This window comes from Dermacentor silvarum, chromosome 8 (assembly GCF_013339745.2).
Source record: "Dermacentor silvarum isolate Dsil-2018 chromosome 8, BIME_Dsil_1.4, whole genome shotgun sequence".
Lineage (NCBI taxonomy): Eukaryota > Metazoa > Arthropoda > Arachnida > Ixodida > Ixodidae > Dermacentor > Dermacentor silvarum.
Window position 1 is genome coordinate 172,029,320 of NC_051161.1, and position 839,999 is coordinate 172,869,318.

General features: G+C 49.0%; 4 protein-coding genes across 4 annotated transcripts; 3 read left to right on the forward strand and 1 right to left on the reverse strand.

The window, feature by feature from the left end:
- The first annotated feature begins 5,331 nt into the window (after positions 1–5,331).
- Positions 5,332–9,593, forward strand: LOC119462907 (uncharacterized). The gene is made up of 3 exons (XM_037724085.2): positions 5,332–6,424; positions 7,039–7,174; positions 9,132–9,593. Exons 1-3 carry the CDS (start codon positions 6,155–6,157, stop codon positions 9,254–9,256), a joined length of 531 nt encoding a protein of 176 aa, XP_037580013.1. The 5' UTR covers positions 5,332–6,154; the 3' UTR covers positions 9,257–9,593.
- A 40,011-nt stretch (positions 9,594–49,604) lies between these two features.
- On the forward strand, positions 49,605–50,688 carry LOC119462584 (uncharacterized). The gene has a single exon (XM_037723917.2). It carries the CDS (start codon positions 49,620–49,622, stop codon positions 50,475–50,477), a length of 858 nt encoding a protein of 285 aa, XP_037579845.2. The 5' UTR covers positions 49,605–49,619; the 3' UTR covers positions 50,478–50,688.
- A 10,805-nt stretch (positions 50,689–61,493) lies between these two features.
- LOC119461848 (serine-protein kinase ATM) lies at positions 61,494–816,385 on the forward strand. The gene is made up of 60 exons (XM_037723219.2): positions 61,494–61,732; positions 71,275–71,406; positions 92,946–93,048; positions 102,168–102,356; positions 105,080–105,245; positions 116,441–116,600; positions 148,593–148,732; positions 148,830–148,970; positions 156,777–156,890; positions 157,896–158,009; positions 162,644–162,750; positions 166,187–166,277; positions 170,918–171,054; positions 198,129–198,328; positions 209,478–209,591; positions 222,581–222,772; positions 242,832–243,012; positions 256,329–256,516; positions 256,654–256,736; positions 258,555–258,698; positions 295,418–295,493; positions 304,350–304,550; positions 305,388–305,546; positions 306,759–306,898; positions 316,684–316,870; positions 327,412–327,497; positions 343,640–343,754; positions 355,326–355,498; positions 359,736–359,817; positions 371,325–371,399; positions 379,330–379,461; positions 393,022–393,148; positions 403,186–403,277; positions 420,023–420,204; positions 431,552–431,725; positions 434,652–434,797; positions 446,632–446,734; positions 447,237–447,459; positions 448,160–448,249; positions 453,039–453,209; positions 454,863–455,031; positions 495,032–495,131; positions 519,498–519,629; positions 550,468–550,723; positions 551,658–551,797; positions 561,740–561,835; positions 576,042–576,164; positions 602,473–602,671; positions 628,959–629,117; positions 646,800–646,928; positions 662,098–662,294; positions 673,196–673,409; positions 677,957–678,064; positions 707,004–707,135; positions 717,410–717,557; positions 719,959–720,041; positions 730,475–730,615; positions 756,214–756,327; positions 792,817–792,966; positions 816,188–816,385. Exons 1-60 carry the CDS (start codon positions 61,664–61,666, stop codon positions 816,383–816,385), a joined length of 8,487 nt encoding a protein of 2,828 aa, XP_037579147.2. The 5' UTR covers positions 61,494–61,663.
- On the reverse strand, positions 699,048–699,701 carry LOC125947614 (uncharacterized). Its single transcript, XM_049672760.1, has one exon. It carries the CDS (start codon positions 699,699–699,701, stop codon positions 699,048–699,050), a length of 654 nt encoding a protein of 217 aa, XP_049528717.1.
- Positions 816,386–839,999: the final 23,614 nt, after the last annotated feature.

Genomic DNA, 839,999 nt, shown 5'->3' on the forward strand with positions numbered 1-839,999 from the left:
CGCTTTAAAAGAAAGTGGACGGTAGCGTGGAGAAGCCCGTGCAGTGCATCTGCAATTTCGCGAATATGTGGTGGTGTTCCAAGATAGCCGGCATGTCAGCTTGTTAATTGGCTGAAGGAATATCCCGCGAGGAGCGTCACAGGAAGGGCTGTTTCGTAAACGTCAATTTGACGTTGCGTGACGTTGCGCTGGGCCGCCATTGCAGAGATTTTCCGCCATAATTTGTGGTGCGACGAGCCACGCGAATTATGGTAATGAGCGGCCATATGCAATGACAGTGGAGAGGCATGCGTATCGCCGCATTTTCCCTGTCATTTGGGGCGATGAAAATCTTTTGTTCACAACGCGTGCTCATAACATTTGCATCGCTCTCGGGTGGTGTTTGCATTTGTGTTTTGAACCATCATTTTTATTAAAAACACGTTTATTTGAAATAATATTGGTCCCAACCAGCAAACTTCTTGCGACTTTTTGCACTTTTCGCCACTGCGTTTGTATTGTAATCAATATTAATGTCTTTTCGCGTAATCAAAGGCTATGACAATGGCGACATTTTAATTTATAAAAATAAATGTACGCAAGGCGGCGTCTTGAAGTTTCCTCTCGCGGTGCGAGTAAGCAGCGAAGTGAACAAGAGATGGCAGTGCCGGCGCTTGCGTCGTGCAAGAGGATACCTGTGGCGCGCGCAACGCTATCGATGATATTCGGCCGCTTCTCAGCCAGACGAGTCTGGCTGAGTCACTTGCGGATCACGAGATAGCGATAACGCGGCCTAGAGCGTGCGCTGATCATCACTGGCAGGTCGCGTATGTTGTCTCAAGGTAGAAAGCAAGCGCTTGGGCGCCAATATACGATGACTCATTCAGTTTCCCGAGGACACACATCCTAGCTAATGAAGCAGACGACAGCCTGCGCGCATGCAGACGACGGAAGCGAGAAACGATTTTGATGGAATAATCGTACGCTTTGAGCTAGCTGCTTTATTTTTACTGGGGAGGAAAACTATTTTGCTTTATCAAGAACGCTAGGTTTAATGCGTACATTACAGTTTCTTAGGCGAAACGTCAAATTTGCGTCACGTTACGAAAGCAAAACGGGGCCATCAGCGCCATTTTGTAAGCGTCGCGCCTACGTCACGCCTCGAAGAAAATGGCGGAATGTCCAGAATAGCGGCTCAGGACATTCCGCCATTTTCTTCGAGGCGTGACGCAGGCGCGACGCTTACAAAATGGCGCTCATGGCCCCGTTTTGCTTTCGTAACGTGACGCAAATTTGATGTTTCGCCTAAGAAACTGTAATATAGGCATTTAAACTAGCGTGGTTGATAAAGCAAAACAGTTTTCCTCCCCAGTAAAAATAAAGCAGCTAGCTCAAAGCGTACGATTATCCCATCCAAATCGTTTCTCGCTCCCGTCGTCTGCATGCGCACAAGCATCGTCTGCTTCATTAGCTAGGATGCGTGTCCTCGGGAAACGGAATGAGTCATCGTATATTGGCGCCCACGCGCTTGCTTTCTAGCTTGAGGCAACATACGCGACCTACCAGTGATGATGAGGGCACGCTCTAGGCCGCGTTATCGCTATCTGGTGCATGGTGAAACGCAAGTGACTCAGCCCGACTCGTCTGGCCGAGAAGCGGCCGAATATCATCGATAGCGTTGTGCGCGCCACAGGTATCCGCTTGCACGACGCAAGCGCCGGCACTGCCATCTCTTGTTCACTTCGCTGCTTACTCGCACCGCGAGAGGAAACTTCAAGACGCCGCCTTGCGTACATTTATTTTTATAAATTAAAAAGTCGCCATTGTGATAGCCTTTGATTACGCTAAAAGACATTAATATTGATTACAATACAAACGCAGTGGCGAAAAGTGCAAAAAGTCGCAAGAAGTTTGCTAATTTCAACCAATATTATTTCAAATAAACGTGTTTTTAATAAAAATGATGGTTCAAAACACAAATGCCAACACCACCCGAGAGCGATGCAAATGCTATGAGCACGCGTTGTGAACAAAAGATTTTCATCGCCCCAAATGACAGGGAAAATGCGGCGATACGCATGCATGCCTCTCCACTGTCATTGCATATGGCCGCTCATTACCATAATTCGCGCGGCTCGTCGCACCACAAATTATGGCGGAAAATCTCTGCAATGGCGGCCCAGCGCAACGTCACGCAACGTCAAATTGACGTTTACGAAACGGCCCTTCCTGTGACGCTCCTCACGGGATATTCCTTCAGCCAATGAACAAGCTGACATGCCGGCTATCTTGGAACGCCAACACATATTCGCGAAATTGCAGATGCATTGCACGAGCTTCTGCGCGCTACCGTCCACTTTCTTTTTAAAGCGCTAAAGTCGCAATATAGGTGTCAAGGACCACGAAACAGTATTAGTCGATAAAATTTGCAGCTCCACGTCACGTTTCGTCATTCTGACGAAAACGCAAAATTGCATTTTGCAAAACTTCCCTTTCCCGGCACAAATTTCAAAACACGTGACCTCTGGGCAGCCAATAAGACAGCCAAGATGGCGGATAATGGCGGCCGTGCAGCCGCCATGCGTGTCCAGAGCCGCTATTCTGGACATTCCGCCATTTTCTTCGAGGTGTGACGTAGGCGCGACGCTTACAAAATGGCGCTCATGGCCCCGTTTTGCTTTCGTAACGTGACGCAAATTTGACGTTTCGCCTAAGAAACTGTAATGTAGGCATTTAAACTAGCGTGGTTGATAAAGCAAAACAGTTTTCCTCCCCAGTAAAAATAAAGCAGCTAGCTCAAAGCGTACAATTATTCCATCAAAATCGTTTCTCGCTTCCGTCGTCTGCATGCGCGCAGGCTGTCGTCTGCTTCATTAGCTAGGATGCGTGTCCTCGGGAAACGGAATGAGTCATCGTATATTGGCGCCCACGCGCTTGCTTCCTACCTTGAGACAACATACGCGACCTGCCAGTGATGATCAGCGCACGCTCTAGGCCGCGTTATCGCTATCTCGTGATCCGCAAGTGACTCAGCCCGACTCGTCTGGCTGAGAAGCGACGGAATATCATCGATAGCGTTGCGCGCGCCACAGGTATCCGCTTGAGTGACGCAAACGCTGGCACTGCCATCTCTTGTGCACTTCACTGCTTACTCGCACCGCGAGAGGAAACTTCAAGGCGCCGTCTTGCGTACATTTCTTTTTGTAAATTAAAAAGTCACCGTTGTCATAGCCTTTGATGACGCGAAAAGTCATTAATATTGATTACAATACAAACACAATAGTGAAAAGTGCGAAACGTCGCAGAAAGTTTGCTAGTTTCCACCAATATTATTTCAAATAAACGTGTTTTTAATAGAAATGATGGTTCAAAACACAAATGCCAACACCACCCGAGAGCGATGCAAATGCTATGAGCACGCGTTGTGAACAAAATATTTTCATGGCTCCAAATGACAGGGAAAATGCGGCGATACGCATGCCTCTCGACTGACACTGCATATGGCCGCTCATTACCATAATTCGCGCGGCTCGTCGCACCACAAATTATGGCGGAAAATCTGTGCAATGGCGGCCCAGCGCAACGTCACGCAACGTCAAATTGACGTTTACGAAACGGCCCTTCCTGTGACGCTCTTCACGGGATATTCTTTCAGCCAATCAACAACTGACATGCCGGCTATCTTGGAATGCCACCACATATTCGCGAAATTGCAGATGCATTCCACGGGCTTCTGCACGCTACCGTACACTTTCTTTTTAAAGCGCTAAAGTCGCAATATAGGTGCCAAGGACCACACAAAAGTATTAGTCGATAAAATTTGCAGCTCCACGTCACGTTTCGTCATTCTGACGAAAACGCAAAATTGCATTTTGCAAAACTTCCGTTTCCCGGCACAAATTTCGAAACACGTGACCTCTGAACAGCCAATGAGACAGCCAAGATGGCGGATAATGGCGGCCGTGCAGCCGCCATGCGTGTCCAGAATAGAGCCCCAGAATAGAGCCCCAGAATAGCGGCTCAGAATAGAGCCCCAAGAGGGGACACTCGGCAAAAACTGGCAACAGGAAACACGTCACCAAACGTCACGCTATACTTTTGACACCGAACGTTAGCTGCCGCGAGCATCGAAAAAAAAAAGAAAGTGCAGTTAAGTTAACAGGCATTGATTTATTTTTTTAAATTCTTTGCCGCGAAAACTAAAACGTTTTGCGTATAAATGAACTTAAGCTTTGCGACTTATTTTCCTTGCCTTACCTAGCCACAGGTCAATGACGCGCCAGATACATGCGTCATCCGCCAGACACTCCGCCGAAGCCAGCGAGGATGGCTTCGCGCGCGTTTGAGCGCTCGCGCGCGGCGACCCGTCTGTCTCTCTCTCTCTCTCTCTTTTTTTTTTATGTAACCTGGTTTATTGGGCTCTCGGCGTATCCTTGAGTTGCTTCTGCACTGGGACAAGACACTATTGGACTACGGCAAGGTGAGAAATCTTGTTTCACAGTTTACGACGCAATTAGGCTTACGGCACGGGACCGAGACTTAAGACGCAGTTAGTGAAAAACAGCTCGGCCATCCTGGCGCAGTTAATTTGAGTAAATTAGTCGTGCTGAGACATGTTTCCGACGCTTCCTAGGGGACTATTGTAACTTATTTCGGTTTTTGAGCCACACTGGCCGCACAGGGCGCCGTGTCGCAGTTAGCGAGAACTCAGCCGTGGTGTGTAGTCTAGTACATCTTGCTAGAAGTTTGTGCCGCTTTCTCTGACGCCAGACATCACTGAAAAGTAATTTCGTTACTTTCTGGGGTACTTTTGAGGCACGCTGGCCGCACAGCGCGCTGTGACGCAGTTAGCGATAAGCAGCTCGGCCGTGGTGATAAATATTAGAGGGACAAGTCTGTGACGTTTTTTGTAGCTCCGCAACAACATATACCTTGTTTCGGTACTCACGCCTGTTGAAAACGCGATGAGCGATTGCCAAGAGTGATAACATGGGGTGTGCTGCTGGCGCCGGCAGAGCGCGCGAAAGATAACGCCGAGGAACATATCAGAAACTTGTAATTCGAAAATTCCGTCTCCTAAAGGACAGGAAACAGGCTTTGCACCCAAGCATTTGTCTTGAGTGCGAGCAGAAGGCATAGAGAAAGAAATTCAACAAGAGGGGACACTCGGCAAAAACTGGCAACAGGAAACACGTCACCATACGTCACGCTATACTTTTGACACCGAACGTTAGCTGCCGCGAGCATCGAAAAAAAAGAAAGTGAACTTAAGTTAACAGGCATTCATTTATTTTTTTTTTATTCTTTGCCGCGAAAACTAAAACGTTTTGCCTATAAGTTAACTTAAGCTTTGCGACTTATTTTCCTTGCCTTACCTAGCCACAGGTCAATGACGCGCCAGATACATGCGTCATCCGCCAGACACTCCCCCGAAGCCAGCGAGGATGGCTGCGCGCGCGTTTGAGCGCTCGCGCGCGGCGACCCGTCTGTCTCATTCTTTTTTTTCTTTTTCAAATGTAACCTGTGGCGCGATCTTGTACGCGTGTTCTGTGGAACGCGTTCCAAAATGGAACGGAGGCGTTCCGTTCCATCGAGCCGCACACGATTGGTCAATTTGAACCGTGACGAATGCCATGACGTCAATTGTGACGTAAACCGTGACGTCTTGCTGCTGTCAATCATTCCGTGTCGTCTGCTAACGGACGAACGCAACGGAACGGTTGCCGAGTCCGTCCGTTTCGATAGAACGGATTAGAACGGCTACCAGACGACTTGGATTGGATTAAAACGTAAGCACTTGGGACAGTTAGCCTCTTTCGTATCCGGTTCAATCCAAATCGGGAATCCCAACAGTTGGAGAAAATGGCGTTTTCTTTCTCTGCCGTGTTACAGTGTACACTGTAGCCGTGTCTTTTCGTGTTGCCTGTGCGGCTGCTGCAGTCGCGCAGAGACGATGACCCGAGGTAGATGATGCATTTAAAGAGTTGACGGAGGAAGAGTTCCGGCAATAATTTCGTCTCTCCAAACGAACAGTGCGTCGCTGTGCGACGAGCTTGACTCCATCATTGGATGCCAGCGAGCCAGTGGCCTTTCCACAGAAAGGAAGGTGTGCGCGCTGCGATTTTTCGGCACTGGAAGCTTCCGGAGGAGCGTTGGTCGCGAGGAGCAAATAGGCATGGCGCAGCCGGCCGCGAGCAACACCATCCAGGAGGTGACGGAGGCCATCATTTCCGTGTCTGCCCGGAGAAAGTTGGTGGACTTTTCATTGACACCGGCTGCCAAGGATGAGGCAAAGGCGGCGTTTGCGCGACGCGGTGCCATTCCAGGCGTGCTAGCGCGCGTCGACGGCACGTTGATCGCCGTTATGAAGCCAGAGGGACTCAGCCCGGCCGACACGGCGAGCTTCATGTCGAGAAAGGGTTATTACGCCCTCAACGTCATAGTCGTAAGTACCGTTGGAATGTTTTACTTCAAACTGTAGTCGCCATTTTTACTCGCGCATAGTAGCAATTGTTCAGTTTAATGCCCAAGCTGGCATAACTAGTAATGTAACGATTAAAAGAGGACATGCGGGGTACGAGCTCGTTGAAGTCTGACATGTCAGCGGTAATGATGAGTGCCATGTGTTTCTGTGCATGAGCCGTTTGCCGTACCAAAATTGTGTTTTCGTTCTGGCGTGCATACACAATGGAGTTGTGCATTTTGGAGGTATTTAGGAACATGGGCAGCAGTTGTAGCAAAAATCGATACACTATAGGGAAGATACGATGGAAGCATTTTGAACAGGGAAGTACTTACAACCATTGCATGGGCTGGATTTGGCGTGTATGGGTGTTCTTGCGCAATTTCGTGCCCCAAGTTTTCATTTAGCGATCACTTAGTGGAAACCATAGGCGTGCGCACAAAGGGCCCCAAATGCGAAACCCTGTGCACGCCTATGAGTGAAACAGTGTAGCTGCTTATACCAGCGTAAATGTATGTATTGTTTTCTGCATATGAATGGCAAAAAGGGATTTTGAGCATATCTGCAGCGCTATTTTGTATTGCTCCTCATTGCAGGTGTGCAACTCGGAACTTTGCATCCTTGTTGTGGACCTCCGGCTCCCTGATTCGGGCCACGACTCTTGGATGTGGCAGCATAATTCACTGTGTATGCGCCTCGCCGTACAACTGCAGCCTGGCGAGTCTCTGCTTGGTAAGTATTCGTAATGTGTACCCCTAACTAGGGCAGAGCACTTTAGTTGGTAACAACTTTGTTGATAGTCACAGGAATATTGATGTCACAGGAATGGTGAGCTTTCATAACACATACATAATTTATTTATACAAATTGCAATGCCCCTAGGCTATCACAAGGCTGTGTTTGTACAGTGGAAAATACATTAAAGAACTTGTATACACATCAAGTACCCCTCCATACGGATGGTCAATGTTTCCAAATCAAAACATCCGACAGATTATGATAATTTAAACACAAACGAAGTAAAGTTATACAAAAATCCTTCAAAAAGAATGCCACAGCCGTGGACTCGGAAACAATCGTACCCTCTTCACTGTGCAAGAGGCTCCAAGGTTTGCATAAACCTCGGAGACTCTTGCACAGGTTTGCCTAATTTTCATAAAACACACCAGAATGATCGCAACCGCCACATCCTGTGCATTCGGGCGCTCGGTGTACACTAGTAGGAACGATGCAATATGCTTGCTAGCCACCTCTTGTGCTAAGTGTATGAAAACTTCCATGCAAGCATGAATACGCAGACGAGGCAAGCAAGTAAAGCATAATGAATGCGGATTCAACCACAAAAGAAAAAAATCTAGCACTGAGTGTTGTGACATTATACTCGTCACATCATGTCTAAATGGGTAGACGTAAATTAACGTGAAAGCACAAAAAATACAAAGGTCAACTTTATTACATGCTATGACGACAAGTACAGAGGCCAACACACATCTCTAGAACGCGTAAATCATGTTTGCAGGACTGCGCTGGCGAATCTGATGACGACATGTGGCACAAAATCTGCTGTATGTGAGCTTGCGTGACTAAATGTACAGTTCCCATTGATTTTTATCGACCTGGTGGTCGGCTTAAGCTTAGGTGGCTGCTTTGGCCCTCGCAAGTGTGTTCTAGACATGAGTGTTGACCTCTGTACATCATGAACCTTGTACATACAGCATGCTACACGTAGCAAAGCATGTGAGAACATTGCAACATGAGCATCACACAATTCGTATTCACCACGGCAAATAAAACTTGCAGTTACATTTAAGTGACCTTGCAAGAAAGTATGACTTTGACAGGTATGTCCATTCCCTTCTCAGTGTTATGAGTCACTGACCAGAAGCATTCATTTTTCGACAGCAATTGCAGTGTGATGCTAAAGAACAGGTGAATCATAATTGTAGAAAGGTGAGTGCACTTGCCAGCTGTGATGAAACATAAATTACATACAACATGAATAATTATATCTGCAATCTCACAGCACCCAGAACGTGTTACACTTAAAACTTATTCTTGCTCACTTGGAACGAAAACTAGAGGAAACCAATCACCGGCGTGGTGCAATGATGATGGCCATTTTCATTTGTGAAACTATGCAACTTGCAGAGTGACTAGTTTGGTGCTCTGAAAAAAGACCACATTGTAGTTGTACCTCAGCATCACTGTGCCAAAATGAACATATCACAGTGCAAACACTATGCGGTAACGCTTCATAATGAGTGCAGTAAGCTACAAAACATAGTGAAGCAATATAAATATCACAGTACAAAACCCATACACAGAAATCGACAACTACTTGTAATGATTCCAGTGTCTTCGAAATGTGTAAATAAAAGAAAGCACGCTGGCGTTGCAGCTGGATTAGTATAAATAGAAAGAGGAAAATACTACGATACAAAAATGGGTGCACGCATTACACCTTTCGTCCAAAAAATCCTCCTGCATTACTCATACAAGGCAACAATGAAACTTAAACAGTAAAACTCAAAATGAAGCAACAATAAGTGCATAAAATGAAAGTGAAGATATAAAACTCAAAGAACAATAAATAAACAAGATAAATTGAACTCATAAAACAATAAATGACTAAAATGAAATTTAATAGCTGAAAATAAACAATAAATTAATTCCTCCTTTCTTGTTGCAGGTGGCCAGCTACGACTAGTGCCAGGGAGCGCACCTTCTCCAGTATGCCCTCCTGAGCCGCTGCCGTCCTCTCTGCCGCGATGGCGAGCCGGGGTGGTGGATTGTTCGATCCTTCGCAGCACCTGAAATGAATAATTGTGGTGGAATTGTCCATATGAGTTGCTGATTACTCGCAACCAGCTCATCGCTGGAAGCTGTTGTTGTCAAGAATTGCAACGTGCACAACAATTGCCCACCTCCCTCGCTGTAGCCACTGTAGTGTCTATCCTCCTAACACATCACATATCCTATGGCAATGCCATCCAAAACTACCCCCCTTACCCAAACCTTCATCTCCCTCCCATCTACCCCTTCCTCCGAGTGGCTGACCGCCGCAACCACCCTTCACGACCAACGATTCCTTGGGGATTTCATCGGCCTAGCGCTGAAGCATGCCGCAAGCGACGCCCTGGACTCAGGGCACTGATGCATTTTTTATCGCAGAATAAAAAAAAGTGATTTCTCTCTCTCTCTCTCTGTTAAAGAGCCACTGGCCTGATGGCATCCTTTGGCAGTGTCACGCATCATGTACAAGCTATGCCCTCTTCGTTTGGGCAGACAAGGACCTGTTGGAACTACTTTTCAGTCATCTACTCAAATTCATCTCTTACCACCAAACAACCCTTTTCAGGGCCAACCAACCTTTTGCCCGGCTGTTGATCGTTGGCAAGATAGGATACCGAGTCCTTAATACAACGCATATTTCTTATTTACATCAAAAGTTGGCTTGTTTTCCAGATTCATGATTCACTTATGATAACAGAGCATAAATAATATTTATGTCCTTCACATAAAATGACACCGAAGGATCTACCAACCTAAAGCTTCCGACGCTATTTTCCTGTTCACCAACAGTGTCGCGTTCTGCTAAAGGTACCACTTACAGATAATGGCAAACTCTAAGTCGGCACCGTTCAGGAACGCATGATATTACGCCGGCAGTGTGCTTACCTCTTGGTAGGGTAGGTCGGTGACGCCACGGAAGCGGACCGCGCCCGTCAGCTGGAGCACTCGGCCCCGGAAGCCGGGTGCGCGACCCCCTCCAGTGCTTCTGAAAATACACACCAATGTCGAAGGACAAATCGCCCGGACCATTCGACGGTCACTCACATTTGCTCTTGGGCTATAGCGGTAGCATCGCGGCGGGCCTCGTAGACCTGCTGCTTCCTCCACTGGTCGACCGTTTTCACAACGGGCCCTTCCGCGTTCAGCACGTCGGCCAGCTGCTGCCACAGCTGTCGTCGGTCGACAAGGCTGAAGCCCGGCCCCAGCTCGCTGGATCTTAAAGCCAGCTGGAGATGCGGCTCCATAAAAGCGAGCACCATCTCCCGCTGGCCCTCGGAAACGCGCGGTCCCATAACGGGTGCAGAAGCCGACACGTTTTCCTACATGGCTTTCCGCACGTAACGGCTCGACCGAACCAACCGCTTCAAAACTCGCGCCGTTTGAATTTTAATAGTGGTGGAGACATGCATACAAGCATTGCTTGAAACGGGGTAGTGGATAGCGCCACCACTAAACGTTTCGCAAAATTGCGACACCACCTAGCGCCATTTCAAGACATTAACCGCAATAATTTGTTTAACTCGTTCCGCATTCCAAACTGAATCTTTGAAAAGCAACACCAACACATTTTGCTACTCATTCATAATAGCCAGATATTTCTCAACATGTTAGAAACGCTTCTAAGTATTCATTCATTCATTCAGTTTATTCACCAGACAGTACTGGATGGCTACCTAGGCTAAAAGCTGTGTAGACAGCTTGACAGAGGCCCAGGTAGCCGTTACAAGGCAGATACAACGAAACGGCAAAAACAAGATACTTAGCAATAAGGAAGTGGACATCTAAGCATACGTGTATGTTGATAAACAAAAAACAGCAAATAAAAATAATATAGGATCAAAATATAAAGAGTGTGTCATCAATACACAAGAAAAAACAGGTAGAAATATGAGTATTTCATTTAAAAAATTGATACAACAAGATATTTATTACAACACTTTTACAAAAAATGCTCGCAACTGAGATTTCGACATGTATTTCGTTTCTTTGTATTTGTTCAGCAGTAAAGGAAGATTGTATTGTAGCATTTGAAGTTTGTAATCTGTTCGAAAACGTGGCAGAAACCACGTGTCTGTGCTGCGTGTATTTAACACAGGTCTGTGTACAGTTAAGCTCGCCGTTGTTTCTAAGAACCGTCTAAATATTTTATTTGAATGATAAAAAGATGCCAGAACACGATAGTCATACATGTTTTTTATGCGAATTATGTTGAAGATTTGAAAAGCGCTCTGAGTAGATTCACAATATTCAAGGTTGGCGATCTGTCTTATAACTTTTTTTTGCAATATTACAACTTTTTGTATGTTCGTTTTAGTTGTTGTTAGCCAGACCAAACTACAATAATTAATTCGAGAAGCAAACAATGCATAATATATTTTAATTTTAATATTTAAAGGAAGCGCACGACAACGTGACATCGCACCACTGACAGACGCAAGATTTTTACAAAGGTTTGAAATGTGTGAATCCCATGAAAGATTTGAAGATATTGTAATGCCGAGAATAGTGTGTTCCTCAACTATTTCAATGTCATCATTACCAAATCTAATGACGTGTTCCAGCCTAATAGCCTTGTTTCTGGCTCGAAAAAACATAACTTTTGTTTTTGAAGGATTCATTTTAAGTGAGTTTGAGGAAGACCAGCGAACAATTTTGTCAAGTATATTGTTACAGTCAACCGCCAGTTTGGTGGCATCAGGACCAGAAAGAAGCACGGTGCAATCATCCGCATATATAATGAACTTTACTGTCAAATCAATGTTAACTATGCTATTTATATAAACATTAAACAGAAGCGGTCCCAATACGCTTCCTTGCGGTACGCCTGTCGTTATTGTTAGTAAAGATGATTTGTGCGTGCCGATACATACATACTGGCTTCTGTTTGTAAGGTAAGATCGAATTAAAGATAAAGGCTTACCTCGTATTCCACAGATTGATAACTTATGTGTTAAAATTTTATGGTCAATTGAATCAAATGCCTTGCTAAAATCTATGAATAAGGCTAGAGTTATTAGTTTCTTTTGAATGTTTATTAGTACATGTTCTTTCAATTCTAATAATGCTGATTCGGTTGACCGTCCCTTACGAAAACCATGTTGTGATTCTGACAGAAGCTGTATCCTCTGAAAAAAGTTATTGAGCCGATAATGCAGGATTTTTTCAAAGGCTTTAGCAAAGATAGGTATGATAGATATAGGTCGGTAATTTTTAGGCACGTTTTTGTCTCCGCCTTTATATACAACAGACACTCTTGATCGTTTCATTGCATCTGGGAATTCACCTAGTTCTATCGACAAGTTAAATATGTATGCAAGTACGGGCACTATGAATTCAAGTATTGTTTTGATTGGTCTAATTTGGAGGTTGTCTATGTCTAGTGCTCTCGTATTCTTTAATGACATGAAAGTCCTATAAACTTCGACTTCATCTGTGGGATGAAGGTTCATACTTTCAGTGTAGATATTGGCCAAGTCATCGCCGAGTAGGGGATTTGTAGCAGGAGTGTTAATGCCAATGAAGTGCTTATTAAAAATTCTGCGAGAGCATCACCAGTATACACTCTGTTTTCGTGCGTAATTTCTTCCGGAGACGCATTCTTTCTTTCATGCCCTAAAAATTTATTTACTGCATTCCATGCTGCAGAGGAGTCATTGTTTGAAATGTTACCAAAAATATTTTCGTAATAAGCTGCCTTAGCTCGCCGTAGTTCTGCATTTAGCTTATTTCTAACGTCTTTGAACTTCTTCAGTGCAGTAGGACACCTTGTCTTTAAGAAAGCATGGAAAAGCTTGTTTTTGCGATTTATTTCTCTTTTGTGTGCAGGCGTTACCCACGGTTTTCTTATTTTTCTGGATGGTCTGAAAGTTTTAAAAGGAAAATGCTTCATGTAAATGTTCGTAAATGTCGACAGAAATTCTAAATAAGCGTCATTAACATTTCTTTTTTCATATACGCAGGACCAATCTTGCGAAGAGATATTAGATTTGAAAGCCTCTAAGGCATCATCGGAGATACACTGAACAGTAACTGCGTCGCACTGACGTTTTCCGGTTTTCCCAGGAGCATGGTAACGCATAAAAATTGGACAATGGTCGCTAATTTCCCATGCTAATGTACCAGCGTCACAAATTACAGTTTCGCAGTTTGTAATTAGCAAGTCTAGCGCAGACGAAGTGGACACCGTTACTCGAGTAGGTGTTTTGATTATATTAACAAAGCCTGATGAAAGTAGCCTCGTAGTAAAGTCACGTACAATAGGTGTGTCATCAAGAACATTTATGTTGAAATCACCTCCACAAATTAATGTAAAGTTATTTGAGCGAGCGTATTCTAACATTGCCTCAAAATAATTCATAAACAACATTAGGTTGCCGTTTGGAGGGCGATACACCACAGTAGCTAGCTCAGAGCCATTTTTTACACATAAAAATTCGTAGTCATCGGTAATTGCCGAGTATTCTGGTAGAATTTCAAAGTTTTTTACAGGTATCAGTGTAAAGAGCGACACCACCTCCACGCCGATTTGTGCGGTTTACAAAGAAATTTTTGTATCCTTCAAGACATAAAGTATCACATCCTTCGTTATACCATGTCTCTGTCATCATAACTATGTCGAATTTAAAAGAGAATTCACTTAGTAAGTGTGTAATAGTGTCGTGTTTCCCTTGAGCAGATCGTACATTAAAATGCAGTACAGAGTTTAAGGACCTAGAGCAAAAGGTAATCATATTAGGGGAGACAAACTCTAGGTAATTTACAGCCATTACAGTCAGCCGGAAAAAAAAACAAAAAACACGCACTGTTTAAATTATCTTTTCAAGGTCGTCCTCGCAAACAATCTTTATGGCATCAGAAGTCTCAGACTTCCTGGCGAAGATTTTTCCATTGAAGGTCCAAACCGACTTCCAGTGGTTGTCATGTTTCCGCTTCACAGCCATGCCAAGCAACTTCTTTAGAGCCGGGCAGAGGTGTTCGTTTACATATATCGATGCTGTGTTATCTAGACCAACATCAGAATTAGTAATCCGAGCCTTCCTTGCCTTCTTTAGTATCGCTTCACGTTTTGCACGTGACTTGAATTGAACAATTATGTTTGTTTCCTGAGTGTTACGAGTCGGGACACGATGACAGCACTCAATATCAGTTTCCCTTATCGGCTCACCAACAGCGTTTCCTATTTTGGAAACAATGTCCCTGACGTTCTCCCCGTCTTCTTTCAACACGCCCTTTATTTCTAGGTTAGAGTTCCTGGAATACTGCTCCACTTGTACAACACGCCCCTCAAGTTCTTTATTTCGAGTTTCCACGAATGTGCACCTTTCCCTCAGACCTTTATTCTCTTTCTGTAACGCAGCATTTTTTAGACATTTCGGCCTCAAGTTTCTTTCGCAAGTCTTCTATAGACTCATGTGCAAAATCAAGACTTTTTGTGATGCTTTGATGCTCATTTTTCAAATCACGGATTTCTGCTCTCAGCTCTCTTTCAAAGCCTTCTCGTAATGTTTTAATTTCTTGCCGGAATTCATCTTTAAGCCGAAGCATTTCTGCCTTCATCTCCTTTTCGAGCTTTGCCAATTCCTTAGCCATGTCACTAGGTACACACAAACAATGGTGTCAAATTTTCGACACCAGTTCACAAGCAGAAACAACTTTAGACTTTGGCAGCAGCGACGGCAAGCAAAAGCAGAAAAAGAAATATCGTACAGACGCTCTGGCACTAACCTGCAGCAAAAAGGCAGAGACGCACTAAGTTGCTGCTTGCAGTTAGCCGCCGCTGCCGCCAAGTGAAGATTCCACCGGTGAACAGCTCCTTTTGTAGCTTGAGGTGCGTGACGTCAGGGCCCAGGCTGCAGATAGTCGCTTGCTGTTGATGGCACACCACTTGCAGCAGAAGGGACAGATCAACGCTCGTACAGGCACGTGTACGCAGCCGGATCGGGTGGTGGGTGCGCAGTGCAGACAGCCACGAAAGCAATCTGCAGCAAAAAGGCAGAGACGCACTAAGTTGCTGCTTGCAGTTAGCCGCCGCTGCCGCCAAGTGAAGATTCCACCGGTGAACAGCTCCTTTTGTAGCTTGAGGTGCGTGACGTCAGGGCCCAGGCTGCAGATAGTCGCTTGCTGTTGATGGCACACCACTTGCAGCAGAAGGGACAGATCAACGCTCGTACAGGCACGTGTACGCAGCCGGATCGGGTGGTGGGTGCGCAGTGCAGACAGCCACGAAAGCAATCTGCAGCAAAAAGGCAGAGACGCACTAAGTTGCTGCTTGCAGTTAGCCGCCGCTGCCGCCAAGTATACGGTCCCCAAGCAGACGTCAAAAGCGTGACGCAGGCGTCCACTTCGCTCATTGGCTCTTTGCTTCCTCTCGTCCTCGCGAACATGGCGGACCGCCTATTTCGTGACGTAAAGAACGAACCGCCTCCGTTCCATTTTGGAACGTGTACAAGATCGCGCCAGGGGCGTAGCCAGAAATTTTTGTCGGGGGGGTCATCGGCCCGACCGGGGGGGGGGGGGGGGGGGCAAGCGTCTGCTTTCCACTACGTGACCTGATCGATAATAAGTATCGGTATGCATGTATATCAAAGACATGGGACCCCCCCCCCCCCCCCCTCGCGTGTGTGTGTGGCACTGTGTGCTTGTGAAGAAATTAAGTAAAAAGTAATGTAAGCTCAGTAAAATACAGTAAGTACGACAGGTACAGTGGGCGTTTGGAGCAACCGTCTCTCATCGCGCCACTGAATGGACCAGTCTTCGAAAACGCATCATTGAGACGACCCGCGCGATCGGAGAAGACATCATTAATTGTTAATCTCCGTTAAGCGTAGATGGCGTCGTCCTCGTCGGGGCGAAGTGCGTTTCACAGGTCAAGGACGGCTATACACGTGAAAATGCACGTGTTACCAGCCATACCTACTCCCTTAGCAATAGCTTGTTCGCTGCGTCTTTGCGCTAGAAAACTTAAATACGCGCAAAAACGAGTAATGCTTTTTTTTTATGAAGCTTTCGTCGCCTTGCATTTCCTGCGGCAAGTGCATGGGCCGCTGTGTCTTCCGCTGTGTGCGAGCGTGCAGCCGTCATTTGCCTTTACGTCAACAGATTCAGAATTGTACAGAATATTTCACCGCACAGCTTAGATATGGCATGTGTACGCATTTTAAGTAGTGCGTGCAACTCATTTCTGCTTCACTTAGGCCGGTGCAAAAAGGAAGCGGCCTTGTACCTCACAGAATCTCGACTGATTGGTGTACTAGTGATGCAGGAATGAACTCCGGTCTTGTTCAGTGCATAGTGCACATAATCAATTTCTCAGGACGCGTGAACTCCGACGAGAACTGTCAGCGCCTGCAACAAGAGTTTACTTACGCTGTACTGCGCACAGCAGTAATCCATGCTTGTCGGCTGTTTGTTTCGTGCATTCTGTTGCGAGTCGGTGGAATTTCACTGCTGGCATCAACCCTTTCGTGTGTACATTGCTGGTTTGGGATTCCACAACACAACAGCAACTACCAGCCTTTCGTAATTGCTGGTTTGGGATTCAGCAACACAACAGTAACTACCAGCCTTCCGTAGGAGCGCAATCGCAAACGAGAGACGTTTTGCGCTGCAGACTATGGCTACGTTCACATTTGGGAAGCGGCAAGCGGGTGGAGAGGCCAAAGCGGCCGGAAAATCTTTTCCGCGCATGTCCAAGTTCACATTTGTTTTGCTATACCACCGCGGCCGCGCTGCCGCTTTCGTCCACATCCATCTAGTCTGCGTACGTTTGTCGGCGTGGTGGCGCTCATTATCGCATTATTTCGAGCGGTATGTTCATTCACTGACCCACCCGTCATCAAAAGTGATCATCTTGCGCAATTTCGCGTGTCATCTGCGACCTTCGGTAAGTTCCTCGTTGGCGTTCTGTAATTCTCCTCACACGGGCGCGGTAGCGTTGTGTCACAGGTTGCTGCCTATAGGTGTGATTATATTTCTTTAATAGCTTTTATTTACAAGTTGTAATAACATTTCATCATTTCGTATTATTTTCGGCGCCTCCAGGACACGAAAGCGACAACGGGAACACCAAAGCTAAAACCCGGGCTGGCCCTTGTGTTGAGGCTCACCGAAGCCTGCGCGTCCTACGTGAGACCTACGCTCCCAATCTATCGTCGCGACGAGAAAAGCACCCCGCGACTTCTGCAACATACCGTGCACGTGCGAAGAGAATTATGGAGCGCCAACGAGGAATCTGCCTAACTATTGTCTTCCATGGAAGTGGAAGAAGAAATGGCTTTTATACTTCTACCTACTTGTTTTCTAGAAATGGACAATGAATAAACGGAAGACAAGAAAACCTCGGAAACGGCAGTGGTGGGTTCGCCTGGCTTTGCAAAAGTGTAAGAAGTTGGGTCACGCCAAGGCTTCGTTGCCGCACCTCCTGTCGCGCGCGACGTTGAATACTATCGCGAGTATTGCTGACAGTACGTTTGAGTGCCACTCTTGTCGTAGAGCAAGGGGTGGTTCTTGATCGCGTCGATCAGCATTACAGCCTACACTTTTGGTGCCATGTTCAATGTTACGACCGGAAGTTTCCATGCTAGTGTAGCTTCCGGTCGAGCAGAACGACTTTCCGCCGCGTTTCCGCTTCGCCATGGCGAAAAAATCGGTCCGAGACCAATTTGGCTCGCCGCCTGTTTTTCTGCCTGTTTTGCCGCGTAGGCGGGCGGATTTTTGCAAGATTTTGCCGCTTCCGACAGCTTCGAGACCAAGTTCCTACGCGAACGCAGCCTAACCGGCACCTGAAGGGAAGCGGCGGAAATGTATACCGGAAATTTCGACCACCTGGGGACTTTAACGTGCACCTAAATCTAAGTAAACGGGCCTCGAGCATTTTCGCCTTCATCTAAAATGCGGCTGCCGCATTTGTTGCTTCATTTGTTCCGCATTTGTTGCACATTTGTTGTTTCAGAATGCGGCCGCCACATTCGCGCCCAAAACCTCACAGAGTGTCAAGGCCTTGACAAACACCATGACAGTTTTTTTTCCATAGGAAGCGCCCAGGAATGAAAGTGTGAAAGTAGCACCGGTTTCTTGAAATATGTCAGCGCGAAGCGACGAGAGAAAAGGGTGGGTTAGTGGGGGGGGGGGGGGGGGGGGGCAAAAAATTTCGGGGGGGGGGGGGTTGAACCCCCCCTTGGCTACGCCACTGGATCGCGCCCCTGGTTTATTGGGCTCTCGGCGTATTCTTGCGTTCCTTCTGCACTGGGACAAGACACCACTGCACTATTGAACTACGGCAAGGTGAGAAATCTTGTTTCACAGTCTACGACGCAATTAGGCTTACGGCACGGGACCGAGACTTAAGACGCAGTTAGCGAAAAACAGCTCGGCCATCCTGGCGCAGTTAATTTGAGTAAATGAATCGTGCTGAGACATGTTTCCGACACTTCCTAGGGGACTATTGTAACTTATTTCGGTGTTTGAGCCACACTGGCCGTACAGGGCGCCATGTCGCAGTTAGCGAGAACTCAACTGTGGTGTGTAGTCTATACATAGTTTGCACGGGACGTCATATCCTCCGCCTGCCCCGACCGTCCGCCATCACCTCGCTACTAGCCGCTGGCCCGCTGCGCTTGTGTTCGGCGTTCGCTTCTACTTGTCAGCGCCGCATGTTTGTTGTGAAAGCTTTGCGATGGCAAAAGTCAGGAGCCCTGAATTTTTCCCTTCTTACATGGACGAGCTTGTAGGGCCGACGCGGGCTCGCTACGAAGAAAAGGTCGGAATGTGCGACGGCGTGGACCCATACTAGCTGCACGTTGGCGTGGGTACCAGTTCAGACCCCGAGGTGCTCCCGGCCACGACGTACGTGGATATTATTATCTTGTCCCGTCCACGAGCTACGTGACGCTGAACGAAATAAAGGCTTGCAAATCGCTGAAGGCGCACAATTCACGAGCGGTTGGGTGAGGTAGGTTGCAGCGAAGCGCCTGTCGTCGGGTCTTACCATCGTCCTCGGCGAGGTGAGTCAATGAAAGCACATGTTCCTTGGCGTGCGGCAGAGAAAATTATCTCAGTATTTTTTGTGCTGCTCCATTCAGGGACAGCTTTCTTGCCACAAAGATTCACCTATATACACGTTTTCCCCAAGCTTCAGAACGTGTGTTCGCTTCTTTCTGCGAGTTTTGGTTTACAGTTCGGTGCCTGTCCGTGCATGTGAATTTTGTTGCGTTAATAGAAGTAGCCCATTATCTTGAAAGCATGCAGACATTCAAATATTGCTTAGCATATCGCTAAGCGAAGCACACATACCAAGAAATGACGGTGCGAAGCAGTTTGCAGGCCGTTAAAAAAAAAAATCGGGTTTTCCGTGCTAAAATCACGATCTAATTATGAAACACGCGGCAGTGGAGGGTTCCGGGATAATTTTGACCGCCTGGCGTTCTTTAACGTGCACTACAACACAAGTACACGGGCGTTTTTCAGAGCGGTAAAAACCATGCGCGTGCGAGCAGGCAGTCACCAACCAGTACAGGGGATTTCGCTGCCACCCTTTTACGATCATGCGTGATGTGCAGTGTTTCGGCGTGTTATATACTCGCCCGAAACAAAGTGACGACACGCACATTGTTCAGGTCCTTCCGATTTATCCGGGAAAGCCACAGGCATGGACGTTTCTCCGACAGCATTCTTGTGCGTTCGCACTGCCATGTTATTCCTTTTGGTGCGGACCTACGCCCGGTTCTGCGTAGCTCGGCTTCGCGGCAGTGGTACTTGTGCGGCAACCGAAAATCGCGAGATTGGCATGATCACGACGCTAGAAAGAACTTCGGATCAACAAAGCGTCAGCGCGCGTAGCCTGCTCCAGCGCGCTTACGCAGGCGCAGGTGCCTAAAGATGGCGGACAGGCTCGTGGACTGGTGCGGAAGTGACGCACGTGCAAACTATGTATAGTGCATCTTGCTAGAAGTTTGTGCCGCTTTCTCTGACGCCAGACATTACTGAAAAGTAATTTCGTTACTTTCTGGGGTACTTTTGAGGCACGCTGGCCGCACAGCGCGCTGTGACGCAGTTAGCGATAAGCAGCTCGGCCGTGGTGATAAAGTTAGTTTGGCGTGTAATGAATCTTAGAGGGACAAGTCTGTGACGTTTTTTGTGGCTCCGCAACAACATATACCTTCTTTCGGTACTGACGCCTGTTGAAAACGCGATGGGCGATTGCCAAGAGTGATAACATGGGGTGTGCTGCTGGCGCCGGCAGAACGCGCGAACGACGAACATATCAGAAACTTGTAATTCGAAAATTACGTCTTCTAAAGGACTGAAAAAAGGCATTGCACCCACTCATTTGTCTTGAGTGCTTGTTGCGTCCGTCTCTGTGTATGTCTCGTACCGTCGCGTCGCCCGAGGCCAAGTTTTGGAAACGCGAAGTCGCTCGTGTATTTGTGCTGCCTAAGTGCAGGAAATAATGCCCGGAAATTGGGGAAAGCTTGGAAATCAGATGTTTTCGTATATGTTTGGGATGAGTCGGGCATTTTCTACGCCATGTATGTAAAAGCGAATTGCTTTTGTTTGTAATGCCGCCCATTCACCGCTTTCGCACGTTTCGCCTCGCGGTATTCCTATGTCTAAATACCAAAGTGACTCATGCTTGTAACATGCTGTTACGTGCTTGCAAATGTAACATGCTTGTAATTTACTTTTTTTTCAGCTGGTACCGTCCGGTGGAGCTTCATACAGGAACTACTGCCTTACCTGCTGGTGTCACAACGTTGGATGAACGCACAAAAAGCGCGGAACGAGCTTTTATATAGAGCAAAATAAATATTTCCTCATTGCACAAAAGGTCTTGCGTCTACTTTGTGAAATTGCACGTGGCACAGATTCGATGGGACTTTACGAGATCCTTCGCAATCATTTTTACTAAATAAACCGATTCTGCACGAAGAGCCAAAAAAAAAAAAGAGAGAGAGAGGGGGGGGGGCGTAGCCGGCATGCTAGCTTGCGTTCAAAATACGCGCGCCCAAAACCGAAACCGGAAGTGATTGACACCGAGCGCTTGGCACGCTGCAGTCAATTCGGCCGCTGGGCCCTATGGGAGTGTCCCCTCTTGTTGAATTTCTTTCTCTATGTTCAAGCCTTGACCAGCGCCTGCAGATGCGGTGCAGTACGGTAGGCATACGTTTGCCTGCTACAACTTGCACTCCACTTTTGTTTTGGCGGGCCCGTGCTGGCGCGAAGTTTAGACCACGGTGTAAAAAAGGAAGGTGTTCCGACGGCGGCGCGAGGCGCGGCCACTTAGTGTGACTCTACGCACGCTGCTGCCGCAAGGGGCAGCACCTGTTCTGGGGGCCACTTTTTCGCTCGCTTTGCTGTCGCTGTTTTGGGCACGCGTGGCAGAAGTGCTTTATTTCGATAAATATATGTCGTTTACCTGCTTAAAACGACTCTACTTGGTTCGAGGAACGTCCCTTTATATTTCTGCCGACATTCCGATTGACTGCGACGCGGCGAGCAGCGGCAAGCGCAGCGCACCGTCTGCTCGAGCAGACGACGCGTCTCTCTCGTGTTCGAAATGACGCTATTTTGACTGTAAGTGGCATGAAACCTTCTACCTGCTCAGGATTTAGCGTCTAAATAACGAAAAATTGCATATATTTGAGTATGGGTGTTTAAATGCTGACGGAGGTCGTAAATTATCCACTGTTGTGCCGCTTCTCCAAGGCCTCTTGAACACGTGCTGCCCCTAGCGGCGGCGCTCTACTTCCGGTCACACGAAGTGGCCGCTCTCTCGCCCCAGTGCGGGCGCGCCGTCGGAACACCTATCTTCTTACACCGTGGTTTAGACTCGAATATATTTGCATGCACGATATGTAGCAGAACGTTCTTTTGTGATATGGGAGGTAAAGCCGGAGGTTCACATAATTGCTTGAATGATTACAGAAATTCTAGCTGCGTGTGACCTTTAAGGTGGCAGCAGCGTGCTGCATTGCGTAGGGTGCCTCGATGCCAGCGCCGCCGTTCAGGGTGGTGCCAACCTTTGACCGCCCCCGCGCCGCCGCTTTCTCGCTGCGACGCCATATTGTGTCACAGCGAGCCGTTGCGATTGCTTGGTGCCGGTGCTGAGTTCGAGGCACAGTGCGCGCGGATGCTTCGCGGACGCTTCTACTTGCTAGACAGTGTTCAGCCGCATGACTGACAAGCTATCAAGTGCATCGTGTCGACATGACGGGCTGTTGTGTTCCCAAGTGCGCCGGATCGACGCGTAAAGGACTGCGTTGTTTTCGCTTCCCCCGGGACCCAGAGCGACGGAAGAGATGGGAAGCCCAAGTAAAGCGCGATCACTGGAAGGCAGCGGATAACTCCTGCATTTGCGAGGTAAGTGTCAAGAATGTTTAGACTACCGCGCCGTGTTTTTCATTTAAATAAGAAAGTATTCTCTGATCCTCGCTCACGTACCTACGTTCGCTCACGAACTAAGTAAGCACTGCACCGATGCTGTCTGAGTAGCGTATGGTTTGCGAGCGCGCGTCGCATAGGCTTTTTTCGTTTTGATGGGCGCAGTCTGTACCCTTATTTTAAGGACTGACGAAGATGCTTAGCCGCGAAATAGTCTTACATTAGCTACGAATCGTCACGTAAGCCACCTATTTTCCTTTTTCACGGGAAGCACACATCGTGTGTGTCTCTTGTTTCTTTTTTTTTTCGGTACTTGTTATTTGGGACTAAAGAACGCAGTGCTTCGTCTGGGGAGAGCGGCTGTTTTGTACGTGGTAAGCGAAACATTGTGATTTTCTTTGATTTCTCAGGAGATATCTTGCGGACCTCAGGGTGTTACGTTACATAGCTGATTTTTTAGACTTGTACATATTTGTAGCGTGGTGATCGTAAGCCGATGGTCATTCGTGCTCATTCCCGATCGTAGTGGGTACTGTGACGGTCTTTAAATGCCTGTGCACGGTATGCCCAGGTGTAGTAGAGTTAAGGGGCATCATGGGACCAAAATGTTTCGGCGCTTTCTGGCATGGTGTCTGTTGTAGCCTGTGCATTTCTTCGAAACGTGTGAAGCGAGGTAATACAGCATTGCTTCTGCTAAAATTTATTTTTATGCACTGTAATGGGTTCTCTGTATTTACAAGGCAACTTTTCATATCAATAATCACTTTTGTTGTTTTACCTGTACTTAGAAACACTTTGAAGAGGACCAGTACGAGGGAAATCGACAGGATGGGCGCCGTCTGTTAAAGTCAACAGCCCTACATCATCATGGACTATATTTTAGAAGTGAAAAACATTGCTAATCTGTATTTGACTGTCTTAGTTTCATTTACGGTTTTTGTACTTGATATGTATGCAGTGTTGTTTATTTTTTCAATGTAGTTATCAGTGTTCTAATGGTTATTTATGAAATGTTCTGTACTCGCCATCGATGTGTTTGGCTGATGCGACGTATTCGATGGTAGCTGATGTATGTATTCTGGCTGGATATCTGGCCGGATATCTTGATTAATATTACCCGTGGTTGCGTTTTCTTGTTTGCATTCTTGTTTTCGATTTATATTGTGTGTAATAAGGTTGATGTACTCACTTGACCCCCCCCCCCCCCCCCATGTAATGAATAAATAAAAAAAAAAAACTCTCTCTATCCCGAATTGTGTGTCGAGCCTACCTTGCGAATTAATTTTTTATCTCGTCTTTCAACATAACCTTCAGGCGCCACACAGTACATATAATTTTTCATGTACATATATCTCTTTCATGATTGATTGTACTAGACATTATAAGTAAATGTATTTTGTGCATCGTTTGATTTCTTGTGTGTACTACGCAAGATTGACACAGACAAGTTACGTTACATTTTTCTCTACAGCACTAACTAAACCTTATTTTCACATCGCAGTTATTTTTACACCAGCTTAATCCTGTCAACACACAGTTTTGTGGGCAAAAAAGCAAAAATTGCGCGTAGATATCGTCAAATAATTGCAACGAACGCGAAGAGCACGCGCAACGCAAGGGAAACTAACCGCCGTGCGCGAGTGGCTGGCTACGGTAAAGGAGGCGTGACGTGTAAACCAAAATATAACAGCGAAAAAGAAAAACTTCCACACACAGGGGGTCGCAAACCTTATATACCAAGCATCGAAGCGCAAAAAAAAAAAATAGTGCGTATTTTAAACATACACACGACATATTAAATGTGATTGAATTAGGCAACTTGGGGCATGTTCCCGGCGCCATACATTTACGTCTTCGACCTTCGACGAGTTAACGGCTATTGGTTATAAAGATATGCAGATGGGACACCGATAAAAAAATCCTCATCAAGGCAAAGCACTTGGAAGCGCGCCGCGAGTAACACTTTATGAACGCAAGCGTAGCTGAGTCTCAGCTCGTGTGACACAATATGGCGGCGCCAGCGGGGTTGTCTCCACCCTGGACGGCGGCGCTGGGCATCGAGGCACCCTAGCATTGCGTAGTATACCGGGACTTTGCTCTCTTGGCTTCTCCTCTGTGTAGCTTCCAGCACGCTAGCATGCAGGCAGGAAAATAGTCTTGCATTGGTGTGGCAACTTCACTTATAGTTGGAGGAGTGGAAAACTTTTTGCGGCATGAGATTCGTGAGATGACGTCCTTTAATATAGTGAGGCCATTCTATGATTAGTTAAGTGTTTTGGGTCCCTTTAGGAAGAGAATGGTTTTATTGACGTGTGGTGCAATAACGCAGGGATATTGTAAGAGACACTCGGAAGGTGCAGTTGCCGGCTTTGATTGTCAGGCTAAGCCCACCTGTTGCTACAACTCACCAACACCACTACTTAAATAAATATAGCATACTCTTGTAAGAGATTTGTTTGCAAACCATCTAACTGCGAATGACCTACTGAAAGTCGTGTGTGGATCAAACCAGTTGCCAGTTGAATTTCACTCTACAGTAGCTTTTTCATATATCTGCAAAATATTTCTAAACGTCATCGTACACAGCATAATATTTTGAGAGAAAGTATTGCTTAAATTTATAAAGTAAATGTGACCGAGGTGAAACAACGGCACCCCAGTGAACCATTAATGTACCATAGATGTCCATAGAACATCATGTTTGAGACATTGCACACATCCTATAGATATCTATATTTATCCAAACAACATTACAAATACGTACCATGGATAATCTAAGTCCCATCCAGAGCAACGTGCTCTAACGTTGAAAGGATGTCGCAGCTGGACATAAGTAACCTCTAATAGATGTTCTTTTTGGGGATGCAGGAGGTTCATAGAACATCTAGTGGATATTTCCTGCTGACGCTATACTGAGCTGCATACCTGCGAGTGCCACAGCAGATGTACTATTGAATACAAATGAAATGGGAACAGCAGAGTGTGTGGCCAAAACGTAACTAAAAGCACAGTCTGCGGCGTCGGCCAGCGATCATTTTACACGCATGTGGTTACATGTACAACCACATGTACATGCATGTGGTTTCGATGCGGAGTGCGGGGCTGCTTGTCCTAGTGCGTATTACGTCACCTGTATTTTGTTTGATGCTTGTATTCTCACCCCACTATTGCAGTGCCAATCCTATCTATGATTACTTTTAAGGTGGCTGGCACTGTTGTTGCGCATCCAATGCAATACATTTTTCGTGCTATTCAAATTACGATTAGACACTGTCAGCTTTGATGGTGGTAACAAAAGCAAAGCAATGTACGTTAGCAAGCTGGGTAGCATGCCAGCTATATCACACTACAGATGTAGCGATGGTGCTAGTCACCATAACACTGTACTGCCAGGTGGGTATGGCACTGTCGAGGAGAGATGAGAAAACAACTTTCGGACAAAATACGGGTGACAATAGGGCGAGCAGCGCTGCACTCTTCCTCGAGAACTACATCCCCACGCACGTGCACAACGACTGACCCACGACATGCACAGTATACCTTTAGTTATGCTTCGGCCACACACTCCGCTGTTCGCATTTAATTTGTCCTCGATGGTACATCTACTGAGGCACACTAATGGCACAGTTACCCCCATTGTCGGCATGTAGCTGGTGACTTTGCTTGAAATGTTTTGTTAACGTGTAAACGTGTGAATGTGAAAATATAAATTGCAACACTTATTAAGGTGAAATCCTTAGATGGCTCAATGGTCGAAAAATCCTATGTCCAGTGTTGCAGCACCAAAATGTAATGGCACCAAAATTGGGGATTGAACCTTCGACCTTTGGTGTTAATTAGGTCGAAGCAAATTAAGGCATAGTTCATTAAGATAGAGTTAATTGAGGCACTCTAACCCACGGCCTTTGTTGGGAGTCAAAACCACTTGGAGAGATGGGCGAATCGGCCACATCTCCAAATTATCTCCAAGTTGGATTCCAATTGACATGGTGAAGGTAGAGTCGAACCCACTACCTTGGGTGTTCATTAGAGGCAAGTTACTTAAGGCAAGTTAATTAGGGCAGAGTTAATTAAGGCACTCGAACACTCGACCTTTGGTGGAAGTCACACCCACGACTTTTGGTGTTAATTAAGGCAAAGTTAATTAAGATACAATTAAGGCACTCAAACCCTCGACCTTTGGTGGGAGTAGAGCCCGCAACCATTGGTGTTATGACGAAGTTAAGGCACTCGAGCCCACAACTTTGCTAGGAGAAAACAATAGAAGTAACAACGCATGCGAATGAGAATGAAAATAATTTAATTAATGCTTCGTGAGTGCGCAGGCTTCTGCCTTCATCCTCTTCAGTGTTCGCTAAAGTGACTGTCAACTTTTATATATAGTTCTAGCGCTCATCAAAATGCGAAAACTGTGCTAACAAAACCGTAAATCCGCATTTTGATCATTATGCATCATTGCAAATCCTGCAATGGATAAATGAAAAATAGTGAGTTCAGTAAGCACTAGGTAAAGCACACCAGTGAAACTCACAATGTCATACCAATGTTACTTCTTTATTTATACAACTGATAAAGCTTTATTACAAAAATGATCGGCCCCCAGCCACGCACATGTATGAAATTATTCATTACATGTTCTCGCTGTATACAAACAGGTTAAATGCGGATCTAAAAGAAAAAAAACGTAATCAAAAACAGATTCTTGAAAATTAAACTTCATTAGAACACAAGTAACGAGTAGGCACAAAATGACTGACAGGCACAGTGCCACAATTATAATTAAAAAGAATAAAACTGATTAGTAAGAGGTAGTATAACATACTAATTAATGACCAAAAGCGCATGGCCTGCTTGCCAGCACTTGCTTCTGGGGCCACCGGATTCAAGAAAGAAAGCCAGTACTTTCTAGCTGCATTGAAAAATATATGGTGAAATAAATTCCACGCAAGCAGAATCCAGAGATGGAATGTTCATCTTGATAGGCAACTTGGTCAGGCATCTTCTCAGATCACAAAAGTGCCAATAACATAATGCTGCCAGAGACTTAGAGATAGGCATTGCAAATGAGAAATATCCCTGACACTTGAAGAGGAACGCAGGAAACCAAGCGATACAAACATGTGCGAAAATTAACCATCAAAACATTGCCTCCCGAGTATTCCCGTAAGCGCTCCGCAAGGCGAACAAACGTACCACAAATAGCAGTCAGAAGCACAGCTCGAAATTTCAGCACGCAACTGTACAGTTCTGCCTAGTATACACGTACTTGGGCCATGGTCAACCGCACAAAAGTCGAAAAGACACAAATAAAGCACACGCTGCTCACGCCCGGAACATTGCTGCGCACATTGCATCGAGGCGCGTGTTGCTGAATTGATATCAGTGGCGATGCGAAGTCAGAGCTATTGCGAGTTCAAGCTGGTTCAAGCTTCTTTTTTTCTTTATAAATTGTCGTAATACATCAGAAAGTTAAAGGTTACGTATTTTCAAGAGTGTACTAATAGATATAACTGAAAAATAAAGCATCTTTGTATGAGAAAGAAAATGACGTAACCGAGACCGAAAGCATAGCGAAAAAATGGCGAAAGTATTGGCTTTTGCGCGCGGTGTCCGGCAGCAACGTTACTAGACCTCCAACAGTGCGAGCAAAGGTCGTGCTAAATTGCAAAATAATTAATTAAATGCTTTTGCTCTCCTAGCTTCCCATTGTTAGGCATTAGAGACAATTTGCTTGTATTTCTGCGGCATAGTGCGTGCATCTACTCATAACGCACTATGTACGATCAATACACGAGAGCTTTGAATGTGCAAGAGATGTCCAAATCATAAGGACATTCGACGTCCTCTGGATAACCTTTGACTGCCACGTACCAGTCGAACGTACTATAGATGTAAACTGGACGTCGTTAAATGTCTTGGATATTTGGTCTTTTGTGGTACATCCAATGGATATTTGTGGTTCACTGGGACATATGTTGCTATTTGAAATACCGAATCGCACATCTTTATTGTAAATCAAGTGTGGCTTACTCACTTTTTTCTTCACTGTTGTATTACAGAGCGAACTTCTGTGGGCAGCCAGTGGTATACAAAAGAGAATAATAATAATAATAATAATCTTTATTTGCACTTGAAGGGAAAAAAAGGGGGGGGGGAGAGGAGTAAAGAGAAAGAGGGGGATCGCCCTGGGTGGCGTGCTAGGCGTGGCAGATAGGTACAAACCCGTACGCGGAGCGCCTGCCAGCCATCCACCCAGGGGAGGGGGGAGGATGATGAAAACACTGTGGAGGATGGTAGACAAAAGGCAAATGATTGACCAGCTAATTCAGGATCTAGGCCCGGTCACGGAGGCTTCTTGCCACTGTTCTGCACAGCTCCCTAGATGACGCACGGTCCGAAGGGAGGGGTGTTCGCACATGTCGTGGGGCAAAAAAAGAAAGTCCCGCACTGCAGCCGGAATGAGTGAATTCTGGTGGCGGACTGTTCTCGCATACATTGGTTCGGGCTGACCCGTTCGCTTGCTGTAGCGGACGACTGAGCTGATGTAGGAGTCGTCAAGGGATCCATCGAGGCAGCGGCAGAGAAAGCCTATCCGGGCGACAGTGCGCCGCTGCTGGAGCGTCTGCCATCCAAGGCGTTGCAGTCGTGCCTCATACCGTGGAAGTGCTTCGCGGCTGCAGCCGAGGCGGGTGAACAATGTCCGGGTGGCACGGTGCTGGACGCTCTCCAGCATATTGGTTAGGTGAACCTGAAAGGGGTTCCACACAGAAGAGCAGTACTCCAGTCGTGGCAGCACAAGGGCAGTATAAAGTGCACGGAAAGCATCCGGGCCGCACGGTTTCGACGTGCGTACCACGAAACCGAGTGTGCGACGCGCTTTGGCCACTGCGTTGGAGACGTGCAGTGAGAAATCAAGAGTTGGGGTGAACGTGACTCCTAGAATTGCTGCTGAGGAAACATTACGCAGGACATAGCCCTCAAGCGTGTAAACAGGCGAGGTAGCTCTCTTGCTGTTGTGAAAACGGAGAAAATGCGTGCGGCGTTGGTGACTGTTGCCGGAGCCTCTCATATAAATAGGCACTGCGTGCCGCAGCTAAACGTCGCCTCCCTTCCCTCCCCCTCCCCCACGGCCTCTCGCTCGTTGGAAGAAGGCGCGTTTGCTCTACATACATGGTGATTGTGAAGGAGAACAGAGACGCCTACTTCTGCAGCCCTTAAGCGAGCACGGCGCAGAACGCGCGTTTGTTCTCCGCCGTGCGTTCACTCCCCGTGAAAGACGCGCCCCTCGCGCCCTTTCACTCGCACATACAGCGTTCGGCTCGCGGCGACGATTTCTTCTCCAAATGACGTCATACGGAACCTCACGGCGACGGCGACGGCGACGGCGACGGCGACGGCGACGCCGACGGCGACGGCGACGCCGACGGCAGAAATCTGCTTTTGAGTGTCCATATAATTGCTATCGCAATAAAACGGAGAACGACACTCTTAGTTTCACTGATGGAGAGATGGTTGACCGATGCCCACTGGGAAACATGGGTGAGGTAGTCTTGCAGGTGGACAGAGGAGTTATCACACGATGAGACAGGGGCCAAGATAGATGTGTCATCCGCATACTGCACCAGGAGAACGTCGTTCGACTGCGGCATGTCGTTAACATAGAGGGAAAAGAGAGTCGGACCTAGCACAGAACCCTGGGGAACTCCAGAAAGGGCAAGGTAGCTCTCGGAGTGCGATCCGTGGTAATGGACCCGCTGTGAGCGTCCCACCACGAAGCGTGCTAACCAGAGGAGCAATGTGCCTTGAAGACCAGCTTGGGCTGCTTTTGTCACCAAAATGGCGTGGTCGAGTGTGTCGAATGCGTTAGTGAGATCCAATTGGATCAGATCTGTTGGCGTGCCGCTATCCATGTTGGAACTGACATAATGCGCGACCGTGGCTAGGGCGGTCTCACAACTGCGATTGGGACGGAATCCGTGCTGAGAGGAAGCAAGAATTCTGTTCTGCTCAAGGAAGGCTATAATGGAGCGATTGACGAGACGTTCGAAGGTCCTACAAAGGATGGAGGTGATTGAGACTGGGCGATAGCTGAACATCTCACATGTTGGCTTCCCTCGGCCCTTGTGGACAGGGGTGACAAAGGATTCCTTCCATTTCTGGGGAACAAAGGCGTTGTCCATAAAAGACTGAAACATAAGTAGGAGGGAGTAGGATACGTATGGGTAGATAAGTTTCAGGAAGGAAGGAGCAATATAATCCGGGCCTGGATTTTGGGACGGCTTAATGAAACGCACGGCCTCGTGCAGGTCATCATGTGAGAAGGAGATGGTACTGATGGAGGCTGCAGGAGTAGTGACTCTGGTTTCTACCTCTTGGGCAAGGAGATCAGGATCAAGAGAAGTGGTAGAGCTATATGTGGATGAAAACTGCGAAGCAAATAACCGTGCTATCGATGAGGGTTCGGTTACAGGTACGGCGTTCTCCATAAAGCAAGGTTTGTGGGAAGTGGACTGAAAGCGTTTAATATACGACCAAAAGAGCTTGGGGTCCTCCTTAGCCTTGAGAGCAATTTTTCGTGCGTAATCATCATGGGCCACTTGGATGGTAGCCTTCATTGAGCGCTGGAGATCCTTGGCTTTCTTTAGTGTTACAGGGCACTTGAGCTGCGCAGCACGCTTAAATAAGGCTCGCTTGTGGCTGGCCATCTTAATAATATCAAGAGAAATCCAAGGCGGTCTTCGTCGACGAGCTTTCCTGGTGGATTGAGGAACACAGTCCCCAGTGAACCACAAATATCCATTGGATGTACCACAAAAGACCAGATATCCAAGACATTTAACGACGTCCAGTTTACATCTATAGTATGTTCGACTAGTACGTGGCAATCAAGGGTCATCCAGAGGACGTCGAATGTCCTTATGATTTGGACATCTCTTGCACATTCAAAGCTCTCGTGCATTGATCGTACATTGTGCGTTATGAGTCGATGCACGCACTATGCCACAGAAATACAAGCAAATTGTCTCTAATGCCTAACAATGGGAAGCTAGGAGAGCAAAAGCATTAAATTAATTATTTTGCAATTTAGCACGACCTTTGCACGCACTGCTGGAGGTCTGGTAAGGTTGCTGCTGGACACCGCGCGCCAAAGCCAATACTTTCGCCATTTTTTCGCTATGCTTTCGGTCTCGGTTACGTCATTTTCTTTCTCATACAAAGATGATTTATTTTTCAGTTATATCTATTAGTACACTGTTGAAAATACGTAACCTTTAACTTGCTGATGTATTACAAAAAGAAGCTTGAACTCGCAATAGCTTTGACTTCGCATCGCCACTGATATCAATTCAGCAACAGGCGCCTCGATGCAAGTGCGCAGTTCCGAAACGGGCGCGAGCAGCGTGTGCTTTATTTGTGTCTTTTCGACTTTTGTGCGGTTGACCATGGCCCAAGTACTGTACGTATATACTAGGCAGAACTATAGAGGCTAGAACCCTTCTAGCCTCTATAGCAGAACTGTACAGTTGCGTGCTGAAATTTAGAGCTGTGCTTCTGACTGCTATTTGTGGTACGTTTGTTCGCCTTGCGGAGCGCTTACGGGAATGTTCTGGAGGCAATGTTTTGATGGTTAATTTTCACACATGTTTGTATCGCTTGGTTTCCGGCGTTCCTCTTCAAGTGTCAGGGATATTTCTCATTTGCAATGCCTATATCTAAGTGCCTGGCAGCATTATGTTATTGGCACTTTTGTGATCTGAGAAGCTGCCTGACCAAGTTGCCTATCAAGATGAACATTCCATCTCTGGATTCTGCTTGCGTGGAATTTATTTTACCGTATATTTTTCAATGCAGCTAGAAAGTACTGGCTTTCTATCTTGAATCCGGTGGCCCCAGAAGCAGCTGCTGGCAAGCAGGCCATGCACTTTTGGTCATTAGTATGTGATACTACCTCTTACTAATCAGTTTTATTCTTTTTAATTATAATTGTGGCACTGTGCCTACTAGTCATTTTGTGCCTACTCGTTATTCATTTTTTGCCTACTCGTTACTTGTGTTTTAATAAAGTTTAATTTTCAAGAATCTGTTTTTGATTACGTGTATTTTTTTTTCTTTTTTAGATCCGCGTTTAACCTGTTTGTGTACAGCGAGAACATGTAATGAATAATTTCATACATGTGCGTGGCTGGGGGCCGATCATTTTTGTAATAAAGCTTTATCAGTTGTATAAATAAAAAAGTAACATTGGTATGACATTGTGAGTTTCACAGGTGTGCCTTACCTAGTGCTTACTGAACTCACTATTTTTCATTTATCCATTGCAGGATTTGTAATGATGCATAATGATCAAAATGCGGATTTACGGTTTTCTTAGCACAGTTTTCGCATTTTGATGAGCGCTAGAACTATATATAAAAGTTGACAGTCACTTTAGCGAACACTGAAGAGGATGAAGGCAGAAGCCTGCGCACTCACGAAGCATTAATTAAATTATTTGTCATTCGCATGCGTTGTTACTTCTATTGTTTTCTCCTACCAAAGTTGTGGGCTCGAGTGCCTTAATTACCTGTGCCTTAATTAACTTCGTCATAATTAACACCAATGGTTGCGGGCTCTACTCCCACCAAAGGTTGAGGGTTTGAGTGCCTTAATTGTATCTTAACTTTGTCTTAATTAACACCAAAAGTCGTGGGTTCGACTTCCACCAAAGTTCGAGTGCCTTAATTAACTCTGCCGTAATTAACTTGCCTTAAATAACTTCGCTCTAATGAACACCAAAGGTAGTGGGTTCAACTCTGCCTTCACCATGTCAATTGGAATCCAACTTGGAGATAATTTGGGGATGTTGCCGGTTCGCCCATATCTCCAAGTGGTTTCAACTCCCAACAAAGGCCGTGGGTTAGAGTGCCTCAATTAACTCTATCTTAATGAAATGTGCCTTAATTCGCCTCGACCTAATTAACACCAAAGGTTGAAGGTTCAATCCCCAATTTTGGTGCCATTGAATTTTGGTGCTGCGACGCTGGACATCGGATTTTTCGACCATTGAGCCATCTAAGGATTTCACCTTAAGTGTTGCAGTTTATATTTTCACATTCACACGTTTACACGTTAACAAAACATTTCAAGCAAAGTCACCAGCTACAAGCCGACAATGTGGGTAACTGTGCCATTAGTGTGCCTCAGCAGATGTACCATCGAGGACAAATTAAATGCGAACAGCGGAGCGTGTGGCCGAAGCATAACTAAAGGTATACGGTGTATGTCGTCGGCCAGTCGTTGTGCACGTGCGTGGGGATGTAGTTCTCAAGGAAGGGTGTAGTGCTGCTCGCCCTATTGCGATAAAGGTCACCCGTATTTTGTCCGAAAGTTGTTTTCTCATCTCTCCTCGGGCAGTGCCATACCCACCTGGCAGTACACTGTTATGGTGACTAGCACCATCGCTACATCTGTAGCGTGATATAGCTGGCATGCACCCAGCTTGCTAACGTGCATTGCTTTGCTTTTGTTACTACCATCAAAGCTGACAGTGTCTAATCGTAATTTGAATAGCATGAAAAATGTATTGCATTGGATGCGCAACAACAGTGCTAGCCACCTTAAAAGTAATCACAGATAGGAATGGCACTGCAATGGCGGGGTGAGAATACAAGCTTCCAACAAAATACAGGTGAGGTAATACGCACTAGGACAAGCAGCCCCGCACTCTGCATCGAAACCACATGCATGTGTACAATCATCGCTGGCCGACGCCACACATTGTGCTTTTAGTTACGTTTTGGCCACACACTCTGCTGTTCGTATTTCATTTGTATTCAATAGTACATCTACTGTGGCACTCGCAGGTATACAGCTCATTATAGCGTCAGCAGGAAAGATCCACTAGATGTTCCATGGACGTCCTGCGTCCCAAAAAAGAACATCTATTAGAGGTTACTTATGTCCAGCTGCGACATCCTTTCAACGTTAGAGCAACGTGATCTGGATGGGACTTAGATTATCCATGGTACGTATTTGTAACGTTGTTTGGAGAAATATAGATATCTATAGGACGTGTGCAATGTCTCAAATATGATGTTTTATGGACATCTATGGTACATGAATGGTTCACTGGGTCTGCTTGGATTGCTTGGATGAAGTCGCACCACAGGTCGAAATTCGTGGAACAGTCACTCCCAGTGGTTAAGCACCAGGGAGCAAGATGAGCTAGCTGAGCCATATGAGCCAGGTCTGTCCTCCCGAAATGCCACAACGTTCGTGCAAAGTGACCTTTGCGTGGTAGGGTCGTCGCATAAGAAATCTCAATGGCAGAATGGTCGCTCCCTGTGAGACCAGGAAGGACCTCGCAGGAGGTGACCCGGCTGATGTTGCGGACAAAGACGAGGTCAAGGAAGGTGGCCCGACCTTGCGATGAGTAAGAAGGATGCTGACAGACTTGACGTAGGTCAGTGGTAGTGACGGTATCAAGGAGTGTGTCATCGGCTGCATCACTGGAGAGAGGCTCGTCGTGCTGCCACCAGTCAATGTGAGCGTTGAAGTCGCCGATGAGCACTACATCAATGTACGGCTTAGTGGCTTCTGTGGACAGAGCAGCATCAAGCAGCCTGTAGGAGCGATCTCGGAGCTTGGGCGGGCAGTAGACACATCCAACAAGAAGAGTCCCTCGGGGAAGGTGAAGCTCCAAGAAGATTGCCTCAAGGTCGTCGTGCTCAAGGTCGTGCCTACGGTGCGCGGAAATCCCTACAGGGGTAGAAACGAGGACACCCCCGCCTCGACCACGGCGATCCCTACGGAAGATAGTGTGGGAAGAGATATCCATGAGCTCACCGTCAAGCACTCCAGGGTCCAACCACGTCTCAGTGAGCAGGATAACTGTGTTGGCTGGAAGGGCAGCTATTGTGGACTGCAGATCAACTAGTTTGTTTTTCACGCTCCGACAGTTTGTGTACCACAGTTCCAGTGCCATGCGGGGTCTTCCCGGGAGTCCTGGAGTCGTGCTTGGGGGGGATGTAGTACAATGACTCGGTGAGTGTGGGAGCTGCAGCTGCGGATCAGTGAAGAGGGAGTCGCAGAACTGAGGCAAGGAGCAAACGAGGCACAGCCAAGGGTCATTGCAGGAACCCAGTTTGCGATACTGAGCCATAGTTAGGTGCACGCAGCGACGATGAAACCAGCCGTCACAGGAATCGCAACATAGCGCAGCTTGATCATCTCGCACTCGTTTAGTGCAAGATGCACAGGTGGGTTGTGGCGGGCCCGAGTTGGGAGAAACGTCACCGGCGAGGAGGAGGAATATGGCGAGGTAGTGGTGTTGGGCAATGCGGGTGACTGCAGTTGTGGGAGAGTTGCGCCGATGTGGAAAAGCCAATGGGGCGAGGAGGTAGCCATGGGGCAGCGGGGGAGTAAGCCTAGCAGCAGCTAAGCGACCACTCGGCTGAGCGCCGGTCACTCTCGGAAACGGGGCTCCGTAGAAATCTGTAGCAAGACGCCGGGAGCACTCACGAGGTCGGAGATGACTAAAGCTTTGGTGGCGGAGCTGTAAAAGCGCGATAAAAAGTAAAAGGAGACGGAGGCGCAAAAACACACATGCGGTAGCCATTGGATTGGATTGGTTTATGGATTGGTTATGGTTATTAGAAGGGACCTGGATTGCTGTGGTTACTGCAGCTACGTCTTATTTTCTGTGGTCACCTTTTCTACTGTATTAAAAAATTTTGTAAAATAATTCTGCATGTTCTTTAATTTATTAGTCAATAAAGCCGCGTTCTCACAAGGTCAGGTAATTTTTTCTGCATGTTGTTATGCTCATTTGCTTTGGATGTGTATTGCACATTTGATATATGTTAAACAATTTGTGTTTTTGTGTTGTTTTTGTGTTCTTCAGTTGGTGAGTGTACGTTTATACAGCCATGTTCTTTCCTCGCCAGACGAGTTTTCGTCAAACCCTAGACTTCATGTTAAACAATTTTATGCAAGTTATCATAAATAATATAATGTAATGCTTCAATTTAATTTTCAGTTCTATATAGTAACATGTGTTACTATATGAAGCTAGCATACGGATGCATGGTATGCGGAGGAAGTGGCCAATAATTTTGCTTACCACGTCACTGTAGAATGACAATCTATAAATGCTGCTTTAAAGACAGCTATAAAATCCTCCATAAATTGTTTCTGAAGCCATTATACGTTATGACTTCGGAAGCAATATGCAGGCTTTTATAGCTTAATTAAGAATTTTCTTAGACGTTATTCTAATAAAATTCTTAACTTGTTCTTGTCAAGATGTTTTATAAAAGCCTGCATAATGTTTCCAAAGTCATTATTACAGAATTCTGAGAACGTCAAACTTGAATTCTTGAAGTTGTTCTTGTCGCGATGTTTATTAGCCAACTTTTAGCGTAACGTTAGCAGGGCTTACTGAAGTATCTGTAGACGTTCACGGCTAGAAAATGTCTTGACCAGGACAGCTATTAGACGTTTGAATTATCCGTTCAAGACATCTTTTAGACATCAAATAGCTGCTTGTGTGTTTCGTGGATAGGAGGCAAGATGAACAACCAGGTGGGATATTTTACTCGGAAAAGCAGCTGGAAATAGCAACCCAACAAATTGAGGACTAGTAATTTCAGAGGATACTAAAACAGAATGGACATATGCAAATTTAACAGGGCTATTTGAGCTAGAGCTTGCTAAGGTACGAGTCAGGCCCAAAGGCAACAGAAGACGTAAACCCAAGAGCTGGTGGGATGAGGAGGTTACGAATGCCATAGAGAAACGTCAGGAAGCATCCAGGAAACAAAGATATTCAAAGCAGAGGGGTGAACCAGAAGCTGATTTAGACAGAAAATGGGATAACTTATTAAACTGTAGAAGGGAAGCATCCCATTTGCTCAATGAGAAGATTGGAAGAAAGCGGACCCAATGGTTGTCAGAAGTAAACAAAAAGGATAGAAAAGCAACGAAGAAATTTTGGAAACATCTCAACTCCTTGAGTAATAAGACTAGCTTAGAGCAGAGGTTTATAATGGCAGCTCAAGGTGTTCGGCTAGAAAGAGATGAGGCAATGGAACATATAAGAGCAATGATGACAGAGAAATTTAAAGAACGAAACGTAGCATGTGCTCAATCGGGCGAGGATAGACTAGTTAGTGCAGTGGCTCCACTTGAACAAAGCGAGTGGGAAAGGGCAGAGACGAATGTTCCTAGTAGCACGTCGACAGGTCCTGATATATGGCATCCCAATTATGTTGATAAATACATTGGGCCCAATATCTAAGAAAGCATTAAGAGAGGCAGTGAGCAAAATGATAATGGAAGGTAAAGCCCCCGACGGGTGGAGACAGCAGGATGAGCATGATATACAAGGGAAAGGGGGACAAAGCCGACATAAACTACCGTACCATAACAGTGACGTTAGTGGTTTACAGGGTGGTGATGCAGATTATAAAGGAGAGACTGCAGGCATGGGTGGAGGGCGAGGAGGTGCTGGGGGAACTACAAATTGGGTTCCGGAAACAGAGAAGGTTAGAAGATAATTTGTTCTCATTGACGGTCAGGTCTCTTGATGTCCGCACAGCATACCTCTCGTTGACGGCAGCCAAGGACCTCTCAAAAAGCTTAAGCTCATCGTCTGACTTCAGGTAGCCATGGGAGTAGTCGTCTTCATGATGATGTAACCCTTGGAGGTACTTTTTGATCACCTTCTGTCGATCAGGAGGCTCGCTCATCGTTGCATTCCACGCTTTCACAAGCGAAACAAAACAACGACGCCGCGAATATGATACGCACGCCAACTTCTCGCTCACGTGGAATGAGCTGATCCGAACTGAGGCCATAGAATAAAGACGCCAAATAGAGAGAGAAAAAAAGAAAATGGTGATACGTCATCGGAGGCGAGGCCCCGCCCCTGCACGGATTTGTTGTGAAAACAGTCGCACCCTTATCTGATTGGTGGCTAAATTAAATCAAGGCAAGGGTGAAATTTCACCTTCCACACCATATATTCTTGAGAAACTCTATGCTCGATCCACACAGTACAAAATATGTTAATAGTCACGGCTAGGTGGCATGTGCCACCGCCCGATTAAGAGAGGCAATGAGAAAAATGATAATGGACGGTAAAGCCCCCGACGGGTGGAGATTGAGCAGGATGAGCATTATATATAAGGGAAAGGGGGACAAAGCCGACATAATTAAACAACTACCGTCCCATAACAGTGACGTCAGTGGTTTACAGGGTGGTGATCGATGCAGATTAGCACCGGTAGAATGCAATGATTGTACACTTTTCTTTTCAACGACAGCGGTAGGCTCCCAGTTAGGATTTAGCAATGCCTGCCGTATGCACCCCAACCCCATTTTATTCTTCTGTGAATTTCTTTCTCTTGATCAGGGTCCCCTGTGAGTAATTGACCTAGTAGATAAACGTACTCCTTTACAGACTCTAGAGGCTGACTGGCGATCCTGAATTCTTGTTCCCTTGCCAGGCTATTGAACATTATCTTTGTCTTCTGCATATTAATCTTCAACCCCACTCTTACACTTTCTCGGTTAAGGTCCTCAATCATTTGCTGTAATTCGTCTCCATTGTTGCTGAATAGGACAATGTCATCAGCAAATTGGAGGTTGCTGAGATATTCACCGTTATTCCTCACTCCTAAGCTTTCCCAGTCTAAGAGCTTGAATACTTCTTCTAGGCATGCAGTGAATAGCATTGGAGAGATTGTGCCTGCTTGCCTGACCCCTTTCTTGATAGGTAACTTTCTACTTTTCTTGTGGAGAACCAAGGTAGCTGTGGAATCCTTGTAGATGTTTGCTAAGATATTCACGTATGCCTCTTGTACTCCTTGATTACGCAATGCCTCTGTGACTACTGGTATCTCCATTGAATCAAATGCCTTTTCATAATCTATGAAAGCCATATAGAGAGGTTGATTGTATTCCGCAGATTTCTCGATTACCTGATTGATGACATGGATATGATCCATCGTAGAATATCCCTTCCTGAAGCCAGCCTGTTCTCTTGGTTGGCTGAAGTCAAGTGTTGACCTGATTCTATTAGAAATTATCTTGGTGAATATTTTATACAGTACTGAAAGCAAGCTAATGGGTCTATAATTCTTCAATTCTTTAACGTCTCCCTTCTTATGGATTAGTATAATGTTGGCGTTCTTCCAGCTCTCTGGTACACTTGAAGTTGTGAGGCATTGCGTATAAAGGGTCGCAAGCTTTCAATTATGATATCTCCTCCATCCTTGATTAAATCGACTGTTATTCCATCTTCTCCAGCAGCTTTTCCTCTGGACATGTCTTTCACGGCCCTTCTAACTTCATCGCTAGTTATAGAAGGAGCCTCTGTATCCGGTGGGGCAGAAACTTGGAGGCTAACAAAGAAGCTCGAGAACAAGTTAAGGACCGCACAAAGAGCGATGGAACAAAAAATCTTAGGACTAACGTTAATAGACAGGAAGAGAGCGGTGTGGATCAGAGAACAAACGGGGATAGCCGATATTCTAGCTCACATTAAGCGGAAGAAATGGAGCTGGGCAGGCCATGTAATGCGTAGGATGGATAACCGGTGGACCATTAGGGTTACAGAATGGATACCAAGAGAAGGGAAGCGCAGTCGAGGTCGGCAGAAAACCAGGTGCGATGATGAAGTTAGGAAATTTGCAGGCGCAAGTTGGAATACGCTAGCGCAAGACAGAGGTAATTGGAGATCGCAGGGAGAGGCCTTCGTCCTGCAGTGGACTTAAATAGGCTGATGATGATGATGATGATGATGATGATGATGCAGATTATAAAGGACAGACTGCAGGCATGGGTGGAGAGCGAGGAGGTGCTGGGGGAACTACAAAATGGGTTCTGGAAACAAAGAAGGTTAGAAGATAATCTGTTCTCATTGACGCAGTGTATTGAAATAGCAGAAAAGGCATACAGGCCCCTATGGCTCGCATTTCTGGATATGAAGGTAGCCTGTGACAGCGTAATCCAAGAGAATTTGTGGGACATACTGGGCACTCTAGACGTGGAAGATGGAGTAAGTAATCTCTTAAAAGATATCTATAAAAGTAACAACCCACGAAACACACAAGCAGCTATCTGATGCCTAAAAGATGTCTTGAACGGATAATTCAAAAGTGTAATAGCGGTCCTGGTCAAGACATTTTCTAGCCGTGGACGTCTACAGGTACTTCAGTAAGCTCTGCTAATGTTACGCTAAAAGTTGGCTAAAAAACATCTCGACAAGAACAACTTCGAGAATTGTGTTAGCCGTTCCTAGAATTCTGTAATAATGGCTTGGGAAACATTATGCAGGCTTTTATAAAACATCTTGACAAGAAGGTTAGGAGGTTAGGAGGTTACGCTGGAGGTGGTGGAAGTACAAATATCTTGGAGTGTGGATAAACAATGGGGCTGAGTACCTAACGGAACACGAAAAATATGTGACGGCTAAAGGTAGCAGAAATGCAGCTGTGATGAAAAATAGGGCACTGTGGAATTACAATAGGTACGAAGTGGTGAGAGGGATTTGGAAAGGGGTGATGGTCCCTAGTTTGACTTTCGGCAATGCGGTCCTGTGCATGAGATCAGAGGTTTGAGCATTGCAAGGTTGGAAGTAGCATAAATGGTTGCCGCAAAAAAAAAAAAACAAAAAAAAACGGAAGACAAAAGTTGCAAGAGGACTATTTTGCTGTAAAGATATGTAAAAGGACAGGTTGCAAGGAAAAAATCACTGGTTATAAAAAACTTACATGCTTAGACTGTCAATAAAATTAAATGATAGACTATCATCAAAAATCAGGAGTTGTCACGTAGCCTTCCATCATGAAACCAAAAACACAGTTTGCATTACCAATTTTGTTTCTGCATTGCTTAGAAAACTTTTTTGTTTCACTTGTGATAATTTGTGATACTTTGTTAGCAGATGGTGAACAGTAACAACTTTAACAGTCGGTTACTGCGAAGTATTTGGCTAGTTTTACTTAATCAAAAATGCTGAATAGTTCATTATTTTAGAATACGAATAGTTAGCATGTAATGTTCGATTCATATCCAAAACTTCAAATATTCTTCCACCCCTACAAATAATACTTCCTTTACCAGTCTTCATGCCAAAGCCCCCCCCCCCCTCCCCCCTCCTTAATATGTACTCGGCATCCACCTCTACAATCCTGAGGCATACTGACATTATGCCGTGTGGCAACCCAAGCAAATAAAGGAAAATCCTGAGGCATGATTAGATTTGCATTGTGTGTTAAGTACCAGTCTGCAATAATTTGTATCTGTCTGCTGTGCTGAGTAATTGTACATCACATACTTGTAACAGTCAAGTAGTGCTTCTCAAGAATCGTGTTCGAACTGCACACACTAAAGCATAAGCTGGGATATTCAAAAGAGAAGTACGTGTTTTGCTTGCCAATCAACGTTTAGTGTGCTCATTTATGTTAGGTGTGCTGTTAAACAAATGTTGTAATTTGCTAATGCAAAGAAAAAACAAGCCAGTATATCTTGCTTTATAAATATATGCACTGAACCAAGAAAGTAATTAACGAAGAAGAACATCAGAAATAAACACAAATATGTGTGCACTTACCGGCATAAAATAATTCTCAATGCAATATTTCATTGAGGCATGCAACTTGAATTAAAGCCAGGTCACAGGCTTTCCAAAGCATTGCCTAACTTGTATGTGTTGCTCAGCAACATTCAAGAAGCTTTCACCAGGTTGATTTTTCCTTTGAATAACTTAGACAATTCTGTCTCGTAATAGGTCATGCAGATGACCATTTTTTGAAGTCACATGTCAAGAAATCAGTGCTAGAAGAGAGTATAGCATTATGCACAGCTGCATATTTAAGGCACTTTCTAAAAACACACAGATTCATGATCATTCACTGTGTTAGTAACTATACTCCTACCGAAGCAGACTGAGAACACATCTGGGCTCAGTGGCGCACCCAGAATCTGACTGGCACCAGAATCTGACTGGCACCATGCTGACTGGCACCTTGCACAAACGTTAGGGCAAAAGCAGATTGTGTGTTGAGGCAAGCTGTCCCCGTCTGGTAGCCACATGTCAGTTTATCATAGTAAATGAAAGGGAAGCCATGACGGTAAGTCATAGAGAAGACGGATACCTAGGTTCAGTGACAAAAGAAAACGCCAAAATGGAACTATTAGGCAGTCCAGAGGATCAGCAAAACTGACATGGATTGGAAAAACTGGAAAGATGCATCATGGTGTATATTTATGTTATACACTGCAGGTCCCAGTCAAGTTGAAAGATTTTTACTTTCTAATAAACTTATAAGACAATACATGACCAGCAATACTGTATATGGAACTGAAACAATTTTAATAAAGTCATCTAGAAGTCGGGACAGAGAAGTGACTGAAGTGAGGGTGCTAAGGTGGATGAAGTGGAAGCAGAGTGTGAAGATACGTCTTAAAAAATGACATCCAACACATGCATAAAGGTGGCAAAGATTGGACTCATGTTCAAGAAGAAGTTGAATATTATAATTTATTAGAATACATACATGAGAGGGCAGCAGCAATACAGCTGAGATAACTGTCATGCAAGAGGAAAGGATGCTAGTCTAAACATTAACAGTTGATCAGAAAATGATTTTTACCTCCATGGGTTCAGCCATAGAGTAACATACGGATCCTCGTATTAGAGTGTACTAGATTGGGCAGTGGCGCACCGACGGGGGGGGGGGGGGGGGGGAGGATTCGGGGGTTGGAACCCCCCCCCCCCTGAGGCCGACTTAACCCCCCCTTTTGTTTAACCCCTTTTCTTTCCTTACGCATTTGAGTACTACAACTAAGATGTAAGACGCGCAATCGTCTGCACACTCGCAAAAAGCGCATTTTTGTAACAATTTCCCGTGAAGAAATCGAGATTAGTGCTGTTTAGATGGTATTGGCAAACTGTCAACCCTCCCCCCCCCCCCCCCCCCTGGCAGAGATCCTGGGTGCGCTACTGAGATTGGGGGAGTGGGTCCAATGAGGGCTTTGCGCTGAGGCATTTTTTATGGAAAATCCAGGTGGCGCCACCATCACTTTCTTCTTAATAGGCACCGGGCGCGGGATGAATTTGGACCGGTGGCGCCTTCATGCGGAGGCGCCGCGAATGTAATGGCATGTTGCGGCTGGGCCGCGCGCAGCAGGCGCTGCCGTGAAACCAAGTCTGATCAAACATGTTGCGTTTTTGGGTGCACAAACAGTTACTGAAACATGACTTAAGCTGGTTAGGCCATTCAATTTAACCGTTGTTCATCGCGGCATCGCGTTTTTCAGGCGGAAAGTCTGTATATGTGCGGTCTGTAGGCAACAGCGCGTTCAGTGCTCAGCAATTGAAACGCGATACTCGAATCGCATGGTCGCCAGCGCTTTTTGCACTGACTGTAAGCGCTGGGGACACCAAACTGATGCATTGTGGTGTAGAGTGAAAGCGAGAACCTTCGTAACGCATTATGACTGCATTTGATCCCACGGCGCTCACCTGTGGCACGAAAAGAAAAGAAGAAAGAAAAACGGCGGCAGCCGCGCGCTGCCAGCGCTTCAATCGATGATGATGATGATCATCATCATCATCATCAATCGCTGGGCACTGTACATTTCCGACGCTGATTTGCTATGATCTAGTTGTTCTAACGTTAATAAAAGAGCCGTTCATACGCAAGAGCTTCGTGTCCCGCTTACCTGTCTTCGCCTCCGCAGTGTAACGGCTCTGTAGCTTGGGCACCGAAGGCGAACACTCAGACGTGTAGTCATTTTACCGTCTTATCAGTGTATCAGTCTTCCTTTAATGTACATTTTCGTTCCTAGCAATTCCCAACTCTGGTTGCGTCCGGCACACCTCTGTGCTGTGCATCGACGGCGAACGCCAACGCAGTGGCGTGTTCACACTCGCCGCCACCGACGGCTCCAGTCGCGCTAAGCAATTTAAAATGGGCCGTGACTGAAGATTGGGCTAGTTTATAAGCAATTAAGAATGGGGAAGCATTGCAAAGATAAAAGAACTACAACGGACAGAGAGCGGGAACTTACTGACACATGTGTGATCGGCGAAGCAGCTCAAGAAACAGAATAAGGAAGACGTATGTCTCCTTTTTTTTCTGTCCATAATTTTTGTGTCATTCGCATATTTCCATGATTAAATACGCGGTAATGTTAAAGCGCAAAGCCAAAAAACATTTGGAATATAACTGCTGGAGTTCCACGTCTTAGCTTGCCGCGGTGAGCTCCGTTCGCGTGGTGCATTTGCATCGCAATTTGCGCTCGTTTTCTGCTTTATGTACTACCTGATGCCACGAATGTGATCTGCCTCGTACAGGTGACGACCTTTCTCAAAAGCAGACACACAAAAATGCGTTTTCCGGTGCGTCAGCCTTTAAAACCCGCTGTGCCAAATCACTGGAAGCACCGAGCGCCTTCATCCCGTCGTCTGCTTCACATGCCAGTGCTTTGATAGCTGCCGTTCGCGGCGCTGTTCGCCAGCTTTTCGCCGGCGCGCCGCTGGCGCCTTACGACGGCCGCCCGGTGCCTATAGTCATGGCTAGGTGGCGTATGCCACCGCCCGGTTTAAAGGGTTCAGCCTCATCCATCCATCCATCCATCTGAATGAGCGGCCCGTTCGCCGGCCGGACGCTTGCCGTACAGTGGCTAGTACTTGTCGCGTCGGAGACCCTACCGCAGCTGCATGGAGCTTTGACAGGCGGATACTCGGTGGCGGTAACACTGAGATTATTCCACACCGATCTATTGTAAATAAAATGGAAAAATAGCGGCGGAAAGAACGCAAACGACTCAACAACGACGGTGCGTCGAGCAGACGACAGCTACTCAGCCCGCGAGTTCGCCTCAGCCAATGAACGCTGCCGAAACAGCCGGAGCCAACGTTTATTGGCCGGAGATTCAGAAGAAGGCGACGGCAGCGCGGCCACATTTTCCGTGTTTTTTGCTTCACCCTCGCCGCTTGCTAAGGCGTCCGCTGGACCCACTCCCCCATTCTAGTACACTCTAGAGTGTTACTCTATGGTTCAGCATGGTTAGAGTGACCTAGAATATGGGAGAGGGTCCAAAGCGCCGCGCGAATGCATGGGAGGAGCGAGGACCTTTTTGTGTGAACTCCCGCGCCGCGGCGCTGCTATACCGGACCCGATAAGGTCCCTGTATTTTTCAAAGGTAGCGCAAACTCCTCCTCTCCGCGCCGTTTCCTCCTCGCCCCTTCCTCTCGGCCGCCATTAGTGAGCGAAGCCCGCGGCCGCTACCGCCCGCTTCATATCGTATCGCATGCGGTCCATTGAAGCGCTTGCTTGAAACGCGACTGTTCTGGGCGCATTTTCACAAGGCTGTTCGTACGATATCTACGTAAGATGTAGTACCTTCAATTATTAGTAGAATCTGCATCGCTCAGACGAGGAAAACAAAAGGTCAAGTTAAACGCAATCCTATGCAGTCTTTACTGCATTGCATTACTTCTCGAAATCGAATGGTGTTCTGTTTACCTGACGCATTTACGAAAACAAAGAGCTACATCAAACTATGCACACACAACACGGCCGGAGACATTTATGTGCTAAATACTCTCAACGTGTTTTTTTTTTAATTTCCAAAATGCATCCGCGTGTTTTTCTTCCCCCCTCAGTTATATATGCCGTGGTTCCCGGGCGAGTGCACGCTTTCTGCGTTTTGCTCTTTAATTGGCGACTCTTCTATTATGCTCATTTTATGAGAAGTCAAGCTGGTATTCATATTGCCATAATGCGCCCTTTTGTTCGCCGCAGAGCATAAACCGGGGTATTTTGTTTTTTACTCAGTCGTTGGCTGATGGTGAACTCGCGAGAGCACCCACCTACCCGAGTTTATCACTAACTGGATGAGAACAGTGATCAGAACTTCCCTCAGTAATGACATCCCTCGGTGGCAGTCAAATTTCTTTCTTCCGATACGGTGGAGCCATATCGCTCGCCGTTTGAGGCTTCGTTTGCCACGATTAACCGCAAAAAGCTTGCCCCCCTTGGCAATGCTATTCCAACATACAACAGCACAGCAAATCGGCATCATACTGCAGCCGAGCGCGTCTTCAAAAGTGTAAAAAGCCTACGCTCACGCACAGCGCACATGTGTCCCGGTGTTTCTACGCTCACTAATGGCGCCGTTTTCGCGCGATAACGAAAGCCGCGCGGTTTATTCGTCACGTGTCAAGCCTCGCCCAATGGGAGAGCGGAAAACGGCGGAGAAGTCAGGAGAGGGGTAGAGAGCGGGGAGGAAGTTCTCCTTTCCTATTTGAACAATGGTTTGCGCTACCTTTGGAACATACAGGGACCTTAGGACCCGAAATTGCCAAAGAAAATATCTACGATAATTCTAGGGGAAGCTCTTTGTTGTTTGAAGCCAGGACGGGAGTATTGCGGACTAAGATGTACCGAGTCAAGTACCAAGGTATAGACACGTTGTGCTGTGCGTGTGGAGAAGAAGAGGAAACGGCTGAACACCTCATACTTTTCTGTAAGGGGCTTAACCCTACAGTGCAAGGCAACGGGGCTGATTTTTTCAAAGCATTGGGGTTTAGGGACAGTGAAGGCAAAATAGACTTTAAGCGGGTAGAAATAACCAAACAGAGGTTATCTGATTGGTGGATAAAATTAAGGCAGGGGTGAAATTTCACCCACCACAAAGTACAAATTATGTTAATAGCCATGGCTAGGTGGCGTATGCCACCGCCCGATTTAAAGGGTTCAGCCTCATCCATCCATCCATCCATCCATCCATCCATCCGTAATCCCGGGTCGCGTATTACTTTGCGCCCCCGTACAGCGCTCGACCGCTGGCGCCACGCTGCGCCGCTCGCGCGTACCGCGTTTTGAGGTGGTTGCTTTTGCCAAGGGCGCTCGAGCGCAATAATATGGTTCGCATGCTTGCCGACTTAACGAGTGTCGCTGTATGTCTAAGTGGTTACGGCGCTCGCTTCGGGATCGTGTGTACGCGGGTTCGAATCCTGCCTTGGCTCGTTTTTTTTTCTTTTTTTTATCTTAATATCACGCTTTTCCTTTTGTTTTCCTCTCTGTTTGCCAGCGCGGTCGTTTGAACCCCGGCGCCACGGCGGAAGCCGTGGTGCCGGGCGCCGACGCGAAGCGGCGGTCGTTGGGGTGTTGCGGAGCGCAGCGTAGCAACACCCCAAATAAAAAAATACTGCTCCAGTCAGGTAGACTGCTCCCTCCCTGATAGTGAGATTATATTTGGATCATCAAAACAGTGATGCGTTTATTTAGGAATACCACCGATCCCCTAACAGCAGGCTAGTCACCCCCAACCCCGCGTGTTCTCCGTCCACGCCTCCTCCGTTACACTGTACTACAGTGTAACTGTACCTCCGTTCCAACGGCGGCGGCTAGAAACGTGGTACGCGCGAGCGGCGCAGCGCGGCGCCAGCGGTCGAGTGCTGTACGGGGGCGCAAATAGAAATACGCTCCCGGGTCAGCTCCAGGCGCGTAATCCCGGCGCGTAATCCCGGGTCAGCTCAGGCGGGCCGCGGGGACAGCGCGGAGACTCAGGCAGAGGCATGCCATGAGAGCAGGGAGGGACGCCTAGGGGCCGTTGAACAGCAGGCGAGAGCCGTCGGCAACACGGCGGTTCCACAACTCTACAGCGAGGTAGTGCGGCAGGCTTCGGGTGGGAAGGGACGAACGGCAGGGAGCACATCGTCACGTGTCAGTGGCGCAGGGCGGGTGGAGAACCAGCTAGCGCGAACTGGAGGACGACAATCGCAGGCGGGAGGCAAACGTGTAGAGCGAAGGGTCCTAGTGGTGGGGGACTCCAACGTAGCTAGGGTTAAGGAGGGCGCCCTTACAACAGTGAAGGCAGACGGGCGGGTGAGGGTGGAGGCCCAGTCAGGGAAGTGCATGGTTGACGCAATGGCAAAAGCTCAGAAGGTGGTATCGGACAACCTCGAGCATGAACATCTGGTCGTTATCCATGCTGGTCTCAACGATGTGCTGAAGGGAAGGAGCCAGAACCTAAACGGACAGTTAGAGGTTGGGTTGCGTAAACTCAGAGAAACCTCTGCGAAAGTGCATGTGACCATATACACAATCCCACATGTCCGGGGCCAGGCTAGCGCGATGGAATGGAGGGTGCTTGAGGCTAACCGGGTCATTAGGGGTCTGAGCAGACCACTTGGGTACGGTATAATGGAGGTAAACCGGGAAGTGGGCTTGGCGGCTGTGCACAGACGCAGACCGCTAATCCATTCACTCTTGTCATGCAGGTGTTTCAGCGCGCACTCGTGCGCCTGTTGCTTCCATCCTTAGTGACGGCTTCCCTGGCAGTCCCGCTGCAATATCGTGCCTGGTCAGGTGAACATGACAGGATTGCCTGTCACCCATCCCTGATGCGCACCTCTGGATTTGCACTGCCCTTCAGGCCCCTGGATTTCGTCGGGAGCGGCAGATCTGCGTTTTCGACGACACCGCTACCGAAGACGGTAGTGCTCGATGCAGCGTGGACAAACCTGTCGCCATCAACATCAACTCTTCGGTCAACTATAACAGAGCAGTCAATACCGGTGGCGCCTTGTGGGCTCGGCGGCTGTGCACAGACGCAGACCGCTAATCCATTCACTCTTGTCATGCAGGTGTTTCAGCGCGCACTCGTGCGCCTGTTGCTTCCATCCTTAGTGACGGCTTCCCTGGCAGTCCCGCTGCAATATCGTGCCTGGTCAGGTGAACATGACAGGATTGCCTGTCACCCATCCCTGATGCGCACCTCTGGATTTGCACCGCCCTTCAGGCCCCCGGATTTCGTCGGTAGCGGCAGATCTGCGTTTTCGACGACACCGCTACCGAAGACGGTAGTGCTCGATGCAGCGTGGACAAACCTGTCGCCATCAACATCAACTCTCCGGTCAACTATAAAAGAGCAGTCAATACCGGTGGCGCCTTGTGGGCTCGGCGGCTGTGCACAGACGCAGACCGCTAATCCATTCACTCTTGTCATGCAGGTTAGTAAAGCTTACAGTCTTTTTTCTAAAAAGTCTAGCAATCGTTTCCTGCTTCAGCTGCCGAGCCCGCACTGCTGCCTTCTTGTCGCTCTTGAGTGTTCTGATGTAATTCGTGCTTTGTTGATGATGTCGGGTGATGTCGAAAGCAACTCGGGCCCGGACTCCGATGCTTTACTAGCTGAATTGAAGAACTTGTCTGCTGGACAGTCGCAATTAATCAGTCAGGTTCAAGACCTGAAAACTCATCTAGTGTCGACGGACAAAGCTATTGCTGATCTGGGCAGGCGCATGACTGATCTAGAGGGGCATTATCAAAATCTTGTCTCCCTACGCTCTGACTTCGAAACCGTGAAAACGTGTACCGCTCAAGTGGCCACCGTGGTACACAGGCTTAAAACGCGTATTGATGACGCCGAGAACCAGTCACGACGCAATAATCTTATTTTTTATGGCCTCCCTGAATCAACTGGATCAGAGACGTTTGCCCAGACCGAGCAACTTATCATCAAGCACTGCCAGGATCATTTGAATATTTGTATCGAGCCGAAAGAAATTGAGCGCGCACATCGTCTCGGTCATCGCACAGATACTAACTGCCACCGTCCTATCATAGCGAAATTCACCTTCCATAAAACAAAAGAATTGGTTCTTTCTAACGGCCGCAAGTTCAAAGGAACCAGCTTCAGCGTTGGAGAGGATTTCTCTCGTTCCGTACAAAACGCTCGCCGGCATCTCGTTACTTTCGCTAAAAGCAAATCATTACCTTTCTCTCTGCGATTCAAAACACTGCATATGGGCCATAAGCGCTACGTCTACGACGAGCAAACACAATCTGTCAAAGAAATAATATAGCAATTTCCCCGTCGTAAAAATGTACGTTGCACTGTTAAGCCCAAATCTAACATATCATTGTCTGTAATCTTTACGAACGCACGCAGTTTCCTTCCAAAACGTGACGCTTTTTCCAACCTTGTTTTATCATCCAACAGTAATATAATGGTGATAACCGAAACGTGGCTAACAGAAGATATAACAGATACAGAAGTACTAGCCGACCTACCGGAATTTCATGTCTATCGAAAGGATCGCAAAGGCATGCGGGGGGGCGGTGTACTGATTGCTGTGCACCAGCAGTTATCGTGCTCCGTAGCCAAAAACATCACTTCTGATCTTGAAGTATTGTGGCTAATTATTCACGCTTCCCCCCATACAATCATTCTAGGTGTTTGCTACAGGCCTCCAAATAATATTTCAGATTTCACATTTAAACTTAATAACAGTTTGAGTGACCTTAGTAATCAACACCCACAAGCAGAAGTCCTCCTGTTTGGTGATTTTAATTTTCCCCAAATAGACTGGAGCAATGACGTCCCCATAACTATGGGCAGTGAGCCTGCCAGAGATTTTGTGGATTTCTGCCTTAATTTCAATTTAGCTCAACTTGTATCAGAACCTACACGCGTTGCACTAAGCACTTCTAGCATCTTAGATATCATCCTAACCAGCAATCCGGAAAGCTTATCATCAATGGCATATCTACCTGAAGTCAGCGATCATAAAGTAATTCACGCCACATTTTCGTTTCAACCCGTAAGACGTGATTTAGTCAGCAAAACAATCCGCCTGTACAATAAAGGTAATTATGATGCCATTAATAGTGATCTGAGCGCATTTCTTCCTATGTTCGTGAGGTTATGTTCTACGCACTCTGCAAATGAAAACTGGGTAATATTTAAAAACAAGCTAGGTGATCTCGTTGACAAGTTTATACCGAGAATAACGTTCCGCGGAAACCATAACAAGCCATGGTTCACTAAAACTCTTAAGCGACTTGAAAACAAAAAGAAACGTCTCTTCCGCTCAGCCAAACTAAACGGACACCCCTCTGCTTGGGGGAAATATTTTGTGGCCGAAGACGCTTATCTGAGGGCTATACGGAATGCTAAATTCTCCTTTTTCCACGATGAACTGCCTAAAATGCTTACAAACAGCCCTCGACAATTTTGGCAAATAATAAACCCTCAGCAGGCGCGCATAATCAGCGTGGTAAATGCACATGGCGAAGTAGTCAGCGACAGCGAGTGTGCTGACATTTTTATTGCCGCCTTTTTCTCTGTATTTACTAACGAGACTTCAACTCCAGATCTTCCCACATCTACTGACATATCTGCGTGTATGCCACCAATTATATTCTCGGCAGAAGGAATCACCTCGATCATTGATAACGTCAAGCTTTCATCGTCAGCAGGTGTAGATGATATCAATTCCAAACTCTTAAAAAATATTAAATATGTATCTGCTGCGTACCTAACTTTGTTGTTTTCGCAGTCACTCTCTACAGGCATCTTACCATCCGACTGGAAAGTGGGCAAGGTCGTTCCAGTCTTCAAGTCGGGCAATAGAGAAACCCCATTAAATTATCGTCCGATATCATTAACTAGTGTCCCCTGCAAAATCATGGAACACGTCATATACTCGCATATCATGAACTTCTTAGACTCAATCTGTTTTTTTCACCCTTGTCAGCACGGATTTCGAAAAGGCTATTCTTGCGAAACGCAGTTGGCAATTTTCCTTCACGACCTGCATGTTAACCTTGACAGTAACCTTCAGACTGATGCCATATTCCTAGATTTTGCAAAAGCATTTGATACAGTTCCTCATAAACGTTTGCTGCTAAAATTATCTCAGTTAAATTTACACCCCGACGTACTAAAGTGGATAGAAGCATTCCTGACTAACCGCTCTCAGTTTGTTTTCGTTAATAACCATTCTTCTAGCAGACTCCGCGTAACATCAGGCGTCCCGCAGGGATCCGTCTTAGGACCGCTTCTTTTTCTAATTTACATTAATGATCTACCAACACAGGTATCATGTAACATTCGTATGTTTGCAGATGATTGTGTAATCTACCGCAGAGTTACCAACACATTTGACCACACATTAATCCAGAACGATCTCAATAACGTACAAGAATGGTGTAATCGCTGGCTAATGAACCTAAATCCTAACAAATGTAAACTCGTGTCTTTCACTCGCTGCCGTAACCCCCTCACATTTACCTATTTCATTGCTGATGTTCCAATAGAATCAGTCCAATCATTCAAATATCTTGGTGTCACTCTATCTTGTGATCTGTCCTGGCGCTTGCACACTACTAACATCATCTCATCAGCCAATAGATCACTGGGATTTCTTAGGCGACATTTACGTCATACCTCACAACAAGCAAAAGCGTTGGCCTATAAATCATTTGTAAGATCGAAACTTGAGTATGCATCTCCCATCTGGAACCCGCATCAGAATTATATCATAAATGCACTCGAAGCTGTACAAAATCGTGCTACTAGGTTTATTCATTCTTCATATTCGTACGATATCAGCATTTCATCGATGAAAGCGGAATCTGGCTTGGAAGCTCTTTCTTTCCGTCGACAGGTTGCCACCCTCTCTCTCTTCCGTTCATTTTTTTACAGCTCCCTAAATCACCCACCGTACATCACGCCACCTTCATACATATCTCATCGCACCGGTCATCCACTTCAAGTTGCACGCGCACGTGCCCGGACCACCACTTTTCAAGCATCATTTTTTATTCGAGCATCAAGGGACTGGAACGGCCTTCCACCCGCCATCGCAGCCATCACAAGCCCATCTGCCTTTACCGAAGCTGTTATCACATATCTCAAAACGAACGCCTGTATTTTTTTTTTTTTAACCACCCCTTGTGTAATACCCCTCCAATGGGGTCTTTAAGGTATTAAAGTGAAGTGAAGTGAAGTGTACGAGTCTGGCTCCCAGCCTTTTGCACAGGATGGCATTCACTACAGTGGTGCCACGGGCGGGAGCGTAGGTAGTAGGATAGGGCGCCAAGCTACGGCTTTTTTGGGGGGACCCAGAGCCCTAAGACCACCAGTGTAGACGAAGACGGACCCAGAGAGGCTCCTAGATTCAAGAAACGTAGAATCGGTAGAAGAAATAGACGTAAGCACCAGGGGCAAGGTCATTCTGACATAGGTTACATTAACATGCAAGGTGGCAGGAATAGGCTGAAGTGGGAGGAGATAGACGAGCAACTAAGGCAAGAAAAGCTGATGGTATACGGGTTTGTGGAGACACATCTTAGGGACATGGAGCAACCTCCCTGTAATCCTGACTATGCATGGGAATATTGCAATAGAACAGAGGGCAGCAGAAAAGGGGGTGGAATTGGTGCATTCATTCATAAAAGTATGAACTGGCAAAGGGTCAAACAGGAATGCAAGGAGCATTTATGGCTAAAAGGGAAAGTTGCAGGAGAGCAGACACTCCTTGGCTTTGTATACCTGTGGACAGGAGCAAATGCCAAAGAGGAAAACAAAAAAAATGCTGGAATGCATATCAAGTGACATTAATGAGCTAGGAGAAGGGTGTGAGATTATTATACTAGGAGATATGAACGCACACATAGAAGACATGGACGGGTACACAGACTCAACAGGCAACATGATGCTGGATATGAGTGAAATGCATGACTTAGTTGTATGCAACAGTACTGAGAAGTGTGAAGGGCACATAACATGGGAGGTAGGGAGCCTGCAGTCGACGATAGATTATGCACTAATGTCACATAGGATGCACGATAGGCTAAATGTAATGAGAATAGATGAATATGGCTCCAGAAGTCTAGGTAGTGATCACAAACGTATTAAGGTGAGTTTTAGAAGGGAAATGACAGTAGGTAGGAGGCAAGATGAACAACCAGGTGGATATTTTACTCGGAAAAGCAGCTTGAAATAGCAACCCAGCAAATTGAGGAAGTAATTTCAGAGGATACAAAACAAAATGGACATATGCAAACTTAACAGGGCTATTTGAGCTAGAGCTTACTAAGGTACGAGTCAGGACAAAAGGGAACAGAAGACGTAAACCCAAGAGCTGGTGGGATGAGGAGGTTAAGAAGGCCATAGAGAAACGCCAGGAAGCATCCAGGGAACACAGATATTCAAAGCAGAGGGGTGAACCAGAAGCTGATGTAGGCAGAAAATGGAACAACTTCTTAAGCTGTAGAAGGGAAGCATCCAATTTGATCAATGAGAAGATCAGAAGAAAGGGGAGCCAATGGTTGTCAGAAGTAAACAAAAAGGATAGAAAAGCAGCGAAGAAATTTTGGAAACATCTCAACTCCTTGAGTAATAAGACTAGCCTAGAGCAGAGGTTTATAGTTACAGCTCAAGGTGTTCGACTAGAGGGAGATGAGGCAATGGAACATATAAGAACAATGATGACAGAAAAATTTAAAGAACGAAACATAGCATGTGCTCAATCAGGTGAGGATGGACTAGTCAGTGCAGTGGCTCCACTGGCACAAAGCGAGTGGGAAAGGGCAGAGAAGAGGGTTCCTAGTAGCACGTCGACAGGTCCTGATGGCATCCCAATTATGTTGATAAAGACATTGGGCCCAAAATCTAAGAAAGCATTAAGAGAGGCAGTGAGCAAAATGATAATGGACGGTAAAGCCCCCGACGGGTGGAGACTGAGCAGGATGAGCATGATATATAAGGGAAAGGGGGAAAAAGCCGACATAAACAACTACCGTCCCATAACAGTGACGTCAGTGGTTTACAGGGTGGTGATGCAGACATACGGGGCAGAAACTTGGAGGTTAACAAAGAAGCTCGAGAACAAGTTAAGGACCGCACAAAGAGCAATGGAACGAAAAATCTTAGGAGTAACGTTTGTGATGCAGATTATAAAGGACAGACTGCAGGCATGGGTGCAGAGCGAGGAGGTGCTGGGGGAACTACAAAATGGGTTCCGGAAACAAAGAAGGTTAGAAGATAATCTGTTCCCATTGACACAGTGTATTGAAATAGCAGAAAAGGAACACAGGCCACTATGGCTTGCCTTTCTGGATATCAAGGGAGCCTATGACAGTGTAATCCAAAAGGATTTGTGGGACATACTGGGCACTCTAGAGGTGGAAGATGGAGTAAGAAATCTTTTAAAAGATATCTATAAAAGTAACAGGGTGCTTATAAAATGGTAAAACAAGGTATCTGGGCCTATAGAGATACAGCAGGGGCTTAGGCAGGGGTGCCCTCTGTCACCTCTGTTGTTCATGCTGTATTTACAAGGATTAGAGAAAAAATTAGAGAGGAGCGGACTTGGCTTCAACCTTTCCTATTCAAGCAGGGAGAATGGATTAAACAGTCATTACCAGGACTGATGTATGCAGATGACATTGTACTTATGGCTGACAGCAAGGAAGACTTGCAGAGATTAATGGACATCTGTGGTAAAGAGGGAGATAGCTTAGGTTTGAAATTTAGTAAAGAAAAATCGGCAGTCATGACTTTTAATGATAATCAGGGCAGCGAGCATAGGATACAGGAGGTTACGCTGGAGGTGGTGGATAAGTACAAATATCTTGGAGTGTGGATAAACAATGGGGCTGAGTACCTAACGGAACATGAAAAATATGTGACGGCTAAAGGTAGCAGAAATGCAGCTGTGATGAAAAATAGGGCACTGTGGAATTACAATAGGTACGAAGTGGTGAGAGGGATTTGGAAAGGGGTGATGGTCCCTAGTTTGACTTTCGGCAATGCGGTCCTGTGCATGAGATCAGAGGTTCGAGCAAGGTTGGAAGTTAAGCAGCGAGGGGTAGGTAGACTGGCTCTGGGAGCACACGGAAATACACCAAATCAGGGGGTACAAGATGACATGGGATGGACGTCATTCGAGGGCAGGGAAGCCAGCAGCAAGATAGAATTTGAGGAGCGATTGAGAGAGATGGCAGAAAAGCGGTGGGCAAGGAGAGTTTTCAGTTATTTGTACATTAGGAATGTTGATACAAAATGGAGGAAGCTGACCAGAAAACTGTCAATCAAATATTTGGACTGCAGGAGGGGTGCAAACCAGGAAACCGCGGTTAAGAAAAAGGTTAAGGAAACAGAGAGGGGTCTGTGGAAAACAGGGATGCAGACGAAATCAGCACTGGGCACATACCGAACTTTCAAGCAAGAAATTGCCAAAGAAAATATCTACGATAATTCTAGGGGAAGCTCTTTGTTGTTTGAAGCCAGGACGGGAGTATTGCGGACTAAGATGTACCGAGTCAAGTACCAAGGTATAGACACGTACGTTGTGCTGTGCGTGTGGAGAAGAAGAGGAAACGGCTGAACACCTCATACTTTTCTGTAAGGGGCTTAACCCTACAGTGCAAGGCAACGGGGCTGATTTTTTCAAAGCATTGGGGTTTAGGGACAGTGAAGGCAAAATAGACTTTAAGCGGGTAGAAATAACCAAACAGAGGTTATCTGATTGGTGGATAAAATTAAGGCAGGGGTGAAATTTCACCCACCACAAAGTACAAATTATCTTAATAGTCATGGCTAGGTGGCGTATGTCACCGCCCGATTTAAAGGGTTCAGCCTCATCCATCCATCCATCCATCCATAACGCCACCGAACGGCGAGGTCACTTGGGAGAAAAAGGTCGAAGGCGCTCTCTTTGGCTTGGGATCGGCGACCAACACGCACGGACGCTTCGCGCGTCCGCCGGCCCGCTTCGCGCGACCGTCGCGCGATGCTAAGAGCGGGACACCGGTATGGACGAACACGGATCGTTCGAGCGCGCCACCGTTCGCGTGACTGTACACGTGAACGACTAGGTGATGGTGTCATAGCATGGGGCGAACGTATTCACTCGCTATCGGGTCGCGGTGAGTCGGACTTCCTTGATTTGTCGCGCGCCCGTGTGAATGTTCTATTGGTTGTAATTCGGCTAGTGTGTATTAGTGTATGAAAGGTGCAATAAATGCCCCTTTTGATTGTCTGCACTACTGCGTTGTCGTTCCTTTGTCCCAACAGCACATGTGTGAGACCCCACAACGTATGCCTCATTCCATAATTACGAGCAAGCGTCAGAAAACGAACATGATGGATTACGTATGTGAAACTCATCTGTCACCTTGTGTTGCAAGAGCGCAAACACTAAGCGAATTTTAACATGAAAGTAACTTTGGGAATATTTATTGCGTATGCTCGCTGGTTCGTACACAGCAAATGTACTTACTGATCAATAACTACGTACTTATATATAAATACGTAATGAAAGAGGTAACAAATCACCAGAACATAAACTTTTCATTTTTTTTGCTGTTATTGAAGGTAACTATATTAGGGATATGTAGAATCAATAGCGATATTTGTAGTGCATCAAAGGCAATAATTTTCAAGATGATATTTTCCACTCAATATAACGCAAGCACAAACATCGTCACGCGCCATGAATGCTTGTTAGTTCTCGTAAAAAATCGCACGTTACGCAATAACTATGACATTACGAGAAGTTCGTTAGATGTTGGTAATTTCAGAGAAGATTCACGGATTATTAAAACAATTAAGGCTATTGCAGTAATAACTTTTACATAACAAATTAGTAAATGGCTAGGCCAGCAGTAGCTATCTATTCAATTTCAATGTAGAAAAAAAAATGTTTTTGTTTAGCTATATTGGCTGGATCGAATGGCTTTTCTTTCGAATGTCTGAATTTGAAAAAAAGCTTTGCTCATGGTGAACCTTAAGGTACATCATGCGCGAAGTTTGTATTGAAGAGATAGCGTACAGCAAGAATCGTTTGTGGACTTTTAAGCGAAATAAGCCAACAATATTGCGGCGTTAATTAGGGCCGTCTTTGGTCTTTCTCTTGCTTCCCTTACACCTTCTCGTGCACTCTGCTCTGTTCACAATAAAATATTGTCTTGGCAAAAAGAATATTCGAATATTTACATAAGCATATAGCTGTAAACCACTACTGACCGTGAGCGAAAAGCGCGCAATGGTGAGCGAAGCGGTCACTGCACGCACGTAAGTAATTCACTTGACTGCGCGAGTAATTTACTTTTTTCGTTACTCCTATTCTTGCAAGGATGGTGCTATTGCCCGCGTACCCATCTTTTTTTACGTTCTTTTCTTGCGCGGGCTCATTTAGCGCGTTTCTGCGCACGCACAGTTACCGTAATACCGTTCCCGAACTCTAGCACCGGAGCTAGGGCCGTATTCTGAAACGTTCGCCTAGGCGAAATTTCTTTTTTCGCTTTCAGGCGTGCGCTGATTGGCTGTTTTAGCAAAATTGGATGAGCTGATTGGGTGGTTGAGGCGGACGTCATTCAATTTTGTTCAACCAGCCAATTAGCGCGCACGCCGATGTCGCCTAGGCGAAATTTCGCCTAGGCGAACGTTTCAGAATACGGCCCCTAGGCCGCGCTGATGAGTCTGATACGTTAGTTTTTGCATTATCTTGCTGCCCAAGCACAAAGAAACGCTCAAAGATGGGTAAGCTCGATGCAGCACCGCATTGTTGAAGTTAAATAGAGTTTAAGTGCTTTGCGTGGAAAATGAACGCAAAAAACTACAGCGCGTAGCAGACGACCCTCGCTTCCCGCGCGCTTCGCGAGCGCGAAAAGCCCACGATCATAGAGTTTCATATTACTATATATATTTTTATTTAGAAACTCTATGCCCACGATGGATGGATGAATGGATGGATGGATGAGGCTGAACCCTTTAAATCGGGCGGTGGCATACGCCACCTAGCCATGGCTATTAACATAATTTGTACTTTGTGGTGGGTGAAATTTCACCCCTGCCTTAATTTTATCCACCAATCAGATAACCTCTGTTTGGTTATTTCTACCCGCTTAAAGTCTATTTTGCCTTCACTGTCCCTAAACCCCAATGCTTTGAAAAAATCAGCCCCGTTGCCTTGCACTGTAGGGTTAAGCCCCTTACAGAAAAGTATGAGGTGTTCAGCCGTTTCCTCTTCTTCTCCACACGCACAGCACAACGTGTCTATACCTTGGTACTTGACTCGGTATATCTTAGTCCGCAATACTCCCGTCCTGGCTTCAAACAACAAAGAGCTTCCCCTAGAATTATCGTAGATATTTTCCTTAATTGGCAATTTCTTGCTTGAAAGTTCGGTATGTGCCCAGTGCTGATTTCGTCTGCATCCCTGTTTTCCACAGACCCCTCTCTGTTTCCTTAACCTTTTTCTTAACCGCGGTTTCCTGGTTTGCACCCCTCCTGCAGTCCAAATATTTGATTGACAGTTTTCTGGTCAGCTTCCTCCGTTTTGTATCAACATTCCTCATGTACAAATAACTGAAAACTCTCCTTGCCCACCGCTTTTCTGCCATCTCTCTCAATCGCTCCTCAAATTATATCTTGCTGCTGGCTTCCCTGCCCTCGAATGACGTCCATCCCATGTCACCCTGTACCCCCTGATTTGGTGTATTTCCGTGTGCTCCCAGAGCCAGTCTACCTACCCCTCGCTGCTTAACTTCCAACCTTGCTCGAACCTCTGATCTCATGCACAGGACCGCATTGCCGAAAGTCAAACTAGGGACCATCACCCCTTTCCAAATCCCTCTCACCACTTCGTACCTATTGTAATTCCACAGTGCCCTATTTTTCATCACAGCTGCATTTCTGCTACCTTTAGCCGTCACATATTTTTCATGTTCCGTTAGGTACTCAGCCCCATTGTTTATCCACACTCCAAGATATTTGTACTTATCCACCACCTCCAGCGTAACCTCCTGTATCCTATGCTCGCTGCCCTGATTATCATTAAAAGTCATCACTGCCGATTTTTCTTTACTAAACTTCAAACCTAAGCTATCTCCCTCTTTACCACAGATGTCCATTAATCTCTGCAAGTCTTCCTTGCTGTCAGCCATAAGTACAATGTCATCTGCATACATCAGTCCTGGTAATGACTGTTTAATCCATTCTCCCTGCTTGAAACAGGAAAGGTTGAAGCCAAGTCCGCTCCTCTCTCATTTTTTCTCTAATCCTTGTAAATACAGCATGAACAACAGAGGTGACAGAGGGCACCCCTGCCTAAGCCCCTGCTGTATCTCTATAGGCCCAGATACCTTGTTTTCCCATTTTATAAGCACCCTGTTACTTTTATAGATATCTTTTAAAAGATTTCTTACTCCATCTTCCACCTCTAGATTGCCCAGTATGTCCCACAAATCCTTTTGGATTACACTGTCATAGGCTCCCTTGATATCCAGAAAGGCAAGCCATAGGGGCCTGTGCTCCTTTTCTGCTATTTCAATACACTGTGTCAATGAGAACAGATTATCTTCTAACCTTCTTTGTTTTCGGAACCCATTTTGTAGTTCCCCCAGCACCTCCTCGCTCTCCACCCATGCCTGCAGTCTGTCCTTTATAATCTGCATCACCACCCTGTAAACCACTGACGTCACTGTTATGGGACGGTAGTTGTTTATGTCGGCTTTGTCCTCCTTTCCCTTATATATCATGCTCATCCTGCTCAGTCTCCACCCGTCAGGGGCTTTACCGTCCATTATCATTTTGCTCACTGCCTCTCTTAATGCTTTCTTAGATTTTGGGCCCAATGTCTTTATCAACATAATTGGGATGCCACCAGGACCTGTCGACGTGCTACTAGGAACCCTCTTCTCTGCCTTTCCCACTCGCTTTGTGCCAGTGGAGCCACTGCACTGACTAGTCCATCCTCACCTGATTGAGCACATGCTATGTTTCGTTCTTTAAATTTTTCTGTCATCATTGTTCTTATATGTTCCATTGCCTCATCTCCCTCTAGTCGAACACCTTGAGCTGTAACTATAAACCTCTGCTCTAGGCTAGTCTTATTACTCAAGGAGTTGAGAAGTTTCCAAAATTTCTTCGCTGCTTTTCTATCCTTCGGGTCCGGAGCAGCAGCGGGTCCGGAGCAGCAGCGGCGCGGCGCGGCAGTTCACAGAAAAAGGCCCTCGCCGGAGCCGGCGCTTTGGACACTCTCCCATATTCTAGGTCACTCTAGCATGGTTCAGCCAGTTCAGCCTCATCCATCCATCCAGCAGAACCATGTGCCGCGGAAGTATGCACAACGACAGCTACGTGCCGCGCGGTTTTATGTGTCAAACCTCCACCGTTTCGGGACGGCTTTGATGTAGAGTACAAAAGCGCTTTCGCACAATGTCTTCTGCACCTCGCCGATGACTGGCATCGCCGAACATGGGAGGCTCATACGATCTGCATAGCATCGTTCGCAACCTGCGTTCCAACAAGATCACGGACCGCAAAGTATGTGCCTGCGAGAAGAAACCTACTTATTGTTGCGGATTAGCATGCTACGCGGAGACCCTGCTGTGGCTGGAAGCGTGTGAAGTGGGCAGTAATGTTAACTTCCGACGAATTTGCTGCCTATGCCTCTTTTTCTTCTTTTCTTTTGACTAGTGCCGTGAAGTAGCTTATGACAGAACTTCATGACTGTTCACTCTGCGGTTCTCTTTGTTTCGTTGGACGTATATTTTTGCCCGGGCGAACTTTCTGTGGGACTTGCAAACATATAGAACACGTCTTGCATGTTCGCCAGAATGTTCAAGTCCGTGGGATTGCTTAGCGAATTTTGATGTTGACTAGCGCTACGCTACTACCAGCTATTTACGTTTCATAAACGCATCACCGATTTATAAGCTCCTCCGAGCGCATGCGTCAATCTGCGTGGTCGTACAAAGGCTTATCAAGAACTGCCGCGCGTGATAAGCTCGTGACGCTCGAATGTATGGTGTGTTCATAGAATTTTTTTTTTTTTTTTTGTTCGATGCCTGCCCAGTCGCTCCCCAATGAGCCGGCGGCACCACATTCCCAGTCATTTTATACCTGTTGTAGCTAGAGCATGGCTGCGCGCTGCCGCAGCTGCGTGCCCGCACATTGCCTTTTTGAATGACGTGCGATAAAATAGTTGACGTGACCCCATAAACAATGCTTTCATAATCTGTGACCAACTATTGGGAAAGTGGCGCACTCTCGGTGATCCCCAGTTTGCTGTCACTGGGCTGGCACTGGTGTCACCGGGCTGGCAGCAGATGATGTAAACAAACAGTTGACAGTAGCGTTTGCCCTCCCTTGTGTGCACTCTGTGTCGGTGTCCAAATTTTCTTGTGCTTTGTTTTCCAGTCAGCATGATAGACCAACTAGCTGAACAGTCAGTCCTCTAGAAGGAATGTTGAGGCGGTAGCATATCTATCAACATGACTGGTGGCCGGCCAAACAGGCCATTAAATTTTTGCTAAATTATGTGAACATGCGAACTCGCTAAAAGGTGTGCTTTGCAGCCGCTTGTATAGCCACCTGCATGCGTGTCAGTGCATTCCAGGCTTCCAGGTAGCCACATTGACAAAGAAGCATTAGCCTTATTATTTGGTGTTGATCTGTAGGGCATTTCTTACGCTGCTTGTATGGATAAACCCACTGCTGGGATTGCTGACCTGCCCATTCCGGTGCAAGCATCTCCAGTCAGAGATGGTTCTGCCTAACGAGCTTGTGTACAAGCATGTTGATGCCTTCAGTAGACTACTGCTGCCAGCAAAATCTGCCTGCAGCTGCTCAAGTTTCTGTGCTTAAGCAAGCAGTGTTGTGGCACAGGTTACAAAAAATGATGCCCTCTCGATTTGTGTGCTGCGAGGGGAAGGACTTCCAGTGGCACCAGAAGTAAGTTCATTCGCAATTGAGCTCAGCCTTCATGCTTACCGTGAGGTTCTTCATACTGCTAGCCAAGGTCCTGACTCTACTTCATGCTGGACATCCTGGCATTGACCACAAGCCACATCTGGTAGCCTGCAAATAATGGTGACATCGCTAAGAGCGTAAAGAGTTGTGCTACCTGCAAAGCTTACCAGCGTGCACCTCAACACATTCAGCGTATGGTGAATGCGTTGCTATTGCCCTGGCCATTACCGCAGAGGCTTCGTGTTGACTTTGGGGGCCCGTTCATAGGACATGCATTCCTTGTTTTTTTTTTTTAACTCTCTGGAAGGATCCACTATTCTTGACAATCTATGCAACACACACTGTCGCATCATTTGAAGCTGGATAGTGCAGAGCAAGTGCACAACGTATTAACTTGCATGTCAGGAATCCCGAGTATTGCTCACTTGCAAAGGCACATCTATTATTGAAGATGATGAGATCCGGCAGTTCATGCTGAGCTATTCAAAACGCTATGACGGTGACACTGATGGAACCCATTTTGAATAGCTCAGCATGAACTGCCGGATCTCATCATCTTCAATAATAGATGTGCCTTTGCAAGGGAGCAATACTCGGGATTCCTGACATGTAAGTTAATACGTTGTGCACTTGCTCTGCACTATCCAGCTTCAAATGATGTGACAGTGTGTGTTGCATAGATTGTCAAGAATAGTGGATCCTTCCAGACCCAGATTTCAAGGTTCTCATTTCAGTACAGAACCACACCACGTGAGGAGTTTGCACGCAGAGGACCATGTGAAATCCTCATGGGAAGCATATTTAAAACATCTTTCTCCACCCAAGTCAGTGCTGCTGTTGCAGTTTTAACCAGAGGCTGACCAAGGGTGCTGTTCTTCTCCGCTGCTGAATTGCCAAGGACTTTTGTCAAGGGCATGTGTCACCAGAGGTCGCTTGGCAGCTCCGGTCTGGCCACCTACGTGCTCTGCTCTGAGCGAGCCACTGGACTACACAAAACGTTGACAACCATCCATGAATTGTGCGTCACACTCAACTGGCTGTTCCTACAAACTAGTGGCACACAAGTGACAACTGTGTATGGGTCATGCAACTCCAAGCACCAGCCAAGAACTCGAACCTTTCTAAAAATTGTAGGCGTCAACATTAGGTAAAAAAGAAATGTACTCCCAAAATACTTTGTGTGCAGCAATTTGTTTTGTCTGTGCCATTGAATTCTGTGTTTAAGGTAGAACATTGTATAAAAAAAATTGCAAAAAATCAACATAATTCAGATAAAACATAATGTTGCACATACGCGTGAGTGAGGAAAACGATGATCGGTGAACGTGCTTGCGGTCCCAGGTTGGAAAGGAGAAGAGGAGGACGACGCTGAGTTCATCAACCAGCTGGCCACTCTTGCGCTGACCTTCGCGATCTAAAATAGATGGCCCCTTTCATCCGTAAGGGTGATAAACGGTCTCCTTCGCGCATAACAGAGTGGTGGAAGTGCTGGTTAGACGCTCACAACAGCGGGATCGATCCGTCACTGCTGCAGCTTCGTCGACGCCGTCGACTTGCCGGCCTCCCGCCATCTGCCGTGACCATCTTCGGCATGCCTAAAGAAAGAGCCGCACCGAGGGCAGCGCCGAGCAGTCTGCTGCAGTACTACCGAGTTCCACCCACCTTCGGAGGAAAAGCGGGAGAATATGCCGACGAGTGGCTCGTCCACTACAAACGAGTGAGCAAGTCCAACGGGTGGGATTCAACTGCTCAGCTCATCAATGTGTTGTTCTCCTTCACTGACATTGCACTCGTGTGGTACGAGAACCACGAGGACGCGCTTACGACGTGGTAACTTTTGTTGAAGAGCTCAAGGCGTGTTTTGGGGACCAAAAAGAAGCGTGCTAAGCAGACATTGTCGCAACGGGCGCAGCTACCAGGTCAGACATGCGCCACGTATATTGAAATTTTAAAGCTGTGTAAGGGGGGGTGGGGTCACTGCTCGCATGTCAGAAGAAGATAAAGTCGAACATTTGCTGAAAGGAGTGGCTGAGGACGTGTACAATTTTCTAATTGGTAAAGAAAGCCTAAGTTCTGTGTCCGACGTCATTCGGCATTGCAGAACTTTTGAAATGCTCAAGATGTGTCTGATTGCGCTAAAGTTTGGTCGGTTGGCAAACTTTACGACGGTTGCCAGTGTGGACATGAGCCCTTGCCTCAACCTTCCTTCCACCATCCGACAGATTGTCCACGAGGAACTTTCCCGCCGCAAAGAGATGTCGCGTTCAACAGTTGACCACCATGGCATGTACATGTCGCGTGTGGCTATGACTGCGCCACATTGGGCCCCTTGGCGACCGATGGTTAGCGCAGCGGCCGTAGAGTACAGCGCAGCCCCACAGTCTCGGATGGCAAAACGCTCTCCGACTCCACGCTATGACTGACACGCACAGCGCACGCCTTCTCCACGCCCGATGTATCGTCATGACGCACGCTACGAACCAACCCACTACACAAGGGAAAATGACAATGTTCCCTTCATCGAACAACCAAGGTTTCAACCTCCCCCGGTGTGTTACTCTTGCGGTGTCCCAGGTCATATATCTCGGTTTTGCAACCAGCGTATGAACACGTGGTATGACCAGCCCTCAGAGTTTTCACGGCCCTCTGAACGGCCCCGTCGTGTCCCGTGGCCAGCACACGCATCGTCTGGCGATGAATATTGGCTGCGCAGCTCCCAGAATCGCTCTCCGGCATCTGACAGGAGTTTGACGCTTCCACCGCGTCCTCGTACTTCGTGTTCTCCCTCATTGCTGCGTCGCACCACGTCCCCTTCGTCACCGGAAAACTAGTTAGCCCATGCGATGAAGGTGAGGTCGCTGGAGATGTGCTACTGACAGAAATACCTCCTGTATTGTTGCTTAAAAACAAAGTACGCATTTTTGTGGATAATGTGCTTGTGATGGCTCTGGTGGGCACAGGCGCAACAATTTCGGTTGAGAGTGTCTCTTTTAAAGACGTGTTAGGGCGAAAGGTCATGTTCAAATGGGACTAAGCTTCAAAGTTCTGTGGAGTGAGTGGCGAGCCGTTGCGACCTATTGGTGTGTGTAGTGCTGACATGTTTTTGGGAGGCCATGTTATTACGACAGAGTTTGTGATTATTCCTCGGTCGACCCATGTTATTCTCGGCATGGACTTCTTACGGGAGTGTGGTGCCACTGTCGACTGCCGCACAGGGAAGGTATTCATAAGTGGTAGGATGCCGTCAGCACTCCTGGAGAACCCTGTAGATCACGAAACTACACTGTGTGTTTGTGGCAATACGGTCGTACCTGCATCATCTACTGTTTGTGTTTCCGTTGTCTGTTGCGGCGCCGACTCTTGACAGCTTTGATGCTACCGTAGAACTGATGCACATGAACTGTATGAAGAAGAATGTGCTGGTTCCACATTGTGTGGTATCGATCAAAGGTGGACGCGCTGGCTTATGGATCGTAAACTGTTCTACGGAGCCCGTTATACTACCAGATGGGCTTGAAATTAGCCTTTGCCCGGGAACATGCGTATTTATCGGTGGCTGAACTTACAGAAGTGCTGGAAGAACCTGATGGCCACAGTTCGGAAACCGCGCTTTTGTCGATGGTAAATAAATGGCTCAGCACAAGTGAACGCTGAACGTTAGTCGGTGTGCTTTCGAAGCACGTCTCGGTATTCGACTTTGCGCAGAAGGACAAAATATCTGCAATTCCCACGTCACGAACACGCCATACCATCAACATGGGTTCGGCAAATCTGATTAGACAAAAGCCATATTGTGTTTCACCATCAGAGTGCCAGATTATCAATGACCAAGTGCACGAAATGATGAAAAAGAGAGTCATACAAGAGTCGGCAAGTCCGTGGGAAGCTCCAGTGATTCTTGTTAAAAAGAACGATGGATCTTGGAGATTTTGCGTTGACTATCGCCGATTGAATGCTGTAACATAAAAGGACGTGTACCCACTCCCACGTATGATGACGCAATAGACTGCCTTCATTCTGCCGCTTACTTTCCTCAGTAGACTTACAATGCAGCTACTGGCAAATTCTGATGCATCCTGAAGACAAAAAGACTGCCTTTGTAACCTCTGACGAGCTCTTTGAATTTAATGTGATGTCATTTGGGGACTGTGCAATGCTCCGTCAACTTTCGAGAGATTTATGGACACTATTCTGCGCGGCTTGAAGTGAAACATCTGCATGTGCTACCTCAACGATGTCGTCATCTTTGGCCGCACCTTCAGTGAACACAACTCGCGTCTGGATATTGTCCTGAACTGCATCAGAAATGCTGGCCTAGTTTTAAACTCAAAAGAAATGCCACTTCGGAGACCGCCAAACCCTTGTGCTTGGGCACCTCGTCGATAAGGAAGGCATCTGCCCTGATCCCCAGAAGACAGCAGCCATTGAAGCGTTTAGGTGCACCACGCTCTGTCAAGGAGCTCCGTAGTTTTCTGGAGCTTTGTTCCTACTTTCGCCGCTTTATCCGCAAGTTTGCCGACGTCGCGTATCCGCTGACATGTCTACTACGGAAGGACATCCCCTTTGATTGGACTCCACAGTGCGACTCTTCGTCAGTTGAGGTTTCTGCCAACGTCACCAACCTTTTCTTCAGCACTTCAATCCTTCAGCTCCGACGGAACTCCATACGGATGCCAGTGGCATAGCTATTGGTGCCGTCCTAGTTCAATGCTACGGTGACCGCGAACACGTGATTGCATATGCAAGTCACTCATTAAGTAGGCCTGAGCAGAATTAGACTGTCGCGGAACAAGAATGCCTCGCGGTAATATTTGCGGTTCAGCAGTTTCGTTCTTACCTGTAGGATGCCCCTTCACAGTTGTCACCGACCACCACTCATTGTGTTGGCTTGCAAATCTTCGTGACCCTTGTGGCCGCCTTGTGTGCTGGGCGCTCCAACTGCAAGAATACAGCTTCAGCGTCTCTTATAAGAGTGGTCAACGACACGCTGATGCGGACTGCCTGTTGCGTATGCCACTTAGCGCTACGGACTGTGACACCGACGACTTTGATCACCTTGTGGCTTCTGCCTCGCCAAGTTTTCCAGACTTCGTACTGTTTCAAAGCCGAACAGTGAAAGGACGCTAAATTAACACCGCTTTTCACCGCTACGACCGCCTCTACTACAGCACACGATTTCTGTGTATGTGATGGACTCCTGTATAAGAACTTTTCCGGAACTGGCACATGTTGTCTTCTAGTGGTGCCGGAGAGCCTTTGCATAGCTATTCTGAGTGCTATGCACGACGACCCTACATCTGGCCGTTTAGGTTGGGCGAGGACCCTCTACCGGATTCAGGAACGTTTTTATTGGCCTGGAACGCGACAGTCTGTTGAGATGTATGTGGCCAGCTGCATGCAGTGTCAGCGCCACAAACGCCCATCTACTGGTCCAGCTGGTTTCCTGCAGCCAATCCCGCCTCCAAGCACGCCTTTCCAACAAGTGGGCATTGATTTCGTAGGCCCTTTTCCAAAATCAGCCAAGGGAAATCGGTGGACAATTGTTTGCGTCGACTACCTCACACTCTACTGTGAGATGGCGGCCGTGCCCTCAGCAACTGCCACTGACATTGCAACGTTCCTGCTGCAATATGTCATCTTGCGACATGGTCCACCTCGCGTGATCATCAGTGACTGTGGACGACAATTCACAGCAGATGTCATGGAGGAGCTCCTTCGTTTGTGCGAAACCCACTTGCGTCACTCGACACCATACCATCCACAAACAAATGGCCTTACGGAGCGCACCAACCGAACAATTATAAACATGCTATCTATGTATATTTCATCCGACCACAAGAACTGGGATGACGTACTGCCTTTTATCACGTATGCATTCAACACCGCCAAGCATGAGACTATCGGCTATAGCCCTTTCTTCCTGCTGTACGCACGGCCACCCCGGTACACAATCGACACTGTTTTCCCTTTCTGTAGTCATGAAAATCCCACTGTCGCCGAGACCCTCTGTCTTGCCTAAGAGGCGCGTCGTGTTGCTCGTTTACGCACTTTGGCATCGCAGGACAGATCAAAAGCACGCTACGACATTCGCCACCGTCCGGTAACCTATCGCCCTGGTGATTTAGTGTGGCTGTGGACTCCTGTGCAGAAACGCGGCTTATGCCAAAAGCTTTTGGCCGCCCACGATGGACTATTTCTTATTCTTAACAGACTCACGGAGGTCACTTATACCATAGCTCACCTCACAGCGAGTGGTAGAAGAGCTGCCAAGACCCAAGTGGTCCATGTCGCCCGCTTGAAATTGTTCACGTCAAGACGCCTGGATCGACTCGCCCGGCAGGCGTCGTCTGCGACGAGGGGAATGTTGCATGTACGCGTGAGTGAGGAAAACGATGACCGGTGAACATGCTTGCGGTCCCAGGTTGGAAAAGAAGAGGAGGACGACGACGCTGAGTTCATCAACCAGCTGGCCGCTCTTGCGCTCACCTTCGCGACCTAAAATAAACGGCCCCATTCATTCGTAAGGGTGATAAATGGTCTCCTTCGCGCGTGACAAGTTTTGTCTTATTAATGTAGAAACAGTGCTTTGCTATGCACTATTCTTTCTAGCTGTCAGATGGCGCCACATCATGTACCGCCGGCGGCATGAAGTGCATTTCTATTGGCGATGAAGGCACATTTAAACCAGATCTAGAACCATCTGGTTAAAACATTTGCCTCGTGGCGTGTACGAGTTTTTTTTTTTTTTTTTGGTATGGCTGTGCGATTGTATTGATTTAGACAAAAAGGAAAAGTTGTTGCAATTCTTTTTTCTCGAAGCTGGGCATGTATATATATAGCTGTTCCACAGTGACATGTAGCAGTATGACAGAATCTGTCTATTGCGTTGCTTGAATGTCGCATGCATGTGGTTGTGTGTTTAATATGAGCTTTCCGAGCCTGGAAGATCAATCTCAACACTATAAAATGAGCGAGCGAAAACACACTTCGGCCATGGTCTTCTCTGTATACGGACCTTTTTAATCTCTGTACAACGCTGCTTGTCAAGCTCGTAAACAACCCAGGGAAGACCTTTTCCATCTACAACATTGGAGAACTAGTGGGATCCAGTGACAAAAAAAAAAAAACAAGACAAAAAGAATGTAATCTCGGGCTTTCGGAAAACTGCTATTTGGCTTTTTAATAGTGAGCCTTTCACTGCGGACGAATACATGATGTCGTCTGTCACTGGGAGACCCGAAGCTTCCCGCAGCGGAGAGATGACAGACCTCAGTGTAATGAACAGCTCAAGCCTTCTGGAGAATGTTTGGAATTTCGATGCGAACATCAGCGCAACTCAAAATGCCCTTGTCTTCATGGTCAATAAAGAAGAGTCGACAGCTTCTCCCTTCGGCCCTGCCCTTAGGCTGCAGACAGGGCAGGACAAAAGTGGGGACCCCAGAGAAGCATGCAGTTGAGGTTGGCATGGCAGAACACAACTGAGACTGCCGCCCATTAAAAAAAAAGGAAACAGCATCTTCAAAAGGACTTCAAGGGAAGAAGAGATGCCGTCCCGTTTCTCTCAAGGGATGTCTCCCCTAGGGCGAGAGGGTGGATACCGTTTGGTCTTCTGTGGCCGTCCACGGGGTGGAAGCACAGGCAGGGTTTTCCTTGACGCCTCTGTACTCAGAGAGAGTAATAAGAACCTCCCGCTATGTCCAATATAAAAGGGAACACCGGATTTGTGTTCAAAGCTGTGTACTTTTAATGAGGAAAACTTCCATGAGCAAGGTTCTTCAATAGGACATCAGATAGCAGTGAGTGGAGGTTCTGACTTGCTGTTTTTCAGAAATCCAAAACAGGTGAGGGTTGTGCAAGTTGTAAGTTGTGGATACTCTGACCCATATGGGTGTCAAGTTGTAGTGCATGTATTCTTAATGAAAAAATGGGTTTTGTTGTGGCCCTGCTTTCGAGGGTAGGCTTCTGATCAAAGTGTCCCCTGTGAGGTCGAGTGGCTTTTGCTGAAAAGTGCACATGTTCACCGAGGCTTCATAGCATAGCCTGCACATGCAACTGAATATCTGCTGTTATTTGTTTTGCTGGTTGTGCCTCAGCTGTTGTGCATTTCCATTCAGAGGGCGTTCTCCGCATTGAGGAGTGCGTTGAAGGACCAGAGCATCCTTGCCTCCCTGGACAAGAACACGCTCGACAAAGTCAGCCTCACCTGGGACCTGGTTGCTGGCAACATCGCCAAAGTCATTGAGCAGGTAGGATTGTTGTGCTGGCTTGTGGTGCTGCTCGCATGCATGCAGTGGTGACACTTTTGTCATGTCTGGCCACAGTCTGGTGGTTTCATTTGGTCTTTAGGGCTGATTGGTTTTTCACAAACAGCAAATGTGGTTGGCATAGAGATAAGTGTGAGCAATAAACTTAAATGTTTTCTTGTTGCCAAGCTGGCTGGTTAAACCCCATGGCTACTATTGTGGCTAAGAGAGGTCACGAACCAGCAGGAAAAACGTGTCTGCAACAAACATAAGGTACAACGGATCACTCGGAGTGACAGTTCTTTAGGAGAGGCTTGGCAGGGAGGTACTGCACAGTGGCTAGTAGCGAGAGGGCTAAGAATGTCTGGATCCAAACCATTGGAAGCAACACCTGTGCACCAGTCACGACATTGCGCAGGGCGGTCAGGTCATGCATGTGCTTGGGTTATTGGGATGCAGCGCTGCAAAGGTTTGCAAGACTCGCAGCAGGAACAAGGTGCTTTCAACACAAGTGGCTTATTTCATTAAAAAATTTGCAGGTTTTAATGGACCTTTTCAGAAACATGCCCTAGCGGCGCCTTTTGGTGAGAGGGTGGGCTAGGCAGTTGGCATCAATGCGAATGTGAAGGCGTGCCAATTGATCTTTTTTTTTTCCAAGTTGTGATTTGTCTTTCATAGCTGTCAGTTGCGAGCTGCTCGTGTGCATACTGTGGAACCTTCGGCAAACATTTTACGATTATCTTACAACCTTAAGCATGCCACAAAAAAGGAAGGAAGGTGGCAGGCGAAGGTGCTGTGTACCTGGCGAGCTGTTTGATGGGCAACACCAACAAGAGCATAACAAAAAAGATGTCGCAGTAAGGGGCTCATATGCTTCGCCGCATCACTGTTGTGCAATGTGGTGAAGCGTACAGGGTGCTTTGTTGGGAAAAGTGAGAATTGCGGACAGCCGATCTTGTACATGAACACCCCTTGGATCGCTCTGGCAGCCCATGTCCGCAGACCACACCTGAAATCCTGCGCCATCCGCTTTATCATAATCTCAGGTGCTGTCCTGATTCCTCCGTTTGCCGGTATTATTTTTATTTTCACATGCTAAATGATCTTGCACCAATACATATGTGTTGCAGTGAAGCTTAGATCAGCCATTCTGGAACACATACGATTGTAGAAATAGAAATTTCGGCATTACGGGCAATGAAACTGCACGCACTCTAGCTCGAGAGTTAGCGAGCCGAGCAAGAGCAGAAACGACGCAGGACCCGAGTGCGGAGAGAGACCGCACGGTCAAACATAATGAAACCACCAAACACTACAGATTAGGGAGGCAGCATTACCCCCCACCACACTCATTGAATAAACAGCAGGCAACAGCATGGTGCCTACTACAAAGAAACACCTTCCCAAACCCGATCGCTTATAGTCATTGTTACCCAGAACTCTACTCAGATAGATGTAAAGACTAATCAGCGGGCACACCTCAAACACATAATCTGGGCTTCCCCCAACATAGTGGAGGGGCCAAACAACAAAGATACGAATGCGGAGCAATATGGGAGACTGCGCTGCTCAGTTCAGACAGAGAGGACCAACTACAACTCATCGGGCAAGCCTAAGATGCCGCTATAGGACTCGAGGGCTCCTGGCCGCCAGGTAACGGAGGGGAGATAAACTCCTCTTACACTTGCCGTTTTCAATAAAAGTTGCTTCTCACTCTCGTCCTTACGGCCTGGTCCATTTTTTTCTAAAATTTTGCAGACGGTTTGAATTTTTCTCCGGGATTACTCAAAGTAACACCTTGCGTTGTTACTTGCCTTGTTTATCATGAAAGAACCGCAAATTTGTGTACGTCTGCACCTCTCAGATGCACCCAGGGTGATTATTGGAAGCGGATCTTGAAGGATATGCCCTGCCTTATTGCAGATGATGGAAGTGAGATAGCCAGTGCTTTTTAGACTTTGGTTAGACATATAAAACTTTCTGCAATTACTTGCCAAGTCTGTCAAGAAAAAAACTGAATTTGTCTACGCTGCTCACTGTAGGTAATGTCTGAAACATTCTAGTAATGTCACTTCTGTGATATGGCATAAAAGAGCCGCTTCCGGTAATGGCATCTCAGAGGTGCACACGAACACGCAGTTCTTTCGTGAAAAACTAGGCAAGTAACAACGCCAAGTATTACTTAGATCGACCTGGGTGAAAAAATTCAATCTTTCTCCAATATTTGAGCTGTGGTAAGTGCGAAATGTTTTTTCTGCAATATTAAGGGAAAACACGCACCCCTCTAAAGACCTTTGCCGACAGTGGTCCAAGTAACAAGCAGCGTAAAAGAGTGCCGACACACATAATCGTTTGGGCTTTCAAGTGCGATGAGCAAATACAGCACTTGCTGACCTAAAATGGCAAGAAAACACTTCGTGTTGCTTGCACCTGTTACAACGTATGTGCACTTGCATGGGGGTAGAGATCCGGCTTGCTTTCATCCGGGTTCCTCAGTGTGCTGTCGCTAGTGTGACTTTCCAAAAAGGTTCATTGAAGGGTGAATGAAGCATTGACAGCAATAGCAAAGTTTAAAGGGACACTTTTGAGCGGTGTCAGTGAATTTCCCTTCCACACCAGTAAAGCCATTCTTGAAATTCCTGCTGCACCAGCTTGCTGTGAAGGTCGTCAGCTCTGGCCTTTTTATTAGCACAAATGGTCTACATTGTACTACAAATAAAAACTTCACTGTTTCTAAGGTAAGCTGAAAAGGTGTGTACAGAGCGATACTATCACTTTGGGCCATTCTCAAAGCTGGCCTTTGTACGGTAGCCTTCAAGGCATAGAGCATGCAGTGTCGCACCATAGTCCTCTTGGAAGGTGCTTGGATCACCCATTGGTAATTTTGAGCACACCTTGTTGGCTTCTGATTTTTTAATAGATTGCACTTTGAGAAGTGGCGAGCGACAGCCCCGTGACATAAGCAGCTGAATCCGTTTTGAACATCCTTTTGTTGAGGTCAGGACTTCTTGCCAATTCTACGAGATGTCATTTCGGACAGCTGGCTTCCAGTAAAAAAACATGCTGCCCTGTAGTGTCACCTATCGTGCAACATGGATAAAAATGCATTCAGTGAAGCCGAACTTGTGTTTGCAGGTTGTAGTATGGACGGCTCTTCCTCGGTAGGGAAACGGTTGCGCTCCTCAGATGGTGCATGTGGGTGTGACGCAGAAACTTCAGCAGGGACCTCAAGTGTGATGAAGAGGGTCACCAGTCGCATTCACTGGTGCGCGAGATGAGACCGACAGCAAACCCTGTGACATAATGTCAGCGGGACTGTCTGTCCTACTCAGACCAGTGCTTAACAGGAATGCCAGTGTGCTCACACTGTGCATGTGCACGTGCCAGCAGAGTAAGCACTGTTGATTGAGCGCAGCATTGTTGGTGCATCCACGTGGCTATGTCGTGTATGCAGCCAAACACACTCCGTCTCCATAAAAACCTTCTAACGTTCCACGTGCAAGCGGCGCAGTCAGTAGCAAGCACTGTTGATTGAGCGCGGCAATGTTGGTGCATCCACGTGGCTATGTCGTGTATGCAGCCAAACACACTCCGTCTCGATAAAAACCTTCTAACGTTCCACGTGCAAGCGGCGCAGTCAGTAGCAAGCACTGTTGATTAAGCGCAGCATTGTTGGTGCATCCACGTGGCTATGTCGTGTATGCAGCCGAACACACTCCGTCTCCATAAAAACCTTCTAACGTTCCACGTGCAAGCGGCGCAGTCAGTAGCAAGCACTGTTGATTAAGCGCAGCATTGTTGGTGCATCCACGTGGCTATGTCGTGTATGCAGCCGAACACACTCCGTCTCCATAAAAACCTTCTAACGTTCCACGTGCAAGCGGCGCAGTCAGTAGCAAGCACTGTTGATTAAGCGCAGCATTGTTGGTGCATCCACGTGGCTATGTCGTGTATGCAGCCAAACACACTCCGTCTCCATAAAAACCTTCTAACGTTCCACGTGCAAGCGGCGCAGTCAGTAGCAAGCACTGTTGATTGAGCGCGGCAATGTTGGTGCATCCACGTGGCTATGTCGTGTATGCAGCCAAACACACTCCGTCTCGATAAAAACCTTCTAACGTTCCACGTGCAAGCGGCGCAGTCAGTAGCAAGCACTGTTGATTAAGCGCAGCATTGTTGGTGCATCCACGTGGCTATGTCGTGTATGCAGCCGAACACACTCCGTCTCCATAAAAACCTTCTAACGTTCCACGTGCAAGCGGCGCAGTCAGTAGCAAGCACTGTTGATTAAGCGCAGCATTGTTGGTGCATCCACGTGGCTATGTCGTGTATGCAGCCGAACACACTCCGTCTCCATAAAAACCTTCTAACGTTCCACGTGCAAGCGGCGCAGTCAGTAGCAAGCACTGTTGATTAAGCGCAGCATTGTTGGTGCATCCACGTGGCTATGTCGTGTATGCAGCCGAACACACTCCGTCTCCATAAAAACCTTCTAACGTTCCACGTGCAAGCGGCGCAGTCAGTAGCAAGCACTGTTGATTAAGCGCAGCATTGTTGGTGCATCCACGTGGCTATGTCGTGTATGCAGCCGAACACACTCCGTCTCCATAAAAACCTTCTAACGTTCCACGTGCAAGCGGCGCAGTCAGTAGCAAGCACTGTTGATTAAGCGCAGCATTGTTGGTGCATCCACGTGGCTATGTCGTGTATGCAGCCGAACACACTCCGTCTCCATAAAAACCTTCTAACGTTCCACGTGCAAGCGGCGCAGTCAGTAGCAAGCACTGTTGATTAAGCGCAGCATTGTTGGTGCATCCACGTGGCTATGTCGATTATGCAGCCAAACACACTCCGTCTCCATAAAAACCTTCTAACGTTCCACGTGCAAGCGGCGCAGTCAGTAGCAAGCACTGTTGATTGAGCGCGGCAATGTTGGTGCATCCACGTGGCTATGTCGTGTATGCAGCCAAACACACTCCGTCTCGATAAAAACCTTCTAACGTTCCACGTGCAAGCGGCGCAGTCAGTAGCAAGCACTGTTGATTAAGCGCAGCATTGTTGGTGCATCCACGTGGCTATGTCGTGTATGCAGCCGAACACACTCCGTCTCCATAAAAACCTTCTAACGTTCCACGTGCAAGCGGCGCAGTCAGTAGCAAGCACTGTTGATTAAGCGCAGCATTGTTGGTGCATCCACGTGGCTATGTCGTGTATGCAGCCGAACACACTCCGTCTCCATAAAAACCTTCTAACGTTCCACGTGCAAGCGGCGCAGTCAGTAGCAAGCACTGTTGATTAAGCGCAGCATTGTTGGTGCATCCACGTGGCTATGTCGTGTATGCAGCCGAACACACTCCGTCTCCATAAAAACCTTCTAACGTTCCACGTGCAAGCGGCGCAGTCAGTAGCAAGCACTGTTGATTAAGCGCAGCATTGTTGGTGCATCCACGTGGCTATGTCGTGTATGCAGCCGAACACACTCCGTCTCCATAAAAACCTTCTAACGTTCCACGTGCAAGCGGCGCAGTCAGTAGCAAGCACTGTTGATTAAGCGCAGCATTGTTGGTGCATCCACGTGGCTATGTCGTGTATGCAGCCGAACACACTCCGTCTCCATAAAAACCTTCTAACGTTCCACGTGCAAGCGGCGCAGTCAGTAGCAAGCACTGTTGATTAAGCGCAGCATTGTTGGTGCATCCACGTGGCTATGTCGTGTATGCAGCCAAACACACTCCGTCTCCATAAAAACCTTCTAACGTTCCACGTGCAAGCGGCGCAGTCAGTAGCAAGCACTGTTGATTGAGCGCGGCAATGTTGGTGCATCCACGTGGCTATGTCGTGTATGCAGCCAAACACACTTCGTCTCGATAAAAACCTTCTAACGTTCCACGTGCAAGCGGCGCAGTCAGTAGCAAGCACTGTTGATTAAGCGCAGCATTGTTGGTGCATCCACGTGGCTATGTCGTGTATGCAGCCAAACACACTCCGTCTCCATAAAAACCTTCTAACGTTCCACGTGCAAGCGGCGCAGTCAGTAGCAAGCACTGTTGATTGAGCGCGGCAATGTTGGTGCATCCACGTGGCTATGTCGTGTATGCAGCCAAACACACTCCGTCTCGATAAAAACCTTCTAACGTTCCACGTGCAAGCGGCCCAGTCAGTAGCAAGCACTGTTGATTAAGCGCAGCATTGTTGGTGCATCCACGTGGCTATGTCGTGTATGCAGCCGAACACACTCCGTCTCCATAAAACCTTCTAACGTTCCACGTGCAAGCGGCGTAGTCAGTAGCAAGCACTGTTGATTGAGTGCAGCATTGTTGGTGCATCCACGTGGCTATGTCGTGTATGCAGCCAAACACACTCCGTCTCCATAAAAACCTTCTAACGTTCCACGTGCAAGCGGCGTAGTCAGTAGCAAGCACTGTTGATTGAGTGCAGCATTGTTGGTGCATCCACGTGGCTATGTCGTGTATGCAGCCAAACACACTCCGTCTCCATAAAAACCTTCTAACGTTCCACGTGCAAGCGGCGTAGTCAGTAGCAAGCACTGTTGATTGAGTGCAGCATTGTTGGTGCATCCACGTGGCTATGTCGTGTATGCAGCCAAACACACTCCGTCTCCATAAAAACCTTCTAATGTTCCACGTGCAAGCGGCGCAGTCAGTAGCAAGCACTGTTGATTGAGCGCGGCAATGTTGGTGCATCCACGTGGCTATGTCGTGTATGCAGCCAAACACACTCCGTCTCGATAAAAACCTTCTAACGTTCCACGTGCAAGCGGCGCAGTCAGTAGCAAGCACTGTTGATTAAGCGCAGCATTGTTGGTGCATCCACGTGGCTATGTCGTGTATGCAGCCGAACACACTCCGTCTCCATAAAAACCTTCTAACGTTCCACGTGCAAGCGGCGCAGTCAGTAGCAAGCACTGTTGATTAGCGCAGCATTGTTGGTGCATCCACGTGGCTATGTCGTGTATGCAGCCGAACACACTCCGTCTCCATAAAAACCTTCTAACGTTCCACGTGCAAGCGGCGCAGTCAGTAGCAAGCACTGTTGATTAAGCGCAGCATTGTTGGTGCATCCACGTGGCTATGTCGTGTATGCAGCCGAACACACTCCGTCTCCATAAAAACCTTCTAACGTTCCACGTGCAAGCGGCGCAGTCAGTAGCAAGCACTGTTGATTAAGCGCAGCATTGTTGGTGCATCCACGTGGCTATGTCGTGTATGCAGCCGAACACACTCCGTCTCCATAAAAACCTTCTAACGTTCCACGTGCAAGCGGCGCAGTCAGTAGCAAGCACTGTTGATTAAGCGCAGCATTGTTGGTGCATCCACGTGGCTATGTCGTGTATGCAGCCGAACACACTCCGTCTCCATAAAAACCTTCTAACGTTCCACGTGCAAGCGGCGCAGTCAGTAGCAAGCACTGTTGATTAAGCGCAGCATTGTTGGTGCATCCACGTGGCTATGTCGTGTATGCAGCCGAACACACTCCGTCTCCATAAAAACCTTCTAACGTTCCACGTGCAAGCGGCGCAGTCAGTAGCACGCACTGTTGATTAAGCGCAGCATTGTTGGTGCATCCACGTGGCTATGTCGTGTATGCAGCCGAACACACTCCGTCTCCATAAAAACCTTCTAACGTTCCACGTGCAAGCGGCGCAGTCAGTAGCAAGCACTGTTGATTAAGCGCAGCATTGTTGGTGCATCCACGTGGCTATGTCGTGTATGCAGCCGAACACACTCCGTCTCCATAAAAACCTTCTAACGTTCCACGTGCAAGCGGCGCAGTCAGTAGCAAGCACTGTTGATTAAGCGCAGCATTGTTGGTGCATCCACGTGGCTATGTCGTGTATGCAGCCAAACACACTCCGTCTCCATAAAAACCTTCTAACGTTCCACGTGCAAGCGGCGCCGTCAGTAGCAAGCACTGTTGATTGAGCGCGGCAATGTTGGTGCATCCACGTGGCTATGTCGTGTATGCAGCCAAACACACTCCGTCTCGATAAAAACCTTCTAACGTTCCACGTGCAAGCGGCGCAGTCAGTAGCAAGCACTGTTGATTAAGCGCAGCATTGTTGGTGCATCCACGTGGCTATGTCGTGTATGCAGCCGAACACACTCCGTCTCCATAAAAACCTTCTAACGTTCCACGTGCAAGCGGCGCAGTCAGTAGCAAGCACTGTTGATTAAGCGCAGCATTGTTGGTGCATCCACGTGGCTATGTCGTGTATGCAGCCGAACACACTCCGTCTCCATAAAAACCTTCTAACGTTCCACGTGCAAGCGGCGCAGTCAGTAGCAAGCACTGTTGATTAAGCGCAGCATTGTTGGTGCATCCACGTGGCTATGTCGTGTATGCAGCCGAACACACTCCGTCTCCATAAAAACCTTCTAACGTTCCACGTGCAAGCGGCGCAGTCAGTAGCAAGCACTGTTGATTAAGCGCAGCATTGTTGGTGCATCCACGTGGCTATGTCGTGTATGCAGCCGAACACACTCCGTCTCCATAAAAACCTTCTAACGTTCCACGTGCAAGCGGCGCAGTCAGTAGCAAGCACTGTTGATTAAGCGCAGCATTGTTGGTGCATCCACGTGGCTATGTCGTGTATGCAGCCGAACACACTCCGTCTCCATAAAACCTTCTAACGTTCCACGTGCAAGCGGCGCAGTCAGTAGCAAGCACTGTTGATTAAGCGCAGCATTGTTGGTGCATCCACGTGGCTATGTCGTGTATGCAGCCGAACACACTCCGTCTCCATAAAAACCTTCTAACGTTCCACGTGCAAGCGGCGCAGTCAGTAGCAAGCACTGTTGATTAAGCGCAGCATTGTTGGTGCATCCACGTGGCTATGTCGTGTATGCAGCCAAACACACTCCGTCTCCATAAAAACCTTCTAACGTTCCACGTGCAAGCGGCGCAGTCAGTAGCAAGCACTGTTGATTGAGCGCGGCAATGTTGGTGCATCCACGTGGCTATGTCGTGTATGCAGCCAAACACACTTCGTCTCGATAAAACCTTCTAACGTTCCACGTGCAAGCGGCGCAGTCAGTAGCAAGCACTGTTGATTAAGCGCAGCATTGTTGGTGCATCCACGTGGCTATGTCGTGTATGCAGCCAAACACTCCGTCTCCATAAAAACCTTCTAACGTTCCACGTGCAAGCGGCGCAGTCAGTAGCAAGCACTGTTGATTAAGCGCAGCATTGTTGGTGCATCCACGTGGCTATGTCATGTATGCAGCCGAACACACTCCGTCTCCATAAAAACCTTCTAACGTTCCACGTGCAAGCGGCGCAGTCAGTAGCAAGCACTGTTGATTAAGCGCAGCATTGTTGGTGCATCCACGTGGCTATGTCGTGTATGCAGCCGAACACACTCCGTCTCTATAAAAACCTTCTAACGTTCCACGTGCAAGCGGCGCAGTCAGTAGCAAGCACTGTTGATTAAGCGCAGCATTGTTGGTGCATCCACGTGGCTATGTCGTGTATGCAGCCGAACACACTCCGTCTCCATAAAAACCTTCTAACGTTCCACGTGCAAGCGGCGCAGTCAGTAGCAAGCACTGTTGATTAAGCGCAGCATTGTTGGTGCATCCACGTGGCTATGTCGATTATGCAGCCAAACACACTCCGTCTCCATAAAAACCTTCTAACGTTCCACGTGCAAGCGGCGCAGTCAGTAGCAAGCACTGTTGATTGAGCGCGGCAATGTTGGTGCATCCACGTGGCTATGTCGTGTATGCAGCCAAACACACTCCGTCTCGATAAAAACCTTCTAACGTTCCACGTGCAAGCGGCGCAGTCAGTAGCAAGCACTGTTGATTAAGCGCAGCATTGTTGGTGCATCCACGTGGCTATGTCGTGTATGCAGCCGAACACACTCCGTCTCCATAAAAACCTTCTAACGTTCCACGTGCAAGCGGCGCAGTCAGTAGCAAGCACTGTTGATTAAGCGCAGCATTGTTGGTGCATCCACGTGGCTATGTCGTGTATGCAGCCGAACACACTCCGTCTCCATAAAAACCTTCTAACGTTCCACGTGCAAGCGGCGCAGTCAGTAGCAAGCACTGTTGATTAAGCGCAGCATTGTTGGTGCATCCACGTCGCTATGTCGTGTATGCAGCCGAACACACTCCGTCTCCATAAAACCTTCTAACGTTCCACGTGCAAGCGGCGCAGTCAGTAGCAAGCACTGTTGATTAAGCGCAGCATTGTTTGGTGCATCCACGTGGCTATGTCGTGTATGCAGCCGAACACACTCCGTCTCCATAAAACCTTCTAACGTTCCACGTGCAAGCGGCGCAGTCAGTAGCAAGCACTGTTGATTAAGCGCAGCATTGTTGGTGCATCCACGTGGCTATGTCGTGTATGCAGCCGAACACACTCCGTCTCCATAAAAACCTTCTAACGTTCCACGTGCAAGCGGCGCAGTCAGTAGCAAGCACTGTTGATTAAGCGCAGCATTGTTGGTGCATCCACGTGGCTATGTCGTGTATGCAGCCAAACACACTCCGTCTCCATAAAAACCTTCTAACGTTCCACGTGCAAGCGGCGCAGTCAGTAGCAAGCACTGTTGATTGAGCGCGGCAATGTTGGTGCATCCACGTGGCTATGTCGTGTATGCAGCCAAACACACTTCGTCTCGATAAAAACCTTCTAACGTTCCACGTGCAAGCGGCGCAGTCAGTAGCAAGCACTGTTGATTAAGCGCAGCATTGTTGGTGCATCCACGTGGCTATGTCGTGTATGCAGCCAAACACTCCGTCTCCATAAAAACCTTCTAACGTTCCACGTGCAAGCGGCGCAGTCAGTAGCAAGCACTGTTGATTGAGCGCGGCAATGTTGGTGCATCCACGTGGCTATGTCGTGTATGCAGCCAAACACACTCCGTCTCGATAAAACCTTCTAACGTTCCACGTGCAAGCGGCCCAGTCAGTAGCAAGCACTGTTGATTAAGCGCAGCATTGTTGGTGCATCCACGTGGCTATGTCGTGTATGCAGCCGAACACACTCCGTCTCCATAAAACCTTCTAACGTTCCACGTGCAAGCGGCGTAGTCAGTAGCAAGCACTGTTGATTGAGTGCAGCATTGTTGGTGCATCCACGTGGCTATGTCGTGTATGCAGCCAAACACACTCCGTCTCCATAAAAACCTTCTAACGTTCCACGTGCAAGCGGCGTAGTCAGTAGCAAGCACTGTTGATTGAGTGCAGCATTGTTGGTGCATCCACGTGGCTATGTCGTGTATGCAGCCAAACACACTCCGTCTCCATAAAAACCTTCTAACGTTCCACGTGCAAGCGGCGTAGTCAGTAGCAAGCACTGTTGATTGAGTGCAGCATTGTTGGTGCATCCACGTGGCTATGTCGTGTATGCAGCCAAACACACTCCGTCTCCATAAAAACCTTCTAATGTTCCACGTGCAAGCGGCGCAGTCAGTAGCAAGCACTGTTGATTGAGCGCGGCAATGTTGGTGCATCCACGTGGCTATGTCGTGTATGCAGCCAAACACACTCCGTCTCGATAAAAACCTTCTAACGTTCCACGTGCAAGCGGCGCAGTCAGTAGCAAGCACTGTTGATTAAGCGCAGCATTGTTGGTGCATCCACGTGGCTATGTCGTGTATGCAGCCGAACACACTCCGTCTCCATAAAAACCTTCTAACGTTCCACGTGCAAGCGGCGCAGTCAGTAGCAAGCACTGTTGATTAAGCGCAGCATTGTTGGTGCATCCACGTGGCTATGTCGTGTATGCAGCCGAACACACTCCGTCTCCATAAAAACCTTCTAACGTTCCACGTGCAAGCGGCGCAGTCAGTAGCAAGCACTGTTGATTAAGCGCAGCATTGTTGGTGCATCCACGTGGCTATGTCGTGTATGCAGCCGAACACACTCCGTCTCCATAAAAACCTTCTAACGTTCCACGTGCAAGCGGCGCAGTCAGTAGCAAGCACTGTTGATTAAGCGCAGCATTGTTGGTGCATCCACGTGGCTATGTCGTGTATGCAGCCGAACACACTCCGTCTCCATAAAAACCTTCTAACGTTCCACGTGCAAGCGGCGCAGTCAGTAGCAAGCACTGTTGATTAAGCGCAGCATTGTTGGTGCATCCACGTGGCTATGTCGTGTATGCAGCCGAACACACTCCGTCTCCATAAAAACCTTCTAACGTTCCACGTGCAAGCGGCGCAGTCAGTAGCAAGCACTGTTGATTAAGCGCAGCATTGTTGGTGCATCCACGTGGCTATGTCGTGTATGCAGCCGAACACACTCCGTCTCCATAAAAACCTTCTAACGTTCCACGTGCAAGCGGCGCAGTCAGTAGCAAGCACTGTTGATTAAGCGCAGCATTGTTGGTGCATCCACGTGGCTATGTCGTGTATGCAGCCGAACACACTCCGTCTCCATAAAAACCTTCTAACGTTCCACGTGCAAGCGGCGCAGTCAGTAGCAAGCACTGTTGATTAAGCGCAGCATTGTTGGTGCATCCACGTGGCTATGTCGTGTATGCAGCCGAACACACTCCGTCTCCATAAAAACCTTCTAACGTTCCACGTGCAAGCGGCGCAGTCAGTAGCAAGCACTGTTGATTAAGCGCAGCATTGTTGGTGCATCCACGTGGCTATGTCGTGTATGCAGCCAAACACACTCCGTCTCCATAAAACCTTCTAACGTTCCACGTGCAAGCGGCGCAGTCAGTAGCAAGCACTGTTGATTGAGCGCGGCAATGTTGGTGCATCCACGTGGCTATGTCGTGTATGCAGCCAAACACACTCCGTCTCGATAAAAACCTTCTAACGTTCCACGTGCAAGCGGCGCAGTCAGTAGCAAGCACTGTTGATTAAGCGCAGCATTGTTGGTGCATCCACGTGGCTATGTCGTGTATGCAGCCGAACACACTCCGTCTCCATAAAAACCTTCTAACGTTCCACGTGCAAGCGGCGCAGTCAGTAGCAAGCACTGTTGATTAAGCGCAGCATTGTTGGTGCATCCACGTGGCTATGTCGTGTATGCAGCCGAACACACTCCGTCTCCATAAAAACCTTCTAACGTTCCACGTGCAAGCGGCGCAGTCAGTAGCAAGCACTGTTGATTAAGCGCAGCATTGTTGGTGCATCCACGTGGCTATGTCGTGTATGCAGCCGAACACACTCCGTCTCCATAAAACCTTCTAACGTTCCACGTGCAAGCGGCGCAGTCAGTAGCAAGCACTGTTGATTAAGCGCAGCATTGTTGGTGCATCCACGTGGCTATGTCGTGTATGCAGCCGAACACACTCCGTCTCCATAAAAACCTTCTAACGTTCCACGTGCAAGCGGCGCAGTCAGTAGCAAGCACTGTTGATTAAGCGCAGCATTGTTGGTGCATCCACGTGGCTATGTCGTGTATGCAGCCGAACACACTCCGTCTCCATAAAAACCTTCTAACGTTCCACGTGCAAGCGGCGCAGTCAGTAGCAAGCACTGTTGATTAAGCGCAGCATTGTTGGTGCATCCACGTGGCTATGTCGTGTATGCAGCCGAACACACTCCGTCTCCATAAAAACCTTCTAACGTTCCACGTGCAAGCGGCGCAGTCAGTAGCAAGCACTGTTGATTAAGCGCAGCATTGTTGGTGCATCCACGTGGCTATGTCGTGTATGCAGCCAAACACACTCCGTCTCCATAAAAACCTTCTAACGTTCCACGTGCAAGCGGCGCAGTCAGTAGCAAGCACTGTTGATTGAGCGCGGCAATGTTGGTGCATCCACGTGGCTATGTCGTGTATGCAGCCAAACACACTTCGTCTCGATAAAAACCTTCTAACGTTCCACGTGCAAGCGGCGCAGTCAGTAGCAAGCACTGTTGATTAAGCGCAGCATTGTTGGTGCATCCACGTGGCTATGTCGTGTATGCAGCCAAACACACTCCGTCTCCATAAAAACCTTCTAACGTTCCACGTGCAAGCGGCGCAGTCAGTAGCAAGCACTGTTGATTGAGCGCGGCAATGTTGGTGCATCCACGTGGCTATGTCGTGTATGCAGCCAAACACACTCCGTCTCGATAAAAACCTTCTAACGTTCCACGTGCAAGCGGCCCAGTCAGTAGCAAGCACTGTTGATTAAGCGCAGCATTGTTGGTGCATCCACGTGGCTATGTCGTGTATGCAGCCGAACACACTCCGTCTCCATAAAACCTTCTAACGTTCCACGTGCAAGCGGCGTAGTCAGTAGCAAGCACTGTTGATTGAGTGCAGCATTGTTGGTGCATCCACGTGGCTATGTCGTGTATGCAGCCAAACACACTCCGTCTCCATAAAAACCTTCTAACGTTCCACGTGCAAGCGGCGTAGTCAGTAGCAAGCACTGTTGATTGAGTGCAGCATTGTTGGTGCATCCACGTGGCTATGTCGTGTATGCAGCCAAACACACTCCGTCTCCATAAAAACCTTCTAACGTTCCACGTGCAAGCGGCGTAGTCAGTAGCAAGCACTGTTGATTGAGTGCAGCATTGTTGGTGCATCCACGTGGCTATGTCGTGTATGCAGCCAAACACACTCCGTCTCCATAAAAACCTTCTAATGTTCCACGTGCAAGCGGCGCAGTCAGTAGCAAGCACTGTTGATTGAGCGCGGCAATGTTGGTGCATCCACGTGGCTATGTCGTGTATGCAGCCAAACACACTCCGTCTCGATAAAAACCTTCTAACGTTCCACGTGCAAGCGGCGCAGTCAGTAGCAAGCACTGTTGATTAAGCGCAGCATTGTTGGTGCATCCACGTGGCTATGTCGTGTATGCAGCCAAACACACTCCGTCTCCATAAAAACCTTCTAACGTTCCACGTGCAAGCGGCGCAGTCAGTAGCAAGCACTGTTGATTGAGCGCAGCATTGTTGGTGCATCCACGTGGCTATGTCGTGTATGCAGCCAAACACACTCTGTCTCCATAAAAACCTTCTAACGTTCCACGTGCAAGCGGCGCAGTCAGTGGCAAGATGGTGTGAGGGCGGTGGTCAATGAGCTTCGAGTGTCTGTATAATTGCTATTGTATGGGAAGTGGATGCATGCAAACAAATGGTTGTGCACAGTGAACTAGGGGCAGAAAATGGAAAAACACTAAAAAACAATTTTGGAATGTGAAATTTAAATCAAACATGTGACCTTCCACTTCTGGAACTGACTTGTACGCTACGTGCTCTGGAGTTTGCTGGCCGCCCAGAATACAAACTTGCTTGTCACCAGTGGCGCAGCCAGAAAATTTTCTTGGTTTCCTCTCTCTCATTACCCTCCCTCTCTCTCTCTCTTTATATATATATATATATATATCTATATATATATACATACATACACACCACAAAAATACCGCGGAAGCACCCACACCACTTTCACTCCAAATTGGGTTAATCTAGCTATGGGCGCTTTGTCCGGTCGAAGCAGTAAAAACCAAGAAGGCGGCCAATTAAAAACTTGAGGCAGGGCTACGATGGCTACGGAATCGAAGAAAGCATGTTTATTTCCAAATGGCAAATGATGGGGTACACTAGTGCATACTTATCGCTTACTGAACCCAGCTAACGACTCTTCCGATTCGGTGCAGAATAGGAAGTCAATGCATTCGTCGTTGACACTCGCGCGACTTGAACAGACCAAGGGCTCTCCAGAGCCTGCAAGTTGATTATGCAAGTGCCCGTCCTCTCTGCCGTCCAACGCGACATTGATCCAACATTCTTTCCCGACGCGCGGTGCCGTTCGACGACTTCGATCTTCCTGGCAACGGTGTAGGAGTGCATTGTGCGGCTACCGGATTACACGAGAAGTATGGGAACGGCGGCTGCATGCACGCTTTATCAAGATGCACCTGCGACCACCGAGTTTTCTTTCAAGGACTGTTCATTGCCACTCTGCATTATCTTCACCCCCATTGGTCTTTCCCTTTCCACCGCAAGGAAGTGAATACCTCCGTCATCCTCATAGGGACTGCAGTGGGGTGAATATTTCGACTGATGCCGGTGCTTTGGAGGGGGTGGGCGCTTCACACACACACACACACACACTGCTACATGCATATTGCGTGTTTGTTGTGGACGATGCGCGCGGGCGCCCCGACGAAGTAGACGAACTTGTTCTCGATCTGTCGGCTGAACTGGCCAGCGCTGCATTTGCCTTTTGTAAATACACATTGTAAATAGTCTTCAGTGATTTTGTATGTGCAGTCCTAGCTCTTGGCATCAGCAGCTCGAGCTCGAGTATCGCACCGAAGCGATGGCAGTGCCCACAACGCTATATGCATATTCGCCACTACAATTGCCCCCGTGGCAAAGATGAGCCATCCTGGCGACCTAAGGTGATGACATGACGAGGGGGTGGTGGTACGGCTTCAGGCGGCTGATGTGAACCGTCTCGCGGCGCTTGTCCGTAGATGGCGTCACTGGTTCGACTACATAGTTCACAGGTGATGTACATTCCACGAACCGGTATGGACCCTCATATTTTGGTGCAAGCTTTGGGCTAAGGCCTGAAGATTGGAATGGCAGCCGAAGCCAGACGTGAGAGTCCATGGCGAAGGACTGTGGGGGCTGTTCGTGGTCGCGGCAATCTTTTTGGATGCCTTGGGTATCCGATGTGAATGAGCGAGCCAGTTGACGGCACTCTTCAGCATGTCGAGCAACTTCTGAAAGCAGAGTGAATTCAGAGGCATCCGGCTTTGGAGTTCCAGTTTTTGAGGTTACTCAGCACCTCCACCAAATGAAAGGGAGTTTTATCGAAGCTCGTCCGACGGATCGCAAGTGGCTTTGTATACATGACACGTATACATGTTTATCTTTCACCGGTGGCCGCTTTCCACCGGCTAACAAATGTTAAACGTTATCGCTCGGCGCAGGACGCGCCTGTATCGGAAGTTTCTAGAACGTTATCGATGCTTCTTTCCGTTGCCTGTTTTCACCGACGCTTATGTTATCTGATTAATTCGTGGGGCACGCGAATTATCTAGAACTTTCTGGAAGACACACGGGCATCAGGGATTAATCTGGAACCTTCGATGACTCAGGTATATAAGCTGACGCGTTTCGCCGCTGATCGGATTTCGACGACCGCCGACTGTGTTCGCCGCTTTCGTTGTGCTTCGAGTGTAGCTTGCTTTTGTGGGCACAGGTTCGCCCAATAAAGAATCAGTCTCATCATACACAGTTTTACGACTGTTTACTTCAGCGTCACTACTACGTGACATCTGGTGGAGGTGCTAGTGCGTTCATGCAGCGAACGCTCCCGCAAAGCCGCGATCCAAGCCCGAAACCGAAGGACAACCCCTGTCGCCAAGCACCCCATCATAACCGTCGAAAATGTCCGCCCACTCCGTCAGAGCCCGTACCGAGTTTCGGCGCGCGAACGCGAGGCCATAAGGCAACAAGTCGACGAAATGCTACGTGACGACATCATCCAGCCGTCCAAGAGTCCGTGGGCGTCCCCCATGGTGTTAGTGAAGAAGGATGGAACCCTACGTTTCTGCGTCGATTATCGTCGCCTCAACAAGATCACGAAGAAGGACGTATATCCCCTCCCACGGATTGACAACGCCTTGGATCGACTCTACAACGCAAAGTATTTTTCGTCGATGGACCTCAAAACCGGCTACTGGCAAATCGAAGTCGACGAAAAGGACCGGGAGAAGACTGCCTTTATAACACCAGACGGACTGTTCGAGTTCAAGGTCATGCCGTTTGGTCTTTGCTCGGCACCTGCGACTTTCCAACGCGTCATGGATACGGTACTGGCAGGCGCGCGCGACGATGCATTGACTAAAAACGAAACTACGAAACTATCACGGCCGCATGTATCGCCATGCCATTTTTTCTTATTTATTTAATTTTGTGCTAAACTTGTGCTTCCTTGCTTGAAACGGTTTAAAAAGTTGGCAAACGCTGTTTATGTACGTTTAAGGTGTATTTCATTTTGCGATTTATTAACAGCGATAAATCGCTCTCGCCCAATCGCGACCGGCCTGCATTTGTAATCTCCGGCGTCACGAACGTGTAGTGCGGGAATTTCAAAGGGGCGTCAGCACCTATCCTTCAGTTTTTCGCTATTTTCTCGCTTATTAAACATCTGTTTGCAGTAAGAATGGTATGGCTGTGATCGTGAAAGGATAATCTACCATTTAAGCTCAACTTCCGGTTTCTCTTTAGTGTCCCTTTAAGACGACAACTTTCACGTTTTAAGCTTCAGGGGGGAGCGTTATTTCGATTAATCTACCATCCTTCTGGTAACCGGTGGGTACCAGTCATACCTCGCTCACTTCGACTCCAAGTATTAGAAGCATTTCACAACGACGCGACGGCTGGCCACTTGGGCTTTCTTAAGACCTACGACCGCATCAAAACGCGCTGTTTCTGGCCGGGCCTTTCCATCTCTGTCGCCAAATACGTTGGCTCCTGCGCGTCATGCCAACACAGAAAACGCTCGACATCCCTTCCAGCCGGTCCTCTGCAGCCTCTACCATGCCCGTCCACCCCCTTTGAAATTGTGGGCATAGGCTTGTACCGACCCCTCCCACTCACGCCCGCTGGTCACCGCTGGATCGTTACCGCAGTGGATCATCTAACGCGGTACGCTGAGACAGCTGCTCTTCGCTCTGGTACTGCCTCAGAAGTCGCCAAGTTTTTCGTGCAAGGTATCGTTTTGCGCCACGGCGTACCTCGTGTGCTCCTGAGTGACCGTGGCAAGACGTTCCTATCGCATGTCCTTTGTGAAGTCCTCCAGGCCTCTGACACCACCCATGAGACCACATCAGCGTACCATCCGCAAACAAATGGCCTTACCGAGCATTTTCATCGCACTTTGTCCGACATGGTGTCAATATATGTTCGACCCGATCACACCAATTGGGACACTGTTCTACCTTTCGTGACGCTTGCGTATAATACTGCCGTCCAACGTACAACCAATCACAGTCCCTTCTTCCTTGTGTACGGTTGTGCGCCGTCTTTCGTCTTGGACACTACACTCCTTTCAGCACCTGCTGCTCCATCCGCGTCTCTTCTTGAAGAATTTGCTGCTCGCATCGCCCGCTGCCGTGAAAATGCCCGCGCCAACACCGCTACCATTCAGGACAAAAGAAAAATTCGCTATGATGCGACGCGTCGCGTTGCTCCGTTCCGCCCAGGAGACAAAGTTCTTTTGTGGACACCTGTTCGCGCACCGGGCCTCTGTGAAAAGTTTCTCCACAGATATCTCGGCCCCTACACCGTTTTGTAAAGAACTTCGGCCGTTAACTACCGTGTCACTCCTGTCAGCTCAGCTACTGACCGCCGCCGCCGCACTACGGGAATCGTTCACGTATCTCGCCTGAAACCCTACATTCGCCGTACCTACACTTTCTAGCTTGCGGTCTTGCTGACCACTTTCCTGAAGGGGGGAAAGTTAGTGTGAGCGCATTCTGTGCATACCATTGTCGTCGTCTGTACATACGACTCATCATCTTTTGTCTGGTGCGTGCTTCGTCTCTGACTCAGGCGGCTGCTCGGAAATAAAGGCATCGCATCGGCCGACATCTCACAATATATATATATATATATATATATATATATACATACACATGTATACATACATACACATATTAGAAAGACAGGTAATAGAACACCGACCAAAATGGTGTTCCCGACCAGACTAGATGTCATTCAATCAGTGATTCATATAGTATATACTGGGTGTGGGAGGTATTTGAGAACACTATTCCTTATCGCCATAGATGCCAGCAGGCTCATCATATCTATCTAGGCGTGCGGAGTTTTGTTGGTTGACCCCTCATCATTCATACTGCATAGTTTGTTCAAAGATGGAAGCGTATAGGTTGACACAGGAAATGAAACGCCATGCAGTCGTCGTCGCTCTGGCCGCGCACCACAGTGACTTGGAAATTGCAACCAGAGCTGACGCGTTCTGGCAGTGATGAGGCATCTGTGGCAAAAAGGAAAAAGCACAGTCAACGGTCAGACGTCGTCAGAACCCTCGATTTTCTCCGGCGGCTGTGACGACCGAGGGAAGTCAATGCGGGCCATTCCAAAGGAGCTCCAAGTCGCTGAGTTGACTGTCAGGCTTGCTGTGTACGAGGACTTGAGGTACCATTCCTATGTCATGAGGAGGGGGCAATTCATGTCCGATAAAACTCGGGAGAATCGTCTTCTCCAGTCGAAACGCATGCTAAGCAAGCTGAAGAGACCTGAGGAGCCTGGAATGCTCTGCTTCTTTTTTTCAGATGAAAAGAGCTTTGACCAAGACCAAAAAGTTAACCGTGGTAACGACAGGTGGCGTTGCGCAAGTGCTGGTGATGCACACAAAATGTCCGTTGTCTGTGATGGTGTTTGTCGTCATCAGCAAAGAGGGTGACGTCATGCCGCCACACATTTTTTGCGGAAGGACTGCGTGTCAATGCTGCCCCTGGATAGAGACTGTTTGGAAAGGGAGACCTCAGCAAGATTCGGCTCCCCTCCCCCCCACACCGCCTGCGTCACCCAGAAGTGGCTGGCTGACAACTGCTACGACCACGTCACTACCAACTTGTGGCCTCCTAGTTCTCCAGATTTAAATATGCTCGACTTCTATGTCTGGGGCGTCGTTGAGGGAGAGGCAAACAAACAGCCACAGACTCAATGGCCAACATCTCTAAGGACCACCTGATCCGTGCATGCAGCCGTTTCCGAAGCCAATTTGAATCGGTTATTGCTGCGGATGGGGGATTCATTGAGTAATTAAGGAAATAAGCTGTAAGAGAAGTATTTCGCAAAGTTTGGTGAAAATATGTCTATTTTTGCTGGAGATATTCTTCTCTGCCTGAAGCCAACATTGTGTTCTCAAATACCTCGCGCACCCGCTATATGTCACAAGCATATCCTTTCTTTGTGTCACTGTTTCGCTTTATATCTTTGTGACTTGCAATAGTTGGGCTCCTCTGTTCCCCTTCTTGTTCACACACAATATATATACACAGTCCAACCTCAGTATAACAAACCTCGATTTAATGAAATTCGCAATGTAACTGATCTTAGTTTAATTGAAAACAATATATTTCTTGCGCGATTTAACAAAGTAATTTCTTGACATGGTTTTGAGTCAACGGAGCTGTCGGTCATTTAAAACATGTACGTGGAGCCTGTGTGGCTGGTAAATGTAGCCAAAAACTAAAAATGTCAGCCGATGGAAAAGCTATTTGCAAGCATCCTTCCCCCATGAAAAGCTTGAGAGGCAAAAACGCTGTAGAAGTGTGCACGCTGGAGACACCGCTGCGCCATTTGTTGCATTGGCAAACAACTTGCGGAGTCTGTCTTTGCAGGGGCTGCGCATGGTTATGCGGGCTATCTTGGGGGTAATCTGTGGCAAGGGCGAGCCGAGATGGTTGGTGCATTGATGTGGATTGTGTTCTGTCTGGTGTTGACAGTCGTGTAAGCTCAAGTTCTTTTACCTAAGAATGTTACAGTAGACCATTTACTTTGAAAGAGTGCTCATCACGTCTTGCGTCCGCTTTGATCTTGCCAGGATATTGTGTATTTATGAACGGGCATTTTGCAGGAGCTTAACAAGTCTACTGGACATGGCAAGAGCAGAGTGGCAGGGCCTGATGTGCTTGCTGCTGTCATGCTGCTGCGAACAGTGGTTCAGCTGGCCAACAGAAGTGAGTGCAGGGTTCCTTCTTGCTTGGTGCTACTGTGCTAGTGCATACTTCCCAAGAAAGTGGGCACGTGAATGTAACGTGCCCCTGATTTATAAATCTAGCATACACTGAAGGTGCGCAATAAAAAAAAAACAAAAAAAAGGAGACTTGTCCACTCGCACTTCATTGGCCACAGATATCAAGCACACGGGGGTGGAATTCTCGAGTGATCACTTTTAGAAATACTACCATCACTTTCGCAAGATTTTTGGCGACTGCGTCGGACTTGTCGATGTATGCGGCCGACAGCATTCGTGCGCACGTAGTGAGCTAAGCAGAGTGCCAGAAACACTGGCGGCCGTCGACGCACTTGGTGCCATCTCGCGAAAGCGTTGGTATCTCCAAGAGGGACTACTGCTCCAGATGGTAGTTGAGCTCAAAATGAACTATAGCAGTAAATGTAGTATTTTTTGCGTGTCACAAGTCACTCGCACTGCAGAGTGGTCTTTCATATGCCGATTGTAACTCTAACCCTAAAAGCTTGCGTTGCCCAGAAACAATACTGCAGTGTGCCTTGTTGCACATTTTTATTCAGGATGAGGCAGACGCAGTGCGAGAGCACACCAGCCTGTACGAGTATGTGCCATGCCGCCATTGGTACACTTCAACTGTGAATCATGCGTGAATGTGCTTGTTACAATACGCTGTCTAAACGGCCGATCGTCACGTGTGTAGAGTTTTGGCTTCTGAACTGAATCTATTGGGCTCTCCCTTCCATCGTTGCTTCCATCGGACCTTCGGTAGGGATAGAATAAACTGTAGTCCAACTAATGTAAGTATTATATGTCCGATATTTGTATTCGATTCTAACATTCTTTGAAGAGAACACAATGCATGCTCCCTGTTAGACTAGATACTGGTTCGGCCTCTTCCATTGCTGCCGACAACCAATAGCGTGATAAACAAGGGACGAGAAAGAAACGCAACGCGAGCGCATGCTAGAAACTGTAGTTTGTTGTTAGGAACACAAATATATAACATAGCACAAGTAAAAAGCTTTAACATTAGCGTATAAATAATCAATTTCTAATTTGTGCAACATCACAGACAACGCATTTGTCACTGGACTTGTGAAGAAAGAATGCTTCGGCCATCTCCCGTTCAGTCTTGATCTATTTTTAGTTACTTTAGTGAGCCTGCACTCGTAGGTGCTACACTGCATTCCTGGAAAGTACAACTTTCTGACTGGTAGATCTTTATGAAGAATGCAAAACTCGAGGACGCGTTTTCACCAAAGGTAAGCGTTCTTGAAATCAATGAAAAGTTCATTGTGGCTATAATTTCAACAGCAGCAGAGGTATACTTAAATCATCTGACCTTGTGCGAAAAAAAGCTGAATCTTTGGTGGACAAACAGGCCAATGTGAATGTGCATCATGGGTGGGACTCCTGCGCCAATTGCGCCATTTTGATAAAAACGGTAATTCCTGCACCAAACTGTGCCAAACACGGAAAATTGACTGAAATTGTGCCACGCTTCTCCGAAAAAGAGTACAGCCATCCACATTCCGCACACCGCTGACGGCGCTTCCTGCACAGTTTCTCGTAGTTTTTGCGCTCACGAAACTGGACTTTTCGGTGCTTCCGGCAAGTGGCTGGCGCGCGCGCGGCCGCTCCCGGCTGTTGTTGCTGCTGTCGGAACGGCCAGGGCGGCTGTATTTAGAGTGTACTAAAATATGGTGGAGTAGGCCGAAAAGTAGGCCGAGGGCGAACTAGATGTTAGGGAGGCACGCGCCGCAGCGGGCGGACGTCTCTGTCTCCAGGGCTGGTATAACCTAAAACTATTCTGGTCTGTGTTTACTGATCATATGGCCGAGGCCTGAGCCATTTTAATTTAGCACGGACTAATGGCATCTGGCATGGACTAAAGGCAAAGCATCGATTGCGTTAGCAAATTTGTAGACAGCTATACGAAGTGTAGTAGAAAACTTTATCGGCCCTATAAACTTGGAAACATTGGCTTACTAACCGAATTTGTGTAGCAAGCATGGTGTAAGTGTGCACAAGCAAACATGAACACATCACACTCTGTGTCTGCGGATGCTGGCTGCTGCTGGCGCGACAGCAGCAGCGAGCAAAGTGACCTTCGTGCTGCCTATCGGTTCAACGCAAACTGAGCAGCGAGAACACCACACGCACAAAGGCATATGAGCCGTCTGCAGATCGCTTTCAAGTTATGGCACGCGCAAAGTATGCAGTTATTGGTGAAGTGGAAGCCTGTGCTTTCCTCCCTTTCGCGTGCGCGATCGTTAGTTCCCCTTGCGCCTGGTCGCGAAATACAAAGTTGCTGCCGGAGCACAACGCCCCCTATCTCCCTACGGCCTTTCGCGCGACAGAGACGGCGCGTTTGCTCTTCCCTTTCCTCCCTCGCCCGCGCCAGATTGAGCCGCGATTGTCGGCTCCCCTCGCGTGCTTTCACTTGAACATACGGCGCGTGGCCACGGTGTTATCGCCCTTGAACTTTATACGGAATATCACGGCGACGGTAAAAATGCACCTGGACTGTCCATATAATTGGTGCTGCAGTAAAATGCACTGTAGTGTCCATATAATTGCTATCGCAATAAAAGCAGTTTGGAATAGTTTTACGTTATACCGGCCCAAAGTTTACTGTGGCTATCTGGGCCTGCGGTGACATATGGCGACCCAGAAATTATTTTACCGCGTCGATTGGACTGCATAATTTGAGAACATTTTCCGCTATCACCGTGAGCGTCGGCGCAGGAATATTTAGTTCGGTCGTAGTATGTTTTTGGCTTTACAGAAAAGCATGCGCCGTGCCACCGCTCGACCCACTATTCCATATTCTTGTATGCGATAACTACAAAGTGCGATTCTACTATTCGCTTCGTGTTGGTTCATTCTGTGTTTTGTCGCAGTTTCCAAGTGTGCTGCCATATTCCATTATTCTACCAAAATTCAGATTCGGTTGCTTTCCAAACTGCTTCAAAATAAAATTTTATTTGCTTCTAATTACTCCAAAATTAATTTAGTCTGCTCCACGCTGCTCCAAAATGCAATTTTGTCTGCTCCAAAATGCTCCAAAATGCTCGAAATCACAGTTTTACTTGCTCCAAAAATTGCTCCGAAATGACTTTGGGCAGTCCCACCCCTATATATCCTCCTGAGACCTGAATACAGCTATGGGACCTAATCGCTCATCAAGGTGATTTCTATTATCCACTGTTATGTTATGAAGGCGAAAAACAATTTAAAAAATTTAGGTACAGTTAAATGCCGAAAGCTGTGTCTCCATGTATGTGAAAAAAAAAAAAAAAAAAACTGTCTCCATCATCTTGCTCAGGTTTGCTATGGTAAAAACTGCATTTCATTGCCCTAGTTCATGGCCATGTTGCTGCCACGTCCGGCATTTTCACGCAATCTCAGTGATTTTGAAACACCTCAAGCTTGCTTTCGGCTGCCTGGGACGACACAGAGGTCTAGATAAATTTAGTGTCAAATTTCTCTAAAGCGGTTGGCAAGAATATTTTTATTTTATTTACAGTATACTGCGGTCACGAAGGACCATGCAGGTGGGAAAATATACAGTTTCAAATTTACAAGCACAAATGGAGCCGTAAGGCACTCAAGCTCACAGAAAAGGGAAACAAAGCAATCTTACGCATATCTAGAAGTAGAACAGCGCAGCCTGTCAAGATAACAAAATAACACAGTTCATAGTAAGTGACGCATACTATAAGAAGTATAAAAGTAAACAAAAAAAGAACTCTTCCCGGAATACGTCGGGTGCGTAAATACAGTATTTGCAAATTATGAAGTAACACTGCATCAATAAAGCACGTAGTGAAAAAAACGACGAAATGCAAAAGTGAAAGCGAAAAAAAAAGTCACATGAACATTCAGTGGTTTACTGCATTTCTAAATCAGTAAGTAGCGCATTTTCAAATGCACTTGCAGATTCTAAAGAAACAATATTTTCAGGCAGCGAATTCCAATCAGAAATGGTTCGTGGGAAAAAAGAGTACTTAAAAAGATTAGTGCGCGTTTGATAAGAAAGTAGATTATGTGAATGTCGATTTCTCGATGTACGTGACAAAAATGGCTGAATAAATGCACGCGCATTCACATTAAGTATGTTGTGATAAAGCAAGAATAAAAATTTAAGTCTTGATATTTTCCTGCGCTGCTCTAAGGTTGGAATCTTATTTGCCAGCATTAAAGATGATGGTGAATCTGTTCTCTTATATTTGTTAAATATGAAGCGTACTGCTCGCCTCTGTACCATCTCAAGCCTTTGCTTATCTTTTTTGTAGTGGGGATCCCAAATTACGCTCGCGTATTCAACTTTAGGCAAAACGTAAGTTTTGTAGGCGAGAAGCTTTGCATCGGGGGGCGCGTTTTTCAGTCTGTGCCTAAGTAGGCCAAGTTTGCGAGTAGCTGCTGTACAGATGTTTTCGATGTGGGAGGACCATGTGAGTTTGTTGGAGATCGTCAATCCCAAATATTTGTACTCTGTGGCTTCTGCGACGGTGCCAGTACTAATTTTATACGTGTATAAGAAAGGTTGTCTTTTATTGCTTACGCGTAGCAGTACAGTTTTCTCGGAATTCAGGGACATTGACCATGTTGTGCACCATTCGTGGATTTTCGCTAGACTAGAGTTTAAAGAAATTTGGTCATTTTGGCATGTTACCTTTTTGAAAATCAAACAATCATCGGCAAAGAGCCTAATTTGCACATCAGGACACACAGCTGCGGTTATATCGTTCACATACATGAGAAAAAGAATTGGTCCCAAGACGCTTCCCTGAGGCACACCAGACGTAACTGGCAAGCGCGTGGATGAGTATCCATCAACATCAACAAACTGAGTTCGGTTGGATAAGTACTGTTTTATCCAATTTATAATAAAAGATGGTAGGCCAAATTTTTGAAGTTTGATTAGAAGTTTACTGTGGGATACACGGTCAAAGGCCTTGCTAAAATCCAAAAAGATTAAATCAATCTGACCGGCCAAATCGAGGGTGGGCAAAACAATGCGTTTGTGCACAACATTTATGTACTTATTGTGGTCCAATCAAGACCACATTTGATGGGCGTAATTTCTAGGATATGTAGAATGCACTTATCTAGGATTTAATGCAATCACTTTGTTTTTTTAAGGATGAAAATTTTAATGTACTCGGGCACCAGCCATTGAATATGAAGCACCAGATACGAAATTCTCTTAAAATGTTTCCTGTAAAGGGAATCAAACTATCTTGCTTATTAGCACTCAGTGGAGTGTTAGGGATAAGAAAAATAATTTTGCACTGCTCTATCATGCTAACTGTTAAGTCCAGCAGCTGCACAAACATACACTGCTTCTCACTTATGCATGGCACTTAGGACACGAAAGCATCGAGATATCCTAAAACTAAAGGTATATTTCGAATGAAGAGATCAAGCTCTATAATTGGTAAACTTTTCATTCACCCAGCATCATTATTTAAAAAGAAATGTTTCTGGGGAGCATTTCCCCTTAAAGCGACCTCGTGAATAGTGGTAGTAAGCTGTGTGATTGTTGAAAGGTTTTTACGAAATCCATGTTGGTGATCAGATAGCAGCTTATTATGTTCAAGAAATTCGGTTATGAAATGTACGAGTATGTGTTCAAGTATTTTGCAGCAGGAAGACGTCAGAGATATCGGGCGGTAATTTTCTTTTTTTAAGCGGTCTCCTTTTTTGTGAACTGCCACTACCCGGGCGATACGCCAATCATCTGGAATGATAGCTAGCTTCAAACAGGAACGAAAAATCGCAGTGAGAATGTATGACACAGGCTCGGCATACCGGCGCAAAAAAGCATTGGGAATGTTGTCTGGGCCGCCTGAAGATCTTTCTTTAAGGTTCAGTAAGAGAGAAAAGATACCTTCTACAGATATAAAGTTATCATCAAAATCTGATGGCCCAAAGGACTGGACACCGCTTTCGGCTGGAGAGAATACAGAATGGAAGTATTCATTCAACACGTCAGCTACGCCACTAGGTTCCGTTATAAGCACATCCGCTTCTTTTATTTTGTCTATTTGTTTAGATTTAGTGCCGAGAAAACGCCAGAACTTTTGAGGATTTGTTTTAATAAAACTAGGCAAAGTAACCTCAAAATATTTGTTTTTTGCGCAAGACAGCACACGGTGTAATTCTTCTCGAAGTTTACGCAGCGATTCATTATTGGCGACCTTTTTTTTCTTTGCTCGTTTAAGCTTGCGCTTCAAATGAATAATGTTTCTATCAACCCAGGGGTTGTGGCGATCTGACTTAATACGCCTCGTAGGAACAAAATTTTCAATGCACTTTTGAACAGTTGCTTTAAACATATTCCACAAAGTAATACCATCATGGTCGCGCAAATTATCTGCTAGTTCCCACAGCTCGTCGAGAATAGTGTCATCATTCGCCTGATTAAAGTTTTTGACAGGTTTGCTCTTTGGCCGAGTTTTCACGCAGTTATTTAGGGTGCAAGAAAAAAGAACTAACTTATGGTCCGATATACCAGCCTCTACACGAACAGCATAATCAGTAATGCTTCTGCTGACAAATATAAGGTCTAGTATTGCGCCGCCCCCCTCAGATTCACGGGTGGTTTCATGAACAACTTGAACCAAGTCCCTTGTCAACATTATATCTTGTAACGTATTGTCGAGCAAGTGAAACGTAGTGCTGCAAGCCCAATATGAGTAAACCACTTCTTTACAGTTACACATGCCCTGTAGTTTATACCCAGGACGAATATTTTGCGTACCGTATTTTCCGGTCTATAAACCGCACCTTTGTATAAGACGCACCCCCCTCAAAACGGCAGTCTTCCCGAAAAAAAAAAAAAAAAACGTATATAAGTCGCACCAGTGTATAAGACGCACCTGTTCTTTTGGTAAGCGATTTAAAAAGAAATTGTGACGTTTCTTTACGTGAACGTGGGTCATGCGCAAGCGTATGGGTGCCATATATTTCCGCTCCAGGCGTATTTCTGCCGTCGTGGTTGCCGCGATGTTACATATAAAGTCCACGTGCGATAACATCGTCCCCGCACGCCGTATGTCCGAGTGAAAGCGTCCGACGGTGAGCCGAATCGCGCACAAGGGAGGAAAGCCGGAAGGCAGTGCGGCGGTTTGTACTCTGCCGATAGTGACTGCGTGGTTTGCGCAGCGGCGCGCACCGTATCTTGACGGCAATCTGCAGATGCGACGAATTCGGTGTCGGCCTGCCGCCGCTTGTGCTGCTGCTTCGTCCTTCTCGCACGGCGCTCGGGAACTCGATCACGAGAAGAACCCGGCACCTCGATAGCGCGCACAGAACACGTAGCAATTACGTCAGCCAGCGCGCTTCGCGTGGCCATAACATCGAATCAGATTTTGACGGCAGTTTTCCCGGGGGGGGGAAGTACATAAGTTGCACCGTTCTATAAAAAGCACCGATGAAAAATTCAGAAAAAATACAGAAATCAGAAAAAGTTAAGAAATCTTTTTCGTGTAATTGTCTTATGCTTCACTATCACTAATACTGCTTCGCCTTTCCGGCAAAAACTGCAGCCTCTTTTTTCTTTTTTTACTGAATCCTAGTAGAGGCTCTGCTGCGCATGACTGCGATGTTTCCATCCCCAATAAATGTTGTAAATTAGTTTTTTTTTTCATGAGTCGCTAGCATTACCTACTGGACAGAGAAGCAATGCTGACACATATCATTCACGTGCATTTCACACTCCCTTGCTAAAGGACTCTGCCGAAGGGGTCACTGAAGTCTGCAGTTCTTTTTCAGTGTTAAAAAAGTGCGCAAAGCAATTTGTAGCGAGTTGAACATACAGCAACCTATTGATTCTCTAGACACATAGGCTAGCCGTATCATTAGAAATAATTCTTAGTTGACTGTCTCTTTCTCTTTCAAAATGTCATAAATTCTGTCCTGTGTACACATTAAAATATAATGTGTCTGTGCATGGTGTTCACAGTGGAAATTAAAATAACACGTTGAAGGGTGAAAAAAATACGGATGAGGGAGCCGCCGTTGGTGCTTCTAATGTGCTTGTTTTCCTATTGTCCGGATTTTCAGAAATAAATTGAAATTATGAATAAAAGCCGTGCACGTCCGCGTCAACAATGATGCAGATAGCTTTAGCCACAATAACATTTTAAGGGAAAATGTAGAGGCAACTCAAAAGAAATTATAACCGGTTTGGGTAAGAGGGACTCTGGTAATGACATTGTAGGAGTGGGGGCTTCGGCATCACCGGGGGCAGAGCCCCAGAGACCCCCCCCCCTTGTCGGCGCCTATGAGTCGGGCTGCTACAGTGACGAATACACAACGACAGTCTGTTCGCGAAGAGGATGGCAAGTTGGAATTGCATCACATTTTTTACAATGGGCAGCCAGTTGGCCGTCTGTGTCAATGTTTCTGGCTTTATTGTTGTGCTCTTGCAGACGCACATCGTCTGACAGAGGGACATTTGTTCTCCCCCCCTACCTCTTGTGAGATCTTTACGATAATTTATGTTTAGATGCGGCACATAAGGAGCAGCCAGCTTGGAACAGCAGAGACTTGGAAGCCATACAGGGCTTTTAGATCAGCGACTTTTCTGCAACTTTTGCGAATTAAACCTGCTTCAGTTTTGAATAAATTTGCTTTGAACTCTGTCCTTACATGCTACAAAAGGGCAGCACAGGTACCATCGCCAATAGTTTCCTGCATACATTCTTTTTCTTCAATCTGGCTTGCTTAATTTTTTTAACATTTTTGCGAAAAGAATCTATTTTTTGTAAAACTTGACGGAACATTCATAAAATTGTAGAACAAGCCCAAGTTGATAAAGTTTATGACAAATTGAGGAGAGTCTGCAGGTATGTTTTGATCGACGTGCTGGACCCCAAAAATGGAGTGATTAAGCAAGTGGAGCTTTTTGTGGGCACAGGGTCTGATAATGGCACCAAAAAGAAACTGCACTGGTTATTTTAGGCATGTTTTTTTCTTCTTTTCAATCTTTTACAGAAATGACTTGTTTAGGAAGTTATTTTTATGTTGTGAATATTAAACAAATTTCTCATGTAATCTCTGGATTCGCAACGATCTCCGGAATGTTGAATGCAGGCCGAAATAAGTGCCGTGGCCGTGCAGGACAATCGCTGCTGAACCCACGCAAGATGTTGGAGCATGTCCAACGAGTCCTGGCTGGAGGCCCATGGGAGCAGCAGCTGCAGGTGCAGTACACTCGCCTCCTACGGCTGCTGCTGCTACTCGATGGGTGGCAGGCCACGCTGCCGCCGTCCCTCTACCACGGTGAGTGCTGCTTAATCAACTCTTTACTTTGATTAGCGCTGGAGTGTAGTGTCCGAGTCTAACACCAGCTGCACCCAGTACAGCCCTGTGTGTCCCTGTCTGTCCGCGGCAACACCACAAACTGGCAAGGAAGGTGTGTTCTGCCAGACGAAACGCAAGTGAATTTCTCTTGCTACGGTACAAAGTAAAACAAAGACATGCAGACATTCAGTTTGTATGTTTTATTGTTTCTCTAGACTTTAATGTCGTCTATTGAAGCAACACATTAAACATATAACTGATGTTTCCTTGAATAATTGTTCAAGTTGCGTGTCACTATGAGCGATGTCACATCACTGCCATGTATGTAGGCACACTTGCGCGATAGACATCTACTCTCTGGCTCTTCGACTTGTCTATGGATTGGTCGTGTTCAAGCGACGAAATCGTGAAGTAAGAAACTCGCGTTGCAATTGAATAAATACGGTAATATTTTAATTTAATCTACTTTCCTTGGAAGCAGTGCAGGTTAATGCCCGGGCAGGCGGTCTGTACCTGTTTTTTGGGCAAGACTGAGCGTCACTGCCTATATTCATAGTTTTTCCATTATACGGCGCCCGGATTATACAACGGTTCTGCGTGGTCCCCTCGTAGTCGTATAATCTGGGTTCCACTGTACTTGTAGCTGGTGTGCAGTGCAGCAGCAGCTCTTGGATGCTGCATTGTCGTGGCTGCCATTCACATCTGGATGGTGTATTCGAACAGCTTTAGAGCATGTGCAGACTGCGCAGTAATTACAGTAAAACCTCGGTGATAGGAATCTCGCGGGGTCGCGTGAAATATTCGTATCATCAAAACATACACAGTATCAAGAAAAATGAATTAATTTTTACCAGAAAAGATTTCTAATAGTGGAATCCCATTGCTACCTTCCTCGCTGCTGCGTTTTCCCGGCTGCTACGTCGCGTTTTCGCGGTCCCGACCCAAATCCCATTGACTTCCATGTATAGTAGAATCTCGATGATTCGAACTCGAAGGGGCCCAAAATTTGTTCGAATTAAAAGATGGACTTATTTTTGAAATATTCGTGCACCATAGCACGACGTACAAACGGTGCAATTCGTGAAATATCGCGGCGCGCAAGCGCGAGGGCCACGAAACCGCCCGCGCTCGCTTCGCGATAACGGCAGAAAACGAAACCAGGGAGCGGGCGGCGCAGGCACGGCGAAAGAGAGAGAGATTGTGGTTGTGAAGAGGCGACGGGCGTGCGCGGGGACCGTCGCAGGTGAGGGAGGAGGGCGGCAGGGAAGCGGATTTGGCATCGGCAAATCTGTCGCTTCGGTGGCTCCCCTCGCCCTTCCTCTCAACGCCCTCGTAGGCCCCTCACCTTCGACTGTCTCCGTGCGCGTCCGCCGCTCCCGCCGGCCCGGCGCCGCTTAGCCCACTCCCTCAAGTTTCGTTTTCTGCCGTTGAAGCGAGCTTTGGCCGAACTGGGCCTCCGCCGTTGCTTCCCTCTGCGCCGCAGCCGCAGCGTTGGCTGAGACGTCGGCACGTACACGCGTGTTCCAGCGCCACGCAGAAACGGCGACCTTGGCATGACGCCGCGGTTCTTTTTTTTTTTTCTCCGCGTGGCGTTGAGGGGTCTCGCCGTGTTCTCGCCTAAGCTTTTGCTCTATGGCGGTGTAGGCGCCGCCACGTGATTTGGCGCGCTGCTGAGAGCATTGTCGGTGCGCGGTATGTTCGAATTAACCATCGCAAATGCTTTCGCGTTCGAATCACCAGGCGTTCCCCGCGATACTTCGCCAATCTATAATGTACCAGCACGTTACGTTGCGTTTGAATGTGGCGGTCACGTAAATTTAGCGGTGCAGTCAGCTTGTACTACATTGCAACAAGCGGCCGATGCGTTTCAACAAGCGACCGGCACGTTGCAGATACGACGCACCCACGCGGACCTTATCGTCAAAATGATCTGCGACGTTGACAAAGTGCGCCTAGTGCCAGTAGCTTCGTATGCTCTGTGCCTTCGACGTTTACTTCGCGTTGAAGCGAGAGACAGCGCAAAGGTCAATTGGCTCGCTGCTGCTGCTGCGTTTCCGTTGCTTCACCTTTCGGGCGAAACTGCGGCTTTTTTTTCTCTCTCTCTCTCTTTTTTTTTTCGCGGTCCCTTGAAAAACATATCAACGGGACGTTTTCTTCTTGTCCAAATCGTCAACGATCGCCTTCTGAAAGGCGTATAAGTGCGCGCACGTGATCTTGGGAATGTTTTCGCACACCACTGAACACCTTAGCACGTCGAGTGCAGGGAGCGTTTTGACAGTCGGTACTCCGCCTCGGTCATCGTTGCAGCAGCGGTCCTCGTCTACTTTCTCTCTAAAAGCATCGGCTAGGCTGTGATGTGGTCCGGTCCGCTCGATGTGGGGACCAATGAGAGATTGCGCAGCCGCGTGACGTAGTCGGTTGCTTGGCGACTATGGATCCCGCCCTGATCCCGCTGTGCCGGCTTGTCTGTGCCGGTGGCCCCGCTGGCTCGGCCGCCGCCGCTGTTGCTCACGCATTCGTATGATCCGTAGCGGCGCGGCAACACGTTCGGAACAGCCGATTTTTTTCGTATTGTGAGCAATGTATTTCGGTCGGGGAATGTTACGAATTCGTATCACCGAAATTCGTACGAGCCGGGTTCGTATCACCGGGGTTTTACTGTAGTAAGAGCTTGTTGAAGTGAATGAGGCCCTCACTTACAGGTCTGGTCGAAGGAGTGTGCCAGCTTCTACGCTCAGACAAGGAGGACACTGACGTGGTGGCTCTCAGCAGCACCCTGCACCACCTGGTGACCTTGGGTTTCTACCAGGAAGATGCCTGCCTCGAGACGGTCCTCAGGACCCTGGCTGGCTCCTTTGCCAAGATCAGGTGTGTATCTGATCTCACAGTGTCTTGCTTTCATGTGGCACATCATGCCCAGTGACCCAAGTTGGTTCTAAAGAAATTCATGGAAGAGCAGTTTCCCCAGTGATTCAGCTCGTAAGCGGCACATACTCAACCTGGTTTCAAACCCGTTTCCCACATGCTCTAACCACAGACAACCCAGGTGTATAGCCGGTACAACGTAATGAACCGGTACAACGTTTGCAACTTTCCATTCGTCTGGAACTGTTCCCATTTTCAGCGAAAGTACGAACAGACGATGGAGAAGGCAACTCATGGGGTGTGTACATTCCTTCAAAACGCGGTTCGGTATCATGTCTGGCCCGTTTGCTTTGCTGGGCTTTATAGCGCTCAGGAGGAGGAAGATTCCATCTTCAGAGAGCGAAATTGCATCCATTGGTTGCGTTACTTGGTTAACATCTGGCAAAACGGCACTATCTCCGGGCGAGTCTGCCCGAAACACTGATTTGAAGTACAGTAAAAGCTCGATGATACGAATCTCACGGGGTCGCGAAAAATATTCGTATTAGCCGAAATTCGTATCATCAAAACACAATTAAAGCTACTGTCGAATCTCGATAATTCAAACTCGAAGGGGCCCGAAAATTTGTTCGAATTAAAAGGACGTATTTTTGAAGTATTCGTGCACCATAGCCCGATGCACGAACGGTGCGAGTCGTGAAATATTGCGGCGCACAAGCGCATAGCAAGCGCGGGCCACGAAACTGCCCACGCCGGCTAACGGTCGCTTCCCGATAACGACAGAAAACAAAGCTTCAGCGAGCGAGCGGGCGGCGCCGGCACACGGGTGCACGCGGAGACCGTCGAAGGTGAGGGAGGAGGGCGGCAGGAAAGCGGATTTGGCCGCGTCAACTCCGCCACTTCGGTGGCTCCCCTCGCCCTCCCTCTCAACTCCCTCGTAGCTATCTCACCTTCGACTCCGTGCGGACATCTCCGTGGGCGCCCGCCGCCGTGCTGGCGCCAGCTTATTTTAGCCGCCCCCTGAAGTTTCGTTTTCTGCCGTTATCGAGAAGCGAGCGTTTGCGGGCGTGGCAGTTTCGCTGGCCCGACTGTGCCTCTGCCGCTGCTTCCCTCTGCGCTGCTGCCGCAGCGTGCAAGGTCAACATGTGACTAGAAAATAGAGAAGGGTTCACTGCCATTTTATCCGCGTGGCTGAGACGTCGGCACTATTGTGTGCTAGAATACGGTTGTCTAGAACACTCTAGTCGGCACGTACACGCTTGTTCCGGCGCGATGCAGAAACGGCGACCTTGCAATTTGAGAGAGGGTGAAATTTCTGCCGCGGGTTTTTTTTTTTTTTTTTTCCGTTCCTTCGCGCGCGGCATTGAGAGGTCTCTCCTGAGCTTTTGCTCTATGGCGGTGTCGGAGCAATGCCGGTGGTAGGCTCCGCCGCGTGATTTGGCGCGCTGCTAAGAGCATTGTCGGTGCGCGGTATGTTCGCAATAAGCGCGTTCGAATTCGCTTGCTTCGCGTTGACGTTGAACGAGTTGACAGTGAAATCCGGTTGACAGTGAAATCTTGCACGGTGCGACTTCACATGTTCGACAAGAATGATATATTGGCCAACTTGGTAAGTGTTGTATAGGAAAGAAGATGAGGATGGTTGCGGGGGGACATGAAATAAAGGAGATGATGTTCAGGCATCGGATGCATCGTTCCTCTGTGTTCTAAATACAACATATTGGCGCTGAGATTTCAACCCATGCAAGAGCAAGGGTCCTGGTGATTTCTGCTGCATCATCACAATGAGCATTCCGGGATTGCAACCGCCACCGCCTTTCCTGCCTTCGCCTGGTCATCTGGCTGTCCCATGGTACCAGTGGAAGCAGGCCGTTCAGACGTACATGGTGGCTTCTGGAGCTTCAGAGCTTCCAGCCGAACGCCGAAAAGCTATCCTGCTCACATGTCTTGGTATGGAGGGGCAGCAGATCTTCTTTACACTGAAGCCAGCTAACTTGCAGTGTGGCTCTGCTCTCGCTCCTTCGAGCACAGGTGACACCGGGTCGACGCGTATGGCTCTGCAATCGCCCTGCTTTCGGATCATTTCAAGCGTTCAGTCAACGGCTCAGTCGCCGTGCTCAGCATGCAGGCGAGACAGCGGAAGAATACGTCTCTGCTTTACAAATCCTCATTGCAGACTGTAATTTTGGAAGCCTCGCTGATGAGATGCTATGTGATCAGTTTGTCTCGAAAACGACGAATCATCATTTACGTGAGCGGTTACTTTTTGAGGGCTCATCAATGACGCTCACACGAGCTATAACAATTGCTAATCAGTACGAAGAAGCCGTGAGTCATGCTGAGGAATTTTGCGACGATGCTTCAGTTCGTCACGTTAAAATAGCGCAAAGCTCTTCTCGGTCTTCTGAACAACCAAATGATAGCACAACTTGTAATAAGTGCAAAGCCAAAGCATCTGAGCATCCCGTACAATGTACCACGAACCGTCGAGCTTGCTATTGTTGTGGAGCGACTGATCATCTTGAAAACAGTCCTGCATGTAAGGCCCGCAAGCGCAGATGTCGTCGCTGCGAGAAGATTAGCCACTTAGATTTTATGTGTAGGTCGTCTGGATATTCAGCTAAAGTTCGACAAGTTGATGACGACGACACTAGCTCCCAGAGTAGCAGAAAAACAGTTCGTGTTGTCAATGGAAACAAGCATGGCATTTACGCATCCGTCGCTGTGGAAGGTCGCCCTATCTTGTTTCTAGTTGATAAGGGATTTTCTGTCACTATTCTGGCTGAAGAACTCTATCATCAGTTTTTTTGCAAGCACTTAGCCTTTGAAACCTACTTCAGTGCAGCTTTTTGACTACTCCAAGTCAAAGATAGGAGTTCGAGGATGTTTTGTCGCTTCAGCTGCGTTCCAAGACAGAACTGCTTGTATTCTTCTGTATGTTGCAATGGCGCATCGACGGGGGGGGATTCGGGGGTTGTAACCCCCCCCCCCTCCCCCGGGGCCGACTTAACTTTTGTTTAACCCCTTTTCTTTCCTTACGCATTTGAGTACTGCAACTAAGATGTGAGACGCACAATCATCTGCACACTCGCGAAAAGTGCATTTTTTTGACAATTTCCCGTGAAGAAATCGAAATGAATGCTGTTTAGACGGTATTGGCAAACTGCCACCCCCCCCCCCCCCCCCTGGCAGAGATCCTGGGTGCGCTACTGGTATGTTGTATCTGAAGGCACCACTGTACTTGGCTTAGATGCCATTGTGGCATTACAGATGAATATTGAAGGTAAATCGCTTCACTGTCTTGCATTGGCCTCCAGCACTCCTACATTGCCAGCTGAGCTACGTTCAGAGTATGAACACCTCTTTGACAAACAGCTCGGACTTGCCAAAGGATTCAAACATAAAGTTGAGGTTCGTGATTCTGTTCAACCCGTTGCCAGCAAGCTCCGATGGCTGCCGTTACCCTTCGTGAACAAGTCTCGGCTGAACTGCAGAAACTTGAAGCCCAAAACATAATCGAGCGCGTTGACGCCTCTCAGTGGGTTTCTCCTATAGTGGTTGTTCACAAGAAGGATGGTTCCATATGAATGTGTGTTGATCTGCGAGAGCCCAATAAAGCTATAATTGTTGACAGCTTTCCACTACCACAGACAGACGAGCTGCTGCACAGCTTAGCTGGTGCCAAGCGATTCTCGAAGCTGGATTTGGCAACCGAGTCCCCTCATTTTATAAACATTTTATATGTTTAAAATGTTTTACACTTGGTTACAGCTCTATTAGCTCTGTATTTGGCTGGTTAAGCTCTATGCCACCAGATGGCTGGACCGTGCATGCCGATCAGGCCGCTCACATACGTCTTCGAACGTCCTTCATCACAGCTGTATGGAAAATTGGCACACCGCAGCCTAGCAGGTCATCAACGACGTCCACATTTGAGCTCGTTGCGGTCGGCGGCAGTTCAGGCTCTTCAGTTGTGGAGTCGGCTCATTCAGACTGCGACTCGAGACTCATTCGGAGTCATACTGCGAGGGCACTGTCTGTGCCATTTGACACGGCCTTTCGATAACACCAGAGACAGCAGAGCGCCATCTGGAACGCAAACTAAACAAACAAGCACAGAATGGCGGAATGCCGTCCGGAAGGCAAACTCAACAAACAGAACGGTGAGAGCAGGCCATGCGCGGCGATGCCGAAATAGGACGCGACGGTCGCGATGTCGATGCGACCTCACATTTCGGGCAATGCCTCCAAGATTGGCACTTGTAGGTAAATCTGAAGGGCAGTGCTGCGACCAAGGCAACGCCTCGGGGATTACCGTATAGCGTGTAATCTCTCGGGCCATACTCGATGTCTCGTTGAGGTTGCCAGAGGAGATAATGGCAGCAGAGTCGGCGTACGCTACAGCCACGGGCGGACTCGGGATAAACGAATGTAGATCTGGCGGCCGTTCGAAATATCGGTGGTCATTACACGTAAAATTTATAGGACCATTGGTGGTGCCGCAAAGCTGTCAAAATTACCGAGCACATCCGGATTATCGATGTCATATTTATCGATTGCGGACTGTATTGTGCTCTGTCGCCATTTTGTGATGACGCCGTGCCTGAGGACAGGCCGTTGCGAATGTCCTGAATGCAGTTTTGGTTTTGTATCCGACTGTAATGCGCCGGCAAGTTTTGGACCCACTTTCAATAAATAAAGGTTCACATTAGATTCTGGTAAATATGTAAATGCTATTATTAGGGTACCTCACGCACTTTCCTGGCCTGTCTATCAGTCGATGACAGTGAAAGTAGTCTTTCCTGCCTCATACATCTATTGTTTGGAACTATCTTCCAGTTGATAATGTGATATCGTGAAACTTTAACCTGCATTACAGTGGCTAGATGGGTAGGTGTGCCAACCGAGCGTAGTTCGCCACTTCTCTGCGTCATGACGCAGAAGTGGCGCTGCAGACAGTATAACGGTTCGGCTGCGTGCAACGTTGGCTGCGCTGTGTAGACGAGCAGTGTGTTTGATGGTATCGCTGCCTGTGATTTTAGCTTTGATGTACGCACTATAATACTGTTCTGACCAGTCTAGGTAAAGACAGAATGAGGAATTTGTTGTTGTCATCTAGTCGGGAAACACGAAATCCTAAGTCAATTTTCAAGCTTAGTGATTAAAGGGTCCCCGAAACGGTGGGGACAAATTTTGTAGACGCGTGGGGTACAGCTACAGTAAAACATTCGCGTCACAATTTAAGTGAAGTGTTTCATATTAAGAGAGCTACGGACAATTGCAAGTTACCCTCCTCCCTAGCCGTGCATTTTCTCCTCAACTCGTTCGCCGAGTGATCGGAAAGCTCCGCCTTCGCTGGCTCTACGTTGTGATGTGACGTGATGTCGTCTACTTCCGGTTGTCTTGGAGCCAGCGCACGAAGGCTCTCCAACCTCTCCTCTAGCCGCCTGGCCGTCGATCCCCAGCGAGAGCGATCGAGCAGCATGCTGCGAGCGTTGTCGCAACGCCGAGCGTGCCCGGTATTCCGGTACCCACAGGCGAGCTGGGCATTTTGACGGATAGGCAGAGGCGTAAACTAAAGGCCCATTACATTTGAAGACTTTGTAGACGTCGACAGTGCGATGTCGTCGTGTGCCGAACTGCGCAATGATGAAAAAAATTCACGCAGGAACTCCTCCCGGACTTGTCTAAGCATGCGTAAGCATGCTGCCACTTGATAATCTCCATGTAGCCCGGTGTCATTATCACTGTTGTGACACTTGATGTGGCCAGTACAAAGGACAGCGCTGCGGCAACATGAACTGGTGCATTGATAAAGCAAGCAAAGTACTTCAGGTGGCGGCGCCAAGTGCGCTGATGTCGTTCAGACTGTCGTAAGCCATTATCGCTCTTTAGCACCTTGTCGATCTGTGTTGAACCATTATGAACCGTGATCAAAAAACTCCTGCGCTGGCACAGACCGATAAAATGTACTGACCGGTCAAATGTAGGGACCATATCTTGAAAGCGATGTGCGAAGCGGGCAGAAAGTGCCGACCGCTGATAGCTCCACGTGCTTTGTTTTTGCCGCTTCGTTTGCGTTGAAGCGACAGGCAGCATGAAGGTAAAGTCGCTCACTGCTGTGGGCTCTATCTTGAAAGCAGTCCTCATATGGGACGGACGGACAGACAGTTTCTTGTTGCCCAAGCATAGAACTGCTTGCAGATTTAATAACTGAGTAAATTCTCCCCCCATCAAACAGCGACTAGGGAGTCTGACGATGATGAAGATGTGCTGTGTGCTCCGGAGCTTTCACATGTTGATTTGGCTCGAACCTTTCATCGGCGGACAGCGACTACACAAAAATGGCAGAAGTACAGGCGGACTTGGTTGCACGTAAGCCGCAGTGCGTGCAGCAACGCATCGACCAATTCTTCCTTGCATACGGGCCTTAAAACATGAATAAATGATATTTTTTTGGATACATTCGTTTTTTTTTGGACATTCGATAGTTCGAACTTATTTATTTTCCCCGTGGAGTCTGAATTATTGGTCAACTATGATCTTGAGTGGTAGTTTCGGCTAATAACATTTGGAGATACTATCGCTTTTGCGAGATTTCATACGACTTGGCACCGGATGTGTCGGCGTAATTTGCCCCAGCATTTCTGCCGTTGTGTCAGCTTGCTATTTGCGCCCAAGGCCAGGAACGCCGTCGGACATATACAGTAATCCCTCGTTGTAACAACACTGCTTTACTCAAAATATCGCTTTATTCAAAATTTGTTCCGGTCCCGACCCAAATGCATGCATTTTGAACCGCATTACTTGAAGCGCACGAAGAGCTTTACCTGCTTAGAGCGAAGTGGCGAGGGGAGGCATCACCGCCACCGATTGGCTGTGATCCTTTTGTACATGCAGTGTCAAATTAATACTGCTGACAAATTGGTCTGATGCAAGCACAGAACAGGCCACAAAAGTCCTAAACCCATGACCGATGACCGCCTAGTAACGAGTACCAAGCGAGTGCCGAGTGCTCCCAGCTGTTTACTGCGGAGCGAATGGAAGCTGTCAAATTCCATGGTGCAGCGCGCCCGAACCGTTAATCTCGGTCGCAATCGCATCACTGGTGATAGAATACACGCGAAAATGAAGTTTTGCTCACGCTTTGCGATGCCAGAAAACTGTGGTCGCTTGGATGCCGAAAAGTGGCCAAAAGACCGTGTGCAGACTTATGCCGTAGCATTCCATGGGGTGCGCTCAATGAGCGAAGTTTTACCACTCTAAAGAGCACTTCTGGCACTGAAACGTGCCGAATAGCACAAAAGAAGTGTCCCTCTGATTATAAGTGCCATGTTTGATGCGAGGAGCTACGTTAACAAATCGGGAAGATGACTTGTAGGTAGCTGGTCTAGAAATTTGCTCGCCGCTCGCCATAATTGGCCTGCATTGCAACAAAACACCGCCCCTAGCTTCGTTGCACTTTTGACGGTGCAAATTAACTGATAACTTGCAGAAAACATCATAAATCCAAGCGTCGCCAGCGGCTAGTCAGGCTGTCAACATGGTGGGTCAACGCAAGCTGGTGTTACCCCGACGATTTTCTCGAGCTGGTCATGCTCAATTTGTGCCATCCGACAACCGGTATAAATGACCGTTTGTCAATGACCCTGCCACACATTTAGACCGTTTCTCTAACTAGCAGTCTAAATGCATAGTAGTCATTGAATTTTGTTCCTAGACATTTGTCAATGGCACGGACGTGATGATGCGCAAACACCGACAGTCGAACCGTAGAATTAGCACAGTGTTGTCGACAATGGTGCGCCAAGAAAACTCGTTTTGCAAACTTCATGGCTGCACACCTCAGGAAAAAATTGCCATGATCATGCAAAGCCCCAACTGCAAAACTGTTCAGTTTTCATGATCGCGCTGTGTACCCACAGTGAGCAGCTAATTGTCTTTTGAGCACAACAAACACAACCTCTGGCTCGAGCCATGGCATTTGCGGCGCTTTTCAGTGCGATACTCTCGTAGCCTTCCATGACCTCCGCACCCCCCCTATAAAAGCGGCCACTGCCTTCCCCTCCTCATTCGCTGTTGTTGGGATGCGCGACTCTCACGCGTCTCCTGTGGTCCGGCTTCACCGCGCAGCTGGGTGCCGGAGACGGTCGTAGTGGTTGCGAGAGATGGCGCGAGTGTCGCGATGTTAATGCCACCGAATGACGGGGTGATTTGGGAGAAAAAGGTCGAAGGGTGGGGATCGGTGAGCGACGCGGACGTCCCGCGTGTGCGCCGATCCACGCTTCGCGAGACATCTCGCGTGGCGAACATATTCGCTCGCTAACGGGTCATGGATCAGCGAGGGTCATGGTCAGCGAGCATGGATGACTCCTGCTATTTTTGAAGACTACATGCGCCTTCTGGATAGACTGTTTGACGCAAAGAATCGGCAAGTGCTTTTCATAATTGACAATTGTTCGAGCCACAGGAAGATCGACAACCTCAAGGCGATCACTGTGGAATTTTCACCTGCAAACACAACCGCGGTACTGCAACTGATGGATCAGGGCATCATTGAGACCACCCGGAAGCACTACCGCAAGGCTCTTTTGCAGCGCATGCTCACAGCGTATGATGCCAGCAAGAGGCACAACGTTGATTTACTTGGTGCGATCGATTTGCTGAACTTTTGATAAAAAGAACTCGCACCTTCGAAGGTTGCCAACTGCTTTGCGCACGCCAGCTTTTTCCGCGCCGTCATCGTCATCATTTATTCTTCCCTTAAAGGCCCTGTTGGGGTATTGCATAAGGGGGGGGGGGGGAGTACACATACAAAATAAACCAAGGCTGGTCAGTGATCAAAATATAAAAGTGGGGAAAATGCATGAGAAGCCATTCAATTTATAAAAAGCTGTTGAAAAAAGAAAACAGGGTAGCCATGGTTTAACAAGGATTACTAAGATTTGTTAGAAAAAGCTTATTACACAGCATACACATGGCAGAGCGAAATACATTTCAAGAACACTTGGTACAGAAGATCAAAATTTGAAGAAGCGTGATTGAAACAAACAAACAGGAAGAAAGGCGAGCTGTAGTTAATACAAAGATTAGATTGGTTGTGTGGATAATAAATCACAAAATTTTATGTGATCACGTTCAAGGGCGACCAATTCGGGTAGTTTATTTCATTCTGTTATCGCAACAGGCAAAAACGGGTTGTTAATAGCGTTAGTAGAACCGTGAAGACGCTGAACGCTCAGTGAATTGAAAAGACGTCGAGAAGTGTGGATCGGCGGGAAAAGGAGCGATCTATGTAAATTCAGAAATGTTATAACCTGTGAAATAAACAGAGTAGGGCAATTCGATGTCGGTATGCTAGGGAAGAGAGACTGAGGGGAGTTTTTTATTTTACTGATGCTGGGCTTGTAGTCGTAATTAGAACATATAAATCATGCTGCACGGTTTTGGACTGCTTCAATGGTGTTAATGAGGTAAATTTGACCGGGGTTCCAAATACATGCAGCATATTCAAGTTTTGTGCGTACGTATGTTTCGTAGGCCAGTTGTCTAACAGAGGGTGGTGACAAAGATAGATTCCTTTTGATACATTCCTTCTGAATACATTGTATTTTGACTTCCTCGCAGTTGTGGCACAATTAAAGCTAGACTACTTTAGCTTTTCTTGAGTGGTCGGTTATATCGAATTACCGCTTATAACAAATTTTTTCGCCGTCCCGCTGACGTCGTTATAGTGAGGGATTACTTGTACTTTGAGGGGTTCGGTGCCGGGTTGAGCCGAGTCTCGCGAAAGCGACACTATCTTCTTAAAAGACCACACAACCATTTCATTCGGGGTCAGTACAAGGCCACTTCAAGTTCCACAGACGCTTTCCGACTGGCCTCGTATTTAAAGAGGGCCTGCCGCTGGTCCCGCCATCCGTAAATTGTCGACGCTGGTCCCGCTGTCTGCAAAGCTCCTCGGTCATCAGAATTGCTTGTCTCTAGAAACGGCCGTCATACCGAATGCTCTGCATCGCCATAACGTCTCGAATGAACGGAGTCGAATCCCAAAAGACCGTAGGGTATTGCAGCATCGTAACCAGTCACATGCACAGCGAAAACAGCGTCGATTTCAACCGAAACCAAGTTCTGACTTTGGTCGACTTGTCTATAGATTGGATCGACACGTAAGGTTACACGTTGCCAATGTAATGCTAAAAATCCCGGGATTTAGTATATTTGTTTTGAAATGGTGAATTTTGAAGTTATTCGATTGTAACGCCAGGGTTGAGTTCTAGCAACCGAACTCGTGCAAAAAAAACCTTGCGCTACAATCAAATAAATACGGTAATTTTTTAATAATTTAATCTGCCTTCCTTTGAGCAGTGCAGGTTCGTGATGCGGGCTTAATCAGGTGGTATGTACCTGTTTTTTGGGGCAACTTAGAGCATCATTGCCTAGATTCCTAGTTTTTGGATTATACGAAGGTTTTGTCTGGTCCCCTCAAAGTTGTATAATTGGGGTTCCACTGTACCTTTTACATGCGGGCGCTGTTACATTGGCCATACAGGCCGATGTATTATTCATCATCTGCGGGAGCATGCGCACTCGCTCAAGGGCTCAGTTGCCAGCTATTTGGCTGAATATTGTAAAAAGAGGAAAAGAAAAATGTGGTTGAAACTAATTCTCGAAAAGTGCACACTTTAGGATGGCAACGTGCCCAAGAGATGAGCGAAGCAATTTTGATGTACCAACTCTGTGATTCTTGTGTGTTAGCGTACCTTCCCTATCTCTGCACAGCAGTGAACTAAGATGTATATCGAATGCAGTGGCTTGAGGTGATTTTGTTTTTCCCTGTGCAGGTCCTCATTCCTAGATATTGCCATTCAAATGCAACAGACACTGATTGCTAGACAGCACTGTGTCTTTACTTCCTCCTGACTGTTCGTTTACCTTCAAAGGAATGCACCAACCAGCCCGGTTCAGCACGCTCTTGAACAAACTCTTTTTTCAGTAAGAAAGCACAAAGGCGTCAGCCAGGACCCCCCCCCCCCCCCCCAATCTTGCATGATATGCTTGCATTGATCTCTATGCCTAGTGTGGGCCGTGTGTGACATTGCATGCCCTCTCACTGCACTGCGGTGTATGCTTATTCTGGGTAGATGCAAATAAAATTTCACTACTGGGATGTCTCATTGCTGAGCACGATACTGCAGGGAGACTGGCACGGCCAGCCAAGTAGTTCTGCAGCTGTCCAGCCTGGTGGAAGTGGGTCGTCGGCTGGGGGCCAGGAGGCGTCGATTGCTGTGCACACTGGGCGAGCCCCTGGTGCGGACCTTGCTGCTGCTCGGCACCTGGAATTCTCCACAGATCAAGGCAAGGCTGGCGGCATGCCACTAAAGTGCCAACTGAGCGTTTTCAGTAGCGAATACAGTGCACTCCGCTAACAGTGACATCAAAAAGAAGGAAAAATACGGTTGTTATTGGAAACTCCAGAATCCGATACCTGTGCTGTCATCATTGTCCAAGTAAACAAAGATGGCTACGGCATCCAGGTTCACGGTGGTTCTTTCGCTTGCTGTGCTGACGTTTCTCTTTGGTGCTTTGTGGAAGCCGAAAGGGTCCTTGCTGCCGATCACCTTACTCATATCGGTCTCGACGATTTCGGCGATGAAATCGCGGAAATAGTTGCGGTTTCCTACCTGCCCAGTGAGCCATGTGAGATTTTTTTCAAGACAAGGAGCCTTTCAAGTGAACCGGAGGTTAAAAAAAAGGAAATGTTTGTGCATAGCGAGCCTCTTCGAAGGGTGCAAGAACTTGTTTGTGGCGTTGCTCCGCTGCTAAAGGTACAATACTTGACTGTGTTAAAAGCAACTGTGACTCGTGTTGCAGTATATCACACACCATGTATAGGCAGTAATGTCTGTCGTACTTTCAGAAGCTAGATAGAATGAGGCTATAAACTGGAAGGTTACCTGGTCAATGTGTCTCTTCGGATTAAAGCAAATGAGAGTTCCGTTTCTGAGTCGGGGTGCACATTCTTTTTATGGTTAGCCGATACGTGTGATAAGGTCGTCTGCGTCCCGATGCCTGGCACTTATAACTATACTAAACTATAATGTCGGGAAGCCAGTGCCCCTCCCCACCACCTTCCTCCATCTGGCTGCTGATTGTGTTGACGTGAGAAGGTCCCTCGCGAAAACGAAGCCCCAGAGGTACTGAATCATCTGCAGGACCTCTTGCGAGGACAACGTTGAAGTTGAGGCATCCAGCCCCAGCGTGTCATTGCTGCCGTCATCGCTATCCAATGTAAGCATGTTTGCGACGATTGCCTCATCAGTTAGAAGCACTTCGTTTTCAAATCTATAGCAGTGCGCTTTCTTTTCACCGGCAATGCCGTGCATTGTAGATGAAAAGCGGGCGGATCGGGCATCTTCCATTTCGGTGGCGAGTCAAACGAGACGGTGAAACCACGTGGCCAGGAATGACTTCGACACAGCCGACAAAGACGAGCATGAACGACTGAATCGTTTGGCAGAACTGCGCAGAATGAGGGGCCAGTGAGCAATCAGGAGCAGCGCAATTGGCACAGTTCATTCGTGGTTCGTAGGGGGGCGCGGCATAGAGCAATGAATGCAGCCCGTCCGTGTTTGGATGGGTGGAAGGGCGACGGGAGAGAGGCGCACGAGGCTGCTGATGCGGAGAAGGCTGGAAAATAGGTTGTATTGTATGAACGTGTGGTGGCCATTCATTCAACGGTGAGCAACAGTGCAGCCGATCGAATTTGTTTCTTTTTGCTTTTCAAGGGCTTCACATTCCATTGCCTTTCGACGCGGACATCCAGCAGAAAGACTTTATCGTTATAACCGATAATGGGGCATGGGGCATTGTAGGAAGCGGGTTATTTCACTATAAAAAACATACAAACATATAAAAGTTGACAGTGCAGCAGCTTCTCATTGTTATAACCTATATTCTTAAAACCGTTATTACTATAAGTGGGTTTGACTGTATTAATGTAAAGACATGACTTGGAAACAAATTAAATATACACAGTAACAGTACGAATAAGCACACTGATCCAAACACCCTTCTTGATTGACGCCAGCTATTGGCCAATAGCAGCCGTGTATAGAAATCTGCTCTATTACGAAATAAAGCGTCCAGGAGAAAGTGCTGAAAGAGAGCATTTGAGAGAAAGGTGATTTCACGTGCCGCTTGCCAGCTCCACATGTCGCGCACAACTTCAAAATTGGCTGAAATGTTGCCAGCAGCGTATGCTATCTGCTGATTATGTTTTTTCACCAAGCCGAGGGGTGGTTCAGGACCCCTTTATAGCATTAGTAACGCTAATACTGGGACAGAAAACTGAACAAAACCAAATGAAGCTTAAGTGTGCATCACTATAATTTATTAAAGCGCCTGCCTACACAAAGTACACTCTGCGATTTGAAATGCCAGCAAGATATATATAAAAAAAGAAACCAATGCTCTACTCGTTGGGAACAAAGAAGTCGTCCCGAGGGAATTGTTTCGAACAAGTTGGTATAGTATCAGTCGCCTTTTCCCAATGCGGAAGTTTTTTATCGGAGTTTCTCTCTAATGCGCATGCATCGTCTGTTTCTTTCTGGAAAGGATTAAATCTTACATTCCTGTCTTCTCACCGCGATGACATGCATAATAGTACCCAACAAAAGTCTTTCAACATCTGTCCTTTTTCATTTTCGGGCTTGTGCGTGGCAGCATCAGGATGATTAGAGAACTATTGATATTCAGCGTGTGCCGTGATAGGACACCTTCTTTTGCTTCAAGCCTGAACCTGGATCAGCTGTTTCTTGGTGCGGCTGCTAGGTGGCGAGCATTTACTTTGTGGAGATTGGTTTGCACAAGGCTCATCCTACGAGCGACAGTCAGGAAAGGGCACAACGCTCCTCCACTCCGCAATGCACAAATGTGCTACGGCAAGGTTCGTCGACTCTCTGACACGGTGCAGAGAAGGCTCCGAAGTCAGTTCGCCAACAGACACAGGTTTATTCACCCAAGGTACAGCACAGTGCGACAGTCGCGCGCCCGCTGCGCTAGGGCTAACCGGGTAGCGTTCCACCAAGCTCGAGAACGAGGAGTCGCGAGAACAAAGGTCCCACGTAACCAACTCGTTGCGGGCCTGTGAGCATCTGCCACCGCGATGAGGCGCTCAGTAGAGAGGGCTCGGGTGGAGAGAGCGCCCGGGGGCTGCGACTCGGGAGGCCAATTAGGGCGCGTTCTGGTGACGTGTTCTCGCGCGGCAACTCAAACCTGGGAGGGAGAAACATGGTTTGCGCGGGATCTTAGCTCCGGCGCGCTAGCCATGTCCGCCATCTTGCCGTTACAGCGGCGGTTCCCATAGATTGAGCTGAGCACAACGAGTGAGCCAGGGGACGAGGCGCACGAAGGCACCTCGATCCCCACATTTCCCCCTCTTAAATACCAAGGCCAGCCTCCAAATGTGGCTGACTGATGCCAAGTGGCAAGGTTGACTCGGCCAAAAAAGGCTAAGCCAACGGGGCCAAGTCCAAGAGGGTGTCGTTGTCTTGATCAGGACCAGGACAGGGGGCCACAGCAGTCCAAAAAGGCCGAGATGTCGCTTCTGTTGATACAAAGCCAGGGGCCTGCCTTGGCCACCACAGTTCTGCACACAGGAAGGGCCCAATGCAAGGATGAAAGATTGGCAGCCCAGGAAGGATGGGGCGGGGCAGCAACAAGGGTCGGCCAGCAACACTTGAGGTCGGCTAGACGGGAGCAGCCAGGAACGCGCGAGGAGTGGCTGCCATTTTGCCGCAGCAGCCACCACAGAAGTCACTGGCCTGCCCGGATTGTGCGCTGACAGAAACAGCATGCCGGGATGACCGGTAGCCAGGTTAGCAGCGGAAGCCGGACTGACCATCTTTAGCGAGGGGTCAGTGCTTGATTGGGTGGACCAGCCGCAGTGAGTGGCTGATCCACACACTGTGGCTGGTCTGGTAGCCTAGGCAGCAGGAGACAAGACTGGCACGAGTTCGTGGGCCCCAAGGCCGGAGTCGGCCATAACGGTAGGACCAGGAGCAGCAGGCCTTGTGGGACAGCTGGCTTCGTGGTCAGCAAGACTGGTGGCACAATGCAGCCAGGTGCAGGGAGAAGACTGGACAACGCAAGAGAAAGGACAGGAAAGCCTCCGGCATAGCCTGCATGCCACGAAAGCTGCCCCCCTGGCTGATTGCCCAAAAAGGGGCATTTGCCAGGTTGAGGCATGGGCAACACATAAGAGGGTATACTAGGCCACATGGCCTTTGAACTGCCTTTGTGGTAGCGCACAACAAAGTTGTACCGTTGCAGTGTCAACGGCGAGCATGCAAGGTGGCCTGAAGGCTCGCGCAAACGCTTACGCCAGGTGAGCACCATGTGGTCCGTCTCCACCACACACTCCATCGACGTAGCAGTCAAACTTTCGGAGAGCAAAAACTATAGAGAGACACTCGCGTTCAGTCACGCTGTAGTTTTGTTGAGCGGCGTTAAGTGACCGGCTTGCACAAATGCGACTGGTCGGAGAACGCCGTCACGCTCCTGAAGCAGCACAGCCCCAAGGCCCAGGTCGCTTGCGTCAGTTTGGACACCGAAATGCGCTCTCCTGCTCGGGCCTCAGCTGCATCGTGCCGACTTTTTCAACAGTGCGGTCACGGGCGCTTGAAGAGCGGCGAAATTTGGGATGAACTGTCTGTAGTAGTTCACCATTCCCAAAGAGCGCCTAAGGCCTCGAATGTTCACCGGCGTCGGCTATTCGTGGATAGCTAGGACCTTCTCTTCGCACGGCAGAACACGACCCCTGTTGATGGTAAACTGCTTGAAAATTAACATTTTGCTGCTCCAAAAATTGCTCCAAATCTCTGTTCGTCAACGGCACCTCTGTCTACCTGAAAACAACTGTGAAGTATTGATTGGCCCAAAAGCCACGAGAAAGCCTTTTTGGTAAATAATCTAAGCAAATAATTTACCGAATCAAATTAGAATAAATTTTATGTTGACATTTAGAACACAGCAGGTGACACAGATCGACTGTATAGAGAGGTGTTTACTTTGGCCCCACACTTGTCACAGTCCCTGCCCTCCCAGTAGACATGCCCACGACATACGCCGAGGCACCAGCTGGCGTTCACTGAGGAGTGGCCCAGTGTTACACAGCCAAATTGGTCTGACAGTTGGTTTTGAATCGTTCAAAGCGCAGCTTCCCGATGCACCCATCAGACTACGTGGGGACCCAAGTAGGGCAACATTGTAGATGTCAACTTGTTTATAACCAACTGTTCTGCAAAGAGTGGTCGTTGTATACAGTTAAACCTGGATATAACGAAATTGACAAAATCCCGAAAAACTTTGTTATAAAGAGGATTTTGTTATATGCAGGTTCAGCACGAAAATTCGAGAAAGAAACGCTTACCGTATTTACTAGATTCTAGCGCGCCCTCAATTGTAACGCGCACCCGTTTTCCATTTTCGCCGAAGCACTCATCCTTGGAATGTCACACCAGGTACCGGATGCGTGGACGCGTATCATTTCGCACAAGCGCGAGGCATCAGAAACGAAGAGCGAGCGTCACGATGGCGTCGTAGCGTCGTATAGTGTTACAGTAGAACCCCACTGTTACGTTCCCGGGGGCTGCGTTTTCCCGGCTGTTACGTCGTTTTCGGCCGGTCCCGGCACAGCTCCCATAGAACCCAATGCATTGGTCACCCCGCTGTTGCGTCGTAACTGTGGGACCGTTCCCGCATCATACGTTGCGAATTGCTACTCTGCGCTGGCCCGAGCGTCCATTTTGACTTTTCATGTCGCTTGGCTTGGTAGCTTGGCGATGGCATTGGCCGCCCAAAGTGCCGGGGGCGGCAACTATGACGTATTTTCGGTTTCCGCCAGCAAAAGTATGGCCCTTGAGTTCCGTATTTGCTATATAAAGATGGTGTCTATGATGCGTTGTGGCCCTAAAATTGGTTTTGGCTCATAGATATTCCCTTATGAAGTCCAAGGGCGATAACGTAGTCGCCGCGCGCCGTATGCTGTATGTGCGAGTGAAAACGTGCGAGGGGAGCCGACGACCGCGTCTAAATATTGCGCACGCAAGTAAAGCAGGGAGGAAGCGCGCCTTCTTCCGTTGCGCTCGAGGCACTGGCGAGAGAGCGAGGGGGGAGGGATAGCGGGGCGGCCTTGTACTGTACTCTGGCATCAACTGCATACTGCACGGCAGCGTGCGGTCGCGCGGGCCGTATCTTGAAAGCGATCTGCGTTGGGGCAGGTGCGTCGGCGGCTCGTAGCTTTGTGTGTGCTGTGTGTTCTCGGCGCTCAGTTTGCGTTGAAGCGATAGACAACAGCACGAAGGTCACTTTGCTCGCTTCTGCAGCGGCGCTTCCACACGCAGCCAGCGTTTGACAGCGCGTGTCCGCGCTCATCGAGTGTGATGTGTCACAGCGTGTACCAGTGCGTCGGCAACATCAACTGGAAAAGGAGAGAGTGCCGGCTTGGCGGGCTAGGCCAGCTGCAGCAAGCGGCAGGATCAGGTTTGAATGAAGGGAGGGGGAAATCTCGCGCGCGGTGGCAAGGTGGCCGGGTCGAGGGATGCAGGCCTGCCTCGCACACGCACGCACGCACACGTGCGCTCGCTTCGCATTCCGTCGCGGTGGAGAAGGTGCTTCCGGTTGCTGCTCGCGCAAAAATGACAAAATTTGGGGCGAAATCTCTAGGTAGGGAGGGGTAAATTCGTTATATCGAGGGGGTCTCCCGCTGCCACTTCGTTACGTAGAGGTCTCAAATACATGTGCTTCTATGGAGTAAGGGCGGGGAATAGAAAAACTTCTAATGCTGCGCTGTTTTCCTCGTACTTGTGTCACGTGGAGCTCACTCGTGGAGGCTTTCAGGTCAAAAAGAAGCCTTGCATAACAACGTTTATAGAACCTGCTTCAGTTGCCAAACTCTCCGCCTCCGCTGTATTCCCGAAGCGGCGCAAGAACGACTTCCGGTACAGGTGGTGCGACCGCAGCAACAGGTTCTACATGTAGCAGACAGAATACGAGCGAAGGCGGCGGCTCACTTGCAGTTGTGACTATCTGCGCGCAAATATTGAGTTACCTAGCCAACCAATATTTTCCCTCTTCAGGCAGTCGTGCAGTTAATATCTCATGACTGTTCGGCACTTGTAATGGGAGCTCGGTTGGCGCAGGCTCGCGTCAAGTGCAAGGCGACAAGGGTCAACGTTGCTCACTGATTAAACGCACCTCGCGACCGCTTGCGACGACAAAAAGAGTAGTTTTGACGCAGGTTCTATAAACGTTGACTTTGACTGACCGTTTTCCTGGCTAGCAGAGAAAACTGAAAGGTTTTCGTAGGTTGGGAAGCAAATGTTCTATTACAGAATTTCGTCGGAGGCGCGGTCGGCGTGCAGTCTTGTGTAGCCGTGTTTATTATTGATTTTTTTTGCTTGCATTTCTTGCAGCGAGACCCTATGTGATTATGAAAATTGCAATCCAGATTAGATTACGGTAGACGCGTTCAGCTTAAGAAACAGCGGAGATACTAGAAAGCACCGCTGCACATTGATTATTCAGGTCGCGAATGCAGCGGAGTGCATTTCATGAATTTAAAGCTCGCAGACACATCATAGTTAGTATAATAACATGTACAGATTCGGTTCTCAGCTCCCATGATACTATAATTCGTACTGAAGGCCGAATCTTGCATAATGAGCCTTAATCATTAAGAGGAAAAATAGCTCTTAATTTTGTTTCAGTCAGAATCAGAATCGGTTTTATTGAAAGTGAATAAAAAGATTACAAGCTGTTAATATGACTATTGGTTGGCGTGATTAGTATGATTATATGGTCATTTGTTATTGCCACTCTTCGATTACACTTTGAAGATTACCAGTTTTTATGTTCCTTCTTTTAAAAATTCATTGAATATTACAATGCCGCCTTATGTTTTTGATTGTGCAAGGACGTACCTCCTTTTTCTTTAAAATAGGCGTGAGTGCTCTCCAGTGCAACTTTGTTAAAGCCCTATTCACAAGGCATTCCAGAAAGAATTTGGTTAAGTCGACTACATCTTGGCAACGCCGAGAGTTTCATGGCCCTGATAAGCCTGTATGCCTTTGGGCTCGCGATTCTTAAGAGCAGGCATCATCCATGCCGTGCTGTAGCGTGCCACTTGAGGAGCTTTCGCCTTCGCTTGTTTTAGAGAACTTTCAATGGCATCTTGTTGAATAGGTGGTAACACACTCGGTGCTTCTTTGAGGTTGTAGTTGGATTCTGATATTCCAGCTTTTTTTTTTTTAGCTTTTTCACATTGTTTAAAAGTTTGCTTCGCCGACAGGCCGCTCGCACGGCTCTTTTTCGGAAAATGTTTCGTTTCTGCTGCCGCTGCCTTTGTCTACGACCTTCCTGGCCCACCTGTCTGGTCAACCTAAGTTTAAGCTTCGAGCAACGGCTGCAGTTTGAGCTCTGTGTTAGTACTTCACAGCAGCTGCTTCTTCCTTTATACAGCAGCCCTCCTGCGCATACTTTTCACAGCCAAAGATCCACACTCGTTTGAAAACAGCAGCACGTGTGCGCTTTCTGCCTGTGTACTGCAAAAAATTACGACACGACCAGACACGACGCACCCCTCTAGTTGTTTGCCCACGCTTGATGAAACTTGCTAGAGCCTGGCGCGACTACAGTGCCACTCACCGCCGCTGCTTGCGACGGCGCCGTGCAACAGAGACGAGTTTGAAAACTGAAAGAAGTTCTGTAAACGTTGTTGCATAATGTCTGGTCAGACATTGTATGGCATCAGTACAAATACCTCATAATATGCATACTGAATTGCTGGCACATTATTTATTTGTGGGGACCTTCCTTGCAATACTGCACGATCAAAAGAGCAGATCCCACGGTTGTAAATTAGCAGCTTTCGCATAATGTAACGCACAGTTATGCACGGAAAATTTTGCATGTTTGAAGTAAAGACACTTCTGGATGTTTTCACTGTAACTTCGGTTTAGTCACCTAGTTACTCCAGGGCTTGGTCTTCTTATCATGTCCTTGTCGTGCAATTTTTTTAATACCCGCATAGGGATAGTGATTCTATTGATTAGCCCACTTGTCTTAAATCTGCACAGTGCAAACTATATGCAGATGATACTACCATCTCCTTGTATGTCAAATGGTTAACAACCTTTACCTTTAAATTAAACAATGAACTTGAACAGATTGTTGCATGGTATTTTTCAAGTCATTTAATTATCAATCCTACCAAAACTCAATTCATGATTTGCCAAACAAGCCAAAGAATACTACTCGCCATTCCTTAGATAACTCTAGGTGGTCGTCATATTCCCGTTTCAGACTCTGTCATTTTTAGGCATCAAATTATATTCTCATCCAATGTTTTCTCAGCTCATCGGCTTCATTAAAAAAAAGTGTTCAGTCAACCAAAAACGTTTACGGACCACAGGATATCAGAAAATGTCCGATTTCCAAGCAGACTGCAATAGTAGTAAGTAAAACAGAGCATCGCAATGTTGTTCACATATACTGGTAGAAGCTGTAAATGCGTATACTAGCTGCGTTGTGATGCTGCTCGGAAACTGGACTTTTTCTGCGATTCCGTGGTCCTTAAAGGGACACTAAAGTTAAATAAAAAGTCAAGCTAAAGTGATAGAGCAGTGCTCTAGAATGTCTAAGGCGTCAATACAATCGCGAACAGAGCTTTAGTAATCGAGAAATTGAGGTAAATGAAGGACACTAAAAGAGACTCCCCAGGGACATTCTGGTACAGTATAACGTAACCGCTTATAGTGCAGGACTGGATATAGTGCAGTCTTTTCAGGCTCCCGTTAATTTTCCCATAGCACTCCATGTATACACGTATCGCTTATAGTGCAGTTGCGGGAAACGAAATACCGGTTACAGTGCGGCTGCTTGGGAGTACGGAAGTCAGCGGAGACGGCGAACGCTCCCCTCAAACGGGCGCCCCAAGGAGTGCTCGAGGAAGAAAGAGAGACGAAGTGGAGGATAAGGGCACACGTGGTGCGAACGAACAGCCAGTGAGGCTAAAACCAGAATTTTGTCTGCGAGTCGTGAAATATCACGGCGCGCATAGCGATCGAGCGCCACGAAACCGCCAACGCCGGCCAACGCTCGCTTCACGATAACGGCAGTAAACGAAACATCAGGGAGCGGGCAGCGCCGGCACATCACGGCGAAGGAGGCACGTGGAGACCGTGGAATGTGAGGAAGGAGGGCGGCAGGGAAGCGGATTTTGCCTTGGCAACTCCGGCGCTTTGGTGGCACCCCTCGCCCTCCCTCGTAGCTCCCTCACTTTCGACTGTCACCGTGCGCGCCCGCCGCCGTGCAGGCGACGCCGTTCCAGCCGGCCCGGCGCCAGCTCCTCGAAGTTTCGTTTTCTGCCGTTATCGGGAAGCGGGCGTTTGCCGGCGTGGGGGGCAGTTTCGTTGGCCGGTTTGGGACAGCGCTGCTGCTTCCCTCTGCGCCGTAGCCGCAGCGTGCAAGGTCAACACGTGACTAGAAAGTAGAGGAAGCATAAAGGAGAAAGAAGGGTTCACTGCCATTTTCTACACGTGGCTACAGTTGCGTGGCTGAGACATCGGCGCGTACACGCATGTTCCGGCGCAACGCGGAATCGGAGACCTTGCCATTTGAGAGAGGGTGAAATTTCTGCCGCATTTTTTTCTTTCTTTTTTTTTTGTTTTGTTCGCGTGCGACATTGAGGGGGCGGTGCCGGAGCAATGCCGGTCGGTGGCGCCGCCGCGTGATTTGGTTCGAATGAACGAGATTCGACTGTAAATTGAATGCAAACGTTCTAGCTGCCATAGGCGGAAAGCTTTCATTTTCCCGGGGGGGGGGGGGGGGGGGCTGGGGCCTGACCAGCTTGCCTAAGTGGTCATATATATATATATATATATTGTTACGGATGATCGATGTTTATTCACAGGTGAAGACTAGGATGGATGAGAGGTCGCCACGATGTCGCCACCGAAATGTAGCCGTGGCTGCTGCTGAGTTCTTCGTTCTCCTCCTCTTCTATCTCCTCTTTTCCATGTTACAATCCCCCTTTCGCAGACGAAGTCCACTGGGCGAGTCACTGTTTTGTGGCGGGGTAGTAGCGCTTGAGGCGGGCAACATGAGCCAGCTGGGTTTTCTTGGAACGCCTATCTGTAGCCAAAACCCGTGCAACCACGTAAGTAAGGTTGCTCAGGCGATCTAAAACAACGAATGGGCCCTCATAATGTGACAAGAACTTGGTGCACAAGCCACGCTTGCGTTGTGGGGTCCATAGCAGCACTTGGTCGCCTTTTTCAAAATAAATGGCTTGATGGGATCTATCGTACCGATCCTTCGAGCGGTTTTGTGATGCCAATGTGCGGACGCGGGCTATTCGGCGGGCTTCCTCGGCGAGGCAAAGTGTCTTGGCGACGGAATCCTCAGCGTACAGAGAAAACGGCAGAATCGTGTCGAGGAAGTTACGTGGCGATCGAGCATAAAGCAGATAGAAAGGGCTGTAATTCGTTGTCTCATGCTTCGCAGTGTTGTAGGCGTATGTTATGAATGGCAACACATCATCCCAGTTCTTATGGTTAGAGGACACATACATGGATAGCATGTTCGTCAAAGTTCGATTCGTGAATTCAACAAGACCGTTGGTTTGCGAACGGTACGGCGTCGAGTGACGAAATTGTGTTCCACATAGCCGAAGCAGCTCTTCAACAGCATCGGCCACGAATTGACGACCGTGATCACTTATGATCATGTGAGGTGGGCCATGGCGTAGGACGGCATAATGCAACAAGAAAGCAGCGACGCAAACAGCGGTAGATGACGGCACTGCTGCGGTCTCTGTGTAGCGTGTAAGGTGGTCTACACAAACGATGATCCATCGATTGTTATTCGATGACCGTGGGAATGGGCCCAGGAGGTCCACGCCAACTTGCTCAAAAGGTGCGTGAGGGTGAATCAACAGCTGCAGAAGACCTGGTGGGGCGGTTGAAGGTCGTTTCCGCCGTTGGCATTGGTCACAACTAGCCACATATTGCTTTGTTGTTTGACGCATGTGAGGCCAGTAAAATCGCTCTTGTACACGCTGTAGCGTACGGGCGAATCCAAGATGACCTGATGTTGATCATCATGCATGGCATGTAGCACAGCACTACGGAGACTCTCCGGGACTACAAGAAGAAAGCAGGCGCCACTTGCAGAGTGGTTGGTTTTATATAACAAGCTGTCACGTATGGAAAAACCACCACTGGCTTTCGGATTCAGGGCCATCACAAAAAGAGGTTCCAGATTGACGTCATTGCGTTGATCTTCCTGGAAGATGGTCGCGTCCGGAAATTCAGGTGCAATAGCGGCCAGACAGTCATCGAAAGTGTCTTCTTCAGAATTTGCCGTTGGCAGTGGTAAGCGGGAAAGACAGTCAGCGTCAGCATGCCGGCGGCCGCTTCTGTATTTCATGACAAAGTCGTACTCTTGTAGTCGCAAGGCCCACCGTGCTAGACGACCAGACGGATCCTGAAGGCTGACTAACCAGCATAATGAATGGGGATCAGTGACTATGCTGAATGGGCGACCATAGATGTAACAGCGAAACTTCTGAACAGCAAAAACAGCTGCCAGGCATTCCTGCACAGTGACTGTGTAGTTTCGCTCAGCATTGCTTAAGCAACGACTGGCATAGGCAACAACGTGTTCGGCGTCGTTTCGCCGTTGAACAAGTACTGCTCCAATGCCTATTCCGCTGGCGTCAGTATGAACTTCGGTAGCGGAACACGGATCAAAATGACGCAGGATGGGGTCTGACGTAAGCAAGAATTTAAGTTGACAGAACGATGACTCACATTCTGGTGTCCAGTCGAAGGATACATCCTTTTGTAACAGAGGCGTCAACGGTTGGACAACGTCGGTGAATTTTGGGACAAAACGACGGAAATAAGAACAGAGTCCCAGGAAACTGTGCAGTTCCCGCGCTGACTGCGGAGGCTGGAGGGCACTGACTGCTTCAATCTTGCGGGGGTCAGGTCTGACTCTGTCTTTGTCGACTAGATGACCGAGAACCAAAGTCTGTTGCTCCCCAAACCTACACTTTCCAGAGTTAAGAATCAAATCTGCTTTCTCTATGCATTTCAGAACCAGGCTAAGGCGCTCGTTATGCTCCTCAAAAATGCGGCCGAAAATAACAACATCATCCAGGTAGCAAAGACATATTTCCCACTTTAAACCGCGGAGAATTGTGTCCATGAATCTCCCGAACGTTGCGGGCGCATTGCGGAGCCCGAACGGCATAACGCTGAATTCGAATAAACCTTCCGGCGTAACAAAGGCGGTCTTCTCTTTGTCGACGGGATCCACAGGTGTCTGCCAATAGCCTGAACGCAGATCGAGGGACGAAAAGTAGGAGGCAGAATGTAGACAGTCTATTACGTCATCAATTCGCGGTAGTGGGTACACATCCTTCTTGGTAATTGCATTTAGTCGCCTATAATCAACAGAAAATCTCCACGAGCCATCTTTTTTCTTTACCAGGATGACAGGTGCGGCCCGCGGGCTTGATGATTCTTGAATCACATTTTTCCTCAGCATCTCTTGTACCTGGTCCGCAATAATTTTGCGCTCTGATCAGGACATTTGGTAGGGCTTTTAGGGCTTTTACCGAAGAAGATGTGCCGATCCTGTGTCAATGCGATGACGAGCATGCGAGGATGGGATAGTTGTACGGTGCTCATCTTGAGAGAAGTCGAACACGGAAGCATACTGGGCTAGCAGTTGTACTAAGGTGTCCCGTTCACGTGAAGACAAAGACTTGCTGACCATGCGTAGAATTTTCTGCTCGTAAGGGCATGTGGCTTGTCCATCTCGTCCATCAGTGGAATCCTCGTCCCTGACGACCATCGATGAACAGCACGTGACGTCGTCGAAGACAGCAATCTTCATGTGTTCGGGAACACGCACAGGGACGGCAGAACAATTTAACGTCCACAAAAACGTGCTACCATTGTTCACAGATACAATACTATTGGGTACCAGTAGGTTCTTCTTCCCACAAGAGTCGCCAAAGGGTTGTACCACGGCGTCAAATGAAATGTCTGTACAAGATGCGATGACGGATACCGGTGCTAAAGACCACGGAGGCAGCCTCACTCCCTCAGCAACGGCAAACGTTTTTTGTCCACCGGGTTGTTGATTCACGAGGTCTGATAATGACGGATCCTTACAAGCATCGACCCCAGGTTTTCCGCTATTTATCGAAAGCTCGCCGGCACCACAATTGACTGAAGCCCCGCAGGTTTGCAGAAAGTCTATCCCTAATATAACGTCGTGCGTGCAGCGTTCCAAAATCACAAACTCTGTTAAATAACACTTGTCCGCCAATAACACATTCACCGCACAAACACCAAGAGGACGCAATATTTCACTGCTTACTCTGCGGAATTTAGCTTGCGTGTTGAGGGAAAACATCACTTTGCGTCGAAGCCGGTTCTTGAAAGAAAGGCTCATAACAGATCTCATATCCCTGGTGTCCACCAATGCCATTGTACATATACCATAAATTGTCACTTCCACTTTGTTTCTCAGCATTGTAACCGGTGGAGGTATCAGTGTCGTGTCGAATCTGGCGACCTCACCTCCATCGGCCGCGCAGTCTAGTTTCCCGACGGCGGTGGTGAGAATGAACGTCGCCTCGGTGAAGGAGAGCGACGTTGACGTGAAGAAGGTGGAGTGAGACTGTGGTCTGAAACGGGCGAGTTGCTGTGGTGATTCCGTCGAGGACTGTTGATTGGGAAGGTCGTCGACGAAGTAAAGGAGCATGGATGCCAGGAATTGTCGACGTTAGGACGTTCAGTGCCATAGGATGTTGGCTGTGACTCGTACCACCTCGGCGCCCAACGACGCTGACGACAGAATCGAGAGATGTGTCCTGTGACACTGCAGGTATAACACACGGGAGGCTCACGGCTAACGTTCGGGTAGGATGGGTATGTCCGTGGCTCCGAGTAGGCCGTTGCTGAGCAACGGGCATATCCCTCAGCAAGCCCGTTGCCGGTTTCCCGGTTGTGGTTCTGTTGCGTTCTCATTGGCCTTCTTGAGCGGTACTCCTCGACAGTCATTGCAGCAATGGAAAGGGGAGCTGGTGGAGGATTGTACAGATGTTGACTATCACGGACCTCATTGTTCAATTCTGTGCAACGACGTAGCTCCTCTCTAACAATCTGTCGAATGGTCGTCGCGAGATCGACTGATGGGATGTCGTCTTCAATGCTTGCAACAGTTGTGACGCTTGCTAGCCGACCAAACTTCGGGATTATGCGGCGCAGTTTGAGAGCCTCAAAGGTACGGCAATGACGTATTACGTCGGTGCCTGAGCCTAGGTTCTCTTTACCAATGAGGAAGTTGTAAATGGCCAACTTTGTCCTCCTCTGACATACGCGGATTGGCCGTCCTGCATAGCTTGAGCACGTTTTCGATGTAGGTCGTGCACGTCTCGCCGGGAACTTGAGCTCTTTGAAGGAGCGTTTGCTCGACCTGCTTCTTCTTTGCGATTGAATCACCGAAACGCTCCTTGATTTCGGACGTGAAACGATCCCACGTTGTCAGAGTTTCCTCGTGATTATCGAACCACACGAGCGCCGTGCCCATCAGAAAAAAGACTACGTTGGAGAGTCGCGTTACGCTGTCCCAACGATAGTGCTTGCTCACCCGTTCGTAGTGGTTAAGCCATTCTTCGACGTCCTTGCCGGGCTTCCCTCCGAATGTGCGAGGCTCTACCAGATGTTGGCGCTGCCACGGACTAGCCATCGTTTCGGTCGAAGATGCCGCTGGTTCCGTGTGAGTGTTGGCTTCGGTGTGGGACATCTGAGACACCGGAAGTAATGCGGGCAATCCAGCGATTCGGCGGCTTCGACGCAGATCAGGAGGTTGGAGAACCGTGTTGGCTGTGTTGCGTGGTGGTCGGGGGTACCCAGCACCTTCCACCAAAAACTGTTACGGATGATCGATGTTTATTCACAGGTGAAGACTAGGATGGATGAGAGGTCACCACGATGTCGCCACCGAAATGTAGTCGTGGCTGCTGCTGAGTTCTTCGTTCTCCTCCTCTGCTATCTCCTCTTTGCCACGTTACAATATATATATATATATATATATATATATATATAGTTCAATTTCATAACCTGAGTCCCCTCGTACCACAAAGAGACTCGCGTCTCTCGGATGAGCCATGCGAAAAGCCGATTTAGTTATTCACGTTAGGGAAATATGTGTGTTTTGTGCCTTTAAGTCGCACAACTACACATAAATGAAAACAGCCATGTAACTGTAGACGGGCGTGATGCAGGGAACGAAGTGTGTTTATTCGGAGACAAGGCCCTGCTTAAATAAGGGCCGATACAAAACATGACATGCGCACTAGGAGCATCAAGTGCGCACGTGTACATGATAATGCGACAATGCGCATGGTTACATCTTCCTTCCTTTCAAGATACAGAAAACAGACACAAAACAATTTCTATGACAGAGAACTATCATATTGGTTTCTCTGGCAGGGGATACCATTGTGGCGATCTGCGCAAGCGGTTACTTCTACGAAGGACGTCCTGAGGTGGCTGTTCCCTCTCCTGGCGAGGCTGTAATGCTGGTTCCGCGGAAGCAGTCTTTCCAGGGGAGGACGCAGGTTGCTCTGCTCTGGAACTCAGATGTTCTCTGGTGCGTCACAGCTGTTGTCCGCTGTCTGTAGTTAAGGTGTATGACCGTGGTTGGCCTGCTGGACCTACGACCACAGCTGGAGACCAGTGTCGGCGTATGGTGTCGTACACTGATACTGGAGAACCACTGTGAAGCTGGGGTAGATGTTTTGCCGTCCTGTTGTAGAAGATTCGTTGCTTCTCTCTTATTTCACTGAGACGATTACGAACAGATTGAGGCGACACCGTCCGAGGTTCCAGGTGGCTGGAGAGAACTGGCAGTTGCGTTCTTGTTTGGCGGCCCATCAACCTTAGAGCGGGTGACTTCAGTTGTTCGTCCCTTGGTATATTTCGCCACTCCATCAAAGCGCTGTAAAATTCAAAAGTTCCAAAAGGACACTTTGTTAGCAACTTTTTCGCCTCCTGCACGGCGCGCTCTGCCATGCCGTTGCTACGCGGATAGTACGGGCTTGAGGTTACGTGGGTGGTTACGAGCTGTGCATTAAATGATCGGAAGCATGCACTGTTGAACGGTGGGCCATTATCCGTGCACAGCTTTGCAGGAATTCCATGAGTCGCGTAGACGGTCATGCACGCGTTTTTTACTGATGCCGCTGTTAGTTGACGAAGCTTTTGAATCTCGAAAAAAAAACGAGTAGAAATCCACGAGGATTAGGTACGACTGGCCATCGTGGTAGAAATTATCAAGCCCAACGACTTGCCATGGCAGATTTGGTATCTCGTGGCTCAGCATGGGTAGTCTACTGTTTCTGTGCTTGTACTTTTCGCAAGCTGCACATGAATTAGCTAGTACTGAGATGTCGGAGTTCATGCCGGGCCAAAACATTACCTCTCTGGCTCGCATCTTCATTTTTTCTTCTCCCCCGTGTGCGGCGAGTAGCAAGCGTAGAACCTCTGCCCTCTTGGCTGGAGGGATGACGATTTTGTCGCCCCTGAGTAGCAGTCCTTCCTCGACGTGTAGCTCGTCGCGGTAGTGCCAATAAGGACGCAGGGCGTGCCACACTTCGTTCTTTGTTTCCGGCCATTCTGTGCTCGAGTAGGTGCGTAGTTCGGCCATGACAGCGTCCTTGTTGGTTTCGTTCCGAATACTCTCGAGCTGCTGGTTTGACACAGGAAGCAAAGAAATAACGTTTATTTGAAATTCTTCTGTCTCATCGCTTAGTTTAGTATTGCTTGGAAATCGAGAAAGCGCGTCCGCTAAAAACAGTTCCTTGCCTGGTTTGTACGTTACTTTGATAGGAAATCTTTGCAAGACCAGCCTCATGCGTTGCAAGCGTACTGGGCATTCACATAGTGGCTTTCTGAATATCGATTCTAGAGGTCTGTGATCCGACTCGACGATAACCTCACGCTGCCCAAAGATGTAATCCTGAAATTTCGTGCAACCATGAACGATTGCTAGTGTTTCTTTTTTGATCTGCGCGTATCGCTGCTGTGCTTCTGTTAGCGATCGCGATGAGTAGGCTATCGGTTGCCCTTGCTGCAGAAGAACGGCTCCTACTCCGTGCTGGCTAGCGTCTACTGACAAGGTGGACGGTTTTTCTTGGTTAAAATAGGCTAGGACTGGTGCCTGTGTGAGGGCTGTCCGAAGCTGGTGAAAGCTTTCATCTTGCCGGTCTGTCCAGACCCAGGCGTTGTGCTTTTTCAACAGATCGCGAAGAGCCGCTGACAAGGTGGACATGTTGGGAACAAAACACGCCACGAAGTTGATCATGCCGAGAAAAACTTGAAGTTCCTTACGGTTTTGAGGTGGCTTCACCTGCATGATGTCTTCCACTCTGCCGGTATCCAGAGACAGGCCTTCTGGAGTTAGAACGTGGCCCATATAGCGGACTCGAGGCTGCAGAAAATTGCACTTTTTCTTATTGAGCTTCAAATTGTGTTCTCTACATCGTGCAAGCAAGGCTAGCAGATTGCTGTCGTGTTGCTCTCGCGACTGTCCCCACACCAGGATGTCGTCCATTACTACAGCAACGCCTCTCAAGCCCTCTAGCACTTGGTGCATCACTCGCTGAAAAACTTCCGGAGCGGACGCGATGCCGAAAGGCATGCGCAGGAATCTGTATCGACCATAGGGCGTGCTCATAGTACACAGTAGCGAGCTCGGCTCGTCTAGCTTTATCTGCCAGAACCCTGACGATGCATCAAGGGTAGAAAAAAATTTCGCTCCATGCAGTCGCGGTAGAATATCCTCCAACGTCGGCATATGATAATTCTCTCTGAGAAGCGCCTTGTTTAAGTCTGATGGGTCTAGACATATGCGTACTTTTTCTTTCTTGACTACTACAACCACGTGGCTAGACCAGGAGGTGGGCTGTGTTACCTTTTCGATGACTCCATCACGCTCCATCTTGTCTAGCTCGGTTCTGACGCGTTCTTGAAGGGCAATGGCAATTCGTCTTGCCGGTTTGACCGTGCCTCTGGCTTCAGGTTTCAGTTCCATGTGGTAAGAGACGTCTTTGATTTCTCCCAGGCCCTGGAAAATGTCTTCAAATCCTTGTATTAGTTCATCAGCCTTCAAGGTGTCCACGGTGTTTATGCGGCAAATCAGGCCCAAGCGTTCAGCGACTTTGCCACTTATTGTAACAGGAACAGCTTGTTTCACGATAAAGAATAATGCCGTCGTAGATTTCGCTGAACTAAGAATCTGAAGCTCAATTTTTTTTAGTGCCGTTTCCTTATGTCCAAAAAATGACCGCAGCGTAGAGCAGCAATCTTGTGCTGGCTGTGTAGTCATGCTTCTGAGCGTAGCTTCGGGCATGACGCAACAGTTAGCGCCGGTATCAATCTTGCACGAAATCAGGGTCCCTGCCACGTGAATAGTTGCCGACCATGGGTCATGCTCATCAATAGCATTGACTTGCAGCATTTGAAGGAAATAATGCTCGTCCTCTGCTATCTCTACCTGCTGTATGTTGCGTCCTTGGTCCCTCGGTTTCACTGGTTGTTTGCGACACACCCTCGCGAAGTGATTTCGGCAGCCACACTTGTTACAGCGTTTGCCTTGAGCAGGGCACGTCGCTTTTCTGTGTTCTGGGAAACCGCAGTTTCGGCAACTGCCGAGATCATCTTTCTTCGTCACAGCACGTATGCTGGCCTCATATGCTGTACTCACTGCTGCCTCCTGGATTTCGTGAAAACGGGTTTTACCTTCTTCTCTAGCTCTGCACATTTCCACTGTTTTGGCATAGGACGGATTTTCCGACAGAAGTCTTTGCTGAAAGTCTTTATCTCTGATTCCCAGGATTATGCGACTACGCAATAGTCTGTCCTCTAGCGCTCCAAATTCGCACTGGTGAGCTAGAATTCTAAGGTCAGTCAACCACTCGTTGAAAGATTCGCCCTCGCGTTGGTCTCGGGAGCCAAAACGAAATTCGCTGAATGTTAAGTTCGTCGCTGGCTTGTAGTGAGCCTCGAACTTTTCCATGAGCTTTTCCACGTCTTGCTTCTCTGCCTCATCTTCAAAGGTAAAGGTATAGAACGCCCGCCTTGCTTCTTCACCAATTATCACAAGAAATGTCGCGGCCTGAACTTCTTTAGGCTGCTGTTTCAATCCTGTCGCTGTAGAAAACAGAGTGAACTCACTTTTCCAGGTGATCCAGTTATAGAAAATGTCACCCGTAGTGTCCAGTGGCTTTGGCGGGGGAAGAAGCGTTGATGCCATACTTGTTTGCTTTGCACGCTCTACTGACACCGTGGCGGTTGAGGCTGCTGGGGCCGACATAGGTGAATTGAGCTAGCAAAATGCATCGCCTAACCTGGGTAGTGGTGCTACCGCTTCTGACACCATGTAGACGGGCGTGATGCAGGGAACGAAGTGTGTTTATTCGGAGACAAGGCCCTGCTTAAGTAAGGGCCGATACAAAACATGACATGCGCACTAGGAGCATCAAGTGCGCACGTGTACATGATAATGCGACAATGCGCATGGTTACAGTAACAATTTGTGAAAGTTTTAATATACAAAGACACAGTCATGAAATATTTTCCGGACTAAAGGTCAGTTGAAAAGATAAGACATAACATATATAAAACATACACAATATATAACAATTTCTGTACACAACTTATGACTACAATTATTACAAATAAAACAACTTGACTCCATGACGCAATACTTTATTTACTTGTCAAAGCATGCCTTATGCCACTGGTTTCATTTATTTCCCTGCGGCGGAATAAATGATTATAGAGTAATAAATTATCAGGCGCAGAAATACACAGTCATATTAACAAATAAATAAATAAGACACAACGATATCTCAACAGTGGGAAAGGGCACGAGAGGAAGTAGTAAGAGCGTGGATTGTGTTCTTGAGCAGCTAATGCAGCATATGACAAATAAATATTAATAAGGAAAAGGCACAGCATAGACTGGGAAGCTTTAGAAATAGCGCAACGAAGCGTCTTTGCGTACCCAAAAGGCCTCACCCTACTTGCCCTGTCATGCACCCCGTTTTCGTTCCTGGAAATAACTTTTTGCTTTGTTTTCTTAGCCAAATGGTTAGCTTTAACTTGTGAGTTGGCAACTTTCTCTTTCCTATTAAAGACATCATTTCGTTGTATGATGGGATGGTTTCACCTTGAGGGAAAATGTGTTCATTCGGGCACTTGTTCTAGCAATGAAGTCGTCGGCAATTTTATTTAAATTGATTTTGCGGGAGAGTTCTTTGTGAGTGTGCAAAATGGCCAGATGGTTCAAACGGGCTGGTCCAGTCGTCGACCGCAGGTACGTTTTCAGTCGCCGAATACAAGAAAAGGACCTCTCGGATGTGTTTAACGAGACCGGTATGGTCAACGCAATTTTTGTTAGCTTGGCCATTTCTGGCAAAAGGTTTCGCAGGTGTTCGCCCTTCTCCCCCGAAAACATCCGCACGATGTCCTCGAATGTGTGCAATGGTGCCGACTTTTGTTGGCACCATTGACATCATAAGATGTCAATGAGCATGTCTCTGTGCAAAATCAGCCGTCCTCGTTCAAGGTCGTCACCGTAGAACTTTGTTATGTATGCTTTGTCTTGCTTTCCTGTGGCAAACTGCTCAATGTGTGACATATGCTGCCACATCTCAGGTGGATATCTGTCGCTTAACGAGGTCAGTACAGTGTCAAGTACTTCTTTAGTACCTCTGGCGGTACATGTCCTCCGCTGATGTGAACACGTGAGCTGAGGAACCTTCTTGATAGCGGTGTGAAGTTTTCTTTCGCCTAGCAGCTAGAACACACGGGTCCTCAACTCCTACTTTTCCTGCCTCTGCCAACACCTCCTCCCAAACCAAGGGAAAACTTTGCCTCAGTTCAGCGATGCTTGCAGTGACAGATTTCACCATTTTCTCCGCTTGGTCAAACCTGAGCGTTCTTTTTTGTAAGGCGGTATTCAGTGCTTCCATTCGTGAAAACACTTTTGTCAGAAGCGTCAACATGAAAAACGATTCAAACTTGAACAGCATCCTTCGGATGCTGTTTCAGAGAAAAATGTTATGAGACTGCTATAATTTGAAAGAACTGATCGCAGTGATGAAGCCTTTAGCGTCCACCTTCTCGGGCAGAATTTTCGCAAGTTCACATCCTCTTCTACCTGAATCTCTTGAAAAGAAGCAACGCGCTTTGGAGAGCAGGTCATGAAGTTTATCAGTTCAGTGACGGCGTAAAGAAAATCACGGCACATGTCTACTTTCTGGCCGACATCATGCAAAACCAAATTCAGGATGTGCGCTAGGCAGTGTACATATAGCGCGCGAGGTCCCTGTTCTTGCATGAGAGCTTGTACTCCTCGGTGGTTTCCTCTCATGTTTGCCGCACGATCATAGCACTGCCCGCGGCAATTTTCAATGGGCAGATTAAATCTACGAAGAATGTCTTTCAATATAGCAAAGAGGCTCGTCGCTGTGGTGTCCGTCGTGTTGAAAAACCCACAGAACAGCTCCTCTACTTCCAGGCTTTCTGTGACCACCCGAAAACAAACTGAAAGTTGTTTTTGACAGAAATGTCTGCTGTCTCGTCCATAATGACAGCGTAGTGCTCTGCCGCACGAACTTCGTCTGTGAGTGAACGAAGGATGTCATGTGCAATGAGTTCCACCATCTCGTTTAAAATCTGGTGAGAAATTCATTTGTATTTTGTTCTTAAAAGCCACGATCGCAATGAAGGAATATTATTAGCCCGGAGTTCCAGCAGCTGCCTCAAATTACTCTCTGTGTCTTCGTGGCCACGTATTGCTAAGCCTTGGGTCGACAGGTACAGTAGTCACGACAGTGTTGCTAGGAGAGCCTGTCGGGCATCGTCCATTTCTTTTGCCTTTCCCTTGGCGCAAGCATATGCCACATTCGCGCTGCCTTTTGCAGCTACGACTTATGAAAATTAGACCTCTCATGGGATTTAAATCTGATAATTGCCTTTTTCCAGTTTGAGAAACCATTTTTCACAAATGCCAGGTAAGAATCCTTGTCTTGAGAAGTGTTAGGGAGCGGCAGTTTCATCTCTGATGCTGTGCAACAGGTCTCGCAAAACGCCTTGTCACTGTGGACATTGTAAGATAACCACTTGTAAGCACTTTTCCAGGTAGGCTGGAAGCGCCGCTCTTGTTTTTCTGTAGATGGTGCATCAGAAACCTCGCCGATGGATCGAATTTTGGAAGGACCGGCTTCTGCAGTGCACACAGAGCTTGGTGGGCTAGTCTCATCAGCGTGCGGTGGAGCTTCAGCGACTGAACTGGAAATGCTGGATGAGGGACGGCTCTCCTCGCAGTCTTCATGGGAGTTTTTCGGACTGTTTGGTTTTTCGGACTGCTCGATTGTTCGGACTATTTTTCAGTCCCCGCGAAGTCCGGAAAATCAGTCGGCTACTGTATCACGATGAAAAGAAATGCGAACAGCAGAGTGCGCGGCCGAAGCATAACAAGCCTGAAGGTATAGGGCGCGCCATCCAGTTATCACCATTGACAGGCGCGCACGTCCGGTTTGATCGTGCTGTGCGATGATGCACCCCCTATACTGCGATATTTTTGTTTGCGCTGTCCAATTTGCGATGTCATCATTACTGCGCCGTCAACTTTTCTCTTTTTGAAATAAAAGAGAAGCAGAACACAAACAAAAATATCACAGTATAATCATCGGTCGCGAATAACCAGACACTTGTTATCTCTGCAGCTACATTATTATTGCCTTCAAACAAAAATATAAAGCAGATAAGACGTTTCATGTAAAAAGAAGATGCAGGCGCTACATTTGTGAACTACATCCACACGTCATGTTATTTTAATTCTTTGAACGCACTGTCGCACGACGGTGGCATAAGATAACATGCTGTATCTCCTGTTCCTAGTCCCTCAAAGTGCCGCCGGGCCATGATTGCCCCGTTAGATCTCTCACAGGTGTGCAGACGGTGCAGTTACTTTGTCTACAGGCGCCCTGACACCGCGGTACATTAAACCGCAGTCGGCGCGTTTCTTTTGCCAAGAGCCGCGAAAACGAATTGTTTCGATGAGGCCAAGCGAATATGCAGCTTGCTTTTTCTTACGCCTGAGTGTCTACCCATTTTCGTTGCTGGCGCTCGCATGCGCGTTTTAACTTTTGTCATGGCAATGTGTGCTGGCTTCACTGCGAAGGAGCTCGGGCTCATAACTTGACCCAGGAATGACTTTTCGGGCGCGGGAGCGGCATGAGGACACTGAACAAAGTGTTACACGTTAAAGAACTACCACAAAGGTGCAGATCACGGCTGTTGTGAAAATAGAAATAAGTTGTGTGGCTGTTAGCATGTTTGTGAATACGTTGTGCAGCATGACCATACATTTTGGAATACATTATTCAAACTACATACAAAGCCATTTTGTCAATCTATTGCCACTTGAGCCAACTGTTGCTATTTTTAAAGGCTATTCTCTCAATTTCTTAAACTGGAATAATAGATCTGCCACTGGGAACCAATTTTGCGAGAACGAATAATCCTCAAAGGCCGATTCTCTACGCGATCAAGCATTCCGCGCCTACGCGATCCTTACATAAACACAGTAGTTGTCTTACACAGTAATTGCCTTACACAATCAAAACCACGCACGTTCACTTTTCACTTGTTCCTGAAGGTTCCCTCTCTGCCTCCTCGGCTCGTATTAGCGCCTGATAAGTTTTGCCAACTGAATACCTCGTACATGCCTTATTGTAGGAGCACTCTCTCTGTAAGACTGCCGTCCTGGTACAGAACAGCTCAGAACTATGCGATAGCTCCCACTTTTTCCTTTTATTAAAACTTGCCGCCACGCAATGTTCATAAAGAGGCACCCCTCCATTAGAACGAGATCGAACAATTTTCCGAATCAGTCAGCGCCGACCACTTTTGGTCACTCTGGGTGGCTTAAGCGCTGGTACTTGCGCTCCTGCTGACGTGGTAGCCGACTTTGACGCCGCCAGATGCGCAAGGCTGCCATAAAGAACCATGTACGATCGCGCGCGTATAGTATTATAGTTAACGCAAGTCAAAGTATCATGACGATGCACTTCACATTGCTTTCGTGCTGACGACGCTGACGACGACATTGCTTTCGTGCTGGGACAAGCGCGGCGCGCATCTGCTAGTTTGTAGTGACTGCGGCTGTCCGTGCGCCTGGGGAGTACTACATACGCGGGTCGCACGCTTTATTTTGGCGGTACTCTGCGCGCGGTATCTTGAAAGCGATCCGCAGACGGCTAATACCTTTGTACAGTAGAACCCAGCTGTTACGTTTTTCACGGGACCGTAAAAAAAAAAAAAAACGTAAGAGCCGGGAAACGCAAGAGCCAGGAAACAGGAAAAATTGAGAAATGGGAGTAGTGTTGAACTGCACACAATATTATTTTAATTCTTACGTGCGACAAAAAGTAGTTTCGCCCGACAGCCGAAGTATCGATTGCGATGAGCTATACAAAGTAAGAATAGTAGTTTTATCGTCTGTATAAACTTGTAAACATTCGGTTATTAACTAATTAACAAACATGGTGTGAGCGCCCACAGGCAAACATGAACACATCACACTCGATGAGCGCGGACACGCGCAGTTAAGCGCCGCTGCAGAAGCGAGCGAAGTGACCTTCGTGCTGTTGTCTATCGCTTCAAGCCAAACTGAGCGGCGAGAACACGCAGCACGCACAAAGCCACGAGCCGCCGACGCACTTACACTGCGTAGAATTTGCCCCCACGCAGATCGCTTTCAAGATACGGCCTGCGGGACCGCGCGCCGCCGCGCAGTATGATCAGGGGGGTGAATCTTCCTATACCTCCCATTGGTTGTTTTATAGCAGACGCTCAGTCGACGCTAGCGACAAGGCGCCCTAGCGGATGGATGACGGTACTACGGTGGCGAAAAAAAGAAAAAAAAGAAAGAAAAGCGGCGCGGGGGGATTTTTTTGTACCCTCCCGCTTTCGCTATAGAACTTTTTTTCTTTCTTTTTATGATAACGTTGTTCCGCTCTTTCTCCTTTCCCTTTTGACTTTCCTATTCCTCCTTGCAAGCCTCGCCTCACCCTCCCCTCATGCCACGCGCAATGCTCTGTATTTTTTTTATTTCTTTAGCTGTCCGCGGCGCGCTTTTTTTTTTTTTTTGTCGCGGGCGTTATCAGACGCACCACCGGACCGAAGCGCGTGCTCCGCGCTCCTCTCCTGTCCGGCCGTGCCATTCGTGCATTCGTGCTGCGTGCTTGCGTGCAGTGGATTCTTTTTACGTTTTCATGCCCACAATCCCGTTCATTATTACGATCAAGCAAGCATGTGCCCAAATTATATTAAAAAATAATTGCACTTACAACAGTTCTTTGGACTCACTTTATTGTGTTCGTTTGCAAAAACCAGAATTGGAGTAGACAGTGCAACACACTATTGAATGCAACAAAACGCGGATGGTGTTCCATGTTCGCACATGTAAAAAAACATTTATTGTAATTGATCTAATGGCCAATGCGCAGAATAGCTTCTCACGGCCTGCTTCTCGCTCGGTCCATAAAATCCACCTCCGTGAAGGGCACAGAGCATATTCTGCGGTTGTTGACCTTGTCTCTGGGCAAACCCATTAGGTCCATCTTTCTAACGTAGGTTAAAAACGCTTCCATCCTGAAGAACAGTGAAGATCATAAATTATAACATCGCAGTTGGAACATACAAAACAGAACTCGTTTCGCATCGCGGCAGAGTACTAGTTGTACCTTAATTCTCAGAAATTTATTTTTAAACGATTGCGACCAATTAGATAGAAATAAGTGCAAAGCGCACACCTACACACGTGTTCCTTGTGATATGCACAGGTGGTACTATATTTATCAGGAGCTTTTTGTTCGCTGCTTGTTGGCACAACGATTTACAGCATCGTTGTGGTGTTTTCAAATCATCCAACTGCTGCCTCACCACCGGACAGCCATGTGCGCACCATTACTATCAAAAATAAAAACCGGGAAGTAAATAGCACGGTGCTCACCTGTTGTCTTTAGGGATGCGGTAGAATTTCACGTCGCATGGCTCACTTCGTCTTGATGTGTTCGTACACCACTGAACCACACACGAACAGCGACAGCTGCGAGACATGGCGGGAAAAAAAGCCGACAAACGTGCAACGGTAGGTTACCACAGGGACCACACTGCTAGCACGGAAGGCGAAAAACTGACCGTATAATGCCAGAAAAAAAGTTCTGCCATTTTGGCCGTTATCATCGCAGCCGACGACTAGCGCTGCCGCGCCGCCGATAGTTGAAGGCGAGAGAGAAACTACAAAGTTGAGAGGGTTGACAAGAAAAAAAAAAGAAAAGCGATTTTGGTTCCGCATCCATCTGATGGATGGCGCTGCAATTCGCGTGGACAAAAAACCACCGGAGTTTCCGGGGCCTGGTATGATGCCAGAGCACAACGCTGCCCGCTATACCCCCCCGCCCCCCTCCCCCTTGCTCCCTCGCTGGTGCCTCGAGCGCAACGGAAGGAGGCGCGCTTCCTCTCTGCTTTTCTTTCGCGTGCGAGACGCGGTCGTCGGCTCCCCTCTCACGCTTTCACTCGCACATTCAGCATACAGCCGCGCGGCTTCCCTCTCACGCTTTCACTCGCACATTCAGCATACGGCCGCGCGGCTTCCCTCGCACGCTTTCACTCGCACATACAGTATACGGCGTGCGGCGACGTATGCTGTATGTGCGAGTGAAAGCGTGCGAGGGGAGCCGACGACTACGTCTCGCACGCGAAAGAAAGCATACGGCGCGCGGCGACGGCGTTATCGCACTTGGACTTTATACGGAACATCTATGAGCCAAAACTAATTTTAGGGCCGCAACGCGTCATAGACATCAACTTTAGATAGCAGAAGCGGATATCAAAGGCCATACTTTTGCTGGCGGAAACCGAAAATACGTAATAAATGTCGCCCCCAGCACTTTGGGCGGCCAATGTCATCGTCAAGCAACCAAGCCAAGTGACATGAAAAGTCAAAATGGCCGCTCGGGCCGGCGCGCTGTGGCAGTTCGCAACGTATGATGCGGGAATGATCCCACAGTTGCGATGTAACAGCGGGGTTACCAATGCATTGGGTTCTATGGGAGCTGTGCCGGGACCGGCCGAAAACGACGTAACAGCCGGGAAAACGCAGCACCCGGGAACGTAACAGCGGGGTTCTACTGTACGCGCTGTGTTTTTGCCACTCAGTTTCTGTTGAAGCGATAGACAGTACGAAGATCACTGCTTGCTGCTGCTGGTGCCGCACTTTCATACGCCAGCGTTTTGACGGTTTTAGTGTCGGAGGTCATCGAGTGTGCTGTGTTCATGTTTGCTTGGGCGTGCTGACAACATGCTTGATAATTCAGTTAGTAAGCAAATGTTTGCAAGTTTATACGGCCGATAAAACTACTATCCTTACTTCATATAGCTGTCTACTAATTTTCTATTGCAATCAATGCTTCGCCGTTCGGGCGACACTGCGCCTCTTTCTTTTTTTCTTCTTTTTACGTTTAGTGCGAGTATAAGCGCTGCTGCGCATGGCAGCTATTGATTCTGATTGCGAGTGAATCCGGCTTAGCCTCACTTCGGTTACTGAGTAAATTATTTTTATTTATGACCACTGCAGGCATGTGGGGATGTTTCCATCCCTAATAAATGTTGTAAATTATTAGAACAGTTTTTGGTTTTTTTTTTCGTGAGTCGGTTAGCATTGCCTACTGGAAACAGTAGCAATACTCAGACACACAACATTCATGTGCATTTCACACGCCACTGATAAAAGCCTCTGCTGAAGGGGCCACTGAAGACTGCAGGTTTTTTCTTTTTCAGGGTCAAAAAAAGCACGCAAAGCAATTTGAAGAGAGGTGAACATTGTTCTTCTTTTGGGGGTTTTACGTGCCAAAGCCAGTTCTGATTATGAGACACTGAGATGATTATGAGAAGACACTGAGATGATTATGAGATTATGATTATGATTATTATGAGGGCTCCGGAATAATTTTGATCACCTGGGGTTGTTTAACGTGTAGTAGAACGCAAGCACACGGGCGTTTTTGCATTTTGCCTCCATCGAAATACGGCCGCTGCGGCCGGGATTCGATCCCGCGATCTCGTGTTCAGCAGCGCAACGCCTTAGCTGACTGAGCCACCGCGGCGGGTGAGAAGTGAACATCATCATCATCATCAGCCTATATTTTATGTCCACTGCAGGACGAAGGCCTCTCCCTGCGATCTCCAATTATCCCTGTATTCCAAGGGTATTCCAGCTTGCAGGCGCAAGTAGGAATACGCTAGCGCAAGGCAGGGGTAATTGGAGGTGAACATCGTGCAACGTATTCATTCTCCAGGCATAACCTATCCTTACAATTAGAAATAATTGTTACTTGGCTAAATCCTTCTCTTTAAAAAAATGTAACAAACATATTCCTGTGTATATATTTAAATATATTGTATGTGTGTGTATAGTGTTCACAGTCGAAATTAAAAAAAAACAACAATGTTGAAGTGAGAAAAAATGCTTATGAGGTAGCCGCCGCTGGCGCTTCTAATGCGCTTGTCGTCCTATGGTCAGGATTTGCAGAAATAAAGCGAAAGTGTGAATGTAAAGCCGTGCACGTCCGCGCTGATGCAGTGAGCTTTCAGCCACAATAAAATTTTCAGTGAGACGTTGAGGCAACTCTAAAGAAACCGCAAATGATGTGGGCAACAGAACTCTGGTGATGACACTTTGGCGAGAAATGAGGGGGGGGGGGGGGGGGCTCGAGCCCCAGAGCCCCCCCGTAGTCAGCGCCTATGCTAGCCGCATTCCTCGACTGTCGCATACACGTGGCGGCTCGGTGCACATGTTTTGCATATGTGTGGGCCTTGAAAATTGTTGCTTTGGTTATAGTGCGGTACGCTTAGTGTGGATATTCGCGACTCCGGCCGCTTGCGTTATAAGTGGTCTACACTGTACTTAACCGATGACGAAGGCACTCCTCAAAAAAATTATGCCACTAGTACTCAACCACTTGTATTAAAAAGATAATTTTGTTGGATTATAAGATGGAATAAAATGCTACATGTCTACTTCTATTAGATTCTTGGAAAAAATACCTTTTTGGCGTTACACTTGATAATGACGCGGGCGGTCAAACGGTTTCGTTTTCGCTCGACTCTGCGCCGCGTGCGCTTTCGAGTTTCAGTAGTTCCGTTATCGCGTAGTGCTGCGCTGGTATTGCTGCGTCGCTAAACTTGCACTTGACTTTGCTATCAGCTTGAGAGTCGCGACGGCACGTCCAGATGGTGACCAGCTTCATCGCCCGACGTCGCATTGCTGGAGTCCTGCCTGCTTTCGCAGTCGGAAGAGCCGGTGTCGAGGTCGCCATCGTAGTAGGCAACGACGCCAGCAGCGCGAGCCCTATGCAGCATGTCACGCTCATTGGAGCTTAAATCGCTAAAATCGAGCCCAGAATTGCGAGCCAATGTGTCATTGTCAGGGTCGTGAACTAGTTGGTCCATTGCGACGAGCGTCGACGATCACCGTGTTCACAATTCAGCGCGCGCTTTACCTTCTGCTTTCGCACTGCCGTTGGCTCTGTCTTGGCTCGGTTTGTGGCCGTGCGTCTGTGATTTTGGCTGTCGCGCCGTCTGCGGGCGCCGTTTTACTCACTGGCGGCACAACGTCAATATATAGCCATGACGTCACCACTCCTCGCTCGGGAGGGTGATTTGAATTGTGCTAGACGTACACGGATGCTTCGGATGCAATTTTCTCTAAAAGTAAGTATTTTCTTGGCACGAAACAAGCGTTTCGAGGTTTCTGGTATGGTATTTTAACAGTCCACGTTGAAATAATATTTGCCTTTAGTGTCCCTTTAAGCTTTTTTGGTGGACTATCTTCGATATTAGAGCAATTAATCAGATCAAGAGCATATTTTTCCAAGACGCATTATGAGCATTATACTTTGCTTTCATTCACAGTCACTATAATTACAGCATTGTTTTCTGTGTATCTACATATTACTGTCATATTTTGTCTATTCAGCACTTGCGAAACCGAGCAATATGCATTATCATGAAAGACACTAGTGGCAAAACGCGAAGCAGGTTTTTGCTGCCGCGCGAAGGATCGCTCCTGGACCGATTTTTTTGCGGTTTGCTGCGTGCTACGGATAAAGGAGACCAATGAGAGCGACCACTTCCGTGACGTGAGCGCGGGAAATTGGTTTCATGCAGACCCGCCCGACGGCTCGTTTTGTACTCGCGTCTGGTGTCAGCCGGAAACTCGTTTCTCACTATCGTCCGCATGCGTCAGCTTCGTCCGGGAGCCGACGGATAGTTCGAGAAGGGAGAGGAGTCTATGTTGTCACGTGACTGCTGGAGCGGCGTGCCGCCGGTTGGTGTAGCCACTCTGCCACAGCTGCGTTTGGCCGCCAGTGGCGCACCGCGCGCCTTAACAATGTGTTTTTCGAGAATGTTGCTGTGTTAATTTGTGAACATCCTTTTTGTGATGAGCTTGTTCAGCTATCATCTCACAATTCTGTTTTATAAGCTACTTTATTCCATGTATCTCAATAATAATAATAATACCAGGCTTGCACTTAACTACAGTTTTCTACTGCCAATGGTTTATTCTAACTATGGAAAAATGTAATTCACGACTATAAAACTGGCATGGTTTAACCAACACCATTAAATCTTCTTCATCCTTTCAAGCATTAAATATGCCCTCAAGCTTTTTTACATGTATAAGTAAGTTTACATTGTTCATTATGCAACCTTTGCCATTTGTTTATATTTACAGTATTGTTATGTACTATAGGGTTGTGTACTGGTAATTGTATTTCATTTGTTTAATTTTTGTTTGTTATATATTAAGCTATTGTGTTTGTTTTACCTAGCTTGCTGATCTTTCATGCGTCTCTACGTTTTTATTATTTACCGAGGGTCCCGTCGCAGTTTGACTTGGGGACCTTCGTCTGTATATTATCTCTAATCCATTCACGGCACGTAAAAAATAATAAGCTGAAGCTGAAATATATAGAGATGAAAGTGGGTAATTTTATCCTGAGTGCCGCATTGTTGCACATATAGGCAGCACTTGTTGACTATTTCAGTTAACGTACGGTGCTCCTTTGATGCTGCACCAAGTGAGCCTGTGCCAGAAAGGCTGTTCCACCAGTGTGGGCGAACGCAGGTGCTGTCTCTGGAGTTCCTTGCCCTGCAGCTGAGCCTGCACAGGACGAGCGATGCCGACCAGAGCGGGTGGCAGTGCCTGCTCAGAGACTGGCATCACCTGCTGATGCAACAGCTGCAGGAGGCCTCGGTGCTCAACCAGTGAGTGCGTTTTTTTCTCTCGTTTTGTTCGCAATAGGTGTGGCTTAGATGATCGATCGAAACGTGCGGTCTGAGCGAGTCGGGGTGTGAATCCCAGGCAGGAGCTGCGCGTGCGGAGGGCCCAGGTGTGGCTGGCTGCCGAGACCCTGCACCAGCTGGAGCCATCGGGCACTGCCCTGCACACTGCGGTGGCTGCACTGGTGGCTGCAAAGTCCCTTGGTCGAGATGTGCTGCCCAGGTGGGTCGGCTGCCGCTCTTGGCTAAGCGTGCGTTTGGTTGTGCGCAAGAGTTTTACAGTATTTCCCTTGTTCAAACCATTCGGTGGAAATCAGTACCAAAGCTGTGTATTGCCACCAGTCTTCGTTTCAATGCCATGCCATTTATGTGGCACTTGACCCCCCCCCCCCCTCTCCCAAATTTTCATGTTGCTAGGTTGGCAGGTATGCAAAAGTTACCAAGTTTCAAATTACGGTAAGTTATACATGGGCAATACATAGCATTGAAAGAAACACTGTAAACACGAGAGAACTTCCTCATAATTTACAAATTATGTGCAGTGCGAATTAATGAAAATAATGCAATAAAATCTCAACACTCAAAACTATAATAAACAAGCTTAAGATACATGTATTTATAAGAGTTCATCGGTGTTGTCGCATCTGAAGTCTACACAAAGCCTATTAGAGCCATCTGGTTTCTTCACAATGACCAGAGGTGTGTAGTAAGCTGATGTAGATGTTTCTATAATGCTCTGACGTAACATCTTGTCGACTTCCTTCTCAATAGACTCTTGGACTACTATGTCGGGATATGGGGGGATATGCCCACAGCCCTCTGCCTCGGCACACCGATCCCCGCAGTTGGCGCATGCCTGCGCATCAACTGCGGTCCGGTACAAGCTTGAGGAAACAACAGACGACAACCACGTGTACACTCGGAAAGCATTTACAGTAAAACCTCGATAATTCGAACTCGGTTAATTCGAAGAATTTGAGCGGTCCCGTCATTCTCAGAGCAAATTCTACCGGATAATTTGAATGGCCCGCGCGGCTCTATTTGGATAATTCGAAGTTTCCGGCTGGTAGCAATGTGCGGCGGCTAGGTTAGGGTGCTCCGTACAGTCACCAACCGATTTTTCGAGCTCATGGGGACTGAAAAATAGTCCGAAAAACTTGTTAGGCCGAAAAAAAAAAGACAATAATATTAGTGCGGCTTAAAAAAAAAAAAGCTCTGATAATGCCCTGCCTCATACTACGTTTGGAGGGGATCGACTTGCTTGGATTTGCGCAGCAGTGACGTCGTCTCTGTGTACAGTCGACACGAACATCACCGCATTGGCGATCTCTGCCAATTCGCCCTGGAGATCCAAGAAACGAGCTTCGCACCGCTTAGCTCTCACGAAGGCACAGGAGGTAGCGCCGATCACTGAAACATGGGTCTCCGAGACACCTGCTCAATGTACACGCTGCGTTCAAAATAGTAACTAAACTTTAGAGAACTCGCTGAATTAACAAGCGTGGAGTCAGCGCGCACGAGCGCGGCCGCCGCAGCGAGCGAAGGTTCGTGCGGTCTATCGCTTCAACGGAAACTGAGCGGCGAAAGCACAGCGCGTACAAAGGTCAAGGCTGTCTGGAGATCGCTTTCAAGATACGGTGCGCGCGAGAACCCACTCCGGCGCTAAGTACGCAGTTGTTAGAACAGTAGAAGTCCTCCCCCCCAGCCTTGCGCGCGAGGGACGAAGTCGCGTTTACGCTCCGCCGTGCGTTTGCTGTCCATGAAAGCGCGCGTCCCCCGTGCGCTGTCACCATGGAGGAAGGAAAACCTCCATGGCTGTCACTCGCACATAGGGCGGGCACGCGGCAATAAAAAAACATCCCACAATAAATGGGTACAACGATAGTGCTGAGCGCATATACTAGAAAGGAAAAAGAAAAAGTGCAGTACTCTGGAGCGTTTTGTCAGCCAAGGAAGAGCGGCCATGGCCTCCGAGACGGGAGGATGGCGCGAGCTCTTTATTGATAGCATGTGCCTTCCAATCTTGGAGGCTATACGGTGAGCCACTGGAATCCACGCTAGTGCAAAATCCAACATGGCGGTCTCCAAGATTGGGTAGTGTGGCTCGGAAAGAGCGATTTAGTCCGGAAAATCGAACTTTGGGGTCTCAATTCGTCCGAAAAATTGGGTGCGAAAATGCATGAACTCAATGGTAGCCCTGACGGTGCATTTTTGAAGTCCGGAATATCCGGCAAGTCCAAATTTTTGGAGTCAAACACCCCCACGCCCGCTTTCGCGGCAGTTATCGATTCCGTGAACATCGTCCGCAACTTTGTTGAGTGCAGTGCGGGTGATATTTGTATGCTACATGCTGTGAGCCAGCTGGAGAGCATGGCACTAGAGGCGGCGAACTACCGCACCAAGTACTAATCCCGCATCAGTGATTACTTCGAGTAATCTCTCTCGGACATGGAAAATAAAGGGGGTTTCTTATTGCGGCAAGTTCTTGCTTGTTTTCTTTTTTAAATTCATTTCGGTTAATTCGAAAATCCGCTTAATTTGAAGAATTTTCGTGGTCCGGCGACCTTCGAATTATCAAGGTTTTACTGTATTATGATTGCAACTAACAGTTCGAGCAGGCCAGCTAGCTATAGTTGACATCGCTGAGGGTTCCCTCGAAGAGAATAATACACTAGGTAAAGAAGGGCTTGCGACTTTCCAACTGGGGAATAGGGGCGGCCGCGGTGATTGCTGCGGCAAGAACGCGGTTGACTAACCACGTGCGTGAGTACGGGAGCGGCGACGGAGACTTCCGCTATCGCTGCTTGCAGCTTGCTGGGTACCAAAGAAACTCGGGCGATGTCAGCGGGATCTACATTACCCACCCAATGGCGCTGATAATGCTTGCGATTCCCGTGCGCCGCCCGCGAAAGGAAAGTTTCCCCTCTCCCAACTCTCCCTGGCGCGCCTGACGCGACGTTCGCTGCGCGTGCGGCGTTCATGGGACCCGAGGATTCCCACCTGCAGCGAAGGGCACTAGTGTATCAGTGGTACATTCTAGCTTTCATCCAAAAACATTTGTTGTTCCTGGAAGATCTGTGAACAACTCGCCATACTTCAATGTTTTAAGCTCTGCTGCTGCTTTTTCTTCCAGAGATGGATTGATGACTGCTTTTTCCAGCTCCATGCTTTTCTTGTAGTTGCATGTGTGTACTATTTACCAAAAAAGTTTACAGACCACGAGATCACAGAAAACGCTAAATATCCGAGCAGCCTTTAGAAGTAGCCAGTAAAACCGTACATCACAATGTTGTTCCCGTATACCAGTAGAGGCTGAAAATGGTAATACCAGGCTGCATTTTGAGGCTGCGGAGATATTCAGCTTTTTGTCAGATCCCTTGGTCCATAAACTTTTTTTGGTCGATAGTACCTCCCTGTCATTTTTCTCTTCCTTAGCTACCATAATGACAACTTTGGGTTCTTGACGTGTATGTCTCTCCTCATATTTCTTTAACATGTTAATGTGAAATACCATCTTAGAATGGTTAACAAAGCGCTCATAATCCATCTCACTAGTTTTCTGCGTTACCAGGAATGGTCCCTTCCATTGCATCAACAGCTTATTCCCATCATTGAGTAGGAGGATGAGAGCTGCGTCTCCCGAATTGAGGGGTCTTTTTGTCGACGCCTTGTCGTAGTAGCTTTTATATCGCTCTTTCGCTTCCTGAAACTTTGGGTAACAACGCAAACAGACGACCACAAGAAGGGAGACACGCACACACAAGCGCTGACTAACAACTGGTTTTATTGACAGCACACCATATATATGCCAGGTTGAAGCAAGGGAAAGGGGAAAACACAACAAGGGTAAACTCGTGCCAACAACGCAAGCGCAAAGCAGCCAACCAAGCACAACAAGACGCAAACAATTATTTTTATTTGCAATCTGAAACCCCGATAGCCGCATCGAGAAGATCAAATTCAGCATCAAAGAGAGCAAGGGAAGCGGTGCTGAAACACTTGCTACCGAACTTCCTAATGTGCTAGGCTTCTAAACTGATGCGCGCGGTCTTGTCACTGCTCTTTCTTAGAATCGTCGGCTCTTTTAACCGGGCCTCACAATCAGTACACTTGCTAACGTGCGCAACTATATGTGCGTATTTGTCATCTCGTTTTTCAAGATTTTGAGCGTGTTCCCCTAAATGGTCATTGACACAGCGACCAGTTTCGCCGACGTAAAACATCCCACATGACATGGGAATGCAATAAACCACTCTAGTGGAACATTTAACGAACGGCGATTGGTGGTTCTTCTGGCATCCACGTTTACTGGTGTTGCAGATACGTGGGCGCAACTTTCCCAGCTTATTTGGGGCAGAAAAACAAATTGGCACACCGTGCCTACTTGCCGCCTTTTTAAGATTGTGGGAGAGTTTATGGATGTAAGGAACCACCTCAGGTCTATGCGCATTCCGGTGATCCTCCGCCGTTGTACTTCCCGTTCCACGCTTGAATTTTTGAAGGAGGGTTTCAGAAACGCGGTCAAGACTGAGACAGGGGAACCCTGCAGCCAAAAGATGGCTTACCTGATTATTAAGTCTGATGTGGGCACGATTTTTGGAGAGCCGATTCCATACACATCACCGTTATTCCTCTCTTAATTGCCTTGGAATGTGCCGAGTCATAGGGCAGCAGTTCCTTCTTAGCCCGTGGGTAGTATCCCCAGCAAACGTGTTCATCACAAAACGTGATTTTAAGGTCTAAAAACTGTAAAATAGAAGAGTCTGGGAGTTCATGGGTGAAACGCAACCCTCGTCCATGTTTGCTAAAAGAAGATCAAACTTCACCTACAGTAGAGGAGTAGGTGGAGGAGCACTGCTTTTTTTTTTTTCGCTTCCTCCAAGCTCTGATGTGCTAGCTTGCACATTTCTTCAAGCTTGTCACGTAGTTCTAACATGTATGTGCACGTCATTTCAACTTTGGTGTCAAGCCTTTCATTTGCTCATATCTGTTTGAGAATGGTTAACGGTCCTCTAACCACACGCCCGTACAACATCTTGAACGGTGATGCTTACTTGTGGCACTTCCCTGTAGGAAAACAGTAGTGCTGGTCAATATCGGTCCCAATCCATTGGTCTTTCTTGACACATGTTCTTTACCATGTCCTTCAATGTGCTGTGAAGTCTTTCAACCAGCCCGTTTTACATAGGATGGTATGGCAGGGTGAGCATCAGCTTTATGAACAACAATCTCTTTCATTAGATCAGATGTGATGTTGGAACTTCGGTCACGAAGCATTCCTTGTGGTAGACAATATCGAGAGAACATCTCCAATAAGGCCTCCCAAAACTGAGTTGTTTCTATGCTTTTATTGCAATAGCAATTATATGGACACTCCAAAGCAGATTTCTGGCGTCGCCGTCGCCGTTGCCGTGAGGTTCCGTATGACGTCAATGGAGATGAAATCGTCGCCGCGCGCCGCCGAACGCTGTATGTGCGAGTGAAAGGGCGCGAGGGACGCGTGCTTTCACGGGGAGTGAACGCATGACGGAGAACAAACGCGTGTTCTGCACCGTGCTTCCTTAAGGGCTGCAGAAGTAGGCGTCTCTTTCCTCCTTTACCATCACCATATATGTAGAGCAAACGCGCCTTCTTCTGACGCACGAAAGGCCGTGGGGGGGAGGGGGAGGGAAGGGAGGCGACGTTTAGCTGCGGCACCAATTGCCTATTTATATCAGAGGCTCCGGCAACAGTCACCAACGCCGCACGCATTTTGTGCGAACGCGGGCAAAACGCCGACGGCGTCGACAACAGTTCTGTGCGTTGCCGGTGCTGCTGCATGTCCAAGTTTATACAGCTGATAAAGCTACTATCATTACTCCGTATAGCTCTCTGCAAATTTGCTATCGCAATTGATGCTTCGCCTTTCAGGTGAAACTGCGACAACTTTTTTAGTGCAATGGCTTTTCGATATCTTGTCACCATATCATTCATCGTCGGAACATAGCGATTTCGTTTTGCTGATGCTGGCTTTGTCGGTCCTATGATGTCTATGGCTACTCTCTGGAATGGCATCTTTCTTTGAGAATCGTCTGCTTGCTAATGTTGCTTGACTTCACATATCGCTGGACTTTCTGTTGTAGCCCAGGCCAGAAAAATTATTATGTAATTCTAGCCACTGTTCTTTCTATGGCTTGGTGTTCTGCCACGATGCTGTCATGTCCCAGACACAAGACAGTCTGTTGTAATGTTTTTTGGGAGCACGAATTCTCAACCCACAGTAAACTGACATCTTTTATATAATAGAATCATATCGAATCAGCTCTTTCTCGAAGCAAGCTTGTATGTATAGAATCATCTTTGCATTTCTGCGAATTCTGTTGGTGTGTCACTCATAGTACTTCCAGTTTCAGGCACCTTGAGTGGCCGAAATGACTGCGGTGTATTGTAGTAATCGCCGAAGAGACTGCTGAAATAGATTCTCTAGCTCCCATTTTCGGTGTAATGTGTTTTTCTGGCTTCTCTTGCATCAATCCTCTTGAGTCAGTGCAGCTGGTCTCTGTATCAGAATCATCCATGTTTCTTGCACCAGGTAGATTGCTTGACGAGCAGCCATCTGGATCAGTAGGGAGTTGACCCGGACTGTGCCAGGATAACAGATGTTTCTCCTGTTAGGTCCGTCTCACCAAGGCTGTGCTTGTGCCACTGTCTCGAAGAACCCTGGCTCGTACTGACCCGCAGCTTTGCTTGAAGGTACCGTCGGTGACCTCGTTATCTGTTTGTCTTCATCTATTTCTTCCAGTGGAGCAATTCCTTCCTTTAGAGGACCCATGCATGCCACCGTGTCTTGTTTCTGTAGCCTGCAGTTTTCCGTGCAATGTCCTCACCTCTTGCAATGCTGACAAATGATGACCTGTGTGCAGTTTCCTCCAACACGACAATCTACTGCACGATGCACAGGAAACATCCAAGTGCCTTAGGCATAGCACCTTTTAGTTGCTGACTGTCGTAGTCTTTTATTTTACTTCTTTCAGCCTTGGGCTTCAAGAAACTGATCAGCACATTCAGCAAAGTCATCAATACGTTTCAATGGCTCTCATTAACGTTTCAACAAGCCAAGAATTGTTCAATCACAATACGATGTCTGACACCTTCATATGTCTTCTTTGTTTTTGACATTTAAATCCGCGGTTATGAAAGGCGATTTTTTTTGCGGGGCTGAAGGCACGCGCCTGACGCACGCACTGAGTCTGGACGAATTAACTACCATTCGCTTCAGTGCCTGCAGTCGAAACCGCGGTATTTATGCGATCATCGATGGCGACTGCGCAGTTCTTGAGGCACGCGGCCGGCGCGCGCACCGAGTAAAACCGAAACTACTGTTCGCCGCATCCGCTGCAGAGAAAACCACGGCCGCTATCGACACGATCGTGGATGACGACTACGCAGTTACGAAAGCCGGCAGCCAATGCGGTGTTATGCGCGGCATTAAACGCAAGAATACAGGCTTTAAAGACACAAATAAGCTCGAAGTGTTCCGGCGTTGTTGTCATTAACGTATGATTTCAACTGATGATTCTGGCGGTGCGGACTCCGCCGCTTCGTTTCGGTTGGACGCTAGCGCCGTTCTTACTCTTTTGCGTCGCACATTTGCAGCGCTCTTCGCTGACCAAGCTCCGAAAGTAGTTCGAATTAACCGATGTGCGGCCAAATAAGTCCGAATTAACGAGAGTTTGATTGCATTGAATAATGCATACGCCGGCCAGGAGCACGCACCTTGTCGAGAAGCGTGCTCGCTGCCGCCCTTGTCGGCGAGATTTTCCTGCGGAAGCCGCATTATAACCGGTATTTTGTTTCATGCGGCTGCACTGTAAGCGGTATGCGTATACATGGAGTTCTATGGGAGGGTAAACGGGAGTCGGAAAAGGCCGCGTTGGGTTTAATAAGATGTTAAGTTATTATAATTAGCATAACTGGACAGGAACACTGCTTTCAATGGTGGCCACAGCCACTTGGCGGATGACATGTTACAGTTATTCATGTTGCGCAGGCTGGAGGTCCTCGCCTGCTACCTGTGGAAGTACCCGGAAACTGCTGGTCACATGTTGCCCAGCCTTCAAAAGCTGCTGGAATTTCTCACACAGTGCTACTCATCCTCTAAGCTGTGAGTGATTTGCCTGAGAATGGTTGGGATTTGGTCTTGTTGGATTGCAAGCGGACACTTGTGCCAACTTCAATGAGGGATTTATTCAAGACATGAGCACGCGTTCAACATTAAAAAACTCTCTTTTTTTTCTCTCGAAAAGATAGGAAATTGATGCACTGATGACTGTAACTATCAACTTTTGCAGTTTGGATTGTCAACTTAGTGAGGGCTTTTTGGCAAAACAAGGCACCTCTGAAAGAGTGGTTGGCACCCACACTTGTTGTATTGTGAAGCAAGCCATTCTCTACACGTTATTACGGTCTGTGAGCCTATCATTTAGACACTGTCCAGTCGCACCTAATACAGCCACCGACCGATAGTTTGAGCTTGACGGGGACCGTCAAAATGTCCAAATAAGGGGGAGTCCGAAATACCGGATTCGCCTGAAAATAAGTTCAAGTGTCTTCTGGCAAATCATTGTTAAAGAAGTCATGCATGGGCATGCCATTGTTCTGAATTCTCTTGGTGTACTGAAAGGAAGTGTTGTTGCACCGTGCTCATGCAGAATTGCACACAGTGAAGGAGGTGGCAGAATGTGCAAGTGGTGTTTTTTGCCCCCTGCAAAATGGCTAGGCTGTAAGCAGTACTCCTTGTGGAGGCGCCTCTATGGTTAAGCTGCAGAGAACGTTACCTGTGGCAAATATTAGGATTGGACGCTGTCTAAATGACAGTGTAAGAAGGTAAGGGTTGGCTTGCTTTACACTGCAACACACGGGGTCCTAGCCATTCTTTCAGAGGTGCTAAGTTGACCGTCTGGGTCAGCATCCCTCTCTTCGAAGAAAAAAAAAAAAGGATGTTTAATGTTGATTGCATGCGCATGGCGTCGGTGATATATGGGCTTCACCTGTGCCCTGTTTTGAGTTAAAACCATTTATTGAAGTTGGTGCAGGTGATTTGCATGTTTTGGCTGTGCTCTTTCATTCTGCATGTCTGGACCATGATGGTGGGTCGTCCGATGTGCAGGCTGGATGTGAAACGCTGTGTCCTTCGGTGCTACCACGGGGTGGCCCATGCACTTGTAGCTGGCCAGAGACCACCATGGCCCCTGTGGAATGTAGTCTGGGAACAGACCGCCAAGTGAGTGTCGTCTATGTGTGACCATTTTGCAGACACATTGGAGAAAGTGCATTCCTCTGTGTGGGCTTCTTTTCCTAAAGCACGTTGGTGGGCTAGTTTCACGATAATACAGTGAAGTGCAACAGGACGAGGACAGAGAAGAGCCCTGTGTGTGTGTCAAAATTCTGTCCTCACCCTTCTGGGCTGCACTGTCGTCCTGTTTATTCAACCAGGTGGTATGTACGTAAGTGAGATGCGGAAGCGTTTCATCTATGTATTAAAAGATACATAGACTGTGGTGGTTTCATCATCGTCATCAGCCTATTTTTGGTGTCCACAGCAGGGCAAAGGCCTCTCTCTGCGATCTCCAATAACCCCTGCCTTGTGCTAGCTGATTCCAACGTGCACCTCCAAATTACTTAACATCGTCACCCCACCTAGTTTTCTGCCGTCCTCGACTGCGCTTCTCTTCTCTTGGTATCCATTCTGTAACTCTAATGGTGCACCGGTTATCAATCCTACATATTACATGGCTAGCCCAGCTCCATTTTTTCCTCTTAATGTTAACTATAATATCGGCTATTCCTGTTTGCTCTCTTATCCACAACACTCTCTTCCTGTCTCTTAATGTTAGTCCTAAGATTTTTTCGTTCCATCGCTCTTTGTGCGGTCCTTAACTTGTTCTCGAGCTTCTTTGTTAACCTCCAAGTTTCTGCCCCATATGTTAACACCGGTAGAATACAATGATTGTATACTTTTCTTTTCAGTGACAGTGGTAAGCTCCCAGTCAGGATTCGGCAATGCCTGCCGTATGCACTCCAACCCAATTTTATTCTTCTGTAAGTTTCCTTCTCATGATCAGGGTCCCCTGTGAGTAATTGACCTAGATAAATGTACTCCTTTACAGACTGTAGAGGCTGACTAACGATCCTGAATTCTTGTTCCCTTGCCAGGCTATTGAACATTATTTTTGTCTTCTGCATATTCATCTTCAACCCAATTCTTACACTTTCTCGGTTAAGGTCCTCAATCATTTGTTCTAATTTGTCCCCATTGTTGCTGAACAGGACAATGTCATCTGCAAACCGAAGGTTGCTGAGATATTCGCCGTTGATCCTCACTCCTAAGCCTTTTCACTATAAGAGCTTGAATACTTCTTCTAAGCATGCAGTGAATAGCTTTGGAGAGATTGTGTCTCCTTGCCTGACCCCTTTCTTGATAGGTAACTTCCTATTTTTCCTGTGGAGAACCAAGGTAGTTGTGGAATCCTTGTAGATGTTTGCTAAGATATTCACGTATGCCTCCTGAACTCCTTGATTACGCAATGCCTCTATGACTGCTGATATCTCTACTGAATCAAATGCCTTTTCATAATCTATGAAAGCCATATAGAGAGGTTGATTGTGCTTCGCAGATTTCTCGATTACCTGATTGATGACATGGATGTGATCCATCGTAGAATATCCCTTCTTGAACCCAGCCTGTTTTCTTGGTTGGCTGAAGTCGAGTGTTGCCCTGATTCTATTGGAAATTATCTTGGTGAATATTTTATGCAATACCGAAAGCAAGCTAATGGGTATATTATTCAATTCTTTAATGTTCAATTTTTCTTGTGGATTGGTATAATTTTGGCGTTCTTCCAGCTCTCTGGTACACTTGAAGTCATGAGGCATTACGTATAAAGGGCCGCAAGCTTTTCAAGCATGATATCTCCTCCGTCTTTTATTAAGTCGACTGTTATTTCATCTTCTCCAGCCACTTTTCCCTGGGTCATGTCTTGCAAGGCCCTTCTAACTTCATCGCTAGTTATAGAAGGAGCCTCTGTATCCTGTTCATCACTGCTTCGAATGAAAGTAGCTTGGCTGCTCTGAGAACTGTACGGGTCAGCATAGAATTCTTCCGCTGCTTTTACTATGTCATTGAAATTGCTCATCATATTACCCTCCTTATCTTTGAGTGCATACATCATGCCTTGTCCTATACGAAGTTTCTTTTCACTGATTTCATGCTGCATCCATATTTACTGCTTTCTCAATCTTTTCCACATTATTATTTTGGATATCCCTTACTTTCTTCTTGTTGATCAGTTTCGACAGTTCAGCGAATTCTATCTGATCTCTTGAGTTGGACATTTTAATGTTTTGTCGTTTCTTTATTAGGTCCTTGGTTACTTGGGAGAGCTTACGTACTGGTTGCCTTGGTGCCTTACCTCCGACTTCAACTGCTGCTTCTGAGATCAGCCTAGTTACGGTTTCATTCATTACCTCTATGTTGTCTTCATCTTCCTGTTCTAAAGCTGCATACAGTAAAACCTCGGTGATACGAATCTCGCGGGGTCGCGTGAAATATTCGTATCACCCGAAATTCGTATCATCAAAACATACACAATATCAAGAAAAATGAATTTATTTTTACCAGAAAATATTTCTAATAGTGGAATCGCATTGCTACCTTCCGCGTTGCTGCGTTTTCCTGGCTGATACGTCGCGTTTTCGGGGTCGCGACCTAAATCCCATTGACTTCCATGTATAGTCAAACCTCGATAATGCGAACTCGAAGGGGCCCAAAAATTTTTCGAATTAAAAGGACTTATTTTTCAAATATTCGTGCACCATAGCACGACGTTCGAATGGTGCGATTCGTGAAATATCGCGGCGCACAAGCGCGAGGGCCACGAAACCGCCCGCGCTCGCTTCGCGATAACGCCAGAAAACAAAACTTCAGGGAGCGGGCGGCGCAGGCACGGCGAGAGAGAGATTGTGGTTGTGAAGAGGAAGAGGCGACACGGCGACGGGCGTGCGCGGGGACCGTCGCAGGTGAGGGAGGAGGGTGGCAGGGAAGCGGATTTGGCCTCGGCAACTCTGTCGCTTCGGTGGCTCCCCTCGCCCTTCCTCTCAACACCCTTGTAGCCCCTTCGACTGTCTCCGTGCGCGCCCTCCGCTCCCGCCGGCCCGGCGCCGCTTAGACCGCTCCCTGAAGTTTCGGTTTCTGCCGTTGAAGCGAGATTTGGCCGAACTGGGCTTCCGCCGTTGCTTCCATCTGCGCTGCAGCCGCAGCGTTGGCTGAGACGTCGGCATGTACACGCGTGTTCCAGCGCCACGCAGAAACGGCGACCTTGGCGTGACGCCGCATTTTTTTTTTCTCCGCGCGGCGTTGAGGGGCCTCGCCTAAGGTTTTGCTCTCTGGTGGTGTCGAAGCAATGCCGGTCGGAGGCGCCGCCACGACCCGTGCCAGCACCGACAATGCTGAGAGCATTGTCGGTGCGCGGTATGTTCGAATTAACCATCGCAAATGCTTTCGTGTTCGAATAACCGGGCGTTCCCCGTGATACTTCGCCAATCTATAATGTACCGGCATTTTACATTGCGTTTGAATGTGGCGGTCACTTAAATTTATCGGTGCAGCCAGCTTGTACGTTGCAACAAGCGACCGGCACGTTGCAGATACGACACACCCGCGCGGGTGCCATTACTGCCGTATCCTGAAAGCGATCTGCGACGTGCGCAAAGCACGCGCCCGCGCGGACCTTATCGTCAAAAATGATCTGCGATGTTGACAAAGTGCACCTAGTGCCAGTAGCTTCGTATGCGCTGTGCCTTCGACGTTTAGTTCGCGTTGAAGCGAGAGACAGCGCAAAGGTCAATTCGCTCGCTGCTGCTGCTGCGTTTCCGTTGCTTCACCTTTCGTGCGAAACTTCGTTTTTTTTTTTTTTTTTCAATTTTTTTTTCGCGGTCTCTTGAAAAACATATCAATGGGACGTGTTCTCCAAATCGTCAACGATCGCCTTCTGAAAGGCGTATAAGTGCGCGCACGTGATCTTGGGTATGTTTTCGCACGCCACTGAATGCCTGAGCAAGTCGAGTGCAGGGAGCGTTTTAGCCGTCGGGGCTGCGCCGCGGTCGTCGTTGCAGCATTGGTCCTCGTCTAATTTCTCGCTAAGCATCGGCTAGGCTGTGATGTGGTCCGGTCCGCTCGACATGGGGACCCATGAGAGATTGCGCAGCCGCGTGATGTAGTCGGTTGCTTGGCGACTATGGATCCCGCCCAGATCTCGCTGTGCCGGCTTGTCTGTGCCGGTGGCCCCGCTGGCTCGGCCGCCGCCGCTGTTGCTCGCGCGTTCGTATGATCTGTAGCGGCGCGGCAACACGCTCGCAACAGCCGATTTTTTTCGTATTGTGAGCAATGTATTTCGGCCAGGGAATGTTACGAATTCGTATCAAATTCGTACCAGCCGGGTTCGTATCACCGGGGTGTTACTGTATTTGTTTGCGAGCACCAGCCTGAATTGGTCGACTTTTATCCTGACTGCCTCTAGGTTGGCCTGTTTCTTCTTGACTAATTTTAGTCTTTCTATCTTCAAATTGAGACAAATCCTAGACCTCACTAACCTACGGTCACTGCGCTCTATCCTCCCCAGCACTTCTACATCCTGCACCATGCTGGGATGGGCAGAAAGTGTGAAATCTATTTCATTCCTTGTTTCTTCATTAGGGCTTTTCCAGGTCCACTTCCTGTTGCTGCGCTTCCTGAAGAAGGTATTCATTATTGGGAGCCCATTCCTTTCCGCGAATTCTGCTAACATTGTAGACTTAGCTTTGCTCAAACGTTAAAGTCGGGGTAACAGCGCAAGATGCTCAAGTGGCGCATCTGTGCAGGACCGTCTTCTTGAACCAGTGCGTGGAGGAAGGCCACCTGGTGCTGCAGGAGCTTCTGCGGAAACAGCTGGCGGCCTGTTCCGACCTTGGTTCTCTATTTTGCCCAGGTGACCTGCTTGGGCTGGTTGCCAAGAAAATTGTGAAATTGCAACTGTCACCATATCCATCTTTCAGCGATACATGTAGTGCTTTTACACACTTCTGCTGGCTAGCATGTGGTGGACGAACAAGTTCAAGTGACATCTCGACAGAAAATTAGCACATGAAAAATATTGAGGCTTAGCTTGGGGGAACCACAGGTCACACAATAATATGAGGTATACGATCGGAAGGGCCGAGCTGTTTGTTGTCGGGACCTTTGTCAGTTGGCATGCAATATTTCCCAACGGAATGCAGAGCTGTAAATCGCCGTTTGAGCGTCGAGTCTATTTCATCTATGCAAGTGCCAAAACTTGTCTTATAGCTGTGTTTGTTGAATTTACTATCAACGAAAAATGTTTACGGACCACGGGATCTCGGAAAACACTAATATATCCGAGCAGCCTTTAAATGTGGCCATAAAACCTTACGTCCCAATGTTGTTCGCATATACACTTACCGATTCAATGTTGTTCGCATATACACTTACTGATTACCGTAATAACACTTACTCATTCCGATGGACGTGCACTGCACAACGAAGAATGCTGTTCCGTTCTTAACGATGTTTTTTTGCAATGTTTTTCCGATTCACGAGATATGCGACCGCGGGTTTTTTCCAATGAATTTTCTCGTGATTGAATTTGAAGCAGTCATTAACTTAATCCGAAAACTTAAGCTGTCGTCTGCCTGCGGCACCGATGAGATAAACGCGAAATTTCTGAAAAACACTGAAGTGTACTCTTCCATAATTTTGTCACACATTTTAATGCAGTCTTCTCAGTGCTCCATTTTGCCACCTGATTGGAAGGTGGGGAAGGTGATTCCTGTCTTTAAATGTGGTAACCAACACTCTGCCTTAAACTACCGACCAATTTCGTTAACAAGTATCCCCTGTAAGATGCTTGAGCATGTAATCTATTCTAACCTTATAACATTTTTTGAAACCAACTCATTCTTCACCAGGTTTCAACACGGCTTTCGTAAGCACCACTCGTGTGGAACTCAGCTTCTGTCTTTTACGCATGATGTCATCTTAGCGCTAGATAATAGAATTCCGGTTGATTGTATGTTTTTAGACTTCGCAAAAGCCTTTAATAAAGTGTCGCACCAACTATTGCTACTTAAGCTCAGCACGCTGAACATCGACCCCAATATCCTCAAATGGATAGAATGCTTTCTGACGAACTGCACTCAGTATGTAACAGCTAATGATTGTTCCTCACATCCCTGCGCAGGTAAACCTGGCGTTCTGCAAGGATCACTTTTAGGTCCTTTGCTCTTTTTAATATATATCAATGACCTTCCGTGTAACGTCAAGTCATCCATAAAACTGTTTGCAGATGACTGTGTCATGTACCGTCGAATAACTAACGAAAACGACAACTACCTTCTTCAAGCCGACCTTAATCCGTCTCTGACTGTTGTAGTACATGGCTAATGACCCTTAACGTAAATAAATGTAAAAGTATGGTAATCTCGCGTTTTTCTAACACTTCTGAACCTTTTACCTACACCTTGAATGGAACTAAATTAGAGCAGGTTAGTACTTACAAATACCTTGGTGTTTACATATCAAATGATTTATCATGGCACTCTCACATTAACTACATTACTAACAATGCTTGTCGTACTCTTGGTTACCTTCGCCGAAACTTTCGCCAAGCGCCAGCACACCTTAAACTACAGCTATATCAAACATTAATCCGTCCAAAGCTCGAGTACGCTTCAGCTGTATGGGATCCAGCTCAATCAACGCTAATTGACAGCTTAGAATTGGTCCAGAACTGTTCAGCTCGATTTATGCTCAATAATTATGCTCGTACTGCCAGTGTCACCTTGATGAAATCCACTCTTCACCTTCCAGACCTGGTAATGAGAAGGATTCCCCGGTCTCTTGCTTTTTCATAAAATTTTCTTTTATAATCAAGTACTTCGACAGGAATTCATCTCAGAACCTGCTTACTTTTCATCACGTGTGGACCACCCAAATAAAGTAGCCGTTCCTTTGTGCCGCACTAATCTCTTTTTACGTTCTTTTCTTCCGAAGACAAGTAGAGAGCGGAATCGCCTTCCCCTCTCCATCGCTGCCACTGAGGACCAAGCGTTGTTCAAGTCTGTAGTTACTGAACACTTACTGGTGTAGCTGCAAACTAATGTTGTTGTCTTTTTCCTGTGATTCCTTTTATTGTTTTGTTCTTCATTTACATTGTACCCACCCCCTCTGTAACGCCCTCTGGGTCTTGAGGGTATTCTAATAAATAAATAAAATAAATGCCATTAGAGGCTGCAAATGGGAATACCAGGCTGTGTTTTGAGGCTGCGGAGGTATTCAGCTTTTTGTCAGATTCCTTGGTCTGTAAACATTTTTGGTCGATAGTGCCTGTGTGGCCTGCTTAGGGCGGATGCAGATATGTCTGAGGTTTTCATTCCCTTTAAGCCAGTCCCGAACGCAAGTTTCGGATTCTCCGAACGCCCGTTTTCCATCCGTCTCCGCACACATGATCTCTTTGCTTTTAAATGCGGCATCATGATGAACTCTGTACTTCATGCGGATAGAGCAGATGCGGAGAACGGAAAGACAGACGGTAGACTATTGCCTAAGCACATGTACTGTAGCACATGGAGGAAGCTACGGTAGCTATGCTCGAGAGTAGCTAGGCTCGACACGCTTGCGAGGCGGCCATGTTGAAATGCCGATGGCTATATGGTAACGCAGATTTAGGGTCGTACTCGATTCTAAGGCGCACGCAATTTTTGGACCTGTTTTATCGGAAAGTGTGCGTTAGATTCGAGTGAATAAGGTACTTGTGGCTTGAGGGGAGCGTTTGCCGTCTAGGTTGACTGCCGAACTTCCAGGCAGCTGCACTGTAACGGGTTTTTTGTGTCCCGCAAGTGCACTATAAGCGATACGTGTATACATAGAGTGCTGGAGGAAAATTAACGGGAGTCTGAAAACAGTATTATATCCGGTCCTGCACTATAAGCGGTTACGTTATAAGTGGTCTATGCTGCAGCATGCCAAACACCCTGGAGTGTAAATGACTGCATGTAGTGTCAAGCCGCCACATGCAAACATTGGCTTGGCTTAACTAAAGTAAGCGCTGGGTTATTTTTTTGCAGCATACACTCTTGTCTGTGGCATTGGCGGGCTCTTATCAGCTCTGTTGGCACCATAATATCCGCTAATGGTTTTGTTGGCAACATAGTTGTGGGATGCCAACACATCTTAGTATTGATAATTCAACAATATGTTTGTGCCATGAGCTGCAAATTAGCAAATTTTTGTTGCATCTGGGCTGAATTAAATTAAATTCAAACTTGGCCTAATATAAGATAGCTGCCAAGTCTAAATTGAATTTGTTGAACCGGCAGCCACCAAAAGCTACCGTTGTTCCTTCCCAGGCCGACCGCTCGAGCCCTCGGCTCTGCGCAGCCTGTGTGTGACGCTGTGCCAGGCGACTCACGTGGATGCCCTGCTGCCCGAGAAGCACAGGTGCGTGTCTTACGAATAAGTTTTTCACCTGGTAACAAAGCAAGCGGACTGTTGCGCCCACCGAACCATGTAAAAACATTGGCCTTGCTCTGCTATCCTATGATCAGGTATGCATTGGGCAGATGGAATAGTCTCAATGGGAGACTATGATAGCACAGTAATTTGTTCGAGGGTTTCGTGCTCTCAGAGCTAGCACCATATTGTAGCATGTACTGTTGTATGCCAGAATTCAGCAGCTTCTAAGCACTTTAGCCAAATGACAGGCAAATTGTCTGCACTCTTTTTGTAAGCAGTTATCAGGTGGCACTTTCGGCTGCCTTGGTGCTGTGACGGTGCAGTATAAATTGCATTGAACACTGCCCGAGTTTCATGTTCAGCTATGTGCCACACAAACGTGTCAGCCACCATATGCATTATGATGATGATGATTTATTGGCATCCCCTTTGAAACGGGGCGGTGACAAAGCCAGCTTGATTTACGCAGGTGTTCCTTTCATTCTAGCATTTTTACATACATTTTCCTGATATTTTTTCACTTCCTTCTCTACCTGTAGCTATGCCCAAAACAAATCCAGCCCTGCTTGTTTTTTTCCACCAGTACTCCAATCGTCTCTTGCTGATCTCTATGGCTGATCTGTTGATGTTTCCTTCCACTTTAAACCCAAGCGCTTCTGGGAGTTGCACGTTACCTACGGGTTCTCGCTGGGTGGATCCCGTCGCATTCCATTAGCATACACATTCCTCATCTAGTTCCGAATATTTGCTCCGGTATGTTTTGGTCCTTGGGCAACTGGCTCGAGCCTCAAATAGCAAGGCACTTCCCTTTGTGTTATCGTTCAGATTTTCCCTTCTAATGTCTTTCTTCTCATTCTTGTAAATCTCCACTGTATTCCATTCATTGCATCCAATTCACTGTTTCTTTCTTTTTTTACTACTCCTACTTGTCTGTTTACGCTTTCAATTATTACCCTGTACTTGGTTGCCAACTTTCTTGGCCTCTTCCTCCATTCTGTGCACACACTTTTCAGGTACCGACACTTGTGCACTTTAGCCGTCCCTTTATTTTATTTATTTATTTCAGGAGTTCTACTGGCCTCTCACATGAGGCCTTAGGCAACAGTAGAACTTGCGCAATGCAATTACAGAAATGCTGATGTTACGAAGAACTTGATTCATCACCGAACAGTAGTGCACCAAACAACATTTTGTTGCTTTAGAACAATTGTTACTAAAACGCTAGTACTTATACAAGGATGGCTTGGTGGGCTAGTTAGTAAAGCAGGGGGTAACAGCGCGCACAGACACTGTGGACGTAGTGGACACAGCGCTAGACTTACAACTGATATTGTATTGGAAAAAGCAACACATATAAAGGCTGCACCAGCCAACAGGAAGGCCAAAACGAAAAAATGTGCTGGAACATGATGTTGCCCTTTACATAGCGACGTCCAGATATTCAATTTCCTTTTTTGAGAGCAACACTGAAGGCGTGCTCACGCAATTGTCTTTATCACCATGGATTTCATACGCTTGATGTGTCAGCTTGTCCTTCTCTTTCTTAATCACCGAACAATCCCTATAGACAGGTTCACAAACACAACTTCTACACTGTAATGCCAGGTGACCCGAAACGACCGTCTTTCCAACCAGATTCTTGTGTTCTCTAAGCCTGTCATTCACACACCTACCCGACTGGCCAACGTACCTTTTCCTGCAGCCCAAGGGGAGAGAGTAAATTACGCCTTCCTCGCAATTAACAAACTGCTTCATCGAGCATCCTGCTTTCTTTCTGGCATCAGGATTAACCATAAAAGAAATTTTGACAGTTTGTTAGGGGCAGAGAAGCGCATGCCTATTTTCTTGAGATTGTGTGCATGTAGGGCACCACTACGAACCTTTCTTTCTTTTTCGGCTGTCTGTCCTTGTCACCACACTTTATTTTTTTGAGCAAGCCACTGATTCAAGCAGATTAAGTGGGTAGCCAGCTGACACCATGTGAGAAATCTGGGCTAAAGAACTGCTCTCTGCCAAATGAGAACATGATTTGAAGGAAGAATTTCTTAAACAAGACAATTCCCCTTTTGACAAGCTTTGTGTGATTGGAGGTGAACGGGAGCAGCTGTTTACTGGCCCTTGTGTTGCGCTGCTGAGCACGATGTCGCGGGATCGAATCCGTGCCCCGGAGGCCGCATTTTGATGGAGGGAAAATGCAAGAACGCCCGTGTGCTGTCGTTTAGTGCACGTTAAGAACCCCAGGTGGTCACAATTAATCCACTACAGCGTGCCTCATAATCAGAACTGGTTTTGACACTTAAAACCCCAGAAAGAAGAAGTACTGGCCCTAGGCTCAAACAACCAGCAAATATGTTCTTCAGTAAAATGAAGCCTTAAGTCAAGAAACTTGAGCGAGCCATTCACTGGAACTTCACGTGTTAACTGCAGTGGCTTCAGACACTTGCTAAAAAGGGCCAGAACACGAGATACAGTTACTTGAAAGTTAGCAGCTACACATTTGAAAATGATGAGGTAGTCGTCCACATACCTAAAAACGCATTTCATAACTGCTACCACTTCTAAGCGCTCACTCAATATACGATCGTGGAAGGCTAGTCACTTAAAATACATGAATTGATGCAGATCCCATTCTTTGGTATGAAAGTGCTATTTGTCCAAGTGATCAATGTTGATGTCAGATAAAAAATTAAAAGCTCTAAAAAACCAGCAGCATTCTGAAAGCCCACTGCACCGTGGTTGTCAATTGCGTTTTGAATGCAGATCATTAACTGTTTTTCCGGGATCGAGTAAAAAAGGTCCTTGATGGCTGAATTACCTGTGCAATCAGTTTTTAAAAATTCAATTACATCGTCTGAGTTTTTGATTAAAAAAGGATTGTCAATTTATAGTAAGTGAAGTGAAGACAGGTTTCACTTTCGTGTTCTACCAATTCCTATGAAAGAGGGATCAACCATAATTGTTCTTATTGCACTTGAGCACGCATCGAAACCACCGGACCGGTTGTCCAGGTCGCTGGCCACTTGATCCACATTGTGGTTCCTCAAGAGTTCGTCCTCGCAGCCGCTTCCGGCCATCTGCCGTTATCGGAAGCATCACGTTGAAGCGCTGCTTTTGGCACCTGTTGTTTTGACAACCACGCTGTGCTTTGCTCGACTGTCCTGCTCACCAGCGTATCTGATGAGCGTTTCTGTTTTATGTGCAGATAAACTCTCTGTCCTACAGCAGGCGTATAACTCGACTTTGGGCCCATCGCAAAACCAAAGACAGGCAGAAAAGTGAGCAACATGTGCCAGCTGCCCCTCCTTCACTTGGACTCTCCCAAGCTCATTGCGCATGTGCCTTTAAGTCAGAGTAGACTCTGTGTTGCAGAGAGCCAGTTGCCGTTTTTCTTTCTCTCTCGAGCCTTTGCGCCGGCAGTGAGAGCAGGCTGAGCGTGGTCGCTGCTTCCATCAGGCCCCAAGTGACCGTGATAATGCGCAGCCTGTTCTTACTGCATGCTTCCTGCCAGTGTTCTCTCGTGATGGCTTTGCCATGGACGGGCATCGAGATTAAGTGCGCTTGCTTTAAACACATGTGCGAGAGTAAAAGATCCTAGTCTCTCCGAAAAAACTGTAGCTCGGTCATTCGATCGTGGGACTGCACATTAGCAAAGTTGGGGGTGCATTCGTTACGTGAGTAAATATGGTACACACAGAACACGAAAAGAAAAAGAACATAAGAATATAAACAACGAACATCTCATAAGTGGAGCAGGATCAGTAACCTTTCAAAATACAAGGCATTGTAAATACGCATTAATGTAATGCATGGTAATGAAAAAAAATCTTTCAAGCGTACAAAAGAAAGCACAAGAAAGTGAAACACAAATTCAATTGGAATGTAGTATGCATGCATTATGGGAGGTGAAATGATGGAAGGAAAAAGAGTAAAAGTAATTAAATAAATAAATATGATCCATGTTCCAGTCTTTCTTTTAAGCTAATTTTGCTCTGTGTTTCTCTGACTTCAAACAAGGCTCAGCCCATGTCACCTTGCGCAGCCTCATTTTGGTTTTGCCGTGGTCTTCCAAAGCCAACCGGCCTACCGATTAACTTTCAGCCCTGCACAGAATGGCATTTGCGAGCGCTAGCGCTAGCACCATTACTCCTTTTCAGATTCCACGCACCACCTCATACTTATTGTGGCCCCACACTGCTCGTATGTTTTATTATTGCTGCATTCTGCTTCCCCTTTATTGTCAGAGTATTTTGGTGTGGGTGCTTGAGTGAGTCTTTCCTTCGTTTATGTATACGCCGAGGTACTTATATTGCTTGACTATGGGTATGACTTGCTGTTGAATTGACACCACGTGATTACTTTTCTCTTCAGTCGCAGCTATAGCAAACTCTGTGAGAGAGGTGCCGAACTTGAAGTTGAGCAGACACGACAGTGTGGCCAGTTGTCGCTTGCACTGGTGGTGCAAGGAACCAGGGTCGTTGATGGTTGCGGTGGTATCATGTGAAACGGCCTGTTGACTGTGTTGAGTTCACTTTTGCTCTTACGAATGAGTGGCACTCAGTGAGTGGTCCTGCAGAACATGCTGTCGCCCCTCTGGGAAAAAGGAATGGCACCTTGCTTGGGTGCAGGTGGCGTCTGTGGCTACTGGAGTTGCCAGCCACTGTCCAGCTGGGATCTGCCCTGGTGATGGGGGCTGAGCTCCTTGCTGCCTTGTGCTTGGCACGGCCGGCCACTGCCCTGGCCTCACAGTATAGTCCACCTCAGGGTGAGTGGAACCACTTTGTGCGGCTGTCTTGCACGATATGTCCAAAGGTCCTTGAAAACCCTTGAAAGTTGCGTTTTCAAGGCCTTGAAAGTCCTGGGATTTCTTTTCCATCCTTGAAAATCTTGGGGTTCTGACGGGACCCGATTGTGCGACTTGCATTTTATGGCGGTTGAGCGTGGTCCCGGCAAACCTCATTGCTTTCCGCTGCACCAGGACTGCGAAGTTAAACTTTCTGCATGACAAAAAGGCGAGAACGTGTCCGCCACGAAATTTTTTCTTTTTTTTCATCTGGCTTGCTTCGACTTAAGCCTTCTTGCTGGTCACAATGAGGCTAGAGGCTCTTGACTTTCTCGGAAAAAAGACAAGTTGCGTCAGCATGCTTATTTGTACCGAAAATGCAGTTACATGAATAGAACATTAACTTTAACAGTTGAATTTAGTAGTATTTCACTTTTTATTTTGGCTTCGACTTGAGGTGGATTTATTGGCAACCCACTAAAGAAAGGTAAAGCCTCATAGCCTGAGTGTTGTCTTTTGGCCACATTGTGCTTTGTTTATATCTGGTCCGAGCCCACTCCGGTGCCGGCGATGCTTTCTTTTTCTCACGTGTCGGTTGGGGTGCACGTAGTGATCGAGCGATCGTGCATGCAAGTGACAATGTTCAAAATAATGCCTGGGAAATGTAAGTTCCAAAGTGCTTGGCTGAGCAACGGCAATTATAAGCTTTTGGTTGCGCTAGACATAGGTCGGCGCACTCACTCATGAGTGCACTCACTCACACTCACTCGCACTCATTTCAAAGGCGTGAGTGAGAGTGCCAGTGAGTGTGAGTGCAGGTGAGTGCGAGTGTGCGTGAGTGCCAGTGAGTGTGAGTGCGAGTGAGTGCCGGTGAGTGGAGGTGAGTGCCAGTGAGTGTGAGTCGAGGCGAGAGCCAATGAGTGTGAGTGGAAGTGAGTGTGAACGTGGCGAGTCCCTGTGAGTGTGAGTGGAGATGAGTGTGAACGTGTGCTGTGTGAGTGGAGCTGAGTGTGAACGTGACTGAGTGCTGTGAGTGTGAACGTGGTGAGTGCTTAAACGATAAGCAGAGGTGATATCGGTTCACCTTGCTTGCGGAAAAATGGAGGCATGTTGTGTCTACAAGCTCACTCGCGATGATGACTTATCACGCTAGCAGATCGTGCACGCTAAGATAGAAGCCACTCACTAAGGTCGTAATAATCCAAGGATCAGGCATGAGTGAGACAATGTATAATGAGATGAGCGGATATATTATATTGCAGTAGCAATTATATGGACACTCCAAGCGAACTTCTGCCGTGGTCGTGGACGTCGTTGTGAGGTTCCGTATAAAGTCCAAACACGGTAAAATCGTCGCAGCGTGCCGGCGGTACGCTGCGTGTGCGAGTTGCAAGCGTGCGAGGGTCAACCGACACTTGCTGCTCAATCTCGCGCGTGCGAGGGAAAAGGCGGGGTGGAAGCGTGCTGCTTGTGATGCGCGTCTGGCATTGGGGGGGGGGGGGGTTCGTCTTGCTGCGGCGGCGGCCGCGTGGGTGCCGTATCTTGAAAGCGATCTGCGACGTGGAAAAAGGGAGCCCGCGCGCGCCTCCTCTTCAAAGCGATTTGCGACGTGAACAATGTTCAACTAGAGCTGGCAACTTCGTATGCGCCGTGTTTTCGACGTTTGGTTCGCTTTGAAGCGAGAGGCGGCACGAAGGTCAATTTGCTCGCAGCTATAGCTGCGCCTCCTTACTCCAGCGTTCTGACAGCGAGTTTCCGCGGTCATCGAGCGAGATGCGTTCATGTTTACCTGTTCGCGTGTGACACCGTGCTTGTCTATTTAGTTAGTAGGCGAATGTTTACAAGTTTATACGGCCCATTAAACTACTATCCTTGCTTCGTATAGCTCTCTACTAATTTGCTATCGCAATCGAAGCTTCGCCTTTCGGGCGAAACTGCTACATTTTCTTTAATACACCAGGGAATATGTATGAGCAGGAGCACTGATGGCAGACATATCCAAATCATGACCGGCAAATGTTGCCATGACTAGCCTGAGTGAAGACGCTTAATACCATGTGATTTCCTACAGCTTCGCTCGTCATCTGCCTTCAGAAGGTGGAATGGCTCCTCATTTTCTTCCTGCTTACATGTACATGTACAGGCTCCTTATATAAACAGGCAGAGCGGAAGAGAGACTAGCCAAGTTAGCACAGAGTAACAGACATGCACGCTCACATACATGGAGAAAAAGCGAAGATGCAATGATAGATACTGCTTTGTGTTAAGTGGTTGACTAAGTGTACGGACAGTCAATCTCTCCCTCTATTTCCCGCTCTCCTGGCTCAATCCGACCGAAGGGGAGCTTAGCGAGCATGGGCGGTAAGCATGCAGACGTCTAATGTGAATGACAGAGATGGACAGAAAGAGCTTGGGGCTGACGTCAATGTTTATGTCACCATGAATTGAAACGAAAACTTTAGTCGTGCTAGTTTTGCTCTACTTTGCAGTGTTAATAAACCAGCCCTGTTTAATAATTTAGTCAATGAATCCGTTAATTTGTATTTATTAAAACATAACCTTATTGCCTTCCTCTGCACCCCTTCCATTCTTGCAATGAGTTCTTTTGTGTACGGAAACCAAACAATATTGGCGTGCTCCAGCACTGTTCGAACAAGCATTTTGTAAGCCAGCAAATTTTATCTGGGGGCGCAAGACGAAGGTGTCTTCACAGAAAGAAGAGTCGCTTTGGTGCTCAGCATGTACACTGATTTCACTTGAGGTTATTTTGTTAACATGGCTTTCCCATCGGAGAGCATATGTTAAAGTGACACCTAAATATTTACGCTGAAATGCACAAGTGAGAGGTGTGTCATTAATAATGTAAGTAAACTCAGATATTTGTTTCTTTCTTACTGTTAGCATTACCGATTTTTTGGCATTTAGAGTCATCTGTCACTCCTGACACCAAGAAAAGGCAGAATTTTGTGTATGGTGATTATCACTGTGATTAATTTCACGGTACGAAATACAATACTCAGCGAATAGACGGATGTTACCATGTAATTGGGAAGGCAAATCTTTTATGTATATTAAAAATAAACCTGGGTCCAGAACACTGTCTTGGCGCACTCCCGATGAAACAGGTGCTAAATTGGAAGCTTCGTTATGAATATACACGAATTGTGAGTGGTATAGATTGGCACAGTGACTCATGAGTGCACTCACTCACACTCGCACTCATTTCAAAGGGGTGAGTGTGAGTGAGTGCCAGTGAGTGTGAGTGGAGGTGAGTGCGAGTGAGTGCCAGTGAATTTGAGTGGAAGTGAGTGCCAGTGAGTGTGAGTGCAGGTGAGTGCGAGTGAGTGCCAGTGAGTGTGAGTATAAGTGAGTGTGAGTGCAGGTGAGTACCAGTGAGTGTGAGTGCAGGTGAGTGCGAGTAAGTGCCAGTGAGTGTGAGTGCAGGTGAGTGCGAGTAAGTGCCAGTGAGTGTGAGTGCAGGTGAGTGCGAGTAAGTGCCAGTGAGTGTGAGTGCAGGTGAGTGCGAGTGCAGGTGAGTACCAGTGAGTGTGAGTGCAGGTGAGTGCGAGTAAGTGCCAGTGAGTGTGAGTGCAGGTGAGTGCGAGTGAGTGCCAGTGAATGTGAGTATAAGTGAGTGCGAGTGCAGGTGAGTACCAGTGAGTGTGAGTGCAGGTGAGTGTGAGTAAGTGCCAGTGAGTGTGAGTGCAGGTGAGTGAGAGTGAGTGCCAGTGATTGTGAGTGCAGGTGAGTGCGAGTGCGAGTGAGTGCAGGTGAGTGCGAGTGAGTGCCTGTGAGTGTGAGTGGAGATGAGTGTGAGTGCGAGTGAGTGTCGGTGAGTGTGAGTGGAGGTGAGTGCAAGTGAGTGCTGTGAGTGTGACTGGAGGTGAGTGTGAACGTGAGTGAGTGCGGGGCCTGGAAAAAAATTATGGTGAGTGAGTGAGTGTTCTCCCACACTGCCGACCTATGGCGCTAGATACATCAGACCCCCACCGCGCAAGATGCACCTCCTGCTGAAGATGTTTGACGTCGCCTTTATGGGTGAATCTGCTCAACTCTCGCTATCACGAGGAAAAGGGCAGTTTTTACTAGGTGGAAAGAAATATTTTTTTGCCGGCTAGATACTAATGGCTTATTTACATTATTTGGTATCAAATGTGCCTAAAAGAATTTTCTATTCAATATCATAAGTGTTGCATATATATTTATTACACAAGTTAATGAAAAAAAATGTTTATAATGTAAAAGTTTATACAGTGAAGATATCGTTTTGCTTGAAAAACGAGCACAACTTTAGAAATAATGAGAGTGAAAAAATTTCAAGATATACATTTTGTAGCTTATTAGTCATAAAAGGTGATACAAGTTTCAGAAAGTATTTTCGAAAACATATCTTTCAACAAAAAAAGAAGTTTAGCGTGGGTGTGTGGCGTGCCATTCTCCAAAGCAAACTCTCGTCGTGATGAAACACAGATACACACCGCATAACTCACAAAAAACTGCCGTCTTCATTTGTGTGGTTTTTTTTTCGTAGCAGAGCTTGCAGTTACAGCGCTTTTCTTGCACTTGGCGCTTGTGCTGCGACTTCTTTGGAGGAGGTGGAGGGTGAGCATGTCTGTCGTTCATCCCAAAAATCTGGTTCACCAGCTCAATACGGAATGCAAGCTGGGTAAAGCCAGTCTTTCTGGAGAGCTCCTCTATCTCAGGATGATGTTGCTGTGGAAAATGATAAAGCTGTTGATGACAGCAATGTCAATGCAGTGGAAGAACAGTGTCTTCCACCACTTGTCAACACTAAGCATGCCCTGTCTTGAGCGGCTTCCTGATGGGTATCTTTGTCCATCGGTCTCCTCTCTTCACTTTTCGCATTGCAGTGACATGTGTGCTGTTCTCATCATGTTTACAGCGCACTTGTCTTTCTACTGCAAGTACAGCACATCACAGCACCGCAGCCAGTGAATGTCCCCTCGAGTGGCTCTTTTCTCCCAAGTGGTGTCTTTCAACTTGCAGGAAAATCCGTGATGATCGTTGCGTGTTGTTCCGCAACGAAGAGTTTTCCTTTCAAGATGTTCAAAGAGGGAGGTTGACGTTGTCAAGGTAGATGATGTAGCCTTGATCGAAATATGCCTCTCACAGGTTGGTCACACCGTCATAAACCACTCCCTTGATGCAGGGTGTTTCTCGTTTCCCGGTGTAAACATTGGACAGTTTAGCCGGTACTTGAGTCAGTGAAGACCCACAGCTTATATGACCCTCTTGTCACGCATATACTGCCAAATTCCCGATCGTCCTTTTTGCTTTAACCATTCGTTCGTCCATGCACACACAAATTTCGGTATGGCTGAAAAAGCTGACGGGACATGTCGTCAATTATATGCTGCAGTAGGTGTGTGATCCTGTGCAGCTTGCCATCGCGTATGGGGTCAGTCTTTTCCGGGTCCGTGACACTGTCAAGAGCAAGGAACGAAAAAAATACAGTCGTGGGCATAATCTTTGGAGGAATGAGGCCCGAAAATAACTCTGAGGTATTCCAGTATAGATGGAGGCGTGGCAGCTCCACAATTCCCATGTAGATCCTATGCACGGCATCACTTCATCGGGACCGAAATTTTTTCATGAGCTGTTCTTTTCTGCATATGTTTGCCTCTACAAAATGTGCATCCACACATATTTGTTTGTGTTTTAGAAGATCACGTTGATCAGCTCTGCGGTGAAAAAGAGTTCGAAGAAATCGACAGTCCGCACGAAGCGCTGTGTGTCACTCTGGAGCGTGCCGCCAACTTCGACCCCCAGGTTTCGTCTTGCAAAAAACTGTATGCGCTTTACAGCTGCTGGCAAGGAATTGTGGCTGTATGATGTTGAGACCCTGAAAATGAATGATATACCTGTGAGTTCATTAGTAATCGAAATGTGTGCTGCACATACAGCCGACGCTCACCTGCTATAGTTTCAGGCTTGGTGCATCTTCGTCATCGGTGCTGATGTCTCCACAGGCTGCTGATTTCATCAGGAAAGCCTTCTCTACTGCATAGAGAAATGAGACAGCGAATGATAGCTTCGGATGTGACTAAAGGCATGAACTTCAGGCCACTTGGAATGATAGTCGACAATGACTAAAGCAAAACTGTGTATACTTTAGAGCACGATCAATAGGACCTATTATGTCTATGGCTAATTTTTCCCGAGGTTGAAGAGGTCATCTCACAGGTTGAAGGGGAGCAGAAGAAGATTTTGCAGATTTATCTGCTTGTTGACAAACAAAGCAGTTTCTTACAAGGTCCTCAACCTGTCTATTCATGCGAGGCCACCAGTATATTCCTCTCAGTCTGAGTTTTGTTTTGGTAATGCCCCAATGAAACTCATGCACAAAGGACAGGAGTTTCTGACGCAAGGAAGCTGGAGGAATAATACGCTCTCCTCGGAGAAGAAGACTATCCACGTAGGATAATTCGGACTGTAAGGATGCATATGCCTGTAATTCTGGTGGCAGATCGGTAGCATTCCTCTATCCATTTACTATCCTGTCTCTTAAAGCTTGACAGATTGGATTCGGGTGATTCCACGAGAGATCAACACGGGTCCGAAAATTCATATTTTAGATTTCATTCAATATTTTATATTTTGTGGGCATATCACTCGGTAGTACGAAAGTGAACTTGCATTCTTTGAGAAATCGATACTTTAGAAGAAAAAAAATATCGAAATTCTTCAAGTTGCAGGCTCCATTTACATGCACCGGGCATTCTCGCAATTTCACACCAATGTGAAATACAAAATATTATGGCTACAAAGAATGCATTTTCTTGTGTAAAACGTATACGTAAAGAAGAGTCAGCAAGCGTTGTTTGAGGCTTCTGTGCAAAACGGAAGTGTTTTAGAAAAAATTCTTAATTTGCTACACTTTTCGAAATTTGCTATATTTACGAATTTTTATCTACTAAACTAATGAATTTAGCCTTTTGAAATTTGGTGGGTTATGAGACCTTAACCTGTTTAACGATTGTGCTGAATATTGTTGCTGTAGCACAAATTTCCATTTTTACAGTTTGCCTCAAATGTGAAGTTTTGACGAAAATGAACACTATTTAAAAATCAAAATAAAAAAAACAACATCCTTAATTTTTCTCAAAATTTCGTAAACAGCTGTCCACAGAAACGGGAAAAAGAAAATTAAAAAACATCTTGCATTATTTTGTTTTTAATGACAGTATATGTGGTAGAAATGAGAGCTTCGCCGGGATGCAGCAAGGTGCTAAGAAATAGGGACATCGGGGTAAAAAGAACGTCCATTAGCCTCTGACTTGCCTAAACTTGGCCACGATTGCGACACAAGGGTAATTTTACCCTTATGGTCAATACTTATGCATAAAATACCGTTTAGTACAATACTCATTTTCTTGAATGTGAGTAAAGATACGTCAAGAGAGCAACCTTTACATGGCTCATTTTATTTAGCAAGTGTGCATAGCTTGCAGTGCAGATAATTGCAGAGTTAACGGTGAACTCCCTGTGCATGTACACAAATAACAAAATGTACGGCAGGTAAAATTCTCTAAAACTTTCGTACTCGTCATGGCTCCGTCAGAAACGTCATTATACAGTATAACCTAAGGCACGGTGATGGGGGGGGATGGTGTTGGTTAGGGCTTATTTAGCTGGCAGATAGTGTGCCAGCGGTTGCTCTCTTCTACCGCCTCTTTAAAAAGGGGGTTGAACAGGTGGAAAGAGGCGCGACACTTCCTCTCTCCGAAACTTATGTGTTTTGGGAAACATTACCTGTTCCGCACACTCTTATGGCGAATTCCATTGGGAGAACAGGAGCAGTGCGCCGCGCAGTGCGGAGTCGGGTGACAGCGCAGTGAGAGCAGGGACACTCGACCCGCCACTGGAATACGGCGTGCATTTGGAGAGCAGGTGGGAGGGGGACGTATAAGGAGAAATGTACTATGTGACTAAAGCAATCGACGTCCCACCGTTCTCGGCAGGAGAGCGGCAAAACACGCGGGATCGTCTTGTAATCTGTCGGGCGTAACTGTCACCGTTTGCGGCCTCGTACTACATACTTTTGTGCAGCGCCGACGCATCCCACATCGTTTCCGCCTGCGAAGATCATCTGAAACTGCAACTTGAACCTGAAGTTGAGATCCAGCAGCTTTCGCTGCTGTAACCGTCGAGCGTCTCAAGCACTTCAGCAAGGCGATGACGTTCTGCTGCCGCTGTGCCCCGCGCATCCAACGAGGAGCAAGGCGGACTAGAAATGCCAGGATCTGTCGCTAAATCGCTACGAAGCTCGCTCGTATCACCGACGTCAAAATCCGCGGTGCCAAAAACCAACTACGCTTGGCTGCCGCCATTGCCGCCGTGCGCGCCGGCTGAAGCAAAATAAAAAGAAATGAGGAGGATATGACGGTTTAAGTCACGTGACTTCCTCCGTACTCCGCTTTTCAGGCGAGAGCAGTCCGGACTGCTCCCGGCTGCTCTCGGCGCAGCGAAACTGCTCTTGTTCTACCACTGGATGATGGCTCTCCCACTCCTGTTCGACCATTGAAACACGTCGCCTCTGGAACGAGCACTTTCAGCGTGCTTTTGAGTGCTCCTGTTCTCCCAATGGAATTCGCCATTAAGGATATTGGTCTACTGTGCGAAGCCTCAAGCAGAGCGTTTCTGTTTTTATTGAAGTATTGGCAGGCACAGATGAACTGTTCTGAGTTAACAGGGAGGGGGGGAGGGGGTTTTCGCGGAACTAGTTCTTACTCTATGAAACAGCATATAGCTTCTGCGTGACAGATTCCTTAAACCAGTCCTGGATGGTGAGGTGATATTCAAAGTGCTAAAACCACTGCTGGATGGTGAGGTGATATTCAAAGTGCTGAGAAGTCTTTATATAAGGGGTGATTCATTGGCACTCTTAATTTAATCTGCTGCATCATTGCCTGCAAGTCCAACATGTGGAGGTATCCACTGAAACTTGACAATGAAATGCCTATTGCTGAGCTCCTTAGCTAACATCAATTACTGTCGGCCGAACTTGCTGCCATACAATGCACGGGATAATTGTTGGAGCACCGCTGACAAATCCGAAAGGATGATAGCGTGCTGAAAACGCGTCCTCAGTTTATGAAGTGTTGCAGTAATGGCGGCTCTTTCCACATTTTCAATAAGACCAACTGATCCAGAGGGCCAGATCACGCAGATCTAATGAAGCGAATCTAATAAAGCTTGCACTTAAGAGGAAGCTTTCGCTCGGGCCCAACTCCAATGCCGCCTATTGAAATACATGTAAAACGCAGAAATGGTTTATTGGTCCCACTGGGCCGATTTTACTTAAATTTGTTGCACATGAGAGAGAAAGATAAATTCTAGTGACTGTCGGACACAAAATGTCGATTTCTGGCCTGCATTATTTAACTAGAATTTTCAAGCATTGATAAGTTTGAAAAAAATAGAAGCACGAAGTTTACAAATTCGTAGCTCTGCACCTATATAAAAGATATCGCAGACCTGTGAACGGCATCTATTAGAGCATTCAAAGCAGACAAACTTGATATGCCAATTTATTTCTTACGTGAATTTGTTACATTGTTTACAAGGATTTTGCACAAGTTCTACACACAAAATAGTAGTCTATTTTAAAGCCATGTAGAATATAGCAATTTTGTACACTTAAGATTTACTATTCGGTGTAGTTTACAAGATTGTGATATCATGTTTCATTGCTAAGTTAGAGTTGTAAATTTGATAGTTTCGTTTTCTGAAGCTCTGCTATTTTGTCAATTTTATAAACAGTTGACGACTTAAATAAAAAAAAACGCAACCAACAGCTACTAGAGTTTCACTTTTCTTTTAACTGCAACAAACGTCATCAAATGTGGTGCAGTGGTTGCAGAGAAAAAGGAACTCTCATTTTACATGTATTTACATAGGAGCACCCAAGCTAAAGCTTCCTCTTAAGGCGGCGGCCACACCGGGAGCAACTTCAACGTATTCCGCTCTACCACCTGTTTGCCACCGCCTCCCACGAACCCACTCCCCATTCTTTTACACTCTACCAACTCGTTCAAAAGCGACTATTTTTAGAAGAGCATCATCTGAAAGCACTAACAAAATATGGGCGCGAATGATGGCCCAGTAGCACAATTTACGTCAGAAAGTTAGGCATTCGAGAACTGCGTGCTTGCAATCATAATACTAGTTTACCAAACCTGCCCTTGTGTCGCAATCATAGCCAAGTTTAGGCAAGTCAGAGGCTAATGGACGTTCTTTTACCCCAATGTCCCTATTTCTTTGCTCCTTGCTGCGTCCCGGCGAAGCTCTCATTTCTACCACATCTATTGTCATTAAAAACAAAATAATGCAAGATGTTTTTTAATGTTCTTTTTCCAGTGTCTGTGGACAGCTGTTTACGAAATTTTGAGAAAAATTAACGATGTTGTTTTTTTTTATTTTGATTTTTAAATAGTGTTCATTTTCATCAAAACTTCACATTTGAGGCAAACTGTAAAAATGGAAATTTGTGCTACAGCAACAATATTCAGCACAATCGTTAAACAGGTTAAGGTCTCATAGCCCGCCAAATTTCAAAAGACTACATTCATTAGTTTAGTAGATAAAAATTTGTAAATATAGCAAATTTCGAAAAGTGTAGCAAATTAAGAATTTTTTCTAAAACACTTCCGTTATGCACAGAAGGCTCAAACAACACTTGCTGACTCTTCTTTACGTGTACGTTTTACACAAGAAAATGCATTCTTTGTAGCCGTAATATTTGACATTGTTGTGAATTTGCGAGAATGCCCGGTGGCATGTAAATGGAGCCTGCAACTTGAAGAATTTCGATATTTTTTTTCTTCTAAAGTATCCATTTCTCAAAGAATGCAAGTTCACTTTCGTACTACCGAGTGATATGCCCACAAAATATAAAATATTGAATGAAATCTAAAATATGAATTTTTGGACCCGTGTTGATCTCTCGTGAATTACCCATTAGCTAGTGTAGCTTGTGGGGATACGTTCTGTGTGAGGCTAGGGCTGAAGGCAAGCTCCGGATCTAGCCACACACAGTCGTTTCATCATACTCCCCAATCGCAGTCGCAGCTACGTAGAGTTAGGGCGAATAAGGCAACGAGCGAGTCAACTCAACATTTACTGCTGCGTGCAATAAGGCACACTTGCAGAAGGAAGTGCACTCTGTAATAAGTAATAAATAGGCTTGCCTCGTTGCGTGTGATAGTCACGCAAGCGAGGTCACTCACGGGTTACAGGAGGTATAATTCGTTCCGGAAGGTTTGAGGTAGGGGCGCCAGAGAAAGTGCGTTTTCCCCGGTGGTGCTCTTTTATGTCTTTTTACCTTTCTGGAAGAGAATCGCCTCCTTGCTTGTCGGATACCCTCCCTTTCCCCACGAGGGTGCGCGCGTCGCGAGAGGTGAGCGAGAACCGGGAGAGGGCAAAGTGCCTCTCTGTCATGTCTACGCCGGCTCCCGATGTGTCTGCAACGTGCGCCCACGACGACGAGAGTATGTAGGAGAAGATGGGTGCGTGTGCTCCCCACATCCTCCTCCCCTTAAGAAGCCCCCGTACGTTGAGGCTGGCACCTGGGTATGCCCGATGGGTTTGGGGCACCTGTTTGCCTAAGTTGCCACCAAGGTTGGCGACCAAGGAAGCATTGCAGATGCCGGCTTGAGCGTCGGGCTGGCGGACACTTGATGCCTACTTAGGGGCGGCTGATCAGCTGCACTGCTCGGGCTTGCGAGGCAGGATCGTAGTCAGGGCTCGAAGGTGGCTCTCAGTGCGCGCCCCAGGTGTTGTCTGCGCTAGAGGGGCGGTCGCCTGCCATCCTTCGACTAGCGGTTTGTGTGGCTGCAAGGCAGGCGTAGCACCGTCAGCGCTGCAAGGGCATCAGTTGTGCCCGCGAGCACTGCAGGCAGTTCGCACGGCTGTGTCTCGTCTTGCTCTGCTCCCGGAAATTGTATTAGTCAACTGCACGGAGCGACACTGTGATCAGCAGCATAGTTGGCCGGATATGGGAACACTGGCAACGCCCGTTACGAAGGGAATGGCCGTACGCATCATCATCAATTCGATTCATGACACAAAATAGTCACCGCACTGGCCCTCGCAGCAGTCTTTGGTCAATTTGCACACCGCGTACCCGTGCGTTGAACGTTCACGCCACATTTCCGTCGTGGCTGTGTGGGTACTTGTAGATTGGAGCAACGACTCGACGCTCCTCTGTCACTAGGCGTCCGCTTCCCAGGCAGGAACTACCAAGGTGCCAGCACGGCACGGCTGTGTGCTCACGCGATGTGCAACGCCACTCGGACACCATGTATTTATTGTAAAGAACTCAACGGAGACGGATGAAGCCGTTCCTTCATTTTATTGAACTTCTTATTTCTCTTCACTTCTCCTCCGGTATTTGCGCCACTTTGTCTTCGTCTTAACGGCACTCCACATTCTCTGGGGCCTCTGACTACATCCCTCCTGAGATGGTACGGGACGATGTTCCCAACGGAGCTAACTTCAATCGTCTTCGCCGGAGTCTCGTAGTACACCGACTGGAGGATTCCTTGCTGGCTTGCCGTTTTGGTGACCATGTATGAACCACCAAATTTGCACGTGGGGCCACTGAGTCCTTTCTTGACGAGTACAGTATAGACCACTTATAACGTAACCGCTTTTAGTGCAGGACCGGATATAGTGCGGTCTTTTCAGACTCTAGTTAATTTTCCGATAGCACTCCATATATACACGTATCGCTTATAGTGCAGTTGCGGGAAACGAAATGGGAGTACGGAAGTCAGCGGAGGCGGCGAACGCTCCCTTTGAACAGGCGCCCCAAGGAGTGCTCGAGGAAGAAAGAGAGACGAAGTGGAGGAGAAGGGAACGTGGTGCGAACGAACAGCCAGTGAGGCTGAAACCAGAATCTTACGTGCGAGTCGTTAAATATTGCTACACGCATGTAGCAACATTCTGGTGGAGGTGGAACGTTCCCCGTCCTCGCCACAGAGCTCCGAAGCGGCCGCACCGTCGTCTTCTCAGCCATGGCTTCTGATGGAAACACCCCGTCACTACCTACACCTGCGGCGCCAACCACAACGTACGTTACGGTTCCTAGTCTCCGTGATCCTGGGACATTCTCCGTCCAAAATGGTGTTGACGTCGACGACTGGCTCAGCATGTATGAGCGTGTTAGCCGAAGCCACCACTGGGACCCTACCATCATGCTTGCCAATGTGATCTTTTATCTGGACGGGACACCGCGTGTCTGGTTTCGCACCCATGAGGTTGAGCTATCCAGCTGGGACACTTTAAAAGAGAGGCTTCGCAACCTATTTGGCAACCTGTCAGGTCGCCAACAGGTTGCGCGAAAAGAGCTTGCTACCCGTGTCCAGTCGTCGACAGAATCGTATGTCTCCTACATACAGGAAGTGCTCGCACTTTGCCGGAAAGTCGACGAGCACATGACCAAGGTTGAGAAGGTGGGCCATATCCTAAAAGGCTTCGCTGACGACGCCTTCAGTTTGCTCATCTATAACGACGTTTCTACTGTCGACGCCATCGTCAAAGAATGCCGCCGCTTTCAGGTAGCCAAAAGGCGCCGTGTCGTCCCACAGTTTTCCCGGCTCCCAAACACCCCTGCACGTCCTCTTGCTCCGCTCTTCCTGCCACACGACCATTTCAAGAGAACGTCATGCGTATCGTTCGCCGTGAGATTGAAGCGGCGAGTCCGGCCCCCCTTCATCCACGACTCCTCGATGGTACCTTTGACCCAGCGGCCCCTACTATTTCCGTTATACAAGCAGTTGTGCGGCAAGAAATGGCAAACCTTGGCATCCCTACTGCCTGCTCTGTCTCCCGACCTGATTCTGCACCCATTCCTATGTCCACAATCTTTAATGACCAGTATTTCGCTCCCAGACCACGCAATCCTGCTGAATGGCGAACACCTGATGACAAACAGATCTGCTTCCGCTGCCACCGAGTTGGTCACGTATCCCGCCATTGCCGCACCACCTGGATGCCGCCGTACTGGAGCTCATTCCCTGCTCATCGCCCATACGCCGACGCTCGCCGTTACTCACCTCGCCGTCCGTACTTCTGATGCCCCTGACAGCCGCTCCTCCGGGCGATCGCCGTCGCCTCAACGCCGTCGCTCCCCGTCACCCCAACCTCGCCACGTTTCCTCGCTAAACCGCCGGACGGAAAACTAGGCCATGCAGCTCTTGGAGGTAGTGCTGCATCACGTTCGTCTTGTCCAAATCCTCCGTTGACGCTGCTAACGAACACGAACCTAATTCAAGTAGACGTAGATGGTGTCCCGTTGACGGCATTGATTGATACTGGAGCCCAAGTGTCAGTGATTCCACTCCTGCGCCAACTGCGCCAAAGTGCGCCGAATGGGATTTACTGCGCCATCCTGATACAATAGATAAAAATTGCGCCTAACTGCACCACACAGTCTCGGATTTGACGGTGTCTATCACCGACAATTGCACCACTGGGGAATTAAAACGTTTAACGTGATGATAGGGCAGGCCTTAGTTACAACCTTAGTTGTGAACAGGAGACGAAACAGCACTAGCGCGTACATCCCGATTAAGCCACAGAGCCACGCACGGCGCCGATGCGGCGTCTGCCTTGCAAGGCGGCTCGATAGCAAAGTGCGGTTGCTGCTGAGGCTCGTGGCTTCAAGGTCAATTGGCGATTCATTGGCGGCCGTTATCTACTCCGGAAACACAGCTAGTGCAGTAGAACCCCGCTGATAAGTTTTTCACGGGACCGTAAAAAAAAAAAAAAAAAAAAAAAAAAACGTGAGAGCCGAGAAACATGAAAAATTGAGAAATGAGAATAGTGTTAAACTGCACACAACATTATTTTAATTCTTAAGTGTGAAAAAAAGTAGTTTCGCCCTAAAGCCGAATCATCGATTGCGATTGCAAATTAGTAGGCAGCTATACAAAGTAAGTAGTATAGTAATTTTATCATCAGTATAAACCTGTAAACATTCGCTTATTAACTATATTAACAAGCCTGGTGTCAGCGCGCGCAGGCAAACATGAACACATTGCACTCGATGAGCGCGGACACACGCTGTCAAACGCTGGCATGAGGATGCGTCGCAGGCTGACTCGCAGCAGCAGCGAACGAAGTGACCTTCCTATGGGTGTCTATCATTTCCACGCAAACTGAGCGCCGAGAACACACAGCACGCGCAAAGCTACAAGCCGCCGACACACCTACACTGCCTAGACTTTGCCCCCAACGCAGATCGCCTTCAAGATATCAAGCCACCGCGCAGTATGCAGTTGATGCCACAGTACAATGCCGCTCGCTATCCCTCCCTCCCCCTCGCTTCCCTCGCCAGTGCCTCGAGCGGGACGGAAAAGGCACGCTTCCTCCCTGCTTTTCTTTCTTGCACGCGCGAGATTAGGCACCGCGGTCGTCGGCTCCCCCCCCAACACTTTCACTCGCACATACAGCATACGGCGCGGGGCGACAGCATTATCGCCCTTCGACTTAATACAGAACATCTATGTGCCAAACCCAATTTCAGTGCCCCAACGCGTCATATATAGACACCATCTTTAGATAGCAAATACGGATCTCAAAGGCCATGCTTTTGCTGGCGGAAACCGAAAATACATCACAGGTGTCGCCCCCGGCACTTTGGGCAGCCCATCTCATCGTCAAGTCACCCAGCCAAGTGACATGAAAGTCAAAATGGCCGCTCGGGCCGGCGTGGGGTGGCAGTTCGCAACGCATGATGCAGGAACGGTCCCACATTTGTGACGCAACAGCGGGGTTACCAATGCATTGGGTCCTATGGGAGCTACGCCGGGACCGGCTGAAAAGGACGTAACAGCCGGGAAAACGCAGCACCCGGGAACGTAACAGCGGCGTTCTACTGTAGCTTGTTTGAAGTGCAGCATGACATGTGATTATAATAACTGCATGCCGCTAATGTGTCCATCATTTCTGTTTCTGGATATACCGAATGACATCTGGGAAAACTAGCAATATATGAAACGATATCAATTTGTGTGTGTGTGTGTGTGTGTGTGTGTGTGTGTGTGTGTGTATGCGTGCGTGTGTCAAATGCACGGAAGAGCATTTTTTTCTCCACGAGATCTGCAATGGATAGGAATGTTTACCAAGCTTCTCGTAAGAACGAACGAATTAATCAGGTCTTTGAATGTAAATTGCAACTCGCTTACTCGAAATACTTCGGGATGTGAAAAATCAGCTGCTTCCAAATGCCAAATTTCCTGCTCCAAAGTGCTTCAAAATGAAATTTCTGATTCTCCAAAAATTGCTCCAAATCAGAAGTCCGCAGTAGCATCACTGCAAGTGTCCATAATGAGCGCTAACCTATGTCGTCGCCTCAAAAAAGTTCTTACGCCTGCTGTCACTCGAGCCGTACGCGTCGCCAATGGCGCCATTGTTGCCGTCTGTGGTATGTGCACTGCTCGCGTAGGAATTGCTGGCCGCCAAGTTCCAGTCCTGTTCACCGTACTGACCAGTTGCCCTCATGACCTAATCTTCGGGCTTGACTCTCTGACGACGCATTCTGCCCTCATTGACTGTTCCACCGGCACGATGTGCCTCGAGCTTCCGCTTCTTTCCGACGTTCGCCCCGAACAACCGAACACCTTATGCACTACAGCGTTTGTTCGGTTACCTCCAAAAGCCCTTACCTTCGTCGAATTGGCCTCAACGGCAACCGTGCCTGATGGCGACTATGTCGTTGCACCTATTCGTGACGTCCTCCTGGCGCGCGACGTCTCTGTCCCACACTCCGTCGTTACCCTTGCCGCTAATCAGATGTGTCTCCCCGTCATCAATTTTGGCTTGACGAAGCAAGTGTTACCTGAAGGCATAGTGGTGGCCACGCTCCGGTCTGTGACAGACGACCACGTCACTGCTTTTGCAGCCGACGCGTCTCCCGATCCTGATTACCCACAGGATGCCTTGAACCTCGACGGCCCATTACGTCCCATGGTCGCTCCGGACCTCGCCCCTGACCAAGCAGCCGCCCTATATCGCCTTTTGTTGTCCTACCGCGACATATTTGACACTGAAAATCGCCCACTTGGTCAGACGTCCCTTGTTCAGCATCGGATAAACACTGGTGATGCTGTTCCCATTCACCGCCGACCGTATCGTGTGTCCACGGCGGAGCGGCAAGTTATTCAGCAGGAAGTAAACAAGATGCTCGCCAAAGGCATTGTTGAGCCATCGTCAAGTCCTTGGGCGTCGCCGGTCGTGCTCGTCAAAAAGAAAGATGGCACGTGGCGTTTCTGCGTTGATTACCGCCACCTAAACCGAATCACTAAGAAGGACGTTTACCCTTTACCACGAATTGACGACGCTCTTGATTGTCTTCACGGTGCCAAATACTTTTCGTCCATTGACCTTCGATCTGGTTATTGGCAGAATTCCGTCGATGAGCAAGATCAAGAAAAGACCGCTTTCGTCACTCCAGATGGCCTCTACCAATTTAAGGTTATGCCGTTCGGTTTATGCAATGCCCCCGCCACGTTCGAACGGATGATGGACTCTCTGCTTCAAGGTTTCAAATGGTCAACTTGCCTTTGTTACCTCGACGACGTCCTTGTGTTTTCTCCTACATTTGAGACGCACCTTGAGCGCGTTCCAGCCATCCTTGACGTCTTCCGCAAGGCTGGGCTCCAGTTAAACTCATCGAAGTGCCACTTCGGGCGCCGACAGATTACAGTGCTCGGCCATCTCGTCGATGCTTCCGGAGTACAACCCGACCCGGAGAAGGTTCGAGCAGTAACGGCTTTCCCTGTCCCTCAGTCTGTCAAAGACGTCCGGAGTTTTGTGGGGCTCTGTTCTTATTTCAGACGGTTCGTGAAGGATTTCGCAGCAATCGCTCAACCACTCACTGAACTTCTGAAGAAAGACGTGCCTTTTACGTGGGGTTCCCCTCAGGCTGCCGCATTTTCACGCCTTATCACGATTCTGACTAATCCACCGATCTTGGCCCACTTTGACCCGTCCGCACCAACAGAGGTCCGAACCGATGCCAGTGGTTATGGGATCGGCGCCGTCTTAGCGCAACGCCAACACGGACACGACCGCGTTATAGCCTACGCTAGCCGACTCCTGACAACTGCAGTGCGCAACTATTCGATTACCGAGCACGAATGTCTTGCTCTCATCTGGACTGTTTCAAAGTTCCGCCCATATTTATATGGCAAGCCCTTCTCAGTAATCACAGACCATCATGCGCTGTGTTGGCTTTCGTCGCTCAAGGATCCTACTGGCCGGCTTGGTCGTTGGACTCTCCGACTACAAGAATATCCCTACACAGTGACGTACAAGTCGGGACGCCAACACCAGGACGCAGATTGCCTCTCTCGCTACCCAGTCGAAGACCCGACCTCTACGTCTGAGCCTGACACCGACGCCTGCGTTCTCTCTGTTTTTCCTCTGGTCCATGTCGCCGACGAGCAGCGCCGTGACCCGTCCTTGCGTGTCATCATTGACCGCCTGGAATCTCCACTTGCCGACAGTTCCCTTCGCTTATTCACACTTCAAGATGGCGTACTCTACCGCCACAACGTTCACCCCGACGGCCCAGCATTACTCCTTGTGATCCCTAAACACCTTCGCTCGGCTGTTCTCCACGAACTTCACGACCTCCCCACTGCCGGTCACCTCGGTGTGTCACGTACCTACGACCGGATCCGCCGACGCTTCTTTTTGCCTCGGCTTGCTCGCTCCGTTCGAAGATACGTAGCTGCGTGTGATAAATGCCAGCGACGCAAGACACCATCGACGCTACCTGCTGGGTACCTACAACCAATCGACATTCCCGCGGAGCCATTCTTTCGGGTTGGTTTAGATTTACTTGGTCCCTTTCCTCTTTCTACCTCTGGGAACAGGTGGATCGCTGTGGCCACAGATTACGCCACGCGCTACGCCATCACCCGAGCGCTCGCTACAAGCTGCGCCACAAATGTTGCCGATTTTCTTTTACGCGACGTGATTTTATTACATGGAGCTCCGCGACAACTTCTCACAGACCGTGGCCGGACATTCCTGTCAAAAGTTATCGCGGACATCCTGCAGTCCTGTGCCACGAGGCACAAGCTATCCACGTCATACCATCCGCAAACTAATGGCCTGACGGAGCGTCTTAATCACACTCTCACAGACATGCTCGCGAAGTATGTCTCTTCAGACCACACAGACTGGGACCTCACTCTGGCGTTTGTCACCTTTGCCTATAATTCCTCGCGCCACCACACAGCCGGCTATTCCCCATTTTTCCTCCTGTTCGGCCGAGAACCAGCACTACCCCTCGACACAACTCTCCCTGTTCACGCGGCACCCACCAGTGAATATGCACTTGATGCCGTCGCCCGCGCTGCTCACGCAAGGGAAATTGCCCGTGACCGCCTTTTGAACTCCCAAGAGAGTCAAAGGCGTTTGTACGACCAGCGACACCGAGACGTGCACTTCCCGCCTGGTAGTCTGGGGCAGCAGCGCTGACGATGTGCAGGTGACAGCAAACCAGGGGTGACTCCGCTCACGCTGCGTACACTCAACGCACTCGACAAACACTAAAGTAGTGCAAGGGAGAGGAATTCGGCATACGCATCGCCCACGTGGTACGATGTTCAATTCGGCTAGCCAAAATTCCGGGCGGCATTTCAGATGCTAAGTTCACGTGAACAAAGCTTACTTTTTTGAGTCGAACGAGTAATTTCAATTCGTGCGAGGCGAACTAATGAGGGAAGCAATGTGCGACATCTCAACACCACGGTCCACCAGGTTGTGTCCCTCAACGTGCGACAGGCGGCTTTGTTAAGCCTTAGGCCTAATGCGTGGCTACTTTGACAACAACCGGCATCCAAAAAAAAAAAAAGAACACCCAAAATGGGCACAAGAACAGGCAGCCGCGAGGAGACGTTAGCTCTGTGAGGTGGTCCTACTCCGCTCGGTGCACACAGCTTTCGAGTTGACGGCGCCCACCGTCCCAGACGGTGTCGGAGCGCCCAGTGCCAGGCCGCAATACCAGTCAGCCCGTAGCGGCACCCGTGGCCCGCGGTCACCCGGCTCCCTGAGCCTCGACTTCCGAAGTCAAAGGTATAGAAGAAGCTATTTACATAAGAAATTCGGACCACCCACGAGGCTTCCGTACTCACTCGCTTCAGGCTTGCCAATGCTCCGCGGGTGCTAGGCCTCGCTCTCCCAGGATGCAGACCACGTGGCTCTCGTACCGACGAGTGTACTTCAAAACACTCGCGAAAAGGCTTAGCATGTTGAAAAGTTCAAACACGCTACAGCAACCGTCGCCTCGCTCAAGAAAGCACACCGCCGACACTAGCGATCAAAATCCACGCTAGGACTACGCTTCGGTTGAAACATCTCGAACCGAGCAAAGCTGTTAAAATTATCGTCCGATGCCCCAAGAGGTCCACGTTGGGCAGCCAGATGTGGGGTCTCACATGTGCTCTTGGGACAAAGGAACGACAACACAGTAGTGCAAACAATCAAAAGGGCATTTATTGCGCCTTTCATACACTAATGCACACTAGCCGAATTACTACCAATAGAACATTCACACGGGTGCGCGACTAATCAAGGAATTCCGACTCACCGCGACCCGATAGCGAGCGAATACGTTCGCCCCATGCTATGACACCATCGCCTAGTCGTTCACGTGTACAGTCACGCGAACGGTGGCGCGCTCGAACGGTCCGTGTTCGTCCATACCGGTGTCCTGCTCTAAGCCTCGCGCGACGGTCCCGCGAAGAGGGCCGGCGCACGCGCGAAGCGTTTGTGCGTGTTGGCCGCCGATACCAAGCCAAAGAGAGAGCGCCTCCGACCTTTTTCTCCCAAGTGACCTCGCCGTTCGGTGGCGTTAGCATCGCGACACTAGCGCCATCTCTCGCAACGCGCCGCAACCACCGCCGGGCTTAGCCATGCAGAGAAGCCGGACTACAGGAGACATGCGGGGAAAACAACATCAGGGGACGCGTGAGAGTCGCGCATCCCCACAAAGAACAATGCATTCAACCTTCGTGAACGGTTTTCCCGGTCATCAGTTTTTTCTTGGAGTTTGCTAACATCGTTGCAGGTTTCAGAAGGCTGTTTACAGGGCATGGACACAGGTTTAGATTCAAGGTCATCGACGTGTTTTGTAAGCGTATCCAAGTCTCTTTTAAGGGTTTTATGCACTTCTAGAATTTTATTGACAGATTGCAAAAGGCTTGTATTATTTGCCTCTAGACGCAGCATCGCATTGCTCACTGAGTCAAGCTTCTCTTCTTGCGCCATCGACATCGGACTGGGCTTCGCCTCAATATCACCACCCAGCAACAAAAACCACCATAGGTACATCGCACCTGTTTGAAAACGCTTGCAACAATCAGGTGGCTACGACACCGCAACAAGACAGACATTGTCTTCACGAAAAGTATAGGAATCGTGATATCTAACCTGTACAAATGCAAACGGTGAGAACAGCATCGCAACTGCGGTGGCGTGGCCCGACGGGTCGACGAAGCCGACGCCCTTTTTATTGGGCAGATCAACTGACAAAGTTCCATGTTGCCAGACGAGGGATGCTCCCGCGTCCCGAATTGGTGGCAATGGTTGCTGCCAGCTCGTAGATGGGACGCACTCTTCTGCTGCATTCGCGGCATTTCCAGTCGATGCATCAGCACTCCTTCCTTCTTGTGTGATGGGGAGCCCAGTCGATGATATGTAGGGGTCAGCAGACTAAGCCCAGTCACCAGCACCTGTACAAATGCAAACGGTGAGAACAGCATCGCGACTGCTGTGGCGTAGCCCGACGGGTGGAAGAAGCTGACACCCCTTATATTTGGCAGATCAACTGAGAAAGTTCCATGTTGCCAGATGAGGGATGCTCCCGCGTCCCGAATTGGTGGCAATGGTTGCTGCCAGCTCGTAGATGGGACGCACTCTTCTGCTGCATTCGCGGCATTTCCAGTCGATGCCTCAGCACTCCTTCCTTCTTGTGTGATGGGGAGCCCAGTCGATGATGATGTAGGGGTCAGCAGACCAAGCCCAGTCACCAGCACCTGTACAAATGCTAACGGTGAGAACAGCATCGCGACTGCTGTGGCGTAGCCCGACGGGTCGAAGAAGCTGACACCCCTTATATTTCGGCAGATCAACTGAGAAAGTTCCATGTTGCCAGACGAGGGATGCATCCAGAATTGGTGGCGATGGTTGCTGCCAGCTCGTAGATGGGACGCACTCTTCTGCTGCATTCGCGGCATTTCCAGTCGATGCATCAGCACTCCTTCCTTCTTGTGTGATGGGGAGCCCAGTCGATGATGATGTAGGGGTCAGCAGACCAAGCCCAGTCACCAGCACCTGTACAAATGCAAACGGTGAGAACAGCATCGCGACTGCTGTAGCGTTGCCCGACGGGTCGAAGAAGCTGACACCCTTTATATTTGGCAGATCAACTGAGAAAGTTCCATGTTGCCAGACGAGGGATGCATCCAGAATTGGTGGCGATGGTTGTTTCCAGCTCGTAGATAGGACGCACTCTTCCATTGCATTCGCGGGATTTCCAATCGATGCATCAGCACTCCTTCCTTCTTGTGTCATGGGGAGCACAGTCGATGATGTAGTCGTCAGCAGACCAAGCCCAGTCACCAGCACCTCTACAAATGCAAACGGTGAGAACAGCATCGCGACTGCTGTGGCGTAGCCCGACGGGTCGAAGAAACTGACACCCCTTATATTTGGCAGATCAACTGAGAAAGTTCCATGTTGCCAGACGAGGGATGCTTCCAGAATTGGTGACGATGGTTGTTGCCAGCTCGTAGATAGGACGCACTCTTCCGCTGCATTCGCAGCATTTCCAGTCGATGCATCAGCACTCCTTCCTTCTTGTGTGATGGGGAGCCCAGTCGATGATGTAGGGGTCAGCAGACCAAGCCCAGTCACCAGCACCTGTACAAATGCAAACGGTGAGAACAGCATCGCGACTGCTGTGGCGTAGCCCGACGGGTCGAAGAAGCTGACACCCCTTATATTTGGCAGATCAACTGAGAAAGTTTCATGCTGCCAGACGAGGGATGCATCCAGACTTGGTGGCGATGGTTGTTGCCAGCTCGTAGATGGGACGCACCCTTCCGCTGCATTCGCGGCATTTCCAGTCGATGCATCAGCACTCCTTCCTTATTGTGTGATGGGGAGCCCAGTCGATGATGTAGGGGTCAGCAGACCAAGCCCAGTCACCAGCAACCTGTACAAATGCAAACGGTGAGAACAGCATCGCGACTGCTGTGGCGTAGCCCGACGGGTCGAAGAAGCTGACACCCCTTATATTTGGCAGATCAACTGAGAAAGATCCATGTTGCCAGACGAGGGATGCATCCAGAATTGGTGGCGATGGTTGTTGCCAGCTCGTAGATGGGACGCACCCTTCCGCTGCATTCGCGGCATTTCCAGTCGATGCATCAGCACTCCTTCCTTATTGTGTGATGGGGAGCCCAGTCGATGATGTAGGGGTCAGCAGACCAAGCCCAGTCACCAGCAACCTGTACAAATGCAAACGGTGAGAACAGCATCGCGACTGCTGTGGCGTAGCAAGACGGGTCGAAGAAGCTGACACCCCTTATATTTGGCAGATCAACTGAGAAAGATCCATGTTGCCAGACGAGGGATGCATCCAGAATTGGTGGCGATGGTTGTTGCCAGCTCGTAGATAGGACGCACTCTTCCGCTGTATTCGCGGCATTTCCAGTTGATGCATCAGCACTCCTTCCTTCTTGTGTGACCAAGCACCTTCACCCTGAAACACAAAAGACACTCCTCTCTTTTTTTAATGTCATGTGGGCTGCTGGGTACATTCCATCTTCTTAAAAAGAAGCTATAGCAATCCCCATGCTTAAACAAGGCAAGGACCCATCCTTACATAGTAGCTACAGACCCATTGCTTTGGCAAGCTGTCTGTGCAAGTCTTTGAAAAGATGATAAACCGGCGCCTAGTCTATCTCCTAGAAAGCAACGGAATACTAGATCCCTACCAATGTGGCTTCCGAGAAGGTAGGTCGACTACAGACCACCTTGTCCGCACTGAGGCAAATATAAGGGATGCCTTTATACATGAACAGTTTTTTCTCTCCGTATTTCTTGACTTGGAGAAAGCGTATGACACCACATGGCGTTTCGGTATTATCCGAGGCTATTCCGCTATGGGTGTCCGCAGCAACATGTTGAGTACTATCTAAAGCTACCTTTCTAACCGTGCCTTTCGTGTAAGGGTGGGCCAGGCCTTGTCGAGATCTTTTACCCAGAAAACTCGTGTCCCACAAGTCGGTGTGCTTAGCTGTACACTGTTTATTGGGAAAATGAATTCTTTATGCACGGCTATTCCATGAACAATGTTCTGCACTGCGTATGTAGATGATGTGCAGATTGGTTTTAAATCGTGCAACTTAGCAGTCTGCGAACAACATGTCTGGCATGGCTTAAATAAAGTGGCTGAATGGGCTGATGAAAACGGTTTTAGGTTGAGCCCACAGAAAAGCACATGCGTCCTTTTCACTAATAAGAGAGGAATAGTACCAGACCCTGCTATTAAGCTCACTGGTACCACATTATACCTGTAAGCGCAGAGCACAAGTTTCTCGGCATCATATTGGACTCGAAACTCAGATTCATTCCACACATCAAATACTTGAAGATTAAGTGCCTGAAAACAAAGTTATTGAAGCTGCTGTCGCGTACAACATGGGGCAGTGACAGGAAATGCACTTGTATTAGTGCACTTGTATAGGTGCACTTGTATAGGTGCACTTGTATAGGTGCACTTGTATAGGTGCCTTGTTGGCTCACGACTTGACTATGGCGCGATAATCTATCAATCTGCTGCACCCATGTGGCGGGGTGGCAGTTTGCATTGTATGATGTGGGAACCCACAGTTGCTACCCAACAGTGGGGTTACCAATGCATTGGGTTCTATGGAAGCTGTGCCGGGACCGGCCGAAAACGACGTAACAGCGGGGTTCTACTGTAACACTATACGACGCTATGACGCCATCGTGACGCTCGCTCTTCGTTTCCGATGCCTTGCGCTTGTGTGAAATGACACGCGTCCACGCTAGTACCTGGTGTTGCATTCCAAGGATGAGTGCTTCAACAAAAATGGAAAACGGGCGCGCGTTACAATCAAGGGCGCATTAGAATCGAGTAAATACGGTAAGTGCTTCTTTTTCAAACTTTAGTGCCAAACCTGCATATAACGAAATCCTCTTTGTAACGAATTTTTTTCGGGAATTTGTCATTTTCGTTATATCCAGGTTTAAGTGTAGTTCAGTATAGCACATGCCTCCAGGCCCTTGCATTTCAAGGGCTCTGTTAAGTTTGAAAATTTTTGCCTCTGACATATTTTAGTATATCATCATTCTTTCACAATGCATCTCTCGTGTCCATAGCAAACTTGATTAGTCTTTGCCATGATCTTATTACCTATAGATTTTACGCACTTTACAGCGACTATTTTTAGGCCCTTTACAACAATACCACATCTGTTTTAACCACACTTTCACTATTCATGTACCACTGACAAGTCCTTATCATCGCTCTTTGGCCACATCTTTCGTTCTTTGGCCACATCTTGCGCCAATACTACTCGCCATCCTTGCCAATGGTTGCCTGGACTAAAGTTACGGTGCCGCACCAAAGCAGATCTATTTGCAGCAGCCGCGCGGCACTCAGCAAGCCGACAAACAGCCTCATAAGTGAAAGGAGTGTACGGAAGGGCAACAAAGTTTTTCATGGCTGCCATCTTAAGAATGCCTGTTTGTCCTTTTAAGGTGAAAGAATTCTTCCACTCTCCTTTCTGCACCTTGGCCGGAGTCGGTGCTATTGTCGTGGCAACCATTCATGTGTGAATGGAGCGTAAAATTGTACTTCTTACTCAAGGGCTGTATCTATGCTGGCTTATTCCTCTGAGACTGTGCGACTTTAAAGCTTTTGTCTGGAAAATGTGATTGCTGGTTGCAGTCACAGGCTGCATACATTGCTCACTTCATTACTGGTGGCTTTTACAGCGAAGCTGTATATGGCTAGCCATTTAGTCCGTCCGTCGCCTGTACATAGCAACTGTCGTCATCAGCAATGGCTCGGGCGTCGTCGTCTTCTTCCATAGCTGACTCTGTTGCCGCTCATCATTCCAGCATAGAATTTCACTTCTCTTCTGTTGTCGTAATGGGGAGGCCGTGCTTACGGGGGTATGAGCCATTGCTGAAGGAGGTATGAGACATTCATTGTCTCACGTGACGGACAGATTTAATTTTGAAGAATCGCGAGCAGCAATGGCGAAAACGGCTGCCTGCGGGCATACCGTCAGTGACGTCGTTTTCTCCGTAGCAGCTGAACGTGTCGGGCCCCTCGGTTCCCTTTCTTCTCGTTCATAACCTCATTAAGAAACACAGACATAACCAATAATTGAGAAAGACTTTAATGTATCGTTGGGATTAACCCAGTGATAAACACCAGGGCCACACGTTTCTGCTTCGCTGGTTAACCATCTGTACAGAGTGCTTGGGCGATTATTTTTTTACTTACTTGCAGCTGCTTTGATCAAAAACTGCAGGCAAGCTTCTATAAAGCTGCAGTGTGCACTATACTATGACATTCTTATGTACCGCTAAAATAGAACGAAGAAGATAACTTTTTGCTCCAATATCAAGTTATGTGCCGAGGTTTACCATTTACAAATGCGTTACTTCAGCACTTTGAAACAAAATAAAAACTTGAAGGGGCGAAAATGGCATACTTAATACTAGTTTTTGTCTCTAAGCATTGTGTATGAGGACTCACTCCAGAGCTGTCAGGTGTTTCTTTCATGTTTAGTGGTTTTAAACTAATCCCTGTTTGAGAGTTGTACAACCACGCACATTGGCGCAGTAATGAAGTGAGCATGTCACATTCAGTGCAGGGGTAGGTGTAGCCACACATTTTGTTGTCTTGTTAGTCTAGCACGTACAGCTCAGTGGACCTTGTGAGTGCTGTCAGCTGAAGTCTTTCTGTGCTGCAGTCTGGCAGGACCCATACCCTTGGAGGGCTATTCTGGATGCCGACCTTGAGCGTCGGACTACCGCTGTTCCACGCACAGAGTCTGGCGCCAAGGACACAGGCAGTTGGCACAAGTCACCAGTAACTGTTGTCGAGACTGCCTGGGAGGCCACATTGGACACACTGGCCAAACAGGGGCTGGCATTTCTTGACTCCATTGAGGTAGGCAACACATCAAGTTGTTTGTCGCTTTGAGTGGGCACTATGATGCTGATTGGAAAAGCTGAACACTTGACTGTTGTGAGTTCACCTTATCTCAAAAGCACACAGAAGGGTATCCGTTGCATGTATTGTCCGCTTTGGCAGACAGCATTTTAAAGAAAAGTAAGAACGAAATTTGCAATGCCGTAAGGAAGAAGGGAAGTAATCGTCTTACCCTACCTGCACAAGATTAGTCACAATCTGAAAAAAAAAGGGAAACGTGTCGGTGTAGATAGTAAAATCTCGTTACTACGAACCCCACATTAACAAACTTTTCAGATTAACGAACTTTTCAGAAATCCCCTGCTGACTTCTTATAGTTTCAATGTAAAAATATTGCTACGCGAGAGACATTCATCCTGGGGCAGACGACGAAGAAGACGGTTCTCTCTGGTGCTGGTGGCTGTCCACCATCTTGGCTACTGTGTCTCTTTCATACTGTAAATACAGTGTAAATAGTCCCGCCTTGTGCCGTTTTACGTAACATCTTTTTGGTGGAAGTGCTGGGTAGTTCCCTGTTTCGATCACGGAGCTTCGCAACGGCCGCCTCATCACGCTTGCGACCATGTCAGTCGGTGCAGGCACATCGTCTTCACCCCCTGCCCCTCCCGTCGCTCCGACCTACATCGTTCTGCCTCCTGCTCGTGATCCTGGCGTATTTTCTGGCCAGGATGGGGTTGACGTCGACAAATGGCTCAACCTTTACGAACGGATCAGCGCCGGCTACAGGTGGGACCCGACCCTTATGCTCGCCAATGTGCTTTTTTACCTCGATGGCCCACCGCGGGTGTGGTTCGAGACGCACGAGGTGGAAATTACCAGCTGGGACTCTTTCAAAGAGAAGATCCGTGACCTTTTCGGTGACAGCACTGGTCGGCAGCTTGCTGCGCGGAATGAACTTGCAACTCGTGCACAAACATCCTCCGAGTTACGTCTCGTACATTCAGGACGTTATTGCTCTTTGCCGCCAGGTTGACGAGCACATGTCTGAGTCCGAGAGGGTTTCTCATGTGCTCAAAGGTATCGCCGACGATGCTTTTAACCTGCTCGTCTATACCAACGTTGATACCGTCGACACAATCATCAAAGAGTGCCGGCGGTTTGAACACGCGAAGAGCCGCCGTATTACCCAGAAATTCACCCGGCTGCCCAATACGGCTGCAACTTCATCGTGTGATGCCGTTCGCCAGCCGCCCACCTGTGACCACGTTACTCGCATTGTTCGTCGCGAAATTGAAGCCGCCTGTCCTGCACCTATTCAACCCCCCGTGTTTACAACCCACGCCAGTGACCCATCGCAGCCATCGGTGTCCCTCATTCAAGCTGTCATCAGGCAGGAGTTTGCCAATCTTGGCCTTCCATCAGCGTGCTCACTGACTCGTCCTGACGCTTGGCCTTATTCCTCTGGACCCGCTCAACGATCCTACACCTCTCCCGTCTCCTTCCACAATACTGCGGAATGGAGAACGCCCGATGATCAGCCCATCTGCTTCTCCCGTCATCAGGCCGGGCACACTGCTCATTATTGCCGTCGCCGTTGGACCTACACATCTCGCCAGACCTTTATGCACCCTACTCCTTTAGATGTCCAGCCGCTGGTTCCCCTACTTACTACTCGTTGTACTCCCACGAGCCTCTTCCCTCTGATGCCACTGCTCCTGTTCGCCGCTTCTCCCCGCTCCCCGTCGCCTCTCCGCAGCCTCACCACTTTTCCTCGCCATCCTTCTCTGGACGATCGCTGCAGGAAAACTAGTCGCCCTCAGGCACGGTTGCCGTTGAGGCCTTAGGGCTTTTGGAGGTAACCAAACAAACTCTCTAGTGCATAAGGTGTTCGGTTGTTCGGGGCGAACGTCGGAAAGAAGCGGAAGCTCGAGGCACATCGTGCCGGTGGAACAGTCAATGAGGGCAGAATGCGTCGTCAGAGAGTCAAGCCCGAAGATTAGGTCATGAGGGCAACTGGTCAGTACGGTGAACAGGACTGGAACTTGGCGGCCAGCAATTCCTACGCGAGCAGTGCACATACCACAGACGGCAACAATGGCGCCATTGGCGACGCGTACGGCTCGAGTGACAGCAGGCGTAAGAACTTTTTTGAGGCGACGACATAGGTTAGCGCTCATTATGGACACTTGCAGTGATGCTACTGCGGACTTCTGATTTGGAGCAATTTTTGGAGAATCAGAAATTTCATTTTGAAGCACTTTGGAGCAGGAAATTTGGCATTTGGAAGCAGCTGATTTTTCACATCCCAAAGTATTTCGAGTAAGCGAGTTGCAATTTACATTCAAAGACCTGATTAATTCGTTCGTTCTTACGAGAAGCTTGTTAAACATTCCTCTGCGCGCACACTCCTTGTCGTCTGCTTCTTGTTTATTTCCATTCACCGCACCGTGTTGTGCACTTCACACACCACAAGATCTCACAATGACTATCAACAGGGATGCAATTAGCATTTAAAGCAGTGTAGCGACAACATGCATTGCTGATGACAGGTTTATTTAAGAAGGGTGTAAGATTGGGCTTGTTGGCAAAACATGCTTTAAAGTCAGGTTCACAGCGCAAGGCCACCAGAGGGGACAGAAGAGAGAACAGAGTGCTGAACTTCCAACAGTTTATTTTCTTTTCAGAAAGCATCGCTATTATAACTTGTGGGGATGCGCGACTCTTACGCGTCTCCTGTAATCCGGCTTCACCGCGTGGCTAAGCGCAGGAGGCGGTCGTAGTGATTGCGGCGCTTTGCGAGAGATGGCGCGAGTGTCGCGATGCTAACGCCACCGAACGGCAAGGTCACTTGGGAGAAAAAGGTCGGAGGCGCTCTCTCTTTGGCTTGGGATCGGCGGCCAACACGCACGGACGCTTCGACGCTTCGCGTGTGCGCCGGCCCGCTTCGCGCGACCGTCTCACGAAGCTAGGAGCAGGGCACTGGTATGGACGAACACGGATCGTTAGAACGCGCCACCGTTTGCGTGACCGTACACGTGAACGACTAGGCGATGGTGTCATAGCATGGGGCGAACATATTCGCTCGCTATCCGGTCGCGGTGAGTCGGACTTCCTTGATTTGTCGCGCGCCCATGTGAATGTTCTATGCATAATAATTCGGCTAGCGTGCATCAGTATATGAAAGGCGCAATAAATGCCCTTGTGTTTGCAATACTGTGTTGTCGTTCCTTTGTCCCAAGAGCACGTGTGAGACCCCAGCAAACTGTTGGAAGTTCAGCGCTCTGTTCTCTCTTCTGTCCCCTCTGGTGACCTTGCGCTGTTAACCTGACTTTAAAGCAGGTTTATTTAGAGCAGCTCTGGCTTGGAGGGAGAAGGCAGGCGGCTTGGGTGGCATGGGTAGACGGCGGCGGCGTTCTGGCTGGGCAGCTGGTTGTAGAACTCAGGCCCGTAGCCCGACAGCTCACGTTCCACCCACGGGCGCAGACGCTCACCGGCCTCAGGCAGCAGTTGATGATCGGGCAGAGTGGCGACGCCCAGGAACGAGTTGGCAAGAGGCCCCGGCCGGGTGAAGTCCTGATGGCTCGGGTCCGGAACCCGACGGCCATCTTCAACCCCCGATCTGGTGGTGTGTGAAGTGCACGACACAGTGCGGTGGATTGAGACAACAAGAAGAGCGGCCAACACGAAGAACGGCCAGCACGTGAACGCGCGGCGCAAGAGAAGAAAAAAAAAGTTGTCGCAGTTTCACCTGAAAGGCGAAGCATCAATTGCGATAGCAAATTTGTAGAGAGCTATACGGAGTAATGATAGTAGCTTTATCAGTTGTATAAACTTGGACATGCAGCAGCGCCGGCAATACGCAGAACTGTTGTCGATGCCCTCGATGTTTTGCGGCGCGGCGTATAAATAGGCACTTGGTGCCGCAGCTAAACATCGCCTCCCTTCCCTCCCCCTCCCCTCCACGGCCTTTCGTGCGTCAGAAGAAGGCGCGTTTGCTCTACATATATGGTGATGGTAAAGGAGGAAAGAGACGCCTACTTCTGCAGCCCTTAAGAGAGCACGGCACAGAACGCGCGTTTGTTCTCCGCCGTGCGTTCACTCCCCGTGAAAGCGCGCGTCCCTCGCGCCCTTTCACTCGCACATACAGCGTTCGGCGGCGCGCGACAACGATTTCATCTCCATTGACGTCATACGGAACCTCACGGCGACGGCAGAAATCTGCTTTGGAGTGTCCATATAATTGCTATCGCAATAATAAAAGGAAAAGCATCCAATCGCAAGACAACACGGAGCCTCAAGCAGCCAATGACCAAACAACAAATTGGCCAGAGTGGTAGAAAAACGAGCCGTGCTAGCAGAAGAGGGGGAGAGTTCCAGAAGCGGCACCATTAGAAGGTCGTCACCGGACCGGGGGTTGAAGACGGGGCCGTTGGGTTCCGGACCCGAGCCACCAGGACTTCAACCGACCGGGCCCTCTTGCCAACCCATTCCTGGGCATCGCCACTATTCCCGATCATCAACTGCTGCCTGAGGCCGGTGAGCGTCTGCACCCGTGGGCGGAATGTGAGCTGTCGGGCTACAGGCCCGAGTTCTACAACCAGCTGCCCGGCCAGAACGCCGCCGCCGTCTGCCTGTGTCACCAAGCCACCTGCCTTTTCCCTCCAAGCCAGAGCTGCCACGCTCTGGTCGCCCAGTCAATGATCCGACACCCCGACCATTGGTGAGATTGACGCCACTTCCTCTCATCTCCGTTTCGCAGCGTCGAGACTATAGTGCACACTCACACCCGCTGCCTGCCCGAACTTGCCTGTTGTCCTTAGCGTTCCAGCTCCGAGTGTGTTCCGTATTATGAGTCTTTCATTGAGTGTTTGAGTTATGGGTTGCGTTTCGTTTGTTTTAATAAATGTTTGTGTGCGTTGTCCAACAAACGGCTTTGTCCTCAATTGGGTTCTGGGAGGCTCCGCCTAAGAGAACCGTTGAAACATTAAAACAAAAGAACCTGTCATCACAATGGCATGACGACGACTATATTACAATGACGCATTGATGGCGATTCAATGACGAGGGAACGCTGATGGAATGACGATGGCGTTGCGACAATTGTGTGACGATGACTGTCTGATGACAATAGCCTGAAGAGTATCGGTTGACGAAGTTATAATTGCAATGATAGAATGACCACGACGACGGTATGGCAACAAATGTATGATGATTGTATGAAGACAACACATGACAATGATGGCGTGACGAGAACTGTATCACGACTACTGTATGGTGATGATGGCATGATGAAGCTGGAGCAATGCCGATAGAACAACCACGATAATACAGTAAAACCTCGTTACAAGAGACACTCGGTCATAAGAGACATTGAAAATGGTTTGGTTGGTTGTTCCTATGTTTGCCGTGTTAACAACGTTGCATACAAGAGACATGGTTACAAGAGACACTCGGTTACTCGGGACAACTTTTTTAGGTCCCTAGAGTAAATTCTTCACTATTTTGAAGAGACCCCACCACAGACACCCTCACGCAACGTGGCCGACCTCATACTAAGCAGTATGCGCTTCAATTTTCATTCCCTTGGCTCGGTTGTGTTCCGTTCTGCAGCCGGATGTCATTCCTCGCATGGTTGCGACTACACGTTGCACCGAACTCTCTGTCATTATGCTTTTATAATCGCTGTTGTGCTCCTGCACCGACTCTGTGATGGTACCATTGAGTTGGATTTCTGTTGCAGCGTCCGTGGCGCTAGTCGCTTGTATGCCGGCAGTCGGACTCCGGATCCAACGCCATGTTTACATGAGACAGCTCTGTTCAAATCGTCGGGAGCCAAAGAGCGCCGAGCGGACGCGGGAGGATGTGCGACCGGCCCGGTTATTTTGCTGTCAATCTTTGCGACGTTGGGACTTGGCACCTCGCTCTTCGCTCACTTTCTGCTTCGTGCCGCTATCGCTCCGTCCGCAGTTCGCATCACCCCCCCTTTCTCCGCTCGTGCTGGAAATAAAGACAGCCGACATAAAAACAAAAAAAGAAAGAAAAACGAACGCAGCGTCTCGTCTTATGTCCGCCTGAGAGCAGACTTTAGACTCCCCAGGAGTTGTACGGTACAGAGTAGCTGCGCACCATTGTGCGCCGTGTGCACACAGGGCTAGCACGCGACCGTATTAATTGGGGTTCCGCAGATGAAATTCACTTTCTGGCTCATTTATAAATGTTTTCTTTTTGTTTTGATTCTTTGAACTGTACCCGTCGACCAAATGCGGTATGCCGCTCCCGTGCTGTGACAGCTGCCATTTCGCTGCAACCTTCTTTGAACGGCGCTGCGCTGGCGAAGCGTTCACGCGACTTGAACACAACGGAATCTATGAGCAACAGAGCTTGTCACTGTGTGAGAAGCGCTTCACCCGTAGACTCCCACGCTTCCAGTACTGAGTAACATGAAAGTGTCACATGTAAGCGATCGTATCGCTGACAGGAATTGACCGAAAATGCGGCCCTTCGGGGGCTATTCTGGGGTGCAATTATTTAATGGTTCGGAACTGTTTGAACGCTTGCCCTCGCATGATTGCTCAGAATTGTGCTTTCATCAGCAAAGAACTGTCGTAAGAACCGTTGATATGCCAAGCGCTACCTCCAGAAGCTCTCCCTACGGCGAGAAAGGCAGAAGTGGCAATGTTATCTTTTTCTTTTTTTCAAATAAATTATTGATTGCAAGTGAGGTAGTGTTCATGTGTTGTGCCGTGCAGTGGTGTTTGCGTGCATATTCATAATGCTTTCTGCTCCAGCTATGCTTGGCGTATCTGCTGTGTTGACTTGGGCGCAGTCGCGCGGTGTTTGCTAGTGCCCGTATGAAGAAAGGCTGAGCTGGGCTCAGCAGTAGTCGTTGCCGAAACTTTTGGGCCAACAAAATGAAGTGGTTGCTTTCGACGTCCTGTGGCGAGTGGTTAGTAGACCTCTTTGAGCTGCCACGAATCGACAAGAACGTTCAAATGGCCTTGTAAGCCCTTAAAGACCCACCCACATGGTAGCTGCAAAAGGTGTACTGCTTCGCAACCAATACTTATGCCGACACTTCTGCTTTGACGTGTGCTTCGGATCTAAGGTAAATGCTTGTTTCATTGCCGAGCAGTTGTCGGTGTCAAACTTATAAAATTTATAAGTTTGCATTACAATACAAGGCTCTGTGTTATTTACTCCACTGTTATAAATGTGCGTCAGATATGCATCCCATGCAGACCTAATGTCATTAATGTCATTCACTTTTCCTTTTTTGCACTACGCTGTGCGTTGCTCCTGCTGCTAAATTTTGCGGCTCAATGTGAACGCCTGAAGCACCATAAACGAGAGTGAACAATTGGAAAATGTACTGCACGACCAAGACATAATCCCCATGGCAAAAACGTAGTTACATCATGACATTACAAATCCTGGTTCGTACTGTATGCTCAAGAGCTATACAATGACATGGCATCACTAATTAAGAGACCACTGAAATATAAACCGTTCCATTATTGCTACCCTCCATCATTGGGTAGTTGCTTTTGGTCAGATTGTAGTTGTGTACAGGCCCCCAGGCAGCTCACTTGAGTTTCTTGAGGACAGGCTTGCCAAGCAGTGCTACGACACTGCTTTTCTTTTGCCACCTTCAGTTTTTTTAGAAACTGGAAATTAATTGAATTGAAAAAACATAGTGGCTGTTGCGAATGATAAACCATACTTTGAATGGAACTGTTTGTTGGCCTAGTTGGTTCAAGAACAATTTTTTTTCGCCGTCATCTGTTTCTTTCTTTTGTGTTTCTTAAGTTGCGGCAAAAATATGTCTTTAGGACAATACTCACCAGAGATTTCAGCTTACTTGGTGTACATTGAATGCATGAATACCAGAACCAATGGACAGACTGAATGTAAAAGTTATGTTAGCAAAAATGGTAGTCTGATTCAGATTATTGAACCTGTACTTACACATGTTCACACTGTACTGAATGTATGAGCAAAGGGACATTGCATTGTAACACAGTTATCGATGAAGGCATATTGGACCACAAAGTAGTACTAACTTCAGGGTGTCCAGCTGCAAAAAATTCCAGTTGAGCTTGGGTTCAACACGCTCTAATTTTGTCCCGGTTCACTCAAATTCTGGTTCGGAGAAATGACATTGTATAACAGCTCGCATCAATAAGCCGGTTTGGCACAGTAAACTTTATCTGGCTTTCGTGTCGCGGGATTCAATCCCAGCCATGGCAGCCGCATTTTGATGGGGGCGAAATGCAGAAGCACCAGTGTAGATTTAGGTGCACGGTAAAGAACCCCAGGTAGTCAAAATTAATCCGTAGCCCCCACTACGGCATGCCTAATAATCAGATCGTGGTTTTGGGACGTAAAACCCAATAAGTTAATATGTTAATCTTTAAAGTGTACTTTATCTTGCCCTAAGGTGACACGGTGCAATTGACTTGTCTGCATGGAGCATGCACAAGTTTTCTCGGGAGATGGAAGAAATAAGCACATAGGGGGAAGACGGCAATCGATGGTAATTATCAGTGAAGTTTTATGTTATACAGCTACAGCAGGCATGCACATAAAGATCTTTGGCAGTGAAGTCACAAGAGTGTGCGCTATGCGGTGCGGCAGCTCAAAGCGTCCACTCTCTCATTCCCGCATTTCCTTTTATTGTCATCCATACCGAGTACGGGCGAAACAGTTGAAATTTATAGGGGCACGCGAATAACAAAATTTTACAATGGAATGAAATACGAATATGCAAGAAAAGACAACTATTGGATATCCAATCGAATATTGAATATTCCCAATTTCTAACGATGTGAAGTGAAAAGCATTGTAGAGTCTGTTTTCAACAAAATGCTTCTTTATGCTATCTGGTATATGTACACAAGATGTGATTCATGATGACATTGAAAGTCGGGAAAAAATGAACAGTGTGTTCCAGTTGCATGTACACACTGTAGTGCTTGTTGAAAGAGCAATATGCATTGTTTTCAAAGAGCCCAGCATGCTGAGATTGGCCAACTGATAAATTGCTTTATCTTAATCGAGGTGGTGAATTGCTTACTCGACGGCTGGTAACCATTGTGCGTAATTAAGTCACACTTCATCAACTCGATTGTCTGCGCAACTGGGGTGCTACTCAACCAGAATAATTCAGACGAGTCTCCATTTGCATTTCTCGTGCAAGAACTGTTGTTGTCCCTTATGATAATTGAATGAAACGAACACTGGACAACTTTGTTTAGTGAATTCTTGAATTGAGTACAAAAACTATTAAATTCGTAATAAGAATTTCTAATATTCTCACATCCCTAGAAAATGTTAGCTTATTTGTTGTGTTTCATCCCAGGCGTGCATATAGTTTATGCCATGGGTTCTCAAAGTGGGTTCCGCGGAACCCGGGGGTTCCGCAGGCGCCTGCTCGGGGTTCCGCGAGCCACTGATAAATTTTCCGTGGTCCCGCGCTCGCCAAGTGGCGAAAACGGCGAACACGAGGTGCGCTTGATCCGCAGAACCTCAATTACCTATGCCCGAGTGTCAAAAAGCACATCACAGTGCGTAACGGCAACGCGCGAACTGTGCAATAAATCCGCAAGCAGCTTGTAGTCACCCAATCGCCGAAAACGGGCAGCCATGGGCAGCGCGCCTAAGCTTTCACACTTGAATCTCGGAGGCTCTAACTTACCACCGTGCGCATTTCTCCCGTTTGTAGATAGGGTAGGTGCCGATAGCGTACGTGCGCACTGATGTTATACTTCGGAGGAATAAAAAAAAACTGATGCGCGGAGCACCACAAGTGCGCGCCGCAAGAGCTAAAACGGCGCTAGCGTCCAAAAACGAAGCGATGCAGTCCTCATTGTTATGGTCCTCAGCGGCAATCGTACGCTATACGTGACTGACAGCAACGCCGGAACTCTTTGTGTCCTCAAAGCCTTTATTCTTGCGTTAATCGCCGCGCGTAACACCGCGTTGGCGGCTAGCCGCGTGCCTTCATAAGTGCGTAATCGCGATCTATAATCGCGTCGATAACCAGCACAGTTTCGTCCGCAGCAGCGGTTGCGGGAAATAGTTTCGTTTTGACGGTGCGCGCGTCGGCTGCGTGCCTTTCGCCATGCCTTTCGCAGCTGCGTAGTCGCCATCCATGATCGCGTCGATAGCGATCGCGGTTTCGTGCGCACCTGTTGCAGCAAACGGTAGTTTCGTTTTGACTTGGTGAGTGCGTCGGCCATGGCGTCGGCCGCCTGCCTTCTGAACCGCAAGGTCGCCGACCATGATCTCGTCGATAACGGCCGCGGTTTTCTCCGCAGCGGTTGCGGTAAGCAGTAGTTTCGCTTTGACTCAGTGCAAAGCTGTCGAAGATGAAGAGCACCGGCTACATCGCGATGGGTGGGCAATTTGTTGGCGACCAGCTCACTAGCGAAAAAATAATCGGGATGTGCGCGCGGTAGTGAAAAGCGTGTCTCAGATGAAGACGCGCGCTGCGGCCGCGCTGCGAAGGATGTCGCGAGGCCTTCGCCGCTGCTGGCTCAAATAAGTCATGAGATGACGAGAACTTCAGCTTCTGCACTGCTCTTCTTCTTTCTAGGGTTTTACGTGCCAAAACCAGTTCTGACTGTGAGGTACGCCGTAGTGGAGGGCTCCGGATTAATTTTGACCACCTGCGGTTCTTTAACATGCACTACAACGCAAGCACGTACACGGGCAAAAGTTTTTGCATTTCGCCTCCATCGAAATGCGGTCGCCGCGGCCGGGATTCGATCCCGTGACCTGGTGCTCAGCCCCGAAACACCTTTGCTAACTGAGCCACCGCGGCGGGTGCCGCACTGCGCTTGTGCAAAATAGAAACAAGATTTGCTAATTCATTCAGTAAATAAAAGCCTGTTGACGTAGTAAACATTCATTTATTGTTTTCTTGATACCTTGGGTAATTCGACATTCGGTTAATTAGGACATTTTAATTCGGTTAAATGGGGGGGGGGGGTTCCTTGGCACTTCATGAAGCTTAGCAGGGTTCCTGGAACGAACATGCTTGAGAACCCCTGGTTTATGCAATACCTGGGATTAAGGCTGTGGAAGGAGATCTTCTCCCGACACTGAAGGTGGATCAGCCTGTTGTAGCAAGGCACTCTGTTGATAATTGCGACATGCTCTCGTGCAGACGTTGCCAGCATGCCTCTGTTCTGGGGCCATGGGTGCCATCTTACTCACGCACATGTGGCGACTACAGGTGAGGCCAGCCCTGTTCGACAGCCCTCTGGTCCAGCAGCTGCAGGTAACTCTCTCATTCCTCACCTCCCGACAAAGGTTTGTGTGCATTTGCATTATTCGGCCATTTCAGGTTCCTTTGCTGTCTGAGAATGTGCCAAAAAAATTTTATCCTCCTTAGCGCAGTAGAAATGCTCAATCATAATGGTGTTTTTTCACAAGCTGGTGACTGCGTAAGTGTTCTGTCCCAATTGCCTGCAGCTTTGGCATGCTTGTGGGCATGCTGCGGTTCACTCGTACGCAGCTGCAGGGGGTGAGGAGGAATACCGCGCACTAACTGATGCTCGCAGTGATAAGGATCGCGCACAATGTGGAAAGACGGCCGCGATGGTCGCGGCCTCACACGTTTCGGCGGTGGTGGCGGTGGTGGTGTCAAGCTGAAAAGTGGGTCAATCCTGGCAATGGTGCAGAAAGGGTCCAAGCTCAATGGCACATACCAGGGACTATAAAGAAAGAGAGAGAGGAGGAGAGAAGGAAAGAGAGAAATAAAGAGAAAGAGCACGAAAGAAAGAAAGAAAATCACCAGGCCTTCCGCTGTCGAGAAAATGGGGGTAATCAAAGGTTGTCTTGTGTGTACTTGACCTAATACTTTCCCTTCCCTTTCCTACTACTTTTCGTTCCATTTCATGGTACTTTTTGTTCCCTTTCCTTCTACTTCTGTTTCCCTTTCGTGCAACTTTTCCTTCCATCGCGTTGTATGTTTCCTTCCCTCGATGCATACGTTTAATAAACGTTTATGTTTCATTACCGTGACATGTCGTGAACTTTTCGTTACCCTGACGAAGGTCAGATACACACACGACAAGCTTCGCTTACCCCCATTTTCTCGACAGGGGAAGGGCTGGTGTTTCATTTTTACAGCAAAGCTATCTAGCTCTACCTCCCAATGGGTCTGTCGTGCTCATAGACAAAGACTTGGAATGTGCGCGCCGCATGTGTTGGCTGGGTTCCTTGTAGCGCCAGCAGATGGCACTCGCATCCGCGGCAGTGGCGGTGCCAGCTATGGGGGGGAAAGCAAAAGAAAGAACCAGAAAGCTCGCCTTTGCACATAGCGTTTGCCGCAAGCGTTTTCCAGCAAAGATTACGGTTGCATAAGCTGCAGTTGCCGGGAAGCGCCAACCGTAGCATATGAAGCAGGACGTAACTACACTTTTGTATGCAAAAGAAGAACCCGCCTGTGCATACTGACACGTGTACTGTAAAATTCCGAGCAAAAAACCCCCACCAGTGCAAGAGCCCCCCTAACCTCACTGCTAATTTCAAACTTCCGAGAAAGCCCCCCCCCCCCCCCCCCACCCCTGCTCCGTGCCCAGGCAACACTGGCCTGCTACATCCAGTCCACAAAAATAATGGCAAATTTGAAAAGTCGCACTGGGGCGCACCGGGGTGCGTTGATGCGCCATTTCATCCAATCATGGATGCACCTGGGCGCCCTGGTGCGCATTCGGCTGAACTGCGGCCGGCGGTCCGCAGTTCACAGGCCAAGGGCGAGATCTGCCTGTCTCACAGTACAGAGGATTTCCCTGCCGCACAGCGGCATGACCACTCAGCGAAAGAAGAGTGGTCGCGGCTATGCTCTGGCGTCGCCGCCGCTGATCACTCGCCACCGATATCGTCACTAGGCCTTTTCCGGTTCACTTCGAATCTGTAGCAGACTGTGCTTCAGAACGAACCGCCGACGCTCCCATGTAGCAATATTTTGTTGCCGTGTTGCCGCTTTATCCTCGCCTCGCAATAATTTCACAAGAAGAAGAAAACATGCTGATATTTGCGGCATTACCAGGTGCGATGCGAGCATGGCCGAGCTGCGGTTCGCTGTTCGCCATTGGTAGCCATGAGCTGCAGCTGAGCTTGACTTGTATTGGAACTCTAGTTAGTGCTAAATGTTTGTAATAAATTGAACATTATGCGTCACTTTACTCTAGCGCAGGGATTCTCAAGCATGTTTTTCACAGGGAACCCTGCTAAGCTATATCAAGTGCCAAGGCACCCCCCCTCTCCCAGTAGAAATGCTAGGCGTAGTGCGCAAACACGTTTGGGACCAATGGTGGTGGTGGACAGGCTATTCTTAGGGTGATGTGCAATGTGCGTGGTGCAATCGTCATGAGCCAAGACAAGACAGCATGAAATCAAGGCATGACAGTTTTCAGTGCATATCACACGGGGAGACTTATAAGCCTAAATTTTCATCACAAGAGGTCTTAAATTAGTGCCTACTATGCTTTTAGTGCTGTAAAACCTCGTTAATATGGATTTCACGAGAGTGAAAATTATGTCCGAATTAACAGAATACTGAATGCTGGTATTATCGAGAGTACAAAGACAACCAACAAATGCTTACTACGTCAACATGCTTTTATTTGATGAATGAATCGGCAAATCCTGTTTCTATTTTGCAAAATATCAGTGCGGAAGCTACAATTCTCATCATCTCGTGACCTCCTTCGCAGTGCGGCCGCGGCCCGCGTCTTCATCTGAGGGACGCTTTTCACTACCGCGCACACTTCCCGATTATTTTTTCGCCAGTGAGCTGGTCGCCAACAAATCATCCGTCCATTGTGATGCAGATGGTGCTCTTCATCCTCGACATCTTTTCACTCTGCATGGCATGGCAACAACATCTGCATGGTGAACTACTTCCAACTGCACCCGGCCATCATATCCGCAGATTCTTGTTCGTTTGGCTTGGGTGCTGTAAGACCAGCTGAGTGGGGAGCGTAGAGCTGTGGCCTACGCATCACGCGCCCTCACACCAACGGAACAAAGGTACAGCCAGACGGAAAAGGAAGGCTTGGCAGTTGCATGGGCAGTCAAGCGGTTTGACGAGTATGTCCGTGGCCTATACTTCACCGTCGAGACTGACCACTTACCGCTCACGTCACTGCTGGGTTCCATGGATGTCTATGCTTTACCGCCAAGAATCTAAAGGATTCGACTAAAGCTCATGAGGTTCCAGTACAGGATGCTGTACGTTCCGGGGAAGCTGCTGGCAACGGCCGATACTCTTTCAAGAGCCCCTGTCACACCAGCATCCACCGCTGAGGGAAACCAAGTGCAGTTGTATGTAAGTGAGGTTGTCAGCAGCATCGAGCAAGACACATCAGTCGGCCTTGAAGCAGTGGGTCCGATGGATGGCGAGTGCGTCGCCCTTGTGCAATACTGCAGACAAGGTTGACCCTGAAAGAGCAAGGTTCCATCGAACCTCTTGAAGTATTGGAAGTACCAAGGGGCGCTGACGGTATACAAGGAATTGCTTCTTAAAGGAGGGCGTCTTGTGATTCCGGAAGCTCTGCAGAGGGACGTTTTGGATGCAATCCATGAAGGACATCAGGGCGTGAACCGGTGCAGGGCACGTGCCCGCGACTCTGTTTGGTGGCATAACATAGGCAAACATATTGCGTCAATGGTTGAATAATGTGAACGATGCGCAATTACAAGAGTTCAGCGGGCTGAGCCTTTCCTACCAACACCTTCAATGGAGCACCCATGGTAACAAGTGGGGGCAGATTTGCTCCACCTGGAGGGACAAAATTTTCTGCTGCTTGTGGTCTACTACTCACGCTACCCTGAAGTCATCACGCTACGCAACACTTCCAGCCTAGCAGTGATTTCGGCTATCAAGAGTGTCATGGCTCAATTCGGCATACCGGAAGTGCTCCAAAGTGATAATGAACCCCAGTTCTCTTCACACGAGTTTGCAAGTTTTGCAAAAAAACTATGGGTTCAGTCAAGTTACTAGCAGTCCCGGTTACCCCCGTCAAAGGATGCAGTAGAACGGGCAGTGCACACTGTGAAGGATCTCTTCCGCAAGAGCAATGACTGCTTCCTGGCACTGCTAGCGTATTGCGACACACCAGGTGTCATGGGTTACAGCCCATCACAGCTGCTCATGGGTCGGCGGTTACGAACAGGCGTACCCATGGACCACGGCAAGTTGTCTCCAGAAATACCACCACCAGACATCTTCTCCCAAAAGGACACCACCGTCAAGAAACGGCAAGCTCAGAACTTCAACCGTTGCCACGGGGTGCGAGAGCTTTGGGACCTGTCATCAGGGGCCGAAGTGTGGGTAACAGATGCCGAGTGCCGCGCTGAGGTTCTCAGCAGAGCCCAGCGGCCACGCTCGTACATCGTGGAAACACCCAGGGGTGTAATGCAGCGAAACCGACGGCATCTGGTGTCTTTTGCAACCGAGCAGCCCATTCCACATTCAAGTGCATCATCCCCCGATAAACCAAACCTGACACCTCCAACCTTATTTCCAAGCCCGGGGCCAAGCCAGGAGCAAGCATCACCCGGCAAGCACGAGAGGAGTGCCAGGCGGGACACGGGTGGCATCCCCGAAAAGGTTACAAGGTTCGGAAGGCGTGTGGTGCCACCGAAGAGACTGAACTTGTAAATCTGACCTCGGAAAGGAAGATGTAGTGTTGTGTTGTGTTGCATTCTAGCCCATGGTGGTGCCACTAACACCACTAACACTTTACGCTGCTTACCCCTCTAACAGAGGGTGCCACTGAAGTGGTTCAATTGCATTCGTGTATACAGTTAAACCTACTTATAACTAACCTCCATATAACGAATTCCTGGATATAACGAAGTTTTTCTATTCCCCGTCGTTACTCCATAGAAGCACATGTATTTGAGACCTCTACGTAACGAAGTGGCAGCGGGAGACCACAGTACAACGCCGCCTGCTATCCCGCCCCCCTCGCCGGTGCCTCGAGCGCAACGGAAGAAGGCGCGCTTCCTCCCTGATTTTTTTCTTGCACGCGCGAGGTTTAGACGCAGTCGTCGGCTCCCCTCGCATGTTTTCACTCGCACATACAGCATAGGGCGCCCGGCGACTGCGTTATCACCCATTATACGGAACAGCTATGAGCCAAAACCAATTTTAGGGCCACAACGCATCATAGACACCTTCTTTAGATAGCAAATACGGATCTCAAGGGCCATACTTTTGCTGGCGGAAACCGAAAATGCGTCATAGTTGTCGCCCCCGACACTTTGGGCGGCCAATCCCATCGTCAAGCCACCAAACCAAGTGACATAAAAAGTCAAAATGGCCGCTCGGGCCGGCGCAGGGTAGCAGTTCGCAACGTATGATGCAGGAACGGTCCCACAGTTGCGGTGCAACAGCAGGGTTACCAATGCATTGGGTTCTATGGGAGCTGTTCCGGGACTGGCCGAAAACGATGTAACAGCAGGGTTCTACTGTAACCCTATACGACGCTACGACGCCATCGTGACACTTGCACTTCGTTTCCGATGCCTCGCACTTGTGCGAAACGACATGCGTCCACGCATCCAGTACCTGGTGTGGCATTCTAACGATGAGTGCTTCGACGAAAACGGAAAACGAGTGCGCGTTATAATCCAGGGCGCGTTAGAATCGAGTAAATACGGTAAGCGTTTCTTTTTCGAATTTTAGTGCCGAACCTGCATATAACGAAATCCTCTTTATAACGAAGTTTTTTGAGGATTCGTCAATTTCGTTATATCCAGGTTTAACTGTATATAACATGACAATAAACAGCGCAGGGCTCTTCGTTGCCAGCCCAGCCGAAGGTCGTGTCGTTCTTATAATCACGACAGTTTGCTATACAGTAAAAGCTCAATAATACGATCACGGCTAATACGAATTTTCCGATGATACGAATTTTTCTGTGGTCCCGGCCAAGCCCCATTACTTTGCAACGTGCTAGAGAACGGTTGTTATGAATCGATTTTCAGCCTGCGTCGGTTGATACGAATAAACGCCGCCCCACTGACGGCCGCGAAAGAGAACAGCGCGCAGTCACGCGCTTTCTCTCCTTCTCTTTTGGTGCAGAGGCGCGGCGCCGGACAGCGCGGACTCCGCGACTGGGCGCGAAGAGTTTGAAGCGGTGGCGCTTTTGGTGCTTTTGTACTTTTCCTCCTTTTCTGCGAGCCGTCAGATGGAGTGGCTGCTGCGCTTCGGGCTGCGTTCTTTGTGTTTCTGCCATTTTGCTTAGTCGCAGCGAGCTATGTCTCGCAAGCGGAAACCACTCTCCTTTAAAGATAAATTAGACATTCTTCGAAAGGTCGATGAGGATCCCAAGAGGAAGCGGACGGAGTTGGCTAAGGAGCTAGGCCTCGCAACGTCAACACTGAGCACAATTGTTGCACAGCGAGACTATCATGAAAAACGTGCTTTCGTTCAACGTCACCGCGAAGCAAGCAAATTCGAACACGCCTATTTCGAACATACCGCGCACCGACAATGCTCTTAGCAGCGCGCCAAATCACGCGGCGGCGCCTCCGACCGGCATTGCTCCGACACCGCCATAGAGACCCCTCAATGCCGCGCGCGAAGGAACGGGAAAAAAAAAAAGAACCCGCGGCGGAAATTTCCTTCTCTCTCAGATTGCAAGGTCGCCGTTTCTGCATCGCGCCGGAACAAGCGTGTACGTGCCGACTAGAGTGTTCTAGACAACCGTATTCTAGCACACACTAGTGCAGACGTCTCAGCTACGCGGATAAAATGGCAGTGAACCCTTCTCCTCTATTTTCTAGTCACATGTTGACCTTGCACGCTGCGGCAGCAGCGCAGAGGGAAGCAGCGGCGGAGGCACAGTCCGGCCAACGAAACTGCCACGCCCGCAAACGCTCGCTTCCCGATAACGGCAGAAAACGAAACTTCAGGGGGCAGCTAAAATAAGCTGGCGCCAGCACGGCGGCGGGCGCGCACGGAGTCGAAGGTGAGAGAGCTACGAGGGAGTTGAGAGGGAGGGCGAGGGGAGCCACCGAAGCGGCGGAGTTGACGCGGCCAAATCCGCTTCCCTGCCGCCCTCCTCCCTCACCTTCGACGGTCTCCGCGCGCACCCGTGTGCCGGCGCCGCCCGGTCGCTCCCGGAAGCTTCGTTTTCTGTCGTTATCGGGAAGCGACCGTTAGCCGGCGTGGGCAGTTTCGTGGCCCGCGCTTGCTATGCGCTTGCGCGCCGAGATATTTCACGACTCGCACCGTTCGTGCATCGTGCTATGGTGCACGAATACTTCAAAAATACGTCCTTTTAATTCGAACAAATTTTCGGGCCCCTTCGAGTTCGAATTATCGAGATTCGACAGTAGTTTTAATTGTGGTTCGATGATACGAATTTTGGCTAATACGAATATTTTTCGTGACCCCGTGAGATTCGTATCATCGAGCTTTTACTGTATATGTTTTCATTCTAGCATTCTTGTATACATCTCCTTAATCTTTTTTCCCGCTTCAAAACTTTTCTATCTACCTTCTGCCGCTACCTATGCCTTTAACAGATCTGGTCGTATCAATCTCTTCGCTGCTTTTTTCCACCGATACTCTAAACTTATATTGATTATATTGACTGCTGACCAGTTGATGCTTCCATCCACTTTAAAGGGACAGACAACTGCTAAGAACATGAATCAAGATAACCTTGCTGATGGAAAGATTGCCTATCGTACTGGTTATAGCAAGTCATGTTTTTCTCAATAAACGTGAATTTATATTTTCAATTCTTCACTAAAAGCTGCGAGAAATGACCTTTGGCACCCCACGCGGCAACAACATGAAGATGCATGTGAGGTCTACCACGTGACTTTCTATTAATGTATGCGGTTCCTGGTCTTTTTATTAGTATTGAAATGCAGTACACTTTTTCTGTTATAAGGTTTCTCTAACTTGCAGTGTGCAGATAGGCCTTCGTTTGTAGTGAGTAGAAAAGTGGTGCTGTTTTTGCCTTCGTTTCCGGTGAGTTGGCTTGAGAATAGCGACGAGGGGGGCCAGCCAGCCATGGCGTGTACTTGGGGAACAATGCGATGCAAGTATAAGAAGGTCTGTACGGCAATGCAAAACCAGCTTTATATTTTCAAAGGTGATTGAAAATGTCGAAACCCAGGTGGTTAAGCAGAGTTGCACTCATTCCTGTGAAAGCAGAATGATGGGCGGTTTTCACAATTTGTGAGGCGGACTGTCGGCATCGCTATCACATCTCAGTGTTGCTGAAGGAGGGACTCTTATTTTTAGAGGCTGCTCAGATTGAAAAATTCTGCTTACAATATATCCATGCGCTTTTTGAAGTAACCGCTGCAGGTGTGAACACTACCGAGCGAGGGTGAGATTTTCGTTGCACCATTGTCAGTCCCTTTAAATCCAAGTGCTTCTGGAAGTGTTACGTTACCTATGATTCTCGCTGGGTGAATCTCTTCGCATTCTATAAGGATGTGCTGAGCGGTCTCCGGATCTTTAATGCAGCATACACGTGCCTCATCTAGTTGCAAATATTTGCGCCGGTATGTTTTTGTCCTTATGCAAGCGACTCGAGCCTCAAATAGCGAGGCACTGCCCTTCGTGTTATCTTACAGTTTTTCCCTTCGAATTTCTTTCTTCTCATTCTTGTAAATCTGTAATTGTAATTCTGTAAATTTGTTTCCGTTCTTTGCATCTAATTTACTGTCTCTGTTTCTCTCACTTGCTTTCTTATGACTCCTGGTTGTCTATTTTGTGGGGATTAAGGTATGCACCGGCGCGATTGGCGCGACCATTTACCTGTTCTGTTGTCGCTACGCCTCTTCCCTCCACTTGTGGCGGTTGTCGGCGGTGGCGCATCACTCGCGATTGCTTTGCGATGGGGGTGCTCACATCACAGTGCGGCCGCTGTCGGCTGCTCAGGATGGAGCACGGGTCACTTACCTCCGGGTCAGCACTGATAACGTGCGTGCTTTTCTCTGGTCCGCCGGCCACCTTTGTGCCTAGGACTTTAGCTCGCGCACGGTGCCTTGCACCAACACAGCAATGTCATACGAAGTAAGGTGAGCGGCTTTGGTAGCAATATGAATTGTAGTAAACATGAGCTGATTAAGTAAGCAGGTGTGCTTGCGGCGTAAGTAGACCGACATGAAGAGAGACTCGATGACCATGAGAAGGCGCGTGTGAAACGGTGGTGTTGATGAGAAGCGCTTCCCGTGGGCAGCGTGTGCGAAGGGACACACCTGTAGTGCTGCACTGCCGATCCGGGCAGCATTGCATGTGTAGCGTGTGTTGGAAAATGTGGCCCAACTATTACTAGCTGAATGAACAAGCATGGTGTGAGCGCGTACAAACAAACATGAATAGATCACACTGAATCACTGGAGACAACAACTATCAAAACGCGGGCAGCGAGCGCATACGCCGCCGCGGGCGAAGGTACGTGCGGTTTGTCGCTTCAACGGAAACTGAGTGGCGAATGCACGGCGCATAAAGGTCAGAGTCGTGTGGAGATAAGAGACGGTGCGGGAGAGCGAGTGACGAGCACGGTTGTTGGCAGAGTAGAAGTGCGCCCCCCCCCCCCCCCCCCCCCCCCCGCGCTCCCTCCGGCGCTGGCTTCCCGCTTCCTTGCTTGCGCGTGGGTGATTGAGTGCGTTCGCTCCCCATGATAGCGCGGGTCCCCGCACGCTTCCGCTCGGGCATACGGCGCGCGCCGAAGATTTTATCTATAGGAAACCTCACGGCGACGGCAGAAATCCGGTTGAAGTGTCCATATAATTGCTATCGCAATAAAAGAATTCTTTACTAGACTATACACAAACACCGCCTATTTTACCGCGGACAGGAAAGTGTTAAGGCCTATATTTGTTGCTGCTTGCCACAGATATTCGCAAGTGTCTAAATCTCTTGTATAGTCCGCTCGTAGCACGTATTCTGCATACATCAGTCTGGTACCTTCATTTGCACCATTCGTCCATTACGATGTAGGTGTAACCAGTTACTAGTGCCACTTAGGCACTGTGTGGGAGGGCACCTTTGTGTATGGACTAAAGTCAGTTCGTTGCATGCTGCCATACGTGCTGGTTGCATGCAGCTGTTGTGGCTTCACCATAGTTGTTGCCACTTCTAGGTTACACCCATGTAGCCCGTGACAGTGAACTTCTCGGTTTAAGAGTGGGCCTGTGTTTTATGGCAATTTTTATTGCAGAGAAAGTATTGCTTTCCAGTTTTGCTCTAAAATAGAGAAGGGATTTTCTTTTTTTTTAGGGTTGGTTATCGTAAGGCCAATCTGTGTGAGAGATGAAAGCGCGGACTGCGCATCATTTGATTCACGTGACCTGCACTTAGCCATCATTGGTGCATCCTTAGTGCCGACGGTAAACATCAGGTACCTTCCAACTGTCAGGTTTAGCGTGATGCTTGACGAAGCAGTGCCGATTAGTCCTATTGGCCTAGGCAGTGTGGCCATGACAAATTCACTGCTGGCTGATGTACTAACGGGTTGCAAGCCTTCGCGGAATGCTTGCAGCTGATATGTTCGTATGGGTTTCCGATAAGTGATCAGTCCCGAGATTGCCCGTATGGGTTAAACTGACTGCTGTTGAAGCAGCGTCAAGTTTGTTGCCCCGTATGTGCCTTCTGGCGGCTAATCGGCCCAATCCTTGCACATGCCTTTGCACTCCAAAATATGTGCTGCTCTTGTTGGTGTCCTCTCTGTTGGTGTCTGGGCGCTGTGTTTGTGGAGCGCATGTGGTAGGGCAGAAGTGCTCGCTCAGGGACAAGTCCAGACTGCGTGGACCTGGGGCGGGCCCGTTCGTGGTGCACTCTGTGCTCCTTGTGTGCCAAGAACAACAGTGAGGCGCTGGCTTGCGTCGAGCATGAGTGGCTCCACAACACATGTAGCTGTTGCGCTGTGTAGGTCTCAACACTGAATACTGTTAAACCTGGATATAACGAAATTGACAAATTCCCGAAAAACTTCATTATAAAAAGGATTTTGTTATATGCAGGTTCGGCACGAAAATTCGAAAAACAAACGCTTAAAGTAAACAAAAGGGTAACAAACGGCAGAGCTCACCCAGTGCATTCATTTCGCGGTAAAAAACTGCGTGATCTTGCTTTGTTGTTTGTTCATGATGGATGGCAGCACTGACTGTTCGTACGACATCAATGAACACAATGCTGCTCCGTCATAGTCCTGCGAGCCCGTGGCACGGCACAAAAGGTCGATGGCGTCCAGCACCTCCTTCGCGGAGGTGCTGGACTCATCCTTGGAATGTCACACCAGGTACTGGATTCGTGGACGTGTGTAGTTTCGCACAAACGCGAGGTGTCGGAAACGAAGAGCGAGCGACACAATGGCGTCGTAGCATGTACAGAGTCACCTAGTGTCAGGTTAGTGAAGTGAAGCGCAGAGACTTGCGCAGTAACGAAAGAGTGGCACTGCCAGCACATTGAAAAAAAAAAACGTTTTTTTTTTCTTCGGCTACATCAGGTTTGAATGAAAGGAGGGGGAAAGGTCACGCCCGCGACAGCAAGATCGCCGGGTCGAGGGATGCAGGCCCGCCTCGCGCACGCTCGCATGCGCGCACACGTGTGCTCGCTCTTGCCTTGCAGTCGCCGCGAGTTCGAGCGCGCCAAGCGCGACGCGGCCGCTTCGCATTCCGTCGCGGTGGAGAAGGTGCTTCCGGTTGCTACTCGCGCAAACATGACAAAATTTGAGGCGAAATCTCTAGGTTGTCGGCGGGGAAAATTCGTTATTTCAAGGGGGTCTCCCGCTGCCACTTCGTTATGTAGAGGTCTCAAATACGTGTGCTTCTACGGCGTAACGGCGGGGAATGGAAATACTTTGTTATATCCAGGAATTCGTTATATGGAGGTTCGTTATAAGCAGGTTAAACTGTATACCGAACATTTGAAAAATCTGATCGCATATGTTTGATTCGCGAATCGAATTATTGGAACACTCACTATTCTATTCGATGATATTCGAGTATTTGCTCACCCCTAGTTTCTACAAAAGCGTGTGAAAATAATAAAATTCGGTAGCATGTTACACTCCTGTAACACATGAAGGCAAAAGCCTTTCTTCTTTCTGGGTTTTTACGTGCCAAAACCAGTTCTGATTAGAGGCACGCCGTAGTGGAGGGCTCCAGATTAATTTTGACCACCTGAGGTTCTTTAACGTGCACTACAACGCAAGCACACGGGCGTTCTTGCATTTTGCCTCCTCCATCGAAATGCGGCCGCAGCGGCCGAGATTCGATCCCGCAATCTCGTGCTCGGCAGCGCAACGCCTTAGCCGACTGAGCTACTGCGGAGGGTGAAGGCGAAAGTCTGCTGCACACTACTAATGCATTAAGTTATATACGATTGAGGGGACAGACATCTTTACGTTGCATTCTATCGGCAGGGTAGAGCAGCGCTCGCGGTTGCACGTCGCACCTCGTTTCTCGCTTGGTGAGCATCCTCGGTCTACCCCAAATGCAAGAATCGGCTATGCCCGAGGCGAGCGTCTTCCGTCGGCGTCTCTCTTGCTTTGTAGTTGACTGTCGTCACAACCGCCGCCGCATGACCTCAGTAACGCAACACCTGTTTTCCTGTGTGCATGCGCCGCTTGTTCTCCTCTTCACCCCGCGCTCGCTCGGAGAAGGTCACGTGATTTTTTACAACCACTCGAGTAGATGCCGTGTTTCTTTTGAGGCCATCGCGCCACGAGGCACTTAAGGCTTTTCACCTTAATAAACGAGTTATGGCGCCAGTACGCTGATCAATGGTTTCACATGAAACTTGTTCTTTTTTTGGGTATGATGACTCCTCAACTCTGCAATTGTGAATTATAAACCATGTGATAAGTGGGGAGGGAGATGCCTGCATTTGTGCAGTGTTGGACGAAATAGATTGTGTTTGTTCTTCTTGGAATGCCTGCCTCCTTTGAAGGAAAGCCATGCTTCTCAGGCAGGCGTCACCTAGCACTAATTTAGTCTTGGTGACACTAGCCGAAGGCACTCTGCTACTGTAATAAATGTCGCCTTGCTTCCTATTCGCCGTTATTCTTACATCATAGAGTGTGCGGGAAGTACAAAGAGGCTTTTTCAACTTGCATCATGCGAGTGATGCATATAAAAATGCATGCGTGGAATACATAAAATGTGTTGTGGGGAATAAAAATTGCACTTTGTGCATGCGTGGAACACATAAAATGTTTTGTGGACAATGAAAATTACTATTTTTGGAGGCAAGCGAGGTGGTCCCCTTTGTGTTTGCAGAGCTGCCTGCGGGACTGCACGGAGAAGTTGGTGCACCAGCAGCAGTGCTGGAAGGATGCTGCTTGGCTCTGCCTGCTGGAGGCCCTGCTGTCTTACGTGGAGGGGGGGCCAGCCCCGGCCTGTGCATGGCTGCTGGGTGCCTTGCCACAGGAGCTCGACGACTGCCTGCTCACCACCCTTCGAGCAACACCGGTGAGTGCCTAGAGGCTACAGTAAAAGCTCGTCGTGATGATGGGAAAACAAGGGGAATGCGGGAGATGGCGATTCAAGACGACGAGTAACACGAGAACAAGGTGAGAGCTGAAGCCAACGTTCAGACTATCAGTAGTGATTATATTTCTTTTCAATTCTACACCCTCGCCGCTAACACACTCTTGCTCGTTACCTCACCCAAACGCCTTACCTTCTCTCCCCTTTAGAAGAACCCTACCTATATATACTGTGCCGAGGAGAGCATATGTCGCCTTGCAGAAGACAAGTCCACTTGTCGAAACATTGGCTCCTGCCCTCACCTTGTTCTCGTGTTACTCGTCGTGATGATGGTAATTCGGAAAACCAGTCCTGGCAGGCATTATTTAATGGCATCGAACTGTCAGTAGTTTGGACGTATTTGGCTTCACATCGGGTTATTTGAACAAGGTAGATCAACAAACCTAGTTGGTTCAGCATTGCAAGCGTATAAATACACCTATGAGACAAAGACGAGAGGAGTTGACAGTTAGGTAGATGCCGCTTTAGCGGCCGCTGGCCAATGCATAATGACACGTCGTTACTCCAAATTTGTTTTATTGTAAAACAATCATTTGCAGGTTGTGATCACGTTCTTGTTCACGGCTGGCTGGCGCATATGCGGAGCGTGCCCGTGTGGCACGTACTCCTCCCTTCGCCGGTGATCGTGGCACTGGCAGAGCGCCCAAGACGCACTGCAAAGCCTTAAGCCAAACCTCAAGCCAAATCACTATTTGAGTGATTTTGTCTGTGACAGTGACGAACGATGGCTTCGAGCAACGAAATGGGCCGTCGGGGGAGCAGACCGCTCGTTCTTGTCGCTCGATCGCTTGCTTCTGGAAATACAGTATAGACCACTTATAACGTAACCGCTTATAGTGCGGTCTTTTCAGACTCCCGTTAATGCACTCCATGTATACACGTATCGCTTATAGTGCAGTTGCGGGAAACGAAATACCGGTTATAGCACGGCTGCCTGGGAGTACGGAAGTCAGCGGAGACGGCGAACGCTCCCCTCAAACGGGCGCCCCAAGGAGTGCTCGAGGAAGAAATAGAGACGAAGTGGAGGAGAAGGGCACGTGCTACGAACGAAAAGCCAGTGAGGCTGAAACCAGAATCTTGAGTGCGAGTCGTGAAATATCACGGCGCGCATAGCGAGCGAGGGCCACGAAACTGCCAACGCCGGCCAACGCTCGCTTCACGATAACGGCAGTAAACGAACCTTCAGGGAGCAGGCAGTACCGGCACGGCACGGCGAAGGGCGCACGCGGAGACCGTGGAATGTGAGGGAGGAGGGCGGCAGGGAAGCGGATTTCGTCTCGGCAACTCCGCCGCTTCGGTGGCTCCCCTCGCCCTCCCTCCTAGCTCTCTCACTTTTGACTGTCACCGTGCGCGCCCGCCGCCACGCAGGCGCCGCGCCGCTCCAGCCGGCCCGCCGCCAGCTGCCCGAAGTTTCGTTTTCTGCCGTTATAGGGAAGCGGGCGTTTGCCGGCGGGGAGGGCAGTTTCGTTGGCCGGCCTGAGACAGCGCCGCTGCTTCCTTTTGCACCGTAGCCGCAACGTACAAGGTCAACACGTGACTAGAAAGTAGAGGAAGCATAAAGGAGAAAAAAGGGTTCACTGCCATTCACTACGCGTGGCTACGGTAGCGTGGCTGAGACGTCGGCACGTACACGCATGTTCCGGCGCAATGCAGAATCGGCGACCTTGCCATTTGAGAGAGGGTGAAAGTTTCGCCGCATTTTTGTTTTCTTTCTTTCTTTTTTTTTTTTTTTTGTTCGTGCGCGACATTGAGGGGTGGTGCCGGAGAAATGCCGGTCGGAGGCGCCGCCGCGTGATTTGGTTCGAATTACCGAGATTCGACTGTTAATTGAATGCAAACTTTCTAGCCGCATTCCTCGACTGTCGCATACGCGTGGCGGCTCGGTGCACATGTTTTGCATATGTGCGGGCCTTGAAAATTGTTGCTTTGGTGCGGTTATTCTTTGGTGCATATGTGCGGTACTGCTTATAGTGCGGATATTCGCAACTCCGGCGACTTACGTTATAAGCGGTCTACACTGTATAGAATTCATCGCTCATTGCCCAGAAGTGTGATGAGCGACTAGCTAATAGTGCGAAGCCGGAACAGGATGTGCATCAGTCAAGTACTACAGGTTGTAGCACAGAACGACTGAACGACCGAATTTTGATATCTGTTAGGATAAAAAACCTACCGCAAGACCTTCAGAAATATTTTGTGCTGCTCTGTACAGTTAAACAAATCAACTTAAATTATTAGAGCATGTGTGGCGCCACTTTCGTTGCATATTTGCTGCTCTCGCGCTGGCAACACCGCGAAGACATCGCTGAAAGCTGTTGCTTGCATGGGGTTCGACTTGCAAGAGGGGACCTGACAGCCATCTCCATCACACCGCTTGTCGCCTTTGCACGCGAGTTTGCTTAATGGGGTTTATAGTTAATGTTGCGAACGCCACAGTGACAAGGGCCAACCACTCACGACAAACAAGAGCTGCTTCATCATTACGGGCGCTATAACGGCCGTTACGATCCTATTTGGAGGGACTGATGATTAACACGAGAACAAGGTGAGAGCAGGAGCCAACGTTTCGACAAGTGGACTTGTCTTCTTCAAGGCGACATATGCTCTCCTCGGCACAGTATATATAGGTAGGGTTCTTCTAAAGGAAAAAGAAGGTGAGGCGGGTGGGTGAGGTAACGAGCGAGAGTGTGTTAGCGGCGAGGGTGTAGAATTGAAAATAAATATAATGCACTACTGAGAGTCGGCGGAGGAGGTTGACACAGCGCTGTGTATGAGCTGGTTAACGTTTCATGGCAGGTTCCTCTTTTCATAGAAGGGGTCTGGACGACGGGGGGGAGGGGGTGTCTGCTCCGCTGGAGGTCAGTGAACCATCGTGTCTGACAGGGAGAATAAAAGTAGCAGCAGAAAAATGGTGTTCGGGTGCACAAACAAAAAGTAAAGCGGGGGGGAGGGGGGGGTTAGATATATAGATTACGGAACGCAAGGATTGAATGGAAGCAGAGGGAGGTTGGAATATTATTGACAATCGAATAACGAAAAAAAAGAGAAAAACTAAGCAACTCAATGAACAATAACTAAGTGTTGTTGCCTATGCTTTGCAATTTAGCATAGCGAATAGATTCTAAAGCTCCCTTTGAAACATTCATGCCCATTGCTTGAAATGTCTTGAACTTATGAATGAGGTACGATTCTCTATATTTCCTGTCTCGTGCAGAACGAAAATTTGACTGTAGTATGTAGAGTTTAAGTTCATCAAAGTTATGACCTGATAGGTTGAAATGCTTGGCGACGGCTTTGGGAAGCTTTTTACCTGTGTCCGCGCGATGTTCCTGATTGTCACTGATGTTCACTGATTGTCCCGTTTCTCCGATATATTGCTTCTTATAGAAGGAACACTCAAGCATATAAATTACATCGGAGCAAGTGCAAGTACAGCTAGTTTTCACTTCATGTGTGTAGCCATTTGCGGTACTTTTAATTTTAAGGTCACTTTGAAGGTGCTTGCAGGTTTTGCACCTGGGGCGAGAACATGCTTTTATAACGGGGGAATGATGTTGGCTGACTTTTGCATGCACTAACATGTCTTTAATGTTTCTGTTGCGGCGATAGGTAACCCTTGGTACATCTGGGAACGCTTTTCTCAGACGCTCGTTACTTGGTAATATTGGGTGGGATTTTTGTAGGATGTTGTTTATGTTTGGGAGAGCGTTAGAATATTTTGTTATAAAGGCTGCTGTTCTATCAGATTTTGGTATAGGTTGTTTCTGAGCTAATGCCGACTGCCTCTCTAATCTTGACGCGACCTCATAAGCCTGGTCGAGAGGAATTTGTGGATGGTTTCGTTTCGCTAGCGTTACTTTAAGGTCATTTAGGTGGTGGATATAATCGTTGTCGTCGCTACAGATTCTTCTTATTCGTTTCGCTTGCCCGACAAAAATTCCTCGCTTGCAATGTCGGGGATGATGACTGGTTTAGTCTAAATACTGCTGGCTATCCGTAGGTTTATGGTAAAGTGTTGTTCTCAGTTTTCTATGTAAACCGTCATGTCGAGGAAGATGATCTGTCTAGGAGATTTGTGAGCAGTAAACTTAATACTCGGGTGAAAGCGGTTGAAATAGCTAATTACGTCGGTTAGCGCGTTTGTGCCGTGTTCCCATATTATGAATATGTCGTTAATGTAACGCAGGTGGGTGTGGGGTTTTAAAGGGTATGATTTTATCAGGTTTGCTTCAAGCTGTCCCATGAAAATGTTGCCATACGTGGGAGCGAATGGTGTTCCCATGCTTGTGCCGAAAGTTTGTAGGTAGTGAATAGAATCGAATTCGAAATAGTTGAGGGTAAGAACTAACTCTAGGAAGTGACAGGTAAACTTCGGGAGCATGCGCTTGAGGATTGATTGCGAGGGACTTCGACACGGCTTCAATTCCTTCCCGCATGGGTATGTTAGTATAAAGAGCAGAAACATCTAAAGTTACTAGAATAGCATGGTCGGAGAGAATTTGGTTAGCGTTAATCGAGTTGATAATTCGAAGGAAGTTGGGCGTATCTTGACCAAATGATGGTAGGGTGGTTGGGATGTTTGACAGATGGTGATTTAATAATTTAGATAGTGACTCGGTGTGTTGTTATTTGATACTACAGCCCTGCCTGGGATTTCTGCTGTAAATATTTCTTCTACGGGAACCTTATGTATTTTAGGAAGGAGATAAAAGCGGCCGGCTTCTTTGTTATTGAGCATCATGAAGCGATATTCAGACTTGGTGATTAGTTCCTGGGACAGCAGCTGCGCTATTGTACTTTGGACAAGGTTGCTGTAAACCGATGTTGGGTTAGAGTCGACTTTTGTGTAATGGGCGTGGTTACTCAGTTGTTCAAAGGCTTTATTTTTGTACTTTTTTATTGGCCAGATTACGATACTGCCGCCTTTGTCTGCTGGTTTTATTACAATATCCTTTCTTTCCGCGAGTTCTTTAAGAATTTTGTGTTCAGCGGTGGACAAATTTTTCGCTTGCGGCAATGCCTCGTTGACTCTGGAATTTCCTTTGAGATTAGTTTTATGTATAGATCAAGGTCTGGGCACTGTTCGGCTTCCGGTGTCCACGTGCTAGGGGGTCTCAGAGAGTCTTTATCATGTTTTCCTATGTCGGGCCTATCGAAAAAGAATTCCTTGATGCGCATGCGTCTTGAAAACTCGGTTATATCTCTGTGGAGTTCATACTCATTTGCTGTGTTGTTCGTGGGACAAAACGTTAGACCACGTTTGAGGAGATTAACTTCATCGGGATTTAAGCTCTGTGATATGTCTACTACGTTGCTGCAGTGCTCTGGATGCTCGCTCGTAGCACTATTGATGGAGCTATGTGCTGTAGGGGTATTCTTAGGTGGATCTGCGGCTCCAATACCTTTATGTTGGTATTTATCTGCTAGGTTTTCCTCTCTAGTTTCGATGAATTGTTCAAGTTCTGTTTTTTCTGGTTTAGATAAATTTATGCTGTCGAGTCGATAAGTAATTATCGAAAGTTGTTCCCGGCAGTGTTCTTTGAAAATACAGTTAAACCTGGATATAACGAAATTGACAAATTCCCGAAAAACTTTGTTATAAAGAGGATTTCGTTATATGCAGGTTCGGCACAAAAATTTGAAAAAGAAACGCTTACCGTATTTACTCGATTCTAATGCGCCCTTAATTGTAACGCGCACCCGTTTTCCGTTTTCGTCGAGGCACTCATCCTTGGAATGTCACACCATGTACCGGATGCGTGGATGCGCGTCGTTTCGTACAAGCGCGAGGCATCGGAAACGAAGAGCGAGCGTCACGATGGCGTCATAGCGTCATATAGTGTTGCAGTAGAACACCGCTGTTACGTTCCCAGGGGCTGGGTTTTCCCGGCTGTTACGTCGTTTTCGGCTGGTCCCGGCACAGCTCCCATAGAACCCAATGCAATGGTAACCCCGCTGTTGCGTCGTAACTGTGGGACCGTTCCCGCATCATACGTTGCGAGCTTCCACCCCGCGCCGGCCCGAGCGGCCATTTTGACTTTTCATGTCGCTTGGCTTAGTAGCTTGAAGATGGCATTGGCTGCCCAAAATGCCGGGGGCAACAACTATGATGTATTTTCGGTTTCCGCCAGCAAAAGTATCGCCCTTGAGATCCGTATTTGCTATATAAAGATGGTGTCTATGACGCGTTGTGGCTCTAAAATTGGTTTTGGCTCATAGATATTCCGTAGAAGGGTCCAAGGACGATAACGCAGTCGCCGCGCACCGTATGCTGTATGTGCAAGTGAAAACGTGCGAGGGGAGCCGACAACCGCGTCTAAATCTAGCGCGCGCAAGAAAAGCAGGGAGGAAGCGCGCCTTCTTCCGTTGCGCTCAAGGCACCAGCGAAAGAGCGAGGGGGGAGGGATAGCGGGGCGGCGCTGTACTGTACTCTGGCATCAACTGCGTACTGCGCGGCGGCACGCGGTCGCGCCGGCTGTATCTTGAAAGCGATCTGTGTTGGGGCAGGTGCGTCGGCGGCTCGTAGCTTTGTGTGTGCTGTGTGTTCTTGGTGCTCAGTTTGCGTTGAAGCGATAGACAACAGCACGAAGGTCACTTCGCTCGCTTCTCCAGCGGTGCTTCCACATGCCGCCAGCGTTTGACGGCGTTCGACAGCGCGTATCCGCGCTCATCGAGTGTGATGTGTCACAGCGTGTACTAGCGCGTCGGCAACATCAACTGGAAAAGGAGAGAGAGCCGGCTTGGCGGGCTAAGCCGGCTGCAGCAAGCGGCAGGATCAGGTTTGAATGACAGGAGGGGGAAAGGTCACGCCCGCGGCGGCAAGATCGCCGGGTCGAGGGATGCAGGCCCGCGTCACACACGCACGCACGCACACGTGCGCTCACTTCGCATTCCGTCGCGGCGGAGAAGGTGCTTCCGGTTGCTGCTCGCGCAAGAATGACAAAATTTGGGGCGAAATCTCTAGGTTGTCGGAGGGGAAAATTGTTATATCGAGGGGGTCTCCCGCTGCCACTTCGTTACGTAGAGGTCTCAAATACATGTACTTCTATGGAGTAACGTTGGGGAATAGAAAAACTTCGTTATATACAGGAATTCGTTATACAGTAAAACCTCGGTGATAGGAATCTCGCGGGGTCGCGTGAAATATTCGTGTCACCCGAAATTCGTATCATCAAAAAATACAAAATATCAAGGAAAAATGAATTCATTTTTACCAGAAAAGATTTCTAATAGTGGAATCCCATTGCTACCTTCCTCGCTTCTGCGTTTTCCCGGCTGCTACGTCGCGTTTTCGCGGTCCCGACCTAAATCCCATTGAATTCCATGTATAGTCGAATCTCGATAATTCGAACTCGAAGGGGCCCAAAAATTTGTTCGAATTAAAAGATGGACTTATTTTTGAAATATTCGTGCACCATAGCACGACGTACGAACGGTGCGATTCGTGAAATATCGCGGCGCGCAAGCGCGAGGGCCACGAAACCGCCCGCGCTCGCTTCGCGATAACGGCAGAAAACGAAACCAGGGAGCGGGCGGCGTAGGCACGGCGAAAGAGAGAGAGAGTGTGGTTGTGAAGAGGCGACGGGCGTGCGCGGGGACCGTCGCAGGTGAGGGAGGAGGGCAGCAGGGAAGTGGATTTGGCATCGGCAAATCTGTCGCTTCGGTGGCTCCCCTCGCCCTTCCTCTCAACGCCCTCGTAGGCCCCTCACCTTCGACTGTCTCCGTGCGCGTCCGCTACTCCCGCCGGCCCGGCGCTGCTTAGCCCGCTCCCTGAAGTTTCGTTTTCTGCCGTTGAAGCGAGCGTTGGCCGAACTGGGCCTCCGCCGTTGCTTCCCTCTGCGCCGCAGCCGCAGCGTTGGCTGAGACGTCGGCACGTACACGCGTGTTCCAGCGCCACGCAGAAACGGCGACCTTGGCGTGACGCCGCGGTTCTTTTTTTTTATTGCGATAGCAATTATATGGACACTTCAATCGTATGTCTGCCGTCATCGTTGTCGTCGCCGTCGCCGTGAGGTTCCCTATAGATAAAATCTTCGCCGCGCGCCGTATGCCCGAGCGGAAGCGTGCGGGGACGCGCGCTGTCACGGAGAGCGAACGCACTCATCTCCCACGCGCAAGCAAGGAAGCGGGAAGCCAGCGCCGGAGGGAGCGGGGGGAGGGGGGGCGCACTTCTACTCTGCCAACAACCGCGCTCGTCTCGCCCGCACCGTCTGTTATCTCCCCACGGCTCTGACCTTTATGCATCGTGCATTCGCCGCTCAGTTTCCGTTGAAGCGATAGACCGCACGTACCTTCGCCGCTGCGGCGTATATATGCGCTTGCTGCCAGCGTTTTGACAGTTGTTGTCTGCAGTCATTCAGTGTGATCTATTCACGTTTGTTTGTGCGCGCTCACACCACGCTTGTTCATTCAGTTAGTAATAGTCGGGCCACATTTTCCAACGCACGCTACACATGCAATGCTGCCCGGATCGGCAGTGTAGAGCTACAGGTGTGTCCCTTCGCACGCGCTGACCACGGGAAGCGCTTCTCATCAACACCACCGTTTCACACGCGCCTTCTCGTGGTCATCGAGTCTCTCTTCATGTCGGTCTACTTACGCCGCAGCACACCTGCTTACTTAATCAGCTCATGCTTACTACAATTCATATTGCTACCAAAGCCGCTCACCTTACTTCGTATGGCATTGCTGTGTTGCTATCGCATTCATTGCTTCGCCCTTAGGGCGAAACTGTGATATTTTTTTTTTCTCCGCGCGGCGTTGAGGGGTCTCGCCGTGTTCTCGCCTAAGCTTTTGCTCTATGGCAGTGTAGGCGCCGCCACGTGATTTGGCGCGCTGCTGAGAGCATTGTCGGTGCGCGGTATGTTCGAATTAACCATCGCAAATGCTTTCGCGTTCGAATCACCAGGCGTTCCCCGTGATACTTCGCCAATCTATAATGTACCAGCACGTTACGTTGCGTTTGAATGTCGCGGTCACGTAAATTTAGCGGCGCAGTCAGCTTGTACTACATTGCAACAAGCGGCTGATGCGTTTCAACAAGCGACCGGCACGTTGCAGATACGACGCACCCGCGCGGACCTTATCGTCAAAATGATCTGCGACGTTGACAAAGTGCGCCTAGTTCCAGTAGCTTCGTATGCGTTGTGCCTTCGACGTTTAGTTAATGTTGAAGCGAAAGAGCGCAAAGGTCAATTCGCTCGCTGCTGCTGCTGCGTTTCCGTTGCTTCACCTTTCGGGCGAAACTGCGGCTTTTTTTTTCTCTCTCTCTCTCTCTTTTTTTTTTTCGCGGTCCCTTGAAAAACATATCAACAGGACGTTTTCTTTTTGTCCAAATCGTCAACCATCGCCTTCTGAAAGACGTACAAGTGCGCGCACGTGATCTTGGGAATGTTTTTGCACGCCACTGAACGCCTTAGCACGTCGAGTGCAGGGAGCGTTTTGACAGCCGGTACTCCGCCTCGGTCGTCGTTGCAGCAGCGGTCCTCGTCTACTTTCTCTCTAAAAGCATCGGCTAGGCTGTGATGTGGTCCGGTCCGCTCGACGTGGGGACCAATGAGAGATTGCGCAGCCGCGTAACGTAGTCGGTTGCTTGGCGACTATGGATCCCGCCCAGATCTCGCTGTGCCGGCTTGTCTGTGCCGGTGGCCCCGCTGGCTCGGCCGCCGCCACTGTTGCTCACGCGTTCGTATGATCCGTAGCGGCGCGTCAACACGTTCGGAACAGTAGATTTTTTTCGTATTGTGAGCAATGTATTTCGGCCAGGGAATGTTACGAATTCGTATCACACCGAAATTCGTACGAGCCGGGTTCGTATCACCGGGGTTTTACTGTATAGAGGCTCGTTATAAGCAGGTTTAACTGTATCAATTAAAGAGAGCGACGTATTTTCTAGGACAGCATTTGTGGGAACGCGCGACTCTCACGCGTCCCCTGATGTTGTTTTCCCCGCATGTCTCCTGTAGTCCGGCTTCTCTGCGTGGCTACCGGCGGTGGTTGCGGCGCGTTGCGAGAGATGGCGCTAGTGTCGCGATGCTAACGCCACCGAAACGCCGGGGTCACTTGGGAGAAAAAGGTCGGAGGCGCGCTCTCTTTGGCTGGGGATCGGCGACCTACACGCACGAACGCTTCGCGCGTGCGCCGGCCCGCTTCGCGCGACCGTCGCGCGAGGCTTAAAGCGGGACGAACACGGATCGTTCGAGCGCGCCACCGTTCGCGTGACTGTACACGTGAACGACTAGGCGATGGTGTCATAGCATGGGGCGAACGTATTCGCTCGCTATCGGGTCGCGGTGAGTCGGACTTCCTTGATTTGTCGCGCGCCCGTGTGAATGTTCAATTGGTTGTAATTCGGCTAGTATGTTTTAGTGTATGAAAGGTGCAATAAATGCCCTTTTGATTGTTTGCACTACTATGTGTCGTTCCTTTGTCCCAAGAGCACATGTGAGACCCCACATCTGGCGCCCAACGTGGGGCTCTTGGGGCATCGGACGATAATTTTAACAGTTTTGCTCGGTTCGAGATGTTTCAACCGAAGCGTAGTCCTAGCGTGGATTTTGATCGCTAGTGTCGGCGGTGTGCTTTCTTGAGTGAGGCGACGGTTGCTGTAGCGTGTTTGAACTTTTCAACATGCTAAGCCTTTTCGCGAGTGTTTTGAAGTACACTCGTCGGTACGAGAGCCACGTGGTCTGCATCCTGGGAGAGCGAGGCCTAGCGCCCGCGGAGCATTGGCAAGCCTGAAGCGAGTGAGTACGGAAGCCTCGTGGGTGGTCCGAATTTCTTATGTAAATAGCTTCTTCTATATCTTTGACTTCGGAAGTCGAGGCTCAGGGAGCCGGGTGGCCGCGGGCCACGGGTGCCGCTACGGGCTGACTGGTATTGCGGCCTGGCACCGGGCGCTCCGACACCGTCTGGGACGGTGGGCGCCGTCAACTCGGATGCTGTGTGCACCGAGCGGAGTAGGACCACCTCACAGAGCTAACGTCTCTTCGCGGCTGCCTGTTCTTGTGCCCATTTTGGGTGTTGTTTTTTTTTTTTTTTGGATGCCGGTTGTTGTCAAAGTAGCGACGCATTAGGCCTAAGGCTTAACAAAGCCGCCTGTCGCACGTTGAGGGACACAACCTGGTGGACCGTGGTGTTGAGGTGTCGCACATTGCTTCCCTCATTAGTTCGCCTAGCACGAATTGAAATTCTCGTTCGACTCAAGAAAGTAAGCTTTGTTCACGTGAACTTAGCATCTGCTATGCCGCCCGAAATTTTGCTAGCCGAATTGAACATCGTACCACGTGGGCGATGCGTATGCCGAATTCCTCTCCCTTGCACTACTTTAGTGTTTGTCGAGTGCGCAGCGTGAGCGAAGTCACCCCTGGTTTGCTGTCACCTGCACATCGTCAGCGCTGCTGCCCCGGACTACAATCGAGCTACCCCAGGCTTTGGAGATGCCTGTGGTCAATGTCGGCGCAGCGACTTCGGCGGCCGCCAATGTCCGGCTCGCAACCCTCGGCGGCTGGGAAAAGAGCCGGCAGTCACCAACGGCTACTGCGGCTCTAGTCAGCAGGGCGCGAGCGACGCTTGCTCGTTCCGACTTCTGCGTCGCCGTTTCCGGAGTCCTGGGCTGGAGTCGTGCCATCGAATCTGCAGACGTGGTGCTGTGACCAACAGATGCCAGCGGTGAACCCCAGAGTCAATGTCGGCTCGCACGTTGTGGATAATGCGTGGACATTTACTCGGCGGCGCCACTGTCGCATGTACCAACTTTTGTTCGCGACGCGCGCGTTGATAGGCCTTGTGACATGTTTCGCCGGCGTATGTGTAGTGATTTAAGGTTGGGGGGATGTGGGAACGCGCGACTCTCACGCGTCCCCTGATGTTGTTTTCCCCGCATGTCTCCTGTAGTCCGGCTTCTCTGCGTGGCTACCGGCGGTGGTTGCGGCGCGTTGCGAGAGATGGCGCTAGTGTCGCGATGCTAACGCCACCGAAACGCCGGGGTCACTTGGGAGAAAAAGGTCGGAGGCGCGCTCTCTTTGGCTGGGGATCGGCGACCTACACGCACGAACGCTTCGCGCGTGCGCCGGCCCGCTTCGCGCGACCGTCGCGCGAGGCTTAAAGCGGGACGAACACGGATCGTTCGAGCGCGCCACCGTTCGCGTGACTGTACACGTGAACGACTAGGCGATGGTGTCATAGCATGGGGCGAACGTATTCGCTCGCTATCGGGTCGCGGTGAGTCGGACTTCCTTGATTTGTCGCGCGCCCGTGTGAATGTTCAATTGGTTGTAATTCGGCTAGTATGTTTTAGTGTATGAAAGGTGCAATAAATGCCCTTTTGATTGTTTGCACTACTATGTGTCGTTCCTTTGTCCCAAGAGCACATGTGAGACCCCACACATTCCACTTCAATAATAGCCTGGAGGGTAAAGAGCCAAGGGCACATCTAACCTTAATTTTAAGGCCTTTCGGGATTTTCCTGTGTTTTATGCAGCTAGCGTAGGGTTTTTGGGTGAAATCTGTAATTTGTCTGTTTGGCGGTGAGTTTGCGCGATTGGAGAAAAGAACGAGATTTGTTGTTGTGTGTGCTATCTGCAGTGCGTGATAGTCATTTCTTTTTGGCTCGGGCAGACCTCCGGCGTGAAGCATCTTTTTTTGGTGTCTTTTTACTCTTTGTAGGTTTGTCGAGGCCTGCACCGATGTCTGTCTGGGTATCTTTCTGCTTATTAGTGTGTGTAGCTGTTTGCGTGAAGGCTTCGCGGGTGGTTGTGGGCTTCCGTATGAGCGGGTGTTGTTCAGGTGGTGTGGGTTCTGCGTCCACCGTTTGTGTAGATGCTTCTTGGGTTCTAGCTTCGGTGGAGCGTGCGTGTGAGCTGGTGTTGAAGGTTCCAGGCGTGCGTTTCTGTGTTGTAGCTAACTGGGACGGATGTTTTACTGGTGTTGTTGGCTGCGTCGGTTTAAATGAGTTCCTCAGCCTGTACTTGATGTTGTTAGCAATTACTTTGACGCCATAAAAATTGGGGTGCAGTCCGTCCCGAGCGAGAAGAATGTCTGGGTCCTGGTGTATTTTAGCATGGTGGATGACATCGACGTTTTCGTGTTGGTGTCTAATGTCCAGCAGAAAATCATTTAGCTTACATGTCCCTAGTGTGTGAGCTAGGAGTGTCTCTGATTGTTGAATAAGTGGCCTGTGCTTGTTTGCGATCCTGGGAAGAACTGTTGTCAGGGTGATTTTTGCATTTGGTCTGTTGGTGTGCAGGTCGTTTGTCATTGTTTTCATGGCCTCAATTGTGTTGTCACCTGTGTCGTGGTTCAGGTCATTAGTCCCGCAGTGAATGATGTGATGTGGTGCTGCGGCAATGAGGTCTCGGATGGTGCGTGTCGTGGCGCTGCTCTTAAAGCTAATGTTTGGTGAATGTTGGCCTGGTGGGAATTGTTCGTGAATGTATTTGTAATGACTGTCGCCAATTAATGCTACATTTGCCAAGGAAAGCAGAGGCAACAGCACTTAGTTATTGTTTATTGAGTTGCTTAGTTTTTCTTTTTGTTTCACCATTTGATTGTCAATAATATTCCAACCTCCCTTTGCTTGCCCTGAATCCTATGGTTCTTTTATCGTTATATCTATGCCCCCCCCCATTTTACTATTGTTTTTTTGTGCCCGAACACCATTTTTCTGCTGCTACTTTTATTCTCCCTGTCAGACACGATAGTTCACTGACCTCCAGCAGTGCAGACACCCCCTCCCCCCCGTCGTCCAGACCCCTTCCATGAAAAGAGGAACCTGCCATGAAACGTTAACCAGCTCATACACAGCGCTGTGTCAACCTCCTCCGCCGACTCTCAGTAGTGCATTATATTTATTTTCAATTCTACACCCTCGCCGCTAACACACTCTTACTCGTTACCTCACCCATCCGCCTTACCTTCTCTCCCCTTTAGAAGAACCCTACCTATATATACTGTGCCGAGGAGAGCATATGTCGCCTTGAAGAAGACAAGTCCACTTGTCGAAACGTTGGCTCCTGCTCTCACCTTGTTCTCGTGTTACTCATCGTCTTGAATCGCCATCTTTGCATTCCCCTTTTATTTGGAGGGAAGTGGCGCTTACATGAGAGCAAAGCACGCCATCCTCCTAGGCAAACGCACATTACAAGCAAGGGTCCCCAAGTCCCCAGTACAAAGCCCCCACATCTGAAAAATGTCTCTGTAGCAACTTGAGCACGACGCTCGTACAAAAAAGAAGCCGTGTCTATTGCCTTCATAACCCTTATTCTTCCGCTTACGGCCATGCATGACATTGCGTTAGCTGCGTGCCTGGCGACGAATGGCAGACAGCAAACAGCAGTTTTGCTTTTACTGGGACTGCATTAACAGCGTGCATTTAGAATTGCGTAGTTACCATCCGTGATCACGCCCATGGTTTCGTTCACAGCTGCTGCGGGGAGCAGTTGTTTTCATACAGTGCTGTGTGGGGTCTCAAAAAGGGCGCATCTGTCGAGGATTCTACTGCTGCCCATTGGCTGCATCAAGCCATCACGATGAACTTGTGTTGGTGACACTGGTGAAAGAAATAATTGGGATATGTGTGCACATTAGTGAGAAGCATGCCTCGGACTAAGATCTTGCGCTGCAGTGTGAAGGAAGTCGCGTAGCTTTGCTGCTGCGCACGCTAATCGGTCACGAGAGGACGAGAATCATAGCTTTCACACTGCTTCTATGCAAAATAGAAACATGACTTTGATTTATTCAGTAAATAAAAGTGTGTTGCTGTAGTAAGCATTTGCTTACTGTTCTCTTGATACCCTCAATAATTCGACATTCAGTTAACAGGAAAATTTTTTTGGTCCCATAAAATCCGAATTAACGAGGTTTTGCTTACTTCCTGCAACGATGCTGTGGAAAACACCAGCTTTCATATTTTTCTTTTGAATGGATATAAGGAACCTCCACAGTCGACTTCTGTCTATTTGACCCTGACGGGACTCACGAAATTGATCGAATTATCCGGCGAGCTCAATGAAACAAGATGCATAAAAAACTGCAAAACACATTGCTGATTCATTTGTAAGTATTTTCCCGATTTTAACACGTCTTTGAATCAAATGCGCACCCACTTTCTATACGCGAAAGCAGAATGCAAATGTGGAAATGACATGAAAGCTCCTAAATAAGGTAGAAGTATAACGTGCACCCGATGTTTTAGCAAGAGAAATTGGAAATATGTGTTGCACAACTGAGGCCGGTTTCTTAAAGTCAGCTTTGTCGCAATACATTAACACACGCGTTATGTGGAGCAGCATCACTCAACATTGCACGAACCGCAGCCAACACACTTTCATTCAGCAATTAAAAAAAATTGTTTGTCAGTTTTCTATTAACTTTCTTTTTTTCAATGTCCGTAAACAAGTTCTTTTGGAAGTTAAAAAAATAAGCTGCCATTTGCTCGCTTAACTGAGCATTTGCGATGAAGACCCGAAGAGCCTCTAACGCTTCTTGACATTACCACGGAGGTCACGACACCTTGAAGCCAAGAACTCTGAGATGAAGGCGGTAGTACGAGAGAAAAGCAAGGAACACTGAAGTGACACAATGAGCGATACGACTGTCGGACGAGGGCAGGCGCTTCATTCGATCACGGGACCGCATGAAAACCTCACCTGAAAAGCCAGCCAAAACGTGCGCGAGTGAAAGCTGACTCGAGCAGACGATACAATGAAACAGGCGGTCCAGACCAGACATCAGTACGAAAATAGCGCTCAGGCGGGTCTGTAATGCACCAGTTTCCCACGCATATGTCACTGAAGGGGCAGCTTCATTGGTCTGCTTCGCTTGCGGCTCGTTTGCCACCAGGGCGTGTGGCAATTTAAATTGGTCCAGGACCGATCCCTCCAACTGCATGAAAAACCTGCTTTGCGGCAGCTTTTGTGGCGCGCGTTTTGCCGCAGCCGGTGCAAATTTAATTTATATAACTAAAAATTATTTAATGAAATAATGAAATGAAACTAATGAATGTTTATTTAAGGGTGTGTGAGTATCAAAATTTTAGAATACCAATACTTAGCTTCGAATATCAAATAATGATATTTATTAGCAAGTTGGGTTAATTTGTTATGTTGGAACATTGCAATTACATTGTCAATGTTAAAAAGCTCGACTATAGTAAGCCGTTATACTAAAACATAGTGTATTTGGCTCATGCTAACTTTGAAAATTTAGTAATTCCCACTGGCTGTCCTTGCAAGCCTGTGCCATATGAGATACTCGGAGGACCCTGTGCCAGTCGTGACTCATCGCACTTGCTGTCAAGCAATGAGTGGTTCGTTTGAGAAAGGAAAGGTCTTCTGCAGCCTGTCAGAGAGCTCAGTGCCAAAGCAATAAGCTCAGAATTAGAGGTAAACAGAGAGAAAGAGAAAAGTGCACTCTCATTGGTCACGAACCCGTGCCCCTTGCTAGTGAGAGGCTGGCTTTCCCGCAAAGTTGAGACGTCTGGTAGCTAAGCGTGCTTCCCAGGGTGAAATTTCGCTAGCAGCATGAAATTCAGCACAAAATCGCCCTATTATTCTTAGATTAGAAAGAAACAAATGCTAAGAATCGTGTTTGCTTCCGCACAGCCAGTAATATATTAGTTTTATACGGATATTCATATTTAACCGAATATTGGAACATTTTTTAATATCTATTTTACGAATTGAATGCGAACATTAAAAATATAATATATTCAATAATATTCCAACTTTTTCAATATTCGCACACCCCTAAATTTAATGTAGTACACTTGAATATAAAGCCATGAGATTCAGAAATACCAATTTGCAGTCGTATCATCCAATTTCAGGTGAAAATGCTATCGTATCAACCGCATGAACATGCATTGCTCCTATGTTGGCCGGGAAAAGAAAAAAAAAGTATCATCCCAAAAAACGTATTACACAGAATCGTATCAATGAGGTTCCAATGTATATGCTATATAATTGTACGTCGTGATTACGTTTTTGTGTTGAAGTTAGACTATGCATGATTTACATTTCATCTGCTTTTGCTTGCCGTTCAGCTTATCAAACCTTAAGCTTTTTTATCTTGCAGCAACAAATTACTAATGAAGAGCCTTTTTAAAAAATTTGTGTAATCATTAATGTTTCCAGCTCGAAGTGTAGACGAGAGCATTAAAGATAATGCCCTGGGTTTTCTTCTGTCCGCTTTTTCATCTTGCAGCAACAAATTACTAATGCAGAGCCTTTTTAAAAAGTTTGTGTAATCATTAATGTTTCCAGCTCGAAGTGTAGACGAGAGCATTAAAGATAATGCCCTGGGTTTTCTTCTGTCCGCTTTTTCATCTTGCACCAACAAATTACTAATGAAGAGCCTTTTTAAAAAATTTGTGTAATCATTAATGTTTCCAGCTCGAAGTGTAGACAAGAGCATTAAAGATAATGCCCTGGGTTTTCTTCTGTCCGCTTTTTCATATTAGTTGTGCACTTTGTTTTAAAAAATGTTTTTGCTATACTTCATTCTCAGTGTACTTTTATTGTAATGACTTTCCATGTATCGCGTAAGCAACATATAATTTATATTCTGGGGTACTAAGCGCCACAACAACTATATGAGTAGTGGGAGACTCCAGATTAATTTGGACCACCTTAAGTTCTTTAACGTCCCCATGTGGGGGAGTACACGAGGCTTTCGCCCCCATTGAAATGCGGCCGCCGGGAATCGAATCGGCATCTTGGAGCTGAGCAGTGCTTAACAGCTATCACTGCGAGTAAAGCAACGTCGCATGGCATGTATGCACCGGATTTTATATCTGATCGCCACACAAAGGGCAAGGCACCCATGATCATCATCATCATCAACAAATTTCGTCCAGTGTGCCCGGGCCGGGCCTGGGTGTGCACACACAGGCCCTGGCTAAGCTTGGTAATGAATGCCCGGGCACAGGCTTGGTATCACAGGCCCGCTGCAATCGTGTCCGACTACACCGCGCAGGCAATTTTCGGTCCAATTTCGTGAAAAATGAACACGCACGGGTTAGAATTGGGTAAATACTAGGGGTGTGTGAATACTCAAATATTCAATTTTGACCCTAATAATGAACGTTCGAATATTTCGATCTGCGAATCGGATATCTAGTATTCCGTTTTTTAAAAATCAGTACCTTCGGTGAATGACCCGGCTGTGGTCGGTGCCTGGACGTGCGCAGCGTACTCGCGGGGCACGCTGGTTATTGTCACGAGGTCAGACCGGGTTGATCGAACCGCCGATTGAAATGATTAATGCTATGCGAACAGAGGGAACAACAATAGCAGCGTGCGTGGAAAGCACGGAAGCACGCGTGAAGATATGGGCATCGGCATGAATTTGCTGTGGGCTTCCCGGTTTGAGAATTCTGTACCGTTGGTGCCGATGATTGTGCAGAGCGGTACCAAGCAAGATGTTGCTCATTCTCCGCTTTTTGTTTGTCACGCAGATTGGCCTTAACGAGCTGACAATAACTTACAGGAACCATCTTCCATAAAGATATTTATCCCCGCTGCTGTTTTCTGGAAAAAAAACTGGAAAGCAATACTTTCTTGGTAAATAATGTAAGTAGCCTTCTGAGCGTGTGCTGCACTGTGTTTCTTGCAGAAAATTTGTAAACATATGAGGGCACTTCAGAAAGTCGTGCCTCTAACTTTACCAATAGTACTGCAAATATTTTGAACTTTTTATCATTAATGCACTGATGTTTAAGGTATAGAATGTCACTTGCCTCCCCTTCCTATCTCTTCTCGTTCCAGAGTAATCGAGCAATCCATGGCATCCAGTGGTGACGTCCGGTTGAAACAGCAGGCTGTAATTGAATTTCTCACTGCGGAAGGTTGTGCGCCCATCAGCATTCATCACTGTCTGACTGCAGTTTATGGGGATGCCTGTGCTGACGTCAGCACTGTGCGGAGGTGGACAAGGATTGTGAAAGACCAAAATCAAGCCGCATCAAATCTCCACACAAGCCACAACCTTCCGCAGTCAGAAGTTCAATCACAGCCTGCTGTTTCAACCACCACTGGATGCCATGGATTGCTCGATTACTCTGGAATGAGAAGATACTGAGGCAAAAGACATTTTATAGCTTAAACATCAAATGCAATAATGATAAAGAGTTGAAAAGGTTTGCAATACTATTGGCAAAGTAGTGGGCTTGGAGGCATTACTTTCTGAATCGCCCTCGTAGATGTTTGGGCTAAATTTTCCGATATTTGATATTCAGCAATTTTTTCTTGATTCGGTTCGATATTCGATACCAAATCTACTATTCGGTATTCACTTGTGTCCCGATTCATGACGTCGGCGATGAAGACCTTGTTCTCAAGCTTTCCCATGTTCATGGCAACTTCGTCCGCGGACATAAACTTGTCCACCGTTGACCCATCACCAGCTTCTGAAAGTGCTGACAACTCGCTCCAGACTTCATTGAAACAGGCGATGGCTTCATTGTACTCGTCGAAAGGCTCTTATCATCGGGAAACTGGTATGGCAATTGTTTCCTTCTGAATGTTGAATGCTGCAGCAACGTCAGACTTCCTTGTTTTGTACGCATGACTCGATAATTTGAACCTCACAGTGAGTGGCAGGTTCTGCCACTTCGCTCCGGGCATTACCTTGAAACAAAGGCAACAGAACAACGCAAGGCCAAATAATTTTTTCTAGGGGGGTGCCCAGGACTGGTCGCGGCCTGGTAAAGCCGCGCAGGCGCGGTTTGGCCTAATCTCTTCTTTTTTGAAAGGGTGTTGGCAGCTCGCCTGGCTGCCTCATGGGAAAGCCAACTTTCGGGGCAGTTTCGCACTGATTGTGAAGTTCAATACTATATCGGTAGTGGCTGCTATTTTTGTTAGATGTAACCATACTTCTTGCTACACATTGTAACTTTGTTTGAGAAAATGTTCAACATGAGGGACAATTAAATGTAAATGGGTTCGATATACTTGGGCTTGACTGTACGATGAAGTCTTTGCAGGACTGCATTGGCGATGACATCGGTGTGCGGCCGCATGGTGATGTGACCGAGGGTTGCCATGTGGACAGTGACGAGTGGGCCGATGACAGCCTGCCATCATCCAGTGTGGCCTCTTCTCAGGGCTCGAGTGGTGATGACTTTGAATTTGCTGACACAGGACAGCCCGTCTGCTATGACATGGGTGAGGAGCCTTCTCAGAATGTTGTGTAAAGAAACCAATCTTGTTCAACATGACTTTAATTTAAGTGAGCACAAAAGAGAACTTGCGAGACTGATAGTGTAATTTTGGTGCCATTTGTCCCATGGAATGCTGTGGAACCTCATTATAATGGAATGTAGTACGTAACAAAGTAGCGGATAGCCGGGGAGGGGGCGTTGCCATTGCTATTAAAGAAGGCTTATCATTTAAGAAAGACGAAGAAATACCCAATCACGAGAGCGTGTGGTGCAGTACCACTATTAATAGAACGTCAGTGTTCGTTGACGGCATATATTGACGACCAAATGCACCAACTGACTATCTTGCAGAATCGCACGACTTTCTGTGCCTGAAAATTAACGAGCGTACTAAGCTTATCTTGGTCAGAGACTTCAACTTAACGGGATTGACTGGGGAAATCTGACAATTGGTAGAAGCGAGCGCAGTAGTTGTGAATTGCTTCTGAATCTTATGTTTAGTTTTTCTTTAACCCAGCTTGTTGGGGAGCCAACGCGTATACAAGGGCAAGCAAGCTTCATTCTTGATCTTGCTTTCGTTTTGTGGGTTCTTGGTGTCTCACAGGAGACCAACCACCGCGGGTTCGAGCTTAGCGAGCCACAGGGCCGCGTCAGCCGTCGCCTCCAGCACCGCTCGCGTGCGAGCTCAGAGGCCGCAAGGGGCTACCGAGCGACGCACGCAAAAACACAGTAAAGCCCTGAGTTGACGGAAACCGTTTACTGAAACCGTCGGCACCAGCACTGTACAAACGCCTGCACGGAGGGGAGCCAAAGGGGTCCCGCACCAGGGCGAAAATACAATAACAGGCGCCTATAGCACGTCGCGGCGAGAGCACAGGCTCAAGCTGGGACACGCCGCTAGGAAAAGTCCCGGCGGCTATGCTACTTGCTCTGGCGATAACCAATGGGTCAACTCGCGAGAGCACGGGCAATATCCTTCGGCTTAGGCTTTCGGCAAGTGCGGCTCGGCGAGGTACGACTTCGCGCGAGCACTAATGGCACCGCTCGTCGGCTTAGCGTCGGGAAAGGATCAGCACAAAGTACGCGCTCCCCGCACGGGCAAAGGCACCGTGCGCGAGCTCCAGTCCTAGTCACAAAGGTGTCGGCGGACGAGAGGAAAGCATGAACGTACCGTGCGCTTGTCCCGGAGAGAAGTCCATGCTTCCCCGCCAGCAGCCGACAACCGGCCGCGTCGTGACGTCAGCGCTCTGCCCTCACCGCCAACCGCCGCGTGCGCAGCGCCACCGCGGGAACCGGTTAGGTGGCTGCGGGCGGAGAAGGAGGCCAGCGGGGAACGATGGCGAGGGATGGCAGAGCAGGCGAAGCGCGCGCAATCATGCCGGCGCAACCCTCAATCCCCACAGTTTCCAAGACACTTAACCCTGATATCAGTATCGAAAATGGAATCTCGGACCATAAAATGCTTTTGCTTACTTTTGATAACTTGAGTTTCAGTCCCAACCAAATCACCAATACGTATATCTCGTATATCTGTCAAGGATTACAGCAGGGCAAATGATGTCAATGATATTGATTACATTGAAATAATGCTAGATAGTCTTTTACAGCCTGGATTTGGAAACGTGAATGCCTTATGGTTGAAGCTGAAATGAATAGTAGTGTACTGTGAAGAAAAATTTATCCCAACAATAAAAAAGCGAGTAAATGGGAAGACACCTTGGATTACACTGAGCATTGTCCACCTCAAAAGAAGGTTACAAAGAATGCTTAAAAAGAAAACCAACGTCGATGCTATAAATGAGCTTTCGCAAATACTCGGAGCAGAAATTTCCTTCAGCAAGAAGCACTTTCTTCACAAATACGCTGACTAATTTCATGATACACGAGCCAAGAAAGTCCTGGCATTACCTGGCGGGGGCTTCGATCGACCAAATGGAAATAGACGGAGCCGTTACAGATGACGCATACTGTATCGTGAACGCCTTTAATCACTATTTCCAGTCCGTGTTCACCCGTGCTTCTGCCTCAGAATTCAATCAAGCGGAATGACCTTGTCATAACTGAAGGCGGCATTCTTAGCTTATTGCTTGATGAAAAGTAATCGCCCGACGGATTACCCAATGTTTATCTAAAGCGATACAAATGTCTCCTTATCTATGGAAACAGCATCCTTGCCCTGCTGTGGTCCCGGTTAAAAAAAATGGGAATAGGCTCAAGCATGCCTATGCCACTAACCAGCTGCAAGTTAATGGACCATATAATTAACAAAGCAGTCATAACCTACCTGGAAAGCAACAAACTTTTATATGTAAACCAGCACTGCTTTAGGAAGGGACTAGTTACGCAATTACTTGAAATTACACACAACTTCGCGGCTGCTATCAACTCTGGTTTGCAAGTGGATGCTGTGTTCACTGACTTTGCAAAGGCCTTTGATTCTGTCCCACATCGTAAGTTAATTGAGAAGCTTAATATTATTGTTATAATTCAAACATAGTTTCCTGGATTGCAGCTTATCTCTCAGGCCATACTCAATACGTCGAAATAAAAAATGCCAAATCTAATAGGCTAGACGTTTGCTCTGGTGTTCCACAGTGATCAGTATTAGGACCTACACTTTTTCTAATGTATATAAATGACGTTTTTTCCTGTGTCACTCCAAATGTTGTACTGAGATTGTTTGCAGACGACTGCGTTGTGTACACTGCGGTTCATTCACAAGATGACCAAAATAATCTGCACTTAACACTGACTAACATTCATTCTTGGTGTAAAACTTGGGATATGAAAATATATGTCAGCAAAACGTCATCTGTCACCATAACAAGGAAAAAAGCGCCCATCTATTTTACTTACCTTTTATCAGGATCTGCTGTGACACGTAATAATGAAGTAAAATACTTGGGGGCAACATTTACTGAAAAATTGAGTTGGGAATCCTATGTAGATAACATATGTACACAAGCATACCGACAACTTGGATTCATCCGACGAAAATTGTCAGCTGCACACCCGCATGTAAAAATAACCCCCTATAAGACTAGTAATACCCATTCTTGAGTACAGTGCCATAGCTTGGAACCCCCATCAGTCTTATCGAAAAACGAAACTTGAAAGAATTCAAAGTCTAGCACTCAGTTTTATTTATTCCCGTCACTCCCGCTACAATAGCGTGACACTTCTCTGTAAAAGGGCTAGCATCTCGATGTTAGAATGCCGACGACTGACTGCATGTATGAAATTTCTTTTCCTGTTTTATCATGACTGTATCAGCATAACTAAAGATTCGTATCTAAAGCCACCTCACCACCGCTCCCAAAGAGTCAACCACGACATGTGCATACGACCATTTGCTGCTAGATGTGACGTATTTAAATTTTCATTTTTTCCTCGATCCATAGAACTATAGAATAACCTGCCCCACCACATTATGAATGATGCGTCACTTGATGCTTTTGTTGCAAATGTTGAATATTTCTTTGAAGAGCTGTCCCTTTTGTAGATCTGTTTATGTCCCTAGCTTTCTTGATTATGAGTCATGTATTGAATGATTCTAGAACTCTGCACTCTTTTGATTCGATTATTTATGTAAGCTGTGTGTCTTTTTATTCATGTTCCAGAACACCAAACCTGTTGTTCTACATATTGTTCATTGCACTCCTGTCAGAGCCTGAGGAAGACTCTCAGTATTATGAAATAAATAAAAAATATAATAAAATTTAAAAAACTCAAAGCCCGCATGTCTTGCCAGAGAGAACTCCTCTCCCCCTTTTCACTGACACGATGAAGACCTGTCTGGTTTAATGAACTATTGTCGAGAAGAATCACTTTCAGCTCATTGTCTTGACCTAAAGCATTCCTTTATTCGTATCCATTTGTTTCATCGTGTTTGACCCTCATAGTTATTATTGTTGAGCGCTTTGTTTTCCTTTCGCATCAAATAAAGACTGAGCCCGTTGCGCGCACATTTGCGTGACTATTTCTTGTCACTGCATATTACGTTAGCACACACAGTGAATAAATATACAGTGGAATCTCAATGATACGATCACGGCTAATACGAATTTCCGGATGATACACATTTTTCTGAGGTCCCGGCCGAGCCCCATTACTTTGCAACGTTCTAGAGAACGGTTGTTACGAATCGATTTTCGACCCGTGTCAGTTGATACGAATAAACGCCGCCCCACCGATGGCCGCAAAAGAGAACAGCGCGCAGTCACGCGCATTTTCCCTTTCTCTTTTAGTGCGGAGGCGCGGACGCGGCGCCGGACATCGCGGAAGCCGCGACTGGACGCGATGAGTTTGAAGCGGTGGCGCTTTTGTTGCTTTTGTGCTTTTCTTTTTGTCTCTTCGCTTGCTGTGGCGGCCGCTGCAGCAAGCGAAGGTTCGTGCGGTCTATCGCTTCAACGGAAACTGAGCGACTTACAGCAGATACAAAGGTCAGAGCCGTGTGTAGATCGCTTTCAACATGCGGTGCGCGCGACAACACCGCCGACAGCTGGCACAGGCGCAAAGTACAAGAACGCATTTGTTGGCCGAGTAGGAGCCGCCCTGCCCCTCCCTCCCGCGCTACCTTCCCGCTTTGCTCCTTTCGCGTGGGGTGATTGCGTCGCCAGTTACCCTTGCGCTCGATTGCAAGATATGCATTTGGCGCCGCAGCACAGCGTCGCCCCCCCTCCCTCCCTCCCTCCTTCCCATACCCTCACGGCCTTTCGCGCAATGGAAGTCGCGTTTGCTCTCCGCTGTGCGTTCGCTGTTCGTGCGGACGCGCGCTTTCACTCGCACATACGGCGCGCGGTGACGACTTTATCGCCCTTGGACTCCTGCTCTACGTCTCGTGCTCCTCCTTCCGCATCGCCCTCGTTGATCTCCTCTGCCATCGGTGGGCGCACCTTGTGCTTGCTACCGCCCTTGTCGGCGAGATTTTTCCACGGAAGCCGCAATTTCGTCTCACGCGGCTGCGCTGTAGGCGGTATGCGTATACATGGAGTTCTATGGGAGGGTAAACGGGAGTCGGAAAAGGCCGCGTTGTAGCTAGTTCTGCACTATAAATCATTACGTTATACAGTATAGACCACTTATAACATAACCGCTTATAGTGCAGGACCGGATACAGTGCGGTCTTTTCAGACTCCCGTTAATTTTCCCATAGCACTCCATGTATATACGTATCGCTTATAGTGCAATTGCGGGAAACGAAATACCGGTTACAGTGCGGCTGCCTGGGAGTACGGAAGTCAGCGGAGACAGCGAACGCTCCCCTCAAACGGGCGCCCCCAAGGAGTGCTCGAGGAAGAAAGAGACGAAGTGGAGGAGAAGGGCACGTGGTGCGAATGAACAGCCAGTGGGGCTGTAACCAGAATCTTGAGTGCGAGTCGTGAAATATCACGGCGCGCATATCGAGCGAGGACCACGAAACAGCCAACGCTCGCTTCACGATAACGGCAGTAAACGAAACTTCAGCGAGCTAGCGGGCGGCGCCCGCATGGCACGGCGAACGGCGCATGCGGAGACCGTAGAATGTGAGGGAGGAGGGCGGCAGGGAAGCGGATTTTGCCTTGGCAGCTCCGCCGCTTTGGTGGCTCCCCTCGCCTTCCCTCGTAGCTCCCTCACTTTCGACTGTCACCATGCGCGCCCGCCGTCGTGCAGGTGCCGCCGCTACGGCTGCGTCGGCACCAGCTTCCCGAAGTTTCGTTTTCTGCCGTTATCGGGAAGCGGGCATTTGCTGGCGTGGGTAGTTTCGTTGGCCGGCCTGGGACAGCGCCGCTGCTTCCCTCTGCGCCGTAGCCGCAGCGTGCAAGGTCAACACGTGACTAGGAAGTAGAGGAAGCATAAAGGAGAAAGAAGGATTCACTGCCATTTTCGACGCGTGGCTACGGTAGCGTGGACGGTACGTCCGCACGTACACGAATGTTCCGGTGCAACGCAGAATCGGCGACCTTCCCATTTGAGAGAGGGTGAAATGTCCACCGTGTTTTTTTTCTTCTTTTTTTTTTGTTTTGTTCGCGCGCGACATTGAGGAGTCTCCTAAGCTTTTACTCTATGGCGGTCCCGGCGCAATGCCGGTCGGAAGCGCCGCCGCGTGATTTGGTTCGAATTAACGAGATTTGACTGTGAATTGAATGCAAACGTTCTAGCCGCATTCCTTGACTGTCGCATACGCGCGGCGGCTCGATGCACATGTTTTGCATATGTGCGGGCCTTGAAAATTGTTGCTTTGGTTATAGTGCGGTAGCGCTTATAGTGCGGATATTCGCGACTCCGGCGACTTACGTTATAAGCGGTCTACACTGTAAGTGGTCTATACTGTAAATGCTTTTTACGTACGTGTGCCTGAGTGAGTTCACCTCTCGATTCTTTAATTTAGCTAGTTTTAATTGTGTTTCGATGATACGAATTTCGGCTAATACGAATTTTTTTCGTGACCCCGTGAGATTCGTATCATCAAGATTACACTGTACGTGCACGCACTCAGTACCCCCAGCCTTTCGAAAGAACAAACGAAGGATGCTGTCAGAAGAAGATTGTAGAACCCCATTATCGCCAACGAAGGCTCAGAGGTTGGCGTCACACAACGTTTAGCTAAGAATATCGGCTCAGTTCCCGCACTAACGATGCAATCTGTGCACTGCCCTTAACAGTAGCACGCTTCCCGGCCATGCGGCCAGCGTGCGCCGCCGTAGCAGTCGATGCGGTTCAAGATAACACACCTCATCGACCGTCTGCGCCTGCACGAGCTGCTGCCGGCACCTGACTCCTGCGCTCGCCACATCGCAATGCAATGCGCTCCGAGTTTTCCTTTAAGTGTGAAAAAAACTGTACTTGTAGTTAAAAACTGCATTGAGAGAACTCCTTGTAGGATTGAGGTTTGTGTGTAATTAAAATCAAAATAATAATATGGGCTGGTTTGCTTCTCTGGTTCGCAATTTTCTATCTCGCTTCCTCTGTTTTGTGTGAACATTCCTCATGTTAAAGTAATTGAAAAGTTTCCTTGCCTTTCCCCCATTACTCTCAATCGCTCCTCAAATTCTATCTTGCTACTAGCTTCCCTGCACTCGAATGATATCCATCCCCTGTGACCCTGTACCCCTTGATTTGGTGCATTTCCGTCTACTCCCAAAGCAAGCCTACCTATCCTTCGTTGCCTAATTTCCAACCTTGCTAGAACCTCTGTTCTCATGCACAGGATCGCATTGCCGAAAGTCAGGCTAGGAACCGTCACCCCTTTCCAAATCCCTGTCACCCCTTCATACCATCCCGCTAGGCGGCTCCTGGACCTCTGTGATTGTGCATATGGTCACATGCACCTTCGCAGAGGCCTCTCTGAGTTTACGCAACCCAACCTCTGTCTCTTGAGGTTCTGGCTCCTTCCCTTCAGCACATCGTTGAAACCAGCATGGATAATGACGAGGTTTTCGTCTTCCATGTTGTCCCCTACCACCTCCTCCTGAGTTTTGGCCATTGCGTCCACCATGCACTTCCCTGACTGGGCCTCCACCTTCACCCGCCTGTTTGCCTTCATGCTTGTTAAGATACCCTCCTCAATCCTCGAGTCCCCCACCACCCTTCTTCGCTCCCATCGTTCGCCTCCAGCCTGCGATTGCTGTCCTCCGGTGTGCACTAGCTGGCCCTCCAGCTGCCTCTACCTCTCGCACCTCCCCGCCCGAAGCTCGCAGCGCAACAGCGACAGCACTATAGCATCGTGTAGCCCACGTGCTGCCGCCTGCGATTCTTCAGTCTCTATACTCCATCTGAGAAGTTCCCTTCAGCACTGTTGAGGCTACCGGGTCCTCAGCCAATAGGAAGGGCGACTAGCCCCTGCATATGTATTCCTCCGTGCTGCGGCGTCTGCTCAGCGTCTCCCTGGCGTCTGCTCGCCGTGCTGTCGATGCATGCTCATTGCAGTTATTGTGGCTGGCTTATTAACCTAAAAAATACTAGAAAACAATGAAACAAGCAACTATGTCGAAAATTCGAGGAAGTGGGGCAGCTTTAATGTTACTAATTATGACGACGAACGAAGAGCGCACATTCGAGCAGACGACAACGCCGGAGTCGAATACATGACAGTAATGCCGAAGTGAATTCCTTCCGTCTCGAACCTATGAAGTCGTCGCCATGCACTGTGGGGTCTGTAAGTTCCAAACTGACACTTGTGTTTGCTTCAGATTTGTGTCCTGATGCTTCAAGAGCAATGTTTTTGTAACTATATTGCGCTGTTTCCAAGAACCATTACCAAATTCTAGGTGCATTAGGCTTAGCATCCGTGGCAAAAGGAATACCTTCTCTCTCTAATAACGACAAAACGTACCTGATGCTTTATCCTCAGTGAGAGATGAAACTAACCGATGACTGATTGCACCATTTATTTATTGCTGTTGGCGTAGTGCACGAATAGCAAGCGCAAGTTCGGGTCGAAGCGGGTGGTCCGTTTTGCGTGGGTGCTACCATGTTGATTTGTAACCAGAGTTGCTGGCGTTTACCGATACAATGATTAAAGGCATACGATGCACATAGATAGATAATACGTTTGTATTATGCCTGAACCCTGCCAATTAGAAGGCCGTTACACGTGCAACCATGTTTTGCTGCGCAAGCATGCGGCTTGCTTACACCCCGTAGCTTTGGTAGCGCGAAACGATAGTGGTGAGATGGAGTATAGGTGTCCCTTCCTGCCTGTCTCATCGTTCTCAATAAACGCCTCTGCCGGAGGCTCCGTGCTGTCCTTGCCCTCCACCTGACGCTGCTCCGAACCGGGATTACTCGCAGCCCATGCCGTTAGCGCCTCCACCCACTTTCCTTGCTCTTCTTTAAGCTTGCCAACTATTTGCTCCAGCAGGTTGGCCTTAGCCCCCTCACTCTCTAGCAACTCACCGACTCGAGTTTTGAGCTCATTCCTCCGCTCCACCTTCAGCTTCCCTTTGAGCTCCTCAACACTAGCTGCCCATTGCCCTTCCATCCACCGCACAGCTCCCTTTATACCCTCATAAAACCTGTATGCGAAGTTAGCTTTCTCGGTATAGGCTAAACTCACAATGTCTGTCTCGTCCATATTGCACCAACTTTTGCACTCCTCGCACTGCAGTAGCTCACCGTCACCCGTAACTTAGCCTCCCGATCCATCATCCCCCCGGCCACCTAACAATGAGGCCCGCCAAAATACCCAAACAAAGCCCCACGGTAAGCCCTACGGCTATCTCGCTATCCGGCTATCCCCGCTAGGCTCCCTACACTTACCACAATTTAAAACTACCGCCCTACGCTGCTTACACCATGCACAAAAACTTGCTTCCAAGCCAATAAAATACAAAAGCGCTTTGCTGCCTGCTCCTCCAACGCGTTATAGCTGCGATCATGCCTGGTGTGCCACAGGGAAAGCATATATTGCTACAGATGCAAAGTGAAATCGAGGGTTCGACGGAAGCCCGTCTGGTCGGGATGAAACATGAAGCAACAAAACGACAGACACCGACCAAAATAAAAGCTAAAAAATAATAAAAACTGATTAAAAGACGTTTCGGCTTCGCTACGGAAGCCTTGTTCACAATGGAACATTCGTTCATTGCGAACATTTCCATTGTGAACATTCGTTCACAATGGAACATTCACATTCCGTTCATCCGGACGCTCACAAAAGGTCGGTTGTTGCCTCCCTGTTCAACCGTGCGAACCGCATTTGCACCGAAGCAGAAGGCCGTACCACAGACTTGGACCACGTGCGTGGCGATCTCTCGGCAAGCGGCTATCCCACTTCGTTTTTGAATGCTGTGGAACACCGCCTATCTGATTCCGTCAGACCAGCTAATCCCCGACCTAGAAAACGTGCTGCCATACCCTACGTTCCTGGGATAAGCGAGGCATTGTCTCGTGTGCTGCGCACTTATGACGTTGAGGTTGCACACGTGCCTGTGTGTAAGCTGAGGCACGCACTCGTGGGCGGTAAGGACAAGCTTCCGAGAGAATCGTTTCCTGGCGTGGTCTACAAGATACCCTGCGCAGATTGCGACTACGCGTACATCGGTGAATCGGGCAACTTCAAACAGAGACTGCGGCAGCATCAGAACGATGTCGAGAAGAAACGAATAGTTTCGAATGCCCTTGCCGAACATACGGATGCAACAGGCCACAAGATTGACTGGGAAAAGTCAAGAATTATCGGCCAAGAAAGAAACTTGAAATCACGTCTCTATCTAGAGTCGCTGGAGATACAAAAAACACGTCACACGCTCAATCGAAGTGAGGGAACCCTCCCCCAGTCGTACACACGCTGTCTGCGTCACGTGCTCAAGAGTACATAAGCTGCAACGAATTTTCCTTCACCCCATTGTGAACAAGGCTTCCGTAGCGAAGCCGAAACGTCTTTTAATCAGTTTTTATTATTTTTTAGCTTTTATTTTGGTCGGTGTCTGTCGTTTTGTTGCTTGATGCAAAGTGCATGCACCGCTGTGTCGAAGCACAAACAGCGATTCTCTTCTCTACCTTTCCTCGTGGCGAGAAACATAATCTCGCCGCTTGCGCATAAGAATGCCCGGATTGACTTCACAGGGAGGTTCCTGTAAACAAAGTGAATGAATGGCTTTGAAAGTAAAATTTGGTACATTTGGGTAAATACCGTAGTGACTAATCAGGAGCTTACGGTTATTGCTTGAAAATCTTCCTGGGCAGGCCACAAATTGGCGTTTTAGGTGGGAGATAACCGTCACAGCGCAGCAACAGACGGATACATGTCCCTGGTGTTTTGCTTGCCTAGGCTATCTCTCCTTCCATTCACACAGTTTTCTCCTCTGCAATACAACTGGTTTGGGCCAGTTGATAATTCATCATTTCAATATAAAACAGCTCGCAAGAACCATTGCAGATGGTGGATCTGGATCAGAGAGCAAATGGTGATAGCCAATATTTTAGTCGACCTGAAGAGAAAAAAAAATGGAGCTGGGGAATGCCACATAATGCGTAGACTAGATAACCGGTGGACCATTCGAGTCACAGAATGGGTGCCAAGGAATGGGAAGCGCTGTCGAGGATGGCAGAAAATTAGGAGGGATGATGAAATTAAGAAATTTGCAGGCGCACGTTGGAATAAGCTGGCGCAAGGCAAGGGGTAATTGGACATCGCTGGCAGAGGTCTTCGTCCTGCAGCGGACATAAGATTAGGTTGATGATGATGATGATGATATATCAACCTTTGGCCCATAACACACTGTGTGCTGTGTCTTGGGTGATGCATACTGTGCTGGGGTGTGCTTTAGAGACAAGCACAGAGTCAGGCTTTCTCTTTACACTCAGATTTTCCAATGCTCCTAACGTTTAGTTCGACATTTACACATGAACTAGGCACATAAATCACAGCTGACAACTTCACAAGCGTCTTCCATCTGGTCAGCTTGCATGTCTATGGGCTTTATCAAAAGAGAAGAGTTAGTTGAGCTGAGTGCTGGTCTCGCACGTAGAACATAAGAAAATTTTCTTTGTTGCGTGACAGCTAGTGCACATGCAAGGTTGGTGCAGGATCCAACACACATTTAATGCGTTTACAATTTTTGTAGCAACCATAAGAAGCCTACAAACAATAAAGATGAGGAAAGCATAGCTGAAATAAGTGCATCTCTAGCTGTAAATTAATTAAAGTACTTAGAATCACTGGGAAGTTTGCATGACTTCTGTCACACACCCCGTGAACGAGGTGCCAACGCCGGGCCAAATTCCAAAGCCGGCTTATCAGCTTCGGAAAATAACCCCACAAAAGCAAGGACAATTAATTAGGGGCCCTGTGGAGCTCCAGCAAACGCCGGTTGTGGTCCAAAGACAGAGTTAGAGCCCAGAGTTGTCAAAACACAACAGAATATATTCTTCAAACAAGGCAGTTACATACATGGGTGCACATTTGGTCTAGACATAACACAATGCAATTCGGATGGGTGTTATCAAAACTCTGGAAAATAATTAACGACTAGCAATAATAGTCCAACACGTACAGTACAGAATGAATAGGAATACATAGAGTGTGTACTCGTATTCACCCTTGTTGGTCTTGAGCCGGACGATCTCGGTGTAGCTCGCGGAAAATCTCGAAGGAACGTCTTCCGGAAATGCAGACGCTCGAGGAACTCGTCGACTAGCTTTCTGGGGAATCCCCTTCTTCCGCAGACGGTCAGTCTTCATGTCACATCTCTTCACCGGCGCGGTTTCATCAGCGCTTTGTCTTCGCCGGCGCTTCTCGAACCTTCTGAGTCATGCTGCCATAGCATGAACAAAGCCTAGGAATCTTCTAGACATTTGTCGCGTTTTCGGCCGCGGCTGCCGAAACGTTTTCGAGAAGGGTGGTGACTCATCCGTAGACGCACGCTCGGCCTGTCCCATTCCTTCGCTCTCTCTGCTCGCCTTTTGTCTGAGAAGCCCTCTCTCTCTCGATACCGTAACCTTCGCGTATCTTGTCGAAGCTTCTAGTCAGCGTTGATCATGTTGGCTGCATGCACTCTCTGCCTATGTCAAAGCTGCCGCGGGGCTGGCTTGCTTCTTCGCTGGCTTGAGTGACGCAGGGCACGCGCTTTGATTTAGCGCACTTTCGTGACAACTTCTAAAGTAGCAGCACAGCGCAGAAAACTACCGTAAAAACCGGACTATAGGTCGAACCGGAATATAGGTCGACCCCCCAACTAACCAATTTTAAAAATGAAAAAAATCTTTTTCAATGGCAAAAGTACCGAAAGACAACCTTACCTTTAAACAAATGCGACTTAGCCGGTTGCACAATGGTGACAGCATTTATTTAAATGCTGCTCCGTGCCGTGATGATAAGGTGCTGACAAACACGAGGGTCGATGGTTGCACGATACGAAGCCCACAGCAACCTGGTGGGTTGCCGTAGGCTTCCGCGTACTCAATGGCCTTTTTCTTGAAGGCGACGGTGACTTGCCGTCGGCTTCCGCTCATTTTGAAAGAAAATGTGAAAAAGCAGCCTGAATGCGATGGCGGCTGTTTATTTCATCTGCCCATTGTTGCAAGACTTCCCTAGTTTTTCTGCCAATGTCCGGTATATAAGACGAGGGTCGACTTTTCGCAATGGTTTTTTGAAAAAAAGTTCGACCTATATTCCGGTTTTTACAATAGGCCACACGAGGATGAAAAACAGGACAGTGCTTGTCCTGTATTTTTTATCTCGTGTGCCCTTGTTTTTTTGGGGGGGCTGTGCTGCTACATCATAAAGTAATAAAGTACAATAACTGTCCCAGCAAAGGATGGGAAAGAGCTGCACCTATGAACGACTATAGATTTTCATAATCTTTGCGCCTAATTATTGTACTTGCTTTGGTGCAGCTGCCACGGTGCTGTCACCAGACCGGCTCACCCAGGAGGAGACGCAACAGCTGGCAGTGCTGCGCATTGCCTTGTCTTACTTCTGCCTCGGCCGCCGTGCTGCTGCTGCTGCTGGAGGTGCCCTAGACCTGTTGCTCCAGCTGCTGGAGGAGGCAGCTCGAGGGCTCAGCGCATGGAGCATCCAAGCAGTACATCACATTTGTTTAAATCTTGTGTCGTCTCAAACAGTTTCTGCCCATTTTTCAAGTATTTTGAATAGGATTCAATCTTCAATGTTGAATTATCACCATTCCGCTGTAGCTTATAATCAAGTCTTCTCACCCAGGCGTTACAGGTGCTGCGGATGCTGCTTGAACGGGCGGAGCTGTTGAATGAGGCCGAGCTGTTCTCACTGGTTGATGCACTCAGGTGAGATGTTTTGGCTTCTCTGGCATGCTTGTGTGTGTGACTGCTTATGAGCACATTTTCAGATTTTTCTTGCAGATTTCATTTAATTACCTTAAGGGGAGATGCAGGTCGAAAAACCACAATTTTTTCCGAAAACAAATCTATTTTGTGTTTTGTTGTTTGGTATTCCTACAAGCCTCCTCTTTATTTATTGAAAAATCAAAGCTGGGAATAAACTAGGAGTTGGCAAAAAATGTGAAAAGCACTCACTCGTGAAAGTGCGAATTTACCCGAATTTCACACACGCGGCATTTCGCTCCGCGGCAATGCTTGCGCTTGAATTTTCGTGCGGATGTAGGCCTCTCTTCTCGGAGCCCATATTGGCAGCACCGCATTTTTGCTGAAATTACAAAAGACAATCGTTTCCCTGCCAAAGTCTAGCGTCGCGACATGTTCTTTAAACTTTCTAACGTGTTCTTTCCACTTCTTCATTTTGTAGCATTTTCAGAGCTTGTGCACTAAGCTTTGTGTACTTTATGTAGTTTGATCATAATGAAATTTGGCATGTTTATCTCCTGAATTCAAAGAAACAACTTTCAAAGCTTTCCACAAACATATGCAGTAAGATAATTTAAAAAGATTCTTCGTTAAGAATGGTAAAACTGCAGCTCAGCATTTCACATTTTTCTAGACTACTAGAAAAAATTCCACTATCTTTATGGAGAAATATGAGCTATTTTTGAGTGTTTTCTTGTGCTCACTGTTATCGCCTAAGCTTGCAGAAAAATGCATTGTTTTTACAAATGCATGGCGTGCAAGAAATTTACCAGATAAGCTATCAAAAAACTAAAAGCAGATTTGAAAAGAGGACCGATAACTCTGTAAATGGTGAAAGTTTCATTGTGCTGTCACAAATATTTAAAGAAACGCTTTTCCGAGTGGCACGTTCCCTTAAAGGACCCCTCACCAGGTTGGGCCACATTTAAGACAAGCGCAGCATATACGTGAGCTGCCGACCGTCGGGTCTGCAAAATATTACTGCGCTGCGTGCCACAGAAAAAAGTGAAATTTTAAACCAAGCTTTATTAGAGGTAAAGTATGCCCACCTTGCTTCGGAGCTCATCTACAATAACGCCACTTTTGTTTCGCACATTACTTTTTCATACGAAATCTGTATGGTCAAATAAAATAAGTAAAATAAAAAAAAATAGATGCCCTGTATAACTTCAGCCTGAATGTGTTGGGCATAAGTCAACGATGCAGTATGCACCACTTTGTCAGTGCAGCACAGTCAAAGCAAATAAGGAGGGAAATCTTGTAATGGGCAAAAACTGTTGCAGTGACACGGTCCCACTACGACCAACAACGAAATGAGTGCGGCAATGAAGGGCTTGGTCTGTATGAACAAGTAGTATGTGCCCTCCCTAGCGTTACAGTCAAGGAGGTTCTTTTTCGTGATAATTTAGAACATGGATAACCTGTACATATGACCTGAACACTTAACGGTGTTAAATGGCACATATTTTTATTCTTGCAGCGTGTAGACACTTAATGAGAGCAGCATTCTGGGCAAATTGGTAATCTATTACTGAAGTATTATTGCGCAACAAAAAGATATGGACGGGAGAGAAGAACACACACACCAAGCGCTTGGTGTGTGTGTGTTCTTCTCTCCCGTCCATGTCTTTTTGTTGCGCAATAATACTTTAGTATTGTATGACACATAAATGTAGACAAACGAGTGGACGTGTCGTTTGTCCTTTTCTTCAAGTCCGTTTAATGGCATCCGGTGCAGTAAGCATGAGTGAATGTTGACCCTGTGGAATACCTACCCTGCAGGGAGCTGATGAAAGTCCACTGTCGTCAGCTGGACGTGTCGGCTGCCTTGCTGGAGCTTGCAAGACTCTGCGTGCCGGCGCTGAACCGCCGGGTGGCTGGCACGGAGCTGCGCCACTGCTTCCTAGTGGTGCTTGATGCTTACACGTGAGGCCTTTGTGATCTGTCAGTGTAGCAATTTGGGCCTGTTGGTGCTTTTTTTTTTCGTGTGGCGCAAGGACGTAGAGGAAGAATAGAGATGCACACGAGTTAGCACCTTGTGTGTGTGTTCTACTTTTTTGCGCTTTCTGTCCCATATGTTAGCACCGGTAGAATGCAATGATTGTACACTTTTCTTTTCAACGACAGTCGTAAGTTCCCATTGAGGATTTGGTAACGCCTGCTGTATGCACTCCACCCCAATTTTATCCCCTTCAGGTGGGAATTAAATCTGGCAATGACACATTTTCATTTCACAACATAATTTTCAGCTCTCCATGATTCAATAAAAGAGTCATTAAATGATGGAAACATAAATTTTATTTTTTCATTGTTTTCCATGTGGTCCACATTTGTGTACAGGGCACCCTAACCCGGCAAAAACGTTGCACTGTTCGCTTAGCTAGGTATGGGGAGCAAAACATTTTTCCTGTTATTCTTCCTTGATTTTCTAAACATTTGCAATCTACTTTGTGTGGTAAACATGAAAGCAATGATTCTGAGCCGACAGGCACAAGAACACGTGACATTTTTGGCAGAGAATTCGGCTCTGCGCTGCGCATCTCGCACAGTGGTAACGCTGTGCATTTGGTGTGCGCACGTGCCAGCGATCGTTCCTGGCGTACCTAATGGCAGCGGTCGACTGCGGTGTCGCCTTCTTGACAACAAGCTTAGAGCTGTCATTGCTTGGCTTACCGCACTTTTTGGAGCATTTCTGTTGCAAGGCTGTTAGCAATGTCTGCTTGGAATGCCATCATGTGCATCCATCATGTGCATGGTGTTTCTCTGTAAGAGATTCTCAGCGCTTGCGTTCCTGAGGTACTCTAACCAGCTGTTTCTCAGCGCAAAACACAAAAAATGAGAAATCACCCTCACGGGCCACCGTATACGCCAAATCTTGCTTTGCGCATTCATCATCCGAGAGATCTGCATCAGATACGTTGCCATTTTGAATTTTGGACATTTTGTTGACAGTCTGTTCATAGACCTTTCATCTTTCTACTGCATGCTTAGAAATGCCTGAAAAAAATAAGAGGTTTTGATTATTTTAGCCAAGGGGCCTCTTTTGCTATACAAGGCAGCTCGCTCGGAAAGGTGGCTCCCTGTCCACAAATGTGGACACTAACTTTCGGTAGTTGCATGCGGCACTCTTACACTTGGTACTCCACAAAAAGATAGTATTTGACAATCACGAAACATTGCTTTTTACAAATGAATGGCTTTTGAGGGATTTTAATAACGTTAATACCACGAAAACAAATAAAGACAAAGAGCTACTTGTGGCTCGCACCTTAAAAGCTTCAAGTCTTCAGGGCGATGGCGCCACTTGACTAAAATAGAGAAAGGAAAGGCGCATTCGCCCACGCTTTTCGAATCACATTTTTCGATCTGTGTTTGGAACTTAGTGAATGCAAAGTTGGTGTCCACGTTTGTGGACTTGGGACCTAAAGGGGTTATTCTGTGAATTTCCTTCTCGTGATGCGAGTCCCCTGTGAGCAATTGACCTAGATAAACGTATAGTTCCTTTACAGACTCTAGAGGCTGACTGGCGATTCTGAATTCTTTTCTGGCCAGGATATTTGACATTATCTTTATCTTCTCCATATGAATATTTAACCCCACTCTTACACTTTCTCGGTTAAGGTCCTCAGTCATTTGTTGTAATTCATCCCCTTTGTTGCTGAATAGGACAATGTCATCTGCAAACCTGGTTGCTGAGATATTCGCCGTTGATCCTCACTCCTAAGCCTTCCCAGTCTAAGAGCATGAATACTTCTTCTAAGCATGCAGTGAATAGCATTGGAGAGATTGCGTCTCCTTGCCTGGGGATCCCTTTCTTGATAGCAGGGGTGGGACTCCTGCGCCAATTGCGCCATTTTGATACAAACACAAATTCCTGCACCAGACTGCGCCAAACAAAGAAAACTGGCCAAAATTGCACCATGCTGCGTCAGAATGGCTCCGGCATGCGTGTTTCGGCAGTGGCTGCGAACAGCTCACGGATTCGTTCTTCAAAAAGGAGTGCAGCCGTTCACATTCCACAGACCGCTCGACGGCGCCTCCCGCACAGTTTCTCACAATTTTCCCGCTTACAACTCTGGACTTTTCGGCGCTTCCGGCAATTGGCCGCCGTGCGCGCGGCCACTCTCGGTTGCTGTCGCTGCTGTCGGAATGGCCAGGGCAGCTGTATTGAAGCAAAAGCTTTACTAACCTAGTCGAGCCGAGTTTCGCCGTCACCAGCAATTTGACCTTCATTTGACCGCAACTGCGCCCTAGCCTTGGCAAATCATCACGTAACTTGTTGCACCAAGCTCCGCCGGTGTCTTACCGCCGCGGATATCGCCCGGCAAGCTGCTTGCGGAAGCAAATTAGTACACAGCTATACGAAGTAGGATAGTAGCTTTATCGGCTGCGCCCTAGCCTTGGCAAATCATCACGTAACTTGTTGCACCAAGCTCCGCCGGTGTCTGACCGCCGCGGATATCGCCCGTAAAGCTGCTTGCGGAAGCAAATTAGTACACAGCTATACGAAGTAGGATAGTAGCTTTATCGGCTGTATAAACTTGTGAACATTCGCTTACTAAGTATAAATTAACAAGCATGGTGCCATGCCCGCACTAGCAAACAAGAACACATCTCACTCGGTGACCGCGGAAACTTGTTGTCAAAACGCGGGAGTGAGGCAGCGCGGCAACAGCAGTGAGCGAATGGACCTTTATGCTGCCTCTCGCTTCAACGCTAACTAAGCGGCGAAAACAGCGCACACGAAGCTACCAGCACTCGGTGCGCTTTGTCCCCATCGCTTTCAAGATAGGGTCTGCACCTGACACAGCAGCCGCCAGAGTAAAACTGCTTTCTTCCCTAGTGCATGTGAGGTCCCCTCTTTCATATTCTAGTGCGCTATAACTAAGAGTGGGCTTCTGCTACGCGCTTCGTGTTGGTTTGTTCTGTGTTTCATCATTGTTTCAAAGTGCGCTGCCATATTCCATTATTGTACCAAAATTGACATTGGCCCGCTCTAATGCTTCAAAATGAAATTTTATTTTCTCCAAATTGCTCCAAAATGAAATTTAGTCTGCTCCAAGCTGCTCCAAAATGAAATTTTATCTGCTACAAACTGCTCCGAAATGCAATTTCACTTGCTCCAAAAATTGCTCCAAAATGACTTTGGGCAGTCCCACCCCTGTGATAGGAAACTTTCTACCTTTCTTATGGAGAACCAAGGTAGCTGTGGAATCCTTGTAGATGTTTGCCAAGGTATTCACGTATGCCTCCTGTACTCTTTGATTACGCAGTGCCTCTATGACTGCTGGTATCTCTACTGAATCAAATGCCTTTTCATAATCTATGAAAGCCATATAGAGAGGTTCGTTGTACTCCGCAGATTTCTCGATTACCTGATTGAAGACATGAATATGATCCATCATAGAATATCCCTTCCTGAAGCCAGCCTGTTCTCTTGGTTGGCTGAAGTCGAGTGTTGCCCTGATTGTATTTCACATTACCTTGGTGAATATTGTATACAATACTGAAAGCAAGCTAATGGGTCTATAATTCTTCAGTTCTCTAATGTTTCCCTTCTTATGGATGAGTATAATGTTGGCGTTCTTCCAGCTGTCTGGTACACTTGAAGTCGTGAGGCATTGCGTATAAAGGGCCGCAAGCTTTTCAAGCTTGTGGGAACCCTCGGGTCCTATGACTGCCGCACGCGCAGCGAACGTCGCGGCAGACACATGCGCACCAGGGAGAGTAGGGAGAGGGGAAAATTTCCTTCCGCGGGCGGCGCACGGGAATCGCAAGCGCTAGCAGCGCCACCGGGTGGGTCACGTGAGATCCCGCGGACATCGCCCGGGTCTCTTTGGTCTCCAGCAAGCGGCGACGGCAGAAGTCTCCGCCGTCGCTCCCGTATGCTTGCACGTGGTTAGTCAACCGCGTTCTTGCCACGGCAAATGCCGCGGCCTCCCCGTATTTCCCCAGTTGGTAAGTCGGAAGCCCTTCTTTACCTAGTGTATTATTCTCTTCGAGGGACCCTCAGCGATGTCAACTATAGCTAGCTGGCCTGCTCGAAGTGTTAGTTGCAGTCGTAATACATGCTTTGCGAGTGTACACTTTCCGAGGTTGTCGTCTATTGTTTCCTCGAGCTTGTATCGGACTGCGGTTGATGCGCAGGCATGCGCCAACCGTGGGGCTTGGTGTGTCGAGGCAGAGGGCAGTCGGCAATCCGCCCATATCCCGACATTTTGGCATTCCCAACGTGGGGCAAGCTCTTGGAAAACGGGACGACGATCGGTCCGGACCAGCGTTAGGTCTCAACCGAAGGCGTGATTGCTGGCTAGATTGGGCATGTGCTTTCTTGAGTGTGAGTTAACGCTGCAGTAGTGTCACCGAACTCATGTAGATGCTGAGATTTGCAGCGAGTTTTCTCCTAGGAGTACGCCCGAAGCGAGTGAGTGCAGCAGCGGACGCGGTGGCCGATTTTCCCTGTACATATGTAAATAGCCTCCTTTCTGTATCTTTGGCTCTGGGAGCTGGGCGCCGGAAACGCTCGCTAGGACGTCAGCGGGGCGCAGTCCCAGGAGTCTGCTCGGAAGCTGCGTGTTGAGCAGCGAGCAGGGACCACTTAGCTAGGCCTGCATCTCCTCGCGGCAGCTCATGGGAACCCTTTATGGGTCTTTTGTGGCATTGGTATCCGTCATGGACGTGATTAGGCCTAAGGCTCTGCGGAGCTGCCGGTCGCATGTTCGAAGACGACCATGCCGTGACATTTTGCGGGTGCAACCGGATTAGCTAGTTCTACTATACTCGCCGAGCGGAGAAACCTCGTTCGAAATAGAAAGCTTATTTTGTTCAGATGAACTCAATATTTTGCGGGCGGAATAACCGAAATCTCGGGGGACCAGAGAACGCTTTGTTCATACGAGCATCGCACACTTTCGCGCTGTATCGGACCGGAAAAATTCGGTCGAAGCGAATAACTTCATTCAAACGAACTGGATTGTTGTTTTTTTTCTCGTTGCCGCATAAAGCTATGCGGTAGGCGGGTGGTTCAACATCGTGTCAGACGGCCGAAAGTGGCGGCCTCTACTGCCTTAATTCTAAGTGTTTGTGGAGTGCATTTGAGCGACTTTGCAGAACGAGTGAAGCCGCCTGGACTTGTTATTGCTGCCATCGTCCATGTCCCTGCCTGCTGTCTCGCCCTCAAATTACAGCGGAGGCCCCTCCCTGTTTGCGGCCCGATGCAGTAACACATGGCAGCCACAATGAGGGAGGCCCACCATCATACACTCCCACGAGGATGCGTCGGTGTGAGGTTCATTGAGCCGGCGCGCGCGCCGCTTCCAGGAAGTCCTGACCCGCTGTTCCCGGGATGGTGATTGCGGCGCGCATCTTGAGGGCAAGCCATCTTCAGCCTCCGTCATCATCAATCACTGTGACGGCTGCCACATGTTGGCGGCCGCCACACAGGACTGTGCTGCCTGTCAACGTGGATTCGGACATTTCCTGCCGGAGTTTACCATCGCATCTGCCCGGATACTTTGTCAATGCCGTCGTTCCAGCGATTTCTCCACTGTAGGGCAATATTTAAGGGTGGAGGGATGTGGGAACCTTTGGGTCCCATGACCGCCGCACGCGCAGCGAACGTCGCGGCAGACGCATGCGCGGCAGGGAGAGTTGGGAGAGGGGAAACTTTCCTTTCGCGGGCGGCGCACGGGAATCGCAAGCGCTAGCAGCGCCACCGGGTGGGTCACGTGAGATCCCGCTGATATCGCCCGGGTCTCTTTGGTCTCCAGCAAGCGGCGACGGCGGAAGTCTCCGCCGTCGCTCCCGTATTCCCGCACGTGGTTAGTCAACCGCGTTCTTGCCGCGGCAAACGCCGCGGCCCCCCGTATTCCTCAGTTGGTAAATCGGAAGCCCTTCTTTACCTAGTGTATTATTCTTTTTGAGGGAACCCTCAGCGATGTCAACTATAGCTAGCTGGCCTGCTCGAAGTGTTAGTTGCAGTCGTAATAAATGCTTTCCGAGTGTACACGTGGTTGTCGTTTATTGTTTCCTCGAGCTTGTACCAGACCGCGGTTGATGCGCAGGCATGCGCCAACCGTGGGGCTCGGTGTGTCGAGGCAGAGGGCCATCCGCAATCCCCCCATATCACGACAAGCTTGATATCTCCTCCATCTTTGATTAAATCGACTGTTATTCCACCTTCTCCGGCAGCTTTTCCCCGGATCATGTCTTGCAAGGCCCTTCTAGCTTCATCGCAAGTTATAGAAGAAGCCTCTGTATCCTGTTCATCACTACTTCGAATGAAAGTAGCTTGGCCACTCTGCGTACTGTACTGGTCAGTATAGAATTCTTCCGCTGCTTTTACTATGTCATTGAAATTGCGCACTGAGGTACAAAACGGCAATAGAAGTTCACCAATCTCACAGAGCTGCCGCTTAGTGTTAGGTTTCAGGAATTCCTTCACAGCTTTGACCTTTTCTGGGTGGGGGCTAATTCAGGCACTTGATGTAGTTTGGCCCAGGAAGGTTAGCTCGGACACACCCAGCTAGCATTTGGCTGCATTCACTACGATGCCATGTGCAGAGAGACGTCGTAAAGATTGTTTGGAGGTGTTGCTCGTGTTCAGGTAGAGTGCCGTTAGCAATAAGAAGATCATCCAGGTAAACGTGGTGAAAATCTTGACCACGTAAGATGTTTTATTTTATTTATAGATACTGCGATCTGAAATCAGATTCATAGCAGAGTAGTTATACATAGAAATATGCAAACATCTAAGCACATACAAAATTGATCAGGTATGGAGGCATTTTTCAAACATTGGTGAAGAATACATAAAAACATACAAGCAAATAATGCACACAAATTCATAACATTTGCAAGCATTTTTCAAACATTATTAAGGAATTTTGGGTAACAATCTCAGAATCAAGATTATTCCAGTCTGTTATTGTCCTAGGAAAAAAAGGATATTTGAAACAGTTATTCCGTGCATTCAAGGGGGTTATTGATAAAGCATGCCTTCGTCTCGTGTTATAACCTGATGAGTAAGTAAAGAACATGGAAGGGTTAATGTTATAATGGCCGTTTACAAGTTGAAAGAGGAACTTTAATTGGCAGATACGGTGGCGCGCACAATCACCAGGGTTAATCCGCTGCATCTTATGAGCTCACCAACAGACGTACATCCGTATGAATTGAAAACAAACCTAATTACCTTATGCTGTACACGTTCTAGTTTTTTAATATTGGTTAAAGTGAATGGGTTCCAAATAATTACGACATATTCCAACAACGGACGAATGTAGGAATTGTACGCCAATTAACGAACACTAGACGTTGTGGGAATTATGAAGGTTCATATTTTCCCGCGTCCTTACGCGTGCCACGGAAGTGAGGAGAGCAGACGCCTTTTTTCCTCTTCCCGTTCGGGGAGCCAAACGGCTTTTCATGCGGTGTCGCGACCCTCTTGGAAACTGGTTGCAAACGCAGCGGTGACATGTACGCGGAGCCCCGCGCTCATTGGACCGAGCCAAGAACGAGGCGGGGCGGTCGCGATCGGCGCACACCGGAGAAGGGAGACGACTGCGAGCCGCGACGAAGGACGGAACTCAGGTAACCATCTCAATCCCGTCCTTTGTCGCGCCCTACCTCGTTCGACCACTATCGACCCCGACAAACGTCGACTCTATAGCCTGCTTCCACGCGAATTCCCCTGGAGCAATAAACCCTTGTTATACTTGTTACGTTATTGTGTTTCTGCCTGTCCTTGTACCGCTGAACCCCGGTAGTACAAGGCAAGCACAAGGGAGTTGGCTGTCAAGCCTAAGCCTTACGACAAAGGCGGCTTGAGAGAACCCGGAGACTACCGGAGATTTCAGTGAACACCTCAAGAAAAACAGTTTACGCAGAGAATTCGCAATAGCAGTATCTATGTGCTTCGTCTAGGAAAGCTCATTGTGTATCCATAGGCCGAAATATTTGTACTCTGTTACCTCTAATAGAGATACATTGTTAACACTACAGTGCAGCCCACTTATAACGATATCAAGAAATACGAAAAATCTCGTCATTATAACTGATCATCGCTATATCTGGAAGGACTGCCAAAAAAAAGAAAAAAAAAACTGCCAAATATACTTTGTAGTCCCGAAACCAAATTTGCCGCTTGCGATAAGATATGAAGATATCGACATTGTAGAAAGCAGGCTGGGAAGATTAAAACGTTTATTTATGCCTTTAAATGGTGCCTCAATCGTTCGGGACGCTGAAGTAGAAATCTGCTCTTGCTTGTGCAGAAGTTTCGGATTCACAACCTGTGTGCATCGCGTCCAGCTGCTGCGAGAGCACTGGCGGCTATAATTTAGTGTGCATTAAATCAACGAGCGACTCAATCGACGACATTACACTTTGGTTGAACATCAGGGTCAGTGTCAAAGACGGGCCATTGTCAATATCGTCGCCTCTGATGCACAACGCCGCTGTCTGTCGCGACAACGTTCGGCCCATTGGAGATCTCTTCGCAGAACGAGGCAGCACTGTCTGCACTTAGAAACTCCTCCATTGAAGCACCACCTATTTCACCATCGGTAGCGACGTGCTCCCAGAGTTCGGTAATGTCAGCGGCTTCCACCGTGTTAGTTTCACCTATGGGGTTTCGTCCTGGCGCACAAAGCCCGCCTTTTCTGTTGATCGGCATGGCCACTGCCTTCATGATTGTGGCACTCCCGGTTTTCATAATCGTCGATATCATCGACTGCGAGAGCTCGTACTTCTTCGAGTCTCGCAAAATTTGCAGCTTTGTCTCGAGAGACACAGCTTTGCACCTTGTCGGCGCACCTCCCGGTGCAATTCTGCGGTGCATTTCCACGCTCTCTGAGAGACAGCTTGTTCTTTTGTTTTTTGTTTTGTTTGCTCGCACGACCGCCGGCGACGCGAAGCAGCTGGCGCCATCTTGTGCACTCTGTGCCAACTAGCGATGCTCTCCTTGGCTATCGCAATCGGCGCGTGAGCGGGATGCACCGCGCGGAAATGGCGGCAGATATGAACTCGCGTAGGCAAACTGTTCGCCCCGTATCGGTTAAGAGCAACTCGCCAAATTTCACAATTATTCTGGATGAAAAACGCCGCCCAGAAGCGAAATTTCGATCGTTATATCCGATATGCGGTGAATGACTCATAGTTATGTGTTTTTTTTCTCATAGCCCTAATGCATAAGTTGATACTGGTAAATCGATTCATCGTTATAACCAATATAGCGTTATATGTGGTATCGTTTTAAGTGAACTAGACTGTATATGTATATTCTCAAAAAACAGTTTTTTCAAAATTAAGAAACATTTGCCATTGTTTGCACCAAGCAATGACCTTTGCCAGGTCATTATTTAGACGCACCTGATCATCAACAGAAGATATCTTTTCATACAAAATACAGCCATCTGCATAAAGTTTCACAGAAACTGAAAGTTCTACTACAATGTCATTAAGAAAATAATAGAAATAAAAGTGGAATTGTTGTCTGTTAGTAAGGTAGGCTCTGATCCAAGATGGTATATGGTCCTTTTTTTTATAATAACCTACCATAAAAACCCGCATATAATGGGAACCCGAATATAATACGAGATGGAATTTCTGGGACGAGAAATGGGCAAAAAAAAAACTTTTACCCGCGTATAATACAAGTGAGAAACACTCGGGGAAAAGATTTACATAAATCGGACTCAGCACTTCATTCCTCAGCTGCGCTTTCTTCGGACAATTCCTTGTCCGGCAAATTTTCCCAGAGGAATTCGTGCTCTGTGCCATCGAGCGCATTCGTGATCACGCATTTCTTGAAAGCGTGACCCCCAAGGTATTCTGGGATGCTCGCCCATGCGTCCACTTGCACACCTGGTGACGCCCGCTTCAGCCGCTGGTCGGCGTCACTGCAGGTTCACCTGACCGCATCCATTCTGCAGAGCACCGCTTCACTGCGTCCTTGAAAGGCTTGTTGACGCAAACATCTAGAGGCTGCAGCTGAGACGTCATCCCAGTTCAGTTCCAGAATCACGCAACAGCCTCTTCACTGAGTCGGCCAAATGGCCACGCAGTGCGTCCAGCACGAGGATGGACGGGAACGACAACAGTGCACTGGGCCGCCTACACCACATAGACTTTATCCAGTCGAGCACAAGACTCTCGTTCATCCAGCCTTTCTCATGGCATCTCACCATGACATTTTTTTGGCAGCTCACCTTTCGGCATTGTCTTGCGCTTGAAGACGACATAGGGCGGAAGCTTGCGGCCGTCTGCCGTGCACGACAACACGACGATAACACGCGTCTTCTCGTTCCCAGTGAACTGGACATAAACTTGTTTCGAGCTCTTTTCGTGCACGGTGAGGGGCGATGGCATGTCCAGGTAAACTGGTGTTTGGTCAGCATTGCCGATTTGCCCTAGCTGAAAGTTCTTCGACTTGCGCAACGAAATAACGTGGCGCTGGAAATCCACCAGTAGCTCTTCAAACCATTCCGGCAGCTTTTGTGAAATTTAAGTTCTCCGGCGCAATGAAAATCCCGCACGGCACATGTAGCGATAAATCCAATGCTTGGTCGCTTTGAAGGCGGAGCTCGTTATGCCTTTTTCTCTTGCAAGCTCCCTTGCTCTTGCTTGCATATGCTACACGCTCACAGCAAGATGCGCGGCTTGCTGTTCTCGTACGAATTCCGTCGGGGCGAGTTCAATTTCCTATCCCGTTCTTCGGGTCGCGAGAGCTTCTTCGCATTCTGCACGCAAAAAGGGCTTCCTTGTGTCGTCGCCATCTGCGGATGGTTCCCTCGGTGACGCCAAACTGCCTCCCAGCCGCACTGTTGCCTATGTCCTCTGCAGCTAAAATCACCTTTCGCTTGAAGGCAGCCAAGTACTGCTTTCGTGGCCCCTACATCGTGCTCCTTCACTAAAAACAATGCACTTCGCGAAGCGTGGTTAACACATGGACTGCCAAGGTCTGCACTCAACAAAGAAAGAAACGATGCCGTAGCCATGCTGCAATGGCGAAGTCAAGCCGTAGCCAGGCAGCAATAACAAAGCCAAGCCATAGCCACGCAGCAGTCACGAAGTCAAGCCGTAGCCACAGAGCATTAACGAAACCAAAACTTTGAGCCCAACTTGCTGACTGAAATTTTCGTCCGGATCCGCATATACAGTGTAGACCGCTTATAACGTAATTCACCGGAGGCTCCGATATCTGCAGTATAAGCGGTACCGCACTATAACCAAAACAACGATTTTCAAGCCCTGCACGTATGCAAAACATGTACACCAAGCATGTAGACACGCTTTGTACTATCGCGATATAGCTTGTGGGGATTGAGGGTTGCGCCGGCGTCATTGCGCGGGCTAACACCTGTTCTGCTTTCCCCCGGTTCTTCCCCGTCCTCCATGTAACTGGTTCCCGTGGTGGCGCTGCGCACGCGGCGGTTGCGCTGAGGGCGGGGCGCTGATGTCACGAGGCGGCCGTGTGTCGCCTGCTAGCGGCGGAGCGTGCCTCGGGACTTCTCTCCAGGACCAGCGCACGGTACGTTCATGCTTTCCTCTCGTCCGCCGACACCTTTGTGACAAGGACTGGAGCTCGCGCACGGTGCCTTTGCCCGTGCGGGGAGCGCGTACTTTGTGCTGATCCTTTTCCCGACGCTAAACCGACAAGCGGTGCCATTAGTGCTCGCGTGAGGTCGTACCCCGCCGAGCCGCACTTGCCGAAAGCCTAAGCCGAAGGATATTGCCCATGCTCTCGCGAGTTGACTCATTGGTTATCGCCAGAACAAGTAGCATAGCCGCCGGGACTTTTTCTAGCGGCGTGTCCCAGCTTGAGCCTGTGCTCTCGCCGCGACGTGCTATAGGCGCCTGTTATTGTATTTTCGCCCTGGTGCGGGACCCCTTTGGCTCCCCGCCGCGCGGGCGTTTGTGCAGTGCTGGTGCCGACGGATTCAGTAAACGGTTTCTGTCAACTCAGGGTTTTACTGTGTTTTTGCGTGCGTCGCTCGGTAGCCCCTTGTGGCCTCTGAGCTCGCGCGCGAGCGGTGCTGGAGGCGACGGCTGACGCGGCCCTGTGGCTCGCTAAGCTCGAACCCGCGGTGGTTGGTCTCCTGTGAGACACCAAGAACCCACAAGCTGGTGCTCTTCAAGCTCGACAGCTTTGCACTGAGTCAAAACGAAACAACTGTTTGCCGCAACCACTGCGGATAAAACCGTGACCGCTATCGACATGATTATGAATGACGACTTCGCGGTGCTGAAGGCACGCGCCCGACGCATGCACCGAGTCGTGCAGTCGCTGCAACAACTGGCCGTCGAAACCGCGCTCGCTATCTATGCGATCATCGATGGCGACTACGCAGTCTTTTAGGCACGCGGCCCACGCGCGTACCCAGTAAAAACGAAACTACTGTTCGCCGCAACCACTCCGGAGAAAACCGCGGCCGCTATCGACGCGATCGTGGATGACGACTACGCCCGCGGCCAACCCGGTGTTATGCGCGTCGGTAAACCCAAGAATACACACTTCAAAGACAAAAATAGGCTCGAAGCATTCAGGCGTTGCTGTGATCCACGTACAATTTCAACTGATGGCTGTGGCGTGGCGATGCGAACTCCGCCGTTTCGTTTCGGTTGGACGCTAGCGCCGTTCTTGCTCTTTTCCGTCGCACATTTGTGGCGCTCCTCTCTCACCGAGCTCCGAAAGTAGTCCGAATTAACCGATGTGCGGCCAAATAAGTCCGAATTAATGAGAGTTCGATTGCATTGAATCATGCATAAGCACTGGCGATCCGGCTGGCCCACTGGAGGCATTGAACAGTCGATCTGGCTGGCCTTGTACTTGTGCTCTTCTTCTTCATTACAATTACCCCCGGTGCAAAAGCGGAGCCATTCTGGTGACTTACGTTGTGGAGACGAGCGGGTCATAGAATGGTTTCAGGCGGTGAACGTGGACAACATCCCGTCCACGGCGGCGCTTGTTGCATGTCGGTGTAAGCGGCTCTATTACATAGTTGACCTGAGAGGTGCGTTCAACGATGCAGTATGGTCCATCATACTTCGGGAGAAGTTTTGTCGAAAGTCCAGTCGGGGTAGAAGGCACGGATAACAAGACAAGTGTGCCGAGAGCGAAGTTTGGATTCGTAGCATCGCCATCACGATTGGCTTTTTGTCGTTGTTGGTCGTCGGAGGTGAAGTGTCGGGCTAATTGACAGCATTCCTCGGCATATCGGGCGACGGCTGAAACGGGAGCACACTCTGACGCCTCTGGTGTATAAGGCAAAACAGTATCGATGGTATGGAGATCGCGACTGTAGAGGAGGAAGTACGGGGAAAATCCTGTAGTACTTTGGGTAGCTGTATTTTTTTTTTTTTTATTGATACTGCGATCTTATACAAGACCTTAGCAGGGTGGGCATACAATATACAAGTAAAGGTCCGTTGGAAACAGCCAACGTAATTCCAAAAGTAATCATTAATCCATTCATAATAAATCATAAGTCAAGATCCAGGAAAAGAAATGCAAAAACATAAGACACAATTGCAACACAATGATATAATGTAGTATAAATGATGTTAAGAAATTACAGATAGCTTTCAAACATTTGCAGTGACGTTTGTGATACTGCATCATTATTAAGATTATTCCAATCTGTAATCATTCTGGGGAAATAAGAATACTTATAGAAGTTAATTCTAGCGTTTAATGGTGTCACTGTAAAATCGTGCCGTTGTCTTGTGTTATGTCCAGAGGAGTACAATATAATGTTGGATGTGTTAAGATTGTATTTACCTTGGAGTAATTGAAAAAAGAATTTTAAACGGCAGATACGGTTTCTATGAGAGACTGGAAGCAAACCACTTTGATTAAGTAGATGAGTGATAGATGAACGGCCAAATGAATTTTAAATAAACCGTACTGCTTTCTTTTGAACTCTCTCCAATTTATCAGTGTTAGTTTTATTGAAGGGATCCCAGATTATGATGGCATATTCTAACATGGGACAAATAATGGTATTATATGCGAGAAAACGTACACTGGGGCGCGTGAGCTTCAAAGCACGTCGAAGGAAAAAGAGTTTGCGGAGGGCGTTAGCGGTGACGTTATCCACATGTTCGGTCCAGGAGAGGTTTTTACAGATCCGAAGTCCTAGGTACTTGTAGCTGTTCACTTCTGAAAGATCATTATTATTAGCAGTATAGTTAAAAGGAGAGGCTTCCGTTTCTGTGTTATGCGCATGAACACTGTTTTATCATAATTAACACACATTTGCCATTTGTCACACCAAGATAATACTTTTGCAAAATCACTGTTTAACCTGGCTTGATCCTTAGCAGCATTAATCTTTTCATACAGCACACAATCGTCTGCGTACAATCTGATAGAAACAGAGATATTAGAGACAATGTCATTGATAAAAATCAAGAAAAGAAGCGGCCCAAGAACGGATCCCTGGGGAACGCCAGAATCAGCAGAAACTGTAGGGGAAGACAAATTATTTAATACCACAAACTGGCGACGGTTCTTGAGGTAAGCTGAAATCCATTTGAGTAGCTTGTCGTTTTTTATTACATTACCTAGTTTATGAAGAAGTTTATTATGTGAAACTTTGTCTAATGCTTTTTTAAAATCCATAAATATAGCGTCAGTCTGTTTTCCTTCGTTTATTGCCGCTGCAAAATCATGTATGGTTTGGACTAGTTGAGTATTAGTAGAATATCCTCGTCTAAAACCATGCTGTGCATTGGTTAGAAAGTTATTTTGCTCAAGAAAGTCGGCTATATGTTTATGAATAATATGTTCTAAGATTTTGCATGCTGTTGAGGTTAATGATATCGGACGGTAATTTTGAATAGATGTTCTGGTCTCCAGTTTTATGAATTGGCTTGATTCTGGCCGTTCTCCAGTCATACGGTAATGAGCCTTCACTTAGCGACCTGCTGAACAGGATGCATAAGTATTTTGAACACCACTCTGAATACCGTTTCAGGAAAGCATTGGGAATGTCATCTGGCCCAGGAGATTTTTTGACATAAATTTTCAACAATAAATTAAGAACACCGGCCTCGGAAATCATAACATCAGGAATTGAAGGTAAATTCGTGGCGTAGTTAGGAAGGAAGCCGTTGTCCTGCGTAAATGCTGATTTGAAATAATCATTAAAAGCCGTGCACACCAGAGCATCATCACGCTCACTCCTGCCATCTACTGTAAATGTATCGTTAGATCGTTGTTTTGGCATTATTTGCCTCCAGAATTTCTCTGGGGATGTTTTAATGAAGGAGGGCAACTCGATAGAATAATACCTTTCTTTGTCCCGGGCAATCTGCTGCTTTAATTTTTCTGATTGATCATCAATGCTTGTCCGAGAACAGCTTCCTACTCTTTTCATTCTTTTTAGTTTGCGTTGTGAGTGTAACGTCTCTCGTGTGATCCACGGGTTACATCTTGGAGTCTTTTTAGCAATTTATACGTACGTGACAAATGGGAGGATGATGTCCCAGTTTGTATGCTCCGATGAAACGTACATGGCGAGCATATCACCTAGGGTTCGATTGAAACGCTCCATAAGCCCGTTAGTTTGAGGATGGTATGCCGTGTTGGTCCGGTGAACTATGCGGCATTGAGCAAGCAGAGCTTCAACCACCTGCGACAAAAACACGCGGCCTCTATCGCTCAGCAGTTCCCGAGGTGGGCCACGACGAAGAATGAAACGATGGAGCAGAAAGGATGCAACGTCACTGGCGGTTGCTGCAGGTTGAGCGGCTGTTTCAGCATAGCGTGTAAGGTGATCAACTGCGACAATAATCCATCGTTTTCCAGCAGGTGTTATTGGTAGTGGCCTGTACAGGTCGATTCCCACACGGTCGAAGGCACGAGCAGGGCACGGAAGCCGCTGTAATAAACCGTAGGCTGGATAAGGCGGAGATTTGCGGCGTTGGCATTGCAGGCACGAGCGGACAAGCTTTTGGACAAAAGTAAACATTCCTCGCCAGTAGTAACGTTGCCGCAGGCGCTCATACGTCTTCAAAACGCCGGCGTGTGCACATTGTGGGTCAGTATGGAAAGACGCGCACATGTCGGAACGCAAAGTCCTAGGGATAAGTAGGAGCCACTTGCGACCATCGGGCAGGTAGTTGCGTCGATACAATAGGTTATCCCACACAGCAAAACGGGCAGCCTGGCGACGCAGGGAGCCGGAGATGGGAGATGCTGGAGAGCCAGAAAGGAGATCCAAGAGAGAGGCCACCCAAGGATCCTTGCGCTGTTCTGATGCGAAAGTGTCGATGTCGACCGACGACACCGTCTCAAAGGTGGAGAGGGAGGCAGTGTCGGCTGGCAGCGGAGAGCGGGACAGAGCGTCAGCGTCAGTGTGCTTGCGGCCTGAGCGGTAGATGACGTGTATGTCGTATTCTTGAATGCGAAGAGCCCAGTGAGCAAGGCGTCCAGACGGGTCTTTTAAAGAGGATAATCAACAAAGGGCGTGATGGTCAGTAACCACATTGAAAGGTCTGCCATATAAATAAGGGCGAAACTACCCGAGTGCCCAAACGATGGCCAGGCATTCTTCTTCTGTGACGCTATAATTGCGTTCGGCTTTGGTCAGGCCCGACTGGCGTAAGCAACGACGTACTCGGAGTAGCCAGGCTTGCGCTGCGCAAGAACAGTGCCAAGGCCAATACCACAGCACTTCAGTTGGGGCGGTGGGGTCATAGTGTCGCAGTATAGGCGGAGACGTCAGGAGACGGCGCAAGGTCACGAACGAGGTATCGCATGCAGGAGACCAGGAGGATAGGTCGTTGGCGCCATTTAAGAGTTGTGTCAGAGGTGATATAATCGAGGCAAAATTGCGAACAAAGCGGTGGAAGTAAGAACAAAGGCCGATGAAGGCGCGGAATTCTTTGAGTGTCTTAGGTTTAGGAAACTCTGCCACAGCGCGAAGTTTTCATGGGTCGGGGCAAATGCCGTCTTGGGATACGACGTGACCTTGAATCATAAGCTTGCACGCGGCGAACTGGCACTTTTTCAAGTTTAGTTGCAGGCCTGCATTGGTCAAGGACGTCAACACTTGCGTAAGGCGGAGAAGATGCGTGCTGAAACCAGGGGCGAACACAACGATGTCGCCGAGGTAGCATAAACACGTGCTCCATTTTAGGCCACGCAAGATATTGTCGCTCATTCGCTCAAACGTAGCAGGCGCATTGCGTAGGCCAAATGGCATCACATTAAATTCGTATAAACCATCAGGAGTAATGAATGCGGTTTTAGGGCGATCAACTGCTGACATCGAGACCTGCCAGTAGCCCGAGCGTAAATCCAACGAACAGAAGAATTCAGCGCCTTGCAAGCTGTCCAGAGCGTCGTCAATGCACGGTAGAGGGTACACGTCTTTTCGCGTTGTCTTATTAAGACGGCGATAATCGTCTTTTTTTTTGTGACGAGAACCACCGGTGATGCCCACGGGCTATGGGAAGGTCGAATGACGCCGCGCTGAAGCATGTCGTCGACGTGCTCACTGATCACCTGACGCTCCTTGGCTGAGACGCGGTACGGGCACGCGCAATGACGCGTTGGAGCCAGTGTCGATGTGGTGGCTGACGGTTGACGTGTGGCACAGAGTAGGCTGAGTGACATCAAAAGAAGAACGGAACTGGGCAAGCAGGTGAAGAAGCTGGGAGCGCTGCTCGGAAGTAAGGTCGTCGGCAATGAAAGGTGTGAATAAGTCAGGTGATGGCGGAGCAGAAGTGGAAAGTGCACAGAAGTCAGTGAGCTCTGCATGCGAAGCATCCGGCACGTCGGTAATAAACATGTCATCAAGAGGCTGAACACGGCCAAGTGCTTCGCCGCAAAGAGCCTTCAGGGCTGTAGGAAGGGGATTGCAGACAACGATGGAGCTGAAACCGACTGAAATACCAACTTTCTCCTACCTAAATGTTGCACCAACTATGGAAAAATGACGTCCTCGTTTTCAGCGATCAAAATATGGAATGACCTACCACATTCTCTTAAACAAACATCATCATTGAATACATTCAAATATGAATTGAAGTGTTTTCTTCTTTGTAAATAGTTTCATGCCCGATAATATGTTGTCCTGTATAATTACGCCTGTTGATTTCCTTGTTTTTTTGTATCTTACCATTGTATTGTATTTTACGCGTTCTTTTGTCTTCTTTCAACGTTGTTAATTTTGCTGCTTTAACCCATGACTTGTATACATTTTTTTTTAATTTTAACCGAGGGTCCCGTTGCAGTCTTTGACTTTGGGACCCTCGTCTGTATAGTATCGTTTACATAATCATTGTATTGAATGGTTAATAAACTGAAACTGAAACTGAAACTGAAATGTCAATCGTGGCGAAAGGGAGGGGAACATCTTTGCGGGTTATGAAGAGTTCCGAAGGAGTGAAGAGGACAGCGCCTTCAGAGACAGCGCCACAGAAGACGGGAACAACGGCCGACGAGTACGGCGGTATGGTGATGTCTTCCCGAAGGACTAGCTTAGCGGGAAGAGAAGTGGCGTCGACGAGGGGCACGTCACACAGAGGCGATAATTTGACTTCAGCACGCGCACAGTTGATGACGGCGTTATTTCGCGAAAGAAAGTCCCACCCAAGTATCACGTCGTGAGAACATGACTGCAGGACCACAAACTCCACAATATAGAGAATGCCCTGAATAATAACTCTAGCTGTGCATGCTGCTGAAGGCCGAACTGGCTGGGCGCTTGCTGTGCGAAGAGAAAACCCAGAAAGTGGCGTTGTAACTTTTCGTAAAGCGCGAGAGAGGCGTTCGTTTAGGAGGCGTTCGTTTAGGACAGACACGGCTGCTCCAGTATCAATTAGCACAACGGTAGAGACGCCGTCAACAGTAAGGTCGACAACGTTCGCAGGCGACAATGGAGGACTTGTGCAGATTGATGGCGACGCAGTTCCTGCCTCCTGAACTGCGGCGCTTAGTTTTCCTCTTGCGTGGGTGAAGGGTGCCGACACATTGGGGAGAATGAGCGGCGACGCGGGGAGGTGAACGACGTGTAAGGACCGGGTGCTCAGCTGGTGGCCTGTTCGACTGCCGACTAAAGGAAGTGTCGTGGAAAGGATGCACGTCGGCGTAGGGAGGCGACTGCGCAAAGCCATCAGAGTGCAGCATGCGGCGGCGGCAGAGTCGTGCAACATGGCTGGGAATACCGCAGGCGTAACATATGGGCCGGTTGTCTTGCGTGCGCCAAGGATTAGGAAAGGCAGGAGCAGGTCGATGAACGGGATGTTGAAGGGGTGGTAGCGGCCGTGGATGTAGCGCAACGAGTGGTTCACGAGGAGGCTGCGCGGCGACGGGTGCGTAAGTAAGTGGCGCGGCGACAGGGGACTGCTGATGCTGCAATGGTAGAGCCTCAGCAACTTGGTCTTCAATAACCCGCCGGAGCGTCGGGGTGAGCTGTGTAGGAGGCTGTTGCGGCAGCGGCTGCTGTTGGGGTAGTTCAGCGAAGGGTAGCAGAGAAAGCTGACATGCAACTTCCTCCCGCACGAAAGCTTGTATGTGTGAGAGCAGGGGGGAGCGATCAGAGAAGACTGTCAAGGAAGAGAGGGCCTCGTCAGCCACTGAGGGGCGCCTGGTCAAATCACGCTGCCTCCTCAAGTCGTTGTAGCTTTGGCACAAGTTTATGAGCTCTGCTACGGTACGCGGGCTCTTGGCGATCAACATTTGGAAAATGTCATCGGCGATGCCCTTCAAAATGTGTTTCAGTTTGTCATTTTCGGGCATAGAAGCATCCACACGTTTGCATAGGTCGAGAACCTCTTCGATATAACAGGTGAATCTTTCACCGGGTTGTTGCGCTCGCTCTTGTAACCGCTGCTCGGTGCGCAACTTGTGGACAGCGGGGCGACCGAAAACTTCAGCGAAACTGGTCTTGAACGCTGACCAGGACTAAAAGTCGGCTTCGTAATTTTTAAACCACAGGTGAGCCACTCCCGCAAGGTAGAAGATGACGGCATTTAACTTGGCGGTATTGTCCCATCGATTGTGCACGCTCACCCGTTCGTAGGTAGACAACCAGTCATTGACGTCCTGCTCATCCGTACCGCTGAAAACCACTGGATGGCGGAGCGGGAGCGCGCCAGAGCAGGCAACGGAGGGTGGCGGCGACGTTGGCTGGGGAGAGTCAGGCATGACGGGAGGCAGAGTCCGAGACAGGAGTTCCAGGGTGTAGATGTTCTTGAATACCCCACACCTCCACCAAATGTGAAGGAGTGTGCTGAGCAATTCAGAGGATAGCGTCTGTTCGTAACTGAGCAGGCAGGTAACGCAGAGCAGGAACAGCTGGTTGCCCGAACGGCTCACACTCGTGCTAAGCACTGGCGATCCGGCTGGCCCACTGGAGGCATTGAACAGTCGATCTGGCTGGCCTTGTACTTGTGCTCTTCTTCTTCATTACAACTGGAAGAATTTGTTAAAAGCAGAACAAACGACAGTCTCATAACTTACACATTTGCCGTCTATCATGAACCCACTGGTGGAAGAAGATTTAAGTGTGATTTGTTCCCGGAATCTCTCGGGAGGCGTTTTAGTAAACGAAGGCAGGATCATTCCGTAATATTTTTCTTTGTCGCAAATTATTTTTTGTTTTAGTTGTTCTGGAGTTTCTTCCACTGTAGATTTTAAGGTTACGTTTGTTCTTGATTTTGTTTTGAACTTTTTAAGCCTGCGCTGTAAACATAACGTCTTATTTGAGATCCATGGGTTATGGCGCACAGAAATTTTTGCAATTTTGGGGACAAAGCGGTGGATACATTCAGAGACGATTCCCATAGAGGAAAGCCATAAGTCATTTATATTACAAGTGCTGTTTCTAAAGTCATTGAAAAAAATGCAAGCATATCGAGAATAGATTCATCATCAGCACGAGAAAAATTGCGAAACAAATGAGCACTGTTTTGGTGATCAGGGTAGACATTTGACAAGCTCAACAGGACAGCTTTATGATCAGAAATCCTGTTTGCGACTTCACAGGTTATCGCATTTCGGATGGCACCACCTGCAAAAGATAAGTCTAGAATTGATCCTTGTACTCACGTGAAATTATTTACCATTTGCAGTAAGTCAAACATGAATACAATATCAAAAATTGAAGTATCAACACTGTGGGCAGAATGCAATGAAAAGGTGTGCCAATGAATGTTAGGTAAATTAAAGTCCCCTACAAGTAGTATTCGGTCATCCGATTTTACATGGCAGTGTAAATATTCCCTGAAGTTTTCAAGGGCTGTAACAGAAGAGTTTGGAGGCTAAAAAAAAAACAAACGCTAAGGATGAAGTGGACTTTGTTCATGTATGCTTTGCAAAAAGACAGCTTTAATATCTTGTGCATCAGGCATTCTAAAAAGTTGTATTGATGATTTATACAAAATGGCCACTCCTCCACCTCTTCTGTTGCGGTCACCGCACAAGACCTTATAGCCCTTAGGAACAAATTCAGTATCAAATATTTCACTGCTTAACCACGTCTCCGTAAGCATGGCAACGTCTGCGTCGCGCGAGAACATCATCCCCTCAAGTTTTACAGCTTTATTGACGACGCTACGACAGTTTATGTTTAGCATTTTGAATGCAGGACTGGTCTCATACTGGTGTCATTTTTGGCTCTTTGGGATTTTATATCGTTTGGTTTTTTCAATATGCCATCCAAACATGTGACCGTTTATGCTTAATTTATCAAAAGCCAGCTTAACTTTAGCACCATTCTTTTCCTGTGATGCACTTTCCCATTATTTCTTCTTGACATCACGAATTCTTTTTGAGTAGTCCTCACTGACTGAATATTCTGAACCTTTCAATTTCGGGCATGCCTTGATTATTAAAGTCTTCTCTCGGTAGTGATGTAGATTTATGATGACAGGACGATTCCTGTTTGATTTCCTACCTATTCGGTGGCATCTTTGCATACTCTTTATCGTAACCCCAAGTTTTTCGCTAAGAATGTCTTTTGTTATTTTGTTCGTAAGTTCTGCCTCTGTTTCCCCTTCCTGTTCTTTTATGTCGTAAGTAAGTTATTCCTACGGCTTCTATTTTCCAAGTCTCCAGTTTTATTTAATAGGTGTGGTACAGTGGCTTTAAGCTTATTAATAGTTGACCTCATATGCTCTACTTCTGTTTTTACGGTGTTGATAGTTGCCACCTCGTCTTCCAAACTTTTAGTTCTCACGGTCAAACCATCTATTTTTTCCTCAAAAGAGCCTTGTTTTGCGAGACTGTCATTGACAGACGACGTCACGGAACAGTTTTCTCGAAATTAATAAGCCTTTGCCACCAGTCGACAATTTGTCGAAAAGCATTGTTCAGCAACTCCCGGTCAATAGTATTGTCTATTTCTAAGTACAGTACACAGTCATCAGCATAAAGCTTAACCATAACTGGAATACCATGCAGCATATCATTAATGAATAAAAGGAACAAGAGAGGCCCAAGGACCGAGCCCTGGGGAACACCAGAGTCTACCGGAAGTCATTGAGAAGAATGATAATTAAAAACAACAAATTGTTCTCTGCCTTCAAGGTATGCTGTGAGCTGATTAATTAGTTGGGAATTTTTCACTATCTTGCTCAATTTGTAAAGCAGTTTTTTTATGAGAGACCTTGCCGAAGCCTTCGAAAAGTCCATGAAAATAGCATTTGTTTCCCATTGTTAGTTGCTTTCGCAGAGTCGTGAACTGTTAAAACCAATTGGGTAGAGTAGCCTTTCCTGAATTCGTGTTGATGCTTTGTTAGTATATTATGGTTGTCCGAGAATTCTGGGGTATGATTATGGATTATGTGTTCCAAAAGTTTACATACCGTAGATCTTAAATAAATTGGATGGTAGTTTTGAATGCAGTGCTTTTGGAGTGGCCGTCACTCCTCTGCTGGGCTCCCGCACAACAACGGCGGTGGCTGCCCTCTGGGTGATCGCGTCGCGGCAGGTAAGCTGCCTCGCGACGAGATGGGCGCGCGCGTTGTGGTTGGGCGGGATGTCGGTGTGTCTTCGGCCTTTAGTATTGTTGTTGTCGTTGTTAGTGCAAGGCTCCCTGACGTGCGCGGGGAACCATTTGAGGGACTTGTTCGTAACCGTGCCGTACACGAAGTCCCCAGTTCTGGCATTGAGCATGTGCGCCACATCCGCGGACACCCAACCTTTGGTGTAGTTCCGGATCGTTGATTTGGAGTCGCTAATGATCAGGCTATCCTCCGTACCTCCGTGTAGTACCGCGAAGGCTATGGCCATCTTCTCCGCTGCTTCGGCCGACGGCCGCCTCGCTGATGCCGTGACTCGGATCCTTCCCTTCGTATTGTTATGGGGAGGCGACCGCCATGGAGAAGGCAGGCGCCGCCGCCGTCGGCCAGTCGTGTCGTTGATGTTGCCGCTGTTGCTGCTGCTGTTTTTGTCGTAGTAGTAGTGATAGAAGTGTTGGCATCCCCGTTTCGTCTCGCACATTACATCATTATCATTTGTATGGACGGACTTAAAGTGTTTGCTAAACGCATTTGCTATTTCTTTGCTTTCGTGAACTGCCTTACCATCAACATGAAATACAACACATTCCTTGGAGATCGGAGAAATAGGACACTGAAATTTCTCTGGAGCCGTGGTTATGAAACTTGGTAGTGACTCACCCTAGTAGCGTTGTTTATCGGCATGCACTTGACTTTTAAGCTGAAAGGAAATGTTGTCGATCTTTTGTTTTACCAATTGCACATTTTCGATTTTTAATTTTTTCTTTACACGTTTCAGTTTCCTTTGGAGCCGGAATGTCTCACGGGAGATCCAGGGATTATTGCAATTTTTCAAACGATCAATGCACTCTTTGACAAAGCGATCAATGCACTCTGTACTATTTTTTTAAACCTGCACCACAGCGACACTACATCTTCACATCTTCTCTCTACAGCTACTTGAAAAGTCGTCAAAATTAAGCGAAATATATCAATAATTAATCATCAGCTCGAGAGAAGTTTGGCTAAGATGAATGTAGGGGCGCGCCATAAGCGCATTCTCGATTGCAGCGCCAACACAGCGTTGCGCAAGACGCGCGAAATAAACACAGATTGCATCTCTTCGTTCGTTGTGTGCTGACATGCGTTCCGCCGCTCGTATACAGGCGGCGTTCTATAGGCGTCGTATATCGCGACCACTATAGCTTGGTGACCCGGAAGTACGTATGTGATGGCTACGAACACAAGTCCCACGTCGGCGGACGACGGTACTCAACAGCAACCGCAGTCAACGATGAGCAACGAGAACCATTCCCTTGCCATCGACATGGAAGCAGTCTCAAACGTCCAGGTGCGTCTCCCACCATTTTGGCCGAAGAATCCGGCAGTATGGTTTACCCAAGTGGAAGCGCTCTTCGATTTGCGCCGCATCACTGCACAGCGCGCGAAGTACGTTCATGTCGTCTCTACACTACCATCTGAAGTTGCGGACGAATTCGACGACGTGCTGAGCCTTCCACACGCAACGCTACCATACGACCATTTCAAGACCATTGTTCTGATGCGCAAAATGGTTTCAGAACGCAGCCGCTTGCAGCAACTTCTCAACACGGAGGAGCTGGCAGACCGGCGACCATCTCAGCTGTTGCACCGAATGCGCCAGCTACACAATGACAGCATGCAAGATTCCGAGAGTCCTCTACTTCGTGAGTTATTTCTGCAGCATCTGCCACAAAACCTTCTACCTGTCCTGGCTGCTGCAGGCGACATGCCGTTGGAGAAGCTAGCCGAGCTCGCGGATCACGTTGCAGAATACTCCCGCGCTGGCCCCACGGTTGCTGAAGCGACTGCCGTGACACCGGTTACCCAAGCGCTGCACTCTCGCCTCGAACGCCTCGAAGAAAAAATAGAGCAGCTCGCTGCCTCCATTGCTGCGATGCAGACTTCGACCCATGGTCGCTCTCACGGCAACTCACGTTCGCGTTCTCGTTCCCGCACTAGAAGCAACGGTGACGGCTATTACTGGTTACATGTCCGTTTCGGCGCCAGCGCTAAGAAGTGTCGGCCGGGAGCCTTGTCGCTGGCAGGAAAACACGAACGCGAGTCGCGAATGGTGGCGAGTGACTCGCTTGACCCCATAGCGAAACGCAGCCTCCTGCTATACGTATCAGACAGAATAACTGGACGTTGTTTTCTGGTCGACACTGGAACTGAGGTGAGCGTTATCCCTACCTCACGTCAAGATTGACAACGCTCTGACTAGACTGCGTCAATACAAGCTGTAAATAGTTCCACAATCGGCACATTTGGACAGCGTTCGCTCACCATCGACTTAGGACTGCGCCGCACATTTAGATGGATAATTATCATCGCTGACGTGCGCTTCGCTATACTTGGAGCGGACGTTCTTAACAACTTCGGCCTGAACGTGGACATCCGCTCACGTCGCCTTGTGGACTGTACGACCAGTTTGTCTGTGCAGGGAATCCTCGCACCTGTGTCGACCCCTGTGCTCCGAACTTACAAGCACGCTCATTTGGCTCAATTCTGGCCGATTTTCCTGAACTTACAAAGCCCAACAACTTAGAACTACCGGTGCGACACATAGTCACCCGCCGTGGTTGCTCAGTGGCTATGATGTTGGGCTGCTGAGCACGAGGTCGCGGGATCGAATCCCGGCCACGGCGGCCGCATTTCGATGGGGGCGAAATGCGAAAACACCCGTGTACTTAGATTTAGGTGCACGTTAAAGAACCCCAGGTGGTCCAAATTTCCGGAGTCCCCCACTACGGCGTGCCTCATAATCAGAACTGGTTTTGGCACGTAAAACCCCATAATTTTTTTTTTTTGCGACACATAGTCACGCACCACATCGTCACAACCGGACCTCCCGTGTTCAGCAAACCACGACACCTCGCGGGTGACTGCCTTGCCACAGCACGCAGGGAATTTGAACATATGCTGCAACTTGGCATCATTCGCCCATCGTCAAGCAGCTGGTCATCCGCCCTGCACATGGTTCCGAAGCGTGACCCAGGTGACTAGCGCCCCTGTGGTGACTATCGTGCCGTGAACGCGCGCACTCTCCCTGATCGGTATCCACTTCCCCATATTCACGACTTCGCCGCCACACTAGCTGGTACGACCATATTCAGCAAGATCGACTTGGTCAAAGCTTACCACCACATTCCTGTTGAGCCATCTGACATACCAAAGACTGCCATTGCGACACCTTTTGGCCTCTTTGAGTACATCCGCATGCCTTTCAGGTTGAGGAACGCTGCCCAAACGTTCCAAAGATTCATCAATGAGGTGACCCGCGGCCTACACTTCGCCGTCGCCTATCTCGATGACTTACTTGTGGCTAGCTCTTCACCTGAACAGCATGCCGATCATCTGCGATTGCTTTTTACACGACTCCAGGAACACGGCTTGACCATTAACACAGCAAAGTGTGTTTTTGGCATCAACAGCATCGAATTTCTTAGCATCCTCGTCACACCTGAAGGAGTCCAGCCCCTAGACGGCAAAGTTGAAGTGCTGCACGATTTTCCTCGTCCAACTTCGCTTCGAAAGCTGCGCGAGTTCTTAGGACTGCTGAACTTTCACCGTCGCTTTATACCTAATGTGGCTCGTATTGTCCTACCGCTGACCAACATGCTCAAGTCAACTAAAGCACCGTCAGCCCCTCTCAAGTGGACAAGTGCAGCTGACGCAGCATTTGAGGAAGCCAAGAATGCTCTGGCCAACGCAACAATGCTCGTGCATCCCTCACCCAACGCACCAGTGTGGCTTATCACCGATGCTTCCTCCAACGCCATTGGTGCCGTCCTTCAGCAGTTCCAGCAAAACTCGTGGTGCCCGCTAGCTATCTTCTCCCAGAAACTAAAGCCTGCCGAAACTCGCTACAGCACGTTTGACCGTGAACTTCTCGCCGTCTACCTCGGAATTCGGCATTTTCGCCACCAACTGGAAGGTAGCGTATTCCACGTGCTGACCGACCATAAGCCACTAACATTCGCTTTCTGTGGAAACCACAGTGCTTATACATCCCGGCAAATTCGGCATCTAAGTTTCATTTTGGAGTTCACCGCAGACCTAAGGTACATCGAAGGCCCCGTCAACGCTGCTGCCGACGCCCTTTCCCGCGTAAGTGTCCTGCTGTGGACTTCGAGGCAATTACAGAGGCACAGCGTAGTGACAGTGAACTTCGCGACTTGCGTGCAAGCTCTGGTTTTTTGTCGCTGTCTGATGTGCCACTGCCCTTCTCTGGTACAATTGTGTGTGATGTGTCTTCTTGCCGCACGCGCCCTTTTGTGCCATCCGCATATCGTCGTCAAATCTTCACTAAGCTGCACGAAGCAAACCACCCTGGCATCCACGCCACTCAACGCCTCATCACGTCTCGTTTTGTGTGGCCCGGCGTCAACAAAGACGTCCGCCGCTGGGCTCGTGAGTGCTTGCAGTGCCAACGTGCAAAGACAACACGACACACTAAATCTCCCCTTCAAACCTTCCGCTCGCCAGACTGTCGCTTTGACCATGTGCACATTGACATCGTCAGTCCACTCCCGTCATCGCGCGGAAAGCGCTACATACTCACTTGTGTGGATCGCTATACATGCTGGCCCGAGGCTTTCCCGCTTTACGACATCACGGCATCCACCGTAGCCTCATATTTTGTTGCCGGATGGATCTCTCGCTTCGGCTGCCCCAGCATTGTTACTACGGACTGTGGCCGTCGGTTTAAGTCGGAAATATTCAGAACACTCGCATGTATCCTCGGCGTACGGCACGTCCACACAACGGCATACCACCCCTCCGCAAATGGAATGGTCGAACGACTGCACCGACAGTTGAAGGCTGCACTCATCGCTCGCAACGCCCGAACTTCACGGGTTGACGAGCTTCGCCTCGTGATGCTCGGCATACGCTCAGCGATTAAAGAAGACCTCGGGTGCACTGCAGCTGAAATGGTGTATGGCACCTCCCTTCGCCTGCCCGGTGAATTCTTCGCCCCGGCTCCTGCCCCTGACCTGTCACCGCCAGACTACATCGAGCGGGTTCGGCACCTGTGTCAACGTCTGCGACCAACTCCCGCAAGACAACCGTCCAACTACGATGTCTTCGTAAGCAGAGACCTTGCTTCATCAAGTCACGTCTTTGTGCGACGCGAAGACATCCGGCCATCTCTTACGGCACCGTACGAAGGCCCTTTCAAGGTGCTTGGGCGTACCGACAAGACCTTCGCTGTGACAGTAAACAGCCGCACGGATGTTGTAGCGATCGACCGCGTAAAACCTGCGTACATGCTGAACTCATCTGTTTGGGTTCTGCTTCCCGAGAGTTAAACGGTTGAATCAGCGCAAAATGCACCTGATGAAACATCCTTGTCTTCCATGGGGGGGAGCCTTGTAGGGGCGCGCCATAAGCGTGCTCCCGAGTGCAGCGCCAACACAGCGTTGCGCAAGACGCGCGAAATAAACACAGATTGAATCGCTGCGTTCGTTGTGTGCTGACGTGCGTCCCGCCGCTCGTATACAGGCGGCGTTCTATAGGTGTCGTATATCGCGACCACTATAATGAATATTCAGATTTCTTATCTAAGCGATTCGCTGCAAAGGACATATATGAATAAGCATCACATGTAATACATTCAAGTAATGCTTAAAGTAACCAAATCACATTTAACCAATCAGTCAAATAACGTGTGAAAAAATAGAAATTCTAAAAAGCAGATATGTAAAAGCAGAACAATAAATAAAACAGTGAAATATACAAAAACAGTGTACTTGTCATAATTAGTAATATGCTATTAAAGGATAGTTGAAACAGAAGAGAAATAAGGATAGTCAATGAAATAAAAGTAAATTGTGGGTCTGGCAGCGGCATGGCAAACGGTTCTTACAAGCACGTCTGCTTCTTTTTGCAGATAGCCGCAAGTATTGCTGGCCCCTATCTTCTGAACAACGTCCCCTCTTCGATTTTCCTTCGAAACAACTGTGCGTTTGGTAGCCCTCCCTTCAGCAAAGCTCTCTACCTGGCAGGTGGCAATGCGTCCGCATTTTCGACCGACCCTGACTGTGCTTCACTCGACTGCGCATGGTACTGCACCGGAACGACATCGACATGGACACGGAACGATATAAAGCCGACACTCCGACCAATCCTCTTCAGTGGGTCTGGCAGCGGCATGGCAAACGGTTCTTACAAGCACGTCTGCTTCTTTTTGTAGATAGCCGCAAGTATCGCTGGCCCCTATCTTCTGAACAACGTCCCCTCTTCGATTTTCCTTCGAAACAACTGTGCGTTTGGTAGCCCTCCCTTCAGCAAAGCTCTCTACCTGGCAGGTGGCAATGCGTCCGCATTTTCGACCGACCCTGACTGTGCTTCACTCGACTGCGCATGGTACTGCACCGGAACGACATCGACATGGACACGGAACGATATAAAGCCGACACTCCGACCAATCCTCTTCAGTGGGTCTGGCAGCGGCATGGCAAACGGTTCTTACAAGCACGTCTGCTTCTTTTTGCAGGTAGGCTCAAAATATCCTTCTAAATGTTATAGGAGCGATGACCGTTTTCTGTTGCTGCTGCCAGACCCTCAGCACTTTGTGTGTATTTTTTTCTGCTTCCTGCATTCATTGAGAATTTTGTTGCAACTCTCTGGAGATGTCGAGACTAATCCAGGCCCTGATAAAAATATTGAAAGTATGCTCACGGAACTACTAGCAGGACAGACGCAAATCAGTGAAGAGCTCTCTACGCTCAATTCAAGATTGACTTCTTTTGAACAACGTTTAACGAACATTGAAACGTTGGCTTCAACTGCAAATGATGCCCTTCAGCGAGTTCATGATCTTGAGGAAACGGTTGCGAACCTCAAAGATACAATTCACAAGCTTGATCGCAAATATGATGATCTTGAAAATAGATCCCGCAGGAACAATTTGATCATTTACGGTTTGAAAGAACCATCAGATGAAACTTCTGAGGCATTGCTAGCTTCTGTAACGGACTTGCTGTCTTCTAAGCTTGGTGTCCAATGTGGGTCCATTGAGCGCTGCCACAGACTTGGCACACGAAGTAATGAAAAGAAGCGGCCTGTAATCTTCAAGTTGCTGGACTTCAGAGCTAAGCTTGAAATACTTAGAAATGCCAGAAAACTGAAAGGGTCTAATATATACATTAACGAAGACTTTTCTGCACGTGTACGGCAAATCCGCAAGGATTTGTGGGATCACTCGGTTGGTATTCGCAAACAAGCAGGCAAATGTAGATTACAGTACGATTGCCTGATAGTCGACAACGTTCGCTACACGTGGGACAACGTTCGCAAAACAATCGTTCAGGCTCCTCGTGCCACCGCTTCTAGGCGCACAGAGTGACTTGGTAATGAACATAAACTTACACTTTTGAACATAAATGCTCGAAGTTTGCTTAACAAGGTTGAAGATTTCAATTGGTTAGCAGAATGTCACAATCCGTCAGTGATCTGCGTAACTGAAACATGGCTAAACAACTCCATATCGGATTCTGAAATTTTGCCTCCAGCCTATTCGGTCGTAAGAAACGACAGGCAACTTGGTAAAGGTGGGGGCGTAGCTCTCTTTATTAAAAAAGGCATTGAATTTTTAGTACTCCCAGAACTTCCGCATGCTGAGTCTGTTTGGTGCCGCATAAAGGTTTCTGGTATTGTGACAGTAGTGGGCGCTGTTTATCGACCGCCTGGTTCTGAAAATGTATTTTCCCATATGACAGAATACATAGCCAAAAACAGACTTCATAATTATAAAATGATCATCACAGGTGATTTCAATACGCCCTGTATTGATTGGGCCTTATTAACCTCAACAGGTCGCGAAAAGTCAGTTTGTGACTCCCTGATTAATATGGCCGTTTCATTTGATTTGACACAAGTGGTTGAACGTCCAACCAGAGCAAACTCTGTTCTTGACCTTGTTTTTATTAATCAACAACTGCTACAGTACGGTTTTGAGTGTGACATAGTTGATAGTTTATCAGATCACAAGGGTGTTTTGGTACAAATTAACGTGGTCTGCGAACCTTGTAACCCGAAATTCAACGTTGTTACCGACTTCGCCCATGCTAATGATCGTGATATTGTTGAACTGTTGGAATCTTCCTTTGGTGATTTCGTGGCAAGCAGTGAAACCTGCAATGTTGATGCTTTGTTAGAACAGTTTTATAGTATAGTGCGTACCTGTGTGCTGCAGTTCGTGCCACAAAAGTGTGTAAAACATAACCCGAATCATCCATGGTACACACGTGACATAATCCAGCTCATACGACGCATTAAACGCATGCGCAAGCGTAACCGCCTACGCAGCGAAAGTCACGATGCACTCCTTTTCTCGCTCAAATCTGAACTAAAGACAAAGATGATAGAAGCTAAAAACTTTTACTTTAACACGACATTAACAAAGTTCATGAAAGAAAACCCATCGAAATTTTGGAAAACAATACTTCCCTCTTCTCATGACTCTGTAGCGATCATTGTCAACGATCAGATTTGCACTGATCCTATCACCATCTCTGAAGGCTTTAATAACTATTTTCATTCTGTCTTTCATCAAGATGATGGTTCCTACCCCCACTTCGTTCATAGTTCCGCACACGAATTGCCCAGTCTCGAAGTAACTTACGCAGGGGTTCATAATCTGTTGCTGAAAATTGACGCAACTAAGAGCGCGGGACCTGACGCCATACCTAATATGTTCTTAAAGAGGTACTCGGAATGGAATGCCCGGTATCTTACAGTAATTTTCAACAAATCGCTGGACACGTCAACCGTTCCCCGAGCTTGGAAAATTGCTAGTGTCATCCCAGTGTTTAAATCTGGCGATAAACAACTAATAGCTAACTACAGACCGATATCTCTTATTTCCACTTGCTGCAAGCTTCTTGAGCACATTATTCATAAACACATGGTTCAGTACCTAACCTGTCATAATCTGCTTTCCGAAAACCAGCACGGCTTTCGAACCGGTTTTTCTACTGTAACGCAGCTCATTCAATTTACGCACGACATAGCTTCTGCACTCAACAATCGCGATCAAATGGATGCAATTTTTATTGACTATTCGAAGGCTTTTGACTTAGTCTGCCATAAAAAGCTTCTGTGTAAACTGCGTGCAATATTCTATGGGTCTAAATTACTAGACTGGATTACTGACTACTTACAATTAAGAACTCAGTTCGTCACTTTTAATCGCGCACAGTCATCATCAGTCACAGTCACGTCAGGTGTGCCTCAGGGTTCGGTGCTTGGACCTCTGTTATTTGTAATTTACATTAATGATGTAGTAAATGTTACTAGTAACACCGCCGTCAAGTTGCGTCTGTATGCTGATGACTGTGTCCTATACCGCACTGTTACCAATGCTAATGATCAACAGGAATTAAACAATGTTTTTTCATTGTTCTGCGAATGGAGTAACACTTGGCAAATGAAAATTAATTTCACTAAAACAGTCGCAATGACCTTTGGTAACAAAAAGAAACCGCTACATTTCTCTTACAATGCTAATGGTAGTCACTTGTCCCACGTTAATGACTTCAAATACCTGGGTGTGATCTTTTCACATAACTTAAAATGGCATGCTCACATTAATCACATCTCTGGAAAAGCACTTAGGAAACTCGGTTACCTTAAACGAACCTTAAAACATGCAACAAAGAAATGTAAACTAACTGCCTACAAATCGCTAGTTCGCCCGATGCTGGAATACGCGTCAACTGTTTGGTCCCCTCACTGTGCTTGTGACATTGACCTTTTGGAATCAGTTCAGAAAAAGGCAATCAGATTCATCTGTGGTCGTTATGATCGAGACTTTTCACCTTCATCACATGCTCGCATCTTATCATTGCAGACTTTGAAACATAGGCGCACACGTGAAAGAATCATCTTGCTTCACAAGATTATTCACACGTCATCCGGTATTCAGGCTCCCTTCTCTTTTAAATCTCCTAGCGTACGCGCAACCCGTCATAGCCATGCACTAAACATTGTTCCTTTCAGGACACATATTGACTGTTTTAAATTTTCTTTTTTTCCGCACACAATTGAAATATGGAACAACTTGGATGGTTCACTACGCGCATTGCCTTTTGCAGAGTTCATTGAGCAATTACCTAACCTTATCGCCTGTTAGTTTGTTTGTATAATCTTAGTGTTTGTTCGTTTGTTTGTACTAAAATCTTGTACCCACTCCTGCTATGTCTCGAAATAGAGACAGCAGTATTTGTAAATAAATAAATAAATTAAAAAAATGGTGTCAGCTTGTTGCAAAAGGGAACCTTTTAATTGCTAGAAAGAAGTTGTTAGCTATTCTAGTTCTGAGTGGTATTGCATTCAATATTTTTCCATCATAGTGTCGTATAAGACATTTGCCGTATGCGTCACACGGGGTAGCCAAATAAAAGTTGGGCTTGTTTGTATTTCTAGAGTTACTCATTGGATCAGTAAACAGGGCAAGGGATAATGAGTGATTATTGTGCTTTGTTTCATTGATTGCTATAAAGACCTTTACTTCGAAGACAAATATAAGCTGGAGTACGTACGAAGTAAACGGGAACAAGGGGTTGGCGTGACACACTGTACAAAATATCCTGATACGTAATGTCCTTCTTTTTTTTAACTTCAAAGAGAAATACTATGTCCAAGTGTTTATTGAATGAATGTTTTTTTAGCCAAGTACACACACAATGGGCCAACTGCCTCAAGACAGAGAACAAGTGAAAACAAAAAAATTAGGGGTGTGCGAATATCGAAATTTTCGAATACGAATCGAATATGAATAAGGCAGAATACTCTGTTTGAATATTGAATATGTGTGTAGCATTAAAATGTTGCAAAACGTGGTAACAGTAGCTGTAGTACTCTTTAAGAAGTCACACTGCATTTTACAAGGCTGCTGCAGGTTAAAGCGGCAGTTATTACAGGTAATGTACTCAGGTAATGCACTTATTACAGATTATCATGAAGGAAAATTAACTGCTTGACATGTTCAGAAAGTAAGCACTCTCTATGCACTCTAACAACATTTCCACTGGTAAAAAAGACTCTTTCACCAGGAACTGAGGTGGCAGGGATGGCCAAGTACTTCTGGGCGAGTGAACTTAAAAGGGGGTACTTGAAGCAGCCAATGGACTTCCACCACTCACAAGGACCCTGTCTAGAAGAGGTTTTTGCGAATAGTCTGTAACTTCCCTCTCAGGGGCAGATGCCAAGTCTGTCATCACTAGATCGTCAAAAGCGTTGCATACACTGGACGCCACCAGTGGACACGAAGTCGACGCTGGCACGTCAGTGTGGGTTCCACGTCTGCTGCCTGGAGCTCCCTTGTCACAAGGTCTTTCAGCCAAATTATCTGACCTGATGAACTGTGGCCTTAAAGTGCTAATCAAGAAACATGGCCAGGCTGGCTACTTCGTCAAGGTTACACTCCGCAAAGCGAGTCTTGATACATTTTGCAAGATTTTTAGCAACTGCTGAGTTGCCTTTGCAACTTTCGAGGCAATGCAGCATTCCAAAAGTAATTGGAATTTGACATGACAATCAGGGGCACTTTTCAGCACTTAAGATCACAGTTGTGTCAAAAAAGGCCTTCAATGCCTCCACAAACTCTACTGCATCTCTCCACTTAGCAGATTTAGGTGCATCCGTTGCTTGCGTCGAAGTGGTGAGCTCAAGCGTGATGATGGATCCGGCCTGTGCGGCTCTGTTTTACTCGGAAGGCGACGTGTGTGTGTGTTCACGCGCACACACACACACACGCGGAGCACGTCTTTGTTCAGCTGCCTCTTTTCTGCGCACTCGCCGTGGTTGCTCAGTGGCTATGGTGTTGGGCTGCTGAGCACGAGGTCGCGGGATCGAATCCCGGCCACGGCGGCCGCATTTCGATGGGGGCGAAATGCGAAAACACCGTGTACTTGGATTTAGGGGCACGTTAAAGAACCCTAGGTGGTCCAAATTTCCGGAGTCCCCCACTACGGCGTGCCTCATAATCGGAGCTGGTTTTGGCACGTAAAACCCCATAATTTTTTTTCTTTTCTGCACACTAGGACTGTGCTTGTAGTGCCCTACAGTCGCCTTCTTGCAGAGTCTGTTGATTGCCGGAGTACAAGACATCGCATCGCTGGAGCCATGGCAGCTGCTCGGATATTGTGGCCGTTGTCCGTCACGATGTACTTCACATAGTCGATTGGTATCTCCCAGTCGGTGCATAGCTGCACCAATGCAGCGGCAATGTTCACAGCCGTGTAACTATCCGGCATATGTCGGGTGCTCAAAGTGAACTTTTTCATCTCGAACTTCACCGTAAGAAAATGACACGTTGGCACGCGACGTCCACATATCGCTCGTAAAAACGAGAGTGCTTGTTTCATGTCCAAGTGCTTTTCGCAGCTCGTATCGTACCGTTGCTCTTGTGTCGTCGTACAGTCGCGGGATGAGCACATGCAACATTTTTGTTCGAGATGGCAGACTGTAGCACTGTACAGCAGCTTTCATGAGTGCTTTGAACCCTCGGTTTTCTACAAAGCTGTAAGGCTGAAGATCTAAGGCGACCATTTTGCCACTTTCTGGTGAAGTGCATTTCCTTTCTTCAGGGACAATGGCTGCTGTCTCTGCTGAAGTATATCGTCCAGTGTTGTTTGACGCTTCAATGGCGCTTTTGCGGCGGCCTGTTTTTTGTACTCTTCCATCAACAAAGGGTGCTGTTTCATGCGATTTTGAAGAGTTGTGGTTGTTCCCGTCGGCGTTTGAAGAACATGTTTGCAGGACTTGCACTGAGCTGTCGAAGACGAGAGTTTTGTGTAGTACCGCCAAAGAATTTTCTTTTCCTGCTTGCTCGGTGGCTCGTCATCTGCAGTTCTTGAAGAACACGCTCGTGCGAGGGCAGTATTAGCACGGAGATAGTTGCAAATACCATGGTGGCAAAGTTAGCGTGGCTTGCATTTGCCTTGCAAAGCAACAGCACGCAGCAGCAAAGAGCCGGTGACCATCTAGAAAAGCGGGAACAGAAAGCGGGAGTTGTCGATGGTGATGCAATGCTCTCTTCGAACATATATTTTTTCTTTTTAATTTCCTAACATTTAAAAATAGTTCAGCTAACATTCTCGAGATACATATTTTATTGCATGCACTTATAGAGCCCGAAAGTATGTCATATATCGTTACGAAAGAGTCACGGAATAAAACCCACGTTGGGGGTAAAAAAGAAACCGAAACTGATCCTGTCTCACGGGCGTGATGCAGATAGACTGAAACAGAGCAGACAGATAATGAGCAAATCATGTCAAGTTCTCCGTGAATAAACAGATTCTTTGGAGAATGTGGGGCAAGCATATAATTCGTTACTTGCTCGAATATTCACACTCTTCCGAATATTCGCCATTTCTACCATTATTCGGTCCTTCCCGAATATTCGGAAATTTCCGAGTATGCATTTTTTAAATTGAATACTCTTCGAATAAGGAAAATATTCTATTCTTATTCGAATATTTGTACAGCCCTAAAAAAATGTACATGTGACAATGAGAAGGCATGAAAGAACGCTGTTGTTTGATCCTGTGTATACATCTGTTGTATTCGGTATGGATTACCAACGTTCTGCAGTTGTGTTTGGCAAGTCATTAAAAAGGAAATGCTCTTGCACTTTGCAGTGCACTGCTCTCACAAGGAATCCTCAATGAGGCTGTCTCCCTGGCATTTCTGCGTCTTCTCTTGGAGTGCCTACAGGTGAGTGCTTCTTTCTTGCACAGATAATTTTTGACATTTTCCGAAGATCCAATTGAGGTTTGCAACTACACTTCTATGCTGTATTAAGTCACTTTAAATCAAAGGGAGCTTTCACTCACTTAAAAGCGCCAAACTGTCGTCTTTATCGACCTGTCCTTTCCGTTACAGTGTGTGATTTTGGAAGCGTACGGCACGCTTTTGATAGGCTACAACACAGACGCACCGCCATTTGTCACCGCAGTGGTGGCCTAGCGGTAGAGCATCTGCTTCGTATGCGGGAGGTACTCGTGACACATGCTCACGAGCAGCAACCCTTATTTGAGACATCGTTAAAACAGCCTATATGCCGGATCTGAAAATGGATAACTCGAGAGCAGCTTCTGTGTCTTCACTGCTGCTGTCATTTATAAACTATGTGGCCGGGTCAACCAAAGCGCAAATTTTTTTTGTTGAAGCCGAGCTAGGAGCACCAGAGGCTAGTTTCGGCGATACCTCCAGTCCAAGTTTTATTTTTCTACTCTCCCGAAAATTCTCAAATCTGACAAATCAAAGTTCAGTCGTCCTTTCAGGTTGTGCATGATGTTGCTAGTAGAAGACTTCCAATGGAAATGTTTAATTGTCGATCAAATTGATTTATTTCTATAGGCGTCATAACGAAAGAGTTAAACTGAAAACCTCATTGGCATTCAGTATGACAGAACTTGACTAATTCATAGCTTCAGAGGAAAAAAAAAGCACCTCACTCTATTCAACTGGAATTCTATTAATAAAAGAAATTTCTCCACTCATTCATATAAGCACTTGGACTGAGCTGTGCTGGCATACTAATTTGCTGCTGCCTTTAATAAGAGTATCTAGTTTTCTATGTGTTCAAGTTCTTGCTACATTATGCAATGCTAGGACACTCCCGAGCATGTGTAGCACTCTATTTCCTTGCCCAAAATTTTCTGATTACTGATATTCGATTTTATATTTGCTTTTGTTTTTCTTTATTTGATTTGGTATTCGCACACCCCTAGTTTTGCTACATCACCAGTATTGCCTTCGGCTGTGTTGTCGATGCCTCCTCAAAATCGAAACTAGTGAAGGCTAGGCAATCCAGTAGTCGCTGACCATGCCCAAAACACAGGATATGCCAAACCGCTAAGTTTCTCGAACTGTGTTTGCTGTTTTTCGTGCAAATTCCGCATGTCCAGTGTTTCTTCATAACTGCACGTGCATGACTGCTAGCCGACCCATTTTAAAGCGAAGCTTTGTTTGCCTCTTCCTTCGACTGTTGTCTTGCACGGCGCACCGGGGGGTGGCTCAGACCGTGCATGGCAGGGCAGAGAGGAAATCGCATGTGCCTCCCTGGGTGTTGCCACAGTAGCAGCTTGACAGCTATCTGTGGCCTCCCTGAAAAGCATTGCAGAAACTGCAGCGCTTACCTTTCTACTAACGTGCACGTTCAGAGATAGTGCATGTAGAGAGGAGGGTGAGAAGGGACAGAGAATGGGCACAACCGTCGCGAGGCGAGTGTATTGGCCGCGAGATCGAGCAGAGCCTGACGGGCACTGGCTGAACCACGGATAGTGAGTGTAGATTGCGCCGCACATCGTCTGCTCAGCAGTACGTGCTTACATGTGCGTGTACAGCATGAATAGGTTTAAACGCTGCTTCTACCGTGGCTGCAGCTTTAAATCTAGTGTGCATTTTTATTTTTTATTTTTTACAGTGTACAAAAGCATTTAGCGTTGTGCTGTCGTCCTTGTGCTGTAGTAAGATCAGTGAATGCCCGTGTCGAGTCCGCGATGTGTGATTGTCAAAGCCTCCGCTCACGACACTCATAAATTTTGTTATCGCTTCGTGTTTCGACAACGTCACAAAAAAGCGTTTTACTTTGTTTTAAATAATTTAAGTGGTAGCAACGAGGCGTGAATACCGCGCTTTAGTGACTCATCACGGTGTTATGCATGATAGCTCGAAACATGAACGAGGTTGGTGTGAACATCACTCAGCAGTAGAAAAAAAGAGTCGCAAGAGTGACTCATATCATATTGGCTGATACACTTTATATCACGATAACTGCATTATGATACTTGCGATAATCACATGACTCTCGTTTAGTGGTTATGCGACCAGAGATGTTCCTTTAATCTGTGGTTCTGATGCCACTACGGCGAATTAATTTTGCCTCACATTTAAGTCGTGCGCTTTTGTACTTTGATTCGCTGCTACAAAAGAAAAGCTTAACTATGGCATATTTTTAGGGGTTTGCCAATACCGAAGAGTAAGTCTCGAATCGAATACCGAATCGAATGAAGAAAAAAAAGCCGAATATCGAATGACAAAATTATTTAACAGAAGCTCGAATATTTACAAATTCTCATGCAAAAAAAGCAGCTGTTGTACGTGATCTGGCGTCAACTTTTCCCTCCGGGCCGTACCAATGTTGCCAGCCATCGAAAAAAACTTTTCACTTGGTACACTCGTTGCTGGAAGGCCCGTGTACTTCATGGCCATCTTGCACAGTCCTGGGAAGTGTTGCTTGCCTTTTCAGAATGCTAGAGGGCCCTCACTGCAAGTGGGCTCTCGAAGGTACCGCTGAAACTTTTGGAGGAGTGTCTTCTTTTTGATGATGCTGCCAGCTTCTTAGTGCTGTCCCAGATACTGCTTGTGAGCTGCGGATGTTGACGCTTCAGTACAGTCGCTTGATGCTTCTCCTGGAGAGCTCTGCAACTCAGTTCTTGCATTGCATTGCGGTTGGCAACACATACTGCTTTTGCTCATCCTGCCCTCGGATCCTTGTCCTCATGCTTTTCATCAAGTTTCTTGCAAACTCTGAGGTGTCATCATCGGCTGCAATGCAGCCTTTCAGGACCATTTGTGTTCCAGAGAGACGACAAAGTTGCATGCTTCTGGCCACCGATATCTTTGGTTGCCGATGCGATTGGTTCAAGAGCTTTGACGAGCCCAGCCACTGCTTTCCAATCCTGTGGTGTCAGGTTGGGCACAGTTGTCTCAGAGGTGGCAAGCTCTAAACAGACGGCTTCGTTCAGCTGCACAAGACGTGAGAGCATGTCCTGCTCACTGTTCCATCTTGTTTCCATGTCTTGAATAAGTTCCAAAACTGAGAGCTCCATCCGTCGCTGGCAGTCCTGCAGTCTTGCCGCATCTTAGGCACTGTGTTTGTAATGACCAACAATTGTGCGACACCTGTTGAGAATGGCAGGAACTCGTGCTGTTACTTCCTTGGCATCTTTTATAGCCATTAGAAGTGTATGGCCCATACACTGCATTGGGACGCTAGAAATGCCCCCAAGGGCCGCACGGAAGTTTCGTGCACTGTCTGTTACCACATAAGCTGGCACTTTCTGCAGTGGCAGCTCCCAGTTATCCATCATTGCTTGCAGGTGCTCCAGGATGTTGCAAGCAGTGTGGCTCTCGGTCATACTCCGGTTGTCCAGTGCAAAGCTTCTCATCTCGAAGTTGGAGGTTAATTAGTGGCAGGTGAGGCTGATGTAACTGATGTGACATGTGGACCTCGACATCCACGCATCACATCACTTACATCAGCCTCACCTGCCAATACTTAAGGGGGGACATGGGTTATTGTGATAACTTTGTTATTTCTTGATGAAATTTGATAAAACTGCATATGCTCATTCAGTTTTTTGTGTTGATTTTAAATATCCAATTATATTTTGCATATACATAGTGGTTGCCGAGATAATTAATAATCACCTTCTATTGTTTGCTGAAACACTTAAAATTGACCTGCTAAAGGAAAAGTTGTAAAAACATAAAGTTGGATACTGCAGTGCATAAGGATAGCAACACTGAAAGCATATTCGAAATTGAACAATAATTCGTCATTTTACAGCCCATTAAATTTATGTGTTCACATTATCGATAATAAAAGCAAATGTAGATGTAAATAAAAAATTTTTTAAATTGAAAATGAAAAATATGCTCTCAGCGTTGCCTTGTCAAGAAATTTAGCTTTGTGCTGCAAAAAATATAATAGCTCTAGCTGTCCTAGGTCCAAAGATATTGATGCAGCAAACAAGCAAAGTTACCAAAAACCATGTTTTGAAAAAAATGAGAAAAAAGAAAACAAACTTTACTCAGTGCAATATGGTAAAGCTATTAGCATGTTTACATTCAGAACTGACTAGTAAGCCCCGTAGTAATCTGCTTGCACCCTACCCGCAAATAGAGCCTGTCTGAGTGTGTGTATTTGAGAGCATCGTGATGTAGGTTCTTTCCCGGCTGGTAAATAGCTGCTAAATTGGCATTGGTGATTAATTTGTACATCGTTTAGTGTGTACCTAAACGTCATTCCCGGCCGACTACATATTAACGAGGTTTTACTGTACTGTGCAGGCAAATCCCGATCCCGGCCGCAGCGGCCGCATTTCAATGGGGGCGAAATGCTGAAAACACCCGTGTTCTTAGATTTAGGTGGACGTTAAAGAACCCCAGGTGGTCCTAATTAATGCGGAGTCCGCCACTACTGCGTGCCTCATAATCAGATGGCGGTTTTGGCTCGTAAAACCCCATAATTTAATTTTAACTATGCAGAAAAACGGCAGTGGGGTGCACACAAGGTAACGTTAACATCAACTCACCCGTCGTATTGTACTAAATGCTGAAGAAATTACACATTTGCCATCAACATCACTGCTAATTATCGTCAATCAAAGCAAACAGCATAGAAAGCTTCACTTACATCCATTCCAGTAGTGCATGGGATCCACATATTTTTGTTTTTTGTTTTTTTACATTTGGAAATCTGAAGTGTGTGGGGTCTCACTCGGGCTCTTGAGACAAAGGAACGGCGACATTTAGGGTATTTATTGCACTTTTCATACACTAATACACACTAGCCGAATTACTACCAATAGAACATTCACATGGGCGCGCCACAAATCAAGGAAGTCCGACTCACCACGACCCGATAGCGAGCGAATATGTTCGCCCCATGCTGTGACATCATCGCCTAGTCGTTCACGTGTACAGTCACGCGAACGGTGGCGCGCTCAAACGATCCGTGTTCGTCCATACCGGTGTCCTGCTCTTAGCCTCGCGAGACGGTCCTGCGAAGTGGGCCGGCGCACGCGAGAAGCGTTTGTGCGTGTTGGTCGCCGATCCCAAACCAAAGAGGAACAGCCTTCTCCCTTTTGTGCCCGCCTAACCCCCCGCCGTGAGGTGGCGTTAGCAGCGCAACACTAGCGCCATCTCTCGTAATACGCTGCAACTTCGCCGCCGTAAAGCTACGTGGTGAAGTCGGATTACGGGAGCCATGCGGTGAAAACAACGTCAGGGGACGCGTGAGAGTCGCGCATCCCCACATCCCCCCAACCTTAAATCACTGCATACTCCGGCGAAACATGTCAGCACTGTCTAACATCGTGTGCTTCGCGAACAACACGTAGTACATGCAGCAGAGGCCGCACCGAGGAAATGTCCACACGCTTTCCATAACATGCGAGCCGACATTGTCTCTGGGGTTCACCGCTGGCTTCCGTTGGTCACAGCACCAGCTCTGCAGATTCGACAGCACAACTCCAGCCCCTGACTCCGGAAACCGTGACGCAGAAGTCGGCACGAGCAAGCGTCACTCACGCGGACGCGCCCTGCTGACGAGAGCCGCAGTAGCCGTTAACGCTTCACCGGTCTGACACAGACTTAATGACAAGGCCCACTTCTCCCGTGGCCAACCTTGACTCGCAGCCACTCTCTCAAACCTTTGTATATATGCGTCTAGTTCATCCCTACCCTCGTTATAGGGCGCTCCACCAACATAAGTTTTACAAAATGTTACAAAGTGTTTACTCAGTCACTAAGTAAAATTCAAGCATTTACCATGTCACACGTAATAACAAATGCAAAAATAACATGCATGAAGCTAAAATACATTTCAGCAATGCAAAACAGTAGCTTAAATACTCGGTCATTGGTAGTTGCAAAGCATCCATTGCGGATATCGATATCATAAAGTCACCGAAGAAGAAACAAAACAAAGGTTACCGAGCTGGTTTACATCTCTCCTAATAGCAAACTGTTGAAAAGATTTGAATTAAGGAAGGTTACCATTTGAATGTTCCCAAATTAGCAGATAGATTTCTGGTTGAGCGTTTAACGTACGAGGCATAATAACCGAAAGATGTTGTAGCCCATAATTTGTTTGTGTTGTATCAAGTTATGGCCTTCTAAAAATAATGGCAAATCTGTTCTTTGGAATCCTGCAAGGTGAAGGAAGTGTCACGAATGGGAATATTATCGTCCACCCGAATGTAGCACGAAGCTAAAAAGGAAACCTGTACAGGTTTCTCAGAAAGAAAGCCTTGCAGCTCAGGAAAAATTTTCCTGGTCCGGGATTCAAATTCGGGACCAAAGCCTTTTTCGGGGCAGTCGCTCTACTATCTGAGCTAGCCAGGAGGTTAGCCTATCACAGTGCAAGGGCGAATTCATAGACAACTCCCACACCAGGATGAACTTTTTCTCAACTTCGAGCCTCTCTTTCCGATGTGGGGGTCTTCCCCAACCCGTAGCGCGTGTAATCGCAGCTACGCAGGGTTCGGGCGAATAAGGCAACAAGCGAGTCAACGCAACAACGTTTATTGCTGTCAGCAATAAAACACACTTGTAGAGGGAAGTCCGCTCTGTATAACAACTAATAAAATAGGCTTGCCTCGTCGCGTAGTCACGCAAACGAGGTCACTCACGGCTTTCAGCAGGTAAATTCCGTCCGGGCAGTTAGGTCAAGCGAGGTCAGAGAGACCCGGGGGTCTCTCGGTCGCACTCTTTTATATCTTTTTACCTTTCCGCGAGGGGAGTGTCCTCCTCGCCCGCCGGATACTTTCCCTCTTCCCGCGCGGGCGCGCGCGTCGCGAGAGGCGAGCGAAAACCGGGAGAGGGCAAAGTGCATTTCTCCCGTGTCCGCCCGGCTCCCGCGGCGCGCGTTGTGCACGCACGAGATGTCCGCCCGGCTACCGCCGCGTGCGCTCCGTTCGCAGGCGACGGGCGAGCGCGCCCGCGGGAGAAGGTGGCAGCGTGTGCTCCCCACACCGAGGTTTCCTTTGTAGTTGATTTGTGTGGATGACACTTCTTCCACCTTGCACAGAACTGATTCACCATAATCAGTTCCTGTGCTTCGAGTTGTCGATTGATTCGCCCTTGCACTGGAATCTGTTAGCCCCACGATGGCTGGGTGAGCGCCCCAGAAAGTGGGTGGTCCCTGGTTCGAACCCCGGACCAGGACGAGCTTTTCCTCAACTGCAAGGCTCTGAGAACCCAGTAGGAGCTTTCTTTGTAGCTTCATGCTACATTTAGAATAGCTGTTTGTTGCGCGTGTTGGTAAATGTCAATGATGGAAAGAGCGCTACTAAAACGGAGACTTAGCAAGAACACAGGACTTGCTTCTTGCTAAGTCTCCGCTTTAGTAGCACTCTTTCCATCATTAACGTTTACCAACCCTCTGTCACCAATTTGGGTAGACTACAGACAGACAGGGACAAGTCGCACATTTAAGACAAACATTTATCATTGTAAAAACAAACGGCAAAGAAAACAGCACAAAACAAACAATGTACAGCACGAGGTAATTCTACCAAGTTCTCTAAAGTGCTGAGATATTATGTATTCATGAGTCAAAAATATTTACATTAAGTTCACCCACCGCGGTGACTCAGTTAGCTAAGGCGTTGTGCTGCTGAGCACGAAGTCCCGAGATCAAATCCCGGCCGCGGCGGCCACATTTCAATGGAGGCGAAATGCAAAAACGTCCGTGTGCTTGCGTTGTAGTGCACGTTAGAGAACCCCAGGTGGTCAAAATTAATCCAGAGCCCTCCACTACGGCGTGCCTCATAATCAGTACTGGTTTTGGCACGTAAAACCCCAGAAAGAAGAAGTACATTAAGTTCACCAACGTGGCCACGTCACCTTGTCGGCGCTGCTTCCGACGACACAACGTTGGGCCCGCCGATGCTTTGTAGACTCAACGTCGCTGTGTCCGACGTTCAGTTCACGGTTGGTCTTGTCAGGAGGTCAGGACAGTAGAGTGACCAGTGCGCCTGGATCGCCCGGTCGACTTCACTAGTCGGCGGATCGCAGCCGCAGCGAATCCGGGAAATGACGCCGTCAGCCTGTACCTGTGGTGGAGCGTCCGCTCAGCTCGCGGGTCGTGCCCGCGGCAGCTGAAGAACAGCTTCCACTGGGTTGCCGACGTCTGCACGATCCACCTGTCTGTCCGGCCTCCAGCTCCTTCCGCCCTCTGTCGTCCCAGAGCGTAGCTGGGCTGCTCTGCTCGGCTACGTGTCCCTTCGCATCGTTGGCCACGTAGCTCTGCGTGCACTTTTGTGCTTCTTCTTCTTTCATATATTCCATTCTTTTTATTCAGACGCTCTTATTTTCTAACTTCTTTTTTCTTTATTTCTTCCACCGACTCCTCGTACTTTCTTGTCCTCTTCTTCTGCTTTTTCTTCTTCTTCTTTTTTTCTTTATTTGCTCATGACACACGCCCAACAAACGGCTATTCTAAATGTAGCATGAAGCCACAAAGAAAGCCCCTACTGGGTTCTCAGAACGAAAGCCTTGCAGTTGAGGAAAAGCTCGTCCTGGTCCGTGATTCGAACCCGGGACCAACCGCTACTAAAACAGAGACTTAGCAAGAAGCAAGTCCTGTGTTCTTGCTAAGTAGTGTTTTTTCCATCATGAACATTCATGCTACATTTGGGTGCATGAAAATCGTCTCTTTCACCCCTAATTGTGAAGTTCAACTGCACTCAAATGTGATTCAACGTCTCCCACCATTGCTCACACAAGTTTCTCACTTTGTCATTGCACGTTGTGCTTTGCTGTGCAACGATGCAGGAGCCGAGCAGCTCGTGGGTGCGTCTCACGGTTGACGGTCAGCCGGTCTCGGTGCTTCAGTACACTCTCCGCTTCTTGGGCAGCAGCCACGACTCTGTCAGGACACTGGCGGCAGAGAATATGGCTGTTTTCCTCAGAGGCCAACAACCAGCCAGCCTGCAGGCCTTGCTGCCACTTTTGTACAAGCATCTTGAAGCCGACGTAAGTTTAGCCTGAATTTGTGGTTTTGCAGTTGTATCGAGCCTTGCTTGTCATGTCTCTGTGTACCAAAATTTACAATGTACGAAGATGTGCTTCCACATTGGCAATATTTTCCGCTATTTAGCTGTCGAATCTTTGTACATAGTGTCTGCATCCACCTTCCCTTCTTGTGCCGACTTGCTTGAAGGACAACTGCAGTCCTGCCAACTTTTATCCTAAAATGCCCGATTAAAAGAGCTACTGGCAGATTTTTCTGCTTTAGCACGTTGGTCGTGCTCGATGACATCTTCTACGTCTGCGGGTGCTTTTTGTGTTCGTATAATTGCAGTAATATTCTGCTGTCTGTACCTGGAACCTTGTGCTTTGTGGTTTATAGGTACTAAATTTTTAACTTGAAATTTCTCAGTGTTCTTCCTTGGTATTGCGTTTGACATTTAATGTAGCGATTCTTGTTGTCACAGATGTTCTCTTCCTGTTCAGTCAAACTACGTTTGTGTTTGTCTTCCTGTCCACCCGAGCTGAGGGGCCGCACGAAACTCTTGCGCAGCTTTTAGTCCACAGCCCCCAACATCTGTACACTTTGGATTGCGATGTTGAAACGAATGGTTTGAATTGAAGCTGTTGTTTGGTCTCTAGGAGGTACTTTTTCCAAAGTGACTTAATGCTTGTCAGCCATAGCTCGTCTAACGATTGATCCAGAATGCTGCAACATGGCCCGCAAACATTTCGTGATGGCATACCCTTTAAATTTCATTAAAATCAAACGTGCAATTGAAACATTCCTTTTGTGAATTGACCGGCGACGAGAAAAAGAAATGGCGCCTCATCCGTGTGCAGGTGAGCAGGGAAGACGAGCACCACTCGGGCTGCCTGGTGTTTGCCACTGCACTTGCCAACGCAGCCATCGCCTTGGGACCGCACCTGGGAGGCACGGCCACTGCACTGGTCCTCCAGGCAGTGCGAGACCGGGGCCTGCCGGACACCCTCGCTGCAAAGGTTGGACCTCACGGCGAATCAGAATTGCATCCGAATGTCTCGGCTCGTCTTTCGTGGGAGGGCCAAAGCAAGCGAAATTATGTAGTGCCATCTAAGAGACTCGATTCATTCAAATAACTTTTTCGAGTGCCCTACGATTTGGTGGGGTGGGCCCGGACCCTGCCTAGGCTTAGGCCAAGGGTCGTTGGCCCTCGCTGGCTTGCACGGCTCGCCGGACGGCCTAGATTTGGTGCTGCAGGTCCGAGCCAAGCAACGCAGAGGCCGTTGCCATTGGAAGCTGCATCACTGTTATTGTGAACTGTGTAAATCGGGTTCTGGCACGTGGAACTTAAATTTTTGGGATAAGTAATTAAGAAGTCTCGAATGACCAGTTCCTTTAAATCTGCTTTTTAAAGCGTTTGCATTCTTCAGATATTTCGCGTGCTTTCCATGGGCTATTCTTGTATTTCTGTCTGTCTGTGACCATTTTCCCGCCTACCTGGGGCACCGGGTAGACCGTGGTGAAATGGGTAGCACATCGGGCTGCCGTGCTGAGTTTACAGAGTTAGAAAGCAACCGTCGGACCAACTTTAGGCCCGAGTATCTGGCGACATGTACATATGTGCCGCTCTACATCGAGCCTCTGGCATGCCAGACTGGGTAGGTACTGCTCTTCAATGGAGCTCTTTGACTTGGAGCCCGTCTGTGCTGGTCTTGATTGAACCTCTTTAATGCCAACTTGCGTCACTGGGTTTATGCCAGTAGGTATGTGCCACTCTACAATGACGAAAAAGATGCCTCCCGATGCTGAACCCATGTTATTCCCAAAGGACGGCAACCCGACGCTTTAGCAGTCTGCGCCACAAATGCACTGGGTGTCTGCCAACTTTTGAGTACTCCGGGTGTGTGGCCGGGGAACAATTGTCGGTATTCCGTCGTGCTTCTCGTCTTGGAGGCCACGTGATGTGTCCAGAAAGAACCGGTTGCCTCGTGAAGCGTTCGCGTGCACCGCTGCGCCACGCCAAGAGGCTTTGCAGTGGTGGTGCTAGATGGTGTGTTCGTAGAGAAGCCCGAAAGCGGAGCCTCGTTGCAGTATGTGCGTCGTACATAACACGTTTCGGCGGTGGCAATACGTTGTGGCGCTATATTGATTCGATGCTAAATGCATTACCGTCGAAAGTCATCGTGAGACGAGTTCTGCCGTATTTTTTACGATTCCTTTTCAATGTGTAGGTCCTTGGCTTTGCGCACGCCGATCCCTGGGCAGAGGTGCACCTGCCTGCCGTAGTCTACCACTGGCTGAGACGAGGTCTCCCCTTGGCCGAGCTGCCCGTTAGCGCACTTGGCTGCTCGTCGGCCACGCAGTTCTGGAAGTAAGCTGCCCCGATCGTTGCTGCATGCCTCTGTGCAAATGTCTGGCCACATTTACATTCGGTTTAGAGTGTAGGAAAACTTGCCCTAGAATACTCGATGGGTCGAGCCGCTCCACCAGCATTGTTTTCCATTTTCCTTGCACCATGTGTGTCTCACATAACTTGCGCCTAAATTTAAGAAAGACGTGCAAATGCGACGTAGCTGGAAAGAGCCGAGGTAATGTTGTTTGCCAACGCTTGGAGCAAGTCAGACTATTCTTTGTATTTCACCTACCGTATTTCCTGGTGTATAAGTAGGGCTCCGTGTTTTCGGATAAATCCAAAAAAATCCGATAAACACTCGCAGGTAAAATTTTTTTACAATTCGGATTTATCTGATAAACTCCGATTTCAACGGCCAATATGACCCTGTTCCTTTGTATATCCAAAGGGCATGCTCTAAGCAGTGTTTGATATATCGGCCGGTTTGGCCGACATAAACTTTACCTCACGTCAACAGTATCTCGTAGGCCACATCCATTGCACTTTTAACAAAGGGCTTGTCGCGCACGGAGCGAGAGACGTATGGCCGCTCAACGACTGTCACAGACCTTCATGAATACTATGCTGCTGTCGCTGAAAAGTGGAGCCAGACAGTTGAGAGGAACCTTTTCGATGCACTCTAGTACACCGGCGAATCATTTTGGTATGGTGTTCAAATTGTGAATCTAAATGTGAAGCATGAGTTACCCCGTGCGTTCGAAACCTATGTGCCAATGTTTAAGTTAGTGTTTCTTGAAACTGACGACATGAGCCACGTAATGAGTAATTTTGCAAACTATCAGAGCTAATTAATCAGTAACATTGTTGGACCCCTGTCGCTTTGGAGACTTCACACTGTCCAGTGGCCAGTGCTTTCTCGCTGCGTGCTGAGTCTTCTAGCGCAAACGTTGAAAGGGCATTTTCAAAGCTGATAATCATAAATCGAAAGGTGTGTGCTTCCATCAGTGACAGCAACCTCGTAAAGTATGATTGCGTCTATTATAACAAGCTTTAAGCTTGTAATACGCACAAACATAGGTGTTTTGTATTCAAGTATTTGTGCTTGTGTTGTGGGGATTGAGGGTTACGCCGGCATGATTGCGCGCGCTTCGCCTGCTCTGCCATCCCTCGCCATCGTTCCCCACTGGCCTCCTTCTCTACCCGCGCCGCCTAACCGGTTCCCGCGGTGGCGCTGCGCACGCGGCGGTTGGCGGTGAGGGCGGGGCGCTGACGTCACTACGCGGCCGGTTGTCAGCTGCGAGTGGCGAAGCGTGGACTTCTCTCCGGGACCAGCGCACGGTACGTTCATGCTTTCCTCTCGTCCGCCGACACCTTTGTGACTAGGACTGGAGCTCGCGCACGGTGCCTTTGCCCGTGCGGGGAGCGCGTACTTTGTGCTGATCCTTTCCCGACGCTAAGCCGACGAGCGGTGCCATTAGTGCTCGCGCGAGGTCGTACCTCGCCGAGCCGCACTTGCCGAAAGCCTAAGCCGAAGGATATTGCCCGTGCTCTCGCAAGTTGACCCATTGGTTATCGCCTGAGCAAGTAGCATAGCCGCCGGGACTTTTCCTAGCGGTGTGTCCCAGCTTGAGCCTGTGCTCTTGCCGCGACGTGCTATAGGCGCCTGTTATTGTATTTTCGCCCTGGTGCGGGACCCCTTTGGCTCCCCGCCGCGCGGGCGTTTGTGCAGTGCTTGTGCCGACGGTTTCAGTAAACGGTTTCCGTCAACTCAGGGCTTTACTGTGTTTTTTGCGTGCGTCGCTCGGTAGCCCCTTGCGGCCTCTGAGCTCGCGCGCGAGCGGTGCTGGAGGCGACGGCTGACGCGGCCCTGTGGCTCGCTAAGCTCGAACCCGCGGTGGTTGGTCTCCTGTGAGACACCAAGAACCCACAGTGTGTATGTGTTTGTGGGTTCAAACCTTCCAGACAACAAAAATACGCTTTGTGTGTTCTGATGTTTTCGTGTTCAGATATCATTTTATCTAAGACTTTGGAGAATTGAGAATAAAGCAAAATTTAACTCGGAATTTCAGTGAATTGGGGATTTACAAGAAATAAACTCCGAATTTCCGCCAGAAAGTAAACTCCAAAATAGACCCTCCGAATTTCAAGAAAAATAATCTCCGAAAACACGGAGCCCTGTGTATAAGTCGCGTTTTTTTTTCTGAACGCTTTGTCAGTGCGTCTTTTAGAATGGTGCGACTTGTTTACGTTTTCTTTTGGAAAAACTGCCATCAAAATCGGCTTGGATGCTATGGCCACGCAAAGTGCACTGGGTTGATCTCCTCTGGCAGTTGCTAGGAGTTGTGGTCGTGCTGTGGAAGTACCAGGTTCGTCTCGTGATCGAGTTGCCAAGAGGCGTGCGAGAAGGATGGAGCAGCAACGCAAGTGGCGGGAAGCCGACCGTGGGTCGACTGACCCCGAAGTCTTCGCATCTGCAGATCGCTTTCAAGATACGGCCCGCGCCGCCGCAGAAACTATGCATTTGCTATCGCAATACAAGCCAGCCCCCCGACCTCCCGCGCTGCCTTCCTGCATTCTTCCCTTGTGCGTGATTCGGTTCACTGTCGCACGATTTCACTTGCATATATGCGAGTGATGTGTGCTTGGCCTAGTTGGTGTGGGCGGCTACAGATGGCGCCACGTGTCCTTTGCAGCAAGTAGCCGCATCGTCACCTACCTTGCCTGCTTCCGTTTCCGGCAGCCTCATCCTTTTGTTCGTTTGGCCGCCATGGACGAGTCCATTGCCGCTGTAGTCGGCGTGATGTGTGTGTAACATTAAGCCAGCATTAAACCGTTCCCTACTATGTGAGTCTTCCTGTGTCCAGCCCAAGCCTGACACATACGGCGTGCTATGTTATCGTTCTTGAACTTTATCCAGAATATCACTGCAACCACGACGGGAGAAATGCGCCTGGAGTGTCCATATCATTGCTTTCGCAATTATATAGGAATGGCACCTATACGCTTGCGCGTGACCCGCGTTCAGGAAGTGAAAAGTCACTAATATTTTTTTTAACGTTTACCGAATGAACAGCTGTCTTATACGCTGGTACGACTTGGATACGTTTTTTTGTAGTTTTTTTTTTGCAATAACAGTTGTTTTGAGGGAGGTGTGACTTATTCAAAGGTGCGACTTATGGACCGAAAAATATGGTAATTGCACAATTAGTTATTCCTAAATAATCAACCGCTGAAATATTATATTCAGAGCAACAATGTCAATCAGAAAATTGTAGATAATCCTGAAAAATTTCGGATTCAGCTTTCTGTTGCTAGACCTGATTTCCATACCAGAGGCCTGATGGACACCAAATGCCACATTTACTCGCAGAATAAACGCAATCGCGTAATGAACGCATCCCCCACTTTTCCAATCAAGAAGCGTGTTTTTTTCTTTTCCTCGCATAATGATTGCACGCAGAACTTCCTGCCATTCAGTTTGCGTTAAAGCAGTACACGGCACGAAGGTCACTTCGCTCGCCGTTGCTGCCCCACTTTTGCACGCCAGCGTTTTGACAGCGAGTATCCACGGTCATTGAGTGTGATCTGTTCATGTTTGCCTGTGCGCTCTGACACCGCAATCATCAGCGCCAACGGCAAAAATGCGCCTAGAGTGTCTATATTGCCACGTGTACTTGTTTATCTTTCACCGGCTAACAATTGTTAACCGTTATCGTTTGACGCTAGACGTGCCTGTATGTATTGGAGGTTTCTCGAACGATTCTCATACGTCACCGACGCCCATGTAATCTGATTGTATGAGCGATGCGAATTGTCTGCAATCGTGGTGATACTAATGATCCTGTCACAGGCCACTTTATCATTTGAATACCGGTATATGGCCTTGGTATTGCAGGAGCTTCAAAAAAACGTCATATTTGGGTATGCTTACAGTATTCAACAAACCTTCCACTGCATTTTGTGAGCTCTCCGTACAATGTTCAAAGCAGGAAAAATTAGTGCAATACAATGTTCTCAAAATATGGAAGCTGGTGCACTAACACTAGGCCGCAAAGGCACAGCGGGAACTTGTGCACAAGTGCTGGCGTGCAAGTTGTAGCGCCACGAAACGGCGCTTCCGTGCGCAATGCCAAGAGCGTATGTACGAGGAACCACGTGACTTTTCTTCGTGAGCTACGGAGTGAATAAAAGTTCAGTTGTTTGGGACGCGTGTTGCTTATACTCGCTTGGCTCAGCCTAACAGCACGTTCCAACAAAGGTATCTATATGCCTTTGCTGGTGTGTAGCTGCTCAGTTGTTGACAAGGAAAAATTAAAAACGACGCTGAAAGTCTTCATTCAGTCATTTGGTAATTGCTACAAAATGACAAAAACACGTCATTGAATGCAACACACATTATGCGAGTGATGCTGAGGGATAAGCCTCCATGCTCCACTAGAGACAGCTGTCATCAGGGCAGTATGCAAATACAATTCTAGGACCCTCTTTGCCATTGTGGGATATTGTGCGAATTGGTCTGCAACCTGGCCAACATGCTCTTCACAGAGCAGGGGAGAAAGATGTCTTGGGGAAAGAAAGGCAAGTAAAACACTTCAGACTAAAGGCAAAACATTCCTGAAGCCCTGCATTTGATAGGACATCATTGACAACAGCTCTGGTGTCTTTTGATAAAGTAAAATCTAAGGTACAACTTTGAAAGCCATTTTCTCAAAACATTTTTTTTTCTAGCCTCCTGCCCAGCTTGTTCTGCTCATTGCCTCACAGCTGCTAGGTCTACTGCAGTTCGATTTTTGTTATTGTGTTCTTTAAAGTTAAGTTCATGGCGTGGCATTCTTGCTTTTTCAGTGTGACTTTTTCCGATTTTGCCACCTGGTTAGCTCAGATGGTAGAGCGGCTGCCCCTAAAAGGCAGTGGTCGAAATCAGGACGAATTTTTCTTCAACTGCGAGGCTTGTCTTTCGAGGAACCCCTATTGGTTTCCTTTATAGCAATTGCTACGATTGTGTGGATGTCTCATTTTTCCTTTAATTACTTCTCTCCAGCTAGTGGGTTTCAGCCATCAATCTAATAATGTAAGGCAAAACATCCAGTTGTACAGAGCACCTTCAGGTGAACCAACAATGTCCATTCCCAGCTTTTCCCCATGGTCGATCTTGCCAGGTGACAGGCTACAGGGGCGCAAAAACTGGTTTGGCAGACTTTCTGCTGCATGACATATAATACAGTTACGAACTGCATTTTCAACTTGCTTATCTAGGCCAGGTCACCAGTATCTTTCTATAAGATATTGCTTAGTCCTGACGATCCTTGGATGGCTTTCATGAGTCCACGCAAAGTCTCAGGGAACCGTTCTTTTTCTTCCCCACAAATGCAGAAACCCAATCAGAAGCTGACTCGTTCGATCACTACGGAGCTTGCAAGACGGGGGTTTGCTGCCGTGGCAGGAACGGCAATCTGCGAAGTTTGGCAGCTACAGGCTGCACGCTAGGACCCCTTGTGCATGTACGCTTCACTAACCCAGGGAGAAGAGATGCAGAAATTCAGAAGGAGCGTTATTCGGGAGTCGGATAGTTGTGCTACTTGAAGAAAGTAACGAGCAGGACTAGGTAGCGCCGTGAATGTTGATATTGCGGCTTCGAATGGCCTTCAAACCAAGCAGCGATTAGCCTTCTTTCGTCACGTCAAATGTGATAGGAGAAATGGAAGTGTTGTACCGGAGCTTTAATGTGAGATATGCTACGTTGGGGTTGCATTGCTTGGAGTAGCTCAGAAGGACAATCTATGATTGTATAAGTCTGGTCCCTGGAAAGTACCACTTGAAGTCTGGCAAGTTCCATAAGGACACGGTCACACAGGTGTCTACGAGAAAAGTGACGTTGGCTTAGCCAATTTGTAAGGAAATCTTCAGTGGCGAAGGACGGCTGGAGCATTCGTCAACATTTAAAATTGTGGCCGTATTGGTTACTGCGCTGTCTTGGCATTATGTAATGAGTGGCATAGTGCTCGGAAGTGAGTGAGTGAGTTAAATAACTTTATTTAGGTTCAGAGAAGACGCAGGGGAGACCCCTGTCACCTGGCTAGTGCCACGTAGCGATCGCCAAGCCAAACTTGACGGCCCGATCGCAGGCACTCTGGACGGTCAGGGTTTGGTCGTTGAGTTCGGGGCTGCCCAAAAGTGCAGCCCACCTATCCTTGCTAAAAGTGGCCTTGTTTCCCACATGCAGGACAAGCAGAATGCAGGGGGGGGGGGGGGGGCGCAAGGAAAGTTCACGTAGCTTTGACGAGATCCGCATCGGTTACAGGAACCCGATTCCGATCGGTGTGGGCCATCCCATCTTCTTGCAGACTCCAGTGGGGGAGAGGTACGGGCGTCGTGTTGCCCGCGGCCATGTTGCCTTCTACCCGAGTCATGTTGGGGAGGACAGACGCCATGTTGGCACTCTTTTACTGAAGATGATTGGCGGCCATCTTGCATACCACCTCGCTGATAGTCGACCCTTTCAACCTGTGTATTTGAGAACTCGCTCATTTTGAGTTCAGTACATTCCTCTTCCTTGACGATTTAAACTGCTTGTTTCAAACTAAGCGTAGGGCCCAACTGTAGAAGCTGACGTCGCTCGTGCTGTGCAGCAATGCTGCTGGAGATTTTGATTGTGGACCATAGAGTTCTCTGAAGTTCCGAAGTGCGTTCGCTGGCCATGGTCTTTGTCAAGAGATTCAGTGCTCAAGTATATTCATCCTCCGTATCCCCATACCGAGTTGCACTGCTCCCCGCTTGTATCTGGGCATCTTAACTGTGTTGTCCAGTGCATGTCCAGGCCTACAACTTCCAAGGCATTTAGCAGGAGGCTCTTCTTAAGAGCGGGGCGGGTGGCGTCTCCGGCGGCGATGTCGCGGTACACCTGAAAGACACGGCGACACTTAGCCTAAGGTATTGGAGGAGGTGCCATCGTTTACAAGAATGGCAGTGGAGCAATCACACAAGTCATGATAGAGATGTGGGGTACTGGTGAATTGCATCCTGTAAGCATTGGCGCGGCGTGCAAGTAGAGGCCACGCTAAGCCTTGTGCACTAGCGTGCAAGGTGCAAATGCACAGGGCGGTGCCCCAAGCCGCGCACTAAGAGGCGGCGATGCGAGAGAAAAACCGGTGGGAAATGCCGAGGAAGCTGACCTTGGGAAACGGGCTGTCGTTGTGCAATAATTTTCTTGCTAAAAATATAGTGCGTGTTACATTTTTTACTTTATGAGCTGTATTGTCATTTTTACGTAAGTTTAGTAGTTTGTGCACATAGAAAGTGGGTGAATGTTTGATTCGAGGTCGTATTAGAATCGAGTAAATGCTGCCAAATGAATCGGAGGTTTGTTTCGGCGTTTTTTCTGCATCTTGTTTAATTCGACCCGCTAGATAGTTCAATCAATTTTGTTGGCCCCGTCAGGGTCGAATTAATGGAAGTCGACCGTGAACACTCTGGTAATGTAGAAACAGACACCACTGTAGGAATTTGCATTTTCACATTTCTCCCAGCTTCTCTGATGGTAAGCATGTAGCTGCTAGTGTCACAAGAAAAGATGTTGTGCAACAGTATGTCTCTCTCATAATAGGCTTCAGTATCCTCCCTGTTGTCTTCCACAGCTTGCACCGCGCATCACGACTTTTGACAACGGCTGGCCCAGTCATTGGCAAACATGACAGAATGGGCAAGAGCTGACAGCATGGCTCTGTCTACATCGGAAACGCCCTTGTATGAAGCGCTTGTCCCGTCTCTCTTGCCTCACATCATCCCGTCTTTCGCACTTCACCGTACTCAAATACCCTTGTACCTTGAGTTCATCCCTTCCCTATGTCTCCTTTTTAGCAGTTCTGCCAGGCGATTTAGATTCAACCGTTTCGCCTTGAATGTGCCGTTTTGCCACTACGACTTCTTCCAGTTCCAGAAATAAGTGCAGCTGTATCTTCTATTATCTCTGTGCAGGCATGCTCAGTGCATTTTGTGACGTTACTCTCCTCTGTGAATGTCGTTTGCTCCTCTTCAAGAGCTCTGCTTGGGTGACGTTGTCTCTTAACCATGCCACGAAATGGTCTCACAACGCTTCATCAAGGATGTTGCCGAATTTATTCAATATGGCGAGCCATTTTAATTCAATTGCCAATGCAGTTGGTGGTGGTTAAGTCGGAACCTTCTGCGATCATCATCCATCCCAGGGCGTAGTGTTCGTTGAGGACCTGAACAAGGTCTTTTTAGCCCTTGCGTTCCAGTTTTTCTGGAGCGAATAAATTCTCCAGTGTTTGATACGCCTTCTTTCCTATGTCAACTAAAAACGGAAATTTTCTTTCAACTTGGTGGTCGCCTCTGTGGCTTGGAGGTTGTGTTTGAGGTTTCTCAACGTAGGACTCAAAGTCTTTGTCCCCATCATGGACAAATTGTTTGAATCAACCATGACGATATCTTTCATGAGCAGAAGTGCTTCAGTTGAACAACAATCCTTTCTTCATTGGCTCTGTCGTTATCTCAATATGCTAACATAAGCTTGTGCCAGAGCAAGGTTTGCTGGCAGTAGCAAAACAAAAAGGATTGACACAAGCGTGGCTACATCTCATATCGGCGGCAATTGTGACATATATGACGTCAAGCCCCCGCCATGTGCACTGACGCACTGACCACGGTGTAAGAAAAACAGGTGCTTTTTACAGTGCCTGCTACTGTTTTTAGCGACAAACCTTAAGCCAATGTCCCTACGTTGCTGAATCTTAAAAGGGGAGTTTTAATCAGTGCTGCATTTTGGAAACAAAAGCGCATATTATTTCTCTCAGTGCCGCGCTGACAGTTGTTGAACGTTCACGACGGCAAAGAGACTAGAATTAAATGCAACTTGTAAACCCCCCCCCCCCCCCTACCCTAATAAAGAAAAGATGTCAATCGATGTGCAGAAGGCACGTACGTACCCATGTGGCCTATCTTGTAGCCTAGTGTTACGCAAGCGTAGGCAGATTTGTCAAATTTGCTCTTCTGGACGTGCTGACGAGAACAAATTTATTATGCACTGCTGTCCATGAGCTTGTGACGTACGCCGGGTCTAAGTGCTTCTCGTACCCGTACTCTCCTGCTCGCAGGACTTGGTCTCTAAGTTCGAGAGCATCCTATGTACGAACCATGCAGTGAGCTCTTTTCACTGAGCATGGAAACTCCATCTTTACACATGAAAGACCCGCGGTTGCAGTTTGCTGCGAATCACTTCTTGCCTACAATCCGTCTCCACCAGGCAACGTCGCAGCTCAAGATGCAGACCTCCCTTCCCCATCTTGAGATTCAGACTGTTTGTCTGAATTTTTAAGTGCTTACCAAGAATGGTGATGAAAGATTGCTCAATTTTGAAGTAAGCATTGCTTAGCTAAGAGCTTATCGTCTGCCCGCGACGCGTGTCGGCGACCGCTTCCAAGGATCGACACATGCCGTCTGCTGTCGTGCACGGTCGGAGTAATTATCGTCTGTTTTGGCGCCTGAAGGATTTTAATGATTATAGTGGAAGGCACAGACATTAAAAAGAAATTGGTTTTTATTTTTTCGACGCGCTTTGTGTACAGTTACAATTACACGTTTGAATTTCCCGCTTTTTCAGCCTCCTAACGTGTGCTGCCGTGCAGCGGTGCAGACGTGAAACACCACCATTAGTGAGACGCGTCGAAGCGCCTGTTCTTACACCATGGCGCTTACACAACACAATGTTCAGCATCAGTTCCTTCGTAGAGAAATACTCGAGTGAAAGTTGCACGCTGCAATCATTCAAGTTGCTGTGTTGGCAGGTGCCACTGGGTTCGGGTCCTGCCAGCAGTGGTGGAGTGCTGCCACAGCAGGGCTGTCCAGCTGGTGAGCGACAGTGTATCCATTCCTGCCAGGGAGTTGCTCCGGCAGGTGGCGCCCTCTGTGCTGAGCCGTGCATTGCCAAGCTCGGAGCCCCTGCGCTTCCTCCAGGAGCACTTGTCACCAGAGGTGAGCAGCATTTTTTGCCACTTGTGATGGCACTGCCCCTTTTCATTATAGGACCTGCAAGACCAAGCAGGCTGCCCATTCAGAGAATGAGAATGGCACAACTTATGCTGAAATCGTCATCTTCACAACTCCCTTGTAAAAAGCAAGACGGAGATGATACTGTTGCTCCAAAGTGCTACATTTGTGACTGGCCACGACAAGACTGTAAAAATTAAGCGCAGCGAATACGGTTGAGATCCGTTAATTCAACCCTGACAGGACCGTTGAAATTGATCATATTATGTGGCTGGTAAAAATAAACAAAATGCAAAAAAGAATGCCAGAACATAAAGCTGATTCACTTGGCAGTATTTGTCCGACTCTAACATACCCCCAAATCGAGCGCGCACCTGCTTTCTGTGTGTCCAAAGTACTACACTGAACAGAGATAACTGTAAAGCTCCTAATTAAAGTGGAAATCTAATGCGCACTCGATTTTTTAGCAAGAATAATGCGCAAGGGTCTATTATGTGTTGCGCAGTGGTGCCTGGCATTGTAAAGTCAGCTTTGCTGCACAGTCTTAAAAGCGAAGCTTTTTGGTTTGCGAACCTCGCCGGGTTTCATGACCATGCGAGTGGCCCGGCTTTTCTCTTGCCGAATAGGCCAACCAATCACAGCTGAGTATGCATGCTGCTGAGTTCCTTGCACCACCACCAGATGGTGCTTGCCTTCGCGAAACCATCTGAGAAGCACAGAGCAAAATTAGTTTTGAAGGAAGGCTCAGGAGCGTGGATGAAAAATAAATGGGCGGCTAAAGTGCACAAGTATCTGTACATGAAAAGCGTGGACACAGAATGGAGGAAGAGGCCAAGGAAGTTGGCAACCAAGTACAGGATAATCGAAACTTTAAACAAACAACCAGGAGTCATCAGAAAGAAAGTGAGAGAGATAGAGACAGTGAATTACAAGAATGAGTGGAAAGAAATTAGAAGGGAAAATTTGTAACTTGGAAGAGTTTGGGCACAAGGTAGTTGGTACGGATAATTCATTTTATTCATTCAATTTTTTTTTTCAGATTTGTAAGGTAACACGAAGGGAAATGCCTTGCTATTTGAGGCTCGAGCCAGTGGCCTAAAAACAAAAACATACCATAGTAAATATTCGCAACTAGATGAGGCACGTGTACGCTGCAGCAGGAATCTGGAGACCACTCGGCACATTCTAATGGAATGCGAAAAATACAACCAGTGAGACCCGTAGGTAACGTACACCTTCCAGAAGCGCTTGGATTTAAAGTGGACGGAAGCATCAACCAGTCAGCAGTCGAAATAAGCAAGAGACGTTTACAGTATTGGTGGAAAAAAAGACATAGGGAACAGATTGATACAACCAGATTCGTTACAGGCATAGGCAGCGGTACAAGGTAGAGAAGCTTTAAGGCAGGGAAAAAAAGATTAAGGAGATGTATACGAAATTGTAGAATGAACAGCATGTATAGCATACCTGATTCATTCACGGGTGACTATTTGTCACTGCCCCGTTTCAAAGGGGATGCCAATAATTCATAATCACCGTTGTGGTGGCCGTGCGAGGCAAACAAAAAATAAGAACCAGAAAGCTCACCTTCGTGCATCCGTGGCTGCACGGTAATGAGGAAATAAACGCTTCTTGTGGATAGAATGGATTAGAATTGCGCTACTCACGTATGGGCATGCTGCTTTTGAAACTGATGCGTTCAAGGCACCCGTCATACTCGTTAGTAGTCAGCAACTCTGCTTGACAAAAGGCTTGGCATAATTTGTGTGTGCACGTGCTTGTCTGTGTGTGTACGTGCATGCGTGCGTGTACTTGTGTTTCGACTCTTTATGCACTCGCATAAAGTTTCGCTGTATACAGATTCCGGCACGTTGGATCTGCTGCATTTTCTAAAGTCAACTTTGCTGCAATTCAGCCCTGTTATGAGGTAAAGCATACGAATGCCGCGACTGCGTATTTTGGCTCAATTTTCCTTGAAAAAATAAAGGCGCTCATTAGAATCGGGTAAATACCTTAATCAGGCATTGTAAGTTACTGTTATTGCTTGAAAATCTTCCTAGGGCAGGCCGAAAATAAGCGTTTACGATGAGAAACGACGTGTGTTCAACGCGTTCACTTTCCGCTAAGCTCTGCCGTGACAGATGCTGCCAGTTAAGGTGTCAATTGGTGTCACCATAGGGGTCAGACGCATGCATTGTGACATGTCAAGTTCCAATCATCCAACGGAGGCTAACTTTATCACGGACACTCGACGACGCAGCTCTGATTAGGCTCCCCTCACACACTTTCACTCGCACATACGGCGTGCGGCGATGGCGTTATCGCCCTTGGACTTTATACGGAACATCTATGCGCCATTACAAATTTAGGGCCCCAACGCGTCATTGACACCATCTTTAGATAGCAAATACGGATCTCAAAGGCCATGCTTTTGCTGGCGTAAACCGAAAATACGTCATAGGTGTCGCCCCCGGCACTTTGGGCAGCCAAACCCATCGTCAAGCCACCAAGCCAAGCGACATGAAAAGTCAAAATGGCCGCTCGGGCTGGTGCGGGGTGGCAGTTCTCAACGCATGATGCGGGAATGGTCCCACAGTTGCGACGCAACAGCGGGGTTACCAATGCATTGGGTCCTATGGGAGCTATGCCAGGACCATCCGAAAACGAATTAACAGGCGGGAAGATGCAGCACCCGGGAACGTAACAGCAGGGTTCTACTGTAGCTTGTTTGAAGCGCAGCATGACACGTGATTATAATAACTGCATGCCGCCAATGTGTCCATCATTTCTGTTTCTGGATATACGGAATGACATCTGGGAAAACTAGCAATATATGAAACGATATCAATTTGTGTCCGTGTGTCGCATGCACAGAAAAGCATTTTTTTCTCCACGAGTTCTGCAATGGATAGAAATGTTTACCCAGCTTCTCTAAGAGCATACGAATTATTGAGGTCTTTGAATGTAAATTGCAACTCGCTTTTTCGAAATACTTCATGATGTTGAGCTGCTCCCAAATGTGAAATTGCCTGCTCCAAAGTGCTCCAAAATGAAATTTCTGGTGCTCCAAAAATTGCTCCTAATCAGAAGTCCGCAGTAGTATCACTGGAGATTGTAGGACTGCTCTTCCTCTATTGTCGACAGAACTCTTCACATTTAGCAAATGTCACAATGTGCCAATGGTCCACTCCCCCAGTGCCACATGTAGAGAAAGGCCTTTCCCAGTCAAGAAGTTCCTACCATAATGTTTCGACAGAGGACTCCATCTCACAAATAGTTTGCAGCACTGTGGCAGCTGCAGGACTCCTTGCCAGTAGGAAGGCCCCTCGAGAGGTGTCACCGCATCATCTGCTCAGCGTCTGCTTGCCATCCTGTTGATGCATGTTCTGTGGTTGGTGAATGACGCAACATATGTTATGGCGTTGTAATCATAAGTTGCGTGTACATGAATGCGACAGTGGGGCTCTGCTTCATCTGTACTTTTTCTCGGCAGTTCCTTGACGCTTAACGAGCCAGCAATAAGGGCGAATGCCCTTATGATTGTTCACCCGCAGCGCATCGTTTACTTGATTTGGCGATTGAGTATAGGAAGCACTTCTTCCTTGCCACTTGGTCAGTAGGCGCTTGTACTTTAGACGACTCCATGCGTCATCCATGTAGCTATCGACTGCCTTGGCCAACTCTGCGAGAGTGGCAATGCCCTCCTCCTGGAGCTCTAGCTGCATCTGTTCTCGGACTCCCCAGTCTGGTCACCGCGATCATGCAAATTCCTGCAGGCGTCCTACCTCTTCCTTCCGCTGCCCTCGAGAGCAGCGGCCACAGTCTAGCAAAGCGTTCTGTTGACTGCCTCAGGAAAGACTTCTTCTCCTAAGACTCCTTGGGGGCCTGGATGTCGTCGAGCCCAATGCACCGCAGTAGTTGCCCTCCAGTGGAGTGGGAACCTTACGGCTGAAACACAGTAGCTGTTGTCCCAGGATTCACGCCTGCCAGCTTACTGTTGAATGCCATCAGCTTTTTTCTGAAGGGCGCCGCAACTTATTCACATCGCATGGCGGAGCGATCAGTTTGTCCAAGCAAGTGTTAAAGCAGTCCTTTGGACACGTTCACTATCTCCATGTTGATCCCCCACTTGTTAAGATTGACGATGAGCCTATGCTTCTCTTTACTTTATTATTGAGCTCCAGGTTTATGCATCATTCTCTGGCTCCCACTTGGTCCCCACCGCCAGTACGAGTGCCGCCACCTTGTGCTTCATCCAGCAACTACAGCTCTAGGATGTCTAGCGACCGGGAAAACTGGGAAAAGTCAAGGAATTTTGAGCCACTGGGAAAAGTCAGGTCAATCAAGCGAGACAAGTTAGGGAAAATTACTTTCTTGGGGCCTGCCCACACTAATGACTCGCAGAGGTCTCGCAAATTGTTTGCTTGCAAAGGACACTACCATATAGAGACGATATGTGGTATCCAAATCACACGCTCAGCGCGCTTTTTTTGGTAGCGAATCTTGAAGGCAATGCTTTCTTACGACGTCAGGACCCAAAATTACATAATCGAAGTGGAACATGGCATGTTTTAGGGGTCGCCTATTTTAGCGCCATCGTTTGCGCGCACTGATCTCCACTAAAATTAGTTTGTGTGTCTTGGCTGCAGAGGCAGGTTTGCGGAGCAAGTCGAGCCGAGCCATGACAAGCCGCACGCAAAAAATACAACATGGGGATGTGCTTGTTTAAGTCTTTTGTGTTACACTACGACTAGGGGTGTGTGAATTGTGAGCATCGCATTTTCCTCCAGATCCTGCATGGTGCGAGTTGTGGTGTGCGACGATGGCGATGACTAGGTGCTTCTTTCATTTGACGTGAACATATCTGCATATTTCTGTAACAGTGGATAGAAGAAATTCGTCGGACCTGCAACATTTCAGGCGCGAGTTTTAGTGTCGCGTGCTGCAAAAGATTTTTCATTTTTCAGGAAGCAAGAAGCGTTCGTTTAATGCGGACTGGGCGAACCCAAGTGTCTCCGACTATGCAATGTGATGAAAGCACAAATTTTCCACAGGCAATAATTAGGCCTGTGAAAAATGATCCGCACCAAGCCGTCTACTCAGTTTGCCGCAAAACCTTTTTGCTAAGCAACATGGGTCACAGGGCAGTTTCAATTTATGCCTCTAGCAAAAAGCATATTGCTGCTTTGAATTTTTTCAGACGTGCTTCCCAGCGAAAGCTGTTATCATATTTTTAAGAGCCCGATGGATGCCTCGCCTGGCAGTAGCACTAAATCTGGGCCTGCTACTACCGAAGTTGCAGTGACCATAGCTGCTGTGCAAGTGTCAATGTGTGGTTTTTTTTTGGAGAACAATTTGATGAAAACAGAAATAATTTGGTGTCTTAATACTATAGTGATGCGCGAATCTTTTTGCTCTGCGGCACTTTTCTCCCTTCTGACTTCAAAGGTGGCTGCAAGAGTTCAGCTGGGTAAAGACAAGGTAGAGTACACCATTTGTCATGGCATTGCGCCATTCTTTCGGAATATGTTGCTTTCGAGCCTAGTCAACGTGCCTTACCTGGTAGTCTGTTTCGAGGAGTTACTAAACGAGGTCACCCAGAAACAGCAAATGTATGTTCTCGTTAGGTACTGGGACGCTGCTGACAGCGTCAAGACTCGCTACCTGATGTCTTGTTTCTTGCGTCACACGTGCACTGAAGACTTGGTGTCAGCTTTTTGGAAAGCCTTGCAGGAAATAAAAGGATACAAAATCCTGCAAGTGTCTATGGACGGACCAAATGTCAATTTTAAGTTTCTGAGGTCTCTGAAAGCAGAGCTTCGGGAGTCAGATGAGAGCCGTATCTGCGACATAGGAAGCTGCAGCCTCCATGTAATTTATGGTGCTTATAAAGCTGGCCATGTTGCATCCTTGCTGGGATTTGATGTCATTTCTTCGAAGCGCCTACAACCTATTCAAATGTGTTTCTGCTCATTGCGCGGACTTTGTCAGCCTCATGGGGTGCTCGAAATTTCCCATGAAGTTGTGTGCAGTGACGTGGCTGGAGAACAGTAGCGTAATCTGTAGGGCACTTGAAATCCTGCCACACCTCATTTCATTTGTGCTGCCGTGTAAAGAAAAAGCGCACAAGAGGCCAACGTGCTCAAGCTACAAAAGTGGTTGAAGAGGCTGTGTCTGATCAGGTCTTGTGAGCCAAGCTAGCCTTCGCTCTTTCTATTGCTGAAGAATTGTTGCCCTTTCTTCGTGAATTTCAGACAGAGAAACAAATGGTTTGATTCCTATCAGCAGCAGTAGAGAGCATTCTGCGTTCACTGCTGTCAAGAATTGTAAAAAGGGAAGTTCTCGATGGTGCCGACACGATCACCAAGTTGATGAAGATAGACTTAAGCATACCGGAAAACCTAATAAATGTAGCTGTATCCGACCTTGGATTTTTGGCAAGAAACGAGCTCCGCAAGAACAAGAAGTTGTCGCAGCTTGCAATGTTGAATTTCAAGAAAGGCTACATGTCAAGGCTTGTGCACAGAAAGAGGTGGAAAGATTGCCGCTTAAGTACAAATTGGCTGTGGGTGCAAGCTGTTTGGACCCTGTCTGTGTATTGTCTTTGGAGGCTGGCACCAGGCAGCTTACTCTGGCACTTGAAGTATTTACCAAGCACCACTGGATGACTGGCTTGCAAGCAGAGCGAGACCATCGCTTCTACGTGAAGGTGTGCTAACAGGCATAATTGACACATTTTTACAGGAAGCAACAGAGGCTGGATACTCTGTGGACAAACATGTCCAGAGGATCACAAGGAGCTGCAGTTCTTTGTGAAATTTGCCTTCTGCTTATCTCACGGCAACACTGCGGTAGAGAGAGGCTTTTCTGTCAACAAGGTGTGCCTTGTTGAGAATTTGAAAGAATAATCTCTCGTAGCACAGAGAGTAATGCATGATGCGGCCTTGGTGGCAGGTGGCATAGCTGAATTAGAAAATACCGACAGGATGGTGAAGACAGTTCGTGGTGCCTACAGTGTCTACAGAGAGCAGCTGGAAATAATGAAGAGGGAGAGACAGGGGGACACAACTTTGACAATCATGTGACGTCACCCGACCAGATTCTTCGTTGGCCCGTTAGGCTCAGTGGCCCGCCAAGCTCAGTGGGCAACATTGCTTGACCGCACCGAATAAACACCAACAAGCACAGGTGCTCGGCGGTCAGTCACCACCAGCCCGCTGTGTGTTGTCTCTGGGACGAAGGTTGCCTCGACCCTCCCTCGTTCACGAGTCCGGGGCGGATCGTGACAACAACTGAATTGGAGAAAAAGAAAAAGTGAGCGGCATGTCTGATTAAAGAGCTGCAAGAAAAAATGCAAAGGGTGCTCACTGAAGCGAAACTTGAAGCTTCTATCCTTCAGGAAGAATAAACTCCCTCAAACCGTAATTGAAGTGCATTTCAAGAATGAGGGCAGTTGCAATAAATATGTTTTTCTCTACAATGAAATGTGTTTTCTCTACATTTTTTATGTGCTTCCTGGACCATTTCTACAAAATGGTGTCTGTTGTATGGGTCAGGGAAATTTAGCTAAAATTTTCAGGAAAAACCTGGAAAAGTCAGGGAGTTTGAATTCTGCAATTTGCTCGACACCCTGAGCGCACATTTCTTGTCTTCCATGGAACACTTGCACCATCTCTCGACAGTCCCCCTAACTACTTAAAGGCTCGCTGGCACTACCACTCTCTCCTGACAGCGTATAACGAATATTGGATATAACAAAGGTTATGTCTGGTGAATGGAAATCAAGAGCAGGGAAGCGCAGTCGAGGATGGCAGAAAACTAGGTGGGGTGATGAAGTTAGGAAATTTGCAGGCGCAAGTTGGAATCAGCTAGCGCAAGACGGGGGTAATTGGAGATCGCAGGGAGAGGTCTTCTCCCTGCAGTGGGCATAAATACAGGCTGAAGAAGATGATGATGATGTTTGGTGAGAATTGGTTATAACAAGCTTTGGCTGTAAATGCCCCCGTACCATTGTCACTTAATGTAGAGAGAGGAAGAAGGGAAGAAGGAAAGGCAGGAGGTTAATCAGACTGTTTCCAGTTTGCTACCCTACACGTGGGGAGAGGTTGGGGGAATGAATGAAAGAGAGGGAGAAGACGCGAGTCTTGATCGCACTTTCATATACACTAAGCTAGGTGCAGCACAGCTGCAGTCTGGCACACAAGTCTGTTGCCTTCAGGTACTGAAGAAGAGTTCAAGTGGCGTTCTGGACGGATGAGCTGTGAGGCCAGGCTCCCAAGACCTTTGCTTCTGTAAATGACCTATCGTCCAGTCTATTCATACTGGAGAGTCTGGCCTTCATTATCAAAGTGGGAACAGTGGCACAGATGATGATTGATGGTCTCTTCACACTTGCACTTAGCGCACATGGGTGAGTCTGCCATTCCAATTTGTTAGTTGTAGGAGTTAGTAAAGGCTACTCCTACCCACAGCTGATAGAGCAGTGTAGTGTCGCGTCGTGAAAGGCTTTTTGATAGCTTCAGTTAATGGTCGAGGCTGTATAATCAATGGTTAGAGTTTTGCGGAGTGTGCCAGTAACTCAACGTGATGGCGTGCGCGAGATTGTGAAGCTCTCTTGCAGCGTCTACTCTCGATAAGGCATAAGGTAAGTGGCGGTGCTCCAGCCTGGGCACATCAGGCAGCGTCATCGGTGAGGTGATTATCGATGATGCCGCAATGTCCTGGCAGCCACTAGTAATTTCCACATCGTAAACCTCGCAAGCTTTGTAGGGGTGCTTTCGAATCACAAAGTATTGCCCATTTGCTAGGTGGTTCTTTTTCAATGTATTCCACTGCAGCTCTAGAAGCGGCCAGTTCGGAACCTGTAGATGTCGTAACGTGGGATGTCTTAAACTTGATGACGACTGATCGATATGGTATAACAATAGCGCCTGTCGAACTTTCCGAGACCGAACTGTCCGTGTAAACATGGATGCGGTCAGTGTATGAACAATGCAAATGTTCCAATGTGATCTGCTTGAGAGCCGCGCTGGTCAGGCTTGCCTTCTTTGCAATTCCTGGAACAGCAATGTACACAGGATGCTTTTTCAAGCCCCACATTCTTGTTGCAGGCGACAGTGACAAAGAGTGCTGGTTAGGCGCAATTGATCTGGAGAAAAAACCCAAGCCTGAGTGTAGGTACTGGTAAGAGTATGCCGTATTGCCTTGCTGCCCGGGTGAATTGGCTGAGGTGATGAACATGGAGGGAAGTATGCAGGAGTGCTTGGTCACCCAATTAAACCAGACAGCACCATGAGTGACTGTGTCCTACCATTTGTTGAGATAAGGGGGAGCTGCCAACAGCGCTCTGCCTCGGCACGTCGAAAGGAAAGTTTCCCCTCTTCCCACCCAACCTGACACGCGTGCGCCCAACATCACATTTGCTGCACATGCGATGGTCATGGGACCCGACGATTCCCACACACTTCAATTTATAGCTCCATACTTGCGTGCTGCAGTTTTTCCAGGGGTCAATGCATCAGTTCTATTATTTGGAGCTAGTGGCTGCAATCAACTGCGAAATGCTTTTTTTATTTACTACTTTGATTTAGGTGAGCTGTTTCTTTCTTCCTTATCTGATTTGGGCTGTTTTCGTTATTGAAATATGTTATGTTGACAACTTTTTCCATGTCACTTTCTCTTCCCTTGTCTCTTGCATCCTGACTGGTTTTTCGTTTGTAAACAATTACCGTATTTTCCCGTGTTTAAGTCGCCGTGTTTTTCTGAATGTTTCGTTGGTCCGACATACGTTTTTTTTTTTTTTTCTGATAAACTGCTGTCAAAATCAGATTAGGTGCTATGGCCACGCAAAAAGCTGGGTCGACCTCTTCTGGCAGTTGCTACGGGTTGTGTGTGCGCTGTGGAGGTACCGGGTTCGTCTCGTGATCGAGTTGCCGAGCGCCGTGCGAGAGAGACGGCACAGCAACGCAAGCGGCGGCAGGCTGACCGCGAGTCGACTGACCCTGAAGTTGTCGCATCTGCAGATTGCGTTCAAGATATGGCGCACACCACTGCGCAAACTACGCAGTTGCTACCTTAGTACAAGTCTGCCCCCCTCCCTCCTGCGCTGCCTTCTCGCTTCCCTCTTGTGCGCGATTCGGCTCACCATAGCACACTTTCACTCGCACGTACAGCATACGGCGCGCAGGGACGATGTTATCGCCCTTGGACTTTATATGGAACATCACAGCGGCCATGATGGCAGAAATGCGCCAGGAGTGTCCATATCATTGCTATCGCATATATAGAAATGGCACCTATACGCTTGCACATGACCTGCGTTCACAAAGTGAAACATTGCTAATTTTTTAAAATAGTGTACCAAATGAACAGGTGAGACTTGTACACCAGTGTGACTTAGATACGTTTGTTTCTGGAAAAACTGCTGTTTTGAGGGGGGGGGGGGGTGTGACTTTTACAAAGGTGCGACTTATAGACTGGAAAATACGGTAGTTGCACATGAATGCAAACACTGTTGTTTGGTGCAGGTTGTGGAACAGGTTTTTGTGGACCATCTCCCTGAGGTGCTGGTGTCTGTACTTCAGCTCGCCTGTGACCTTCCCACTCATGCAACGTAAGTCTGGCTCACCTGTTTTTGCAAGCCATAAGGCCCTCTTTTTTTCCAGACTTGATGAGTTCATTAAATACAAGGCTGCTCGAGTATGCATGCATTGCATGACATGAAGACATTCATTGTCTATGGAGACACCAGTTTGCACTATATTTGTGCTAGTGCCTTTGTGCAATAATTTGATTGGTTTCTCTTTGGGCAGCTACCAAGCAGATAGCTTGTAAGCCCAAATGCACAATGCCTGAAATGAATCGAAAAATTTATTTATGCGCCTTGAGGATGCATATGTTTCTAAAGATTGCTGCCATTGCTGAGTAGCATTGCAATAAGCAAAAGTGGCACTAACTATATTAGCCAATAGTTGGGTTTGCCTGACAGGATGTGCACATTTGATTGAGTGTGCAATGTCTCAGCCAGTGCTACAGAGGAAATGTGCAAGCCTGAGAATGTATGTGGAATTCTTTTTGAAAATAAACCACTAGTCCCAAAAACTTGGATTGTATAGCACAGACAGAACGACTGAAGACCATGAACCAACCAGCCCAAATTTCCACTGTCCCAAAAACACAATGGAGGGAACTTCAGGTCTACGGGAGGCCATGTGCGCCTGCGGCACAGCAAGGACTGAATGCGTGCTTCCCGCAGCTGATTTGCAAACAAACAAGCAGTACACGGTGCCTGACCCTAGCGTACTTTAATAGAATTCTCACTAGTGGGCTATCTTGTTATTGCTTTTGTACAAGACCCCACTTGGTGTATTTAAAGCTTGGCGAATGTGGTTGTTGCAATGATAGCTACAGTAAAACCTTGGTGATACGGATCTCGCGGGGTCGCGTGAGATATTCGTATCACCTGAAATTCATATCATCAAAACATACACAATATCAAGAAAAATGAATCTATTTTTACCAGAAAATATTTCTAATAGTGGAATCGCATTGCTACCTTCCGCGCTGCTGCGTTTTCCCGGCTGATACGTCGCGTTTTCGGGGTCGCGACCTAAATCCCATTGACTTCCATGTATAGTCGAACCTCGATAATGCGAACTCGAAGGGGCCCAAAAATTTGTTCGAATTAAAAGAAGGACTTATTTTTGAAATATTCGTGCACCATAGCACGACGTACGAAGGTGCGATTTATGAAATATCGCGGCGCGCAAGCACATATCGTGCGAGGGCCACGAAACTACCCGCGCTCGCTTCGCGATAACGGCAGAAAACGAAACTTCCGGGAGCGGGCGGCGCAGGCACGGCGAGAGAGAGAGAGAGATTGTGGTAGTGAAGAGGAAGAGGCGCCACGGCGGCGGGCACACGCGGGGACCGTCGCAGGTGAGGGAGGAGCGCGGCAGGGAAGCAGATTTGGCCTCGGCAACTCTGTCGCTTCGGTGGCTCCTCGCCCTTCCTCTCAACACCCTCGTAGCCCCCTCACCTTCGACTGTCTCCGTGCGCGTCCGCCGCTCCCGCAGGCCCGGCGCCGCTTAGCCCGCTTCCTGAAGTTTCGGTTTCTGCCGTTGAAGCGAGCGTTGGCCGAACTGGGCCTCCGCCGTTGCTTCCCTCTGCGCTGCAGCCGCAGCTTTGGCTGAGACGTCGGCACGTACACGCGTGTTACAGTGCCACGCAGAAACGGCGACCTTGGCGTGACGCCGCGTTTTTTTTTTTTTTTTCTCCGCGCGGCATTGAGGGGTCTCGCCTAAGCTTTTGCTCTCTGGCGGTGTCGGAGCAATGCCGGTCGGAGGCGCCGGCATGTGATTTGGCGCGCTGCTGAGAGCATTGTCGGTGCGCGGTATGTTCGAATTAACCATCGCAAATGCTTTCGTGTTCGAATAACCGGGCGTGCCCTGTGATATTTCGCCAATCTATAATGTACCGGCATGTTACGTTGCGTTTGAATGTGGCGGTCACGTAAATTTATCGGTGCAGCCAGCTTGTACATTGCAACAAGCAACCAATGCATTGCAACAAGCGACTGGCACGTTGCAGATACGATGCACCCGCGCGGGTGCCGTTACTGCCGTATTACGCTAGCCACCGTAGCTGTATCCTGAAAGCTATCTGCGACGTGCGCATAGTGCGTGCCCGCGTGGACCTTATCGTCAAAATTATCTGCAATGTTGACAAAGTGCGCCAAGTGCCAGTAGCTACGTATGCGCTGTGCCTTCAACGTTTAGTTCGCATTGAAGTGAGAGACAGCGCAAGGGTAAATTCGCTCGCTGCTGCTGCTGCTTTTTCGTTGCTTCACCTTTTGGGCGAAACTGCGGCTTTTTTTTTTCTCTCTCTCTCTCTTTTTTTCGCGGTCCCTTGAAAAACCACTTCCCACTACTACAGGTGACAGTATAAACGGGACGTTTTCTTCTTGTCCAAATCGTCAACGATCGCCTTCTGAAAGGCGTATAAGTGCGCGCACGTGATCTTGGGAATGTTTTGGCACGCCACTGAACGCCTGAGCAAGTCGAGTGCAGGGAGCGTTTTGGCCGTCGGGGCTGCGCTGCGGTCGTCGTTGCAGCATTGGTCCTCGTCTAATTTCTCGCTAAGCATCGGCTAGGCTGTGATGTGGTCCGGTTCGCTCGACGTGGGGGCCAATGGGAGATTGCGCAGCTCCGTGATGGAGTCGGTTGCTTGGCGACTATGGATCCCACCCAGATCCCGCTGTGCCGGCTTGTCTATGCCGGTGGCCCCGCTAGATCGGCCACCGTCGCTGTTGCTCATGCGTTCGTATGATCCGTAGCGGCGGGCAACACGTTCGGAACAGCCGATTTTTTTCGTATTGCGAGCAATGTATTTCGGCCTGGGAATGTTACGAATTTGTATCACACCGAAATTCGTACTTGCTGGGTTCGTATCACCGGGGTTTTACTGTAGAGGGGTTTGTTATCAGATTGTATGCATATCGCAAACTCTGCTGCACATTCCCAAACCAATGAAACACCGCTGTTGGCTCCAGAATGCACGATAAGGGCACATGAGCAGCAGCCTGATATGCACACTGCAATGTGATGCGCGGCTTCTTCCCATACTCTTTGTACAAATAGGACCCCAGCTGGTTAGTGACATAGTCACTGTGGGGCTGTGTAGCACTAAGCTGCCGAGGGATAGATGAGTCAGCTAGGTGAGAATGAAGGCACAACAGTGCCAACTGTAGCATGTATGGATGTTTTGTTTGTAGTCATCTAGAAATAGGTATCACAGACAGTCATCCACATTTTGAGGCACGCCAAGTGCTCCTGCTTCTTTTACAGCAGTTACTCATGTGTTCTAGAGTGCCTTTGATTCAATTTCTCTGGTTCCCGACTGGAGGCCAGCCCCCACACATTTATATGAACCCATTGCGGGATGCGCACGAGAGTCCAAGCACTGTCAGTGCCACGGGGTGAGCACATGGTTAGCCAACCACATTTCTGATGGGGCAGAAGCTGTCCATCTGGTAAGTCGAAAATTAGGGCTGTGCGAATACCAATTAGTAGATTTCAAATCGCATCAAGAAAAAGAAGCCAAATATCGAATCGAATTTGCGCGGTGCGAGAAGTGTATGCACGATCTCTTGCATTGCTGCGTGTAGCGTGATGCTGTTTCGCAGCCAGGCACCTGCAAGAGAGAGGTCAATGGAGAAGTGAAATAGTGAACTGCTGCTTGAGCGCAGCTACGCGTGGTGGTGTGAAAGACCAGTGTTGCTCGATAGCGTATTTGACGCGGTGCGTGCCGAACTCCGAGGAAAGCAATGTACAGTGTAGACCACTTATAATGTAAGTCGCCGGAGTCACGAATATCCGCACTATAAGCGGTACTGCACTATAACCAAACCAACAATTTTCAAGGCCCGCACATATGCAAAACATGTGCACCGAGCCGCCACGCTTATGCGACAGTCGAGGAATGCAGCTAGAATGTTTGCATTCAGCGATATGTGGGGTCTCACATGTGCTCTTGGGACAAAGGAACGACAACACAGTAGTGCAAACAATCAAAAGGGCATTTATTGCACCTTTCATACACTAATACATGCTAGCCGAATTACTACCAATAGAACATTCACATGGGCGCGCGACAAATCAAGGAAGTCCGACTCACCGCGACCGGATAGCGAGCGAATATATTCGTCCCATGCTATTGTAGCGCCCACCGACGCTGCAACGCGGGGCGCTTTGGTCGGCGCTCCCAACCGGTGCCTTGGCGCCGACTGTCAAGGAAGTAAACAATAAAGAAGCGCAGCGCGTGCTCGAAGTGCAAGCTCGGCACGCGCAGTGTTGTTCCAGGAGCTTGAGACGCTGGTCGTGGCGGCCTCCGCTTGGCTGGCCGCCTTCTCAGTAGGAACGACGGCACGGCTCGTTCGCCGCCGTCACGTTTATTCCTACACTATGACACCATTGCCTAGTCGTTCCCGTGTACGGTCACGCGAACGGTAGCGCTTTCGAATGATCCGTGTTCGTCCATACCGGTGTCCTGCTCTTAGCCTCGCGAGACGGTCCCGGGAAGCGTTTGTGCGTGTTGGTCGCCGATCCCAACCCAAAGAGGAATCTTCCTTTTGCGCCCGCGTAACCCCCCCCGCCGTCAGGTGGCGTTAGCAGCGCAACACTAGCGCCATCTCGCATAATACGCCGCAACTTGTGGGGATTGAGGGTTTCGCTGGCGCCATTGCGCGGGCTTTACCTTTTCCTACCGTCCCGGTTTTTCCCCGTCCTCCTCGTAACTGGTTCCCGTGGTGGCCCTGTGCATGCGGTGGGTTGCGCTGAGGGCAGGGCGCTGACGTCACGAGGCGGCCGCGTTTCGGCTGCTAGCGGCGGAGCGTGGCCCTCACTTCTCTCTGGGACCAGCGCACGGTACGTACTTGCTTTCCTCTCGTCTGCCGACACTTTTGAGACTAGGACTGGAGCTCGCGCACGGTGCCTTTGCCCGTGCGGGGAGCGCGTACTTTGTGCTGATCTTTTTCCCGACGGTAAGCCGACGAGCGGTGCCATTAGTCGTGCGAGGTCGTGCCCCACCGAGCCGCACTTGCCGAAAGCCTAAGCCGAAGGATATTGCCCATGCTCTCGCGAGTTGACCCATTGGTTATCGCCAAAGCAAGTAGCATAGCCGCCGGGACTTTTCCTAGCGGCGTGTCCCAGCTTGAGCCTGTACTCTCGCGGCGACGTGCTATAGGCGCCTGTTATTGTATTTTCGCCCTGGTGCGGGACCCCTTTGGCTCCCCAATGCGCAGGCATTTGTGCAGTGCTGGTGCCGACTGTTTCAGTAAACGGTTTCCGTCAACACAGGGCTTTACTGTGTTTTTGCGTGCCTCGCTTGGTAGCCCCTTGCGGCCTCTGAGCTTGCGCGCGAGGGGTGCTGGAGGCGACGGGTGACGCGGCCCTGTGGCTCGCTAAGCTCGAACCCGCGGTGGTTGGTCTTCTGTGAGACACCAAGAACCCACAAACTCCACCGCCGTAAAGCTACGTGGCAAAGCCGGATTACTGGAGCCATGCGGGGAAAACATCAGGGGACGCATGAGAGTCGCGCATCCCCTCATCCCCCAACCTTAAATCACTGCATACTCCGGCGAAATATGTCACAAACAAAGGTTTGTACATGCGACAGTGGCCGCGCCGAGGAAATGTCCACACGCTTTCCATAACATGCGAGCCGACATTGTCTCTGGGGTTCACCGCTGGCGTCCGTTGGTCACAGCACCACGTCTGCAGATTCGACGGCACGACTCCAGCCCACAACTCCGGAAATGGCGACGCAGAAGTCTGCACGAGCAAGCGTCGCTCGCGCCGACGCGCCCTGCTGACGAGAGCTGCAGTAGCCGTTGGTGACTGCCGGCTCTTTTCCCAGCCGCCGAGCGTTGCGAGCCGGACATAGGTGGCCGCCGAAGTCGCTGCACCGAACTGGCCACAGGCATCTCCGTTGCCAGGGATGGCTCGTTCGTAGGCCGAGGCAGCAGCGCAGACGATGTGCAGGTGACAGCAAACCAGGGGTGACTCCGCTTACACTGCGTACACTCAACGCACTCGACAAACACTAAAGTAGTGCAAGGGAGAGGAATTCTGCATGCGATGATGCGCCCACGTGGTACGACGTTAAATTCGGCTAGCAAAAAATCCGGGCGGCATTTCAGATGCTTAGTTCACGTGAACAAAACTTGCTTTCTTGAATCGAACGAGTAATTTCAATTCGGTACGAGGCTAACTAGAATGAGGGAAGCAAAGTGCGACACCTCAACACCACGGTCCACCAGGTTGTGTCCCTCAACGTGCGACAGGCGGCTTTGTAAAGCGTTAGGCCTAATGCGTCGCTACTTTGACAACAACCGGCATCAAAAAAAAAAATCATCACCCAAAATGGGCACAACAGAAGGCGCAGTACGATCGCTCGCATCGGAACGTCCACTACGAAGTGGGCGCTTCAACGCCAGCACGTTCTCAGCGATGCTACCAAACAGTTCGCTGCCTCGCTGGCGCCGAAGTGGACCGGGCCGTATCAAGTGCGAGAGAAGGTTTCCTCGCTTGTTTACCGGCTCGAGAACAAGAAAGTTTTTAGACGTTAATAAACTGCGCAAAAAAAACGAAGACACAAGAAAGAAAACACCACGACACCACGGCCCTGATAACATACCTGTTAAACTCATAAAAGGAACTAAATGAATTTCCAGTGCCTTATTACAATTTATTTTTCATCAATCCATTTCCACCAGCTCGATTCCCGAAGACTGGAAGATCAGCCATGTCATTCCCATACACAAATTTGGCAGCCGTTCTGATCCATCGAATTATCACCCCATCTCTCTGACATGCATAGCTTGCAAACTCTTAGAACATGTACTCCCACGTAGCCTCCCATCTGGATAACCACTCGTTATTTTTTCCTAATCAGCATGTTTTCCAGCGAGGTCTTTCATGTGAAACACAGCTTTTCGAGTTCACCACAGACATTCACCTCAATCTGGATTCCGGCTTCCAAACAGACGTTATCTACCTCGACTTTTCAAAAGCATGTGATCGTGTATCCCATCGTTGACTATTGACCAAGCTTTCTTGCCTCAGTCTTGACCCTTTAATATTATCATGGATCCATTATTTTCTTACTAACAGGTCTCAGTACGCAGTCATTGACAACCGTAGCTCGGCTAGCAAAACGGTGAGGTCCGGTGTTCCTCAAGGTTCGGTCCTTGGTGTCCCCTTTTGTTTATAATTTTTATGAACGACCTCCCTAACAACATAGCATCCTCAGTGCGTTTGTTTGCAGATGACTGCGTCCTGTACTGGCGCATAACCTCTGAAATTGATCATTTGTCGCTGCAAAATGACCTCAACGAAATAACTAACTGGTGCTCACGCTGGCTTATGGTACTTAACACTTCAAAATGTAATTTCATGTCCATTTCTCGGCAGCGAAACAACAGCACTTACCCCTATTCCCTCAATTCATCAGTCCTCTCATGCAGAGATACATACCACTACCTAGGCGTCACAATATCTAACAAACTCACCTGGTCTGACCACATCTTACAACTAGCGGCTGATTGTTCTAGATCGCTCGGCTTAATCAAGAGGTCCCTATCAATGTCACCCGCTTCTATTCGAAAACTTGCCTACGAAACATTCATCCGCACTAAACTCGAATATCCGTTACCAATTTGGAGCCCTCATCAGACTTACTTAACGCACTAGAATCTGTACAGAATCGGGCTGCGCGATTTATAGCTTCACAATACGATTGGAACACCAGCATTAGTAGCATTAAATCTTCTCTTAATCTCCAGTCCTTGTCAACTCGCCGCACGATTGCACAACTGTGTCTTTTTCACAAACTCTACTACTATTTTTCCCCAGTTGCGTAATACACTTCTTCTTCCTCCTCACCCTCACCGCACTTCTCGTCGACTTTTCAACAGCTTTAGTGTACAACGTCTTCATGGAACTACCACCGCATTTCATAAATATTTCATGCCCATCACAATAGAGCACTGGAACGAACTGCCGCAGTCAATAGTTATTGAGCGTGATAGCTCAAAATTCAAGGAGTTACTGACAGCTCAATATCAAACCTAATCACCTTGCTTACACCTGTGCCACGTCTTACTACTATTGCTTTATTTTTATTTATTTATATATATTGTAACTAACAGTTACGACAACCGTTTCTAATAAAACTGATTTATTCTGGGCGAACCTGTGCCCGTGAACTCTAGAGACTCAACACTAAACAAAAACGCCTGCGAGCGTCGCCTCTTCGAACGTCGTTCTCTTCTTTTTCACCTCCTGTCGCGTGCCGTTTATCCGATCCTCAAGCGCGAGCTGCCGGTCTGTCAGCACGTGGTGTGGGTACGTGCGGCGCAGCGTTGCCTTGCGGTGCCCAGCTTGACGCTTGTGTTGTGGCGGTTCTTTGAGACACAGCTATGATGGGCGGCCATCTTTTCGTTCTCAGTATGCTGGCGGCATTAGTCCCCCTCCGAAAAAGTATCGTCCTGATGCGTAGAAAAGGCCTAGACAGGCCGACAGTTGTAGAAAAACAAAGCTCAGGGACGGCCGGTGGTATTCTTGGGCACATGTGCTAATTCTGTTATTCAATGCCTTTCGTAGTAAGCCTTCATTCGTACAACATGTACGACCTCTGGGCGAGTCCTGCGTCGTGTGGAGCACACTTGACCTTCGGGAGTTACCTTGTAGTTTAAGGGGCTTAGCCGGCGAAGTACTTTATAAGGGCCAAAATAACGGCGCAGTAACTTTTCCGAAAGACCGGACGTGCGTATAGGCGTCCATACCCACACTTTGTCTCCGGGGTTGTACTGCACCTCTCTTCGCCTTAGGTTGTATCGGTTTGCGTCGGCGTATTGTTGTTGTACGATGTGGTGCCTCACCAACTGCCGTGCCTCTTCTGCCCTTTCTATGTATTCACTAACGTCAGGGTCGTCTTCGCTGCTGTTATTCACGGGTAACATCGCGTCCAGTGTCGTTGTCACGTTCCGGCCGTAAACAAGTTCAAATGGCGTAAAATGTGTCGTCTCTTGTACTGCAGTATTATACGCAAAGGTAACGTATGGTAGAATACTGTCCCACGTTCGATGCTCTATGTCCACGTACATCGAGATTATGTCAGCGAGCGTTCTATTGAGCCGTTCAGTCAGGCCATTTGTTTGTGAATGGTATGCTGTGGTTTTCCTATGATCAGTATGCATTAGTTTCATAACAGACTGCATCAAACGGGCCATAACAGCTGTTCCCTTGTCTGTTATGACAACCTTAGGCGCGCCATGTCGCAATACGGTGTGTGTGATGAAAAACTGAGCCACTTCAATGACAGTTGCTTTTGTGATAGAAGAAGTCTCGGCATACCGGGTGAGGTAATCGGTTGCTACCGCAATCCATCGCTTTCCTGAGGACAAAATGGGAAATGGCCCAAGTAAATCCACTCCTATCTGTTCAAATGGTACTGCTGGTGGCTGTATCGGTTGCAGAAGGCCTGCCGGTTTGAGTGGCAGTGTTTTGCGCCTTTGACAATCTCGGCACGATTTTACATAGTGCTGCACTGAATTCATCAACTTCGTCGAGTAATATTTTTGGCGGATTCTTGCCACAGTCCTACTAACGCCCAAGTGACCAGCTGAAGGGTCTTTATGGCAAGCTTCTAAGATCTCAGCTCTGTGGGGTCTCACACATGCTCTTGGGACAAAGGAACGACAACACAGTAGTGCAAACAATCAAAAGGGCATTTATTGCACCTTTCATACACTGATACACACTAGCCGAATTGCAACCAATAGAGCATTCACATGGGCACGCGACAAATCAAGGATGTCCAACTCACCGCGACCCAATAGCGAGCAAATATGTTCGCCCCATGCTGTGACACCATCGCCTAGTCGTTCACGTCTACGGTCACGCGAACGGTATCGTGTTCGAACGATCCGTGTTCGTCCATACCGGTGCCCCGCTCCGAGCCACGCGAGACGTCTCGCGAAGCGTGGATCGGCGCACGTGCGGGACGTTCGCGTCGCTCACCGATCCCAACCCAAAGAGAGAGCGCCTTCAACCTTTTTCTCCTAAGTCACCCCGCCGTTCGGTGGCGTTAGCATCGCGACACTCGCGCCATCTCTCGCAACGCACCGCAACCACTACGACCGCCTCCGGCGCCCAGCCGCACGGTGAAGCCGGACCACAGGAGACGCGCGAGAGTCGCGCATCCCCACAGCTCGTAGTGATGATGGTACGAGAAGTAGAAATGTCTCACCACTGGGCTCGATGTTGCTTTTGTAGAGAACGCTGTTCTTGAGGACATACGAACACAATCCGCGGACAAAAACTTGAGGAAATTTCACTTGCCGACCCTCCAGATGCTGGATGAGCAGGAGTAATTCCGGGTCAGAACGCTGATGATGAGCCATTTCCGACGTGTTCACAGCCCCAAGAAATGGGAAATCTTGCTCGTATTCAGCAGCGGTAGATTCGATCGGCGCACGTTATGAGCAATCAGCATCATTGTGCTTGAGACCGGACTTGTAAACTACCGTGATGTCATATTCCTGTAGAAGCAAGCTCCACCTAGCGAGTCTTCCAGAAGGGTCCTTGAGGTTCGCCAGCGAGCACAATGAATGATGGTCGCTGATGGCTCGAAACGGCCTGCCATACAAGTATGGCTGGAACTTGCTGATGGCCCATATAACCGCTAGGCATTCCTTTTCTATAGCTGAGTAATTTGTCTCAGCTTTCGATAGAGTACGGCTTTCGTACGCAGTGACTTTTTCTTCTCCATTCTGCCACTGAATAAATATGGCGCCGAGACCAACGTTACTTGCGTCGGTGTGGATGTCTGTTTCAGCATCTTCATCAAAATGGGCAAGTATGGGAGGACTCTGCAAACGTCATCATAGTTCAGAGAAGGCGTCTTCTTGTTCTTTCTGCCACACGAAAGGGACATCTTCTTTTGTAAGCCGCGTGAGTGGTTCGGCAATTTTAGAAAAGTTTTCTACGAAATGCCTGTAGTAGGCACACAGTCCCAGGAAACGCCTGATAGCTTTCTTATCTCTTGGCTTCGGAAACTTTTCTACTGCCGTGATCTTCTCAGGATCTGGGCGGACGCCTTGAGCACTGAGAATGTGTTTGAGAAAGTGGAGCTCGCAAAAACCGAAGTGACATTTTTCGGGTTTTATGGTCAATCCCGCCGTGTGAGTGGCATCCAGAACTGCCCTCAGTCGCTGCACATGCTGCTCGAATGTAGTGGAGAAGACCACCACATCATCAAGGTAAACGAGGCACGATTGCCATTTCAGTCCGGAAAGAACAGTGTCCATCATCCGCCCCAAGGTGGCAGGCGCAGAACACAGACCAAATGGAAGTACCTTAAACTCATATAAACCATCCGGCGTTACAAATGCAGTTTTTTCGCGCTCTCGCTCGTCCACTTCTATCTGCCAGTACCCACTTTTAAGATCCAAAGAAGAGAAGTGAGCATCGCTTAGTTGTCCAAGGTGTCGTCGATGCTTGGGAGTGAATAAACATCCCGCTTCGTGACGAGGTTGAGTTTTCTGTAGTCTACACAAAAACGTAGGGTGTTATCCTTCTTTTTCACCAGAAGTACCAGAGATGCCCACGGGCTATTGGATGGCTGTATTACGTCGTCCTTGAGCATTTCCTGTGCTTGACTTCTTATCGCTTCCCTTTCTTTTGGAGCCACTCGGTACACGTGTTGGTGCACTGGTCTTATGGGTTGTTCGACTATAAAGCGGTGCTTTGCAACGGGAGTGTGATGGACTTTCAATGAAGTAGAGAAGCATTCGGCGAACTCTTTGACCAAGCTCACAATCGTATGTCTTTGTGGTGATGACAGCTCTTGGTCGATATTGATAGATGCGAGGACACTGTCTAAAGTCCCAGATGCTGGTGATGGTGTATCGTGGGTCGATATATCCGAAACTTGTTCATAGCCGTGACGAGATGCTGTTCCCTTCGCCACGTGTTGTGCCTCATTGCCAAAGTTAGTCAAGAGGACAGCCGCACATCCGTTTTGCAGGTGGACAAGGCCCCTTGCCACACATATTTGCTTTTCCAGTAGCATCCTGATATTTCCGTCTACAAGTCCCCCATAGTCTCGAAATGTGACGCTCCTTACAATGACAGTCACACTGCACCTTGCCACCGTCACGTGGTCACCCACAATACGCAGAGAGGCAACATGTGGCTGTTCCACATCAGAAATAGCAACAGCATTTTCCGTAGAAAACAACACGCGGGATTCTTGCAAGTCGATTATTGCGCCATTTGCTTGCAAAAAGTCCATGCCCAGGATCAGATCACGGGAGCACTCGGGAAGAACAGTAAAGCTGCTGACGTACATAAATCCACTAATTCCAATCCTTGCTGTGCACATTCCTACAGGCTGGACTAAGTGTCCCCCGGCTGTAAGTATCGGAGATCCGGTCCAATGGGTCAATACCTTTTTAAATTTTCTGGTGAGTACACTACTAATAACTGAATAGTCAGCACCAGTGTCTGTCAACGTGGTCACTTAGAAGTCGTCGATGATGACACGCAACTCAGAAGTAGCGTCGCCATCACTGCATTTGTTCGTCGCTGCGTCACTTCCGTCGTCTCGTCGGGTTAGCAATGGAGGGCCTTCGGTTTTCTGGGCGTCAGCGGCCTTGCCTCCACAGGTTGCTGGCTCTAGTTTTCCCATCTCGGACTTAGTGAGCGACAGCTCGGTGACATGGAGGACGGACGCGGACTCGGTGACAGATAACGCATAGGCGTTGCCGATTGAGGCTCATGTTGCTGGGGGTACGGAATGTTTCGGCACGTAGATAAAAATGCTTCTATCCCGTAAGGGCGCTGACCGTTTCGAGGGCAAGGCACATTCACGCAGAAGCCACAGAGTCCCACTCGGCGATACTGACATTCCCGATACAGGTGACCAGCCTCGCCACAGTGGTAGCAGAGGGGACGCCGGTCTGCAGTACGCCATACATCGCTTTTACATGGTCTTCCTTCAGACATGGGTGGCATACTGCGAGGAAGCATCTGGGGCGTAGCGGTAGTTCGGGCAGAGTCAGCGCGTCCAATGTCCTGCCGTAAAGCTTGGGCGTATGATATCCGTGGCTGACGCTCTGGTTGTGCTAGGGGCTGTACCTGAGGCTCTGGTTCACAAATTACTTGTCACACTTCTTCACGTACGATATCTGCAAGTGATGACACCTTAGGAGGGCTTTGAACTAGCTTCAATTTCTGCAGCTCTTCCCTAACGACAGACCTCACCATTTCACGTAGGGCGTCGATGTTGGGGAGGGCTCCTGACCCAACTTCAAATGATGCAACGCTTGCATCTCTGTTGTACTGCCTTGCACGCTGCTGCAGCGTCTTCTCCATCGTGGTCGCTTCTGATCGGAATTCGGCTACAGTGCGGGGCAGATTACGTACCAGGCCTGCAAATAGCTCCTGTTTAACACCGCGCATTAGGTGCCGTAATTTCTTGTCCTCAGCTATGTTTGGCTCGGCTCGGCGGAAGAGGTGGGACATGTCTTCAATGTACATGGTCACACTTTCATTATTTCGTTGGTTTCTCACCTGAAGAGCAGCCTCTGCCCTCTCTGTGTGGTCCGTGCTCGGGTAAGTAGCGAGCAGCTCTTGTCGGAAGTCATACCACAATGAAAACGACGCTTCGTGGTTTACCACGTGTGTGCAGATTCCTCCAGCGTGAAGTACACATACTGGAGTTTCCTCGTTGCGTCCCAGCCGTTGCATCTGACGACATGCTCGAAGTTTTCGAGCCAGTCCTCGGCATCGGGCTTCTTCGATTTTCCACTTCTGGCTACCCGCGGGCTGCCAGAGCCAGCCAGAGCGCGTTCGTTTTTCTCGGGTTGCTCCGCCCACCGCGTGACGCACTTCCGCCGCGCGTTCGTTTTACTCGGGCTGGACAGTTCTGGCTACCCGCGGGCTGCCAGAACCTGCCAGGACGATTTTGTTCTGGCTGCTCTCTGGAAGTTCTCTGGCTAGCAGACGACAAAAAGAGTCGATGAGCGCTTGCCGCCATCTTTGTGGGGACTCGACGATTGCAGCGCGGGCGCTTGAGGACTTTTCCCTCGCTCCTGGCTTGCGTCGAACGCTAGCGCGCGCCGCCCCGGCTGTTGTGGTTTTGGACTTCGTCTCCCGTACTCGTCGGCGCGGTGCGTGGATCGCTGATTGCGTTGCTTCTAGCGTTATCTTACTAGGGTTCTAACGCACCATTCCGCCTTGCGAGGCGGTGCCATACGAGCGGCGGCGAAGCTTTCTTTTGTGTGTGTGTATGCCATGAATCCTTCTTTACCGCCGTAAACAGCGCGCACGGCGCTGTCACCGGCGCTGTCGATTATGCTTGCATGGTATTTTCATCGTGCTCCGCGCAAGTTTCTCGCGAAGTTGTAGACGCTCAATTCCCACACATCGCGGTTCCTTTTCGGTTCAGCTTTCTCTAGTGGTATCCCTTTTCACATCGCTCCCGTATATGCGGCGATATATTTTTTCTGCAGTTATATAGCGAAGGCGTCGCAGCTAGCCCACGTTCGCTCGTCGTATGCTTGGGTGGCAGCTCGAAACCGCCGTTGATGTTAAAGGAATGCACTGATTGAGATGAGTAGTGGCCACACGTATATTAGGTTAATTATTGCTCTCATGATAAAGCTTTTCGATGGTCACAGGTGGCGTGCATTTTCATGCGCCAGCCGCAGCTCCAGCTCCTTCAGCACAGGAGCAGAATTGAAAGGAGCACTATCAACCGAAACAAACTTTCTGAAATCGAATTTAAGCATGTCGATCGGCACGAAATTTTACGCGTAATGACGTACCCGCTTTTTCGTGTCTTGTCAAATGACTCCAAATGTCGCCGGTGGCCGACCTCCTCGAGGCATCCTCGAGCGATCGCTTTTTCGCGATTATTTACGTGCGATTTTGTGTCTTGGCATCGGACTCGTCGCAGGCCGTTTGTTACGCTGTGCAAATTGAGATGCCCAGTCACGTGAAATCTCGTGAAATCTCGTGAAAGTCACGTGAACACAGCTGTATATTTTCACGGTGGCAACGCAGAAATGGGCCGACTACGCCACGCGCGCGCCGCCGACGCCGGTGGCTGCCATGTTGGTAGCTTGTTTACATTTATCCCGCGGCCAGCGCTGTCCCGGCATTCGATTTTGCGAACTTCGGTCAGCTCCGGGTTGTCTTGGGATCCCAGCTCACGTGACTTCCTATCATAACCGGAACTAGGTGGCTGCCGTCTGGCTGCCAGCGGGCTGCCAGAAGGGTGCCAGAACTCCGAAAATCGAAGAAGCCCATCCTCGAATGTGTCTCCGTGGAATGATTCTGGCGTCTTGAGTGAGTCTACGACAACGGTGAGGAGGGGTCACTTGATTAGCCATCGCACTGGCGCCTAGGCTGACCGCCGTCGCTTCCCTTGGTGATTCGGTGAGAGGACCAAACTCGGGAGGCTCACCTGGTGGACAGGCGTCAATTCCGTTGGCTGCAAACTTCGGGGGTCCGGGATACCTTCCCTGACGTGTGTGGGGCTTTGAATCATACCCAGCACCTCCACCAGAAATGTAACGAACAGTTACGACAACCATTTCTAATCAAACTGATTTATTCTGGGCGAACCTGTGCCCGTGAACTCTAGAGACTCAACACTAAACAAAAACGCCTGCGAGCATCGCCTCTTCGAACGTCGTTCTCTTCTTTTTCACCTCCTGTCGCGTGCCATTCACCCGGTCCTCAAGCACGAGCCACCGGTCTGTCAGCACGTGGTGTGGGTACGTGCGGCGCAGCGTTGCCTTGCGGTGCCCTGCTTGACGCTTGTGGTGTGGCGATTCTTTGAGACACAGCTATGATGCGGCGGGCGTCTTTTCATTCTTAGTATGCTGGCGGCAATATGTATATATATATATATACATATATTTTTTTTTGTTTTATATTTAGCGTTCATACAATTTTTGATATCATGACTGCTCTGTACTTCTGTTTTTGCCCCCCCCCCCCCCCTTATTTAATACCCCGAAAGGGGCCTTTAAGGGTTATTAATTGATGATGATGATGATGATCTGAAGTGGGGTAGGCTGGTTGTGTTTTGTATATGAGTGGGAGGCCATTCCCTGAAGGTGTCTGAAAAAGTGGTCTAATGAGAAGACATTGCGAAGCAGTAGCTGTTTCTTTCAACCAACAGGCCCCATGATGACCAATACCCTCCGTGCTTGGGTGAAGGCCAGGTGCAGGAGTGCCTGCAGCTTCTGGAGCGCAAGTGCTGCGGTGATCTTCTGGCAGTGCTCTTGCGCAAGCGGGTGAGTCCACAGGGCTAGACCATTTTCATGTAATGCACCTCCTGTAGAGTACGCTTGATTGAAAGTGGGCTTTAGGATGTCAAAACTGATAGCTGGCAGACCTGACTGCTGGTGCGCTATCAGAATGCATTCTAACAGAGGATGCTATTCAAAATGCATGGTGTTCTGGCAGTACTGGTCACATTGCTTTCGTGACATAGTTGCAAGGCGGCTGCATTTTGAGAAGTTCCGTTATTGTTCAAGTTCTGTTTATTTACATCATTACAATGCAGGCGTGAGGTGAGGTAAGGTGTGAGGCTTCTAACATTAACAGTTGCCTTCATCACTAAGTGACTTATCAACCGAAAACTTAACTGCACTGACACAAGTCAATGAAGGCACACTGATGGCTTTTTGTGACATTAGATCCAGGCTTGACTATTCAGGTCTTCTGCGTACTGCTTTGAAGGCAAAATATATGTCGAGCATCCTCTCTCAGCGATGCACGCTTCACAGTGCAACTGCATGCGCGCGATTTTTAAGCGACGGTGATAAGCAACGGCGACAAGCAACGGCGACAAGCGACGGCGACAACTGACATCGACAACTGACATCGACAACTGACATCGACAACCGACGACGACAAGCGACGACGACAAGCGACGACGACAAGCGACGGCGATAAGCGACGGCGATAAGCGACGGCGACGAGCGAAAGGTTTGCCATTGCGAAGGGTGATCCATCACTGTCGCTTGTGATGTCGGCGGTTTTTGGCCAGCCAGAAAAGATTGCTTGTTGCACGGAACTCTGCGTAGCAACATTCGCTGGGGCGAGCGTGATTGCACAAGTACAAGGCAGCAACCAGTCCACCCTGATCCACCCGCTTTGATCTGAATTCACTCTTGCAACTTGCTCTCTGTTGTGACAGCAAAAAAAAAAAAAAATAGTTAAATCACCCATCGCTTTGTCTCATCTCAAGCTGAGGACAAAGTATCGGTGCTCTCTTGTTATTACTGAAATCAGTTGTTTATTTTGATGCTGTTAAGCCTGAGACGCCGCCAAGAGCTGCGAACGTGTTTTAAGTTTTGCTCACCAGATGGCGCCACAGTATTTCACGCTGGCTTTTGTTTGCTCCGGGGTATGTGGGAAGGGGTAATGGTTCCAGGGCTTACATTTGGAAATGCGGTTTGCTTGAAGTCTAGACATTACCGTAGCGTTGTGGGGTCTCACATGTGCTCTTTGGACAAAGGAACGACAACACAGTAGTGCAAACAAACAAAGGGGCATTTATTGCACCTTTCATACACTAATACACGCTAGCCAAATTTCTACCAATAGAACATTCACATGGGCGCGCGACAAATCAAGGAAGTCCGACTCACCGCGACCGGATAGCGAGGGAATATGTTTGCCCCATGCTATGACACCATTGCCTAGTCGTTTACGTGTACGGTCACAAGAACGGTGGCGCGTTCGAATGATCGCCCACCGATCCCAACCCGAAGAGGAAGCGCCTTCGACCTTTTCCTCCCAAGTCACCCCGCCGTTCGGTGGCATTAGCATCGCGACACTCGCTCCATCTCTCGCAATGTGCCGCAACCACTTCGACCGCCGCCGGCGTTTAGCCACGCGGGGAAGCCGGATTACAGGAGACGCGTGAGAGTCGCGCATCCCCACAGCGTATGACAATGTAGATTGCAGCATTTTGTGGAATATTCTGGAAGGGGAAGGTATAGGCAATGGCTGTATAGAGCCATTGAGGCAGATTTACCGAGAAAATACCGTTTGCGGTGAATGGGAAGGGATGACGAGCGAGGATAAAGTTGATATCAACAAGGGACTGAGACAGGGTTGCCCTTTATCCCTGCTGCTGTTTATGGTGTATGTACATGGTAAGGATGGAAAGGGCGCTAGAAGGAATCAATATCAGGTTTAACCTCTCATACAAACAAGCTGGCACAATAGTTGAGCAGCAGCTTCCAGGTTTATTTTATGCGGACGACATTGTGTTGCTTGTTAACAAGCAAAGTGACATGCAACGTCTAGCTGATATCTGGGGAGAAGAATGTGAGAATTTAGGATTAAAATTTAGCTTTAAGACTCTGGTTTTACGGTATTCCATCAAAAAACAGTGAACTGACAGTGTTGATACAGAGCCACGCAATACCCCAGGTAAAAGAATACAAATACCTTGGTATATGGATAAACGAAGGTGATGGATATCTAGAGACACAGGAGAAAACAATAACAGCAAAAGGGAAGAGAAATGCAGCCATAATGAAACACAGAGCGCTATGGGGATACAATAGGTACTAGGTGCTCCGGGGTATGTGGAAAGGTGTCATGGTTCCAGGGCTTACATTTGGAAATGCGGTTGTTTGCTTGAAGTCAGCGGTACAATCGGGACTTGATGGCAACCAAAGGTCAGTGGGACGCCTCGCGTTGGGCGCCCACGGGAAGACTACTAATGAAGCTGTGCAGGGTGATATGGGCTGTACAAATTTTGAAGTAAGGGAGGCTCAGAGTAAAGTTGATTTTGAAGAACGACTGAGGGAAATGGAAGAAAGTAGATGGGGTGCAAGAGGCTGTTCAGGTATTTGTACAGGCAAAACATTGTCTCATAGTGGAGGAAAAAAACTGGGAAGCTTACCAGCAAATATGCGACCGGTATAGCCAGCAACACGGCAACAAAGAACGTCAAATGCATAGTGAGGGAGGCTGAGACAAGGTTATGGGTGGCGGCAATGGAAAAGAAACCTGCTATGAGTAACTACCTCAAAGGAAAAAACGAAATCAGGAAAGGAAACAGTTTATGATAACTCGAAGGAAAGCTCCTTACTTTTTAAAGCGAGATCAGGATGCCTTAGAACGCATAGTTATAAAGCGAGGTACACCAAGGACGAAGATGCATGTGCTTGCTGCGGTAAAGCTAGAGAAACGATGGAACATGTTTTATTAGAATGTGAAGAAATCTGCCTAGCTGCAAGTCTAGGCTCCTCTAACCTACTTGAAGTCCTTGGGTTCAGGGATAACACGGGTTAAGTAAACGTGTGTGGGGATTGAGGGAGGCGCCGGTGCCATTGCGCGGGTTCTGCCATCCCTCGCCATCGTTCCCCGCTGGCCTCCTTCCCCGCCCGCGCCGCCTAACCGGTTCCCGCGGTGGCGCTGCGCACGCAGCGGTTTGCGGTGAGGGCGGGGCGCTGACGTCACGCGGCCGCGCGTTTTGGGCTGCTAGCGGCGGAGCGTGGCTCGGGACTTCTCTCCGGGACCAGCACACGGTACGTTCATGCTTTCCTCTCGTCCGCCGACACCTTTGTGACTAGGACTGGAGCTCGCGCACGGTGCCTTTGCCCGTGCGGGGAGCGCGTACTTTGTGCTGATCCTTTCCCGACGCTAAGCCGACGAGCGGTGCCATTAGTGCTCGCGCTAAGTCGTACCTCGCCGAGCCGCACTTGCCGAAAGCCTAAGCCGAAGGATATTGCCCGTGCTCTCGCGAGTTGACCCATTGGTTATCGCCAGAGCAAGTATCATAGCCGCCGGGACTTTTCCTAGCGGCGTGTCCCAGCTTGAGCCTGTGCTCTCGCCGCGACGTGCTATAGGCGCCTGTTATTGTATTTTCGCCCTGGTGCGGGACACCTTTGGCTCGCCTCCGTGCGGGCGTTTGTGCAGTGCTGGTGCCGACGGTTTCAGTAAACGGTTTCCGTCAACTCAGGGCTTTACTGTGTTTTTGCGTGCTTCGCTCGGTAGCCCCTTGCGGCCCCTGAGCTCGCGCGCGAGCGGTGCTGGAGGCGACGGCTGACGCGGCCCTGTGGCTCGCTAAGCTCGAACCCGCGGTGGTTGGTCTCCTGTGAGACACCAAGAACCCACACGTGTCAGCTGTAGAGATTAGTAAGAGGCGGTTGGGGGTTTGGTGGCAGAAGAGTAGGGAGACCACAAACAACGGACACGTACAGAAACAGAGTTCCCTTTTATGATTCAAAAAGGCTGATGCTTGGAATTCTTTGTATTTGCGTGTTTCTCAAAAATAAAGGTAGGATATTAGGCAAAAGAATAATAAGAGCTTCGTACCGCAACCCACCACCCCGTTTCAAAGGGGACGCTCATAACATTCATCCATGGGACGGATTTCTTCTGGGGATGATAGCGTACTAAAGTTGGATTTGTGTTTAACCGTTGACCTTGTGGTACGTTTGAGATTTCTTTACGAGCACGCGATAGTATTTACTCAGACAAGAATGTAAATCTGTCGCTATTCCTTTTCGCGATGTCGCGTTCATGTGGTTGCTACACGACATGACAGCGTGACGAAATGTGCCTGTTGCATAGCTTGTCACTGTCGCTTGAATATTGCAAGCATCTGCTTGCCTAAGCTGAGTGATTCATTCATTCTCAAATTTTTGCTTCAAGAAAAGGTTTTTATTGCATTACAATGCCCCTGGTCCACAAGAGAATGCACTAATGTGGCTACAGAGCCGCTTGTTAAAACTAGCAATAAAGCATGCAACCATCTGTTTGTATCGGTTTCTTGCTGCAATTGGGAGAAATTGTGCTAGGCAGCTAGACCATGCACACAAGGGATATGAAGATTGCGGCTGACTGCAACATTATCATCTGATAAAACCAATCATCTGGTGAGTGGGTTATTGATCAAAGACACAAGGATCAAACTACAGAAACGAGCTAGTGGGTCCATCATGAAAGAAGGTAAGGTGTGCAGACACAAGAGAAGGAAAGCAGACAAGACAAATGGCGAACGCCGTTGTAGTATCCACATGTGTGTGTGTGTGTGTGTCGAGTGCCTTCACAACGAAATGATTTGGTATAACGAATGGATAATTATGTCCTGGTTCTCTTGTGAGATGCTCCATGTGCGACCTTTACAACGAAGTGACTTGTATAACCTATGATTTGGAGGCCCCAAGCACTTCGTTTTTAAAGCCTTCGATTGTGTAAATATATTGTCACGTCACAATGAGTGATGGTCGGTCACTACTTTGAAGGGGCGACCGTAGAGGTAAGGTGGAAACTTAATGGTTGCCCATACCACTGCAAGGTACTCTTTCTCTGAGGTGGAGTAGTTTCCTTCTGCACGTGAAAGAGTACAGCTGGTGTAAGCTATCACGCGCCCTGTGCCCTCTTGGTGTTGGACCAGGAGGGCGCCAAGACCCACGTTGCTGGCGTCGGTATGGACTTCAGTATCAGCGTCCTCGTCAAAGTGAGCAAGAACTGGTGGTGTTTGCAAACGCTCCCGCAGGTCAGTGAAAGGCGTGTCCTGCTCTTCATTCCACACAAATGGTAGATCTTCTTGTGTGAGGCGAGTCAGAGGTTCGGCAATCCTAGAAAAATTGGCGATGAAGCGGCGATAGTATGCGCAGAGCCCCAGAAACCGACGGACTGCTTTCTTGTCACGGGGAACAGGAAACGAGGCTACGGCGATGGTCTTGTCAGGGTCAGGCCGAACGCCATCCGCGCTCACAACATGGCCGAGAAACTTAAGTTCTTTATAACCGAAATGGCATTTCTCTGGTTTCAGAGTGAGGTTAGCGGCGCGGAGAGCGTTCGGCACAGTCTTCAGACGATTCAGGTGTTCCTCAAAGGTCGCCAAAATACGATGACGTCATCGAGATAAACGAGGCAAGTATGCCCCTTCAGACCGGAGAACAGTGTCCATCATTCTTTGGAATGTCGCAGGTGCAGAACACAAGCCGAAAGGGAGCACTTTGAATTCATACAGGCCATCCAGTGTAACAAAGGCAGTTTTCCCGCGATCTCGTTCATCAACTTCAATCTGCCAGTATCCGCTTTTCAAATCTATAGATGAAAAATACTTGGCGTGTCGCAGTCTGTCAAGTGAATCATCGATGCGGGGCAGTGGATAGACGTCTTTTTTTAGTCACGCTATTTAGCCGCCTGTAGTCAACGCAGAAACGTAGCGTTCCGTCCTTCTTCTTCACGAGGACGACCGGCGATGACCAGGGACTTTTGGAAGGCTGTATAACATCGTCCTGAAGCATCTCTTCGACTTGCGTATGTATCGCATCACGTTCTTTGGCCGAACCTTCGGTAAGGCTGTTGTTTTATGGGCGAGACGTCGGTATACGTAATGATTCGGTGTTTCGTGATGGGGGTCTGATGCAGCTTTGAGGACAAGGCGAAACATTCTTGGAATTGAAGCAGCAATTCATCCAGCGCTATTCGTTGTTCCTCCGGTAGAGCCGAATTAATGTCTACTTTGCCAAGTGATGCAGTCGTGGCTCCCAGTGTCGATTGAAGAGCATTGTCCAGTGATGCAGACGTAAAACATTCAGCAATCTCCGTTATGGGGTAGGCGAGAGCGATGACAGTGCGACGAAAAAGGTGACGGTACTCATTACTAAAATTCGTCACAAGCACCGTAGAATGTCCGTCACGAAGCGTGACAAGGCTGCGAGCGGCGCAGATACTTAGTGTGAGCAAGAGCGACAAGTTGCCTTCAGCGACTGCCTCACCGTCACTTAACTTGTCGCACACGACATCAACGAGGACACTCAAACGCGGGGGGTAACGCGACGTCGGCATAAACGCAAAACGTGCCGAGATGGCTGTCGTCGGTTTTGTCTGCTGCTCTCTCTGTTGAGAAGGTCATGGTGCGCTCCCGCAGGTCGATAATAGCGCCATATTCCCATAGAAAGTCGATTCCCAGGATGATGTCTCGGGAACATTCGCGAAGTACAAGGCAACTGGAGAGAAACGTACGTCCACGAATGCTAACTCTGAGTGTGCATATACCAAGTGGGGTGACCACATGTCCGCCGGCAGTACGAATTTGTGTTCCGTACTAAGGCGTAACTACTTTCTTCAGGTGTGTCGCTAGTTTTCGGCTCACGGTCGAGTAATCAGCCCCTGTTTCCAATAACGCACTGACTTCATGGTGACCGTCGTGCACCATAGGTATATCTAAAGACAGTCAGCTTCCGAGTTCAGTTGCTGTCGTCGAATCACTGCCGGTACCTGGTCGCGTCGCTGGGAGGCCTTGCTCGCATCGATTATCAGCGGCCTCGCCTTCGAACGTCGCTGTCTTTAGTTTTCCCAACTAGGGCTTGGCGAACGCCCCTGCGCTGCCACGTTAGAGCTCCGGGAATTTGGGGAAAATAGTCTCGGCGATGGTGACCGTGACTGCCATAGCCAGGGCAGTGGCATGCGCTGTTGAGACAGGTATTCTTAAATGGCTCTTGGTCTTTCGCCGAATCTTGGCCTTGGAGAGTCGACGGCAAAACCCTGAAGTCCAAGGCGGCGATACGGGCATTCACGGTATGCATGTCCAGCTTCGCCACAGTGATAGCACAGCGGTCGCCTGTCCGGTGTGCGCCAGACGTCCGATTTTCTTTGAAGCGGTTGGCGGTTCTCCAAGTGCTGGATCGGTTGCACTGATGGAAGTGTATCGTGAGGCGTGGAGCGCACGAAGCGCAGAGAAGCAGGAATATACCGGCTCGCAGCTTCCGCGTATGATGCGCGCCGAAGCTCCGTCGGCACAGGTGGTGTGACCTCACTGGCAAGCGGGATTTGCAGAGCAGGCTGTACCTCGTTCCTGATGAGGCTAGATATAGATCCCGCAGTAGGTCGAGGCGGGCAGTGAATTCTTTGCAGCTCGTCGCGTACCACTGATCGAATGAGGTCGCAGAGGGAGTCGATGTTGATGCTACCTCCGGCAGCTCCAATCTGATCCATCGATGACGCGACGCTGATTTGCCGGTCGTACACTGCTGAACGCTGCTGAAGCACTTTTTCCATTGTCGTGGCTGCCGTTAAGAACTCTGCCACAGTCGTCGGGGGGACTCCGAACGAGGCCAGCGAAAAGCTGCTCCTTAACACCTCGCATTGTGTGGCGGAGCTTCCTATCTTCTGCCATGTCTGGGTCAGCTCGACGAAAGAGGCGCGTCATGTCCTCAACGTACATCATCACGCTTTTGTTCGGCATTTGGATGCGTGACTGAATGGCCCGCTCGGCGCGTTCACAGCGATCAGCATTGGCGTAACTTGCCTGCAGATGACGGCAAAAGTCGCTCCACAACGAGAAGGGTTCGCGGTTCTCGTACCAGGTACGAGCGCCATCCTCCAGGCTAAAGTACACATTCTTCAGCTTGTTCGCATCGATCCACCCATTGAAATCGGCGACGCGTTCGAACTGAGCCAACCAGTCTTCAACGTCCTCAAGGATGGAACCATGGAAGACTTTTGGCACTTTCTGTAGCGTACAGTGAGCAGCAGTAGTAGTGCCTCCCATACCGCTTTGGTGTGTCGCTGATGTCGTCTTGGGAAGAGGTCCAGGCTCTGGGGGCAATCCTCGGACTCTCTGGCTGGCCCGGTGAACAGGTGTTGTCACTGCAGGGACAGGGCTACCAGGAGGTGTGTAGGACATTTGCTGGGACTACCCAGCACCTCCACCAGTTTGTCACGTGCAACAGAAGACCTCTATAGCAAGAAATACTGCACAAGCAGAGACGAGCACTAGCCAAGAAGATGGCTGACCCCAAAACGAAAACTTCTTCTCTCCTTGCCTGAATACTGGCTCGCGCTCGCTGCAGCTCGTCACCTGGTGGCAATATATATTTATACCCGGTGTTTTATTTTTAGAAGGTCTAACATTTACTTTTACTTTAATTTTTTAAAGACGATAGTCTCTCTTGGGCTACCTAAATGCGAAAAACTTTGTCTATCTGTCTGTTGCTCGATTCAACCGCCCGGTCAAAACCAACCAAGCTACTAGCACTGGTGGCACAGGGTCATACACGTCAACATTATACAGTGCAAAGGAAACCTCATGCCTATTTGAGGCAAAATATATGTACATAACCGTGATCTGCAGCGTTCATTTAATTAAGAATTGACATAGGACTGGTTTTTACATTAGTAAATAAAAAATCAATGCGTTAGAAAAAGTGTCCGCGGCTCTGTAGCCGGCTTTAAGCCAACAGTAATAAAAGGTCCTAACAGATATACCGCGAGAGCAGAGCGAACGTGGGAAATTTGAATTGAATTCAGCAAAACCTCCATTGCATCCATCATGGGAGGAGTAAGAGGGGAGGGGAACAGCGTGAGGGGTGGAAGGGGGGAGAGAGGGTGCTACGGATCAGGGGCGGCAGAAGACTATTGTCTTTCGACGTCATTTGCAGTGAAGCAACCAGATATGCGGCCAATTTTAACTTTTACTTCTTTTAAGAAAACGCTGTTTTATGCATAGAAGTGCAAAAGTAACTGGAACATCAAAGCATTGCGTCGGACACGTTGAAAATTAATATCTTGAAACTGTGGTCAGATTAGCACGCAGATGTACAGGCGGAGTCCGAATTATAGACTGGCGTACTTAAAGTGTCCGAAATTTTGGCTGTACTTATACGTTAAATGTATATGCCAGTGATGGTGTCTTGAAGCGGTCCGAAGAATCGAGCTTGTTAGAATTGCTGGTGTCCAAATAATTGGTTGGCGCCATTTCTGAATTGGCCAGTTGGTAACAGAGGCTTCAGCTTTACGAGGAAACGCAGACCATTGAAAAATGCCTGGTGTCTTGTAAAGCAATGCTTGAGCATTATGAAGGGCTCATCGACGTTCGCCTGGCTCAGAAGAGCGTTGATGACATTGAGTCTGCCCAGGTGTTTCTGACTAATGCCTTGCTGAAAACATGGCTAAGCTGGCAGCTGTCGATGAAACGTTCATAAGATGTAAAAGGCAATGTCTGAGCAGTTTCACTCAATTTGGAGTGTCTTCACCTAAATTAAAGGGATATTCAAATTTAGGTTGGCCTTTTTTTTGCATTTAGAAGCAGAGCAGCATTGTTTTACAGCAAGCAAATACTTTCTGGAACAACACTTGTCAAATTTAAGTGTTCGAAATAGCCTAGGAGGTGTCCAGAAATTGGCATTTATTAGCTACAAAAAGCTCCGAAATCTGTATTTGGGTGCTCCAAAGTGTTTCAAAATTAAGATTTTGCTGCTCCAAAGATTACTTCAAATCTCAATTCGTCAGTGGCACCACTGGAATTGTGCTATCTGACAGGCGATTCAAAAAAACTTTTGGGCCTTCTAAACAAAAAACAAAAACACCTGGTGTGTGTGTCTGCATTGACACGTGTACTTGTTTATCTTTCTCTGGTGACTGCGTTTCACTGCCTAACAAATGTTATTGCTCAGCGCATATATCAGTTGTTTCTCGAATGTTATCGATGGTTGCATCCCCTGCCTGTTGTCACCGAACCTTGTGTAATGTGGTTGTATGCGCGATGCGAATTGTGTAGTACTTTCTGTGGCGGTTGCCAGCGATTACTCTGGAACCTTCGATGACTCATGTATAAAAGCCGACGCGCTTGACCCGCTGATCAGTTTTCAATGATCGCCGACGGTGTTCGCCGCTATTGTTGTGCTTTTAGTGTAGCTTTTCTTGTTTTTCTGGGCATAGGTTCGCTCAATAAAGCGTTAATTTTGTCATTTACAGTTTTGCTACTACGTTCTTCACCGTCACTACCACGTGACAATATATGTGTATGTGTGTGTGTGTGGTACAGTGGATACAGGGAATCTCATTCTTACGATTTGGAAAAAGAACTTGCTACATTAAAACCTCGTTAATTTGGATTTCACGGGACCGAAAAGAAAATGTCAGATTTAGCCAAATGTCGAATTATCGAGGGTACCAAGAGAGAAGTGCTTCATAAATCATGATTTTATTTACCGACTGAATCGGCAAATCCTGCATCTACTTTGCACAAAAGTGGCTGCAATTCGCCTGATTGATAAGCGGCCGCAGCACCCAAGGCCTTTTTTTGCATTGCGGCCATGGCGTAAAACCTTTGTCTTCTACGAGACATACTTCTTGCTGCTGCGCGTACATCTTGGTAGTTTTTTTGTCAGTGAGCTGGTCGGCAGCAACAGATCGTCTGTCTTATTGCGATGTAGCTGGCAGATTTGATGCCAGCGTGCGGGCTGCAGTATCGCCTACACACTGCAGCAGAACTGCACACACTGCATTGAGTCAAAATGAAAGTATTGCTCGCCGCAACCGCTACAAACAAAACATTGGTCGCTATTGATGCCGCTATCACGGATGCTGTCTATACAGTTCTGAAGGCACACGGCCAATGTGCTCTCAGTCAGAACGAAACTACTGCTTACCACAACCGCTGCGGACGAAACCACTGCCGCGAATTGCACGATCACGGATGGTGACTACGCGGTTTTGAAAGGCGCGCGGCCAACGCATGGACCGAGCCGAAACAAAACTAGGGGCAAATGCTGCAGACGGAACCGTGGTCGCTATTGACCAACCAATATGTAATCGATAATAGATCAATAATCAATAAATTCCGGAAAGTGCTGGGGACAACTTGGTAGTGCTTAGCCTAGCCCAAATACGTGGCCAATGCCTTGCGATAGCCAATCAATAGATAATCGATCAGTAATCAATGAATTCCGGAAAAGCATAACCTGAAAGGCCAGGACCAGCTAGGTGCCGATCAGCTCTGCTGTTTCTTTAGTCTTCCGCCACTAGTGTAAGCTATGCAAATTTTTTTTCTGGATTCCTTTACATTTTTGGAATGCCATGTGAAACATGCCCCCCAGGATGGTGTGCAACTGGTGCTGGAAGGATTGCAGCAGTGTGCTGGCCCCCGCCTGGCTGCACTCAAGCACCTGGTTGCCATGGTGTCACTAGCGCTGGCAAGACCGACCGGCCTTGGGGGCTCCGAGTGCTTTGTGCTGCGAACGCTGACGAGGCAGCTGCTGCGCAAGCTCCCGTGAGTGGCTTTCACGGACGTTTGTGTGAATGTAAATGTTGCACTTGAGTCGAGGAAAGATAAGCAACAGCAACTGTCGTGACACGGCACGACATTGCAGAAAGCGCTGTCTTCACATCCGGGCTGTGATTTTTGTGCACCTGTATGTTTAAAACATGGTGACGTGTTTCCGGCTCTACAATCACTTCCAGCTTATGTACCTTTGAAGATCTGTTACTCAGAGGCAACGGTTTCTGAGGTGTTGGTGCCACTTATTTCACAATATAGTGAAATTTCGATGTAACAGTGGAAAGTAACAGTTTACCTTATTTTCTGGTGTATAAGTTGTGGCTTTTTTCTGAATTTTTTGTCGGTTGTGGGGTCTCACACATGCTCTTGGGACAAAGGAACGACAACACAGTAGTGCAAGCAATCAAAAGGGCATTTATTGCACCTTTCATACACTAATGCACACTAGCCGAATTACAACCAATAGAACATTCACATGGGTGCGCGACAAATCAAGTAAGTCCGACTCACCGCGACCCGATACCGAGCGAATACGTTCGCCCCATGCAATGACACCATCCCCTAGTCGTTCACGTGTACGGTCACGCGAACGGTGCCCCGCTCCGAGCCACGCGAGACATCTCGCGAAGCATGGATCGGTGCACGCGCGGGACGTCCGCGTCGCTCACCGATCCCAACCCAAAAAGAGAGCCCCTTCGACCTTTTTCTCCCAAGTCACCCCGCCGTTCGGTGGCGTTAGCATCGCGACACTCGCGCCATCTCTCGCAATGCGCCGCAACCACCACGACCGTCGCTGGCACTTAGCCACATGGCTAAGCCGGATTATAGGAGACGCGTGAGAGTCGCGCATCCCCACATCCCCCCAACCTTAAATCACTACACATACTCCGGCGAAACATGTAACACGGTCTATGAACGCGCGCGTCGAGAACAAAAGTTAGTACATGCGACAGCTAGTGGCCGCGCCGAGGAAATGTCCACACGTTATCCATAACATGTGAGCCGACATTGTCTCTGGGGTTCACCGCTGGCGTCCGTTGGTCACAGCACCACCTCTGCAGATTCGATGGCACGACTCCAGCCCAGGACTCCGGAAACGGCGATGCAGAAGTTGGCAACAGCAAGCGTCGCTCGCGCCCTGCTGACGAGAGCCGCAGTAGTCGTTGGTGACTGCCGGCTTTTTTTCCAGCCGCCGAGGGTAGCGAGCCGGACACAGGCGGCTGCCAAAATCGCTGCGCCGAACTGGCCACAGGCATCGCCTGGGGTAGCTCGATTGTAGTGCGGGGCAGCAGTGCTGACGATGTGCAGGTGACAACAAACCAGGGGTGACTCCGCTCACGCTGCGTACACTCAACGCACTCGACAAACACTAAAGTAGTGCAAGGGAGGGGAATTCGGCATACGCATCGCCCACATGGTACGATGTTCAATTCGGCTAGCAAAATTTCGGACGGCATTTCAGATGCTAAGTTCACGTGAACAAAGCTTGCTTTCTTGAGTCGAACGAGTAATTTTCATTCGTGCGAGGCTAACTAGAATGAGGGAAGCAAAGTGCGACAACCTCAACACCACGGTTCACCAGGTTGTGTCCCACGTACGACAGGCGGCTTCATAAAGCCTTAGGCCTAATGCGTCGCTACCCTGACAACAACCGGCATCCAAAAAAAAACAAAGACATTACCCAAAATGGGCACAACAAGCAGCCGCGAGGAGATGTTTGTGAGGTGGTCCTACCCCGCTCGGTGCACACAGCATCCGAGTTGACGGCGCCCACTGTCCCAGACTGTGTCGGAGCACCCGGTGCCAGGCCGCAATACCAGTCAGCCCGTAGCGACACCCATGGCCCGCGGCCACCCGGCTCCCTGAGCCGCGACTTCCGAAGTCAAAGAAATAGAAGAAGCTATTTACATAAGAAATTCGGACCACCCACGAGGCTTCCGTACTCACTCGCTTCAGGCTTGCCAATGCTCCTCGGGCGCTAGGCCTCGCTCTCCCAGGATGCAGACCACGTGGCTCTCGTACCGACGAGTGTACTTAAACAAAACACTCGCGAAAAGGCTTAGCATGTTGAAAAGTTCAAACACGCTACAGCAACCGTCGCCTCGCTCAAGAAAGCACGCCGCCGAGACCAGCGATCAAAATCCACGCTAGGACTACGCTTCGGTTGAAACATCTCGAACCGAGCAAAACTTAAAATTATCGTCCGATGCCCCAAGAGGTCCACGTTGGGCAGCCAGATGTGGGGTCTCACACATGCTCTTGGGACAAAGGAACGACAACACAGTAGTGCAAACAATCAAAAGGGCATTTATTGCACCTTTCATACACTAATGCACACTAGCCGAATTACAACCAATAGAACATTCACATGGGTGCGCGACAAATCAAGTAAGTCCGACTCACCGCGACCCGATAGCGAGCGAATACGTTCGCCCCATGCAATGACACCATCCCCTAGTCGTTCACGTGTACGGTCACGCGAACGATGGCGCGTTCAAACGATCCGTGTTCGTCCATACCAGTGCCCCGCTCCGAGCCACGCGAGACGTCTCGCGAAGCGTGGATCGGCGCACGCGCGGGACGTCCGCGTCGCTCACCGATCCCAACCCAAAAAGAGAGCGCCTTCGACCTTTTTCTCCCAAGTCACCCCGCCGTTCGGTGGCGTTAGCATCGTGTCACTCGCGCCATCTCTCGCAATGCGCCGCAACCACCACGACTGCCGCTGGCACTTAGCCACGTGGTGAAGCCGGATTACAGGAGACGCGTGAGAGTCGCGCATCCCCACACGGTGCATCTTATATAACGGCGCGACTTATATAAATTTTTTTTTTTCCGGAAGAACTGTCATCAGAATCGGATTGGATGGCCACACGAAGCGCGCTGGTTTGAACTCCTCTGGCAGGTGCTACGGGTTGTGTGCACTGTGGAGTTATTTGGTTCTTCCCATGATGCTGAGCGCCGTACGTGCGAGAAGAACGGAGCAGCAGCGCTTGCAGGCCGACCGTGAGTTGACCGAGCCTGAAGTCGTCGCATCAGCGAATCGCTTTCAAGATACGGCGCGTGCCGCTGCGCAAAGTACGCAATTGCTACCACAGTTCAAGCCTCTCCCGCGCTGCCTTCCCGCTTTTCCTCCCTTGTGCACAATTCAGCTCACCGTCGCACACTTTCACTCGCACATACACCATGTGGCGCACAGGCATGATGTTATCACCCTCAGACTTAATACGGAAAATCGAGGCGACCACGGTGGCAGAAATGCGCCTTGAGTGTCCATATCATTGCCATCGCAATTATGTAGGAATGGCACCCACACGCTTGTGCGTGATCCATGTTCGCAAAGTGAAACGTCACTTTAATTTTTATAAATCGCTTACCGAATGAACAGATGCATCTTATATACATTTGGTCTAAGGGGTTGGCGACTTATACAAGGGTGCGATTTATAGACCGGGAAATACGGTGAACAACTTCTTTACAGTGATCTTTAATGCTGTGAGCAATTACGATCTCTTGTTAAGCTTGGGTGGAGCTGTTCGACGAGTGCCTCCAGGGCTGCGATTTTATAGCGATGCCTTATGGCTTATTCTATACTAGTCTTATCATCCACCACTCACGGCCGGCTGATCCCGTTGATAATGCGAGCGAACTGTCGCTCTGACCACTGACAAAGCGCAATAAGTGCGAAAAGGCGTTATTACCGGAAAGGCATCTCTACAAAATACTGGCCCAGGATTGTGTTAGTAGACTTCCTTCAACCATGGCATGGTGTGAGGCATTCCAAGAAGGATCATATGTGACACTGGGAATGTTGTTGGTGTTCTCTTTCGGCTCTATGTGTCTATGGTTATTGCGACACATGTTTTCAGATGAACCATGCATGATTCCCCAGAAATATAGTCCACAGGGCTTAGCTGGCATGGCCATAGTTACCTGGTGTCTGCACTCATTCTCACATTTTATGAGTTGTCTGCCAGCGGAGTGCTAAAGAAGTAAAGCATTCCCGTGGCAATATTGTGGAGAATTTATCGTTTAACTACAGTGTGCACTGAGTTCAGGTTTGGTTGAAAGTTTAAGCACTTTCTAAAAATGTTTATTATGGCCAAAATTCCAGTTCAACACCCTGCCTAATCCTGCTGTAGCTTTAGCAACATTGGTTTGGTGCCTTTCATTCTGCAGTCCAGTTGTGTGGCTTGCCTCATCAGAGTGGCTCTTTCTTTAATTGTGGCAGGGTTCAAGGTGGTGCGGATGACACTGTGAGGCTCGTGGCACGTCTTCTCCGTCAGCTGTACGAGGCTTCTCTGGTCTACAAGGTGAGCTGTCTTGGCTGTTATGAAAAGGTCGGGTAAGTGGCGGATAGCTTTCTGTCAACCTGTCTGTGATAAACGCCAGAGGCCTGTGACGACTTTCAGTTAAGCTGCAAACAACTTTAGGAATTTTACAAAAAGTGTATTTTTTTCATTTTCTTAATAAGTTCAGCAGCTCATGGGGCATAGCTGCCCAGCTTGCCTTCCTTAAAGGGGGGACGCAGTTTTCGCATTGCGAAAAATGGCCAAGAAACACATTTTTTTGAAATGACATTTTCAGTTTCTATAACCATTTTTCTATCTGATTCTTAAATATCTTCATTGAAAACTAAACAGAAGTGCTCTAAAAATATTGCTGTATCAGCCAAGGTAGTTAAAAATTTTGCAGAAATCACAAAAAAAAATTCAGAGCCCTTCCCCTGTCGAGGAAATGGGGTTACCCCCATTTCCTCGATGGGGAAAGGGCTTTGGATTTTTACTTTGAATTTGAATTTCGACAGGGGAAGGTCTCTGAAAAGGGGCAAGACGACGCTGTCGCTGACGTTTGGCCTGGGCTTTGGAAACCCTCATGCTAGAAGTGGCACGTTGATGACGGGCCCTTTCCCAAGCGAGTTGGCGGCGCCATTGCTCAAACGCAGCCTGCTCCTTTGCGGAACGCGAGTCCGTCCCATCCAGCTGCCGAAACTGATCTGAGGCGACCTGTTGGAGCCAACCCCCTTTCCTTCCCTTTCCCTTGCTGCGACACACCAAGAAACCATGATGGTCGCGCGTGTCACGTGATCCGGCACCGGCGCAGCTTTCCCCGCACCTGCTCTTTCTTTTTTTCCTTTATTTATTTCTTGCCCGTGGCTCATACCTGCATATCCAATGCGGGTATGATTCGATAATTGATTGAAAATCTACAATTCTGTATTTAAATACCCTTGTAAAAAGATAAATACTTCGTTTTGTAGAGAATTTTGTTATATTGAAGTTCGTTATATCCAGGTTGCACTGTAGTTGCTCACCCATTGGGCGCTTGTCATGGAAAGTTTGAGGCTCTATCTTGTGCAGCTAGGAACCATCAGGTACCTCTGGAACTGGTAGAGTCAGCCTTTCGTCTTTGTTGTAAGCAGGGTGTTGAACTGATAAATTCAGAACACTGAACTGGTTCGTGAAACGGTTTGGCACAGTAAACTTTATCTTGCTAGAAAGAAGCTTCAGAACAAGTCAAGGATCGTGCAAAGAGTGTTGGAATCAAAAGTCTTAAGCCTAATGCAGGAAGTGTTGATCAGAAAGCAAACGGGGATAGCTGATATTCTAGTTGACATTAAGAGAAAAAAAATGCAGCTGGGTAGGCTAAGGTATGCGTAGGGCAAATAGCTGGCAAAACATTAGAGTTATAGAATGGGTACCAAGAGAAGGGAAGCACAGTCGACGACGACAGAAAATTAGTTGGGTAGGGAAATAAGAAATTTGCAAGTGCAAGTTGGAATCAGTTAGTGCAAGACAGGGGTATTTGAATATCACTGGGGGAGGCCTTCGTTCTACAGTGGACATAAAAATAGGCTAATGCTGATTATTGTGATCACGGCAATGGCGGCGACATGCTGCATAGTGCTAGTGACTTGTTCACAAGGCGCATGCGCATGTTTTGTCATTCAGGGCAGGGAATGGGCACATGGCTGCAGTAAAAAATTTATAGGGGCATTTGAATAGTCAAATTTTCTAATCAATTGAATATAAATATTCAAGAAAAATGACAGTCAAATATCGAAATAAGTATACCTCCACCTCCACCTCTTTATAAAGCACCTCCACCACTTTATAAGACCGAGCCCGACCAAGCTGTCAAGCGCTTTTTATTCCAAACAGGAAACGCCCCAGCTCATGCGCCAATAAGTAGAAGAACAAGGAAGATGATGATGGCTATGTACAAATTGTGGAGATGGGTTTGCACAAGGCTTACCCTACGAGCGACGGTCAGGAAAGGGCACGACGCTCCTCCACTCCGCAACGCACAAAGGCGCTACGGCAGGGTTCGTCGACTCTCCGACACGGCGCAGAGAAGGCTCCGGAGTCAGATCGCCAACAAACACGGGTTTATTCACCCAAGGTACAGCTCAATGCTACAGTCACGGCGCTTACGGGCCAAGGCTCGCCTCAAGACCGATCGAGTACGCGCGCCCGCTGCGCTAGGGCTAACCGGGTAGCGGTCCGCCAAGCGCGATAACGAGGAGTCGCGAGAACAAAGGTCTCATGTAACCACCTCGTTGCGAGCCTGTGAGCCTCTCTCCTGCGGCGAGGAAGCGCTCAGCGGACGAGAGCTCGGGTGGAGAGGGTGCCCGGGGGCCGTCGCGCGGGAGGCCAATCAGGGCGCGTCCCGGTGACGTGTCTCGCGGGGCAAGTCCAATCCCGGGGGGGAGAAGCACGGTTTGCGCGGGAAAGTAAGTCCGGCGCGCTCGCCATGTCCGCCATGTTGCCGTTACGGCGGCGGTTCCCGGGGATCGAGCTAAGCGCCACGCTCGAGCCGAGGGACGAGGCGCGGGAAGGCACCTCGATCCCCACAAAATGAAAACGACAAAGTACGTTAATAGTGCTTACAATATCGAATACTCACAATTTGTAGAATAAAAAGGATAGAGAGAGAAATTAAAAGTTTTGTGCAGTCTGTTTGGCAACCAAAGGCTTGTTTACAAAATCTGATAAATATGCACCATTTACGATACTACAGTAAAACCTGGTTGATACGTACCCGCTTATCAGTAATTCCGCTAGCCGTAGTCACTTAATGCATCCCGAATGGTTAGTGCATAGCATTTACTTCATTTTCACACGATAGCGTTAAGGGCCCCGTGTCGCAGAAAATCCGGCGTCGGCAACCGGCGTGCGATGCGGGTGGCGGAGAAAATCATCCCCGACCACGCCAGCCCTCCACGTGGTGCAAGGTTTTGGTGAACAAAAATTGAATTTCTCACAGTGAATCCGTCAGGAAAATGGTAAAGTACGACTTTACCATTCGGTGTCAGATTCGCCGTCGGATTGTTCACCGATCGGCTTCGGATTGTAATTTGAATGTATGAGAAAACCTAATTCTGCTATGAGGAAACTCAAACACAAATGCTTTTTCCAGCATGTATACCAGACCTACAGCCGCGCGTTGCAATAAGAGCAAGTCCCCATAACGCTGTCGTGTTCTGCTCTTAAAGGCGAAGCTTAAGCATCCTCCAAATTTTTTGGCATGTACAGACATGAGAAGCCTTGTCTAGAACGGGGGCTTCCGGGACTCTCCGGAGCCAGCCAGCCACGTCTAACGATAGCTGCTGGGTCCGACGTCTAACGCTAGGTGCTGGAAATGTTTGGGCCCAGAAACTACCGTTAGACGTTGCTGGCTGGCTCCAGGGAGAAGCCCCCGTTCTAGACTATGGGGGGTCTTCCCCAACCCGTAGCGCGTGTAATCGCAGCTACGTAGGGTTCGGGCGAATAAGGCAACAAGCGAGTCAACTCATCAACGTTTATTGCTGTTGGCAATAAAACACACTTGCAGAGGGAAGTCCGCTCTGTATAATAAGTAATAAAATAGGCTTGCCTCGTCGCATGTAATAGTCACGCAAACATTTGCAAACACTCACGGGTTTCAGCAGGTAAATCCGTATCGGCAGGTAGGTCAAGCGAGGTCAGAGAGGCCGGGGGTCTCTCGGTCGCGCTCTTTTATATCTTTTTACCTTTCCGCGAGGGGAGTGTCCTCGTCGCCCACCGGATACTTTCCCTCTTCCCGCGTGCGTCGCGAGAGGCGAGCGAGAACCGGGAGAGGGCAAAGTGCATTTCTCCCGTGTCCGCCTGGCTCCCGCGGTGCGTGTTGTGCGCGCACGAGATGTCCGCCCGGCTACCGCCGCGTGCGCTCCATTCACAAGCGATGGGTTAGCGCCCGCGGGAGAAGGTGGCAGCGTGTGCTCCCCACAAGACAAGGCTGTTCATGTCTGTAGAAGCATGGAATTGGCGAAATCTTGTGTGCACAGACCATAGATAGTGAACCTTTCCTGCACTGCCATCGCCACTTTTAGTCACGTGTTTCCTACTCCCATAGCTTCTGGCCACATCGTCATCCATGACGACGTGGATGATGGCCCTTCCGTATCAGACGTGGCTAGTGCGTTGACCGTCATGGAGAAAGTTTGAGGACGCCGTCTTTGCTGTAAGGCTGCCACGGCAGCAAGTGAAGCTTGTCTGCGTGTGTGTTTGAGTGAGAATTAGAACATTTTTTGTGCTGGTAAGTCTACAGCCGCTCATTTGCCATTGTCTGTTAATTAAATATCACTTAGTGCGTACCTGATCCATGTTCCAAGCCAACTACGTGACAACGAGGTTTTGCTGTGTACAATAACATCTGGTGCACGATGCCGGTAAAGTAATGAAATGGAGAATATGCCAGATGCATTTAATAGATTGCAGTTCTCGTTCAAACGGCTAAGGGAAATACTGCAGCACCACACATTGTTGTCATGGAATCCACACATGTTGAGATGGGTCAAACAAAGAATTACTTTGTCTAAATTGAGACAGCAAATTTATTCTAAGATGAAACATGCTTACTCGACGGCTGAGAACTATTGTGCATAAGTGACCTCCTGTGTGTATTTGCTCAGGGACTCAATCGTCTGTGCAACAACTGTGGTCCTGCTAAACCAGAATCATTGAGACGAGTCTCCATTTGCATTCTTCCGGTAGACTGCAAGAACTGTGGTTGTCCCTTATAGCAGTGGATTGAAGAATTGGCCTTGAGGATGCAGCACAGATGCAAGCGTTGAAATTTCAACCACACGAACCGCGGTTGCATGCTGGATCCCTTTTTTTTTTCCTTTGAACACTCGCTCGAAGCACTCTGCTAGGATAAATTTCACGCATGGCCTCAATTTTAGCAATTGCTCTTTCAAAAATGACTGAATCGAAAGCAGCCGAGGCACCTTGACAAGAATGAAGACAATTTTCTTTGCAATGTGCAGTTTAGGAATTGATTGTGCAGATGCGGTGAAGTTTTCATGTACATATCACTTACAGAGTTAATTAGCGAGAATTTCTTTAGCTGCATGGGGTGCTTCCATGCCTTGACAGCAGTATAGTCAAGTCAGTTACATTTGTATTGCTTCCAGTGCAAGAAATGTGGCGAGCGAATATCATCTGCGGTGTCAGAGAGTGCACATTCACATTGTATTGCACAAATTAAAACACCAAACTTCTACTCTCTAGCAAAGAAAAACTAACGATTGACATCTTGCTCAATTTTCAGCTTTTTCTTTTTTAATAAATGCAGATGAGGGGATTGATGTTTCCTAACAATAAATAAGGACAGTTTCTGCTAAATACCACAACAGTCTTATGCAGTCACACGTGGCGCAGTGTCTTTCGCTGAGAAAGATTTGAAAAAAGAAAGAGTGTTGTAATCTGCTTGGAGGCGCCAAACATATCCACGGAACAAAAGCGCTCTGCCGTACGCTTTGCAGTGCAAGGCAGGTGTGGGAGGCACCGCAAAGGAGATCAAACATCATTTTTTATTGCCAGTACCTCTGCTTCTGTTGAACGCATTGAAGTATTTTTTGCTGTAAAATATTTCTCGAATAGTCTAGATTAACTTCAATTGCATTTTTCGACTTGGATAAAAAAATGTCGCAGTTTTGCCCGAAAGCTGAAGCATCAATTGCGATATCAAATTAGTAGAGAGCTATTCGGAGTAGGGATAGTAGTTTCATCGGCTGCATAAACTTGGACATATTCGCTTACTAACTGAATTAACAAGCGTGGTGTCAGCGCGCACAAGCAAACATGAATAGATCACACTGAATGACCGCAGACAACGACTGTCAAAACGCTGGCAGCAAGCGCAGCCGCCGCAGTGGGCGAAGGTTCGTGCAGTCTATCGCTGCAACGGAAACTGAGCGGCAAATGCACAGGCACATACAAAGGTCAGAGCCGTGTGGAGATAACAGACGTTGCGGGCGACCGCCACAGCCGCGGGAAAAGTACGAGCACAGTTGTTGGCAGAGTAGAAGCTGCGCCCCCCCCCCCTCCCTCCCGCGCTGCCTTCCCGCTTTCTTGCTTTTGCGTAGGAGATTGAGTGGCAAGTTCCCCTTACGCCCGGTAGCAAGATACGCCTTTGGTGCCGGAGCACAGCGTCGCCTCGCTTCCCTACCTCCCATACCCCCACGGCCTTTCGCGCGACGGTCGCGTTTGCTTTCCGCTGTGCGTTCGCTGTCTGTGATAGCGCACGGCGTCCCCCGTGGGCTTTCGCTCGCGCATACGGCGCGCGGCAACGATTTTATCGCCCTTGGACTATATACGGAACCTCATGCCGACGCCGACGGCAGAAATCTGGTTGAAGTGTCCATATAATTGCTATCGCAATAAAAGTAGTTCAGGGCCCTTTTAAGCAACAGTGACGGCATACGTATTAACAACAACAGTGTTATTGTTAGAAGAAGCCGTACTGATGAACTCGTTGGTTTTTCTCTTTCCCTTCTCGAGAACGCTCTCCTGGTATGTGCACTTTACAGTTTATATTTTACGGTTAGTAGCAAGCTGGACCTATAATGGCGAAATTGGAAGCTTGAACAATGTGGGGATGCGCGACTCTCTGTGGGAGAGTCCCCTGATGTCCCCTGATGTTGTTTTCCCTGCATGTCTCCTGTAGTCCGGATTCTCTGCGTGGCTAAGCCCGGCGGTGGTTGCAGCGCGTTGCGAGAGATGGCGCTGGTGTCGCGATGCTAACGCCACCGAACGGCGAGGTCACTTGGGAGAAAAGGGTCGGAGGCGCTCTCTCTTTGGCTTGGGATCGGCGACCAACACGCACGGACGCTTCGCGCGTGCGCCGGCCCGCTTCGCGCGACCGTCGCGTGAGGCTAAGAGCAGGACACCGGTATGGACGAACACGGATCGTTCGAGCGCGCCACCGTTCACGTGACTGTACACGTGAACGACTAGGCGATGGTGTCACAGCATGGGGCGAACATATTCGCTCGCTATCGGGTCGCGGTGAGTCGGACTTCCTTGATTTGTCGCGCGCCCGTGTGGATGTTCAATTGGTTGTAATTTGGCTAGTGTGTATTAGTGTATGAAAGGTGCAATAAATGCCCTTTTGATTGTCTGCACTACTGCGTTGTCGTTCCTTTGTCCCAAGAGCACATGTGTGAGACCCCCACAACATGAACGGTGATTCTGCGGTGCCCCTGAAGCAATGTTTCCACCGTAGGACAGAACCAGGCGCGTAGCCAGGGGGGGGGCTGATGGGGCTTCAGCCCCCTCCCCGAAATTTTTTCGTGCTGTCATGCACCGCCGACCAAAACAACCACCGGCGCCGGAAATTATTGTGGATTTTGTCTACAATGTCTTTTTGACACTCGAAAGGACATTTCGGCGCGAAAATTGCGAACTCGGGCTGGATTTCGTGCAAACGCCCATGCAACTAGAGTCACATAACGTAAGGAGCCCCAGCCGAGCACAAAGTTTCAAGGGATTTTCGATAGCGAGCGGGCGCGTCGCGGCATCTCGCAGCGGCACCGGAATCTACGGAGCGCATGGATTTCAATTCCGAAACTTCATGAGTATAAAGTTCTCATACACTTTTGACGCGAAAGTGCACTGACATTTCCAAAGGCGTGCTTCTGATTTTTAATTCTGGAACTTTCTGGGTTTAATGTTTTTATAAACTTGGGCCAACATGCACGCACTCGAACGCGCGTGTCTAAGCCGTTCCAGAAATGGAAGCACGTGCTCGCAATCTTCCACGCAGAGGAAAATATTAAATATCACCGCGACTGTCAGCTGGCATCTGATAATTTTCTCCAAACATTTTCAGAAAGCGCGTCCAATGTCATCGATAAGCTGGACCAGGGCGGGCAAAGTAAAATAAGAGAAAACAGAAGAAACTCAACGGCCTATTTAATTTGAGACAGTTCTTTTTTGCGGGCGGCAAGGTCTTGCACTCCGTGGCGATAGGGACACTGGTCCTATGGATTTAAGTAAAGCCCCCGCTGAAATTACTGGTATTTCCAGAACGCTTCTTCGCATGCAAGCTGATTGTGGAGATACACATCTGAAGAACCATTTGGAAAGTTGCCCCAGTAATGCCTCGTATTTAAACCAGATGTACCAATCCAAATTATAGAAATTTGTGGTGAAATTACCAAAGAAAGCCTAGATGCAAAAGTGAACGCTGCAGGCTGCTTCTCCGTACTTGCTGACGAAACGACGGATATTGCTGGAATCGAACAGCTTACTGTTTGTGCAAGGTATGTATAACAAGGATGTCAACGATATCGAATGAAGAAAGGAAAGAAAATAAGAGGTGAAAGGCAAAGAGGTTAATCAGGTTAAGTGTCCGATTGGCTACTTTGCACAGGGGGATGGGGTAAGGGCAGAAAATATTAGAAAACAAAAGAAGATTAAAAAGAAAACGAAAAGAAACGTATCAGTCCGCACATTCTATAGTTTTTCAGTACTAAGTCCTGTTTCTTTTAAAAAGCGTAATAGCGCTTTTAAAGCAGTTCGTTCCGACGTCGGCTGGCACCAGGGACCAAGAATTGTGGCTTCCGTAAGAGGACGGCTGTCTACCTTGTCGAGCGTGGTGCTGAGGAAACGATATCAAAGTGTTTTTAGGTTTCAGCACAGGAATAGATGCCCTCTCTCATGGAGACTGCAGGTTATATGTACATGTGTACAAACTAGAGCACTGCACGGGCTCGGGCTTACCCGAAAGCCCGGGCCCGGCCCGGCCCGTGGGCCGGGCCGGGCAGTTTTTTCACGGGCTCGGGCCGGGCTCGGGAACGGCATGTGCTTTTTGACCCAGGCCCGGGCCGGGCTTTCTCGTGGTGTGCATGTAACGTGCAGCGAGTTATTCTCGGGCGTCTGAACTCTGACAAACATGTATTTTTCGGTATCGGGCCGGGTTCGGGCCTGAGGTAAAGGGGTGGCGGGCCGGGCCAGGCGGGTAACGTAGATTATTTCCGGGCCCGGGCCGGGCCCGGGTCTCGCCATGAAAGTTTTGTTCGGGCTCGGGCAGGCAGCCCAACGTAAAAACGGGCCCGGGCCGGGTCCGGGCTGAAAAGATCGGCCCATGCAGTGCTCTAGTACAAACTGCTGCATATTCTAGTCGCCCTTCCAGTGCCACTGCCAGCGCAGAGAGATTTTCAAACATGAGATTACTAAAAAAAACCACTTGCGCTTTACAATGAGGAACGCATGATTATGCTGGCGCTTCTATACGCCGACAGAGACGTCGCCATCAACGTGTCGGAAGTTACTGAACGCTTCACTAAACCTCCCCGCCGAGTAAAGTTTATCGTTTAGATAGCGAAGCAGCAAAAATCAATGCCTGTAAAAATATGTGTTCCTTCACGTTCCTATATAAGCTCGTAATTATGAAAACGTATGACTGTTCATTAGCTTTTAAAACCACAGGAATTTTCACCGTTTGTTGTAACAGTTAGCATGATAATCAAACTTATCCTGGGAATACAAAAATTACGGGGACATCAATAACCAATTTTGACAAACCTTGCTCATTGAAAGCCCGGCACACGCGGCGTTTCCCAAAAACGCACTCGGATGTTGGGTAAATCAACTTGCCGCATCATCTGTGGCTTTCGTTTGTCCTTTTCTTTCCTTTTTAGCTACATGGATTTACTTCTTTTTTTAAACGAAGCAATAGCCTTCTTTGACTTGGGGTGCAGAATAATTGTTGCCGCTGTGTAGGCAGTTAAAATACGCATTTTCATATTGATTTCTGCATTCTTTTTCTCTTATTCTAGCCACATGGTGCTGTCGCGATCGCAGCATGGCCCAAATGCATATCACAATTTCTGAGATCATAGTTTTGTTCTTGTCTGGATCAGAATCAGAATCAGAATTTGATTATTAAAGGTTGGGATCGTATGTCTTTATACTCGTATGCGTGAAGTTTACTGTCTGTGACTGCGCAACATGTTTATTTGTCTTGTTTGACGCATTATATACAATGACGTTTCCTTAGATACGTAGATTTATTGCAGACTTATACGTATATTTAAATATCTTGTTGCGAGGTTTTGTGTATACAAGCAGTGAACTTGGTTTCACGCGACACTTTCTTGCCATTTGTATATTCCATTCTATCTTCGCATTTCTAATGTATATTTTGCGGAACTTCTGCTTTTTATATGTACTCGTTGTTGCAACTATAATTTCGGTGCAATTACAATATACGTGCGGTAACATCTGCTGCTGCGCAATCCGTTGCAACGAAGGACAGCGTCATTGAGGTTTTTCCCTGACCGTTGCATATGTACAAAAATGTAAACGAGGTTGTTAAATGACAAAGATTCATCAAAATATTTGTCAACTTGTTCATTTTATGGCCCTTACGTTTTTCATACCAGCTGCATGCACTGCTTTGCTGGTTTCGAACTGATATAGTTCTAAAGTTCACGTGATATTTTCTTTGCTTATTAGATAGACCAGAAACAAAAAAAAAAAAAACGTGGAAGCACTGATATCAGCTATTACTGCCACAATTTTTGGGACATACGAAGCTATTCTTTTACGAAACAAACACATAATTTACTTGTCTTGACTGTGCGTAGCGTTAAATAACTCGTTTTCAGCACCTAATATACAATGGCATTGGCAATGGCAATGCAGTTATTATTGATGTATTTGATGCCTCGACAACTTTTATAAGGAGGAGGCCGCGTTGCAACTTGAGCCCCCCCCGAAAAAAATTTCTGGCTACGCCACTGGACAGAACTGTCATGGCAGAGTTGAGAAGTGCAAGCGTCTCTGCCTAGCTTTGTCACTATTCTCGCACCCAACGAAACTTGTCAGTCGTGTCAATCTGCTAGTGTTATGTGCTGACTGAAGGAGTAAATATTTCTAAGAATAGCTTGTCTATTAAGAAGCCATTGAGCACCTATATGCTCGAAAAACATTATTTAACATTTTTATTTTTTGTTTGGTTTCAGGAACATTCTAAGAATATCGGTTTGGGTTCGGGTTCAGTTCTGGCTAAAATTCCAGTTTGAGCTTGGCTTCGGTTCAGGTTCGGTTCGACAACCTGGTTTTTAAACATGTCAACCTCCAGCATTAATGGAAACAGTCCAGCAAGGTATTAGCTTCGGTGAAAATGAAGCGATTGCAAGACCATGCTGTATATCTGTTTTTATTTTCGTAATCCAGCATATGGTCACAAACTCTGTACCGCCACAAAAAACTGTTACGGATGAGATGTGTTTATTTACAGAAGGTCTAATTAGAATGATTGTCGAGAAAGGCAGTCACTCTGCTCTACTCTCAATGCCACACACATCTCGGCCTGCTGTAGGCACGCCCTTAGAGAGGTCCCCTAGTTATTCAAATAAAGGATGAAAAGAGAGTCAGCTTTCAGAGCTGCTTTTATTCTCAGCACTTATGGCTCGCAGTATAGTGAAGAGGACACGTCTTTCAAAACAGTTGAGAATTGGTTTAGCTATAATGTTTGCCATCACATATCTTTTTGTGTCTCTTGCTAGGAAGCTGCAAGAAACTTGCCACTCATCATTAATGCCCTGGCACCATTTGTCGATGACAAGAATACTGCTGTGGAGGTGAGTCCTTCTTTTTTTTTTTTGGTTCTTCCTAGCTGCTGCATTGTGGGAGCACTGCCTAGTACACTGTGTGTAACATGGCAAGAATTTACACAGTGGAACCTCGTTGATACGCTTCTGCGTTATATGTTTAATAATCTTTTTCAGGATGATACATTGTTTTTCTTTTCCCGGACGATGCCTCATAGGAGCAATGTGTTTTCATGCGGTTTGATACGATCGAGTTTTCACCTGAAATTGGATGATAAGAGTACAAACTGGTATTTGAAACTTGTAGCTTTATATTCAAATGTACTAGATGAAATTATATTCCAACGACCCACGAACAACGTGTTAAGGGCCAGTGACACTAGTGGGAAAATGCGCGCAGCGCGCTGTTGGCGGCTAAACATTCCACGAGAGCTACCGCGAAGCCGGTTTTTCGTGCTGAGGGAAGGATCGGTCCTAGACCGATTTAAATTGCCGCGCGCCCCGGCGGCAAACGAGCCACGAGCGAAGCAGACCAATGAGCGCTGCCCCCTTCAGTGATGTACGTGCGGGCACGACTGGTCTGGAGGCGCGCGCTCGTTCTTTTAAAGAAGGAAGGGAGCGCGCGACATCCGGACCGGCCGTGGCGCGGGAAACTGGTGTCATGCGGACCGACTGCTATATTCTCGCACTTGCAGTACTGCTGCTCGTGTCAGCTTTTGCTCGCGCTTGTTTTGATTGGCTTTTCAGGCGAGATCTTCATGCAGTCACGTGGCTGAATGAAGTGCCTCCCCTCGTCCACCAGTCGTATCGCTCGTTGTGTCACGCTCTCTACGGTGTTCCTTTGTTTCGGAATTCTTGGCCTCGTGGTGCCGTGACCTCCGTAGCTATGTCAAGGAACTTGTTAGCTTTCAAAAGAACTTATTTACAGACTTTGAAAAAAGAAAGTTCTGCGAAAACTGACCAGCTGTTTTAAAGTTGCTCAATAAAAGATGTCGCAGTTTCACCCGAAAGGTGAAGCATCAATTGCGATAGCAAATTAGGAGAGTGCTATTTGGAGTAGGGATAGTAGTTTTATTGGCTGCATAAACTTGGACACATTTGCTTTCTAACTGAATTGACAAGCGTGGTGTCATCGCGCACAAGCAAACATGAATAGATCACACTGAATGACCGCAGACAACGATCGACTGTCAAAACGCTTTCAGCCGCCGTAGCGGGCGAAGAATCGTGCGGTCTATCGCTTCAACGGAAACTGAGCGGCGAATGCACAGGCGCATACAAAGGTCAGAGCCGTGTGGAGATAAGAGATGGTGTGGGCGACCGCCACGACAGCCAGTGCAAGCGTATTTGTTGGCAGAGTGGAAGCTGATCCCTCCCTCCCGTGCTGCCTTCCCGCTTTTTTGCTTTCACGTGGGAAATTGCGTTGCCAGTTCCCTTTGCGCACGGTTCCAAGATATGCATTTGGTGCCGTAGCACAGCGTCGCCCCGCCTCCTTCCCCCCATACCCCCACGGCCTTTCGCGCAACAGTCGCGTTTGCTTTCCGCCGTGCGTTCGCTCTCCGTGATAGCGCGCATCCCCCGCGCGCTTTCACTTGCGCATACGGCGCGCGGCGACGATTTTATCGCCCTTGGAATCTATACGGAACCTGATGGTGACGGCGACGCCGACGGCAGAAATCCAGTTGAGGTGTCCATATAATTGCTATCGCAATAAAAGTGTGTTGGCTGCCATTTGTGTGGTGTCGTGATGCTGCTCCGCATAACACGCTTGTTATGCGGAGCCGTGTTACTCGACACCACAGGAAGCTTTGCTAGTGAGTTTGTCACCAAGTAAGCCTGTTTTGTGACGTTTTGGGGCTTTCTTTGAATGATACGAATATTTGATGATATGTTTTATTTTCTGGTTCCCCCGAAGATCGTACCAACGAGGTTTCACTGTAGCTATCTTCAGCTAAAAATCGATACATTAATTCTCATTGCTTGCATTCACTTTGCGTTGCAAATGTTGAAAGTAGAGCTTGGTGAAGGCTTCATCAGCCAGGATAGGAATGTATGCCTTGACATTGGAGAGGGGTGCTTTTGTTTTGTATGAGGCCTTCACTTTGCAGCCTTCTCAAGAGATTGCAGTGCAAGTTGACATGTGATGGCATATTACACTGTAAAGCCCAAGTTGAACAGACGCAAGAAGCTGTTCACTCCAGTGAAATTCAAGTATATTCAACGCTTGGTATCGGTGCAGGGAACTTGTAATGGTTTAGGGGGTAAGATTTGTTCTGGGGATGTTTGATCAAGCGGCACAAGGGTGGGATTGATTGCACCAGCTGTTACACCAGCTGTTTCAGTGGGTACAGTACAGCACAAACACACCATGCACAGCAGTACAGCAATGCCTTGTCGAGGAGAAAGGGTACACATATTGGTCAACAAGTTTGTCTCAGATCTGCATTGGTGATTGCTCTGGTCATCCGTTCTTTGGATTTTGCAACAACACAGCATTTTGGAAACAATGGAACACACCGAGCATGCAGTAAAGAGGCAACTACATGCGCGTGATCTGTCACATGGTCGTCTCACAGTGGGGGGGAACCTCAGGAATGCGAGACTGTGACATGAAGTGGCGACAAATTTTCATTGTTTTTCCACATAAATACAATTGTTTGCCCGTAAAAAGTTTCAAACGTGCTGTGAGACCAACATTTTAAGCAGCGTGTACTGCATCTAGATTCAGTATACTGTCATCAGCAGTGGTAAAGTCGCCAGTGATAAATGTTGTGGCACCATCTGGTAATTAGAAGCAAAAATATTTTGTGACTCTCGGTGGTGTCCTAAACATGCAGCTTATCCCAATAATAATGTCAAAACTTGGTAAATGCTGTGTCTTCGGCGTGGGTGGAGACTAAATGAAGGCTGGTATTACAGTTTATTTCCCACTGTTATGATAGAGAGCCAGTAGCAACAGCAACATCAGATCAAATCGGGTGTCCTGGGTAGCACGTGGGTTGCCGTGTTGCTACACAGTCATGGGTAACTGGCGGAAGCCACCGCCAGGACTTCTAGGCGATAAGGAAAATTTTTTTGGCTGGCCAGAAACCGCCAACAGCCACCACAGATTGCTTTCCGCGACTTCCAAACTTGTCACTCGTGGCTGTCAGGCTTGAAAATTGCGTGCAGATGGTTGCACCTTAAAGCGCCTCTAAATAACCTTTACACATATTAAAGAATCACACTTATCGTGTACAGAAAGCAGTGACGATCTTTGGCGAATGCAGCGGAGTGCAGGGACACTGCATCTAAAAGCAATCCCGGAATTCTGGTTTCTCTCTGCACATTGTGATGTCAAAAGGTCACGTCAACGGTGTAAACCCTGTCGAATCGTCGACCTACGTTTGAGAGCATACGACTTCCAGGTTGTCTGGTAGCGCACCCCGATTGAATTGATGCTGTCTTAATTGCGTTGCTTGCTTGTGTGTGTTGCATGTTTCGGTTTGCAATTCATACTGCCACATCGCTTGTGTTTCTATAGAAAGTACGCGTTTACAAAAGCAAAAAAAAAAAGAGAGAAAAATTGTGGCAGACCCACTTGACGACGACTGTTGAAGGTAATGCATTAGCATTGAATAAATATAACAATGCAACATATTTCCATCGTCGAGATGAGGTATGTATGATGCACTTACTGCAGTGGCACTTTCCCACTTCCCTAAGAACACTCGGCGCCATCTAGCACCACAACCTGTGCGTGGCCTCCGAAATGCAGGGACCCTCTCTTCTTTCTGGGCCGACGAAGCCAAGAAGTCTGTGCGTGACCTCCAAGATGAAAAGTGTGGCCTGCAGATGCTGAGAATTGTTCCCTCGCTTGCCGCACACTCAGTGGCACACACTCTGTGACTCAAGTTGGCAAAAGGTTCATTGAGCAGCGGCATGTACTCAGTGCATTCGTGGCTCAGTTTGCTAAAGTGTTGGCTTAAAGGGCGTGCTTTGAAAAGCGGCACATACCTAGTGCATTTATGGTGCAGCCTGCTGATGTGTCGGGTTGAGGAACCTTTGTGACGGTTCGATTCCGCTCGACATCTGAGAAATTTAATCTTTTTTGTGACCCAAGTTGGCATCAAAGAGGTTTGTAGCGCCCACCAACACCACAGCGCTGGGACGCTACGGTCGGTGCTCTCGGCCAACGCCTTGGTGCCGGTTGTGAAAGAAGAGAAAAATAAAGATAGGCAGCGCATCCTCGAGGCGCAAGCATGGCATGCGCAGTGTTTTTCTAGAAGCCTGCTGCGCCGGTCCTCTTGGTCAAGGGCTCCACGGTGACCCCTCGGTACCCGACGGTGGTGACCCGGGAGAACACGCCTTTCAACGAGCAACACGCTGCCATGGCTAATTGGCCGGAGTCCCAGTTCAGCCCATCACTACCACTGTTCCTGTCACGCTACAACGGTGCATGGTTCGCGCCGTTTGAGATGGCTCTGGAGAACGACATCACGATCCAGGAGTTAAAGTACGAGGTACTCCTCTACATCCTGCTACTTTACCTCCAACTCCGCCTCGGCGTTCCTTCACCTGGCCCACGTCCCTACGATGAGCTACGACAGGCTGTGCTGAACTTCTACGGCGCTACTTACTGCACTCTTCCTGACGAACATTGTTTAACTGCGCTAAAAAACGGACCACAGAGACAGCATTCTACAAAGACCACATATAAGTACAACGCAGGCGTACACCACTGCACGTGCGCGAATAAATAAATTAAGAACACCTTGTTTATGCCAAACGCAATTTACCTACGCTCGTCAGTAAACCTCATCTCACTGTTGTGCAGATAAACTGAGGTGTCGCTGACACAATCTTGTCCCTTCTTTCTTATATGGTATGCCTCGAGTAGCTCTCTCGCTCGGCTATCTCGGCAGTGACACAAAATCTTCACTTTCTTCATGATCGCCTTACACGGGCACGCCAAGCAGTGGACAGGAGGGTGCCCATTCGCTTTATTCCTAATTTACAATTCATGCTCACGCAAGCGTGCATTCACGCACCTTTCTGTTTGGCCTACGTAGACTTTGCCGCATGATAGAGGTATCTGATACACTACTCCAACACTGCACTCTATGTGGGAATTGGTGTGCTTTGTTCCGCACCCTTGGAGCCTATCTTTGCTGCTTCCTATGCACGAGCATATTCCAGCGAGCTTGCTGGGAGCCGAGAACGGGACCTCAACTCCATATCATTTCACAACCTTTTTTAACGAACTCGCTCGGAAGCATCGGCAGCATGTGGATCAGAGCGAGGGGAAAACCGTCGAATGTTGCCTCCAGGACAACGCCAAGATCCAGTGCTCCAGTGTGAAGGCGACGACCAGCTACTGCGGCAGTGACGGGCAATGTGTCCAACCCGAAAGCAGTTGAAACACAGGGGTCGGTTTTTCTATTCCCCGCCGTTGCTCCATAGAAGCACATGTATTTGAGACCTCTAAGTAACGGAAGTGGCAGCGGGAGACCCCCTCGAAATAACGAATTTTCCCCACCGACAACTTAGAGATTTTGCCCCAAATTTTGCCATTTTTGCACAAGCAGCAACCGGAAGCACCTTCTCCGTCGCGACGGAATGTGAAGCGGCGGCGTTGCGCTTGGCGCGCTCGAATTCACGGCGACTTTGAGGTGAGAGCGAGCGTGGGTGTGCGTGTGAGCGTGCGCGAGGCGGGCCTGCATCCCTCGACCCGGCGATCTTGCCGTCGCGGGCATGACCTTTCCCCCTCCCTTCATTCAAACCTGATCCTGCTGCTTGCTGCAGCAGGCCTAGCCCGCCAAGCCGGCACTCTTTTCCAGTTGATTTGGCTCAAGGAAAAAAAAAAACATTTTTTTTCAGTGCGCTGGCAGCGCCACTCTTTGGTTACTGCGCAAGTCTCTGGGCTTCACTTCACTAACCTGACACCAGGTGACACTATACGACGCTACGACGCCATCGTGTTGCTCGCTCATCGTTTCTGACGCCTCGTGCTTGTGCGAAACAACATGCGTCCACGCATCCAGTACCTGGTGTGACATTCCAAGGATGAGTGATTCCAAAGCGTGAGGTGCGCTGTACTGTAAAGGATTGTTTTCCTCTCTTTTGGTCACGGAAAACGGGTGCGCATTACAATCGAGGGCGTGTTAGAATCGAGTAAATACGGTAAGCGTTTCTTTTTCAAGTTTTCGTGCCGTATCTGCATTAACGAAATCCTCTTTATAACGAAGTTTTTGTGAATTTGTCAATTTTGTTATATCCAGGTTTAACTGTATAAGAAACAGATGCATACAACAGTTATGCAGTATTACTATGAGCATCATAGAAGCAAACATACAACTTTACAATGAAACAAACAGAACGCATAAAAAATACATTCTATAGCAGTCAATGTAGCATAAAGTCCTGATCAAGTGTTTTCATTTTACCAACTCAAAGCCAACTGTGCAAATCACTTTCTTCCATAGCGTTCAAGTTTATTAAGCAATGTCGTGATTTAGCCGATCGATCACTTTCAAACAGTCTATGTATACACCAATAATTAACTTCTTTTCAATAAAGTCCTGTAGAAATATTTCTTTCTCCGTTAGAAGAGCAAGTTCGGTGGATCTTCCTTTGCGAAACCCATATTGGCATTTGTTTATCAAACTAAATTTATTTACAAAATCTGAAATTCGAGTATGTAATAACTTTTCTAGACCATTAGAGAAGAAGTTGTTTTTGTCCGCACCTTTGAATATTAAAATAATATTTGACAACTGCATGTTTTGTGGGAATGTGCCAGTCGAAAAAGCTAAGTTATTAGTATGGGCGAGGGGCGATGCAGTTAAGTCTACTGTATACTTTATAGGTCTTATTTGTAAAATTTTTTTGTGCGCAAACAAACATTGACGAAGAAAAGGAGAACACAAGGACGAGGGCTAGGCCGACTAGGCCGACTCGCAGTTTTGCTTCATTTGTAAGTTGTCGATATACTGAGCTGAACTATTTTTAAAAGAGCTAAAAACACTTTGAACCTCAGACGAAGTAGTAGGTTTTAGGTACAGGCTGTTATCATTTCTGCAAACAAAATTCACAACATCTGAGTTGTGGGAGCTAGTAACTAGATTGATGAAAAAGTCATTAAACTCTTCAGCCAAGTCAGCGCCACACAAACTCTGTTTTTTTTAGCGTTAATGCAATAACATCTTGACCGTTACTAGAACAATTTATCAACTCATTTATTTTGTTCCACATTATTTCTGGCTTGGAATTATAGTCAATACGAAAAAAATTGTGTAAATATTCAAGCTTAGCATTATGAAGAAACGCGGTAGTTTGATTTCTATGCAGCCCGAATACCTCCCAGTCTACAGGGCCACGTGGAATTAAAAATTTTTTAAGGAGTTTATCTTTACTGCTAACCAGTGGATGGACAATGAGAATTGGGCAACTGCGAAGGGGCAACGGCGAATGCACAATGAACTCCAAGGTTCTACGCGGACTATTGCCTGCACAAATGGCACTGTTGTTCACCTCACTGGGGCAGGAAAAAGGGGCTGCAGGAGCCATCGCCACACTATTCGCGTCCATGACCTTGCGCAAGTGCAGCTGTGTTCGGCAGACGTGCTCTTGGCTTGCTCAAAGCGCTCACGCTCTTTTATGATGTGCTGTTCAATTAAATAGGAAACACGTTGACAAACTGTGGGAGAAATTGTAATGCACGTTGATTGACGTCTATCGAACATGCGCAGCGTCGATATCGATTGCGTTGCACTTTAGCAGAACATGTTTATTGGAGTGACTGAAGGAAGCATAGGTGCCATGATTTATCTCGGATTAATCTGAACATTTATAAAATAAGCGAGCAAAGTGGGAGCCCCCCCCCCCCAGTACGCCGTCTTACAGATAACCTTGAGCTATTTCGTATCTGGGACATAGCCCAATGGCAGTTGTGCTGGTGCGAATGCCACTGTGTGTGCAGGTGCAGCGTCTGGTGCAGATTCTGTTGTCGGATGAAAAACTGGAAGCGGCAGCAATGCTTGTGCTCCCACGCTGCTGCCACGGCTCCCTGGATGCAGTGCAGTTGCGCCTCAAGCAGGGACTCGTCACTCAGGTCAGAACTGTTCGTTTCTGGGCAAGTGTTCAAAAATGTCACGATGCCCGCTGGGATTCTGTAAAGTACTTGCCAATTATGTGGATGTTTACTTCTTCCTATAGTATATTTTTGCCATGACCTCGATTGCCTCTCAGTTTCCCACTTTAATAAAATAGTAGGAAATGAATTGTTTGCATTCTTTCGCCATAAATTGTAAATTTAGTAATCAGTGTTGGAGCTTCCTGGATCTCTAGACTTACCTTATATATTTCAAGCTGAACAGCATTACGGTTCAATATAATATCCTGAAAATTTCGTGGCTTGCATGCAAAAGATATTGATGTTGTCAAACTGTTGTCTGTGGCCTTTTGTCCTCAAGCACTTAACCTAAGCTTACAAAATAATGCGCTATCTTCCAAGTGTTAAACGAAAAGTTTATCGTTGCAGCTAACAGCTGTTGAGGCTGGTGCGACAGCTGTCCAGTTGTTTCCTCCTACAGGAAATGTTAAATTATGACGACAATATAAGATGCAGCTGACGTCCATTGTAGTACTTTCCCGCATGAAGATTGATGCTTTGTCCAAGTGTGCCTTGACAACATTGACTAATCACTAGTGCTAAAGCAAAGCAGCAGAGGTACAAAAGAGGAGTTTGCACCACAGTTCTAAATGAGCAACGAAATGCCAAGTACCGTTGTACCTTATTGTGATCACTGCTGCTTGGGCCATCACAGCTGCCTGTGGTGCACATTTCTTAAAATTGCATCTATTTCTCCAAACGTTTGTTTTCTTTGTTGAGCTGCCTATGCCGGGTCTCATGTAACTTCGTTGGTGCACCACGTGATAGTGAGAAGGGTGGCATCGTATAGAAGTTGCGTCTGTTGGTGCATGATTCCTTACAGTGCAAAGCAAGGACAATAAACTGATCCCATTGTATGGCTACAACTTCACATGTGTAACACATTCTTTTTGTTTTACTTTTTTCACCTGAAGCTATTCAGGTTTTCACAAAGTACTATCAAGCCATCAATGCACAAAAGAACTATGGGGCACCTAAGCAATTCTTATAATGTGTAAATGCGAGAGCATTACTTGTCGTTGAGTTTAGTGTGGTGGCAAAATGTTGCCGAGTATAGTACTGCTGTGTTATGTTTCCGAGTTTAATGCTGCTGCTTATGAGGTTGCAACAGCGCAAGACGACAAACCGGCCATATTTCGATTTGTCAGCTGAGTTTTATTTGCCGAGTTCTCAATAAAGTAGTGTTCCACGCACATTGCGTTGAGTGTTCTTTCCTGATGACACCACTTTTGAGCACGATGACACCGCTTTGCCAAGCAATGACAGTCCGAGCCCCACTATGGTGTTGATACCAGCGTTTACAGATATCTATAAATGTTGGTTGACACAACATTTCTTCATCGGATTCGTGGGCAAGCTCGACTTCATACTTTGGGGGATGTCGTAGTCTTCGTCCGACGGGTACTTGAAGTGCGTTGCATCTGACTCGTCGTTGTCCACGGGCTCCGGCGACGGTGTCAGTGGGTCCAAGTTGATCAACAGTAGCATGGCCTTGTGATTGGAGTAGTATGTCGATGCTACATTGTACCTCACTTTGTACACTGTGTGTGGCATGTTCTGAAATGCCAAGTTGATTCTGGTGCCTCGCAAAGTGTCGATTGCATCTATTGGAGAAGTGAGTCTTAAGTTGAGATCAGCACTCATCACGCCGGTGAACGCTGACGTTGAACGTGCGTCCTGATTGCAGTCTTATACGACGAGCATGGAAGTGGCGCAGCGTAGAGCCGAAGGCAGATTCCTGTGCACGAACCTGCCTGCAGTGGCGCCACTCCATCTAGTGAATTGCGTGCCAGGCAGAGCCCAACCACGTGTACAGCCTCAAAGATATTCGTCACTGTCGCCAGTTGCAACGGTCGTGCAATGCAACGGTGCCACAGTGGTTTGCGCGCTCTGCTACGGAGCGTTAGATGAAGATGACGTAATTTGTGTGCCATTTTCCTGCCACAGCTTTCTGGTGGTGGCAAGGTCACAGAATGAGCCAAGTGATGCTCTCGCATTAAAACATGCACTAGTAAAGCAATGAAAGGGGCTAGTTGGTGCACATTCATGACATGACTACGTTGTACTGAGTCGAAGAAGGACACAGACGGATGAAGCTGCAAACTACCAACTCTTTATAATATAAAAAGTGAAAAAGGGGGAGGACACTGAGATGCCATGTAACCATAGAGTTAAATTACACCCATTCCGTCCTGCAAACTTCATTTCTTCTGTGAGCAGGATAGAGGGAGTGCCTATACTATAGTCTCTTTCTTTTTGGATAGCGAGAGCTTTCCATGTTTCTCTTTCCTTTCTTGTTTTTGGTTTTCACGTAAGGTCTTGTCTAGCCGAGGTGTGCATTTACAATGTTTACAGAGGGCCTTCAGTTGTGAGGCATTGTTAGAAGCTTGCAACTGGTGCATGTGCACTAGCTTATTACACACTCATGATGATGATGATGGCTTATTGGCACCCAACTTAATCGAAAGTTTGACGGAAGCCTGTCTGGTCGGGATGAAACATGAAAACATGACAAAAAAGGTGTACACCGACCAAATAAAACTTTAAAAGCTAGACGTTTCAGCTTCCATACGGAAGCCTTGTTCACAATGGGGCAAACAAGGTTGAAGTGCTCGTTTAAGTAGTATGTGATGCAAGCGCCACGCGTAAAACGGGGGGAGGGTTCCTTTGTTTTGATTGGGTGTGTATCCTGTTGACTGTATTTCGAGGGGCTCAAGTACAGGCATGACTTCCAGTTTCTTTCCTCAATGATTAGACTTGAGTTTGCCCAGTCAGTATTGTGCATAGTCGTTGCTGCGTGCTCTTCCAAAGCATTTGATGCCACTCGTTTCTTATCCATATCGTTATGATGTTGGCATTGCCTGTCTCCCCGATGTAGACGCAATCGCAGTCCGTGCAGGGGATCTTGTAAACAACGCCAGGAAAGACTTCTTTCGGCAGCTTGTCCTTCCCACTCAGTAGTGAGTGCCTCAGTTTGTGCACAGGAACGTGAGCCATCTAAACGTCATACTTACACAGCATGCGTGATAAGGTCTCGCTTATCCCTGACACATAAAGAATGGGAGCGCGTTTCTTCCACTGGCAGACTAGGAAGGATTGGACAAATGGTGTTCCACAACATTCATGAACTGCTCATCGAATGAGGATTGTCTGCACATCAGAATTTAGGTCCTCAGGTTTCGTGCAAATGTGGCTCGCACGGTCCAACAGGGAGGCAACTACTGATCTCTTGTGAGCGTCAGGATGAGCAGACATGAAGTTCAGGCACCGGCCAGTGTGTGTATGCTTTATGCAAATGTTGAAAGAAAGTGCCCCGTTACTCCTTTTCACCAACACATCCAAAAATGGCAGTTTCTGGTCGGCCTCCATCTCCGCCTTGAACTGAATGGAATCTGCTCTATTGCTTAGATGCGTGGAGAAAGCTTCCAAAGCACAGCACTTGATTACACAAAAACAATCATCAACGTAGCCTAGAGGTATTCTTGGTGTTGGGGTGAAAGAAGTGAGCGCGGGACTTTCCAGCCACTCCATCATCAGATTTGCGGCGGTCACCGAGACAGAGGCACCCATTGGTGTGCCGTGGGCTTGCCTGTAGATGACCTTTGTGAGGATGCGCGACTCTCATGCATCTCCTGTAATCCGGCTTCACCGCGTGGCTAAGTGTCGGCGGCGGTCGTGGTGGTTGCGGCGCGTTGCGAGAGATGGCGCGAGTGTTGTGCTGCTAACGCCACCTGACGGCGGGGGGTTAGGCGGGCGCAAAAGCGAGAAGGCTGTTCCTCTTGGGCTTGGGATCGGCGGCCAACACGCACGAATGCTTCGCGCGTGCGCCGGCCCGCTTCGCGCGACCGTCGCGCGAGGCTAAGAGCAGGACACCGGTATGGACGAACACGGATCGTTCGAGCGCGCCACCGTTTGCGTGACTGTACACGGGAACGACTAGGCGATGGTGTCATAGCATGGGGTGAACATATTCGCTCGCTATCGGGATGCGGTGAGTCGGACTTCCTTGATTTGTCGCGCGCCCATGTGATTGTTCTATTGGTTGTAATTCGGCTAGTGTACATTAGTGTATGAAAGGTGCAATAAATGCCCCTTTGTTTGTGTGCACTACTGTGTTGGCGTTCCTTTGTCCCAAGAGTGCGTGTGAGACCCCACATCTGGCTGCCCAACGTGGACCTCTTGGGGCATCGGACGATAATTTTAACAGTTTTGTTCGGTTCGAGGCTGCTCGCAAGGATTCCCGTACACTAAGCGCTCACCCAACGCCACATTCGAAGCCAGCCCAGTTGATAGTCAAAACTGCCATGGTGGCAACAAACGTAGTGCAACCTGGCCGTCGCGAACGCGGGTGTTTCCGCTGCAGTGGTACCAAGCGCGCCATTGCCAACACGTCATCTCAGTTTGCTACAAATGCAGGCAGCAAGGGCATCTGGCAAGAGTGTGCAAAAGTGATAGCGAGTTAGTAGACACACAGGCGCGGCGCGCAGATTCGAGGCTCGTGAACACCGTGGATGAAGTGCTTGGGGCAACCAGAGCGAGTGAAACGCCGGAAGCGTACGACCTTTGGGCTCTTCAGGTGGCCAGGTCGGTGCTATGCGCATTGCGGTTATCATTAACGGCGTGCCACTAGAGATGGAAATTGATACAGGCGCCAGTGTCTCAACCATAAGTGAAACAAAGTTCACACAACTGTTTCCATCGGCCGCCTGTGAACGATCTGACGTACAGCTGAGGAGTTTTTGCAGAGACACGCGACCAGTCGCCGGGAAGTTTGCAGCCACCGTAAAGCTTGGGCAGGAGGAGAGACGGCTACCTCTGTTTGTGGTAAAGGGGCAGTGCCCAGCACTGTTTGGTAGGAGCTGGATGAAGGAATTCCAGTTGGGAATCGGAAAGCCGGAATCTATTTTGTCCGTGTCGTCTGCAGAAGAAGCTGTGGACCGTCTTCAAGAGGTGTTTTCAGAGGGTTAGGCACGTTCCGTCCGGTTAAGGCCCTTTGCTTTGAAAGACAAGTTTGAGGAGTCGTTGTAGAGACTGCTCCACCAAGGCGTGGTCCAACCAGTGAAGACTGCCAGATGGGCAGCACCTGCCGTTCCGGTGCTAAAACAAGAGGGGCAGTTGCGTATACGCGGTGACTTCAAGATGACTGCAAATCCCATAGCACTCGTGGAAACGTATCCCGTGCCAAGCTTAGAGGAATTGCTCACAAAGCTCCAGGGAGGAGTAAGGTTCACAATGCTAGACCTAAAGGACGCCTACCAGCTGATCGAGCTGGAAGAACAGTCACAGGAGTTCGTCACTGTAAATACCCCCAAGGGCTTGTTTCAATACACGAGACTGCCATTCGGGGTTGCTTCCGCCCCAGCCATATTTCAATGAGAAATGGAAAACCTCCTGGGAGGTCTTGATCATGTAGCAGTTTACTTCGGTGACATCATGGTAACAGGCGCTAATGACGACGAACATTGGGCAAACATCTGCAAGGTACTAGAGCGCTTGCAAGAGGTCGGCTTGAAGCTGAAACTTGCAAAATGCAAGTTTTTGTTGCCTGAGGTCCAGTACTTGGGCCACATAATAAGTGCAGCCGGGCTACATCCAGATCCCGCCAAGAATGAAGCAGTAGGGATGCGAAAGATTTGCAAGGCTATTTGGGTTTGGTGAATTTCTATAGAAAGTTTCTCCCCAACCTGTCAGATGTACTGCAGCCATTGAACGGCTTGCTTACCACTGGAACAAAGTGGCGCTGGACGGCATTTGAGCAATGTGCATTCACGAAAAGCAAGGAGCTGCTCGCATCCGCCCGTGTCTTGGCCCATTATGACCCCTCCAAAGCCACGGTGTTGATCACTGATGCTTCCCCTCATGACCTGGGGGCAGTCCTTGCACAGAGAGAGCCTTCTCCTACTGGAGAAGAGCGACAGATAGCCTTTGCATCAAGAAGCCTCACGGCCACTGAGAAGAATTACAGTCAATCGCATAAAGAGGCACTCGGTCTAGTGTTTGGTGTCACAAAGTTCAGGCAGTATCTCTGGGGACGGAAATTTGAAGGGGCCGCCGCTTCGCATTCCGTCATGGCATAGAAGGTGCTTCCGGTTGCTGCTCGCGCAAAAATGACGAAATTTGGAGCAAAATCTATAGGTTGTCGGCGGGGGAAATTCGTTATTTCGAGGGGGTCTCCCACTGCCACTTCGTTACGTAGAGGTGTCAAATACATGTGTGTCTATGGAGTAACGGTGGGGAATAGACAAACTTCGTTATATTCAGGAATTTGTTATATAGACGTTCGTTACAAGCAGGTTTAACTGTAGTTAATAAGCAAATGTGTACAAGTTTATATGGACGATAAAACTACTATTCTTACACTTCGTATAGCTGTCTACTATAGTTTGCTATCGCAATCGATACTTCGGCTGTCGGGCGAAACTACGACTTTTTCACACGTAAGAATTAAAATAATAACCGCACGCTCGGAACCACATTTGACCGGAGGTGCAACTGACAGTGGTTTACCCGAAGCAGCGACAAGCTTGGAGAGTCAACTACTGCCATCCGGCGAGCCCTATCAATTGGAGGCCAGTGACACCACAACATCAACATTCACCGATTGCTCCCCGCCTCCTTCCACACCTCCGCTTCGTCGGAGCACTAGGGAACGCTGTCGGGTGTTTCGGTTTTCTCCTTGAACTGTAACTACTTACAGTTAAACCTGGTTATAACGAAATTGAGAAACTCCCGAAAAAGTTCGTTATAAAGAGGATTTCGTTATATGCAGGTTTGGCACGAAAATTCGAAAAAGAAACGCTCTTCGTATTTACTCGATTCTAACGCGCCCTCAATTGTAACGCGCACCCGTTTCCCGTTTTCATCGAAGCACTCATCCTTGGACTGTCACACCAGGTACCGGATGCGTGGACGCGTGTCGTTTCGCACAAGCGCGAGGCATCGGAAACGATGAGCGAGCAACACGATGGCGTTGTAGCGTCGTATAGTGTTACAGTAGAACCCCGCTGTTACGTTCCCGGGGGCTGCGTTTTCCCGGCTGTTCGTTTTCGGCCGGTCCCGGCACAGCTCCCATAGAACCCAATGCATTGGTAACCCCGCTGTTACGTCGCAACTGTGGGACCGTTCCCGCATCATTCGTTGCGAACTGCCACCCCGCGCCTGCCCGAGCGGCCATTCTGACTTTTCATGTTGCTTGGCTTGGTGGCTTGACGATGGCATTGGCCACCCAAAGTGCCGGGGGCGACAACTATGACGTATTTTCGATTTCCGCCAGAAAAAGTATGGCCCTTGAGATTCGTATTTGCTACATAAAGATGGTGTCCGTGACGCATTGTGGCCCTAAAATTGGTTTTGGCTCATAGATATCCCGTATAAACTCCAAGGGCGATAATGCAGTCGCGCGCGCCGTATGCTGTATGTGCGAATGAAAACGTGCGAGGAGAGCCGATGACCGCGTCTAATCTCGCGCGCGCAAGAAAAGTAGGGAGGAAGCGCACCTTCTTCTGTTGCGCTGGAGGCACCAGCCAGCGAGTGAGGGGGGAGGGATAGCGGGGCGGCGTTGTACTATACTCTGGGATCAACTGCGTACTGCGGCGCGGCGCGCAGTCATGCCAGCCGTATCTTGAAAGCGATCTGCGTTGGGGCAGAGTCTAGCAGTGTAGGTGCGTCGGTGGTTCGTAGCTTTGTGCGTGCTGTGTGTTCTCGGCGCTCAGTTTGCGTTGAAGCGATAGACAACAGCACGAAGGTAACTTCTCTCGCTTCTCCAGCGGCGCTTCCACACGCCGCCAGCGTTTGACAGCGCGTGTCCGCGCTCATCGAGTGTGATGTGTCACAGCGTGTACCAGCGCGTCGGCAACATCAACTGGAAAAGGAGAGAGTGCCGGCTTGGCGGGCTAGGCCAGCTGCAGCAAGCGGCAGGATCAGGTTTGAATGAAGGGAGGGTTAAAGGTCACGCCCGCGGCCGCAAGATCGCCGGGTCGAGGGATGCAGGCCCGCATCACACACGCACGCACGCACACGTGCGCTCACTTCGCATTCCGTCGCGGCGGAGAAGGTGCTTCCGGTTGCTGCTCGTGCAAAAATGACAAAATTTTGGACGAAATCTCTAGGTTGTCGGAAGGGAAAATTGTTATATCGAGGGGGTCTCCCGCTGCCACTTTGTTACGTAGAGGTCTCAAATACATGTGCTTCTATGGAGTAATGGCAGGGAATAGAAAAACTTCGTTATATCCAGGAATTCGTTATATGGAGGTTCGTTATAAGCAGGTTTAACTGTATATGCTGTTAATATATATCTGTTGTGTTAAGGGGAGAGGAAGTGTGGTAACTGACACCACCAGGGGGCGCGCGATGTACAATAAAAGCAGAGCGCATGACCTGTGCAGTCTGTGCCTACGCCCCTCACCACGGCTACTGTGTCTTCATTGCCGTGCGCTATGGCCGCGGTTCCGGTCACTGTCACATGTAAGAGGCCGCCTGCAGTGAGAAAAGAAGACGATGAAGTGAACCAAGCATTCCAAACGGCACGAGCGTGCGAGGCGCGTGACCCGAGGTGTGGTCGAGGCAGAAGCGAGGCTGAGCGGGCATTATCAACCTGGCTCTGGGCTGAGAAGGTCGCATCGTCAGCTACGTTCTGGCGACGGGAGACTTGGGGGTCCGGCCAAGTCCGTGATGCGCGCAGTCCGAGGTGCAGCCGTCGACCTTGGAGACATTCGAGTGAGGCTACTTGAACCAGCTGCAGCATCACGCGGCAGGCCGGGCACTTCAGAGAGGATCCCCCTTCATCGGCAGACCAGCACGTTCGATGAACCCCGGAACACCACATCGGCACTGGAGAACAGAGCTAGACGGAAGCAACGGCCGAGAACGTCGATAGGCCTAGTCCGTCGGGCCTCCCTGCCACGTCAGCATCTACAACCGGGTTAAAGGCGTCTTCCAAGGCCACGACATCGTCAAGATTGCCGGGAGCAACGACTCCGAAAGGGATGCGACACGACTTTGGATGAGGATCCGCAGGAGTCAGCGTCAATTGTGACAACATTCTACTCAAACAATGACGTAGCCCAATAGGCTAGTGTTGTCCGACTGAGGAGTGTAGGGCTAAGACTGAATTAAAGGACAGCCTATTTAGCTACTGGTTTCGTATACGGCTGAGAGCCGCGTATATATGTTACATTTAATTTGTTTATTATTTGCAGTTATCTTTTAGTTGGGTTTTCTGTGTTTGTTGCATTAAATCATGTTTGATGTGTTGCCAATTGTTTTCCACCCCCATCTAACACCTGCATGCCCTCGAGATTGGTGCCACACGTGACAGTCACCACAATGGTGTCAATGTATCTGTTCTGCCTTTAGAAAAGCTACACGAAATGCGAATAAATCTCGATATAACAAAGTTCAATATAACGAAAATCTCAATATAACGAAGTACTTAACTTTTCATTATATATTGTTCATAGAACACCATGTATTTAGAACCTCAATATAACAAAGTGTGTTTATACGCAATTGCAATATAACGAAATTTCACTAGTGATGCAAAGGAATACCAAGACAATAAATAAAACTTCCGCAGACGCACAGGATCAAATGATTTAATTACAAGCAGCTGATAGCAAATGCACCTCTCAAATCGCGCGACAAGAGTGACTGCCATAGTGCAGCCGCGTCATGCTCTATGAATGCGATAAGATCCTATCTCGCTTTGTGCACTGTGTGCTTCAGGTGCGAGTGAAAGCGTGCGAGGGCGAGACAAGAAAGATGGTGGATTCACGAGTGCCACCTTCCCACACGAGCAAAGGGAAAGAGGGGTAGCGACATAGCAATAGTGCGATCAAGCGCACGCAGCCTCGCACCCTGCTTTAGAAGTAATCTTGCAAAGAGTGGGCGTGCCAAGACGGTGTGGCATCGTCTAAGCTGTTTTCCCGCATGTTTAGTACTGGAGGCTGCGCAATCTTGAGTTTCGGAAACCCGTTGAAGCGAGAGGCAGATGAAGCCTTCGCTCCCCGCTGCCGGTGCTTTTCATGATAGCGTCGTCCCAGTACGGGCGACGTGGAGGCGGAGTGTACGCTAAAGCGTAGCTCGCTTCACTCAATTCGTACCGCTGATGTGAAGATATCATTGACGTGGTATAAAACCGTATCATTCTTTGCTAACTCCCAAATTCAACAAAATGAATATTTTTCTTATTCAAGTTTGCGTTTCTCAATTGCCCAATAATGCAGAAAATTTTGCAGCCCCTTTTTGTGCGAAAAAAATCGTTTGGTGGCTCTACTTATTTGCATAAAAGGCCAAATTTCAATACAGCAAAATTTGCGATATAACGAAGCAAATTGCTGATTTTAATAACTTCATTATATCGAGGGTTAACTGTATTCTATGATGGGTTCTGTTGCTGTGACAAGTTCATGTTCTTTTTTTTTTGAAAAAGCTTCGTTAAATCTTTCCACGATCATTATTAATGTAATCTGTTCTTGGTTTTTGTGTCTTCAAGTATGATTTCTTCTCAACAGCATTATGTAAAATGGGTGCTTTCGGTCAACCAGCTATGAAGCTGCCTTGCGTATGAGGCTAGGTTCCCCTGAAGCTGCATCTTTCAGCTTTTTCACCTGGTCATCCTTCCTACTTTATTGCGAAATAAATGTCATTCAATTCTCTGGCTTCGTTCTCAAAGCTGTACGGCACACGATGCAGACACAACTTAAAGGGACAGACAACCGCTCAGAACATAAATTGAGATAACCCCACTAATGGAAAGATTGTCTATCGTATTGGCTAGAACGGGCCCTGTTTTTCTCATTAACGTGGATTTGTATTTTTAATTCTTCACTAAAAGTCGCGAAAAATGACCTTTGGCGCCCCACGCGGCAAAAACACGGACACACTTATGAGGTCTACCACGTGACCTTCTACTAGTGTACGCGGTTCCTGGTCTTTTTAATAATATTGAAATGCAGTTAGATTCTGTCTATTATAAGTTTTTTCTAACTTACAATGTGCAGATAAGCCTTCGTTTGTAGTGAGCAGAAAAGTGGCGCTGCCTTCGCCTTCGATGAGTGAGCTTTTCATTGCGCCATAAAAAACGGGATCCATAAACATCAGTTCCCTTTAAGAAGAGCTGAAAACAGAGTTTTTCACTGTTTTCGAGGAGTGAGCAGAGAAGCATAGTTATACAGTAGCAGGTGTTTTGCCGCACATCAAAGGTATTTCGTACACAACTTTTATTGTGTACAAAATACCCCCAAAATGTGGCAAGAGTTACGGTGATGTTGCGTGAACAATTGTGTTCAGTATGTTGGTGCTGCGTGAACAATTGTGCTCTAGAATGTGCGCTTAGTCTAAAAAAGGACGGTGCACTTGTTTTGAGGCATTGCATAAGAATTTTGTTGCATGTCCATGATTAGAGGCCTATTTTATTATTAAGCAGAAAAGCAGTGTACTAGTCAGTGATGCCTCTACATTATCATTTGGAAATCTTGGTGTTTTGGAATTTGTAATATGCATGGGGCACTCTCTTTTCTGCATTCCCGATTTGATAGCACAGTATGTGATCTAGTGGTGGGGAAGAGTAAATAAAACGAAAAGAGCCTGTTGTGTCTTATTCGAGGCCTGTGTAATGCGAATAAACAGTTATCATTTTGTTCTGTTGCATGTGTGGTTGTTTACTTTGCGCTTAACCTATTGGGTTGTCCCTTGCTGCGAAAAGATGTGAGAAAGTGCTTATGCATGGCCATGTATCTTTCCAGTCTGCAATGCACCAGATTGTATATTGTGGGAAGTACATTGTGTTATATGTAAAGTGTCTTCTTTTGCGCTCATTGTTTTGTTCTGGCTGCAGTGGGTGCACCTCCAGAATGTGATGCTCACTTTGTTGTACCCAAAACATGCAGCATCACTTTGTCCTTCGTTTTCAAGAACCAGCCAAATCTTAGTGTCTGCCAGACGTCTTACAGTAAAATTTTGTGAGCACAGCAGTAGTAGTAAGCATAGAACAGCATTGTAGAAGATTAGACACTAGAAGAATTTTCACTCGCCAATTGCCAGAGTGATCGTACAGGTAAATAGCAATCATCCATGCAATACTAGAAAATTTTCGTACAGTCATTCTATGTCCTTGTTCAGAATCTGTTTATTGATGTAAGTAATGAGTTAAGAAATGCAAATCAATTCTGCCCACAACCGTCCCGTGCTCGACTACATGCCATTTCATGCTCATATTTTCGTATTCATGCCCAAATGAAGGGTTCATTCTAAGGATGCATAAAGATGCTCATGGGCAACATGCTTTTTTATGGGCATTGCTAGAACATGACATTTAAAGAAGCGTTCAACCTGACCACAGTGTTCAGCTTCAATAACTTGAGATTCTACTTTGCTGTCGCACCTTGTCAAATGGAGATGTGGTTCTGTCAGCTATGTTGCTGTACTCTGGGCATCGCCCCAAGTGTGTATAATTCTGGCTTGAATTCAGTTTCTTTCCTGCTTGCTGTGGCCACCACCCTCTTGAGATCCAGGGTTCGCACAGCCCCTTGAAATCCTTGAATATCCTTGATATTGACAGTATAAGTTCAAGGGCCCTTGAAACTACTTGAATACCCGTGGGCTCCTTGTAATCCTTGAAAATCCCGTGGGATTTGTTCCGCTAGAGGAAATTAACGATGTACCTCCGCAAGTCATGCTGATATTTAAGGCCCTTTCGCTTACGAATGCCCATGAAAACAAGCTGTGTTGACTAAAGGGCAACATCAGGAAGTTTCCCAGAGACGCGGAAAGAAACGGCTCATCTCATTACCCAGCGCGTCCGCAGACCCCGAACGTATTGCGGATTGGGACAAGAACATAAGAGGCAGATCGCCGGGCAAATGGGGAGACTCCCGTCGTGTCTTGCCTGAAGTCCGCCCATGTCTCAGCATGGTCCGGCACAGTCTCGAAGTGCAGTGCACCAAGCGGACGGCGGCGGCAGGCATCACACTCGGTGCTACCGCGACACCCGCTCTCGGCACACTAGTATGTGTCTTTTAGGTACTATAGTCGGGCCGTTTGCCGGCCTCGTGCGCGCCATTTCAGTGAAGTTCGCGTTTGCGTTGTGTGTTTACTTTGACAAGATGCCAGGCGGGAAGTGCAAGTTTCAGCCTGTGTGGCTGCAACATACGGACTATCGTCACTGGGTGAGACCGGAACCAAGCGATCCTTATCGAGCAATGTGCGCATTATGTCAGAAGACGGTCGACATTGCAACGATGGGGGAATCTGCCTTGAAGAGCCACCAGAAAGGCGAAAGGCGACGAAGTTTCCGTCGAACAGCCAAAGAAAAAGAAGCGGAGATAACAGCTCTTGAAAGAGAAATTAATTCGAAAATAGGGCTCCTTTCCTAAGTCATGTGAGGAAATAAAATTACGCTAACACTCCTTGAATTCTGCCTTTTTGCATCCTTGAAATCCTTGAAATGTCCTTGAATTTCCAGCCAAATATTGTGTACGAACCCTGGAGATCTGTGTGCAGGTGCTCGCCGTGTTCACCCAATCACTCAAGCAGGACCTGCTCAGTGGTCATGAGGACATTGGCACGCTGGTTGCACTTGGCAGTTTGCTGAAGGAGCGTCGTGCCGACCTGCTGATGGACATGCAGGGTGAGGGCCTCTGTTGCAGTGCAGTCGCGCATTGATCTGTCGTGATCTTTGTCATGATTTTGATTGCTGTGGTTAGTTAGGGTTGGATCACTGAGGTAAGGATCCCCCAACAGAGGATGTTGATAAGGATTTGGAAACATGGCCAGTTTTGATACTACAGGACATGTGGGGGAGCAAATCGTTGACCTTCAGTCCTATCTGAGAGATCTTCCTTTGGTGCCCAGGAAACTTGTTTGGAAACTTTTTCCTTTTTTTCTATCAAGGCAAATCGCTCTTTGATATTACAATGTATACCATATTTGCCTGCTTCATCAGATAATTGTCAGGAACTTTATTGCTAGCTTACAATTAAAATTTGTTTAGTTCGTTTTGCAATGACTTCCACGATATTTGCAACATATTGCAGGCCTTGCACTGAGCCAAGATTGCTGCACTATCATGACCACGGGCCGGTAGTGTTATGTGTGGTGTAATAAATGAAATTCCAAGGCATTTCCAAATAATTGTGTTCTGCACCACCACATTTCAGTTTCACCAGCAGTGCTTACAGTATTCGGGGTTTTCTTGAAATAAAGTTTGGTAGACTTCCGTTATTTCAACTCTGGTTTTCCCGGTTTTTCATTTCAGTCCCAAACAAAGGTCCTGGCCAGTGCCGATACATTTATATGTGCCAAGACTTTCGTTCTTTCAATTCTCAAATATGGGTTATATTTAGAATGCATAGTCATCTGGCAACACTGGCTGCATCCGCAATCTTTGTTTTAATGTAGTTGCAAAGTGGCTATGTGGGCTCACTCTGCGTCTCCCCGCACAGTGTATGTAAATCGCCCCAAAAGGGGGCTTCACAACGCAGTAAGACGGCATGCGGCGATAGATCCAACACACGTTCGAGTACCGAGCCGAAAGGCCTGACCCGCTCTTGCCGTACATATATTGTCATGTAGTGATGGTGAAAAGAGATGCAGTGTCAAAACTATGAGTGACAAATTTACTCTTTACTGGGCGAACTTGTGCCCAGCAAAACAAGTAACACTCGAAGCACAATGAGCGTGGCAACCAAAGTCGGCGATCGTCAAAAATTTGATCTGCCGATCAGACGCATCAGCTATTTATACATGGCACAATGAACCATCCAGCATAATAGCTGGTGCTCGCGTAAGTTCTAGAATGCACTGCACCAGCATTCCCGTCATGCACGGAATTAGATTACGTGAGGCTTGGCAACAACTTAAACAGATAGAACCATCAATAACATAAAAGAAACTTCCAGTACAGAAAGGCACATCTTGTGCTGAGTGATAACTTTTAACATTTGTTAGCTGGTGAAATGCGGTCATTGTATACAGATAAAGAAGTATGTGTGCCAGTATGGAGCTCCCTCACGAACACAAGACATTGTGGGATTGACATAGGCCCCGTGCTTTTGCATTGGCGTTCACCTGTTCTGTTATCCATATGCCTCTCCCTGTTCCACTTGCGACGGTTGTCGGTGGTGGCACCCCACTCGTGATGGTTTGCAGTGGCGGTGCTCGCATTGTGGCAGAGCCGCTGTTGGCTACTCGCGCCGGGAGCGCGGGTCTTCTCTCTGGGAACAGCACTTGGTACTGCCACGTCTCTTCTATGTAGACAACGAGGAGGACGTTGGGAGCTTTTGTAGGCTTGGTCTCGTGCGTCGGCCTAGCGGAGATTAGAAGACGAAGAAGACGTCTCTATGCTCAACTACAAAAACAAGCTGTTTTTGTTATATGTGCCCTCTTCTCTTATTTTCGTTCCACCGTGACACTGGTGGAGCTGCTGGGTATGGCAACCCGATGCCCTGGACTCCTCCTGGGAGCGTTCATTTAGCCCGGACACTCTGTCACCCATTGCAACGCCTGTGCATCGTTTCAGTTGTCGGTTCCAAAGTTTTGCTCCGGAGCTCACCTCCGGGCAGGAACCTTAGTCCACACGCTACTCATCGCCGCCCATGGCCGACGCCAGCCCGCCACAGGATCCTGAAAGCATCCGTTCGTCTAGCCTGCCACAGGTAACCCTCCTTGATCCACGGGTTCTGGATCGCTTTCATGGTGGCACCTTTGAAGACGTCAAAGACTGGCTTGACCAGTTTGAGCACATCTCCAAGATCAATGAGTGGAGTTCGAAACAAAAGCTCACCTATGTCTATTTTGCTCTTGGCGATAGCGCTCGTACGTGGTACGAAAACCGAGAAGCCAGTCTATCGATGTGGAGTGACTTCCGCCAGCAGCTCCTTGACACCTTTGCGTGTTTTGACTGACGGGACCGTGCCCAGCAGCTAATTGAGTTATGGGTTCAGAAACCCACCGAAACTGTCGCAATGTTCGCCGAGGGCATGGCCCGTCTGTATCATAGGGCCGACCCAAACATGACAGATGATAAGCAGTTACGCTACCTCATGTGCAGCGTGAAAGAGCAGTCGTTTGCCAGACTGGTGCGCAACCCACCAAGTACCATGGCTGATTTTATCAAGGAAGCTACTGCATTCGAGCGTGTGCTTCATCAACGATGCAGGCAGTACGATCGCTTGTCCAACAGCAACGATTTCGACACGGAACTCTCCGTGGGATCTGATTCGGGAGATTGTGAAGAAATTCATAAGCTCGCGACCCCGACAGTGGAACCGCCAGTGGCGCCTGTCACCGAAGTCGTACGTGACGAAATCAGGCAAGCGTTCTCGTCTCCCAACTTTAATCCCGAACCACATCCCATGAACTACGCCGCCGCTGTCCGACGTCCGCCACCTTTTATGTCGATACCTCCGTACCGCCAGCCGTCGACCGCTGCACCTTGGTCACCTCAGGAAGAGCCTCCGAGACATCCACAGTTTCGACAAATGGACATATGGCACACTGTAGATCGGTGCCCACTCTGTTATAACTGTGGTGGTGTTGGCCACATTTCCCGTCATTCCTGGTGCCACGACACACCGTTTCGCCCTCTTTGCGGATGGTTTGATGGTCAATGTGCAAACGACGACTGCTCGCTTCGCCGTGAAGCTCCTTTTCAAGGGACGACAGCTGCACGCTCTCATTTTGACAATCGCCGAGCCACTGACAAAGAGTCTATGCCGAACCACCAGACCGACATGGGCCATCGGTTGCGCTCTCTGTCTCCTCCACATTCGCCTGCACCAATACGCCGCACTTTCACTGACCTCAGGGGAAGGAGGTCACCCAGCCCATGCCGGGGCAACTCAAGGCAGCGTCCTCGGGGGGTAAGGTTGCAAGCTCTCATGACGATAAAAAGCCCCCGTTACTTCTGCCGCAGGACGCTATTACGCCGACGAGCTGTAACACCGACGAAGTTAAAAGTGTGGACCTGATTGTTTTTGTTGACGGGCAGCTAGTGACAGCTCTGGTCGACACGGGTGCCAACTTCTCCATAATAAGTCAAGACTTTATCATTCGTCTCAAGAAAGTAAAGATGCCGTGGACAGATAAGGACTGCAGACGGCCAGTTAGTTACTGATGCCTGCAGGACGATGTACGGTGAGATTCAACATAGGAAGTGCATCTGTCATCTCCACTTTCGTCATTCTCGCGACGTACTGTAAAGACTTGATCATCTGAATGGACTTTCTGAGGTAATATGGCGTGGTCATCAACATCCCAGACCGTTTGGTAAAATTTTACCATAACTCTGATCCAGTTGATTGCTTAGCACCACCACACAACTCGCTACACCTGAGTGGTAACAACATTGTCATCCCACCTCGGTCGTGCACCCTTGTTTTTGTGGCATGTGATGTGCAGTTCGACGGTGAAGGAGTTGCAGACCAAATAACGCAGCTGTTATTTACTCACGGTATTTCAGTTGCACAAGGTATTGTCAGCGTCGTTGACGGGCACACGGATTTGTTGCCGACAAATTTCATTATGGAGCGTCGTCACCTTGTCAACCAGGGCACATCTGTGGCCTATTTCGACAGTGTTACCGATGTTCGGCTCCTGTTCTTGTTGTCATCACTACCTTGCTGCAGGAAGAACGACTAAAACTCCTCACATTACTAGCCGAGTTGCAGGACTGCTTTGCGTCGGCATCAGACGTCGGTCGCACACCCTTAACCAAGCACCGAATAATCACTGAAGACGCGGCCAGACCAATTCACCAGAACCCTTGTTGTGTGGCTCTAAAATAATGTGAAGCGATACAGGAGCAAGTAACTAGAATGCTCGAAGACGACTTATTTCAACCTTCAAAGAGCCCCTGGGCATCGCCTGTAGTTGAAGAAGGATGGTAGCCTATGTTTCTGTGCCGAATACCGCAAGCTAAATCAGGTTACAAAGAAAGATGTCTACCCACTCCCTTGTATAGATGACTCCCTCGACCGGCTTCAAGTGTACCAGAAAGCTGGAAGAACGCCAACATTATACTAATCCATAAGAAGTGAGACGTTAAAGAATTGAAGAATTGTAGACCCATTAGCTTGCTTTCAGTATTATATAAAATATTCACCAAGATAATTTCCTGTAGAATCAGGGCAACACTTGACTTCAATCAACCAAAGGAACAGACTGACTACAGGAAGATACTCTACGATAAATCATATCCATGTCATCAATCAGGTAATCGAGAAAACTGCAGAATACATTCAACCTCTCTATATGGTTTTCATAGATTATGAGAAGGCATTTGATTCAGTAGAGATACCAGCAGTCATAGAGGCATTGCGTGTAGTCTCCGGGTTCTCTCAAGCCGCCTTTGTCGTAAGGCTTAGGCTTGACGGCCAACTCCCGTGTGCTTGCCTTGTACTACCGAGGTTCGGCGGTCCAAGGACAGGCAGAAACACGACAACACGCGATAGTGTAACAAGTATAAAAAGGGTTTATTGCTCCATGGGAATTCCCGTGGAAGCAGGCTATAGAGTCGACCTCGACGTTTGTCGGGGTCGATAGTGGTTGAACGAGGTAGGGCACGACAAAGGAAGGGAACAAGATGGTTACCTGAGCTCCGTCCTTCTCGCGGCTCGCAGTCGTCTCCCATTTCTCCGGCGTGCGCCGGTCGCGGCGATCGCGGCCGCCCCGCCTCGTTCTGGGCTCGGTCCAATGAGCGCGGGGCTCCGCATACACGTCACCGCTGCGTTTGCAATCGGTTTCCAAGAGGATCGCGCCACCGCACGAAAAGCCGTTTGGCTCCCCGAACGGGAAGAGGGAAAAAGGCGTCTGCTCTCCTCACTTCCGTGGCGCGCGTAAGGACGCGGGGAAATATGAACCTTCATAATTCCCACATCCCTCCCCCCTTAAGACCGAACGCCCCCTTGACTCCAGTGGCGCAGTGTTATGGCGGTCTCGCCACAACTAACCTACTCGCTGTCGCGGTTCCCTCAATGCAGTCGGCGGGTCGATGTCTTCAGATTCCTTCTCACCAGAACCCATTGTCTCGTGACATCCCCCGAAGTCAGTCACACCAAGGTCAGCCGACAAGGGCATTGTGTACTTGTTGGGTTGTCCATCGTCGACCTCTGATCGGATGGCTTGTGCCACTCCAGCCCCGCAGTAGCACGGCGCAGGGACAAAGGTGCACTCCCTAACGGGTCCTCCGAAGGTTGGCTCTCCATGCCGGCACTCGTCTCTTGCGTCCAGTGGGCCCAGGGAGTGCACGAGCGCTGCTATCTTCTGGAAGGCTAGTTGGTGGCTTGTCTTCTTGATCAGCTGAGGTGCAGCCGTGGCTCCGTGCCGTATGCCCTCGCTGAGTTCTATGGCCAGCTTTAGCTGCTGCTCCATAGGTGTGGTTCTGCTGCCTCGGGCGGGTCCGGACTGGCTACGGTCTGTTCTGCCGACTGCGGGTACTGTAGGGGTGCGCCACGGGGGTCGATGGACATTCGCTTGCCTGCCCACGGGTTCGCGGCGCAGGCGCCGCAGCTTCCACAGTGCCTTCCCTCCGGAAGTACCGCTTCAGCTCAGCGACATGAATTGGTCCGCTGATACGACCTGTGTTCAGATCCCTCAGCTTGTAGTTAAGTCGCGAGAGCTTCTCAGCAACTTCGAAGGGTCCAACCCATTTGGGTGCTAAACCAGCAGCAAACCCTGTGCTCGCATCGCTGAGTGCGTGGTTGCATTTCAGGACTAGGTCTCCCATTTGGAATTCCATGTCCCAATGCGCTCGGTCATAGGAGGCCTTTTGACTCGCCCTTGCCCCTGCGCGGTTGCGATTCGCTTCTATCATGGCATTTGCCAGGCGATCACGCAGCCGCCGTGCATAGTCGGCAATTGGTGTTCTTGCGCCGGCTGAATCTGTCCGTTTGGATAAGATTGTGTCCGTTGGCGTCTGGAGGTCTCTCCCGAACATCAGGAAAGCTGGCGTGAAACCTGTTGAACGGTTTTCACTTGTTCTTAGGGCGAAGGAGATCGCATCTAGGTGCTCGTCCCAGTTGTTGTGCGCTTGGGTGTATGCCCCAAGTAGTGGCTTCACATCTCGATTCCGGCGCTCCGTCACATTCGACTGAGGATGGTAGGACATTGTCTTCACCTGCCGGACACCCATCGCTGCGCATGTATCTCCGAAGATTTTCGACGTGAAATATGACGCCTTATCGGTGATCAGCCGCTCTGGGAACCCATAACAGCAGAAGGTCTCCGATAGTTTTTTCAGGACCTCCTTCGTTGTCGCTGCTCGTAGCGGGTAGAGTTCAGCGATTCCACTGAAGTGGCAAGTGATGACTAGCACAAATTTGTGCCCTCTCTTACTTCGCGGCAGCGGCCCGATCAAATCGCACGCCACAAGTTCCCATGGCTTTGTGCTCACAATCGGTTGCAGCATGCCAGGCGGCTTCCCGCCTCTCGGCTTTCTTGCTTGGCAGACGTGGCAGGTTTGCACGTATTTACATAATGCATCACACTTCATGCCAGGCCAGGTTGCGAATCGACATAGTTTCTTCCATGTCTTTGGTGCGCTCCCGTGGCCATCTATGTCGTGGTAATGCTGCAATGCCGCTCGTCTGAGCTGGCGCGGGATGACGGCTTTGAATCTCTCATTTGAGTCTTCTTTGCCTGGCACGTATTTCAGCAAAACTCCATCTGCATCAAGCAGGTAGATCTCCAGCTCAGTCTCAGCTGCCCTAGAGTCCGCACCCACCGTCGTACCGGCGGTTTCCGTGCGCTCTCAGACTCCTCTCTCTGGGTCCGTCTCTTCCCTGAGGCTGGCGACCAGGTTTTGACAGTGAGTGTCGTCCTTTTGAGCCCTGATGAGCTGATCTCTGCTGAATGTAATCTCGAGGGGCGGTCTCACTCTAACGAGATGCACATGCTCTTGGTTTTGTGCCGGCGGGGTTTTCCCTTCTCCCCGGTTTCCCCGCGATGAGAGCGGCTCGGCTGCCCCCTCCTCCTCCTCGTGACCGGCTGGTAGGGTGTCCTTCACCGGCGCCCGTGACAGCGCATCGGCGACCACGTTTGTGGTTCCTTTGCGATAGCGGATAGCGGAGACCGAGTGCGCGCTCAAAGTGCCCGGGGCGGCTGTGCCGGCGGCGGGCGCATTTGCTACGGGCACGACCTCGTCTGAGTCGGGCCCTGGGTAGTGTACACCGAAATTTTTCGACGTTCTGAGGACGCGTGTGGTGGACGGAGGTTCTTCGCCGTTCGAAAAGGGGCTCCGGGAACCGCTGCCAGAATCCGCTGTGTTGACGGCGCGCACAGAGGGAACCAAGATTTCCCCGACTGAAGAGAATAGGTTCGGTAACCCGCCGAAGAATGCCGGTGTGTTGGTGAGGTGCGCGGGGTCCGGCACTCCTACATTTGTAGCGGGTGCGGTAGTGCAGTACGTGTTTGCACGGCCCACATTTGTGGGTGACGCGGCCGATGCAACGAGGCCCGAGTTTTCCCTGGCCCGACTGCAAATATTGGCCAACTCCAAGAGATCGCTAAGTTCGTACTGCGAGCTCGTCATCCTGTCGCGGGAGCCGGCTGCTCGATTACGTCTGCAAACGAGAAATCACGTTGGGCGCCAGTTGTAGTCTCCGGGTTCTCTCAAGCCACCTTTGTCGTAAGGCTTAGGCTTGACGGCCAACTCCCGTGTGCTTGCCTTGTACTACCGGGGTTCGGCGGTACAAGGACAGGCAGAAACATGACAACACACGATAGTGTAACAAGTATAAAAAGGGTTTATTGCTCCACGTGGAAGCAGGCTATAGAGTCGACCTCGACGTTTGTCGGGGTCGATAGTGGTCGAACGAGGTAGGGCACGACAAAGGAAGGGAACAAGATGGTTACCTGAGCTCCGTCCTTCGCCGCGGCTCGCAGTCGTCTCCCATTTCTCCGGCGTGCGCCGGTCGCGCCGATCGCGACCGCCCCGCCTCGTTCTGGGCTCGGTCCAATGAGCGCGGGGCTCCGCGTACACGTCACCGCTGCGTTTGCAACCGGTTTCCAAGAGGATCGCGCCACCGCACAAAAAGCCGTTTGGCTCCCCGAACGGGAAGAGGGAAAAAGGCGTCTGCTCTCCTTACTTCCGTGGCGCGCGTAAGGACACGGGGAAATATGAACCTTCATAATTCCCACATACGTAACCAAGGAGTACAGGATGGATACGTGAATACATTGGCAAATATCTACAAGGATTGTACAACCACCTTGGTTCTCCACACGAAAAGTAGAAAGTTACCTATCAAGAAAGGGGTCAGGCAAGGATACACAATCTCTCCAATACTATTCACTGCATGCTTAGAAGAAGTATTCAAGCTCTTAGACTCAGAAGGCTTAGGAGTGAGGATCAACGGCGAATATCTCGGCAACCTTCGGTTTGCAGAAGACATTGTCCTTTTCAGCAACAATGGAGACAAATTACAGCAAATGATTAAGGACTTTAATCGAGAAAGTGTAAGAGCGGGGTTGAAGATTAATATGCAGAAGACAAAGATAATGTTCAATAGCCTGGCAAGCAAACAAGAATTCAGGATCGCCAGTCAGCCTCTCGAGTCTGTAAAGGAGTAGGTTTATCTAGATAAATTACTCACTGGGGACCCTGATCATGAGAAGGAAATTTGGTTTTCGGCGAACAAAGTTGCGGTTTGGTAGGTTTTGTCGTTTGGTGCTGACTGCAGGATGTGGTGATGGTACCTATGATAATCCCATTGTTGGCACGACAATTAAGGCCATCTAGTAGCAGCTTGCAGAAATTAACCAGCTCATGGGTATGTGTGTGTATGTGATTTGTTTTTTTCTTCAAATAATTGCTCTGCAAAAAGGGGGTGTGGGCCTTACACAAGTAAATACGGTATTGTTTCCACATCACTTAACCAATATATTATTATGATTGTTTGTTTCAGTCCTTGCTCGTCCTTGCATTGCTTAATGAAAATGTGTTTTCCATCCTATGTTGAAATGCTGCGTAGCTGCCCATTAATTTTTATGCTTGCTGCTTTCTTCTTTTTGCTAGTGCTCCAAACATTACAAGGTGAGTTTTATCAGACAAGTCAATTGAGGTAGCACTTTTGTCAGCAACCTTTTGGTTATCATGCCTGGACCGCTATTTCTCAAGAGTTGGCGCAAGATTGGCCTCGGCATCTTTCTTTTCTGCCATAGTGCAGCATTTGCTTATCATGTGATACACCTGCCGTGGTTGCTTTGTGGCTATGATGTTGGGCTGCTAAGCACGAGGTCGCGGGACCAAATCCCGGCCACAGCGGCCACATTTCGATGGGGGCGAAATGCAAAAACACCAGTGTACTTAAATTTAGGTGCACGTTAAGAACCCCTGGTGGTCCAAATTATTCCGAAGTCCCCCACTACGGCATGCCTCATAATCAGATTGTGGTTTTGGCACGTGAAAACCCCATAATTTAATTTTTTATCATGTGATACCGTTTATGAAAGGGAAGAACAAGTGTCATGAGGTTTCCATGGCCACACAAATCAATATCTAAAGGTAGCTAAGTTAGTGTAGTTAAAGGGGGTCTAGTTATTCCCTTCTTTACGAGCAACTGTTGTACGTTTCCACTGCTCACGTGTAAATGCTTTTCCAAGTTGTGTGAAGCCCTCCAAGTGGCTGGCTCATTCTTTCTCCCCTGCCACCACATGTCTGCTTTGCAGGGAAGCTGTTCTTCACGGAGGCAGCCAGCTCGAGTCCCTTGCACCAGCTAGTGGTGGTCCTCTTCCAGCAAGCCAGGTCCCCACACCGGCAGGTGGGTGTTCCTTGCTCTTCTGCTGGCACAGATTGAGGACGGTGTTCAAAGAGGGCACTCCCACTCTCAAGCTGCTAGGTCAATCGAAGCTTTGTTGTCATACACCAGAGTCCCCGCCCACCTCGCACTGCCCGTTGGCCCAACCTTCCCACTAGTCAAAGGAATGTTGTGCTCTGTTACAGGTGCATTCTACGTATTTTGTTTTTTCAATATTTTGTAATGCACAGGGTTCTTCCTCTAGGTACACAAGACTTTTCACGTGGCACCAAGAAGATAGCCTTCACATCTTGTCATTCAGTCATTTTTTTGTCCTGTGCAAGGAATTGCATGTGTTATACTGTTATGTCCTCTTAGTATTTTGATGGCTATTTGCGAGTTGCTTTTTAAAGGTCTGCAATACTATTTTCGGCAAAGAATACCCTTCTAGATACCCTTCTAAAGTTTTAGCAGTGCCCGCAGAAATCTAGATTAGGCAGTGTGGTAGCAACTTTCCAATTTTTTATTTTAATACAGTGGAATCTCGTTGATATGCTCTTCACGGGAACCAAAAAACAATATGTATCATGCAAAAATTGTATTATCCAAAGCAAGCTCTAGAATGTGTCAAAATATGCGTACTCAGTGGCAAACTCAATAAGAAAGGTTCGTGTGGCGTCGACTGATACTGCTTCCCATAACACGTTATTTATTTATTTTATTTATTTATTCATTCATTTATTTATTTATTTAAACATACTGCGGACCAACATTTTGGTCCAAGCAGGAGGGGCAAAAGAAACATCAAGTAAATCGTAACAGAAAAATCAAGAAAACATGAATTCGTTACATTAAACTATGATCAATACGCTAAAAGAAACATGTCTTTGAAACAGCAACAAGAGTATAATACATTTGAACGTTAAACACCAAAGAGATAATTTTCCAGTGTTGTAGCGAAATTCTCAGCTTCGAAAATCTCCTGAGTCAGTGAGTTCCAGTGTCTAACTGTTCTGGGAAAATAGCTGTGTTTGTAAGCGTCAGTTCGTGCAAATATAGGTGCTAATGATTGGTTATGTTTACGACGGGTTATCCTAGCAGTGGCTGGTTGGACACAACATGGTACTTTTAGTGTAATGTTTTCCGTGATAATTTTGTAAACAAACTTTAAACGACTCACCTTTCTTCTTGTTTCTAACAAAGAAATGTTATGTGATTGCAATAATGTACTAGGTGAGTCGAGTATTCGATACTTGTTAAAAATAAATCTACCTTTTCAAGAAACATACTACCCTTTTTTGTAAAAGGACTGCAGCATATTCGAGTTCAGACAGAATGAAAGTTTGTAAGCCAAAAGTTTTATGCTAGGGGGAGTATCTTTTAACTTCTTTTTTAAAAACCATAATTTCTGAACCGCTTTAGTGCAAATATCTGTTATGTGCGGTGTCCAAGTAAGGTTGCAACTGAGAGTAATGCCTAAATATTTATCTGCTTGTACCACTGGACTATCACGAAGGATGTAGGGAGAAGTGACGGGATGTTTCTTCCTCGTAAGGCGTAACAGAACATTTTCTCAGTATTCAACTACACCAATCATCGATGAGCTGTCTGTGATACAATCATCCGCAAATAATCGAATGCTGACATCCTGGGGCACGACATCGACCAAGTCATTCACATAGATTATAAATAACAACGGACCCAGGCCAACTGACATGCTGCACTGTGGACTTGGAGCTTTTTATCGCAACAAACTGTACACGCTTACAGAGATGAGCAGATATCCACTGGACCCTGGAAACCCAATTTGCTGCAGTTAGTACAACTTTCCATGAGGCACTGTATCGAATGCCTTGCAGAAGTCTAAAAACAGTACGTCAGCCTGTCCTGCCAAATCCAAAACACTCGAAAAGTCGTGCACAGTTGTGATAAGCTGAGTGATTGTTGATAATGCTTTACGGAAACCATGTTGATGGCATGTCAGAACTTTATGTGTTAAAAAATTTGAAAGAGCGTAAGTTTGGACATGTTGGTATTCCATGACGTTTACTCTTTAGCGCACGAAAAGAAATGAGAGACAGAGGTACGAGACGAACACAGCGCTAACTTCCAACAATTGTTTTAATTCCACGAAGCGGTATGTACAGTAAAAGCTCGATGATACGAATCTCACGGGGTCACGAAAAATATTCGTATTAGCCGAAATTCGTATCATCGAAACACAATTAAAACTACTGTCGCATATCAATAATTCGAACTCGAAGGGGCCCGAAATTTTGTTCGAATTAAACGGACGTATTTTTGAAGTATTCGTGCACCATAGCACGATGCACGAGAACGGTGCGAGTCGTGAAATATCGTAATAGGGGTCTCCGCGCTGTCAAGGAACCCTCGCCGTCACTGACGATATTTGCTTGCCGCCCCAGTCGATGATGAGAGTGCCCGTTGATACCCATGCTATAGACGCTGGAACATTTGATGTCCTTGTGGAGCCGGTCCCCCTCAACTGCGCCAAGAAAAATGTGCTCGTGCCGCATTGCGCCCTTTCTATTACCGATGGGCGATCCTCATTATGGGTGCTGAATTGTTCTAGTGAGCCTGTCGTGCTACCCACTAGAATGCGGCTTGCCTTCTTCGAACAAAATGCGAGTAGTTGTTGTATTGCAGCTTTAAACGACGAGACAGTAGACCACGTTGCTGTCACTCACCCTACAGAGGACCAGTTTCTGAGTATGGTCAACAAGTCGTTGCCGTCACAGAAGCGCTGAGCCTTGGTCCACGTCCTGGCCAAGCATGCCGCAGTCTGATTTTGCGCAGAGCGAGGAACAATTTAATGTGCCAGAGTCACGTACTCGTCACGTGATTGACACGGGATCCGCTTATCCTATCTGGCAGAAACCGTACCGTGTCTCACCTGCAAAGCGCAAAATCATTGCTCAACAAGTAGAAGAAATGCTAAAGAAGGTCATTCAGGAGTCATGCAGCGGCTGCACCTGTGATCCTTGTAAGGAAGAAAGACGCTTCTTCGAGATTCTGTGTTGATTACCGACGTCTCAAATCTATCACCAAAAAGGATGCATACCCGCTTCCCAGGATTGATGACGTAATTGACTGCTGGCATTCTGCAACGTATTTCTCCTCATTGGATCTAAGGTCCGGTTATTGGAAAATTCCCATGCATTCGGATGACAAGGAGAAAACGTCCTTTGTAACCCCAGACCTCAGTGGGTTACAAAGGTAACCCACTGAGGTCTGTCTGTTTTACGGCTCTGTTTGAATTCAATTTAATGCCGTTTGGCTTGTGTAACGCCCCAGCCACGTTTGAGCGCTTCATGGATACTATTCTGCGTGGACTGAAGTGGGAAATTTGTCTATGTTATCTTGATGACGTAATTTTTGGCCGTTGTTGCGAAATCTAAAGTCTGAGCGACCAAGAAGGTTCCATGGGTGGTGTCGTGCCAGGTGCCGGGAGAAGGAGACATCCAGAGGAATCAGAAAGCTGTTTTATATACACTGTACATGTTGGTATATTAGGAGAAGGGCTCCATGATATTGGAGCCGTCTACGTGCTGACATCTTTGCATGTAGTAGCGTTTACATCTCCCAGCGTTCTACATGGTCTAGCGTCTTTACAACACTCATATCCCGCTGTTTTATCCTTTTCGTTTCCCTCTTTCTTTCCACGAGGGAATACACTTTAGTTCTCTAGCCAATGTCAATGTTTGACCAGTTCGTAAACTCCCGCCCATGATCTGGCATCGTTTCCCGCTGGGCTCCGCCTCCAATCTTGCCTGATTGCCCCCACACACAGGCAGCGGTTAGCCGCCTCTCTGTGGCGGTCAGTTTGCGGAAGCCACCATTTCCAGGGAGGGTGGTGGCTGTTGTCTCGGAAGGGGGCTGCAGGTTGGCATGTCACAGTCGGCGCCGGGCCTCGTCGTAGTTCGGGCGGGCGCTGGTGCTTCACGGTGTCAGGATATGGGGGGGATGCCAACGGCCCTCTGCCTCGACACACCGAGCCCCGTGGTTGGCGCATGCCTGCGCATCAACCGCGGTCCGGTACAAGCTCGAGGAAACAATAGACGACAACCACGTGTACACTCGGAAAGCATTTATTACGACTGCAACTAACACTTCGAGCAGGCCAGCTAGCTATAGTTGACATCGCTAAGGGTTCCCTCGAAGAGAATAATACACTAGGTAAAGAAGGGCTTCCGACTTACCAACTGGGAAATACGGGGGGGCCGCAGCGTTTCCCGCGGCAAGAACGCGGTTGACTAACCACGTGCGGGAATACGGGAGCGACGGCGGAGACTTCAGCCGTCGCCGCTTGCTGGAGACCAAAGAGAGTCGGGCGATGTCAGCGTGATCTCACGTGACCCACCCGGTGGCGCTGATAGCGCTTGCGATTCCCGTGCGCCGCCCGCGGAAGGAAAGTTTCCCCTCTCCCAACTCTCCCTGGCACGCATGCGCTTGACGCGACGTTCACTGCCCGTGCGGCGGTTATGAGACCAGAGGATTCCCACAACGGAAACACACCAAGGGCGACGTTGCCGTTTCAGCTACGCACGAGGCCGAGAACTCAATGAAGTCTGGTGACTAATTACTCATCCATTAGTCCCAGGTGACTGACGGTGACAGTTCCCAGCCGCGAGAAACGACAAGCGTGAAGAATACTTGACATGTTCACGTCTGTCGATTAGGCCTGCTTTGTCCCAAAGGATCGCCAGACACAACACTGTACATTTGATGAGCACAATCGCCTTCTTGACATCGTTCTTACATCTCTTGAGAGAGCTTCGCTTACCTTGAATTCTAAGAAGTGTCACTTCGGCAGCCATGAGACTCTGGTTCTTGGTCATTTTGTGGACAAGCACGGCGTTCGGCCCGACCCTCAAAAGGTCGCCGAAGTTAGCAGCTTCAAACAACCGCAGTCACTACGAGAGTTGCGAAGTTTCTTGGGCTCGTGCTCAGACTTCCGTCGCTTCGTGCCTAAATTTGCCGACCTGGCTTACCCCCTGACATGTCTACTCAACAAGGACGTGCCTTTTCAATGGTCAGCAGAATGCGAGTCATCGTTTAAGCAGCTCAAGTTTGTACTGACTTCAGGGCCCATACTTCGCCACTATGACCCATCTGCTGCAACCGAAGTACACACTGACACCAGTGGTATGGGCCTCGGAGCTGTCTTGGTTCAACGGCATGACACCATAGAGCATGTGGTTGCCTATGTCAGCCATTGTTTAAGTAAACCTGAGTGTAACTACACGGTGACGGAGCAAGAATGTCTCGCGGTCGTCTTCGCCGTCCACAAGTTTCGCCCGTATATCTACGGACGCCGATTCGCAATTGTCACCGACCATCACTCGTTAAGTTGGCTCACCAGACTACACGACCTATCCGGCCGTCTTGCTTGTTGGGCCATACGATTACAAGAATATGACTTTGAAGTGTGTTATAAGAGCGGTCGTCGTCACGCTGACATTGATTGTTTATCAAGGCTTCCCCTTTCGACTACCGAGCGTGACGCAGACAATTTCGATGAATACCTAGCAGTTCTTTTCCCTCTATTTCCCGACCTTACTACCTTTCGCACGGAGCAACGCAGCGACACCAGCCTGGCTCCTCTTTTTATCTCCGAAGTGAATGGTCAACGCCGTTTCGTTGTAAAGGATGGCATTTTTTACAAGCGAAATTATTCTGGCAACGGTGCCCGTTTGCTTCCAGTCGTGCAGACAAGCTTGTGAAGTGATGTGGTCCAAATAATGCACGATGACCCTATATCTGGACATATGGGACTTTCCAGGACGTTTCAGCGCACACAAGAACGTTTCTTCTGGCCAACGATGCGCCAAAGTGTAGCAGCGTAGGTTGCGAGCTGTGAACTGTGTCATCGCTACAAGTGTCCAACTAGCGGCCCTCCAGGACTTCTGCATCCCATCGAGCCCCCTGCTTCACTGTTTAGGTAGTTGGTGTTGACCTGCTCGGCCCTCTACCGCGATCAACGACAGGCAACCGGTGGATTATAGTATGCATCAATCACCTGACACGCTATGCAGAAAGTGCGGTGATTCGTGCAGCAACGGCCGCTGAAGTTTCACACTTCATGCTGTCATTCGTCCTTTTACGCCATGGATCCCCTCGTGTGATCGTGGCCGGCAATTTGTTGCCGATGTGGTTGAAGAGCTCCTCCGTCTTTCTACGTCTCATTTTCGTCACGCCACCCCGTACCATCCGCAGACTAATGGTTTAACTGAACGGACCAGCAGAACTCTCATCAACATGCTTGCAATGTATATTGATTCCGCTCACAAAACTTGGTGCACTGTGTTGCTTTTCATAACTTTTGCCTACAATACCGCAAAACACGAGACCACCGGATAAAGCCCATTTTATCTCCTATACATCCGCCATCCTCGTACAGCTCTCGATTCTATCCTTCAGTTCTGCGAAACCGCCGAAACTTCTCTGACTGAAACACTTTGCCGCACAGAAGAGGCCCGGCGCATCGCCCGCCTTTGTACATTTACCTCCCAAAAACGTTTAAAACCTGTTATGACGAGCGCCATCAGCACGTATCGTACGAGAAAGGTGATTTGGTGATATGGACGCCACTTCGGAAGCGTGGCCTATACCAAAAGTTCTTGGCCCATTACACCGGCCCCTTTATCATTATGGCCCGTCTCAGTGAGGTCACGTACGTGATATGTCGATTCTTGTCTACTGGCCGCCGCTCAAGCAAGACCAACGTCGTCCATGTCGCCCATCTTAAACATTTTTACCACCGGAACTCCAACTGACTCGCCCGGTGGGCATCGCCTGCAAAGGGGGAATTGCTACAATACGGGGGGACACTTGGAAGTGAACGAAGATGACGTGAGTTCGGACTGTGACCTTATCGGTCCCTAGGCCTCTCGCATTCTTCATTTTCATTATTAAATGCATCTCACCGTAACAGTATAAACAAAAAGCAGGAATGCACTTTTCACGCAAAGAAGTTTTATTCACGAGATGTGTGTCATAAAAAAAGGTATAAATTGCCAAAATCAATATTGTTAGATAAAATTGAACAATGTTTGTAAAGACACGCTTTTATGTACGAAGAAAAAATTTAAATTATGGGATGTACAAAGTGTTATGAGATGTCGTGTTAATGGAAAGCTTAGCACTCGAGCGATTACTCTGGAATGTCAATGTCTTCTGAAGTACATCGGTCACCCTCAGACGCAGGTGCCCGGGCAGCAACTTGCCTGACCATCATGAGCTGTTCAGGCCGACTCAGCCGAGGTTTCACAGCAAACTTGGGGCCACAACTTAAGACCAGAAGCACGGCTTCAGGTAGTTCGACGTCGCCGACACAGTGGGCAGCGCTTTTTGCAGCTTTGAACACTCGGTGACTACTTGTACCTTCTCATCAAAGTCACCTCAGAACAAGCCCGGTTCAGGGACAAGTGGCGTGAGTGCTCCAAGCTAATCGACCAGTCCACGGAACTGCTGTGGAAACTTGTGCTTCCACAACTGCACTCACAAATCCCAAACCCAGCTGCAAAAAGCCCTGTCCACTGTGTCGGCGACATCAAACTACCCGAAGCCGTGCTTCAGATCTTAAGTTGTGGCCCCAAGTTTTCTCTGGAACCTCGGCTGACTCGGCCTGAACAGCTCACGATGGTCAGGCAAGTTGCTGCCAAGGCTCCCGAGTCTGAGGTTGACCGATGTATTTCAGAAGACGTTGACATTCTGAACCGGAGTAATCGCTCGAGTGCTAAGCTTTCTGTTAACAAGACAGTGTTGTATCTAAAAACAAATTCCTTGTCTCCATTAGCTGCAGATAAAGAAAGAGGCTTTGCCATTCTTCCTAAACACCTGTACGAATCAAAGGTTTCTGAGGCTGTCTTGTGGGTATTTACCATGTGCACTGATGTTAGCCTGCAAAAAGTGAAGACAAGCACGCTGAAGCTCTGCAATCCGTTCAAATTGGACGCCCTTATAAAAACCATTAGTGCAGGCAGCAAACTAAGCTTAGATTTGTTTTTCTCTGCAAAAACTAACAGGCCTGACTGCCCATTGAGAGTAATAGTTTCTGAGACTGGCACATGGCAAAAGTAGCTAGCAAGATTCTTACAAGATAAACTGAGTGTTTTACCGATTGACGACCCTTATCCTGTTAAGAACTCTGAGCAGGTGATTAGCTTTCTTAAACAGCATTCTGACCAGGGATTTTTAGCCTTCTCTGCGGACATTGAAGATCTATACTATAGCATTCCACATGATGACTTGATGACTAGTACTAGTGAATGCATCAACATGCACGAGGTGACGAAGTTTCAAAATGAATCGGGCCTTCATTGTAGCCAATTTTTAGTGTCGCTTTCCCTGTACCTTAGGTCCACATTCACACAATGGGAAGACGAAATTTATTTTGAGAAGAATGCAATTTGCATTGCCTCCCGCTTTTAGTGATCTGTACCTTTCTTTATGAGACAAGAAGCTCAAAGAGCACCTTGACTGTCTGATTGTTTGTTGCCCATGTCTGTAGGTACATTGATGAATTTTTTAGTTTTCCTACAATATGATGAAGCAGGTTTTGCAAATGCAATTTCTGACGCTCTCGCTGTGTTTTTTGTTTGCCTTGATCCTCTTGTTTTGACACATGAGGTTCCCCAGGGACAAGTTTATCTAATTTTTAGACCTTGGTCTGTATTGCTTTGCCAACCATGTCTGCTGGTGTTATGAACCAAGGGGAAACAAGCCTGTCCTTCCTTTCCATTTGGTCCATTCGAAGCTAGTGATCTTCAAACAGGTACGCTGCCTTGAGAATTCAGGGTATCCTTCGTGCCTTCTTGCCTCAGTAGTGGAAGCTCTGCTGAAGTGTTCCAGGAGCACTCACGTAGCCTCAGACCATGACACATTCAAAGACCAGTGGTCATTCCCTACATGCACACTGTTTCGCACAACCTTCGTAAAATAGGTCAAAAGATTGGTGTCGACGTGGTATTTTCCGAGGTGGTCCACACTCTGCAAGAAGGGAAGCACACAGAAGGAAACAACAAATGTCTGTGCACAAGCCACCTGCGTGGGTTCGATTCCGCTGCCGTGTGATTGTCACGAGTAGAGGGACAACACACGCGGAAGAACGACGACAACGAAGAGAATACGCAGTGTTCCAAACAGAACGAGCACTTGGGGCACATGACCTGAGCCGTCATCGAGAGAAAACCAGTGATGAGCCGTCAGCATCGCACTGGTGACGGGAGCCATGGAGGTTCGGTCAAGTTCGTGATGCTGGCAGTCCAGGGTGTGGCCGTCGACCTCGGTGACGTTCGAGCGATGCTCCTTGGACCTGCTGCAGCCTCTCACGGCAGTGTTGGGCACTCCAGGAAGGATCCCCCTTCAGCGGCAGACCAGCGCGTATGATAGTCCCCGGGACGCCACGTCGGCACTTGAGCAAGGCGCCGGATGGAAGCAGCGGCCGAACACGTCGCTAGGCCTAACTTGCCTGGCCTCTCTGCCACGTCAGCGACGGCAACAGGGACACGGGCGTCTACCAAGGCGACGACATCGTCAGGAATGTCGGAAGTAGCAACTCCGGAAGAGACGCGACGCGGCTTAGACGAGGATCCACATGAGTCGGCATCAAAAAACCTGAGAACATTCCACTCAAGCAGTGACGCAAGCAAAGTGGCTAGAGTTGTCCAACTGTTAGGGGTGCAGGGATTAAGACTGGATAGAAGGACAGCTTAATTAGCTTATACTTTTGTGTACGGTTGAGAGCCACTTCTATATTTTATTAATATTTTGTTGATCACTTTCAGTTGTTTTTTAGTGGGTATTCTTGCTTTTCGTTTGATATCATTAAATCTTGTGTGCTGTGCCGTTATATGTCTCTTAGTCCATCTCATAAACATCCGCACCCCTGAGATCTGTGATAGTGATAAGTTTGGCCCAACAGCGAGATGCCTGTACACAAGGCTCATGAGCGTAACTACCACTGCTCTAGAGAGGTCACCTAGCCTTCCGCTGTAGGGATTGCAGCTGCATGCCGGAACTGACAGAAATGAAAGTGGTGTGCAAGGAAAGAAACAAGCTGATCTGTGGAACTATAAAAGCAGCTGAGATTTCAAAGCGGAAGGAAAAGTGCGTGCATCACTTTCCTCTCGGTTGCATTATCTGACAAAGAAAAAAGGTTTCTATGCATCTGAATGCGGCAATGTCAGATGGTATGGTTCACTCGCTTTCTTTCCTTCCCGTTTGTTCCATTTTCTTATTTTTAGTGCGGTGTGGAAGCTTTTCAAGCGTGAGGTTCCGTGCAGCATGATGGCTGTTAGCTCGTATAAGTGGTCAAAAAGCTATCATTGTCTTCACTGAAGTGGTTGTCGCATGCGCTGTAACTTGTATTTATGTATGGTTATCCACCAATGAACCAGTAGTTGCAATACAGCGCTCGTGTTTGTTCGCTGTGTTACGTTCTTGAAATGTGCTACCATATTACGGCGTTATTAACCAACTTGCCCACCAGTATGTCTTAAGTTATGTTGAAGTTTGACCACTTATGCAAATAAATACAGTTGCTGATGGATATTTATAACATGAAATGTGCCACAAAATTTTTCAAAATATTCGGGCAGTCAGAAGAAGCATGTTTAAAAGAGAAAAAACTTCATTTTGTGTAGTCTGACAGTGAGTGACGAAAGATAGTTTCATGCCATGTTGACGCTATCTTCACATCAGCGGTAGGAAGCGAAGCGAGCCATGCTTTCATGTCCTCCACGGCTGATAATGTAGCCTGCAGTGGGACGATGCTGTCGTGAAAAGCGCCGGCAGCAGTGAGCGAATGCTTCGTCTGCCTCTCACTTCAACGCATCTCCGAAACTCGATAATGACGAGACTGGCACCTGCGGCCACTGGAACGAGGACGGCGAATTTCGTAGTTGAGCGTGCGCTCTCCGAGTGTCAGCCTTTGTTAAAGGAAGCACCGTTTTGCCAAGGCCTCAATTGTTAACTTTGTGACATTTTCTGGTGGAGGTGCTGGGTAAATCATACGATCGCCCGAGATGCAGCGTACTCCTGATTCAACACCAGTGAGAAGCCCGACAAAGCTCACCCCTGTGCACGTCCATACCAGCCGTCGTCTTCAACGGCTCCAGCCACAGCACGGTCTGCTACCTGATCCTACTAACCGTCTACTTCTGCGCTTGCCGCACCAACGCAGATCCTTTTACATCAGCCGCAAACACACAGTGTGTTCCACGGAGGTGCTCTTGAGGACGTCGAAAACTGGCTTCACCACTTCGAAAGGGTTGCTGAATTCAACGGTTTGTCCCAAAAGTGCAAGCGTTGTAATGTGTACTTCGCTCTCGGGTATTCCGCAAAGACGTGGTTTGAGAACCACGAGGCGACGTCGACACCGTGAGCCAAATTTTGTCAGCACTTAGTTGCCGCCCATACCAGCGCTGACAGAAAGGAAAGAGCGGAGTTGGCGATCAATCAATCTATCAATCAATTTTATTTACCAGAAACAAAAGGAACTGGAGGGACACCTGGGCAAAAAGCTGTCGTAGCAGCTTGACGGAGGCCCAGGGTTCCCTACATGGCACTAGCACTCACATGACATATACACAGAAGGCTTTATACGCAACACTTTCATGAAAGGTTTCATACACAACAAGCATTACACATCGCAGCTATGCATAAAAAATGACATTTTACAATTGAATGCAATATGCTGATAGGTCGCTATAAAGAAAGAAAGTAGTCACACAAACCATCTTTGTTTAGCGTAGCTGTGTGCTTATATTTGTTTAGTACAGTCGGTATACAGTGGAACCTCGATGATACGATCACGGCTAATACGAATTTCCGGATGATACGAATTTTTCTGCGGTCCCGGCCGAGCCCCATTACTTTGCAACGTGCTAGAAAATGGTTGTTACGAATCCATTTTTGACCCGCGTCCGTTGATACGAATAAATGCCGCCCCACCGACGGCCGCGAAAGAGAACAGCGCGCAGCCACGCGCTTTCTCCCTTTCTCTTTTGGTGCGGAGGCGCGGACGCGACGCCCGACAGCGCGGAGGCCGCGAATGGCGCGAAGAGTTTGAAGCGGTGACGCTTTTGTTGCTTTTGTGCTTTTCCTCCTTTTCCGCATGCCATCGGGCGGAGTGGCTGCCGTGCTTCGGGCCGCGTTCTTTTTTGCGCCATTTTGCCTAGTCGCAGCGAGCTATGTCTACCGAGATATGATCTCAGCTTATTCGCGCGGCCTTACGCCGAGGCGCGGGAGCCTCCATTGGCGCGTCTTCCGTCGGCTGCGTTATCGGTGCCGATGGCACAGGGCGATTGTGGGTTTCGCTGCTGGAGTCACACGGTGCAAGATAGTGCGGCACGTAATCCACGGTGCAAGGTTGCGCTCGTTCAATCGGGTGCGCGTCTGCTTCTCCCCCTAATCGCCGTATTTTTCTTGCCGTAGGAGCGCTTCCGTATTCCGAAGGCGTGCTTCGTCCAAAGTTTATTCGCCAACGAGCGACGATCCATCACTAACCTGGGAGTTCTCAGTAATCCGAATTCTGTGTGTCAAGTGAAGACGCCGGCGTGGTTTACGAAGCAGACAACTGCGGTTGCCATCTTGCCCCTGCCACAGCAGCAACCAAAGGAGAGACGCCTTTCAGCACGGAAGCCAATCGGAGGCCCGCTTTTATCAGAGGGCCCGTGTGACTACCTATCGCAGACCCGAGCTTCTTTGGTGTTTGTGCGTTTGTTACAAGTTGGCGACGACGGACGAATTGAGAAGCGCAACGGCGAAACTTTGAGCTTTCGAACGATACCAAGATTGCAGCGCTCGGTGGCGGGAAATACGAGATATGGCTCCGTGAACTGCGGTGATTTTGCGGGATTTAAAGCTGTTTTCTCGCCCTGTGCACTGACGAATTAAACTTTTTCGGGCACTTTCAGTGCGTTTTCAGCCAAACCATTTTGATGCAGCATAGATTAGGCGTTGCAGATACCCAAACGCGTGGTTTTCAAAAATCTATTTTTCTCGCGATTTTCGCGATCTGATCCCCGCGTCCCCTCTTAATTTAGCTAGTTTTAATTGTGTTTCGATGATACGAATTTCGGCTAATGTGAATATTTTTCGTGACCCCGTGAGATTTGTATCATCGAGATTCCACTGTATTATGTTTTAAGGACTGTAGGCTGTAATTGTTTTGAGACCATGGTACCTTCCATACCTCGGGGTTTCGTGTAGCATGTTTTGTGTGAGTGCAGAGTTCTAGCTGAGCAAGGGATGTCAAATAATTCTTAACATATTCGGATGAGAAGTAAATAGTGTCTAGTAATCTATGTTCGTATAATTTATCTACGCGATTTAGTCTGTATTTTAGAAATATATTTTCTGTTGGTGAAAGTCGATTAACGTTCTCTATATACCGAGTGATTTTCTTTTGAAGTATTACCAGCTTTTGCAAGATAGATTTAGATGTTGTAGCCCAGACAAGGTAAGAGTAATTTATATACGATAAGAAGAGACCATAGTATATTTGAAGTTTTGCTCTCGTAGGTAGAAATGTGCAGCAGCGTGCCATAGCACCGGTAACCGCAGAGAGTTTGCTGCAGAGATGTTTGATATGGGCATCCCAACGTAAATTATAAGAAAAACATACTGTAACAATTTTAATCTCTTCAACCAGTTCAATGCGTTGGTTCTGAAAATAAATAGCATGATTAAGGTTAAGTGGTTTATTTTTTGCGCGAAATATTACAACTTTTGTTTTAAGCTTATTTGCCTGTGTCCAATCGGACAAACTTGCCATAATTTTATTACATTTTTGCACAAGTCTGTTCGCATCAGGACCACACAATGTGCAATGTGATCCAGGCAAGAATTCAAGCGACTAATGGGAGTGTCGCCACGTATATTGATGACATGGCTCGGCTCTTCAGGTGTGCAGACACTTCAATGCCCGAAGACAAAAAAGTCCAGCGCCTAATGCAAGGCGTAAAGCAGGAAATATTTGCCAGCCTTATCCACAACCCACCGACTACGCTTGCAGACTTTCTCGCTGAAGCCACTGCAATGGAAAGGGCACTACAACAGCGCGCCAGGCAGTACAAACTGTGGGAATTATGAAGGTTCATATTTGCCCGCGTCCTTACACGCGCCACGGAAGTGAGGAGAGCAAACACCTTTTGCCCTCTTCCCGTGCGGGGAGCCAAACGACTTTTCGCGACCCTCTTGGAAACTGGTTGCAAACGCAGCGCTCACGTGCACACGGAGCCTCGCGCTCATGGGACCGAGCCAAGAACAGGGCAGGGCGGTCGAGGTCGGCGCGGTCGGTGACTGCCAGTACCAGAAGAAGACTGCGAGCCACGATGAAGGACGGAGCTCAGGTAACCATCTCGTTCCTATCCTTTGTCGCACCCTGCTATCGTTCGACCACTATCGACCCCGACAAACGTTGTGGTCGAACCTAACCTGCTTCCACGCAAATTCCCTGGAGCAATAAATGTTGTTGTGCTTGTTATTCTATCGTGTGTTGTCGTGTTTCTGCTTGACCTGGTACCGCCGAAGCCCGGTCGTACAAGCCAAGCACAAGGGATTTGGCCGTCAAGCCTAAGCCTTATGCACAAAGGCACCAACACGCCGGCATTCTTCGGCGGTTTACCGAACCTATTATCTTCAGTTGGGGGAAATCTTGGTTCCCTCCGTGCCCACCGTCAACACAGCGGATTGCGGCAGCGTTTCTCGGAGGCCCTTTTCGAATGGCGAATAACCTCTCTCCACCACACGCGTCCCCAGAACGTCGGAAAATTTCGGCGTACACTACCCAGGGCTCGACTCAGACGAGGTCGTGCCCACAGGAACAGCGCGCGCCGCCAGCGCAGTCGTCCCGGCCACTTTGGGCGTGCACTCGGTCTGGCCAAATGGCGCAACCTCATCGGCTCTCCGTCACGCAGCGAGATCATGCGTCACGGAGCCCGATAGTGATCGGTGCCCAGTAAACACGGAGGGCCTCCGCAGTTGGAGCTATGCACGCAGGCCCTGGACGAATCGCTGGTGGAGTACGTCCGGGTGATGCAGGAGCTTTTGACTACGCTGATCCGAGTGCTTCAAACATGGGGCGAGTGGAACGAGTAACTCGACAAAGCCATCCTACCTTTACACTTTACCTGCGGGGTTCACGTTACAGAAACACTACGCAATGGCAAAACGGTGGCTTGCATCTCGGATCACTCATGCCTCGGCAGCTTGATGCGCATCGCCGTCCCGTGCTGCAATGATTCAAGCCGGGTGAGCACATCAAAACTGACTGCTATAATGCCCAAAGAAGCTGCTGGCCCAGGCTGAATTTGAGGAGTGCAAACGTAAGCTTACCAAAGCCGCAAAAATGACAATGTGCCTCTCTGGTGGCCCCACCGGATCTCATGCCGCAGTGATTCGCGCAATGCTTCGCACTACATAGGCGAACTTGCCTATGTAGTTGCCTACAGTTGAGTCTGCGAAATATTTTAGTGACTTCAGATCATACGTTTTCTTGGTTAGTACATTTTTTTCTCGCAACGTATCAATGAGGTTCTACTGCATTCTGTGAGCTGAATGTAATTTTCAAATCTAAGAGCATCTGCGTAGTTATGGCGGTCATTGATCGACGCAGCGTTTGGAGGGGAAGGGCTGAGAACGAAGGGACCGCGAGGTGTCCATGAACCAACATCTGGCAGGCAGACATCGAGCGGATGAGAAGTGAGGACAACTGATTCCAAAAAGAAGTCAGTTCTGATACCGAAATTTTACACAGCAATCTGCATGGTTGCTCTTTTCCGATATATGATGATCAGTTGTTTAAACGGCAGACACGTGGCCTGCCACAATCACGTATGATTCACTGTGCAAGTGCACTGATGGCAGCACAGCGGATACAGGCCAGTTCGCTTCTGCATTGCGTCCATTTCTACCTCGAATAGAAAATGCACAACAAGCACTTCACTGCAATCTCGTTCACACGACACAGTCTTATGGTGTTACCGTTGTGATCAGTAGACGTGCCACTTTGCACTGCAAGTGACTTACGATGACATTCACGTGCAAGAGATAAATGAACTTGTGTCCCTACGGCAGTGTCTTTAAAGAGCAAATTCGTAAATTCCCACTTTTCAAGATCTCTTAAAATAGTTTGAGAAGTGCAGAGATTCGGATAAGCATTACGTAGTCATATTTTATATATCAAACTATTTTGTGATCGAGTTGAGTATATCAGAGTTGGACTGTGTCTCTTATTTAACTTTATTACAATCATTCTTTCATTACTGCTGTCCATATTAAGCCCATTGATATCCTGGCCGCCTCACCCACCTTGGCTGCAAGATGAGATTCGTAAGTGAGGTAGTGTGCACCAGGAGAGCCAGTTGCTTTTTTGGTCAGGGAGGGCTTGTCTCGGAGCTCAGTCATATGTGCCTGTATAGCCACACTAACTGTTGGTGTAATCATTGTCTTCTTTTTCTGGATTGAGGTGGCCACTCCAAGCTTGAATGTGGATTGAAACGGATGTACCGTGATGCTACCAGTTTTACAGGCGTACATCGCATGGGAAGATGTGGTTGCCAAAATTACCGTTGGTATGAATGGCAAAAATGAAAGGAAGGCTTACAGAGGTGCTTCCTTTTCAACTGTTCATATGAATGCATGTTGCATGGGCTGCTTGCACCACTTGTGATGCCACTCTTAGGGTGCCACTCTTAGCGAGTCTCTTCTGCACCAGCAGTATGATGAGTGGCTCTATGCAGGTGAGAGAGGCTTCCCTGCACTGCCTTGGCATCCTGGGTCCCATCGAGTGGCACCTGCCGTGCCTGTCCACTGCACACTGGAACCCCATCTCGGGCATGGTGGACGAGCCAACCAAGGGCTGTCGGCACATCAGTTATGCGATCATCTTCCGCACCATGGAGCGTTACCTCAGCCATCCCGAGTGAGCCATTCACTCGCTGCATGACTCGATGTCTTAGTTTGCAAACACTTACAGCCTAACAGCATTGTTTCAGTTGAGAGTGCTGGTAATGTTTGCAATGCACCTCGTGGTCAAATTTCAATCAACTGAATGAAACTGGATGAATAATCCGTGTCACGGACTGTGTCGTACTAGCACACCGTGTCGATTTCGGTGTGCCTTAAATGTTCCCATTCGAATATCTACGACCAGCTAGCTGATGTTACCACTTTAATTGGAGGTGTGCGAATGCTGTTTATTGCTTGCAATTGTTGGGCAAAAAAACAAGGTGCTGCCCATGCTGGGAATCGCCTAGCATGGCGTGACAAGAATGTAGCAAGCCATCGGTAACTTGGGTACCGAGAGAAATTATCGGGCAACTGAAGAAAGCAGTTTTTAACGAGAAAACAATTCATTTTGTTGAATTTGGGAGTCGGCAACGAATGATACAGTTTCGTGCCACGTCGGCGATATCTTCACATCGGCGGTACAAATTAAACGAAGCCAGCCGCACTTTCGCGTCCGCTCTTCCCCTGCGGCTGATAGCGCTACCCACACTGGGACAACGCTATCACGAAAAGCGCCGGCAGCGGGGAGTGAATGCTTCGTCTGCCTATCGCTTCAACGGGTCTCTGAAACTCGAGATTATGCAACCTCGAGATTATGCAATGCGCGATAAAACAGCTTACGTGATGCCACGCTGTTTCGGCACACCCACTCTTTGCATACGCGGCAAATTACCTCTAAAGCAGAGTGCACAGCTGGATATGTGCTCAGCCGCACTTACAGCCATGCGCAGCCATGGCCGAAAGGCGCACTAGAAATCGAGATTTATTTTTATTATTTATTTACGTATATTGCCATCTTGCATAGCAAGATATTGCAGGAGTGAGTGGATATATATGTCAATCAATTGAAGAATACATTTTAGTGGCAAAAAAGAAAACAAGCAATATAGAAAAAATAATATCCGGAAGAGCTAGTTGATTCATGAACATAATTAGGCAATAGGTTGGCAAATTCATCACTCGATAACTCGCGCAAGTACCCCTCAAGGCCATTCCAAATCACAATTGTATGTGGAAAAAAGGAAAACCTAAAACAATCAATCAATGAATTCAAAGGAACAATGTTAAGACGATGACTTCTTCTGGTTGGCCGAGAAGAAGGGTTTGTGGAAACAATAGGTGCATTGACATAAGTTTTCCCCTGGGCAATTTTATGCAGCAGAACAACACGGTCGCAAGTACATCTATGTGCCAGAGGTTTTAGTAGCAGCTTACTAGCATCTGATGTTGGTGAGAAATAACGATTATATATAAATCTTATGGCTTTTTTTTCTGAATAGACTCAAGCATGGTTATGTCTTTGGAATGATGGGGTGACCACACTACCGACGCATACTCAAGTAGAGGTCCTATTAGTGATCTGTATGCCGTTAATTTACATTCTTTAGTTGCATCTCGTAAGTTTCTTTTAAGAAAACCCAATTTTCTCAACGCTTTGTTGGTTGTACATTTTTTTTCTTTACAAATACTGCAGGCCTTATTCGGGCCCAGGCAGGAGTGGTTACGTCAATTCTAATAAACAAGACTAGAAACAGAAAAATACAGGGACATCAACATTTGCAATACAGAATGGTTGTCACGAATTTCAGCGCTCCAGAAACGAACAGAGACAGAAAGCAGATACGTAAAAGAACATTTATCTCAAACAGAAAAAATGATATGGAAGAAAAACAAACAGCAAACTACCCTAACACACTATAAACACTATACATACACAAACACTCTAAAAACTAGCTATACATATAAAAACAAACAAGCCCTCAACTACAAATTGTTCCTCCGCTAGACTAACCAACGCGAAGTCACGAACAAACGAACGTTCTGACCGTCGCTAGTCGTGCTGTCGGACTCCGGCCCAGCGTGGGCGTCGACCTCCGTCGAGAGCGATGAGGTTGTGGTCTTCTGCAGAGACCCGCGTGGCACAGGACGGGGTCTGGGCCAGTCGGCCGTTGTGCCGCTGACGTGGCGTTGGCGATTGCCTTCGTGGCAAAGGACAGCAACTGGTTACGGCAGCGTGGGGCTGGACCGGGGCTGCGGAACACAGCCACGACGACGCAGTCGGGGCTCAAGAGCTGGAGTTGTCGCTGGCCAACTCGCGAACATCCCCTCTTCAGTCCATGGTCCCTGAAGCTGCTGCCTCCCGTCTCCAGAGCACAGCTGGAGATGCAACTGCTTGTCGACCACGTCAGCAATGCCAGCTCATCATTGCCTGTGTCCCCTTTTTGTTCATTTCTTCTTTTTTTTCTCACGCGCTTCACGTGCTTCTCGCCTGTGGGTCCCTTTTCTGTTTCTTCGGCCTGCGTCTTCGTCTTTTTTCACGTTATCATACGCCTTGCCGGTGACTCATGACAATGGTCAACAATAAATATCAAGCAGAAACAAGAGTTGTAGTTGGCAACTTAAAACCAAAGCAGTGATATACCATGCACACACAATAGTATACTACATTCAGCATTTTACCTAATATTAACATAAAACAGACACGACAATTGATTAACTTCCTTCATTGCGGCATAGTGCAATATTAATCGAAAAGAAATATTATTGACAAGATGAACGAATGATTGTGTCGTATTAGCGTTAACTACTTCCTGTGGTAATTTATTGCATAGTGAAATAGCATGAGGAAACGGGGAATATTGATGTATGTTAAGGTGGAGTAAATGATTGCCTGACTGTTTTTCTGTGGTCAAAGAGCATGGACGGCTCGGTTATGTAACATTCACGCGTTATTTTAAAGTGACCATGGTAAAGCTGATAGATAAATTTAATCTGGACACCATTCTACGATGTTCGAGCTTTTTTATCTTTGCCCTATTGCAAAGGACAGATACGCTCGAGAGACGCGAATAGGTAGAATAGATAAACCTCGAGGCTAAGTTCTGCACTCTTTCTATTTATGTAATTAATGTAATGTCGATACGGACTCCAGATTAGGTCCGGATATTCTGGTTTTGGCCTGACGAGAGCTTTGACAACTTTACGGCGGGTGGCGCATGACGCAGTTTCCGCTTTAAAAATGCCAGCTTTTTCAGTGCGTTACTACTACAAATATTATCTATATGGGGTTCCCAACTAAAGTCACTCGTCAGTGTAACACCCAAATACTTCACTTGTCGAGTGTGTTTAGCATAAGCATTTTTAATGGTGTATTTAGCAAATTCTAAAGGCTTTTTTTTTTGTTTACTAAATGTGATGCTCGCTGTTTTCGAAGTATTGAGCTTCAAGCCCCATTTGTCACACCATGCACTGATTGAATGCAATGCATCATTTAGTCTGACTTGATCAGAATGCTGATTTATGGTACTATACACAACACAATCGTCCCCAAACAGTCTGATCTTCACCAGTGGTTGCACTGATAAATAGATATCATTGATATAAACCAAAAACAACAGTGGACCAAGCACCGATCCTTGCGGTACTCCTGAGTGCACATCTAGTGTGTCAGAGATTGTCGGGATAAGGGGGGAGATGCCCACGGCCCTCTGCCTCGGCACACAGAGCCCGAGGTTGGCGCATGCCTGCGCATCAGTTGCGGTCCGGTACAAGCTCGAGGAAACAATAGACGACAACTACGTATACACTCGGAAAGCATTTATTACGACTGCAACTAACACTTCGAGCAGGCCAGCTAGTTATAGTTCACATCGCTGAGGGTTCCCTCGAAGAGAATAATACTCTAAGAAGGGCTTCCGACTTACCATCTGGGGAATACAGGCGGCTGCGGCGATTGCCGCGGCAAGAACGCGGTTCACTAACCACGTGCGGGAATACGGGAGCAGCGGTGGAGACTTCCGCCATCGCTGCTTGCTTGGGACCAAAGAGACCCGGGCGATGTCAGCGGGATCTCACGTGACCCACCCTTTTGTTAAGTACTTATCTGAACATTATGTTCAGATAAGTACTCAATGATATATTTATGAATAATGAGTTCCAATAGTTAGCAAGATGTTGATATTAAAGGAATAGGTGTGTAGTTACACATTAACTGCTTATTACCGTCTTTGTGAATGGGAACAGTAGATGATTCTACGGACTTTGAAAAAATTAGGGATAAATACCGTGAGCTCCATTCAGAATATCGCCGTAAAAACATATCCGGTATATTGTCTGGCGCAGTACTTTTCATAGTATCGATCTTGAGTATAAGGTTATGTGCACCAGCTGAAGTGATTACCATACTAGGAAAAGGTGATGCCGAAGGAACAGTGCAAAACGTGGGGGTGTGTCCATCATCACAGGTGAACACTGATTTAAAGTAATTATTAAAGGCTTCAGTGATGCTAAGATTATCTGAGCATGGTTGGTTGGCAATAATGAATGAAGGAGAGCTCTGACTTAGTTGACTGATGGTTCGCCAGAACTTTGATGGTTTGTTTTTAATGAAGGATGACAAAGGGTTATTAAAGTAGAAACTTTCTGCATTTGACATAGCAGATTTGAAGTTATTTTTAAGTGAGGACAATACTGAAGCTTTCATTGGATTGTTTGCATAGGGTTGTTTGCGAAGATGCCTGATGCGACGAAATAAGTATGTAATTTCACGTGTGTGCCACGGGTGCGTGGAGTTGCGCTTCACATACTTGGTTGGAATGTAATCAGTGATACATTGATTCACAATTGAGCAAAAACGGTTCACTAACACGTCAACAGAGGAATGGTTCCCACAGCTCAAAACTCATCAAAACAGCATTCGAGTAATTCAGTTATGGAGTTGTCATCGGCACGCTCAAAGTTCAATACAGTCTGATGTGAAGGAAGCTTAGGCACAGTTGCTAAATTCAAATAAACAATGATACCCTTATGGTCCGACAGGCCTTCAACAATATTACAATCATAACCATTTTGTCTAAGTTGCTCATTTATGAAAACAAGATCTAAAATTGAGCTTTTGCGGGTTGCGGAATTCATAATTTGCCTCAAACCGAAAGAAATAGTCATGTTAACCAAGCAATCACAAATGACTTTGTGACAGCCACTTGCAGATAGTGTTGGCCAATCTATGCCAGGGGTGTTGAAATCACCAGCAACTAACATTTTACAACAGTTAAGTTTGTGTTTGGTTATATAATAACACTGAAATTCGTGTCAGGGGGTCGATAAACAGCTCCTACAGCCAAAGTGAACGTCAGGCAATACTGTAATTAGGAACGTCAGGCAATACTGTAATCTCAATACCTTGGTTCACAAAGAGTGCCACACCGCCACCGCACCAGCCACTTCTATCTTTCCTGAGGACACTGTAACCTGGCGGTAAAATTTCAGAGTCTAAGATGTGTTCACCAAGCCATGTTTCAGTCACGCAAATCACAGAAGGATGATAAAATGCAACGAAGTGATGAAAGTCTTGAATTTTGGTAAGAAGACTGAGGGCATTTACCAGCGAGAAATTAGTATCGGAATGCAGTCAAGTTTCATTTACAGCAGAGGTTTGCATTTTGATTTTAATGATTGAATCACCTGCTTCATTGAGCGCATAGTGTACATTGTCTATCAGCAAGGAATTGTATTGCAGACGAACCGTAGATTCCTTTGATTTACCGAAAGTCTCCGAAGAGCTTGGCGTGCCAACTTACCCCCCTGCCCGCCCCCTTTTCCCTCTGTTCACTCGTGGAGCCGCCATCTTTCTTGTCTCACCCGCTTTCACTTGCACCTAACAGGGCGCTGCTCCACTTCGGTGGTCGCTCTTGTCGCGCAATTTGAGAGGTGCGTTTGCTAGCAGCCGCTTGATCCTTTGATCCTCTGCGTCTGTGTAAGTTTCCATTTATTGTCTCGGTATTCCTTTGAATTACTAGTGAAATTTCGTTATATTGCAGTTGCGTATAAACACACTTTGTTATATTGAGGTTCTAAATACATGGTGTTCAATGGACAAGATATAATGAAAAGTTATGTACTTCGTTATATCGAGAATTTCATTATATTGAAGTTTGTTATATCGAGGTTTAACTGCATTTGTTGTATCCACCACTATGCCCGGTCAGACTATGTCGGAGGGCCGGAGAACCGCGAAATGAACAGCCCCAGCACTGGTATATGAAAGGCGTTTATTGTTAGTCCACAATGGGTATATATACTGTTGGGTATGTATTGTTGTTTTAGTTTTAGATGTTCAAATTACTCTGCTTTATTGCAGTTGCAGCTGTTTAATTTTTGTATTAATTTGGTGATTGTTTGTGCTCCTTATCGTTATTGTATCAACTGTTTTTTCCAATTTTTGTCTGTAATATGCCCCTCCCCACTGTAATGTGCAAACCACGAGGGTAAAATAAAAATAAAAATTAATAAATGTACAGATGCATGAGGTCGTAACAGAGTTCAATGTCCTTTGTAGTCTTTGAACCACAGCGGTGCTCTTCTTGGCCTTGTCGAACGCCATTGGCTCTGAAACGTTCATTTCAACTGGTATCCCCACAGATGGCGGTTGATGTTGGTCGGTGTTTTCTGGCTGTGGATTCGCCAGGCGATGTTACTGTTTCAGGTGGGCAGCTTCTTGCAACGGTAGATGTAACTGGTCGGGGGCATGGTACTAACATATCCCGATTCCAGGTGCGGCCATCATTAAGTTTGTAAGTGTCCTGGCCACATTGGTGAACGGGCTTGAGCAGCTCACTGCGCCCTTAGGCACGTGACCTGGCAACCTGACTTGCACCGGTTGACCTGTTAACGGAGCACGCTTCGCAGCTCATCAACAGTCAGTGTAGACCTTACTTGCTTGCTGCTTCTGTGCTACTCTGCTGTAGACGGCTTTCATCTCTGCCTCTTCATCTCTGGTCTTGGAAAAAAACTGTACTCGGCACTCCTATAAGATCCAGTTTTGCTTTTGGGTGACGACTGTGCAGAAGGACGGAAGGCTTCAGTTCTGTGGTTGCATGCGGCATGAAACGGTAAACTCCAACATATTCAGTGATCGCTGCCTTCAGAGGCCGACGTTCTCCTGTACAAACTTGGACATACTCTTTGAGTACCTGATTAAACCTTTCCACTTTGCCACTAATTTGCGGGTGATACACTTGTATGGTTTAAACTGGGGGCCATGGTTGCTCACAGTCTCATCTGGGTAGTCTTCGTTCCTGAATACGCTTCACATAAAAGAGATAACTGTTGCAGTAGTCACTTTGGCCGAGAAGCAAACCTCTGGCCACTTGCTGAAGTAGTCAATGAGCGTAATGGCAAAACGACAATCTGTAGGCACATTAGCAAAAGGGCCTACAATATCGATTCCCGACGTCTCCCATGGTGCACACGGGAATGCCACCGGCTTCAGGGGTGGTTTCACGCGCTTTGCAGACTTGTCAACAGCTTTGCATACACCAAAAGATGCAATAAGCATCTCTACTTGCTTGCACATAGCAGGTCACCAGTGGGCATCTTCGATTTTCCACTTCTGGCTACCCGCGGGCTGCCAGAGCCAGCTAGAGCGCCTTCGTTTTTCTCGGGTTGCTCCGCCCACCGCGCGACAAACTTTGTGGGGATGCGCGACTCTCACGCGTCCCCTGATGTTGTTTTCGCCGCATGGCTCCTGTAGTCTGGCTTCTCCGCATGGCTAATCCTGCAGCGGTCCTCGTGGTTGCGGCGCATTGCTGGAGATGGCGCGAGTGTCGCGATGCTAACGCCGCCGAACGGCGGGGTGACTTGGGAGAGAAAGGTCGAGGGCGCTTTCTCTTTGGGTTGGGATCGGTGAGCGACGCGGACGTCTCACGCATGCGCCGATCCACGCTTCAGGTCTCGCGTGGCTCGGAGCGGGGCACCGGTATGGACGAACACGGATCGTTCGAACGCGCCACCGTTCGCGTGACCGTACACGTGAACGACTAGGCGTTGGTGTCATAGCATGGGGCGAACATATTCCCTCACTACCGGGTCGCGGTGAGTCGGACTTCCTTGATTTGTCGCGCGCCCATGTGAATGTTCTATTGGTTGTAATTCAGCTACTGTGCATTGGTGTATGAAAGGCGCAATAAATGCCCTTGTGATTGTTTGCACTACTGTGTTGTCGTTCCTTTGTCCCAAGAGCAGATGTGAGACCCCACAACTTCTGCCGCGCGTTCATTTTACTCGGGTTGGACGGTTCTGGCTACCCCTGGGCTGCCAGCACCTGCCAGGACGAATTTGGTCTGGCTGCTCTCCGGTAGTTCTCTGACTAGCAGATGACAAAAACAGGCGATGAGCACTCGCCGCCATCTTTGTGGGGACTTGACGGATCGCAACGTGTGCGCTTGAGGACTTTTACCTCGCTCACCCTACTGGCTACGGTCGCGTTTGGGTTGCATTACTTACAGCGTTGGCTTTCTAAGGTTCTAACGCATCGTTCTGCCTTGCGAGGTGGTGCCATACGAGCGGCGGCGCATCATGTGAAGCTTTTTTTTGTGTGAGTTTGTGTGTGTGTCCTGTGAAGGCTTCCACCCGGCCATGAACAGCGCACCGTGCTCTCGATCATGCATGTATGCCATCTGCATCGTGTTCCACCTAAGTTGCAGTCTGCGAAGTTGTAGACCCTGTCAAAAAAAGCACTTGACTCCAATTGGGAAATTTCCAGTTGGTACCAATTGGAAAATTTCCAATTTTAAATTGGTACATAACTGGACCAATTGAACCAACTGGAACGTGACCAATTGGTTTTGTTGGAGTGACCAATTGTACCCAATGGGTGCCAATTGGTTTGAAACCAATTGGTTGGAATGACCAATTGCACCAATAGGAAATACCAATACACATACATACCCCACAAAGCAAACCTAAATAGGATTACAGCTGTCAGAAACAGGTTTGCTATAGCCTTAGTACTGCATGCATATATAGTTATAGCTCATTCCAGTTTCCTTGAATGGGTTCATAAACTGAAAGTATGATTTCCCAGTTGGTTATGTTCTAGCTAGTTTATTCCTATTGGTAGCCCAATCAGACGCAGTTGGGAATATAAGGTGGGCCTAGCTTGTTCAAACTGGCAAGTCTAATTGGACTCAATTGATTGCATTCCTGACTTAATCGTAGCCAATTTGGAGGTAAGGATTTCCCAGTGGGCCCAGTAGATTCCAATTGGCAAGTCCAATCGGACTCAATTGGTTTCACTTTGACTCAGTCGTAACCAGTTGGAACTAGGCATTTTCCAATCGGTTTCAATTGGGTCCAGTTCATTTCAATTGGCAACTCCAATTGGTTTTTACTCTTACCCAATCGTAACTGGTTGGAAGTAAGGCTCCAATTGGCTTCTATTGGTCCCAGTTGATTCCTATTGGAAAAGCGAATTGGAGTCAGTTGTTCTTTTTTAACTGGGGACGCTCATTCCCACACGTTGCGGTGCCTTTTCGGTTCATCTTTCTCTGGTGGTATCCCAGTGCATCTCTCGCGCATATGTGGCGATATCTCCTTTTTCTGCAGTCAGTAAAGGCGTTTCAGTTAGCCTGTGTTCGCTCCGTCTCTCCGTCGTCTGCTTGGGTGGCAGCTCGAAACCGATGTGTTCTAACTATGGGCCGTTGATGTTAATAAAGGGAATGTGCTGATTGAGTAATGACCACACATGCGTTAGGTTATTGCTCTCATGATCGACCGATACTATTTCTCGTGTGCTACTTTTCGCTGGTCACTGGTGGCGTGCATTTTCATGTGCCAACCGCAGCCTCATCTCCTTCAACACAGGGGCCAGAGAGAAGCACCATCAGCCAAAACAAACTGTCTGAAACCGAATTCAAGCTTGTCGGCTCAATTTATGCGTATAAGACGTACCCGGTATCTTGCTTTTTCGTGTCTTGTGAAATAATGATAAAACCGAAACTCATGAATATCGCCCGTAGGCGATGTGATCACTGCAAGCAGGGATCCTCGAGCGATCGCTTTCGCAATCCCTAACGCGCGATTTCACGTCTTGGCATCGGATGTGTCAGAGGCCGTTTGTTGTGCTGAAGTGCAGTGCGCGTCCTCTGCCGAGTAGCGCGAAATCTCGAGGAGGTCATCTTATTACCGAATGCAACTATAAATTTTCAAACTGGCAGCTCATAAATTGGCCGACTACGCCGAGCGCGTGTCGGTCATGCCAGCCGCTGCCATGTTGGTTTGCGTTTATCCCGCGGCCAGCTGTCCCGGCGTTCAATTTTGCAAACTTCGGGCAGCTTTGGATCCCAGCCCACGTGACTCCAGACCGGAACTAGCCGGCTGCCAAAACTCCGAAAATCGAAAAGGCCCAGTATCGCTCACATAGTTGCTGTCCTTGTTATCCTCGGATGAGACTCGGTGGGCTGCGTCTAGGACCATGAGGGACGAAGGTGCTACGAATTGGTCTCCCCGAAGCTCGAGGTCTCCAACGACTGAGAGCATAATCCACACCCTGTGGAATGGGACTGCCTCAGCAGGCAACATCTTTACAGCAGGCCATGTTGAAGTCACCCGCTTTATGACCTGTTGAAGCAGCCAGTCCTGCAATGTTTCAGCAATGAACTCTGCGTGAGTGACACATGTTGAGGCAACACAAACTGCCTCCCCTGTTTCTTTCTCCTTCACATGACCTTGGAGGGGCTTCCTTGAAAGGGCATCGGCAACAGTATTCCATTCAGCCTTGTGGAATTCAATTGTATAGTTGTATCCCAGCAGTTTGGCGTGCCATCTTGCAATCCTGAGTGGATGGCGACCCTTCATGCTCAGGAGTGTGATGAGAGCCTGGCGGTCAGTGCGCAAAGTGAATAGGTGGCCCCAAAAGTATACTTCCCAATGTTCACATGCCCACAAGCAAGCAAGGGTGTTCAGTTCTCCAACAGAGCACTTCTGTTCCTGTGCAGTAAGCATTCGAAAAGCAAAAGCAATTGTTACAAGTTCATCATCTCTCCTCTGCTGTAATAGATGATGCATCCATAGTGACAACAATGTCACGTGCAGGGTCAAACAGCTGTAAACATCTAGTTGCCAAAGAACTTTTCAGCTGCTCGAAACAAGCTTGTCTTGCTGGATTCCAAGTGAACGTGGCATTCTTACGTAGTAACTCGCGAAGAGGCTCAACAAGTCCCGTATACTAGGGCACAAACTTAGCGTAATAGCCTAGGCAGTAAGGCAGAAGAGCTCGCAGAGACAAAGATTGTGTCAACCAGGGTGGCTGTTCCATGGTGTACCGGATATGCGGTGCTGCAGGGTCTCTACACCGAATATTCTAAAAATCGAATTCGAACATTCACTATTCGATTTGACTCAGTGACATTGACACACCCCTACTTTTTATGCTGTTTTGACTGGGTTTACAGGTGCTGTGTTATGACTCCTCTGTGTCGCAGCGCCAAGCTGTCTCGTGTGGCGTGCCAGGTGCTCAAGTGTGCACTGGCGACACCAGCGGGCTTTTCCTTTGCCTCACAGCACGGGCAGGCAGAGGACATGGAGGACACTTTTGCCTTTCTTCACCCTTTTGTGCCTTCGCAATGTAAGGCAAGTCTCGTCCTCTACTACATATAGTTCAACAAGGAACAAACTAGGCTTCTGCCAACACCAATTTGAAGCGAATAGTTTGAATAGTTGTGACCCTTGATACAACACCCAGATGTCTACAAATCTTAAAAATACAGGGCAAAGATAATAGAAAGGTGTTTGTTTCTGGAATCAGTTTTTTTTTTTAATACTGTTATTCAGGTGTTTTTATGCAAGAACTTGTACAAGTGAAGCATATTTTACAACACTAGCAGTACAGAGAATTTGTTTACAAAAGTTTGCTGTGTTCTGGCTCAGCCTACTTGAAATTTCATGATTGTTAAGGCCACGGGAAAGTTTCGCATTCACTTGTTGTGCGGTGCAATGCCTGTTGCACGTCGTCGCATTGGTTCAAAGTGCAACCTTCACTGCGAGACAACGGCAGTTTAGGCTCTCTTGCGCAATTTCAACTTGGTGCCGTCTGCCACAACACGGCCCATCCAGTAGGTCGACAGACCAACTTGGTAGGCATGTTCAGGCAGAAATAAAGCAGCTCACAAAGTTCTGGCATACCCTGTCAGTGAAGCTGATGTTGGGATTAAGGGCTTCTTCGTATATTGCTTTGGTTAAGGAAATAAGATATGTTAACCCTTTTTTGACGATTGTTGTCTACAGGCAGCATATCAGAAAAAAATTGTTTTCTTGCCGAGTTGCAGTATTGAGTACGAAGTTTCTGGCTAAATGTCTTTGGCCAACACTGAATGCCAGGCAGCAAGCGTCACTTGTTAGTTTAGACCTGATGCAGTGGGTATGTACGATTGTGTGCTTTGGTGTACAGCAATTGGGGGAATACAGACGAGGAGGAAGTTTGGCACGCGACTCTTTTGAGCGCAAGGTCAGAGGAGACAGGCCGATGCAAGATATCCAACTACGGTAGTGTCACACATGTGATGTGAAGCAAATTAAATGTATATACCTATGGTTCACATATGATGAGAGCTGTCTATACAATGTAAAAATGAAGCCTTCGGTGGCTTAAGGTGAAGCCCACTTCCAGTTTCCTGCCTCGGGTTTTCCCCCTATTGCTGAAAAAATTTCTGTAAAATATTTTTTCTTTTTGTTGATTATGCTTATTCTTGATGTGTTTTGCAGATTTAGATAGAAAATAAATATTTTTTCTGGGTTTTTATGTCTCGTCAAAGGGTTAGAATGCATAGTGATCTGGCAACACTGGCCACGTTTGGAATCTTTGTTTAGGCGCATTTAGGAAGCGCCTGCATGTTGTGCAGCTTGGCGATCAGGATTCTAAAATGCAACCGCCACCCGCACCTAATTACTCCAGAGCCCCCACAAATCAACAAGGCCACACCCGCTGGTTTTAGCACCCTTGCATATTGGTCTGGACAGCATTTTCAAGAGGCTTGGAAACCGAGCCCCTTTTCATGTCGGCATGTGCTTCAATGTGTGGCATAAAACAGCAATGCCTACACATAAAAATATTTGAAAATAGTTGTGCTTATATAAGGAAAGCAGACGTTCCCCAAAAATTCTTTGTACAGAACCACGCATTTTGCTTAATCACTAATTTAGAAATGAAGCTGATGTGGCTAAGAGATATCGAATTTTTTAGGGAGGCTACGTTTTGGACGTCGCCGTAAGCAGACATGGGGGAATGAGATTGATACATTGTCTGCATTTTATTTTATTCCCTCATTTCATTATGCCTGTTGCAAAAGAAAGAAAAAGAAAAGACCTGGTTTGTTAGCAGCGTTGCCCTTTGCTTCGCATATAGCAGTGCACAGCAGTAGGTACAAGGGTGAAAGTAACAGCTACGTGTGTAACTTTGGTGTCGAGCGAGCAGTTTCGTTTTGCCATGCTTGACGCTTTGCTGTAAGTTGATAGATGGCGCTTGACATACCCTATGCTGGTGAACATCATCATGCACCAAGACTGATGTCCATCACTCTTTTCACAAAGGCTAAACAGGTGGCAGTGGGTGTAGTTGTGTTGCTGGCTAGCGACATGAAGCAGGAAAGTTAGGGACCTTTACGTTTCTTTCTAGCAAGCTAAGTAAAGTGCATCTATTTGCTTTACTGAAGTTTTGGTGGGACTGAAAAGCATTTACCTGGCATGTTTGTAGATGAATATGATGAAATAATTGATTTGGTGGTATATTCGAACCCTGCAATAACAAAATCGGCACGGTGTGCGACGCGTGCGTCGAAGCGATTGTTGCACGTTTTTATTCAAAATAAAGTAGAAATAGCCAGACCACATAAGCGCATGAACAGGCTCAGCCCCGAGTCCATTACAGTACCGACAATATGGCCTTTAAACAGCCGATTGTAATGCGCAGGCAGGCGGACTGTTTTTGTCGTGTTTTGGAACTGACTTGTGAGGTACAGATAGTCCTCGCTAACGAGCGGCACACGCGTCCCAGAATGCATACGAGTTTGTGAGCGAGTTGTGTGGTCTCCCTGTGAGATACAAAATGTCATTGACTAGTTGTACCGTAAATGGGTGCCAGCACTGCAGTATTAGCACACACGTGGCTACAGCAACACGCTCAACTGCGTACCACTTGTAAAGCCTCGTTTTGCTTTCGAGGACTTAACTTGTCTTGACTAAAAAGCACACTTGACTGGTTAATGAGCAAAGCAGTTGGACAGGAAACAATGAAAATGCATAGCCATTATTGTAGAAATAATTTAACACTTGTGAGGGTACCAGGCCGACGCCAGGTGGCGTAGAGCTGCAGGCACGAGATGGTAGGTAACGGTGTGTGGCAGGCAGGGACAACATCCAAGGCGTGTGTGCATGGTCGGCATGCGGGGCAACGAACTGAGTGAGTGAAGTAATCGGCGGAGCAAGCCGCGTGCGGTGCGGCGGGACGGAACGCAGGCTGCGTGTGTATGCGTGTGCCAAGGATTTCCTGAAATAAAGAGCATACTTGACAAGTGGGGGCTCGTCCAGTGGCTACCACGACCGACACTCGCCTCAAGACTTTCTGGAGAAGTACTTGGAGTACTGCGATATTGCAGGGATACCCCCTGACCGCCATGTGCAGTTGCTTCCAGCAGCATTGGAGGGGTCAGCCAAACAATGGTGGCACTTCTCAGGTGGGCACCCCGACTGGCAGTCCTTCACATCCGAATTTACGGCGGAGTTTACCACCGTTGACTACAAGTTTAAACTAAAAGCAGAGCTAGATCGGCGCACTCAGCATCCGGCAGAAACCCTCAAGCAGTTAATTCACGTCATTGCCGAATACTATGACCGTATAGCGGAGCCTGCTTCAGATGCCGAAAAGGTGGAACGCGTGCGGAGACAAATGCGTGCGACATTCCAAGACCTAACAGTCAGCGCGAGCTTCGCAAACCTGCAAGAAATGGTGAAGGCCCTGTCATGGAACGCGCTTGGCATCGCCTGCGCCCCCGCCACCACCGCGTATTGCACCAGAGCCTGGTGCCGTTAGGTGGCATCAACAGTGCGCCATCTCTCATACCACCGGCTCTTAGCAACACGGAAAGGCGGATTACAGGAGACACGAGAGCCATGCAGGAAAAACGGGACGCGTGAGAGTCGCGCATCTTCACTAGTTATGCAAGACTCGATCGAAAGCTTTCGACTAGTCTAAAAATGCAGTGTCACTCTGCTTTTTATTGTTCGAGGAAGTTAAAAAACCATTAATCATTTATACCAGCTGTGTGACAGTCGAAAGGTGCTGGTTGGGGAAAAAAAGGCCTTTGTGTCTTCGAGATAGGTGTAGCGTTCAAGTAGTTTGCAGCTGACACACACATCAATGAAATTGACTGATAGTTTGCAATATTTTCTTTTCGCCAGATTTGTGCACCAGAATAACTTTTGCTAGTAGCCAGTTATCTGGGACTCATTTCTGTGTTAGTGAGGCATTGAAAATTATCTCCAGATAGGGGGCCACCCGTTCCACATGTCTGCGTATGCCATCTGGACCAATAGATTTTTATTACATTTAACAAAAGAGCTACAATGCCTTCATATGACATCTGTATATCAGGCATTGGTGAAACATACGCAGACTTTAGGGTGAGCCATCATCTGTAGAGGCATCAGCAAAAACAGCTTAAAAATAATTAAAACAGGTTGCCAAGCGCGAGCAGTCCGGCACAAGTTCATAATTCACAACTGCATCATTGGTACCTTCAATATTCAACAATAGATAGCACCAAAAACTGTGTGGATCATGCATCATAAATTAGTTGAGTTTATGTTATAGTATTTTATTTTAGCAGCAACCAATTTAGGTCACTATAAGGAGTACCCAATGCTGAAAGTTTATTATGATCTTATCTCAACTTCAGTCTTTTGTGGCAAATTTTTCACTTCAAATGTAATATTGCAGTAAATTTAGCCGCATTAGTGGAAGACGAAGAAGTGTGAGCAGAACTTAACAAGGAGAGAAAGGATGCTTTTGCCCCGTCTGAAGCCTGTTCAATAAACCCCGTTTCTTTCACGTCGTAACAGTTTTGGTGGAGGTTGAGGGGTATTTGAAGTAACGATGGACCTGGAGCCATTTATTCTTCGCCAGAGTTGTCGCCTCGACTACCACCTTTGCCTGTTAACATGTCCAACGACGGAGACGCTCAGGCACCGATGCCTGCTGCTCCGTAATCAATGCCTGCTGGTACATTTCACTATCAATCAATCAATCAATCAAAGTAACTTTATTTCGCAACTTTACAAGGCGAAAAAGGTGGCCAAAGAAAAAGCTGCTACACTGCAGCTTGACCGGGCTCCAGCCACCCATCAGCAATGGAGACGAAACACATTTAGCATTTCTAAACCTTCATGAAAAGCATTGTACCGGACATACAATGAATCCAAGATTACATTACAATCGAACACGCGTCTCTAAGGACATGTAGAAAGTAAAAATGAAATAGAAAGGCAAAGTACTCATAATATGCATACATAATACAATGGCGAGACACACAAAAAAAATGTTTAGTAATATTTTTATTGCATGAATAAACTTCTTATGTCCTCATCGTTAACGTTGTGATGTCAATATTCAATATGTCATAGTGATTTAATGTTGTTGGCAATGTATGCCGAACGCTCTGTTGGCCGTACTGTGTGCGCGAACAACAAACGTGCCATGGTGGTTGATAGCGAAAAGGATACGTTGTCGGGGTGTGCTCAAGTTGTGCAATATCGAGAAAAGCATGTAATCTGCCCTGAACTGCTTTCTTATATGAACACAGTAAAGTGTAAGTGTACAAATCTCCAACTTTAAGGATTTTATGTGTTTCAAAAAGAGGCGCGGTGTGTTCTAAATAAGAAGCACTTGATACCGCACGGACTGCCCTTTTTTGTACTAAAACGAGTTTGTGTAGATTCTCAGCTGTAGTGTTACCCCAAACTAGCACACAATAACACAACTAAGAACTAAACAGGGCATCATAAAGCAATCTTCTAATTGCCACCAGGAGATCTTGTCGGCACCTATTCATTATGCCCACTGTTTTGCTTAATTTAAGCAATAATGACTGAATGTGCTGGTTCCAGGACATATGTTCATTAAATATAATGCCAAGTTTTTTTACTCATTTTTCAATCGAAACGTTGAACGGGCCAAGCATAAAGGAATCAGGTACCTTAACCAATGTTCCTAACGCACAAAACAACACACACTTTGTTTTCGATTCATTTAGTGTCAAACAATTTGTCTTGCACCATTCGTTTGCTCTAGAACAAAACGCATCTGCCTCGACAGTAATGTGCACTAGGTCTTTTCGCGCAGAAAATACAGAGCAATCATCGGCGTAGATCACAAATTTGCAAGTTTTATTTAATTGTGCTATATCATTGATATAAAAGAGGAAAAGGATAGGCCCCAAAATACTTCCTTGTGGCACCCCTGATATCATCTTTGTCATGCGCGATTTGTATCTGCCTATTTCAGTATATTGGGATCGACCCGTGAGGTATGAACGAATTAATTCCAGCGTTACTCCTCTAAATCCATAGTGTTCCATTTTATCTAATAAAATGGTGTGATTCACACGGTCAAAAGCTTTACTGAAATCCAAGTATAGTCCGAGTGTCATCAATTTATTTTCTATGTTCCCTAAAATAGTTTCTTTGTGCAGTAAAAGAGCACTCTGTGTGGAACGACGTTTCCTAAACCCATATTGATGACTTGTTATAAGGTTATGTTTGCTACAGAAACTGTCAATTCGTGCATTGATCACCTTTTCAAGCCCTTTCGAGAAAACAGGTAAAATTGAGACTGGACGATAGTTAGAAAAAGTGTTTTTATCCCCACCTTTATGGATTACGGTTACCTTAGCTACCTGCATGGTATTTGGAAAAATACCAGTAGAAATTGCGATATTAAAGATATGCGAAATGACAGGGGCGATCTCATTTAACACATACTTAATCGGCTTAATTTGTAAGTCATCGGCATCTCGACTATGGCTATTCTTAAGGCCCTCGAAAACCCTTATAACTTCTGCGATCGAAGTAGGCTGAAGGAAGAAAGAATGCGGAGTTCTAGGGATACACGCAGCACATACAGAAGTGTTCTCTGTGTTACCTATATGCGCAAAAAAGTCATTAAAGCGGTTCGGTGATCAATACAGTTTGACATAGGCTTTCGGTTTAAGATTGTATTTAATTGTATTTAATTTCTTCCAAAGAATATCACTGTTATGCAGGCTAATCATTATCAAAAATACGTCTGTAGTATTCTTCCTTCGACTTCCTAATTGCCTTGGTAAGCTGATTTCTAAATGACTTAAATTCTGTAAACTTACTGTGGTCACGAGACTGAAGAAACGCCTGAAACATTTTGTCTTTGGTTTTAATCATCTTCAGCAAGTGTTCAGTAACCCAAGGTTTCCTTGATTTTTTACTTTTACGAAAATCTTTCATTGGAAAAGAGGCATAATAGCACTGTTTGAAAAGATCTAGGAATTTATCATAGGACGCATTTGCATCTGTAATTGCCAGTACTTCGCTCCAGTCAACATGGCTGACGTTCTCTAGGAAATTTTCTAACGTGAATGTTGAAATATCGCGATACTCTATTTCTGCAGCTTCTCGTTTCTCGATTGGATGCAGTCTCTCAGTGATCCCACTTCTGCGCCAACTGCGCCAAAGTGCGCCAAATGGGATGTACTGCGCCATCCTGCTACAATCAACGAAAATTGCGCCTAACTGCGCCAAACAGTCTCGGGTTTGACGGCGCCTATCGCCGACAGTTACACCACCGGGAAATTAAAACGTGCAACGTGATGATAGGGCGAGCTTTTAGTTGTAAACAGGAGTCGAAACAGCACTAGCGCGTGCGTCCCGATTAACCCACAGCGCCACGCACGGCGCAGACGCGGCGCGTCTGCCTTGCAAGGCGGCTCGACGGCAAAGTGCGGTTTCTGCTGAGGCTCGTGGCTTCAAAGCGCGGGAAATAAAGGGCTACCCTAGAGGGGCGTCCGACGGTCGGATCTGTAGCCAACCGCTTTCTTTTTGGCTGTTTTTTGAGCTTCACGAGCATGGCCCGAAAGATAAGAGGCACCAGCTTTTCCGCCGGTATTGCCGCAACCACAAACAGCGCCTTCACAGTTCAAGAAAGCATGCAGCGCGCGTTCTCCGTTGCGTGTGCGACGTAAGCACAGGCAACGAAGAATTTACAATGGCTAGTAGGTAGTACAGCGGGGGCGTGGTACGGCTCGCCACCGGTGCTCCCTCGCGGCGACGATATTGCCGCGAAAGATAACGAAGTAGGGGCTAAGAGCTTCGCTGTAAAAATTGCGGTGGTTCTGTTTCTCAGGAAATACAGCGCATGCGCGAAACAACCTCCTGGAAGCACTGCCAGAAAGCTCTGGGAGAGAGAGAAAAAAAAAGTGTCAGAGGAGGTTGGCTGGGGGGTGACGTTATGTTGCGTTCCAGGTTTTTTATTATCCCTTCCTCCACTCAAAGAACATGCTGCGCATATTCTCGTTGCGCGCGAAGCTCGCGGAAGAGCTGATCTTGTTCTGAGTTTCCCGCACGTGGCTTCGGCCGCTGGTTGTCACCTACCTTCTGGTTGTCAGTTTTTTCGTTAGCACTAAGGCGCTATTGCAGGTCGCAACGCTTGCCTGCCACATCTGCTCACGATGAAGAAAGGTGAGTTATTGCCATTTTGTTGTTTTAGCTCACTTACACGGTGGAAGAATATTTAGGTGTTGACACTGCGCGCGAGCGAGCGTCCAGATTATGTTCGGCCGCGCGCGGGCGCACCGAGTAGCTCTGCTGCGAGCAGATAGAGGGCGCCGCGGCCAGCGGTCCCAGCAGGGGCTATAGAGATACAGCAGGGGCTTAGGCAGGGGTGCCCTCTGTCACCTCTGTTGTTCATGCTGTATTTACAAGGATTAGAGAAAAAATTAGAGAGGAGCGGACTTGGCTTCAACCTTTCCTATTCCAAGCAGGGAGAATGGATTAAACAGTCATTACCAGGACTGATGTATGCAGATGACATTGTACTTATGGCTGACAGCAAGGAAGACTTGCAGAGATTAATGGACATCTGTGGTAAAGAGGGAGATAGCTTAGGTTTGAAGTTTAGTAAAGAAAAATCGGCAGTCATGACTTTTAATGATAATCAGGGCAGCGAGCATAGGATACAGGAGGTTACGCTGGAGGTGGTGGATAAGTACAAATATCTTGGAGTGTGGATAAACAATGGGGCTGAGTACCTAACGGAACATGAAAAATATGTGACGGCTAAAGGTAGCAGAAATGCAGCTGTGATGAAAAATAGGGCACTGTGGAATTACAATAGGTACGAAGTGGTGAGAGGGATTTGGAAAGGGGTGATGGTCCCTAGTTTGACTTTCGGCAATGCGGTCCTGTGCATGAGATCAGAGGTTCGAGCAAGGTTGGAAGCTAAGCAGCGAGGGGTAGGTAGACTGGCTCTGGGAGCACACGGAAATACACCAAATCAGGGGGTACAGGGTGACATGGGATGGACGTCATTCGAGGGCAGGGAAGCCAGCAGCAAGATAGAATTTGAGGAGCGATTGAGAGAGATGGCAGAAAAGCGGTGGGCAAGGAGAGTTTTCAGTTATTTGTACATGAGGAATGTTGATACAAAATGGAGGAAGCTGACCAGAAAACTGTCAATCAAATATTTGGACTGCAGGAGGGGTGCAAACCAGGAAACAGCGGTTAAGAAAAAGGTTAAGGAAACAGAGAGGGGTCTGTGGAAAACAGGGATGCAGACGAAATCAGCACTGGGCACATACCGAACTTTCAAGCAAGAAATTGCCAAAGAAAATATCTACGATAATTCTAGGGGAAGCTCTTTGTTGTTTGAAGCCAGGACGGGAGTATTGCGGACTAAGATGTACCGAGTCAAGTACCAAGGTATAGACACGTTGTGCTGTGCGTGTGGAGAAGAAGAGGAAACGGCTGAACACCTCGTACTTTTCTGTAAGGGGCTTAACCCTACAGTGCAAGGCAACGGGGCTGATTTTTTCAAAGCATTGGGGTTTAGGGACAGTGAAGGCAAAATAGACTTTAAGCGGGTAGAAATAACCAAACAGAGGTTATCTGATTGGTGGATAAAATTAAGGCAGGGGTGAAATTTCACCCACCACAAAGTACAAATTATGTTAATAGCCATGGCTAGGTGGCGTATGCCACCGCCCGATTTAAAGGGTTCAGCCTCATCCATCCATCCATCCATCCATCCATCCAGCTTAGCGGCGCCGGCGGCTTGGCATTCCTCTGCCTCCGCTAAATTTTCGTTCATAGTGAAGTGAGTAAATCTGAAAGCGCGAAAAAAAAAATCGTTATTTCACATTAAAGTGATAAGTGTACCAGGCTTCGCTAACATGGTTCCTTGTGCAGGGCGTGGATGACGTGAACACGGATCAATCGGGCAGCGCTCAAAGCCCACTGAAGTTACCCTCGCGCGCGCAATTTGTTTCGTCCGGTCTAGCCACTCATCCAAGCATAAAAAAATGAAAGTGTTAGCCCACGTGCTACCCCTCAATCAGAAGAAAATAGTGACTGCACCAGAAAATGTATTTCATGCTTATCGCTGCTTCCATTCACACTCAGAAAACCGTTCAATCATCGTTGCGCGAATTCAATGTGGCCGCGATATAAATTAAGAAATGAAACGGCGCAAGCTTCCGATATGCAATGCACTAGAGCAAAGTGGCTGTTCATGGCTAGAACTTAAGATGAGAATGCACATCAGCTATATGTAAAAACTCTTTCAAATGGGAATTTATTAGGCGGGACGAAGGCAGGCGTCTATCATGAATTAGAGCATCACTACCACAGTTTACTGATGAAAACCTGAGCAAATGCCTTTTTTATTCCAATTCCACTTAACATAGACCGTGTATATTATTCATTGGGCTTTCGTCCATTGAGGCTCTTGCAAGATCTAAAAAAAAAAAGAGGTGACTTTCTTTTTTCTTAAATTGCATATGAGAATGTGCCAACGTAAGCCTGTTTGACAATGCATGCTACAGCCTGTCCACAAGTACACTTACACCCACCACACAATAATCCCATAGACCTTTTATTTATTTTTTTTTTGCAAAGGCACAATACGAAAAAAACTTGTGCATGAAGCAGCTCGATAATTTTAATAGGTGATAACCATCCCAGAAGCTTGCGGTCTCATACACTCCCACAATGGAAAAATGTATAAAAACATGCAAGCGTGTAATATACACCGCACGCGCATTGTAAAAAAAATTCAGTAGCCAGGATGGAACAAATTTGAAAATCAGGCACACATCTGCACAGAAAACAGCAGTATTTAACAGGGTGCACAAATATTTCAAAATATGCAAATGTCACGTAGCTGGACAGAACCATAGTAATGTTGTTGCCTTCCCTTGGAGATACTCGGTTATTTTTTACATTCCGCCTAATTAGATAATTAGTCGTATTTATTGATTAACTTCTCAATTATTATAATTAGATTAAAAGTGTCAATGAGAAAATTGTAGAGCAACATCAAAGACTCCCGATACAGCTTTGTATTGCTCTATACGCGCTACGTAGAAGTGTTTTTCCGAGCATGAAAGAAGCTCACGAATACACGCAAAGTGCCTCGAGCGGCCAGTCGCGCGGCAATATTGCTGTATTCGCGGGTTTCGTTCACGCTCGGAAAACACTTTTATGTATCACGTATTGAGCAACAGAAAGTTATATTGGGAGTTTTCCACGCTGCTGTACAATTCTCCTGTTCATACTTTTTATCCAATTATAGCAATAAAAGAGTTGATTATTCAATTATGAAAATAACTATGTAATTAAGCGGAATAAAAAAATAATCTGAGTATCTCCAAGCGACGGCAGACAACATTACCTTGGTTCTATCCAGCTACGTGACATTTAAATATTTTCCAATCTTGGTGCATGATAGTAAACCACCCAGTATATATCTTTTACATGCAGCAAAATTTGCACAAACTACTGCGGCACACAGGAGGTTCTCTCTTCCGCAGCGGCTTTCGAGGTTTATTTGACCGTGTGAGGTTCTTTGGACAGTTTGGAAATAAGGTGGGAATCCTTTTATCGAGCGCTCCGCGTAATATTGCCACGTGTCTAGCGCGGCGATGACGACGGCATAGGACACATCGGCACTTATGAAAAACATAGCAAGAAGAAGAAGAAGCAGTGACTAGCGCGAGCTATTTTAAAACCGTCCGTTTTTGTTACTGCCTCTGCCGACAAGTGCGTTTCGTTTGTCCCTCGAGCTTTCGACGTCGTGACAATATGCCATCGATATCGTATCCTCTGAAAAATGGCTGGTGCAGACATGGTCGTTAGGCGTTAGAGTTCGGTCTGCCCTCAGATTTGCACGGCGTCACTGCTCTAGACGACCGCTGTCGGACGGCGCTTTGAATAAAGGCACACGCTCCGCACAAGTCAGGTATCCAGAATTGCAGTTCGGAACGAAGCACTTTCTAGCCATTTCAACCGCTCCTCAGAAGGCCGCTGCCACCTTCGCCGAGGGCCCGTGGCGACAATACCCAAGCACAAGCTCATGAAGCAAACGCGAACAAAAATCGTGCCTTCAAAACAGCGCAACCGCACATGCAAGCAGGAAGACGAAGCAGCGGCAGCACGCGCCTTGCCGCCGAGGCTGGGACCGCATACCGCAGCGCCCTCTACGACGGCGCCGAACCAGCTGCAACCAAGCCGAACATAATCTGGACGCGAGCGAGCGACGCTTTCGCGCGCGTTGGGGGGAGAGTGTCAGCACCTCTCCTTATTCTTACACCGTGCTCACTTATTGCGTAGTTTCGTTTTAGATAGGTTTGTATTTGGAAGTGCTACGATTAGACCGCGGTCATCGCGTGTGTTGTACGTTGCTAGGACGAATATGCTTGTCAAATCGCCTGCATTTATTAGAAAAAAAAATTAACGTGGGACTTTTATAACTGCAAAGCCGCGAATAACTAGGACCGGTAATATTTTAGTAATAGGCGATTTGTGTTCAATAGGTGTTGCATATGTGAAAAGGAAACTGGATTTAATCAAAACGAATGTTTTTAGTTTGTGTATACTAAAGCTCTATAATCTACGTATGTTGCCCCTTATACTTTCCGATAATGTTCGTTGACGGTTGCGGCGAGCGACGAAACTAACCGTCGACGCGAGCTTGTAATCGCTTTGTTTCGGAAATCTAAACATGGCGCGTAAGTGCTTCGAGTCATACATTTGTGGTGCAGGACGGGCATTTATTTGCCGATCTCGCATAAAGTCTGTGGGGCACCGATTACGCATCACTCCTCCCTGTGTTGGAAGAGCACGTTTGCGTCATGCGCAGGCGGCGCGGTTTGCCACGACAATAGAAAGAAATAGAATTGGGTTTGGGTTCTTTGGGCTCGTACGCTATTTCCGAGAAATTCTGTGCGTGGCCAAAGGCTTAGCGTATGATGCATAACTTTGGGTACCCTATTCTACTGCCTAATGTTATGTATTTCCATAGAATGGCCGTACGTGGTTTTGCTTGCCTGTCACTGTTGAATCTCGAAACGGAACATGAACAAACTTGATTGCTGTATCCGTGGACTATATGAACGGTTTAAAAGTAACAAGAAGTTTCATTTTGCTGACACGGAAGCGCATAATACGTCAGGACTCCGTGTTGTTAGAGCTGTGGAAGATGCGGTGGTGTAGCGGGGATCAATCCCCAAAATCGCATTGTACGCGCACCGGGCGCAAGAAAATCGCTGCTCAAATGCGTCAGCAGTGTTATGCATCCACGGTTAATTAAGTGCGAGTCTGCAGTAACTACTCTGTTTGATAACGGTAGCAGGCGACCTCTTTACAGTGTAACTACTTCGTGCCGAGCGCCATCGTACTCAGAGCTGTACTATAAGGTTGCGTAATGAACAGCGCGAAGAAACTGGACACAGAACGGAAGAGAAAAACACAGCTCTCGATTTGTGTTTTCCTATTCCGTTCTGCGTCCAGCTTCTTCGCGCTGTTCATTAAAAGTATGCCGTCGCACTTCGTTGGGAAGCAATAAAGTTAAGCAACATCGATTCGCTTAGCTTGTTGGCGTCGCGTGGAAAATCGCTCACATGTTTATAACGCTCCAGACGAAAGTTGACCGTTGCAGTGAGCTTCGTGCGAAGCACCGGAGTGATGAAATTCTATCACACCCCAACATTCTGCCCGTGGTACGCGTGGGCGCGGCAGGTGCGCGTGCGTAGCACGTCTCCTTCCAGTAGCCTGGCTGTAGCGGCTGCGCTAGCTTTCCGCGCGGGTGAGCGCATTGGCGGCTCGCGCGCACTATCTCGCAATTTATCTGCGGCGCATGCAACGGCTGCGCGAGCCCAGAACTGAAAGCGCTTTCTTACAAGGGTATAAGAATAACAAATTTAGGAGCCATTCCACTCGAGGTGGATGGCCAGCGATGGTGCAAAATAGGACTCATGGTTAGGCAAGGGTACGCGTATTCACTGTCATTATTAATGCGAAAGAATTATTTGGCGCATGAGTCGAAAAATCCGGCGTCTGCCGTCCTACGCGAACACGAATGGTAACAAAAGCCACGTGACCAAGCGGTGACGCCATAACATGACGTCATGAAGAGTCGCATCATAAGAGCACGCGATGCCGTCATGACGTCATCACACGGCATCTTTTACGTTATGACGCGAGTGATGCAATATTTTTTTCTCGAGGAGGCTTCTGCAAACTAAGCCAAATCATGGCTTTCGAAAGAACATTTCGCAGTATAGGAAGGAATCGAACCCTGGTCCCAGGGATGCCAATTCATTGCTGGTATATGATAACTTTGTGATTACTGAGATGTACACTGTTTGGCTATTACAGCCTTAGTTTCTTGGCCAAATTTAAATCTTAGACTGATGTTGTTGAGTGTTTGAGTCACTTGAATTGGTGTGGCACTTCAAACCAAATTTTTCTAGCATGAGCTGGGTAAAGCAATTCGATCTTGTCTGGCTTATTATTATTACTATTATTAAGTGCAAAATGCTTGAAGCTTTCTGCACCTAATGGTTTTTACTACCTCTGGGATCGGCCCACAGTTTTCGCTTAAGGACAACAAAAATGCACGGAAGCCTAGAGATATACAGCTCTGCTGCAAAATCAGGAGCCAAGACGAATGGTACCTTTCCTTGCGTGCAGTGCTGCAAATCTCATTTTTTAAAGATTCGGAGTTGTGTTCAAGTGAGAGAAACGCGATGCCTTTACTCCCCTCTTCATTACGCCAGTGCAATGACAGTCAGTATTTTCAGTGATCGGCTGATATCTGTTCATGTTTGCCAGAGTGCGCATTACTTACTATCGATTTAATTAACATACATGTGAACTGCAATAAAAGTGTGGTGCTTACTTCGTGAAGTTGACCAATACATGCTGTTGCTACAAATGCTCTGGATTTCAGGCAGCCTGTGACTAATTAGCTTCTTTTTCTTCACTGCAGCTAGACTCACGAGCTTCAAAGAGTCTGTGCTGGAGGAAGTGGACAGCAATGGCGACATTGTCAAGTCTTGGTGTCAAAGGGGTCTGAAAAGCTTTGAAGCTAAGTGCGTCATATGTGACCTGGTGATCTCCTGTGCACAGCATGGGACGTCTGCTGTAAAAAGACATGCCTCGTCCCAGATGCACCTAACAGCTAGAAAAAAAACACTGCGATGCTGATGGAAAGTTGAACCGGCCGAAGTCACTCCAGTCTACAATCAGCTTCAGTAGAAGTGCTGGAGTCAGCACATTGAATGACAGTGTCATTCGAGCTGAAGCATTATTTGCCATGTCCTTGGCGGTTAAAGGAATTCCATTTTCTTACGCGGACGTGGCAGCGAAGATCTTTCCTCCAATGTTTCATGACTCTCAAATAGCAGGAAAGTTTTCTTGTGGAAGGACCAAAGTATCCTACATGATTTCAGATGGCTTAGGGCCGCACTTCAAGAAGAAAGTCATTGAGGAACTTAGCTGGCCAGAAGTGTACTACTCTATTCAAATCGATGAGACGCCAAAACCCGAACAAAGAGTTCAACAACTGGACGTGCTTGTGCGTTACTTTTCAAGAAAGCAGCAGAAAGTTGTCATCGAACACCTGGAGTCCTTCAACCTGGGTCGTGCGACAGCAGATATAATCATTGACTGTGTCGAAAGGAGTATAACAGAGCTTCCCAAGGAAAAGCTACTCTGCTTCTTCAGTGACGGCCCCAACACAATGAAAAGTGTGAAGAAACTGAAAGATGCTGTCCACCGAAATATTCTGGACATTGGAGAGTGCAACCTCCACAAGGTGCACAATGCTTTTGGCACAGGCCTTACAGCTTTTGGTGCAGATGTCGAGTTGTTAGTGATGGATGTGTACTATTTTTTTAAACATGCTGTCCGGTCTTCGCAATTTACCAATCAGCAAAAGGAGCTTGGTATTCCGGAACACATTTTTCTAAGACATGTGAACAACAGGTGGCTTACATTTCAGTGCAGCCTAGAGCGTGTGCTCGAGCAATATGATGCACTGAAGGCATATTTTCACAATGCGGCTGACAACAGGCCATCAAGTGCTGCACTGCCAAGACGATTGGCAGCAGCACTTGCTGATAAGCAATTGCTCGCAAAGATGCTCTTCTTGAGGAACACAGCTGAGCTGTTCAATAGATTTCAAGCACTTTTCCAAAGGTAAGAACCCCTTATACACATTGTGCACTCCGAGTCCGTCAGTCTTTTAAAGAAGTTGTTGAGTCGCTTCATGAGACATGACGCCTACCAGAATGCGACTGCTGCCGAGCTTAAATGCCTGGATGTGGCTGCTCCTACAGGGCTGAAGCAGGCTCCAGAGATAGGATTGGACACTGAGCAAGAGATGCACAGTTGGAGTCCTGAAGAAAAAAAATCGTTCAGGGTTCGGGCTCGAGCATTTTACATTGCAACAGCGCAACACCTTTTAAAGCAGCTGCCACTTGACAACAAGCTGCTTTTTCATTTGCGTTTCCTAGATCCTGCCCTGCCTTGTAACAGTAGAAGAGACTGTTAAATCCATAAAGTATGTTGTTGCCAGTGTGCCCCATATGATAAACGGCAAGCAGGTAACATCTCTAGTGGATGAGTGGCATTCTCTTCACTGTAAGCCAATGGATGAACGTGCTGCTTCCAGCAACAGCAACATTGACAGCTATTGGGCTGATGTGCTCGCTGATGGTCAGTATCCATTGCTCTCTGTATTTATACGTGCATTGCTCTCCCTGCCACATGGAAATGCAGAGTGTGAACGGGGATTTAGTGAGAACAAGCGCATCATAGACAATCGTGCAAACCTTGGAATTGTAACCCTCAATGGCATCAGACATGTTAAGAGCTACCTGAAACGTTTTGACAGTGATGTTTCCCAGGTTCCTGTAACACAAGAACTGATAAATGCTGCCAAACATTCACACAAAAAATACTTGGATCGCCTTCAGCTGGAGGCTGAGGATAAGGAAAGACGGAAACGGAACGCCTCTGCTGACTCGGTCACTCATAAGAAAGTCAAGCTTGAAGAAGAGAAACATTGCCTAGAAGGGCGCCTAGAGTCATCATAAGCAATGCTCCAGCGAGCACAGGGTCTCATCAAAGGAGGCCTGGATAACAAAAACATGGAGGATATTGAATGCGGCCAAGTTCTTCTGGCCGAGGCAAATGCTGCTCTTGCTGAGAACATGAGAAGACTTGCAGACATCAACAAAAAGCTGCAGCAGTTTTAGAACTTCGTTTATGGAGGCTGCATATGAACAAGAGTGCTATATATGATTTAAGGTGCAATATTTTATTATCATCCATGCTATAAGATAGGGGCAGTAGTTCCACATTTCGACAATCACACCATTGTATTTATAGTGTTATTTCATAAAATATAATTTTGTTGATCCAGTATTCTGTGTTTGCTTGTGTTGAAAAAAAAAGAAAGGCTGCAGGAGGTTATTCCTATGACGGCGTTTATTTTTGCATTATTGAGTGAAGTAATGTTTGTGTTCCTTGGAGTCTTTTTCTCCACGAGATCTGCAATGGATGGAAATGTTTACCAAGGTTCTCGTAAGAACATACGAATTATTCAAGTCTTTGAATGTAAACTGCCACTCGGTTTTTCGAAATACTTAAGGATGTGAAATATTAGCTGCTCCAAGCTGCTCCAAAATGCCAAATTGCCTGCTCCAAAGTGCTCCAAAATAAGATTTCTGGTGCTCCAAAAATTGCTCCAAATCCTATGTCCGCAGTAGCATCACTGAGTCTCTCCATCATTAATACAATGGGCAAATGATCGCTCAAATCGGAGCTTAGGACTTTGGAGATAAGTTTTTCGGCACGAGAGTTGGTGAGAAGTATGTCTAGTAGAGATGTGCACGAAGTCGTAATTCGTGTTGGAGACGCTATTTCATTCCGAAAACCATTGCATTGTAAAATCAGTAGTAAATAGCTGGTCCGGAGTCACTTAAGATATCAATATTGAAATCACCACCTAGTGTTAGCGTGTATCCATGTTCATTTGCATGTGAAAAATTGCTAAGGAACATAAGAAGTGCTGGAATACTGCCACACCGCCAAACATAATTTTACCGTTTCTAATGCAAAAAATTTCATAGTCTAAAGTGGTCGTAGTAAACTCGTTCAATAATTGGAAACCTGGAAGATTTATCTGCAATGACACACCACCGCCACGTCTGTCCTGCCGATTCAAATAGAAATGGCTATAACCCGGGAGCACAAAATGCTCAGAATCCTCGAGAACCTACCGAGAACCTCAGGTTTTCGCCGGGAAAGCAGGTGAAGATGTAGACGAGTGGCTCAGGCATTATCAACGAGTAACAAGTCGAACGACTGGGACACTACCGGCCAACTAAGCAACGTTGTCTTCGCGCTCACTTACACTGCCCTGATGTGGTTTGAGAATAATGAAGAATTATTAATGACGTAGGAACATTTCGTCCATGAGCTAACTGAATGCTTCGTTGACTCTCACAGAAAAAAAGAAATGCGCAGAGCACACCCTGGCACAGAGAGCACAGCTACCAGGTGAGACTTGCATCGAGGAGATCTTGAAATTCTGCAAGCAAGCTAACACAAGAATGTCCGAGGAAGACAAGGTCCGGCACCTGCTCAAGGGCATTGCAGAGGATGTGTACAATTTCCTGATCGGCAAGGACAGTCTCGCTTCAGCGTCTGATGTCATGAAGCACTGCTGTACGTTCGAGGCACTGAAGATGCGCCAATTAACGCCAAAGTTTGGCCGATTGGCCAATGTTACCATTGTGGCCAGTATCGATATGAGCTCTTCATTTGACCTGGCGACGACCATAAGACAGATCGTCCGCGAAGAACTGTACAAGCGCAACGAGAGGGCACGTCGCCTGCCTAATGTTTCTGATGCCTCCTTTCCGCAAGCTCCGGCTACTTCTCCACATTTGAATCCATGGCAACCATCGGTCAACGTCACGGATTTATCAGAATACCGACACGCACCGGCATCGAGAATCCACTACTCTTCGGATACCCGATTTGAACCTCGCTCTTGTTACGCCCATTCCTCTGGACGCCCCACCACTGGCAATGCTCCGCGTTACGACGCAGTCATTCGTCCTAGGCGTGCTGACGCGTCTGACAGTTCGGGAGACTATTGCAGAAGCCATCCACATCCGACATGCTACATCTGCGGCGTTCTTGGTCATATATCCCGTTTTTGTCCTCATCGCCAAAAGCCTCGGTACGTTCAACTTGCTGCCCCAGCGCCCAGCACCCGATGGCCTTCTATAGCGCAATCGCCTTCTAGTAGCAACTTTTGGCAAGGAAACTTCTGGAGCCGCTCACCTGCCTCCGACCGCAGCCTGACGCCGCATCCCATTCCTCGATTGCACCGGTCTCCTTCACCACGGCGTCGTTCAAGGTCACCACTGCCAGAAAACTACAGAGTGTGGCCAATGGAGGTGAGGTCGCTGGAAATTCGCTGCTGAAAGATATGCCTCCGCCTGTGTTGATGTTGAAGAACAAAATGTAAGTCCTTGTTGATGGTGTGTCCACATTGGCGTTACTGGACACTGGTGCTGTTGTTTCTGTGATGAGTCTCAGGGACTCAGTCAAGCTGCCTAGAGCAGCTTTTACCCTGAAGACCATCCAGAATTTTCTGGTGAAATAAACTTTGATTGATTGATTGATTTGAATTGTATCTTAATTCTGCAGCCCAGTATGGACTATACAACTAAACAGAACCAAAATAAAATTTTGCTTTTACAAAAGAAAATTCTTCATTATGTCGCAAACATTCCCTATATCTTGGCTTCAAGTAAAACGGTCTTTCAAGATTAAATATCATACGAAATCAGCACTTGTATAAATTGCTGGTTTTATGATCCTTTTGCTTTTCAGACACTTATAAAGAATTCCTTACGATGATGGCATGCCTAAAATCTAATAACACTAATACGCGTACGTGCCAACTGCCTCGTAGTTCGTACCTCGTGTCCGAATAAACTACAATTTACAAGAACTTTAACTTACCATCCATTTTGAATGAATTTCCAGAAATAACGACTGCTACACACCGACAGTTGTGCCGCCAGTTTGTATGAATGTCGTGAACAATAGCTTTCACATTGCAATAATTGGAATGGCACATTTATGCCTTACTTGCATACTAAAGAAGAAGGGCAACTAAGGGCCTTGATTTTGTTAATCATAACCACATAAAGCCAACAGACAATGAAGCCAAGGAAAGCATCGGGGAAATTAATTGTGGTTGAAATTGGAATGTAGAAAATGATGAACAAAGGGAAAACGAAAGCGGACAAAAGATAACTTGTCGCTGGCGATAAGTTATCTTTTCGTCTACGTTCATTTCCCTTTTCTTCATTATTTTCTACATTCCAATTTCAACCACACTTAATGTTCCCGATGCTTTCCTTGGCTTCATTGTCTCTTGGCTTTATGTGGTTATAACTTGCATACTGTTTTTTATATTTTTTCCTTTAGTAGATATTGTCAACTATTGCTCGATATGTCTCTTGAATTTCAAATCTTGTATTCCTCATAGTAAACTTTACTTACTTTTCATTTACAGGGACTTTTTGATCATTTAGAGTGCGTATAACAAAACAATCAATTTATTTATACTATGTCAAACATTTGCTGTGCTTCATATTGTAAATCTGTTATCTTAGTAAGTGCCAACATCCGTTGTAATTGCGACATGTTTGCTTTCATTTTCTCAGCTGTGTAATTGTACAATGAATGTTGCATGCTGCCAATGTAAGGGTCTTCAGGGACCCAGTCAAGCTGCCTAGAGCAGCTGTCAGCTCTGAAGACCATCCAGATTTCCTGGATAACAAACATTGATTGATAATAACTGTACTGGCAGCCATTCAGAGGAGTTGCTGTGGCCCAGAAAATAGCGAAAATTTTTTCTTCTTTGTCATCAGCCTACCCTCTCGGGACTCAAGACCTGTTGTAGAAAGCTGCCTATTGGGAGCAATGGCCTTTTTGACAGGGTGCCCATGCAGTCAGGATGCTTGGGAGCTGCTGCTAGAGCAGCTATTGTGGACAAATCATTGTGCTGTCTTCTTGGCATGCTTGAGCATGACAACAGCTCTGGGATGCTGCTTCATTTCATTGTCTTCTTTTGCCCAATCGCCTGGATGTAGTCGACTGTGCATAAAGAGCTCATACCAAGAACTCGGACATGTCCACAGCCTACGACAAGCGCTCGTTAAAGGCTGTCTGAGGTTGAACTTCGGTTGGCACAGCAGAAGTCTGTTTTTGTGATGCATGAAGCAGATTGTGGGCTGATAATGCTATGCCATCCACCATTGCATTGTCTCTTCTAAAGCCTGTGAGAATTTATTACACCTACAGGTAAGTCCATTGGAGCGCCCGCTTAGTGCAACCGACCTGTCCCGTTTGGAGTTGTGGGCACCTGAGGAGGCCTGCGACCACGCCACCTGGATCACCAATCTGGTCTGCACGCTGATTCGGTGCTGCAATGACCACATCTTATGGGCTCTGCTGCCTCTCTGCTCGATGGCGGTTAGTGGCTTTCTTTTTGTGCAGCTGGGGCTTGGCAGTTCTGGCTTATAAATGGAGGCGCTTGGATGCCTACAGAGAGAAATGCTATAAGGAGAAAGGGCAGGTTAAACACCAGATGGAATTAGTTTGTACAGTTCACCTTGATGCCAATGATGGTACTGATTAAGTTATCTGGCAGGTTGGCTGAAGAAGATGCAGTGTCATCTGAAGGGCGAAGCATTTAATGCAGCAGAAAAGCTTTTCAGATGGATATGCGATGGCCGACGTGTTGGCGCAATGCAGCATGTGAGGCGTCTCAGAATGAAACTCAAGAAACTCAGAATGAACCGGCAGCTACTAGGCATTTTGCTGCACTTGGATGGTGCACGGGTAAAACCTTGATCTGCTGTTTTGCTTTGCGCCACACATGCCCCCTGCTGCTCAGGTGCAACACTGCAGTCAAATGTACAATCCATGTGTGCAATCCAAACATGAGTGTGATGACATTATGTCAATTATACGTCCCCTCTTTTGACAGTTGAAATGTGAGTAGATGGAATGAATAGATTCTTAGATGTTAAATTTGTGTTCACTGATCACCTTACTTGCTGTTGTTATGAGCTGAGGCAAAATAAGGCACTTCTCGCCTTCCATTCAAATCATTCTAAGCTAGATAAGAGGGGCGTTACTAAGATGTGCTTTAATAGTGCACTTAATAAGTCCTGCCAACATTTCATGGACATAAGTTTAAATGAGCAAGCTTGATGGCTCCTAAAAGCTGGCTATCCATCTAACTTGATGGTTTCTGGTGCAGAAGGATTACTCCGGCATGTAAACGCGAGTCATAGTGTGCCTAACACAGACGCTTGCCCTACCTTGAGATGAAAAATGCAGCAGTTATTCCCTACATCCAGAAGGTATCTCACAACTTAAAGAAGCTAGCCGCATGAGGCAACATTCAAGTTGTTTTTTCAGCACCCAGTTAACTTGTGTAAAAAGACAGATCTTGCAAAGAATGGGAAGGCTGGTTCTCAAAAAAAGCACAGAAAAAGTTTCACGGAGGGCAAAACATGTCATCTATTGTATCCCGTTGTTCTGTAGCCGATGTTACGTCGGACAAATGAAACGTTGCATAAACAAGTGGCTCAGAGAGCATAGCAATGAGGCTAATAAAATGCCACCTGATGGTTTTCTTGCACCACATTTCCAGAGATGGGGGTGGGAACCCCTTTTTAATAAAAGAGTTATCGTAGGCAGAAACAAACTTGAATTCACTCGCCTAATAGTTGAAGCTGAGAAGTTGCACTGTTTCGGTGATGCATGTATCAGTTAAACTTTCCTAACCTTGACTGAGAAAGAATTGAATTTTCTGTGCATGTCATGACGGTTTGAGCTCTCTGAGTTATTTTGGGTGCTCTGTTTCTTCCTTTTTTTGGTTTTTCATTGTAAAGTGGTTCACGTGATCTATGACATCCTTCAATGTATGTAATTTTCTTCAGCTCAGCGCAGGAATTAAACATAGTTGTTGTTAGTGTGTACAATGTGCATTCTTTTGTGCTCATGTTTCCCTGCGCTCAACCACCTTTAGTAAAGATGTACCAATAAGCCTACATCACCACCCTTTCCGAAATTAGGGCTGGGGTATGTTGTGATTGCTCACTGTGCTTTGACCAGGTGGACCTGTGTGAGTTGCTGTTTCCGCTGGTGGTGGAGACACTGTCGGATGAGGGCAGCTACTGGAGTGCGGTCGTGTCGGGCATGGCAATCTTTCTGGACCACCATGCTGAAGCTCAGGTCAAGGATGAGGCCCAAAGGAGCCAGTCCACCGTCGTCTCCGAGCCAAGTATGTCATACTAGAGGTAGTTGTGACTGTCCAAGTTCAGTCTTTTCTAAATGTGCAGCAAAAGCAATACTCGGTGAGAGGTGAACTTCCAGTCGACACAATGCAGTTGACGTCCATTAATTCAACTCTGATGGGGCTGATCAAATTGAACAATTTATCCAGCAGGTCTAATAGACGCGGAAAAAATGCCAAGCATGCCGCTGATTCATCTGACGGTGTTTTCCCGATTCTAATACACCCTCAAATCTTATGCACGCCCACTTTCCATGTGTCCAACCTAGAAAACTAACGTAGATATGACATAAAAGCTCCTAAACAAGATATAAAACTAACAGGAACCCAATTTTTTAGCAAGAAAAATGCGGTAATTTGTGGTGCGCAATGTTTTTTTTTTTTTTTTTACAGCGAAACTGTTTTTATCTAGCCCCCCCCCCCCCCCATGCACCCCCAGCATGCATTCCCAGGGTAGGTACACTGCCCGGCTTACGTCTGTATCACGGTGTGTTGACAGGTATTGAATATTTACCCTTTTTCGAAGAGCTAGAGAAAAAGAATAAGCCAACTGCATGGCTCGCGGGAGCATAGACGCATGGAAAAGACGACAAAGTAGAAGAAAAGACAGCGTCCGCCATGGACAGCCTTCGATCCAATTACAGTGGAATCTCGATGATGCGAATCTCATGGGGTCACGAAAAATATTCGTATTAGCCGAAATTCTTATCATCGTAACACAGTTAAAACTAGCTAAATTAAAGAGTTGGAGGTGAACTCACTCAGGCACACGCACGTAAAAAGCATTTACAGTATAGATGACTTATAACGTAACTGTTTATAGTGAAGAACAGGCTACAACGCGGCCTTTTCCGACTCCCGTTTACCCTCCCATAGAACTCCATGTATATGCATACCGCTTACAGTACAGCCGCGTGAGACGAAATACCGGTTATAATGCGGCTTCCGCTGGAAAATCTTGCCGACAAGGGCGGTAGCGAGTACCCACCGACGGGAGAGGACATCAACGAGGGCGATGCGGGGGAGCATGAGTCGTGGAGCATGAGTCCAAGGGCGATAAAATTGTCGTAGCGCGCCGTATGTGCGAGTGAAAGCTGTGCCTTTCCCCCGCGCGCCTTCACGCACTGAGAGTGAACGCACAGCGGAGAGCAAACGCGACTTCCGTCCCGGCCGGGCGCGCCAGTCGAGCCCGGCCCTGCTTCCGTCGCGTGAAAGGCCGGGGGGGGGGGGGGCGGGGGTATGCATGCATGGAGGGAGGGAGGGGGGGGCGACACTGTGCTGTGTGGCACCAAATACGTATCTTGCAACCGAGCGCAAGGGTAACTGGCGACACAATCTCCCACGCGAAAGGAGCACAGCGGGAACACAGCGCAGGAGGGAGGGAGGGAAGGAAGGAGGGGGGGGGCTTCTACAACAAACGAGTTCTTGTACTCTGCACCTGTGCCGGCTGTCGGGTTGTCGCGCGCACCGTATCTTGAAAGTGATCTCCACACGGCTCTGACCTTTGTATGCGCTGTGCTTACGCCGCTCAGTTTCCGTTGAAGCGAGAGGCCTGCATGGGGAAAAGCTCAAAAGCAAGAGAAAACCGCCACCGTGTCAAACTATTCGCGCCCAGTCGCGACCTCCGCGCTGTCCGGCGCTGCGTCCGCGCCTCCGCACCAAAAGAGAAAAGGAGAAAGCGCGTGACTGTGCGCTGTTCTCTTTCGTGGCCGTCGGTGGGGTGGCGTTTATTCGTATCAACCGACGCGGGTCGAAAATCGATTCGTAACAACCGTTCTCTAGCACGTTGCAAAGTAATGGGACTCGGCCGGGACCACAGAAAAATTCGTATCATCCGGAAATTCGTATTAGCCGTGATCATATCATCGAGATTCCACTGTACTGTGCATAATGTAAATACAGTTGTGTTTCAGCATAGTCTGTGACCATTTATTCTATATTCTGGTGCTGAAACCCGCCGGTAGTGCTCGCTGGGACTCTACATGCCTGGAGTGCTCATTGGGAACTTTGAAAGAGAAGACAGCACGTCGTAAGGACAGCGGAAACCTCCTCCGAAAGCCAGTCGGTACGACCTGACTGGACCATCCGCCGTTACCTTTCGCTGTGACAAGACACCAACTCAGCGTCCATCTGAGAAGGTGAGCGAGGTCACACATTGTTGAAACACAAGATGAACGACCTCAAGGTCCCTAAAGAAAAGTGAACGGTGCGACGCCAGATGAATACGCGTCTCATCAATGAAGCAAAAGCCGTGATTGAAAGCGCTGACAGTGCAAAGATTTCATCTTTGATCGAACGACTATACGCAAATAATGAGGATTCGGACAAGCTTAACGCCGATCTAGACGAAGCTATCCCCAAGGACGAGTTCGTGACAGAATTTTAAACAGTGTTGGCTTATCAAGATGCTGTGCGAGGAATGTTGGGGGAGCTGAAGGCTTGGGAGTGGCTACTCTGTCAAAATCACTGTTCTGCGACTGCCCCTTCCGCAGCTGCAGGTCCGTAACATGCACTGGATGATCACGCCCAGTGCAAATCAATCAAGCTTCCAATTCTACAGTTGCAGACGTTCGACGGACAGCTTTGTCACTGGCCTGCCTTTTGGAAGCAATTCAAGGCGTCTGTGCATGAAAACGAAAAGCTGACGACAGGAGAAAAATTTCAATATCTGAAGAATCTTCTGAGGTGGTGTAGCAGCAGCTTCAATTTCTGGTTTACAAGCGACAGGCGAGTGCTACGACGATGCCATCGAAATTCTGAAGAGTCGTTTTGGCAATAAGCGTCGCATTGTGCAGGAGCATCTACACCGTCTGCACACACTACCAGCAGTTGCTTCCTCAGAAGATGTATACAATCTTTGAAGGCTATTGGATTATGTGCAGTGTCATATCAGAGGCCTGAAAGGTTTAAACGTCAATCCTGCCAGCTATGCAACTATGATGACGGACATTCTGTTGAATGTCCGTCATCACTTAATTCTGTTGACGGACATTCTGTTGAATGTCCGTCATCATTTTAATTTTCCTAAAGTAAGGTAGACTTCGCTATCGCCCTTCGTTGTCGGCACATTCATTGAAAGTCAATCTTTCCTCAACTTCTGCCTAAATTTAAATCTTACACAACTTGTGTCTGGGCCTACTAGAGTTGGCACTACTTCATCTAACACTCTAGACTTGATCCTTGTCACTGAACCAAACTTAGTACATTCTTTAACTTGTTTCCCCGGACTAAGCGATCACTGTTTTTTACATTTTTTTGTAACAGACCCCGTTAGATGTAAGAAGAACAATGCAAAATTTTTCAGAGATTATGCGAGTGCAAATAATAATGAGTTTGCCGTATTCATTGACGACTGTATACCAGAATTTTTCAGCCGTACCGTAGAACAAAATTGGAACTTGTTTAAAAACAAAGCCACATCACTTGTCGCTAATTATGTGCCACTGCGCAGACTTTCCGGAAATAAACGCTCTCCTTGGTTTTCCACGACATTAAAAAGTCTGTGAAACAAGAAAAAAACGCCTTTTCCGTCTTGCAAAACGCAGTCGAACATCTACTCGTTGGAATGATTGTTCTACGCTGCATGCTTATCGTATTGCATTAAAAGAAGCGAAGGATGTTTTTTTAAATACCCATCTTCCCTCACTTCGGGTCAGGACTTTCTCGAAGCGGCGCGCGCGCCGGCTCGATGAACCTCGCCCGACGCATCCTCGTGGGAGTGTATGATGGTGGGCCTCCCTGAGTGTGGCTCTGCCATGTGCTGCTGCATCGGGCCGCGAACAGGGAGGGGCCGAGACAGCAGGCAGGGACGTGGACCATGGCAGCAATAGCAAGTCGAGGCGGTTTCACTCGTTCTGCAAAGTCGCTCAAATGCACTCCACAAACACTTAGAATTAAGGCAGTAGAGGCCGCCGCAGCGTCGGCCGTCTGACACGATGCTGAACCACCGCATCTCGTTACCGCATAGCTTTATGTGGTAACGAGATGAAAAAAAACAAAACAATCCAGTTCGTTTGAATGAAGTTATTCGCTTCGACCGAATTTTTCCGGTCCGATACAGCCCGAAAAAGGGCGATGCTCGTATGAACAAAGCGCTCTCTGGTCCCCCGAGATTTAGGTTGTTCCGCCCGCAAAATATTGGGTCCATTTGAACAAAATAAGCTTTCTATTTCGAACGAGGTTTCTCCGCTCGGGCGAGTTTAGTAGAACTAGCGAATCCGGTTGCACCCGCTAAATGTCATGGCATGGTCATCTTCGAACATGCGACTGGCAGCTCCGCAGAGCCTTAGGCCTAATCGCGTCCATGACGGATACCAATGCCACAAAAGACCCATAAAGGGTTCCAATGAGCCGCCGCGAGGAGATACAGGCCTAGCTAAGTGGTCCCCGCTCGCTGCTCAACACGCAGCTTCCGAGCAGACTCCTGGGACTGCGCCCCGCTGACATCCTAGCCAGCGTTTCCGGCGCCCAGCTCCCAGAGCCAAAGATACAGAAAGGAGGCTATTTACATATGTACAGGGAAAATCGACCGCCGCGTCGGCTGCTGCACTCACTCGCTTCGGGCGTACTCTCAGGAGAAAACTCGCTGCAAATCTCGGCGTCTACACGAGTTCGGTGACCCTAGTGCAGCGTTAACTCACACTCAAGAAAGCACATGCCCAATCTAGCCAGCAATCACGCCTTCGGTTGAGACCTAACGCTGGTCCGGACAAAGCCTTCATCGCACCGAACCGATCGTCGTCACGTTTTCCAAGAGCTTGCCCCACGTTGGGAACGCCAAAATGTCGGGATATGTGGGGATTGCCGACGGCCCTCTGCCTCGACACACCGAGCCCCGCGGTTGGCGCATGCCTGCGCATCAACCGCGGTCCGGTACAAGCTCGAGGAAACAAAAGACGACAACCACGTGTACACTCGGAAAGCATTTATTACAACTGCAACTAACACTTCGAGCAGGCCAGCTAGCTATAGTTGACATCGCTGAGGGTTCCCTCGAAGAGAATAATACACTAGGTAAAGAAGGGCTTCCGACTTACCAACTGGGGAATACGGGGGGGGCCGCAGCAAACGCCGCGGCAAGAACACGGTTGACTAACCACGTGCAGGAATCGGGAGCGGCGATGGCGGAGACTTCCGCCATCGCCGCTTGCCGGGGACCAAAGAGACCCGGGTGATATCAGCGAGATCTCACGTGACCCACCCGGTGGCGCTGATAGCGCTTGCGATTCCCGTGCGCCGTACGCGGAAGGAAAGTTTCCCCTCTCCCAACTCTCCCTGGCACGCATGCGCTTGACGCGACGTTCGCTGCCCGTGCGGCGGTTATGGGACCCGAGGGTTCCCACAACCGTTCTACCTGTCCGGGGTCGCCCATCTTTGGTTCCGCAACCATGAGGGTGACTTTTCTACCTGGACAGCATTCAGAACGAAACTTCAAGAAGTATTCGGTCGCCCTGCTGTGCGTAAACTTCGGGCTGAACAACAGCTTCGCTGTGGTGCCCAACAAACGGGCGAAAGCTTTACCTGCTACATTGAAGATGTAGTTGACATTTGCCGGCGTATCAACCCAGATATGTCCGAAGATGACAAAATTAAGAACATATTGAAAGGCATAGACGATGACGCCTTCCAAATGCTCTTGGCAAAGAATCCTCAGACGGTCAACGACCTCACCTCGCTTTGCCAGAGCTATGAAGAGCTACGCAAACAACGGCTTTCTACGCGCCGAGATTCCGCTCCGGACGTCGCGCTTTCAGCTCTGGGTGACGGTGTCAGTGCTACTTCTTCCAGTCCAGCAATCTTCGACCAAATCAAGCAATTTGTACGAGAAGAAGTGGCCCGCCAGCTCTCTCTTCTGCCCGCCAGTCAGGTGGCGGAGTTACCCTTGTCTCCTGATCTTCGTCAGGTGATACAAGACCAAGCCGCTAGCACCGTGCCACTTGCTCATCAACCGCCTCCTACGCCTGTTCCACTTACCGCCTCCTACGCCTGTTCCACTTACCTACGCTGCCGTTGTCACAAATCCAAGGCCTCCGTCTCCATCTATTCAATCCAGACTTACCAGCGCTTTTCCCTCACCTCCGCAAGTGGCTGCAACATATGCGCCTCCAAGCAGCTACTGGCCGCCACAGCAGCCCGTGCGCCCACCTCGCCAATATATCCATCAGTCTCAGCCCGCTGTTCTCAATCCATGGCGCACTCATGACAACCGCCCTATCTGTTATTTTTGCGGCCTGCCTGGGCATGTAGCACGGTTTTGCCGCCGGCGCGGGTGGTATCCTTTGGATTCTCCGAGGGCACCAAGCAACGGTTTCCACTCTCCGTTCCGTTCCGCTTCTGCCGCTCAGCAATTCGAAGCCTCACCTCCTGCTTCCCGAACCTTCAATACCCGTCGGTCTCCGTCACCCCGTCGGCGTTCTCTGTCGCCGCTTGTCCGCCGCCCTGAAGCTCTCCGAAAGGAAAACTAAGGAACGCAGTTCCGGAGGCAAGAACTGCAATCTCAACGAACTGCTCAAGACCTAATTTTTTTCCTGCGAACGTCCTTGAAGTTTATGCCGAAGACGTTGTCGTCCATGCGCTTGTAGACACGGGAGCAGCAATATCAGTGATTTCGAATCAGCTTCGTCTTCAACTAAGAAAAGTCGCGACGCCATATTCTGCTGTTTCATTACGCACAGCAAGCGCGGCGCCGATTGAACCCTTAGGGAAGTGCACCGTGCGTGTTCTTATTTATAAGCGGCACTTTATACCGTGTTGAGTTTGTTATTCTGCCCCGCTGCTCCCATGCCATGATTTTAGGATGGGACTTCCTGTCATCTCATCGTGCCGTTATAGATTGTGCCCGTGCTGAACTCGCTCTGTCGCCATTCGGCCCCAACGTTCTTGAAGACACTGATGACGCTTCCGGTCGTGTGCTCGTCACCACCGACACCGAGATTCCTCCATACTCTGCCGCACTTGTGCCCATATCCTGCGTTGGGTTTTCCGACTCCACAGTTCTTTTCACGCCGTCTAAACTTGTTGCTCGCCGTCATCCCTTCTTGCTTCCTTTTGCTCTTCTTGCCATTCGACAAGGTTCCAGCGCACTTTATGTATCGAAACTGTTTCCTTGCACTGCTAGACTGCTCCACGATGAGTGTCTTGGTTATGCTGATGCAATCGAGCCAAGCTTCCTTTATGATGTGCCTGACGACCCGGATTCTCCTCAGGTGGACGCTATGGCCCTTCAAGTTTCTCCTCCGACGCCGCCATGTGACCCAACATTTTCCCGATGTATTGATCCCAATCTCACTCCAAGTCAGCACGCCCAGATCGCCAATCTCCTTGACCGCTTTCGCACTTCATTCGACCTCCAACCATCTCGCTTAGGTCGCACTTCCACTGTTGTCCATCACATCGACACCGGCAACCATGCGCCTTTACGCCAGAGGCCGTATCGTGTATCCGCCACGGAGCGTGATGTCATCGCTGAGCACTTTGGAGACATGCTCCAACGCGGTGTCATACAACCTTCGCACGGTCCCTGGGCTTCTACTGTTGTGCATGTCAAAAAGAAAGATGGCACAATTCGCCTTTGCGTGGACTACAGGTGCCTCAATAAGATCACCCGCAAGGACGTTTATCCACTACCTCGCATTGACGACGCGCTAGACTTCCTCCAAGGAGCCGAATTCTTCTCATCTTTAGACTTGCGATCCGGGTATTGGCAAGTGTCTGTGGCTGAGTCAGACCGCCCAAAAATGGCCTTCTTCACACCCGACGGTTTATTTGAATTCACCGTGATGCCATTTGGCCTGTGTAATGCGCCTGCCACATTTGAAAGAATGATGGACAACATCTTGTGCGGCCTCAAATGGCAGATATGCCTGTGTGACCTGGACGACATCGTTATCTTTTCACCGGACTTTCCTTCCCACTTACTTCGACTTGAACGCGTCCTCACATGCGTAGCCGATGCTGGCCTCCAGCTTAACTTGAAGAAGTGTCGCTTCGCCGCCCGGCAGCTGGTCATCCTCGGCCATGTCGTGTCGAAAGAAGGTGTACTCCCTGATCCGGCGAAACTACAAGCTGTTGCCCAGTTTCCGCGACCAAAGACCTTGAAAGACCTGCGTAGCTTCATTGGGTTAACGTCATACTTCCGCCGTTTCATCCGCAATTTCGCCACCATAATAGCACCTTTGACGCAGCTTCTTGGTGGTGACCACAGCTTGTCGACCTGGTCACCAGATTGCGATGCGGCATTCACGAAGCTGCATCGTCTCTTGACGTCTCCCCCAATCCTGCGCCATTTCGATCCAAGCGCTCCAACAGAAATCCACACGTATACCAGTGGCGTCGGCCTTGGTGCCGTTCTTGCTCAGAGAAAGGTTGGCTTCGATGAGTACGTCGTCGCCTTCGCCAGTCGTGCACTCACTAAACCTGAATTGAACTATTCAGTAACTGAAAAAGAGTGCCTGCTATAATTTGGGCCATAACCAAATTCCGCCCGTATCTCTATGGCCCCCCCATTGACGTGATTACTGATCACCATTCGCTGTACTGACTGTCGTCCTTAAAAAAACCATCCGGTCGTCTTGCTCGATGGGCGCTTCGACTGCAGGAGTACGACATTCGAGTGCTGTACCGTTCTGGCCGAAAACACTCGGATGCGGATGCCTTGTCTCGTTCGCCACTGACAGACGAGGTTACCTCCCCGAAGGCCCCATTTTCCGAGTCTTCCCTTGCTGCCACGGATATCCTTCTGGAGCAGAAGAAAGACCCTTGGATTGTGTCAATGCTCAGTTTCTTGTCCACCGCATCGACAGCCACTACCAATCGCACCTTACGTCGCCAAGCCCATCGCTTCTCCATTCGCGACGGGCTCTTATACCATCGTAACTACCTCTCGGACGGCCGCAAATGGTTGCTTGTCATCCCTCGACATCTACGTTCGGATATTTGTGCAGCGTTCCACGACGATCACCAGTGCGCACATGCAGGTGTACTAAAGACATACACGCGTCTACGCCTTCGTTACTACTGGCGAGGGATGTACCGATTCATCCGTCATTATGTCCGCTCCTGTCTCGTTTGCCAACGCCGCAAAGATCCCCCTCGTCGTTCAACCGCTCCATTGCAGCCTTTGCCTTGCCCAGCACGTGCTTTTGATCGAGTAGGCATCGACATTTATGGACCTTTGCCAACCACATCAGACGGCAACTGCTGGGTAATCATGGCCATCGACCATTTTACGCGCTTGCGGAAACTTCCCCTTTGTCCAGCGCTTCTGCACGTGACGGCGCCTTGTTTCTCCTGCGCCACATCATCCTTCGCCACGGAGCTCCCAGGGTCTTCCTCTCCGACATCATCGAGGCTCTCCTCAAAGAATGCCGCATTATTCATCGCACCACTACTGCATACCATCCACAGACCAATGGCATGACTGAGCGCTTTAATCGAACTCTTGGCGACATGCTGGCCATGTACGTTGCATCCAACCAAACCAAATGGGACCATGTTCTACCATTTCTGACCTACGCTTATACAGTCTACGCTCGTTACAACGGATCCGGGAACAACAGACTTCCGGTTACAACGGACCATATCCCTAGGTTTGTTTGGTCACCACGCATTTTAAATGGCATCCACTCCGCTCACAACGGACCCTGCTATAGCGGACTATCGGCTAGAACGGACTAAATTTAGGGCGAAAATTGTTTGGACTGAGCTTATATGGCAGAGTTACGCGGGGCCGACGCCCAATATGCGTTTTTTTTTTCTACTTAGCCGGGAAACAATAGTATGTCTGGCAACGTTGTCGGCATCTAACGGGTCGCTGGCGCGGCCGAGCCAATCCAGTGAAGTGGCTCGCTGCGTTCATTTTCTTCTTTGTGTTCGTGCGGCGGCTGCGCTTGTGTGGAATGGCTGGACGCAAGAGGAAGCAGATTTCACTGTCAGAAAAACGAAGTATAATTAACGGTGTAGCTAATGGCGAAAAACAGGCGGACATCGCCAGAAGAATGGGCCTGTCTAAGCAGACAGTTAACTCTATCTTGAAAAACAAGGACGTCGCCGAAAAATGCGACTCCGGCGAGATCCAGGAAAAGCGTTTTCGTATGCGCAAAGCGGCGCACCCGGACGTCGAGTCTGCTCTCCTCATGTGGCTACGGGACGCGCGTGCTCGTGGGATTCCAGTGAACGGACTGTTGCTCAGGAGCAGAGCTGAGCAACTCGCTGTGATTTTGGGACATGGCGACGTCACCTTCAGCGAGGGCTGGCTTAGCCGGTTTAAGGCACGGCATGGTGTTGTGTTCAGTGCCATGTGTGGAGAGCGCGATAGCGTCAATGAGAGCGTTGTCTCGGACTGGCAGACAAATCGGCTGCCTGCACTTCTCGCGAAATATGAAGACCGAAACATCTTTAATGCGGACGAGAGTGGACTTGTGTACAAAGCCAGGCCGAGCAAGACATACACTTTCTCCGGCGAAAAGTGTCACGGTGGGAAGTGCTCCAAAGAGCGCTTATCTGTCCTTTTTTGCTGCAATATGGACGGCTCAGAAAAGGTGAGACTTCTGCTGATTGGAAAGTCAAAACGACCTCGTGCCTTGCGTCACATGCAAAGTCTCTCGATCGACTGGGAGGCTAACAAAAAAGCATGGATGACGAAGGATTTGTTTAACGCTTGGCTGCTCAAGTTTGATAGGGGGATGGCAAAACAGAAAAGGAAAGTACTTCTCTTCCTTGATAACTGTTCATCACACATGCAACCCCCGTCACTTGAGGCAACGGAACTGGCGTACTTTCCGCCTAATGCGACGTCGGCACTGCAACCAATCGACCAAGGTGTGGTCCATTCCGTTAAGGTTGCGTACCGGACCCGCCTTACAGAGCGCCTGCTTTTTGACATGCAGAGGAAGCGGGAAACCAAAATTGACGTGAAGTTTCCTGTGGAAGTTCTTCCAGCAGTTTGGGCACAGCTAAAAAGCGATGTCATTCGCAACTGCTTCAGGCAGGCAGGCTTTTGCCGAGCGAATGACGCACCCAGCACTGCACCACAAGATCCATGTGTGCCAAGTGTGGCCCCAAATTCAGGAAGCTTTCGGGGCCGAAGACTTCGTCGACTTCGTCAGTTTTGATGATGGCATCGTCGACAGCGAACAACTGACGGACGACGAGATTGCAGCACTTGTAAAGAACTCTTCTGACCCGCTATTAGAAGACGACAGTAGCGAAGAGACTGAAGCACCTGTTAAGCTTTCTTCGTCCCAGGCCATGGATTACATTGAGGCCCTGAAAGGATATTTCCTGCAGCAGCAAGGTGACTGCTCCGCGGAAGTTCTGCAGCTCACAGAAATGCAACACAAGGTGACCGCGTCTTCTCTGGCAGGAGCTAAGCAGGCCCTCATCACTCAGTATATTTTGTGAAATAAAAAGTCATGTTCCATGAAGTTTCTTTCCTCGCATGCACCTTTCCCGTTCAATGAAAAAGGTAAGAATTGCCTCAAGCGGGGGGGGTGGTACCAGACCCTTGTGTACAAACTGAAGCTTGCGTGCGGCGTCAAACTGGTCTAATCTTTGATTCATGGCCGTAATTCGTCAGATTATGTCGTATCGGCTGTTCCACAGGCAAGAACGCGATTTTAAAAGCATATTACGTTCCGGTAACATTTTTATGTCGCACGATCGCCTCCTCCTCCCCCCCCCCCCCCCTGCATACTTCGGATACAGCATACTTCGGATACAGCAGACGTTTTTTGCCGGATTATGAGGGTCCGTTATAACGGGCGTAGACTGTAATACCGCCACGCAGACGACCACGGGATTTTCGCCCTTCTTTCTCCTGTACGGACGCGAACCTTTTTCCACAATGGACACTATCCTTCCGTACCGCCCTGACAACACAGAAACCACTGCCTTGTCTGAAGCTGCTGCACACGCTGAAGAGTGTTGCAAGCTATGCCGTATATTTACGTCAGAAGACCAGCAACGCCAGAAGCACCATTGAGAAACTTCACATGCTCCTGCATCCGATGAACCTGGCTCGCTAGTGTGGCCTTAGGTTCCAGCCCCTACCCCTGGACTGTCACCGAAACTCGCCTCGAAGTACCAGGGCCCCTAACGCGCGATCGAGCAAATGTCTCCAGTCAACTATATCGTGGAACCGCTCGAGCTATCCTTGGATCATCGCCGTCGAGGACGCGACATTGTGCATGTCCAGCGTCTCAAGCCGTACTATGATCCGCCTGTCTTGTCCTACCCCTAAGTCGCCGGGACGGCTTCTTTTTTCGCGGGGGAGATAACTGTACTGTGAAATAAGTCGCAGTGGGGATGTGTCTGTTCGAGAGAACGACGAGAGAGATAAGCCTTGTGCCGTGCTCGATCGGCTGTGCTACCTCTCGCTACTTTATCGTGCTAGTCGCGAACGCTGACTTCCCCAAGTGCTTCGTAACACAAGAACCACTTTCGTTTAACAGCTCTTTGGAAGCAGCACTCAACGCATGCGTATTGCGAGTAAGTGCATCTACCGGCTCTATCGACGATCTACTTCGGAAGTTCTGCGAGTTAGAGAGCATTGGGATTACGCCAGTCGACAACACTCCAAACAAGGAGCCTAATATGGTGCTAGAAAAATTCGAACACGATATCGACTTCGTCAACGGTCGCTACCAAGTAGCCCTTCGGTGGAAAGAAAGCTGTGGACAACTCGAAGATAACCAATTGCAAGCACGGAAGCAACTGATGTGTTTCAGAAAGTGAAGAACAATCCAGAGTTTGCCGTAGAATATGATACCACCAGCAGGAACTATATGAAGATGGGTCACGCCGAGAGAGTACCTAGCCAAATTGAGGTGCAACCGTCTAAGCTCACGCCGCAACATGCCGCATCACGCCGTGGTGCGAAGTGAGTCTACACCTACTCGAGTACAAGTAGTTTTTGACGCATACTCTCACGATCCTGATTCATCGTCCCTCAATGACCATCTTGATAAAGAACCAAAGCTACTAGCCGACTTGGTTGCTCTTCTCATACGTTTTCGTATGAACCGTATTGCTCTGACGGCTGACATAGAGACTCCAGATTAGCGTAAAAATGGAAGACAGAGATGCGTTAACATTCCTATTGTTCAAGGATATACCCGCTAAGAGAAAACCAGATCCAGAAATAGACGAATGGCGCATGACAAGGGTGCCTTTTGGAACAGTAGCAAGCCCATTCCTACTCAACGCCACACTCCAACACCACCTGAAGGGAGTAAAGGATCAAACAGAAGCGCTGTCAGTACTGCAAGGGCGTCAGTTGTTCTAGCGCGTACTGCAGGCAATTTGCACGGTCGTATCTCGTCTTGCTCTGCTCCTGGAAATTATTAGCAAACTGCACGAAGCGGCACTGTGATCAGCAGCGTAGTTGGCCGTATCTGGGAACCCCATCGACGTATGTTATGAAGGGAATGTGCGCAAGAATCATCACCAATTCGAGCCGCAGCACAAGATAATCACCGCACTGTCCCTCACAGCAGTCTTTGGTGAAACCGCACCCCGCACACCCACGCGTCGAACTTTCACGCCACACTCCCGTCGTGGCCTCGACGACTCGTCGTTCATACTCGGCGCTCCGTGGTCACTAGACGTTCGATCGCTTACCCGGCAGGAACTACCAAGGTGCCAGCCCGGCGTGGCTGTATGCTCACACGGTACGGAACGCCACCCGTACTTACTTACGAATGTTCCTCGCAGTGGTCGGGTTATGCAATAGCAGTCAGATTACTTTCGCCTGCTACGCAAATTGTAGCGCGGCTGCGGGCTCGCCGTTCGGTTCTGACTGCTTTCTCTCACCGATCGCGGTTGAGGGAGGGCCTGATCGTCATCACGCGGCACGTAGCGCTTCAGGTCGCATACGTGTACCGGTCCGCCGATCGGCTTTCCTTTCTTGTTCTCGAGCCGGTAAACAAGCGAGGAAACCTTCTCTCGCACTTGATACGGCCCAGTCCACTTCGGCGCCAGCGAGGCAGCGAACTGTTTCGTAGCATCGCTGAGAACGTGCTGGCGTCGAAGCACCAGATCACCCACTTCGTAATGGACGTTCCGATGCGAGCGGTCGTACTGCGCCTTCTGCTGTGCCCTTGCAGTGCGAAGATTACAGCGTGCTTTATGTAAAGCTTCCGTCATCTTGGCACGTAGATGCGTCGCGTATTCAGCTCGTGCTGCAACTGGCATTCCGCTGCGATCCGCGAGAACCCTATCCATCGGATTCGGCAGCTATGGTCGTTGCTGGTCGGCAGCTAGCTCTCCCCAGGTGTAGAGAAGAAGGCGCATACCCAGTCGAGCGGTTCACTGTCGATCGCAATGCAAACCCGATCTCTGGAAGGTAGGTATCCCACTCCTTATGCCTTTCAGAGAACGCGACAAGCATGTGCTTGATGTTGCGATTGACTCGTTCAGTGGGGTTCGACTGAGCATGGTAGGTTGTCGTTTTCTTATGCTTAATGCCAAGTGCGGCGCATGAGTCAACGAACACCTTTGCAGTGAAGTAGGACGCATTGTCCGTTATCAACTGCTCCAGAAAACCAAACCTGGTGAAAACCTCCATCAACTTATCCATGATCACCCGTGCCGTCAGTTTTCGTAGGGGGAAAAGTTCTACCCATTTACTGAAGTGATCCGTGACCACCAGCAAGAATTTGTTCCTGCTCGGTGTTGTGGGATACGGTCCCATGACGTCACACGCCGCGATTTGCCAGGGAGTCTGACTGTCGATAGGCTGCATGAAGCCGGGCGGTCGTCCGCCTCGGGGCTTCACGCTTTGGCACACATGACACGAGCGGGCGTAGCGAATCACGTCCCGTTTCATGCGTGGCCAAGTAGCGAAGCGACACAACTTAACGTAAGTCTTGGGGCCGCTCGCGTGCCCAGCGATGCACGAGTCATGAAAGTAGCGTAGCAGTACTCCTCTCAACGCGCGTGGTATCAGCATCTTAAACGCCTCACTTGTGTCGTTCTCGGTGGAAATATACCTCAGCAGGACGCCGTCGGAATCCAGCGTGCTCACAGCATTACCAGCTGTTCCTGAGCGCTCCGCACCGACAGCAATACAGTAAAAGCTCGATGATACGATCACGGCTAATACGAATTTTCGGATGATACGAATTTTTCTGTGGTCCCGGCCGAGCCCCATTGCTTTGCAACGTGCTAGAGAACGGTTGTTACGAATCGATTTTCAGCCTGCGTCGGTTGATACGAATAAACGCCGCCCCACCGACGGCCGCGAAAGAGAACAGCGCGCAGTCACGTGCTTTCTCTCCTTCTCTTTTGGTGCGGAGGCGCGGCACCGGGCAGCGCGGACTCCGCGACTGGGCGCGAAGAGTTTGAAGCGGTGGCGCTTCAAGAAATAAATGCTTTTTACGTACATGTGCCTGAATGAGTTCAGCTCCGACTCTTTAATTTAGCTACAGTCGAATCTGGTTAATTCGAACACGCTTGTTTCGAACATACCACGCACCGACAATGCTCTTAGCAGCGCGCCAAATAACGCGGCGGCGCCTCCGACCGGCATTGCTCCGACACCGCCATAGAGCAAAAGCTCAGGAGAGACCCCTCAATGCCGCGCGCGAAGGAACGGGGGGGGGGGGGGGGGGGGGGGGGGGGGAAAGAATCCGCGGCGGAAATTTCCCCCTCTCAAATTGCAAGGCCGCCGTTTCTGCATTGCGCCGGAACAAGCGTGTACGTGCCGACTAGAGTGTTCTAGACAACCGTATTCTAGCACACACTAGTGCCGACGTCTCAGCCACACAGATAAAATGGCAGTGAACCCTTCTCCTCTATTTTCTAGTCACATGTTGACCTTGCACGCTGCAGCAGCAGCGCAGAGGGAAGCAGCGGCGGAGGCACAGTTGGGCCAATGAAACTGCCACGCCCGCAAACGCTCGCTTCCCGATAACGGCAGAAAACGAAACTTCAGGGGGCGGCTAAAATAAGCTGGCGCCAGCACGGCGGCGGGCGCGCACGGAGATGTGCGCACGGAGTCAAAGGTGAGAAAGCTACGAGGGAGTTGAGAGGGAGGGCGAGGGGAGCCACCGAAGCGGCGGAGTTGACGCGGACATATCCGCTTCCCTGCCGCCCTCCGCCCTCACCTTCGACGGTCTCCGCGCGCACCTGTGTGCCGGCGCCGCCCGCTCGCTCCCTGAAGCTTTGTTTTCTGTCGTTATCGGGAAGCGACCGTTAGCCGGCGTGGGCAGTTTCGTGGCCCGCGCTTGCTATGCGCTTGCGCACCGCGATATTTCACGACTCGCACCGTTCGTGCATCGTGCTATGGTGCACGAATACTTCAAAAATACGTCCTTTTAATTTGAACAAATTTTCGGGCCCCTTCGAGTTCAAATTATCGAGATTCGACAGTAGTTTTAATTGTGTTTCGATGATACGAATTTTGGCTAATACGAATATTTTTCGTGACCTTGTGAGATTCGTATCATCGAGCTTTTACTGTAACAGCTGCCTCCACGTGCGCGGCGGCCGCGCCGCCCGGCTCCCGGAGTCCGTTGAGCACTTTTCGACAAAAGGGATCCTTCTGCTGAGCCTCGAACAGCTCCTTTCTGCTGAAGACAACTCCTGCGGAACCGACAACATCTACGTGGTTCACGCTTTTGCCCAGGATCGACGGTTGTTCCGCGTCCCTTACTCGGGCTATGGCCAGGGTTTCTCCCTCGCCTCGGACTGGCGCTCGCGAAAGTGCGTCAGCTGCGGCATTGCTTTTTTCTTTGCGGTAGCGCACGGTGCAGTCGTAACGCTGCAGAAGCAGTGCCCAACGCGCCAGGCGGCCACTCAGCTCGCTCAAGCGCCTCAGCCAAGTGAAAGCCATGTGGTCAGTCTCAATCATGAATGCCACTCTGTCGACATAATAGCCGAACTTTCGCAGAGCGGAAACTATCGCGAGGCACTCTTTCTCTGTCACCGAGTAGTTCCTTTCCACCGGCGTCAACGAACGGCTCGCGAACGCAACCGCTTGGAGAATGCCTCCGTGCTCCTGAAGCAAAATTGCACCTAGATCCAGTTCGCTTGCGTCTGTTTGAATCACAGACTCCCTATTCAAGTCGGGCAGCTACAACTCTGCCGTGTCAGCGAGCACCTTTGTGAGGCCGCGCAGTGCCGCCTCCTGCTCTTGACCCCAAGTCCAACGCTCGTCTTTCCTCAAGAGCTTCGTTAAAGGCGCTTGCACTGCCGCGCAGTCTGGAATGAATTGGCGATAAAAGTTCACCAATCCCAGAAAGCGTCTCAGTTCGGCGATATCTTTCGGTGACGGGTAGCTTAGTATAGCCTCGAGCTTATCCTCACTCGGCAGAATGAGGCCGTTGTCCAACGTGAATCCAAACAGCGTTATTCTGTTCGCAGCTATCTGAGCTTTACTCGGGTTCAGCGTGATACCCGCGGACCTCAGCCTGTCTAGGACGTCTCTCAAGTGGCGTAAGTGCTTGTCGAATATTTTCGAATAAACCACTATGTCGTCGAGATATGCAAGAGCAGTTTGCCACTTCGCATCTCCTAGAACTCGGTCCATCAACCTCTGGTAAGTAGCGGGAGCTCCGACTAAGCCAAAAGACATTCTTTTGAACTGAAAGAGCCCGTGGTGACAAGTGAAAGCTGTTTTCTCTTTGTCACGCTCGTCCATTTCGACCTGAAAATATCCACGACTAGCATCGAGCATCGTAAAGTACTTCGCTCCGCCTAGGTTAGATACTAAAGAGGAAATGGAGGGTAGAGGGTACGCATCCTTCTTCGTAACCTCATTCAGCCTGCGGTAGTCTACACAAAGGCGATAAGTATCTTCCTTCTTCGGGACTAGAACTACCGGGAAGCCCCATGGGCTGTTCGACCTTTCTACCACGCCTGTGTCGATGAGTTCCTCTAAGGCGCTGTCAAGTGCTTTCCGCTTAGTCAAGCTTATCGGCCGAGGATTACATTTCCACGGCACAGCGTCACCCGTGTCTATCCTGTGCCTGACTAGCGTAGTGCGGCCCGGACAGTCCGTGAAAATCGCATCGTATTCGTACAACAGCGATGACAGTCGTGCCCTTTCTCTCTCCGGCAGGCTGTTGACCTCTGACAAAAGTGGGTGCGCTGCCCCTTGCAACCCCGCGGCACAATATTGTGCCACCATCTCTTCGTTGCTTTCATCGCCTTCACCGATTACTGTTTACTCGCTCGGCTGTGGCTGGGTATGGCCCGCTCGCGCCGAGCCCGGAGACTGGCGTGTCTCCGCAGGCACGGGCGCTTTTGCGAAATGTTTTAAAGCACCCGTTTCTTTCTCTCGGTAACCTCCGCTGGTGATGTCTATCAAAATACCCGACTTGGCGAGAAAGTCTCGACCTAAAATAACAGGCACTGATAGACCTGGAATATGTACGAGGCGTTGTCGCCTGACGCGTCTCTCCCAATGAATAACTAGCCTGGCTGCACCACTCGATTGTGCTGTGCCTGAAGCAAAGCGGAAAGTGGTGTCACTATCTCTTAAGCGGTTTTGTTCTCGCTGAGATGATGCAACACCTCGTCACCAAATAAAGAAGCGCTTGCCCCAGTATCTAATAATGCGGCAAACTTCTTTCGGGCTATCGTTAGCTCGATGAATGGCGCCTGCGAGTCCGCGACATCTCCTACGCGACAAGCCAAAGGCGCAAGTAAATCGAAATCACCGGTTGTGTTCGAGATCGCCGCCCGGGACCCAAGGTGGATCACCGGCGGCCTCGCCCGTTTCCCGAACCACGTGCTCGACCTCGGCCCGGCGTGCTTGCGCAGTCACGGGCGATGTGCCCCAGTCCGCCGCACTGGTAGCAACGGCCACCGAAGCCTCGGAGGCGTGGGCTCCCGTCGCTCCAATTTGGCGGGCCGTAGCTTCCACGGTCGGCATGTGCCGCTCCTCCGTTCTCGCAAGTTCCTGCCGCGGCGCGTTATGCTGTGCTGTTTTCAGCGCGTAGGCGTACGGGTCCAAGGCGCGGTCTGATAATTACTAACCACGCTGCACCTGCTCGTCGGTGAACGATGCCGACGTGTCGACCCTAGGGGAATGTGAAGCGGTCCCGCCGCCGTTCCTCGTGCAGCGAGGCTCGAGTGACAGCGCGGCGTGTGGAGACGGACGGTATGCTCATGCCGCGAGGATGTCCCCTTGGATGCGCTTTGCTTCGGCGGCGAGCTCGTCTAGGTCTTTGAACCTACATCCCCTGAAGTAGGCCGCGAAAGTCGGGTGCGCTTGCCGTGTGACGCGCTCGACTTTCTCGGCGTCGGTGGCGAGAGGGCTCGCGAGACGATAAAGTTCGTCCATCGCTCGAACATACTCCAGCAGGGACTCGTCCGGATGCTGGGTACGCAACTCCAACTCTCTCCTCAAACGCCACTCGTAGTTGGCCGGAAGAAATTCCTCGCGGAAGTTCTCGCGGAACTCTTCTACGGTGCGGGCTCTATGTCCGGCCAGTCGGAACCAACGAGCCGCCTGCGACGCAGGGACCACGCGCGCGAGAAGTTCGGGCAATAAAACAATGTGGGCAATAAAACACACTTGCAGAGGGAAGTTACTTATGATAAGTAATAAAATAGGCTTGCCCCGTTGCGTGTAGAAGTCACGCAAACGAGGGCACTCATGGGTTGCAGCGGCTATATCCGTAAGGGCAGGTCAGGAGTAGCGAGGTCAGAGAGGCCCGGGGTTCTCTTGGTCGCGCTCTTTTATACCTTTTAACCTATTCGCGAGGGGAACGTCCTCTTTGCCCGCCGTATAGTACTTTCCCTCTTCCCGCGCTGGCATGCGCGTCACGAGAGGCGAGCGAGAACCGAGAGAGGGCAAAGTGCATTTCTCCTGTGTCCGCCCGGCTACCGCTGCGCGCGCTGTGCGTGCAAGAGATGTCTGCCCGGCTCCCGCCGAGTGCGCTCCGTGCGCAAGCGAGGGTGAGTGCCCGCGGGTGAAGGTGGCAGCGTGCGCTCCCCACACGTGAATGTGGGGAACGCGGGTAACGTGCAAGCGTATGGGTGCCATTTATTTCCACTCCAGGCACATTTCTGCCGTCGTGGTTGCCGTGATGTTCCGTATGAAGTCCAAGTGCGATAACATCATCCCCACGCGCCGTATGCTGTATGTGCGAGTGAAAGCAACAGTGAGCCGAATCGCGCACAAGGGAGAAAAGCGGGAAAGCAGTACGGGAGGAGGGGGAGGGGGGCTGCTTGTACTCTCATAGCAACTGCGTAGTTTGCGCAGCGGCGCCCGCCGTGCCGTATCTTGATAGCGATCTGCAGATGCGACGACTTCGGCATCGATCGACTTGCGGTCGGCCTACCGCCGCTTGCGTTGCTGCTCCATCCTTCTCGCACGGCGCTCGGGAACTTGAACACGAGAACCCGGCACCTCGATAGCGTGCACAGAATGCGTAGCAATTAAGTCAACCAGTGCGCTTCACGTGGCCATAACAGCAGATCCAATTTTGATGGCAGTTTTTCTGAAAAAAAAAAAAAACATACATAGGTCACACCGTTTTATAAGACGCACTGACGAAAAATTCTGGAAAAAATGCGTCTTATACACCGGAAAATACGGTATGCTGAATGTCTTTGAAATGCTTGATGAACCAACCCAGCTGATACTGCAGAAGCCTGAGCAGCTGTTGTGAGTGTTCGTTGTGTTAACTTTTAATATTGCGGACTTGAGAAAAGATCAAGACAAGACATGTTTTACAAAATTGCAGTGTACATCTGTTATAATATAATGGATGTGTAGCAAAACTACACTGAATGGTTTGGAAATCTTCGGTAAAAGCTTGCCCAGGTAATGCTGGAGCTAGAAGTCAGAGTAGCTGTTGGGAGCATTCATTGTGATCTGTTAACTTTTTTTTTTGTATTTGTGAACTTGCAAAGTGATCAAAGCTATAGATTATTAACATCATTGGGATATACATTATAGGGGTATTTACTCAAGTTCGCTCGTGCGCACCTGACCCTTCTCTGGATCGCACCGCGCCGGCGGAGCGGCAGTCGCTCGCAAGCACTTTCGCAGCAGCCCTAACAGTCAGAGCTGTGACCCCTAACCCGCGGTTCGCACTGAGTTGCGACCACGGCGGGTTCAGGCCAGGGGGGACAGGGTGAGTCTTTGACTTAAGGTGTTTATTCACCTTGAGTTTACACACCAACTGAGTCAACAACAGGTACACAAAATAAAACGGCAACCACAGCGGTGGAGCGTTCCGCACGACTGAGGTGACAAAAACCACACAATAGTGGAAACACACGAGAGGCTGATAAGGGTTCAGCTCACCTAGCGTGGATCCGCGCTCAGCCCTGCGGCGGTCAGTCGCTCACAAAAGCCGGGCGTTGCTGGGGGACGGCGTGCGGCAGTCTCCGCGGCTGAATTGAGATGCGGCCAGTCGCAAGCTCGTCAGCCGAAAGACAAAAACACCTCGGGGAAATAGCGCTTCTCCCCGAGCGACGGAGAGGGAGTATCCCCGGTTCCAAGAAAGGGGAAAGGAGCAAGCGAGCACGTGATCATCGCATGATAAACGCGCGGCCGCTCCGAAGACATCGGGATGCGCGTGCGATCCCACAACATTTATTTCTTTTTATTGTAGTGCAATAACCATATGCTGAATGTTTTGAATATCTTTGGTGAACTTTACTCGGCCTATGCAGGAGAAATCTCAGCCGCTGTTGTAAGCGTTCATTTTGTGTTGTGATCTTGAGAAGTTATCAAAGCTAGACATTTTTATTGTAATTGTGGTATACATTTATTTATTGTAAGTGCAGTAAAACTAGTCATTTTGGAAATAGAGTAAAGAAATCCTACATTGGATGGCGCTTTGAGTCCTTGAAAAACCTGTGACAGGTCCTGGAAAGTACTGGAATATCCTTGAATTTCTTCCATGGAAACCTGTACGAACCCTGTAATGATATAGACATAACTGAAGCAAAGTCGTCGTGCAAGTTTTACATGTGAGAACGTTGTTGCCTATTTTGGACCTTGAACGCTACTCAAGCCTCACAAGAGTGTTACGAATAACAGCCTGGGTATTTCGTTTCATCAAAAGCTGCAAAAAAAAAAATACATCGGGCGCCAACCACGGCTCACAGCCGAAGACATTAGCGGTGCTGAAATTTACTGGATCAAGGTGGCTCAAGTGTATATTTATGCAAAAGAAATCAATCAGCTTGAAAAGGAACTACAGCTGAATAGCAGTTCAGACCTGAGAATGCTTTATCCTTTTCTCGACATGGCAGGAAGGTTGCATGTAAGTGGACGACTGCAATTCTCACAGGAAGCGGAAGAAGTTAAACATCCTATTTTGTTGGCTCCACTTCACCAACTGACAAAACTTGTCATAAGAGACTGCCATAAGCGTACACTCCACGGTGGTCTGCTAGATACCCTTGCTGAGCTTAGAGATAAATTTTGGGTACCCCGCGGAAGACAAACTGTAAAGAAAGTCTTCAGAGAATGCAACGCTTGCATCAAGACATGCTTAAAGCCCAGCAGTGCACCTGGTTCACCATTACCAAGTGAACGAGTATGCCGATCTGATCTCTTTCAAGCTGGTTGGAATCGATTTTGCTGGACCTCTCTATAATAAAGCCAATACGTCGAAGGTCTACATAGTGTTATTTACTTGTGCCGTCACAAGAGCAGTACACCTTGAATTAACCACTGGACTGTCAGCAGAAAGTTTCCTGCTCACGTTTCGGCGATTTTTATCACGCCGTCGATTGCCTGACGTTATATACACAGACAACATGCAGGCTTTCAAGAACGCATCAAAGGAAATTGCCTCCTTGGCACGAGTGTTGTTCACTGGAGAGCTACAAGACTGTTGCTCTCAAAGAAGATTAGAAATTAAGTTCATCGCAGAAAGAGCTGCATGGTGGGGCGGCTTCTGGGAGAGATTGATAAGAACTGTGAAAACCTGTCTCTGGAAGATCCTTGGCAAAGCAAAGCTTACGCCAGAAGAATTAACGACGATATTGTGTGAGGTAGAGGCAGTAGTAAACTCCAGGCCTCTCACTTGCTTGTCAACGTCACCAGCAGAAATGGAAATACTTACTCCGGCCCATTTCCTAACCGGTAAACGACTAACAAGCCTTCCTTACCACAACGAAGATGTTGATACTTCTGGGCCAAGATCTACGGTCACAAGAAAGTGGCTTCATCGCAAGCAGTTACTGGAGCACTTTTGGAGAATATGGAGGAGAGAATATCTTCTTAGCCTGCGCTCGGCGCACTATGCCAATGTTAAAGCTTCGAACAATCTGAAAACTGGTGATATTGTGCTTCTTTACGAAGAAAATGCACCATGGCAACTATGGAAGACGGGACGAATCCTGCGCTTCTGTTGTTATAATGCCACGTGCATTCGTGGGGAAAGGGGGAAAGAGTGTTGCAACAGCGCTGCAGCAATGAAGACGGTTAGGGGAGAGGAGAGAGTTTGGCGACGGCGCCTTTGTACGTGGCCTGTCTTCTGTGGTTATAACGCCACGTGCATTCGTGGGGAAAGGGGGAAAGAGTGTTGCAACAGCGGTGCAGCAATGAAGACGGTTAGGGGAGAGGAGAGAGTGTGGTGACGGCGCCTGTGTACGTGGCCTGTCTTTTGTGGTTATAACGCCACGTGCATTCGTGGGGAAAGGGGGAAAGAGTGTTGCAACAGCGCTGCATCAATGAAGACGGTTAGGGAAGAGGAGAGAGTGTTGCGACGGCGCCTGTGTACGTGGCCTGTCTTCTGTGGTTATAACGCCACGTGCATTCGTGGGGAAAGGGGGAAAGAGTGTTGCAACAGCGGTGCAGCAATGAAGACGGTTAGGGGAGAGGAGAGAGTGTGGCGACGGCGCCTGTGTACGTGGCCTGTCTTCTGTGGTTATAACGCCACGTGCATTCGTGGGGAAAGGGGGAAAGAGTGTTGCAACAGCGCTGCAGCAATGAAGACGGTTAGGGGAGAGGAGAGAGTGTGGCGACGGCGCCTGTGTACGTGGCCTGTCTTCTGTGGTTATAACGCCACGTGCATTCGTGGGGAAAGGGGGAAAGAGTGTTGCAACACCGGTGCAGCAATGAAGACGGTTAGGGGAGAGGAGAAAGTGTGGCGATGGCGCCTGTGCACATGGCCTGCGCTTCTGTGGTTATAACGCCACGTGCATTCGTGGGGAAAGGGGGAAAGAGTGTTGTAGTAGTGATTTTATTGAAGAAAAATGACGCTTATTTCCGCTGCCCAATAGGGAGCACGGCGCAGCGTCAGGGGAAGGGGAAAAAGGAGATAAAGATGTTGAAAGGAAGGGAAGAGAAGGAGAAGCAGCAAGAGTCTCAACCGATCATGGAGGAGGCTGGTGATGATGAAGTGAGGCTGCTGTAGCCCACGTATCCAGGAAGACGCAGGTTGGCTGTAGCAGCGTACACCTCCTGCAGAACAAGCACATCGTACTCGCTCCGCAATTGGTGCACGGAGAGATCGGCAGGCAGGAGGGGACTAGCCATGTTGACTACTAGGTGGGGGCACGCTATCTGCCTTGAGGCAGATAGAACGCAGCTGTTGGTTGTCTATAGGCAGCAGGTCGGCGATCGCCCTGAGGAGGAGTCGCAGGTTCTTGTTCTCCTCATCGCTGGTGGACTGAGGAGCCTCCTTCGGGGACGGCCCTAGCTTGATGCTGCCCCACTTCTTTGCGCCTGCCTGTGGTACACGCTGCTGCAAGTGGGGTTGGGGGTGGTTTGCAGAGGTCGTGGCCACCTTGTCAGGAGCACCGAGTGCTGCAGCGTAGGTTTTGCCTCCGGTCGGTGTAACACGTGGCGGTCCAGAAGCAGCTGCTGCTGAGCTGGTGGTGGGGGTAGCCCGTAGGACCGCCTGGGCCTCGCGATACGACAGGTGTGTGGGAGCTGACGCCTTTATCGTGGCCAGGCGCCGTTCTCTCTGCCATAGCTGGCAGTTAGGCGAGTCGGCTGGATGTGGTCCTCCACAATGCAGGCATCTGACCCTGCTCGAACAGCACGATTGCGTCTGGTGTGGGCCACCGCACCGCAGGCACCGTACCGGTCTCTGGCAGGTTGCTGTGGCGTGTCCGTAGCACCCGCAACGTAGGCACTGCAGAGGGCGAGGCCGGGAGGGCCGCACCTCGAAGGGCATGCTGAAGAGGTAGATCCTTGCGGGGGGGTAAGGGGCAGCAAAACGCAGCACCAGGGTGGTGCCCTGTCGCTTAGCCGCGACCACCCGTACCTTCGACGATACGGTAGCCAGCAGGTCCTCATCGGCGTAGTTGCCATGTACGCCTTGCACCACGCCGCTGCTCTGGGTGCGGTCGGCCGGAAGGCGCGCGGTCACGGGCATCCCGGCGATCTCTGACGTGGCCAGCAGGTGCTCCGTCCATTCCGGCGATGCCGCGTCCGCAGCCACAATGTTCTTCTTCGTGTTCACGCGTACCTCCTTTACTCCAGGCAGCGCGGAGAGCGCCTGCGCGATGGCGAGGCGGGAGGTACGGGGAAAGGCGGCGCCGTTGTGTGCCGGACGAAACAGCACTGCGCGGGCTGTCAGTGGCGAGGTGGGCACAGAAGTTGTGGGAACCCCGGCAGTAGCAACGGGATCCACGGCAGGAGGTGCAGTAGGCGCAGGTGAACTACAGGGAGCCTTAGGTCGTGCGGCAGGAGGTACGGCAGGCTCGGTCCCGGTAGAAGGGACGCTGTTCCCGGCTAGGCCCGGTGGCAACGCAGAACGCTGGCGGCGTTTCTGCGCCTTTGACAGAACCTGCTGAAACTCGACCTCGGTGGTAATGTCACTAGCCGGGGTGAAGTGGCGATCGTCTTCACCTGAGACACGTGGCGGCAATTTAGTCGTCGATGCAATGTGTGGCGCAGTCCCGACTGCTTGCAGCTTGCGCGAGGCACCCTCATCATCACTACCAAGCTCGCTGGGATGCGAACGCTTACGTGTAGTAGTGGTGTCCATATCTTCGAGGTTTGCGTCTATCGGCAGTGGGACGTACTGCGGTTCGACGGGAGACGCGCCCGGCAACCCCGTAACAGCGACGAAATCCCCTGCAAGCAGTACATCCGAAGAGCTCGTGGGGGTTGTCGAGGGTGCAACGGCTGTATTGAGGGTGCCGGTCCATGGTGTCTGCCGAGCCGCCGCAGTGGCCAGGGAGGCAGCAGCGGCGGTAGCGGAGCAGGAGGATCCCGAAGTAGGCAGGTTCCCGGCGATCTCGTGCAGCTGCTTGGCCGGGTCGTTCGTCAAAAGAGGCGGCGTCGCGAACATCCCCGTTTCGGAGGTGGTCGTTGAGGAGGCACTAGATGTCGGCCGTTCGCTGATGGCCCGGCAGAGGCGTTGCGCCTGCTCGTGGTGCAACCGCACTGCTTCAGCGCTGGCGATGAGCTGCCACAGAGATCGTGGGCAGGCTACGCTCACCGCGCGTTTGCGCGATGAGCTGCGTACGAGGGAATGCCGCTGGTGGTCGGTCGGCTGCGCTGGTGAAGCTGGGGGAGCCCCTGCCATCTAAGCCGCGAAAAACGGCTGCGCTAGACAAGCGCGCAGATGGCAAGAACTAAGTCCAGCTCGTGGATAGCAAAAGGCGAAGAGGAAATCGGCAGAGACGACGTCGTTGACCGGGCGAGCAGGCAGCGAGGACGACGGTCAGGCGAACGGGCTCGGTGACGTCCACTCACAGTTGAAAGAACGCATCAGCATGTACTAGAAAGAGGGGAGCTTTGCATGAGACGCCACAGCGTCTCCCGCAGATGCGAAAGCTCCGAAAGACACGTCCGATCTCGGGAAAGAGTGTTGCAACAGCGCTGCAGCAATGAAGACGGTTAGGGGAGAGGAGAGAGTGTGGTGACGGCGCCTGTGTACGTGGCCTGTCTTTTGTGGTTATAACGCCACGTGCATTCGTGGGGAAAGGGGGAAAGAGTGTTGCAACAGCGCTGCAGCAATGAAGACGGTTAGGGGAGAGGAGAGAGTGTGGCGACGGCGCCTGTGTACGTGGCCTGTCTTCTGTGGTTATAACGCCACATGCATTCGTGGGGAAAGGGGGAAAGAGTGTTGCAACAGCGCTGCAGCAATGAAGACGGTTAGGGGAGAGGAGAGAGTGTGGTGACGGCGCCTGTGTACGTGGCCTGTCTTCTGTGGTTATAACGCCACGTGCATTCGTGGGGAAAGGGGGAAAGAGTGTTGCAACAGTGCTGCAGCAATGAAGACGGTTAGGGGAGAGGAGAGAGTGTTGCGACGGCGCCTGTGTACGTGGCCTGTCTTCTGTGGTTATAACGCCACATGCATTCGTGGGGAAAGAGGGAAAAAGTGTTGCAACAGCGCTGCAGCAATGAAGACGGTTAGGGGAGAGGAGAGAGTGTGGTGACGGCGCCTGTGTACGTGGCCTGTCTTCTGTGGTTATAACACCACGTGCATTCATGGGGAAAGGGGGAAAGAGTGTTGCAACAGTGCTGCAGCAATGAAGACGGTTAGGGGAGAGGAGAGAGTGTTGCGACGGCGCCTGTGTACGTGGCCTGTCTTCTGTGGTTATAACGCCACGTGCATTCGTGGGGAAAGGGGGAAAGAGTTTTGCAACAGCGCTGCAGCAATGAAGACGGTTAGGGGAGAGGAGAGAGTGTGGTGACGGCGCCTGTGTACGTGGCCTGTCTTCTGTGGTTATAACGCCACATGCATTCGTGGGGAAAGGGGGAAAGAGTGTTGCAACAGTGCTGCAGCAATGAAGACGGTTAGGGGAGAGGAGAGAGTGTGGTGACGGCGCCTGTGTACGTGGCCTGTCTTTTGTGGTTATAACGCCACGTGCATTCGTGGGGAAAGGGGGAAAGAGTGTTGCAACAGCGCTGCATCAATGAAGACGGTTAGGGGAGAGGAGAGAGTGTGGTGACGGCGCCTGTGTACGTGGCCTGTCTTCTGTGGTTATAACACCACGTGCATTCGTGGGGAAAGGGGGAAAGAGTGTTGCAACAGTGCTGCAGCAATGAAGACGGTTAGGGGAGAGGAGAGAGTGTTGCGACGGCGCCTGTGTACGTGGCCTGTCTTCTGTGGTTATAACGCCACGTGCATTCGTGGGGAAAGGGGGAAAGAGTGTTGCAACAGCGCTGCAGCAATGAAGACGGTTAGGGGAGAGGAGAGAGTGTGGTGACGGCGCCTGTGTACGTGGCCTGTCTTCTGTGGTTATAACGCCACATGCATTCATGGGGAAAGGGGGAAAGAGTGTTGCAACAGTGCTGCAGCAATGAAGACGGTTAGGGGAGAGGAGAGAGTGTGGTGACGGCGCCTGTGTACGTGGCCTGTCTTTTGTGGTTATAACGCCACGTGCATTCGTGGGGAAAGGGGGAAAGAGTGTTGCAACAGCGCTGCATCAATGAAGACGGTTAGGGGAGAGGAGAGAGTGTGGTGACGGCGCCTGTGTACGTGGCCTGTCTTCTGTGGTTATAACACCACGTGCATTCGTGGGGAAAGGGGGAAAGAGTGTTGCAACAGTGCTGCAGCAATGAAGACGGTTAGGGGAGAGGAGAGAGTGTTGCGACGGCGCCTGTGTACGTGGCCTGTCTTCTGTGGTTATAACGCCACGTGCATTCGTGGGGAAAGGGGGAAAGAGTGTTGCAACAGCGCTGCAGCAATGAAGACGGTTAGGGGAGAGGAGAGAGTGTGGTGACGGCGCCTGTGTACGTGCCCTGTCTTCTGTGGTTATAACGCCACATGCATTCGTGGGGAAAGGGGAAAGAGTGTTGCAACAGTGCTGCAGCAATGAAGACGGTTAGGGGAGAGGAGAGAGTGTTGCGACGACGCCTGTGTACGTGGCCTGTCTTCTGTGGTTATAACGCCATGTGCATTCGTGGGGAAAGGGGGAAAGAGTGTTGCAACAGCGCTGCAGCAATGAAGACGGTTAGGGGAGAGGAGAGAGTGTGGCGACGGCGCCTGTGTACGTGGCCTGTCTTCTGTGGTTATAACGCCACGTGCATTCGTGGGGAAAGGGGGAAAGAGTGTTGCAACAGTGCTGCAGCAATGAAGACGGTTAGGGGAGAGGAGAGAGTGTTGCGACGGCGCCTGTGTATGTGGCCTGTCTTCTGTGGTTATAACGCCACGTGCATTCGTGGGGAAAGGGGGAAAGAGTGTTGCAACACCGGTGCAGCAATGAAGACGGTTAGGGGAGAGGAGAAAGTGTGGCGATGGCGCCTGTGCACATGGCCTGCGCTTCTGTGAGACGATTGTGAGTTTGCTTTCCAAGGCCTCAAACATGCGTTAACATCAGAACCAGCCCTCCGTCACTTTGATGAGAACACACCGACGGTAGTGGCCTTGGAGTTGGTGCTCTTTTTCTACAGAGTGAGAGCACCTCTCGAGAGAGAGTTGTTACGTATGCCAGTCGCACTCTTACAGCAGCAGAACAGAACTATTCTATAACCGAGTAGGGATATCTCGCAGCAGTTTGGGCCGTACAAAAGTTTCAACTATACCTTTATGGGCAACACTTTACTGTAATTACCGACCATCATACGCCCTATGCTGATTATCGTCACTGAAAAATTTGTCTGGATGCCTTGGCCAAAAATGTCATTTTCTTGTAGTAAGTTTACCATTGGTGGTGTGGGGACTTGACGTCATTATTCTAATGGCGTGGTTCTGGATAGTTTGTAGAGGTTTTTGGTGAGTAGTGTACGTGTTACCCCAGGAGGTTATGCAGTAACTAATATTAGAGTGTACAAATGCGAAATAGAGTGAGAGCAACACAGGTCGGCAAAAGAATGGACGTGCCCTAATGAGAATTCGTATTCCATGTGATCATTTTTTTATATGAGTTATATGACGCTGAAATTTTAGGTTACTGTCAATAATAACACCTATGTATATGCATTGTTCACTTGCTCATAATAAATGGTTACCAATAGAAAAATGGAAAAGTGATGGAACGAAAAATGTTAGGCCTAACATTAAGAGACAGGAAGAGAGTGGTGTGGATCAGAGAACAAACGGGGATAACAGATATTCTAGTTAACATTAAGCTGAAGAAATGGAGCTGGGCAGGCCATGTAATGTGTAGGATGGATAACCGGTGGACCATTAGAATTACAGAATGGATATCAAGAGAAAGGAAGCGCAGTTATGAATGGCACAAAACTAGGTGGGTTGATGAAGTTATGAAATTTGCAGGCGCAAATTGGAATCGGCAAGCGCAAGACAGGGGTAATTGGAGATCGCAGGGAGAGGCCATCGTCCTGCAGTGGACATAAAATATAGGCAACTGTTTGTCGCAACCGCTGTAGAGGAAACTGAGGCCACTATCGACGCGGTTATGAACGGCGACTTTGTGGTGCTTAAGGCACGCGGCCGACGCACGCACCGAGTCAGAACAAAACTACCGTTTGTTGGGACAACTGTAGACGAAATCGCGATCGCTATCTATGTGATCATGGATGGCGACTATGTAGCTTTTTAGGAATGTGGCTGACGTGGGTATTGAGCCGCGGGTGCAAAAGCGAGAAGACTGTTCCTCTTCGGGTTGGAGTCGGTGAGTGATGCGGACATCCCGCACGTGCACTGATCCACGCCTTGCGAGACTGGACGAACACAGATCGTTCGAACATGCCACCGTTCGCGTTACCCTATACGCGAACGACTAGGCAATGGTGTCATAGCATGGGGCGAACATATTCGCTCGCTATCCGGTCGCGGTGAGTCGGACTTCCTTGATTTGTCGTGCGCCCATGTGAATGTTCTATGGGTAGTAATTCGGCTAGCATGCATTAGTGTATGAAAGGTGCAATAAATGCCCTTTGGATTGTTTGCACCACAGTGTAGACCGCTTATAACGTTAGTCGCCGGAGTCGCGAATATGCGCACTATAAGCAGTACCGCACTATAACCAAAGCAACAATTTTCAAGGCCCGCACATATGCAAAACATGTGCACCGAGCAGCCACGTGTGTGCAACAGTTGAGGAATGCAGCTAGAACGTTTGCATTCAATTTATAGTCGAATCTTGTTAATTCGAACCAAATCACGCGGCGGCGCCTCCGACCGGCATTGCTCTGGAGGCTTAGGAGAGACTCCTCAATGTCGCACGCGAACAAAAAAAAAAAAAAAAAACGCGGCAGAAATTTCACCCTCTCTCAAATGGCAAGGTTGCTGATTCTGCGTTGCGCCGGAACATGCGTGTACATGCCGACGTTTCAGCCACGCTACCGTAGCCACGCGTGGAAAATGGCAGTGAACCCTTCTTTCTCTTTTATGCTTCCTCTACTTTCAGTCACGTGTTGACCTTGCACGCTGCGGCTACGGCGCAGAGGGAAGCAGCGGCGCTGTTCCAGGCCGGCCAACGAAACTGCCCACGCGGGCAAACGCCCGCTTCCCAATAACGGCAGAAAACGGAACTTCGGGGAGCTGGCGTCGGGCCGGCTGTAGCGGCGGCGCCTGCACGGCGGCAGGCGCGCACGGTGACAGTCGATAGTGAGGGAGCTGCGAGGGAGAGCGAGCGCTCCGGAGCCACCGAAGCGGCGGAGCTGCCGAGGTGAAATCCGCTTCCCTTCTGCCCTCCTCCCTCACATTCCACGGTCTCCGCGTGCGCCCTTCGCCGTGCCTTGCCGGCGCCACCCGCTCCCTGAAGTTTCGTTTACTGCCGTTATCGTGAAGTGAGCGTCGCCCGGCGTTGGCAGTTTCGTGGCCCTCGCTCACTATGCGCGCCGTGATAATTCACGACTCGCACTCAAGATTTTGGTTTCAGCCTCACTGGCTGTTCGTTCGCACCACGTGCCCTTCTCCTCCACTTCGTCTCTCTTTCTTCCTTGAGCACTCCTTGGGGCGCCCGTTTGAGGGGAGCGTTCGCTGTCTCTGCTGACTTCCATATTCCCAGGCAGCCGCACTGTAACCGGTATTTCGTTTCCCGCAACTGCTCTATAAGCGATACGTGTATACATGGAATGCTATGGGAGAAAAATTAACGGGATTCTGAAAAGACCACACTATATCCGGTCCTGCACTATAACCGGTTACGTTATAAGTGGTCTATACTGTACTAAGTTGTCGTTCCTTGCTCCCAAGAGCACGTGTGAGACCGCACAATGTATGGCAGCCATGACGTAAAGCATAGCCTTCAGGATGTGTTTTTGTACCGGCCGTCTGTGGCTTCTGGCTGCTTATTTGAGAGTGCCGAATAATTAAAAAATATCGAATACCTGAATTCGATTCGAAGCGAATAATGAATATCGAATAATTCGATCGAATATTCGACAATACCGAATATTCGCCCATCCCTATGTCATGAGTAAGAGGCCGGAGGCGAAATAAAAGAAGACAACGACGATGTGATCGAAGCGTTCCGAACGGCGCGAGCGCGCGAGGCGCGTGATCCGAGCTGTCATCGGGGGAGAAGCAAGGCTGAGCGAGCATTATCGACGTGGCTCCGGGCCAGGAAGGTCGCATCGCCAGCTCCGCTCTGGCGACGGGAGACTTGGGGGTCTGGCCGTGTCCGTGACGTTGGCCGTCCAAGGTGTGGCCGTCGACCTCGGCAAGTTCGAGTGAGGCTCCTGGACTGGCTGCAGCCTCTCACGGCAGGACCGGGCACCCCAGAGAGGACCCCTCTTCCACGGCAGACCGGCACGTTCGATGATCCCCGGAACGCCACGTCGGCACTCGGGAAAGAAGCTGGACAGAAGCGGCGGCCGAGCACGTCGCTAGGCCTAACCCGTCACCTCTCCCGGCCACGTCAGCAACAGCAACCGGGTTACCCAGGCTCCCGAGAAGAGCGAGTTGAAGGACCGACCGCAAGGCAGCAACGACTATACGACGGTCGACGGAGGCAACGGCATTAAGAAAGGTCCAACGAGATCCCCACCGGGAGAAGACGAGCAACGAGGCCGAATTCCGTAAGAACGTCTTTCTTGCATCGCCACGACAGTAGACCAGTGATGCCAGACTTTGATGTAGAGAATCGCCCAGAACTATCGTGGATAGGAATTTAGGGCATGTTTATTGCTTTATTAAGTTGTGTATTTGTTGGTAGTTTTTCATTCAGTGTGTGTTAGTTTGAGTGAGCTTTATGTCGAGTTTCGAGTTTGCGTGTAATTAAAACCTGCTTGCTGTGTTGCCATGCGTCTTCCCTCTCCATCTCTCATAACACCTGCACGCCCCCGAGATCGGTGACAAAACACATCACACCCTACAACCGATTACCTATTACGGTACTGTGAAACAAAGGCACTCCCAAAAGCTATCGCAGCAGACATCGCCCATTTTTTCATGCACAGCATTGTCCTCCGTCACGGAGCGCCAGTGGTCGTCATTAATGTTCGCTGGACAGCTTTTACCGCAGAGATGCTAAAAAAAGTCTGGAGGCTAAGTGGCACTGCACATAGCAAAACAACGGCTTACCACCCCCGAACAAATGGGCTGACTGAACGCCTGAACAAGACGATCGCGCATATACTCTCAACGTATGTCGCCATTGACCACAAGAACTGGGATTTCCTTACGTCACTTTTGCATACAATACTGCAGTTCAAGTACAGGATTCACCCCTTTTCGCGTAGTCCACGGTCGAAAGGTCACCACAGTGCTAGACACCATATTTCCTCCTGATAACTTAAGAGAGTTTCACAAGAATGCTGCCATGTTCGCCCAGCACGCCGAGGTGGCCCATTAACTCGCGCGATACTGTATTCAGTGTCGTCAAACCATCGACGCACGCCGCTACAACCTTCGCCACCGAGAGGTTGCCTCAATTCTGGCGATGAAGTGTGGGTTTCGACGCCCATCCGACAGCGCGGCTGATCATAAAAGTTACTGCGTCGCTACTTCAGTCCCTAAAAGGCTGTACGGTGACTCAGCGACGTTACCTACGAGGTTTTCCCGGAAGGCACCTCAAGAAACTCCCGTCAGCTTCATCGAACTGAGGTCATTGATGTTTTAATGAAAGACTCAAACCATATTTTTTGTGCTGTGACTCGACCATCGAGTGACTTTACTACGTTGACGACTTGGCGTAGTTATTTTTGTTGTTGTTTTTTTGGATCGTTTTTGTCATGTCCTGCGTTTTTTTTTTTTTTTCTTTCATTCCTTCTTTCACAGCAGCAGTTTGTTACTTTGCGCTACGACACATTGCTTTAGTTTATATTGTAACCCTACTCTTTTTACCATCATAAACAGTGTAGACCGCTTATAACGTAAGTCACCTCCCCCCCCCCCCCCGATCTTTGGGGGGGCCTTCGGGTGATGACTGTGACTCTTCGTAGTAACATTGATGCTGGTTTATGTGAAGTCTTGACGCACAACACCACACTGTTCCGCACAATTCGCCAGATGCACTGTTCACCGCGTTAGTTCACTTTATTCACCACACCTATGTATTTACCTTATCCCAGTCCACGTTATGTTCCACAGTTTCAATTCTCAATTGCACTACGCAGGGAGTCTGCCCCCACATTCTGTCTGCGTTTGTCCACGTATCTTGATCTGCATTCGTCCACCCTATGACCTCTCTTTTGACACAGCTGGCAAACCACTGGTGGACCACGTCGATTATCCCTCACCAGGCAGTTCATTGCTACATGTCCCAGCCGGCTAGAAAGGAAACATCTTTGTGGTGTCCCTTGCCTGTTCATTGGACCCCGATTCCTCGTCTCCCCTACCGATCAGCGTGTCCTTGTCAATCTTTCCTAAATTTCTTAGTCCCTGCGCCTCTACAAACTGATCTTATTGCACAGCCATCTCCTCTACTGTTTTTATTTTCCTCTCCTTGAGGAATATCGCCAAACGGTCGCTGCACCTGGCGAGAAATTGTTCTCCTACGACCTTGTCCCGCACCCCTTTATATGTCTTGTTGGCCTCTGACAACACTATCCTTCTTTCAAAGTAGTTGGTCAATCTACATGCAAACTGTTTTCCGGTGCCGCGTCTTCCGGCTCACATGACCTGAACTTTTCTCGGAAACCCTCAGCGGTTAGCCGGAATCTTTGCAATAAAGTGTTCTTCACCTTATCATTGTCTAGACTCTCTTTAGCGGGCATCCGTCCAAACATACTTAAAGCCTCACCTACTAGACACAGGCTTAAGGCGCTAGCCCACTCATTCCTTGCCCAGCCTTGCCCGACTACTATTCTCTCAAAGCGATGCAAATACGCATCTAAATCATCTCTACGCTCATCAAACGGAGCCATCAATTTCCTGGGGCAAATCTGTTTTGGCCTGGGTGAAGTCAAGTCGGATGACGCCGTCCTGGGGGGATTCGACCGCTCGCGAGACCCAACCTTCATCTCTGCCAACTTTAACTTCAACTCTTAAAATTTTCTTCTCACGCTCATGACTTTTGTGTGCTTGTTGCTGCTGCTTATCCCGTTCTTTCCGAGCATATTCAAAGAACGACATTGCCTCCTCCTTAGTCATGTTCAAATCCTATGCTACTGCTGCCAACGGCTCCAACTCCATCTCTGCGACTCTCAGGTATCATTGGCTGGGCCGGAATTACGTCCTGGATCGTAGCCTGACCCGTGTCTTGGCAGGCTTGCCAATTTGTCACTGCTACTTGGGTGCAGAAGGGTTGCATGCAGGTGTTACTCGCGATGGAGAAGAGATATGACTGGCAGCACAGCAAACAAGGATTTAATATGAACAAGATCGGGAAAAGCGTAAGGCACACAAAACTAAAGACTTAACTCAACAAAAATGCTCACGCAATACTAAGTACAAAACTCGGACTAAATGCAAACCTACCAAAAAATGCTCATGTAAACAGGAACGGCTATACACTCTGTTTCGGAGCCTAGCTTCGTCTTAAGGTCTCTAAGTCAGTCTTAGCCCTGACTCACTTCAAAGTCTGGCCACCCTAGACTCGGCCTAACTGCGCCGCAATGCAGAAATGCGGGTTCTTACAGACCGTCGGTTTGAAGCTTTTCTCGTCGAGTCTATGTCAGATTCGTTCGGGCTTTCACTGATGCCGTAAGTGCTGACGACTCGTGGTTCCATCGACCTGACCGAGTACGTGGCTGGTGCCCCAGTAGCCGCCGCCGACGTGTCAACTCCTCGGTTAGGCTTAACGAAGCGTTCTTCGCCCTCCGTCTATCTGCGGGGGCACCTGGTGTCCCGACGATTATCGGTTGATCTGGCTCGGCTGAGGAGGTGGGGTTCTTGCAAAGCAGACCGGAACCACCGTGAGCAGCAGCAGCCGGTCCCAGGAGCCTCGCCGGGACGTCTCCGAGGTATACAGCGACGCCTGGGCCTTGCCAGCGTCACGAGCTTCGTGGCCGGGCTCTCCGCACTCCCATCGTCAGAGCGTAGCTGATGAAGCGACCTTCCAGTCCAAGAGCCACGTCGATAATGCTGCTTCGTTGCTTCTCCCTCGCGGATTACACGTCGGTTTGCGTGCCTCAAGCGCTCGCACGGTTTCGAACGCTCCGGGATCTTCTTCTACTTCGTTCTCGTGTGCCATCGGCATCTGAGTCATGACACGACCCTTGCTGTGATTGCGAGAGAGTTTGTGCTTTTTGTTCACTGCTTCTTGACGGATCTCCAACTATTGTCACCTTTGTAATTAAATGTCTTTGCATTATGCCAGTTCAAATGATCGGTGCAAAACGCTCGCTTCGAGCTGTACCACTCGGCCATCAATCTCTGGGGAGTACAAGACACGCACGTATACTCACATAGGTTGTTCAGTAGAGGACTGCCGGGTAATGTACAAGGAACGAGATTGAAAGGGGGCCATTCTGTTGGGACTTAGACCTTTCTGAAGCATAGTAGCTGTTGTGTTTATTATTTTTTTTTTTTTTCATTTTTGCTTTCCTACAGCGCGGACCACCGGGTGGGGTTGCAGTAGTGCCGCCTTTACTGTCGTGCCCCATCTGCGTAATCAGATTACCGCCATGCCGTGGGCAGCGATAAAGATCTGGTGTTGAATCTGCTCTGGCCTCCTGCTTTTTGTGGCATATGCACAAGATGTTTAAAGTTGGCCCTGCGAAGTGTGCGACTGAGCAACTGGGACCCATGTTGTAGTTTTTGTGATTTGCGTGTAAAAAAACATGGTAATAATTTGCACTTCAAAATCAACTCCCCGTTGTTTATTGGCAGTTTGTCATTTCTTGACCCCAACGAAACCTATTTATGGCCTGAAATATAATAGGTCTGGCAACTATTACTACATGCTTGCTCATTTCCGCAGTTCAGGCGTTAACGTCAATTTGGCCATATTTCTGGCTTTAGACCTCGGACCTCACAAAAATAATGCAACATGTTTTTACAGTTAACACACGTGCTTGGCTTTAATTCTGAAGAATCGAAAGAAAATCGAAGATGGCCTTTTTTTAAATTGATTTTCCAAATGTAACATTTTTAAAGACACCTTTATCTTAAGCATTCTTGGTTAGCGTTTGATGTCACTCTCGGCAATAATATTTGGCACACTTGTTTACCTAATATGTGGCAACACGGTGGAAAATGTTCATAATGGGTGACTTTTTACATGCGGAGCACGAAAATCCAAGTGTTGAGCATTATTGAACAATGAGCCGTACCAGCACATTCTTTTTTCTTAACATAACAACACCAGAACTGTGAGGTAATAACATTTTGGTAATGCACGCTGTTCATAGTATGTCACCAAAATTTTTCAGACCCATAGCTTTGATAGTCTGTTTCTGGAATCTCGTCGGAATCTCATTCTCGTGGAGTTCGCAGAAACCGGTTCTGACTCGGTGGAGACATGAATTCTTCTGGCAAAGGCGAAATTTTTTTTACATAGCTAAGATTGCTTTCTTGGTCCTGGGGACTTGGACAGCAAAATATTTTTTTTTTGGCAAAATTGAAAGGGAATGGCGGACATGCCCCGACATTCTTAACTAAACACACCCTATACATTCTTTTTTACGGCACTTATGTGTGTCGTGTTCTCTGTGTGGTGTATGTTGTGTATGCTGTAAAAAAAATGTACTGTATTTTCTGGTGTATAAGTGGCATTTTTATTCTGAATTTTTTGTCGATGCGTCCTATAGAAAGTGCGACTTATATACGTTTTTTGGGGGGGTGGGGGGGAGGTGCTGTCAAGACCGGGTGGCAGGCTATGGCCTCCAAAGCGCGCTGGGTTGATCTCCTCTGCCACTTAATTGCTACGGGTTCTGTGCGTGCTATCGAGGTACATGGGTTCTTTTCGGGATCGAGTTCCCGAGCGCCATGTGAGAAGGACGGAGCAGAAATGCAAGCAGCGGGAGGCCGACCACGAGTTGACTGACCCCGAAGTTGTCGTATCTGCAGATCACTTTCAAGATATGGTGCGTGCCGCAGTTGCTACAACACAGTTGCTACAGTACAAGCCACCCCCCCTCCCTCCCGTGCTGCCTTCCCGATTTCTTCCCTTGTGACTGATTCGGCTCACTGTCGCATGCTTTCACTTGCACATACAGCATACGGTGTGTGGGGACGATGTTATCTTCCTTGGACCTTATAACGAATATTGTGGCGACCACGACTGTAGAAATGCGCCTGGAGTGTCCATATCATTGCTGTCGCAATTACATAGGCATGCCACCCATACGCTAGCGCGTGACCCACGTTCACGGAGTGAAACATTACTGATTATTTTAAATCGCTTGCCGAACAAACAGGTGCATCTTATACGTCAGTGCGACTTACAGTGTAGACCGCTTATAACATAAGTCGCCGGAGTCGCGAGTATCCGCACTATAAGCACTACCGCACCTTAACCAAAGCAACAATTTTCAAGGCCCGCACATATGCTAAACGTGCACCGAGCCGCCACGCGTATGCGACAGTCGAGGAATGTGGCTAGAACGTTTGCATTCAATTTACAGTCGAATATCATTAATTCGAACCAAATCACGCGGCGGCGCCTCCAACTGGCATTGCTTCGGAACCGCCATAGAGTAAAAGCTTAGGAGAGACCCCTCAATGTTGTGCGCGAACAAAACAAAAAAAAATTAAAGAAAGAAAAAACGTGGCGGAAATTTCACCCTCTCTCAAATGGCAAGATCGACGATTCTGCGTTGTGCCGGAACATGCGTGTGCGTGCCGACGTCTCAGCCACTTTATCGTAGCCACGCGTAGAAAATGGCAGTGAACCCTTCTTTCTCCTTTATGCTTCCTCTACTTTATCGTCACGTGTTGACCTTGCACGCTCGGCTACGGCACAGAGGGAAGCAGCGGCGCTGTCCCAGGCCGGCCAACGAAACTGGCAAATGCCCGCTTCCCGATAACGGCAGAAAACGAAACTTCGGGGAGCTGGCCCCAGGTCAGCTGGAGCAGCGGCGGCGGTCGCGCATGGTGGCAGTTGAAAGTGAGGGAGCTACGAGGGAGGGCGAGGGGAGCCACCGAAGCGGCGGAGTTGCCAAAGCGAAATCCGCTTCCCTGCCGCCCTCCTCCCTCACATTCCACGGTCTTCGCGTGCCCCCTTCGCCGTGCCTTGCCGGCGCCACCCGCTCCCTGAAGTTTCGTTTACTGCCGTTATCGTGAAGTGAGCGTCGGCCGGCGTTGGCAGTTTCGTGGCCCTCGCTCGCTATGCGCGCCGTGATAATTCACGACTCGCACTCAAGATTCTGCTTTCAGCCCCACTGGCTGTTCGTTCGCACCACGTGCCCTTCTCCTCCACTTCGTCTCTCTTTCTTCCTCGAGCACTCCTTGGGGCGCCCGTTTGAGGGGAGTGTTCGCCGTCTCCGCTGACTTCCGTACTCCCAGGCAGCCGCACTGTAACCGGTATTTCGTTTCCCGCAACTGCACTATAAGCGATACGTGTATACATGGAGTGCTAGGGGAAAATTAACGGGAGTCAGAAAAGACCGCACTATATCCGGTCCTGCGCTATAAGCGGTTACGTTATAAGTGATCTATACTGTATATACATTTTTTTTTTTTCGAGAAAAACTGCCGTTGCTGTATAAGTGCGACTTATAGCCCGGAAAATACAGTATAGGTATTTAACAAGTGCAACTAGAGCCCAGGACATCTGTCCGGTCATTTCCTTCTATTGTATGTGCTGTTGAAGCATTCATAATTGCCACAAGATTTTTCTTTGCTGTGGTTGATGGTAGTTTCTACTATTCACGCAGTGAGCACCGAGTTGACCAGCGGCCTAGTTTACTGCTGTCAGTCATCTGTAGCTGTTATGATGTCAGCTGTGGAACGCATGGTGGTCCGCCGGGATGCAAAGTGAGTTGCCTCTCTTTATCACAGGCTGCAAAATTGGAGCCTGCTTGTGCCCACTTGGGTATTTTTCTGAGGGTGTGACCACCCAGTATGCCTTGGAAAACAGTGGAATCTTGCTTCTGTTTGTACATGTGGTCAAGTAGTTTATTGGTAAACTCAGTTTGCGTTGCTGATGATTTATTGGCATCCCCTTTGAAACGGGATGGTGACATGTAGTCACCTAGCCTGCTTGAGAGAGAGATATTTATTATGAGGAGAACAGCTGAGAGGTCGGCCTGAATCTATGTTCTGACCTGCTACTCGGCGTTGGGGGAAGGGGAATGGGTGCAGGAAGAAAGAATAGAGAAGACATTGATTATGAGGATGAAGATGGTGGTGAGAAACTTGCACGGTCCAAGGCTCTTCAAAGTCTGTTGTCCTCTCATGCAAAAATTTTGTGAGAGCCTTCAGAGAGCCCTAATCTGTGCAGTAAGCTTGCATTGCACCTTTTCGTGGTATCCGTATTTTCATCACTCAGTTTAGCTCGTGAAGGCGTCGATGACCTGGCCCAATATACTGCGGTATTGTCGCGCAGAAGTCTGTACACTAGGGCATTAGTGTCTTGTTGTCAAAATCGCAGGGACACTGGTGTGGCGATAATGTGGGCCACCTTTGCCTCCATGTTGGCGAGCTCGTTCCATGTAAGCCACGCTGTCCTGAAATCCACCGAATCCTTATGCAATGGACAGCTATTAGGGTGACATTGTGTGATTCGATCACACTGATCTTCTGATCTAGATGTGTTGTATAAATGTTAATGCGACAGTGAATTCTTCGGTGTTAAGGATGCTTGGTTGTTGCATTAGTGGTGTAATAATTAAATTCTTTATATGTTACTTTTATGTTAGTGACGTATTAACTCATTTGAATGTTATTTTACAAGGTACTTGTGTTCTGCAGTGTGCTTAAAAGATTGTTTGTATGTAGTTATGAAATGTCTGTTTTACAAACTGCTTTTGTAACTTACAAATTCCGCTATCTCAGCTGCCCCAGTGAGGTAAGGCTTAGTCAGGGGGTTCAAGCCCTCCTTTTGCCTTACCTCGTGGGCAAACCTTGTACCTGTTATGGCCGAATAAAACAAAACAAAACAAAAAAAAAACCTCTTGAGCAATGACATAGGTCATCGTCTTAAGGGCAGCGCACTTGAGGTAATTAGGTATGCTGTACATAATTTTCATTCTAGCATTTTTGTATACATCTCCTTAAACTTTTTCCATCAAAATTTCTCTATCTACCTTTTACCGCTACCTATGCCTGTAACGGATGCGGTAGTATCAATCTCTGCTAAACGTCTCTTGCTTATCTTGGCTGCTGACCGACTGAGTCTTCCGTCCACTTTAAATCCAAGCGCTTCTACAAGGTGTACGTTACGTACGGGTCTTGCTGGTTGTATGTTCTCCATTTCTTTGAGGTGTGCTGAATGGTCTCCATATCTTTGCTGCAGCATACAGATGCCTCACCTAGTCCCGAATATTTGCTATGGTATGTTTTGTCCTCACGCAACGGGCTCAAGCCTCAAATAGCAAGGCATTTCCTGTAGTGCTGTCGTACACATTTCCCTTCTTATTTCTTCTCCTTCTTCTCCTCCATTGTATTTTTTGTTTCCATTCTTTGCATCCAATTCACTGTCTCTGTTTCTCTCACTTTCGTTCTGATGACTCCTGCTTGTCTATTTACAGTTTCGTTTATCCTGTACTTGGTTTCCAACTTCCTTGACCTCTTCCTCTATTCTGCATCCACGCTTTTAATGTAGAGATACTTGTGCACTTTAGCGCCCATTTATTTTCTTCTATGTTCCTGAGCCTTTCTTCAAAACTAATTTTGCTCTGTGCTTCTCTGACTTCAAAAGAGGCCCAACCCATGTCACCCTGCACTGCCTCATTTATGGTTTTACCGTGGGCTCCCAAAGCCAACTGATCTTTGGTTAACTTCCAGCCCTGACAAGATATCTGATTTTAAGCACAGAATACCATTTGCGAACGTTAGCGCTGGCACCATTACTCCTTTCCAGATTCCACGCACCACCTCATATTTATTGTGGCCCCAAAGTGATCTGCGTTTCATTATTGTTGCATTCCGCTTCCCCTTTATTTTCAGATTATCTTGGTTTGTGCTTGAGTAAATCTTTGCTTCGTTTATGTATGCACCGATATATTTGCAACAAATACACCGCAGTGATATTAGATGATAATTAGATATTTGTTGTCAACAACCTTTTTTGAACAGCAGAATAAGGTGCGCAATTCGCCAACCCTCTGGAATATAACCTGTATGAACTGATTTAATAAATATATGCACTAGAAACTTAGCCAACAATTATGCATACCTTTTAAAGAAGGTAGCAGGGATGTTATCGAGTCTGCATAGCCAACAATTATGCATACCTTTTAAAGAAGGTAGCAGGGATGTTATCGAGTCTGCATGGCTTTTTTATGGTCAAGTTGAAATAGCAGCTCCACAGCACCTCCCAGTGATACAGTAATCGTGTTACTCCTTCCTTCCAGTACAGGTACGGCTTTGTGCTGGTCAGCAGATTTAACGAACACGCTTTGGAAATGTGTGTTGAATGCATTTGCTATTTCTTCTTTGTTGGTGATTGTCACATCACCTAGTGCAATGTGACGGACAGTTTCGTTCTCGCAGTCTAAGAGGTTGTGAAAAAATTTGCCTGGCCTGGCCTAAAACTTACGTAGTGTGGCGAACCACATCGCCAGGGTAGTAATGGAGAAGAGAAGACGGCGAGGAGGAGAGACGGAAGAATGTAGTAATAAATGGGTTCTACCTACAGTACCCTAGTAAAATCTTTACATTGGCGCAGTCGAAAGCAGGAACCTGTGAAGATGAACGTTGCGTTCAGCGAGGGACGAACCACTATCGAGGGCTACAAAGCAAGTGACAAAGAACATGTCGGGCCACTGGAGAACATCACCATGCCTGATGTTCTGTGAAGCATTCCAATTGCCTCCGTGTTTACCGCTAACGACCCCGTCACTAAAGGTATCGTTCCTGCCTGCAATGAACAAGACGAATCCAAAACTTACTTTAAAGGACCCATCTCAGCTCGTGAAACTGAACCAGCTGTAGCGCCGCTGGACAATGATACTATAACTGTTACGAACGCACTGCTTGACCTTCAGAAATGCCAGATGAGGCAACAGAAGCAGCTGGTAGATCTTCTTGTTGCGCTTTCAAGATCTGGAAGCAACAGAGAACAGCTTTTCTTGAAACCAGACATATTTGTTGGAAATTCGTCCGGTGTACATACCTGGCTTAATTTTTATGAGTACGCTTGCTCCAGGAACCAATGGCTGACTGTCGAGGATCGCATACACAACATGCGGGTATTTCTGTGTGACAATGGGCGGAAATGCTACGATGTTCAGTTACTTTCACAGTTGAGCGAATCGTGGGATGAGTGGAAAGAGAGTTTTCGAGCATTTAAAAAGAATCCCGTGGAACTTTGGGATAACGCCATATTCTACAGGCAGTTAACATCAGAGAATATGTGTTGAAAAAGTGGCGTTTAATTTGTACAGCAGAGCCGAAACTTCCAGAATCGTGTGTTATCGCCCTCATTATACACGGTATGACAACAGAGTGCAGAAACAAGTTCTAGCTAGGTCACCAAGCACAATGGACCAATTGCTTCAGTCACTGGCGTACGTTATGACTCCAGATTTTAATGTACCATCAAAAGAGACGAGGGTCACAACTCGAGATCAAGCGATAACTACAAGTGAGGCTCGTTACCCCTTCGCCAGCCATGCCTCCCAAAGTCAAGGCACCGCCGAACCTCACCATTACGCTGAAGAAACGGTGTTCCTTGTTAAATCAGGCGTTCTAATAGTGCCAATTTTTGTAGACAGCCGAAACATGTCAACACTGATTAACACTGGTGCTTCCGTAAGCCTAATTAATGAAACTATAGTGGATTCCACCAGCATCATTTCTGGGAAGCCTATTCGTGTGTGGAGCTACGATGGTTCATCGCGGGAATATCATAAATTGACAAAAGCAGCTCTTGAGTTCCAAGGTCGGAAATTCAAGGTGGAAACGCTTGTCGTGTCAGCGGTGGACTTCGACTTTCTTTTATCGTGGCCCGATATGAGGAGCATTAAGATTAACATCGGTTTCCTCCAGACGGTATCTGGACGAAACCGTCTTCTCGTGCTGGCAACCTGAGCGAGGATTCCCCTCGCCTGAAACGGCCAGAGCAGTACAAAACGGTTACTCGTCAACGATCCACTTGGGGCTCGACACCGCAGCAAAGATGCCGCACTTACCACCGTTCTTGTTACAGGTTAGTTATCTGAAAGCAGCGTCTTGTATTAGGTCTAGTAATTATTGCCTTATCGCGGTGTCGTGCCCACCACACTTGCTTGATCCATTGAACCGATTTTTCGTATTTTTCAATCGCTTGTGCTCTTGTTTTCTTGGTCTACTACTTCTTCGTTCCGGTGATGTGGAAAGCAATCCAGGTCCCATGAACAAGGCCGAGGCAGATGCTTTCGCTAGTGCCATGGAAACAATTTCCAGGCTTGAGAAGGGGCAGGCTTGCCGAATTGATATCAAATAAGGAGAGGTGCGCAGCCGCCGAGAACGAAATGAAACTTCTGAATGCCAGAATTGCAGCTTTGGTAACAAGCAGCACATCCGCACAGCAAACATCCGATGATGTCTCAACTACAACTAACTTGCGCAGTGTTACTGAACAATTGTCTACCATTTCATCCAGGTGTGATAGCGCTGAAAATAGAATGCGATGCTCTAACCTTCTGTTTTTTGGAATTGAAGACGCCCCTAACGAAGACTGGGTAGCATCAGAACATAAAATAATAAGGTTCTGCTCAGAGAAGCTTCAAGTTACTGTGACTAACAACCAATTTGAACGAGTTCATAGGCTAGGCAGGTACAGTGCCGATAAATGCAGGCCAATAATTGCAAAATTAACCTTTTTCAAGGATAAAGATAACATTATTGCATCAGCACGCAAACTCAAAGGCACGCCATTTGCTATCAGTGAAGATTTTTCCCCAGCTACACGACAGGCAAGAAGACAGCTCATTGCATTCGCGAAGACACAGAAAAAACAGTTCAAACTAACGGTTGACAGGCTGCGCATAGAAAACAAGACATACATATTTGATATCGCTACTAACTCGGTCATTCCTTCTAGTAGATAGCTCAAGGGCAACACGTGTCCAAAAAGCCAAAATCGGTCTAACTCCTATCGTGCCTTTTCACCAGTATCATTATCGTTCAGAAATATTCGAAGCCTTATGCGCAAACGCGACCAGCTTTCTTCCTTCCTCGAGGATAGCAAATCTGACATACTAGCACTAACTGAAACTTGGTTGTATCCGGATATTTCTGATAAAGAATTATTTGATTCGGTTCACGACTACAATATCTACAGGTGTGACCGAAAAGATAAAAGAGGCGGCGGCGTCCTTCTAGGAATAAAAACAACACTTCCGTCTTATGCAATTAACTCAAACTCTAACCTAGAAATTATCTGGGCTGTATGCATGTCCTCATCCTCCCGAATACTTATAGGTGTCTGTTACCGCCCTCCAAATTCTACAAATTCTTTTATTAACGACTTGCACTGCAACATGGTTTCAGTGACGAAGTTTCACCCGTCTGACGCCATCTATCTTCTGGGAGACTTCAATTTTCCTCTGATCGACTGGGTTAACTTATCTTCAACATGTAATACTTCAACAGAATTCATAAATCTAACCTTAGATTTTAACCTGTTTCAGGTTGTTACGCAGCCTACACGGGGTAACAATATCTTAGATTTAATTCTCACAACTGCCCCGGACACAGTTGACCAAATTGCGTCTATTAATGGCTTTAGTGATCATTCCTTACTGCAAGTAACTCTTAACGTACAGTAATTTTTTACAGGTTTTGCTACTAAAGAAATACGGGATTATAATAAAGCCAATTACAATGTTATGAATTCCGAATTAGATATATTCTTTTCCCACGTGCTGTTTCCTTCATTTCACAGTCGATCCGTGGAGGAGAATTGGATGCTCTTCAGAAATAAGATATCTGCCTTAGTTAACCAGTACGTCCCCCTCATTAAGATAACCAACGATAAATCTAACCCATGGTTCACTAAATCCCTACGGTTACTACGAAACAGGAAGAAACGCCACTACGACAGTGCTAAGCGCTCGCACACGCAAGCAGCTTGGGACAAATACAAGGAAAGCTTAAAAATTTACTGTTCTGCCCTGTCTTCTGCTAAGGATAAATACTTCACTCGTGACTTGCCTTCTCTTCTAAAAACTAATCCCAGGAAGTTCTGGCAAATTATAAGCCCAGATCAGGACCACAATAACATTTCTTTACACAACAATAATAACACTCCACTCCCAGATACTCAATGCGCTTCTACTTTCAATACTTATTTTTCTTCTATATTCACTACAGAAGATCAGTCTGATCTGCCGCATGTATCTGAACTTAACTACCAATACATGTCACCAATAGAAATAACAGTAGAAGGGGTCGCATGCCTTATAAATAACCTCAAGCTAACCACATCCTGTGGGGTTGACAATATTAATTCTAAAATTCTCAAAAACACCGTCATAGTGTCTAGTAAAATTCTTTCTCACATCTTCATGCAATCATTAGAGACTGGCCTGCTGCCCTCGGACTGGAAGATAGCTAAGGTTATGCCCATATTTAAGTCAGGTAATAAATACGCACCGGAAAATTACCGTCCAATATCATTAACATCTATATGCTGCAAAATGCTAGAACATGTAATTGCATCAAATGTCTACAGCCACTTGGAAGCCAATAATTTTTTCTTTACTAATCAACACGGATTTCGCAAAAATTTCTCATGTGAAACGCAATTGTTCGAATTAACAACTGACTTGCATACTAATATGAAAGAGGATCTACAAACTGATTGTGCATTTCTAGACTTTTCGAAAGCGTTTGACCTTGTAGTACACTGCCGTTTGATTTTGAAATTATCTGCTCTTAAACTAGACTCTCTTACAGTAACATGGATTCGCAATTTTCTTTCTAATCGTCAGCAATTCACAGCAGTTAATAATTTTTCACCTCCTCTTTCACACGTTACTTCAGGTGTACCACAAGGTAGTGTTCTTGGTCCGTTACTATTTCTAATATGCATTAATGACTTACCGAATAACCTTTCCTCTCAAGTGCGCATTTTCGCGGACGACTGCATTCTTTATCGTCCCATTAAGGGTGCCGATGATCATACAATCCTCCAAAAAGATCTTGAACTTATTTCACTTTGGTGTAACACTTGGCTAATGAAGCTTAACGTTTCTAAATGTAAAATTATTTCTTTTAGCCGCAAGCATGCGAACTATACTTTTTCGTATCACATAGATAACATCACTATTTTGCATGATACTCAATACAAATATCTTGGTGTTAACCTAACTTCGACTCTTTCGTGGTCAACGCACATTGAATACATATGCGCTAATTCCTCGAGATCATTAGGGTACATACGCCGTAAGTTACATAATTCTACTAAAGATATTCGTAAACTAGCTTACCTAACATTTGTCCGCATCTAAAAATATTTGATCGAAAAACTCGAATCTATTCAGAACAGGGCAGCGCGTTTTATCTCACATTGTTACGACTATACTAAAAGCATTACACAAATTAAACTCGACCTCTCACTACAGCCCTTGCATGATCGTCGTGATATAGCCCTGCTGTCCTTATTTCATAAATACGTCCATAACACAGCACCATCAGTTCTGCCTCTTGAAACTCCTCAATACAGGTCACAGCGAGGGTATAATATGTCGAATTTCATGCGCATCTATGGAAAGACCAATTCGTTTAATTACTCCGCTCTTCCAAGAGCCATTCGTCTTTGGAACGAACTTCCTAACATCATAGTTTATGAAAGTGACCAAGAAAATTTCCGCCTTCTTCTAACAACGCATTTTTCAAACAACTATACATAACCTGACATATAATTCTTTGTCGTTGCCTTTCCCGTTATTAATGTGCAACTACGCCTTCATACTGTTCTGTTATAGCCTAATTATGTCGCGTCTGCTCTGTAATTCTGTTGACTATGTTTTACTGTGTGATATTTTATTGTTAAATGAGCTGTCGCGTCCAAAGCATTCGGTTTGTTTCCTAGGTCATATTGTAGCACTGTATTAGTATATCAGCACATTTCTCACCCTATATTTTTTGCACATGTATTCACATATGTATTAACTATTGTATAAGTAATAATTCTTTATTGTACTCTCCCCCCTTACACAATGCCTCTAGGGGCCTGTAAGGTATCTTTAAATAAATAAATAAATAAATAAAAACATATTATGGAATGACGAGGTGACCATTGGACAACCTGAGCAAGATATACCTTGGACTGAAACACCCGACGAATGAAAGCCATCATGCGCGTAAGACGTGCCGTTGAAGTTCCCCGAGCTAATATACATTGGGGCATATCCCAAAGCCACAACAGTGATTGAGGTGCCGTTCTCATTGCGCGACAGCACAGTCGTAAGAAAAAAGCCGTATAGCCTCAGCCATGAAAAGAAAGTGTTGTTACGGCAAGAACTTCAAGGCATGTTAGAGGCAGGGATCATTAGGCCATCGACATCATCTTTTGCTTCCCCTATTACATTGTACCGAAAGAAGCTGGATCATTTCGACTGTGCACTGATTACCAAATGATAAACAAGCATACTGATCTTTTTCCATACCCGGTGGCTAGGATAGATGATATTGCTACACGCATGTGGTATTTGATTGTTTGACCGAGGCCCGCGGGCGCCATCACTCGAGAAAAGAAGAGGAAGAACGAGCTGGGTTCGCGCTGTGAACCTAACTGGTCAGCGCTGCAACATCTGTTGTAAATACAACCTGTAAATAGTTGCCCGTCTTACTGACTCGTTCTTCGCGTAACATCGTGGTGGAGTTGGAACGTTCCCCGTCATCGCCACGGAGCTCCGAAGCGGCCGCACCATCGTCTTCTCAGCCATGGCTTCCGATGGAAACACCCCGTCGCCACCTACACCTGCGGCGCCTACCACAACGTACGTTACGGTTCCTAGTCTCCGTGATCCTGGGACATTCTCCGCCAAAAATGGCGTTGACGTCGACGACTGGCTCAGCATGTATGAGCGTGTTAGCCGAAGCCACCACTGGGACCCTACCATCATGCTTGCCAATGTGATATATTATCTGGACGGGACACCGCTTGTCTCGTTTCGCACCCATGAGGTTGAGCTATCTAGCTGGGACACTTTCAAAGAGAGGCTTCGCGACCTCTTTGGCAACCCGTCAGGTCGCCAACAGGCTGCGCGAAAGGAGCTTGCTATGCGTGTCCAGTCGTCGACAGAATCGTATGTCACCTACATACAGGAAGTGCTCGCGCTTTGCCGGAAAGTCGACAAGCACATGACCGAGGTTTGACAAGGTGGGCCATATCCTAAAAGGCATCGCGGACGACGCCTTCAATTTGCTCGTCTATAACGACGTCTCTTCTGTCGACGCCATCGTCGAAGAATGCCGCCGCTTCGAGGTAGCCAAAAGCGGCCGCGTCGTCCCACAGTTTTCCCGGCTCCCAAACACCCCTGCCACGTCCTCTTGCTCCGCTCTTCCTGCCACACGACCTTTTCAAGAGAACGTCACTCGTATCGTTCGCCGTGAGATCGAAGCGGCGAGTCCGGCCCCCCTTCATCCACGACCCCTCGACGGTACCTTTGACCCAGCGGCCCCTACTATTTCCGTCATACAAGCAGTTGTGTGGCAAGAAATTGCAAACCTTGGCATCCCTACCGCCTGCTCTGTCTCCCGACCTGATTCGGCATCCATTCCCATGGCCACATCCTTCAACGACTAGTATTTCGCTCCCCGACCACGCAATCCTGCTGAATGGCTTCCCCCTGACGACAAACCGATCTGCTTCCGCTGCCACCGAGTTGGTCACGTATCCCGCCACTGCCACAGCACCTGGATGCCGCCGTACTGGAGCTCATTCCCTGCTCCTCGCCCATACGCCGACGCTCGCCGTTACTCACCTCGCCGTCCGTACTCTACTTCTGATGCCCCTGACAGCTGCTCCTCCGGGCGATCGCTGTCGCCTCAACGCCGTCGCTCCCCGTCACCCCAACCTCGCCGCTTTTCCTCGCCAAACCGCCGGACGGAAAACTAGGCCATGCAGCTCTTGGAGGTAGTGCTGCATCCCGTCCGTCCTGTACAAATCCTCCGCTGACGCTACTCACGAACGCGAACCTAATTGACGTAGACGTGGATGGTGTTCCATTCAAGGCATTGGTTGATACTGGAGCCCAAGTGTCCATCATGAGCCCTAATCTTTGTCGTCGCCTCAAAAAAGTTCTTACGCCTGCCATCACTCGGGCCGTACGCGTCACCAATGGCGCCACTGTTGCCGTCAGTTGTATGTGCACTGCGCAAGTAGGAATTGCTGGCCGCCACGTTCCAGTCCTGTTCACCGTGCTGACCAGTTGCCCTCACGACCTCATCTTCGGGCTCAACTTTCTGACGATGCATTCTGCCCTCATCGACTGTTCCACCGGTACGCTTTGCCTCAACCTTCCTCTTGTTTCCGACGTTCGCCCCAAACAACCGAACACCCTCTGCACTACAGCGTTTGTTCAGTTACCTCCAAAAGCCCTAACCTTCATCGAATTGGCCTCAACGGCAACCGTGCCTGATGGCGACTATGTCGTTGCACCTATTCGTGACGTCCTCCTGGCGCGCGACGTCTCTGTGCCACACTCCGTCGTTACCCTTGCCGCTAATTGGATGTGTCTCCCCGTCATCAATTTTGGCTTGACGAAGCAAGTGTTACCTGAAGGCATAGTGGTGGCCACGCTCCGGTCTGTGACAGACGACCACGTCACTGCTTTTGCAGCCGACGTGTCTCCAGATCCTCCTGATTACCCACAGGATGCCTTGAACCTCGACGGCCCTTTACGTCCCATGGTCGCTCCGGACCTCGCCCCTGACCAAGCAGCCGCTCTATATCGCCTTTTGTTGTCCTACCGCGACATATTTGACACTGAAAATCGCCCACTTGGTCAGACGTCCCTTGTTCAGCATCGGATAAACACTGGTGATGCTGTTCCCATTCACCGCCGACCGTATCGTGTGTCCATGGCAGAGCGGCAAGTTATTCAGCAGGAAGTAAACAAGATGCTCGCCAAAGGCATTGTTCAGCCCTCGTGGAGTCCTTGGGCGTTGCCGGTCGTGCTCGTCAAAAAGAAAGATGGCACGTGTGGCGTTTCTGCGTTGATTACCGCCACCTAAACCGAATCACTAAGAAGGACGTTTACCCTTTACCATGAATTGACGACACTCTTGATTGTCTTCACGGTGCCAAATACTTTTCGTCCATTGACCTTCGATCTGGTTATTGGCAAATTTCCGTCGATGAGCAAGATCAAGAAAAGACCGCTTTCGTCACTCCAGATGGCCTCTACCAATTTAATTTTATGCCGTTCGGTTTATGCAGTGCCCCCGCCACGTTCGAACCGATGATGGACTCTCTGCTTCAAGGTTTCAAATGGTCAACATGCCTTTGTTACCTCGACGACGTCCTCGTGTTTTCTCCTACATTTGAGACGCACCTTGAGCGAATTGCAGCCATCCTTGACGTCTTCCGCAAGGCTGGGCTCCAATGAAACTCATCGAAGTGCCACTTCGGGCGCCGACAGATTACAGTGCTCGGCCATCTCGTCGATGCTTCCGGAGTACAACCCGACCCAGAGAAGGTTCGAGCAGTAATGGCTTTCCCTGTACCTTAGTCTGTCAAAGACGTCCGGAGTTTTGTGGGGCTCTGTTCTTATTTCAGACGGTTCGTGAAAGATTTCGCAGCAATCGCTCAACCACTCACAGAACTTATGAAGAAAGACGTGCCTTTTATGTGGGGTTCCCCTCAGGCTGCCGCATTTTCACGCCTTATCACGATTCTGACTAATCCACCAATCTTGGCCCACTTTGACCCGTCCGCACCAACAGAGGTCCGAACCGATGCCAGTGGTTATGGGATCGGCGCCGTCTTAGCGCAACGCCAACACGGACACGACCGCGTTATAGCCTACGCTAGCCGACTCCTGACAACTGCAGAGCGCAACTATTCGATTACCGAGCACGAATGTCTTGCTCTCGTCAGGGCTGTTTCAAAGTTCTGCCCATATTTATATGGCAAGCCCTTCTCAGTAATCACAGACCATCATGCGCTGTGTTGGCTTTCGTCGCTCAAGGATCCTACTGGCCGGCTCGGTCGTTGGGCTCTCCGACTACAAGAATATCCCTACACAGTGATGTACAAGTCGGGACGCCAACACTAGGACGCAGATTGCCTCTCTCGCTACCCAGTCGAAGACCCGACCTCTACGTCTGAGCCTGACACCGACGCCTGCGTTCTCTCTGTTTTTCCACTGGTCCATGTCGCCGACGAGCAGCGCCGTGACCCGTCCTTGCGTGTCATCATTGACTGCCTGGAATCTCTACTTGCCGACAGTTCCCTTCGCTTATTCACACTTCAAGATGGCGTACTCTACCGCCACAATGTTCACCCCGACGGCCCAGCATTACTCCTTGTGATCCCTAAACACCTTCGCTCGGCTGTTCTCCACGAACTTCACGACCTCCCCACTGCCGGTCACCTCGATGTGTCCCATACCTACGACCGGATCCGCCGACGCTTCTTTTGGCCTGGGCTTGCTCGCTCTGTTCGAAGATACGTAGCTGCGTGTGATAAATGCCAGCGACGCAAGACACCATCGACGCTACCTGCTGGGTACCTACAACCAATCGACATTCCCGCAGAGCCATTCTTTCTGGTTGGTTTAGATTTACTTGGTCCCTTTCCTCTTTCTACCTCTGGGAACAGGTGGATCGCTGTGGCCACAGATTACGCCACGCGCTACGCCATCACCCGAGCGCTCCCTACAAGCTGCGCCACAGATGTTGCCGATTTTCTTCTACGCGACGTGATTTTATTACATGGAGCTCCGCGACAACTTCTCACAGACCGTGGCCGGACATTTCTGTCAAAAGTTATCGCGGACATCCTGCAGTCCTGTGCCACGAGGCACAAGCTATCCACGTCATACCATCCGCAAACTAATGGCCTCACGGAGCGTCTTAATCGCACTCTCACAGACAAGCTCGTGAAGTATGTCTCTTCAGACCACACAGACTGGGACCTCACTCTGCTGTTTGTCACCTTTGCCTATAATTCCTCGCGCCACGACACAGCCGGCTATTCCCCATTTTTCCTCCTGTTCGGCCGAGAACCAGCACTGCCCCTTGACACAACTCTCCCTGTTCACGCGGCACCCACCAGTGAATATGCACTTGATGCCGTCGCCCGCGCTGCTCACGCCTTCTGAACTCCCAAGAGAGTCAAAGGCGTTTGTACGACCAGCGACACCGAGACGTGCACTTACCGCCTGGTTCTTTGGTGCTTCTATGGTCTCCGTCGCGTCAGGTCGGCCTGTCAGAAAAACTGCGGTCGCGTTACACAGGCCCCTACCGAGTGCTTCGTGCTGTGACTCCCGTCACATACGAGGTCGCCCCTGACGCCCCATCTGCTTCCCAGTTCAGCGATATCGTGCACGTTACACGACTGAAGCAGTATCACCCTCCCAGTGATGACATTTAGACGCTCTGGGACATCGCTTCTGCCGCCGGGGGATTATGCTACACGCGTGTGGTATTTGACTGTTTGACCGAGGCGCGCGGGTGCCATCACTCGAGAAAAGAAGAGGAAGAACGAGCTGGGGCTCGCGCTGTGAACCTAACCGGTCAGCGCTGCAACCGCTGTTGTAAATACAACCTGTAAATAGTTGCCCGTCTTACTGACTCGTTCTTCGCGTAACAATATCATTGACGAGACTGAAGGATCCAAATGGTTTTCACGTATAAAATTATGCAAGGGGTACTGGCAAGTGCCACTAAAGAAGAAACTAAGAAATTTACGGCCTTTGTCACACCGTTCGACATCTATGAGTATAATCGGTTACCATTTGGCTGGAAGAATTCTGGGTCGTAGTTCTAAAAGATGATGAAAGAAACACTTAGCAAATTCATTGGAAAATTTTGCAATGTGTATGTGGATGATATCGTCTACTCCAGGAAAGGGAAAACCATGAGGAACATTTGTGTAAAGTACTTGAGGCACTAAGCGGCGCAAGACTTAAAATGAACATGAAGAAAAGCGAGTTTTTTTGCAATAAGGTGGTTTTCCTCGGTAGGCTGTTTGATGGTAAAACGAAAAGCACCAAGGAAGAGAGTGTTCAATGCATCAAGAAGATGGTGAAACCATATGATGTTCATTCCGTCCGAGTGTTTTTGGGACTGGCGGGCCATTTCCGTGCATTCATAAGAGACTATGCCACAAAGACGAAATGTCTCACTGCACCGACCCAAAAGGGTGTGCCATTTATGTGGTCAGAAGAATGTGAGAATTGCTACACCGAGCTCGTCCGCATCATTTCATTGGACCCTGTATTAATGCTCCCTGACTTTAAGCTGCCCTTTGAGCTATATATCGACGCATCTTATTATGGAGCAGGTGCCATACTCTATCAGCGTGATGCGACAGAACACCAAGGAAAAGAACTGAGGGTAGTAAGTTACTACTCTTGCACTTTTACGAAGACACAAGAAAATTATGCAACTACGGAGAAGAAGCACTGGCGGTGGTGATGGCCTTGCAATATTTCAGAAGCCACTTGGAAGGAAACCACTTCAAGCTGTTCACAGACAACCAGGCGTTTACATACCTGTTGGAGCTATCGCGGCCGAAGGGAAGAATAGCTCGATGGGTTAGCGAAATACAACAATTCAGCTTTGACGTCTTACATCGCCCGGGACAAAAATATCAAGATGACGATGCCCTATCTCGACTCCACGTGCCGCACGAAACCCCAACTAGAAAGTAATGTAAACCTGTTACAGGTTTGGGAAGGCATACAAAAGATGGAAGTAAAGAATGGCAAATTGTACGTTCCGGAGACCGAAGTGCCGACAGTCCTGAAGCTTTACCACACCAGTCCAGAGTCAGGATTTTGGAAGACACGACGGATTTTGGAAGACATACCACAAAATAGCCCAGCGATTCACTTGGAAAAACATGAAAGAAGACATCACAAATTATTTGAAGACTTGCCATCAGTGCCAGCTTGTTAAAGCCAAGTACAAGCCTAGAGGCAACAGGATGGTCTTGCCAGAGTATTCCGATATCCCCTTCGAGGTTGTTCATCTTGATTTCGCTGAAATCAAAAAGAAGGGGGAAGGAGTTAGGAAGACGCAAGCATTCCTTATCACCGTAGACGAACGCACGCGTTTTGTCGCCACCAAAGCTGGAAAAGAGGACGCAAACTGCATGATATCATTGCTGGAACGAGAACTATTCAAGAACGTCAGAGTCGTCGTCGCAGACAATGGCCCAGCCTTTAAAAGCGAGACACTATGACTTTGGGCTCAGAAAAGAAATATCACCCTTCGTTTCCCAGCACCTGACCATCCGGAAGCGAATTCCCTTGCAGAGCGAATGATAAGGCACTTGAAGATGTACATACGATTATACCCCGAATTCAAAGGCGGCTGGAAATGCGCCTTAGAAGGAGCCATAGCACATAACAATAGATCATATACAGCCAGCCTGGAATGCAGCCCACATTTTGCGCCGTTTGGCACGAGCTCATGGCGGCCAGCGGATCATGAACTGGGTTTAGTGAAACTAATTGATCTGAAAGAACATCCCAAGACTTCTCAGCAGCGACAAAGATATAGAGCGGGAATGAAAAAGAATTTTGACCACAGACACAGCACAAAAATGCCGGAGATTGAAGCACATTCGTGGGTTCTGGTTCAAAAGGGACTTGATTCGAAAACGCCCTTTACAGGACCTTACTATGTCGTCAAGACAGCCAGACAGCAAGGACTCCTGAAGACAATATACTACCAAGGACCCAGTGAACAAGTTGAAAAGGCTTCAATTTGGAATGTGCTGCCGTATTATCCTCATGGGGGCCAAGACAGACGATAGGGAGTGTGTGGCAAACCACATTGCCAGGGTTCTACCTACAGTACCCTAGTGAAATCTTTACAATTAGTGCTTCCTGCAATCTTCTAACCACAATTGTAGTTTATTGCTAAGTTCCTGAACGCGTCCCCGTCGAACCGCCGCCACAGGACGACCAGGATGACGACACTTTCTTGGGACCGATCAGTGCTGACGAATTCGCCGAACAACAGCGAGCCGACCCGGAACTAAGGAGCCTTGTAGAATACCTGGAAGGCAAGACCGTCATTGTGCCGAAGGTGTTCAGGCGAAGATTGGCGTCGTTTTTCTTGCAAAACGACATTCTCCTAAAGAAGAACTTCTCGACTCTCCGAGCCAACTACCTCCTCGTGGTTCCCTCAGCATTGCGTCCAGAGGTTCTGCAAGGCCTCCTTGACGACCCAACGGCTGGACACCTCGGTTTTTCCCGCACGCTCGCGAGGATACAAGAAAAATAGTACTACTGGCCTCGCCTCTCTGCCGACGTCGCCCATTGCGTAAGGACATGCCGAGACTGTCAGCGACGCAAAACACCGCCGACAAGGCCAGCCGGACTTCTACAGCCAATCGAGCCACCTCGCCGACCGTTCCAGCAGATCGGGATGGACTTACTGGGGCCTTTTCCGACGTCGACGTCCGAGAATAAATGGATCGTCGTCGCTACGGACTACCTCACCCGCTACGCCGAAACAAAAGCCTTGCCCAAAGGCACTGCCGCCGAGGTAGCCCGATTCTTCGTTGAGAACATCCTCCTGCGTCACGGTGCCCCAGAAGTCCTCATCACCGACAGAGGCACGGCCTTTACTGCAGGACTAACTAAAGCCATCCTGCGGTACAGCCAGACAAGCCATCGCCGCACCACCGCCTACCACCCGCAGACGAATGGCCTCACCGAGCGCCTAAATAAGACCATCGCCGACATGCTGGCAATGTACGTCGACATCGAACACAAGACGTGGGATGCCATCCTTCCGCACGTGACCTTCGCGTACAACACGGCCGTGCAAGAAACGACGCACATGGCGCCGTTCAACCTGGTCTACGGAAGGAACCCGGCAACGACGCTTGACGCCGTGCTACCAGACGTCGCTGATGAAGAAAATCTCGACGTTGCCACCTATTTGCAGCGTGCCGAAGAAGGTCGACAGCTCGCCCGCGTGCGCATCAAGAACCACATAGTTCTGCACCTCACTTGGTTTGAAACCCAGGCACCATGCTCTTTGTAGAGCAGCAGTAAAGAATGCCATACAAACATGAAAAAGGCAGAACGAAGGCTCAGCAGACCAGAGGCCACATGTCCAAGAAGCCTCACGTCACAAAACACATCAAAGATTACAACTTTGGTGCGTTTTAGAGAACTGAAGAGAAGGTGCAACTTTGAGAGCCGTTTTCTCAAAACTGTTTTTTCGCCTTTCTGCTCAGTTTCTGGAGCTGATTTCTTCGTTACCGTTTAGCCTATTTTGATTCTGTTTTTTTTTGTCACGTTCCTTGGACTACAGTGCAGGTCGAGACAGTCTCGCATTTTTATCTTGACATTTTATAAATTTATGGCGTGGCTATTCGTTCACCCCGAAAGTGTGCTTGGTGCGAAGGTAACTTGAAAAATGACTATCTAAAAAATTTGTGTTGCAAAAAAAAAAAAAAGTAAGACTGTCACGACCTTCAGCACGCATTGAGCTATGCAGTCAATACTCAACGAGCCTTCCATCGTGTTTTTTAAGCTCTCCAGGCCCTCCAGAAAGTTCAAGAGAGAAAAATTCTGCTCAATAAAATGTTCTCAAGGTATCACTCTGAAACTTTTATGGAAGTATCAGGGAGACATTCTAAACATTTGTGCCAATTTTCATCAAAATCCATGAAGAAATCAGGAAGTTGATTTTCAAAGCCACGTCCCCCCTTAAGCAGGTTGGTCACAGAACCGATGACAGCCAATGAGGCAACTGTTGACACCCCAAGGGGAAACTAAGTTAATCAGGCGCGAAGGCGCTAGAGCGGACATCGGCGTGCTTGGCAAAAGGGACGTCCCCTCGTTCATTCGACGCCACCGACGGGACGAGTAAGGCAGGGCCGGCGCCAGGAGGTCCAAGGTGTTCATGAGAAAAATTAACTACGGCAACTTCGCGACACCACACCCCTACGGAGTACAACTAAGCTTGTGAGCCAGCTACATTTACTTATACATGGCTGATACCACTGGTACTCACGAAAAATAATTTTGAAGAATTCTGGTGGCCATATTTTTTTTTTTTTGACAAGGCCATCCCTCTATCAGCGAGGGGGCGATACAGAAATCTGAAGGGGGGGGGGGGGGGGGTCAGCACATCCGGACATCCCCCCTGGATCCGCGCCTGACTTATAACGTAGCCCTTATAGTGCAGGACCGGATATAGTGCGGTCTTTTCAGACTCCCGTTAATTTTCCCATAGCACTCCATGTATACACGTATCGCTTATAGTGCAGTTGCGGGAAACGAAATACCGGTTACAGTGCGGCTGCCTGGGAGTACGGAAGTCAGCGGAGACGGCGAACGCTTCCCTTAAACGGGCGCCCCAAGGAGTGCTCGAGGAAGAAAGAGAGACGAAGTGGAGGAGAAGGGCACGTGGTGCGAACAAACAGCCAGTGAGGCTGAAAGCAGAATCTTGAGAGCGAGTCGTGAATTATCACGGCTCGCATAGCGAGCGAGGGCTACGAAACTGCCAACGCCGGCCAACGCGCGCTTCACGATAACGGCAGTAAACGAAACTTCAGGGAGCGGGCGGCGCTGGCACAGCACGGCGAAGGGCGCACGCGGAGACCGTGGAATGTGAGGGAGGAGGGCGACAGGGAAGCGCATTTCGCCTTGGCAACTCCGCCGCTTCGGTGGCTCCCCTCACCCTCCCTCATAGCTCCCTCACTTTCGACTGTCACCGTGCACGCCCGCCGGCCGGCCCGGCACCAGCTCCCCGAAGTTTCGTTTTCTGCCGTTATTGGGAAGCGGTCGTTTGCAGGCGTGGGCAGTTTCGTTGGCCGGCCTGGGACAGCGCCGCTGCTTCCTGCTTCGTCGTAGCCGCAGCGTGCAAGGTCAACACGCGACTAGAAAGTAGAAAGAAGGGTTCACTGCCATTTTCTATGCGTGGCTACGGTAGCGTTGCTGAGACGTCGGCACGTACACGCATGTTCCGGCGCAACGCAGAATCAGCGTCCTTGCCATTTGAAAGAGGGTGAAATTTCCGCCGCGTTTTTTTTTCTTTCTTTTTTTGTTTTGTTCGCGCGCGACATTGTCTCTCCTAAGCTTTTACTCTATGACGGTGCCGGAGCAATGCCGGTCGGATTCGCCGCCGCGTGATTTGGTTCGAATTAACGAGAATCGACTGTACATTGAATGCAAACTTTCTAGCCGCATTCCTCGACTGTCGCATACGCGTGGCGGCTCGGTGCACATGTTTTGTATATGTGCGGGCCTTGAAAATTGTTGCTTTGGTTATAGTGCGGATATTCGCGACTCCGGCGACTTATGTTATAAGCGGTCTACACTGTAATACTAATTAAAAGACCAGGAACCGCATATACTAATAGAAGGTCAAGTGGTAGACCTCATATGCATCTTCATGTTCTTGCTGCTTGGTGCGCCAAAGGCCTACGCGACTTTTAGAGAAGAATTAAAAATATAAATTCGCGTTTAATAAGCAAAACCTGGCTCGTTTTAACCAGTACGATAGGCAATCTTTCCATCAGCAGGGTTATCTCGTTCTAAGCGGTTGTCTGTCCCTTTAAGGACACTGATCCATGCACATTGTTGTTGCGGTGCACACTCAACTGCGGTCGGTGTAAAGAGCAGGCACATTTCCCATTTTCAGGTTGAGCATGATTTGCCACCACTCTGAAATCGGGAGGGTCACGGCAAACTCTAGCGATGCCCCCCCCCCCCCTTTCTCTCTCTTCGTCGTCCATCTGTATGCGGTCAGCGCGCTAATCACGTGACACTTGTGAGCCCTCCATGTACAGTGGAACCTCGATGATACGATCACGGCTAATACGAATTTCCGGATGATACGAATTTTTCTGCGGTCCCGGCCGAGCCCGATTACTTTGCAACATGCTAGAAAACGGTTGTTACGAATCGATTTTCGACCCGCGTCGGTTGATACGAATAAATGCCGCCCCACCGACGGCCGCGAAAGAACAGCGCGCAGTCATGCGCTTTCTCCCTTTCTCTTTTGGTGCGGAGGCGCGGACGCGACGCCGGACAGCGCGGAGGCCGCGAATGGGCACGAAGAGTTCGAAGCGGTGGCGCTTTTGTTGCGTTTCCTCCTTTTCCGCGTGCCATCGGGCGGAGTGGCTGCCGTGCTTCGGGCCGCGTTCTTTTTTGCGCCATTTTCCCTAGTCGCATGTCTACCGAGATACGATCTCAGCTGATTCGCGCGGCCGTACGCCGAGGCGCGGGAGCCTCCGTTGGCGCGTCTTCCGTCGGCTGCGTTATCGGTGCCGATGGCACAGGGCGATTCTGGGTTTCGCTGCTGGAGTCACACGGTGCAAGGTTGCGCTCGTTCAGTCGGGTGCTCCTCCTTCGGGCCGCGTTCTTTTTTGCGCCATTTTGCCTAGTCGCAGCGAGCTATATGTCTACCGAGATACGATCTCAGCTGATTCGCGCGGCCGTACGCCGAGGCGCGGGAGCCTCCGTTGGCGCGTCTTCCGTCGGCTGCGTTATCGGTGCCGATGGCACAGGGCGATTGTGGGTTTCGCTGCTGGAGTCACACGGTGCAAGGTTGCGCTCGTTCAGTCGGGTGCTCCTCCTTCGGGCCGCGTTCTTTTTTGCGCCATTTTGCCTAGTCGCAGCGAGCTATATGTCTACCGAGATACGATCTCAGCTGATTCGCGCGGCCGTACGCCGAGGCGCGGGAGCCTCCGTTGGCGCGTCTTCCGTCGGCTGCGTTATCGGTGCCGATGGCACAGGGCGATTGTGGGTTTCGCTGCTGGAGTCACACGGTGCAAGGTTGCGCTCGTTCAGTCGGGTGCTCCTCCGCTTCTCCCGCTAATCGCCGTATTTTCTTGCCGTAGGAGCGCTTCCGTATTCCGAAGGCGTGCTTCGTCCAAAGTTTATTCGCCAACGAGCGACGATCCATCACTAACCTGGGAGTTCTCAGTAATCCGAATTCTGTATGTCAAGTGAAGACGCCGGCGTGGTTTACGAAGCAGACAACTGCGGTTGCCATCTTGCCCCTGTCACAGCAGCAACCAATGGAGAGACGCCTTTCAGCACGGCAGCCAATCAGAGGCCCGCTTTTATCAGAGGGCCCGTGTGACTACCTATCGCAGACCCGCGCTTCTTTGGTGTTTGTGCGTTTGTTACAAGTTGGCGACGACGGACGAATTGAGAAGCGTAACGGCGAAACTTTGAGCTTTCGAACGATACCAAGATGGCGGCGCTCGGTGGCGGAAAATACGAGATATGGCTCCGTGAACTGCGGTGATTTTGCGCGACTTAAAGCTGTTGTCTCGCCCTGCGCACTGACGAATTAAACTTTTTCGGGCACTTTCAGTGCGTTTTCAGCCAAACCATTTTGATGCAGCGTAGATTAGGCGTTGCAGATACCAGTGGCGCACCGACGGGGGGGGGGGGGGGGGGTTCGGGGGTTGTAACCCCCCCCCCCCCCCCCCCTGAGGCCGACTTAACCCCCCTCTTTTGTTTAACCCCTTTTCTTTCCTTGCGCATTTGAGTACTGCAACTAAGATATAAGGCGCGCAATCGTCTGTACACTCATAAAAAGCGCATTTTTTGACAATTTCCCTTGAAGAAATTGAAATTAGTGCTATTTAGATGGTATTGGCAAACTGTCAACCCCCCCCCCCTGGCAGAGATCCTGGGTACGCTACTGGCAGATACCCAAACGCGTGGTTTTCAGATATAGATTTTTCTCGCGATTTTTGCGATCTGATCCCCGCGTCCCCCCTTGATTTAGCTAGTTTTAATTGTGTTTTGATGACACGAATTTTGGCTAATAGGGATATTTTTCGTGACCCCGTGAGATTCGTATCATTGAGATTCCACTGTATATCCCAATCTAGTTTTGTGACTAGACAAATGTTTCGTTCCACATTTCGTTCTGACAGGCTGAGGCCTCCGATGCCTTGCACAAATAGTTAGCCTTCGAGAAAGTCAAGTTCTTTTCTTGGAACATTTTCTCTCGTAATTTTAGAGAGTTTGTTCGAAATACAATCTGGTCGTGAACCATGTCATCCACAGTAGCTCCGAAGTTGTAGTGTCTAGCCTGTTTCTTCATATCGTAAAAATTGCTCAAACACTCCGCCTTCTTCTTGCGCCTCTCTCGTCAATTTCATTTTCTGTTTGACCAAGTGCTCCTCATATTTGGTTACAACTGTCTTGTAGTCTGGTTTGCTTTCTCCCATCGCAAGAGAAAACTTGTTGTATACCTCTTCACCGGCCAAAAAGGCTGTTTTTGTAGCTTCCGACCTTGGCTTTTTTGTACACTCTTGTCGCTTTCAGAAAAATAGTCGCACCTTTGACGAAATAGCTTACACGTTTTCCCTCCACCTATGACTAAGCGTAGTGCTTTTAGTGGCTTAATGGCATCGATATCTTGCCAACTGTGCAAGCTGTCCGACGTCTGTACATAGCTTCCCAGGGTGATAACGACTGAATCCACTTCTAACACCGTCCATCGGCCATGGTTGCGCCGAAAGAAGTCTGCAGAACAGTGAACCTTGGGCACCATTTATACTTGTAGCTAAAGGGGCAATTCTGCAACCACGAGCTGGGGCACACTCGGTCTGTGCACTTCCTTGCGATACAGTCCCGCTGGTGGCAAATTCTTTTTTCTTTGTGCACTTTCATTTGCCTTTAACTTATCATTCCTACACTTCAATTGGAACTACAAATAATTTCCTCTATTTTTTCCTTGGCTTCATATGTTTCTGGCTAACAGAATTCAGTGCCCTCAGTTCCCTTGTTCTTTATAGAAATCATGGTAATTTATAATTAGGTGTATGCTGAACTGGGCAGGCATCCATGCATGACAGTGATGTGCCTGTCATCCATACTATCATTCAGTTTTATTGCGATAGCAATTATAGGGGCACTGCAAATAACTTCTTGCCGTTGTCGTCGCTGCGAAGTTCCGTATACATTTAGATATATGCATGCGTTATTCCACGCCTTGTTATATGACATGTGGTATATTCGAGTTATATTGTCGGACTATTCTAACACTAAAGTTGCTGATACCGGGTCTTAGATTCTTGACAAAATAATTCCTCAGAATTTTGAGAATGACAGCCAAGTAACAAATCTCATGACACAAAACACTGACAGCACATGCCTTCTATTGTAAATCTTCTCAGACTTTTAAATATTAAAAGTGGGAAACAACAACAGACCTCAAACCTGAAAATGATGTAACTTTATTGGCGTAGCTGCACACTACCCTGGGATCGGCCCAGAAAAGAGCTTTGAAATATACCCGATGGGAAAAGTCCCTAGGAAAGATGTTGGCCTTAATTAATGCACATAAATGAAATTGTCCGATGGCAGAATTCAAACAGAGGACCCCTAGCACAACAGCTCGTTTTTACTTTGTCAGCTTCATTTCGTACTGCCACTACCGCCATACAGTTTCGCCCTTATGGCGAAACTGGGATATTTCTTTTGTATGGCTTGATTCCTTCCAAAATTTGTAGATAATTTATAAAACAAAATTTGGAGGCAATTGCTGAACAAATTTGTCACAAGAATATGCTGTGCACCATCTTTGGAATAAAATTTCGTGACAATAGGCGCTGTCTTTGTATTGTCTGTCTCATGCTTTGATCATGAGTCACCAACAAGCCCAACTTCTCTCGTCACAAGAAGAACGTTGCTTTAATCAGGGCAGCATAAGATCAGGTGTTTGTAATGCTTGGTTTTGTGAGTGGTGAATAAACGAGAGATGGCAGTATTTCTTCAAGAAGCAATACCGTAAGTGATGTGGCTATGGGTGAAAACAGTATAATGCTAATAATGCATCTTAGAAAAATGTTTTGTTTTAAATATTGTTCAAGTACTTAATGCACCTCCACCAGTTTGTTGCAAATTATTGAGGCTCGGTAGTGCAACAGCAAAACAGCGACCTCGATGAGATGTTTGGAGAGCGTGGGCACCAGCTCGTGGCAATATGTAAAATCGCTTTGCTGCCTTTCAAGAAATCAAAGACGAGATCTGTTGAGCGTGGCATTTCGAAATTTGCACGGTGAGGGGTGATCTCTTTCAGGGCCAGGACGCTGTGGGAGGGCCTGCGGCTCGGCTGCGTGAACTTCCTGCGGGCAGCTCAGGCTGCCGAGTTTTGTGGCCACCACGTGACCGCCGTGCAGTGCGTGGAGCTGTGGTGGGACTCGCTTGCTAGGTATGTTGATTTCACAGCACCTCGTGCCGCTTCAGGAGACAGTCGCTTTGGCAAGGTGTTGTATACAACACTGCCGACCGTAGAGTTGGTTATCGTGCACAGACGGATTAAAAAAAATTATAAAATCGCACTGCTTTTGCCAGCGGTGATTCATACCTGGCCAGTTGCCTATGTGTCATCTCTGTGTACTGCATTTGAAGGAGATGATTTTGTTCCTGTACCTGTTATTGCATTTGAGCCATGCAGTGCAAATTTATGAACGTGGTGAACTCGCTAAAAATTAAAAAATTTTATGCGAAAGCATTGTATGGCCCGTTGCACGAAAATTCTTTGGCGTAGTCGGCGTTGGGCGCAAAGATGGCGCAAAAAGTAGAAACTGGTCTCAGAATGATCAGATTGATGTCAAACTTTTCAGCGAGGTTCCTGTAAAGAAAGTAAAGTAATGGCTTTGAAAAGAAAATTTGGCGCATTTCGGTCTGGGTGGGAATTGAAACTGGGTTTAACAGCCATCGTCATCTTCCTTGGCCACCTTTTATATATGGCGCGCTCCGGCGCGTGTGTCTCGTGCTGCGTGGTTAGAAGTATTAAAAAGAGCTTCTTCGGCTCCTCCCATCGGTCTGAGTTGTTGCCAACTCACACATTGTTGTGTGAGTGGAGCTAACCTCAGTCCGGGTGTGAGACAAGCATGCTTCCCTGACGCTGACTAAAGGTGGGCCTAGTGCAATAGGCATGTGACGACACAGCCAATGGGAAGGAGGTGGCGCCAAGTTATGAGTGTTATAAAAAGATAAAAAGCATTAATGTCCATTTGAACAGCACTGAGTGGCCCTTCGAGTTACCAACTCCTCGCGAGCACATTGAGATGCTTGTATTTGGTTTAGCCTTACAGAAGCACAGTTAGAATGCAGGGGAGAGCTTGCGTGGACTAAGAATGCATTCCCACATGTAAGCAGTCTTAAAAGTGTGTTGCAGCTTTTGCTTTTCAAGAAGTACTTCAGAAATGGGGACAAAGAAGGTGGATGAAAATAGTCCTCATCCACTTTTTCCTTACTGCACCTATTAAAATCGATCACTTCGTCATTTTGATGTTATGATTTGTGGGGTCTCACATGTGCTCTTGGGACAAAGGAACGACAACACAGTAGTGCAAACAATCAAAAGGGCATTTATTGCACCTTTCATACACTAATGCACACTAGCTGAATTACAACCAATTGAACATTCACACGGGCGCGCGACAAATCAAGGAAGTCCGACTCACCGCGACCCGATAGCGAGCGAATACGTTCACCCCATGCCATGACACCATCGCCTAGTTGTTCACGTGTACAGTCACGCGAACGGTGGCGCGCTCGAACGATCCGTGTTCGTCCATACCGGTGTCCCGCTCTAAGCCTCGCGCGACGGTCGCGCGAAGCGGGCCGGTGCGCGCGCGAAGCGTTCGTGCGTGCTGGTCGCCGATCCCCAGCCAAAGAGAGAGCGCCTCCGACCTTTTTCTCCCAAGTGACCTCGCCGTTTCGGTGGCGTTAGCATCGCGACACTAGCGCCATCTCTCGCAACGCGCCGCAACCACCGCCAGGCTGCCGGACTACAGGAGACATGCGGGGGAAACAACATCAGGGGACGCGTGAGAGTCGCGCATCCCCACAGATTGCAACACCATATTGAAATGGTTTTTCAGATACGTACATCCCGCTTTTCACTTGGCCGACATGGGAGGAGGCTTTCAGAATCAGCTTTGGATTTCTTTCTGCATCAAAATTGTGATTTTTTAAGCAACCTTTAGGGATCTGAGGTGTGTGAATTGTGACAATTTGCCTTTCGCCGCGTCAAAAAAAAAAAAAAAAAATTTGTGTGGCTCATGTTTGCAGTGGACCAACATTAGTGTGGCTCATGATTGCAGCGTACCAACATCAGAATTCCATGATCAGAGCGCTATCTGTAAGTAGCAGAATGACAATAAATCATCAGGTTAATGATCTCACAGCAGTGAATAAATTGAAGAAAACGTTAGCAGCTGAACTTCACTTTTCCAACATTTTTACTATATTTCAAAGTGCTTACTTTGGCCTCTTCATAATTGAGCTCCTCCAGCAGCTGCTGGTCTTAAGCAGAGAAGACTTTCCTGCCAGAACTTCAACACCGACCCGCTAAGATGTTGAAATTGCCAGCTCCAAGGCCAATTTCAACGAAAAATGAGCGTTTGCCACCAGAAATGCACTGTGGCCTCATTATGTGGCCACAGTGGCCATTTTTTCTCCCCTAATGTTGACGTTTTTCTTTTCATGGATTAACACGTGTTTGCCGTTACCATGTCGCTTAAGGTAGGCATGTGACCACAGTAAAAGGGCAAGTAACAATACATGAGTACAATAGTTTTTCTCCTAGGCAGCTCGTACATATGACATCTTGAGGAGGGTTGCATTGGACAGTAAGGGCCAACCTTTACTACCCAGCGATGCTGGTCAATTGCAAATGTCCCTTTCACAAAGTCCTGCTGTGGCCACTGGCACCACACAGACTATGTGGTAACAAACATCCTATAGCAAATCTGTTACACTGCATAGCACGGGCACCGGTGACGCTAACTTTCTTATTTCGTGCCCAAAGAACTGTGTGTACTACACTTTTTCAGGAAAGTGTTCTTCAAACATTAATCTGTTAAACTCATATACGGAATTCCTTTTGACATTTATTTTTATAGATGGTGATTTTATCTCAGGTGGTCACGAAACTCTCGAGTATTAGCTGCGCCGTGTATCCCTGAAGAATATATTTGAAAAAAAAATAAAATTTATGTACGGGGCTGGGCCGCTCCCACCCATTCTATGACCCATGCCACAAATAGCTTTTAAAGCACGCGCACTTTCAGGCACCAATGGCACGCAACAATGCAGCATCAGTTTCTTTCGTGAACTATTGTGGGGTCCTTGGGTCTCACAAAAGTACTGACCACCGCAGGTTCGACCTTAGTGAGTCACAGGGCCGCGTCAGTTGTCGCCTCCAGCACCGCTGTGCGCGAGCTCAGGCCGCAAGGGGCTGCCAAGCGATGCACGCAAAAACACAGTATTGCCCGTGAGTTAACGGAAACCGTACTCCGGCGGCACCAGCACTGCACAAACGCCCGCACCAAGGGTGAAAATACAGACACGGGTACCATAGCACGTCGCTGCGTGAGCACAGGCTCAAGCTGGGACACACCACTAGGAAAAGTCCTGGTGGCTATGCAATTGCTGTGGCGATAACCAATGGGCCAACGCACGAGAGCTCGGACAATCTCCTTTGGCTTGGGCCTTTGGCAAGTGTGGCTCGGCATGGTATGACCTCACGCAAGCACTAGGCACCGCTCTTCGGCTTAGCCTCAGGAAAGGATCAGCGCAAAGTACGCGCACCCCGCTCAGGCAAAGGCACCGTGCACGAGCTCAAGTCCTAGTCACAAAGGTGTCGGTGGACATGAGGAAAGCACGTATGCTTGCTTGTATGCTTTCCTCACATGTACGTACCCTGTGCTGCTCCCGGAGGTAAGCGAGCCACGCTCAGCAGTCAGCAGCCGAACGCAGCCGCTTCGTGACGTCAGCACCTCGGTCCCACCGCAAACCGTCGCGAGTGGAGCGCCACTGCTTGCGAACGAACAGGGGAGGCTTGGAGATGGCCGAGCAGGTGAAGCCCGCACAATGGCAACGGCGCATCCCCACATCCTCCTCTCCATCCACCCAGCCTGGCGAAGCAGTTTGTAGGGGCTTATGCACCAAAGACAATTGAGTCTTTCATGCACAAGCTAAATGCTAACCTCCCAACATCGCGTTCCAACATACAAAGACACTTTCATGTGCTATACTACAGATAAAAAACAAAAAGATAAACAACAAAAATACCAGACTCGTGGTAAAGTAAAACATACTATGTTCGATAGTACAAGTTACAGTTCTAAATATAATACAAGAAAAATAAACGCCGCGGAAGGGGGAGAGAAATATTACAAAATAGTTGATTGCTGGCGCAGGACAGTGTCCGAGGTGCAAAGAGGAATGGCACATAAAGTTCTGTGGCTAGAGCGGTGGCCGAAGACGTAGGAGTCTCGAGGGAAGGCTTGATTGTAGGCCATTTGATACAGGAATGGGCTCACTGTTGGTGTCGGAGTTGTTGGCAAGCACGACGAGTGCCGCATTCGTGGTGGTGGCAGTCTCGAACTCCAGCCGGATGGGGTAGGACGCTGCCAGGTCGGCTGGTCCCGCTGCCGTAGATGGGCAGCCACAACCATGGCTGCAAGGCGTTTGCACAGCGGTGGCAACTGCAGAGAGCCGCTCTCGTTCTGACATCACAGGGTCAGTGACCCCGTCCACCTTCAGTGTCCACAGCGATCTGATGCAGCAATTGCAACGAGCGTCACCCTCCGCAATACGCTGGGTCGAAGTGCGTCCCTGCGCATGCGTTACGGGCGGTGGGTCAGCACAGGCTGCCTGCCTCTCGTACGTGTAGGGATCAAGAGCGCGTGCGCTCAGCTCCCAAGCTAACCCGCTTGTAGCTGTTGAGACGAGAGGAACGACGCGACCTTCGGCTGGGCCTACAATGAACGAAGTGCCCGGCGCTGTTTATTGTCATGGTATATGTTGTAAGGCAGCAGCACAGCTGTTGTCTCGAAGCCTTTATTCGGCTGAGCCACGCGCTGAACGAAGAAAACGCGCACAGTGACGATTATGTACAGGTGAAGAAGATGAAGAACGAATGTTGTGCAAACACTAATTGCCCCCTCGCGCGGAAGCGGCCAACCTGGCCGCGGTTTATAGCGGTGCGGTACGCCGTTGGAATGACTTTAGGCACGAAACATGGACGATTTCTGTGCCACGGTAGCGGCCATCGGAAGACGTGACAGCGGGAGTGACGCGGTAGTTCACTGGCGAAGTTTGCTCGACAACAGTGTAGGGCCCTATAAAACGCAACTGAAACTTTTCACACAGGCCAGGAACTCAAGTTGGTGTCCACAATAACACTTCATCTCCGGGGCTGAACAGAACGACGCGGTGAAATGCATCGTAGCGAGTCTTCCTATCCTGTTGACTTGCTTCGGTGTTGAGGCGGGCACGATGGCGACACGTGGCAAGGCGAGATATTAACTGCTTACTCACTGATGCCGTCGAGTTCACGGGGACATCAAAAACTGAGACATCGAGGAGAGAGGCCGGTTGACGCCGGTAAACTAGAAAGAATGGTGAGTAGCCAGTAGTGCGCTGTGCAGTGGTATTGTAGGCAAAAGTCACGAATGGCAGGATGGTATCCCAGTTGGTGTGGTCAGCGTTGATGTACATGGAGAGAGAGAGTTTGATGAAAGCGCTCTGTGAGGCCATTAATCTGAGGATGGTAGCTGGTAGTGTTCTTATGGATGGTGTTACATGTACGGAGGACGTCCTCGAGTAGCTTCGACAGAAACGCGTTGCCACGGTCACTCAAAAGGACGCGTGGTGCTCCATGTCGTAGAATGATGGCTTCCAAGAAGAAAGTTGCAATCTCCTCCGCGGATCCTGAGAGTAGCGCAGCTGTTTCGGCGTACCTGGTTAAGTGGTAGACTGCAGTGACAATCCATCTCTTGCCGCTAGCTGATAATGGCAGCGGTCCGTAGAGGTCAATCCCGATGACTGCAAATGGAGCGTCAGGACAGGGAAGAGTTTGCAGTAGTCCAGCCGGAGGTGAAGTGGGCCGTTTGAGGCGCTGGCAGAGCGAGCAAGAAGCGACGTATTTCGCTGCGCAGGTGGCAAGTCCACGCCAGAAAAAACGACTGTGGATGCATTCATAGATCTTGTTAAAGCCGAGATGACCAACCGTGGGATCATCGTGAAATGTCTTCAATATCTGTTCCCTGAGTGACCGAGGAGCGACAGGAACCCAACGCTGTCCTTCGGGGTGGAAGACATACCGGTATAGGATTGAGTTTTCACGTTTGAAGTTCTGTAACTGGCGACGGGCTCGCGCGTTAGGAGGACGAGATGAGTCGTGAAGGCATTCCATAATTGAGTGGCAGTAAGCGTCGTTGTGTTGGTGGGACGCAAAAATCTCGGGGTGGAAAGAAGGAAGACCGTTGAGAGCGGTGAGTGAAAGAACTGCAGAGGACGCGTTCACAGACTCGGTGACGGATGGAGGCAGGAGGGGAATGTCGGACTGTGGTGGTAACGGACAGCGGCTGAGAGCATCTGCATCGTTGTGTTTCTTGCCGGATTTGTACGTGACGTCGAAGTCATATTCTTGCAGACGAAGTATTCAGCGACCTAGACGTCCACATAAATTCTTTAACGTCGACAACCAGCATAAGGCGTGGTGGTCGGTCACGACCGTAAAGTGGCGGCTGTGTAAATACGGTTGGAATTATTGGATGGGCCCAAACAACAGCGAGACACTCCTGCTCAGTGATTGTATAATTTTTCTCGGCCAATGTTAGCGTCTGGCTTGCGTATGCGACCACGCGTTCCTCAGAACGTTGTCGTTGCAAAATAACAGCGCCAATTCCATGGCCGCTGGCGTCAGTATGGAGTAGAGTGGGTGTGGAGTCATCGAAATGACAAAGCACTGGCTCAGACGTGAGGGCACGCTTTAAAGTGTCAAAAGCCGCTTGGCACTCGTCTGTCCATACATATCGGGTTCCCGAAGGAAGGAGTCGGTGAAGCGGAGCTACGATGGTGGCGAAGTCACGTATGAAGCGCCGGAAGTAAGAAGCGAGGCCAAGAAAGCTGCGAAGTTCTTTGGAGCGTTGGGGCCTCGGAAAGCAGAGGACGGCGGCAATCTGTTCGGGGTCAAGCCGAATGCCGTCTTTGCTTACGAGGTGGCCCAGTACTTTAATAGTCTTGCTGGCATAGTGGCACTTTTTGGTATTCAGCTGAAGGCCAGATGCAGAGAGACACGTCAGAACTTCGTCTAGGTGCTGCAAGTGTAGTTGGAAGGTTGAAGAAAATATGACTATGTGGTCAAGGTAGCACAAACAAGACTTCCACTTAAGGCCCCACAGAACAGCGTCCATCATTCGTTCGAAGGTTGTTGGTGCATTGCAGAGGCCAAAAGGCATGATGTTAAATTCATACAGTCCATCAGGTGTTGCAAACGCAGTTTTTTCCTTGTCGGCCTCGTGCATCAGAATTTGCCAATAACCCAAGCGTAAGCCAAGACTGGAAAAGTATTCCACGCCTTGCAATGAATCTAAGGCATCATCAATGCGAGGCAAAGGATAAACGTCGTTTCGGGTTATTTTGTTCAACGCACGGTAATCAAAACAAAATCACACTGAGCCATCTTTCTTGCGCACCAGAACGACGGGTGACGACCAAGGGCTGGCGGAGGGGCGGATGATATTTCACTCGAGTATGTTGGCAACGTGCTTGTTGATTATCTCGCGTTCAGCGGAAGAGATGCGATATGTTCGACGGCGGACGATAGAACTGCCATCGACGTGTATGCGATGAGAAGTCTGTCCCAAGAGAGGCGAGTGTACGTCGAAGGAAGCTTTATGTTTCGACAACAAGGCCAGTAGTTGACGTGCTTGCTGCGGAGTCAGATCCGCACTGATTGCATTGGCGAGAGCAGTAGCAGGAGCAGTATCTGCAGGTGGGCGTGGTTCTGCAGTACGAGTACTCAAAGCCATCACCGAGACAGGCTGTTTGTCTACACAGCAGACCATGACGGCACCTTTGGGAAGCAAAATCGGCTCATTTGTAACGTTCAGTACAGCGAGAAGGGCCGTGCCGTTGATGAATCGAACGAGACTCGACGCTAGTGCAATGCCTTTGGACAGGCAACGGGCTGATGGGGCGACTAGAACATCGCCATTGTCAATTACGTCGGAAGCAATCGCAAGAAGTTGCTCGTGGCTAGGTGGCACCACACAATTGGCTACGGTTTGCAAACTGTGGCGGAACTGAGGCCCCTCGTCGGTGTCATCGGTCTCGCGCATGTGGACAAGGCGTTGTCGGCAAGAGATAAAAGCGGCAGCGGCAGAAAGAAAGTCCCAACCAAGAATGAGCATATAAGTGCAGGAAGTCAGCACTGTGAACAGAATATGGTGGCAGATCCCATCAATAAAAATGCAAATGGTACACTGTTCCGATGGCCGTATCGTAAGGTTATTCGCGCTACGTAAAGGAGTGCCATGTTAAGGTGTAGTGACCTTGTGTAGACGAGAGCACAAATCGGCATGAATAATAAAAATAGCGGCTCCCGTATCAACTAATGCTTGAACAGGCACACCTTCAGCATACACTAATAACAAATTGGCCGGGCTCTCAGGAGGTGTTGTTTGTCCGAGCGATGCAGCTTTACCTCCAAAAACTGCATCATCTAGTTTTCCGAGCGGTAGTCATAGTTGTGGGTGACTGGCTGGAGTGGTGATGTTGAGCGTCGGAAAGGGGAAGGAAAGTGGCAGCGTCCTGGACGATAGTTTCGAGGAGCGTCGGGTGGAGTGGGTGGGGAGACGGAATGTGTTGAAGGGCGGCGCTGGTATGGGCTCGGAAAGGACACCAAATCCTTCTCGTTAGCATCATAGCCACGGCATTCGTCATTGACAAAACCGCGAGATGTGGCCTCGAATGCCACAATAATAACAGATTGGGTGGGAGGAGCACCAGGGGGCGTAAAATGCAGGTACAGGTGCACGGGGTGTAAAGGCTACTACGTCGTTCTCAGGAACCGGAAGGGTACGCTGAGCTACGGAAGGTTGCATGACAGCAACTTGGACGTACGTGGCTGGCGGATTTGGTGGCGTCGGAGGGTCAGGGCGCACAGCGTAAAACCAAGGAAGACAGCTCGTCATTGATGATGTCTCGTAGCCCAGTGGACGTAGAGTGAGCTTGAGGAACAGCAGAGCACGACAGTCCTTGTGCTTGAAGCTCTTCGCGGATCAGAGCCTGGATCAACGTGCGCAAATCGACATCCGAAGAAGGCAGCATGTCACAGACGTCTGGCTGTAACCAGATGGCTTGTAGTGCATCCAGATGCTAGCAGGTCGCAATGACATCATCCATGGTTGTGGGGCTTTTAACTGCCAGTGCATTAAACGCAACGTGTCCAATGCCTTTTAAAATGTGTCAAACGCGATCGGGCTCGCTCATTGTCGCGGCGGCAAAGGGAAAGGACGTCGTCAATGTACGAAGTGTACGTCTCCCTTGGTTGTTGCATGCGCGCATTGAGCTGCTGCTTTGAAACTTCAGAATGGATGGATGGTGTACCGAAAATCTTCTGTACTTGGTGCTGGAAGGTGGTCCAATCTGGCAAGGTGCTCTCATGGTTAAAGAACCATGTCTTCGTGACATGGGACAGGTAGAAGACGATGTGGCGAAGTTTTTGAGTGTCGTCTCAGTGGTTGTACCCACTCACTCGGTCATAGTTCTCCAGCCAGTCCTCGACGTCGTCGTGCGGGAGACCAGAGAATACAGTGGGGTCACGCTGCGAGGCGGTAATGGTCCATGCGGAAGCAGCTGGTTGGGGGGCAGAGGGGGTGATGCCGGAGGCTCTGGGTTGCGGTACTTGGGTCATGGCAATGGATAGGCGGAGCAAACGGCGACCCAAACGAAGCTCCAGTGGAACTTGACGTCGTAGAGGTCTAGGGGATCGAAAGCAGCCTCCACCACTTTGTAAGGCAGCAGCACAGCTGTTGTCTCGACGCCTTTATTCGGCTGAGACACGTGCTGAACAAAGACGACGCGCACAGTGATGTTGATTATGTACAAGTTGTGGGGTCTCACCCGCTCTCTTGGGACAAAGGAACGACAACACAGTAGTGCAGACAATCAAAAGGGCATTTATTGCACCTTTCATACACTAATGCACGCTAGCCGAATTACTACCAATAGAACATTCACATGGGCGTGCGACAAATCAAGGAAGTCCGACTCACCGCGACCGGATAGCGAGCGAATGTGTTCGCCCCATGCTATGACACCACCGCCTAGTCGTTCACGTGTACGGTCACGCGAACGGTGGCGCGTTCGAACGATCCGTGTTCGTACATACCGGTGTCCTGCTCTTAGCCTCACGAGACGGTGCCGCAAAGCGGGCCAGCGCACGCGCGAGATGTCTGTGCATGTTGGTCGCCGATCCCAAGTCCAAGAGGAAGCGCCGTTGACCTTTTTCTCCCAAGTCACCTCGCCGTTCGGTGGCGTTAGCATCGCGACACTCGTGCCATCTCTTGAAATGCGCCGCAACCATCACGACCGCCGCCGGGCTTAGCCACGCGGAAAAGCCGGACTACAGGAGACATGCGGGGAAAACAACATCAGGGGATGCATGAGAGTCGCGCATCCCCACACATAAGAGTGAGACCCCACATCTGGCTGCTCAACGTGGGGCTCTTGGGGCATCGGACGATAAAGTTTTGCTCAGTTCGAGACCTTTGTTTCAACCGAAGCGTAGTCCTAGCGTGGATTTTGATCGCTAGTGTCGGCGGCATGCTTTCTTGAGTGAGGCGACGGTTGCTGTAGCGTGTTTGAACTTTTCAACATGCTAAGCCTTTTCGCGAGTGTTTTGATGTACACTCGTCGGTACGAGAGCCACGTGCTCTGCATCCTGGGAGAGCGAGGCCTAGCGCCCGCGGAGCATTGGCAAGCCTGAAGCAAGTGAGTACGGAAGCCTCGTGGGTGGTCCGAATTTCTTATGTAAATAGCTTCTTCTATATCTTTGACTTCGGAAGTCGCAGCTCAGGGAGCCGGGTGGCCACGGGTGCCGCTACGGGCTGACTGGTATTGCGGCCTGGCATTGGGCGCTCCGACATCGTCTGGGACGGTGGGCGCCGTCAACTCGGATGCTGTGTGCACCGAGCGGGGTAGGACCACCTCACAGAGCTAACGTCTCCTTGCGGCTGCTTGTGGTGCCCATTTTGGGTGATGTTTTTTTTTTTTTTTTTGGATGCCGGTTGTTGTCAAAGTAGCGATGAATTAGGCCTAAGGCTTTACTAAGCCGCCTGTCGCACGTTGAGGGACAAAACTTGGTGGACCGTAGTGTTGATGTGTCGCACATTGCTTCCCTCATTAGTTCGCCTCGCATGAATTGAAATTACTCGTTCGACTCAAGAAAGCGAGCTTTGTTCACGTGAACTTAGTATCCGAATAGCCGCCCGAAATTTTGCTAGCCGAATTGAACATCGTACCACGTGGGCGATGCGTCTGCCGAATTCCTCTCCCTTGCACTACTTTAATGTTTGTCGAGTGCGTTGAGTGTACGCAGCGTGAGTGGAGTCACCCTTGGTTTGCTGTCACCTGCACATCGTCTGCGCTGCTGCCCCGGCCTACGAACGAGCCACCCCTGGCAATGGAGATGCCTGTGGCTGTGTGATAAGATAGGTCGCCAGCTTAGGCAGCGTCAGCAGTAACAGTGCCGCGGTGGCACTAGCGATGCGGTCTATAAAAGCCGCTGCTTCCTGATAATAAAGGTTCTTTTTGTTGTTGCTTGTTGAAGGTGAAAGACGCTTTTCTTTCCACCTCGTCGCGACGCAAACATGGTGTCAGAAGTGGCGCCTGCCGATCTGAGGCAACACGGCTGTCGGACGTCAGACTATCCCTGAAACGAGGACGCATCGGGCCCACTGAACAGTTCCAGACGCCGGACAAGCCACCAGGTACCTTACAAGGATAGACCAAGTAAGATGGCTTTGTTTCAAATTGCTCCACCCGAGCCCTTCAGCTTCACAACACCCAACGACTGGCCTCCCTGGAAACAGCGATTTCTTTGCTTCCGAACTGTGTCTGGACTAGACGGGAAGCCAGAAAAGAGTCAATAGATGCATTGGTGTATCTAATGGGACCTCAGGCCGAGGATATCTTCAAAACGTTCAAACTTGAACCTGACGACCAGAAAAAGTTTGAGGTCGTACTGCAGGAGTACGAGGCCTACTTTGTTCCTCGACGGAACATCATTTATGAAAGGGTTAAGTTTAACACCCGAACGCAAGAAGACGGTGAATCCGTCGAGGATTTCGTTACCGCACTGCACACGCTTGCTTCCACGTGCGACTACGAGGAGCTGCGAGAAGATTTAATTCGAGATCGTCTCGTGGTGGGCCTGCAAGATCGTAAAATCTCGAGAGCTCTGCAACTCGATCCGGACCTAAAACTACAGAAAGCATTGTTGGTGGCACGACAGCATGAGACCGTCAACCAACAGCAGGCAGAGCCTCACCGCATGTGAGAACAGGAAGTCCACCAAATACAGTCCCAGAAGGGTACGCGACAAGTGGGGAAGAACGTGTCTCCGCCTGAAAGTGGAACCAATGTTCCCAAACAATATGGGTGGTGCGGAAGAAACAGGCACAATCGAGCGTCCTGTCCAGCGAAAGATGCAGTCTGCAGAAAGTGCGACAAAAGAGGACACTTCGAGGCGGTTTGCTGATCAACCAGAGCTGTCAGGAACGTCGAAAACCGGACCGAGGAACCAGGTTTCCTCGGAGTCGCATCCCATTCATCTGCTTACAGGTGGGAAGTTCCAGTACTTGTTGAATTTTCGCACGTCGTATTTAAAATAGATACTGGCGCAGACGAAAGGGTCGTTCCGGCGGAGCTCTTCAATCGCATCTTTCCCGCGATAAAGCTTCAACCAGCAAGGCGCCGGCTTCAGGGACCCGATGGTAAATCCCTTGCCATATCTGGTATGGCTGTCATGATTATGATGTTTGCGGGAACGAACAGCCGCGAAGACGTGTACGTACTTCAAGGCCTCCGAACCCCTCTTCTTGGGAAACCAGCAATAGAAAGGCTCTGCGTACTACCACAAATCAACGTAATAAAGAAACTAGACCCCGAATCTGAGTTTCCACAAGTGTTCCACGGACTGGGGACCTTCAAAGAAGAGTACAACCTCAAGTTGAACCCTGAAGCATAGCCTTTCGCTCTGTCGTCCCCACGCAGAGTCCCCCTGCCTTTGTTCGAAAAAACAAGACAAGAGCTTGAGCGGATGCAAGCACTAGGCATCATTTCTCCTGTCACCGAGCCTACTACATGGTGCGCACCTATGGTTGTCGTTCTTAAACCCTCTGGTGCTGTTCGAATCTGATTCGACTTCATGGAACTCAACAGATAAGTTCAACGAGAATGGCATCCCATCCCGGCCGTCGAGTACACCATCGGAATACTATGGGGAGCGAGCATGTTTTCGAAACTCAACGCGAACTCGGGTTTCTGGCAGATACCGCTGAGTGAAGGGAACAAGGAATTCACAACTTTTATCACGCCGTTCGGACGATTTTATTTCAACCGGCTTCCGTTCGGAATATCGTCGGCCCCCGAGCATTTTCAAAGACGAATGGGACAGGTTCTTTCAGGACAGGAGGGAGTCGTCTGCCACATGGACGATGTGCTTATTTGGGGTGCCACGCAGGCGCAGCATGACGAGCCGGCAGTCACCAACGGCTACAGCAGCTCTCGCCGGCAGGGCGCGTGAGCGCGAGCGACGCTTGCTCGTGCCGACTTCTGTGCCGCCGTTTCCGGAGTCTTGTGCTGGAGTCATGCCATCGAATCTGCAGAGCTAGTGCTGTGACCAATGGACGCCAGCGGTGAACCCCAGAGACAATGTCGGCTCGCATGTTATGGAAAGCGCGTGGACATTTTTCACCGGAGTATGTGTAGTGATTTAAGGTTGGGGGGATGTGGGGAAGCGCGACTCTCACGCGTCCCCTGATGTTGTTTTCCCCGCATGTCTCCTGTAGTCCGGCTTCTCCGCGTGGCTAAGCCCGGCGGCGGTTGTGGTGGTGCGGCGCATTGCGAGAGATGGCGCGAGTGTTGCAATGCTAACGCCACCGAACGGCGGGTGACTTGGGAGAAAAAGGTCAACGGCGCTTCCTCTTGGACTTGGGATCGGCGACCAACATGCACGGACGTCTCGCGCGTGCGCCGGCCCACTTCGCGGCACCGTCTCGTGAGGCTAAGAGCAGTACATCGGTATGGACGAACACGGATCGTTCGAACGCACCACCGTTCGCGTGACCGTACACGTGAATGACTAGGCGGTGGTGTCATAGCATGAGGCGAACATATTCGCTCACTATCCGGTCGCGGTGAGTCAGACTTTCTTGATTTGTCGCATGCCCATGTGAATGTTCTATTGGTAGTAATTCGGCTAGCATGCATTAGTGTATGAAAGGTGCAATAAATGCCCTTTTGATTGTCTGCACTACTGTGTTGTCGTTCCTTTGTCACAAGAGCGCGGGTGAGACCCCACAAAGTGAAGAAGGTGAAGGACGAATATTGTGCTCACAATATACACAAATGGAATGGAACCACTTCATTGGCACCCTCTGTTAGAGTACAAAGTACTATCGAATATAGCTATTCCATGAAGAGACGTCCGTAAAAAAAATTATTATTTTTGTCTTGTTTGCCTCGTTTAATTTTCTTTCAGCTTTCAACGGCTGGCTTTCAGAGTGTGACCATGCAGCCACCGGCCGACATTAAAAAGGCGTGGCCAGCTTTCTTTGCTACAATCCGAAGCGCGGCAGCAGATGACGAAAGAGGCTGTGCGAAACTCAGCGGTGGTGCTGAGTAGACGCCACGCGCTCTGGTGTTCCCTTTAACAGTGGACCGCTCTGTATGTACTCTGCGCTGGTCCCGAAGATAAAAGAGCCACGCTCAGTCGTCAGCAGCTGAATGCGGTCACATTGTGACGTCAGTGCCCCGCCCCCAACGCAAACCGTCGCGAATGGAGTGCCACTGCTAAAACGGGTTGCGAGTGAACAGGAGAGGCTTGGAGGATGGCAGAGCAGAGGAAGCCTGTGCAATGGCAACCTCAATCCCCACACTATCCATATCGGCATCACCATCTTCATTATCGGCTTTTGTTGGCTAAACGATTGCTCCTCATCTTGCCACGGTTACTTGATGCATAACATTAAGGGGGGACGCGGCTTTCGGGACCAACTTTCTTGTTTCTTGGTGGATGTCAATGAAAATTGGTACATAGAATAAGAATGGCTCTATGATGCTTTCATAAAAATTTCAAGGCGGTACCATGAAAACTTTTTGCTAGACAAATTATTTCTTTCTTGAACCTCGTGGAGGGACTGGAGGATTTACGAAATCAAGTGAAAAGTTTGTTAAATACTGTATGCACAGCCAAATGTATGCAAAAGGGGATAACGTTCTCGAAATAATTTTTTTTCAACACTAAAATTTGTAGTTTATGTTTTCTCCAGTCCCACTGCAGTGCAAACAAGGAACCCTACTACGAATTCTTAAAACACTAGGATAAAAAAAGAAGAGCGCTATCCCCTAAAGTACAGTTCAGTGAGTCTGACAAAACAAACGCAATCAAAATGTGTAAAGTAGTTACCAAGATATCTGCTCCACGAGCTGAGCAACATGCCAAAATAACTGTACTGAGAAAACAAGGTTCAAAGTTGTCAAAATTTAATAGGCACCAGGGTTATAGTCCTTTGTGTCCTTTGCGATGCGGCATCGCTTGACCATCTGACCTGATGGTCTGATGAGCTTTTGCAGCTTTCTTTTTCCGCATTGCATCTTTTTCGGCTGGGTTCCTGAACAGTTTCGCCAATACGCGCGGACGATGTTCCATCCGTGCTTGAGGTGCTCAGCTGCACGTCCGCGTCGCGCTGCATGCCACCGTCATTGTCACTGCTGAAGTCGCCGGAGCAAACTTTGTTTTAGAGATCGGTGGCTTCGACTTACGAGCACCAAATTGATGCGCAGTCTTGCGTTTCTTCTTGAACAATCGCCGGCCCATGATAACAGACGAGAGCCGTTCTCCAAGCTAAGAAGGGCCGAGCTTGACAACGTTTTTCGTTTCTCTAACAAGTGAGCGCCGGTCCGTTATCATAAGTGAGATACGATCTCTAAACCACGCCGCGACGAGTTGAAAAGACACGAAATCGGCTCCTCAGCGCCGTCAGCGCGGCGAGCAGACGACCTTTCCGCCGGTTGCTAAGGGCAACCGCCCGGGAGACCAATCCGGAGCCGCGTACAGTCACGTGGCGCGCGCTGCCGATCAGAAACCGCCGCGAGACCATAGAGAAAGAAAAAAAAGTTAAAGAGTGGACACTCCCATAGACCCCGGCGGCCCAATCGACTCTAGCGCACCTGGTGGTTGGTGAGAGCAACTGGCCTGCGCTTCCCGTTTCGGTTTCACTGGCGCGAATTTTGGATTACTGTGCGCAACCGACGTTTGGCTATGGCGAAAGTTAATGATTTCAGACCACTTTTCTCCGCCCAAATAGCAATGCTATTGTTTGTCGTTTTGATTTAGCGATTCCCTATTTGTTTTAGTTCAAAACTGTGCGTGCGAATTGAGGTCATGACGTAATCTTTATTTCGACTAAGTTATAATAGAAAGATATGCAGGTAATCATAATTCACTACGGCTTTATTCATCGCGCTTTTCTTTTGGAACAAGCGGTCAATCTATATATCAATCAAAGAGACAGAGTACCCGCAATGTTTTTATTCCAAGGCAAGGTAGAGGCTGAGCATATAAAAAGCACAAAATGAGAAGAACATCGCACAGAAATGCAAAGTAGACAACAAATGCATCTAGACTTACAAATAAATTCTAACAAATAGAGTGAGAACACAGACAACGCACACATCGCTAGAGTTGGCAGTAGCCGACAAGCTGGTGAAGAATGACGCACTGGGTAAGTGGGTAAGGATCTATATGGATCTTGTGGAGATTATGGAAACCGATAATTCCGCACGTCCAGAGGCGCGCCAGGAGACGCGAGTAGAGCAGACGCTCCTTGCACGGTTCTCCCGCTCGGGAAGGCCAGGCGGCTTCCCGGCGGCGCGAGCTCACCCCCTCCCGTCGAACCGGTCACATACGTAGACCGTCACGTGGCCGCGGAGTCCCGCGCCCATTGGACCGAGCCCAGAACAAGGCGGGGCGGTCGCGATCGGCGCGACCGGCGCACGCCGGGGACGGAGGGAGACGACTGCGAGCCGCGACGAAGGACGGAGCTCAGGTAACCATCTTGTTCCCTTCCTTTGTCGTGCCCTACCTTGTTCGACCACGCTCGACCCCGACAAACGTTGAGGTCGACTCTATAGCCTGCTTCCAAGCGAATTCCCCCTGGAGCAATAAACCCTGTTTGTACTTGTTACACTATCGTGCGTTGTCGTGTTTCTGCCAGTCCTGATACCGCCGAACCCCGGTAGTACAGGGCAAGCACAAGGGAGTTGGTCGTCAAGCCTACGCCTTAGGGACAAAGGCGGCTTGAGAGAACCCGGAGACCACAACTGGCGCCCAACGTGAATTCTCGCTTGCAGACGCAATCGAGCAGCCGGCTCCCACTACACGATGACGAGCCCACAGTACGAACTGAACGATCTCATGGAGTTGGCCGAGATCTGCAGTCAAGCCAGGGAAAACTCAGGCCTGGCTGCAGCGGCCGCGTCACCCACAAACGTGGGCCGTGAAAGCACGTACAACATTCCCATACACCCTACAAATGTAGGAGTGCCCAACCCCGCGCACCTCACCAACACACCGGCACATGTCGGCGAGCTACCGAATCTATTCTCGTCACTCGGCGAAATATTGGTTCCCTCCGTGCACGCCGTAAACATAACGGATTACGGCGGCGGTTCCCAGAGACCTGTTTCGAACGGCGAAGGATCTCTCGCCGCCACACGCGTCCCCAGAACGTCGGAAAATTTCGGCGTGCATTACCTAGGGCTCAACTCAGACGGGGTTGTACCCACAACAGCACGCGCCCCGGGCGCAGCCGCCCCGGCAACCTTGGGCGTGCACCCAGTCTGGCCAAACGGCACAACTACTTCGGCTCTCGGTCGCGCAGCGAGATCACCACGCGTCACGGAGCCCGATAGTGACCCGCTCCCAGTAAACACAGGGACCTCCGCAATCGGGCCGGACAGTTTCGGAGGTTCCAATAGCGGAGGAAAACCTGCAGACGCGGCAAATCCCGTGCACTTTCTGGCGAGCGCTTTGCAGCAGGTGTTGCAAACCGCAATTTCACCCGGGCCTCGTATCGGAGTCCCGATACCGACGTACAGTGGCTACGGCGATCAAATAAGCGCCAACGTTTTTCTACTGGCGTTGCGACAGTACGAGCAAGCGACTGCATGCGCGAGAGCGCGGTGTTGGAGAGAGTTCTCCTGGTTGCTCTAGTCGGCCAGGCCGCCCGGTGGTACCGTTTGGTAGGCCACACGGCAAGCACCATGGACGAGTTTCGTAGGCTGTTCAGAGACGAATTCCTCCCGTATGACTACCGACTGCAGATGCGGAGGGAGTTGGAACTACGCACACAGGCCCTGGACGAATCGCTGGTGGAATACGTTCGGGCGATGCAGGAGCTTTTCGAGTATGCTGATCCAAGCGCTTCGAACACGGAGCGAGTGGAGCGGGTAATTCGACAAAGCCACCCTACCTTTGCACTTTATCTGCGGAGTTCACGCTGCAGAGACCTGAACGAGCTGGCCGCAGAATCACGCAGGGTGCAAGCCGAAATCTCGGCAGCCCACGCGTACAGACCACCACCGCCGCCATCGGAGTCCTTGGAACCAAGCTGCGCTTGGCACGGCAGCGGGCGCACGAACAGCGAGCGCGCTGCGATGCCGGGTCGGTCCGCAGGTGCAACGGCGCCGTTCGAAATATCGGACCGCGCCCTCGATCCCTACGCTTGCGGGTGGAGGACCGCGCAGGCAATACAGTCAAAAGGCTGGTGCAGCGCACAACATCACGCCCGATCAGACGATTACAGGCCAGTGCCGAAACTAGGCAGATCCGCTAGAAACGCGATCACGGATGGCCGTCCTCAGCCCAATGCTTGGAGATCGGCGGAGCAGCCCGGCTTAGCACAACCCACGACGCGGAATACCGTACGGTGTTTCAACTGCGCCCAGACGGGACACATCGCGCGTGAGTGCCCTAACCAGCAGGGAAACGAGACGGGCCGCCGGTAACAGTGCCGGCGGCCAAGGCAACAGCCCGCGAGGCAAACATCATCGCGGCATCTTCTGTCTTTCGAGTCGGAGCGCAGAACAACGGGAATGCCCCCTTCATAGACCTCGCAATCGCGGGGACTAAGTTCAAAGCATTACTCGATACCGGGGCAAGCGCATCGATGATCGGAGACGAGGCCGTCTCCCACCTTGCACAGAGAGGGGTCAAGTTGCGGCAGCGAAAACTACCTCTCCAATTGGCGTGCGGAGAGGCCTGCTCGAATGGCGGCGTGCGACTCGTTGTGCGCTGGAATCAGCGGCGGCAGAGGCAGCGATTCATTCATCTGGCTGGCCTCGCGGTCCCAGTAATCCTCGGCCGAGATTTCTTAGCGAAGAGTGGCATTGTAATCGATTTCGGCAACGGTGGTTACCGGGAAAACCCGTTGGCGCCGCTCACGCCTTTTGCCGCACCGGCAGTCGCCGAAGTGGAAAGGAGGAATCTTTTCGGCGAGAGCAACGCGCCTCGCGAGCGGCCAGAACCGCTGGCGGCGACTTGTCAACACGGATTTTCGCCGAGACCGGATCAGAAAATGTGCGATCTCCTGGCGGACGCCGAGGATCTGACGGAGCGCGAGCGAGACCGCGTCTTATCGTTGTTAAACGACTTCGATGAGATGTTCACAGACCGCCCAGGATGCACGAAGCTGGTGCAACACCGCATCGAGACGGGCGACGCGCAGCCTTGGAAATCCAACCCTAGACCGGTCAGCCCTGCCAAACGGGAGGCAATTGACGCGGCGCTACAGGAGCTGCTCGATGCGGGTATCGTACGGCGGTCCACGAGCCCCTGGGGTTTCCCAGTCGTGCTCGTTCCCAAAAAGGATGGCAGTTCCCGTCTTTGTGTGGATTACCGGCGACTAAATACGGTCACGAAGAAGGATGCGTATCCCTTCCCAAGAGTGGACGAGATAGTGTCCAACCTCGGTGGAGCGAAGTACTTCTCGACGTTGGATGCTAGCAAAGGCTATCTCCAAGTAGAGATGCGACCAGGCGACGAGTGCAAGACGGCATTTACTTGTCACAGGGGCCTCTACGAATTCGTACGGATGCCCTTCGGTCTCTCCGGAAGTCCGAGCACGTTTCAACCGCTGATAGACCGCGTACTCGGGGACGCCAAATGGCACCACGCGCTCGCCTATCTCGACGATATCCTCATATACTCGCACACCTTGAAGAGCACTTGGATCATCTTCGAGACGTCCTGGGAAAACTCCGGGCGGCCGGCCTCACACTCAACCCCGCCAAGGCGCAAATCTGCAGAACAGAAGTGAGCCTACTCGGTTACCGGGTGGAACGAGGGCAGGTGTCCCCAGACCCGGAAAAACTTCGAGCAATCGTCGAGTTTCCAGAACCGCAAGACGTGAGTGGTGTACGCCGTTTTCTTGGGATGGTAGGCTACTACCGACAGTTCATTCTCAATTGCGTACGCATGCAAGCCCCCTTGACAAAGTTGTTGAAAAAGGGCATGGCTTGGGAGTGGGGGCCGGAGCAACGGGAAACCTTCCGCCATCTCACGCAGGCCATCGCAGACACAGCCTCATTGAAGTTACCGGACCTAAACAGGCCCTTCGTGATCCAGACAGACGCCTGCGATTTCGGAATTGGCGCAGTACTCCTTCAGGCGGAAGAGACTGAGCTTCGCCCGGTGGCATTCGCGAGCCGCGCGATGACCCCGGCGGAGCGCAACTATTCAGTGACGGAGAAAGAATGTTTGGCAGTCATCTATGCACTCCGAAAGTTCGAGATGTACCTAGAGGGAACGAGGTTCACGGTCGAGACCGATCATATGGCCTTGGCGTGGCTGACCCGCCTCCGTGAGCCGAGCGGGAGGCTTGCGCGTTGGGCCCTGACCTTACAGCGCTTCGAGTTTGAAATCCACTATCGCAAAGGAACCACAAACGTGGTCGCCGATGCGCTGTCACGGGCGCCGGTGAGAGACGCGCCGCCGGCCGGCCGCGAGGAGGAGGAGGGGGCGGCCGAGCCGCTCTCATCGACGGGAAGCCGAGGAGAGAGGAAAACCCCGCCGGCACAAACCCAAGAGCACGTGCATCTCGTTGGGGTGAGACCGCCCCTCGAGATTGCGTTCAGCAGAGATCAGCTCATCAGCGCTCAAAAGGACGACGCTCACTGTCAAAACCTGGTCGCCAGCCTCAGAGAAGAGACGGACCCGGAGAGACGAGTCGGAGAGCACCCACAAACCGCCTGTACGACGGGGGGCGCGGACTCGGACGGTGAGCTGGAGAACTATCTGCTTGATGGGGACGGGGCTCTGTTGAAATACGTGCCAGGCAAAGAAGACTCAAACGAGAGATTCAAAGCCGTCATCCCACGCCAGCTCAGACGAGCGGCATTGCAGCATTACCACGACACAGATGGCCATGGGAGCGCATCAAAGACATGGAAGAAACTGTGTCGGTTCGCAACCTGGCCGGGCATGAAGCGTGATGTATGTAAATACGTGCAAACCTGCCACGTTTGCCAAGCAAGGAAGCCGAGAGGCGGGAAGCCGCCCGGCTTGTTACAACCGATCGTGAGCACGAAGCCATGGGAACTCGTGGCGTGCGACTTGATCGGACCGCTGCCGCGCAGTAAGAGAGGGCACAAATTTGTGCTAGTCATCACTTGCCACTTCAGTGGAATCGCTGAACTGTACCCACTACGAGCAGCGACAACGAAGGAGGTCCTGAAAAAACTATCGGAGACCTTCTGTCTCCATGGGTTCCCCGAGCGACTGATCACCGACAATGCATCGTATTTCACGTCGAAAATCTTCGGAGATACATGCGCAGCGATGGGTGTCCGGCAGGTGAAGACAACGTGCTACCATCCTCAGTCGAACGTGACAGAGCGCCGGAATCGAGATGTGAAGCCACTACTTGGGGCATACGCCCAAGCACACAACGACTGGGACGAGCACCTAGATGCGATCTCCTTCGCCCTAAAAACGAGTGAAAACCGTTCGACGGGTTTCACGCCAGCTTTTCTGATGTTCGGGAGGGATCTCCAGACACCGACGGACACAATCTTGGCCAAACGGACAGACACACCCGGAGCAAAAACAGCAATCGCCGAATATGCCCGGCAAATGCGTGATCGCCTGGTAAACGCCGTGATAGAAGCGAGTAGCAACCATGAAGGGGCAAGGGCGAGTCAAAAGGCTGCCTACTACCGGGCGCACCGGGACATGGAATTCCAAACAGGGGACCTGGTCCTGAAACGCAATCACGCACTCAGCGACGCGAGCACCGGGTTTGCCGCGGGTTTAGCACCCAAATGGGTGGGACCCTTCGAAGTGGCAGAGAAATTCTCGCGACTAAACTACCAACTAAGAGACCTGAACACAGGTCGTATCAGCGCCAAAACGCACGTCGGGGAGCTGAAGCGTTACTTCCGTAGGGAAGACACTGAGGAAGCGGCTGCCCCGGAGACGCGTAACCGCACATCGAGCGCTACACACCGCTACAACACCAGAAGCCAACGAGGGAGCGGCCGGCGGTGAGAGAGAGAGAGAGAGAAAGTGTGTAGGGAGGCAGCGAAAGCGCTCTTCCTCAAGACTAGTTCCCCAGTCAACCGGCAGGGAGCGCTGAGCTCTCGACTACCCCGGATGTCCCCTGAGCCACAGGGATTTCTCAGAAACCTCTCTGCCCTCTCTACCCTCGCCCTGGCCTTCGCCTTCCTCTCGCCCTGGCCTTCGCCTTGCTGACACGAACGAGTGAACACGGCCGCTACGAGCAGCGATGACGACAAACGTGCAACACCGGACCCCGACCGTCGGCCAACAACAACCGATCCCGGGAACATCTCAAGCCAGGCGGCGTGGACCCGGAGGCGGCCAGCGGACCGATGCAGCCGGTGGCGGCCCGGGCAACGCGCGACGAGCGGGGCGGTCACGCCGTCCCTGGCTCGACCGGCGACCACGAGGGCGCGAAGCCTACCGCGACGAGGGGGCTTCCGGATCGTCGGATCGATCCCAGCACCGGGGCGATAGAGAGCGAGTGCCCCGGGACGACGCTAGCCGGCCGGAATACCCAAACCCACGACCAGCACGGGAACCGCGTCGGACCATCGCCACGTGGACCGGCCAAGTGGGGGACCAGCCGCCCCGAGTTTATGCGAGCGCGGCACCCTGGCGTGACCAGATGCGGGTGCCGTCCGCGCTCGCCTTGGAGAGTGTGCCACGTATCTTCAAGGGATGCACACTCCAAGACTTCGGGGCGGCCCAACCCGGCATGGTCCTGGCCACCGATCCCGGGGCCAAATACTGCGAGGCCTGTGGCGGCCTCGTGGTAAACCTCGCCCGGCACGAGGCCTCGAGGCTGCACCGGGACCGTGCGAAGGCCGGGACCCCCAGGAAAGACCGGTCCCCCCACCGAGACGCGGCTGAGGTGCGGGCCCGAATGGCGCGGAATCCGGAATTCGCGGCGTTGGTGCTGGGACCGGAGCTGCCGGAGCTGCCGGAACCCAGCGCGGAGGCCGTCGACCTCGAACAGGAGGAGGCCTTGGAGGTCGACCTCCTGGAGTTGTGAGCCCACCAGGCTCAGTGGGTAACTTGAGCCCAAGTTACCATCGGTCTTAAGGGGGGAGGGATGTGGGGATTATGGAAACCGATAATTCCGCACGTCCAGAGGCGCGCCAGGAGACGCGAGTAGAGCAGACGCTCCTTGCACGGTTCTCCCGCTCGGGAAGGCCAGGCGGCTTCCCGGCGGCGCGAGCTCACCCCCTCCCGTCGAACCGGTCACATACGTAGACCGTCACGTGGCCGCGGAGTCCCGCGCCCATTGGACCGAGCCCAGAACAAGGCGGGGCGGTCGCGATCGGCGCGACCGGCGCACGCCGGGGACGGAGGGAGACGACTGCGAGCCGCGACGAAGGACGGAGCTCAGGTAACCATCTTGTTCCCTTTCTTTGTCGTGCCCTACCTTGTTCGACCACGCTCGACCCCGACAAACGTCGAGGTCGACTCTATAGCCTGCTTCCAAGCGAATTCCCCCTGGAGCAATAAACCCTGTTTGTACTTGTTACACTATCGTGCGTTGTCGTGTTTCTGCCAGTCCTGATACCGCCGAACCCCGGTAGTACAGGGCAAGCACAAGGGAGTTGACCGTCAGCCGCGACGAAGGACGGAGCTCAGGTAACCATCTTGTTCCCTTCCTTTGTCGTGCCCTACCTTGTTCAACCACGCTCGACCCCGACAAACGTCGAGGTCGACTCTATAGCCTGCTTCCAAGCGAATTCCCCCTGGAGCAATAAACCCTGTTTGTACTTGTTACACTATCGTGCGTTGTCGTGTTTCTGCCAGTCCTGATACCGCCGAACCCCGGTAGTACAGGGCAAGCACAAGGGAGTTGACCGTCAAGCCTACGCCTTAGGTACAAAGGCGGCTTGAGAGAACCCGGAGACCACAATCTATGGCAAAAACTCAGCGCACAAAGTTAATAAAGAAGGAAGAAGTGACGTATACACAGCAATAAAGTCCCGAGTCACGACTCGGGTTAACAGAAGTAATGCACAGAAAAGAAAAAGCGTACAGAAACCACACGACACAATATATCAGAAAAGCAACAATACAGTGTGTTGGCTGTTCTTAAGAGCAACTTGCCCAAAATGAGAAAAAAAAGCGAACTTGATGCTTCAACGTTGCCTGTTCGTCCTCGGAAAGGTAGGGCAGCTTGCCCAGAATGTGAAAGACAGACTTTATGCTACAACACTTGCAGACCTGTTGCCTCTTCTTATGTGTCGCTCTCATCAAAAACTTAGAGCCCAAGTTACTTGCGTCTGGGCGTTGCTGTGACGCTTCCAAGTTGAAATAGATGGTAGTCATCACTTATCCAAAATTGTGGACCTTAATTGGTGCTACAAAGCGGTATCAGAGGGCTAACAGCCGAAGAAAACCACTTTCGCTCATTATTTTTCAAAAAGGCTGCACACAGTGCATTATCACTGTCATTGTTTTTCACAAAGGCTGTACACAGTGCGTTATCACTGTCATCATTTTTTACAAAGGCTGTACATATTGCGTTATCACTCTCATTGTTTTTCACAAAGGCTGTACATAGTGCATTATCACTGTCATTGTTTTTCACAAAGGCTGTACACAGTGCGTTATCACTCATTTTTTTACAAAGGCTGTACATAGTGCCTTATCACTGTCATTGTTTTTCACAAAGGCTGTACATAGTGCATTATCACGGTCATTGTTTTTCACAAAGGCTGTACAGTGCATTGTCACTGTCATCATTTTTTTACAAAGGCTGTACATAGTGCCTTATCCTTGTCATTTTTTTTCACAAAGGCTGTACACAGTGCGTTAACACAGTCATTATTTTTCACAAAGGCTGTACACAGTGCGCTATGACTCACAAGCTATGATAATAAAGGGGCAGCGTCCGCAACCCCATCAACAGCTGCAGTTTTGGACAATCTTATGAAAAGTTTTGATGGGCGTGGTGAGGAGGTTGACGAGAAGCTAATATACGAAAGGCATGAAAATGTGAACCATGCCCACTTCATACTGTGTTCCTTACCCGCTTGAATATATTTCAACACGCGCTTTTGCTATCGTTATATTACTTGAGCTGGAGAGATAAAGTGCACATAGTGACCGACGACCCACACTAACGTGCAGAGTTCGCCCGCATATGCTACAAAAATACAGAGAGGCTACCAAGCATAATTTCTTTTTAAGGTCATACTCTTCATAGTGGGTAAACAAAAGAATGGACATAACGAAGGAGTGGTTAGTCCCGTTGAACTTGATAGAGGGCCATAATGAGGTCTTATGTAACGAAGTAATGACTATAACAAAGCTATTGCAGGATTCGGTTCAACTTGAATGCTTTTGTGTAAAGTAGCCGCTAATTGCTAAGCTTTGAACTTGTCAAGCTGTATACCTGAAATTGAAGACTGGAACCTAACCCTATCTAAGTTTCAGTTCACAAAACGCACATGCCAACATAAACGAACCCGGCAAAACATTTTCAGAAACTTCTCGCGACACCCAGCAGAGCAGAAATGAAAATCGCCAACACTTGAGAGATGGTGATACAAAACATCAGACACTTTCAGGTGATGTGCAGTGGCCTCAATAATGGCAAGAAAGTGACATTCAAGTTGTTGTACGTATTCAAAAGCTGCTTCCGATGGCACAGTTAGATTTCCGAAAAGTTTGCTGGGGGACGTGGTATGCTTTGAGCATTGTGAAATACTGATGGGTCCCCTTTAGTGTCTCGCTGTCGTCTATCAATATCTGTGGGCAACTGCAAGTATCACGTGCATTCCGAAGAAAGTATTTGATGAGAAAACCAGCTACATAATATGTAGCGGAGTCATCAATAATATGGGAGTGAATGTTGGTCGCAAGTTCAGAGAGATCGTCTAGAGCGGGAAAGTCGTCAGGCTGTGGCTGTGCACACTCCTCATTATCCACAAGAGACGCACTAGCGAGGGAGAATGGCGAGAGCTCCTGAAGGAGGTCACATTCATCATCCTCGACATTTCCGTATTCTGACAGTTTGAAGAGTTTTCTTATGCAGATGTGCTTCAGGCCACAAATAAATTGTGCTGTATTGGGGTTGGTGTTGCAACCTTGTTTTCGCCTTATGTGGCCAAATATGTTCTCCAGAGGATCCTGTTGAAGTCTGCGTGTTAGCAGGTATTCAAAATTGTAATTTTTGGAGAGGTCGTCCCACAGTTGACAAATAGCCTGAATTGTGATTTGCCAACCAACGACGGTTTGTGGTTGACGTCTGCCATCAAACATCCATGATGCAATCCAGGGAGGCTGGCCTCGAAGAAAGTCAATCAGCTCTGAATCCTTTTTCACGATTGCATGCCGGAGCTTTTGCGAAGTTTTCTTTTTACTCGAGCTGTTCAAGGCATCGAAAATCCTGTCCATACGATCACAAAATTGTGCTGTAGTGATGGCTGAGGCAGGCAGCACTTTCGCATACACCAATGCCGTGATAGCAATCGAAACTGATGCACTGAGGACCTGCGTTGCTCTGCTGACCTTCATATTCTATTTCATATTCATATTCTATTTCATATTGCACATTGAAAACAGCTGCAATAACAGCATAATCACCATTTGCTGTAGGGCACTCAGGCGTGGAGCTGTTGGAGGACACATCTTCTGGAGAGTCTTGTGAAGCTTGTTCAGTACCTCGGACACTGCTGTCGGAACAATCTTGCGAGCAGCCTGCGGAAGTCTCTATATCAATAGTCTGTTGAAGTGAACATAAGTGTTGAAGCAAACAGTAAACTCACCAGTCACACATGTTCCCTTTGTGACAACTGAGCGACTGCCCAAGGTTTCCTCCAGCAAGACGCAGTCAGCAGGAACTCCTTCACCAGCTACATGGGAGCTGCCACCTGTAGAGGTTTGGTCAACAGTCAACTCAGTTCGAAAAAAAAGACAAGTCGACACTGTACACACCCTGCTCCTCGGGGCACTTCAATGTGTGGGAGCCGCTTTTCGAAGCCTCTGCCGCAGACCCTAAAGAAATGAAACAACAACAATTTGTCAGTAAGAGGCTTAAAATAACAAAAACTGAAGCACATCCACACCTTGCAGTGCGGCTTCTGCAGTCATGTCCCAGTCACTACTTGAAGCGATGCTCAGAGAACCTGCATATATGTGTAGTTGATACAAGTTACAAAGCTTGTAGCACAGGGAAATTTAAACCGCCCTTTCAAACGCATGAATTGGTAGGTGGAAGAAAAGAGAATGCATCAACAGAGAAACAAGCAATTTGTGGTTTGTGGAATTATCGACAGTGCCAGCTTTCTTTGATACGAGGTATATGTGTACATGTGCATGAAGGCTTCAAGTTAACGTTAAATAGCCCTTCAATGTATTTCAAAACAAGTTGCACAGGTCAATAGCATAAAAGAATGACAGGAATGTAAAGCTGTTAGGAAGGTAATAGCCCACAATTCACAAAATTTAAGACTTTCGAAGTGTTACTTCTACAGCGAGGTTTCTCCATCGGCTACAAATATCTTCCAGGTTAACTGTCACCACTGATTCAAAAGAAGTGGCTGCTATCGCAGATAATTGAGTTTCTGTCAATCACTTACATGGTGCAATTGGTTGCACACTGGGAACAGCCATTCTTGTAAGCCTTGTGTGCCCAGGGTCCATGAAACTTTCAGCAGTAAAATGGTCGCTGCAAACCCTGTACGTTGCGTACAATAGGCTGGCCGGCTTACTCAGGAGATCATCTCGTCCGGCATACTGCATCCATGCTGTCATCCTGCATCGGCAATGAACTATCAGCTGAAGGCGAAGTGCTCGAACAGTGATTTTGTTATTGTTAGCCTCACTGAGCAAGCACGAAAAGTAACCTTGAAGACATGCAAACCATACAAAAGCTTTAGCGCACCTGCCGTCCCGTGGTATGCGGAAGAAACTCGTCCCTGGCTTCTTGTGGGTTCTGCCATTGTTCAAGCACCACGAAACGCAGCAGTAGCTGCCGTACCTTGGACCGCCGGACGGCATGGCATCAGCGCGGTCTGAAAATGTCAGTAAATGCACACCAGGATTTATTCGTGGTCCGAGGCTTCGGGAAACGCGTCGTGAAGCATGCGAGGCCCAGCGACCGCTCCTCAACAGGGAGTTTTCGAGTTTTCGAATAGCGAAAGCAAAGCTTGCGGGCGTAGCGTTGCGGGCTTCACTTAAGGGGAGCCGCGAGTGTACGACGCGTTCGCCGCTACGCCGCAAGCTTTTCGTACGCTATTCGAGAACTCCCTAATGTTTCGCACCGAGCTCAGCGCACAGCACGCGTCGCCTCGGCTTGACGCCGTGCCCCAGTTTGCTATACTAGGGCGAAATCTTGTACGCGTTCTTGTACGCGTTCCACGATGAGACGGAGGCGTTCCGTTCCATCGAGCCGAACGCGATTCTGCATACGTTGCACAATGTTCACGTCTTGCCGCCGCATACAGCCGCAAACTGTTTTTTTAGCAAACCTCGCCGTCCTCACAAGCTCCAGAAAAAGATTACAACTGCGCGAATAAGACACCACGTAAGAAACACAGAAACGCCCACCCACACGAAGCGCAACGCGTGTGGGCGTGTTTATGTTTCTTACATGGCGTCTTATTCGCGCAGTTGTAACCTTTTTCTGATTCAATGACCCAACTAGCCCAACAACATGTAATTCAACAAGCTTCGCTTGAAACGTACCTCACCTGCTGTCACACACGAAAACACCGAAGCAGCCGACGTTGACGAAACCTTCCCGCTGTCATGCCTATGGTCATGCCTGGGCTTGTCGCATGCTGGTATGGCGAGTACTCTCGGCGCGAAATCGTAGATGCTGCTTATGGCAGTGCGGCTGAACAAAAATAACCACGTAAGGTGTGTTGAATAAATTGTTTTTATGTATAAATAACATGTCAAATATAGGCGCATAATTATTATTTTGTAAAAAACATTCTGTTTAATTGATGATAACTTTTTGTATTTCGCACTTGCGTCCTCTGGCGTTTGGTGAGAGCACTAGTTTGTTACGTGGTCGTGACGTACTTCCTGAGGCCAGATTTCGCGGAGTGTCCTCTCTTAACTTTTTTTTCTTTCTCTATGGCGAGACCTTGAAACTTTTGCTTGCTGTGCGCTTGCTCTTGCCTGGTGCAGCTGGCCGAGGCGCCAGATTTGAAGACGGAGAATCGCGCTATCCGTAGAGACCAAGATGGCGGCGGTAGGTTACGCGGTTGCGGAGATATCGCGGCTTGAAAAATGCCGTTTTTTCGCTATTTTCGAGAAACTCCTCGCCACCTTAGCTTCGATAAACAATTTTTACATCATTTCCGCGCGATTTTCCGTGACGAAATTTTGAAATAAAATAGAAAAGAAGTCATACAAACTGAAAATGTGATTTTCAAAAAATCGTTTTTTTGACCAAATATCGCGATGCGAAAGCCGCGTCCCCCCTTAAGGAACAGGTGCATGATATCCGCCCAGACATGGCCACTATTCCGGCTGGCCGAAGGCACTGTGCAGAATGGCGCCCACGCTCACTGGTACCCCTGTTACACGGGCGGCCTGAACCACGGTTAACCCAACTGCGGTTATCGCAAGACGCAGTTAGTGCAGTTACACTGCAGGTGAATGCTGGTTAGGCCGTTAAGCGCGGTTGACTGCAAACCGAGCTTGGCAATCTCGGTTTAGATTAACTGACGTTTTGCAAACGTTCAAGATGGTGGACGATGCGTCAATGGAGTCCCGTGCAGGTCCTTCGCAGGCCTGTCACGTATTATTGCATCTCTGTCACGTATTATTGCAGAAATATGTATGTCACTGTTTCCAGGAAGAAAACACTTTTGGAAGTTAGTGCTCCGTCTTCTGTATGCATTCTTCTTTCACATGCGCTATACAATCTTTTCTAAAAATGCCATACCAACGAGCCTTAACGTATCCCAATGGTATTTCAGTTAAACTTGAGGCCATATCTGGCACATAGATCTATGTTTAACACTGCGCCAAACCAGGCCTGCGCTAAAGGGTTAAATGATCGTTCCACCACTGGTTGCCATGTGACTAGGTGCTTGGTGCACCCCCTGTCACTCCAAGAGAGCCTATAGCAGACTTGTGAACGACTAGCAATAAGATGATGGTCATTTAACATTGGCATCGCCAAGTTGTCCCATCTCAACTGCGCGTGGTCTCAATGTCATGCCAGGTGGCACAAACAAGTGTCCTTGCCGATGCCGCTCCAGAGTCAACCTCAGTTTTCGCCGTCGAGATGAACTTTTCAACATAAATGGTGAAAAACAAATGGAGTGAACACCACTGCAAGAAAAAAAAATATTAGACTTGACGAATGTTTCAGACTGTGAGGTAATGAAAGATTACTTTGTAGCGCCGGTGGAGACCCGTGTTAACCCAGGTTGGTTCAACTCGTGCGCAGGCCATGCGATGATGGGGGCGCCCCATTCTTGCACTGGAGTGCCGCAGAGGCAGCTCCGGTGCAGTCAGTGCTGCTGTCCTCCTTGTCTGGCCTCGGGGACCTGGATGCCCTGACCGGCTGCCGGTGCCTGGCACTGGGGGGACCGGCACACTTGCTGCTGTGGCGCCACTGGGCGGAGCAGCAGGGCGGTCACTGGCCCACACTGTTGGCACAGGCTGACCTTGCGGCCACGGGGCGCAACGCCCGCCTCGGCCATGTGGGTGCACTTGCACATTTTGCTAGAATTGTGCTCCTACTCTCGAGAAAACCTACAAAGCCTGTTCATTCAACCTTGATGTAATAAAATAGATAGTTGGGCTAGTTGGTATTTTATTAATGGAAAATTAGAGTGCAGGAGCGAGGGAGGCACCTTGACAGGTCACATTTTGTAAAACCCATCTAAGTGCTCTTGCAGCCGCCCTACCTATGTAGGGCAGCAAAATAGTGTTATATAGTTATGCAACATGCCTCCTATTCTGGCAGTCAAAGAATAAATGGGCAGATTACCTTCACAGAATGAAAATTTGTTCATCGTCATCTCTATTGAACATTTAACCTATCACTCGGGGCCATGACAAGCTATCCTCTGTGTGGCTCCCTGCTGCGCTTGACATCTCTTTTAGTACTTCCGCAACTAACCCCTTCACCAGCTCAACACAAAACAAAAATAGTAAAGAATAGCAATGGAAGTGTAAGCATTTGGTCTGGTTGGTTCGTGACATGAGCGGAAAAATAATGGGGCATAAGACAAGGACAGCGCTGTTCTCTCTCCCGTTATATTTTGTGCTGTTTCCTCTCAAAGGATATCTAGTCCGATCTTGCAATCGAGTTCCGCTAATTTCACCCTGTTTAGACGAAAGTGATCTAAATATTCAGTGGGTCGAATTAAACAAGATGCAGAAAAAAATGTCAAAACGCATCGTTGATTCATTGGGTATTATTTGCCCTACTTCCAAAACACCCCCCGAACCAAACGCGCACCCGCTTTCACTGCCCACCCCCCCCTCCCTAGCTAAACTAGCGTAGAAGTCACATTAAAGCTTTTAAACAAGTAGAAAGCCAATGCGCAACCAATGTTTTAGCCAAAAAGGGTTGCACCGGTTATCTAAAGTGGGCTTTGCCGGAATGCATCGTCTTTCCGCGGTTGGCAGGCCCTGAAGCAGTGCGGCCTCTACCACACGCTGGCCGCCTACCTGGAGCCCAGCACGCCCGACCTGGCCGAGTTGCAAGCCGAGTGTGCTTGGCGTTTGGCTAATTGGGACTGCCAGCTGTCCCACGACGACCATGGGTGGTGAGCAAGAAGAGAGCCGACTCTCCCCAAATTTTTCATAAAGCTTACAAACTTGTGCGTCTTCGAGGATTTTATTAATGTTTTGTCAAGGCCTGGGAAAAATAATTTCACAAAAAGGTTTCGCTCGTCAGTCTACGAGCATACCTTCTTCTGATGGTGAAAGGACACTAGAGCCTGCATTGGGCAAGTTTATTCAGACAAGTAGCAGGCAAAATCGGCAACAGCAAAATTGCTAAAAATGTCAGTGTAACCAAAATCAGTTTATTGCTTGTCAGTCTCTTCTGATCCAAGTTTGCTGCTGCTTGTGTGCTGCATCTGAAGGTAATGTGCATCTCACAAAAGCTGTGTGCTCAGTGTCATCTGTCTGAAACCTGTCTAAGTCTTATTGATAGGCCCTAAATCCACCAACTTTTTTACATCACTTGATGCGACCCAACACATGACTCTTCCAAGTTTAAATGATAAAAGTGCTCTTATACAGTGTATATGCACAGGGAAGGCCATTTTAGTAATGTCTAGCCCAAATGGCTCAATGATGCGCGTGCAACCAGCTCCGCTATATGTGTAGACTATGTTACTCTAAACTGAAACCTCTATCTGGTATATAGATGTATGTTGGACATTGCTCGAAAATTACTTGTCAGATTAATAATTAAATTCTGGGGTTTTGTGTCAAAAACCACAAAATGTTTGAGGCACGCCATAGCGAATTGATTTAGAACACCTAGGGTTCTTTAACATCCACCCAATGCACGGTACACAGGTGTTTTTCCATTTCGCCCCCATCAAAATGCAGCTGTCGCAGCCAGGATTTGATGCCACATCGTCGGGCTTAGCAACGCAACACCCTAAGCCACCATGGCAGGTGCTTGTCGCTGCCCCAAATCAGGTTTTTGCCTGCGCTGCACCAAATAGTCCGATGGCTGCCGTTCCATCACTGCAAAGGTACTAATTGCAGTAATCACCCGTAAAACTTTTCAGATTGGAATTACGTCAACACCACAGTGACAGTGTCATTCAAACACAGTAAATGTAGTTTCGAACTCCTACTCGCCGCAGTGGTGAGGTGGCTTTGGTATTGCACTGCTAAGCTCAAGGCCGCGGGATTTCGGTGGGGGCGAAATTCAAAACCGCCTGTGTACCGGGCGTTGGGTGGACGTAAAAGAACGGCAGATAGTCGAAATTAATCCTGAGTCCCCCACTACGGCGTGCCTTATAATCATACCATAGTTTTGGCACATAAAAGCCCAGATTTCTTTTTTTTTTTCATTGTCCTAATTGCTGTTAAGGTAAACAAATTTGCCCATCACATCAAGTGTCTTCTGCAAACCAGCCCCTACAGCTCATGATTAGGTCAACTATGCTTTCAACAATATTTGTTGCTCACCTGGCCGATGCAGCTCGAGCTCGCCGAACGCTTAGATTGAATGCTGACATGCTCTCGATGTGCACCTCTTCTGACCATCGTGATGGGGGCGTGAGCATTCGTCACGTTTGCTTATAGTAGCTTCGACCATACAGAGCCAACAGTCAGGAAAGTCAAGGAAAGCATAGGGTAATTAGCTATGGTTGAAATTGTGGGGTCAAACACGCGCTCTTGGGACAAAGGAGCGACAACACAGTAGTGCAAACAAACAAAAGGGCATTTATTGCGCATTTCATAAAGTAATACATGCTAGCCGAATTATTACGCATAGAACATTCACATGGGCGCGCGACACAGCAAGGAAGTCCGACTCACCGCGACCGGATAGCGAGCGAATATGTTCGCCCCATGCTATGACACCATCGCCTAGTCGTTCACGTGTATGGTCACGCGAACGGTGGCACGTTCGAACGATCCGTGTTCGTCCATACCGGCACCCTGCTCCTAGCACGCGCCACGCGAGACAGTCTCGCGCAGCGTGGCGCACGCGCGGGACGTCCGCATCGCCACCGACTCCCAACCCAAAGAGGAAGCGCCTTCGACCTTTTCCTCCCAAGTCACCCTGCCGTTCGGTGGGTTAGCATTGCGACACTTGCGTCATCTCTCCAATACGCCGCAACCACTACGACCGCCGCCGGCGCTTAGCCACACGGAGAAGCCGGATTACAGGAGACGTGAGCTATGCGGGGAAAACAACATTAGGGGACGCGTGAGAGTCGTGCATCCCCACACAATTGAAATGTAGAAAATAATAAAGGGAAAATGTAAGCGGCCAAAAAGATAACTGGTCACCTGTGTGAGATGAACCTCCGCATTATGCGTGCTTTGCACAACCAATTGCGTATGGGTACAACCATCAAGCTGTCCACTATCTTGTCATTTACCAGATCTAGCCTTTGGAGTGTTAGCCAGCACCACTCATTAGCTTCATTGCCTGTTGGCCAACCTGACGCCAACACCGAGCCCCTGTTCTCCTCATTCGTGCATAGAGAGGATCTCGAATCTGGCAGCCTGGATGGCATTTGAAGCATATGAAGGTTTATTAGCCACGTGCCTGCTCTCCTAATTAGGTTCACATGCTTTGTGAATTCATCGGGCAAAAATGGTTGTTCATCATTACACTAAACTCGTTTTCCTGTTTGCACTTTCGTGGAAACCTTACACCTGCTCCAAACACAGCAGCAGGCATTTCAAAAGTAATTATTCAATGACTGCTCGAAAATGCTCAAGGGAATTCCTGCCTTTGCTCAAGAAACATGACTGCTATAGCTTACACAGCTTAAGGCGAGTTCAAGCCCATTATGGCAGTGCTGCAGCTTGTAATTACAAACAAAGGCCCTGTGTGCACTGCACACATTCCTTTAAATATTATGAGTGACTGGTGTCTGCAACACTTATCTGTTACAACTAGTTTCAAGTTGTAGGTCATCCCCTGCCAAGCTGCAGGTGTATTTGGTGCATTGAGTGGTGCACGCTTATCATGAACTGTTAACGTAGAAGTACTGCTTAATAGTGGCACACACTATAGTAGCTTGGCGTGTTGAACTTATATGAATGAATGCTAGAGAAACAGAATCAAACATACAAGCTTGCTGTGGCCACGAGAGCCGATCCATTCCTCGCAACTCCTGACAGCAGCACGAGGTTGTCTGTAGAACATGTTGCTGGGCCAGTTGGTTCAAGTCTAGGCGAAAAGGAACAACAGCACAAGACAGAAGTACGCACGCCTTGTGTTGCCGTTCCTGTTGCGCTGCTTTCACCATGAAGATCAACCAATTCGTCCAGTTTTATAGTCTATGGCAAGTCTAGGGGGTACACGACGTGGAAACAATGACTTTGCAAGAGGGCGTAGGAAAGAACAGAGCGAGCACTAAACTTGAACTATTTAGTCGTAGTGCGAATTCACAAGAATACAACACCTGCGCATTGTGTCAATGTCACGATTTTGGCCACTCTAGAAAGTGATAGAAAAACATTAACACAAAAACGGGGAAGAGAAAATGACGAAAGAATACTACAAAGAATAACTCTATAAACAAAGGCCAAATCCCTGTCCTCGCTACTCATGCACAACAAAGCAACTCTTAAAGTATAGTTTCTCACTCCTAATAAGGCAAAGGGCAAGCAGTCTGACCTTCACGATGTCATGGTAGCTGGTCGGCGTGTCAAAAGACGCCTCCTGTGTAACTCCAACGTGATGCAGACGTCAGCCTCTGTCGTCGCTTGATGCGGCTCGCTTCCGCAGTGGCGGCAGTGGATTCATGTGGCACAGGACAGGGTCGTAATCGGTAGTGCGCCTGGTCGATGATGTGGCCAGGCAGTCGCTTCCGTGGCACTGGATGGTGGCAGGTGACGGCACCACGGGGCTGGACCGGCGCCGTGGAGTACTGCCATGGCACCGTGACCTGGTCTCAGAAGCTGGAGCTGACCAACTCTCAGACTACCCCTATCTGTTCCGGGTCCCTGAAGACTCCGAATCACGTTAGCAATGCCAGCTCATCTGTATTCTCCTTTTTGTCTTTTTTTTTTCTTATTTCAATTCATATATCATCATCATCATCAGCCTATATTTATGTCCACTGCAGGATGAAGGCCTTTCCTTGCGATCTCCAATTGCCCTGTCTTGTGCTAGCTGATTCCAACTTCCGCCTGCAAATTTTCTAAATTTCATCACTTCACCTATTCTTCTGCTGACCTCGACTGCACCTCCCTTCTCTTGGTATCCATTCTGTAACTAATGCTCCACCAGTTATCCATCCTACGCATTACATGACCTGTCAATTAGAATAACAGTTATCCCCGTTTGCTCTCTGATCCACACCGCTGTCTTCCTGTCTCTTAACGTTAGGTGTAACACTTTTCGTTCCATCGCTCTTTGTGCAGTCCTTAACTTGTTCTCGAGCTTCTTTGTTAACCTCCAATTTTCTGCCCCATATGTTAGCACCGGTAGAATGCAATGATTGCACACTTCTTTTCAACGGCAATGGTAAGCTCCCAGTCAGGATTTGGCAATGCCTGCCGTATGCACTCCAACCCATTTTTATTCTTCCGTAAATTTCCTTCTCATGATCAGGTGAGTAGTTGACTTGGATAAACGTACTCCTTTACAGATGCTCACTGGCGATCCTGTATTCTTGTTCCTTTGCGAGGCTATTGAACATTACCTTTGTTTTCTGTATATTAATCTTCAACCCCACTCTTACACTTGCTCAGTTAACGTCCTCAATCATTTGTTGTACAGTTAAACCTGCTTATAACCAATCTTCATATAACGAATTCCTGGATATAACGAAGTTTTTCTATTCCCTGCCATTACTCCATAGAAGCACATGTATTTGAGACCTCTACGTAACGAAGTGGCAGCAGGAGACCCCCTCGATATAACGAATTTCCCCCTCCGACAGCCTAGAGATTTCGCCCCAAATATTGTCATGTTTACGCGAGCGGCAACCGGAAGCACCTTATCCGCCGCGACGGAATGCGAAGCTAGCGCACGTGTGCGTGCGTGTGCAAGGCGGGCCTGCATCCCTCGACCCGGCGATCTTGCCGCCGCGGGCGTGACCTTTCCCCCTCCCTTTATTCAAACCTGATCCTGCCGCTTGCTGCAGCTGGCCTAGCCCGCCAAGCCGGCACTCTCTCCTTTTCTAGTTGATGTTGCCGACGCGCTGCTACACGCTGTGACACATCACACTCGATGTGTGCGGACGTGCGCTGTCAAACGCTGGCGGCGTGTGGAAGCGCCGCTGGAGAAGCGAGCGAAGTGGCCTTCGTGCTGTTGTCTATCGCTTAAACGCAAACTGAGCGCCAAGAACACACAGCACGCACAAAGCTACGAGCCGCCGACACACCTACACTGCTCGACTCTGCCCCAACGCAGATCGCTTTCAAGATACGGCCCGCACGACCGCGCACTGCCGCGCAGTACGCAGTTGATGCCAGAGTACAGTACAAGGCCGCCACGCTATCCCTGCCCCCTCGCTCGCTCGCCGGTGCCTCGAGCGCAAGGGAAGAAGGCGCGCTTCCTCGCTGCTTTTCTTGTGCACGCGAGATTAGACGCGGTCGTCGGCTCCCCTCGCACGTTTTCACTCTCACATACAGCATACGGCGCGCGGCGACTGCGTTATCGCCCTTGCAGTTTATACGGGATATCTATGAGCCAAAACCAATTTTAGGGCCACAATGCGTCACAGACACCGTCTTTATGTAGCAAATACGGATCTTAAGGGCCATACTTTTTCTGGCGGAAACAGAAAATACGTCATAGTTGTCGGCCCCGGCACTTTGGGCGGCCAGTGCCATCGTCAAGCCACTAAGCCAAGCGACATGAAAAGTAAAAATGGCCGCTCGGGCCGGCGCGGGGTGGTAGTTCGCAACCTATGATGCGGGAACGGTCCCACAGTTGCGATGCAACAGCGGGGTTACCAATGCATTGGGTTCTATGGGAGCTCTGCCGGGACCGGCCGAAAACGACGTAACAGCCGGGAAAACGCAGCCCCCAGGAACATAACAGCGTGGTTCTACTGTAACACTATACGACGCTACGACGTCATCGTGACGCTCGCTCTTCGTTTCCGATGCCTCGCGCTTGTGCGAAACGACACGCGTCCACGTATCCAGTGCCTGGTGTGACATTCCAAGGATGAGTGCTTTTACGAAAACGGAAAACGGGTGCGCGTTACAATTTAGGGCACGTTTGAATCGAGTAAATACTGTAAGCGTTTCTATTTTTAATTTTGTGCCGAACCTGCATATAACGAAATCCTCTTTATATCGAAGCTTTTTGGGAATTTGTCAATTTCGTTATATCCAGGTTTAACTGTATTTCATCCCCTTTGTTGCTGAATAGGACAATGTCATCTGCAAACCGAAGGTTGCTGAGATATTCGCCATTGATCCTCACTCGTAAGCCTTCCCAGTCTAAAAGCTTGAATATTTCTTCTAAGCTTGCAGTGAATAGCATTGGAGAGATTGTGTCTCCTTGCTTGACCCCGTTCTTGATAGGTAACTTTATACTTTTCTTGTGGAGAATGTCGGGATATGGAATGTCGGGATATGGGGGGGAATGCCAACGGCTCTCTGCCTCGGTACACCGAGCCCCACGGTTGGCGCATGCCTGCCCATCAACGGCGGTCCGATACAAGCTCGAGGAAATAATGGATGACAACCACGTGTTCACTTGGACAGCATTTATTACGACGGCAACTAACACTTCGAGCACGCCAGCTAGCTATAGTTGACATCACTGAGGGTTCCATCAAAGAGAATAATACACTACGTAAAGAAGGGATTCCGACTTACCAACGAGGAAATACAGGAGGCCGCGGCGATTGCCGCAGCGAGAACGCGGTTGACTAACCGCGTGCAGGAATACGGGAGCAGCGGCGGAGCCTTCCGCTGTCGCCGCTTGCTGGGGACCAAATAGACCTGGGCAATGTCAGTGGGATCTCACGTGACACACCCGGTGGCGCTGATAGCGCTTGCGATTCCCGTGCGCCGCCCACGATAGGAAAGCTTCCCTTCTCCCCACCCTGCCTGGTGCGCATGCGCCCGATGCGACGTTCACCGCGTCTGCGGCAGTCATGGGACTCGAAGATTCCCACAAGAACCAAGGTAGCTGTGGAATCTTTGTAGATATTTGCCAGGATATTCACGTATGCCTCCTGTACTCCTTCATTACGCCATGCCTCTATTACTGCTTGTATAATTACTTAATCATATGCTTTTTCATAATCTGTGAAAGCCATATAGAGAGGTTGATTGCACTCCGCAGATTTCTAGATTACCTGATTGATGACAGGGATATGATCCATCATAGAATATCCCTTCCTGACGGCAGCCTGTTCTCTTGGTTGATTGAAGTCAGGTGTTGTCCTGAGTCTATTGGAAATTATCTTGGTGAATATTTTATAAAGTACTGAAAACAAGCTAATGGGCCTATAATTTTTCAATTCTCTAACGTCTCCCTTCTTATGGATTACTATAATGTAGGCATTCTTCCAGTTCTCTGGTACACTTGAAGTCACGAGGCATTGCGTGTAAAGGGCCGCAAGCTTTTCAATCATGATATCTCCTCCATCTTTGATTAAATCTACTGTTATTCCATCTTCTCCAGCAGCTTTTCCCCTGGTCATGTCTTTCAAGGCCCTTCTAACTTCATCGCTAGTTATAGAAGGAGCTTCTGTATCCGGTTCATCACTATTTCGAATGGAAGAAGCTTGGTTGTTTTGGCTACTGTACAGGTCAGTATAGAATTCTTCTGCTGCTTTTACTATGTCATCGAAATTGCTGATGATATTACTATGCTTATCTTTCAGTGCATACATCTTGCCTTGTCCTATGCCTAGTTTTCTTCTTACTGATTTCATGCTGCGTCCATATTTTACGGCTTCCTCAATTTTTCCCACGTTATAATTTCGAATATCCCTTACTTTTTTCTTGTTGATCAGTTTTGACAGTTCAGCGAATTCTATCTGATCTCTTGAGTTGGACACTTTCATGTTTTGCCGTTTCTTTATTAGGTCCTTTGTTTCTTGGGAGAGCTTCCCTACAGGTTGCTTTGGTGCCTTACCTCCCACTTCAATTGCTGCTTCTGAGATCAGCCTAGTTACGGTTTCATTCATTAGCTCTATGTTATCTTCATCTTCCTGTTCTAAAGCTGCATATTTGTTTGCGAGCACCAGCCTGAATTGGTCTGCTTTTACCCTGACTGCCTCTAGGTTGGCCTGTTTCCTCTTGACTAATTTCACTCTCTCTCTCTTCAAATTGAGAGAAATCCTAGACCTCACTAACCTATGGTCACTGCACTTAACCTTACCTAACGCTTCTACATCCTGCACTGTGCTGGGATCGGCAGAGAGTATGAAATATATTACATTTTTAGTTTCTCGATTAGGGTTTTTCCAGGTCCACTTCCTGTTGCTGTGCTTCCTGAAGAAGGTATTCATTTTTCGGAGCCTATTCCTTTCTGCGAATTCTACTAAATCTCTCCTCTTGCATTTCTAGAATCGATGCTGTAGTTGCCAATTGCTTGCTCACCAACCTGCTTTTACCCACTTTTGCATTGAAGTCACCCATGACTACAGTATGCTGAGTTTGCACCTTTCTCATCGCTAATTCAACATCTTCATAAATTTTTTTTTTTTTTTTTATTGTGACTGGAGGTTGAGGCGTAGGCTTGTACTACCGTTTTGTATACCTCTTATTCAGCTTTATTACGATGACTGCTCTCGTTAATGCTGTAGAATTCATCAATGTTGCTCGCTATGTCCTTATGGATTAGAAATCCAATCCATATTCTCTCTTATCTGGAAGACCTCTGTAGCAGAGGACGTGGCCATAAGTCAGCACTGTATAAGCCTCATCCATTCTTGTAACCTCACTAAGGCCAATAATAACCGAGGCAATGCCTGATAATTCCTCAAACAGCCCTGCTAAGCTAGCCTCACTCGAGAGCCTTCACATGTTGAACGTTGCCAGGTTCAGTTTCCAGTGGCAGCCTGCCCGGACTCAGAGACTCTTAGCACCCTCTGCTGCGTCGCAGGTCTGACCGCCGCCTTGGTCAGGTGCTCCGCAGCCGCTGGGGACTGAGTTAATTGCAGGAGTCATGAGGGAGGTAGTGGCCGAATTCTTCACCAGGGAGGCCAATTCCTGTTCTGGTGAGGGAAGAAATTCATACATTCCTTCTTTTTGCCTACCCGCATCGTCATCTTCACACAGGAAGCATGTGGCTCATTTGTCGCTCACGACGGTCACACAGTTGGAACTTGTTTCCAAAGAGACAAACGGATGCATTGCTAATGCCTCTTTTCTTAATATGGGGAGGGGAGCCTCCACCAATTCTTGTGCCAACATGTCGCTACTTCTGCCCAGTCTTTGGATCTCACGAAGCTGTGGCTCACACTTGCAGGCAGTGTAATGTGCAAGTAAGTGCGTATTGCCTTTCTTTTTCAGTGATGCTCCCATGCTCAGACGTCAGCACAGCGTCCCGTTTTTGACTTACATAGGTCTTCTGACACGATAGCAGGATTTCATATGCAACACCAGTCACACATTTTACATAAAGTCTGATGTACCTCTTCTGGCATCTGTGCTTGTTGGGAACTTAGCTGCGGTGCGGACACAGCCCAACTAACTTGAGTGGCACTGAGAAAACAGCTCGTACACCGTACCCATTTGTGACTTTTTTGAAGTTGTGGGATAACTTGTGGACATACAACACCAGCAGAGCAGGCTTGCATCTTAGGACAATACTTTCTGATTGGTGCCCTTTATTTTTTTAGGGCTGTATCTGAGACTTTTACTACAGTGTGCCACTCACTCTGTTTGTTCATACTTTGACCTACTAAGTCTTTCTTTCCATCTACCCTCTAGGCAAGGTTGTTAGCTTGAAGCAAAGGTGTAGTTTTATAGGGTGAGCGTCATGGCATATCCAGGCTATACATGTGAGCATCTAAACTGTGTAGGGTATGACTAGATTATTTGACTACATTTGTGAAGCCATTATTGTACGCTTGCAGTGGACACATGGGACTGCACCGTGGAATTTTCATGACATTGTCCTCCATGAGTAGCCAGGACACTGAAGAACTCTGTTCTGGACTGAAAGCCTGCAGGTGAGCTTCTCTGCAAACATCCATGGCATGAAAGCAATGTTTGCTCGCTTGATATAAGTGTGCTCAGTTCCATTGGTGCTGATAAGCCTCATTCCTAGTTTACTTGAATACAAAGTAGGGGTGTGCGAATACAGTTAAACCTCGATATAAGGAACTTCAGTGTAAAGAAATTCTCAATCTAACAAAGTATCTAATTTTTTTTAACGTCTTGTCCATAGATTACCATGTATTTAGAACCTCAATATAATGAAGTGTGTTTGTACGTGATTTCAATAGAACGAAATTTCACTGCCGCTGCAAAGGAATTCCGAGAAAATAAATGGAAACTTCCACGGACGCAGATGGTCAAATGATTGAATTACAAGCGGCTGCTCTCAAACGCACCTATCAAATTGTGCGTTGCGCAACAAGAGCGACCGCTGAAGTGGAGCCGCAGGATGTCCCCTATAAAGTTCAAGTGCGATAAGATCCTACCGCACCCCGCTCACTGTGTGCTTTAGATGTTGGCTTCGAGACTGCCGCATTCTGACGCGAGCAAAGGGATAGAAGGGGAGGTGAGCGAGCTCGCGCTAACGCGATCAAGCGCGCGTAAGGAGGGGCAGTGGATGGTAAGTTGGCGTGCGTCTCGGCCGTGGCTGCGCATGGCTGTAGCGCGGCTTAGCGCATACGCAGCCACGCACCCTGCTCTTGAGGTAATATGCCGCGGGTGCAAAAAGTGGGCATGCCAAGATACCGTGGCATCATGTAAGCTGTCTTCCCGTGTGTTTAGTATTGGAGGTTGCGTAATCTCGAGTTTCAGTGACCCGTTGGAGCGAGGCGACGAGAGAAGTGGCGTTGGTCTCACCAAAAAGTCGATGTGGTTGACTGTCGAACAAACGACCACAGCGCAGCAGCTCTGGCTTGGAGAGGGGACTTGGGCAGATGGCGGCCCGCTTGCCTTTTGGAGTGTCGTCAGCTCCTGCTATATTTCAACATGAGATGGAGAACTTGCTGAGAGGGCTACCACATGTGGCCGTCTATTTTGACGACATTCTTGTCACAGGTGTTAATGATGCTGAGCATTTCAACAACCTTCGTGTTGTGCTTCGCAAGCTTCAAGAATCTGGCCTCAAAGTGAAACTCGAGAAGTGTCATTTCTTTGTGCCACAAGTGGAGTATCTTGGACACATCATCAGTAAGGAAGGCCTTTCCCCGAACGTCAACAAAGTGGCTGCCATTTTGCATGCCCCTGCGCCAAAAAATGTCAAAGAACTTCAGAGTTTCTTGGGACTTGTCAATTTCTATCGGCGTTTTTTTGCATAATCTTTCTGCAGTTCTTTCTCCCCTACACTCTCTTCTTTGTGATGGAAAGAAATGGGAGTGTGGGCAGGATCAGCAAGATGCATTCACAGCCTGCAAGCACCTGGTCGCCTCAGCTCCAATTATCGTGCATTTCCACCCTGACAGGCCTGTGTGTCTCAGCTGTGACGCATCACGTTTTGGCATAGGTGCAGTTCTGGCTCACAAAGATGCTGATGGCCGAGAACATCCAATTGCTTTTGCCTCACGGAGATTGTCAAAAGCAGAACGAAACTACAGTCAACTTGACAGGGAGGCCCTGGCAGTCGTGTTTCATGTAGATCGGTTCCACCAGTACTTGTGGGGCATACCGTTTGAAGCATACACTGACCACAAGCCACTTCTTGGACTGCTGGGTACGAACAAGCCTGTCCCTGTGCAAGCATCACCAAGATTGGTCAGGTGGGCTCTCAAGCTATCCGTGTACAAGTACGCACCTGTATACAAGCCTGGAAGAGAGCTTGGCCATGCTGACGCTCTTAGCAGACTGCCACTACCGAACGACAGCAGCGCACTGCCTGACCCTGCCGAGATTTTTATGTTGGAGGAGGCCTATCCACTACTTCTTTCACCTGCTGTGGTGGCACGAGCCATCAGGAACGATCCAATTCTGGGTCACGTTATGCATTCTGAATTGAAAGGAGAAAGCGTCCCAGCTGGGCCAGAGTGGAGCCCTTTCAACAGAAGAAGCTCAGAACTCAGTCTCCATGAAGGCTGCTTACAATGGGGATCAAGAGTCATGATTCCAAAATCACTGCATACTTAGAGTACTTCACGCCAGTCACCCTGGTATTGAAAAAAGCAAAATGATTGCCAGGAGCCATGTCTGGTGGCCAGCATAGACAATGACATTGCCAACAGTGTGAAAAGCTGCACTACGTTCCAGGCTCAACAACGGGCTGCGCAGCCGGTCCAACAGATGGCCGTTTCCGCACTGACCCTGGTCATGGCTTCACATTGATTTTAGAGGACCATTTCTAGGACACACGTTCTTAGCCATCGTGGATGCTTTCTCGAAGTGGATAGAAGTTTTCCCTGTGTCATCCACATCTGCAGAAGCTACCATTTCTGCCCTGAGATTTGCATTCGCTCAGCACGGCCTCCCTGATGTAATAGTCTCTGACAATGGCCCTGTGTTTACCAGTGCACAGTACCTTGAGTTCCTAACTTGAAACGGAATACGCCGCATGCTTGTACCACCGTATCACCCCGCCTCTAACGGTGCAGCAGAACGAGTGGTACAGACCGTAAAGAACAAACCTAAGAAGTCTGGCTCTGGCGATTTCAAAACACAGATTTCCAGGTTCTTATTTCATTATCGGACAACCCCACATGAAGTAACTGGTCGGCCACCATGTCAGCTCCTAATGGGGAGAGTGTTCAAGACTCCGTCGTATGTCCTGCGACCTAGTCTACATGCATCGGTACTCTTCAAACAACTGAAACAGAAGTTGAATGCTGAATGAGTGTCACGGCAGGCACCATTACTCCAACCAGGAGATAAAGTGTATGCGAGAAACTTCCGCAGAGGTTCACCATGGGTACCTCCCAGTGTTTTGAATGTCAATCCACCGTCAGCCCATGTCCTTTGTCAAGACGGTTCGACATGGAAGCGACACAATGACCACTTGCGCAGACAGCACCATTTCGTCCTGCTGGCGCAGAAACTGGAGCAGCCGCTCATCCATTCTCCAGCTGCTCCTGACGTGCTACGTGAGGAACAATCGCCTGGAAGTGTATCTGGAAGTAGCTGTGCCGTGGACAACCCTGTATGACTGCACCTTGCACTCCAAAGTTGCGGTGTAGCACAAGAACTCGAAAACCTGTTATCAAGTACTCCCCGTAGCATGAATCTTAAGAAGAGAGGAATGATACAATGTTTTAGTTGCAGGAATGCAGCGCCCCCAAGCAGCGCTTCCTTTTTGTGTTGCTGCTGCGCCATGCCTAGCGGGCAAGTGATAAGTGGCCGCGCTCTTCAATGCTCTTCAGTGTAGTCTTCCATCCAGCATGGAATTCGCCTACGTGCGCGCACTCTTTGTCGTCTGCTTCTTTTCTTCCTCTATCCACCGCACTGTGTCGCGCGCTACACACGACACACACACACGGCACCCGAACGCCACCATCTGCCTTTTTCACGGTGCGACAGCACATGCGCTCGACCTAGCAGATTAGGCACACAACGTTTTGGAAGATCACTACTTTTTGACACTCTTGGCAAACAATGCTCATTTCCAAGTTTTGCATGGAAGAGGGTGAGATAAATTTACGCAGCTCCGAAAACAATTCTGGATTTACCGAGCCTGCACACTGGTGAATTGAGCATTGCATAACTGCAATGTGTGCAAACATTTCAGTGTGGGCCCAGAAGGAACTGAGACTGCTCCATTGGCAAGTGATCGAGTGTCACCGGCTAACCTTTCAAGGTTGTTCACTTCACAGCGCCCCTTTATGCCTGTACAGAAACTGGAGGCACAAAGTGGTACTTGTTACGTGCTCCACTTCCAGAGCTGTAGACGTCGAGCTTATCTCCAGAATCATGTACGAGGCTTTAGCACGATGCCTACAGTGATTGGTTGCTCGAAGTGGATTACCTAGCGTGATCTACTTCGGGAATGCACCAACTTTTCAGAAGGTGTCAGTGGGCATATGGTGATTTTATCGAATGATCGCTGAAGAGTAACAGGGTGCGTTCAACTCCTTGAAATCCTTGAAAACCCTTGAAATTGAAAAGTGCATTTTCAAGGCCCTTGAAAGTCCTGGAATTTTTTTCCTTCCTTGAAAATCCTTGAATTTCGTGAGCAATGCATCCTGATATCGACATTGCAACGTCCTTTCTGTGGTAGATCGGCGTCGATCTGACAAACTCCCCATTTCAAAGACAATACGCAGGCACGAGCACACAAGGTTCCGTTTTGCAGAACTGCGCGGAACAAAAAAATTACTCCATCTCCCGCTAAAGGGAACCATGTGTGGATGCGAAGCAGCGGGGGAGATGGTTAGCTTGAGCGGGAGATGGTTTCGCGGCAGCGGCCCGAGCGCTCATCTCTTAGCTGCACAGGAGAGAGAATGAGGTGCGCACGCTCTGTCATTTTCATACCGTGGAACTACTGTGCCCCAGTGGAGTATGCAGCTGTCGCACCACCTGTCGTGCACTCCGCTCCGGATTCCTAGAGGAGAGAAAGGGGGGAGCGCTGGAGAGGAGAGAGGTGGGGAGGGGACGCACATGCACTGTGGGGGTGTGGGACACCGCGGGAGGGACGGACAAAGCCCCCGCCATAAACTGCTTCGCATCTAGTAAAAGGCTTCGCCGCGTCAAACCGTGAACAAAGCGAGACCTGTGCCGCGCTTTGGTGCTGGTTCGGCTGGCACAATGTTTACACTGCTTTTCTCACCCTGTCGTTCATTTCACTCCTCGCCCGTCGGTCTGCCTTGTCCCACTTTCCCTCTTGTGCGCGATGTGAAGCTAGTGAAGCTTGTGGGTTCTTGGTCTCTCACAGGAGACCAACCACCGCGGGTTCGAGCTTAGCGAACCACAGGGCCGTGTCAGCCGTCGCCTCCAGCACCGCTCGCGCCCGAGCTCAGAGGCCGCAAGGGGCTACCGAGCGACGCACGCAAAAACACAGTAAAGCCCTGAGTTGACGGAAACCGTTTACTGAAACCGTCGGCACCAGCACTGCACAAACGCCCGCACGGAGGGGAGCCAAAGGGGTCCCGCACCAGGGCGAAAATACGATAACAGGCGCCTATAGCACGTCGCGGCGAGAGCACAGGCTCAAGCTGGGACACGCCGCTAGGAAAAGTCCCGGCGGCTATGCTACTTGCTCTGGCGATAACCAATGGGTCAACTCGCGAGAGCACGGGCAATATCCTTCGGCTTAGGCTTTCGGCAAGTGCGGCTCGGCGAGGTACGACTTCGCGAGAGCACTAATGGCACCGCTCGTCGGCTTAGCGTCGGTAAAGGATCAGCACAAAGTACGCGCTCCCCGCACGGGCAAAGGCACCGTGCGCGAGCTCCAGTCCTAGTCACAAAGGTCTCGGCGGACGAGAGGAAAGCATGAACGTACCGTGTGCTGTTCTCGGAGAGAAGTCCCGAGCCACGCTCCGCCGCTAGCAGCCCAAACCGGCCGCGTAGTGACGTCAGCGCCCCGCCCTCACCGCAAACCGCCGCGTGCGAAGCGCCACCGCGGGAACCGGTTAGGCAGCGCGGGCGGGGAAGGAGGCCAGCGGGGAACGATGGCGAGGGATGGCAGAGCAGGCGAAGCGCGCGCAATCATGCCGGCGCAACCCTCAATCCCCACATCCTCCTCTCCTTAAATGCCCCCCTACCAGCCTGGAAAAACAGCTAGTAGGGACTTATGCATCAAAGACAATTGAGTCTTTCATGCACAAGCTAAATGCTAACCTCAGCCCAGCAAGTACTCTTAAAACACCGTGTTCCAACATATAAAAAAAAAAACACTTTCATGCACTACAATAATAATAATTATAATTATATACAAGGATCGTGGGAAAAATAACAAAAACAAAACTGCTACGCTCTATAATACAAAAGAAAAATGCCGCGAGAGGGGGGAAAAATATTAACAAAAATAGTCGGCCGCTGGCGTGGGACAGTGTCCAAGGTGCGAAGGGGAAACGGCGCGTAAAGTTCTGTGGCTAGGGGCGGTGGCCGAAGACGTAGGAGTCTCGAGGGCAGTCTTGATAGCAGGAACGGGCTCACTGTTGGTAGATCGGAGTTGTTGCTATCGTGGTGGTGGCGGTCCCGAACTCCAGCCGGATGGGGCAGGACACTGCCGGGTCAGCTGGCCACGCCGCCGGAGCCAAGATGAAAGGGGCAGCCACGGTTGTGGCTGCAAGGCGTTCGCACGGCGGTGGCGATTGCAGAGAGCCGGGCTTTCGGTCTGTCATCAGAGGGTCAGTGACCCCGTCCACGGCGATCCGATGCAGCCGTTGGTGCGACTTCTGGTTGCTTCAAAAGCAACAGGCACCACGCACGCACACGCACTCCTTGCGGGTTTCCCCAAGCTGAGCAACACTCCCAAACACCACCATGCTCATCGCCGTACACAACGCGCCGCGCCATAGAAGGCGCAAAGTGTCTATGATGATGTGGATAGTGGCGTGTGGTGGCGCGAAGACCTGCTTCGAATGATGATTGTGTTGTGGCCACAAGAAGAGGATTGGTGATGATGGTAATGGAAGATGACGACACGTGCCACGAACGAAGAAGCGACACGAGAGCACGCAGAGCGTGAGAGCGAGCGGCAGCTTCGAACGCAAGCTCGAAAAATGGTGGCTCCAGGCTCGGGTACCGGCGACCGGGTGTGCAGCTACCGTGCGGACCCGGGCGGAGATCTAGCTCGTGGCTGGGCTTTCCTGTGTACCAGCGGCCTGCTGTGATAGCGGCCTGGTGCAGTGCTTCCTGCTGGCCACCGGGGCGCCTGAGCTACCTGTCCGCTGACCGAGCCCGACGTTATAGCGGCTGAGGCGTTACAGGCCAGGCGTTACTGGCCAGCTACAGCAGTGGCCTGGTGTTCTACCGGCCTGCTGTTTTCTTCCTGCTGCCACGTCGCGACAAGGTACGGCGCGACAGCAGCGACGTAGCCACAACGACACTCCACCGTCACAACCACCGTCACGGGCACCGCAACGACGAGGCACACGGGCGAGTGGTGGCGCATGAGTGCTAGGCACATGTTTATATAGGACAAACGATTCGCGGACTCTAGTCCACGTACATGTGTATGTAAATAATCTGTATCGTGCTAGCGTGTCTGTTAAAGTCTGTGTTTCGTGTAGCAAGCTCCCGTCTGCCGTGTCATTATTAAAAGGATCCTGGGCCCAACTGGAAACCGGCGAGTTTGTCGTTTGTTTCCACATCACAGCGTCCTTCGTCCCTCTCACACCGACGAGTCAATGGGACCATTGTCCACCACCGCGCCTGACGACCGCGCAAATCAACAACCCCCTTCTCGGCAAAGAAAAAAAAGGAAAAAGAAAAGAACAAGAAAAAGAAAAATCTTCACTGTCTACGTACAAGAAAAAAAAACACGTAATGAATTAAACTAAGAGGCTGTACACGCGAAAATTAAACACACTTTCAAAAAAAAAACAAATACACTCAGCGTGCATACTTAAAAAAAATGGGGAAAAAATGCACACTGTTAAAACACTACATAAACACACTTGCAATACGCTGGGCTGGGACTAGCTTCTTTTCGTGCACTGGCCGCAAAGAAGCTAGCCCACTGAGGCTACGGGACAAAACGGGTCAATTTGCTGGGCCTTCAGTAGCTCTTGCCTGCCGAAAGCGATTCCAATTCTCCCAAAGGGGGGGTTGGTCTCGTCCCCACTCAGAACGGCAGCCATCGGCGTCATGGGTTCCCTTTCGAGAAGCTCCCCCGCACGCACGCTTTCCGGCGCGCTGCTTGCCTGGAGCGTGGAGAAACAAGTTTGCCCGCTTGCGGACTCGCCTCTCTCTCCGCTCGTTTCGCCCCCGACGCTAGCTGGCCCTAAGGCACCGGCAGCGGCTGTTGCACCTGAAGAAAAGCTCTGGGTGGACAATGGGGCACGAGATAGCGCGTCAGCTACCATGTTAGTGCTCCCCTTTCGATACTGCACAGAAAAGTCATAATGCTGTATCAGGAGAGCGCAGCGCGTCAGCCGGCCCGCAGGCTCACGGAGCCGCATCAGCCAGCTTAGCGCACTGTGGTCCGTTTGCACTGCGAATGTCGTACCATCAAGGTAGACATCGAATTTACGTAGTGCAAACACGATAGCGAGGCACTCCTTCTCCGTCACAGAATAATTCCTCTCAGCCGGTATCAAGGAGCGGCTGGCAAAGGTCAGCGGCTGCAACACGCCATCGTATTCCTGTAGGAGGACTGCTCCTAAACCCAGATCGCTCGCGTCAGTCTGGACAACGAACGGTCTGGTCAAGTCGGGGAGTCTGAGCTGTGCTGTCTCCGCAATGGCGCTAGACAGTTGGCGAAAAGCCTGCTGCTGCTCAGGTCCCCATTGCCACTCGGCCGACTTACCCAAGAGCTTGCTCAAGGGCGCCTGCAGTCGGGCACAGGACGGGATGAACAACCAGTAAAAATTGGCCATTCCCAAAAAGCGGCGAAGGCCACGTACGTCCTTGGGCGCGGGAAAATCGAGGATTGCCCGAAGTTTCTCCTGGTCCGGCTCAATGGAGCCTTCGTCCAGCGTAAACCCCAGTAACTGAACTCGGGTTTGCGCTAGTTGGGCTTTCGCAGGATTCAAAGTCATCCCAGTGGCCCGCACCCTCTGGAGCACATCGGCATCATTTGCCAAGTGTTCTTCGAAGGTTCGTGAATAAATCACGATGTCGTCGAGGTAGCACATGCATTATGATCACTTTGCTTCCCCGAGGACGCGGTCCATCAGTCTCTGAAAGGTCGCAGGACCGTTGCAAAGACCAGAGGGCATACGAGTAAACTCAAACAACCCTCTGTGGGACGTGAACGCGGTCTTGGACCGGTCACACGCATCCATCCGGACCTGTAGGTAACCCTTCGAGGCATCCAACGTAGTGAAGTACCTCGCACTGCCCAGGGTTCCTACAATGGAGCTAATCGTAGGAAGCGGATAGGCATCCTTACGAGTCACTCCGTTCAGACGGCGGTAGTCTACGCACAGGCGATGACTGCCATCTTTCTTAGGCACCAACACAATTGGAGACGCCCAGGCGCTGTACGAGCGGCGGATAATGTCGGCCGATAGCATCTCGTCCAGCAAACCATCAATCACCTGCCTCTTGGCAAGACTGACGGGCCTGGGGTTACACTTCAAAGGAAGCGCGTCACCAGTTTCGATCGCATGGCTCGCCAAATCGGTACAGCCCGGTTGATCGGTGAAAAGGTCTGCGTTGTCGTGTAACAGTGCTGACAAACGAGCCTTCTGTGCATCATCCAAATGAGCCGCACAGGCGGACAGCGGATGTGGTGCCTCTTCGTGCCGTGTCGCTCTATCCCACTGGGGATTGTGAGTCGACAAGCGCATAGCGCAGGGGCTTGCCCCCGAATTCTGCGTGCGACACGGTTCGTGCCGTGCCTCTCGATCCCAAAGGGGACCATGAGCGGGCGAGCGTGAAGCTCGGGGGCTTGCCCCCTAAGTTGGCGCGCGGCACGATTCCGACGCCCCATCTGCACAGGCAAGATCGGACGCCGGCGGGCTCATGAACGGCTTTAGCGACAAGAACTGACCGTCGCGATAGCCGCCATTCGCAATGTCCACAATGATCCCAGTTTTAAGTGGAAAGTACCTGCCAAGAATCACAGGAACACTGAGCCCTGGGAGATGAACGAAACGCATGCATCTCATTCGCTCTCCCCACCTGACAGTCAGCCTTGCGGCGCCAGCCGAATGGGCCACGCCCTTCGCAAGATTGAATGTCGTTCGGCAGTCCCGCAAGTGCACTGCGTGCTTTTGCAAGTGGGACAAAACCTGTTCGCCGAACAACGAAGTGCTTGCGCCCGTGTCCAGCAGCGCCGAAAATTCCCGGCCGGCAATGGTCACCGGAATAAACGGCGCGTGCGTACCAGCAACACAACCTGCTCGGTACGCTGAGGGAACAAGCAAAGGTTCGGTCACTCGTGCCTTCACGAGCGACCTGCTATCCCGTTTCCCGGCCTCACCGGAGACCGGGGCGCGGTGCAATCCCTTGCAATGTGCCCTCATTGTTGGCAGCAAAAACAGCGTACACCGCCTCGGTATCTTTCCCGAGGCAGAGCAGCCTCAGCTCCCTGCCGGGGTCGGCTCGCCGCTTGGCCAATGGGGCGATAACGAGCGTTTCCCTCCGCGATAAGCTGGGTCGAAAAGCGTCCCTGCGCATGCGTTTCGGTCGGTGGCGCAGCACAGGCTGCCCGTCTCCCGTGCGTGTAAGGGTCGAGAGCAGCGCGCGCTCAGCTCCCAAACACACCCTCTTGCAGTCGCAAAGGCAGCTTGGCCGGGTTGTTGCTGTTAAGGAAAGGGCTCAGGCCCTCTCCACGCGCAGCTCGGCTCAAGGGCCTCGCTGGCGGGCGGCGGTGGGCGATAGGCTCGCGCGGCGATAATGTCACCTTGAATGCGCTTTGCCTCGGCGGCTAATTCCTCCAGATTACGGAAGCGGCCGTCGCGCAGGTACGCCAAAAAGGTCGGATGTGCCTGCCTGATCACCCGTTCGACGCGTTCCTCGTTCGAGGCATTGGGCTCGGCGACTAAGAAAGGGTCTTGCATCGCCCGTACGTACTCCTGAAGCGACTCATCAGGAGCCTGTGTACGTAGCCCAAGCTCTCGCCGCATCCTACTCTCGTAGTCAGCGGGTAGGAATTCACGCAGGAATGCCGCGCGGAACTCCTCGAGGGTTGTTGCACGGTGTCCGGAAAGCCTGTACTACCTAGCCGCCGAGTCAGTGTGTGCAACAGGGACGACGCGTCCGAGTACATCCTGATCGTTCAAACCCAGAGCTCTCTGGTAGCGTGCGAGGGAGTAACAGTAGTCCCTGGCACTGAGCAGGTCACCGTATCCGCTGTAGGTCGGGACTGCCAACCGTACAGCGGGGTGAGCGCATTTCGGAACAGCCGACAGCGTTTTAACTGCCCCAGAGAGCGCCTGGATCATTTCGGCGGCGTTATGCAACAGCGTCTGTGCGCCTGCTCCAAAGGGAGCCGTTGGCGCGTTAGCGGCGCGATCGAGCAAGGATGAACTGACGTCCAGCTCGATCAGTGGCGCGGTTTCCACAGGGATACCGGCCGGCGCGCCGCCGTCCCCAGAGCAAAAAGGGCTCCTAGCGGGGTGCGCCTGCTGTCGCTCACAGCTACCACTTGAGGCAGCTATACGTGAATTGCTTAGGCCGCTTGCAGCCAGCGTTGACAAAACAGGCGCGTGCTCGATCGGTGTGCCACTGGGCGCCACCGAATGTACTCCAAAGGGAGACATATGAGCGGAATTCGTGGTCGCCGTGATTGAAGGATCCCCACAGGGGGCCGCGGCATACCACTGATTTTGGCTGTTCAATTGAGAAGCAGCAAACGGGCAAAAGTCGGAGAGGGCTAAGGCCCCGTTTCCGCGCGGCGCTCCGTTTACTCCCGAAGGAGTCAATGATCGGGAGCGCTGCGACATCGCACTGCTTGGCATTCCAAAGGGAGCCGTGGCAGACGAATGTGCCCGTGTGCACTGTTCGGAGAGGGCTCTGGCCCCATTTTCAAACAAAGCTACTGCTCCAAAGGGAGCTGGTACGTAGCGCCTCGCGTTGCCGTCCCCACAGGGGGTCGTTACAAGCGAGGGTGCAGGGGTGCGCTGCTCAAGGGGGGCCCTGGCCCCTTTCTCGAGCAATGCGGCGTCTGCTAGCACTAACAAAGGAGAAAGGTCACTACGCCTAGCAGACATAACGCGGCGAGTCCAATTCGCTAAGGCGTATTAACTCGGCTAAGCACAGACAAAGGCTTAATGAGTCTTTGAATCCACGTTGGGCGCCAGTGTGGGTTCTTGGTGTCTCACAGGAGACCAACCACCGCGGGTTCGAGCTTAGCGAGCCACAGGGCCGCGTCAGCCGTCACCTCCAGCACCGCTCGCGCGCGAGCTCAGAGGCTACTTGGGGCTACCGAGCGACGCACGCAAAAACACAGTAAAGCCCTGAGTTGACGGAAACCGTTTACTGAAACCGTTGGCACCAGCACTGCACAAATTCCCGCACGGAAGGGAGCCAATGGGTCCCGCACCAGGGCGAAAATACAATAACAGGCGCCTATAGCACGTCGCGGCGAGAGCACAGGCTCAAGCTGGGACACGCCGCTAGGAAAAGTCCCGGCGGCTATGCTACTTGCTCTGGCGATAACCAATGGGTCAACTCGCGAGAGCACGGGCAATATCCTCCGGCTTAGGCTTTCAGGAAGTGCGGCTCGGCGGGGTATGACGTCGCGCGAGCACTAAAGGCACCGCTCGTCGGCTTAGTGTCGGGAAAGGATCAGCACAAAGTACGCGCTCCCCGCATGGGCAAAGGCACCGTGCGCGAGCTCCAGTCCTAGTCACAAAGGTGTCGGCGGACGAGAGGAAAGCATGAACGCACGGTGCGCTGGTCCCGGAGAGAAGTCCCGAGGCACGCTCCGCCGCTAGCAGCCGAAAAACCGGCCGCCTCGTGACGTCAGCGCCCCGCCCTCAGCGCAACCGCCGCGTGCGCAGCGCCACCGCGGGAACCGGTTACGCGGAGGACGGGGAAAACCGGGGGACGGCAGACCAGGTGTTAGCCCACGCAATGACGCCGGCGCAACCCTCAATCCCCACAATATACATCTATTTGTTATAATATAATGGACGTGTCGCAAGACTACACTGAATGGTTTGGAAATGTTCGGTAAACTTGCATAGTTAATACTGGAGAAGTCAGAGTAGCTGTTGGGAGCATTCATTGTGTTTTGTGAACTTTTTTTCGGTATTGTTGTGAACTTGCAAAGTGATCAAGGCTAGACATTATGAACATCATTGGGATATACATTTATTTCTTTTTATTTTAGTGCAAGAACCCTATGCTGAATGTTTTGAATACTTTTGGTGAACTTTACCCAGCCTATACTGGTGAAATTTCAGCCACTGTTGTAAGCTTTCATTGTGTGTTGTGATCTTGAGAAGTTGTCAAGGCTAGACATTTTTATTATAATCGTGGCATACATTTATTTATTGTAAGTGCAATAAAACTAGTCATTTTTCGAAATGTTAGAGTATAGAAATCCTACTTTGGATGCCATTTTGAGTCCTTGAAAAACCTGTGCCAGGTCCTGGAAAGTCCTTGAATATCCTTGAATTTATGCCTTGGAAACCTGTATGAACCCTGGAGTAAGTCACTGGACACCTGAGCACCAACAGAATTTTATGGAATTTTATTGCGCCCAACTGTTCTTGGTGAGATGAATGGTGGGAGCACCTTGTGCATTCAGTGAAAGTTCCACTCAGAGAAGCTCGTCTGAACTGGGAAGAAGTCACGACTGTGTTTTCTGAAGTTGAAGCAGTCATAGACTCCAGGCCTTTGATTTTCATTGAAACAGATGTTGGAGAATCTTGCACGTTAACACCAGCCGTACTTCTACTAGGACTTCTGCGCCTACATAAAACTCTTGATAATAGCCTTTTGCGACTGGTGGCAAAGAGAATACCTGCTCCAACTACGATCTGCTCACTTTGCCGATACGAGATCAACCACAGCACTGAAAGAAGGGGATGTCATGCTCGTGCATGCCAACAATGCACCACACCAAGTGTAGAAGCTTGCAAAGGTCCTAGATGTCTACTGAAGTTCCGATGGTCACATACATTCCTGCAAGACCGTTTCAAGAAGGTCTTCTTACAATCAAGGTGATAAAGAAACTTTATCCACTAGAACTGAGTGCCTAACTTATTTGCATGGCTGGGAATGTTTTATTACACGTTCCGGGCTAGATCAAGGAACGAAGAGGAAGGAGAGCACGAGAGATGAGGACACTTGGAACTGAAGGCAGGCCGGTTCCTAAGTCAACTTTACCTTGTATTACGGAGTTGTATCTGATAGCAGCTGCGGGAGGGCCATCTTTTACAATGTATTATTTTCCCGACGTCATTGCTGGCATTAATAGTGCTGTTTCGAATCTTGTTTGTAAATAACTGGATGACATCATTCCTGTCATGGTTGTCAGTTGGCTGTTGCTGCTGTTGCATTCTATTTTCTAACCTCACTTTTTTCTCCTCTCAATGCCTGAAGGGCCCCTGCGGCATTGAGGTTAATTTTCATGGACCAGAACAAGAGTTGTTCACATTGTTTAGGAAACATTTTTTACAGCCTTTGTGCAATAATAACAGTTAATGCAAAAGCAACGATGCTGAGGTTCCTACCCTGCAGGGAGCTGCTGAGCAGTCGGTTCTCTGCAATGACCCAGCTTGGCTCGACCCTGCAACTCAACCAGCTTCTGGCAAAAATGCAGATGTGCACGGTCCTTGAGGAATGTGCTGCTCTGCTGTGTGGGTGAGTGATTCCGAACATTTCAAGATTTTCTAATTCATGTCTCATTCCGTATGCATGTAAGAGGTATGCATGTATTGGCTGGAGAAGGTGGCCAGTCGGGTCGGTGTGAAGGTGAATTTTTCGACACCTGAGAGTCTAAACAGTCTGTATTGACTAACTGACCCCGACTATAAAAAGCCAAGCGATTGCCAAAAGAAGCACCAGAACCGTTCCATGCCCTGCGCAGAAGGAGTGGTCTACTGTGTACTAGAGCACTGCACGGGCCGATTTTTGCGGCCCGGGCCCGGCCAGGGCCCGTTTTTACATTGGGCGGCCCGCCCGAGCCTGATCAAAACTTTTATGGCGAGACCCGGGCCCGGCCCGGGCCCGGAAATAATCTACGTTACCCGCCCGGCCCGGCCCACCACCCCTTTACATTAAGCCCGAGCCCGGCTCGAAACCGGCCCGAACCCGACCCGAGACCGAAAAATACATGTTTTTCAGAGTTGAGAAGCCCGAGAATAACTCGCAGAAAGCCCGATCCCGGCCCGGGCCCGCGTCAAAAAGCACACGCCGTACCCGAGCCGGTGAAAAAACTGCTCTACCCTGCCCGGCCCGGCCCGTGGGCCGGGCCGGGCCCGGGCTTTTGGGTAAGCCCGAGCCCGTGCAGTGTTTTACTGTGTACCACTGTCACATGGTGGTAACCATATCGGCCAGACTGTGTAAAAGAGAGCACCAACAAAAAGTTGCATGTTACAAAGATGCGCAACTGTCAACATAACTGCCGCATAACCAGCTACTACAAAGATAAATGTACGCGTGAAATTGTAAGAGGTGAAAGCCGTAATCGGCGAAGGGGCCAAGTGAATCTGCTTCTAGATTTGTCAGTAAGATAGATAGGGCTCGTTAGATGGCTGTAGGATGATGTGTACATATGTGTAGGATGATATATACAGGGTGTGGTGTGTACAGGGTGTGTACAGATAAAAGTGTTTTTACGAGCGTGAAAGAAGCCCACGAATTGCCGTGCGACTGGCCGCTTGAGGCACTTTGCATGTATTCGCGGGCATCTTTCACGCTCCGAAAAACACTTTATGTTCCATGCATTGAGCAACAGAAAGCTGTATCGGGAGTTTTTCATAGTGCTCTACAATTTTCTCATTGACACTTTTCATCTAATTATAATAATTGAGAAGTTGATTAAATAAATATGACTAATTATCTAATTAGGCGGAATGCAAAAAATATTCTTAGTATCTCTAAGCGACCGCAAACAGCATTACCTTGGTTCTGTTGAGCAAGGTGGCATTTGCATATTTTTAAAGTTTGGCTAAAGTTATGTGGGACACCCTGTATATATATTGTCGTGGCTACGCGCGGAGGTTAGAAGAAGACAAAGAGGTGGTGTGGAGCGCACACTTGAATTGAGCGGTAGATCGTACCGGACTGGTTTTCGCCTTCGGCTGCTCCCTTCATGTGCTTTCATCTATCATCACCTGTAAATAAACCCACACCTTCGTAACAATATATATGTGTGAACGAGAAGAAATGGAACCGAGAGGCCTGTTTTTTAATAATCGCAAGATTTATTATGATGTGATTAATATATACATATATGAACACAGGAAGTTTCAATAAACATTAGTTGCTAAAGCGCTGCTGTATGTTTATCTGTATGCCTTATCTCGAATCCTCCCTCGTCCTCAAAGTGCACCCTATCACAGATGTTATAAGCTTTCCTTTTATGCTACAATTACAGTGTCTATTGAATAGGAACATAATCAGGAGCACCAAGTATTGTATTTATGCATGACTTTCAAAGTTCTGCAATAAGGATGCATTGTTCCGGTGCTAAGTTGACCGTTTTCGAAAACCATTTGGCCTCCCTCTGCAAGTTCAGCCCTTAAAGAGGCAATTGATGAAGTTTACTGTTGAGCGTTGCAGTGGAGTAGGCCTTCTCTCAGTGATGGCCAGCTCATACCAAGCCTCTTGTAACCTGCATAAATGATGACGCAATAAATTCAATAATAAGTTAAGCATCTCGGAAACAAAATTGGAGGGCTTTGAAGGTGATACGGCAATTCCTGCAGTGGTGACCATGCTTTAAAGTTGTACTGCAGTTCAACAGTGTGTTCTACATTGGATTCCCATCTTGTAACATGTGGGGAGCACACGCCGCCACCTTCTCCCGCGGGCGCTACGTTGCGCACGCGGCGGGTGCCGGGCGGACACGGGAGAGATGCACTTTGCCCTCTTCCAGTTCTCGCTCGCCTCTCACGACACGCGTATCCGCACGGGAAAAGGGAAAGTATCCGATGGGCGAGGAGGACATTCCCCTCGCGAAAAGGTAAAGAGGTATAAAAGAGCGCGACCGAGAGACCCCCGGGTCTCTCTGACCTCGCTACACCTGACCTGCCCATACGGATATACCCGCTGCAACCCGTGAGTGACCTCACTTGTGTGACTTCTACACCAAAGAGGCAAGCCTATTTAATACTTATTATACAGAGCGGACTTCCCTCTGCAAGTGTGTTTTATTGCCTGCAGCAATGAACGTTGAGTTGACTCACTTGTTGCCTTATTCGCCCGAACCCTACGCAGCTGCGATTATACGCGCTACAGGTTGGGGAAGACCCCCACATTTGGTGCTACCAACGTGGTTCGAATTTGGCAACACAGCGAGTCTTCGTTTTCTGTTTTTTTTTTTTTTTTTGGAGCTGGGACTACTGTAGTTACAGCAAACAATGACGACGGGCTTGTCTGACTTTCCAGATTTGTTCATGTTATCGGATGTAGCGGCACAAAATCAGAGACCTAATGGCAACGCGGCGGCAGCTTCCGAACAAGCCGGTAGCTATAATTTTGAGTGTTTCACACGGAACAGTCAGGATCGCGGAAATGCCACGTTGGCAGGGTTAAGGCCTGAAAGTAGGCGTAACACGCCGAGCGCCTCGCCACTGCGCCCCGCGGACACAGAGGCATATATGCTTCTAAATAGTTTGACGCAAGCTGCGGATGCGTCTGAATCTCCGGGCGGTAGTATTCTGTCGAGCAAAATAATGCTGCAGAATGCGCTGTAAGTCATGCAGAGCTTAGCCGGCGCCTGGAGAACACAATGCAGGCCTCGCCGCAGAGCGAGCGACCACGAATTAAAGTAGACATGCCTACCTGTAGTGGGTACCACGATCGCACTAGTACAAACGAGTACCTCGACCGTCTGCAGTATTATCAGCAAGCAACAGGGCTTTCAGACGCCGAACTTCTCGCGCGCGTGCTCCCTGCGTCACTGACTGTGTAGGCGGCTCGTTAGTTCCGACTGCCCGGACACAAAGCCCGCACAGTAGAAGAGTTCCGCGCGAACTTCCGTGAGGAATTTCTTCCGGCCAACTACGAGTGGCGTTTGAGGAGAGAGTTGGAGTTGCGTACCGAGCATCCGGACGAGTCCCTGCTGGAGTATGTTCGAGCGATGGATGAACTTTATCATCTCGCGAGCCATCTCGGCACTGACGCCGAGAAAGTTGAGCGCGTCACATGGCAAGCGCACCCGACTTCTGCGGCCTACTTCAGGGGATGTAGTTTCAAAGACCTAGACGAGCTTGCCGCCGAAGCAAAGCGCATCCAAGGGGACATCCTCGCAGCACGAGCATACCGTGCACCTCCACACGCCGCGCTGTCACTCGAGCCTCGCTGCGCGTGGAACGGCGGCGGGATCGCTTCACATTCCCCTAGGGGCGACGCGCCGGCATCCTTCGCCGACGAGCAGGTCCAGCGTGGCTGGGAATTATCAGACCGCGCTTTGGACCCGTACGCCTATGCGCTGAAAACAGCACAGAATAACGCGGCACGCAGTGCGCCATGGCAGGAACTTGCGGCTAATGTGAGACCGGAGGAGCGGCACATGCCGAGCGTGGAAGCTACGGCCCGCCGGATTGGAGCGACCGGCGCCCACGCCACCGAGGCTTTGGTGGCTGTTGCTACCAGTGCGGCGGACTGGGGCACATCGCCTGTGACTGCGCAAGCACGCCGGGCCGAGGTCGAGTACGTGGTTCGGGAAACGGGCGAGGCCGCCGGTGGATCCACCTTGGGTCCCGGGCGGCGATCTCGAACACAATCGGTGATTTAGATTTACTTGCGCCTTTGGCTTGTCGCGCAGGAGATGTTGCGGGCTCGCAGGCGCCTTTCATTGAACTAACGATAGCCCGAAAGAAGTTTGCCGCATTATTGGATACTGGGGCAAGCGCTTCTTTATTTGGTGATGAGGTGTTGCGTCATCTCCGCGACAACAATATCCGCTTAAAGGGCCCCTAAACCACCTCAGATATATTTTGAACATTTCAAGTAAACAGGCGCATCGAGTTCAGCATGCCGTCACGATCAACGATGCTAAACGCTGCAGCGCTACGCGCCGCAGGAGCGCCACAAAATCAAAAAAACAATGCTGTCCTCCTCCCCTCGCCTTTCCGGTAACCCCAGCGGTCGTCATGATGTCAGCAGGGGGAATCTGGTGATGTCAATGGTGGAAACGATGTCCATTGGTCGAACAAGAACTTACGACTTCCGGTTTGTCTGCTAGCAGGTACACGCGCTCCCTGCTCGTCCTCGCCATGTTGCTCGCTTGTGCGCGCTTGCGCATCGGTAATTTCAGCCCGCAACGCAAGTGCCAAATCGCTCGTGTTCCAACGCAGTCATGCTTAGCAATCTGATTAACTGTGCGAACAGTGGTGGCCTTTCCAGACATGCGCGCAACACTGGGTCTATAGCGGCACGCTTCGCATAACACGCGGCGGCACCGCAGCAACAGCGGGTAGTCGAGAAGCGCCGAGTCTATGTCCACGTTACCGGCACGCTAACTCGCCGCACGCCGTTTGCCATTCGTGGGCCGCCGATCGACAGCGGTTTTGCTCGCGAGCGGCAAGATTTCCTTGCCGTACGTAGAGAGGATGAGACTGGGACTCATTTGGACTGCAGCCTCACCGCCGCTGATCGCTCGACGGCGCCGATATCGTCGCTAGGCCTTTTCCGGTTCCCTTCAAATCTAAAGCGCTTCGAAATGAATTACCGAAGCTCACAAGCCGCAATATTTTCTAATCGTTGTTATCGCTCTTCACAATAATTGTACACAAAGAAGAAATATCCGCTGATATTAGCGGCGCCGTCGGCTGCGATGCGAGCACAGCCGAGCCGGTCGTCTCCCGTCGGTAGCCGTGCACTCAGCTGCGCGCAGCTTCACGGTCGTCGATTGGCCTGTTGATCGTGCAGCGGGCGGGGCGCCAGCCGAACTGCCGTCTAATTTGGACACCTCTCGCACGGCAGACTGGAGGCCGGTTCGTCGTCCGTATATGTGCTGCTAGCATCATGGCTAGTCATGGCTAGCGTGGACGTGCCTTAACCGGAAGTAGGCAGCGTTCTGAGAAGCGCGTTGGCGATGACGTGTCACATGACATTTCGAGCAGCACTCGGCGAGGAGGGGAGACCAGCCGACGAGGAGAGTAGCGAAGGAAAGAGCGAAACGAGGGAGGGCCATTTTTCGATCATCAAACGCGCTGTAACTCCGCTATTACGGCACCATTTCGAAAAATTCTCGCGGCTACGTGTTCGTTGTAGACTCGTGCACAAGTGCAACACTACAACTAAATTTCGACCTCTGGGTGGTTTAGGGGCCCTTTAAGAGATAGTGACACCACTTTCCACCTTGCTTCTGGCACAGCACAATCGAGCAGTGCAGCTAGGCTAGTTATCCGTTGGGAGAGACGCGTCAGGCGACAACGCCTCGTACATCTTCCCGGTCTGTCAGTGCCTGTTATTTTAGGTCGAGACTTTCTCGCCAAGTCGCGTATTTTGATAGACATTGCCAGCGGAGGTTACCAAGAGAACGGAATGGGTGCTTTGAAGCGTTTCGCAAAAGCGCCCGTGCCTGCGGAGACACGCCAGTCTCCGGGCGCGGCGCGAGCGGGCTACATCCAGCCACAGCCGAGCGAACAAACAGTAATCGGTGAAGGCGATGAAACTGACGGAGAGACGGTGGCACAACATTGTGCCACGGTGTTGCAAGGGGCAGCGCACCCACTTTTGTCAGAGGTCAACAGCCTGCCGGCGAGAGAAAGGGCACAACTGTCATCGCTGTTGTAGAATACAACGCGATTTTCACGGACTGTCCGGGCCGCACTGCGTTAGTCAGGCACAGGATAGACATGGGTGACGCTGCGCCTTGGAAATGTAATCCTTGGCCGATAAGCTTGACTAAACGGAAAGCACTTGACAGCGCCTTAGGCGAACTCATCAACAGGGGCCTTGTGGAAAGGTCGAACAGCCCATGGGGCTTCCCGGTAGTTCTAGTCCCGAAGAAGGACGATACTTATCCAGGGTTCGCACAGCCCCTTGAAATCCTTGAATATCCTTGATATTGACAGTATAAGTTCAAGGGCCCTTGAAACTACTTGAATACCCGTGGGCTCCTTGTAATCCTTGAAAATCCCGTGGGATTTGTTCCGCTAGAGGAAATCAACGATGTACCTCCGCAAGTCATGCTGATATTTAAGGCCCTTTCGCTTACGAATGCCCATGAAAACAAGCTGTGTTGACTAAAGGGCAACATCAGGAAGTTTCGGTTTTAAATCTCGCAGCCCCTACGTCGTCTGGCAACTAATATGCATTGGAAATCCAATCCAATCCAATGCGAGACATATCGCTCGCTCGGCTTGCGTATAGTACCTAGAATATACTCTAGTGTGCCGTCCACCGAGAGTGTCCAACGCGGGACGGTGGCGCGGGCAGTGATGCCTGCCGCCGCGGGCCACCAGACGGCGATGCCTGTCGGCATCATGCTAAATCCTGCGGTGTTCGACTCACGTTCGTTTGCGATGCGTTGATTGCTACGCGTCGATTGCAATGCTTAGTTCATTTCTCGCCTTGCTGCCGCTTTCGTTGCAGTCTTTTCTTATTGTGAGTGGGTTTTTTGCATCTATGTGTGCACTCGTCTGTCTAAAGAAACTTTGAACAGGTCGCGAAACCGCGATTTCCCAGAGACGCGGAAAGAAACGGCTCATCTCATTACCCAGCGCTTCCGCAGACCCCGAACGTATTGCGGATTGGGACAGGAACATAAGACGCAGATCGCCGGGCAAATGGGGAGACTCGCGTCGTGTCTTGCCTGAAGTCTGCCCATGTCTCAGCATGGTCCGGCACAGTCTCGAAGTGCAGCGCACCAAGCGGCCGGCGGCGGCAGGCATCACACTCGGTGCTACCGCGACACCCGCTCCCGGCACACTAGTATGTGTCTTTTAGGTACTATAGTCGGGCCGTTTGTCGGCCTCGTGCGCGCCATTTCAGTGAAGTTCGCGTTTGCGTTGTGTGTTTACTTTGACAAGATGCCAGGCGGGAAGTGCAAGTTTCAGCCTTCGTGGCTGCAACATACGGACTATCGTCACTGGGTGAGACCGGAACCAAGCGATCCTTATCGAGCAATGTGCGCATTATGTCAGAAGACGGTCGACATTGCAACGATGGGGGAATCTGCCTTGAAGAGCCACCAGAAAGGCGAAAGGCGACGGAGTTTCCGTCGAACAGCCAAAGAAAAAGAAGCGGAGATAACAGCTCTTGAAAGAGAAATTAATGCGAAAATAGGGCTCCTTTCCTAAGTCATGTGAGGAAATAAAATTACGCTAACACTCCTTGAATTCTGCCTTTTTGCATCCTTGAAATCCTTGAAATGTCCTTGAATTTCCAGCCAAATATTGTGTACGAACCCTGCTTATCACCTTTGTGTAGACTACCGCAGGCTGAATGAGGTTACGAAGAAGGATGCATACCCTCTACCCTCCATTTCCTCTTTAGTATTTAACCTAGGCGGGGGGAAGTACTTTACGATGCTCGATGCTAGTCGTGGATATTTTCAGGTCGAAATGGACGAGCGTGACAAAGAGAAAACAGCTTTCACTTGTCACCACGGGCTCTTTCAGTTCAAAAGAATGTCTTTTGGCTTAGTCGGAGCTCCCGCTACTTACCAGAGGTTGATGGACCGAGTTCTAGGAGAGGCAAAGCGGCAACATGCTCTCGCATATCTCGACGACATAGTGGTTTATTCGAAAATATTCGACGAGCACTTACGCCACTTGAGAGACGTCCTAGACAGGCTGAGGTCTGCGGGTATCATGTTGAACCCGAGTAAAGCTCGGATAGCTGCGAACAGAATAATGCTGTTTGGATTCACGTTGGACAACGGCTGCATTCTGCTGAGTGAGGATAAGCTCGAGGCTATACTTAGCTACCCTTCGCCGAAAGATATCGGCGAACTGAGATGCTTTCTGGCATTGGTGAACTTTTATCGCCAATTCATTCCAGAGTGCGCGGCAGTGCAAGCGCCTTTAACGAAACGAAGCTCTTGAGGAAAAACGAGCGTTGGACTTGGGGTCAAGAGCAGGAGGCGGCACTGCGCGGCCTCACAAAGGTGCTCGCTGACACGGCAGAGTTGCAGTTGCCCGACTTGAATAGGGAGTTTGTGATTCAAACAGACGCAAGCGACCTGGGTCTAGGTGCAATTTCACTTCAGGAGCACGGAGGCATTCTCCGACCGGTTGCGTTCGCGGCCCATTCGTTGATGCCGGCGGAAAGGAACTACTCGGTGACAGAGAAGGAGTGTCTTGCGATTGTTTTCGCTCTGCGAAAGTTTGACTATTATGTCGACGGAGTGGCATTCATGATTGAGACTGACCACATGGCTCTCACTTGGTTGAGGTGCTTGAGCGAGCGGAGTGGCCGCCTAGTGCTTTAGCCACTGCTGCTGCAGCATTACGACTTCAATGTGTGCTACCGCGAAGGAAAATGCAATACCGCAGCTGATGCACTTTTGCGTGCGCCAGTCCGAAGCGAGGGAGAAACCCTGGCCGTAGCCCGAGTAAGGGACGTGGAACAACCGTCGATCCTGGGCAAAAGCATGAACCACGTAGATGTTGTCAGTTCCGCAGGAGTTGTCTTCAGCAGAAAGGAGCTGTTCGAAGCTCAGCTGAGGGATCTGTTTTGTCGAAAAGTGCTCGACGGGCTCGGGAGCCGGGCGGCGCGGCCGCCGTGCACATGGCGGCAGCTGGTATTGCTGTCGGTGCGGAGTGCTCAGGAACAGCTGGTAATGCTGTGAGCACACTGGATTCCTATCTGCTGAATTCCGACGGCGTCTTGCTGAGGTATATTCCCACCGAAAACGACACAAGTAAGGCGTTTAAGGTGGTGATACCGCGCGCGTTGAGAGGAGCACTGCTATGCTACTGTCATGACTCGTGCATCGCTGGACACGCGAGCGGCCCCAAGACTTACGTTAAGTTGTGTCGCATAGAAGACAGAAAAAACCAAAGAAAAGAAAAGGGGACAGAAAAAAAAAAACTGCCGGGAACGCCTCAGCATTAGTTTTTCACCAGGTTTTACTCTTTTCATAGCCACGTTTATAGTTTTCGTCGACTTCATCTTTACTTCTGGTGTTTTTTTTTATTACGCCATATCTTTATCCTTCATGCCTTTTTGTGACATCATTCCCTCTACATTTGTTGTTTGGTGTAATAATTTTTTATTCAAACGTATTTATCGCCTCATCCTACGCCTTTAAATTACTATGGTTATTTGTTAAGTGACATCTGCCATTTTCGTTCCATTAACCTGCTCACGATTTTCTCTCCCTAGTTTGATGATATAGTAAGATCGGCTCTTGGTTAGCTTGGTGATCGCCTGTCGCAATCCTGTTTTACATTGTTACCCAGCAAATATTTTCTTGTTTTTTTTTGTGTTTATCGGCACATGTGACAATGGCAATGCGGGCACGTGTTCAGGATCATGAATGAAATATATGCTGCTTGCTTTTCTAGACAGCTTGCTTGGAACGGCGTATGGATGACGCTGAAAACCAATCCCGTAGGAACAACTTAATCTTTTATGGCGTTCCTGATACTAATCCCTCTGAGACACTTGCCCAGTCTGAAGAAATTGTAACCCAGCTGTGCTCTCAGCACCTTAGCATTAACATAGACACAAAAGAAATTGAACGAGCACATCGCCTTGGAAGGCACACCGCTGGGCGCCGCCGCCCTATAATTGTCAAATTTGCATACTTCAAGACAAAAGAGACCATCTTATCAAATGGTCGCAAGTTTAAAGGCACAGAACACAGTGTCGGTGAAGATTTTTCTAAGACTGTGCAGAACGCCCGCAGGCACCTTGTCGCTTTTGCAAAAGGGAAATCTGCTCGCTTTTCATTGCGTTATAAAACATTGCACATAGGTACTAAACGCTACATATTTGACGAGCCATCACAGACCGTCAAAGAAATAGCATAGCAATCGCATTACCCTACGAATCTAAAGAAAACTCCCCCTGCCACCCCGCGTAATAATCTGTATTTTTCAGTAATTTTTTCTAACATACGTAGCTTTCTACGAAAACGTGAACACGTATCAAACCTTATGTCATCATCCGCCAGTAACTTACTGGTACTAACAGAAACGTGGCTTACAAGCGAAATCAGTGACGCAGAAGTTCTGGCCGATCTTCCCAACTTCGACGTTTATCGATGCGATCGGAGAGACGCACGTGGCGGAGGAGTTCTGATTGCCGTGAACCAACAATTGCCGTGCACACGTGTGAACATGGACAGTGAACTGGAAATATTGTGGTTGAAATGTCAGTGTTCCCCGCAAACAGTGCTGCTGGGTGTTTGTTACAGACCCCCTCACCGTCAACCAGAGTTTTCTAATCTCTTAAACAACATTTTAAATGAAATTACTTCAATCCACCCCAATGCTATTATTATTCTTTTTGGGGACTTTAACTTTCCCGGCATTAACTGGCGCGATGGAACTACTTCACTAACAAATCAATCTGAAGCGAGCGACTTCATAGAAGTGTGTTTAAATTACAATTTAACACAACTAGTACTGGAGCCCACTCGTATCTCGGAGACTTCTGCCAATATTTTAGATCTCATACTAACCAATCATCCTGAAAGCTTATCATCCCTTACATATCTTCGTGAGATCAGTGATCACAAAGTTATTCACGGTGTTTTCAGTTTCACTCCCCCACCACGTGACATGCACAAGAAGACAATTTGTTTATATGACAAAGGTAACTATAAGGCTATAAATAATGAATTAAACGCATTTTTTTCTACCTTTGCTGAGGAATTTCATACCCACTCGCTTTATGATAACTGGCTAATGTTTAAAAACAAACTATGTGAACTAAAGAATCAATTTATTCCCAGGATAACCATTCGCTCCAATCAACAAAAACCATGGTTCACGAGATCTATAAAAAGATTAGAAAATAAAAAAAAGCGCCTCTATCGTGCCGCTAAAATCAAGTCGAGCTCAGTCGCGTGGGACAAATATTACACTGCTGAAAGTGCTTACTTGATAGGAATTCGCGATGCGAAGCGAACTTTTTTTCACTATGACCTGCCAAAGATTTTAGTTACTAATCCCAGAAAATTCTGGCAGGTGATAAACCCTGAACAAGCACGCGTGAATACTCTTACTAACGATTTGGGTGAACCGGTTACGGATCTAAGCTGCGCTAACATGTTCAACAACGCGTTTTCATCAGTTTTCACAAGTGAAATGGGGACACTTCCTGCTCCGCCAACCACAAATATACAGTGCAACATGACAGCCATCACATTCACAGCAGTTGGGCTTTCATCTGTAATAGAAAATATTAAGTTGTCTTCATCAGCCGGCATCGATGACATCAACTCTAAACTACTAAAAAACACGAAACACATTTCTGCAGCGATTCTGTGTTTGTTATTTTCGCAGTCGCTTTCCACAGGCACCATACCAGATGAGTGGAAGATGGGGAAGGTTATTCCAGTCTTCAAATCAGGTAACAAAAATTCTCCACTAAATTACCGCCCCATCTCATTGACAAGTGTTCCCTGCAAGATCATGGAGCATGTAATCTACTCTCATATTATGAACTTTCTAGACGCTAACAACTTCTTTCATCCTTCGCAGCACGGGTTCCGCAGGGGCCTGTCCTGCGAGACCCAGCTTGCACTCTTTCTTCATGACATTCATACTAATCTTGACAAGAACATTCAAACAGACGCCATATTTTTGGATTACGCGAAAGCGTTTGACAAAATATCACATCGGCGCCTATTACTAAAACTTTCACATTTGCATCTGCATCCTGATATCCTAAAATGGCTCGAACAATTTTTAACAAACCGGTCGCAATATGTCTCAGTTAACAACCACGCTTCTAATGTTGCCTCCGTCACGTCAGGCGTACCACAGGGATCCGTCCTTGGCCCCCTTCTTTTCTTGATCTATATTAACGACTTACCCTTGCACGTATCCTGCCAGATCCGTATGTTTGCCGATGACTGCGTCATTTACCGCGCAGTCAATAACACCACTGACCAAACAGCTCTTCAAATTGACCTTAACCACGTACAAGAATGGTGTGATCATTGGCTGATGACACTTAACTCTAATAAATGCAAACTTATTTCATTTACCCGACGTCATCACCCCCTTCGCTTTTCTTATCGGATTAGTAACGTCTCTGTTGAATTAGTAGAATCCTACAAATACTTAGGTGTCACCTTGGCTAATGACCTAACCTGGAATGTGCATGTTACTAATGTAATTTCATCGGCTAACAAAACATTGGGATTTCTAAAACGCCACCTTCGCTTCGCTCCATTGCATGTAAAGATGTTAGCCTATAAATCTTTAGTAAGAACTAAACTTGAATACGCATCTTCCATCTGGGATCCGCATCAAGCATATCTCGCCAAAGCCCTTGAGGCAGTTCAAAATCGCGCCACCAGGTATATTCATTCTACATACTCCTACGACGTCAGCATTTCATACTTGAAAAAAGAATCTTCCTTATCGCTTCTATCCTTTCGTCGCCGCCTTGCCACCCTCTCCCTCTTCCATAGGTTCTACTATTCGACGCTTAATCATCCACCATACATTGTCCCCCCATCACGCCGGTCACAACGCATTGGCCATCCCCTGCAGGTAGCACAACCAAACTCACGCACAAATACATTTTCAGCCTCGTTTTTCTACCGAGCATCTAAAGACTGGAATGCCCTTCCTCATCAAGTCGCCGCGGTCACCTGTTCATCACAATTCATTCAAGATATAACAACGTTTTTATCTAACGAATTGGAAACATTGTAACACTTGTTTGTATTCTTGTATTCCCACCCCTTATGTAATACCCCTACTACGGGGTCTTTAAGGAAATAAAATGAAATGAAATGAAATGAAATAAACAGTTGGCAGTCTGCGCTCGTGGTGTCGTGTGTGTTTCTTTCGTGTGTCCTCGTTTTTTTCGCGCAGTTTATAAACGTCTAAAAAACCTCTGGTGTTGAAGCGCAAAATCGTCCACGTAGAAGCTTTCCTCAAGCTGAGCAGCTGTTTCTTGATATTCTTGGTATTACGTGGTTGAAATGATACTGAAGCGTAGCCGATAGGAGAAATAGACTCGAAGTTGTAGATGTACGGCAGTACTGCTGAAAGCAGTACAGCATCCATGGCTTTATAAGGGCTGAATAAATACTGTTGGGCACTTGCCCGCCCCGGGAGTAGGCTGCTGTGTCATTCGCTCGCTCGACATGGTGTCAGAAGTGGGCGGGATCCATCTTGGCAGATCCCGTGCTTGCGGCTTCAACACATGCCCTAGCCCCGCCGCGGCCGCTCTCCGTCGAAGAAGGCACCTTCCTTCCGCCATGGCCACCGGTGAAGGCTCTGCCGGGACATTTGCTGCTTCGTCGACCGCTCCGTTTCTACATGGCACGGCCCAGCTGCGTCCACCACCGGCATTTGACTTTCACAACCCCAGCTCCTGGCGCACATGGCTGCTGCAGTACGAGGACTACTCGTTCTCCACCGGACTTTGCGCCGCTCCGACGGAGGTCCAGGTGCACTCTATGCTCTACTGCATGGGCCTGCAAGCCAGGGTGGTCCTCGCGTCCACCATGTTCGGAGAGGCGGGCCTGAAGGACGTCGCCGCCGTAAAGAAGGCGTTCACCGACCACTTCGGCCACCTGCCGAATGAGCTGTACGAGGCAGCACGCTTTCACTGCCGTACGCAGCAGCCGGGTGAGACAGTTAATGCATTTTACACTGCACTTCAGACGATGGTCAAGTGCTGCAACTATTCCTCGACCGTCGTCGAAAAGTGGCTTGTCCGAGACCGTTTCCTCATGGGCTTGCTTCACCGCAAGCACTCGGAACAGCTTTGTCAGAACCCGAGATTGACATTGCACAAAGCGCTCACGCACGTTCGCCAACACGAAGACACTGATGACGAGCGCAAGGCTCGTGACTCGGCTGACTCGTCGCTCGCCGTCGATGCTGCTCGCCTTCGCAAGGGAAAGCCGGCGCTAGCTGATCAGACAACGCAGCATCTGTGCCCATTCTGCGGGCGCACATCACACCCTCGTGCCGACTGTCCTGCTCACAGAGCGTCCTGCAACTTTACCGCAAGAGTGGCCACTTCGAGAACGTCTGCCTCAAGAAGAAGCGCGTCAGCGGGAAGCACACACCGAAGCCTTCTGCGAGCTCTATCGAGCTAAATGCAGTTGCGGGAGTGCGCCCGAACGCGAAGTTCGTTGACGTACTTGTTGATGGGTGCCCACTTTCCTTCAAGGTGGACTCCGGCGCCGAAGTTTCTGTACGTTTCGTGGCGTCTGCTCGATGCTTCAAGACCCCAAGAGCGAGTTGAAAGGCCCTGGCAACAACATCTTGCCGGTCATAGGCACTTACGTTGCTACTCTGTTGTGGCACGGGAAGTCCACCAAGCAGCTGCTCTACGTCCTGGCAACCAAGACGGTCCCACTGCTGGGCTTCCCGGCAATCCAAGCCTTGGGGGTATGCACATTTTTCGACCAAGTCTCGGGGACTCCACAGCCTTTGGGTGACTTGTGTCTCGATCCCAGCCTCTTCCGAGGACTTGGGATGCTCCCCGAAGCCTACACTATCAAGCTGCAACGCAACGCTACACCTTTCTCCTTGAGCGTACCCCGGCGCCTTCCACTCCCTCTCTGCGACGTCGTCAAGACTGAGCTAGACAAGCTAGAAGCAGAGGGCGTGATTCGTCGGTTGGACACACTCACTGACCGGTGTGCTGGACTGGTTGTTGTCTCCAAGGTCTCGGGTGGCTATCGGCTTTGTGTGGACTTGACGCACCTCAACAAGGTGATTCATCGAGAGCGTCACGTGCTTCCTAATGTGGAACTATGCCTCGGGTTGCTCGGAGAAGCCACAGTTTTCTCCAAGTTAGACACCACGTCAAGCTTCCACCAAGTCAAGCTGTCCCTCGAGTCCCAAGAATACAGCACGTTCATAATCCTGTTTGGCCGCTACTGCTTCCTCTGGCTGCCGCTTGGGATCAGGTCTGCACCGGACTACTTCCAGCGGCAGATGTCCCGGATCCTCAAAGGTCAAGCGCGTGTGGTGAACATGATTGACGACATCCTCGTCTTTGTGAAGACATGCTCCGAGCACTGTTTCGTGTGATGACAGAGAGGAGTGGGCTGACAAGGCAAGTCCTCGTTTATTATTCCGTGCTCCTTTTTATACTACACATTCTGGCCAGAGTTGCCAGACCATATGACGATACATCATCCTTCCTTAGGGCACTGCAGTAAACCGACTGTAATAAGCAAAACAAAACGCCGAAACAAAATGCCGAAACTTCAACATAGACATGGAAAAAAAAAGAAAAAAGAAAAAAAAATTGCACTCGATAAGCTGCACAATTTGTTCGAAGTCCTTTGCGTATGACAGCTTCGATGGCGGGCGCTTGATGCGAGTCGATCTTCTAGAACTCTATCCCGTATCACTGCACGCCCCTGCCACACCTTTGTCATTTGCCTGGTTGCCACCTTCCTTGGGTTTTTTGTTCTGCATCACACTCGGATGGTGAACAGTGGTTGATGACGTAGCATTGTCGGTAGCTGGCGTCATCTCTGGAAGGTCAACCATGCTTGCTGTGGTTGAGCCTGGCTGGAAGATACTGCTCGATGGAGGACCTGTTGACTGTGGTTGCCCTGCATCCTGCGCATGCACACCGTCTTCATATTCCTCATCCGTGTCTCGTAGCATGAACCTTTCCTGTGTTTTGAGGATGTGCTGCCTGTTTCGTCTTATATGATGCGGCCTTCTTCGGTCCTTACCATGTAAGACCTGGGATCGACGCGGTCTTGAACTGTGGCTTTGATTGTCCACCCAGAGTCATCTAAAATGTGCACGGTGACTCCGCTGTCCAAGACTGGAAGTGAGGAAGAAGCCTTGGGTTTCTGCACGTGCTTCTTCACCTCTGCCGCAGGTCGAACAGCGAAGTCCGGCAGCTGTCCACGCAGCCGCCTCCCCATCAACAGCTCATCCGGGCTTTCGCCGCCTTCCAGGGGACATAGACGATAATTCAGGAGAGCCACCCAGAACACCTCCCTGGCGTGCTTCGTTTTCTTCAAGAGGCGTTTTACGACCTGCACTCCCTTTTCGGCCAGACCATTCGCTCTCGGTAACCTGGGGCTGGAAATCACATGTGAAAAGTCACATACCCGCGCAAAGTTATGAAGCGCACTGGAGGTGAATTGCGGGCCCCCGTCACTCTGTATCTCCAGCGGAATACCGTGCCTTGCAAACATCATTTCAAGTTCTCTGATGTTGCTTTCACTCGACGTCTGTGTCAGACGCTCTACTTCGGATGATTTGAATATGCATCATGCGCTACCACGTACGAAACCCCCGAGTGTTCACACAAATCTCATCCAACCCTTTCCTACGGAAAACTTGGGGCAGGGCTGTTGATGACCGGCTCAGCCGGTTGGCGATATGCAAACTGGCAGCACGTGCTGCACTTCGCGCTGAACTGTTCGATCTGTTTCTGCATTCCTGGCCAATACATAAGAATCTTTGCTCTTGCTTTCGTTTTGTTGAGCCTGAGATGCCCCTCATGCAGGCGTTCCAGCATTATCCTGCGCAGTTGCCTTGGAAAACCTCTTTGCAACCCTTCATTAATACTCCATCTACGTATGACAGCTCTGATTTCACTGCAGCGAATGGACCCGTTATTTGACTTGTTCTAGGCATGTTATGACTTGCCTCAGCTCTTCGTCTTGTTGCGTCTCTGCCTGCAGTTTTCTTTTCATCTTGTCACTGACGAGGCTTTCCAGGACCTGAGCAGCGTGCACACTGACGCCCTCATCTTCACTTGGCCGAATGTTGTCTTGAGCTGGGATCCGGGATAGCACATCGGCTAGTAGCAGTTGTTTTCCTGGCACAAAGTGCAAGGTAAATTCAAAACGCATTAGTCGCAAGAAGAATCGCTGCAGACGAGGAGGCATTTCAGAGTTCCTTTTTTGCTATTGCCAATAGAGGCTGATGATCAGTCTCTACTGCTATCTTTGTGCCAATAATGAACTCGCCAAATTTCTTGCATCCAAATGTGATTCCCAGCGCCTCCTTTTCAATCTGCGTCTATCTTGTCTCAGTTTCTGTGAGCGCACGCGATGCATACGCCACTGGCCGCCAGCCTTTATCATGAAGCTGCATCAGCACTGCTGCCAGCGCATTCCTTGAGGCATCGGTGCTTATCTTGATTTGTTTCCGTGGGTCGAAAACTGCTAGGACGGGTGCTGACGTTAGCAACGTGCGAATACTTTCCCACTCTTTCTGGTGAACGCTGCTCCATTCGAAACACGCACTTTCACGCATTAAACTGCGCAGCACCGCTGTTTTTTCAGACAAACAAGGGATGTACTTTCCGAAATAATTCACTGCGCCTAGCATTCTTCTTACTTCCTGCTTTGACATTGGGGTTGACATGTTGGTGACACACTTCACGACCTCTTCGTCCGATTTGATTCCTTCTATCATTGTGATCCTGTAGGGACGTTTGACACAGCCGAGTCCTTTGAACAACTCCGGAAATTCTGCTTTTATCTGCTCTCCCAGGCTAGTCTGCCTTGAAATGGCGTGGGCGCGTGTCACCAGGCCGAAACACTCGCAGGTTGAAAGTCCCAACAACGCTTGCTTGCCTTTCTTAACTATAAAGAATGTGACCTGCTGCACTTTGTTGCCCAGCCGCAGTGGCAGCGATGCTGTTTTGAAAGGCTCCATCACATTTCCTTCATAGCTTGTCAGAACTGTCTTGCTTTGGTGCACTTTCACAGCTGTTTTAAGCCTTGCAAAAAGCGAGTGAGGCAGCAAGTTTGCCTGCACACCAGTGTCGACCTTGAATGTCACTGCTTTCATGCCTATTGTTGCATCAATTGTCCAGTCACGACCCATCGTACTTGCCACGCCGCTTATTTGCACACCCATAATTTGGAATTCATGTTCAGAATCTTCGTTTTCCTCGCGTGCCTCACGGTCCACCTCATTAACTTTTCTCGCTCTGCAGCAAATGGCAAAATGGATCGGCTTACCGCAGTTTCCACACGTCTTTTTTCAGGCTGGACACTTCCTAGGTGGGTGGACCCTGTTGCAATAGGTGCACTGATGGGTGGACTTTTTCCGAGGTTCACTTCGGTCCCGTTTCTCCACTGCACAGGCCTGCGCTGCTTGCTGTTTCTTGTCCCACAGTTGGTCGTGGCTGGCTGCCAGCTCAGCTGCTTTGAAAAAGTCTATAGCCTTGGAGAGGCTTAAATCTTTTTCCCTTAGATGACGGGACCTGAGCTTCGTATCTTTCGTTCCACACACAAGTTGGTCACGCACCATTGAATCCCTCAGGTCTCCAAAGTTGCACGTCTGCGCCGCTATCTGTACATCTTTAAGGAATTGTTTGAATGTTTCATCTTGCTGCTGCGAGCGGGAACGGAAAACATGCCTTTCGTACGTTTCATTGCGCTGAGGCGTGCAGTACTCCTCGAATTTTCGGACGATGAGCTCATAGTCCTCCTGTTCCGCTGGAGCCAGCTGAAATGTGTTGTACACATCAATGGCCTCTTGTAAAGCCGCGTGTAGGGATACAGCCGCTTTTTCTGCACTTGCCTTGCTGTCCTTGGCCGTCGCTTTGAAGTACAGCTGGATGCGCTGCTTGAACCTTTCCCAATTTGCGGCGACGTTCTCCGAGAGGACGAGTCGGTCAGGGGGTGGAAACGCTTCCATCTCGGTTGCACCTTGCGATGCTGGAAGACAGACACACCGCGCCACTGCGCACGCACCGCCTGTCTACGGCGAGCCACTTCTGATACCATGTTTCGTATGTTTCGTGTGATGACACGGAGGGATGGGCTGACAAAGCAAGTCCTCTTTTATTATTCCGTGCTCCTTTTTATGCTACACATTCTGGCCAGAGTTGCCACACCATATGACGATACAAGCACGACTGCCATCTCCGACAAGTCGTAGATTGGCTAGCAAAGGCAGGAGTCATGCTCAACCAGGAGAAGTGCTCATTCACCACTTCCAGCATCAAGTTCCTTGGCGTCGTGGTCAGCGCTCAAGGCATCTCTCCAGACCCAGACAAGGTTGTGGCGATCCGAGCCATGCATGCACCCAAAGATGTCGCAGGGGTCCGTCGTCTGCTGGGCCTCGTGAACCACACAGGGCGCTTCTTACCCCACGTTTCAGAGGTGACCGTGCTGATCTGAGCCTTGCTGCTCAAGAACTCTGCCTGGACTTGGGGCCATGCGCAGGAGTCTGCCTTCTCCCGTTTGAAGAAGCTGCTGTGCTTGGACATCTGCGTGGCTCGCTACAACAACGCATACAGGACCACAGTCTCGGCCGACGCCAGCTCCTATTGCCTCTAGCCAGTACTTCTCCAGGAGCAGCCGTCGGGTGAGCGTCGGGCCATCGCTTTCGCATCGCGGTCCCTCACACCCACGGAATGCCAGTACAGCCAAACGGAGAAAGAAGCATTGGCGGCCAGCTGGGCAGTGCAAAGGTTCGAGGAATACGTCCGTGGACTTCAGTTCTTCCTCGAGACGGACCATCAACCTCTGGGCGCTCTTGGGTTCCAGGGACGTTGACCTGCTGCCACCACTAATCCAACTGTTTCGCTTGAAGCTGAGGCGGTTCCAGTACCAAGTACTCTACGTACCGGGGAAGCTGTTGGCAACTGCCAATATGCTCTTGCGTGCACCGCTGGATTCCCCTCCATCCAACCCAAGCTTCTAAAGCTGCTTTTTTCTGGTTTCAGAATGGTGCAGCAAATTCAGCATCAATGTGCTAAACAAGACGGATGGCAACTAAGACTTAATCTCTCTATGGTGTCGGCCAGCGCTGAAAGACACTGACAGTTTCTGCACAGTGTGCAATGTTACTCTGCATTGCTTGCAGCATGGTGGCACAGCTGTTATGCACCATGCAAGCTCGCAGAAGCACATTCAAAATGTGGGGGAAAAGTGTAAGAGGGGAGGTGGGCTCATGAAAAATCTATCACGCCTTAGAGCACGGTAGATTCTTCAAAGAGTGCGGCATCCTTGTCTTTGCCGAACAAGGTTGCCAAAGTGGTAACCCTTTTCACACTTTCCGTGTTCGCAAACTCTGTGCCATACAGTCGGGGGGGGGGGGGAGTTCCAACAAGCGTGTATCGCCATACATACACCGATTCAGAAATTGTCAAGGGTGGCCACAAGAAACTTTCCTACATTATTTCTGATAGACTGGGAGCATATTTTAAGGCCAAGGTTCTTGAAGAGCTCTGCCTTCCCCACATTTTGTACTGTGCCATGATTGATGAAAGCGCTGTGCTGTCGGCCAAAGTTTAGGAACCGGATGGGGTTGTCCGGTTCCCGCAAATCATTTCATCTGTGGCATGTCACACCAGAAGCACCATTTTCTTGCATTTGAAGACTCAAGGAGCTTTCAAAGAAACACACGATTTGGTTTTCCAGTGAGGGGCCGAACGTTATGAAGGCTTTGAAGCGTAAATTAATGCAGAAGTCAGGCCCGACGTGGGCTGACATTGGGGAGTGCAGCCTCCACAAATTCCACAACGCATTTGGCGCCGTGCTGGATTTATTTTGCTCTGAAATTGAATCAGTGTCTGATATTTACCAATATTCCAAGTATGGAACAAAACATGCAGATATAGCGCAGCTGAAACAAAGTCTTGAATTGGCTCAACTTGGAGTTTGTGAGTCATGTAGGCAGCAGGTGCTTGACATTGCTACCAAGTGTAGATCGTCTTCTCGACTACTATAATGCCCTGAAGGCATTCTTTTTGAAATCTGCTAAGCCGAGATCATCTTCATTCCTAAGACATTACAACTGCTTGGCCACAGCATTTGCTGACACCACACTACGAGCTAGATTTTTTTGTGTGAAAAATGGTGCCCAAATCTTTGAGAAATTCCAAACGCTGTTTCAATCCAAGGAACCCCTCCTGTGCATTTTTCATGATGAGATGGTGGCATTGGTTCGGCAGTTGCTTGGTAGACTTCTCAGGCAGGAATCGTATGCAAATGTATGGAGGTTATGCCTGAAAGACCTCGATGTTGACAAAAGTGAGTACTGGAAGGCAAAGCCTGAGGTTTGTTTGGAGAATGAAAACGAAATGGAATCGTGGCCATCAGCACAAAAGCAATAATTTCACCTACAGGCATGAGCTTTTTGCATAACCTGTGCCAAATACCTAATCTCAAGGTTGCCACTGAACAACAGCTTGTTGTTAAATCTAAAGGCTGAAGGAGAGCTGTGCACAAGGCCATTCTTTGCCCTGCTGCAAGTCCTAATGAGATCTGACAGATGAGTGGAACTCTCTTCTCCTTGTTGGTGAAGGCTGTGACGGGGAATCATCGACAAGCTTGGTGGCCCTCTGGCAAAGTGTGTTCATGCTCAAAACTACCACTAACAGCTTGTGAGTGCGGTCATTGCACTCCCGCATGGAAGTGCTGACTGTGAAAGGAGGTTCAGTGAAAACAAGCACGCAGTTCATCATCGAAGCTTGTTGTCCCTAACTAGCGTGTCAAGCCTGCGTCAATCGAAAGCTTACGTGAAAGCTTACGTGAAAGCTTACATGGAGATGGTAGATAAATCCCAGATGATTGGAAACTAATTAGCAAGGTTGTTCCGGTTTTCAAGGCAGGCGACCGTTCAGATCCATCAAACTGCCGTCCAATTTCATTAACATGTATTGTTTGTAAAATGCTAGAGCATATATAACTTACTCACTAGTCGCTTCTCACCTGGACAATAATTCTTTTTTCTCAAGCAACATGGTTTCCACTCTGGATTTGCTTGCGATACACAGCTTTAAGAGTTCACCACAGACCTTAACCTAAACTTATTCTTCATTTTATACTGACATTATCTACCTAGATTTTTCCAAAGCCTTTGACTGGGTCCCACATCAACGTCTGATGGCTAAACTTTCTTCCCTCTCCTCAGATCCTTTAATTCTGTCCAGGATTCCAGGATTTCCTCGTTCCTTTCATACCACACTCAGTTTACTGTTGTTAGCAACCATCACTCAAATACCTCCAATGTTATTTCAGGCGTACCTCAAGGCTCTATCTTTGGGCTACTTTTATTCTCAATCTTTATAAACGACCTCTCTAGTGATATTTCGTCCTCAATTTGCCTATTTGTGGACGTACTTTGGATTACGTACTTTGTCGTCGCATAACTTGTACCACTGACCAGTCACTCCTGCAGAAAGACCTCAACATAATGGAAACCTGGTAGACCCTCTGGCTGATGAAACTGAATGTATCCGAATGTAAAAGTATGCAAGTGTCGCGAAAGCGATCCATCCTAAGTTATTCATACTCCTTAAACTCCACGAATCTTGCATGTGTTGATTTGTACCGATATTTAGGTGTCCTTATCACAAACTAAACTGGTCAGATCACATCACGAAACTAGTAGCAGCCACATGCAAAACACTTGGTTTCATTAAACGGTCTCTTTCTTTATCCACAAATTAAATCCGAAAACTTGCCTACGATGTATACGTTAGACCTAAACTGCAATATGCCTGCACGATATGGAGCCCTCACCAAAATTATCTCATTGAATTACTTGAAAGCATATGTATCTAGAATCGGGCGGCTCACTTCATCTGCTCTGAATATGATACTCAGGTTAGCGTAATTAAGTGCCATCAAACATCCATCAGTCTCGACTCTGTTCATTTCACTGTGTGACTGTTTTTAAGGGAATTTGAATTGTCAAGTCTGGCACTGGGCTTTATAAAGGCATGCACAGAGTTCGAGTACCTGAGTGGTCTTCGTCAACTATGTCTTCGGCAGTATGTGTCTTTGATAAAGAAGTTAAACACGAACGAACAAGCGGCCTAGCCCTTGTCCTGCAAGCACATTATCAGTGGCAGAATAAAGAACATGATGTGCTCGCGCCGCTGATTATCATTCATGATACACAAAATATCAAGCCTTAAAGGGACACTATGGAAACAATTTGCCGTATTCTTGCGTGTGTAACGTGCACCAATACGAAACATTTAATGGTAAAGTCAGGATGCAGGTTACATGCGAATTTGCCTCGAAGCCGCAGTTCGAGGCAAGGTTATCCGCCCTTTAAAGCTCCTAGGGAACCCCACCCTCTCCCCACGCCTGCGTGTTGAAGCTCCCTTATACCCTGCTTCATGATCGCCCCTCTCCTATTCCTTACTCTTTTTTTTTTCTTCTGATTTTTGTAATTGGGGATGCGGGACCCATCTCAACACCGGAAAAAAAAAGGATTTTGACGGCTCTGGCCTGCTTTATCAGATAAGTTGTGCTACATATTGCATTCTACAAGAGCCTGAACTCGAGAACCATCGGCCCAAATACAGTACTTTGAAATCCCTTACGTCACACTGACTGGTACCCATGCTGGGGTTTTGTTGTGAAATGCAATAAATAGAATGGCGGTCTCCATTTTCTCTTCTAATACAGTCAATGACCAATTTTTCGGACGTCTTCGCGGCACCGCCACGTACCCCATAGAGTCAATGTATAAGAACGTCTGAAATTTCGGGCGCAAAAAACCTTCGCCATCCGCGGACTTTTTGCCATGACCGCAGGTGCAAAACGGCGTTAATCATAGCCACAACCATTTTGATTATCACCCGCCTGCTCGAACTGGCGTTCTCGCACGCATATCAAGGAATGTAACACTTTGTATGTTCTTTCTATACTTATTCCACTCCTGTAATGACCCATTGTGGGTTGACAGCATCAATAAATAAATAAATAATAATAAATATCCGCTGGCAGCCGTAGCCAACACTGCGGTAACGCTAGGCCTAGCTGCTTCGACGTGCGCTACCAAGCTTCTTTCATTTCGGTGCCGCATTTTTTATTGTTATTAAAAAAATTCGCCGCTTTTAGCAATGGCGCCGATTCTGCCTTTGTAATCCTCAGCAATGTCTTGGATGCTCGGAAAGCACGATGCGCTGCATAATGCTGGTTCCTAAAAGTTAGCTTCCCCTCAATACAGCACTGTTAGGCAGAGAAGCATACCAAGAGTGAAAAGGGGCAATTGTCATGGGACACGGTACGTATTCATTAATTATACATGCGTGCACACGCCATCTCCTATCAGAGCACGAGCTATGATACGCCTAATAAAGGTACTGGCAGGCCTTCAGAGTGATGTCGGACGTGCCTGTGGCAATTTGAGCCCATGGGGGCAGTAAATGGCATGCAGAATCGTGTTTTCGGACGTATTCGTGGCTCCTAGGGAGTTCTAAAAATAGGATGTTCACTGTGTTCCACTTATTACCCTGAAATGGAAGAAACTTATGTGTTTTTCTTTAGTGTTCCTTTAATGTTCGGTAATTTTCTAGGTTTGTACAGCACATCCGGCAGCGTGTTGTACTTTGTAGGGGTGTGCGAATACCGAATGGTAGGTTTCGAATCGAATATGTAATATGAGCAAATTTATTTCGAAATTTAATGCTTATAAATTTGGTGCACGAAAAACCTGTTCTTCACATGCGTCTCCTAGCAAGAACTTGTGTATACAGTACTCTTGTTAACTTGTGCTGCAAGTTTTCAAGCGGTTTTGTCAAGCATCGGTGCATGCGGGGGTGCGCTCGTTCAAGCAGTAGCGCATCAGCGGGGGTGTGCTCGTTCTTGCGCCGAGCACAATGCATCGAGCACGAGATGCGTCATGGCTCTGAATGTACTGAATATTCGAAAAATCAAAGAGTAAATTTTCGATTTGCGAATTTCATTATTCGAACCTTCACTATTCGATTCACTGATATCCGAGTGTTTGCATGCCCCTAGTCTTTAGTGTTGGGTCGTCGCTGCCATTTTGTATCACTTGGACAGTAAAGAATTCACTATGTATTAACTGTGCTAAAACAAAAGCTGTTTTTCTGGGCCAAATCTACATAGTGCAAAATGCTTAATTCCCTAAGTATAAATAATGTTAGAATAGAAATTTTGTCGTCTGCAAAGACATTGGGTGTTGTGTTTCACGAGTCCTGGGAACACCACACAGACTACATAAAAAATAAACTTAGTAAAACCGTAGGTATCTTGCGAAAATATCAACACTACTGCCAGAGCGACAAAAGCTTATGCTCTCTTCTCTCCTCATCTGCTTTACTGTCTGGGCTACTGATACCAAGAACTCGTTGCGCAACTTGCAAAAAATGCCCTGCGTTACATTGAACGTTTGTCGTACAGTGGGCACACGGACGAATTATTTGTCAAGTTTAAAGTTTTAAAAGTTGCAACCCTATACGAATATCACCTTTTGACAGCTTTGAAGTCCGAATTAATTCAAAAAGGCAGTCACATTTGCACTTTAGCAAATTTAACTCTTAATTCCTCCTTACACTTAACAAGACACACCAACCATTGGTATATCCCCCGGCCGCGAACTAATTATGGACTGCAACTATTACAATATTGTCTTCCGAGCACAATAAATAATTTTGAACTAACAGGTGAAGGTTTACGCGCGTTATAGAAAAATGCTATTTTAGTTATGATATCCTGAATTTTTTTGTACTTGAAACATGAAAATTGTTTTGAATTATTCTGTGTGACCTTGAAAATTATTGCTTTTAGTTGTTCTTTGTGAGCTTGTTTCCGTTGCTGTCTTCGTAAGCAGGGGGTGGCGGGGCTAGTCAAGCTGCTAAAAAATGCAGCTTTTTTTCCCGCTATCCTCACCCTTTATGTACATTTTTGCTCTGTATTGTTGTGCCATAATGGTGAAATAAAGCAAATCTCAAACTTGTTGTATTCCTAGTTCCTATGAGGATAGCATTTTAAAAACTGAAGACAACGCTAAAATAAATGTTGTTTTTCTGTGTGCCTTTCTGGAAACCTGCTCCCAACGTAGGAGACAGCATGTTCGAATGGCAGCTCCAAAATGCCTTCGTAAAGCTGCTGCATTGGTGATCTGTGTGGTTACAGCAACGAGGATGAAGCGGTGCTGTTGGCCAGGTGGGAGCAGAGAGCAGCGCAGCCGGCAGTGCACTTCGATGTGGCCGAGCCAGTGCTGTGGCTCCAGAGCGTGGTACTCGGCCAGCTGCACAGCCTGCAAGCCGACGCTGCCCGCACCTCAATACTGAGACACTATGCAGTGCACGCACGAATCAACCAGCGTTTGGCGGTGAGGACAAATGCCTCATTTATGGTGTTGGTGGCACCACTCTTTTGGGACGTTCAGGCCATTCCAGTCGAGCTAATTTTAACCATGGAAGCAGCATCAATCTCCTCTTAAAGGAACAGTGACAAAAAATTTCAAACTTGTAATGTTCGTGTTGCTTTAGATTAGGGGTATACCAAATACAGTATAGACCACTTATAACGTAACCGTTTATAGTGCAGAACTGGCTACAACGCGGCCTTTTCCGACTCCTGTTTACGCTCCTGCGTATGATCGTCTAGCGCGCGCAGCGGGAGCCGGGTGGACACAAGAGAGAGGCACTTTGCCCTCTCCCGGTTCTCGCTCGCCTCTCGCGACGCGCGTGCCCGCACGGGAAGAGGGAAGGTATCCGACGGGCAAGGAGGACATTCCCCTCGCGAAAAGGTAAAAAGGTATAACAAAGCGTGACCGAGAGACCCCCGGGTCTCTCTGACCTCGCTAGACCTGACATGCCCCTACGGATATACCCGCTGCAACCCGTGAGTGACCTCGCTTGCGTGACTTCCACACGCAACGAGGCAAGCCTATTTATTACTTATTACACAGAGAGAGAGGACTTCCCCATGCAAGTGTACTTTATTGCCCACAGCAATAAACGTTGTCGAGTTGACTCGCTTGTTGGCTTATTCACCCGAACCCTACATAGCTGCGGTTGCACGCGCTCCAGGTTGGTGAATACCCCCACAGCGTCTGAAAGCCGAAATCTTTGGAAGATAGCTGGGCCTTCCTCGCCTTCTCGAGAACGGCGTCACGTTTCCGTCGAGAGGGGAGTTGTGCGATTATGTTTTTGCAGGAAGAATTGCCTGGTACGACAGTTCTATGCAGGTGAGAAAACTTCGCTGATCTTATCACCAAGCTTTATCATGATTTCCTCCAGACTTTCATTAGCATCTACGGGTATGCCTTTTATTTCGAGATTTGCATTCTGCGAATACTGATCGCACTGCACTAACCTCTGTTCATGCATTTTTGCCTTGGAAGTAAGCGACTTACACTGTTGTTTCAAGTTGGCATTATCAGTTTTTAGTGATTTATTCTTGTCTATGGTTGTCTAGAGGTCAGCTTTCATTTCCTCGTAGCTTTGATTAATGAAAGTAAGGCTGGACTTAATTTCTCTCAGTTCATTGCGAATATCGCGCTCAAAAGAGTCCTTAAAAGCCTTAAATTCTGCTTTAATTTCTTTCTTAAGGTCCTCCAGAGCAGTAGCCAGTTCCTTGCTCATTTTGCGTGAACAAAAAAAAAACTATGAAAAACTCAAATATTTCTAGCAATCAGCTATTGGCAGCAGCAGTGGTGTGGCAGACGTTTAACACAAACAGTTACAGTGAACATGAAAACCAAAACCAAAACACCAACCTGCAGCAAAGACAGAAAGGCGGTCGAGTTCTGGGACGTGCACTGTGCTGCTCACACCGCTGCTGCCATGTGAAGCGAAGCGCTGCGTTGAAGCAGTATTTGTAGCCGTAGGCTTGTCGACGTCACGGTGACGCTACAGGCTGTCTTCTTGATGGCACCAACGCACAGTTGTGTTCGATCTGCCAATACGAGTTTTGATAAAGCACTTGCACGTGGACTGGGACCGGCACTTGAGCGTCAGCAGGCAAAACTGCAGCAAAGACAGAAAGGCGGCTGAGTTCTGGGACATGCACCGTTCTGCTCACAATGCTGCTGCCATGATTCAATGAAAGCAAGCAAAACAAGAGATTCCCCCGAAGACCAAGCTAATAATAATAAACATAAGAAATAAGTGCAACATGTACACGCCGTTCTAAATCGTACACAAATCCTAGCAGCCAGGTATGCTGTTCTTATAACCAGTCTTAGTCCTAAACACTCCCCACAGTCTGACAACTCTAGCCTCTCTGGCTGCGTTGCTGCACGAGTGGAATGTTCTCACGTTTTTGACGTCGACTCTTGTGGATTCCTCGTCCAAGTTGCATCACGTACAGAGTTATTGCACCCGACGTTCCTGTCGAACTCGTCGCCGGTGTATCAGTCTGGGTATCCCAGTCATTTTACGACGTGGCCGGTTAGGCCTAGCGACGTGTTCGGCCGCCGCTTCCGTCCGGTGCCTTGCTCATTTGACAACGAGGTGCCCCGGGGACTGTCTTGCGGGCCACCGTTGGCCTGCCTTCGAAGGGGGATTGCTGCTGGGGTGCCCCGAACTACTATGAAAGGATGCAGCAAGCTTGAGGGGCCTTGCTCGAATGTCGACGGCCACACCTTGGACTGCTCCCGTCGCCAGTGCGGTGCTGGCAAGGCAACCTTCTCGGACCGGAGCCACGCAGACAATGCCAGCTCAGCACTGCCTTTTCTCTAGATCACGGCTCGGGTCACGCGCCTATAGCGCTCATGCTGTTTGGAACACTGCGTGCTCTTCATCGTCGTCGTTCTTCCACGCGTTGTCCCTTTACTTGTGACACAAGAATGTAGCGAGCTATCAGTAACTTAGGCACATAAAAATCAAGATATACAGTACGGTTTATTTTTATTAAAGAGAACACCAAAGTAGGATGCCAGCACTGATAACAGCTCAGTTCTAGTATATGAAGTAGGGGTGTGCAAATAATAGTTGAATATCACCGAATCAAATCGAATAGTGCAAGTTCGAATAATTCCCTTCACGAATCTAATATCTACTATTTGATTTTAGAGTATTCGATATATTCGGTGTAGAGACCACCCACGTAGTGCCACATGCGCTGCGGAGCCCCTCGTGCTCGATGCTGCCCAATTGAGTATCGTTCTCGGCGCAACAGGAACGCCAAGCACTACCGCAAACGGGTCGCCCCGACTGACTAGGTACCGGACTTTGTCACTGTGAGTGCTCCCTGATGTTGGACCCATGTGGGGATCGCACACATAGTGCCCGAACATGGCACTTCGCAGGACGGCACTGTATCGGCTAAGTAGCTAAGGCAAAGAATTTTACCGTCATTGACATCAACCAACAGCGCTTTTGTGCGGGATGGGATACATTTTAACGATAGTGGAGCAGCACCAGCAGGACGTCGATTCGCGGCACGGGCTGTAGCTTTTTTTAGGCGGGCCCCAGGCAATCGGGAAGGAAGATTAATTAAGCATTGAATGTAGCGACACACCAGCAAGGAGCAGAATTATACTACAAGCAGTTTAATGGACACTAAAGGCAAATAAAAAGTCAAGCTAAAGTGATAGAGTAATGCTCTAGAACGTCTAAGGCATCAATATAATCACGAACAGAGCTTTAGTAATCGAGAAATTGAGGTAAATACAGGACACGATAAGACTCCCCAGGGACATTGAGGTACTTACCCGATGACGAAGGCCCTAAAAAAAATTATGTCACTAGTACTCAACCACTCAGATTAAACAGATAATTTCATTGGATTATGAGACAGAAGAAAATGCTACTTGTCTACTTCTATTAGATTCTTAGAAAAAACTTTATGGCGTTACCCTTGATAACGACATGGGTGGTGTAAAGGTTTCGTTTTTGCTCGACTCTGTGCCGTGCGCTTTCGAGTTTCAGCAGTTCTGTTATCGTGTAGTGCTGCGCAGGTGTTACTTGCTCGCTAAACTCGCACCTGAAATTGCAAGCAGCAGAAAATGCCATGTCCATATGATGCCGCAAGATGCCCGAACAGTCCGCGAAACGGCTCGTCCAGGTGGGGACCAGCTTCGTCGCCCAACGTCGCATTGCTGCAGTCCTCGCTGTTTTTGCGCTTGGAAAAGCCGGTGTCCGGGCCGCCGTCATAGTACGCAACGACGCCGACAGCGCGATCCCTCAGCAACATGTCATCTCATCGGAGCTGAAATCAGTGAAATCGAGCCCAGCATCACGAGCCAATGTGTCTTTGTCAGTGTGGTCAACTAGGTCCATTGCGATGAGCGTCGATTATCATCATGTTTACAATTTGGCGCACGCTTTGCCTTCCGCCTTCACACTGCCATCGACTCTGTCTTGGCTCTGTTTCTGGCCGCACGTCTGCGTTTTCCGAAAAAAATACTAGAGGTGGCAGTCGTGGCGGACGGACGTGTTTCTCTGGGGCTCCGTGGCGACGACAAAAACATAAGTTCTTTCTGTATGCCTTCAGGTAGCTTCTGTTGTTAGACTTGGTGGCTTTTTTTTTTAGCCTTTAAATAGTAGATTGGAAGCGGCAGGGCTATCAACTATTGGTTCCCCCCCCCCCCTTTTCCGTGTGCATATCGGGTGTATTTGGTCAGCAAGTCTTTTCTGGACACGTGTTTCAACGCGTGCGACCGCATGGGACGTTAAGTCTTTTTGGTCTTGAAATAGTAGGTTGGAAGGGTCAAGGATATTAGCCATTAGTGTTTTTAGAGCCTGCGTATCTCTATCGTGAATATTGGATTTGTAGGATAGTCAGAGCGTGGCCACGTGTTTGAACATGTGCGAACGTGTGTCATGACTTAAACCTGCTCGACATTTATTGCAGATACAGTGGAGTCTCGATGATACGAATCTCATGGGGTCCCAAAAAATATTCATATTAGCCGAAATTCGTATCACCGAAACACAATTAAAACTAGCCAAATTAAGGCCCGGGATCAGGTTGCGAAAATCGCGAGAAAAATCGATTTTTGAAAACCACGCGTTTCGGTATCTGCAACGCTGTATCAAAATAGTTTGGCTGAAAACACACTAAAAGTGCCCGAAAAAGATTGATTCGTCAGTGCGCAGGGTGAGAAAACAGCTTTAAATTGGACAAAATCACCGCAGTTCACCGAGACATATCTCGTATTTCCCGCCACTGAGCGCCGCCGCCATCTTAGTATCGTTTGAAAGCTCAAAGTTTCGCCGTTCCGCTTCTCAATTCGTGGGTCGTCGCCATCTTGTAACAAACGCACAAACACAAAAGAAGCACGGGTCTGCGATAGGTAGTCACACGGGCCCTCCGATGAAAGCGGGCCTCCGATTGACTGCCGTGCTGAAAGGCGTCTCTCCATTGGTTGCTGCTATGGCAGGGGCAAGATGGCAACCACAGTTGTCTGCTTTATAAACCACGCCGGCGTCTTCACCTGACACGGAGAATTCGGATTATTGAGAGCTCCCAGGTTAGTGATGGATCGTCGCTCATTGGAGAAGAAATTTTGGACGAAGCACTCTTCGGAATATGGAAGCGCAAGCCTCCTACGGCAAGAAAAATACGGCGATTAGCGGGAGAAGCGGAGGAGCACCCAACTGAATGTGCTGCGCTACCTTGCACTGTGGATTACGTGCCGCGCTATCTTGCACCGTGTGACTCCGGCAGCGAAACAGACAATCGCTCTGTGCCATCGGCACCGATAACGCAGTTGACGGAAGACGCGCCAATGGAGGCTCCCGCGCCTCGGCGTACAGCCGCGCCAATCAGCCGAGATCGTATCTCGGTAGACATAGCTCGCTGCGACTAGGCAAAATGGCGCAAACACAAAGAACGCGGCCCGAAGCACAGCAGCCACTTCGTCCGGCTGATGGCACGCGGAAAAGGAGGAAAAGCACGAAAGCCACAAAAGCGCCACCGCTTCAAACTCTTCGCGCCCAGTCGCGGCCTCCGCCGCGTCCACGCCTCCGCACCAAAAGAGAAAGGGAGAAAGCACATGCCTGTGCGCTGTTCTTATTCGCGGCCGTCGGTGGGGCGGCGTTTATTCGTATCAACCGACGCGGGTCGAAAATCGATTCGTAACAACCGTTTTCTAGCACGTTGCAAACTAACAGGGCTCAGCCGGGACCACAGAAAAGTTCGTATCATTCGGAAATTCGTATTAGCCGTGATCGTATCATCGAGATTTCACTGTACTTAGTGACAAATTTTGAATAAATAAATCGTGGCACTTTAAAGTTTAAGCTTTAAGAGCTGAGAACTGAACTAAATATGGAGCGTGATGCATGGAAGGCAGTGGAAGAAAAAGTCCGAGCAGCCAAGGTCCAGGATGAGCGCAGAGCTGAGAAATGCACTCAATAAGGAGTCTGATGCACGGGAGACAGTAGAAAAAAGGCTCTGAGCAGCCGAGGAAAAACTGAACAGGGCCGCCATTAGGAACGAAAATGGTAGTGACGATGAAATACTGGCTCCCGGCGGGACAGGACAAGAAGTGCCCACAAAGTGCACAGAATGCGTGGAACATGCAGGGTGGGCAGTTGGAAAGAGGGTCACCTACCTTGAAGCTGCCGCGAAGGGAAAGCAGGAACGCAGGGGTCAATGGCCTGTGTCAAGTCCGAATCACAGGCACAAGGAGGACAAAGGGAAGCAGGGTGAGACCTTGTCAGAAGGGGAGAGTGAAAAGGTCATAATCACGGGTGATTCAAATCTGGCTAAGCGCTCAGAGGCAATTGTGGAGCAGGTGAAAGGCGACAAAAGAGTGGCGGTAGGGACGTTTCCAGGGAGGACATTAGGCAATGTCATGGAGCGAGCTAAAAAAAAGCTCACGGAGAATGGACAGCACACCACCTTGTAATAGTAGCGGGCAGAAAGGGCTAGCCCAGCATTTGGCGAAGGGTGTAGACGACTTAAGCAAGGTTTCTCCTCGGGTGCAGATTGTGGTATGCTCTGTGCCGGAGGTGCCTGTACGTGACATTAACGTACAAAGAGCAGTTGCTGCCACTAATGAGGTGATTTGGAAAGTGAGCCGAACGAAAGGTTTCAAGGTTGTGGAAGTCAATAGGAAAGTGAGAAGGTATAGTGGTTTTCAAAGAGACGGAATCCACTTCGGTCAGAGGCTTGGACGTGAAGTGGGCTGGCGACTCGCTGGTCGTGCAATTGCTTTTTGGGGGGGCCCACGGGCTCTCAGGAGGCCAGGGTAAGTAGTAATGAAGAAGGTTCTTTAGGAGAACCTCTGACTAGCAGCACCGGTAACAAAATAAAAAAGAGAAAGAAAAGAGCTCGCTATGCAATAAATTACATAAACGTGCAGGGTGGTAGAAGAAAGTTAAAGTGGTTAGAGATTGAGGAGCAGTTAAACAGAGAACAAATAGGTGCATACGCGGTTACAGAAACGCGCCTTAGAGACTTAGGAGAACCACCAATGATTGATAATTATGTTTGGGAAGGGTGCAACCAAACCAAATTGGAAAGAAAGGGAGGGTTGTCAGAATGCTCGTACATCAGGGGGCCAAATGGGAAAGAGTAAATTCAAAGTGTCAAGAGCCTCTTTGGCTATCAGGCACAGTCAGAGGAAGTAAAACGTGGCTTGGAATGTCGTATTTACATACAGGGAAAAATTGCAAAGAAGAGAATCAAAAGTTAGTGGAATGCCTAAGTGCGGATACTAAGAGTTTCGGGAATGAGGGTGAAATTATCCTGTTGGGTGACATGAATGCACACATACAGGATCTAGACGGTTATACCGACAACGCCGGGAGGTTACTTCTAGATCTCTGTAAGCAATGTACCCTCGTTATCGTGAATATGGGACCTAAATGTGATGGCCAGATTACATGGGAAGGCGTAAATAGACAATCGGCCATCGATTACTGTCTGATGAGAGAAGGAATTTATGATAAGTTGAAAGAAATGGTCATTGACGAGGAAGGATATAGCAGCATAGGGAGTGACCATAAAAGCATCATTTTGAAAATGGGATATGTAGTTGGGAAAGAGAGCAGGAAACGTAGAATTACCAGTTCAAATTTGAACGCTGAACAAATAGCAAATATGGTCACAAGAGTCGAGAAAGAACTTCACAAATGGCCAAGCAAGGAGTGAGAATATAGTGAGCTTGTAAGTGTAATTGCGAGAGAAATGAGGAAAGAGAAGCAATATGCTTGTTGGAAAGGAAAAGGGAAGCCAAAAAGCTGGTAGAACAGGGAGATACGGGAGGCGATTGACGAACGAAGGAAAGCATCACAAGAACACAGACGGGCAAAAAATTCACAGTTGCCGCAGGATGAAATAGACAGAAAATGGGAAATATACCGCGGGAAAAAAACCATGGTTCAGATATTAGTTCAAGCAAAGATTAAAGGTGAAAGTGAACGTTGGTTGTCAGAAATACGTGAGAAAAAGAAGGCCGCACCTAGAATATTTTGGAACCACATTAACTTATTAGGCAGGAAGTCGGGAACAGTACAGCAACATATCTTTGACGAAGATGGAAACAAATGGAAGGGGACGCGGCAGTAAATTGCGTTCGAAAAATAACGGCAGAGTCATTTCAGGGCAATGGCGAGGTGGTCTCTGAGGAGAGAAAGAGAATGAACGAGAACCAAATGGGAAAGGAGTTGGTGCTGAGTAATTTCAACTAGAAGACATCTGAAGAGAAAATTTCTAAACGCACAGCCACAGGTTTAGACGAGGTTCCCGCTATAGACTGATTAATGAGCTAGGACCAAAGAGTAAGGAAGCTCTGTTGAAAGCAGTAGCAAAATGCTTACAAGATAGGCGGATACCAGACAGTTGACAACAAAGTAGAATGAATTCAATTTATAAAGGTAAGGAGGAAAAAGGTATAATTTACTCGTATAGACCGTTGACCATTACATCGTTAATATTCAGGTTAGCAATGCAGGCGATAAAATTGAAGCTGCAAGCATATACAGAGAATACAGTCGAATCCCCCTACATTGAATGCCTCTTCAATGAAATTTCCGCCACAACGAAGATTTTCCGATGATGGGGAATGAGCTGCCTATAGAAAGTAATACAAAAAAAGTCCCTTCATAATGAATGCGTTTTATTAGGTATTTCCGCTTCAACAAACTTTTCGAGAACGAAACTAGGACTGAATTGAAATTGGAACTGCCGAGTAGTCAAATTAGAAGGCCCTTCCGATGCTGTGACGATTGTACGTCCGCTTGAACGAGGTTTTCGCGAACGAAATCAAATTCAAAGTACCGATTTAGGCCACTGCAATACATAGCCACGTGTGGTCATCACGTGCCTGCGCGAGACTACAGGGGATCACCGCAATCGCTGCCATTTTCTGTGGTGTGTGTCCGGTCGAAATGGCTATGCCAATGAAGAAGCGCAAATTTCTCGCTCTCCAGGAGAAGGCACTTATGATCGTCGGCAGAAAGCGGAAGGAAAAAATCTCGCAGTTTCGCAGTTTCGCCCGAAAGGCGAAACATCGATTGCGATAGCAGATTAGTAGACAGCCATACGAATTACTGATAGTAGTTTTATTGGCCGTATAACCTTATAAACACTCGCCAACTAAATTACCGAGCACGGTGTCACGTGCGCACAGGTAAACATGAACACATCTCGCTCGATGACCGTGGAAACTCGGTGTCAACACGCTGGAGAGTGAAAAGACGCGGCAATAGCAGTGAGCGAATGGACCTCTGTGCCGTCTCTCGCTTCACTGCGAACTAAACGCCGAAAGCACAGCCTACATGACTTTACCGGCACTAGTTGCACTTTGCTCACATCGCAGATCGCTTTGAAGATGTGGCCCGCGCGGGCGCTCACTTTGTGGTGCACGTCGCAGATTGCTTTCAAGATAGCACCCGAGCGGCCGCTGTTGTCATCAAGATGCTAACGTCTCGTCGTCTGGCGAAAATTACAGTCCGTAAGGCACACCAACTCCGGCGACTGCTTTGAAAATAATCGATCCTTATTATCTCATCAGAAAGGTTATCAGAACCCACAACAATCACATTGTGATGCCTCTTTTAACAGACTATGAGACTTGCGTAACGCCTTTGCTTACCATGGAGTGTAAGAAATCCAGGCTGACCGACTTCTGGAAATAAAACTTCCGGTAAGTGCAAGGTTGTCAAGCTTGCCAAGCTTGCCGACTTTGTCAATAATATGCAGTGAAATTGTGATAATTCAGACCGCTTCAATGCGGCGGTGCATGTGCCGCAAAATGAGTTTCGCAATTGGCCGGGCACGCGCGTTGGGTTAGGCGTCGACCGCAATTTACGAAAAATGCTGTAACAGCGGCGAGAAATGCATTCTCCCGTGAAGGTAGACTTTATCGACTGCCTTCGGTACGTCTCAACCTTTGCCCCCATGCCATCGCGAAGATTTCCGGGATGATGGTTTCACTTTCGTTCGCAGCTTTGCCGTTTGGTGTACGTGTATACATACCAATTTTGCGTCAACGTAGTTCTGCCACAACAAACTTTTTCGCATGTCCCGTGAATTTCGTTGTAGCGGGACTTGTGGGGTCTCACACGTGCTCTTGGGACAAAGGAACGACAATACAGTAGTGCAAACAAACAAAAGGGCATTTATTGCACCTTTCGTACACTGATACGCGCTAGCCGAATTACTATACATAGAATAGTCACATGGGTGCGCGACAAATCAAGGAAGTCCGACTCACCGCGACTGGATAGAGAGCGAATATGTTCGCCCCCTGCTATGACACCATCGCCTAGTCGTTCACGTGTACGGTCACACGAACGGTGGCGCGTTCGAACCATCCGTGTTCGTCCATACCAATGCCCTGCTCCCAGCCACGCGAGACGGTCTCGCGAATCGTGGATCGGCGCACGGGCGGGATGTCCACATCGCTCGCCGATCCCACGTCCATACCGGTGCCCTGCTCCCAGCCACGCCTCGCGAAGTGTGGATAGGCGCACGCGCGGAACGTCCGCATCGCTCGCCGATCCCAACCTCAAGAGGAAGCGCCTTCCACCTTTTGCTCCCAAGTCACCCTGCCATTCGTGGCGTTAGCATCGCGACACTCGCGCCATCTCTCGCAATATGCCGCAACCACCACGACCGCTGCCGGCGCTTAGCCACGTGGAGGAGCCGGATTACAGGAGATGCGAGCTATGCGGGGAAAACAACATTAGGGGACTCGTGAGAGTCACGCATCCCCACAGACTCGACTGTAATGGCATATTGGGAGAACTTCAGAATGGTTTCAGATTCAGTAGGCGTCTGGATGGCAACTTATTTGTCCTTACTCAATGTATTAAATATCCAAAGAACAAAGGAGACCACTGTATGTGGCTTTTTTAGACATTACCGGAGTGTATGACTACGTAGATCGCAACATTTTGTGCGATATTCTGGAAGGGGAAGGTATTGGCAATGACTCTATACAGCTATTGAAGGAGATTGAGAAAATATCGTTTGTGTTGAATGGAAATGGATGAGGAGCGAGGATAAAGTTCATATCAACAAGGGACTGAGACAGGGTTGCCCTTTATCCCCACTGCTGTTTATGATGTACATGGTAAGGATGGAAACGACAGTAGAAGGAATCAATATCGGGTTTAACCTCTCATAAAAACAAGCCGGCACAATAGTTGAGCAGCAGCTTCGAGGTTTATTTTATGCTGACAACATTGTGTTGCTTGCGAACAAGCAAAGTGACATGCAACGTCTAGCTGATATCTATAGAGAAGAATGTGACAATTTCGGATTTACATTTAGCATTTAAAATCAGGTTTTATGTTATTCAATGAAAACGGTGAACATACAGTGTTGATACAGGGCCAGGAAATAGCTTAGGTAAAAGAATGCAAATACCTGGGTGTATGGATAAATAAAGGCGATAGATATCTGGAGACACAGAAAAAACAATAGTAGCAAAAGGGAAGAGAAATGCGGCCATAATGAAGCACAGAGCACTATGGGGATGCAATAGGCACGAGCTGCTTCGGTATAGTGAACTAGAATATCTTCTAGTGGCGCGACCGCCTCCGCTGGAGAGGGCCCCGAGGGGAAGAAAGATGCGGCAGCGCTGTAGTCGGCCGCACTTGAAAGCACGTCAGCTTTCGGGCCGTCGCGCTGTTAGGACAACCACTTCCCCCCGGCATTTCAGCGGGTGAAGTTTACCGCCACAAAGTAATGGACGACTAGCAAGGGACAAATGTTTTTGCTTCTGCTTCTTATTCTTTGCAGCTTTGTTATGCATATGGAAAAATTCAAGTACTGTCACTTGCGCGTGTTGTAGTTGTGGAATCCTCTGGTATATACAGACATAGCCACAATACTTCACATTTCACAGTGGTATTGATTGCAGTTTGCCTGGCTTATTATCGACGCTGTTTTTTATACGAACGTGCAAAGCGTAAAATTAGTATTTGTGAACGCTTACCGCAATTTTCGAGAGTGGCTGAGCTGGATAGCCGACTGCAATATGCAGGATGTTCGAATTACTATCATGCACCAAGATTTAAAAGTTTGCAGATGCCACATAGCGGGACAGAACCAATGTAATGTTGTTTGCCGTCGCCTAGAGATACCCAGATCATTTTTTTTTTGCATTCCGCCTGATTACATAGTTAGTCTAAATTAATCAACTTTTCAAATATTACAATGAGATGAAAATTGTCAATGAGAAAATTAAAGAGCAACATGAAAAACTCCCGAGACAGGTTTCTGTTGCTCAATACGTGCACATAAAGGTGTTTTTTCGAGCGTGATAGAAGCCCGTGAACACGCGCGAAATTGCTGCGCGACTGGCCGCTCGAGGCACTTTGTGTGTATTTGTGGGTATAGTTATGAACAATTAATAAACAACAAAGTTGTGATATAGCACACCAATACACTTTTATTTACACAATATGCTCGCTTTTCAGTCGACCACTGTCCAACAGCTTGGTATAATTACCTTCATAAGCGACTCTTCAAGTGTTGATGCGACTTTCTCCACGCTGCATCACGAGACTTGTTTAATAATAATAGTATATGGGGTTATACGTGCCAAAACAACCATCTGTCTATGAGACATGTCGTAGTGGGGGACTCCGGATTAATTTAGACCACCTGGAGTTCTTTAACATGCACCTAAATACACGGGTGTTTTCTGCATTTCGCCCCCATCGAAATGCACCCGCCGTGGCCAGGATTCGATCCCGTGACCTCGTGCTCAGCAGCCCAACACCGTAACCACTGAGGAACCACGGCGTGTGAGGCTTGTTTACCCTTTAATATAAAAGTGGAGCAAGCGTTGGGAGCATGCGTTGGGGTTCCCCTCGAAATTGTAACTTCAGTTTCATTGATCATTTGATCATGTGGACATAATGCCTTAAGATAAAATGCGGCTCGAAGTGCAGTTCACAAACAGCTCAATCAGGGTCTAGCGGCTTGTCAAGCCAGTGGAGATTTCGCTGCCAAACAAGCCTGTGTTGTTCATGTTTCGGAGCCTTAAAAAGTGATAACTTGTGCTCCTGGGCTGTTCTTGCATAGCCAGTTACGCAGCCTGGCACGTAACAGTGGTTTAACCACTGGGCGGCATCATAAACACTGACGCAGAACAATGCGCGAAAGAAGCGACGTTCTGCAACAACGACATCGAAAGACAACATGCAGACGCAGAAATGACGTACACTCCCTTCAAGTGCGGGCGACGACAGCGTCGTCTCTACTTTCTTCCAAAGCAGGTACACGACGCGCAATAGGATGCTCCTCTGCTCGACCCACTGTAAAACATTCTAGTACACTGTAGCTCTGGGGTATGTGGAAAGGTGTAATGGTTCCATGGCTAACATTTGGAAATGCGGTTGTTTGCTTGAAGTCAGGGGTACAATCAGGACTCGATGGCAACAGAAGGTCACACTGCTTACTAATGCAATAGAGCAAGTGATTAAAACAGGAGAAAATTCCAGTTGGATGGTGTGAAATCAAGGTGAACCTGTCTGCAAAGGCAAAAGTGATAAGGACAAGACGAGCTCGTTGAGGCCAGTTAGAGTGACGTAAGTGATACTGGCACGTTGCAGTGACGGTGAAAAACACAGTAGCCAAAACTGTAAATCAGAGAACTTACTCTTTATCGGGTGAACCTGTGCCAGAAAAGCAGGTTACACTCAAAGCACAACGATAGTGGTGAACAGTGTCGGCGATTGTTGAAAGTCTGATCAGCAGTTGAAGCGCATCGGCTTTTCTACAGGAGTCATCGATGGTTCCAGCGTAATCACTGGTGCCCCCATGCTTTCCAGAAAGTACTATACAGTTGGCGCCACATGTACAATCAGATTAGCCAAGGTGCGGTGACAACGGACAGAACCATCGATAGCATTTGAGAGACTTCCGATAGATGCAAGCGCGTCCTGCGCCAAGCGATGACATTTAACATTTGTTAGCCGGTGGAAAGCGATCTCTGGAGAAAGACATATAAGCACATGTGTCAATATGTAGAATGGCAACGTAAGCCATAAAACTAGAACTGTCGAAGTGGGTGGAGAAAAACGATGTATTAGGGGAACTACAGAATGGGTTCAGGCCAGGAAGACGCTTAGAGGACAATATGTTTGTACTGACTCATGGCATAGAGATTTCATTAGCTAAGAATAGACCTTTATGAATAGCATTTCTAGATATTAATGGAGCCTATGACAACGTAGACAGGGAATCGTTATTGGATATTCTCAAGCCAAGAAGGCATCGATGACAATTTCCTGGAGCTGCTGAGTGATATTGCTACACGCGTGTGGTATTTGGCTGTTTGAATGAGGCGTGCAGGCGCCTTCTCTCGAGAAAAGAAGAGGAAGAACGAGCTGGGGCTCGCGCTGTGAATCTAACCGGTCAGCGCTGCAACCGCTGTTGTAAATACAACCTGTAAATAGTTGGTAGTCTTACTGACTCGTCCTTCGTGTAACATTCTGGTGGAGGTGGAACGTTCCCCGTCCTCGCCACGGAGCTCCGAAGTGGCCGCACCGTCGTCTTCTCAGCCATGGCTTCCGATGAAAACACCTCATCGCCACCTACACCTGCGGCGCCAAACACAACGTACGTTCCGGTTCCTAGTCTCCGTGATCCTGGGACATTCTCCGCCCAAAGATGGCATTGACGTCAACGACTGGCTCAGCATGTATGAGCGTGTTTGCCGAAGCCACCACTGAGACCCTACCATCATGCTTGCCAATGGGATCTTTTATCTGGACGGGACACCCCGTGTCTGGTTTCGCACCCATGAAGTTGAGCTATCCAGCTGGGACACTTTGAAAGAGAGGCTTCGCGACCTATTTGGCATCCCGTCAGGTCGCCAACAAGCTGCGCGAAAAGAGCTTGCTACCCGTGTCCAGTCGTCGACAGAATCGTATGTCTCCTACATACAGGAAATGCTCGCGCTTTGCCGGAAAGTCGACGAGCACATGACCGAGGTTGACAAGGTGGGCCATATCCTAAAAGGCATCGCGGACGACGCCTTCAATTTGCTCATCTATAACGACGTTTCTACCGTCGACGCCATCGTCAAAGAATGCCGGCGCTTCGAGGTAGCCAAAAGCCACCGCGTCGTCCCTCAGTTTTCCCGGCTCCCGAACACCCCTGCCACGTCCTCTTGCTCCACTCTTCCTGCTACACGACCATTTCAAGAGCACGTCACGCGCATCGTTCGCCGTGAGATTGAAGCGGCGAGTCCGGCCCCCCTTCATCCACGACCCCTCGACGGTACCTTTGACCCAGCGGCCCCTACTATTTTCTTGATACAAGCAGTTGTGCGGCAAGAAATTGCAAACCTTGGCATCCCTACCGCCTGCTCTGTCTCCCGCCCTGATGCGGCACCGATTCCTATGTCCACAACCTTTAATGACCAGTATTTCGCTCCCAAACACGCAATCCTGCTGAATGGCGAACACCTAACGACAAACCGATCTGTTTCCGCTGCCACCGAGTTGGTCACGTATCTCGCCACTGCTGCACCACCTGGATGCCGCCGTACTGGAGCTCATTTCCTGCTCCTCGCCCATACGCCGACGCTCGCCGTTACTCACCTCGCCGTCCGTACCCTACTTCTGATGCCCCGACCGCTGCTCCTCCAGGCGATTGTCGTCACCTCAACGCCGTCGCTCCCCGTCACCCCAACCTCGCCGCTTTTCCTCGCCAAACCGCCGGACGGAAAACTGGGCCATGCAGCTCTTGGAATTAGTGCTGCATCACGTTCATCCTGTCCAAATCCTCCGTTGACGCTCCTCACGAACACGAACCTAATTGAAGTACACATAGATGGTGCCCGTTGACGGCATTGATTGATACTGGAGCCCAAGTGTCCATAATGAGCGCTAACCTATGTCGTCGCCTCAAAAAAATTCTTACGCCTGCCGACACTCGAGCCGTACGCGTCGCCAATGGCGCCACTGTTGCCGTCTGTGGTATGTGCACTGCTCGCGTAGGAATTGCTGGCCGCCAAGTTCCAGTCCTGTTCACCGTGCTGACCAATTGCCCTCATGACCTAATCTTCGGGGTCGACTTTCTGACGACGCATTCTGCCCTCATTGACTGTTCCACCGGTACGCTGTGCCTCGAGCTTCCTCTTCATTCCGACGTTTGCCCCGAACAACCGAACACCCTATGCACTACAGCGTTTGTTTGATTACCTCCAAAAGCCCTAACCTTCGTCGAATTTGCCTCAACGGCAACCGTGCCTGGTGGCGACTATGTTGTCGCCCCTATTCGTGTGTCCTCCTGGCGCGCGACATCTCTGTGGCACACTCCGTCGTTACCCTTGCCGCTAATCGGATGTGTCTCCCCGTTATCAATTTTGGCTTGACGAAGCAAGTGTTACCTGAAGGCATAGCGGTGGCCACGCTCCGGTCAGTGGCAGACGACCACGTCACTGCTTTTGCAGCCGACACGTCTCCAGATCCTCCTGATTACCCGCAGGATGCCTTGAACCTCGACGGCCCATTACGTTCCATGGTCGCTCCGGACCTCGGCCCTGACCAAGCAGCCGCCCTATATCGCCTTTTGCTTTCCTACCGCGACATATTTGACACTGACAATCCCCCACTTGGTCAGATGTCCCTTGTTAAGCATCGGATAAAGACTGGTGATGCTGTTCCCATTCACCGCCGACCGTATCGCGTGTCCACGGCAGAGTGGCAAGTTATTCAGCAGGAAGTAAACAAGATGCTCGCCAAAGGCATTGTTGAGCCCTCATCGAGTCCTTGGGCGTCGCCGGTCGTGCTCATCAAAAAGATAGTACGTGGCGTTTATGTGTTGATTACCGCCACCTAAACCAAATCACTAAAAAGGACGTTTACCCGTTACCACGAATTGACGACGCTCTTGATTGTCTTCACGGTGCCAAATACTTTTCGTCCATTGACCTTCGATCTGGTTATTGGCAGATTTCCGTCGATGGCGAGCGAGACCAAGAAAAGACCGCTTTCGTAACTCCAGATGGCCTCTACCAATTGAAGGTTATGCCGTTTGGTTTATGCAATGCCCCCGCCACGTTCGAACGGATGATGGACTCTCTGCTTCAAGGTTTCAAATGGTCAACTTGCCTTTGTTACCTCGACGATGTCCTTGTGTTTTCTCTTACATTTGAAACGCACCTAGAGCGCGTCGCAGCTATCCTTGACGTCTTCCACAAGGCTGGGCTCCAATTAAACTCATCGAAGTGGCACTTTGGGTGCCGACAGATTACAAAGCTCGGCCATCTCGTCGATGCTTCCGGAGTACAACCCAAGAAGGTTCGAGCAGTAACAGCTTTTCCTGTACCTCAGTCTGTCAAAGACATCCGGAGTTTTGTGGGGCTCTGTTCTCATTTCAGACGATTCATGAAAGATTTCGCAGCAATCGCTCAACCACTCACTGAATTTCTGAAGAAAGACGTGGTTACGTGGGGTTCCCCTCAGGCTGCCGCATTTTCACGCCTTATCACGATTCTGACCAATCCACTGATCTTGGCCCACTTTGACCCGTCCGCACCTACAGATGTCCGAATCGATGCCAGTGGTTATGGGATCGGCGCCGTCTTAGCGCAACGGCAACACGGACACAACCGTGTTATAGCCTACGCTAGCCGGCTCCTGACAACTGCAGAGCGCAACTATTCGATTACCGAGCGCGAATGTCTTGCTCTTGTCTGGGCTGTTTCAAAGTTCCGTCCATATTTATATGGCAAGCCCTTCTCAGTAATCACGGACCATCATGCGCTGTGTTCGCTTTCGTCGCTCAAGGATCCTACTGGCAGGCTCGGTCGTTGGGCTCTCCGACTACAAGAATATTGTCGCATAGTAGTATTGACGGTAAAGAAAACAGTCGTAAAACTGTGTATGACAAAACTGGTTGTTTATTGGGCGAACCTGTGCCCACCAAAGCAAGCTACACTCAAAGCACAACGATAGCGGCGAACACAGTCGGCAATCGTCGAAAATCTGATCAGCAGCGAAACGCGTCGGCTTTTATACCTTAGTCATCGAAGGTTCTAGATTAATCCCTGATGCCCGCATGTCTTCCAGAAAGTTCTAGACAATTCGCGTCGGTCGTGCAATCAGATAACATAAGCGTCGGTGAAAACAGGCAACGGAAAGAAGCATCCATAACGTTATAGAAACTTCCGATACAGGCGCGTCCTGTGCCGAGCGATAACGTAAATCTTAAACGTTATCGGTGTTAGCCGGTGGAAAGCGGCCACCGGTGAAAGATACACATGTATACGTGTCAATACCCTCCCCTTAAAAAGCATCGTCCCGATGCTACAAACAAATGTGAAAGCGAAAACAAAACCACGCGTAATAAAGAAAAAAATAGAGTAACACACTACCTATGTTCGTCAGCGGGCTTAGAAAGGCTTAAGACGCACCACGTGGATGACTTCGGGTCGTGCGCAGCGCCACTGTGATTGCGAAATGCCGTCCGGCACGACCTCATAGTCCAGTGCGCCAATCCGTCGGATAATCTTGTAGGGTCCGAAATAGCGTCGTAGCAGTTTCTCGCTTAGTCCTCGCCGACGTATCGGAGTCCAGACCCTAACACGGTTGCCGGGCTGGTACTCGATGTAGCGTCGTCGAAGATTGTAGTGTCGGCTGTCGGTCCTCTGCTGGTTCTTGATGCGCAGGCGGGCGAGCTGTGGACCGTCTTCGGCACGCTGCAAATAGGTGGCAACGTCGAGATTTTCTTCGTCGGTGAAGTCCGGTAGCATGGCGTCAAGCGTCGTTGTCGGGTTCCTTCCGTAGACCAGGTTGAACGGCGCCTTGTGCGTAGTTTCTTGCATGGCCGTGTTGTATGCGAAGGTCACGTACGGAAGGATGGCATACCACGTCTTGTGTTCGACGTCGACGTACATTGCCAGCATGTCGGCGATGGTCTTATTTAGGCGCTCGGTGAGGCCATTCGTCTGCGGGTGGTAGGCGGTGGTCCGGCGATGGCTTGTCTGGCTGTAGCGCAGGATGGCTTGAGTTAGTTCAGCCGTGAAGGCCGTACCTCTGTCGGTGATGAGGACTTCTGGGGCACCGTGACGCAGCAGGATGTTCTCAACGAAGAATCGGGCTACCTCGGCAGCACTGCCTTTGGGCAAGGCTTTTGTTTCGGCGTAGCGGGTGAGGTAGTCCGTAGCTACGACGATCCATTTATTCCCGGACGTCGACGTCGGAAAAGGCCCCAGTAAGTCCATCCCGATCTGCTGGAACGGTCGGCAAGGTGGCTCGATCGGCTGTAGAAGTCCGGCTGGCCTTGTCGGCGGTGTTTTGCGTCGCTGACAGTCTCGGCATGTCCTTACGTAATGGGCGACGTCGGCAGAGAGGCGAGGCCAGTAGTATTTTTCTTGTATGCTCGCGAGCGTGCGGGAAAAACCGAGGTGTCCAGCCGTTGGGTCGTCATGGAGAGCTTGCAGAACCTCTGGACGCAATGCTGAGGGTACCACGAGGAGGTAGTTGGCTCGGAGAGGCGAGAAGTTCTTCTTTAGAAGAATGTCGTTTTGCAAGAAAAACGACGCCAATCCTCGCCTGAACACCTTCGGCACAATGACGGTCTTGCCTTCCAGGTAGTCTACAAGGCTCCTTAGTTCCGGGTCGGCTCGCTGTTGTTCGGTGAATTCATCGGCACTGATGGGTCCCAAGAAAGTGTCGTCATCCTGATCGTCCTGTGGCGGCGGTTCGACGGGGGCGCGAGACAAGCAGTCGGCGTCAGAGTACTTTCGCCCGGACTTCTAAACGACGGTGATGTCGAATGCTTGAAGTCTCAGACTCCATCGTGCGAGGCGACCTGAAGGATCCTTCAAGTTAGCTAGCCAACACAAGGCGTGGTGGTCGCTCACAACTTCAAGGGGGGACGCGGCTTTCGCATCGCGAAAAATGGCTAAAAAATCGATTTTTTGAAAATCACATTTTCAGTTTCTGTAACTCTTAATTCTATCTGATTCCGAAATATCATCACTGAAAACCAAGTAGAAGTGCTCTAAAAAAAATGTTGTATCAGCCAAGGTGCCGAAAAATTGAGCGGAAATCGCGAAAGAACGGCGTTTTTCAAGCCACGATATCTCCGGAACGGCGCAGCCGAGCGCCGCCATCTTGGTCTCGTTGGAAAGCGCATTTCTCCGTCTTCAAATCTGCTGCTTCAGCTATCTCCTCCATACAGAAACAAGCACACAAAAAGCAAATGATTGAAGATCGTGCCAGAGCCACCGATTGGCCGCGCCCGCCACGTGACTCCAGCGCGGTTCGCCATTGGTCCGGTGCTCGCTCCGTGATGGCGTCGTCTGCTCCACTTGTTGCGGTCTCATCGCGAGCTCCGGACAGTTTCCGTAATCTCGACGAGTGTTAAAGCGGGCGCTACGCGGACATCGCAGTAGCGTGGCCGATCCCGCTTTTTGTGGATGTCTCAGACCCGCGGCTAAGCATTCCGAGCATCGGCGACGCGGACTTCGCGACCGAGCTTCGGGCACGGAATGCTCGGACACGCGGCTAAGCCTCTCGCGCATAGGCGTCTCCGACTCAGCGATGAAGCACATCGCGCGCGGACTTCTCGGATCCTTGCCTAAGCATTTCGTGCGTTGGCGCCTCCGACTGCGCAACTAAGCAAATCGAGCGTCGACTCCTCGGACCCGCGGCTACGCACTTCGCGCGTCGGCACCGCGAGCGTCGACTCCGAGCCCGCGGCTAGGCATTTCGTGCGTCGGCACCTCGGACTGTGCTACTCAGCTAATCGAGGATCGACTCCTCGAGCCCGCGGCTAGGCATTTCGCTTGTCGGCACATCGCTCATGGAGTGTCGACACCTCAAGCGTCTATTCCTCGGACCCGCGGCTAGGCATTTCGCGCGTTGGCACCTCGGACTGCGCGATTGAGCTTACCGAGTGTTTGGACCCGCGACCAGGCATTTCGCGCATCGGCACCTCGGACTGCACGACTAAGCTCGTCGAGCGTCTATTCCGCGGACCCGCGACCAGGCATTTCGCACATCGGCACCTCGGACCAGCGACTTATCACATCGCGCGCCGACTCTGTTATCGTAATGCCACGATATCTCGTAACAATACCTATCATACCACCCCTTCATAAAGAGAACCTCATCATGAGCTCTGTTCACTAGGCCACTTGGGCTGGCACAGACACCTGGCTGCAGAAGTGAGGCATGATACAAAAGTACAGGCTGGAAAGCACCTAGCAGCTGTGTTGCTGCCTATCAGTGGCTCTCCTAACCTCCATAGCCATTGTCAATGGAAGATGATTCAGAAGGCTGCTGAGAGCCTTCATTGAGTAACATGGTCGATTCTACCAAAAGAAAACAATGCCTCACTGACTGCACTAGAGGCTGCTATCAATGAGGCAGTCTGCAGATACAACGCTAGAACTACTGTATAAATAATTATGCCCACATAGTTCTGCACCTCACTTGGTTGGAAACCCAGGCACCATGCTCTTCGTAGAGCAGCAGTAAAGAATGCCATAAAAACATGAAAAGGGCAGAACGAAGGCCCAGCAGACCAGAGGCCACATGTCCAAGAAGCCCCAGGTCACAAAACTCATCAAAGATTACAACTTTGGTGCGTTTTAGAGAACTGAAGAGAAGGTGCAACTTTGAGAGCCGTTTTCTCAAAACTATTTTTTCGCCTTTCTGCTCTGTTTCTGGAGCTGATTTCTTTGTTACCGTTTAGCCTATTTTGATTCTGCTTTTTTTGTCACGTTCTTTGGACTACAGTGCAGGTCGAGACAGTCTCGCATTTCTATCTTGACTTTTTTAAATTTATGGCGTGGCTATTCGTTCACCCCGAAAGTGTGCTTGGTGCGAAGGTAACTTGAAAAATGACTATCTAAAAAATTTGTGTAGCGAAAAAAAAAAAAAAAGTAAGACTGTCACGACCTTCAGCACACATTGAGCTATGCAGTCAATACTCAACGAGCCTTCCATCATGTTTTTTAAGCTCCCCAGGCCCTCCAGAAAGTTCAAGAGAGAAAAATTCTGCTGAATAAAATGTTCTCAAGGTATCACTCTGAAACTTTTATGGAAGTATCAGGGAGACATTCTAAACATTTGTGCCAATTTTCATCAAAATCCATGAAGAAATCAGGAAGTTGATTTTCAAAGCCACGTCCCCCCTTAAAGGGCCGGCCATAGAGGTAGGGACGAAACTTTGATGTAGCCCAGATGATGGCGAGGCACTCCTTTTCTGTTGTGGAATAATTTGCTTCCGCCTTCGACAGCGACCGACTAGCGTAGCTTACAACCCTTTCTAGTCCGTCAGTCCTCTGCACAAGAATGGCGCCGAGTCCTACGCTGCTTGCGTCGGTGTGAACTTCGGTATCGGCGTTTTCGTCGAAATGCGCAAGTATTGGCGGCGTTTGCAGGCGTCGCTTCAGTTCTTCAAATGCTTAGACTTGCGGCGTCTCCCACTTGAACTCGACGTCGGCCTTCGTGAGATACGTCAGTGGCTCAGCGATCCGTGAAAAATTCTTGACGAAGCGCCTGTAATAGGCGCACAGTCCAAGAAATCTACGCACTGCCTTCTTGTCAGTGGGCGGAGGAAAGTTGGAGATGGCCGCAGTTTTCTGAGGGTCGGGGCGCACTCCAGACTTGTTGATGACGTGGCCCAAAAACAAGAGCTCCTCATATGCGAAGCGGCACTTTTCTGGCTTTAACGTGAGTCAGGAGGTTTTGATTGCTTGAAGAACTGTTTCAAGGCGCCGCAGGTGTTCTTCGAAGCTTGAGTCAAACACAACGACGTCGTCCAAATAGACGAGGCAAGTCTGCCACTTCAAGCCTGCCAGTACTGTATCCATGACGCGTTGGAAAGTCGCAGGTGCCGAGCAAAGACCAAACGGCATGACCTTGAACTCGAACAGTCCGTCTGGTGTTATAAAGCCAGTCTTCTCCCGGTCCCTGTCGTCGACTTCGATTTGCCAGTAGCCGGTTTTGAGGTCCATCGAAGAAAAATACTTTGCGTTGTAGAGTCGATCCAAGGCGTCGTCAATGCGTGGGAGGGGGTATACGTCCTTCTTCGTGATCTTGTTGAGGCGACGATAATCGACGCAGAAACGTAGGGTTCCATCCTTCTTCTTCACTAACACCACGGGGGACGCCCACAGACTTTTGGACGGCTGGATGATGTCGTCGCGTAGCATTTCGTCGACTTGTTGCCTTATGGCCTCGCGTTCGCGCTCCGAAACTTGGTATGGGCTCTGACGGAGTGGGCGGACATTTTCGTCGGTTATGATGCGGTGCTTGGCGACAGGGGTTTGTTGAACTTTTGACGACGACGAGAAGCAGTCCTTGTATTGCAGGAGCAAAGCTTTTAGTTGTTCTTTCTTATGCCTGGGAAGGTTCTGATTGACGTCGAAAGTTGGTTCAGGTATTATAGTCGTCGTTGCAGGTGCACTGGAATCCGTGAAGGCGAAAGCACTGCTGGCTTGTACTATTTCGTCGATGTTGGCGACCGTGGTGCCTTTGTTAATGTGCTTGTATTCGGGGCTGAAGTTCGTGAGCATTACCCTTGCTTTCCCTGCACGTAGCTCAGCTATGCCTCTAGCGACGCAAATTTCACGTTCGAGCAGTAAGTGATGATTGCCCTCGATGACACCCTCCATGTCTGCACGCACTTCGGTACCGACGGAAATCATTATGCTGGAGCGAGCCGGAACGGTGACTTGGTTCTTCAAGCACATTCAAGGCATGGTAACTTATGCTTGTAGCCGGTGGTATCGCGTTGTGCGTTGAAAGCGTTATCGACTTATACCTTAAGTCGATGACTGCACCATGTTGATTTAGAAAGTCCATGCCTAGGATGACATCCCTGGAGCAGTGCTGCAGGATTACGAAGCTCGCCGGGTAAATGCGGTTGTTTACCGTGACTCGCACTGTGCAGATTCCAGCCGGCGATATTAGGTGGCCTCCCGCTGTCCGGATATCGGGTCCTTGCCAGGCCGTTTTCACCTTCTTCAACTTGGCGGCGAACGGGCCACTGAAAACGGAATAGTCGGCTCCAGTGTCGACGAGAGCGGTGACGCTATGACCTTAGTCATCGAAGGTTCTAGATTAATCCCTGATGCCCGCGTGTCTTCCAGAAAGTTCTAGACAATTCGCGTCGGTCATGCAATCAGATAACATAAGCGTCGGTGAAAACAGGCAACAGAAAGAAGCATCGATAACGTTCTAGAAACTTCCGATACAGGCGGGTCCTGCGCCGAGCGATAACGTTTAACATTTGTTAGCCGGTAGAAAGCGGCCACCGGTGAAAGATAAACATGTATACCTCTCAATATCCCTACACAGTGACGTACAAGTCGGGACGCCAACACCAGGACACAGATTGCCTCTCTCGCTACCCAGTCGAAGACCCGACCTCTACGTCTGAGCCTGACAGCGACGCCTGCGTTCTCTCTGTTTTTCCACTGGTCCATGTCGCCGACGAGCAGCGCCTTGACCCGTCCTTGCGTATCATCATTGACCACCTGGAATCGTCACTTGCCGACAGCTCCCTTCGCTTATTCACACTTCAAGATGGCGTACTCTACCGCCACAACGTTCACCCCGACGGCCCAGCATTACTCCTTATCCCTAAACACCTTCGCTTGGCTGTTCTCCACGAACTTCACGACCTCCCCACTGCCGGTCACCTTGGTGTGTCACGTACCTACGACCGGATCCGCCGACGCTTCTTTTGGCCAGGGCTTGCTCGCTCCGTTCAAAAATACGTAGCTGCGTGTGAGAAATGCCAGCGACGCAATACACCATCGACGCTCCCTGCTGGGTACCTTCAACCAATTGACATTCCCGCAGAACCATTCTTTCGGGTTGGTTTAGATTTACTTGGTCCTTTTCCTCTTTCTACCTCTGGGAACAGGTGGATCGCTGTGGCCACAGATTACGCCACGCGCTACGGCATCACCCGACCGCTCCCTACAAGCTGCGCCACAGATGTTGCCGATTTTCTTCTACGTGTCGTGATTTTATTACATGGGGCTCCCTGACAACTTCTCACAGACCGTGGCCAGACATTCCTGTCAAAAGTTATCGCGGACATCCTGCAGTCCTGTGCCACGAGGCACAAACTATCCACGTCATACCATCCGCAAACAGATGGCCTCACGGAGCGTCTTAATCGCACTCTCACAGACATGCTCGCGAAGCATGTCTCTTCAGACCACACTGACTGCGACCTCGCTCTACCATTTGTCACCTTTGCGTATAATTCCTCGCGCCACGACACAGCCGGTTATTCCCTATTTTTCCTTCCGTTCGGCCAAGAACCAGCACTGCCTCTCGACACAACCCTCCCTGTTCACGCAGCACCCACCAGTGAATATGCACTTGATGCCGTCGCCTGCGCTGCCCACGCCAGGGAAATTGCCCGTGACCGCGTTCTGCACTCCCAAGAGAGTCAAAGGCGTTTGTACGACCGGCGACACCGAGACGTCCACTTCCCGCCTGGTTCTTTGGTGCTTCTATGGTCTCCGTCGTGTCAGGTCGACCTGTCAGAAAAACTGTTGTCTCGTTACACAGGCCCCTACCGAGTGCTTCGTGCCGTGACTCCTGTCACCTACGAGATCGCCCCTGACGCCCCATCTGCTTCCCAGCCTATTGATATCGTGCACGTTACATGACTGAAGCAGTATCACCCTCCCAGTGATGACATTTAGACGCTCCGGGACATTGCTTCTGCCACCGGGGGATTATGCTACACGCGTGTGGTATTTGGTTATTTGAACGAGGCGTGCGGGCGCCTTCACTTGAGAAAAGAAGAGGAAGAATGAGCTGGGCTCGCGCTGTGAATCTAACCGGTCAGTGCTGCGACCGCTGTTGTAAATACAACCTGTAAATAGTTATTAGTCTTACTGACTCGTCCTTCGCGTAACAATATATATCGAGACAACCGAGTACAAACTATATGGGAAGGCCGAAAATTAATGAAGTGGTGGAAGTTCACCACGGACTGAAGCAACTATGTGCTCTGTCTCCATTGTTGTTCACGTTTTATGTTAAGGGCATAGAAAGACGACTGGAAAACAGTGAATTAGGGTTTGATTTATCCTGCATGTGTAAGCAACTCTAGCCGAAAAGCTTTCTTTGCTGTTGAAACAACGCATCAGAAAACACACTTGACAAATCGTACAGCATTTGCCTCTTGTGAAGCCTGCGTTTATCAGATGTACGAAGCAAGCCAGAAAAAGCTTGTTGATCCAGCCTGCAATTGTGCCTTTGCAGCTGGCACGGGTAGCGCTGCAGCAGCTCGAGTGTTGTGCCCCGGACCAGGCAAGCCGGTGGCTGCTGGAGGAGGCTCGAATCCAGCTAGCACATGGAGACTGCACCGAAGCCCAGCACACCCTGTGGACCCTGCTGAGACAGCTGAGCCAGCAGCACGAGGTGATATGCAGGCTCTTTCCCTAATGGAATGCAGTGGACTTCTGTTCATTCGACACTTGACGGGACCGCAATCTTTTTAACCAGAAGGTTGAACTAAACAAAACACCTAAACACACAGCTGATTCATTTAGCAATATTAGCAACATGCCCCCAAATGAAATGTGATCAAAATAGGAAACTAATGTAGAAATGACATTAAAGCTCCGAAACAAAGTGCAAGTCTAACATGCACCTGATTTTTCACAAGAAATATAGGCCAGGCTTTAATATGCATGTCACAATAGTGACCGTTTCCTAAAGTCTTCTTCACCACAAAGCAGCTGCGTTATGCAGTAACGCGTACGAACACCGTAAAGGCAATTTTGTATTTGTATCCAAGTGCACCGCGCAGGTGATTTCCAGCCCAATTTTCGAGGAAAAAAAGAAAAGGCACATTAGAATCGAGTAAAAATGTAATCAGACATAGTGAGCTATCATTATTGCTTGAAAATCTTCCTAGGGAAGGCCATAAATGTTTTTTTTTTGATGAGATATGATGTGTGTTCACTGCATTCACTGTCCCTTAAACTCCGCCGATATAGACACTTCCACTAAAGGGGTCGGTACTGGGCTCACCATAAGGGTCATGCATGCTGATTGGTCGACTTCGAATTATCCGGTGAAGGCCAATTTCAGGATAGAAATAACAAAAGTTTGGGCCCATATAAATAATTCACTGGTGCCAACCAGGATGTTCGGTCGGGATTGAATAAACCAAAAAATCAAATTAGCCGGAGTCGAATTGACAGAAGTGTACTGTATACTAGGTTTGTGTGAATGTTTGATCATTTTGAATATTCGATCGAATAGTAGTTCAGTATTGCCTTCGATTTGAATATTAATGTACGAAAATTTTAAACTATTTGCTAAGATCAAAAACGCCCGCAAGGGTTTATTTATTTCAGTGGTTTTTACCTCCGTAAGCAGCGGCTGTGCCGCATGAAAGGATTTTGATTTTTTTTAACACATTACGCACATCACAAGCCTGCCAATGCCAATGAGGTGGCAACAATTCCAATCAGCCATCAAGCCAGCCAAGCCGACCAGCCACTGCGAAGCTTTGAAGTCTAGTGCAGCGACAGCAAAAGTTTTTTTTTTGAACTGAAAACATTGTTGGGCCCTTTCTGTACACCATCTGCCGCATCAGGACTAGCACTGCGCGAGCCACAACTGGAAATTCAATATGGAAACACTTCATCAAAATCCCTCCAGCCCATGAAGCTCGCTGTTTGAGATGCGAGGCTGCGAAACAGACACTGACACGTATGACAACTCTAGCGACACATTTAACCCTTTGCGGGTCGAATTTTTTTGCCAAATGCAACCCCACAGGGTCAATTTTCTTTATTGCTGATTTAAAATCTTCGAAAGAACCTATTTCGAAAAATATGCTTGTAATTTTTTTAGAGTGACAGTAAAGTGGTGAAAAGAATCGTTGGTGGTGAAAAATATAAATCTTTATTCATGAATAAGAAGATAAGTGCACTGAAAAACGGTTGCTGTGCATGTCCGGAAACCGAAACAAGTGAGAAGCCTTCGTCTTATCGCCAACAAGGTGCGATAGAGCTTTTGTGTTCTCCAAAAAAGGAAACGCAAAAACGGCAGCATCATTTGTGTATATACGTGCCTGCCTGGTAATCGCACCCCGGTGGGCGATAAATAATCGAGTAACAAACGGTCACCCTGTGAGAGATTTGAAACCAGATAGCCATCAGTTTAGCGTGTGCAACAAGCGGGATCTGCCGCAGGAGAAAACCGTAACTTGCCGCCGGTGCCGCGCACGCGCGCGCCCGGATGCGCCAGCGATAGCTGACACGCCGTTGCCATAAAAAAAAACGGAGAGGCATTGGCGCAAGTACAAAATTTCACATGTTTCCGTCAAATGGCAGCACTTGCCAAACGAAAGAAATGATCGAAAGAGGCGCGCACACTTGTCGCCACCGTGCGCGCGCGCCTGGTTGCACGAGTGATAGCCGATGCGCCGTTGCCATTCAAAAAACAAAAAAAAACAGAGAGGCATTGGCGCAAGTAAAAAATTCCACGCGTTTCCGTTGAGTGGCAGCACATTCCAAACAAAAGAAATGATTGAAAGAGGCGCGCTTTTTAAATGTACAAGCGCTAACGTACATGTATGTCATTGACCATTTTGAAGGTGTTCGCGGAGGACGTACATGTACGCCATTGACCATGAAAGGGTTAAAGAGTGTGGGGTCTCACACGTGCTCTTGGGACAGAGGAACGACAACACAGTATTGCAAACAATCAAAAGGGCATTTATTGCACCTTTCATACACTAATGCATGCTAGCCGAATTACTGCACATAGAACATTGTGGGTTCTTGGTGTCTCACAGACCAACCACCGCGGGTTCGAGCTTAGCGAGCCACCGGGTTATCGCCTCCAGCACCGCTCGCGCCCGAGCTCAGAGGCTGCAAGGGGCTACCGAGCGACGCACGCAAAAACACAGTAATGCCCTGAGTTGACGGAAACCGTTTACTGAAACCGTCGGCACCAGCACTGCACAAACGCCCGCACAGAGGGGAGCCAAAGGGGTCCCGCACCAGGGCGAAAATACAATAACAGGTGCCTATAGCACGTCGCGGCGAGAGCACAGGCTCAAGCTGGGACACACCTCTAGAAAAAGTCCAGGCGGCTATGCTACTTGCTCTGGTGATAAACAATGGGTCAACTCGCGAGAGCACGGGCAATATCCTTCGGCTTAGGTTTTCGGCAAGTGCGGCTCGGCGGGGTACGACCTCGCGCGAGCACTAATGGCACCGCTCGTCGGCTTAGCGTCGGGAAAAAGGATCAGCACAAAGTACGCGCTCCCGGCGGATGAGAGGAAAGCATGAACGTACCGTGCGCTGGTACCGGAGAGAAGTCCGAGGCACGCTCCGCTGCTAGGAGCCGAAAACCGGCTGCCTCGTGACGTCAGCGCCCCGCCCTCAGCGCAACCGCCGTGTGCGCAGCGCCACCGTGGGAACCGGTTACGCGGAGGACGGGGAAAAACCGGGGGACGGCAGAACAGGTGTTAGCCCGCGCAATGACGCCGGCGCAACCCTCAATCCCCACAACATTCACATAGGCCTGCGACAAATCAAGCAAGTCCGACTCACCGCGACCGGATAGCGAGTGAATATGTTCGTCCCATGCTATGACACCATCGCCTAGTCGTTCACGGGACACGAGCGGTGGCAAGTTCGAGCGATACGTGTTCGTCCATCCTGAAGCCCTGCTCCTAGCCACGCGAGACGGTCTCGCGAAACGTGGATCGGCACACGCACGGGACGTCCACATCGCTCGCCGACCCCAACCCGAAGAGGAAGTGTCTTCCACCTTTTGCGCCCAAGTAACCCCGCCGTTACGTGGTGTTAGTAGCGCGACACTCGCGCCATCTTTCGCAATGCACCGTAACCATGCTGACCGTAAAGCCACGCGGCGAAGCGAGATTACAGGAGACGGGAGCCATGCAGGGAAAACAACATCAGGGGATGCATGAGAGTCGCGCATCCCCACATCCCCCCAACCTTGAATCACTACATATACTCTGGCGAAACATGTCATACGGTCTATCAACTTGTGCGTTGCGAACAAAATTAGTACATGCGGCAGTGGCCGTGCCGAGGAAATGCCCACGGGTTATCCACAACATGTGCGCCGACATTGTCTCTGGGGTATACCGCTGGCGTCCGTTGGTTACAGGTGCAGCTCTGCAGACTGGACGGCACGACTCTAGGCCAGCATCGGGAAACGGGGGTGCAGAAGTCGGTACGAGTAAGCGTCGCTCACGCTGACGCGCCCTGCTGGCGAGAGCCACAGTAACCGTTGGTGACTGTCAGCTCTTTTCCCAGCCACGGAGGGCTGCAAACCGGACATAGGCGGCCGCCGAAGTCACTGCGCCGATCTGGCCAAAGGCATCTCCATCGCCTGGGGTAGCTCGATTATAGTCCGGGACAGCAGTGCAGACGATGTGCAGGTGACAGCAAACTAGGGGTGACTCCGCTCAGGCTGCGTACACTCAATGCACTCGACAGACACTAAAGTAGTCCAAGGGAGAGTAATTCTGCATGCGCTTCGCCCATGTGGTACGGTGTTCAATTCAGCTAGCAAAATTTCGGGCGGCTATTCAGATGCTAAGTTCACGTGAACAAAACTCGCTTTCTTGAGTAAAACGAGTAATTTCAATTCGTGCGAGGCTAACTAGAATGAGGAAAGGAAAGTACGACACCTCAACACCACGGTCCACCAGGTTGTGTCCCTCAACATGTGACAGGCGGCTTTGTTAAGCCTTAGGCCTAATGCGTCGCTACTTTGACAACAACCGGCATGCTGCACCGCACCAATGCAGTGCAGTGAAAATGAAAGTGCAGTGCAGTGAAAATGCCGAGCAGAAAGTGCAGTGATCGAAGCTTCAATGTTAGTTTGGGAAGTATGGATTAGTATGAGTTCATTTAGCATGGTGCTTTGGGAAGATTCTAAACAAGATAATGTGTTCGAAATAGATTCGAGCGATGAAACAGAGCCTGTGTCACGGCCGGGGTTTAATTCTACATCGCCTGCCAGTACAAGCAGAAGAGATACAATGTGAAAAGTAAGGTAGCAGGAGCAAAACAATTTGTTCAATTGATTGCGACAGATATCTATCAGCTCAAGGGGGCACGGCACCGCAATTAGAAAAGGGTCATTAGAGCGGAGGCAACTTGCATTTGCAAGGTGACTAACCTGCAGGAAAAATGGCAGTTCAGTTACATGACCTTGTTCCGTACGGTGGCGTGCCCCAACTGGCCGAGAAACAGTGCCGGGATAAGTAGTAGCTGGGGTGGGGCGGCCGTGCTGGTAGTGCAGCCAGGTTGCCTGGTGGGAAATGCATTCGTACCCAGGAACGGGGGCATATCGGTAAGTCGATGATCCGCTTCGGTTTGGACGGGCAGGTATTCCGGTTGAGATGGCAGGTTGCAAAGAAGCAACCAGGTTACCTCGCTACACTCGAAGCAGTGGGGCAAGTGGGCGATGGCCCATAGAAGGGCGGCCTGTAGAAAAAATGGCAGTTGCATGACCTTGTTCCGTATGGGGGCACACCACCGTATGAAACAAGGTATTTTAATTCTTGCGTTTTCAAACGTAAGAATAAAAATGAAATAGTGTGCAGTTCACCACTACTTTTGTTTCTCAATGTTTCCTGTTTCGCGGCTCATACGTTTTCTTTGTTTCTTGTTTTTTTTAGCGGTGCCGTGAAAAACGTATCAGCGGGGTTCTACTATATTATGCAGTAAGAAATGTGCATATTTGCTGGAATTGTTTATGAAATCCTAATGTAGTACGTTTGCCTCTGTTGTATCATAAAGGGACTGCCTCCGTATTTCAGTCAGCATATATATAGTAGCGCAATAGAAAGCTTACCATTCGAAGTCACCAAACGTGCTGTGTTTTCTCTGAAGAGTGTGGGGATGTGTGAATGTCTCCTCTAATCTGGCTTCGCCGCGTAGCTTTACAGCGCCGGAGTTGCAGCGTATTACGAGAGATGGCGCTAGTGTTGTGCTGCTAACGCCGCCTGACAGCGGGGGGGGGTTACGCGGGTACAAAAGGGAGAAAGCTGTTCCTCTTCGGATTGGGGTCGGTGAGCGATGCAGATGTTCTACACATGCGCCGATCCATGCTTCGCGAGACCGTTTCGCAAGGCTACGAGCAGGGCACCGGTATAGACGAACACGGATCGTTCGAGCTCACCACCGTTCGCGTGACCGTACACGTGAACGACTAGGCGATGGTGTCATAGCATGGGGCGAACATATTCGCTAGCTATCCGGTCGCGGTGAGTCGGACTTCCTTGATTTGTTGCACGCCCATATGAATTTTCTATGGGTAGTAATTTGGCTAGCATACATTAGTGTATGAAAGGTGCAATAAATGCCCTTTTGATTGCTTGCACTATTGTGTTGCCATTCCTTTGTCCCAAGAGCGCATGTGAGACCCCACATCTGGCGCCCAACGTGGGGCTCTTGGGACATCGGACGATAATTTTGACAGTTTTGCTCGGTTCGAGACAACCTTTGTTTGAACCAAAGCGTATTCCTAGAGTGCATTTTGATCGCTAGGGTTGGCGGCGTGCTTTCTTGAGCGAGGCGACGGTTGCTGTAGCGTGTTTGAACTTTTCAACATGCTAAGCGTTTTCGTGAGTGTTTTGAAGTACACTCGCCGGTACGAGAGCCACGTGCTCTGCATCCTGGGAAAGCGAGGCCTAGCACCCGCGGAGCATTGGCAAGCCTGAAGCGAGTGAGTACAGAAGCCTCGTGGGTGGTTCGAATTTCTTATGTAAATAGCTTCCTCTATCTCTTTGAATTCGGAAGTCGCGGCTCAGAGAGCCGGGTGGCCGCGGGCCGCGGGTGCCGCTACGGGCTGACTGGTATTGCGACCTGGCACCGTGCGCTCCGACACCGTCTGGGACGGTGGGCACCGTCAACTCGGATGCTGTGTGCACCGAGCGGGATAGGACCACCTCACAGAGCTAAGTTCTCCTGTTCTTGGCTGTCTGTTCTTGTGCCCATTTTGGGTGCTGTTTTTTTATTTTGGATGCCGGTTGTTGTCAGGGTAGCGACGCATTAGGGCTAAGGCTTTACAAAGCCGACTGTCGCACATAGAGGGACACAACCTGGTGGACCATTGTGTTGAGGTGTCAACTATACGGAACGAACTATACGGAACGAACTATACGAACTATACGGAACGACAACTATACGGAATAATAGCATGATATTGTCGAGTATTTCAGGCTGCTGAAAATGAAATGTAATCCTGAGAACAACAACAGGGTGAATTTACTTAATTGTGCAAAACTTCAAATTATCAAAGTGGCGACGTTTCTGAAGTGTGATCCTGAAATGTAATCCTGAGAACAACAACAGGGTGAATTTACTTAATTGTGCAAAACTTCAAATTATCAAAGACGACAGAAAAAACCTGATAGCTTTTTTCTGTACTGACTCTAAACCCTTGACATCTTTCTTATGATGGGGATTCCATGTGATAGAGGCTGTGAGTGGACCTCAAGGTCTGCGGCTACCACGCTGTCTTGATTAAACAGAGACGGCACATCTGAAGTGCGTACTCTTCTTTTAATGGAACAGCGAATATAAAAAGAATGGTTTCATGCCCTCGAGCGAGCGGAGCTCGTGAGGCAACATCTTCCCGCGCCCAGCAGATGGCGTTATTCAATTTCCAATGGGTAGAGCAGTTGAACAAGGCGTCTGACTTCGGATCCGCCCAGCAAACGCAGTGAACAGGAGTGGACCTTTCTATCACGTCCGTTATGTAGTTCCCGTATTCTTGCCGTAACACAAACTTGCCGAGAACGCTTTTTTGTTGCCGATGAGAACTAAATTGCCTTCCTTCAGCAAGTCGGTGCGTTTCGCTTTGTTAACGGAAAAGTTCCTCAATTCACCTAGATATTTATTCCGCCAGCGATCCCAAAATATTTTCAGGTCTTCGCGTTTTTGCAAAAGTTTGTTCAGAAACTTCTACTGAATTTATGATGCTGCGAAAAACGAGATAATGTCGGGGTTTGTAATAGTTTTCCAAAACTTCCCCAATATTTTGGACGTCTTCACAAAAGTGCGGGCAATGTCGCTGTACATGATTTTGCATATTCATCTTCATGAAATAAATATCCTGAATGCAAAGAGGAACTTTTCAGCAGTCATGTCTTCGACCAACTTTAAATGTATGGCCCGAGTGACAGCGCAAGTAAATAGTGCAATATAAGCACATTGATGACCACTATTTTTTATGTATATAGGTCCAGCAAAGTCAACTCCTGTGACCAAGAAAGGTTCTGGTTTGGTAAACCTGTCTTCTGGTAAATGTGTTTCTTGCTGTACTGGCTTTGCTTGCAGCCGCTGACATACCAGGCATCGAGGTATGGTTTTCTTTACTAGTTGTGTGGCCTGTGGAATCCAAAATCATTCACGAATCTGAATCAGGGTCTCTCAGACGCCCCCATGTAGTACCTTCATGTGGGCTTGCGGATAGTCAGTTCTGTAAAGTGAGTGTCTTTCGGCAAAAGAATTAGATTCTGATATCCATAGTTCTCGTTTTTGCTATGAGCAGGACCTTGTACACGAATTAATCTGTCCTGGTCGAAGAAAAGTCGTAAATGCTTAATCTGGCTCAGCAAGGGAATACGCTTGTTTTCCGAAAAGCACGTCAGTTTGTCGCTTAAATGTGTCTTTTGCTTGATACGCATCAGGTAGAATTCAGTCTCTTGGAGTTCGTCATGCGTCCTAATGGCATCATCTGTTGTGTCAGCTCCCAGAAGGTCGTCCATGTGCATGGATTTCTGAAAAAGTAGAGCTGTCGTTACATAGCTTTATGTTGTAACGTGGCCATCAAAAGAAAAGTGCTTGAAGTGGCTCCAAATGGCACTCTGGTCATCCTACAGATTTTTTCTTCTGGTAGAGGTTGGTTTGTCCGAGGAGGCTTTGTAAACCAGAGGAATCGTTGTGAATCTCTGTCCTCGTCATGGAGGTTGATTTGAAGGAAGGCCTTTTCGACATCTACTGTTATAGTGACCTTGTATCGCCGAAAACGCATAAGTAGGGCGGCTACGTCTGGGTTTACGCTCGGCCTGGATTCCACATTTTTGTTTAATGACTTCGCTCCACGTTCATGCCAGGATGCATCGAAAACTATGCGAATCTTTGTTATAGTCCGGTCTTCCTTGATCGCCGCTCGATGCGGCATTCGAAATTTGCTCGTGGAACTTGAATAGGGAACTCTTTCTGCTGATACTTCTTCCAGATATCCACGAGTGGTTTTGTCGTACCTTTCCAATAGGATGTGGTTATTGTTGAGTTTGCACATCAAATTGCCAAGACGTTTAGTGGCCACAGAGAAATTGTCTGCCATGTCCACCGTTTTCTTCCAACGAAGTCGAACTTTATAAGGACCGTCGCTATTAGTTATATTTTTTTCGAATTCTTGTAGCTTTAGTTCACTATTGAGCTGGCTTTCTTCATCAGCTCTGACACCTAGACTTTCCAGGTCCCAAAATCGTGATAGAACCTCTGAGACAGTGTGCTCTTCTATGCAGGTTTGGAGCACAATGGTGCTGGAATAGTGAACGATGTTGCCTGGGAAAGGAAGTGGCCCTTGCAAAGTCCATCCTAATTTAGTGTGTATACAGCTTTTAGATCCTTCCATTCTTTCCACACACTTTTCACGTCGCCAGTCACAAGTTGCCAGTAGTAGTCATGATCACGTAAAATAAGAACACCTCTTATGTTATTGAACACTAACGTTAAGCTCAAAGTGACATTGCATGTACTGAGGGCACTCAATAAAGGCGCACATGTGGAGAAGTCACAATTATCATAGAATTTAGCTTATTGCACGTTTTGTGCATGTATATTGATTTGCGAGTTTGCAAGTAGCAGTGTTTAAAACTGCAGATGGTCATTTGGCAACTCATGCACAACATAGCATGCATGTTTTTTTACACAATAAGCATGCCAAGAAATTAAACAACGTGGAGAAGACCCGCGTAGTTTCATCGAAATTGTGCACGTGCGTCTACAGGCTTTTCCAGCTAGATCACCACGATTGAGTGTGACAGAATTCGATGAGGGCTGCATGCACATGTCTATGACGAATTCATTTAGCTGCAGTTCTCAGGCACAGCTTACAGTTAGGCCTATTTTGGCTAGGATGCTTTTCCACGAGTGCGTGACATTTTGCACATGTTGCAGCACTGCCTTGAAGAAGACAAGTCCACTTGTCGAAACGTTGGCTCCTGCTCTCACCTTGTTCTCCGGTTACTTATTAGCACTGCTATATCATAAGAAGCCAACAAACAATGACACTAAGGACAACATAGGGGAAATTACTTGTACTTACTGATAAGGAGATTTATTGACGGCAAGCGGCAGGCGAAAAACCAGTACAGTCGCAAGAGAGCAACGGTCTCGGCGCCAAGAGCTCGTGATCTGCGCTCACGCCCTACATCTATGAGAGTGCCCCACTACTGCTTGCTCCCTGTTCTTCTTCTTCACTACAATAACCTCGGCGGCGAAGGGGAGCCATCCTGGCGACTCAAGGGGACGCAAGGATGAGAGGGTCGTGATGCGGCTTGAGGCGGCTGACGTGGACCGTGTCGCGACCGAGACGGCGCTTGTCCGAGGAGGGCTTGACCGGCTCAATGACATAAGTGACGGGAGACCGGCGCTCGATGACGCGGTATGGCCCGTGGTACGTGGCAGCAAACTTGGGAGTGAGGCCAGGAGAGTTGAAAGGTATTCGGAGCCAGACGAGGGATCCAACGGCAAAACTCAGCACATGCTCATCGGTGTCACGGCGATCTTTCTGGAGGGCTTCGCTGTCAGACGTGAACGAGCGGGCCAGCTGACGACACTCCTCTGCATGCTGGGCGACGTCAGAAATTGCGCTGAATTCGGAGGCGTGTTATACGCATAAGTCACGAAGGGGAGAACGACGTCCCAATTGGAATCATCAGAATCGATGTACATCGACAGCATGTCACCGAGCGTGCGGTTGAAACGTTCCGTGAGCCCATTCGTTTGAGGATGGTAGGCAGTTGATGTGCGATGAAGAATACGACACGAGCGGAGCAGCTCTTGTATCACGTTGGACAAAAACACACGGCCTCTGTTGCTCAGCAGTTCCCGTGGGGCTGACAATTGACGAAGTGGCCGAAGACAATTGACGCTGCCAAAGAAGACAATTGACGCTGCCAGCCGCAAGGCATACAAGAGCGCCATAGGGCTATACCATCACACAAGCACGGAGCACATGCTCGCTTTGCGAGTACACAATACGCTCGAAGAGATCATGGAGGCCCAACGAACAGTGCAGTACCATCGCCTAGCTCAAACCAGAACGGGGAGAGCCATCCTGAACAGGATAGGCATGGAAATACCACATACCTCATCGAGCGAAGCGGCCGCCTTACCCCAAGACGTGATGCGCAAGATCAGGATACCACCTGCACCAAGACACATGCACCCGCAGAATGACCAAGAGCGAAGAACGGCAAGAGCGGTGGCACTAACAAAGAGCCATCGCAACGATCCACACGCCTACTACGTGGACGTGGCCAAATACCACAACGTGAAGAACGCCTATACGGCGGCGGTCCTCAGAGCAAGCACCGGGGAACTCGTCTCCGCAGGAAGCATACGGTGCAGAACACCAGCGCAGGCGGAAGAATACGCCATTGCACTGGCAATGCACGCAACAGACTGTCGCACGATAATAAGAGATTCAAAAACGGCGGTCACCAACATTTCGAAAAACAGCGTATACCCCACCACGGCAAGAGCGCTAACTTCAACAGCACAGAATGGAAGACTGGCAACCAACGTCACCATCAAGTGGTTCCCGGCACACGCTGGCAAGCTGGATGAGTCGGTTGGTCCAAACCGCAACGAGGAAGCAGACAGGGAGGCGCACGCGCTAACAAGACGCGGGCTCCCGTCATCGCTCCCCGATATGCGCGAAGCAGACCCGACAGAAGCCACGGCCGAGAACGAGAACAGCGAAGAGTTTGCCATCACCAAGTACGGAGAAGTCCTGCAGTGGTACAGGGCAAGCCGTAACAAGTATCCACCACCTCATCGGGACCTAACACGCAAGGAAGCGACCACCTTCCGACAGTTACAAGCAAGAGCAATTTGGACTCCGGTATGGGCGAAACACGTCTGTCCGGAAATATATCACACGGACACGTGCCAACGGTGTAAGAAGGCACGGGCCACCCAGAGCCATATACTCTGGGAATGCTCGCCTCCCGCACCCATCACCCAAGACATCGAGATGCCAGACAAGACCGACAACAAGATTACCAGCACAGACCTCGAGACTCAACGGGCCGTCGTCCAGCACGTCCTCGAGCTCCTAGACCGGCAGAAACCCGAAACGTCGTCTCGCTCGCGGGGCAATGGATAAGGGTGGACGCAAGGTCTAGGACGAAGATACGGAGCATCACAACGAAGGCAAGATTACCCACAGAGACAAGATCCAGCACGTGCCACGTTCCCCTTGGAGCGTGAGGCGGCCAGTGCTCGCCTTCGGGCTTGTAGTACGGCCCCCGCCTCCGTAGGGCAAGCGGGCACGCAAGAGTCTCCATCCCTATCCCCTCCCCTGATTTGCCGGATCGAACCAATAAAATTGTTCTCTCTCTCTCCGTGGGGCTCCATGACGGAGTATGAAATGGCGCAATATGAAGGAAGGGGCGTCAAGAGCACCATCCGCAGGGAGTGGAGCGGTTTCTGCGTATTCCGTCAGATGGTCCACCGCGACAATTATTCAGCGATTGCCAGCAACAGAGCACAGAAGCGGTGCATAAAGGTCGATTCCAATGCGCTCAAAAGGGCGGGCAGGACATGGTAAAGGCTGCAGCTGACCGGGTGTATGGTTCAACGTCTTCCGTTGTTGACATGTGGAACAAGACCGTATATATTTACGGACAAATGTGTACATCCCGAGCCACTAGTAGCATTAGCGGAGCCATTGATACGTTTTCAGCCCGCCAGCATGGGCATGTTGCGGATCAGCATGGAAGTATGCACACACATCGGCTCGCAAGTGCTTGGGTATGACCAGCAGCCATTTATGTCCGTCCTCTAGGTAGTTGCGGTGGTACAAAAGTGAATCGCGTATTGCGAAATGCTGTTCCGAAGGCATGTCGGTGATGGTCAGAGCATCCAGGGAAAAGTCGACCGCTGAAAGAGACCCTGCTTCGGATTTGACGGGTGAACGAGAGAGCGCATCTGCGTCAGAGTGCTTGCGCCCGGATCGGTAAACGACGTGAATGTCGAATTCTTGAATACGAAGAGCCCATCGACCGAGACGACCAGAGGGATCTTTGAGGGAAGCCAGCCAGCAGGGTGCATGATGGTCGGTTACAACGTCGAAAGGCCTGCCGTACAAATAGGGGCGGAATTTTCCTAACACCCATACAATCGCGAGGCACTCTTTTTCGGAGACCGAATAATTCGCTTCCGCCTTGGTGAGGGCATGGCTTGCATAGGCCACAGCATACTCAGGGAAGCCGGGCTTGCGTCGCGCGAGAACTGCACCAAGACCGATACCACTGGCGTCAGTATGCATTTCGGTTGGCGCAGCAGGGTCATAATGGTGTAGCACGGGGGGCGAAGTAAGTAGGCGGCGCAGTGTCGCAAATGCGTCGTCGCAGGCCGGTGTCCAGTGGGAAAGGTCGCTGGGGCCGGCGAGGAGCTTCGTAAGCGGTGCGATGATGGAGGCAAAATTTCGAACGAAGCGACAAAAATAGGAGGCCAAGCTGACAAAGCTTCGAAGATCTTTGAGGGTAGAAGGCTTTGGAAACTCGGCAACAGCACGTAGTTTTTCCGGGTCAGGGAGAATGCCATCTTTGGAGACGACGTGGCCGAGGATGGTTAGCCGGCGAGCCCCAAAGTGACATTTCTTCAGGTTGAGTTGAAGGCGTGCGTTTGTAAGGCAGCGTAGAATTGTGCGTAAACTAGAGAGATGTGTAGCGAAATCGGGAGAGAACATGACGACGTTATCCAGATAGCACAGACATATCTTCCATTTCAGACCGCGTAAAATGCTGTCCATCATCCGTTCGAATGTTGCGGGGGCATTACAAAGTCCGGAAGGCATCACAGTAAATTCATACAGGCCATCCGGTGTGACAAACGCCGTCTTGGGACGATCACACTCCGCCATAGGGACCTGCCAATATCCCGATCGCAAGTCGAGGGAAGAAAAAAATTCGGCACCTTGAAGGCAATCGAGGGCGTCGTCTATTCGAGGAAGAGGATAGACGTCTTTGCGAGTAATCTTGTTGAGGCGTCGGTAGTCCACACAGAATCTAATAGAGCCATCTTTCTTTTTGACCAGTACAACAGGAGAGGACCAGTGGCTGCAAGAAGGCGTAATGACTCCGCGCTGAAGCATGTCGCCAACCTGCTCCGTAATGACACGACGTTCCGCAGGTGACACACGGTAGGGGCGCTGTCGCAAAGGAGCGTGAGGCCCAGTGTCAATTGTGTGACACTGGGCCTCACGCATAATAGCCGGGTCATGTTGCGCGCTTCTGTCGCCGACGCTTCGCGGCGACCACGAGTACGCCGGGATATCCACTCTATCGCACGCAGCCAGAACGAGAGCCTGAAACATGCGCCCGTGATCACCAGCCCACTTCCGATGCCCAACCTTTTGCTGCTCGTCGGTCCCCCTCACCGCGCCGCCGTTCTCTTTCGCCTATGCGTCGCAGGTACAATACTGGTGAGGCGGAAAACTGACTACCACAGCTTCTGAGGCACGAGCTGCGCCGTCGTCAATCTGTCTAAGTCCTCGCATGTCCTCCGCCAATGTTATTGAAGTGTTTGTTGACGGTGTACGAACTCTTGCGCTTGTGGACACTGGCGCCGCTATTTCTGTAATGAGCCATACGTTTTGCCGTTCTATCCGTAAAGTGACGACGCCACCTTCAGGATTTTCTCTCCGTACTGCGAGCGCACAATTTATTCAACCCGTTGCAGCATGTACAGCCAGAGTGCTCATACAAGACGTGACCTACAGCGTTGAGTTCCTTGTGCTGGCCTCGTGTTCCCATGACCTGATCCTCGGGGGGGATTTTTTGTCCCGTAACCACGCTGTTATCGACTGCGCTCGTGCTCATGTAGAGCTCGCTGTGTTTCCTGAGACGCCTTCCACCCATGTGGCCGGTCCTGGGGATAGAAAGCTTGTCGTCACCGCCGATATTGACCTGCCACCTCAGAGTGCCGTCATTGTTCCCGTTTCCTGTGCCACCCTTTCCGACGCCACCGTTCTGTTCACGCCATCTGACTTATTTCGTCACCGCCACAATACGTCACTGCCTTTTGCCATCCTCGAGCTTCATCAGGACAATACCGGTCTACTTGTTTGCAACCCCAACTCAGGCCCTCTGACTTTGTACCGAAATGAAACGCTTGGCCACGTTCAGCCTGTAGACGCTGCTGTTATCGTACCCCTTGACCCCTCTGAGCCTGAGACTCAGCATCCGCTGAACGCCCTGACCCCTCACCTTGCGTCCGACGCCGTGCTCTCGGAATCTTTTCACCGTTCCATCGACATGACCTCCATCCGGCTGCACGGACGCAGCTTCTTGCCCTTCTACACGAGTTCCGCACTTCGTTTGACTTACCGCAAGCGTCACTAGGCCGAACTAATGCGGGTCATGCATAGCAGATCGGGCGGTTGTCTGCAGTGCGCCAAGGATTTGCGTACTGTGGCTGCGCCCCGAAAAGCGCCGTCGCTGGTGGTCGAATTGGTGGTTGAGGGGTCAGTACTCGTTGAGGACGTGGCTTCATGACGGCATCCGCATACGTCAGAGGCGCGGCAACAGGAGTCGGGGGATCAGCAGACGGCACCACAAATGATAGCGGCGCGGTGATACCAGTCGGCTGAAAGGCAGACGGCAAAGCCTCGGTGACCTGCTCCGGTATCACCTGTCGGATGGTTGGAGTCAGCCCAGGCGTAGGCACTTGCGTGGTCGAAAAAAATGAAAGCTGTCGAGCAACTTCCTCACGCACAAGCTCCTTAATCTGTGACAGGAGCGCCGTGTTGTCGTCGCCGATGGTCAACGCTGTGGGGAGCACACGCTGCCACCTTCTCCCGCGGGCGCTCGCCCGTCGCTTGCGAACGGAGCGCACGCGGCGGTAGCCGGGCGGACATCTTGTGCGCGCCGCGGGAGCCGGGCGGACACGGGGGAGAAATGCACTTTGCCCTCTCCCGGTTCTCGCTCGCCTCTCGCGACGCGTGCGCCCGCGCGGGAAGAGGGAATGTATCCGGCGGGCGAAGAGGACACTCCCCTCGCGGAAAGGTAAAAAGATATAAAAGAGCACGACCGAGAGACCCCCGGCCTCTCTGACCTCGCTTGACCTAACTGCCCGGACGGAATTTACCTGCTGAAAGCCGGGAGTCACCTCGTTTGAGTGACTACCACACGCGACGAGGCAAGCCTATTAGTTGTTATACAGAGCGGACTTCCCTCTGCAAGAGTGTTTTATTGCCAACAGCAATAAACGTTGTTGAGTTGACTCGCTTGTTGCCTTATTCGCCCGAACCCTACGTAGCTGCGATTACACGCGCTACAGGTTGGGGAAGACCCCCACAACGCAGGGAGGGAATCGTCTGTTGACATCTGCCGCCGAGCTAGGACGCGCTGCTTACGTAGTTCGTCGAAGCTCTGGCACAAGGTCACGAGTTCAGACACGGTGCGTGGGTCCTTGGCCAGCAACATCTGAAAGGCGTCGTCGTCTATGTCTTTCATGATGTGCTTTATCCTGTCTTGCTCAATCATAGAAGGATTCACGCGCTTGCACAAGTCAATGACGTCTTCAATATAGCTCGTGAAGTTCTCGCCCTGCTGCTGCGCACGTCCGCGTAGACGCTGTTCAGCGCGAAGCTTGCGCACTGCGGGGTGACCGAACACTTCCGCGAAGCTCGTCTTGAAAGCCGTCCAATTGGCGAAGTCTGACTCATGGTTACGAAACCAGAGGTTTGCGACGTGTGTTAGGTAGAACAGGACGCTGCGTAGTTTTGTAGCGTCTTCCCACTTGTTGTGCGCGCTCACCCTTTCAAACTGACGTTAGCCAATCTTCTACGTCATGGTCATCGGGGCCGCTAAAGAAAGCGGGATCGTGCTGACGCAGCGCGCTTGACACGATGACCGATGGAGCTTGGGACGCGTCTTGCTGGGTGGCGTCATCAGGCATTGTCGGAGCAGTGGTAGGCAACGTCTAGCTTCGAAGTTCCAGGTTTGAATAGGGTACCCAGCGCCTCCACCACTTTGATAAGGAGATTTACTGACGGCAAGCGGCAGGCGAAAAACCAGTACAGTCGCAAGAGAGCAACGGTCTCGGCGCCAAGAGCTCATGATCTGCGCTCACGCCCTACATCTATGAGAGCGCCCCACTACTGGTTGCTCCCTGTTCTTCTTCTTCACTACATTACTAATTGAATTGAAGAAATGATAATTTAATGGAAATGAAAACGGATGAAAAAGCAACTGTCCGCAGGTAGGGAACGAACCTAGGGGCGGATGTTCCACATCCGCCCCTGGCTTTGTGAGTGGTGGCGCTGGCTAACACTCCCAGAGTTAATTCTAGTTCTAAAACATAAATACCCCAGAAAGTGGATGGGAAAACAGCTCCGCGGTAGCTCAATGGTGAGAGCATCGCATGCGTAATGCGAGGACGTGGGTTCGTTCCCCACCTGCAAACAGTTGTTTTTTTAATCCGTTTTCATTTCCATTAATTTATCATTTCTTTAATTCAATTAGTAAGTACAAGTAATTTCCCCTATGTTGTCCTTGGTGTCATTGTTTGTTGGCTTCTTATGGTATGATAATTACAATCGGGCCCCTCGGTTCCCTTTCTTCTCGTTATCAGCACTGCTAGTAGTGTGCCACACCTTACGAGCATGAGTAAGTGCCTCACGTAAGTGTAGTTCTTTCACTTGTGAGGTTTATGTCATGAGTTCGCAGAGACCTTGGAAAGTGTGGTAAAATATTTGGAGATTTGAAGGATTCATAAGTGAAACATTATAAGCACGATGCAAAAATGTACATTTTCAGTTTGTTTACTGTTTTGTTCATGATGCCAGATGTGCAATGCACAGGAGACTGGCGGCGTCACGAGGGCATATGCCGAGGTGCTGCAGCTGTACGGAGAATGTTTGGCCGAGTCTCACTTGGAGAGCTCGGACACAATTGCCAGGGAGTACTTGGACAAGGTGAGCCTGCTTCAAAGAACCCTTCGAGGAAAGGAGAGTTTAAATGCTCGAACGTGTATGTATGATTCCATTTTTTGAATATTCGGTATATTTGTTGTGGGTGACATGCCACATGCACACCCTCGATGCCGCCCAAGCGAGCGTTTCGTGTTATTTTCGGTGCAAAAGGGAGGCCGAGCGTGCCACGGCCAGGCTGCACCGGCTGATACGGTAGTGGACTCTGTTGCTTCGAGCGCTCCCTGACGTCGGCCAAATGCACACAAAAAATGGCGCCGCATCGGCCATCTCTGTCGGTACAAGGTGCATCCAGGTCGACAGGACTGATCGAAATGATAATGCGACGCAGATATTCAAAATGTACTATTTGGTATTGCACAGCTTAGCACGGTAAAGGCTGCTCCAGTCCTTGACTACCTGGGAGACGAATAAACTGAACAAGTTGCAGTGCGAGACAATGGCATCAGATTGAAAGTGCGCTGTTGTAAGACTCTTGTGAAATAAGGGCAGTCTTGTCGATGTGTCAGGCTTGTGTGCTTTCACTGAAAAGAAAGGCCTTGCTTTATTGCGGCTGGGAGGAGGCGCTCCAAATTGTGGCGTCGCAATAAAAACATAGCCAGCTCTTTCACGTGCTTGGGCACATCTCCTGGAAAATGTTTAGCTATGGCTGCATTTACCGCAGTTTCGCAATAAAAATCATAGCTAAGAACCTTCTTTCTTTACTGTGGCCACAGTAAGGAAAGCCCTGACAGCTTTCTTTGTGGTGTAAACACACGTGTGACATGCCTTGATGATGATTGCCTCTGAACGCAAGTCCTGCCGGTTCAAGTATTCCAACATTTGCAGGCATTGAAAATCAAAGATCCCAACTTAATTTCTACCTCGCAACCGTTAGTAGACTGCCTACAAAATGAAAAACCATGCAACTGCTCTTCCATAAGTATTGACATTGAGTTATTTGTTATCTCATGGGCTGTTGATGTAGACGTTGGTATTATGAAGGATAGTAATAAATTACAATTCATTTTAGCATTTCTGTTAATGCGTTTTTAGAAATACTCTCCTTTTGCTTGTCGTCAACCATCGTACTGTATGTATGGAAGTGTTCTCACTCAAAAGTTTAGCATCAGTATTGGATCGTGTGTACCACCAGTATTAAGTAATATTTGAAAGTTTGAAAGTTTTCTTAGTTTTGTTGATTGCAAACCTGAAAAGGTATTGGGTAATGGTACCAAAGCCATCTTTAGGCACGTAGATGGGAAATTTGAAGGGAAATAAAATTCCTGCTCAGGTAGACAATCAAATCAGGTCATTTAGTATATGTTGGGTTTTGAAGTTCACATACGAATATCCTAAGATACTTGTATTCAAATTTTAGACCTTTGAATCACTTTACTTTGGGAACACATTTGTTGGGCCTACTCTCTGTGATCAAAAAGAGACTTGGTAAGTTATAATAAGCCTCGGCATTCAAAATGTATATGTCATCCCTAGCAATGGCTTCGGCCAAATCTTGAGCAGCGTTTCCAGTCAGATTTGTTGGTTGCTCAGAAACACACACAACGCTGTGCCTTATGCCTCTCTAGGTCGGTTTCCTGCGCTGCTCGCTTGTACGACCAAATTTTGCCCACATTCCGTCAACGATAGCTGGGAAAGGCTCGGGATGCATCTATATCAACTGCCTGGCAAAAGATTTTTGTATGTCTTAAAGCAAAAACAATGCACCGACGCGTGCAACTGGCACAGGGAGCAAGAAACTCGCATTGACGCCCTGTTTGCATTGCTTTAAAGAAAATGAGCTCTAGGGTTTGACAAAAGCTCGTCTGGCGAGGAAAGAACATGGCTGAACACTCGCCAACTGAAGAACACAAAACAACAGATCGACGCCCAGTGCCTTGTTCACAATGAACGAATGCATGATGGTATATGCGTCGGAAGACGTAATGCGCTTGCGTACAACTCAGGTAGGGGTCCCCGTGCTAGTAGTAAATTGTATGCAGAATGATTCAAGAAGCAATCGGGATGATAATTTCTTCTGTCTTTCGATGATGGAAGCCGAATGCCAGTTAATACTGTCCCCAGTCTTCTCGTGATGCTCTGCCAGGGCGCTGGAAACCTTTGGCTACATCATTGCGGTGCTGGTGTAGCCTTCTATTAAAGTTTCCCGTCTCGCCTACGTAGCACGCCTGGCAGTCCTGGCAGGTAATTTTGTAGATGACGCCGGGATATTTTTCTGCTGTCAGCCCCTGCATGCTGCACAAGCATGGATTAATGGTTTTCAGGCGTCATTTGTGCGTGCTGGGTTGAAAACGATAATACACCTTTGATTGTTGATGTTCTAGTGTGAAATTATTCAACAATGCAGCCAGCTTGTTATGTTGCTTCTTATGAGTTCGTTTAGCTGTGGCGTCTTTTGTTCGTTAACGCCGACGGTAACCGTAAACAACATTCTGTATGACATTTTATGCTTTTGGACAAAAACATCTAAAAAAGTTCTTGAGTTCGACATTCTGAATGCGTTTGGCAAAATTGACTCTGGTAACACTAGTACTGATTGTGACCGCAGATAGAAGATATACTAGTATATTTCAAGCGCTTAGGCTATGTTTAGAAGAAATTCTATTTCTTGTCTTCTCGTAGACCAAGATGTCTATAGCCATTTGTAGCCATTTCAAGGCGTTTTTAAGGCATTTTGTGTTTCGTGGGTAGGGTGGTAATGCCATTCTGCATGTCAGACGATCGCATATGATGTGACTTGATACGGTAAGCACAGTTTGCGCTGTTATCATTGTCACATTGGACATGATTTGCCACCCATAAAATATTTTTACGGGGATAACGTTTATTTAGGGAGTATTGCTATATACAATGCTTGGGCAAGCAGCGGCAACGGATGCAAGGCTGTCGCGCGCCTCTGGCTACTTCGTCGGCATTGTCTTCGTCCGACCGACAGTAGCAGCCCCTTCACTGTCTTGTGGCACTACCCCCTCCCCCCCTCCGGGGCGAGAGCGCCGACCCGGTGCTTGCTACGACGGACCAGAGGGTCCAGTTACGTACGGCTTCAGTCTCGCAACGTGCACGATAGCAGAGGGCGGGGGCATAGACGGCGCTGGCGCGGTGACTGGCTCGATCTCATGCGTAATGTTGGTGACTTGACGTAGCACCTTGTAAGGACCATCGTAGCGGGACAATAGCTTTTCGGAGAGACCGATGCGGCGGGACGGAGACCACAGTAGCACGAGGGCGCCTGGGGAGTAAGAAACGTCTCTGTGGCTACTATCATTTAGGGCTTTTTTGGGAAGCCTGAGACACTGTGAGCCGTTCATGAGCGATCTGGCGAGCTGTGTCGGCGCGCGCTATGGCGTCATGAACGTACATGGTGGTTGAGCTGACAGGAAGTAAAGTATCGCGAGGCAGAGAAGGTTCGCGTCCATACAGGAGATAAAACGGGGAGTAGCCAGTGGTGTCATGTCGGGACGAGTTGTAGGCGAAAGTAACGTACGGCAAAGTAGCGTCCCAATCGCGGTGATCGGCGGAGACGTACATTGAAAGCATATCTGTCAGAGTTCGGTTCAGGCGCTCTGTGAGTCCATTCGTTTGCGGGTGATAAGCAGTTATGAGCTTGTGGTGGGTAGAGCAGGATTGAAGGATGTCATCAGTGACGCGAGACAAAAAGTATTGGCCTTGATCGGTCAGAAGCTGTCAAGGAGCACCATGATGCAGGATGATGTCATGAAGGAGAGAGTCAGCGATATCCGTAGCGCAGCTGGTTGGGAGGGCACGCGCAATGGCGTATCGCGTCTGCGACGGCGACCCACTTGTTTCCTGATGTTGAGGTTGGAAAGGGGCGAAGAAGATCGAGCCCAACACGAAAGAACGGTTCGGCGGGAATGTTTATAGGATGAAGCGGACCGGCAGGTAACATAGCTGGCCTCTTGCGGTGCTGGCATTTGTCGCAGCTAGCGACTTATCGTTGGACGGAGCGATAGAGACCAGGCCAGAAGAAACGGCGCCTGACGCGATCATAAGTGCGGTTGACACCAAGGTGACCAGCAGTGGGCGCATCGTGAAGCTGGCGAAAGACATCTGACTGCAGATGGGCAGGCACGACAAGGAGGCGTTCAGGGCCCTCAGGATGCGTATTATGGCGGTATAAGGTGCCGTCCTGAAGGAAGAACAAGTGGAGTGAAGGGTTGGGTGTGGCGGAGTTGAGACGGTCGATGATAGACCGTAAAGCCGAGTCGCGGCGTTGTTCGTCCCGTATATTAACGAGGTCCGAGATAGACAAGACGCAGGCGTCGGTGTCTTGCTCGGTGACGTCAGGGGAATCCACGGGATGCCGTGAGAGACAGTCGGCATCTTGATGAAGCTGACCGGACTTGTGCACCACTGAAAACGAGTATTCTTGGAGGCACAGAGCCCAACGACCTAGGCGGCTTGTAGGGTCTTTGAGTGAAGAAAGCCAACAGAGGGCATGATGATCAGTTGCAACGGTAAAGGTGCGGCCAAACAGGTAGGGACGAAATTTGGTGACGGCCCAGACAGGAGCAAGACACTCTCGTTCCGTGATGGAGTAATTCTTCTCCGGTGCGGACAGGAGGCGGTTAGCGTACGTAATAACACAGTCATAGCCGCTCTGACGCTGAGCGAGGACGGTACCGATTCCATGGCCCCTGGCATCTGTGCGAAGTTCCGTCGGTGCAGTCGGATCAAAATGCGCTAAAATAGGGGAAGTCGTGAGGGCAATAAGCGCCGAAAAGGCAGCAGCTTGGGGTGAGCCCCATGTAAAAGCAACATCTTTTTTGAGGAGTGCAGTAAGGGGGCGCGCAATGTCGGCGAAATTACGAATAAAACCTCAGAAATAGGAGCACCATCCTATAAAACTGCGTACGTCTTTAGCCGAACAAGGTACAGGAAAATTCTTCACGGCGCGAACTTTTGCAGGATCGGGCTGGACACCTGTCGTGTTGACAAGATGGCCAAGTACGGTTATTTCACGGCGACCGAAGCGGCATTTTGAGGCATTGAGTTGGAGACTGGCATTGCGGAATACCTCGAGAATGGCGGAGAGGCGCTGAAGATGGCTGTCAAATGTTGGCGAAAAAACAATGACATCATCAAGGTAGTTGTCACGAATTTCAGCGCTCCAGAAACGAATGGATACAGAAAGCAAATACGTAAAAGAACGTTTATCTCAAACAGAAAAAAAATGATATTAAAGAAAAACAAACAGCAAACTACCCTGACACACTATAAACACTATACATACACAAACACTCCAAAAACTAGCTAGACATATAAAAACAAACAAGCCCTCAACTACATATTGTTCCTCCGCTTGACTAACCAACGCGATGTCACGAACAAACGAACGTTCTGACCGTCGCCAGTCATGCTGTCGGACTCCGGCCCAGCGTGACAAAGGACGTTCGCCTACGTGGTTCCGACGCAGCGTGGGCGTCGACCTCTGTCGAGAGCGATGAGGTTGTGGTCTTCCGCAGAGACCCGCGTGGCACAGGACGCGGTCTGGGCCAGTCGGCCGTTGTGCCACTGACGTGGCATTGGCGATTGCCTTCGTGGCAAAGGGCAGCAACTGGTTGCGGCAGCTTGGGGCTTTACCGGGGCCGCAGAACACAGCCACGGTGACACAGTCGGGGCTCAGGAGCTGGAGTTGTCGCTAGCGAACGTCCCCTCTTCGGTCCATGGTCCCTGAAGCTACTGCCTCCCGTCTCCAGAGCACAGCTGGAAATGCAACTGCTTGTCGACCACGTCAGCAATGCCAGCTCATCATCGCCTGCGTCCCCTTTTTCTTCATTTCTTGTGTTTGTTTTTTTTCTCGCGCTTCACGTGCTTCTCGCCTGTGAGTGCCTTGGCTGTTTCTTCGGCCAGCGTCTTTGTCTTTTTTCGCGTTATCATACGTCTTGCCGGTGACTCATGACAGTAGCACAAGCAGGTTGACCATTTCAAGCCACGAAGAAGCGAATCCATCATGCGCTCGAATGTGGCCGGCGCATTGCAAAGGCCGAAAGGCATCACTTTAAAGTGATAGAGGCCATCGGGAGTTACGAATGCGGTTTTTTCGCGGTCCAGTGGGTCAACAGCAATCTGCCAATAACCTGAGTGAAGGTCAATAGACGAGAAATATTGGGCGCCATGAAGACAGTCGAGTGCGTCATCGATACAGGGCAAGCGATAGACGTCCTTTTTCGTGATCTTGTTGAGGTGTCGATAATCAACACAAAATCGCCAGGTGTTGTCCTTTTTCTTGACCAGCACAACAGGAGTGGCCCAAGGACTCGAGGACGGTTCGATGATGTTCTTGGCCAGCATTTTATTGACTTCCTTTTGGATTATGGCACGTTCCGCAGCGGAAACGCGATAAGGGCGCCGGTGAACCGGTTGAGCATCACCGGTGTGGATGGAGTACTGAACAACTGTTGTCTGGCCTGAAGGGCGATTTTCGAGATCAAAGATATCGGAATACGACAGCAAGTCCCGGCGAAGATCCTCTGCTTGCGTATGCGGGAGGTCGGCTGATATCATTTTCTAGAAATTGGCACATAGCGACGAGGTGGCCGTGAGAGAGCCGAAAACAGTTCGAGGGCCGTTGACGGCTAACACAGAAATTGCGCAATCCTGCAATGATGACACGGTGGCAAGCGCGATACCAGCAGGAAGCATGTGGGTAGAAAGACCAAAGTTGAAAAGTGGCAGGCAGGTTTTGTTGTCGCGTACGGTAACCACAGTGTGCGAGAGAACGACAGAGTGCATCAGGTCCATGTGGAGAATCGGGGAAACAACGTATTCACCATCACACACAGGAGGAGAGGGACTTAATGGGACGTACGTGGAGGCTTGCGGTGGCAGGTGGAGGAACTCGACAGAACATAAGCGGCTGGGAGTGTCCGATAGTACGTGGGCGTCAAAAGGGAGTTTCAGTTGAAGGACACCTGTGGAGCAGTCGATAAGGCCTGAGTGCGTCGAGAGAAAGTCTAGGCTGAGGATCACGTCGTGGGGACACTGCGCAAGCACAGCAAACAAACCAATGGTCTGATGGCCAGCAATGCACACTCGGGCGGTGCACATACCAAGGACGGTAGACGAGCTGCCATCAGCGACCCGTACTGTGCTCTGAATTGCGGGCGTAATCACTTTGCGGAGCTGAGTACGGAGAGCAGCGCTCATTATTGAAATCTGCACTCCGGTGTCTATGAGGGCCGTAACGGTGACGTCGTCCACTTGAATGTCCAGAAGGTTTCGGCGCGTAGGTACAGTCAACAGAGGATTTGTATGTCGGGTCACTGATGCAGCGTCACCTCCGGGAGCTGCACGGCTTAGTTTTTCGAAGCGTAGGTGTCAGGCCGTGCAGGGTACGATGACCAATATGGTCGTGGCGATCGAGATCGACGCTCTTGTGGGGACGGTGAGCGGCTAAACTGGGAGTGTGGAACGGTGGCATCGGAAGCATCGGAAGCATGTGGATCAGAACGAGGGGAAAACCATCCAATGTTGCCTCCAGGACGACGCCAAGATCCAGTGCTCCAGTTTGAAGGTGATGACCAGCTACTGCGGCAGTGACGGGCAATGTGTCCAACACGAGAGCAGTTGAAACATATGGGTCGGTCGTCTGCCGTCCTCCAGTCAGCCGGGTTTCTGCAGCGTGAAGGGTAGACCTGGTTCTGGGTGACATTTGCAGGGGTACGTTCAGATGTACGGATGGAATAGACGGCCGATGATAATCCTATGTTCGCGAACTCCTGGCGGACGACTGCTTGTATGAGTATGAGTGACACAGTTGGCAGGTTGGCTGACTGAACGTCTGGAAGAACGGCCATAGGAGCTAGAGCTTTGAGTTCGTGTTGGACAATACGCGTTACATCTTCTGACGCTGTAGCCTGTACAGGTGTCGGTGGGTCTTCGCATGATGATGTGGCGGCGGTTTTAGGTAGCCGAAGGAACTGGCGGGGGATGCGGCGACTCTTCGCTTGTTCAAAGCGCTGGCATTCCTTAACTATGGCGTCAACCGTCGTACAGTCCTTACACACCTGTAGATTAAACGCGTCGGATGCTATTCCTTTCAAAACATGCGATATCTTGTCATCTTCGGCCATTTTTGCATCAACTTTTCGACAAAGGCCCAGTACGTCCTGTATATACGAAATGTACGATTCAGTGGTCATCTGGATACGATATCCCAACTCCTTTTTAGCGGCCTGCTGTTGGCCAAATGATCTGCCGAACAACTCGCACAGCTTCGCCTTGCAAGAGTCCCTACTTGTAAGATCTTCTTCATGCGTCCGGTACCACACGCGTGCCGTTCCTTTCAGATAGAGTATCCCGTTGGCTAACATAACCGTGGGGTCCCACCTGTTGCAGTTGCTGATGCATTAGTACATGTCAATCCAGTCTTCGACATCCAAACCATCTGTGCCAGGAAAGGTTCTCGGGTCTTGTGGGTGCAAAAGAATCACAGGAGCCGGTGGCTGCTGCACCGTCGGCACTTTACTGGTCATCGCAGAGCAACCAAGACGGCGACTGCTTCGAAGTTCCGTGCTTGGTTGACGGAGCCGGAACGTTGACAGGTTTACCCAACACCTCCACCAAAACATGTTACGGGGATAATGTTTATTTAGGGAGTATTGCTATATACAAGGCTTGGGCAAGCAGCAGCGACGGATGCAAGGCGGTCGCGCGCCTCTGGCTACTTCGTCGCCGTTGTCTTCGTCCAACCTACAGTAGCAGCCCCTTCACTGTCTCATGGCAATATTTTGAAATCTGGACGGTCATGGCAAGTTCGTGCTACGCTCGCTGCCCCGTTTTGTGCATCTGCCATATGTGGAAATGCATGCAACCGGGTTATGACACTTTCACGGCCGCCGTGTAATCCAGTGCTCATCTTGCGACAGGTTGCTGGAAGCTATAAAAAGAGACTGATGTGCATCTATGAATGGCATCGGGAACGAGTGCGTGATATGTCACAAAGGTGGTGGCTGTGAATAACTCTGTTGCCATCTGTGAAGCAGCTTCTCGTAACGGTTTCAGACTGGTCCCTGAGGCAGAAACTCAGAGTACCAAACAAGGATGCAGCCCTTCGTCCCAGGAAAACACCCAATACATTTAATGCACACAGGATTGAAGAACTTAATGAAATCTAAGCAAGAGACAATGAAACACATATTCTAAAACAAGCAAACAAAGCAGTAGCATAGCACATTGCGAGAGGCAGCATGTGGTATAGTCAGAGCTAAACCAGTTCACCGTTGGCTGACGGCGGGCGAGGCGATGAAGCAAGCGGAGAAGTTATCGCCAAGGCAACAGTGGACTTCAGGGACGGGTCGCGGATTGCTGGATCAAAGTAGTCTCGCACTTCTGAGGCTTGATTGTCAATCTGACTTCTTGGATCCTATGCAACACGCGGTGCAGGGTTTCTACATGGTCCACCCAGGTCATTGTAGCGATGAGAACGTCATTGATGTAGTGAACTACATTTCGGACACCCTGGGCCGGTATTTTGTAGCGATGCCTTTTCCCGGTGCCAATTCCTTTTGGCGCTTTTCACTTTCGTGAGGAGCCGCTTTCGAAGCTCAGCCCAGCGCAGAGCGTTGCTTGACCTCTCACAAGTACTGAAAGCACCGAAAGTTATTGTCATCTGGCCCTGGAGGAGAGTTCTCGTTAATCGAGTAAATGCAGTGGATGCAGCCTTGATCCCGAACGCCATGTAGAGAAAATAATAGTGTCTATGAGCCTTCGTCGAGTGGGACCTGCCAGTATCCTTTAGTGCGGTCGCATTTGAAAAGGAACCTTTTCATACCGATTTCAGTGAAAATCACATCCGTCCTTGGTATAGCTTCTGCGTCGAATACCAGAACATCATTGATGTGACGGAAATCAATACTAGCCCGGTAACTCTTATTGTGTTTCTTTACAAGAACCGAGAGTGAGTTGCGAGTTGGAGCCCGAGCTACAGCATGTCATGAACTTCCTTCCCGACACCTTCCTTCATTGTGAAGGGTAATGGATATTGCAGAGTGTTGACGGGTTCAGATGTTCTAAACTGAAGGCGAGACTCCTACAAGTTTGTCTTTCTGGGCACTTCGGAAAAAACGTAGTCGTAAGTAGCCAGGAGCCTGTGAAGTTCTGCACATTGACTTCTCTGAAGGTCAACACCAACTGTTTCTACACCAAAGCCTTCATCCACTTTGAAGGTGGGTAAAGGCGCGTCCGTTTCCTCCACTACGATGAATGGTGCTGATTGCGGAGATATTGCCACATGCTATATCGTCGCCGCGGGTATGTGCCCGGCCATGGAAACGACGCTGAAGAAGCGCGCGGGTAGAAAAACAGTAACGACAACAACGTCGCGTTTGCTGCTCATATAAAGTGCTTGTATACGTGCTGTACGCTGGCTTCCACGTCTCCTGCGAGGTCGTGACACTGGTGGAGGTGCTGGGTAGGATTGCCTCATGCTTAGCACCCCTTCGCGGAGCCATCCATAGAACGCGGAATCGCCTTCGCTCGTCGAAACTGTTGTTCACCGGTACAGCCGCCGCCTGCTAGGCCTGACGCCCGAGTTCAACCCCTTGCAGGATCCTGCCGGACCGCGTCTAAGTACTACCGCCATGGCCACTGCAACTCCATCACAGGTGACGCTACAGCATCCTATGGTCCCACAAAGTTTCCATGGTGACGCCATTGAAGATGTCCAAGATTGGCTGGACCAGTTCGAGCGTGTCGCCAGTCATAATGAATGGAGCTCCCGGCAAAAGCTGTCTTATGTCTAGTCGTTATATGACCGTGAGTGCGCTAGGCTTCAGTTGGCTTTGTTGGGTTGTCGAGTGAAGTGTGAATGCCGAACTACTTTTTGTTTCCTCGAGTTTTGTTGGAATGATCGATGGCACTTTCCAAAGCCAAGAATAAGTACTTGCAAGTATTTTTGAGATCATACACGACTGAGTTTCTGTGCTTTGCCACTTCGCGTATTCGTGACAAGTATGGACTATGTACCACGTGCTCCGTTTCGCACGGCGGCAACATTTTTCTTGGGGGGGGGGTGGGGGGGGGTCAAAAGTTTGACCTCCCCCTCTCGTGCGGTGGTCTCCCGAATATTCGTGTTGCTAGGTTCGCAGGTATGCCAACGGGAGATTCAACCAATAAAAAGCTTTTCTGTCTTGAAGTTGCATCGTACCGCCCATAGGTATCTGTGATGTCAGGTTCTTCGGGAGTGAATTGTTACACTGAGGCAGAGCCTCCGTTCAGGAAAGACAAAGCCATTTTCTTTTTCAAAACAAACTTAATATTCAAAGCAAGGAAAGGGAGGAAAAGAAAAGAACACTAAACAGAACACAAAAAGTACATAAAAAACCAAAATACAATTAACCCCGTTAGTCCACGCGAGAAGAGTCTCAATCAAAACAAAGAAACAAAAATCATCGAGTCTTAGTTACTCGGGCACTTGCGTTGACGGCGTGCACTAGCACTTGCGTTGACGGCAGTAGTGACGTGGCGGGCAGTGGCATGCGAGGGACGCGGACGCACAGTAGAGCCAACCCGGACGTCCGAGTCCAAGGTTGTCGGAGTCGAAGACCGACCAAGTCCGACCGCTGTAGCTGAGCGGCGCCCGTACCGGTTCCCTGGTTCGCGGCTTCGCCCTGGCGCCTCTCGTCAGCGTCGTTCCAGGCCTCTGGTCACCCCCAGGTGACCTCTGCTCTCCGCACGGCAGCTCAGGATCAGCAACAGGAACGCCAACCGGAACAGGCACGCCAGCAGGAACAGCAACAGGAACAGGAACGCCAGCAGGAACACGAACGCCGGCAGCAGCAGCTTCCGCAGGAATAACCGGGCCTTACGCTCGGTGGATCCCTCCATGGACAACCGGGGCCATGCTGGTTCTGTTGAGGCTCTCGGGTTCGGGTCTGGACCCCGACGACACCGACCTCGACACCAGCGATCCTTGCACCCCGTCTCCGAGCGATCTCTCTTCGAGCGTCCCAGTCTCTTCTTCTTCTTCCTCGTTCCTCGTACCACAGCCTGTGGTTTCGTGTCGACCCCTGATTGGTCGATTCTCTTTCTCCCTCGTCTGGTCGCTCGTGCCACCGCCCGCCAACATCGTCGTCTTTGTCGGCGACTCGATGGTGTTTAATTGGAGCAGACGCTCCTACGCAGTGCGTTGACGCTGTCTACTCACTCATGACAGTATCCACTACCGTCACCAGGCTGATCGGCGTGCACTGTTGCTACTTTATCTGGTCAATCAAGTCTCGCAAGCAAGCCGAGAAGTGTCCCCACCTAAAGAGTATATATCTTACACCGTGAGCACAGCTCAGTGAAGAAAGAAATTGCCATGTGCAATACAACCACAATGCAGTGCAGCTGTGGAGTGGATGGGTTGAACGTGCGCAGCTTGTCTAGGGGAATGACAAGTGCTGGTGTTGGTGGAGAAACTTAATGTGGCCTTATCTTTTTTTGAAAAGGTCCATTCAGCTGGAAAAACACCCAAAGCACAAGTGGCGCCCAGATTTGTATGTGCCTTTCGTGCCAGAGAGAGAGCGAGGACGTGATTGTGGAGAGGAAGAGGCGCTGATTTGTGCAGCCCTTCGGAGATTCTAATACACTGCCCCTTGTGGGGATCGAGGTATGCGCCGGTGCCATTGCGCGGACTTCACCTGTTCTGCCGTCTCTACGCCTTTCCCTGTACCACTCGCAACCGGTTTCAGTGGCAGTTTGCGATGTACACTCCCTGTACCACTCGCAGTGGTTTGCGCTGGGGGCGCTTGTGTCGTCGGGATAGCCGCCGTCGGCTGCTCCGGACTGAGCGCGGGTCTCTTACCTCCGGGACAGCACTGGGTACGTACATGCTTTCCTTTTGTCCGCTGACATCTTAGTTTATAGCTCGCACAACGTGCTGAGCTCGCGCACGCTGCCTTTGCCCGTGCGGTGAGTGCGTACTTTGTGTTCATTCTTTCCGGTCGTTAAAGGGACCCTGAAATGATTTTGACGATTTTGTACAAACGTACCGAGTCGTTAAAGTAGGTCTTTCTGATCATTAATTGACGCAGCCAAGCGCTCCACGTAAAGCGTGTAATTTATTATAGGGTTTTAAAAATGTACATGGCTACCGATTGCAGCACACCAAGCGCCTGATTTTTGTGCCCAGATGACGTGATTTGCCCAGAATACGTCACTGGGCCAGCTATCCGATTGGCTGCCCAGGGTGTGTCATCGATAATTTTTCGAACATTATGGTGAACAAATGTTGCTCATATTAGTTTAGATGTTAGTTGATTTGTTTCTATAAAAAGAAAGTAACAGAAAGAGAATGCACAAGGACATGTGTCGCTACACAAAAAGCACTTCTGGCCCACAGCAAGTGTCGTCTGCTTGTGTTACAACGTGCTCCGTGTTGACGAGAGCTGCGCAGTCAGTGTTGGTCTTGTTCTTTCTTTTCGCGAACACCACCGTTCGCCCTTGTTGCGTTGTGGGCTACAAACGTAGCGATCGGTGACATGTCAAGCTGCGACATCGTGCGCCCCTTCGACATCGTGCCCCGCTGCAAGGCAGCAGACCAGCGGAGTGGCTGCAGTGCATCGGACTTACGGTATCCAAACTGATCCAAACGGCGCCAGCATTTACGCATTTGCCGCCGTGGCTTCACGTCGAAGGTTTGCCACAATAGAGTTTAGCGTGTCCGGTGTTCAAGTAAACGCAAGCACAAGTGTACTGGCCGCTTTACTGTAGCTTTACCACGTTTTACGTGATGTTTGGAGGTTCGAACATGAACTGCTTGCACGGTGCAGCCACCTGGCGGCACAAAGCTCAACCAAACACACAGCTAATATAGCAGTAACCAAGTTTTTTTTCTACTTTGCTGCTGGCTCAAATTTTTGGCAGGAGCATAATCTTGAACACGTTGTCATGTTTAAAATGTGTTACGCTTAGTTACAGGAATATTAGCTCTGTTTTTGGCTGGTTAAGCTCTGCACCACCAGATGGCTGGACCGTGCATGCCGATCAGGCCGCTCAAGTACGTCTACGAAGCTCCTTCTTCACAGCGGTATAGAGAGGCTTTAGTTTACGCCTCTGGCTGTCCGTCAAAACACCCAGCTCGCCTGTGGTTACCGGAATACTGGACATGCTCGGCGCTGCGACAGAACGCTCGCAATGCACGCGGCTTGATCGCTCTCGCTGGGGATCGACAGCCGGGCGGCTAGCGGAGAGGTTGGCGAGCCTTTGCGCGCTGGCTCCAAGACAACCGGAAATAGACGACAACGTACGTCACAACATGACATAGAGCCAGCACAGGCGGAGCTTAGTCCCGATCACTCGGCGAGCGAGTTGAGGAGGAAATGCATGGCTAGGGAGGAGGGTAACTTTGAATCGTCCATAGCTCTCTTAATATGAGATGCTTCAGTTAAATTGTGACTTGAATATTTTACTGTAGCTGCACCCTACGCGTCTACAAAATTTGTCCGAACCGTTTCAGGGACCCTTTAGGCTGAAGAGCAGTGCCTAGTGCTTGCTCGGGGTCGGAGGCCCAAGCCGAAAGAGATTGCCCGAGCTCTCACACGTTGGCCCATTGGTTATCGTGAGAGCAAGTAGCATAGCCACTGGGACTTTTCTAGCGGCGTGTCCCAGCTTGCGCCTGTGGTCTCGCAGCGACGTGCTGTAGGCGCTCGTGTCCGCCCAATGCGTCCTTCCTGGAGATCAGAGGCAATTCTAGCACAAGCAATTTAGTCACATTGGACATAACCTGCCCTGAATTGTTCAACAATGGAGGCAACCACTGCATAACGTCTAGCTGAAGATTACAGAAGGAAGAAGTAAGTGCTAGAACAAGAAATGTCGCTGTGTTTCGACAAAAATGCAGGAGGCAGCAGTCATCAATACAGCATGATTCTTTTAAGGTCTCCAACACTGTAATGAAAGTCTGTTATCACTCGGAAATTAATTACCTACTTTGAGCAACTTTGGCAGTGGTGCCAATATCTCTTGTGATTCTCTCATACACATTCAGTGTTGGAGGAATCCTGGACCACCTGATGGGACCTAATTCCGCACAATTGTTGTTTTAATGTGATTGCAGCACCAGGAATGTGCGCCTAATTTGTTGTGCCTACCCTTTATTTCATCAGATTCTGATGCCATTCTTTGACCCTCTCATCTGACCATCTTGCAGGCCGTGCAGCTTCTGTCGGGGCGTGCGGAAGATGCTTTGTGGGCTGCCCACCTGCGGCTGGCACAGTTTGCCGACTCACAGTTACAGAGCATGGAGCAGTACCTGCACTCACCTGAATTCAGGGCCAAGCAGGAGCTGCTTCAGCAGTCGTCACATATCCTGGACTGCACCCAGTCCTCTGGCAAGCGCACATCTATGTGAGTGCTGTTCTTGTCTTTGTGTGTCCCGTCTTCTGCATGCAGGTGAGCCTGAAATTGTTGGGCCAGTTGCACAAGAACTTAGTGGGCACAGTCAACATGCATAATGATGGGTGCTTCACTCACAACTAAAGTTTTCTTGAAAAGCTAAGAGAATACAAACAAAAATGTCAATGAAAGAGAGAGAATAACAGCAAGACCGTAGAGGCTTGGGCTAGTTGGTACATACTCGAAAGGGAAAACACGACAAGAAGAGGGACACAGACCAGCGCTGTCCCCCTTCTTGTCGTGTTTTTTCGCGCTGTTTTCCCTTTAGAGATTAATAGTTTAACCTTGTTACAACAAAGTCACATAGGATACAAAATTACCTTCGTTTATAAGCATGCACGCTGATATCTGTGAAAAAAAATTGCAATCACGTCTGTACGAAAGAAATGCAAGCGTGATGCCTCCGACGAACCAGCAAGCGGTCTCTGGAAAACTTTGGTGGCCTGTTGGTGGCTTCCCACACTGATACGTGGCACAGGAACAGCAATAAATGACATGCACACAATTTAAACCATCACTATTACATAGTCTTGCAATTGATATGATCATGCAGAATTGACACGCTCACTTGATGGCTGCAATTCAATCAAGCCACACCGCTGCTCAAAACGCACAATTCTGCCAAATGCGTTGAATGTGTCATTTGAAGTTGTTCATTTCATTTTATCTCATTTTACCCTGAAGACTCCTATTAAAAGGGGAATTACGTGAGGCCTGGGTACATATACAAATACATCAGTAAAATATACACAAGTGAGGCAGGCTTAATCAAGTCATATTGTGACCATCAGTAGTGTGAGATGCAAACAAGCTTACATGTACAGTTGACACTTGTTACAACGGACATGATAATCCAGTGACAAAGGTTCGTTCGATCCAAAATTAGGTTTGAGGTATATTGTGAAACTGCGAAACTGGCCACGTACCGCTGTGTAACCCGTAAGAGATCGCAGAAACAATAAGGGCATCGAAATTAAAATAAACAACTATAGTGGCTTAGTGGTAGAGCACCCGCCTTGGCTGCGGGAGGCTATGGGTTCGATTCCCACCGCCGCCGGGGACCCGCTGGTTCAAATGGGTACAAGCGTGCCCCCGCCTGGCGTTCGGCTTTCTTCAGGGGTGATTCGCTTGGGAAAGGAGCCTGCGTCCTCAATTCCCGTCGAAACCAACGTGAGCACGGAAAAAAAGTGATGTCTGGGCTGCTCCCATGGCGGTCATTTCCCATGTGGCGCCCCAAGCACAATATTGAGGTGGGGGCGCCTTCAGGTTGAGGTCAAACACCCCTTTCCAAGCGCTGAGGTCCCATAATGGCCGAGCACCAGGCCGGGAGCGCGCTTGTGCCTATTTTACCGGTAGATACCCGGCGACAGCACTTGCCTCCCATAGCCGCGGCAGATGCTCGTCTACAAGGCCGTCTGTGGTTGGACAAGAAGCGCCCAGAGACAAGAGCTGAAATCTCTATTGGGCCCTCTTTAGAGATGTGGACCACCACGATAGCTGAGCACCAGGCCAGGGGACATCTCTACCCATTAGAAAAACCGGTGGGTTCCCGGCGGCACCGGCATTTGAACTCGGTACCTCCCGCATACGAGGCGGATGCTCTACAGCTAGGCCATCACTGCGGTACGATTAAATTAAAATAAACAACTGGATTACGTGGCAATTGTAGAACCACACAGCATGCCGTTTTCCTTTACGCCGTTTCCCCGACGCTGGATGCTCTGTGTGCTAGAGCATATATACACCCGCACAATGGCAAGATTAACTGTTGGCACAATGGCTGGGAGGCCAATGTTGCTGTGCTGGCCCCCAGGCCCGAGCCACTGCCGATGACACATTGGCTACAGTTTGTTCTGTATGCAAAACAGTCGCTGCGTAGTGTAAACCGATGTCTTCATTTTATCTTTTCCGACAAGCGACAGCAACTGTCAAATCTGTAGCATGAATGAGAGCTGCGGTGCGAGGCAAGAAAACAGAGTTCGTCTCGTTATTAGAAATTACTAAAGCACATATAGTTTTCGGCACTGAATCTTGGCTCGATAACACCATCGCAGATCATGAATTTTTTGCGTTGACCTATACAGTATATCCAAAGGACCACACGACTCACGGCGGCGGTGCTTTCGTACGGTCCATAACAGTGTTTAGCGTCCACATCGATACTGGTAGTGACGTGTGTGATGCAAAATAATTCTGAGTTACGGCTCCACTGGGGCTGTTGGTTCGTTCTACGTAACATTGTAACCACCTTAAGCAATATTTTGTCAACTCTCGGCACAACTTATGTAATGGTTGCACGTGATTTTAACCTGCCAGATGTGGCATGGACCTCATTCAAACCGGTAGTTGACATTGAGTCATTGCTGCATAGAGCTATCAAAGAAATGACGAATGTTCATTAGCTATATATCAGCTTGTGACAGCCCCTACGAGGGTCTGCAGCACTAGAGCAAACTTGGTTTTTTGCCATGATCAAAGCCTTGCATCTTCTGTTGATACAGTGCCGGGAACCATGACGTTGTAGTCGTTAAATGTGCTGTGGCACAGCAACACGCTTCAGTGTGATGCAAAGTGTTTTTATTTCATGAAAGAGGAATCTCCATTGCAATGACACTTATATTTCCCAGTTTCAGAGTGATGTTTGTGTTCTGTTGTGGATACCATGTGGAATATACTGAAGACAAAACTGTTATCGCGAACTCAACCTTTCGTCCCATCACGAGTCATATCTGCCAAACACCGAGATGATAAGCCTTGGCTGAACAAGGAAATTCGAACCCTCATAAATAAAAGAGATTGTCTCTACCGTAAATATTGCCAGACGACAGATGTTTAAACGTATATACAGATGAAAAAAAACTTGGAAAGGCCAGACATTTGCACGAGGCAGAGGTTTAAGTGACCTAACTAATAAAGTGAAAAGCATGCAACCTTAAACTTGTCTAGAAATAAGTTAAAACTGATGGCGCTATAAAGGATATAATTGATGGTAATAAATACTTGTCCGATAATGCAACCAAAGCTGATTGTTTTAACCGGTATTTTCAAACGGTGTTTTCAGTATTGTCAGCTGTTCAAATTGGAACATATAATATAGGAGCATTATCAGAAATGGTCAAGTTAGAGGTTTCTGAACAGGGTGTCGCATGCCTTTTAAAGAAGCTTACTGCAACCTCAGCGTCGGGTCCAGATCAGGTTTCCAACTTCATTCTCAAAAACAGTGCTGGTTCTATTACCCCGTTTCTTACAGCTGTGTTCAGAAAATTTGTCGCAAGGAGCATTACCTGATGACTGGAAACGAGCAAATGTAATTCCCATCTACAAGAATGGGGACAAAGCAAGCGAGCACTTGTAATTATAGGCCTAGTTCTTTAACGTGTGTGCCTTGTAAAACCCTTGAGCATATCATTCATACAAATTTAATAAACCAACTTCAGGCTAACAATTTTTTCTGACCTACACAGCATGGTTTTAGATAAGGATTTTCCTGCGACATGCAACTAATAGAATTTACACATGACTTCGCTGCAACGTTAAATTCTAGTAGCCAAATGGATTGTATTTTCCTCGATTTCAACAAGGCTTTTGACACTTGTCGGGAAAAGGGGGAATGCCAACGGCCCTCTGCCTCGACACACCGAGCCCCGTGGTTGGTGCATGCCTGCACATCAACCGCGGTCCGGTACAAGCTCGAGGAAACAATAGACGACAACCACGTGTACACTCGGAAAGCATTTATTACGACAGCAACTAACACTTCGAGCGGGCCAGCTAGCTATAGTTGACATCGCTGAGGGTTCCCTCGAAGAGAATAACATACTAGGTAAATAAGGGCTTCCGACTTACCTATTGGGGAAATATGGGCGGCCGCGGCGATTGCCGCGGCAAGAACAGGGTTGACTATATCCACGTGCGGGAATACGGTAGCGGCGGCGGCGACTTCCGCCATCGCCGCTTGCTGGGGACCAAAGACACTCGGGCGATATCAGCGGGATCTCACGTGACCCACCCGGTGGCGCTGATAGCGCTTGCGATTCCCGTGCACCGCACGCGGAAGGAAAGTTTCCCCTCTCCCAACTCTCCCTGGCACGCATGCGCCTGACGCGACGTTCGCTGCCCGTGCGGCGGTTATGGGACCCGAGAATTCCCACATCCCTCCACCCTTAAATATTGCCGTACGGCGGAGAAATCGCTGGAACTATGGAATCGACAAAATATCCGGGAAGATGCGATGGTAAACTCCAGCAGAAAATGTCCGAATCCACGTTGATAGGCAGCACAGTCCTGTGTGGCGGCCGCCCACATGTGGCAGCCGTCACAGTGGTTGACGATGACGGTTGCTGAAGATGGCTTGCCCTCGATCAAGATGTGCGCCGCAATGTCCACCCGGGAACATGTCCAATGTCCACCACGGGTCAGGACTTTCTCGAAGCGGCACGCGCGCCGGCACGATGAACCTCGCACCGACGCATCCTCGTGGGAGTGTATGATGATGGGCCTCCCTCATTGTGGCTGCCATGTGCTGCTGCATCGGGCCGCGAACAGGGAGGGGCCGAGACAGCAGGCAGGGACGTGGACCATGGCAGCAATAGCAAGTCCAGGCGGCTTCACTCGTTCTGCAAAATCGCTCAAATGCACTCCAGAAACACTTACAATTAAGGCAGTAGAGGCCGCCGCAGCGTCGGCCATCTGACACGATGCTGAACCACCCGTCTACCGCATAGCTTTATGCGGCAGCGAGAGAAAAAAAAACAATCCAGTTCTTTTGAATGAAGTTATTCGCTTCGACCGAATTTTCCGGTCCGATCCAGCGTGAAAGTGGGTGATGCTCGTATGAACAAAGCGCTCTATGGTCCCCCGAATTTTCCGTTATTCCGCCCGCAAAATATTGAGTTCATCTGAACAAAATAAGCTTTCTGTTTCGAAAGAGGTTTCTCTGCTCGGGCGAGTATAGTAAAACTAGTGAATCCGGTTGCACCCGCTAAATGTCACGGCATGGTCGTCTTCGAACGTGCGACCGGCAGCTCCGCAGAGCCTAAGGCCTAATCGCGTCCATGACGGATACCAATGCCACAAAAGACCCATAAAAGGTTCCAACGAGCCGCCGTGAGGAGATGCAGGCCTAGCTAAGTGTTCCCCGCTCACTGCTCAACCCGCAGCTTCCGAGCCGACTCCTGGGACTGCGCCCCGCTGACGTCCTAGCCAGCGTTTCCGGTGCCCGGTTCCCAGAGTCGAAGATACAGAAAAGAGGCTATTTACATATGTGCAGAGAAAATCGACCACCGCGTCAGCTGCTGCACTCACTCGCTTCGGGCGTACTCTTAGGAGAAAACTCGCTGCAAATCTCAGTGTCTACACGAGTTTGGCGATACTGGTGCAGCGTTAACTCGCCCTCAAGAAAGCACATGCCCAATCTAGGTAGCATTTGGGTGAGGCCTAACGCTGGTCCGGACAAAGCCTTCTTCGCACCGAACCGATCGTCGTCCCGTTTTCCAAGAGCTTGCCCCACGTTGGGAACGCCGAAATGTCAGGATATGGGGGGATTGGGGGGGTCCGGCATTTCCGAGGAATGATGAGCAGGCATCTGTTTTTGCGACGCATCACCATGGTTGCTACGTGTCTGTTGTGCTCAATTTTTTTGCTTTTTTTTTCTCGTGCAAAATTAAATTGTACTTAGTTTTGAAAACGTCTGCACTTTGTTCTACTAAAACTTGTAGATTAATAATTTGCTTCACTTTGTTCTGCATAGGGAAAAAAAGAATAAACTGTGTGCAATCAAATGAAAACTATAAACGCTGTCCCTTATTATGTTCTTGCAATTTTCAAACGTGGTGACAAAATGCCATGGGTGTTTCAATATTGTCGGGTACAAGTTCGCCCAACGTTAGCTAATTAAAGTACCTTCACTCAACTGTGCGTTACAATATAGTATTGAAATTATAATCCCACAGAACGAGGCACACATTTTGGCCTTCTATACAGCATTCGTTCCTGCCTTTCTCTCTTCACCTTCGTTGTATTTTTTGCGCATTCGTTAAAAAAAGCATTCAGACTTAATAAAATAAAATAATGTGGTAATAAGAGCAGTAGACCCTTAAACCTCTTCCCTACCCCCCCCCCCCCCCTTTGGTCATCCCTGACAAGGTGTCCTCATCACAAGTACCTAATCTGCATGTGAGAAGCCATCCAAAACTGAGCTAGTCGATTCATTTGCCACAATTACAATAGGCAGTCAAGTATAACTTGAATCAAACTTGACCTTTCGCTTCCTGCACTAATTATTCATCAGGACGTGGCATCGTTGTCCTTGCTCCATAAATATATTAATCAAATAAAGTCATCGTCTTTGCTGCTGGAATGTGCAAGTTGGATATGAAGACGACTGAATCATGATTAAAGCTTCACTCGTATCTACGGAAGGACGGATGCATTTAACTTGTTGGCTTTGCCACGAGCCATCCGCTTGTGGAATTCTCTCCCTGACAGCACTGTCGTGCAAACAGACAGATAAATTTAGGCAACTCCTAAACTTGCAGTTTATATCCAAAAATGTGTCATTCTATATGCCATGCTCTCTATTTATATGTAACGTCATGCTGATTTTTTTTTTTCTCTTTCATGCTTTAAGCTACACTTTTTTCTTACACGGTGTTTGATTATGTGCGCAAACAATGTGCTTGGTAAAGTGTACTTGATATTTTGTACACTACCCAGAACTGTTGTTTCTGTTTATCTGCGTATTGTTAGTATTCTTTTTTTCTCTTTCATACTTTGAACTACACATTTTCTTACACGATGTTTGATATGTGTGCAAGCAATATGCCTGATGAAATTTAGCCGACGTTTTGTATGCCACCGCATGTACGCATTTTTGTGCTCCTCGAGTCTCGGTCTTTACGTGTAAAACTGCCTTGCAGTGATGCCCCCCTTACTCAATGCTCCTCATGGGGCACGTAAGGTATTTTGAAATAAATAAATAAATAAAAAAGATACAACCAATAACTTCGTTATTCTGGATAAACCCCTGGCACGGTCGCAGAAAGAAGCACTGCGTTGTCCTGCGTGCATGTTCATACAATTCAGTCGATGCGTTAATTCGACCCTGACGGGACCAACAAAATTTATTGAAATATCTGGGCAGTCAAATTAAGCAAAATGCAGAAAACACCAAGGCACACCTCTGACTCATGTGGCAGAACAGGCCCCCCGAATCAAGCGCACACTCCCTTTCTCTGTGTCCAAAGCAGAAAATGTATGCTGCAACCTAACATAGCAATGGCTGTACACAAAGCAGAATGATTTTTTGGCAAGAAACATTGGCCAAAGTTCGGTATCTGTCCTTGATGCATTTGTCGCAGAGCAAGTGCTGCGACCGTAATCGACATTAGGGCAAAACCACCTAGCGGCTACTCGGACCTCAGCTGGAAGATGTGTTTTCCCATCAGGGGCGTAGCCAGAAATTTTTTTCGGGGGGGGGTTCACCGGCCCGACCGGGGGGGGGGGGCACGCTTCTGCTTTCCTCTAGGTCACGTGATCGATAATAAATAGCGGTAGTGTAAGCAGACTCTATACATGTATATCAAAGACATGGCACCGCCCCCCCCCCCCCCCCCCCCACCTCGCGTGTGCGTGTGCTTGTGAAGAAATTAAGCAAAAAGTAAAGTAAGCTCAGCAAATACAGTAAGCACGACAGGTACATTGGGCGTTTGGAGCAACGGTCTCTCATCGCGCCACTGAGTGGACCAGTCTTCGAAAACGCATCATTGAGACGACCCGTGCGATCGGAGAAGACATCATTAATTGTTAATTTCTGTTAAGCGTAGATGGCGTCGTCCTCGTCGGGGCGAAGTGCGTTTCACAAGTCAAGGACGGCTATGCGCGTGAAAATGCACGTGTGACCAGGCTATACCTACTCCCATATCAATAGCTTGTTCGCTGCGTCTTTGTGCTAGAAAACTTAAATACGCGCAAGAACGCGTAAGGCGTTTTTTTTTTTTTTTCGAAGCTTTCGTCGCCCTGCTCCCTCATACGAGAGGGTTGCATTTCCTGCTGCAAGTGCATGGGCCGCTGTGTCTTCCGCTGTGTGCGATCGTGCAGCCGTCATTTGCCTTTACGTCAACAGATTCAGAATTGTACAGAATATTTCACCGCACAGCACAGATATGGCATGTGTACGCATTTTAAGTAGTGCGTGCAACTCATTTCTGCTTCACTTACGCCGGTGCAAACGTGCAAGCGGCCTTGTACCTCACAGAATCTCGACTGATTGGTGTACTTACTAGTGATGCAGGAATAAACTCCGGTATTGTTCAGTGCATAGTGCACATAATCAATTTCTCAGGACGCGTGAACTCCGACGAGAACTGTCAGCGCCTCCAACAAGAGTTTACTTACGCTGTACTGCGCACAGCAGTAATTCATGCTTGTTGGCTGTCTGTTTCGTGCATTCTATTGCGAGTCGGTGGAATTTCACTGCTGTCATCAACCCCTTCGTGTGTACATTGCTGGTTTGGGATTCCACAACAAAACAGCAACTACCAGCCTTCCGTAATTGCTGGTTTGGGATTCAACAACACAACAGTAATTACCAGCCTTCCGTAGGGGCGCAATCGCAAACAAGAGACGTTTCTCGCGCAGACTAAGCCTACGTTCACACTTAGAAAGCGGCAAGCGGGCGGAAAGGCCAAAGCGGGCGGAAAGGCCGAAGCGGCCGGAAAATTTTTTCCGCGCCTGTCCAAGTTGTTGACATTTGTTTTGCTACCGCCACGGCCGCCGCTGCCGTTTTCGTCCAGATCCATCTAGTCTGCGTACGTTTGTCGGCGTGGTGGCATACATTATCGCATTATTTCGAGCGGTATGTTCATTCTTTGACCCACGTACCGTCATCAAAAGTGATCATTTTACGCAACTTCGCGTGTCATCTGCGACCTTCGGTAAATTCCTCGTTGGCGTTCCGTAATTCTCCGCACACGCGCGCGGTAGCGCTGAGTCACAAGTTGGTGCCTAGGCGTGATAATATTTCTTTAATAGCTTCTATTTACAAGTTGTAATAACATTTCATCATTTCGTATTGTCGGCACCTCCAGGACACCAAAGGGGCAACGGTGGCCCTTGTGTTGGGGCTCGCCAAAGCCTGCGCGTCCTACGTGAGACCTACGCTCCCAATCTATCGTCGTGACGAGAAAAGCACCCCGCGACTTCTGCAACATACCGCACACGTGCGAGGAGAATTATGGAGCGCCAACGAGGAATCTGCCTAACTATTGTCTGCCATGGAAGTGGAAGAAGAAATGGCTATTATACTTCTACCTACTTGTTTTCTACAAATGGACAATAAATAAACGGAAGACGCGGACACCTCGGAAACGGTGGTGGTGGGTTCGCCTGGCTTTGCAAAAGCCCGAGAAGTTGGGTCACGCCAAGGCTTCGTTGCCGCACCTCCGGTCGCGCGAGGTTGAATACTATCGCACGTATTGCTGACAGTACGTTTTAGTGCCACTCTTGTCGTAGAGCAAGGGCTTGTTCTTGATCGCGTCGATCAGCATTTCAGCCTACACTTTTGGTGCCATGGTTTTGGTGCCCGGTGCCATTTTACGACCGGTTGTTTACATGCTAGTGTAGCTTCCAGTCAACGCCTCCTCTAGAATTCCAGTGAAGCAGAACGACTTTCCGCCGCGTTTCCGCTTCGCCATGGCGAAAAAATCGGCCCGAGACCGATTTGGCTCGCAGCCTGTTTTTCTGCCTGTTTTGCCGCCTAGGCGGGCGGATTTTTGCAAGATTTTGCCCATTCCTACAGCTTCGAGACCAAGTGTGAACGTAGCCTAAAATCCTGCGCGAGCGCGGCCTGACCGGCACCTGAAGGGAAGCGGCGGAAATGTATACCAGAGATTTCGACCACCTGGGGTCTTAAACGTGCAACCTAAATCTAAGTAAACGGGCGTCGAGCGTTTTCGCCATCATCTAAAATGCGGCTGCCGCATTTGTTGCTTCATTTTTTGCGCATTTGTTGCTTCGGAATGCGGCCGTCACATTCTCGCCCAAAGCTTCACAGAGTGTAAAGCCTTGACAAACACCGTGACAGTTTTTTCCATATGCATACATGATTCGCTGTAAATTACCAACCCAAACGAAAGCGCCCAGGAATTAAATAGTGATAGTAGCACCGGTTTCATGAATTATGTCAGCGCGAAGCGACGAAAACAAAGGGTGGGTAAGTAGGGGGGGGGGGGGATTGCGGAAAAAATTTCGGGGGGGGTTTGAACCCCCCCAACCCCCCCCCCTGGCTATGCCACTGTTTCCCATATATTTGAATTACAATCCCAAGCTTTGTGTGTAAGTCGTACTTTATGAACGGTCTGTCGCAGTTTACTCCGAAGAAATGTAATTGGTTCAATAGGACACTTGGTGGAGGGCCTAGAAGAATGAGGATGTACGCTGCATGTGCACACACGTGCGTCTAACATCGGCAACAGCCGTCCACTTTCGCCGGGTGGAATGGACGGGAAATTTTTTAGTATCGAAATAGCGTGGTCCCATCGGCCACCCTTCGTGGTGGCATTCCACTACCGACGGCGTGGAATCAAATCCTGGTCGTGGTGGCCACGTCTCGACGTGGGTGAAATGCAAAAACACCCGTCTATCGTGCATTGCATGCACGTTCAAAAGCCCCGAGTGGTCAAAATTAACTCGGGAGTCCCTCACTATAACGTGCCTCATAATCAAATTGTGTTTTTTGGCACGTAAAACCCCAGAATTTAATGGTAATCGGCCAGCAAGAATGAACCAAAAAAGCTAGTTAACTGGAGTGGAAGTTCTTTTGAAGCGCAAGACAAGTTGTGCTTGACGTGGTGCAGAGAGGAGGCGCGCGCCCTTCGCCTGCTGGAGCGCCAGAGCAACCTGGACCGGGGCGAGGCAGCCAGCCTGGAAGCGGTGCGTAGGCGCCACCTGCTGCAAGCCATTGACAACTACTTGCAGTGCCTGCGCGGAGGGCACAGCCTGCGTCTGTTCCGGCTGGTCTCGCTCTGGATCGCCAATGCTACTGCGCCCGAGGTCAATGCCCTGCTTCAGGTGCTGTGTACACCCTGCATTTCAACTTACCCTTCACAGAAATGTACTTTATTAGAACTTCTCGATTTATTTCATGTCATTGTAGCTTTGTGCCACATTCGGGTGGATGACAGTTCTTCCCTTTCCTCCACCTCGCGGGATTCCACACAACTGATTTGCCATATCTTTTTCACTTAGTGCATCATTAAAGACATATAAAAAGCTTGCATCTCGTCTTCCTTACTGAGCTATCGATTTGGTCAGTGGGTTACTTTCGTCCATTAGCATCTAGACAGAATATGTACCAAGACATCACTCTTCAGCTAAAGTGCTAGCCGATCGCTGCTCAAGTTGCACGCAGCATTTCCCATTGGGTTAAGTTTAATATTGTGTTTGCGAGCATTACTTGCCTGTTTTGTTCATAAGACAACCCGAGTGCACATCATCTGTCGTACGATGCAACAGCAAAAAAATTACTATTTTGCTTTAAAGGGCCCCTAAACCACCTAGAGGTCAAAATTTTGTTGTAGTGTGCACGAGTCTACAACGAACACGTAGCTGCGAGAATTTTTTGAAATGGTGCCGTAATAGCGGAGTTACACGCGTTTGATGATCGAAAAACGGCCCTCGCACGTTTCGCTTTTTCCTTCGCTACTCTCCTCGTCGGCTGGTCTCTCCTCCTCGCTGAGTGCTGCTCCAAATGTCACGTGACATACCTCATCGCCGATTCGCAAGGGTGCGAATTACCTATTCGCAAGGGTGCACAAGCGAGTAAAGCCCGTTTCACATGGTGCGATTTTGTCTGCGAATTCGCACGCTGCAGAAAATAGGCCGCTGGACCCTTCGTGCGTGCATTTTTTCGATGTTTGGCGTGCTGAACTTCTCTGCAAAAACGCAGATGCGGTGGTAGCCACTGTAGCCGTGGAAACAGACGACCAATAGGAGGCGGCTCGCTCATACGTCATCGCCAGTCAGAATGCTTAACGAGTATGCGAAAAATGCAGCTGCCGTAGATTCATGTGAAACGGGATTGCGAGGAAATTGTAGCTGCGAAAAACGCACTGCAAAATCGTACCATGTGAAACGGGCTTTACACGATGAGGAAGAGCAGGGAGCGCACGTACCTGCTAGCAGACAAACCGGAAGTCGTAGGTTCTTGTTCGACCAATGGGCATCATCCCCGACGCTGACCAGATTCACCCTGCTGACATCGTGACGACCGCTGGGGAAAGGCCACGAGAGGAGGACAGCATTGTTTTTTTTTATTTTGTGGCGCGCCCGCGCCGCATAGCGCTGCAGCGTTTGGCATTGTTGATCGTGACGGCATTCTGAACTCGATGCGCGTGTTTACTTGAAATGTTAAAAAAATATCTGAGGTGGTTTAGGGGCCCTTCAACAACAAGTGGCCCCCATTGAGCAAGAATTATTTGGGAGGGGAATCTCCAGTGGTGCCATAGCGTCACGCAGTGCAAGGAGGAAAGCACTTCAGGCGTGGTCCCATTGTTTACATGCTCCTAAATGGAAGCTGCACAAAAGAACTACACTAGTGCTTCATATTTATTTAACAAATTTCGGACAATTTTGTACCGTGTTTTATTGCTAAGTACTCAGTGTAGTGTTGTTGTTTTTATCATTTTTCATGGTATATCTTTATTTCAATATGCTGTCGCCTCCGACATTTGCCTAGAGTCCATGGACAGTAGCAATTTTATTATTGCTTGGAACTGTCTGAGTGCAAGCACGGTACCAGTGACATTTTTGCAGAATATAATACCGTGTCAGTAGCTCGGTTCTCTTAAACGTACATGCACAAATTGGACCATGGACATTTGATTCATCACCCCACATGTGCTTGTTAAGCAAGTTCGTACAAACTATTGCTTTGCACGATGATGCACTGTGTCTGCAAGAAGTCGTGGGAGGCGCTAAATATATCGGATTTTTTCAGCTAAGGTAGCACCGAAAGATATTGTTGGAAAAATAAGAAACGTTAAACGTGCTCTGACCAATACTACATGTCACAATGAAAAGAAAATCGTGTCTTTTGTTGTTTTGTATTAAAGCCCCTCCCCTTGGCTCAAGAACAGTGAGCGCTGGAACAGCCTTGATTGGCACATGCTCCCTCTTGTCATTTACTGTGCGCGACAGATGGTGCAGGGCTGGGATTTTCATACTCATGTAAATTGCTGTGTCACTGTGTCAAATTGGGTCGAAAGCGGGAAAATGGCAAACATTTTGACCTCGCTGTGGCAGAACAGTCTTGGTGCATTTGGCTCCGGCAGGCGTCAGTTACAGATCATCAGTGCGGTATTTGGTTAGCCTTCAACATTCAAGTGCTCAAGTTATTCAAATGCCCTTAGCATTCTCTTCTGCACAACTAATAATTTCCAGTAATTATAGTTTGCTTTGTCGTGCCCCATACCAGAATACAATAAGTTATATTGGAGTGCGTACTACAATTCCAACCACTTAGGAGGAAGGAAGCTAATACTTACTAAGCTCTGTTGGGAGCTTTTCAATGTGAACCTCACCGAATGTCTTGTTGTTGCTTCTCTTTTTGTTTCGCACTGTTACCACACTAAGCTGTCCCTACTTTTCAAATAGAGATACCAGCAGGTGTTGCATGATCGAAGTGCAGAAAAGCATGCGTTTGAGGAAATATCTGCAAAGACTCCCCAGGTACCCCAAGAGAAAAAATATTGGGTAAGAAGGTTTTCAGGCAGAAAGACGCAACTCGATTCACAGCTAACGCATTGTGAGTGTTGGTCGGACGTAATGTGATACTTGCGTAAGAGGAGATGGTGACAGCACTGAGCTTTATTTTGATACACATCTGTATACAGTGGAGTCTCGATGATACGAATCTCACGGGGTCACGAAAAATATTCGTATTAGCCGAAATTCGTATCATCGAAACGCAATTAAAACTATCCAAATTAAGGGGGGACGCGGGGATCACGAAAATCGCGAGCAAAATCGATTTTTGAAAACCATGCGTTTTGGTATCTGCAACGCCTAAAAATGGTATGGCTGAAAACGCACTAAAAGTGCCCGAAAAAGATTAATTCATCAGGGCAAGAAAACAGCTTAAAATCACGCAAAATCGCCGCAGTTCACGGAGACACATCTCCTATTTCCCGCCACCGAGCGCCGCCATCTTGGTATCGTTTCAAAGCTCAAAGTTTCGCCGTTCCGCTTCTCAATTCGTCCGGCGTCACCATCTTGTAACAAACGCACAAACACAAAAGAAGCGCGGGTCTGCGATAGGTAGTTACACGGGCCCTCCGATGAAAGCGGGCCTCCGAATGGCTGTCGTGCTGAAAGGCGTCTCTCCATTGCTTGCTGCTGTGACAGAGGCAAGATGGCAACGGCAGTTGTCTGCTTCATAAACCACGCCGGCGTCTTCACCTGACACGCAGAATTCGGATTACTGAGAGCTCCCAGGTTAGTGATGGATCGTCGCTCGTTGGAGAAGAAATTTTGGACGAAGCACTCTTCGGAATACGGAAGCACAAGCCTCCTACGGCAAGAAAAATACGGCGATTAGCGGGAGAAGCGGAGGAGCACCCAACTGAACGTGCCGCGCTACCTTGCACCGTGGATTACGTGCCGCACTATCTTGCACCGTGTGACTCCGGCAGCGAAACAGACAATCGCTCTGTGCCATCGGCACCAATAACGCAGTCGACGGAAGACGTGCCAATGGAGGCTCCCGCGCCTTGGCGTACGGCCGCGCGAATCAGCCGAGATCGTATCTTGGTAGACATAGCTCGCTGCGACTAGGCAAAATAGCGCAAACACAAAGAACGCGGCCCGAAGCACAGCAGCCACTCCGTCCGGCCGATGGCACGTGGAAAAGGAGGAAAAGCACAAAAGCCACAAAAGCGCGTTTCAAACTCTTCGCGCCCAGTCGCGACCTCCGCGTTGTCCGGCGCCGCGTCCGCGCCTCCGCACCAAAAGAGAAAGAGAAAAAGCGCGTGCCTGCGTGCTGTTCTCTTTCGCGGCCGTCGGTGGGGCGGCGTTGATTCGTATCAACCGACGTGGGTAGAACATCGATTCGTAACAACCGTTCTCTAGCACGTTGCAAAGTAATGGGGCTTGGACGGGACCCCAGAAAAATTCGTATCATCCGGAAATTCGTATTAGCCTAGATCGTATCATCGAGATTCCACTGTAAATAAGGAATAGGAAAAGGCAAAAGCAAACAGTGCAGATTTGCGAGCTCCGAAAGCGACCTCCCTGTTTGCAAGACAAGTCTGATGTTAGCATTAAGGGGGACAATCTCGGCATCTGGACAGGATATGCATCAACAAAGTCAAAACCTTATAGTTGAAGGTACCCTAGCTAAAGTTCATGAAACAGAAATTTATTTCACTGCGATGGCAACATTACTGCTGCTGAGTCCATTTTAGCGTTTTTCTTAATGGTGAAACGCACATCTGTCCACTGTAGAAATGTAGTATTATATGCACCTGAAAAATCTGGATCCACCGTCATGGTGGGGCCTGTGTTTCTCTCATTTGGGGCAGCCTGCAATTTTTCTGTCTGCACTGATGTCGTTCATGCAGCAAGGCCTCAGAAAACTGGAGAGCCACAAGTTTGTGCCCCTCATCTACCAGCTGGCTGCTCGCATGAGCCGACCTGATGGAAGCACTTTTCCTGGGCTCCTCTTTCAGGTAGGCTCAAGGAAATGCAACTGCAACCTGGTGTGCATGCCTCCTCCACATGCCCTACTCTCGACATGTCCCACAGTGTTTGCCAGGTTGGCCTACTTAAAGCAATTTTTGAGTATCACTGTATCCATTTTGTTTGGCTGTACACCGTCATACTTCTGCAAAGCATACCTTCGCACCTTGCGTATTCCCAAAAACATCGTACTATGGTTTAGTAATTCTAACATTTCATTTTTGTCTTCTAGTGTGCCAAAAATTAGGAGACTATTGTGCCATCTTCTGCATGTAAAACTTGATATCCCCTCCAGGCGCCATGTCCACAAGCGTGGACACCAACTTTGCATTCGCATAGATCCAAACACAGATTGAAAAATGGGATTTGAAAACGGCGGGCGAAGGTGTCTTTCCTTTCTCTGTTTGAGAAGTGGCGCCATCGCCCTGATGAGAAAGCGCAGGAAAATGGCTGCTTCAAGCTTCTAAAGTGAGAACCTTAAGCAGCTCTTCGTTTTTATTTGTTTTTATGGTATTACCTTCATAAATACACCGAAAATCTATTTATTTGTAAAAAGCAATGTTTTGTGATTCTCAAATACTATCTTTTCTTGGAATGCCAAGTGTAGGAGCACCGCATGCAACTGCCGAAAGTTAGTGTCCACTTTTGTAGACATGGCGCCTCAAAGCCGCCTTTCCGAGCAAGCTTCCTTGTATAGCACATTGCCCCGTGGCTAAAATAATCAAAACATCTTACTTTTTTCAGACATTTCTAAGCATGCGGTAGAGAGAAGGTCGATGACCAGAATGTCGACAAACTTTTAGCAAAAATTCAAAATGGCGACGTATCTGATGCAGATTTCTCGAATGATGAATGCGCGAAGCAAGACTTCGCACATAGGGTGGCCCGTGAGAGTGATTTCTCATTTCTTGTGTTTTGCGCTGAGCAACAGCTGGATAGAGTACTTCACGAACGCAAGCGCTGAGAAGCTCCTACAGAGAAACACCATGCACATGATGGCATTCCAAGCAGACATTGCGAACAGCCTTGCAACAGAAATGCTCCAAAAAAGCGCGGTAAGCCAAGCAATGACAGCTCTAAGCTTGTCAAGAAGGCGACACCGCAGTCACTTCCGATCGCTGCCATTAGGTACGCCAGGAGCGATCGCTGGCACGTGCGCACACCAGATGCACAGCGTTACCACCGTGCGGGATGAGCAGCGAAGAGCCGAATTCGCTGCCCAAAATGCCACGTGTTTTTGTGCCTGTCGGCTTAGAATGACTGCTTTCATCTTTACCACACAAAGTATATTGCAAATGTTTAGATAATCAAGGAAGAGTCGCAGGAAAAATGTTTTGCCCCACTTACCTAGCTAAGCGACCTAGAAAGTATAGTGCGACATTTTTTCCGCATTATGGAACCGTTTCCACAAATGTGGACACCATGGGAAAACTTTGAAAAAATACAATTTATGTTTCCATCTTTTAATGACTCTTTTATTGAAACATGGAGAGCTGAAAATGATGTTATAATAATTTTTTTTCAATGCCAGATTTAATTCCGGCCTGAGGGGGATATAAAGAAGTTGGTAAAATCGGCCTTTTACTTCCTTATTTCACGATGCTCACGATATTTCACAATGCTCAAGTACAACCCACATTCTTAAGCGGTGGAGTCGGCAACAGATTTTTCTTAAGTGAAAGGTGTTCCGAAAAAGTGAATACAGATATCATGTTTTACTGAATCAAGTTTACAACATCAAACTACGACCAAAGTCGCAGTTTGACTCAGAAAGACAAAAAAAAAAAAAGAGCTGCATGTCCAGCGCACGGTTGCTGTATGTGCAAGCACATATTTCGTTTCCATTAGGCCCAAGTTGGACAACACTGATTGCCATCTCAGCGAAACATGCTCCACACAGTTTCGACCAATGCAGCACCAAAATTACCGCAAATAAAGCTTTGCTTTTAATCCCTTCGAAGCGGGGCAACTTTGTTCAAGTACAGTAATCACATTTTCTCTTTTGCCTAGGGTGTGGGGTCTCACACGTGCTCTTGGGACAAGGGAACGACAACACAGTAGTGCAAACAATTAAAAGGGCATTTCTTGCATCTTTCATACACTAATACACGCTAGCCGAGTTACAATACATAGAAAATTCACATGCGCGCGTGACAAATCAAGTAAGGCTGACACACCGCGACCGGATAGCGAGCGAATATGTTTGCCCCATGCTATGACACCATCGCTTAGTCGTTCACATGTCCGGTCACGCGAACGGTGGCGCGTTCGAACGATCTGTGTTCGTCCATACCGGTGCCCTCCTCCTAGCCACGCGAGACGGTCTCGCGAAGCGTGGATCGGCGCACGCGCGGGACGTCCGCATCGCTCACCGACCCCAACCCGAAGAGGAACTGCGTTCTCCCTTTTGCGTCCGCCTAACCCCCCGCCGTCAGGTGGCGTTAGCAGCACAACACTAGCGCCATCCCTCGTAATACGCTGCAACTCCGCCGCCGTAAAGCTATGTGGCCAAGCCCGATTACGGGAGCCATGCGGGGAAAACATCAGGGGACACGTGAGAGTCACGCATCCCCACATCCCCCCAACCTTAAATCACTGCATACTCCGGCGAAACATGTCAGCACTGTCTAACATCAACACGTGCTTCGCGAACAACAGGTAGTACATGCAGCAGTGGCCGCACCGAGGAAATGTCCACACGCTTTCCATAAAGGCCCAACCGCATGCACGCGATATTCAAGCGACAGCGACAAGCGACGCGACAGGCACACCCTGTCTCGGTGTCGTGTCGCGGCGTGGAGCAACCACATGAACACGACATCGCGAAAAAAACCTGCGACGGATTTACATTGTTGTGCGAATAAATGTTATCGTGCGCGCGTAAAGAAATCTCAATTTTATCAAATGGTCAATGTTTTATCTAGACCTAGCTAAAATATGCTGTCATCACCAGTGAAAATCCGTCCCATGCATCCCCAGTGGAACTCCGTCCCATGCCGCCAGCGTATGGTGCCGTGGCGCCATCTGTTGAGTAAAACTTAAAATACTTTCTCGGCTCTCGGTGGCGTCTCAGGCCTAACAGCGTCAAAACAGAACAAGCGATCTCAATAATAATGACAAGAGAGCGCCGATACTTAGTCTTCAACTAGCAATGAGGTGAAGCGATGACTGATTGTACTATTTATTTTTTGCTGTCACAGCAGAGAGCAAGTTGCAAGAGCGAATTCAGATCGAAGCGAGCAGACTGACTGCTGCCATGTTGTTGTGCAATCGCTGTCCCCGGCGGATGTCGTCGCGCTGACTTCCGGGCGACAAGCGATATTTTCTGGCTAGCCAGAAACCGGCGACAGGACCAGCGACAGCGACGGATAGCCCTCCACGACGGCAAAACCTGTCGCTCGTCGCCGTCGCTTGTCGCTGTCGCTCGAAAATCGCGTGCATGCAGTTGGGCCTTAACATGCGAGCCGACATTGTCTCTGGTGTTCACTGCTGGCTTCCGTTAGTCACAGCACCAGCTCTGCAGATCCGACGGCACGACTCCAGCCCAGGACTCCGGAAACGGCGACACAGAAGTCGGCACAAGCAAGCGTTGCTCACGCCGACGCGCCCTGCTGACGAGAGCCGCAGTAGCCGTTGGTGACTGCTGGCTCTTTTCCCAGCCGCCGAGCGTTGCGAGCCGGACATAGGCAGCCACTGAAGTCGCTGCGCCGAACTGGCCACAGGCATCTCCATTGCCAAGGGGTGGCTCGTTCGTAGGCCGGGGCAGCAGCGCAGATGATGTGCAGGTGACAGCAAACCAGGGGTGACTCCGCTCACTCTGCGTACACTCAACGCACTCGACAAACACTAAAGTAGTGCAAGGGAGAGGAATTCTGCATGCACATCGCCCACGTGGTACGACGTTCAATTCGGCTAGCAAAATTTCTGGCGGCATTTCAGATGCTAAGTTCACGTGAACAAAGCTCGTTTTCTGGAATCGAACGAGTAATTTCAATTCTTGCGAGGCTAACTAAAATGAGGGAAGCAAACTACGACACCTCAACACAACGGTCCACCAGGTTGTGTCCCTCCACATGCGACAGGTGGCTTGGTAAAGCCTTAGGCCTAATGCGTCGCTACCCTGACAACAACCGGCATCCAAAAAAAAACACCCAAAATGGGCACAAGAACAGGCAGCCCCGAGGAGACGTTAGCTCTGTGAGGTGGTCCTACCTCACTCGGTTCACAGCATCCGAGTTTACGGCGCCCACCGACCCAGACGGTGTCAGAGCACCCGGTGCCAGGCCACAATACCAGTCAGCCCGTAGCGGCGCCTGCGGCCACCCGGCTCCCTGAGCCACGACTTCCGAAGTCAGAGAGATAGGAGAAGCTATTTACATAATAAATTCGGACCACCCACGAGGCTTCCGTACTCACTCGCTTCAGGCTTGCCAATGCTTCACGGGCGCTAGGCCTCGTTCTCCCAGGATGCGGACCACGTGGCTCTCGTATCGACGAGTGTACTTCAACAAAACACTCGCGATAAGGCTTAGTATGTTGAAAAGTTCGTACACGCTACAGCAACTGTCGCCTTGCTCAAGAAAGCATGCCGCCGACACTAGCGATCAAAATCCATGCTAGGACTACGCTTTGGTTGAAACAAAGGTTGTCTCGAACCGAGCAAAACTGTTAAAATTATCGTCCGATGCCCAAGAGCCCCACGTTGGGCGCCAGATGTGGGGTCTCACTCGGGCTCTTGGGACAAAGGAACGGCGACACAGTAGTGCAGACAATCAAAAGGGCATTTATTGCACCTTTCATACACGAATACACACTAGCCGAATTAATACCAATAGAACATTCACATGGGCGCGCCACAAATCATGGAAGTCCGACTCACCGCGACTGGATAGCGAGCGAATATGTTCGCCCCATCCTATGACACCATCGTTCACGTGTAGTCGTTCATGTTTACGGTCACGTGAACGGTGGCTCATTCGAACGATCCATGTTTGTCCATACCAGTGCACTCCTCCTAGCCTCGCGAGACGGTCTCGCAAAGCGTAGATCGGCACACGCGCGGGACGTCCGCATCGCTCACCAACCCCAACCCGAAGAGGAACCGCGTTCTCCCTTTTGTGCCCGCCTAACCCCATGCCGTCAGGTGGCGTTAGCAGCGCAACACTAGCGCCATCTCTCGTAATACACTGCAACTCCGCTGCCGTAAAGCTACGCAGCGAAGCCGGATTACAGGAGCCATGCGAAGAAAACATCAGGGGACGCGTGAGAGTCGCGCATCCCCACAAGGGATATGCAAATATTTGAAAATTTCGAACACAGTGGGACTTCCGGTTTGGACGCCGACAGGGAAGGCCTCGTTTTTGGTGCTCCCGTGAACAGGTCTTTAATTCCATGGTTGAAGTCCACACTCTTCGTCAACGCTCTTACCAGTTGGAGGACTTCACCTTCCGAACAAGTGAGCGCAGTTTCACTCAGTTTTGAGCTTGTCGGAACATTTTTCAGCACTTTGTCTGCGGCGTCATAAGGAACGCTAAGCCTGAAATTAGGCTGGGCTTCGTTACCGGCATCCGAGTCCGGTGCTATGGCAGCATCATCTAGGGCCATCATTGTGCAACCTGCAACTTCATGCTTTCCCTCCACGACACCAGGCGGAGAGGAGCTGATGGATGTAGCGTCCGCAGCTGTGTCTGTAACTGATGAATCTAAAAGGCAAGCTCGAACGCAGCGGGCGTTCCCAGCTTCTGCAGCAGCCACGCAAGAAGCTAGGTGCCAAAATGCACGTGAAGAAATCCACGAGAGTAAATGATGAAGAATGGAGAGTGAGCAGCTCGAAGATAATGCTGCCATATGCAAGGCAGCCAGTCTCCAAGCCGAATGGTCCAGCAATGACCCCGAAGAAGGCTTTGAAGGGGACGGATTATGGGAACGCGTCATAACCCGCTCCAGACGAAAGGCGGCCCAGCGTGAACAAGGGAATTCAACTAGACCTGCGAGGGTTGTCGAGCGAACCGAACTTGGCTGCTTTGTTTTAGCCATATGGCCTAGGGAACAATGCAGAATAGTTTAGCTTAACGCCCGTGAGGTAAAACAAGCCATTAGCGCGCTATCGCACGACAAGAGGTTGGCTCAACATCAACTGCTGCGGTTCAATGACGCAGTGAACACCCTCACAGTCCAGACGTGCGACGAAAGACAAGCATCAGATTTACTAAAGCTGAATACCCTGGAAATTCCATCAGCGCCACCTCTCCCAGTGTCTGTGCACCAGGTCCCGAGCGAGGGCATGTCACTTGGTATTACAGTATAGACCACTTATAATGTAACCGCTTATAGTGCGGCACCGGATTTAATACGGTCTTTTCAGACTCCCATTAATTCTCCCATAGCACTCTCTGTATATGCATATAGCTTATAGTGCAGTTACGGGACACGAAATACTGGTTACAGTGCGGCTGCCTGGAAGTTCGGCAGTCTACCTAGACGGCAAACGCTCCCCTCAAGCCACATATACCGTATTTGCTCGAATCTAACGTGCACTTTTTTTCCGATAAAACAGGTCCAAAACTGCGTGCGCGTTAGAATCGAGTACGACCCTTAATCTACGTTACCATATAGCCGTCAGCATTCCAAAGCAGTACACGTGCTCAGGCAATAGTCTACCGTCTGTCTTCACGTTCTCTGCGTCTGCTCTATCAGCATGAAGTATCGAGTTCATGATACCGCATTTAAAAGGAAAGTGATCATAAATACGGAGACGGACGGAAATCGGGCCGCGTCACTGGCGTTCGGAGAATCCGAAACTTGCGTTTGGGACTGGTGCAAACAGAAGGCGAGGATTTTCGCCAGCAAAGCAATGCAGAACGCTTTCACTGGACCGAAGCCGGATGTAATCTGCGACGATCCACTTCGGTGATACGATCGCCTTGGCCCTATTTTGAAAGCAATCTGTGACGGGGAAAGTGCGCCGCGTTTTCGCCGCTTATAGGTCGCGTTGAAGCGAGAGGCATGATAGCACGAAGGTCAATTCGCTCGCCGCACTTCGTCACTTGAGCGTTTTGACAGTTCGTTTCCACGGTCAACGAGCGAGATGTGTTTGTGTTTGGTTGTGCGCTCGTGACACCGTGCTTGTTAAGTTAAGTGAATACGGAACCTAGAGCACGGTGACAGCGATGGCAGAAATGCGCCTGGAGTGTCCATTATCCCAATAAAATAGTTGTTTTGATTATAGTGCGGTACCGCTTATAGTGTGGATATTCGCGACTCCGGCGACTTACTTTATACGCGGTCTACACTGTATATACGGCTGCACACCTGATGAGACATCGGAGACGCTGGCTGAAGCACTTGACAGTTAGAATGGGCAGATACTCTTGGCTCGCCCTATGGGAAAGAGCAGGTCGGTCTTGATTACTTTCGCATCATCCCGCCCCCTCGATACGTGAAATACTGGGATTTTCTCAAGAATGTCATCCCCTACGAGCCACGATCCGTGGTGTGCTTCCGGTGCCATGGGTTGGGCCATAAGCAAGATGTGTGCCCTGTGGAGAATGCAGTGTGCCCTCGATGTGGTTCCCAGCAGGAGGAACCCCCTGAGTCGTTCCCCCAGATGGAAAAGAAATACTGCCGCAACTGCTAGAAGGACGGCTACGTGGCTACAGACGCTTCATGCCCACAGCGCCAGCTTTTTGCCAAACATGCCAAGGCTGCACAGGGACACCAGTCCCGCAGTGCCATACAAACAGGCAAGAATGTCAAGTCATCCGTAAGCAACAGAAGGCACGCTCGTAATTAATCAAGACCATCAAGCAAACCCCCAGATTCTGGTGCTCATTTGTCAACATCACAGCCTTCTCCGGTGTCGTACGCTTCGATAACCTCTGGTGCTCAGAAGACTTCGAAGAAAACGTCTCGTTTCAGTCCGCGGTATGGAGAAAAGATTGCAAAAGAGCTGGAGCAGATTGACATGAAAACCGAAGTCAGCACCCGTGATTTTGAGAATACATTATCTCGTCTCCGGAAGCAGCTGTTGGAAATCCAGCGATCCATAGACATGGCTCGGACACGATTTCACCAACAACTGAAGGAGCGAAACGAGCAAAAGCTAGTACTCCAGCATCACCTAGCAGAGTGGAAAGAGGAGAGAATGCTTATTGACAAAGCGAAGAGACGACAATCTCTGTCACCACGAAGTGACTCTGCCCCACCTACTAAAAATACATGGCTGCACCCAAAGAACTGGGGAAAGCTCAAGAACCCATCCCAAGAGCCGTCAAAAGAAGAAACAGGAGGATCAGTGGAAGTCGTGCCACAGGCATACCACACTCCCGAGTGGGTCACGCAATTTCTGAACAATACGAGAGCCCAGGTAATGCAACAACAAGCCCAGGCGCAGACGCAAGTTTTACAAACACAACAAGTTTTAAAGCAATGGCATCAAATGCAACAGGCACAGCAGGATGTGATGCAACAGTTTATGCAAACCCTGCAGACACAGCAGGATCAAATGATGGCCATTTTGTCTCAGCATGGAGAGCTCACCAAACAGCAGCGGCCGCAATGCAGTGCCTAAACAGTCACCAGATGTCTTGCAGTGGAATTGCCGCTCGCTCAGCCAGTGTGCCGCCGAATTCAGCGCCCTTTTTGAACATGTGGGCAGGCCGGCGATGCTTCTGTTGCAAGAAACAAGGGGCACCACTCCTGGCATCCGGGGCTACGAAGGCTATTTTCAACCCAGCATATTACACGCGCACACTGGAAAGAAAAAGTGCGACCAACAGAGAGAGGAGCAAGTTGTGCGCAAGGATGTGGCGCATGAAAAGCTCAACACAGCTAAGTATTGTAGCAAGATCCAAGAGGTGGTGGCGGTGCGATATAAACTGAGAGGTCGTCAAACATTACTTGTGTCCGCCTACGTTTGCCCAGAAACCAATTGCTGCAAGAAAGGCAGTGTGAAGAAAGCCAATTTCGCATGGTTGCGTTGTCGGGATATGGGGGGGATTGCCGACGGCCCTCTGCCTCGACACACCGAGCCCCGCGGTTGGCGCATGCCTGCGCATCAACCGCAGTCCGGTACAAGCTCGAGGAAACAATAGACGACAACCACGTGTACACTCGGAAAGCATTTATTACGACTGCAACTAACACTTCGAGCAGGCCAGCTAGCTATAGTTGACATCGCTGAGGGTTCCCTCGAAGAGAATAATACACTAGGTAAAGAAGGGCTTCCGACTTACCAACTGGGGAATACGGGGGGGCCGCGGCGTTTGCCGCAGCAAGAACGCGGTTGACTAACCACGTACGGGAATACGGGAGCGGCGGCGGAGACTTCCGCCATCGCCGCTCCCGTAGAGACCCGGGCGATATCAGCGGGATCTCACGTGACCCACCCGGTGGCGCTGATAGCGCTTGCGATTCCCGTGCGCCGCCCGCAGAAGGAAAGTTTCCCCTCTCCCAACTCTCCCTGGCACGCATGCGCTTGACGCGACGTTCGCTGCCCGCGCGGCGGTTATGGGACCCAAGGATTCCCACATCCCTCCACCCTTAAATATTGCCCTACGGTGGAGAAATCGCTGGAACGACGGCATTGACAAAGTATCGGGGCAGATGCGATGGTAAACTCCGGCAGGAAATGTCCGAATCCACGTTGATAGGCAGCACAGTCCTGTGTGGCGGCCGCCCACATGTGGCAGCCGTCACCGTGGTTGACGATGACGGGGGCTGAAGATGGCTTGCCCTCAAGATGCGCGCCGCAATGTCCTCCCGGGAACAGCGGGTCAGGACTTTCTCGAAGCGGCGCGCGCGCCGGCTCGATGAACCTCGCACCGACGCATCCTCGTGGGAGTGTATAATGGTGGGCCTCCCTCATTGTGGCTGCCATGTGCTGCTGCATCGGGCCGCAAACAGGGAGGGGCCGAGACAGCAGACAGGGACGTGGACCCTAGCAGCAATAGCAAGTCGAGGCGGCTTCACTCGTTCTGCAAAGTCGCTCAAATGCACTCCACAAACACTTAGAATTAAGGCAGTAGAGGCCGCCGCAGCGTCGGCCGTCTGACACGATGCTGAACCACCTGTCTACCGCATAGCTTTATGCGGCAACGAGGAAAAAAAAAAAAACAATCCAGTTCGTTTGAATGAATTTATTCGCTTCGACCGAATTTTTCCGGTCCGATAAAGCGCGAAAGTGGGCGATGCTCGTATGAACAAAGCGCTCTCTGGTCCCCCAAGATTTCGGTTATTCCGCCCGCAAAATATTGAGTTCATCTGAACAAAATAAGCTTTCTATTTCGAACGAGGTTTCTCCGCTCGGGCAAGTATAGTAGAACTAGCGAATCCGGTTGCACCCGCGTAATGTCACGACATGCTCGTCTTCGAACATGCGACCGGCAGCTCCGCAGAGCCTTAGGCCTAATCGCGTCCATAACGGATACCAATGCCACAAAAGACCCATAAAGGGTCCCAATGAGCCGCCGCGAGGAGATGCAGGCCTAGCTAAGTGGTCCCCGCTCGCTGCTCAACACGCAGCTTCCGAGCAGACTCCTGGGACTGCGCCCCGCTGACGTCCTAGCCAGCGTTTCCAGCGCCCAGCTCCCAGAGCCAAAGATACAGAAAGGAGGCTATTTACATATGTACAGGGAAAATCGACCACCGCGTCGGCTGCTGCACTCACTCGCTTCTGGCGTACTCTTAAAAGAAAACTTGCTGCAAATCTCAGCATCTACACGAGTTCGGCGACACTGGCGCAGCGTTAACTCGCCCTCAAGAAAGCACACACAGATCTAGCTAGCAATCACGCCTTCGGCTGAGGCCTAACGCTGGTCCGGACAGATCGTCGTCCCGTTTTCCAAGAGCTTGCCCCACGTTGGGAACGCCAAAATGTCGGGATATGGGGGGGATTGCCGACGGCCCTCTGCCTCGACACACCGAGCCCCGTGGTTGGCGCATGCCTGCGCATCAACCGCGGTCCGGTACAAGCTCGAGGAAACAATAGACGACAACCACGTGTACACTCGGAAAGCATTTATTACGACTGCAACTAACACTTCGAGCAGGCCAGCTAGCTATAGTTGACATTGCTGAGGGTTCCCTCGAAGAGAATAATACACTAGGTAAAGAAGGGCTTCCGACTTACCAACTGGGGAATACGGGGGGGGCCGCGGCAAGAACGCGGTTGACTAACCACGTACGGGAATACGGGAGCGGCGGCGGAGACTTCCGCCATCGCCGCTTGTTGGAGACCAAAGAGACCCGGGCGATATCAGCGGGATCTCACGTGACCCACCCGGTGGCGCTGATAGCGCTTGCGATTCCCGCGCGCCGCCCGCAGAAGGAAAGTTTCCCCTCTCCCAACTCTCCCTGGCACGCATGCGCTTGACGCGACGTTCGCTGCCCGTGCGGCGGTTATGCGACCCGAGGATTCCCACAGCGTGAACTGCAAAACATTTACCCTAAGGATCGACTATTTGTTGGCGGAGACTTCAATGCTCCTCATCAAAGCTGGGGATACGACAGGAATTCAGAAAGGCGACGTATACTCCTTGAAGAAGTTGAAGCAGCTGGCGTTATCTTGGCGAACGACCTGGACTACCCCACTCATCACGTACTCCACTCGGGGCAGCCTGACAGCACGCCTGACTTGACTTGGACGACACCGGGACTTATGATTGACTGGAGGTATGGCACCGACCCAGTGGGCAGCGATCACTACCCAATCTGGATTGAAGTCGAGGCGAAGGCCACCGGACAGACGAAAAGAATGACCTCAGCCGTAGACTGGGACTTGTTCCCTTCCTGTTTTGGAGACCTGCGACAAGAACACACCGTTCTTAGAGAAGCTTTCAAGTGCAGCTCGGGAAGCCAATATAAATATTGAAGTGGACGAGCATCTTCCTACACCTGACAAGCATCTCCTCCATCTGTGGGACACGCGAGCCATGTTGCACCAGGTATACATCCAGAATGGAAAGCAACACGTCGACTTGCTCAAGGTTCATAACAAGACGGCGCAGGCACATCGTTATGCTAAGGAACTTGACCGAGAACGATGGTGCGACCACTGCGCCTCGTTTGACGAACGGACTGGGATGCGGAAGCTGTGGTCCACTTTCAAGGGCATGTCTGGAAAGAGAAAGAAGTGCAATACCATCAGGAATGTAATGCTGGCTACTGGCTGTTCACCCTCCGAGTTCAAAGCAAAGGCGGCGCACACTTTCTTCCCTCAGCCAGACCTACCACCTGATGCTAAAATTGACCAACGCACGGTTCCCACGTCGGACGCAGATATCGAATCGGCTTTCACTATGCAAGAACTGGTCATGGCTCTTGATTCTGCCAACGTCAAGAGTGTAGCGGGCAAGGATGGTATTACCTGGCAGTTGTTGCGGAACCTCGGCGAACCAGGAAAAGAACAGTTAAACGAAGAGATAAACAAAGTTTGGTTATCAGGTGTAATTCCCGCCCAGGTGAAGCATTCTGTGGTGCGCCCTATCCCAAAACCAGGCAAACCTGCAAACAATGTCAGCAATTTGTGGTCTAATTTGTTGACATCAACACTTTGCAAGCTTCTCGAACGCTTAATCCTCACGTGGCTCACCTACCACCTCGAGGAAAGTCACAACGAACTGTACTTTGACGCAAGTCAGACCGGATTCAGACCAGGCCTTTGCACCCAAGGCAGTCTCTTTTTTTCTCCGCCGTTGCACCAGGAAGCGGCAGGGTAGGCAGAAGGTTCCCGGCATCCTGGTCGCCACAGACCTACGGAAGGCATTCGACAGTGTCACACACGAAGTCGTAATCTCGGCGCTCGAAGAAGCGCGCCCTGGAATACGAATTGTAAACATTGTGAAATCGTTCCTGGAGCATCGCACATTCGAGATCCGTAGTGACTACACATGTCCAAGGACATTCATGAACAATGTAGGTGTTCCTCAGTGTGTAATTTTATTGCCTACGCTGTTTAATGTAGTCATGTGAGGACTGGCTGTGCGTCTACGACAGGTTCACGGCATCCGTTTCACCATTTATGCGGACGACGTGACACTGTGGACGGAACCTGGCGGCCCTCTCAAGACAACAGAAATAGCAACCAAGGCAATGCAGCATGCGCTCGACACATTGACAGATTGCTTGAAAGGAACAGGCATGCACCTGTCTCCAGAAAAAACAAAGTACATCCTCCCCGGTGGCACTGCGCAAGAAAAGAAAAAAGTCAAGCTGTACCTAGCTGGCCAGAAGCTTGAGAGAGCTCCGCAACGCCACGTCAAGATACTCGGCATTCCAATTCACGAGGACGGAGGGGCGGCTACCTGGCTCAAAGAACTAGAACCTACGTGGAAGAAACTGCTGCACTTGGGAAAACGCATATCGCAGAAGCGCGGAGGAGCTAGCACCAATACCGCTCGTACTTTGATGTCAGCAGTGCTTACGTCGAGGGCTTGTTACGTGCGGTATGCTTTGACCTCACCAAAGCACAATACAAGCTCGAAAGGATGCACCGGGAGTGTCTTCGAGTGATCACTCGTCTTCTCCGCCACGTGCGAGTGGAAGACCTGCACCGGTACGGGGGGCTTCCTCCACTCAGGGACATTATCTTAGAACGCAAGGAAGGACATGAGTGCTGTCGACGTTACACACGCTCTGGACAGCAGCTCTTATGGTTAGATGGAGAATGCTTGTCAGACAAGGTGGAAGTGCTTCCGGCTGTTGCTCGTTGATGACGTGCAGGTTCCAGTCACGAAGCCTGTACCACGCCGGCAGACGAAAAAGTACCACGGCGCTTATCGATCCAAACTTGTAGAACGGGCTGACTTGAAAAAATATGCCATTTTCACAGATGTGGCCTGGGATCCTACTACATCCAGAGTGGCGCTGGCAGTCGTTAGTGGTGAGCAGCAAGACGTCCAGATTCTCCAACACCAGCAAGAACCGACCATTAAGGCACTTGAACTGCAGGCCATCCTATTTGCCATAGAGAAGCTGAAGGAAAAAGCGACAAAAATTACGCAAGACCACAGTGGCAAAGAGTTCACAATATTCACCGACTCTTTAGATGCCCTAAAGGCGCTCACGGGGACGCCCAGAGGAGGCACGTGGGCGCATGATATTAAGGTCGCATGCGCATCCCTTCATCGGGACTACGGCATGGGTGTGCGAGTGGACTGGGTCTCAGGGCACTCGTGCAGCATCGCCAACGGTGCGCCCCACAGTGCAGCGAGCGAACTTTTATTTTCCCGCTCATCTCCCCTGGGCCCAGTCCCTCTTATTCCTGTGCATGTGGATCCGGAAGAGGAGCACGAGCGACTTAAAGTGCAAGCCAAACGGGAGCTGAAGTCGAAGGTACTGCATAATGCCCACCCTTTGCCCAAGGGGCTTCCTCGGGGCGCGCAAGTCCTTGTGCATAAGGCCAGGACGGGCGTAGCACTCACCAAAGACGTCCTGGCTAAGTGGCACGCGTACGCCGCTTCAAGGAAGACGCGAGGTCATCATAGAGCAACGTTTGGACAATGCGGAGGAGAAAGAGACGGAGGCGAACGTGATGTCAACACCAGTGACGTGCAGTACGTGCGACATCGGTTCTCGACCGACAGTCAGGCATCTATTGTGGGACTGTCCTGGTCTCGCGACAGTAAGGGACGTGGCATTACCTCACCCGGAGGCATGGACCACGCCACCCCCTCAGGCGATGCCCGTCGAACTGTCAACTCCTTATGGGAGTTTGAGCGCGAGGCCAACTTGACCGGCAGGTTATGAATGTGTAGTTTAATTTTTTTTTTCCTTGTGAATCCCGCCATTGACCCTTACCCCTGCGTAGGCCACTGAGCCATTCTTTTCATTAAAGTTCATTCTCTCTCGAATACAGTGGAATCTTGCTGATACGATTCTGCGTGATACGTTTCTTTTTGTAATATTTTTCTTTTTATTTTCCAGATAATAGAAATTATTTGGATAATACGCTGGGTAATATGGTCTTCGGATGATGTGCCTTATTTTACGGTTTCTATGAAGATTGTATCACTGGGATTCCACTGTACTATTGATTAATATATTTTTTAATAGTCGTATTCGATACGAAAATTGGGTATTAGAGAATTCCCGAATATTCGATAGGGTACAAATATTCAAAACAAAGGGAATATATTGCTGGCTCTGTGGCAGCAAACATGTTTCTTGGCGTTTGTTTCTATTTACTAAAAATTATGGGTGTGTGAACACCAAACAGTAGATTTCGAATCGAGTATTGAATCGAATCAAGAAAAAAAAAGCCAAATATTTTTATGCTTCCAAATTTTGTGCAAGAAACATAGTGGTGCACACGTTCAGGAGCCTGATGACATTGTTTAACAATAAAGTATTGCTTTCCGGTTTTCTTCCAGAAAACAGGAGGGAGGTGTTTTCTGTCATTACGGTTTCTGTGGGTCAGCTCGTTACAGGGCCCTTCAGCAGGCCACAGTAAATTTTGATTATACGCTGGAAGTTGTTACGTGCCCTCTAAGGAGTGTTCTACCACATTTTTCTTTGTTGAAAGAATGATAGCTGCCGTTCTCTGGAGAAGCCCTTACTTTGTGCCTGTCACCAGTGGCACACACAATGGGCACCACTGATGAGATCCTCCGTGGATAAGAGATTGCTCAGCGTGACCTTGCTGCTTGCAAGCAGAGGCGACGAAAAATATTCAGCTGTAGAACCCCCCCTCCCCCGAATCCTATGTTTAGGACAGCTATCTTTAGGATAGTCAAGAGTTCGACGAAAGCTCGTCTGGTCAGGTAGCTTGTTGGGTTAATGAAAATTACAGTCACTGACCAAGTCAAAAAAGTGTTTTGACGTTTCGGAACCTGTACAGGTTCCTTGTTCACAATGCAGCTGACGTAGCCTTTAGGATTTTTAGGATCTTTAGGATTGCACTCATTGTGCCAAATGGGCTCAAGGAGTGCTTTTCTCTCGAGGAGAAAAGTAGGAGAAAGGTGTTGCCCAGCGCCCGTAGCTGGCAAAACATTGCGGCCCCAGTCATGGCGCGCCTGTACCTCATTCCGGATCGTGTTAACGGCCGAGGGGACTTGGAGAAAGATGGGACGTGCTCGACCAAATTGTTGACACTGCTGCATAGAAGGAAAGTATTCCGAAAGTATTGCCACTTGCTTGTCTGGGAAACGCAAAAGAACCTCTTTTTCTTTCCTTCTTTTTTCATTCCCTTGTCTCTGGCTTTCATTATGTGAATAAGCTTGCCGTTAGGCTAGTTTGTTCAGCTGCTAAGAATGAAAACAGCGCAAGAAACGTGACAAGAAGGAAAGACCTGCAAAACGCTGATTTGCCCCTGGCAAAATATATTGTTACGGCCTCGGGAGAGGGTTAAGGGAGCGTTTACTGATTGAGACACAAAGATGTAGCTCCTTGGGCTATGCTGGCTGGAGTCATTCGAAGGAGCAACGTCGTCTTCTTCTTTCTCCCTTCTCGCTTCCCTCACTTTTCACTGGCAGTGACCACGGCGTAACATTCCTCCGCTCCCAGACGAAGCTCGCCGGGCGAGTCACTCCTGCTTCCTTCGTGTGAACGGCTTCAAGCGGGCGACATGCGTCACCTCAGTCTTGCATGAACGACGGCCATTTGAAGTGAGACGTGCAAATGTGTAGTTCACTTCGCTTAGACGATCGAGGATAACGTACGGCCCGGCATAGTCTGCAAGTAGATTTTGGCTCAAGCCACTTCGGCGTATTGGAGTCCACAGCCACACGAGGTCACCGGGAAAGTAGGTAACATGCTGGTGTTGACTGTCGTAGCGTGTTTTAGAGTGGTCTTGCGCGGCCAATGTACGTAAGCGCGCAAGTCGACGAGCCTCTTCTGCACGACACAATGTCTCTGCGATAGACAAATCGTCATGGATCACAAAAAGAAAGATAGTGTCCAGCGTATGATGAGGTTGGCGCGCGTAAAGAAGGAAGAAAGGGCTGAAACCGGTCGTTTCATGTTTCGCAGAGTTGAAAGCGTACGTCACGAACGGTAATACTTCATCCCAGTTCTTGTGGTCCGAAGCAACGTACATTGATAACATGTTGATCAACGTTCGGTTTGTGTGCTCGGTGAGGCCATTAGTTTGTGGATGATAAGCTGTTGAGTGTCGGAACTTGGAGGCACACGAACGCAGCAATTCCTCCACAACATCGGCAATAAATTGGCGACCACGGTCACTTATTATCACGCGAGGTGGCCCGTGTCGGAGTATGATTGCATGAAGCATAAAATCAGAAACCTGCGCAGCAGTGGCGGAGGAAAGGGCTGCGGTTTCACAATACCGCGTCAGGTAGTCGGCACACACAATTATCCACCGGTTTCCTTTCGAAGAACACGGAAACGGCCCGATCAGGTCTATGCCGACTTTTTCAAAAGGGGAACTGGGGGGCTTTACTGGCTGTAGGTGAGAGACTGGAGCTGAGGTAGGTCGCTTGTGGCTCTGACACTGCGTACAACTGGCCACATAGGTGTCAATTGTTTTGCGCATTTGAAGCCAGTAGAATCGTTCCTTTGTGCGACTAAGTGTTCGCGCGGTCCCTAAGTGACCAGAGGTCGGGTCATCGTGCGTAACGCGCAGAACAGATGTTTGAAGAGACTGCGGAACCACAAGTAGAAAACGGGCGCTCGTCGTTGATAAGTTCCTCTTGTAAAGAAGACCATCTCGAACGTAAAATCGGCCTTCGGATCGGCTTTTTCTCTGCCCTTGGGTGGCAGAGAAAAAAGCGTTCAAGCTTGGGTCTTCGCGCTGCTCTGCGGCGAATGTCAAGGCATCGGGAAAGTCAGGCAACAGCGAAGCGATAAGGTGGTCAAAGTTGTCGGCTTCACAGTCCGTCGTACGTTGTGGCATCCTAGAAAGGCAATCCGCGTCAGCGTGTCGACGACCACTCTTGTACGAAATAGTGAACACATATTCCTGTAGACGAAGGGCCCATCGCGCGAGGCGACCGGATGGGTCACGAAGATTGACCAGCCAGCACAGAGAATGATGATCTGTGACGATGGTGAACGGGCGACTATATACGTACGAGCGAAACCGCTGCACGGCAAATACTACCGCTAGGCATTCTTGTTCCGTCACAGTGTAGTTGCGTTCCGGCTTGCTTAAAGAACGGCTTGCGTACGCGACGACATGTTCTTTGTTGCCAGAGCGCTGAACGAGAACGGCACCGATGCCGACGCCATTTGCGTCTGTGTGAATCTCCGTTGGAGACGAAGGATCGAAGTGTCGGAGTATTGGCTGTGAAGTTAACAAAAACTTACAGCTGGCGAAAAGCGGCTTCACACTCAGGAGTCCACTGAAACGGAGAGTTCTTACGCAGAAGATTCGTCAGGGGTTGAGCGACATCCGCGAAACCGGGTATGAACCAACGGAAATATGAGCAGAGGCCTACGAAGCTACGAAGCTGTTTGACAGATTGAGGTTGCTCGAATGATTCAACGGCTGCCGTCTTCTGTGGGTCGGGTCGAATTCCATCTTTATCGACGAGATGTCCTAACACCACTGTTTGGCGCTCGCCAAAATGACATTTCTTTCAATTCAGCTCAAGACCAGCTTTTTCAATACAGTCGAGTACAATATTGAGACGAATGTTGTGCTCCTGAAATGTCCGTCCAAAAATTACGACATCATCATGGTAGCACATACAAATCTGCCATTTTAAACCATGCAGAATAGTGTCCATGAACCTTTCGAATGTAGCCGGTGCATTGCACAATCCAAACGGCATGACGTTGAATTCTACAGCCCATCCGGCGTAACGAATGCCGTTTTTTGCTTGTCATCTGGGTGCATTGGAATTTGCCAATAACCGGCTCTCAGATCCACGGAAGGGAAGTAGGAAGCGGAATGCAGGCAGTCGATGGCGTCATCAATATGGGGCAGCGGATAGACGTCTTTCTTGGTTATGGAATTCAGTCGGCGATAGTCAACGCAGAATCTCCACGTACCATCTTTCTTCTTAACAAGAATGACGGGAGCGGCCCAGGGACTCGTGGATTCTTGAATTACTCCCTTTCCTAGCATCTCCTGCACTTGCTCGTTGATAATGTTGCGCTCAGATGGTGATACCCTGTAAGGCTTCTGCCGTACGGGATGCGCTGAAGCGGTGTTGATCCGATGACGTGTTCGAGACGCTGGAATTAAAGGCATTTTGCCGCTTTTTGAAAAGTCGAACACTTTCAAGTGTTTGGAGAGAACGCCCAGGAGTGTGTCACGTTCACTTTGGCTGAGTGACTTGCTGATCATTTGTAAAAGTTGTGAATCGGCTGAATCTTGAGAACCGAGACGTCCATTCTCGCCTGTAGTATCAACAAGTGCAACCAGCGTCGTAGAGGATTCTGGTTTGAAGACAGCAAGTTTCATGCCACGAGGCAAAACTGCAGGCTCCATTGAACTGTTGATTGTCCACACACCTGCGCGGCCCTCAACTACAGACACCACGCAATGGGGAACTAAGATGTTGTTTTTCACACAGGTCGCATGAATTGGTTCAAGCGTCGCGTCGAACATGGCAAGGTCGTTACTGCAACAGATTACTGGAACGCACGCAGCAGAGAAGGCAGGAACTACCGCGTCCTCGTAGACAAAAAAGATGCCTTCATCACGGGATGAATTTTCCAATAGAGCAGCTGGGAAACTACCATGCACGGAAAGGTGACCACTTCTACAGTCAACAGTTGCCCCACACTCCCGCAAAAAATCGATTCCCAAAATAATGTCATGCGTCGATCGTGCAATAACCGCGAATTCTGTGGGAAACACTTTACCGCACAAAGACACGTCCACAGTGCAAACTCCCACTGGACACAACGCATCACCGCTCACACCACGGAATGTCACACCACGGCTTATACAAAACATCACTTTCAGTCCAAGAAGGTTCTTAAAATTCACACTCATCACAGAAATTGTCGCGCCTGTATCCACGAGTGCCATGGTAGGTACGCCATCAACAAGTACATGAACTTTGTTCTTCAGCATAAACACTGACGGGGGTATATCTGTCGAAAGTATCTGGTATCTTGCGGCCTCACCCCCATTGGCCGTGCCGACTAGTTTTCCGGCGGCGGTGACTGCGTGCGTCGCCGCGGCGATGGGGATCGTCGAGCACGTGGAGCTGGTGGTGGCGTTAAGCTTCGATCAGAGGCCGGTGAGGGGTAGCGTAAACTGGTGGGCGCGCGTGGTGGCTGTGATGTAGAGAACGGGCGGCCGAAAGGCGAAAGGCTGGGGAGACATGAGCAAGGGATCTCGCTGGTATGTAGGGGTGTTGTTGCAATATCGCGAGATGTGACCCGGGACGCCGCAGCTGTAACACACCGGCGGAGGTCGAGACACCCGTGGCAGCTCGGAGTGACCAGTCCTGTCAGAAGGCATTGGGTAGCAGTATCGCTCTTCATGGGGACGGTAGCCAGCCGACGTTCGTTGACTGAAACAAGGTGAGCGAAAACGCCGTTCGTAATTGGAGGGTGTCCGATCGGAGTACTCAAGTGACCGCAGTGTACCTTGGCATTCATCGACGTGTGCTACATTAACTGATGGCTGCCATGGGGCCGGAGCGGCTGGCGTTCGCGCGCGTGCGGTCTCGCTTGCATAGCCGTCCTGAAAGCCGCTGGGGCAATGAGAGACTTGCTGACATCGAAGCAATTCTTCCCGTACAATCTGGTGTATTGTCGATGAGAGGTCATTAGGCGACATACTGTCGACACTAGCTGTGGTGAGAGGGTTCGAGCCGAGGCGGCCGAGGAGGCAGGCTGAAGCCCGAGGGCCGCGGAGTAAAGACACACGCTCCGAGTCCCCAGCAGAAGTGCCCCCGTTTATTCACAGCACAGCCTTTATATGCTACATCCTATAGAGGGCGCCTCATAATCGGCTTAGCACTCGCGCCCTCTACATCCCCCCTTTTGGGAAAGTAACAGAAAGCAACCCCTTGCTCTCAGGTATACAACGTAATGACAAATGTCTCATGGCACGTTCTACAAGTTCAGCCGCACCGGCGGCCTAACACAACGTCCAGACCGAGTGCGTACAACTGACCCAGGCGGTCTTGAGGGAGTAGCCGGGGCAACCGGTGGCGATGCAACTGGTAGAGGAGTAAGTGCCCTGGGAGTTGGACTGCTGCACACAGGCTCTGGGCGAGTTGGAGTCTGTGGCAGGCTTTCAGATCCTCGTGTCCGTGGACTGGAGCTGCCGAGGTCTAGACCACCTGATGACGGAGACTGCTGCGGAACCAGATGTCTCCGGTTGCGGACGAGAGCACCTGCATCCGTCTGGACCACGTAGGAGCGTGGACGCTGCGCTGGGCTAAGAACAGTGCCAGCACAATCTGTGTCGCGAATCCACACTCTCTCTCCCTCCTCCAGGGGCCGCAAATCTTGTGCAGCATGTCGACGGTCAAAATCTTGACGCTGGCGACGTCGTTGGGTAGTGTCACGCCGGTGGAAGTCGGCAGCGTTAGGTGGTTCTGGAAGCAACGCGGCCATGGGGACCGGAAGGCGAGTCCTGAGGCTGCGCCCCATGAGCAGCTGAGCAGGGCTGTACCCGGTCACGCCAGGTGCGTTGCGGTATGCCAAGAGGGCCAAAGGCCAGTCCGGAGACTTCTTGAAGAGTTCCTTAACCGTCCGCACCATACGCTCGACTTCCCCATTAGACTGCGGGTACCTGGGACTGCTGGTGACGTGGGAGAATCCGTAGCTCTGGGCGAAGACGCGGAATTCTGCCGACGAAAATTGAGGCCCATTATCGCTGACGAGGGTCTCTGGGATCCCATGCCTTGCGAAGACACTTTTGATGATGGAGATCACCGCTGTAGACGTCGTCGAGCGAAGGGACAGCACTTCAGGGTACCTCGAGTAGTAATCTACGAGGAGAAGGTAGTCGGCTTCTTCGTGATGAAATATGTCCACCCCGACTCGCTCCCAGGGACGGCTAGGCGTCACGGTAGGCAGCAGTGGCTCTGCTCGCTGGACCCGCGTGGTAGCACAGTTGGGACAGTTCTCCACCATTGTCTTGATCTGACTCCCCATGGTCGGCCACCAGACAGCTCCCCTGGCGATGGCGCGGCAACGGTTCACTCCGAGGTGTCCGTCATGGATGAGGGAGAGGACGTGCTTCCGCAGAGAAGCGGGCACCAGCAGGCGTCCACCGCAGAGGAGAAGGCCGTCACCAATACTGAACTCGGCCCGATGAGCCCAGAACTGAGCCATGCTGAGAGGCAGATTCTCTTTCCTAGGCCACCCTTGCTCACAGTACAACTTGAGCTGCGCGCACTCCCCATCTGCAGCCTGGTGAGCTCGGAAGTCGTCGAGGAGGACTGCAAATGTAGGAGGGATAGCACGGAGTGCTTCTTGAACGTACAGCTCCACCTTGTCAACAGCTGGAGTCGCTGGCAGCTGGACGACTGGGTCCCTTGAGAGTGCATCTGCGGTGGCCAGCTGTTTCCCAGGAACGTACTTGACATCAAACTGGTACTGGAGAAGGCGGATGCGGAAGCGCTGGATTCGTGGTGGCATGAGATCGAGATCCGCGGTTCCTAGGAGCTGTACTAACGGCTTATGGTCGGTCTCGAGGGTGAAACGAAGACCCCGAAGAAACTCGTCGAATCGGTTGATGGCCCAGGTGGCAGCCAGTGCCTCCTTTTCGATCTGGCTGTACCTCCGTTCCGTTTCAGTCAGCGCTCGAGAGGCGTATGCAACTGGTCGGCGCTCCCCTGATGGCTGGTCTTGAAGGAGGACAGCACCCAACCCGAAGGAACTGGCATCTGCGGAGACTGTCGTCAACAGTGCAGGGTTGTACCTTGCGAGGCAGATGTCCGACGACAGCATGCTCTTGAGCTTTTCAAATGCTGAAGCCTGCGCTGGTCCCCATGTCCAGGCTGCAAGCTTGTTCAGGAGACTTCTGATTGGCGCAGTCGTTTGAGAGAGGCCCGGGAGGAAGCGACCGACATGGTTGAGCATACCGAGAAAACGTTGGACACCATGAACGTCCTGAGGAGCTGGCATGCGCTGAATGGCGGCCACTTTCTCTGGATCCGGAGTGATGCCATTGGCACCGACGACAACGCCAAGGAACCGCACGCTGGACACGCCGAAAGTGCACTTGGCAGCGTTGAGGGTGACCCCCGCTTGTTGGAGGCGACCAAGGACTGCCTGGAGGCGTTGGTCGTGTTCTTCTGTGGTGCGGCCAAACACAAGGATGTCGTCCATAAGGTTAACAACACCAGCCAACCCTTCCAGCAGGCGAGACATCTGACGCTGGAAGTATTCCGGGGCCGATGTTATGCCGAATGGGAGGCGGCAGTAGCAATACCTGCCAAACGGAGTGATGAAAGTCGTGTACTTCTGGGAGTCGCGCGCCAGGCGTACTTGGTGGAAGCCTGAAGTTGCGTCCAACTTCGAGAAAACGCGTGCGTCACCGAGAAGTCCGAGGGTTTGGTCGACGGTCGGGAGTACGTGGCGTTCACGCAGAACGACTTGGTTGAGTTTGGTCAAATCAACGCACAGGCGGTAACCCCCCGCTGGCTTCGGGACGACGACAAGTCCCGCGCACCAGTCCGTCGGTTCGTCGACGCACCGGATCACGCCCTCCTGCTCCATCTTGTCGAGCTCCTTTTTGACTACGTCTCGTAGCGGTATCGGGATACGCCGGGCTGTGCTGAGGGCATACGGTACCGCGTCAGGCTTGATACGTATCGTGTACTCTTCCGGAAACGTGCCCAGGCCGGTGAAAAGGGCTGGAGGGACTTCACGAGGTGGTGCGTCCGGCAGAGCTGGTGCGACGGCGCCGACAAACTTGACGACCCCAAGGGCAACGATAGCGGGATAGCCGAGAAGTGGCTGCTCTTGTCCCGCAACGACGTAGAGGCGCTCGTTGACTTGCCTGCCTCTCCAAGACAGCGCCGCGTCGAAGGTGCCGAGAAGCTTCAGGGCTTGTTTCCCGGGTCCGAAAAGTTCTTCGCCTCGCGGCTTATCGAGGACGGCTGGGCAGCCGGGAAACGTGCGCGGAACCACCGAGACGTCGGCTCCAGAGTCCACTTTGAAGACGAGAGGGTTCCCGTTGACACGCACCTCAACGTACCGCCCGTTGCGGGCCACCGCCGCGACGGAGTGGAGCTCGACGGATCCGAGGCGCTTCCCTGAGCGACATACCGCCGCGAAGTGGCCTCGCTTCTTGCAGTGGTTACAGACCGCTTTGGCCGCTGGACAGTCAGACCGTCGGTGAAACTCGTGACCGCAAAATCCGCATTGCCTACTTAGGCCTAGGCCGCATTTCAAAGCCTCGCCAGCTCTGTTGCTCGAGTGCGAACCGTCGGGTCGGTCACGTGACGCAAAGTCAGCAAAGTTGCCAGAGTCCCGTCTATTGCGTCGTCCGCGTGCACGCTGCGCGGGTTTACGCGAAGTCGCCGCGTCCACGTGAGCTGCCGTAAGCGGTTGCCCAGCGGTGAGGGACAGGCGTTGTCTTTCGCGTTCGGCGTCTTCGTGCTGACGAGCTTGCACGAGTGCGTCGTCCAGGGAAAGGCTCGGAGTGCGGCACAGCTTGTCTGAAAGGCGAGAATCCGCCAAACCCACGACGAAACGGTCGCGAACAAGACGCTCTTCAACGGCAGGTGACGGGTAGTTACACTTGCGTACCATGTTCCGAAGGGCCGTGAAGAAACTGTCGACGGTTTCGCCTGGCTCTTGCGTCCGCTTGTGGAACCGAGAGCTCTCGTACACCTCGTTTACGGGGTGCACGAAGTAGCTTGTGAGCCGCCGGGTGACTTCCGCGTAGGACTTGTACGCTTCTTCATCGGACATGAGAGAACTGAGGACAATGCGTGCACGGGGGCCCATACAGTAGAGGAGAGTCCTAACCCTCGTCTCGTCCGGGGCTGCGTGCATGCCGGTGGCGAAGGCATAGTCCTCAAATTGCCGTAACCAGGGCAGCCACTCGCCGACATCGTCGAAGGGGAACGGAGCGGGACTCCGGAGACTGGCGGCAGCGAGAGCAGGAACTGGAGCGTCTTTGTTAGCCATGGCAAGTCGCGGGAACCACGCACCCCACTTCTGACACCATGTGGTGAGAGGGTTCGAGCCGAGGCGGCCGAGGAGGCAGGCTGAAGCCCGAGGGCCGCGGAGTAAAGACACACGCTCCGAGTCCCCAGCAGAAGTGCCCCCGTTTATTCACAGCACAGCCTTTATATGCTACATCCTATAGAGGGCGCCTCATAATCGGCTTAGCACTCGCGCCCTCTACACTAGCCACTGTTGGCACGTTTGACAGACGGCCAAATTTCGGAGCTATCCATCGCATATTCAGCGTTTCAAATGTGCGACAGTGCTGCATCACGTCAGACACGGAGTTCAGGTTTTCCTTGCCAATCAAGAAATTATATACGTCTTCGGCTATTCCCTTCAGAACGTGTCCAACCTTGTCCTCTTCAGTCATCATAGGATTCACTATCTTGCACAGCTTCAAAATTTCTTCGATATATGTGGTACATGTCTCCCCTGGAAGCTGTGCCCTCTGAGCCAATGTCTGCTCCGCTCGCTTCTTCTTCGCGTTAGAATTGCTGAAGCACTTCTGTACTTCCTCAACAAAACGATCCCAAGTGGTGAACATGTCCTCGTGGTTTTCATACCACATGAGAGCTGCGCTGCCGAGTCCCGGCCGTTGCTTCTGCTCACCCGCTTATAGTTCTTGAGCCACTCGTCAACGTCTTCCCCTGAGGTCCCGCCAAAGTTTGGCGGCACTCGGTAGTACAGCCAGGGACCCGTAGGAGCCGTAGGAGTTGCCCCCGATGCATCAGAGGTCGGGAGTTGGGACATCATCTCGATCGGCGAAGGCGGAAGTCCGGCAAGGCGGCGGCTGCGGCGAAGACCAGGGAGTAGAGCTTCCGTCGTTGGGTTCGTATTACCCAGCACCGTCCACCAATCTGTTACGGCCTCGGGAGAGGGTTAAGGGAGCGTTTACTGATTGAGACACAAAGATCCTTGGGCTATGCTGGCTGGAGTCAATCGTAGGAGCAACGTCGTCTTCTTCTTCCTCCCTCCTCGCTTCCCTCACTGGCAATGACCACGGCTTAACAATATCAAGGACCATGAAAGCTAAGAACAGCTGCACCAAAGACAGGCCCTGACGTTCATGCAGAAACAGTATAGGAATGTTAGGGGCTCCACGTTCAACAATCCGGTGGAACAGTGACTGCGGAGGAGGGATAACGGGGAGTGTCACTGTCTACACCAGACGGCTGTTGCATAGCCGAGGTTCACCTACCCTTGAGTTCTGCTTGCCCATCCTAAACTTCTCAGCAATTTTCTTAGCAGCCTGGTGTCAAGGGACACGACACTTTCAGATGTTTCCGAGCTTCTAGTCCTTATTTTACAGTCAACTACGGATGCCGTAATTATGTCAAAGGGATCTAAACAGAATGCTTCAGACTGTCTGCCTCTTCAATTCTGAAGTGTGATGCCTACAATACTGTGGTTGCAAATGTACTTCTAAACATCTCTTGAAACAAGTTGGACAGCAGATCATCGAAAGTGAGTGAAACTTGCATCATATGATACTTTCCAAGTTCTAGTGCAAAGGACAGGACACACGACAGTGTCCTGTCTTGTTCTTGTTTGGCCACGGTTCCAGAGCTCTTCATTTTCCCAAATCATTTGCTAACTATAACTAGGTCATCAACATATATTATACATCAAATGTAAAAAAATTGTAATATGTTATTTTAATATTTTTAATTTTTTAAAATAGCGTAAGTATGAGAGCACAACAATGAAAAAAATTTTGTCATAAGTTAAGCAAAGTGTTGTTTTGGCAACATAGAAATGTGCATCCTCGTTAAAGCATTCTTGTCCGGGAAGTGCTAGGAGTTTATCTTTGCGTTGCGTGCAACCTCCACACACACAGAGCAGAGAGAGGCCCCTAAATGATACTGTGTCATGACGTTGCATATCCTCCTGAGAAACAAAACCCAAACGGGCTGTTTAAATTGTTAACGCACTCTGAGGACTCTTACTTCTTTTGCAATGGCCTTTGCAATGGCCAACTGTTGGCCTTTGATCAGAAGTCCTAGCACGAAACGAAAAAGATCATGAGGCCTTTCATTCGCACTGAACAGCGTTTTCAAGGTACATTTTAAAACACATCAAACTTGACTTCTTTCTCTTTCCTTTTATAGAGAGGCCTGTTGAAGACACAAAAGTGTATTTCTAATTCTGAATGTTGTCTAGCATTGTTTGCCAAAATGAAACAAAATGAAAAAGCAAATGTTTGTAGTGGGGGGATTGGTCACAGCAGATTGGCAGCTATGCAATGTACAATTTTTTTGGTGTGAGAAATTTGGGAAATGCATGTGCATTGCCCTTTGCTTAGTATGTCCAGTACACCTGAACCACTTTTAATTTTTTTGAAGCCTCAAGAACACCTTGAGGATTATATTAGCGAAAGACCTAGTCTGAGGATAGCTACTAGGAGTGCAATATTTACCTTTCTCATTTTTCCTCAACATCCTCCGTTCCGTCAAGGTGTCTGGTTGCAATGTTGCATCTCTTTCAGCATAAATTGACAGGCCTCATTACTATTGTAACAGTGCTCTCATCACTTTGCTGTTCTGTGGTGTACTACAGTGGAATTTCGTTGATACGATCTTCACGGGAACTGGAAAATAAATCATATCATCCAACGTATTATTCAGCCAAATCGTATTATCGAGAAAAGAAAAAGAAACTTATTATCTCTAAGAACGTATTATGCAGAATCGTATCCATGAGATTCCACTGTACGTGGTTGCGTGCAGTTTTTCTTGTACACCGTGGCACGAGTGGCATTATTCCTTTCACAATTATTTCTGCCGCTATCGCACAATTTCTGAGGTTCAAAGGAAACATCGTCTTTATGTTCGCTCGTGCGAGTGTGTCGGCAGCACGCACATTGGCATGATGGATGCTGCATTCCGAATGAAAGGGTTCCTAATGTAACGAGCTCCGGCCATGGTTGCAATGTACCTCGAAGGTGTGCAATTTGAGAAGTGTGTTCCGGTCACAGGCTGGCACTCGGGCTGGCTCGCGTCGTCACGAAGCATCTGGAAGCCAACGAGAGCTGCGGTCGTCCGAGCGTCTCGACAGTGAGAGTCAGGGCACCCCACGACAGCTGTGGTCTGAAGGCTACACAGCTGTGTGCAGGACGGGGCGGCAGTGCGGGCTCACACTCGTGTGCTCCACTTTGGCCATGCCACATGGCCTTTGTCCTGCAGGGACAGTTTGCGCATTGTGAAGCGCCATGAATTCTGCCAAGGCATCTAGAAAAGAGTGACCAGGAGTGATGTCTCTTGTAACCATCACGAGGCACGCCAGGTGTAGCTTATGTGTGGTCTGAGCTTCATGTGGTTCAGCGTTAGTTGAGTGTTCAAAACTGATCGAAATTAGCGAGATTGGATCACTGATAAACATTGTTGCCCAAGTTTCATTCCTCTGTGGGTGGGTGTGGCCAAACATGAGCAGACGATAGTTTTCTGCTAGTTTTCTGCATAATTCTCATCAAAATTCAAAGTGCAGGTTTTTGCTTGCTTCAGTCTGTGTAGTTAACTGCATCGATTATAGACACAGTGAAAATAGGAGGTTAACACGCACTGATCCTGCTTGCTTCATGTCAGCTATCTGTGGGCCCGATGACATCAAGGGGCAGCCTCATAAAGGGTAAGCAGGCTGTTTGAAGGAACTGTGTACTCCAGGTTTGTGAGCTCCACATGTTGTGTATGACTGCAGCATTTGGATGAGGTTTTCATAGCAGCATGTGCTGCCCGAGGGTAGTAAGGGACAACAAATATGCAAACTCGTTGCATCTCATGAGGCTGCATGCGTTTATTTGATGTCCCTGTTTGTTAATTTTTTTTACTGCATGTGCTTAACCCCTAAATGTCTTTATAAAGTGTGTGCGTGTGTGTGCAGCTGATAGAGCGTGTGGTGCGAGACCACCCGTACCAGACCTTGCCCGTGGTGCTGGCCCTGTGCAATGCAGACAGGGACCCCACAGCAACAATCCCACGGGCAGCTAAGAAGGCCAAGACAAGCCCCACAGAGGTGAGGAGGGGTGGCCTGCTGGCATTGTGCAAGGGCAACGCACTCAGAAAGGCTTCAGTGGTCGATTTATTGGTGTCATAGATGCGACAAAAGGGGGATCACTGGAGCTTTCGTGGTTGACTGATCCTTCTTGGTTGGTGCCATAGATATTGTCACGGGCCTTATGACAGTGACCATGTTGGCCATTGTGAGCTAGGAGATGACGGGGAGCTTTGAGGACAGGCACCATCCTGGCTGTCTTTCTGTTCTTTGTAAACATCTGGTACATATATTTTAAAGTAAATCCCTTCCCGTAAGATTTGGTGGAGGTGCAGGTGGGTGCAAGACTGAACTTCGCAGCTGAAGGCCAGTTCTGCCATGCCAGCATACACCGGCACGATCCTGGCTCCAGCACCGACACGTCGACGATTGGCTTGGAACGTACGAGCGCATCACAGTACACAATCGGTGGGACCCGACAGTGGTGCTCGCTAATGTCGTTTTCTACCATAGTGGGGCAGCAGTCACTGACCAGCTGGAACGTATGCAAGCTTTGAGACGTATTTGGGAAGCCAGTTGGTCACCAGCTTTGACAGACTTCTTCTGTCGGGTTCACACACTCCGACGGAATCTGGTTGCTGGGCGAGTTGGTACAGTGCCAAGAAAAATAGAAGACAAACAGAAATGAATAAGGACACCTGATTTGGTCTGTCTCCTGTTTTTCTTCTTTAAGCATTGTATGTGCACCCTTCAGGCTGTCGTCCCATGGAATCGTACGTGACGTGCATCCTTGATGCCCTTTGATGCTGTGGGGATACTAACATGGTTTAGACTGACAAATGATGGCACGTCCTGATAGGCATTGCAGATGATACTTTCAACTTGCTGTTCTTAAAGGGACATTAAAGGCAAATAATAAGTCAAGCTTAAGTGATGATTAATGCTGACAAACGTCTAAGGTGTCGTGAGCAGAGCTTTCGTAATCGAGAAATTGAGGTAAATGCAGGACACAATTAGAGACTTCCCCGGGAGGTTCAAATACTAGCCCGATGATGAAGGCACTCCTCATTGTATTTTCATTTCACTGCTACTCAACCACTCGTAATAAAAAGACCATTGCATCACATAATTAGACGTAAGAAAATACTTCTTGGCAAGTTATATTTGATTGGTAAAAAAGAACTCATTGACGTGTCAGGACTTGTGAATTGACGTATCAGGACTCATTGATATTACCCTTAAATACCATGTGGGCGGTTTCGTTTTCTCCATTCTGCGCTGCCCACGTTTTGGTAGTTTCGTTATCGCATAGTGCTGCACTGGTTCGCGAAACTCAAACAAACTGCAATTAGCAGCGAATGCCATGTGATGTCACGGAATTTCCAATGGTCCACACCACTTGATGCAGCGGCAAATCAAACGCTGTCTTGATTTGGTTTCTCCATGTGTTTTGCGGAGAAAAGGTAGAGCCGTCACTGGCACTAAAGAGTGGCACTAAATGGCACTAAAGGGTGGTGATGGCGTATGCAGCATCACCACTCCCTGCTCGGGAGCAGGCAATTTGAATTGCTCTAAAGGTACACGGACCTTTCAGGTGCAATTTTCTCGTAAACTAAGTCTTCTCTTGGCACGAAACAATCGCAGCGAGGTTTCTGGAATGCTATTTCAACAGTCCATGTCGATTTAGTATTTGCCTTTAGTGTCCCTTTAATTAATTATTCACCCACTAACGACATTGTCAAGGAGTGCCAGCGTTTCGAAGAAGTGAAGAGTTATCACATTGCTTGACAGTTCGTGTGGCTCCCAAACACTGCCGCTACGTCGTCCTGCGAGGACCGCACTACCGGCTGTCCACCATCGATAGCCTGATCTGCATCTTTCTTTTTCACACTGCCTTCCCAGGATTCTAAACCGACCAGCTTTTTAATTTTAGCCGCTGTCCAGGAAGAGCTGGCCAACGTCCACTCCAGCCCATCTGTTCCTTCACTCGCCCTACTGCTAATTTAAATCCAGCAACATGTTGCTGCTCTCGTCATCTGGCCCGGTGGAGAACACTTGCCATAGAAGTGGATGGCCTGACAGTTACTGCCCTTATTGACACCAGTGCAGATATTTCTATCATGAGCTCTGATTTCTGTGCACGGCTAAAGAAAGTCCTGCCTAGTCTCACATTAGTGCGTGTCGCTGATAGAACTCCAGTCGCACTCATAATGTCCGCCGCACATATGAGCATCGCTGGCCTTATTAGGATTGCAAATTGGGCAAGCTCGTAGCAGTCCATACCCAACAGCACCACTTAAGAGAGGAACACGCAAAGGGCACATGTCCATTGTGTTTGCACTCAAGTCGGCACATGTCCTGTTTTCTTTGCTTCTCATAAGTGGTGCTCACGTTAAAGATGCATTGCCGAATGCTACATCTGGTTCCACGTTTTTGGCCACCACCTTCGTGACGTGACTTCTTCTCAGACCAATCAACTGCTCGACCAGTGTGGTACAACTTTACCCATTCCCAACACAGTCTTTTTGTTCATCTGCCACACCGTCACTGCACCCTGCTGCCCCATTGTACCTCATGGCGACTGTGTGGTCTCTTCCAGTGACCTCCTCTTGCACAATGTCCTTGCACCCTTGTGGCCAACTTTTGGTCGGTCTACGTGCTGCCCATCACAGCAGTGCCATGTTCCGTTGCTCTCGCTTGATTAGCTCTCTGCCCCACAGAGTGCCGATACAGCCACCTGTTCATCGGTACACAGCAACATCATAAAGATGATTGCCCTGGACCTTGTCGCCTGTTTGGATATCTTTTTACTTTAATGACCGGTCCCTTAGGCCAAACGTCACCTGTGAAACATCACATGCATACCGATAATGCTTCTCCAATTCACAGGCAGCCTTACCACTTGTCACTATCTGAACGTTAAGTTATTCCACAAGAGGTCAATAAAATGCTTACAAAAGGCACTATTGACCCATCTACGAGTCCGTGGGCTTCCCCAGTTTATTGTCTTAGTTAACCTACCACCAGGGATCTATGTTGTCTTTCGGCCATCAAGGATCCCACCAGGCACTTGGCTTGCTGGGCTCTAGGTCTCCAGGAACTCGCATGCACTGTTGTGTACTTAGTTACTTTCAGATATAGCGCAAATAAGTACACACACACACGAAGAAGACATGACAGACGCAGACGAGTGCTACTACCAACTGTTTATTTCAGTTGACACACCCTCCGATTTATAAAGTGAACCACATATAAGTATCACGCCCCCTTCCCCGCGTGAAGGTGATAAAAACAAATCTAAGAAAGTGAGCAATACTGCTACCTGCCTCAGACAACAGAGTTCAAGTCCATTTCGGTACTGTGCAAAAGAATAAACGCTTCGCTTATACAGATAGGTGAATTCTTGTGGATAAAGAATGCCTCTAAAGTCACTCGAGCCATGTAGTTTGCAGGTTTGCCTAAGATGGTGGTCTCATAATATCGTGTCTTGCAACCACACAGGAAAAAAAAAAAAAAAAGATGAAAATTATGCACATTTGGTTGCCCATGTCACCACGTGTGGTAGAAAGACATGATTTTATGAGACCATCCATCTTAGGCAAATCTGCAAACTACATGGCTCGAGTGGCTTTAGAAACATTCTTTATCCACAAGAATTCACCTATCTGTATAAGCTCTATTCTTCTATTGCAGTCCCGAACTGGACTTCTTGAACTCTGTTGTCGGTGGCATGCAGGTAGCAGTATTGTTCACTTTTTTAGATTTGTTTTTGTCACCTTTGCATGGGGAAGGGGGCATGACACTTGTACGGGGTTCATTGTAGGGTTTCTCAATTGAAATAAACAGTTGGTAGTAGCGCTTGCCTGCGTCTGCCGCATCTTCTTAATGTGTATGTGTACTTTTTTGCGCTATACCTGGAAGTAACTATGTCAGATCAATTAGCCCAACAGATTCTGTTGTGTACTATTCCAGCCAATTGCACTAGGACACTGACTGCTTGCCTGTGCACCCCACCGATGCCCCAGGGGTTCCCACGCAGGACACGCCTGGTGGTATTCTTTCACTCTGCCTTTAGCCACACACGTGACACGTCCTTATGAGATCTCATCAACTGCCTGCACTACGGCTCATCTGACTGCTCACTTCACATGTTCGTCATCGTGGATAGCACCTTTTACCAGTCATCAACAATGACGCTGTTGACGCCAGAGAAAGAGCAAGGGCTGGCTTATGATTATCGGCTGTGCGTGATTGAAAGAGCATCCATGTCTGCTGACATGGCAGAACAGGCCAGGACATGTCTTAAAAATACGTAAAAAATATCCCAACAGGTGACGAGGATTTCATTATTATCATTAGCCCTTATAATGGAAAAATATTAGGGATGGCGAATATTCGGTGCTGTCGAATATTCGATCGAATTATTCTCTATTCGTTACACGCTTCGAATCGAATTCAGGTATTCGATATTTTCAAATTATTTGGCGCTCCCGAATAGGCAGCCAGAAGCCACGGACGGCCGGTACAAAAATATATCTCGAAGGCTATGGTTTACATCATGGCTGCCCTGCATCAACCGTAAATCTCGAGGGCTATACATTTTTGCAATAAAGAGCCGGAAATGTGCTACGCAAAAGAGCAGAAATGGCACTAGCATCCAACTGAAACGAGGCGGCGGAGCCTGCATCGCCATAATCATCAGCGGAAATCGCACGTGAATGACAGCAACGGAGGAACGCTTCGTGGATATTTGTGCCTTTATTGTGTTTACCGCCGCCCATAACAATGCATTGGCCACCATCTATGATTGCGTCGATAGCGGCTGCGGTTTCTTCCGCAGTGGTTGCGGCAAAAAGTAGTTTCTTTTTGGCTCAACACGCGTGTCGGCCTCGTGCCTAAAAAGCTGCATAGTCGCCATCCATGATCACATAGATAGCGACCGCAATTTCATCTACAGTAGTTCCAGCGAAAGGTAGTTTCGTTCCGACTTGGTGCGTGCGTCGGCCGTGTGCATTAAGCACCGCAAAGTCGTCGTTCATAATTGCGTCGATAGCGGGCGCGGTTTCCTCTGCAGCGGTTGCAGAAACTGTTGCTTCGGTTTGACTCGATGCAAAGCTGTTGAGGACGAAGATCACCGGCTACATCGCGATGGACGTGCGATCTGTTGGCGGTCAGCTTATTGGTGAAAGAATAATCGGGACATGCGCGTGGTGGTGCAAAGCGTGTCGCAAACGATGGCATGCGCCGTGGCCGTGCTGCGAAGGAAGTCGCGAGGCCTCGATTGCCACTGCGAGAACCAATCAGTCACGAGATGACGAGAATTGCAGCTTCCGCACTGCTTTTGCGCAAAATACCACAAGGATTTGCTCATCCATTACACTAATAAAATCGTACTGATGTAGTAAGCATTTGCTTATTGTTTACTGGATACCCTGATAATTCAGCATTCGGTTAATGCGGACATTTTTTTTTCGTCCTGTGAAATTCGAACGAATTAGGTTTTACTGTAATATGTGATATATACTATTCTATTCGAAATTATTCGACCAAATCACTATTCGCTTCGAATTCACTTCGAACCTCAAAATCGCTATTCGCCCATCCCTAAAAAATGTCGATCCGCTTGCGCAACCGCAAAGAGACATCGTTGTAACCATCACAATCCGCTGGGCAGGCGAAAGGACGCTGTTTTGACCACTTTGAGTGGATGCTCTTCAAACATGTGGACACCTTGATTGCTTTCTTCTTTTCTTCGACGTTCCCCTATTGCCAGATGTAATGGCACCGAGCAAGCGGTGCCACTGTAGTGTCACATTCAAGCGGAAAGTTGTGCTGACGGTAGAATAGTCATCCACGCTGGTGTGGACCAATCGAATTGGCACTGTTGGGCAGCGTGGCCAGAAGACCTGATCGACATCCCAGAAGACCGATTAGACACAAGCAGTGGAATCTCGTTGATATCATTCTGCATAATACGTTTTTCGGGATAATACGTGTTTTTTTGTGTTTTGTTTTTTTTTCCCCGGCCAATGCATTTTCATACGGGTGATACGATCGCATTTTCACCCGAAATTGTGTAATACGACTGCAAACTGGTATTTATGAAACTCGTAGCTTTATATTCAAGTGCACTGAATGAAATTACATTCCAAAGACCCGCAAACAGCGTGCTATGGACCGGCCACACTAGCGGAAAAACATGCGCTGCACCCCGGCAGTGGTGAAACGTGTGCCACAAAAGCTGCCACGAAGCTGGTTTTTTGTGCTACGGGAGGGATTGATCCTGGACTGATTGAAATTGCGGCGCGCCGCGGTGGCAAGCAATCCGTGAGTGAAGGAGACCAATGACAGCTGCCCCTTCAGTGATGTACGCACAAGAAACTGGTTGTGCGGGCCTGCCCGACCGCTATTTTCGTACTCACGTCTGGTGTCAGCCAGACCGCTTGTTTCGTTGTATCGTCTGCTCGCGTCGGCTTTCGCTCACGCTTGTTTTGGCTGGCTTTTCAGGCGAGATTTTCATGCGGTCTCACGATTGAAAGAAGCGCCTGGCCTCGTCCGACAGTCGTATCGCTCGTTGTATCTTCGGTGTTCCTTTGTTTTCGCCCTCGTACTACCGCCTTCATCTCGGAGTTCTTGACCTCGTGGTGCCGTGACCTCCGTGGCTATGTCAAGAAAACGCAAGGCTTTTTTAATTTCCAAAAAGAACTTATTTACGAACATTTAAAAAAGAAAAAAAGAAAGTTGAGCGATAAACTGACAAGCTAATTTAAAGTTGCTGAGTAAAAGTGTGTTGGCTGTGATGTCGAGTGATGCGGCTCCGCATAACGCACGTGTTACATAACGAGTGTTATAAGAATGGGCTATTTAAGAATAAATGTCTTGAAAATCAAAGCAGTACTTTTTCCTACTAAAAACAAAGGCTTTAAATAACAAATGCTCTATCAATGGATGGATCTCCAGTGGAAATCATATGGAGCTTTACAACATTACGAATAATTTTTCATGAAAAATTCTTTGGAACACACATATTGACACCGTGAAGCTAAGCTGTCGCCGTTAGTTGGACTAATTTTCCGAAACCGCAATTTTCTACCACGTAGCATTATAAAAATTATTTATAATACTTTGTTTCTATCTAGTTTAAACTATTGTCATATGGTATGGGGAACAACAACACAAGTCAACCTCCAAAAATTGCACATATTACAAAAATGTTTTTTACGAGCTATAGATGGTGTTTCCAATTACACCAACACTTCTCCTTTATTCCCCAAATACAATATCTTACAAGTGGCTAGGATTATGATTATAGAATTTGTAAAACTTATAAGCAAGAAAAAAAAATGGTACGTCCTTTCTGCGGCAGCTGGCTTGTCTGACTGAAAACATAGCCGTATATCCCACAAGAAATAATGAACCTTGGAAAGTGCAAACTTACAAAAAACATATGGCCAACAAACATTACAAAACAAGTTACTCAGGCTACTAAGTACATTACACAGAAACAGGCTTACTTTAGAGAACCTAACTTTCTAAGAATTATACATTCATTTCAAACCCCCTTAATACAGTGTAGACCGCTTATAACGTAAGTCGCCGGAGTCGCGAATATGCGCACTATAAGCGGTACCGCACTATAACCAAAGCAACAATTTTCAAGGCCCCGCACAGAGGCAAAACATGTGCACCAAGCCGCCACGCGTATGCGACAGTCGAGGAATGCGGCTAGAACGTTTGCATTCAAAAAAGTTGTCGCAGTTTCACCTGAAAGGCGAAGCATCAATTGCGATAGCAAATTTGAAGAGAGCTATACGGAGTAATGATAGCAGCTTTATCAGCTGTATAAACTTGGACATGCAGCAGCACCGGCAACACGCAGAACTGTTGTCGACGCCGTCGGCGTTTTGCCCGCGTTCGCTCAAAATGCGTGCGGCATTGGTGACTGTTGCCGGAGCCTGTGATATAAATAGGCACTTGGTGCCACAGCTAAACGTTGCCTCCCTTCCCTCCCCCCCCTCACCCACGGCCTTTTGCGCGTCGGAAGAAGGTACGTTTACTCTACATATATGGTGATTGTAGAGAAGGAAAGAGATGCCTACTTCTGCAGCCCTTAAGGGAGCACAGCGCAGAACGCGCGTTTGTTCTCCGCCGTGCGTTCACTCCCCATGAAAGCGCGCGTCCCTCGCGCCCTTTCACTCGCACATATAGCGTTCGGCGCGCGGCGACGATTTCATCTCCATTGACGTCATACGGAACCTCACGGCGACGGCGACGCCGACGACAGAAATCTGCTTTTGAGTGTCCATATAATTGCTATCGCAATAAAATTTACAGTCGAATCTCGTTAATTCAAACCAAATCACGCGGCGGCGCCTCCGACTGGCATTGCTCCGGCACCGCCATAGAGTAAAAGCTTAGGAGAGACCCCTCAATGCCGCGCGCGAACGAAACAAAAAAAAAAAGAAAGAAAAAAAACCGCGGCACAAATTTCACCCTCTCTCAAATGGCAAGGTCGCCGATTCTGCGTTGCACCGGAACATGCGTGTACGTGCCGACGCCTCAGCCATGCTACCGTAGCCACATGTACAAAATGGCAGTGAACCCTTCTTTCTCCTTTATGCTTCCTCTACTTTATAGTCACGTTTTGACCTTGCACGTTGCACGCTCCGGCTACAGCGTAGAGGGAAGCGGCGGCGCTGTCCTAGGCCGGCCAACGAAACTGACCACGCCGGCAAACGGCCGCTTCCCCATAACGGCAGAAAACGAAACTTCGGGGAGCTTGCGCCGGGCCAGCTGGAGCGACGACGCCTGCACGGCGGCGGGCGCGCACGGTGACAGTCAAAAGTGAGGGAGCTACGAGGGAGAGCGAGGGGAGCCATCGAAGCGGCGCAGTTGCCGAAGTGAAATCCGCTTCCCTGCCGCCCTCCTCCCTCACATTCCACGGTCTCCGCGTGCGCCCTTCGCCGTGCCGTGCCGGCGCCGCCCGCTCCCTGAAGTTTCGTTTACTGCCATTATCGTGAAGCGAGCTAGGCCGGCCTTGGCAGTTTCGTGGCCCTCACTCGCTATGCGCGCCGTGATAATTCACGACTCGCACTCAAAATTCTGGTTTCAGCCTCACTGGCTGTTTGTTCGCACCACGTGCCCTTCTCCTCCACTTTGTCTGTCTTTCTTCCTCGAGCACTCCTTGGGGCGCCCGTTTGAGGGGAGTGTTCGCCGTCTCCGCTGACTTCCGTACTCCCAGGCAGCCGCACTGTAACCGGTATTTCGTTTCCCGCAACTGCACTATAAGCGATATGTGTATACATGGAGCGCTATGGGAAAATTAACGGGAGTCTGAAAAGACCGCACTATTTCCGGTCCTGCACTATAAGCGGTGACGTTATAAGTGGTCTATACTGTATCTTTGTTTTATACCACTGCAACTGTCTGTAGATGTGACATTAGTTTTGTTAATGTTTTTTTTTTCCCTGAAATGTTAACTGTTTCTTTCTTCCTGAGACTGTTAGGATTCAATATGCACCTTCACATTGTTAAGAAAGTTCACCACGATTTATGGCATCACGTAGCTGTGCAGCCGCTATATTGTGGGGGCCTGTGGCTTCGTCACGCTATGTTGGCAGCTTTCTCCAGTTTCATGTATGTGTTTGATGCAAATAAAATTATTGTTATTATTGTTTTTGTTGTACGACACCCACCACTGGGGGTCATTGCTGGTGAGCTCATCGTTCTGTTGTCTCCATCTGGGCATTTCTTAAATGCTACTTTTGAGATACTTCGGCCACATCCTGTCCTCGGACCTGTCACCTACATTTAGGGCCAGGGCAGCACTTGAGCCTTACAACAATGATGTTCATTGGGAAGAAGGCAGACACCATGTTTTGCTCTTCTCTAATAGCTTGTAAATATACTTTCATTTGTACATCTACATTACAAAAAAACATTGGGCATCAGTGTTCTGTTGTTGGCTTTAGTCCTACCTGGTCTTTTTGGAAAGCGTCATATATAGGATGGTATTTATTGCGAAAGCACATTGCATACACGATAGGCCACATCATTTTTCTCGTATACCTTCCATTCAGGGTGTCAGTCCCATTCTTTGAACTCATACGTAGTTTATGATTTACATTGCATGGCTGTATGATATAAAAAGTGTTGTGTGGCGCTATGTTGAGAGCTTACCTTTTACGTAGTAATTATTGCCGATTCTTTTTGGAACACTGAATTGTTGAGAATTGGGAATATTCTGTGAAGCTGTACTGCACGCGTGTTGCATAGTTATGCTCTGCCCTGAACAGGACCGTGTGGAGGGCGCACGCTACCTGGTGTTGCAGCTACGCAAGGGTGGCGGTCTCTGCTCCTCGATTCTGGGCCCACTCGAACGGCTCATGGATGCGTACATTCACCTGGCATACCTGGACCCACCCGGTGTGCCCCGAGGACAAAGTGAGCACCGTATTGAATGCATACAGCAAGTGCTATTTATTCAGAAGCAGTTCCGTATGAGGTTACTTGAAGTGACGTCACACCACTGGTTGTGTTTTAAAGCCTTCCACTGCTTTGTAATATTTTAAAACAAAAGCTCTATTATGCCATGTCTCGCATTGCGTCGCAATGACCTTGAGCTGCCAGAGTGCAGGTGTGACATCATGCCACGTGATCTGCTTTGGAGAGGCATTGCATCTGTGCTCGCTCGGAGCTTCGCCACTGGGTGAGGGTTTAACGGCTGCTTCGCCAGCGCTTGGACGCTCAGTGTTGCCATGGAGGGCGCGCCGCCTGTGCGTGCAATTCAGAGCAAGCGACAGGCTGAATCCAATCATCCAGTAGATATAGCTGCGTTAGCATGTTATAGAGAAGCTTACCAAGCGTGGAAGCGTGCATTAATCAAGCACTGTGTGCATAATCTTTGCAAAACCAATCCAAACAGACCTTTTGTTCGTGATAACTTGGTTTACAAGAGTTATAACTCGGCCAATTTTTTAAATTACATAGCTGACATTGAAATGCCAACTGCAGTTCCCTGCAGCACTGTGGAGGCTCTCAGGTGTTCCGAGGCTGTGTTCTTGTATGATGCATATTGTTCTGGTGGCAAACACTGAATTTTAGAAAGTTTGTGAATACTTGAATATCACCATATCAAATTGAATGGTGAACATTTGAATAATTTTATTAGTGAATCGAATGTCTACAGTTCGATTTTTCTAATATTGGGTATATTCAGTGTAGGAGACCTGCGCTGTGCCGCATGTCGCATGTGCTCCTTGTGCTCGATGCTGCACAAGCGAGCAGTGTTCGATAGTGATGCGCAGAAGAACTGAACTAACTCATTTATTATGCAAGTTTTAAAGGTACAGAGCTGGGAGATGCCCAGTGCAGCAAGCGTCTCAACTACGCAGCAGCGCACGCTCCTCTGACACTCGAGCTCCCCTTGAGTCCCGTGCGTCGCACTCTGCATCATCCGACCCTGATGACGCATGACTTTCGTAGGGCATCTTGGAGGCTGAATGCCGTTGCTTGTCTTGGACTAGAGGCCCCGCTAACACCGTGATACGCGACTCCCGAGTCCCAACACTACAAGCATCTCACTTCGTTGTTTTTGGCGCATTAGGAGTGCTGCGGACAGGGTGCCCCGGCTGACGCGGTAACAGACGTGTTTTCTGCAAGCACTTCTGCCCTGCTGTATGAGTTTCCCGACATCGGCCTGATGCGGGAATCGGACATGCAGCGTTGAAACGCTAGAAATCGCAGAGCGTCAGCCTCTCTTGCTACAAGGTTTGTCCCAGTCAACAGGACCGATCGATACGATAACTTGATGCGGTCAAAGGGAATAGCAAAAAATTCGACGTGTATTTCAGGAAGTGCACGTGGGAAGAGCGGGCCAATTAGCCGCCAGAAGGTGCGCACATGGACGCAGCGAACGCTGCTTCAACAGCCGTCAATCTAATATCACAGGGTGCACTTTAAATTGGGATCAAGACTGTTCGGGATCGAACTTCTTGATTCTGATTGGCTCCTCCACGCAAAGTTGTTGTGACCTTCCAAATCTTAGAATCTTTGGCAGATAGCAAATCACACCGAATCTTACAATGAAAAGATGCCTTCTCTGTACTGTTGGCGCCAGCCGCAGTTGACAGCACGATGGAGTCGCACAATGTGCAGTCCATCGCAGATTGGTGTTACCCACCTGCTATATCGATGCCCTTCTTTATTTTGGAGGAAAGCTGGAAAGTGAATACCAAATGTTAGGTCTCAAATCGAATCAAAGGAAAAAAAATGCCAAATATCGAATCGAATATCAGAAAAATTCTTCACTGAATTTAATGCTTGCAAATTTTAAGCAAGCAAATACGGTGCTCGCGAGTCTCCTAGCAATGCGTAACTAGAATGTAGCAAGCTATCAGTAACTTACGTAAGTTGGGCATTTCACGATTAGTGCACATGCGTGCATCGATTCACTATGCTGACACTATTTCAGTGTGATGTATTCCTTCTTAGAAACTTGCAAAAAGGGGGGATGCAACTTTTACAAAAGTGTGGGTTTTAATCCGAAAAGTATGTCGGGTCCATGAAATATGCTTGTTCATTCTGTTACCTCGTGACGAGGTACGAAAGGAGAGGCTGCTTTGGTCCTTGTTTTCTGGGCAGAGGAATGAGCTGACGGGCTTTGCAATTCAGAGAATCACACTTGTGAATTAAAGACATGTTTACATTGCAGTGACTATGCAAAAGCCTGATTGAACTTCCCTGAACAATTACCAATATGTGAGGAGGAGATGAATCTGCTCAACGTGAAGATGATATGCCAGGTCATCAGAAAGAGTGACATGTCTTTTTCTCCCCCTACCAGCTGCAGTGCGGCTTCCCAGAGACACACCACTGCTCAAGTTGGGCCCGATGGACCGTGTGCCTGTGCTGACACAAAATGTTGAGGTGAGCATGGTGTTCCCCAAGCGCAATGAGGTGCAATTCCTCATGACTGGCAACTTAGCACAAGAAATTGGACACTGGTGAGAGTTCGTCCTTGTCTGTTTCTTGAGGAATTTTTTACAGTAAGTTATCAGTCGTCTTGAAGTTTTTGCAAAAGGGTGAACTTGTCTATCAGTGAGCAGTTGTCCAGTTAAAGTTCACATTACTGTAGCTATGCACCCTTTGTCAATTCTACTTCCTGAATGCAATCGAATTTCGTCCTTGACAGGACCGTTGGAATTGATCAAGTTTCTGGCAGGCCTAATTAAAAAGAAGAGACAAAAAATTTACCAGCATACCGCTGTTTAATTTGGCAGTGTATGCCCGATTCTATCGCTTGAAAATGCAGAGGACTCGAGTCATTCCGGGGTATGCACCAGTCTTAGTGCCATGTTGAGGACTGGGTCCAAATGGTGTCAAAGAAACACTGCCCTCACTATCATGTGTATCGCGATAGCTCCCTCACCCAAATGGGCCTATAGCCGTCGTTCAAATAATGGTAAAGCTCTACCATGTAATAAAGGACCTATTAATGAAACGACAAAGCATGAAAGTGTCAAACTCAAGAGATCAGATAGATTTCGCTGAACTGTCAAAACTGATGAGCAGGAATATTCGTAATTATAACGTGGTAAAAATTGAGGAAGTAGTAAAAAAGGGCTGCAGCATGAAAGCAGTGTGAAGAAAGCTTGGCATAGGAAAAGGCAAGATGTATGCAGTGAAAGATAAGCAGGGTAATGTCATCAGCAATTTCAATGATATAGTAAAAGCAGCTGAAGAATTCTATGCTGACCTGTACAGTATCCTGAGCAGCCATGCTACCGTCATTGAAGTAGTGGTGAACAGGATACAGACACTCCTTATATAACTAACTATGAATGGCCTTGCAAGGCATGCCCCAAGGAAAAGCAGCACGAGAAGGTGGAATAACAGCCGATCAAATATGGAGGCAATATTATGCTTGAAAAGTTTGCGACCCTTTATATGCAATGGACTTCAAGTGTACCAGAGGGCTGGAAGAATGCTAGTATTATACGAATCCATAAGACTGGAGAATTTAAAGAATTATGGGCCCAATAGCTTGCTTTCACTATTTTATAATATATTCAAGATAATTTTTAATAGAATCAGGGCAACACTTCACTTCAATAAACAAACAGAACAGGCTGGCTTCTAGAAGGAATATTCTACGATGGATCATATTCATGTCATCAGTCAGGTAATGTCTTTTCCACAAGATTTACTATCATAACTCATATCTGTTTTCATTGTTGATACATGCCGCACCTTTCATATTGTGGGGATGCGCGACTCTCACGCGTCCCCTGATGTTGTTTTCCCCGCATGTCTCCTGTAGCCCAGCTTCTCCGCGTGGCTAAGCCCGGCGGCGGTCGTGGTGGTTGCGGTGCATTGCGGGAGATGGCGCGAGTGTCGCGATGCTAACGCCACCGAACGGCGGGGTGACTTGGGAGAGAAAGGTCGAGGGCGCTTCCTCTTTGGATTGGGATCGGTGAGCGACGCGGACGTCCTGCGCATGCGCCGATCCACGCTTTGCGAGACATCTCGCGTGGCTCGGAGTGGGGCACCGGTATGGAAGAACACGGATCGTTCGAACGCACCACCGTTCGCGTGACCGCGCACGTGAATGACTAGGCGATGGTGTCATAGCATGGGGCGAACGTATTCGCTCGCTATCAGGTCGCGGTAAGTCGGACTTTCTTGATTTGTCGCGCGCCCGTGTGAATGTTCTATTGGTTGTATTTTGGCTAGTGTGTATTAGTGTATGAAAGGTGCAATAAATGCCCTTTTGATTGTTTGCACTACTGTGTTTTCGTTCCTTTGTCCCAAGAGCATGTGTGAGATCCCACATCTGGCTGCCCAACGTGGGCTCTTGGGGCATCGGACGATAAAGTTTTGCTCGGTTCGAGACAACCTTTGTTTGAACCGAAGCGTATTCCTAGCATGGATTTTGATCGCTAGCGGCGGCAGCGTGCTTTCTTGAGCAAGGCGACGGTTGCTGTAGCGTGTTTGAACTTTTCAACATGCTAATCCTTTTCGCGAGTGTTTTGAAGTACACTCGTCGGTACGAGAACCACGTGTTCTGCATCCTGGGAGAGCGAGGCCTAGCGCCTGCGGAGCATTGGCAAGCCTGAAGCGAGTGACCACCGTCAAAAGGTTCCCATTCCAAAAAGTAACACAGTTACCCATTCATTGTCCTTTTTGGCTTAGACGGGCATCAGCGACCCCATACGTTTTAAAAATGCCTTGCTAACTAGTTGATTAGCTGGCCTTTAACCATCGTGTGACTCTGGTCTCTTTGTTGCATTTTGTGGAGATTGAGGGAGTCGCCGGCGCCATTGCGTGGGCTTCACCTGTTTTGCCATCCCTCGCCTTCATTCCCCGTCCGCTCCCAACCAGTTCCCGCGGTGGCACTGCCCATGCGGTAGTTTGCGGTGAGGGCGGGTCGCTGACGTCACGGCGGCCGTGTTTCGGCTGCTAGCGGCGGAGCGTGGCTCTTTTTTTCTCCGGGGACCAGCACACGGTACGTACATGCTTTTCTCTCGTCCGCCGACACCTTTGTGACTAGGACTGGAGCTCACGCACGGTGCCTTTGCCCGTGCGGGGAGCGCGTACTTTGTGCTGATCCTTTCCCGACGCTAAGCTGACGAGCGGTGCCTAGTGCTCGCACGAGGTCGTACCCCGCCGAGCCGCACTTGCCGAAAGCCTAAGCCGAAGGATATTGCCTGTGCTCTCGCGAGTTGACCCATTGGTTATCGCCAGAGCAAGTAGCATAGCCGCCGGGACTTTTCCTAGCAGCGTGTCCCAGCTTGAGCCGGTGCTCTTGCAGCGACGTGCTATAGGCGCCTGTTATTGTATTTTCGCCCTGGTGAGGGGATCCCTTTGGTTCCCCACTGCGCAGGCGTTTGTGCAGTGCTGGTGCCGACAGATTCAATAAACGGTTTCCGTCAACTCGGGGCTTATACTGTGCTTTTTGCGTGCGTCGCTCAGTAGCCTCTTGCGGCCTCTGAGCTCGCGCGTGAGCCGTTCTGAAGGCGACGGCTGACGCGGCCTTGTGGCTCGCTAAGCTTGAATCCACGGTGGTTGGTCTCCTGTGAGACACCAAGAATCCACAATTTATGTGTGTTGCCTTATATATTTATTGTATATGTTATTGTATTTGTGTGCTTACTTGCTTATGTATTTCTGCTATATTGTATAATCCATGTTATTTTCTCAATTAATCCTTGCCTATTATCAGATTAATATACAGTGGAATCTCAATGATACGATCACGGCTAATACGAATTTCTCGATGATACAAATTTTTCTGTGGTCCCGGCCGAGCCCCATTACTTTGCAACGTGCTAGAGAACGGTTGTTATGAATCGATTTTCGACCCGCGTCGGTTGATACGAATAAACGCCGCCCCACCGACGGTCGCGAGAAAGAACAGCACGCAGTCCCGCGTTTTCTCCCTTTCTTTTTTGGTACGCAGCGCCGGACAGCGCGGAAGCCACGACTGGGCGCGAAGAGTTTGAAGCGGTGGCGCTTTTGTTGCTTTTGTGCTTTTCCTTTTGTGCTGCCGCCGCAGCGCAAAAGCACAGCCGCCGCAGCGAGCGAAGGTTCATGCGGTCTATCGCTTCAATGGAAACTAAGCGGCGTAAGGGCACAGCGCATACAAAGATCAGAGCCATGTGGAGATCGTTTTCAAGATACGGTGCGCGCGACAACACCGAAAGCCGGCACAGGCGCAAAGTACAAGAACGCATTTGTTGGCAGAGTAAAAGCCACCCTCCCTCCCTCCCACCCTCCCGCGCTGCCTTCCCGCTTTGCTCCTTTCGCGTGGGAGATTGCGTTGCCAGTTACCTTTGCGCCCAGTTGCAAGGTACGCATTTGGTGCCGCAGCACGGTGTCACCCCCCCTCCCTCCCATACCCCCACGGCCTTGCACGACGGAAGTCGCATTTTATGTCCTCTGTGCGTTCACTCTCCGTGAAGGTGTGTGTCCCCCGCACGCTTTCCCTCGCCCATACAATGCAGCGACGAATTTATCGCTCTTAAACTCATGCTCCACATCTCATGCTCCTCCCCCGCATCGCCCTCATTGATCTATTCTCCCATTGGTGGGCGCACCTCGTTGAGAAGTGTGCTCGATACCGCCCTTGTCGGCAAGATTTTCCCGCGGAAGCCACATTATAACCGGTATTTCGTCCCACGTGGCTGCACTGTAAGTGGTATGCGTATACATGGAGTTCTATGGGAGGGTAAACGGGAGTCGGAAAAGGCCGCGTTGTAGCCAGTTCTGCACTATAAACGGTTACGTTATAAGTGGTCTGTACTGTAAATGCTTTTTACGTGCGTGTGCCTGAGTGAGTTCACCTCTGACTCTTTAATTTAGCTAGTTTTAATTGTGTTTCGATGATACGAATTTCTGCTAATACGAATATTTTTCGTGACCCTGTGAGATTGTTATCATCGAGATTCCACTGTATTCATCTACGTTTGCCCCTACCCTCTGTAATGTACTGTGTACCCTGAAGGTAAAAATAAATGAAGAAATAAATAATTGAGAAATCCTAAGGTGGCCTGCCGCAGTCACCGGCCAACATAAAAAGGCATGATCAACTTGCTTCGCTGCTATCCAAAGCGCAGCAGCGCATGGTTGCAGACGATGAAAGAGCACCGCCTTTAGCGCTCACTGCACCTGCGCGAAAGTCGTTGCAGCCGCCGGCTGGTGGCGGCACCGAGCAGAGGTCACGTGCTCCGGTGTTTCCTTTAACAATGGACCACTCTGTACATACACCCTCGCAGCGTTGGCGGGAAGTGCACACGTGCCAAGTTTAAGGGAGCAAGAGGAAAGGGAACGTCTGGTTCTTGTCTTTGTATGACCGTAGAAGTATTATAATCTGCGAAAGTAGGCCGAACAGCATAAAATTGATAGGGAACACAAGACGAAGAAAGGAAGGCCAGACAAACATGGCACCATGTTCGTCCTTTCTTCGTCTTGTGTTCCATCAATGTTGCGCCGTTTCCTTACTTTCGCACCGTGAACCAACTAGCCCAAGCCACAAGCCTAGCAAGCTTTATTATGATCTGCTGTTCATATGTGGATTTGCTACTTGTGATTATATTTCTACCACTCCCCTCTGTAATGCCTGCTTCAGTCATTGAGGGTAACAAATAAATGGATAAACAGGATAATGGCCCATGCCTAGACTAACCGCTTGGCCAGTTCTTCATGTGACACAGGACTCCGACACAGTGAAAAGATGTGACATGGCTTTGTTGCTGTAAGCTTAGCATGCCTGTGCTTTTGAATAATGAGTTTTTGTAATGAAAGCAGCGTGCCAAGGTCGTTTTCAACCTACACAATGCTAAACTTGTTGGAGTAGTACTGACTTTGGGCTAGTTGGTTTGATGCAGTTATAATTTGATGCATCGGCAACACAGACGAAAAAGAAAAAAAACGACAGGACGTGCACTAACTTTCAAGTGATTTTCATTTTTCAAGAGTGTGTCATTGATATCTGACACCAAACGGAAACAAAGTGCAAATCAGCACAGGTGCAGACCTGCAGAGTCAAGATATTGCTTCTCCTCAGAGCTACAGATGACGCAGCTAGCAGCCACTGTTGCAATCAAGCTCGCTTCCTCTATTTCCTGCTTATCCTTGTCTTCATTTCTGTACAACACTTGACGTTCCTTAAACATTGATTCACACCCACAATCATCACAGTGCACTGACTGATAAATGTCCGCCCCCATATCTGATCAACTTTTGCTTATGCTCCCTTGAGCTTTTGTTTAAGCCTTTCGTGGTTCGCCCTGTGTACCGCATGAGAACGGAATGCGATAAACCCAACCTTATGCACAAGGCACGACAGGAGGCTTCTCCACACACCCTCTGCAAGCGTAGCCTTACAAACCCAATTGACGCTCTTTGGGGAGCAGAAATGTACTTAATCGTACTATGCTTTCATCTGGCACAGCACAACTCTATTTATGTCACTGCATTTGCACGTGACGCTCAGCTTTAGTTTTCTCAGCACATTTTCCACCACTGAGACAAGCCAACAAATGCTTCTTTTTTGCAGTGCTCCTGGACATGACGTGAAGGCATGATTTGCAGAGTACATTGACAAGACAAAGATTTGCAATTGCTCGCTTCACCACCTTTGAATTAGATGAAGCAGTTTTGCTTGTTTATGGTAAACGATTCTGACAATTTAGACATTCGTTTAAAATGTCAAAGCAATAAATCATGAGTGCTTTGCTAAATGTTGGAAACAGATTGTGGTAGATTTGCTGCTCATAAATTGTTTGGTATCAGACGGAGGGTGGTGCGTAGTAACCATGGCGGAGTTCTTGCTACTCTTATATGTGTTGTAAAATTTTTACACACACTAGAGGTGCCTGGAAAATGTCAAGGAAATATCAACTTTACAATGTTGCACAGGTCGAGGTGCATGTCCCATCGTTCTTCCTTGTCTGCATCACTGAAGCACTATGTGGTCCCTATGAAACTGTCACCGTCTGGTGATGCAATGGTGATTTTGCTGGTAGTAGGCTGCTTGCCAACATCTCAAGTCCGGTTTTGGTATCGTATTCAATTGTAAAACGCAGGCAATTTTATGTGGACCGATTCTCTATTCTTTTAGTCCATGTTAAAATTGGGTAAGTACAGTAATCATTGTAAGCTTTGTCGAGACTAGGTTGAAAGTATACATTTTCTGTGCCTGTCTCCTCTGTCTGCTAGCCAAATCGATGCTGTTGGGGGGGATCACCATTTGTTCCAGGCACATGGGTGCTGACTGTTGCATATAAAGAAGAAGGTGCGCCGACCACGTGCAGCGGCCACGGGTGCTGCTTGCTCAGTTGCTACCAGATGACGAACGAGTCAGACGTCCGGGTTCGGGTCTAATCCCCGTCGTTATTTTGCTACAGTTTGGTGCCGAAACCCACCCTGTCGTCTGGCTCTCGAGTTCTGGCCATGGAGCAACTATGCACCAAGCGCGGCTTCGTCCGGAGGGCCATCACCAAGGCCATTTCTACGATCGACACCCTCCTGTCAGATGAGGCCACCCCTGTGCGAGTGCTGCACCAGCACCTCGAGCGCGTCTTGGCGAAGCAGGCGGATCTCATAGAGTTCGACTGCGCAATACAAGAAACGCTCACGGATGCATACCTGGAGGCAGACCTGACCACAGCTTTCGAATATGAACAAAAGGTTAGCTTCCCCAAGACAAGCGTGTGCCTCGCTATCGAGCTGCGTCCACCGATCCTTGCGCAACTACCGCGCAACTTTCTTCGCCACCGTACTCAGCTTCCCATTCCGCTGCGCCCAGAGTGTCGCCCGCGGCGTCTTTCTCCCGCGTTGCCCTGCCAAAGCTGCACATTCTGAACTTTTCTGGGGTGCGACGCGACTGGCAAGGCTTTTGGGACCAGTACCAGGCAAGCATCCACAGCAATGACTCGCTCACGAAGATAGACAAATTTAAATGTCTGCTGACGTACCTGTCCGGATCAGCTAAAAAAGCAATTGAGGGTATCTGCCTCGCCGAGGCAAACTGTGATGTCGCCATCAAGGTGCTGTTTCACCGGTTCGGCCGTCACAACATGCTGGTCGATGACCATCTGGACCACCTACTCGCAATGGCGCCTATTCGTAGTTCCGCCGATCTAGACAAGCTTCGAAATCTCTATGACAAGATCACGTTCCGCACCAGCGCACTGGAGGGCCTTGGCATTTCACCAGATGAGTATGCTGCTGTTCTATGACGCGTCTTTATGAGGGCCTTACCACCTGACCTTGGTATCCTGTACTGTCAGCGGCTGAAGGAGGCTTCTTTGTCAAACCATGTTGGCACGGCAGCGGTTACAGAAGACAAGTCCCAGGAAGTAAAACATCTTATGACTTTCCTACGCATTCAAGTCGAGGCGAGGGAGAAAAGCAATGTCGACCAAGCCAGCTCATCTGCAACCCAGCAGCTTCATCATCGTGAATCACGACCTCTGGAGCTAAACCCGCCCTCTGCAGCGGCTCTATCAATTGAAGTAAGAACGCCATACACGTGTCCTTGCCTCCTGTGCAACGCGTCAGACCACACAGTTCAGGAATGCTCCACGTCGCTGACTTGAGAAGCAAAACGCGGGAAGCTTCAGGTGCGCAGGCATTGCTTCCGCTGTGCCAAGCGCAACCACGTTGCCAGTGAATGCTGAAGCACCAGGAATTTGTAATGCACCCACTATTCTGGACAACACTTGACGTCGCTGTGCAACGTGTGTACTCCGATTCAAAACCAAGCAAGGCGTCTGGGCAACTCGTCGTCATCCGTGCAATGCGCAAGCGGGCCGGAGTCCATCGACATGACACCGGTGCCACTCGTGGTAACGGATGTTGCATGAGGTGGTGTGTCGATGGACTCCGGCCCGCTTGCGCATTGCACGGATGACGACGAGTTGCTCAGACGCCTTGCTTGGTTTTGAATCGTGCCACCTCATGCAACATCCGTTACCGCGAGTGGCACCGGTGTCATGTCGGTATTCCTACAGACGGGGAGAGCTTGGGCTGTCGCACCAGCAAGGTCAATTTTGCTGCATTTTCTGCTGGACACGGGCAGTCAGCACACTTTCATTCGGAGAGACGTTGCTCGAGCACTTAATTGCCCGGTCCAAGGCGTTGAGCGCCTCACCATATTCGCGTTCGGGAAAACTCAGCTGAGCCCTGTGACCCTGACATGTACCCGAGTGTCCGTTACACTCCGCAGCCAGCACAGTATCGAGACCAATATAGATGCCCTCGAAGTGCCGGAAATCTCTACGGTAACCAGCTCATAGTACGATCACCACCATGATGACACGCCACAGTCTTGTTCCCGCTGATGCACACTCCGAGGCGAAGACTTTCCGGGAGGACGAGATCAGCATCCTGATAGGCTCCGACTTCTACTGGGACGTTGTAACTGGCCAGATATCTTGATTATCGCCTCAAGTTACTGCAGAGGAAATCCGTTTTGGATGGACAGTCCAGGGAACCCTCTACGACTTCTCCCAAGATTCAAATGTACTAAGCACGTCTCTCGTCTTTGGTACTGGAAAGCCTCCCAGAGACGATCTGCTGACAAAGTCTCCTAAAGCCAAGAAATTTCCACTTCCTACAAGGCTGTTCAAGCGTAACAGACGAGGCTCAAGCACATTCCCAATGGTTTCACGTTCCCCGGACGGTAATTCAACGTTGAGTACAAGCATGACAATACGCAACTATGTCAAGACGCAGGTGTACAAACGCCGCCCTTCCTGAATGAACGCTGGTGCACAACAGTCCAGCGAATATCAACACCAGCGGAAGCACACCTATTGCACAAATGCTGCGTCAAGCCACAAGGGCGCCTGCGATGGAAGGTCACTGCCGATGCAGCAACCAGTCGAAATGCGAATGATGACAAGCCAGCATCAGATACATTACTATGCCCAAAACATACCCTACAGCTGAAAGGACTCGTATTTGGAACTCGCAGAGCAATGTCTACCACAGGTAACATCAGGACCTGACACTGGTCGTTACCATTCTAGCCGACGAAAACGTTGCTACTCAGATCATCACCTTGATCGATCACCAAGTTACCATATGTACTCGTATTGCTGTTCAGGTTGTCACTTGAATTCCTCCTGCCATCAGTTGAACTGCCGCTCAATGTGCTCGCTCAGCGATCCGTGGCTAGCGTCCAGTGTTTGCACTCAGGCGTGCAATAGTGTACTTTCTGCTTCTGCGCTCTGCACACGAGGCGACACCGAAGCTACCATCACTGCTTCAAGTTGGCGACATCGTCATAATGCACGACGACGATTCGCCTCCTATCCTGTGGAAACTGGCCCTGGTGATGGAACTGCTTACTGGTCACGACTGCATCGCTCGAGCGTGCTGCCTGAAGCTGCCGTCCGGCTCCGCGATAAGGCGTCCTGTCCAAAAGTTTTACCTTCTTGAAGCCGGCAGCCTTTAGCAATTTTGTCAGCTGCGGGAGTGTGTTGCAAATAAAGAAGAAAGTGTGCCGAGCACGAGCAGCGGCCATGGGCACTGCTCGCCATGGGCGCTGTTCGCCAGCTGAAGAACGAGTCAGATGTCCGGGTCCGGGTCTAATCCCCGTCGTTAATTTACTACACTAACCAGTCCAGCGGCAGGCAATTTTGGGATCAAAATAATGAACATCTTCGCCAATGGAAATATATAGTCAATGAGTCAAACAATTGAAATAAACAGTCAGTTACTGAAAATTTATTGTATCCTAAATTCTCATTTCTGTGCTGCAACCAAGGTTTTTGTCATTCTCCTCCACTTTTTCTGCTGACTGAAACTTTGAAATTGTGGCACTAGGCTGACTGACAAAATGCAATTTCCAGGTGGACCATAGTGCCTCATATTGCAACCTGCCAGGAATCCTGAGGTTTTCAGCTGAGTATCGACTGTGCGGAGGCATCAACAAGCCCAAAGTTATTACCTGTGTCAGTCAAGATGGCTCCGAATACAAACAGCTCGTCAAGGTGGGCCATTTTTTACTACTCTGGTGCGGCTGCATTTTGCCAACGTCAGTATCTTCTTTCACAGTATTACATGCATGAAAAAGATTGAATCACCTGAAATGTCTCCAAAGTCATTCCCAGTTGCCATCAATATTTATCACAGTGGAATGACACTGTGATAAAGCGGTATTTAATGATCTCAGTGACGATTTATGCAATATTGTCAAAAGAAGAACACTGGTAAAAAAAAAGGCTGACCAGCAGATTCATGTGCGTGAAAAAACAGGCGAATAAAACTGTATTGTATTGTATTGTAACTTGCTAACTTTTGTCATTGCTAATTTTAGAGTTGACTAAGAAAACATTGAGCCAATCTCTGTGTGTCGAGATAGTTGTGATCCAAACAATGCCAGCCGTAGAATCTCCGGCGAAGCAGCTATAATTTATGAAGATAATAATGATTTGATGATAAAGCCAACATAATTTCTGTGTTAAAATTATACCAGTAGAAGTTAACAACTGCCTTTAGGCGAGAAGTAAAACCGAACCGCTCCTTTCTACGAGAACTTTGTAGCCTTGAACTCAATGACAAATTTTATGTTACCCGTCATAAAGAAATATGGCGGGTGGGCACACCCAGAACAAATTATTTAAGGGAAAAGCCATCGTACATAATGCCAATGCTTCTAAATAAATATAATAATCTAGGCGTTGATGTCACGCAAATAACGGCCCAACAACTGAGAGACTTGCATGTGCAGGATTTTTTTAAGTTAGTGGTTAAGTGTACTTCCTCTCGGTTAGTATGTATATAGAGTGTGTATATATGTTTGGGTGTATATGTGTGTATATTTATGGGTATGCATATGAGTGTATATGTATACATGGGTATATGAATGCAGGTGTATATGTGTGTATATATATACACATATGTGCTCAGCGGCGTCTACTTGTTTCATTTTTTCACCATGAGAACTACACAAGCTACCTAAGTATTTTTTGGACACCAGTGGCTCTGTATGCACACGCGTAGGTATGTGCGCGTATGTGGGTACATGTAGGTGTATAACAGATTGTACTGAAGGCAGTGGGCCACAGTGCTGGTGAAGGAAGAAGAAGACAAGTGACGCTTGCTCGCCCGCTTCGCCATAGTTCCCTTAGACTTATTTCGGTCTACCGTTGAAACTCTAGATCGAGTGCTGCTAGGCAAACATCCCCATTGCATCTGGTGGAGGCGCTGGGTTTCTCTTCCACATCCTGAAACTCCGCAGTCGGACGCTACCACCAGCTCCTGCGATGAATGATCCTGGACCGTCCCAGGCTGCTGCTCCCGTACCCCCGACCATTGTCTGCCCTGGCGTCGTCCGGCAGCGCGATCCTGCTATATTTAGTGGAGCAGACGACCTCGATGTTGAGGACTGGCTCACCGAATACGACCGTGTAAGCGCATATAATAAGTGGACCGACCGCGAGAAGCTCACTAATGTAGGCTTTTATTTGACGGGGGTGGCGAACCTATGGTTCCGAAATCATGAATCAAGTTTTACCACCTGGACTGCTTTCATGAGCACTTTGACTGAGGTCTTCGGCCGTCCTGCCGTTCGCCGCCTTCGTGCTGAGCAGCGATTGCGTGGTCGGGCTCAACACAATGGCGAGAGCTTTACCAGCTACAGTGAAGACGTGCTCTCGCTCTGCCGGCGCGTCAACTCATCCATGGACGAAGCTGACAAGATCAAGCACATCATGAAAGGCATCGATGACCACGCCTTCCAGATGCTCGTCGCCAAGAGTCCCCAGACGGTAGCCGAGGTAATTCAGCTCTGTCAGCAGTACGACGAGCTGCGCAAGCAGTGTGCCTCAACACGTTGTGCTGCTCAGCAGGATACCGCGGATCTCGCTTCCTTGGATTTTAGCCGCGACGCTGCCGACATTTCTGCTTTAATGCCGCAAATAAAGCAGTTCGTCCGCCAGGAAGTCGCACGGCAACTGTCTCTGGCGACTAGCCCTCCTGAGCCGGTGACTTCCTTGGCTCCTTCGCTTCGTCAGGTGCTTCAAACGCAAGTTGCTGAGGCGCTACCACCTGCCCCTCATCCGCAGCCCGTTGTTGGACCACTGACGTACGCCAACGTTGTCGCCCCGCCTTATGTTCCTCCGGCTCCTGATGCCTACCGGACCACCAGCACTTTCCATGTACCACCACCACCGCCTTCACGTCCGGTTCCGGTTCCTTACTCGACCGCTGGAGCCCCTGTCGTCAACCCGTGGCGCACTCCTGATAACCGGCCAATATGCTATTCCTGTGGTTTCCCGGGCCACGTAGCACGATTCTGCCGCTGTCGCAACTACCGTTTCCCTGACAGTGGGAGCGCCTCCGGCTACATGCCTGCTCGACTTCCGCGTCATGATGTGCCTAATCTTCCTCCGCACTCGTCTTCTAGTCGCCACCCCTTCGATTCGCGCCAGTCGCCCTCCCCTCGTCGTCGATCCCTTTCCCCCATGGTTCGTCGACTCAGTCCTGCCTCCGAGGAAAACTAACAGTCGCAGTTCCCGAGGCCAGAACTGCGTTTACGTCGAACATTTCAAGGCCTCATTTTTCTCCTGCGAACCAAATTGAACTGTCCGTCGATGGCGTCACCGTACACGCACTTATTGACACCGGAGCCGCCGTTTCTGTTATTAGTGAAAAGTTTTGCCGCAATTTGAACAAAGTGGCCACCTCACTTACTTATCTATCGCTGCGTACGGGAACGTCGCATTGCATTCAGCCTTCAGCATCATGCACAGCTCGGGTCGTCATTCAAGGCATTTTGTATGTTGTTGAATTAGTCGTTCTATCCCGCTCCTCGCACGACGTCATTCTTGGATGGAATTTCCTATCTGTAAATCACGTTGTCAGTGCCGTGCTTTGACCCTGACGACCACCATTCTACTAAAGTTGTTGCTGCCTTCGACATCGACATCGCACCTTTTTCAGCCGCTCTGGTCCCTGTGTCGTGTGACTCTGTCGCAAACTCATCTGTTTTGTTTATGCCGTCAGCCTCTTGTGCGAGCCGTCGGAACCTTCTGCTTCCTTTTGCTATCGTCACTTTTTGCGGCGGTTCTGCTGCCCTTTACGTGTGCAATCCTTCCGTGTGCCCTTAATCCATACTCCGCGGTGAGTGCCTGGGGAGCTCTGAATATTTCGACTGCGTCCTCCCGGCTACCATGTTTGACGATGCGGCATCACTTCCACTTTGCGCCGTCACTCCTCCTGGCGGGACCGATGCCCCTGTGGACGTCTTCGCTCATGCCGTCAACTCGGCACTCACACCTGTCCAGCGCGCGGAAATTATCAAGCTCCTCCAGCGTTTTCGGGCCTCATTCGACATTTGCCAACCGTCCTTGCGTCGAGCGTCAGCAGTCGTTCACCATATCGACACCGGTCAACAAACCCCTTTGCGCCAGCGTCCGTATCGTGTGTTGGCCGCTGAACGCCGGATCATCGACCAGCAGGTTGACGACATGCTGCAGCGTGGCATCATCCAGCCCTCTAACAGCCCCTGGGCATCTCCGGTTCTCCTCGTTAAAAAGAAAGACGACTCCATAAGGTTCTGCGTCGACTATCGCCGCCTTAACCGCATAACGCGCAAAGATGTCTATCCTCTGCCGCGCATCGACGATGCCTTGGACAGCCTACAGGCCGCGGAATTCTTTTCCTCGCTGGATCTGCGCTCCGGGTACTGGCAAGTGCCGATGGCAGAGGCCGATCGCCAAAAGACAGCCTTTGTAACACCTGATGGCCTATATGAATTCACCGTCATGCCCTTCGGCCTCTGCAACGCGCCTACCACTTTTGAACGAATGATGGACACCATTCTCCGAGGCCTGAAGTGGAACACAGGCCTTTGCTACTTAGATGTTATTGTAGTTTTTTCTACCGACTTTGCGTCACACCTCAGCCGCATCGAGCAAGTCCTTGCGTGCCTCACCGCTGCAGGACTGCAGCTAAATTTGAAGAAATGCCACTTCGGCGCTCGCAAGCTTACTATTCTCGGTCATGTGGTCTCAAAAGACGGTATCCTCCCGGACCCTACGAAACTTACTGCCGTGTCCGCGTTCCCCAAACCAACTACCCTGAAAGAGCTTCGCAGCTTCATCGGCTTATGCTCATATTTCCGACGCTTCGTCCGCAATTTTGCCTCCATAATCGCCCCCTTGATCGCGTGTCTTACCGGCCGTTCTGAGCTACCGGACTGGTCCCCGGCATGTGATGACGCGTTTCAAGAACTGCACCGCCTTCTCACTTCACCGCCAGTACTGCGCCACTTCGATCCCTCTGCTCCAACTGAGATTCACACGGACACTAGTGGTGTCGGACTAGGCGCTGTTCTTGCACAGCGCAAGAATGGCTTCGATGAGTATGTTGTAGCTTATGCCAGCCGCACCCTTATCAAAGCTGAGGCGAACTACTCGGTCACTGAAAAGGAATGTCTGGCCATTATTTGGGCTATCGCAAAATTCAGGCCTTACGTGTATGGGCGCCCTTTTGACATCGTGACGGACCATCTTGCCCTATGCTGGTTGTCGTCACTCAAAGATCCAACTGGTTGGCTCGCTCGTTGGGCATTACGCCTACAAGAATACGACATCCGTGTTGTTTATCGCTCAGGCCGCTCAGGCCGAAAACAAATTGTCCACGTCTACCGCCTCAAGCAGTGCCACGACCCCCCTGTGTTCTCCTGCCCCTAGGTCGCCAGGATGGCTCCTCTTTCGGTGGGGAGTGATTGTACTGAAGGCAGTGGGCCACGGTGCTGGTGAAGGAAGAAGACAAGTGACGCTTGCTCGCCCGCTTCGCCATAGTTCCCTTAGACTTGTTTCGGTCTACCGTTGAAACTCTAGATCGAGTGCTGCTAGGCAAACATCTCCATTGCAATATATATATAATTCAATTCAATTCAGTTTATTTGGACATACATAGATCGTACAGTATGTCCACGAGGCATGGCAAAAGAAAGGAGGAAACAATGACTCCTGACAGGGCCTTCACCTCGGGATCACACATCGTGACAGCAGATCGGCATGACAGAATACTGCGCTACATTGAGAAATCAAGGCAAGTCAGTGAAAATTCAACAATACATACTGTTTTACATATGACAAATTATCCTATGATTTGACATTCTACATTGAATACATCATTCTAATTCACAGAAAGAATGGTGTAGAAAATCATTCAAATTGCACTTGCTCAAGACAAAAGAAAGGTACAATTCTAAACAAAAGAGGCAGGAGAAGAAAGCATCAATTTAATTCATTTCTTAAATTTAGAAAGGGTTTTGCAATCCTGTATGCAGTTTATCATTAAAGGATATGTGTTACAGAGTTTAACTATTTGGTTGTCTATGATCTGCGTACCATAATTTGTGCGTGACTTCGACCAAACCATAGATACAGTGCGCAAGTTATGGGTAAGGTTCTTGTTTAAATACTTAGTGGAGAAGGATGTAAAATCACGCCTAATGTTATGAAAAATAAGTACAGCCAATGAGAAATCGTAAAGTTGATAGTACGGCAGTACCTCAACTGCGTCGTACAGGGATTCTTTGGCAATAGGTGCGGAACAGAATACTACCTTCAATGCCCTAAACTGAAGCGAGAAAAGGCGGTCTGAATCAGATTTGTTATATGTGCCCCAAACTAGCTGGCAGTACATAAAATAGGAGTGAACTATGGCAAACTAAATCTGCTTTCTCAAACGCAGAGGTAAAAGATATTTTACTCGTTGCAACAAACCAATAGATCTAGATGCTTTCAGACAAACCTGATCCACGTGATCCGTCCATGTTAAGTCATACTTGAAACACACGCCCAGGAAGCGTCAAGAATTTGTTGGCAATAGCTTGGTATTATAGATCTGTAGTTGGACATGATGATTCAAGGGCTTGTTTTTGGGGCAGAAAATAATATATTGTGTTTTCTTTATATTTAAGTCAAGTTCCCACCTGTGTATACATGTATGAATTGTCGTTGCCCAATACTCTGTAAGGGGGCTGCAGGCCTCGTCAAGCTGCCTCTACTGGAGCAGCTTTTACTTGCAGCCTCTTCCACCAAGTTGATGGAAATAAAATAATAATAATAATAATATTATTTATTGGCATCCCCTTTGAAACAGGGCAGTGACAAATAGTCACCTAGCCTGCTTGAGTTATGCTATACACAATTTTCATTCTAGCATTTTTGTATACGTCTCCTTAACCTTCTTTTTTCTCCCCATCAAAACTTCTCTGTCTGCGTTGTGCCGCTACCTATGCCTGTAATGATACTGTCCTATCAATCTATTCCTTGCTTTTTTTCCACCAATACAGTAGTAACCCCGCTGTTACGTTCCTGGGTGCTGCATTTTCCCAGCTGCTACGTCGTTTTCGGCCGGTCCCGGCACAGCTCCCATAGAACCCAATGCATTGGTAACCCCACTGTTACGTCGTAACTGTGGGACCGTTCCCGCACCATACGTTGCGAACTGCCACCTTGCGCCGGCCCGAGCGGCCATTTTGACTTTTCATGTCGCTTGGCTTGGTTGCTTGACGATGGCATTCGCCGCCCAAAGTGCCAGGGGCGACACTTATGACATATTTTCGGTTTCCGCCAGCAAAAGTATGGCCCTTGAGATCCGTATTTGCTATCTAAAGATGGTGTCTATGACGTGTTGGGGCCCTAAAATTGGTTTTGGCCCATAGATGTTCCGTATAAAATCCAAGGGCGATAACGCCGTCGCCGCACACCATATGCTGTATGTGTGAGTGAAAGCGGGCGAGGAGAGCCGACGACCGCGTCTAAATCTCGCACGTGCAACATAGAAAAGCAGGGAGGAAGCGCCTTCTTTCGTTGCGCTTGAGGCACCGGCGAGGGAGCGAGGGATAGTAGGCAGCATTGTGCTCTGGCATCAACTGCGTACTGCGCGGCGGCGCGCGGTCGCACGGGCCGTATCTTGAAAGCGATCTGCATTGGGGGCAGAGTCTACGCAGTGTAGGTGTGTCGGCGGCTCATAGCTTTGTCCGTGCTGTGTGTTCTCGGCGCTCAGTTTGCGTTGAAGCGATAGACAACAGCACGAAGATCACTTCGATCGCTTCTGCAGCGGCACTTAGCGTTTGACAGCGCGTGTCCGCGCTCATCGAGTGTGATGTGTTCATGTTTGCCTGTGGGCGCTGACACCATGCTTGTTAATATAGGTAATAAGCGAATGTTTACAAGTTTATACGGACGATAAAACTGCTATTCTTACTTTGTATAGCTGTCTACTAATTTGCTATCGCAATCGATACTTCGGCTGTCTGGCGAAACTACGACTTTTTTTCACATGTAAGAATTAAAATAGATTTCCTGTACCACTCGTGTGCTACTGCTTGTAGGGGTTTTCTGGACACAGTCAAGCTGGGCATGCAGCTTTTTGCCAGAAAACCCTCCAGTTGAACCTGGAAATAAACATATACCTTATTATTAAAATAATATTGTGTGCAGTTCAACACTACTCCCATTTCTAAATTTTTCCTGTTTCCCGGCTCTTACGTTTTTTTTACAGTCCCGTGAAAAACGTATCAGCGGGGTTCTACTGTACCCTAAATGTCTCTTGCTCATCTCGGCTACTGACCGGTTGGTGCTTCCACCCACTTTAGATCCAAGCGCTTCTCTGCAAGGTTACCTACGGTTCTCGCTGGGTGTATCCCGTCGCATTCCATTAGGATGCGCTGAGTGGTTTCTGGATCTTTACTGCAGCATACACTTGCCTGATCTAGTCCCGAATATTTGCTCCGGTATGTTTTGGTCCTTAGGCAACCGGCTTGAGCCTCAAATAGCAAGGCACTGCCCTTTGTGTTATTATACAGATTTTCCCTTCTAATTTCTTTCTTCGCATTCTTGTAAATCTCCATTGTCCTTTTTGTTTCCATTCTTTCCATCCAATTCACGGTCTCTATTTCTTTCACTTACTTTCTGATGACTCCTGGTTGTCTATTTACAGTTTCGATTATCCTGTACTTGGTTGCCAACTTCCTTGACCTCTTCCTCCATTCTGTGTCCACGCTTTTCATGTAGAAATACTTGTGCACTTTAGCCGCCCATTTATTTTCATCCATGTTCCTGAGCCTTTCTTCAAAACTAATTTTCTTCTGTGCTTCTCTGACTTCAAAAGAGGCCCAACCCATGTCACCCTGCACTGCCTCACTTGAGGTTTTACTGTGGGCTCCCAAAGCCAACAGGCCTGTACTGATCTTTGGTTAACTTCCAACCCCGACAAGATATGCGATTTTAACCCTTTCAGACGCTATGTACACTATTGTGTGCACCTAGATAGTGCATCAACAGCAAAAGCACTGACCAAAGTAATATTTAAAATGTGTCGCATATATCTTGAAACACTTATGATTTGAACTCTGCTACAATTTTGGTTAACATGTGCAACATGTTTTAGTAAAATGTGTGGGAAGATAGACGGTTGGGTGTTTTTGCTCGGTGTCAGCATGTTGTTGTATGTAGCGGGTTCACTTCTTTCATTGTTTTTCACAATGTCATGCACCAGGCATACTTTTGCAAGCGGCTGGATAAGTGTTTTTCAAGCTTTTCAATACACAAAATATTTGATGATCTCATATTCGATGTTCCTATAGGGAGTTATTCGCGTGGAGTCCACATTTTGTAAACTTGGCAAAACTCACTAAAGAATTGAAAATCCTTAATCTTTTCTGCATCTGTACACTTCGTATGATTCCGAAGATGCAAAAGATGTGGTGAAAGTAAGTTTTCAATCAACAGGATCAAGTGGCGTTTGAAAGGGTTAAGCACAGAATAGCATTTGCGAACGTTGGCGCTGCAACATTACACCTTTCCACGCACCACGTCATGCTTATTGTGGCCCCAGAGCTGCATGCAATTATTGCTGCATTCCGCTTCCCCTTTATTTTTAGATTACAGTATAGACCACTTATAACGTAACCGCTTATAGTGCAGGACCGGATATAGTCAGGGGCGGATCCAGGTTTTTTCTGAGGGGGGGGTCAGCTTCTGTCAATGATGATGATGGCGATGATCATGATAGTAGTCTTTCTTATTTACCGAAATTTACCGTTTTTCCTCACGATAAACCCCCGTTTTATACGGCTAAAGCAACACCTGTAGCCCTCCGTGGTGGCTCAGTCAGCTCAGGCGTTGAGCACGAGATCGCGGGATCGAATACCGGCCGCGGCGGCCGCATTTCGATGGAGGCTAAATGCAAAAACGCCCGTGTTCTTGCGTTGTAGTGCACGTTAAAGAACCCCAGGTGGTCAAAATTAATCCGGAGCCTTCCACTACGGCGTGCCTCATAATCAGAACTGGTTTTGGCACGTAAAACCCCAGAAAGAGGAAGAAGACCTGTAGCGAAGCCAGATATCGGTTTCTCCGAGCTTATAGGAAAAGGACGTTACCCAATACAGCCATGTGCTTGGCGGCTGCGCCTGAAAATACAGGGTGTTCAAAACTAAGCTTTATGGTTTTCTTAAAGTTAGGCACTGGGAGGCATGCGAATACCACCTGTGCAAATAAGTTATGTGGCTAAGGGGGCACAAAGTGAGATGATAATAATCGGTGTGAGCAGTCCAATTAACTAAAATGGAACAATTATTTTTCGTTGACTGCAGTAGGTGGGTATGTTTGTATTGAAAACTTAGAGACAGTCGAGTTTCTACACAGTATCAGTCGGAAGAATTATTCTAGCGTGTCCGTGCTCCGAGATATCAGACTCCAAATTTCAATTGTCGTACTGCGCAGAATAATCGAGAATAAAGACGCGACAATTCTCATGAATTCCCGTGAATGATCATGAAGCTCAGTGACCACTTCTGTGGAGGGATGGCGGTGCCATCTTCTCTCTTGAGTCGTGGTGGTGTGTTGACTAGAGGAACGTTCTTGAATACGGGCGTAACGGTCCGCTCCAACGCAACAACCACTGCGCTGGTTGTTTACGATATGCGAATCACCGCGTATGAAGACTCACGACGCCACCTACAAGAATAACGATGTGGCGTAGTAGGCGAGAGCGCGAGCCAGCGTCTTCATGTTTTGTTTCCCACGCGACGTCATCCTTTTACACAAGGCGCGCATCTGCTCCCGTTTCTCTAACCACGCGACGCCATCCTAGACCCGCGCGCTGGCGTTGGCCGCTGACGTCACGCTCCCCCACTTCGCAGCCGCGGCTCGAGGCTTCGCCCCGCTCCGCGAGAACGCCGAATCAGACAAACGGATCCGGTGGGCTTGAGCCTCCTATGTTTAATGTACGACAATAAAACTGCGAAGTTACAATGAAAAACTTGTAGCGTACGAACGGTACTGTGCTCGTACTGGCTATTGTCAACGTGTAACTGTGATCACAATGAGTGCTACAGTAAAAAAAAAAAGTTGCCTATGCGTAGTTCTTAGTTTAGCTGTTAGTTGTTATTATTTATATATGAACACTTCAGCAAGAGATCTCTTTCATTAAGCAGGTTGGTCGCGGAACCGATGACAGCCAATGAGGCAACCGTTGACACCCCAAGGGAAACTAAGTTAATCAGGCACGAAGGCGCTCGAGCGAACCTCGGCGTGTTTGGCAAAAGGGACGTCCCCTCGTTCATTCGACGCCACCGACGGGACGAGTAAGGCACGGCAGGCGTAAGGAGGTCCAAGGTGTTCATGAGAAAAAATAACTACGGCAACTTCGCGACACCACACTCCTACGGAATACAACTAAGCTTGTGAGCGAGCTAGCTTTACTTCTATGCATGGCTGATACCACTGGTACTCGCGAAAAATACTTTTGAAGAATGCTGATGGCCATATTTTTTTTTTTGCGACAGGGCCATCCCCCTGTCAGCGAGGGGGCGATGCAGAAATCTGAGGGGGGGGTCAGGACATCCGGACATCCCCCCTGGATCCGCGCCTGGATATAGTATGGTCTTTTCCGACTCCCGTTTACCCTCCCACAGAACTCCATGTATACGCATACCACTTACAGTGCAGCCGCGTGAGACGAAATACCGGTTATAATGCGGCTTCCGCGGGAAAATCTCGCCAACAAAGGCAGCAGCGAGCACGCTTCTCAATAAGGTGCGTGCTGCCGGCCAGCGTATGCATTATTCAATGCAATCAAACTCTCGTTAATTCGGACTTATTTGACAGCGCATCGGTTAATTCGGACTACTTTCGGAGCTCGGTGAGCGAGGAGCGCCGCAAATGTGCGACACAAAAGAGCAAGAACAGCGCTAGCGTCCAACCAAAACGAAGCGGCGGAGTCCGCATCGCCACAGCCATCAGTTGAAATCGTACGTGAATGACAGCAACGCCGGAATGCTTCGAGCCTATTTGTCTCTTTAAAGCCTGTATTCTTGCGTTTACCGCCGCGTGCTTTCGTAACTGCGTAGTCGTCATCCACGATCGCGTCGATAGCGGCCGCGGTTTTCTCCGCAGCGGTTGCGGCGAACAGTAGTTTTGTTTTTACTCGGTACGCGCGTCGGCCGCTTGCCTAAAAAACTGCGTAGTCGCCATCAATGATCGCATAGATGGCGACCGCGGTTTCGACGGCCAGTTGTTGCAGCGACTAGACGACTCGGTGCGTGCATCGGGCGCGTGCCTTCAGCACCGCAAAATCGCCGTTCATAATCGCGACGACTCGGTGCGTGCACCGGGCGCGTGCCTTCAGCACCGCAAAGTCGCCGTTCATAATCACGTCGATGGCGGCCACGGTTTTTTCCGCAGCGGTTGCGGCAAACAGTTGTTTCGTTTTGACTCGGTGCAAAGCTCTCGAGCTTGAAGAGCACCGACTACATTGCGATTATGTTTTCGCCAGCTCACTGGCGAAAACGTAATCGCGATGTGCGTGCGATATGACAAAGCGTGTCTACATCCTTCTTCTACATCTTTTGCATACGTGCAGGGCTTGAAAATCGTTGTTTTGGTTATAGTGCAGTACCGCTTATAGTGCAGATATTAGCGACTCCAGCAACTTACAACATAAGCAGTCTACACTGTATATTGGTGGGTGCTTGAGTAAGTCTTTCCTTCGTTTATGTCTACACCGATGTACAGTATTTGTTTTGCTTGACTATAGGTATGACTTACTGTTGAATTGACACCACATAACAATTCGTCTCTTCATTAAAGATCATAATTCCTAATTTTTTCCTGAATTCCGAAACCTAAGGCCTAGATTTGTCGCTGCACTGCCACAGATATTTGCAAGTATCAGTAAATCTCTTGTATTGTCCGCTAGCATCACTATGTCATCCGCATACTTCAGTCCCGGGACCTTCTGTTGCACCATGTTTCCCTTAAGCATGTACGATAAATCAAACCCTAATTCACTGTTTTTCAGTTTTTCTATGCCCTGAAGATAAAGCCTGAACAACAATGAAGACAGAGGACATGCTTGCTTCAGTCCTTGGTGAAATTCCACAATTTCATTACATTTTCGGCCTTCCCATACAACTTGTACTCGGTTGTCTTTATATATCTCCCTCACCAGCTCCAGGAAATTGTCATCTATGCCTTCGTGCTTTATATTATCCCATAACTCGTTGTCATAAGCTCTAATAATATCTATAAATGCTATTCATATTCTGAGCTATGAAATCTCTATGCACTGGGTTAGTACAAACATATTATCCTCTGGTAGGACGTTCTGGCAGACTAGTTGGTTCATTGCTTTTAGACGTTTTTAAAATTGCGCGAAAAAACGAGGACACACGAAATAAATGCACATGACACTACGAGCGCAGACAAATATTATCCTCTAAGCGTCTGCTTGGTCTGAACCCATTCTGTAGTTCCCCCAGTCCATCATTTTTTTCCACCCACTTCGACAGTTCTAATTTTATGTCTTGCATTGCCATTCTGTATATCACCGACATTGCTGTAACTGGCCTGTACAAGCTCGTTTTATCCTGTGGGGATGCACGACTCTCACGCGTCCCCTGATGTTGTTTTCCCCGCATGTCTCCTGTAGTCCGGCTTCTCCGCGTGGCTAAGCCCGGCAGTGGTCGTGGTGGTTGTGGCGCATTGTGGGAGATGGCACGAGTGTCGCGATGCTAACTGCCGCCGAACAGCAGGGTGACTTGGAAGAAAAAGGTCGAGGGCGCTTTCTCTTGGGCTTGGGATCGGCGGCCAACACGCACGAACGCTTCGCGCGACCGTCGCGCGAGGCCAAGAGCAGGACACCGGTATGGACGAACACAGATCGTTCGAGCGCGCCACCGTTCCCGTTACCGTACACGTGAACGACTAGGCGATGGTGTCATAGCATGGGGCGAACGTATTCGCTCGCTATCGGGTCGCGGTGAGTCAGACTTCCTTGATTTGTCGCGCTGCCGTGTGAATGTTCTATTGGTTGTAATTCGGCTAGTGTGCATTAGTGTATGAAAGGTGCAATAAATGCCCTTTTGATTGTTTGCACTACTGTGTTGTCGTTCCTTTGTCCCAAGAGCATGTGTGAGACCCCACATCTGGCACCCAAGGTGGGGCTCTTGGCGCATCGGACGATAATTTTAACAGTTTTGCTCGGTTCGAGATGTTTCAACTGAAGCGTAGTCCTAGCGTGGATTTTGATCGCTAGTGTCGGCGGTGTGCTTTTTTGAGCGAGGCGACGGTTGCTGTAGCGTGTTTGAACTTTTCAACATGCTAAGCCTTTTCGCGAGTGTTTTGTTGGAGTACAAGTCAGTACGAGAGCCACGTGGTCTGCTTCCTGGGAGAGCGAGGCCTAGCGGCCGCGGAGCATTGGCAAGCCTGAAGCGAGTGAGTACGGAAACCTCGTGGGTGGTCCGAATTTCTTATGTAAATAGCTTCTTCTCTCTTTGACTTCGGAAGTCGCGGCTCAGTGAGCCGGGGGGCCGCGGGCCACGGGTGCCGCTACGGGCTGACTGGTATTGCGGCCTGGCATCGGGCGCTCCGACACCGTCTGGGATGGTGGGCACCGTCAACTCGGACGCTGTGTGCACCGAGTGGGGTAGGACCACCTCACAGAGCTAACGTCTCCTCATGGCTGCCTGTTGTGCCCATTTTGGGTGATGTATATATATATTGTCACGCGCTAAGGCAAGCGCAAGCAACAGTACCAGCAGCCAGACACGAAGAATGCCAGACACGAAGGGGACGGTTCTCCAGCTGGCGCGGAATCTTCGACTTCGTCGTCTTCTCCGTTCTTGCTGGGCACCCAATGATGATTGTTGGCTGGCTCAAAACACCAGGTGGCATTATTCCCCCTCCCAATGAAGCATCGACTCGATGCTCAAACAGAAGACGTACATGGAAAGTACACAAATTAGGTAAGATGCACAAAAAAAAAATGTAAACGTGCTAGCCCAGATACGGACATCCACACTAGGCAAAAAAATACGTTCTGTGGTCGGAAAAAAAAAATTCGCTTAGGAGTTCTTCGGAGGACGACGCGACTACAGCAAAAAGTTTGTTCAACAGTACACTATGTGAACATCACCGTGTAAAATACGGCTTGAGGCGGACGACATGTACAATCTCTGCACGGGGTAATCGGCGCTTGGACGATGGCAGGTCTCCGTCAGGAATCACTTCATAGTTCACGTCGCTGACACGCCTTAGTACTGTGTACGGTCCGAAGTACTTGCTCAGGAGTTTCTCGCTGAGGCCTCGCCGTCTAATGGGGGTCCAAACCCAAACTTGGTCGCCGGGCTCATAGGTAACTTGTCGATGGTGGAGATTGTACCTTATTGCATCTGTAGACTGCTGCTGTCTTATGTGCACACGGGCCAGTTGACGTGCTTCCTCGGCGCGCTGAATGTACTCCTCAACGTCAGGAGCTAACTGGTCGAGCTCATCGATGTCGTCATACGGAATCATGGCGTCGAGCATAGTTTGGACATCTCGACCATAAACGAGACGAAACGGCGTGAATCGTGTAGTTTCCTGCGTGGCAGTGTTGTACACAAACGTTACGTACGGCAGGATTTCGACACACGTTTTGTGTTGCACATCCACGTACATAGATATCATGTCTGCCAGTGTTTTGTTTAGTCTTTCTGTCAAGCCGTTAGTCTGAGGGTGGTATGCAGTGGCCTTTCGATGACTCGTGTAACTCAACTTGAAGATGTCGTCCAGGAGCTTCGCCGTAAATGCGGTCCCTCGGTCAGTGATGATGAATGACGGTGCGCCATGCCAAAGCACAATGTGATGCATAAAAAACTGGGCAACCTCAGATGCTGTCCCGCGTGGTAGTGCCTTCGTCTCAGCGTAACGCGTCAAGTAATCGGTTGCGACAATGATCCACTTATTGCCGGAGGAAGACAAGGGAAATGGGCCAAGAAGGTCCATTCCAACTTGATCAAACGGCGTACGCGGAGGGTCGATGGGTTGTAGAAGGCCTGCAGGCTTGAAGGGGGGTGACTTGCGGCGCTGGCATTTACGACATCCTTTCACGTAGCGTTTGACACAAGCAGTCAGTCTAGGCCAGTAGTACAGTTTTCGTACCCTGTCCAGAGTCCTTGAGTAGCCCAAGTGACCAGATGTCGGCTCGTCGTGGCAGGCTAATAGAATGTCGTCGCGAAGGGCTTGAGGCACTACTAGAAGATGTGGTTTGTCGCCGGCACCTGTGTTTCGTTTGTATAAGATGCCCTCTCGTAGGCAAAACGACGACAACCGTCGCGAAATCGAGCGAGGAATGGACGCGATGCCGCCTTCTAAGTGATCGATGATGGACCTTAACTCAGTGTCCGATCGCTGTTTAGCAAGCAGATCCGGCCCGCTGAGGGCTCCCAGGAAGGCGCTGTCATCTTCCTCGTCAGGATTCTCAGATTCAACAGGTGCTCGTGATAGCGTGTCAGCATCTTCATGTTTTCTGCCTGACTTGTATACGGTGGTGATGTTAAATTCCTGGAGTCGTAGACTCCAACGTGCTAATCGTCCAGAAGGGTCTCGAAGGTTGGCCAACCAGCATAAAGCGTGATGATCGGTCACAACTTTAAATGGCCGCCCGTAGAGATACGGCCTAAACTTTGTAGTAGCCCAAATGACCGCGAGGCACTCCTTCTCTGTGGTGGAATAATTGGACTCGGCGTGTGACAGAGTGCGGCTCGCGTAGGCTATAACTCGTTCAGTCCCGTCTTGCCATTGCACCAGGATAGCTCCGAGACCGATATTGCTGGCGTCAGTGCGTACTTCTGTGTCGGCGTCCTCATCGAAATGACCAAGCACGGGAGGTGAAGACAATCGACGTTGTAGCTCAGCAAAGGCGGTCTGTTGTTCATCAGTCCAGAGGAATGGCACGTCGTCACGCGTAAGACGAAATAGCGGCTCTGCAATCTTCGAAAAATTTTCAATGAAGCGTCGATAATATGCGCACAAGCCCAAAAATCGTCTGACACTTTTCTTGTCTGTTGGAGCTGGAAAAGCAGCTACGGCAGCAGTCTTCTCGGGATCGGGCCGAACACCTGCCGCGCTCACGACGTGTCCGAGAAACTTCAGTTCCTCGTAACCAAAATGACATTTCTCTGGCTTGAGGGTAAGGTCAGCCGATCGAATGGCTTCGAGTACATTCCGAAGGCGTCGAAGGTGCTCGTCAAAAGATTCCGAAAAGACAACGACATCATCGAGATAGACGAGGCAGCTTTTCCATTTGAGGTCAGCGAGAACGGTATCCATCATTCTCTGGAATGTGGCTGGAGCGGAACAGAGGCCGAAAGGGAGTACTCGAAATTCGTAAAGGCCGTCCGGAGTAACAAAGGCAGTTTTCTCGCGGTCCCGCTCATCTACTTCAATTTGCCAGTAGCCACTTTTCAGATCGATAGAGGAGAAATACTTCGCGCGCCTCAGCCTGTCCAGAGAATCGTCGACACGAGGCAACGGGTATACGTCTTTCTTTGTGACGTTGTTTAGCTTCCGGTAGTCAACACAAAACCGAAGCGTGCCATCTTTCTTTTTAACAAGCACGACTGGCGATGACCAGGGGCTGCATGAAGGCTGTATTACGCCGTCTTGAAGCATTTCCTTCACCTGCGTTTGAATGGCATGTCGTTCGGTTGGGGAAACACGATAAGGCTGTTGCCGTATGGGGTGCGCGTCGTCATAGGTGATGATACGGTGTTTCGTAATCGCCGTTTGACGTATCTTCGACGACCGTGCAAAGCAAGAGTGAAACTCGAGTAACAGCTCGCGCAAGGGTTGTTTGTTGTCTTCAGGAAGCGTTGGACTAATGTTGACGTTGCGTAAAGGTGCTTCAGCAGTGCCAATTGCCTCGGAAACAAAACATTCAGTGACATCGGCGATTGGGTCGGCGTAGGCGATGACAGTACCGGGGAAAAGGTGGCGGTGTTCGTAGCTGAAGTTCGTGACAAGAACTTCAGAGTGGCCATCATGAAGATCAATAAGGCTTCTTGCTACGCAAACACCTTGAGAAAGCAGGAGCGAGTGATTGCTTTCTGCGACCGCTTCACCGTGTAAGAGCCTGTCACATGCCACTTGAACCACGACACTTGCACGCGGTGGTAACGTGACAGCGTCGTCGGTAACACGAAGAGGTGTTCGAGGGTGGATGGTGTTGGTCGTCGCTGCGGCGCTCTTTGTCGAGAAAGTGACGAGGCGTTGGCGAATGTCGATGATAGCTCCGTGCTCCCTGAGAAAGTCCATGCCGATGATTAGGTCTCGAGAACACTGAGGGAGAATGCTCAAGCTGGCAACAAACGTACAGCCGCGAATCTCTATTCGTGCCGTGCACATGCCGAGTGGTGTGACAATGTGCCCGCCAGCTGTACGAACTGGCGTTCGATTCCAAGACGTCGTCACTTTCTTTAGAAGGGTGGCCAGTTTTTCGCTGATTATTGAATAATCCGCTCCAGTGTCCACTAAAGCAGTCAATTCACGACCGTCGAGCAATACAGGAATGTCCAAAGAAATTTTTCTTCCGTAATCAGCAGGTACTGTCGTCGTCGATGTATCGTCGATCCGCGTACGCGTCAGCAGGGGTCCTTGAGCACATCCAGACTGAGCGGCCTCGCCCCCGAAGGCCGCTGTGGTTAGTTTTCCCGGCGCGGGCTGGGCGACCGACCCTGCACCACGCTCGAATATGTACGGCGAGTCGGAGAAAACCGCCGCGGCGAAGGGGAGCGTGACTGGTGTCGAGCTGATGAGGATCCACGCTGCTGGGCAACGTATTCTTCAATTGCAGGAGGACGCTGTCCGAACCTAGGTCGCGGCGAGTTTGCTGGGAATCCGCGTAGTCCGAGCTCTCGATATGAGCACTGTCGGTAGACATGCCCAGCTTCGCCACACGTCTGATTTTCTTGGGGCCTCCTGTCGGTTGTCGTGGTAATACGAGGCCGCTTGGTCGGGCTGTAGTATGGCCGGGGACGCGGTTCGAAACGGGGAGGAAGGTGGTGCAGGTTGCCGCAAAGCTTGCGAATACGACATACGGGGGCTGTTAGTTCTTACCGGTTGAGCTTCCGTGTTGAAAGGTGGTTCGCTTAGCACATGCTGGACTTCGTCACGGACAACGCTGGACAAAGAGCTGAGCGTCGGCTGTGAAGGTACCGACAGTTTCTGGAGTTCTTCGCGGATTACGGAACGGATGAGCTCTCGGAAGAAATCGACGTGGCCCCCGAGAGCTCCGAAGAAGTTCGTAGGTGAGGCAGCGTTCACTTGGCGTTCGTATGATGGTGCCCGCTGCCGAAGAGTCTGTTCCATGGTGACGGCCTCGGAAAGAAATTCTGACACAGTCTTGGGAGGACTGCGTACGAGACCACCGAACAGCTGCTCTTTCACTCCGCGCATCAGGTACCGCACCTTCTTTTCTTTTGACATGTTGGGGTCAGCTCGTCGAAAGAGACGCGTCATGTCCTCGACATACATTGCGACACCTTCGTTCGGCATTTGAATACGGGACTGGAGATCACGCTCAGCTCGTTCTCGGCAATCAGGGCTCGCATACGTCTCAAAAAGACGGCGTTTGAATTCTTCCCATGAAGTTAGGGTATCTGCACGGTTCTCATACCAAACACGTGCGCCATTGTTAAGGCTGAAATATCTGTTTTTCAGTTTGTCTGCATCGTCCCACTTGTTTAACGCGGCAACACGTTCATAGTGCACCAGCCAATCTTCAACATCCTCATGCATGGCACCGTGGAAGGGATTCGGTGTTCGAGGATTGAGTAGCGTACAATGAATCGGCGTAGTGCCTTCCATACCGGTTGGGGTGGTCGGAGCTGCCATTGTCTCTGGGAGGAGTCCAAACTCAGGGGCTTGTCCACGGATCCTTCTGCTGGCGCGGTGTACAGGCGTAACCATCGGTACGGGACTGGAGCTCCTGCTGCTCGGAGGGGTTTGGTGCATAGATTAGATTACCCAGCACCTCCACCAGTTTGTCACGCGCTAAGGCAAGCGCAAGCAACAGTACCAGCAGCCAGACACGAAGAATGCTAGACACGAAGGGGACGGTTCTCCAGCTGGCGCGGAATCTTCGACTTCGTCGTCTTCTCCGTTCTTGCTGGGCACCCAATGATGATTGTTGGCTGGCTCAAAACACCAGGTGGCAATATATATATATATTTTTTGATGCCGGTTGTCAGAATAGCGACGCATTAGGCCTAAGGCTTTACGAAGCCGCCTATCGCACTTGGAGGAACACAACCTGGTGGGCCGTGGTGTTGAGGTGTTGCACATTGCTTCCCTCATTAGTTCACCTCGCACGAATTGAAATTATTCGTTCGACTCAAGAAAGCAAGCTTTGTTCACGTGAACTTTGCATCTGAAATGCCGTCCGAAATTTCACTAGCCGAATTGAACGTCGTACCACGTGGGCGATGCGTATGCCGAATTCCTCTCTCTTGCACTACTTTAGTGTTTGTCGAGAGCGTTGAGTGTACGCAGCATGAGCGGAGTCACCCCTGGTTTGCTGTCACCTGCACATCGTCAGCGCTGCTGCCCCGGACTACAATCGAGCTACCCCAGGCGATGCAGATGCGTGTGGCCAGTTCGGCGGCCGCCTGTGTCCGGCTCGCTGCCCTGGGCGGCTGGGAAAAGAGCTGGCAGTCACCAACGGCTACAGCGGCTCTCGCCGGCAGGGCGCGTCGGCGCGGGCGACGCTTGCTCGTGCCGACTTCTGCGTCGCCGTTTCCAGAGTCCTGTGCTGGAGTCGTGCCATCGAATCTGCAGAGCTGATGCTGTGACCAACAGACGCCAGCGGTGAACCCCAGAGACAATGTCGGCTCGCATGTTATGGGAAGCACGTGGACATTTTTCGCCGGAGTATGTGTAGTGATTTAAGGTTGGGGGGCTGTGGGGATGCGCGACTCTCACGCGTCCCCTGATGTTGTTTTCCCCGCATGTCTCCTGTAGTCCGGCTTCTCCGCGTGGCTAAGCCCGGCGGTGGTCGTGGTGGTTGCGGCGCATTGCGGGAGATGGCGCGAGTGTTGGATGCTAACGCTGCCGAACGGCGGGGTGACTTGGGAGAAAAAGGTCGAGGGCACTTTCTCTTGGGCTTGGGATCGGCGGCCAACACGGACGAACGCTTCGCACGTGCGCCGGCCCGCTTCGCGCGACCGTCGTGCGAGGCTAAGATCAGGACACCGGTATGGACGAACACGGATCGTTCGAGCGCGCCACCGTTTGCGGGACCGTACACGTGAACGACTAGGCGATGGTGTCATAGCATGGGGCGAACGTATTCGCTCGCTATCGGGTCTCGGTGAGTCGGACTTCCTTGATTTGTCGCGCGCCCGTGTGAATTTTCTATTGGTTGTAATTCGGCTAGTGTGCATTAGTGTATGAAAGGTGCAATAAATGCCCTTTTGATTGTTTGCACTACTGTGTTTTCGTTCCTTTGTCCCAAGAGCATGTGTGAGACCCCACAATCCTTATCTCCTTTGCATTTGTAGATGAGGTTCATCTTGCTTTCACACCATTCAACTAGAATTTTCTTCATTCTAATCATTTGCTCTATGGCATTAGTCACAGCTCCTTGCTTTTTGGACCGAGGTTATTAACTGTATTGGGCTGTTGAAACGGCGTGGTTCGTGGCTGCGTATCCAACATGGTCCGAATGCCTATCGGCGGCTAATTGGCCCGTTCTTCACACTAGACAAAACACGCGCTGCTTTTGTGGCCATTCCCTCGTTCTGTGTGACATTACCGTTTTGATCGGTCTTGTCGACTCGGACGAATCTTGTACCGAATCTTGTACCAAATCGATGATCAATTTGGAGGTAGGCGCACGTAACGGGAAAAGCTCCACAAACTTTGTGAACTTGTCCAGGATGTACTTGTGGCGCTGAGGGGTTGTGTGTAGCGGCCCAATAGGGTCCACACTTAGCTGCTGCATTGCAATGGGTGGCCCATGAACTGTCCGTCAGTCCTTTTGGTTTTTGCCGGTGAGGTTTGAAAGCCTGACACTGCTGGCAGCTGCGGATGTAATGCTAGATATCGGAGCGGATACCAAGCCATGTGAACCGGCTCTTCACACGCTTGCAAGTTTTAGAGAAGCCTAAATGCCCACTTAAGGCGTGGTCATGCTCCATTTTCAGTACCATATCTCGTAAGTGTTGGGAAAGCCAGGCAACCAACCGTGTACATAAGGATACCATTGTTCGAGATTTCGCTGTCATCAGCTAGGTCCTGTACCCTCTTGGACTCTTTAGCGTCACCAGGTAGCAAGCCAGACTTTAAGTATTGCAGCAGCTGCAGCAGCAGTGGATCCTTGCATTGTTCCAACTGGAACTTTGCAGTGTCGGTGAAGGAGGACATATCAGTCATGTCAACAGGGGCTGCTAGTTCAAAACGAATGATTTGTTGTGGCTCTTGCACTTCAATTGGGAACCAGTCCTCTGCCAAACAAGGCTGAGCAGATTCGGCAGCAGGGATTGGGCACCTGCTTAGTGCATCCGCTGGAATGTTGGCCCGTCCTTTACGATGCCTTATGGTACACTTGAATCCTTGTAATCTCATACCCAACGTCGCACTCTGCATGATGTCTTTGCAGTTGTAAACATCCAAGCCAATGATGCATGGTCACAATGCACCTCAAATGATGTGAATTCTACATACGGTCGGAATCTGTCGACAGCCCACACCACAGCGAGGCATTCCCATTCTTGGACAGTATAGTTCTTTTCAGCAGCGCTGACGGTCCTGCTTATAAATGACACAGGCTTGAGTTGACCTTCGACTTCCTGCAACAACACTGCCGATATGCCAGTGCCGCTGACATCTGTTGCAATCACAAAGGGCCTGTTGAGGTCAGGCAATACCACAGCCACCTCTCCTGCCAGCGTTAGCTTCAGAGTCTCGAATGCTGTCTGGTGCTCGGCACCCCAAACCCAATGAGCTCCTTTCTTGAGGGGAGCTGTCAGGGGTCTGGCTTTGTCAGAAAACCAGGGGATAAAATTTCTGTAGTATCCCACAAGGCCCAAAAACATTTGGAGCTCCTTGACTGTTTTAGGGCATGGGAACTCTGAAACCGCTTGCACCTTGTCCGGGTCAGGTTGACATTTGCCTGGAGAGATTACATGTCCAAGGAACTTTAATTCCTGTTCACAGCATGTAACTTTGCCGGGATTGATTGTCAGACCTGCAGAGCTAATTCTTTACAGTACCTCATCAATATGTTGTACTAGGTGGTCCTCAAAAGTCTCTTAATAAATGAGCACACCGTCAAAAAATGCCTTGCAGTAGTTGTGTTTTATGCCTTCTAACACTTTGTCCATGAGAGACTGAAATGTTGCTGGCCTACCTCCTACCCCAAATGGCATTCACTTAAATTGAAACACTCCTCTATGGTACAGTAATGCAGTCTCCTTGGGAACATCTTCGGGAGCAACCGACACTTGAAAGAAGCCCTGAGCAAGGTCGAGGCTCGGGAATGACCTAGCGCGGCCGAGCTGAGCCAGTACCCAGTCTGTGCGGGGCATAGGGTATACTGGCACAGTTGTGATTGCATTTAAGGGCCTGTAGTCGACCGCAAGGCGATATCCTCCAGTTTTCTTCTTTACTAATACAGGGGCACTGGCCCAGGAACTGGAGCAGGGCTCAATGACGTCTTGGTCCAGCAAATCTTGGATACACCCATCAAGAATTTCTCCCTTTTGGCTGTTAACCGGGCGCAGCTTGCATGTAACTGGTGGGTGGCTGCCTGTGTCTATTTTTTGAACCACCAGGGACGTGCAACCTGGTAGAGTGGTAAAAATATCGTTATGGTCTGCAAGGATGTTATAAGTTTCTGCTTCTTCTCCTCCCGAAGGTCTACATGCACTCAGTGGTATTGTGGCATACATCCTGCACATCTGCAAAAAGTGCCTGTAGAGAGCTGGCCACATTTTCATCAGTCTCTTGACCTTGCTTATCGCATTGCAACGCTGTCTTACAGACTGACAGGGGTCGGTGTCCAGCATCCGATCATATGGTCGCTTGGGTGCCTTTTTAAATTTGACGAGCTCATATGGGTCAGAGTGCAGTGACCATGTGGAGAGAAATACCTGCCACGTCAAGAAAATCCCGCCCAAGGACAACATCGTGACACAGCTCTGGCAAACGAAGAAAACGCTGCTTCCTGGACCCACCCTGCCACCGAATACGACAGTGAACCGATTATGCAGTTTGTGACCAGCCCTGAGCAAACCTCAGGGTTCGTGCTTCTTCCATGAAGGTAGCTCCCACGCACTTGGCCGCTGCGATGGCATGGCTAGCTATTAATTAAGCCCACGCTTGCCCCAGTGTCCATGAGTGCATAAAGGACACTGTTACCACTGAACAGTTCAAGCAGTGGTTCTTTGTTTCCAGCTGTTGCGAGCACTTGCAGGGACGTCGTGTAGCCGTGGACCGGAGAAGTGGCTACGCTCGTCCATTTCCCAGGCAATCTGCTTGACAGCAGGCTTGGCTGCGTGGTCTAGCAGTAGCGCATTCACATGCAATGTGGCCAAAACTGCCACATTGCCGACACGTGATACTGCGGTTTGGCAGCTCGAATCGCGGGATACACTGCGTCGCTTGAAACCCAAAGTTCTGAGGCGCTCTCCCGAGTTGTTGCGGTGCCGAAGTGTAGCTGCCCCGTGTGTTCGGCGCGCGAGCGTATGGCACAGGTTTGGGGTTCCACTCCGGGGCTGCAGCACGAAGCGGCGTTCACCGCGGACACTCAGAAGCCGAAACTGCTGCAGACTCCAGCTGCCACTCTCGTTGCTGGGTCGGGAGGGTTTGGTTGGGCGTTGCAGTTGGGTGTGCGGAGATGAATAGACGAAGGCCAAATCAGCTGCTGCTTGTGCATTACGCATTGGTGGCGGGGGCACGTAGCGCAGGCGATGCCAAGGGCCTTCCACGATGGGGCCGGCCGCCTTCGCCATTTCTAGCAGATTTGCGAAGCTCATGCTGGCTGTTAGGTCTTGGAATGTTGGATGCATTTGTCTCTGCACGCATTCTACCTTTTTGGCATCTGAAACAGGCTCCGCTATATGGTCATAGTATTCGGCAATGACGTGAATGAACTGCTTGAGGTTTTCTGCCGGATGTCGAGTGTGCCGATCTAACTCTGCTTCTAGTTTAAACTTGTAGTCAACGGCAGTAAACTCGGCCATAAATTCAGACGTGAAGGACTGCCAGTCGGGGTGCCCACCTGAGAACCGCCACCATTGTTTGGCTGACCCCTGCAACGCTGCTGGAAGCAACTGCAAACGGCGGTCAGAGGGGATCCCCTCAATAATGCAGTACCCCGAGTACTTCTCCAGAAAGTCTTGCGGCGAGTGTCGATCCTGGTAGCCACTGAATTTCGGCAGTGGGACCGGCGCACCTTTGATCTTGAGCGCTGGCCCCGCGCCGGTTGTCTCGTTGGGCCTAGCCATGCCGGTTGTCTCGTCAGGCCTAACCATGTTGTTGAGTGGCGTGGTGCACAGAATTTATGCTAATTAATATCAGCCTTAAGTCTCTCCTTTTCCATAGTGGTCCCGGAGGTCGAAGCCCACAGTCCTTGGACGATCGAAGAAGGTCTCCAGGAGAGGCTGCGCAACTGGCACTAGACGATTCTTGGTCCTCCATATTAGGTCCGGTCTCCACTTGTCAAGTACATTCAGGAAATCCTCGGCGCACGCACACACACGCAGTCTGTGTTCTGTCCCACTGCACCACACGTGGTTTGCTCGGCCGATTACTTCACTCCGTTCGTTGTCGCGTGCTCCCCGCATGCCGACCACGCACACATGCCTTCCACGTTCTCCCCGCGCTCCACACACCGTTGCCTACCGTCCCATCCTGCTACTCTACACAGTTGCCTACCGTCTCGTGCCTGCGACTCTGCCACCTGGTGTCGGCCCGGTATCCTCACAGCTTTCTGTTGTCCTTGTGCTTGTGAGTTGTACCGTGCACATTACAGTGTAGCACCAGAGTCATTATTAGATCTCTAGTGAAGTGACCCCACGGCTCACTTCACTAGAGATCTAATAATGACTAGCAAAATGACCTCCCATTGTGCTGCCAATAATGGAAAAGTGTGGTGAAGAAAGTGCCCCAAACCTATGTCTCGCTCAATATTCTCGGTGCAACAGACACGTCTTGTGCTTACAAATGTGCATTGAGAACTTGTGTCACTCGGTCGTCTCGAAAACCGCATCAGTCTCTCGAGGCCAACTGTTTTCTTCTAGGGCCGTGATGACCTGCGCCAGGATGCAGTTATGCAACAGGCATTTGGCCTGGTCAACTGCCTGCTTGCTCACGACCCCACAGCAACAGGGAGGCTGGCCATGCGCACGTACAAGGTGAGTGCAAGTACAGTTAAACCTCGATATAACCGAGTCAGTAAAATCGGTAATTTGCTTCGTTGCATTTAAATTTCGTTATACAGTCGAATCCCTCTACAATGTATGCCACTACAACGAAATTTCCGCCACAACGAAGATTTTCCGATTCCCCGTCAGCTGCCCATAGAAAGTAATACAAAAAAAGTCCCTTCATAACAAAGGCGTTTTATTCAGTATTTCCGTTTCAACGAACTTTTCGAGAACGAAACTGGGACTGAATTGAAATTGAAACTGCCGAGTAGTCAAATTAGAAGGCCCTTTCAAAGCTGTGACGATTGTATGTCCGCTTGAATGAGGTTTTCGTGAACGAAATCAAATTCAAAGTACCAGTTTAAGCCACTGCAATCCATAGCCACGCGTGATCACCAAGTGCCTACGTGACACTGCAGGGGATCACCACAATCGCTGCCGTTTTCTGTGATGTGTGTCCGTTCGAAATGGCTACTCGAACGAAGAAGCGTAAATTTCTCTCTCGCGAGGAGAAGGCACATACGATCGCCGAAGCAGAAAGCAGAAGGAAAAATCTCGCAGTTTCACCTGCAAGGCGAAGCATCGGTTGTGATAGCAGATTAGTCGACAGCTATACGCACTAAAGATAGTAGTTTTATTGACCGTATAAACTTGTAACATTCGCTAACTAAATTACCGGGCACGGTGTCACACGCGCACAGATAAACATGAACAGATCTCGCTCGATGACCGCAGAAACTCCGTGTCAACACGCTGGAGTGAGACGCGGCAAGCAATGAACGAATTGACCTCCGTGCTGTCTCTCGCTTCACCGGGAACTAAACGTCGAAAGCACAGCGCACACGACTCTACCAGCACTAGTTGCACTTTCCCCCCATCACAGATTGCTTTGAAGATGAGGCCCGCGCGGGCACTCACTTTGCGCACGTCGCAAATTGCTTTCAAGATAGCGGCCGCGCCGCAGCCGTTGTTGTCAACAAGATGATAACGTCTCGTTATCTGGGGAAAATGACTCTCCGCTAGACACACCGACTCTGGTGACTGCTTTGAAAGTAATGGATCATTTTTGCCTCCTCAGAAAAGTTATCAGAACCCACGACAATTGCGATGGCTCTTTTAACGGACTCTGAGACTCGCGTAATGCCTTTTCTTGCCGTGAAGCATAAGAAATCCAGGCTGACCGACTTCGGCAAATAAAACTTACGGTAAGCACAAGCTTGCCAACCTTGCTGACTTTGTAATAAATATGCAGTGAATTGTGATAACTCAAACTGCTTCACTGCGACGGTGAATGTGCCGCGAAATGAATGTTTCGCGATCAGCCGGGCACGCGCATTGGGTTAGGCGTCAGCCGCAATGTACGAAAAATGCTGTAACAGCGGCGCGAAATGCATTCTCTCGTGAAGTTGACACTTTATCTACTGCCTTCGGTACGTCTCAACCTTTGCCCTCCCCGCCATCGTGAAGATTTCCCCGACGATTGTTTCGGTTTCGTTCACGGCTTTGCCGTTTGGCGTACGTATATACATACCAATTTCGCGTGAACGAAGTTCCGCCACAACGGAATTTTTTATGTGTCCCATGAATTTCGTTGTAGCGGGACTCGACTGTATTGAAATTGAGCCTTTTATGCAAATAGTAAAGTCGCCGATGGATGTTTATTACAGGGAAGGGGCCACAAAATTTTCTGAACTGTTGGGTAATCAGAAAACGAGAGAAAAAAAAGGTTCATTTGGTGAATTTGAAAGTCGGCAACGAAAGATACAGTTTCATGCTGTTTCGACAGTATCTTCACATCGGCGCTACAAAGTGAAGCCAGCCACGCTCTCACATTGTGGGGTTCTCGTATCTCGCTGGAGTACCGAGCACCATGCGTTTGGGCTTAGCGAGCCACTCAGCCACGTCAGCCGTCGCCTCCCTTAATCTAGCGTGTCGCTGTGCCCATGCTCAGGCTGCAAAAGAAGTGGAGGGGGTGGTGCACCGCATGCTTGCAAGAAAACACAGTATTGCCATAAGTTAGCACAAGCAGTTTATTACTGTGGTGGACATAGTCTCAAAGATAAGAAATGTAATCAGTGAGTCAGTTCATGAACGTGACATTGAATCCTGTCATTGGGTACCAACACGAAAGGGAGATAAGTAGAATATTATAGTTCAGTTCCTATCTCGAGCCAAATGTGACACCGTCCTCTAGAAAGCCAAGAAGAGGATGCTGAAAAACGCTGACATTGGACTGGAAAATGCTGGTCCTTTATACGTCAATGAGCACCTCTGCTGGGCACAAAAGAAACTGCTTGATTTTGCTGTTAAAAAAGAGTATGAACATCAGTGGAAGTCTGTGTGGTTACAGAAAGGAAAGAGTTTCATGAACCAATTCGACGGCTCGGCGGTTGTGCCGATAACCAGCGAGAAAGACCTTATCAAGCTTTTATCGCTGGAAAGCAGTCATGCAGAGCCAGCAACAGGCTATAATCATAGCTCACCTGGCAATTGAAATCTGTCGTCTTTCTGTTCTGCGATCAAAAAACAACTAAACAAAAATGACCAATCGTGAACTAGCCCTACCACAACAGGTGAAGCTAAAAGACCCAAGCTGTGAAACCACTTTGCACCTTAACTTCCGCTCGGTAGGTAACAAGCAAGATGAAATCGTTCTCCTTCTAAATTCTCTTCCGAATTTACGTTTTTTATGCTCACTGAAACAGGGTATCAATCTGATAGCAAGATGCTAGAGCTGCCTGGTTACGAAATGTTTTTTCTTAACAGACCTAACAAACGCGGTGGCCGTGTCGCTATCTATACTCTCGCGTGGAAAAGATGTCACATTCTGCCTAATCTTAGTGATGTTACCGATGATTATGAAGTTCTAACATCATAAAATCGAAATCAAATCATTTCAGTGGTATACCACCCCCCAAATGGTAACATGGAACATTTTACGGATTATTTCGACCAGATTCTAGAACATGCGTTACTAAATAAATGTTAACTTTTGTGCAGTGGTGATTTTAATATCAATGTGCTTGACCATAAAGGCTGTTTCACATGCTGTGAATGGAGCGAAAAAAATCAGTGCAGTCGCACGCGTTGCAATGCGATTTTTTGAGGGCTCAATTCACATGATTGCGATTTCAACAGTGCGACTGATGCGACATCCAGGGTTGGTTGCTGCCAGGTTTTGTCGCACACGCCACATATTTTTTTTAATGTATTGAAAAAGATGTGCGCGTTATAAGATAATTGACGTCTCTTTATTAGGACCAAACAATACGTGTGTTTTGTAATATAAAAACGTTTTGAAGATTAAATTTGTTTTGGAGTGCGCAACGGCGGTTCCTATGCATGACGTACATAAACAGCTGTTCGCAGCTGTTTGTTCAGTGCTGTGTGTTGTCTCATGTGCCTTTTATGTGTCGCTCTGTCTGAATAGGATAAAAAGTCCACAATATATTCAAAGTTTATTGGTTTCTGCGTAGGAAAAAAATTTCGCCATCAGTGAAGATACAACTTAACGTGCATGGAGTATTCGAAAACAAATTGACTGTTTATTCAAGCCATGTAGTTAAATATGCTGTGGTAGAAAATTAATTATGGTAGCCTGCACGCTTGGAATGTCAAATTTAATAAGCAAGTGAGGCAAGATAACCTTTCAAGATGCATCGGGAAGCTTACGCATGTGGATAACCGACAGGAAAAAAATGCATCTAAACAGTCGCTTGTTCAGCTCAACGTTGAAACTTCGGGTACTTTGCTGCCTTGTCATTTGCCCTTTGGCAGAGGTTGCAGTTATTTAAACTGCTCCGTACGTGCGATTTTTGTATGCTCCTCAACAAATTAAAATTGGGATGACCCCAAAAGGCCATGTCGTCTCGTGGGTATGGAACACCTCGTAGAATTGGGAACTCGCATAGGTGTGTCTACAGCATACGAAGCAAAGGGGAAAATGCACTTTGTTAGCTACGTAGCGTTTTAACGAACGCGTAGAAATGGGAGAATGGAATCTGCGGCACAAGTTTTTTATTCTCGCTTCGCGTACGTACCGGATTCAGCAATCCACTTCCACGAGACGGCATTTTCCAAAACAGACCGCGAAATAGCTTTCTGCGCAATTTCAACGGAAAATCGCAGCGATCGCTGAGACGTTGCGATGCTGTGACAACCGGTTGGTCACAGCCGAAAATTGCAGAGTCGGCACTGTGACTGCGATTTTCGTCGCATGCGATGGAAATCCCACTTCCGGTGCAATGAAAATCGTATCATGTGAAACGGCCTTAATGCTACTGTACATAATTTCAACATGAAGATTCTCTCCTGTGGATTTATCAACTTAATAGAAACAGCAACACGTGTCCCATGCAGTACTGCGTCAGCACTAGATCTAATAATTACGCATATTGAAACGAGTGTGCTCTCTTCTGGTACAATAGCTTATGATCAGTATTTGTGGAATTTGACTCACCCGTCTTCGGTATAGACAACAGGAACTTAGTGTTTGGCTGCATTTATCGCTCACCCTCTTCTTTAGTTACTGATTTCTGTAGTGCTCTCGATCGAACCATGGAAAAGATATCGTGCGCTAACTCCAATGGCCTAATCATGGGCGATATAAACATTAACCTCTTGGATAGCACTTCATCTAATTCTTCTAAATATTCAAGCAACTTTCATAGTTTTGGGTATGAATGTTTAATTACTCTCCCTACTCGCTGTCCTAACAATGTCGATGGCACCTTGATTGATCACGCATTATCGAACTTAACAGACCCACCGGAAGCAGGCATCGTTAACACCGACTTTACCGATCACTACCCTATCGTTCTACGCTTTCGCAATCGCTCAACCTTTGGTAACACTTCATATTACAGAATTGTACTTGACAAAGAAATCTTCCTTACTAGTCTAACTAAAACTGACTGGTCGGATGTTGTATCAACTAATGACCCCCAAACAGCTTTTTCACAGTTTCTGTCGACACTTTCATTGCTTTTCAACTCCCATTCCCATAAACAAAAATGCAGAAAAAAGGTAGCATCACCGCAAAACCCATGGCTTACAGATAGCCTTCTGAAAGCAATGCGGTCTCGTGAAAATTTGTACAAAAAAACTAAAAAACAACCTTTTAATACTAAACTACTTGCCCGTTACAAAAAATTTTCCAACTCACTTTGTGCTCAGCTGAGAATTGCGAAGAGGAATTATAACGAACATAAAATTGAAGAATGTGGTAATAACACTAGGAAAAAGTGGGAAATTGTTAACACCTTTTTAAATTGTAACACCCAGAACGTCATTTCGAGGATCATTCACAATAACAGGGAATACAGTAATCCGCTTGATATTGCTAATGCCTTTTGTGATGCTTTTTTCAATACTACTTCTGATTCCGCTTCATGCTGTAACATGTCATTTAACCGCCTACCTCATTCATTTTTCCTTTTTCCAACTACGCCTGATGAAGTAATTTCAATAATTAGGACCCTTAAAGCCACTAGCGCTGGCCTCGATAATATTAACGCTTACCATATTAAAATGATTGCACAACATATTGCTAACGTTCTCTCTGCTATCATTAACCTCATATTTAAAACCGGTGTCTTCCCACGTGAACTTAAACGCGGTCGAGTCATTCCTGTTTTCAAAAAAGGTGATCGCACGCTCATGCAGAATTATAGACCTATTTGTGTTCTTCCATTTTTAATAAGGTCATTGAAAAAGTTATCGAAAAGCGTCTAACAAAGTATTTAAATAAATTTAGTATTCTTTCGCCCCATCAATTTGGCTTTCGTCCTGGTTTTTCAACTAATCTAGCACTTATAGCTCTTACTGATTACCTTAAAAAAGCAATTGATGAAGGTAAATTTGCAGCCTCCATATTTGTTGACCTATCTAAGGCCTTCGACACTATTGATCACGCAATTCTTTGCGCTAAGCTCGAAGCCATTGGAATAACAGGTCCGCCACTACTTCTAATCCGCAGTTACTTACAAGATAGAAAACAAGTCGTTAACATTTCTGGGTGCTACTCTAAAGAAGCTACTACTAATATAGGTGTACCGCAGGGGTCCATATTAGGTCCCCTACTCTTTCTAATTTATATTAATGATCTGCCTAGTTGCCTCTCCTCATCGAAGTGCATTCTGTACGCTGATGACACTACTATATTTAATTCTAACAATTGTGTAAAAACACTAACAAGTAAACTAAACGAAGATCTTCTGTCAATCTCCGCGTGGTGTGACCAGAATAAGCTGCAGATTAACCATAATAAGACCAATTTTGTCGTCTTCACCTCGCATCAGAGATCGCCTGACCACCGTCAATCCATTTCCATCAACAATCACCTAATCACTGCAGTTCATAATTGCTCCTATTTAGGTGTGGAATTCGATCGCCACCTTAAATTTAATCTTCACATAGCTAACGTAAAAAAGAAAATGGCATATGGAATACGCGCTCTAATTAAATCACGACCTTATTTCTCATTTTCTACTCTAATGTCACTGTATTATGCTTTCGTTCATTCTCATATCAACTATAACATTGAATCATGGGGAAACACTTATAGCAGTCACCTAATGTCATTGCAAGTCATTCAAAATCGAGCTATTCGTCTAATAACATTTTCATCTCGTAGCATTAACGCTAGTGAGTTATTACATGCTCATAACATTTTGAATGTGACTGATCTTGTTAAATACAACCTCGCCATTTTTATTTTTAGGGCCATAAACAATAATCTTCCAGTAACCATCATACCAACGACGTCTCTTATTAATATAAATAATACTAGATTTGCAGACAATATGAACTTTATATTACCCAGCGTTCGCACCAACTACGGCAAGCAGTCATTACACTTTTCAGCTATATCCCTCTGGAACACATTACCATTTCCTTTTAAATTGTTGAAATCTCACCGGTTTCATACTGAACTTAAGCGCTTTCTTTTAGCTTTATCCGACTCCCATTTTTCAGTGTAGTATATGTTTTTTCTTTCTTTTTTTTTAAACTTTAACTGTGTTTCTATATTTATTTCCTGCATTCTTTTCATCGCCTTGGAAAAGCACCCTTTGTAGTTCTGCCTATTATTCAGTGATCTGCAACCTTGTTCTTATGCATTAACTGCTGCATTTTTTTTTATTTATGCCTTGTCTTTCAAAAAAACCTGTATTATCGTAAACTTTACATGTTGCCATTGTTTGTTTGTATTAATAATTCTTGTCATCATGCATAGGAGGTCCCATTTCAGTTTTTAACTACGGGACCTCCTTCTGTATATACTTACCATGTAATTAACCCCGTTTTTTGTATTGAATAAACTGATTCTGATTCTGATGATGTGAGCGATCACCCCTCCGGTGTTTGTCGTTTTTCAGAATGAGCATGTTAAGCGAAGCAATGTGAAAGAGTCTATTACTGTGCAGCGCATAACAGATGCCTCTTTGGAAGCACGACATTATGAACTTTGACTGGTCCTGTGTACTGCGGAAAACTGATGTCAATGATGCGTACAACCCTTTTTTTCACCATTTTCTTCGTTTCTATTCGAAGCACTCTCCGCTCGAAACGTACACGAAAAAAAATACGAGAAAGATAAGAAAACCATGGGTAACAAGAGAACTTTTCACAATGATAAAGGACAAAAATCCTCTCTATGAAACATTCCTTCGAACACATGCAGAGGTACACTCCTTCACTTTAAAAAGCTAAGAAACCGATTAAACTCTGAGCTATGGAAAGCTAAAACATCATATTGTGACGGGGCTTTTATTATCAGGAGCTTTTTTCTAGTGTCAGTCCAAGCTAGGACACCAGATATTGCCTGGAAAGCTTTAAACTATGTCCTAGGCTAGGTCGCCGTGCAAATAACTCTGTCACAAAATCTATGCTAGTAAATGGCAACGAAATAAAAGGGAGGGCACTTGTAGAATATTTTAACAAACATTTTATTATCATTTCTTCATCTCAAGACCGTAGGGACACTACAATTGCCACTTATCCTAGTCATCTTAGCGAGACTATATTTTTCGAGCCTACTAACGCAAATGAAGTTTATAACGTGTACATGGGAATTAGTAACAGCGAAGCCTTAGATATCAACAGCATGAAGGTGAAACCATTGTAATATGTGTTGCCCATAATTTGTCCTTTGATTTCACACATCTACAATCTTGCATTTGAGTGCGGGGTTTTCCCCAACGCAATTAAAACTGCAAAAATATCTCATTTTTAAAGGGGGCGACCGAAATGTACCAGTAAATTACAGGCCGATTTCAGTACTCCCTGTGTTTTCCAAAGGTCTGGAAAAGGTCATTTCTTCAAGAATAAGCAAGTTTTTTTACATACATTGTGGGGATCGAGGTGCCTTCCCGCGTCTCGTCTCCCAGCTTGCGCATGGCGCTTAGTCCGATCTCCGGGAACCGCCGCCGTAACGGCAACATGGTGGACACGGCTAGCGCGCGGGACCTACTTTCTCCCGCAAACCGTGCTTCACCCCCCTGGGATTGGACTTGCCCCGCATGAACAAGTCAGCGGGATGCGCCCTGCAAATTGGCCTCCCGTGCGGTGGCCCCTGGGCACCCTCTCCATCCGAGCTCTCGTTACTCTCGTCCGCTGAGCGCTTCCTCGCCGCGGCAGATGCTCACAGGCCCGCAACGAGGTGGTTACATGAGACCTTTGTTCTCGCGACTCCTCGTTCTCGCGCTTGGCGGACCGCTACCCGGTGAGCCCTAGCGCAGCGGCCGTGGGTACTCGATCGGTCTTGCTGTGAGCCTTGGCCCGTAAGCGCCATGGCTGTCGCACTGTGCTGTATCTTGGGTGAATAAACCCGTGTTTGTTGGCAATCTGACTCCGGAGCCTTCTCTGCGCCGTGTCGGAGAGTCGATGAACCCTGCCGTAGCGCCTTTGTGCACTGCGAAGTGGAGGAGCGTCGTGCCCTTTCCTGACCGTCGCTCGTAGGGTAAGCCCTGTGCAAACCCATCTCCACATAACTGGCGCCCAACGCGGTTTCGGCATGGCATCAGAGTAGGCCCCTTCACGGCCCTCATTCCTGCTTGAACCCCCTGGCTGCGGACTTATGGTCCTTCGAAGCGAACGACACCGATAGCACGAGGTAGGTTCGCCTTCGCGACCCTCTGCTTTCGGCCACCTGGAGCGATCCCTTCCTTGGAGCGCCCTAGGTGATGTTGACCGCTCGGTTGTGTATGCTTGTCCTATATAGCCACGCCAGTTACAGGTTTTCTCAACTCTTTGAGACGCGTGGGCAGCAGGTGCCTACTAGCCCCTCCAGTGTGCTGTCTCCGCTCGCTGGCCTTTGTCCCGAGCGCAGTTGTGCCCAACGAGCTGCATCGGAGCCGCCCTGCTTAGATGCCGGTACGAATACGCTCGCCGGCCTCCCTTTGTCCCGAGCGTCGTTCGCCACGCCATGTGCTGCGCCGGAGCTACACCGCTCTGCCGGTTCGTTTGCGGGCCTTCCCCTGCCCCGAGCACAGGCTGGTGTCGCACCGGAGCCACCCTGCTTAGGTGCTGGCAGAAAACCGCTCGCTGGCCTCTCCTTGTCCCGAGCACAGCTGGGAAGCAATGTTGAGCCCGAGCCACCCCGCTCAGCCAATAAAGTCGCCACGCTTTCTGACTACCGCTTGCCTCATCCGCATCCCAGCGACATTTCCGACGTGTGTGAGGCCTCATGCGCCTGTCTGAGTGGCAACCCAGCTCTTCTCTTTGCCATTTACTCGCGCATTGAGCAGACCACCTGACGGTTGGTCCTTTTTGCTCTCCGGAAGTTGGCGTTAGTGTACGTGCCGTTTGCCGTTGAGACGTACAATCTGGCTTAAGCGCTTGTGCAAGCCATCGGGCCACCTCGCGCACTGGGCGTTGACATGGCAGCGGTACCTTGTTATGCGCTACCAGAAAGGGAGTTCAAACGTGGTGGCGGATGCCTTGTCGCGAGCCCCCGTTTCGGCATCTGATCCTTTGGTCCGCCATTCCCATGAGCATTCACACCAAGTAGAAGCCGGAGCCTCAGTCTCCAATGGCTCAAAAGGTGCGAACCTTATGCACTTAGTAGAGACCGGAGCCTGTGTCTCCAATGGCTCGAAAGGCGTGACCCCCGACGGCGAAGCAATCCCCGGATTGCCAGCCTCGGGAGAGGACGTATATACCCGGTGAACCCTATTACTCCCGCTGGTATCATCTTCAGCAGGCAAGAGCTGCTAAAAGCTCAGCAGAGCGATCCATTTTGTAAATATAAATCGTTGACAGGCTCAAAGAGCCGAGCTCCCAAGAGGAGCGGGGCGGCAAAGCCGTCGGGCGTACCCAGACAGCTGGTATTGCTGCGGGAACTTTGGATACGCCGATAAAGCTCTGCTGCGCTATATCTCATCTGAGTAGGCTCCCCAGGAGTCTTTCCAGGTGGTGATACCCCGCAGTCTAAGGAAAGCCACCCTGAGCTATTTCCACGACTCGCGGGTGGCCGGACATGCGAGTGGCCTTAAGACTTTCCAAAAGTTGTGCCGCTCCGCTACCTGGCCAGGCATGAAGCGTGACACTCTTCACTACTCCCACTCATGCCGCTTGTGCCAATGTGTGAAGCCTCGCGCGGGCAAACCCCCCGAGCTCATGCGGTCAATCGACAGCCAACTACTCAGGCAAGTCGCGGCCTGTGACATTATAGGACCCTTTCCCAGAAGCCGGCGAGGCTACGTTTTTCTCCTGGCTGTCACAGATCACTTTACGAAGTGGGTTGAACTTTTTCCCCTTCGGAAGTTAACGGCACGCGCAATCTGGGACAAGTTGACCGAGGTCTTTAACCACTTCGGCTTTCCAGCGGAGCTGATAACGGATAACGCGTCCTACTTCACAGCCAAGGTGTTCGTGGATGCATGTGCTGCCTTTGGCATTAAGCACCGCAAGACAACCACGTATCACCCATAGGCCAACCCGACAGAGCGGATTAACCGGAACCTCAAGTCCTTGCTCGCAGCCTTTGCCCAGCAACACAGAGATTGGGATGTCTGTCTTAACGAGATCGGCTTCTCCTTGCGGTCCACAGTGAACCGTTCGACTGGGTACACGCCCGCTTTCCTCAACTTCGGGAGAGAGCTGCCAAACCCCATGGACAGCGTTCTGCGGCCCAGCAGCAGGGCGTGCGCCACGAAAGCCGGCCTTTCCGGCTACGTGGCGGAACTGTGCTCACAGATGGACGCGGCCCTTGACCTGGCCCGTTCCAACCTGGCAAAAGCGCGAGCTGGACAAAAAGCCCAATACGACCGGTCACATAGGGACATGCACTACAGTGTCGGCGATCTCGTCCTCAGACGCAACCATGTCTTGAGCGATGCCGCCAAAGGCATCTCTGCCTCCCTGTCGGCCAAATGGTTGGGCCTGCACCAAGTGGAGACCAAAATGTCCCCTCTGGTATACAAGCTGGCTGACTCCCAAGGGAGACCAGTCGGTGGTCCAGTTCACATCTCGGACCTCAAACCTTTCGTTGCCCGTAGCAATGACTGGGGAGAGGCGGTCAACGAACCACAGGCAAACTGTGACACGGCTGGCCCCACGCCACGCCACCGGTACAACCTGTGGAAACGCACCTAGGCAGGCTTTCTCCCACCAGCTGGTAGCCAGACTTTATTCCCCTACCACGCCGGTTAACGGAGAAACACAGCTACGGTGCGAGGGCGCACGTTGAAGTGGTGACAGGCCCTTTTGGCCTAATATACGGTCTCGTGCTCACCCGCCTTCTGACGCGCCTAGTGAGCTTTCTCCTACTAACAAGTCATCATCATCATCATCAGCCTATTGTAATGAAGAAGAGTGACCTGTGCCTCAGCAGCATCGCCACCGGCATGAGCTCGTGGTTGCTGTCCTTGGCCGAACGCTTGTGACTGCTACCCGTTCGCCGGCATCCGTTGCTATTAAACCTCTTAGCAAGTGGTGGAGGTGCTGGGTTTCGACCACCCTGGAACTGCGGAGTCGCACTCTACCCCCCATCATGCCCGAGGACGCAAGCGGCACTCCTCCAACCCCTCCGCCGGCGCCGCCCACCCTGGTTTGTGCCGGCGCCTTGCATCTGCGAGATCCCCCTATCTTCTCCGGCACAGATGCAAAAGACGTTGAAGATTGGATCTCCTCATACGAGCGAGTGAGTGCCAATAACCATTGGGACGATGCTACCAAGTTGAGAACCGTCGCATTCTATCTCTCGGACGTTGCGAAACTATGGTTTCTCAACCATGAAGGCGACCTCACTACGTGGTTGGTCTTCAAGACCATGTTTACCCAAGTTTCGGTCGGCCAGCAGTACGAAAGCTCCGTGCAGAACACCGTTTGCGCACACGATCCCAAGAGAGCGGAGAGAATTTCACGAGCTACATTGAGGACATTCTTGACCTTTGCAAACGGGTGAACGCGTCGATGTCGGAGGAGGAGAAGATCAAACATATAATGAAGGGTATTGAGGACGACGCATTCCAAATGTTATTATCGAAGAGTCCTCGCACTGTCGTTGAAGTGATCGAATTGTGTCAGAGTTACGACGAGTTGCGCAGGCAACGGCTTCACACCAGACGTCCCCCTGCTCCCGCCGACTCTGTGTCCAGCCTTGGTGTCAGCGACGACCATGCTGCCCTGTTTCTGAAGATTCAGGAATTCGTTCGCGCAGAGGTTGCTCGCCAGCTATCTTTGATGTCTTGCGTCCCGGAACCACCACCCGCTTTGGCACCTACGATCCGCGACTTCATCCAGGAGCAAGTTTCGCAAGCCATTCCTCCAGCACGTGATCCGACTTAAAAAAATGTCGTTTTGGTGCCCGAAAGCTCACCATTCTTGGCCATGTTGTCTCGCGAGACGGCATTCTTCCGGACCCAGCCAAGCTCCGCGCCGTCGCTGACTTTCCAAAACCGAAGAAGTTAAAGGAGCTTCGAAGTTTCGTTGGTTTATGCTCGTATTTCCGACGTTTCATTCGAAATTTCGCATCCATAATTGCACCCCTGACAGACCTTCTAAGCGGCAACAACGAACTTTCAGCTTGGTCGCCCGCCTGCGATGACGCCTTCACGAAATTACGCCGCCTGCTAACCTCGCCACCTATCCTCCGCCACTTCGACCCTGCCGCCCCCACCGAGGTCCACACCGATGCCAGCGGCGTAGGACTCGGTGCCGTACTCGCGCAACGGAAGGCGGGGTTCGATGAATATGTCGTCGCCTACGCGAGCCGAACTCTGACAAAAGCCGAGGCTAATTACTCGGTTACAGAGAAAGAGTGTTTAGCCATTATTTGGGCCCTTGGGAAATTCCGCCCTTATTTGTATGGTCACACTTTCGACGTCATCACTGACCACCACGCCCTTTGTTGGCTGTCCACCCTCAAGGACCCCTCTGGCCGACTTGCTCGCTGGGCCCTTAAGCTACAGGAGTACGACATCCGCGTTCTTTACCGTTCTGGCCGCAAACACACGGACGCTGACGCCCTTTCTCGCTCACCGGTTGCAGCTGACAACGCTTGCCTATCCGCCCTTGAGCCTGCATTTGCATCACATGCACTGCACAACATGCCGTCGGAGCAGCGCAAGGATCCCTGGATCAGTGCTCTCATCACCATCCTTTCTGATCCATCCACCTCTTCACCATCTCGCGCTCTTCGCCGCCAGGCTACCCACTTCTGCATTCGCGATGGCCTTCTTTATCGTCGTAATTACCTTTCTGACGGACGCAAGTGGCTTCTTGTGATACCCCGACATCTCCGTGACCTTATCTGCGACGCTTTCCACGCCGACCCACAGTGCGCGCATGCCGGCCTCTTCAAGACTTACGCTCGACTACGCCTCCGATTTTATTGGCGCGGCATGTATAACTACGTGCGAAAGTTCGTTCGCTCCTGTACTCAGTGCCAACGCCGAAAATTACCTCCCGGACAAGTCTACCCGTCACAACCCCTTCCCTGCCCTAGTCGTCCCTTTGATCGTGTTGGTATTGACATATACGGACCGCTACCATCCACTCCAGCAGGGAACCGCTGGATTATTGTTGCCGTGGATCACTTGACCCGTTATGCTGAAACCGCCGCTCTGCCGACTGCCACCGCCCGCGACGTTGCATCGTTTCTGTTACACCATTTCGTTCTGCGCCACGGTGCCCCTCGCGAACTTCTGAGCGATAGAGGCCGAGCCTTTCTTGCCGATGCTTTGAAGGCACTACTCGACGAATGCCGAATCATTCACCGCACAAGTACAGCGTACCATCCGCAAACTAACGGCATGACAGAACGCTTCAACCGTACTCTTGGTGATATGCTATCAATGTACGTCGCCTCTGATCATTCAAATTGGGACCAAGTTCTCCCTTTCGTCACGTATGCGTACAATACTGCGGCCCAAGCAACTACTGGATTTTCCCCGTACTTTCTCCTATATGGCCGAGAACCATCTAATACGTTCGATGCACTTCTTTCATATAAACCTGATGCGTCCGAAAGTACTCCGCTGTCTGAAGCTGCTCGACATGCTGAGGAATGCCGCCAGCTTGCCCGCTCTTTTTCCACCGAGGACCAGTGGCAGCAGCAATCCCGTCAACCAGCCGACCGTTCTGCACCTACATTTTCCCCTGGCTCTCTGGTCTGGCTTCGGGTACCCGCTACCACACCCGGCCACTCTGCAAAACTTGTCGCGAAATACCTCGGACCCTACCGCGTTCTGGAGCAAACGTCATCCGTCAATTACCTCGTGGAGCCCCTCAAGCCACCGACAGACCTGCGCAATCGCGGCCGCGAACTTGTCCACGTCTGTCGCATTAAGCCGTACTACGACCCACTAGTAGTGTCTTCGCCTTAAGCCGCCAGGATGGCGCCTTTTTCGGCGGAGGGCGATTGTAATGAAGAAGAGTGACCTGTGCCTCAGCAGCATCGCCACCGGCATGAGCTCGTGGTTGCTGTCCTTGGCCGAACGCTTGTGACTGCTACCCGTTCGCCGGCATCCGTTGCTATTAAACCTCTTAGCACTATATTTATGTCCACTGCAGGACGAAGGCCTCTCCCTGCGAACTCCAATTACCCCTGTCTTGCGCTAGCGTATTCCAACTTGCGCCTGCGAATTTCCTAACCTCATCATCCCACCTGACTTTCTGCCGTCCTCGACTGCGCTTCCCTTCTCTTGGTATCCATTCTGTAACCCTAATTGTCCACCGGTTATCCATCCTACGCATTACATGGCCTGCCCAGCTCCATTTCTTCTGGTTAATGTCAACTAGAATATCGTCTACCCCCGTTTGTTCTCTGATCCACACCGCTCTCTTCCTGTCTCTTAACGTTACTCCTACGATTTTTCGTTCCATCGCTCTTTGTGCGGTCCTTAACTTGTTCTCGAGCTTCTTTGTTAACCTCCAAGTTTCTGCCCCATATGTTAGCACCGGTAGTATGCAATGATTGTACACTTTTCTTTTCAACGACAGTGGTAAGCTCCCAGTCAGGATTTGGCAATGCCTGCCGTATGCACTCCAACCCAATTTTATTCTTCTGTAAATTTCTTTCTCATGATCAGGGTCCCCTGTGAGTAATTGACCTAGATAAACATATTCCTTTACAGACTCTAGAGGCTGACTGGCGATCCTGAATTCTTGTTCCCTTGCCAGGCTATTGAACATTATCTTTGTCTTCTGCATATTCATCTTCAACCCAATTCTTGCACTTTCTCGATGAAGGTCCTCAATCATTTGTTGTAATTCCTCTCCATTGTTGCTCAATAGGACAATGTCATCTGCAAACCGAAGGTTGCTGAGATATTCGCCGTCGATCCTCACTCCTAATCCTTCCCAGTCTAAGAGCTTGAATACTTCTTCTAAGCATGCAGTGAATAGCATTACAACTACTAACAAGTAGTTGGACTTTATTCCCTACCATGCTGGTGAACGGAGAAATGCAGGTACGGTGCGAGGGCGCATATCAAAGCAGTGACAGGCCCGTGTGGCCTAATATACCCTATTATGTGTTGCTGTAGTAAGAAAGTATATTCCAACTTGGAAGAAGCCAACGGAAGCCACGAAGAAGAGAATGCGCGAGCTCGTGACGAACGTGCATGGGAGCTCGGGCCCTTCGGAACGAAAACGGCTGAGCTAGCGCTGCTAGGCTAGCCAGGGCGTGTACGGGTTCGACCTGAGGCACAAAACGGACCGAGCCGGTGCTACCAGACCAGCCGGGACGAGACTGGCGTGTCCCACAGTGAACCTGTGTTCTGGCCAGAGCTGAGATGCACAGGTGCCGTGTTGCTGACCACGTGGACCTGCCGTGCTGTCACGCGAGCAGTTCATCTGCACGTTTGCTGGCCGCCGGTACGATTCCGTCGTACAAACAGCGCTTCAAGTCTACAAGCGCCGACGCCTCCGACATCAAGTACTGTGAGTGACCTTGTAGCGCCCACCGACGCTGCTAAGCGGGGACGCTTAGGTCGGCGTTCTTGGCCAGCGCTTTGGGGCTGGCTGCGAATGACGACGACAATAAAGTTGGGCGGCGCGTGCTAACGGCGCAAGCACCGCACGCGCCAGTCGGTTCTAAACGCCTGCCGAGCTGGTCTCCTTGTTCTGGCGCTCCGCTGCGACCCCTCGGTTCTCGACAGTGGTGACTCCGGCCTAAGAGATGACCGACCCCAGCAACCTCCCGCCCTCAGGCAACCTCCCGCCTGACGCTACCTCGCGCCCACGGGACGTCGCAGCTCTACAGCTCCACCTGCCCACGTTCTGCCGCAAGAACCCGCAGGTTTGGTTCGCCCAGGTCGAAGCCATCTTTGATCTGCAACACATCACCTCGGAGATTTCACGGTTTCGCCACTTACTTTGCAACCTGTCTCCTGAGGTAGCTCAAGAAGTGGCAGACGTTATCGCTGCACCTTTGAGTGATGCCCCGTACCAGCAACTGAAGCAGAGCATTTTAGAACGCACCACGGCGTCCGAGAGCGCGCGCCTCCAGCACCTGCTCACATCCGAGGACCTTGGAGATCGCCGCCCTTCCCAGCTGCTCAACAGCATGCGACAGCTCTTGGGCACAAGCAAGGTCGACCCGAACGGTGCGCTGTTGAGGGAGCTCTTCTTGCAGCGCTTACCACAGTCCACCCGCCTTGTCTTGGCTGCTACAGAGGACTTGACCCTCGACCGCCTCGCCCAGCTCGCTGATCGAGTCCACGACGCGACTTCTCCTTCAGTCGCCGCCCTCTCTTCAACGCCACAGTCCTCAATCATAGCCCGCTTAGAGTCCCGGATCGACCAGCTCGCCGTTTCCATCGACGCCCTTCGGACGTCCTCCCATGCCCAGCGCGGCTCTACCTCATGTCCCAGCCGCCGTCCCTCTTCCCCGACCAGTCGCCGCTCGCACAGTCCTCGACGCTCGCCTATCTGCTGGTACCATCGCACTTTCCAGCACCGCGCCCGTCGGTGCAAGTCCCCATGCGAATGGTCGGGAAACGCACCGCGAGATCACTGACGGCGGCATGTGACCTCGCCTTACAACCCGGCCGCCTTTTCATAGTCACGGATCGCATTTCCGGCCTGCGGTTCCTTGTAGACACGGGTGCCGAGGTCAGTGTACTGCCGTCCTCCAAGCGTGACCGCGTTTCTAAGTCACCTGGACCTACGCTACGCGCGGCAAACTCTACCTCCATCGCCACGTATGGTCTGCGCTCCCTCACTCTCGACCTTGGCCTGCGGCGCACGTTCCGGTGGGTCTTCATCGTGGCCGACGTTCATCAGCCTATCCTCGGCTCCGACTTCCTGACCCATTTCGACCTCGACGTCAGCATGCGCCGCCATCGCCTGATTGACAGCAAGACGCGCCTCTCCATCGCTGGCGTTCTGTCGGCTGTCGCTCCCACTGGCATCCGCACGCTGATCCCTTCATGCCCGTACGCTCGAATCCTCGCAGATTTCCCTGAAGTGACGAGGCCCTGCAATTTAAATCAGCCACCCAAGCACAGCGTCACCCACCATATTGTCACGCGTGGTCCGCCCGTCGCAGCTCGTCCACGCCGCCTCTTCGGTGAGCGTCTGGCCATTGCTAAACGGGAATTCGAGCACATGCTCCAGCTAGGTATTATTCGCCCTTCCTCCAGCAGTTGGGCCTCCCCACTGCATCTGGTGCCCAAGAAAGAACCGGGTGACTGGCGTCCGTGCGGTGACTACCGGGCGCTCAACGCTCACACGGTCCACGATAGCTATCCCCTTCCACACATCCAAGATTTCACAGGCCATTTGGAAGGATGCAAAATCTTTAGTAAAGTGGACCTTGTCAAGGCCTATCACCAAATCCCCGTTGAGCCTGCCGATATCCCGAAGACAGCCATTACTACACCCTTCGGCTTGTTTGAGTATGTGCGCATGCCCTTTGGGTTACGCAACGCAGCTCAAACGTTCCAGCGATTCATCGCCGAGGTAACGCGTGGCCTCCCGGCTGTATTTGCCTACATCGACGACATCCTCGTCGCGAGTCCCAATCCACAAGATCACGAGCGTCACCTCCGGGAACTCTTTCAACGCCTTCAACAATTTGGCCTGGTTGTAAACCCCCAGAAATGCGTATTTGGGTCTTCCGAGCTCGAGTTCCTGGGACACCACATCTCGGCGCTGGGAATACGCCCTTTGCCTTCTCACGTCCAGGCCGTGAAAGACTTCCCAGCACCCACTACCCTACGCCAGCTGCGTGAGTTCCTCGGCCTAGTGAATTTCTCCCGACGTTTTATTCCGCACTGCGCTGAGCTTCTACACCCACTGACTGACCTTCTTCGCACGACCAAGGGCTCCTCATCTGCGATTTCCTTGTCTCCCGAAGCGGCCGCTGCTTTCAGGGCTGCTAAACAAGCCGTCGCCGATGCGGTACTTCTCGTACACCCGAGAACTAACGTGCCAACCCGCATCATGGTGGATGCTTCCAGTGTGGCCATCGGCGCTGTTCTCCAGCAGAAAATCAACTCCGAGTGGCGCCCACTGGGTTTTTTCTCTCGAAAGCTCCAACCTGCCGAGACTCGCTACAGCGTTTTTGGCCGCGAGCTGCTCGCCATCTACACCACCATCCAGCACTTCCGACACTTCTTGGAGGGCCTGCCATTTTATGTTCTCACGGATCATAAACCTCTCGTGTATGTCTTCCGTACAAACTCTTCCAAGTACGTCGCACGTGAACTTCGTCAACTGGCTTATATATCGGAGTTCACAACGGATATCCGGCACGTCAAAGGCACCGACAACGAGGCAGCTGATGCACTTTCACGCATCACCTCCCTTGGCACTTCTACATCGACTGTGGATTGGGAAGGTCTAGCTCGTGCGCAGATGGCAGACCCTGAGTTGCAAGCGCTGCGTGACCATCCCCGTTCCCTCCGTCTACAACTCGTTCCTCACCCGTTTGTGCCTGGTTCCCTCTGGTGCGACACGTCAGCGGCGGCACCTCGACCCTTCGTTCCGGCTGCCTTCCGTCGTGCGGTGTTCCAATCACTTCATGACATCTGTCATCCCAGCATCCGAGCCACGCAGCGCCTCGTTACAGAGCGGTATGTCTGGCCAAGCATTAACACCGATGTTCGCCAGTGGGCACGCTCGTGCCTCGCATGCCAGACCACCAAAGTGACCCGCCACACGAAGACTCCCACGCAGTCGTTCTTGCCACCTGGCTGCCGCTTTGACCACGTCCATCTCGATTTGGTTGGACCACTTCCTCACTCTCACGACTGCCGCTACATTCTAACAATGATCGACCGCTTCACACGTTGGCCCGAAGCCGTGCCCATTCCGGACATCACTGCGGAAACGGTCGCCAAAGCCTTCGTTTCAGCATGGGTTTCCCGCTTCGGCTGCCCCACTATTGTGACAACTGATCGCGGCCGGCAATTTGACTGCACACTCTTCACTTCGCTCAGCCGCCTGCTTGGCACTAAGCACTGCCGTACCACTGCATACCATCCCTGTGCCAACGGCATGGTTGAGCGGCTCCATCGCCAGCTCAAGGCTGCCCTCACTGCGCGCCTTGATCGCAACCACTGGGTCGACCACCTTCCTATGGTGCTTCTCGGCTTAAGTGCCGTCCTTCGTCGTGAGCTTGGCTGTTCAGCGGCCGAACTCGTCTACGGCGCTCCCCTGCGGCTTCCTGGAGACTTGTTCGTTCCTTCGACCCCCTCACCCCAGCCGCTACAGTACCTCCACCGCCTGCAGGACTGCATTCAGCAACTGCGCCCCGTACCGCCTCGATCATCGGACCACAGCATCTTTCTGCACCCGGACCTTGCGTCTTCGTCCCACGTGTTCCTCAGACGCGACGCTGTAAAGGCGCCTCTTACACCATCCTACGACGGCCCGTACCGTGTCCTTCACAAGACGCAGAAGTCCGCCACCATCGTTTTGAATGGTCGCGAAGAGGTCGTTTCATTAGACCGCCTCAAACCGGCCTACGTCGAGACGCCTCCCAAGGAGCTCCTCGTGGACGTCGCCGGCGCACCCGTCGATATGCTTGCAACTACGACAGCTCCTTCTCTGCCTCGTCGACGAGTACATTTCGCCGTTCCGTCTGGGTGGGGGGCCCTGTAGCGCCCACCGACGCTGCTAAGCGGGGACGCTTAGGTCGGCGTTCTTGGCCAGCGCTTTGGGGCTGGCTGCGAATGACGACGACAATAAAGTTGGGCGGCGCGTGCTAACGGCGCAAGCACCGCACGCGCCAGTCGGTTCTAAACGCCTGCCGAGCTGGTCTCCTTGTTCTGGCGCTCCGCTGCGACCCCTCGGTTCTCGACAACCTTACGAAGATACTCAGACTCATCGTATCGTCAGTGAGACATGCGCTGTGACAACTTGCGTGAGTCGTGGACTGCGTGGACCGTTATACAAATAGCCACAGTGTCTTGTTAACTCATCGTAAGTGTAATTGTTGGCGTCTGTCGTTGATAAATGTTTGTCCTGTCTATAGCTTTGCTTCCTGTATCTGAGTCCCTGGGCCCACGAACCACAACAATTGGCAAGCCTGCCAGGATTGCTTATTAACATCCAAAGCCATTACTCAGATACGGAGCTGGGTCATGGAAAAGGAAAAACTTTTTGCACTTGGCCAAGAGCTAGGGCTTGAGAATGCTGAGCTCAGAGACTGGGTAGAGCGAGAGTGCGTGCATGCTCGCGACGAGCACGCTAAGGAACGTGAGGTCGCGAAGGAAAATGCAGAGCGACAACAGAGACTTTTAGAGCAGCAACAGAAAGTTCAAGAACAGGAGCTGAAGATCCTAGAGCTGAAGCTTCGACTTCAGGAAAATATGAACAGGTGACAGTCTACTGAGGCTGATGAACCAGGAGGATCTCGCATTAACACCACAGGTGTATGGGGCGGCTGCAATCCTCATAAACTGATACCTCCCTTCAATGAGGCACGCGACGACCTCGACGCATACCTGCAGCGGTTCGAACGAGTCGCGACGTGTCAAGGGTGGCCCCTTGAGTAGTGGGCTCTTTCAATGAGCCTATGCATGACCGGAGAGGCACTAACCGTGATAGGCCGGTTAGATCCGACAGCTGCACTGAATTATGATCAGCTAAGGGCGGTGTTACTGCAGCGGTTCCGGTACACCGCAGAGGGTTATCGGGAAAAATTTCGCCAAGCCAAGCCAGATGACAACGAGTCAGGCCTGCAGTTTGCTGCTAGACTTTCCGGCTAGTTTGACCATTGGCTAGAAATGGGCAAGACGGAGAAAAGCTATTCTAGCTTGAGAGAATTAATAATAAGCGAGCAGTTTATGAAAGCTGTTCTCCAGCACTCAGAATATTTCTCAAGGAAAAAGACTGCAAGACGCTGAGTTCGCTGTGTGAGACCGCTGACAGCTTTATGGAAGCGCAGGCGCCCTCGAACTTAAGCAAAGAACATATTCCCGAGGAAACAGGGCCGTCAGCGTCGAAGCCGGAGCGGGCGAGGAAAACAGAGACGACCACTAGCCGTTGTTTCTTGTGTGACAAGAAATGTCATAGAGCAGCTGACTGCTGGTCTCGGACCAGAAGAGGTTTTCCAGTGCATGACCGAAATGACACGTTGCCTCGAAGCCGTGATAAGTCATCTACCGGAAGGGTAGGCAAGAAGAAAGCATCATGTATGGTCTCTGTAGAAAAAACAGATGCAAGCTCAACAGACGAGGGTTACGTAGTTCTACAAGATGGAGAGAAGATTCCCGTCGTGAACACTTCGGTGGTCCGAGGTGTTACAGCTGGTGGAAACGGGAACTTGCCCGTTTCCAAAGGGTCTCTGGAAAATAGCCCAGTTAGAGTGCTACGGGACACCGGCTGCAATACGGTTGTCATGCGACAAGCCTTAGTTCTGTGGGGATGCGCGACTCTCACGCGTCCCCTGATGTTGTTTTCCCCGCATGTCTCCTGTAGTCCGGCTTCTCTGCGTGGCTAAGCCCTGTGGTGGTTGCGGCGCGTTGCGAGAGATGGCGCTAGTGTCGCGATGCTGGCGCCACCGAACGGCGGGGTCACTTGGGAGAAAAAGGTCGGAGGCGCTCTCTCTTTGGCTTGGGATCGGCGACCAACACGCACGAACGCTTCGCGCGTGCGCCGGCCGGCCCGCTTCGCGCGACCGTCGCGCGAGGCTAAGAGCGGGACACCGGTATGGACGAACACGGATCGTTCGAGCGCGCCACCGTTCGCGTGACTGTACACGTGAACGACTAGGCGATGGTGTCATAGCATGGGGTGAACGTATTCGCTCGCTATCGGGTCGCGGTGAGTCGGACTTCCTTGATTTGTCGCGCGCCCGTGTGAATGTTCAATTGGTTGTAATTCGGCTAGTGTGTATTAGTGTATGAAAGGTGCAATAAATGCCCTTTTGATTGTTTGCACTACTGTGTTGTCGTTCCTTTGTCCCAAGAGCACATGTGAGACCCCTCATCTGGCTGCCCAACGTGGACCTCTTGGGGCATCGGACGATAATTTTAACAGTTTTGCTCGGTTCGAGATGTTTCAACCGAAGTGTAGTCCTAGCGTAGATTTTGATCGCTAGTGTCGGCGGTGTGCTTTCTTGAGCGAGGCGACGGTTGCTGTAGCGTGTTTGAACTTTTCAACATGCTAAGCCTTTTCGCGAGTGTTTTGAAGTACACTCGTCGGTACGAGAGCCACGTGGTCTGCATCCTGGGAGAGCGAGGCCTAGCGCCCGCGGAGCATTGGCAAGCCTGAAGCGAGTGAGTACGGAAGCCTCGTGGGTGGTCCGAATTTCTTATGTAAATAGCTTCTTCTATATCTTTGACTTCGGAAGTCGAGGCTCAGGGAGCCGGGTGGCCACGGGTGCCGCTACGGGCTGACTGGTATTGCGGCCTGGCACCGGGCGCTCCGACACCCTCTGGGACGGTGGGCGCCATCAACTCGGATGCTGTGTGCACCGAGCGGGGTAGGACCACCTCACAGAGCTAACGTCTCCTCGCGGCTGCCTGTTCTTGTGCCCATTTTGGGTGTTGTTTTTTTTTTTTGGATGCCGGTTGTTGTCAAAGTAGCGACGCATTAGGCCTAAGGCTTAACAAAGCCGCCTGTCGCACGTTGAGGGACACAACCTGGTGGACCGTGGTGTTAAGATGTCGCACATTGCTTCCCTCATTAGTTCACCTCGCACGAATTGAAATTACTCGTTCGACTCAAGAAAGTAAACTTTGTTCACGTGAACTTAGCATCTGAAATGCCGTCCGAAATTTCGCTAGCCGAATTGAACATCGTACCACGTGGGCGATGCGTATGCCGAATTCCTCTCCCTTGCACTACTTTAGTGTTTGTCGAGTGCGTTGAGTGTACGCAGCGTGAGCGGTGTCACCCCTGGTTTGCTGTCACCTGCACATCGTCAGCGCTGCTGCCCCGGACTACAGTCGAGCTACCCCAGGCTTTGGAGATGTCTGTGGTCAATTCGGCACAGCGACTTCGGGGGCCGCCAATGTCCGGCTCGCAACCCTCGGCGGCTGGGAAAAGAGCCGGCAGTCACCAACGGCTACTGCGGCTCTCGTCAGCAGGGCGCGAGCGACGCTTGCTCGTGCCGACTTCTGCGTCGCCGTTTCCGGAGTCCTGGGCTATAGTCGTGCCATCGAATCTGCAGACGTGGTGCTGTGACCAACGGACGCCAGCGGTGAACCCCAGAGTCAATGTCGGCTCGCACCTTGTGGATAACGCGTGGACATTTACTCGGCGGCGCCACCGTCGCATGTACTAACTTTTGTTCGCGACGCGCGCGTTGATAGGCATTGTGACATGTTTCGCCGGCGTATGTGTGGTGATTTAAGGTTGGGGGGTTGTGGGGATGCGCGACTCTCACGCGTCCCCTGATGTTGTTTTCCCCGCATGTCTCCTGTAGTCCGGCTTCTCTGCGTGGCTAAGCCCTGCAGTGGTTGCGGCGCGTTGCGAGAGATGGCGCTAGTGTCGCGATGCTGCGCTAGTGTCGCGATGCTGGCGCCACCGAACGGCGGGGTCACTTGGGAGAAAAAGGTCGAAGGCGCTCTCTCTTTGGCTTGGGATCGGCGACCAACACGCACGAACGCATCGCACGTGCGCCGGCCGGTCCGCTTCGCGCGACCGTCGTGCGAGGCTAAGAGCGGGACACCGGTATGGACGAACACGGATCGTTCGAGCGCGCCACCGTTCGCGTGACTGTACACGTGAACGACTAGGCGATGGTGTCATAGCATGGGGCGAACGTATTCGCTCGCTATCGGGTCGCGGTGAGTCGGACTTCCTTGATTTGTCGCGCGCCCGTGTGATTGTTCAATTGGTTGTAATTCGGCTAGTGTGTATTAGTGTATGAAAGGTGCAATAAATGCCCTTTTGATTGTTTGCACTACTGTGTTGTCATTCCTTTGTCCCAAGAGCACATGTGAGACCCCTCAGTTCCTAAGGAGAAATTTGCTGGAACAACAAGCCCAGTGTATTTACCGGATCATAGTGTGCGGTACCTGCCGGAAGCCAAAGTCTTTTTACGGAGCCCGTTTTTTGTAGGTGAGGGACTTGTGAAATGCATGGCAGACCGAATATATGACGTGATCTTGGGAAACATCAAAGGCGAGGCATTACTAGAATACGTTACCTCTCAATGAGTCACAGCTTCACTTCAATGCTCGCATGAAGATCGAGCAAGGACAAAGAATTAACTGCATGAAAGATGATCGTGATAACAGGGCGCAGAGAGTATCCGGTGATCGTACAGCGACCCAAGCAAAACCCAAGGAGTTGCTACAAGATGACGCCTTAAAAACGATTGCCGAACCAGAGATAACATACAGGCAGCGGGCACAAAGGACGTGGAAGGCACAACCTTACCTGTGATGTCACTGCCTGCTTTCCTTGTAGGAAGCGAGACGCTTAAAAATATCAGGGGGACGATGACACGCTCTGAAATTGTTTCGAGGTTGTTGGCAAGAAAATCATGTCGAACCATCGGGAAACGGTGTTCCTCTTTCGTGATGGGATGCTATTCCACAAACACAAATTACTTTGTCAGAAGGAACTGGAGCAACTCGTGGTGCCACAACAACTGAGGGAAATAGTGCTGAAATTAGCACATGAAGGCATCTTAGCCGGTCACCAGAGCATCACGAAAACAGTAAGCAGGGTAACCGGAGACTTCTACTGGCCTGGTGTCCAGTCCGACACAAAGCGGTTCGTGAAATCTTGTGACGTATGCCAACGGACGGTTCCTCGTCATCTGGTGGGACGCGCTCCCTTGGGCACCATGCCTATCATCGACATACCCTTCAAGAGAGTTGGTGTCGACATCATCGGTCCATTGTCCCCAACCTCTGACAAAGGAAATCGTTATATACTGACTATGGTAGATTTTGCAACGTGATACCCCGACGCAGTTGCACTACCCACAATTGAATCGAGGCAGGTTGCAGAGGGCCTCCTAGAAATGTTCTCCCGCATTGGCATACCAAGGGAGATCATCAGTGATCGCGGCTCTTCTTTCATGTTGACAGTCATGAAAGAGTTTAGTCGACTACTGTCGTTGAAGCAACTGCCTACGACGCCCTACCATCCGATCGCTAATGGTCTGGTCAAGGGCTTTAATGGCACATTAAAACGCATGATAGGGCGCATGTGTCAAGAGCGTCCAAAATACTGGGACCGCTACCTTGGGCCATTACTGTTCGCCTATAGAGAGCTTCCGCAAAGTAGCACTGGGTTCTCTCCGTTTGAGCTACTATATGGCCGACATGTTTGAGGGCCCATGGCTGTTCTCAAGGAGCTGTGGACTAACGCTCACCTGGACGAAGAGTCAAAGACGACATATACCTACATGATGGAGCTTCGGCGGCGTCTGGAACGCACGAAGAGCTAGAGAAGGCGGAAAAGCTGCAGAAAGGCTATTATGACAAGAAGGCGAGGAAGCGAGAACTCATTCCAGGTGACCGGGTGCTAGTATTATTGCCAGCCGATAAGAACAAACTGGTGCTCTCTTGGAAAGGTACGTTTCTAGTTATCGAGAAACGTAGTAAACTTGATTACCTTGTGAACCTTGGAAATAAGGTCATGCCCTTTCATATAAATATGTTCAAGAAATATGAAGAGCGCAAACCACTAAGCCAACAAATGGTTGCAGGCACCATGACCGCTCGGCCGACTGATCGTGCGATAAACCAGGATTCTCCCAGTGACGTACCACATGTAACACCAGGAAAGACGCAGCCTGTCCTGAAATCCACAAATTTGCACAAGCCGTTTGTTTTACACACAGATGCGTCTTCACGAAGCTTAGGGGCAGGACTGCTCCAGGAACATGAAGGTCGTCTGCACCGAGTCTCACATACAAGCCGGAATGTAAGCCGGTGGGAACAATGTCGGCGCAGACTATAGTAGCGCGGCATTTACTGAACATTTGTGACGTATTGCCGTTGTACACACACTGTTTTATTCTTTTTTAAGGGATCGGTGGTGTGGTAATTCGTCCATTGTAATGTGTTGTTAGTTTGTGTTGGAACTTTTATCGCACGTCCAGGTACTGTTAGATATGTGTGTACAACGTACTGAAGTTGGGGGAAGTGTAGTAAGAAAGTAGTATTCCAACTTGGAAGAAGCCAACGGAAGCCACGAAGAAGAGAATGCGCGAGTTCGTGACGAACGTGCATGGGAGCTCGGGACCTTCGGAACGAAAACGGCTGAGCTAGCGCTGCCAGGCTAACCAGGGCGTGTACGGGTTCGGCCTGAGGCACAAAACTGACCGAGCCGGTGCTACCAGACCAGCCGGGACGAGACTGGCGTGTCCCACGGTGAACCTGTGTTCCGGCCACAGCTGAGATGCAGACCAGGCTGAACGGGTCGGTGCTGTTCCTGCGGTGAACGAGCGTTCGAGCCAAGCGGTGCCAGATGGCCTTGGTCGAGAGTGCGAAGTTCGGGCGAGCCACGTGAGAGGGTCCGGCACAACCGCCTGCTGGGGTCGTGGCCACGGTGCCGCGTTGCTGACCGCGTGGATCTGCCATGCTGTCATGCAAGCAGTTCATCTGCACGTTTGCTTGCCGCCTGTACGATTCCGTCATACAAACAGCGCTTCAAGTCTACAAGCGCCGACGCCTCCGACGTCAAGTACTGTGAGTGACCTTACGAAAATACTCAGACTCATCGTATCGTGTGACAAACGCCCCTTTTTGGGCAGTCAGCCAGGCGGGCAACTTCCTTGGCATGCCGGCTATGCCGGGGGGCTTTCCTGTCCTTTCCCTTGCGTCCAGTCTTCTCCCTGTGCGTGGCTCCACTGTGCCACCAGTCTTCCGGACCACGAAGTCAGCTGCCCCCGATCCTACCATGCCAGCCTGTTGCTGACCTCAAGGCCTGCTGCTCCTGGTCCTTCCGCCATACCCCGCAGGGGCGTCTGCGCAAGCAGGCGTTTGGTGAGTTGCGCCACCATGTACCCGAGCACACGAGGGTTGCACCCTCCCACGTTTAACCATGCGTGGCTTAGCCGTGTCCGGGGAAAAGGGGATCCTGGGGGTTGAGCCGATGCTGAGTGCTTGGACCTTTATGGCCCCTCGGCGGAGGCAACACACCCCTTTGGCCTCGGCTTCACGTAGACGGCACTCCTGGACTGACCCATCCGGGAGAAATCGGTAGTTGCCTTTTCCTATCCTCCTCTCCAACCTTCGTCTTTCTCTCTTACTTTTATTCTTTCCTGTCTTCTCCTCTCTTCTATATTCCTTCCGATCTTCTTGGCAGCGAGGGTTAACCCTGTGTGAGTAGCCTGCCTAGGTTATTTCATATTCGGTTATAGTGGTGACGTACAGCTGGCGTCTGCAGGGCCTATGTTTACAGGCACTGCAGCGTCCCCTAGTAGGACTCCATGGTGGGTGGCTGGCGTTTCTGCCGAAACATGAATATTTGCATGGCTAATTCTTTTCCCGCGATTTCTGATCGCCCCCAAAAGAGGGGGCGCACCGAAGAAGTTTTTTAATTTTTGGGCCGACAAGTTGAGAACTTTCCACGCTACCACGTGGTACACAGTGAGAAAACTGAAAAGACCGTGAGAGTGATCTCACCCTTTATCGTTGCAAAGGCTCTGACAGAGACTATAGGACCAGGTTACAAGGCGACGAGGATGGCCAGCGGTGACCTCCTCCTGGAACTCCGCGATAAGAAACAGCATGACAAACTACAGAATCTAGTGTCGTTTGGAGACTTTCCTGTGACTGTGACCCCGCACCGCACCATGAACACCACCCGCGGTGTTATTTCTGATGACGACCTGTTGGAGCTCACCGCAGATGAACTTTTGGAAGGATTCAAAGAACAAAATGTTTTGACTGTAAAACGAATCAAGATGAGGCGCGATGGCAAGGAGCTAAAGACAAAACATATAATCCTTACTTTTGGTTCTAGTGTTCTACACGAGACCATTGAAGCCGGATACATTAAGTTACGTGTCAGGCCATACGTGCCAAACTCTCTTCGATGCTTCAAATGCCAAAGATTCGGCCACAGTTCGCAGAACTGGCGAGGCCGTCAGACATGTGCGAAATGCGGTGCAACTGAGCATCTCTCTGAATCATGCGAAAACTCTCTCCACTGTGTGAACTGTGATGGGGAGTACGCCGCATACTCGCGGTCGTGCCCATCCTGGAAAAAAGAAAAAGAAATTGTAACAATTAAAGTAAAGGAACATCTAACGTTCAAGGAGGCACGCAGGCGGGTATCCTACCTGCCAAAGAAAGCCTTTGCCGAAGTGGCGCATCAGGGGGCAGCGTCACAACGGCTTCCGGCGGCTGTCCGGCCCACACACAGTGAGCCGGCAGTGACGCCATCCGCCCCCCCCCCCCCCCCCCCTGCGGCTGCAGCTCGCGCTGTTCCGCCAACTCACAAGAAGGGGCCATCGACCTCCGGGCTGGTGGCCTCAAGGGCCTCGTCCCTCGAAACGAGGCCTTCCCGTCAAACCAACCGCTCGCAAGAGCGCGTGTCCAGCGCCTCGCAAGAGGCGATGGACACAACAACCTGCCAGACAGCGCCGCAAGCGCCAAATAAGCCGCGAGAATCTCGCGATCGCTCCAAAAAAGAAAAAGCCCGCATCACCGGGCCTAACAAGGGCTCTGTAAGTTAAATTAGTCTCTTTTAAACACACAGCACAAAAAAACACTTCCAACATGAATACACAAATATTACAGTGGAATGTCCGAGGACTCCTCCACAAACTCGATGACATCAAAGAACTCCTACATAAGTATAATCCAAAGGTGCTGTGTGTCCAAGAAACACACCTCAAACACACGCAAACAGATTTTCTCCGACAATATGCCATTTTTCGTAAGGACCGCGATGACACAGTCGTGTCTTCCGGTGGTGTGGCTATTGTAGTCGATAGAGGTATTGCCTGCCGGGAATTAAAACTTCGTACGCCCCTAGAGGCAGTTGCTGTCCGAGGGGTGTTGTTTGACAAGCTGATCACTATCAGCTCTATATACATCCCTCCCAATTATCAGCTACAGAAAACCGAATTTCAAAACTACATAAATGAACTTCCGGAGCCATACATAGTTGTCGGAGATCTAAACGCACATAACACTTTGTGGGGAGACTCACGTTGTGATGCAAGAGGTCACCTAATTGAAAACTTTCTTTTTTCCTCAGGAGCATGTTTACTTAATAAGAAAGAGCCAACGTACTACAGCGTGGCGCATAATTCATACTCCTGCATAGATTTAAGTGTCGTGTCGAGTACACTAATTCCGTACCTGGAGTGGTCCGTTCTGAAAAACCCTTTTGGGAGCGACCACTTTCCAATTATGCTAAGCTTAACAAAACAAGATGGATGCTCGCCACATGTTCCCCGATGGAAGGTTGACTCTGCTAACTGGCAACTTCTTCGAGAAATAACATATTTAAGCCGGGATGACATTGCCTCTCTTAACATAGACGATGCTGTGGCATATATAACAGGTTTTATCACTGATGCTGCAGAAAGGTGCATACAACAAACTAATGGACTGGCTAATAAGCGTCGCCTGCCTTGGTGGAACGAGGAATGCCAAAAAGCACGTAAAAAGCAAAACAAAGCCTGGGGATTGTTTCGCAACTCCCCAAGAGCCGAAAACTTGATTAATTTTAAACAAGCAAAATCGCAGGGCGGGAGAACGCGCAGACGTGCTAAAAGAGAGAGCTGGGAAAAGTACATCTCCAGCATAAATTCGTACACCGATAAAATGAAAGTCTGGAATAGGGTAAATAAATTAATAGGTCGGGAGTCACATCCCCTACCCTTTGTAAATAGCCAAGGTGATAGCCTGGAAGACCAGGCGGATAGTCTAGGCAAACACTTCGAATATGTATCGAGTGAATCGCACTATACACAATCTTTCCTGAAGTTCAAAGAACGCGAAGAGCGGCAGCCCCTTAATCGCAAAGGTTCATCAAATGAGGCTTACAACAGACCATTCAGCTTAGCCGAACTTAAAGCATCTCTCGCTTGTTGCAACAACTCGGCGCCAGGTGGCGACCGTATCATGTACGAAATGATTAGTTACTTACACCCCGGAACACTGACAACACTCCTCTCTCTCTTTAATGCCATGTGGGCGGCTGGGTATATTCCGTCCTTGTGGAAAGAAGCCATAGTCATCCCGATTCTTAAACAAGGCAAGGACCCGTTATTAGCTAGCAGCTACAGGCCAATAGCGCTAACAAGCTGCCTGTGCAAGTTGTATGAAAAAATGGTAAACCGGTGCCTAATCTGTTTCCTAGAAAATGGCAAAATGCTAGACCCCTTCCAGTGTGGCTTCCGAGAAGGTAGGTCAACAATAGACCACCTTGTTCGCATCGAAGCAAACATCAGAAATGCGTTTATACATAAACAGTTTTTACTTTCGGTCTTTCTAGAGAAAGCGTACGACACGACATGGCGCTTCGGGATTCTGCGAGATCTTTCCGCGATGGGGGTCCGTGGAAGTATGTTAAACACAGTCGAAAGCTACTTGTCTAACCAGACGTTTAGCGTAAGAGTGGGCAATGTTTTATCTAGAACATTCACCCAGGAGGCTGGTGTGCCACAAGGGGGTGTGCTTAGTTGCACACTCTTTATTGTAAAAATGAACTCCCTGTATAGTTATTACACGCAGCATGTTTTATTCTGTGTATGTTGATGATGTACAGATAGGTTTCAAATCATGCAACATTGCTATCTGCGAACGACAGGTACAGCTTGGATTAAACAAACTGTCTAAATGGGCTGATGTAAATGGATTTAAAATAAATGCAAAGAAAAGTACGTGCATACTTTTCTCAAACAAAAGAGGCATGACACCAGTGCCAAATCTCACAATTAATCAAGAGGAACTATCTGTGAGCAGTGAGCATAAATTCCTGGGAATAATTCTAGACTCGAAGCTTACCTTTATCCCCCATCTTAAATATTTGAAGGCAAGGTGTCTGAAGACGATGAACCTTTTAAAAATTTTGTCGCGCGCAACATGGGGTAGTGACCGAAAATTCCTCCTGAACTTGTACAACAGTCTTGTCCGCTCACGCCTTGATTACGGAGCTATAGTTTATAATTCCGCAACGCCAAGTGCATTAAAAATTCTAGACCACGTTCACCATCTGGGCATCCGCCTCGCGACCGGTGCTTTCCGAACAAGTCCGATCCAGAGCCTCTACGTAGAGTCGAATCAGTGGTCACTTCATCTGCAGCGTTCATATAGTAGTTTTATATATTTTCTTAGAGTACACACGAACATTGAACATCCCTCTTATTCAACCATAAACAACATGACCACTGCCACACTCTTCCAAAATCGACCGGCATTGAGAAAACCCTTCTCTTTGCGTGTGAGGAATCTTAGTGAGGAAGTGGGTGTTCCGTTGCTTGAACACTGTCTTATGGCTCCAGCGAAACTGTTACCGCCGTGGCAGTGACAGCTCATAGAGTGTGACACATCGTTCGTAGAGGTCACTAAGCACGCACCAGAGGCACATATCAAAATGCATTTCCTTGAACTCCAGTCCAAGTACACATGCACAGAGTTTTATACAGACGCTTCTAAGTCACGTGACGGGGTGTCGTATGCAGCCGTCGGCCCATCCCTCTCGCAATCCGGTGTACTCCACCCGGAAGCAAGTATCTTTACGGCTGAGGCCTATGCACTATTGTCAGCTGTGAGGCATATAAGGAAATCTAAACTTCAAAAAGCAATCATATTTACAGACTCTCTAAGTATCGTGAACGCTTTAAAGTCACCCTGTAAGCAGAAAAATCCTATACTCATTGAGCTCTATTCCGTACTGTGTAGAGCGTATGTATCTAACCAGCGTATCATTATATGCTGGGTGCCTGGCCATAGAAGCATTGAGGGTAATGTGCTAGCTGACCGAATGGCTACGTCAATAACATCGCACGCTACTAATCCTACAGCTGCTGTTTCTGCAACAGATTTGAAACATTTCTTGCGTAAGAAAGTGCGAAGCCATTGGCAACGTCTGTGGGATGCAGAAACAAATAATAAGCTTCACTTCATTAAGCCACAGTTAGGTTTCTGGCCCTCCGCAATGAGAACACGGCGAACTGATGTCCTATTCTGTCGTCTCAGAATAGGACACACAGTTGGCACCCACAATTTTTTCTTACTGGTGATGAACCACCAACCTGTGGTAGATGTGGTGAGAGGCTGACCATCCTCCATGTCCTCGTGGAGTGCCGGGAAGCCAAAACAGAAAGAAAGAAATATTTTCCACAAGCGTACCAATATCATGTCCCGCTTCACCCCATTATGTTTTTTGGTGAAGAACCGCTTTTTAATGCAAAAGCAGTCGTCAAATTTTTGAACGATGTGGTCCTGCATGTTATTAACCCAACTAGTTCGTAGCGCATCCTCTCTCCAGAGGGTGCCGCTGTGATAGTAGCTTTTTATAGCACATGCCTCCAGGCCCTTGTGGTTCAAGGGCTCTGTTTAGGCAGTAGTGCTTCTTGCCAATTACTGCATTTTAAATATTTTAAATATAGTATTCTTCTTTCTCAATGCATTCTCCATTTCATAGTACACCTCATTAGTCATTGCCATGACTAATGTACATGTATATTTTACACACTATACAGTGATTATTTTTAGGCCCCTTTACAGCCACGCCTCGTCTACTTCTCAGAATTCATTGCTCCACTGCAAACTCACAAACACTGGCATGGCGCTCTTTGGCCATACTTGGCCCTTGCGCCATTAACCACCATACATCATCATCCTTCCGCCATGACTTACTCCTGCCTTTGGGGGCCACGAAAGCATGCCAGCCTTGCCGCCTGCTGTCTAGGCTGCCGCTAACTGCAGCTGGTCCGCCCAATCAAGCGCATAACCCTGAACCAAGTCTGCAACCTGGAAGCTAGCTGGAGTGCGCTTTTTGTTGTAATACTTTGCCTGGCTGGCTTGTGCCAAAGTTTGGTGGTCCTGTGCAAAGGCCCAGGCATCTCGAAGGTACACATCCAGTTCAGCAGCTAGGGCATGTGGTGCAGAAGGGGGTGCCTCAGTGCCAGCTGCCTGATTGTGATGGCTCCACGGGGTCAGTATTTCCCTCCCATAGCACAAGAATGCAAGCGTAAAGCCAGTAACCACACTTTCAGAGGTGCACATTGCAAACACCACTTCGGGCAGCCTTTTGTCCGAGTCCCTGTGAGAAGTGCAGTAGCCCACCAGGCATTGTTTAACCGTTGCGTTATGGCGTTCCACAGTCTGTCCTGCTGGTCTGTATGGGACTGTGTGGCTCTCCTTGATTCCCCAGTGCTGGAGAATGCCTTTCCACAGTTTGCTTATGAACGGTTTCTCATTTTCGCTAGAGATGGAGCTAGGCGCACCATGCCGGCAAAAAACATTGATCATTTTATGAATGGTCAATTTGGAGGTAGGCGCACGTAACGGGAAAAGCTCCACAAACTTTGTGAACTTGTCCAGTACCAACAGTGAATTCCTTTTATTGTTTTGTTCTTCATTTACATTGTACCCACCCCCTCTGTAATGCCCTCTGGGTCATGAGGGTATACTAATAAATAAATAAATAAAAAATAGGATGTACTTGTGGCGCTGAGGGGTTGTGAGTAGCGGCCCAATAGGGTCCACACTTAGCTGCTGCATTGGGATGGGTGGCCCATGAACTGTCCATCAGTCCTTTTGGTTTTTGCCGGAGAGGTTTGAAAGCCTGACACTGCTGGCAGCTGCGGATGTAACGCGAGATATCGGAGCGGATTCCGAGCCATGTGAACCGGCTCTTCACACGCTTCCAAGTTTTAGAGAAGCCTAAATGCCCACTTAAGGCCTGGTCATGTTCCATTTTCAGTACCATATCTCGTAAGTGTTGGGAAAGCCAGGCAACCAACCATGTACATAAGGATACCATTGTTCGAGATTTCGCTGTCATCAGCTAGGTCCTGTACCCTCTTGGACTCTTTAGCGTCACCAGGTAGCGAGCCAGACTTTAAGTATTGCAGCAGCTGCAGCAGCAGTGGATCCTTGCGTTGTTCCAACTGGAACTTTGCAGTGTCGGTGAAGGAGGACACGTCAGTCATGTTAACAGGGGCTGCTAGTTCAAAACGAATGATTTGTTGTGGCTCTTGCACTTCAATGGGGAACCAGTCCTCTGTCAAACAAGGCTGAGCAGATTCGGCAGCAGGGATTGGGCACCTGCTTAGTGCATCCACTGGGATGTTGGCCCGTCCTTTACGATGCCTTATGGTACACTTGAACCCTTGTATTCTCAATACCCAACGTCGCACTCTGCACGATGTCTGCGTAGTTGTAAACATCCAAGCCAATCATGCATGGTCACAGTGCACCTCAAATGATGTGAATTCTACATATGGTCGGAATCTATCGACATCCCACACTACAGCGAGGCATTCCAATTCTTGGACAGTATAGTTCTTTTCAGCAGCGCTGAGGGTCGTGCTTATAAATGACACAGGCCTGAGTTCAACTTCGACTTCCTGCAACAACACTGCCGATATGCCAGTGCCCCTGGCATCTGTTGCAATCACAAAGGGCCTGTTCAGGTGAGGCAATGCCACAGCCACCTTTTCTGCCAACATTAGCCTCAGACTCTTGAATGCGGTCTGTTGTTGTTCATCCACAGCTGGCGCGTTCGCACATGCTCGCGCCAATGCTCTGCGAAGTGAAGAATAGGTTTTGCTTGCTATGCTCGAGAGAGAGATAAAGAAAATGAAAGCGAGAGAGAGAGACGCATTTATGGAGCGGGTCTGCTGGAACACGTTGTCGGCATTGCAACGCAGTGGAACGTGGTGTCGGCATTGGAACATGGTGTCGGTGTTGCAAGCTGCACTATGCAACGCGCAGTGACGGCCGTAAGTTTGGGAGAGAGACACGCATTCATGGAGCGGGTCTGCTGGAATGCGTTGTCAGCATTGGAACGCGGTGTCGGCACTTTGGCCAGCTTTGCTGTGTCTTGAGCTTTGTGCGGCCTAGTGCAAGCTTCCGCCTGTTTTTTTATTGCAGCGCCTATGTTTTATTACACAAGCGGAAGCTCCCTACTTGACCATATTCTACTGCATTCTGGTAGTATTGGCAGGCCCTGCGAACGAGCCCAAAAATGGTCCGTTCGCAATCAGACAAAACAGACTTCAATTGACGCTTCGAATTGTTTTTTTTTTTTTTCAACAGGGCCAGAGGTCTTTTATTTTTCATGAACTCTGTTCATGATTTAAGTGTCAGCGGCCAAGAACCAGGTCCATCACCGCGGCTTAATTTCACCTACTTTGATAACTTGTACTGGACTCTTTTTTCAGCAGACTGTACTTTTATTTATATTTTTATTCCTTTATTTATTTATTTTACCCTGAAGCACAGAGAGAATTACAGAGGGTAGTGGGGTACATAAATAGTAAACAAAATACAAAATGTAATAATATGTACAATTCTAATAACATCTACAATACATAGGACGAGACAATGTTAGGCTAATACAACAAAAAGTAGGAATGAAGATACAATGCGAAGAACTGCATTAAGAAAAAAACAAACACTTTTGATGCGTTTCTGGTGACAGGTGGTCCCGCTGTCGCGTCGCAGCGGCCTGGTGCAGTGGTGCGAAGGGACGCAGCCCTTCTCGGAGTTCCTGCTCACACCACACACGGGGGCCCACCAGCGCTACCAGCCACACGACTGGACACCTGTGGCTTGTCGCAACGCTATGCAGGTCAGCGAGCCACAGGGTTATGTCATCTGTTTTTACCACTCAAATAACAATGTGTGACCACGAAACATTTAATATGAACTTTTCAATTGCAGATTCGAGCTGCATGGTTTCAATAGCGAAATCTTGAAAGTTGCTTCGATTAATTGCTGTCTTTTTCTTGTTTATGAAAACTTGCAACAGACATAAAATTTTCCGCAAACCCAATGGCATACTCAAGCTTCCGGCTGCATCTAGTAGAGCTCATTGTTGGGTGAGTTATTGCTCCAATGCCATCGCAGATGGGTTGCAAAGCACACACAGCAAACTGGAACTTGTCGGCCACCCAATCGACAGTTTTTACTAGAACCACTTGAATGACCAAAATGCAGCATTTGAAATCGACTGCACCTATTTGGAGAAGCCTGCTTAAAATTGGAGGGTCGGGAAGATGAGGGGTGGAATAGGCGCATTATGCCAAATTGTGGTAGCTTTTTCATTAATTGTATGTTCAAGCTATGCTAAGGTTTCAAAGGAACACCACGGGAGGACTACCAAGTGTATTTGGGCTAAAACTGTTAGGGTATGAGCATTGACAAATGTTCATGCTCATGAAATTTCAAAACTAAGGTAAAGACAAAAGCCACAAAGAATTGTCATTGGAAAACACATAATGGAGAAAAGTGTCAATGCCAAAAGTGCAACAATAGAAAGTGTTCAAACCATTATGAAAAGTGAAAAGTCCTACAGCTTTGCTGGAAATCGCATTGAGGAAGGCAGGTGGCACCAACCAACACAACTCGGAGGTCTACTCTGGCCTGTAGCTCTGCGCCTTGTTGAAGAAGCTGTCGTGGCACGCACAGTGATACCAATGCTCCCGTTCACTCAAAGCTGTAAAAACTGGAACCAGTTTCATGTCAAGTGCAGTTTTGAGATAAACGAAATCATAAAAATATAAGCCTGCTAGCCGTGCATAGACCACATGAAACCTTTCCAGAATGCCACCAGTAGTATTTTCGGTCACTTTCGTGTGCATCAGCACCGTTGTGGGGTCTCACACGCGCTCTTGGGACAAAGGAACGACAACACAATAGTCCAAACAAACTCCAAGGTAGGTTGACTGTGCAAGGCCAGCAGAGGGGACAGAAGAGAGAACAGAGCGCTGAACTTCTAACAGTTTATTTTCTTTCTAGAAAGCATCGCTATTTATACTGTCGTACAATGGCACACCAACCATGCACAGAACGCCACCCAGTGAACCATTAATGTACCATAGATGTCTATAGAACATCATGTTTGAGACATTGCACACATCCCATAGATATCTGTATTTCTCCAAACAACATTACAAATACGTACCATGGGTAATCTAAGTCCCATCCAGATCACGTTGCTGTAACGTTGAAAGGATGTCGCAGCTGGACATAAGTGACCTCTAATAGATGTACTTTTTGGGGATGCAGGAGGTCCATAGAACATCTAGTGGATCTTTCCTGTTGAGGCTATAATGAGCTGCATACCTGCAAGTGCCACAGCTGATGTACTATCGAATACAAATGAAATGCGAACAGCAGAGTGTGTGGCCAAAGTGTAACTAAAAGCACAGTGTGCGGCGTCGGCCAGCGATCATTGTACACATGCATGTGGTTTCGATGCGGAGTGCGGGGCTGCTTGTCCTAGTGCGCATTACGTCACCTGTATTTTGTTTGAAGCTTGTATTCTCAGCCCACCATTGCAGTGCCATTCCTATATGTGATTACTGTTAAGGTGGCTGGCACTGTTGTTGCGCATCCAATGCAATACATTTTTCGTGCTATTCAAATTACGATTAGACACTGGCAGCTTTGATGGTGGTAACAAAAGCAAAGCAATGCACGTTAGCAAGCTGGGTGCATGCCAGCTATATCACGCTACAGATGTAGCGATGGTGCTAGTCACCATAACACTGTACCTCCAGGTGGGTATGGCACTGCCCGAGGAGAGAAGAGAAAACAACTTTCGGACAAAATACGGGTGACGTTTATTGCAATAGGGCGAGCAGCGCTGCACTCTTCCTTGAGAACTACATCCCCACGCACGTGCACAACGACTGGCCGACGACATGCACAGTATACCTTTAGTTATGCTTCGGCCACACACTCCGCTGTTCGCATTTAATTTGTCCTCGATGGTACATCTGCTGAGGCACACTAATGGCACAGTTACCCCCATTGTCGGCATGTTGCTGGTGACTTTGCTTGAAATGTTTTGTTAACGTGTAAACGTGTGAATGTGAAAATAAAAACTGCAACACTTAAGGTGAAATCCTTAGATGGCTTAATGGTCGAAAAATCTGATGTCCAGCGTCGTGGCACCAAAATTGGGGATTGAACCTTCGACCTTTGGTGTTAATTAGGTCGTAGCGAATTAAGGCACAGTTCATTAAAATAGAGTTAATTGAGGCACTCTAACCCACGGCCTTTGTTGGGAGTCGAAACCACTTGGAGATATGGGCGAACCGGCCACATCTCCAAATTATCTCCAAGTTGGATTCCAATTGACATGGTGAAGGTAGAGTTGAACCCACTACCTTGGGTGTTCATTAGAGCGAAGTTACTTAAGGCAAGTTAATTACGGCAGAGTTAATTAAGGCACTCGAACTTTGGTGGAAGTCGAACCCACTTTTGGTGTTAATTAAGACAAAGTTTAGATACAATTAAGGCACTCAAACCCTCGACCTTTGGTGGGAGTAGTTCCCGCAACCATTGGTGTTAATTATGACGAAGTTAATTAAGGCACAGGTAATTAAGGCACTCGAGCCCACAACTTTGGTAGCAGAAAACAATAGAAGTAACAACGCATGCGAATGACAAATAATTTAATTAATGCTTCGTGAGTGCGCAGGCTTCTGCCTTCATCCTCTTCAGTGTTCGCTAAAGTGACTGTCAACTTTTATATATAGTTCTAGCGCTCATCAAAATGAGAAAACTGTGATAAGAAAACCGTAAATCCGCATTTTGATCATTATGCATCATTACAAATCCTGCAATGGATAAATGAAAAATAGTGAGTTCAGTAAGCACTAGGTAAAGCACACCTGTGAAACTCACAATGTCATACCAATGTTACTTTTTTATTTATACAACTGATAAAGCTTTATTACAAAAATGATCGGCCCCCAGCCACGCACATGTATGGAATTATTCATTACATGTTCTCGCTGTACACAAACAGGTTAAACGCGGATCTAAAAAAAAAACACCTAATCAAAAACAGATTCTTGAAAATTAAACTTTATTAAAACACAAGTAACGAGTAGGCAAAAAATGACTAACGAGTAGGCACAAAATGACTAGTAGGCACAGTGCCACAATTATAATTAAAAACAATAAAACTGATTAGTAAGAGGTAGTATCGCATACTAATTAATGACCGAAAGTGCATGGCCTGCTTGCCAGCACCTGCTTCTGGGGCCACCGGATTCAAGATAGAAAGCCAGTACTTTCTAGCTGCATTGAAAAATATATGGTAAAATAAATTCCACGCAAGCAGAATCCAGAGATGAAATGTTCATCTTGATAGGCAACTTTGGTCAGGCAGCTTCTCAGATCACAAAAGTGCCAATAACATAATGCTGCCAGAGACTTAGAGATAGGCATTGCAAATGAGAAATATCCCTGACACTTGAAGAGGAACGCTGGAAACCAAGCGATACAAACATGTGTGAAAATTAACCATCAAAACATTGCCTCCAGAACATTCCCTTAAGCGCTCCGCAAGGCGAACGAACGTACCACAAATAGCAGTCAGAAGCACAGCTCTAAATTTCAGCACGCAACTGTACAGTTCTGCCTAGTATATACGTACAGTATTTGGGCCATGGTCAACCGCACAAAAGTCGAAAAGACACAAATAAAGCACACGCTGCTCGCGCCCGGAACATTGCTGCGAACTTGCATCGAGGCGCGTGTCTGAATTGATATCAGTGGCGATGCGAAGTCAAAGCTATTGCGAGTTCAAGCTTCTTTTTTTCTTTATAAACTGTCGTAATACATCAGCAAGTTAAAGGTTACGTATTTTCAACAGTGTACTAATAGATATAACTGAAAAATAAATCATCTTTGTATGAGAAAGAAAATGACGTAACCGAGACCGAAAGCATAGCGAAAAAATGGCGAAAGTATTGGCTTTTGCGCGCGGTGTCCGGCAGCAACGTTACTAGACCTCCAGCAGTGCGTGCAAAGGTCGTGCTAAATTGCAAAATAATTAATTTAATGCTTTTGCTCTCCTAGCTTCCCATTGTTAGGCATTAGAGACAATTTGCTTGTATTTCTGCGGCATAGTGCGTGCATCGACTCATAACGCACAATGTACGATCAATGCACGAGAGCTTTGAATGTGCAAGAGATGTCCAAATCATAAGGACATTCGACGTCCTCTGGATGACCCTTGACTGCCACGTACTAGTCGAACATAATATAGATGTAAACTGGACGTCGTTAAATGTGTTGGATATTTGGTCTTTTGTGGTACATACAATGGATATTTGTGGTTCACTGGGTGAAGTGTAACCCCAGGCCCGTCAGTCTTGCCAAGAGGCAGGTGATGGTTTGCTGGACGAGATGCTATCGGCCGACATTATCCGCCGCTCGTACAGCGCCTGGGCGTCTCCAATTGTGTTGGTGCCTAAGAAAGATGGCAGTCATCGCCTGTGCGTAGACTACCGCCGTCTGCACGGAGTGACTCGTAAGGATGCCTATCCGCTTCCTACGATTAGCTCCATTGTAGGAACCCTGGGCAGTGCGAGGTACTTCGCTACGTTGGATGCCTCGAAAGGGTACCTACAGGTCCGGATGGATGCGCGTGACCGGTCCAAGACCACGTTCACGTCCCACAGAGGGTTGTTTGAGTTTACTCGTATGCCCTTTGGTCTATGCAACGGTCCTGCGACCTTTCAGAGACTGATGGACCGCGTCCTCGGGGAAGCAAAGTGGTCATACTGCATGTGCTACCTCGACGACATCGTGATTTACTCACGAACCTTCGAAGAACACTTGGCCCATGTTGCCGATGTGCTCGAGAGGGTGCGGGCCGCCGGGATGACTTTGAATCCTGCGAAAGCCCAACTAGCGCAAACCCGAGTTCAGTTACTGGGGTTTACGCTGGGCGAAGGCTCCATTGAGCCGGACCGGGAGAAACTTCGGGCAATCCTCGATTTCCCCGCGCCCAAGGACGTACGTGGCCTTCGCCGTTTTTTGGGAATGGCCAACTTTTACCGATCGTTCATCCCGTCCTGTGCCCGAGTGCAGGCACCCTTGAGCAAGCTCTTGGGTAAGTCGGCCGAGTGGCAATGGGGACCTGAGCAGCAGCAGGCTTTTCGCCAACTGTCTAGCACCATTGCGGAGACAGCGCAGCTCAGACGATGGCGTGTTGCAGCCGCTGGCCTTTGCCAGCCACTCCTTGATACCGGCTGACCAGACCGTTCGTTGTCCAGACCGACGCGAGCGATCTGGGTTTAGGAGCAGTCCTCCTACAGGAATACGATGGCGTGTTGCAGCCGTTGGCCTTTGCCAGCCGCTCCTTGATACCGGCTGAGAGGAATTATTCCGTGACGGAGAAGGAGTGCCTCGCTATTGTGTTTGCACTACGTAAATTCGATGTCTACCTTGGTGGTACGAAATTCGTAGTGCAAACGGACCACAGTGCGCTAAGCTGGCTGATGCGGCTCCGTGAACTTGCGGGCCGGCTGGCGCGCTGGGCTCTCCTGATACAGCATTATGACTTTTCTGTGCAGTATCGAAAGGGGAGCACTAACGTGGTAGCTGACGCGCTATCTCGTGCCCCATTGTCCACCCAGAGCTTTTGTCCAGGTGCAACAGCCGCTGCCAGTACCTTAGCGCCAGCTAGCGTCGGGGGCGAAACGAGCGGAGAGAGAGGCGAGTCCGCAAGCGGGCAAACCTGTTTCTCCGCGCTCCAGGCAAGCAGCGCGCCGGAAAGCGTGCGTGCGGGGGAGCTTCTCGAAAGCGAACCCAGGACGCCGATGGCTGCAGTCCTGAGTGGGAACGAGACCAACCTCCCCTTTGGGAGAATTGGAATCGCTTTCAGCAGGCAAGAGCTACTGAAGGCCCAGCAAATTGATCCGTTTTGTCGCGGAGTGAGCGCTCCGTCTCAGGGAGACGGCCGCTCACTACCCACTACCGTCTCCGTCTCGGCGCTCCGTCTCCCTGAGACGGAGCACCGAGACGCTGCTAGTAGTGCGGCGGGCGCAGGGGGGCCGGAAACAGCGTGTGTCGCTGAGTCCCCCGCGGATTTATATTTGCTGGATCATGATGGGCTCCTGCTGAAATACATAGCCACCGATGATGACGCTGTGGACCCGTTTAAGGTGGTTATCCCCAAAAGTCTGAGAAGCGCACTGTTGCGATGTTGTCATGACGAACCCTTGGCCGGTCATTTGAGTGGCTCTAAAGTTTTTGCGAAACTAAGCCAAACTGTGACCTGGCCTGGCATAAAGCGTGACATTTTTCGCTATTGCCGTTCCTGCCACGTCTGTCAAATGGTGAAACCAAGGGGTGGCAAGCCGCCCGGGCTGATGAAACCAATCGACAGTGAGCGTCCGTGGCAAGTGGCCACCTGCGATCTTATGGGGCCGTTCCCCAGGAGTAAGCAGGGGTTCACACACCTGATGGTAGTTGTTGATCATTTTTCTAAATGGGTGGAACTGTTTCCGCTTCGTAAAGTGACAGCGCGAGCGGTGCTGGAAAGGCTACAGGAAGTATTTTGTCGGTTCGGCTTTCCGAAAAGACTGATTACGGACAATGCGTCCTATTTCACCGCTCGGGTGTTTGGTGCTACGTGCCGTTCCCTGGGAATTAATCACTGCACCACTTCGCCCTACCATCCCCAGTCCAATTTGACGGAGAGACTCAATAGAACTCTTAAACCAATGTTTGCGGCCTTTGCCGAACGTCAAAAGGATTGGGCAGACCACTTGAGTGAGCTCGCGTTCGCAGTCCGAACCTCCGAGAATCGCTCAACTGGTTTCTCTCCCGCCTTTCTCAATTTTGGAAGGGAGTTGGCTAATCCGGTGACCAGTGTCATGCAATGCCAGCTCGGGGACGAGGAGGCGCCGGCAGACTGTTCTGCTTACGCTTCAGCACTTCGGGACAGGCTTTGTCGGGCTCTCTGTAGAGCAAGGCAGAGTTTGGCGTCGGCCAGGGCCCAGCAGAAGGCTCAATACGACCGGAAGCATCGCATGTTTCATTTAAGGTAGGTGATGTCGTCCTGAAGCGCAACCACGCTCTTAGCGATGCGAACAAGGGGTTCTCACCCTCGCTCGCTCCTAAGTGGCTTGGTCCGTACCGAGTAGAGAAAGTTTGGTCTCCGCTTGCGTACTTGCTGAAGGATTCCCCTTCGGGAAAACTCAGCCGTGCCCATATCGCCGACCTGAAGGCCTTTGCGTCACGGTCCGACGAGCTCGCGCCAGTGCCCAGTGGCATTGCGCGCAAGCAACGAGGCATGCCCGGGGCAACGGACCGCATTCGGACCACGCACCGGTACAATCTGAGGAAGCGGTCACCTGTGTGATTTCGCGCCGGACGACGGACTTTTCCGCAACCGAAGGCCCTCAGTAAAATGCGTAGCCTCAGTGGGCTAGATTCTTTGCGGCCAGTGCACGAAAAGAAGCTAGTCCCAGCCCAGCGTATTGCAAGTGTGTTTATGTAGTGTTTTAACAGTGTGCATTTTTTTCCCATTTTTTTTAAGTACGCACGCTGAGTGTATTTATGTTTTTTTTTTTTTGAAAGTGTGTTTAATTTTCCCGTGTACAGCCTTATAGTTTAATTCATTACGTGTTTTTTTTTTCTTCTTGTACGTAGACAGTGAAGATTTTTGTTTTTCTTGTTCTTTTCTTTTTCCTTTTTTTTTTCTTTGCCGAGAAGGGTGTTATTGATTTGCGGGGTCGTCAGGCGCGGTGGTGGACAATGGTCCTATTGACTCGTCGGTGTGAGGGGGACGAAGGACGCTTTGCGCCTTCTATGGCGCGGCGCGTTGTGGACGGCGATGAGCATTGCGGTGTTTGGGAGTGTTGCGCAGCTTGGAGAAATCAGCAAGGAGTGTGTGCGTACGTGTGTGTGTGCGCGTGCGTGCGTGGTGCCTGTTGCTCTTCGAAGCAACCAGAAGTCGCACCAACTGCAGCATCGGATCGTCGTGGACACTGAAGGTGGAAGGGGTCACTGACCCTCTGACGACAGACCGAGAGCCCGGCTCTCTGCGGTCGCCGCCGCTGTGCAAACGCCTGTCAGCCACGGTTGTGGCTGCCCCTTTCATCTTGGCTCCGGCGGCGTGGCCAGCTGACCCGGCAGTGTCCTGCCCCATCCGGCTGGAGTTTGGGACCGCCACCACCACGAAAGCAACAACTCCGATCTACCAACGGAGAGCCCGTTCCTGCTATCAAGACTGCCCTCGAGACTCCTACGTCTTCGGCCACCGCCCCTAGCCACAGAACTTTACGCGCCGTTTCCCCTTCGCACCTTGGACACTGTCCCGCGCCAGCGGCCGACTTTTTTTGTTAATATTTCTTCCCCCTCGCGGCAATTTTTTTTTTTGTATTATAGAGCGTAGCAGTTTTGTTTTTGTTATTTTTCCCACGATCCTTGTATATAATTATAATTATTATTATTGTAGTGCATGAAAGTGTTTTTTTTATATGTCGGAATGCGGTGTTTTAAGAGTACTTGCTGGGCTGAGGTTAGCATTTAGCTTGTGCATGAAAGACTCAATTGTCTTTGATGCATAAGTCCCTACTAGCTGTTTCGCCAGGCTGGTAGGGGGGCATTTAATTAAGGACACAGGGTAGGGCAAAATTTTTTAAAAATTCGATTTTTGGTTTTTCACTTATTTGGAATGCTCAGGCCTTCCTCAACAATATCCAGTACCCCACATGTTTTTCCGCATTTTGATTGAGCCAAAAAGACCCGGTTTTCGAAACCAAGTGACGAGCGGCCACGCCCCCTTTTTTCACCTAGCAAAACCTAGAAATCGCTCATGCTTCTTCGAAACGTAAATTTTGTGGAAATCACGAAAGAAGAGTGCATTGGGCACGTACAAAAGAGAGTGGGTGCCAGGCTAAGAAAGTTGAAGAAAGCAAGGGCACAAAGCTATCTGATGGCAAAGGTCTGTCAGGAGGGGGGCGGTTGACTGACACTTGCATTGACAAAAGACAAACCTATTATGGCTTAGCCATAAGAAGAAACACTGGAGACTTGGAAAGCATGCGGAAAGCTGTTTGGGCAACATATTTTCACATGTTGGCTACGGATATCGACCCAAGTCACCGGCTCTGCCCAAAAGATGCCGGCACTTGGTGTGCATGCAACAAGGCTCAATTGACACAGGAGCCTTTTGTGCACAAAGAATACTTGCCTGCACCAGTCCTTCATGCTATTAAGCCAATATTCCAACAGTTCTACCCAGACCTGCTGAAAAAGTGCTTACACGGCAAGACACAAATTGCTAATGAGTCATTTAACCATGTCGTGTGGGAGCGCGCACCGAAAATGTGTTCCTCGGAATGGAGATGCGCAAAACTGCCACCTTTGATGCTGTGCTCATGTTCAATGTAGGTTGGATGGCAAGAGTTAACGTCCTGAAGGCATTTGGCATATCACCAGTGCGTAACACTGTGATGTGGTTGGGTGAAGTGGACCGTTATCGACTGTATTTTGCCAAGAGAGAAGCCGAACACATGACAGAACAAGCCAGGGAAACAAGAAAACAAGCAGAGAAGCGAAACGCTGTCTCTGGCAATGACTATGTGGCTGGTGGCTATTAGGCAAATGGTTCAGTGCATCTTGTTTTTGAAAGAAAATGAAGTGAACATGTTTTTTGTCTTTGACCCTCATTATCTCGAAATAATTTTTTTTGTTACATTTGCCCCATTTTTATAAACACTTCAAATGACAGCACGTTGATTTTTAGCCAGCGTAAAGTAGACACCTATGCACAGCTACTGAACTGGAATGGTACACATGCACTCAACAGTTAATTTTCTCTGAATTGTATTCTTTGGAAAAAACAACAAAAACAGGCTGTGTTAGTAAAAAAATTGCGAAACTGTTGATCTTTGACAAATAATCTTAGTTCTAGTTCCACTGCAAGAGGACATGATCGTGAATCAAATGAAACAAACCCGAATGCGCTACACGCAGTAGTTGCTGAGAAAATGGGTCTCAAATAAGGCTCAATATACATGGGAGATATAGGGCCTACCCTGTGCCCTTAAGGAGAGGAGGATGTGGGGATTGAGGGTTGCGCCGGCATGATTGCATGATTGCGCGGGCTTCGCCTGCTCTGCCATCCCTCGCCATCGTTCCCCGCTGGCCTCCTTCTCCGCCCATGCCGCCTAACCGGTTCCCGCGGTGGCGCTGCGCACGCGGCGGTTTGCGGTGAGGGCGGGGCGGTGACGTCACTACGCGGCCGGTTGTGGGCTGCTAGCGGCGGAGCGTGGCTCGGGACTTCTCTCCGGGACCAGCGCACGGTACGTTCATGCTTTTCTCTCGTCCGCCGACACCTTTGTGACTAGGACTGGAGCTCGTGCACGGTGCCTTTGCCCGTGCGGGGAGCGCGTACTTTGTGCTGATCCTTTTCCGACGCTAAGCCGACGAGCGGTGCCATTAGTGCTCGCGCGAGGTCGTACCTCGCCGAGCCGCACTTGCCGAAAGCCTAAGCCGAAGGATATTGCCCGTGCTCTCGCGAGTTGACCAATTGGTTATCGCCAGAGCAAGTAGCATTGTTGCCGGGACTTTTCCTAGCGGCGTGTCCCCGCTTGAGCCTGTGCTCTCGCCGCGACGTGCTTATAGGCGCCTGTTATTGTATTTTCGCCCTGGTGCGGGACCCCTTTGGCTCCCCTTCGTGCGGGCGTTTGTGCAGTGCTGGTGGCGACGGTTTCAGTAAACGGTTTCCGTCAACTCAGGGCTTTACTGTGTTTTTGCGTGCGTCGCTCGGTAGCCCCTTGCGGCCTCTGAGCTCGCGCGCGAGCGGTGCTGGAGGCGACGGCTGAAGCGGCCCTGTGGCTCGCTAAGCTCGAACCCGCGGTGGTTGGTCTCCTGTGAGACACCAAGAACCCACAATTTTCAGTAACCAACTTTACTTACCTTCACCTAGCCAAGTCAATTCGTGTTAGGCCTACGAGCCATGCAATCGAAAATTGAATTCGGAATCAGCGGCGTACAATGAATCAATCTTATTACACATGTTAGTTGAGAGAAAGCCGTAACCGCAATCACTTCTTCTAGCTTATGAACTTCACGCGTTACCACAAATCGAGCCCAGTTTTGTGCTAGGTTAGAGCCAAGGAGGTTTAAAAAAAAATCATTGGTGAGGTTTAATTTACGTGCCAAAACCACGATATGATTGGGAGGCATGACGCAGTGGGGGACTCCGGATTAATTTTAGCCACCTCGGGTTCTTTAATGTACACCTAAATCTAAGTACACGGGTGTTCCTGCATTTGGCCTTGAACGAAATGCAGCCGCCGTAGCCGGGAATCAAACCCGCTCGAGCCAGCAGCACGACACCTCACAAGCTAAGCTAACACAGTTGGTGAAATTCATGTGACGTGGTGCACTGATGTCATCGTGGCAAACATGCATGTTTCGATATTAGCAGAGTGAGTATCTGCATCCATGACGTTACGGTCAAACCATCTAGAAGTAAAAGCACCAGGACCCACCTTTGGCTCAGGGTCTTGCTCTCATTCTTTTTTATACGTTCTCACATACATACGTGGCCCACTTCCCCATGTTTGGATTCTCCTCTCTGAGGAGGATCTGATCTTACGTCCAACCTATGGAAGGGAATCTCGAATGTAAGCACGAAGAAAAATTCGTCTAGCAGGAAAAGGAAAATGGAAGTAAAGCTTTGCGCCAGAAACGTGGAGTAGTAGGTCGAAAGCTGTGCCCGGCGCGATACTTCATCCGGAAGACATGGCCATGAACACACTTGAGCGTGTCATGCACCCGTGCTTCCCTTCTTTCATGTCGGTGCCACGATCGCCCAACGGCCCCGACCCTATGTTATGGCTCTCCCTTCCTGATCATAGCCTTGTTAGTACACTGTACTGTGAAAAACCCACTACTCCCAGGTTCATCCCGATGCCCGGGAATCGGGTGCGTAACGGTCAAGCGAGGTGTTATGTTTAAGTGCATCAAAAGATCAAAGCCACCGGCTCAGACAACGGCGCAGAGAGGGAAGGGAAGGCGGAGTTGGGGGGGGGGGGGGGTCATTTCGCGCACGCACAGACGCTCAGCCAGGTAAAACATAGCCTTGGAAATTTGCTTCTACCTGATCAGAGCCACCTCTGGAGCGTGGATTAGGGTGCCACTTATAGCCCAAAAAAACCAAGTCGCAGATTTTCAGTAGCCCAAATATAGCCACATAGCCAACTCGTCCAAGTCGACGCCAAAAATTTTTTCCCGTAGCCCAATTTGGCTCTAAATAGCCAAACCTGGCAACACTGATGCCGAGACCATAGAATGTGAGGGAGGAGGGCGGCAGGGAAGCGGATTTCACCTCGGCAACTCCGCCGCTTCGGTCACTCCCCTCACCCTCCCTCTTAGCTCCCTCACTTTCGACTGTCACCGTGCGCGCGTGCTGCCATGCAGGCACCGCCGCTCCAGCTGGCCCGGCGCCAGCTCCCCGAAGTTTCGTTTTCTGCCGTTATCGGGAAGTGGGTGTTTGCCGGCGTGGGGCAGTTTCATTGGCCGGCCTGGGACAGCGCTGCTGCTTCCCTCTGCACCGTAGCCGCACCGTGCAAGGTCAACACGTGACTAGAAAGTAAAGGAAGCATAAAGGAGAAAGAAGGGTTCACTGCCATTTTCTATGCGTGGCTACTGTAGCGTGGCTGAGACGTCGGCACGTACACTCATGTTCCGGCGCAACGCAGAATCGGCGACCTTCCCATTTGAGAGAGGGTGAAATTTCCGCCGCGCTTTTTTTTTTCTTTTTTGTTATGTTCGCGTGCGACATGGAAGGGTCTCTCCTAAGCTTTTACTCTATGGCGGTGCCGGAGCAATGCCGGTCAGAGGCGCCGCCATGTGATTTGGTTCGACTTAACGAGATTAGACTGTAAATTCAATGCAAACATTCAAGCCGCATTCCTCAACTGTCGCATACGCGTGGCGGCTCGGTGCACATGTTTTGCATATGTGCGGGCCTTAAAATTGTTGCTTTGGTTATTGTGTGGTACCGCTTATAGTGCGGATATTCGAGACTCCGGCGACTTACATTATAAGCGTTCTACACTGTAATTTGATAATGGTATGCCTGTGTTTTGAATTGACTAATCTCATCTATAATGCGCATCTATAACACCCGGTTCGTCACTCGCCTCAATAATGGCTTTCTTCTATGGGGCACTACCTCTGGCACTAATACTAACCATAAATCTGATGTGCACCATCACATAAAATATTAGTGGATGGCATGTGAACAAACAGTTGCTAGCAGCACCCGTTGTCCATTTTGTTCTTTTGTTGCAATGGCATGTGCCTCATGCATGTACAAATTATGGACGACAAATAAAACGTTACTCACTGCCCAGCTTGCTGAACACATTAAGTGTAATGAATGCACTTCCTGCATAATATTGTTACGTTGAGGAAAACAGACAAGGTCAACGAAGAAGAAGAGGACGAAGTGGCAACAGCCTCTCTGTGTTCTCAGCTGCTGTCTATCTCCTGTAAATACATTCTGTAAATAGTTTATACCCGTGACATTTTGGTGAGAGGTGCGGGGTACGCGTATTCGCCACGGAGCTCCGCAGCGGACGTCTCACCCAGCCCGAGAACATGCATTCAGCGGCAGGCACCGCGTCTGCAGCTGCATCGCCGACTACGCAGACCCAGTACGTTGCTCTACCTCAGCCGCAAGACCCCGGCAAGTTCAACGGCCTCAATGGTGTTGACGTAGAAGAATGGTTAAAGATGTACGAGCGCGTCTGCAAGGTGAACAGGTGGGATCCTACCATAATGCTGGCCAATGTCGTGTTCTACCTCGATGGAACACCGCGAACGTGGTATTATACACACGAGGAAGAGCTCACCAGCTGGGAGTTGTTTAAAGAGAAGCTGTCGGATGTTTTTGGCAATCCGACCGGTTGACAGCTAGCCGCCAAGCAACAACTCGCCACGCGTGCCCGAACTACTACCGAGTCGTACGTCTCCTACATTCAGGACGTCGTCGCCCTCTGTCATAAAATCGACACGTCAATGCCAGAGGAGGACAAGGTTGGCCACATTATCAAGGGTATCGCGGACGACGCATTCAACCTTCTGGTCTTCAGAAACTTATCGACCGTCGACGCCATCATGAAGGAATGCCGCCGTTTCGAGCAGGCGAAGAGCCGCCGTATACATAATCAGTTTACACGGCTTCCAAATACTGCAGCGACCTCTTCTTGCACCGACCTAACCGACCAATCTAGCGTGCCACCACCAAGTGAAAACGTGACCCGCATTGTGCGCCGCGAACTCGAAGCTGCGTTTCCTGTCTCGCCTCAACCGACGTCTTGGACCAACACTGCTGAGACGATATCGCTGATTCAATCCGTGGTTCGCCAGGAAATTGCTAATATGGGTCTCCCCAGCGCCTGCTCCTTGAGTCGTCCTGACCCCGGCCCCACCCCTATGCCTGGGTCCTATCGGGGTCCACCCTCCAGTGCCCGTTATCCCTACTGTGCCCGGAATCCATCGGACTGGCGTACACCTGATGACAGGCCGATCTGTTTCTGCTGCGGCCGAATCGGTCACGTTTCCCGTCACTGCCGTAGCCGTTGGTCGTCCCCGCCTCGAAACACGTTCTGGAATACAAGTTCGCCCCGCAGTTCTTCACCCCGTTGCTTCTACGACGCTTCCGACGCCGCTACCTCTCCTCGTCGCTATACTCGCTCGCCCTCGCCTCAACGTCGCCAGCCACGTCCGCCCCAGTTTCACCGCTCGCCCTCGCCGACCTACCCAGGACCATCCCTAGCCGGAAAACTAGGCAATGCGGCACCTCGGGGTAGTGCTGCAATGTCGAATTCGCCGCAAAATCCTCCTTTGACACTGTTTACGAAACATAACCTTCTCGACGTCCACGTTGATGGCACACCCGTCACAGCACTCATAGATACCGGAGCACAGATATCGATTATGACCAGCCGCCTTCGCCGCCATTAAGGAAAATTGTTACGCCTGCCGTTACTCGGGTCGTACGAATCGCCGACGGCAGCATGGTGGCCGTGGTCAGATTGTGTACTGCACGCGTGAGCATTTCCGGCCGCCATACTGTCGTACTTTTCACTGTGCTTGACCAATGCCCCCATGACCTCGACTTCCTAGGCCTCGACTTCCTCTCTACTAGGCCTCGACTTCCTCTCTGCCCATTCAGCGCTCATCGATTGTTCTTAAAGTACTGTGTGTCTTGACCTGCCTCTGCTGGACGACCCTACAACACCTCACGAAATTCGCCTGAAACCGACTGATTTTGTTCCCGTTCCACCACAGGCCTTGCAATACATCGAAATGGCGCCATCTATGCCAGTTCCCGATGGTGATTACATCTCCGCTCCAATAACTGCCATCGTTCTCAGCCATAACGTTACTGTCCCGCATACAATACTGAGAGTCAAAGACAATCGCACCTATCTCCCTGTGGTGAATTTCGGGCTTACGAAGCAAATTCTGCCTAAAGATATTACCCTGGCTACGATCATTGCTTTAGAAGTTCACTGCGTTGAAACTTTTGCCGTCGACACGTCCTGTGAACCTTTCCGGTCTACCAATTGTACTGACCACGACATTACGAAAATGATCGCCCCGGGTCTTCCCCCTGTGGAGGCTGAACAGCTCTGCAGTTTATTGTTTTCGTTCAAGGATATATTTGACCTAAACAACCGTCCCTTAGGCCAAACGTCTCTTGTCAAACACCGTATACATACAGGCGATAATCCTCCCATCCATCGGCGACCCTACCGAGTTTCAGCTTTGGAGCGCCAAGTCATCAAAACGGAAGTGGACAAGATGCTCGCGAAAGACATCATTGAGCCATCGTCAAGTCCCTGGGCGTCACCTGTTGTGCTAGTAAAGAAGAAGGACGGCACATGGAGATTCTGCGTCGACTACCGGCACCTCAACCGCATCACGGCGAAAGATGTCTACCCACTACCTCGTATAGATGACGCCCTTGATTGCCTATACGGGGCACAGTATTTTTCATCCATCGACCTACGGTCCGGATATTGGCAAATCGCTGTGGATGATCTCGATCGTGAAAAGACCGCCTTTATAACGCCTGATGGTCTTTACCACTTCAAAGTTATGCCTTTTGGGCTCTGCAACGCTCCGGCTACCTTTGAGCGTATGATGGACTCATTACTCCAAGGATTCAAGTGGTCGACTTGCCTCTGCTACCTAGATGATGTTATTGTGTTCTCGCCCACTTTCAGCACACACCTTGAGCGCCTTTCAGCTGTACTTGCTGTTTTTCGCAAGACTGGTCTGCAGCTCAACTCGAAGAAATTTAACTTCGGCCACCGTGAAATTACAGTCCTTGGCCATGTCATCAATGCGTCTGGCATCCGACCGGACCCGGAGAAAATTCGCGCCGTGAAAGATTTTCCTGTCCCACAGTCCGAAAAAGATGTCCGCAGTTTCGTGGGCCTTTGCTCCTACTTCCGTCGCTTTGTTAAAGATTTCGCCACCATAGCACACCCTCTGACGGATCTTCTGAAGAAAAATGTGCCGTTTTCATGGGGAGACTCTCAGGCCGCCGCCTTTTCTCGCCTTACCACCATACTCACCACCCCGCCGATTCTAGGACACTTCGATACGTCAGCCCCTACAGAGGTGCGCACCGATGCCAGTGGCCACGGCGTCGGTGTCGTCTTGGCACAAGTTCAGCACGGCCGTGAACGTGTTATCACGTACGCTAGCCGTCTTTTGTCACCTGCGGAGCGGAATTACTCTATTACCGAGCGCGAATGTTTGGCACTTGTGTGGGCAGTAGCTAAATTCCGCCCCTATTTATACGGCAGGCCCTTTTCTGTTGTAACGGACCACCACGCCCTCTGTTGGCTTTCCTCCTTAAAAGATCCCACAGGGAGGCTTGGACGATGGGCTTTGCGGCTACAGGAGTATTCCTATTCTGTGGTGTAAGAGTCTGGTCGCCTACACAATGACGCTGACTGCTTATCCGGTTACCCTGTACCCACGCCCGCCAACGCCGACACGGATGCTTCCGCAAGTGTTCTTTCCATTTCCCAGCTTTTGGACATGGCCCACGGGCAACGCCATGACGCTACCTTGAGGACCCTCATTGACCGAGTACAATCTGCTCCCACTGATCCATCGTTACGGTGGTTCGTCCTCAAAGACGGGATATTGTACCGCCGCAATTTTCACCCTGACGGTCCTCCCCTTCTATTTGTCGTTCCCCAACACCTCCGCTTAACCGTGCTTCAGGAGCTGCATGATGCACCTACTGGCGGACACCTTGGGGTTGCTCGCACTTACGACCGCGTGCGCCACCGCTTCTACTGGCCCGGCCTCCCGCGCTCCGTACGGCGATACGTAGCTGCTTGCAAGTCCTGCCAACATCGGTGTGATGGGAAACGACAAACTCGCCGGTGTTTCCAGTTGGGCCCAGGATCCGTTTAATAATGACACGGCAGACGGGAGCTTGCTACACGAAACACAGACTTTAACAGACACGCTAGCACGATACAGACTATTTACATGCACATGTACGTGGACTAGAGTTCGCGAATCGTTTGTCCTAAATAAACATGTGCCTAGCACTCATGCGTCACCACTCGCCCTACTGCCTCGTCGTTGCGGTGCCCGTGACGGTGGTTGTGCCGGTGGAGCGTCGTTGTGGCTAGGTCGCTGCTGTCGCGCCGCACCTTGTCGCGACGTGGCAGCAGGAAGAAACAGGAGGCCGGTAGAATAAAAGGCCACTGCTGTAGCTGGCCAGTAACGCCTGGCCTGTCACGCCTCGGCCGCTATAACGCCGGGCTCGGTCGGCGGACAGGTAGCTCAGGCGCCCCGGTGGCCAGCAGGAAGCACTGCACCAGGCCGCTGTCACAGCAGGCCGCTGGTAGACAGGAGAGCAGAGCCACGAGCGGGACACGACCAGGTCCGCACGGTAGCAGGACGCCCGGTCGCCAGTCCTCGGGCTCGCTCAGCAGGCTGGTAGCTCAGGCGTCCCGGTCCAAGCAGGAAGCACTGCACCAGGCCGCTATCACAGCAGGCCGCTGGTACACAAGAGAGCAGAGCCACGGGCGGGATCCACGACCAGGTCCGCACGGTAGCAGGACGCCCGGTCGCCAGTCCTCGGGCTCGCTCAGCAGGCTGGTAGCTGGTAGCTCAGGCGTCCCGGTCCAAGCAGGAAGCACTGCACCAGGCCGCTATCACAGCAGGCCGCTGGCGCGCAGGAAGGCCCAGCCACGAACTGGATCCCCGACCAGGTCCGCACGGTAGCTGGACGCTCCGGTCGCCGGTACCCGAGCCTGGAGCCGCCGTTTTTGCGAGCTTGCGTTCGAGGCTGCCGCTCGTTCTCACGTTCTGCGTGCTCTCGTCGCTTCTTCGTTCGTGGCACGTGTCGTCTTCTTCCATTATGATCATCACCAATGCCCTTCTTGGTGCTGCCATACAATCACCAACACTTCAAGTTGGCTTGTCACGCACTTTGTTTTGGCACCGCCACACGCCACTATCCACATCATCACAAGGGCCCCCCACTTAAGATAGTTGCGCGCAACTATTCTAAACAACATAGGAGGAGGGTGCGCATGAGTGCTGGCACGTGCGATCGTTCAAGAAAAGTTCTTGGCTTTCAAACAATTCATGTTTACACACTGATCACAAAACACATGGAGACTTCGGAACACAAGCCAAAGTTCTCACAAGAAAATCGAAAGTTCTAACATAATTCAAAGTTCTAATAAAAAACTGCCGTACTGTGCGCGGCAATCACCATGGCACAAAATAACAGTGTCCAAGAAACACGAAAAATCATTCACATCTTTGTCAGAGTCCAGAAAACAGCGCGCCGGTGCAGGTACAGTGAGTTATGTTACCCGCTCCCAAATTAACCGAACCGCGGATGTCTCAATCCTACTTATCGGTCTTTCATGTGGTAACCGCGCACGCCAAGCAACACCAGATGTGCTGCGTCGTGTGAGGTCAGCCACTCCTAAGCGCCTGGTGTAAGCTTGCACAAAGCGATTGTCTGATAATCCTAATCTTGTTGGGATCTTAGAATCGAAATCAGCTGTTGAATTCCACGAATCCACTTTTTCATGATTCAGTGGAAGATTCCGAACATCTGTCTGCTCGTCTCCGTTCACATTTGAAGGTGAGTGACTACGCGCTTGATTATTACCTACAGGCGATTCATTGATAGACCTTCGGTTCACCTCACATGTTGAATTTATCATCAGCTGTTGAGATAGGCTGCTCACGCTTACATCATGTACCACTGGGGTCATTGACTGGATAGTAGGCATTTCCTTAAAACTCATGGATGAGTCCACTCTCCTAGATTGAGAAAGATTGGCTGGGTGACTCTGCTGGCAATCTCTATCGCTGGTTATACCAGAATACAAAGTTGTGTCTTCTTTTGTGTCATGGAGGACGGGGCTCACATGAACTTGCGTTTGCGGAGCAGTCTCCACGATTGAAGAGCATGGTTCCAACAAACAACCAGTACCTAAAGACTTCATTGATAGTAAGTCACAATTACATTCTTGCGATTTCTCTTTGTGGCTTAGGGCAGTTCTTGCATTAGCTTTTTGGACATTGCGAGCTTCGTGATCATGGAAAGCACATAATGCTTGCTCACGCGTCAAGCAACCTTGAGCCACCTCATCGCCCGTTTTCAAACCTAAAGACTTGGTTGCGGGAGGCGGGGAAAAGAGGGCAATAACCCCATTTTGAGCTTCACCATCGGATGGAGTCATGCTGCCGAAAGTCGTAGCGCTAGTGAGCGCTTCACGAGCTGCGATCTGCAATTTGAGGACGCATAGCTCTTCCTCATGACGCACTCGCTCAGCTTGAAGCTGCACTGCATGGCGAGCTTTTTCCATTTCTCTTTCAACAGCACGCCTCTCGCACTCCAATGACCGCTGATGTTCCACCCAGTCTCTCAACTCCACTTTCTCTAGTCCCATGCTCTCGCCTAGCTCGATTAGTTCTTTTAGATGCATTGCCTTTCTGTCCTTGTTTGCAAGCTTACAACCTGCCTCGTCCTCTCCAGTGGCTACGCGTTCGAAACTCTGGAGATTCGCGGGGAGGTCGTCACGTCGTTCGTCGAACAGTGGCAGTAACTTCTGGGGGTTGAAGCAGGGTTGCTTTGGTGACGATACGGGCGCGGCTGGGGCGGATATCTCGCTCTGCGCTCCTTCTTGAAGCTTGAGCTTCAGCTGCAAGATTTGTCGCTGCCTTTCGTCGGCTAACCGCTGACTTTCTGCTGCTGCTTTGGCTGCCTCTAGCTCAGCTGCTCGTTCGTCCCTCTGCCTAGCCTGTTCTTTTTCAACCCACTCGCGAAGTTCAGCGCAAGTCAAGCCTAACTGTGCTGCAGTGGTGGCTAACTTGTCTAAATCCATATCGGATGTCTAGTGCTGCGTGTATACACCCGAATGCCGGTCTCCGCGTTTGGGATGTTACTGGCGGATCCTGGCATGCTCGCCAGATTGTGATGAGAAACGACAAACTCGCCGGTGTTTCCAGTTGGGCCCAGGATCCGTTTAATAATGACACGGCAGACGGGAGCTTGCTACACGAAACACAGACTTTAACAGACACGCTAGCACGATACAGACTATTTACATGCACATGTACGTGGACTAGAGTTCGCGAATCGTTTGTCCTAAATAAACATGTGCCTAGCACTCATGCGTCACCACTCGCCCTACTGCCTCGTCGTTGCGGTGCCCGTGACGGTGGTTGTGCCGGTGGAGCGTCGTTGTGGCTAGGTCGCTGCTGTCGCGCCGCACCTTGTCGCGACGTGGCAGCAGGAAGAAACAGGAGGCCGGTAGAATAAAAGGCCACTGCTGTAGCTGGCCAGTAACGCCTGGCCTGTCACGCCTCGGCCGCTATAACGCCGGGCTCGGTCGGCGGACAGGTAGCTCAGGCGCCCCGGTGGCCAGCAGGAAGCACTGCACCAGGCCGCTGTCACAGCAGGCCGCTGGTAGACAGGAGAGCAGAGCCACGAGCGGGACACGACCAGGTCCGCACGGTAGCAGGACGCCCGGTCGCCAGTCCTCGGGCTCGCTCAGCAGGCTGGTAGCTCAGGCGTCCCGGTCCAAGCAGGAAGCACTGCACCAGGCCGCTATCACAGCAGGCCGCTGGTACACAAGAGAGCAGAGCCACGGGCGGGATCCACGACCAGGTCCGCACGGTAGCAGGACGCCCGGTCGCCAGTCCTCGGGCTCGCTCAGCAGGCTGGTAGCTGGTAGCTCAGGCGTCCCGGTCCAAGCAGGAAGCACTGCACCAGGCCGCTATCACAGCAGGCCGCTGGCGCGCAGGAAGGCCCAGCCACGAACTGGATCCCCGACCAGGTCCGCACGGTAGCTGGACGCCCGGTCGCCGTACCCGAGCCTGGAGCCGCCGTTTTTGCGAGCTTGCGTTCGAGGCTGCCGCTCGTTCTCACGTTCTGCGTGCTCTCGTCGCTTCTTCGTTCGTGGCACGTGTCGTCTTCTTCCATTATGATCATCACCAATGCCCTTCTTGGTGCTGCCATACAATCACCAACACTTCAAGTTGGCTTGTCACGCACTTTGTTTTGGCACCGCCACACGCCACTATCCACATCATCACAATCGGAAAAAGCCAGCAGTGCTTCCTGCCGGGTACTTACAGCCGATCGAGATTCCAACTGAGCCATTTTTCCGCGTGGGTTTGGATCTCCTTGGCCCTTTTCCTGAGTCCAGCTCCGGCAACAGGTGGATCGCTGTGGCTACTGATTACGCGACGCGCTACGCCATCACTCGAGCGCTTCCCACGAGCTGCGCAACTGACGTGGCCGATTTCCTACTCCGGCTTATCATTTTATTCTATGGCGCCCCGCGACAGCTCCTTACCGACCGTGGCCGCACTTTCCTCTCCCAAGTCATCGCCGATATCCTACGCTCCTGTTCTACCAAGCACAAACTCGCTACGTCCTATTATCCCCAGACCAACGGCCTTACTGAGCGACTTAATCGGACCATCACAGACATGCTATCGAAATACGTCTCACCCGACCACAAGGACTGGGATATTGCGCTACCCTATGTCACGTTCGCCTATAATTCGTCACGCCACGATACTGCTGGGTATCTTTACTTGCTCTTCGGTCGTGACCCTGTATTGCCATTGGATGCTTCGCTCCCCTTGGTACGGAACTCACAGACCGAGTATGCCCGCGATGCCATCGCCCACGCTGACCATGCGCGCCAGCTTGCCCGTACTCGTTTGTTGGCATCGCAGGAAACTCAAAAGCACACTTACAATTGCCGCCATCGTGAGACATACTTTGCACCAGGCTCTCTCGTACTCCTTTGGTCCCCTTGCCGACGTGTGGGGCTCTCTGAGAAACTCCTTCCGTGCTACAAAGGTCCTTACCGCGTTCTACGTCTAGTGACCAATGTCACCTATGCGATCATCCCAGTGACATCCGTCGTGCCAACCGGTTCCACATCACCCGACATCGTACACGTCTCTCGGCTTAAGCCCTATTATGCCCTTCCCGATGGCCCCATCTGAAGCACCGGGACGGTGCTTTTTCCGCCGGGGGTTGTGTTACGGTGAGGAAAACAGACAAGGTCGACGAAGGAGAAGAGGACGAAGTGGCAACAGCCTCTCTGTGTTCTCAGCTGCTGTCTATCTCCTGTAAATACATTCTGTAAATAGTTTATACCCGTGAAAATATTTACACACTCAAGTAATAGATAATAGAGCCTTCCTCAGGTGAGCCTGGTTTTGGCCAAATTTATTGTGTTCGAACTATTATTTGCTGTGCTTGAACCCCATTGTCACGACAACATTGTTGAACTTTTTTTTCTAATCACTTTTAAAAATAACTGGCTCATGTATTTTTCTTGTTGTAGTTGCTGCAGATGTCTAATTTTCTATCATTTTTGCTATGTATGTATGATGAGCACAAAAGAAGGGCCCACCCACATGCATTATGCAGACATGAGCATATGCATAATAAACACTAGGAAACTGTGTTGCATCTCTGTGTGCAGGAGGTGCACAAAGGTTCCCCAGAGGAGCGCCTGCACGTCTACCAAGAAGTGTGCAGCCACTTCCACCCAGTGTTCCGGTATTTTTTTTTCGAGCAATTCCCAGAGCCCAGCCGTTGGTTTGAGCGACGCCGGGCATACATCCACAGTGTGGCCACAGGATCCATAGGCAAGCATACTTGTTTAATTGCTAGCAGCTGATATCCTACAGAACAGCATATTTTGTGTCTGTGTGTTGCCTGACAGAACGAAGGGAAACTGGTGGGCCCAATTTTTCTTATGAAGCGAAAGGAACAACCTACAAGATGCCATTCTATTCATTAAAAAAAAGAGCACCGCTTTCTTATCGTAATCATTCATTCGTAGGAGAAGTCGCAGCAGTAGCCGCAGTCGTCTTTTTGCTTTTTTATGCACGTGTTCAGACGTGATCTTTGGTGTGTTTGTCCCAAGCATCTCACCCCACAAAAGAAACACCAGCGATGTGCTTCAAGGTGTTTACAACGTCGCATAAAAGTTATTCAGAGTGACCCACTGATGCTGCCGGCCCAAGTGAGTGAACATTGTGAGAGTGTGTCGAAGAACGAGTGAAATGTAATAAATGCACCTAAGGGGAGCAGTGCAGTTGAACGAGCTTGTAAGAAAATTTAAGTACGAAGAGAATTCCTTTGTTAAAACCAATAATTGTTATATAACTGGGTTGCACGAAAAAACAACAGCCATTCAAACATTTTAATTAACCCTTTGTGGTCCGAAACTTTTACCTGCTTTCTGGCTGTCCTGGTCCGAAACTATTTTGCCAGTGTGTGGCGCCGCAAAGAAAAACACAAACTGTAGAAGAGAAACTAAAAGGATATTTATTTTTTCTCTTGCATTCTGCAGGCAACTCCTCTACTGATATTTGAGCAGCATGTGATACCGCTCGAAGCATTTTTCTGGGTGCAGTCCAGGGTTGTTACTGCAGGTTTTGCAGAAAAACACAGTTTCCCTCCTGCCTCCATTTGTTTTTCGATCGCTAAAAACAGCACAGGCTTTGCTATTTCAGCCTGGGAGCTTGTAGATGAAAGAGCTCCTCCCATCTAGCCTTTCCTCGAACTCCTTCCGCGCAGACGGGACCCCGATTTTTGGCTCTAACCCTTACGTCCCCCACCAGCTGTTGGAAGAGGATGCGGCGGTACTGTAGGTGTCGCTGTTCTCTCTCAGCATGATTCTGCAGCTGTGTGCGCCTCAAAATAAAGCTATTGACTATGGAAACCTCTAGAAGCCAGAAAAAAGTTTTCGCCACCATTTCATTGTCTTTCGACAAAATGTCTCCACCGCCGTCGCTTTGTCACTCGCTTCTGTCGAATCACTGTCATCACTATCTGATGGAGGCACGTAATTCTCTTCCTCACTGAAGTCACTAAATGCACCACCGTAAAACGCACGCGGTGAAAAAGAGGTCATGCTTCTCAGCGAAACGCGCGAACGTGCGGTTCCGCGCGCAAGTGAGAACGCTCTGGAATCCAGAAGCCGTGATGAGCATTGTGCTGCACCCTAGTGCAAAAAGAAGTAAACTTCAACAAACAAACTTTACTTATCCCTCAAGGGATGGTGCATCATGTAACAAAGAATGCGCACAAATCGCAGTGAGAAAAACCACGAAATTTAACCCCCGAACACCCTTGTCGAGCAGTGCCCGACGGCCGCGTTGCGCTGTCGGGCATTGCCCGACAACGGACCGCAAAGGGTTAAGCAGAAAGAGGTACAGTTGAGCCCACTTGTAGCATTACAGGTTTTAACAGCAGCTGCTGTACTTTTGTGTTTTGTGGTGAAATAAACCGCTTGCTAGTACAGTGTTTCCATTATTGGCTATGGCAATTAAATCTGGCTACTGGGTGTCAGTGCTGAGAAGAAAAGGAGCGCAGAATCGAGGAAATGAATCAAAACTCGAGCCGCTTTGCCACACCTGCCTTTGTGCACCCCACACAGCATGCCTTTGTTGCCCATCTGCCTTTTGCCCCTCTGATGTGGCGAAACGGTGGAAGGCCGATGATGCAAGTGTTTCCATACGCAATGCAAAGGCGAGCGTGGCAAAGCAGTGAGAGTTCTCTCTTTTCGAGGCAGTGCAATGGAGGTGTGCTGCCTTGGCGGTCAATGGGCCACTTTGTGCCGCAGGGGTGTGGCGCAAAGGCGGGTGTGACGAAGCGACTTGCATTTCTTTCTGTAAAAAATAATTTTATGTTCTTTTTTCTTTTGGTACACACACCCAGTAGCCAGATTTAATTGTTATAACCAATAATGTGGCATCATTGGAGCATTGTAGTAGGCGGATTATTTAAAAGAATAGTCAAATAAGAGGGGTCAAAGTTAAAAGAACAGACTTTAAAAGAGGCACAACTGAGTAGAATTGTGGCGAGTCCTAGTGAGCCTGGCTGAATCAAATTTTGGTGAATCTGAGTGCCAGTGAGCCCGGCTGAGGTGAATTTTGGGGAGTCTGAGTCCGAGTGATCCCTAACCAAAATATACATTTCGTGAGTGAGTCTAGTGAGTTCCTTCGATTTTGACGAGCTATGATTATGATATATGCTTTAATAAAAGCACAAGTGAAACATTACGAACAATTAATTATTTCGATCGCACAGAGGACTTTTCGAAGCTTATATTACCGTGTGTGATCAGTATGACATTTTCAAAAGCAGTCTTGGGAGCCTGAGTGACATGCTTGCCACAAGGAGCACACCCACAAAAGGTAAAAGAAACACCCACGCAACGACCCCGGTGGCACTCTAAAGTGATTCATTTCAGGCGCAAAGAGATGTGTGCGTTTCTTTTGCCTTTTGTGTCGGCAATCATGTCACTAAGCAAGAACCAACTAGGCCAAGAGCTAGTTCTTGTGAGCCTGTTACATCTTTGTATTGGCCACAAGACACTTAGCGAACACTGGCCGAACCACACTGTGTGGATCACTCACCTTGTTGTCTGCTAACCGCGATGTGTTTACATACGAGTCCTCAAAAGACTGCTTGTTCCGTTGGTGTAGCACAGTCGCAAAAGCTGGTCCTGTGCTTCTGGCTGTCCTCTGTAATAACATCCCTGATTGCTTGTGGTGAGCGTGTGATCAGCGCACCCTTCGTTTGCCACAACCATTCAATTCTGTTGTCGCTTTGTGTTTCAAGCACATCACAAAATACAGTTGACACCATTTTAGACAAGTACAGTGGTGGTAGCATGGCATGAATGTAGCGCCTTAGCGACTCCTCGTTATGTGTTGATAATTCCACAATCTTTCTAATGTGTCAATCTTTGTCCTGTTGTCTCAACGTGCTGTGTGTTATTTGATGCCTCACAATAGTTAGAATGAATAAATACCAACCTGCCCAATGCAATGTTGCAAACGATCGACGGTTACTATGCCGATGGCTGGTAAGGGTATGCCAGTGGCTGTTAAGGGTTCGCAATGACGTTTTACCTCTCGAACATTGCATTTTCTTTAGCCCTAAGCGACGTAGGAAACATAATTTATGGCTCTTATGTGGCTGACGTGCAGTCGTAATGCCAACAGCATGATATCCCAGACCTTCGCAGAATGGCGGCATACCTCAGTAGTTTCCCAAGTTTGTGCCTCCAGCCAACAAGAACGCTTCGCTCTCGTGTGCAGAATACAGTCATGTCCTACTGGTGGTAAAATATATCACAAGCTCGGGAATAAAAAATGGCGGCTGCGCTTGCAGTTTCGAAATGACAGGTGATCGGAATCGTCCGCCATTTTGAAAGAGCTACACGATGCCGCATTTCTTTCTTTACATTGACATTTCTAATGGGAGTTAGGTGCAGGAACGCACCGGGATGACAAATTACACTGAAAGCCGGTTTTTGGACCAATGTACTGCCGAATTGTAACTGCCGACGCCAGCTTCAGTATGGTTCATTTCTTTAGCGTTTTAAGGGCGAGTCCGTATATAACGAACTACTGATATAATGACCACATTTGCGGAGCTATCGAGTTCGTTATGAACAGGTTTGACTGTATTACATGAGTGTCATGTGGCAGCTATTCTAGTTTCATTTCGCCCTTTAGTATGACGTTATTTGATGGAAGGTAGTGGCCATTGATAGAAGGATGTTTCAGTTCGCTTTCAAGAGAATTCAGACACGAGTCTGTTCAGGACATGTAGTCAGCAAGCTTGACAGAGACTGCGCCTATCTCTTTAAGAATTTCTAAGAATTTCTTTTGGCCACTAATGAGTCTATTGAGAAGTTTATTGTTAGGGTCAGGATTCGATTCAACATCACCACTAAGTAGTAGCACAAGCATACATAAGCTATCGAAGCACACACGAAACGTTCACTGACGTTGAGGATGGGGCTGACGTTGAACCTGTAACAATACTCGAAAAAGCCCGCAGCAGGGATAGTCCGGTGATCCTTCGGTGAAGTTCAGGGCAGAAAGCCTCTAACAAAGCCTGCAGCAGTGAGGGTGGTCAATGGAGGCTGAGCAACCATTTCATCTTGTGCACAAGTTCACAAGCCAGGCGTTCCACTAAGGCCTATTGACGACTTCACAAGGTCGCCGCAGCACCGGTTATCAGGTTACCTACATAAGTGTTGGGCCAGCTTGCCAGCAAGACAGCACGCACATTTTGAATTATTCAGCCTTCATGGAGGAAGTGCATGACATTTCCCTCTATGAAGACGACTTTATGGTGTCATTTGACGTGAAGGCGCCCTTCACTTCAGTGCCTGTTGACCTGGCCATAGCAACGTGCAGAGATCTCCTGCTGGTCGACGACACGCTCGCTGATGCACCCCTTTGGAGGTATAGGACATTTGCAAGCTTTTAGATTTTGTTTGAGTAGCACCTACTTCACTTAAGGCAAACAGTTTTACAGGCAGATTTCCGTTACTACCGCCAACTTGGTCATAGAGATCACTGAACAGAAGGCCCTCGCTGGCTCGATCCTGCGCTAAAGGTTTTCATCCGCTACGTAGACGACTGCTTCTGCATTGTGCGAATACAGGACGCTTCACACCTTCTGCGTCTTCTCAACTCAGCAGAAGCAACCATGCAATTACAACTGAATACGAGTGTGACAATAGCCTCGCCTTCCTTGATTTCCTGTGCGGTGAAGTGGAACGAGACTCTCATTTGCTGTGCACAGGAAGGCGACTCATACCGGCCGGTACTTCAATTCATGTCACCCGGTTTGCCACAAGCATTCTGTCGTCTCATCACTCGTGAGGCAGGCCACGTGCATCTGCTCAAGTAACGACCAAATGCAGAACGAACTGAAGGCAATTCATCACGAATTATCCAGGAACGGGTACCCCAAGAAATTTATCAACAAAATGGAAGTTAGTGTCCTCCATCCCAAGCCGTCTCAAGGCAAGTCGTCCACAAAATGTGCTGGCGTCCCATATGTGCCTGGCGTCAGCGAAGCTCTTAGCCATGTATTCTCAAGATACAATCTTTAGCCGTCCAACAAGCTGAGAAATGAGCTTGTTAATGTAAAGGATTGGCTTGAAAGCAAGAATTACCCTGGTGTTGTCTACAAGGTACCATGCACAGACTGCCTGCAGCTGCAGTTACATCGGCGACACCGGCAAATTCACAAGAGATTAAATGATCACCAAGGGTGATCAACAAGAAAAAAGCCTCAACGCCCTTGCCAAACACGCCGACAATCGCAGTCACCGCATCGATTGGGAAAACACTGCTATAATAGCTAAGGAAAAGAATCCAATGACACGACTCTTGTTAGAATCTTTTATTCAAACTACGGATATTAGTATCAACAGGACTGATGGAAATCAGCCTGCTAACTACACCCATTCTCTATGTCACGTTTTGGTATAAAGGCAACTTGCGGCTCTTGCCCACTCTTAGTGTGATGAAGGAACCCGTGCAGATCCCGAAACGTCTCTGTGTTATTTTCACCTTGACTTGGTGAGTGACCACAATTTATTCATCATCAAGTTATCTGACCAGATGAACTTTCGTCGAACTCTGGCTACAGACCAAGATTTACTAGAAAAGTAGCATAACAGTGCATACGTTACCACTGGAAAAAAAAATAAAACCATGTGTGCATATCTTGCATGCAGACCTAAAATGGCAGCTTCATTTGATCTTACTCGTGCACACCTGGAGCTACGTGGCTGTGTTGCAGACAGCTTGTAAGTTTACTTGGAAGTCTGAAAACATGTGTCTGCATGCTTCATTCTAACTTACTGACTACAGCTCGCACAAATTCATTCGAGAACTCCAAATCCTTATGCCACCATATGAAAATGTGTGAAATTGGTAAAAAGAAAACTGTGGTGCAGTGGCCTTGAGTGAATGTTGCGGGACCCCAAGCAGTCCTAGAATTTAAACATTAGGATCTCTCCTTGTGGACATTTTCATCATGATGTGCACAGGACGTATTTGGATGTCAAAGCAACATTTGGACATTTGTGCCATCTGCACTTCATATCTTATGTGGAGAAGCAGGAAAATGAGCTGGAATATTTTAATGAATCTGCAAGGCAACAAAATCATGTGTGGAAGGATTCACTTTATTGATTGTCATGTTGTCAGCAGTAAAGTTCTGAAAGGAAAGGTGCTGAGGACATTTATTGTCGCCACTCTGAAAGCCACCAGAGTCGGGAAGCATTGTTCGTATATTGATGCGGTGCTTGGAAGCAGCAGTTGTCGGGAAGGGCCAGTGCCGACAAGGAAATGTTGCTGCCACCAGGTGGAAGCACAGGCGATGCTGCCAGAAGATGGCCTCAGAACTGGCAGTTGATGTGGTCTCAATAAGCGATGCCTGGAGGCAGCAACTGGCTAATGACCACAACCATAGATAAAGTTAGTCTGTTGTGCTGAGTGATGTATCAGGTGCCAGCACCATACTTTATGGGAAGCCTTAGAGAAACAACTCGTACAGAAGGTTCTGTTTATTGATGCTGAACAACTTGGTAGCTTGCATGCACCAAGCTTCTCAGTTGTCACGTGACCCATCTGGTTGATGATGACCTTCAAGTGTTCAAAGGGGCAGTCCAGGGAAAGAAATATTTCATCCAAGATTGTTTGCAGAAACATCTCCTGGCTGGTGACGACAGAACACGGCTTTCATGAAAAAGACGTGTGGGTGATTTCTTGAGCATTTAAGGCAGAGAGTTGGGCTGTTTATAATTTTGATAAATACATGTTCCAGTGCATGAGAAAAATGTAAAAGAAATGCACAGACAAAGGAACGACAGAAAGGTAGAACATTGGATTTCATGAGCACTGCGGTGTGCCGTCACACAGAACTGTGGCACAAGGCTTGCTTAACATCACGTTTGCAGTCCAAGTCATCTCAAAAAAAGTGCTGGTAGCAGCGTGTTCTTTGATTGTTGTCACTATAAAGAGATCAGTCTCCTGAAGGCTGCCTGAAGCCAATGCACAATTGCAAAAGTCTTGCTGCTGGCTGACAACTGCAGAATTGCATTCTGCCAGGCTGCTAATTACAGCTGCTGGGTGTTGCAGGGCAAGTTGGTAATAATTTGTAGCAAAAGCATGTTGCTACTGTTGTGTTAGTAGCACGCTTTTGTAAGTTATTCGTGGCATGGACTTGCAAAAGTCTGCATTCTTTGCTGGTTGCAGCGTTCTCTGGCTATTCTTTATTAGAAGCTAACTGACATTTTGTTTGCTCATGCAGTCGGCTATGTGTTGGGCTGGGAGACCGACATTGTGCCAACCATTCTCGTTGACAAGCACTCGGCTGAACTGATTCACATTGACCTTGGTGAGTGTACTGCATTTGAGCTTCTGTTGGTGTCCTGCCGTCCTTTAATTATGTTTGACGAGTGGTTACTGTCATAAATCTGCTGGTTTGCTCTGCAGCTTGCCCGGACATCAAGCTAATTAAAGTTCAGCTGGAGCGAAACCCTTGCTTCGAATAAAAATACAGGGGTGGAAGTGTTGCGTCAATTGCACCATCTGCGCCAACACGAATTCCAAATGAAGCCATTAAATTTTAGTGGCACCACACCTCGCAGCCACACAGCCACAGCCATTGGCTAACGTTTACTCATGGAATGCCAGTCCATTATAGCATCGGCGACTCGGCTTATTAGGAGCATGAGTGTTCGGGGTACTTGGCCGCAGGAAATAAAAATTGGTTTGTGCTACACAATGCACTACGAATGATTAAAAGCCTTGTGTGTTCGCACGCTGTGCAGACCAGCTAGAGATGATTTTAACTGGCAATTCAGAGGAAAAGCTGTGCTGTCAGCTGAGCTGAATGTCATGCGGTCCTTTTCAGCCTGTAGCTCATCAGTTTAGTTATGCTGATGCATTTTTAGGGCTCGCTTGCTCTATCGATAAATCTGCCTCGATTAACGGCAAACGCTGCACATGTAGCATTCCAAGTCTATTTTGCATGCACACCACATCTGGGATGACAGTGCGGCACGGCAACAAACAGCCTGCTTGCTTCAGTGAAACTCCTTCACCGCAGGTGCAAACCCTAATCTTCACTCAAATTTCGGCTACTCCATTTTCGCACAACCATCAGACTTTTGCAAGTATTGAATGCGAGCCAGGGATATGAAGTTTAGGTTTTAGTCAACCTTAGCAGCCAAATGGTGGTTTTAAGAAGTCAAATGAAAACATAAACTGCATTTGCAGCAACAATGTTTACCATGCGACTTGTGTAGATCAAGCCCACAAAAGTCACTAAACCATAGTTCGCCGTCCAAAATATTGGTCGCCATTATACATTGGTTCTATGGAGCTTGTGCTGCACAAGTTCCCTAATAAGGGAACTTGTGCAAAAAGAAACGATTAGCGGTTACATCAACCTAACCGTAAACCTCGTCATATAAGGGCCTAAGTTATCCCACTGGGAACAAGCGGCTACATTCTTTTCTAAACTGTGGGGTCTCACATGTGCTCTGGGACAAAGGAACGACAACACAGTAGTGCAAACAATCACAAGGGCATTTATTGCGCCTTTCATACACCAATGCACACTAGCCGAATTACTACCAATAAAACATTCACATGGCGCGCGGACAAATCAAGGAAATCCGACTCACCGTGACGGATAGCGAGCGAATAGGTTCACCCCATGCTATGATACCATCGCCTAGTCGTTCACGTGTACGGTCCACGAACGGTGGCGCGTTCGAACGATCCATGTTCGTCCATACGGTGCCCGCTCCGAGCCACGCGAGACGTCTCGCGAAGCGTGGATCGGTGCACGCGCGGACGTCCGCGTCGCTCACCGATCCCAACCCAAAGAGGAAGCGCCCTCGACTTTTCTCCCAAGTCACCCGCCGTTCGGCGGCGTAGGCATCGCGACACTCGCGCCACCTCCCGCAATGCGCTGCAACCACCACGACCGCGGGGCTTAGCCATGCGGAGAAGCCGGACTACAGGAGACATGCGGGAAAACAACATCAGGGGACGCGTGAGAGTCGCGCATCCCCACACAATGCATCAGAAGCTTCTGGCCCTGCATTTTTGTCATTATCAAACATGAAGCACAGGCTGTAGTGCAATAATTTAATGGTCTCCATATCTAGAGATTATTTAAAGATCGTTAAACGATGGGTCTCTAGCTTTTGATTGGAAAAAGCTTCCATCGTGTGCATTCATAAATTAGGTCAGCGGAACATAATGTCTAACTATCGTCCAGTATCTCTAACATGTGTTTGTTGTAAGATCCTTGAGCATGTTTTATACTCATCCATTATGCAGCATATCGATCAACATTCCCTGTTCAGCTCAAGTCAGCATAGCTTTCGGCAAAAGTTTGCCTGCATTACACAACTAACAGAATTTGTTCATGATTTGGCTTTTGCATTAGACAATCTTAAATATATGCATTTTATATTTCTTAATTTTAAGAAAAGTTTCGATGCAGTACCTCACACATTATTAATAGAAAAATTGTGTAGTTAACTGTTGATCCTCTGGTTGATCCTCTTGGATTTCTGTGTACCTGCATCAGAGACAGCAGTATGTTTCTGTTGATGGAGCACAATCAGATACTGCTGATGTTTCATTGGGAGTACCACAAGGATCGGTCCACGGGCCATTATATTTCTTATATGGGTCATTCCACGCCAACTGTCCCAACTTTGGCGCTCGACCATCAGCGATTTCTTTGAAAAATATTGAGGACTATCTACTTAAAGCAAGAAGTCTTCCTTTAAAACATTTTTGCGAAAAAAAATTTTCAGCACTGCTAGGAACATCTGAAGTTTATTGTGACAGCAATGATATGGACACTCCAAGCGGATTTGTGCCGTCGTCGTCGCTGTCGCCGTGAGGTTCCGTATGACATCAAACGGCGATGAAATCACGCTGCGCTCTGTATGTGCAAGTGAAAGCGCGCGAGGGACGTGCGCTTTCACAGGGAGTGAACGCACGGCAAAGAGCAAACGCGCGTTCTGCGCCGTGCTCCCTGAAGGGCTGCAGAATTAAGCGTCTCTTTCCTCCTTTACAATCAACATATCTATAGAGCAAAACACGACTTCTTTAGCTGCGGCACCAAATGCGTATTTCTACAAAAACGTTGCGAGGCGAGAAAGTGGTAAAGACTTCCGATGTTGCTCGACGAGTGTCCCGTTCTGATCGCGTCGAAAACCTCCGAGCCGCCGCCAGAGCCACCGGCAACAGTCTGCAAACGCCGCGCGTGTTTGGTGCGAACGCCGACGCGTCGACAACAGTTCTGCGCATTGCTGGTGCTGCTACATGTCCAAGTTTATACAGCTGATAAAATTACTATCCTTACTGCTTATAGCTCTTTACTAATTTGCTATCGCAAGGGGTGCTTCGCCTTTCGGGTGAAACTGCAACATTTTTTTAGAAAGCAAGTATGAGTCGTAAAATGATGCATTGTTAAAAAATTTGCTCTTCTTAAATTAGGCGAGGACACAATTTGCCATTGAGAATGAACATAGGCTTTTCACTTAAAGGGTCCCTGAAACGGTTCGGATAAATTTGTAGACGTGTAGGTACAGCTACAGTAAAACATTCGCATCACAATTTAAGTGAAGCGTTTCATATTAAGAGCGCTACGGACGATTACAAGTTACCCTCCTCGCTAGCCATGCATTACCTGCTCAACTCGTTCACCGAGTGATCGGGGCTAAGCTCCGCCTTCGCTGGCTTACGTCATGATGCGATGTAATGTCGTCTACTTCCGGTTGTCCTGGAGCCAGCGCGCGAAGGCTCTCCAATCTCTCCGCTAGCCGCCCGGCCGTCGATCCCCAGCGAGAGCGATCAAGCACCATGCGTTGTGAGCATTCTGTCGCAGCGTCGAGCGTGTCCGGTATTCTGGTGACCACAGGCAAGCTGGGTGTTTTGATGGATGGGAAGAGGCATAAACTAAAGCCCCTTCATACTGCTATGATGTAGGAGCTTCGTAGACGTACGTGAGCGGCCTGATCGGCATACACGGTCCAGCCATCTGGTGTCGCAGAGCTTAACCAGCCAAATGCAGAGCTATATTGCTGTAACCAGGTGTAAAACATTTTAAACATATAAAAAGGCAACGTGTTCAAGTTACGCTCCTGCAGAAAATTTGAGCCAGCAGCAAAGTTGAAAAAACTTGGTTACTGCTATATTAGCTGTGCGTTGGTTGACCTTTGTGCTTCCAGGTGGCTGGCACCGTGTAAGCATTTCATGTTTGCGCCTCCGTTCATCACGTAAAATGTGATAAAACGGCCAGTACACTTGCGCTTGCGTTTACCTGAATACTGGACATGCTAAACTCTATTGTGACAATCCTTCGACATGAAGTGACGGCCGCAAACGCGTAGATGCTGGCGCCGTTTCGATACTGACAGTCCGATGTGCTGCAGCCACTCCACTCGTCTGCTGCTTTGCAGTGGGACACGATGTCGCAGTTTGACATGTCGCCAATCGCTATGTTTGCAGCCCACAACGCAACAAGGGTGAACCATGGTGCTCGCGAAAAGAAAGAACAGACCAACACTGACCGCGCAGCTCTCGTCAACACGGAGTACATTGTAACACAAGCAGACGACACTTGCTGTCTGCCGGAAGTGCTTTTTGCCTAGTGATACATGTCCTTATGCATTCTCTTTCTGTTACTTTCTTTTTATAGAAACAAATTAACTAACATCTAAACTATTACGAACTACATTTGTTCTCCATAATGTTGAAAACATTATCGATGACGCGCCCTGGGCAACCAATCGGATAGCTGGCCCTACTGACGTGTTATGGTCAAATCGCGTCACTTGGTCACAAAACTCAGCCGATTGGCATGCTGCGATCGGTAGCGATGTACCTTTTTAAAACCTTATACAGTGGAATCTCGATGATACGATCACGGCTAATACAAATTTCCAGATGATACAAATTTTTTTGTGGTCCTGGCTGAGCCCCATTACTTTGCAACGTGCTAGAGAATGGTTGTTACGAATCAATTTTCGACCCGCGTTGGTTGATACGAATAAACGCCGCCCCACCGACGGCCGCGAAAGAGAAGAGTGCGCAGTCACGCGCTTTCTCCCTTTCTCTTTTGGTGCGGAGGCACGGACGCGGCGCCGGACAGCGCGGAGGTCGCGACTGGGCGCGAAGAGTTTGAAACGGTGGCGCTTTTGTTGCTTTTGTGCTTTTCCTCCTTTTCCGCGTGTCATCGGACGGAGTGGCTGCTGTGCTTCGGGCCGCATTCTTTGTGTTTGCGCCATTTTGCCTAGTCGCAGCGAGCTATGTCTACTGAGATACGATCTCGGCTGATTCGCGCAGCCGTACGCCGAGGCGCGGGAGCCTCCGTTGGCGCGTCTTTCGTCGACCGCATTATCGGTGCCGATGGCACAGGGCGATTGTCTGTTTCGCTGCTGGAGTCGCACGGTGCAAGATAGCGCGGCACGTTCAGTCGGGTGCTCCTCCGCTTCTCCCGCTAATCACCGTATTTTTCTTGCCGTAGGAGGCTTGCGCTTCCGTATTCCGAAGGCGTGCTTTGTCTAAAATTTCTTCTCCCACGAGCAACGATCCATCACTAACCTGCGAGCTCTCAGTAATCCGAATTCTGCGTGGCAAGTGAAGACACCGGCGTGGTTTACGAAGCAGACAACTGCGGTTGCCATCTTGCAACCTGCCACAGCAGCACGGCAGCCAATCGGAGGCTTGCTTTCATCGGAGGGACCGTGTGACTACCTATTTGTGCTTTTGTTACAAGATGGCGACGACGGATGAATTGAGAAGCGGAACGGTGAAACTTTGAGCTTTCGAACGATACCAAGATGGCGGCGCTCGGTGGCGGGAAATACGAGATATGCCTCCCTGAACTGCGGTGTTTTTGTGCGATTTAAAGCTGTTTTCTCGCCCTGTGCACTGATGAATTAATCTTTTTCGGCCACTTTTAGTGCGTTTTCAGCCAAACCATTTTGATATAGTGTCACGTAGTAGTGACGCTGAAGTAAACAGTAGTAAAACTGTGTATGACGAAACTGGTTGTTTATTGGGTGAACCTGTGCCCACAAAAGCAAGCTACACTCGAAGCACAACGAAAGCGGCGAACACAGTCGGCGGTCGTCGAAATCTGATCAGCGGCGAGACGCGTCGGCTTTTATACCTGAGTCATCGAAGGTTCCAGATTAATCCCTGATGCCCGCGTGTCTTCCAGAAAGTTCTAGCCAATTCGCGTCGGTCACACAATCACATAACATAAGCGTCAGTGAAAACAGGCTACGAAAATAAGCATCGATAACGTTCTAGAAACTTCCGATACAGGCGCGTCTTGCGCCGAGCGATAACGTTTAACATTTGTTAGCTGGTGGAAAGCGGCCACCGGTGAAAGATAAACATGTATACGTGTCAATACCCTCCCCTTAAAAAGCATCGTCCCGATACTACAAACACGAAAGCGAAAACAAAACCACGCGTACAGAAAGGGACAAAAATAACAAAGCAACAAAGGGCCTAAGTTCGTCAGCGGGCGTAGAAAGGCTTAAGACGCACTACGTGGATGACTTCAGGTCGTGCTCGGCGCCGCTGTGATTGCGAAATACCGTCTTGCACGACCTCATAGTCCAGTGCGCCAATACGTCGGATGATCTTATATGGTCCGAAATAGCGACGTAAGAGTTTCTCGCTAAGTCCTCGTCGGCGTATCGGAGTCCAGACCCAAACACGGTCTCCGGGCTGGTACTCGACGTAGCGTAGTCGAAGATTGTAGTGTCGGCTGTCGGTTCTCTGCTGGTTCTTGATGCGCAGGCGGGCGAGCTGTCGACCTTCTTCGGCACGCTGCAAATAGGTGGCAACGTCGAGATTTTCTTCGTCGGAGACATCCGGTAGCATGGCGTCAAGCGTCGTTGCCGGTTTCCTTCCGTAGACCAGGTTGAACGGCGCCATGTGCGTTGTTTCTTGTATGGCCGTGTTGTATGCGAAGGTCACGTACGGAAGGATGACATCCCACGTCTTGGGGTCGACGTCGACGTGCATTGCCAGCATGTCGGCGATGGTCTTATTTAGGCGCTCGGTGAGGCCATTCGTCTGCGGGTGGTAGGCGGTGGTCCGGCGATGGCTTGTCTGGCTGTAGCGCAGGATGGCTTGAGTTAGTTCAGCCGTGAAGGCCGTACCTCTGTCGGTGATGAGGACTTCTGGGGCACCGTGACGCAGGAGGATGTTCTCAACGAAGAATCGGGCTACCTCGGCGGCACTGCCTTTGGGCAAGGCTTTTGTTTCGGCGTATCGGGTGAGATAGTCCGTAGCTACGACGACCCATTTATTCCCGGACGTCGGAAAAGGCCCCAGTAAATCCATCCCAATCTGCTGGAACGGTCAGCGAGGTGGCTCGATCGGCTGTAGAAGTCCGGCTGGCCTTGTCGGCGGTGTTTTGCGTCGCTGACAGTCTCGGCATGTTGTTACGTAATAGGCGACGTCGGCAGAGAGGCGAGGCCAGTAGTATTTCTCTTGTATCCTCGCGAGCGTGCGGGAAAAACCGAGGTGTCCAGCCGTTGGGTCGTCATGGAGAGCTTGCAGAACCTCTGGACGCAATGCTGAGGAGGTAGTTGGCTCGGAGGGGCGAGAAGTTCTTCTTTAAGAGAATGTCGTTTTGCAAGAAAAACGACGCCAATTCTCGCCTGAACACCTTCGGCACAATGACAGTCTTGCCTTCCAGGTAGTCTACAAGGCTCCTTAGTTCGGGGTCGGCTCGCTGTTGTTCAGCGAATTCGTCGGCACTGATGGGTCCCAAGAAAGTGTCGTCATCCTGGTTGTCTTGTGGCGGTGGTTCGACAGGGGCGCGAGACAAACAGTCGGCGTCAGAGTGCTTCGCCCGACTTGTAAACGACGGTGATGTCGAATGCTTGAAGTCTAAGACTCCATCGTGCGACGCGACCTGAAGGATCCTTCAAGTTAGCTAGCCAACACAAGGTGTGGTGGTCGCTCACAACTTTAAAGGGCCTGCCATAGAGGTAGGGACGGAACTTTGATGTAGCCCAGATGATGGCGAGGCACTCCTTTTCTGTTGTGGAATAATTTGCTTCCGCCTTCGATAGCGACCGGCTAGCGTAACTTACAACCCTTTCTAGTCCGTCAGTCCTCTGCACAAGAACGGCGTCGAGTCCTATGCTGCTTGCGTCGGTGTGGACTTCAGTATCGGCGTTTTCGTCGAAATGCGCAAGTATTGGCGGCGATTGCAGGCGTCGCTTCAGTTCTTCAAATGCTTCGACTTGCGGCGTCTCCCACTTGAACTCGACGTCGGTCTTCGTGAGGTACGTCAGTGGCTCGGCGATCCGTGAAAAGCCCTTGACAAAGCGCCTGTAATAGACGCACAGTCCAAGAAATCTACACACTGCTTTCTTGTCGGCCGGCGGAGGAAAGTTGGAGATGGCTGCAGTTTTCTGAGGGTCGGGGCGCACTCCAGACTTGTTGATGACGTGGCCCAAGAACAAGAGCTCCTCATATGCGAAGCGGCACTTTTCTGGCTTTAACGTGAGTCCGGAGGTTTTGATTGCTTGAACAACTGTTTCAAGGCGCCGCAGGTGTTCTTCGAAACTTGAGGCAAACACAACGACGTCGTCCAAATAGATGAGGCAAGTCTGCCACTTCAAGCCTGCCAGTACTGTATCCATGACGCGTTGGAAAGTCGCAGGTGCCGAGCAAAGACCAAACGGCATGACCTTGAACTCGAACAGTCCGTCTGGTAGTCTTCTCCCGGTCCCTCTCGTCGACTTCGATTTGCCAGTAGCCGGTTTTGAGGTCCATCGACGAAAAATACTTTGCGTTGTAGAGTCGATCCAAGGCGTATTCAATCCGTGGGAGGGGGTATACGTTCTTCTTCGTGATCTTGTTGAGGCGACGATAATCGACGCAGAAACGTAGGGTTCCATCCTTCTTCTTCACTAATACCACGGGGGACGCCCACGGACTCTTGGACGGCTGATGATGTTGTCGCGTAGCATTTCGTCGACTTGTTGCCTTATGCCTTCGCGTTCGCGGCCGAAACTCGGTACGGGCTCTGCCGGAGTGGGCGGACATTTTCGTCAGTTATGATGCGGTGCTTGGCGACAGGGGTTTGTCGAACTTTTGACGACGACGAGAAGCAGTCCGTGTATTGCAGGAGCAGAGCTTTTAGTTGTTCTTTTGTTTTCCTGGGAAGGTTCTGATGGACGTCGAAAGTTGGTTCAGGTATTATAGTCGTCGTTGCAGGTGCACTGGAATCCGTGAAGGCGAAAGCACTGCTGGCTTGTACTATTTCGTCGATATAGGCGACCGTGGTGCCTTTGTTAATGTGCTTCTATTCGGGGCTGAAGTTCGTGAGCATCACCCTTGCTTTCCCTGCACGCAGCTCAGCTATGCCTCTAGCGACGCAAATTTCACGGTCGAGCAGTAAGTGATGATCGCCCTCGATGACGCCCTCCATGTCTGCAGGCACTTCGGTACCGACGGAAATCATTACGCTGGAGCGCGGCGGAACGGTGACTTGTTCTTCAAGCACATTCAAGGCATGGTAACTTATGCTTGTATCCGGTGGTATCCCGTTGTGCGTTGAAAGCATTATCGACTTGGATCTTAAGTCGATGACTGCACCGTATTGGTTTAGAAAGTCCATGCCTAGGATGACATCCCTGGAGCAGTGCTGCGAGATTACGAAGCTCGCCGGGTAAGTGCGGTTGTTTACCGTGACTCGGGCTGTGCAGATTCCAGCCGGCGTTATTTGGTGGCCTCCCGCTGTCCGGATATCGGGTCCTTGCCAGGCCGTCTTCACCTTCTTTAACTTGGCGGCGAACGCGCCACTGAAGACGGAATAGTCGGCGCCAGTGTCGACAAGAGCGGTGACGTTATGACCATCGATGAGCACGTCCAAGTCGGTAGACCGTCGTCTAGCATTACGGTTAAGTCGTGTCGTGGCGTCGGATCACGGCTGCGTCGGCTTGCTCCGCTGCTGCTACGTCGCGTCGGCCGGTCTTCTTGCGGCGGCGAAGTGCTGTAAAGGCTGTTGCTAGGCGGCGTGCTGATATCTCGTCGTGATGATTCGCGAATCGTCGGCGGCGGCGGAGGATCTTCGGCATTGCGTCGTACAGCAACCGCACCTCCATCGGTTGCTGCCTTTAGTTTCCCGGGTAAGGGCTGGGAGATCGGCCCCGGGTGGGACCGGTGTACTGATGGCGATGCGGCGAGATGTAGCGGCCTGGTGACGGCGAGCGTGAGGGTCGTCGGGGTTGCCACTGGGCTCCGGCGAGGTAGTCGGCGATGTCGTGCGGTCGTTCACCCCGCACTGGACGCGGCGCGTTTACGGCGAACCCTCGTAGGCCCATCTCGCGGTATGGGCATCGGCGGTAGACATGGCCGGCTTCCCCGCAGTGATAGCAGAGCGGGTGGTGGTCGGGGCGCGCCAAATGTCCGTCTTCCTTTGGTAGCTGCGCTGTGCGACGGGCGGGCGTGCTGGCGGCGGCGTCGGTGGACAACGAAACTGCGGCGTTACGGGGCCCTGGCGCGAGCGCGGAGGGGGGCCTTGACGACGGGCGACGGCGGCGTAGGTCATCGCTTCCGGCTCGGGTTGCGGCGATCCGGGAAGTCCTAATGATTGCTGGATTTCCTCCCGCACAATATCAGCGATGGAAGCAACTTGAGGCTGCGACGACGGTAGCAACTTCTGCAGCTCTTTGCGTACTATCGCCCTGATGGTGTCTCGTAGGTCGTGGGAGAGTGCTTGGACTTCGGCGTACTGTGGCGTTGAACGGCAATTGTATTGCCGGTTGCGCATGTCCAGTGCTTTCTCGATCGTCGTAGCCTCCGAGAGAAAGTCTTGGACTGTCGTTGGTGGATTCCGCACCAGTCCGGCAAATAGCTCCTGCTTAACTCCCCGCATGAGCAAGCGAACTTTCTTGTCTTCTGGCATAGCGGGGTCGGTGTGCCGGAATAATCGAGTCATTTCTTCAGTGTACATACCGATGCTCTCATTCGGCAGCTGTACACGGTTTTCCAACAAGGCTGCAGCTCTTTCTTTTACGGACGACGCTCGTGAAGGTGTCCAGGAATGCGGCTCGGAACAGGTCCCAGGTTGTTAGTTCACGCTCCCTATTCTCGAACCAGGTTCTGGCACCGTCTTCAAGCGAGAAGTAAACATGGCGCAGCTTGTCGTCGCAGTCCCACTTGTTGAACGTAGCGACCCGGTCGTATGCCTCCAGCCAGCTTTCGGGGTCTTCAAATGGCGATCCGCGGAAAGTCGGCGGTCCCTGGGTTGTTGCATCACAATTGCAGATGTTGGCGCAGGGACTGTCATGGTAGCTGCTGCCGAGGTCATGACTTTTTTCCTCTTGGTCGCTGTGGTCTTCTCGGGAAGAAGTCCGTACTCTGGCAGAAGTCCTTGCTGCCTACGGCTAGCTCGCTGGTCCTTGGCGACGTTGGCGTTGTCCTCCGGTTTCGGGCTTGGATCACGGCTTTGCGGGGGCGTTCGCTGCATGAACGCACTAGCACCTCCACCAGATGTCACGTAGTAGTGACGCTGAAGTAAACAGTAGTAAAACTGTGTATGACGAAACTGGTTGTTTATTGGGCGAACCTGTGCCCACAAAAGCAAGCTACACTCGAAGCACAACGAAAGCGGCGAACACAGTCAGCGGTCGTCGAAATCTGATCAGCGGCGAGACGCGTCGGCTTTTATACCTGAGTCATCGAAGATCCCTGATGCTCGTGTCTTCCAGAAAGTTCTAGACAATTCGCGTCGGTCACACAATCAGATAACATAAGCGTCAGTGAAAACAGGCAACGAAAAGAAGCATCGATAACATTCTAGAAACTTCCGATACAGGCGCGTCTTGCGCCGAGCGATAACGTTTAACATTTGTTAGCTGGTGGAAAGCGGCCACCGGTGAAAGATAGACATGTATACGTGTCAATAGCGTAGATCAGGCGTTGCAGATACCGAAACGCGTGGTTTTCAAAAATTGATTTTTCTCGCGATTTTCGCGATCTGATCCCCGCGTTCCCCCTTAATTTAGCTAGTTTTAATTGTTTCGATGATATGAATTTCGGCTAATACGAATATTTTTCGTAACCCCGTGAGATTCGTATCACCGAGATTCCACTGTAATAAATTACAGTAAAAGCTCGATGATACGATCACGGCTAATACGAATTTCCGGATGATACAAATTTTTCTGTGGTCCCGGCCGAGCCCCATTACTTTGCAACGTGCTAGAGAACGGTTGTTACGAATCGATTTTCAGCCTGCGTCGGTTGATACGAATAAACGCCGCCCCACCGACGGCCGCGAAAGAGAACAGCGCGCAGTCACGCGCTTTCTCTCCTTCTCTTTTGGTGCGGAGGCGCGGCGCCGGACAGCGCGGAATCCGCGACTGGGCGCGAAGAGTTTGAAGCGGTGGTGCTTCAAGAAATAAATGCTTTTTACGTGCATGTGCCTGAGTGAGTTAACCTCTGACTCTTTAATTTAGCCACAGTCGAATCTCGTTAATTCGAACACGCTTATTTCGAACATACCGCGTACCGACAATGCTCTTAGCAGCGCGCCAAATAACGCGGCGGCGCCTCCGACTGGCATTGCTCCGACACCGCCATAGAGCAAAAGCTCAGGAGAGACCCCTCAATGCCGCGCGGATGGAACGGGGGGGGGGGGGGAAGAATCCGCGGCAGAAATTTCCCCCTCGCAAATTGCAAGGCCGCCGTTTCTGCATTGCGCCGGAACAAGCGTGTACGTGCCGACTAGAGTGTTCTAGAACCGTATTCTAGCACACACTAGTGCCGACGTCTCAGCCACGCGGATAAAATGGCAGTGAACCCTTCTCCTCTATTTTCTAGTCACATGTTGACCTTGCACGCTGCGGCAGCAGCGCAGAGGGAAGCAGCGGCGGAGGCACAGTCGGGTCAACGAAACTGCCACGCCCGCAAACGCTCGCTTCCCGATAACGGCAGAAAACGAAACTTCAGGGGGCGGCTAAAATAAGCTGGCGCCAGCACGGCGGCGGGCGCGCACTGAGATGTGCGCACGGAGTCGAAGGTGAGAGAGCTACGAGGGAGTTGAGAGGGAGGGCGAGGGGAGCCACCGAAGTGGCGGAGTTGACGCGGCCAAATCCACTTCCCTGCCGCCCTCCTCCCTCACCTTTGACGGTCTCCGCGCGCACCCGTGTGCCGGCGCCGCCCGCTCGCTCCCTGAAGCTTCGTTTTCTGTCGTTATCGGGAAGCGACCGTTGCCGGCGTGGGCAGTTTCGTGGCCCGCGCTTGCTATGCGCTTGCGCGCTGCGATATTTCACGACTCTCACCGTTCGTGCATCGTGCTATGGGGCACGAATACTTCAAAAATACGTCCTTTTAATTCGAACAAATTTTCGGGCCCCTTCGAGTTCGAATTATCGAGATTCGACAGTAGTTTTAATTGTTTCGATGATACGAATTTCGGATAATACGAATATTTTTCGTGACCCCGTGAGATTCGTATCATCGAGCTTTTACTGTACACGCTTTATGTGGAGCGCTTAAATGCGTCAAATAATGATCATAAGGACCTACTCTAACGACTCAGTACGTTTGTACAAAATCGTCAAAATCATTTCAGCGTCCCTTCAAAAAAGGTTTTAGCGATCTTTACGTTGGCGTGAGTTCTTTATCCTAAATATGCAGAACTTGGTCCATATTGGGAATTTTTTTTGTAGAAATATAACTTTTACCCAAAGGTTATATTTTATAGTACCGTATTTACTCGACTGTTATACGAGTTTTTTTTTTCCAAATTTTTGCTGCCTGATGTCAATCCTCGCATTACAATCGAATACCAAAATTCAAGTTGTCTAAAAAGTGCAATGATGCACCCAATTCTAATCAACAAGTGAAATGTGCGAGTGAAAGCGCGTGATAAACGCGTGCTTTCATGAAGATCGAATGCACGGCGGAGAGCAAACGCGACGTCTCCATTGTGCGAAAGGTCGTGGGGAAGGGAGGGAGGGGAGGCAACGTTTAGCTGCGTCACCAAATGCGTATCTCGCGACCGGGTGCAAGGGCAACTGGTGACAATCTCCCATGCGAAAGCAGGAAGGCAGCTCCGGAGAGAGGGGTGCTGCTTCTACTTTGGCGTACTTGTACTTTGCGCGGCTGCGGGCTGTCGGGCGCAGCTTATCTTGAAAGCGATCTCCACACGGTTTTGACCTTTGTATGTGCTGTGCTTTCGCTGCTCAGTTTCCGTTGAAGCGATAGACTGCATGAACCTTTGCCCACTGCTGTCGCCGTGCTTGCTCACGCCAGTGTTTTGACAGTGGTTGTCTGCGGTCATCGAGTGTGACCTATTCATGTTTGCTTTGCACACTGACACCATGTTTGTTCATTCAGTTAGTAAGCGAATGTGTCCAATTTTATGCAGCCGATAAAACTACTATCCTTACTCCGTATAGCTCTTTACTAATTTGCTATCGCAATTGATGCTTCGTCATTCGGGTGAAGCTGAGACTCTTGCATGCATCCAGCGGTCTTGCGTTACCTTAGTGGTTTTCTTTTTCATTTTTTTTTTGTGCTGGACGCAACAAAAAGTCACCCCTCTCGTTACTTTCGCAGTTTTATTTTTTCTTGATGAATGCAATAAAAAGTAATCTCTCGCGTTACAATCGCGGTTGCGTTACATTCGAGTAAATGCGGTAACTACAGTTAAACCTGCTTATAAGGAACCTCCGTATAACGAATTCCTGGATATAACGAAGTTTTTCTATTCCCCGCCATTACTCCATAGAAGCACATGTATTTGAGACCTCTACGTAACGAAGTGGCAGCAGGAGACCCCCTCGATATAACGAATTTTCCCCTCCAGCAACCTAGAGATTTCGCCCCAAATTTCGTCATTTTTGCGCGAGCAGCAACCGGAAGCACCTTCTCCGCCGCGAGGAAATGCGAAGCGAGCGCACGCGTGCGTGCGTGCGTGTGCAAGGCGGGCCTGCATCCCTCGACCCGGCGATCTTGCCGCCGCGGGCGTGACCTTTCCCCCTCCCTTCATTCAAACCTGATCCTGCCGCTTGCTGCAGCTGGCCTAGCCCGCCAAGCCGGCACTCTCTTCTTTTCCAGTTGATGTTGCCGACGGGCTGGTACACGCTGTGACACATCACACTCGACGAGCGCAGACACACGCTGTCAAACGCTGGCGGCATGTGGAAGCACCGCTGGAGAAGCGAGTGAAGTCACTTCCTGCTCTTGTCTATCGCTTCAATGCAAACTGAGTGCCGAGAACACACAGCACAAAGCTACGAGCCGCCGACGCACCTACACTGCTAGACTGCCCCAACGCACATCGCTTTCAAGATACGGCCCGCGCGCTGCCGCGCAGTACGCAGTTGATGCCAGGGTACAGTACAACGCTGCCCCGCTATCCCTCCCCCTCTCTCCCTCGCCGGTGCCTCGAGCACAACGGAAGAAGGCGCGCTTCCTCCCTGCTTTTCTGGCGCGTGCAAGATTTAGACGCGGTCGTCGGCTCCCCTCGCACGTTTTCACTCACACAACAGCATACAACGCACGGCGACTGCGTTATCGCCCTTGGACTTTATACGGAATATCTATGAGCCAAAACCAATTTTAGGGCCACAACGTGTCATAGACACCATCTTTAGATAGCAAATACGGATCTCAAGGGCCATACTTTTGCTGACGGAAACCGAAAATACGTCATAGTTGTCGCCCCCGGCACTTTGGGCGGCCAATGCCATCGTTAAGCCACCAAGCCAAGCGACATGAAAAGTGAGAATGGCCGCTTGGGCCGACGCGGAGTGGCAGTTCGCAACGTATGATGCGGGAATGGTTCCACAGTTGCGACGCAACAGCAGGGTTACCAATGCATTGGGCTCTATAGGAGCAGTGCCGGGACCGGCCGAAAACGACGTAACAGCCGGGAAAACGCAGCCCCCGGAAACGTAACAGCGGGGTTCTACTGTAACACTATACGACGCTACGACGCCATCGTGACGCTCGCTCTTCGTTACCGATGCCTCGCGCTTGTGCGAAACGACACGCGTCCACGCATCCGGTACCTGGTGTGATATTCCAAGGATGAGTGTTTCGACGAAAACGGGAAACGGGTGCGCGTTACAATTGAGGGCGCGTTAGAATCGAGTAAATACGGTAAGCGTTTCTTTTTCAAATTTTTGTGCCGAACCTGCATATAACGAAATCTTTATAACGAAGTTTTCCGGGAATTTGTCAATTTCGTTATATCCAGGTTTAACTGTAATTACCAGACAGTTGTACTGTAAGTGAAAAATAATTTGGGATGGATATAACGTGAAATGGCCAGTACAGCTGGCGACAAAGTTGCGAAAAAGTGTTTTAGCCATTGCCCTAGCAAATATTCTAATACAAAAACTAATAGCCTATTAGGTTATTGACACTAATACA

What these genes read in the sequence shown, in the direction of transcription:
- LOC125947614 (XM_049672760.1), bottom strand. Translation starts at nt 699,701, where the DNA reads ATGGTGCGGACGGTTAAGGAACTCTTCAAGAAGTCTCCGGACTGGCCT.
- LOC119462907 (XM_037724085.2), top strand. Translation starts at nt 6,155, where the DNA reads ATGGCGCAGCCGGCCGCGAGCAACACCATCCAGGAGGTGACGGAGGCC. An exon ending in ACGCCCTCAACGTCATAGTC is followed by an intron (nt 6,425 to 7,038) that starts GTAAGTACCGTT and finishes TCCTCATTGCAG; the next exon opens with GTGTGCAACTCGGAACTTTG. An exon ending in GCCTGGCGAGTCTCTGCTTG is followed by an intron (nt 7,175 to 9,131) that starts GTAAGTATTCGT and finishes TTCTTGTTGCAG; the next exon opens with GTGGCCAGCTACGACTAGTG.
- LOC119462584 (XM_037723917.2), top strand. Translation starts at nt 49,620, where the DNA reads ATGCAGGTTAGTAAAGCTTACAGTCTTTTTTCTAAAAAGTCTAGCAAT.
- LOC119461848 (XM_037723219.2), top strand. Translation starts at nt 61,664, where the DNA reads ATGGGAGGCTCATACGATCTGCATAGCATCGTTCGCAACCTGCGTTCC. An exon ending in GTCTGGGAACAGACCGCCAA is followed by an intron (nt 158,010 to 162,643) that starts GTGAGTGTCGTC and finishes GCATCTGTGCAG; the next exon opens with GACCGTCTTCTTGAACCAGT. An exon ending in TGGTGGGACTCGCTTGCTAG is followed by an intron (nt 519,630 to 550,467) that starts GTATGTTGATTT and finishes ACTCGTGCGCAG; the next exon opens with GCCATGCGATGATGGGGGCG.